This window comes from Fusarium oxysporum, chromosome V, assembly GCF_013085055.1.
Source record: "Fusarium oxysporum Fo47 chromosome V, complete sequence".
NCBI lineage: Eukaryota > Fungi > Ascomycota > Sordariomycetes > Hypocreales > Nectriaceae > Fusarium > Fusarium oxysporum.
In genome coordinates, this window is record NC_072844.1 from 1,988,074 (window position 1) to 3,029,888 (window position 1,041,815).

Consider the following 1,041,815-nt stretch of genomic DNA (forward strand, 5'->3'; position numbering starts at 1 on the left):
GTCAAGTCAAGTCAAGTCAAGTCAACGGTCGGTCCAGGTCCAGGTCCAGGTCCAGGTCCAGCTGAGTGAGCCACTGGGTTTTGCCCGATCTAGCAGGCCGTATAATCTTGACGACGAGGTATTTGCTTAGTTGCAGATCTTGGCAGTAGCGACGGTAGAGATTCGACTGATGCTCATCTCGATCTGGTACCTGCTAGCTACTCTCTACTGTATGTACTGTGCTTCAAAGCTTGCAGAGTCATGTCCCCAGTTGGTGGCTTTTCGCCGTTGTGACGGCTTCGGCCCAGACTCGGCCGTGTGTGTGTGCGTGCGTATGCATAACCGAACTCAACTCAACTGTTAGTCTTGAGGAAACGGGTTTCTGGGCTATCAAAAAGAAAAAAAAAGAAAAGAAAAGAAGAAGAAGAAGAAGAAGAAGAAGACAAGGTGACGTCGCCGCGTTGAATATCTCGGCAGTTGTGTTATTTGCTGCCAAATGTCCAATATTGTAGAGTCATCAAAGGGGGACTCTCCGTTAAACCAGGCCCATTCTCCGAAATGAAACAAAACAAATCGAAGTTCCCTTGTTTGTCTTATTCTCCTTTTTAGAATACTACATACACCAAATGCTAGATCAGAGACCCTTAATCCACCTCCATGCAACGTCAAAATGCAAGGGATCAAACCCTCACATCACATCACATCCAGCAGGCAACCAACTGACTAATAACCGATATCTGTCACCGAAAACGAAAACGCCCTTGATGTAAAACCACGAGGCCCTTTAGCTTGTCACATTCCTAAGTGGCTTAGCCAACTTTCTCGTCTTTGAACTCCTCCAACTCCTCGTCTAGGCGGGCGTATACTCTTCTCCCTTGCATATGTCTACTACTCGAAGCCCGTGATTCAACCCCTCGTGCTTACCATGCTAGTGACATGTCTGTACCGACTCCATACAGGATCCCATCCCAAGGACCCCCGGGTGAAGAATTTGCTTAGGCCGAGGGAGGCAGAGACAAAGACCGTGAACTAGACCCGGAGACCTCGAAAAGGACCCTTGCTCCCCTCCTCTCGGGTGGGAATTCCACGTGGCGGCGGCGGCCCTATTCCCGTCTCGCAACTTGGCTTTGTCTCTCTGGAATGTCGGCGGTTGAAGAGCGTCAAGTATGAGCCAAGAATGACGACGAAATAGGGTTGAAACGGTATCTTGTAGAGTTTGTTTTCATAGGTAGGTAGATAAATAAATAAATAACTCATCTCAACTCAACTCAATAGTGATCTAAAAAATACGCTCAGTTCTCCTTCCAAAGATGTCCTAGCATCTTAAACGTGGTGGTGGAGGTCTTTGAGTGTCTATCCGTGTCTCTTGTCCTTGTCTTGGGCCTTGGCCTCTTCCGTGGCGTCATGTCTGAGGCCTTCTATACCCGAATCACCAGAAGGTGTTATGTATAGTAGGTCTAGCTGAAGGTCAAATCAATCCATTCTATGTGCAGTACAGCACAGTAGGTAGGTACATTGCAGTCTAGAAAACTTGCTCAGTAAAGAGGCGTATGTATTACTGTAGGTCTCACGGCAATGCACAACACACATGGTTTGGCATGCCACCCGCCAGAGCCTCACAGAAGGACGATAATTTTTTAGACCAACTCCTAGATCCTCTATGGATAAGCCACATGGATACTTACATGATAGCCTCCGTACATGTAATGGCCATGTAACGCGACAGCAGAGAATCCGGCCAAGCACTTGCAGACACGCGGCACAGAGGGTGAGCCCTTTTATCTTGTTCTCGCCCGTGTCACCGTCACCATCACCGTGCCTGTCACAGCCATTGTGATACAGGAGAGTAAGGGAGAGTTTCTCATCCACATCTCACCTCCCTCCCTCCCTCTCTCTGCCACAGACTGTATGTTATATAATCCTTCCTGTGCTCCTGTCCTACAGTTCAACTCGCCATACAATAGGGGAGGACCAGGGAAGATCTTGGAAAGACGTGCAGATCGCGTGCTTGCAGCCATGTTTCTGATCAAGTATCACAAGAAACAGCGCATACGAGGCCTTGTGGAATCCTCTCTTGCATTGCACATCCGTCTGGTGGATTTGTTCGGGTTTGGGTGGTTCAGGCATCAAGACATATTTATGTATGTCTGGTCTGGGGATGACTTCGCAATCGCACGCAGACAGATCTTTTGATGTATTGTTGTACATGAAAATGTATCTGACATTACTGATACTGTGCTTGGGTTTGTCATGGCCCATACAAGTATCGGATGGAGAACCTAGCATGGGGAGTTAACATAATATCTATATCAGACGAATAACTAACACTTACACGTACATGACTGATGATCTCATAATGCTTTTATGATGGTAACTACCTTCTCGATACTTTCGTCTTATCTTGTCTTGTCTCGTCTTGTCTCGTCTATATTGTCTTGTACTCCGTAGCCTATCCAGAAACTCACATCCTCAACACCATCGCCAGCAACTCAGAAGCACATGTACATGCACGCACGTTCCCGTGTCCGATGAGTCCAAGCAAGCTACCCGTTCGTCAGATCTCCCGCTCGTGCCTTGATCAGCCTCCCCTCCCGTCCTCGTCTCCCATGTCCTACCCCCTATTGTCCTGTGTAACTCGGCCTGTCGAACCACTTGCTCACTAATGCCTCCAGTGCCCTGGCCCGCATTGCCTTGTTGGCTTCTGTTTTAAAAGTCACATCCCGTACAGATGAGCTGGCACCCGCTATTCCCGTCTCGTAGTCCTTACGGGGAATGGATGATCTCGAAAAGGGTAGAGGAACAGTTTGCTTCATACATTCGATCCAGCACATACTAACAAGCTGGGTTGTCTGTCTATCCGCCTGTCTGTTTGTTTGTTGTACCTGCAATGCGCCCACTTCTTCTAAACACTAAAGCAAGACACTGTAGATCTATGCAAGGCCGAGATATCATGATGTACTCCTAACCCACCAAGGCAAATGATCGTCCCTCATCTCCAGAAATGACTAATTAAGCTTCGCCAATCTTTCGATAGTCTCGATGCCCAAGTGGCAAATACTTCCGTCTCTGCATCCGCTGCTTCTATTGGGCTGCGTAAAATGATACTCAAGCTTACATTCACACTTGCAGACTGTCACAGGGATATGTGCACATTCGAGTTCGGCATAGTCACTTTGTGATTTCTCTTTTACCGCCCTTGACATCTCCTTTGCTGTAGACTCCCTGGCCTTGTTGGCGTTGCTTTCAGCGATAGGCCTAGACACATGTCCTTGGTACCTTCAATTTACTCCTCTTCATGCCAAGTAATCTTTCCGCTTGGATACATGCCGTAAAACCATTGTAGTTTTCCTCCCAGTATAACGAATCCCACCCCAAATAAAATTTCCTATCTCCTCCGTAGGAGCAAGGCCAACAAACACCTCCATTGCTGATGTTGCGATGATTGCTCTCCGCTGCCCTCCGTCCACCCCAGTAATTTCTCCACTATCGTGTGGCCCAAGAAATCTCTTTTGTCTAGAAAGTCAAACCTCTCTCCACCCATGAATTCAAAAGTTACACCATGGTAAACATGGTGTCCATAATTAGACAAACGCCTGTTATGCTGCGGGTCCCTGCTCAAAGCCCAAGGTATCCCAGTTATAAAAACGTATATACAGAGAACGACGCAAAGTCGCCGTTCTGTGGATCGGGTATTATTAAACGTGAAGATGTGTGCGTATGCGTGTATGTGTGAGGCGAGTGTGTATGTGTAGACATGCGGGTTGCGAGCTGGAGTTCAAGTCATTCATGGGACAACCGAGCACCTATCCACAATGCCTTCAAGTGCCCATGAGCACGTCGTAATATAGCCAAAGCCATCAAGCCAAGGGCCTCATTGTCGATGAGCCTCATCTTTAGGGCGAATCGACCTCGCCTCGAGTTGGCGTTTTCTTTCCAGTTTGGCGTAATGCAACCCGCAGGCGTTGCAGAGAGTCCGGGCTCCATCAGGTCCACGTCGCCATTCAGGGGTGTCGATTCGATTGCAACTGTGGCATCGTCCAGGAGGAGCAGCACGCTGTCCATCATCAGTTTAGTGTTTAAGAAATTAATCAGAGCCAGAAACTTACACCTCGACGCTTTTTAACTTCTGTGATACCATACGCTGGCTTCATTCCATCGCCGTACATGTTCACGTCGTGCTCTTCCTCGTAAGGTCCCTTCATCTTGGACCCTTCTCGGGCTCGTTCGTTCTGGATCGAAGTTTGCACCAAGTCACGCACTTGCTCCAGTGATCTCTTGACAAGTTCGATATTGCTGAGCATATCGCTAACTTCTCGTTCGGTAGGCAGTCGAGCTGGGATAGGATGAGCTCCGTGCTGTTCTTGAGCGATTCTGCTGTAAGCCTCGGCAAAGTTAAAAATCGTACGAGACGAGGTGCCAATCTGTCAAAAGTCAGCGTTTTATGTTCTTGGTGAAACATGCAACTCAGGTGACTTACTCGGCTCAATGAGTCTTGATAGTTCCAGCTTTCGTAGTGCCTGTCAACTGTAGCTTCGTATCTGGCTCGGGCATATTCAGGGTCGTCCACATGAGGAGGCGCTCTAGGATCGTAAGATCCGGGAATATGTGGTGGCATTCCGTGTCTGGGGGAAATGGGATACGCAGGCAGAGGCATTTGACCTGGAGGCAGCTGGCCAGGCTGGTATGCGACAGGAGCTGGAGGGGGCGGAGGGGGATGAGCGTATGCACCATTGAGTGGGTGGTGAGGTTCAGGAAGCTTCTGCTCGGGATGGTGGTGGTGGTGTGGAGGTAGATCAGCTTTGGCCGAAGGACTCTGGCGACGGTCAGAGACAGGAGGGAGCGATGGTCGGTTGCTGAAATGAGGACGAGGAGAGTCCGCAAACGCAGGTCCATCTTGCCGAGGAAAGGATGAGGTCGGGTGGAGAGGCTGAGGAGACGAGCGCTTCTCGGCCTCTGGGAACGATCGGGGAGCTGGTGCGAAGGGCGACGGCAAACTCGAACCTGACTGCAGACCCGGCGCATGTGCAACAGGATAAGGCCCAGGTTTAGTGCCCTGGATGACCTCCGAGATTGAGGGCAGCGACTGGCGATTTGAGGGCTCCTGATCGTCGGCTGCTTTTCGAGGTTCAGAGATCATGTTGGCAATACTGGCAGCACCAGAGCTGGGTTGTGAATAACTGGAGAAAGGCGGTTGAGGCTGAGGTTGGTAATGGGCGGCCGGTGTGATGAGGGTTGCCGTTGCCATGGCGGAAGGTTCTCGATACGACCTGCCCAACAAGATATCCCGCGAGTAGGAATGGTGATGGCGATGATCGGAGTATGGTTGATCGGGTTGAGGTGGGTGGTGTATTTGGTGTTCTGAATTGGTTGCAGAATGACGGCTGTAAAGACAAGAAATGTGTTAATATGGGAGGGGCAGACAGAAATATGAATACTTTCAAGTCGGGATTCAAACAGACCTTTGCCTGGCTCCAGAGTCAGCCGCTTCCATAGCGGATCTGGTAATTACTAACGATGATTTGGGACTGTTTTAAGGCCGTAGATGCATCTGACCTGGCTAGATCCGGCTGGGGGTGTATGTGATGGGTGAAGGAAAACAGCAGTACGAATAAACGGGGAGGGGGGTGGTAAAGAATGAGGTTCCAGTAGTAAAAGAACTGAAGAAGCCAGGAATGGGTCAACACGGGACCAGGGTGGGAGATGTGACAATGGACTCAGGTGAGGGTTGGCAATGGGGTGTCAAAACGGGGAGGGGCCGATGAGGCGAAATGAAAAGAGGCGAAGAGAGAAACAAATAGTAGGTACCAGGCTAGGCACAAGGGGGTGGGTAGATCTGGCGTGCGATGGACAAGCGACAAGGGCCCTCGTGGTGGCGCTGAGCGGGACAGTGGCAGGGGGGTTCCGCCATACATAGAGGTCCTGGTTCGGATTGGGTTTGTTCTGGCTGGCCGACAGGGGCTTGCTTAAGTTGGCTTGGGGTCGTTCAAAGGCTGGCAGGGGGAGCGCCAAATTCAGGATTCCTCAGAAGTGGGAACGAGCTTCATCTATTGACGATGATGCTGCTGATGATGATACTCCTCCTCCAAAGGACAGGGCGAGAATCCAGAGTAGCGCAAACTTAAGGAGGTCGATTGCCGCGAGACTGATCCAATGGCCGGGGTCTGGGAACGTAGCGCTTGGAATGAGGAGAGAGAGAATGGACGAGTGGAGCTAAGAAACCGCGCACTGGATTGCACCCGTTGACGGCGATGTCGAAGCTAGCAACTTGACTGCGGAAATGCTCAATCGATGAACTTTGTAGTAAATACTGGCTCGACACGACCTTGAAAAACGGCTGGTACGCGGCGTGAGATGGAGTCGAATTCGGGTATTAGTATGTGTCAAAATGGTTGATCAGATCCAGTACTGAAATTTGCGATTTGACCACAGTTGATGCAGATGCGGTAGCGTTCGTGGCTGTATATCTCAATGTTTTGTTGTTGTTTTTAGTCTTGATATTTCGAATTTGATGTTGGCCTCTTTTTTTCTTCCGTCTCCTCTGGGCTGACTACTCTGTCTCCTGTGCAAGCAACTAGACAGGGATTGGTTGACTCGCAAAAGAAGGTACAATAGTGTACACAGACACGGAGCCAGGCAGCGCTGAGCCACTAGAATGGCGGGCAAGGACAAATCCTGCTGCTGCGGACGGTGGTGTCTCTGCAGGCGCTTGAGTCAGCGCGGGGATATAGAAAAGCACAGTATAGTATAAACGATGTGGATAAGAGTTGAAAGTAGAGAGAAGGAGGATCGAAGATCGAGGGTTAGAAGAGAAGAGCCAGCAATCTATTTGTTGCTGCGGGAATGTGGAGGTGGGAAAAGGTTGGGAAAGAGGGAGGTGTTGAAACACAAAGGGCAAGAACGGAGGAGGAAAGAGAAAGGAAGGAAAGAAGACTGCGTGCGGGTAGTCTCGAGGGAACGCAAGGTATAGTTAGAAGGCCCCAAACCCAAGCAGCACAACCTCCTGGGAATCACCAACAGCGCACTACAAGGAGATCAGATGTGAGATCGGCGCCTCCATTGTCATCCATTTACCATCGAAAATCGGTGGCCTGGGAGAAGCAAGCAAGCATAACCTATACATGGGAGCCAGCGCACGCCTTGCCCGGGGGAGATACAGATCAATTCCGACATCGATGCATCCATAGTTCAAAGCACGCGCATATTGGGGAGCGCAACAACCATTTCTGCAACATCCAATATGTACAATACGTAGTGCACCAACCTCCAACCGGGGGAGCTTTCGAGTCTGTCAGTTTCCTCAGTGCATGGATCGACCGGTACAGTACCGGGGGCCTGCGGCGCGGTTATTTGTCAGAGATCCTTATCCAGATCACCCGATCAAATACGGCAATGCTCCTTACCGAATCAACGATGTCCTCTTTGCATATAACTATCGTTATGAGAAGCCACCTGGGTATATCGTACTAGAATTGTCAATGTTACCCCTGGAACCATGACCCGAGCAAGACATCGAGCGTCACAAACAAGTCGATCAGCAAGCGCGCCTCAGCAAGCGTTCATGCTGCGGCGTTGATTTGTGACGCCTGGGGGAAACGGTCGCGGGTAGAGATACCGCCCACGCGACAGGGATTTCAAGTTCGCTTCCACTGGCTAGGGGACACGATGGCATGACGGTTTACGATATGGTATGGGTGGGGAGAGGAGGGCGGTAGGGATCCGAAGAGAATCGATCATGGATGTGTGGGGCTTGGAAGAACAAACAAGGATCAGTGACCGATGAAGCAGACAAGGGCAAAGGTTGAGAAGGCCATGTTGCCCTAGGGCTGGCTTTGGTATCTCATCTATAGCAAGATCTCGGGGAACTTGCATCTCTTCACATGCCATGTTCGTCATCAGTATGCATCCTTTAGGATGCCGTAGTCACCAGCCATCACTGCGCCGCTGTCGCTGTCGCTGAGGCTTTAGAGCAAAAGGTGAGAGTCGAAGAAAAGACGAGACACTGGTGTACTCTTCATCATTGCCGTCGATTCAAACACTGACCCAGGCTTTGCACCAATGGCTGGGGCATGACGATAGCCTGGTGCAGTAGCGTCTAGGCTTTGGAGATCTCCAATCTCAAGTTCTGCAAAATGGTACGACTTCCGGGGGCCCTTGCTCCTGGGGTCAGCAGCGGTCTGGTTTTAGTAGTCCACAAACAACACAAGGAGACGCCCCCAAACCACACCACTCAAATGTGTGCTTATGATTTTTTATGAAGCTCCCACATGGGCACGAGCCATCTTTGTTCGGGTCTTTTTTCAGCGTCGTATCGCGATGAATAAAAAATGAGGGCAAAATCAGCGAGCGAGTCACTACTGGGAAATTATAACTCGGCACTGCTATTTCTCTGATAGAAAGAAAAATGAGCACATTGGAAGAAGATCCCTGGCTGGGAGGCCTTGTTAGAGTGGTTTGCAGTGAGTGTTATTGTTGAAACTTAGCATTCTCTCACTGAGCTGGAAACTTGTCTCCCATCGGCCCATCACATTTCGATTCAGCACAGGTCCCCTGCCAACTGTATTATACAGTTGCATTATCCCCCATCCCCTGCCACAATGCGCTAAGGGCGTGGGAACTAGGAGTGCAGCGCTAAATTGAGAGAAATAGGGGCAAAGAGCGAGAAACATTACATATGACGGCTCAGATGGAAGATGCGCGAGATTGACATACGGGAGGTAGAACGAGAAAACCCAAGGCTCAAGTGTCGATGTCGCTGAGGAACGACGGGCAAGCTGGGTGATATTGCAAACCGCATCGAGCGTCTAGGAACGATGGGATGAGCAACGATGGTTATGGTGATTTTGGCAACGAGGACATATTCAAAGCATTGATGCCAAGCCGCTTCATCAAGTCCCTAGAGCAATGACGAACTGGTGAATGTTGGACAATGGACGATGCGCGAGATGGGCCGCTTCCCATACTCAGATTGGGTGCCCCATTGTATGGGCGGCACCGCAGCCAGGTACGTCAGTGGGCAAGGACCAGGCCGTCAGCATCTTATGCCCACCTGGCTAAGGAGCAGGAGGTCTCATATGGAACCCGTCGAACTTACACGGAAGAAACTTTGTCGAGCTACCAGACTGCACTTGATCTGAGCCCAGCACGTGTACCTCGCAGGTAGTCCCTTGTGGGAGAAACCCAATCCGAACGGCCCCCACGGCTCCGCAAGGATGGTCCATCCGCCACCATGCGAAGTTGTCGACTGGGCGCCGCTCTGGCGGATACACATTACCCAGGTAGCACAGCAGAGATGGCCCGCGGACCTAATCTCTCAAGATCAGACACGCCCTCGATTAGTGCGCCGCCATGATGAACGTGTGGTGGGCATGTCGCCACTCCACTCTCCTGACAAGCCAAGATGAGATGAGATGAGATGAATACGTAGATGCCATGCTTGCGCTTCGTCAGTACTAACGTAGTGGAAGATGCTTCCATTAGGCCCTCCAATACGTATCGCCCAACGACAGTCCGTCATGTTTCAGCCGATTGTTAATTGCAGATGGCTTTTGGTCGATAAATTTGACGAGTATAGGATGTAACCCTCAGTAATGGCATGCCCTATGCATTTAAGTGCAGACCAATGCCAGACCGTGCCACGGCATATCAAGTCAAAGTAAGTCTATCGTGTAATACCAACTTCAGTTCTGTCCACTGCTGAAAGACCTGGTGATTGCATTCGTCGCCTTTCGAATAACAGGCACATGGCTTACTTGCCTCAGATCATGAAACTTCAGGTCAAGCAGAAGATCGCATCACTAGCCTGCCCCTCAAAACGAATGCTGTGGAAGACATAAGAGATACTAACGCTACACGGTATAAGTGTGTTGTGCATCACTGTACATCATATCGTCATATCCCGGTTGCCCGATCCATTCTCACCCCAGCATCATCCTGGTGGTTCATCGCGCATTCTCATGTAATCTCCGCCGACCCATTCTCACTGTCCTTCCAGAACAGCATACAAAATAGGAAAGGCGCGTGTACCCTTACTGTTCTGTGAAGCTTTGGTCTTCGACGCATGTCAAAGCTCGTTTTGATGCTTCATTTGCCTGGCGATGAGCCTCGTTTCTCTATCATCTTGGCTGTGACCCTCAGATGTGACCTTGCAATCACAAAGACCCTGACTGAATCATGATCTGCACGGGCTCGTGCCATTAATGTGGTAGAGGTGAGATCAATGTCGCATATCAAAAGAACCTAGAACAACATGGCACTGCCGCAGTTCTCCAGAAGCCTAGAAGGGATGCTTTAAGCACTGGCCTTTTCTTGACGTCGATGAATTGCTTAATCTCCTCCGCCAGGGTCCTGTTCCTTGGGGACACGCGAATTTACCTCCATGCACCTCTAGGATGGCAGATGATGCTCCCACGACATGGGTCTCCCTGCTAGTTACCACCATGGGTGGTGAACATCCTCCCTTGAGAGAGATATCATTCACGATGCTGTTTCCAATCGCTTGGGACTGCATCGGCTGTGCCGCTGAATAGTCAATTGCGTCTGTCTTGTCATGAGCTTAGCGAGCAGCAGACTGGGTCTTGTCTGGTTATTCGTCACTCTGCCATTTCTCCAAAGTGTGGAAAGTATCTTTTCACTGTCGACGAGTTTAAACATGTTCTTAGGAACATCCATGACCCCTAAGGCCTGGCCAAAAACCGCCGTGTCACGCGACCTAATTTGCGTATGTAAGAGTAGCATATATGTGTAGGCTCGTCATAGCCGATCTTGCCCAGGTATCGGGAATGCGGTGACTTTTGTAGGCTATCACATGCATGCAATTCCATTAAATGCTCCCCTTTTCATATATGGTGAAGTATCTCGAAGATTATAAGGATCCTCCTGCCTGGAACCTGACCTCAAGTACTTTGGCATTGAGTAGTTTTCGATACATCCAGCCGACATTCTGGTAAGCTGGCTCTCCGGATCTCATACTATTGTTAGCTACATATGATGGCGTTAGATATCTTGCAGCTCGCCTGTTAACTACTGCAGTGCTACGGCGTTACGTTGCTCAATGATGGGACTAGCACGACTCGGAGAATTCTGCCAATGCAGTACCAGTACATACATACTACGTACGTCCTGTGCTTGTGCCATCAGGAATCGCGTTTCTAGCCGAACTTGCTCAGGGATGCCTTATTGATGTTACTCACCGGAAAACTCTGCCATGTCAAGTACTACTGGCAGGCAATCGAATTCAATCAGTAAAGGGGACTATGCCTAGTACAGTGTGTATGTTCAACAGGTGAATGGAAATGGAATGTTTCTAGTCATTCTAGCCTTCCTTCCTCTCCACCACTGAGGGTGAAATCCAACGGTGTAGGCAGCTGAGGCGCCCAAATCGCAGGGCTGCTGGAAAGAAAGGCCTGCCGAAAACTGGAGCAGCCCACTTATTTACCGAACCGATGGAAGCCCCAATTGCTTCCATTCTTCGAACGGCAGTCAGCTCCTAATCTGTCCAATCTGGCCTAGCTTGATTGACCTTCAACATTAAATCGACCCACCAAGATCAAAAGAGCACGATGCAAGCCTCGAGATGCTGGGTTTCCTGCAGGATCACGAGTTTTCATCTTAAATCTCCTCCTTGCTTTTTCTTTTTTCCCGTACCCACCCTTAAATCCCGAAGCTTTCTCGAAATCATCTGGCGGCAAAGTCCATCATTGTTCCCAAGTCATACGTTTTCTTGCCATATTGCGATCCGATCCGGCCTGTTCCCCGGGTCATGATGTATTTTCTGCCAGTACTGTCTTCTATAGCCGCCAATGTGCAAGCATTTGCCTGTTCGTGGATCTATTCGATCGTCTAGGTACTGTATCTGTACCACCTGTCTTCCATGTTCAAAGGCCCTGGATACAGCGAATCGGATAGCAATTTGTCCATATGTTTGACAGTAGACAAGCATGGTGACTCCTTGGCGAACATCGGATCCGCATACTCGTTGTGTCTTGTATGCCAGCCGCACGGGTTCGATGGCTAATACGAGAATTACTCGGCTTGTTTATGATGTTGCACTTGTTCAAAACGGCCAATATCTTGCCCATCATCATCACAAGAACATTAATGTGCACATGGAGGTTCAGACACTTTCGATCTAGGGTGCCGCCCAGTGAGACGACGGGACTTGGGCTTGTGCTTCCGTCATGCTGTCCTCTCTGCTGTATGCAGAACTGTCATTAACGGTCGTCTCCCCTCCTCGACCCGTAGCCCAAGGGTTCCTATTTTCGTTGAAAGACTCAACCACTGTTCATTCGGCCCCGACATCTTGAGAGACACCTCAGACAGCCGAGCTTTCCCTTCATGTGATACTCGACCTTCCAATATGCACTTGACAGGCATTAGTATGCACAAACTGACTTTCACAGACTACCTCGGCATGAGGTACAGAGCAAATTCTTCAAGGCAAGAAACATTCAACGAATCGCTGGCCCCTACCTGCATGTCGAGTCAGGGGTGTCAGGTTCGGGAATAGCAGACATGAACTAGAATAGGGTGCTCAGGGTCATGCATGCATGCTTCGCCCGGCTGAGCAAAAAGAGAGGTGCCCGACTTGCCCGACTCCCACATTTTGCAATCGGCAAAAGCACAAATTCATTATCTTTTTTTTTTCTCTTGTTCCAGCAATGCGGATACCCTCGTCTGTTACGGATCATCGTGGGCTATATGTATCTCAAACCTATTTATATCGGGTAAAATATCGCGGGGAGATATCTCCGGCAAATTTATTCTTACCAGAAGACTTGCAATACCAGTATTGAACCGTCAAAACACACCAACCCAACGCAGTTACACCGCCCTCCTTCGGTTCGAGCTCGTGGCGTTAGGCCAGAAGAGAAAGTCCCAACGGCCGGGATCTAACGCTAGAGACAAATCGTCGATTCAAATGTGCCGAGATGGTCGATTCTAGGTGGTCAGCCAATGGCCAAGTAACCGTTAGTTGATTGTTACTGGCTAAAGGCATGCTAGGCCCGGCCTGCGTGAAGATGCTGTGCTGTGCTGAGCTGTGACTGTGACTGTGTGACGCAGGACGGTAGCCAATGTCGTCAGGGACTAGATCTCGAACATTGTGGCTATCCCCTGCGCTGAAGGGATATCTAATTCCTAGTAGGCCAAGCATTCATGTGGAAGCGATCATGAGATCCCCACGATGCGGCGTCGTGCACGGTTGGAGGTAGAGACCAATTCGAGCCACTGGCAGCCTGTCTTCGCCCACCATCAGCCTCAAATGCGTGTCTTTGAGTTGCAACTAAGCCTTCCTTGGACAAGCCACCACACGCTGGATATTGAGAATCGGATTGGGCTTTGTGGGCCGGCACAGCTAGATCTCACACCGTGGCAGGCTAGGGAGACTAGAAGCCTAGAACATCGTCTACTGCAGCGAAGGCTTGCGAGGTGGTCTGATGTCGATCGCTCTGTGGGACTACAGTACAGTAAGTATTTCGCGGTAGTCGACCAAGGCAAGCTTAATCCTTGAGCACTAATGTAGCCATCCAGCCTCCCCCGATAACGCCCACTGGCTCGCCGCCTGCACACGACCATGCAGTTGTACGAAACAGCCATTGTTATTGTTATTGCATCCATTGCATATGATAAAGAGGCAACAGGTGAGGTTCTTGAGGATGGGGGGTGCGCGGCTGATAAGGTTGAAATACATCAGCTTTGCTGTTACACAGCCAGCTCATCAGACACTTATGGATTCTTACATATTTGTGACCCCTGAGCAGTCACCAACTGACCTTGGGTTTCATTCCCTTCAAAGGTACAGTAACGACGAGAACAATCCTTTCAAGACTTGCATTGTACAGTAGGTTCATCCCCCCGGACAATAGTCCCGGTCGGCGGGAGTAGCGGGGGGCGTTTTATGTGATGCCATCTTGATTCACGCCTCCGGACGGTACGTAGGTAGGTACCATCTATCTACTGAACTAAGGATTGCGGGCGCGTTTCCGCACACTACACCAGATCAGATGCGCCCGTCTCAGCTCGGTCTACTAATATTAAATTGTCGATTTCTTGAGACGGACGGGACACACTGCAAGATCCAGGTACCTCGATCCGCTATACCCCGAGGTATCGTATCGGCCGATGCTATCCTGCATCCTGCATCCTGCATCCTTCAACCGTGACGTTGTATCAACCACCGCGGGCACTTTGTCCCGCAGCGCTGGCAACACCCAAAGAAAACGGAGTCGCCAGATCCAATGGTTTAACTGGAGTAGACTATGGCCCCCGGTAGTGAGTAAGTCTCCCACGATGTTGCATCGCTCACTGCCCGTTTCCTGTTCTCGTATCCAAGGTGCTGTACTGCACTGGAGAACAGCCCCCTTTGCCTTGTGAGGTCTCATCCTCGGGGTTTTTTTTGTTGCTTTCCGGGTGGTTTATCTGATGACTGGTAACCAATGACCTCCTTGCAGGTGGATCTGGAGTTTAACTGTGGCCGGGGGCCTCAGAAACGTGTTTGACTTGAAGCTAGCAGACTTACAAACTTACAAACAGGTAAAAGGTTGGTCCATCCAAAGGCTACCATTACTGAATGCGGATGGCCTCTCCACTGGGAACACACGTGGTAGACCGCAAATGCAGGGCGACGGGCGAACTGCCTCTCGAATCCCACCAACTGGCAACATTCCACCCGTGCAGGCGAAACGCTTGCACTATAGGAGAAGGCTTTATAATACGTACTTTAGTTATATACGAACTGGAGACAAGCGTTCTTTGATGATAACCGTCGCCGTGTCCGAGTGTGGGTCCGGGGCCGAATGAGACGGCTTGGAGATGTCAAGCTTGTTAACAATGCAAAAGTTCATGATCTCAGAAAGAACCTCGACTACTGGCACATGATATCACGCTCGAGAAGCAGATTGTGGAGAGATTATACTGCTCGAAGCTCGGGCAACTTGCCTTGTTGGCCGTAATAAGAATTCACACGCGTGATGGAGATGGTCCACATCCATAACATTTCTCTCCTTCCCTTGGGTTCCCTTGTCCTAGGAAATATAGATCTACGCATCGGCTCCTGGTATTGATGCAATCTCTGATTCACATCCGTTTGACAGGCATCTCTTCCAGGGCTAATCGTTGCTTTTCCCCCGAGCTTTTGAAGTTACCATAGGTCATAGATACGAGGCCAAGGAACCAAACTTTGTCGGCAGTTCGTCAAAGTTTATTATGAAATCTACCGTATGGGATCTGCAAAGTGTCGATTACCTAGAGAACTCTGAATACTATAGTATGCTGGTCTCGACCAAAAGACTTTGATTATAGGAATTTCAACTTGTTCATGTTTCGCATAACGATGCTACAATGAAGTCCACCTTGTGTCATTCTTAACAGCACAGGGTCTTGCTATTGGTAATTCTGTTTTGTTGGATCCTTCTAGCCTTCCCAGTCAGGCACCCCGTTGAACTTTACGGGAAAAACGGGGCAATCTCCCGCTGGGGCTTCCTTGTCCTTCACCGGGCAGTTAGTGTCATGCCAAATTATTGTGACAACCGGTTAACCTAACTTCAACTAACCAGACATTCCACCTTGGGAACCATGGCCGCGTTTTGTCAACTCCACGAGACAAGACCAACGCGCGCTGTTGTAACGATAATGGCCAGCGGCTGGCTCTTGATTGAACCTCCCCGCCTTCTCGTCCTCATCGATGACGATCCACTTGCCGAATCTCGTTTGAGAATCAGCTTTCAATATTCTTAGTCCCTACCTCCACGTGAGATAGTCAAAGGCAAACGCCTCTTTGACTGCATATCGTCATCAGCAGTGATATGAATACCTAGCCAGCCATATGATATGCACTCAATGTCATTTTGAACTAGAGCCATCTCGCTGCCACTGTTGAATTTTGAAGTTCAATCCGACTTCGGCTGGCCTCAAACCTGCGCCAGCCCAACCGTTGTTGATCAGCGCGAGCCATCGGAAGTGACAGAGTGGTTGCCGGCATGGATACCTAAAGTGTCACTTTGGTAAATCACCCCCGATGGGTCTCATGCAAGCGCCGCCGCTCTCTACAGACAGTACAGGAGCCTGAAAGTTTCAATCCCCGGCTTCCAGCCCTCCGCCAGGGCCCCCTGGCCATCAACTGGCCTCCTTTCGATCTTCGCAAATCGACTTTGTACATGGGTCCAGCGATGGTTCGCAAAAGTCGCTCTCCATGATCCCCTAAACTAACAAAACCGACAATGCAACGGCATCTTTTCCTAAAGGAACCTTATGCATTAAGGATTCATGCTGTTGAGCACACTCAGACACACGTCGACAATGAGCCCCCCCTTGCCTTCGCATTGGATGTCATGGTCGTTCTGACAGGTCTTAAGACTAGCCTAAACATGGGGGTGCTCTCGCGGCACAGATATCGTATAATATTCGCCGAGAGTTTAACCACAAACAGGTATTCTGAGGTACATCTCGCGCAGTCAACTTAACCCAAATGACCCCCGGACCAATGTGACGGGCGTTGGCAAGGTCTTATCCAGCCGTACATAATTAACGCAAAACAGATCTGATATGATCAGTGGTTGGTTAACGGCACATCCCTCCACTCAATATTCTCTGGCCAACCACGCCCGTCCCGACGTACCTAAGTGTGCGCTGCAGCTTCTCGATTCCAACGGTCTCGATGATGCACAGCACTCAAAAAAGCAACGAATAACGTTGATTGACAAGGCCAGCTCGTCGCCAGCCCCTTCTCGAGAGCCGATTTGTGGACATGCTTGTCATTTTCTTACAGTATTTCTTGAGATGCTGATAAGTGCAGCATCAGCAATGTGATATGGCGAGTCATTCGGCAGTATTTTCACATCGTGCATGATGCGTTGCAAACCCCAGACTCAATCTGAGATGCCGTGTCAAACTGAACTGGTAATCACACCCTCTTCTGAATAAGCGTTTTGACACAATCAAGCATGAGGCCTCCACTGTTCAATCGTATATTTGCTATGTAAAGCTTACTCTAATAAGATGCCAGGAAACAGTAGCCTCACATGCGACGCCTTGTCAACTGCCGACAACGAAACATGGTGCTATTCTCGAAACTAAGCATCTCGCAATGGCGACTACCGCGAAGACCTTTGCGACCCTTGTGCGGACTGACAATAATCGTTGATTGGGTGTTCAGCCCTCACGAGCAGAGCAAGATTTTGGGGGAGTAAGACCGTCCCCACGGCACATTCAGCCAACGCCAGCCGATCGGATCACGGTAGAATGACGTGGCCGTGCTTCCACAAAGAGGCCCCCAGATCGATTCCTGATTTCTGGGTCTACACCTTGAGTCCTTGGCCTCGAAACATTGCCGAGGCGCACACGGAGATGCAGATGGAGATATCCACCACAGTGCTGGTGACGGATTCCAATGCTACGCCAAGTCCTACTGTGTTTTGTGAGTTGACAGGGGTAGGGTGCGCCCGAAGCGATCGGTGAGGGTTTAGGAGTTGCCCGTGGCTTCTCCAAACGCCAGATTCCCGCTCGGTCAAGGTCGCTAGTTGGTCATCATATTGAGCAGTCAGATATCCTAAACGGATTTGTGAGCTGTTTGCCACTCGCGAGAGGGATTTGTGCATGTCACCACCATATTAGATACCACGATCATGAAGAAGGTACAATATATTTAGGCTGAAGACCAGCGGCGAAGCATCTGACACAACATATCGTGCAATCATTCCAAAAGGATGGATTCCCATTGAGCTCAGGAGAAACAAGGACAGGGGTCTATCGACCATCAACACCAGGACGGAATGGCGGGAACCCTGGGATCTGGCTTGCTGTGGGGCGGATTCGACAGTGCGATCGTCTGATCCCAGGGCGCCGTGCGCTAGTGAGATCCTGCCCGTCCCGGGAGCACACCACACCGCTTTCAGTGCTTCCATACACCCCTTTTTCGTGAGGGTAAAACCGATGGCCGCCAGTGGTGTTCCGAAGCCTACGGGCCACCAGCAGGCGAAGTCTACGACAACAGTGACACTTCCAGACTTGATTCATCAGCTCCATGAGTTCGATATATGCATAGCGGGTTAGGGACTGCGTCAGGGCTGCAGAGAGACACAAGAGACTTCTGAAAAATTTGAGATCCTGGGCCCACGCATGGATACGTCGATCGCAGAACTCCATTAGCTCAGCATGTCAAACATGCAGCAAGACCCTTGGAACCTACCAAGCTTCCTGTCCTGGTAAAAAGGGAACCAACGAAGACTACCGGCCGGTATACCATCACCCACCAGTTCTACAAGTCTGTGCCGTTTGCGCTTTACCGCCTGCGCACGACAAGCGCCGAGGGTTGTGATGTACTGAGGTCCTTGTGGTCTTATCAGAATTGGCAAGTTATTGGCTGCCATTACTCAATATCAACCTTAATGAATGCCAATGCAGTCTTGGCCAAAAGCAGTCAGACAAATCACCACTTTGACTACTGTTGACTTGACTGGCAGTTCTGGACCCTCCTTTATTCAAGTTATGAGCTAATAATGCTTGTGCAAGTGTACAGTATATTTGCACTATCATTAAAGGAAGGGTGCAAGTTGCGGACTTCAAGCCACACCACGCCCGGCAACGTTTTCACAATACGTATGTGTGGTGCTTTCTACTAACCTTGGCATTGAAGAGTGGCCTGATTTTGCAGAAAGCCACTATTGGGCACTTGCACGGACTGCCCAACTCATCCTAGCTCCGGACCGCTTTGACGGTTCGTCAGCCTCGTTGGATCGTAATCGCTCGTGACAAGGCTAGCGGTCAGAACGTTATTTGCATCCGTGTAGAAATTGGCCATGAGAAATAATCTACCAAGCAACTGCCGCGTTCCGGCCTTGGGCTTTGAGTTTTACGAGTCAACGGCGCTGGGAAGCAGCTTCTAACCGAGCTCTAAGCGTGCGCCACCAAAGATTCACGTTATGGAGAGTTTTACGGAGTCTTCTCATTGCTGGTTTTTGAATTATGGAGTATTGGCGTCAATGGCTTCGGGCAGTATTCCGCACCAGAACTCTCAACCTCTTGAACTGTTTATTATCTTGTCATTCCAAAGGAACGTTCTCGAGCTAATAAGGCATCATGTTTGCTGGAGCACCTAGTTGATAGCCGTACCATGGCACGAGAAATTTGGTTCTCTTCCCGCCGATCCGTCGTCTCAGCCTTGCCAACCCTGGCTAGAAGCCAGACTTGACTGATAACTTATTCTCAGCCGACTGAGGCTTGTTTGCTTCTTCTACGGACTCTCTCAAAGGAAACTTGGGACCAATCATATTAGCTGGGCTGGCGTGATCAATCATACGATATGCTGAAAAGCTTGTCCATCGGCTCTAGGAGACTTTTCTTCGGAGGAGTGATGAGATGCGATAAAATTGACCAGTCATCAAGCTGCGAATTACTAACAACCTCCAGTTTCGGATGATTGACGTTAATAAGTATAGATGCAAGCAATATGGATAAGGGAATACAATGCATACGACATGGCAAAGAGTAATTGATGGGGGGAGGGAACCGAATCAAGCCCTTTCCCCCCAGCTTTCTATCCAGAAAGTTCCTCACGCCGCAGACTTTGCCGGGGCTTTTGACTCCCAAGAATGCCATCGCATCTCGGCTCATCTAATCGCAATCGCATTGCATCGTATCGTTATCGTATCTCATCTCCCCAAATATCATGGCGGGGTGCCACCCTGGGAGCTGGTTGACACCCCACTAACTACCTAGGCACGCCCCTTGATTCTCCTTCCTTGACTCAACTTCAACATGTTGATTCACTTTGATGCTGGTCTTCCAAGGTCAAGGACAGACTAAGAAACATCATCGACGTGTCCATCAGTTCATGGAAGAAAACGTCTTTATTGAGAATATTCCCCCCAATTCTGGCACCAATCTGAAGTTGGGCTTGGGGCTATACTGTCACCATCATAATCACATCCATGAAGAATGGTGCCAAGTGACCCTGATCAAGCACACGTCTTGAATATACACAAGTCGTGCCAGTTCACGAGACAACACACTGGCCATCGTCATGAGTCAAGTTAAACATCAAAGTGAACGCCACGCATGATAGGCAGTTCCAGAAAACCCTTGGAGAAGAACACCAAGCAGTGATTTAGTTGAGCCAGAGGCGTCAGACAAATGGGAGAACTGCCGGCCTAGCGTGTCCTTGATTTTTGGTATCTTGTTTCCCATGATCGTGATCATGACCATGACAGAAGGAAGCTTTTGGCGAGAACATCACCACACCATACCATGACGAAACTTGCTCCCCGGCAGTCTCCATCACGGTTCATCCATGTCTTTGGGTTTATTTTCTAGCTGCGTTTCCGTCGGGTGATATCTGCATGCTCTAACGGCTGCCTTGCTTTTTCCACGTACGTTTCGTAGCCTAATCGTCCCACGAATGCCGCATTAGCGCGTGGAGTTGTATGTGGTGGCCGTCGATGTTTGCTTCTTCTTCATCTTCCTTTCCGTCCAGGGAGTCCCCTCTGGCATGCGGACATCCTTTCAAGGCAAATTTGCTTTTTGCGCATCCCTCTTCAGTTTACCATGACATGATTCTGGTAAACCGTCAAGGACAGACATTGCAATCTTCATCTTCGGCTCCGCACCCCGGAATTGTAACGGAGATCAAGGGCTGGGCCGTCCTTCGCGTTGACTACCGTGGAGCTCCTGGCGCAAGGTCAAAGAGTTGCAAAGCGGGCCCTTTGAAGGTCTGTTTGGTCTTGTATCGGACCACACATCCCAAGGGTCTGAGATCATGCACTTGCTAGACTCCAACTTAGTCATGTCGAGTGTTGAGTGTGGTCTATCACCTGTTGGTCTCTCGTGTGACATGAGTGGAAATGGAGTAACCGTCAAGGTAGGTAAACCCTTGTTAACATAGATGGCATTCTAGTCATGGTCATGCCGTAACTTGCACCTGAGGGTGTGAAACTGAAGTCTGCGTCTTGATCAACCGGGACAAGTTGCCATCGTGGCCAGAATGCCCGTTTTACTCAACTCGATCTCGGCCAGACGAGTTTCCGCGCGTTAGGGACAAGATATGGATACCCTTATGGAATTCATCTAGCAGACCCATGGGAATGGCAGGATGCTCTGTTGGGAACGACTTGCCCGAGACTATTGACGCTCTGGCTCGTGAACTGGCCATGGCGTTGATAAGATCAAGCCCCAGGACCCTAGATTTACTTCTCCTCGGGTAATTGCGTCGATCATTCTGGATGGGTGCTGTGGTTGGCTAGTTTCAACTCAATAGTGAGTTGACTCGCAATTACCTTGGGACCTTAGGTCACCTTGGTTAGTGCCTAAGACTCAGCTGAGACGCTAATTACTGTATCTCAGATCCCGCACGTACAGTATCCGCACGCATCAATCAACTGGCTCATCGGCAAGGGCTTTCTCTCCCTCACTCGCTCGCTCGCTCTCACCGCTGATGGCGCTGTCGAGAAACGGAGTCATTCACAGCGCTAGAAGGCCCCTAGATCAGCCAAGAAGAGATGATGTGGGAATTTCGAGACAGCGGCTCCGTGACCGATCCAGGGTCCTCTGATTCAAGACTCAGATCGAGCGAGGTCCTCTTTCTGGTATATCAATGGATATTGTCTGGCCCAGTGGGGTTGAAGCTGAGATCAGGGCGAACCCCAGCCGCTTCTCCGGAGCACAGCTATACTGAATCGGTGGTGGGTTTCCGAGCAGCGCATATGTGGGCAGCGCTATGGATGCGCGCAGCATACATCCATCGGTAGGCATCCACTGTCAATGCACAGAACTTTCAGGTCTAGGGAGTGAGTGAGAGTGAGTATCAGGGAGAGCGAGGGGGCTCCTGTCGTGGGCAGGGTGAGGCTTACGAGCCGCCAGATTGACCCTGCATGCAGCTACAAGCCATGACCGCCGTGTCTCTAACTTGGCACTTACTTGAGACAAAGCAATGCCGACTACTGCAGATGAGATTGAGCTTGAAAGTCTCCTGCCAGATTGGGATGTCATTTGGACTCTATACTCTTAACTGAGCTGACTGTCTAGGTAGCTAACGGAGTGCTAAGTTATTAGTACACAGATTGGCTCAGTTGAATGATGCTAGCTTCAACATTTTAAGATGCACGAACCATCTTCTCTCGGGAGCGTTGTGCTTTCGCTTCAGTAGTCATAACAATCTCCTTCATGTATGCCAACATCAGATCATATCATGAGCAGACTCGCTGGTTGCTTTTTGTCTTTGCCGCTTTGATCCAGTGTCATTTGGTCGTGCACGATGGCGATGTGGTTGGAAAACCTTGCTTGTTGTGCAAGATGGCGACGGTGACGGTCATGATAATGGGAATGTGACTCTTTCTCTTCTTGGCTATTCCTTGTTACCTGAGTGAGTAGACTTTGTTTTCTCGTCCCGCGCGGCATGTGAGATCTGGGTTCTTTGATGTGATACATGTTGTTTTTTGTTGGTTGGCAATCCCCATAATATGATATGACATAACAGAGTTGGCCGATGGTTGGTGGTTGGTTTAGAGAAAGCTTCTGGAGATTACATGCGTATGTGATAGATTGTTGTTTGTCTATGGGTCTGTTTGTCCTTGTGGTGCATTACGTGTGACCTTTTTGAGGCTCGGTTTCATCTTGAGGAGGTTGTCGCGGTGGTTGAGGACTGGTGTCTAGGGTAACCAGGAACTCTAAGTAAAACACGTCCATTCTTTACTATGTCAGACTTTCCGTCTTGTATCTCGCTGGTCTCACGTGGATTGATACAGGAGCTGGCTCTTTACTTGATAACACGTCAGTGCGGGATCTGGATGGATGCCGTTCCTGGCTAAAGCAACATAATCCAGTATTCCATTGTTCATGCATGAAGCCATAAGCAGATATGACAACTCGCAGGCACGATATAGTACCTGACTCCTATCGAAGCGTTCCAGAAGCACGCCAGCATACATAAAAATATGGTGAGGAGCAAGATCCAGCTGCTCGTTTAGGCATAGGGTAACTACCTAACTCGTGGACTGTTGAAGCTATACTCGACCGTCCATAAGTTTTGGGCAAACATGTTGTGGCGGCTAGCAAGTCATGGAAACTCTCAATAGGCTCATACATAGTTTGTTTTATGATGCAACAATTCAATGCATTAATTAATAGAATCAACATGTGGTACAAAAAGATAACATCTCGGGGCAGATAGAATGGGTGACCCGAGGAAGCAAGACTAGGTTTTATGAACTCCCAAAGTCTTCCAGAGTAAATTCTAAAGTGCAAACACTGAACGACGATAGGGCGAGTTGTAAAGCCACAAGATAATTATACGGCACGTCATTTGTCGTTGCATATATCGCAGTGTCATGGCAGCACGTAAAGTGGCTCCAAACTGGAGGGCAAGTGTCATAAAACATGACCTCCTCGAGGCTGAGGAACACAGGGTTTAAAGGTTGGAGTGCGAGTGAACGCAATTGGTATTAAAAAGCCAAGAATTTGCCGTACTGTAATAGACTGAGTAAGCTTGAGATGGTGTGACTGCGTTTCATGTATTGAAACAGCAAATGGTGACTGTACTCGAAACGGAACAAGTTATCAATATAGCAGTGAGAGAGAACACTCAAACGCCGCATGGCGGCCGAGTATTACCCTGAGTATCTGCACAAGTCACTGAATTATTCTGTCGTACCGGGAGAGGGAAATAGAAACTGATGCATCGAGCAGCGAAGGATTCATTGCTCGCGGTCCATTTCATTGATCATTCGTAGGTATCATTAACCTCCTCTCTTGTTCTTCCTTCCATTCCATTTCCTTTCATATTGTACAAGATAGAGAGAAGGCTTATTGCTGACGCTTCTCAACACCCTCACGACCAACGTTGCTCAGGTCCACCTCCTCGCCCTTGGTAGCGGGCTCACGGAGACCAGACTGAGCGGCAGAGTCGGTGCCAATGGGGCCCTCCTGCTTGCCAGCGCCGACGTTGACGGTGCGGGCATCAGCGGACTGCCAGTCGGAAGCCTTAGGGGGCTGATCGGGGAGAGGGAGGTTGGCCTGGGTCTCGGCGATCTTCTGGTCCTTGGATTGAGTCATTTTGATGGGGGGGTTTCTGAATGATTGTTAGCATTTATTCCTGATACAACTCGATATTTCGGATGACACTTTGACTTACTGGGTTGGTAGTTGTGGTTGTGATGATGTGATGTGATGTGATGTGATGTGATTTGGTTGAGAGTTGAGAGTTGTAGAGTTGGAGATGATGATGTTGAACTGACGAAGCTTCTCAGAGGTCCTTTAATACCTATTCATTCACCGAGAAAGCACATTCTCCATAATTACACTCTTTCCCTCCAAGCAAACGCAAACGCACGCACACGTACACGTACACGCACAAACAAACACAAACAATGAACTCATCGCGATGCCATTTGCAATTCTGACGTCAGTGGTTCACTGACGTCACAAAAACATCACCACGCAAAATGCTCCGGCCCTTTCTCCACATCAAAACATCATCTTTGACGTTACATGTTCCACGATGTTTCTGACAGATTCTGCATATCTCAGAGATATTACTCGACGACCCACGCAAAGTCAGATCGCGGATCGACCCCATTCAATATCCCGGCGAGGAGACTACAGGGATCACAACCAAGGCGATGCTGTCACTGCTGTCAGGTACCGAGTCAATACCTTGGTTAACCTGACTCGGGACCCAACGAGCACGCGACATATCAACCTTAAACCAAGGCACTCAGCCAGTCAATCGATGGATTCACCAAGCCAAGTATCTAAACCCGAACCAAAACCGAGGCTGGCACCCAAAACGCCCCCAGTGCAATGTCATTGATGCAGTGCAGTGATTGTAAAGCAAATATCAACATCCAACATCCAACATCCACCACCCATTGTGACGTTTCAAACCCCACTACCTCAGACACAATTATGAACAACTCATCCCTAACTCCTCCCTCCTTCAAGCTACTCGTCGATCCGTCTCTGCAGATGTGGGCTTCTCCCCTGCGTCTGGGTTGAGGTAATCTGCGTCTTCAGCAGCTTCGTATTCGCCAATCAAGTCTGCAACAACTTGGCGTGCCTCGTCAAACTCGTTGAGGTTCTCGGAGAACGGTGCTGTCTTCTTGTATCCTTCCATAAAGGCATTACGCTTACGCATGCCATCGTACTGCCTCAAAATTCTCTTGAAGAGCTGTAATTGTGTGAGCTACTGTGTTGAATGGAGTAAGTAAACAGGAGGTCTTGCATACCGTCGCAATACTTGTGTGGTTGGCGAGCATAAGACCGCTTACACGGTGGCTCATGGGGATGTATGGACTTCTCTTCGTCAGGGCAACTTGAATGCTTGCAGGTCCCCATGGAATGAACGTAGCCAGCCGTCGTTCTCGGATACGAAGCAGACTCTTGTGAACATCCGTCGGATCAACTTCACCCTGAATGACATTGAGAATGGAGATGTAGCAACTTTTCTTGCCGGGAACAGTAGACACCATGCGGTTCTTGGGCTGCAGTAGACGTCGCATCACATCCAACACTGTCGTTTTGCGAACTGTCTTGGCTTGCTCGACTTGGTCACCGGTGAATGGTGTGTAGGCAGTCATGAGGAAATGGCATCGAGGAGTTGGGATGAGGGAGGCTAGGATGCTGACAAGATCATTGTGCATGTAACCGGGGTATCGAAGTGTTGTTGTACTGGCAGACATGACAGTAGCAACCTGATAGTTGTCAGTGCCTTTGCTTCATTTAACACATCTCCTAACACTCGTGCTCTTGCTACGTGCATAGCAGGCAAGATTGAGGCGGCAGCACTCACCAGCTGGTTTGTTTGTTGAAAGGATGGCTCCTGAACATGCAACCTATCGGCAGCAATGTGTGATAAAGCACCATTATCCAAAACGACAACAGAGTCGGCATTTTGCGTCAATCTTCGCATAGATAGGATACTGTTATAAGGATGAACAACAACATCGCCAGCGTTCGTTGTGTCCGGGAAGACTGAGTACGTCTGGATGATCTTCTTGGGAAACCGATCGTTAAGCCTCTCGAGGAGGAATGAACCAAGACCTGATCCAGTACCGCCAGCAATTGAGTGCAACATCATGAAGCCCTGGGGTATGAAACGTCAGTAAGCAGGTTCCGGCCGGCCAAGGAAGACTCACCTCAAGAGAGTCACTGCCATCTGCCTCTCGATCAATCATCTCCATGATATCCTCGTACACTGCCTCACCACTCTGGTAACCATCACCCCAGTTGTTGGCGGCACCAACGCCGTCTTTGCCCACGTAAAAGTTCTCGGGGTTATAAATATTTCTGTAAGGTCCAGTCTGGATACCGTTGATGACCTGCAGAAGCTGCTTAGCACTCGGTCGCCTTGTTATTATGGTCAAAGACGCACCCTCGGTTCCAGATCAATCAGGATGGCTCGGGGAATGTATCTCGTATCGTCGCTCTGGTAGTAAAAGACATCTTTTCGGTCACCGCCTTCAGTCGCAAAGTCTTCTAGGTTTCCATCTTGGCTGATGCCGTGTTCCTGGCAGAGCTGTTGCCAAAACTGGCTTCCAACTGTGCACGAATAGAATCAGCAACGTTCGATATATCTGAATGCGCATGGCTGCAAGAGCAAGTCGGAAGACGGCGGCGTAGATGCGGGCATATCGAGGGAGCAGATAATGGTATGTAGATGGCGGGGGGAGATGGGTTATAACTAACTGCTGTTGCCGCACTGCCCGGCCTGGATCGTAATGATTTCCCTGAGAATTGGTATGTGAGTATCTGAATCAGGTCGTTATCGACCGGGAGTATTGAACTTACCTGGGCATATTGTTTAGAAGCTGAAAAGTTGTTGTTTTAGAGCCAAATCTTTTTTCTCTCCGGGCATCGTCTTGGGGAAACTGACGCGACGCGTGCCGCACTCGTACCTGCCCTGAGCTTCTCTCCCTCCAGGGCAGCTCCCCTACTCCCTCCCACCTGCTGATCCCCGCCCCCGCGTTTCACATGAGCCTTGAGGTCACTCACTTGGGCATTTACAATTTTGAGTCTCACTCATCAACATTGGGCTGAAAGGAAGAGTACCTTAGCTCAGCCTTACTCTTCAAGATTGCTGACCTAGTAGTGATTTATTTAGTACCTCTAAGGTGGATAGTTTATGTATGTCCCAGTTACTCTCCTCTTCGTATACTTTCTTCTTGTTCCATGTTTCAATTACAACTACAATATGACGACTAATAACTTCAAACATCCCATCACTATTGAAACATCAAACTTCTCCCAAGGCCCTCTCAGCATAACTTGTTAAAAGCAACTTTTGTATTCCATACACTGATCAAGTCAATCTTTGCCTGCTTGAGCATTCCCACGAAAATCACAAATGTGACTTTACCTGCAAAAAGAAAATATAAAACGTCGAATGCTTGACAACGCCCGCAATGCTGCTCCTTGCACCTTACCTTTCTATGTAAGCACCTAATGTCAGAGTGTGCTTCTATATACTATTCCCCAGTTCCCTCCACATTACTTCTTATTATGGACCTTGTTCTGCTCCAAAGCTTCTGCAAGCTCCTTAGCCATGTCCGCCGTCTTGACCTGAATCATCCAAGTCTCAAGTCCGTCACCCTTCTCGTTCGACGTGGTCATCTTGACGTACTTCTTGTCAGCCTTGTAAGACATGTCGGCGAGGACCGCTCGGTTCATAGCAATATGTCCACGGGGCTCTGCTCGCAGGAGAAGACGGACAACACTCGTCTCCTTGTGCTTTAGCAGTCGAAGAGCTCCTACACCCTGTACCGACCACGGACTCTGAGACTTGGGCTTCTTGTCATCCGACTTCTCGCTGGCCGGCACAAACTTCAACACCTTTGCCCGTACATCATGCATGATATCCTCGTCCTGCTCCAGATTCTCGGCCAAGTTGACCTGCTCGTGCTTCTCGCCTTCTTCATCGCCTCCGGCGGCTCCTTCGGCTTGGTTCGAGGGTTCCGGGGTCCCGCCAGCTGGTGTTGTGGCCAGGCTAGAGCCTCCCCCAAGACTGAACGGTGTGTCTACACCCGTCGCTTTAGTGGGGCGATTTTCCGATGTGGAAAAAGAGGAGACTTACTGGTCCCGGTGGTTGAACCACCAGCAGGCGGTTGAAGGTTGCCGTTCTGGTTGGATCCAAATGTTGGTGCCGAGTTTTGCGCTGGCGAGGCTCCTGTGAAGCTGAACCCTGGCGCTCCTGTAGATCCGGACGCCCCTCCAAAAGCAGGAGCATTGTTATTACTGCCTGCTCCAAAGGCTGGGGTCGATGTGGTATTGCTTGCACCTCCAAATTGGAACGGATTGGAACCTCCAGAAGGTGCGGTGGTGGCCCCAAAGCTGAACATGCCTCCAGGAGCTGATGATGGGGTAGAAGCTGTGTTACCTCCATCATTGCCTGAGGAGAACGGATTGTTGAACGATGAAGAAGCAGAGTTTCCTCCAAACTGGAAACCGAACGATCCTCCAGAGTTGGTTGAGTTTGCGCCAAAAGACGAGCCTGCATTGTTAGCAGCAGGGGTCGTTGAAGCACCGCCAAACAGAGGTGTAGAAGTGCCTGAGCCACCACCAAATGAGGGAGCAGCAGGAGCTGTAGAGGCGCCACCGAAGCTGAAGATGGGTGCGGCCGAAGCCCCAGTGCTTCCACCGTCGAATGCCTTCTTGGCCGGTGATGGTCCATCCTGCTTCATGGGACTACCATCAAGCGCGGCTGCACCAGACGACGTAGGCGACTGAGGTGCTCCAAAGAGGGGCTTGTTCGCACCGTTGATCTTATCAGCACCAGCGGAAGGCGCCCCGAAGCTGAAAATGGGAGCCGCAGCAGGCTTGTCTGCCGTAGGAGCAGCGTCAGTCTTGGGCGCCGTCGCATCGCCAGAGTTGGGGGCACCAAACAAAGGCTTGGCAGTTGACACCGCGGCATTGCCGAACAGGTTGGTGGCGGTGCTTGTAGGTTTTGCACCAAACAAAGACGTAGCAGTAGTAGACTCTGCACTGGGAGCACCAAAGAGTGAGGTCTTAGCGGCATCATTGGTAGCAGGTTTGGCGCCAAACAATGTAGATGACTGCATCGAGGGTCCGCTTGACTCTGCAGGCTTGCTTACGGCACCAAACAGATTGGTAGTGGGCGGGGGAGTGTTGGACTTGTCGTCAGACTTGGTTCCAAATAAGCTTGTAGCAGGCTTTGTAGGCTCTCCAGCCTTAGATGGTTCCGTAGCCGGCTTGGGCGCAAAGAGAGACCCAAAGTTTGCCGGAGCCGCTGAAGCCTTAGACTCGAACAGTGACTTCTTGGGGGCCTCATCGTTCTCTTTGTCGGATTCACCTCCCGTCTTGTCAGCCTGCTCCGAGACTGGTGTTGATTCTTTTTCCGTAGGCTTGTCCTGCTTGGCGGCACCGAATAGGTTAGAAGTGGGAGGCTTCGAGGCGAACAAAGAACTCGTCGGCGCCGAAGTGGCCTTTCCAAACAAAGAGGCAGCTTGGCTTGTGGATGCAGAGCCAGATGGCGCAAATTTGATAGGGGTGGTGCTGGGGTTCCAGGTCTGGTCGACAGGTTTCTCGGCTGCTGTCTCATCCTTCTCTCCGATACGCACCGGCTGTCCATCGTTATCCTTGGTAACTCGGTCAAACAAACTTCGGCCAGGGGTGCTCTCCCTAGTACCAGGTGCACTGGACCCAGCGGCGAGGCCACTGGTAGGGGCAGGCTTCTGTCCGAACAGACCGATGCCAGCCTGAGAAGCAGTGTCGGCGCCACTGGCTGCCGCACTTGGCTCGTCGCTGTTACCGGTTGCCTGGCTATCATCCTCAACATCTGAGTCGGCCTCACTCTCGGCATCAGCATCAACACCACTATTCTTGGCCGAGCTTGCATCAGAAAGGTAGCCAAAGATGTTTCCACCAGAAGAAGCGCCAGCAGCACTGCCGGGCTTAGGGTTCTGAAAGATGCTGCGAGCAAGCGAACTACCACCACCGTTGGGCTTGTTGAAAGCAAAGGGATTTGGCTTAGCAGCAGCCCCGTCATCAGCGGGTTTGGTAGAAGACTTGAAGGGAGAGGCGGCAGGAGCAGTCGACTTGTTGGCAATCTTCTCGAAGAGAGATTTGGCGGCAGAAGCAGTGCCCTTCTGCATCTTCGAGGGTTGGCTATCAGCCTCATCGCTGACGGAAGCCCTGCGTTTGTTCTTGCCCAAGGTAGAAGCTGGAGTAGGAACTGATGTAGGAGTTGGCGCTTCCTGCTCCTGGTCATCTTCTTCACGCTCAGGAGCACGTCGCTTGTTGTTGCTGGAAGAGCCGTTCACAGCAGCATCTTTAGTGATGTCATCATCCGCCTTACGCTTCTTGGTAGCAGTGGCCTTTGTAGGAGTTGGTTCGGCATTATCTTCCTCTGGCTCAGGGAGGCCATGCTCACGACGCCATCTCTTGAGCACATCCTGAGAAGGCTTAACATTCTGGAATTCGTACAGTCCGTAGCGCAACAGAATAATACTCCTGCTCTTTTCGAACTCCTTTGCGAAGTTGACGACGTTAAGCTTCCAATCCTTCTTGGAAAAAATTTCGTTGGCCGCATATTTGAGTCGTCGAAGATCGAGAATACAGAAAAACTGTCGTCGCTGCTCTTCGTCGAACTCGGGAGGACAGAGATGTGAGAGGAACTGGTCTGCGTAAATAGAACCCTTCGAGTTCCAGCTTTGAGGGATCTTCTTTGTAAGAACCTCGCCAGACAGTTCGGGATCGGGGTCCTCAATACGCATGTGGAACAACTCCTTGGATGTGGTCTTGGAAGCCATACCGCGGGGCGTAGCATGTGCAGTCGATTCTCGATAGACACGGCTCGGCTCGGGAGTAGCGCCGGGAGCAAACACCTTCTTCGGGGTGTTCTGAGGGATGCTCGGGGAGAAAGGAGTGATGGAGGGACTATCGGAGGTGGTAGAAGCCCTGAAGATATTACGGGATGTAGAAATGGTAGATCTGTTGAGGCTGCTGGAAGGCGTCTCATCGCGAGTCGTCAATAGCCTCCGTGATGGCGCACTCTGGGGGACGCCGAGACGGCTGCTCTTTAACGGCGTTGAGACGTAGGCGCGCCTCGCGAAAGGGAGAGCAGGACGCGGCCGAGGCGTGCTCTTGCCAGCCTCGGCGAGTTCGTTATCGCAGGGAATAGCAAAGGTGACCATCTTGCGCGATGGTTGACGAATGGGGTTGAAGGCGGAAAAAGCTTTGTATGATGAAGGTTGATGACAATGGAACCACGATCGGAGGCCAAGGCCAAAGGGTCGCGTTTTTTTTTTAACCCGAGAGCGTGCGTCGAGGTAGGTTGCGTGACCTGACCAGGTAGCAAAAGGAGAATAAAGAAAGGACAACGGGCAGAAATTGATGAGAAACAGTCAAGAAACAGCTAAAGAAGCTGTCTTTGACGAGAAGCGGTGCGGCGTGATGGATGGCAGCGCAGTCGCATTCAGTCCAGGGTCGCCCTGGGAAACCGTAACGAAAATATGGAAAGAGTTGTACGACGGGGGAGATGTTTTGGCCTGGGCGCCAGGTGCAGTTCAGTGCTTTTTGGCTGGGGGGCACTTGTGCTATGAGCGGGCGGCTGATGACCCTCTTTCACCCTCCACTCTTTCAAAAAGTAATTGTGGGCCTCCCGCTCAGGCTAAGCCAGGCCATAAGGTGACTCCATCATAAATTCTCAGGCACCAAAAACTGGTTGCGACGACATCTTACGAAGCCAAGGCACACTCTATCATGCAGGTCCCGTGACCGGCCTGCATCATGGATTTTCTTAAGGCACTGGCTGTTCAGCCCAATTCAGATTTAAGACGTGCCATATCTCTGATGCAAATCAGCCATTCAATCAGTGGACGGGATTGGATGACAATCTATGAGACTTGGCGTTGTCGCCGTATCAAGGGTCGTGGCAGAGCTGATTTCATAACTTGGCCAACTGAAAACATCCTCACACATACATCAATCAGGTTCATCTTTACCATTTAAGAATGTTATCACTTAGAAACGAAGCAAAGTCAATCTTTAGTTATCAAATCACCGAATCCCATTGTTGCATCCTGAGTTACCTAGTCCAAACTACCAAAAGAGCGTGTTCTTCTCTCACTAAACATGTTACGAGAAGGTTCGTAGATACCTGGCTATGGCCTTGTTCATGGCTACCCGGTTTGATATCGTTGCCGTCAATAAACGACAACGAAAGGTATGAAGACAGAAGAAATAATACAGAATTGAAAAGAGAGGAAGCAATATTGGCCGAAGCAAAAACAAATAAAGAATTAGATCCGTAACCCTCATTCCCATCCTAAGAAATCAAATTTACGCTTACTTGGTGGCAAGTTTCTTCTTTTGCTCCTCCAGATACTCCTCGTCGGAAGCATCCAGGATGTCGTATTCCTCATCTGTCATGAATCCATCTTCAGAATAGTCCCATTCGTCATCAATGGTTTCTGACTCTTTAGGCTCCTCAACGGTAGAGATAGGCTCAACAGCCTCGTGGATGCTAGCCACAGGTGACTCCTTCTCAAGCTTGGGGAAAATCATCTGACTCGAGGCTTGGCTATCATTCTCCTGCTTAGGCTCCTCAACAGCTGTGGGCTCCTGCTTCGCCTCCTGCTCGGACTCGGGCTCGGGCTTGGGCTCCTCCTTCACAATTCGGACATTGACATCACACCACAGTCTGTGACCAAATTTCTCTCCATCTGGAGTTGTAAGACGCCAGTAAGAGATGACCTTGCCAGGCCGAACGGGTGTTCGGAGTAGGACAGTAAAGGGAAATTCCTGACCAGGACCAAGAGGAGCATAGCACACGGTAGACTCTGAGGCAGACACAAGCTCGGAGATGCCGGCCGGGTGATTGGAGTCAACATGACCCATGTAATCGCCGCTCACAAATCTGACGGAGCAACCAGCGGGCCAGTTCTCCTTGCCATCGTTGCGGAGAGTCCATGTTTGTTCGAAAACATGGTTGGGGGGAAGGATAGTACCATCGGGGATGGTCTCGCGAACGAATACACCCTTGAATTCCGCCTTGGGGGTGGGGATGGCCTCGGGAGTAGTAGATTCCTTCTTAATTTCCTTCACCTCAGGCTCGGGGGTCTTGACGGAAATCTTGGCTGGAGCAGGCTCAGTTGGCTTGACATCAACGATAGTACGGACAGGGTTGATGGAATTGCTGGGAACCGTGGGTTCAGTCTCAGTAGACTTGGACGTGCTCTGGTGGTCACCCATTTCGGGCATATACTGGCCATCCTGGTTCTCGCCAGTTGTTGTAACACTGATATGGCGGACAGGAGTCTTGAACTGAATCAAGGGATGAGTCTTGTTGTGAGCGTTAATGGGGCTGGCCTCGCAGTTGGCACAAAAGTCCAAATCATTGCAGATAGCACATTTGTATCGGGTGCCACGGATGTAGTTGGGGTACGCCTGGCTTCCGGAGCAAAGAGGTCCGTCGCAGCAAATGCCAACATGGACGGCCGCTGGTGCACGAGCCCGGACATCAGTGAGTGGCTCATAGATAGGCGCAAATCGGTGGCCAGGGTGGATGATCTTCACAGACTTGATGCAAGTAGAACAGTAGTCCCAGTCAGGACAGTCGAGGCACTTGTGACGGATACCTGTGATGTACTTGTCGCAGCCATCGCAAATGGCGTGGTGCATATGGTTACGGCCTGGGCTCATCTTGGCTGCAACATGATGGGGCATTTTGGTTCCCTTGACAGCGGGGGCAAATCCGTGCTTGGGGTGATGGCCGTGCTTGTCCTTAGCGAAGCATGGTTGGCAGAGATCGAAGTCTTCGCAGACGGTGCAATGAAGAAACTCGGCCTCAGGGTGTTCTTGCACACAGCAGTTGCATGTCCGCATGATGCCGAGAGAGGCCCAAGGAGCAGCAAGGGGCTCGAAAATTGGCTTGGACAATTGAAATGTCTGAACTGGAGGTGGAATCTTAGGCTCGACCTTGGTCTCAATGATAGTCTCAACTTTGACCTCCGCCTTAGGCTTAGGGGCGATAGTCTCGGTGGTGCTCTGGACTAGTTGCCCATCAACAGTTGAGCGCTTGATCAACCAGTGATCTCGACCATGGCAGGTGATACCTTGATCGACACAAGACTGGCAAAGATCAAAGTCTCCGTCGTCACAGGTGGAACAGTGGTAGTGAACATCAGGAATATTGTTTTCGCAGCTGTTGCAACAGACTGCGAAGCCAGGACCAGCGTGAGTGAACATAGCAGGGCATTTGTTCAGTGATGGATCGGCAGTCTTGGGCAGAAAGAATGGGGACTGATGATGCTTGGTCACGGGGAGAGATTGGGGGGTCTGCTTTGGCACCGACTGTCGTTCCATAAGATTAGCAAGCCTGCTCTCAAAATCCAGACGAGCATCCCGACGTTCTCCAATGAGTCTCGCAGCATCACTGAGGAGAGCAGAGTTGTAAGTTCGCGATAGAGGGCTAATACGGACCGGAAGAGTCGTCTCGGGAGATGTGATGATTGATGCTGGGGTTGGTGCAGGAGCCTCAGCAGCGGGAGTGGGTGCAGGGCTTGGCTCTTCGGAGGTCTCGTGAGCTTCTTTGGGAGCCTCGTCCATGCTCATAGGAGAAGAACTGAATGCGGCGGTTTCAAGCTCATCTTCGACGGTGACAGGCTTAGGTACTGTAACCTTGGGCTGTTCTTTGATGGTGACACGAATCTTGAGCTTTGACTTTGCCTTGGCGGCGCGGTAGAGTTGCTTGTAGATGGGGATGTTTTCAGCCTCAAGAAGGACATATGACGCAGCAGAATCGGAGTATCGCTCAAAGGCGACTTGAGCATCTCCGGGAATGTGCAAGAATGTACGGATCTGATAGCGTGTTAGTTGTTGCTTAATCAATTATTGAACCGCCAACTTTGGTCTCCATGGTAAGATGGCGACGTAGGATGGCGAAAACTCTGGAACTACTCAACGCGAGAGCAGTATTTGTCAACATACATTAGATTCAAGAGTTCTTGGGACCATATCCCGAAGAGGCATCTTGGTGCGACGAGTGATGCCCTCGAACATCACCTTGACGGTGATGGCATGGTCCAGACCAGCGTTATGCGTGGTGGAAGCCATTTTTGCAATGTTTCCAGGAAGGCTGCTAAAAGAAAAGGATGTTAGGATCCCAGTTTATTCTCGTCGTACTCGATCCGCAAAGGACGAGGATGATGAAGAGAAAGGAAGAATGACGACTGCGGATGGTGGAGCCTTACATATGGTAGCCGGGGGCGGTGACGAGGATGTTAATGCTGTTATCGGTGGTCGAGATAAGCAATCGGCGGTGACAAGAGGGTCGTCACCCGTCGTGAAATCGGCAACAGGCGCTCTGAGAAATAAACTATGTTGGGCGATAATAGAGAGGGTCGCCTGATGATAGAAAGGCGCAAGTGTTTTAAAAGGAGGAGAAGAGGGTGAGATTGATGGAAGAAAAGAAGAGAAGAGGAGAGGATAAGGAAGAAGTAAGAAGAGAAGCTTCCACTGTACGCGGGTCCTGAGCTGCCTGTAGGTAGGTAAGGTGAGGTGCCTCGGATGCCTGCAGGGGGTGTGCTGCGAATTACTGATGCCCGGGATTTCAGGTAGACACTGACGGGAGGATACTTTTACCTTGGGAACTAACTCTGGCCGCAGACTCAGTGACACATAACCAAAGAAAGATACCTTGAGGCTACAATGTCATGCCATGGCAAGCCGCCATGGCCTTTGGTGAGTCCGAGGTAGCGTGGCTGTAGCGCCAGGCGAATAGCACCGCAGCTCGTAGCGATTGGAAACTGGAAAACTCCCTGCACCAGCTGACGGGGGATGATCCGGGCTGGGCTGGGCTGTCTTCGGTACTGAGGGGTCGGTCGATCGGGGTACTTTTTCGGTGTTAGTGCATGACTAGAAGGATGATGTGAGGCCGTCAGTGGACGGATGGCGATAGACGCAACCCTTGGGGCAAAAGGCAAAAGGCAAAAGGCAAAGATCCAATGCAGGCAATACTGATGATGACGAGGTCTCAGCCAGACCAGATAGAGATGGGTACCGTGAGTCGTGAGGATTGAAATGTACTGGTAGGACCAGCATGCATACACACAGTTTCTGGGCGAGCGTATCTTGTTCCAGTCATGGATGGATTACCGAATTTCGAGGAGAGTGATTCATTCACTGGGGCTCTGTTTCGTCTTTTGCTGTGTAACCACAACCACAAGCCCTGTCAGATATTGACACTGAGGTCAATTGGAAGGGATTCTATTCGAATAAGGCAGCTATCCGTCAACTTTTTCTTTTTTTCCATGTGTCCTGTGATCGATGGACAAGGGGTGGTTGGTGTTGATACTCGACTAATGTACATGGTGAGTATGTATGGGGAACCTTTCATGATAAACTCTATCATATAATAATATTTTTATCCAGAGGTTTATGTTACAGCAACAGTGGCTGCTCGGTTCATTCAATTCAACAGCCTCTCGAGATTTATTTGGCACTGGCCGTAGCCAACAGTACAGTATCTTCTCTTTTCCTCAGATAGAAGTCCTCGCCTTAGTACTCTATCGCGTCTAACACAAGGTACTAGGACTAGACACAGCAATCCCGTCCCCTTGGCTCTCTAAAACTCCCCCGGATTGAAAAGAGTGGAGAGCGGGGCCCTCTGTGGAGTGGCGTCTGCACTCTGAGAGAGGGGCCGGAGTCTGATACTTGATTCCTGATAGGGCAAATGCCTGAAGAGCCTCGTTGACGCCCTGCTCTAACCCCAGACGATATCTGTGGTCAGGTACCACATGACGGCAAACACCTCGACGCATACGCAATGCCGCTTTCACCTCACCGACGCCGCCGTGAACTGACTCTATTGGATGCTCGTAGGTCACGGACTCAGGGTCAAAGGTCACGATGGTCTCTGGGTCTTGAAGCTTGGGGTCCTGAAGAAAGCAAGCTCTCCACTTCCAAGCCAAGTCAACATGGCCGGGTAGCTGAAGTGATGTTTACTGTTTATTCCATGGCGGGCAGAAGTCGGAACTCTCTCGGCTTACCAATACCTGGTTTCAAAGTCCTCTTTTTTACAATATCAAGATGGAAAGGTCATACTAGAACCACAGACCTGGATCAGTTGAGAAACTGGAACACACTAGAACTCAAACGCAGCCATGAGGTGGCCAAACAAGCTTGTTGGTCAGCCTGGCTCGTTTGTCAGTCTCGGGGTCGAGCCTGTTCGACCAAAATGCAGCACCTCATTCGCCGTCTAGGCAGAGAGGGTGTTATCTGTCTCTATCAGGTCTCAGAGCTACGCGTGCTCATTGTCGCCTAGAGGTTGTCGCCTCCTCGAAAACCTTCAACCTCGACAGTTTACCTGAACTCAATCTTGTTGTTTGATACGGTTGTTCAGTGAAACACGACTATCGGAAAAAGTGTACCCTTCGATTCAAGGTGAAGAAATAACACGAGGGAGAGATCATCCGGGCCAGATACACTTGCACTTGATCCACTTACAAAGCGAGCTTGTACCTTGCCTAGGACTCTGCGCATCACAAGCTCTCGTCCCAGGCCGGGGCTAATGACATTCCCGACTCATACGGTACTTTGTGTCCCTTGATGATCAAACATCATCTGCATCTCAGTATCTGAGTTATGGCTTATCAAGATCAAGCTCACCTCCAGCCTCTGGATCGTGTAGCTCTCCAATTGACCAGTACAGGTCAACTCATCAACTATTTACGGCTCGGAGGCTCACAACAAACGTTTCACGGTATCACGCATATTCCGCCCTCTCTTCTTAGATTTCCTCTTCTCTCCCCCGCCTCTCCAAACCAAAATCGTCTTGCGTGGACCTCAGAGATCTGAGCTAAGGGAGAGCTCCATGCAGCTTACCCGGCTACGCGGTCAGTCCTTGGATGGGCTTGCACAGGTGTAATTGCATGAGTCGTTGAAGGCCGACTTGAGTATGGCTCCGAGGTACTGCATTGACAATGGCATCCACCTGTCAAGCTATCAGAATCGACAAAAGAAGCTACACTAGAATAGACTAGCTGGTATGCACGTATTGACAACTCGTGACTTCATTACCCCATCATCACATCCCCACATTCTTGTTTACTTCTTATTTCCACATCAACTCTTTGTTCCTCTACCATGGCATGATTTTAACTCGCTTTCGTCTACGAACCAATCTCAATGATGTTTATAAAAGCATGACATCTTCTGTCCAAGCCATTCAATTATGCCACAATTGGAGATATTAAGAGGTCATTGGAGCCTTGGCAGTTATCTGGATCCCAATTTGGTTGGCCTTGGTCTCCTTGGCTTTACATGTGCCCGTAAGGTGAACGTGGAGAAGCCCGGCTGGTTGGCCAATGCTTCGAGTCTTTACAACTGACATGACAGTACATATTCGTACAGCTCTCCGCTTAGTGAGGTGGAGAAGCACCTAATTCCCCTCCATAACATCCATGCGAGCCCCGTTGCATCAAGGTTTCGTCTGTTTGGCTGAGGTAATGAGCAGATTGGCATCTGCCCCGATATAGTAGCAGAGCACTATATTTCACCACCACCTATTATATACCTGTGAGGATAAAGTCGGTTGCCCCGTGGATAAACCATATAATTAATGGCGTAATTATTGAGAGTATGTATTGGCTACAGGAAAAAACAGAGTCTATTCTGCCCGGAGGAGATAGAAGCTAGTGTGTTATTTTTGCTGTATTGCTTTGATCTATCTGGCCAAGATGTTGATATGGTTTACTTCATTGAACTATTTTTCACCATAAGTAGATTGCATAGGGCACTTCTCGTGAGTTGATTCGATACATCTTCGATGTCACGATAGTTTTCCATTGCCAATCAACAATGTCATCAAGACCAACAGCAGACGGAATCAGGTATATAATATGCCATGGACACCAAACACCATTGCCATGAAAACACGAAACCATGCGTAACCGTCAAGCACAAAACATACAACTGTGGATGGGGAGAATAAATGAATTGCTAGGCAGAGAGGATAACCAGTAGCAATTCAGCCCCCCCGCCAAAACCTCCCGTCCAACTCTTGCTCATCCTCCTCCTTCCAATATCCTTGGCCAAGACAAACTCCATCTCCCAACAATAGAAAAAAACACCAATCAGGATACTCTTGCCCATTCAACTCCCATCTGTTGATCCATTCCAGGTAATGATGTCCAGTTCGTAGAGTTAAGATATATAGTAATGCACCCATCTTGTCCCCTCAACCGGAACCATTCAAACAAAATAAAGTCACGCTTCAAGGCATGAACTTAACCCCCAATGAATGACTTGACATCAAAGTTGTAATTTCTTCCCCCCCTCCATCCATCCTCCAACCATGCTCCTGGTTCTTGTGTTTGCCTCTGTAAGGCTTTTGTTGTAGAGTAGCAGATACTTTTGAGTTTTGGTAGGTATAAAGTCGTAATTGTAGCTATTAAATCGGATACGAGTAGAAAGCGTTTGGACAGGTGAAGAAAGGGTATCCGGGTACGCCCCAGTTCTACTGCGGATAGTAGACCATGCCGGATGTCTGTTGAGGATAATAGAAGCCGTCAGGGCTGGGTGTCACCATGCCACCCATACCCATGACACTGGGTTGGTAGCCTTGAGGCGCAGGGTAGCCAGAATAATTGGTAACCGGCGGCAGCTGTGACGCATCGAAGTAGTAAACCATCCCATTCGCTTCTTGAACCACCAGACTGGACCCTGGAGCAGGGGGTGGGCCGTTGTTAGACATCACAGGTTGCTCGGGCTGATTCTGAGGCGTGAAGCTACCAGGAGGACCTGGCTGGCTGGGCACAAATGCAGGTGCAGTACTGGACGGTCCCATATTGGGAGTGTTGTAGTTGGGCGGGTAATAGTATCCCTGCTGAGGCTGCGCTTGATATGGCTGCTGGTTGTAGTAAGGTTGCTGGCCATAAGTGTTTGGCTGGAAAGGAGCAGCATGAATGGCTCTCTCAGGAATCTGAGACAAAGGTGTACCAGTAGAATGCTGAGATGGATAAGACGGCTGGCGAGTATGTGATTCTTGAGACAGGCCATTAGCCATTTGAATAGGCACCTGTTGGTGGAAGGCCTGCTGGTAAGCCTGGGGACCTTGTGTTAAGGTAGGTGACTCGATATCAGCAACAGATATGTTCTTCTGTGGACGAGGCTGATGCATGGGCAGAGCCGAGGTGGGCCGGTTCTCCTGGAAGGCAGGCTTTTGAGGAAGGGGATATGTCTGAGGCGGAGGCAGATCGTTGATTGATGTCTCCAGTGCGTGAGGTCTCTCGACACCAAAGGGAGGATCGACTGGCCCATAAGCAGAAGCTGGAGCAGCCATTGGCGGAACCATTGTGTTCATTGGCATTTCCGGCCGAGGAGCAGGAGGTAGTCGAACAACCGGCCGGGTATTCTCAACAGGGATGGGGGGCCGTGAGATAACGGAGCCTGTAGGGGAAAACATGTAATCACGGTCCACGATGGAAGACCGCCTGCTCATGGCCACACTAGGAGAATACACGCTGCCATAATAACTGCCCCCAAAAACACTTGTTCGTCTCGAGAAGCCACCCATAGAACCAAAGCCAGAACGAGGTTTTCCTCGCATTCGCTGCTGGTTGGGCCGCATAGCCCGGGGGATGAAGATGAAAGATCTGTCAGCGGCAGGGTATATATATCGAGGAGGATTGTTGGGTAGCGAGATACGGACGGGTTTGTCCCGACGCAGAGGTGGCCGATGATCGGGGAGCTTGGTATACTGTTTCACGGCAAGACGTGGAATGACAACCGGTTCTTTCATGGACGGAAGGGACACCCGGACCTGTGCATTGCCGATATGCTTCTCAGTGGAAAGAGTCCGGTTGATTGGAGTCGGATTTGGATCACATGTCGGAATGAATCCATTTCCGTTGGCTGGGCCCTCCTGTTCCACCATGTGTCGAGGGCGTGCTGGAGGTGCGGGCTCTACGACGGCGTCGTGCATATCATGTGTCCATGGAGAGTTGGTCGTCGGGTCTACAGGCTGGTGCAATTGGCTATGCCTATTAGTATATGGAAGACGTAAGAAGGGGAGGGCATTATCATACTTGATGGGAGCAAAAGGTCCTCCAATACCACCACGGCCACCTCGACCTCGACCTCGTCCAAAAGGACGAAATCCATTTGCTGCGGGCCCAGCATGTCTGTGGTCATGCATGAAGAAGGCACCACGGTTGGGAACGAAAGCCGGGTCCTCATCTCTCTTGCGTTTGTAATCTTCGTGCTCTTGTCGACGTCTGTTTGCAGGAGCAGCAGGTGGCCTGGCGGATGCTGAGCTCACTACTATGGGGGCAGCAGGAGACTTGCTGGGTGACGGGGCAACGACCTCGTCAAAATGCATCTCCTGAACGGGGGGAGATTGGTCTGTAATGGACAAACCGTGCAGCATCACGTCCGTATCAGTAACAGGCTTGCCATTCTGGCCGGGGCCGGAACCGGACCCCGACTTATGGCTATGGCCGGCATGCTTGGCAGCGCCATTGACCTTCCTCCTCGCATTCGGGGACGTTGGCGAGGCCTCGTCAATGTTGCTGGTATCGCTATCATCTGCAGGATCATTGTCATCTGTCAGGGAGCCATCGGTGATGGAATCGTCATCGAGGTCGAGGGTCTCCGGGCCAGCCTCGTCTTCGCCCTCGTCCTCAACACGGCGACGTTGACCGATAAGCTTCCTACGTCGAGGAACAGCGGAAGCCATGATTGCGCAGCGGTGAAGGAGACGGAGGAGCCGACAGAGGGGGCTTCGGAGACTCGATGATATGGATGCGACGGGGTTCGCGGGTCATACGGCGACGGAGGCCGGAGAGGGAAGGCGATAGAATTGGTGGGATGACGAAACGATCGATGAGTGGTTGATACGCCGAGGGAAACCAGAACCGGCCGGCGGCGGAAGATGAAAATAAACCAGAAGCCAGATAATAGATGAAAATAAGTCGTAACGGACAAAAAAGTGCAACAAGCAAGCAGACGCTAGACGAAGGAACCGATCGAAAACGAGAGGGGGAGGTGACGAGAGATGGGAATCGTTGTCAGCTCTCAGCCGCGAATGGTTGCAGTTGTAGTAGTAAAAAAAACTGCAAGCACGGGCTACGTCGTGGATGGAGAGTGAGTTGAGTCGAGTCGAGTCGAGGCCAGACCAGACGGGACAGGGAACTTGAAGCCGGACGAGGAGGAAGAGGCGGCGTGCGGAGGATGTGGAGGTGGAGGAGGGAAAAAGAGGGAGAGGGAGAAAAGGGAAGGGAAGTGTAATGTAAATCTACAACAAGTAACCTAGAGGATGGCGGATGAATAACCTAGAGGTAGTTCGGTTGGTGGTGGTGATGACTTCTGTCCTGTCCCTGTAAGGTATGGATGAATGGTCTGGCTGGTCTGGGCTGGGCTGGGCTGTCCAGTCCAAGAGAAGATTTGCTAAGGCACTGTAAATCGGATCGCCAGAATCCATCCGCTGGGTCAGGTCCTGGTAGCATGGGTCTCCCCAGTCGCCGATTATGAGGTGCCGTGGAGGGAGCTATTGTTACTGAGCTGATGGGCTTTTCAAGAGCCGAAGTACCACACAGGCTACTCTGTGGTGTACGGTGACATGTCAGACCAGTGTCTTCCTCAGATACCCCACCAGCTAACTTTAGGGTAGGCCTCCACAGTATACAGCAAAAAAACCATTTGAGGTGAGAGCTTCCATTGAAGCGGTCTCCACTACTGCAAAATGTATGGGTCCTAACAACTATCGTCTATCCAACATGATCAGCTTGATTCAAATCACCACAGCACCAACATCAGGAACAGAGACATCTTACGAACAGCTTGAGATTCGATAGGACTTGGACCCACCGAGCCTACTTTCATTCCTATTCCTAAACTTCAACACATGTTACTGGGCAACACACCAAACTCACCACTTCACTCGTCCCGCTTTATCTGCAACTGGAGGCTCAACTCTACGCATTACGCGACTCACGACTCACGACACGACCATAACATTGGACGAACAACCATCACATGATGACAGTCTGTATTTGGTCTCTGCGTCGCCTTTAGGATGTCATATTTGCTCTAACTCTTTTGCGAATGTAAAATGCAGCTGCGGGCCACACTGCCTCAGGAGAAATCTCTCCCATTATTTTTGTGACTAGGTAGAGTAAGGTAAGGTGAGGTAGCCTGGTGTTGTTTGGTTGCCCCACGCCAACTCCCAAGATAAGGCGGTCCAGCTGCACAGTTGCCAGCCAAGCTTCTCATTCTCACATTCAAGACGTTGGACCAGACCAATCAGCATGATCTACCGTTGTCCGTTTCAATTGTTGTGCATATTCTGTACGAATCGGGCAGTTATGCAACAATTACAGACCCTGATTGATTATATGCCGAGATCGCAATATGGGTTATTAAAAACTCGTCATATGTCTCACTTCGAGCTTCAAGCTCACTATTGTATTCATTGCATTGTTCAACACTCATTGGGCGGTCCCTTGGTACAGGATATATGTAACACCAAGGTACATCATGGCGTTATCAAGCAATCAGCTAAAGGTTGAGCTTGTACATCTTTCGACTCAACTACCTTGAGTCTTGAAGTAAGGTCCTCAGACATGCAGAGAGTAGATCCTGCACATGTACAACATTTAGCATTTTTCGAATATGTTATTTGCAATACCTGGTGAAAATACCGAATCGGACAAGTGGTTGACTGTACATCTAAAACACGACAGCCTGTCTTAGTAGGTAAGTTTTTGGAAGAGTCTAGTGCTCCAGTTTCTTATACCAAGGTTCATTTTGGCCTTTGATACTTAGTTGTAACAAAGGAAAGAAAACCTACAAATCTACTGGAAACCTAAACGGTTTTCCCGAGTTATGTCATGTATGATGTCAAATACCTTTTCGAGACTGAAGAACTTGGTAGAAAATGTCGTAGTGAACAGCTCTTCACTATCATGCTGTGTGAGTCCGACGTAGAAAGTCTGAGAGAATCCAAATCGAAGAACAAGAGAGTGAAGAGTTGCCTCGAAGGGGACTAGAAGAACAAGAACAAGAACAGGAACAGGAACCAGAGTAGCCGGGAGATCAACGTGGGGATCATAGATCCAGGTATCAATTAACCATAACCCCTTGTTGTGTTTCACTAATATCCTGGTTGCACTAAGTACTCATCAAGAAAGTATTCTCACAAAGAATTAGGTAGCCACATGAAGTCACATAAAATAACTGAAATAGCAAGCCTTGCTAAAGAAAGTGTATTCTGTCATACTGGAAAGCAGAGAGGAGCAACCCAGACTAACACTAAAGCATATCTGTTTTGGCTACTCAAGAGAAACTTGAGAAGCAATTTTCAGATGCTACATAGAGAACGTGTCTGTACACACCACAGTGACAAGTCTCCCGTGAGCTGTACCATGGTCTCCCCGTTGAAGCGACAGTAGGAAAGACGCCTTGTTGATCTTGCAAGCTCCAGCGCAACGTTCGACGGGATATTAACATTTGATGGCGACTGAAGAGAGGTCTCGGCTAACCATGAGATGGCCAAGGCCAAGAGTTGAACTATGTAGGTGAGGTGAGGCGAGGTTGATACTTCTTGGTGTCGTGCATTGGTCTTCTCAGGGGACTTCGTACCTCACTGTGACCTCCAAGATAATGTAAACTCTGGAAGCACAGGGAAACTATATACCTCTAAAAGAGCGGAAATATTGTCCAAAGGAGGGAAAAAAAAAAAAAAAAAAAAGACAAAGACTCATACGTAGTTATTCATTACGGACGCTAGGATCATTTTTGCTAGACTCGGGCCGTTATTTGTGAAATATAGTAAAAAGGCTCGCAATTGAGCACACAAGCAATATAAATATATCATCGGCAAGAATGCCAATGTCTTCTTAGCAAGAAAACTTCGTGGCGATTGTGTATCATGTGTCAACACTGAGACTCACTCTTCTGTCTCTTATCTTCAACCACCGTGGGGTTATATTTGCTCTCGTTGGTAAGGTAGTCAGACAATGCAGGGAAGCTACCCTCATCCTACAGCCACACGGCAAAGAAGGAACGTGACCTGAATACAATCAGTTCTATCTCATTACACCTACCTTAGGTACTGATAGCCCAAGAATGTATACGAATATCCACCACATGAGGCATATATTACTTTTCAACCCACAAATCCCCCTCTGCAGTTCACCTCAGTCCAGTCCGGCCCAAACTAGGAAGCCAAGCAATGGAACCATCGTCAGAAACCCTGGCATCTAACTGTACCCCACGATTTCAACCATCCTCTTCAAGAACCAATCACGGCATAACGCCGACTGACGCCATCCCCCCTCTATCTTAGCCTCAATCCGGGGTGAAGGGAAGCTCTCCTTCTGTGATATTCTTTTTTAGGAGAGAAGTGCCGCAATCGCAATTGGGTCGCAATGGGAAACTCGCGCTTCTCATTCTCCCCACACAGACTGTGATGTAGTCCTTTTAGCTGTCTGAATCTGGCCTAAGCTGGTGGAAAACGGCGGTATAAGGTAAGGTAGTTAGGTTGCTTTGAGCTCCGTGGCCTCGGCCGTTTAAATTCACTATCAATGCTTCAGTGGGGAATGGATACCTAGGAAGGCGGGGGAACTTGCTCTGCTCTATCATGATATCGGGGTTTGAAGCTGATGAAATCACCTCCATAAAGGCTCGTTTCTAGTATTACATAATGTAGACTGATAAGTATAGATATACTATAGCTCCCGACTTATCTCGCAAGTTCATGAGACCAATTGATATCAGAAACTCGAAAAGATCCAACCTTATCATGAACAGCTTCCCCTCCTCACAACAACCCTGCGTTTATCTCCAGTGGATCCCGCTGCAACGTTGGTAGGAGTCAGAGGGGAGGCAAGAAAACTTAAGACGGCTATTCTGATGACAAAAAGATTCAGGTAAGTTTAGTATAACTTAGCATAGATCTAGGAGGCCTTAGATTAGGTATTTTTGACACCTTGGTTCATCGTCAGAGGTTTTCTTGCTTCTTCGAGGCAGGGAGTGACAGAGCCGAGTTCACAGCGGGGTTCCAGCCTGTGCTACCTTAGCCAAGCCCCAAGCGAAGGCGCCAAAAAGCTCCCTTGTCGAGTTGTCACTCATTGCCCAAAGCCCGTCTTGTCTCCAACAGCGGATCGTCTGCTCATGACCTAATTCTCTAAACCCCCCTCCACACTCACTCTCTCGCTCTCTCAACAATATCCATTCCTCTTGCGTCCAACTCCCTGTGCGCCGAATATCCTCAACTTTCATAGTCAGTCGATCTCTCCCGGAAACTGCCAGTTTTGGCCCTCGCCATTATCATCATGGCCAACCTCCCATCGCAACACCCCACCCTCTCTCTCCATCTCTCCGACGTCACCCTCACCCCGCTCATCACCTCGGCCTCGTCGCAATCACACCTCGAATCCCTCACAGCTCTCACCTCAAGCGCCCTCTCCTCCCAGACCGCCGCTCAGCGACTCGGTCTCGGTCGCCCCCAACGTCTCATGGTTGAGTACCCTGATCGTGGGCCTGTCGTAATACACTCATATCTTGATCCTCGCGACGCTGTCGATACAGCTACCAACAACGCTGCCGCGACCGCCTCTAGCCGCCCGGGTTCAGCGCCCGGGTCAAGTCACGGCCCCGACTCTAGAGCACCTCGGTCTGAACCTGCGCCGTCCCATGACGATCCACGATCCGAGGATGCGGCCCCGTTGCTCGTTGGTGTGGTCGTCGCAGGGTCCGCAGATGAAGCGAGAGAAGCCCGTCGCGCATCAACAAGGCTAGAGCGCGTGGGAAGAGAATTCCAAAGGGAGTGGGCTGCTGAGAGTAGTCAAGAGCGCGCAAACGACGAGGGGCCAGAGTGATCAGGCTGCAGAAACACCCACCAGCTGGGGTGCTTGTCGTTCACATGATATGACGAATTACATTTACGAAGCGATATAATGCGATGCGATGCGATGCGATGCGATACCACGAATCAAAGTGAGAGAACGATATAAAAGTGCTTAGCAATGATGGGATAAAAGTTTTGGCGTCTCGGATTGTCATCTTGTTCTCTGATGATGCGATCGAGTTTCGATGATATGTGTGATGAGACGGAGAAAAGTCATGAGAGTCTGGGTTTACGGAGAATGCATTCACACAAGAAAACCGTCTTCGAGGAAGATGGTATTTTGGGGGGGGGGGGGGGGGGGGGGGGGGCACACGCAATCGCATGATTTGACATTTGGGATCATGAGTTCAAGCCAGTAAAAGCTGCCTTGACTACATAGATGATAGAATCCCATGGCAGGCAGATACCACACAGCTTATCACAGCACGAAATGGCTCACTTAAGTCAAGTTCTTTGTTCTAAAAGATTCAGTTTCATCTTGTAGTACGTGTCTAAGTTGCTGTAAATCCACAAAACCTTGCTCCAAAGTCCATCGTCGTCACTTGCATAATCATTCTGTCCGGGCTGGTATCCTCCCGGTGTTTTTAGTCTTATCCTTCGTTTCTTTTTACTCGTTATTATCTTTGATCTAGATGATCTGCTGGAAAGCACGGTTGATGGGGGATCGGATGTTGGGGACGTCCTTCCAGAAGTCGATGGTGGCGACGGCGCGCTTGGCAATGCCCTCAGGGGTGAACTCGAACTTCTATAATAGGGGTTAGTCACATATTCTATCGTGTGTAAACAACCATCGATCAAACTTGCCTTGTAGACATCCTTGTAGGCGCCAGAAGCACCGAATCGGTTGATACCGAACTGCTCGTGAGTGTAACGCTCCCAGCCCATGGTGCTCATGACTTCAATGGACAGAGAAGGAATGCCGTCGGGAAGGACGGACAGGCGATACTCCTTGTCCTGGAGATCGAAAGCCTCGAAGCAGGGCATGGAGACGATACGGGCCTTGATGCCCTTGTTATCCTGGAGATACTTGGCAGCATCGACAGCAATGGAAACCTCGGAACCGGTGGCAACCAGGGTGATGTCGGCACCCTCGACTTCACGCAGGACATAACCACCCTTGGCGGCCTTCTCGATAGTAGAGCCCTCGAGTTGAGGAAGGTTCTGTCGAGACAGAGCAATGATGCTAGGGGAGTGCTTGGAGGTCAAGCAGACGTAGTAAGCACCGCTGGTCTCGTTACCGTCGGCAGGTCGCCAGACAAGACAGTTGGGGAGAGCGCGGAAGTGGGCAAGAGTCTCAATAGGCTGGTGAGTAGGACCATCCTCACCAAGACCAATAGAGTCGTGGGTGGCAACCCAGATGGTGCGAACGCGAGAGAGAGCAGACAGACGGACGGAACCGGCAGCGTATGAGACGAAGTTCAAGAAGGTACCGGAGTAGGGCAGGATGGTGCCGTACGCAGCGAGACCGTTGAGGATGGCACCCATGCCGTGCTCACGGACACCGTAGCGGACATATCGACCAGAGTAGTCACCGAGACCAGTGGACTTGGGCTGGAAGTCGACAGCCTCCTTCCATCGGGTCAGGTTAGAGCCAGTCAAATCGGCGGAACCACCGAAGAGCTCGGGAATGACGCTCTCGACCTTACTGAGGACGGTCTCGGAGAGCTTCCGCGAGGCAATGGCGGGGTCGGAGGGGGTGTAGACGGGGAGGCTCTTCTCCCAGCCCTCGGGAAGATCGCCAGACATGCGGCGGACGAGGTCGGCGTGCTCCTTGGGGTACTGCTCCTTGTACTTGGCAAAGAGCTGGTTCCACTCCTGCTCGCGAGCGGCACCCTCAGAAGATCGCTTGCCGTAGAAGTCATAGACTTCCTGGGGAACAGCGAAGCTCTCGTCGGGGTTGAAGCCCCACTTCTCCTTGAGCTGCTTGATATCGTCGGCCTTGAGGGGAGAGCCGTGGACACCGTGGGTGCCCTGGTTCTTGGAACCGAAACCAATGGTGGTTCGGAGCTGAATAAGGGTAGGCTTGTCAGTGACGGATTGAGCCTCCTTAATGGCAGCCTCGATGCCGGCAAGATCGTGGTCACCGTCGTCGACCTTGACGACGTGCCAGCCGTAGGCCTCGTATCGCTTAGGGACATCCTCAGTGAAAGCCACAGCAGTGTCACCGTCAATGGTGATCTTGTTGTCGTCCCAGATGGCAATGAGGTTGCCAAGCTGGAGGTGACCAGCCAGAGAGGAGGCCTCGCTGGAGACACCCTCCATCAAGCAGCCATCGCCGAGGAAAGTGTAAGTGTAGTTGTTGACAAGAGGAAAACCGTCCTTGTTGAAGACAGCTCCGGTATGAGCCTGGGCAATGGCCAGACCAACAGCGTTTGAGATACCCTGGCCGAGAGGGCCAGTGGTGACCTCAACACCGGGAGTGTCGTGAGCCTCGGGATGACCGGGAGTGCGGCTGTCGACGGACTGAGGAATGTGTGAGCAAGCAAGGGTTAGAGCCAGAGAGTGAGCTACATACTCGGAAAGCCTTCAGGTCATCGATGCTGAGATCGTAGCCGAAAAGGTGGAGGAGAGCATACTGAAGCATGCAGCCGTGTCCGTTGCTGAGGCGCAAAATAGTCAGTCATGGGAGCATTCGTAACGTGTAAATCAAGACAAAACTTACGAGAGGACGAAGCGGTCACGGTTTAACCAGTCGGGGTTCTTGGGGTTGAAGTTGAGGAACTTGTTGAACAGGACGTGGGCAACTGGGGCCATTCCCCTGTGACGACAATGTCAGTGTGTTGTTCTCATCGCTCAGCTCATCGAAGGGTGGTGAAACTCACATGGGAGCACCAGGGTGTCCAGAGTTGCTGTGAGCGGTCGCATCGGCCTGTTGACAGCTCGTTAGTACTCATGTTGTTCTGGAGGTTCATAGTGAGGGTATTGAGAGGCTGGCGGGCTCAATGGAACACAGCAAATACAAGTGCAACTGCCATGAGGCCAAGTAATAGAGTTCTCTGGAGAATATTGTCCTCATCACATTGTTGCGCGTCTCGTGTCTCATCTCTCATGGTAAAATGGCGGGGCAGCCGTGGCGGGGTAAAAGCCAATTCGGCTGCGCAGAGGTCAAGAGAAACGAGAGCAAAGTAAAGCAAAGTAAAAGGGAGGGGAGCTTACCGCAAGGACACGGATGGTGTTGATGGCCTTCTGATCAATCTCGCCGTAACCCATTTTGAATATGTATATGAGTATTTGGTTGTATGGAGGAGAAGGAAGGAAGAGGAAAGGAGGAAAAAAAGAAGAAGGAGAGGGTGAGGTAGAATGACGGAAAGATAAACGGAGCCAGCACCTTGCCTTGCCTTACCTTAGGTACCTTACCTCACGTCTGACGTCTACCTACGACGCTCTTCGCTCTACGCTACCTAGTACCTACCTTACCTTTACAGTGGAGGGTGGAGGGGTCGTGTCATGAATTGTTTAGTGGTCTCCATTTTTCTCTGCCAGCCTTGAGAAAATTCGACCGGGCGATATCCCGTGAAGGTGTTGCTATATGATACGAAATGAGGTATAGTACATAAGGTACCTAACTACTGATTGAGATCTCCTACGATATACGATGGTACCGATAGCATTGGATCTTAGAGTTCAAGGTATTCGGCTCTCTTGACGCTTTTCAACTCAACTGAGAAGAAAAGTGAGGCTGCTCATGGTGACTATAGTCTCCCTCACTCCCCTCATGATGGATGTCTAATACCCACCTTGGGCGGCCGAAGCTCTACCCAAGACGTCAAAAGTTTCATTGTCTGCTGCATGCCTTATGTACTGTACTTGGTTGAATCAGCCACCCCAAATAGGTAAGCCGCCATCTTCACCTTGAGAATCATGAACCAAACTCAGATTCAAGCTCACCAAATACAGAGCGTCCGCTCCCTCCGCTCCCTCCGCCGTCGCCGTCGAGACGAGGTCAGTGTGGCCGGCGACACGCCGAGTGGAGTCCCCGGTGGGGGACAGTTTTGGGCTGCAGGGGAGGATAAACCAGTGACGCCAGGGCGCCTAGGGTGCTCAGGGTGCCCCTCCCCGCTGTAACTGCAGCTTGCACCTCAACTTGATTGCTCTCTCGAGAACTGTTGACACGGGCTGAGGCTTGGCTTGATAATGAATACTAATGCAATTCAATTAGACTTAGTCACGGCTCTGATTTCCCTAAAGCCCATTCATAAGCACCAGATCTACTACGTGCTCAGGATAGACCCAATAATTTGGCTCCCAGCAGCTTCGTTGATCTTGGGAGGTCCTCACTTGTGGACCCTATTTCATCAGCATGAATCCCATGGCTTCCAATGGATGGATCTCCATAGTTAACAGCGGCACTTGTACTTTAAAGTGGCCATTGGAACAAATCCTGCTGTGACGTCGATTTGGCCACTTCGTCATTGCCAGAAAGATTCTTCTCAACCATACATTGTCGCTTTTGTTGGCGATTCTTGGCCATGATATCAAATTTTCATGTCAGCCACAGTGAGGTGGTTGCAAGTAAGGTCAGGTAAGGCAAGGTAATAAACACCAGATATTGGCGCCGCTTACTAGCCAAATGATTCCACGCCATGTATTTCCCTCAATCCAAAACTGCAATAGCTCCCGCGTTTCGTCTGAGTCTGATCAAATTAACCGGCCAGAATAGAAATAGGCAAAAAGTTGCCAGACGGACGGACAACCTAGAAACTCGAGAGACTCAATTGAATTGGTACGCCTAAAACACACCCCCACGAGGGGTTCTACTGTAGAGGGGCAACTCCGATCGCTCCCAGGTGTTGAGTCGTTTCGGATACCATGCCGTACGAGTTACTTTTTGTGTCTGCCTCTGCAACAGGTGCGCTTATTAATGAGAGGATCAAAGTCGGATCAAAAGTCATGATGTGCTTTATCCGCAAATGATTTGGTTGAGCGAGCTAACCTTAGTGACATATCCGACTTTGGGGGTAAATAAATGATGGGGAGCGATAGTCGGAGAGAAAACAACCAAGCTGTTCTCTCATCTTCCGAAAGGTGTGGTAGAGGTAGCACTTTTGAAACCAATGAGGAAAAGGACGAGCTATGTTGATGTTTATCAATGATGCCGTAACTGCTGATGAATGATATGATATTTCTATGTAAGAGCTCTAAAACTCTCCGTAGGCCCGGCCACCATGACCAACTTACTGCGATAAACAGAATGTGATATGATAATATTCACGAGATAGATTGCTAACATGACACTGCATTATTCAATCCCACCTACATCCAGCCGTTCCGTACCCCGAAGAACCGCCATACCCATCCATCCTCGTCGCGCAAGGGAAGAAATGGAAATCTACATAGTACCTTATGTACTACTAGTCACCTTAGGGCAGCCATGATTCCAAAGTGGGGGTTTTTCGATTTCATCGGTAAAATATGTCCGATCTTTTTTTCCCGATATAATCAATCCAACCACCAACCGACGATATCGACGATATTGGTATTACTCACCGAATCAATACAGCCAATGAGCTAGTACCAGATACAAGTGAAGAGAAATGGTCAAGAAAACGGGCCCCTCCAGAAAGGCTGCTCCTTCAAAGCAAAGTTCGAGTTCAAAGCAGAGCTCCAAGAAATCATCTGCCCCGCTAGAAACCTCTTCACCAGCTCTACAAAGCGAAGAGCAGCAGCAGCGTCTTCTCAATATCTTCTCGAGTGCTTTCAACAATGTTCTGACTTCAGATGATTTCTCAAGGTTGCTTCAGGAGATAAAGCAAGCTTTGTTTAATCGAGAATTTGCTGCCGCTTTCGGGAGAGAGGACTACCTCGAAGCCTATGCTGCTCGATGGAGCCCCACACGAGCATTATGCTATGCTGCCGTGTTTCTCAGTATCAAGAAGCACCTTGACGGGATTCTGATTGCTAAGGAAGAGACGAAGGATACCACAAATATCACCAAGGAGGGCTCAGTATCATATACAAAGATCGCCGGGTCAACCCAGGATGATGCAAATGACAAGCCTGAAGGGACTGAACTAGAAATCTTTCAGGATCTCAAACTTGACAGCACCTCTACTCGACGCAATGCCGCTCTTCGAATGTTGTCTGTAGGCGGCTGTGCAGCTGAGCACGTTGCCTTTGCCTCTTATCTCCAGACAACTGCTACAGATGGCCATCTAACTCTTATCGATTCGGGCCCATGGACAACGGTCATTTCTCTTCTTGAATCCAGCACCGTCAATCCTCCACCTATTTCAAAATATGCATCCACGGCACGCCAGGCAGCCAATCACCCACTGCTGGAAAATAATCAACTTTCACTGGACGTGGTGCAGCGAGATGTCCTGGATCTTGACACGGACTCTCTTTCAGCGCAATGTGCCAATGGCAGAGTACCCATCATCTTGACTCTTCTCTTCACACTCAATGAGCTGTACACAACAGCAGGTATCGGCAAGACGACGAAGTTTCTCAAGAATCTTGGGCAGGTCCTGGCATCTGATAGCTTGGTCCTCGTAGTGGACAGCCCGGGAAGCTACTCCGAGGCAGCTTTGGGTAAAGAGAAGAAGAGATATCCTATGCAATGGCTTCTCGACCACACACTCATAGAAACTGAAACGCCTGGATACTCCTGGGAAAAGCTACAGTCGGACGACTCCATCTGGTTTCGTCTACCAGAAGGCTTGTCTTATCCAATCCCGCTCGAGAATATGCGCTACCAGATGCACTTGTACCGCTTACAAAAGCCATGATTGAGAAACACCAGCTTGAGAATGATCGTGATATCTATGGTTTGCATTATTTATACCGTATTGTGTGGGGATAGATCGTTTATGCCGTTTCTTTGATGGCGGGATCTATCAAGCCCACACCATCTTCTTGAGTGAGTGTCCTAGCTGTTCTAACAGTCCTGTGTTCTTCTTGGCCTCCTCTAGAGAAATGATGGGGCCGGTCTCGATAAGCCTTTTCCTCTCTTCGCCCGGATGCTCCACCTGTCTCTCCAGCGCCAGTCGCTCAATGTCACCGCAAATGGTGGAAACCTGCTGAGTCTCTGTCTGCTTCGGACCATCATTGCCCACAACAGCGACAGAGGAATCCACATTTGTCGCCTTAAAGACGAGGCGGCGAACGCTCGGCGATGAAGAAGATGAGGACTTGCTGGTAAGCAAGTTGGCTAGGCTGGCGGGAATGCTGGCATCCTTTTGTTCGGTAGCATTCTCCTTACCTGTCATCTCGCCGCGACTTGAAAAGGTTCGCGTGTTGGTACGGCGAATGTCACTCTTGCCGGGGCTATATGTCACCACAAAGCCGGCATTTCTAATCTCGTCGATGTGAGAAAGGGAGATGGTGGAGGTGATATAAGTGCCGTACTTGATGCCTGTGATGCTATCGAGCTCGACACGCTCAAAGGAGGATACCTTGTCAGACTTCCAGTCAAAACGGCATGAATAGAGAGCTGCGTCTGTCAACAACAGAACAACCTCTTCGAGTGGCCAGGACTTGATAGCATCAGGTGTGGTAGGACTTAAGAGAACCCAGCCGCCGTGGAACTCTTCCTTCTCATCGGCTATAACTCGCTTCTGGCATAGTTCGACGGCTAGTTCTCTCATCTTGATGACGGATACCGCTGGATCCTTCGTCATCATGTCGCTCTCAAATTCTTCAAAGATTTTGGCTGTTACGTTGCCGAGGAGGAAATCAATGGCTGCTTGACTGAAGTAGTCGTTGACCATGCTGACTTGGTTAGCAAGAGGTTGAGCCTTCAGGAAGGGGGAATTGGAATACATACCCACTATAGTATCTAGCAAGACCGAGACCCAAATCGTTCAACGCACCACGATAATCTCTCTTCCGTGTTCTTGTGTAGTCGCCCTTCATCGCTGCTGTCGATGCGTACTGTTTCGACACAGCGTCGCCATTGTCCGCCCAGAGGGTGTTGAACCAAGCAGTCACTTGATCAGACTGGACACTCATGTCAAAGCCTTCCTCCTTAAGCTGAACTTCCAGCATATGCTTTGCAAATGAGCTCTGGCAGACGTTGGTTCGGTCAAGGCAGTCCATACAGTTGGTTCGGAAGACACCTTGCTGTCGAGCCAATTGCTTTCCGTCCTCTTGAATAGTGCTTCCAAAGCTCTCAATCTTGTCCCTCAACTGATCTAATAGCATGCTGACATTCTCAAATTTCATGCCTCTACAAGCAGCATGGAAATCAAACCATTCAAAAGGTATCTTTTGATCTTCGCTGGCATTCTTGTTGATTTCTTCTATGGCTGTCTCATATGCAGAGCCGATGATGGACTCGACCCCATGTTTTTCGACGAGATTGATTATCTGCAGTTGGCCATAGTTCCTGGAAAGACTTTCGAAATGACTGCGGCAGGCAGCTTGATTTGCCTCCTCAGAGTGTTGCCGAATAGGAGTAGGTTTGAAAGCATATGGCGACTGTGTGAAGAATAGGGGAATACTTCCCCTGACCTGCAGAAAGGAGTATGTCTTTGAAGAGGGGTCCCACGTTGGCGTGGAAAGAAGCTGTTCAGTTTCAACCATGTTCGCAACAAAACCATCCTGATCAATGCCACGACGCAGATACCGTAAGCCAGCTCGTTTTGTGGACCGGCGCGATATCACAGTGATTAGATACTTTCTCTCTGAAGACCGAAGGTCTATGGATGCCCTGGAACTCAGCACTGGAGGAGAGGCTGGCAGCTCTTTCGAAGATGAAAGATTAGAGAGTTCGACGGAATCTTTGCCCGTGTCATCGCTCTGGGGAGGCTGGCTATCGACGACGAAGGTCCTCTGTCCAACAAATCCTTGAATCAACGGCAATGCCAGAGAATCTTGCCCGCTTGATAGGAAAGGTTTCAGGAGATTGCGGTTCCAAAAGAAGACCTCGTCCGCCTGGCTGTGGAGAGGGCTCTCGCTGTTCGGGGGTATGGATCCGTCACCGAGAGAGCGAGTGAGGTCGACGTCGTAAGAGAAGTAGAAACTCCGCGATGAACCAAAGAGAACATGGGCGGTTCGCAAAAGTTTTGGCAATAACTCGGGCTCATTGGGCACGACCTTATCGAGCCCCTCTTGCGCATCCTCTGAGGATGTCTCAGTCGCAGGAGCATTATTTTCTGGAACGCTGGATGAATTGCTCAAGCCCATATTCCTCTTTTGATCTAGAGTCCAGCCACTTCGACTGAACCAACGTTGGGCAAACCGCCCGTAGCTGCCCCTCCTGCGAATGACATCTTCAGCGACGCGGCTTCTAGCCGACCCAGGTCTTGCATCGTCGTCCTCAACGACGGCGTCTTCCACTTCGTCTGACGTTCTTGAGGGCAGTTCAACATCTTCATCGCTACTATCACTCTCGTCCCCTGAGTCTTGTGCTTGGCGTGATAGGTGACCTGAGGTCCTCCGTATTGATTCTTCAGCGCTGGCCTTGGATGTGCATGGTGTAAGGGCGACTTCGGTAACGACATAGATGGGGTGGCCACAGATTTGTGCGACTTGTTGGCGCCGTGTGATGGTAACAAGATAATTTAACTTCGAGACTGCAATAATGCCTATAGTTGTCGCGTCCGTCAGTCTCGAGTCTTACATGTCATAAGCGCGGGGCCATCCAGTGTCATACCAATCACTCCAAAAGCTTCAAACGAAGAATCTGGCTTAGAATCGTCAGGGACATGTTCACGCGGAACATGAGAGATTGACGCGTCGCCATATTTGAGTCGAACTGGCTGAAAAGGTCGTTGGCCTTTGGAAGAGAGTGGCTGTATTATAAGCCCATCTATCGCTGCGCAGATGAGGAGCTTGCGAGCAATGGATGGCATTGTGCGGGGGGCACGTAGTTCTTATCGACGGCACTTGACAGGCATTCAAAGGTAAATACAGGGAAGCAAGATCAGAGATTGGCGATTCAGAAAGAATAAACAGAGACGAGACAAGTTACGAAGCAGCTGCAGGAGGAACTGGGGCAAGCTGCAGCTCACCCAAGAGACGGTAAGGATCGAATCGAGCGGCTATTACTACACTTGATATGACCGCATCAGTTCAGTCAATTTTTTGGGTGGTGGAGACGTCATAATCTGGCATTTCACTGCATCCGTTATAGCATAGCGCAGAATAACCGCCGACATCGCATTCGCATTTGGAAATTATTTCGATATATCCACTTTGGCTCGTTTTCGTATTGGGCTTTAGAGATGCTTTGGATATCTTTGATTTCGCCAAGATAGACAGTTGATGATATTACTATTATACCCAGGAGGACTCAATGTCATACACCAATTATTGCACCAGATAAGCCCGGAAAATAAAGAATTCGGAAACAAATCTGAGTAGCAACAAGCAGTCGTTCAAGGACTGTCTGTCCATAGACGAAAATGTTTTCCATCTTTTGCTTTCCTCCTCGTCGTGGGGTATCTTAGATAGCGAGGCGCTCAACCTTGTCGCGCATGGCTCGGATCTGGCCGGCGAGCTCGCTGGCGTCGTTGCTGGTGATGCTGGCGGCGATGACAGCACGGCTGACACCACAGGCACGGCCGAGGTGCATCTTGCTGCTAACGTAAACGTAGGGAACTATCAAGCACAAGTTAGCAATCAACCCAGACTGCATCAGAATTACCAATTGCGCTTACCGTTCTTGTCCTCGCAGAGAAGAGGAAGGTGGAGGAGAATGGCGAGGGGCTGAGTGTCAGCAGCGAGGATGACGAGCTCAGAGACACCACGGTTCAGGGTCTTGGTGGCTTCGTTAGCTCCCTTCTTCAGCTGGCGGGCATCTGTGAAGTACGTTAGCGAATTGGTCTGGATTGGGTCTTGTTGAAGATGACTTACGCTGAGAAGATTGAACGAGATCGAGAAGCTCCTGCTCAAGCTTCTGATCGGCAAGGGGCCAGGCTACCGACACATCAGCGAATGGTTACAGGAGAGCTGCGAGGGAATTGGTCATACCAGCACTCTCAGACATTGTGGAAGATTAGACCGAGGGTTTTGAGGAAAGTTTCTAACCGATGATAGTCAGTCGCTGGTCCTTGTTGGAATTTGAGGATAGTCGAGTCGCGCGTACAAGATGGTATGAGGTTCAGGGTTCCTTGCGTTGGCTCGCCCTGAGGACTGAAAAGTGAGGTTGGAGGAGGAACGTGGTTGGTGATATATCGACAAAGTCAAGAAGGAAGAAGAAAAAAAAAGAGAAGAAGCTGGACAATATGCGCCAAGGCGGCAGAAAAATTCACATGTGGCGCGCTGAGCCTTGTGTGGCTTGCTACTGCGAGGCTTTCCTGGTTCCACTTCTCGTTTCGAGCCCACCAGTCAGTGACCGGTCTGACTGGCCCATCTTTTATCCGAAACACCAGCCGCCCCGTAGTGCATTATGTAATGCTCCCCGTGCCTCTCCCTCCCAATAGAGTACAGCAAAACCTTGCCGCCAACCAGACGCCAACCTGGAATGAGACCTTAACAAGCACACCTTCACCTCGACATCTTCGTCTCAAACCCCAAGCAAACGGTTCCCGTTATCCAACGACTTCATCTCCCGACAGCTTAGCTCGTCTTCCGATTACTCGACACACCTTCTGACTCCTGAACACGATATTGTTCGATTGATACCAGTTTCATCCTCAGATAAACAACCGTCAAGATGGTTAGCGAACTTTGGTATGTGCTTGCGCGCCTCCTTGCCCCCATCATCATCAAGCTCCCTATGCATCACCGGAAGCTCCAGGCATCGCCTAACAACGCGAAAGGCCATCGGAATGGCCTCGCACTACATCCTTCTTGATGATTGAAGCTAACATGCGCGTCTCTGCAGCCCCGTTTACTCGGTTAGTCCTCCACGTCATCCATGCCGTCGACGTCACCTCGCGACACCCAAACCTCCATCGTGAGGCGGTCGACGATATCGACTTCATATCGAACTTCACATCGCTAACGATCATTTAGCCCTTCTTTGGTGCTATGGGCTGCACCTGCGCCATTGTCTTCACCTGCCTTGGCGCCTCGTACGGTACCGCCAAGTCGGGTGTCGGTATCGCTGCCATGGGTGTCCTCCGCCCCGACTTGATCGTCAAGAGTACGCGGCCCTTGGAATCCAATCCCCACGAACTGTGCGATGCTAACTTTCCCAGACATTGTTCCCGTCATTATGGCCGGTATCATTGGTATCTACGGCCTCGTCGTTTCTGTCCTTATCTCCGATGGCTTGAAGCAGGATCTTCCTCTGTTCACTAGTTTCATTCAATTCGGTGCTGGTCTCTCCGTCGGACTTGCTGGTCTCGCTGCAGGTTTCGCCATTGGTATTGTTGGTGATGCTGGTGTTCGAGGAACTGCCCAGCAGCCCCGTCTCTTCGTCGGCATGATTCTTATTCTCATTTTCGCTGAAGTCTTGGGTACGTCTTGGTTGCTTAATCTGACGTGGCCAATTGGCTAACATTGAACAGGTCTCTACGGTCTCATCGTTGCCCTCCTCATGAACTCCAAGGCCAATGTTGATGCTGTATGCTAAATCAACAACGGAACAGGAGCCCTTCCTTGATGACAGCCTGACAAGATCGAACTCAATCATAAGAGCTGCTCAGGGTATGGTCGACTGAATGGACACTAATAGCGCTTGCAACTTTCCTTGCTCCTTGTCCCGAACATGGACGGTGCAGTAGATGTTGCGAACGCTGGCGTTGGGTTGGCACGGTTTCATACCTGCCCCTTTTTCGCGCAATCATGGAATAATGGACTTGAGCTACTGTTTTTGTTTTCTATTATGGGAGGAGAGGGGCTGGGATGAAATAGGAGGATGGTTTCTGTAAAATACTCTCAACATGCGTGTTATTCTCTGGGTGGCTTCTCATCATAGACGGTGAAGGGAACTCGAGTATTAGTGTATGCTATTGCCAATTGTTCTTTTTTTGTACCGAAACTTAACGTATATGTCCCTTTTATACATCGTCAGGTCAATCGAAGTAGCTAGCTAGCATCTTACAATCACATACTTCGCCGATTATGACGGGCAATGTACAAGTACTGAGACAACTGGTACACGCCAAGTCGTTGCAAGTGCCCACGACGTCTGTTCCGAAGGTGTAATGCTCAATAAGGGTGTATCAATACAGCAGTTTATTATAGTATCCTCGCCTCATAACAAGTATGCAAATGCGAGCAAAAGATTACAAGATCTAGAAACCTCCCAAAGCAAGTCGACACCTTATAAAAACCAATAGAGGCTGATGTCTACAGCTTCCTTATATACCCCCTTCGTATTACGTCTCTTCATCTCTTCGTTTGTGGGTTTCCCTTTTTGTCTCCCAGACATGATACCGGTTTTTGTTTCCATGTACAGATTTCCACTGACCAAAACACCTATAGTGGCATCAAGAGCCACTGACTGAGAATAATAAATAGGCACTAAGTGTCCCTCGGGGGCGGAACGAGTCTGAGTTGCTCCCGATTGGCCTCGTCGACTCCTTAGATGACGTACTAAGAGACTATTAGTATCAGGGTTCAAGCAACGCTTTAGTGGAAACTTACAGGAATGAAGAGGTAAGGTACACGTCGCTCATACTCGAGCCAAGCGTCGCCGTACTTGCGACGGCAACGAGTGATATCTCGAGCAGCACGGTGAGCGATCATACCGCAGAAGAAGAGTGGATAGAACCAGGGGAAAGGGCTCTCGAAGCCTGTAATCAGACCCCAAGAAACAGCGAACCACACATCGGCAGTGTAGTGAATCTTGCGGGCAAGACCATACCAACCGTCAACCAGGATAGTTCCCTGAGGGGTAACAATAGTCTTGGGGTTGTGGATGGTCTGCCAGGGGACCTGAGGGAAGGTTTTGCGTAGGACCAACTTGCCCTTCTCCATAGCGCGGAAGCGATTCTTCTGGCTGTTGCAGCTATCCCAGACCCAGTACCAGAAGAGGTATCCAGCGAACATGGCGGCGAGAATGCCGCGGTTCCAGCGGTACACATCAGGGTGGTGGTTAGCTAGATAGATAGTGCAGTGGCAGTAAGAGAGAGGAACACCAGCGAGGTTCCAGAAGATGAGCATGAAACCCCACTTCTCATAGTACATATCCCAGGTGGTGATGATGAGCTCCTCTCCCTTGGCACAGGCATTGGCGTAGAGGAAGTGAGCCATGACGAGAAACCAAACCTCACCAGAGACGTAGCCGTACTGCTCATATTGACGAGTGGCGGCGCCAAGACTGAGGATGAGCAGGATGTACCAAGGCATGCGAACCTCGAAGAACATCTTGAAGTCGAGAATGCCAAACAAGCGGGGGTTCAACTCGGCGCCCATGAAAAAATCATAGATGGGATAGCCCGTCATACGGTGCTGCTTGCCACGCCAAAGAGCAGAGAAATAGGCCACAAAGCTGACAAGGAAGCCACTGAGGATAGCAACAGACAGAAGAGGACCGAACTCATCAATGGCAGTGTACAGAGGCCAGATACCAGAGAAATGCAGAAAGGCAAGGCAAGCAAGAGTGGTGTAAAGACTCCAGTAGGCGCTGCAGTAGTAGGGAAGCTGCTTGCCGCCCTCATGAGGAAGAGGCTTGCCATAGCCCCAGACACCGGGGAGGAGGCAGTAAAAGGCACCCTCAACAATGAGATAAGACCAGTACCAGGCCCAGACCTGGAGGCGGGGGAATGCACCAGTGTAGACCAGATTGACGAGGTGAGCGGCAAACTCACCCCAGGACTGACCCTCGGCACGGGAGGGAAACTTGCCATCGTAGTAAGTGGCGCCAATCCACATATACCACATGAGTATAGGGAAGAGTATCATCATGGCAGCGGTGCCCAAAGAACCACCAAACTCGAACTCTCCAGAGTAGTCAATCTTGGGATCCTGGCCAGGCCTCCAGCCATCAACCACATTGGGGTCTTGAGGCACGCCCTCGGTCTTCTCCATAACTGAATTGATTGGTGCAGCGCCAGAAACATCGTTGGATGTAGCATGACCGTTGGTGGCGTGTCCATTGGTGACATCACCGTTTGAATGGCCATTGGCATGGCCGTTGGTCTTGCCATTGGAGGCTCTGTTGACAGCTCCCATGTTGTCGGAATCTGTGTCCTCGTCGAGCTCTTCGGTGAACCTAGCGGTGCGTCGGCGAGTAGGTCGCGAGATAGCCTCAGCGGCAGAGTTTGACTCGGTTTCGACGTCTGAGAGAGGTTGGGAAGTCTGGCGGCGATTTGAACGTGAGCGACGAATAGGGGTCTCAACCATGCCCTCGAAGAGTTCCTTCTTCCTGGAGGCGCAAAGTTAGTACATGATGGAAAATTTGGGATTGAGGAATAGAGATGCAAACAAACCTGGGAGTTTGGCGTAGTGAATATCTTGAAGACATCTTGAAGGAAGGGCTCGGGAGAGCCTTTATATAATGGACAGTTGAACAGAGGCAGAACCAAGAAAGAGACTAAGAAGCTGGAGCCAAGTCCTGAGAGCCTGAACCGTCAATCAGGCTGTGATCACACAGACTGAAGACTGTGCTTTTTCCCACCCACAGTGCGCAAGACAACAGAAAGAAGCAATCAGACTGGACGCCTCAGATGCACTTTGAAAAGCCAGAGATGCAGCTATGGACAGCACGGTAAATCAAAGCAAACAAACCCAAATACAGGAACAGGGGGCGGTGACAGTGTCTTGGAGTGAAAAAGACTAGGGCATCAGATAAAAATGCCTAATTAGGTAGACAGTATCCGCTGTAGGTAGGTTGGGCGATGACACCGATATCCCGACAAGAAGGAAAAGAAAAGAGTCAAGTGAAGGATACCCAAAACAAACCAAACAATGGAGAAAGAGGGAAAAAGTTGGTGGAGGGGGGCGTGTTGCCAACAACACCCAAAAGTTGCAGTTTGCAGTTGCCGTCTGTCCCCCAAGTACAATTCTCGCGATGGGGAATCCGAATAAGAAAACGTGTTGTGCTATTGGCGCGCTGCAGTTGGCCGTTCGGAGTAATCTCCCTCAGGGGACCTAGCCAATCAGAGGACAGGTCTGACAGGCGATCCATGCGCCTGGAAATTGAGGTACTTGTTGTTCCGCAGAGTCTTCTGCAAAGCATCAGGTAACTCTGGCCCATCTGCCCCAGAAATCTCCAAAGGCCAATCATCAGCACCACGCTAATGCACGATTCGTATAGCGATTTGACAGGGATTAGCCTACTATTCTGCCGTCTGTCATGACCCCCAGATAATGCGTCAGTCTTCATCTTTGAGCCTCATCGCTCGCTTGGATCGCCCTAAACGTACTGATCCTCCTCTTGCACGCCGACAAGTGTGACAAGGGTATGCTATACGAATCGTGCATGAAGCTAAGCCCCGACTTTTATCAACGACAATCCATACCTACACCTTGAAACATCAACTTCCTCCACAAACTTGACTTACTTTTCAACTCGGCATCATGATAATGTCCGCTTCCCGGTCTCGACGGTGATCCATTGAGGGGTTCCTTCAACTTTTTGAACGGTTCTGTTTGTTCCGGAAGCTCAAGAGGGCTACATCGTAGGGTCTAAGCCATCTTCATCCTTGTCAACTGTTCCTGTGCCGTCAAATCTCGGCGTGATACTCTCATGATGTGGCTCTTTGTGGATGTCCTGATAGGCCTCTCTTCTCGTGTCAGCTCAATAACTTGGTCATTCGTTCTCCGAAATGCTCCTTGACGCTATATGTTTACCCGGACGGATGAGAATCCTTGATTTTGTTCTCCCACCTTAGACGAGACCTGCATCTATCCCGATGCAACTGGGTCCCTGAACCTGAGTCCAGCTCTCCCGAAGACAGAAGATCAGTGACAAAGTGTTTGGCACACTGTAAGAGTCTGAGATTGGCTCCATGTTGATGAGATGTGCTTTGATTCTTTCTCCTCAGTCTTGAACCCTGCCAACCCGGGCCTACCCTCAAGCCTGTCTTCGACCCAAGGGGAGGTCTTCGAGAGGTCACGCAGACATCGCAGAAGTACCTTTCCTTCGTTTCAAGTACTCGCCACTCTTCGTCCGACTGATGCCAAGATTGTCTTCATCTTCCTCTTTCTGTCCCGCCCGCTGGCTCTGACGGTACATTCGCCCGCCTCTTTTGCTCACACAAATCATCTTGTCGTCAGTCGTTCTATGCCCCTCCCAAGTATTCGTACATGGCTGTACTCTTGGGAGTCCAGCCAAGACTATCTGAAAGGGGTACACTGCCAGATATCTCTGTGACAGATGATCACTACAGCTAGTGAATTTTCATGTCAGTCTTCTTTTGATCTATACTGGCATTTTCTATCCTTCAATCCTGTTATATCTAGCAGTTACCACAAATGTAGTTTGTAGTTGAAGACGTACTTCACAGACTGCGTGCTCTCCTGCTCTCTTTTGGTTTCATGCGCTGTGCGATTTCCATTGCCCATCACTCCATTTGCCTTGACTCCACACTCCCCCTTCGTGGACATTGCATCTGTATTGCTGAATCATATGTTGGTGGAATTTCTCAAATGCTGCTCGGAACCCGTTTGTTTGCTGTGCTTATTTGAGTTGCGGGCGTTGCGACTTGGAAAAACTCTCATGGTTACTATGGTACAACTCACTACATCAGATGGACTAGGGCTTGCCAACCCAACCCCTTTTATATCATTTCCCACTTCTGGAGCCGATATTCCCTATCCCTAGATGTATTCGTGATGGATCAAGTCCGACCTGAACTTCCTCAATATTGCTTTCATCCATCATTACCCCATTCAGGTCAATTTCATGGTAGCTTTGATCTCTCAGATGGCAAGAAAGCTCACGCTTCAGGTCACTAGTCGTCTCCTCATTCTCCGTTACTCAAGCTTGCATGCGTCTTTGAGTGAGTTAAATGCGACATCCTATCGCACGGGGTTGTGAACCTACCAGGGCTTCTCATGTCAAGTCGCCACTTGGGGCTTTTGTTAGAATACAGAATCGAGTTGCGAACGTTCTGCCGATCACCCAAGTGACTAGAGTACCTCGGTAGCAATAGCAAGGTATCTCACGTCGTTGTGCCACAGTGAAATGGTGAATGGCAATGCTATCAGAACGCAACGCATGAGGAACAGAGTATTCAGCACACAAGACGCAAAGCTGCAGCATTTCTTTTGGCCTGAGATGTCCTTGTATAGAACGACACAATGCTCCTTCTACTACCCCAGCTTCTCGTAGACGCTGTGGTCCAGGGTGGCACGCTGCCAAAGAATTGTACTCTTAGCAACGGCACCAAGTGAGGAGTCTCCTCCAACGTTCAGTGTTGCGGACCATGGCAGCTTTTTGCTGCTCGTGTCTACAATAGACCATCCGAGGCATGCCCAGCTTGTGTAAATCAGAAAACAATGGTAAAATGCGTTTTCATAAGTGTCGCCAGTCGAAAACCAGCCGCTTAGGTGGCAAGAAACAACCGCCCTCCAGGGTATCTTCGATCATTACAAACTGTCACCTAAAGAAATCGTGTCGAAATAAAGGCAAAGCTCTTCGGAGACAGCCCACAAATCTCTCAACGGTAGTAGGTATAGTTAGGTGCGAACTGCAAGTTTTTCGAGATTCTGTGGAAACATCATTATATCGTTTAAGCTTAGTTGTTCAGTCGCTGACAAGTCCCGAATGTCAATCGATGTGGTGATACGACCCCCGAGCGCAGTGACGGTTTTAGGTGCAAGGATGAGTTGCATGTAGGGGAGGCAAGAAAACTTAGGACCTGGATCCTAAGTGATAAGGTAAACTTCTTAACAAAACTCCTAAGCTTATAGTAACTTACCTAAGCCTTTTCATCACTTAGGATCCGGATCCTGAGCTTTCTTGCTCCCAAGGGCATGCTCAAGCACAGCAGATGCAATTTCAACGTCACAGAATGCAACCTCCTCAATATCAAGTTTCCTATCCAACACCCGAGTATAGGGCAGCAGCTTTGGTACGTATAAGAAACACAACACGACTGTCAAGGATCACAAGCTGCAACATATACCGAAGTAACTGTTGATGGTGTTTATTAGGAGTATCTAGTAGGACCTTCCTCTTCCGTCCATGCCACAACTTTGGGGTATCATATTCTCGTCACTTCATGCTTATCACCCTACGCTGTTACCAATGTTGGAATTGCCGGTTTATTCGCGGCTCTCTGCCTCAGCCTGCTTCTGGAGATCGTGCTCAACACCACGCTGGCGGGTCTTGCCCTCAGCACGAAGCTCGTCGTAGTGAGCCTCCTGCTCCTTGTTGCCGGTGAGGTTGGAGACGGCGCCACCAAGAGTACCCTGGACACGCTCGCTGATGCCAGTGCCGAGATCACTGAGCTGACCCTTGGCCTCCTGGTTTCTACCCTCGAGATTCTGCTCGTGGCCAGCCTTCTTCAGGGACTATTAATCATATTAGCAAAGTAAGCGCGATTCGAGTTATTCATCTTACCTCGCTGCCGATGATTCCACCAACGGCCTCCTTAGCGGAGCCAGCAGTCTGGTTCCAAGAACCCTCAGTGCGGTTGGTGTCATCTTTGGCGGCGGCACCGGAGCCAGAGAGGGTGGCACCAGGGAGCTTGGCGGTAGCGTGGGACGCATCATGCTCGGCCTCGGCCTTCTGCTTCTTGAGGTCGCCAGCGGCCTGGTCGCTGGTGTTTCCAGTAAGACTACCAATAGCGCTCTGGACAGCACCGGAGGCGGAGTCGACGACGGACTTGAGAGTGGAAGGCTGGGGGGTATCAGACATGTTGGTGATTGATGGGTTTGGTGGGATTTGTGGTTTGTTTATGCTTGTGTAGGTTGGAGTTCTTGATAGTGTTTGGATTTCAAGGATGTTGATGAAGGAATTAAGTTGAGTCGAAGGGCGGGAGAGGAGAACACTTTATAGTAATTTGAAGGAAGTCCATCACGAAGGAAGATATCTCACCAAGGCAACTGCAGTGGCACAATGATGTCATTTCCGTTGTGGATTGCAGTGACGCGCCGCGCACAGGTATCTAGGCAGAGGTGGAAGGAGCTGTTAGCGGGCAGGAGCTTATGACGTCAACAAAGGAAGGCAGCAGGTACTCCCATAGGTAGATGTAATTCATCCACAAACGCCGGGAAGTCGCGATCCACGTTTCGGAGTGGTTGAGTAACGTAATAATATTTGATCAACCCCATCACTTGATGTCGGTTGTTTGTACAGGAGTGTCAAGATCGAGATTTGAAGCAATGGACATCTTACATGCCCTCCATCAGGAAGCAAGAAAACTTGAGACCTTGATTGACGATGCCAAAATAAACTCGTCAAATAGTCCTCTAAGTTTGAGATAGTTTATCTAAGTCTTTTTGTCATTTAGGATAAAGTTCCTAGGTAGGTAGTAAGTTTTCTTTCCTCCCTCAGCATGAACAAGCGCTGTTTTTAGCCACGCATGTGATAATCAACATTCAAGCAAGACTCATATAAACTGTCACTTATCAAACACTAAAATGGAACATTGCGTCAGATATGGTATCACTTTAGAAGATAAAACGTGGTCGGCATGCGCAATAATGAATGGTCATGTCTCATTCTGTGCGACTCTAGTCTTGATCTCAAACCAAACTCAACTCCGATTGTTTGTTTCATTTCCAACAGGCAAAGCACGTTCCCAGTGCTTGATGTGAATGAGAGGCGCCTGTTTATCGTCCTTTGATCCATCCCATGATTTGCAAGCCCCTTTGACCAATTGCTCCCTATTTTCGTCCTCAGAATGTAAAAGAAAGAGGTATCTCTGATATTACAGTATGCTATACAGACACAACTGAGCCTCGCTTCAGCCGGTCACCGTCATTAACGTCCTTGATTCATCCAGAGTAACTAAGGCTGAACACGAAACTCTAGATGAACGGATAATCATCATCATCACAGCTTGCTTAGTGCTGGCTCCACTGAATGGTGTTCAGGTCGATGCCCTCCTGGACGAGCTCCCACAGAGGGCTTAGCTCTCGGAGGAAAGTGACACGCTCCTGCACCGCCTTGAGGACATAGTCAATCTCCGCTTCAGTGGTAAAGCGGCCGATACCGAATCGGATACTGCTGTGAGCGCTCTCATCACTGTTGCCAAGCGCACGTAGAACGTAGCTAGGCTCCAGTGAGGCCGAGGTACAAGCACTGCCCGAAGACAGGGCAATATCCTTAAGAGCCATCAGGAGAGACTCTCCCTCGACATAAGCAAAGGAAACGTTGACGCAACCGGGGTAGAAGGAGTCGGCAGCGCCGTTCTGTGTCGTGTGCTCCATAGACAAAAGGCCGTTGAGCAGGCGATCTGAGAGATACTTAATGCGCTTGGTGTCGTACTATAAATAGGTCAGTATCTCATGTACGTAGACATGGACAAAACACAAGACTGAAAGACATTGTAGATCAGACAGAAGCTTCGATCAACACGGCCGGCCTTGTCACGGGCCATTCAGAAAGCCATGCATGTGTAGAGCAACTCATCATATGTACAGAGAGAGGTTTAAGAAAGTTATGAGTACTTACTGCCATCTCCTCCTTGGCAATGCGACAAGCCTCGCCAAAGCCGGCAACGAGGGAGGGAGCAAGAGTTCCACTTCGGAGACCTCGTTCCTGACCACCGCCGGTAATAAGAGGGTCCAGTCTGACCCTAGGTCGCCTTCGGACATAACAGGCACCAATACCCTTGGGACCATAAATTTTATGTGAAGAAATTGACATCAAGTCAATATTCATGGCGTTGACATCGAGGGGAATCTTGCCCACAGCTTGGGCAGCGTCAGTATGGAAGAAGATCTTCTTCGATCGGCACAGCTTGCCGATTTGCTCAATAGGCTGAATCACACCAATCTCGTTGTTGACAGTCATGATACTGACGAGGGCAGTCTCGGGTCGAATAGCGGCCTCCAGGTCCTCCATTCGGATGAGACCGTTGTTCTGAACAGGGAGATATGTGACCTCGAAGCCCTCATCCTGGAGATGGCGGCAGCTGTCGAGCACGCACTTGTGCTCAGTCTGTGTTGTGATGATGTGCTTCTTCTTACCAGATCGACCAAAGAAGCGAGCGACACCCTTGATACTCATGTTATTACTCTCAGTGGCACCGCTGGTGAAGATGATCTCCTTGGAGTCAGCACCAATAAGCTTGGCGACGTGCTCACGCGCATCTTCTACGGCCTTCTCACTCTCCCAGCCATAAGCATGTGTCCGCGAATGGGGGTTGCCGTAGACGCCAACATAGAATGGCATCATTGCATCGAGAACTCGAGGATCGACGGGTGTTGTGGCCTGCATGTCGAGGTAGATGGGACGCTGGCCCTCTTCCATAACTGCTGCTTGCTTCAGGACTTCTATTTGGGATAATTAGCCTCAATATAAAAAAAATCTCACTCACTAGGCAGAGCGGGACAAGATGCACTTACCAGCCATTGGGCTAACGCTAGCATTGGAGGGAGTATCAGGAGGAGGGATGTCAGCAAAGGCCTTCTTATCGAGCTTGATAGCCGTCTCAACCTGAGCATTGTCCCTCTTGGTCTCGGATACATATCCACGTTGTGATGTGCGCCTCGCCACGACAGCTGCACGAGCCATACCTCGCAGAGGAGCTACAGTGACGCGAAAGGCTGGGCTCAAGCCAACTCGGCCCGCCGAGCGCAGGGCGCATGAAGCGATATTGGAAGACATTATGAATTGAATGTCTGGCAGTTGCAAGGACGAAGAAACGTCAAGCTAAGCCAGTGGGAAGAAGAAGAGAAGATGTGAATTTTGGTGGAGGAGGCGTTGAGCTCCAGGTCCAAGATTTGTCATTAGCTTGTCGGCTCGGGGTCCTCGGTGATAAGCCTCCGGCAGATTCGGCACGGCCATTGGCTGAAAAAGCCGGGGAGCGGCAGAAGGTGCGCTCTTTAGGTCTTAGGTTACGGCGGAGGAGAAGCTGGAAGAGTCATTATTTCGTGGCGAGATGTTGTAACGAGGAGGCAATCGATGCGACGTTCTTTGCAGGGCCTTTCCAGGTGTTATCTGCTCTCTGTGCATCCCGTCCGCTGCAGGCTGCCAGTTCAGAGCCTCAACCTCAGGGACCCCAGTACACTCAGACCTTGTTCTTGGTGCGGTGCGGAGGGTTAGGTTCCTATTGCGGTGCAGGCGGAGTTTTCGTTGAACCTTCAATTCACCGAAACCGACAGGCACGGGCATACATATTATTCTCTGCATGCGCCTCTCCAGGCATTTCCCCATTCCCCAAGGTTGAACTACCTGCAGTACCTATGTAAAAGAAAGGGCTTATGGCTCGGGTCCCTGGAAGCTGTCAAGAGTGACGCAACGCCCATGACGCAGTGGACGCAGTGGCTATAGTCCCTAAGGTCACTCCTCTGAAATCCAAACCCTGAGTAAATGACTACTCCGGCCAACTCGGTATTTAAAAAAAGGTATATGGTTCAAGACAAAACCACGTTACCAGAACATTGAGCTCACGTCTAAATACTTTGATATACTCTGTACCTACCTATTTTCCCTGTCAGTCTGATACTTAATAGTCCCTGACTGCCATTGTCATCTCAGCTTCCCCCATGTGTCCCTATTATTTCTTCAACCTCCTGATAGCCACAGCATCGGAAACCGGCAGGCTTGGCAGCAAGGCAAAGGATGGGCTGGGCAGCAAAAAAGGTCCAGTGAGGGAACTTAAACCTGGGAGCTAAGCTAAAACACAGCCACACAAGTGGACGTCACCGTTCTACGACTCACTCAGTCATGTTCTGGGTTGTCCTGCCCTGTCATAATCGAGAGCTTCATAAGTTGCCTTCTCGTCTAACTTTGGCGGCCTCGCGATCTGAGGGTTTTCGCGATACTCACTCACTCTTCTTCCACCCACCACCGACTCTACTCCTGGCATCACTAGAATAATCTAACAGCTATCGCCGCGCTCTCGCCATGAGCTTCAAAGGCTTCCAGAAGAGCCTCACTCGGGTAAGCCGTGCCCCTCACTTGATGGTGCTTGGATTTCCAGCATGTCTCGCGCGCACAAAACGCCATTTGCGTGCGGCTAAAGAGTCGAGACACGCCATCATGACGAGACACACGATCTCAAGTACTAATATATCTTGCTCTTAGGCCCCGCAACAATTCAAGTCCAAATTCAACATCGGCGAGCATACCAAAGATGCTGTCTACATCGATGCCGAGCGTCGTTTCCAGGAACTCGAGACTGAGACCAAGAAGCTCCACGATGAGTCCAAAAAGTACTTCGAGTCCATCAATGGCATGCTCTCCCATCAGATCGAGTTCAGCAAGGCCATGACCGAAGTCTACAAGCCCATCTCGGGTCGCATGTCAGACCCAGACTCAATGAAGATAGAGGGTAACCCCGAAGGCATCCGTGCTTGCGAAGAATACGAGGCTGTAGTCAAGGACCTGCAAGAGACGTTGGCCCCGGAGTTAGAAATGATAGAATCTAGGATTATCCGTCCCGCTAACGAGTTGCTCGACGTCGTCAAGGTGATACGCAAGACCGCCCTCAAGCGTGAACACAAGAGACTCGACTACGACCGACACCGCACAACCCTCAAGAAGCTGCAGGACAAGAAAGAGCGCACTGCCAAGGATGAAAAGGCAATGTGGAAGGCCGAAGGAGACGTCGAGCAAGCCACCCAGGACTTCAACTACTTCAACGACCTCCTCAAGGACGAGCTACCCAAGCTGTTCCAGCTTGAGCGCGAATTCATCCAGCCCCTCTTCCAATCGTTCTACTACATGCAGCTCAACATCTTCTACACACTCCATGAGAAGATGCAAAATTGCGACATCGGTTATTTCGATCTCACGCTCGACATTGAGGATGCTTTCCATGAGAAGCGCGGCGACATTCAAGAACAGGCTGAAGCGCTGTCCATCTGTCGCTTCAAGACTACCGGTCGCCCGCGACCTGTGCGATACGGAGCCAAGCCTGCCCTCGAAGGCCCCAAGCAGCCCGCACTCCTTACACAGGGAGGCGAGGGTTCCAAACCGTCAAGCAGCACTGTGACGAGCCCCAAAATTGGTGGCTATCAACGCCCCGCCTCGACCGCCAACGAAGGTGCCGCTCCTCCGCCGTACACTCCTCCAACAGGCGCCAATGCAGGCCTAGCCGCCATCGCCGCTGGCAAGAAGAAGCCACCGCCCCCTAAGCCCAAGCCCAAGCCCATGCGCCTCACGGCCCCGGGAGTTGAGACTGTAACGGCTCTTTACGATTACGCTGCGCAAGCCGAGGGCGATCTAAGTTTCCGAGCTGGTGACGTTATCGAGATTGTCACAAGGACACAGAACGAGAACGAATGGTGGACTGGACGACTGCAAGGCAAGGAGGGACAGTTCCCAGGTGAGTGCTGTTGGTTGTCGAGATCTCATCAGGTACTAACAGAGAACAGGCAATTATGTCCAGCTCAACAGCTGAAGAGTGTGATCGTTGCATTGGTCACGAAGGTGATCTAATCCGTGATAAGACCTCCACTACTTCGATACCTGGACACGAAACGAAACAACTCATCAAAACTTGCTTACAATAGACACTCATAATTCAGAGGGCAGCTTCAGTCGAAGGTAGATATTGGGAAGGCCAAGGCGCATGGATGAAGCACAGGAGGCTGAGACGTGAAGATGAAACAACAGTCCGTGGTGTTAACTCGATGTCCTGGAAACGAAATGCAAGGACCCTTCGTTTCTGGAGATGCAAGGAGCCTCTGTGGCCAAGGAAGAAGATGGGGCATGTCTGGCGTTAATGGATAGGGCTTTTGCTGTCTGCAGAAGCAGATAATACAAAACTACTATATATTCAATCAATCCGTGCACGATAGCCTTGTAGCTTCTAGTTGTGAGCCACTGGAGAGTCGGGCTTGTACGGCTTGTATGAATTATAGGCATGTTAATGGCCTCTTTGGGCAAGCATTTAGCCATGTCAGACAACATGGTTTAATTGCTCTAAACTCGCGCAGTATACTCTAAACGTTATTAGTGAGGCATGGGTCTGCATGTTAGTTACTGCATACATGCCAGAGCCTGCTTTCATCAAAGCGTATCAGGTTTTGACGAGGTTGAATGAGGCTCAAAAATGGGGTTGGCCCCTCAGGGATCTCAACAGGGGGCATACACTATCAAAGCACATGAAAGATGTCGTGTAATTGGCCAATCCTGGAATATTGGCTGAATGGGCAATCGATACCATCAGCAGGTACCACAGCCTGATTTCACAGCTGAATACCAATCGCACCACAAACAGCTGCTTCAGGGTAAAATCAGGATATTCATGAGTGTTGTTGTTGAGCTGAGCTTGAAGCAAAGACTGCTCGGGACTGAAGTACATATTTACCTGTCTGGTTTGCCTCACGGAGTGGCAGGCTTGTAGAATATCGACTATGCTTCTTAGGGCTGAACCGCCGTACAACACCAGCAGAGCCTCTTCCTTCACTCCCTGGAACGAGTTACACCATGTTCATCGTTAGTACGACGATTAGTTCAACTGCGCCGCGAGACTAATTGCTTAGTACAACGATGGGTCAATTCAACCTGTTGTAGACTTGGCTCTTATACGTTATTGACGGACTCTGAAGACACATGCGTAACCTAGACTCTACACCATCTCGATATCCTCGTGACGTCGAGGACTTGCCTATCGAGGTCAAGCTTTGGTCACCTTGATCTAAATAGAAAAAAAAACAGTAACACTATTCTCGAAAAATGTAGCACGCGAGCTTAGACTCTTCTAAGCGATCGTCAGCTAAAAAGAGCCTCATTCTCTGCGAAACTTGCTCTTGACCCAAACACCAACCAACCACGAATTTCCAACTCGCTATGATTGCTCCTTTTCGACTAATCGAATTTGAGAACAAAGATATGGGGCGTCCACGAATTCGTTGGCATTCCTTGGAGCGGGGGTAGGCTCCTTGGACGCGATAAGGCTGTGAATCTGGACTCGGAACTCAAGGACTCTTGCGGCTCTGCTCCCCTCTTCTCGTCTCATGAGGGACTTTATAACGACCGGGGCGCTGTGAATAGCGTCGTATCTTGTATACAGCTCGGTGTATCTTCTCACTTGTGAACATGAACCCACGCCGCTCAACAGGATCTTGTCTCCTCGCTCTCTCCTCGCAGCATCGCCATGAGCATTCTCAAACTACCTGTCGAGATTGTTTCTCTTCTTGTTGAGTTACTCAACGTTGAAGATGTGTTCAACTTGGCTCTATCCTGCAAATCTTTGACCTACATTCTCTACGATAGACGAATGTGTCGTCTTGCACTCTTGGTTCGTCCCAGCCTCTTGTCTTAGTGAGATAGTCCCCGCTGACAACATCTCAGAAGGCACCGTATTCCGCAGAGGCTCAGGAGGCGCAGTCTACCAAGGACTTCCCAAGGTCATTCCGTAAGCTTGCTAAGCGGCGAATGGCTGTCCAGGCAGCGGAGCCATGGATGGTTGCTATAGTTGCCATGGCAGATCGTTTCATTTATACAAATGGACACTTGTGCTACACTGTTAATAGCAACCATCTCCGTGTCCTCAGCACACTCGACAAAAAGTCCACGTCTGAAAGGATAGTCGATGTTCCGCTGCTCCTCAAGCTCGCAGTAAGAGATTACGATCCTCGAAGACCGCATACATTTGAACCCCTTTACTACGCTGAGGGCGTCTTATCATGTCTTGCCACTCAAGTTCTCGAAGACTCCACCACGAGCAATTGGCTTGTCATCTTCGAGCTCAGAGAATCTCCCACATGGGTTGTCGTACAAAGGCCGTGTTCAAGACACCCGCTATTTGTACGCAATGACAAGAATTACCTGTTCTGGGGTTCAAAATCAAATGCCGGACTAGACGGTAGCTACAGATGGGGTATTCATTGCCTCAATCTCCAGACTCGCAAGTGGTCAGATCCACAGCTGATTCTATGGGACCTCGACGGGGAAAGTATAGGGTCTGACATCTGCTTTGAAATCATCGATGGTCAATTTTACTGTGTTTCGAACACGTTCAGAACAGAAGCCGATGATGGAATGCGCAACAACTTCTACCAAGTTGTGAGGTTCCCTGTGGACAACGCGGTCCATGACAAATGCGAGAAGCCTCCGATGCGTAACCTCTGGCGTCTCCATGACTTAGAGGGCGCAGTTGACGAGCGTTGGACTTCATTACAGCTCGCTAAAGACGAGAGAACAGGCAATCTCTTCATTGTCGAGACTCGAAAGGAGTGGTTCCCGGGAAATGCAGGCAGCCAGAGGACGTGCTACAAAAAGGAGCTTCACTTTCACAAACAAGAAGAAGCCCCTCAGCCAGAGCCTTCTCTGCCCACTCCGCCAGATTCGACCGTGGATAGCCTCGAAGACGATGAATGGAGTAGCGAGGATCATATTGAAGAACGATCGAATGAGACAATCCACATTGGTGACGGCCCATCTGATGCCAAAGCATACACCCTCCAAGAATGCTTTGTGCGTTCATACAACCCATCGTGTGATGCTTTCATCGACCTTGTTTCTGAGGCTTACAGCCCTGACTCGATGTTGCAGCTCAGAGTACAGCCCAAGAAACGAGAACCGTCAGTCAATATATGGCCACGAGACCAAGAAACATGCCACTACAATAGTGACTTGGCTCAGCTCCAAGGCGTTGTCAACCCCATCCAGCCTGTTCAAGGGATCGAATGGTCTATGGATGAGCGAATCTTGGTGTATTCACCAACTCATATGGCCTACGGACAATTGAGGCCCATCATCCTCATGTCGTTCGACCCAGAATATGTTCTTCAGCGCTTTCCGAATTATGCAACACAAACTCAAGGTGCAAATGGCCATCTCGGTGCCTCTGCCCGTTCGGAAACAAGTAGCGGACAGAAAGGCATACTATGGTCATCAAACCAGGATTTTGATGAGTCTGCCTCGCCAGAAAAGAATGATCCCAACGCATCTGCCAACTTTGTCAGATCACGCCCCTCGCTTTACCAGACGATGAGTATGGGAAACGGGAATGCACATGGTTTTGATCTCTCATACCCATGCCCTTGGCGATGAACTCGTGCGTGTGTGTGCGTGTGTGTGTGTGGAAGAGGCCTCGGTTCTATTGCGTGGCCTTGAGGCCTTCCATAGCCCTGTCAGGGATCGTCTTGGAGCAACACATTGCTACAAATATGAGAAAGTATAGTCAGTAATAATAGAACCTCACGGGATTATACAGGACGCCACAGTAATACAGTGAATTCTCGGCAAGGAAACAAGACGGTCCAAGATAATCATGTCATATGCAGGTGACCCGTTCATGAATGTATGTATGTAAACCTTGTGTACACTCAGGTTCATGAAGAGGCAGGTTCAGGCAGCGCAACCTCATACGCTGGGTCCAGGTATAATGACAGTTTGGGTGACACGACAACTCACTATAGACTCAAGATTGAAGTATGAATTCTTCAGGCAGTTTCATGCAACCCTTTCATAAGTCATTAGGAACATCAGAATGAAGAGCCTCAGCCTCTCGTCTGATGGTTCGCCTGAAGCTATTTCCCAGCTTTGACAAGGCGACTACATCCGTCAATGCCGCAAAGATAAATCCGATTCTGTCACTTGACATATGATTGTAAATTCCAATGTGATAGGTAGCTTAGTAGCCAGTAATTTCTACTAGAGCTTGACCAGTTGGGATCCTGGATCAACTCTAACCACACATCTTCCGCTTTCAACTCTGCGTATCGTAAAGATGAGGCAAGCAGAGTAAGGGAAATTGCAACACTATATGCCAGCCAAGTTGCCGCAGTGCATTCCTCGTTTGGTCTATGTTCACAACATGCGCAAACGTCGGGTTGGGGCGGTCGACCCAGCTGTCTTTCGGTTATGTTTATGGGAGCTGGCGAACACTCCGAGGGTCTGGGAAATGATATATCATATCATGTTTTATCGTCGTCTGGTATTAACAGGTACTCATTATGACTGCAACTTCGAGATTGAAGGTTGATAGTGTAATGCATGCTTCAAATATGTGTAGACACATCCCGTAGAGTCATAAGTGCAAGAATTTGAATGCGTGTTCACCCTCATACATCTTCTTTATACATGTTCACCCTCACCTGCTCTCCAGAGAAACCCCATGCAGTCTCTCTTCTGCGCTTCGACTGAGAACAAGACACGAAAACCCCTTCCTGAGACATCCAGAAGACACATCAAGATGCATGCCGATGCCCATATGACAAGAATGAAAAGACCAAACCAAAAAATCCGCCCATGGACGGCATCAACCGCATTTTGGACCCAGGTCCCGAGACGCCAGATCACAATTCGACATCCAGTAATAAAGATTAAGAAGTACATGAGCTCATGAGCGTATAGATCCTCGTCTAGAACGTTTTTTTTTTTTTTCGCAAAAAGTGACGGCAAAAAATAAATCAGGTCGTAGGCATAGACAACAAGTGTTGTCATCGATTACTTCTTTCGGCGACTGAACATCTTCGATAGACTACTGCTGCTCTCCTCCTTGGGAGGTGGAGGGGCCATCACAGGCTCTGGCGGAGGCTCTGAAGTTCGCAGAAATGCTGCCAAATCCGAGGTACGTGAAACGTTCGATACTGCATCTCGAGGCTCAAACTTCTTCATGGGAACACGACGTCCAGAGGAAGCTGACGAGGCAGGCTGTGAAGGGCGAGATGAGTTCTCACCAGTGGGCATCCCGTACTTGTCATATCCAGATGGGACGTTGACCTGGATGGGAATATAATTCCTGAAGCCAGCACGGCTACTAAGAGATCGAGTGTCGTTGCCTTGGGGGGACGCAGGTGCAGTGTTGGAGTGATTGCTCTCCTTGCGAGTGAATCTCCCGATCAGGCTCGGTGCGCTCGCTTTCTTCTTGGGTATCTTTTGTGAGATCGGTGTCGTGACAGGCTCCGGTGGAGGCTCATAGTTCATGAGAAACTCTGCCAAGCTCTCCTCCTTCTTAGCAGGAGGCTTGGGCGTTGCAAGCAAGACCTCGTCATCCTCGTCGTCGCTAAAGTCAATGGCGTAAGGGTCCTTGACACGTCGAGTCTTGCGTTTAGGCATCATATCATCTTCATCAAACATCTTACTCGTCGGAGCAGGCTGTCCTTTGTTCTTCAAAAGGGCCGTGTTGGAGTTGATAGATGAGTGAATCGAAGGCATTGATGACTCGGTGCCATGAGTCGAAGCCTGGCTGTATCGGATATCGGGAATGTTGGCGTCGACGGCCTTACCACCTGCTGGTTCTTCAGCACCGGCTGTGTCCCAAGGTGCGATATTGTGAGGAATACGGTTGCTATTTGCGCCTGGGGGTCCCTGTCGGATAAAGTCGATTAGATCCGAGCTGCCACTACGGGACTCGACCACAGCATCACGGGGCATATTTCGATTCCGATTGCTTGCCGATGAAACACGACGACTATCGAGGCTGGTCTTGCCGGGGGTATCTGGGCTGCTCACATTTCGAAGTTGCATAGGACGGCTGTCTCCTGCGGGACCAGTAGATTTGATAAATTCTGCAAAATCCGCAGTAGATTCGCTAGGAACCCGAGCGTCTCTTGGGGCAGCAGACATACGTGGTCTGTTCGGGTTTGGAGAGGGCAATGGCTTCATTCTATCGTCGCCAACCCGGTGATGGGGAGACGCCCTCTTCATGTCGGTTGCCGCAGAAGAAGACCTGGAACGGTTGTGAGCACGAGAATCATCATTCTTCATGGATCCCTTAAACACTGAATTGTCGAGTGACTGCTTGTGCTGTCGTCATCGTTAGGTCCGTTCTCCGTTCAGCAATGCATATTTTACTTACCTCCATGTTGCGCATATTCTCAGGCGTCAGCGTATATGTGATGGTTTGGTTGCTCTGGATCAGCTCTTCAAAGTTACGGGCCATGGCTGAACGGCTTCCATTGTCCTCGGAAGTTCGAACAGCCTTAAGTCGGCTTGTACCTGAGGAGGCTGATGAGCCTGAAGTGTGAGTAGGCCGAGGGGTATGCACGTTGCCTCCATCTTCGTCCGAGTCCCTTGTCCTTGATCGCTCTATGGATACCATGCCAATACTGTGAGTGGGAGAAGTAGGTACCTTGTCATTTCGTGCAGCATGTCGGTTTGAATAGCCCGAGGGCTTTCGTAGAACTTCGGCAGGCTTCTCAGGGGCGGTTTCAGAGGTGCTTGCAGGACGCGTGGATGCCACCTTGGTACTGGATGAAGATCGTTGAAGAACAGGTGAGTGGTGTGGGGATCCAACAATAGTTTGAGGTCGTTTCGCCTCGGTGGGAGAGGCAGCCTCCGGAACAGTTGGCGTGGAAGGCTGATAAGCAATATACTTGTGAGGTCTCTGCTCTCTGGTTCGATTTCGATCCATCTCCTCATCAGACTCAGAGATTGTTGCAGCACCTGGCATAGAACCTCGCATGGCATCGACTGGAGAGCGGCTTTTTGGACCTGGGCGAGTTGAGGTTGCAGGGGAGTTCTGAGCCTGCACATCAACTGCGCTGACACCATTGGAGAGACCACTGCTTGGAGGTATGGTCAGACTCGCCCGGCGGATACGGTCCGCAGCATCAGCTGAGGGTGAGCGCGACCCGCTGGGGCTCTTAGGACCAGCTACATCGATGATGCGCGCTGAGTGCACACTTGATGATCTCCTGAGTGGGAACGGACCACCGGTATCAGACAGGGCTGGCGAAGAGCTGCCAGCTACTGACACTCGGGCTGATGTCAGGATCTCTGCCTTCTCGTAAGTCGGATCCTCGTCTGCGATCTCCTGTCTTGACTGAATGCGGCTTGTTATAATCTTTGACAGCCGCTTGCTCTTGGGAGCCACTGGTTCCGGAACAAGCTCGTCTTTAGGCTTGCTTCCATCAATCTCCTTGACCTCCCTGGGTTCCTCGCTGCTGATTCGCTCGGTCTTGGCTTCTTCGACAGGCTCTTGTTCCTCCCCAACGACACTAGTCTCGACAGGTACAGCCTCCTTCTCCTTCGATCGCTTAGCAGCAGCACGATATGGTGATGCGCCGGGTGTTGGAAGCGAGTTTGAACGTTTGCGACCAGCGAAGTCGGGAGTGTTAGGTTGCGACAAGGTTGGCGTAGGAAGGCCCTGAATAATTCCCAGGGGCAGGATCAACAAACTCTTAGGTCGGCGCCCTCCAACTTCCTCCTCTGCCTCCAATTCCTCGTCTTCATCATCGCTATTGTAAGCCAGACCAGGGATCTCGATTTCATCCACATCATTACGTCCAATAGGAAGCGCAACTTGGGATGGATCAACAGCTTCAGCTTGTGTCTCCAATTCTGCATCACGGGTTGGGACCCGACTTAAAGCGGGTGAATCAGTGAACACACTGTCTTGTCTTAAATGGCCATTAGACGCCCTTGAAAAGGGGCGGCCATTTAGATCGATCACGGGTGACCGTATCCGCTTCTTCCAGCCCCTCCACAATCGCCCGAGTGTTCGGTCGAGAGCTACCCTCTCCATGTCTTGCTCTTCGACTACAATGCGGTCGGCGACATCGGCGGGGTTTCGGGTCCCTTCATTGATCTCCTTCTGGTATTTGGCCCGCAATCTGTGGTATGCGGCTTGTCCCGCGACAGTAAGGGTGAGCTCGCCCATATACTCCAGAACAGAGGTCAGGAAAATTGCAACAGCTGGTGAAATAACGTCGGAGACAGACTCGTTGGCGCCTAGCTCGAGATTCTCCTGTTCCATGTAGAGGTCCTCGTCTTCCTCCTCCATATCGCCCAGGGAAGAGTAGACCATACACCTAAGGCGGGTGCGCTTCCAAACCAATTCCAGGTCCCATTCACGCGCTTTGTCGCCAGTAGGCGGCACATAATCTTCCTCATCACCGTCGCCCAAGTATTCACGTAGCTCCTCATCGGCATTGTTGACGGCATCTTTCGCTAGCTTGGGTTTTAACACCTCCGAAACGGCAGGTCGTAAGTTGGCGAGAGTAGTAGCTTGGGATTTGGAGAGGAAGTTGAAAAGCAGCTGATCAAGAAAATTGTTGACAAGCTGTAGCGCTTCTCCCGAGACGAGCGCAGGGTCGCTGGCTGGCTCAATACCGTGCTGATCGTACCAGGTATCGGCGTGACTATCGTGGTCGTTTGTAACGATCTGAGAAGCGGCCGAGGCGGCGATGAAGGCCGCTGAGGGTGATACAGCGAGTGGCGGCGACATGAGGCTGTGGGCAATTGTTGAAGGTCGATCGCTGGAGATACTCTGTGTCCTAGATCTCACGTCGCGGGGAGAGATGATGCCGGAGGTAGGCCGTGACATGGCCAGGTCGCCATGTGAGGTCGCCATGGATGCGGTCTATATATATCGGGGGTAGACCGGCAAAGGTCTCCCAAACAATGCGTCGGGGACAGGGAAGTGGTCGCTGACCGGAAGTTTCGTTTGCCTTGTACGAGGCGAGCCGAAATAAACTCGGACAGGCACAGAATTAGGATTGTGGCCCCGGCTCTTGTTCTGTTCTGCCAACGTGCGAAATGTTGGGGGATGGGAGCGCAGTTCAAGGTGGCTGAACTGCAATGTGCTTGGTCGATGAGTGAACCTGATTTCTGTTAATTGACAGTCGCAATGGTATTGCAATCTGAAGCACGGAACTGGGCGGAAAGTAGGGACGGAGAGTTGCTTTTTGTGTAACACAAGTCGCAGGTTGTACAACGAGTCGGCCACTGGCGAGACAATAGCTGACGGACACGGGAGCGCCAGACGTCGCGAGCCGACCGATAGCAACAATTCAATTGCAGGTCGACAGCAGAAACCTTGACTGTGCTTTGGGAAATGAGGAATGGATGTAATAATAGACATACCTTGCAGTATAGCAAGAAGACCAGTAGCGATGGCAGGTGGGAGGATTATCGCAATGTCGCAAAAGCAAGCAATGTCAAAAAGTAGTCAACGAGTGACTGTCAAAAGTTTGAAAGACAAACAAAAGAGAGGTTGAAGTCAAGGTGAAAAAGAAAAGGTAGGTTGGAGGAACGAGGCGTGTCGATCAGGTCTCGGTCCTCCTCTCCTGTTTGCTCAGTTGATTTGATTTAAGTTGAGTTCAGGTCAGGCCAGGTCAAAGTCGCGGATTTGGCTGCTGCTAAGGGTCTCGTTCAGCCGGTGGATTGTAATCGAATGCAGCCCCTGGACCCAGAACAGGCAAGACTGAGGACGGACTGGAAGGCTTCTGTTCTGGCTCTGGCGTTAGATATTCGGTAAGGTGAGCCAGGTAGACCTTGTTCCGGGGACGAGACCCTGAGGTACAGGATCGACAATACAAGATAGCGCTATAGTGAAGGTACTTCTGGGACACTGTCTCTGCTGTCGCGGTGCTGCACGCTGTATCAGAGGTCGCAGCGCAGCGCAGCAACTGCCTACTGTAGTAATAGGATTTGCGACGAAGTCTCGAAAGGGTCTAGCCTCTCGGACAGGGATTGATGATGGTGAATGAATGTGGATATGGATGCCGATGGGATGTTTCCACAGAAGCGGCCGGGGTGGGCTGGGCCGGGATGGCAGCTGGAGGTTTGGCTGCTACTGGACAGTGAGTCTGGACGCAACTCCACTATATCCACCGTTCCTGGACAAGCGAACAAGGGCCCTGTCAGTATCGCAAGGGTTTGAGTCAGGGACTCTTTTTTTTCTGAGGGTCGACGGAGCTGGAGCGGAGTAGGGATTTGATTGGGATAGGGGTTGTGATGGTGTTCTTCAGGAGTTCGCTTGGTTCGCTATGTATCGTGTCGTGCATTGGATTAATTAACGTTGCGTGGAAGAATTAGTAGAAGTCGCCTAGAACACACTGTGCCACTGTGATTAGTTGATAGACGGATACGGATGGAATGAATGAATGTAGGGTATGGCCAACCTCTCACACCTACTCACACCACATAAAAATAAAGCTTGGATCTGTGGCTGTGGCCACAACCTCCTTTGATCATGATATCTTCAAGCCTAGTCAGGTTCATAGCTTCTCCGCGATATTCATTACTAGCATGCTAGCTTCTAAGCCTCCTCGTGGTTGCTCGGCAAGACCGTCTTTCTGCGGCTCCAGGGCTCCCCTTATCATGACTAGTATAGGCCATCGTCCATCGTGGAACAGTAGCTTGGATTTGTTATTGAGTTGGGCCAAATACACTTCCATGACAGAGATGCTAGTCGCTAGGTACTGTTGGTCCATATCTTGAATATGCAGTATCCCGCTTCGAAGAATGAGCGAACCGTGCGAGCGGGTGTAATATGAATCCGATGGTATTGATTCCTGTATGGGATCATCAGGCACTTCTCGTATCGCTGCTATTGGGCCTCTATGATATCCCAGGCTCTACTACAGTCTGTCCCCATTACAGCTACCGTCACAGCTACAGATAACCTTGCTTGCTTGCTTGCTTTTAACCGTTGAAACACATGGACGTCTTTATCGTCCCAGATTGCTTCTTTCGAGACTCCATTTCGCTGAGACGTGGATACATGTTACATCGGATCTGTTTCATATAACCATGCCATAAAACTCAGTCGTAATTGACTTGTTACATGTCATTTACCGAATAGAAACAACAATTTTTCATCCCATGCATACACGATCTCGCACGGACAGACTCAGCTTTTTGTCATTATCACCAACATTAGAGACAGAAAAGGAGACCATGAGTTATTAGACGAGCCAAGCCAGACCAAAGACAAGACAAGACCACTTAACCATCCCTGTCCAGACTAATAGCTATGGCGTGGGTGTGGCAGCCACCGCAAATCAAATGGTCGATGCTTTGGTCCGTGAACTGAGAAAGCTCCACAAGCCACGCGGGTCAATGGAATGCTGGCGCTGGCTCTTCTGTTCTACCTGGAATATCACAATGGATCATGAACGAACCAAACATGGGATACCTACTATCCAAGTCGCTCTCGCCTCAGGAGGCAACTTTCCTCCGAGGCGAGATAACGACATTCCCCATGATCCATTGCGCGAACCGGCTATCCGTACAATGATCAGCAGTCTATGCTCTCCACGTGCTTCGTAGCTGATCGACACTACTACTGTACGATCATGATGAGCCGCTACAGATTGTGACTCCTATTCTACTAAACAGGATATCCATATCCATCCGTCAATGATCCGAGAGTGATTCCAGTAAACCACCTGGACCACCCACCAGGTCCTCTCCTGACAATTAGTTATTCCCCTGGCCCGAATGAGCAATTGTGATAAACGTGGACGATGACCATGTTAGTGGCTATTATACACACAACCCAAGACTCAATTCTCAGGGCCAGCTTCTGTCCATCCACTCAGTTCAGCTCAGCTCAGCTCGACACCAACCCAGTAAGAATGCCCTCCTCAACGTGTGGCCGTGCGGGATGGCCCAGGAAATTATCCAAAGTCGCTACCCGTCGTGGTGTCGCTACACCCAGTACCACACTCGAACGGCAGCTTGCAGGTCTTACTGTAACCCGTCAACAACAGCAATAAATATGCTTAGAACGGTCAAGATCTCATTTCTGTAAAGTTTACCGGATAAGAGCTCACTCTCGCCTCAGAAATGGACGCTATCATAAAGTCAAAATAGGGCCCGAACCAACGGGACACGTCTCGAACCCCGGATCCATCAGGTCGGCTGGCACCTTTTGCCCCTCCAAAGGCTGACTAGCACTGAGACGAGACGCTGGTCAATCTGCGATCCTGCAGTACATACAATGGCTAATCTGCGTGACAGCGACAAAAAAAAAGGTCGGACATTTTCCTAGGTGCCGGGACTGGGCGGAGAAGAGGGCCGAACGTGGCTCCCGGTTCCACGGTAGAGGCTCAGTCAGGTTCAGGGTACGACAGAGACAACGAAAAAGGAGGATCGACACCAACATAGAAACCTAAACCTGGTGCTTGCAAATGTCTTAGACATTGTCCATCTCGAGACTTTGGTCCTAATATGTACTGTATGTTACGTGGTCTCGTCTCACCTTCTCACCACTTACAAGGCTCTGACGCCGCCCGCACCGGAACTCATTGTCTCTGCTTTGCAGCATGACTGGCTCGTGTCGTCACTCTCTGATCTGTCTCAGTGCGCTAAATTCATCCCCTGCAGCTTGTCAGCTCTAGTCGTCCAGCCACTTTTTGTATAAGGCAGGCTACGTTCTCAATTGGCGTGCTCTGGTTATTGCGTGCATAACGCAAGGTAGTCAACAAGCGGCGTATTGATGGTACCATCAAAATATAGATCCAATCTCAACAAGATAGGTAGTCTACGCGTTGCTGCAGAACGCCAGGTCCTCTGTACTCTGTTTGGCTGCTTGCTTGAGTGACAAGTACGTTTCACGCATCTCACTACACGCTGTTCAACTCAGTCGCTTTCTCGCAGCTCAACTTCAGTCAATGGGTTATGCAACGGAGGGCACAACAATTGCTCATCAATGCTCATCGTCTCTCCATTGTCACATATTCCTTTAGCATATTCTGTTTTAATATTAGCGATCTAATCCTGGGTCCTCTTATGACCCAACTCAGTCAGTACATACAGCCCGTGCTTCAGAAACAAAGCATAGACGAACACCTTGACATCACCATCTCCATGTTTGCTTGGTTTAAAAGACCAGGTGACTTTTCAGGCTCGGCCCGAAGTCTAGCCATCGTTTCCGGCGCTTCAGGTAATAGCCTACCCTCTCCTCGGGACATGTCCTTGCGTCGATGTTTGCTCAACCTTCAACTCTACCATTGGGTGCTAATTACAGAAACATGAGCCTGACGCCTCATGCGCGTTGCCTTGTGTTGGGAGCTGAGATAAGTATGATCTGCAATGAGGGCTGCGTCCTTTGAGTGGTGGTGTTAGGAAATGGTTATAAATAGACAATAACATGCTGGTCACAATCTTAGCAAGACCAGAGATCTAGCTGTGGCTCAATGATACATGGCACGTATTGCAGTGGAACGAGAGTCCCGACAACACGGTTTATATTTGTGCTCTGATTCTGCTTACTCGAGCTGAGCTAATGCCCAAAGTGAATAAGTCCGTCGCTTCTTCATAGCTGAAGAGTGAGGCTTTCTTCTGGGTACCACCAACACATGCTATCCCGTGATCTGTTCCTCAGAGGTATATGGTCGAGCCCAATGGTTATCGATTCGCATTCAGTCATGCAAGTGATCAATTTCCTTAGCATGAAACTGGCTGTTCTTGAATCGAGAGTTTGTCTGATCCACTGCAAGTCGGCGAAAGAGCTTAGTCAAGACAAGTCGCCTTTGCTCTCACTACTACAACAGCTGCTAGGATCACTTTGATACTTCAAGCGCCGAGGCCGATAGACTGGCCGCGGTATGGGTTGCGCCTTGGAGGCCCTCCAAGTGTTCCTGTCGTGTTTATTAGAGAGTGCGAGCACTGAAGGGGGTATCACAACTTTACCTTTAATATTTCCATACCTACATAAGCGACATACTTCCTTTTCTAAACTGACACCCTCGATGATGGTTTCGGGGCAGGTCGCCATCAGCTCGCCACGGATGCAGAGCTCGACGATTCGGCTGCTCAGTCGGCAGCACTCCTTGCACTGGACGTTCTCGCCTCGACACATAGCTATATGAATATTCAGTTTCGATCCGTCAGGGCATTGGGCTTTTGATGAGGAACATACTCACTGGGATAGCGTTGTGGTGGTGGTGATTAAGAGGTGGTAGAACAATTAGACGGCTATAATGATAGTCTTTGTAGTGAAGCAAGATGCGATCAACGCAAATATATAGGGATCGAAGAAGTGAATGTTCCTTCCAATAAATCCAGTGCACTGTATTAATGAATTCACCTGTCGAACAATCAGTGTTCGAGTACTGAACCGTAGTCTTGAGGCCTGCCCTTTGGAGAATGGTTAGAACTACTTGTTCACAAAAGCGAACAGCAGAACAACACGTCTAATACATTTTGATGGGAGCTTATTCTGTGCCTACGGATATTGTTCAGTGTTTCTATTTTCATACTGTTTCAGTATCTAGTGGCATTTGGTGGTCCCCGGAGTTCTTTGTTCAAAGTGAAGAGAAGGAAATGAAACCATGAACAACTATGGTTTCGTCCACCTCGATCACTAGTTACAGAAACAAAGAAGTCTTATGACATGAACCGCAATGTTTCTTCAAGGTATTCGGGGTTTGTCGTGTTTAGCTATCGCCGAGTTACTGTAGGGTCAGTTCGGGATAGAGACACCAGACAGATAATAGAAAGGTGACGAGACAATATCTGAGATCTATACATGACTCCGCTCAAGGATTTCCTATAGCTACTTGTTTAATTGCTCCGCCAGGCCCGGTGATTGTTCCTCGCCAATATCAATCTCGGCTTCACAACCCGTGCCGCTGAGTTTGCGAGACCGATTTGTATATCAACAAAATGAGAAGCTTGCGAAACATGACCGGCATCATTGAAACTCACTGAATTGCTTTATTCATTACCTACCATCGATGTCTCGGTTCTTTGTCAATTTATTGCTAGTTCTGCGTGAAAGAACTGGGCACACAGGCCAGCTCGGGTATCAAGGTGGCTGTGATATTCAGCTCCAATACGATATTCTTCAGCGGGCAGCTCTGGGATGGTTATGTCTGTGCTTAAAGGTGAAAATACATTCCTAGATGTTTCGTGGCGGCTGTAACATCCTGCCACTGGCAAAGGGTGTCGAGTTTGCTCTCGAGGCAACTCTTATTGTGCTTGTTGAAAAATGACTATCAAGCAAACAATAGGTTTATGGCCACAAGATCTCAACCATAGCAAGTTTTTCTTCTTCTTTAAAGTTGGAATCATTCTCTTACCATCACACAAATAAATTAACTCGTCAAGTCATTCCTTTCTCTAACAAACAATGTGGCCTCGCCCCTACACTATGCCGAGGGACTATCTGCTCCCTTTACTCTCAGTTTGTCTCTTTGTCATACAACTTGGTCTTTCTGTAAGCGACCTACCGTCTATTAAGCTCATGCAAGATATTGTATGTAGGCATGTCCATCGAATCGATAGCCCTGAGCTACTTCCAGAAGAGAAATGTCGGGATGAGCCGGTGCAGCAACGACTTAACTTCATCATGATGGGGATGCAAATATCCGCCACTATTTCGGGTATGTTTCCATCTCATCTCATACATGTACTTATTAGGATCGTGTGTAGGACTGACAAAACTGCAGCTACCTTAGTTGCGTTCCCCTTGGGTGTTCTCTCAGATCGAATCAGCCGACTTCCTGTACTAGGTGCAAGGATCCTCAGCATGATACTCTCACAATCATATGCCATGTTCGTACGCTGGAAATCAGACATGATTCCACTCGAGGCAATATGGTGTATCGGTGTCGCACTTCTCTTTGGTGGAGGTCGAAGCGTTGCTGAGGCCATGGTATTTGCTATCATTGTGGACACGGTACCCGAATCCAAGAGGCAAGCTTAAATTCCGAGGGCGAGATAAACTAATTGCTGACGAGGGTTGCTATATCATCATGGTTTCAGTGGGTTATGGCCTCTGGACTTGCTGCTCAGCTCGAAGGCCCTGTGCTATCAGTAGAGCTTGTTCAGTCATCGGTATGGATGCCACTATTCTTGTCCTTGGGCTTGGTACTCGGAGGCGGTATCACCCTAGTGAGCATTGGGCCGTATGACTATGGTCTGGAGTCGAACATGTTGAGCTTGGAGTCTCTCAAGAGAACATCCGTGATGGTCGCTTTCAAGTCGATGTTCTCTAGGCCTCTCCTCCGGCTTATCCCTGGTACTGTCATGACAATCCCACTAGCAACAGTGCAGACTGATATCGCCATTCGCCTAATGCCCATACAGTTCAGCGGGCCTCTCAACCGTTCTATACTTATTGTATCTTTGCCAAGCTTGGTCACACTTCTCACCCTATGCATACTGCTACCTGTCATCACATGTATCTGGAGCAAACTCACACGTTCGCCAACTCATCGCAGATGCTCAAATCTAGCTTGCGCGAGTTCGTTGCTATTCTTAGCTGGCTGCCTCTGCATGATGATGGTAACAAAGGAAGCCTTCATCGTTGCAGGCCTAGCCGTGTCGGCACTGGGCTCAGGTCTACCTACGCTATGCCGGTCCATGTTAGTTAGGATGACAGGGGATGAGAGAGCCGGGATGCTATTTGGGCTACTGGCGGTCTGTGAGATCCTAGGTCTTCTCGCTTGTGAGGCAAGCATGGGGGCGTTGTTTGGGGTTGGGCTGAAGACGTGGCTGGGGATGCCATTTTGTCTGGGGACAGCAGCTTCTCTTGTTATAAGTCTGACCACATGGCTAGTCCCCACGAAGTTATTGAACACTGGAGATGGCTGATCAGTTACTGTCTCATTAATTCCATGTTGACAGGCATATCTGGTCTGGAGCTAGCGACTACCGTATGGATAATTACCATAGTACAGTTACCCTGGAGCATCGCCATTACTAACAGATTCCAACATTATTAACGTTACACATAAATACACAGTAGCTTCTCCACGGCAGCCGCTTAAAAACTCTATACTCAAAGAGATCATTCTCAAATTGGCAGGTGAATTTGTCCACGTCGTGTATCTTATCATTACACGACGTTGGTGTAGCGATGTTTGCCTGTGACACTGTTCACAAACGACAATCAAAGATCGGCAGTTTTTATTATTTTTATTATTATTATTTTCTTTTTTTTTTTTAAATAGAAAAAGACAGTTCTGAAAGGTTCAGGGAGTCATAAGTGAGACAAATCCAGGTCTTAGTGTTATAACAATATAAGCGCCGGAATTGATCTTTGCCAGCATACCCTGATCTCACCATATGCAAGATGGACCAGTAAGAAGAGCTCGAATATCTGCAAGTCTCGGATTCTCACGCTTTTCTTTTGCCATGTCAAGGCCCATCAAGAGTTACATAGCGAAAAGTCAAAATTGATTGGGCTCGGCTTAGATCAAATGCCCCGTCAAAGAATCAGCAGATCAGAGGAAGACGAGACAAGGGAATGCAAGGGTATATGCAACAATACCCAATTATGTTATGTTATGTTATGCAACTCTGTCGTGTGTCAACCGTGGCAGATTTCGCCAAATACCATCCGACCTTGACTTGGCTCTGTTCAACCTCAATTACTCTGAGGCTCTCACTTCCGAGCTTCGAGAGTTGTGTATCTCGTAAAGAGACGAGGTATAAAAACGGTCATCACGCCATATCGCCGACTTGTCAGATAATAGCCTTATCTGTAACGACACCAAGTACGCTCAACTGAGCAATTTATAAAGACTCTTCTGTGCTCAGCCAGAGACTGGAAGCTACGCCAAGTACCAGAGATCTCTCTCTAAGAAACGACAGTGAGATGGCGGCCCTAAAAATCGATACAGAAGAAGCTCTTCGGCGTGTCATTCACACAACACCTATTATTGATCATCATGCCCACCCTCTTCTAAAGCTGAGTGCTATAAGAAAACATCCTCTCCTATGCATCGCTACCGAGGCCAATGGAGATGCCATTGAAGACTCAAAGACAAGTTTGGCACATCTTCGTGCTGTAAAGGTTCTTGCCAACCGCCTAGGCACCGACACAACTTGGGAAGCTGTTGAGGCCGCTGTCGCCAGAAAGCAGAAGGGAAACTATGATGAGTGGATAAAGACGTGCATGTCAGGCATCGAAAACATCTTGGTCGATGATCTTCTGGGCGATCCGGCTGATGTTGAGCCTTACCACACGCTCAATGCCTATACGAGAAGCCCCAACAAGCGCATCCTTCGAATCGAAGAGGTTGCAGCGAGCTGTATCGAAAAGGCCTGTGGTCAATTTTCACACCCTTCAGAGGCATTCTCAGGATCTGTCGAGAATTTCATGAACGCCATCTATGATGCTCTCGATGACCCGGAAATTGTCGGCTTCAAATCTGTTATCTGCTATCGAACAGGTCTCGTCGTCACTCAAGTCACCGACCTTGAGATTATCATGCAACAGTTCCAGCTCATTTTTGACACCCGGAAAGAAGACGGTGCTCAACCATTCGAGAGGCTTGATCATGAGCCACTCAACGATTACTTCCTGCACATCCTGGCGGGCTTGATCCAGAACGGCGAGGATGAGCACAAGAAACCTATCCAGTTCCACACTGGTCTTGGAGACAACGATATCACACTATCCAAGTCGTCACCCGCACATCTACAGGAGTTCATCAAAACATACCCAGATGTGCCAATCGTTCTCCTTCATGCCAGTTACCCTTTCACTCGTGAAATGGGATACTTGGCGAATGTTTACAGCAATGTCTACGCTGACATTGGCGAAGTATTCCCCTTCATCAGCCGCGAGGGACAAGAAGGTGTAGTCCGACAAATCTTAGAACTCTGTCCAGTATCAAAGATTCTCTGGAGCACCGACGGACATTACTTCCCGGAGACTTACATCATAGCCGTGGATCAGCTCCGGGAGGTGCTGCAGACGGTGCTAGCAGATTATGTCCACAAGGGAGATATGACCTGGACACAGGCAGCTCAGCTGGTTCAAGACATTCTCTTCAACAACGCCAACAAGCTATATGATCTGAAATTAGAATTCAAGCCATTGCCACCAGACTCGAGTCAAGGCTTTGAGTCTTCTGAGCAAACGTACGTTGCGACACTGGCCAGATTCCTTAAGAATAAGGAAGAACCGAGATTCTTGCGGGTGACTTGGACTGACTTCATCGCAATGTCTCGAGCGAGAGCAATTCCTATGCGCCGCGTCTGGTCCATGCTGCGAAACGGCGAAGACTTTACACTCGGCGTGACAAAGGCTGGTCTTGGAATCGACCAGAGAGATTCGCCAGTGCCGAGTATCACACCAACAGGAGAGTATAGATTGCATCCCGATCTGAGCAGCCTTCGTATTGGTCCTCGTAAGGGACATATAAGTGTCATGGGTGACTTCAAAGAAAAGGACGGTACACCCGCGCCTTTCTGTACACGTACCCTCCTAAAGAAGACACTCAAGCAGGCAGCCGAGCAGGGACTCGAGTTTACGCTCGGATTCGAGATCGAGCTTGTGCTTTTCCGCCGCGGTCACGAGAACAAGTTCGAACCACTTGATAGCGATGGACATATGTGGTCGGTCACTCGGGCTCTGGACCATGAAGCGGTGATTGAGGTTCTTGAAGATGCCGTTGAACAGCTCGATGCTGCTGGCGTGTATATTGAGTTGATGCACCCCGAAAGTGCCAATGGGCAGTACGAGTTTGTTCTGCCCAAGGCATCGGCGCTCGAGGCAGTTGACACTCTCCTCTACACCAGAGAAGTCATCAGCAGTTGCGCTACAGCAAAGGGATACCGCATGACGCTTCATCCTAAGCCATATGCCATGTCATGCGGAACAGCAGCGCATATGCACATGTCTATCTCATCACCTATCGGATCGGATAAGCAAGTTTACGAACCCTTCTACGCAGGCGTCCTGAAGCATCTCCGAGCCATTGCGGCCTTCACATACAGCAGCATGGTCAGTTATGAACGCGTTGTAGACGGCTGCTGGGCCGGCGGGACTTGGGTAACATGGGGTACCCAGAACCGTGAAGTGCCACTACGCAAGATCGAGGGTAGTCACTGGGAGATCAAGTGCATCGACGGACTTGCCAACCCCTACTTGTCGCTTGCGGCGATCCTATTAGCGGGGACAAAGGGCGTTGCTGACGAGGAAGAGCTGGTCTGGAAAGACTGCGCCAAGGACCCTGCAGTGCTGTCTTCGTTAGAGAGAGAAGAGCTCAACATGAGTGCAAGATTGCCTAGAAGCATTCAAGAGGCGCTTGCGGCGCTGGGTGAAGATGAAGAGCTGACTGAACTACTTGGTCCCGAAGTTGTTGAGAGATTCGTTGATATCAAGAAGGCCGAGACAGCTATTTTGGAGGAGATGGGGGTTGATGAGCGGAAACAGTGGGTTATGGAGCGATACTGAAGCTGACGATGACCTCGTTGACATTTGATGAGGAGATGGATATTAGCTAATAGACTGAAAATTTGACATCTTCAGCAAGGCTTTCTACATTAGTGAATTCATCTCCCCTGCCAGCTGAAACATTTGATGCCCAGTGTCATGATGGTGACTCCGCAACAATGGGGCACGAAGCTCTGGAAATGCTCTAACATGGACATGGCGTTCGTGAAACCCATGGTCCTGGGTACGGTACCAGGGATTATGCAGGGAGCACTTCTGATCAAACACCAACATTAGCAAATAGGCCAACTTTGTTGAAGATGAAACTAGGCTACGGCAGAGTGACAGTTGGCTTAGTGGCAGTGAGTGGTGGCTTATTTGAGGGGCTTCTCTGCTGGAATGAGGCGGTTGACATACTGTCTACGGCTCTGCGCGAAGCTAGCTGGCTGGCTGGTAGGTTATAACGTCGTTGCATTCCATTCCATTCCATCTGTTGATGATGGAATGGATGCACTTCAAGAGCAAAGAGCAGTCTTTAACAATTAAGATCCTTGTGCTTATCATGAGGATTTATCCACAGATTCTGGTGCTGGGTTTGACCTCTTATAGGTTATGCAAAAAGTCTGGACCCTATGGGCCGTATCATATCATTTTAAAGGTGCCTCTCAAAGTGGATCGTCCGTCCCAAGCAAAAGCTGCTGCCGATCCAGCCTCGAAACTCAGATCTAGGAATAAAGAAAGCTTGGCTGAGGTCCCCACTATTTCTCGTTTTTATCCGGGGTCTGCTCGCTTCTTATTCTGCTTCTTCCTGGGACGTGGAAATTAACGACGGAGCGGAGAGCCCATCAGAGGAGTAATGTCCGTGACCAACTTTTCTTCCTTTTTATCTATTTAATCTTGAGATGGGCCAATTCATGCTTCAAAAGTGAAATAGTTCCAAGGGACTGAGGCACTAAGACCAGCCTAGGAAAAGTGCCCTGACTAAAGACGAGCCTAACAACGCCGTCGGCTCCTCTTTGCGCTATTCGCAACAGTTCCAGGTACGTCGGTCGACTTCGCCATCCGTTGACATTTGCCACTGACAGTGAATTTGCCATGGAGATGAGTGGATCGGACGTTTCAAACAGAATCCACAGCAACATTCTTTGACGGAACATGCATGTTTCTAATAAGATCCAATGTTGACCGACCAATCTCGCCTACCGGTGGTATCACCATGTGGCATCCTCAAACCCTCTGTATGTACTTCATGTTTCTCCGTAAAATTGACTTTATGTAGACTCTACACTTGGGCTGGTCAAGCAAACCTTATTGATTAACGATAAATCCATTTCTCAGCTGGCCCTGTCAGCGGAAATCACCGTGTCGCGCGTCGCATCCAGCAAATTCCACCGGTTCGTTGGAGAATCATCCCGTCCAATGGTTCAATGTGCCATGTCCATGCATTTCATTGTTTTCCTTTAAAGGGCCTTCCTCGTTGTTGATCAATGTACGCGATCGGTCGGGTTGCGGACGATCACTTCCTTTAACTAACATGCCGATGTCCATCACCCGTAGCCGAACTCAATCTAGTTTGGAGTTTGTTTGCCAAAGTCCAATAAGCACTTATCGCCAAGGGGAATAATGCATGCGGAAGAGTTGTCGGTTGCCAATATTCCTGATGGCTGATGCTGGGTCTGCACCTAAGTAAAGAGAGAATATCGTCTGCTTTTGATGGATATACCAATCCTTGATATTGCATGATATGGATCCTGGAGATTAGTCTCTTTGTGGTTTAGGTTTCTGAGTGGCTTGACCACTAACATTAACAGACCAGCCAGCAATCCGCGAAACGGGCGAAGAGCTCGTAGCTTACTGTAGCTTACTGCTCTGTAGTCAACCTTTTCTATAGTGTCTTATTAAGGTAGGTGCCTAACTTCAGGTCCAACCGGAACATTCATAGCGCCAACCTCGACATGCGTGTCCCGCGTAACCCGCTCGGTCCAGTAACAACCCGTATTGTTGACTTGCTTGTCCATTCAGCTCCAGTTTCTTTCGAGCTCGAGGGCAATTCTGCATTCTTGAGTTTCCGATGTTGATTCACACCAAGGATTTGAACTTCATCCAACCAGTCCTCGAAGAATATTGCCTCAAAATTCAAGCCGTGGCAACGAATTCATGTACGTTCTTACAACAGCCGTTTATTGAGCCTCCCCCTCCACGCGTCGGCTCCTCCAAGGGCCAAGCTTTTACCACTGTGACAGTTCAGCCCACAGGATGGCCTAGTGGCCCAGACAGCTTAGTATCCACGCATGCCCCCAAGAGACTCCGCCGATCGCTACCATTTCCAACACCACTCTCCTCCCCAATCTCCATCCATAATCCATCTCCCCCAGCTCTTACATCCCCAGTCCTGGGTTGTCTTTGTGTATCCGCCAGCTGCAGCTGCGACTTCGCACGCACTCGCACGACTCACCCTCCTTTCAGTCTCAGCCAGCAAAAGATCGAGTACTCACCTAGTAAATAGAGCCGACGTTTGTAGGAGGACACTTCAACCTTATTCCAGACCTTGTCTTTTTGTCGAAACCGTTCCCAGTCCCCGGGAAGGCCGAGTCAGCACACCACAGTCTCACTACAGCTTTCGCCTCCCTTGGCCGTGTTTGTCGATCAACGATCCACAACCGCCAAGTCCCTCCACGACGCATCTCGAGTAATTCTAGGCGACGGCCATAGCGACCACCAGCGAAGACGGAGTACGATCTTGAACCTTGACGTCGAGCCGACTTTTCAAGATCAAGGCGCCGGGGGCGAGCCTCCTCAACTTCAACTGGCTCTAATTTCAATTCAGCTTTTCAGCACGACTTCCTTCGTCTGCGCCTTGCTCTGAACCCTCCCAACGCAACCGACGATGCCGCGTCGCCGCGCTCGACCCTCTAATTCTTTCTTCTAGCCTGCCTACCATGCGGATCGCCATTCGTGAGCAGCTTGCAGCCCTCGTTCTTCTTGCCGTTCTCGTCTCCCTCGCCATTGTCTCTATTCCAACATGGATCTATGTCAATCGCTTTGTAGTCGACATCGAGCGCGAGGGTCTGCAGCTCACGGCTTCCCTCAAGGCTTCCCGGATCTCTGCAGAGCTCGGCCTCATTGAGACCATTGCCATGACCATTTCTTCTCGAATCCTCGTTCAATCAGCATTCACAAATTTCTATAATACTGGTGACCGAAACTGGGAAGATGCCCGCGAAGATCTAGAGAGCGCACTTGCTGTCAGCACCAGTTCTGGTCTGTTGCAAGTAAGACTATATTCGAGGAATGAGACGGGTGCTTCTAATGGCGGTTTACTCAACGTGACCTCCCTTTCTGCACCAGAGATCATTCTGCCCTATGGCAGTTCAACTGGCTCCGAGATTCGACTCGGCGATACTGATGAGGGCTATCCACCGGCTCTCTTCCCTAATCTTACATATATCAATCTTGAGCGGCCAAGTTCTCAACGCAATAATACAACAGCTTTTGCAGCCGAGGCATTCCCAGATGTTAGGATTGCCCGCGATGGTGGCTTATTACTGGGGCCACTGGTTCTCAATGAGAGTGCTTCTCTCCTTTCCGTAACAATTCCTGTTCGGGACAACAACGATACCTTCATCCTTGGCTACATGACTGTGGTTACGCTTGCCGAGTCACTCACCGCGGTTCAGGAATCTCGTGAAGGATTGGGAAAGACGGGTACCGTCTTACTCATTGGCCCTACTGATCGGTCAAATCGTTTTAACAAAACTCAGCCCGCCAGCAATGCGACATATACTCCCAACCGTGATGAATTTGGTAATGTGATGGTCAAATTTGTCCTTCCTCCTAAGAATCCGGAAGGACAGAAGGATCGTCATGATGTTCATCAGTTTGTCAGCGAGACTGGTAACAGAGCATTTCCTGTCAAGTATTACCCAGCAGCGTTCGATTCGTTCACAAAACATTATAATACTGTCAATAACGCCAGCGCTCTCCTCAACACACACAACGAACAAGACGTCCGTGTCGCAGTTGGATTTGCTCGAACACAAACTCCCCTGGCAAACTGGACTGTCATCGTCGAGAAAGCCAGATCAGAAGCCTATAAGCCGATCAACACTTTGCGGAACATCCTGCTTGGAACCGTGTTCGGTACTGTCGGCTTGATAGCCTTGCTGGTCATTCCATGTGCTCACCTTAGTGTGTTGCCTATTCGAAAACTCAAAGCGGCCACAGAAAAGTCAGTCAATCCCCCAGGATACGAAGACTCATTCATCGATTCGGATTCCGAGTTCGGAGAGGAGATTCCCAGTTCTGGAGGGATATCACGACGATCGAGAAAACGAGGACCAATAGCGAAATTTATTCGAAAAATGCAGGGAAAGTCGAATGGGCCGAGTTCAAATCGAGATGTTGCTCGCCGAATGTTCAAAATCCCTGCAAAAGTCGATGACCGGAAGCACTTCGTTACGGATGAGCTGACTGAGCTGACGCGAACCTTCAACGATATGAGTGACGAATTAGTAAAACAATATCTTTCCCTTGAGGTCAAGGTGGCAGAGCGAACAAGGGAGCTGGAGGAGAGCAAGAAGGCAGCGGAGGCGGCTAACGAGAGCAAGACGCTTTTCATTGCCAACATTTCCCACGAACTGAAGACGCCCCTGAACGGCATTCTTGGCATGTGTGCCGTATGCATGGAAGAGAACGACATCGTTAGGATCAAGCAATCCTTGAAGACACTCTACAAGTCCGGCGACTTGCTACTTCATCTCTTGGAGGACTTGTTGAGTTTCTCCAAGAACCAGATTGGCCAGCAGCTCAACCTTGAACTGAGGGAATTCCGACTGGCCGATATCCGATCACAGATTTTGACCATTTTCGACAAGCAGGTTCGAGAAGGAAAAATCAATTTCTCGGTAGAGTTCATCAGCTCCGACAATATCGACATCAGCGCAAGTCCAGACAGAACGAATGGGGAGACAAGATTACCAGCACTTGGACCCTATGGAACTGGAAGATTAAAAGACATGTGTCTATGGGGCGATCAACACCGAATACTTCAGGTCATCATAAACTTGGTGAGCAACAGTTTGAAGTTCACGCCTCACAATGGCAGCGTCTCAGTCCGCATTAAGTGTCTTGGAGAAGCAGATGCCATCGCTGAGAATGAAAGCCGTACATCATCAATATCGAAGAACTCGCGGAACAACTCACGGACTGGGCGTCCTCGACAACGTGGAAGCGCCAGCTCAGCAAACTCGGGAGGCTCAGGAAACCGAAACTCGATCCCGAAGTTCAAGGGCACAGGAACTGCCCTGTCCATCAACCCCATGGACCCAAAAGCAACTCCTCATGTCCTGGTCCGGGAGCGATCCCCTACGCCTCCTCCACCAGGCGCCAAGTCGTATGTGTTCGAGTTTGAGGTTCAGGATACTGGCCCAGGCATACCTGAGCATATGCAGCAAAAGGTTTTTGAGCCTTTTGTCCAAGGAGATCTGGGTCTGAGCAAGAAATTTGGTGGCACTGGATTGGGATTGAGTATCTGTCACCAGCTAGCAGGCCTCATGGGTGGTTCTATCAGCCTGCGTAGCACTATGGGTGTCGGCACAACCTTCACTATGCAGATCCCACTAAAATACGTGAAGGACCGGTAAGTGTTCACCAGCGAAATTGCTACAAAGTTACTAATAGTTAGATCCAGAACTTCCAGCACTGCATCGAGCAGTGTGAAATCCCGCCCAGTGAGCGTAGATGCTAGCGACATAGAGCCACAGCGCGTTGCTCCTGGTACCCCGAAGCCTGCAGCTGAAACCAAGTCAGCCGGTGCCCTCAACCCACAACCTCGATTGGTCGGATTAAGTCAACCATACTTTGCTGCTGACCCTCCATCTATCAAGAGTGCAGAACAAAAGATGGCTGAAATTGATCGTGCCATTGCCAGTAAGGGTGGTCAAGGCAGGTTACGCGTTCTGGTTGCCGATGATAACTCAACCAACATCGAAGTTGTCAGCCGCATGCTGAAACTTGAGGATGTTTACGATGTGACTATTGCGAAGGACGGCCAAGAGGCCTACGATTTGGTGAAAGCAACAATGGAGAAGAACCAGGCATTTGATGTGATTTTCATGGACGTCCAAATGCCCAACCTTGATGGGCTGCAAAGTACTCGACTTATCCGTGAGATGGGCTACACATCCCCCATCGTTGCTTTGACAGCCTTTTCAGAAGAGAGTAATGTGAAAGAATGCATTGACTCGGGCATGGACGAGTTTCTCGCCAAACCTATCAGACGGCCGGCCCTTAAACAAGTGCTGAAGAAGTTTGCAACAATCCCAGAGGAGCCGGAAGACGAGAAGCGCTCGTCTTCGCTGAAACCGAAAGCTAGAACGAATGGTAATGTCATTCAGCCACATAAGGAGGGCGAGAACGGCGCACCACGAGAGAAGCATGGATGAGTGCTTTATCCCTGGTATGCTGTGCACCTACAGAAGCCACAGCTAGGAATACGAGCGAAGAGTGACTCGTCACGAAGACAGGCATATTTATACTAAATGGACAAAGATCCCTATACAACACCTCAACCGACATACATCTCTTACCTATTTGTTTCAAGTTGCAAAAGTCTAGCGGGAGGAATTGTCTTTTTCTGGAGTTTGAGCATTTTTCTTATCAAATTTTCAAGGGGGACGCGGATCAGGAAAAGAACCGCTCCAGTGTCTTTTGGCTTGTTCAGGTTATTTGTCACGCACGTTGACGAGCATCGCGACCTCTCTATACTCTATTTTGACCGCATTTCTCGCTTTTGCCATCACATACAGTTGATCGGCGCGCACGTATATAGGCGTACACGTTTTGACCTATTATAGTTATCAATTGCACATGTTTGCGGATACTGGAAGTGGAATACAAAGGTGGTCTCAGTTACAGCATCGCAAGAGGAGGCACACGAGGAGAAGAGAGGACAGAAGAGAGAAGAAAGAAGAGGCGTATATACATACTCATGTAATTATATATATACGCATAATACTGTGACGAAGGAAGAACAGAAACTTGTCACTTGACCCATTGCATGACTTCGTGCCTATGCTCGTTGTGACTTGTTGAAACCAGTAGAGGGTAGTGGTAAAATTGAGAAAACTACCTGATTGTTTTCTTCATTCGTGCCAGAGACCAATGTAGGTTGAGGCATGTTGATGCGGGACGAGGTATCCCGCAAGTCATTGAAAATATTAAATGATGTGAAGAATTAGTAAGGAACTTGAATGGAAAACAAGAGCGATCTTTTCACCCAAGAAGGCGCAGTGGCAGAGTGGTCTAATGCGATAGACTAGAAATCTATTCTCTTCGGAGGCGTCTGTTCGAATCAGGCCTGCGTCGGTATATTCTTTTTGGGTGTCAAACCTCGTTTAAGTATATCTCTTTTCTTCTTCTTCTTCTTCTTCTTCTTCTATACTTTTCTCTTGTCATTTTTAACCTCAACTCTTAAATATCTAGATTTGCCTTGCACTAGTTATATATCAAGGTAGGGTGAATATAGCAATACTTTGTTGAGTACAGTTTAGCTCGAGGTCGAATATGCATAAATCTTTGCCTGTAAAAATATCTATTCCATGGCTACTTAAGCTATACTTGGCCATCTCACTGATGACAGGGGCCTTTCACCCCGAAAGACTCCTAGCCAACGGGGTCCGAAAGCACCGCCCACTCCGTTGTAGTGCATACGCCACTGGAGGTGTGATTTGGGTACTTGTTAATCATGGACTCGCAGACGAAGAAACTTCAACTTCTGATAGGGATATAAAAATGAATAAAAGCCCATAGCTTAGGCCCTACCTGCTTTAAAGTCATCTAAAACTAGATTGCAGTGCCCTATAATAGTGAAGGTCTCGACATTTTCCTGCAACCTCTAGGATGTGATGGGAATTCGAAGGAGGCGGGCAACAAGGAGCTAGAGGTACGTACCTCTTCAACACACACACGTAAGGCTTCACGAGCCACAGCGCGACCGTTCCAACCATCCTATCCCCGTCAGCTTCATCCATAAGTCGCATCTTTCCCCCCTTCACATATCGACTCTCTTTATCGACAAAAATACCCTCACGTCGCGCAAGAGGAATTAGACCATTCACAAGTTCTGACGACGATACAATGGCCGACGAGCAGCCCCGTGGCATCGACCACACTGATTCCATCGATTCGAATGATGGCCCGAAGCAGCCGGACAAGAAGAAGAGCCGTCGCCCTGCGAGTGAGTGTGCCTCAAGGATGCGCGCGATGCGGGAGAGAATTCATATTAATTGATGCCTCGTAGATACTGCCTTTCGACAACAGCGTCTAAAGGCCTGGCAGTATGTTATAACTACCCTTATCCCATTTACTCAAATCGCCCCCTCGATACTGATACCATGCGACAGGCCCATCCTCACACCAAAGACTGTCCTGCCTCTGTTTTTCGCCATCGGCATTATATTCGCTCCCATCGGCGGTGCTCTTCTATACGCGAGCGCTCAGGTACAACACCCTTGATTCGTCACGTTAGACTATACCCGCCAAACCCAATTCTAATGCGCAAACCTAGGTCCAAGAAATCCGACTCGACTACACCGATTGTATTGAAAAAGCTCCCACCCTTGGCAAGGACGGCGGCGGCTTCAGGGGTATGCCAGGCAGCGCTGTCAGCACCGCATTCAAGAGTTCGAACACGTCAGTGAATGCACAGTGGGCCAAGGAGAGCAACGTCACCGTTAAGCTCGACAATGGTGTCAGCGTCTCGAACCCTCGATGCCATCTCAAGTTCACCATTCCAGAGGAGATGGGTCCGCCTGTTCTTTTCTACTACCACCTCACCAACTTCTACCAGAACCATCGCCGATATGTCCTCTCCTTCGATACCGACCAGCTCAAGGGCCACAAGCGATCTTACAGCGACATTCATAACTCGGACTGCACTCCTCTGTATGGTGAGGGTAACAAGCCTTACTATCCCTGCGGGCTGATCGCCAACTCCATGTTCAATGATACCTTCTCCAGCCCTGTGCTCTCGAACCCTCCCAAGGCCAGCAGCAATGATACGTGGGTGTACCATATGCAAAACAACACGGGGATCTCGTGGGACAGTGACAAAGATCTCTACGGCGAGACCCAGTACAACTACACTGACATCCTCCCCCCTCCCAACTGGCACGATCGCTACCCCAAGGGATACACTAAGGAGACGCCTCCTCCCAACCTCAAGGAATGGGAGGCTTTCCAGGTCTGGATGCGGACTGCTGGTCTTCCTACTTTCAGCAAACTGTACCAGCGCAACAACACTCAGGCTATGTGGTCTGGGACCTATGACCTGGTGATTGACTACCGTAAGTCATTGTTTCTTCATGTGGAGCAAGCATATCTAACCTCGATATAGGCTTCCCTACTCTTAAGTACAAGGGCACCAAGTCCGTCATCATTTCTACTCGAACCGTTGTTGGAGGACGCAATCCTTTCCTCGGCATTGCCTACGTTGTTGTCGGCGGTGTTTGTATTGTTCTCGGCACCGTGTTTACAGTTACTCATCTGATCCGCCCCAGGTTTGTCCCCGAGTCTGACAGTCGTTGACCTTATGCTAAATCCATGATAGAAAACTTGGAGATCACACTTATCTCTCGTGGAACAACGCCCCTGGTGCAAAGTCTGGTCCTAGCACTGCCGCCGCTTCGGGTCGCGAACTCCGTCCTGGCGAAGCTTAGACAGCTCGCGACGATTCGCGCGCTCTTCTCGCAGCTACTACAAGCCCATCTCCCGCGTCTTTCAGATCACCGCCCAGTGCATCAGGTGGTCTCCTGGCCCCTCCCTGGTGTGCACCGTCCTAAGTCGTGTACATCATCAAGGATATGAGTTAATCAGCACTCACAGGCTAGTAGATGTCGTTCTGAGAGAGTGCTTTTGATCATATTGGCTTTTTTGTTTATCACGTTTCTCCATCATACGTCTCGTTGTGTTTCTGTACGACTACTCATTTTTGCGGTCTCCGACTGTTGCTTTACTTCTGGTTTCGGGAGACTCATATCATCAAACATTGGTCTCTTGCACGTGTACTATGTCGGCCTCGTGTGCCCTTCACCCAGCAGGTACCTGTCCTTTTGAACAAGAAAATATAAGGAAAGGGGAAGGAGGAAGAGCAAGAATTGTGTTTGCTTCGTACTTATCTTTATATGGGTAGGGAGTTTGGGCGCGTTGCGACTCGGGAATAAGGATAGAATGAATTGAATTATCTATATACTCTTGAGTCCAATCACGATCTGACGTTTAGCAATAGATGCTATGCTGCCTCTAAGATGTGGGCTGTCACAGAACAACAATCGTATGGCGCGAAAAGTACAATCTAAAATTGCTCAAAATCATGAATTATCTTATTGTGACTGATACAACTGCCCTTGACCCATCCTGACCATATCGATATCGATATCGATGAGCGAAGGAACTATAAAAAATCCTCGCCACCAGACCAGCTATTTGAGATATGATGTTCTGCAGCCTACATGCCCCCTTGAAGGAACTCGAGGGCCTGCAGCTAAACGTAAAAACCAAGTAGGAAAATTGTATATTTTTAGTACAAATGGTGAAGCAACCAACCAGCGTCTCCTCATCCTAAGTTCACGCCGAAAAAAAGAAATATCATCTTCTCACCTGAAACCCAGTCATTATGTCACCGTTTAGCGCTTGCGTTTCTTCTTGCCGCCTCGGTCTTCTTCCTCCATGGCACTCTCGCGATCACGCTTCTTGGCCTTGCGCTCGAGCTCATCCCAATCCTCACCCTCTTCGTCACTGTCGAGCTCTGCATCTTCATCGTCGTCGCTTGCATTGCTGCCGAAATCGGATCCTTCGTCACTAGATTCAGACTCCTCATCGAATTCATCCTCATCCATCTCAAAGGCCGATTCTTGCTCAGACTCACCCTCGCCATCATCATCGTCAGAGTCAGCTTGCAGGAAAGACCAACCACCATCAGCAAAGAACTGGTGGGTGTCTGCAGTGACTGTCTTCATGATAGTTGGCCAGTTGAGGTTAAGAGGACCTTCTGTGTAGGCGATATCGGAGGAGTCGAGCCATTCCTTGACCTGATCGAGGAACTCGACGGGGATGGTGTTGACGTGGTAAGGGGGTCGTGTAAAATCCTTGAAGACAAAGACCATATCAAAGTTCTTCAGGCCGAACTGAACACGTTCCAGGTGGGCAATCTCAACTTCCTCAATGGTGATGACCATAAAAGGAGGCTCGACAACCTGAATGAGGCAGTCTGTGGTAGGTTGCACAAAGACATTGCTTCGGAATGGCACACCGTGGAAACCAAGGTCACGAACAGGCATGTCGACCTCGATGCCTTCGTTGCGACCAGCCTCAGCAATCTTCTGAGCAAAGCCTTGGAACAGTCGATCCAACTCGGCTCTGCGACGTCGTTCCTCTTGTTCTGCCTCGAACTCATCCTCGTCACCATAACGGTACTTTCGCTTGCGGTTACCCGTCTCATCGAACTGAATGTCTGTGGCTTCTCGGTAGAACTGAACATCCTTCGTCTTCTTCTTGTTGCCAACAATGATCGGGTCCTTGAGATGAATGTGAATGATAACAATCAACTCATGCTGACAAGGTTGGAAAAAAAGGTGCTTGACGTTGGAAAATAGTATATCTACTCGGTGTTGTGCGTTGAGGGGTGAGATATATCGAATACCGTTCTGGTGAATCTCGACCTTGCCTGGTACTCGCTTGCCTTCCATAGCTGGACGGATATAGACGTTGTCCAGCACAGCTGGTCGTCGGTCTGGATATTGGTTAGCATCGACTGATCCGAAACATGTTTAGCTTTGACTTACTCCTTATCTCGACGAGTTTGTCCTGCTCGACGACATCCTCCATGTCCTTCTTTTCCTGCTCCTTCTTAACCACATCGCGCTTCATGTTGGAGATCTGAGTCGCTATTTCATTGTATCTCTCACCATCAGACGATCGGAAGGTCAAACTTCGGACAAAGTGCGCCGATGCATCTTCGAAGGGCTGGTCATCCTTTCGGCCTACGCCCTGACCAGGGGAAAGAAAATTGATACGCAGGAATGCCCAATCACCCTCGTCGCTTTTACTCGCGTTCTTGATAGTGTTGATGTGGAAAGGAACAGGGCGGCCCATGATGGGCAAAACGACTGTGTTGTTCTTGATATCGACAACAACCTCGAGGTTCTTGATCTTGCTGGGAAACTGATTGTCTCTCTTGTAAGACTCGAAACGCTTGAACTTCTTGACCTCACCACCGTTCTGGCCACTCGTGGATTCTGAAAATCTGGCGAGACCCTCCCTTTGCTTCCTCGCTGCAAGTTCCTTCTGATGCTCCCGTCGCTTCTTCTCAAGGTCGTCGTTAGCGACTTGGGTTGTGCGTTCTGAGCGAAGTCTTGTGCTTGTGATGTTCTTGGTCGCAACGGCACCAACTCGCGAGTCCTTCTTCTCCTTCTTAGGGGCAGGCTCTGCTTCTTCATCATCCTTGAAGAAGAACGAGTTGGCATCGGCGCTTGTTGGGGCCTCAGCTGTGAACACCACGGGCTCTGCCGAAGTGACTCGAATGGTGTCGGTCAAGACGAGCGCATAGATCTTGCTGTTCTTATCCTGGGGGGACGGGTTCTCGATGTCTTGAAACCCGGTGTTGATGATAAGAGTCATGCCATCCTTCAGAACCCGCTGGTTCTTGGCGTTGAGAATCAAAGTAGGATCCTTGTTCTCTAATCCAATACCCCAACCAACGTTCTTTAGGAAATGCTTCTCCATATCTGGCTTCTTGCTCTTTATAATGCTGATGGCTCTGCCATAAACCTCCTTCGCTGTCATACCGTCACGAATCTCTTTGATGATAGTGTTGTGGATGAGAGTAAGAAGCTTATAGTTGCTCTCCTGAGACTTGTTGGGGTCGACGAGGTAAGTTCGCGCGATGGTAGAACAGTATGACTTATATCGAAGCCCCATGGCGGCAATGATGATATTCGCGTGAAGATTGTCGTCGTTGGGTTCACCGGCAAACCGAAGATCGTACTTGCCACCACTCTGGATCGAAGGTCCCAGAATCCAGTCCAGCTGAGCGGGATCGAGGTCCGAGGGAAGTTTGCCCTTGCTAGGCAACTCGACTGTCTTCCAGAATTGGTTGTCGTCGAGCTTCTTGTCAACCTTGTCGGCGAGTGCGGAGTGTTTGACTTTCTTTTCGGCATCGAGGATGTTGGACATTTCGTCGAGGAAGTAGGGGGTCATCAAGGCAACACAAGCCTTGGAGGCGGTTCGCATGGCTCGGAGTTCGCTCTCGTCCTTCACGGCAAAGGCGTAGGTAGAAAGGGCGGCGGAAATGTCGACCTGGGTCACATCCTTGCACTGATCGTTGAACAGCTTCTTCCACTCATCGACGAAGGGTCCTCGGGAGGTGTCTTTGGCAATGGTGCCGACCTTATTCTGAAACGCATTTGTTAGGACTGAATGACAATGAATTTTCAACCGACTTACTCCTGTCTCCTTAATCTTATCGGCAAGCTTAATGAAGAGCTTCTCGTTTTCGGCAGCATCCTTGCCTCGCACAAGGACTTCGATTGGGAATCGGCCCCCTTTCAGCTGTTCGAGATGCTTGGCTAGAATGGATTTAGTATGAGTCATTTTGCGCAGGCAGAAATGCGGTCGCACCTTTCTTCGCTGTTGTGAGAATGTACAACGTGTCCAGGGTGAACAACATAAGGGTCGTCGGAAACTCGTATCCAAGAAGCCAGAACTAAGATATTGTTAGTACATGCATCTCGCATTCGTTTCGAGTCGTCCTGGGATCGCATACGTGAATCGCATTGTTCTTGTGAAATTCGGGGATCTCTTCAACCTTGCCCATCATCACAATGAGGGACTGAGCGCCGTTGAACAGGCCATCCTTGGAGCGCAGGTCATTCTTCCAGGCAGTGACAAAGTGGGAGATGCGCTCCTGGAAGAGCTTGCTGTCAATCTTGATCTCGGCCATCGTTTCTGATGGAATCGCGATCGAGAGTGACGGGGGAAAGCTGAAGGAATATAGAGCTGATGACGGGAGGTTGCGACGACGCGAGAAAAAGTGAGGTCGCGTTAATGATCCAAGCTGGAGCTCCCTGTCACGTGATGTCCCGCAACGCGTTCCTTGGGTGACTGATGATCCAAATTATGGTGAACGAATACAGCCTGATGAATTAACCGTGGCAGGTCAGTACTCCAAGCCATTAACAGTCCAATTTTACTTCAGGTCTCTTCTCTCTTTTTTTTTTCTTGTTTGCAAGCTCTTATTACTTTGCTTCTTTTCGTATGTTAAAAGAGTGCAAGTTTCGAGAGATGAAAGACCGCCAAAACGCAGTTGAGTTGGTGGAGCAACCAAGTCCAGCAATATCTCGAGATGATGGTTCGTGAAGATGAACACAAACCCTCCCAAAGACGTGGGCATTTGTGGTTCACTTTCTTGTGCGAATTCAGAATGCGCCGCAGATGTGTAAGTTCATTGTAGTCTCAAACTTCAGCGCAACCATTGTCTCGTGACGCCTCTTCTCACCTGAGGTCACGTAGCCTCGTAGCCAGTAGTGGAGTAATGCCAATGCTTTTATTTACGACGGTAATAATCGAATACTATATTTGATCATGTTTATTGTATAATGTCTTTAATAACATGAGTGAAGAAGGTAAAGAGTATTCGAGAACAAGTATACAGCATACACAATTACTTTTTGTCCAACCATCAGCTCAGTTCATGCTCCGTATCAGGTCACTCTATATATTCATCAGCAATACACTAAGGTCCGAATACAGTGCTAGAATTCTAGAAATTCGATTCATGGTCTCGAACAATTCCGAGCTCAGTATCCGAGGCTTAGAGGAACCGCTTTTCTACCATGAATGCACCATGATTGAGACCGCGGAATGAATTACCTGAAATACCTACGACTTACACTCCAATCCTGATATCCAACCCGAAAAGAACTTGATTGTGGTACGGAAAACTTCTTTATATTCTTTCCGGTAGTTTTCAGACTTGCTGCTTTTCACACCTGCACAATCTAGAAACATCAAACGTCAAATGCCGGGATTAACCTCCGCCTGTCGGCGCCGGTTTTCGGGAAGTGGAGTCGGGAGTTGCGATTCAAACCCGACCCCGCGTATGCCCGGGTGAACATATAACCAAACGCGAATACCATACCTCTCACGTAACTTTTCTCACAACTTGTTTTCTCAACCTCATTTACTCTGTGACTTATAAGACACGCAGTTTCCCTCTGGTAACATTGTCTCTGAACACTCTCATATTCATATCGACTTACGCCATACTATCTGCCATCATGAGAGTTCCTTACGTATCCAACCCTCCTGAGACCAAGTCCGAGGAGCATGCCGCCATTGTAAAGCGCATAGAAGAGCGCCGCGCCCCTCGGCCTCTCCAATCTCTGGATTTAGCACTTCTTCACTCCCCTCACGTTGCTGATGGCTGGAACTCATTCCTCGGCGCTGTTCGTACCAAGACCTCTCTAAGCGACGACATTCGAGAGCTTGCAATTTCACGTATTGCTGTGTGCAACAAGGCCTGGTACGAATGGAAGCACCATGCGCCGCTAGCTGTCAAGGGTGGTGTGTCTGAGGCTGGACTTGAGGCTATCAAGGGGGAGGAACTTGGTGAGCGGCCTGCTGAGCTATCAGAGAAGCAATGGGCTGTGCTTCTGTACACGGATGAGATGACGAGGAACGTTCAAGTCAAGGATGAGACCTTTGATCGTCTGCGGGAGTATTTCAACGAACAAGAAATTGTGGAAATCACAGCCACGGTAAGACAGTCCCATGTCCCTCTGTAGTCATCAAACTTGTCCTGACACCAACAGGTTGCATGCTACAACTGTGTAAGCCGTTTCTTGGTGGCACTCGACGGTAAGCTCACGTTATAAATTCATTTCCGCTCTAACTAGAACTAACAATGCTACAGTCGGGGAGAGAAATGGTACCGGCCCCGAAGCCATCTCTGGTCATTGATAGACAGTTGTGTCCTGCCAATTTCCAGGAGTAGCAGCAAAATGAAAAGAAGAAACATGTCTTGATCATGAATAGTGACTCATAACCCAAAAACAAACAGAGTGGTAGAATAAGACAAAAACAACCGTCCTAAGGAAATACCACGACTTAAGGCCGCGGGAAAGGGGTATCATCCCATCTACAGAAGTGAAGTGAAACAAATGAACCAAACTCCTCATGAATAAAGCCCCCGAGGCCCCATCCTCGCCAAACCAACCCGTCGTTAATCGTTGCTCATTCAACCATGCCTCCTGTGGTCGTGGTGAGTGTCCGCTGTCATGCTGGACTATGCTGTTTTGTAAATATGTTGGCGGCCACCTGGCCGCACTGAGAACGCCGTGTAATGAGGATTGTGTAATGACCATGCTGTATCGTCGCACTTGACAACCTGTAAGAGTTATGCCGTCTCGCTGTAACCAGAAACCAAAACGAAAAGAAAACCATGAAGTCTAAGACCAAACCGATGCTTCAAGATCACGGCGACTTGGAATATGACCTTGACATTGCACGCTCAATTGAAGCGTGGCGCTGATGCATTTTAGGCGATGTTTGTAGTTCCTGGACAACTCCCGCCCAGCCCTTACGGCTAGGTTTTGGTATGGGCTCCGGGTGGTTAACGAGAGCCTGGGTGGTCAAACTGCGCAAGGGAGGACGGTTGATGATACCCTCCATTAAGCCTCTAGGAAGAGCAGGACGGGTTGGAGTTTTGAAAACCGGTGATTTTTCCAGATCCCTTGCCGCAGGTAGAGGCGGCGGAGGCGGCGGCGCAGAGGGTTTCTCATGAGTAGTGGTGCTTGTTTGTGATGCGACGACGCCCATATAAACGACAAGGAAGCGCATGCGTAGCATGTCGAGCCTACGAACCCGATCCTCTAACCTCGATCGCTTCGACGCCCACAACAGCCTGGCGGAAGTCTTTAGCTTGGTGGTGTCCTCCTCGATCACCACACCATTGATGTCCTCGCGCAAATCATCACCCGTCTTCTGGATCTCCCTTAGGAGCCGTGTCAAGCGGATCTTATCATCAAGGCGCTGCACCTTTGCGACGTCACGATCATAGCTCTCGTTCTCTTGGACGGAAAAGTCGGCAGTGTCAAGAAATGTTGCAATTTCGAGCGGCGCCGCTTGGTACGCGGCCGTGTAAGAGGAGATGATCTGGACGAGGACGATGAGGGACAGAATGACAGCGATCAGAATGAGGATGATAGTCCACTGGAGCAGATTGAACTCGGCCATGGTTGAGCAGAGCGTCTAGATGGCAAGTCGAGGCGGAGGGTGAAGCTATCGCGCATGGTCCTTGGGGAGTTGTGTGTTTGTGGGAGAGAAAAGGGAGAGAAGGGGAAGAGGCGCACACAATATGCAGGTGAAAGGCAAGGGACAGGAGCGATGACGACGGGAAGATCAAGCACAAGCGCAGCCAAATCCAACAACCCCAACAATCATGCCGTACAGTACTGTATCTTAACCTATCAAAGAGAACCTGCGCGTTTGTGTGCGCTCTAATTAACTAATAGAGGCACCTAGTTTCTAGGCTCATACACAAGCCGAGCTTCCATATTCGTGCTGGACCACTTGGTGCAGATGGCTGGGGATCGAGAAGAACCCCCCTGCAGGTGCATCTGCAACTAACGATAGTCCATAGAGACAGGGCAGGGTATTCAAGTCAGTCATCACATGGTCATGGCCAGTCCAGTGGGATGCGATGCGCGACTTGATGGCGTTGTAGTTGTCTGACTGATACTACTTTGCATGGCCCCTAAAAATGGGTAAGCGTGAGGTACCGTGATGATGATGTACGCGGAAGTGCCGGGCGGAAGAAACGGTCAAGACGGTATCTGGTGATGTTAACTGATGGTGGTTTACACAAAACGTACTCAATAACCATACGTAGCCATCACAACTTGTTAATGTCATAGTGTAAGAGGATGCACCACAAGCCTGCTCAAGATTGGCAGTATCCAAAAACTAATGCTGCGCTGCCGAACCGTCCAGCGGGTTTTCACATTGCATTGGCGGATGGATTGCATTCCGAGTGGGTTCATCTGCAGGTTGAGAATCACCATCGGTTGGATGTGACCAATTCTTGCAGGACACTATGCTAGGCTTATTTGAGTAGTGTCTCGGATCCTCAGAGCGCCCAAGTCCATAAAAGCATGGGTATTGAGGTCTGGAATTAGGGTTAGGAGAAGGGCAGTACCTTGGTGGATCAAGTCTAGGGCTTGAGGAGGAGAAAGAGAGCTGAAAGACATTAGTTTGTTGAGGTGAAAGTTATGAGAGTCATCTAGTATGTATTGAATCTTTGAGTAACTCCCCAGCGATTCAAAATCCATGGAGGGGTAAAGAGAAGTTGGCTGGGTTGACGTTGTTGTCATAAGTCGGAATAAACTTGATTCGTTACTGAAGGCTTTAGCCGCTGTCAGTTTGGCACCCAGTAAAAAGTTCGCGGGCCGTTGAAGGCGTGAGCGAAGTGGTGCCAATTATTCCTCTTCTCTCCTCTCCCTTGTCCCTTGGGCAAGGTTCTGACATTCCACTGACTTCATCGATGCCCTGTACCTGCGCCAGTCTTGCAGCTTATCAGAATCATCGGATCTTTCTCCACTGATATCGCCTGTTTCTGCATTCTCTATTACCATCCTCGTCCTCCTGCTCCCAAGAATCCTCAACAACATTAGGAACCTGCTCATGGCGACGACTACAGCGACGGTGACGGCTGACCCCGCGCCGCAAGCGCAGCAGTTTCCCCTCCCAAAGATCCTCGAATACCCCGCGTCGACCCCGCCAATCCTCATCACCCAAGGTGCCGAGGGTCGCCTCTACAAAACCACTTACCTATTACCCGATATTCCCTGCGCCCTCAAGTATCGCCCTCCTAAGCCCTGGCGTCACCCGATTCTTGATCAGCGGCTCACGAAACACCGGATCCTTTCAGAAGCTCGTATTCTTGCAAAGTGTCGCCGCGATGGGGTTCGTGTACCAGCTGTGTATGCTGTGGATGAATCTGCTGGGTGGTTGATGCTGGAATGGATATCTGGAGGCCCTGTTCGAAAGAGCATCAATGAGCGGCTCGGAAATAGAACTGAAGGCATAGAGAGCGATGCTGAGCTGAAGGACCTCATGCGAAGGATCGGTACTGCTATTGGCAACATGCACAAGGTCGGCATTGTCCATGGTGACTTGACCACAAGCAACATGATGTTGCAACCCCCAGCTAACCCCCAAGATGGTAATTCCTTACATGGAGAATTGGTTATTATCGATCTGGGTCTTGCGAGTGGAAGTATATCAGACGAAGACCGGGCAGTGGATCTCTACGTTCTGGAGAGAGCATTTGGTAGCACACATCCAAGAGCAGAGTGCCTCTTTCCAGAGGTGCTCGAAGCCTATGGCCAGACCTTCAAACAGGCCAAGATTGTTCTCAAGAAGCTAGAAGACGTGCGGATGAGAGGCCGCAAACGAAGCATGCTTGGGTAAACAAAAAGAAAAAACAGAAAAGCCGTCTTGCAGCCAATTTCCCTACCATAGTGTCTAAACTCCGTGTATCTGATGCTCGCTGTTTTGCAAAAAAAGAAAAAAAAAACAAATGGACAAATGATGCCACTACATTCCATCTTATGTGGCTTGGAGATCCAATATGCCAGAAACCCAATGGTTCATCATCTCTACCTTTTTCCCTTTCTTTGTCTTTCCTCTTTTTCCCGGCCGTCAGGGAATTGTCCAACTATGGTGTCACCAGCTCCGCTCCAGCAAAATATCCCTTGTTCTCTATGACGCCTCGATCCTGTACGAATGCCGTGTATCGCACTACCCATTCCGGGACAATCTCTCCTGTCAAACCCGCACCGCTGTTATCGGGATCGGCAAGGAGACCTGCGCCGTTCGGCCCGTGGCTAAGAAGTTCTCGAAGAGTGCCGTGAGGAAGAATATCGATACAGTCGTTGTGAACATGCAATTCCACGCCTTCTTCCTCGGCTAGCTTTTTCAGCGGAGGTGGAACATCGCAGCAGTTTCGCAGGTTGATCTGGTCGATGACGGGCCGGACACTCGCACGCTTAATGAAAGCGCCAAGTTTCTCGCTACCAAACTCGGCCACAGCAAGACGCTTCACGAGGCCTTGCTTGTGCAGGCCCTCGAACACCTTCCAAGTCGCAAGCTCCTCTTCAAGGTTCCCCTGTTGGGCATTGGTCTTGTCCGCCTCCCATTCGCAGTTTCCTTCGAACGAAATGCCAGGAAAAGATACAATCAGGAGGTCGATGGTCTGAATGCCGAGTTCTCTCCGGACCAAGTCCAGAGCCTCTTTGACATGTTGTTCCCGAGCAGCTACTGACATACCCGGGAGAACAAAAAACTTGACAGTGATCTCATACTGACTGGGTTCCTCTTGGAGGCCCGCGGCGTTCCAATTAATGCGAGGAACGTATAGCGTATCGCCTTCTTGTTCAGTCCAGAGGTCGACGGCTGTGTGCTTGCCTTTGGGCGTGTCGCCGTTCGTGAAGCCGTTCGTTTCTTGCGCATCGATCGCATAATCGCGCTGAGCTTCGGCGATGTTGTCACGCAGAGAATTGACGAGTTCGAGGTTGGATCTGCTGTTGCCGGGTTTACGGATAATGGAGGGGCCTGCCAACATGACATTGCTGTCGAGAGGGGTTTTGTAAGCATCCATTAAAACTGCAGAGAAGTCAGATAAATACATACGCAGTAGATAGAATAAGTCTCGTCATGATGAGATTATGTGAGATAATTGGAACACTAAAATACGAGAGAGATAATCCCAACAAACAAATGAGAAGAGAATGGTTCGAGGAGAGACTTTTAGTAGACAAGAGGGAAATTTTCGCCGTCGGGGTCTTCGAGGCGTAAACTCGGACACGCCAGTATTAAACCTGCAGACCAAAATAGTCTATTCCAAGGCGCGCCCACTGTTGAAATACGTGGGGTAAAGCAGATAGCTTAGTAATGTTTAATTATTCGAGGTCAAAGTTATTAATCACAGGCGAAGTTTGAGGTTTGTGTAATGATTCTACTGTATTTATGTTTGTCATGGCTCCAGATATCGAATCATGGGTAAGGTAGATCAGAAGTGAGTGGGAGGCTGGCTCTGAATGGCCATGGAAAAGGTTTGGGACCTGACATCAGTAGGAGCGCATAGTCGCGTGCTTGACAAGTGAGGCCAATTGATGACATAGTACTCATTACCATTTCTTTCACGTCAAGGTCGGAGATTCCTTTATCGTCTTCTGTGTACGTGGGGTTTAAGTATGTACCTACCTAGGTAGAGTATGTCGGCACTACCTACATGGCCTACTAGTCGCCGTTGAATGTGCAGAATCATGTAGTGGGTGCCAATCACAGTTATATAGACTGGTTCAATTACCTGGTAACTTCTTTATTAGAGACAGGATCATAGTATAACTTCAGAGAGAACAGGTAACTCGACTTAAGTTTAGCTTATCTGTGTTAACCTTAGATGGCTCCTGGCGCTCTCCTCCCGTCGGTATAGCAACTCAGTGTAGCCACTGAAGTGACCCACTGACTCCCTAGACTCCCAAGCCCAGTCAGCGCTGAGAGAGGGATCCAGACCTAGCACAGTAGGCGGATTGGCTGGAGCCTGGACCACTTCATCATTGGGCTTGCCGGCCTGAGCCAACTCGTCACCAACCCACCAAAATTGCTTCCGTGTCCACCTTGAAGCCAGAATTGCTTCCTCCGTCATCTTTCGAAACCTCTCCCTGCCTTTTATCTGCACGCCTCGAAGCAGGCTCGATAGACCATCATGGCCATTCAGTATGCTTCTCCGTGGCATACCAACTTTTTCCGTCTGCTGACCGAGAACTAACTACAGATATCTCATTCTCCTATCCCGTCAGGGCAAAGTGGTGTGTCTTGGTTCCTCACATGCGCAGCTTCAACAGCACTGACTAGTCATGACAGCGTCTTGCCAAATGGTTCACAACACTCTCCCCCAAGGATAAGGCCAAGATCGTCAAGGATGTATCTCAGCTTGTGCTCGCTCGAAGAACTCGCATGTGCAACTTTCTAGAATATAAGGGTCAGTTTCCTAACCCCTTTGTTTTGATGACCTTGAGCTAATCATCAACATAGATACAAAGATTGTCTATCGCCGATATGCATCGCTCTTCTTCATCGCCGGATGCTCCTCCGAAGATAACGAGCTGATCACCCTCGAAATTATCCACCGATATGTCGAACAGATGGACAAGTACTACGGCAACGTTTGCGAGCTCGACATCATCTTCTCTTTCACCAAGGCATACTATATCCTCGACGAAATCCTCCTCGCCGGCGAGCTGCAGGAAACGAGCAAAAAGAATGTTCTTCGCTGCATCGGCCAGCAGGACTCCCTTGAAGATATGGAGGTAAGTCATGACCAGCTTGATAAACTATGAAGTTTTGTGATAGCCCGGCAACCTACACCCACCCACCCACCAAATCGTCGCAAGACAGCTGACGCCAAGCCTCCAACAAGGTCGAGGACGAAGTTACAAAGATCATGTAAACCTCCTTGACGGCCTTTTAATTGCTATCCAACATGAATTCGACACCGCTCCCGAAGCGTCGGATTGAGGCGATCGATCAATACCTACCAAGAGATTTCATACGAGTTGCAGTATATTCACTGGCCGAGAATTAACTTTGGTTCAACAGGCCGACGAACAAGTATTGGTGTCGCTCAAGGAATCAGGAATTCTGTAATGGGAAAGTCTCAGGCGGCTGAGCATCTCTTCAATGGGAAGAGAGGACACACATGTTCACATCGTGGGAATAGGCGCAGATGGTGTTTTGGGAGTCTCCGACCGTGTTGGTCTTGTTTTGTAGATCTTTGACGGTGGAAAACCACCTTCTTTTATATCAAGAGATGAGGCCCGCGGGCGATGGTGTTGCGACAGCTACGACAGGCAGCGCAGAGAGATTGTCTCCATTCTTCGACCCGTTATCGGTCAAACGTCGACGCAACAGTGAAAGGAGAGCAAGCCTTGAACAACAGCAATGATCATCATCAGAGGCTGCATCCCACTGAAAATAGTCAGGCCTGGCATGTTGGGTCACCTCCTGTGTTTATCGAAGCCGAAATCAACCGCACTGCTCCGTCGCAACACCTCGGCCCGCAACTGGAATCAAGAGAAAACGATTGACCTCATATGCTTGTTTCTGTTTCTGTTTCTTGTTTCTCCAATTTCCAACTGACGTTAGATGGTGACTGAAGATGGATCTGGCCCATTCATCAGAGGGGATGGGCTATTTCATCCTAGCGGTCGACTGAAGCGCGTGGTTTCGGAGTTCAGCCCCATTCGCTATCATTGATCAATCGCGTGGGGTTGGCGTCAGAGCATTCCCCCTATTACGATACGCCAAACTTACGCATTCGGGTCTTCGAACAACAGATCGTAATTAAGGGCATGTGCGAAACGATTGGATTGTAAGTTGGCACTGAAGAATTGATCAAAATAGAGTCCCTGAGGTTTGTCTCATGAGAGCCAAAGGATGAAGCATGAGGTTTACAGGGGGTCTCTTGGCTCCCGTTGACATGGCTTAACTGGCAGTACCGAGAACTGGCGCGATCCCCGGAATTCTTCAACATTGGCCGGACCAGGGCCGGGACCGGTCTAAGCTCACGCCAGCTCAACTCAGCTCTCAGCAAAAGTGACTGATTTTGAGATCCCGTGGCTGGCTACAGCAAAAGATCACACCAGATTTGAGTGGGCTCAAACGTCTTTGTTTGACGAGAACGCAACGCAACACGCAAGTCAACGCTGCGCTGCACTACGCTACCTACGCAATGCAAGCGAGAGACAGAGTTACCGTTCATCCGCTGACCTCAGACAGCCCAACAGGCCATCCCCATTCTACTCCAACCATTCTATCCCGAAGCCGGCCAATTCCATTAACTCAAAGCCTATCCATATCCATCCATTCAATTGCGGCCCCTCAATCAGTCATCTTGTGTTTCCTTGGTCTCACAAACTAACCAGGTTCCTATCTGTTTGCTTATTGCTTATTCACATGTGTTAATCAACTCAAACTCAACCCTGTTACTTGCTTATCTCTATCCAACACTTCCCCCTTCCATCATCAATTGAATCGACCAGGTTCTCGGCAATCTCCTGTCCAATCTTGATCAGTGCCTATTATTATCTTCCGTCATCGCCAACCAATCTCTTTTTATCTCCGGTCTTTTAGATTCTCAGGGTCCTTGCCGGCTGCACTGTATCTCCCAACGTTACAGTAACGAATCTGCCGCCGATTACTCCGTCCAGGGCATTAAAAGTTACCACCGCGATTTAAGTTCCTGACCTCGCCCCTCCCGAACTGTACCTGCTCCTGACTCCGGCGATCTTTAATTCCCGACTTCCTTCCGCCCACTTTCAATCATCCTCACCCTCACACTGTTATCCCCCTCTTTCTCCTCAATTGTCAATACCCCGTATCGCAGCAATATCGATTGTCGCAACCGATTTCGACGTCGTATTTTATGACATCGGCCATCGTACGCTTACCGCCATCTTTCCCATATCGCGACAACTGTCACCATCCGACTCCGGCCCACCGCGACTCCACGCTGACGCAATCTGTTCCCTTGACTGCTCCCTCAATCAGTCAGTCGCATCACGCATTTACGGTCCAGCGCATCAACACCGCAACATTTCCACCGCAGAATCGACCCCAAACTGCTCCTCCACCTCCAAGATGAAGGTTAGCAACCTCAGGACCCCACGGAGGAGCCCCTCGTCCGACATATGCTAACGCGCACATCCAGTATCTACCCGTACAAGACTTCGAAGCGGTGACGAGCGCGCTGAACTTCAACACACCCGACTGCAGCGTGACCGGTGGATGCGATCTCTACACAACGAAATCAACAGGTTCCGACAAGAAGCTCTACAAAAACATCGACAACGATCTGAACTCACAACATGAAGCCCTTCTCAAGCTCGGCGCCAGCCTATCACCACCTGAGCGTGCTCACATGCTTGCTACATCACCGAGCATGCAGCTGTTTTCACACTCAAGTGCTTTCGGCCCCTTGTCCGAGCTCTCGAGTCGCAAGACATTTGCATACCTTATCGCGACGCTGAATGCGAGTCACCCACACTACGATTTCTCTCATGTCCTTCGACCCAACGACTTCAAACGCGAGCGAAACCTGCGTCGCGTCATGGTCAACCTCGATTCAATTCTCCAGAACGTAAGACCTAACTTTGAGCCTAAATCTCTCGGTTCCTCGCTAGGCAGTGAGACAAGCTCGATATGGGGGCCCCAATGCTGGTCACTGATCGACAAGGAGATGCACCTCAACGAGTGTACTATTTTCAGCTACAACCCCGAGAGCGACCCTTTTGAAGAAGACGAGAGTGCAATCTGGGCTTCACACTACTTCTTCTTCAACCGTACCTTGAAAAGAGTGGCATATCTCTACGTCCGCGTCGTGCCAGTTATCTCGTCTCATAGCCCAACTCTCCGACCCACAAATCTGGCCAGGAACCACAGCAACCAACGGGATCTCGAATCAGCTGGCGCGCAGAAACGCGCCAACTACTGGCTTGGTGATCAAGATGCTGAGTTAGTGCCATATAATGAGGACGACGAGGAGCTCAATGACGACGGTCTTTTCTGGAATCGCGGAGAGAACGGAGATCTCGTTGCCTATTCAGATGAAGACTTCGACGAGGATATCGAGGATATGGACATGCTCGATAGCAGTCCTGACAGGTCCATGAGCGATGATGTCGCGGGTCGCATGGAGATCTAGGGTCGATTTGATCCAAATCGTCATACCGGATCGGTTCTTCAAGAAACGGCCTCTTCGGTTCGAAACCGACCATCAGCCGCATTTCTCTGAATTCATTATTTGCTGCATTATTTCAACATTCAACACTATCCTAATCTCAACTAGGGTTGCTCGATACCAACAAATCGAGACGAACGAAGCTAAATAGCACACGACTTTTGCTTCGCTTTTTTGTATTTCACGGGCATTCTTGCGTCATGCTCTTTTCTTTCGACATGCCATTTGCTTAGTATGAAACTGTGAGGCCCGGTTAGGCTTCTGGTCGGTGAGAGCGGCTGGAATTCCGCGACATGAGGCGTTTTCGGGTTCTGCTTGTCAACCTGCTATTTCCTGGAGATGATTGCAGGTTTCTCTGTTCTAATTATTGGACCTTTTTTTTTTTTTTCTGTCTCCTTTCTTTTTCAAGCACTGTTATTCTATATCCTTTAACCTGGGTTTGGCTTTGGCTGCTTTTGATTGGATTACCGCCTGACATGGCTATGCCTGGATGTATGATGAGAAATCGTTGCTCGGTGTCGGTGTCGTCTCGTTTAGGAACGGCATGGGATGATAGTAGGCGCTGGCGGCATGGGAATTCGGGTGAGAGTAACGACCTGGTTTTACGGTGATGATGTACATGATGGGTTGGGGGATGCATGCCATGGGCTGGTCAGGCTGGTAATTGCTTTGACACGATACTGCGAATTCATGATTTCAAATTCCCAATGGCTTTACTCATCAGTCCTGGATAAGTACCTTACTTAAAAGTGATCATTGTTTCCTCGACCTTGAGTTTAATCGAGAGCAAGTCTATGCGTAAAAAGACACGTGTGTATCCGACAAGATGACGCAAATAGCTGTATACACCTAGGGTTCATTCGGTGCGCAAACACGGCCAAGCATTCAAATCTGGCTTGAACTATCTTTGACATGAGTTTATGGTTGAGCATGGTGCCAGGTGTGTCTTACGTATATGACAGCGATATTCAAATACATCCCGATTTCTGTATCAACCGCTGCCATGGAACTTTGAAATTATCCGGCTGTTCAAGCACTTGAGCATCCCACGAAGATGATCCATTGATAGTATGCCGTTTGACTTCTCGACGGCATATATTTGAGTCCGTCGTGGGTTCTTTGTTGATTTTGATTTTGGTGGCGAAGAGGTTCTGGTCGGTGACTGGATGTGGTATATGTATTATGTAGCTGTGTTACTTCCGGGGTTACCTCGAGGGTTCACAAAGTATAGTTACTATCTGGTGTGTATTTAGAGATAAGGTTCGGCCGAACGTGACAGCTGACTTCGGGAAAGGAACCCGTAGCCAGTCTATATAATCCGAAAGGCTTTTCCATCAGCATATGGCATCGTTAGAGTTAACGTGGATGAGCCATGTCTGATGCTTAGTCTACGGGTTCTCTCACAAAGGAAGTATGTCACTATATCCTTTCAATTGGTTCCACGCGACTTCGACACACAGACTGAGGGGTAAAGGGCTACCAGAGGTACTCGTGTGGCCTCAGTGGTGATGGTGACGAGGACACTTATCTGATATTACCCCCAACAAACCAAGTTAGCAGGTCTTGATGGAACAAGCCAATCTGAAAGAAAGTTGGGGGAGTCACAACACAGTCTTGGGTAGCACATGTGCTTGCTTCGGAGTCGGGTTGTCAATCCGAACCCCTCTTCTCTGCGAGGATGGGTTTCCTATAAGACCGGCTCAAGGAGGGAAGAGGAGAGGGCAAGAGTATAGCTTCTTAGGTATCGAATACGACGATGGCAAACTTTGATTGGCACGCTGAGAGAACTGATCTGTCGGATCTGGCTCTCCTGGATCGAGCCCCTGAGAGTGAGGGGATAGATCTCAAGGCAGTTCGTCTATATCGTCTTGATCGTACACGAAGCCAGATGGTCAAATATGGCCTCGACGCTGCCATCATCAGTGATCCCGTCAACATTCGTTATGTGACTGGTACTCGGAACATGCAAGTCTTCACAGCACGGAACCCTCCCACGCGGTATCTTCTCCTCACGGCAACTCGATCCATCATGTTTGAGTTTGCGGGCTGCCTTCACTTGGCTCAAGGCTACGAGACTGTCGATGAAGTCCGCACAGCAAAGTCTGTCACGTTTACGAGCAGCGGCCCCAAGATTCACGATAAGGAGAGGAAATGGGCACAAGAGATGGCTGATTTGGTTGAGAGTCTTATTGGAAAACGGAATGCGACACTTGGTCTGGAGCGTATGAATGCAAACGTTGCTATCACCCTCAAGGAACTCGGCCTCAACATTGTGGATGCTCAACAAGCCATAGAGATGGCAAGGACTATCAAATCGCCTGAGGAGGTCAAATGCATTGTCGCATCTCTTCGCGCAACAGAGGTCGCTGTGGGCAAACTCCGTGATGCAGTCTCACCAGGTCTTACGGAGAACCAACTCTGGTCAGTCATGCACAAATCTGTAATTGAGCAGAACGGAGACTATGTCGAGACTCGACTCCTCGGCGCTGGACCACGAACAAACCCTTGGTTCCAGGAGTCAGCAAGTTATGTCATCCAGAAGAACGACCTCGTGGCTTTAGACACAGACGTAGTCGGTTGCCATGGATACTACTCTGACTTCTCACGAACGTTTCACGCTGGCCCAGATCCTCCTACCGAGGAGCAAAAAGAGCTGTACAGGACTGCACTTGCACAGGTTAATCACAACATGAGCATCCTCAGGCCGGGCTTGACCTTTCGCGAGTATGCAGATCTCGCGTGGGATATTCCTGAGCAGTATTGGGCCAACCGGTATTTTGTCTCGGCCCATGGCTGTGGGCTTACGGGGGAGTATCCGTATTTATATCATCGAGGAGATTTCCCAGATGCTGGTTATGATGGTGCTATCGAGCCGGGTATGGTACTTTGCGTGGAGAGTTATATTGGCAAGGAGGGTGGTACACAGGGTGTCAAGCTGGAGCAACAAGTCCTAATCACCGAGACAGGGATTCAGGTTTTGTCAAAGTTCCCCTTTGAGGAGGCTATGCTGAAGTGACTGGGGCAAGTCAACTATTCTATACTATGTTATCTGATATTACTGTCTTGTCCAACAGTCCACTTGTCCTCTGGATATGAACCTGAATCAATCCATCGGTAACTAATAAGGCAAGCATTCGAGCTGAGAGCATTGCCCGCAAGATCGATCATAGAACTTCGCTCCTCTGTCATTAGCCGAAATGCCCATACTCTCCTTGGGGGTCGATGAAAGGTAACAGTTCTTGTAATATTGGGAAACGACCCAGCCAAATACCACACAGCTCTCATCCTCCAGACATGCTCGGGCACACATCTCGACGCTCCCCTGAAACATCGACATGGATCTGTAATTTGGGCCATTGCTGTTGAAATTTCCCTGAGTACCACCGCAGAGACTAGTAGTCTCTGTTGGAACGGCACAGGCCGGTTTGTATTCGCCCACATAGATGTCGTCGATAGCTACATAACGAGCGACAGCCTGGTTGTTAACTCTGATAAAGGCATAGAGGTGGTCGTCCATTGCTCCTTGGAAGATCGCAGTGCGTTGAACGTATTTGAAAGGGGCGCCTTTCGGAACAAAGACAGTCTCTTTGTGGACATGACCATATCTCTGAGTGGCGATGATGAAGGAAAAATCCCAATCTTGATCAGGGTCAGAGACAGGAGCATATGAGAACCAGACTTGGTACTTCTTTGTCGAGTCTAGGGATATGGGCCTCCACATATCAGATCCAAGGGTAGAGCCTGGTCCTGAGCTGACAAGTCTTATGTGATGTTAGCTGTGATGGAGTCTGGGAGAGCTGTTTGGTTTCGACTTACGCAAACTGTTCGCCACTGTGAGCACGCGGTACGTCCTGAGAGGTGCTACTCTTTTGTTGAAATGGTACAGCAATACCGGCGAACTGCCCCATATAGTCCCATCTGTTCTCGCCCGTATTGTCCCCCTCAAAGCTTGGGTCTTCGATAGAAGCTGAGACAACGGGGCATGATGCTGATGAGGTTGTTGAAGTCCATAGGCTCTCTGTTGTCGACGTGCTTTCGGATGACGATAAGGATGTAATCAGGGTTGTGGTGGCGTCAATGCTTGTGGGTGCTTCACTAGTCACAGTTGTGGCATCAATGGTTGTAGTAGGTCCGTTGGATGTGGTGATATCAGTAGTGGAAGTATCGGTTGATACCCTGCTGTCTCCTGAGCTGACTGTCCCGGTTGTTGCATATGATACGGTAGTGTCAGTCGATGTTCTAAGCTCGGTTGAAGTTGAGTGAGCAGAGGTAGCTGCATCGGCGATTGCAGTCGACTTGTTGGGTGTGGTGGGAATGATTGAAGTTGCTGTATCAGTAGTATCAATCGAAGCACTAATAACGCCTGAGTTAGAGGTGCTGGCGGAAGTCAAGCTGTTGCTTAGTTCCGATTTATCAGTAGAGATGGTGATAGTGGCCCTCGTGGTAGTCGAATCCTCGATTGTCGTTACATCAGCCAAGGTTGAACCAAAACTACTTGGCGAAGTCGAAGTCTCAGAATCGAACTCAGAATCAGAAATAGCTGTAGGGTCGACAGAGGCTGTATAGTCCGGAAAGCTTGCACTCAACGTTGTGGTTTGCGGCCAAGTTATAGTTGAAGAACCACCCAACGTTGTTGACCCCATATCGACAGCACCGGTAGAACTTGGGAGGTCTGTTGAATATGAAGCATCCAGACTCTCCGTGGTTTCAGTTTTAGAACCGATCACCCTTGAGGTATCTGAGATCAACGACAAAAGTGATGTATACTCAGGGTGGGGATGTGGTTTACATTTTCCAGCCTCAGCAACAAAGAAGCTCGATGCTGTTAATACAGCAGCAAGCACCTTTGAGGTCACCATATCCGCATCCGTCTTTAAAACGAGTAGGCATCTACTCTATTGTACATGATTTTGGTGGGCGAGTGTCCCTTTTTGTCCAACCAAAGTGGTTACCAAGAAATAACCATATCCAGAAGCGCAATTCTAGATGCGTTTAGAACAAAGGGGAACCAAATAAAACAAGCTACTAGATCCATCGGACTCCAACTTATTGATTTAACAAGGAATAATTACAATCAATAGGATATGGCTGTGACATAGCGTCAGGGGTACACAGATCTTGAAGTGGTGAAAAGGACTGATGCTAGGCCGTTTATGAACTTGAGGACAATTTCATTCTGTAGCGCCATTTCTTTGGCTTTATCAATAGTTTCGTGGTCCAGGCTCTACAGACTTTAACAGTCTGGGAACCACGTTCAAAAGGAACCGCAATTTTCCAAAGCTTTTATTGACGATAGCCATGCGCATACGTCTCCAAGCATTGGATAGAAACTGAAGATGCCATGAGTAAAGCGCCTAGAAGTATTCTCATATCAAAACGAAGGAGACGAAGAAGCGAGTCGTGATCGCTCTAGGAAAACTTGCTAGTGAACCAGAGGCAGTACTTCTTTACTAATTTTTTTTTTTTCCGTTATAGAAGAAAAACAAGAAGAAAAGGACAATCTGACTCAATAACTGGCTCGGATCTTTCAACAGTTCTTATTGTTAGTTCTCAATCAAGTGTCGCATCCTTGCCTTACTAAGGTAAGGTTCCTTGGAGAAGTAGAAGATGTACTTCTATAAGAACAAGACGGAATGTCGATGACGCAAGAAAAATCCATAGCAGGTATCAGTCGATCTCCCTCTATATATATTTGACCTACTAAAAACAAATGATGGCCATCTTATCTCAAGTTCCTAGAGATCAGAAGTCGTCAAGGCATCTAAATTTTCCCTTAACATAAGGGTATCTGTATACTTGAGGTGGGATAACCTATCATTTTAGTCACGAATATTCTTATGCTTATAGTAGTAAAGCAACCGTTTTGATATTATAGTTAATATGTCGTTTTCTTGCTAGGCCTAGAAAGACGTATTTCTTCTCAGAATCGATCAAAGGGTTCATGTCTTATCTCTTATCGCGATTCTTGACATGGGCAGATTGGCCAATCAAGTCACCCAGATTCCTCCCGTCGCGGGGCCTCGCCCAAGTCTCCCAAATTTTTTCCTGCCATCGATCGCTTTCGCTTCATCTTGACTCGTCTTCAGCTTCGACTTATCAAAGTCATCGCACACCACGACAATCGCACGCAACACCACGACTTTTATGTACCATTGCTTATCGCGGTAAAAAGCAGTGCAAATCAGCTCTGCTTCCGATAAAAGCTCCAGAGCATGGCCGTCCAGACATCGCCATCGCTCACTTCGACCTCACATACCTTGACTGCCGCGCCGCCCGCAATGGCTGCTCCCGATTCTCTCACAAATAGCCACGTCTTGGCCCTTTTAGAAAGCCTAGCCGACGGCAAGCGACACGCTTTTCTTCAACCCACAGCTTCCATCCCAACCGATTCTCTCAACCTCGTCAAGCACACTCTCGAAGGTTTTGCCTCACAAGTCGGGGATGAGCAGCAGGAGAGATTAAAGGAAAATCGCAAGCGCAAGAGAGGCGCTGCAAATAGTGAGGATGTCCTTAAAATGCGCAAGGTCTATATCGATGGGTTCGAGACCGGCCAGGTTTGGCAGCAGGCCAAGAGAATTATTGGCGGTGTCTTGAAATATTCAGAAGAGGCGCTGGCAGGGTTGGAGGAGCGCAAGGAGATTGCCGTCAATGGTGCTGATGCATCAGACTCCAAGACGCTCGAATTTGGAGAGGATGGCTTCGAAGTAGACTCCGAGGACGACGACGAGAGCGATCAGGATGGATCCGAAGACGAGGAGGAACAATTATCAGTGGGCGAAGCTCAAGAAGATGGCCAAGAGGACGACTGGGAAGATGACGAAGAGGAGATTGAAGAAGGCAGAGACGATTATCAGGAAGTTGGTGAGGAAGACGAGGGTGTGGATGGGCCGGTTGAAGAGTATGAGGAGGATCCCGACGGTCTCAACGATGGCTTCTTCTCACTCGACGATTTCAACAGACAAACACAATATTTCGAGGAGCAGGACGCAAAGGGAGATCCCTACACGGATCAAGCAAGCGACGATGAGGAGATCAACTGGGACGCGGATCCTCTGGCTCCTCCTACAACAGGTTCAAAGTCTAAGACGGCTGCTAAAGAGCCAGTCTCTGAAGATGAAGATGATGACGATGAGGAGGACGGCCCTACATTTGGCGACATGGCCCTCGATGCCCCAGAAGGCGACAGTGAGGATGAGGCCATGGATATGGATGAGCCTGTGGATGACGACAACGGTCTCAATGCCAACGATGTCTACTATAAGGACTTCTTTGCGCCTCCGCCTCGAAAGTCGAAGGGCGGTAAGCCCAAAAAGTCTGTCAAGTTCCAGCCCGAGCAGCCAAACGATGCCGACGTTGAGAGAGCCATGGCCGATGTTCGCAGAGATCTCTTTGACGACGAGTCAGAACAGGAAGACTCGGACGATGCTCTCTCCGATGTTTCTGCTGGAGATCCCAAGTCAAGACGCTCAGCTCACGAGCGGAGACAAGCCAAGCTTGCTGAAGAGATCCGCAAGCTTGAGGCTGCATCCGTTGCCAAGCGTGAGTGGACTCTCTCTGGTGAAGCTGCTGCAGTTGACCGCCCTGTAAACTCTTTACTGGAGCAGGATCTCGATTTCGAGCATGTTGGCAAGCCCGTGCCTGTCATCACTCCTGAGGTCAGTGAAAGCATTGAGGATCTCATCAAGCGTCGTATTCTCGCTCAAGAGTTCGACGAGGTTATTCGCCGACGTCCTGATACCGAGGGTGCAGCCGCAGGTACTCGTCGTGGTCTTGTCGAACTCGATGATACCAAGGCTACAAAGGGTCTGGCCGAGATCTACGAGGAAGAGCACGTCAAGAATACAAACCCAGACACTTATGTCAGCCAATCAGACGAGAAGCTTCAGCGCGAGGAGAAGGAAGTTGAGGCTATGTGGAAGGACGTCAGCGCTCGTCTGGACGCCCTCAGCTCATGGCACTACAAGCCCAAGCCCACAGCACCCTCACTATCCGTAGTCGCGGACGTTGCCACTGTCGCAATGGAGGATGCCCAGCCCACAACAGCCCAGGGCGTCACCGGCGAGAGCAGTCGCATGGCTCCTCAGGAAGTTTACAAGGCTGGAGCCACAGACAACGCAGCCAACGGCGAGGTCGTCACCAAGGCCGGTCTTCCTGTCGCCCGCCAGGAGATGTCCCGCGAGGACAAGGCCCGCCGGCGCCGTCGCGAGAAAGAGCGCGTTCGCAAGGCTGGAGGTGTCGACGGCGAGAAGGTTGTCAGCAAGAGAGCCAAGATGCAGCGCGACACCATCGCCGAGCTCAAGAAGGGAGGCGTCAAGGTCATCAACCGCAAGGGAGAAATCACCGACGTGGATGGCAAGAAGGCAAAGACTGCCAAGGTTGCTTCGAGCGGCAATTTCAAGTTGTAGTAGATGGTCAAGGGGCATTATTCCTTTTTGCAGTTTGGTTCGGGGTTTCAAAAGTAACGATGGGGTGTTTGCATGGCTTGCGAGCGATTCTTAATAAGAACGCATTATCATGTTTGTTGCATAGATTTCATATGTCCATACTGGATTCCTGTTTGAGTGACTTGGTTAATGCCTAAAAGATGAAGGTAGTGGTTCTCGTCTTCACTCATGAGTTATGCTCACACCTTTCCTGTTAAATCCGTACATTATGCCGAGAATCCCGCGTAATTAATCGTACATCAAAGAGCTGTAGTTTTGCATTTTGCCATATACTCAGAGTAACATTTGGCTGCTTCAAAATCCCATCCTTTTCGTTCCTTTCCTTCTGTCGCAATATGACAATGCCCTGAACTCCATCCTGTGTTATTTTTCCCGCTGAAACAATAGCCAACTAGTACCATTGACCTCGACCCTAAGCTTCCACCTTGGCCTTCTTGGTCTCGGTATCTTCAGCAGGGTCTTCTGCCTTTCGCTTGCCGTTAGTCTCCGCTTCAGGCACGCGTGCAGCTTCAGGTTCCTCGGCAGATTCGTCTTTGTTCTTCTTGCGGACAAGTCCACTAAGATCAGTTGCTGTCTTTTTAGCCTCATCAACACGGGCCTTGGTCTCGGCAGCAGACTCGCCAAGGGCAGCTCCAAGAATGCCACCGATGGGTCCAGCATCAGCACCCAGAATGTCCTTGGCGTCAATGGGGTCATTGCGCAGTTCGACGAGCTAGGCAGTCAGTAAACGAGATCAAAAACGTCCCAAAAGGACCAGGAGGCACAAAGACTCACTCGCTGCTCCATGTCCCCAATGACTTCCTTCATCTCCTGGATGGATTTGCGCGCTAGCTCGTTATCCTCGGGGGAGGCCATAGTGGCCAGCTCAACTTCCTTATTCTGAAGCTTGAGCTTTGAGCTCTTGATGGCGAGCTCCATTTCCTTGACGGCTTCATCTCGCAGACCTTGGTCCATCTCCTCTCGCTTGGAATTTGCGCCATCGTCACCGGCAGTTGTCACAGAAGCAAATTCCAGCGCCAGCGAAAGCTTGAAGTGGGCTTCAGCGATGATCTCCGACTCCTCAGGGTACAGCTCCAGCTTATATTTGAGCGAGGTTCTGCCGTCTTCAATGGCATTGGGGTATCTGTATGAATGTTGTGGTTAGGACAAAGCTGAAAAACCGTAGGGGCTTGCGCGTACCGTTCATTCTCGAGAGAAATCTCAGCGAGGGCATCGTGAGTGTCTGCAAGACGCTCCTTCACGTGCCGGACGGTAGGCGAATCGCCCTCTGCAGCCTCCTTGCCTTTGCCGCTGGTTTCGGATTCCTCCTGTTCGAGAAGCTCGAGTTTCTTCATGAAGCAGACTCGGGCAAGGTCGAGGATCTCAAAAGCAGTGGCCAGGTCATCATCTTCTTCCCCTTCTTCATCTTCGCCCTCGGCCTGGTACAAGTCAGTATCTGCTACTAAAATTATGGTTCAGGGAAGCTCCATACCTCTTCCTCGTCCGACTCATCAAAGTTCTCGTCACCAGTAAACTGGAACAGGGGCTTCTTATCTCCCTTCATGTCCTCGGTCTTCTTCTCTCCCTCTTTCTGCTCGGCAACAATCCCGACACCTTCTTGCGTCACCTTCTGTGCCTCAGTCTGCGCAGGCTTCTTGGGCTTGCTCTCTGCGCTCTTCTTCTTCTCGGAAGCAGCAGGACCTCCTAGGACATCACTCTTGCTTTGGCCAACTCTGAACAAGCTGCGACCATAGTGGAAAAGGATCTCGGCATTATCAGGTGACGTCTCGCCGTTGACTTCGGCTTGAAGAACACTGGCACGTGAGAAGACCTCGGCGGCCTCCTCGTAGTTCTTGTGGGCATACAGGGCAGATCCCTTTGCTGACAAGTCGGCAATGGTAACCTTCTTAGAGTTGGGATCTTGATCGTTCGCGATGAGGTAGTCGGTGTTGGGGGTGCCAACGCTGGGGGTGCCGATGAGGGGGGTGATGGTAGTGGACTCTGCTTGGTCGGCAGCTTTCTGGGCATCAGAGGGACCGAGAGTATCAACGGATGGGGTCGCAGTCTCTTCGGCTGACCTCTCCTCAGTCGGTTTCTCAGAGGAAACTTGGGGCTCTTCGATGGCCTTGGCCGTCTCGTCCACGACAGGCGCAGTCTGCTCTGTAGCTTCAGACATTGCGGATCAGGTCTGAATGCGTGTCAAATGAGAAGATAAAGTCAATTGGGTTAAGGAAAGAATAGCGAAGGCAACTTCGAAACTTGACAGATGGCTAATGAAATTTGTGGTTGTTGGGAGATGAAATGATTGAAAGTTGGTATCTCAGGTGGAGGTTTGCGACAGTCCAAAAAAGAGACGACCCAGCAACGGTAAAGGCGACCAGGTGATGGGCGCAATGGATTATGTGAAGGTATGACGCGCCATCGTGCTGAGGGTGGGTTTTGGCGCGTTTGATTGGCTGGCTATGGCGTTGGTGGGGGCCTGGGAAGCTTGGAGCTCCTGTTGTTATGAGCTGAGCTGAGCTGAGCTGAGCTCTATCGAAATTCCATCAACTGTTCTTAGTGAGAGATTATTAACGGATGGATAGGATACTCAATTCTATGCTCAAACATGAGTGACTGAAGGCCTATGCCCCATCATTTGTTCCTTTGGACTTTGGGGCTCAGACATACAAAGGCTAAGCCTTGGGAGAACTTCAAGCCTTCAGGCTATCACATGTTTGCCCTTCGCCTAGCATGAGTGCTCCTGTGATAGATCCTACCCTGCAGATAATCATATGAAATGCATTGACGTAGGTACTAGTTATATTCACGGACAATCGCTTGCTAATGTGACTATGCTAATGGACTGTGATGATGTATAGCCTGTGCGTTTTCTATGAAGTCGACTGAATGTTTACATATCTGGCGCTGTCTCTGATGGTGCTTTATGTGACATGGACGTTCAAATCATCAAAACACAAACCCAAAACCACATTGATGAGCTGTATGTATGGCGACCAGCAGTGCCCAAACCGGCAAGGGACTCCCCGAATTATCCGCTATAAGAATTTCTATGACATCCACGGGGCTATCAATAAAACATTCAGCCGCTGCGATGCAATCCATCCTTCCTGAATTTACGACCAGCATTTTGTTATAGCAGAACATCATTTCATGAGACTGGTCCTACCCATGTTATTTGGCTCAACAAATCCCCAAATAATTTACCCGTCTTACTCCGCCACTTTACAGTTGGTCAGCTCTGAGAACTCAACCCCGCGTAAAAACGAGAGTTCACTAATCGACCCAACTTGGCACGCGTTGCATCGTGGTATCGTGGCGCGAGCTGAACGCCAGGTCATGTGCTTTAGTCTCAGCCAGGGGGGTAACTATTGGCTCCAAGACAAGCCATGATCAGGCAACAACAGCCTCTGACGGAATTTCGTTAATTGATCGAAATAGCTGGGAACAAAGGAAGAAAATTGTCAAGAATGGAGGTAGCCAGGAGCCCGAGGTATATATTTGAGTGCTGCGGCAATTGCTCCTTGAAAAGAAGACCATTCAACTTATACCAGAGCCATATATCAATCGCAATTCAAAAAACAGTCACCCACAATGTGTGAAGAAAACCTCGTCCAGGTAGTATCGACGTGACCATACAACATGCCAAGCTAACCTCAATCAAGGAAGCACTCGGCCAAATTTGCTGGCTCGAGGTTCCAGTGCGTGATGTTCCTCGGGCCAAAGCCTTCTACATGGAACTCTTTGGCTGGGAGTTTGTACCAGAGCCTCAGAAGGCCGTCGGCGACTGCGTCAAGAGTATGCACTTCTTCAACAAGGGTAAGACCCTCCACGGGGCATTTCTGGAACATGACGAGGAATATCATGTCATCAACAACAATCCCGACAAACCAGGTGCTCTGCCCGTCCTGCCAACTCTATGCGTACTGGATTGCGAAGAGACCCTGGCCAAGGCAAATGCGATTGGTGGTAAGACTGCCGTGTAAGTGCGCCCGCTCCATCACGAGGTGGAAAGCTTGAAGCGAGTTGAGCATCCATATTAACCGTCGCCAAGTCCAAAGACGGCCATTGGAGGAGGGATGGGGTATTTTGCTCGGGTGATTGATACCGAAGGTAACATGATCGGTCTCTGGTCTCAGAAATGACAAGTGAGCGTGGGAAGATAAGGTTGACATTTGTCACTCAGTACCTACCTAGGTAGCTTATCTCAGCCAAGATATGATGCCATACTGCTCAAGCTGCTTCTGATAATGTATGTAATTCTCAAAATTTACCCCAAATCCATGATCGCGATTCAGAATATTATCCAAAATATCCGAACGGTGGAAAATATTAGAGAAAAACGTAAACTCGCCTGGCAAAACTTGTGCTGACCAACCCGCTGTTAGACAAAGCTTGACGCCAAGCAGAGCCAAGTCTTGTTTGTCACTGCTATATGAATTATTGGACGGAACCAACTGACATGAGCTCGCATGAGTCGTATCAGACGCCAATTAACAAGCTTGGTCGTGAAAAAATTGACATGCAGAGAACTGAAGAAGCGAGCTCTGGAGCCTGTGGTGATTCCTCGCCAAGATCTGTAGAATTTGGCCCTGTCTCATTCGTGGACTAACTGGCTCGAAAAGCCGTTTGTAAGGGACCATGCTTCAGCCTGGGCCGATTATATGGGGTTGGAGACGTCAGGAATTTGACGAAACACGACGGGGTAAGGATTTCACGTCAAGTAATGTATCTGTAACAGACGCGCCCCCGGAAACTTAGAGTTCCGATACTGAGATCGTTATAGCTGGAGAAGAAAGTCTTATGTATCAGAGTCTGAGTATCGAACCAATGTTTTGTCACAGAACAGCCGAGAAACATATACGATACGACGCTGAAATACCGTTCAACGGCATATCAAGATTGACTTTTTAAAGGCGACCTAGTGGCTGTTGGCGATATGTACTATAGACGGAAAACCGCTTCTGCGCATATCCGGCACATTGACCAGATTGGGAAGAATCCATCTACTTGGAGCATGTCCAAGCGACATTTGGGAAATACGACCGCAGAATGAACTACAGACAGCCAACTCCCGTGACGACGACGTAGTATTAAGTCCTGCGGAGATTGCTTATGAGAAGAATACGTAACTTCCTTCGAGCCTCTGTAACTTTTCCGTTCGTGTTCCGTCCCGTGAAGCTTTGCCGCGACTTAGACGAGAGACATGGGATCTCCACTGAACAAGATAGCCGTTACCCACTGAAGACTAACGCAGCGTAGCACCGGAGAGAACGGCGAGACGATATCCGTCCATCTGATGCATACTTGTCCAATGATTACCACCGAAACATATTCTGTAGCGAAACGAAGATCCCGTGCAGTAAGATAATATCACGCCAGTGTTAAGAAACAAAGTGGGCGGTGCTGGGATTGGATATTAGATTAATGCTCGTCCTGAGGCCATACATATGTAGCGACAATATGTAGGCATGGGCATAATTAGTCATAGGCCCCTGAGATAATAAACGTTGCGCCGAGTGCAACCTGTCCATTTGGCTTTGGTCGATGGATGGCATTATCATGCTGATGGTATCGCATGGGGCTTTGAAACATAGAACAAGAGCCAGGGCAAGGAGTGAAGTGCGAGCCATTCGAAACAAACGCGGACCGACACCTTAACCAGAGGAATATGCGGAGACTTGCCACATCTGATTGGAGGATAATTCTAGTCCAGAAAACTCCATCAATTAGAGGCTATGGAGAATTATAAGTCCAAAAGCTTCGACCTTTGGGGACAGGCCCCCACCCCCATTGAACTACATCTCTTTGTGGCGCTTTTTCTTATTCCTTTGAGGAATTTTGCTGTAACGTATCAAAGTATCGTCAGAAAAGACGAGATGCCGTTCATGGACCTGGAACCCCCAAATAATCCGTCCACTGCAAATGCATTTTCTCTCTCTAGTGTTGGTCCCCGTGGGCCAAGGGTCGGCCGCTAGTGAGGTCAGAATTCCATGGCATATCATGCTGCTATATTGCATGGCATCAGGAAGATTGCGAGTGACGATCTGGTAAGGGAAGAGTTTCTAGTTATGGTTTGATCGGGAAATAGATGTGTTGACCGAAACAGCTAATTACGTTGGGTCAACCCCAAAATCCAACCCCCACGACGGATATATTGGAACCATAGTTGATCATCCTGGCATTAGTTACGATGAGCATACGGATAATATCATAACATATAGCATTATTATGAGAAACAATCTCAGAGTGTCCTCTCCATACCATCCATCCATAGCGATATCGCAGATGACATGACTACCTGTAGTACCTACCCAATAGATAAGATATATGCATTATGCAGCCTCAGATAGACTTTCTACTCCATGTCCCAACACAACGGTTGACAAGCTCAAGACGGGCGTCTCCTCGGTCGCCTGGTGGTGGAAAATATCGCCTCGCCCACGCCGCTTGACTTGATTGTCTCCCTTCCACCAACGATAACGGTCTAATCCTGGTTCATAACCAGTCTTCGGCACAGACGCCTTTCTTCAGTATCCATTGCTCATCTCCATCCCGTCTTCTCTGTCTCCATCTTCCCAAGCCTCCTTCGCTTCGTCTCCAGTTCTCTGAAGGTATCCACTGAGGACAATCCACTGCCCTTGTCCGTCAGCTCCATCAGGTATCGTCAGGGATCCAATCCCGCCTATGTACGTCCCTTGTTTCGCTTCGACCATCTGAGTCGGCTCAAACACCATCCCATCGGTCAAATATTCATCGCTTGGCACTTGTTAGCGACTTTACATACATACTCTGGGTCTTGGCCTGGTCTTAGTCTTTGCATCACTTCCCTCATCAACCTCCATCCGTCCCATCATGCTATTACTGCCTTGCCTGCACTGTGCCTTATAGCCCCAGGACATATAATTCTTGCTCTGATTAGTCGCCTTCATTCATAGGTGAGCGAGTACCCCCCCAGAAAACTCAAAACAGTCCTACCATCCTTTCTACCTTCCTCCTTCTCTTCTCTCATCAAACCTCAAACTTTACCCCATACTCGGGAAATCATCCCCACAACAAAGGGTCCGCACTCACTTCTTTACCCTCTACAACTACCATTGTCGACCATCATAGAGATCCAACTTGTTGCGACTCAATTCTAATAATCCATATAGAATTTCCTGCTACTTTCTCTGAACAGACCTGGAATTGGAGCTACAACGGCAACTCAAAGCACGAACCGCCGCCATTCTACCATTTAATACCAAAATCCTCATCGCGACAACGTCGAACGTTGCGCCGTATACGAGAAACCCACCGAGAATCGATAACGAACTTGACCAAGTCCCGAAAATCAATCATCGAGCCTCCTATCAAGAGAAACATCTTCCAGCGCATTCAAGGCGCCTGCTTGGGACGGCAGTGCATTCAGTGTAGACAAGGACACTGCGAATAGCTTCAGCGCAAAGCTGTAATAACGACGGAGCTCGAGGTGGAACGTTTCTGCCGCACCGAAAAAAGATACCATACAAAATGGCTGCCGTTCAATCGATATTAGCGGAAACCCTTCCCGGACCGACGCCCTCAATTGCCTTGAATGGCGCCACCGAACCAACCACTATGCACATCGACCGGCCGAGTTCGAGTCCAGTAATGGTCAACGAGAGCACGTTCGGAAGCACACCAGCAAAGGGAGACTCTAGAATCGTCGTCATTGTGTATGGACCAGGCCAAGAACACATCGTCTCGGTCTTCGCAGAGGTGCTGGGTACGCCATGCAGAACACGGAATGGGTTCGAGGAGGTTTCGTCTGAGGATTCTGGTTTCGTTGTAGGAGTCGCAGCAAACGAAGCGAAAGGAGACGTTGCTGCGCGCAATCGTAATCTCGTTGTTGCAATAAATACTCACTGTGTGAATCTAGGGATGCCTCCCGACACCCAACTTTCCACCCATTGCGACTACGAATTCCTCTATACCGAATCCCCGTTCTTCCGTCGCGACCTGGCTAGATTTATCTCATTTACTTTGGGTCAGATCAACTACCACGAAGCTCTCATGGCAAAGCCAAGAACCTATTTCATCTCCACCACCTTCCCGGATGTCCACGCCGCTCTGCCTAATATCGATATCCTAACTGTTGGCGCTGATGCGGTTGAGATCAGAGTTGATTTACTTAGAGAACCCCTTGGCGATGGTAGCTATTCGGAAGTTCCCAGTCTCAGCTATGTTGGAGAACAGGTCATGCTCCTCCGCCAGCGGACAGAGCTTCCCATTATCTTCACGACACGGTGTGTAAGAGAGAATGGAAGGTTCCCCATGGACAAACCCGAACTGTACTACGAATACCTCTACCGCGCGATTCAATGGGGTGTAGAATACATCGACGTAGAACTTTGGCTTCCAGAAGAGATCCGCAAGAAGCTCCATGAGCAGCGGGGAAACTCGCGCATCATGTCGGCGTTCCACGACTTTTCAGGCAATTTCAGATGGCCGTCGGCGTATGCTCAAGAGGTATTCCAAAGATCTATACCCTACGCGGATATCATCAAAATGATTGCTATAATCAACGAACACAACGAGAACTTTGAGCTAGAGTATTTCCGTTCCAAGATGCGTGCCGAGTACCCCAATGCGCCACCATTCTCCGCCGTCAACATGGGCGAAGTCGGCCAGTTCTCAAGGACTCTGAACCCTGTCTTTACACCTATTACCCACCCACTTCTTCCTCTCATCGCTGCTCCCGGGCAATTGAGCGCTGCCGAGATCAATGCTGCTTTATCACTTCTGGGTCAGCTTCCAAGAAAGCGCATCTATGGCATCAACAGCTCGTCGTCTCGAAACGCCACGCCGCAGGCTCCCTTCTATGAAAAGTGTATAAACGAACTGGGTCTTCCGCATCAATTTGCAGTTGTGGAGAGACATCCAAACAACCCAAGGAGTTTAGAGACATGGTGCAATCAAAAACATTTCGGAGGCGCCTATCTCAACCCGGGTCTACCACATAATGCATTGACAAAGATTAGCCCATTCTTTGCTGGGTTGAACGGTGGCAATGGGCCAATCTTGACGGAGGCGGCTCGCGTTATTGGAGTTGTAGACACCATCGTGGTCCAGTCAGGTACCTCGTCCAGATCGTCGTCTCCGGGCTCAATGCCATCAAGTCCACGACAACGGCAGAGTGACTCGGTTGATCTCGGCAGTCAGTCTGGTCTAGGCTCGTCGACCTCCCTTGTATTCGACAATGCTGGATGGAAGGGTATTCTCAGCACGCTTACAAGAGACCTGGCGCCATCTGCGTACTTCGGCCGCTCGGCTGTTGTCATGGCATCTTCTTCAGATGATGCAGCTCCTGTCTTCTTTGCCATGAGAGCTCTCAAGATCTCCAAGATCTATACTGTTGGCTTCCGTACACCTAGCAATCTTGCTCGAAATGCGCCTCCCATCGAACCGTTTATCAGCCTCGAAAGTCTGCAACGTGCCCGCTCAGTAGAAGACGACAGTGCGCCTTTTGTCATCGTGTCAGCTCTTGGTTCGGAAAAGAGTCATTTGGTTGGTATGTTGTTACGAGCCTTTGGAGGAGTCGGACCCAAGGGAACAACCAACACGAAGAAGGTGTTTCTTGACCTGGCAGACGGAGCTGTCAGGAAGAGTTCTGACCCAGGGCTCATCGCTGAGAGGAACGGATTTGCTGCCTATGGAGCGGACGATGTCGCAGCATTTACAACGGTCGAAAGCCTGAGGTTACTCGTGGGACAAAATGTGCCCTATAGCTTCGTTAGACTGGCAAGCGGAAGTCATCGCTACGGCGTTTGAAAGGAGTGGCGCAAGATTTGCGAAAAAGATCACGTCAATCACCGACGACAGGCAGCCCGCCAGTTCGCCAGAAAGGAGAACAGTGACGATACCTGCTTGGCTCATCTGCTATCGGGGTCAATCGACTCTGGGGCATTGGCGACAGAATAGGATGGATGTCCGAAGCGCCCCAGGCTAGGCGCTTGAAGCCAAAAGATATCCACGAGGCTTCCGCTACAAAAGGCCAAGCCGGGTAACAAACAAGGAACTGTCCCCGTTATATGCGCGCCAAAGGTTCCTGACGCCAAGCGCCGACTGTCATCGAGACCGTCTGGGAACTCTCTTTTGACTGTCTGCCAGCGAAGAGAGTCTTGGCCACATTAGACTTATCGCGGTCTGGCTTCCGGTCATAGGGGTGTTCGAGATGAGCCGCTCTAGGCGGCTGTCGTGGGTGAGAGAAAGTCGCAGAGTTGCATCTTGGACGGATGCCGATCTGGTGTGCAGACGACCCCTGCTAAATACGTACAGGGGACCCTATAGAGTGGGCTCTTATTGCAACGGCGGCGGCGTGAACCGTCACCACCAATTCTAGGTCCGCCGACCTCCACAGATATGAGCGCGGAGGTTCAACTTTTTTCGTTATGAACCTTCCCGATCTGTTACATATTTTTTAACTATGGGCTATAACCATCTAAGTATAGACCTGCCCATGCAAGATTGACTACGATATGAGGATACAAGATGTATACGAGAACCAGTGGGTTGGAAATCACCTATATGTCAGTCAAATATTACATAGACGCTTCTGGCAAATATCACCGAAGCCCAAGATGATGACGAGATTTGAAAACACTTTGCTCCACTATTTGATGTTATTTTCTTTTTGTGTACTCATTCAAAGTTTTGGAAAGTCTGAGGATCCTCGTCACCCTGCTGACCATCTCCTTGGCAGGTTGTGACCATCTGAGAACGAGGCCATTATCTGGTTCGATTAAGACTCACTGATGTTTTGCATACGGACCACCATCGTTTCTCATAAACTTTTAGCTGCAAGACTTGTCCTGTAGCCCCGCAAGGTTTCCGGGAGCCCTTGCCAAATGCCTCATCTGTCATTTGCAGGCATCTGCCCAGGCTTCGAGTGAGACGGGTTTAGACGCTGTGTGAGATTCAGGGCGCTTGGTTGGGGTTGCTTTACCCTGGTCCATGTCGGTGGCTATTTGCCTCATTGCGAGTGTCGGTATCTGTATCTGTATCTGTATCTATACCAGAGGGTCCATAGAATTTTCTATGTTTGGTTCTATTCAAGATATTGGCGGTAAAGGCCCAGTTAAAGAGGGAGAGAGAGAGAAAGATCATGCTGTAGCCGAGTTTAGGATTGCCCATATGAGACAAGGCATGGTGAGATAAGAGGAGCCATCCTGGGCTCATTATATCGTCTCATACTCGAGATAAGGAGGAAGTTTCTTGATGAACTGAGTTCAGATAATACGCACATTTTATCCGGCAGTTCTATTCTGTATGAACCTTGGCTTGATTTTCCTTGATGAATGGAAACCAATACGTCACAAGTGTTAATACCGACCGGCAAGCGCATAATCTGTAGGACGTATATTGTTGGATGAACACCTGAACAAAACAAGTAAGAAGTCAAGAGCCGCCCTGTTGCGGGGAGACGGATCTTGTGTCCTTTGATGAACGATCTGGGACACGTATACATTAAATCGGAGAAGACTTTGGCATGATCCTTTCCTAAGGCAAGAAATAGGGGGCGTGAACAAAGGTGAAAGGGATGTTGTATGTACTGTGTGTATATCTATGCATACTGGAGACGAGACGAGATGAGATGAGATGAACGAAACAACACCATGTTGTTCTCCCTAAGGCCCAGTAAGTTCAGATGATGAGAGGACCTTTGCAGATGCCCTGACAAGGTAAAAACAAGTACGTAGCGTCACTTCACGCGTGGCCAGCACTGGTTTGTTTGCCACAGACAGCCTGACCCCTGGTTTGAGCCAAGCTGCAGCCATCTTTGAATATGGAAACATGCTAACGCTACAGTGAGAGGCATCTAGACTGCAAACCCACACACATGGGGCTTGCAGAGAGACAAACCCCGCCATGAGGCTCGCGACACGCCTCGGTAGCAAATCAAGATTGAAGTGTATCAGATTGAGTCTAGTTAGGCTTCGAGGCCCGTCTTCCCAGATGATCTGAACGGAAACCGGTGACTGGATTAACAATGTAAGTCATGATCACATCAAGGCCATTCCAGGGGCGGGTGGGGATGTGATAGAGATGATGCAGTGCATACAAGTATGTATGGAATGACAATCTCAAGCGCCCATGAATAAAATGCCTCTGATGAACATGGCCGTAGCTGCTGGTTCCCTGGCGAGCGATACGTTGGTATATTCCCTTTGCACCTTTATAAAAATCTGGCGACAAATCACCACGACCAAGGCTCAAGCCACTCAGAGCCAGCAACAAGTCCTAGAAATCTTGTGATAGTTAGTCTTCCACAACATGGAATTGATTGATTGATATACATACAAAATGGTTAGCTGATCTTAGCTCGAGTACTTAGTCGTGTATGGACATCATGTTAACGAGTGAGCGAGTATACCTCGAATGCTATGGTAGCAGACTCACTGATACGTGTGGAGGTCCGATGCCTGACGACGGCTGCCCGTATCGCCTATTCAACATGATACGCTATTCTCTGGAGTTCGAGTTGTAAGAACACAACGATTACAGTTCTAACCGCCATGCTCAATAATCCTGACAACGGCAGCTGAATTCTGAATCCAAGCGAACCGGAGAACCTCCACCTCTAGGTGGAGAATGAAACCACTGAGAGTTTGCATCCTATCTGTTTGTCCTGGACCTAGCTGTCATTGAGCGCGCGGAATTGGGCAAGAAGTGCAAGTGCTGATCATGAGCTAGAGCCTAAGAGCTGCAGTGTCGAGACAACTACTGAGCAGCTGAGAGCGCCCAAGTTGACTTCGCAGAATATAGGGTGAATATAAAATGCACTGATCAGTTGTACTCCACAACTATTCGCTGTATCCAAGCTCAATATTGTGACCCATCTCATGTTGCCGATAGCAGCGTAGTCTTGTGAGCCAAGATCTTGGACAGCTTTTGAATGAGTTGCCGCAACGCACATGTAGGTCCCAAGAACGATGTTGACTACAGACGTTTATTATTGACTGGAGATAATTTGGTGCCTTGTAACAGGTATGTGGATATGGATATAGCCTTTCGTGATATGCAAGTGCTCCTGGCTGTTCGGCGCTCTCTGCGTTGCCCACTCTCACCTCTATTCCGGCAGAAGACACTGCACTAGTGCAGAGTCCATAGTTGAGGATGTAGCTGTCCAGATACCCACAGGAGGGAGGTTCACCGAGTTTGGCAGAGTATATGTTTTCGTGTAAGGCCTAGCAGAAACCCAGCAATCCACCAAGAAGTGGTAAAGTTCACGTCATTTGTTTGTGAAAGTGAAGACGATGATTTCAAACAAGCCACATCCAAATACGGGACTGGTTTCATATTTAGGTGAGCCACTCAGGCTGGCTATTCGTATGCTAATTAGCTCAGCAAGGACAAGTTCGAAAGGCTTAGGACTTGGGAGTGTGAGAATGGTTCGATACTTAGCCAATCCACTCCGTATACCGGGTACGAATCGAGCACCTGGGGTAAAGTGGATGTACCCGGTAGAGACAGGAAAGGGCAGGGAGGACCGGCATTGATAGGCTTGCACACTGCCCTTCTAGAAAACCACCGTGCCAAGCTCTGGTCTGACAGCCGTGGAGACTTCGCAAGCCGGGAACCTGTTGGGTTTAGCCTATTTATCAAGCTTCAATGCGCTCGGCATTGACTATACCACACTTTCAAGCACTGGCCAGTCTTTAGTGTGAACATTGATGATTACCACTGCGTCACAATAGCAGAGTTCGAGAGGTTTGGACAGGGTGCCGAGGCGAGGTCTGGTGCGGCAGAGGCAAAGCCACCTAAACGTGGATTGACAAGGATACTGAGAAACCCATGCACAAACCCAGGGTTTCAAGCGGCCTCAAGGTCCGAATCGGGGGACAGAGCCGACGTACCATGAAAAGTGCGAAAAGCACGCACCACTCACCGATACTAGCCAGGCCTGTCAGGCTGCCAGGATGTTAGCCTCATGCCTATGGCCTATGAAGCGGAAAGAAGAGACCACAACTAAGAAGTAGGAGGCAAGATCTAGTCCTCCCCAATCTTTCAGCCCTGATCAACAAGACATGGAGAATGATGAAGCGCCAGTTCTTTATATAAGCCTTGTGGCTGCAGAAGATGCTGGTGTATCCCCCACATATGCAGGTCCGATGCGCCCATGTCTTGTTTGCTTTTTCGAAGATATAGTTGTGAGCTCCTATAACAGGGCCAGTACAGTATCGATCCTAAATTATGTGACTTAACTTAGTTGATAGTCAGCCCTGCTGATCAGTTTCAAGGGTGCTCCGAGAATGAGAGAAAAAACCGAAGAGTTCAGCTAGATCGAAATGCTAGGAGGGTGTTGCCGATAGCTCCTTGCGGCTCCGTTGAACCTGCTGCGTACCAGGGGACATCTCGGCCGGAGTGGAGTGTTGTTCGAGTGTTCACGTCATGTTGGGAGAATGAACATCCATCCTGTATAATCAGTGCCGTAGAGCCCCTGAGAGATAGGAATGATGACTGGGCGTTTATGGAAATGACCTTGATAAACAACAAGAGCAGCCGCTGGATCCCACCAACTTGGGTAGAGCGTGGCGCTTAGGAAGTCTTATTAATTCTTATTGCTCCCGCTAGTCTCTCGGCCGACTCTTGAAAGCCTAGATCATGCAGCTCCGAACTGTGGACACTAGTTCTTATGGATAACTTCCGCTTGGTAATAATAGGTCGAGTCAGGAGCAACTACAAGGGGGACGAAAGAACTTCTCCGGAGATATCCACACGTCCTGGCGTTGCTGTTGCTATGCGCCGTGGCCAGGGGAGGAAGGAAGATCATTTTGGAGATTCGAAATGGCCGTGTGAGGATACGATGTATGCCGCCTGTCACTGAGGTGAGAGAGGAGGCCCAGAAGATGAAATAAGTCTGGACTAAGAGTATCAAGGTAGCAACCCGTACGGGAACGACGCACTGCGACTTAGGAGAGCCCGATATTGATAAGAATACCCAGGCTCCAGGCACCTAGCCAGGATCCTGTCCCTAATCGATGGAACCAACCAACAGCCATCGGTTAGAAGTTGGGATGATACATAACTGGGATGTCAACGAGCGGTCTGTAAGTTCTTCGCGGAAACGATAGAGAAGCCTGATGCTAATCTCAGCTGTTTGATAGTTTTGGTCATGTTTTCTACCAAGTTAGAGAAGCGAGGCCAAATCCGGTGAACCTATTCTTGTCTGGGTTGTTTATGCGGAGCCTTCAGGCTTCAGTTGCGCCTTCGAAACACTGTATGCAGGTGCATGTATGCGATAAAACGTGACGCCATTGGATGGATGTCGTGCGATGGTTGCTCAGGACGTCGACCACGACAACAAAAGCTTCCATGTTTGTGACAGAAACTCCTAGATCCTCGCTCTAGAGTTTCAGGCTCACCAAAAAAGCACAAGCAGCTACTAACCTATCGCAACTGCCATGGTTGTCGTCCGTTCCATTCGGTCCCCGCCCGCCCCTAGTTTCCATTGTCAAGACAGGGTCCTTACAGCCCCAGTCAAGCCCCAAACAACGCTGTTCCCGCTATGCTTAAGCGAAGCGTCCGCTAATTCAGGCACCTTACGGGAGTCTCTAGGTAGTGCCTGATTTTACCTCCACTTCTGTTCATTCATCGCTGCCGCTGTCAGAGAAAGTCTGACAGACAGGAGCCATGTGTGACCGAAAGCACGCTGTGCAAATAGAAGGAAGCATGGACAGCGCCACCAAATGACAGGCAGGAGCCAAGAGCTTGGACCATCTTCACCTCTTTCTTGCTAGACAACTCACCAACCTAGCCCACATTAGAACACATCCGAAGCCTTCTGGATCCAACCCATATCGTATCGTAAGTCTCGCTTCTCGCCTTACTCGCCTCGTCTGAAAGGCTACTTTGAGCTCTAGGGCCAGATGCTGCGTGCACCTACACTTGACGGGCATCTGTGTACTTGCCCAGGTCCTGGACAGAATATAGACCCGTAGCTCTGGGTCGGTCCGGCATTGATAGACCTTGACCTCTGATCTTTGATCGTTGCCCCTGGTTAGCCTCAGCTTATCAATGAAGCCGACAAAAAGGAAGAAAACCCTGTCTTACCTCAAGAAGAACATCCCGGAGTGCCTTTGATTTAAATCAAGGATTTTACTGATGACTGTTAAGCCGGAGACTGGGACGTCCAAAGCTGCAGAACAGGAACTGTCAACTTGAAGCAGTTCCATATCGACTGGTACCTTGCTGCTCTGGCGGTTACAGAACCAAGTACATAGTCAAGCAAACCTTGGTATCGAAGGCTATCAGAAAGACGTTCATAATCGCTGTCGACCTGGTCCCTACCACTTTCGCTAACATGAGCCCGAGTTTCTGGTCATGGAACTTGGGACCCGCATAGCATGGCCTGGTGTCCCCTGGCATAAATGAAGACGTACGTACGTATTGTATGTACTAGTCTAGTCCTTGCAACAGATGTCTAATCTGGTGTGAGGAGGAATCCGCTTTTCAGGACCATTTAGTGGGAGCAAGGCCGAGAGGACCTTTAGGAACGAGACCGAGTACGCACCCTCGATCAAGACACAAAGCCGTGCCTGTCTAGCATCTAAAAACAACAAAAGCCGGAGGAAGTAGACAGGATCGACAGATGCCTCGGGTAATGCTACAGTACTTAGAAAAGACGAGCGGCATCAGGGCATGCTCTTCCCCGGTTTGGTCATTTGGGGGCCCATACGTTACCATCATTTGGGGGTTTAGCCTGTCGGTTGGGAACTTGGGGGTTACTCTACAGCACTCTCTTCTTCATAGTCGCCATCCCCTCTGTGCGCTCCAATAACACAGCTGGTCCAGACGCCAGCATGATGTGCCGTCTGCCTTAAAAGAGATTATGCTGGTATTGGCTGCTCTGCAAGTTCGTGGGAGCCATGCCTGTCAGGCTTGAGTCAGCATTCAGAAACAGCATCCACAAGGGGACTCAAATCTTGAGCTCCGTTTCCCCACCATGATCCATCCCAACATCGACACCACCATCTCATCATTCATGCCCGCACCCCGGTCCTGTCACTAGCCACCTCCACATTGGCAACAACCAGAATGAGACCGGCGACTGGGGTTCGGCCGGGTCAGTCGTACAATTCTGGGCCTCCGAAGTCATTCTACTACCGGTCCTGTCCCATCTTCTAGACGCCTCACCTTACTTACTTCTAGGCTCGATCTCCTCCTTCCAATTCCGTCCTTATTTCTGTTTATGTTACCCAGCCTCTTGGGAGCATATCAATCACCATCAAGCTGCACCATCATCATTATTGCCGTCGTTGTTGACCGTTTACCCATACTGTCAACCAATACGGTATAACGAGCCACACCTCCTAGAGAGTGCTTGGATCTGGTATCACTTGGAATGATCGACTTCTGATAGCTCATCAACGACACTCCAATCATTCTTTTCTTGTCTTTCCCGCATCATTGTCTCTCATTTACTCAGGTATAAGTTCTCTGAGACAATACCAACAAACCGAATCACGACCTCAACCACCAGCAGGTTTCACTCGTTACCACCGGCATAGTTATGACTACTTCCATATACGACGCCATGAACGTTCCTCACATACCCGGAGTCCACCCCGTGGCCATTCCCCGACCTCAAGTTGGCATTGAGCGCCTTCCAACTCGTCGCATGAGCAATGAGCCACGCGAATCAATGAACTGCAAGTCGTGCCGAAAGCGAAAGGTGAGACATTGCGATTTGTTTGCAAGAGCTATGATTCTTACTAGCATTACCCCAGATTAAATGCAACCGACTCCGACCTTCCTGCGAGGCTTGCCAGGTGTTCCAATGCCCTTGCATTTATGGTGAGTCGCCACTTCATCACACAATTTGTTTGTTGTCGTTTTGGATTTCTCAGCATCGCCGTGCCGGCCCCGACCCAGCAGCGCAGGCTAACTCAGCTGCAGACGCGGTCCCCAAAAAGCGTGGACCAAAGACAGACGTATTGGAAGCACTTTTGAAAAGAGTTGACGGGCTCGAGGCGAAGTTGAGAGAAAAGGGCGAAGACGATGTGTCGCTTGCAAGCTCAAATTTGCCAGGAGCTGGAAAGGGAGAAGCTTCTGAGAATGGTTCTCAAGTCACTGAAGTTGGCGAGTCGATAATCAAACGTGCCACAGTCGATGCGCGTGCATCTCCTGGCGATACGGCATCACTTTCTCCGCATACTCCAATAGCTCGGTTTGTGTTGTAGTCACTTTTCTACCCTGGCTTGATGACTGACTCGCTCTCTAGTGATCTGTCCCCCCCTCCAGCCCAAGCTGAGGTCTTGCTCGATACATATTTCGCCAGGTTTCATGGGAAACCATACTATATCGTCGATGAATCCTCTATTCGACAAAGACTTCAACTCAACCAGCTCCCTCGATTCCTCTCCTTTGCCATTTCAGCCGTAGCAGCGAGGTTTGTTCCCCCTCAATAGCACAGACCCCTATGCTGACCGTATTCAGACACACCACCGACCCTAGTGGGTATCAAGCGGCTGCCAACCTTAGTGAAGACCTTGCAGCACGGGCTAGACGAGAGATCAACACCGACGAGCCATCCATAGATGGATTGCAGGCGCTTCTGTTGTTGGTCAGTGCCTTCACTGCGACAGGAAAAGGAAAGAAGGCGTACATGCTTATGAGTAAGCAGTGACATTGCCCCAGATGCCAGCCAATAGTACTAACAAGACATAGCAAGTGCCACTGGTATGGCCATGGCGCTAGAGATACATAAGGAAACTGACGGGCAGGCTCGAATGACTCCAGTTGAACGCGAGATGCGACGCCGACTCTTTTGGACTTGTTACTTGCTTGACCGGTTTCAAGCAACCGGCTCGAAGCGACCCAGCCTAATTAGCGACAACACTATTATGCTGCGGCTTCCTTCTTGGTCGCCCAACTCATCCTCGCTACCCGTCGAAGGCGAGTTCTTTCAAACAGGCTCGAACCTCCAGTACTTCCAGGGCAGTGACAAGAAGCCCCAGGGAAGCATGGGCATGCTCATCGACATCACACGTGTTCTTGGAAACACAAATCGATATCTTGCCGCTGGTGGCGTCAAAGGCGACTCTCACTTTCCATGGCACACACTCTCCACAATATCCAAGATCCGTCAAGACCTAGATGTTTGGGCTTCTGGAACTGAAGACGTCTTTTCCAACCTTGGCACGCTTTTTGGACAGGCCGACTCGACTATCCTCCTGCTCAGCAAAGTTATCTACCACCTGATCCACTGTCTCATTTACCGACCGTTTCTCCCTATCGACCTTGCAGAACTTGCAGAGACAGGACAGCACCAATCCTGGCAGATTGAAGCCACTAACATGTGCTTCCTTCACGCCAACGCGATCATGGAGCTGATCCAACTTGGAAAGCAATCAGGAATTGTTGACTGGCCGGCATTTATTGGATATTGTGTCTGCACAGCAGGAACAGTTCACGTTCACGGAGCCCACTACAGTCAGCAAGGGAACCAAGGCGAGTTCAATGTCTTCAGCTCGGCAGCAGAGTTTCTGTCAAGAGAGATGCAGTTCCTGAGTGAGCTGCGGTATGCCTGGGCTACAATACAACACCAACGCGAGACACTTCAAGACATTAGCCACGCACATGGCGAGTTGGTGAAGGCTTTATCTCGCAGCTCAATGCGCTATACACCTGGGTTCCACAGCGAGGATTTCTTCGATCGGTATTCCAACATTGGAGGACCGGGTGGCCCGTCTTTCAGTTTCGATGCAGCCAATCTTCGCCTTGCAGATGTTGCAGTTGACATGGGTGCTGGACCAACAGCTGAGGACACCCTCCGAAACAACGATGGACTACAGCGACCGAGTCTCAAGCGCAAGAATACGGCTCCACCAGGACCTATCAACCGGAGACGACCTGACGTGAAGGTTATTTCGAGCCTCGCACCCTCTGCGTCGGGACTACCTACTCCAGGCACTGCTCGACGATCATTCTCGTATACGTCGGGAGGGATGCCGCATTCATCGCCTGGCCTCCTTGCAACACCAACCTCAATCCCGACCCATCACGAAAACCAGGAGATGTACACTATGCATGACCACATGGGTGGTGATGCATCCGCAAACAATGCTGCAGTCGCGGCGGCAGCGGCAGCAGGTTTCACCATGTCACCCACGTCGCATGCCGTTTCATCTCATAACATGCACCCAATGGGTGGCGCACCTTTCAGCCCACCTTACAGCTATGGCTCAGGGTCAAGCATTACAAATGCTGGACCAGGTATGATCAATGAAGCGAACGGAGGCTATGATGCTATGTTCGGAACAGTGCCCACCAACGCCTTTGGCAGCCCAGCGGCGTGGCACGGCGATGACAGCCATACCAAGATGCACCTCAATCAGATTCGACCGGCAGCGACGAGCCCTGGAGCGCGAAGCAACAATGGCAGTACTGGAACAGGCCCAGGAGAGGAGAAGGACCCATTCCTGGCTCTTCTTGAGCAACTGGCCGAGAATGAAAATCGATCGCAGAACGGGCATGGAGGCGATCTTGACTTTTTCCTCGGTAACTCAACCGTCAACCCTTGAGGGCGGCTGAGATAGGACAATATTTACTTTCTTTCTTGTATCTCTTCTTTTTGTTACGATTGTTACTATTCATGTACATAGATAGGAGGAATAAGTCGCTGGGCGATGCGCGACGGACGCATAGCTCAGGAAGCTCAACGCGGCAATCGGAATTGGACTTTTGGGCGCAATGGAAACTTGCAGCATTTACAGGCGAACGGGATGGTTGAGTCAATGGATGTTTCATGAGGGCGGGATCCTCGACAGACAACGAACTGGTACGAAATACTTGAAGAAAAGCATTAGCCATTGTATATTAGAATAGCTTGGAAACATTGAACACGAACAGAGCAAAATGAAATAAAATATTGTAAACTAGTGAATCTGGGGTCTATTAATTGTTGAGTGATTATTTCCACTACGAGTCAGTGCAAGCAGTGAACTAACAGTGTAACGAGTTAGAGGCTCGTGGTTGTCATTGAAGATTCGGTAGAATAAGCTGGCCCTGTAAACTCTAAGGAAACTTTTCAGGGTTGGGATTGGAGCGCATGGTTATTTCAGTGATCATCAGCCCAATTGCCATACCCGGTACGTACCTTGGTATGTGAGAAGGATGGAAGAAAGAACGAAAGAAAGACATGATAATGGTAACCTAGGTACCTACCTACCTTAAGGTGGTAGTGCTAGCATCTCGTGTGGTAGTAGAGATGGCTACGTACCTTAGATCGGGTTGCTCTGACAAGTGTGAACTCTGAAAGAAGCTTCCTTACTAGTGCCGACGGGCAAGATCTCTCTAACGGTGTTGCATTGCCAGGATCTGGGATCAACTGATTGACGTCCAATGGAAGTGGAGCTGGAACTTGAGACGATTGATTTCTAGGGAGCCTGGGACGTGTGAATGCTTCATGTGGCGGGTGGGATACGATTAAGCTTAGCGATTGGCTCGACCAACGGGCACCGGCCCGCAGAGCCACAAACCATGGGTTCGTCCCAAACGGGACCTGATAGCGAGATTAAGCAGGGGTCTAGCATGCAGGACAGTGCACTAAAGGTGTAGTCGGGTGCATAGCATAGCATAAGGTAGCGTCGGCCAACTAATCACACTATGCAAACTCCTTATGCACCACTAAATGCTGTACGGTGACAGACAGTTCGCATAATATCTATGGAGATTGCGGGATGTGCCGTCCCGGGAGAGAAATTTTCTTTTTAAATTTCTTGCTAGTGTGCAAAGCACTTGTTATAAGCGTAGGCCAAGCATAAAAGTATCATGACCACTCGTGAAACTCTCATGTTTGATCCCTCATGATAACTAACATACGCACGGTGGCGATCGTCACCAAAAGAAGTTGTAGCTCTGGCACTGGACTGTTTTACTAGCTCGAGTCACCGTTTCTCTATATGTACGGTTTCTCCCTACTGCAAAGACACTTTCTTGCCCAATGCTAAACTGTAAACAATGTTTGGAGCACTGTCAGTTGAACCTGTAACATGTAGAGTTTATACGTGTGCTTTCTATAAACAAACGCCTTGTCTGTCATGGCGTCATGAACTGACATACGTAAAACCTCTTGAAACATCCCCTAAAGTATCCAAAAATACTTCAAACTCTAAACAAACAGACACCACAACGTCAACCTCTGTCTTGATAATTCAACGCCTTCGCCTCACGCTTCACCGACACCCTCGTTCTCAGCTACAACAGCCCTTGCTGCTTCTTCATCTGGCTGCTCATCTCCCCGCTTATCGTCAGGTGCTTTCTTTCCTGTCAGAGCTTGAAACAAAACGACCACGACACCCAGCGTGGCCATGGCCTGCCAGACGCCTCTCGTAGCGCCAGCATAGCCTTCTATCGCAATGTTTTGCTCTACCGGACTCAAGTCACCGCCGTGCACCAACCCTGGCGTGTTAATCAAGCTAGACACCAGTCTCTGTCGAGCATGACTCAGATGCTCACCACCGTCCAGCTGGAGGAATCCTGACACAAGATTAACCCTCAGTAAGCGGTAGAAGATACCGCCGGCCACCGCAGTGCCGAAACTTGAACCCGAGCCTCGGAACGTACCCAGTAGACTGGTGGCGATGTATCGGGTATCATCATGGCTGAGGTGCAGAATATGCGCAAGGGTGTAGTTGACTCCTCCACCCGTCGCAAGGCCGTTGATCAGAACGACTACGACGAAGAGAGCAAGAGGAAGACTCGTGGTACTAATAAGTGATAGTACATAGGTGCTCACAGTGAAGATGGCAAGGGCTGAAATGGACGGGAGCCAAAAAGCACCGTCTCGGCGCACATGAAGCCAGCCGACGAGGATGCCACCCAGACCAAATCCTATGTTTGTAGGAATGAGGATGGAGCCTGCAGCTGCTGGAGAAGAGCCTCGAACTGCAAGCATGAATATAGGCGCGTAGAACAAAACGCTCCAACGGGCTATCATGAGACCTAGCTGTGCGAAACATGAGAATAAGATACCCCATGAAGAGAGAACCTTGACGGGTATGATGGGATCTGCTACCAGGTAGTTCTCAACTGCAAGGAAGAGCAGAAGGATGACGGGTGCGATACACAGGGGTATTGTTTGGATCTCATCGGCGATTGCGTAGAGAAACAGCACGATAGACATAGTCTTGAAGTGTGAGTTAGTCACGATTCTGTGTGAGAGAAGCATGCGAAGCTTACTAGAAGGCCAGCCCCAAGATAGTCGATTCGCGCGAGCTTCTGTCTAGTAGATGTCTTGGTATCATGTGCTTCTGCTGCAGCGGGTATACTGATAAATACTCCCAAACCTGTGGCGAAAGCGAAAGGGATTTGTCCCCAGAACAGTGGCCTCTATGGCTGGTTAGTCACTGCACCGAAAGTTCTCAGTCCAAATGAGTTCAACGTACCCATCCTACAACTGGCATCAGACCCCCGAATACGATAGCACCAAAGGAAACACCAGCAGTAAAGCCCGCGTTAATCAAGCCTAGCACAAGACCTCTCGACTTCTCGCTGGCTAACTCCAACCCAATAATAATGGCGAGTGACAAAACTCCAGCACCGCCTGTACCTGCAATGACCCGGCCAGTAACAAATGTACCAAACGAAGTCGAGACGGTACAGATCAGTCCACCAGTGGCTATGAGAACCGCAATGGGGAGAATAAGAGTCCTGGGTGGGAAGATGGTTGCCAGGCGCCCTGCTACAGGAGCGAGAGAAGACATGGGAATGAGGTAGGCACTGGTGAACCACATGGCAGATGAACCGTGGGAGCCAAGTTGAGATGCAATGGCGCCCTGAATCAGAGTCATACCAGACATATTACATGCTACAGATGAGTCAGTAAATCGTGAAACTTACAGTAGGAAAGTCGCAGATGATGAATAACCTCTTACCTGTTAAGAAGATGAGGAGCCACAAGCTCACTCCTATCGCAATTCCTCTCGCAAGTGGGATGTGGACTTTAGATTGAGTCTCAACATGACGAGAATTGCTATCCTTCTGCGTACTCAACCGTACTGCCGAGCTTGATCTCGAGCTTGAGCTTGACCCAGCAAGCAAGGGCGTCTCCTCTGAAGTGAAAGGCGTGTCGTCGCGAGGGTTAGAGGACGGACCCGGTGCGGCGCTGCCGGAGCCGGAAGTCTGCGCCGGAGAATGCATGACAATCGGGCTTAACGAGTGTGACAGGATCGCTAGAAAGTCAATACTATTACATGATCTAAGGATAACGAGGAGTGCGTTGTTGTCTGAATGGTTTGGGGGAATGACGTGTGTTACGCCATTGCTGTCGCCATGACCGGTGATGACGTTAGTGACGGGTTAGGTGATAACGCCGGGCGGGGATCGGAGACCGGAGATCTGGAGGTTCAACGCCGACAACGGATGCCGACTTGAATCGGAGGGGCATTTGGTTCCGGGGCCGGGAGGAAAGGCTACAGTCACATAGATTTAAGGAGGAAGAATTTGTGCAACGGCGTGATGAAGTCTGAATTTTTTGTAATATGACTTTGTTCGGAACACGCACTGGCAAGGAGCTTCGTACAGTATAGTTATCTTGGATGAGATGAGCTTTCCGAGGTGCATGTATGCTCAAAGTGAATAGTTTGGTTTCATGAAACAATTTAACTCCTTTCGCTTTCAAGTGATCTCCTCTAGCAACCCCCTTGAGTTCTGAACTGAAAAGGCACCAATGCTATGCATTTTTTCCAACTCCAGCTCATATTGAGATAAGCAGTTCAAAATACGGTGGAAAGACCCTGCGTCTGCATCGGTTACAGACCCTTTGTGCTACTGCAAGAATGGGGAGCTCAATTAACACGACAAAATGAGCAGAGATTTGACGTGGTAGCTAAGTTGGCCCAATGGCATAAATCGCTTGAATGGGAGCTCCTCAGTGGATAAGAATGTGATGATCTGGTGTCACTCACTAATAAGCACCGCCATTTTAAGGGAGCGCCAAAATGAGCTACACGAGGGACAGTCAAGACCAAAGACCAGTCGAGGCCATGCCATGCGGGCATTATCGGTTAGGCTCGTGATCAACGTGCGTCTTGGCTGCAGATGTTGATATTGGTTGAGTATTCTTGTTGCGGTGAGAAGCGGAATGATGGCTGAAAACTGAAAACCGAAATCTGAAATCTGAAATCTGAGAATCAGCTGAAGTGAAGTGACGGTCAATCAGTCTTGATGCACCCACAGACCGTTTGCCTAATGGCGATGGCGGGCCGACGATCAAGACTTGGTGAAAGCTTGTCGACTTGTCATGCTATGCCATCCTTGTCAAGAGACATGACGTAGGATCTTCAGCTTTGAATGAATGAGGATAAAACAAGAGAACCAGAGGAGCGACGGCACGACGGCGCGGGCGCAGCATGGAGTCTACTGTGTGAACAGACTGCTATCACTACCTACCTATTCACCACAGAGAAAATAAGCGTAAAGTGGCTTGAGAACTGGAGAGCAATGAGCAACCATTGCCAGTGGAGCGATGCTCAAAAGTCGGACAACAGCGGAGCCGCGGCAATCAATATGGGGAAATAAAGTAGGCACCGAGATTCTTTTCCAGCACTGATGGTGTTGTCATTCTAGCATTAGGAAACGGTCTTTTTGTGTATTGTATTGTGTCGTTTTGTGTTGTATTGCATAGAATCATCAGTCTTTGGATGCAGGCTCTTGAACTTGAGGGAAGTAAAGGCCCGACCGAAACAAAACTCATAATCAGAAACCATCCAATTGAGGATGAGAATCCATGCAACAGTCGCAAATAGCGGTTGTGTGGGAGTTCAGGAGAGGACGGGAAGGAGACTTGGAGTGTGATGATGATGACGATGACGATCCAATGGTGTATCAATTCCCCCAATGGAAACCACTACGTAGCGCAACTTATCGCTCAACCATTCATCACGCGCCAATGTCATCTTCCCCTCAATTCCGTGCGCGGCATTTTTTAGATCAAAAATCATTCGCCTAATCAAGCGACCGAACTGAAGGTAAAGACTAAAGTTGTCTTTAGCTTAGCTGAGCAGCCAAGATTCAACCAAGACCCTGCCGAGACAGAGAATTGGATCTGTTTTGAAGAGATTTTCTTGCATGATTTTTGTCTTATGCAGGTCTCGATGCAACGGACAACGGACCGCGCCAATAGCTACCTAATAATCAATGGCTAAAATAATAACAACCTTCTTTTACCCACCCCGGAAATCAATGGCATTGGGTCTGTTCAAGCTTAGACCAATAGACCAACAGAAAAGCCATCAACCCCAGAATTACCCAACGACTCGAGTCACCTGACAATCGAGTACCCGATTAGTCGGTAAATTATCCATTGACTCGTATGCAGTGCGACCTGAAGGGACTTGACTTTCATAACTCAGCCAATTGAGTTAAACTGCCGTCTCCCGACTCTCCAAGACCTCGTACTCATCCGATTTTAGAGTAGCCTGAACTCTACCAAACTCTTGTCCCCTCTAATACTCCAATCTTCACCGTTTGAATCGAACTGCCTCTATGGAATGCCGTTATAAAAGTATCCACATCGTTGGGGTGTCGACTCTTATTTAGCCTCATGATCCAGCGCTCCCAGCTCCACGGTCTCCCGACTGCCGGCGGGGCACCTCATGGATCCATTGGCTGGCTCACTCTCACCCACTCTTTGGTGGCTGAGATACCCGCTAAAGCCGCTAAAAAAAATCACCCCGGTTTTTTCTCTCCGGCGGGTTTTGGGGGGCTTGGACCTTGGACACAACCACTTTTGACGATTGACCAGAACCTGACCTGGCCTGGCTTTTCTTGCTTGTTCCTTCTACAATCAAGAACTAGGACAAGCATAAACTTGACAGGAAGGGAAGGGACACATATTTCTTTCCTTCTTCTCGGTTATTAGCAAAGTCTTCAACAGATTATCTTGTCTTTCCTTTTTTTGTCGCTTGTTCATCTCTTCCTAGGCATCTCATCATCCCCCCGGTAGGCACATCCCGACGGGAATACGCCGCCGCAGTACGCCGAAAACCAGACAATATCCGCCATCTGACAGCCCAGCACGGGCAGCCACGATCCCAAGGTTACGTTACCTGCCCTGGGCTTATTAGCCTTTGGTAGCCTCTACCCGCCAAAACTCGACTTCCAACCGACTCTTCTGCCGATCCAATTTCATCCTACTCTCCCAGTAATCTCCTGAATTCAACCCCGATATTCTAACGTCGAACCTTCAAAGACATGGCACGCTCATCAAGGTAGCAACGGCTCCAACTTGTCAAGCCAGCCTCGATCTCAGCTTCACACCCAATTTCACGAGTGACGAGTCCATGTCTCTTCCAATTCCGTCCTCGATATGTCCGACTCGGCCTCCACCGACGATGGAGGCATTCCCGATCGTGGGCCGGTCGTCTTCGCTGTTACAACGGCCACTCTCGTCCTCGCTACAGTCTTCGTCGCAGCACGAATGGTCTCACGGACCTTCATTGTTAGGAATGTCACTTGGGATGACCGCGTCATGATCCTCGCATGGCTCTTCGCCTTCTTCCTCTCCTTCACCATCTGTTTCGGCGTTCACAATGGCCTCGGACGACACGACGAAAACATCGACCCGAACCGCTTGCCTGCCCTTCGCCGTTGCGAATATGTCTTTTCCATCCTGTACAATCCCGCGTTGATGGCCACCAAAACCTCCGTACTCATATTCTACCTCCGTTTGGCCAAGCACACCCAAAGAGTCCTTCGATTTGCCTCTTGGTTGACACTTGCGGTCGTCAATATTGCTGGTGTTATTCTCACCTTCATGAATGTTTTCCAATGCCGTCCGACCCAAGCCGCCTGGGATGTTAACTATGACGAACGCGCGAAATGTATACCACTACTTACTGAGTTTATATGTTCTTCACCCGTCAACATCGTTACGGACCTGGCCATTCTCGCTCTACCTATACCTGTCCTCACCGGCATGCGCCTCCCTTCTCGCCAGAAAACAATTCTGGTCCTCACCTTTACCGTTGGAATATTCGTTACCGTTGTCGATGTGGTCAGAATTTACTACCTTCAGCAAGCCATTACAGCACCAACCAGTACAACTGCCGATCCCCAGTCTCGATTTGGTGGGCAGACCGACTTCGCCTGGAATGCTTCGCGTTCGCTTATGTGGAGTGCCGTTGAGGTTAACGTTGGTATGATGTGCGCCTGCGTCCCGACATTGAAGCCTCTGGTCCTCAAGCTGCTCCCCTCCATGCTCTACGACCCCAATGGAACCCGCGCCAGTACACCCAAGGGGCCCAACGATTCAGATACGCCGTCAACGGGTCATCGCGCCAGTATTCAGCAGCCCCCTCCTGTCGCGCAAACCGGCGCACAGCCTCTCAATGCTAATGCTCCCATGAGCGCGATGGAATTTTTGACGACACCTTTCGACGAACCAGGCTCAACTCGTCCTGCGCAACGTGGTTACCAGAGTAATGGGACCTTTCAAACATCAACAACCATGACGTCTTCAACCGGAACTGTCGAGGGTGTTTATTTTGGCTTCGTCAACATGACAAAACCTAAAAGTATGCTCAAATGCAACAAGAAGCAGTCATTCAAATACTGCACAATTGTGTCCATCTTGTTTCTTTTATGGGGAATATCATATGGTCTACTCAATACTTTGAACAACGTCATTGCGAAAGTCGACAATATGACCACAGCTGAAACACTTGGCATGACGTCTGTATACTTCGGAGGTGGTTACTTCTTTGGACCCCTGCTAGTGGGCGAATGGATTCTTCGGCGCGACGAACACAACCGATCGAAGCGACACAAGGCCAACGGCCACGACAGCGTTGGTGGCTTCAAAGTTACTTTTATCGTCGGGCTATGCTTTTATGGGATTGGAACTGTCATCTTCTGGCCCTCGGCTGTTACACAATCATACGCCGGATTCATGCTCAGCAACTTCGTTGTCGGGTTTGGTCTATCAATTCTAGAGGTTGGCGCAAATGCATTCTTGATACTTTGCGGCCCCCCCGAATACGGCGAGACTCGCGTGCTCATGGCGCAAGGTATCCAAGGCACTGGCAGTGTTCTTAGCGGCCTGCTGGCCCAGAAGGTCTTCTTCAAGGGCATTGTGGAGCAGAACAACGCGACCAGCATGACACTCATCAACGTGCAATGGACGTACCTAGGAATCACACTCCTGTGTGTTGCCCTCGGGCTCTTCTTCTACTACATGCCACTTCCCGAAGTGAGTGACCGTGAGCTTGAGCAATCTGCCAAGCATCTTCCGATGGATCCTCAGAAGAAAAGAGGCGGTCTACAACTTCGCACATGGAGTCTTATCCTCGCCGTTGTTGCTCAATACACTTACGTTGCTGCCCAGGAGTGTTTCAGCATCTACTTCCGCAGCCTCATGATATCCATACTCCCCAACACACCCAACACTGGCGAGCAAGCAACCGAAGGTGCAGGCGACATTCCCAACCCCGATAAACCACCTGGCATCACACTCTCAATACCCGATTATCTCCTCATCGCGCATACCGCCTTTGCCGTGTCCCGCTTCATGGCAGCTGGCCTTGCATATCTCTCCGTATATCGTTCCCGCTTCCCACGACCCCGTACCATCCTCACCGCCTGCATCGCTGGCTGTTTCGTCTTTGCCCTTCTTCCTGTGGTTGTCCGTCCACCCAACCCTAACCTTCTTGTTATACCCATCGTTCTCTTTTACTTCTTCGAGGGCCCTATATACCCTCTTATTTTTGCCATTGGTCTCCGTGGTCAAGGTCGACGCACCAAGCGTGCTGCCGCCTTTATCACTATGGGTAGTTCCGGCCCCGGGTTCTTCCCCTTTATCATGTATGGCATAATTAAGCACGGAGGCACCGTCAGAACGGCTTTCATCGTCGTCATTGTCCTCCAGGCTGTTTGCATGTCCTACTCGGTCTTTCTCCAATTTATTGGCGACGCCAAGCAACTCGTCGATCCTTGCCCTGCGGTGCGTGATGCCCTCAGACAGCCGGATGAAGAGATGCCGTCGCCTATGGAGACAGCGATTGCCGGGAGGGCGCGCCGACAAAGCACGATGAAGGAGAAATCTCAGGGGTTCTTGGATAAGGTGTCACATGGAACTAAAGTTATAAGTGCCAAGTTCCTCAGCACTCGGCGCCGGTCTTCACAACCCTCGATCCACCAATGCGAAGATAGTCGCGATAATGCGGCGTCATAATTAATGCTGATGCCTCTTTTTCACCCATCTTTATATATATTTTACGGCCGAATAGTTTCGGAACTCTTGGATTCATAAACAGCGAAAAAAGGGAGGCGTCGGGTTGGGTCAATGACGGATGAATTGTTTTTGGATGCTCTATACCCAATAGGTCCTTGTTCTGGATGGACATTGGTACATACTTTTTTATTAGTTATAGTTTCAAGGACGTGTATATGTGTATATATGTATCATATGTTTGATACGGTATGATAATCAATGCGTTACCAAAAGTTCAAGAGCCAAACCGTTTCAGAAATTTGATGCTGCTATCTGCTATCATTTTGAATTAATTGAGTTGCTTGTCAGCCTCAAGATCATTTTTCAATTCGTTTGATACCAGTTCAGATCTGGAATCATATGCAATAAAATTAACCATGAACTTTTTTCACCACCCAAATTGCTCCAGATGCAACTCAACACCAGCTCTGTTTTCCACGATACAGTCAGCAGCCGCGTCCTGAACGGCTGACATGAGTGTCCGGGGCCCGCAGCCCATCACCAGCACTCGTTTGTCGGATGGCAAATTCTCTATAAGTTCTTCCACAAGTGAAGCGACATCTGGCCTCCCAACGTGAAAGGCATCACCCATGGAAGCGTTTATCGCGGGTGAGAGAGCTTCGTTCTTCTCAATGTCAAGTGATAATCGGGCAGTATCGACGTGGGGAAGACCGTCCTTTTCTGGGTCGGGCTCGATGAAAGTGCTGCTTGAAGACGCGTGCGATCGTGAGGAAAGCTGTCTCCAGGGGACAATCTCGGTTTCTGAAGCTCGTGTTACATAGATCTTGGTCGAGACACGATGGTCTCGACGTAGGGTCTCGACATGGTCGGCGTACCAGGTGAAATATGCTACAAGATTGGTTAGTATCGTGACATCACGGCTTTTAACGTGGACTTACTTGGTTTCCTGATCATCCATACGAATTCGATGTCGACATCGGCATCTGTGTCCAGTCTTTTGAGCATATCTAGAGCCGCGCCAACCGTGAAGCTTGCACCGCTCCCCCCTGCTATAAGCATGACCTTGTCATACCCCTTGACATCAGGGTGATTACCGTAAGGACCCTCGACTGACCCTTTCAATGTGATTCCCGGGTACTCAAGGGCACACTTGTGCAAAGCCCGAGTGAATCCGTCATGGGCTACCACAACAAACTCGAGGGGATCAGTAGCAACCATGGTGAAAGGGTGGGTTTCAACGGTGCGTACCCCGGGGATCCAAAGGAAGCCATGTTTGCCAGATGAAGATCCATATGGTGCCTTGGCAAGTGTGACACGAGTACCACCATTAGGGAGCGGCGTGAGAGTGACGGTGTTATTAGCGCTGTTAACGATGATACGTGCGAGGCGGATGATTCGGTCGAGGACCCAAATTCCGGCTGAAGCAAAAATGACGCACAGAACCTTCTTGCTAGGCTCCGGCTGATGGAGACTGGTCAAGATGACAGCAAGGATCCAGAATACCACATGAAGGTAGTAAAATAGTTCGTACCACCACGTCCGGAGGACAGCACCGGCAAAGCCAAGGACTAAGAATGAGCCCATAGCGACCATGCCAAAGATTTCTTCTCTCGCAAGCAAACGTCGGAGAAAGTTTTGGGCACCGAAAACGGCAGCGTAACTGCAAGAGTGTACTATGGCGAAGATAAGAGTAGTGTAGCCGGTTATGCGATGGAGAATGTTGAGGCATTCATAAGAGGAGGCCATGAATATGACAATGGGAGTATTCTTGAGGGAGAGAAGGACGACGATGAGGAGATTTGCAATAGCCATCCTGTATATATTACGTTATTAGAAGTTTTGCTAAAAGATATGTTTGAAAACTAACCATCCGGTTCGAGAGGCCATGTTGGAAAGAAGCGGCATATTGTCGTTGTCCAGGTAAGTAAAAGTGACGACCGTGTTGATAACTAGGTATCCGAATATAGCAAGAGTATATCCTCCCGATGGTAACCTCGCGATATTTACAAGAGCACTCGCTCTCAGGCGCCTGTTATACAGTTAAACCAACATCCAGTTCCAGGTGAGGGCAGATCATTACCGGAAGATCGCTGTGGCGGTATTTGGTTTGCGCGAGGCACCTAGATCAACGCAAAGCCTTCTGAGAAGAATGGCTATACACATGGTGAAGTAGAAAGCAGTTATAGCTGTAGCAAAGAAAACCATGGCATTGTAGTTCAGTTGTTGACGCCGGGCAAGTTTGGCGGCAAAGGCCGGATCCGGATGTGTCGAACCGCCTGCCATTGTTAGATCGAAGTGCGGGTGAAGTTTGAGAGTCGAACTGGCAAAGAGTTTCAGATGTGAAGAAGAGGATGAGGAAGAGGAAGAGGAAGAGGTTGTGTTGACAGGAGAGAGGGGAGAGAAAGAAGTAGGCGTTGCCGTCGACTTGGTGACCCCGTACTAAGTAGGACAAGACACAATGATCGTGAAGAAGTCAGTCGGGGAGGGTATCAGTGTGTCAGAGGATCAATCTCCAAAGTCACACGGCAACGACTGGATGAGATGTGGCTAATGTTTGGTTGGGGACTCATGGCCGTTCCCTCCCTTTTATATCTTTTGTTGGCCGATATGATCCGAGGCTTTGATCTTACAACCTGACAGTTTCGCGTTCTATCGCAAGTACTTCGAATTATTCGCATAGGGGCTTTTGGTAATCGACATGCGGGATCCATCAGGACGTTCGAGACAGCTCCGGAGAGAATATAAGAGCAGCTCATTACATTGGCAGAGACACACCTATAGCTTTGACTTACTGACAGATAATTTACCGCCAACAGATATGCAGGTGCCAAATTCTAGGCAGAGTGTGACTGATGCCAGAAGTTGATCTGTGAGTGGTTGTGAGTCCAAAGATCGCGGGAACTGGCATGAATCATCATGAAGGATGCAGCTCGAAATCGGGTCAACACGCCTAACTAAAGGCACAACACATTTAATCTCTATGTGAATTTTGCGTATCGGTTTCAAAGCCACAACAATCTCTGTCCACCATCTAACGTCAAGGCACGTGTTCTTTGCTAACATGCAGATCTGCTTCGGCCATCTCTGGCGCTTCTTGAGGCTGAAACTGTGCTTCAACTTCTGCATGAGCATTTGCGTTGATCAAATATATATGGCTCAAGAGAGTATGGGTATAAAAAGAAAGCTTTTGTACAGTATCTCAGCCCCAAGTCGAGGCTGTGGGCTTCCTCACCACGAGTCTTCTGGATGTCTTTCAGGAGCAACAGTCAAATACAAAAACGCCCAGATGAAATGTGAAAACTTCACCGCAGACTATAGTTCATGAGAGAGGTAACCTTCATTAAACTTTATCCTCAGTTTGTGGCAACCTTTTCCACATGGCTTGGTCACTTCTAAATGCTTGACCCGTTGCAAACAATTAAAGGAGTCTGCAGTGATTATCAACCTTCCGTACATGAGTATACGCACACACAACCTGCATGTGTGTTGTATGACTTGAGGTGTTTTAGACTTGTTTATATCCTATTCTTTGTCATGATTCTGAGAATTCGTTTTATGTGGGGACGAAATAAGAGGAAACTTTCCAACTACTTCCTGAAGTTCGCAAGATGATATCGCAGGATAGAGGCAGCATCCTGTCCGAAGTTGCTCAAGAAGTGAAGTGAAAAGAAGCCTCAGACCGTGAAAAGCTGTCGCTGGAACCTCAAAAGGAGGCGTAAGCATCGGACGAAGCATCGAGCGGAGGGTCGTTTGGTGATGATATTATCAAGAAGAAGTGAAATATCTCTTGAGATGCGCCTCGAATCTTCTTGTTCCACTGGTTGAAACCTTTGCCTTGCATCTTGTTCGGTCGCTTTAATGACCAAGCAACACTTCAACAAGACATATACCTCGATCTCAAAGCAATTCCTGTGTATCGTCGGCTTCTACCCCAGATGCAACGGCATCGTGTGATACAAGCATGCTTTGTCAAGCTGACAGATATGTCGAATTTGTTAAACCTTGTCACACAACATTGGGCATGAAACCGAGATGCTTGATGTCGCTACATGAGGTTGCCAACAATGTCGAGGAGGCTCTTTGCAAAGTACTCGGCATTACGTATGGTGTAGATGGTTGCACACAGCTATGACAGGGCTTTCACCCCCTTTTACAAAGCGCCACCGTTTCACTCCTGCCAGAAGCCGCCGGACCTCCAAAATATATAAGTATTGCTTAGCACGATTGGCTGATTGTTGACCGTGCCCGCGGTTATGCTTGTAGTACCGCAGTCGCAGTTATGTCCCTGGGCAAGCATAAGGCGAGGAGCTATGAAGGCAATCAAATGCAAGGGGTCGTTTTCTCATACAAATTCTTCATTGTCACCTCGACATGAGCAACATGCGTCTAACCAGATGAAAAGACGGAAATCGATGATCGACTGTACACCTGGTCCGTTTCACCCGACCAGCGGTTGTTCTGAAACCGGCTGAACCTGCCGTGTGGAAGCTCGTGCTATAGTTTGCTAGTATGAGCAATCACAATGGCTAGACACCAGGGTTGCTCCTTGGTGATGAAGCGGGAACCCGCTCGGATGTGGCAACCATTGAAGTTCTGGGATCGGTCCGTTCATCCATGTCTTTGCTGGCGCGTGACGAAAGTGTGTAGGAAAACTTCTAAGCGATTGACATTTTCATACCTCCATTCGCGCAAATTACACTTCCTGTTGTCCACCCACTCTCTTCTGAACAGAGCATATCAATTGTACCGGCGATTTCGGTCGTAAACCCAGGTCTTCGATTACCCATGTTCTCACGTACCGTCCGATCAAAGCGTTCAGCATCAGTCCCAACCATAGCCAAAACCTCCGGTTCACCGTTATACTGCGCCAATGGGGCTGCGTCAACATAAGGCTGGTTTATGTTCCAGAAAGTCTGTCCAGCGGCTGCGTACATATCTCCCCAAGCAGGCCCGGGATTGACAGCATTGACTGTAGCACGAGTAGCCAGCTCACGACTCCAGGTCCGTGTCATTGCTTCCAAGGCCGCTTTACTCCCGGCGTAAACAGATTGGCCCTGATACCCGATAGACGAAGATACACTGGAAACATTGACAATGCGGCCCGCGCGGTTTGTGGGAAGATGCGGGGCGACAGCCTGGGTCAGGAGGAGAGGGGCCAAGACATTGACATTATAGACGCGGTGAAACTCGACTTCTTGAATTTTTCCATGTCTTTCATCATTCATATGCTGGTTAGACGAGACACCGGCATTGTTGATTAGTATATCAATTTGGAAGGGCTTGTGCGGGTTATATAAATCATGAAGGCGACGTGCAGCTTCAATGATTTTAGGAGAAGCTTCGGACGGCTTGCCCAAATCGGCCTGTACTGCAAGGCATTTAATGCTGTGCAGAGATGATAGCTCGCCGCAAAGATTTCTGGTTAGTTCTGTGGACGAGTTGGAGGTGTAAACAAGGAGAAGATTGCATCCTTTGGCAGCGAGTCTCGCAGCAACGGCTGCACCAATACCTTGACTGAGTCAGTGACGTTGTAAATTGGAAGTGGTTGATGATAGACCAACCTCGAGAGCCTCCTGTGACTATTCCAAGCTTTGAGTCATAGGGACGATGAGACCTGGGGGAAGCTGCTGTATTCGCCATGACGGATGAAAGGACGAGTAGGTTTTATATATCAATTGATCGAAGAACAGCTCGCTGAGGACGCAGTCAATGAGAGTTTACATAAACCAGTATGTGCTTTGATAAGAAATTAAATTCAAAAAGTAAATGATGCCCAAAATTTCGATTTATTATGGCGATGGATTTTGGAGGGTAGGTTGAGAACCCCACGAAGGTTCCTTTGAGTCTGCATCATGATGGTGGGGGCATGTGACGTAGACAACGTATCCCGCTAAACATAGAGGCAAGTGCGACACTATCTCATCATCAATCGATGCTACAAGAATGCATGGGAAAGCTCTTTCCATGAATACAAGACCAAGACCTATGTTGACTTATCACGGCCATAGCTTCAATCACACCTTCCATTTGGAAGCCAGTTCCCTTCACATTCGAAGATTCTAAAGAGTCGACAAGAGGAGTCTACCTAAGTATATGCGGGGACCTATGAGGGGTAACAGCTGAGGGGTGCTCCAGGTCCATATCATGAAGCTCCTCCACTACCTTACAGGATGCTGCTGATGGTGAACCTTATGAAATGGCCCTAGGGACTTCTTCCCACAATCCCCAAAGCAAGGGTCCTAGCCAATCAGAGACTCAATATCATGGAATCAACGGTCTCATTGATGGACAACTGAGAATGTCTCCATCAAGCCTTTCTTCTTTTATACAACTAACGGCTTTAGTCGTCAAATGCTCCTTCGACCGCTAGTCTGTTGTGCTCTCACTCGTCTTGTTTGGGTAACTCCGAATACTTCACGATGGAGACGGAACAGCGGTGATAACAAGGAATTGTCGTGTCACTGACCTCGGAATGTCCCAACTAGGGAGAACACCTTGGTATCGGAGGGCCGTGAGTCGCCGATGCTATTGATTGTTGATAAACAGAGGGTCTTCCAAGAGGGAAGGGTTCCGGGGCGCGGAACAAGGGGAGGGGATTTGGCCAGTAATTGCTATGCTTGGATCGTATAAAGGCTCATGTATTACAATCTTCACTCTCATGTCTTTTGAGACACAATCTCTCTTCTGTCTTCCCCCATCACTTTGTATACCTTATTTGTTGGAGAAGCAGTACTCAACATGTCTGATCTTAACCCCCTCAATGGAGGCAACTTCGTCCATGATAACAAACGCGTGGTCGATGGAGGCTCCATTCTGAAGCGTTTCTCTCTTCAGGGCAAGACTGCCATCATTACCGGTGCCGCCGCTGGTATCGGCCTTTCTATCGCCGAGGCTTACGCTGAAGTCGGTGCCAACATTGCAATCTGGTACCGTACCAGCAGCAAAGCTGAAGAGCGTGCTGAAGAAATCTCCAAGAAATACAACGTCTCAGGTAGAGCATTTGCAACTTTCCCCCCAAAAGTCTACTTTTTAACGAAACTTCTCCAGTCAAGGCCTATCAGGTTGATATGAGAGATGCCGAAGCTGTTGAGAAGGCTATCGACCAGTCAGTCAAGGACCTTAACGGTCGGTTGGATATCTTCGTGGCCAATGCCGGTATTCCTTGGACGAAAGGTCCCATGGTCGATGGCCCTCTTGATCACTACCGTGATGTTGTCCAGACCAACCTGGACGGCACTTATTACTGTGCCAAAGTTGCAGCTAAACACTGGCGTCGCCAGAAGGTCGAGGGGACTGATATTAACGGCCAACCTTTGACAAATTACACATCTGGTAGTTTCATTGCCACGGCGTCCATGAGTGGAAGCATCGTAAACACTCCCCAACTCCAGGCTGCTTATAATGCCGCCAAGGCTGGTGTCATTCACCTCATCAAGAGTCTGGCTGTTGAGTGGGCTCGATATGCTCGTGCCAACGCCATCTCTCCCGGTTATATCATTACTGAGATCTCCAACTTTGTGCCGCAAGAGACCAAAGACATTTGGAAAGACAAGATTCCTCTTGGGTATGATTTCTCTATCTGTATACAGTCGATTTGCTGACAAGTACATAGCCGTGAGGGCGAGCCTCATGAGCTCCAGGGTGCTTATCTGTTCCTAGCATCAGACGCTTCCACATACGCCACTGGTGCCAACTTTGTTATCGATGGGGGCTACAGTGCTCCATAGTTCTGATATTGGAGAAATAGGGACCTGTCATTTGCACATAAAGGACGACGAGTCACTCAGGCAGTATATGAATCTTAGCATAAACATTGTTATAGAAAAATAGACTATACTAAGTATAAGAGCCTATAGAGAATAAGAAGAATAGGTAAAAGAAGGGGGGGTATTGAAACACGTACGACAAGCCTAACCTTCTACCAATACACCATAGACGACTCTACCAACAAAATCACGATGTCCAAACTGAAAATGTCCTCATTCGATGTACTCGCCCGGCTCAAAGCCCTCGCCTCAGTTGTCCTTTCTCCATTTATGGGGAGATAAAGGAGAATGGACGCCTGTAAGACGTAACGCCTCTGCCTTCATGGCTGGGTCGTCCTTGATAGTCCCCTGAATTTTGGCGTATTAGCGCTTGTTCTTCCACCCAAATGGATCGAACGGAAGTCTCTTGATACCCAGACTATTCTGTTCCTCGTCGTACTTGGTCGCTTGAAGGATAGAATCTGCAATTTGCACAAGCTGCGCAAAAGAGTCGCTCTTCGGGAGCTTGTTAAGTTCACCGCGCCCATGTTTGACATATTTTACGCCTTCAATTAGGATACTCTCGTCTTTAGTCGTCAAGACTTTCCGCATACCGTGAAGAATGAGCATAGAGCCTTTGATTTGGCGATTGACCTCTGGATCCATCGTTTCGAAATACTCTTTGCACGACTTGACCCATTTGTCAGCGTCATTCAGGAGAATTCTTGCCAATGTATGATCGCCCTCCCGTAGAGCAAGTTGAAGATAGTTGCGAGTTCGGAAGAAGCAGACCAAGTTCAGATAGTTGATTCGGTCCACGAGGTTCGGTGCTTCTTCTTCATCGGTTCCTTTGTTCCCCTTCCGAACTGCATTGATTAGACTGTCAATCGTGATGTAGTTGGCTTTTCCTTGAACTCTTATGCTGTCATTGCTGGCCCGAAGTTCCTCTTTGAGGTTTTGTACTTGTAACTCCAATTCCTTGACCCGGTTTCTGCAAGCATCGTCCTGGGTGGCATGAGACTGTGCGGCTTTTACTGACCAGGGCTTCTTCTCGAGTTCCTTTATCTTGCTTGAAAGTTTTCTCGTTGTGTCTTGTTCACTGCATAATTGATCTAAGAAAGTATCCCTTTCTGATTCTGCTTCGGAGACCTTCTTCTCCAAGCTTTCCTTGGTTACAGGTGATAATGGTGAGCTCTGACTAGACTCTGAGGCTTCTCTGACGGAAGTTAACGGGGTCCTAGGTAGCTTTACGGTGGGTGGAGGCGGAATAGAATGTTTGTTGTATTGCATCGAGGAATCCTCAAGGTCCGCCTTTTCCTCTTCCGCCTTACTCCCTGCTGTCATGTCAGTATACAAAGCCAGTTGACGAACATCTTTTTTAGTTACCACAGGGTTCGTTTTGTATATCCGTCTTCTCTTTTTCCTTTTGTTGTAGCCTTTCTGTCTCCTCTTTGAGCCTGTGGACTTCCATCTCGAGCTTGCTGTTTTCAGTTTGCAGCTGCTGACAGCGAGACTCCTTTTCTTCACAATCTTTGATGGTTTGGCCTAGCTTCTCAGTTACATCGTGCTGCTGCGTGGCCATCTCGAGCTGCAGTCGATCCATGCTCTTGATGAACTCGTTAACATACTGGACAGAGACATCCTTCTTGTTCCTGCACCAGATTAAGAGAGCTGCATGGATCCCACTTTTGGAGATAAATTGGTGAGTCACCTCCTCTCTCAGTTCAGGAGTTACATTAACCCCTTGGTCCTCCAGGCCTTTGTTCTGCTTCTCGGCTTTCTCCATTGGAGGAGTTGTAGGTCGCAAGTGAAGGCCCAGTGGGTCGGGTTTACCTGCAAAAGGGTCAATTATTCTAGCATCATACGCCTGTTGCGCATCCTTGATCTCTTGGTTTGATACTGACATGTTCCGTGCGAACCGAAATTCACGATCCGGATCGCCTCTTTCGGGTTCATGGTGCTTGCTTCCCCACCAGTTGTGATCTTTTGTCTTTCGCTTATTTCTGTAATTGTTGTATGTTTCTATAGTCTCTCGAGCCACTTGAGTCCTGGTCGGTTTAGTTGACGTGGGGGAATCATCGAAGTAAGGCTCATTCTGGCTACGAGGAGATCCGGAGCTAGTGTCTTTGAGGGAGGGTTGTTGTTGGTGGTGATGAACCGTTTGTCCTGTTTCCTGGACCTCTTGTCCTGTCTCCGATTTTTTATCTTCCGTCATTTCGAATTTTGAACTCTGGTTCCAGAAGAAGTAAACAAGTGTTGTATGAGAAGGAGTCTTGGGTCGTGGCATGGGCAATTATCGAGGGTCTCAAAGGCTTTAATAATTCCTTGAAAATCAATAACGTCCGTGTAGCAACCCTGAAGATGAGCGTTCTCTTCGAACAAGGACTTAAAAGGATTGATTACAGGCAAGGCTGGTTAATTGTTGCATCACCCCCTTGAGAGCGTCTTCTTTTGGTGGGCACGTTCGCTTTTTAGGACACGGACAGACATCCTTACTGCAAAACAACCTCATAGAGAGTTGAATCTGGTGAACATTCAATGTTTAGTATCACGCTTGTTTCTATTCCATATCGCCCTCTCAGTAGGCTACAATTAACAAGTATCTTGTCTTCCCTAAGGTACGCTTCATCGATCATTGTACGTCTTGTGTACGTCCAAGTTCATCGACACCTTCTGTCTTAACCTAGTGACCTTTTTTAAAATATAGAATCTTCTGGACTCTAATCGCTCGTCCCCCAGACCCTTGACGTTGTGCCTCGGTGATGGTTGCACAAACCTAGGTACTCGAGTCGAGTCCTTTGTTCATCGCTTATTAGAGCTGCCAACACTCGAAATAAAGGACCACGGCAAAGTCGTGCCCAATGTTTCGGACTTGTTATGGATTGACCCAAAGATTTCGTTTTCAAAAATAGAACTTTCCGTCGGCAAGCCTCAATCATTTGTTGGGCAATATGTTGTTCAACCACATTCATAAATCTCTTTGTCAATTTCAACGAAGGTGTTGAGACCCATAAAATGTCGCAATGCTGCCTCAATGGCCATTTCTTCTTGTTAGACCCCAATGTTACAAGACTATTGAGGTATAGTAGTATAACTTGTACTATCAATACCAGACAATTTCTCTCAGAATGCGTTCCACGCTGGTGTCCTCGATACTATGTCTTCTGACCCTTCTCCGGTATAAACTCTGTCTTCCATATGCACCGAAAACTCAGTGGTCAACTTGATGCCTCTTTCATTCTCCAACATTGCGAATCCAGAGGCTGATTCAGCATCCGATGCCGTCTTATTCCCTTTTAGATCTCTTGGCTGCCCGTGGATTGAAACATGAGGGTTTGCAGCCATGTAATCTCTGTTCCAAGAATCATTCAGGGGTTCTTGGGCGCTGCTTCGAGATAACTTCCTCATGTTGTAATGATTATAGTAGTGGTTGTTGGTCCACTCGAAAAGGGGCTGGAAAGCAGGGAGACAGCCGCACCAAAGACCCGAGTTGATCTCTAGGGAGAAGAATGGTGCTAATCGAAGGCTGATGTAAGTTCTATAGTATATGTCAGTTGTTATTCTTAATACTCTGCAGTGGTTGACTAACATGTCCACATTCATGTTTGTTGTAAGCAGAAGAATGAGCCTGGTGATTGTCGAAACAACAGCAAACAGTCCAAGCAAAAGCATCAACGTCATCTTAATGACTTGAGCTCGTGTTTTGTTGGTTGACGCTGAAACCCATATACAGAGGCTGAGTATCACGACGTTAAGAATAGTTGAAATAATCGAGTGAGCCCATCTCATACGAGACAGGCTATATTTTGAGACGCACTGTCTGTCTGGCTTTGTGGCGTTGAATACATCTCTATCCAACTCAGTCTCCGAATGATGAATATGGGAGAGAAAGGAATCAACATACGATACCGGGCTACAGGACAAAAGGACGAATAAGAATGAAGCCACAGCAGTGATTATGGTTGCCACAAAAACTCCATATACGCACGTCATAAAAGATCCTGTTGACTCAGATCAGTAACAGGAACTTGGAAGTGGGTGGTTGTCTTACTGTCTCTGTTGATGCGAGGAAGACAAGCAAGGATTGATAGCCTGACAAATCCACCCGCCAAGATGAAAACTAACTTGTCGACAGGAGACAGCTGTAGCAATGAATAGTCAATGTCTGGAGTGTACTTGTAGGATTCCATGCTTGGGTACATACTGACAAAAATTGAAGCAACGTCTCCTTCGGCACATCCTGTATGTGATATCCAACACCCTTCGTCAAAAGGACGATTTCTATACAAGAAAAGGTCATGACAAGGCCCTAGTCATATGTGAGTCGACCCTGATTTCGATGGGATATTACAAGGAGTATTTACCCAAGCAAGAACAGCCAACAAATCATCCCATCCAAGATTCTTGACCATAATACCGCGAACATACAATCGCAAAATCATCAAGACATTAGTGATGACCATCAGGGCAACGTTGAGGTCGAAAACAGATTGGCCATTGCCGTGCCTCGGGTCAAACTCAGCCCTCTCCAGGACCACCATCCTACCCAATCGAGTCCGTCGCCGTCGTCGTGATGGTGATAGTAGTAGTGATGGATATAGCCCGTGTCTTCTCGTCGTCGTCGTATTCGGAAGGACGGCCTCTGCCGAGCTTGCGATTGATGATATCGGATATCCGTGCAAATGAGCAAGACATTGATGATTGATATGAAGAGTCACTCAGTTTCTGACATAGGTGCCTGAGCATTTGGAAGTGCAGTGTGGGTTGAAGAAGAGAGGAATCGTGGTCTACGGGGATAATCCCATTCTTTAGAGGGAGATGACGAGCCATGGCGTACGCTTCCAGACAGTTTTGGGCATTCTTGGGTATAGGGCAGAGGTCTATAAAGCCACATTGTCGTCCATCGAGAGCCAAAACGTTGGTGGGAGTCTCTCTTGGCCGGACCTGGCTAAGCGCCGTTGATCTTCTGTTCTTGATCATGAGACATATCGAACCAAACTCGTGGCCACGTTACACGAGGGCCCTCTTTCGGTAGGGTATGCTCAAAACTTGAATCGACAGGAATAGTGTTGGTATAGAGTTGACAGCTTATTTTGAGACCGTATGCCAGCCTTCATCAGACTCCTCATCTCGACTCCTAAAATACGGCAACACAGTTGAGAGTGGCCGGACCACTAGGAACCTGACTCTATAACGACCAAGGAGTATGAGAGACAAAACATGCGTCTTGAGACAATATACCAAATTCTTGGGATCTGTTTCCTCTTGTTTCTTCACTGCCTTTTGTCGGTAATGCGAAGCTGTTGGCAATCTCGCAATATTGACTCGGCTTTGGGCACGGCTATCAAATTTGCTTCAATCCAATAGATCGATTCTATTCACGAATTGATCAAACATATTTCCGATAGCGTCAAATCTGGTCGATCCGGTCGATGTTGTCTTGTCCTCCCGTTCCTGGCGAGGCGCTAAATCGGCACAAACATGCCTCTGTGCCTTGCATACTGTACATCGTGGGCCGTAACCCCTGCATTCCAGTCAACAATAACACGGGTTTTGACTTTGACAGCCATGCTATTCCGAACGATCTGCGCAGCCTCGAGATTAGAGTTGGTGGCAGTTCTCGTTGCATGCATGCATGTCGCAAGGACAACCAATATCAAGTTCTATGTACGTCGCCATCAGCGACCCTACTACGGAATGATACAAGGTTTCGTTGCAATCACCTTTTGCGCCCGCAATAACCCTTGGAACACGTTCACAAGCTTCCGTAGCTCATCAGGCATTACCTATGAGGAGTGTAGGCATTTGAAAGAGACTGTGGAAACACAACAAGGAAGTATTAACTTTAATGCAAAAGGATGATTGAATTTAGCCAGACAGGTTGTACATGAGCCTAGAGCTTGAGTTCCCTCAGTGAAAAATCACAATCTTACCCGAGTCCAGCGTAAACTGGCCCGTTCTCCCTGAGACTGGTCAGTTGTCAAAGTCGTGGCACCTTATCGCGCCATCGAATATCAGGGCACCTAGTAGTAATCTTCTTGGTGTTGCCTGGCACATGAATTCATCACTTGGTAAATTCAAATTAACCTAGATGCGACGCAGAGGCAGGTGCCTGAGTGGACGCATATATATATAATTCAAAACTGCCACCCATACCAGTGCCAATTGGAATCCAACATCTTGATAAAATCCACTGTCCTAAGCCTGAGAACCATAAATTCCAGCACCTTTGAGCACCCAACACAAAATATTCCACAGCCTGCCCAGCCCTATCATCGCGAGTAGATAGCCGTATCATATATCATATCACAGCGAGTAAGCCAGCCAGCAGCGCTCCCTGAAACCGCACCCAGCTCTCCAGTATAACAACAGGTAGTACTTTATGATTGTCATCGACTTCCCCGCCAACTTGGCTACCACAGCTCTCCATCGGGAACCATATCCTTTGGTGCATGACCCCTCTGTTCTGCCCTGCAACTATTTCGTGATGCACGCACAGCCGCCAGATTCAGCGGTGCAGGTGGCCCCTTGCGCGGGGCATTAGGGTCCCGAGGACTCGGGGGCCTTGGCACCGGCTTCGGATGCGCAGGCAGGCCCACGGATCCCTGTGGAAGCTCAGGTGGTCCAGCTGAGTTCCGGTGTTTTGGTGACGTCGGCGAGATCTGCTTGCGGATGTCGGGGTCATATAAATGGTGGACGGGATGACCACTAGGGGTGGGAGATTGTACAGGGGTCGGTCGACTTTGACGTTTGATCCCTCGAGGTGATGTAGGGGCCCAGGCATCAGCAAAGGCATTGCCTGGGTGGATGGCTGTCAAGAGGGCTGCGGCTAAGAAGGGGAGAAGTCCTCCGACAACCATGAAAGCAGCCTCGTTCTGGAAGACATCCCCCGAAACACCATCTGCAAACTCGACAAGCCGATAGAAGGAGTAGACAATCAAGAGAGCAGATGCCATCTCCATTGCTGAGTTTGGTGTTAGCCTAGGAGAGTCATTTCGCAGGACGTGGACGTACCTAGGAGGAATTTCTTAAATCGAGAAGAAGAGTAGACCTGTGAGTGCCGAGCGTCGAGGGTTCCTCGACGAGTGCTCAAGCTGAGGGTGAACCAGAAGTGTAGCCCAGTGCATGCTATCAATGACAACGCTTGAATGGCCAAGCCCGTAGCTGTGATCGCTGCTCCTTGTTTCCGCTGCTCAGGTCAGTACATGATAATGATTTGCTTCTACCGTTGAGATAACATACGGTGACTCCATTAGATTCATGTGCCGTAAAGACGACGCCGATAAGCTCGAATAACACAGTGACTGCAGCGAGTCCCCAAAAGACGAGGCCAGCTACGAGTGGCCTAAAAGGACAAAGCGGCTCTCCGTAGATGCCAAGGATGTGAGGAAGGATTATGAAGATGGCAACACTAATCAGCGATGGTCCCAAGACTGTTCCGAATAAAAAGAGGAAGAAATGGCCTTGACTATCTCGCTTCGAGTGAAGCAGAATACGGCCGACAAATCCTAGTACTTCGAGAAAAAGTCCGGTGGTGAGTGCGAGGGAGAAGAGGTAGGTCCTGGAGCGGATACCAAAGTAGATGGCGGCGAGAGCAAGGAGAGCAAAGACAACAAGCAACACAGCGTTGCCGCCTACACTCGGATTGTATGAGTAGAAGCCATCAGAGGCCGGACAGGTCGATCCACAATCGCCTGCCATCGTCGGGTGTCAACCAACAAAGGCTGGCAAATTATCATGACAGGCTGACAACCAAGTCAAAAGCAAAGGGGGACTCGGAGAATAAGACGGGATGGCTTGGCCCCCATACATATAGACAGACAGATCAGAACTCTGCCATCTGCCATCTGCCTGGTCTGGGCGGAGCCCTGCATGTGAGGCTCTGTACACATGGGGCGCTGCAGAGAGGGGATCACTGTTGGGAGGGCCATAATGCAGTGCAACAGTAAAGACAAGCTAGACAAGGTCTCAACGGGTGAGACGGGTATTCAGCCTTTACTAGACGGCACTTTGGGCGGTCCAATAGCGAACAAGAACAACTGCCATAAGGTCGAACCATAATTGATGTAAGAGCCAACACGACCAATCAAGTTTGGTCATGATCGACGTTCAGGAGCACAAAGTGACATGGTACCCAGTCCTTGCAAAGTGCCAGAGTGAAGAGGAAGGGCATGAAGCATCAAAGAGCATGTGGTTGTTGGGTGTTGGATCCTTGTAATCATAAGCCAGGATGACATCTGTAAAGTGGTTGACAAGGTTTGCGATGGGTTGACATGACTAGGACAACTGCACAGAAATGGCTATGCAACTCAAAACATGACATGGACAGAAAAGGTGTAACTTATCCGGAGCCTGACAGGGTTGTATTACCCAGGATCATAGCAATCTCTGCCTGCAAGAGACAATCTTCTTGTCGTTGCGCTGGCTGAGATTGGGGGGGGGGCCTAAGTGTGCCAATCACGAAGCGATAAAGGCGGGGAAACGGCGGCAGCCCGCACGGCACAGACGCAGCGGGCGAGCGGTACTAGGCCACGAAAGCGGCCAGGCTTTGTCGTGGTTGGTCGACGAGCGCGAAATGGGGCGTTGATGGTCTTGGGCGGCAAGCGGCCCGCATGGTGCCATTCCGCGAGCGCTTCTAACGCGAGTGGTGATCGGGAGTTACCATAAAGTCGCAAGCAACTCGACGTATGTGACTCGGAAGTGGAGGGGTCATGTCATGATCCAAAGCTTCGAGGTGCGGCAGAAGCGCGGAGTGGTTCCGGGACACATCATACAGGGTTCGTAAATTGGCATTGCGAAGCGCGGCGTGAGCAATGCCGATCCTGACACAAAAGGAAACCTCGTCGACCTCGGGAGAACTCGAACAACACCAAGTCGACAGAGGGACCCTGGATATGCAGTTGGTTCAAGATGCAGCACATCTCATGCCAAATTGTGGGCGTTGAAACACCTCGGCAGAGGGTCCGTGAGTGCTATGAGGTGTCGATCGCGGGCTTTCCTGCCCTGACAGACTCAATGCCGACAAAGGTATCGTGCCAATTGCGGTCTGTATCCACCTCCAAGTTGTTGATATGTGATGGATGTGTCAAAGAACTGTGTTGGTTGATGTCTTGTCGGACGTTATAGTGGAGATTGCGACAGGCTTCAAGGCTGGATCAAGCAGGTGACGCTCATGAAAAGTTGTCATCACCAACACTCTTCATGCGTCCTATGCATCTGCATTGCAAAGCACCTCGTGCTTGGACGTTCCCTTCTCTTCTCTTCTATCTGCCCTGCCCTGCCCTGCCCTGTCTGATACCAGCATTTCCGATCTCCAGGGAATTGATCTTCAAACCTTCTCCACCAAACATCTTATAACTCATCGCGGCACAGCGGAGATGTGACCGCGTGAAAAGCTTGGGTAGATGACTTGTACCCCTGTTTGAGGGACTTTTGGTAGATTGCCCTTGATGAATTGGGTTGAAGGGCCACAATCTCGAGTTGCCAGATCTGTACAGTAAAAAGCTTGTCGGAGACGCGGCGCTAAAACACCCGATCATGTAAGCCACATGCGGTACACATGATGCGCCACAGTCACCCCTCCTTCATGTCAGGTGCGGTGAGGCCTATCGCGGGGCTTGGCTCAGGCTGTGTAGCCTTGGTGACGTACATCCAACTAAGTTAACCCAAGTTTCCCGTGCAATCCGTCTAAGAGTCAATGAAAATCGATCAAGTTTCTTCCATGCAGAGAATGCAAGACTGACAGATCTTGGAGCTATTCGAGAGGATACGCCAAATTGTGAAACGCTCCTTCAAACGAAGAGTCTCTTGTTGAGATTTCTAGCTATATCACGCTCAACTCACTTCAGCTCACGACAAACATTATTGGACTGTTAGGTCCGAGCCAATCTCAGATCGAGCACTCACGTCACACAGGGGTTCTCTTATTCTTTCATTGTCAGTCTTTTCCTGACTCTCACCCATCATGTCTATTCGAATAGCGCTGGACAACCAGCCTGAGTTCTATACCAACCTCGACTTGGTACAAGGCCGAATCATCCTGGGTCTCAACCGCGCCGAGCAGATTGGAAGCATTGTTGTCAAGCTCGAGGGGGAATCGGGAACAGCTCTACAGGCTCCGAATGCCTTTGATCCACAGAACATGGCCAGGCTACAACCTAGCCCTCAACGGCCTCCTGGCAGCACCGCAGCTGAGAACCACAAAATCTTATACAAACTACAACAGGTTTTTCCAGATGACTACTATGCGAGCTCCTCTAACCCTTACGGTGCATACCCCCTGCAAGCAGGCGAGCACGAGTTTCCTTTCAAGTTCAAGCTTCCCATCAATAATGCATGCAGCGACCCAATGGCTATGTCGAAAATCGGCGGCATGGCTAACGCCGGTGGTTTTGGGGGTGGAGGAATGTTTGGTATTGGTGGTGTAAGGGTCATGGATGGTAGCAAGCAACTCTACCTTCGCCATGTCACCCGCACACTACCTCCATCATTAACAGGATATCCTATGGAGGCGGAAATTCGCTACTACATCAAGGTTACAATCCAGAGACCGGGATTGCTGAAAGAAAATTGGCGGTATCAGATCGGTCTGAAGTTCCTCCCTATTGAACCGCCCCGGCCGAAGCCGACAACCCAGGAGGCTTTTGCTCGTCGTCCCTTCACATTTCGGCCAATGACCCCCCAGCCAGAGAAGAAGCGGTCCTCTCTCTTCAACTTTGGAAGCGGCACAGATTCAAAATCGGCCTCTACACCAGAGCCATCTGCAGATATTGCCCCAGCTCCAGCTCCAGCAATTGAGATTTCAGCACGCCTTCCCCATCCAAGCGTCTTGACTTGTAACAAGCCTGTTCCACTACGGCTTATCGCCAAAAAGCTCAACAACAATCCAGAACAAGTCTATCTAGTATCGTTTCAGATGGAGCTTATTGGCCGTACTGATGTCCGCGCGCTCGAGCTCCAAAACCAGAAGATCAACCGATGGGTTGTCGTGTCAAACCCCAACATCAACATCCCGCTGACCACAGGGCCTGATGACGAAGTTGGGAAGGAGTTGGTGATTCCAGACCATGTATGGAGGAACTTGCCTCTTCCCAACACTGTGGCACCCTCATTCGTCACTTGTAATCTTTCTAGGAGGTACGAGCTCGAGTTGAAGCTTGGTCTAGCCTGGGGCAAGCCAAAGAAGGGCATCACCAACAAGAGCCCACCGGTCATCCTCCTACCGCTACATTTTGCGCAAGTCGAAGTTTATTCTGGTATCACACCGCCTCCTGAACTCGTTGAATCCGCAAGATCGACGCGGCCAGGACGTGCAACCTTCACGAATAACGTCCCGCCCCGTCTACCACCCAGACAAAACTCGGTTTCCTCAGCCCCAGTGTCAGCTCAACAGCAACGACCTTCTCAAACTCCCAACCAGGTCCCTCCCCAGCCAGCTCATGACCCCCTCTATCCACCACAACTAGCTCCGGGTCAAGAGGCACCTCCATATGACGATGCTCCGCCCAGCTATGACGAAGCCATCGCGGAGAACCTGGCTGGCCCCTTCGACGGCATGCAGGCCCGGCCAGCCTACAGCGGTGTCACGAACGAAAATGCGCCGAGCCAGTTACCTCCTGAGAAGAGTTGAAGTGATCCAAAGCATGACTTGTCTGGATAAATGCTTTAATGTGCTGATGATAACGATAATGCCGGGTGTGGAGGATTTTGATAGGACTGAGAAAAGGAGTGAGGGGTTCATTCAGATCCTGGCTCGATCATGGTGCCATTAATTCTTCACTTGGTTGGAATCACGATGGGTTGTTGAGTTCTCACTTCCATGTTACCTTACATGTGCTGTTTTAAGAGGAGTTATTGGTTAAGTACTGGCACATATACATCCCAGACCCAGGCTTGGATGTAACTCCAGTATCACCTTATTGTCATACATAGTTTGAGGTTGTCTTGGATCTAGAATCCCATTGTTAGTAATAGAGTCACAAATACCGAATACCTACCTACTTCAGAACAGTTCCAGCTCAGTTTACCAGACATTGACTTTGACTTTAAAGAAACAGTTGCAGCAAGAGAAGATCATTTCCACACACTTGCAGCGGGTTAAGCAGAGTCTTCATGAACTATCTGGATTTAAGAATAGTGTAGTCGCAGTTTTCGTTTGCCGTCAGACTGTCATTTCATCAAGCACTGAAGGCTCAAGTAAAAGAGGGAAGTCCCAAATATCTATCAACATGATGGAAAATAAAGGCAATACCTGAGCCCCAGAAATTCTATAAGCACTTATATTATGGAAGCTTTTTATAATATTGCAGAATAGTTACAGTTACATCTAAACTGTAAGCCAATAATCCCAAGATAAATAGTTACTCATTCTACATTTTTCTTAGACACGGAGCGCAAACGCAACTATTTTACCCCCAAAAAAAAAGAATATCACACGCATTCGCGCCGTGACGTCATTAGTTCGCGACAGTCGTTCTACTTGACTACTAGAACTCTACTTACACCAACACTTCTATCGCATTGCGCCCATGCGACTCAACAATCCATGAACAAATCGGCAATATGGCGCAATGCGCCTGCTTCACCCCTATCCCGGCAACTATATCGCGCGCAATGCCATCGAAGTTTCGCTTGCAGCACTTACCTCGGACGTGAACATGATCCGAGGATAAAGGCGTTGGGCAGGGAAATATCTGACGACTATGCGATAATAAGAGAAAAATACGGTGCCGCATCTGATCCCACTGTGTGAGGTTATCTTGCTAATACGTTTGGTGATAGAGACTCCAAAATACCCTATCGTCCTCGCCCACGGCCTCTTCGGCTTCGCTGAACTCCGTCTCTCTCCATACTTTCCAGCTGTCGAATACTGGCATGGCATTCGGGATGCCCTCACTGCACAAGGCGCCACCGTCTTGACGCCCACTGTGCCTCCATCATCCTCTATTGCCGATCGCGCTACTGCTCTCCGCTCCGCCCTTGAAGCCCTCGCTCCAATGCCCCAAGCCGTCACAATTGTCGCACACAGCATGGGTGGTCTTGATACTCGATACATGCTTTCACACCTCGCTCCGCTCCCAGTCCGCGTTGCGGCTGTGGTTACCGTTGCAACGCCGCACCGAGGAAGCGCATTTGCAGACTACCTCCTTGATGAAGAAGTCTCACCACTGCACCATTACTTGCCTCAACTTTATCAGACATTTGAAAAAGCTGGCCTCGGTACAGCAGCGTTCTCGCAGTTGACGAGACGCTACATGGCTGAAGAGTTCAATCCGAGCACGCCGGATCAACCAGACGTGCGGTACTTTTCGTACGGAGCGGCAGTGGAGCGGCCGGCGCTGCTGAGTCCATTTCGGCACCCGCACGCCGTCATGACACAGGCCGAGGGACCCAACGATGGACTTGTCAGTGTGGAGAGCAGCCACTGGGGCACATACAAAGGCACGCTCCTTGGAGTGAGCCACTTGGATCTGATAAACTGGTCCAATCGTGTTGGTTGGACAGTCCGGGAGTGGATGGGGATCAAGAGGAATTTCAATGCTATTGCATTCTATCTTGACATAGCAGATATGCTAGCCAAAGAGGGTTACTGATACAGTATCCTCTGGTCTGCATCATGGCATGTATGAGTATTCTACGACACGCATTCCTGAAATCTTAGAGATGGGATACACATGTAAAAGTAACTGTCATAATAGACATGAAATCAGTAGGCGCCTCTTCAGGTTAAGCGTTTCATGATGCTGGAGTTTGTTTCTGGAATGAGATTTCGAGTAGATGATTATTGTTGATTGCTTCAAACGAGTAGGTATCAGTAGCATTAGAAGATAGAATACAGCCACCTTGCCGCGAACACTCGACGAGAACCCGCCCTCCAGCACATTTGTCCCACGAGATCCGGTGGTATGTAGGTATGTACAAAAGATTTGCCAGTCAACTCTGCTATCCGTAAGAGATTTCGTTGGCAGTTGATAAGCGAGGAATTGGTGAGGGACGTAACCGGCAACAGTTGACTGGAATACGGGGTCACAGTCGGTCACCCGATGTGTCGCAGAAGGCACCTCGTCGTAACACCACATCTACCTGAGGCTCATAGTCCAAAGACGCTCATGACTATGCCTCAGGTTACGCTCCACTCTCCTTAACGTCGGCCTCATCCGTATCAAACGGCTTAGACGGTAGAGGCCTTGTTGGCCTTGCGAGCAATGGCCTTCCTGTAGAGGAAGAGGCTGAGAAGGCCAATGGCGACTATCCAGAAATTTAGCATAGTTACCAGACATCTTGGGTAAAAGACATGACATACCAACACCAACAATGCAAAAGACGACAATAACACCAGGCTCCTTGGCGGCCCAGTTTTGACGCTTGGCAAGCTGGTGGACGACCTCGTCGCGGGTCATGAGAGACTTGATGGCGGCCATTGTGTCTGGAGTGGAGAGATTGCTAAGGAAGACATGTTAGCAAACGAGTATTTTCTTGGCTCCGCGCCGCGATAAAGCGGCCATAGGCAGACAGCCCACGCTTCACAAATTCTCGTCCTTTTCCACTGAGCGACACTGTCGCACCAATTCAAATGGGTTATGGCGGCGATGTCGTTCAATTGAGCAGCATAGGAGCGAGTCCAGAGCGATTCATCCAGGAAATGTTCTGACGGAATTCTTGGCAAATGTCACTGAAGACGCTGACGCCGGCATTTGCGCTAGGATTGCGACGACGTGCATGACTCCAGAACTGAGTAGACGGCCATTACACAGGAATTGGCTTGACTATCGAGACGTACAATGGGCCCGGAGGCGGACGAGAAGAGCGAAAGAAGAGCAGCGTGACTGTGAGTAAGGAATTGACCTACCTTTGCGATCTTGGAGGGTGATGAAGAAGCAGCAAGTGAATCTGGTCGCGAAGGCGGGCTCTTCTGTGGTTTTGTTGATCAGCTATCTGACACCAAAAGTCACCCAAGAGCTGTGAAAAGTGGAGAAAACAGCGTCACGACCCGCGAGGAATCAGACTTTGTACCAAACGAGGGAAAGGATTCTGTACGTAAAATGGGTCCAGATCCCGGGCAACACCAGCTAAGAGAGGTCAAGGCGAGCGAGCAGGGTCTCTTTCAGTGGTTGCTTGGGTCCATAGCGTTAGTGGATACAAGCCCCAGGGGGGTGATCTCATCGTGGGAGAGCAGTGAGGTGTGGTGCGACTGAGGCCAGGCTTCGAGGAGGCACCAGGTGATGTCCATCAGGTACCTATCCTATCTCGAGACTCTGAGGCTTTTTGTGCATTGTACAATACTACCAAAGTCCAAGTACAAGATTTGATACAGGATTTGACGCCCCCCGAGTGCCCCGGATGAGGTGGATTTCCATGGAGGTGGTGATGATGATGCTCCAATCCAGAGACCAGGGGGAGTGAAAACCAGACCGGGGCTGGGTTACAAAGTGGGACTTACAAAGACGACAGGCTCTGTCTGCTAGGAACAAAACAAAAACAGAGCAATTGTCACTGACAAGGATGTAGATCGATTGGAATTTTGCTGATATGGGCGTGTCTGAGAGGCCGAAAGAAGGGAGTTTTTGAGGTGCGAAAAGGAGTATGTAGTTGTACCTAGGACGATGCTGGGGTGGACAAGAGAAGAGAGATGAAAGACGAGATATTCCAATCTGTCTTTGGGAAGCTTCGCTGATGGTGAGAAAAGATAGGTACACCCATGACGACGGGAGTGTAGGCAATGGCAAGGGCCAGGTAACGGAGCTGAAGTAGCAACTTCCCAACTTACAACGAGGGATATTCCAGGCAACACCTCTTTCTCTGTTACAGCTACGAAATTTAATTGACTGACTGTCATTCATAGCAATCAATAATCGCTCACTCAATTGACTTTTTATCTAAATCGACGCAACCCATACCTCATTCCGAGGTAGCTTCCATGTCACCAGATTACAAAGACCCGATGCTCATACCACTCAATGCTTGGTCAATTCCGCTCTCCACGAACGGGCCGCCTATACAGGGACGCTAGTCCCGGTGCAAGGTACGAGCGGAGATACACGATGAGTCTGTACTGCTCATCAACATTGCCGCGGGATAAAAAAAAAACTGCTGGAACACACCAAGAAAACAGCTCGCCTTGACCAATGCGCAACTCGGAACACGGCAACTGAAGAAACGGTGCGGTGAGATTGTCAATCGCCCATGTGGGGAGGTCGAGGCTCTATACCACTTGCGTCCATTCATTCATGGGTTCCACAGCCCACGAGGGAGGAAGCAAAAATGCCTGCAGCGAGCAAAGCTCGAGGTTTTGAATATGACAGTCTACACACGGTATAGTGCTGCTTTCCCACCAACAACTTGCGCGAATTTACTTCTCCAATATAGGGAGGCAATTGCCCATGGAAGGCTGTCAACTCCGTCCCGTCGGCTGCAACGGAATCGATTTAAACGGGTACCGCCTCCATCCATCACAGCAAGCCCATCTCTGGTAGGACGATGGGTATCATGCACGAGAGATTGCGCGAAGTCTCCGAAATGACGACAAATTCAGTATCCAGCCTCGTGCCGTTCCTGGACGGTTCTCGTAAAGGGTCGGTTTACCCTTCTGCATTGTTGTTTTTCTTATTTTCAGCCTCTGTTTAATTACATGAGTTATGGGAGATTATGCTTTGCCAACTTGATCAACATCTGTGTCTCGGCAGCTCTTGAGTGACCAATCAAACAAATGCGCAAAGCTTAGCGCAGGCTGTTGTCTTCATGATATTGCATGAGCCATCGCCAAGCTTCCAAATACATATTGCCTTTAGAATGTGCTTCAGGCCTGTTGCTTCTTGTGATCATACTCTGTTATCAGGCTCCGACGGATAGCGGCCTCGGGCACGCCGCCGCTCTACAAGGACTTCTCAGTCACTCTCATTTTCACCTTGTTACCTGGGCCTGCTAGGTTCCATCCGAAGGGGAGATCCTCCAAAAAACAACTCTCCACATCTTTTCCCCGAATCTCCACAATTACATGCGACACTGTGCAAGCTAAAAGCTTTGCTTGACCTGACATGCAAGGATCCAGCGACCGAGTCTGAAATCAAGCCTTATCGACCCAGTTTCAATGCCGGGAAGAAGCATGCATCCTTTGTTTCCGGCGCTATCCACGAACTTGCGACCGACTGTCATTCAACAACCAACGTACCGGAGAAGATCTTGAGATGAAAGAGGTTGTTAACACCAAGATTCACGATCAACATTTGTCGCCATCCACAAACAAAGTCTCATCCTGCTAACTTCTAACGACTCTGGATAACACAACATGGGTTTACTGCTGCATGGTATGGGTCTGCTAGCATCATGAGAGAGCGCTGGGCTGCCGGCTTGGCGTGGAAAGTGGAGAGTCGGCATCCCATGGCTGACCACTGAAAGCATACGGATTGGTGCCACTGCAAGCCTCGAAACTCTCTCGATGGACATCAGTTCGCTTTTCTATGTCCGATATGGTTTATTCACAGGCAGGATTGTGAGCTGGTACTCGTTGGATTCAGAAGTCAGAAGTCCAGGCCCGGAGTTCTCTCAATTGAAATCCCGGCTCGAAGTCCCGGAGACGAGGGATAAAACGGCTATGCCTGCAAGGTTTCGCGCCCTAGTTGCCGACTTGTGGCCGGGACACCTCGCTATCACCGGGAGTTCACCCCAGCGCGACAACCGCCTACATTAGTAGTGTGATGAGGTCATAGGCCATTAGTACGTAAACTTGAAGGAGAGCGCCTTTACGAAATATCATGCTTATCTACGGCTGTAAGTGAGAGCCTCTACACGGCAACAATTCGCCTGCCTGGCTCGAACTGAAAACCCTTACCAGCCTGGCGAGGTTTTGCTATTACCGTTATGTGAGTACAGCCGTGGCTGGGTAGGCAGACCTTTACGCCTCGAAACATACATAGTACATTGAGGCATCCCCAGCGGCCGGAGCCGAGCTTGGCCAACAGCCTGAGGAAATGGTACAAATATCACGGCAGGCCAAGATATCGAGTTTGGAGAAACACGGATGCGGTCACGGTGGTCCGGGGGCTTTTGTATCTGCTGGGGGTTCGGCATGCCTTCTAGCCTTCCATAAACGAGAATGTTACGAAATACCGACCCTGCGTACGACGCCAAGCTAGGAACGAATCCGCGGAAGTATGGGGTGCGTAATTAGTGGTATATCGTCACCAATGAACCCGACTATGGGACTTCGGCCAGGCAACATCGAATGGGTTAATAGCTTTATAGTGTCAGGCGCTGTCGAGGTCCGAATGTATCATTTTGGGGGCGGTCAGTGTTTCCACTGGATGATCGATACTTTCCTCTGGGGTTGACCAACATTGAGCACCGGAAATCCATGCGCATGTAGTTGTTCTCCGCCTAGGAAATCATGATAAACCTGTATATAAGTTGCCCTGAAGTTGCTCTGCTTGTTGTTTTCTGTGAGCGACTCCAGATGTATGATAGCCAATCTTGTCGATGATGAGACAAATGTTCACTCGCATGGCAGGGCTCGCTTTGACGCTATTTGTAGCCCAGGCGTATTGATTTTCTGATATGCTCAGCCTTTGGCAATAACTATCCTGAATACCTAGTGGTAAGTTCTTATGAAACTTTATTTTTCTGTCAGACACGGTAAGCAACACCTTTACTTTGCATACTACATTTTAAATCCCGATGCTGGTAATCAGCAACACGGTGTTGTGCGAGGTCGCCTATTGTTAAAGTGTTCCATCAACAGATCTCTGGCCTATCCATGCATGCATCACTCCTCGTCAGACTATTGGGTAACAACCAAGATTGGATAGTTGGGCTTGGGCCCAGATTGGCACTTAGTGGTCGTAGCTAGAGTTTCCTCAATTACTTCGTGAAGATTGTCTAATTCTTACTGGCGACGTGAGATAAGATATTGGTATAGGGTAGTCAGTGTATTATTCGGAGGACATATCGCTTCATTCTTATGGGTCCATCAACACTAATACAGGACTAACAGCTGACCACAATAGAACCTAGGAGATGTAACATCTTGATCACTTGGCCTTGTCCCACACGTGTCTGACACCCTTGATAAGAGCCATGAAAGGGGATACAGCGGATTCGGCGATGTTAGTCCTTTCATAAGAACACTCCTCACTGCGCCATTTTCCTTTGCTAGTTCTTTCGACCTTCTGTTTCAATAGTCCAGAATTATTTCTCACCTCGGGCGACTCGAATGCATCTTCTCAACTTAGATCGTCGTCATTGTTGATTGGGCCTTGCTCGCCAACCTTTCACTAATTGTCCTAACCATTCCATTTCTGTATGCGCCCAATACTACGCATAGGCCGAGACCTTGGGATATACAGCCAACCTATCTAGGTACCTAACACCTACCACCACCCTGGTCTATATAATCGCAAGTTCAAGATCGAATAGTGATAGTCGAGTGCCAAGTCAGCACCACCTAGAACCACGCGTATTGCCCATTTTAACGGTCGAACGCACGTGAGATGGCACCTTCGTGGGCAAATGATTTACGGCGTCTCAACCGCAACAACTTTACGACTCTACAGACAGCGCCATGGGCTGAAATATCGGGGTCACTGGGTGATCTTGGCACCTTGCTGCCTTTGATGATTGCCTTGGCAGCACAAGGATCCATCGATTTGGGAAGTACACTGGTGTTCACGGGCTTGTTCAATATCCTCACTGGCGTATTCTATGGTATTCCTTTACCTGTTCAGCCCATGAAGGTGAGTATCCGAGCAACACATTCGTGTCAAATTACAACAAGGCTTACCTCATGTGTTACTGTATAGGCTATTGCCTCAGCAGCCATCCAGAATGGCTCTCCTATGGGTGTCGTAACGGCTGCAGGCCAATGGGTTGGTGCTGCCGTACTCATCATGAGTGTTACAGGTCTCCTGAAGGGGGTTGTCCGTGTTGTACCACTCCCAGTAGTAAAGGGTATTCAGTTGGGAGCAGGCCTCTCGTTGATTCTCGGCGCCGGATCTTCTCTGCTTCAGCCTCTGCACTGGGGCCATCCAGCTCTTGATAACCGTGTGTGGGCTTTGATCGCTTTCCTCGTTCTAATCGGCACACAAAAGCTCTCCCGGTTCCCCTATGCTTTGCTCTTCTTTATATTAGCCCTTTTATTTGCCTTTATTCAGGTCGCTATTTCTCACGAAAGCCTCCCGTGGCTTTATGCTTGGCACCCTCGCTTTGTCATGCCGCACTGGGTCGGAAATGGTGATTCGCCTGCCCTGTGGATGGCCATCGGACAACTGCCTCTGACCACACTCAACTCTATCATCGCCGTCAGTGCACTGTCCCAGGATCTTCTACCCGAACTTCCCACTCCCTCGGTGACATCAATCGGAATCAGCGTTGCGCTGATGAACTTGAGCAGCACCTGGTTTGGAAGTATGCCTGTCTGCCATGGTGCCGGGGGATTGGCCGCCCAATATCGCTTCGGAGCTCGAAGTGGCTCCAGCATCGTCGTATTGGGAGCTTTCAAGCTAGTACTGGGGCTTATGTTTGGCGAAACTCTCGTAGATCTCTTGAAGCACTACCCCAAGAGTCTTCTTGGCATCATGGTGATAGCAGCTGGTCTCGAGCTCGCTAAGGTGGGCAACAGTCTCAACCAAGGAGCCACCGATTTATGGAACACGGCTGCAGGTCAGGGACTGCTTCGACAACGCGATCTTTCAGATGATGAACGTCTTGAGAGATGGACTGTCATGCTCATGACCACTGCTGGAATTCTCGCTTTCAGGAACGATGCTGTGGGGTTCTTTGCAGGCATGCTCTGCCATGGAGCGTATCGTCTTTCGGAACGATTGACAAAGCGATACTCTCACCGTACATTTTCAACTGAGCATGAGGCCCTGCTTCACTGAACTTTCGGCGCTTTCACTGTATGCTACGAAGACCCTATGAATACGCATTTCGCATGGCGTTTTGTTTCTTCTCGGACGATATGGGTATCAACTTTGGGTGGTCGTCTTTTCTTTTCTCGGTATGAGAACATCAAAGGATAGTCTGCATCGTAGAAACTATATGTTAGCATCCAATATCGAAAATGTCCTTAGAGTTTGTTATGTGGTGTTCGATTTGATGGGCGTATTTTGACCATAAATTGCTATAGCATTATTCATGTTAGTTGATGATAAGCCTTGCTCTGAATATTTTGTGAAAACGTGAGTCTCGATAGGCTTCTCAATATACTCGTCATGCATTGCACAGAGTGAAGGTAGAATATAACATGGCTACCTAGTTTCTGAATGTAACTCGCTGGGTTGTCATTTTTTAAATGTTAACAAGTACTCCCGAGTGAGGGGCCACGCTTAATCGTTCAATTGAATGGTTTTAAGGAACCCTATCTGATTCGGAATAGGAACTTCATTATGCTCATCGAAATGCTTATGTGCAGATAGCTTCATTTACACCCTGAGCAACAGGGTAGGCTGGCGCAGTAAGGGAAAACGCAAAAGATTGCACTACTGGTCCCCAACTAAATTGTCATATACAGAATGAGAGTCCCCAGAAATGTCAAGTCAGGACGGTACGATATAACATGCTAGAATTGATAAGTCTTCGAACATAATACAAGTCACTCAGAAGTGACAAAGTGGGGCTGGGTCTGAGTGACATTGAAGATTGGTTTTTTTTATGTTATTGAGGATTTGAGAAAATGAATAAGATCGGCTTTTGTTTACCTATGAAAGTTGAAGCATTGTTCCTAGAGATCTCTATTTTGGTTCCTGAACAATAAGGAATAAACCTACAACTCAGGTAGGTGGCTGACAGCGCGGGGAAAGAACTTGAGTACCACCATGTGTACCTTACTCAAGGGAAGATGCAGTAAGGTCTTTGCCTGAGGTAACACTTGCTTATCAGAGTCGTCTACCTTACAAAGGTGATTTATGTCTTCTCTACCTGCCTCTTGTTAAAACAATATCGAAACTGGTTCCTTCAATCTTCGCACAAGTAAATGCCTGGGAAAGTGCAACCCAACAAGGTCATATTCGTGATTGCGACTTCCTGATTACCCAAAGCGTACTAGCGGCGCAAAACATCGCGGTCAACCGCCAATCTAGCAAGTAAGAGGAGACTCGGGGTCCGTGAAGGAAGGAAGCCCCTCAGCTGACCTATCAAAACGTGCAGCCTAGCCCGCCCTGACCATCTCAGTTATCGCGGCTCAAAGGACCCAGAAAGCCTCGCCCGCTTGAACCTTTTATTTTCCCCGTCTCCAGCCAACGGCGATACCTTCTGGATTACACCCTGAGGTGAGGGCGAAGTGACGAAGGAGCTGGTCGCACGAGCAGCGATGACTTCGTCCATTGCTGGCCTGAATGGCCTGCAAAACAGCCTGGGTGCCGACAGAGATACCCAGGCTGTCGCATCCAGGACCGTGACAACGACATCAACAGAAACAGAAACAGAAACAAAAACACAAACACAAACACAAGCTGCGTCTTCACCAGCTGCGACGCCATCAAATGCGACTCCCACCCCATATGCGACAAAGATAAACGTGACTTCGCATTCACCGACGAGCAACGACGAAAACCGCGATTCAAAAGTTGCTGACCCGGCACCGGCCAAACCCCCAGTCCCAGCGCCTTCTGCTTCTGCTTCTGCTTCTGCTTCTGCCTCAATTCAAACTTCAAGCTCAAATTCAAACGGAAACTCTGCTGGGGTTTCCTCCTCTTCGACTATGGCCAAGACCGTCGACGCTTCAAAGTCAACTTCCACATCCACTCCCGCGCCTCCCTCGACTGCCATCGTACCAACTGCATCTGCTTCTCCTCCAACAGTCTCATTAAATCCTTCACCCGAAGAACCTTCGGCTGCTCTTGCACCAAAGGCCGCAACCCCTAACCAAGAATCAGCATCTTCTGCCCCAGCGAAAGTGTCGGACTCTCGACCTTCACCATCTACGCCGCCCTCGACTCACGGCGTCCCGAGCGCTCCTGCCATAGCCGCTAATGCTACCACATCAACATCACAGCAACAGCTGGAGATGCCATTGAATACCGCGGCCTCAGCTCATGTGAATGTTAAGTCTGGTGATCACACCATGCTTGACGCTTCTACCCCTCGCGATGCGGCTGCAACATTAAACGTTGATCAAGCTCAACAATCTACACCCTTGCAGCTACAGATGCAGGCCGACAATTTGGGAGAACAGTTTGCGCCGTCGACTCCTTATGCTGCAGCATCGATGCCCACCATCAACCAGCACGCTTACATGATGATGGCACTGGCTACAATGTCAGGGGCCGCGACAGCCATGTCACCACCTCCCACAGTCACACCAGCTCAGGTCACTTTGCCTAACCCGTTAGACGAGTCTTTCCAAGGCATCGCCCCGACAAACTCGACGCGCCAAACAGATTCCCACAAGGCTCTTGAATCCTTTGCACGTATTGAATTTGCCGACAGCGTGTTTCAGATGACCACCTATGCTGTCATAATTGGACGAGATCAGCGTGCGCTGGAGCAAGCACGCCGTGACGAAAGACGTGCCGAAGAGTATCGGCGACGTACTGAAGAGAACGTACACTTAGGTCTCCCGCCACCTTCCCCGATACACCCAGATCGAAGCAAGTTCAGCAAATCCTATGTCAGTGAAGAGGGAGGTATGCTGGGTCCCGAATCAGATACTGGGGAAAACCCCCGACCAACAAAAAGGCGTAAGACGAGTACACAGGGGTCATCACAGCACGACTTGGATGAAGCGGCAGCACAAGCTCAGGAAAACATGATTTCTAACCGACAATATGTTTCTCATACGCCTGGTGCTGCAGCAGTTGATTTGGGCTCTCTGCGTCCCTCGCCATACCATGTTCCGTTCATTGGTATTCACTCACCGGGTCCAAACATTGCTTCCAAGACGAAAGCAATTTCCCGGGAGCATTTGAAGATCGCATACAATCAAGACATGGGTGTCTTTGAAGCTATACCCCTTCATAAGAATGGGTTCTTCTGTGAGGATGTGCACTACAATCGCGAAAAGCTCGTCCTGCGATGCGGCGATCGATTGCAAATCAAAGACGTCGACTTCCGATTTCTCATCAATGGAGTTGAGAGGGGCCGAACGGGTGCCGAGGAGGATATCGAGGAAGAACCCGTCATGGCCCTCAAAAAGCGACACGCCCAAGGCGGAAAAGAGATGAGTTTCGATTTTGAGTCTGCACATGGTAACGGCGAAATTCAGGACACGAGCGATGAGTTGTCTGATGTGGCCAGCCCACCTGAGTCTCCTGACTTTGGTGACGGCGATGAAGATGAGGCTGAGGCAGAAGCAGAAGCTGAGGAGCCAGCAGCCATCCAAACAGTGGAGACAGTCCAAGAAAAGGAGGCCAAGGCTGAAGCTGATATGGAAGAGGAGGCAGATGGTGAAATGGATGCGGAAATGGACATGGACATGGACATGGATATGGACATGGATATCGATGACATGACAATTGCAGGAGCAGAATCCGGATTGAAGCATGAGGGCATGCTTGATCCCCATCAAGGACATTTGATGCCTCAGATACCCAAAAAGAGGGGGCCTGGCAGGCCACCCAAGAATGGCATTATGTCGAAACGAGAGCAGCGGCTGCTGAAGAAGCAACAGCAAGAGATGGCCAAGAAGACCTTGCCACAGGCGCCTCCAGTAGAGCCGCCAATCAAACGTAAGGTCGGACGGCCCCGAAAACATCCTTTGCCGGAAGGATCCTCGGAGAGACCAGAAAAACGCAAGTACAAACCTCGCAAGCCTCGGGAGGACGGTGCTGAAGGTTCAGATGCAGAGAGGCGAGCAAGAGAAAAGAAGGAGAAAAAAGCTCGACCAAAATCCCCTCCCTTGGAGCTCAAGATCGAGGACTACACCGAAGAACAGCTCCAAAAGCCGAACAAGAACTATGGTGTGCTTATCGACGAAACGCTTACCGCGGCTGGACCGGACGGCCTTACGCTCAAACAGATTTACAAGCGCATTTGTCAGAGATATCCCTGGTTCTACTTCCATACAGAAACGAAAGGCTGGGAAAGTAGTGTGCGTCATAATCTTATTGGAAATGAGGCTTTCAGAAAAGATGAGACTACGAACCTTTGGTCTCGTGTTCCAGGTGTTGAACTCGATGCTGGTAAGAAGAGAAAAGCCTCGTCACCAGATCGTGCAGCAACACACGCGTATGGTCAATATCCAGCTCCGTATGCCTATAATGCCCAGCATATGGCACCTGGAGCTCCTGGCTACCCCCCTGGCCAGGCACCTCCTGGTTATCATATGCCAACATATACGGCACAGCAAACACAGCCAGGGCGGCCAGCGCAGCCATATGGTGCGTCTGCATCACCACCAGCGCCTGGTCAACCAGCCCCAGTAGCGGTGGCATCACAACCGCCGGCGCCAGCACAGCTACCACCAGGTTACGGGCCTCCGCCAGCCCCTGCGCGCCCACAGCTTGGGGTGCCTCCGCAGGGTACTTACAGCTCTCCATACGCACCACGGCCACCCCCACCAGCAAACACACCGATCAAGAGCGAGGAAGGGCACGCCAATGCTACAGCTGCTGCTGCTGGCGCACCCCTTGCGCAGCAGCAGCAACAGCAGCACCATCCCCATCCCCCAGTGCCTCTGGCTGCAGCTGCGAAGACTGTGCCTGGAACTGGACCGCCACAGGCGCAACAACAGCCTGCCACTCCTGTGAACCGCACCCCATCGGTTTCAGCAGCGTCTCCCACGGCCCGCTATGCCATCGAGCCCAAGTTGCTCGCTGCAGTTGTCAAGCTGAAGAGCGGCCTGATTGAAAACCTTAAGAAGGCTCGTAACCCCAAGGCCGAAGGGATTGTCATGTCAGCACTCAACCGCTGCATCGGCCTTAAAAAAGAAGCGACCGAGAACGACAAAATGGAGACGATTTGCATGAAGGGCATCCGCCAGGTTGTTGATGCTTACATGAAATCAAAGAGTCCCACACCTGGGCCCGCGTCTTCTGGCTCCCCTTCTGCTGCCGAGACGCTGCCTTTCTTTGATGCCAAAGTTCTTGCGTCCATCAATGGCTTCAAGGATGTCTCAGTCAAAGCTCTCAACCCAAAGCTTGGCGAAGCCAAAGCGGAGGCTGTCACGTTGTCCGCTATTGACCGAGTACTAGGCATAGCAGACGCTAGCATTGTCCCACCACCTGGTGAGGGTGAGGCTGTTGGCAACTTCGAAGGGATCGAGCTGCACCTCATGAAATCCATTCGACAGCTTCTGACGGGTATGAACCAGAAGGTTTGAGATCGTGATTTGATGTTGTTGCTGTTACAGTCACTGAGCTGTCACCTCTGGATTGACCAGAGTCAAGTTCAAGGATACTGCGAGGGTTAGAAAGAGGTAGTGGAATACTAGAGTAGGGTACAATGCTTTTCATGGCGTTTGGATGGTCTAACGACGGATACGACCCAGGGGCGCTGGACTTGTTTTACCAAGGCTCAAACGTCCCAAACAAAGGACCCTGTATGCTTTCGGGCAATTTTTTCATGATAGGGTTACATGTCGAGCCAAGAAGCTTGATCCAAAAAGGTACATGGAGTTTCTTGTTGGGGCGATTGATGCCCCTTTCTTCTCTTGTCTCATATACCTCTAGAGCAAGCGATCGTCTTATCCAATTCGATATTTCATGAACTTTTCCCTGCATTCATTGCATTTGCGTGAGGCTATGTGAAGTTCAGAGCTTAACTGCCCGCCCCCCGAACTCAATCCGTATTCTGTGCTCAACAGAAAACTCCCCATCCAGTCCAGGTGGCTCTCGATTGCAATAGGTTTGTGTCACTCAAATGCCAAGATCTTCGTTCACATTACGACCACGAGAAAAACAAGATTTCAAGCCACTAGTACGTACCCCATTCAGAGGGACGCTCATTTTCTCCAGCTCAGCAAATCATCCTTAGGCTTCATGTTTGTAAAAATGCCAGTAACAAAAGCCGTCCTCATCATCATTGTCTCTTGTAACATGACATTCTTGTTCGTTCTTGTTCGCCAGTCGCGGCCCATGCATATCCACTACCAAAGGGATGAGCTGAGATTCTCCTCCACTTTCCATTGCATAGCATTCCATCCACGTCTGTTTGTTTCATCACCATATCTTATTGAGATTTCCATATTTCCCCTGCGCCCGAGGTATCAAGTAAAAATAAAAGGATTAGACTTCTATATGAGAAGGGGGTAGGAAAATGTGTAAGGGAAGTTTTGTTAGGGAAGGACCAGATACGCCTCACACCAATTAAAAAGAAATTTGTAAGTAATGCCGTGTGCGTGGCATTGATCAAGCTGTCTGTGGGATCTCTTTCTCTTTCTCGGACTCGAGGCTTGACTTGGCTTCTTCAGCCTTTTGGCCCGCGAGTTTGTCGACGCCAGAAACACCGCTGTCAGCTTCGTCGTATGAAATTCCCAGGCCGTTGGCTTCCTTTCGGGCCGAACCAGCGTCCTCTTCAGCCCCTTCGTCGAGGTTCATCAGAGCCGGTGGGCGATGACGCATCTGCTTGGCTTTAGAAAGAGAAATTGTCTTTTGTTGGTACGTCGTAGTGATGGGCTTCGTATCATCTCGATCAATTGTTGCCTTCATTAAGGCCGCCATCCATAGGCGACCTTGCTTTAGATTGGGAACAGCGAAGTAGTGAACGGTTGGCTTTGTGAAGTTCACAGCCCTGGACAGGCCAGCTCGGGGAGGAACCAGCTTGAAGATGAAGATAGAGTCATCCCCCTTCTCCAAGTTGTCATCGCCATTCTGGGATGCAGGCATTGACTGACCTCCAAGGCTTGTGATCGTAGCATGAAGACCTGTGAGTTTCTCATTGTCTGCTGGTAGAACTCGATGAAATGAGATATCGATGAGTCCCTTTTCTTGGTCGTCATCTTCTGAGTAATAATATGCCAGCCGTCGGCCCTTGAGAACAAAGAAACGAGGCTTCCAGGTTGTCATGAGGTTGGAACTCTTCTTCCTCATCCAACCACTATAATCGGCATCTTTGCTTGCTTCTTTTGGCGAGATTTTGAGCAGCCCGCGGGTGTAGGCGCTCGTTTCCTTCTTGCCCTTCTTACCAGCCTTCTTGTTGACCTGGGTTACGGGAGTATTGGGACTCTTGGCAGTGTCGGGAGATTCAAGATCGAAACTTGCTCCACCTGATGGAGTTGTCGAGCCGGTTCGCGCAGGTGAGTCGACCAAGAAATCTTTGTTCGATGAGTCCGTTGGAGTTGAAGCCTTCGATCGATCAAGGCTAAGGTTATCAGATATGGCCCGCATACCCTTTCCTCCAGCCAGGGCAATGGGTTTGTTGACCATTGATGACAGCCAGTCCGAGTTGAAACCTTGATGTCTCGATGAGATAGGTGAGGCGGTTGAGCGAGCGGAACTGACTGAAGTGTCCAGTTTGGTGACGGTGGGTGAAGGAACGTCGTTGGGTGGCGGCATATTCATCGTTGATTCCGAAGCGGCTGACGCAGTTCTCCTATGAGCGCCAGACTGAATACCGTAGTACTTCTGAGCTGCTGACGAGATACCCCCTTCCGCAATAGACCCCACGCTACCGAATCTTGACTGTCGTGCCATAGCTGTGGCACTTCTAACCCTTTGCTCTTCCGCATAGCTTGACTTTCTCGATTCAGCATTGCTGTCGCGCTTTCGCAATAAGTTTCTTTTCCTCCCATCCACCTCTGTTCCAGAGAAGTAACCCCGATCAGCATCGACAGTAGAATCCTGTGCTTCTGCTCCCGATGGGCTAAGTAAATCTTGAAGACCAGTTGAAGAAAGGGGCCGCTGGGGGGGTTGCGAATAAGCGTTGCCCAGGGTCCAGTTTCTGTCAAATGATGGCTGCTTTTTATGGGCGGTCTCGCTTCCGGGGAAAGTACCCGATGTCGCGATCCTAGGAACGGGAACGGCTGGGCTTGCCGCCGCAGGGCCAGCTTGGCGAAAATCAGTTGACGAAGAGTGTCGACGCGAATGGTTCAATTCCCTGATCGATGCCGCGGATGGCCGCTTGATATGACTAGCGCGGTTAGAGCTCTCTTGCGCATGAGATCCTCCAAATGTTGGAGATGCCTTTGGCGTATTCTGTGATAAGGAGAGTCGCCTCGTCTGAATAGAAGTGGGCCGATTGGTTAGGGTGTTTGCTCGGCTCCGAGATCTACGGCCTTCTTCTGAACCATCGTTTCCAAAGGTTTGCGTCGTACGTCGTGTCTCCAAACCTTGGTTACTCACTTCATCCTGAAGTGCCTTGATCTTGTGCCAAGTCTTGAGGCGCCGGCCGACAGACCCAAGATCGAACGCCTTGATGAACAGTGAGCTCTGATCCATACCGAGGATAACCTCGCCGGATATCTCCTGGTCTCTGAAGACCTCGCAATGGTGCTTTTCGACTCCCGACGTAAAAAGATATTCGGCAACATCATCGGGAGACCACGATTCGACTTCGTCTCGTGTATGAAAACCCTCCTCTTCTTCGTCAGTCTCTTCACCTTGGATGTACGATGCTCGTTGATCGGGATGGGTGCTGCTGTATTCGCTTCCAGAATCGTTCGCTATCGCTCGGAGTCCGCCGTTGCTCGCAGGTGATCGTAAATCGGTAATGTGCTCGTCAATAACAGTGAGCGTTTCATGCAAGACAGGGCTGTCCTGATTCTGAGTCGTTAGCTGGCTCAAGGCGGGCAACACAGGTGGCTCGCTTGGCACCAGTGTGGGTTCAGATTTGACGTTATTGAGAGGTAATGTCACAGGGTTCCTATTTTGTGGTTGTTGCAACTCGTTCTCTTCTTTGGTACCTGTATCAGCGCTCGAGTTCTGAGCCTGTTCTTGCTGAGCAGTCTGGGCCTTTGAAGCACTAAAAGTGCTCGTGGGAATATTTCTTGGGGCTGGCCTAGTGTAAACTGCCAAGTGTCAATCAATGTTCTCGCCGTGGGGTATAGAGCAACGTTTTAAGCACCAACCTTCAGGAAAGAGTCCATTGTTATTGTTTACCAGATGACGGCCGAGGAACCATCCATCACCAAACTCGTCGTCTCGTTCTATGAGTTCAACTCGGTCGCCCTTCGCAAGACTAAGTTCATCGGAGCTTCGAGCCTGGAAATCATCTGCAGGGTTGAGAAACGAAATCAGTATCAGAGGATACTATAGACAAAGAACTGGAAGCCAGAGGATAGACATACGTATCACAATCAAGGTGTCGCCAACTTCTGGCTTGGGCGACCCTTCATTGGGGCCTCGTGAGGCCATGATGTGATGAAGCGATGCGCTGGTGATGGTTGAGGCGATTGCGTTGATGTCGGACGTTTGAGGCCGTGCAGGGAGGAATGGAGTGGCAGTTTAAGGGCGGTTGGAAACTCTGCGGAACCTGACGGTGGCGCGGGACCGAGCCTGATAGTTACAGCGGGTAGCCAAGAAAGAGGCTTGTCTGTAGAGTGAGGGAAACAGAATGATATCTGACTTGTACGCCATCCACCGAACCAATACTCCGTCGCCGTATTGCCAGAGCTAGGTTCGGTCGGTTCAACTCTCCACAGCGAAAGAGCTGGAGATGATGCGTAAGTTGGGTATAATAGCTTGAGGAGACACCAAGCCCGCCCGTGGCTGAGGTGGTGCGCTATGATAGTGCGCTCGAGTGGTGCGCTAAGGTACGAATGCTTTGCTGGGGTGGAGCAGTTGTCGCGGTTGGGGAAGAAGTGTGAAGTGCGTGGTCCCTGGACAAGGCGAGATGCCTACCTTAGCGTGGAAGGCTGCGATTGGTGCGACCCAGCAAGGGTGAGGAGGCAAGAAAACCTAGGGCCTCTTTTCTAAGTGATGAAAAGACTTAGGCAAGTTTAGTATATCTTAGCAAGCCTCTAGACTAGTTTATTTTGACACCCCGATTCAAGGTCAGAAGTTTTCTTGCTCCCTGGGGGCCAGGCCACAGACATATGGCTTCGATAAAGGGCTGTAGGCTAGGTCACAGCACGCACGGCCGATCGTATCAAAAACGCCCGAAGACTCAAGGCTGTTTGTTGTTAAAACAGTCGATCAAGTAGGTGAGAAGATGCCGGTAACGGTTCGACAGAAGCAGAATGGGTGATGGGAAGAATTGACCTGCTAGTTGAGGTAGTAAACACTTTGTTCCACACAGTGCATCGACCCCTCCAGTCCAGTACAGTCCTGGGGTCTCCGGGATTGGATGATGCAGTCGACCCTTTGCAGATACTATTTTAGGATATTATGGATGCCAGCAAAGCGGGCTCGACATGAGCAGGAGCAGGTGTTGGTGTCTTGACTTCCTAGATTGCGTTATTGGCTTTGAGCAAGAGGTCTTTTCCCTGAGCAACGATCACCCGGTTTGACGGATAACCCAACTAGTAGGTGAGATAGATAAGATTATTGAAGAATGAAGTGGTTGTACATGGGTCGCGAATGCTGGCGATGCAGCAAGCCGGTGATAATGCATGGTCAGGGCCAGCTTTCGAGTGGGACAAGGCAAACAGATATGGCTGAATATTGAGCTGATTGCGTTGATTTGAGGTGTTGAGGCCCCGCGATGGTTCACCGGCAGTCACGGACACGGGCATTGCAGAATCACCAGACTTGAACAGACAGATGGAATGGGGTATGGGAGGAACTCGTTCTTACTGTTTCCATCTGTTGACAGTATATATGACCTTACTACTTACGTGTTGTGTCATAAGGTGCTCACTAGTGGCCCTAGATTCACGATGGAAATGATGAGGGCCATATGGCTCATAAGAAAAGTAAGGAATGCCATCGTGACTATTCGCACTCTGTAGTTATCGTGCAATCAAAAATCCTGGCGCAATAATGAACTGGCTGTTGTTTATTGGTATTTAAACCTACCTAAGCCCCATTGATACCCATGTCAAGCTGGATTATAACCATGGGTGAGACACCATTTGAGTATAAGCCAACGTTGGCATATACTTGCTATGACAACTTACAGGGTTGTTTGATTGATGTTGATATTCTATAATAGCATGATCACGGCTCTCCGGAATCGTGGTAGGGGCCTGCTTTTATATGAGCAGAAAATTCGTAAACAAACGGAAATTACAGTGTTCTTGAACTCATGGGACGTTGCTTATCAGCCTACATCCAGTTACTCACTATTCATATGAGGACATGAGGCAGGGCGCAGGTCGTGTAACGCATAATTCTTCAAACTAATATGGTTTGTGCACAATACGACTTTTGGCTGTTTGAAGCATAAGGCAACGTGAGTCGTCGTCTGGTGAGAATTGGATTTCCACACGGTGCGTGTATGAGCCAACGATTCGAGGCAAATAATTGACGGCGGATGTTTTGAGTACGATAACGGATAACTACCCTGCCTTATTAGTTCACCAGAGTTTAAATAAACGAGAACCCCAGTCAACGCCAACGCCATTGCCAACACCAAGATCACATCACATCACATTCTCCCCGCTCTCACACTTTTTTTTCTCAAACAAAAAAGAAGGGTCTATGGTTGCGCCTAATCACATAATAACCACCAAGCACTGTCTGAGCGAAAATAGCGGTAGCGTAATTCAAATTTGGTCTTTGAGAGGGGAAGCATCTCGATGAGAAAGAAAACATCCAAGGGTACAGACCTCGATAAAACATATATTTTTGAATAACAACGAGGAATATGGTTCATGCTGTGGCCTGAGACATTCAGGCGCAATTGTAAACACAAATAGAGACTTCCACCAAACATACCTATCAGCCATTTGAGAACTCGAACATCGGCTGACTGCAGCTACCTCGATACCTCACAACTGCAAGATGTCAACCTATGACTACCTAGGTATGGTGTATTTGTCGTACTTCGTTCTTTTCCCTCCATTTTCTTTGTTTGTTTATAGCTGAAGCGTTCCTTCGTTGGCGATACCCCAGGTACCTATCTTGGGTATCTTCCTTTGTTCGATCATCTTTCTGCCATGGAAGGCGCGGCTGCCTGCGCTTGCACCTTTCTCATTAGCAGCTTTTCGAGGTTGGGCCGTTGTTGGTGAGGATGCCCCAGGGTTTTTCCGCTTGCCTCCAACCAACAATATTCACACATCCCCCCATCCATCCATCCATCCATCTACCTACCTACGCAGCTACGCACACCCATCCCTCTGATAAGTCTGGTGCTCTTGATATCGGCCTTTCTTCGACCTCAAATTTCTTCCACTGCAGGCTGTGCTGTTGGGTTGATTTTGCTCGTCGAGCTGCGCTGACAACATCGCTGTTTGTCTTGTCTTGTCTTGACTTCACTCACCTCAACCACTTCGCTCTCGATGTTGATTCACGACCCTCGCTGCCTAAATCTTGCGAATTCACTTCGCTGAACCATGATTGACTTTGCGGCACTCTACTTCAAAAAGCGGCGACGTTGAAGCATGATTCTAAGTAGTGTTCCGGGCCCAGGTTTCGAAAGCAGCGACTCTAGATCGTGACCCAGATCTTCATACCAATAGACACCATACATCTGTGAAATGCCACATACCTCAAAGTCGAATCAGTCACGGGCTATCACTTCACCCGATGCTCAACAGATCGCTTCCTCCAACCAAACTGTCAATTTCCTCCTTGGTGGTCGCACTCGCTCATGGATGACAGGGGACCCATCGGCAACAACCAACCCTACTAGACTTGCTCCAGTAGCCTCCAGTAATTCCCGGAAACGGAACAAAAAGAGAAAGGTGTCTGACGCTGCTCCCCCAACCCAGAACGACAATGACATACATCGCGACAATAACCCGACCGAGCAATCATTTGAACAACGACCAAGTGCCGGAGAACCAGCAAGGTATATGATCTACCCCTAACTAAAGACCCCTTCCCATCCTCTCAGGCATGCTGTTTTGCCAAGCAACAGATCCTCGGCTGCGTCTCGTAGCCTTGCATCTCCTTCTAGGATTTGCAGTATCGCCACCAACGTTGACGTTGCTTACATTCACCAACATTTCTGACTCGGTTTGATAGAGCTTCGACCGTCCTACCCTCTCCGGCGCTGACCGACGCACCAAGCCCGAATGTCTCGAATCAAACCGACAGCACTAATCCCGATCCAAGCGCTCACGTAGGCAGCGCAGGGCCTGGGGGGCCAGTCTCTGATAGTAACATGAACCAAAGCGACTCGACACACGTCGCGACTAATACCAACTACCCAAGCTCTACAGCCGCCGTCTCCCTTCAGCCCAAGACTTCTATGCCACAGCAAAACTACGTCTCTCAAGCGACAATTCTACCTACGGCGACCGGTCCTACGTTGGCTAATCAAGCTCCTCAGGCAACAGCCTCGCCGCTTTCCCACATAGAAATACGCCCTCAAAATCTAGGAGCGCCACTAGAAGCGAACTCGAGGCAGCATATAAGACCACCCACTGCTATTGATCATCAAGCAAAGCGCCCTCGGGTCCAAGAAGCAACAAGTTCGGGAAATTCCAGAGACCGAAGTATCTGTCTAAAATGGTACAACTCGATCGAGCACCGCGTGGCGCAAGCTGTCCATGCCGGGCTCCTGAATGAAACAGTTGAAAAACCACGATATAGGATCTTGGCGGAAGCATGCCAGAACGAGGATTTCTTCTACATTGCTTTTCACCAGGCACTTTGTGCTTGGTCCTTAAACAGAGGGCCGATTCATGCGCTCTTCCTTGGATTAGTACAGCCAAACCTGCTGGATGCTGCCTTTGACGTAGCGCAAACCATTCTCAGGAAGAATGAACATATGTCCCATGCACATCTGCAATGGTTTGCCAACTTCCCCAGTACCATCGCCGAGTTCTCAAGGGTTTTCCCCAATACAGAAGCGGCTAGAGACATTTCTGCGTTTCTCATCCAGCTGGCAACAAACTGGCATACGCTCTCACAAAATGTTCAGGCACGAAGGTATCCTTTGCTCGCATCTGAGCTGATATTCATCCTACGCTGCCGAGCCAAAGGTCTACAGTCTATGCTGTTCACCATGAGCCGCAGAAGCCTTGGCGTAAATGACGGTCCTGTAGCAAGTGCGATGAACGTCATTTTTGATCAGGACAGGGAGGACGAAGCTGCATACGAGGCTCGCGGTGAGCCCCCTGAAACCCTCAAACGCGCCAGGGAGGCAATTGCGATGAAATATCGGGACCTTGTTATGTCGGCGGCGCAACGAGCAGCATCCAGTACGTTTCCCCAGAATTCGCTTTCTATTTTGACAAACTACTCACTCTTGCGGCCAAAAGATGCAGGCTCGAGTGCTCATATAGTTGCACAACGTGGACATCAATCGCTACCACCTACAACAACTAACCTATCTTATCCCGTGCATACCGCATCGGCTTCATCTCCTTCTCTCCCCTCGCATTACGATGCATTCGCTGTTAGGCCTTCAGTAGGCGACCCAAGGGTGGTAAGCCCGGGGTCTGTGAATAACCACTCGCCTTCGACAGGCAATAGTGTCAGCGGGATTCAGGGCCCGCGACGACCGAATCACCTTCACATCCAAATCGATACTGCAACATCGTCGCCTCATTTTGTCACTGCCTACCAGTCTCCCCAGTTATCACAGCATCCATTACCCAGGTCGTCAAGCGCTGGGTCGCTCCCCATACAACCAAACCGCGGATCTCCAGTTACGACTAACACTCCTGTAATTCCATCGAATGGCCCATCACGAACAGCTATTTTACCGCCAAATAATCCTCTATTACAACGACGAGCAGCCTCGTTTGCGCATCCATCCCAGACGCTTCCTAGCCCTTACGGGACATACACCGAAAACCAAGCACCGCACCACCAGCTGGCAGGAACGCCGCAAGTCTCGAGTCCAGTTTCACAGATAAACCCTCATCATCATGGCCAGCCTATGCAGTCCCCACAGTTTCAAACGGCATACAATCAGTTAAACCCGCCTCGTAGGGCATCTACGTCGCAGTATAATATGATGTCAGCCCCGTCAGCTCATGTTTATTCCGCTCAGCCGATTGGGCCACGAAATCCAGCATACCAAGTACCAGTTGCTAGCTATCCGTATTCACTGGCTGGGCCCGTTCAGCAAATACCGGAAGCCGACTATCCAGCTAGCCCGTATGGTTATGGCTCACTTCAAGTTGGTTTGCAGCATGTCGGTGTACGCAGTCCCAGGCGCGTTCCCTTGAATCCTGGCAAAATTCGACATTATCAGTTTGTCAGACAGCTAGTATACCAACCCCTAGCCCTTGAGCCTCAAAGGGGACTGCGGTCTCTGTCTTTCAACGTGACAAAAGATCAGATACAAAAGTTAGCAAAGAAAATCGAGGGGATTGGTGTTCCATTTTGCTACTATTCCGAGGGCTGTCGTCGTTACCGGCTGCGTATGATTGTGCAGCCTGAGACACAAGCTGAACCATCTGAGTCAGGTTGGGTGATGTCTGCAACATGCTGGCCTAGCCATATTTTTTTTGACCTGAATTCGAAGTCCCTTGAGCTGCGACGAAAACAACATTTTCATAAAGATCAACCGCTGGAGTTGACAGATTTCTTAGTTGAGGGCGAGAACAAGATGACCATCAGCTATCCTGTTGTTGAACAGAATTCCAAGCCGGGATATAAGCATTTCATGGCGATTGAGATAGTGGAGACAATGAGCCATGGGGCGATTACCGACCTTATACACTCACGACACCTCCCAGCAGAGGAAACGAGGTACAAGATAATATGTCGCTTACGTCCCTCGGATTCAGACGACATCATCGTCCAGGATGAGACTCTGCCAATCTCCTTGGCAGACCCTTTCAGTAAACAGAGGGTTGCGGTTCCAGTCAGGGGCAGTCAATGCAAGCACTTGGAATGTTTTGATTTAGAAACGTTTTTGGGGACCAGAAGCGGAAAAGAGCCACAAAAAGGAGGCGGCCCGCAGCAACAGGGGGAAGAACCTTCGTTGGTGGACAGATGGGGTTGTCCAATATGTGGACTCGATGCACGTCCTATCAGTCTCTTGGTGGATGATTATCTCGTGACAGTTAGGCGCTCGCTGATCAGCAATGGCGACACTCGGACAAGAAACATCAAAGTGGCTCCTGATGGTACGTGGTCTGCAGTATGGGAGCCGGAGGAGTCTGATGACGATTCACCGGCACCACAACCTAAAGGTTCGGTTAATGGGCATGCTAGTAGGCAACCAAGGCCACCCCCGACACCAGTCATCGACATATCGGATGATGAATAGAGTCTTGGGGGGGGGGGGGGGGGGGGGGGGGGGTTCTTGGTGGGAAAGGGGTGTTTTGGGATTTTCGTTTCCGTGCGTGGCGTTCTGGAAACGAGTGATATCAGCATCTTAGCAAGATTGCTTTTTGAAAATAGATACCTTTTTTTTTGGGTTGGGTTGGGTAGGGTCTGGCCGCAAAAATCCAGAGCTGGCTGGTTAAGGGAGGGCACTCATCGACAAAGACGAGAGGCGCGCTTATTGCTCATTATATATATATATATATATATATATATGTCCGTGTATTCAAGCGCTTCGTATATCGAGCATAAATTTCATTCGTCGCCATTCTTCCCTAACAGGAACGATGATATGTGACTTCGTGAAAATGGTTACCTCTACCTTTAACTACTTAGGTACCTAGGTCACCAACTGATAGCATATAAAGTATGAGTACTAAATCCCGCCGGAGCATTTTCGGGCTAATCTTTATCCCGGTTGCGCCACTGTTATGGTAGACGGCTTCTGTGAACAACGAGCGACGCTGACGTGAATCTTGGGATTATAAGTTTACCTGGAGCTACTCGAACTCAATTGCTATTCATTAATGTCACCATGGTCGGTAGAAATCCCAGTCCACCCCGCCGACAACGAGCATGCGCTCCTTGCGCAAGAGTCAGAGCAAAATGTCACTTCCGGGAAGGGAATCTGGAGAAGCATATTTGCGATAGGTACTATGTCTCTTAGTCCATCTATGATCCTGTAATAGTAACAGAGTAAGGTGTGAGACTATGAAGAAGGACTGTTTCCCACAGAATACTAGAAGTCTGAGAAGACCTCGCAGAATTAACCACGGTAACGGGTATGATGAATGCGAACTTATATGAAACGTAAAGCTGATTACCATGAACATTACAACTTCCGAAGAGCAAGAACAAGTCATTACTATGGGCACAAATAGTTCGCCAGAGTTTACTATTTTAAGTCATAGGAACCGGGCACAGCAGCCAGGCCGAGACAGCAATAACAACCAGAAAGAACTGGGATATGACAACTCTGCCAGGAATCCAACCCAGACAAACGCAAGTTCAGATAGGGGCACTTCACAGCCTCCATTTGGGCTATCATGGCCACAGGCAGCTCAAGTTCTTAGCCTCTTCCACGAAGGATTCGCCTCCCAATTCCCCTTCGTGGCAGTCGGGAGTCATCACACTGCAGAATCACTGCACAAAGACAGTCCATTTCTATTTCGTGCTATAATGATTGCCGCTGCACCATTATCTGAAGCTGGGGTGGCCAAGGCGAGACGCAACATACTCGCATATCTGAGCTTTAGGGTAATGGTCGAAGAAGACAAGACCTTGGACATACTACAGGGTGTACTGGTGATTATTGCTTGGTAGGTTCATACAATGGTGGTGGAATTCATGCTGATGATTCATAGGGCGCACAGGTGTCACATCGACAATAGTCAGGTCACCAATCTGGCGTATCTTGCTCTTGGCTATGCACATAACTTGGGTGTTACACAAGACATGTTGTCAGCTCAAACAACCAGCGCAGCAACATCTGACAAAGCACAAATGACAAATTTGTTGGCGGCAATACGAGCTCTTCTCGGACTTTATTGCGTTCTCTCAATGTGAGTCTATCAATAACCCTTGTTTCTTATCTAACAAAGTCTTCCAGTATGTCAACGAGACAATCACGTCGAAATCCTCTCGACGTACCCTACGTGGAGTCCTATCTCAAGATTGTCTCCCAAGCTCAAGCAACACCATCTGATCCTTCAATAGAGTATATCGTTCGGTTCGTTCAGATGGGTGAGAGACTTTCAAGAAGCTTTGGCGAGCCACATGAGCGTACGCTGTTAAGCCCATATGCTGTGCTTCTCGAAGGAACTGGAAGTCGTTTCCGCAATGACCTGAGTCGTCTAGCAGAGTCAGTCCCCAATGGCAATGTTGAAACATACAGCCAGACGTTTGAGCTCTACCGTTTGTATCTCTTAGTGCGTCTCTTTGAGCCAGCAATTATCGTGGCATGCCACCCTGATGAGGGTGTTCCTCAGTTCGTCTATCTTTTGACATGCTTACGCAACTGTCTTCAGGCACTGCAGTCTTTTTTCGACCTTCTTCTTGACTCGCCCGTTGGTCTGCTATTGCGTCGTTCAATACTTACCTACGACCAAATTCTCTATGTCATGTTACAAGCTGCAAAGCTACTTCTAGTTGAGATTCCTGACTGGGATACTCGGTCTGTTCGACAGACGCTGGATCTCACCAATGTACTAGATCAGATGGTATCACGTTATGAAGAAGCAGAACGATTGCGCAGGGCAGCGGTGGAACAATTCGTCTTTTCAGCACTCGAGGAAGAATCCACGAATGAGATGACTAGTACATCAAAACTGGTAAAGGAAATACGTTGGCTAAAATACTGGCTCGAGTCCAGATTTCAGGGGTCATCGGGAGAAGTTGAGGAAGATACATACCAGGGTGCATTGAAACCGTCCTGGTCTCTGGGACTCTTGGAAGAAATGCCATGGAAGATTGGAAACATCTGATTGAATTTTTCGCTGTAGTCACCGTTCTTTACCAAAAGCTAGGGTCTGAAGACGTGCATATGAACTCATTAATGCATGAACGAGGGGCGGTTGAAATGAATGTTCGCAATTGCAGGGTATCATAGTTAATCTCAGGAAAAATAAAATAAAGACACCACCATAACTCCTAGAAAATGCCAAAATCGTCGCCCATATCTTACAATCGTGACAAAATGTCCCGTAACACCACGACCCTATCACTCATCGTCATTAGAGAAAGAAATCTCAGATTTGTCAATATAATAGCCCTCGAGAGTATCTTCTCCAGAGATCTCGGACTGCTCATCACTTGACCATGCAAAGCTATCTCCTTCTTCGGACAGCTCAGATTCTTCGACATCATCATCAAAAAGCCCCTTGATGAGCAAGTCCCAACAATCAGGATCAGCCATGTCAAGGCCCTCAATTCTAACACGCCACTTATCCAGGATATTGCCCTCTTCATCATATGGCTCTCGTCTCATCCAGCCAGTCCATAGAGCAATGATCTTTGAGGCAGTCATAGCGTCGACCTGGAACCACTCCTTATGGCGAATGTTGCAAGCTGGGCATCCTTTTTCTCGCTTCCTTTGGTTCCAGAGCTGAGCATGTACAATCTTCTCGACCTTGACGTAGTGCTCGGCCGGAAACTCACCGAGCACTTTCGCCTCGTAGCTGCACTGGTATTTCCATTCTCGCATACGCTTGCTGACATCTTGAGCAAAGCCTATCTTGATATAGGGATGTGCGTCGTGGTAGCTCTCAGAATATGTATAGAGGTAGATGTTGCCTCCATTCTTTGTCTCCTTTTCCTGCAAGGAGCGAAGCAGAAGCTTCTTCATCGCTTTATTGGTCTCTAGGGCCGAGCGGGGACGGGAGAAGTCTTCGAACTCATGTGCGGCTTTGGGGCTTTTAGGGGAAGGTGATTTGGGTAGGAAGAGCTTTGGGGACGGTTTTGTTGGAGTGGAAGGGGGTGACTGAGATCTGCGGCGAGGAGTGGGAGTAGGTTTGAGAGTATTGCTCTTGAGTTGAACCTGTTGTTGCGATGACACAACAGGAGTGGTTGGTGATGCATTGTCTGTTTCTTTCTCGGATTTGAGAGTATCTTCCTTGTCTTCTTTTTTGATAAGCACAACTTCAAGGGGCTTAAGGACTTTCTCCCAGTCGGATAAACGAAGAGGACCATCTTTTCGATGGTAACGCCGACACATGATCAAGTCAGACACTTCTTGGAGTGCGGTCTGAGCAGCAGAAAAGGTTCCATGAATAATTGTTTTCTCCAAGAGACAAGTGATAAGGGCCGAATTGGCTTGACTGATGTCTTTCCGGCAACGAGCATTCTTCTTCGTAAAAGCATGGCATTTCTTCACGTCAGGATCGATGTCGAGTAGCTCACAGAGGGAGGCTGTAGTAGTTGGCCAAGCAATCTTGGAAGTGGTAGGGATCATATTGGACAAGTCCAGGAGTCGAGCTTCGTGTGAACTGGGATCGAGCTGTAAAAAGAAAAGGCTGGTGATGGTTTCTATGCCAACATGAGGCCTGCAGCGCAGGTAGGATTGACGATATATAACTTGGCGAGGATATCTCTAAGCGCCCTTTGGGGGCAGTGTCTGCGAGGAGGGCCTCCAAGGTTTCTACTACTGCACGATGTGTCTGCCTCACAGACCGTGGTCGTGAAAACAGGCCGGGGAGGACTTCAGCTGGGTGGAGTCTGAGTAGAAAGACGTTGGATGATATGATGTTCTTCGTGAGAAGAGTTATGATCTATTGTTTTCCTTTACATAGTTCTTTCCGCCTCTGACAGTCTGATTTACCACCTCACTTACGCACACTCGCTCAATAGCAACGATGTCATTCACTCATGGCAAGAGCATTACTGATATATTGACCTCTGTCTTGGCCCAAACCATTGCTGAAGCTTCGGCGGGCGGTTAATCCAAAGTCTGAGGGATAAAGAGTCAGCGAGTGTGCCATTCCAAGGTATGTTGGTAGATACTAGTTTATGCAGTTGGTTCTACATACCCTTGTCTCGAAACCTCTGCGCCCCCTGCGAGTCGTATCATCAAGGGTCACGAGGCATCCGAGGGCGCCTCGAGTCAAATTCAGTCCTAGCTCTCTCTCTAAAATTGGTGTTTCTCAAATGCGCAATACCATTTATGGGGCATTCTTCAGCGGTACTCAAGATCTCATACCATCACAGCCACGCGGACGGGCCGTTGCGAGTTGTGGGGATAGCTTCCCTAGTATGGCGACACTTCTGCAGAAGCGACCTGGATTGAATCATCAAACCTGTGGTTGGGTTGGAGGAAGTTGATATGGAAGTGAGTTGTAGATTCTCGGGTAGGAATCACGCTTCTCTAATTGAATCATAGCGATTCGAAGTTGTACTACCGAGATATTGGTAGGTGGGTAGGTAGGAGGTAGGAGGTAAGTTAAGACGTGATGAGCCAATCAACGAGACTACTAGGTACTCATATAACTGTAATCGGTCTAACAACACCCCGGTCCTGTCAACCAAGAATATATCTCACGATTGACTCTTAGAAGCACAAAGATAGATCATCAGTTGAATCGGTCGACGTACTTATAACTACCATTGAAATTGTATTAGCTGATACTCCCACAAGTTCACAATTTTGATTACAAACACTCTCGTCATGCCTTCGACCGAAAGTCAATCAGATGCCGCTCAGCGCATGTACACTGAACGAGCAACCAACTACGAGGATTCTTGGCATCCCGACTACAGCAAACGGTTCATGGAACTTGTTCCCATCAAATCCGGCGATCGCGTTCTCGACCTCGCCTGTGGAACTGGCCTGGAGGCTGTCATTGCAGCAAAGCACGTCGGCGATGAAGGGATTGTCATTGGTGTCGACATAACTGAAGCGATGCTCTCGGAAGCAAGCAAGAAACTGGATCACGACGAAACATTGTATCGTCGCATTAAACTTGTTCGACACAGTGTCACTGATTTGACCGGTTGTCCAAATGTAGACAGGGACAGCTTTGATCTCATTCTATGCTCAAATGCCTTTGTTCTGTTTGAGAATCCAGAGGAAGTTGTCGCCCATTGGCGGGGGTATCTCAAGCCAGGCGGCAGAGTTGCCATCGACATCACTCATGAGTATAATCTTCGCTCGGGCCTGCTATTAGAGAAAGTCGCTCGCCGATTGGGCATGCCATTCCCCTCCAACCGAAGCTGGATCAAGTCTAAAGAGTCTTTTAGTGAGATTTTGGAAAGTCGTGGTTTCGTGGTTGAAAAGGTTGAGGCTTTGGAAAAGATTGTTGGACTTGGCTCAACATATTTCGGTCTCGACAAGGCAGATGAGCAGTTTGACTACGTTGTCAATGGCCCTCTGACTGCCTCAATTGTAACGGAAGAATTGAGAGTCAAAGGAAGAGAATATTTCAAGGAAGAGTGGCACAATGCTGCAGTGGATGGCAAGGTTGAGGTATCTGATATTCTCTACGTCTATATCGCCAGGAAGATTTGATATACGAGTGTTCCTGAATATCTTTAAATCTATCTCACATTTTCGCCTTGACTTTCTGAGCCTTTGGTTCAACGGGCATCCTTGGATGATCACCAGCGAGCTTCAACCCAGTCACTCTCTCCAGCTCATCAACAGCCTCGAATGCTCGACCAAGGTTCACCTTGATTGTTTGCAGCCCTTGTCTGCGTGCTTCCTTCAAATTCTCCCCGATGTCATCGAGAAAAGTTACTTCCTCTGCCTTGATACCAACCTCCCAGCTCAAGCTTTTTCCCCGAGCTGAATGAGCATTGGCTTTCGCGAATTCGTTTACTCGGTCGAGAGCAAGCTTATACATGGCCGGATCTGGCTTTCGGATTCCAACATGGGCGGAAGAAATGAAGACATCAAATATCTGCCGCACAGGCTCGTCAAAGAAATGGTCAAGGTGGAGCTTATGGCCAGGCGGAAAGATGACGGTATTACTCAGAGCTGCGAGAATGAATCGCCCATCCTCCTTCAGCTTTTTCAATGCTGGGAACATCCATGGGTCGGGGTTGTTAGAAACCGTCATCATCTCGTTGAAAAGCCATTCTGCATCGACTGAAGGAACTGGAGGGGTTTCCTTTGGGAGACTGGGATTTTTGCTTTGCTCTCGCTTGTAGAAGGTCTCCCATCTAATGGGATCATGAAGGTCTTGACTGAAACCTCTGAAGAATTCTTCATTCATCTCGATTTCTCCTTTTTCCAATCGATGCCAGAAGCCATTGGGGGCAGTCCTGGATATTGAATAGTTGACCCACCCTGGAGGGATCCCCAGGCTTAACTCATAGTCGAGGATTGCTTGGAAAGGGGAAACGACCTGGAGGAGTCAGTAATTATGTATGCGGGATAGATGACTACATGTCTAGAGTCGAGAAGTCCAGAGGATTGAGAAGCAAAGTGCAATTGGCGGTAAACATCATGTCTTGAATCACTTACACAGACACCCCCTATATCGAACAACAGAACTTTGGGCTTAGACTCTGACATTATATCCGATTTGACAGATGGGAAGGGCTGGGCTTGTATAAATGTGACCCCAGAGTGAATATAAGAAACTGAAATATGTAAGAACTCAACCATCTAACTACTACTCGACATATTCTTGCGATCTTCTATCCCAATAAAGACTCCACCGAGGCTTGGGGTATCCGAGGAGCCTCGGCAGATCCCCCATCTAGGTTGGCGTCTGGGGGAAACAAGATAAGATAAGTATCTAGGCACGTGACTGATACTCTCGTCCCCAACCCAGGTCCAAACTGGAGCAAATGAAGCTAAGCGATTTCGGGCGATTAGGGCTATATGAAAATATCCCCCACCATCGAGAATTTACGGCTTATTCCTCTCTCAGCACCAACTTTCCAAACTTCAACACTCAAGTCGTCGTTGAGCAAATACCGTCAAGATGGTAAGTTAAGGCCTATCGCAAGGGAATATCTTCGCCGAAGAACTCCCTTGGTGTTTTTTTCTTTTTCTTTTACGGCAGAAATGCCAATTGCTCTGAAAGAGTCACCGCAAGTTGCTTCGGAAGGAGAAGAGCATCTGAAGCGCAAATTGCTGACTCGGGGATTTTGTGATAGGTTTTCCACAAGTTGGTGAAGAACAGCGCGTACTACAGGTGAGTTTACACTAGGTTTCTCTCCAACTAGAGAAATTGCTGACAATCTCGTAGCCGCTACCAGACCAAGTACAAGCGCCGCCAGCAGGGCAAGACCGATTACTACGCCCGAAAGCGCCTCATCACCCAGGCCAAGAACAAGTACAATGCTCCCAAGTACCGCCTGGTCGTCCGCTTCACCAACAAGGACATCATCTGCCAGATCGTGACCTCTGAGATCTCTGGCGACAAGGTCTTCGTCTCTGCCTACTCGCACGAGCTCAAGGCCTACGGTATCGAGCACGGTCTCACCAACTGGGCCGCCGCTTACGCTACCGGTCTCCTCATCGCCCGCCGTGCCCTCAAGAAGCTTGGCCTCGACGAGGACTTCACTGGTGTCGAGGAGGCTGACGGTGAGTTCAAGCTCACTGAGGCCGCCGAGACCGATGATGGCGAGCGCCGCCCCTTCAAGGTCTTCCTCGATGTTGGTCTGAAGCGAACCTCCACTGGTGCCCGTGTCTTCGGTGCCATGAAGGGCGCCTCTGACGGTGGTATCCTTGTCCCCCACTCCGAGAAGCGATTCCCCGGTTACGACATGGAGACCAAGGAGCTCGATGCTGACACCCTCCGAAACTACATCTTCGGCGGCCACGTCGCTGAGTACATGGAGACCCTCGCCGACGACGATGAGGAGCGATTCCGCAGTCAGTTCCAGAAGTACGTCGACGACGACGTCGAGGCTGAGGGTCTTGAGGACCTCTACACTGAGGCTCACGCCGCCATCCGTGAGGACCCCTTCAAGAAGGCCGAGAGCGATGCCCCCAAGAAGACCAAGGAGGAGTGGAAGGAGATCTCCAAGAAGTACAAGACCAAGAAGCTCACCAAGGAGGAGAAGGAGCAGCGCGTACAGGAGCGTATCCAGGAGCTTCTCCAGCAGGAGTAAAAAGTTGCTTTATCTCATCAGGTCATGGGCATTTGAGGATTGTTAACCTTGGCATTGGGTTTGGAGTTTCGAGGAAAGGAAAGGTCCGTAAACAGGATCACATGAATGAATTACCAAAAAGATACCTTCCAGCCAAATTCCATAGTTGTGGTGAACGGGCATCTCATTACTCCAACTGTTTAATGCTTGCCATGCGTAGTCCTTGTGCTTTATGTGTGCGCGTGTGTGCGAAAATCGAGAGGAACCCTTACCCTTGGCGGGCCTAGCGTGGCAGCTGCAGGATTAGTGTGAGTCTTATTTTCAGGGCTGAATCTTGGCCATGAACCTCAGCACTCCGATCCAGTTGAGAGGGCTCTTGTGGTTATACGACATGGTCAGCACTTGATATGACTGTCAGCAATTGGCGTTATTGCGTATCACTTGGTACCATTGACAGAATTGACAACCGAAGAAGATAATGGAACCCATCCGATTTCCGTATAATAATCTTGTGAAGTTCCGAAGTTAATGTCTAATAGAGTTGATACCGGTAAGCCGTTGGCAGTATTAGGTTCCTTCCGGATATCTCGGATTTCCTATATGTATAATATCGCACTTATTGAGGTATACGGAATTTGATTCTGAAGAAAACTAGACTGACTGACTGACTGCTCGATTGCTCGGAAAAGAGCCCAAATTCAGAGATGTCTGTTCGGAAATGGTCATGATGTGGTAAATACACTAGATCCGGCCATGCTGGCTGAGATTCAATAACAGCGGACTGAGCATTATTTCGAGAGTCATCTCCCCTCCTCGTGAATGGCAAATTTGGGGCCCGCCTTTCGCTCTCGGAGAAGGTCATGATTCCGCGGCCGAGAGCATCATTCAGTCTATTCCAGTCTGTGCGATTAGTGACGATTTTGGTCAATGTGGCGCGTGCTGAGTGTGTGAGAGGGGGTCGGACGTAACGTTATAGAAACTCCCGTCGCAGTTGGTGTCGGATCGGATGGACCCGGTGGGTTCCTCAACTGATGCAATCGAGGGAAATGAAGATCGGATATATCCTACGATGTCAACCCTGCTCTACAGCACAGCAAATGTCTGAAGACGACTGCTGCGTGTGAGGAAAAGGGAGACTGGCACACGATGTCTAAAGGGTTGAGTAAACACTTTCGGCACAGGCCAGGGCATAACTCGGCATCTCTGAATATAATTGCCTTCCCTTTTTTTTTTTTTTTTTTTTTTTGGGACTGATGCCTATTTCTTGACTCCCTTGAAAGATGTTGTGCGACCGAGAACTCTAATGACATCGTTTGCCAAGTAATGGGGGGCCCAGTACTGCAGGAGACTCGAATCTCAGGGCACAACCGACCTGACTAGGTACCTCCTAGGCAATGAAATATGACGCCGGATTTTCGGACTCTGGAACAAAGCTCATCATAACCAATTCTGGTAACGCCTGTTGCAGGAATTGAGTGGTTGTGAGAGAGGGGTGACGTCTTTTGTTTGCTCTTTTGCTCATGATGGGCTGAGCCGAAGGTTGCATGCAATGAACAAGGGTTTATCTTGACCTCGTGCAACGACTATCATGAATCAATCCAATCATTATTCCGCTGAGGATTTATACAGCAGTTGGACCAGAGTATAATACTCAACTTGCTCAGTTAGCTGGCAGGCTCAGAGCCCGCTTACACCCACATGGATCCCTACATCATTGAAATAACCGCGCTCTGCACTGACGTCCATTTTGATACTAAACTTCCGTGCCCGGGTTAGAGGGCCCCGATACAACCGGGGGTACGGTCGGCTCGGTACATGCGGGCGGGTAGGGGAATGAGAGGTAAGGTAAAGGTACATGTACCGATACAAACAAATTACCCTTACGATTGCTTCCTGGGCTGTTGAACTCAATGCCTCCTTTACCCGTTACAAGGCGTGGCGATGAGGCGATGTTCATCTCATTGTATCCCTGAGTGAGACTCGAGATTCAGCTCGAGACAGAGCGCGCTATTCAGCGTCACTTGTATCATAGGACCTCCATGTATTGTGGGCATTACAAATTTCGTCGGACCCTGAATTGCAAGTGACTTGGCTGTCATCCGTAGGCGAAGTAGTCTTGATCAGCAAACAGGGTTCGGGCTTTTGCCTCTTGGTCAGCAGCATAGTAATAAGACTAACTCAGATGAAATGTCTTTTGCCTCACCGACCGCCGCCGCCTTGTATTGTTTCAAACAACTTACCTACTAACCTACCTTATGCTATTGCACTGGGACTGTGCCTTATTTCAACTGCTCGTGACAAACCCCTACCCCGCTATTGGACTGGATGTTGTCATAATTCTCCCCCGACATTTCCACTTTGTATGGAGATACAACACAACACAACATATTCATCACTTGCTCCCATTTCTATCTCAATCTCCTCTTTCATCCTCCGTCGTCATTGCTCCAAATCCAGGTCGAGACCACCCTCGTGCATAGTCCAGACCAAGCCAACCTTAGCAGGTACCTCTCGGAAGCCCACATAAAGTACATGTACTTTGCGAACCGCTACCGGTACTCTACTGTATTTGACTACCATAGTCTAGCTCTTAACTATACCTCATTCAGCCCGTCTCCAGGATTCGCTAGCCATCCATACCTTACCTTTACTCCGGGCTAGAGCCATCGATGGCATCCATCCCAACACTACCACCTCACTAATCACTATCTCTCTGGTCGATTCTCTCCTCTTTCATTACTCATTACTCATTACTCATTCACCCTTCACCCGTCACCTCCTCCAGTTCGGCTTTTATAAACACTGTTAAAACTTGTATCAGTTCTCATCATCATTATCTCGTTCACATCTTCGACAGCCGTCTCGGCTCCCCTCCCACTATGGAGCAGGTTCATGGCGTTGATGTCAGCTGGATGACCCATGGTGCTTCGAAAGGCATGTTTCCCAGTCGCCACTCGCCCAAATTCCAAAACGCGCATCGCGTCTTTTGTTCTGGCGCTATAGACCAAGACCCAGAGCTAACATTGTAAACAGATAAAGCAGCCAGGAATTCACCGCCCACCAAAACTCCCTCAGCAGCTCTTCCAAGACAGATCCCTGGTGCAAACTCTAGACCGAAGTCGCCGGCTTCGGCTCCCACAGATAATGCCTCCGTAGACTCCAATATCTCGACCAATGGCCAGTCCACGACTCCAAATGGCTCCTCAGCTACAAAACGAATTTCGCGCTCCAATTCTATAGATAAACAGACACCTCCTGGCACATCGCCTCACCGTCGCAATTCATGGTTCTCCAATATCTCTGCCAAATTCTCTTCCTCTAATACACCGCCAGCCGGTCCTCCTTCGCCCGCTCCCATACCAGAATCGTCGCCCGCACCACCGTCAGACCCCGTCCCTCCCAAGTTGCCACATACGAAGAACGCCGTGCTACCCCATGCTGCGAAACCCGATGGCGATGGCCCTTATATACCAGCTCCGCCCAGGAGTGGACAGCCCGGATTCTTGGGCATGTTCCGGCGCCTGTCTTCTTCTAACAATGGGGCTCTTTCACAAAGCGGAAAACTTGGCCATGGTCTTGTCGACAGGGTGGTTCTGAATGTCGACCAAAGTCGAGAAAGATGTCCTATATCGGAGCTCTCTTGTGCCAAACTTAGAAGAGTCGCATTCTGTGTGGATGTTGAGATTGCGCCTCAGCCGAAATATGCTGATCATGATTCTTCATTACCTAAAACAACCGACAAGACTCAGAAAAAGAAGTTGACCGAGAAGGGTGAGGGGGAAGCCCTTAAGAACCCAAAGGCTGTGGAAGAGCAGAAGGAAACCAACGGAGAAGTCAAGGCTACAGGAGAAACATTGCCAAAGGAACCCGAGAAGGAAGGGACTGAAGCACCTCAACAAGTTAGGGAAGTGGCCAATGGCAGTCCAACTCCTGTGTCAGAGAAAAAGGAGGAAAACACCAAGAAGAAGGAAAAGAAGAAGAAGAGCGAGGAAGAGCGAAAGGCCAGAAAGGAGAAGAAGCGAAAACTGGCCGAAGCCAACGGATCCATTCCCATGGAAATTCATTATGACAGCAGTGATGACTCGGCCAAAACAAAAACGCCGCCCAATGGCCCCGAGACCAACAAGCCTCAGACGGCACCTACCACGAACCCTGTGCGAGTATACCGAAGATGCTGCCAGCTTCGCGAAACGCCAATTCTGAAAAAGATTACTGAGCAACTCACCGATGCGGCCAACTACAATGCCTCGACTGGCACGGTTAACAAACTTGATCTAACAGACTATTGGCTCCAATTACCGGATCTTATCACTCTCGGAGATTACCTTGCAATTGTCCCTGTGAGGGAAATACTTTTAGAAAACAGCGGGCTTGGCGACGAAGGTCTACGAGTTATCCTAGCCGGTCTGCTCGCAGCCAAGAGACCAGCTGTGAGGCGGCGGAAACCCAAGCATGACGATGAGGACCAAGGCGGCGTAGTAGAGCGACTTGTCGTGAAGAACAATAAGATAGGCCCTGATGGATGGAAGTATCTCTCGCTTTTCATATATTTATGCCGATCGCTTAAATTCCTCGACGTATCTTATATTCAATTCCCGCGCCAGCCTCAATCACAGCAAAACGGGTCACTTAACAATGGAGTTCATATACCTCGAAGTATCTCGAGCATCTTCTCCGCTGCTTTGGGAGAGCGACTAGGGGGATCGACGCTCGAATTAGTCAACATTGGCCAAACGGGTTTGACAATGGGGCAGCTTGGAACAATCGTCGACGGCCTAATTCAATGTGGCGTGAAACGACTCGGTTTGTCACACAACCAGATCGATGCAGAGGGCATGAAACATGTTGTCAAGTTCCTCACAGAGGGTCACTGCGAAGGTCTCGACTTGGGCGGCAATGATCTCAGCCAACACACTGAAGCCTTGGCAACAGCCATCGAAAATGATACGACGCTCTGGGGACTCGGCATGGCCGATTGTAACTTGACACCTTCGGCACTCTGCAAGATCTTGCCTGTGATGGTCAAGCTACCGAATTTGCGATTCTTTGATTTGTCCCAAAACCCAGCATTGTTCCAGTCAACCCCCAGCGCTGTTGGTCTGCTCAGGAGGTATGTACTTGATAACCCTCAGCTCGACTCAGGTATACTAACTGTACATAGATATCTTCCCAAGATGAAGGTGTTGAAACGTATGCATCTAGAAGATGCTGCGATGACGCCAGAACAAGCGATCGCAATAGTGGAAGTGCTCCCTGAGGTTAAAACGCTGGCGCATATCAATATCACCAACAACGCCGAGATTGTCAAGCTCGCTGATGCGAGCACAGAAGAAGCGCAAGAAGAAGCTTGCGCTCTTTACGCGTCTCTACTTGCCGCAGCTCGTGTGTCCAAGAGTCTCATTTGTGTGGATATCGAGGTCCCTAGTGAACATGCTGGAGAGATTGTCAAGGCTATGGCTAAGCAAGTTGTTGCCTACTGCCTTCGTAACATGGAACGACTTCCCGATACTGACGCAGGTGCGGTTTTGGCATCGACGCTTGCCGAGAACAACCTAGAGGCTGGCGAGAATAAGTTGCCACCTTATCCTGATGTTCTCGCGCATCTTGTTGGACACGACGTCCTAGACCAAGACGAAAGCGACGACGACAACGGTTCAGCGCCTGATGAGGACTATGTTATCGGAGGTACTGGTGTGGTCAAGGCGCTTGCTTGTTGCCTGAAGAATCGTGGCGATGAGTCACGGAGACAATCAGGCGAATTTATTCGTGAGATTGAGAACGGAGCATCAAGCCCTGCGGCGAACCTGTCCACAGGTGGAAAAGCCAAGGACATGTCAAAACACCTATTGATGGGTGCACGCAAGATCCGCCAACGTCTCCAGCCGGCGCTCATCAAAGCAAGGGCAAATCCTGATGATGATCACAACCTCCGCAGGCTAACCTTCCTCGATGACACTTTGCAAGGAATTATCAAACGTTTTGAGGACGAATACCCGGATACTCGCGAGGATCCTGCATTGCAAAAGCGCCCCCGTGCAGGTACGAAGGGCAGCGAAGAGTTGCCGACCACATTGCCGCTCGAGGATTCTGCGTTGGCTCTATCGGACAACGAGGACGAAGGCGAAATTACCGGAGGCAAGCCGCTGTCGAGGTCCAACTCTATGGCCAAGATATTGGTTGAGGAAGAAGGCCGAATCCTCCGTGCTGGTCATCGCTTTCGCGCTGGTCTCATTAAGGAGGAGCAGATTGACCTCCTCAGTACAATCGATGATATCGGATCGGATCCTAAACACGTCAGGATGCTTGTTGAACTGGCTGAGGATCTCGGTGGAGAAATCTGGGAATTAGTCAAGGAGAAGGGTCCTGTGAGGGCATTCAAGGAGGATCGAGATATTGCTTTCAAGTGCATGGAGGCGAGCGATCCAGAGCACTGGGCTCGATTCGCTGAGGCGCAGTACAAGTCTCGCGCGAACATTAGCATTCCATCAGCAGCGAAGCAGGGAGAGGCAGTCGACGAGAGCGCGGTTGCCGATTGAAGTAGTGGGCTGCAAGAAAGATACCGAGATGATGCCTGTATAAACCTCTGCTAGGAGAAGATCGATTCATGACGGGGTAACCATGGCCTGTGCATCATCACGAGTAAAGAGAAGGATGTGGATTGAAATGACATGTTATGCGCATAGAAGTCAGGGCGCTCGTGAACGACTGACTTTTCCTTTTCATTCTATTTTGCTTTGAGCGGGGAGTTATGAATAGGTTCTCTTTCAAGAGAGAAGTGGCTATACTATACTATCAATGCGCGAACGGGATCACAAATACGTGCATAGTCTTGGGAACTGGGTGAATAATACAGCGTCGCGAACTGAAGTCGATCTTTGTTAAGGGGCGTTGGAGAGTGTGATACTACTTCGTATTATATGTAATGAGGTTTCCATCGAGAATTACAAACCCTGGATTTGTTCTGGGGATCAATGTTTAACTTGATCCTCAGTGGATATTCACCATGTAACCTTGAGTAAGTACCTTAGATAGTGCATGATGTGCATCTCTATACCTATAGGCGATGCGGCGTGGCCGGGATGAGCACGGGGGTGAGGGAAGCAAGCCACATTTGTTGATCTTAGCTCTTCAATTAATCAATAAATTCTTTTGACGCCAGAGACGACGGGAAGAAAGGCAAGAAGTTCTAGTTCACCGGCTGTTTCGTTTTGGTCAAAACCGTGAGATTCGGTTGGTCCGCGACTTGGAGTCCTTAATTCGGCCTGCAACGTAAGCTATTCTGCTTTGGGGAACATGAAACGCGAACCATGCCTTATGGGGCAACAGGGGTAGGACAACCTCTTGCATCTCCAACGTCTCGAGCTTCAGCTTTCAATTAATATTGTACTCTTCTCAACTTCTGTGCGCGTTTCTTTCTTTTTAGTCGTTTCACCGCATGCGATTCGAGCCATTCTATTTGTACACAAGTCTCTCGAGTCCGCTTTTATTCCCGTCTTGAATGCACAGCCTCATGTCGAGGCTTCTTTCAGGGTCTTATCTGACAGGAGGGGGGGGGGGGAGGAATCATGATGATGATGCGCTCACTGATCAGGCCGTGATGATGCTAAATCCAGAAACTTCGCATTAGGTCTAGACTGCATTGAAGTCTAAATAATGCGGTTGAAGGAGCAGTTGTGCAGTCATCGCCTTCGTCATTGGGCTGTGAGATCTGCGTTTCGTCTGTCTTAATGCAGGAGTTATATGTGCAACATGGTTGCTGAGCTGGCAATGCGAGGACAACAAACCACAGATTCGATCGCTTCTTTGCTACCCAGACATAAAGAACTCTCAACCGTTCTCTCCTTGTTGCTATCATTATCGTTCGTCCGTGTTGAAGTAACGAAACGACCCAGCATATCAATGTGTGGGTTGATGCTCATTCCATTTTCCGGGCTCCTGACCGTGGCAATCATAGCTGATGTCGAAACAGAAGCACGACCCTCATCTGCGGGTTACCCGTTGGCATCAGGCTGGGTTGATTGGCTTCCACCCGTCCATCTAATTCATGCAAATGCTTGCAAGGCCCATGCTAGGGTCCCATGCGGGATCCTTGTACAGCCTAGGATCCCTCGACCACTTCTCTGGTTACGAGATCTTGAGCGTGTCTCTCGTCTCTTTTGGTCCAACGACTTCCTGGTCTTCTCTCCCCTCTTCTTTCTCTTCTATTCTACGGACCTTCTTTTCATTCGTTATGGTCTGTCGACTGTTGGTTATTCGTTCGTTTCTTACACTCATTTACCCTTCTGTTTAGTCTGTCGTTTCCTTGCTATATTTGCTATCCTTGAGGCGAGCTGCGCTCATCATCGTAGTCTTTCCACCCTTTTTGACCATACAGCATCATTTTCACCTCAGATGCCACCCAGTGATCAACGCACCTTCACACTTTGACTGTTGACCAACGAGTGTCGTACATGATCGATCTCCCTTGGCTTACATCTTCGAATCGACTTCGCCACATTGTGTGACAGCCTCTGAACAAATCAAACCTCAAACTCCGTCATCTCATAAACCAAATCACATATACGATGGAGGGGCCTCCTTCTACCCGGTCATTTAGACCATGGGTGTGGGAGAAGCCTGGCTCAGTCATGAACTTTGAAAACTTCGAAAGGTAACCAAACAACAGAAGTCATGTCTGACTACGGCATCCAACTAATCCGAGATAGTATCTCAGAAGAGCCTGGCTCCGCGACGACTACACGACCCCCGACTAGTCGGACTCGAGGCTTCACCACTTCCTCAGGGCGGCAGACCGTCAGATGGCCCTTTCACAGCTTCAGCAACTCACGATCTTCCATTCCCAATTACCCTCGCAGACCGTCCAACTCTCGGTCTATCCCGCACAGTTCGGGCTCTTTTCCTCGCCGTGCTGCCGGCAGCATAAGTCGTTCTGTCTCTAGCGTTCTTGGAAGCGACATCATCCCTGACTATGTAGTCAACTTCATGCGCGGCGAGACGCCGGAGACTCTCGCTCGAAGGCACCGCATTCCAGATAGTCCCGAGCCCGGACAGTTTCAACGCCCACAGGAATCTCAACTCGACTTTATTCATTCAGCTTCCAGTACACCCGACAACTCGAGGCCGGGTACTCCGAGGGCTGAACGGGAGAAGATGCTTGTGGAGGAACGACCGCAGCCTACCAGATCTCTTATGACAGGATGGAGAGCTGGTGTTGCAGCCAACATGTTCCTGACTTTCCTGATTCTTGTGGCTTCTGTGGCTTGTCTCGCCCTCGCCTCGGCCCAGGGACATATGTCAACATGGGAATCGTTGTTAATGGAGGGTAGTTCGACTACAGTTGAAGGTATTGCTAGAGGGATCTTGGCAGCCGTGAATGTGTTTGCCATCATTCTCATCGCTGGAGCCAACTACGTCGTTCAAATCCTCAACAGCCCGACTCGTGCTGAGGTAGACAACGCCCACTCAGCCTTTAAGTGGCTCGACATCGGTATCCCTTCTCTACGAAACATGTCACTCATCTCTTCGACCAGGGCAACGCTGTCAGGTATCATGATGACGTTTGCCCTCCTCTCCCAAGTAATGTATGCATCCCAGAATCTGACGACATGTATTGTCACTGACAAATTGAAGATATAATTCCATAATTATTACTACCGAACACGCCGAGAAATCTACATCATCGCTTAATGTTAACGGACCTCTTCTCGCCGCTATTACGCTAATCAATGTTGTTCTCATACTCACTTATGCCATCGCTGTCGCATTAGCACTCACCAGACAAGTATTCAGCCCACTCGTCACGCTTGGTGATGCTCTGAGCTCGTTCCTCGCCGATCCCGATGTCAGCACTGAGGATTCATGCCTCATCACCAAGGAAGAGATCAAGAAGGGATTATGGGGAGACCGAGAGGGCAAGTACTGGTATGCCAAGACAAGCCGCTGGTTTAATGTTCCCTCATTCAACCGATGGGCTATTTGGTTCATGACATGGATCATGCCTGTGGGGTTGGCAGCTGCGGCCCTGGCACTGGGGGCTGTGAAGGAACCCAAGGAGGCCTTCACTGGGTTTGGCAAGGCGGCAGTGGTATATGAGCTTCCCACGGGAACGTCAAGGTCTGGTCTGGCCGTTGTGGCTGCGTTGCCCCAGCTCCTTTTGGGTCTGCTGTACCTTTCCAGTAACGCGCTGCTCACCTTGCTCTACCTGTCTCACGAGCTCTCGCAGTTTACATCGGACCTGCTTCCTTTGCGCGTGTCTTCAGGACAGCCACTCGGTTCACAGACGACCTCACTATATCTCACCTTGCCTCGGCCCGTATCCTGGATACTCTTCTTTCTTGTTACCGCAATGGCTTTTCTCCTCAGTCAGGGCATTCTTCTCGTGTCTGTGGACGGCAGTAAGGGAACCACAACGGGAATTGGCTTCAGCCCCCTACCGCTACTTATCCTCCTCGCTCTACTTGTGCTACTCGGTCTCGGCATTGCTGGTCTAGCACTCCGGCAGGTGGATCCCCGTGGTTCCGTTGAAGGCGGAGAACCGGCCGGTAACCCACTTGCTTTAGTGGGTGGAACGTGTTCGGCGGTTCTGAGCGGACGATGTCACCGAGTACCGCGAGAGGGCGGCGTTGAAACACTCGAGGTTCGTTGGGGCGTGGTGCGAGAAGGTGTAGGGATGAACGCAGGACATGCGACCTTCTCTGGGAGACCAGTGGGGGACATCATGGTTGGTAGAGCTTACTCCTGAGGAGATGAATTTATACTAGCCGACTGGTTGTTTCGGGGAACACTTGCATTCTTTATAGCGGGTCTGATTATTCTTGGGATGCTGACGGTGTCCTGTGATAAGAGCGCGGTTCATAATGTAGGCACGGATGATATACCTGGCGTCTATTGGGAAAGGGTTTCATGTGAAAAGTTTGAATAGTTGAAGAGTCGAATTTCTGTGGGTAATTTTTGCGCAAGGCTGAGGTAAAACTGCTATGAAGTTGAATACACCAGTTCGACGTGCTCCCATGTGTATTATGGTATTTCAGCCAGTAGAAACGGTCGACTGGGGTGAGAATGAGAAGATAATGCCCAACAAAAGAGGTCAGGTCACACTTGTTGGTCCAGATATCTTATGTTATGAAACGAGTTGCTGGATATGAGTGGATAGAATCAGAGTTGGGACATATGATCGGCAACTAAGATAATCAAAAATGGGTCATGGGCTCACGGTCGAGGTCAAGAACGAACATGAGACGGATCACTCAGAAGAGTCAAAGTCAAAATGAGGAATAAACAAGGCGAATGGTGTCAGCAACAGATGATTCGGACCCTCCCCCACGTTATACACCTCTGTCAATAGTTGATGGTTGGGTTTTTAGAAACAAAGAATTATCGTAGTGACAAGACAAGGGGGGAATGAGTCAGCAAAGAAACAGATTCTTTAAATCCATCTTTCCCTGAATCTAGGTAGAAAGGAACCCCTTGTTCTCGACCTTGTTGGGTAAATGAAGTAGAAGGTCTAGAAGCTGACTTGGAAGACACAGACTTTGGTTGGTCAGACAGGGGTAATCTCTTTAAGCCACAAGTGGCCAACTAAAATTCAGCCCCATTCATCCCCAGAACCAAGCCAAGGTCATACGATTCACTGCCACATCAGCCCAAAAGTCGGGCGTTTCTGACAATTAGCGAGGTCATGATTGGTCGGTTGTCTCTTTCCCTTCCCGTTCGGGATCTCCTGCCTGCCCAGTCTTCGGTTCGGAAGCAGTTCACTGTTTACCTTGAGTGGCAGGTGCGGGTACTGCACTTTCCCTTTGGTTGATGAAGATGACCCCACAAGGATACAAGCGGAAGAGTTGGAGCATGGCAGGTAGGTCAGGTCCACTCCAGGTACCGACGTGTTGGCTTAAGGAAGGGGCACCTGGGCACCTCATTTGAGGCAACCTGCTAAGGTAAGTACTTAAGCACAAGGTCTGCACTTCTCAGTCTGTCGACCTGTTTTCTTTGACTCTGACTTTACACATAATTCGATATACATACTACCGTACTCATACAATATTCGTCCATATAACTCAACTCTCCTGGGCTTTCTCCTTACGAACAACTCTTCGACCTCGACTACTACTTACACTCTACGACCACAACCATTATCATAATTAGTCTTCGCTTTCAGCCTTAACACCCCAAACATGACTTACACAATGACCGCCCACCTCTGCAAGCAGATCTACGCTTCCTGGCGTCAGACTCGACAACCTTCTCCCGACCTGGCTCCCCCAACACAGACTCCTTCGTCTATGTTTGGTCGTCCCATCTCGCGATCCCCTTCACCCCCTGCTCAGCGATCAGAGCGACGCCCTTCGAACGCTTCAGACTCAGAATGGCACCCCAACAGTCGTCACTGAGGAAATACAAAGACTTGCCATTTTGCCTTATTTACCCATGACTTATGAGACGGGTCGAACTTTTGCATTCAGGACACGGACACAGCATCTGGCGCACATGACTTTGTTATACTGGACGTGATTTGAAGCCTTCGCTAAACTTCCTCTTCCACATTACGCCCAACCTTCAAGATTCTGGAAGATCCCAGCACCTCTTTTTTGACGCCTCCTGGTACGGAAAATCGAATCCTGCAAAAGTTTCATCAACAAATCTGCCAACAAACTCTCCCTCAGACGAGATGCATCAAAAACAGCCCAGATCTGTGGGGCCAGTATGACACCGTGGGACCACAAGGTGTCAATCACGAAATCTTGTGCCAGAGTTGCATAAGAGATGCACCCCACGTCCGCATGAGAAAACGCCAGAAACCGACATGCGAATCGTCATTTCTTCTGATGGAATACAAAACTCTAAGGCACGATGTAGACGTACAGACTGGACAGAGATCTTTCGGATAGAGGCTTTTCTTTTTTACACTTGTCCTTCAATTGTTCAGTGGTTGAAATCAGCAACCTCTTTTTCACACTACCTAGATACCCAAATGAATCTCTATATTCTGAACCGAATACCATTGCCTATCCCTCGATCTCGAATCTCTAGATTCCTTCGTTCGACCCCTGGCAACCCATGACTCGAAATCGATAACAGTGGCATGACCATCTGCCCACATTGAATACCCCCTGTAATCGGGGTGCGCCGCTGATCCCTTTTTGGCGGGGTGCTCAAAGGATTCGCTGTGGCTGGTAAACTCTATCCTTGAAAAGGTATTTCATCACGTGTCATCACGACATCAAGTTCAAGACTTGATCAAAATTATGTTCAGTATCAGCATAGAAACCATTGACCAAGTATTTGATTATCTAATTATCCTTGGGCAAAGCCAGGAGGACATCGCGCATAGCTATACCAGGCATAGATCCCCTACCCCAAGTTCATCTTTAGCCTTCCCCAGATTTTAGCCCGGCTGGTTCTCCAACTCCTTCAGCTGGAGCAAAAAGTGCTTTTCCTCGGATCGGATCGGCTTCTCCCACCGATCTCACGTACTTGGACCTGGTCTATTTCCGAACCGAGCTATTCAACTTTTAGATGTTGACCTGCCCTACTTCATCATGGGTCTATGAAAAGGATGACTGATGACTGACGTATGTAAGTCGGTCCTGTGTTAGGCCTCGATGTAACACCAAGCATTCTGCTGTATCGCTAAATAGTTAAGCATATATGCACTAATATAAACAGAAAAGTGTCTGTGCTAGTGTCCATTTGTATCCGCTTCGCTTTGCTTTTTCGTTTACGTCGTTTCGTTTCTCATGCATCAAGTTATATCCTATCCTGTTTCTCCTTGTCCAATGACCACGAACCGAACATGCGTTCCTTTGTCCTCATACAAATCCCTCGATAACCAGTTCAATGGCCATATCTACACGTCTCCGAAGGCTACCTATCCACCTTCTACATGCCCTGCTTAATGTTGAATATACCCCCCATCCTGTCCGTGTCCACCGGCGGCTCCTCCGCTTACATCGCTTCCGCGTGCTATGTCGACGTCTCTACATTGCCGACGCAGCCATTGTATCGATGGTGGGCTTGGATGTTAATCTTGATGGCTGCTCTTCCTCTCCACTACCATCTGGAGACTCCTGCAAGGCTACGTTGCCCTGGATTCGCCTCTTGGCAGCTCTCTTGTCCGCTTCCGTGATGTTCTCTGCCTTCTTTCGCATATCAGGAGTCCACTGTGGCTCACTAGGCGTGTGGCCAACAGACATGCCAACTCGGATCTGTACAGCGAATTAGTAGCTGTGCAACTCACCAATGTAACTTACTTACCAGAGTTTCAAGTGCATCCTTGCTATTATCGACAAGATCATCGTCAAACACCATTCGTCCAGGTTCAAAAAGCAGCAGGATCGTGCTGCCACCAAACTTGAAGTATCCAAGCTCTTCTGCTCGGTGGACTTTATCGCCCTCCTTGCGGGTAATGACAGTGCTGCCTACCATCATTGCACCAACGCAAATAACCATGACGCGTCCGTGGTGTTCACTGTCAATTGGCACGAGAACTCTCACGTTCTCTCCGTAAACGTCCAGAGCCGATCGAATAGCCATGGGGTTTACTGTGTAGTACTCGCCCTCGATTGTCTTGGGCTTGCCCATGACACCGTCAACAGGGATGTGGAAGCGATGGTAATCCTGAGGAGCCAGTCGGAAGATGCCTAGAGCTCCGCCCTCAAATCGGGACACATCCTCAGGGTATGCGTCGCCGAGAAGTCTCTTCATGTTAAACTCACGACCCTTGACCCAAATCTTAGTAGCGACTGTGATAGAGTTGAAGACGACGCTTCGACAATCGGCTGGTGAGACGATAATGTGAGGGTTGTCGGGCGCAGAGCAGGGTCGAGCGCCAGGCTTCAGGGCACGGTAGAAGAACTCATTGAAGTTGTTGAACTCATCCAACGGCAACAGAACTTCCGACATGTCGAGACCGTGGAAAGCAATGAACTTTTCAATTTCATCCTTAGATGCAGGATCGTCAAACTTCTTACCCTGCTTGATACTCAGATTTTTGAGTAGTTTTCGGACTGTAGCCTTGTTAGTAATGCTGGTTTTCCAGGCGAGCACTCTGCTTACTTCGTTTGTTCTCCATATCTCGAGATTTGAGTCCCTTGTACAGCAGACGAATACCGAGTCTTACATAGACACTCATCTTCTCCTCGTTGATCTGACCCGTGAGACGATCCTGCACAAGGATATTGGCCGAGTTGGCACCCAGCTTATAACCACCGTAAGAGATCTTGGTAATGACTTTCGAGTACCACTTGCGCTGCGCCTGGCTGGCTGTGACAAATCCACCCACTAGCACGCTGTTGACTTGCCTCCAGTCTTGGCTTGCGCATGTCGCAATATGGGTGATGATGTCAGCATCCTTGCGCTTGTTGAGTCGCGGCTGGTGACAGATAGGACATTCTCGGATCTCTACGACGTGCTCTTCAGAACGGTCGTCACTGCTGTCAGACTTGTCGAGGGGATCGCCCTCCTCATCTGCAGGTGTCTTCAAAGTGGGGACATTTGAGATGGGAGTCTGAGTTCCCGACGTCGAGTCGAGTTCTAGAACGCTGGGGGTCTCTGAGCCACCGTTGTTGTGTCCATGACCGGGCACGTGGAGGAGGTTCTTCATCTCGGGTACCAAAGCCTTTAGTTTATCTGCAGCAGTGCCTGAGGATCGTCTTCGTCCTTCCAGTTGGTCCTCTAGGCAAATGACGCACTCATCCATCGTAAGCTCCCAATTCTCGTCGTTATCAGCATCACGGTGGGGGAATCGCTTGAAAAAGCCGTCGATGGTATTCTCGGTAAGCGTAGAACCGAGAGACTCGAGCATAGTTGTGAGCTCGATTCTGCTGATGCGACCACTCTCATCGGCATCATATTGCCGAAGCATGGCTCGCCAGAACTGTTGCCGGAGGGCATCATATGGCATGTACTTCGCGCGGAGGTATAGAACAGGGTTGTGTTTCTTCTCCCACTTTTCGGTGTTCTTCATCTTCAGAGGAACGTTATACTCATAAAAGTCGGCATCTCCGCTGTCCTGGTTGGCCGAGTCAGGATCAGAACCAGTATTGGCGAGGACATCCGCCGGTGCCAGCTTGTTAGGATCGGGTGCTGAGGTGGGAGCAGGGGCGGGAGTCGCTGATGCCATGCTCGTGTTGGAAGCGTGCTTGCTCAGTGGAGGACGAATCATCTTGCTGATACTGGAGGAAGAGTTGGATCGTGACATGGCGAGCTTCTTGAATCGCGATCGCGAAGGAAGCGGCTCGGCCTGTGCAGGGGCTTGGAGATCATAGAGTCCGGTTTCGGGGTTTGCTTTGGGGGCTCTCTCGATCAATTGGTGGATTGGAAGATCGCACGAAGCAATGAAATCGTTGCCGGAGTATTTATCGTGGTCGATGACAGTAAAAGCGAAAGAGTATTGCTGCTCGTGACTTTGGATATGAAACAGCATCTTCTCATTATAAACAGGGTTGAGGTCATGACGAATGCGTCGAGTTCGGTATGTCTTCTTGCCGAGGGATGCCACGACGAAAGGGTCCATATCGAAGCTTGTGCGTGTAAGGTTGGATTCGGGAGGCAGGTCTGTGATCTTGATGACCTCAAGGTAGATGATTCCAACAACGTCAGAGCCACTGCTAGCAAAGGCATAAGGGTTGTTGCGTCTCCTCTTCTTCAGTCCTCGAATTCGAAGTCGGCGCTTGCGCTTGGTAGCATCTTGTTCACCTTCATCCTCATCACCCTCGTCGGAGTCGTCTTCGTCGAAATCGTCCTCGTCGTCGTCACTAGGACTATCCTGAGGGTTGGGGGCGGATTGGGAACCTGTGGGGGCCAGGTTCGGTGTCATCGAGGGTGTTACGTTTCGAGAGCCAGCGGGGGCGGTTCCTACAAGGGCTTGGAACTTTTCGAGGATTTGCTGTGGTGTCGCTGACGGGTTCGTCGAGTCGAAGAGGGAGAACTGTAACTGGACCTCACCAGAGACAACACTCGTCTTCTTGCCGGGACGCTTGCTCTTGAGACGATACCAGGTAGGTTCCTGTTCCACCTTGTCGTTGTTGAAGATCTCTTCGAGAGCGAGATCGAATTCGCCCATGTAATCTTTTCCGAATCGGTCCTTGTCCCAGCAGATGACATCCAGGACCAAGTTCTGGACAGATGTGAGGGGAATTTCCTCGGTGACGTTCCATTCGGGGTTGAGTGTCTTCGGGACATCGTTGGTTACGATTCGAGAGTCGCCGCTAGAAAGAACGAGGTACTGAAGATTAACTGTCAGCATTTGGTTGGGGATATGGTGTCAAGAGAGGGACTTACAGGATCGGATGTGCCGCTTCGATCCTTGGCTGCAAGGTCTTTTCCCTGGCAAGATGTTAGCAGAAGTCTGATGGAATGAATTTACACTCGGGTGTTCTCTCGCTGCATTGCTGCTGCGTCGAGTTGAGCGGGCAGAGAAGCGATGATGGCGGGAGAGACCTGCAGCCAGCCCGTATAAGAGGGCGTGGAGTACATAAGTACCAAGGGACAATCGATACATACCTTTATAATATAAACTCTAAGGGCCAGGCCATTTCCAGCGTCCCTCGAAGGGCTCGTGCTATCATTTTTCGAGCGCATGGGAGGACTGTTGCTGCGGTTGTTTTTGGTTCTTCCGTTGGTGTTGCTGACGGAGTGTATGGTTGTGGAGGAAGAAGAGGAGGATCGAGAGGTCGATTTGAGTCGTGTTGGGATGATGCGCACCATGACGAAGAAAGGGCCTTGGCTTGGCCGGACTGGGGCTCCAACAGCTGGAGCTCCCTGTCACACACAGCACTACAGTCTCAGAAGTTATGGAGGGTGATAGATCGATCGACAGCGGGGGGTGCTGGAGCTGTACAGCAGGTAAGCACCTGGGCTGGAAGGGTGTGGTGCGTCCAGGCGTCCAGGCGTCTCAGGCGCTCAGCTCAGGCGAATTTCCAGGCGATGACACCCACAAAGTGTCCTGCAATAGGTGTCCCAGGGGTGAGGGCCAAGGTTGATTCCGCTTGTAGCTTTGGGGGGTGCAGACCGTCGTGGGATTGGTGGGGATGCTTGGTAGGGCGGGGAACGAACAACCAAAAGTGACGTAGTGAAAATCAGGAACAGATTTGCCCTATTTCAACCTGTTGTCTTGAGTATCCCTCTCAAGTTAATCTGTTGATGTTGTAAGAATTTTGAGAGTGTTGTCGCCCGTTTCAGCTCGAAATGACTTTAGGGTTGGAGCTTATTATCGCCGTTTTATCGTTTAGGATATGTACGGTCTGCTCGCTTCCACAGATTCAGCTCAGCTCAGCTCAGCTCTCAAGTAGAAAATGGTTGGTAGCATGAATGAAACCCGTTCTCGACCCCTTTTTTTTAATGGTGTTATAAGTCGTCGTGTCGGCTCGTGGCTTAGATTGGCTGCTTCATTCGATATACGCCGTGACCATTCCCGCTGTATTTTTTTTTTTCCTTTCCTCTCCTTTCTTTTCTTTTCGCTCTACTGCTCTTCAATGATTGCTCAGCTCGTACTCCAGCTTCGTTCTCTGACGACTGCCCAGGCCAAGCCACGGCCAAGCCCCGGTATCAAGTGTCAGCGCCGTCTGAGCCGTGAATGTGGGACAAGGAACGCGAGAAGATCCGTCTGTGATCGGTCGGTGGAGTACTTTGATGAAAGTATATTGGTTGATGGTGGGAGAGACAGAAGTGAGTTTGTTGATGGTTGAGCGTAGAGGCACGTGAGGCAGAATATAAAGAGAAGTAACAAGGGGAGAAATGATTCAAATTAGATCCAGCTCGGTAATAAAAGAGACGAGACGAGACGAGACGAGAAGTTGAATTAAACAAGATGAGGTACGAGAACTCGGGAGGGATCTTGATACTAAATCAAGTATCATCCATGGAGAAAACAATTGGGCTTCCCCTGGTTGGCTTGTTTTTTTTTCTTCTTCTTCTAATCTCGTCTTGTGTCTCGCACAACAGGTAGAACTCAGGAGAAAGAAGAACGAGAAAAGAAACAAAACAGAAAAGGCCGAAAAGGGGAAATGACCCTTGTTTTAATGCTATACAGTCGAGAATAAGCTCACTCCTTGTGTTTATTCTGCTCAGGGCAGCTTTCCTTCACAATGTCTACCTACCTCCACTAGGACCTCCAAACATGTCAGGCCTGTGTGTCCCTTAGCCTCTAGACTCCAGATTCCAGGACTAGGCTACTAGAGCCATCCATGAATAGTGTTGGGGCGCCTTTTTTGCCGTGCCGATTCCGTGACTGGGGGACACGTATTCGACCATCTCTCGACCTAGTTGACTAAATGAATAAACCCGAATTTGATTGAGCTAATAAAAGGTACCTTGCCTTGAGCTGTCTCGTCTTGTGTTTTTGGCTGAAGCGAAACAGAAGAAAATGCCTCTCATTGTTGTTTTTAACCTGGCAGAAGGCTACTGTATCTTACTTTGCCTCATCCGCTATTGTTTAGCCTCTTTTCCAGAGCTTCGTAAGTACATACGAGAGAGTTCTACTGGTCAGGGTAGTCTACCTCGCCCCAAGGTTACATATGCCCTCGTGTTAAATTCCTTCCATGACATGCATCCAAATCCCCTCGACTCGGTTCCTTTCAGAATAGGCAACTCGGTCTCGACTCTTGGCTCCAGTATTAATGGTGCCGATTGTCCGTGAACCTGCCAGATCCGAGTGATCATGGCTTGGCCTTGATACACTATCATGAGAGGCTCCCGATGTTTGAATTGTCGATCAAGATTAATATGAGGTACTTTAACAACTCTGCCACCGACAAGAGGCATACAGTAGGTTCACAGCATAACTAAGTCTGGGCTCTGGCTTATTATGTATGTCGGAGGCTAAACCAACAACGGAACATCCACCAATTTATTTCCATCACCGCTCAGATACGGACAATTAATCTCTCTTGTTCCTCCGTCACCGCTTCTTTTCTTCTGTTGGTCGTATTCTATTTCTTTGCATGTGATCAAGACCATCAATCATGCGTAGTAATCAATCATACTTCCCTCTTGGCCTCTGCCCTAAGACCGAAATACCCTTCTCGATTTGGTCATATTCTTCGAGCTCTGTGAGATACATTATAATAAAGGCGTCCCTCTAAATGCCTGGTAGGCATGTATATCAATTTCCCAACCTAAGGTAACTTGAACCTCCAGTCAGCACTCAACATTCAATTCCTTTTAGCAATAAGTAGCACAAGTCATCCCGACGTCACTGGAATGGTTCAAGCCCGCACTCATTTAACAAACTCCAGACCCTTGTCTCTATTCTAATTGTCCCCCAGGGCTGAGATCCTGAGACAACGCCACAAGCCACCAAACCCCTCTCCTCATCCGCCCTCAGTTCAATGTCACGTCCAGCTCCCATCTTCCACTGCTAGGATCAGCTCTATCAAAATGCGTCGATATCTCTCATGACGTCGCGACTATTTTTCTGAAATGGTTCTAAGCCATTCCGTCTCCAGTTGGGTCAGCTGTGGTCTCCGAAGCTTCCGAACGCCTCAGTTGAAGCTCTCACTACCTGACGTTTCGCATTGGTATCTGCAAACTGGATCATGGTCTCAGTTGATCACCCTACTAAGACTAACTCAACACTTTCCCGCCATTCATATGTTACCTATGAGGTTGTGGACATGCATGTGAAAGGTTCAGCAGATAAAAGGCATCATTTCCTTCTGCAACGCTACGCTATGATCCCTTCAACCAAGGCATGTATCCTTCACTCCATGCCATCCAACGTGTGCCCCAAGTCCACATCTCTTTTGACCGCCCAACTCCTACCTATGCATTTCTCATATCACATCAATGCGGTCAACTCAATACAAATATATAAATAAGAGAAGGAACAAATAGGACAGGGTCCTTCATGAACGCCACTCTCAAACAGCTGGGCACGACCTCGCAGATGCCCCCCTTTCTAGTTGTTTTAAAACGTTCATGGCATCTGCAAAAAGAATGTTTCCTCCGCCCAGACAATCGTTTTCCAACGCCTCCTTCACAAGACTTACAACCTTTTGAGCCCCATTGCGGTGATTCTGAGCTTGCAACTCGGATGGCTCCAGATCCGCAACTGTCAATATCCACTGCTTTGCGGCTTTTGGCAAAATTTTGGTATTGTCCTTGTCCTGTTTATCCTCAATACCAAAGGCCCAACAGATCAACGAGCAAACGTAAACACCCCAGTAGTCCGAAATATCTGTCCAATGTATTGTTTGTTGCTGGTTGGATTTTCCTTCTCTGTCTTCTCCCTGATCGGATGAAGCTTTGAGGTTAAGGAAGATGTTCAAAGCACGGGCAGCAAAAACAGTGGCGATTGCAGCTGTGCTAGATTTACACCATTCGCCCAGTAATCTCTGGTGTTCCACAAACATATTAAAGTCCGTCACCTTCTTGTTGAAGACCCAGCTCTGCCCAGATACTGATAATAGGTAGTAAAGAGGTGTGTAGTGAAGAGCCAGGTAAGAACTAGCAACTGCCGAGTCAGGAAATGCTCTTAACATAAGCATTCTCTCCGACTCAAAGTTCAGTGCACCCTCCATCAGGCCAACGTGTGCTGAGTTCTGACGACGCGAAATGAATAATGAGCATGCTGCAAGCAAGATTGCCGCGTCGAAGGCAGGCAGAGATGCTACATCAGTGGCAGAGAGCATCCTCATGTTGATGCTTGAGATGGTTTTCGGGTCCTTTCTTGTCCGTAGTCTTGTCCATGTTTTAGGATCATGTGCTTCCCAGGATTTTGTTGTTGTTGCTGTAAGTGGAATAGGAAGAGTGTCTGGAGCAGTGTAGTCCAGGCCAATGGCGGAAACATACGGCCGTTGATGATACCGTGAACTGTGGACATCCAGGAGGAAGCAGGCAGCCAGCAGTCGTCGTTGAGTTTCTGCAGCAACCCAGATCTTCCAAGCCGACTGACCTCGGGGCGAAGAGCGAGAAGAAGATTCATGGTGATGATTAAAAACCTATCGGGAGTTGAGCCAGGTATTCGAGGGGGGTATGAGGTTGAAAAGAAAGACATGATGTTCAGAGGTTTTCCAATAGAAGAGAAAGATAAAGAATAGAAGAAGGAAAAAAAGAAGAAGAAGAATACGGAAGAAAGAAAGAAAGAAAGAAAGAAAGGAATAATCAAGAGAAATCACGCGGACTAACCCTGTGGTAAAGTGCAGTGAACCGAGCAGAGGGCTGATGTGAGTGTGGCTTTCTACCACGAAACCGAGCATAATACTCGCAAAGTGCAATAGTTTGCTGTACTGGCATTGACCACTTTTCAGCTTGTGTAAACTAAGTGTATCAGCACCGGTCGATTGTCGACTGCTCCTTTGGCGAGCTCCTGTTCTCTCAACTCACCACTTTTGACTTTTGCCAGGCGTGTGCATGAAGCTGAGCTCCCTTCATGCGGTCGTCTGCGTTAGGGATGTATTGTGTCGCCAGAGCAGCCATGGCGCATTGGAGGACCTGTACATGCTCTGTCTCCTCCTCGGGTACATCCTCATAAGTGTGCTTATGGATGATGGGGTTCTTGGGGTGGACATGCTCCCAATAGGTTTCTAAGTATGTCGGAATTGAGTCTCTCGTCGCTGCAGGGAGAGATAGGGGCATCAGATCAGGAGTACTCAATAAGCTGCCATCTGAAGGCCCAGAGCTACATGCCCCCAATCCGAAAGCTCCATCTGATGTTGGCAGCGAGGAGACAGCTAATAAAGTCTCAGATTGAGCGACAGCTAATGAAGGGGACATGCTACGAACTGCAGGAATAGGGATCTGATTGGTAGTGCTGAAAGAAGGGCCTTCGGAGTATCCAGGTAATGCAAGATCCATATCACCAAAGACAGACGGGTATGCTTGTGGTGGAGTATCGGTATATGAATACGAGCCAGGGTATGTGTTGCTGTCCAGACTGGCAGTGATGTCATTTGCAGTCGTTGGGTAAGCTGGAGTCGCGGTCATCCAAGACCCGTTCGTTGTTGGCACGGAGAATTGTGAGCGCCTTGTGTTATCTGGGGGAGTCGAGAATGTACTTGTAGGAGCTGATGAAGACATTGAGCTTTCAGGCCAGCCTAGATCCGGGGGTGCTTCCTCAGGGATGGATGATATTATGGACATGCCGGACATGTTTCTTGGTTCCGAATAGCTTGCTACAAAACTGTCGTTCGTTGGTAGTGTATGGAGCACATAGTTGTTTGGCCCGATGGGGTAGTTATCTGAGGAATTGTTCACGGTTGGCGGCGGATTGTAGGCCTGATGAGGAGCAGATGTCGATGCCACTGATGGCCATGAACCAGCCATATTCGAGCTGCTGTTTGCCGTTACTGCTCGAGGGTGTCTATAGACTTCAGGCATTTTGAGTCCTAGTTCTGGCGCAGAGTCTGCAGGGGGCAGGCTAGGTGTTTTCGGGCTACCTTGACGGCTATGTTTCGGGTCTCTAACATCTTGACCATCTTGCTCACTACTCTTGTTAGCCTCGAAGCCCTCCAGGTGTCACTATCCCAACGTACTGTCTTTGAACATGACGGTCGAGGAGGTCCTTGCGATGGAAAGTCTTATTACAGTTTTCGACCGGGCAGAATAAATCAGGAGCTGAGTGACTGAGCTGATGACGTCTGTATCCCATTGTTAGAAACACCTCTTAGCTTTGCGGAAGATCACAAACCTCAAGTGCTCTGCTCTAGAGAAGGTCTGGGAAAGTTAGATGTGAAGATCGTAGAGAGAGAAGAAATATACCTTGGGGCACTGGTTGCATGTGTGAACTGGAACACCTTTCTTGGCCTTGCTTATCTTTCTGGTTATAGGAGTCAACTTGACGTGTGCCTCTCCAGTGGCTGCTCCAGTGGTGAAGGGCCTCATGGGAGTGTGCGATGATGGGCCAGGCTGGTAGGAGAACTCGTTGGAGTCAACACTTGCGTTGCTACGGCGTCGGCTAGTCATGTTGATATTGGGCTTTGGTGATGATGTGTGATCATCGAGAGAAGATGTCATGGATGAAACAGGAATATCAGACCTGTTGTTATGGGAGGAAGAGGGTGGTGGATGTTTTAATGTAGTAGCATGGCTGTGGGTAGAGGGTGGCCTTGAAGTCAATCCGACGGAACGGGTTCCGGGACTTGAATCGACGTGTTCGTCGTCGGTATTCATGATATTCTTGAGGCTAGCCATGGCCCAGAGTTGATAACAGAAGCACAAATCAAAAGAGGCAGTGAGTCCGGAGAATTGTAGATGGACAAGCCAAACTTAGGAAGACACAGCCCCCAGGGAGGCGTATGAACAAGTCCCGGCAGATGGGACGTTTTAGGCTCATGTAAAGAAGGTGGGCGATGAGGGTATAGAACAGCAAGCGGGAGTAATAGTGGGGGAGTTGGTGTAGAATTCGAGCAAGATCACAGACGGGAAGAGGTACAGACGGCTAAGGCTGGCGAACAGAGCGAGCCCAGTGTTTAGCAGGGATGCGGATGTGAATATGGGGCTCAGTGCAAGTGAGATATTTACTCTTGGTACAAAGATAGGAACCAGGAGAGGCATTGCTGGGTTAGACCTGGGCAGGATTATTTGAGAGAGTGTTAGAACATGGATGCAAGGGGATGTCGATGTGATTGACCCAAGGTTGAAGACAACCCTGCGAGCTGAGTATGGGGCGCAGGACAGGGGAGTTGATGCATGGATTGAAACATGGATATGGACAAGATTAGATGCTTTGAAGGAGGTGAGGTGGAGGGGAAACAAGAGATGCACCTGATGCAAGACACTTGTCTGCCTCTTGATTACTGTACGTAGTGTTTAAAGCGTCCTCGACACCAAAAGGTTGCGACATGGGGAGTCCATCCCATTGTTTGGTTTGGTTTGTCCATGTGCCACCCTCTCACATCGACCCTTGTCGCATGCTTGCCGCTCCCTGTTCGTCGAGAATGCGACAAGTGGCGGGACGGGGCCGCAAGCGCCATCTAAGCCTTCAAGGAACGGTACCTGATCGAGCAACTAGCGCCCAGGTGTGGTACCGTATCAAAAAGACACTATTGACCCCCGACCGATCCGATGGCTTGCGGGTGGTAGCTCGCGCTTAGACGTAGTTGGCGCAGACCTATCCAATGCTTTTTGAAGAGAGACAGAATGGCGGCGATGATCAGTAAGAATGGTTGTATTGAGAAAAGGGAAAATGTTGCACATGAAGAAACCAAAAATATCAGCACGGAATAGCAGCACAGAGGCGTAGAAATTCGAACTGGTGCTAGGGGATGCTCGGGCACTAGGGTTAAATTTGATTTTGGAGCTCCAGTTTCACAGGAAGCTAAAGCAATGCATCTGCATGTATCTGGGCACTGAGACATCGTGGGCACGAGCGTGGGCGTGGTCGGGCGGGTATGGCGTCAAGGCGCCTGTTGGTGGCTGCTCTAGAAGCTAGAACCGATCATGGCTTGATGTCTCCAGAATGACAACAGACATGACATCGCGCATTTGAAATGGGTGTGGCTGTCTGACAAGTATCGACAACGATGCGTAGGAGAGAAAAAAAGATCCAATACAGAAGAGGCTGTGTCTAGAAAGGTTAAGTCGAGGAAAATGAACTGGGGAGAGAAGGAAAGGCGGCCGACAGGTAGGTACTATACTGTACCTTCCAGTAGCTCTTGCTTGCATCAGTAACGGGTACTGGCTTACCTAAGAGCTTGACCTACCGACTTGGTAAGCATCCATTCCCATTAGTCTGGTCCCGATATTGCCGATATATCAGCTATTGAGTTTATTGACACTGCCTTTAGATTGTGTTTTTTTAAAACTTTCTATGTAATTACTTCCATCACTTCGATTGTGAAGCAACTCGTCTTTGGGGAACCCTGGGTCCATCCAACCTTACAAGTGCTTATCCCAAGGGTTTACTGGTAATTAGCTCCCATGGCCCGACCAGCCTCAATAGGGCCCGCGCCGTTACAACACTGTCCAGTGTCCATTGTCCACATGGTTTAGGTAGGTATGTTAGGTTTGGTCTAAGCTTTTTAACCGAGTTCTCAATATCACCCACATTTAATCCGAATCGCATACTGATCTCAATACCGGTATCCCATTCTCATGACAGATGTATGTATTGAAACATTACTTGAAATGTTGGATCCTTTCCCCTGGTAGCGTCAATTCGAATCCCTGTCTGTTATACAAGGGTGACATTAGCCCAGCCTTGCTGGGCGCTAGGGTGGCCAAACAAAAGTCTAGGGCAGACACACCACAGCTCAGCCACTCGATGGCTGATTGGTCAATGTTTCATGATGACCTGAGGTGACCTATTTTTACATCCTTGGGCTGCGCCTGTTGGGTCCTGCACAGACAAAATCTGCTTGTTCAGTGTGATGCGCTAGCTCAAGCAGAAAGTTAGCAGCGTCATGATTATGCTTGTTGCGATCGACAAATTAATTAATCAGAGACAAGGCATTCTTTAATTTGCAGATCGACGAGTCAATTCCTGCAACGCCTTGCGGCTCATTGACCCATAAACTACCTATTGGCTTATTGAATATTAATCTTCTTCTGAGTCGGGAACAAACCGTTGTGCTCGTCCCGAGCAAAAGGATATGAAATACGGGGCCGGACCGTTCCACGTTCCACGCTGTTTCTCCCCGCCTTTTGGCTGGATATGGAAATAGGAAATAACAACGTCCACGAGACTACGCGGCACCAGCTGTCCAAGGGTTGTTCTTCTTTCCCAAATTAGATCATCACATATTGCTGTCTACCATATGTCATTCCGCACACTAAGCCTAGTATAAACGACCTTTTTCAGATTTTAAGGCCAAGACTCTGTGGGATTCGGCCCGCACGGAGAATATTCCTTAAAAGAAGTCCTCCACGGGACTCGTAGAGCTGTTTGTTGCAACCATAGATTCATATCTGGGTGGACAAGCGAAAAGCCCCCGGCGCTTGGATCCCGACTATTTTTGTATTTAGAGGCTCTTTTGGACCAATACATTGACAAGAAGAAGCGGCTTTTCCCAATGCAGATCTTGCACGAAATCTACCCTGTTTCTGTCGCCAAGGTCTCGCTAAGATGCTACATGAACTCATCCCGTCACTACATCGCAGACATGCCCATGTTGACAACTAGCTTTTCAGCACCGATGCATGTCTGGTCTGATTCGCATGTGCTCCTCTAGAAGTGGAAGCAGATCTACACATGGGGACACACCCCTTGACTTGGCACTTGTTGCCTGTCACTCACCACATGCCTCCAACTTTCTATACACCGCAACTTGAGTTTATGAACTAGTCGCCCATTTGAGTACTGGCCGAAATCTTCATGACCCTTGTGGGGGTCATCTCCATTCGGACGTTTATCCGGGCATCCTTGATCGTATCGTTTACCTATCGCAGCCTGGTACGAATCATTGACATTTAGGAGCTTGACATTTTCGACATCAACATTTGCAATCAGGTTTCTCCTGTACATGCTGAGGGACTGCTTTCTACATCGCATTGCAAGGCGTGGAGAGATTCCTGTTGCCTAATGTCGATCGTTTAGGTCGAGGCAGACTGATGCTGACTGTACGGTCGACAAATTCAACCAGATATCCCCTCAAACTCCAATTAACCACCATTGCCATGATAAAGTGGTCTCATCTGTTGGAACGTTACTTCTAATCATCCAGTGCTGTAGTAATCATCTGACTGAGCTCAATTGACAGTATAGCCGCCTAGGCGCCTAAGCGCAGGCGCCCCCAGATTGTGGTATTTGAGTGTCTGCGCCATCCGGAAAGCTGGATAACCTGAAGAGATTTGGCTCGGACTGATTTGCTCCGATATTTCAGCCTCACCGAGGGGGCCATGCACACTGGCTTGGTTAGCTGTACGACAATAGTTATCATGTCAGCAACGAGGGGCTCGAAATAAACTCCCGAACCAAAGGATTGTACCTGCAGAGACGCAGGCCGTAGCAAGGTGGTCCTAAGAATGAGAGAATGTCACAAAAAAGGAGAGTATCGGAACATTTGAACTGATCAATCATACTCCTCGGCTTACTTCGCCCAACTGTCGTACAATCCCGCAGCTACCTTAGACAAAAAGAATCCGCGTTCAACAGTGCGCCGAGGTTACATCGTAGTCGCGAAAACATTCGATACATAAAACAAGCCAGAACGCCTTGTATACCGGTCCTGTATTAAAGCGCACAGCCGAATACTGATTGGAATAATAATCCAAAGTCCATTGCGCAAACATCTGTTGTCCCTATCGTGGTGGCCCTGCCTCCTCTTCCTTCTGGACATTTTTAACCAATCTCCCACATTTGCAATCTGCATGACCATACAGCTCCATTTATAGCTTCGAAGGAGCGGCTGCAGCTGCAGCTGCGGTTGGAGTGATTGATGAGTCCTTTGGCGATTTGGCGTGTGTATCACTCTCTTCAGACTCATCGTCGCTGGGGGGTCGGCTGCTATCGGTAACATTTCCTCGGCTCTTGGTCATCTAGACGATTGTTAGCTCAAGGTGGAAACTGTGGTGCATGTCCACTACTCACCCATCCTCGGACACCACCAACAAGACCGAGAGCGTAGCCAGTGATGAACTCTTTGGGTGTACCAGAAGCGCCTGGCGAGCGTAGTGCCTCTGAGCTGCCTGCACTATTAAATCGGGCGGGGCTCTGAGGACGGCTAGTAGGCCAGAACTGCTTGAGCTCACGACCGAGTTCTTGACCAGTAGTGGTCCAGTTGTTTGTGATGTTTTCCCGCAGGTCCTGAACATGTCGCTTGAGATCCAGCTCGTTCTTCTTGAGCCAGCTCACATTGAGCTCCTGGCGGGAAGTACCGCGCTTGAATTGTCGGGCAATGTACTTCTCGTAGTCGCGAACGATTCTGCGAGCTGTTAGAATGTTGGAAAGCATGGGTGCTCGCTAGCATACCTTGTGATGAGACCAGTTGTGCTGACACCTTCTGTTCGCTGTGTGACAAGGAACTTGCCAGCAGCCTTGATGGGCTGGTAGATGTCGTCGCCCTCGTCCGCGCCGTAAGGAAGATCATCGTGAGCGACATAGTCGAGCTTGTTCTCGTCGAGAAATTCGGGGGTAACAATCCATGGGCAATCCTCGATTACCTCATCGACCCATTTGCAGTGGCGGAGAGTTTCGGCACGCTCAGCGGCAGACATCACAGTCAACCCTTTGCGCTTGTGTGTTTCGTGGTCGCCTGTGACTCCAACGACGAGTGTTGTGTCAGGGAAAGCCTTCTTGGCCTGCTCGAGTTGTCGCATGTGGCTAAAGAGTGGTCAGCAGACAGTTCAGTTTCAAGAAGTTGGTCCTTTGACTTACCCAAGATGGAAGAGATCAAACACACCATCAGCGTATACACGAACAGGTCGGCCAACAGGAGGTGGGTTGGTCTTGTAGCCACCGGCAGGATCTTGGAGCTTGCCAATGGGAGGAGGAGGCATGGCCTCAATTCTTCGCTGCTCTTCTTCGTCAAGCTCCCTCAGAGAAGGCTTACGACCCTTGCGACCGACTCGCTCAGCAATGTCGATGCTGGCTTCTGTCGTGTCGCTTGGCTCGCCAGGATCCAGGGCATGGTCAGCGGCTGTCTCGAGGACACGATCCGCGCTAGAGCGCTGTCTCTTAGGAATTGGGCCTCCAACAGCTGATCCTCGGCTGTGAAGTCGTCCCGACTCAGCGGCTGTTGTGTCTCCTTCCTCACCAGATGCATCACGAGAGGATGTCTGGATGCCATTATCACCAAGATCAGCGGCCGACTCCACGCGAAGGGAGTTTCTCTTGCGCTTCCCGCCCTGGGATGAACTTGATGGCGAAGACATGGCTGATAGATAAGACTGGCACTGACTTTGACTGTTGGGGGAAGATGACGTGGCTTCGGGGTCGGGTCGGGTTGTGGGAGAGGATGAGAGAGACCTTAGGAGTAGGGGCCTAGGTAAGTCTGGTCTTAATTATGTGCGTGCTGAGGAACGAGACGGGGTAGCAGTAGGTAGTTATTAACCTGGAGGAAAACGGTTACGGCTACCGAAGCAGTTCCACGTTGACGCGAAAAAAACCGGGTCTTGAATTGGGTCTGGACTTTCTCCAGAGCTGATTGGGTTTGGGGCGTAATATTCCCTGTAAAAATCTGGGGTTCTAAAACTTGGCTCGCCTTACAACAGCACTTTATATGCGAGACTCTGAGGATACCGTCATCGGAGGCGATATATGATGATTGATAAAGAGCAGAAACAAGAAACAAGGCATGATGCATTGATCAAGGTTGGGACAGAGTCAAAAGCTGATATCTACAGATAAGCCACTGCTTTCTTCCTTTCGAGTTCCCCTATAGCTCTCGATGGAACGGACGACATCGTCTAATTAAAAAAGTGGCCCGGCTTTCTCGTGTCAAAAAAAGGAGTGTAATCTCAAACACTTAATAGCGCAACTACCATAGCCATCACACCTTAGATGAGATAGGCAACTGCTCTCGTGACAATGCTTGTTCACTTGTAATTGCGCTCAACATGAATTTTGTGCATCTTAATAACTGTTTTTGAGCCGAATCGTCGCGTCAAATGTCAATTTCTCCAACACGATGTGGATTGTGGCGTCATTGCTGCCACCCCTTTAGCTGATCTACATGAAAAGGGGGAAGAAGCTGGTGGAAGAGAGCTTGAAGTGGTCACATGATGACGCACGTGAGTGTTCATCAATGTGATCAGATACTCATATATTCATTCACCCAAGGTTCCTCATGTTGCCCAAAGAATTTAACAAAGCTGAGCCAATGGCCCAAGTCAGTCAAGCTTCCTCGCAGACTACCTAAAGATTGCTCGTCGACTCAAGTAATCTTAAAAATGCAGCTTATGCTTATTGTTGTCAATGCAACATGCGTTTCAAAGAGTCCGCAGGAGGGGCATCTTCACAAATCTGGAATCATTCTATTCAAGCAAAAGCAAGGTCAATATTATCGGACAACCTGCTAGACCCACCGTGTAGCAATCCTCTCCATACAGGATAACCAGGTAAATACGCAGACCAAGAAGATGCGTTCGTTACTTGGGCCTGGTCATCGACCCCAAGACCCTGGAACCATCCAAGCCCAGGTGATCGTAGCTAGGAATAGAGTTTGGACAGTAGTCCGGATACTACCAGCACAATGAACCAGAGAAATATAGAATTGTTCGGGCCATCTACTGATTCATCCTGGCAATAATTGGTGCTTCTGGTGAGTTTCTTTGCCTCTTCAGGGCCTCTCAAACTCTGTGCGTTTCAAGCTGTAGCTCCCTGGATATAATTTCGATAGGCCCTTGCCTTTTTGGACCAAGAACCCCAAACCAAACAAGTTCCTTGTCTGATACTCAGCCTTCATTGGTGGTTAGCAAATACCCTAGTCATTAGCACCAAGGCATATCTTGACCTACCCCCAAGAACAAGAATCAATTTGGCCTTGCTACTTCTCATGACAATGGAAATCTTAAACAAATATTGACTATTTAACTTCTAGTCGTGAACACCACCGCAAAACTTCCCTTACCCGAGATCACTGGATACCGCTTCACCCTCCCTGTTTCGAATGAAACAATCTACACTTGGCTCTAATCTGGCTTCTATGGCTTTTCTATAATAGAACAGATGGCCTGCTTTCTTTGCTCTGTCTGTTTCAAATCAACCAGGATGTCAATCACAGCCGTCAAACTTGGAAAAGTCCGCCAATCCAACCAACTCGGCTATCAGACCCTTCGAATAAGCTTAGGCTAAGCCTTGACTGCAAATGGCGAGAAGTACCTATCCTGAATAAGCTTCCCCTTGTCAAGGTTTCAGTGACAAACTGGCAGCGGCTTGTCTGTCATTAGCTCCGTTCCCAGAATTGACTGGCCTGTGGCTGGAGGTCTGGGACGGTATCATTGCATGACAGAAATCCTTTATAAGGAGTCAGACCTGGACAAACAACATCTAGCCCAGCAGGATATTCTTTGCTACTTTCTTTCATCTTTGGCAGTCCTGGGCAGGCCCGCAAAACCACATTCTTTAATATTTTCCACTTTATTCTCGTTTAAGTGATCACTCGTTTAATCATTTCCAACATGCGAAAAGCTGCGCTTCTCACCATTGCCAACTTTGGCTCTGCCTTTGCCGCTCTACAGTTCTACAACCAGTGTGGTGGTGGTGCTTACACCGGAGACACCACATGTCCCTCCGGTTCCACATGCGTCGAAGCCACCAAGTGGTACAGCCAGTGTATTCCCGATGCCAAGGCTGGTCCCTCTCCTAAGGCTGCTGCTGTCGAGAAGTCTGATGTTGATCTTCCCAGCTTCGGGTTCCCCGAGTTCCCTGAAGCTCCTGGTAGCGGTAGCGGCAATCAAAACGGTGGTGAGAACGACGAGAATGCTTCTCTTACCCCTATTGTCTCAGCTCCAGCGGAGGAGGCTGACGAGTCGAGCAAGAAGCCTGTTGAGACTCCCATCGATGGCCCCGTAGCTAATCTAACTGAAGCTCCTGTCGCTACTCCTGATGCCGGCTCTGGATCTGGCTCAGGAGCTGGAGGTATCACACGAACTATCCCCGCATCCAGCGGTGCCAGTGCTGCTGCTACCGCCATCCCTGTTTCTGGTGAATTCGATGGCAAAATGACATACTATGATCGTTCCCGTGAGTTTGGTCTTCTCAGCTACGGCCCATCTCACTAACATCATCCAGCGGCCGTATGCCAGGATCAGGTGGAGACTGGCGAGGCTGATGCCATGTTCATTCTCGAGGATGGTGCTACTCTCCGCAATGTTATTATTGGGCCTGGCCAAGCCGAGGGCGTCCACTGTAAGGGAACCTGCACTCTTGAAAACGTCTGGTTTGAAGACGTTTGTGAAGATGCCATCACCCTAAAGCAAAAATCCGGCACCTCCACTATCCGTGGAGGAGGTGCTTTCCACGCCGCCGATAAGGTTGTTCAGTTTAACGGTCGTGGCACTGTCGAGATCTCCGACTTTTATGTTGAAGACTATGGCAAGCTTGTGCGATCTTGCGGTAACTGCAAGGATAATGGTGGTCCCCGGAATGTTGTTATTGACAACGTCGCTGCTGTCAACGGCGGTGTTCTCTGCGGTAGTAAGTCACACTGGAGACATCAGTCGAGCTTGTGACTAACAATTTCTTAGTCAATACTAATTATGGCGACACTTGCACCGTCTCCAACGCTTGCCAGGACTCAGGCAAGAACTGTGACCTTTTCGAGGGTAACTCTGACGGCAGTGAACCCTCTAAGCTATCTAGTGGCCCTGATGGCACTTCTTGCAGGGCTGATAACTTCTCCGAGACTTGCTAAATTAAGTTTTGAATATGGGAAGATCTCAACGGGACTTGATGGACATCAACCTTATGTTATTATATCACAGTAGATTCCTGTGAATCGAGTTTCCAGAGCCGATCAAGACACATGTCTTTGCCTAAAGCAAGTGGGATCCAGCAAAATCGTCGTTGAACCTAGACCAATTGCACTCACTGTGGGTTCATAACGATCGTAGTGTGTATTTTCTGCCTGTGAAGGCAATATTCAGTTCGAGACAACCAGATCAGCGCTGGCGGTCAACTCCAAGACATACCCGACTTGACGCGGGGTTGTTGTCACTGTAAGGAGACTGAAGTTTTCTACAGAGCTTTTTATCCTTGTTCTGGGGCCACACGGCACTCACATATTAGTCGTAACTGACTTATATTGTCTCAGAGTTCGCCCTTTTACATCAGTCACCTCGTAGACTGATGTGAGGGCATGAGTAGTAGCATTCACTACTTAGCCTAGTAACTAACCTCCTCGGGGCCATCTACTAATATCTAATATTTTCTGTCAGTGGCAGCAGCTGTCATGATGTTGGCTGCCTGGCGCCAACTTTTGATTTTAGGCAACTGTCTGTTTGTTTATTTATTTTTTTTGTTTACCCTTTCTATCTCTCCCATCTCTTTTTTTTCCCCTTCTTTTCCTTCTTCTTCCTTTTCTTCCTCGCTTCCTCATCTGACCGCCTCATCACCCCGAGCCTTGCGCCCGGAGGACTTCACCCCTCGGAAGCCCTTTTTGGGCCGCTATTAAGAGAACCTGGTGAGTAATCTACAGATTGACGTTGTTCCTCTCATCTTGCAGCTCTTTTGTCTGACTGAACAAACCTGAGTAGTCGCGGTGGACGAGAGATTCACAATGCTGAATGACTTCGTAAAGCAACACAGCACCCTAGGCGCGCCCATCACGCCTAGGGATGCCCTGTCACGATAATTAGTTTCTGGCGGGAAGGGGCATACGTTCGGGCACAACGTATGAGAGTTTCCTCGCCGTTCGTCGTGTTGCACCCTCCTTTTGGGGGGGCCCTCTTCGTGAGGGTCGACGTTCGGATTTTCTTTTTTTCATCACTGTGAACGGCTGTCACCAGCCTTTTATCCAGTGCGCACCCACGAAGTCTTTCGCATTCTCTCTCTTTATCATCGCTGGATACCCACCGCCTGAGGAGTCCCAGAAGGATCCGAGGTTCAAATCCGAGCCTGTTCAGCCAGTTAGCCTGGCATCAACGTCGACTACCGCAAATATTGCTTGAACTGCAGGCCGAAACAAACTGGCAGATGATGGTGCTCGCCAGGTATCCCAGGCCTCCGATAAGGTGAGTTTACCCTTCAGGGAGAAGCATTCTGTGGCCTTTTGTCTTGCCTATGTCGACAATTGTTGTCCAGGATACATAGTTGCTGAGGTTGACTTGAACCGTGTTGAAGCACTACTGTTGCAAGTTGCCACTCTTCGTACTTACTCACTCCAAAGCCAGGTTCAGACACATACTGGTATCAAGGATGGACTCTTCGAGACCCAGGATCGCGATTTCCCTCATATATTCTGCACAACAACCCAAGAAGAGTTAGAAATATCATCCGAATCGAAAGAGCAACAAGGATGTGGCTTTTTCGATTTTGTTGACGGACGAATCTTCTTCCTTTTTCTCAAATCAACCAGAGATGATGCGAGGTCTCTCCTGGAATCCTTCAGCATGGGCGTATTCTACATGTGGAAACGGCCAAAGGACTGAGCCTTGATGTAGGGCAGCCTTTTCTTAAACTGCAACTACCCACCGAAAGACTTCAACGACTTGACTGAGCTCCCATCTAGTCAGCCGACCTTGGACAATTTCATGAAGGATGTTAAGATCAAAGAAGCATAAGAGATAATTGGCCCTGTTGCGGAATTTGCTTTTCGAAGATTTGAACCATTGGCACACCTTCAAATCTGTCACCAACTTCAAAAGCCGCGAACAAGTCCCTTCTTGGCTTTAGAAGCGTCGACAGAAACAAATACAGTCGCGTATGGAGGATGTTGTTTCATTTGCTGCCAACCCTACCAATTCGGTTGGCAAAAGTTTCAAGCGCGAAACCATCGTCGTCAACTCTCGTTACAAAGTAAAAAGCCTGGCGTGTCTGGCCCGGTTAAGCCCAGAAGCTTAGCGACCAAAAAATCCAGGCCAATCTGAAGGATATCTTAGCCCTTAGCAACGGAAGTACGGTAAATTCGAGAATGCCAAGAGCCTCCTCGACGGTTACCACCAAGCCCTGGATTTTCAGTCTGATAGATCTGCGAGGTGCCATGCGGCAGTTAGGCCAGAGGTTCAGTTGTCCCTATGATGAGACTACGGGGTCAAGTGAGGAAGCAAAATTGCAGGGACTCAGATGAAGGTCAGTTATGATGCTTCCTTGAAATAATTCTGTCGCTAACATGTCTAGGACCATACTTGATATCAACGATCTAGAAATACCTTTGTGAAATCTCTAGGTCGCCTAACTGTGCGCCCAACATCGCCAACGCTGGTCAGGGTATCGCCAAGGTACTGGCAGATGCAAAAGTTCTTCCTTCACAGACCTTCGGTAAAGCCTCGACATTGACCAGGGTATAAGCCAACTTGCAAGGGCTTTAGACTGACACATTGTGCAACTATTCCTTCTAGCTTGTGAGCTTCACGCACACAATGATTTACCAGCACTTGTTTTCCATTTCGACCGCTTTGAGTGTGAGCAGGCTGTTAGACACATTCTCTATGACTCTTGTAAGCATGGCAGTTGGAAAGTACTAGTACGCGACTACAGCATCAAGCAAGGTGACGTCTGGTTGCATCCCAAGGACTTTTGGCTCACACTCAAGACCATTGTGGCCAGTCTTTAGAGGATCATCGGTGCAAAAGACGATCTCGACTTGGACAATCCCGAAGAAAAGGACAATGATGCCGATGTTCCAGAGGTATCTTCTGGCGGTATTGAGCACAGAAACCCATGGAAACACTCGAGAACATCGTCAAAATTGCAGTCAAGAGCAAGAGCAAAATCAAGGTCGCTGATAGTTGGGATGACGACAGCGAAGAGCCATCGGAGTCAGAGGGCCTCAGGTCATATACAGCTAACACACTTGAGGCTCAACAGTTGGGCTTGAACAAGAAGGATTGGTTGATACTGGTCTTGAAGGCATTCAAGCTATTGGAGGTGGAATTTGGGGCCAAGTTCTACGGGATTGGAGCGTCAACGGCACGTTCATTTTGATCCGATAATAGAAGCACGTTATTCACATGTGGCGTTCTATAAAGCACACATAGCCCACTGCAATGTAGCAATCCCAGTCATTCTATCGATACTTGTACCAGTACGAATCCAGTGAAAGTTGCTCAATTCCCTTTCGTCTCGGGACAGAGGCGAACATCTTTGCAAGACCTTCACCCTCGGTGTGAGTTATGGTTGACCGCCTAGACATGGCCTATGGAGTGGGCTCACCGATCCATGTATCAAGACTTTCCTAAGTAGTGTGGCCCTCTTGAGGCTCCTAGCCAATGCTTACCCCCCTCATGTTTCCTCGTGTTTTGACCCCCCTACAGTAAATTTTTATGACATGTAAGAATAATTGCTTTTTTTTCTTCTATGGCAAAAGCCACGATCCCTGCACTATCCAGAAGTTGAAATCTGGAATGACTCGTTTGAGACACAAAAACTCAGATGGTGCTGAGAAATGTGTCGATTCACTGAGTTCAACTGAGTCAACCTGTCATCCTTTTCCGCCTTGGCGGTGAATCTGCCCCTCCCCCTTTTTCCCCTCGCATTTTATATGTTCTAGAAACATGCACGGAATCACCGAAACAGAACGCCCTGACCTTCTAGAAGACTTTTCTTTTGGCGGGGGGTGTTCAACTAAACTACTAGACTTAACGTAGACCCTGGTACGTACCTGACATACCTTGCGTACAGAAACAGTGCCTCCCCCACGCATCTCTCGTGTGCAATCAGGGGCAGGCGATTTGTTTGTTGTATCGAGATGCTGCACGTAATGAATGGGATGCAGGAGAGGAACAAGGATTAAAGTACGAGGGCCTCAATGGCGTCATTGGTCTTCAAAGTCGCTCAACGCTTCTTGTTGAAGAGGAACATGTGTTGCACCCAGTAAAGATTAAGAACTTCATAATATTGTATAGATTTTGTATATAATTCAACTCCCTTTTGGGAGGCAATGCGTCTAAACATCCAGAAAAAAAAAAAAAAAACGATTGTGAGCATGCACGTGTTTTCCTCCTTTCCTTTTGATCCAATATGTACTACAGTATGCTCAACAACCGTGAGTGGTATCTCCTCCAAATCCCTCCATGTAAAACAAGGAAAATTGAGATCCATGATGTCCAAAAACAATAATAAAAAAAATCATTTGCCATATAAAACAGCCATGCAATGCAGATCTTGTAATGATCAAAAACACAAACGACAGGTAAGCCTCTCTATAAGCGGAAATCAACAAATGACCGGCCAAACCAATAAACATCCGTCGACGTATATACAACAGGATTTGTGTTCGAGATTGGGGTTTGCACCCCAAAGAAGTATTCTTTTGTTGTACACTGCTGGTGATACAGTGCACTGAAGCGAGTTGAGAGAGGGCGTTGGATAAGTTAGAACAGATCCAAAACACCTGTGATTGACATGGCGATGCACCCATGTTTCTTCTCAGTCGCCATCGAAAAGGCGCAATCCATGCACCTGGGGGGATAGTCGCTCTATCCGTCGAGCCCATTTCGTTTGACTGAGCGTCTAATAACTAACTGCCAAAACAATGGCACTCCTTCGTGGTCTCTTATGGCGCGTATGAATCAGTCCCCAAACGCCATGTCATGATGATTATAAATGATAATGAAAGTCATCAATATAGGTCTCCCAATCACGGCGGCAAATATCGTCGACTCTATCACTGCCCGTGTGATGAGTTCATCTGTAAATGATGGGGCATAGATCGTGGATGTCCTTGATCGCCCATCTGATGGGGCATCTGAGGCGGCGCGGCCATGGGAACAGGTCTTGGAGTATGGTAGCCAGGTGCGCTTGTGCCGCTCGAGAAGCTCGAGTTGGTCCTCGGATCGTAGCTGAAAAGATCTCTCTGTAGGCCTTCAAGGATGTGCATGTCAGTTCGAAGTGCACTCGTTGCCGTTGCCGACTGTCGCAAAAACTGGATCGTCTTGTGGAACAGTGTTCGGAGTAGTTCCTCATCTACATAGGTGTGAAGGATTGGGTCACGGAATGCAGCTGACAGAATCAACAGGTTGCCCCATTGCCTAGAGCGTGGTTAGTTTGAGGCGCATCAGTTGAAGATGAAAGACTTACGCGTGAGCTGTGCCGAAAACATTGGTGATGATCGGCCTCCTATCTCCCAGACCGTGGAAAGCACGGGTGCTTTCAATGAGCGCTTTGATACCCTTCTTAGCCAACTCAACGACTTGAGGATCGATATCGCCATGCGTTCTAGCCTTGGGATGAATAACAGGTGCTGTGATGTCCTGTCGAAATTCGGAGCTGACGCTGGGAAAGTTGGGGCTCGATGCATGATTCTTAATTGAGTGCGAGAACTGCAGAATCTGTCGGATGAATGGGCGATAAGTGATCACCTGAGCTCCCCAGTACTTTGCCCGCAGTCTTGCTGCCAGAATGTCATCTGCGGGGGGATCATCCTCTCTGAATGCAAAGCTAGGGGCAACCCAATGCATACCCGAAACAGCATCAGACACGACGCCGACATTGCGGAACTTGTCTTTGCCAGGTTTGGCCGGATCTTCAGGGGCGTAAAACATTCGGTGGATGCTGTTGAGGTGGGTACGCAAGTATAGCTGACCTGGGTAGCTGTCCAAGATGCGCTGGTTGAAACCTTCCAAGAGACTCATGTTAGGGTGTGGCATGTCATCTTCATATGAGAGCAGTCCTGATGGGGGAAGTTGCATCTCTGCAATGAGGTCACTCTCGAGCTGCAGACAAGTCCAGAACGTGAGAGCAAGTTGGTTATACTTGGTTTCCTGGATGAACTCGCTGTTGCGCTTGATTCGTCGCATTTTGTCCAAGCTCCTGCAATATTGTCAGCCACTCCTGATCTGTGTTCTAGTAATACTCACAACACTTACGGTCTCATGATGACTTGGAGCTTGTGGCTGGCCCTGTGGATGAAAGCAAAACTCTCCATTGGTCTGCCGAGCTGGCCATGATACAGCCCGGCAAAGATGTTAGCGTACACATTTTTCATATTGTTGTACGCGCCGGTGTGGTTGCCAAGGATATCCGTAGCATATGCAAAGTACTCCAGGCCAGGAATTACCTCATAGTTCTTCTTCAGACTGTAGCCAGAGCGGAAAGCACCTGTGCCATGGATAGAGGATCGACGACTATGAATGTTCCGGTCTTGCTCTTTAGGTGATGGCAAGCCTGATGAATGGGAATGAGATGAGTACCCTGGGGGGGAGCCTTGATTGGGCGATGGCGGAATGGCTCCATTGCGAAGGGCAGGGCTTCCATGGGGAAGAGGCTCTGTAGGATGGACGACATCCGGCACGTTATCGCGGTGGAGGCAAACTTTACCCAAAGCCAGAACCGTGAGAACTAGAGCGGTATGGATGGACCGATCTGGTCGACCGATACGTTGTGGCGCCGGGGTGGGTGGCTCGGAGCCATCTGGTCCTGGCGATCGTTTCCTCTTTGAGCCTGCAGCTTCTGGTGTCTGTGAGCCTCCTCCAACGGCGAAGGTGGGCTTCGATGTTTGTGGCTTTGCTGAACGTGGCTGTGATGCAGGAAGGTTATCCAGAAAGTGCCTAACCCAGTAGTCCAACAGCTTTGGTTGAATAATAGGGTGCATGTTGAGAATGTTTTCCTTAAAACTTTCCACGTACGCCCACACTTTCGGCTCAGAGAAATCAGGATTGCCATCAACCAAAACACCTCCCTTGTATTCCACTTGGTCCGGAGGGCTCAGTCCACCGAGCTGGCCCCAATCAGCCGCGGGCGAAGGAGATGCCATATCGGATGAATCGTCGGCCATATCCAAGTTGCCATGGTCGGTTGGTTCTCTAACATGTCGTGAAGGGTGGGAGTCTTCACCTCGACCATACACTATCAGAACGCCTCTGTTCTGTTCTTGGCTGATGGGATATTCGCTAATGTATCGAACCCCTTCGCGCTCAACGTGATGTTTTGTAAGCTCCCGAATAGAAGGCCATTCCAAGAGCAGACCTGCCAAAGTCGTATGATTGATGGGAATCGCGGGCTCGCCAGGGGGAACGGGTGGGCCTGGCTCTACCTCCATCTCGTCCTCGGCCATCATACGCAATGGCATAGGCTCTGAGGACGGGTGATCGCGATGGGCGTCATTATAGTACGGGTCCACAGAAGCGCCATTGGCAACGTAAGGCGATGCTGGCGCACGCTTGTACTCGTCCTCCACTGAAGATTCCGTCTTGAGAGTTGATGTCGCAATATGCTTGGGCAAGAGGGATTCCATCTTGATCAATCTCTGGTCAAATCGCCCCAGGTGTGTCATGATCGAGTTAAGCGACGTCTGAACAGAGCCGAGGCCCTCTAGAATGTCGGCTTGAGCTTTATCCGTCCTGTCAACAATTCTTAGTTTTTGCTACCAAGTCAACGTGAATCTCTCAAAACCTACGCCTTGGGCACCGGGTCACGGTATTTGCATTCCACGCCCTTTTCCTTGCAGGTTTTACATGGCTTCGTCTCGTCGCACTTAGCCTTCAGCTGCCGGCAGCTATCGCACGCCTATATCCAATTAGAACTTGCGCGCTTCCAAATCACAAAAGGCCCGTACCTGAGAAGCTCTCGTGTTCTTCTTCTTAGCTGGGACGGACGACGAATAAACACTATAGAATGGTTCGTGGGGGGTTGAAGGATAACCTCCATGTTGCTCGTAGGGCGTCTGATGGGGCACGGGAGTAGGCGGAGGGAAGCTGGGCGCACGGTAGCCACCCGGTGTCGGGGGCATAGAAGGCGCGCCTTCGTAATTCATGTGTCGCGGTGGGTTATCCGGGTATGCGCCAGGAGGCGGTGGTGGTGGCAGTGAGGTCGGCGGAAGATGTGGTGTTGACGACATCCCTTCGGGCGCATGGCCCGTCGAGTTGGGTCGGCGTTGATCCTCAGCTGGGTCCCGTTTTATGGGAGGATCTCTTGGACCGTAAGGCGGATATGGGTGATGCGCTGGATGCGCCGGCGACGGAGGTGGATGTGGGTGCTGCTGTGGTGGATGTTGATGCTGCTGTTGCTGTCGGTGGTAGTCTTGAACAGGAGGATAGGGCTCTGGTTCATGATGGCGACGATCGGTGTCGTGAAGCGGTTGCGCAGGCGCAGCGTGAGAAGGCGTCGGTGGAGCTGATGAATGCTCGATGGGTCGGGGAGGGTAATGTTGATACGGGCTCGGAGGAGGATGAGGAGGATGATGTAGAGCGCCGGGCGGAGGCGGAGGCGGAGGCGGTGGTGGAAGTTGATGAGCGTGAGGATGTGGTAGTGATACTCCTTGTTGAGGCGTGCCGACTGGCCACGAAGAGAGGCGTGGACGTTTACTATCTGGAGGTGCTGGATCCATGCTTGAGTACTATATATGTATGGTAGTACTTGCACACATAATCAGGAACAAGGCGAAGAGAAAAGCAGGGACCACGTAGAGGCGGTGGCCATGGATAGGTACAATACAATAGTAGAATGGTATAGGATAATGGCAGAAGCGAAACAAAAGACGGCCCGGGGAGTGAGGTGAAGCTTCCAGCTGCTTTGGAAGCTGGAGGGGCGGATGATAATTGGGCCCTTCAGCAATAGAGGTAGAGGTTGAGAGACCAGGACGGCATGGGGTGGGTGTGTCTGAAACGACTGGGTACAATTACATGTACGTGTACGAAGTACTGTACTGTATGTACCGTACCTAGAGGTGAAAAGTGAAGTTTGGAGAGAGGTAGTAGGTAGGCAGGTAGAGAAAGAGATGGGATGCCGAGTAGCCAGCCTGAGCCCCAGTGACGCGGTACGGTAGGATCAGCAGTTGGGCAGAGACGAGATGGAGATTCGACAAGTTCTCGCTCGGTACCTGGGAGATGGACAACGGTGGGGGGCACAGACACAACGGCGGTAGCGAAAGGACTTTCGAAGGATGGGATCGGATGGTTGGGATGGCGAAAAAAGGGACGCGCTCGAGACTGAGAGCTGGAGATTGAGGGAAGAAAGGCGCAAATTTGGCGAGCGAACGGATCGATTCTTGGGCAGGTATGATGTCGACTCCAAGTCGAGCGCAATTCTGGGACCGACAGCCTCAAACCTCAAGGCACAAAAGACGGTCTGCCGGGGGTGGGCGGGCCAGGTGCAGGCGGTTTTGGAGCCAATTGACGAACCGACCCTGCCGAGTTGACAGTCGGAGGAGGCTAAACAAGGCCAGGGGGTTAAGGAACCTTGATGCTTGGCTGTGACTGGGGGGGATGATGTCGGCGAAGACTCTTCTTTTTTCTTTGGCGGACCCCTGCTGCCCGTTTTTTTCCCACCCCTGCACCTAAAAGACGACCTAGAAAGCAGAGCAGATTTTCCAGCAAGATGGAAGTCACTGTACCAGTACCTGGAACCGCGAGTTTTGCGTTGCTGGGTGCTACAGAGAAAAGACTGACGTCGGTCGCTACCCGCTGGCTTGGTTCGGGCTTGGGGTTGGGTTGGTTTGGGTTGGTTTGGTTTGGTTTGGTTTCTTATGTTGTCCTGGCTGCTAGACAGGCCCTCTCTCCTCTGCTAAAAGGACCCTTTTTCTTTAGCTGAGCGAATATTGAAGTACGAGTCCGCCGGTTGGAGACTACCGCATATGGTCAACAAAGCGGGCGGAGGTGTTGCAGTCGCAAAATATGGATGATGTGAGAGCAGATCAAGCAGAAGCACGTAATGGCAAGAACAATAGTATGTGCCAGTAAAAGCAAAGAAGCGCGGTAGGCGAACAACTCAACACCGCAACTTTGCTGATACGGTACCCGCGTCGTACTGTAATGGATGCTCACGAGTAGCGGACAAAGTGAGAGGTAAAAAGAAATTCAGGACCTTAGGTAAGTATCTGGCCATGCGACGGACCGCCCAAAAGGTACAAGCTTCAGAAGGGAGATGATGGCTGGGTGGAGGTGAACGAGATTGTGGTGGTGCGCTTGAGTTGAGTTACAGTGGAGGCCTCGTGGCCGCGGCGTGGAGCCCAACACGTCTAGTAGCGCACGACGGATTTGCTCTACGCAGTGTCCACTAGCCTGATTCTCACAAAGAGATTTTTTTCTGAAACTACAGTGGATACTTTAGCTTGGGAAAATCATACAGCTGACTGTAGGCTCAAGAGGGCAAATCGTCTTGTACGTAACTCCAACTCGATTCAGTCGCAGTGACAGTGCACTCGACTCAAGATGCAACGACTCGCCAGCAATGCACAAAAGTGGCTGATGTTACAGTACTCTCAGTACGTCAGAGTTTGGGTTCAGAGTCCCATCCATTCCTGGTTGAATCTCGGTTACTAGAATTCCATTCTCGGTACTAGAGTTCAGTGAAACGCCGAGCGAGCATTAGACGGATAAAGTAAGCTCAAGGCACTACTGTTGGAGCTCTTGGTCATTCCCGACCAGGTGCAGATCATGGAGAAGAAGGTTTTGCCGGTCCTTGCCCACACATCACGGGCCGTTAGAAGAGGTGAAAGATAACGGAAATCTTGATACCCAACGCCAATGCTAACCAGCAATGCCCGGACATGCCGTGTAAGTAAGTAAAAGCGAGCATAAGTGATCGCATGATGGACTGTGGACGTATAGAGAATACTGTAAGGTACTTTGAGGGGTCAAAGTCCCTCAAGTACCTTACAGTACAGTACCACCAAGATCCTTGAAGATCTTTGAAATTTCCTCCGTACCTTACCTAGTCTATCCGTATTCTCGGTACATTCAAGCCCGACAAGTCTCAGATCTCTGTAGCTGTAAATAATTGCGCTCTGGTAAATTGCTTCAGTACCTACCTACTACCTTTAAGAGAGAGAATTCCCTCAATGCCCAAAGCTCGGAATTGCTGTATCAATGAAGCGAAGGAACATGTATGTACAGCACGGACAATGATCACCATGACGGGACCTATGCACAATCATTGATCGCAGCAGCGGCAGCGCAATGCAACGAAACTCACCAGCAGCCCAGCCCAGCGCAGTTCAGCCATTGAACAGTGATCCCCTGGCCCTCCATCTTCCCTGTAAGGTACGTACCTCCTGCGGAGCAGTTTCTCGGCCACGTGAAAGGTTGCAGGTGACTCCTGTAGCGGAAGCAAGTATCGATATGACGACTAAGGATTGGAGTTGCTTCTTCTTGTAAACATGCGGTAACTTCTCGTAGACGGACAGTTTCCGCCCCAAGTGAGGTCGGCAGGGTCAAGTCGCAAGCCAACCTTTGGTTATTAACAGGGTAATTATTTCCATCCATGAATATTACGTTGCTATTATCATCATCATTATCAACACAAAGTTGATGCAGTTATCCTCGTTTTAAGCAGAGGCCACTTCTTGTCCAATGCTTTCCCAGCCGCCTCTCACGTTAGCATCTTGTCCAAACCTGCCAGAAACGTCATTTCGTTCCTCTGTCGGACTTTATTGACAAACAAACCAGGTCATGAGGAACTATCGACTTAGCAATCAAATCACCTATCGTTCAGTCACCTGCCGGCAGGTTGCAACAAACAAGATCGTCGATTGTCATATATAAAAAAAATTTAAAAAAATAAATAAATAAATAAAAAAAAAAAAAAAAAGAATAATTGTGAGAGTTTCAGTATAAATTTGACTCCAGTCTCCTTTTGTAAACAAAAACCCGACGGGCGACTTATTAGTGAACGTGATTGATTAACAAGAAGCAAAAATGGACGGATCACTTCTGGGGTACAGAGTAGCCAATAATTACCGACTGCATCAACAGCCGCACGTTACAGCTTGTGCTAGTCGCTACCCATGGAAAGTCCTTGTCGATCATCTGTCTGTCACCAGTCTAGAATACAGAACACTGTACTTCGTACCAACTTAGCCTTCGGGTCCGAGCTGTTATAGGTGCTAGCAGACACACATCTGACTCGATAAAAGAAGAGTCATAATATCCAAGCGGACTGTCCAGTTGTGCAGGTCCTGTTTCTACGCAGTACTCTTCGTTTTAATATGACAGGGTTTCCTTATGGTCAGAAGCTCTATAAGTCGGAATTTCACTCCAGACGGTCGACCAACAGTCCATTCACGATGCTGCACGTTTTGAGTTCGTGCTTCAAAGGAACACTTGGGCCTTCACTGTCACGAGTTGTGTCATGATGACGATCTTCAGCAGGACGTTAAGCACTGCCATATGTTCAGACAACCCTGATGATCTCTCTCAAGTGCCGATAAGCAGAATCCTCAGTTGAAATAATGTAGTATAATGCGAATCTCCACAACGTGTCTCATATGACGCTGTATACTTGGCGAGATTTGATGGAACTCCGAAGGACAGACGCAGGCACGGCCCAGGCGCGACAATTTGGATTGACCAGGGTCTTTTATTCTACTTCTTCTACGACTCCTTCCAATATTGGACACGATTTATTAGATACAGACTCCGCTCAATACAGCCCGGGCCTTCCAGCGGTTCTTACATCTCTTAATGAGATTCGCTAACAGCTAACGTTCATTATTAAATTAGAATGCACCCAGGCGATGGCACTGGATACCTTAAGCGTCGATGAAATCAGACAGATGTGAAGCCACTCTAGTGACAATCCAGAAGCTCCTTCATTCATTTTGGGCCAAGCCCACGCTTTGACCTGTCTCGCAGCGAGCGAGCGTTAACCCGACCAAAATTTTCAATTACCGGTCTGCCACTTTATTCCAGTTCTTGCTTCGAAAGCCAAGCCGCGAATGGAAGTCGAAGCACAATCCTCAGCTTCTATGCTCTCGTGCTGACCGACAAAGTGAGATAATGACGGGCTTGGGAAGACCTAGGTCGCCGGCTAATGCGCAACTAACAAGATTGACGCTCCTCACCACGCATGAATACTTGGTCACGATGAAGCAACGGTCGTCACCGCTTCTTGTTCCCTTCACCTATGGATGGATACGGTGAATCTCTTCCTCGGCCAGTGGACCCATCTATCGTCACAGGTAGATTTATACACATGGAGCACGATGCACCTAAAATTGACTTTCTCCGTGGAATCATACATATACTTGACCATGCGTTATCTTACCCTAATGTTCTTTCAATCGTCCCCGAGTATTATGATTATGGTATTTATCCATGTGGTTGGAAAAGCAGGGACCCGGGGCATGTTCACATGGTTACTGTCACTTATTCAAGGACCATCCGTCCCCCTGGCCAGAGAAAAAGCTTCTGGAACATCGAATGGCCTTATCTCCCTCCACCAAGACCCCATCAGCAACTGGGGACGGATGCATATAGTTAACTAATGGACACTTCGCCCGTTGCCCGAGACTACTGGAAAGGGCAATTAGTCTGTCAGTAAGAGCAGTGTCCATAGTGTCCTGCATATGAGGTGCATGAGGCTACATCTATCGCTAAGTTTTTGGGTGTTTCTTTTGGGACATCCCTGACTGTACACGGGTTAATCAAGGAAGGATATTGTCGATGAACAGATATTACCGCCGACTCAAAGGCGCGCTGAATCTGACTCGCCGAACGATTCAAGACCGCTTGCTCCGTAATAGCCTCGACTTGGCTGTCAAATCGGCCGAGGGGATCGCATGTATGTACATCTGGAGAGAATCATCCCACAGCCAAGTATCTCTACCTGTACCTTGCATGGCACCGCACCTGGGATTGATCCCCCTGGATACAAAGCCCTTACTGTAACGTCGCCTGCTAGCATTCATGGTACTTTCGTCAGTGAGCCCGTCGGACACGGCTGGTTGTATCTGCGCTAGGTGGACATTCATGCCCAACATTTGCCTCTCGTCAAACAAGACACAAATTCGATATCGAGCCAGAAAAGACATACATGTCCAGGGAGCACTCCCGTCTCCATGCTTCCGAGTCCAATTGTGGCCAACATGGAGAAGGGTGTGTGCCCAGTTCGACTCGACGGAATAGTTTTCTTTAATGCCACTGTGCGTTACGATCCCTCTGTTGAAATGTCACACCGGCTTTTCTGCCTGCCTTCGGCATGTTATCCGCTTGGAATCGCCAGTTGGTCCAGCCCTGCTTCTCGAGTAAATTAATTTCATGTCCCGGCCAAACTATTGGTCTAAGGATTTATCTTCTTGACTGTGCTACTTTTGTAGCACGGATCTCAAGATCAATTGCTCAAAGCTCGGGCGACGTCAGAGGCGTGTCAATAATCAGAGTGATAGTCCACAGAGCAGCGAAATACCTAAACTACATGTCACAATTATTACTGGCTACCAAGGTTGCTGGCAATTTGCCATCAACCCAGTCGTTGGCGAGCTCAGGTGTCAAACCCTGGTTGAAAACGGTGGGAGACGACCTCTCTTCAGAGCTTTCCAGATCGCCGGGACGACGCTAATGGATTAATAACTCCCTTGGGGTTCGTCTGGGAACGTTGGCGTCGCTGAATGCGACGTCATGTGTATGCGAAGACAGTGAAGCGATGCAGGGGGGTTGCGCCAGACATGGGTAACCGCATGAGTGCGTTGCAGTGCCTACACTGCTGAGTAGACATGATTGTTAGTCAGTAGGTCTAAATCAGTGACGTCTCTACGGTAGGACACTCACTACTTTACTGTAAGGTTTGAGAGGCGGTGCGGTACGGTACCATTGACGAAAGTAGACGAAGACAAGCCACCACACACCGACAAACCACGACGGGCACCGACAACATGGAACTGGGTCAAGCTGACCTCTCAGAGCCGTCACCGACTCGGCAGCAACAGGGGGGAGTAAACGACTGGAAGAAAAAGCAAAAAAAAAAAAAAAAAAAAAAAAAAAAAAAAAAAAAAAACCACGGCAACGAGTCAGTCACGGCTCGTCGGCGTCCCCATGTGACCCGGAGGTCAGACACAATTCACAGCTTGAAAGGTTAAGAGGCTCGGAGCCGCCTGCGGGCCGGTGCGGACGCGGAATCGGCTTCTTCACTTTCCGTACGCTACCTAAGTACATAGTATGATCTTAGTGGACTGGCCATCTTCATTTGAAGGCATCGTAGATGCTCGCGGTGATGGAGCAGCGCTAGAACAAAATAAGTGCAAGATTGTGACCTCCAATCGCATTGGATCTAAAAGTATCCTCAAAGAGGGAAATCCTTCTTCTGACGAGCCACGCGCCACACTATTCGTATGCTTATTTAGCACTTCTCCTCTCACTCTCCCTTACGCCGGTTAGAATAAGCTAGCCGTTTCGTGAAGCTCATTCATTCATACAGCAGAGTAACATGCAGATACAGATGATCCTCCCACAACTTAATGACACCTCGCTTATTTCTATGTGTTATTCTTGGTTGCCCTGAAACCTTCTTGGAGCTTTCCTGCCCTTGCTTGAAACTCAGCAAAGCAGGGGGCGGCCAATTCTTGAATCGAATCGAGACCCATTCAAGCCGCTGGAGGCTGAGACATTGCAGGTGCCGTGTCCATGTCGTCGGTGACAGTAGAAGCCGTCGCTTCAGCATGTCATCGTCTTCCTTGCTCGGCCGCCAGGCCCAAGATGGCTCTACGCCGTGGTGGTATTCACCAGTGTTCACCACTCACCACTCACCACTCACCAGTTGTTCCTCTTGGCAGGGAAACAAACTTGAATCGTTATTGGGGGTAACATTGGGGGCTTGTTTACAATACGAGCTGTGTTCTTGATGCTGATGCCCCCATAGTTTTCAAATCAACGTTGTTACCCTACATTTCATAGCTACGACAAAGGGTTCGCAAACCCATACCTATTCCAGTGATAGTAGCTATTAGGCGCATTGCACCGTCTTTTCTTCGTTGTTCCAGAAGACTGACTATTTATGACCTGTCGACTCTGTTCAGCTACCCCGAATACAGTCCTGGTATTGACGCCTCCAGTTATCAGCCGGACATCAAGCCCGACTCCGCACAACCCAGTTCGTACATAGAATTGTTATCAACATTGCTCCAACTTCCGTGATTTGGCTCGTTTATACTATACAAGTTAAACGAAACAAACCTCTGGTGAGACGACAAACTTCCATTATGATCATCCATCAGATCCATCTGTTTGGGTATGGCAACAGCAATCCCAGTTCTTAAGTAGCATTGGTCATACCTAGCAATTCATTAACAGTCTACAAGAAATTGGTGCACCATACTACAAGCGCTGAAACATCAATGGCTGAAATACCCTTGCCTAGATCCCAATATCTGACCTGCGGAACGTGTTTACAAGTTCACTACCCTAAACAATATGCAGGATGGTCACCAATGACAAGCATATCATTTTAATCCTAGGGCTGAGTTGCTTCCTATACAATCCAATGATGTTTCCTTATCGTGTGACAACATGCAACCGGAGCTCCAAATCATGGTTGAGATGGAACTCATAATCCGAAAGCGTATCTCCTTGCTAGGGACTCTCACCTGGAATCTAGTATCAATACTTGGATAAGGACAAAACCATGTCTTAGAGTCAAATAAGACGAACCATGCCACTATAATAGACGGGTGCTATCAGTCCAGGTACCCGACGCCACGCTTACGGAAGGGGACTGATACTGGGACGCGGATCCTAATCGCCATCTGCACTCTGCACTCTGGCTATTCGATACTTCACATGCTCCACGATCAACCGGCAAGCATATGTATCATCATCCGCACCATGTTACTGCAAGTCACGAGAGACAATTTACACACCGATGCGGGGAAAGTATATTGTTGGCACCAGTCACAAAAGTTGCAGAGCGGGGGTTTGAAAATGCCGTGACGGCTTATTGATGTAGGAGTTCGAAGTACAGTACAGTATGTATCGAGTTGTTGTGATCAGCAACCACATGACCCTGAGATAATGCCCAACACGTGCAAAACTGATGCCAGTAGAGGCGCAATAGCGCGGGATGAGAGATTGATATCAGGCCACCTAAAAGGGTCCGAGCGGTGGACCAAGGTCAAGACCGTTTTATCAACCAAAACAAATCAACACACGGGGTTTGACGCTCGCAGCTGAATCCTGATGTCCCTACTTCATGAGCAGATTTCGCAACGATACGCTTCAGTGTGTGCCTCTCAGTGTGTGCCTCTCAGTGTGTTCGTGTTCAACAACGAGACAGTAAGATGAGATGCCATATCGGTCCACACAGACCACGCGACGACGTAGCCAGGCCAAGGTTGCAGGACCAGATTGATCGTATGCGACCTTGCTTCGGCCGCCTTTTGTTTCCTACCATTTAACTCGTCACAGCTATACGAAGTCCTGGCGATGATACCTGTACCACCCATTTCAGTGTCTGGAGCATGCTGAGCGAACAGCTACAGCAGTGTTCATGGTATGGCTTATACATACATGGTCAAGGATCTCGGGTGAGGTCGCGTGGCGCGCCAGCAGCCCACAACGCGGCTGTTTTCACCGTTTCTGGCTATGTCGCTGAACCTAGTGCCACGAACCGAGATTGAAGAGACCCTGATGATATGATAGCGATAGCACTCCTAGGCACTCTGTCGCAAGCCGTTCGTGTGATTCGAAACCATAGTGAAAGGGACGTTCTGCTGATGACCTCTAGATGATTGGTGTTTATCGTGTTGATGGGATGAGGCTTGCTAGCTGATACACGCAGTGCACGCACCAGTTCCAGTTCCAGTTCCAGAGTCCTTAGCATCCAATACACAAGGAAAGAAAAACTTTATGTCGATCATGAGCTGGAGGGGTTGGAAAGTATAATAACTCTTGAGGATCTTGGCCCAGAAGCTTTGCTGGGCGCACGAGCGCAAAATGAGCCGGTCTTTTGTTCACAACAATGTATATCATCATATCGAGATTAAGAAACATCATGGTCTCGCGAAACCTTTTCGGAGATAACCTAGGCAACTAGACTCGGCCTCGACAGCCCTATGATATCGCTACTTTGAGGTCAATGCTACATCATCATCGTCAAGCGTTGAAGTCGCCGACAAAAGGTCCGTGCTAGGCACTCTGAAAGCTGAGGCTTGCTTCGTTCCATGGACCGTTCTTGGCCGAGACGGAAGTAAATTGCCTCTTTTTGTTTCACGTTCAGGATCAAGATGACCTGTTTTTTTTTTTTTTTTTTTTTTTTTTGTCTTATGAGTTCAAGAGTTAATTTGACTGTGCTATGTACAACGACTGCGGCCGTTGAGCACAAGAACAACGTCACAAAGATGTCGTTGGCAGTCGGTCCTTTTGCTCCATCGATTTCAATTGGCGTTTGTGACCGGAGGTTAGGAAACCATCGGTGACGATGAACTGCTGGTACATGTGTCGAATTTCACGACAGGGGTACTTTGTTCAGTAGTGTGAACCGATCGACGATATGTCTTGATAAGATTGACCGACTTCCATTTTCTGAAACGGAATTTAGTTGTTGGGGGGGGCCAGTTCTGCCAGTGTGATGACTGCCAAGCTGTTCCACCGGGCTTTAGGCTGAACTGTAGGTCTGGGGATGAGCCGATGGATTCAGCATCTGGCAGATCTGGTATGAGAAAGGCAGCTTCATGAATAGGCAGCAGTTAAAAAAAACAGGAAGTTACAATCGCGTCACCCAAGAATCCGGTTCATCCCAGCAAGCCCAGTCAAGCTGGAACACGATTATGATTCGTGTATCTCGTAACTGACAGAGCTAGACTACCTTATTGTTACTGGGAAGCTCGAACCTGCAAGGCAAAGGTCGAAATACCGAATCTACTCCTGATATCTATTTCTCTTAGGGGTTTCGCACCTGTCCTGGTCTGGGTGGCATAGTTGCGTGACAGTTGTGATTAAAGATTCCTAATGTCACCCATGCGTCGTCTCGTACTTCAGGGCCATTTTGCCTCTTCGAACAAGGTCCCTTTGCACAAGTCGGTTCCTCGGCGCGAAGATGCGACTCGGCCGTATGATGATCCTGTTCGTGAATGCTCATCGCCTTCCCGATATGAGCTGTTGACGTTATCTTGTGTAACCAAACCAATGCTACCTGCCCATGCCGCCATAGTTACGCAGCTATAGGTAATAAGGGACGTTGATAGGCCAGCCACATGTTTCGTGTCTTTGGCTGACAATTGACGTGAGGTATATGTCAGCTGTTGGTATAAGCAAGTATGAATACGCTATGTTTATTCCACCACTGAGATTAAGTGATTGCAGAATGCACGACTTTCGATTCATGCGCCAGAGTTTTGGTATAATCCAAGCTTCAAGCTCAGACTTGTAAAGCCCATCCATATATGCCAGTTGTCTGGCGCAACAGGTGATACTATCTGAAAATGGGTTCCCTGGCGGGGTTTGACGTCCGGGCAAGCTCCTCCGTTGTGAGAGCTTGGACAGATATAGCATGTAAATGATGGTCCACGCCGCCCCCTCAAGCTGTATAGTCTTTCAATGCTGGAGAATTCCCCCGTGTCATTCAACGTCACTTTCGGTAATCTTTCTGCGCTTAGGACGTCCCCGCAAGGAGATGTCGTGATGCCCAACGAGCCGGGTCCCATCTTGGACTGGCTCGGATGCATTAACAGGACCGTCATCTGCACCCTCAGTGAAGACTAGGTCGCCTCGTCGACCAAGGACCTCCTTGCCAGCTTCCTCTAAGAGGATACCAAACGCCAAGAGAGCTGTCTCATCCATGCTCCGTTCAGTAATGTTTCGGCTCTCCAGAGGTTGGCGCTCGCGGTTTCTGACGCTGTAGAAAGCACTGGTGTAAGCGTGAATGGCTTTGAGGAGGTCACTGTCTGGCAGGACACTCTGCCCCCCACAGGGAAGATCATGTTCATGAGCGTAGTAGATATCGTGCTCCAAGTAACGCACGGGTGCATCTTTCCGCCTGAATAGAATTTCGTCAGGAGCTAAAGGGATATCCTTTGTGGAGTATCTGATTGCCTTTGGGTGACGAGGTGTATACTGTAACTCTTCCGGTTCCGTTGCGGGACCTTGGTCATGTGAGACTTTGCCTGGTTTATGTGAGCTTCAAATCGGACGATCAGAAGAGGGGAAAATACCTGCTACAGCATCATAGACAGTTGCATGTCTGCGTTTTGATCCCTTACTAGGATTCTGCTCGGTAGCCACAGGATCTCGGTTGGAGGAGACGTCACTTTGATACAAAGGTGCTATACGTGAATTGTTCTTTGAGATGTCCATGATGTGCAATGAAAAGCTAGGTTGGAGGTTGATGTTTGATCTGTTGCTCTCTACTGTTTCAGGGTGAAAAAAAAATCGCGATTCTCAGACACTCGAGATGTGGGCGCAGAAGCATTGTTTGTTGCGCAATGTTGAGGATGTTTGAGTGAGGCGAATTAGAAGATCAGAGTGGAATGGATAATGAGTCTGAAAGGCTAGGTAGGCAATTTGGTGCTTGTTGTCAATGTTAAGTTGAGGCTGATGAAGATGGAAAGTTTGGGTAGTCAATTGTGGGGTAGCTAGCTGTAGAGATAGGGTAGGTACCTACCTAGTGAGTGGTCCCTTAAAGTTCAACAAGCACGCCTTGCAGCTGACATCACCACCAGCTCCAGGCTGAAGCCACATTCCATAGGCTGCGAGATTGCGAGATTACTGCCGTTGTTCACTGCTTTGCATTGTTTTGGTTTATACTTCAACTTTAATATTGTCTTTAAATTGTCATCGTCCTGGCACAGATGAATGCAGTCCAACCTTCTCGCTCGTGAAACGGGCGATCTCCGCCATGAAGACTTTACTCGGTCCATCACTTCTGAACTCCTACGTTCTTTTGTGCCGGCTCCTCAGCACCGCTTCAATGGTGAGAGAACGGCCAAGCATGGCCCTACAGATGTAGGCGAGCGTGTGCACAGTATAAGAGCGCATGGCGCAGGCGTTAATACGCTCGCCCTTGAGAAGTTCGATGGACGTATCCTCCTCTCTGGGGGAGCAGAAGGAGGCATCAAGGTCTGGAATTTGGAAGACGCTGGAAACCCCAACAAGTTGCACACTTTTCGCCCCTTGAGCAGCATCGCCAGGTCTACGAGAGAAGAGTCTTCTCCCGGGCATAGTCACGGTGTCACTCATGTTGCCTTTTATCCTTTCGATCCGGATGCTTTTCTTTCAAGTTCTTACGACAAGAAGCTGAAGCTATGGGCGACTCAGCGTTGCACTCTATCGGCCACCTTCGACCTGAACGCAACTATTTACTCCCACTCCACCAGCCCTGTAGCAGATCATCTTATTGTGGCGTGTGCCACGCAGAACCCAGCAGTTCGGCTGGTAGATTTGAAATCAGGGTCCGCTGTACAAGCTCTTGTAGCACATGGCGGTCCTGTTTTGTCAACTGCATGGAGTCCGCGCCACGAGCATATTCTTGTCAGTGGCCACGCAGATGGGAAAGTCAGGATATGGGATATTCGTCGTTCTGGTGGTGTTGTGGCGCTGCTCGACCAGGAAGATTCACTGGGCATCGTTCACAAAATGAAGCATCTCAGTGCCGCAGGGATGGATTCCAGTCAGATCCCACACTTTCGTACCTCGGCACAGGCGCACGACGATGCAGTGAATGGCTTACAATGGACTGACGATGGACAATACATCATCTCAGCTGGTCTCGACCGTCGCATTCGTGTTTGGGACGCTGCCACGGGGGCCAATACTCTCGCCAGTTTTGGCTCTCTTATTCAGAACCAACACGCGAAGACAGCAAGTATTTTGGTTTCTCCGGCGCATCTCACAAGTGGTAATAATCTTCTCTTCTGGCCAAATGATCAGGAAATTCTTATCCTCGATCTTCATGATGGCCATATTGTGACACGGCTCCGGAGCCCTGGCGTAACGAACCCTATAGGGCCACGAGGGGGCGAGATGGGAAGAAACAGAATCACGAGTATAGTTTGGCGCGCATCAGGGGGGACGGGACGCCCAGTTGGTCCTATTATGGGCGGCAGCAACTCCGTTGGAGCCGTATATAGCTCCCACATGGATGGGCAAATTCGAGCTTGGGCACCCCAAATACCTGGGCCTGAGGATGTCGCCGAGGAAGAAGAGATGCATGAAGAGGAGGAGGCTAAACAGAAGAAGAGAAAGGCTGTCGACGATGCATATAGAAGTCTTATGGGCAAGAAGATCACCTTTACGTAGTGTAGTTATCATGTCCGAGCCTGGCCTGTATGTGTCAGTAAATTTGCAAGTGTTCATAAAATTGGATCAAAGACGTAGTCTAATATGTCGCAATGACGGTTCTGGAAGCCAGTGATTTACGCTGCAGAGCCAGTGATAAGGGCAGTCCCTAACGCCATCCATATGCCCTATTCGCTAAAGGAGCCCAGTATCCATCACAGCACAATAACAACCAGGCATATCCATCCGTCGGGGTATGAGGCTTCCCGCATCAGCTCCTCTAAGGGTGCATCAAATGGTACCCCAGCTCCGTGCATTACCACCTTCGCGAGAATAGGATCACGGCTGCTTGGGAACAGCCCTGGCAACATCTCTTTGAGAGCCTGGCCCAGGATTTTAGGTCGGCGGTCTGAACTTGTCGCTGGAACAAGAGATTGGATGACTTTGAAGGTGGCCTGCTCGGAAGACGCTGGTGACGACGAGTCCGAGGCGGTGGTAGGGATGTAGATGCGAATGGGAACATGTTTGAGTGCTGTTGGTGCGTTGAGCAGATGGCTATTGATACGGTTGAAGGATGCTTGGTCATTGTCTATGACAGCGTTCCAAAGCTGGGTGGTGTTGTCTTTTGACATTTTCATGATTTGGTTTGCATTGCCATTGCGGATGAAGTCAGCCTAAGCGAGTCAGCTCTGCGCTGTTGTAAGATAAGCAATTCCAGATCTCCGATGCGAATATACACACCGAGAACAGATATCTAGCTGCAGGCTCTCATGTAGCATATAACACTCACCTCTTTTACGCAGTTGAGAAAAGTATCCGCAATATCCCAACCTACTCCATCATTCACGGTCAACCTCCACGGCAGGCGGGGTTGATACAGGTCTACCAGCAATCCCACAGCCAGGTTCCTCAACTGTACATCTTCAAAGTGGAAGCTGGAGCAGGGCGAGTTGAAGAAAGTCGACAGTCTCGGGATGAGAAGAGCCAGGTAGCTGAAACGCGGAATACTAGTGATGAAAGGCGTAGTCGGTGAGGCGGGATGGGTTATGTGCAGCGGAATCCGGGCGTTCCATAAAGCTTGTGTGATGGAAGAGGACATTATGATGAGGGCATGGTGAGGAAAGTGAGATGTTGTGAGGCTCGGTGAAAGTGTCAGTTTGGTGAGTCAAATCATAATACCTGGCGAGTCTGCGATGTTCGGTGCCAATGTGTAGGGTAGGACTCGCTCATGTGATTATTAAGCTGGCGACTTACAATGATACCTTTCAGTCACGTTGAATTGTAAATAACCTACGAATAGGTGGAAAATTATGGCAAACGGTCAATGGCGACATCATTTTCAAATAGAAACGGCTTGCGAGTTCAGTAGTTTGTATAATCTCAAGTTTAAAGCTTTTGTGATTGTTCTAGCTAAAGCAATTTTGAGTGGCACAAGCAAGCATATGGCTGATGGTTAAATCGCGAATGGTTTCGTCGCCCAGGTTGAACAAAGTAAAACCTACTATGCAGTTTCGGTTCATGAGATATCCAGCTGTTCATTAAGATATGGGAGACAACAAGCGCAGCCCATGTATCCTCTTTCAGTGTCGCTTTATTACACAGGTTGGTTGTTAGCACCCTGATTCATTGTAGGTAGCAATGCCCAATCATGCTAGAAAATTACAAGCCTCATATCTGTCGTCACCTCGTCATGAACGACGAAGCATTCGAAACGTCGGAGTACAGAAAACAGGCTTATGGTTCTGTTCAAACAGCGTCACATCATATACAGCTTGTTCAGCTATGGTAAGTCAAAGCGCTACCGATCAGCAACAGACTTTTGATAGTTATGATCGTTTCGTCAGCCTAGAGGTTGCATGAGGTTAAAAAACGTCAAGGTTCTACTAAATTACCAAATTCTGGTTTATTCATGAGGTCGTCACGAAATAAGAGCCTTGGACGATGCAAGCGGCTCAAGGGTAGTCTTCTTGGCGTGATGCGTGGCACAATTGGCGGCATCTCGGCACCTGAAGCTATGATTTCTTCCAAGACTCAGAAGCTCAGTAATTGTCCAGTCGAAAAAAAAAAAAAAAGGCCTTGGCCTGCGACATCATTTTTGTTTCAGAACAGAGAAGGGGTCCTTGTCGGGCTGCGATACAAGGTGAGGACTGTCGAATGGCAGATGTTCACGCTCACCACACCTTAGCTGAAGCCTGGTCCGCATGACCTCATCTGGCAACTCGTTGTGCTGGTGACCTGTTATGAGCCACGGTAGACGTGTCAGAGAGCCTCAGGGCCAAGACAACGGTCTCAAACAGGCTTCATTGGATTTTTTTGTTGAGGGAGGGCGTCATCGTCATGTGGTAGAGAGACCCGTGAGTTGTATTGCTAGATAGTATCTAGATAAATAACGAGCCTCGTCCCAAGGCTGTTGCTTGTAAGGAGAAGACAGATAGAATATCAGAAACCTCAACTTCCATCAGAGGATTACAACCCTACTACATCAAACTTCTCCTGCAAAGTAGCCATGGCTCTCGATCGTATCGTCAGCTTGATTCTGCGTGCTGCAGAGCTGGTATTTGCAGCCATCGTTGCAGGCGTCAATGGCGAATACCTGCACAATGCCCGCGGCGCAAGCTCATGGCAGCTCGGCCGATTCATCTACACTGAAGTCGTTGCCGCGCTGGGAATACTGTTCTCTCTGCTGCTCCTCATTCCGTTCTCGAGCACTTTTGTTCACTGGCCTCTGGACATCTTCATGTCCATCAACTGGTGGATCGTCTTTGGTCTACTCGTCGATGTAAGTCACAGCCTTGTTTGACACTCTACTCTCGGTAGTTGTACATGCACTAACGGCGCTCAAAGCTCATTGGAAACTCTTGCGGCCGTGTATTTGACTGGGACAACGTGCATCCCGTTCACGGAGATCAGTGTGGGAAGACCAAGGCCGTGATCGCCTTTAGCTTCCTCTCGGCACTTCTCTGGCTTGTTTCGGCTCTCGTAGGCTTCTTCTGGGTGCGCCGACGCGAGCGTACCGTTGCCCGTGCTGAGGCGGCTCACCATAACCGCCGCCGGGGCCCCTGGTTCCGTAGCCGTGTCTAAGAGCAGATGCAGTCAGGCGTGAAGCACTCCAGCTCCGTCACTGGTTACTAGTGAGGGAGAGGAAGATCTCAGTTGGCGATTTGTTGGCCTTGGCGACATGATTGGATTGCGTGGAACATTCCGAAATGCCGTGTCGGGTGGGAACAAATACGTGAGATGGGTGGATGATTTCCTTGTTTTTCTTTTTTGTTGTCGTTTGAGTTGGAACTTGGCGTTGGACAAGGCAAAGCAAGCAACGTGAAGCTGAGCGGATCTGGATACCCTCTGATACGATTGACGGTCACAACAAGTCCTTACTGTGCTTACTCATTTACTGAAATTAATTAATGTGTACTTTGCTACTATTTTTGTCTCGCCTATCGATCAACGTGGGTACATTTAGTACTGTATGAGATTTGAAACTTGTAATAGTTGGATCCTCTTGATGTATTTCAACGTCATTTGTACGAATGCAAAGAATATTTCAAATATGAAACAATGGGGAACAGTGTCATGATCGGCAACTCAAAATGGACAATGGAATCTGATTTGAAGTCCCTGATGTCTGTTATCCATATTGTACACGCAGCACAGTATACAGCACCCATACCGTACAGTCCGTGAAATGTGTGAGATTTGGTCACAAGCCTCTTCTTACCCGTTTGGTCTTCCTCTGACCTGATTATCATGCAGGAGACGTGCCTAACCGCGTCAACTGTCCGTCTTGTTTCCATGATCATCGAGATCTACGACCAGAATAACCCCAGTCCCGTCCTCCGGTACGAGGTTGACTGCAAGCCTGAACACACTCCTATCGGAAAACTGGCGAACAGGAACAAAAGCCACCATGGCATGCATCCGCATAACAGAGCTTTCTTAGTCTGCGCGACTCAGGGCTGGATATTCCCGTCACTGTGGGACCTCGTGATCCTGGTCTTAGCCGTGTTACAGAGGTTCTAGAGCGGCCATGGCCAGGAGAGAGCTCTTGGCCCAGCGGATTCAAGGCCTGGAGAGGCACCAATGTTGTCATAAATCGATTTCTTTGTCTCGTTGGACCGGAAAAACGGCCTTTCTCTTGGCGTCATTTTGCTTGCCTTGGTGGCTAGTGGACCTGCTGCCAACTTTGAGCCTGTGAGCGCGGGGTAGCTTGGTTTGAGAGCTGGGGGTGGCCTGTCTGGACAAAAAGCATAGAGCTCGCTTCCACTGTGAACTGCACTAAGAATGTCGCAAGATCTCGCCGTTTTCTGTCACCTTCCGGGGTAGCTGACGCCACGCATCACAGCCATGATACACGCCACAGGCTCTAGCTTTGCATCATCTTTTTGTAGATCTCACTTTCAAGCCACGGAGCCTTTTCGTCATTCCCTTTCACATCCCGTCTCCTGCTCCACAGCATCAGCTTGGCGCATTGGAAGAGCAAGAAATCCGATGTTCGATGCTTGTTACGTTTGTTGATTTCTTCCTTTGGTGCTTCTGCCCTACGAGTCGTCAACGTCATATCTCGCGTGGCATGACGCTAGATTGTCCCTGCAACAAGCCTTCACCAATCGTCGCCAAGCTCAGGGCTAGACTTCTCCAAAGATCGGGGTAAATGCTATGACGCAAAGTGAGGTCGGTGGAGGGGTGAAGTGAGAGAGGAGAGAGGAGAGAGGCCGAGATCTGAGGATCGAAAGATTTTGGGCCTGCCAGGTTTGCTGAGGATGGCATCGAGATTGAGGCTCCCGGGATGACAATCTTCAACTATATAAGATCCACGATATCTCTCCTCGGAACTGACTTTCCTTCTCATCATCAAACAACAACAGCATTCAAAGATACCCAAAGCATCTTCACTTTAACTCAACTCCCACACACCGTCTTTAAGATACCCAAACACTTCAGAACAATAACTTAAAACTACATTCATCATGTCTGGTCTCATCAACAAGGTCAAGGACGCTATCCACTCCGACAAGGACAAGTCCCACGAGCAGCCTGAAGGCACGCATGGCGGACATTCGTCTCGTATTGCCAATGCCGCTGATCCTCGATATGATTCGGATAGAGACCATCGTGCGAACCCTGGCACCACAACCACTGGTGGCCTGGGATCTTCCACCCACAACACTGGCACAACTGGTGGCTTGACCGGAGGCTCTACCTACTCCGAGAACATGCCTGGTCACACTACTACCGGGCGCACGGAGAACCTGCCTGGCCATACCACTGCTGGCGGCCTTGGCTCTCATTCCTCCGGACTTCCTGAGGGAACCGCGGGGCCCCACGGAAGCCGCCTTGCCAATGCGGCAGACCCAAAGGTGGACAGTGATCTTGACGGTTCACGACGTGTTGGTGGCTCCAACACTTATGGACAGACTGCTACTGGAACTTCGGGTCTTTCAAGCCACGGTGCTGGTGCTCATGGTGGCATTGGAGGTACATCTGCTGGTTACAGCACTGGGCCTGGAAATACCGCTGGGCCCCATTCCAGTGATCTGGCCAACAAACTTGATCCAAAGGTGGATAGCGATCTTGACGGATCCCGACGACTCGGTGGCTCTAACACTCACGGCCACCAGGGCGGTCTCGGCGGCAGCACTGGCACTTATGGCCAGACTACTACTGGAACTTCAGGCCTCTCAAGCCACGGTGCCGGTGCTCACGGCCCCACTGGCACCCACACCTCCGGTTTGGGCGGAACTGGCTCCACCGGTACATACGGTTCTACCGGTGCCGGTACTGGACCTGGACCTGCTCCCAAAACCGCGGGACCCCATTCTAGCGACATGGCCAACAAATTGGACCCTCGTGTAGACAGTGATCTTGACGGTAGCAAAACAGTCGGTCAAGAAAAGACTTTCCAGTCGTAAGTCTACCTCCGACGATCTCGAAGATTGGACGTTTCTCATTATTGGCGTCCCGTTACAGAAACAGCAACTACGCTCAAAGGGACCCCACCGATGCTGCCCAGGTCCCTCCTTCTGTTTTACAGAAACACGTTCCTTCTGAGATCGCCCACGATGATCCTCACAGTGACCACAGTCGACGACACAGCAGCACTCACAAGGAGACTCACCGGGGTCTGTAAAGGGAAATTGAGGGCTTGATGATTTATGGATATGTAAACCAATATTTCTTTAGTTGAACGTTAATGGATTATTCTAAAAACATGATGTCTTTGATGTGATTACTTGCTCAACAGTTTTGTTACATCGATTGTTGGAGTAGACAAACAAATATGCCGATGAGTCAAAGGAGAGAAATGGGACTCACATCGATGGAAGGGGTTGCGTGGATTGAGCAACAATCGAGATGAAAATTAGCAGTTGAACCCCGAATGATCTTGAGTATCTCTTTGATACGTTTGAGACACCCAAGTACTGCAAGCTCAAACCAGTGGTCAGGATGTACCTGCTTGTGAATTCAAGGTGAATCATATATCGTGCGCCAAACAATTGAATGCTTGTGTGCAGGTGCGACATCATTTGAAGGCAAAAATTTGATACTTCGGGCATAATGAATGAGTTGCAATGAAGGGCATAGACTATAATATCCTGAGAACCACAGGGGTAGTGATAGTAGCTGTGTTTAGGACTAATAAGTGGACTTGCTTTTATATATTAAAAATTATTAAAACCATTTTTTATATATTTAATTTTAATATAATTTTTTAAATAATTTTATTATATATAAGATAGTAATTATCCCTAGTTTAAACCACTGCTTTTTCACTGATTTTACTAGATCTATTCTTATATGCAAGGTTAATTAGTTATATATTATACTATATATATTTAATTAATAGAGTTATAACTTTAGGTTAATTTAACTTTTACTAACTAACTTATATAAAAGTTAATCTAATTTCTTTAATTCTAACTTTAATAGAATTTCTAAACCCTGCCTTTATCTTATATTTATCTTAAAATACTATTTATAGACTTCCTTTACTTCTATATAAAAAGGAGGATATAAAGTACCTATTTGGCCTTAATAATTATATTTTTAAGCTACTTTTTATATTAGGCTAAGTTTAGGCTTATAAATATAATAAGAAAAGCTACCTTTTTTGCCTTAAAAGACTAGCCTTATTATAAGGCTTTTTTTAATTTCTTTAATTTAAATAGCTTTCTAATTAGCTAGGTTAAAGATATTATATTACCTAGGTAATCTGGATTTATATAACTAATTAAGCTAATTAGGCTATATTTAAAGATAGTTATTTTAACTAGGCTTAATTTACCCTTTAAAGAAAAGTTTATTTTAATAGCTTTAATTATTTTATATAATATATAATAATTATTATCCTTAGTTTACTTTAATATTAATTTAATTATATTAATAAGATTATAATTAATTATATAATAGCCCTAATTAAGCTATAAGCTATTATATATAATAGGTATTATATTAGTAATTATAATTAATATTAATAAGTATAATTAAAAAATATAAAAAGTTAATTTAAGGAATATACTTAAGAAGTATAATAAATAAGCTAGGTATAATATTATCTTAATTCTTTAAGTAAGATAAAGAAAAGGTAATTTAATTACTAAGAGCTAATATTAATACTATTTATTAAGGTAGTAATTATATTATTAAGGTAAATAAACCTTATATAATTTTAAATTCTATAATAATAGCCTACTATAAGGGTCTTACTATTTAAGCCTTTATAAAAAAGTTAAAAAGCTTAATAATAATAAGATAATTTAAGTTAGGTTTAATAATAATAAAAAGGGCATTTAACCTTATAAAAATAAGGAAAATATCTTCTTTATACTTATAAATTAAAGCTACTTATTTAATTAAATCTTAAGGTTTAAAGTAATAATTATATAATCTACTAAGACTTAATATTAAAGTTATTATATTTTTTAGTATTTTTTTTTCCTTATTATTAGCCTTATATAAGGCTATTAAGTTTTTTAACTTTTCTATAAAGGCTTAAATAATAAGATCCCTATAGCAGGCTATTATTATAAAATCTAAGATTATATAAGGTTTATCTACCTTAATAATATAATTATTACCTTAATTAGGCAGTATTAATACTAGCTCTTAGCAGTTAGGTTACCTTTTTTTCTTTATCCTACTTAAAGAATTACTCTTTAATTAACCTTTATAATATACTACGCCTAGTCTATTTATTATACTTCTACTTAAAGGTTAGTTAGATCTTAACTAAGTAAGTAATTAAGTATAAACTTATAAGTAAGTTTCCTAACCTGGCTTTTAACCCTTTTTACTAATAATATAATAACTATATATTTTTTTTAATATAATATATAATACCTTATATTATATTATATTAAAAATAAATATCTTATTTTATTATTTTACTTTAAGGTCTTTAGCTTTACTTTATATATTATTAAATTAATATTTTAACTTTTAAATCTTAAAATATTATTTATAAACTTTTTTTATTATTATATAAAAAGGAGGATATAAAGTATTTATTTAGCCTTAATAATTATATTCTTAAGTTATTTTTTATATTAGGCTAAGTTTAAGCTTATAAATATAATAAGGAAAGCTATTTTTTTTGCCTTAAAAGACTAGCCTTATTATAAGGCTTTTTTTAATTTTTCTTTTTAATTTAAATAACTCTTTAATTAGCTAGGTTAAAGATATTATATTACCTAGGTACCCCTATTTATATTACTAATATATTAATATTTAGCTAATCTATTAAGTCTATTATATATTATATCTTATAACCTATTTAACCCTCTTTATATTACTAATACTAATAATCTTTAACTTTAGGTAATTAAACTTATATAAAACTTAATATATTTTCTTCTTATAAAACCCTATAATTACCCCTCTTTTATTTATATACTTATCCTTATCCTTTATCTCCTCTATTAACTATCCGTAGATAGCAGACATCGCAGTATACCATCCCCCTCATCTTAGTTACACTCTCGTAGTCTAAGACCATAACTAGCCTAGTCTTTATTAAGGTTTAGTCTTCTCTAATACCTTCTTAGCCTGCTACTAAATAGCCTTAAGCTACTTATTATATAAGCCACCTAAGCAAAGGGCCTTAATAAATTCCCTTTCTTTTTAGCTTAAATTTACCTCTCTAAGTAACTTTCCTTCTAGCTTATAAAGTAGCTCTATCTTATAATTAAAAAAGCCTTTATTAATTAGTTAATAATAAGATTATAAAAATAAGAAAATCTTATAATTAAAGATTACTAATTTAATATAATTAATATTTTTTTTCTTAGTTTATTTTAATTTCTATTATTATATTATAAAGCTTATTATAATTATCCTTCTTCCTAGTTTAAATTACTACTTTTTCACTGATTTCACTTTATTTATTCTTATATATAAGGTTAATTAGTTACATGCCCTACTATGTGTATTTAATTAATAGAGGTTAATTTAACTTTTGCCAACTAACTTATATAAAAGTTAACCTAATTCCTTTATAGAACCCTGCCTTTACTTTGTATTTATCTTAGAACTCTATATATAGACTCCCCTTACTAATTCAGGAGCAGCTCCCCCTTAATAGTAATAACCCTTTCGGATATATTAAAGAGCCACTCTTTATATGTAACTAAGTTTAGACCTATAAAGGCAGTAAGGAAGGCTACCTAGTCTAACCGAAGGTAATAACCTTTCTTTAGGCCCCTTTCTAGGTCCTTAAGACCTAATAGCTTAGAATTAACCTAATTTAGATTAATTAAACTAATATAATGCCTCTAATTTATATAACTAATTAACCAGATTAGGCTATAATTAAAAATAGTTATCCTAATAAGGTTAAATCTATACCTTAATAAGAAGTTCTTCCTAATAGTAATTATTATTATATAAATCTCTTTAAGTTTTTTTTTATTAGCTATATCTAGGGCAGGCTTAATAGCTAAATTAAGGTTATAATTAGTTATATAATAGATATAATTATATAGCTATAGGCTATTTTATATAGGTATTAAGGCAATATAGCTATTATATTATTAGTAAGAATAATTAAAAGCCAGGTTAGGAAACTTACTTATAAGTTTATACTTAATTACTTACTTAATTAAGGTTTAACTAACCTTTAAGTAGAAATATAATAAATAGACTAGGTATAATATATTATAAAGATTAATTAAAGAGTAATTCTTTAGGTAAAATAAAAGAAAAAAGGTAACCTAATTACTAAGAGCTAGTATTAATACTGCCTAATTAAGGCAGTAATTATATTATTAAGATAAATAAACTATATATAATTTTAAATTCTATAATAATAGCTTATTATAGGGGTCTTATTATTTAAGCCTTTATAAAAAAGTTAAAAAACTTAATAGCCTTATATAAGGCTAATAATAAGGGAAAAAAATAATTATCTTTCTTAATAACTTATTTAATTTTATAAGTTATATTATAACCTTTTATTAGATAATACTTATAGGATTAAATGCCTATAAGCTTTTTTTAATAATAAGTATTATAATAATATAATTATAATATTATTAGTAATTATAATTAAAAGAAGGAAAGTTAAATTAAATTACTTATTATAAAAGTATAATAAATAATTTAAGTATAATATCTATAGAGGTTGGTAAAAAAAAGTAGCCTTTAAAGTAAGTTATAAGAAGAAGATTAAGGCTAACTAAATAGTAAATAAGGCTTTTTAGTTAGGTTATATATAACTAAGTTTAGGCTATAATTAAGATAGTTAATTAAAATAATATTAACTTAATAAAGCTTTACTTACTAAGAGGTAAAAAATATTTAAATTATATTAGATTTTAGAAATACTTAGATATAGCTTTTAAGACTAATTTATAAACTTAAAAAAAAAAAATATTACCTAAGTAATTTAAATTTATATAACTAATTAAGCTAATTAGATTATATTTAAAAATTATTTTAATGAAACTTAATTTACTTTTTAAAAAGAAGTTTATTTTAATAACTTTAGCTATTTATATAATATATAATAATTATTACCTTTAGCTTATTTTAATATTAATTTAATTATATTAATAAGATTATAATTAATTATATAATAGCCCTAATTAGGCTATAAGCTATTATATATAAGTATTATATTAATAATTATTCCCTATTTATATTAATAATATACTAATATTTAGCTAATTTATTAAATTTATTATATATTATATCTTATAACCTATTTAACCCTTTTTATATTACTAATACTAATATTATAACTTTAGGTTTTTAACTTTAAATAATTAAACTTATATAAACCTTAATATATTTTCTTCTTATAAAACCCTATAATTACCTTTTTTCTATTTTTATTAAGGTTTAATCTTCTCTAATACCTTTTTAGCCTACTATTAAATTGCCTTAAGCTACTTATTATATAAGTTATTATAAAAGGCCTTAATAAATTCCCTTTCTCTTTAGCTTAGGTTTACTTCTTTAAGTAACTTTATCTTATAATTAAAAAAGCCTTTATTAATTAGCTAATAATAAGGCTATAAAAATAAAAATATCTTATAATTAAAAATCACTAATTTAATATAATTAGTATTATTTTCTTTTTCTTAATTTATTTTAATTTTTATTATTATATTATAAAGCTTATTATAATTATCTTTCTTAATAGCTTATTTAATTTTATAGGTTATATTATAACCTTTTATTAAATAATACCTATTAGGATTAGGTACTTATAGGCTTCTTTTAAGTATTATAATAGTAAAGCTATAATACTATTAGTAGTTATAATTAAAAGTCAGATTAGATTACTTACTATAAAAGCATAATAAATAATTTAAGTATGCCTTTAAAGTAGGTTACAGGAAGAAGATTAGGGCTAGCTAAAAAGTAAGTAAGGCTTTTTAGCTAGGTTATATATAGCTAGGGTTAGGCTATAATTAAGGCAGCTAATTATAATAATATTAACTTAATAAAGCTTTACCTACTAAGAGGTAAGAAATATTTAAATTATATTAGACTTTAAAGATACTTAAATATAGCTTTTAAGGCTAACTTATAAACTTAAAAATATTAATAGTTATAATTAATATTAATAAATATAATTAAAAGAAAAAAAGAATAATTTAAGAAATATACTTTATAATAAATAGGCTAAGTATAATATTATCTTAGTCCTTTAGGTAAAATAAAGGAAAAAAAATAACTTAATTACTAAGAGTAAGCCTATAATTAGTATTAATATTATCTAATTAAGGCAGTAATTATATTATTAAGGCAGATAAACCTTATATAATTTTAAATTTTATAATAATAACTTATTATAAGGGTCTTATTATTTAAGCCTTTATAGAAAAATTAAAAAGCTTAATAGCCTTATACAAGGCTAATAATAAGGAAAAAAAAAAATAAAAAAAAAATAAAAATAAAATTTATTATTAAAATTATTATTAAAATTATTATTACCTTAGTTTAAATTATTACTTTAATTGCCCTTTACTTAAGGTGGCCCTTGGCAAGGTCCCTGAAGGATTACTAAAGACAAGGCGGCTATAGCCCCCCCGGTGGTAGTTATAAAACTCCCTCTATAAGGATCAGAGAAAACCGCCTCCTTGAGAAGAAATATCCCTAGTTAGGCACTGGCGACAGCTTCAAAATTAGACCAAAGAGGCATAAGAGGCATAAGAGGCACAAAAGGCCAAGTAAGAAGAGGCAAAAGGGGAGGACCTTCGGGCCAGGCTAGGCGGAGGCATTTGCCTTGCCTAGGATAACAGCAGTCAGCATCAGGGTCTTGTACTTTATAGCCATTAACAAGCGTTCAATTCTCAATGCTACCCGAAGTGATATTCCCATTTCAATGCCATTCCTGATTGAATTACCGTTCCTTTTTGATTCCCATTCCCGAAATGAGTGCTGTCCCCATAGAAGTTGCCCAAAACACCAAATAAAGGAAACCGATTTTGACCCATTTCCTCTCGACCGGAAGCATAATATCGCAAAGAAAAAAAAAAAAACAAATGAAAAGAAGAAGAAAAAAAAACCCGATCTCGAAAATCTCAAATACGGTCAGTTTCCCAGTAACGACCAACCAATAAACCCATTTCCCAGTCATGCCAAACCCGGCATTCGTCAGTATTGAAACTCCAGGTGAAGGGTACCGCAACTGATCAAGGATCGGCCATTTGCTGCGCGATCATCTCTCTATGTGCCATGATCTTCGCGATTGTGGCATCGTCGACGTCCCGAGTCAGCGTCGTCTGCATAAGGCCTTTGAGCGAATGTTCGCTGCTGAGTGGGAAGGCTGAGCCCTTTGCCTTGGCCTTAGCAAATTCGCGTAGCATATGACGACCCGTAGAGATAATAAGGTCGCGGTTAAAAGACTTCGTTGCGTTCCCCCAGTATAAATCGTATCTGAACTTGGCTTCAAATTCGGCTCGAACTATATCCCAGCCAGGCACAAATTTAACCTTATTAAAGGCACCGATTTTTCCTTTCGCACATTTCCAATTGAAACGCAGAGCAAGCCTCTTATCAACAGTAACAGTGTAGTATGCTGTTTGACCTTTCTTGCGAGCTTGCCTTTGTTCGGATAGCTCAGCGTCCTGTTGGCTGGCTCTTTTCTTGGCCATGTTACTCCTGAGGTAAATTAGATAAACAAGGTTCGACCAAGTGGCATACTACCAGACTTCATTAGGGGTGCTGAGGCGAGACTCACGTTCGCTGCACACGGGGCTGTTTCGGAGGCTTAGATGATGTCTTGACAGTGTCCAAGTCCTCGGTCCAGACGCCGGCTGGGGCTCCAATCCGTGTGATCGAGGGAGATCCAGGTTCCGCAGGGAAGTAGATGGGGTTCATATCCGAAGTATCCTAGTTTCGATATATTTCCTGCATCAAGTTCAACTTCATTTCAAGGGTGACTTGGGTTGCACCCGGATGAAACGCCACGAATAGTTGCGTGAGGGCTGCGTCTTCCAACGGCGTGATGGCTGGGTAGCCTGGGATACCGTCTTCAATAGCGTGGCGGTTGGGACGGAGTTGCGCATTCTGAAGTTCTTCGTTGTCACCCATATTGTCGAGAGACGAGCGCAAGCTGACGTTGATAGGATTATAGCAAAAGGAAAAGGGCGAAGAAATGTGAGAGATGGGAGTAGCAAATGTGATAAGTTGAAGGTGAGGGATTTGGGCACCTCGTGAGGGTGAAGGAAGTTGAAAGGTGGAAGAAATAGCGAGCTAGCGAAAATTGATGAGCACGCTGTGTAGGAAATATGAATTGTGTTCATTCCATTGTGCTCTCACCTTATGTACTCCAGCTGAATTTCTAACTCGGCTTTAATGGGTGACCCACTTCTCTGGTGCTCCGCTAGAAGGACACTATTAGAAACGAAAGATCAATAGGATCTTGGATACCATTGGAGTTCCATTGGGTCCCCACAGGATCTCCAATGGTTCAGCTCTCGACTAGGCATGGGATTGTTGTTAGGCTGGTTAACACGGAACGCACCCCACTTGGATTTGACCAGTAACAATAAGCAACTAACACAGTGACCGCAGCATAAGCTGTAGCTGAATAGCCATCACTGTATTGTATACAAACTGCTGTCAACGAAGGCCAGAGATGATATATCTGACTAAGTTGATAAGTCCATGAGGTTCATGTACATGACTTGAAAAGAATAGCAGTATCGAGTTCCTAGCGTTCCTTGCAAAGATTGAACAATACAGACCAAGATTGCTACCAAGAAAGGATCAACACCATCGACGATAAGCACCATGTTCGAGGTCAGCAGTAAGCTCAGTCGAGCGGCTGAGGCAACTCTCCCACTGCCAACATGAAGTTGGTTCCTGAGTACGTCATTGAGGGAGCTTGAGTGAGGGGGAAAACTGGCCCGACCATGGGCGCCGCATATTGATGTTTGAGTACCCGCTTGTTATCCTCCCATCGATACAATGGGACTCCCGAATTGAGGATGTATGGGCCATTTGTTGATTGAGTTTGGGGTGGCAATTTTTCAATGGGCAACTCGTTGCCTAGATGCTCATATTCGAGTAGAACTCGCGTGGCCACTGGGAGTGCAGATTGGTGAAGTAGGCAGGGAGGGTCATGGTCTCTGCACAGACGAGGAACACGCCTGAACTCGGCATCTGTTTCAGCCTTGCGAAAGCATTTGCTCCGGCCAATGTTGGTATTGTGGTGTTCAACGACTATGTGACGGGGGTTCGTACAGCGTCTCCAATCGCAAAGATGGGAGATCTCGCTATGGCCGGTCAACAGGTTTTGGAAATTGGCGGGAGAATGGTCGACAGACAACCAAAACTTCTTCCTGATAGCGTTGTTCGAAGCGTTCTTGAATCGTTGAAGAGTAATGTCTATCAATTGATACTGTGCCCAATGAAGCTTTTGGGATGTGAAACTGATGGCGATTTGTATAGCTTCAGTGAGATTCGCATTTGGAAAGGCCATAAAGACACCCGAGAAGCATGTGTCATCGCCCAGAGTGGCATTCAACCATGTATTCAACCGAGTTGAGCCGTAAGTATCAAGTTTCATCTGCACCTCTGCCCGAAGATGGATAATCCATTTGTAGAATTTGGGCTTGTCGCTTTCATAGAGATCCCTGAGAATGGTTGTGATGTGTGCTCTGTTGTTGTTACCGTCGAAACCAGGGGTCGCTTTCTTTGCCTCCTCAGCCCACTCAATCATATAAGGTTTCTCGAGTTCTTTGCGGACCAAAGCCTTGTGGGCATGACTGGCTTTGACAAGGGCAGTACCATACGTCAGAAAGTCCTCGTCAGAATCAATGTCGTTGAAACTGTTCGAGACGTCATTCTCGAACTTTTGGTTCGTAAAGGTTCCGGCTTTACGGCATCCTTTTGAGCGCGAGACCTCCAGACGAGAGGATGATGATGATGTTGCAGCTTGTGATCTTTTATCAGTTTTGCACTGGCGTGCGACTTGGCGGCGGCACTTTTCAGTGCCATCGGAGTCATCATCAAGGTCATCATCCTGGTCTGGCATGTAATCATCATCCACATCATCGTTGACAGTCCCCAGGACAGATGTTGAAGACATGGGAGTTTGCGGACTCTCAGTTTCTGAAAAGTCCAAGTATCGGGAAGCGTATTTACGATGAGGTCTGGCATATGGTCCCCTCCAGCCCTTTTGATATTTCTTGTGCTTCTTGCGCTGGAATTCAACGGAGAGTGTCTCATCGTCGGTATCTTCAGTCAACTTTCGTCTTGGGGGCATAGGAGTAACCATAGTCGCTGGCTGTTGGCTTGAAGATGCAGAGGAAATGGCTGGCGGGCCCATACTTGACTTGGAGAAGAAGTCCGTAATGGACTTGTTTCGGACACCGGATTGTGAAGCGCTAGCCTTGGTGTCCCTAGCAGAGCCTTGTGATGGTTTGAAATGGGATGGAAGTGGGGATTCGATGCTTGGGGCGAGGGGAAGATCGTCGTCATCTTCAACAAAGATTGGTGAGTCTGCAACTCGACTCATTTGATCGTTTGAAAGGGTTGGTGGGACTTTGGCGCTGACAGTTGAGTCTTTGGTGGGATCGTTGGCCTTGAATCTGGTTCCAGATTTATCTGTAAGGTCGATGACCATTTGTGTGTGGCTGTCACTATCTGCCTTTTCATTCTTGATACTGGCATAGTGGCTAAGTTCAATTGGGAGAGAACCACTAGGCTCGACCTTGACATGACTTGAGGGCTCTGCTTTGACGTTGCTGGCCGACAATGCATTATCCAGGAAGGTGGCAAGATTGGCGGCGAAGCCCTGCATCAATGCCTGGAACTCTGGGTTGTTTGCAACACCTTTAGAGATCTGAGAACTCTTCGAGGGTTCCATGATGCCCGACACTTTGCTTAAATTAGCAATACGCCAAATAGTGATATAATCAGCTCACTTACCAGCAGCCCTAACCTTGAAGCTTTGTGACAGCGTTCCGGGGTGGGAGGAAGAATGGATTGGTTGCGAGACAGAGGATGAAGAAGAAGAAGAGAAAAAAGGAGATAGTTGAACCCGAGGGGAGGATATCGTACCTCACTGGAAAATAGTCCGAGATCTACACAAGTGGAGGGAGGGAGGAACGAAGGAAGCCTTTGACAAATCAGTATGAGTCGTACTAACAACAGGGGAAGTTGCAACGATGAGACCTGGCAGAGCACTCGAACAGCAAGGAAGGAACATACAAAGATTCTCCTGAATCGAGAAGGAACAGCTTGTATTGTACGCGGGGCGACACTCATGAGGGAGACCGGTAAAGCAGGTAATAGTACCTAGGTAGGACAACTGGGATATCTTCTGAGGTATAATAATACCCGTACTTCGATGCCAGCACAAAGTACAGTCTGCCTTAAAGCACGTGGCCGAACAGATCACCAATCTGATCTATTCCGTTTACTTACTCAAGAGAAGACTCGAGAGTAAGTGGCCGTATTACCAAGTTATTCCTGGCTGGCTTAAACTGTTCATTAGATGTTCTGAAGTTGTCACTAGATTGGCACCGATCCATGATGAGGGAAGTCGTATCCGTAAAATCTTGGCAGTCGAGGAAGCAAGAACTGAAACAAGATGGACCATGAGCCGAAGAAGATCATAAAACCGTTAACAGAGAACTTGAGGATCGCGAATTGTGACGTAGCAGAACAAACTCAAAGAAACAAAATAAAAAACAGATATCCCATCCGAGATCCCACCAAAAAAATAGTGTTTGAAGATTAAGGAACAGTGGCCTAGCTTGACGTGAACTAGGTGCTATGGTAGGTACTCCCGGAACGTCACGTTACTCTGTGCTACGGCAACCGCGACTTGGGACGCGCCGCCCAAGGTACCTACGTACCTAAGCGGGGGAGGGGGTTACCTGTCTTGACTCTGGTTGATTGAGAAGGTTTAGTTAAGATAACAAGAGCGTTTTAGATGACTTTATATTATTAGACCTTGAAAATATTATCCCTTAGGTAGTCTGCGAGGCTTGATATCTGGCAGTTGATTAAAATCGTACCTGCCTCGAAAAGAGCTTGCAAGGTTGTTTTGGGATGTCACTGTCCTAGATCCCCCCACGCCGGCGTAGGTAATTTATGTAAGTTTTGTACCTAGTGAGAGACCATATGGCCATAAAACCTCACTTTGCAACCAATATCACAAGGGCCACACGTCCAGAGAGCTCATCAAGTTTTGTACAGGGTTCATTGATCTAGGCTAACTTCCCGATAGGGGATGAACATTTATAGATATCATCTTGTGGTATCACTCCCGTCTACATGACCTGTTGCACTCATTGACCCCTTCCCATCGCAGCCCTAAACGGAAGCTCAACTAGAATAGAACGGTACTGATTGACGCGCTCGGGACTACCACACACTTCCATTACCAAGCGCAAGACTATCAACCAGTCGCGAGACCTCTGTCAGTCGGGCAGCATCGGAACGCACAATGTCACAAGCAAGCACCAGTGTCTCCAGTTGGGGCTCTTCGTCGCGGTTCAGGAGACCAATGCGCTCAGTGCCCTCATGGACCCATCGCTTGATGATTCGGCGGCAACAGGACACAAGAAGATCTTTATTGTACTGTTTGATACGTTGACGCTCCCAAAAATCATATTGCCGGATAAGATCCTGACGGATGCTGACCTCAGTATTGCCAGGGTCCAGAGTCACGTACTGGTGGCTGACGCCTTGCTTGTTCGAGTCGGACCACGTCCACAGGACTGAACCGGTTTCGTAGTTGAGTGACAAACCAAGGGAGACCTTCTCGGCTTTTTTGCGCATATCGCCCACTCCAAGATCGCCGGATCGTTGCCTTGCGATCGAAGGAGGATGGTCCTGCTTGAGTGTACCCACCTCCAACTGAGTTTGTTTCCTCAGGCGGGTAGGAAGTTCCGGGTTGGCAGGGGGATCAAAGCGGGAGTTCCAATTGTCGAAAAGCGCGTTAAGGAAACCCTGCCAGTCACCCACAGTCAGCTGATAACGGGGCTCTGCTGTGTCTCGAAGTCGTTGAAAGACCAAGAAGAGCATGAGCTTCTCGTGGGATGTCAAGTGTGTGTGCCTTGTTGCATGTTGACCAGCAGGCCGATTGGGCAACACATGTACATCTCTCAAGACATAATCTTGAGTAACCTCTGGCTCGAAATACTCTGGGAGTTCATGACCACCATTGCCAGGAGGACCATTGCCAGGAGGACCATTGCGAGGAGGACCATTGCCAGGAGGGCCGCCGTTATCAGGAGGGCCATTACCAGGAGGACCATTGCGAGGAGGACCATTGCGAGGAGGACCATTGCCAGGAGGGCCGCCGTTGTCAGGAGGGCCATTACCAGGAGGACCATTGCGAGGAGGACCATTGCGAGGAGGACCATCACCAGGAGGGCCGCCGTTGTCAGGAGGGCCATTACCAGGAGGACCATTGCCAGGAGGGCCATTACCAGGAGGACCATTGCCAGGAGGACCATTGCCAGGAGGACCATTGCCAGGAGGGCCGCCGTTGTCAGGAGGGCCATTACCAGGAGGACCATTGCGAGGAGGACCATTGCGAGGAGGACCATCACCAGGAGGGCCGCCGTTGTCAGGAGGGCCATTACCAGGAGGACCATTGCGAGGAGGACCATCACCAGGAGGGCCGCCGTTGTCAGGAGGGCCATTACCAGGAGGACCATTGCGAGGAGGACCATTACCAGGAGGGCCGCCGTTGTCAGGAGGGCCATTGCGAGGAGGACCATTACCAGGAGGGCCGCCGTTGTCAGGAGGGCCATTACCAGGAGGACCATTGCCAGGAGGGCCATTACCAGGAGGACCATTGCGAGGAGGACCATTGCGAGGAGGACCATTGCCAGGAGGGCCGCCGTTGTCAGGAGGGCCATTACCAGGAGGACCATTGCGAGGAGGACCATTGCCAGGAGGGCCGCCGTTGTCAGGGGGGCCGCCGTTGTCAGGAGGGCCGCCGTTGTCAGGAGGGCCGCCGTTGTCAGGAGGGCCATTACCAGGAGGGCCGCCGTTGCCTAGAGCATTGAGACGAGCCGGTGAGGGATAGTCATAAAGACGTTGGTCATTGTAGCCACGGTACTGCTGGGGAGAGCGACTACGACGCTGCGCCCTGTGATAGTCTTGGGGGAGTCGTCCACGAGCATGGATGTCGTGCTGGCCCTGCCTATCATAGTAGTAACCCGGGTACTGGTTATGAGCATAGCGATCGACAGGATAAGGCTCGTTGTAGTAGCCACCAGGGTGCTGATTAGGAGGATAGCGATTAGGAGGATGCTGCTCGATATAGTATTGGCCATGGGCATAGTGATCGAGAGGATATGGCTCGTTGTAGTAGCCACCAGGGTGCTGATTAGGAGGATAGCGATTAGGAGGATGCTGCTCAATATAGTATTGGCCAGCAAGCTGTCGCTGAGGTAGAGGAGCGCGCTGTCTATAAGCTGCAGCATCCTAGGCTGCGTAAGCTTCATTTGCAGGGGGGGCTCCGTTTGGAGGAGGAGGAGGAGGGCCATTGTTCTCCATGTTAGGCGGCTGAGAACCACCGGAAGTTGAAAGAGATGAATCGTCGTCGCTACTGCTCGTGTCCGACTCAATGAACACAGGATTCGAGGCCGACATCGACTGAAGAACAAGTGCAAGGGGATTTGAAGAAGGAGCAGAACAGGTTGAAGGTCATGCCATGAATACCAGCCGGCGGGTGATAATACTGTGGAGAGGAGAGAACGTGGGAGAGAATGTAGGAGAGGATGTCGGAGAGGATGAGGTGGGAGAGGGTAAGGCCTTTTGCTCGGTGTTGGAAAGGTGAAGATGTGCGTTAAAGGATAAGTAAGGCCCAATTTTCACTTCCCACAAATCTTTTCTGCTTTCTATTGCCCTTCCTGCCGTCCTTGGGGGCAAGCTCCGTTTGGGCCAAGGGCTTTTACGTAGCAAGGCGTTGCTGGTAGTTCGCAAGTGCTGACAGCTGGCAACGCACAGTCGGTGACAGCTCTGTTGCAAGGGCCGCAGAAGCTCTTCGCGATATCGGAACACAGCGAAGTTGGGAAGAGTTTTTTGATGGCGACCAAGAGAAAAGTGATAGTGTGAAAGCCGTTGACTGCGCGTTGTCTGTGACTGTACTAGTGATATAGGGGATAAAGATTAGGAGTGCACACTTCGATGCCAGCACAAAGTGTGTTCCGCCGTCAGGCGCGTAGCCGAACAGATCACCAATCTGATCTATTCCGTTTACTTACTCAAGAGAAGACTCGAGAGTAAGTGGCCGTATTACCAAACAGGACAAGCCTGTTCGACTGGCTGTGTTCTTCCTCGTATATCTAGTCAGAGGTGTAGCGGTGCCTCAGCTGTGTGGGATATGATTTTCTTGAATCCAAGGCTTGACTCTGGTTATGATTATTACTGGTGCCAGGTTAGAATTTGTTCTTTTAGTCCGGCTTTTAGGCTTGCTATGCCGTGTCATCAAGTCGTTTACTCGCCAGCAGATTACTTACTCAGTATCTCATACTAGAGTAAGACACCAACATCTGAACGCCTATGAATGAGCGAATGTGAAGCAGACCTGGCGGAGCAGCTGTGATCTCATAACGGGAGGCTGCGGCCACCTCATGAGGCTCTTGGTGTGGGAAGGGTTGTGAAACTGAGTCTCGGAAAGTATAAAGTCATCTATCGATTTCTGTGAGAGGTTGAATGTGCAAGATAACCTTAGGTAGCGTGGGCCGTAGTAAAGTGGGTCGTCGCCGTTAGGCAGGGTAGTTCCATAGGAGTCCCATTGGATTACCAAAGGCTACCCAAGGGTTCTTGATGGTATCTCTCAAATTGCTTGCTAACGTTCGCACATCACTGTAAAGAGATAAAACACTACGTGGATAATTTGCATCACGGCACCGATAAGATATATAGGCGTGCGTATATATTAATTAGCATACCATCTGATCATCCGTAATCCCATATAAGCATCTGCCTTTTCACCATTTTTGTAAACTCATACATATCATGTCATTATATGCAACCCTCCTACCAGTTGCCCTCATCAGCACTACCATTACCACCGGCCTGATCCTGATCCTCACTCTCCACATCCTCCTTGACATCTTGACCCTTCTTGACCTTGCGAAGCCCTCGCATAGCATCGCGGAAGTGCTTGCGCATGGCATCCTTGTGCTTATCAGGCTTTGCAAAGGCCTCCTCACGATCAGCACTGTTCTTCTTGATCCGCTTGGAGCCAGAGAAGTCAACACGTGGAGGGTTCAGAACATCTCGCTGGATGCCATCGTCAGCAGTGACTGGTTCGGAAGCAGATGTCGAAATCTGGTCCTCCTCTGCGCGGGGGCAGTTGCGAGTCGCATGAGATGCTCCATCGCACCGAACACACTTAGGCTGAAATCTGCAGTCGGTGGCAAGGTGACCAGGCTGACAGCAGTTCTGGCACATCAGGTACCAGCGGCAGTGGTCCTTGAGATTAATGACTGCTTTGCGTTCCTCGAGGTAACCAACGAGGTGGTTCAGCGGCCAAGTGAGCGGGGTTTTCTTGCCAGGACCGATCATGATGGTACCAAGACGAGCACGAGACAGAGCGACTGCCATGCGGTGGGAATCAGCGATGAAACCCTTCTTGACAGTGCGTACCCAGTCGAGGATGATGATGTCCGCTTCGTGACTAGGTGAGTCGTCGATGGTTCGGACTTCGACCAGAGTCTTGGGGACTTCGGCTTCAGTCAACTCCAGCAGCAAGAGATCATACATTCGTCTCTGCGCTTTGTATGGAGTCAAGATGAGAACTGACGCGCGCCTGGAGAAGTCACGAGCGTCGACGATACCTGTAGCTCGATAGAGTTGGACAACGAGCTGCACCGCGAAGTTGGCGTTGGCGGGGTTCGAGAAACTGTTGCCGCTCTTGGTCTCTTCAGAATTGTCGGGTCGAATCAACAATGTCGTAGAGAGACAGTTCCAGCGCCTGAACTTCTCCTGCACCCAATCGTGGAACTTCCTGCTGGCTTCACAGTGTGTTCGGTGAACCACAGTCATGTTGTCACCATAGAACATGGTTTGAGCCCACGAGACGGCGTTGACGCGTGCGCGGTAGTTTCGGCGGAGGCGCGCTAGGATTCTACCGGCGTTTTCCATACGATGGAAAAGGCTGATCTGCCTCTGGTAGGAGAAGACAGCCTTGAAGTCACGCTGCCCTACAGTGAGTCCGATAGGCGGGAACTGCTGAGTATCGCCAATGTAGATAGAGAACGCAGCCGGCCATTGAGCCTGGAGGGCAAGCGATAGAGTCTCGGTCAGGCGAGCAGCTTCATCCACGACGATCAGCTGTGGGACGAATTCGGTATGCTGAGCAAACTCAACTAGAGCGACTGGAGTCCCAACGACAATGTCAAGTTGTGACACTGCATATGCCATCAGTGTGCGGAACTCAGCTTGATGCTTGGCGCGGTTCACGGCGAAAGCATCGGGGTCTTTCCTCTTCTCGTTCCAGGCTGCGATGACACCCGACCAACTTTGCTTGTCAGCTTGTGCAATGCCACGGGCAAGCTCAGAGAGAGATGCAAAGACACACACAGGGTGGCTGTCTTCAAATTGGCGAGATCTGAAGGCATTGAGATGGCGAGCCATTGCCATGTCGACATTGGAGGCGATAGAGTGACCCTGGGTCTGGATAAGAACAGGCTCCGCGTCGACTACCCGTTGGAGATTGCCAAACTCTCGTTTCCATGGCAGGATGCGGGCAACCACCTTGCCAGGGCAGGCCTGGGATGCTCGGCGAGCAGCATCGTCTACCAGCTTGTTCTGGCCTGCAGTCCAAGCAACCTTTGCAGTAGCCGGAGTGGACTCGTGATCAACAGAGTGACCAACCTTTGACTGGAACTTCGGTGCCTTCTGGTACTCATCAGGCGCCGGGTTGTCGTACTTCGTAATAGGAGCCACAGGTGGTTCATTTGCCGGATCATCAATTCCAGGAACGGCAAAGCCCTTATCGCCATGGACATGATGGAAAAGATCCAGAACTTGTTGAGCGACAGTAGATGTCTTGCCTATTTTCGCGTCGCTAGTGTCCCATGCAGACCCAGCGGGAGGTGCAGATTGGTCCCAAGCAGCGGGAGCGGGAGGTGCGGACTGGTCCCAAGCAGCGGGAGCGGGAGGTGCGGACTGGTCCCAAGCAGCGGGAGCGGGAGGTGCGGACTGGTCCCAAGCAGCGGGAGCGGGAGGTGCGGACTGGTCCCAAGCAGCGGGAGCGGGAGGTGCGGACTGGTCCCAAGCAGACTCGTTAGACTTGACAGCGGGCTCTGTAGCGGGCGGGATGCCATCTACAGGGGAAGCAGATACCAATGGAGCCAAGGACAATCCAGAGAAGTGGTTATAGGATGTACCATACAACTTTATGGCGTTGTCATTGTGGATCCAGATGGTGTGGTGGCCTGGCGATGCGAAGATGGGCATTGAGGTAGGCGGGTTCCCATCAATTATAACAGCAAGCTGGAGTGGGATGCGGCCTTGATGTTCGCTCCAGAGTTTGAGAACGCACGCAAGTCCATCAACCGACATGTTGGATGAGCCACTCTCCTGAGAAATTGCCATCATCCGGGCATAATCTGGGCTAGCGACAATAGACCGAAGGTCATCAATTGAGCTTGGTGTGGCGGCACCGTCTGGCATCTGGTGCCGCATGCTTTCGATTAGAGCATACAACCCACACTCGAGGTCACGGCCACTGATAGTCGGAAGGACGCGGTAGTCTGAGGGCATAGAGGTTCCATCACAAATCTCAAAAGGAGCGCCAGTTATGCGCTCCTCTTCAAGTTTCCCAGTATCAGTACTAACAGCCAGTTCAGAGACAGCCGAACAGAAGGAATCTTCTGAGCACGTATCGTCATCATCGACGCTCAACCCGTCAGAAGGCTCGGTCTTGACGTCGGCAGAGACAGTGGAGCCAGGCTTCTCAGAGGTGATGGACTCGGGCTTGTCAGAGGCGATAGACTCGGCTTTCTCAGAGACGACGGACTCAGGCTTGTCAGAGGCGATGGGCTCAGGTTTCTCAGAGACAGAGGGCTTAGGTTCATGCTCTCGGATCTCTCCAACACCGCCGGAAACGATGGCAGCGACGAGTTGCATGGCAGTGGTAGTCTTTCCTGAACCGGGACCACCAGTGACAAAGGCATAACCATGTGGAGTCTCCTTGAGGCTTTCTACTAGACGTTCGCATTCGCCCTCGAATTCTCCGTTGAGGTAGGCACGGGCGAGGCCAGGAAACCTGACGTGAAAGCTGAGCATAAGAGGCTCGGCATGGTGGAAATTGTGACTGTAGTTCCAGAAGCTACCGACAACAGTCCCAGTTACTGCTTTGGCGCGAGCATTGATCTCAGTTATGGTATTGCATTCTGTACGTGTTGTGGTATCATCAGGGCGGTGGTAGAGATTGACCTCAACGCCAGTATATCCTTCGATGGCAATAGTCGAAGGAATGTAGGACTTGGTCTCTTTGTTGTAATAGCCAGCGTTAAACAGACTATTTAGGAAAGTGTGGAATTTCCCAGACGGCCTCAACGTGCTCATTTGGAAATCCAAGTAAGGCTTCGAGAAACCTGGGGGCCAGTTGACTTGTCTACCAGTATGCAAATAGTAGAGAGCAAGGTTAGACTGTGTGCCGGGAGGGAGGGGCAAAGCAATTGCGGGAAACTCAGGTCCTCTATCCGAGCGAACCTCAGAGACGGCCATAGTGGCATTGTCACGAACCCAAGTGCTCAGGCGTTTGTACCATACGTGATCATCTTCTCCATCACGGCATCGGAGCTCTAAAGCCAGTGCCTCAGCAGTCGCTGCACGTTGAACAGAAGGAGGCTGATCTGGTAGGTCGGCAGCAGCTTTGGCAGATGGGCCTTTGAGGAGATGGTAGATAGGCTCAGCAGCTGTTTCAATGAATGCGTGCTGACATTTCTCTTCCAACGACTCTTGGAGATACTCAGCTTTTTCAGTATCATCTCGATCGAAAGCAGCTTGGATCTCTTGCTCAATTGACCTGCCTACATTGGTGAACTTTTGCTCGGCATATTGATAGCGGTTGGCTATATCGCGAGTGATTCGAGCAATCTGTTGAGGGGTCAGATCAGCTTTAGGTAACTGACGATCACGCCAGGAGATGTCCATAAAGAAGGTACAGCTTGAACCGACATCTGGAACACCTGAAGCGATCTCAGGATCCAGGTAATGGACAAGATAGTGACCTCTTAGAGTGCCATCTGCAGGTATGCCATAGACTTCGAGATCATCATCTTGTGGCTGCCATGCAGAGAACATATCTGGAATGATGACGGCTTGCAGGGGAGTGTTGAAAAGAGCGATTGCACGAGTATCTTGCATTTCCTGCTCTTCTGCTGCACTAGCAATCAATGCGACCGTGCGATGTTCGCCGCCGAAGAAGTAAGTAGCGCCGGGGGTGGCACGATCGGGTCTGCTTTCAGGGTCGAGCGCACCGATGTTTTTGTACGTCAGATCAGTGTAGTCGGAACGAACTTTGGTAAGGTACTCCGCGTACGGGTTTGCGAAGGCCTGAAGGTTTGCAAGGATGCCATGCCAATTATGGTGGGTGAAGGATTCTTCGGGAAGAAACCAGATCTCCAACGATGACGAGCTCTGTTCCTTGAGTGTTGCACGGACAGCGGTGGTAATTTGTTGCGTGGCAGTAGGATGCATCTTCTAGTTGCGATCAAACTCCGGGCTGTGGATAACAAATACCTGACTCCAGTCGAAGTCAACGCGAATGTGGCGAACCTCACGAGAGATATTGCCGATATACATCGCTGGCTTGGCAAGGTCAATATCTTGCAGGTTCTCGCCTAGCTCATCTGAGCCTTTGCCATAATGTCCAAGTCCGGATAAATCCATGCCTTCAAAAGCATGAAGGGTTGACAGAGCAAGGTAATCGTCGACGGAGACATCGTTGACGGATATTTTGTCGAGGATAGTGGCAAGTGGAATAATCAACTCAGAGAACTTGTCGAGAGATGAGCCGTTGCGAACAAGAAACTGAGTGTGCACCTGAGCTTGGCAGAACTGTCCAACTGAAATCTCAGAACGGACATGGAGACCAGGACATGGCCCAACGCCAAGACGAGCGACAGTGCCTCCATGAAAGCCTTTGTGGAGTTGACCATCGATACTCGACAGGTGATGGAAATGACCAGTGGTCTGACGCTTCATTGCGAAGGAAGGATTGGGGTCTTGCTTGGTGGGCATTGGCTGGCCAATATCCTTTCCAAGGAGAGCATTGCCAAGAGGCTGCTCGTCCGGGAGGGGATCACCAGAATCAGACATCGCGAAAGTGTAACGATGTGCTCGAGGATGAGTTGGAGTAGAGAGGGGTTTTGTATGCAGAATAACTGTAGAGTTGTGCGCGGGAAAGATTTGGAGTTCAGAGTGAAGCTGAAGATGTAAGTGGTGATGCGCGGGTGAAGAGAGAGAAGAAGAGATTGCGAGAGGAACGCGACGTAAAATACGCGTAGCTTAGGCAACAATAGATAAAAGTGGGGGGATAAACAACAGAGGTGAAGTAGAAGGAAATCGACAGAAAGATGTAGAATGTGAGAGGCTTCTTATGAACCGTGCACTGATATAGCGTAACGGTTGTTGACAGCCGTTGCCAGTTGCAAGGGGAAAAAGAAGAGAAAGTCTAAACACCGACCCTCAGAATGAGGGGCCCTGACCTAGCGAAGAGGAGAGGGGGTAACACGGCGAATAGTGAGGAAATTTTATCAAATGCTGCGCCTGAGCAAATGCCTCTTCCCGCCGGGAACGATTTACCGCGACAGGGCACTTCTAGGCGTAATAGGCGCGCCTAGAGTGCTGCGTTACTTTTCGAAGCCTCGTAATATTCTTGTGGTCTTTGGTCGAATCCAGTGGCTACGAGTGGCCAAACTTGGAGGGAGTGGTTGAACGCGAGGAGTGAAGGGGACGTTGGAAGCGATAGCGAACTACCAATCTACTCTCCAGATGGTGATGGTATTCGAGAGGAGTGATGTACTGAATAGGTAGTGAGAGGAGAAGAAGTTGTGCCAACGAGAAGATGCAAAGTTAAAATGGCAGAGATGAGGAGTTGAAAACAAGTAGTGAGGGTAAGAATGTTGAAGAGAAGTTGATGCGATTAAAGGGTACCGTGACTTAAGTAGGGCATCCACCTCACACATGAGCGGTTGTTTATTGTGTGGCACTGCTAGGCATTGTCTCCCGCCTTGAATTGAATTGGGGTGCAGGCGCCTATTGTCATGGCCCGGCGAGTTGGACTTGCCGCCAGGCCCATCCATTGGAGGTCCATTGGAGGTCCATTGGGGATCCCAAGGATTGTCACTGGAGTTCTTATTGTCAAAGTGAATGGTAGGTAGTTGAGAGTGGACCGCGATTGACAGGGAAGCTGACTAAGACCAAGGGAGTGGAAGGCGCTACCTTAGTACCCGTTGGCTCGAGCCGGGGGGCGGGGGGCAACTAAGCTTGCTTAGTTGGGTATAAAACCCTGAGATATGCATAAAAGGGTGAGACAGCCCTGCATAACCGACTATCCCTTATATTAGGTTTTTTATATCTAAATTTAAAGATCTAAAGATATTAATTAGTAAATATATTATATTTATTATTTACTTATTTAAAACTTAAAATACCTATTTAATAATATATAAAGCAAAGCCAAAGATCTTAAAGTAAGATAATAAAATATAATATTTATTTTTAATATAATATAATATAAGGCATTATATACTATGCCAAAAAACACAATAACCTTAATATTTAGTCTTAGCAGATTATATAACTGCTGCCTTAAACCTTAGGATCTAATTAAAGAGTTAATAATAAATTAGATTAGGTTATAATATAATATAATAAGAGAAATATAAGTTAAGGATAAATATAATTAAATAATACTTAGGATTATTTAATTATATTATATACTTATTTATAACTCTTAGAGTTATTTAAGCTATTATTTTTTTTATATTTATAACTTAAAAGTAATTACTATTATAATATTACTTAACCTTTAAGCTTTTATTAAGTAAAGGATTATTTTTATAATGTTAAGAAAGTATTTATTACTTATATTATAAAAAAGCTTAAAGTTATAAATATTTTTAATATTAAAGACTTTTTTAATTAATAAAAAAAATAATTAAAACTATTAATAAAACAAAAAGTTATTATAAATTTTATTATTTAAATATAAAAATTAAATTTACTTATTTTTAAATATAAAATTAAATAGAAATTCTTTAAAATATAAAAAAGAAGAGACTTTGTCGCTAAACCTTAGCTAGAGCGATGGGTAACTGCACAGCTAGTTGTGCGGATAGCACACTCGAGTGGAGGTGGAGCGTTGAACAACCATGGGCTTGTAGAATTGGTTCATGTTGGATAGCATACCTCAGGTGCTGGAATTGAAGATTTACCTGACGTAAGAATGACTTTACGCGTGGTCAACTAAAGTAGTTCGACAACAAAACCACAATTTGCGATATCCTTGAGGATCCAGTCCACCGGCGTGGCTTAGGTAACATCATGGCCTTCACTAAGTCCGCCAGTTACCATCCCACCAATTCGGCCACGGTCGTCAAAGATGCAGGACCCTGAGTCACCGTTTCGTGAGAAATGGTCTCGGCGACAATCAAATGTAAGTCTTTGACCAATAAGACACCACTCTTCAGACTCATACCAATAGCCATCAACCGGCTTACGGGTGATAGATTTGACTTCGTTGGCAAGACCAATACATAAGCCGGAAGTAGCTCCATATAATACAACAACGATTGCCGGTGCATCTAAACTTCCAGTCTCTTCTGTCGGCCTGAACATTTCTGTCTCCGGAATCGTCTGTCTGAGGAGAGATGCAGGTTCTCTGCCAGGATTGAGGGGTAACCAAGAGTGACAGTTGATTTTCTCTGCCATCGCTGCGCTGAACAATTTGTGAGTAAGATCATGAGTTGGGCCAACCCTCACTTGGTTTTGAAGGGCCGTGAGGCGCGTGCTGTGCTTGTTCTGATGGACTTGGATCAGTGCCCAATCACGGAGTCTGGGATTACCGGAATTTGCCTCACTACTGGCATGACTGGGAGAATACAAGAGATGCCCAATGATTCGCGTGGCGGGTTCAGACAGAGCCTCAAGGTGTCGCTCTACTTCTTTCCAACCAGGTAAACTAGATCTCAGAATGTGCTTTCGGCGCTGCTTTTCATTTAGACTCAACGTCAAGGAACTATCGGCCATTTCGACCAAATCGCCGACATTTTCAAGTTGGCCAGCAATGAGAGATTTTTGATATTCAAGAGCCCTGTCGCCGGGTCGAATAATGAGCTCAGACTGAGAGTTTCTGTCTCTGTCGTCAAATCTGTTCTCGGGCCCTAGCAGAGGCAAAACAACATGCCGACAGGTCAGAGCGAGCACATTATTCGTGTTTCTTTGACGCAAATACAAGCATTTGGTGCCGTTACAGTAGGGTGTAGTCGAGTTGGCAACCGAGACGCCCAGGAACTCGGACCAGAGAGCCCCAGCGTGAGAATACACGCGGAAAGGACCACTGGATAGCTTTGGAGAGTCGATAGGCGCCTGTTGTGGAATTGAATAGCTTCTTTGTACGTCAGATTCTTTTATCTCGACGTGCACATCGTGAATAGAGTGGCTTCGAAGAATCTTAAGGCATCTGCTGGCAATTGCGTAGCATGTGGCAAAGGATGTTGAATCTGGGCGGACAGATATAAAAAGCACAACGGGGCATTTCTTTGGCTCATCGGTTTCAGATCCGATCGATAGGATATCGATGGCAGACCAGTCGATACCTATGAGTGCTTCGATAATGCTGCGGCGTAAAGGCCCCGTTGAGTCATTCCAAAGGACGGCAATAGGATGTCTACCAACATTTCGTAGAACCTTTGCTGGAGCAAATTCCACCCCTTTAATATTCTTCCACTTGTCTGCGAAGTTTGTCCGTGCAACAAGCCGTGGTCTGCTTGGAAGCCCATAGTAATAATGGCTGATTTCGTCTGGCCCGGGGGCAATTGGAGTAGACATAGTGCTGGCACTGAGGACTGGGTCTGACAAACGATTTTGTTTGATGAAATACTGGTGAATTTCGTCTTCTGTTACTGGGAAACTGAAGCTTCTGGAATGTTGGGCTGCAACTTTGTGTGAAGTGTAAGGAGGATAGGGAAAGAGATGACGAAAGCCCGAGGAGCTTGTCTCTATAAATACTTGTGAGAACTAAAATCTTGCTCGGCTTTTGAGCACAAAAGCCTTGACGCTTACCAAAAGTATGTTGAGGAAGCCTATCCATATCTTGTATGATTGGGAACGTGATGACCAATGACTTGTATTCAGGTGAAATCTAGTATAACCTTGGCTTTGCAGACTTGTCAAGCTCTTGGGGTCAACAGGTAATGTATCGACCAGAATCTTCAAAAGGGTGTTGTGTGAGTTTCGTGGGATGTTTTGAGTTTGATGCATAATCCAGATCCTTTGAGATGTGACCGTCAGGGCCCGTCACTTTCCTATGCGCGTGCATGGCGACTTCTCCGTATCTCGGAATAGGAAGTTACAGGGAGGAATGACAGAATACAGTGAGAAGCTTCATTCAAAGGCAGAGAGAACGAACTCCGTTACCAGTGATAGACAAAAAAAATCTGGACACCGACCCTTGACAAAGGGACCCTTACCTCATAAAGAGGATAAGGGGGCAACACGGTGCACAGCGAGGAATCTCTCATGCATCACGCCTAGATGCATGCCTCTTCCCATTAGAAGCTAATTATCATGATAGGGCATCCCCAGGCATTTCAGGCGTGCCTGGGGTGCTGTGTTGCTTTGGAAGCTTTCTTGTATTCTTGTAAACCTAAGGCGGTAAAGGCTTTTGTCTATCTTGTGCCGTGATCCTGAACAATTGAGCAACGGCAGCGGGGCTGGGGAAGATGGAGTGGCGCCGACATTGCGAAAGGAGAAGGAGAAGAATGCTGCAGAGCAAAGCATGTCGAGCAGGTAAAAGACTGCGAGGAGGAGGGATCTGTAAGATGATATGAAGCCGAGAGTGAGGGGTGAGGTCACAGGAGCCTCAAGAGAAAGTGGGGCGCTGGTGAGATAGAAGGGCATGTATTCGTACATAAATGCAAAGTTATTTTGGTAAGGTATAGTACCTTAACGACCCGGAGGTACGTACCTAAGCTTCCTCAAATTGCCTGTTTAAGTACTTAGGTTCCTTAAGGTAGGTAGAACAGGGGCGGGGGAAACAATGTACCCAGGTACCTGCCTTGACGCGGAATGATGAGAAGCTTAGATAAGGTACGTACCTCCCATCTGGGTTGCTCCCTTGGGAACCTGTACCTTACCTAGTACTTCGAGCCGCCAGCGGCGTCCAATAATTACTTCCATTCCCGTCTTTAATAGCCCATCTCAACAGGCACCCACCGTGCATCAAGAGCCTCTTATTATGGCGGATAACAATTGAGAACAGCAGCTAACAATAACATTCCCGGCCTGGGGCATAAAACTATATCAGTAAATCAGTTGCTATACCAGGTCCTAGAGCAATTCGCTGCCCTGGGGAACCACTCCGGCAACCAAGACGAGGTATCTTGGTACCTGCCTTAAGTGATGGGAAGCTCAGGTACGTACCTACCCAGATGGGGGAGTTTTACAGTTGGAAATGGAATGTATCGCGCCCACTTAGCATGTATAGATATTTGTAGTGGTAAGGATTCGCAACATAGTAGCAAGTACTCCGTACATTTAGAAACACTTACTTTATCTTAAGACCCCCTGCAACAGATCGGGATATCTCGAAATATAAATAAGTGCAATAACCTCTCTTCAGCCTCTCTGGACATCAGTAGCACATGTAGTACATTTCCGACCCCTGAAACCTGTACAAGACAGCAACTTTATAAAACAGCCTTGTATACCTACATTATCTAGGTACCTACCCTGCCCCCGGAGTTGAAAAAACACCAGAATCGGCTTGGTGACACATCGGCAGATTTTGGTGTAAGCGATCCTAGCCTGCTTGCCTCCTCTGTACATGCTATAACTTTCTACTGGTTTAAACACCTGGCCACAGGGCCTGGGCATGACAGGCCGCTGACATTTTCTCGTCTCCACAGTTGCGCTGTGAGCAGCCCAGCTCTCTCTGGCTGGTCAGGCTAAGCTCCCTGCGGCACTTGGCCAATTTCGCGATGTAAGTCATTGCATACTGCACATGAGAGAGAATAAGTGTGATTTGCTTCTAGTTCTGGTGTTTGAACCGATCATATTAAAAATGCGGAACGTTTGTATGACAATGGAAATTACCATGTGCTTTGATTGGAATGAAGCCATCTCGAACATGAGTGTGGCTCAAGGCAGTGTCTCTTTGCTTCTGATTCTCGTGACCATGGCACCAACATATATGAAAGCATGGACTTGGGCTTGTACTTATGATTGATATATGAACAAGCGAACTTCGAGATGAAGATGTCGTTATCAATCGAGTAAGTGACTCTATGTGAGGTGTTGCGCTGTAAGTAGCCCAGCACTCTCAGACTGGTCAGATAAAACCAACTGCGCGATTTAGGTAGCTTGATAAGGTCAATCCAGCCGCCGCCTTAGATTGAAGAAAACGACGCTCTTGCAATCAAATCTAGAATGCTCGTTGTGGCTAATCTGCGCTTTGTACAATAGTAGGTTGACGACTGGCTCTATGATCATATGGAACATGAGTTCCTTTATAATCGTGTTCCATCTCAACTTCAGTGTTCTCTGTTAGCAGAACAGCAACGTTGAAAGGAAGAAAAACGTTGATCTCGAGAACTTTGTATTAGCTAGTATCATCACCGAAGTGGCTATCGGGTGCTGATTTGTCGTCAGAATCAAGTTCGCGACATTTGAGAGTGGAACTGAGTGGTAGAAGCTTAACTGTGTTATAGTCTTGAAGTGATGGGAGGGTACAAAATGATCAGATGCTGTGCAGATTAAGTATTAAGGTAAGAGGCTCGTTGGTGGTCTTCGTGGCAACATCGCCGATTCGATCGAGAATGTCGTCTATCGTGCCGTCGGAGGTTACATCTGGAATAGTATATAATTACCAGAGAACCCCTATTGAGGTACCTATGTAAGGAATAATATTATAAGCAAGGTATGCCTGTTCGGTACCAAATGGCCTGGTGATCAATTCAAGATATAGATGTGTTGCAGAAGTAGTGCTTAAACTGGTGTTGTAGTCGTGAAAGTTATGATCGAGGCAGATCGAAATTATCCCTAACAAGTTTCATCCCTAATCATCTATATCTGGGTTTCTCCAAGGGCGATAGCGGTTGATCCGAGGATATATAGCAACATCCCATCGGCGTCCTCATGACAGGCCAGTTGACCGCTTATTGTATAATCAGGATCACTGTGGCCGACTTTGGCATCCGGCAACTCGTTTAAGTAGCCCCTGACGACTCGGACGTAATACAGCTTTATGGCCAGTCCAGGTTCCGAGACAACAAGGCTAAATTCTATGATGATGAGCACAGAGAATGACACTGTTTCCTGGAGAGATGGATTCTTTATTCCTCGAGATGTATATGTCCAGGTCATGGAGCCTTCTCTCGCCGGGACAGCCGGACTGGTGAGCTCATGAACCAACCTCTACAAGGCCATATAGGGAAAAAGCTCCATAAGTCGAGGGAGTGAAAACCTGCATATGTGATGCCCTCATTTCCTTCCTGCGACCAAACGGTCTCTGCGGACCCGGGTGTGCTCAATTTGGTCATATATGTTGTCCAAATGCCATTTATTGCCATCGGCTAGGTTAATAGGATTATGAATAGTCTTGCTTTGCAAGTCTAGGTTGCTTTGATGGATTTCAGGAAGGATGAAGAAAGAAAGGATCTGACTTATTCCTAGCTGTTATAGTAAACTACTTGCGTTAAAAGTCTGCCCTTTTATTTTTCATAAAATGATATAACTTAATCTTCCTGGCTACGATGTTATCCATATACCTGGCCAGACTTATCCAAAAAAAAAAAAAAAAAAAAAAAAAAGTTGAAAAAAAAATTAAGATAATCTTAGTTGTTAAAGATGAAATTCTCTTGCCAGGAAGTATGAAAAAGCGTATCGTCGTCGTACTTGTCTCATATATGATGGCGGACTTGGGTGAAAATACATAATATGCCCACTGGACTATCTATATACCTCGTGCTGTACGGTTTGCCAATAAGTAGCTGGATCACGTATTCCGATACCATTGGGGCCCCGCATCCGTCCCTAACGATCTCATTCAAGCCGCTTCGCTCTTGGAGAGCGTTGTCCCCAAGCGCGATGCTACGGTTGGCGATCAAGGGAGAGCGCAGGATTGAGTCGGTGATTGTGAGATCGGCGCTACACCAGCCCCAGGTCCCACGATTTGGGTCGTGAAGGAAGGAAACGGGTGCCTTTCTTTTTGACACTGATGACACAATCGGGAGACGCTTCAACCAGTTTCGGGGGCTCTTATAACTCCTGACCCCGGAAGGCTTGTGAGTTGTAAGTCTTATATAATAACCTATAGTAAATCTTATCCTTAGATATAATATAAAAAATACTAAAAGAAAAAAGAAAACAGAACTATGTAATGTTTCTAATTCTACTAACTCTTGAAATGTTATTAAGGTAAAACTTATCATTATAGCACCATGGTTTCGGTCTGTGGCTACTTAAATGTCTCTAGGCATCCAAGGCATGGCGGTCAATGTTGGAGCTCGCCAGCCTTAATACCAGCGCGTAGCGGCGGGATTACCAACTCTTCAATTTAAACTCTAAGATATCAATATACTGCCATATATTCAGTCCAGCCAGACCGATAACGTTCAGAGGAGTTGTGTCCTCCGCGCTGACGAGTGAAAGAGCCGGCTGCACGGGGGAAAGGGTGTAAGAAGGCTGCGCCGTTGAAGTGGCATATATGTGCTTGTATTATTTAATCCTCCTAAAAGGGAAAATTTTACACATGTATCAGATATTTTGCCGCAAAGCCTTTAATATTCAGTTATATTATTAATTCGTTGAACTTTACTAACCTCCTTGTATTAAGAACCCTTCTCCTATTTCTTAATAAACCTCTTTATTCTACTATTCTAACTCTAGTAGCAGGCCCCAGCTAAATGATACAAGAATACCATGTAAATATTCATACCCAAAGGTTTACTTAAATACCTACAGCAATAATATGAACTGGTCCATTGCGGGCTACAAAGGCTAATAACACTGAGATTTGGCCTTCCATGACCAGTAGGAAAATCCCCCTGAACTGGTTAATCTTTGAGCTAACCTTGCAGATGAATTAAACCACTTTAAAAGAGCGGCCGTTGCCCCGTTTCTTGCTGATATGGTTAGTGTATGCCGTAAAGACCTGAACTTGTTGAGGTTTGTAGAAGGGACTGTAAGCCCAGTACCAAACCAAGGCCAAGATGCAGCTTGCTGAAGTACCTTACTGTTTGACTCGCTCCCTGTCATCCTCAAAGTCGTTTTCAACATATGCGTCCCGGATCTGAAGACGCGTATCCCGGAGAAGATCAGATTGAGGTAGATTAACCTTGGTTCCCTCTTTCTGTAGATCCCAAAGTAGTCGTGGCTGCTGAGAGTACCAATTAGGCTGCGTAACAACTTCAATAGCGGCATCATCCGGCCTGGGAGCTTGAGACTGGTTTCAGCACATCCAGAGACGGAAGACCACAGGGTCTAGTCAGTCTTACTCTGAACTGTGATGCACAAGGTCATGATACTTTCTGATTCCTCTTTGAAACGAAACGTCCTAGACAGTCTATGTGCCGCCATGCTTTTGTTCCTTGGAGATCTATCCAAATTCGAGACTTTCTTAGTTTCTTTCACCGGGAACTTTTTGGTAGTCTCATCTACGATTGTATGATCGAGAATTGATGATCTGTTGTACCGCTTCGTCGAGTTTCCGCGGGAGATGCTGGACTTTTCTGTGCCGTTGTATGCGAGGGAAAGGATCTTTCGGAGAGCATCGGCCTAAATATGTTCGTATGTGCCTGTGGCTAGGGAAGGTAAATGTTTTTGAGTATATTGAAGTGCCGACCATGGAGAACCCATCCGACAACAATATGACAGGAACGAAGGACTATCTGATGAGCATAAGAACCGTATGATGTCGAGAGGTACTGGCAGTTATGGGTAATAGCGATGGATCACTAGCGTTGTCTGGGTACACGTTAACATAATTGTCATTCAGTGGGATGTTATATGGGACAGCAAAAGACCACACTTCGATGCCAACACAAAAAATGCCTCGATAAAGTTCCGAGAACATTCAGCCTTGATGACCCGAAGATTCTTGCTTTGAATATCGAAAGTCGTGCTGCAATTTCCATTGCGGACGATTCTATTGATTCTTGTATCATCGAGATGTTTTAGGAACTGATCTAAAAGCATGGTTTGTATAATCGCTGTGAATGTTAGTTGACATACGAAGGACATGAGTAATTCTTTAACTTACGATAAATACCACAATTGGGCCGTGGTTTGCTTGTTTCCTCATGTGCAGCAATCTCCATTGAATGACGTTAGTAAAAACCAGCTCGGTGAGCTTAGATTCTCGTATGACTAATCGTGATCAAGGATTGGGGAATATGCGGGGGCGCGGGTATCATGTACAATCCGCGACCACTACTTGTCGTATACATGAACACACTGGCCTAAATGAGGGGGGTTGTGTGAAAGGACGGTTCCTCTGTTTGTGGTGAATGCAGCTGCGGGTTCGAGGAAAGTATTGGCATTGCCAGTGCCAGTGCCTTTAACTTACTACAAAATTACATGCCAGTGTCAAACCATCGACGATGGCTATTCTGCTTTGTTGAGGCTTTGAACGAGGAGTCAGGTCTCAATTTGATTGTATGGTGCGGCTAATGATAGAAGATCTAAAAATTTGGCCATGATGCGCGAGTGTAGTTAGAGTCAACAAGAGAGGCTTATAAGGACTGAGCCAATGTTAGCAGTGTCACGTCCGTTTCGTCATGGTCGTATTTACTCGTAAGGGCTTCTTCTTCCTTTATTGGAGCTTCGAGCAACTGAGGGCCAGGGGTCAAGCGATTTAACAATGACAGCCAAATAGTGGATGGCTGAGTACATGACTGGTCCCCTTCATCCTCGGCTGCGGTAGGCTAGGGAAGTGTTAGGTATGCCCTTTGTAGTACACAACCTTCCCAAAGGCTTCAGTGATACCACGAATGTGAGTGGTGAGGGCTTATATAAGAGGCAGTTATATTGTCAGGTGTCTCAGTGTCCCTTGTTGAATCCCTCGCGTAAGTCTTCATTGTGCTCTCTGCTTGCTCTACTTGGCGCGTGACCTGCTTGGTGTCGATGTTATCCCACTTCATGAGGCAGTAGGAGGCCCTATCCACGTATAACGGGTTGTCAAGGTCCACATGGGTTAACTCCTTGCACCTAGAGCATGACTGGCGGTACACTTCAGATTGTGCTATACAATTCAATGGCGTTTTCATTATCGATCCATATCTTATGACGGCTTGGGAATGGGAAGATGACTTGCAAGGCAGGTGAGTATCTAGCAATGGTAAAGAGAAAGAATGCGAAATACTTCGTGGGTGCGCACTGGTCAAAAGGCTCGTGGTAGCTAATGACAGTGATAAAAAAGAAGATCCGAATGTCGACCCTCATGAAGAGGGCCTCCCAAACGGAGAGGGGACACACCAACGGCGTGGAAACTCTCATACGTTGCGCCCGAACATATGCCTCTTTCCGTCAGAAATTGAGTGACAGGCTTTGACTGGTACTTGAGCCATGCGGGTTGTTTTGGTACACTCGGGAATTTATGGCGAGTTGTGCCAGGTGTGATAAAACGCATCTGCGCCTCAGCAGGAGAGCTAATCGATGATGCCGGTGTCGTGGCTGTAGCAGATCTGGTAATTCTATAGAATATATAACGCAAATGAATGTGAGACGCACGGTTTCGAGTGACAATGGAGGATGACTTTCGGTTAGAGGATAATGGGGCGAGGGGTGACCATGGAGAGCATCAGCGAACTCCAAATGTCATCCGAAGATTGAGCTTGTGACCGGAATCCGCACTGAAAAAGTCGGTAGAGGCATCCTTATTGCTTTTGTAGTTTAGTATGCCTATATCGCTTTAGATGAGAAGGCTTGACCTTTGTTGTGTTAAAGTGATGTTAACACTGCGGGGACTTTTTATAAATAAGGGCCTGCTTTCTTTGGTTATAAATAAAGCTAGGATAATAATCTAGGCCTTATGACCCTAGAATGTATTAAAGGTGGGATATAAAATGTTTTCAAGGCCAGGCTCTTTTTTAACTGCTTCCTGATGGATCGAAAGTTTGCGCGGTAAGGCGTGAGGACGGCGATGTCTGCCGGAGACAGCTTGAGTTTCTCCCGATTGTCCATGTGACCAGTCCAGACCGGTGCTCTCCATCCAGCTTCTTCTTGGTAAACTCGACCTCAATCTTGTTCAAGTCTCCCTGAAGGGCATGATAAGCGCCGCGCCAATTTTGGGGTTCCTTTGTACATGTTAGCTAATTTGTCTTGGTTGAAGACGTCACTCACGAGGATGCCTTTCGGTTCCAGTAGACACACGAATTTGACGGTCTCCTTGACGGGACTTGTGCCGATATTCTGGCCCGTGGTTGTCCGCGGCCGGCGGGCAACACTTGCAGCAGACATCGCGATGATCGAATCGAATGTACTGAAGTAGATATTTCCTTGCCAAACCACATCCAGGGAGACATCGTGGAGAAAGGAAGATCGGTATCTATCATTGAATGCCGAAGAAGGAACGGTGTGAGAGAAAAGGAAGACACACTATCAATAACTCTTTCGGTGAACTGTTGGCGGACGCGATGGGGACATATTCGTGCTTTCCCCATTGGAAGCGCCTCCGCATCTTCACCACGGGGCTTGATGGAAGGCGGCTTTGAGCACCTTCGGGGAAGGCATCGTCGGTGTTGCGGTTAGAAAGAACCAGGATTTGAAGTTTCTTGAGACAGGGGAGAACGGGGAAAAGATACGATGGGGCGATTCGTTGAGTCTCTTTGAGCTTAAATGAGATCCTTCTACGGCGCTTCCTGGGAGGACCTTTAAGATGTGGTCTATGACCTCGTCGGGGCAGTCGAGCAAGCTGACCAGCACTATCTTGTGTAGATGACCAGGCGATTGTGGGCGTGAAATGCGCGATTGTCGGAGTGATTAAGATGGAGAAGAAATGTCGTGCTGAGGAAGCGAATTGTTATTGACGGTGGCAGAAACATATCCCAGTACTGTCCAGGCATATCCTCAATAACAGGCGGCTCAGCCGTTCCGCGCGCCGCAAACTTGATAATGACGCATCGAGTTATCGCAATGGTGAAATCACAGTCATACCTCTCTATAAGCTTTGTCTCCTGAAAGATGTATATCCCTACTAGATGCTCCTTTATGTTTTCGATGGCAATACCTTTAGCTTGGAGGGCTTGGTTGCCGAAGAGCTCAGTCGAAATGATGGACTTATTAGTCCCCGAGTTTGCTTCGAACTTGACGCTCATATACGCCGGAGCCTTGGCCATTTGCTGTGGGGTTTCTGGAATGTCTGACCACGTTTTCACTTTGAACGGGTGATAGGGAGATTCTCGATGAAACACCGAACAGGCACGGATGAAAAGCCTTTAAGTTCGGGTGTCTATGAGCCTCCACGCGGCACACCAGAACGATTGGTGATGGGCCTCTTTGACGAGGAAGTTCTCCCTCTCATCACACAGTGCTCTGGACCCTAGACTCTAGTCTCGCGCCTATCGAATGAGTCGACATTGTCCCCTGTCTGCTCAGAAGCCTCTTCCTTGCGCGTTTCTTATCTAGGCCTTCTTCGTCGCATACAGATTCCTGGTTCAATTATTGGAAATCTTTGCTCTCAATAGAAATCTCAAACTCTTCACTGAGAGTATGCACCATTGCCCCAAGATGACTGATATGTAGAGTCAGGAGGTCCATGTCCTCGGGTCTGTATTCACCCTGCCGAATTACCCAGGTAGAGAAAGACACGGCGGGTTTGGGCGAAACACTGGCACTGTGACTCATCCAAGCATGAGATCTGAGGCTTAGTTTAGTATATGTAAAACTGATTGTTCCTCTGATTTCTGTCGAAGTGAATGCTGGAAGTTGCCTTCAAGTTGGTTTGCGTCGACAAGTCAAGAGTCGCATATCAGATGTCTTGATGGTCTGGAGGCATAATGGATAAGAGAGGAAGAAGGCGAAGGGAAGAGATAGATACTATGTTGCTTGCTCGCGACCTTCGGACTCGACCTTCAGGGGCAATTCAGTATGGTTGATTGCAGGTTTGTATCGAGTCTGCAGGTTATCAACAGGGAAGTTCCAGAGTTCTTCGCGAATACTTGATCGGGATAGTGGCTGTTTGGGATGTTGCTGATGAAGTGGTGGACGATGAGGATAGCGTTGGCGATATGGGCTCGAACCCTGCCAGACCACTTCTTATATTGCTCCCCGAAAAAGCCATATGAACTTGGAATGGGGTGATATTAACGGCGGCGGTTGAGTGGGTGTCTCCATCAGCAAATTTGAACAGACGGTTAGAGGCGTTAGTCATCCAATAGGGCAGGTATTCAGTATCTCTCTCAAGATCACGGAGGTGCTTCACAGAAGCCAACAGTCTGTTAATTAGGGCTTTCTTGAGCTCGTTGAGGTTGGAGTCCTGGCGTTGTGGGAGTTGAGGGGGGAGGATAAGATGGTTGTAAATGGTATTGTTAAGTGATAGGGTTTTTTTATTATTGCTCTTGCCTTTCTGAGGGGGATAGTAGGTGATTCAGATGGGTAAGTTTCCTAGATGCCTGAGGTCATTCAGTATCAATATAAGTTTTCTTGCAGTCTTGGTAGAGCTCAGTACGTGGCAGTCGATGTTATACTCGCTATGGGGGTTTTTCATTATCGCTCTTGCCCTTCTGAAGGGTGGTAGATGTCACTGGGGGATGCATTGCTGCTAGCACCTAAAGTGACATAACTTGCTTCTATTGATATAATAGGCGATTTAGGCAGGTAGGTTACCTACATGCCTAAATCAGTGTTGATATAAGTTGTCTTGTAGTTGTGGTAGAGTTCGGTATGTGGCAGTGGAGGTTATACTCGCGATTAGGTGACCGTCAGACAAACCGGGCAATTCTGCTTATCTGACTAGAGTCTTCCTCATATATCTGACATTGGGGTAAGATTTGTGTTATAGGTGTCTTGGGGAAGGGTGAGTAAATGTCTGTCATAGATGATGGCTGCCTAGTACCTAATGCACTGGTATTACCACTGAGAAAGGGCTTGAATTCTGATTTGCCGGTGGAGATGAGCCTTCAATATTTCGTGGTGAGACGTCGGACGTGGTGAGACGTCGGACGTGGTGAGACGTCGGACGTGGCGGGAGCTCGACGGTGATGTGGTACCGAGTCAATTCCTTCATAATGTAGCTAGGTCTGCACGGTACCAGCTCCAGATGCTATCATCCGGGTAGCGAGGGAATGAGAGACGAATGTCTTTGCTATTATTGTTAGCCATGGGGTCATAGCATGGCAGAGTTGGTGCTCGGCAAGCTTTACTGTGGCGTTGCTCCTCGTCTCCTTTATTTTCTTTCTGGCTGCAATTCGGCGCCGTTTTCGTCCTTGTTCTTGATGCATCACCTGAGGAAGAGGCACCATATTGGATATGCCGAGCTCTCGAAGCTTGTCCATTTTCTCCAGAAGGGCTCGGTTACCGAGCCCTTGTTCGGACTTGACTGCCTTTGCGGTAGTCATCGTGTCAGAATGAAGTCGCTTAGAGAAGGATAGGAGGTGCATCGCTTGATATGTCGATGTTGATTCGGATGAGGGAAAAGTATCGAGGATTAATACATAGACTGGGATCTGGTGAACTTTTGGGTCAAACGGATACTCCCGGCGCCGAGAGGGAGAGAACTGTCGGTATATAAGTAATTGTACTGCTCCTGCTTATATTACGCAGGAAAGCGAGTCTGTTGTAAATCGGAAAAGCCCACTCTCTTCCTATCGAGCTTTTCCAAGGCCATTATTAGTAATAGATAGGCATATTGTTCATAAGATTGTCGAGTTCGGCGATCATTTCTCCAATTAGCTGGGCGATAATAGCCTCTGTCATCTTAGTGTTTCTGGCGACTGCCAAAGCTCTCTTGTATCCTCCTTCTCAGTAGATGTCAATTGTCTATGCCTCCTAGTGCATATATGTTTAAAGGTGACGTCAGCTTAGTGCTCTGGTCACGGAAGAGCCAAGGTCTTGGAGCATCTGGGCCTCGTTGGCGTGGAAGTCGTTCGGGGCCCGGAGATTCTCCATCTCGTTCTTTTGTGCCGCGTTGCGTTTTCGAAGGCTGTTGAGTTTGGCGAACATTTCTGTAATTTGCTGGGCGATGCTGGCCTCTGCCATTTCGATATTTCTGGCGGCTGCCAAAGCTGACTTATATCATAAGTCTAGACTGAGGTTAGTACCTGATAAGAGTAGAAGTAGATGAAAAGTGAAGATAACTGACCAGCGGTTGCGATCAAGGCTCTTACGCATTTGTGAATGGAAAAGGTTGGAGAGAAAGCGAAGTTTAAGTATATTGGAGATGGATAAGGATACTCTGAAATGGGCTTGTCAGGTATTGCAGGCGATGTGACGGCATTATTGCGATACTGAATCACCAAGGCGATCAGTTGGAGTCGAAGCGTTCCGCACATGTTGAGCAAAGGTGCGACTGATTTGATAACAAAGCTGAGCGGTGGTTGCTTTGGCAATGAGAGTATAATCTCATCACTGAAGAAACTCTATCAGAGAAGTAATGCCAAAAATCAGATTATTTTCTTCATTTACCATCGACTGTCGCGTTCGGTCCATGGTAGGGAAGACCGAAACGGGATAAATGTATCTTTATTATAGCAGGGGTATAGTCAGCGATGTGGAACTATACTGAGATTTCATCGTTGGAAAACTTTGAGTGCCCCCTTCAAGTTGGCCACATCGCGAGTCAACTTCTCGCGTGATAAAGTTAAATGCAGTGTATAGAGTTCCTTCTCGGTAAAAGTTGAGGTATGGATTCTCAAATGTGTTGCGGGAGACTTCCAAATCTTATCAGCCTGAAGCACCAGTTCTGCATGAGGAAGCAATCCACCAAGCTTCGACATGTTTATCTCGGCTGAGCATGTCTTTGCCAGCGATGGCCTCGAAGTGCTTCGGGTTCATATGGAACATAACTTGATTGTGTAGAGAGGTGAGATGGCCAAAGGGAGTTGTGCTTGTTGAGCCTACTGTATATTTGCCAATATAAAATGCCTGGGTTCAGATAGCACGGTGTGACAGGCAGCGGCCGAGACCTTGCTACTGTTTGTCAGTCGACGACGGGAAACAAGCCATCCATGACCTGAACATCGTTGACGCGTTCTAGGTCATGGGCCTCCGATTGAGAGGGACGCGAGTCACTCACACGTCCTTGGTTCTTCCTTTGGCTTTCTTATCATCAGGTCGATGGAACTTGCGCGTCTCTCCCTAGTCGTAGAGTCTTTGCAAACTCCTCATTAATCTCGCGAATTCAAGTGATGAGCTTCAGATCTGTGTCATTATCAAAGAGATTCTCGCGACTGTACTGTCCATCAAGACCGCAGTTCTTGATAATTTGTATCTAAATCGTGTCTCTTTGGTTCGGTCCTTGAAGCGAGTCGTTTCGGAGAAGAGCATTCCTCCGTTTTCGGGGATTTGTTTGTTGTATCAGTTCCAGTTCCAGTTCCATCGGTGACTACACATGTTAGCTAGGCCTACGGAGTAGATAATGAAGGAGACCAAGTGAGACTTACTCCATGCTGTATCTGTAGTCCTTGGGTTGCTGTCGATCATTTAAGCTCTCAATCATATGGTCGAGCCTAAGATCGTAAAGACTGGTACTCGATGACGATATAAACTTCGAGGTTGAGCTGGTGGCAAAGAATGTAAAGAAAGGGGTAAAGGTATGGCGAGGCGAAACGGTCGAGTCTCTTGCAGCTTGAGCGCAAAACGTTCATGGCAAAGCACTTCCCGGAGAAGGGGGGGATAAAAAACGACCCCCAGATCGGTGTCACCAGCGAATTTTGGTGTAAGCCAAAACTGTCAAGGGTCGTGTTTCCACCCTCCCCCCGAGGGGTGGGGTAATGAGTGGATCGGTCAGCACGTACATAAATGCGGTGACAGCCAGAAAGTGGAGCACTAAGCCGATTTGTGTCTGAAAGAGGCAGAGAGGACAACACCACTGAACATGCCAGAAAATGCGCTAACAGGGACCGAGGTCGATACGGGGGCAGTGTTATCGATAACCAGCTCACAGACGCCTCTGATGAGGGAGTTCCTCGCAACCATATGAAGTACATCAAAGGCGAGGTGGTACAGGAGATACAGAGAATGGGGAAAGGTGAAGTAATGATTGAGTATCTCACAGCTCTTGCGAATGGCTTTCACATAAGGAGGAAGCCGGACAGTGAGGTTGGTTGGTGACCCCATTCGGGCAGTCAAGTACCTACTATGCTACTCTGGTATTTTGCATAAGTAGGGGCCAATTTCGTAAGCTTCAGTGGTCTGTGCGCTGTAACCTCATTGTGCAAGCCCCTATAAATTAGTAGACCTACAGCGCCTTTAGAGGTATCTTAACCTAATCCTTAATTTTAATAGCTTACAGAGGTTAGGCCGTAAAGTCTTTGCCTATGCTAAAATTAATGAAAGTGGGGTAATTTTTTTTTCCCTTACTATTAGCCTTATATAAGGCTATTAAGCTTTTTAACTTTTCTATAAAGGCTTAAATAATAAGGCCCTTATAGTAGGCTATTATTATAAAATTTAACCCTAGTTTAAACCACTGCTTTTTTACTAATTTTACTTTATTTATTCTTATATATAAGGTTAATTAGTTATATGCCCTATTATGTGTATTTAATTAATAGAGCTAGTTATAACTTTAGGTTAATTTAACTATTACTAACTAACTTATATAAAAATTAACCTAATTCCTTTATAAAACCCTGCCTTTACCTTGTATTTATCTTAGAATGCTATATATAAACTCCCTTAGCTTTACTCTTATAATCTTAGATTATAACCAGCCTGTTACTTCTATATAAGAGGGAGGATACAAAGTACCTATTTGGCCTTAATAATTACATTCTTAAGCTACTTTTTATACTAGGCTAAGTTTAAGCCTGTAAATATAATAAGGAAAGCTGCCTCTTTTACCTTAAGAGACTAGCCTTACTATAAGGCTTTTTTTAGCTTTTTTAATTTAAATAGCTCTTTAGCTAGCTAGGTTAGAGATATTATACTACCTAGGTAATTTAGATTTATATAACTAATTAAGCTAATTAGGCTATATTTAAAGATAGCTATCCTAACTAGGCTTAATCTGCCTCTTAAAGAAAAGTTTATCTTAATAGCTTTAGCTATCTTATATAATATATAATAATCTTTGCCCTTAGCTTACTTTAGCACTAATCTAATTATATTAATAAGATTATAATTAGTTATATAATAGCCCTAATTAGGCTATAGGCTATTATATATAGGTATTATATTAGTGGCTATAATTAATATTAGTAAGTATAACTAGAAGAGAGGAAGTTAGGTTAGGGAATATACTTAAAGTATAATAGATAAACTAGGTATAGTATTCCTTTAGGTAGGATAAAGGAAGAAGGTTAACTTAGCTGCTAAGAGTAGGCCTGCAGCTAGTATTAATACTACTTAGTTAAAGTAATAATTATGCTATTAAGGCAGATAAACCTTATCTAATTTTAAATTCTATAATAATAGTCTGCTATAGGGGTCTTACTATTTAAGCTTTTATAGAAAACTTAAAAAAGCTTAATAGCCTTATATAAGGCTAATAGCAAGGGAAAAAAAATTTTAAGGGTTATTATTAATTTAATAAAGACTTTATAGCCTAATCTTTATATATCTTAATTAATTAAAATATTAACTTATATATTAAGCCTTTTTAACTTATTATTTAAAAGTTAAAATACCTATTTAATAATATATAAAATAAAACTAAAAACCTTAAAATAAAATAATAAAATAATAAAATATAATATTTATTTTTAATATATTATATTATAAGGTATTATATATTATATTAAAAAACATAATAATCTTAATATTAAGTCTTAGTAGATTATATAACTACTTCCTTAAACCTTAAGATTTAACTAAATAAGTAGCCTTAATCTATAAGTATAAAAAAGAGTTAGCAGACCAAGGCTAGCTCAGCAGGTTAGTAATAAGTTAGATTAGGTTATAAAACAACACAGTGGGAGAAACACAAGTTAAGGATAAACACAGTTAAATAACACTTAGGAGTTATTTTTTATACATAAGCTTAAAGAGGGAGAGATAAAAAAAATACATAAGGTAGCTATCTTTGAATTAACAAGATTAAAAGGCATTAAGATAGTTAGCTATTATTATATTAATATTAGAGGCGATAGAGTGACCCTGGGTCTAAGTAATAACAGGTTCCGCGTTGGTTACGCGCTAAAGATTGCCAAACTCTCGTTTCCATGGCCATGGTTCTCCATGTTGGGCGGGTGGTTGACGGGCTGAAAATGGCCACTGGAGTCTGACAGTGATGTCAACTAGTGAGGATGCGAACTCGTTCTGGTGTTTGATACGGCTGGCGGCTAAAGTATTGGTGTCCCCTTGCGATATTGCCAGAGCCTGAGCTACGTGCGGTCATGTATAATTATACGGCTTGTTCGAGAACATTGACAAGCAGGACGAATAGTGTATGTACATATACAATATGCCCCGAAAGTTGCTAAAGTGAAGTCAGATGGAGGCGAAAGCCTTGGATTGCATACTAAGAATGCTTCCTCGTTGCGTACCTTTGTATTTATAGGGAAGTTTATTCCTGGTTATGACTCTGCCAATGACATTGCAAACTAATGCTTTTGATGGCCGTCGGGGTATAAGGACGAGATTATCTGTGTGAACACTGGTTAGAAACAAACAAAGCCCTGTTCCAGCGCTGGTGATATGAAGTAGCTTACGGCCTACGTTATCCAAAGGAGGGAGGAGTTTAGGCCAAGAAGTCAAACGGTTGGAGAAGTCTTATGAAGAGTTTAGGTGGAGAAGTCAGCATTTACAACAGGCTTATGAAGAGTTTAGAATGTGGTTGCATAAGGTGCCTAAACCATGTGTATTGGGGCGAAAGTGTTTGCTAAGATATTTATGAGTCCCAATAGAAGTGAAGCTAGCAAACACTGGCAAATAATATACCCAAATAAGCTTTGTGAGATACTGCTGTAGAGTGATATTGTAGGTCCTGTCATAATCCCCCTGAAAATCCACGGTGCTTTTCAGATGAGCAATAAAGTTAACAGCCGCCAACACTGACCTATTGTTATACCAACAGCCCTTAAAAACAATTCATACAATAAGTGAAAAGCAAAAGATGATGGGAGGTGAAAATTACAGACTTGACCTTGCCCTTCACCACCTTTTCCTCTTCGCAACTTCAACATCTGTGAGGTGCCAACGCCACTCACTTGTTGACATCGTTCGTCCCATACAATCTTCTTTGTTGCCGCCATGTCGGCACAAAGCTCTACCACTATCGCCAATATCATCGGCAGCGATGGTTCTCAGTAGCCTCTGGCTTGTCCTAAGGGCTTAGTGGCGGCCTGCCTTCTCCATCTCCACCAAAATATCCAGCATTTCCTTCCCCGGATTGACTACTGGCCAACGGCGCTTCAAGGCTGTGTTCTCGGGCTGCACTCGTGGATTTGAGGCGCTTTGTGTCTGCCGCCGGTATGTCTCGAACAAAAGCAAATCCGCATTCTTCCACTTGTGTCTAACATAAGCTACTAATCTAGGAATCTCTTCTCAGCCATGGACAACTACCCTCACTTGACGCTGGTAAAAGATGTGATGTTCACAGAGCTATTTCGGGCCTTCCATCCGGGTTCAACAAACGTCACCCTTGAGAGTGAAAAGGGATTTGCTGCGGGGGATTCTCCGAGATTAGGATCCCTCGAGCATGGACCGCATCTTCCGCCCTGCGAAGCCCTCATCTCCACAGCTCGAGGAGGTTGGAGCCAAAGCCGGATTTTGGAGCGAGGATTTGAAGCAATTCTCAAAGCCTCCGAAAGTATCCGAAAATAAAGGATCGTGAGTGTCCCCTTGGAGTTTAGCATTCTACCACTTGGTCGGACCTCAATATCTAACGCTCGGTAGAACATCCGAGGCCAAGGAGAAAAGAGCCAAAGTGATCGCCGAGGATGAATCAAAACGCGGCGAAGCTCGCAAGAAAGGAGAGCTTGCGTATCTCACTGTTACTGTTGTCAGGGAGTCCACTATACGCTTCCAATAGAAAGACGCAAAAGGGTCAATCAGGAGCATTAACAAGGTCAGATTAGAGCCTAGTTGGGACATAGACAGAGCCGAATTCGAAGCCAAACGGGCCTATGACAGTTACTAGGGCTACAAGATAAGACAATACAATCACCGACTGGTCGTCTACATAGGCCATCTCATACTCCAAGCATCCGCTCAGGCTAAGGCATCTGGCCTACCTCTTATATACAGTAGCGAGTTTAGTCTCCAAGGTCTCATATAGAAGCTATTAACTTGAGAGATAGACGAGGCCACGGCAGCAAAGATTCATCGCCATCAGAAGATGTTCGCTGAGAGAATGGGCATTTCAAGAGCTGGACAGTCGCAGCAAAAGTCCTTAGGCTTTTAAGACTGGGCAGGTGCTGGGTTTCAGGCGTCTGAGAAACATGAACATGGGTTGGCTGCTCCTGGGAAATTCACCCAGAGATGATGCTTGGGATGTTGCCCGATGTTGGAGCGTCTGTTACCTTCTTCCTGAACGCCGACTATCGCGAGTGTGTTCCTATAAAGGTTCCTCTTACGGCCAAGCAGATCACACGTATAAATCGTGATGTCGCCTTCGCTCTCCGCCATGGTAATCGAATGGCTTCTAATCGTCGCATCTCTATTGCGCAAGAGATTGAAGCAGAGCGCCAGCGGAAGCCCTCAGACCAAGACAAGATTGCCTCCCTCCAAGCACCCATCACTGAGAAGTGCGATCGTACGTTTGCCAAGCATGCCGCTGAGCCGGTGAACCACATCATCAATATTTCATCAACTGCTTCTGCTTCTGCTTCTGCTGCTGCTGAGTCTCCTGGCAAGCCCTTATATGTTCAACGAGCCGCCATTGCTAAGGCCGTTGTCCGTGAGCTTCGCCGTCGAGCCGATGAGGATGATCGTGACTTTGCCGAAACTACCGCGCACCTCCTGCCGAGAACTGGGACACTAATGACACCCCAGCCGCCCCGAAGCCTGAGGCCAAGGCCAACAAGTCTGCATGGGACCAGTCTGCACCTCCTGCCGAGACCTGGGATACCAATGACACGCAAATGGCTCAGAAGTCCACTGACGCTCAACAAGTTCTGGACCTTTTCGTTCATATCTATGGCATAAAGGACTTTACTATTGCTAGAATCGATAATCCAGCGAACAAGCCAGTCGCAGCCCCTATTACCAATTTTGATAGCCTGGTACCAAAGTTCCTGTCTAAGGTTGATCAGTCTGTTGACATTAAGTCTACTCCTGCTACTGTAAATGTAGCATAGAAGATGCTGCTCACTGAGCATCGTAGGCCTGCCCTGCAAATGCAGCTTTCGCAGCCCATGGCGCTGCAGCTCATGGACAGCCTGCTCCACCTCACCAACAGCTTGGTCAATAGAATTATGTCGAGGTGCGACCTCATAATCACTATCCTCCTTATCAGAGCCCTGGTCCTTACTATAACGAGCCGCATCCTCTTGACCACTATGCACATGGCTAGTACCCTGGTTACTACTATCTCGAGAAGCGCCGGCTCAACCTCTACTTATTCTCGTAGGTAACCTCCCGGAGATAATCCTAGGATGCAGCATCATAGTCGCTGTCCCTAGCAGTACCATGGCGGCTACTACGATAACCAACGTCCTTATAACTACCCTCCACCGCCTTGTCATAATGCTCTAGGCAATGGCGGTCCTGGCAATGGCGGCCCTGTCAATGGCGCTTATGATCTCCCAGAGTATCCCGAGCCAGAGCTTACTTAAGAGTAAGTTATGTTTTAAGAGATATACATACGGTGCCTAATCAGCCTGGTCACCTTGCCACCGACTGCAGATTTCAGCCTAAGTGTGTTCGGTGTAATAGAGCATCTCATGCGACTTGCAACTGCCCCTGCGCAGAGGAGGACCAGATACATCTGCTTCCGAACCAGTCACTGATGACGATGGCATCCAGCGAGATGTTCTGAACCCTCCACGTGTTGACTTCTCTGGCTCCAAGCGGGTCAAGCAGAACAGTGCCAGTCGTGAGGATGTTTTTGCGAAGCCTGACAAACACAAGAACGCCATGCGCAAGCACTTCTGCGATGCTATGTGAGGGCTTCGCGAGGTTAAGAAGGATCAAGATGTCAAAGAGGTTATTGAGAGTGATGATCAGGATCAGGCCGGCGATGATGGTAATGCTGATGAGGGCAACTGGTAGGGGGGCAGATGGTTGAATAGAATGGTACCTTAGAATATGGTGTACCCAATGTATTAAGAATGGAGATTATCCTAATTAAAACAAACTTCATCATAAGCTCTTCTAAACGCTATAAACTTATGGTGGTCTTAGGGTAGTCTTAGGTACCATTAGGATCACTTTAGGACAGTTTTATCATAAATCTTTTATCATGTTTTTACTCCACCCTGAACTGACGGGTTAGGCACTGCAGAAATGCGCAATGAGCCGCATCATCAACGACCTTGTTCTGGGCGGCAATCCAGGCAACTCTGGGCTTGTTGGAGCTCTGGTCAAATGAGTTACCAGCGGTATCCTTGGCAGATACAAAGCCTTCTGCTTTTTTGTACTCGCCAAGCTCGGGCTCTTCGTACTCTGTAAGGGGAGCAGGTGCTTCTTCATCCACATCAAGTGCTGGGACACTGACCATGCCTTGGATGTGAGTAAGGCTCTGCAGAACTTGCTGGGCCAAATCAAGTTCCGTAGAAGGTGAGGTTGCAGCGGCCAGCTTCACGCCAGAGTAGTGGTTGAAGTCAGTGCCGGACAACTCTACAGCGTTGTCGTTGTGGATCCAAATGGTGGTGCAATCATCGGTAGGAAAGATCACCTGCAATTGGTCTCCCTCGACGATGACATTCAGTCGGAGCACGATACCACGTTGGTCACCCCAAAGTTGGAGCACTGCAGCGATCTGGTCAGCTGTCAAGTTCGACTGGCCGATGTCAAAGAGTGGTGCCATTCTCTCAGTCATTTCTGGACCATTGAGAAGATCGCGTAGGTCGTCGATTGACGGTGCATGATCGGGCAACTGGTGGGACATGCTCTTGACGATGGCATACATTCCGCACTCAAGGTTGGCACCACTTGGAGTGGGCACGACTTCATATTGAGGGATCGCTGGGAGATTAGACTTGTCATCGGCAGAGCTTGCCAGTCATCAGTGGCAGGTGCTGATGGGCCCCAGTTACCATCAGCAGGAGCTTCAGAAGTTTCCCATTGCTCGGCATCAGGGTCAGAGATATCGATATTCTCAACAGTGCCAAAAAGGATGGCTTTGACAATATTGTGCACAGTGGTAGTCTTTCCGGAACCGAGACCGCCAGTGCAGAACGCATAGCCAGCAGGGACATCTTGAAGAGTTTCGACGAGACGTGCAACTTCACCATCGAATTCGCATTCCTTGTATGCACGGGCAAGGCCGAGGAAATTCTCGTGGAAGTTTACCTTGGCGGGCTCCTTCTGGAAGTTGTGGCTATAGTTCCAGAAAGGAGCTGCCAGAGTCAAGTTTCAGGACTCAGCGCGCGAGTTCATCAACGTGACGGTGTCGCATTCAATCATGACGGTTGATGCATCTGGCATAGTGTACATGTTGATTCCTACACCCGTGTAGTCTGGGATGGCTATACTCCCACGGACGTACTGCTTGAGCTGCTTGTCATAATAGCCAGTAATGAATAAGCGGTTTAGGAAGTTTCGCAGGCTTCCAACAGGGCGTACGGTGTACCGACCGGTCTTCAAGTCGACATGTGGCTTGACAAGACCCGGAGGCCAGTTCGTCTGCCGAGCGGTGGCCACATAGTATAAAGCTATGTTTGACTCGGTACCGGTGCTCAGGGCCCCTGTCTGTAGCGCCAACTGTCATCGTGGTCCTCGCATTCTTGGAGACCCAAGTTCTGATTCGGTTAAACCATATGGTCTTCCTCATCATCACGACGACGAAGCTCGCGAACACCAGCCTTGGCAGTAGCAGCTCGTTAAACAGAGGGTGGCTTGCCTGCAAACTCAGCAGAAGCGGCAGCAGCGGCAGCCGAGGGAGTTGCAGTGAGACGGTAGTTGGGTCGCGCAGCATGAGTGATGAATGAGCGGACGCATTGCTGATCGATAGATGCTTCGAGGTCGGCAACCCTGTCGTCGTCATCTTCTTTCTTGCGAGCGCCTTTGATCTCAATCTCAATTGAAGTGCGACGATTGGACGATGGTTCTCGTTACAATACTGTTAGCTCACCTTCGAGCTTCTCCATGCGACGGAATCGATCAGAGCAGCATGTTTTCCGCTGGTGATAACTTTTCGTATCATATGCTGTAGACAAATAGCCTGCTGGGGACTCCCGTCCCTGTCATCATCCGCATAGCATGGCATGCATTGCATACATGATCTGCTCTCGAAGGAATCAAACTCAAGTGGACAGAAATTGAGATCCGATATTGCAAGATGCTAAATCAGAATTCGGCGAGTCAGCTCGTATTTGGGGCGGTTTGCATGCGCAAAGATATTCTGAAGATTTCTGGAGAAGACAACATCAAAGTTACACTCTCTCCGCTTGAATTTATCCAGACACTGCTCCAAATCATATAGGATCTTTATGTCGTCCTCAAGATCCGTGGCAATAAGGAGGTTGAATGTTTTGTTTTGAGAGACCAGCCCACAAAGAAAAGAAGAGATATGAACAAGTGAGAAAATATTGGAGGCCAAAATGAAAAGAAGAAGGGGGGAAAGAAGCGGCTTTGTAAAGTCGCGGGAGGTATTTGCTTGCCAGTGATTGCCAGCTGGCGATTCACCCAAGTGCCACAGGCCGCAAGCACTGACAGGAATTAGACGGAAGGGGGCTAACCAAGAAACAAAAACATGGCAAACATGTTATTCGAACACTATCTTACCTGGGTTATCTACCTAGTTCCTAGGGAGAAAAGCACAGCCTGAGTGGATTGTATTGAAACATATCGGGAGCCAGTGACCTCAGGTTGGCGGGATAGGACACTTGAAAGACGGTCGGTCTCTTGAGGGATATCAGCTACATATGCCGGTGGCAAACAAATACTGTACTCAAAACACATGCAAGAAACTGAATGTGATCAAACTAAGTCAAATATCTAGGCGCGGTTTGCACCAGAGCGAATAAGTCGTATGGCGGGGATATAGCGATTCCGTGAATATCAGCCTCACACATCTAACATTCAATCCCTACGGCCGCTCTTCCAAGAGCAAGCCTAAGCCTCGTACTAAGTTCACATCCCAATACTCCCATTTTAATCCGCCGTAACGCCACGCGCAATGCAAACTGAGCCCAACAACCTCGGGATATAATATCGCACGCTTCGTGCCTGTCCATTAGAGGGTCCCGACCATTAGGCTCTCAAGCATACCCCCGGTTTGGCATGCTACTTGGGCTCTCTCCACCTCGACCCTAACTCGGCGGTGTAAAGTCCTGAAGCCCTCATGGAGCTCTGCTGAGCCACCCACGAACTCTGCGTAGAGCTCGAGAAGGTGAAGACCAACTTCCACGCAGACACTAACATATCGGGGGTCGCAGATGTGACTGCAAACCCATTTCAAGATGGGCTGGACTGTGTGCTCGTCTCGAGACTCCAAGGCATCCTGGAGAGCGCTGCGATGGCGGAGGGCCAGGAGTAGGGTAAGCACGTTGAGGGGGGAATGCTCAGGTGAGTCTTTGTCGAGGACCTGATCGAGTGCACGCGCATATCGAGCATGTCGTAGGTCGCTCTGCCACGGGCGCTCTTTTTTCTTGTATGTGCGAGACTCGTTTGCAATGACAACATCGGCCCCCTCGCCAACCATATCTAGCTTCTTTGCAGCAGTAACTCTCCTCTTCCGCTTCTTACGCTTGGCGTCATGGGCTTCAATGGTTCCAGCAACCAGAGCAGCCATTTCCTTCTCCCGTTCGGCTTCTCTGTTGGCCTCAGCTCCAGTGAGGCGGGTTCGCACACTAAGAACACCAGACTGCATACCAACTGCTAGATGTCGGTCGCTTGAATCGGCATCATCACTAGAAGGGATGACCTTGACAGACAGAACGGGAGATTGGTATTTGGTGCTTGAGACAACATTCCATCCAGTCGTTTCGAAGACTTTGACATGACCCTCGAGGCCACCACTAACAAGTCGTCGACCATTGGTCGCGAGGCTGAGAGAAGTGACTGTCTTCTGGTGGTTGGTGATCATATGCAGAGGGCGCGCGGCAACAAGGTCTAGAACGCTGATCGATTCACCCGCAGCTGCAAGAACTGCGGTTCCGGTGGGCATAGACAGCACGTCTTCAATAGGCGCGGCATGCTTGAAAGTCATGACCGCGCTGTTGCTTCCTGCCCTGGGGTCCCAAAGCTTGACGGTCGAGTCGTAGCTTCCAGAGACAATCATGTTGGACATAGTGCCAGGCATGAAGTTGGCGCATCGAACGTAGTCTGAGTGACCAACAAATGTAGTCGTCGGGTCGTTGCTTGGGAGATCCCAAAGTCGCACAGTTCTATCGTCGCTTGCGCTCAACAAGGTCGTCAGCTCAGTCGGTGAGAACTTGGTTGTCCAGACTGGCTGCTTATGCTGCGTCCATGTCTTGAGGATCGCCCTAGAATTGACATCGAAGACCTGAATCTTTCCCGTATCATCACCAGCCGCCAGTACCCTTCCATCTTTCCTGATCTCACCGCTACGTGCAACGTCGCCGAAGCGTGTAATAGTCTTTTGAAGCTTGCGCGTTCGATTCGAGTAGATCTGGATGCGTGTGCCTGTGGTGACTGCGAAAGAATCGTTATTGGCCGAGATGTGAACGACAGGATACGACGTTGGTGACGGAATCAGAAGCTGGTTCTTGAAGGTCTTCCAGTATCGTTGTTCCGCAGTGATTGGCGTAGGGCCCGAAGGCAGCTTAAGCTGTGGTAGAGGTCCCACCTGAGCAGCCATTGTCGAGTATCGCGATGACGGGCTTTCACAGTGGTGGTGTTTAGAATTGAACTGCCTTGAAAGTCGCCATGATTTTTTTTCAGAACCTGATAAGATAAAGAATTCTGATGGCTAAGGTAGGTAAGGACTTTTGGGGGAGCACTAACCCTTTTTAGGTTAATATCGTTTAGCATGAGCTCCACTGTAGACCTCCATACAATTCTCTTGCGATTGTCTCCTTGAAAAAAAAAAACCTGAGCACATCCAATGGAGATACGATGTCACCTAGGAGGTGACATAAGTAACTAAGGTATTATAGGTACCTTGGGTACTCTTAGGTATTTGTATGAAGCTTCTGCAAGAGATCCATCATTAGATCCTTTGTCATTTCACGTAGTCTAGTCCTTGTGCTTGGTGGCTGCGAGGATGACGTTTGGAATGAAACAAATCTAAATGGTACATATATATATATATATATGTATGAATTGGTTTCTAATTTTGAACAATTTTCTTGATATCAATGCATAAAACTCCAGCATTACCTTGCGCATCCTCCCAAGTGTTGCCTTATTCCAACGCCGAAATCATTACTACCGTGGATATAATATTATACATTCCCTCTAGGTCTCGTTACCTTCGTTGATTTAGTATCCTCCCCTGCGTCGGGACCTGCCTGTCCCAATATCAATTCGCTGCATCTCCTGCACTAATGCTAACTCCTGCCCTGTGCCGTTGGCACCGCTCATCATGGGCAGAGGAATCTTGGCTGGAATGGGAGGGCCACCATATGCACCCCGATTCTCGTCTTCAAAGTCCCATGTTCCTGCACGGGGTAGGCCGCGAAGCGAAGCATTTCCGTATGGAGCCCTCTCCTGGTAATTATCCTTAGAAATCGGAGCCAGTGGACTAGAGGCTGCTGGGGAGTTGCCAGCCGAAGTGCGGTTAGTGCGCTTCTGAAGACGGGTGCGACCGGCCTGTGGGGGTGTGCGTGGTTCATCGGAGAATGAATAAGATGGGTTGACGGCAGACATCGAATGACGCCCACTACGAGGTGGCCTTCGAGTGCTTGGGGGCATTGGTTGTGCCCCTGATAGCGGAGGGCGCGAGCGTGTTTCGCTGGGGGTAGACTCCGGTTGCTTCTTCTCCGGTTCAGGGGCCCATGTCTCCATAGGAAGATGGTCAGAAGGATCAATCTCCCGTCCGTCGTATGTGATGATTTTCTTTGGCTCCTCGTCCAAGAAATCCGGTGATGGGCTTGCTCCGTCTTTGGACGAAACAAGGCTGGGGTTCAATGCATCATACGAGTCTGGTCCGAAAGGGATATCCGACTTTCTCCTCTGATCTTCGAGCGGTGGCGCAGGACTGACCGATTTACGCTTGATCCTGTGCTGTGTGTTGGGGCTTGTGCGTGGGTCGGGCGATATGGCTCGAGGTTTTACAATTTGTTGCTCCGGCGGGTTGTAAGTGATAGCCCGCCGGTTGTAAGGCTGAACAGCATAAGCATGCTCGGGTGGCGGCTGGTTGTATTCTTGGAACGACTCGTTCCTAGGGCGTCCTCGAGGAGGCGTGTGCATGCTGGACATGCTCTGAGAATGCTGTCTTCGGTCATGCCGGCGGTCCTCATATATAAGATCCGTCAATTCCTGAGACTGGTTTGCATCCAAACCCGGTACGAGAGCTGCTGGGAGAGGCGGCGGCGCATAGTTGTGTGGGCTTTGCCTATGCGCGACAGTCATGTCAGTCGAGTGGCCTTGGTAATGACCTTGGCCACTCTGAGGATAATAAGAATTATCCCCGGTGTTTCTTGGATAGCCTCGACCATGAGATGGTGACACTGTCACCTGCCAGTCCTCAGGGTTGTGGTAATCTTGGGGGGCGTGCGATGGCGAGTAATCGTCCCGGAATGGGGCCGGAGCAGGAACGGGAGATCGCCGCAGGACGAGAGGTGCAGGGCTGGGGTTGTCATCGAAGCAAAGCTCATCAGAACGCTGGAACTGTAAGCCATTTTGGGCAAAGTTCTGACCAGGGGGGCCTGAGGCTTCAGGGACATCCTCAACTGTGGGCTGCATAGATCTGTAATGGGGATCATAACTAGCGTCATAAGAGCTATGTCTCGGTAAGCTATCATAGCTGTTTGTGTTTGGTGGGGTGGATTGATTGGCGGCAGGGGCTGAATCATACGCCCGAAATGCCGGGCGTCCAGGATAAGCCACCATTGACTGTCTCTGAGCTTCATGTCTCAAAACGTCATGTCTCATCTGTGGCATCTTGTTTGGTGACGTATCGAAGCTTCCTCTCGGCACAAGTTCCTGGCCTGTGCTGTTGTGTCTACTCCTGTGCGCGGGTGGTGGTGGAGGACGTTCATTTTCTACTGGCGAGTACTGCCTGGGATCGTCCAATAATGGCGGAGGCTGCTGATAGGGATCCTGTTGAGGAGAGTAATGGCCTCGAGGATCCATTTGATCTGGTTGAGGAGAGTATTGAACTCGAGGGTCCATCAGCTCTTGTTGTGGTGTGTATCTTGAACTATACTCCCGCTCATCGTACTGCTGGTGGGCTCCCTCATAAGGAACCATCGACCTCCGCGACTGGCGGGGTGCCTCACGATTTGGTGTTATATACTCCTGTGGGACAGGCCCATGTGGAGATGGGGGATATTGCTCCGTGTGACGGCGTGATGAGTGTGACGGCGGTGTGTTGTACTCGACAGCTTGCAAAGGGGACTGTGTTGGGACAAAGCTTCCTGAGTGCGAGGCTTGTTTGCCGTGAGTTCGCACAGGCGTGCGGTGATCCGGACCGGTAGGTGTTGCTGTAGGCGCCGCTAAGGGAGCTGGTTGGGGTGCTGCTGTTGGAGCTGGAACAGGGGCTGGAGGAGTCACAGCTGGAGCCTCGCCAGTAACAGGATCAGACGGCAAAGGACGTCTCTTAACGGGCGTTCTTTGTTTGACAGAACCCTGATCAGGTTCAGCGGGTGCAATTTGCTTTTGTTTCGGTGCGGGCTTGTCTGGCTTTGGTCGAGTATCGTAGAAAGTGATTTCAACTCGAATCTCTCCAGCATATTTGCCTTTGCAAGTTAATGTTTGCCAAAAGTCATTTTGGCCCCCCCCGGGCACAATGATTCCTCTGAGGTCTATCCAGGACTCTCCAATCAGGTCTGTCCGCTTATCGTCTGTGAAGATGGATAGCTTGAGTTGGTAGTAATCCGGACAGTCATGGACTGTGAAACGAAGTTCTTGATCCCTATTGCACCGATTAGTCTCAACTTGCCTTCGATAAGCTCCCCGTTTGCTGCTAGATCTTACCATTTTGGTGTTTGTCCACCTCTGACATCTGTCGTTGTCTTCCTGGCTTCCTTTCCTAATCTGGCTGCGCAGTAAGGGTCCTGCTTCCCGATCGTCTTGCGGTTCGGCAAGTTCTTGGCCCGATCGACGATAGCGACCAGGGTTCCAATCTCTGGGCCGTCCACCGCAATGTCGGCAAAGATGCCCGCAGTGTGCGCTGCGCTCATAAGATTCTTGACCTTGGCTGCCATTACAGCTATACGCACCAGCGCCCGAGTAAGAAAGCAGTGGGAGGGTTAAAGAATGAGGTGGTTGCTGAATCCAGGCCAGGTTTGTTTACATGAACATTCGCTGCTATTGACCAAAGATAGCTCGATTTGGGTAGCTCGAAAGTTGAGTTGGTATCAGGAACGACTAATGGACTAGCGCAAAGCAAAGGCGACGCCTGGTAGAGAAATCGAATCGAACAAAGATAATGGAGAGACCAGCAAATGAAGAGTTGAGAAGGCGAAGGGTAAGGTTTGAAACGGACCAGAAGGCGTTGACTGACAGTACCAGGCGAGGCTGGAAGGAATTCGAGTATGAGGTGGAATTAAACTTTTGAATAGTGAACTTTCCGCTCCGGAGTTTGGGTTGGGTATGAAATTAATCGAGTCAAGACTGGAAAACAAAACAGGCCGAGTAATGCAGCTAGAGTGATGACGGAATGATAGACAGAGAGCTGCTCGCGACTAGAAACCGCACCAAACCGAATTGCTCTTGAGAGTCTGAGCAATCCAGAATAGTGTAGAGGAGCTGTGAGGTTAGTAAACCCTTGTGGTTCAAGAGAGTGTGTGTGAGAGCAAGAGAAGGAAGAAGTCTTCTCTCTCTGTGACAAATGAACAGGAACGCGATGAAGCAGGATATCAAGACGTTGTATACGTCTGGCTTGCGTGTGGTTGGGGGCCGAAAGCGGTAGTCCAGTGGCGCTCTGTGGAACAATTCGAGTGGAGCCTCTGACGGGAGGCTGGGCTTGGGCTGGAAACGGGGAGGCTGGTGCAACTGCTGCAGGGGATGAATCTACTCCTAGAGCCGCTTATTCGCCAAACACCTCTGGGGGATTTACAGGGAATCTATGCCCAGATTAACAGGGGAGTTCTAAAGTTTTGGCGCGTCCAGGGGATTGGGTCCTTGGCAGTTGTTGATAGTGAGAATTGGATGGCGGATCGCAAGCAGAGACGGTGAGGTCGCGTCATGATAGGGCAGAGTCTACAGGTATCAATGCAAATGCAATGCGGTCCAAGTCGATGCCGATGTCGATGTCTCTTCCGACCTCCCGCTCCCATCCGATTCAGGGGATCATGGATCATTCAGGGACGGAATGACTGAGGTGAAGTGGCTCCCGCCCCTTCGACAATTCAGGAACAGGCACGAAGACGGGCAGACCCAAATGGTTTCAACTGAATACGTTACCTAGCTCGCCTCGTCCTAAGAGAGACCATTCGAGCTGAACTCATGATCCTCCAATGGCTGCACTGCCTTTTACTCATTCACCACACCACATTCGGGAATATGTACAAAATGGAAATGGTACGCGCGTGTTTGGCGAAGTCATGGTCACAGCCACACAGTTATTGCGTACATCCAATCCTCCAGATACATACTCCCTCGGACTCGCGATTGCCAAGCCGGAGGCTGACGTTGACGTTCCACTCGCTCGATTCATTCCATACTGTTACATAGTAACTTGGATTAACAGTGATGATGGATCTCCTGATATCCCTTGGTTAGTGCTCAGACCATGATCGGTACGGCCTTGGTTTTTTGGTTTTTCCTACCAAGTTCGGTTACCGTATCGATTTTGCAAATCGAGTAATCCCGCTCAAGCAAACAGGAACTAACCTCAGGACCTTATGAAAGCATGATCGTGCGCTCCAGAGGCCCATCTAGACTGCGGGCCCAAGGGCAAACCGCTGAGGCGCCCTTAAACCCAAAAGCAGAACCGGGATAATGGGCTGGACGTTGAAAGACCCCTGCTCCTCACGAGCATGTCACTCTTCATTAGTTGGCCCTTGATGTTGGAATAACCGTCCTCAACCTCTTCGAGTCCAATTGGAACAACGTCCCTGGCGAGATCGGCTCTACCGATTGACCCACTGACTTATGCCACTAGACTCTGCATCATCCTGTTCCTTGGCTGGCTGAATTTGCTAGAAACAACTTATTTCAGCCTTTCATCATCATGATACCGGATCGGGTTTGATGTCACAGAATGTTTGCGGCGTTAAAGGTACCCTGTTGCCATGGGAGACAACGACATAGTGTCACACCCCTCAACTGTCTCGAGTATGAATTCCTGAACTACTAAATCCATCACTCCAATTACGCCGACAGCAGTATGCCCATGTTTCACGCAAACGGCCTATCATACCGTAGCGCTCTAAGCCTTTGTGTTCCACCACTATCCTCATTTCTGATATAAGTGGGAAAGAAACAGAATTGAGACAACGACGGATGTGCAGTGTTGTTAGAGATAAGGTAATGACGGTTCAAACGCTACCTCTGCGGCCCAAATCAACACGAACTCAATTTCAAAAAGGGAGAAGGAGCGTCTACGAATATTCCGGGGAAGTTTGGCGTTGGTGGTTCTACCCTGTTGCTTTTGTATAATATCGCTACCAGTCACAGCTCTTGGCAAGGAGAGCTGCCAGTTGCTCGAGATGGGCCTTGTCAACCTCGTCGAAACCGTTCAGCTCAGCACAGTCGATGTCGATGATAGCCACCAGCTTCTTCGAACCGTCGTCCTGAGCAACCACAATAGGCACGACGATCTCGCTCTTGCTGTCTCCATCACAAGCAATATGTCCCGGAAACTCCTCCACGTCTCGGACTAGCTGTGTCTCTTGGGTCGCTGCTGCTGCTCCGCAAACGCCTTTACCGAACTTGATAGTCTGGCAGGCAACCTTTCCCTGGAAGGGGCCCAGAATGAGCTGCGGATCTTGAGATGATTTGTCAAGGACGTAAAAGCCTGTAGTTGAACATAACATGTCGTCGTTACTGCTTGTGTTCTGGGACTCGGGGTTTGTGACATACCAGCCCAGTTCACATCTTTGCTCGGTGATTCCAGAGATTTATATGCGTGCCACAATAGGGAAGCAGCATTTGAAAGGTTGCTGTTGAACTGTTAGCGATGGCCTGAACCAGCGAGCTGTTAATCTCCATACCAGACCTGTTACAAGAATGAGTTAGAAGGTAAGTCCAATAGTTCCGGCAACCGAGATTGTTTGACGAACCCAGTTACGCTGGTCAGTGATCAGGCCCTCGGCCTGCCAGAGCACTTGCTCATAAGCGTCCTCCTTTGTTATGCCGTCGGCAAAGTTTGATGCATCAGCGTGAACCTGCAAGAGCAAAGTCAGTTTATGATGGGTCCTTGCTTGAGTAAAAAAAACTTGGGTCTGAACAAACCATCTTGCCCGTTGGAATTTTCAAATAACTTCCTTCCCGCGGGATACTACGGATCAATACAGCTTTCGGAGATTCGATAGTATAGACGAATATGTTCTAGAAGAAATTTCGAAGTTGATAATCAGAAACTTGGTGGAGTTGACGGGACTTGATCACCAGGATGAATTTGATACTCCCCGCTAAAATTTGCGTGTCATTTTAGCGGCTTTGATGCCAGCAATTCAACCAACAAAATCACAGTTCGATAACAAGCCTCAAATGTCACCTATTGCCATGCTGATACGTTCTGTAGCTATATACTTAGATATAAATTTAATGGCTAAGACCCACGATGGGGTTATATGTCGTATCTGGAGCCGACCGCCAACTGAAAGACATCAAACAACCTCATCATGATGTTCCATTACATCTGGTTGGCGAAAATTAGGGCCTGACAGACCCAGTAGTCAGGTAATAAGAGGTTGGTTGAAGGGTGAAGCTGAAGTTGCAATAATTAGGCATTACGGTGGCTGGTTCAAACTCCCCGATAATCGATCCATTATCTTGTAGGCTCTAATGGCACTCTTCAGCTTTCCTAGGGCTGGACTCAAGCCATGCTTGCTAGGGAAATCGGATGATTTCTCTTATTCTGGGGAAAATTGCTACATTTTCAATACTGTGAGACTTCTTCTTCAGGGTAGTCCGGTTGTTGAGCCGGGGAAGATGACCCAAAAGCAAAGCCATTAGTGTAAAACGTGTAACGAAAAAGTTAAGAAAGCATATTGATAATTGCTTGTCGTGCGTTGAGATTTATGTTTCGTTGAGAATACATATTTAGGTTGTCTGTGAATTGAAATACACACAAGCTGCACTCATGGGACAAAGGGACACGATTATGAAGACAAACAAATAGGGGATAGCAGAGCGAAATGAAGTCGCTACAATACCATGACAAATTTACTAGGTATTCCCGACCTTAGGCTAGCCAATGACAAGCTGCAAGCGGATTGTCTTTCATGATGATGGTTCCTGAAAATCGATCGGACCTAAAAGGGAAGGAAAGCCAAATTCGCCGACGTCAACTAACAGCCTGGCCAATGACGCAGTGCATTTTGGAATTTCCGACTCTTGGCCGTCAGGGCCCATCCCCAACATAGACTTGTCTCAACCATAAACTCCTTGACCATGAGCTCTCGAGCAGCATGGCGACTCTGTGGGCGCAGTCAGAATACACGCCGTTGGCCACTCTTGGCGACCATCCCCTTTGCACAATCGCCAGCTGTGCTACGAATACCATCACGTCCCATCCACAATGACGGTCCAAAGAGCTTGAATCCACTGGTCAACCCCCCCGATGTCACGCGACCACCACCGCTGACGCTGCCTCGACGCCGAGACTTTGAATCGTCGATAAAATACTACTTCGAGCTAGGAAAGGGATACCTAAAATTCTACAAAGGGGGCATAAAAAACGTCTGGACGAGCCGACGTCTCCTTCGCGAGAAGCTTCAGCGAACTCCAGTCGATGACCGGCCCTCGATACTTAGACCTCACTACGTCCCAAAGACGTTTTCCAGAGCAGATTGGGTTCTTCTCTGGAGAGTACGGCATGATATGATCAGACTTCCCCTGTTCGGGCTTATGTTGATTGTCATTGGGGAATTCACTGTCCTGGTTGTTGCCTACGTCGACAGTGTAGTGCCGTACCCTTGCAGGATACCGACGCAGATCTTCACGGCGCTTGAAAAGGCTGAGCAACGTCGGAAGGCTGCTTTCGATGAGTTGGAAGCGAGACATCCTCATGGTGTCCTTAGCCCGCGCGTCACCCAGGCAGTCGCTCGGTCTCACGTCCTCAAGAGCTTGCATCTGAGCGGTGCAATCTGGGATCGCTTAGGCTTCCTACCACCAGGCATGTGGCAGGCCAAGGGACGATATCGTATGGCGTATCTGGAGGGTGATGACAGAAATATCGTTGAGGATGGTGGACCCATGGGACTGCACTACGAGGAACTTAGAATTGCATGCGCAGAACGAGGCATTGACACACTTGGGAAAAGCGAGACTGAGTTGAGGGGGTGGCTCGGCGACTGGCTGCGTTTGACAGCCTCTGACGATATCGACGAAAGGAGACGACGTATGGCAGTGTTGTTCCTGACCAGGTATGTGCATCGAGTATGCGTCCGTCTTTACTGAACACGACTAACACGGAACCAGACCCGAGAATTGGCCTCAGCATAGAGATTTTGGCGTGCCTGAATGGCAACTATAAGATGTAATGTAGCATATGAAGTTAGGAACAATACAGAAGACAAAAGTGAGCAGTCAATTGGTGTTCTCGCGTGTAAATATAAACCACTCAATCACAGACTTTTGAGTGACTTATCCCAGCTGTTTGGAACGACTTGGTTTAAAACCGCTGACAGTATCTTGGCTGGTGGGTAGCCAAGTCGACAATACGCCTATAGCATACAGGGAAAAGGACTATATAGATCTGTTGACATGGATCTCAAGTATCATTCTGAAAAGCATGTCATAATAAGCTGACCTTGGATTCCGTCCATGTCAGCTTCATAACCCACGCACGTATTTGAACCACAGATGGAGTCTAGGTTCCGAGATGATCGGTTGTAGTTAATAGATGACTTGGATGGAATTGGCAAAAAGCACGTGGTCACCTTCTGCCGATGACTGACTCGGCCATTGAGTGTTTGGGAGCTACCCCCGCGTGTAGTCTAAACCGATTGTGAAGCAGTTTGTGGGGGAGAAAACATGTGGATGATCTCATGGCAGATCCGCCGAGGTTCACATCACATGCAATATCACTTAACGTTGCAGCGCGCCCCCAGATTCTTTGGAACTTCAATCCATCCACGACTATCTGTCGCGTTTAAAAACCTCGGTCGACTCCCCCACGTTTTCCTCGCTTTCCTTCTTACCTGGCTACTATTTTTTCTTTCTTTTTCATACGGTAATCTCCTGTAAATCTATCCAAACCTTTATTCGCAGCCATGTCTCTCAAGAACGGTACGTCAGGACAAGCCACACCATCAAGATCAGCGTTCCGGGAACACAAGCTGCTCGTTCTTCCCCAGTTCCTCGCCTTGAAGACCATGGGAAACTGACTGCCAGCCACAGACAAGTTCCCCGCCTCAGCCGCCTTCGACGCCATCCAAGCGGCTATCAACGCCAGTGATGCCGATCGCAAGGATGCCATCAAGCAGGGCAACGGCGTCTACGCCTTCACCCTCAAGAACGCGAGCGGTGAAGAGGCCAGCTGGCATATCGACCTCAAGGAAACCGGCAAGGTCGGAACTGGCACCGGTGCAAAGCCTGATGGTACGTCGCGACTCTGACGCGCTCCGGCGCACTCGGAACATACATGACTGACGAAGATGCCTCCAGTCACACTCATCCTCTCCGAGGAGAACTTTGGCAAGCTCGTCGCTGGCAAGGCCAACGCCCAGCGTCTCTTCATGGGCGGCAAGCTCAAGATTAAGGGCAACGTTATGAAGGCGACCAAGCTTGACCCTGTGCTTAAGAAGGCTCAGGACAAGGCCAAGTTGTAGTTGAAGCGTGCTTTTCTGACGTCTGGATAGCATTTTTACTGCTTTTTGTATGATATCAACTTGCTTGTCACTAATCGCTCCGTACTGCCTGGATGCGAGTGTATAGAGGAGTATTTGCGTCAATGTCAATTTATCATTTTATACAGTGAGACAAGCCATATGTACTCAATTGTCTAGATGGCTCAGTGGTAAAGATCACTTTCTAAGTCCTTTACTCAACTAAACCGGCCGCTCTTTGAAGCTCACGCCGAGTCTGTTCGTGTACTTCACGAACAATCTCTCCTGTAGGCTGGACCTTATTGATTAGCCCAACACCAGTTCCCCTACTCATGTTAGTCTAAACACAATTTGCAAGGCACAGACTACTCACGCCCAAGTATTAACGAGGTAGCGAGCCTCCTCCTCTGAGTAATCCTCTTTGAGGCTCCGTTGACATTCTTCCAGACTTGCTCCCGCGAGGAACTTCTCATGGACAGGGCCAACAATGGCACGTCCGTCGTAGAGGGGCCCCCAAAGAGGACTGTTGACTATCCTGTCATTGAACGTGGACCTGAATCATGTAAATCATCGGCTCATTCTCTGGGGCAGAGCGTAACCTTACTTGAAAGTTGACACGCCACCATCAACAGCCTCAAGGACTTTCTTCTTTCGGATCTCAGGATAGTTTGATTCGGGCGCAACAGTGAACTGCAAATTAGCCTATCAGGAAAACACGAACCGATCCAGCTCTCACTTACTTTTGTTCCCATAACAACACCCTCGGCACCTATATATTATCAGTCTGTCTATGTAAACCATGGTTTCACTGATAGTACTCACCCAGAGCCAATGCTCCAGCAACACCTCGCCCATCAGCAATACCTCCTGCGGCCACGATGCTTATTGGTCGGTCAGGAAACTCTCTGTCCAGCATATCTCTAACTTCAGGCACCAAGCTCACAATGCCGGACCCTTGACGAAACTGGTGGCCTCCAGCATCTACACCCTGAGTCACGAGCACATCCGCACCGTCTTGGACTGCCTCTCGCGCTGCAGCAACATTACCAACCTGGACAAACACAACCGGAGGATAACCCAGAGCCTTGAGGCTAGGGATAATCTTGCTATGAGGCCTAAGGTCTCCATCTGGAGCAAACAACCATATTGCCGCAGGACGATACTTGACTATAAGTGGCAGAGCCGTCTCCTCAAAGTAGCTCAAGGAGCTATGACTTGTTATGAAGCTAGCTCCGACACGGAGTGGCCCATCAGAAGGCTGATCGGCTTCGAGAAGTTTCCGGGCTTCATCAAAGTGGCCAACAAGTCTATTGATGTGCTCCGAGTTTGGTTCAATGTAGGCCAACGAGGGGAGGAATCCTGTTGTTGAATGTCAGGCCAGCTTAGAATGGTATGAATCACATATGTTGGAGTGAGAATACCAAGGCCGCCAGCTTTTGTAACCTCAGCCGCCATGAGAGGCGTAGCAATGCCGAGCATGGGCGCATTGCTGATGAGGGGACTCTTCGCCCAAGGGAAACGGTTGAGAAGCTGTGAAGAGCTCATTTTGATAATCCGATATAGCGCTGTAAACTCGAGCTTGAAGAGATTCGATGACAATTGAGTTGTATGTACATGGAGCGGTCCAGCTGCAACTAATCCTTTGCAGAGAACCGAGACGTACCCGCAGCTGACGCTGATTTGTCATACGCCGGGAGTTGATACTGTTTGATCTCTCTGCCGCTACGTACATACATAGATAGACCCAGCTGAGATTTAATCATTTCTTATAAGTAATAATATGTTCCAATTTGTGAGTACGACCATCGCATGTATTACCGCCTTGGCCAAGTAGAGTTATTTAAAACCGCTCCACAACCTCAGGTGGTTTGTTGTTAAGAATCACATCAATCTCCTTCAAAATCTCTGGAGTCAACTTTTTGACAACAGCCACAGCTCTGACGTTCTCATACATCTGCTCAGGACTGCTAGCGCCCGTTATAGCAGAGCTAACATTCTTATTGCTGAGTACCCAGGCCAAGGCGAGCTGGCTCTGTTTGAAACCAAGTCTGTCCGCAATAGGCTTCAGTTGGTTGACCTGCTCAATAATAGCCGTCCAGGTATCTTTCCCTGTTTGCTTCCAGAAACCATTAACCCACTGGATCTCTTCGTTGGCGAAGCGAGAGTCACCAGGAATGCCGTCACTGTATTTTCCAGACAGGATGCCTTGGCGCATAGGTGAGAATACAGTCAGACCAAGGCCAACTTCACGATACAAGTGGGCATATTCCTGCTCGACCTTGACTCGATCCAGCATGTTATAAGCGGGTTGCTCCATAATTGGGCCTATCAGACCCAGTTTGTCTGCATATCGCCACGCCTGTGCGATCTCATCGGCATTCCACATCGAAGTTCCCCAGTAAAACGCCTGTCAGCTAAGTCAGTCCGTGTGATACAGCCATCACCGGTGAAATGGTCGGGTTTACCTTTCCTTGATCTATAATATGATTGAACGCACGAACGATCTCTTCCATGGGCGTTCGACGATCAGGCCTGTGCGCGTAAATGAGATCGACATACTCGAGATCCAACCGCTTGAGAGCACCGTTAATCCCCTCGACAATGTGCTTTCTTGAAAGTCCCTTGTTGTTGACGGGGTTGTCTCCGAACGCTCCTCCCCAGTAGAGCTATACGGAGTTTCTTAGTATCATTACCTGATCAAACATGCATCTATGGCACAAGTATGGTGGGTTACCTTGGTAGAGACTACTAGATCGTTTCGTTTCCAACCGAACTTCTTGATAGCCTCACCCATCACAATCTCGGATTCACCATTGGAGTATTCTTCGGCACAGTCGAAGAAGTTGACACCGCAGTCATAGGCGGCCTTCATGCATTCAAAGGTACGTTCTGTAGAACCAATCAGTCAATATCCCCTTGAGTTTGTCCCTTTGAATGCTGGCCTTTATCAATGTGGCCACCATATGTCAACCATCCTCCGAGAGAGATTGCAGATACCTGAAGACCTGAGCGGCCCAGGAAGCGGTACTCCATCTCGGGGATGTCTTCTGGCTTAGCCATTGCCGTGACTATGACTTGATGGTTGGGCTCTGGAGAGGGCTGATTGTGGTATATGGTGATAGTGCTGCAGTTGTCTGTGTCAGCGCAAGCTCATCTTGCGCCTTTGGCGGGATTTAGAGCTCTTTGTCATGTCATCAGTAATCAAGCTACAACCCTTTTAGGTAGACCGATACTGCCGACTGTCCTTCCTATTTCTGATAGCTGTCTCACGCGGGGTATCCTTTATTATGGGTTCTTCTTAATGATTGACTGATAACTCAATTTCATAGAGTCTGGGCCAATACCTCGAAGCATGTGACAACAAACAACACAGGCACAGCATTTCCTCAATAACTGAGACCACTGATGGATGATCTCATCCTTTTGACACTACATATATTAGCTCCTAATAACGTTAGACATCGCTGTTGACTCATGGCAATCAATCAGTACTCACTCCGGTTACCCTGTACTACTAAAATACCTCCAATGTTTATTGGTAGCCGAAAACTGACCCATTGGCTTGGGCATTGGCATAGAACGGAGTTTGTTGCATCCGAAATACGTGGTCTAGAACCTGATGCCAGACCAGATGTCATTACATGAAACCCAGCTCTTACACGACAAGTTAAGAGCTCCAACACTAAACTTCATGGATTGACTCGGCAATGCTACGAACCGAGTACAGTTGTATTACACCCATGGTCATGTTTTGATTCGATGGCAATGATCAATAAGACAAACAATACAGTTTATGGCGTACGAATGCCTCAAGCACACCTAAGTGGCCACGGAAACCATGTAAATATTTTGACTGGCAAGAATGAATGAATTTACCATGTTCGAGATTGTCATTGGCCGATCTTGAGCTGGAAGTACGAACGAGCGTGTACATCTAGCTTCTAATTGGACCAATCCGAATTTATACAGGTCTTGTGAGCGCTAGGTTGGCATTTCGGAGATTTCGCAGGGAAGAGGAAACCAAATCTCCGAGTGACGAGTGACACGCCTGTTTCTCGCAGAGAGAAGAAGATAATAATTAGATCGCTGGAAACAGGGAACATCACTTATGACGAGGTTCTGTAATTTCAAAATCCAGGTTCTGCATTCTGAGCGGAATGCCAACGCCATACTTAGGACCTAGGTTAGCATTCAAACTGTAGGTATGAGGTACTTAGAGACGTCGTGACACTGACCAGGCAACGGCTTCAAGAGGCGAACCCAGCTTCAACATGATGTGGTTTATATTGCGTTCCGCAAGCTGGCAAATGGGTCATGTTATGATGTAGCATGCCATCATTGCCCGGGTACATAGCAAGAGGATTTATCAGTTGAAATCATAAGTCAAGGCAACGAACAGGACATTGCCACTGCAGTTCCACGTAAAGCAGTTGTGACTAGAACATAATTCACTCGACTGAGCCGTCCAAGGGGCCGTTGAATGAGCTAGGTGTGGCGAAGATTTACGTGTGCAGCGATTGTGTGCTGGCAACTGTGGCGAGTATTGGCTCGCAAGGAACCTGCAATTACTGAAATCTTACGGATACAGCTGACAGACTACAACAGATCGATAGCGCAGCAAGGGACACACGACACAGGAGAAAAGGGAGGTGGATGTATGTTGAGATCCCAGTTGATGAGGACAGGCCGACAGGGCATAATAAGGGAAGAATTAGAGCCGCTTCTGGCGGGGACCCTTGGTCAAGATATCTCTCTTCTGGGCCAGTTGCTCTGTTGGGACTGGGGTAGCTTAGCAAGCTTGCAAACTTGCATTATGTATTTTGTGGTGACATATTGGATATTTAATCTCACGATTGAGACCTTGCTCGAGAATCACATGGTGGAACAGGGACACAAATGCCAAGAACACCAATTCTCTGCAGAACACCCCAAAAATACATTTTATACAGAGTATATTGCTTCGTATACGATAAATGAAGTGAGGCAAAAGAAGACTGGAAATAAGGATTGGAATTTGGACCGGATGAATGGGCAACGGAACTATTCCACCATGAGCCAAGTGCCATGGGTCAGTCCAGTGATAGACGGGCGCTAGCAACGTCTGAACTCTTGGTGTGGCTTGTTGCGTCCCGTCGTGGATGCATGCTTTTCTTCAAAATGTACACTAACAATACCCTTTGGCAGGGAGAACGGTCGAATGAATCGCTAGACTGGACTGTAATAGCAGGAGAGAAGAATCTCAAACGAACGAACAGTTCCGAAGCTTGAACCCTGATATCCACTAGGCACATAGTTGAGGATGTCGGATCTTGCGGTCAAGGGCATGAGTAGAAGCGCGGCATTTTGTTGATGCGATGCAACGAGGAGCCCTGCCTTGTGTTGTACATACACGAAATAGTGCCAAGCACACACGTAGAAGCACACGTACATACGGATACACAAGGATGCACAAGCTCCCCATGCACAGGTCGTCGATCTATTTGCTATCTGGCCATGCTCGAAATTGGACTTCGTCTATTGACCGGCTGCAGGGTCTTGAGTGACAATGGCCAGAAGCAGTTTCTCGCCGACAAGAACCTTGAATCTCAACATTCAAACCCATGTCGATAGAATCACAGACCAGATGATGGATAGCCAATGTTAAAGCAAGGTACCAGGCAGTACCTGACAAGAGGCTGGGAGATTGCCCTTGGGTCAAGGTAGAGTTTTGTACCCCGGCTCTGCCGTTGGGGCATCCCGAGTACTCCACTGTCTAGTGGGCAGCGCCGAGTCAAGTCCTTTCATTCATTCTTCTGAAAGAGCACAGACGGACGCCCGGAGCGGTAGGGAGTTGTACGGGCGAATGTCGTGATGAGATCACATCGCAAGGCTTTTGTTGTTGCCAGAGCGGACGGTGTAAATAATTCGGTGATCAATCCTCAAGACATCTCTATCAAGGCCTCATCGACGCATCTGCTTCTGAAGTGAAGACGCATGAGCTTGAACAACTACTCACCGATAACTTGACGTCGACGGCTGCGTGTCATTCGCATTGGCATTGCGCAGGTGATGTCTTCAAGGCGTCGCTGGCAATAAACTTTTCATGCCCATTGTCTCTTGACCCGCGACTCGAGGTAGGATTGGATGCGACTATCGTTGCTTTTTCGTGCTTGGGAGCGAAACAATACCATTGACTCAAGGGAAGGGAACTAGAGCTGCAAGAGAGACTCACGGGAAGGGTTGAGAGAGAATCTAAACTCAAGTTGATTTAGACACTCCTAAATCAAACCATGCACAGTGTTATTCGGTACCTACTGTTGAGGAGTTTGAGAATGATATTTTACTCCATGATCCATGAGTTTGTATGGGCTAGAGCCCAAAGGATGCTCACAGTGCTGAACCTTGAGCCTTAAACAACGGACACTCCTTACCTACTGAATCCGGCTGGTCTTGGTCTGGCCTAGACCCTCTGAAAGTCGGGGCTGGCAGCCAAATTGATTGTCGACTCCTGGTTGGCGTATGCTTTCAGGCCCCTTCGCTTGTTTCTGTAGCGCTTCCATGCCTGTGGCTGGGGGCCGGGGGTTCCCTAGCAGTGGAGTTGTCGCTGATTTCTTTGAGGTGAGGTGCCTGGGCTAGCCCGGCCTGGCGTTGGATTGTATGGCCTGGGCTTCTCGTTGGCTCAGGTCAGGTCAGGTCCGCGCTTGGGGCCCGGGGGCAGGTGCTTCTACTCTCTCCCCGTCCCCGTCCCATCTCTTGCTTCTCTTTCCCCTTTCCCAAACTTGATCTCCCCATCAACGTTACCGACGTCGCCTTCGATCTCTCTTGGGGCTTTCCCCTTCGACCGCCTTTCCTTTCGACTCGAATCGATCGCCTCTGAGCTGCCTGATTCTATTCTTTTTTGGCATCTCTTCTTTTAATTGAGGTGAGTCAATTTGATTTTGACTTCGATTTACTGGAGGTGGTCTGTTCAGCGTTGTTGTGGTCCCTCCGACAAAGAGGCAGCTCCCGAGCCGTGGATATCGGGTTGGTTCCAGCGTCTTGTTGTGTGCAGCACTTTGCCAATTCTTTCTGGCCAAACTGTTGCATTCGAACTCTTCAGCATACTTCAAGAGTATGCAACGCTTGATCGCTGTGTCGCCTCATTTATTATACATTGCGTCTAAAAGGATCTTCTCGGCATCGCCTTTAGGGGGTTCTACTGCGACTGGCGGCTGTGCCCTTGGACTGGAGGTGTCTATTTTACCGCGCCTCCAATCAACATCCCAGTACCGTGCCAACAGGACAGCCCAACTTGGTCAATCCATCGCCTCATCCTTCAGTCGTCCAACCACGAGCAGCGCCACAGCTTCCGTCTCTTTTCCTTCTTCATACACTCGCGTGCATGCTGCATCGCCATCATCAGTTTCATCAAAACTAACCGCTGCCTCGCGCACCTTCTTTGTAGGCATCGTTTTATTGCACCAGTTTCGACATTGAGCACGAGTTACGCCCTTATCCAAACGACCGATCCTCCTGCATCTGTTTCGATATATTGCACCGGTGGTCCTCTGACCGCCTTCGCCGCCTAAATGGCTTCGTCATCATCCAACGTGGTCGGTGTTCACTACCGAGTTGGCAAGAAGATTGGAGAGGGATCTTTTGGCGTTATTTTTGAAGGCACCAATTTACTCAACAATCAACAAGTCGCTATCAAGTTTGTTAGTACAACAATAGCCCGGCGTTTCTACGCTGCCATGGTGTTGGCTTTTCTGACATTGCATTAGGAACCTCGCAAGAGTGATGCTCCCCAACTGCGAGATGAGTACCGGACTTATAAGATCCTTGTGGGCTGCCGTGAGAAGACCCGTTTCCAAACAATACAGTTCGCATGTGCTAATACAGATTCAGCTGGTATTCCCAATGTTTACTACTTCGGCCAGGAGGGTCTCCACAACATTCTCGTGATCGACTTGCTCGGTCCTTCCCTTGAGGATCTTTTCGATCACTGTGGCCGAAGGTTCTCCATTAAGACGGTTGTTATGGTTGCCAAGCAAATGCTTTCGAGGGTTCAGACCATTCACGAGAAGAATCTCATTTACCGCGATATCAAACCCGACAACTTCCTCATTGGCCGCCCTGGCACCAAGGCTTCCAGCGTTATCCATGTGGTTGACTTCGGCATGGCCAAGCAGTACCGTGACCCGAAGACGAAGCAACATATCCCATACCGCGAGCGAAAGTCCCTTTCTGGAACTGCACGATACATGAGTATCAACACCCATCTGGGCCGTGAGCAGTCCCGCCGAGACGATCTCGAAGCTCTTGGTCATGTCTTCTTGTACTTTCTTCGAGGTGGTCTTCCTTGGCAGGGATTGAAGGCGGCCACCAACAAGCAGAAATATGAGAAGATTGGCGAGAAGAAGCAGACAACTGCTATCAAGGATCTCTGTGAGGGTTTCCCCGAGGAATTCTCCAAGTATTTGACGTATGTCCGAAATCTGGGCTTCGAGGATACCCCTGACTATGATTACCTTCGGGAGCTCTTCACACAGGCTCTCAAGAACACTGGCGAGGTTGAGGATGGCGAGTATGACTGGATGAAGATTTCTAAGGATTCGGGAAAGGGATGGGATTCGAAGAACCACAGCGGCGCGTACCTCCACAACCCCAACGTGCGGCCTGGCCCCTCTCAGATGGAGCTGCACAGCGGCCACCGTCCCGGGAATACCACCTCTCACCAACAAGCACAAAACCTTACTGTCGGCCGTTTAAACGCCGCGCAACCCCCTCCTCCGTCTCCGATCAAGCAGATGGGCAAGCAGAGAGATCGGCCAAGCGCCCCCGGCGCCTTGTCAGCGCAGAGGGGGAGCGGGGTTGGGGGTCTTCGGGACATGGCCACGCCCACTGGCTCGACCCAGGCTCAGTTCCAGAACAGTGCCCAGAACCTGCCTCAGCAGCCGAGGACGTCCCAACAAGGCCAGGCGACCCAGCCCGCCCAGGCTAGCGGTCAACAGGCCAATCCTCAGCCCAGTGGCTTCCAGAAGTTGATGAAGACCCTATGCTGTGGTTAAGCGTACTCTGGTATACAGCTAAGAATTTTCTTTGTTTCTTCATTGCTGCGGCGTTGTGCATCAGGATCTGTATTATGTCGACAGACTCCGGTTCAAGAGGGTTGCCCGATTTATTCAGAACCGGGTTGTGGTTGATGGTTGAAATGCCCAACTGAAGCTCAGTCCAGTTTATAGATGGATGAGGTGGTGGATGCCTAGGCACGGTAGAGCTTACCTCGACCGAGTTGGTTCGAGTCACAAACAGAGTCCAGGGCCTTTCGCCCATGCATCTTGGTTACCTTCAAAAGCGCACTGTTTTCGAACTCGAACCCATCATCTGGGCATTATAGAGCCCTTTGGCCGCCTACGAACCGTTCTTAGCAGTCGATATACTTGCATGACACCCTTTGAAGCGGAAGCAGATCTCGTTTGGGACTACGGCGGAGGGCACTCCTTTTTCTTGTCTGGCAAGCCATTACGAAATATACTAAAACCACGTTTAATCTTCAGCGCAGCGCAGCAAGGCGCAAGGAGGGTGCAGGGCAGCATTTTTGGGTTTGTTTGGGTTGTTTCTTCTCTTTTTTCTTATGACGCTGTCCATAATAACTTTGTGTAATCGCTCACGAGACGAAAGCTACCATCGGTGTGCCTGATGGCACCCAGTCTTGCCTGGTGTAGATGGAGAGATCAGTTAGCGTGGGGATGAGTTTGAAGTTTACAGGCTTGGTGATTTGTTGTGAAACGAAGATAGAGCACTATAGGGAGTTCTCGTTCTTTTGGCAATTTTATAATGGGAAAAGAAAAAGGCGTCGCCATCTTTATCAAAGTCCTCAGTTCCACCTTTTCGAGTATGCATTTAGGTACACGATATAATAAACATCATCATGTGCATGTAACATTACACGGCCATCGCCATTGCAAGATGACCTCCCCGCCGTAGCTTGAATGCCCAACGATCTCTTTTATCCTTTTCTGGTACGCAATCCATCAACACCCGACCCGATAAACGACATGTTGACTCTTCCTGGACTACTGAAGCCTAAGACTCAACTCGCAAACAAAAATTGATCGACCAATTACTCTAGGTGAGCTTCTGCTTAATGAAGAATGATCGAAGGTGGGAAAGCTGCCAGGTGCAGGTGATGCCAAGCACGATAAGCTGGATGATGATCCATCGAATGACACGGGCGTTTGTAGACTCGGATTGATCTCGGAACTCGGCCTCTCGCTCCTGTGCACACATTGTCAGTTTTCTGCTCTCATAAAAACATGTTTACGGTGGCACATACACGCTGGAATACTTGTTCTCTGCGGATATCAGCAAGACGAGCGTTGAGGTCCTTGACACGTGATGTGATATCCTGGATCTTTCCCTTATCGCTGCTCTCGATTTGGTTGGTCTCACCAATGACCAAGTCAAGAGTCAACTTGATGCCGCCATTTGGGTTCTTGGCGGAGAGCCACGAAGTGCGGCCAGAGCTGGACGAAGGGGTGAAGCAGATCTTGTGGTCGCCAGCATCGGCGGCGGAGAATGTAAAGCGGCCAGAAGCAGCGCCGCGCTGAGAAACGACACGATGATCGTTGTCGAATATTTCCTGTTAGCTATTATTAGGAAAAGTCCGAAAGACATTGCAATATGCTTGTGGACAGCTGTCCATGAAAAACATACGTCGACGTTGATGTAGATGCTGATACCGTCATGCTTTACCCAAGCTGATACTCGGTCATCCCACTCCTCAGCAGTGTAATGTCCAACGACAAGTGTATCCTTGGGCAACTCCTCGTAAAAGCATCTGGGGGTTGTGCCGTCGATGAAGAAATGCAGCGCATTCGCAGCGGCGCTGAGCGACAGGAGAGGAAGTAGGAATTTCATGATGGCGACTGCTACAGCACTGATGTCCTTGGCAAAATTGCACGGGTCGGTTTATTGTTAGGTACTTTAAGGAAAATGTCGGTGATTGGAACAAAAAAACAATGTGACGAAGTCCAATGCTTGAAGTTGTTGTAGCTGTTCCCCCCTTTGGCTCTGGCTTCGACGTTGGCGCCCGCGAAGCTGCCACGTTCAATGATCGGCTTTGGGCCAGGGGGTGATCTAGCACTGTCACGTGCAGATAACGCAACCTGTTCCAGATTCTGATCCTGGGCAGAGACGGCGCATCCTACTATGTAATCCTCAGCAGTTACTCCGTGCTCCGAATTAATTCGAGTCAACCCCAAATTTTTTGACGCGTCAACCAAACACCAGCGGTTCGATCTCAACGAAGAGCATCAATAAACGAAATACGGACTGATAAATTATTGTTAGAAGTGGACCACGTGCTTGAATTTGATGACCTTGGTGATGGAAGCTCGAATTTAACGGATTATTGGACCGGTTACACTTGTCCTTCTTTCTTTTCGACAATTTACCTCCACGACAAACTTCCACGATGACCTCTTCCGACGTTCGCGATGTGCTAAACCTGGGTGATGGCGTATCAGGTCTGAGGCCGAGCAAGAAGCAAAAGATTGCTGCACCAAGGCCAAACTTGAAGGGTTTGGCTCGTGAGGTACACAATCTTGGGGGCGACAACCCCATTGCTATTGTCCCTGAAGTTACACATTTCAAGAAGCGACGCTTTGCAAGTCGCAAACCTGCAGCGAGATGGGAGATGCGATCGTTCAAAAACTCGGCGCGTAGCGATTCAGATTTCACTTTGCGGCACTGGAGGAGGAAGGATGAGAAGCAAGATGGTAGCGACGTATCACCGGAACAGACGAGTCAAGGAGAACAGCCACAACTATCCAGAGATGGAACGGAGGATTCTGCGTTTGCAAAGTACAACGTGCAGGTTTCAGTCCCGCAGTATAGCGAAGGCCAGTACCAGCAGTCATTACAACACAATGACTGGACCAAGGAGGAAACGGATTACTTGCTCGAGTTGGCGCGCGACTTTGACCTTCGATGGCCTCTGATCTGGGACCGCTACGAATGGAATCCTCCCGCGACGAACGGAGAGGCTGATGCCGACGGTGATGAGAGTAAGGCCATCGTTCCAGCAACACGGCCACGTTCTCTGGAAGACCTCAAAGCAAGATACTACGAAGTCGCTTCCAAGATGATGGCAGCGCAAAAGCCTGTGCAGTACATGACGCAGCCTGAATTCTCTCTGCATGAACTCATGGCGCATTTCAATCCGCAGCAGGAGAAATTAAGAAAGGAGTTTGCGCTCAACGCCTTGACCCGGTCGCGCGAAGAAGCTCGTGAAGAGGAATCGCTATTGCTGGAGATTAAGCGTATTCTGGCACGTAGTGAGCGATTCAACGAAGAGCGTCGCGAGTTGTATAATCGCCTCGATTATCCTCGAGCGGACACTGACATCAATGCCTTCAAATCTTCTGCTGGCTTGCAGAACCTTCTTCAAAACCTAATGACCGCTGACAAGTCCAAGAAGCGCAAGTCGTTGATGCCTGGCGATGGTACCAGCCCTTCTGGCACCGCACCACCGCAAACAGCGGCTGCTGCATCTACCGCCGCTACCGCCGCCGCTGCGGCGCAAGAAGCTGGGAGACGGGAAAGCACAGCTGCGTCCACAGGGCCTCGTGATTCTACTGGACCTGCCGCTACACCAACAGCTTCGAACAACAAAAAGGGTCAGCCACAGCAACAACAGGAGCGCCGTAAGCTTTCGACACAGGAGGAGCTATTGTACGGTGTGACACATCATGATCGATTGGGCTCTGGGCCGACTTTCCGAACCGAGAGAATCAATAAGCTGTTCTCACACAAGTCTAATCAACAACAGAACCGCATCACAAATGTTCTCAACGAACTGGACGTGCCCAACAAACTTGCCATGCCCACCGCGGCTACGACACATCAGTACGAACAGCTCCTTGCGGCTGTCAATAGTCTGCTTGATGCCCGCAAGGTATCGGACAAGCTTGATGCCGAGATCAAGGTTGAACAGGCCAAAAAAGCAGAACGGGAAAAGGCTATGGCCCCCCCTGAATCTGACTCCACAGTCGAAAAGGACAAAGCAGACCAGGACACAGGGACCGGCAACAACTCAGAGGCAGGAGCTGCTACTGGAGCGACCACCGGGAAAGCAGATGGCGACGCCACATCTGCACCTGGAGATGCAAACAAGGATGCCTCAGAAATAGCAGCCCCTACTATTGAGGCCTCGGATGCCTCGAGCAAGGAAACAGGACTGCTCAATGAAATCGACAAGAACGGGCGTCCTGGTAGTAGCGGTGCTGCGCACAAGAGAAGTGCCAGCGTTCTGAGTAGTGTCAGCGACAAGAGCAATAAAAGACAGAAGAAGTAGGGCAATGTACATGTATCCTCGAAGTACCACGGTACATAGCTCTACGCGCCAGTGACTTGCTGCACGCGACCTGCTGCAGCTAACGTTCCTGCAGGAACACAGGCATCTTTGCACCGACCTGATGGCTAGATCTGCCAGGACCGGCAGTTGTTGGTTTGAGATATGTCATACCGTGGACAAGGGGTTCCGGCGAGACAGGGTTGCACCTAATTTTGGATGTGTACCTGAAAAGGGAGATATCTAGAGGCTAGGACGTCATACAAACCATCCCTTCAACATATCTTTGCTGTGGTGAAGCGCCGCCGGTGGAGCTAAGCTGTGTGACTGTTCAAGACATTGCATAACCCATAGTCCAGCGTGCATCTTTTGAGGAAGAACCTGGGGTGTGGGCATATGGGCGTCTCGACCACGTGGGGCAGGAATGATATTGCAACTACACATTGTGTTTGCAAATAAGTGCTCCTTCAAAGGACAGACTTGAAACGGCCAGGGATCCGCGCCATTAAAGCATACTGCGAGGGACACAATGGGCGCTAGGAAACATGATAAACAGTAGGAATGAGGTTGTGTTGAAAAACATGCAGCTCATCGGCGGCTACAGTGAGGCTGCATCCTAATTTAGCAACATGTTCCTATAATTATATCTCCAGCTCCCTGGAAAGCGACCCGTGTCCCTGGTAAAAGACGACCCCTAGAGCAGATACATGAACGACTAGGGCGTGTAGGCCATCCAATGCCTCGGGCCCGCATGACTTACATACAACTTGCTTGCTGTCGACCCTCGACTTGCCTAAACGGGCCCAGGAGCGCCAATCGAGTGGCTCAGATCGACTGAGATAGTGCTGCCGCTCTTCTGCAACCTGGTTCTTTGGCGCCGGAGACAAATAGATGATGATGATGGGGCGTGTCTCCTGAAAAGGAGAGTGTGCATGGCCTCTAGATCACAGGAACCTCGTTGAACAAAGGCCAGCGCTTGCGAAAGATGAAGTCATCTCGGGCGAGACGCCCAGTACTATTCTCGCATGCTGCATGTTGTGGTCGGCGTCTATGGTCCAAGAATAGACTCAACTCGTGGCATCCCAACATGCAGGTTTGATGATTCGCATCAAAATATCTGATCTAAGATTAGATTGACCCTTGCTAAGCGCCAAGATCTTGGTGATTCTGGAAAGCTGCGAGATAGGATGCGACGCAAGGCTGGCGCTTAGCTGGCGGCTAGCTGTGGACGTAAGAAGCATTATTGGATACTGAGCACGTGCAGTTAGCACAGAATCGTTGTCAATATATTTTTAGATGAAACAAGTGTTGTATAATTAGAAGTGCACTTGTCGGGATATATTAAATGGTTCAAGACTTGCTTCATGGTGTTGAGGCTCCTTGAGTGACGTCTTCAGCATCCATCTACGCAACACATGATTGGCTGCTGAAATATACGCCTGTTCCTCATGGTGCAACCTGTCCTGGAAGCAGGGTCTCCGATAAGTACGGAAGACCCAGGGAATTTGAACATATAGTTCAGAGGTATTATAGGGCTGATGTACGTGCCTCTACACTCATGATGGCGCTCATGCACGCCCACGTATCAAGTCGAGAAGAGACAAGAAGACAGAACAACATCAGCGTTAGTCCGAGGGTTTTCTTGGAGTGAGGGTGGCCTCGACATCTTACTGAGTGTTGTCTCCTTTCTCCATCCATGCCTTTCCAACAGGGATAAATCGATGCATTCGGATATGAGGCGAGAACAGTAGTGTGTGCTATTCAGTGCGCCATCGGCCAACATCATGCATCTCACTTCATATGCGCCACCGCGGCGTAATGCTATGAAGGACAACACAGAAGACAGTATTCGGTGCACGATAGTGGCATATTTCAAGATAAGGCATCATACGAAGGCCACATCCCATCCAACAATCCCATCGCTAACAAACCATTCAAGGCTATCCATAAACTAGGCAAAGCATTACATGAAGGGTTTGGCTTCGCCTTGTTGGCCTTCCGGGATCTCATAGTATGCCGTTGACTGTTTGCGGCTTGGCTCCAACGTGTACACTCAATCACGCCACGCTTGATCATGATAGTTACTTCAATTGCACATCTTCCGCGGACGCCGGCGGCACTTTCGAGGACGTTTGTGTCAAAAGAACAAAGCGCCTAAGCATAGAAAGGAGGGACATCTTGAAACCAATAGCCAGGGTCAGTTTTCCTAAAATTTGACCCGTAGCTCAGAAGTAATCTCTTACTTGGGCAGTGTTGATAGACTAGGATGCAACTCGGCAGTCGACTACACTTCGGCAGCCTTCAGAAGCACATTCGCAACGAGAACAGCCCCAGTGCTCGCTATATTCCGTGCTGATTACATAAATGAAGCGAACATGCCGTATAACATGCAATGATCGCCTACAATGCTATCTTTCCAGTCACAGGTTGAGTATATTACCCACAAGGGTAGTATTCGGACCCGCTGACGGAGTTATTTTTGCCATGCAATGCTCTTTGGCCTATCGTGCTGATCAATCACTGGACCTCCGCATGTCGAGATGCTATTTGACTGTTGCCGGCCTGCTCTGATCACGGATCAGATTGGATGAATTACCTCGAAACTGTTTCTCATCACGAGAGAAACTTCACGAAAATGTGACCTGGAGTGAACACCCTTGCTGATTGTCGGAGGTTTGCCAAAACCCCTTGTCAATGGGATGAAGTGAGTGGAATCCGCTGCCAGAATCAGCCCTCTGCTTCCCCGCGCTTTCATTCCGAAAGTTGCAGCACCGCTGTCGTGAGGTCGCAACCAACACGGCGGTGTGCCTACGAGAAGACAGAGTGCAGTAATATAGACCTGGCTATTACCTGCTTGGCCATGGGTTTGGAGATAGAGGCGCTAAAATCCCATTATTCCGTTCTTGGGGCATTAGCTATCTGCTGTGACAATTTTAGTCACGACGGGCCAACCCCTTGTCTTCAATAATGAGCCAATCACAGGTAGGAGCCGGCTTGTTTCCATCACAGTGAACAAGGAATAGCTGATAGCGTCCCTAGCCATTGGTGGCACAGGAGTCAAAACGCACAATAGGTGAGTTAGATACTGCAGCTAGACTGAGGCGTGGCAAGCACTGATTTAGATCTGGCCCCAAGCGAAATGTGATGCATGTAGCGAAAGGTCGGGCAGGGAGTGTCAAATACTTAGCTTTGTTGGTCAATGATGTTCTGTTGGCGGAGAGCAACAAAGACAAGAATAGGAACATCGGCAATCGATGAGCCAATCAAATTCTTTTAGTCTGGGGCGTTCTGCCGTTTACCATGACGTGAAATGTGACCAGGCATTCGAAGTCAACTAACGGCACGCAGGCATTGAAATGTGACAGAGTCCAGGGCCCATGCTGGCTCACCAGCTGAGACTGAGCATGTTTTCCAAGAATGGGCTGTTTTGAGGGATGCATGTCGGTAACCTTTTGCGCTTAATATATTTTTGGTGCTGCTTCAGTTGGGTCGGAATCAAGTTGCGTGGCCACTCATCGCTGACAAAATACGGGCGTACAATATCCAGCTGAGCAACTCTCTTAGATATTCAGGAAAGGCCCCAGTATCAAATAGGGTTATGAGTGTTGGATGAGGCCGCCGAACAAGGGTGACCTCCAACCTCCCCACACAAATGTATCAACTCTCGAAGTGATTTGAGCTAGACGCAGGACCAGCCTCAATTATGCCAGGAACGAGCTGGGATACGATACTGGCATATCCTATAACACATACGTACGTTCGAACTGTTATTGCGCGTCTCGGTAAATAGATTATAGCATATAGAAAACTGTCAGGCTCGCGCATGTCATTCCCAAGCATCAATCGGCTCACACGGGTTGAGGGTGTCCAAAGTCTGCCGGTGAATTGAAGACTGGGCCAAGTCCTGGCACAGCCGCGGACGGCAGCGATTGACCGCACGAGACAGGTCTTAGCGTGTTAGACGCGGCGTTAATGGTTCTGTCTCGCCTAAGGTGCCTGGACAGCCACATCCTTGCAAATGCCCTCATCTGGTTCCTGATAGAAGCTGCTGATTGGCTACTGGGGCGAGGAGGCGCAGAGTCCCGACACCACATCCGCCGACATGCGGTGGACGGTAGGATAAAGATTTGTGGTTGGCTCAGGAGACACAGTTCGCTTTTCGAAGCCGGTGTTGTTCAAAAGTCCAGTGATGTGTAAGGCCTCTCTGATCTCTCGTCAGGCGAACCTAGCAATAAGAGAGGACAAGCAAGCCCTTAATAGATTCAAGAGACTGGAAAGACGTGGTATAGCGACAACCTTGACTTTTACAGTTGCTGGATTGAAGCTGAGATTCAGTTGGAAGAGGAGTGGAGTAGCAGCCGGTGTGGTTGCCAGTGCCGCGGCAAGAGCGAGCGGGGCGCCGATATTCTCCACCCAACCGTACCGCAGGGAAGAGGCCCGTTAGGTCAGGTTTCCAGGGCTAACTTCAAGAGTACTAGCGGTGTTTCCCAGTTAGGTTGGCAGTTCGTCGTCGTTTTGAGATTGTACGAGAAAAGCAGGTGCCAGCTCCTACCACGTAGGAAATTTGTATGGAAGTTCGCAAAAGGTTAACTTACCTTCTGCTCTGTAGTTCAGCTTTAGCGAGAGCATAGTAGAATCAACTAAGGTAGAGAAATAAGATCACGCCAAGCTTGACTACGCGAAATCTCTTGCGATTATTCTTGAGTAAATATATAGTGAGAATACTTAGACTCATCTCCAGGCACAATATGCGTACTTTGGTAAGGCATCATATATGGCTTCGTCAGCAATTCTGCATCTTATGGCTGTGTTGCTGGAATGATATTGGCGATAGCATGGATCTCCCACCTCGAATAGGTGGCTCTGTTCTTGAATGCTTGACTTGTGGATGAAGAAGCTGGTCTATGTTTTCCCAGAAAAGTACTCGAAGGTATAGCACTCATATAGATATCTGATATAATAGAACTCGTCAAGAAAGCGAGATTACATCAGAAGAAAATCAATGATATGCGCGAAAGGACAGCTCCTGTGGGTACGAAGGATTTAGGAAGACAGTCAGCAGCTCTAGTTTGCTCGGCTAGGCTTGTTTGGAGAGTCGCGCGACTAGGTTGGCGTCAGTTACAGGATTACAGGAGTCCAACACGAAGTTTTATCTTGCTAGGCTTGCATCCCTATTTCTCTCTGGAGTTGATTTCTTTGGAGGTATACAAGGGTCGCCCATTGGATCCGGGAGTATTACCCCAAGGGCGATCCTGGTGCGGGTACTGTACACGCTTGGGGTCGTTGCCGCGTAGGAGGCATCTGACTGGACTGCTGTTACCGAGTCGTGCGTATCCTTTTGAGGTGAGGTGAGGTGAAGTGCTTCTGTCAAAGATCGGCCGGCAGCGGATGGCATTCCTTGTTTTGAACTCAAGGGCTAGGATTTGGCGGCGGCGCCGACAGTGTTATGGGTGGTGATGATGATAATGGAGCGGGAAGAAAAGCTTGTGAAAGGCACATCGCGAAGTGGAGTGTCATGCCAAGAGGCGTAGATTTAGGTGATTGATGTGCAGTGGCAGTGGATGGGTGCTCGCGGCACAGTCTTCTGAATATTATCATTGTCGCGCGTGAGATAGACGAGATGACTCAGACAATTGAAACGACCAACAACTAACTACCTCCCTAGGTAAGGTACTTACTAAATTACCTTATCCTAGAAGTAGATTCGGGGATAACTCTCAGAACGATTGATTCAAATTTCGAATGACATGTAATAGTCATCTTCCATTTGTGCCATGGGCCCTTGACTTTATCTCGTCTAATGCGCTTAAACAAATCGGCATTGTTCGTGTTTATGCTATCCTAGAGGTACGATATTGCGAAGTTCGCTTTTCAAAGCCGCCCAACCTGAAGAAAGACCGCGGCAGAGCAACGCGCGGTGCGGTCCTTGATCCGCACCCGAGGGTGTCTGGCTAAACACACACCGTACTAAGCGTAGAGGAGTCCGTTAGCGGCCCTTGTCACTTCTCGACTCTAGTCTCTGGGCGGTCGAGGGCGGCGCCGTCGTCACTCAGCCAGTCGCGCGGCCCATGGCGACAGTTGAAAAGCGCCCAGTGAAGTGTGAGCGCGCCAGAAGGTTCAATAATGCGAGAAAAGTGCAGTGCGAGAGTTGAGTTGATGAGAAGGAAATGAAAGGGCGGACGCTGAGGATGCTGAACGCTCTGCATACATGCAAGCGAAACGCCAACGTAAGCGATAATACCAGTTGCAATGAAAAATGAAACAGGAAGTGCAAATAGTTGATCGGAAAGCACGGTGGTATTTGAGGACGGAGAGATTCCGTACTCATGGCCTTACTACGTGTGTTGATTGATATGGATGGATGGACGGACAGACAGATAGAGTACGGGCCTGTCTCCTCCAGGGTTATGGCTGGAGATGGTTTTCCAACATTTGGATCCATCATAAAAAACTCCATCTAATTCTGGGTGAGGGAGGCATTAATTGATTTGCCAGGAGGATCGACCTCGACCGGGTAGTGACGTGATATGCCCGATCACAATTGGGGATAGCATTGCGTATCGGGCTGAATTCGAGGTTGAGAATGAGGTTGAGGTTGCTCAGACCCTTTGAGGCGAGCAGAGCCATCCCTCCGCGACAGGCCAGGGTACGCACTTTACCGTACTCTGCAGTTCCGGCGCAGGTACCTTTGGGGCTGTAGGTACTTGAGGGAGATCTCATTGACGAGGTACCCGATGCCGACCGCACCCAGTAGGCGAGTGACGCCGTACGAAGCGCCACGCCGCCGCGACCTCGGAGAAGTGCTCTTGGGGTTGGAAACTCGAGCACACAAAGAAGATATGGATGATTGGTGTTTTTAAAGAATGGCTTTGTTGGTAGATACGAGTTTTATGATGTTTTGGCTAGAAAGGAGAAGTGCTGGCTGTCTGCCTCTCAGTTGCGCCTTGACATGGATGCAAAAACATGTTCCAAACCCTACCATCCTCATCATACTGGAGATCATGTTAGCCGCATCGAAAGCAAACACGCACTGAAACCTGCTCCATCCACTCGTTCGCTAAAAGACTAGCCAAATGATGAGCGCGTGGATGAAGGATACTGCACATCACTGTAGTTTTTAGTTCAAGTGGCTGTTGGAATCTATCCTGCTATACGACCACCATCAAAGTCCATCAATCACCAGCAGCACGAGGCCACAAAGCACCAGCACCAAGCACCAACACTGAAAGGCTAACAATACATACACTACTACCAACCGCGCGCCCCGGCTACTGTAACTTAGCTTGCCCTCCCACGTCTCCTCCACTCTTCTTCGTGGGTCCATTTCCACGTCCAAGGGTCCCCCTGGCCCCCAGTCTCTTGATTCATCCACCCCCTAATTAGTGAAGGTGAGGTGTGAGGATTGGAGGTGTGAGATGTTGTGCTTTTTCTTCTTACAGCGAAAGTTCTGTTTCGAGTCTCAAACTCCACAAGGCTCTCCCAAGTTACCTCGCTGCACTTCAATTCACATAACCTCAATTCAACAGAGTTGACCTGCTATCCTCTTCTTTAGTGATGAATTGATCGAGGTGGCTAACACGAGATGAAACAAATTTGGGCTTCTAGTGTTACTCGAATCTAAATTGAATCTGTCTGTCTGATTGTCCCTTACTTGTCTGGCCATGCTCCCAAGACTGCCAGTCACCGTTTAATGTCCCTGTCATTGCCGCCGTCTCTCTTTAGCTTGACTTGACTTGACATGACTTCGACTTGAGCCTGGCTTCTATTCTAGCTTTCGTCTCCTCGTGTTGCTGGCTCCTCTAACTCTAGAGACCCTGCACTCTCCCTCTCTATCATATCCTACCCAGGTTCCCACACCCTCACTTCATCTTGGATCTCATTCTAGTCTCGATCCTTCTCTTCCTCTTCCTCTTCCTCTTCCCCCTTCATCGTTCAGTCTTTTTTGACTTCGACACTTCCCCTCCCCTCCACCTAATTCCAAGGACCCCCCTCCCTCCCTCCCTCCCTCCCTCTCTCTCCCGTCCCGCCAGCCCAGGCCTGACTGATCTGAGCTCCCCGCCACGAACACCCCCAGCCAGGTTTTTTTTTTTTCGCCGATTACAGACGCTCTTCAAGTGTTAATCGCGCGTCAAAAACCTACCGACGCCCCAAGCGCCGTGACTCTCGTCATTTCCAAACCTCAACCACCCGACCTTTCGCAACGGATACTCTTGGAGCAAGTACGCTTTCAACCTTATCTTTTATCTGCGAGCGCACATGTCGAAAAGGCTTTCAGGCCACTAACTCCGTTGATTCACGCTCGTTACCTTGGTTATAGCTGCCAAGTTCAATCTCGGTCTCAAGCCCAAATTAGAAAGAGAAATCAGTCTGGCTACTGTCTTCATCTCGCCTTCTCTCGACGACCACTGGATCAAATCACCTTACCCAAATTCGACTTCTTTAACTTCCAATCTCAGCGTCATTCAATCCCAATCACAAATTACTTTCCGCCACGTACGGCCTCAATTTTGGATCATAGAATTGTAACGGCAAGGACTGACTGTTGATCAATTTACTTGTTTTGGTGGATATTCGACTGAGCCCGTTCGTCTGAGCCTGCTGCTTTCTCCAAGGCCACCCAGTTTGCTTCAGCTGGCCCGATCTCAGCGACACCATCATCATTAATCAACAGGCACTTCAGTCAGTTATATATTGTTCAGCGAGTCCAGCCCCCAGCCTCGCGGCTTTCACGGCCACCTGCGGAACGTCCGGAGTGACTCCAATTGCGCCTCGTTTCCACGTTCTGGGGAAACTGCTCTGAGTTTGCAGGCTTCTAGGCTTGGCTGTGTGGCCTCTTGGCGTCCCTTACGACTCACTTGTTCCGTTGTGCTGTGCACCATCGGCGAGTCGGTCTATAATGTCAACTTTTACCGCCCTTAATGGGGGCTCACCCAGGACTACAGATCCGCCTACTGTGACGATAGAGAAGCCAGCCATGGATGAGCGCGCACTTAGCACATCGACATCTCAGCCTCCACCTACACCAGAAGTTTCATCAAATCAAATTCCCAGCCAAAGTTCGGATCGACCACCGTTCCAGTCACCCGGTTATCCTGATGTAGAAGGGTCTCACAAGCGAAAGCGGTCTGATTCTGTTGAACTTCGTCGTGAGCATGCTGTGCATGCTCACACACCGGAATCCGCTCACCCTCATCACGAATCGCGAGAGCCTTATGGAACCCCCTCAAGAGATTACCGTCCTTATGGCGACGAGCACCGAGACAAAGAGTCTTGGTATTCTCATCAGGCACGCGATGAGCGAAGTTACGACTCACAGCAAAATTCGGCTACCACTCCTCATGGCCAAACAGAGGAGCAGATTGGTGATGCGCTTCGCAGGGCCACCGGTCAGATGGACCATGGTGACTACTCAAATGCCAGCCCAGAAGGTGATGACCATTCCATGATATATGGTGGTCAATACGGATCCGAACAGAGGCGTGACGGGGTTTTGCAGCACGATCCAAAAAAGAGAAAGAGGAACTTCAGTAACAGAACCAAGACGGGTTGCCTGACCTGTCGGAAGCGCAAGAAGAAGTGCGATGAGCAGAAGCCCGAGTGTAAGTCATTTACATAAGTCATTTGATCCATAACTGACAGAAAGGTAGGTGGAAACTGCCTTCGCGGAAGTTTTGTATGTGCAGGTTATCCACCTCAACGCGGGCCAGGATGGCAGAAGCCGGACAACAAGGCTCCTGCAGTTCCCCTTGAATCTAAGGACCCAACGTACATCCCCCCGGGAGCTTATGGGATGCCACAGCAAAGCCCTTACGGTAATCAACCTGTGAAGCGCGAATCCCTGCCACCTTATCGTGGCCAGGCTCTTCGCATAGACCCCCCACAAGGCCGCCCTTTGGTGACCGACGACGACCGGCCAACAGCATCAACATTGCCCAGCGCGTCTGTGGCCAGTCCGGAAAACAAACTCTCTGCTCTTCCTTATACTCCTGCAAACGTTTTCCCAACTCCAGTCAGCGCAAATCCTCAACCACCGCCACCCTTCGGAGAAAGGATGGCAAAGGAATACCAGCGTGTGCCTCCGCTGCACGATCTCAGCAGGACGGAACCGGAGTCTGCCCATTTGGGGAACCAGCTTCCACAGATTAATATACTTCACCCAACGAGGACCAACAGTCCTGCTCCTCCCCCGCCGGCACCGACATCAAATGCCCAAGTCGCTGCTCAGCTGGCTTTATCGCACTCGCAGTTCCCCCAGAGACGAACTCAAAAAGAGGAGATGTTGTCTGGGCGACATTACTATCCTTTCGACAAGGAGCTTTGCTTGGAGCGTGAGCGTTGCTCTGCAGCTTGCTGGAGGTTCAACAATCTTACCACTCCCCCTACTAACGGTGTATCTCCCGAAGAGCGTGCTCGCCTATTCCTCGAAATTCTGCAGCCTCGTGATCCCGTTCGAGTTTCTCCCACAGAAGCTTCCCCAGTCACCAATGTTGGCCGCGTAGGCAGGCATGTTGCTGTTGAGACACCCTTCATTTGCGATTACGGTTACAACATCACGATTGGCCATCACGTTGTCATTGGACGCAACTGCACGATCAATGATGTATGCGAGGTCAAGATTGGCGACAACTGTGTTATTGGACCAAATGTCAGCATTTTCACGGCAGGGCTTCCCATTGACCCCAAGAAACGCCAGGGCGGTCAAGGACCTCAGATGGGCAAACCTATCACCATCGAGCAGGACTGCTGGATTGGCGGAGGTGCCATTATTCTTCCAGGGAGGACCATCGGCAAGGGCAGCACTGTTGGTGCCGGATCAATTGTCACCAAGGTAAGCTTACAAAGACAGGTCGATAAAAAAAAGCCGACAGCTAACTCATAGCAGGATGTTCCTCCTTTCACCATTGTAGCTGGAAACCCCGCGAGGGTCCTACGCGGCATCGCTTCTTAATGCTTATATTTGGCGTTGCCTGTTTTCTTTCTTTTTCACCTTGAGACACGATACCCAGTGTATTCGCATGTGTAAAGTTCGCACTGTTGATGGCTGTCCGGCCGTAAAGTTACAAAACGGTCAACCTTATACAAGTGGAGCGAAGCGTTTCAAAAGCCTCAGCATTGCATTTATGACCGATTTTTCTTTTATCTCTCTGTCTTTTTGACTATATTGGAAGGATTTGCTATTGGAGTGGGAGCCGAGTGCGACGGGAAAAGCAAATATTGAATGGGGGCGCCATAAGTTTTAATATGCGGAAATACGGGCCGCTATGGGGAGGTAGAAAACCTCATGTGACGAGACGGAGCGACGGACGTGTTGATGAATTGGGATGGTTGTGTTTGTTTTTTCTGTTTCCGGTTCGTGTTGCATGTGCTACGACTTATGAGAGATAAACAAGCCGGGTCGAGACCTGCAGGAAGATATCCATCCACGTTATTGAATGTAAGCATTTTACAATTTTAAATGCCTCTTGAGGTTTATTTGATGTACTTTATGATCCCAATCGGTGCACTAGCTAGCCAATGTGAGCTATCATGAGGTTGCAATGAATCCTTCTTTTAACAGTGGCCGCCAGATGCGACCTGTTCCTCGGCCATTCGCGATGACAACAATTTCGCATCCTGACCCAGCTCTTGTGCTTGGTTGGTTGCCATAGTAATTCATCGGTGTTTGTGTCTGTATGCGACCGTGTATGCAGCCTCAGGATTGACCGATGGAAAACTTGTTGTTTGTTAGTGAGCACTGGGAAGTCAAAGGGCGTAAGTTTGAACCAGAACTAACCCATTCGAAGCCATCGTTAGGGCCGAAGAAACTGTTCAATGGGAAGAATTCTTCACAGTTGCTGGGGTAATTAAAATCTGCCATCGTAAAGTCTTGGATATCACTGCTTGAAGTCGACTCGCTGTAGGAGTATGCTGTGTTCATCATACCCATAATCTTCGCTTCAGATGTTGTACTTGGTGTCGTGGTGCGGCTTAGAATCGCTCGGATGACCCTTGCGCCGTGTCGTGCGTCTTTGGAGTGACTCGCGCGAGTTTCCCATGTCTTGCAGGTGTTTTCTAGTATCTGCGTACGTTGTCTTCGGTTTTGTGGCCTACGCTTGAATTAGTCATGCTCAGAGATGGTAGGAGGAAGACATACGTTATGTCGGTTGACTCGTGAAGGTCCAGACATAAAATCATAGACGCGACAAGAAAATCATGCAGAGTCAGGCTCGACAGCAAGAAGCGGTCTTCGTACATGCGGCCTCCTTCTTGAACCTCATGCTCAAACTCGAGATGAATCTCGATTATCCGAAGAGCGGCAGTGCGACAGAGTTCACGAGATGCTTTGTACATTTCCTGGTTCTTCTCGGCAGCAAGGTAAGGCCGGTGGAGGACACAAATTGTCTTGAGATATGACACTTCTATGATTAATCTGTGCATGATGGTATAGGCCGGAATATCAAATGGAGTGGTGGCGATGGGGCGAACGCGCAAACATTCAGGGACACTGTTGTGAAATGCTTCCAACTCAGCTTGGAGAGCCATAGTTTCCTCGTAAGGCGGAGACTCGACTCGAAGAACATGCCGGAGGACACGGCGTAGTAAACGGCAGAGATGAGATTTTGTCTGCCATGCCAACATGGGAGTGGGATCTGTTGGGGGGCGAGACTCAGGTACTTCCGAATCCTCGTCAAAGTCATCGTCTGATAAATTTCGAGGATGCCCGGCGTCGCAGACTTCTTGATATACCATAGGAGGCATACCGAGCTGGAAGGAGAAAAGTAGATCTGAAGTCTGTACAGTGAACCACGTCCGCCTTCTCATCTCAGCCTCAAATGGTTTGATATTCGGGGACACTCTCGCCGCATCGAGGTGATAGCCTCTACGCTGAGCAAGCCGAACGGCGAGTGAATAGAGGGACCATATAGTAGCCTCTGAGTCCTTTCTCTTGGCGTTGACCGCATGAGCATACAGTGTGAGCGCCTCGACAGAATATGGTCTAGCTTTGAGATACTCCCCCGTAACCAGACATTGAGCAGAACGCTGTATGTAGAAACCTGGCCCTTGAAGCAGCGCGAAATGGGGTTGCCGAATTTTGCACACCATTGTACCGAGACTGAGAACAGAGAACATTATACTCAGCCATAAGAAGTTGGAATTGTGAGGGCAAGCCCAGAAAAGTTCATAACGCCGCCAAAAATGACGCTCGTGAATGAAGGGTACAGCTAGGAACTTGGCCTGGAAGTACGCTTTGATAAGAACATCGGCTTCTTGACGAGACGGGACGCTGTTGAGAATCTCGCTCATAGCGATTGGGGATATTCCTCCCATTGCAATGTCTGGCGCAGGAGATAGAGTCTCAGGCTCGCCGTGATGATCGGGCTCGTCTTGCGTACTGAGAACACTCTGAATATCATGAATACTCTTGAACACGGCCTCCCAAGATGTTTCCCCGTGGTATGCAGCATCGGACCCCTCTTCAACTACCTGCGGAGAGGGCAAGTTCGTATCCTCCGCCATTGCAATGCTGGGATGGACGCTTGAAGCTTCTGAAGCCTTGGCCAGACGCATCACGATTTCTTCAAGTTTAGCCATTTTGAGTTGCATCTCTTCCTTGTCTGCGAATACATTTGCATCTCCATATACACACGATCTTGGATCGCCACGCTTGTGGCAGGCACCGCAAGAGGGCTTTCCACGGTCACATTTCGACTTGCGTTTCTGACACGCCATACATGAGACAGGCTTTCGATTGCGCGTGACTTTATGGTTGTCTGTTGCTCGGAAAACTCCGGTGAGATGCTTCATGTTAGAGTCAGGCATATTTGAAGATATGTTCACCCAATAAGCTCTGATGTATCTTTCACCTAGATAGAATAGTTCCAACGGGGAGTTTAGCAAAGAGTCCAGATAGTGATGTGAAGGAGTTTGATTGACAAGTTGACATGGGCTGAGAGAAACAGTGCTTCTACAAAAACGTTTCAGATAAGGCTCTCCGAACGAAACTGTCTTGCGGTGGTTCTCGTCTTGTCGTAATAGAATGTAGGTTGACTCGAGATTAGATTGGGTGTGTTTGAATCGAGCGGGGATAGCCTCCACTACAACAATGATCTCAATCCGTTGCGCCACACGAAGCCTAGACCTAACCGTAGTGAGGGTTATGATAGGTACAGATGCTATATGAGACAAAAAAGAGTGAGTAACCCAAGAAAAGAAGACACCGAGTTGCGCTTGGTAAATAAATACTCGAGCTACCCGAACTCGAAGAGAGTAGAATGCGTAGCAAATGAGATCAGGTCGTAGCCTAACAAAGCATGATTCAAGTAGGTAGTATCTAAAAATCTCTGTCAAAACATATTGTACAGATACGATTTTCCTATTCCCAAAAATTCAACCGTAAATATGCGACTTCCAAGAACAAATGCCCATTCACCTTTAAACACAAAATCCTCCCTTGTTCAGTCGTACAATCAAAAGTCCCGAAATGAGATGTAAAGGTTACATAATATGCCAATAGTAATACATGTTGCAATCGTCAATCCGCACCACCTCAACTTCGCTATGCTATCATGTTATCAAATCATTGAGAGTGGTGTTGCTCCAGCCTCTTCTTGTTCTCGTCAATAATCTTTTCCATCGTTTCAAGTGCCCGGGTCTGATCCTTAAGTCTCGAAAATGCCTTGAAGGTATATGCGTCAGGCTTGTACCCAGCCGCCTCAAGGTCCTGTAGCGTGCCCACCGTCTGTGACAGATTCTGCATTGACGCATAGCCCTTCACGAGGGTATTCCAAGTCACGTCGTTGGGTTCCAGATTGTGCTCCCGCATGACCTGAAGCATTTGCTCCCCTAGCATTTTCTCTCTTCGCATCAAAAGACCATGCAAGAGGATAGTGAATGTGAAAAGGCTTGGCGCTGGGTGAGCCTGTATGCCATCAGTAGGCGACGTTGTTTCAATGCCCTCTTCCTTGGTCTTGGAAGTTAACGTGCCGCGAAGCATGTCACCGAAAACCTGTAATGCTGGGCGGAGTAGAGACTTTTGCCCGAGCATGACCTGGATCAATGTGTCATGGACCACGCTCCCTTGATCTTCCACAAGCTCTCGACCCCAATTCTTTTCAGTCCCATGCTCCTCTAGACGGGATTTGAAGAAGCTGTAAAACGACATTAAATCGTAAGGTCGGTAGAGGGTCTTGACGTATGCACGTAGCATGATAGCTAGAGTCTCCGCGTTGGGCTTCTGTCGGGGCGCCCTGCGCTCAAAGAACTCATTTACAACTGGAACAATGGTCGTCCTAAACCCCCACTCTCTTCTAGGGCCAGACCTGAATTTCTCAATACCGTCAACATCTTCCTGGCTGAGAATTAGGGGCAGAGTGTCGGGCAGCAGCCATTGCAGAGGCTCCAGGTCGAATTTCTTGGCATAGATGCGAAGCATGGTCCCAAAGATGGGAACGGTCCATGGCGATGGATACTGCCTCTCACGGCTCTCCATCTCTGCAAAGTAGAAGATAGAATGGAGTGTGTTGTTTAGCACATCAACGTATGGTACTTTAGCCGCTCGAGCGACGTCGAGTGCAAGCTGTACATTGGATGCTTTAAGGCTGGCCTTTGCGCCTCTGAAAACAGTGGTATAGCACCGTTTGTCCAGCTCAACGCCGTTCTCTGCGAGCAGCAGCGGAAGCCGAACTGCTTCTGCAATATCTCCCTGTAAACAGAGTGATTCAACCAGAGACGTGAAGTTGATCAAGTTAGGGGAGAAGCCGCGCTCAAGAAAATACTCAAGAGCCCGCTGAGGCGGAAAACTTTCGTCAGATGTGGACCATCCATTTTTCGCTTGCCTAGAAAGTAGCAAAGTCGTGACAACGCTCGCGAACCCAGCTGAGTTAAGATCGTGGCCTTTGTCTGCAATCTCGCGAAGAAGTTCAAATGCCTTGGATTTGTACGCACTGCTACTCGCAAGCTTCCTCGCGAAGTGCAAAAGTGTATTTCGATGTAACTTGATGCCCGACTTTTGTAAAATTTGGAGCATCTCAACCGCTTGCTCAAGGGGCAGATCCTTTCCGAGACGACCCAGGGTAGACTGACGGATTGGAACGTGGCCAGAGGGAAGATCCTCAACGAGCTTTGCAAAAAGCTCGAGTACCTCGTCAGCCTTCGTAACACGATCGCGCATAATCTTGACGTTGTTCAATCTGAGATTCGAGATGCAAAAATGGGCAACATCGAGAATTGCATAACCTTGAGGTAAGGGATCCAGCGTAGACTCGAGGACTTGGACGGCCTTTCCTGGACATGAATGCAGAGTCGATAGCATTGCAGTTGGCCATATTTTCTTCCGGTATTCAATGTCCAGTCCATGCCAGGCCTTTCTCATATCCGAAGTACTCTCCAGTTCGTACAAGAATTTCCCGTGGTCGAGCCATGGCCATGATCTGGGCTTTACAGGGGCCTCAAGCAGTTGAATTCTTCGCTTCCAGATGTTAAACTGCCGTCTTTCGGCAACCAACTCATCTCCAGAGTGCTGGTGACGCAAATAACCCCATTGGTTATATGTTTCTTGCCTACTCTTCTTCTTTCTCTCTATAGCCTTGCGTTGCTCTTCGGTAGCCTGTTGCGTAAATTCCGGGATTTTCCGATGCCTTTGTTGATGGGAGTTTTTGCTGCGCAGGCATCTCTTTCTTGATGCGAGTCTATGTATATGACTAGACGCCCTGGCCCTTTCCTGATTCTGCTTGCGATCTCGTAGTGAGGGGGGAGTGTATGTCTGCGTCTTGGGAGGGTTCGGGGTTGCATTACGAGGACGTAGTTGTGATAATATTTGAGAGCCAACTTCCGAGACGGATGGCTGTGTAGTATCGAGATGGTAGGAGCGAATCAATCTTGAGCGACTTCTCGTAGTGTTGTATCGTAATGCGAGAAAAACAGCTCTTCGAGTCCATGCTTGGGGCGTTATAGGAAGCTCAAGCCTTGTACAGGCGCGGAGTACAAGGGCCGTTGGCATATCCTCCGAATCGGCATCAACTTGAGGCCAATCGTCTGCATAGTGATCGCTAGACGAGTTGCGAATTCGCCGTAGTCGCTGGTAAGAGCTGAATGTCGAGGTCGCTAAATTGCTCTTAATTGCGAAATTTTTCAGATTAATGCCGAAGTCGCTCAAGGCGCCTCTATAATTTTAGCTCTCTTCTGCGCTTAAGGTAGGGATGTTTATTAGGGGCGTGTTCAGTGGCGACCCCTGCCGGACTCTTTCCAGTGAGTGGCCAGGGCGCTTGATTTGAGTCGCAGCGGCTCTGCGGGTGTAGAGTGATGGATGGACGCGCTTAAGAATGTCCATCTTGAATTCCCACCTATTTCGCACCCCGCCAACCTTGAATCTCCATAACATAAATATCATTTCAGGTTCACTCCGGTTTCACACTCTTTAAGCGCCCGTATACCGTTTCAAGACAACCTGACACCATGTCTTCATCACACGCCAGCCTCAGCGCTGCCTCAGACGACCGAAAAGCTAGGCTCGCGAAGCTCAAGAACCTCAAGCGCAAGCAACCTGGAGACGAAATTGTTGCACCAGAATCAGAAAGAGCCCAATCCCCTCCCGTAGAGCCAGATGTCTCACGACTCCATGTCTCTGGCCGCAACTATGACCCTGAAACCAGAGGCCCCAAGCTTGGCTTTGAGCAGGACCCAACCCTCAATCTTGACAAGCCAACGCTCGAAGAACAAGCTGCCGAAGTGGAAGCAGAGGTCAAGCAAAAGGCGGCAGAAGAAGCCCAAGACGATCAAGGTGTCGATTTATTCAAGCTACAGCCGAAGAAGCCGAACTGGGATTTGAAAAGGGAACTTGATAGGAAAATGGAGGTTCTCAACGTTCGAACCGACAACGCCATTGCGCGCTTAGTCCGTGATCGTATCACGGGTGCACAAAAGGCAGCGGCAAAGAGAGACGCGGTTGAGGACGCTCAAGGCACTGGAGAAGCAACTGGCATGGATGGTGTGGCATTGGTAGAAGGCTTGAGGGTCAGGGAAAAGGAGGAGGAGGAGGAGGAAGAGCGTCGCGAACGGGAAGAAGATGCTGCGCTAGGTGTATAAAAAAGCAACATCTAGCCTTTCGACGTAGAGGTTTTGCCTCGCCGTCCTGTTTATTACATCTTAGGGGTCTGGCGCATTGTGCGATGACGGTTACACTATATCTACATTTATACCCAACAATTCATTGTCTTCCACCCTTCATAGCTTGCGTCATAGCCAATCGTTGACTGAAAGGACTCAAGCTTCGTTCTCGTGCTTGATCCCCAGGACCCGGCCCTCCGTGTCCATGTCTTCTGTCATCAAACCTTCCACGAGGTGGCAGTCTCTCACGGTCATGTCTAGTACTGGATCGATCTGGCCTCTCATCACGTCTGCCTCTCGGTTGGGGCGACCTTGGGCTCCCAGAACGTTGACGACGAAGGCTATGTGGACTCCGAGACTTCGATGGGTATTCCCTAGGATGCGTCGCTGGCGCGCTCCCCTTGACAGAAGGTAAAGGGTCCCGGGACCTGTACTGGTCGCGACGGTCAAAATCTTCAGGAGAGGGGCTGCTACCAGAGTCGGAACGCCTGTGCCGAGCTTCCACACGAGGGCTTCGGCTACGATTCAGGCTAGGACTGCGGCTGCGACTGCGGCTGCGACTGCGGCTGTCATCTTGCCTGCCACGCTGTGAGTTGTCTAAATAGGGACTTCGACTTCGTGGCGACTGAGCAGGGGATCTGGCCCTGTCTTTACCAGGTGATGGTGATCGCGGAGCGGCAGTGGAGATGGTAGAAACGGAATGAGAAGACACTGATCTATGACGCTTTACGTTTGGCTCAATCAGCCCATCGTCTCTCTGTTCTCGCTTGCGCTCGCGGGCGCGTTCGGCTTCCAATTTAGCCAGCTCTTCATCCGCCACACCTTTCCTGTAGGGCTGTTAGTAAATAAACAGACCTTTGCTGCCTTTAACCAACTTTTTCTCAAGAGGGTTCAGTGTCTCATTTGTGAGCTTGGGCACCAGTTTGGGGTTTCGGAACTGCTGAGATCGCGATGGACGCGACACGTAGGGACGCTCTTGGGCAGTTGCTTTACACTCATATGAGTAGTGGCGTTCTGGGATGGTCAGTATGATTGCAGAATCACATCAACGTCAAAACATATCTCTCTTTAGGCATTTCTGGCACTGGACGCTAGACGGTGTCGACCGGGATGGGCCACCACGGCCTCTATAGGTGAACATATGGAAATCGAAATGGTCTCTGTGCAGTGAAGAACTTCTCAAACTATCGTGTACAAATGTGTAAAAAAGATGGCGCCTTCGTAGGTATTTGTTATATGAACGGCAAAAGAACTGATGCAATTATTGAGTCGCGATTGCTTGGATGACCTCCTGGTGATATCTTTGAGTCACGTGACACACATTCAGCTGAAGGCAGGTACTTCAATAGCACTTGCCTCGGACTACCCATGCTAGGGCAAGTCTAAAGGGGGGAATAAAAAATGACGCCTAGATAGGTGGATCGCCACTGAATTATGGTGTAGCTGGGGTCGTTTATTTTTTCTCCCCGAGACAAATATCTAAAGATTGTTAGTACTTGCTTAGTGCCTAAGTACCTATCTTAGGTAAGGTACCTTAGGTTGAGACACTGAGTTCAGGAAGCTGACGCACTACACCGCGCCATTGATATATGCAACGAGGTAGAAGAGCACATCCAAATCTAACTGCCCTTGCGATGACGCCAAAACGAGATTTGGGGCTGAATAGTGTATGCGTTCAAGCCAACTTGAGGTTGCAATTGGAATTACATATACTGACGACTTGTGCGATGCCCTCTTGTTTCACCTACTAATATTTACGGTTGATGGTAATAAAAACCGCACAAGATACTGGAGCGGTCGCGGGAAGTGGTTTGGATCATAATGCTGAATCAAGAAGTGTGAGTGTTATTAGTGTCAGTTGGCTTTCAGCTTCTTCATCGTGTCTATTAATATTATAGTGCGGTATTTCATATGAGACATTACCGGAGCTCCGTTGTTGATAACTTCTGAATACCGACCGATATGGCTGGACCTTTTTCTCTGTTGTGCCTTCTGGGCCACAGTAGCGTTCCACAATTTCAACCCTACAGCCGATGTAAAGCTCAGGTTTGAGCATACTAGGTATCAAGATCAGCCCAGATCGTCTTAAAAACTCTTCAGCTTTGATCCTGTTTATGAGGAAGGTCATTGACGACAACGGCACCCTCACGGGCACCCTGGTGTGATAAGGCACAGATTGTTCATGGGCTTCCTACCTAGAAACACCCTTGGCAACCAGTTTCATAACAATACTTTCCGTGCACATGAAAGGCAGTTGCTCCTGGACACGCGTGGCTATCACCTGAGGACAAATGACGATGCCCGTCAGTGACATTGTCCAGACTGTCGATGATAGCATCGGTGAGAATGAACGTCTCCGGCAAGTCAATTCGAATAGCACTGTCATCTAGTGAACCCTCCATCCACCGTGCTGCGAGTGTGCCTGCAGTGTTTCTTTTCTTAGACACAAACCCTTGGGCAAGGGTACCTAGAGGTTCTCTCTGAACTCATTGGATTCCTCTTGAACGCCATGGCATTTGATCCCACCTGCCCAACTTCAAGAGGCTTTTCCGCTTCCTGCCACAAGGCGACATGGCGGATATCTCCGGCTCTTTTGCGCTTTAGCACCAAGATCACAGATTGCGTTGGCGACAAGCAGGTCAACTTTGTGGATGTAGGTATGTTTGGGTCGACACCTCATAACATGCAGGAAAGTTGGTCTTCTTGCACAAGAGTGCGTTGAGCTAGTCACACTTAGAACCGCCGCCTCGAAGAACATCGCGGAACGAAGCTTGAGTTCCTATAGTTCCTTGTGCGCCTGATACATCTGCTCCAGTCTCTTGCAGCCTGACACACAATGCTTACAGTATAGTAGCAGCGCACTTCGAACTTGTTCAATACTCTCTAGGTCGAAACAAGATTTTCAGCCCATTGAGCTACCCGCTTGCCAACTAGACGCCCATTAGCACTGTCTCAAGAATGTGTACTAAGCCTGACATATAGCATTATGAGTACCCGGGTACCTGCTATCAATTGAGCTGGCAAGTGAAATCAGCGTGAGGTTCTATCGGTTCACATAGCCGTGAGAAATACCTGGCTGCAGATGCGTGTATGCAAGAGTGGTTGTTGCTTGCATAGATTTGAGATAACCTTGGCTAGGTAGTCCTGGAAGGAGAAGGTCCAGGGGCGTTACGCATAAGAATGAGTTTAGTATTATCAGTTACGAAGCAGCTTGTTGCCTGGTCTCACTCGTTAGTCCTTTCAACACGGCGTCTATTCACAAGATGAGGTACCTAATCAAGGTGACTGAGTATTGGATTATTTATCTTACCCCGTAATGCATAATACTAGCAGCAGCTGGTGCAACAGCTCCGAAGGCATGAACATGAGCCATGACGTCGTGACGGCGAATCAACTCCTCAGCTCTAGCAGTCTCGAAGTCTTGGTCTGTAACTTCGAGATGCTGCTTCATCTGCTCGAGGGCGTCCGTGGTGATAGCCAAGCTCTTTCTCAGACCGACGAGTAGCAACCAGAGCCTGCGCCATTGTAAGTGGCGAGAGCGTTGACTAAAGAGCTGTGCCATCTCTGGGTTGCAGTATTTCGCCGTCAAAGACGTCTGATATGTATTCGTACGGAGACTGCATTGCATTCGACTTATCAGTCACCATCCTTACCTCGTTTTGAGAAGTATTTGGTCAATTGATGGTTCCAGAGAAGCATGAGGACGAACTAATTCCAGCATAGTAGGTAGGTAGGCTGGCTACCCCTAGCTGGTAGAGCACCTGAGGCTTACCTACTGACTTCAAGGTTGCCCACTTGAAAGAAGAACAAGAGCCCCGGAATAACAATGTCCCGCGACAACAATACCTTTGCTTACCCACGTAATTCTGATGGTCTATCACATCCCGGTACAAAGGTAGTAGAGCAGCAGCAATCCTACCTTAGGTATTAGTATTGCATACCTACACTTTCCCTCTCAGCACACGAGTAATATTGCAGCAAAATCTTGAAACAAGTCTTTAATAACAACTCTGGCAATCAGGAAAAGGGCCAGTGCACTCAACAGGCGTGATCAAAGCTTGCGTAACAATAGCAGTGTTGACTTGGATACCACCTAGGCTTAGAGATAGGTCACCCATGGAAGCTTCGTAGTAGACTCCATTCCCAGGTACTACCAGGAAGATAAGGTAACCTTTTTGAATTCCTAGGCACTCTAAGGTAAATACCTTATGGATGTCCATCACGGGCTTCCTTGTCGCATTGAGTGCCGTCCACAGGTTCCCGCCCGGAATTTCTGCAACAACCTCCACTATAAAAAAGCGACACTTACCTGTGACTGGTCCGCCCCCTTTCATGTCAGGCGGGACGCATACGATTTTTAGTGATTCTTTCAGCGCCTCCCAGCGTTTCCTCTCACTGTGCCCTGCCGTGCCGCTCGCTCCACAGTGAAGTGGCAGCCCAGGGCAGGCGGCCAGACTGACAATGAGACCCCATCCTTGTGACAACCTCCTCCCACGGCTCCCCCTCCAAAACTTCAACTAACCAACTACATCCAATCCAGCATACCAGCATCACATCACATCGCATTGCTCGTTTTTGCTGCCTTGTGCGCCTTGGGCCGCCTTTCTCAAGAATTGGCTGTCGTCAATTTTTAGTCGTCTTTCACTTTTCCGCCCTTTCGCCTGGTTCGGGACCTGGGCGTTGTAAGGATATTGCTTAACTTTCCTCTTGACCTCCATCCCCCGATTTCTGGTCCTGTCTCATTGCAAAGAAGAGGCCGCATTGCAGTATCATAGGTTGGGCAGCCAAGAAGGCGTACGACAACCATCATCTCTTCCTCCGAACAGAATCAGTTGGGGAACAATGCATCTTACTTCACGACGATGAGCACCAAGACTCTGTTTTCTTTCTGCCGGTCCGCTTCCATTAAATTCGCTTCCTGATTTTCCTGATACTGTCCTTTCTGTTCCTGTCATCACCGCTGCAGTCTCAGCCGCAGCCTCATCTCGTACCTGGTCAACCATTGCTCCCAGTCTTCTGTCTCATATTCTTATCGACATTTCTACCGCCTGCACTACTGGATCGGCATTGTAGCCTTGACCACAGCCCGTCATGGCTACTACCCAAATGTCTCCTGATCTTCCCAAACCCTCGTTTGCCAAGGTAAATATCACACCGTGCTTGGCTCCTCTATAAGTGGTCCTTATCTGTCGAAGGAGCCATTCTTTTTCGTTACCCGGTACTAATTCATGCTGCTCGACAGGTCGCTGCCTCCGTCTCCAAGGACTCCACACCTCCAGCGATTCGACGGATAGCCACACCATCTAAAGAAGCAACCATGAGCTCGACGACGATACCATCCACATCTACCGCGCCGGTAATCGCAAACGGCCGATCTGGTAAGGCACCGGTCGCAAGGGTGCCCTCGCTGCAACGGGAATTAAATCTCAACCTGGCCGATCACGGAAGCGGTGAAGACAGCCTCGAGGGATCTTTAAAGGACTTGAGCCTAAGGGACAAAGCCCCTAACCTTGTCGTGAACGGTAGTGGACCTTTGGCTCCTGAGAGGCCTGCAGTCGTCGTTGGTAGAGACAGCGGATCCGACGATTCTCAACGAGCTGATTCGAGTTCCGAACTCGGCACTAAGCCTCCTAGTCTGGATGGAAAGAGTATCACTTCAGGCACAACATTTGCACTTGATGAGAAGGAATCGCTAAGACCTGATGATAGCGCCAGTGTCAAGGCCGCTGCAGAAGATGACGACGCTTTCTCTGTACGCGGTTCATTAGTTGCTGGATCTCGCATGGGCTCAGAGGTAGCCGCACGAGCTCGAATGATTCACCTTGGCGATATTCCGGAGCGAAGGCTACCACAACCAGTTCCAGGCACCGCGGCTCAAGGAGTCCTGACTCCCCAGAGCTCATCATCTGAACAACCCCCCGGTGCACCCATGGGTGCTCCTGGCTCCTCAGATGCCCTTGGTGTCATCTATCGGCAGGCGCCGGATGATAAACTTCTAGAAGCCATGGCATCGCCCAAGGACAGGCTCTTTCTATTGCGGTTGGAGAAACAGGTCATTGATTTTGTGCAGGATTCCAAGTACGTCTATGACCTCAAATTCCTTCATATTGTACTAATCGTCTTTTTTAGGGAACCCTACATGGACCTTCCACCGTCTAACTCGTTTTGTAGAATGTTAACACACAAGCTGGCGGATTACTACCATATGACACATTCATTTGAGCCTCACGTGGGGTCTGTACGAATATTCAGGACGCCGTTTTGTCGAGTTCCCACCTCGCTGGCACTCATCAACCCCAGTCCTAGTGTGCCAAACAGCAGCACTCCGCCTCCTGTTGTCCTGCCCAAGAAGATTATGCGACGCGGCCAAGATAGTGAAGGTGGCCCAAGTGCTAGCCCCTCTAAGCCAACTTCTGAGACCGGCAGTGATGCTAAAGATAAGCCCGCGGCGAACCAGAAGTACGTACAATTCCACGATATGTTAGCAATTACTCCAACTCACCAGCTTTAGACTCACCAGGGAAGAGCGAGAAGAGCTGTATAAATTAGCACGTGAGCGCATTTTTGGTAGCTCAGAAGACAGTGTCACGGGTAGGTAATGAAACAATCTCAGTCCGGAACACTTTTTGACAGGAATAATAGAAGAGGGCGACAACGGCGTTTCAAGAGCCAGTTCAGTGTCTGCTAAGGACAAGTCCAATGTCGGAAAACGAGGTAAAACTGGCAAACAACGACGTGATGATTCGGACAGCTTTGATTCACGACATCAGTACACGCCGTATTGGGGGCCTCAGCAACAGACTTGGATATCGCAACCGCAGTACATGCCGCCGCCCAATACTCAATACGGCGCTCAAGCACCACCAGGGCCAGCATACCCAAATCAAGTCGCCCCTGTCTATGCACATCAGGGTCCCGGATATCCTGCGATGCCAGCTATGCCACCAAACCAGCCATATCCCCAGTACTCAGTCCCGCCGGTAAGTTCCATATGAGAATAACATGAGCAGAATAGCGACTGATCTATTCCACTAGTATGCTCCTCAAGCTGCCCAACAGCGCTATCCTTCTGGCGGAAGCCCTATGACTAACTATGGTGCCCCTGTTCCTCCGGTTGGCCCGCAGCAACCTACGTGGCAACCGGGCCTTGCTCCTCCTACTCAATTCCAGGCGAGGGGAGGCACCCCAACCGGTCCTCAAGGGCACATGGGAATCCCTTATGCATATGGACAGCTCCCAGCAAATATCAACCCCCATGACCCTAAGAGCCAGCATCCAATTCCCGGTAGTTATAATCGCAACCACGCCTTCAACCCAAAGACACAATCGTTTGTGCCTGGTGGTGGTGGCATGGCCCCTGTCCAGCCTCCACAGCCGCCATTCACTGCTCCCGGATCGCATCATGGCAGTCCTCAAGTCGGATCACCTCATCTAGCCTATCCTGGCGGTTATCAACAGCCAATGTCTCAGCCTTATGGGGGCGGATATGGCATGGTAAGGCAGGGGTCTAGCAACTCGATGCCTGCGTATTCTTCTCCTCGCGTTGCTCATATCCAACACGCACCGCCACCGCCGCCTGTGATGCCGCAGAATCCCCCACACATGGCTCCCCAGCCTCTCCCCCCTCATTATAATATCCCCAATCGACCTAACATCCCACAAGGACCTAGCCAGCCCTTCTCGCATTTGCCAACATATGGCAACCCCGCCACTCTACCCCAGAAACCAGCTACTGGAATTTAAACATTGTCATTGTAAAAAAGGGGGGAGCATGACATGGTGTTCACAAATTGGGAGAACCACAAGGCGTACACGGTATATTCAGCATCTTGGCGTTATCGGTGGACAGGATGGACGACATGAATTTGTAGGCCAAGGGCCAATTTACTAGACGAGTTCAATACCACTTTGATATAATTCTTTTTTGGCGAGGGAGATCAAACCAGGACCTGGTGAGGAAGAAGATAGTTTTATATGACGATTGAATTCGATTCTATGGCCAGGAATGCCAGAATTTTCATGCCTACCACAACGCCATGATTTTATTGAAACAATTGACCCATGCTTCATCTCACATCCATGCATGCCAGGGGGAGATATCCTAGACTTTCCTTGTCTTCGGGACATCGCCTTGTTCTAACCTGGACTCCGATATCTAGTTCCCATTTCTTCTTTTCACGAAATCTCTTTACTCAGCAGGCTCACGAGGTTCCCTTGGCTCTCGGGGTTCACGCTGTTGGCCACCACCTCGACCGCCACCTCGGCCCCCTCGCTTGCCTCCCTGTCGGCCACCCTTCTCCTCCGATTTGCCCTCGCCCTCCTTCTCGTTGCTGGTCAGGTTGGCAACAGCCAACCGCTGGGACAGGTCGATCTGAGTGCGAATAGTGTTGGCCAGGTAGCTGACCATGAGAACGTCTTGAATGTGGTTGTTGAAATCATGCTCGATCTGCGAAGGATCAACCTTGGGGGCGAGAGACAGAGCGTTGAGAAGGTATTGGCCAACAGCGTTGTTGGGTTCCTCATCCTCATCCAGAACCCCGTTAATCCACTCACTCGCTCTATCGAGAAGGCTGATGGTCTGCTCAATTGATCGACCAAGACCCTCAATGTCAGAGACAAGGGGCGCTGTTCGGGACTCAGCGTCCTTTGCGCTGGCGATAGCCTCAAGAGCACTTCGGTCGGCATCGCCGTAGAGAATCTTGTGTGGGACCTGGATGAAAAGGCAACTGTCGGCAGCACGCTCAGCGTTCACAGCAACGGGGGCGCTGATATAGCATCGAGATTGTATGTCCTCGCCGGGCTCGGTAGAAATGGTCATGTGAATGGCGGGGTGGGGGAATGTGCCGGTGTCAGGGCTACCGAAGAAGTTCTGGATGAGGGCGCTGAAGCTGTTGAGCTCATGAGAGGTGGTATACCAGCCGAGGAGGGACTCGCCCCTGTTGGCCTTCAGAGTCAAGGCGAGCATGTTTTTCTGATACTCGACATCGACCTCGACCTGGTCCTCCTCCTCAGTATGGGGGATAGCGAAGCACGAGCGAACCTCGACTTCAGTGCCATCTTCAGATCGGGTACCGACGAGGGCGCCAATAACTCTGGTGGATTGCGTATCTCGGATGTCTCGTCGAACGGCGTGATCGAGGATAGAGAGGACGGCCTGTTGAGCAGAGAACAGATCATGTTAGCCAAGGTGTCTTTCCTTTGACGAATGTCCTAATCTCAGAATAGAACACGAATAGTCAAGCGGAGAGGGGTCATCGCAATCGTACCTGAGGCTGGATGTTGACAGTGAGCGGGGCAAGGTTAGTCTGGATGCCCACGGTATTGGGCGCCAGAGGCCTCGCCAGGTGAATGAAGCTCTCAGAAGCAGCAGCGGCCATAGTGGGCAACTTTGAAGCTGAAGCTATTGGGAGAGGAGTGTAGATGTCTGCGGAGAAATGGGTGAGCCGGGCCGGGTCGTCTTTGGTCACTCTCGCGAAGCTGTCCTATAACAAATTTCGCCGATTTTGAAGAATTGCAGGTTTGGCGGGACGCCGCTGGGGTTGTGCGCGCTAAGATATGAGAGATAAGACGGTTAGTGGCGTTTGCGCTGAAAACCCCACCAAGCTGTGGCTTGACAATGCAAGGCTGAAGGTAGCCTCATAACTTTTTTTACAATTTTTGTTTGATGTCGACAGGCTCTTCGAAGCAACTAAATCGAACTCTTCACATTTTATAACGTTCCACCAAATTAAAATCTGCTGGTAAACAGGATAATGCCGCCGCGCGGAAGAGGAGGAAACTTTAGAGGCCGTGGTGGTCGTGGCAGAGGAAGAGGTGGTCGAGGAGGTAAAGCGACAAGCCGATTTGGACCTAATCGAAGATTCGACGGAACTCGACTTGCAGACAATGATGAGTATGCTTCTAGATATGACCTATTACTGGGAAATTCACTGACATATGGTAGGTCCGAAAGCTCAGGGTCAGAGTCGGGATCTGCGCCTGAAGATACAGTCATGGAGGACATCGATTCAGAGGACGACGACGATGAACATACAACATCGTCAAAGCCATACATGGCCCTTCTTCAGAGTTTCAATAACGAAAGCAGTGCCCCAAATGCAAAACGACGAAAATTGGACCACAAAAAGTCCACTCAATCTCAAACTGAAGAAGACTCCTCCGGGGAAGAATCACACGCAGAAGACCAAGATGAAGACACCGAAAAAGATATCGACCGTTCTGAGGACGAGGCTGAAGAACAAGTCGAGGAGAAATTGGACGATGAAGATGATTCGGAAGACGAAGAAAACCCAACAGATCCTTTCGACGTACACTTTGCGCACCCCAATGACAATACTGTCTCACAAAGAGTCAAGTCCGTACAAAAGAACGATTGGGCAACGAAACGAGCATTACTACACAATATGAGAGCAACTATCTTGTACCCAGGGTCAGATACAGGGTCTGAAATGCCAAAACCTATTGCTGGCTTGGAAGGCCTACAACTCAAGCAGAAGCTTAGAGAGACTTCCTCTCGCAAGATTGGAGACTTCGATGCCCTTCAGCGCAACTTGGGCCCTTTGATCTTCAATTATAACGATGTACTGTTTTGTGATCGCACAGTACAGAACTCAGACTCATTGCGAGAGTTGGCATGTCTACATGCTCTCAACCATGTCTTCAAGTGAGTTGATCAATTCTACATTTCATAAAAGCCCTAGTCGCTAATGAAGGAAGAACTCGAGATCGTGTTATCAAGAATAACTACAAATTGGCCAAGGAGGGCCAAGATACCGACCTAGAATTACGAGATCAAGGCTTTACCCGTCCCAAAGTGCTCTTCCTCTTACCAACACGTAACTCAGCTCTTCGAATGGTGAACATGATCCGTGATATCTGTGAGCCAGATCAGCAAGAGAACCGCAAGCGATTTGACGATGGTTATGTCGACAAAGAGGCTAAGTTTGGCGCTGATAGACCGGCTGACTTCAAGGATCTTTTTGAGGGAAGTGATGATGACATGTTCCGTCTAGGCATGAAGTTCACTCGCAAGACAATCAAGTACTTTGCGCAATTCTACAACTCAGACATACTCTTCGCCAGTCCTCTTGGTCTTCGTATGGCTATTGGCTCTGAGGAAGATAAGAAGCTTGACTTTGACTTCCTGAGCTCTGTTGAGATGGTCATTGTTGATCAAGCGGATGCACTTCTCATGCAAAATTGGGAACACGTCGAATTCATCTTTGAACACATGAACCTCCAGCCTAAGGATGCACACGGTTGTGACTTTAGTCGTGTAAGAAGTTGGTATTTGGAAGACTGGGCAAAATATTTCAGACAGACTATCATCATGTCTGCCTTCAACACCCCCGAGCTGTCCGAGCTTCTCCGATTACACTGTCACAACTGGGCTGGAAAAGTCCGGCTACAGCCCGAGTATCCGGGCATGTTGTCGCAACTCGGTATCAAGGCGAAGCAAACCTTCTCAAGGTTCCAGTCTAGCTCGGTCGATAAGGATCCTGATGCGCGATTCGAGTATTTCACTTCTGCCATTGTCCCCTCACTTGCCAAGCGGGCAAAGGATGCTACTGGAACGCTCATTTTTATCCCCTCCTATCTGGACTTTGTCCGAGTGAGAAACTACTTTGCAACGTCAAGTGCGGTCGAAAATGTCACTTTTGGGGCCATCTCCGAATATGCAGACGTACCAGAAGCCTCGCGGGCGCGGTCACATTTCCTCAACGGCCGCCATCGCGTTCTGCTCTACACTGAGCGAGCACATCATTTCCGACGATATCAATTCCGTGGTGTGCAGCGAGTCATATTCTACGGATTACCTGACAACCCCATCTTCTATACTGAGATTGCGGGTGGATATCTTAGCAAGAGTGAGCAGGACCTCAGACTTGAACCTGGTCAGGGAACTGTCAAGGTTGTGTTTTCAAAGTACGATGTAATGAAGTTGGAACGGATCGTGGGTTCCAAGAGAGTTGGCAAGATGATTCAGGATCGCGGCGATACCTTTGAATTCATCTAAATGCAACTTGTATCAGGGAGCATGTTTGTATGTTTGAAAAGTTAGTAGAGCTAGGACAGCGTATTAAGTCCGCCTTTTCAAAAGCACCGTGGTTAAGCAAAACCATAATTGTGTCATGATATAATAATTTATACAGCTTTTGTACAGAGCTTCACCTCTTTCGTAATATGATATACATGTCGCTTCTATGGCGAGTTCTTCTGTTGCGCCGCCTTTCTCACCGACTCCGGTACGATGCCAGCGGCCATTTCCTTTGCCCGCTCGGCATTCTTGTCTGCCGCCTTCTCGGCCTCGACTTCAGCCAAACTACTCTCATCCCGTGAGGGTCCAGTCTTCTCACCGGTCTTCAAAATCATAAACCTCCGCACCATCTCCTCAAACGGCACCTCGCCGCGGAACTGTGTGACTTTCTTGATATTGGTTCTGGTGACAGGAGTATGCTCTTGCCCTAGCATTCGGTCGCGGGCAACTGTCTTGGCAGTCATCATGAAGCGTGAGTCCTTTGGGCCGTCGACGAATTCAAGTATGGCACTCTCGCCCTGATCATATGTGTTCTTGGACTCGGTGCGCACGACGCGAGTATAGCCTCCCTCTCGGGTCAAATATCGGGTTCGCAGCTCGCCTAGCAGTTTAGGTAGGGTTATGGTGGGTGTCTAGCGAAGAACCTTACTGTTAGCATGGCCTTTCTGAATAAACCTTCTTGCGGTATACATACATATAGGATACCCTGTGCTGATCTGCGAGCAGGCTCGTTGTCCCTCTTCGCCAGTGTGATGAGCTTCTCTGCCATGCGCTGAGCTTCCTTTGCCTTGGCGTAAGTTGTGTGGATATGTTCGAATTGGACGAGTTGAGTGACCAGACCGCGCAGCAAGGCCACACGGGCTGCTGAATTGCGACTCAGATGTCGGTACTTGACAGTACCACCAGCCATTGTGGCAGATGGTTATAGTGGCAACTGACTGGGGAGGGGTATCAACTCAATTGAAAAGCGGTACTCGTGTCATTAAAGGTGTTTTCGATAGTTCTTCGCTTTGCACGTGGGCAGCTCCAAATCCGTCCAAGATACGGTATCTTGGTGGTCAGTTTTGGTGGAGGGAAATTTTTGGCTGGGCCTTTTTCGGAGCCGGCTTGTCTTGTCCGCCGACAGAGCCTCTGCGCTACGTCAACCCACCACCAACAGAACCTCTTCAACAGCTCTCCAAAGGGAAAATCGCACGCGTCACGAGGGCAATTGGGCTCGCGCACGCTATGAAACGTTGTATCTAAGCTTCATTCGACCCTCACTCTCGGATTGGTCGTCTCTGATACATCAAGAACCCGGCAAATTACCGCATCTCGGTCAACCGGGCAAAGCTCTACATCATGGGCTTCACCACTGGTTTTGTATGCAACTCGATGAGCCAGGCTGAAATAATCTTGCAAAAGATCGTATGCTAACTTCGAATGTTAGACTGGCGGCGTCACTCTCACTCTCTCCCTCGCCTACCTCTCTGTGCTTGCTCACCAGCGCACCCGCGAGCAACAAGGCTCTGCCCTTCGCGCACAAGCTCTCGCTATCCAAGGGTTGATCGATCCTCTTCCACCACTACCTCCGCCCACAAGGTCTGAAGTCGCCGCTGCTCAGAGGGCTCGGACCGTTGAGATTGCCAAGGATCGATGGAACACCGAAGTTGAAAACGCCGTGCGATGGGTGCAGCACACTGACTGGGTTCAAGTGCGCGAAGGCCTCGAAGATACTGCATCACGGCTATGGGCCCGAGCCTTTGGCGCTAGACCCTCGGAAGCTGTTGGCGAGGCTGGGCGAAAGGTTACGGAGACTGAGCAACAGGCCAAGCCCATCATAAAACAGGGGGCTGCTAAGCTTGGTGATGCTAGTGGAAAGGTAGCGGCAGCGGCCAAAGGCGCTTTCCAGAAGGCCAAGGCTGAGAGCAAGGACTTCGCCAGTGTTGTTCTGGATCACAGCAAGGATAAGGAGAATGTCGATATCGCTCAAGAGGACGGTACTCTTTCAGCACTGACTCCCGTGGAGAGGGCGCTTCAGCAACGATTCAGCAAACCTGAGGACAAGGTGAACAAGACAGTGGAAGAGGCGCTGAATGACAGATACAAGCCCATGGACGCGAGAGATAACACCCAATTGAGAGGGGTCTAAAGGAAAGTCGTTGAACAAAAGGTGGGCTGGTTGACGATGAGTGGGTGAACGGTGTGAATATTTGTTGTACATTGCTATCTGTACCACCATTTCTTAGAGTCACCCGAATAGAAACCAAGCTTGGCAACGCTTGGTATGATAAACTGAGTTGCTGTACTAAATGAGTAATGTGATAAAAGCTACTGATCACCTCTCAATGCGAACTACCTATATACAGACCCCTTATTTGCAAGCAAGCAATCCCTTTCTCTATGCGGTTGACTGCGGCTTTCCCCTTACATATACCAGTAAGTCATATACCAACACTGGACTTATAAACGAAGGATCATGACTGGCGATGACTCCAGAGGAGGGGCAAGCAACTGCAAAAGCCATTACAGTGAGGGCCAGCATAGCAACAGTCATGCCAAGGGCCACCACAGCAAAAGTCATCATGATAAGAGCAGTAGGCCGGAGACAGGCACCAGGGCTACTGAGGACCTATACGGCATGGAGTCGGGGGCCAACAAAAAGAAGAAGCGCTGCCATCATCGTCCCAAGCCTAAGCCGAGACTCCCAACTGACTTCCTTGCCCTTCTGTGCTGGGATTCTTGGCTCCCGTGGCCGATTGATTCCAAGAAAACCCAGATCGACAAAGCATCGCGCAAGCACAAGAGGTCTAGGAAGAGAACATCTCACTCGGGCACCTCACATCGTGTGCAATATTGGGTTCGGGAGGTGTCTTCTCAAGTGGCACCCTCCGTTCCCACGATACCGCCAACTGTGGCATCTCTAGCACCATCAGCCCCCCCTTCACATTCAGTTTCGTCATCCTAGCCGAGGCTGCGGAGGCTGCTTCGAATAACGGTAAGAATATGGATAGAGGTGCACTCACATCATGCAATGCTAACTTTAGTGAAAAGGGCGGACCAAGAAACAACTCAGTGCTCACCGACATGGCAGGAGTTTTGGTGCGGCTTGAAGGATAACAGTTCACACAACTGATCAGTATATGTAGGAGGCTGATGGGACAGCAGCGGGACTTTTGGTCGACGAAGATCCGAGACAGAAGCACATGGTTTAGCGTTGGAGACAAAGACGAAAAGAACAGCAACGCCTGCACAGTGAAGAGCACCAGAGACTTACCTACCTTATGCAAACAAGAAAAAGAAATCGGTATGGACATTTGGCTTCGATAAGAATGCCGGCGGAGAGACGGCCACCTTCTCTGTATGAAACAGAAAGTGTGTATGCGCGGAGGACAACAAACTGTGCGTTTAACAGGTGACGGTCCTGAAAGTAGAGCACAACGGCCTGCAGGTCAAATGGTGGTGTCCAACTATGGGCCCAGTGCTTGATATCAAGAAATGGGACCTCGCAGTGTCTTCTGATGCCCAGCATGATAGGTGATGAACTTCCGAGAAACGACGTTGCCTATGACAGCTACAGCTGGTCCCTTTGATGATGGGAGATATTCCGTACTCTATATTTATCTGTTCAGATTCGCTTTTTGTTTTCCAGTGCTCCGATACGAAATAATCCATACATCAGCTTAACTTCTCATTTCAATTTCTGTTATTGCATTCCCGTTTCCATGGTTGAGTCAATCCACTGTGTCTTAAGAGCGTGGTCAGCAACTGACGAGAGCTAGCCAAAGAGGAATTAAGATGCTATCAAAACGATAAACCAAAACTCTGGAGGCTTATGGCATGCAACTCCCTATCTACCTACTCGAATCCCGGGCAATGTACCTATAGTAAGGTAATTGAACACTACCCACCTCAGTTTGGCGGGCTTCTTTTCACGCACCATTTGTATTCAGAGTTTTATATCACAAGCCTTAGACTTAATATGTATCTGAGTCGGCAACCTAAGTCAGAAAAGGTTCACAGAACTGGATAACGCCGGCCTGGGACAAAGGCTTCAGTTATGGCTCTGCCTGTTGATGCCTAAAGTTACATCGCTGCAATAAACCTAAAGGTAAGGTAGGTACCTTCTTATATAAGGTATGTACCATTATTCTCAGAAGCATTTTGTTTTCTGTGCTTCATCCATTACTCACCAACAGAATGCTTTTCGGCACACAGAAAACCGACCTCGACGTATTGTTGAATCGTCCACGTCCCACCAAATGGCAAGAATTCTGGTCTAACCCGTGCATATTTCTTGCGCATTTCTTATACACTCGTCGTCGCATTATCCACGAGCCTCCCGCAAATCCCATCTCTGCTGTGTGCATATCAGACACGCATAATTCTCAACCTCATCTACCCTTCGGAGATATACTCATTCACGCCGGAGATCTTACACAGTCAGGATCGTTAGGAGAGCTAAAGGCTACTATTGCTTGGCTCAACTCTCAACCACACACACACAAGGTTGTCGTGGCAGGAAACCACGACTTACTGCTCGATCAAGGCTGTGATCGTCGGGGGCAAGCAGCAGCTGAAGGAGAATGCCTAGACTGGGGAGACTGCATTTATCTTGAGAATGAGACCACAACCGTTACCTGCGACAGCGGACGAAGTTTGAAGATATATGGATGCCCTCTATCACCTCACCACGGAAACTGGTCGTTTCAATACCCGCGAAGCAAAGATGTTTGGTCAGGTACGGTTCCGAACGATATTGATGTTCTCGTCACTCACGGCCCTCCTTTTGCCCATCTCGATCTAAATCTCGGATGTTATTATCTTCTTCAAGCGCTTTGGCGCACCCGTCCTCTGCTGCATGTTTTCGGGCATGTACATGAAGGATATGGGCAGGAATCTGTGGTTTTTGATAGACTGCAGAAGACATATGAGAAGGCTTTATGTGATGGAAACTTATGGAGTTTAATGAAGCTATCCAAGGAGTTTTTGAGATCGCTACCAACGAGAAAGAAGCAGGTGACGACGACCTGTCAGCTTGTGAACCCAGCAATGGTTGGCGGACTAAGAGATAATGAGAAGAGACAACCAATCAAAGTTATTATTTAATTTTCTTGTCGAAGTGACTACAAGAGCACCTGAGTACCATGATTTTCGCCCTAAACAAAGGCCACATGTGGCTCAGTAACAATTATGTTCATAGCCAGAAACTCGGCGCTTCGGAACCTGTCCTCTGGCGTTTCACCAGAAGAGTTTGGGATGGTGATCGGCTCATCCAGACGACGCACAGCCTTGGCCCAGGATGGTTGAAGTTCAAGAACTACTTCACGGGCACGCAGTTCCGCCTCGGCTTCTGCACCAGCAATGATCGCAGGACATCCCCGTGGTAAGCCTCTTTCAATGAGTCGGTTGAAGACCTTTGCGAGGTAGTGGGTGAGAACAGCAAGGATCGCATAGCGGGCTGGGTCTGTATCTTCAGGATCCGGGATAGCCTTCACAGACCATGTAGATTGTTTGAAGAAGTACTCCATCTCAGAGCGAAGCCCGGCGGTATATCCAACGACGAGGTACTCGTACATTCGGTAGAGGGACGCGACAGGGTTCTTTCCCTTGGTAAGCGCTGGCTTTCCCTGGCGCTCATGTCGTTGAGCGAGCAACCAAGCAACTTCCGGAGCATCGTGCATTTGGCCAGAAGAAGAGAGACAGTTGAGGTTCTGGTAGACAGCACGGATTGCTGGAAGACAAGGCATGGTGGACGCTTCTATGAAACAGTTAGATTCTTTCTTGTCTGTGTTAAGTATTTCTTCGGAAGTTCCATTGATGTCCTTCACACATACCTTTTTGACCATACGTGAATTTCTAGAGTTGTTAGTTCTAAGTTTGAGAAAAGGTCGTTCTAATGCAAGAATGAAAGTAATATACCTAGAGCACGAATCAACACCTTTGACCGGCACTGGCTCACAGCTGCAATGCTCTGCCTAACATTTCCGCCTCTGAATTACCTAGCCTCCCATTCTAATATCTGCATCAACTTTGGTCATCACCCATAATCATTTAAACAGCTTGTATTTTGCACGACGACAGCACCATGGGACAGGCTGCGTCCAGGTGGGCGCAGAGAAGAGGTGCAGATACACTGCGCGAGCTAAAACCCCAGAAGACGCCTGGTCATGATGTTCCAGCTCCAAACTTTCGACGTGAAACTCTCCTTGCAGCTCTTTCAAACGTGGCGGCTGCGATCAACAAGAAACATGGAAACGTCACCATCATCGCTGTTGGCAGCGCAGTCAACACCATTTATCTGCAGTCTCGTGAGGCTACGCACGATGTCGACTTCTTCAACGACAATCTGACACCTGAAGACTTCGAGCACCTTGTGGCGGGCATCCGGTCTGCATCAAAGAAGGACAAGACATTGATTTCAGACTGGCTCAACAACCGCACTATATTCTTTATCCCAAAGGATAAACAACGAACGCTCTCGCAGCAAGCATATAATCAGCGGGAAGTCATTTTCGAGGAGCCTTGCTTAACTGTACTCGCTGCGCCTTGGGAATATGCATTCTGCTGTAAGATCGATCGCCTTTCTGGAGCCGGACTTCATACTCCTGAGTCATACGATGCGAGCGATGTTGTTGAATATTTGCACCGTTACTTGACCTAAGCTGAAGCTTGAAAATATTCCAAAATCAACCGTCCAGGCCTAGTATGCCCAGTTTTCGCTTGAATGGAATGCCAAGACAGACGAAGTTCTTCAGTCTAATAACGATTTATATGTAAAGCGCTTTGGGGTCAAGGCCCCCATCATCTAATGCTTTGCGCACTGCAAAACGCAGGTACAAAAGTCATGCCTATAGGCCATCAAGAAACATTGCTAAGTACGAGAAAGCAGACTCTCTGTGCTTCCACGATCCGAGGAAATGCCAAACATTGAATCACGCGATAAGGAGCTTGTTCGGTAATATGGCATGTCTTTGCGGTGGCATCTCCGGAGAACCCCCCCCACTTGTTCCGGCCTGCCGGCAGCGGCCGGAAAGAAGAGCGTCAAGGGCGGGGCGGGGCGCGGAATTAGAAAAGTCGGGGCCGTTATTGGCCTGCGGGGTTGGGGCTGGCAGTTTTCCACGGCTTCTTGAGATAAGGTAGTCAATGGATTGATCTAATGGATCTTTGGAAGACTTTAGACGCGTTCCGGGAGATTTGACATATAATTCGGAGTTCCGTCATACCTAAGACTAGAATCTGGTGACAATTGATCGAATTGTCTAATCCATCACAACGGTTCCTCCGAGTCAACCCTTGTAAGAAAATGTCCCCAAACAGAAGGATTCCGAGGTGCTTTTAAGGGTCTCTCTGCTGGTTCGATGACAGTGAAGCGAGGTCGGCAGTCGCCGGCGCAGCTCAGCTAAGACAGTTGAGGAAATTTTCCAGTGGCAATCGGTAGCGATTGGGCGATATTATGGAGTCGGGGTGGATTGATTCCTCTGATTGGGCAGAACAGACTTTCCGAACTTGACCGACCACGCCGCGTGCACATGCGCAAGAAGGAAATCGCTGACGGGCTCAGTTATACCAGCGCTCTCATTGGCAATTGCTGTTCTATCTCAGGTTCTAGTCCCCAACACCCGACCTTTATTATCTTTTCCCTCCCCAACTTCCATCTTGTCTTACTCTGCTCCTTCAGATCCTCTCGATACCCCTTGTCTTACTGTTCGTGATTTGCGTTGTTTCATCTTTCAATCGTCATCCTTCCGACCTGTCCCGCCATCACAAGGACCCCCAGTTGACCGTTGAATTTTTGGCCACCTTACGCCCGAGGCCCGCCATCTGTTTCGCCCTGAAACTTTCGCTCTTCATCCTTACAAAACCAACCATCTTCTGTCCAAACCACCATCAATCGTAATCGCCATCATGTCTTTCTCCAGCCTTGTTCAGGACTTGAGCCTTCGCGACTCCAATGGCGCTCGCCGCCCTCAGATCCCCGGCCCCCGCTCATCCGTCTCGACTCTCGATGACCGAGCTTCACACGTCTCGCGTGCTATGTCCTACACCAGCACTGCTGCCACCAGCGTTAGCATTTCCGGCGATATTTCAAGCCAGCTTCATGGTGGTTACTTCCACCCTCTGGCCCGGTCATGGCAGGCCGAGCGCCAACTCACAAAGGTATGTAGCGTAATTGAGCCCTTAGTCACTAAGACCGAGGTGTCTAACAGGATGTATATAGTCCATGCTCATCTACCCTCTCTTCGTCACCGACGGCGAAGGCGACATGATTCTCGTCCCTTCTCTACCCGGCCAGCACCAGCTCAGCTGTGACAAGCTGATTCCCTTCCTCGAGCCCCTCGTTCATAAGGGCCTCCGCTCTGTTATGCTCTTTGGTGTCCCCATGCAAACTGGTACAAAGGACGCTCTGGGTACCGCCGCTGACGACCCCGAAGGACCTGTCATCAAGGCCATTCAAATCATTCGCCGCCGTTTCCCTCAGCTCTTCATCTGCTGTGATGTCTGTCTTTGCGAGTACACTTCTCATGGCCACTGCGGTATTCTCCGTGATGATGGCAGTCTGAACAACCAGTTGTCTGTCGACCGTATCTCTGATGTCGCCATCGCTTATGCTAAGGCTGGTGCTCACTGCGTAGCTCCTTCAGACATGAACGACGGCCGCATTCGCGCCATCAAGCTTAAACTAATTGAGGAGGGAATTGCCCACAAGACCGTTCTTATGTCATACTCAGCCAAGTTCTCAGGCTGCTTGTATGGCCCCTTCCGAGATGCCGCCGGCTCAGCACCTTCATTTGGTGACCGCAAGTGCTACCAGCTTCCTCCCGGTGGTCGTGGCCTCGCACGACGTGCCATCGTGCGAGATATCAATGAGGGAGCCGATATTATTATGGTGAAGCCTGCTAGTCAGTATCTCGACATTATCAGTGATGCCAAGGATCTGGGTAAAGATCTTCCCGTGGCTGCATACCAGGTCAGTGGTGAGTATGCTATGATACATGCCGGAGCCAAGGCTGGAGTCTTCGATCTCAAGGCAATGGCTTTCGAGTCAACAGAAGGCATTCTTCGAGCTGGCGCTACTATTGTGGTCAGCTACTTCACCCCTGACTTCCTCGACTGGCTCGAAAACTAGGGATTGCAAATTCTACATGTGATACAATGAGATTTATCTTAGGGCGTTGGCAGGTGTTTTGGACGAAAATGTGGGCGTTTCATAAATCAAGGAAGGGAACAGGGGATTTGATTATATCACATCAAAAGGGACTATACGAATGGAATCAAGAAGCGCTCGCTAATGAAAGACAATATACATACGAACTTGGTGTTAAATCCAATTGACTTGATGTCACTGATGCTTGTTCATATATGACACCGATAAACTCAGCAACTTCAACAAATATAGCTAGGTAATGGGTTGACAGGACTGCAGGCTGAGTCGACGATCAAGTACAGATTGTATAGCGCGGTGGGCCATGAAAAGGAAATGTAGCGTATCTGTCAGGCTCTACTAATGCTGCTGGGGTTCGGTTTTGGATGAATGGCAAGCACAGATGACGTGTCGTCTGTTCAGCTCATCTGTCAAGATGAGGTCGGCGAGAAACTAGATGGCTGGCAGTGAAGCGTGATAGTGATAGTCGTGTAGATCACAGCACACTTTGAAACCATCGGCAGAAGCAGGTCCACAGGGCGATGTTTGCAATGTTAGTAGATGCGAGATAGGACCTGGCAAGCTTATATGTTTTACGGTACGAGGTAGTGAGGATTGGTACCTTGTGGTCAGTTAGCTACTTACGGTATTTGGCAGACTGAAGCAGATATAAAATCATCAATGCCGAGGTGTACAGTGCATAACACATCATGCATAGATTCAAAATACGGTATCAAGACGCAACATGAACACTGTCTATTCGCCAGCCCCTATCGTCTACGATGGAAATCTGGGTCCTCTTGTTTTTGTCGTCGTCAGCTGTGAGCTCATGAGGCGCCGTGTTGACGCGCTGGGAGCTCTCCCTTCCCTGAAGCAGAGCCCAGTTTTTCTCCACATGAGAGTCCAGTTGTCGTGTCAGAGAGAGCGAAGAGGAAAACAAGCTTTATTGGTTGTTTCATGTTGACGATTGAGATCGGCCGCAGAGAAGAGGATTTGAGATCGAAGTCAGGACGAACCAACAAACGAACCAACTAGTTTGCCAAGTGTTGATCGACTACGCACCAAGTTAGTATCCTCAATGATGTCTGGGTTCACATAGAGCTCGAATTAGCTGGCCGCATGAGTTATGCTAGAGGTTATGGCTCTTTTACAGTTTAGGATGGTGTCGTGTTTGAGTTACGCTTCACCGGGAATTTAGTCGAGCTGTAACGCCGGGAATACTACCTTGTGTGCTGCCGACCAGTCGTCTTAGATGGCAGCTTGAAGTGGCGCAGATGATAGATGATGATGGGCCGTGTGATCATCAGGGCGGATCTCTCATCTTGCGTAACTGAGGATGTGCTGTTCCTCAATGGCTCTGCCGTAAAGTCGAAGCCGCTTAGCCGAGCCAAACATTTATATGCAACCCTTGAAGCTCTGTATTGTTCAGATGAGACAATATCCGGTGCACCGGTGGAATGCCTGCATCACCAGTCTAGATATCCATAGCAGTTGAAAGGGTAGGGGAGGCTATAGTACCTTACGTACGCGCGTTTCCGAGGGAGCATCCCAGTATCTGGAACCCTACATGTTGGAAATAATTGGGTCTGGCGGGATCGTTTGGGCGTTATCATACTTGTGTGGTGGGTCCAAGTTAGAGCGGGTTCGACGTCAGGGCGAAATAATGCATATGAAGAAGAATAATAGAGTCGTCGATTTGAAAAATATCGGAGAGTCTATAATTACTGGAGTATGTGCAACAACAATCGAAATATTAAGAAGTCAAGAATAATCCTGCGAAAAAAGGTATGCAGTTAAAGTTATCCAATAGACGGAAATAAAGAAACGGGCAGATTTACAGGGGTAAAAACCTTGGCTTTTTCTTAACCAATGCTTATTACTTACCTGAATCGACACCCCAGTTTTAAAATAGATGTCTCACCATGGCGTGGAAAATAAAGGTATCATGGCATTGTCTTTGTAAGCGGCAGCCTCCAGAAACCTCTGTCGTCTTTGATACACATATGATGTTTTAGGTGCGTTTCTTTAAGCCGCATTATCCATCTGCCTACCTTATACAATGATAAAACGTTATGAAATTCTAGCATCATGACACTTTCTATTTCATGCTTAAACTGATATTTGAGGAAAATCGGTTATCGGCATCATATCAAGCACTTGTCATGCAATCATCAACCATCTTTTGCTATAAAAACTCCACAAAGATGCTGCAGATCTCCATTCTTTGCCCCTGGTCCTGACTAGTGTGCGGCTTGAACTGTCGAAGATCGGTAGAATGGTGGGCAATGTGGATATGCATTCATGGCATTTATAACCTGTATTATACTATTATGTATGCATATGAGGAAGCGAAGCAGGGCGTTTCAAGGCGAATCGAGATGTTGAAACACAGCGTGTCTCCAGTGATAGACGTTTGGTTCATGGGACGGTGCGAGTTGATAGGCCATCTCTGTCCGTTCGTGTGAACATCTGGAGCTGAAGCTGGAACGGGAACTGCAGGTGTCTGTCACTTGTATAGCAGTGACACTGTGAGATACTGTATAACCCTGACTCCCAATCCCAACACTATGTATACCATAAGGTAGTTTGCCTTTCCTTGTTTCCTTCTCTTTGTCGTCGTCGTCGTCGTCCTTTGTTCTCTACATCAACGGCCGTGTTTCTTCAGTACCTACAGAGACTACAAGAGATCCCCTGGTGGCCATCTCTTGGCATCTCTAGTCCTCACTCTCCTCCTCGTTTCCTCCTCCACAGCTGATCTCTCGGCAAACACTCGTCCAGATTTCCTCCAGTTTTTGTTTTACTTTGGTCAAAACTGTTCTATTTGTTTCCTGTACCGGTGATTGAAAGATTATCACACTCCTTCCATTTATGTCATTTTTTGTTCCACGCTTCCACTTGGTAACTCACGCCCTTTTTCCTTCCTACCTTGCGTCCTAGGCCACTTCCTTCCTCGTTTTCCATCTCTGCCATCTCAGGACCGTCCAAAAGATCTCTGAACTTTCAACTATGAGTCGTCATTCTCATTCGATACACTCACTATCTGACGAGGAGAAGATGGGGTTGCTCGACAACAGGTCTGTCTCCGACGTTGACAGTGACAGTGGTCGAGATGATCAAGACCACCATCGGCTTCACTTTGAGAAATGGGCCGGCCCCATTCTCGCTCCTGTGGACTACGTTCGTTCAACCCCCTGGAGAGTTTACCTAGTTCGCTTCGCCTGGTTCTTCGTTCCCAGTTATCTACAGGGACGACATGCTCGTGAACAGATTCGACCGACCAAGCTCGCTCCTACAGCCTACCTCGACGGTATGCGAGGTGTTGCCGCCCTTGTCGTCTTGTTCTGTCATTTCTTCTACCAGGCATTCGTCATCGCCAAAGGCTGGGGCTGTGACGATGCCCACTACAACGTCTTGAAGCTACCAATTATCCGATTGTGGTATCAGGGCCCTCCAGCCGTCTGTCTTTTCTTTGTCATCTCGGGATATGCCCTCTCCTATCGACCTCTCAAGCTCATCCGGGGTAGGAACACTCAGGACTTCTCGACTACCATGAGTTCTCTAGTGTTCCGACGAGGCATACGTCTATACCTTCCAACCGCCATCTCCACCCTAATGATCGTCTCCTTCATCCGCTTGGGTGTTTACGAATGGACGAGAGAGTTTGCCATGGACCGTACTTTCATGAGGAACGTCAGAGAACCTCATCCTTCGCGTCTCCCTACAAACTATGCTCAGTTCGCAGAATGGGCAAAGGATATGTTCGATTTTGTCCATGTCTTCGGCTGGAAGACCCACGGTGGAAGCACCAGTAAGTCAAATCATCCACTTAAACAAACCCTACTAACCATTCATCTAGACTATGACCAGCATCTGTGGACCATCCCTGTTGAGTTTCGTTGCTCGCTGTATCTCTTCCTCACCCTAATAGCCACTGCTCGACTTCGAAGTCAGTACCGATTCATCACAGTTGCCGGTATAATGCTCTTTACCTACCGAAATTCCCGTTGGGAATTTCTCATGTTCCTCTGCGGCATGGTCCTGGCTGAGATTGATCTTATCCGCGGCGCCCACGTCTCACCTCCTGCCCTCCCCATCGAGGAGAAGACCCAGTCTAATCACGGCCGTTGGTACCAGAGCGCTTTCTGGGCAATTTTCAGTGTCGCAAGCTTATATCTTATGAGCCAACCCGATGAGGGCGGTGATCGAACACCGGGCTGGATCTACCTTACGTCGCTGATTCCTAAGTGGTGGGCGGCCGAGAAGTACAGATACTGGCAATGTACGGGTGCTGTTATGTTTGTTCTCGCAGTGAGCCGCTCGTCTAACTGGCAGCGCGTATTCAACTCGGCCTTCGTGCAGTACTTGGGCAAGATCTCCTATGCCCTTTATCTTATGCATGGACCCGCCATCCATGCCGTTGGATATCATTTCGAAAAATGGTGCTATAGCGTGACGGGCACCGAGGGGCACCGCTTCACTGCTGGTTTTGTCCTGAGCTCGCTCTTTGTGATTCCAACTATCTTTTGGTGGGCTGATGTATTCTGGCGAGCGGTCGATATCCCAACGGTCAAATTTGCAAAATGGTGGGAAAACAAACTTACTGTTAAGTCGGACTAGAGTTCATGGCACCAGAAGAAAACTGATTCGTGATATTCGGCGTTGGAGGTTAGCGTCTTGCAAGTTTTTGGTTCTAAAGAGGCTGGTCTTCGTTCCGAAGACCTATTCCGCGGCGTTTGGGTGGTTGATTTCTATCACACAAGGGACAGAGGTGGGAGTCCGTTTCTTTCATCCCGGGAGAGGTCTATGAGATGTCGTGACTTGGTGGCATCCAGACGTTCCATTCGGTTGCTATAACAGTACCATATTAAAAGAACTGTTAGATCATTTTGTGTGCGAATATAGGTGCAGAGAGATCAACAAAATACAACTTTTATTTCTAGCTTTATCATGTGTACATCAGCTATGTCTAACTTGGCAATTATCCAAACTCTTGGGCCCTCTTCTTGATGGTTTTTTTCCTTATGGTAAATAGGGCCGGCTTTCTAGTCAGCGTTAGATCGTGCATACACCTGTTTGCCTGCCACCCATGTCTCCTTAACCTTTAGGGTGCGTAAATCATCTATATCATAAGACTCAATAGGGGTATCAAGGACCACCCAATCAGCTAAAGCACCCTCGCGGATGACACCAGCGCGACTATCAAGAAAGGCCCCATAAGCAGGAGCTCCCGTGAATCCCCACATCGCTTCATCTAAGCTCAATGCCTCTTCTGTGTGCCAGCCATCAGGGCTATCGTCTGTTCCACGACCCGTATGCGGGCTTCGACGGGTTACGGCGGCGTAGATGCCCTGGAATGGGTTGGGGGGCTCGACAGGAAAATCGCTACCCAGAATCGGATGGGCAGGAAGAACAGAACGCATCCGGTAGGCGGAGGACGAGAGACGGTCCTTACCGAGACGAGCAAGAGCATACTTCATGTCTGATGTTGCATGTGTGGGTTGGATTGAGGGAATGATGCCGAGTTCTAGAATCCGTCGCTGATCTGCTGGGTGAATTATTTGGGCGTGCTCAATGCGAAAGCGATGACGAGCTTGACAAGCAGCACGTGCTTCAATCTGGTCGTGAGACCCATTTACGGGCTGGTCCAGAGTCGAAGGATATGCACCCTGAGCAGTAGCCTCATGAAGACATTGCTGGACAAGAGCCGCCTCAAGAGCGTCAACAGCGTTACGATTGGCAAGATCACCGATAGCATGGATATTGACCTGGTATCCGTCGGCAGCCCAGCGCTTGGTCACATCAGTAAGAGCAGAGGCGTTGATAAGGAGCGAGCCTGATGTCCACGGGTGATCGGAGTATGGGTCGAGCATGGCGCTGCCCCAACTTCCGAGAGCGCCGTCTGTCCGAGGTTAACCACCACCTTAGATGATTTTGAAAGAGACACATACCCGCAAATAGTTTGACACTCTGAACTGCAAAGCGATCATCGTCTCGGGCGAACTTGACAGCTACCTCTGGGCAGTACGAGTTACGCTGAGGACATTCCAACATTGCATAGACACGAAGGGTCCAGTCGTCTCCCGAAGAGAGCTCGTTGTAGAGATTCAAAGTGCCTGGAGTTGCTCCAGCATCGTGCATGCCAACAAGACCAACCTCGTTAAGGCGCTTCATGGCAGTCTTGACTGCACGAGCCTTGAAGTCCCGGCCAGGTTGAGGCCAAATTGAGATGACCATGTCCATGGCATTATCGCAGAAGACACCGAGGCCAGGGTCGCGGATGATCTCACCTCCCGGGACAGCTTCAGGGAGGTCTGATGGAAGGAGATCGAGAACAGGCTGGGAAACCCAAGTGCAGTGAACATCAATGCGATCAAGCATGAGATAGATGCTGCTGAGCTCTGTATCCTGCGTGATATCTGCCTATGAAACTTCTTAGTGTATGGCGGGAAGCTAATAGATATGAGTATCTCACAGCTGTAGGCATACGCCCAAAAAAGGTCTGATCCCATCCAACTCCGCGAACCCAATTATCTTTCGATCCGGCTCCAGGGTTGGCAGAGATATAGTCTTTGATCCTCGTACGCACCTCCGCGAGAGATTGGGCACCGAATAAATCAACAGAGTGGAGGAACTCCCCGTACTGGAGCAAGTGACCATGTCCATCCCAGAGTCCTGGGATCACATAACCATCTATCATCGACTGATCAGCATCTCGTGGGCCAACAGCAGTAAAGACGCCATCCGCAACAGTGAAACATTGAGCTTCAGCGTGCTCAGGATCATGTGTCCGGATGGATTTATAACAATATGTTGCTGAATCTTCCTCGTCCGAAGCTGTGAGTGGCTGTTGAAGACGGTACGCAACTGCAAAAGCGACGACTATGAGGGGCAGTACGAGTCCCCATCTGACCAAAGAGCCTGTGACGGCCATCGTCGAACGCGTGACTTATAATTGAACTGCTAATCCTGATGTAAATAACAGAGCCCAGTTTTGTAAAGGCATCGGATCTTTTAGAGATAGCGATTGTTGGGATGATGTGGGAGCCATGATTTGATAGCTGCGTGTTATCGATAAAGATTTCATTGAATCTTTGTGGGGAAGTTGCATGATACGTGGAAAGAGGTTTGCGTCTCGAACTTTGATTTAGATACGCATCATGGAAAAGAAAATACCTAGTATTTCCTTATAAGATATATCCGCCTAGAATCATCGCATATAAGGTACCTTCCTACCATTAACTTATGAAAAAGATTTGTGTCAGCCAGGGATCCTTGCCCCGTTGTATCTTGATCGTGAGCTTACCCCGGAGTCCTAGCTCTCCACATTGATTCGTACCTTGATTGAATCACCACACCAGATTCTCTTAAGCTCTGGTTAATTTCACAACTGTGAACCCATGTGATATAATTTCAAGGATACATGAGTGCTGCGAATAGCAGCTCTATGGCTCGCTCTCAAACACCAAGCTCCACTGGTCTTCAAATGATGGGCGACAGAGACTTGGAGTCCGTATTTGTGATGACTTGCAATAATTACTGGCTGAATACCTTACGGCAGAAAAGATGCTGCCGGGGCTGATACACTGAGTAGGCAACCTATCTATATCTTTAGATGCCTCCCTAGAACTGCCTATATAACCGCATGGCACTGGCAGACTTGATCCGACAGTGTCAGCTTGACTTTTTTGGAAGCTTCCTATCCATCTCTATCACATCAGCAACAACAGTAACGATAACTGTCATCTTTACAATCTGGCCACCTATAAACAAGAAAAGAACAAACCTAAACATGGCTCTCTCGCGAGCTGAACTCGAGTCCATCGTGGCTGTTCACGTTCGAGAGCCCCTTCCAGCCGACACCCTCACGGCCGCTTTCAACTCCAAACCTTTCATCCCTACTGAATCGATCATCAACCTCCGCGATCTGGGTGCTGTTCCTGGCAGCGCCATACGTCCTGGGCATATCTTCCGTTCTGGTATGCTTGACGCCGCCGCCGCCGACCCAGAAGCTATGGCCTGGCTCACTGCCAATGTCAAAGCTGTTTTTGATCTTCGCAGCAAGGAAGAGCGAGCTACGTATCCCAGTCCAGAAATAACCGGTGTCAAGTTTGTCTTCTGCGAGCGTGTTGCTGAATACCCTCAGCCTAGTCCCGCCGACTTCGCTGTTGATGATGGCAGAACTGCTTGGAGGGAGCAGCTGATGGCTGTCATAGCGGCGTACAAACCCTCTATCCGAGCAGTCCTCGAACACGTGAGGGACAGACCGAACGAGCCCTTTCTCTTTCACTGCACTGGTAGGAAATCATGTTTCTGTTCAAAGGTGTGAAACTAATCGTAAAACTGAGCTATAGCTGGCCGTGACCGCACAGGCGTCATGGCAGGGCTCCTGCAGACCCTTGCCGGCACAAAGCAAGAAGACGTCATTTTCGATTACATGCTATCACGGATCGGAATCGAGCCAGCCCGCGAGCGTCTACTCGTGTTCATCTTGGCAAACATTGACGTGAGGGGCACTGAGGAGCCTGGCTTTTGGAACATGGTTAGCCTACGCCCGAGCTTTTGGAAGGCCTTTGGTCAAGGTGTTGAAGCCGAGTATGGAGGATGGGGTGGCTACGTGAAGGGCCTTGGGTTCTCAACCAAGGATCTGGAGACCATCAAGAAGAACTTGCGGGCTTAGCGATGCCATGGCCGATGCCACCTACTGAAGGCTGAGCAGAGTCGTATTGGAAATGGTTCAAGTTGGCTAAAATGAGGTGTTCCACCGTACAATGTTACGATCTCTATTGCGTCTGTGGTAGGATACGTTGAGTTGATCACATATATGGCTCGATACCGCGACCTAAGGGACCTAAGCAAGTTGGAAATATTGGGTATTCCCTTCTAGGTAATCCTGTCATAGTTGATCTTCCTGCCCATCTCGATCTTGCTCATCATCATCATCATCATTTCATCTCGAAATCTCACTTGAATGGACAAGAAATGATAGGTCCTATTAATAGACGTAACAATAACCAACTTTCACATACTCCTCCTCTCTCAACTTTGTTAAGCCAGTCATTTTCGACTGAGCACCTCATCCAGAATCTAATGCAACTCCCTAAAAATCATCTGCAGCCCTATGACATCACCTCCACCACCAGGACCCCCTGTCTGGGAACCCGTTGGACCCTGCATCTTGAGCAAGGGTCCGCTACCCGCCTACCAATTAAACTCCATTGCACCCCATCTAGTGACGCTTCAGTACATCTCTAAAACGTCAGTTCCGCCACTGTCCTGTAGACCAAGAGCCGATTCGTTCCCTACGTGTACTGTATTTCCAAGTTTTGCTCCTCATCAAGGGTTCTATGGCCATTCCCTCTTTCAGGGTCCAAGTTAGAACTGTAGCATACTAGTTAATAGTTGTATCAACTCTTTTGGATCTGCAGACAACGAGATCCGCTGACCAGGCTTCCCTACGTATTTCATCAATGATCGTAATAGGTGATGCAATAATTCTTGGCCAAGCATGGTTCCATGCTCAAGAACGTTATGTTGCGCAACCATTCAAATGTGTATATAATATCCTGTTACAGCCAGTCTCAATATCGGCATCAGAATCATCAATACAACAGGCCACAAAAGCACAAACACTAACACTAACACACACTATTGACTCTCCCTTCAATCCACGTTAAAACACTCATCTATACCCAATCTACCATACAATCTACCATTCAATATGCCTCTCACACGAACTCACCGTCACACCGCGCCCCGTCGCTCCATCTTTAGCACCCGTCGCCGTGCCCCGGCCCATTCTCACCGTCATACTACAACAACCACAACCACAACCACGAAGCCCCGTCGCCGCGGCATGTTTGGCGGCGGTGCTGGTCGACGAACTCATGCCACGACCACTGCACCTGTTCATCACCACCAGCGCCGACCTTCCATGAAGGACAAGGTCAGCGGTGCCCTCCTCAAGCTCAAGGGTAGTTTGACTCGCCGACCTGGCGTCAAGGTATGTTCGTTCTCACAGCTCTTGGGTTAATGGTATACTAACTTCATTAAAGGCTGCTGGCACTCGACGCATGCGTGGCACCGATGGTCGTGGTGCGCGCCACCACCGCTATTAAACATCCCAAGTAACTTGTCATGTTAAGTGGTCATCAAGTGATACGAGGATACAGGAAATCCTGGAAGTCAAACGGAGTATGGAATAACGGACAATGAACTTATACACGAACATGTATGATTATGATAGCGATGATACCCTCCACTGGGAGTTGAGAAGAATAGTATGATCTATTATACTGCTACAAACAAGCACAAATCCGCATTGCCGCCGCCGGTGACTTTATCTATCACAATCTCGCAGCTCGCCCTAACCACATAGCCTTTGGGCCTGCTTTTAATACATATAAGAATGGTTGCTGTTGTTTTGGCCCCTTCCTTGATTACAAATTGTGCCAGTATTCTCATGGGCTTCCATCACCTGCGATGATTTCAGACCACCGCAAAGGTTCACTGACTATGGCCGTGTGCCCCAAACTTGCTAATGTAACTCGTCCATATCAGAAGGGGAAACACCAGCTGGGCGATAAGGTGGCGCCAGCCAAATGTCCTTGTGCAACTTGACCGAATTTTGTAGCACGTAGGGGCTTCGTACCAATTGGAGCATTGATGTTGAGGAGCCTCGGCAGTGGTGAACATTCCCGCACACTGGATCAACCAGCTCATCAATATTGGTGACCGATAGACGAGTCAAGCTCAATCTCTTCCTTTCATATGCCTTCAGGGATGGGCTTGCGTCCATAGATTCCATTCCAAGCTCATTCATATCGTGCTTGACAGGTTCAGAGACACGAACATGAGTATACTGCTGGAGTTGGAGATCCAACTTTTCTAGAGCTTTTTTGCTGGGTGACGGATGTTTCTTCATCCTGTTAGAGATATGCAAGTTTCTATTCGCTTTCTCCGAAAGTCGTCGAGCTTGAGTGACCGAGTTAACCAATACATCGTCACCAGGATCCAAAAGCTTATGGCCCGAAAAGTGGTGTTGCCCGATTTCTTTTCGGCCAGACGTCGATAAAGATCCCAATTTCACATTGCAATGCTTTTCTGGTGTGTGCATATCGCTTACCGCGGAGCAGCAGCCACTGCTCGATGTTGATGGCCGCACGATTAGAATCCGAGGTGTTGAAGATCCGACTGGTGTACTGTTCAAGAACCTATCTTCAATGTTGTCGTCGAATCCCTTCTCGGATTCGAATGGATTGCACAGCGAAGGGGGAGGCGTCTTTTGACCATCGTTTGAACCTTGCTTCAGCCGGTTTTCGAAACATGTTAGAGCTCGCCTATCAGCTCGTTCAGAGAATGGATCCTCCACAAGTTTTCCATTTCTGAGGGACTTCCCATCGTCTGCTAATGGTTTTCTGTTAACGCGACCTCCAACGATTTGCTGGACTTTGCTTTTATTGAGGTTGCCCCCTTCATTCAAGCGGAGCTCAATGTTACTAATCGGAGATGCGTTCTCAGTTCGTGCATGTGAGCGAGGAGTAAGAACAATGCTCCCTCGAATCCACCTATCGCTTTGTTCATCGCCTGAGGGGGGGAAGGCCGGAGCTTGTGTTTCTTCGTGATTCATGACTTTTGGATGGAAGCGATCCCAAGCATTCGAGACTTTTGCACGTACTTTCGACGGTACCATACGCCCGAATCTTGAGGTCGAGCAGTTGGCCTGTTGTGGCGAAGGCTTAAGTGCATTGGTAGCGGCCAGCATAGCGGCCAGTTTTCCAGTAATTTCTTCAGCGGCACACCGGTTTTGGATGTGAGGAATCTGGCACCCTTCTGCAACACGGTTTCTCGCATTCTTGTCACAGGTATTGAACACCACAGATGTTGCCGCTGCGAAGTCTTTCGTAGGGTGAAACTTGAGGGGGTCATAAGACAGCGATCTCGTAGGCCCATGGCGGCGTTGTAAGCTTGTACTTGGTCGCTTTTGTGACGTATCCGTGTGTCTACCAGTCGTGGCAGCTCGTCTAGGAACTCTTCCCAGGGCTTTCGGTGGCGAGTGCTTGCCCATGCGGGAGGTCCGAGGGTGATTATCTAAAGCTCTGAGTGGTGTTTTGATAGGTGAAGGGAGGTCCAGCGGCGAGATAGCTTGACTGCTATCAATCGAAAGCGAGTTCCTCGGTGTAGTGGTCCGGCGCTTTTTTGGAGACAAGTTCTCTCCTCTACTGGAGAGGCGCTCTGGTGTGGAATCGTCTAGTAACCAGCTTGCCATTTCATCCGCAAACTGCGGATCAACCATTTCTCTCTTCCGGGATGCTTGCTTGGGGGGGTTGTTTATATGGAACTCTGCTTCTAAAACAGTTAGAAATTCACCAGGAAAGACATGTGGGATAACATACGCAACCGATCAGGTAGTAAAGGTTTTGGTATGGCTCTTTGGCGACGTGTTCCCAGCGTCCTCAGAATACCTCTGTTTCTCTTCTTGCCGTATGTGATGGTAGCTGGCATGGTTAGCATTTGATGTGATTAGAGTGTTACGAGTGAGATGAAGCTAATCAATGGCTCTGTCCAGCGGTGATGAGTGGGAAATTGGCTGTTATCAACTCAGCCCATCCGTTGAGTGTGAAGAGAAACCGGAGAATTCGCAAGGAGACAGTGATGGGCGAATGCGGCTAAAAGTTTGTCGAAATAGGGTCGGAATCCTCTATCTGTAGTATGTCACTCGAACACCTTCATTCTTCTGCCAAAATGGACTCGTCAAGTCCAAGTATAGAAACGTGATCGAGAAATGAGGTTGTAAGAGTTTGATTGTGAGAGCTGAAAAATGAGTGAGTGGACGAGCTGGCAAAGAATGAGAGAGGAAGGCTCACTTCATATGTACCATGCCTAAGTAGGTACCTTACGTACATATGCCGGCAAATAAAGTTGGAATTGCACGAAGGTACCTTGAGTCAAGAGGTATAGGAGCTGCTTGAAAAAGAGTCGGGGAAGAACGTCAAGTGAAGTGATACAATACCGATCGAGAGTCGATATCACTGCCAAGCAGTGCTCGCAACAGTTGGTTTCTTCGGGCAACTTCCTTGTATTGGACACTGAGCTGAACTGTACCTATGCAAGTTTCTTTGTATGTCTTAATGTGGAGATCACGATTCGAATAGGAACCCCCCTGATACCTCTGTGTGTAGTCGACGAGAGTAAAACCATGTTCCCTTCATATTTCTGAGCAGCCACTTGCAGCACCATCACACAATGGCCGTCATACGCCAAGATGCAGAGTACCATGACGCCTCTTCGCTCTTTCCCGAACAGAGTTAAATATGAAAACCACCATGCAATGTTGCACTGCAGATTATGTTCCAGATGCGATTTGACAACTAGTAGTAACTCAGAGCCATGCTACCCCTGACTTACATCAAGCGACTTGGAAGGCGAGAAATGTTTAATAACAACACGAGATCCTATCATGGAACCGAGAAGACGAGACCTTCAAGACACAAAGGGTTTACGGACTCAATTTTAGCTTGTGTTTAGAAGTGTTCAGTTGAACTGTAGTCGAAGTTATTTACTGAATTATTCTCAGTTGTAGGTTATATTCACCAACTGCTTTAGTATCTTACCGATGATACCCCAATATAGCTGCATACGCAAATACGGCAAAGGTAACAAGATATTCCATACAATCGTCAGCTTCAGAATTAGGCAATCATAGCTTGAGACAGTCCCCATCTTCTGCTCGTACAACTTGGTAACCTCATCCTGAAGACCTGGCCCGAGACTTGGGGGTTCAGACAATGCACTCGACGGAACTTCACAAAGTCGCTGAAGGATTTATTCACCCGAAAAACCGTTTCAAAATGAGTCACTTGCTTTGCAGAGTAAAGGATGGCTGTGATGAGAAGATCTCAGTTGCTCTCTACCTCCAAGGCTAAGGTACATTGGTGATGAGGAAACACGTGATGCCACAGCCACGAAAGCGACTTGTGGCTTAACCTGGACTTGATCGTGGCGCAATTTCGCATCATCGTCACCTCGCCGAACCTCCAGAAATTTCTCTCGAACGACGGGCTGCCTGCTACCAAACGAGTTCGGGAGAAAACGGCAAGATAACCTGATTACGGTTTGCAAATTCATTATCAAGAGTCACGATGTTCTGATTATGAATCTGGCTGGTTTCCCGCATCTTATAATTCCTTGAATCCAACACATTAAATCCGAAAGCTCCGACCAGTTACGATTAATTATCGCCTCTCATCCGTTTCGGCCGATCACGAAGTTTCTCAACCACGTTCTCTTCGACTGTAAACCCACGAGTCAGGAGGGCATTAGATTTTGTGACTAAAGAGACCTCATTTTACAATCATGTTAAGACAACCTGTTCGCGGCGTGCGTGCGCCTTTGCGGGCCTTCAGCCAACCAGCTCAACAGGCAGCCTGGAATGGCGCATGGAGAAGACTCTTTACATCACAGGCGCAAAACAAGACCGCGCGTCAGCTTTTGAGATGGAAGGCCATCCCTTGGGATAGTGTAATGGCCAGACTGAGGAGCGCTCGCTTCGGGATCGGTTCTACGACAACACCAGGCATGCTCCAAGGCGTATTAAGGCGTGGTTTTCGATTTACCACAAAGCGCAAGACAAACAAGAAGCCGACCGTTGGCCAAGCCGAGGAACCAAAGGGCCTCACCGCCAAACTCAAGAAGCTTACAAAGGAATACGGCTGGGTCACTGTTGGCGTTTACCTCGGGCTGACCGTTCTCGACTTCCCATTCTGCTTCCTGTTTGTTAGAATGGTTGGCGCTGATAAAATCGGTAAGATATTGCCGCGGCCTCACCCAGATCCGTCAACGAGGTCGTGCGGATCTTTTTTCTCAGTGGGTTGCTAACTGATGCCGCCGGCGCAATTAGGCGAGGTCGAACATCGTGTGATGTCGTCAATCAAGCAGATGATTCCCGATACTGTTCGGGAGGCCTGGCACACCTACTGGCAGTCGTTCAAGAAGGCTGAGGCGAGAGCACTTGGCGATGACGATATCAGTGACAAGATGGAGATGGCCACATGGGGTGTTGAGAAGGCTGAGGAACGCAATCGTACCGATGCTAGTGAGTACTATCATTAGATGCTTCCCATCACTCCTAACTGCTCGTGATGTGGGGAGTAGAGAACGCTTGCTCAGTTGGTGAGAAAGGCTAACGACTCAATCTGCGACAGGTTTAGCAACTCAGCTGGCGCTGGCGTACGCGATTCACAAGAGCTTCATCTTCATTCGAGTGCCGTTAACGGCCGCCTTAACACCCAAGGTCGTCAAGATCCTTCGATCATGGGGCTATAAGATCGGAAAGAAGAAGGCTTAGCTGGTCAAAGATGGCATCTAAACGGTTCGAGACTGGAAACTCACAAGCCTCCAAACACAGAAACGGTCCATTTCTGAAACGCTTGGCTTGGAGTGTAAGCCACTTACACGGTATTTGTATAATTAGTATAGTCCTTGGTGTTGGCTGGAATTATTGACGGATAGACTTGATTGTATAGTACAACTCCTTACTTCTGAAGCACACATCTGGGCATTTGTTTCCTGTGGCTGAATCACACGGGATGAAACATCCGGGCCTCAGACAGATCCAGCAAAATCGGCTGCACCGAGCCAGTGATCAGCCAACAGAATTACTGTAGTTGGAAGCGTATCCAGGAACTGGCTTCGGATGGCATAAGCCATTGAACTCTAACATGGAGGCGTCGAATAGGAGTGATCTGAATCGCACAATAGGAAACAGGCGTGAAGAAGCCCAGACTTTTAACAATGGTCGTAAGAAGCTTGGCGTGCCTTTCGTCCAGAGGAGGATAGTGCGCCGATAGATCTGCAACCGCAACGTTTTGAACAACGCCATGTGCTCCCACGGGGCTTTGTTTGAGATTCTCTCGAGATGGCGGCTAGAACTCCAGAATGGGCCTCGAAACGCCAAGAAATTCAACAAGCAGCGAGCGGGGCGTCAATTGTGGGCAACAGGAAGAGAAGAAGGCGGCTAGAAGTTCTGGAAGGGCCGTTGGTTGTGGATTTGGCAGCCTGTCTCAACCATGTTTGACCCACGGCGTACGATTCAGGCTCAAGAGTCAGTTTGCTAGCAGATTGACTTTGCCCTGGCCGATGTCATAGCAAAGACCGAGCGAGTTGCGAAAGGATCCTCATGATTTCGGGGATCTATAAAAGACTGGAAAGAAACCCGTTCGGAGGAAGTGGAGATCTTCGTTGGTGCGAAAGTAAAAAGATCCTATTGTCTCTGAACATCCAGAACTGGAGCTAGTCCCGGGCGCTCATGTTTCCATTAATCCATGCATGACAGGTCAAGAAAGTCAGGGTTCAAATTCAAGGTTCAGGTAACGTTGACCCCCCTGCAGTAATCAAAGAATTGGGGCGGGCTTTAGTGAACGGGAATAACGGCCAGTTAGGTTGGCGATTGTTTCGAGTGCCTGACTCTTAGCGGTGGGACTTACCAGGGTTGGCTTTGTTCCGCGGTTTTCGATAAGGTGGGCTTGATGATATGCATGGAGACTTGTGATTGAGCATTGTCCACCTTGGAGTTTGGAGAAAAACCTGCCTTTTACAGGCTCACTCCCTCGAATTCCTGAATTTCCCATACATCACCTTCCGTGATAGGCACTACATACACACACACACGGATGTAATGTGCATCACCTAATCGGCGCCAAACAGCGGCTCCGAGAAGCGGGCCTGATAGTGTGATCCGCTGTTGGCCTTGCAATGTTTAGACGCACGCGAGATGTCATTCACCGTTCTCGTTCTCGTGATTCAAACCTTGATTTGGGTTTTTGGTGTTTTCCCCCCTACTCATTTTCTTTTCTTTTTTTTTTTCTTTTTCTTAGCCCAAGCCCTGAAACCCGGGCCGTTGAGATGCACTGTTTGCTTATTGTGACGGCCCAGAACGGTAATCAATTCGCCATCAGCGAGATAAATAAACTGTCTACCGTAAGAGAAAAGCCAAAATAAAATAAAAATCGAGATGCCCAGGTACGGATAGATGGCAATCAACTATGCCTGCGATTGCCTGTGCAAGGGATCCCTGCAATGATCAACCCAACGGCTCAAACAAAACGTGGAGCATCCAGTTCACGTACTACGTAGTAAAGGCTTAGCAAGCAAACAGGGAGGCAAGCAATCCAACAAAGCAGGGAGAACAATTGGTGCTTGACAATAGAGTTTGGCGATGAAGCAGCGGTGGACACACCTAGTCCAGTAGTGCACGGTTCGTGGAAATTACATGACAGGGCGAGTGGAACTCAAGATAATGAATGGTTGTTTAAAACTGACAGTTTACAATCACAACGTCAGCAGAAACTGAGAAAAGCGTCTGGCTCAACCATCAGGCGGCGATTCGCCATGCCACGTAGGAAAAGGTGGCTCCTATTTAGCAAGGCCAAGGTACTAGTCGGCCACTGTGACATCGACGGTTGTGAAATGTGATGCGAAATCAAACTGAAGCTGGGGACGAGAGGCTAAAGTGTTCCATTAGCCTTTTGATTCGTGACTTTGCCGCTCCATGGACGGGAATCTTATGTAGTTGACCCGGCGCGTAGCTCGCCAATTCTCTTGTGCTTCACCATGCACCCAGGGCATGGCCTGGTCTGGCTCAGGTGGGTAGCCATAACTCCGGAGCGTCAGGGTTGGCATCGACAATCACATGGATCATGATCCCCCACATGTTTTTCGGGACAAAGAGATCTGGAGTTGGAACTGGAGCGGAACAGCCTGTGGACCACTGCGGAAGAGGGCCGGGCCAGCATCCATCTCAAGCAACAAGTGTGTTTGTGTACCAAATAGCGACTTGTGATGACGCCTTGGTGCTGTTGCATCGCCAATAGTTACCGGACCGGTGAGAACAAAAGGTCAATTCAACGCAAAGAGATAGCAAGTGTTGGTTGTTGTCTCAAAGGTCACAGGGCACACTTATGACGATGTTGAGTCAGGCTGCTGCAACGTCGGAGAGAAATGGAAATGAGACTGGGAATAATAGTGCCACTTAGTGGAGGTGTCACTGATCGCTACATTAGCTTGATGTCTTGGCGATGATCCGTATTAGGCGCCCTGCTGAGAGTATGTAACAACCACGCACACAGCCCTTCAACTTTGATATTCTATTCATGTGCCCAATAACCTTGAACACAGAGTATCTAGCGGCAGAACAATAGAATAGTGGCATTCAACAAAATTTTCTGGACACGAATAAACTTTGCTGTCCCCAAAAGCTGGAACGACTACACGAGATGTGTGTCCAGATGGAGTCATAAAGTCAAACTTTTGGATCCTCAAAATGTTACAGTTTGGTCGGAGCTTGGAGAGCAGAAGGTGAGTTTTGCTGTGGGACCTCAGGCCATTGATGATGTCTTTCATTCTTATTACTTCAAGACTGACAATTCATCGAAGCCAGCCGGCTAAGCGGAGCCAAATATTTTGAAGAAAAGTATAGTGGTATGGATCTCTTTTCTAGTCGACGCGGCTCGCTTTATTGCCTGCTAGACTGTATAGGGTGATAAGGAGATGAAGCACGGCTGACTCAATCATATGGCCGCCAAGACAGGAAAGTCGAATAACCAAATTACCACGACAAATATAGTTCGGATAGTACCAGACTAGATAAGCAAGCGCCCCCTTCGTCAGAGACAAGCGCGTGACAGATGTGCGAAGCAGTGCATACTCAAGAGAGTTAGCAACAGTCGGTGAGACATTTACATAAATCACTATATGCAACCTCGATGTGTTGTCAAGTACCAAAAAGGACAACACCATGAACAAACATGCTCTATGCCGAGGCTGGCGGAGTTCAGAGTTTTAGAGTTTTAGGCGAAGTTCTCAAAGTTCTAACCCTTGGATAAGGGAGTCTCCGAATCCTTGCCCGCGTTGAGTGGAGAAGGACGGAGGTTATGGGGCATGAAGAGCGGAGACTCGGCACAAGCAAATGGAAACCTCTATGTAAGTACGGAGCAAGGTACTCAAGTACCAAATTTGCATCTCGAATCTGCCTTGCACAAAGAGCTCTCTTCATCGTCAAAGTGTCTGTCAAAGACTGAGTAGGTGCAGATGACGAAGTGCAAAACTTTCTGGTGGGCTAGTGTGCTAGGAGCAGGCAACCTGCATGTTGCAGCCCAACCGCCGTTCAATCATTAGGTTAGCGGTTTGTTAAGTAAGACGCAGAAACCCTATTTAGAAAAAAGGAAAACCTCTTGAGAGATGAAAGGGCTGGCCGAATGACAGGGCCCGTTGCCTGCCGGGTTGCCTGCCTTCCTGCTGCCTGCATGCACATGCATGCAATTTTGTTCACGCTGTCTCAAGGAACAACAATGGCGTGGGGACTGCCTGCATTGCATTCCCGGCACATCACCGTCGAGCTGCCAAATGCTGTGTGGTAATTGGCACTGCACCAATCTGGATGGATGTCAACAGTGCGTCTACCGTAGGCCATCAATCAAAATTGACGTGATGTCATAACGCTGGGTATGCTACAATAAACCCTGAAAGTCCGATGATGACGCGACACCAAAAAGGACAACTAGAATCAATGGCGTATTTGATATTGGGAGGAAACTCTTTTCTTCTTGGAGCTGCCCACTTTCCATTGGTCCCGCAGAGGCTGAACTCTGGAAATTTGAGGAATGGAATCGACAGGGACGAAAGCCAAAGGAATGGACTATAGCTCAATCTGGGAGGAAAGGAGAAGCTTGGTGTTGGTACTAGAAAGAATCCAGAAGCATAGTGGGTATAAGGGTCGTCCTCAGTGACGCCAGGTGGATGGCGCCGTTGACCAAGCGCCAAGGGCTTGGAACAACTACTGTGCAGAACACGTAGGGCTGTTTTGAGTTGAGCTGAGTATCACAGGGAATTCTCTCCTAGGAGCGGTGCATACTCGTTCTACATACATAGTAGATATCTATGACCCCAAGACAAAAGAGGATCGATCAAGGTTATGGGCTGTACTGCTGGTACGATGTTCTCACGAGATCAGGCATTTTAGGTATTCACACGAGCTCGGGGAGAGCAATCCCGCCTCTGATCAATGTCTGAAACTTTACCATGGATCCGACTACCTTCACCGCATTTTTATACGGAATTGCATCCGTATTACCGCATATATCAGAAGGTTACGGAGCTCAGCCAACACAAATCATCAACATGGGAGTATGAGATCCAGGCCCCCATTCGAGATTCACAAGCTCCAACTCCACACGAGGTCCCTGTACCAAAGTCTATCAAGCCCAACAAGGCAACTACTGCTTCACTAGCGTGGCTTTTTCGGTCATGGGCAGGCGGGATGCGTGTACTTGATGTTTGCCGCGCTGCTGAGACCAAGAGACATGTACCTTCCTGATCCTTTATACCAATTGAGTAAGCGCTATTGAGCTCCGTATTGAGCACCCCACGGGGGCTTTTCTCTTTCAGGCATCCCCAAATCGGGAGACTGAACTAACATCATAGAGCCCTAGTAAAGGCACAGCAGAGCGAAAAAAAGAGAGAAAAGGTAAAAGAGAAAGATTCAAAACACGCAAAGAAACTTTTACGGATCGGGGAACCAGTCGGCACTACATCCATTTCTCGGCGAGACCTTATTACATAGGACTGACTAAGACGTCAGGGCCCACGGATCATGCTACAGAACATGGCCTCCACTGTGCCATCTCCATCATGGACAACCAGAATCAAAAGTTAACCGGCAAACCAGTACACAATTACTTCCAAACGTTAACGTTGAACACACATACAGGACAAGCACGACGGGTCATGACAATAGGTCAGACCAAACCCCACTCCGCCACAACTGACAACTGTCAGTCATGTCAATCTCAACGTCAACATCAGTCCCAGGCCAGGGCATGCTCTGAGCGCTACGCTGTTGATCCTCTGTCAGCCCTGTTTTGAATTGGCGTCTCATAGAAGACGACCTAGTGGTTGCATTATCGACATGATACAGAACGGGTCCAAGAGACAAAAGCCCGTTGTCTCGCGCCACTGCTGGAATATGTACCCAGATCTGAAGCAGATCTACATCGCGCGCTGCGAGTTGAGTTACTAATCAATTAATCGACCCAAAATTGACCAGGGTCAGGTTCCCGAGCCACGACTGCTACTCAGGTAGTCCGCAAATTCCTTGCAAGGCCGAGTCACGCCGGAGCTGGTCTCACGAGGGTCTGAAGCCTGAAGTTTGAAGTCTGGAGCCTGTTGATCTGTCTGACCCTCTCTCTGGTGCGATTAGACTTTGGGCCCGTCCACTGGTATACTTGCAGCCAGGTTCTTGTTACGGCGTAGTCTCCTTTTTGCCTTCGCTTTTGCTTTGTCTCCTATACTCTCCGTCCTTCCTTGGCTGGGTCAATTCCCATTCTGGACCCATGGTGTATCATGACACTCCCTTGTCTACACCCCAAGCCAAGGGAAGCAAACCTTAAACCAGAAAACCAAAATTGTCGACCATACACCCAATCCCCTTAGGCTAAGTAGTGAGTACGGCGTATACTTTGCTTTGGCGGCTTTTTGACTTTTTTTCTTTTCTTTTGCCCCCCCCCTCCCCCCTGCCTGATTTTGTGGTTGTCCCCTTTCTCGTCTATTTCCTCCTGCTAGTTATGTTGTTCTTTTCCCTGACAATTGTCATCCAGACTTGGGTCGTTCAGACACACACGCCCCTGTGCCCTGGGTCGATCACGGCAACAACTATGGCGTCGGCGTTCAAGGGGATAAGAAAAAGTGGAATACACACGAAAAAGGTAAACCTACGTAACGCGCGGTCAATGGCAAACGACAACAAGATATTATCGACACCTCAAGGGTGGCGGTTTGGCGAGCTTGTCGCTCATGAAGCCGAGGAGGGAAACCATAATCGTTCTTTCTTTCCAGTTAGCCATTGCGGTTGTGTGATCTGGATCTATAAGAGAAAGCCGTTTACTCCGGATTTCTGGGTTGGTTTGCTCGACCAACCTGTTTCAATATTCAACCACATTCACCATACGAAACACACCTTATCAACTTACTTTTTGTTGCTCAGCATTGATCGACGCTTGTAAGGTCGTATTATTATCTAGAATTCGGTTTTGCTATTGCCCATCCGTCTCAATTACCTTTCATCAACGAGCATCCATACACACATCAGCCACTCTTGCTACTCCTCGTCATCAGTCACACAGACAAGACGAGAAAGGAAAAAGACAAACCAGAACAGAGCAAGGACAGGGACATTTACCAGGATCAAAGTGACAAGGGCCTCAGCAACCCAAAGACCAAGACTAGGACCAGGACCGACCCTTTCCCTTCCCACGGCCGACATTACTCGGTCTCTGTTTGGATAGAGTGAAAGCAACTATCTGTGCCGGTGTAAGACATTCGCCAACTCAAAATCCCCGAGACAGACGGATCGAACCCGTGTCACGCCTACCACCTACAGGCGACAGCACCACTACCATCCTAGAAGAGGACATCCCGCGCATTATAGTTCTTTGGAGCGAACCTTCAGGACGACGTTGACCCCTGTCATAATTCGATCCACTTGAGACGTTGTTCCAGATCTGGGACAGGCATTAATCTCATCACTTTCAGCCTGTCAACCCACACGAGCCACTCGCCCCCCCTCCCTCCCCCATCACACTTCTCCACTTGTCTAAGTAACCTACTTTCCACAAGGGCAGCTCTATTTCCAGCTCCCTAGCCTGGAAGTCTCTCTTTGATACATGCACGACTCGCCTGCATCAACCCCATCCACTTCGCCTGCTTATATTAGACGTACAAGTGCTACCATGATGTCCGTCGCTTCCCATGATTCTCAGTTCCCGCCTTATTACTATATCCCCATCCGTCCTGTCTCTTCCCAAAGGCCACAGTCTCAGCAAGAAGTCCCATACTTACATTACCCCAATATCAATAACACATACGCCCTTGACTCTTTCAACGCCAACGACATGGCCGCCGCAGCTGCTAGTCACAGACGCTCCCAACAAGAAGATGCCAGTGTCGCGCAGGCTCTTGAGATTGCTAGGGAGAGCCCTGATGGCTCATCAGACCCTACTATTAGCAAGATACTCGAGGCTGCTCTAGACCGAATCTGGGGGAAGGTGAAAATGCATCCCGACTCATATATCATGACTCGAGATGAGTTCGCTGTCTTCAACTTCTTTCAGTACCGCTTCCTCGGCAACAAGATGGCAGTGAGCGCTCGAAAGCGATACTGGGACAACACCCATGCCTGATTGCCCACCCGGTCTCGTTACATAAGGCGGCTTTGTCTTCCGCACCCTTTGTTCTGCTCTTCTATATATGGAGGGTTTCTCTTGCGCATTGAGCGGCCTACTACAGCAACACGGCTAAACGATGACAAGAGACGATTTTTCTTTTCCCTTTCTTACCCAACGAAGCACGACACCGAACAGCCAGGGTTACGCCGATACCCTTGCCCATCGAAATATCCACAGAGACAACCAGGGTTGGCCCAAACCTGATTTACACATCCGAATTTCCGACTCACTGCCTGTTAATACCTACTGCTCAGCAAAGTCGGCATATTAACAAGAAGCGAGAGCTGAAACTTTGGGGCCCGTACCAAGGATACAAGTACACTGCAGAAGAGTGAGGCGCATGAGCTATGAGGGTAACGAGCAAGTAGCCTGTCCCTTCTTGGCCTGGAACAGGATTTCCCACGGTGTCTTTCAGCATGACTTGTTAACGCATTCAAACTCTGCAAGCCATGGACGCCATCAGCAATGTCAAGTCATGCCAACTTGAACAGAGAAAGATAATAGAAGGATAAAGCGAAGACCAGGCAAAGAGTCACCTAAACAAATTCGACTCCACTTGCTGGCAGCCCTGGATGATCCGCCACAACCCTCCAAAACCCGGTTCCTGAGCCCGTTAACTGAGTGGGTCTTGACCAGCATTGGATCCATTTCCCATCATTCGCATGGTGCCCCGCTATTCTGTTCCTTGTGGCTCCAATCTCCGACAACATTTCCAGTTTCTCTCTGTGATGAGCCAGGACTGGGCCGCGACATAGCTTCGATGGCTGGTGTTGTATTCTATGCAACCCAGTCATCCTGACATTTCTCGCAGGGCTGCAGAACCTCGTCGTGCAGTGGCGAGGAGTGGCGCGGCTTTCAACCTCGGGCTTGTGTTTGTTTCAAGCTTCTTTCAGCCAACTTGACTCGTGAAGGTCAAGCCCGCGTCGCATCGTCTCAAACCATGAAGGATACTGCGGACCTTTGGACAGCCAAGCAGTTTCTAGCATTCAAACTTTCGTCATTGCGAACTCTGTTCCTGACTCGCTGGCACTTCACATCCTTCACAACTGACACTTGTTCGATTCTTGATGCTCTGTTGTATATCTTGTTCGGTATCGCCCCTAGGTTCTCTGGCCTTTGCCGAACCCTTTCTTCTCTGGCTGCTGGCAGTCTCCCGTGTGTTCGAAGTCGCTGCACATACTTTTTCCCATACTTTTTTTTTTGTCGTGCCGTATGATTACCTTTTGGGTTAGCTCACCGCGGTGGTAGTCATTTTTTATCTACTTGTATTTTTTTTTTTTTTTTTTTGCTGCCATTTGTTACCTCGCAAAATTCTTTGTACTATAGATATACCACTAAGCGCATCTTAGCCATTCGTGTTTGGATTTAGTGCATATAGATCAATTCAGGAGATCGTGCTCTCTTCAAGGAGACCATGTCGTTAACTTTAATTTACCGAAGTTGAACTCGGACTGTCATGTTTGTGCATCTTATTCAGTATGACGAATAGTCAAATCCCTTTAAGTTTGGTTATCATGGTTGGAGGAATATGGAGGGTGTAATTTCAATAACAGCAAACTGGCTCGGACAGGGATATGATTGATAAGAGGGAAGAACATTACGCAGCATCAAACTCAAACAAAGGACCTTATGACAGCATAAACGTCAAGAAATAATCGTGTTGGGTGTTGTGTCTTTGAGTTTGCCCTTCCATCACTAATCCTCGATAGCTCGTCACTAGCACCCCAGTGCAGCACACAGCATACGTGTGTGGCCGGCAAGGAGTTTGGGATTACTAACTCGTCGGTGTGTAGACCAGTATGGACATGCCAGAATACATTATGCCAATCGGACATATCATTTCCTTTCAACGCCATTCAACGCTCGTGTGTAGATCTCTGAGATATCGTTAGAGAATAAGTCTCGTTTCATGCGTCCAGAGTACGGCCGAGTCTATGTATAACGGCGGGGACGGCGGCAGCGGGAGCAGAAGCCCCGCCGTTATATCGCTCGTGATCTCGGGCCTTGGCATTGATCATGCATCTCTGCCGCATTTTACGGTGTTGGGTTGAGCTGAGCTTGGCCAGAACGTCCCACAATCGTGGCCGTGATCAAACCTTGTGAATGTCGTGACCCACTGAGAAGTACTCGCGAGGCCACCTAACAGTGAGTTTCCTGATAAAGTACAGACCTCTGGAAGACTGTTGCAGGTGGTGACGTATCTTGGGCAAAGGTATGGTGAATCTTCTGATATCTCCCAGGCTACTCTAGGCAAACGTTTGCGATGCTTAGATGAATCCCATGGGAATGGATTCTTATGAGACGTTTTGCTTTAACAGTACCCAAACCCGCCGTGGCCATATTCGACGAATCCCCTCATGTGCTGCCTTGGGATACATGTTCTCATATGACGAGGCGTAGGCCGATTCTTATGACTCCAGCTCGGACATATTGTACGAAATCAGCATCAGAGGCTGTAGCGAGGCCTCAAACTCGGGTCCACAAGCGGAAACTGAGCGTTTGTGTACAACGCCGCTTCAATAACGTCGCGCCACAAGATTACCCTTTTCAGAACCCAAGCATCCAAAAACGGGCTGACGCTGTTGGAACAAGGTCTTGGTGATGTTACCGCCAGAGAACGGAGGCTGCACCAGGAGCTCCGGCAGTCTGTCGGGCTGAATAAGGAACAGACAGAGTTCACTTTTGAGCCACCGATGCTCCTCTTTGCACACTTTCATGGACATGATGAACAGCGGCCGCTTGGCTGATTGCTTCAAGATGTCGGAGAAAGGACGTTGCAGCGCTCGCGCCAGGAAAGTATATCTTCAGACTATTAGCAGGCCTGAGCCAAACAAACTTAATCCCAAGTCTTCACCATCGTGATGCCCGGAATTGCGGACTCGACCTCCGGGGACCAGTAGGCAAAAACATTCAGGTCGAGTTACGGCAGGCATTAGGTGATGCGCATCAAATACGTGGTTTTCCCAAACAATGTCAAGAAGCTAGTCCAGTGAGGAATTGAAGCCCCCATTCCGTATCCTATGAAGCGATCTACTTTGACATTCGGCACGTGGTTGAAGAAAATCAATAGCACAGCTGCCCCAGTGGTACCGTTGTGTTTGTTGTCCGTCGCTTCCGACACCAAAAGACAGGTATTCCCGGTTTGAGGCTTGGGAAAGGCACTTGGTTCGAACGTTGAGATCTCGAAATGTCACTACCGACGGTCTCGATTCCACTATTGTATTTCATCTGATGCTTGGGCGTGTAACGCCTGTTGAACCGTAGCGTAGAATCGCGGCTCAGAGGATGCCTAGATAGGGGTGTCTCAAAGCCAAGCCCTGTGCCAGTTTCGTTGGCGGTGAACCTTTGGAGAGTCCAGAAAGTCGGTAAGTTGATGTTTGGAAACTCTAATACTCGGGGAGGCCCGGGGGAGCATGAACGTGTCAAGCAGTTACGAAGGTGAAGATGGGGTTTCCAGAAGACTTCCGGAAGAGGCAATGCGTGCTGGTCCAAAAGGGAAAGTTGAAGTGTCCAACCTTGGGGTGAGGTAGTGCGAAAAGCATGACGGCGGGGGCAAGACCGAGCAATGGAATAACTTCGCGCCAAGCAAGTCTTACTTGCTTCACACCTCTCATCAAAGGGCGTTGCTAACCAGCGCCCATGTATCCAGTACATCGAGTCCAACGGAGCGCGCCAACAACCTACCTTAAGAGGCCTAGAGAAAGGGGTAATGTCGAATGTGGATAGTTCTTCTCCTGGACCGCGAGTTTAAGCCCGATGTGGCGGAGATGGGCATGAAATATCCCGAATCTGTGGAAGTAAGGACCCGAAAGGTTGGGCGAAGTTGCTATGCTGACAATGCGGGCGGCAGCTATTAGATTTCTGGTAAGGGCCCGGGGGACATCATCAACAAACTTTGTGGGAGAACCAGTGGCTCGGTACGTGGGAGCAACGCGTTTTAGTGAATCGAAGCGGTGAGTAGCGACATCGCCGCACTACTGAATCTACCAAGATGTGAGATTCCCGAGCTGTTTCCTTGATACCTATCCGACTGATGAAGTTGATGAGGCTCTTTTTGCTGTGAATCATGACAGCGGATCTACCCAGGTATCCTGGTCCTCACAAGGGGCTGACAGCTGCAGCAAGGGTGGCCTTGTCCAATAGCGAGCAGCGGTGGGTGTTGCGTTGGGGCTGCACGCTGTCAATGAGGGGAAGAATTACGAGGGATGGATGGTATGGCGTAAGTGATGTTGACCTGCTATCCTGCCAAGTTGATTTGGCGCTATGTATGCCACGGACCGCCCCTTTCCAATGAACGATGTCTTGCAGCTGACCGCCTACCTAGCTATGACATGCATCCTGGGCCTTCTTTTTCAGATTGCCGTGAATTATCGGGACTCGTGATCCACTGGATGGGTTCGTTCAGTCTTGCAGATCCATGGAACGCCATCCGGCCCATCTACGACACAGTGGGTAGCACGTCTTTTACATGTTGGGGCATGCATACCTTTCTGAATCAAGTGCAAGCCTAATAATTAACCCCAACGTCATGGGCAATCTACTGAGTTCACCGGAAGATATGTTGATGTTCCAATCAGCTGAGCAACAGCAAACCCCACCAGTCTCGAGCTGAGTGAAACAGTGACAGACACAATTAGGGCTAATATGCTAGACCCTGATTTCTGGAAATGGTTTAGGGGAGCAGCCAAGCCGCGAGGGCGGTGAAGGGTTCTTTGCGATGGATGCGCAGTAGCGAATTGCCTCGTTTTATGATGCCATGTTCATTCCATTGGTGTTTTCTCGAACCGGCTGGTTGGAAAGGTAAAGGCGCCACCGGGATTTGACAGCGAACGATGATCTTGATGGCGTAAAGATCGATGGGTCCCGAGAGGATGGATGAGCGTATGTCGGACGGCAGTTGGACAGAACAGGGAAGTGCCTCTTCCGTGAGGAGGGAAATTCAATTCAGTGGCCCAGCGTCATGGCCTTACGATGGCTAGCTGAAGGCGGAGGATGTCGAAAGCTTGCCTAAGCCATTTGGCTGGAGGCGAGACTTGGGAGGCACCTATCCGTAGACAGGTATGGATTACGAATGGGCGATGCTGGTAGTGGTTTTGAGAATGATCAAAGGTTTGAGTACCTACTATACCTTGGTAGGTATGCACATGCGCTCAGACACCGAGTATTTCGACCAATAAATAACGGAGGGGATTGGGATCACTGGGAGCGGGAGGGACGGAAATACCCTTGTTCTTGTTTGCACCATGTTCAAGAATGGAAGGACTGGGATGCAGACGCGTGCTGGTGATCTAGCAGATTGACTTCTTTAGAGCTCAGTTGTGGATTCCTTAGAACGGTAGGTAGTCGTCGCATCTAATGTCTGATTCTGTCTCAAGATCGCATCACTTCCGCTGACTAAGGTATAAGTGGTCCAGCTCTTGTTACGCACACCCGCCCGGTTCACCTGGCAACCGTAACCACCATGATTGGTGTCATGTAACTCTAGGGCACAGCATGGAGTTGTTGACTAGAGGATGGACTAACATGCAGCTTTGCTGTGAAGATGTATGAACGGTTCATGGCATGACTGCTTCAGAAGAATGCGGGAAACACATCCCCCAATCGATGATGATTTTTTCATTCAAAGTCGGACTACATACATGTCCTAATGCCAGCGGTTACGGAATGTCAACTCTCAGCTGAAGGGCATATGTAGGTTCTGATTGGTTCATGCCATATGGTTACCGCTGGTGATGATACAACAGAAACTTCGAATTGATCGAACCTTTGCAAACGAATTGTATTAGAATCATCTGAGAATCTGGTTTCATGTATTAGCGTATTCGTATCGGCAATCAATCGAGCGGTTAGAACAAAGTACATGTGTGAGAGGCTTAGATGAGCCCCATGTCCCCTCCAACAGTTACCCTTGCTGCGTTTATTCAGTGTCAACGGTTGCTTGGGCAATGCGCCAGCAACGATATAACCCACCACGACCCTATCACCAGACGTCTCGAGAAGCAACCCTACCAACACCGCATCAAATCGACTCAATTCAACTCCACATGTATCCTCCACCAAAAACCGCAGCCTTCTGAGGTAACTAGACATCTTCATCCCCGCATTGCTCCAGCTTTGCTGTCGATCAATCATAGGTCCGTCCATCTGCCGCTGCCAGACTGCCTTTGCAAATCACCACTTCGAACACTTGGATCAACTCCTTGCACAAGGTGCACAACCATAGTGCAGTCGCTTCGACATCTGGAATAGTGCCACGACTGCTGTGCTACTACTGTTCTACACCTCGTATCAACTCTATCAAGCACTGCTATCCAGCATCCGTTGCCCACCATGCGATACAACCTTATCCAGATGATCCTGCGCAGCGTCGCTCTGCTCATGACGCTCCTCCTAACGGCTCTCATCGGCAACGTCATGGCGTCAAATATTGACGCCGCAGGTTCTGCAACGGCTGCCGTCAACTTTATCATGTTTATCGCAGTTGTCTGCTGGGTCGTTTGCATCGTCGGCCTTCTCGCTTTCTTTGTCTCAGCTCTCGACAAACCACTTATGCAGCTACCGTTGGATGGCATAGCTGTTCTTTTCACGTTCATCGGTGCTATTGTTCTTGCAGCAAAGCTGCGTGTCGTCAACTGCGGAGATATTAACCCCAAAGCTCTGCCTGGAGACTGGATCGCCTGGGGCTCAGCGAGTGATGAGGGACGGTGCCGTCGACTACAAGCAAGCACTGTCTTCATATGGTTCCTGTTCGCCTGCGTGTCTGGAAGTCTCTTTTTGACCATCAGAACTGCACGCAATCAGTACGGCTCGCTTCGCAGTGCCGCTTCACGGCCATCAATGTCTCAGATTTCTTCAAGCGTCTGATGAGCCGTAAGCACATCAGAGAACCATAATATAACGGCTCAGCTGCGTACAAGGGTCCCGGTCATGATCACGTTGGCTGTTTGCTCTAGTACCATCAGCGCAAGCGTCATGACCACAAACTCTGTGGAACACTGTGTATGTGTTTCCTTTAGCCCCGTTACACCAGAACCGCCCGAGGGCATCACCAACTCTCGAGTACCGGTATCAAGTTGCATTAGGACATAGAGAGCGTTCAACATTAAGGATTATTATACCAGGATTGTTAGATGTATTTGTCTTTTGGAAGGGGAGTTGGGATGGGTAGTTCATTCAGAACAGGTGTTGGATGAAGGGTAATGATCATGCAGTGAATGAAACTTTAATATAAGGACGGTTTTGGTTTTCAAGATTTCACTGGATATCCGGTTGTTAGTACTAGAGTGTCTGTTGGTTGACAAGAGGAACAAAACAAGGGTATTTGGGATCATATATTATTAAAAGAAAGAAAACATATGCATATTTATACCCCAACACCGTATGAAAGCCATGCATATTACTCAGGTCGTCCATTCATATCGAGATCGGATCGTCCGGTTTGAAGTATGTCTATAACGTTGCCGCTGTTTCCACAACACCCGCCGCCTTGAAGGTCGCCTTATTTGTCAATCGAATGTCGACGTTATGCGCCCACTCCATGTATCGTGACCAACCTAGACAACGACTGGTTAGAGAACTCATCAATCTTGGAGAAATGGTGATATAAGTGAATGAATCAATTACTCACTCCAGTAGGCAAATTTGCGACCAAAGTATTTACCCATCCAGGGGACAATCATCATTGTCAGTATCAATTGTAGCTGCTCGAGGCTGCGCTCCCACTCCGCTTGAGCATCAGTGTCGGAGGTATCGGAGTAAATGTCATCGGTAGATATGGATGGGAGAGAGTCCAGATCGTCCTTGTCATCTGACATGGACGCATCATGGAGGTCAACAAGGGAGGAATCGGCGGCCATGTTGACAGTCGTGATGTGAGTGACCTGAGTACAGATTCGCTCAGCCAATGCAGTTCTGGATATGTCTGTAGGCCACAGGACGTTGAGTATGTCTTCGGAGGTCGTGAATGGTTGGTATTGGGTGTCAAGATCACAGCTTGCTTCCAGCGAGACAGTAGCAAGCAAGGTTGAGAGGTAGTTAGCTATGTTAAAGTAACTTCTATGCTAGAGACTGGTGAGTCCCAGGTGTTCCAAGTATAGAGGAATAAACGGAGGCCGTTGCCGTATCGTCAGATGTAATTGCGTTGCGACAATCAGCAATGGAAGATCGATCGAGGTGATTGATAGTTGTTACAGTTGTAAAGGCCGTAGTCGCATCGGGGCCCGGAGCTAGGCTCCGACAAGAAACTGGGGGAAGCTCTGACGAGCTTCCCCCTTGATTGGTGCGGACCACACTTTCTCAGCATCACGTGGATATTCCCGTGACTCTCTATCGTGAAGCTTGGGGGCCGCCTGCGCTTTGGTTTGGGCTCTGGTTGACTCAAGGTATCGCTCACCCGGCCCATGACGCTGGACTGATCTCCCTCTACATCCTAAACCCACAACTAAATCCATCAGAAGAAGCATACCAACAGCGCGCGCAGACTCTGCGATCCAAGAATACAAACGATATATCATTGCGCGAGAAGCCCCAAGCCAAAGATCTTCACAGTACCTTATACGAAGAAGCCGCCCATTTGCGACACCCACATCCAGCAAAAAACCCCAATAAACCAGCAACTGGCCATTAACAGCAAAATCAAGAAGCAGCCGCATAGCAATCATGGAGGGCGAGGTGAGTGACGAGCCTGCAACAAATTGCACATACATTTTCCTACCAACCCTTATTGAAAAGGCTGCTGGTACATGACACGAAAATACAACCTACCCACTACAATACAGGCCTGGCTTTGAGCTTCAAATGCTTGTGCCATGCTTTGATGGCATGTCTTGTACCCTCTGGACCACACAGGCCCAATCTTTTACCCCTCCAAAACCCTCGAGTGCCTCATCAACGAACCTATCAGGTTCCTCTTATCACTTTTTACCCCACTACCTTTTGTTGGTGCGAAAGTACCTCTGGTATTGTCGTACACCACTTTCTGGGGGGAAAGCAGGCGATTTGACATCGATTTATTTTACTGTTTGGGCCTTTGACTCACATTTTCCCAACCGCCACCTTCACATCATCATCTATCCTCTACAGCCACAAAACAACACCGCATCCCTCAATCGAATTCTTTACTAACCTCCTTATTCTTTTTACTTTATTTACAGGTTCCAACCGAACGCAAATCACGCAAATCCGTTGCCTTCACCGACGAACAAGTTGTTGTCGACGCTGACGGTTCAGTGACCATGGTCAACGCTACCGAAGAACCCAAGGATTCGGCTCAGTCCCATACGCCTCGTACGCCGCCGCTTTCTGCCGCCCTTGAGTCCTTTACTGATTCGCAAACGACAGCCGCTGAGGACCTCCCCCCAGCTGAGGATGGTGGTCTCGACCTTTCCCTGCTCAAGAAGAAGAAGAAGAAGTCAAAGAAGGTCGACGACGCCGATGCCGACGCCGATGCCGCCCCCGCTGACGATGCTGCACCCGCCGAGGATGGAGGCCTTGACCTGACTCTGAAGAAGAAGAAGAAGAAGAAGGCTCCCAAGGGCGATGATGATTTCACCAAGCAGCTCGAGAAACTTGAGCTCAAGGAGGGCGAGGAAGTCGAGGAGATTCCTCAGGAGCAGGAGGGTGATATGAACGAGGGAACCGGCATTTGGGCTCACGATGAGACTAAGACCATTGGCTACAGCATGCTTCTTTCTCGCTTCTTCCACCAACTCACCGAGAGAAACCCCGACCACACTTCCCCAGGAACCAAGAGCTACAAGATCCCCCCTCCCCAGTGCATGCGAGAAGGCAACCGAAAAACCGTCTTTGCCAACATCGCCGATATTTCTAAGCGTATGAAGAGAACCGAGGAGCATCTTACCGCCTATCTTTTTGCCGAGTTGGGTACCAGCGGTTCCGTTGACGGAAGCCGAAGGTTGGTCATCAAGGGTCGTTTCCAGCAGAAGCAGATCGAGAACGTTGTCCGAAAATACATCAGTAAGTTTTTGCAATTTTGCGACTGCGGGTTTCTGTTTGCTAATCATCCCCTCTTTCAGTCGAGTATGTTACCTGCAAGACCTGCAAATCCCCTGACACCGAACTCAACAAGGGTGAGAACCGCCTTTACTTCATCACCTGCAACAACTGCGGTTCCCGACGAAGTGTTACCGCTATCAAGACTGGTTTCTCCGCCCAGGTCGGCAAGCGAAGAAAGATGCAGGGCTAAGCAGCTCCGCGATCTTCTCTTCCTTTCGATGCCGCCCCGCCCACTGCCAACAAAGTTCTCGGTTTGTGGTATTGGGGAGGGCATGTATCGTGGCAGTGTTCCGTTCTAACTATGCAGTTGAGTCTATGCTGCAAATGAGCGGCTTCTTTTTCCAGCTGTGTAGTCTCTATGAAGGATGCATTTTTCGGATTTTGCTTTAGGCATTGCTAATGGCCGCCTACTCCGCAAATTATGGTCTTTAGGGTCAAAAGGAGTGATGCTGGACTCATACAACGGGTACCAGGGTGATGATGTGGCGTATGGATTATGTACATGATGCCGGAATGAATCAAGACTGCAGCCAAAACCACAAGTCGCTTGTGCATGAGTGACAGGAACGACGATGCGTATTTGAATATGTTGAGTGCCATGATTTTACATAGACGTGAGGAGGATGTGTACACAAAAAGTATGCAAATAAATTACATGCCGAAAGGTCTTTATTAACGCGAGAACAGCGTATTTCACACGCCTTGATGTGGTAATCCAACCACGAATCCACCCCTTACTCCTATCTCTGAAAGTTGAGAACTAGTATTCACACCACTAGGGTGTGAGAAACAGCTGGTACATAAAGTAGAAACTCTGTAGCAACAGATGATTTCCCCCAGACACAAAATAAGTACATAAAAACTATGCCCCGGTTGTTCTCCCAGGCCAAACCAATAAAATCCCCTTTTTTGCTGTGTATGTATGCGTGTTTGCGTTTTAATGTGTATAGAAGTCATCTGCGTCGATATATGCCGTAATCATAACACTGGCAGCCATTCATATCTCAATGCCTCTGGGGGCATATCTCGAATGAGCCTTGTACTGTACACGGGAGGAAAGAAATGAGAGAGTGACAAGTCGAGCATCAGCCGCCCCAGCAGCCGACCTAGAGCTGCCCATGAGAATTGGCGAGTTGCCTGCCATAATCAAATATTGAGCCACTCATTACAGCGTTGTTCTCAGTAACTTGGGGGGCAGCAGCATTCTTAGTGGCGTTATCCAGCGTGCTGTCCAACTCTGCTCGAGCGGCTTCGAAGGTAGTGCGGACCCATTCGCTGAGACGATTCTTCTCCACATGCTGATGGAGAATCTTATCCTCATGCTTCATGATGTCGATCAGCTTTGTCCTGAAAGATGCCTCAAAATCGCGGAACCGGCGGTCGAGGTTCTTGGTGAAAGCACCAAGGGCCTCGTTCGGAGATAGAGGTCGGAAAGGCTCATGTGGATCTTCTGTATTCAAGTCAGAATGTGTTCCCCAGAAGTTAGATAAACATTTCACTTACGGAAGCTGATGCAGTCGGTTAGCATTGAATAGAGCTCAGTCTCTGCCAATCTCTCAACCACCTCACGATCATCCTTGAGCTGTGTATCGTTGATCTTAGCCCAATCATCGCGTATAAATAGTCTCCTCCAAATCATCCGCTTAGCCTCTTTGACCTCATCACTGTGGCAGCTACTCTCGGCTACCAAAAGAGCTAGCCAGAATGGGTTGGGAATCTCGGCGCGGGACTCAGGCTTCAGGTAAATCAAGGTCAGGAGGTCAATGAGTGTCATTGCATCCAGAGCCTCGTGCTTTAAAAGCCGCCTCACGCCATCTTCGAATATCTGATGCTGAGCCTTCTGACGCCGGGGTATGTTCATGCTGTGAACCTCCATTGCGAAATTAAGCGCTGCTGCGTCATCCACAGCATCGTATGTGCTGGGGAGAACCTGGTTGTATAGTTGATCTTGGATCCTGATGGCAACTAACTCTTGGTCGACCTTCTTGAGTTTCTCCTCGGCACGTGCCTCGTCGGCGTTCACCTTAAGGCTACCCGAACCAGTGTTCTTCTCCTCGAGCTCAGCAAGAAGAGCAAGCTTTCCGAGACTTAACTCAATCTTCTTGTTCCATACTTGCTGTTCCTTGGTAAGTGCAAGGGTCACGAGAGTATCTGCGCTGTGACCGACGTCTTTCTCTTGCTGCACATCGTTGATCCACGATATTCGCGCCAGTTCAGGCTTGCTACGCAGAAACTGGGTCTTATAACCGAACTTGTCGAGATCGAATTCCAGGACAGCTTCAACTCCGTGTTTTTGGAGCAGGAACTCGTATGCTGGGAATGCAAACGCCTGGCCGTAGACGGAGAAGCTGTTCTCCAGCTTGGCCTTCTTGTTGTCCCTCAGTCGTTTGAAGTTTTGCGTTTCAACAAGTGACAGGTCTGGCTCAGCAAGGCGGTCTTCAAGCATTTGGATATGATCCAGCAAAATAATAGATAGAGCACGGAGGCATTCGTGTTTCTCAGCGATAGAGGCTCCCTCCTCCCACCTGCCTGATCGCGCTAGGGCAAGGGGCTTCTCAAATGAACTCGTCTTGTATGTCTTCGCAAAATCTTGCGACATGGTCTTCAGCTCAGGGTGCGTTGCTGACCAACGAGCATATTCCAAAACTGAAGTGAGCATTCCATCGACGAGTGTTGGCATTTCTTCGGAAATCTTGGACTTCATCTTATGGTCCTGCTGATTTGAAGCCCTAGCCGGTTCACCTACCTCGTGATCCTTAAGCAACCATTGATCTGCGAGGTCGACTAGACGTTTAATGTTGTTGGCAACGTAATGAGAGCCAGTCCATGGCTCGGGGAGGTCGTCGTATCCATCGCGAAGAATACCTAAGCGCAGTTCTTCAAAACCAAGACCGTAAGCGCTCAAGTTGTTCTTTCGGAAATCGAGGGCTGCGACATGCGTGCAAGTGTTGATTTGGATAGCTTCGTAGAGCATGGCAGTGAACTTGGCGTCATCAAGCAAATGCTCCTTGTAGAGCGTCTTGATGACTTGATACGCCCAAGCTACAAGTAACTCGAGACGGAAAACATCGCGAGTAAACCAGTACCGAACTCGATCAACCTCACCGATCTCAGCAACAGGGTTGTGTTTATCGTCTTGGTGAATGAACTCGACAATATAACCAATAAGGCTCTTCTTAGCATTCGCTGGTCGTGCTGCAGTGAAGGCTTCGTGTCGTTTCCAGAGCAATGTAGCCACATGCATCTTCTCGGCATTATATAGCAGACTCCAACGTGTCTTACGATCGAGGTCTGCCCCCATAATCTTAAGCTGAGCTACCAACCTCTCAAGTGCAGTCGACCGCGCTCGGAGATTGTCCTCTAGCGAAGCCGGGAGAGTGGAGATAAAAGGAGTGCTTGAGCTCAAGATCTCGTGGCTAACTTCAAGAGCGGCACGGGCAACTTCTTCGTTAGGAAATTTGATTTCTTGTCGTCCGTCGAAAACCAGAGGGTTGTCTTGTTTGACGCCGTAGAAAACAGCCTGTTCGATCTTGCTCTTCGCAGAAACCTTGGGAGGCTTGTCACTAGCAAACTTATCCACGTCAGTTGTCACGATTCGCACTACACCGGCACCTCGAACCATGAGAACCACGGCGGGATTCTTCGTCCTAGGTCGATGAAGTCGGTGCTCTTCATGGCCAGGAGCAGGCGAAACTTCCTCAAACCCTGAGCCAATGATTTCATGTACATCGTCTTCGCGGAAATCAACAACATCTTCGAAAGCGGCAGGCAAAATGTGACTGTCGGTTTGGAGCTGGGACTCGGGAGACTGTGGTGGTACAGCAATTGATGCGATGACAGTTGCGCGATCAAAGACGACGAAAGCAACCAGGGCAGGGCGGGGAAGATATAGACGTGGCCGCGTGGTATCGGAGGGTGAAGATGGTGCACTATATGAGGTTATGGGACGAATCATGCCTATTTGGCATTCTTGGGGCGTCAGGATAGCTTCAACCAAAGCGTAGCGAGCCGTGCTTCGCAAAGTCAGGCTGACGAGTATCAGAAGATGCTGTACCGAGGAATCGTCGGTGGCCATAGCCTCGCTGAGCCTACTCAACTCAAGGTACTTGGATTCCAAGCCCTTTGGCACGTAAGTGAAATCAACTGCCTCGAAAGAATCATGGGGGTATTCCTGAGATGCGGGATCGGTCTCCTGGAGCGCGGCGATGATATTTTCACGCACGTCTGCGTCGCCGATCACCTCGTTATGGCCTCCGCGGTGGACTCTCCAGGCATGCAGTCGGCCTTTGCTGGTGAGGGCCACGATGTTTCTCTCGCCTGTTCGTGAGGAACGGTCAGCACGGACAGCTGCAACATCTCCTTTGAGAGACAAGTGTTGAAAAGCATGTCGAATGCTGCCAAAGATTCCACCTGTAGGAGGCGACAGGCTGTTGCGGAGAAACTGTACAGAAATGGCAGGGCGGCCTTGGCCGTCACGCACATTCATGTAGGCAAGGCGACCAGAGTTGAAGGTGAGAATAAACCCGGCAGATTCGGCGTTCGTAATAGCCACAACTTTTTCCCCAGTCTGCATTCCCGATATAGTATACTCGACTCCAGTCCGGTCCTTCTTCATGAAGACAAATGTAGCCGCGCTCGCAATCGACTCCCAATAGACGACTTTTCCACTACCTCCCATGACCACAACCAGTCCAGGCTCTGCTGATGACGCGGACGGCGATACGAGGCATCCTACAGGAAGGGAATCATTGGGTTTGGACGTTGATGGGAGATTGAAGGAAAAGGTTTCGGGTGATTGCGATGTCGATGTGTAGGGCCAGACAAGGGCGTGTGTTTGGGTAAGAGAAAGAGCATAGCCTGTGGAGAAGATGTCGGCAGTTTGGTAGGCTATGATGATACGGGTGAGTAGGGTTTTGAAAACTAAAGTTGTGGTATCTAGACTTACCTGACCAATCTGTGCGAATTCTGTCAGGTAGAGCTGGAAGCTTACTGACGTTGTATGCGTTTGTGCTTGTCTGGACAATCTCACTATTAATATGCAGCACCATTGAAACAAGAAAACATCAATCCTTACCAAAACAAGACTTCCGTCGCCTTTATTAGCGGCGCGGTCGCCATGCTTTGCCTTCTTCGCGCGAACATTCAATTCCTTGCGCAGCACTGGGCTGGGGCTCTCGGGAGGCTCGATGTTCTTGTTTTTGTTTTTGTTTTTGGCGGGTAGAGTTGCGACCTTGCCATCGGTCTTTACCTCGATCATTTCCTGCTGGGCATCGGGGTTGACAAAAGTCTGCTCTGTCAAGGGAACTCTCTGTCTCTTGGCTTTTGGCTGCTGAGCGACATGTTCGGAGCTCAAAGGACGTTGGCGGCGGCGTGAACGAGTTGCCGTTGCAGGGCCACCTTGAGCGATAGATGGAGAAAACATTTTGGGTGGACAGGGAGAGGTCGATATCGATGGTTGTAACAAAGAAAGAGGTCGCGAAATAGGACGTGTCGTATTAAAATGGCGATGGAATCAGCCGCGTGGTCATAGAGGCATCTTGCGGCGTCAACGGGACGGGTGATCGTGATGGATCGTTGACGTGAACGGAAGAGTGTGAGCGGTGGACTTTGTGATGGATGGGATGGATGGAGAGAAAACTGGCGCGGCCTACCTTAGGTTGTGCTGGTGGAAGCCTGTAAAGAGCACCTCAGTGACGAAGCGTGTGTATCGGGAGCCAATTGAACAACAAAAAAGCTCGCTGGTTACCTAGCTACGGTGTCTGGCGCGTTGTGATTGGCTCAAAACTGGACGGTGCCTTTCTCGAGGTGTGCTAGAGCTGCTACTATGAGCTGGCATTGCCTTGAAACCCCTTGAAAGCTTCAGTTGGTCAGTCGCACAGCTACCAATCAGAACCTTCGTGTTCAGCCGCTAGTCTGATGTACCCCACTGGAGATCGCATGCAGAAGGTTTGTTGCAGAGCCTCTGTTTAAGGTACCTTTTGGCCTGTGGTACCTTACCTTAGTCAGAGTTGAGGTTGAGACAAAGCCTTGTGTCCAGGTATTTTTGGCCTCGCGATACATTCATTCTGTTGTACTCGAACTCGACCTCGTGGGTGCAAACAACCATCATCAATTGGTTCTTTCTGTTCGTGTCACAAAGGCATCTAATCATTTCACTGAAGGTTTCTGGTTGTCTCCTTTTTAGTGATGATTTCCTTGCGAATATCTTACCTTCTCACTACCCGCCTAGGAACCTCAATGCAATATGCTGGGGACATTGTTGCAAAAGCAGCCTCAGGGAGCAAGAAAACTTAAGACCTTGACAGGGAATGCCAAAATAGACTTACTAAAGAGTCTCCTAATTTTATGATACTTTAGCTGAGTCTTTCTGCCATTTAGGATCAATGCTCCCAGTTTTCTCGCATCCCCTAGGGCAGATACTTTGGGTGTCAGGCAGATCACTGATAATCTCATAGGGTTCGCAATTATTATATCTTTCATCAAGCTGAACTGTGATTCGAGCTGATTGTGATGGGATGCTTTGATGAAGATTGTAACATACAGTTGGGGTCTTATGTTATTGTGCATGTAATTGGAGATATACCGTCCTCCATAATGACTTACATAAGGTACCTAAATTTAAGTCGATGATGCACATGGCTTTTCCGATCTGATAACGGCCGAGTCAAATAGATGATCGTGAAATTCGCCAATCGCCACATCCCATAACGTCCAACGGTTTTATCTTTACTCCAACGTTCAGTTGCCAGATATAATCCCAAAGGTTATACCTCTACCGACGTCTGCATCAACCAGATTAAAGCTTTCATCTCCAGCGAAACCACGTGGCCGGCAAAGATCCTGTTAAATGCCTACTCTGTGCCGAACCCGCTAGATCCATCTGACTATTAGCTCATCGTTCAACGTTCAGGGCGACGGGCTGATAAAGACCTGAAAATGAGACGGTTTTCCACGGCGGTAGTTATAACTGATCCACTCGTCAAGTACCAGGCTCATGTTGCTGCTGGTCTTTACGCCCCTGACCCATCTCAGCATAGGCTTGCACGGCACTTACACAAGATATATAACCGAATCAAAGACTACTCCCCCCAGGCAGAGTATCGTCAGCGCCTGAGTCAAGTAGCCCGCCTTACAGAGGCAAAGCCCAAGGAAGAAGCAAAAGACGATAGTGACAATATCCTTGCATTACGGAATCACTCAATATGGCGGAACCCACTGTTCAGGCACCTCCTCTCAACACCCGAAGGAAAAGAGAGTCTCGCTTTGACACGGACACTCACAAACCATGAGTCTGCCATCGAGATAGACTCACCTCGGGGATTATTCTTATCAGGAGAAGTTGGTACTGGAAAGTCAATGCTCCTTGACTTACTCGCCGACGGCCTACCGACTGAGCGGAAGAGGAGGTGGCACTTCAATACATTTATGCTATACACTATTTCACAACTCGAGCAGCACCGAAAGTCAACTTTCAGAGCCGGGGAAGGCGAAACAGACTACTCTATCCTATGGATGGCAAAAAAGCTGGTCGACGAATCCCCAATCCTCTTTCTTGACGAATTTCAATTGCCTGATAAAGCAGCCAGCAAGATTCTTAGTCATCTCTTCATCTCGTTCTTTCAGCTTGGCGGTGTTCTTATCGCATCGTCTAATCGTATGCCGGAGGAGCTTCAAAATGCCATTGGAGTTGATTACACGCCTGCACCGACAAAGGGGCTGATTCGCAAGTTCTTTGGCAGTGCAGTTCGCGCTCGAGGAGAGCTATATGGACCTACCAGCGACTTCGCAAACTTCCTTGAAGTATTAAAGGCTAGATGCGACTTTTGGCAAATTGAAGGAGCTAGAGATTGGCGAAGAAAGGAGGAAACGATCAGTCCGCCAGCTGTGACTGGAGATGCTGCCGAAGATGAAGCCGATATGCAAGAGGTGCTTACTCAGGACAAGTCTGAGTCTGGAACCAAGAAGCCTGTCAACTATTATCTATCCAAAGATGAACAGGATCAATGGCGACAACGAGTCGAGACGGCTGTGGCGCGGACGGGGCCTCAACCATTGCCATGGGAGCCATCGACAATAGTGGTATATGGTCGACAGGTGCACACCCCTCGACATTATAACGGCTATGTATTATGGGACTTTGAAAGCCTTGTGGAAACATTCGGCCCAGCTGATTACATTACAATGGCCTCTACTTACCATACCTTCATCATTGATAATGTTCCCATTCTCACGCACGCAAAGAAGAATGAAGCTCGGCGTTTCATCACGCTCTTGGATGCCCTATACGAAGCTCGCTGCAAACTGATAATCCGAGCTGAAAACCCACCAGATACTCTCTTCTTCCCAAAGATGAAAAACCCCGCGATCGAGAAAACAAACAGCGCAAATGAGCCAGACAACCTCATATCAGAAACAATTGCCGAAGTCTATCAAGATCAGATGTCTCCATTCCGACCGAATGTTGCTTATTACGACACAAAGTCGAGCACCTCCTCATATGATCCCGACCAGGACTCTGATTTTGGATTACAAAAAAAGGCGGTTGATTTTGCAAACACCAGTGCTTTTACTGGAGAGGATGAGCGTTTCGCGTATAAGCGAGCAATCTCTCGTCTATGGGAACTGTGTAGTGCACAGTGGCATGCCAGGACAGGAGATTGGTGGCAACCGCTACCTATCGAGGCTCGGCACTGGGAGGGAGGTGAAGTCTCACAGCGCTTTGAACATAAGATCGGCGCTAAGCAACTGGGCAAGAATGAAGGCATGGGCCAAAGTTTGGAGGTTGATGAGATGGCTGGATTATCAAAATGGAGGGTCGAGGATCTCAGGAACTCCGACAGGAGAGCGTAGAGCAATCCCGCCCAGTTGAATATCAGAGGAGAAGCAAGCATATAGTGCATACAGTTACTTGAAAACAAACAGACATAGCTCATTTCGTGAAAAATCAGTTGCCCATACAAGAGCAATATCTAGGTAGTCTATGACCGGATATACCGTTATGCCAGACTCCAAAAACGCCATGCACCTGTATCTTGCTTGGTCTACTCATACACTACCCAATCCGAGCTCAGCTTAGAGGTTTGTCACGCCTGGGGTCCAGCCCTCTCCTATCCTCTTCATGTCATCAGCAAACTTGCGACTTGTGATCTTCTTGCCCCCTCTCCCGCCCAGGGGAGCATGCTCGTCCGGGTCATAAAATGGGTTCTGTAACAACTTGACATATGCATGCTGCATGGCGCGAAACACGGGCTTAAGCTCAGCGTCGCGTAGGCCTGCAGCAGCGCCCCGACTTGCAGCTACCGGGGCATTACCATCGACACGCCGACCGCGCATATCGACAAGACAGACCATGCGGACGCCTGTGTTGGTCTCGAAGCCGTAGGCGGCAAGGCGGTCATCGACAGCGTGGAGAAGCCCAAAGTCTCCCGAGAGGCCAACCCCTGAGACTGCGTTGGTCTTTGCGCGCAGATCAAAGACATCGATAGTAGAAGAGAGCAGGAGGGAGAACTGGAGAGGTGTGCGAATCGGAGCGAATGTGTTTGTTACTGGATCGAGCGAGGGGAAGATTGAGATATGGAGAGGGTTGTTCTGTGTGTAGCCATGGTGCGTCAGCGGATGTTCAGTGATAATTATGGCAATTTGGTGTTTTATACTAACATTTCGGCCGATAACGCCTAGACAGGCGATTGAAGGTATTGCGGTGGACATGGTTATTACAGCTTGTTGACGAAGATGAAGGTTGAAAGAGGAAGCTCGGCTTAGTGGGAGCCTCCATGCTCGCTTGGTGCCTGCGGGCAGCCTTAACTTGTAATCCCCACCAGTCTCTAAGGTCAACATAATGAATAGTCTGCAAGGGAAATGAACATTCAGATTGTAGTAAATATGAGATTCGTTTCTGATTAAAATACTGGAAATGTCTATTATAGTTATAGTCTCAAGCTGGAAGCATGATGAGGCGGCTGGAGGCTGGAATGTCTCTCTTTAGTTCGATTGTCTGAAACCGGCCATCAACTGAGAAGCCATGATCCGTACATGTCTATTATTCATGGTATAGGTAGTTAAGCTGAACAGAGCCTTCAAGTGCGTATATAGCACTGCTTGGTATCCATATGTTTATGCTGTCAAAACAATTCAATAATCGTGAAAATTCATAATCGCTTGCTTGATGCAGCATATCCCACCCTATTAACATACACTCCAGATTCATAGTCGGTAGTGAATAGTTCCCAATAAAGAACTATGTGACGACTCAACCAAGGCTTGTACAGCCGTCTCTTATATCCCTGGGACATCCGAGCTCGTGCTTTTACTCTGAATACTCATCATCTTCCATGAGATTCGCCGTATCTTCAAGCCCTCTCAGAACCTCCTCAACCTCAGATGGATCCGTAATAGCCCATACGCCCCCTCCCTTCACAAGGTCCTTGCCGCGCATGCCAACCTCTTTTCCGACAAGATTGCGGCCGACCTTTCCAGGTCCGACGCCCACCCATCGTCGTATGCGCGCCTCTTGATCTAGGTATTTGATGCTATCCCACCAACGAACTGTATCCAGACAGCCGCGGGCCAGCAAATCCTTGAGCTCCTTCTTACAGCAGACTGGCCGCGCAGACACGTTGCTCACGATGGGCAATTTGCCCGGGAATGTCACAACGTCCTCCTTTTCGCGACCCTCTACCCTGCTGGGTTCTTCTAGGAGCTGGCGCATTACGGTGACGGCTGGTTGCATGATGGGACTGTGAAAGGGACTGTCGGCTTTGAGACGGACGGCGCGCGGGTCGTAGCCAAGGAATTGACGGACGTGGGCGATAAGCGTCTTTATACGCTCGATATTTCCGCTCAGTACAATCTGATTCTTGCTGTTTATGTTGGCTATTAAAACTTGTTCAATCGGTGGCAGGTCGGCCTGGTCTTCAGCTGATATGCCGACAAACTCCCGAATGGCCTGAATCAGGCTGTCCATATGTTCCGGATGGGATATAACTGCCACCATGCCATACTCGCCACCATACTTTTCAATTGCATGTTTCGTGGCGTCCGACATTGCCTCTGCCCGTTTACGAACGAGGTGTAGACTGTCCTGGAAGGAGATATAGCCACCCGCGACGACAGCGGCAAACTCACCCAGTGAGTGCCCCAGTGTCACATCAAAGTGGTCGGTGACTCTGAAGTTGAATTCGCGTTCGAGGATACGCAGGATGAAGATGGACGTAGCCATGATGGCCGGTTGCGCATTGGGTGTCTCAGTAAGAAGCTTTGATGGCCCGTTCTGAATGATGTCGGAGAGCTTGTAACCCATGTATTCGTCGATCTCGTCTCGTAACTGCGATGCTGTCGAAGGGAAAGCCTCGAGCCATGGAGTCAGCATGCCAACCCGCTGAACGCCCTGGCCGGGGAAGAACAGGGCTGTTCTGGTGCCGCCGCGATGTGTAGAACGCCATCTTTGTTGTGACAGTTGATGCTTTGGTTGTTGTTGTTGTTGCTGCTGCAAAGCCTGCAATGACGGTCGACTTGAGCTTTGCGGAAAAACAGGAGAGCGAACGTGATTAGCTATTGTGTAAGTGCGACAGCACCGCATCGTGGACATCGCGAGCTTGTCCATTACCGTCTGAGCGGCGGGGCAGAAGATAGAGGTCAGGATGGACAAAGTGAAGACCTCATGCTGAGGTGATATGCGTAGGCAAGTGGGACACAAAAGGGTTACAGGAGGAGAAGTAGCATCCCTAATTGCAATCAACGAAATAAGAAATCAGTCCCAGGTCCCAGACCAAACCCATGAGACTGATCACCCTTTGGGGGCCCCAGGCCTTGGGCCCTCCTACTCGGTCTAGGTCTGGGGTTCGGGAGTTTGCGTGACGTCGGGGTAATGTTAGTGGGACAGGGTACGTACTGATTCCTCGGAATTGGGGGAGTCCTTGAATTGTCATGAAAATCATCGGGATGGGTTTCCCCTTCGTCCATCCAATCATATCGCGATCGCATTATCCGTTGCGTGATGCTTGGGGTTCCGGGACTGCCCCCACACTTAGAGCCGATGCCCCGACCTCATGCGGCTTCGGAGCTCCGTCGCTCCTTGGGAGGCGCTCCGAGGTGATACTTCCTAAATTTTCCTTCCACTCCCGCGGCAACGAGCCCGGTCATGTATGCGAATAAAAATTGCATTAATTACATTACAGAAGTACGCATGCTCACCCTTCTGCGACAGGTACGTTCTTTTTGCTTTTGTCATGACTTCTACCTCTTCTCCTATTGGCCCGCAAGCACGGCTAACAAGACACCTGGCTCAGCACAGCATCTTGAGTCTATGTTCGTGTTTGTGTTCCCAGCTGCTATTCCCCGTCTCGTCTCCTTAATTAACATCGTATCTCCACACCTCCCTTACTGATTGTCAAGTATTTGACACCCTTGTATGGCTTGACACTCTCTCCCAGGCCCTTACTCTTGCGTGTGTCGAGCTGAATACTCTCGACCTTCAGACCACTTGCCAACCATCCCTTGACCGAGAAGCTTACTGAGGCCGATGTTGGCATCAGGATTTTGTTCTGTGCGACCTTCTTGGCGTCCTTGTCGTCGCCTGTGCTCTCCGGGTTCTGCGCCGCCTTGGCAACAGGTACGCTCTGATATGGTCCGTCAAATGTGTAGTCGGTTCCAAATCCAAATCCGTTAGGATCGAATCCCCCATCACCCTCCTCTGTCAGCGGCCCCACCACAGTGCCTCTGAGTCCAAAGTAGCTTGTTCCGCCTGACAGTTCCTTTGCGGGAATGTACCATTCCAAGACCTTCTCTCCCGGATTAAAGCTGGCGTCGCCCTTGCTAGGCCGGATCTCAGATAGGTTCCTGACATCTGCTGGGAGTGGGATTGTCACAGTGAGGTCGTCCATCAAAGGTGCTCCTGGTGATCCAGGATGAGGTCCGCCTAATCGACCTCCACTGCCGCCTCTTCCCAATCCTGATGATGCTGGCGAAGGTGCTCCAAGAATCTTGTTGACCTGTAATCGGACTTCGAAATCAGACCCTGTTGCACCTAGTCCTGTTTTTACTTCCATATTAATCGGTAACTTGAGGTTGTTGGAGCTAAGACTTCCGCTCTTCCCGCTTGAAAAAGGCAGTAAATCAACTTCATATCCAGCCAGGATAAATCTTCCGTCAGGTGGAATGAAGCTGAGTTCGCCTGGTCTCTCTTTCCACCGGTTGAGCCGCACGCATGGGTGAAACACTGGTAGTTCCATGATGCCCCCGAGGTTGTGTTTTCCTGATGGGCTAGTGATATTAAGCGTAATATCAGGAACGCCTGATACCTTTGAGGTAAATGCGATCGTTCCATTGGCAAAGGCAGCGAGAGGTCTTCCTGATGGAGCAAGCGTAACCGACAAAGTTTCGACGATATCGGCGTACATCTCATTGGACGTATGCCGTACGTTGGCTCGTCTCCATGGTAAAGCGGTTGAGTTCGAGGGCAGGATGGATGGTGTGCTTGAATTCGAAAAATTGGCGCCCAGAGGTGCTTTTCTGGCCACAGGTTAGCTCAAATACCAATTTTCTAAAGAGCTCAACGGTTCACTAACCCTGGAAGATTGATGCTTCCCAGTAGTTTTCCAACCCAGCCTTCTTGCTCCACCACTTCACGTAGGGCGTTCGGTTCTGTTGTGCTTATCGTACCTGCATCACACATCTCTGTTAAGAGCTGTGCAACTATGTCGTAATTGTTCTCGATCTTGACGGCCAGAAGTGGCGCGCCAAGAAAATCCTCGAATGCATCTATTATACGGTGTAGAAACTCAAAGACTAGCAACGGTTCGATTTCGGTCGACGATGTAGCAAGAAATAAGAGGTTCGCGTGCGTCAGACTGAAGACGAGCGTCGGGGGGCTCGTATTGGGGAGGTAGATCAGGTTCGGTCGCGGTAGAGGATGTTCTAGGTAGAGGGGCAGGAGATGAGTTGCCGACAATGGCCGCCCTGCGTAGGTATGTGATAGAATGGGGTTTCTGCGGCAAAGCGTTAGATAAGTATCTTATCGTTCAAACGCTTCTACGAGACGTACCGGTTATCATCGTAAATGTGAAGTGCCTCAATAACTCCGTTCATGGTGATAACCTCCCTCGAAGTCAGTGCGTTAGGTAAGGTGAGTAGCTTCGCTTTGCGCCAACACGGGACAGCCCAAGCAATGACGAAACTGACACTAAAGCTCAAGACCCTAGACATGCATGACTCAGCAAACAGCAGTTTATCTGCCCAATCAAAGTTTGGTATCACGCGGCTTCAACCTTTGTAGTTGTGATTAATTCGAGCGTCAGTTTGTATTAGTCGTCCGAATTCCAAGTAGCAGAGCGAAAACACCCAAAATGTCTGACAAAATACCGACAATTCAGGCTCTTGAGAAGCCAGAGAAGCTTGAGAATATCCTGCGTCAGGACAGAGGAGATGATTGTTTGCCTTGCAAAGTCGTTGGTCAGTTTTTTGAATTTGGCGGTTGCGATTTCTTGCAACTCAGAATAAGCTAATATGACGATAGGAAGCGGCGCATTCTTTGGCCTTGGAGCTTACAGCTACTTTTCCGGAATGTCACAGCTTGATAAGCAAAAGGATTTGATCCTACGGAGCAAATCGCCATTCGGTATGAGAAGTCGCAAGTTTGGAATCACATCTATTTCGCTTGCTCTGGTGTGGATGGGGCTCTGGCGAGCTTTCAAGTAATCAAGGATATACATACGAATCATGCAGCGAACTCATCTCAATTCCAACACGTATCCCCTTGTATAATAGCTCCCGGTGCGGCTCCCTACAAGCCGGCTCTAGCTTTCCTACTATCTTCTATTTCAGAAAATCATGTGTTACTACTATATTATACAAGTGGTTGGGTGCTTATCTTGTCACTCAGCCTGCGATACTGAACGTGTACTATGCATATGCCCATCTTCGCACATCACTAATTAAAGCGTAGGGAGCAAGAAGGCGGGGGGGAATACATACAGGATGAATCAATAGTGTTTCACAAAGTACAGTATCTTACGGTACATACTGCGAAAGTCGTAGTTTTAGTCAATTAATGTTGAGTCACTAAGGCCCCAGAATTGGATTCGAAAATAAAAATCCCAAGTAACCGAACAGAACTCCAGTGTCAGTTTACCAAATTACAGTTGTGTTATTGATGGGTTGACGTTATGTCGCTGGAGCTCCGTATAAGCTGCTGCGCTGTGTCGTAAAACACTAAAATCTCAACATGAAAGCCCCACATCGAATCTTTAACCAAACTCACCCATCAACCTCCAAAAAGCGACGACAGAGACCGAGAGGCTCACCAACCAGATACTACAAAACATACCTTGTTGTATCCGAATATAACATATTGAAAGACTTCTCCAAAGCCCTTATACGGTCATCTGACCGCAACAGCTAGCTCATATCTTGCTTTGCCATCTCACGATCATCTCACCATGCCTATCACAATCCTCAGTCCTCAGCCTCCCACGCCTCGGAGGCCACAGGCTGTTGCGGCTACAAACTCCGACTCTGATTCCGACTCAGAAGGCGGTGCTGGTGTTGCGGCTGACGACATTCTCACTCCAGGCGCTGAGATAACTTCAAATGCCCAATGGATGCGGTAAGCTTTCAGCACGTCAAACCTCACAATTATTTATGTCGCTAACTTCTTCTCTAGTGGACATGGTACTTACGTGCCGTCTGGATCATCGTCTATCAAATCTTCTCTTGCTGGTACCCTCACAAAGACAAACAAGCTGCTCTCTGTGCGGCCTCTCCGAGCCCGTTACACTCCGGAGATTGGTGACTTAGTTGTTGGTCGGATCGTCGAAGTTCAGGCAAAGCGGTGGCGTGTCGATGTAGCCGCGTCTCAGCTTGCCATTCTCCAAATTTCAGCCATCAACTTACCCGGTGGTATTCTCCGCAAGCGTACCGAGACCGATGAGCTTCAAATCCGCAGTTTCTTCGCCGAAGGAGATCTTGTTGTCGCAGAAGTCCAGCAGCTGCACCAAGACGGCGCCGCGAGTCTCCACACCCGCAGTTTGAAGTATGGTAAGCTTCGCAACGGTGTCTTCGTCGCTGTCACTGGCACCGGTGGTGGGGGTGGTGTCGTTCGATCCAAGAGACAGGTCTGGACAATGGATGTGGCCAACGCCGGCGGCAAGGTCGATGTCCTTCTTGGTGTAAATGGATACATTTGGATCAGCAAGCACATAGAAAGCGACCCGGCCGCTGAGGCAGCGGGCATCAATCGTATGGAGGAGAATGTTAGCAGCAAGGTCTACTCGAGTCAGAATGATCCCATGGAAGTGTCGACCATGCGCGAGATTGCGCGAATCCGCAGCGTCATCCTGGCCCTTGTTGAGAACGGGCTCAAGGTGGATGAAGATACAGTGACCAGAGGATACAGTGAGGCAGTGGATATGGTCCGTGATTCCATTGATGACGACCTGTACCTGGGAGGCAAGAAGGGACAGCACCTAGCAGCCGTTTTGACTGGCCGTTAATGCTTGTATATTCAAAAATCTTCTGGCCTATTGGCAATCTAATACAAGATACCACAACCTCAAGTTTTACTAGACATGGAGTCATAGTGTCGCGCAATATCAAGTTTTTGTTATTTTGTTTGAATCATCAACACCTTGATCAGGTGCATTAGGATGTACTTCAGAGAGCATAGATGTCGCTATAATGCTTTACAGAAATTAAGGTAGAACTATTTGACCATTTTACATGTAACCGTACATACGAGGGGTATCCTCCAATTACCACCGTAACTGCTTTCCATTTCTCAGCAAATGGTGTTAGACCACCGAGTCTCGGGGAGCCCCCTTGTTTTAGCAAGGCCTTCTCATGATATATGACTGACTAATAAGAGGGAGGGATTAACTAGATGATTATCGTGTGAGCAATTGGCTCAGAACACCTTTCTTTGCTTCCAGTATGGCGGCTGCAACCACGAGGACGGCCCACCTGAGAAGAGCGCCCTTGGACTTCTTTGATCCGAGACCGAGGACCAGCGCAAGGAAGTATGTAATTCCCTTGGTTTTGTTACCGTTGCGATCAAAGTTAGGTTTTGAGTCGGCAACAGCCTTCATTCGATTCATAACGGGCCACTGGTATGGCATGTATCGCACGCGAAAGAGGAAGTCAGCCCAGTAAGGGACTTCGGCGATAGTACGCTGATGGCTAAAAGTTCTGATAGAGTAGATGCCATGATAGTTGCCCATTCCAGATTGGCCAACACCTCCCAAGGGAGACTGTGGAATCTGAGAGTGGAAGAAGGCATCGTTACATGTGGCGCCGCCAGAGGTAACATTATCCAGAACTGTGCTGCGTTAGGTATACTGTCAAAAGATTGGCGAGGTCAACGTACTCTTATTGTTCTCAGCCTTGCTTCCAAAGGCGCTAAGAGAGAGAGGCGTCGGGTCAACTGTATTAGCAATGTCGATGGCCTGGTCGAGGGAATCAACCGCCATCATTGCGAAAATGGGGCCAAACGCCTCTTGGGTCATCATACTGTCGTTGATATCGTCAACAAGCACCGCCGTTGGCTCCATGAACAGGGTAGATTCGTCCATGGAGCCGCCCAGGACAATCTTGCCGTTGGTGCCATCAAGCATCTTCTTGAGGCGGTTGAAGTGGCCAGCATTGACGATGCGGCAAAGATCAGGGCTGTTCTTGGCGCCTTTGGGGAAGAAGGTGCGCATCTGGTTGTTGAGCTCCCCCAAGAATTGAGAAAGAACACTTCGCTCGACGAGGATGTAGTTGTGAGACATGCAAACCTGGCCTGCATTGAGAGATTTCTGCCACAGAAGTCGTCTGGCGGCCAATTTGAGGTTGGCGTTCTTGGTGACAAAGGCTGGGTTCAAACCACCGAGCTCGAGAAGCACAGGAGTTAGGGTCTCGGCAGCCTTCTGGGCAATAATCTTGCCGACTGCCTTGCCGCCGGTGAAACAAATTTTGTCGAACTTCTGCTCGAGCAGAAGTTGAGTCTCGGGCAAAGCACCATTAACATATGTGAAACATTCGGGGTCCAGGGACTCGTCGAAGATCTTCTTGAGCACCATGGCACAGTTGGGAGATGATTCAGAGGCCTTGAGAACAACACAGTTACCACAAGCGATCGCGCCAATGACAACAGGGAGGTTGAGCTGAAAAGGGAAGTTGAAGGATCCAATGTTAAGGACAACCCCGAGTGGTTCGAAGCGAGTGCGGTGCTTCATGGCACGAAATTGCAAAGGAACATTGGGGACAGGCTCATCGCGTAGCCATTTTTCCATGTTATTGACCATGTCGATACATTCTTGCTTGCACCAATCAATCTCGGCCAGAACGGCCTCGTACTTGCACTTGCGAAGATCTTTGATAAGAGCATCTTGCATCAGTTCAGTGTTGTCGACGATGGCCCAGTACAGCTTGCGAATCTGAATCATGCGAAACTCTATGTCTTTGGTACGGCCTGATCTGAAGGTCTTCCTCATGAGATCGACCTTGGCGGCGATCTCATCGAGGGGCGTGTGCTCTAAAGGAGCAATGGTATAGGATGAATTGTTGTCAGCCATGTTGATGAGTGATGTTGAAATGTGGTTGGTTGGCAGGATAGATTAAGTGCTGACGCCACTGCCTGTGTTTGGTGTCGCGGGTTGGGGACGATGTATGATGCGTAAAAGAAAACTCCTTGTCTAAGAAAAGGATGGTGACGTTTTCAGTTGAAGAAGAGTTGAGAATTTTGGTGTTGGATTGAAGTGATGAGTTTGAGAATGCGTTGATCTCTTAGAGGCCTTCTCCTAATTAATCAGGCTACCTTGCCCAGAAGTCGAGATTGGGTGGATTCGTCAGCCCTGGGAGGAATATTTAACCAATATTTCTGCGCAGCCTCACAATATAACAGTCATAGACTTTAAGCAAGACCGAACCAGTTGCTGAAGCGTCAAAGACTAGGTAGATACGACCGCGAGATGTAATAAAGAAAATAAAGGAGCCAGGACAATCAATTTCAAGGGATGCAAATGAGGGGCTCGTTGTATCGAACCCCGGATCGCCTCCCTCGGCAGCCATCCACATCCACGTGCTGAATCATGCCGAGGCACAGTTTCGTCAGAGCTTGAAGTCTGTTTAGGTAGGTACATAGTATGGGTTGAACTGGTTCAATGGATGACAATGACGATCATTTGCAATACCGGTCGGTACCCGCGCGCATTTTGAGCCCTGCACGTTCAAGAGCCACCAGCCCTACCTCAGGTACGCCCGCCTGTTTAACTAGTACTAGCCCGAAGGCCGAATCTCTCATTAATTCAGTGGTTCTTTCAATGGCATCTTAGACCAGTCCTTTACTACTGACTTATAATCAAGACAATAGAGATTAATGTTATCATTGGACTTCATTATCTCTTCTATTACTAATTTTCCTCGATATGCACGGCTCGAATTAAGTTGGCACTTAACGTTATTGCTGTTGTGTTACTCCAAGTCCTGTGCTTACCACCTTTAGTGTAACGCAATGCCACCTATACGCACATCTCGCATGGTGGGTCTGAAACTGGCATAGGGTGCTTTTTGGGCTTTACCCATCTATTACACCAGCATTTTCCGAACTGGCATGATCTTCATGCTTTTGTTGCTCTGTTATCAGAAGCAGCCCGACCGGGCCCACCTTTTAAGGTGGTGATAACCTCACTTTGAGCTCCTCGTGACAACGGTGATAACTTCACTTATGATCCTGCTCCCATCAACATGTCTTTTCCGATTCCCTTCCTTTCCAAAACCCTCGCCGCCAGCTCCTCTACTACATCCTTGACCCCGTCTCCCCAAAGTGCCGACACAACCCCAAACTTAGCCCCTAACAACACCGACAGTTTCCTCCCCTCTACTAACCCCCGCTCCCATACGCTCCCCGCGGCCTCCGCGCCATCGGCCTTGCCAGCAACCACGGCCGTGGGTGGCGCCGCTTCTCCTAAGTGCGGAGCCAGCACTTGGAGCCGTATGCGCCGAAGCTCTTCCAGGCTCTCGATGGAGGAGCTGTCGTATAGAAGAATTAGAGCATCCGCTTCCGTTGCTATGCGGCGGGATTCGGGAGCAGATTGAATAAATGTTGATGGGATGCGCTCAAGGTTGATGATGGTCGGGATGCCAGAGACGTTTGCCAGACGCCGGTCCCCGGATGTTTCGGTAACGGGATCGTACAAGTCTGTGAAGACATCTTGACAATACTGGTATCTTGCTTAGCAAATGCTCTCCCTCATGAGAACGAACACCAACGCAGCAGTATCTATTCGTCTTTTTGCACCGAGTTAACTCACCCTCCGTATGAAGCTCTTCTTTCCAGAAGCCGGAGCTCCAAGAATAATAATGTTGACCAGGTGTTCCGTCTGCATCGTGTAGTAAGTCCCCCTTTATCCTGGATTGTTTTCTCGAGGAAAACGAGTGATGGACGACGCTTTTTTTTTTTTTTTTGATACGAAAAAAACGAGGTTATTTAGATGGGAGTCGATCATATGTTTCCTCATAATTGCTTGGCAGTCATGATGCTCTTAGTCAGCAGCTTCAACTTGCATGATGAAACGACATGAGCCTATTTCCCCAATAAGGTTGGCTGTACAGGCATTTTGATCATGAACGTCCTCCTAAACTGGGTGTTCATTCCACATTCGCTCCATGCGCACTCTGAGAAGCTGACTCAAAATCGCCTGAGACGGCTCAATATCCGTGTGCCTTTTGTTAATGTCCGCTTATATATACACCTGCAGTTGTACATGCTCCGCCTATTTCAGCGTACGTATAATACATATCATCCCCACGTTAAACATCTGAGGGGTTTGTCTATTTATTTCTTATCTCCTCGCACGGCTACCGCCAGCACTCTTACCGGGTGTTGCAGGCACAAGCTCCGCAATCTTAGCCTTCTTCTGGTCCTCGGCGGCCCTCTTGATCAGGTACTCGTCGATGGCCTGTGTTCCATCGATCAGCCGACCGCTCTCGGCGATTTTAGCATCCTCTATCGCTAAGCGTTGGCGGTGGGCATCAAGCTGTTCACGGCGCTCAGGAGACATGCGCCACTCCTTGGGGAATTGCGGCTTAGGCTGAATCTTATGATGTCGGGTATCAAGAGGGATATCCTCAAATGTGTCCTTGGGGTCTTTGGCCGCAGCAATGAGGTCGTCAACTAGATTGGAGAGGTAGCGCTTGTTCTGTGCTTGGTGCTCAAAGCTATCGCTGCTCATCTTGATGATTTCTGTCTCAGGGTTGTAGCGAGGGCCAGCAAGCTTTTTAAGCTTCTCGGTTTGAACTGGGGTGAGCTTCAGGTCATCGGGGGCGAACTGCACCACCACCTTTTTCTCCGCAGGGTGGAATTCGCCCATATAAGAAGTGTACCGCCATCGCAGAACCTGGTTGTCGCTAGGAGGGACGAAGGGCTTGGCATACTCTGCTATAGTATCAGTATAGACATGTTTTGTCAATTTCAGTTCCACTCACTTGACAGAAGAGGCAACTCCCATACTGCCAGTCGTGCGTACTGTCGCATATCTCGAATTTCGTCAAGCTTGCCATGAGCCATAGATGTTATGTCGTCCTCGTCGAATTCCTCAAGTTCTTCGGTATTGGTTTCGGGATCCTCCTCGTCGAACCAGAATGACTGTTTATTGGGCCTTTCACCCTTGTCATCTCTTGTGATATCTTCCAGCACTGACCTATCCTCCGACGCCCAGCCAGGGTGCCATTCCAGCTCATTTTGCAAGTAGTGGTCAATGGAATTATAACCATTCTCTTTGGCCAGCTGATCCAATTGTTTCAGCCCCTCCGGTGTGGAAGCCTCAGCTAACGCAGCCTCCAGCTTCTTCAGCTCTATAGGACCGAAATCATCCTCCTCAGCGTCGTCTTGGCGTTGATCCTCCTCGCGCGCCCATCGTATCGTTGAAGTGGTAAATGCCCGTTGAGCATGCGGTTTTGGGCGGATAAGCTGCTGAGGCCGGGGGATTTGTTGTATTCGAGGGGCCCGACGGCAGGCCATGGCGCATAGCCTTGCGGCTCTTGATACTGAAGCCATTGCAATTCGTCCAAGAGGGCAATGCCAGCGTCGAATTGTCGTCCGTCTCAAAAGGTGGGTTGGCGGGCTTTCAAAATTTTGGCTGCACCAAGCTTAACTGTAGTTGACCAGGTTCCGATAATTAACCGCCATAGCTTCCTCTTACACGAACCGGCCTACCTACCCTATTGCGGAAGAACGGTATAGTTTAAGACTTTGAATCAACAACTCATCTGACTTTGTTTCTCCTCTACTGATTTACTCGCGGGTATGGAGGGGCCTCATCTCGATCGCGTGTGCCTCGTCACGGTTGGTGCGACCACGGGTTTTGGAAAACTTGTTGAATCGGTACTTCAGCCAAGTTTCTGGCAATACATGAATTCACAGAGGTTCACCCAGCTGCGCGTGCAGTGCGGCCCTGACCTTGCCTGGGCGAGCAAACAACTTGCCGGTCGCAAAGTTAATATTCCATCGGGTCTACGTATCGACCTATTTGCCTCCAAAAAAAATCTCATGAAGGAGGAAATGTCTTTATGCAAGGACGCTGATGGCAAGAGACAACTTGGCCTTGTGATATCCCACGCTGGTAAGTCAAACAACGAATATCTCGTGACTTGAACTTACATATCCCAGGTACTGGAACAATTCTTGATGCCTGGAAGATGGGATTGCCTCTTATCGTGGTACCAAATATACAGCTTTTGAACGATCACCAGACTGAGATGGCCAAATATCTCTCCAAGGAGGGATATGCAATCATGAGCTCTGGAAGGTATGTAAACTTATACCTTCAACCGAGCCTCCTTCTCATATTGGACAGTGCCGAGGATCTTGAAGAAGCTATCCATAAGGTGGGACTTCTCTGGGAGGAGAACAAGACTCGTTGGCCTCCTCACATTATCCCCTCCCAACAGCCCAAGAGGCTTCGCTTGTGGGATCTCGCCCCCGAAGAGGTCGCCAAAGAACAGAACGCCACGATGGTGCATGATTAGGGCTTTGACATCGTCAAGCGCGCGGTGGGCCTCTGATCGGACAGTGGATCACTTGGGAGGAGATGTATTTACGTTACGATTTGGAAGGCATATGTTTGGTGTTTAGGCGTATCTATTCGCGCACAACTTGTCAAAAGGTGCATCTATCTAATGTATACTCTTTTTTCCGTGCCGCCCGGGTAGGAAAACACTCGCCAGGTACAGAATATATCTTGCTCAAGGCAAATTCTGAACCTTCCAGATCTTCACATTGGCATCCCCTCCAGCACTAGCAACTCTGCCACCTTCGACCCAGGCAACCCCGTTGACGCCGTCCTTGTGAGCGTTAGCAGCCTTGATTCGCTTACCCTGGTTCCTCTTTTCAAGACACCAGATAAAGACGTTGGTATCAAGGCTACCACTAGCAGCGTAGGCGCCCGTGTCGTCCCAGGCAATAGATGTTACTCGGGCAGTGTGAGCTGACCAGCGGTCTGCGACCAATTCCCAGCTACCAGCGCTGTAAACATAGATCTTCCCGACACTGTTTCCAGCGGCTAGATGCGTGCCATCCTTGGAAAAAGCAAGCGCAGAGATAGTGCCAGTTGGGTTACTCAGCGACTTGACTTCCTCGAGCTTACCATTAGAACTAGCGTTGTAAATGCGGACGGAATTTTCGTCGGCTCCGATGGCAACGAACGATCCGGATGCCGCAATAGCACCAGGGGTAAAGTCAAAAGACTGCTCGCTGACCAGCTTTTCGCCAGAGTACACGGAGACACCGGAATAAGTCGCGACATAGACAAGCCCGTTCGCCGCACTTACACCTTTAGGTTGTGCTTGTAGCTTGATGGAAGTGCCCAAGAAGGTCTTGGCCGACTCGTCAACAATTCTAAGAGTATCATCCCAACCAGCACTGAGTACCTTGCCATCGGCAGTGGCAAACTGAGAGACCTGGTTTGTATGTGCTTGGCCATCGACAACCGTAGCAATCCCTGAATTAACGTCCCAGTGACATACCCGGCCGTCAAAGCTGCCAGACCAGAGGTCAGCACCCTTACCGTCAGATCCAGTTGACAAAGCGGTTATGCTCTTTCCGTGACCATATACAACGCGGGCAGGTTCCGGCTTGCCCTCAGTCAAGTACGCAAGGTTGCCTGCAAGGCTGAGGCTAATGATGAGGCCGTCGCTGCGGCCAGGAACAAATACAACACCGACTTGCTGATCACCCACGCTGACATCCTCTCCAAACTTCCAGGTTTGGACGACGCTGCCCGCATCGACATCCCAAAGCTTTACAGTTTGATCAGCACTAGCGGTGACGAACTTCTTGCCATCTGGCGACCATGACACGGCAAAGATACTTCCCGAGTGCTCACCCTGCCCAATCTCTTTGGTGGGCTCACCCGTCTTCCCATCGTAGAGCTGTATCCTCTTGTCGGCACCAACTGTAACCAAAGAGCTTCCATCAGGACAATAAGCAGCGCCCAGGACAAAACCAGTATGTTGAGCGCTCTTGTTGTTGAACTTATATGGGGCTCCATGATAGAAGACCATGTTACCATCGTCGCCAACCGTAGCCGCACGGAAAGGGCGTTGAGGTTTCATTGCGACGGCATTGACGGACTTGGAGTGACCGATGATCTCACCAACCGAGTTCCCGCTATCAGCTGTAATGCAGCGACCGAATTGCTCGCGGCCATCGCCAACAGCAATAACACGTTGCGACTCGCCGTCCCAGGCAATATCGTTCAGACGACCAGAGATGATTCCGTACTCGCCCCTGGTGCTCTCGATAGACTCGGGCTCCCACACCTTCAGCATTCCGCTTGAGTCGCCACTGGCGACCTTGAAGCCATTAGGAGCAAATCGAGCAACGGTTGTAGGGGCGGTGTGGCCGGTGTATTCCTTTGCGTCCGAAGGGTTGTCGATGGAGCGAACAAATATGGATTTTCCGCACTACATGGGTCAGAGACATCATCTACAGACTGTAGTCTTCTGGCAGAGGGCAAATCATACAGGATAAGCTATCCGTTGACCCTTGGAGTCGGCCGAGATCTGAGTTGGCTGACCACGGTTTGTAACTGGGACTGCCGCAAGGATGCGGTCGAGAGTGATGGATGGAGACGCCATGACAGAGGCAGCGGCTGTTATGAGGTATAATTGTGCAGAAGATGTACCCGTATAAAGCCTTGAAAGTCAAAATACCGTCAGCTTCTGATGCGAAGTTCTTGTAAACGTGGGGGAAACGTTTCTTGTTTGGAGGGGCACTTCTACGTACGTCAACAAGCTGGTATGGGGCACCTTACCTGTTCAGGATGAATGGCCTAGTAGTGAATAGTACTAAAAAGTCGATTTTGTTATTGTGACATCAAACTTCAAATATCACATCTTGACGTATGGCCACTGCCTAAGCAGGCAATCCTTTTCATTGCCATGAACCTCCATGTCACTAGTATAGAATTCCCAATAAACCTCCTTCATGAAGGTTGTTAGCTCTCATCATACAGTGGATCCAAAAAAGTGAATATCTATCAAGCTGCTAACTATGGGTCCAGGCAATAATGAGAAGCCACACAAATATGACCATGATGACAGAAGCGGTCTCTCCTCTGCTCCAAACCTCGAGGCATCAAGTATCAATATCATGTCTGTTCAAATGACTTGGCTTTGCAGCAATACCCAATGGCTCGGACGCCAAATGGTGTAAAGAGCGCCGTCACCTCGCAATAGTGCAAACTATATGGAAGCTCAAGGTTGCATGACTCCAGTGCCCTAGCCAGAAAGAGCATGTACTTTATTTGGACACGATGCTGGCTGCTTTATGCTTGTGTGATTCATCACGTTTTTAATATGAGTGGCATGTCCCGGGCCCCCATCTTATCCCCAATATGATACTTGTGCAGGTTGTACTAAAGAAATACGAGGCGAGTGAGGCATTCATATGCAACGACACCTGGCATCGAAGGCTGCGTCTGCTCATCATGGCATCACCACTTAGTTCTAGTCTGCATTGCTCGATTTGAGTACTACTCTATGCCAAACAAATAGCCATCTAATACTTGAGGAATCTGAGCTGTAAGTCCACCGAGGTTGTTTGGTGGCGCGCCAAGATACACACGGTGGTGTCTGACTGGGCAACCGAACTCACAGCACGAGAAAAGGACATACGACGTTGCAGTTGTGCAGACAAAAATAACTAATCCATAGAGTCTAACCACTCATGAACTGCATAACACAGCATAACACCGCACAACATCGCACTGGTTCAGCCTCCTTGCCCCCCCAAAGCACGCTAGTCATCTCCCCATCTCCATGCAGGGACATCTCCCGGAGCAAAAGCTAGGGATAGCAGCAGCGTCAAAGTCTCCTGTTGGAGGAAAACACACCGAACGACACAGGCACAAGGGTAACATTATTCGATGGTCGGCACAATTGTGGCTAAATCTCCACTTCGACCAACAGTCAATGCAATGCACCGTCGTTACCCCCAGCCAACGCTGGTCAACAACCCTGCCGAAATCGTGGAAATCAATGGATTTGCACTGAATCGTGAATCCTGTTGACCGCCACGACTTCAAAGACATTTATCATGTGTTACTGAGCATCGGTCTGAATATGTCGGTGAAATGAGCTTCAGTAACAACAGATAAGTAGGCAAAAACAGAACATGTCCAAGCTTAAGCCACTAATAATACGAAAACCACCAAACGGCAACATGCATCCAGCCCTTTGTCTACCCCCCCTCAACACTCTATCTCCGGCCTACGTAGTAAGGACTTGAACAAAATCTGAGCAGCCCCTGTCAGCTAGCCCGTACCATGTACAGTTCATACTTGCTATGGGGCGCATTGGCCTCGCCTGGGGGTGGGACGGCAGAGCTTCCTTACCCATGCCCATACGGCAAACAAGACCCTGTTGCTAATATCCCCCGTACTCGCCTGTGTGATTAAAAACGCCTCGAACTCCTCAGTTTATATATCTGCTCTTGGTCTCCCTGTGCCAGGACCCGTCTTTTCTCCTTAACCTACTCTGGATTCTCCAATTCTTCCTACTCCATCCTCAAACGTCAACCTCACGTAACTGCCATCATGAAGTTCCTCTGGTCCCTCGCCCTCTTCGCTGCTGCGGCTTCTGCTCAGTCTTCCACTGACTCTGGCGCTGCTCCCTCTGCCTCTAGCGAGTGCGAGGCTGAGTACATAGTCAAGAGATGTCTCGAGACCGAGAACGCAAAGGTCCAGGACTGCAAGTCTAACGACTGGGACTGTCTCTGTGCTTCATATGAGGCTGTTGCTACGTAAGTGAAGCATGCCTGTACCTTGTGAACTGGACTTTTCATCTAACATCTACCTCCAGCTGCTTCAACAACTGCCCGGACGACCCTCGCGCCAGCTCCGCCCAGAGCCAGGTCCAGGTCAACTGCCAGCAGGCTTCTCTCTATGGCACTGCGACCAAGGCCACCAAGACCAGCTCTTCCACAGCGACAGCTGACGCATCCGATGCTACCGCCACTGGTTCCGGTGCTCCTGATGCAACCAGCTCTGCTACTGAGTCTGCCGCCAGCGCCGAGAACACCAACAATGCTGCCGACAAGGCACGCAACACTGCTGGTGTCCTTCTAGCCGTCGCCGGTGTAGTCGCTGCTATTCTGTAATTGCATATCGGAAATGGTTTATGAGTAACATGGAGTTAAATTTGGTCTGAGCTTACGGCCGAAAAGCGTGCCATCAATGAACTATCTAAGTAATAACCTAATTCATTAATATACACTCGGCTAGGTAAATAACCTCAGCCAGTTGATGATCTGAACTACATGTACGGATACTCCATGTGCTTTCCTGAAAATCATTCCAAGATCTGCACTACTGTAGTACGTTTCGCCTCTAACCCTAATTAGAGATAACATTGCTTAATCCGATTGGGTGGGCCATCAAGTATTCGCAGGGATGTACTCTAGTTTAGTAGCATGTCCAAACCTTATGTTAGCTGAGAAAAGCCATCAGGGGTAGAGACGACCATTTCTTGGCTGAACAACCAATTTGTGAGTCTTCGTAATCGTCAGGAAAGAATTGCTACGTCTGCTTTTGGTCTTATTCATCGTGCTTTTACACTGCCAGCTTGTTACCACGGAGAAATCATGATACAAACAGGCGGAACTGTTTGAAACTAAACTCTTGATATAACTATTCCGATCGTACAACATGTCCCTTCTTGTCTAGGGATAATCGCTCAACATACTAATAACGAAAACAAAACAGAGGTGCAACAACCAAACTGCATTCCAATAAGAAGTCCCGTTCCGTAGCGCCTCAGTGAATATACATAATTCTCTAATTCAAACAAGACCGCACGTTTCCCGTACTGTAATCTCACAAAGCGCCCCCAATAGCCCCAATTTTCGTTTGTGACAGACTGAAACCAAGCAGTTGTCGTTTCTCAATCGTGACCTGTTCCCAGTGGTTGTTCGTAACATATTGACTAAAAAAATATATGGTTGAAAATCGGTGGTTCAAGAAGAAAGGCGAATCCAATGGTTTGTGACTGTATAGCGTTGGCAATAATGGGTGGAAAGATCGGCACACAATGTGTAGATGCTATGTTCCAATAGTTCAGAGTTTACGCGACCTTCGTTCCCTGGCATTACTCTTGACCGGCGTCATCAGAGTGACATGCTTGGGGTCGTCCTTACGAAGCCTTACGGCGCCTGATGCGCCGCTGGATCCCCGACGCAGTGAGCGCGAATCCTGGTCGTCATCCAACGTGATCTCTTCTACGTCCGACACTGACTCGGTTTCGAGATGATCACTTGTGCCAGAAACAGAGGAGCCATCATCTGTATCATCGTACTCTCCATCATCACTAACAAGGGAAGGCGCATTGTTGCTGACCATGGTATTGGGGCTCATGTCAACATCTTCCATGTCCAAATCTTCGTCTGAAAGTACAGGATTCGCATTACGCGATCCGCAGTTTGCAGACGTCTTGAAAGCGATTGGAGGGGCACGACCTTTGCTACTGGCTGAATGGACTGATGCGGCCATGACAGTTGGAGAATGAGTAGCCTTTGCGGGCACGCGCATAACGACTGGTTTTCGCACAGCAGACGGGTCTCCTAGTTCCATCTCCTCAATTGATGTCTCAGCAGGCTCCGATTCTTCACCGGAAGTCATATCGTCCAATGCAATCTTTGTCTTTGCATCTGCAACCAGTTCACGTAAGTTGCCGTCGAACTTCCGACTTTGCAGTAGATGTGAGAGAAAGGGCACATCCGAAGCTCCTGCGACAGAGCCAGTCATTTGCACTTCACGCCCACGAGGTTCGCCATGAAGCGAAGGGATATGAGTGACGCCAGGCAGCTTGCCTTGATGATAAAGCCTAAGCGAATCGGCAATTCTTGATCTGAGAGCAATGTATGCCTGCTGTTCAGTCATATCAGGTTGGGCGAAAGGATGCACAGAAGTGGAAGTCAGAGTTGGCATGGTCGGTGTAGGCGCCTTTTCCTCTCCAACAACCCCCCCTTCTGTTACTTCAATTGGATGTCCGCTCTGAACGGCTGCTTCCTCGTGGCTCTTGAAGTCCCTCTTATGAGCAATGCGGCAGTGATTGATAAATCCCTGAGTACTTGAAAAGTTCTCCCGGTTGCAATCAAGACATACCAACTTTACCGTCTTCCCATCGGCGCGCTTCAAGATACATGGGCCAGCCTTGTCTTTTGGTTGAGGATAGCCACTTGACAAAGATTGTAACTTCTGACTCCCAGCTCCACGGCCTGAACGGGCCTTGAGCGAAGTTCCAGATTCGGTGAAGCTATTTCTTGTCGTCCGCCCTTCAGCAAACGAAGCTCTCGCGCGTGAGGCTTCTGGAGTAAAATGCCACTCGGGCTGTATGCCATCAAACGAAGGATCAGGAATAAGCCACTTGGCATAGTGTCTGGCATATGGGCCATCAACGACACCAAACGGGGGTGCCCACCTTGGTACAGCTTCCCCCGGACGTGACTGAATAGCTGGCCCCTTTCCGGCACTGACATTCAGCATCTGTTCAGGAGTTGGGCAATTCACAGGGTAAGGGATGAGATGACAACGTCGGAGCTGCTCCAGAGCAACCTGACATTTCGCGAGTTCCTGGTTAATGAGCCGAAGTTCATCATGCTTTAGCAAAATTTCAAGACCAAACTGATGGCGAATCTCATCCCGGGCATCGTCCAAACTAGAGGCCGTAGGACTTTCTTGTGGTTTTGGGCCGGATGCTGAGAAACTGTCGCCTATTATATCTAGGTCTATCTTGGCGCGCTTTATAGGCACGTTCATATCGGACGTTTCATCAGAGCCATATACGCTTGGCCGTCTCCGTTTAGGAGGCTGCGCCTCGGGCGACCCTGATACTTTCGTTTCTGGTAACAGGGGTGACTGAAATGGCTTCAGCAGGTCTGCGATTGGTGGTGTTGCCGGCAGCGTCTTGTCGCTTCCCCGTGATTCAGATGTCCAGAATCGAAACATGAGGATACCTCGACAAGAAGTCAAGGAGGAGACCAAAAAGTCACGACGGAAGGGCCGTAGCGAGCTTTTGTATCAATGCGACAGGCAGCAGCTGTGTGTGGGTTTGAAGACGGGTGAAAATTATGGGAGCGGGTGCCAAGTTTGCGAGAGATGTGGCGCAGGTGAGGCTGACGTAACTGGAAAGTAGGTTTGCGGATCGGACAATCGGAGTCGGGCGCAAAGGGGTTTGATGATGTGGCCCCTCAGAACAGGCCAGAACCAGAGAGGAGTTTGGGTCAACCAGCGACAGTAATGACAAGTACTCAGAGCGACAATGTGCCGGAAGAGAGAGAAGAAAGAAGTGATCGAGCGCTAGCGAAAGCCTCGACTTTGTGGCCTCTGAGAGACAGCAAACAAAGAAGTGTTTTCTTTGAGAGGGAGAGTGTGTTGTGAATGAAGAGGGAGGGAGACGAGACGAGACGGGAGAGCGTGTAAGAGGGAAGATTAGGTGGGTTGTGGTAGTGAAGCAGCAAAGAGAAAGGTGGGAAAATGGGGCTGCAGGCGCAAATGAAGGTGCGAAGAGGAAAATCGATAACACATGGGAGGGAAGGTGCGTCGAGGGGGAAGTGGAAGTACAGTGTAGGTGCAAGTGGAATTGATGCTGCTGTTGCGGGAGTCTGACACGACGTCGAGGGAAATGGGGATAAAGTCAAACTGGAAGAAGGAGAAAGTGGGTGGCACTTGCAGTGTGCGTGTGCGTGATGAGAGCACCTCAGAGTTCAGTCCTTCACAGTCAGTACCCGAGAGTGACGCTTGGGTCTCGGTCTCTTGTTTTGGTGCTGCTTGTGTACTGGGTTTCCTCCCTGATTGAATGAGCGATCGGCCAGAGACTTGATTTGATTGAACGGCCGATTGAGTGCCCACAAAAAGCAGACCTGAGGCGAAGCCGTCGAGCAGGCTAAAACAAGCCTAGAAGTCAAGGGAGTCAAGTGCTGGCAGGCTGTTGGTGGGTACGCAGGGGCGAAATTGGGGTTTTCTGGGTCCCTTTGGGGAGTGGACCATCAGCCAAGCATGGAAGGAGCCAGGGGATTGTGATTGCGGTACGACGACGGCCAGAAACTCAGAACCATCCACTAATAAATGCAAGCTGGATCACTTGGCCCTGACAGCATAATGGAAACATCGAATCTTGAACGCTGACTTATCTAGTACCTTGTGATCCCTACCAAGATTGGCAGATAGATTGTCATAAAGCAATTAAAGAAAAATGTGGTTTTGTGGCGGTCAAGTTGGTTGTTTGTTGCTTCAGATGAGTTTCGTCGTTTGTCTCCTGCTATGATCCCAGTCACTTCCCGGCTTGTTGGCAGTGATAACAAACGAGTGCCCAATTAACTCAGGACTGGACAGGAAGAGATCCGTCAGATCCAGTCGATGGCCTAGTCCGAGCTAGTGCAGACTGCTGCACATGTAGAGACAATGCTTCAACATATGCAGTTTCAAATACTTATGCGCTCCTCAAGTAGCAACTCCTAATCGTGATTCGACGAACAGCCCGGAAAGACCTGAAGAGCCTGGGACTGCCTGGGAATGCGCTTCAAGGCACCTGTTCAAGTACAAAACACTACCGTATATACTTCTACTCAGAGGATTTGGCTGCAATCCCAACAACTTGAAGTAAAGCATGTTCCAAACCTAAATCCATCTTATCTCGCGCTTGGCAGCTACACTAGCTACTAGGCAGGTTGCCTGAAAACTGCCTCGCTTGATGAGATCTGACAGGACTGTCTTGCTCATTAGTTCTCTTGGGGCCTTGGAATGTTTCTTCGCCTGTCTGTCTCACCCATCACATGCTACTGGTTTTGAATCTGGGCAATCAGTCCTACACTTGACTTCGGGACGAGTCTTGGACGTCTGACAATGCAACCATCAATGAGACACATTTGGTTAGAACGAAACAGGATGGTGTGTAGGTTGTGGGTCTATCTCTCTGTAAGTTGCTGCAGCCACTTCCAAGCAGCTCGCTTATTTTCCACTTGGCTTGGAAGCCAAGCTGTAATTGTTTAGACTGTGCTAGTGTCCTGTGTCTGTACCTTAACATGAGTGGCTTTCTCTTAGAAGCCTCACTCTGGTTGGTTATTGCGTCCAAATCTGGTGCAGGCTCCTGCATCTCTCACGTTAAAAGTATCAACAGAAACTGCAACATTCCAGTTACTATCATCCGGTGAGCGTTGCGGGAGAACTTCGTCCATGCTATGCAAGGCTGTAAATTGAAAGCTAGGTGATGGGGGATTTTGAAGCACGATGAGGTGATTCTTTTGGGTTCCTCAGGAGCTACCCTCAGCCCCACTAGGTGACTCTGGTCCAAATCGTCATCCATGACATCTTCAAATGGGAGTGCTGCTCGTAAAATGGTCACTCATCTGCTCATCTCTGCTAGAGGGTAATGGAGGAAATTCTGAGATGAATAAATTGGCGAAAGAGATTTAGTAAGTTTAACATTATCTCGCCTGAGCTGCCGAAGAGTCAGACTTAGATAAGCCGAGCTGTGCTTATGCGTTCAAGATCTCAACACGACTTTGGAGTTGTGGCGCAAGCCCTGCCAGCCACTTTTTACCATGTTCCAATCTCAAATCTTGCAATCATCCATAATGAGTTGCCTTAGTGAGCTGTCTCTCATTGCATACAGCCACGTGCTTCTGAGGTTTGGTCCCAAAGGGACAGCCTACTGAGTTGAGGAAATCATCTTACAAAAGAAATGTAGGGGGGGAAAAAAGGGAAGCTCATGGTGCCTTACCAATAACTGGAACTCTTTGAAGGTGCTTACGTAGACTACCTACCTACCTTAGGTAGTGCATTCTGGCAAACTGTCCTGTGAAAGATTCTTCGAATGTATTAGGTGTTAAGCAAGGTACAAAGTGCCAAGCATTTGATCCAATGAATAAACGCCTCTGTACTCCAAATCTACACCAAGTACGGACTTGCATGTGCCCCGCAAAGCTCAAGTCCCGGACTGCAACTTTTCTATCCGCTAGAGCCACCTCGTTTTTTTAACATTTTCACTCACAAAGATGCCCACTGCAACATCCAACCATGCCTCTGGCAAAAGGAAGCCAGATACGAATGTCTCCAAAGATGCCCATTTGCCGAAGCGACCCCGAAACAACGATCCTAAGACTCCAATACCAGCTCTGCTAGCTCCCCACGAAACCATCATCGCCGAGCTCAACTCCAAATATGACATCCTACCTGCTTCAGTTATCTCGTCGACGCAAATCAAGAAGCGCATCATGCAGGTCGCAAATCATATAATAACCCAAGGCGACCGCCCTCGAGTAGCACTGCTGTATGCGCGAACCGCCGATGTCTGCAAGCTCATCACAGTGGTGGAAAAATGCAAGCGGATTGTCATTGAGGAAGGGAGAGCATATTATCAGTACAACCAGCTATTTGACCAACCAGAAAAGTCTAAAAGCAAGGATATTGTTGAAGAGACAATCCTTGAAAAGAACATCCAAGAAGACAATGATTCCGACAACGACGATTTCGAGGTTATGCACAGCCGATTTGAAGGCGCAGTGTTACCTCACCCCTCTCCACGATCTGTGAAGTCAATGAGGATTTTCCTTTCGACTGTGCCCATACAGGAATTGAAAATAAAGAAGGGTGTTACGGTCCAGTCTGGTACAGCCAAGCAGGCTTGATACAATCCCCATAATTCTACTCTGTTCAGGCTGTTTTGTCTACCTTTATGTTTAAAAATACTTCAATGAACCACTCCAGGGATGGTTTATGGTTGAGCAAGTCATATAGCAAATCACAAGATACCCAGCGCAAGTAAATATAACATTCTGCTTTTATTTGTGCCGCTATAATCGTGCAATACTGTGTAAAGAAAATTTGTGATGTCCCGGCTCTAACGCCAATGGCCCAATACACCCTAAGACTCCATTCCCCGCAGAGCCATTCCCGCCTCTTCCATATCAGCGGCCATTATATTCCGTTAGTTGACTGCAACCGCTGTGGTGATGTCCAGTGAGTCTCTAGTTGTCATTGTTCTTGGACTTGTCGGTGATTCGGAGGACAAAGTTGACAATGACGGCCAGTAGAAGAATGATGGCCAGAACGGTGGGACCAAAACGGTCATCAAAGCCAGCCTGGCCCTTCATTCTTATAGACTTGGCTCGCCAATGGTACGTCACCAATGCGTATATCATGGTCAACATAGCGACGCCAGTGAAGAGGAATGCAGAGATGAAGGCGACTCTATCACCGAAGTTAAGCATACCGATGGCGAGGGCGCCGAGGATGACGGTGAAGTTGAGCCATGACAGGAAAGTTCGTTCGTTCGCGAAGAAGACCTTGGGTTCGACGCGGGTTGGCAAAGCAATGCGCTTACCTAGAAGACATGTTAGATAGAGCAAGATAACCAAATGTCAATTGCGAGATTCAATGGGTACTTGGGGCGGACGTACCGGGAGTGGTCTGAAGGAGAGGTTGGGAAGACATGTCGGAATTGCTCGAAATTGGCGAGGTTTTATTGTTGACAGCTCCAGTAGCGAGTGTTGTGAACCCGTTAGCGAAGGAAGGAGGAGGAGCGCTGCCAAGTAAAAGTAAAACTGGTCGTTCTTGAGAGGGGATGAGATGATGGTCAATCGGTAATCCTAGTGCGAGCGATTGGCGAATGACTTCACTTGACCAAAAAATGTTTGTGATAAAGAAAAGGCCCAAGTCGTCTGTTTATGTACGACATGGACTGGACTGCCGAAACGAGGACGAGACGCTCGCCCCACTTCTCGGTGTGTGTTCCTGTAAGTAGCAAGCTTGGATCCTGCTTCGAAGAGCACGTGGCTCATTGGTTGGACACAATAGCAGCACGCGACCGCCCTATCAACTGCAGAAAACTTAGCATTCAGAAGCAGGTACGGATACAGGTGCCGCCGGATCTCTCTTGAATTCCTTCCTGATTACATGGAATCACCAACCTGTACACCGATGATAGATCACATGTTCTTTACAGCTTTTCATAAATCTCTTAATCTCGTAGACCTCACTTGGAATGACGAGTCATTTCGAAGGCAACGGTAATTTTGTTATTCTTAGCAATGCTTACAGGTACCATTGAGACACACCGGATCAGTGCGCAACTTCATATCCAATAAGAAGAAACTGTTTCATGAAAGTTTATCATGAGCTCTCATGGCTTTGGCTTACCAAAAAAAAAATCAAGCATTGACGTTGCTAGAAACGAAGCGAAGACATGAGGTACTCATACACATGTAGACACAAAAGTGCGATACCTTAGTAATGAAGACCAAATTATATCGAATTTTAGAATAAGATCTTGCATTCTAGATCAACACCCTTATCTCAAACTATCTAGCTCTACAATACCGTAGGTAGCTATTGTTGCCAACGATCGATTGCACTCAATATTGATCACGTGCCTGACTGGCTCCCTTGTATGGGTGGTAGGTAGCCGCTATAGAAAGACAATCTGACACAGACTGAGTTAGAATCATCATGATAATAAAATGGTCCCAATTATGGATAGTAAATAACTAAATTTGGTTGTCTTGACCATGAGAATTGCTCACAAATGCTTCTCTCGAGCGCGAAGCATGATGAAAAAAAATTAAGGTTGTTGTTACTGAAGGTGCTAGCCATGGTTTGTGCATGAATACATAACCCGGTTCCTCTGATAACGAGGCTTGTTTTTGTTTACCGACCGTTTTCTACCTGTCCAATCCGATCTACGACGCCATCCATCATACATTAACTCAGCTCCAAACCATCCTCTCAACCCCAAAACGACACCAATCTCTACAATGGCCACTCCTGTATGTGCACAAACGCTGAAAGGATCCTCTATCCGTGCAAGAGTTAATCTTTATCCAGCCGATTCCCGCCAACCGCCTCAAGCAGATCGCTACTGATGTACGTCGCCCATTCATCTCTGCTTACCGCCAACCACAAGACGGCCGCTTCTTTCGACGCGTGTACTAATCACAACAATTACAGGCCTGCAACAGCGCGATTGGAAGCGCTGAATTCTACGATCATGCAAAGACCGAGCAATGGAACTCAACAATTATTGTAGGTTGAAGGCACAACTCTACACAGCGTTGTAGTCGAAATATTGACCATGAATGCAGAGCTCTGTTCTGAAAGCCGTCATCTCTGAGTCAACCCCCGAGGGCGCTTCTGCTCCCTCGTTCAAGTTCGCATGCAACAGCACCATCGTGCAGCACCTCGTACCTACGTCCGCCCTGAACAAGCCCCGTGGTGGCACCGAGATCAAGGCTGAAGAGCCTCACATTTCTACCAGCTCCGAAGCGACTGCCACTGACGGAAAGCCCCATGTCGGTCGACGAGGAATGCACAGTGCCACAGGCGCCTACTGGGATGAGAAGAAGGACGGCATGTGGACCTTCAAGTATGATGGCGGTGAGGGCAAGGGCCTCGACGTGGTCGTTATGCTCATCTGGGTCGCCATTTGAACTACCAGGCAGGCGACGAACGGTCAGGTGTTTTCGTCTTGTTCTGGCCCCAAGTCTGCTCTCTGCGGACGTGGATGGCACCCTAATTCAGCTATGGCGTTGAGGAACTTGGGAAGCGTGACATTAGGAATACGAAGGGTATGATGAGGCTTCCGGTCAAGCTATCCGCCGACGACTTTAGTATTCATGCAGACCTTGGATGTAAAAATACGCTGGAGTTGGTAATATTCTCCAATACCAGAGGACTGGGATCAGCCAAGTTTCTTCTTTTCATGGAACTGTATGCTTTGCCGACCTGAGGTTGGAAATATATAACTAAAAGACTGTGTTTTCACACACCTCTTGATGATCAATGGTCTTTTGTGCTTCGTTGTGTTTGCTCGTCAACATTTTTCTCAACAACCATCGCAGCAAATACTCCTGTTGTTCTCAAGAACGTAGCCAAGTTACAAAATTGAGCTCGACTATGGTTGTCACGGGCAGTACTCCCGAGGCAATTCATGGATGATTGGAGGTTTGCTGCTTGGTGTCGTAGCCTATCAAGCGATGCTTCCTCATCTCGTCTCGTTCACCAGGATTACGTTCCCAGGAAGCATGACGAGCCTCACAAGTCAAGGGGACTTTGTCATCTTGCAAACAGTTCGCTGTCGCCCCGTTCTCATTACGTTGCTTTATTCAGCACATTGTCTAGTGTATTCGAAGTCCTTCTGCGACCCTACCAGCGTACAGTTGGCAGACTTTTTGTCAATCATATATATGTATCGACCAAACGAGTATTAAGTCAGCACAAGCTACGACCAGAAACCTGGTATTATCTTAAGTCTGGTTTATTCTGGCTTTATACATCTTTCTTGGCAACTGTTCTCATTTGTCCAGAAGAGTGATCACAAGATCATAGACTAATTCTTCAGGGTCACCCGTATGACGAAAGTGTGTAGGCCATGAAGTTACAGTGAATTATATAGAGATGCTACACAGCTAATGTTTCATGGGATTTGGCAATTGCCTGAAACACAAAGAATACAAACAAGATGGTACGAACTGAAACCTGATGTAGGGGTTAATGAGCTTCCGAGTCTAATGCAATGCTCAGATCAAAGTATTCGGCTATGGATGGTATGGATGGTATTCATATTGAAGTGCCGCCAACACCGCCAATTCTTTCTACCTATCCAGGCACCACGTTGTGATGTCGATGTGGCTTGCAGTCCCGTCTCACAATGGGAGTAAACAGCCAGGGTTGGGCAAAGAATCCAAGCTTGTTCCAAATGTACCCTTCACTAGAGAACCTTGACTCGGGTTTAACACGACCGAGTCAACGAGCGACATTGGCCATTTCAACGATTCCCAACATAATAGCACCTTGCTTGCTGGTACTTGATCTTCTTGAAGGTAGTTCTTAAGCTTGAGCCTAATGACCTTCCTTTCAAGCAAGTATTAGGCGTCATATAAGGTAGTGTGTGATTCTATCCAGTTCCAAAAACTGTACGCCTACTATCGTCAAATACCCTGATTGGCACGAATCCGATTATTCAGAATCAGGAGATCTTACATGCTTGGTCCCCCTATCTGGTAGCATCAGATAATCTCACCACTGAGCAACACCATGATCCGTGTATGGAGACCTCAGATCATAGCATGCACCAATCGAGAACGGAAACAATGGCGGCTCTTGGGCGTGGTTCGTTCGCGCCACTCCGGTTAATACATGCATAAATGTAACCCAAGTTGGAGCACCAACGATCCATACCTGCATCTTTGGGGTACACAAGTAGCGGTGCTTGCTGTATAGTCACTACATAGTCGTGTGAGGAGGGAAGCTCCGATTTCGAACTCAGGGGGCTCATCATGTTGCAGGCTTGCTTGAGAGCAACCACAGACACGGTTTACTTCGTATGGCTTCATTGTGCACGGGGAAAAGCCGATATCATACGAATGTATAGTCAACTGGTATATGGAGGAGGTGGTGGTACACACCTACGAAGTGCATTGATGTCTGCAACTTCCTGTGCATGTCTTTGTGGGGGCCATGTGTGGTTTCTAACTGCAGTAAATACGAAAGACGGATGGATTTGAAAGAGCCGCAGCACATACGAAGAGGAGAGAAAACAGAGCCAGTGAAGAATGATGCACTAGGCGAAACGACTTGCAAGAGATTCTAAGGCAGCCAAAGAAATGTACATGCACCACCATGAATTCAGTACAGTTGGAAATCGGAGAGCCCGACTATCAAGATGATTACTCTAGTAGAAGTCTCCAAAATGGCCATGAAGCCTTAGTGAGTAGACAGCAGTTTCATCTTCGCCTGCCGACAGTGATATCGTACTTCCAAGAGTCAAATTTCCGCTTCTAGACTCCCATTTCAGCCCTCTGTGGCTGATTGATCTCTTCGCCAAAACCAATGACAGCATCGAGACTTTTGTCGAGACCTTGCACGACCCTGACTTAAGATCGGTCCTGGTCCGCTCCCAGCGGGGTTCTCCGGCCCCGTGCCTTTGAGTTGAGGGGACATGGCCGGGGTCAATCTCCATAATGACGTTGATACTGGGGTTATTAGCGCTCCCATAAACGCCATGGGTTTGATAAAGAGTGTGCTTGATGAACAAAAGGCAGACACTCAACAAAGAGTTGGATGAGTCGACGCCGCTTGTTGCTACCGCGTTGCACAGTTAAAGTTAGTTGCTGCAAGATTAGTTGTCACCCCTTCTGTCTGCATCATGTCCAAGGCTACCCCTCCAAGAGAAGACAGACTTCTCGTGTGTTCGCGAAGCTTGGAACATCTGGAAAGGGTGCCTGTCAGGCTCAATCTAGGCATGATTTGCCCCCCACATGACACACTGCACGACACGACATCACAATCGTCTGGGGAAGGGTTTTCGCTTCTTCCCGTCATACGATGATAGACTAAATACCACTGAGTATACCGGGCCGGTACGCTGCACAACTCTCGAGTTGTGTCTATGCAGTTGGAGTTGGTGTTGCGTTTGATGGACCATATGATCAGCAAAGAGGCCCCACGCCAATTCCTATCCATAAAACATGGATCCATGAAATGATTTTCGAGTTGCCACCATAACTTGAATCAGGGTCCCGGTATCGCGGCCACTGGCGGGTTTCGGCATCACCATGTCATATGGCCAGTAAGACAAGCTAAAAAGAGGCTGCGAGGCAGAAAAGAAAAAGTACAGAGCAAAGAAGCACACAAGCTTCGGCTGTGCCTCAGACAAACTAGCCAGACCAGAATTAGCTTATCATGGTTTTTTCCCGGAACTCTATGTCCCTAGAGTGCCAGTTAACCCCTGGACGGACAAGGACAGAACTCGAATTGGTTAATTCTGGTCCCGGGACCCATCACACCACCCCCCAAAACCAAGCAACGGCATCCACCGACCTTCGGACTCCGACCGGCTCTTGGAAGGCCTGCCCGGCCTTGTCGTCTATCCATCGTCAACGTTTTTATAACCGGTCTACGTCGCCACTCCTTTCACATTTGTCTTTGCCTGGCTCTTTAAATACAGAACTTCAACTTACGCACCCTTCAACTGCTCATGAACGTGTTAGTGAGGCTCTCACTTCACCGATATACATACAACCGACACCGGTACAACATCGTCAACGCAACATAGGAGACAACTTCCTGGAGTGGATCACTTCCCCTCCCAGTTCACCACGTCTCCTACGATATTACATCACAAACAATTGTGAATATCTTCAAAAAAAAAAAAGTACTGCCATCAGCAACGCCGCTCCTGGGTTTTGACCTCAGCCGCATTTAGCATTTACCCAACGGAAATATACAGCACCATTTTTGCCAACCAACCATGGTTCAATTATTGGCTGATCCCGCATTCTCGCCCGCTGGAACACCAACACACGAGGGCACTAATGGGCCTCTTATGAAGCGTCCTGGCCTTGGCAGGACTGACTCTTCAACGCCAATGACCAGGGAAGAACATGCCAAACGAATGCAGGAGCTCAACAAGAAGAGAGGATTGATGAGGGCACCCAGAAGAGGTTGGTCAATGACTGACTACCAAGGCGACCATGTTGCCGGGTCGCACTCAGGTGCTTCTCACATTGAGCGACAAGCACCCATTCCCGAAAATGAGTCGCCTCCTCCATCCACACCTTACCAGCACCCAACTCCCGAAGTACCATCCGAGGATAAAGCGGCCCAGCTTCCTCATCGGCCGAAGTTGCCTCCTCCTCGTCGCTCATACTCTGTAATGGATTATGAACCAGTTCCTCAGACACAACCACAGCCCCCCAAGGATCACACACTGCTAGATCTTCCTTCTGAGCTTCATTACACCATATTCGATCACCTTGATCCCATTGACAGCGTTTGCTTCGGCCTCACAAACTCCAACTTCTACGAAATTCACCGACGACTTCACGGCACAGTTCCTCTTTCCAGCCGCTACTCTGGACCAAACGACATGGAGTGGGCTTGGCGAGGAGCTGGCCCCCTTGTCCATCGACATGAGCGAAACCCTGAAAAGGAGGATCCTATGGGGCAGATGCGTGTCAAGGGCCAGGTGTACTGCAGAAAGTGTGGCATTTCGCGATGTGAGCTGCATCGTCACCTCAAAGACTGGATGGGTGACGGTTATGAGTACTGCTCCATCAAGGAGATTTTTGGCAAGCCCGCAGGAGAGGATGCAAAGCCATACTGCTACATGAAGTCGCCGAAAAACCCGCACCGATGTGGACGTCACGGAGGAAAGCAGGGTACATCGTAATGAACCTAGACGACAGCAAATTAAGATAAACGATATGATACAACAACTCACCCCCATGGGGGTATGACGACATGAAAGCAAAGACCAAGCAAGACAAAGACCTGGATCTGCTTAATTTTTTTTGGGACACCTATAGGAGCGTTACTGTTTAAAGAACTTTTGATTTCAGGGTTATTCTCTCTTGAGAAGTGGGCATTTTGGATAATGGATGCCGCGTTTTAGTCAGATCATGGACAGCAAACATCAGGAGGGGGTGCGCACCAAAAAGGAAAGTGCGGAAAAGAGCTTTCTCATATCATAACATGACGCAATGAAAACATTTCTGATATCATGAGCGTGTCTTATCGTTACTCCAAGGTCGATGAGACCGTGCTGCCTTATTTACGCAGATATCTGGAATTACTGTGGAGCAGGAACACTGCTAGATATCGATCTACGGTAATAATTACCCCTGTAGTTAACTTCAGACGTCATGGACCACTGTTCTCGACATACACACTTCATCATTGAACTACTGGAGCTTACATCTGATAATTCAATTAGTATGATGGAATAGATCGAGAACATCTAGGCGAAGGGAATGTCATTCAAGCTGTTACCAGTAATACTGCCTGTGGGCTTGCTATTGTCAGGATCAGGGCAAAAGGGAAAATAGACACCACGACACTCTGATTTATCAACTTTACAATGTCACAAGCAAGGTCATCTTTGTAATGCTTTTATTTTTATACACCTGTCAGCTTACTTCCAATAATTCTTTCAAAGTCGTTGTGTGCACAAGGAGCTATTGATATGAATCTGTGTCCGCCATATCTCTTTGTCTAACAGTTGTGAACCTGATGTTTGCTCCTCTGGCCTGCTCTACTCTAATCTGACAGATCATGCAACAATGCGCCGACCCAATACCCCAAAAAAAGAAAGAAAGAAAAAGAAGATGTTCATCTGTATCCAAGAAATATCCCTTTATCACGATGCAAATTACCCAATTCCTTAAACGCCGATCCCACGAAAGGGATTACAAAACACCACTCATGATCTTGTTCCACTCCGGTTGATAGTAGTGAGAAGTGCACGTCGAGTGCTATCGCTGCTTAATCCTTCCACTTTGGTGTACAGTCACCCTTGGCGTCGATCCAATCGTTGATGCCTTGCACAAACCAGCCACTTGTCCACTTCTCTTCGGGCTTTTGCTCTTTGCGAGGCTTGCCCCTCTTGAAACTCCTGGCGATACAGCACACGTTGTTGTGGTAACGCCATTGGAAACAGCGCCGGCCAGTGTGCCACTCCTTGTTGCCCTTCTTCTGACTGTAACGGGTCCTGATCATCTCGTTGCGTTCTTTGTCGTCCTTGAGATTGTAATAATCGTCTTCCGAAATATCGAGATTTTCAGCCTCGCAGACCATAGCACAGTGCTCCTTGGATCGGTGAGCGTGTTGCTCAATGGCATTCTTCTCGTTTTCCTTCCTTTGCCGGCCCTTCTGGTGATCAGTGGCCTTGCCCTGAGCTTCAGGACCGAATCCAATATAGCAGACGTCGTCGGACAAGTTATCCCAATCGTCGTGCTCCGCCTCCAGCTGAGGAGCCCAAAACTGGTGATACATTTCTCTGATTTGGATGAACCCCTAACGTTGATAATCAGCTTTATTCCCTGCAAACATCAACATATCTCTAGCAAACATACCTGTTTCTGTCGCGTCTTCTCGAAATGCCAGGCGTCGCTGACTTCCTCGGGATTCATATGATGCATGGTCAAGAGAGGCTCACACCAGTGATTGTTGCCAAATGGAAGGGTTACAGGCTTCTCGCCGTTGAACATCGGGTGTGCTTGTTTGACCTTCTTGCCGGTTTCCATAACAGCCAGGGACATGAGGTAATCACCACAGCATTCATGGGTAGCCATCATATCGTACTTGTGTGCCAAGTCAGGAATCTCAACCATCTTCCTCATAGTGTCTCCATGGATGACATAACCACTGCCGCCATGGGCGAATGGCTTTCCCTTGAGCATGGCAACACTGCCGACGTATGGTGTCTCTGTACCATTGACCCTGTTGCGAAGGTACCACACAAGATTCGACCAGAAGACGTAGGTGTCGGCTTCAGCAAACACGTACCACTCCTTATTGGGACGCATCTCCCAGGCTTTCTCTACCATGTGGAGGAACTTGTACTTATCAAGATTCCAGCCTTCCTTCATATTCTCGGTACAATACTGCTGAGCAATTGGGCACTCAGTTTGGGCTTTGTAGAGGTCAAATTCCTTGCGACCTTTTTTGACGTCATCCTTCACGTCCTTGAGGACGTCGTAGATTTGGTACTTGTCGATTTGTTGGTCCTGTCCAGATTAGTTAGCTGCAACCCTTTATGGAACGGTGGCTTGATATAATTTCATCGGTGGCGCCAAAAAAAAAAAAAAAAAAAGCTCCCCTTGCGCCCCCCCTTTGTGGGAAAAGAATGCTATGTTTACTCACCAGATCAGAAAAGAGAAGATAGTCGTCCAGACACTGCAGGCTCGTCAAGAGATGGGCCGGGAGCTTGGTAAATGCTTCGGTGGCACCGGTTTTCATGACAAGCATGATACCATCGGTGTTGGGAAATCCATCGCAAACTCCAGTCCAGTTTGATAAAGGACCCGAAGGAACATCCAAGTCTGCCGTTTGAGAAGGCATGAACTCACTCGCGATGCTGGTTGTCGCGCTATCTTGATAAACTTGGGCCTTGGTCGCGCTATCGCCGTCTTCGTTCTTGTGGTCATTGTTGTTTTGCGACTGATCAGAGAGCTTGATACCATCAGGCTGCTTGTCTCCATCGTCCTGGGCCTTGTTTTCACCCTGCTGATGCTTGTTCTCACTCTCTTGGGTCTTAGTCTCACTGTGTGGTTGTTTTTGCTCGTCGCCTGGGGCTGTCTCATCGGCCTGGAGTTTCTTTTCACCACTCTGAGGCTGCGTGTTGTCCTGTGGCCGGTGTTCCTTATCGGCCTCTTCGGGCTTGTTTCCATCCTCTTGCGGCTTGGGTTCACCACTTTGTACACCATGCGATTCGGTCTCGCTGCTCTCGGGCTTCGTGGTCTCCTTTGGCACCTCGCTGTGGATCTGGTCGGTGTTTTGAGGTGTATCGCTGTCGCCATGATCAATCTCAAGAACCGCTCCATCGTCCTCTGCATCATCCGGCTTCTTGTCGTCCTCTGGGTGTTGAGCTCCAGCAGGCTTCTCAGCGCTGTCAGAGGCTTCTTTGCCTTTCTCGCCGGTGTATTGTGGCGAATCCGTATCGTATGGAACCTTTTCGGCAGGCTCCTTATCGTTCAGTATTTGGTTGGTAGTCGTCTCGTTGAGGTTGGCGACGAAGCCTTCTTCGACATCGTATGCGGCACCTTCATGGCTGAGATAATTGGTCAAATGTCCATAAACGCCCGGTGAATCGTCGCTGAGCCGATGGAGGGGTACAACGAGCAGCAAGGTCAGGGCGACGAGTGTTACTGTAATCAGCCTCCAGCCCCTGGGGGTGCTCCAGGCAGAGCTTAAGTGAAGACCCATTTGGAAGGGGAGAAAACGGGTTATACAAAACAGGAACACATGCAAGAAAGGATACGAGTATGAAAATACACAAAAAAACACAAGGGAGAGTGGCGCCTAGAGGCTACAAGATGTAGGCTTTGAGAAAGAAAGAAGAAAGATGATAGATAGATGGAGGCTGAGGGCGGGACAGGGTAAAAGAAAGTGACGACAACCCAAGAAATCCGTCTACACACGGAACGGGAATCACGCTGTTTTGTGCAGCTAAGTTGGCATGGTTCTTTTCAAGAACCTCGCTCGTCTCGTCCGGCAACGTGTCGATAGATACGATCGTCTCCACATCAGCTTATCCTAACTCCTTGGCTTCCGCCGCATACTATACGTACGGAGTATCTGGTCTGCCCTACATATCTATCTTGCCCTTGGCTGCATGCGAATCGCAAGTTATTTCTCGAAGGAAACAAAACTCAGCCAGGGCCCCTCCCTAGTCCACTAGCTACTAATCGCTAGTCAGGCCCAGGCTTGATGAGGCGTCCCGTAGAAGCCGGATGGGATTCATGGGAGGACAAGACGCTAGACATGCCTCCACAGAATGAAGTGAAGGCACATGCTGACAGGAGTGGACAACTCGCGTGCATACTGTACGATTCAGGGGTGCTACATACCCTGCTGCCGTGACAGGTAAGGTAACAGTAGCCTTGGAATGGTCCATCTGGCGATCACCCTTTCAAGGACCAAGCGCCCGCATTCCAGACGGTTTGAGTTTAATAGAATACCGCAATCCATTGCCGATAAAGCTCCAAAGCTGCGTGCCTGGAACGTTGTGCTTGGAACGCAGCTACGCAAAAGCTTTCTGCAAGCAGCACAACGGCCCGGCTTGGAATTCAAACTCTGCTTCAACCACGCGGCCAAACGGCATTTTGCGCAGATTGCTCACAGCGCCAGGCGTCGCCCCAATGCCAATAGTCAAGGTTGTGGCTGAAAGTCATGGTTTTTACATGCCCCGGAACGGACAATTCGACATTGACAGTTATGACAAAGTTTGGCCCCCTTTTCCATGACATGCGGGTGGACATTTGATCTGAAAGCAGCCATTGAATAGAGATGGGGAAAATGAACCCTGGATCCAGACTTCGATAGTTTCTCATGAATATTGTTTCGTTTACACAGGTAGCCGCCGATAGTGCCACTATAGCGCCTCTCTGGTCAGCTTTAGAACGTGCCAAGCGCTGGCTAGGTGGGGTCCTTTGTCTTTATTTATTTATTTTAATTTTTTATTTTTTTTAACCTCCATCCTTTGCAGCTGTTATAATGTTTGGCAACAAAGTGCCACCAGGTTTTTCCGCCCCTGAGGCTTGCATTCAGACCCGTTGGGATCTTAGCCTGCAAGGCACATTAGTACGAGCAGCCGCTAAGCCAGGGCTGACAATGTAATTATTGTCAAACTTCCCCTCGCCTTTTCTTGCAAGAGGACGGTGGTCGTCATCAATCTTCTCATCAGCGGCTGCACAAGAACCCACGTTTCAGACGTGTCTGAAACTTGAGTCGACATCCATCTGAATCCGTCACGAACCCCAGTCGTGGCGATGATCATTTCGACTAATGCCGATCCGGCCATCAAGATCGGGTCTGGACAGCATATACTTCGTCCTAGAAACCTTGCTGTTCAATGGCCAGTCCAGAATTCAAGCATTTTGACATGTCTTTGGATGATCTTGAAGAAGCTACCGTGAACCTTAAATGTTCTGATTTCGGCAGATAGCTAAGGCTGCAGCTTTTTCGAGGATCCAGGCTCTCTGACTCACGTCAACTTGGCCCCGGGTACCATCGACGAGTTGATGAACACGGCAGTTAGTGCACTTACTTAACTTCAAACGCGCCTGTTATATGGCTTGACCAGGCGACAAGGGAACAGCAAACATCCTGTTGAATATGCTGTCAGTCCTTGCTATCAACGTTCTCACTTGACATTGATTAACAACATCAGTAAATCAATATCAGGTTCGTGTTATCCTAAGACAGTAGACATATACGATTGGTCATGCAGGCGGATGTTCGATGCAAGATGTTGCAACGGGATCTATGTCTTACAGAAAGGGCAGTGTCCGCAGGAGATAGCACTGCAGGAACATGGGCCCTCAACTGTCTGACACTCTGAGAGGCTTATTCGGTGCAGTTGTCTGCCAAGTTTGCAAGGGTCACTGTGAGAGGCTGTAAATGGTTGCGCAAAGCCTCAAAGGTATGGCGATTGCGTATCGCAGTTTTCACTCAGGCCAAACGATTACTTTGATTGATTCAGTAACTTGTGTATTTGTGCCTTACCTAAGGTACCTAGGTACCTAGGTACTTCTAGTGCCCAGAGGCAGGTAACCTGTAGCTCACGTTGGTCTACGAGGGCTACCTCAAGGCATTTCCGTTCATACCGAGTTGAGGTTGGATTGGAACCATGCCAATCAATATGAGCCGTAACTCTTATTCACGGACAACCTTGATTGATAAGATGATAAGTAACCGTCAACGATAAGGGAAAAGCAGCAACGATCGACCCCTGGGGGAAGCAGCGCTAAGGATCTCATCAACCACGTGCTGGTATAACTGATATGAGTACGGACAAGAACAACGGCAACGATGGCTTTACTGTGGGCTCTAAAGATTACAGTACGGATGTCATGTATCCCTCTCTTCTCCCTTTTCTTGCGAATAGCCCAAACTTGTCCCGCCTACTCGTCAATGCAGATGTCAGCGACGTTGCTGTTTCAGAACTTTTTGTTCAGGGACCTGTCATTATACTCGATCTGCGTGACTTGCCGATCGAGGCATCATATCCAGTGCGCGGAGAAGGCCAAGTAATTACGGTCAACCGCTTTACTCAGCACGGCATTGAATCGCACCGCTTGCGCCATTCACTTCAAGTGGTCCCGAGCCGAGCGCTGGTTCGCCCATCGCTCTGCTTCATGGAATCATAGACTTTGATTCCTCCCTAGACAGGGTCCCGATGCCCCGCCCCCCGCCGAGCAACAATCCGAACAAGAGAACCTGAACCGAGCGGCTATTGCGCCATCAATCGTCAATTCTATAACGAGGCTCAAGAATCGATGATGGAACGTTCATCAAAAACCAGGATTTTCTAACGTTGACGAACTCTAAACGTGACACTGCTGGTATTCTTGTACTTGCAGGACTTCTCGATCTGAAGCACCTATCTGAGGAAGTGCCATGAGAGGTTGATAGTTCGGTACTCCGGATAGAGCCGGGCTCCTATCGCATCCACTCAATCCAGGGACTATGTCTAGATCGGGATTCTTGAAGTCGCTCGCAATCGGGGATCACAACCAATTGGACAGACACAGGCTCGCATCCTCCCCAGATCTCGCTTTCAGAAACGTAAGCTTTATCCATGACTTTGGCTGGGGATCGAGCAAATTCATAAATATGCAGCCCACCGTTGTGGTTTCTTTTCTACAACATAATTTACCCATTTCTCTGTCGGACGTCGAGTGAATTTTGTTCTTCAAATAAATCTCTGAAGAAACACTCGACTAGTTTCGATTGGAGTTTGTGTATGAAAGACCTCTATCTACATGTGATAAGGCCTTTGTGGGTTTTCAAATCGCAACAAGAAAACTTGGAATAAGACCAGAAACCTTTCACTTGCGTTCACAAGGCCACCCGCAAACAGCCATCGTTACAATAACGAGGCGCTGTGCCTTGTGAAGGAAAAGTTGCTTACTTTCAGTTCTGAGCGACTTTCCGCACCCAACACTCTCAGCTCATGTTTAAGCTTTCAACCATCATCTCACATCAAGGGCCTTAGAGATATGGCAAGCCTGTCGCAACCTGGCCATGGGCCAGTTCAGACGAGTGCAGTCGTTGTGCTTGGTGCCTCTTCATGCCTTGCAATACCTCCTCCCTCTCCTCCTACACCATCCTCATCACCACCCGGGGACACCTTCTGTGAACCCATCGACCCACTGAGTTTAGAACGAGAAATAAGAGGAGACTCTCCAATCAAGGATCAGCGTCTGCGAGAAGGCATACATGTGCTCAATACAGAGGCATTGGCCTTGAGAAATCTTTCGCGGCTGTATGAGACAGATCCTGTAGCCCGCGATGGCTTCAACTTGTCGGTCCAGGCTATTACCAAGCAGCAACGGGCGAATGGCAAACTCGTTGTTATCGGCGTAGGCAAATCAGGACACATTGGACAGAAACTCGTGGCTACATTCAAAAGTCTCGCCATTCACGCCGTCTTTCTTCATCCAACTGAAGCCTTGCACGGTGACCTTGGTATCATAGGGCCTAGCGATACTCTGTTGTTTATCACGTATTCGGGCAAGACTCAGGAGCTGCTCATCATGCTACCTCACATCGATGAGTCACTCCCGACTATACTTCTCACATCGCACACTTCTCCGGAAACATGCGAGTTCATCAATCACCGGCCTAATACCATCCTGCTCCCGGCCCCGATTCCAGAACCTGAGAAGATCTCATTTGGCGTTTCTGCTCCCACCACATCGACGACAGTGGCGTTGGCTGTTGGTGATGCAATTGCGGTTACAGCAGCCAAGGAGATCAATGCCAGCATTGCGGCTGTCTTTGCAAAGAATCACCCTGGTGGTGCTATCGGTGCCGCAGCTCGACAACCTCGGACCATTAAAGATATAGCAGTCAGTTGGTACGATATACCGGTAGCACCAGAGTCAGAGGGGGGGAGCCTGGGGTTTGACCTGCTGCGTGCTGGCCTCGATTCGGTCACTGGTTGGGTCAGAGTGCAAGATCGAGTTGCCTCACCAGGTACAATACGAAAGATCAGCAGAGATGACCTGAACAAGAGTTTGGAAGAGCTTCCAGATGCCTTAATGTCCAAGGCTTTGATGCTTTCGCTATCCTCAGATACTACTATCCGTCAGGCACGGGATATCTTGAGGAACATGCAACTGTCACCGAATGACGAAAATCTGGCATGTAAGCGAGAATCTGCCATAGCAGTGATGGAAAAGGGAGAGATAGCGGGGGTTCTTGAAGTTGGTAGTCTCTTGGATTTTGAGGGATGATGCATCTAAGAACATGCATGGACGATATTTCTGGCCCCTTACAATCGGGGCTACACTTATGACTGGCAAGCTAGATACCGACGCATTATGGCAGCGCATTGGCGATTATGACTAGGAGTTATCATAGATGACTGAACAACGCATCTTATGGGGAAATTGGCGTTTTATAGACAAGTTTGCACATGCACACAAACAACGGGTTTACGAAATGCATATTCATGTTTTGCTATGAAACATTACACTGCTACTGCATATCACGTCTCTACTCTTCTGAGGAGTGTGAGTGTGACCGAATTTCGTAAAGCTTAAAAGTGTAATCAAAGTCCCGACGAGCGTTATAGAATCATGTTGGAGGGCCTCCAGGATCAGTACCAACACTTGTCACACTATCGCGAGAAAACATGTGGCCTTGACATGCCGCTTTCACCCGAGGCTTCTGGATATCTTTTGTCCATGTATCTTCAACTTGGTCTTGTGACGCTGGACAGTGAATAGTTAGGGATACAACACATCCAGGTGATGAAGGCTACCCTAGAGCCCATTGGCTGGTTTCGAATACACACGGCTTCGGTAATATCGTCAACTCAATCATGAGAACAGCCTCGATTGGCAAGATTGTGTTACTGAGAATGGTACTTAAATTGTCCAATAAGCTGTCGCAACAAACTCTGTACTGAAGATAAATATAAGAACCGGCAAGGTTGTCCTTTTCCAGTGGTAGAGCAGCACTTTGCAGATAAGAACCGAAGAGCCAAGATAACCAGCCACCTTCCACATTAGTCGTTCATGATAGTTCATAGCCCATGTAGATCACTCTGACTTGGTTCATTGATGACGATCCTGCCAAGTTGTCGTTATCGTATTGCCCTGAGCACAAAGCAGGAGCTCGATGGTGCAAAATTGGCCTCATATACTGAACCTCGGGGAGGCAAGAAAGCTTAGGTAGGACCTTAAGCCCAAGCGACGAAAATGGTTAGGTAATTTAGCCCAAGATTAGGGGACTCTTTACTGATTTTATTTTGGCATCCTCTCTTCTAAAGTCTCAAGTTTTCTTGCTCCCCGAGGTGAACTAATTCGGGAACAATTACGTCTTAGACGCCAAGACCAATATCAACTAGCATATCACAAGAAGGATCCAGGTTAACAGGTCACATGCTCAGCTATGGAAAGGTCCCCCCCCCCCCCCCCCTGGTCCTGCTTCAGACTACCCAGGATCTGAGCAAGAACCCCATGTCGATTGGCTTTAGATATATTTCTCCGGGGTCGTTATGCCGTTAGATAAGCTTGATATGTCCATTGACTCAGATATTTGACATCAAACGGGGCGTTCGTTTCACCCATGGGGCAAACAGTCACTGGACATGTTTCCCATTGTGGACAGCCGGGCAATAGTTTAGTAGTAACAAACTCATGCATGCAAAACCACGCTGCATCGTGGGCCTTCTATTTATTCACGTGCTTGTCTAGTCAATCCTGAACCCTGTAAGCTGTTACAAGCCAAAGGGTGCAGCAGAACTTTCTCATGTTTCTGGTGAATTAACAGGATACTTAACAAGGTATTTCAAGTCTGATTTGCGCAAAAATTAAACCAAAACTAACAAGCACAGGTACTTATCTAGTTCTGAGAAATAATGCCGGTAACGATTTTGGTTGATGAATTAGCAGAAAGGTGCCATAGTTGAGTTACAGGTAATTGTGACAGCAGGGCCTCTTGAGTCATATCAGAAGGGTAGCCATATGAAACATGAATCAAGTTGGCCTGGTGAGAAATCCAGCAAACTGCCTAGTACCCACCAAGTCGTGAAAAGTCTAGAACGTGACACTCACATGAAAACAACATTTAGCAACTGCGTTGTGAATACAAAACATAGTATAACGTGCCGTCCTATCCGGCCTCGAGGGGTATGAGAACTGATTTCGCGAGTGCGGGCGTGACCTATTACTGTTTTTGGACTGCGAATTGCATCTCGTAAACTCTGCGATGCGGTGCAATGCAACTCATGCGCACGGCCCATCGCTAGGGCGGCAGAACGGGTTGTGGATAGATACATGGGTGAATGTGGCCGCATACCCCTGGAGGCTCAATCCATCAGCGGGCAGGTAGGGACCTTTGTACAGACTACAGACTCTTCGTAAATCGACCACCGGGCTATCCCTTCACTCCTCACTTTCAAATCTGAACTGGGGCAGAGTCAGGGTCTGCGATGTAACGGGATCAAGTCTATCGCCAGTAAGGTAGGCTTGGAGACAGAAAGGGGCATGCAGCCCACAAAGCGAGATCCAACATATGCCCGCTTTCGATACCAAGAGCCCTTGGACGAAGTTGCAGCACTCGGACATATCAATGGGACTAGTGTAACAAAATGCATCTGGCCAGACCGAGATCCCAATTCGGCAGATGTGCACGAGATTTACGTAGAGGCTTCAACGACTGCATGCGACTCGACCAATAACATGTTGTAGATTTTTTTTGACAACATGACACCCTATGCAGGAGGCTCACTAGCCCATGGCACCTCTGATGCAGAACCGACGATTCGCGCCTTTTCTCCCTCTGGGTCGGGTTTGATGCTCTTTTTGGGGCCGATATCGCCCCATTATGCCGAAGCGATAGCAGTTCCTTGAGACGGATTTTTCAGCCGCCTGAAGCTAATTTGTCGCTGGTCCGAGAAAGCTGAGTCCTTGGGCTGAGGTGGAACGCCCAAGTGGATTCAAGGGTGTTTTAGCTTACAGTCTTTGAGCCTCAAGGAATAGGGCGAAAGACCAACATCTTCTGCCGTTCCAATTGAAGGCACTAGCTAGACATTCATGTACATCCAAACTGGATGCGACGCTGGGAGGATGATCTGGGAATTATTGTTGAACTAGCGACACTTGGGTATTTTGGGCGGATAAATTTGAAGGCGATCCGCATCGATCTCTGGAGGCAAGTGTCCTTGTCTGTATCATGAATTACAGGGCCGCAGTGTCATTCCCAGCTGCATGTCTGTTTGTAATTCTTCTTATCCAAAGTATTATATTCTTAATTTAGAAGAAGGCCTCGTTGTGCCCCCTGGCATGAAAAGAAATGCATTCTGACCACTAAGCACTCTACTTCTGTGCTAGCAACTGAATTTTGGTTGTTCCTGGTGAGTTGCTAATAGAATTGACTTTTAGGTTGTGTGGGCTTTTTTTTGGTCGTTTGTGGTGGAGAAGTTTTCTCAGTGGAACGGCGGCTTAAAAAGAGCCAGGCCTCTCCAAGTAGAAGCGTGAGGGGAATTCTGGTGTGATTATTTATTTACCCCAGCAGCCAAGGAAAAGTCGACAATCTGGGCAGGGATACTGTCATCCCCATGTCTCGTAGGCGTTCTACCATTCGGTGGGACCTGCCAAGCCTTATTGTCGACACGACAGAGCCAGTAGAGGCAGCACATGGTCCTTGCTCGTCTGGAGAATGGAGGAACTACCTTATTGCGCTAATGCTTTCTAAGCGAAGCACTATGACGGAACAAACTTCAACCCCAGGGCTGAAGAACAATGAAGAAGCTGTAGAGGTTCCGCATCAGTCAGACCGTTTTACTGTAAGCCAATGCACCCTGAAATAATGTTACATCCCATATGAAGTCATCCAAGCCCTAGACCTGCACGATGATGGTCAAGACTAAGTTCGACCGAGGGAATGACGAAGGCACGCCACTGTCCATGCGAAAAACGATCCATAATATGACAGACAAGGATGCGTATATCCGTAATGCAAGGGTTCTGTCTAGACTCCTTGTCTGGCGTCAACAGACAGGGAAAAGCTGGACCGAGCCAACTTTCCACGAGCCGCGGAAGCGAAGCGAAGCCAAGCTAACAAGTCGACAACGTACAAGAGAAGGCAGGACAGGCCAAGGTTCCATGAGGACGAACATACTATGGACATGGAACTGCATAGATGCTTTCCAACAACAAGCAATGGAATAAGCTTTCGAGTCGAGGCTAACTGCTGGCTGCTAGGTTAGTAAGCTGGGAGCTGGGTGTTTGAGCCTCGAAGGCACTTTATTCTTTTTTAAGTTCTCGCGTGACCAGTAACGATCACTTGGTTGGTACCGACGCTAAGGTACATTCCCGGAGGATCGGAAATGTCTTGCCTGCACTCTAACTCAATACCGCACCGGTGGTAGTGAAAGTAGCATCACTGAGAATCATTGACGAATATTACGGTCTCGGCTGTTCTGCACTGTGCTCGTCTTGATTACTGCAATCTGCTTGTCGTTATTCCACATGAAATCCTCGGCGCTGGCGACGTCTTGATGTAGAAGTCGGTAGGTAGGCACCCCAATGCAGTGTACCTTAGGTACTTTCTATCTCAGGTACCCGTCATTGCCTCTAGGTTCTGACTCGGTTGAGAAAAACAGGGTGGCTATGGCTGCGGCCGCGGCTAATACCCGTACGGCACAGTACAGACAGACAGTTGTTGTAGGCAACTCATTGATTCTGCACAAGAATATCATAACTAATTAATTATAAATGACTGGCCATCGGGCCTCGACTCATCCGAGTGGTTACACAACGTGCGGCGGCAACTTGACAAGTCGTGTTTGTCGACCAAGATATGTACGTCCGGATAATATGGATGAGAAAAGAAGGGCGTGAAGAGTTTCCCATCCAGGTAACTTAGCCATTGTTATGTTCCCACCGGTGCCCTGCCAACTTATAAGTTGCGGTACGTAATGGGAGGAACTGTACTCCGTATTCACTGAGTTGCTATAGCTCCTTACTTAGAGGAAAGCTTAAGGTAGGTCGGCATAGTAGAGGTAAGGTTGAGCGGTATCTAAGGTATGGATGTTTAATTCGAATCTCACTGGAAGGAACTGAACTTATCAAAAAGAAACTTAGCCGGATGCAGGCAATAACACCTGGCTAAGGTACAGTGAGATGATAAGGTGGCACAGCGTGCAAGAATACCGATACCGACACAGATAGGTAAGGTACCTACTTGCTACCTGAGGTGATTGTACAAGAACTCAAGAGATGCATAAGTTTGGGGATTTTGCACAGTGGTAGCCATGGCCTGATGCTTGATAGAATAAACAGAGGTACTTGCTGCAATTCATGGGTAAAGCAAGGGGAAGGATCATTATTTGTCTGTAGCCCAAAAGATGACCAGGTATATACACACTGTATGCCTGTATGCCGCGGCCACCACGTTTCCCAAGTTTCTTGCACCAAACTCAATTTCTGATATGCCGAAGCCCAAGAGCCGAGACTTCTGCACATCGCCCAACTTCTCAGTTTAACTTGGCCACTAGCAATGAAGAATAAAGTTCTCCTCGGTAACGACACTGTGCAGTATAGAATGCATCGTGATCTATACACGCGAGAATTGGACATTCTTTTGCTAATGTTCGTTATCGCACCTAACTGTTTGTTATCTTTACCCCTCAGCGTTTCTTCCAGTGTCCTTTGGCTTGCTAAGCCGAGGCATGATGAGTTTCCTGCAGATGATTATTGCCAAAAGGTCCAGATCATGGCAACGATATCTGCATTCCGTCCTATCAAGTATCCGGCTTCAATTGTTCCAACGTCTGGACGGGGACCCTTGATCCTTTTGGCCCCTCCCGAGTCCCTCCACTCCCCCCTCCTTCTCTCCAGCACCCGTGAACCCACCACCCCATCCGTCAGGTCAACAGGGGCGTTGTCGCTCTGGATCGCTGTAGCACGTAATGTAACCTGCTGCGGTGCCCACTATAGCACTGTTACGCTGCAGAGAGATGCAGATTGCTCTTCGTTGCGCTACTGGACGCTCCGCTATGCTCTGTACGATGGATGGATCATGCCAAGTCCAGGGATCTTGTCCGGGTGGGCGTTACCGATGCATGCGAAGCACGAGGTGAGTGGATGAGCTCGACAGGAGTGGTAAGAGGCGGTACAAGGGTGAAGAAAGAGCGAATGGCTGATTCAAAGATATAAACTTGCAACGTTTCCCACGCCTCGCCGTCAATTTTCTTCTAGCTTGTTCGCTCACTAGAACTTTCCAGATCGCTCACTTACTTGTCTGCTCTTTTCAACAAACGTCGGTTCATCGACTCAACGAATCTCACGAAAGAGGCAGTGGGTTTCCTCTGGCTGACATCAGGCTGCCTGGAATTGTGCTGTCTGATAAACCGAGATTTACCAAGAGACCGTGTCTATCACCGAGACGACACTACCTAGCCCAGAAACATTTCTGTTTTGGTTGTTGCGTTTGGCTTGCTTGTTGATTGTGGTGAATCTTGACATTTTTTTGTCTATCCAAACTGCTGAGACTCTTATCTCAATACGAGGGACTATCCTTGTCAGGATTGAGTTCGAGGCTACTGTCTGTCCATTCGTACACCATCTGCGCCAGCCACCAGTCAGAGACTTTGGTCAACAAGAGCATATGATAAGGAGCCCGGTAGAGCCCGACTTCTTTGTCTTCGCCCTTCCTTCGCGAGGCAATTGCAGCTACTTGCGAGGTTCTCTTCTGCGAAGTTCCTTTCGAGCAACCGTCGCAGCGCCAACGCCCGCAGAAACTGTCCCAGGTCAAGGACTAAAACAACCTGGCTCCCGCCTAGGTCACTGTCTAGGCCGGCCCCACCCAATTGCTTTTTGGGCGTTAAAGATCCATTGCCCGTCCTACCACGACAAGCTTTAATCTTTAAATTGGATCTCGAAGCGGGCTGTGTCTCGAGCCAAGCAGGGTGTGCTTCATACCTACTTAGTACCTTACCTACTACTCAGAGTGATATTTGGGTACGTCATTTCCTGCTTCCAATTGACATCTTCATTCCTCACATCCTCCCCTGTCTCCCACAGACAAATGAGCTACTCTGTTTCACTTGAGGACCAAATATCGTGATTGTCTTGGATTGCGCATTTGACTTACAACCCATTCTGCTCTGTAGGTATAAAGATATCAAGATCCACCTTCCTCAATTGAAGTTTTCAGTTCGGCGTTGAGCAGCATCTTCCGCTCGCTTCTCCCGCCAACTCAGCTCAATTCAGTTCGACTTGATTCGATTTGAACCTTCCTCTACGGCTCGCATCTGTACTCAAAGGCCTCACCCGCACATAAGGAAGGGACAGGTAGCAGGGCGAGCTTGAGAATAGGTGATATCAATCGTCCGCTCTTTTCTTCTTCTTCTTCTTCTTCTTCTTCTTCTCTCTCTGTCGTTTTAGTTGACGTCCGTTACCTTGATTGCCGAATTTTGTTATTATTGATCAGACATGAAGTTTGGCGACCACCTCGAAAGAGAGTCTGTTCCAGAATGGAGTCTTCGTAGGTTTTAATGCTCTCCGTCGAAACAATTCCGGTATACTGACCAATTACTTCTTGATTTAGATAACCTCGACTACAATTCCATTAAGCATGAGATCAAGATGCACACGACGCGCGACCAGGCCACGGCTATGGCCATTCCCGGACAAAAGGATGAGGCTCTTTCGCGATTCGAGGATGGCTTATACATGGAGCTTGATCGTCAGCATGAAAGACTGCAGTTATTTGTTTCAAGCAAAGCAGATGAGATTTCGCGCCGATTAGGTATGTCATGGACTTGTAGTTCTGCGCCACGTCTTGAGTGGCACGCGACCACATGCCAAATCTAACACCTCCATAGAATACCTCGCCAAGAATATCGATCGTTGGGCATCAAAGAACCAGGAACAGCTCGCCGGTGATTCTGCCATCAAGCACCACAGACGTTTCACCAAGTACGAGCGTGAATTGGTTCGTTGTGGTAGTGACATTCAATCCCTCGAGCGCTTCGTCAAGGCTCAGACTGTCGCCTTCCGCAAGATCACCAAAAAATACAAGGTACGTCATCATGACTGCTTCGTGTGAATTTGACATCTGGATGAACGTAGTGACTGATCACTCACTTACAGAAATGGACCGGTTCTACAACCCTCGGTATTCGTCTCTATGAGAACGTTCTCTCCGATCCGAAAAGTTTCACTCGCCGTGACTTTTCCTCCTTACAACAACGTTATGACGACATCACATGCACACTGAACGCTGCCGCTCCCGCATTGAGCGAACCTAGCTCACCAGAATCCCAAGCTCAGTCATACCGACGTCAATCTCTTTCAGGATCTCTCAACTCGACAAATCGTCACCCCACCAGCCGCGCTCAACCTACGTTCGATTTCTTGCCTCCACCGCAGATGGAAGAACCTGCCAAATACTGGAACGAATATGACGATGGAAGTGAATGTGCAGCTGATGATGATGGATATGCTATCTATATAAATCCAGATGAAAGCACTAGTTTTCCGGGATTCGGCTACCTGCAGAATATCTTCAAAGCACCCATGAAGAAGGCAAGGGGTTGGTTCAAGCGCAACAACACCCGGGAGCGCCAGTCTCTACTTGGTGCCAATCATTCACCTTACCAATACTCCAGCACGACCTTCAACAGCAGCGAGTCGGACGAGGAAGCAGGATATGCTAGTTCAGATGGCTTCCCCGCGACTGGATATGCCACACATTATGCCCTTCCCAGCCTAAATCAACAGCAAGCACATTTGTACCGTGAGAAGACCTTGTTTTGGGGTACGATTAGCTCCTTTGCCATGTCTTTCCTGCTCCTCCTCGTCGCCGGCACGCTTATTTCTACCGGTCGACACAGGCTCAGAGCTGAAGTTGACGCGGGCGTTACTGTTGGCGTTGTTGCGAGCTTGTTCACCGCCTGTAGTGCCCTCGGTATGACGCTATACCGGCACGACCGACTGTCATTTCCACATCTACTGGCGGTTTGGACTACGTTCGTCGCATCATGTATCCTTAATGGCATGCTGCTGATCTTGGTCGTGGGAAACTCCCCGTAATGCGTAAAGGACGAAAGGTTATCCTGAATCCATCGAACCTTCATGATCTCAAAAAAACTGAGCCACAATTGAGACGCTTAATGTTTGCATGTGAGCGATTATTTTGATGGATTGTGTTATTTGTTGAGCGTTTTCCAAGTTATAGGAGCGATGCTTGGGCATTTTGCTTTCCACGCCGACAGACTGAGAAGCCGGCCGTCTGGTTGGAGGTGGCGTGTACTATGATCGTGCATATGCTTTGGTATACGCATTTATCTTCGATTGTAAACGAATAGAAATAATTAAAACCTCGCGGTATGCCAAGCTAATGAAGCAATATCTCGTTTTATGGAGCTGTGGTGTAAGAGCTCAAAAAGCTGTCAATATTACCAAGGAGGTCTTGCAATTCGTCCTGGTTAATACCCAATATATCGTCGTTTCGGTTGGATGGCATGATGTGATGATAAGCATGGTGCGTTTAAATAGCTTTCGTCGTGGTTGTCTCATTCGTCCATGAAGCACCATTGTGTCTCGTCAGCGTCCGCTAGAAACAGTTCAACCTTGTTGACAAGTTGTCCTGTATAGAGTCAGATGCCTTTCCACTATGTCGTTTTCTGCTCTACGGCTCGATCCTAAACGGCGCGCTTTGCTAGTAGCCTAAGAACTTACCAGCGACTCCCCATCTCTTAGCAAAAAAGTGCAATGACGCAAATATGTTGTGAAATCTTGTGTCAGCTTCAGGGATTAGATGCTCGAGGTGGCTCAGGACCATGAGGCAGTGGTATGCCGAGTATGGCGTGACAGGTGAGCAGGGAGCGAGAAGGTGAGGGCGATGGGCGAGTTGATCGTTCAAGTCGGTTGTAGTGTCGGCAATGATACGAATTGTGAAATTAAGACCGGCGATGGCTTTAGGGGCGATGTCATCGGCGGTTGGAGAAAAGGGTCCTGCAGCGGATATGGTGTTGGCCGCGCGAAGCTGGCGACAGTAAAGGAACAGAAGGAGGCTAGGTCAATTGTCAGTTCGTTTCAAGAACTAGGAAAGAGACATTATTTGGCTGTGCTTCTTGTCCCAGGGTCCGTCTTACCATGTACAAGTGGCGAAACACTCGTAGAAATCTCCCCAACGAGAAGTCTGCATGATCATAGCCTCGACAAGAGCACGTGTTGCAATATCTAGCTCGACATACTCCTCTAACAAGGCATTGGGGTTCCCTTGGGGTTTCGGAGAATAGGCTCTTGTATAGAGCATTGCACATTGACAATTTCTTTGGAATGGCCCCAGAGGTACCGAAGGGGCCACGCTCGCAGGGTGTCGCTGAACAGAACGCGTGGGCGATTGATTCTGATTGTGCCAAATGAGATTGCTTGTTGGCAGTAGATCATCGGCGGCTGGGGACGGCACTTGAAGTGGCATATGGATGAGAGAACAATCGACATGAATGAGACGATCGAGAACGAAAAGACTCCAGTAGACACAGCGACGTTCTTCCTCCTCATAAGGAATATTGGCCTCTCGTTCAGCTTCGATATACTTTCCAGGGCCGATGCGCAGGACCATGGCCATGGTGTTTGCATCTCCAATACTCACATACGCACGCATTACATCACCGTGGCCAAACTCAAAGAGTGCCAGCAGGATGGAACATTGGACAAGTTCAATGCAAGGAGCAGAAAGACCACGTAAGACGCTCAGGGCTCGTTTGGCAGCCCTGTAAGCTGGCATCTCGATCATGTCCTTACCCTCATTAACGTTGGTGCTCGCGGCAGCAGCTTCATCATCGTACTGAGAGACGAGCTGCATGCAAACGATTAGGAGGGCAACAGCAGGGTCGCGGGGTCCTTGATCGGCATTGGAGCTGGCCCCGGACCCTAGGTTGTCCGTGCGGATGGCAAAGAGTTCCGGATGGATTACAGAGAACCAGGGATTCATAGTTTCAAAGTAGCGCTCGGTTGCCTCGCGCCAAGGAATGTTGCGTGATGACAACAACGCCATTACCATTGAGCTGGAAACATCAAAAGCAGGGTCAAATATACCCTGTCCATATGCTTCTTTGGGTGTAGATCCTGCAAGATATCCAGGTTCCACAACAGCGGTTGTTGGGGCCGTGTAGATAAAATCATAGGAGCACGTAGTTGCAAGTCTGGCGAGTTAGTCAAAGGAGATCGGAAAATCGAGTTGCAAGGGCAGTTACACACCTCGTACAGCGAGAACAAGCAGGCAATGCTTTATCACATTTCTTTTTGGTACGAGTACACTTTTCACAGGCTCTGTGTGCACGTTCAGGCTCCATTGGAGACTCAGAGCCCCGTGAAGATGACACGGAGCGAGACATAATGGTTCTTCTTCTGGGATCCGTGGTGGCTGATATGTAGCCCGTAAGATGGGCTTGTACTTTGAGGAGGAAGAGTGTGGTGGGTGTAAGTTAAAAAAGGACTTATGCTGACTACGCTTTTATTATGTCAGACAGCAAGGAGGTAATGGAAGAATTTGAGCTACCTAGACAGAGTGGTTTGATAGGCGTATACCGTGAGCAGGAGCAAGATATAGATATAAATGTGAGTGTATGTGTACGTGTTGTTGAGCTTGATGCAAGCTTGAGACTGTTGTATGATATTGATAATGAGACTGATGGTATGGAAAGAGAGGAGGAGAACCGAGACATTGAGGCCGGGAACGAGGGCTATTTGACGTCGAGTCTCAGTACGAAGAGAAAATGATGCCCCCCCGGGCCACAGACTTGATTAGATGTCGATGGGTCTCTTGATGCTTCCAGGCCTGGGGCCAGAATAGGCCGAGGGGTGGTTGCAGATACGCACTGCAGAGAGACCACAGCAAATACGCAGCACAGCGGGCGGTAGGTAACTGCACGCTGTACGCTATGCCGTGTTGTACATACGGCACTCTAGATGGCGAACCCGGTAGATGGGCGCCGGGTGCCAGGTGCAAGGTCAAGATTGACAGGGACCAAACCAAGGATGACGTCTAATCGGTTAGTCAGCCGCTGCAGGGGGCGATGGTGATGGAGCCCAAGGCTGTGAGAAGAAGGCTGAAGATGTTGATTTGAAAGGATAAGGTAAATATTGGAAATTGGACAAAAAGGTAATGGGGCCTAACTAAAGAAGAAAGCAGACAGCGGAAAGAGCGGGGGCACAAGGGCCTGCCAGCTCAGGGATGATTTGAAATAAGGTGTAATGTCGCAAGTAACCTGAAAGGGAAAGACACAGGAGCCAAAATCCACGAAGCAAGCAGAAACATGGACAGCACATGCCTGGTGGACGGAGAGTTTGAACTAGGTACCTACTAACTTCCCTTACTTACAGGATATCGATCATGGAATGATTCAACTACAGCCCTAACGACCTGGTATTAAACCCAGACGACGACTGCAGAGATGGCTTCCTCAAGAGGCATGATTAACCCTTGAAACCCACTAGTGGAGAGAGATACAGGGCCTAGATTGATTGACTACTCAATCAGTAAGTACATGTTGCGCTGCTTGAAGTCTGAGAGGAACTAGGTACCCATTTAAGATCGAATCCATCCATCAATCACATCTCATGTGTCCGAAATGCCGGGTCACGTTGCAAATCCCCCCTCCCGATTCCCCGGAGAGACCGTTACCTCTCAGCCCAGTGAGGCCATGGTCATGTCATGCCCATGGTGGATGCATCCCCCCATCTACAGCGATGTCATTTGCAGGTTAGCGCGCCCGGACATTACGTGCTACCTGAGCAGCCAAGCTTACCTTACGCTTAGAATTAGGTGTAGTAGTTTGAGGGGACGGACCCTCCGCTATGGGAGTTGGAGTTGCGGGTTGGTCTGAATTAATCATGCCCATCTAAGCAAGCTTGATGACACTGTTCAATGATTTTCTGAAGCAATCAGTCCCTCAGATCTCGATCATACGCGAATCGACTTTATATCAAATCACTTATAAAGCATCTTCAAACTGAACCTTTCAAGCTCATTCTAGCATCAGCTTCGATCGTTCGCGATAGGAACTCTAACGCTTATGACATCACCGCCTCGCTGGCTCCTTGGGTAGCATTCATAAAGATCAAATGCCACCATGCGACCTTTTTCTTTTTCGTACAGACAACACGAGAACCCATCATATTCTAATAAAAGAAACACTGGGCTCTGGTGAATTTTTGTTTACAAATCGCAAGCTAATACCTTTCCATTGAAAGATCAACTAATGCACCAACAATGACCTCTCTCAAAACCCTGGATGTTAACCCATCCCCACTTGACTGTTGCGATCCATATTCAAGACAGTGGAATTGACTTTGCTTTAACTACCTGAGACAGGAAAGAGACCTATCGAGATTGCGAATCGACTGACTCTGCCACGATGGATACGAGATGTCACTTCCAGCAGGGCTATGTGGACTAAGGTACCTACTTCCTTCGCGCTCTTGATGCTGGTATAGCCCTGTCTTATCTTTCCATGTTCAGCAAGTAGTTGCTAAATTAAGCTCACGAGGCTCTAGTGCATGTCTGCATAACTACTAAGGTAGCCGTTGGATATTTCCCGCAACACCAGGAGATAAAAAGAAAAAAAAAACCGCGAGATCAGTCAGATACCTGCCCATCAAACTGAATACAGAGCATGCCATATACACACCCTAATAGGCAGGTAAGCGAGAGGACCCCCTGCCCTGTCAGAGCAAAATCCGAGCGTTTTCGGAATTAACATGAACTACTGACTCACCCGGCGTAAATCCCGTCATGGCAGCTTGATCGACTTATCCCCGCCTTAGGTCTTGCCTAAATGGCTGCAAATGTTGATTGTTATTTACTTGATGTGCAAACTTTCAGTTTGATTGAAACCAAAGTCCATTGTATGGAGAATATTGTTTGCCAATCATTTGGTGACTAGGTCCATTGATCCCTCAAAAGCAAACCCCCTGCGTTAACTCAACACGTATATAACTACCGATACGCAGCTCCAGAAGTTGAATTTGTGCAGTTGATCTCTAAAACACTCCCCGAAGACGGATCTAAGACCTATTTTTATACCAGACTGACACTCAGATCTTATCGCTGGAGTCAATACTCACCTCCAACGGCCATCAAAGCCTATGACATCCACAGAGATGCTCCATCACATCCGCCCCGGCACCACTGCCGATCTCACTGTGGCTACAGATCTCTATATGCAAAGCTTCGACAAAGAAACTCTGCTCGACTTCATGTTCCCAACCCGTCACAGCGACTCAACTCCCTTTCGTGAGTGGGTTACTCGGCGCTTTCGTACACGCTACTGGACGCCCGGCTACGTTCTCACTATGCTGGATGATGCCAGAGGCAGGACTGTGGCATTTACTTGGTGGCATATACCGGACGATTCCTTATCTTTCCGTGAGCGATGGCTCTCATTTCGTAAGACTCTCCATTAAATCTCTGCCAACTATTGCATTATCCACTCAAACCCTGCGAAAACCAAAACCTGATCGAAGCACTAACTCGTCCAGACGCTTGGGTTGCCCCCATCATGTTGGCGGCGCTGAAACTACATTCCTACGTGTTTCCTCTTCGACACGTAGACTCTCATCGACTTGGTATTTACGACCGCGTTTTCAGTACCATTGAACCCGACATACTCAATTCTCCCCGGCGTCGTTCAGCTTGGTATTTGTCTAGCCTTGGGGTCTCTCCTCATGTCCAAGGTAGTGGTTATGGTTCCCTGCTCCTTCAGCATGGCTTGGAGGCGGCCGATCGTGCAGGAGTTCCCACTTGGCTGGTGGGATTGCGTGGGCTCGACAAATTCTACGAGCGTTTTGGCTACGTAGAAGTGGCCAGGGCCAATGTTGGGGAGTTGAAGGACTGGGACGGTGGCATCATCATGTTCAGGGGGGATTGATCATCAAGACTATACACCCATCGCTAGATCTTACAGCATTCACGAATATCTCTCAGCAGAGAAAAACGGATATCACATAGCGTCATCAACCAGAGTCTCATTACGATTCCTCATCGAAATATCGTTCAGATGGGTCATTCATCTATCATCTATCTGGCTACTTATGGCCGCTTCAGGCCAGCAAGGCTATGAACTTTATGTCATAAGCATCTCCATAATAGCAAATCCCATCCCAGACGATGGAGCAATCATAATAATCATGGCAGTAACAAGCAAATATCCGCCTTGTGCGAAGTCATGCCGAAACATGCCTTATTGTTGTGTCGTTGGGCTTCCTGAGGTGCTCCAGTGGGCGATATACCCAGACAACGGGCCGGAAATACCAAAAAAAAAGGGGGGAGGGGGGGCGGACGAATGTCAAGGGAACAACGTTTTTCAGTTCAGCAGTGATGAACAGCCCCAGGCGGGGAAGCAACGCAAATTAGATAAATTCATTATCGTCGTGCAGCTCGTGTCAAAAAGAAAAAGGAGGTAAAGCATGAAGCTACGCAAGTGGCACACAAGGCCAGGCCTCAAAAACCTCGCTCCCTACCATCATTCAGGAAATCTGTTCCTTGCTGGTGATTGCTGTCGGAAGCTCGATCATCATGGAAGTTCTCTTTATCGTCATTGGTTGAAAGATTGTGTTGATAGGCCTGGTAATTGCCTCGAGCGAGAGTGTCGTCGAACTCGGCGGTGGATGCGTAGCCGTGTTGGTATCTTGGACGGTAGGCCACTGCTGGCTGCGTGGTCGGAACACCTTCATCAGTAACCAGATCAGCAACGCCATACTCTGGAACTTCTTCTTTGGGGTACTGGCGCGAGGAACAGAGGCTAGCTTGGTCAACGGAAGCCAATGTGTGCTGCTGGTATTGGTTCATAGAGCGGCCGATCCTAGTGTTCGACCCAGTCTCGGCAGAAAACCAGTAGGGCTGGTGGATTTGTGAACGCGGAGCATCAGAGTACGGGCGCTCGTCTGCCATCGAATGATGTAGCGAGTTGCCTACTCCGCTCATTCTAAGATGAGAATGACGTTCTTCCGGGACTTGATACGAGTAAACCGCTCCTGGAGCCTGAATAGGAGGAGTCCCGGAAGAGGGATAATTGAGGGGCGCGGGCGTGAGTTGAGTATTGACTGTCGACGCAAGGAAGTGGTGGTTGTCTCGGCTGTGTTGGGCAGCATAGCCTGCGGTGCTATACATCTGATCCGCTCTGACCACCATTGGCATAGCAGCGGTATGGACCGAGAGGTTTCTATCAGTCAGTACGAATCCATTTGGGCCATAGTGGTGATCGCCGCTATAAGACTGTTGGTAATAAGGAGCGTTATCGCAGGAATCTCGGTGATCGGTCATCGGCGCCTGCATCTGACGATTAATACTGGAATAGGTCATTGAAGGTGCTGTTGGGTTCTGACTGTCATAGTACCCAAGACTGGGTTGTCGATCAGTGTCTGGCCCGATGCCAGAGTTCGCGAGAGGAGACCGAGAGCCGAATGAGTAGGGAGCAGTCCGGTTGGACATATCGTCGGTATACGATCTGGAGTGATGAACAGGTCGAGACCCGTTGAAAACAGCAGGAGGCGTGGGCGACGAAGATGATTGCTGGCTACTATGCTCACTCGTAGATCCCTCTTCTTGAACTGGTTCGAGGGGCGACGATTCCTTGACGAATGGGAGGGGGGATGGAACTGCCTCCCCAGCCATCAGCGAACGGCCGGATTGGCTGCTGGCCGATGTCTGATGGATCTGGACCTGAGCAGGCGGGTTTGCGAAAGCATCAACAACTTCTGGGAGGAACTCGACAGGAGGGACTTCCCTGAGACCCCCGTGATTGATCTCTTGGCAAAGACGTTCGACAACATCGAGGATCTCATCGTGCGTCTTGCCTTCGCCAAGGCTCTGCATGATCCAGTGAGGGATGGGATCCCGACTGTTCGTATCCGCCAGGCGCTTAACCTCACGTCTTCGAATCGAGAATGTCCAGGATCGGATGGTGATGCCCTCCTGATTAGTTCTGTTGACATTCTCCAAACCTCGGCTCCAGAAGATCATTCGGACGATCTGCTCGTACACCATTTCGATCTGAGTCGAGCTGAATCTAGCACCAGTTCGGTAGCGAATCCTCTGATAGTGCTTGCGACACATGCAAACCCAGACACGCTCCGGGATGCGACGAGTGCAGACCTTGTTGCGGCCAAAAAGATGAGAGATGACCTTGCGAGGAACCGAATCAGTGTCACAGTCGGAAACTGCCATGCAAATATCACCACCCTTGAGGGGAACGTTGATGGCTATATTTCCAAAGGTACGGCATGCTGCAATAACACGATCATTTGGGTTGGCATGGGACGCTGCCTGTCCAGTTGCACCTATATCGATTAGTTGACTTCAAAGGAGAATACTGAAAAAAGGAAAGATTACCTGGAAGAGTCCCGTCGGACTGCATCCTCACAGTCTCCTGGGGCTGAAAGGGCGATTTTGTTGATGTGCTACTAGGTGTAGGGGAGCTCTCTCCCGTATTGATCCAGGGATACTTCTCGATGCCAAGACGCTCGTGAGACGTGTTGATCTGTGGTGATAGTTGTGTTGGAGGATGAAGTTGCCGGGACGTAAATTGTGGCAGAGAAGTTGGTGCTTGAGGAAAAGAATGACTAGAGCCCTGGGCGGGGTTTGGTGCCGAGATGGTTCGCTTATGAACGCGATCTAACGAATTCAGAAACTGATCTTTTGGCTTCAAGTAGCTGAGCAAAAGGAACAGAGTCAGTATATTCCTGGTGGGAAATTTATAGGTTGAAAGTGACAATAGACAGCAAGGGGGATGCGCGAGGACACGAGGAGTGAAAGCTGGACGGAGGGGCTCAAAGAACGGAAGCGTTTTTCAGACTGCCTGAGAAGAGTTACAACACGCAGTGTGATTCACCGGCTCGAGGCCAAGTTGGTAATGGGACAATGCTGCTTTCGAGGGCCAAGTTGCTCCCGCTTAACGGACCTGCTTTTATGACTAAACATAATCCATCCGAGATGCGTTTGCAGCAGGCAATCGTTTTTCTCCTGGCAATAGGAACATTGTCTGTTATTCACGTACTGCCAAAGAGGCACCCCTGAGGCTTCCAGGTGATTCGACACTGCTTTTTCCCTTTTTCTTTTCGGGGGGAAGGGTGCAAGCAAACGATACCCATGCATGATTTGGACGATTGGCAAGGGGCAAACAGTGAACGAACCTCGATTCATGCTGACAGCCACCTTCTTCTGCATAGAAACAAAGAGACGTTGACTTACGTTTGATCTTCTGATAAGTGGTTATGCTTTCTTCTCATCATCCTCGCCTCTAGAATCGTGTCAGATGGGCTACCCGAGTACAACGACCTAGCACCATTGGTAGGCTGACGGGTGTGCGACTTCACAGACAAACCGACTGTTACTGGAGGGAGAGGCGCTGTGATCCTTGGAAGGCGCTCCAATTTTGCTTCCAGGTCAGCGATGCCAGAGCCTACCGTATTGCTCCCGTTGATGGTAGATACCGATGAGAATCTGGAATGGCCAGCAGAGAAGGTCGATGAGCAACAAGATGAGAAACTGCTGCGGCTGTCCGATATCTTATGGCTTCCTGAAGCTGGAGACGTATTGTATTCCGTCCAGAGACTTGATCTTGATTCGTTTTAGCATGTGTACTCTGCGATTGGCCGCCAGTGTGCAAAACATCATTCAGAACAGCAACACTAACATTTTGGCAGGACCGCAACTCACCTTCTCATGTGCTGAGAAGCACGGCGCTCGCTGTGGCTGCTAGTCTTGTTAGTCAAGCTATATCGTCGAATACCGGCCGGATTATACACCAGCGTGGAAGAAAAGAGGTACCTTTTCGGCGCCCAACCGTCTTGATGGACCTCTGGAGTGGAAGGCATTCTACTTGAAGCAATGTCAACCTCAAGCTTTTCATACCCGTACCGGGTTTTGGTTTCGAGTTTTCTTACCGGACTGGTAGCGCATATGATCCTGTGGAACCAGGAAGACTTATGCTGGCTGATGTATCCATTGATACTTGTCTGGAGTGGTAATTCGATGCATTCTGACGTCTTGCAGATTCCTGCTGCTCCTCCCAAGTCACCGGCGCGAAAGGGGGTCGTGAGGAGTTTTTGGGACCAATATCCCTTGGCAGAGAGTAGCCACCAGCATCCCAAGGCGTACGAGTTCGACTATCGGATCGCACACTGGATGTTCTGGACTGAGCGCAGTCGGGTGATGGAGTTGACAGTGAAAGTGATGGGCCTCTCTGTTCCTTCTGCTCGCTGAAAAGTTGTGGGCTTTCTCGACTATCTCTCGCTTTCGTGTCTAGTTCGCTGAACTGATTTAAAATTGACTCAATCTTCATGATTAAGGTCTGTGTAGAGACTTGTCCGAACAGAAGCCGTATTAGAATGATTCAAATGATTATGGAAGTGTCAGAATATGCAATTGGCGCCACTTGGTTCGTGAAAAGACTGATAATGGGCGTATGTATTTGATTACAGCATCGGGATCCGAAGTCGTCTTTCTGGTAATCGTAGAGGCTCAGGTGATCACAATCTCATGATAACTGCCGCAAGATACTAGAAACAGGATCAACCTCGTTCCGGAATAATTATCGATTATAATGCGAAGATACTCCACAGATAGGTGAAGGAACAGAGTAAAGAGGATGAAAACGAAGTGATTGGAGAGACAATTCGTTTAACTGTCAGGGGGACGGCTGTTTCTTGTACGTCTTCCAGAAGACTGGGGTCTAGGTTCGGTGCAGAATAACATGAAACTTGGCAGACGGATGCTATTTGTTTTTTTCACGCATAGCGAAGGGGTGAGAAGAGTGACAGGAGTGTCAGATAGATCGAGTCTGACCCGCTGAACCGAAGATTTCAGGTTGCCGATCTTGTCAAGGACCAGGATTAATTATTGTTCTATCGCTGTCAAAAAGGGTCCTCTCAGCTTCAGATCATCGGAGCCGCTTTGTTCAAAGGTCCAGGCTCCAATTAGTGACGGAGGAAGACAGGGAGGATACTCGAAAGCAGGAGATCTGATTCAGACCCAGTCGCTATGTCAGGGCTTGGTAACATGCGACAAAGTAGGGGAATGGGAAGAGATGAGACGAATCCACTACGACAGAAAAGTATGTAGGTCGCTAAAAGCTATGACTAGATGGATAACGCATGAAGCGTCCGGTAGGGTTCTGAAGACGGTAGTCGTTTGGGGTTGGGACTGGGGTCGGGGGGGTCAAGAACGGAGGGCTGAAGGGTGTGGATCAACGAGACGAGGATCAAGGATCAAGGACTCTTATGAGATGTCTGGAATTAGTAGGCTAAACTGGCCAGGATTGAAGTGCTGAGCAAAGCAGTCCATGATGGAAATTCTGGCAATGGAGATGCCCAGAAGAGAAACCAAAGCGTATACTTGCAGCGGGAACCAGCATCATCATTGTAATTATGCTAGGCTATGAGTGCGGCAGTCGGTCCTAGCCCGGTGGCACAGGCACGGTGCTGCATGCGTTAGGATAATGACTAAAGAGATGCGTCCTTCCACTATTTTCGAGCTGCTCCAAAGTCAACAACAAACATTCGGGTAGCCGTCAAGTCATAGGTCATGGTGCTAGGCTGCTGAGTCCCAGGCTTGTGAGACGAGGATGGGGACCATCCTAGCATTGTGGCGCCAAGGAAGCCTGCACTGAAGAATTCGAGAAGCAGACGAGCCAAGCCTGTCCATTGTTTTGCCGGCAGTTTCGAGCAACGGTCGCCCTTGCTGGTTAGCATGACGGGTTGGTGTAGATCATGGCGTTGAGAGCCCCGTCCGAACCATGATCTCCACAAGGGGATAAATTGTCCGTACCAGGGTCAAGGAATTCCAGTGCTGAGAGACACAAGCCAGCCAGGGTACTTCAGGATAGTCGGTCCAACCTCCAGACGAACATTGAAATCAGTATTTGGATGGACAATTCATCCCACAACAGTAGTCGTGCCCCTTTTTAAACCCTCCTTGCTCGGTGAGGGTCGCCGAGAGGCGCAGCGGCATGTTACCTGCAAGTTGACACATACTCCATTGCGGGAAAACTTCCTTCAGGGGTTTCGGCCGCCTAATAAGCTTCCTGAACATGGTTGTGTCACAAACCTAGACAGTCTGGGGGGTCACTCATGCTGGCAGAATGAAAATTGGCAGGTATGAGACCGTTGCGGCAGCATTGGAGTAGCTGAGCCTGGGACGCGCACAAGCATATGATAAATATGTCTCAAACCGGGAGATGCCGAGGCCAGGCACTGGGACAGGATGAGTGAGAAAGGATGTACTATTCAAGGTGGCCTCTTACAGCATGAAAGTTCATCTTGGTCAAGCAAGATAAGACGAAAAGAAGACAGGGACGCACTGGGTACTCCCCTCAGAGGCTATGCTACTCCGCATGGCCGCAGCCACAGGCACTCGGCCATGATGTTGACGTCGTCCCGTCGGCTGCCGTGCCCGCGTCCATTGATACTGACAAGTTCGTTCTTCAAAACAAGTTGTGGGCAATGCTCCGAGACTGTCCCGTCAAGAAGGCAGCGTCTCCGAGGATCTAGCTGGCAACTATTAATTGAGAGGTGACTTAAAGCAGCAGCGGTTTCTTCAGCAGAGGATGTTGAGGCGATCACTAAGGTAGTTGTTGTTTGGGCTTATGTGTTGATAGATGTTGCGCATAAGGCGGCTACGTCGAGCTGTGCCCAGATAAGGCGAACTGGATGATGCTGGCTAGTACCTAGTGACCCCGGATAGATCGCGTTACATTGGCCGATGCATTGTTAGTCGACGACCCAGTTGTTGTTGAAATTGGGGTGCGTTCCCGACATTTGTCTATTGGCTTGCCGTTGTTGAGAGGTAACTTGCTGGGCGGGTCAGGCACATATGTGTTGATTGGGCGCATGCAAGAAACACAAACGGCGTGGTGTTCTTCAATGTGGGCCCCAGATGGTGTTGAATAAGGCACCCAGAACCCTGAAGTTTTAGCCTCAATCTGGACTGACTGCCTGCATTGCCAGCGGAACGGAGAGAAACGAGAGTTAAGAATAGGTAGACCAAGGTAGCCAGGGGGTCGCAAGCTGTTCCAAGTCGGGATAGCATGCCCCACGCTATCTGCTCGCGACGTCGCAGCACGATAGAGATACAGGCGTAGGCCCAGATAATCGTGGATTGGAAGGGGGTTCTGTTCACGGAAGAGGCTCAATGGTCGAGCCACCAACCAAGAGCAAGGCTAAGCAGTTTCAGCTTTCAGCCGAGTCCGTGGGAAGCTATACCAAGAGGGAAACTGTATGCGCAGGCTTGAGCTGATTTAGCCGCTGTGATGGAAGACAGCCGGCAACCAGGGTAAATTGCTTGCAGGTGCTGTGTCGTCTCTTCGGTCCGGCTTCTATCTACCATTCTATTGTTAGATAGATTTTAGTGTGGTCAAGACTTGGCGTATTTGTAGGGGTGGATGAATGCAGCTAAAGATCTTTGGTTCCTGCAGCAGGACAACCTTGGATTCCGACGTGAAAGGAGAGGGAGAGCGCAATAATATCTTGACTCACTATCCGTAATGCCCATTCGATAGGCACATTACCTGTCAAGGTTGGTAATTAGCTGTTATGGTTACATTCAAATTAGACACGACGAGATGGCGAGGTTCCCATCAGCCAAAATCAAAGGGTCGTCCCACTTCAATCAAAAGCTTGTTCCAAGTGAAAACTCAGCCAGAACAACCAGCATCTACATGAAAAACTGGAAGCTGCATCATGAATCAGCAGCTGAGTCACTTGTTACTTAATCTGGTAAGGTTCTTGCTCGAGGAGCTTCTGCTAGGATCTAGTACATACAACTCATAGGGCAATTGTCAAGTTAAATTGGTTGATCTCCAGAATCTCCATCTCTGATGATTTCTCCCTCCACCTCCATCACACCACACACGACCAGTTCCCCAGATGTTTCCAGCTATTCCGTTCTTGAGATGGCGCAGCCGCGTCAATTTGCTAGCGTGTAGCCACACCGAGCGGGCTGCTAGCACGGACAGCTGCTGATACACGCTTCGACTCATTATAGATCCGCGCTGGTTCAGCTCGAGCCTTTCGTCTCATGTGTCAATTTGAATCTCGGTGGTTCTCAGCGTCAGGGGGGCTGGTTCATCTTCGAATAGACTATCCGTACACTGGCATTAGGCCACCAACTTCTCAAACACGGACACCCCCTTCTCCCGAGACCTGGGACATGTGCTGGTACATGTACCTACTCACTCACTGCATCGCGGAGGCACGGCTGTAAATAGACTAAACCGGGAGTTTGTTAGAGCCGGGACGAAGAGACGAAACGCCGCCAGAAGCGCGGTAGACTACGACTAGAATTCATGGCCGCGGCGCTGGTTTGACCCTCCAAATCCCCATCCAGCCCAAGTTCAATCCTTCGCGGGGCCCACCGCGGCTGCGCTGCCCGCAAAGCCCTGGCTGAAGTCATCTCCTCTCATCCAGTTTGGATGAGCTGCATTGACAGTAGCAGGTCCATCTTCGAAACGTCTCTGACACTTCTCGGAAAGTCGATCCGATGAGGAATCCTACATGCGAAGGAGACAGGGTTGATCAGCCAAGGTCAACATCCAGCCACTCAGCACCCCTGTTACGTTCCGCCCGCATATGGTTCAACGTCCCGGCCAAGCATATCATGACGCTGAACTTTGTTGGTTGCAGAATGGCCTACAGAGAAGCCATGCTCATCCTGGTTACCTGACTGTCCTGCTACTCTATCTTCTGTCATGGTAGGGGTTGTTTGACAGCTGACAATTTTTGTCTCTTCTCTTCTTTGTCTTCCTTTCCTTTTTTGCGCACCATTTGCAGATCCTCCAATGTCCCGCCCCCTCTGGGAAACAACTCAGGCCTCTGTTTTTAGAAGTACCCCAGCATATCCACTGGTCTGGTGCCGTACATTCACACACATCCAGTTTGAAATCCTTGAATCCTAGATTTCCCAACGTTTCTACATCGACGGACCGAAGTCTAAGTGGCGCGTTCTGTCTATAAATACAGTACCGAAAATGACTATGAACAGGGAATATACCTGACACCGTCCAATTGAGTTTCCGAGCAGTGAAAGCAACCAGGGTTTCGCTCTTTACGGTTTCGCCTGTGAGTGCCTTGATAGCAACAGATTTGTCTAAACGTCAAATTCTATTGCATATAACCCACAATACCTTGACCTAATATATTCTTTGTGAATGGTGACACGAGCTGGTGCCATTGGATTTGCAAACTTCTCGACAGGAAAATGGAACTCAAAGGCCAGGCTCTTTATGCCGCCCACTTATCAGTCTCCCCAAACCACGAAATGCCATTTGCCCATCGCGATATGACCTGACACTAATGCAGGTCCTTCCATCCACCGTCCTGGGCGTTGCCGGCTCCTTGCCCCGGGCTCGACTGCATCAAACAAAATGATCTCTAGCCCTCCAAAGCGATGTGGGCACGACGCTAACTAGGGGATCTGCAGGCAACTGAAGAGGATGTTTCAGGTTGGGCAGTGGAAGGCAAGAACACCGAAGCTTTCGAGGCACATGTCCTCCAAAATAGCATCCGTGCCGCTCTTAGACACGCGCGATGCAGCTTGAGACATAAACAAATACTAATAGTTGGGTGGATTTCATGTCCAAATCTGGCTGATCAAGAGGCATCACAGCAGCAAAGCAATGGCTTGAATATCAGGATATCCTGGCTTTTGGCCTTGGTAGCAAGAATCACCAAGAACCGAATTTCAGGAACTCTCTCCATTATTAGCCTTTCGTTGGCCTGTATCGCAAAGGTTTTCGCATCTTCATTGTACTTTAGGTTTAGTACGTCTACATGGTTTGCAGGAACCCTGGCCCTGGAAATGTGTTTCATGCCGGGGTTGCTGGCCTCTACGCACTATTAGACTATTTCAAGATCCGGGCGACCACGGAACAGTATCAAGCTCACGCCTCTAGATCGACAAGTATCCTCAAACGACATGCCATGGAAGAGAGTACAGTATGCAAATTTGCTACTTGCTACCTTGTCCCTTAGCCTCGATCCGTGGTCTTGCGCCTCACGGATTCATCAGAGGCCATAAAGGGGCGCGTATCATCTGCAACGTAGAACAACTCATTACCACAGACCGACGCCCAGCAATTGATAAACTGACGGGTTTTCAATGAACAATTAGTACAGAGAATCGAGGCCAGATGGTCCTTCACCCCACTGCATGCCACCTGATTCATGACATACATGTCAAGTCTCCAAGAAGTCATCAGAGGTCCAGAGTAAACTTCTCGGGGCTTCTGATGATCAGCCGTCCCATCAACTAAGCTTGTTTGACGTTAACTTCCAGGGATAAGGCTCGTTGAAAACCCACTTGCTAATTATCAAAACGAAGATCGGCACATGTGGAAACCCCCCAAGATCGATCATTTACAAACAGCCTCACACCTGGTCCATCACCTGCACCTGAACTTCGGTGTGCAGATTTGAGCAGGCAAGGCTTGTACGATAGTATAAACGCCGATATTCCAAATTGAAGCAGGAGGAGGGGGAGCTGAGGATCCAAGAAACAGCTCTGGCCCCTCGAGATGGGTGGTTGATCCAAGCTTCACACTTCGTGGGCTGCATATGTACGGCTCCAGCGGCTTCCTGTAGATAAATATTTCCATGAAAGCCCAGCTCATCCATTAGAAAGGGGCAAATGTGCTCGCTCTCGTTGGTTTCGATCGCATCTCTTAGTTTTCTGAACGATGAAGAGCTACCCCCTCCCCCTTTCCCTTCCCCCTTCAGACTCTTGGACAACATTGCAGTAGGGTTACTCTGCAGATATAGTGAGGCGGTTGCTACTTTCGAGGTCTTTGGGAGCGGAATGCCACAATGGCGATGGGTCTGTTGGCAAAGTTTGGGTCTCTCATCATTCACCACTTACGTCGTCAGCGTCCTGCGGCCAGTTTTTTGTCCGCCAAGCAATGTTAAACGGAAGCAACCTGCTTCTTCAGCTTTGCTAACTTTGCTAGCTTGGCAATAACGGGTGGCAAAAGTCTGGTCGTCCGTGTGCGTTTATTACGTGAAGTCAATTTTTCCCTGCCACATGCCCACTCGTGTCATCCGATCCAGCTTTTCCATGGCACGAAACTCCCCTTGAGGACACTGGGGACCATTTGTATAATGAGATGAGCCGAAGCAAGTGAGCCTTCATTCCTTTGACAAGTCTTAAACAGAAATGGAGGGTGATGGTCTGGACGACAAGAAGTTGAGTTCCAGAAAAGCGGGCGACTTTCATTGTGTTTCATCAGAGTATCAATTCGTCTTTTGTTTGTTTCAAGAGGGTCGGCACCGTAACCAGGCGGGAGGAAAGCCGTTCGCCTACAAGTCCCGGTCGTTAACGCATGACACATATATGCTTGATCGCTCGATATCGAGATTGAAACAATATACCTTGCGTATATCTACCTGATCTAAGGTAGTTATATGCGTATGCTTAAAATCAACTTGTGTCCGTGACAAAGCCGAACATGGCCCGCTCTCTGCACCAGAAATGCAATTATCGACAAGAAAGCGATGTGATATTTCGCACATCATATATGAGTAGTTTGAGCATTGTATTTTAGATTACTCAGGAGTTCGATATCAAGTTATGCAATTGAGTGGTGGAGCCAATAGAATGTCATGTATGATATATCCAAGGGGGAAGTCCAAAGCCGACATCTCTTATCTCGAAGACGAATTTTCCAGAAAATTATACATATGCCCCCAGAAGATTCTTTCAGGATGCTTTCAATGAACTCATAGTCCAATCAATGCAATAGTCGCTCCCTCACCGTGACTCTTGTCAAGAGAGGACAGATTCAATCTTGAAGTGGAAAGCCACGATAACAACCACTTGATGCATCACCATGTCGAAAATGACAACTTCATGGCCGCAAATAACAAAATAACAAGCAATAAAAAACATACAACAGCAGGTATTCGCTGGTCGTCACCGACCCAACTACTAATCCGCCCCTTGCAGGCTTGACTATGGGAGAGCGGACGGGATCCCGTATTCTACTGCAGGTATGGTCGTATGTGCTAAGAGTGCGTCCTGGGTAAGTTCATGAACGAAGAAGATTTATCTCTTTCGAGAGATTGACAATATATACACGTTGGGGTTACGAAAGAGCAGGTTGTATTGTAGCAGCTCGATTCTAAAGCGGCTGGTCGATCCTTGAGGTTGTTGTGTATAACTGCCCGCAATGGCAACAGGATACATTCTTGAAACCTAACCGCTTCTCAAACAACTGAGAGATGTTTCATTTTACCGTTGTTCCCGCTCTCAGATATACCCCAATCGCACGCAACTGTCCAAACCTGCCCATTCAACACAATATCCCATACAGGCTGTCCCACATCAACAACACTCCCAAGGATCACCGGCATCCTCTGGCCAAGGCCTGTTAACCTACCTTCGCCTGCAAGCAGGTATCTACTCTCTTCAGATGTACCGGTCCGCGCTTTGACTAGGTACATTCGCCGGCCTGGTCGAATTTCCTCGATAATCACTTTCTTGGTCAGAGTTGTCGCTGGTGCCGCACCTTCCCAGCCCTTGACTTCAGAGAGCCAGCCTTGTAGTTCAGCAGCTAACCCACCAGCTATGTATTTCTCTCCTCGACGTTGGGGGGAGAATGCTGCTGGGAGGCCATCTACTGCGGGATCGAGGTCAACAGGCTTGAAGCGCGGTGGCGCGTGAAAGGTTGGCTGCTGAAGCGGTTTTAACTCATTGTTGAGATTGATGGCATCCTGGATACTCTGTGTAGAGCCTTCTGATGGCGTACGTCCACTTTCGTAAACCTCTTCTGGGGATTCGTTGCCTGGGTTGCCTTGCTCTTTTGGTGTGCTAGATTCTCGCCAAGGTGAACTCGATACCCTTCGCCGTTTCGGTTCCCGCTCTTCCAATGAGGGAGAGTCGTATGGCGAAGGTATAGAGTTAAACATCTCAAGGTCCAGAGGGCCTTGAAGAACAGCGTCCGGTTCGTTATCTGAAATGGCTATGCTGCCACCTTGTGACGCAGTGGCATCGTCAGACTCGATTTCGATGGAGTCATGGATTGAGTCATGCTTTCTAAGCTGAATTTGATGTTCATCACTCCCCGGAAGGGTTTCTTGTGAATTATCTCCTACTTCTTCAACGTCTTCAATATCTATGCCGGTTCTTGCCTGTGTCGGCCTCGGAACAGAGGAGGCAAATCGAGGAGTTGACTGGAAACGCGGTAACGTCGCAGGAGTTTGCGATGACTGCGTGCCCCGTTTCGGCAGAAGAAACCTTTTGGGCATAGGTGTCTGATATTTATTAGATCAAAACGTAATCTTTGGATTGATGAAATCTTACACTTGGAGGGGGGCTCATGGTATAGGGTGAATGCGCATGACCGCCATACAACGCAACACACTTGCCATGGAGATATCACTTGTTTAGAATACTTTGTCGTCTTGGGTCAGTATGAGTCCTTGGCCACAGAACCAACAATTATTGCTACTGTGTCGATGGTGAAATCTTGTGAAATATCGCTGAGCGGATGAAGATGTGACGTTCACGACGAGAGAGGCAACGGTAAAAGCTCGGGCCAAGGCCTGCGCCATCAAACACTCTGATGAACGAACCCCAGCACTGAATACCCAAGAACACCATTCCTGGCTGGCTAGTTCTCGGTCCGTCTTGCTACTTGATTACCTCTACTGAAAGAACGCTTAATTCACGCGCTGGAGCTGATGTTCTTTGATATTTTGTCTGATATATGTGAAAATTAGGCACTCCAAACTCCTGACACCCAAATGCGCATCTCTCAAGCCCCCTATATCTAATACACGATGCAACAGGGTCCTTTATAAAAAATTCGCACACATATGGCACTAGCCACCATTAAAAGGACACGAAAGACCCAAGGACGAGAAGCAATGATATCCAGTCATATAGCATGTCTGATTAGCCTGCCTATGAAGCAAATCTTTGCTAAGGCGAAAGTAACAGCTTAACCGTAGGCTAACTCAAAGGTGGTTTCATGATTATCACTGGTTGGCTCCGTATTCTTGACTTGGTGAAGCATAATTGGGGGTAAGCATGGTCGTCCATGCTTCTCTTCCCACTGCGGGCCACCGATGCCTGTATCATGCCAGCCCATCCAATTGTTGTACAGTCGGTTGGGCGGTATCGCCCGGTAGTACCAAGTTGAACCAATGTATCTTCGCTCTCGTCCCCAGCCCATAGGGCTTCCGCGGCCGCCACATTCTCCATTCTCGCCAGGGTTGAACCACTTGTTGAGAAATTTGCCCTTCCAGTCACGGTCCATGAAAACCGGATGAGGAGCATAGACTGCCTTGAGGCCGTGTAGGAGAGCGACTGTTTGTGGTGTCATCTCGGAGGCGACATGGTTGCCACGAAGATTCTCAACGTGCATGATGTTCAGTAGCTTCTTCGACACTCGAGACTGAGTGACGATTGTGGTTCGCCTGGGAATATCTTGCGACTTGTGAGTTGAGTCATTGTAGCCCCAAACTTGATTAGCAATGACCCAGTTGCTGTTGATGGGGTTGAACATGGGAGAGACAGTGACAACATCGGCATCTTCACCAACCCCCCACTCGTAGTTGTCCTGACTGGGACTCGCAACGGGAGGCTTGGGCCCAATGGGGTTGATAAAAGGAAATTCAGGGGCGCCCCAAATAGTATTATCGCCGTACCGTTTCTCAATGTCCTGGCGAAACTCGTCGTCATAACCTCCGTGGAATGTCGGGATATACCATCGCTCGTTTCTCTCCCACATGCCTTTTCGAGGCTGCTTCTTGGCGAATTCTCCAAGCTTATCCAAGAGGTGGTAGTGATGACCAGTGAAACGGAAATCCATCTCCCAGTTCCAGACAAAATCAAACTGTGGGTAGTCTTGGCTAAATTTCTGAACAGAAAGCCACTGTGCAGTGTGGACGTTCTTCGATTCGGGATCTGTCAGTTTTGGATAAAGCTTCCAAACAATGTCATCGTTCCAGAGAATTGTCATACTGCGGAACTCAGGAGGAACGCTCTGCGAGAGGACAGTCTGGTAGACATCGTCGTCTTCAAAGATGCGGAGGTTTGTATCCTTGACTTGCACCAGCAGAAAGACCTCGTACTGACCGCCTGTCTTTAGAGACAGTTCGGATATTAGTGAACGAATATTTTGCTTGTCGTTTTCTGTATAATCCTTGCCAGTGTAAGATCGAAGAAGGATAGCAGTTCGAGGCTCTGAAACATAGCCGGTTGTTGGATTCCTGGGGCTTCTTGGATGTTTCTGTGGACTTGCGAACTGGCTGATAGCTTCAGGGTTGGTCAGGGCAGGCGCGATGCCTGGGTTCGTCGAGACAGGGGTACTCTTGGGCTCTGGCTCCAGGGGAGCATCTCGCTTTGCCATCTGTGCTGGAGCGGGCTCTTGGATTTGTTGAGGTTCCTCTGGTAATTGTGGGCCAATGACAGTTTCGGGATACATGTTGAGGTATTCGTTGACACGCTCTCGGTTCATATCAAACCGCTGGGCATTTCTATGGAGGCACATTCGTTGAAGGTCTCCCCAGTTGACGTTATCGAAGTTGAGTGGCTGCGGTTCGCCGCCAACCTTTTTGAACTGGCGATGCAGCCCATAGGGGCCAAGTCGAGTCTCACGCTCCCAGCAGAGGTTAGGATCCATATTCAAAGCATCGTAGCTACCAAATCGAGGTAGAGGCCATTCGCGAGGCCTACCTTTGAATACGAGCAGATCCTCGACGGGTTCCCCAGTTGCACCCTTGCATGGAAAATACTGGGCGTACCCAGCGTCTTTCCATGCGGCACTGTTGTACTTTGGGTAAGGGTCATAGCGAACTGGCTTTTCAGAGCTGTATTCCACGTCGGCATCTGGGTCAAACTTGAGATCAACGCTGAATTCTTCGGGCCGAGCCTCTTGGTTCTCCAAATTCGCCAAGGTCTTTCCATAGATGAGATTTGAATGGGGAAAGCTGGAAACATGTTAGTCCATGTATGGATTTTGGATGTCAGCAATACTCACTTAGAAGTAACAGAATAAGCGTGTCTCCATTCTTTTCTCATATCCTTCTCATGTTGGAGCTTGCCCAGATCTCCAAAACCTCTTTCCTTTCCATCAGTCTCAAATCCGGGCTCGATATCATTGGGGTCCTCGCCATCGGTGGGATCATGCCAGTCCTTGAGGTCCTCAGCCGTGAGTTCCCAGAGTTCTCGGTGGATGGCGCCGTATTGGTCTTCGGTATCAGGCTCTCCATTTCCAGTAACGGGTGGTGGTGGCGAAGCTGGGCCTTTTGAGTTGGAAGGGACCACCTGGATACTGGTGCTGGGCGCAAACAGGAGGTAGTAGGCAGCAAGCATAGCAAAGACAATTATTATCATAGATCTCGGCCGCAGCTTGGCGCCGAACAAGCGGCGGCTTTGCGGATGCCATTTCTTCATGATGGTGGTAGATCTTGAAGTTGGCTGGTCCAGGGAGCGACCAATTAGTTGTACTGCAGAAGAGAATCGAACTTGGTGTCGAAATCGAGGACGAAGTGGTCAGCAAGGTCGGACAAGATCAGAGGTGCATAGCTCGATAAGCTGAGGCGATGAGACGAGTGTATTCGGTCGGATCAATGCAAGGGATGCAATTCATTAGGAGGTACGTAGTGCCGTCTACTAGTCGTTTGAATATCTGATCGCTCGGTCGCAAAGAAGTCCCCTTGAGGCCGATTGAAGGAGTGACGCGGCTTCTTTCAAAGATAGCCAAGGAAATTGAAAAGTTGAGAAGTGCAAACACGTGTAAATAATGCACAAATAGAAAAGAAAGCCAGGCGCTGCGTTTAGGAGAATGTTGCGTATGATAGAACGGAGAAAGGGAGAAAAAGAAACCTAAGGGAGAGTTCATGGAATGGGTGTGGATGACGAGGCGTTGGATTGGATTGGGCTAACGATAGCCCGTGTACTGTAACTGGACTAAGGTTTCGATTTAGGGGTTGAGCGTAGCATGGAAGTGGCGTAACGACGGTGTACCTACGTACGCTAGCACATCCGTATAATATTGTCAACCATTATAAGTTATCAGATTGGCAATACTAGCAGATTAGAAGTGAATTCAAGACATTCAATATTTAAGGGAGCAAGAAGGTTTTATTTGGTATTTTTCATCAGTTTCTACAAGACTCATCCCCCTGATTGAAGTTCTTGAATCCCTGGCAGTCAATTTTCATTTACACGTGGCTTCGCCTATCATTGATTGTCCAACCCTTACAGCCTTGAGGTTCCTATCTTTGTGATAGTATGTCCATTGGAACTAAGTCGGATGTTCCTTAATGTGACTACAGAATTAAGATTCTGTCGACTTCAACAGCCTTTGACCTAAGGAATCTATTGGTCTGGACTTTTTTCAGTTTAGATACCCTCATGTTACCAACTCATTATGCAGATGTAGCAAACCTTGGCTCAACCATACGGTTACTAGAATGGCCATCCTGTTCCGCTTCAAATACCAGTCGCAAGAAATTGTTATATCAGGCACAGGAGTTGAGGCCCCTACATCCACTTTGCCTGATCCCCTCAGCTCATTTCTTGGATCCTCCCCAAGCGCCATGGGCTGCTCGTCCTTGCCCACCTATACCTCTTCCCCGTAGAAGCTCCGTCGAAAAGATTAAAAATAATAGGCCTGAACAACGCTCGGCTGGATCCAAACTCTCGGTTGCCCCTGAGTATGGCAGTATGGCCAACATTGTGACATGCTTTCGAACAGAACTTGTCTAAAGCTGTAGCAAGACGTCGAATACGTGATATCTTGCTTACCTTCCCCAGGTCACTAAGTCCGGGAATAAAAGTAGTACACATTGTGGTGGGTGCTGCCAATGATTCCTGGCTTGTTTTTGTGGCCTGGTGGGATAGTGTTTATAAACAGTTGCCACACAAGAGGACTTTGCCGATTCGACGTTGCTCGGGTATAAATCTTGTAATTTGAGCCTATGAAACACAAAAAGGCGCCTTCTGAGGACACAAATGGGATGTGGTGCCCCATCAATCACATCCATTTCAAGGGCCAAATGCCACCAGACTCTACTTCCGATATTCGCGGTAATGAGCTTTAAGACGTGTTTCAATTATGAGTGAGCTCCTATCGAGAATCACTATAATGCTATGATGCTGAAGCCTGTAATACTCCATCTCCAATACCCCATCCATACTCCAGACTTTTCCCTGAGTGGCACCAAGAACAGGAGACATAATCCCACCAATGCCGATGTCGTTGTTTTCAGGAAGAGGGCGGGGAAAGGCTATATGATGTTGTACAGAGTGCAGGGTGCTCTAAAACAAGGGGTATAATAACAACAAAAAAGCATGCTAGCCAACTCCCAGCATCTTAACAATCAAATCAGAGTATGTTGCGTCCTGTGCGCACAAGTGATATTACAAATAAAGTAATGGTCCATGTATCATCGCTTAGGGTCGGGTTTTAATCAGGTCGTTACATCATGCCAAGTCGCGTGTTGCGCTTGTTCATTCGTGGTCGAGGACCAGAAGGTCCAGGGAGACCGGGTGCAAGGCGGTTCCCGGGGGGCGGCATGCCATATGGAGGTCGTGGAAGTCCCATACCTGGCCCCATCCGCTGGGCTGGATGGCCCGGAAGACCCATCATGGGAGGTCGTGAGCCGGACGGTGATCGCCCCGGAGGCGCCTTCATAGGAGGATAAGGCTGTTGTACTCGGCGCCAGGCATCTCTTTCGCAGTATGATTTGCCGTCAACCTCAAAGTAACCATCAGAAAGAGATCGACCACAGTCGAGACACCGGAAACATCCGATATGATATTTAATGGAAAATTCATCTTCCAGGTATTGTCCTTCAATCCCCTTCTCACAGCTTCCACAGAGACTGCCATTGAGTTTGTGATAATGGTGCTCGCAATATGGCTTGTCGTTGAGAACATAGAACTCAGCTGATGTGAATGGCTCGGAGCATGTCGTGCAGACGAAGCAAGCCTTGTGGTACTTGCCAGTCAATCTTCCATCTGCAGATGAGATGCTTTTGCCTGTGATGGCAAGGCCGCAAGCTTTGCAGTTTCCTCGAGATCGCACGGGATCCTGGGATCCCTTTCGAACGGGAGGCGCAGTAGGTGGAGGAAGCGTATGTGCACGCATTAATTCTGGGGCCTTGTCGTAATGAATCTGGTCCTGAGGCGAAGTTGCGTAAAGCGGTCTCGGTTGTGAATCGCTTCGCTGAAGAGGAATCTCGATTCGACGTTCATCTTTAGTGGCAGAGCTGGGTCGTTCACCTCTCGGGGAGAGTTCGAGAGGCGATTCTGCAAGAGGCGACCTTGTACGTGAAGGGGCCCGCAAAGGGGTTCCAGCTCGAGGATCCTTGGTCCCCAACGCCTCCATTGAGCTCTCGAGGTCCTCCATCAGGCCGTCCATAGCAGAGAGATCGGACGGATCACGTCGGGGATGAGATTTTGACTGACTAGTTTGAGAACTACCATGGCTCTGGTGGCTGAAAGTGGAAAATCCAGAGGACGTCGAGTCTGACGGTGTGTGATAGGGGTTGTTCACACCGAATTCGGCAGCGAGATCGACGGACCCTGAATATTTGCTAGATTTTGACGGGTGCAGGAGACTCTTGCGCGGCGGCGGGGCTCGCGAAGTATCAGGTCCCATGGATGGTTTGGATGCATGGCCAGGGCCACCGGCTGCCTTGCGCTCAGGCTTGGTACCAGGTGCAGAAGGAGTTCGTAAGGGGGGTTCCGATCGAACACCCAGCTTGGGAAATGTGTCGGAGCGGTTCATCATTCCCAAGGGCTGAGGCTGAAGTCTCGCTTCAGCTGTCGAAGGACGACCAAAACCTTCGTAATCATCTCTTGTCGGTCTTTGAGGGGGGACGGATGGACTACTGTTGCTGTTATCTGTTGGGGATGCAGATCTGCGAGGATTAAAGTAATCCTTTGGTGATGCACTCAGGAAGTCATCTGACTTATCGCCGCCTTCCGTTATTTCTTTGGGAAAAGATGGTGACAGAGCCGAGGGACTGCGAATAGTATCAAATGGTCCCGGGGCGATTGTGTCCATTCTCTTGAACAAAGTCGTGTTAACTCCTCCGTTGGGGCTGATAGAACGAGGCTGGAAGTCCGGCCCATGCTTCTTCTCGCCAAAGCCTCCATAAGCCCCAGGACGATCGACTGGGCGCGGCGATGGTAGGATCAAATCATCCTCATGTGGTGTTGGGACGTCATCAAAGAAGCATTCCATTTCGTTAATTGGTGATGTGCTGCGCGGCTCACTATTTGGTGTCAATTGTCCCTGGCGCAGAAACGGATGGTCTACTGTGTTGTTAGCTGGGTTTATGCGTATTAAACAATTGCAACTTACTGGCTGCATTGACATCTAATGATGCAGGTATGCGCCCTGGTTTCTCAGGGGACGCTGGACTATATGGTGTATACGCCTCATATCGTTCTGGTGGAGGGGAAACTTTGGGACGATTAGTTCATTTCACTGGTTCAACGAAACACTCATGATATTTTCTTACGTTCGGGCGCTGGGGGTGCACAAACATGGTCCCCCATCATAGAGATTTCCACCTCCCGATTACATGACGAGCATTTGATAGTCGGGAGGAACATGGATTCTCGTGGGATCGCCATGATGGCGGTGTGAGCTGATGTGCTGCTTAGGGGGAACGGAGTCGAGTTTATTATGTGCCGCCTTTAAATGTAATTGAGTCGTCGCCGTGGTTTCTCTCCAAATGCCTGAAAGCGCCTTCGACAAAATGACGTATGAGAGATAATCGTATGCCTTGTCGCGGTGGTTTCACAGATGGTGCTTTATGTGAGACCTTTTACATTCGTACCCCAGGCCCGTTCTGCGACCGGTGTCCCTGGGGTTGGTGAAGTAGATTGAGGATGCCAAATGTCGGTGCGATTGCACTTGTTGATCGCATAAAGGCTGTCGTACTGTTCAAAGAGGGCTTTTCTTTCTTTCCTAGTGGCAAAATCGTGGAGAATGATAATCGCAATGTTTTATCTCGTCTGGCTGAGTTAAGTAGGAAGTAAATTGGCGTCGAAGTATTTGCTAGAGACGTGAGAGAAAGAGGATGAGCCACTTCTCGGTTGATCGTGTAATGAAAAGCTAAAGTCAAGAGTAGATTGAGATTCGATTGGAGTGGAAGGGAATCAGATTCAAGAGTCGAAACACGATACTAAAACACCTGTGACGTGAAAGGATAGAAAGAGGATCAGCTGTCGACTTTCAAGAAAGGGACGATGCATATGGTGTCTCGAATGTGGAGGGAGAGTGGGCGGGTTGATGCTAAAGGAGACCCTTGACCAAACTAAAGGCCTTTGAGATGCAGGCTTATCCTGGAGCCCGACCCTGGTTGGCGTTGGTGTTGGCGTTGGTGCTGGTGCCCTTGTTCATTAACAAGTTAATAAGTTGCGCTCGCCGAGAGGCCCTGTCTCCTGTCCTTTTAGCCCCCTGGTTGGCGAAGGACGATTCGCAAACTGACGGGTTTGCGGTGGGTGCGGTGTGGAATTTGCAACACGGGCACTACGGAGCTTTGTGTTTTGTGCTGAAGACAACAAGAGCGACGACATTTTTGACTTTATTCTTGAGAAGCGTTCACTTCTATAGGTTGCTTGTGGATTGTTGTCGAAGTGGCCCAGCCAGCCTTAGTACCCAGCGCTCTGGATGTTGACAAGTGGCTTAGTACCTACGGACGGATCCTCCGTTACTGCTTTAAACAAACTTTCTCTCGTATTGTCTTGGCTAGATCATTGGGACTCCATTGACTCCAGTAACACGGTAGACCACATTCCAGTAAGCTTTCCGGAACTAAATGCTTCCTTGGAGCTTCTGGACCCAAGACAGCGTCCACCCTACCCCCAAGAGGAGGCAAAAGGGCAATGAGACATGAATTACGAAGAATGAATTCAATTATCGATTTGGAGGGAGGGCAGAAAGTCTGGCAGGAACACCAATGAACTCCAAATTAATGGATCCCTCAAAAAGGTTTTGCTGTCTCGCTTGTTAATCAATCAATGTTGCATGTCTCTTTGTGAGGATGGGGAAACAAGGGCAACAAGTCTTTGTTCGGTTAGGATCATCCGCCGCTTGTCTGCATGCATGAGATGAGTCTGGAGGATGATAATCTAAAGCGGAAGAGTCCCTCTTGTAGATGTTAGCCCGCAATTGGCTCCTTAACATCAACAATGATTGCATCCATCTTATTCCTTCGGTTGCGTCCCGTCAGTCTCCTGCATGCGTCAAGCTCAGTGGCCAGAAGTCTGATGCCCTAATAAACTCATTAAAATGAACAACACAGCATTCGAAAGCGAAGAACCAAAGAAACGAGCCAGACTGAGCCCGGCCTCAGCCGAATCAGTCATGGGATGAACGCCACAGTATGTTCTCTGTAACCTGGTCATTGATGCCATATCCACTGTTGCTCATGGATAAGGTCAAGAAGATCCACTGAAAACCGTCGACAGCTCGGGTACCTTGCAGGCAGCTCTGTCCAATGAAGGGGCTTATCTAGCAAACTAGTCTCGTTTTAGACAGACGTCCACCGAAAGGGGATCTGCCTCATTTAATGTTTCTTTTATTACTCGCGGTGTGGTGTGAAAGCTCCGCCTGTCGCTATTGTGAATCCAACTCTGGTAATATGGCCACTGCTATGTAATTATCCGTCTCTGCAAATCAATGTGTTCTCTGACGGCATTGCTACTGCATGGCCACTCCTCGCCAAGTTTTCTATAAGACATGCTTCTACGGAGTAAACTTGGTTTAGTTATCGCATATAGTTCGTGTTTAACATGGCTAGATTATGGGTGCGACTTGCGAGTATATAATTGATACGGCCAGATGATAATTGCCTACTCCATTGGCTCGTCTAATGTGACTGGGGGGTTGACCTGAATAATTACCTGCACTCATTCGGTGGGTAAGCCGTGGATGAATCGTGGCTGATCTTCACACCATACGCCAAATACAGCAGGTTCTATCTCGTGGTTTAAATGTCACTGTTGATGCAGATGATGATTCAATGCAAGTGCACCCGTTTGCTTTGCAAGGTCTTGAGTACCTGCGTATTTCGGGCAGGATCTACTATAGAACTCTTCTTATGACTATTTGCAGAAGAGAAACTAGGCTACAAGCGATGATCCACTGTCTCAGGTCTCTGATCGGGAGATCAAGAACCTGCTACGACATTAATAGACCATGACCACGGACTGCAATCAATCCGACAGCCATGCATTGGCCTAATTTTCAATAGATCGATAGCTGAGGCGCCACAATTGGAAACTTTCAGTGTCGTTAGGCTAGAAGAATTGCAAAACTGCCGCCACGATCGTTGACGGATATTGGCCCTCGATTAACATGCTTGCGGACTAGAGCTGCCCCTGGTGATCAACCACGATGGAGGGGGGTTTGGCGATTTTCTAACACATCAAGACGCCTTGTTATGATGAATAGTTCCCTATCAACCTTATCAAAGGCGTGGGGATTACTCAGTAACACGAATGCCTCTCGGTCAATTGATTTCATCAACCAATATGGGCTTCGCAACTGATGACATTGTAAAAATTCCATTCAGTCTATAAGGGACCTTCAAATGTAACCCGCCATGTCGACACGAGCCTCTGAAGTCACCTTGCCAGTTCCTTATCAAACATTTAATGACTTCAAGTTCAGGATACTTTAGCTTGGACTAGCTAGTCATGAGCTTGAGAATTACCCCTGGCACGTCTGCCTATAAGGTTGACTTTGGCACGTCATTCAGGGCTCTCCAAGGGCAATCAGTTGGCATTATATGACATGGCTGAGACTGGAGTAGTCTCTGAGGCGTGATCGTCGATCGGCTATCGTGACCAGTCTCGGGCACATGGGTCTGTCAAGCAAAAATGCGTCAACAAGTCATCAACTATAGCAACGGCTTCTGGACCCTGGATTTGAATCAAGTCTGCAAATGTTGTGGCATAAGGCCAACACATAGACGAAGACTTTACCTGTATTATTTATTTCGAGGTCGCGGCTGAAACGTCAGCCTGGGGACGGAGAAAGCTATATTTTCCTTCGGGTTCCAGACATGGGAAGCCAGAATTAGGAATGTGCCATAGTCAGTGAGTATAAAGCTAGCTGCTATGGTCATGGGACCCGACGTTGAAGAGGTCTCGCTGTCTGTCCTCGAGGGTCAGTTCGAATGGCTGGAGTATCTGACTCCACTCTTTCACGTCTTCTCCTGATACTCCCTCAAGGCGATTTGTCCCGCATGTACCAGCTTCTCCCGCATTAGACGGTGAGGGACGACATTGTAGAGGCCAGGATTCTCTGACGATCTCAACACCATACAGAAGCCATGTGGGTATTCGGCTCGGCATCGCATCTTTCTGCTGCACTTCCTCGTTACATGTGAATGGAGCTACTTCCCAACCAGCCACCAATGTGAAGAACAGTTGCCTTGAGATCTACAATTTAAGAATAATGCGGCCCTCCTGCGAGAGCTATGTCACGATAACATCCGACGCATTCATTCCTCTAGTCGCTGAAGGCTCTGGGGCATCGTGGCGCTGGGCTAGCGTGGGTTGATCGAGGTTGATCAACGACAGGCACCGGCAGGAGATAACGAGTGACAGTATAGATGATCCTCGCCAGTTGGACAAGATTGTAAGCCAATTGTTTCAAAGACTCTGGATACCTACCTGGTCAATGCAAGTACACGTTGTGATAAGAATGCACGCAACATGCTACCAGCAATCGGGATCATCATCCAAAAGTCCTTCTGTCTCCTGATTATTTTTACCCTAGAGATGACATTTGGTTAATCAGAATCAATTTCGAACGCTACTTGCCAAACGGGTTTCGCTGTCCATGGAACAGACGTCAACAGTCTTGTGGGTTGAGGGTTCTGAAATATTTGTTGATTCCAGTAGTCTCTTGGAATGCTTATCGCGAACCCAAAGATACTCGTTCATAGTCATAACAACAAGTCATCGACGGCTAATAAAGCCTGTAATACACAAGACCTTTTACCCGTTCAAGCTTGACCCTGTGCTCTTGACTTGCTGCCGAATAACCCAACAACATTAGGACAGACCTGTATGATCACCGAAGGTCCCGGGTAGTGCCAATCAAGTTGGATGATGTCGACAGCATTGGATGAGACAATTTATTATGCTTAGAGACAGGCCCACTGCTTTTGTCCCGCACGGGCTAAGAAAGGTCAAGTCAAGTTGTCGAATGCTGAGAGAGATGCACAACGTCAGGGGCTCAAGCCAATGGTTCGGGAGAGGGAGGATTACAAGGCAGGGTTAAGCTGCACGAGCATGGGCGGTAGTTTACGAAAGTGCTTTCGCCAAATCAAACATATTCAACAAATATCAACAACTAGCACATGCCTACTCCGTACACTCATATTGATCAGAGGCAAAGGAAAGAAACCTCTTGATAAGTCGGGGTCAACCGTGCACTCATAAGGTCTTATTTGAAGCTGTCTCCGCCAACTGAACCCCAACTCCATGGATGAAAATCGTGGGAGAAATGTGGGAAAATCTGGAGGATGGAGACGCTATCCATACCTTTTTCTCGGTTCTAGGAATTCAATGGATGTGTGCTAGCATCAGGTGTCCACAGACATGCATGGAAAACATACAGTAGCTTACAGTAGCTCGATATCATCAATACACGCTGTTCCGAGCTCTCCGCGTCCCCAGCCGCTAGAATATCGCTACTCCACTATTGGCTCCTTGTAAACCTCACCGCCCGAACGTCCACGACAGCCAAGCGAGGGAAAAGTGGCAGTACAGCAAGGTACGTCTCCCAGAGTCTGCCATATTTGAACCTTCCCCATCCCCGAACAACACTCCGTTTCTCTCTCTTTTCCTTCACTAACAAACCTCGTCAACTTACAATCAGCCAAATAACATCCCCAAACTTTTCAAAACACTTGTTTCCCATCAAAATCTCCTTCTCTTGACATCTATCTACCCCGCTACCCCGCCATCAACAAACCCCCTCCAAATACTCTTATCATAAAGACCAAGGCCTTGACCCTTGGTCACTACAGTCGTCAAGACGTTTTCCAATCTCCTTAACTCGTAAGTCACCTAATGAAATCCCAAGAAAGACGATGTGAAGATGAATGGACAAATGCTAACCTCACAAAAGGACGCACCACCCGTTCGCAGGAGCCCGCTGCTCAGCCGATTCCGGAGGCTCAGCGGACTCGACCTTTGAACAGTAAAGGTCAAATTTCAAACAGAACCCGTCCAATCTTAATCAATTTGCAAATTTCCACGTAAAGCCACCTTTTTCATCATGGCTCCTCACGCGGAAGTCGGCACGGGCTCCTCGAACGGGGCGGTCTACAACGGCCGAGGTTCCTCAGCTACCCAGGACCTCTTCACCGTCAACTCCCCCAACGTCACCTACACTGATGCGGAAATTCGTTCCCGATACACCTACCGCACTACCAAGGTTGACGTTGATGCTAATGGCAAGTATGTCGCCACTCCAAATGAGACTCTCTATGACTTCAAGGTCGACCGTAAGATCCCCAAGGTCGGTATGATGTTGGTTGGCCTCGGAGGCAACAATGGCACTACCGTCACCGCTGGCATCCTCGCCAACCGCCGTCAGCTCGCCTGGGATACCAAGGAGGGTCCTCGCGAGTCCAACTACTACGGCTCTGTTGTTATGGGCTCTACCCTCAAGCTTGGCCATGATGCCAAGACCCATCAGGAGATCAACATTCCCTTCCATAACATCCTCCCCATGGTTCACCCTAACGACCTTGTCATTGGCGGCTGGGACATTAGCAAGATGAATCTGGCTCAGGCCATGGATCGCGCTCAGGTCCTCGAGCCTACCCTCAAGGCCCAGGTCAAGAAGGAGATGGCCGAGATGGTTCCCCTTCCCTCCATCTACTACCCAGACTTCATTGCCGCCAATCAGGAGGACCGTGCTGATAACGTTCTCGAGGGCTCCAAGGCTTGCTGGGCTCACGTTGAGAAGATCCGCCAGGACATCCGTGACTTTAAGGCCAAGAACGGCCTTGACAAGGTCATCATCATGTGGACTGCCAATACTGAGCGATATGCCGACCTGATTGAGGGCGTCAACGACACTGCTGACAACCTTCTCAAGGCCATTGAGCAGGGCCACGAGGAGGTCTCTCCCTCAACCGTCTTTGCCGTTGCCTGTATTCTTGAGAAAGCCCCTTTCATCAATGGCTCCCCACAGAACACTTTTGTCCCTGGCGCCATCGAGCTTGCTGAGAAGCACAATGCCTTCATTGGTGGTGATGACTTCAAGTCTGGCCAGACCAAGATGAAGTCTGCCCTGGTTGATTTCCTCATCAACGCTGGTATTAAATTGACATCCATTGCCAGCTACAACCATCTTGGCAACAACGATGGCAAGAACTTGAGCTCCCAGAAGCAGTTCCGCTCCAAGGAAATTTCGAAGTCCAACGTCGTTGATGACATGGTTGAGGCTAACCACGTTCTGTACAAGAAGGGCGAGCACCCTGACCACTGTGTTGTAATCAAGTATATGCCCGCTGTTGCCGACAACAAGCGCGCTCTTGACGAATACTATGCCGAGATTTTCATGGGCGGCCACCAGACCATTTCGTAAGTTGATGTCAAGGTTACGAAGACAATAGACTGCGACTGACCATTTTCAGGCTCTTCAACATCTGCGAGGACTCCCTTCTTGCCTCTCCTTTGATCATTGACTTGGTCATCATTGCCGAGATGATGTCTCGTATCCAGTGGAAGGCTGTATCCTCTGATGGTACTGCTACTACCGAATACAAGAGCTTCCACAGTGTCCTGAGCGTCCTTAGCTACATGCTGAAGGCTCCCCTCACCCCTCCTGGCACCCCCGTTGTCAATGCACTAGCCAAGCAGCGTGCTGCTCTGACTAACATTTTCCGTGCTTGCGTTGGCCTCGAGCCGGAATCTGACATGACTCTTGAGCACAAGCTCTTCTAGTCGTTACGCATATGTTTCATGTTCTTGACATTGATTGATTTAGAGGGGGGATATTTATAGGACAGTCTTTACCGGATGCTCACATTGGTATTTGAAAACTGAAAAATTTGTAAAACAGAGGAGAGATCAATTAGCCGCATAGCCAACCAAATTTAATTGTGCCATTCTCCTCATGATATACGAAAACACGATATATATGTGTCATTTGCAATATCGCCGCGCGACATATTGTATGCATGACTGGCCCTCGCCATGTATACAGACCTGAGGCATTTGGACGTCAAGGGTGTTAATTGAATTTTACTGTGGCTGGTAAACTTTACGCGTGATTGATGCGTATCAACGCGTCTCTCCACGCCAACGCATTTCCATGGCCCGCGCGTCGCGTTAAGCTCCCCACTACCACTTAGACCTGGGAGTTTCCATCATCCTCACAGATCAAACATCCACTCTTATGTCAAGAAAATTATTCACTCCCAAGGACTAGATGTTAATTTGCTTGTTGTTTCCGTCTTTTCGCTGACCACTTTCTATTTACATCATAACTACCATCGGTATCACAATGGCTACTCCCCCACGAGCTTCCTCCCGCTTCTCAAAGGGTGGAACTCCCGAACCACTTTCACCACAGTCCAGATTTAAAGCGCAACTTGCAGCTCTTGAGAGCAGTGACGACGAAACATTCTCTTCAAACCAATACACAGACAACAACTCAAAAAATCACCTCGACCTACCAACACAGACCATACCTGATCAAGAAACGTCCGATGAATCGGATAATGATATAATTAGGCCACGAGGCAAGCTGGCGGCTAGGATGCAAGGGACATGGCGACAAAAGGAGTCCGGGAATACGTCTTTGCAAAAAGAAACCACTGGGGACTGCATAGAGAAGATTTACGAGCCAGAGGAGAAGGCGACTGAAGAAGTGGAGAAGGCAGACAATGTTGACATGCCCGATGTTGAATCGCAAGAAGATGACGCTCCTGCTGCACGCCGAAGATTAGTTCGCAAGGCACCTTCGTCGCCAGCCTCAAAACGCACCCCTCGTGGTTCCAGCCCAACACTTTTCGTATCATCACCTCTTCGCCCTTCGCCAACCCGATCGATGCATAGTGGCTCTGATTCTGAGGGTGACATGCCTACCCTCAAATCCGATCGCTTTAAAGCGAAGCTGGAGCGCCGCAGACAAAAGAGGCGTGACGAAGACGCCGCTAAAGAAGAAAAAGAGGCCGAAAAACGTGCAAAACAACAGAAAGTCGCACAGGAGATGGAAAAGATGGTCTCGGATGGCGATAATTCCAGTATTACCGACGATGAAGGCGGCCGACGACTAACACAGGCCGAGCGACCCAGTGCTCGTAAAGCCAGCAAGAAGGCCATCGAGGAGATGAAGAGAGAAACTCAGAGAATGTCGAGAAATATGCAGTTGGTACATGAAGCCAAGACACGAAAGAAGATTACCAAGAACAGTTTATTTGAGCGTTTCAACTTTCGCCCAGCAGGTGAATCAGAACCAAAGGTTACCAGCTCGAGCAGGGTCCCAACACCACACAGCGATGTTGAGATGCAGGGTGTCGATACACCACCGAGTTCTCCGCCAGCTTCCAAAGAGACTGCCACTGCCGTTACAGGCCCAGAAACTGCTGCTGGTGACAATGAATTCGACTTGCCAACTATAGACAGTCTGGCTGAGACAACCAAGCTCAAGCCAGATAAAGGAAAGGGAAAGGCCGTGGAGACTCCAACCGAACAGGAACAGCCCGTTCAAAACCCGAGGCGCCAATTTCGAGTCAAGCTTCCACCTATGAGAGCCAACGTGACCATGGTGGATTCGGATGACGAGTTAGAGATCACAACCACCACCAAGGACAAGATTCGAGCTGTATTCGACATGGCGCCAACAAAGAAAGCACAAGAACCCAGTTCCGTTCAGGCGCTACGCGCCCTTGCCCAACTAAAATCTCCCGGCAAGGAGACAAGGCGAAAGAACGAAAACTACGGCATGACAGCAGGCGAACTCCAGGCCTATCTATACCAGAAGGCTCGGCAGCAAGCTAAGGTAGAGCGTGACCGCAGAGTTGATCTGCTAAAGGCTCAAGGTGTCGTTATTCAGACCGCAGAGGAGCGGGAACGTCAGATGCAAGACGCTGAGGACATTGTCGCTAGGGCAAGAGTGGAGGCACAGATGATTAGGCAAAAAGAGAAAGCAGCCGCCAAGAAGGAAGCGAAGGAGAATGGCGAAGTTGACCCCTTGGCCTGGGATGACAGCGAGGACGACGAGTATCAGGCATCTGGAAACGAAGCTGATGGAGAAGGATCAGTTGTTGAGTTGTCCGGATCTGAGGATGAAGAGGAAGTTAGTGACGAGGAGCAACCAGATGGCAATAACATGGTGGAAGTCGAGGCTCGAGATGGAGAGTCTGGGGCCTCCGCTGATGAGAATGATGAAACAACTCTTATCGCCAGTCAAGATGTTCAAGACGATATCGAAGAGTTCCCTGCTACGAGACATAGACGACTGCGAAAGCCTATTGTTCTTTCCGACGAGGAGGAGGACACAGTCGAAATGACACCCAGACCAAAAGCTACTGTCCAGATGTCACCAACAGTCCCAAACACCCAATCTCCAACTGCACCTAGATCAGTCCTCCGCTCAGCAAAGAAGAACTTTATCCCTGGTTTGCCGGTGCAGGGGCCGGCTGGTCTCGGCCTCACGCAGATATTCGCTGGTACCATGGACGACAGCCAAATGAATTCTGCCAACGGTCCAACCCAATCGTTGATGCCCGATTTTGATCATTTTCCCGACTCCAACTTCTCTGCGACCATGGACGAGCCCATGGAGGACATGATCATAGACAGTCAAAAGAATGACAGCCAAAAGAATACTCAAGACATCGCCCTCGACCTTTCTCAGTCTCAGATGCGCGGCCTGGACAGCTTGCTTCGGGAAGAGAGCACTCAAATTTCCGAAATGATTGATTTCACTCAGGATGGTGGGCTCCAAGACCAAACACCCTTAAAGAACAGATTCGTCGAGGCACCAGTTTCGACTACGGAGACTATGTTGGTCGATCACGACGACCCGACCCAAGCTTCACCACTCGTCCGACGTGGCCGCCTTCGTCGCAGAATAGAGACATCTCAACGCATTCAGGAAACACCAGAGCCGGCATCTGCAGAGAAGACTGATAATGTCTTTGAAGCGTTGAAGGAGGGTGCCAAGAACGAACATAAGAAACGCCTCCAAACCGAGTTTGACCACAAGAACAGCAAGGCAAAAGAGATGGTTCAGGAACAAGCTGAGGAATCCGAAGATGAATATGCTGGGCTGGGTGGTGCAGATGGCGAGGACAGTGACAATGAGTCTGCCGCTTCACTCAAAGACATCATAGACGACACTGCTGGTAACGATATTGACGGAGCCAAACTCGCTGCTTTATATGCGTAGGTACTACATCAGAATCATTTACAGCAAGACTGACATTCCATAGCGCTCGAGAACAGGCAGAAGATGAGAAGCAGGTCGAGAAGCTTTTCAAGGACATCACGACTGGCATGCTTCGCCGTAAACGAGGTGCAGGCTACGACCTTGACGATTCAGACGATGATGGCGAGGCTCGTCGTCGAATGAAGCGTCGACAGTTTGCTAAAATGCAGAAGGCTCTATTTTCCGACGAACGTGTCAAGAAGATAGCCGAGAACCCCGGTAATCAGGCCTTCTTACGAACGATCGAGGATCGTGGCAGTGATGATGAAATGGACTTTTTGGATGCACCGCAGGAGATTGTTGAGTCCTCACAGTCCCAGTCTCAGGACGAAAGCAGCGAGGCTCAGACTGTTCCTGACAGCCAACCTCAGAAGGTTCTCGGCCCTGCGGATAACAGGTTCCCTGGCTATCTGCGTAGGACCAAGGATGGCAAGAAGCCCTCTAACATTGGTGAAGTTCGCGAGACTTTGTCCGATCTGCTGGAAGAACCCCATGGTTCAGTTATCCCTGCAACTGAAGTCGGGTCAGACAGCGAAGGCGAAGAAAATACTACCACAGAAACTCGCAGCGATAAGGAGAATGATATTTCTAACCCCCGCCGTGGCCGTGTCGCTGTCGTTGATCGCATCAGTCTCAAACGCAGTGGTTCTTTGAACGTTAGCACTGGCCGCCTTGCCTTTGCAACAGCATCAAACTCCTCATTCAAAGTCCCCGCTCTGCTTCGCCGTGCCACTACAAATTCATTTGTATCTGGTACAGTCTCTACCACAAGCTCTGGTTCGCCAGCACCAGCGAGCGGATTTGGTGAGGAGGCCAAGATCAAGAAGGGAGCCACCAAGAAGAGCGGTGTACATGCTTTTGCTCGTGATAGCGAGAGACGAGCAAAGCTGGAGCAGAATGAGCGAAAGAGAGAAGAAAGAAAGATTAAAGGGGCAGAGAGGAGAGTCGGAGTCGTGGGTGGCTTATTGGGTAAGGGTTCATTTGAATAAGCTGGCGTAGAACGGAATTCGTTCTTTTATTCGGTTCATGTATGTTAGGGTTGAAACATTAACATGGGATGGCGCGGAGTTCGGATGGACAAGACATGATATCATAGCGACACTATACCTAAGGTGTTAAATATAGCAATTCACTTGTTAAGCCTGTGCATCGCTGGTCTAACATCCACATTTGGTTGTCTTATTCATGGTTATCTCAACAAAACATCGCCTCCGGAGGTAGTTTAGTGATTGTAATGTGGTCACATACTGACTCAAGCTTATGTATGACTATCAGGCTCCTGGGTCCCTGCTTCTACAGCGACCATTTTCTGCAAAGGGAGAAAGGAGACCACCATTATCTATGTCCATAACACAAGACACAAGCGACTGAAGCTGCCAAAATGGTGGTTCTGCCCAGGATCGAACCGGGGCCGTCTCGGTGAACGAGATGGCATAACTAACTCCCACGGAAGCGCCACCTCCACTACCCAATTATAGAGGAAGTCTTCGGTGTTTAGACATACCTAGTTCTGTTTGTCTGGATTAACAACTCACGTTTCACATAGTGATTACTGCAACTCTACCTCCTACTACTATCGTCGTCCCTGAACCATCTTCGAACTGGTGCAAATGAGCCGCCTATGCCTCGGTCTATTTGTAAGTTGATAGGTTCCGTGGTCTAGTTGGTTATGGCATCTCGTTAACACCGAGAAGGTCCCCGGTTCGATCCCGGGCGGAACCACCATTTTTGCAGCTTCAGTCGTCTGTTGTTCGTTGGAGTCACCCTAGCCCTCGTTGGGCCTCATTCAGTAGTTGATCTGGTAGAACCACCAAGTTTTATGACGCCTGTATTAGCCTTGACATTACGATTATAAATACCATCTCAGGCTAAGAATGGGACATGAAGTAAATGAGTCTTTTGAAGAAGATGCGTGCGGTTCTGTTTGTGAGTGTAGAATCGATGAAGAATCCAGCTTGTGCCTCAGTTCCACATCTATCATGAACTTGACGAATCAACAGGGGGAACAATACACAGCGTTTCTGCGTGTCATCGCATAGAGATTCGTACCTTCATGAGAAGGAAGTATAGGCATAGATCTCTTTGCTCATTGCCTTTCTTCTTAGACTCAATATGCACAGATATTAGATGTTCTGCAATGCAGAATTCCAACGTATTTGGAAGACAAAGAGGAAGCAACTGGCTATCAGCATAATTGTACAGTTGAAATGCAATTGTATTATTACTTGATATGAATGCATTGCATCATAAACCTTCTGTGACTGACTTCTATTTGCTCTGTGTGTCACGCCAGCAAGGTGTATATACTCTATATCGATACATCTTCTAATTCGTTGTCATCTTTCACTTTTGTAACGCCGCACCTGAAAACTCTAAGCTGCCTAGACCCAACATTCTCTTGGTAAATAGCCAAAGTTCAAAGGCCTCTAACTTGATCTCCACGCGCATGAAACCAACCCATGCAGCAAACACTCGCACAGCATTGAACGGCCAGAGGAATGATCCGTTTTGACCGATCTCTTCAAGCTTCTCGTGGAATACGGTCTTGGTGCAATATCGTGCGAGGATCATGAACGAACGGATGGGACCCTGCCGTGTCTGGAGGTTCTCGTCCAGGCTTCGGGTTAGATCATTTGTCTTGAGAATTAGAAGGATGATACGAGGCACGCGGCTGAGAAGCTGCACGAGGTCGACAATGAGACCCTCCTGCAGAGCCCCGCTCATTGTCTTTTGCTCATCCGCTGTCCGAGTCTCGAGGATAGATCCAGACTTGCTAACAATGCTGTAGTCTCGACCAGTAATTGCTGAAGCAAAGAGCGGGAAGTCCTTGTCCTCTATACCGGCAACCTCATGTGCATATTTCTTCATTCTATCCATATCGCCATCAATAACCGCAAGCCACATCTTGGCGTATGACCTTCGCAAAGGAAGCTCAATGTCGCGGTAGAGACCATGATCATATAAAATCACATCAAAGTTAGGACCTCGTCCAAGGCCCCGGCGGGCATTGTTCTTGCGGATTGCAATATTGCCACCGTGAGGATCACAGTGCAGGGGTGCACCATCACCAAAGATCATTTCGTTGAAGATACGCGCTAACGTGGCAGATACTTCATCTCGGTCAATACCGTTCTTATCCAAATAGTCCAGATCGTCGAGTCTACTTCCCGCTTCGCACGCCATAACAATGATTCGCTTCTTAGCCCAGATGACCTCGGGGATAATCAGGGGTAGCTGTGGAATCTTAGCGAAGTGCTCCTTCATACGTCGGGCATTGTTAGCCTCTTCTTGGAAGTCAAGTTCTTTAGGAAGAGAAACATCCATCTCAGAAGAGAGCCACTCAAGATCATATTCGGGGAAAAATCGTTTCAGAGTCGAAAACGTGTACCGGGTAAGCGCTAGATCCAGGGGTGCCCATGCTTCGAGCTCAGGATGTTGAACCTTGACCGCAACCTTCTGATTTGACCCCTTGATGGATGCCAGATGTACCTGAGCAAGAGAGGCAGCACCAATTGGTTCCGGGGCGAAATCGGAGAAATAGTCCCAAAGCTCTTCTCCTGTATCCTTGCGAAACATATCCTCGATCGACTCAAGTGAAGATACAGGGCACTTGTCCTGCAGGGGGATGAAAGTGTTTGTCCATTCGGATGGTAAAAGGTAATTCATGGCGCTCTGGCGGAGTAATTAGTCCGATCGCTCGAGCTCCGAAGTTGATGGAGTTCATACCAGATGCTGGCCGAGTTTGATAAAGATACCGCCATTCTTTTCCAACACAACGAGGGTCCGTTCGGCGCATCGTTTGTGACATGCCTTTAGCATGCTCTCCTGTTCATCATGGTCCGCTATCGTTTCTCTGGCGTTTAATGTTGTTCGGTAACTACTCAGCGTATTAGTTTCGTACCGCTTATCCCCAATGGTGAGTAACCACATACTCGTTGATACACACGGCGAGCGCAACCGCAACTCTGCCTGTACGTTCCGCCGCCTCATAACTACTCTTGATGTCGTCGGTGAATGCAAGCGCGGTCGCGCCTACAGTACCAACACCAGCCGAGGCATATAACAGCGGTCGTTTAGGGCCGGACTTGTGACCATTGCTTTTCCTCGAGCCTCTCCGCGATGCGAAACCTCTTGCGCTGAAATCTCGAAAGGGCTTACTTCGGACCAACTGACTTCTACAAGTCGAACAGGTCCATGATCGAGTGGCGATGCGATTCGCAAAGGCCGAAACAGATAAGGCGTTCATCTGACTGCCGATGGACTTTTAAGAAGGAAAAATAGTATGTAGTAAAATAGAATTGTTCATTCTTAAGGAAGAAAAGCTAGCAGGAAAGCAATAGAAACAGGTTGACACCACAGAGGCCAGGCTTAGGCTTAGATCATGTCGTCAACCAAAATCAAGTCGACAGTTTTTTTGCTTGGGTGTGCCGATTCCGACAAACCTCCGTCCATCGCTCGGCTTGAGCCGGGTGCGATCTTCGGGGGCGAAGGCGAATTACCTACTAGCCCGGCAGTATTTTCAAGAGGGGCACTACGTCATGTGACTGCGCGACCGCGACTGCAACGCGTTCAAGGTCACCTCTTTACACGACCACGCATCTCGAAAGTACAACACGAAACCGATGTAATTCTTAAGCTCCCTCCAACATTTACATCGTATGGGTCATTTACAATCTCATACATCATAATCACCACAACTGCACAGTCAGAAATATGATGTCTTTTTCTCCCGCACCCATTTTCTCCGGGTCTTGGGACCATCGCCCTGCTGTCTCATCGCCGCTCTCTTCTTCACCTGTGCGCGCTTCATCGCCACTCTCACCAATTGACAGAAACGTGTGTCCGCAGCGTCAAATTCAATCTTCTCCTATCAAGCCCCCAAAGTTCAAATTTGCTTCGCGTCCCACTCGGCCAAACCCAGTGAACAAGAAGCGGGATGAGCTACAAGAAGGAAGACGGAAGGTCTTCCTCCAGAATGTGCGACAGAGCCGTGAAGACAAGGCCTGGCAACGTAGAGATATAGAGGGACAGGTAAGGAGAGATCACTTGATGTATTATGAATGTTGCTAATGTAATCGCAGTTTCTGAAGACAAATTATCTTGCCGACCGAGGACAGCTGTCTCATGATGCTCCTGACACTACTGAGGCGGATATCGAGGACGCCATGACTTTCTACCAAGAGCAACCTCCGATTCCAGAACAAGACGAGGATGAAACGATGATGGATGAAGAAGAGCAGCTCGAAGCGATGCTTGCATCCTATGAGGAACAGCAGATGGCTTCTTCACAACGGCCACCCTCGCCTCCGCTATCAGACGAAGACTATGATGATGTCTTTGCCGAGCTCATAGCGCAAGAACAGTTCAAACAGAATAAACCGCCCCGACCCCAAGACCAGATGGATACTTCTGGAGACATTGAGATGCAATAATGTTCTTCCTTTGTTCTTTCCTTTTACTATTTCTTTTTTCCTATTCAGTACTTTACGCGTTTGCTCGCTTGGCGTTGGGGTTGATCGGATCACCCAGGAAGGGACACGGCGTTCAGGAAGTGCCAGTGGATATCGTCAGATGTGCACACCTATTATTTTGAGAAAGGGTATATAGATGGCTTGGGGGCAATACCCAAGTTCCTTATCTACTGAGGGTTGCAGGCTTCATCTCCTGGATTGAGGGCATCTTGTGCCGACTGCATGTCTCCAACTAGATCGGAAGGGGGTGATCCTGCTGCTTGCATCTAGACAACTTGTCAGTGATATAAATCTCACCAGTGAGAATAACAGGCAGATGAATCAAACCTTTTGCATCTTATCCACAATGAACTCACGGTCCGTCGCATTGGAATCCGAGTACGTCTTCTCTTCGAACTTGGCCACTATCTCTCGTACAATGGACTGTTGCTCCTCGTATCGCTTCAAGTCCTCCTTCGGTGTCGAGTCACGATTCTTGATAAGCCATTCAGGGAATTTCTCATCGAGTTCCTTCATGGGCTCATACAGAATTTCCTTGTTAGTGAGCTGCTCCATCATGCCCATAAGCATTTTGGAGAATTCTTCCTCACTGCCGTCGCCTCCCAGATTACCAAGGTCACCCGAAGACAACTGCTTGAGCATCTCAGACATGAAATCATCAGCGGATCCCGAGGCAGCAGCAGCGGTAGCTTGGTCTCCCGAAGCTTGCATGCGCTCCATAGTTCGCTTGATAGTATCTTGGAACGATGCATCCTCAGGTGGTGCTTGAGAAGAAGGCCCTTTGGAAGTGCTTGGAGGTGGCGCATCACCAGCACCTTCTGCCGCGGCGATGTGCTTGAAGATATCTTCAAACTGTGCTTGCATGTCAGGCTGTAGTTGTATCAGCAATCATATTTTCGTTGGTTTTTCTAGATGAAATAAAACTCACAGACTGTTCAAGTTCGCCTAGTAGATCGGCCATACCAGCCTGGAGCTGCTTAGCAAATTCATCTTCTGAGAACGCATCCTCCACTTCAGGTTGTTTGCCGGAAGCAGAGCCCTTGGGTGCTTCTGGTTTACTGGAGCCAGCAGCAGCTCCAGGAGGCTTGGTTTGATCTAGCTTGACGGTAGAGAACTCTTCCAGCATATCTAAGAACAGTCAGCTGGGTTTCCCTCACAGCTCTATGCCTTTTCACGGACCATCTAAATCATCCAAGTCGTCCTCGTCCGGGTCTGGAACCTCGTCCATTTCATCAACAGTTATTGCGGCATTTGGTACTGGGGTTGGTAAAGCGTCAGTCTTCTCTGCTACAGCTTCTGTCGTGGCGACTGCTTCTTGGGGGACGGGCTGTTGCGCGGCAGCTTTGGATGATGAGTCTTGAGGAACAGCATCATCAGGAGCAGCATCTCCGGCAGAAGCCTCGTGTGAGGCAGCATTTTGAGGCTTTGAATCTAGAGGAGGAGTCGCTAGGGAAAGACTAGAGGCCGGAGTATGAGCGGTTGGAGCATCAGGCATGAGAGTGTGAGATGAGGCAGCAGCATCAACCTCGGCCTCGGCCTTGAGGTCTGTGGTATCCTCAATATCATCCTTCTTGTCCTCTTTCACCTCATCTTTCACACCCTCTTTAACAGCCTCTTTGAGTCCCTCCGTGGCCTCCTCCTTCAAGGCGACTTCCGTGTCTTTGTCCACGCCCATGATGATATCTGCGTTGTCTTTCCCAGCACTCGAACGCCCCCACTTTTGCCAAAGGAAGCGGATGAAGTGAGATTGATGATGGAAGTCAGCCAAGTTCAGAAAATGCCTTATGAGAAAGGCCAACGATGGCGGAAGGTTAATAGAGTGAAGTTTTGTGTTGTAGGGACCAAGTCGTAAGTAATTTTATACCTTGGTACGTGGGCAATCTGGGGGATCGATGCCCGCCCGCTTCCAGCTTAACTAAATCACTGAGCCGAGGTGACCTATGATGCGGCGCTAGCAGGTTCGCACCTCAAGCGGGCTGCCTTCCATTTGATTAACAAGTGCCCCTCACTAAGGTACCTAGTGAGTAGGTACCTAAAGGATTCAGAAGGTCAACAAGCCGCAACAGCGCAATCAACCCCTGGACCTGAAGGCGTGAGGCCCTGGGCATTTAGGTGACCACCTAGCGGGGTTTGCCGGAAAGGCATCCATGCCCCGACTGGCGTCTTTTCGACCAAGGACAACAGGTTCTGGCCTGTGCATTGAATCATCAACAAGACGTCGTTTCGTGAATTGTACCTCGGGCACGGTCGCGCAAACAATAGGTCCCGGCTTCGAGCTGACTTTCGATTTGTTTCTTTTCGTTGTCAGATATTTCCCCTCTGAAGCGTTTTCCTCACCCAACAACGGAAAGCTTGGCCGTCAGAGCTGTGCAAGCTCCTATCCAGTGACTCTTTATCCTGCCGCAACTCGCGTCGCACCTCAGTTTTCCGATCTCTCACGCGATTCTCGACAAATATTTTCTTCTCATACTCTTCGCCTGCAAATCTTACCGCCCTCGTCCCACCTCTGATCGACATCGCTGAACGACGGAATCATGGCGCTTTGCCAGAACCGATTACAAGAGGAGAGGTGAGATTTGTACTGCATAGTCCCCGGACTTGACTGAAATCTCAATAGGAAGCAGTGGCGACGAGACCATCCTTTCGGGTTCTATGCCAAGCCACAGCGTACCAAAGAGGGTGTACTCGATGTCAAAAATTGGGAATGCGGAATCCCTGGCAAAGAGAACACAATTTGGTCTGGTGGACTCTTTAAGCTGACCATTGCTTTCCCTGATGGTAAGTGCCAACACCACACGATATTGATTGGACCGCGCTAATATTTGTTCAACACAGAGTACCCTACAAAGCCCCCCAAGTGTAAAGACCTTTCAACCACAATGTGTGAAGGCCGCCTTGCTAATTATAAACGTAGGCAAATTTGTTCCCCCGCTGTTCCACCCCAATGTGTACCCTTCAGGAACTGTCTGCCTGTCCATCCTCAACGAAGAGGAGGCCTGGAAGCCTGCGATCACCGTCAAACAAATCCTTCTTGGTATCCAGGACCTTCTCAACGATCCTAACCCCGAGTCACCTGCCCAAGCGGAGGCATACAACCTCTTCAAGAGAGATCGTGCCGAGTACGAGAAGCGAGTTCGCCGTACGGTTCGCGAGAACCCCACACCTTGATGAAACGTTCGGAGGCGTTGGGAGAGAAGAGACCTTTTAGACCAAAATTTTCTTTGTAAGGCACCTCAGGCTACGGCGTTTATAGGGAAATACCAAGGCGGAAAGTTACTCAGAGTCTATGAAGTGGACTCCACGCATTACGGAGGCATGCTATATATCACAGTATGACAAGAAGAGCTTGACAATACAGCAGGAGATAGGTGCTAGCGTAACGTCATCAGAATCCTTTTTATACCGGGGAATGAGCAGGCAGTTCACTGCGATAGTGCGCTTTTTTGAAATTCGTGAAAGCCTTCTTTTCGTAAAGAAACCATTTATCTCGGGACTGTCGAAGAGCCACTACCCTTATCGATTCGTATTTCCTGGGTCTTCATCGGCGAGTGAATCACTTGCGGCTGCGTTGTCGGGATATGCCCCACCCATTCGGTTACGTCGCAAACAAGAGCGGATGTCTTGCGTGTGAAACCTGTCGTGGGAAAGGTTTGACGGGGAGTCCTTTATATGTCCGTGTTGGAGAACAGTTTCTTTTATAGAGTATCTCATATGTTTTGATAAATATACGTTGATCTTCATTCTCGATGACATATTCATAGTTTTTATTAAATTCATCAGAGCTTGTCAACTCTGGTCTTGTGACATGACAATCAAGAACCGCATGTCCGCTGTATTCCCCTTATCAAGTCCGTAAGTCAAAGTTTATTCAGATTATGTAAACTGGGCCAGGAACGCACAAGCTCAAGGGCTGGACTACTTCCTGCTGCCAATTAAGTCTGCCGAATTACAAGCCGAAATCGGCCAGGAGATTTACTCACCTCAAAAATATTTTGGCTTGGCCTGACATGATTGCGCCGGAGAACGGCAAAGCCGTTATCTATCAGGGGACAGATTCTTCCGTCCACTTACAAGCGAGGAAGATGGAGACTCGATTTCAGTTGAAGTAAACGAGCCAAATTGTGTAGATCCTCACAGCACAAATGAACTGGCCCGGCATCTTCACTCATGCTGGCAGGCTGGTCACTATGGTAGTGGGGAGATGCTCATCCGCGTCCGCAGCGGAGTATTTGGTGGATAACCTTAACAAGTTAAAGACTTCCATATGATTGTATCGGCCACGGCCGTTAACCGCTAATAACCTTGCGGCTTTGAAGTACTGGTACTATCTATTCTTGTACCCATGGAGGGTAGGTATCTTAGTACTTGTCGCCTGTTCTGTGCCGGCGGAAGGAGTGTGGAGTTTGCTATGACTCCTCTTTTTTCTCTCGCCCGAACTACTGCTAAATATTAATCTTGCCTCGCCCTTTCTCTTCCTCTTACCATTCTTCTTCAAGCACTCCCCTTCGTGATACACACATAACGTGCGCATTTCCCAGCAACCGCTAACATGTGTGGCATCTTCGCCTGTCATCGGTACGCTCCCTCCCTTGCGAAAATGAACATGGATCTGTTTTGGTGGTTTGGAGGGGCATGAGGACCCCGCCATCAATTGGGATTGGAATTGAAATCACCCCGCGGTCGGAGGAGGAAACGAAGAATCATGGCATGACTAACATTTTGCGTCTCTGTAGTCATCCTGACGTGGAAAAATTCAAGCCCACGGCCCTGAAGCTCGCAAAGCAGTATGTATCACAATGGTCGACTAAGGCACAACCCTCCGAATTAACCTGAATTATGCAGAATCCGTCACCGTGGCCCCGACTGGAGTAAGTAAAAACAACACCAATGCTGCAGCCCTCACACGGTCGCAAGTACTAAAGTAGAATGTTCAGGTGGAAGCGTGATCGCCAACCATACTAGTAAGCCCAATTGACTATCAAAGCACAAAAGCTTTTGGTTCTGACTCTCTTGTTTAGTTCTCTGCCATGAGCGTCTCAGCATTGTCGGTGTTGGTAAGTCGAAAGTCTTGCGCCTAGATGCATCCTTTAGCTTACGATTATTCCTCCAGAGTCTGGAGCCCAGCCCCTGACCAACGCCGACGACAGCATCATCCTCGCTGTCAACGGTGAGATCTACAACCATCGTCACATTCGAAAGAACCTCAAGGAGCAATACCACTTCAAGACCACATCTGATTGCGAAGTTATCATTCCCCTGGTAAGAGGACTAATTGATGGATGGCTTAAGGAAGAATAGCAAGCTCACAACAGATTTCCTGCAGTACACCGAGTTTGATACCGATTGCCCCAACCACCTCGATGGCATGTTCTCTTTTGTCCTCTACGACAAGAAGCAAGATCGCACAATTGCGGCCCGCGACCCTATTGGTATCACCACCTTCTACCAAGGCTGGTCCTCCAAGGAACCCGGAACCGTTTACTTCGCCTCCGAGCTGAAGTGCTTGCATAGCGTTTGTGATAAGATAGTTGCTTTCCCCCCCGGTCACGTTTACGACTCCAAGACTGGCGAGACGACTCGCTACTTTAAGCCTTCTTGGTGGGACCCTAAGAAGGTTCCCAGCAACCCCGTTGATTACAAGGTTCTCCGACATGCTCTTGAGAAAGCTGTTCGAAAGCGACTCATGGCTGAAGTCCCCTTCGGAGTTCTCCTTTCTGGTGGCCTTGACTCGAGTCTGACAGCATCCATCGCTCAGCGTGAGGTGACCAGACTTCGAAAACAGGCTCTTGAGGCTAACGGCAACGTTCTCCCTGTTGAAAACCCTGACACTGGTGAGGGTCTCGTCGGCGTTGACGATGATGATCACCTCGATACTCTGACATACCTCCCTCAGCTCAACTCCTTCTCCATCGGACTGCCTGGTTCTCCGGACAACAAGGCCGCACTTGAGGTCGCCAAGTTCCTTGGTACCAAGCACCACGTCATGACCTTCACCATCGAGGATGGTCTCAACGCTCTTTCAGATGTTATCTTTCACCTTGAGACCTACGATGTCACTACTATCCGAGCCTCCACCCCCATGTATCTCTTGTCACGAAAGATCAAGGCTATGGGTATCAAGATGGTTCTGAGTGGAGAGGGAAGTGACGAGATCTTCGGTGGCTACCTGTATTTCCACGCTGCCCCTGATAAGGAGGCTTTCCACGAGGAGACAGTTCGCCGTGTCAAGAACCTGCACTTGGCTGATTGCCTGCGAGCTAACAAGTCCACCTCTGCTTGGGGCCTTGAAGCTCGTGTTCCCTTCCTCGATAAGGAGGTAAGTTCAGTTCTATTGCAGTAGTTGTTCCCCAGAAACTAAGAGTGATAACAGTTCCTTGAAACATCGATGAACATCGATCCTCAAGAGAAGATGATCACCAAGGACAGGCTTGAGAAGTACATCATTCGCAAGGCTTTCGACACCTCGGACGAGCCTGACGAACAGCCCTATCTCCCCGATAACATCCTCTGGCGACAGAAGGAACAGTTCTCCGATGGTGTCGGCTACGGTTGGATCGACGCACTCAAGGACAACGCCGAGAAGCAGGTGACAGACGAGATGATGAAGAACCCCAAGCCTGAGTGGGGTAACGATATTCCAGATACCAAGGAGGCGTACGTTGAGACCGGTTTTGTGCAGTTGAATAAGACTAACAATGAATAGTTACTGGTATCGATGCATGTTTGATGAGCACTTCCCCCCTCACTGCGCGTCGACCGTCATGCGCTGGACCCCCACTTGGTCCAAGCAGACTGACCCCAGTGGCCGGTACGTAATTTCTCTATCCCCAGAGCTGGATGGTCGGTGGTCCAAAAGGAAACACGCTTGCTAATGTCTTGTTGCAGAGCCATTTCCACTCACAACGCCAAATATGATAACGCGGCTTAATGATATAGCGAATCGAGCAAACATCAAGCACAGCAAGCTTACTTGCCTCATTGTAACTTACACTACCCTATCAGAGGTGTCTGGCCCAAACGAATATGAAGTGTATGTCTGGGTGTCGTTCTCCTGGAAGAAGAGAAAAGGCGTCTTGGATCTTGCTTACCAACTAACCGTGGAATGATGATGGGAAAAGGTACGGAAAGATAGGGACTTGGGAAAGAAAAATAAAGACAAAAGTTCTAGAAACAAAGGATCGCATCATTTGCGTAGTCGAAGCGTCGGTGAATGGTCGGTGAATGGTCGGTTTCACAGCAGTTTGAAATTGGCAGTAGGTGCAATGTGTCGTCCTGAGTTGTTTATGCATGAAGGGTCTTGACGTGAAATGCCCGGAAAGAGGGTGTGGCCGACGGACCAATAGACGAGAATGAAGCCGGACATGGACACGTCGACTTCGGCCTTCAATCTACGGCTTCTAGGAGAAGTGTTTATCAGAAAACTTCTTTGGTATAGGTAGTACTTCACCCTACTTGCCTACTTACCAAACTAATGGGTCTGAGGTGCTGTTTCAACTACTAGTAGTGGTCAGTCAGTGATGGAGTCACATGAGTTGTTAGTTGTTAGTCTCTGAGCTGTTCATGCGTTGACAACATGCAAACTGAATAAGGGATATGGAATGGACATGATGATGAAGGACTCGTTGGGCAGCGAGATGATTGCATGGACTTGATGCCCCAAAACCCTACAAGGCGGCACCTGTACGAAGCCTGAAGTCGAGAGGATCAAGCAATACCAACCTAGGGAATTTGAGGTTGCGATCATAGATGGTCTGTCTCCTCGGGAAATGGATGTGGCCTATCATCCAGTTGACTTCTTTCCCTCCTCTTTGACTAACGCTTCTCGTTGCCATCGTTCATTACCCCTCCACGTGGGCCCTGGCTCTGGGGGATACTGCTTAAATTAATTACATGATCTCCAGCTAAAAGTTGCCTTTTATCACCCGGCCAAGTGACAATGTGACACAGTCCCGACATCAGCCGACTTGGGCTACCCCTGTGCAAATTCCTTGCGAGGCGCCGCACAGGGCGTCTTCAGAGCCTAGCACACAAGAGCTTCCCTAGCTATGCACTGAGCCTGAGCTGGTTCCAGCGGGGTTCCCCAACAAGAAAACCCTGTGCAGGAGATCAGCCCTGTGTGAGTCTTCGATCCCAAGTGTTTTCTGCTAGGCTCCATCATCTCCCACTCTCCTACCCCGTTCGTTTCTCTCACATCTCTGTCGAATTTCCAACTTCATTTTCATCACAACCTTCCTTTGAGACTTATATCTTCCGATACCATCCACCGCAACTATGTCTGTCCCCGCCTTCTCCGACATTGCCAAGCCGGCCAACGATGTATGCTTCTATCTCCCCTCCGTCGTCTCGACACCTCTCATTTCTCTGTTTTGATTTCTTGGGTTGTGACAATACCGAGACTTGAGCAGTTCATTTCTCGCTCTTTCGGAACTTATACCATGGAGTGAATTGGAGCATCAGTCTCAAGATCCCCTATTGCATTGATGTGCTCCGCACAATCAATTGCTACTACAGATTCTTCATATCCACGAGCTCTGCTAACTCTTGCGCCGTTCATAGCTCCTCAACAAGGATTTCTACCATCTCTCTGCCACGACCTTCGAGTTCAAGGACACCGCCCCCAACGGTGTTGCTTTCAAGGTTACCGGCAAGTCGAGCCACGAGAAGGCTACCTCTGCTGCTGTAAGTATTCCCGTTTCCGCAAACTCAATGGCAGGCCGTTGTTCTTCGGGGGTTCGGAAGCTAGTGTTCGGTCAACCGCGGCTTTTGGTGCTGTTGACCAACTCGATTCACTACATCTTCATCACAAACGAGCTCTTATCGAAACTAGAAAACGGCCTTGCTTTTTGGGACGTTCTTTCTTCTGCCTTCAGGTTACTGACTTTAGTCTTAAGATTGAGGGAAAATATACCGACAAGCCTACCGGTACGACATCACCATCTTTTCCTTCAACACCTTCTTCGTTTTCACCATCTCCGTCTCCACCACCCATACCTAAACCCCACCGCAAACAGAATCTCCCCTCTCTCAGCGTCTCGCGAATCCTCGGGCCTAAATCAGGCTGGCCGGTCGGATTTGCGACGTTTCTTCAACCTGGCTATGCTCAGCTGCTAATGTTCTATTCCCGTACAGGCCTGACCCTTACCCAGACCTGGAACACCGCCAATGCTCTCGACACCAAGATCGAGGTCGCCGACTCCCTCGCCAAGGGCCTCAAGCTTGAGGGTCTCTTCAACTTCCTCCCTGCTACCGCCGCTAAGGGAGCCAAGTTCAACCTCCACTTTAAGCAACCCGGTTTCCACGGCCGTGCCTTCTTCGATCTCCTGAAGGGCCCTGTTGCCAATGTCGACGCCGTTGTCGGCCACGAGGGTTTCCTGGCTGGTGCCTCCGCTGGCTATGATGCTAACAAGGCTGCTCTGACCGCCTACAGCGCTGCTGTTGGCTACGCTGCTCCCCAGTACAGCGCTGCCATCACCGCCTCTGACAACCTCAGCGTCTTCGCTGCCTCTTACTACCACAAGGTCAACTCACAGGTCGAGGCTGGTGCCAAGGCTACCTGGAACTCTAAGACCGGCAACGCTGTCGGCCTTGAGGTTGCCAGCAAGTACCGCATCGACCCTGTCTCTTTCACCAAGGTTCGTACAATCAAATTCGGGATGCTGTGGAAATGCGTGACTGACTCGTGCTTCAAAATATAGGTCAAGATCAACGACCGTGGTATTGCTGCCCTTGCCTACAACGTCCTCCTCCGAGAGGGCGTCACCCTGGGTCTAGGTGGCTCCTTCGACACCCAGAAGCTCGACCAAGCTACCCACAAGCTCGGTGCTAGCTTCACCTTCGAGGGCTAAATTTCTCTCAGAAGTATTGAATCTCCCAATAGCAGAAAGCCCTCGTTAAAACATCCGCTTCAGAGCTGTTCTCCCCTCAGCAGCTCCTTGTACCTTTCAGGCTTGCATTGCGGTGGTCTCCGGGGATGTAGATTATGTCAAATAAAAAATCTCGAAGATGATATCATGGCAAGTTGTTTCTCGTACTGCCGAGGAATAGATCCCATCTATGAAATGTTTTGAAGTAATGGTACCGTTTAAAACCTAGGGATGACGAACGCAAAGCCTCATGATGACACTTATTCTCCGGGAGACACACCCGATCTTCCTGTCTGTAGCGTATGCCTGCTTAACTCTTGTTCTTTTTTCGCTGCCCAATGCTCATGAACTGAATATATACGAGAGGCGCCAATATCGCAGTGGCGAGAATGCCCGATATTATGATAAAATGGCCTGTGATGGTTGCCTGAGGCTCAAAGCCAATGCCATCATCACCCATCGCGCGCCTTTGCCTCCTATCTTTGCGCCGTTGGTCCTCTCTCCGATGTGTTCGCGTATGTCCCGCCTTGTCGAAGTGAGGAACATCATTCTGATGTCCAAAAGGGTCATCACCAGGTCCCATTCCTCCATGGGAAGACTCATGACTAAAAGGATCACCCCATGGGCTCTTCTGACGACTATGCGATCCGCCTTGTTCATGTGGTGATGTGCTTCCACCACCTGTACTCTCTTCATGGGCCTTGCGACGCTTATCTGCCTGCTCTCCCCAGCCTCCGCTGCGGTAAAAGCTAGGCGGCGGACCGCGAAAGGTGCCTCTCCTGCGACTTAAACCTGACGGTGCGCGACCGCCAGGCTGATGAGAGTGGTAAGAGCCGCGATGGGAGTGAGTTTGTGGTGGGTGGTGGTGCAAACGAAGGATATCGCGATCGTAGGCTGCTCGGCGAGTCTTGTCAGACAGAACAGTATATGATTCGGAAATCAGGGAGAACGTCGAAGATGCGGTTGGATCAGATGGATTTGCATCGGGATGGTGGGTTTTCGAAAGAGAATAGAAAGACCTGAACTGTTAGCTTTCCGCGCTCCGCAAGCATCGCAGGTAGGGGCAATACTTTTTTATTTCAGCGGGCGTTGCATCGTGCCTTATATTAAGCCTCTCATAGTGATTCTTATGTGCGACCTCATCATGCCGCCCCCTTCGCTGCTGAGCTCGCAGCCCAATTGCGGCGATGTTTGATGTCCGACACCGGAGCAGTTTATTGCTACATGTTGAAAGAATTGGCGCGGGGCGTAGGCTACAGAAGGAAGAGGGACGCAGCGGCATGCCGCATTACGGCCGAGGAAAGAGAATAACTAGGTAGAGAGGGTAGAGGAGAAATTAGAGAAGCTCCGTTAGAAATGTTGCAGAAGATTCGTGTAAGTGAGAGGGAGGCGTAGGTTCTTATTTTCGATGATGTAATCTCTGAAGGTAAATAGCATGCATCAGGCGGGGTGATGCGCGTAGCGGGATGATTGATAGCTACCCAAGGTACCTTAGGTGCTGTTGAATGTGTTCATGGTTCAATGACATCAATTTGCTGCAGGATAGAGTGTTTCTGAATCGTCATTGACTTTATATAGATCATTTCAGTAGCTCATATTCGACTTTGATCCGGTGGGAAACCCCCACGCACACTGTTCTCTCGATATCCTAAGGCAACTCGGTATAGACTTGACGTAGACTTGCTTGAGAAACGTAGGAAGTAATGTTGGAGGATGAAAAGGTCATTACTACAAGTATTTCGTATACCAAGAAAAACAAAACCATGCACTTGTTACACTAGCCCATTAAAACACCAATATCCCATAGCTGTACCGGGTGAAAGCCTGTAGATTAATGGCCAAATTTCCACCACGTTGTCTTTTTCTTGGGAGCCTCAACCTCCTCACCCTTGGGGCGCTTCAAGGGATGAGCCTCAGTGTTGAGCACCCACTCATCCAAGTTGATAACGTTGGGATCATCAAAGGTGAGATAGAAGTACTTGATTGTTTCTGACATCCAGAATGTCTAGCGAAAGTCAGTTTTTGTCAATGGTTTGAGAGCGAGCGCGACCTACCTCCATGTTATCACGCTTGTCGCTACCCTTCTTGTTAACGTCACTAATTGTAGCAAAAGCCTCTTGGGTCTCGGTCTGCTTGACGATGGCCTCCCACATACGCCAAGCGGCAGTACGCCAGACATCGTCGCCTGTGATGCGCCACATGTAAAACACACTCTCGATGGCCTCAGGGCGCAGGCGGTATTCTGAGTTTCGAACACGAATGAAACCCTCGGGGAGCTTATCCTTCTTCTCTACAGGCTTGTCACTCCAGCGGCACTTGCTGGTGATGGACTCGCAAGCTTCAAGCTGAGCGATTTCGGGCATGATATTGGTGGGGAAAGCATCGTATGCCCAGACACAGCCAGCGGTGAGACGAGAGCCGAGGTCAACGAAGTCGCTCCGGGAAAGGAGTTTACCAGCCAGAGCATATGTACCACCGACAAAGCATGTCAAATGCTGCATCTCAGCGGTTAGCTCAGGCTTGCTACCCTCTTCGCCTGCCAAAACATTGCCAGACATCAAGATATCCAGGTCCCCGGGGTTACGAGGCTTATATAGAATATGCTTGACAGCAGTATCGAGTGCCTTGGTGGTCATTTCAACGTATTCAGGATCCAGGCCACCCAACAAAGCATGCATCTTGGGCAAATATTCGTAAAGCGAATCTGCACCAGCGCCGAGGGTAAAGCGAGCTTCACCAACTTTCTCATCGCGGTAGTTCATAACATGGGGCCACAAGCCAGGAATTTTGGTCTTGTCCTGGTTGCGGTAGAAGAACTGCTTAATGCGCTCAGTAGCATCGTAGTACTTGGGGTTGCCAGTGATCTGGGACAGTCGGGTAAACTCAAGGCACATTGAGCCTCCCGCAGCGCCAGACATAGACTCGTCCGCCTGCTGGGAGCCACTCTTGGCAGCCTTGAAATAGAGCCAGTGGGATGGCAATCGATTGGGGGTATCGAACGCGGCGTACAGCATTTCGCCTAGCTCAATGGCCTTGCCGAGCAGAACAGCTTCGTCAGAAAGCTCGTAGGCGGAGAGGAGGCCACCGAGATGACGGATAGCCACCTCGAACAGATTGAGGTAGTCGTCGCCAGTCCGCGACCAATCGATCATGGCGACAACCTTGACGGCTTCCTTGAATTCATCCTTCATATCGAGAATCCACAAAGTGTCGAGGGCATCGACGATTTGGGCAGCCCAACCAGAAAATGTCGTCTTTCCACGGAGGGACACGGGCGCGAGCTCATCCCAGCCCCACGCATGCTTCTTGTAAGCTTCCCAGCTCTTGGTAAATGCTTGCTTGATGGCTGCTTTCCTAGCCGTGGTTTCGCTATCTTCTTTATAGTCTTCGGCGCGCTCTTTCTGAATTCGCGGCAGTAGTTTAAACGTGCCGTTCGGTGGGCTCTTGATATCCTCAACCGGGTGGAAGACCTGTTGCTTGCTCCAATCGTAGCTGCTCGGAAGATAGTCATATGTGCCAATTCTCACAGTACGATAGCGCTCGTAGGGGCGAAAGTTATGGATCAGGAACCATGTGATAGCGATGAAGAGAAAGAGGCTAATGTAGCGACGACCTGGTCGTCCTTGAAATGTGGCTAACATGGTTATGATATGTGCATTACGGGGTGAAACGGTTAGATGTCGAAATGATGTAGTTATCTCAACTGGTTAAAGGCAGGTAGATGAAGAATAATTGGATCAAAGGAGCGACGTGAAGGGCGATAATGGAAGCACCGCGTAGCGAACGTTAGGGAGGGAAAAGGGAAGAGTTAATTTGCATGAGAAATATGTTACCTATCTAAGTAGTAGTAATCAGGCACAGTACCGACCGACCTTAAGGTGCCTTAGGTAGGGAATGTCTTGTATCTCACTAAATAAATGTGCGGCGCAAGCGTGGAGGCTCAATAGAGAGACAAGAATAAGGGAGTGACATTGGTCCTGTTAGTGGAAGCCAGGTCCGCCAACTCCAAGGGAGGGTTGCATATGCGCCTATAAGGGGGGAGGCTTGCGTTAGTTGTTTATAGCTAATGAGCCATGTACATACAACAAATCCTGAACGATTCTCCATAGGCTTATCGTGTTCACAATTGCGACCGTAACGATTCTCAATTGAATACAAAGTCCATGGACGCCCGTCCGTGTCCGTTGACAACAATTTATGACAAAGCCAGCCTGTCCCGACTGGGGGTGGCAGGAGTGTGATCTCATATAAGTATATAAGTACCTTGTGCCCAGGTAGATATCGAGATTTGGTGTAATGGTCCAGGCCCCAATAGTTTGTCCCCCACCACAACCATTCACACTTAACAAAGTAGGTACTGCAGCCATTAAATCCCAAGCCGGCGAGCCCCTGACCCAATCTGCTTTCCCCTGTAAAGGGTACTAGGTATTGGATGGCTGAACGTCTCACACACCTGACTCTTCTATGGTTCTCCTCTGAGTAACAGAAATGGTCCAGATGAAGGCAATTTCGACGTCCACATATTATGCTGGCATACCTCAGGTATTTTGAGCACAGTAGGTATTCTGGTTAAAGACACAGTGGAGTGTCAACCTGGAATATGCCACCTTGTTTAGAAAGCCCATGGGATGCTTTTTTCACATTCCATGAACCACCCCTTGCCTCACAAGAACTCACCTGCATATGGAAGTCACTTGTTCCTGCATAGGATGTTGAAGGTCAAAAGAACGGCTCAAGTTTGTTATCTATCTGGTAAAGACTGACTAAGGCCAACTCGGAATTTCAACGTAGGGTGCCAAAACACCAAACAAGTGAGTGACCCACGAGTTCTTCGATGTAGAGTTTGCCAGTATTATATATATGGCGTTTCTTCCAACATCTCATCTCATATAACGATATCTGAAGGCAGTCTTTCGTTGCTAGCCACTTCTCAACAACTCTTCTAATCACCACGTCCCTTGACCCTTCCACTATTGCACTGCTTTCTCAAGATCAAGACAATCTGCACAGGCCGGGCCTACTACGACCCTGTAAAGGCCGCTGTAGGTTGAGCCTCTGGCAATGCAACTCCCATGTCTTTGCCCCTGGCCTATCCAGCCGGGCGTCACCCATGAAACGGACACGGCACGGTCTCCACAGAAATGGGTGGTCTTGGAGGTGTCAGCCTTGCTGGGAAGACTTCACAAGAAGACAACAAAGTGAACCTCCCTCCGCGCTCAATGATCCGGCGGTGCTGACAAGTCGTGCAGCAGAGCCCTCGGGATGCAAAATTGGAATCATCTACCCGTAGTGCTCATGTTGTCCTTCAGTCGTAGCCTCCTCCAATCTGACTATGGAATGCCGTGCTGACACTCTTCTCGTCATCATCAAAGCGTCGTCCATAACCATTTCCAGGAACCATGCGTCCACTGCTCTCAACATACTGTTTGAGCCGATCACTTTGGCTATAGGAGACAGGCCGCATGCCCGTGACAGCGTCGTGGAGCCCCGCTCCCAGACTAACACCGCCCTGACCGACCCCTTTACCTCCGATGACACTAGAAGATGCATCCGTATATTCGGAGTTGGCCACACTCTCACCTGCAATGCTTTCCGTAGCACGTCCACGGCTCTTCCCGCCTCGGCCTGGGGCAGTGACCCCAGGAAGTCCAGGCCATTGATCAGGAGTGAAGCTCGAGAACATGGGAGGGAAAGCGCTGCTAAGAGAGGCACCTCCAAATGCAGAGCCATGAACGGAAGACACATCATCGGGGATGTAGGAAACCATGGAGCCTGCATCAAAATCTCGACCAGATGGAGGGGGGTTGAAACGTCCTCCATTGGAATAGCTGCCGGCTCCGAACTGCGGTTGCTGATTCTTTTGACGATAGCTGACCTTGGGTCGGCTGAACTGGAGCAAGCATGCCTGCAGATTGGTCAACGGACCTTCGACAAAGCATTTACGATCCTTGAAGTGAACAAGAAGATTGTGCCAAAGCTCATGTTTGGACAAAACTTTGGGATTGCCCAGAATGACGAGGCCATACTTGGCTCGAGTCAAGGCCACATTCAAACGACGAGGGTCAGACAAAAACCCAATGCCCTGATTATCGTTGGATCGAACACAAGATAGAACAATAAAGTCCTTCTCACGGCCTTGAAATGCATCAACCGATGCGACCTCGACTTCCTTATAGTATTCCTTCTTGTAGGTTCCTGAATTCTGCATAGTAGTCACGATGTAGCTTCGCTGGCCTTCATATGGAGTAATAACACCAATGTCAGCGGGCTTAACGCCGGCCTTAAAGAATCGAGTGACCGCCTTCTCAACATTGGATGCTTCCGTGCGGTTGAGGTATGAAGTTCCAGAGGCAGAAATCTCCTCGTGGCCCAGGTTAGACCAGAACATCATGGGCATCTCTCCGACCGGCCAAGGGAAGTCGACGTCTTTTCGAAGGCGATTCTCATGAGTGACACCGTTCTGCAAACTACCATCGTAGAACATGTTGGAAGGGAACTCGGATAGACATGGGTGCATTCGGTATTGGATGTTGAGCCGGATAGGCGACAATTTCAGGTTGACCAAGCGCTCGAAAAGCGACTGGTTAAGGCCAGCCTTGGCCGCCTTCTTGTTCATAATAACAGGGCCAAGCTGCTTGTGATCACCAACAAGGACGACCTGCTTACATCCAAGAACAAGAGGGATCATGCACTCAGGCTCCGCCGACTGAGTCGATTCGTCAATCAGAACATTTCGGAACTTCATCTTCGAAAGACGAGGGTCGCCAGCTCCCACGCATGTGCAGCAGACGACGTCAGCGTTGTTGAGAATATCTCGTTCAGCGATCTTGGTAAGCTGTTTGTACTTCTTCTCATCCTGACTGGACAGCTCGCCAAGCTCGTTCTTCAGCTGGGAAAGTTTGACAAGCTCGCTGTTGTGCTCCGACATGCGCACCTGCTCATGAAGAGCTAAGAAGCTGACAGATGATTCGACATCCTCGCGAGATTTGGCTGTGAGACGAACAACCTTGAGTCCTGTACGGTGAACACGCTCGCAGAGTTGGTCGACGGCGACGTTGGAAGGTGCACATACGAGGACCTGGTTTCCGCTCATTTTGGCTAAGTGGTAAATGATGGTAGCCGATGTGACAGTTTTGCCAGTTCCAGGAGGACCTTGAATCAAGCTCAGGGGCTTCTGAAGAACTGCCTTGATGGCACCAACTTGACTTGGATTGAGATCAGGGAGACCAGGGGCAGACCACTTCTTAGGCAGGTTTGTCTTCATGACCTGTAGCTGGACCTCATGGCCAAGCAACGTGTGGAAAATGTAACCAGATACACTCATATCATCAACAGCAAATGTCTTCATAGCCAACTGCATGCGGTCGTAGGAAGTCGCTTTCCAAACGTAGTCTGCTGAAAAGTTGTGGGATAAGTCAGTGGGCACAAGCTTTTCGTTTCCAGTCTTGCGCAACTCCAGGGTGACCTCATCAGACTGGTTATTCGGGATCTTGATGACATAACCAACCCCTTCCCAAGGAGATCGCAGCTCGCCCTTGTAACGCAGGCGCATCTCATCACCAACAGCAAGCTTGACATCTCCGGATTCGATTTTGTGGAGGTTGAAGCTGACTAGATGCTTATTGTTCAAACCGTAGTCCCAGCGCACGAGGAGCCCATCTTCTGATTGCGCTTCCTTTAGTTTCTTGTCGTAGTCGGATTCCATTTTGACCAAAGGTCCAAAAATGTTTTGGTAGTGATAAGGATCGTCATAGTTTAGCAAGACAGGTTGAGGGTCGTCATCAATACTAGCTGCCTTCTCAAGGTCAACCACTGTCGCCTTAGGCTCGATCTTCCACATCTCCTCCAATTTGGCAATCATATTGGGCGTAAGGTGACGGGCTCGGAGCTGTTCGGAGTCGGATGGGGTCGCGACAAGCCAAGGCAGAAAGGCTCGTTCTTCGATGAGGGGTTGCCATCGTGATGTATCCCAGTTCATGTCCTTGTTAGAGGTATTGGCGGCGCAAGGCTGTCGACAGAGGAGAACAACAACAGTATCGGACTTTGCTGGAATAAAGCCTAGGAGGAAAGCATTTTTGGTTCCGCAGTTATAGCATTCGAGTACAGTGTCACCCAGCGTAGACTCAGGGTGGAGTTGAACCTCTTTATGGCGAGCTCGAACAAGATGATTCACGATGTGGGTCGAGGTGCCGTTGCCTCTCGCACTACAAAACCATTTGTTGCAGGTGAGACATTTGACAACACATCCGGGGGAGTGAATACCGCAATAACTAAAACCATGTCAGCCAGATTCAAATATCAAGGCCATAGATAAACCTACGCGCAGGCATGGGCTGGAAGTTCTTTCTCTTCATCCTGGCCTTTTAATTTGAGTCCCGTGAGTCCGTCAATAGGGACACTGTTAAGACTATCATTGTCGTCTTCTTCAAAAGCCTCGGTCTGGTTATCATCATCATCGGCTCGGCGGCGGCCATTACGATCTCCATATTTGCCATAGAGTAAGCTCTCGTCAGGGTCGATCGTGGAAAGGTCATCGGCTCCAGCTTTGATGGCAGCAGCGGAGTCGGATATCAAATGATTCCCAACATGGGTGAAGGCGCCCTCCATGTTGGTGTTCTGTTTAAGTTATTGGTGGCTCGTAGAGTTTTTCTGCACAAAGACTTATCAGCAGCTGAATGCCCCGCGTCAGGGCAAAGTAAGGGTGGCGGTGACGCAGTGGGCGATGGCGAGGTCCAATACGTTCCTCGACAGCCAAGATAGCGAGCGCGACTCACCTAGAGCTATTATTCTTTCGGTAAGTATCCGTATGGGAGGCCCAGGGGTGGCTCGGATCGGATAGTAAAAGAGTTTGGAAGTTGCAAGTCGCTGGTAAGGCTCACATCATCGCGGGAACGAATGCGCCGGTACAAAGAATGGCCAGGCGGCGAGGTATATACTCGGAGTCAGGCGGGTTTGGCGAGTAGTAAGGATTGTCACAGAACGCACGTCACAAAGTTTGGCGGCAAGAAATTATGGCTTCTGTTGAACAATTATATCCAGGTGAACAGCTGGACCCTCTTTGCTAAGTGCAGTTGGTGGGACATTTTGCGCCCACGTGATAGGCGGTTTTCGTTATCATGTCCGCCTCGATAAGGAACTTTTTCTTGCTGCTGACTTCTTGGGTGGTAGCGTACCTATCTAATCTAGAAATTTTATACATGTTGCAAAAGCTCAAGCATCACATTGTGAAAGCGGGCAGACGCCACAACAATGATTGTAAGTTCTAATAGGAGTTTCTATGTTCTTTCTATGAATATTAATTTTATTGGTATAGCGCAAACAAGCGCGCCAAAGGCGCGATTACCTCTATCGACGTGCTCTTCTTCTGAGGGACGCTGAGATCAGCGAGAAACGAGCCAAATTGAGATCTTCTTTGGCTTCTGGCAAGCCTCTGGATCCTTCAATTGCCAACGACAAGTCACTTCGCAAAGACTACCAGTATGACGAATCGCGACCTGATCTCACCACCAACGAGCAGCTCGACCTGGACGATGAGTATGCTCAGCTTTCAGGCATTGTCGATCCTCGCGTTCTTGTGACGACTTCACGAGATCCCTCGGCTAGGCTATCAGCCTTCGCCAAGGAGATCAGACTTCTTCTTCCCACTGCCGTGCGCCTCAATCGCGGAAACCTCATCCTGCCCGATCTAGTACGCTCCGCTCAGTCAGCTGGCCTCTCCGACGTCGTCCTTCTTCACGAACATCGAGGCACCCCAACTGCTTTGACACTGTCGCATTTTCCGCACGGTCCAACTGTCTCATTCTCTCTTCACAACGTCGTTTTACGCCACGATATTCCTGGAAGCGTACGAGGAACAGTGAGCGAGTCGTATCCTCACCTCATCTTCGATGGCTTTACAAGTCGCTTGGGTGAGCGTGTAGTGAAAGTATTGAAACATGTCTTTCCTCCCAGGGAAGCCATCACGAGCAAAAACAAGGTCGGCAACCGAGTCGTCACATTCAAGAACATCGAGGATAGCATTGAAGTCAGGCATCATGTTTTCGTGCGGACAGGATACGACAGCGTTGAGCTGGCTGAAGTCGGGCCACGGATGACAATGAGAGTATTCGAGATTCGAAGCGGCACCCTTGACAACAAGGATGGCGACGTCGAATGGCACCTCACGCAATACACACGAACCGCCAAGAAGAAGAACTATTTGTGAGAATATCACACATTTCCCATAAGCATCGATCCTCTTGGAGATGCCGTGCCATGGTCACCTCCTGCCCGATCGAAATGAAACCGCTTCGAATCGCATGGCTAGGCAGCCTCTGCATCACGGTTCATCATATGATCTGGGTAGCTTATTGAGTTGAAACATATCGTGAGCAGGGACGACACATGATCGCATAAAAACTGGAATAAGAAATTGGCGTTTCGGAGTTTTACGGTGCAAAATTATGAGGCGGTGGCCCTGAGAAGATGGCGACTATAGTGTTGGGAGAACTGACTTCGACTACCAACAGTGGAAGATGTTTATTGGTTTGTGGTGACCAGCATCAGCACTGAGGCGAGAAAGGTGACGAAAAAGACTCCAGGAAGATGCGAGTCTCAAGCTGAGTCCTGCGGAGGCGAAATCCCCTTGAAACGAACCAGTTCTGTTTATTGTACCGCAGCAGTTTCAATTGGAGTCATGTTGCTATCCATCATCGAAACTATCTAGAATCAAGCCAGTGCCTTGGCGCTGCCAATGGAACCTTCAACGGCTCAGCCACCATTTCTTGACCATGGGGGAAATGGGGAAAGATTCAGGACAGAACACTAATAATTTTCCATAACATTAATCTTCCGTTGTGAGTTGTAAAATGTATAAAATTGCTTGGTAATGCTTCATCAATGTGTTGTGTGGCCTGGTTCATTATAGTCCTGTCCACCGATTTTTAGGTCCGGCGGACATCAATGCTCAGCCTCAGTGGGCAGATGGGGGGATTCGCATTCGCAGTTTGTAGCCATAGCCTCAATGGCTGACGAGTAGTAATCGCTGGATGGCGGAGAGAGGATCACCGACAAGACGAGAGACCCTTGAGCTAGGTCTGTGTATTTCTGGAAACTTACCCATTGTTTCTTTTCCGTGTTTGGTTCGAATGAACACCCGCCACTTGCGTACGCAGGCATCTAACGATTCTAGGTAGATCCGATACTGCCGGGGTTCAGTTTTAGGACCTTCATACATAAGCTGAGTGAATTCCCTCTCGGTCAGCAATTGAAACCTGAACTTGAATGATTCATTCTGTCAGATATTAACGTCTAGTTGCCACATCAGCATTAACCAAGTTGGCGATCTCAATAAGCGAGGGTGTTTTTGTTTACTCATTTCTCTCGAACCTGTTCAACCAAAAAGATCAAGCTTTTTCAGACCCAAAACCTGCCGGGGCACCTACGTCACGTTCGTACCCGTTCACTGAAGGACCCGTGCTCAAAATCCACCAAAAACGCAAAAGTCCACAGGCGCCACGAAGTTCTGGCGCTCGGCCCCGGCCCATATTGTCCAATCCACGTTGATCTTAAAGCCAAGACAAACTAAAGCTCGGTCGGGTAGCTTCATCTCATCATTTCTCACCACCAGCACCAGCCTTTTATTAGTGCTTTTGCTCCTCTCATCATCACCATCCATCCCCCGCCATTGCTTCCTTGTTCGAGTATAATTGATCACCATGTCCTACGATCAGTACAATCAAAACCCTTACCAGCAGGGCTCAGCTCAGGATAACTCCTATGGCTATGGCCAGGTACGCGCAGTCTTGTTATCCCCTGTCCCTCGTGAACTGACCACAATCTTGCTGACCCGAATTCTTCGATTTGCAGGCCAATCCTTATGCGCAAGACGCGCCAGCCCATGGTAATGACCAATATGAAATGCAGGATTATTCGCAACAGGCTACAGCTACTAGCTCAAGTCTTTCTCAGCAAGAATTCCTGAATCGCGTGCAGAAACTCCGCGATGAGATCAAGGGTCTGACCAACGACGTCGACTACATCGGCCAGCTCCACCAACGCACCCTCAGCAGTACCGATGGGTCCGCCAACCATGACCTCGAGCAGTATGTTTCTCAGACCCAGATCCGAAACACCGCTATCAAGGACGGCATCAAGGGACTCGAGCGCGATCTTGCAAAGACCAATGACAGCTCCCGTACCACAAAGAACACCCAGCTGCAGTCCCTCAAGACCTTCTTTAAGTCAGAGCTCGACAAATACCAGAGCATCGAGCGGGATTACCAGCAGCGCTATCGCGATCAGATTGCCCGTCAGTACCGTATCGTCAACCCCGATGCTTCCGAGCAAGAGGTTCAAGAAGCCGCCAGCGCCGACTGGGGCAACGAGGGTGTGTTCCAGACTGCTGTAAGTAATCCCCCCAGCGGCAACCAGCTACCTTCTCGGGCAGCATGGCTAATGAGAAACCCAGTTACGAACAAATCGTACCGGCCACGCCAGCTCCGTACTCGGTAATGTTCGCGCCCGTCACAGTGAACTTCAGCGCATTGAGCAGACTCTTTCCGAGCTTGCCATCCTCTACCAGGAGCTCGCCACCATTGTCGAGCAGCAAGAGCCGGTTATCCAGGCCGCTGAAACCAATGCGATCAACACCGTCGATCACATGGAGAAGGGCAACGAGCAAGTCGAGGTGGCCAAGAAGCACGCCGCCAACCGCCGCAAGCTCAAGTGGTGGTGTGCCCTCGTCGTCCTGCTCATCGTCATCGCTATTGCTGTGGGCGTCGGTGTCGGTGTTTCTGTGGCCAACAACAACAAGTAGACGACTGGCTGATCATCTCAGACTCCGTTGCCGCTGTTATGATGTTGATGCTCTGCTTGTTTTTGTTCCTCGTTTTCCCTTCATAGATATCTCGACGACGCATTTAAGTTCCCATTCTTCCGTTTTTACCCGCAAGACCAGAGGATACGACACGTCTTTAATCCGTATACCGCCTCCCGTATTTAATCATTCTTCTTCCCTTTAGCGCTGAAGCGCTAGGGACCTTGTTGTTGGGGCCAGGGAGGAGAGGATGGAGCTCACCTCATAAACCTGACTATTATTAATGAGAAATCCGGATTCATGTGAGCTTTTATTCTCAGATGGTATTTTTGCTTTGTTTTTGTCTGCTGGCGTTTCATCCCTTTTGCTTCTCTTGTACGATTACTGGTCCGTCTCCAATTACGAGAGGAGAGGCAGACAGATGATGAGTATCGCCATTATTGTATGTATGTACGTTGGAACACAATCCAGAAAACGTCCTGGAGTGCCTGAGGCTATTGGAGTAGAGATTCCATGGTATTAATGTCATGCCTTCTTAGGCTTGTTCAATCATATCGGTCTACATAGTGATTTTGAGTACCAGGTTCACAAAGTAAGTCATCGGGCAGGGCTTGACGAAAGAAATACGACTCATTTTCTTCCTCCAATGCACCAACGATGTCCAAGCCTGCTGAGTACCTGCCCTGCGTCCATCCTCGAAAATTCCCGATATGCTTAAGAAAAACACAAGAGAAGCACTTATTATATACAGGTACAGTTGGGTTCAGTTGTGTGCATTATAGTTCCCAACTGCAGAGCATTGGACCTCACTTGCTGGTGAGGAAGCAGCTGGGTAAGCTCCCTCTGTGGACAGAGTGTGGTTATGTCCCGCATCCCATCCTAAATCAACGCCATCCTTTTTCTCGTCTGCTCCTAATTCGTACACTTTACACGCCTTGGCCAGTCATTGATTGGTGTTTATTTCTCGTACAACATTTATTGGGGACCCATACGAAGGCCACCGGGTCCAGCGCCACCTGCCAACTTGGCTGCCAACTTTGGGTACTTCTCTGTGACTTGAACTTGTGTTCTGGTTGCCTCAGCATATGACAAGGCGTTGACAATCTCACCCTCGGTTCGAGCGAGCTCGGCCGCGCGCTCGAAATACTTAAGTGCAGCAGGAACGTTGTTCTGTTGAAGGAGGAGCTGAGCCATGGTAGCGACGGCGATATCGCACTCCGGGTCGACTAGGTTATTGTTAGGATAATATTTGGCTGCATTGTGTAGGAGAATACTTACTAATAAGGGCCTTCTGGCAAAGAGCCTCGGCTTCCTTAAAGTCTTGCTTCCACTGGAACAGGGCCAGAGCTTTGTTAATCAAGGGCAGGACGTTCATTGACATGGGCTTGGTCTGCTTTTCCATCTCCATGGCTGTGTCGAACTTCTCGACAGCTTCAGAGAAGTTGCCCTGGTCGAGGAGCAATTCTCCATAGTAGTTGTAGACATCAGGTACCTTAGGGAAGTTCTTAATGCATCGTCGGAAAGTAGCCATGGACGAAGCGATTGAGCCCATCTTGTACTGGGTGACACCAAGTTGGATATGGGAGAAGATAAAGTCCTTGTCAAGGTCGATCGACTTCTGGTAATCCTTCTGGGCATCGGCGAGGTCTCCTTTAATGAAATGGGCCTGAGCGCGGTGGTAGTAGACATCAGGGTCGTTCTTATCCTGCTCGAGAGCCTTGGCAAACTCAGCCTCGGCCTTGTCAGGCTCACCCAGCTCCAGGCTGATGCTGGCACGCTTGATATAGCTCTGTGTCATAGAGGGGTCGAGCTCGATGCTCTTGTCGAAATCCTGTGTTGCTTCGGCATGATTGCCTAGCAAGGTCCGGAATGTTCCCCTCATGTTATAAGCAAGCGCTTCGTGCTCACCCAGATCGCCGAGCTCTAGAGCCTTCTCGAAAGCCTGGCGAGCCTCTTCATAGCCATCGCCAGTCTTCTTCTCTAAAGCTTGGAGCCCAATCTGCACTTGCCCCTTACCAGTATCAGGGTCCAATTCTTCCGAGTCCTCAAGGCCTTCGGGGCGAGGCTTAGGGCGGAAGCTTTGAAGGTAGTTGCCGACAAAGATGGGGCTGGGCAGCTTAGGTGGTCGGGAAGCCATCATCTCCTTAGCCTTTTGCTCAGCGAAAGTCTTGAGAAGTCTCTCGACAGCCTGGGCCGTAGACTCGCTCTTGAAGTTGTCAATGATACATGAGGCAGTGAAATCGAGGAGGGCCTCGGAGTACTTCTTCTGGTGCTCGTAGGCAGTAGCACGGCGGTTGATGGCCTTTACGTACTCAGGATCCATGTTGATAGCGGCAGTGGTGTCCTCGATAACCTGGTCCCATTCGCTCATAGCGCTGTGGCAGGCTGCCCGGTTGGAGTAGAAGACAGGGTCGGCCTTGCAGAGAATGGCTTTAGAGTAGAGGTCGATAGCCTTGTTGTATGACTTATCGCCGTAGGCCTTGTTACCAGCCTGTTTCAGCTTGGCGGCATACTCTTCACGCTGTTCTTGGGTGAGGCCAGAGACAGTTTCTTCATCGACCTCGGGCAGCTCGGGCTCGCTCTCGGCAGAAGCAGGCTTGGGTTGAGAGGGGCCACTTGAGGGCGCTTCTTTATCAGCTTTGCGGTCGGCTTCTTTTCGCTTTCTCCTCTCCTTCTTGCTCAACTTTGGTGTTGTGTCTTTGCCGCTCTGCAGTTTCGAATTGGAAGTTAGTCAAGGTTTGTTCATTATTAGTGCTGTGATATCCGATACAGAGCCGCAAGCTGCCCGCAAAAATATCCGACATCATCAAAATGGAGACGGTGGCAATGGCACATACGTTATCATTGAGGTAGTAAATAACACCGGCACCTGTCACAGCAATACCAACACCTGCAATGGTGTAGACGACAGTCTTGTTCTCAGAGGCCCAATGTGTTAACCGCTCCCAGAGGCCAGAGGAAGAGTCGACAGGTACGTAGGTTGGCTGGCCTGGAGCCATTGACGGAATTGGACCCGACATTGTGAAGTCTGTGGGTTATTGAAGGGGATCGGCGTAGCAGGGGGCGAGAATGGAAGTGAAGCCGTCGATGCGGGATTGAAGGGAGTCGGGAAGCCGATGATGTATGGGCGCAGACCGGAGCAGTATCACAGAACCAGATCACAGTTGGTAGCTTCGGCGGGCTGGGCACGCGCAGAAAAAGCTGACGGCTCTGTTTGAAATTTGGCGCGAACAGTGGAGGTTCGCGGGCCGGGTCCACTGAAAGTTTTTCCGATCAGCACCAACTTTAGTGAATTTGGATATGGATGCCCAGACCTGAGTGAGGTTTGACAGTGACGCTATGTGTTTGGTGACGTCCTTCTGGACTTATGCCTGAGGCACTCAGACGGCGGGCTGGTCTCAACAGACAAGTAGGTACTATAGCTATAGACTCAGCTGGGCACTTCTTAGCTTATCTTTCTTTGGCGTGAACTACAAACTACCTGAGTACTTAGGTAACTTGAGATTATGGTATAGAAGTCGGACGTGGTTTATAATCCCTGGCGGTCAACAGACTGACCCAATCGTTCTGTTCTCCCCACGATCCCTGTCCTGATTTTGATGGTTGGCGGTCTGCCGATTCCTCCGAATTATGAGGTGACATGTTGCGGGGATTCTTTCATGATTCGGCACTCTCCTACATGAGATCGATCTAGAAAGTCCTTTCACGATAGAAAATATGGAGGAGAAGTGTACACATGCATGCTTAGGCATGAATACATAATGCTTGGCTCTTGAATACAAGTCTTGTCAAAACAGTCCCTTGCCAAAATTTGGTATATGCAGCATCCATATCATGATTGGCTCTGGTACATTGACAAAGCCTTGTACCCAATTCCCCAGCTCAGAGAGCGGCTTCTGCATCTAAAGGCAATCATTTCGACATCTCATCCATGGAGATGGGAAGATGTTAATAGTCACCAGAAACCTCACTTGCTCTGGTGTGCTATTTTAGTTCAATACGAATTCCATATTACTAATTCTGCCCTACTTCTTCACCTCTAGGTTTAATGTTACAACTTCAGCCATGCAACTCAGGACAACTTCCTTTCAAAACTTGAGTGTCATATCCAACTAACTCCAAAACATGCACTGAGAAAAATGTCTGACGACTTCTCCATTTTCACCTCTATGAGGTACGACGCTAAACTTGCACAGCTAAAAAGTCGGGGATGTGGTGGTGAGGGCTGGAACTTTGAGAACAACTCTCCTCTGTACATGCTTGACTTTCACCGCGATCGGCTCTTCAAGGCAGCGACACATTGGGGGTGGCAGTCCGCAGCAGATCAACTATCCGGTGACGATGGACTGTCATATCTGGCTCAACTCATTGCAAACTGTGTAGGACCATCTCATCCAACACCTTTGAAACTTAGAATAGTCGTGTCTCGTCAAGGCGACATCAGAATCGAGCACTCCAGCACACCCGAGGTTCCCATACAGAACCTCTTACCAGCTCGGCTTCCAGACCCTTTTCGTCCTTCGCTGGAAAGCGAACCACAGAAGGGTTCTGCCTATACTGTTCTCTTGGATCAGGTTTCAACGACGAGGTCCGAGTATACTCATTTTAAAACTACAAAGAGGGCCATGTATGACGCAGCCCGACAGCGTGCTGGCATTAGTTATGCAGATCCCGTAGAGGTCTTGGTCGTAAACCAAGACGACGGTTCTGTGATGGAAGGGACATTTACTACGCCTTATTTCTGGAGGGCCGGCCATTGGGTTACACCACCCGTTGCAGCCCAGTTCAGCTGGGAGGAAGGGAATGGCGGCCAAGATGGAACCTCGAGACGTTGGGCATTAGAACGGTATGACTCCCTGTCAGTCAATGACCAATAAGGGTCTCAATGCTGATTTACGACCAGAGGACTCGCCTCTGAGCAAGTTATCGATTCCAAATCTTTGATCCACGGCGAAGAATGTTGGATTAGCAACGGTGTCAGAGGATTCATTCCGGCAACTATTCGGCTCCTTTGATTAGAGAGGGTCGGGTCAATATGACGGGATCCCCGTTGATAGCCACCATGGCAGCACGGCTTCGTATACGCTCATCCGGTGGCAAGTTGGGTATGGATACAGTTTTGACCGTTAGTTGTCAACATTGTGTTGCAATGCTGCTTAAGCCGCAGACAGTTGGGGCAAGCTATCATTGGTGTACCTTTGCATTTTATGCACTCCAGATATGTCTTGTTGATCTTCAAGATTTACAGCTCTTGGTGGTCAACTCTGAATGATAACTAAACCAAGCGTGTTGCATACTACGGAAGCATCAAGCATATACTCGACCTTTATTTCATCAATATTATCATCTTCTCTCACAAATGGGGCCACTATCATTTTTGTTTGACCTATCGGTGGCCTCGAGTTCTTCTATTTGCATGCACTGCTGGTGTAGATTATATGCCGTTTTCACCTGACTGGGGGAATTTATGGAGTGTGGAAGGATAACAGGACAACGCAGCTAGCTGTCGGCTCCTGAAACAGGCAAGAAATTCCGATTCTCCTGCGACCAATATTGACCATTGCACTTCATCTAGACTTGTTGTATTATTACCAACCGAGGGCTGGTTATGTCCCTAAGTTGTGGCACAAAAAGGTTGGGAAAACGGTACAGGTTGAGTGGCACCAAACACGAGTAAGGTTAACTACATTAGGTGGTAATGAGATTACTGCTATTCTTTCTTTCAATCAAGATGCTACTATTAAGTTATATTCGTCCGGTTTGGGGAAACCTGATTGCTTATTGTTCTATATAAGGTAGAGTAGTTTAGCTGTTGAACCTCTTAAAAAGCCAGACATAAAGTATAATTGTGGTATAGGGTAGCTCAAAGTTAAAGTGAAACTTGAGAAAAACACGTCGTGCAGGGAAAGCTTTAACAACCTATACATTCACCTACCCCTCCACGCAGCCAAGGGAAACGACGCCAGAGTAACGGATATAACTTATCTTCGACTGAGGTATCAATATAATCTGAAGTTACAGCAATAGAGACGTTTATGCTGAGCACGGTTGACCTTTGCTGCATCAGTTGTCGTTTTGGGATACACAAAGTGCAGGTCACTTGGCGATCCTGAATAACGGCACAGGTGAGACAACCTCAAAGCTTCCAATCGCGAAATCGCAGATAAAATGTCGAGGCGGTTATTTGGGGGGTCTTTCGACTCGATCTCGCCACTTGGGAAGCAATCGATTCTCATATAAATGTGTTGCCCAAGCTCTTGTTTCAACGCTAATAAGGGAACCAGGTCATACTATTACAGCTGAAACAAGGCAATCTGCTGTAACATCACGATCTATCAGCTACATATACCAGAACACTATTGAGCGCGACTAGCAATGGCCTCCGGAACTCAAGAGTCAGCTATTGCTGAAGGCCGCCAACTATACGGCGCCAAGCAATACAAACCCGCTCTCAAGCAATTCACCAAAGTACGAGGCCAATAGTGCACAGCCTGCCTGCCCAGTTACTGACTATTCACACCAAGGCAATGCAACTCTGCGTTTGTACTCGACAAGAGAAACGGCCACGATGTAGCTGCAAAAACTTCGAAAAGGTTGCTTCTGAGGGCGGTTCCATCTTCTACGAGGCCATGTATACCTGTGCCTGCACAGTGCGCAAGACATTTAGCAAATGCGATAATAAGCTACACGTACAAGCCCTTGACTATCGTGCCGCAACATTTGAAGAGATGAAGGAGCTTGAGAGAGCTCAAAAGGACGCCGAATGGATACTAGAACTTGCACCACGGCTTCCAGATGTTTGGACCTCCCCACCAAACACATTTCAGCAATATACTTACTTGTTCAGGGGTATTTACGACTAGGCAAAATATCGCGCCTCCAAAAGAAATATGAATTCGCGTGGAAAGTATACACTGCTGGCATCGAAGTGGGAAATAAACACCGCCTTGCTGAATTGCCCAAGTTTCAGGTACGGAGCTGTTTGTTTAATGCGACTGTGAATGAATTTATTTACTGACGTGATGGTAGAAACTCCGAGCCGCAAGACAACCATTGCATATACGATTCTATCGCCAAGACCCTTTGAGAAACCCGCAGGAGATTGTTCAGCGTATCTTCCACTACCTCGATTTCGGGTCTCTCGTCCGATGTACTGGTGTCTCCAAGGAATGGAGGCAGTACCTTACTAGCCATGGCAATGAACGACTGTGGCGTACCTTGTTCTTCAGAGAGAAACTTGCCCATGACCGGCCACCTGGCGTGAAGTCACTCAAAAAATTGATTTCCTTCTCCGGAAATGACGTCCGCCAGATCATCGTCGAGGACATATCTCGCTTCAGACTCACGCAGCACAAATTAGTTGCCCTATTACAAGGGTCAAAGAATCTTGAACATCTTGAATTGAGGGGTTCTACCGAAGAAGACCTAACGATACCGGAAGCAAAGGGTATACTTAAGAAGCTGAACCATATCATTCTGCAAGACATAATCATCATGAAGCCCCACATCATGGTATCACTCTTACAACATGCCCAAGAGAGCTTGCAAACTCTGCACATCGACGGCTTACCCCAAATTGACTCATCAAGCCAGGCCATCTTTCCACACTTACCCAACCTTCAGTACATGCGGCTTGAAGAGCCTCGACGGCCAAGTCTTTTCAGACTGCGTACAGTGAGTGATTCTATCCTCTGAAAAATTGAGCGCCTAACTGACTGAGTGTAGTGGCATCTGGCGTCAAAGACGCCACGCATGCAGCAACTATATCTGAAAGACGTTCAACTTTCTGGGGAACTTCCTGCAGATGCTAAACTAGATGAATTTTGGCCAGAACTCAAAGCAGTTACAGTACATGGACCCAACGATTCTGACCAGAACACTGCGCAAACAATCCAGCAACTAACTTCGCTACGTGGAGGCCGCACGCTGCAATACATTGATTTTGATTTTCGATGGAGACCTGATGATGACGGGCCCCTTGGCTTGATCATGTTGTCCGAGATACTGAATCGAGAGCCCGAGATGTTGGCCACCGATGGGTATGATAAGAAATGTCAGTATTCAGATCTCCGCTCATTACGTCTCCGGCGAGCAATGGTACCGCCATTAAAACTCCAAAAAGTGCTTCGTGATACCCTCACTTCGCATAAGCTCCACACTCTCGATCTTGCCTTTCCCCTCGATCCTCAAGGTGTTCTCGAAGGATCTGGCAGTACCAAACACATTCAAGATCATGCCTGGCTGCGCGGAGAGCCGGCTATCAGGTCTATCGGACTTTCAGAATTCAGATTCCGCTCATACCCCAAGACTATCGACGAGATGTATTTGCCGAGTTTTTTAGCCAGCTTCCCTAACCTTGAGATTCTTGAAATCAACTCGTCGCATTATGAGGCTCGCGAGTTGTGCATTATGATCGAAGCGATACTCAAGGTTACCCACATACAACGGATTTACCAGAGAACAATTCATGGGGAATGGGGAGACAAGCTTCGTAAAGTGACGGGTATGCACGGAGTAGAGCTTATTTGGGGTGACAGGCCAAGGGAATGGCCGCTGAAGATAGATGATTAGTCCCACTCGCCCCCATTAAGGCATTGTATTCAGAATATAACTTTGTCTTTGCCATATGAGATACACTCGCGGGTTTCAGGTGGAGGTGAATCACCTCGCATCGCAGGCTTGCGATTCATGGCTGTCGGCCCCTCAAGACCCCAGTATTGCACATAACATGAGACAAATTATGTGACATGATATCAATCAATTTCTCTTCCGAATGCGTTATATCGAGCATATCGTTTCCTCTTTCGATATCAGCCCAAGGATTTCTGTGCGGACGTTTCATACCCCGATCTAAGAACAACAATCCCAACGCCTGCCCTACAAATATGCATTCTGAAGACAACAATGATAGCTAGAATATCTCAACCAGCGATATTTGTAGTTCAAGCTCTGCCAACCTTGAATGACAAAACCTGCGTGTGCTCTGTTAGTATGAAGTTTGTAAAAATGGAGGATCATGGCATACATCATTCTTGCCCACAGCGACAAAATCGTCTTCAGATACTCGAATATTTCCAGCCCCCTCGACAAAGGCGATAGGTGCATCTCCCATCACTTTGCGCGCCACATCACCAACCGTGCTGCCTTTCTTGACAAGAACACAATCGCGGAAAACAAACTTGGAGTCTGATGCACCAGAACTGAAGGTGGAAGTATTCCGGACGGGGAAAACGGGCACGAGACCAAGGAGCTCAGCGGCCTTCGAAAGGACTTGAACGACACCGGTAGATCCAAAGCGGTAAAGTACCATGTCCTTGAGATTCTCGATTCGATTACGATTTTTCTCATCGAGATCTTTGAGGCCACCACCAGTCGGGTCGCCTTGCTCTATAAGATCCTCCTTGGTGTCAATAAATTCGCTGCCTTCGACATACTTGATGTAGCCCTGTTTAGCCATCTTTCGCAAGAAAATTTCTGAGATGGCTGAACATAACACGATGGTATTAGGGTCTTGCTGCTTGGCGATTTTGGAGATGTTTTTATCAGCGTCTGGGTGATCGATTTTGTTGAGTGCGATGACCGTAGGAAACTTCTCATCAATGAAGGCATTGACGACCAGCTCTACGGTCTCATTGGACCAATCCTCCAGGGGCTCCTTGATACCGCAGCGATCAAGAGCACGGTTCACAATAGTCGATGTTGCACCGTAACCGGAAAACTGTGCTTGCAGTGTTTCTGTAGCAGTTGCCTTAATAGCCTGGTGCCTTCGTCGAATAGATCCCCATCGTTGCATGAGATTGCCGAGAACCCAAGCAACGATTTCGCTTCGTAGCCAAGCAATGTCCACGGAAGGATCATACCCTCTTGTCTCCTTTCCTTCAGCATCGACAGTACCCGAAGCATCGACAACATGAATTAGAGCATCAGCATGTCGTAAGTCATCGAGAAACTTGTTCCCCAAGCCCCGGCCCTCGTGAGCACCGGGGACGAGACCAGCGACGTCAAGAAGCTCAATAGGTACAGAACGACGGCCCTCAACGCAAGCTCCATAATTGGGTTTGCATCTGTCTGATACGTTATACCGGGCACAAGCACACTCGATCTGAAGATAGCCGATTGCTCGCTGGGGATCAATTGTGGTGAACCTAGAGAGGTCAGCTCTCGCAACAACCACGAGCTTTCAGGGTCACAGGCTCCGAGATGCAGAGCAACAAAAACATGTAGTATGAGACAAGGGTGAAGCATACGGGAAATTGCCTATTTCATTTCCGATCAGCGCCAAGTTCCAAGAGCTTTGGCCAGGGTCTTTCTACCAACCAACTTTAGACGTAGCATCAGTCAAGCTGTTGAGCGTAGAGCTCTTACCAGCCGAGGGCTTTCCCACGAGGCCGATGAGGGGATCGCGAGGCATAACGAAGAAGCGTTTTGCTCAGTCCAAGGATTTGATAGAGGCTCGACTGAGGGCAAAGTCGCTAGATTCAGCCCTAATATACAAGACCAGGGTTTGCTTTCGTGGTCGGAGTCCAAGACAATATCTACAGATGTGGAACTTGTCTCTGACAAAATAATGGCAGAACACTGATGTACTGATTGATACTTATTTATGTTCTCAAAAGGGCGGAAAGACTCTACCGTCGATATGATACGAAGGAAATGAGCGTACGTGACTCCAGTTTCATCGTATGAAGGCTGCTCGGCGCAAAATTAGTTCTCGGCCAAAAGAGGCTGAAGTGGGTCAAGTTTCTGTGGTCGGTGGTAATAGCCCGGGTATGTCTGAACCTTTCCATTTGTCTAACGCTTGTGGCAAGCGTAGTAACCGACATTCTCTTGTTCAAACAGCCTTTTCCAACCTAAACTTATCCCGGGCTCACCTTTTCGGACCATGTCTTCAAAATCAACCTTATCAATCGACATTTTCCCCACCTGGGCACGCTTGAATGATGTGGAATTTACCAACGCCAAATTGCAAGAGACGAATGGAAAGGGAATTGGCTTAGTGGCCACCAACAACTTGACAGCAAGTGTAGAAGCACAGGGACTTGAAGGAGTGGAGGACAAACCAGAGAGAGAGGGCCAAGTTTGCAATTCAGATGGGGAAAAGGGCGAAAGAGCTAGGGTAGAGACTCATGGTCATGCCAACAACCACCTAAGAAAGATACTACAGGTTCCCCATGATTTGATCCTTTCAACCGCTTCCATCGAAGAGTATTCCAAGGTCGACCAAAACTTTCGTCAACTTCTGGACTCTGCAGGGCATCAGGTATGTCACTAGACTAGAAGAACATCTGTTCTCTGATACAACAATAGCCATAGGCCGTCTGGGAGCGTGCACTAACAACTGCTAACTGTTCCTCATCAAAGTCGACCCGAGCAGATATTATGATGTATCTCTTGGCACATCTAGTTCTCTCCAGCCGAGATACTTCAAGCCCGAGAGACCTTGCGCCAACACCATGGACAGAGTACCTGAAGTTTCTGCCTCGTGATATCCCGGTCCCAACAATGTGGTCGGAACTTGAGCGAGCTCTGCTCCAGGGCACTTCGCTAGAGGTAAGTGTTCCCACAAACACGCGAGCATAACCAGACCCGAGGGTTGCGGAGCCGCAGGCTCTTCGCTGGAAGAGATTTCCCCGCAACGAAACAAAGGGATTCTAACTGCACTGTAGGCTGCACTGGACGCTAAGCTATCAGCTCTGAATAAGGAGTTTGATGAACTCATCGAAAGATCGTCAGCTCTTCCGTTTTGGAACTCGTTCTTTTGGGAAAGAGAAGCGGTGACTATTGATGATTGGGTATTAGTTGACGCGTGGTACAGATCTCGGTGTCTGGAACTACCAAGATCTGGGCACGCCATGGTTCCTGTCCTTGACATGGCCAACCACTCGCACTCCCAAACCGCTTACTATGACGAAGACGATGAAGACAACGTTGTCTTACTTTCTCGGCCTGGTATGGAAATCTCCATTGGAGACGAAGTGACTATATCCTACGGAGAAAAGTCACCCGCAGAAATGATTTTCAGCTATGGGTTTATTGACCGCGAGTCTACTGTAGAGGGACTGACTCTACCTCTGGAGTCTTTGGCCGATGATCCATTAGGAAAAGCAAAACTCCACATTTTTCGAGGGTCACCAACTCTTAAGCTATCTCGATCAGACGGGGAAATAAGCTGGCAATGTCCTTTCGTCTACTTGATGTGTCTGAATGAGGAGGATGGTCTGGAGTTCAGGGTCCTTCAAGGAACAAATGGAGAGCGGGAGCTAAGGCTTTTCTGGCAGGAAGAAGATGCCACGGCTCGAGCGAATGATTTTGGAGATCTCATCAAGAACCACCCCCTCTGTCAAATCTTTAGGCTTCGAGCTGTTTCGGTCTTGCATGAAGTCGTAACCAACCATCTCATGCAGCTCTCTTCCGAGATTTCCCATGATGAACTTGAGCCATTGCGCCGGGCCGGACAGGTCAGAGATGGCCGCCTCCAACTGGCTCAAAAGCTTAGAGAAATAGAAGCCAGTGTGCTTGAGAGCGCTGCCATAGCTTTGGATGAACAGGTATGTACTACAATATTTCTTTTCATTTCAGCACATCCATTCATGACCGATGAAGTGGCAAAGTCGATAAGCCGAGTGGTTCAGGAGACTATGACTTGCCACAGCTTGCCATCTACGTAGTTATGTTATTTTTTCGAATTCCCATGTTTCATGCATGCGGTCCTGGCCAAGCAGCACTTGAACCAAACACTTCCCCAGATTCCCCGGAAACTCCCCTGGATCCTTGAATGTCCGGGAACGTTCTCCGCATTCTTGGCTTACTAGCCCATATGTCCCGAAAGCTAGCAGGAGGTGCTCGGTAACACACCGAGCTTCCTTTACACTTTTTCAATACATCTGCTTGTACGGTCCAAAATGAGTAAACGACTAACGAGGTGCGTCATCGGGACGGTATAGAGGACCCATCTTTTTGCGGACGACCACGTGGTAGCATATCTCGGATCGATGGAAGTTTCCCAAGACAGGCAAGCGTTTCAATCAACGACCAATGAAGAAGAGGATTTCAGTTGACCGAAGCACACCTTTTATGCTTGTCGGCTATTGTTGAGCATTGCCATCCTGGGATTGTGGGGTAGCCGGCAATTGCTTCACCTGCTTGTCACCACGTACATCCTTGCTTTTCTCTCTGTAGCATGAATGGGCACCCTGTGTGACGAAGCCATTGCGAAATCATCACATTAGCATTCGCGTCAGTTTAGAGAATCCTCAGCTTTCTGTTCACCTATCGTATTTCTCTATCTCTTACAAGAGTCATGTGGTAATTAGACCATGGGCAAGTCTCTGATAACCAGTATGTATGCACCTCCCGAAGTATTCTCATTCTGTGATGTAGAATGCGATGTAGCCTCTTTCAACTTTCGGACTAACTAAACCTCGAGATGGCATCAACTAAAATTCGGGCAAATTCCGTTACCAAAAGTCCATTGTGGGATGAATCAATTAGAGCAGTACTGAGAAGGGTATCCTCCTGCTACTTTCCTAGCCGATCATCTCTAGGATTCGAGAAAGCATCTGTAATATTTTTGTTCAAGGGAGCTGCCTTGCGTATTAGCAGAGAAATAGTTGTGCCATACTTTGAGAAGACAATAAACCCCTGAATAGCCAGTGAAGCCAGATAAATCAGAACCCTTTCTCATTGCTTTGCTTCGTAGAAGCAGAAGGGTCATAAACGTTCTGGGTACCTTAAGCAACATGAAAGCCGTTCAATTCATGCGCCGCCAAGATTGTCGAGGAAAAGTGCGTCACTCTGTTTTATTGTGCGGATCGAGAACAAGGTTCATCGAGATTGTCTATCCTAACAGAACATACATCCTTTCGGTTTCCCCAGATGTTCGCCAGGTTCAGATCCCGTTGAACATGATCTACCTCCCGGGCGGTTCTCGTGGAGAAACGTGGAGAAAATGATGCCACAACAGTCGTGTATTAATCACACGCCTCTATCTACGCTAACGACACGCCATGTCGCCGAAATTCTCGACAACATCATCGCATATGCACTATACTCCCTCGACAAGCTGCACAAATTACTACAGAATGCCCTTATTTTTCCACTGCATAGCGAATGCAAACGTGGGACTCGGGAATGTCCGTTTCAGCCCGTTAGCAAGCTGGCAGTGCCCCAGAGAGATGTGGGCTGAATCGAAGAGACTACAAAAACGGCGGGCTGAGGGGAATCATGGGCATAGACGCGTTGCGTCACGAATTTTTAGTTGAGTAGGTAGTTGAACTTTTTGTCTAGTTACGCAGTATGCTGTAAAAGATCACTGACCCTGGCGTAAAGAAACATCATCCATGTGACCAGTTGGGCTGGAGATAGAAGTGGTGATGGCAAGTTGTGAGCGACGTCTCAGTAGGTAAGAAATCTTTGAGTTTCTAGTCAGAAATTTTCCCCTAGCTTCTGAAAGATAATATATTTGTAGTGTGTCGAAGAGATGGTACGATTCATGATGCCTACAACTCAAGACACCATAGACAATACGGCTGGCGTCTATTCGTGCTTGGGTTTGGAGATTAATGGCATCGACCCCTATCGAGGATCACAAAGAAGAACTTTTCATTAGCTAGAAATCCCCGTCCGTAATTGTATTCAAGCATAGCTCGAGATAGTTAGGTGTTGTTGAGAAATGAAGCTTGTCTTCCAATAGGCTCGTCAGTCTCATAGCCCGAGTTCAAGACAGGTCCGTTTTGGCTAGGACTAGCACCAGGGTACGCTACAGTTAGCTGCGGATCAGTGATCTGCGACAACCTAAGTACCTAGTCAACGACTGCGGCTCCGAGGTGGGTCTTTTGCGGTTCCCCCAGGGCAGGAGGCTTGAAGCTAAGCTTGCTAGGGGAGCGATTTCAGGGCTGACAGTGTTTGACATGCAAATCAAAGACGTGGCCTGCTGATGGTTGTGCTTCGAGATCACCTGGAAGCTCGGGGCGCATGGCAATAGGGCGGGTTAGGGGTGGGCAAAGGCGTCCGCTAATGAGGTTCAACTCAGCTCGCGTGAGCGAACCCGCAAACCAGTCAATTATCTCCTCTTCACCTGCTTCCACCGCGGTGAGTGTACTGTATACCGCAATTTCTTGGTGTTAGTTGGTCCCAGCCTTGCGGAGCTTTCAATTTGTTAGCCTCCCTCCCTTGCCTGTGTTCTCTTACCTGTGCCGCAGTTGTACAGTTCTAATGTCTACAGTTACGGGTCAGAATAGCTGGATCTGCGTGTGCGTGTTTCTCAGTTGAGTCAGGAGCGTTATGAGAAAACGTGTGAGCTAAGGTGGCTTAATAGCCAGCCATTTCTCTCATCCGGTTCACATCAGTTACCCCAGAGTACCCGGGGAAATAAATGCTGGGATGCCCGGGCTTATAATGCTAGCACACACAGCATCATGACCAGTCCATCTCACGATCAAATCTGGGGTTATCGTGGATCTTGGATGAACTGAAGGGTCCAACCACGATCATGGTAAACAGATGGCCGTTGTGGCATCACCCTGTACACGATCTGTCTCGTGAGATGTCTGGAGACGGAGACGTGATAGGGGTGCATGGGGTGGTTAAGTGCCTGCTTACTAGTCGAAACGGGAGCCGCTCTGCTTCTGCGGCTCCGTATGCCAGCAGCCAGTTGGGCTTGGACGTATTTTCAAAGATTGTCAACTCAACCAAGCTAGTGGACGCAATGCGCCAGCAATAATATCAACCTCATGGCTCGGCGGCATCGCAAAGGAGAAGCATTGGCCTATGAGCCACGCGTATCATAGAACTACTACAGGCTTTGTTACCAACTACCCAGGCGTGCCTTAGCTACGATGGAAGTTGAACATCAAGCCTCATTGGAAGGAACAATGCGGTTCCTTACTCGAAGATGGCAGGAAATGAAACCGGAGGTTGCGAGGAGGTGAAGAAAACTCCATGATCTAAGGGGATGACAATACATCAGGAAGTGACTTAGGTAGTTGATCATGTTCCGTCGGAGCCACAGTCTGTAGGTCAAAGGCATCAGAAGAGATGAATAGAATGTATTTACTTAAATTTAAAATAAAGTGATGCCACAAAATGCTCTCCCCATTAATCTGGGGTAGAGGACCCAGACCATAACAACTACAACCAATTGGATAAGAAGCGGCCAGTGCCGGGTGGGTGTGATGCGATGGGCTGTTGTGAACATGTCGGAGTGTTCTAGAGTTTTGCGAGTGGTGCCATTTTCTAACCCCAAGTCAAGGGTCACCGTTGGTTGAGCGAAGATTACCTAGAGCTGAGAATGACCTACGTATCCAGTGCTCACTTTCGTATGTTCAGGTCTCATTTGGGTACTTCTCTTGGTAGAGCTTTATTTTTTACACTTTTTTTTTAATTTTTTATTTTTTTTTAAAAAAAAAATACTCACCTCGCAGTGCTGAGGAAGTCAGGGTCAAAGATTGTACATCCATTGGCAGCTGATAAAAGCTAGGGCCGATATGTTAATAGCCACTAAAGAGAGCATAGGTGAAAACTGGGATCATATATGAAGCCGAGACATAGCCAGAGGCATATGCCTTTATGAAAGAAGCTTTTTTCTTTTTAGCAAGATACTTGAAGCCCTGGCAGTTTCTGTGTTTGGGGAGCTCGCGTGAGAATGCATATGTCAGACTCAGATTACAGCCGACGCTTGCAGAACAAAACACATGCAACATATTGCAACTCAATATTGGATACTACACTGTGAATCGTAGTAAGTTTTAGTCTCGAAATTGAGAATCCTAGCATTAATCTGTCCGCCTTTCCGATTCTTCATATTTCCTCTGTTGCATGTCCTTGTGTCCTAACTTTTTATGGCCATTGACAACTCTAGCAAAGGCAAAGTCTCTTGATTTCTTAAGACTTTTGGCTCTCAAGTCTTCTGGTATGTAAGAAGGAGCAGGCTTGCTAATGAATCGAGCTGAGTCGAGTTGAGTTGTATCGATGTTTCTTCATTTGTAGTATCAATGCACAAGGCCCACGTTTTCTTATACACGCCCACACTAAAACGGATGTCCTCACGCACACCCCCAAGCACAGCATCTCACACACAAATGCTGCTAAATGGCCGCTGCGGCTGTATGTACTCCATGTACCTCTCAGCTTAACTCGTTAGCGCATAGCATATCTCGGTACCTCTCAATGTCGTTTTTGGAAGGGTGTGAACGAGCTTTGCCAGAGTGGTGAGGTGAGCGAGTCGAATCGAGTCAACATATTTTCCCCAGTGGGAGCCGCTCCTGCTCTCGCACTGTAACAGGTAGGGCTTCATTTGGATTTGCTGTGCAGAGAGCATCACATTACCATCTGATTCTCGGCATTTACACCTTTACAGTACGGCAGACTCGACGGCATCCATTCCCTCCCCGGCCATGTCCCTGAAAATTGAAATGGTATCATAAAGTCGTGCACTGTATCCATCGTCATGATCCACGCCTGCCCAGGCCCATGGACCGGGACTGGCATCGGCGTTGACATTGGGATCAAGGATGCCAAGAGCTCGCCCCCATCCCCAGATTTCTCATGGCACCCTCTCAAGTTCATTGCTGAAGACCAGGTTAATCAAGAACAAGCATGGCACTGGCCTATCCACTCGTCCCTGGGCCTCCCCCAGGATTTCCACTTCTTTCTCCACACCTCAAAGAGTCAACGACCGGGCCTAGGCGGGCCCCATTCCCATTTCCTCGTTTTCTACTAAATCTTGCTCTTTCCCACCCTGAAGAATCTGAATCCTCTCATCTTTCCCACCTTCACGTTTACATCTTTACCATTATTTCTCTTGTTATCCCTATTCTTGTCCCCTGGACTCGTATATATATTTATATATCAATCCTACCTCATCGTCCCTTTTAAGATACCCAATAGCAAAAGCCTACCTACTCGGCTACTTCACATTACCGCGTCTTTAAACCCCACCAACCAAATCACTAAATCACAATACGCCTGTACTCACTTAGTCCCGGTGCTAAAATCACTCGACAAGACCTCGGCTATCACCAGTCGACATTTCGGAATTTGACCGTTTCAAGGACACAAGACAATATTGTATATAAGGAACACTGCAATAAACGAGCAACCCTGGCACCCACATCACCGACCAGTCTCCTCACTTCGGCAATTTAGCCGCTTGTTCCACCCAGGTCCAGTCAACTCAACACGACTCAAACCCTTCACCTACACAGAACAACTGCCGCTAAGATGCCCGGAATTCTTCCCATGAAGGTGATCAAGGTGGGCACCAGCTCTCAGAGCCGGATTGCACAGGCTTGTGATCGTTGCAGGAGCAAAAAGATTCGGTGTGATGGAATAAGGCCAACATGTTCTCAATGTGCTAACGTCGGCTTTGAATGCCGGACAAGCGACAAGCTTAGCCGCCGCGCATTCCCTCGTGGCTACACCGAATCTTTGGAGGAGCGCGTGCGACAATTAGAAAGCGAAGTCCGAGAACTTAAGGACTTGTTAGATGAGAAGGACGAGAAGATAGATATGCTCTCAAAAATCCACGGCAACCGACCGAGTCCTTCAATGCCGGCGAGCAGCCCGGCTGCACCAGAGTCCCGAAATGAAGCCCTGGCCACAAAAGAAGATACTTTCCGCGTACAAGCTGCACCTCTATTACTTGGAGTCGAGAATTCTGATTCTTACTTTATGGGCGCGTCTAGCGGCAGAACATTTATTGGTACTTCTCTCCATCCTTTCCTATGAGTCAATGCAACTGACCCGCGACAGAGTCTTTCAAGCGCAAAATTCAAGAAACCGGCAAACCTAGCACCGACTTCAACCCAGAGGCTTTCTTACATATCCAAGGCTGCAAGCCCCTTGGTCCCAAATCACCTGAGCAATCTTTTAGGCTTCCTCCTCGTCTCTTCTCTGACCGCTGTGTCAACGTTTACTTCCAAGAGTGGGCGCCTCTGTTCCCCATCCTCCACAAGCCCACATTCCTCCATGTCTACGAGGAGTTCGTCGCCGATCCTGAGAAGATCAAAGGCAACCACAAGCTCGCACAGCTCTACCTCGTATTCAACATCGCGGGTCTGTCATCAGAGAACCCTGATCTTCCCCAGCTTGCTGCATGTGAGCAGCAATGGCAAACCTCTCTGGATGCTATTCTCATGGAGGATACCATGAACACCCTACAGTGCCTGTCTCTCGCTCTCCTGTACTGCACCATGCGTGCCGACTACAAGCGATTACAGCACTACAAGGGCATCGCTGTTGGCCTCTCTCATCGCCTAGGCCTGCACCAGAGTCAGAAGAGGTTCTCCTTCGGTGCACTCACAATTGAGACACGAAAGAAGGTCTTCTGGACCATTTACACTCTCGATTGCTTTTCTGCCGCTACTCTTGGCCTTCCCAAGCTCCTCAAAGAAGAGGATATCCAGACCGAGTATCCATGCGACACTGATGATGAGTATGTTACTGAAAAGGGCTTCCAACCTACACTTCCTGGTGAGTATACTCGCCTGTCGAGTGCACTAGCCTTGTTCCGTGCGACTCGTATCCTTGCCAAGGTGCTAGAGAAGAACTACCCCGCCTCAAGCTCCTACGAGATCTCGCTTCAACGGATGGCTGCTCTTGAGAGTGAGCTTGATGCTTGGTATGACCAGCTGCCTTCCCATCTGCGACTGAATTTCGTCCAAGATAAGCCGTCCACAGATGTGACTGGTAGCCGCTCACCATTGCTGGCACTGGCCTACTACTACATCCGAACACTTATCTATCGCCCGGCGGTAGGCTCCAGTTTGGGTGCTAAGGCAGCCTCGGCCCTGATGTCAATCGGAGCGTCGAGCAAGCACATCGTTCAAATTGTCCAGCTGCTTGAAGAACGCGGTATGACCTTCTCATTTTGTTTGAACAAGACGGATCTGCTGGTTGTTTGTGGCATGGCGCTGCTCTACCACTCGATTGATCTCAAGCAAGACAGCAAACTCATGCGCGATGACGAACGATTGGTAAATGCCGTGATTCATATCCTGAACAAGACTGAGAGCTCTGGCTCGCTGGACTTTAAGCGTGTGGCTAGCATGCTGGTCAAAGTCGACGAATCCGCTGTCTCGCCAATGCACACTTCACGTGAGGTGTCGATACCCCCCGCGCCCGTCTCCAACCGAGGGTCGCCACCAAGAGGCATGGTTACCAAGCCCAAGAAGAAGGGCAGCGCAGCCTACCCCCTCGGTCAGCTCCCAGCCGCTGCAGCCAGCGAGAGCAACTTGATCGATCACCAGGAGAGGATGCGTCGCATGACGATGCCCTGCGTTGCCGACCAGCGACCTGAATTTTACCGTGCTCGGGGTCGTCAATCCTCTGACAATCTTCAGGCCGAGGTTCCCGTGTTCCAGCGAGGACATCGCATGTCGATGTCTCCCAACCCAGATCGCAAGGCTTCCCCACTGTCCCGTAACCTCGACTTCATGCCCTTTGGCCACTCGTCACAGTCACCGCAACCAACTTCGCCACAACAGACCCGTGCACACTCTCATTCTGGCCCTACAAACCAGGCCCACCACATGATAGAGAGCTCTTCGGTGGCTGCCGCTAAGGTGAACGGGGTTTCGACGACTGAGTGGGAGACATTACTTGGATCATTGGATGGTGGAATGAACAACGTATACGATGCTATCTATGGTGGACAGGGACTTGTCAACGAGAGTGCAATTGCTGTTAGCAATTGTGGTGATTGGCCCCCGGACAATTGGGACCTCGGCGGTTTCAGCATCGCTGAGTTTGGAAACAACCCGCAGCCTCCCCAGAGCGTTCTCAGCATGAGTGACGAGAGCCTTAGCTCGGGTGAGGAGGTCGGCCCCTCAGAACTTGGGCTGAGCGTGGAGAGCGTTGACTATCGCAACCACATGGTGGCTCAACAGCACAGTCATGAAGGATACATGATGTCCGACCATATGGAGACGTTTCCTATCTTATAAGGGTGGTGGACAGAATGATACCACAGGAGAAAATCTCTGGATTCGACATGGGTCTGACAACGGGGTTAATACTGGGGACATGAATTCTAATGATATGATGAAATGGGAGCCGGGCTGGGAATTAACTGTCACCGAGTGTTTTTCTATTGAGCGATCTTTTTTTTTTATTGGCTAACTATTATACCTGGGAGGAGAAATCAACCAGACACTTGGAGGTATTTTGGAGTCTCTTGACCCTCTCCAGAGGAAATAGAGACGTGGAACAAGGATGATGGACAGTTCAAGGACTGGCCTCGCAATACGGCATGCTAGATCATCTAGTTGTTAGTTCGTATCTTGCAAATGAATGAAAGAAAGCAGACAAACAAGCCCAGCCGTCCAGCGGTTTTAGAAACGTGATGCGAGTAGTTGATTCGCACGGGGCCGGTGTGTTTGTTCGTTGGCTTTCAACGGCAAGGGAGCTTTTCTGGCAGCTGCCCATCGCACGTATCTGGCTTTACCGGCTGCCCGGCCTTGCAGAGAATGCAGTACGCAGGGATAAGAATCGACGCCTGCTCAAGGGAGGATTGGACCGGATCTGAAATGCGTTGCCGGTGTCGGAGAAGCCAAAGGACCGGGTCAGAGCCAAGAACATGGGTTCTGAGGAAAACCGCCCTCAGGGAGCAAGAAAACTTCTGACATTGAATTAGGGTGCCAAAATAAACTGGTCTAAAGTCCTAATAAGATATACTAAGTTTACCCAAGTCGTTTTATTACTTAGATAAGAGGTCCTAAGTTTTCTTGCCTCCCCTTGGCCGCATGAGTCTGAACCGGATGGGCACAAGATTGGCTGTAGCCGGTGTGCCTCGGGAACTGACCCGGGCGTACATCCTATACTGTCTTGCAGTTTCATCAAGCTCGTGCCAAACACTGTGACATAGCTCAGGTACTCAGACAGTTGGCCCTGCTCTCAGTCTTTGTCTTTTATCAGACTCAATCTCGACTCCCAGAACTACCTGAATCAGATCATATCAAGCAAGCTACGTTATCGGTCGATAGCTGAGGATGCAGAGAGGCTAGATCATCCACCAGTCACTCGAGCCAATTGAAGAAGAAAGGCACATAGGAATGCTGTTCAGGCCAGATTAACTGTTAGAGAGTCAAGGTGGAATCACATTGGAGTGAGGCTGGCGAAGCCAAGTGTGGCCGTGCACAATATGTGTCAAGGGGGCGGGGATGACGTCTCCAAGTGAATCAGCCCGTCACGACTCCCCAATTTGCTATCGTGTTTCTTTCCTAGCAGTGGATCTACCTAATGGAGAAAGCTCTATTGACCATGGCCAACGAAAGCGCATGAGCGCCCTGGTCTTAAGTTGTCTCGAGAATCCATGACCTTGAGTTTTTTAAACAAGAAAGCGTGTATCCGTCGATCTTTTTGGTCATTTCAGTCATTCCATTGCCAGGGACCCTATTGCGAGCGAGTCCCTTCTAAATCTTCATCAACTTGGCTTAATCGGTTTCCACAAACATCGACAATGGGGGCGGAGCGACAGTCTTCAATCAAGAATGACGCCCAACCAGGGCCTGTTCCTCAAGGTCAGACACGCCAACGAGAAGATAGGCCTTTGCAGCACCACTAAATTCGCTTCATAACAGCACCATGGGCCACCGCCAGACCGTCACCACGAGATCCTTCTCGGCGGCTCCCACAAGCAATTGCTCATCGCGGCGCAAAGCTTGATTGGCCCGAAAACACCATGGCCGCCTTCCGAGGTGCAGTCAAAGCTGGTGCTCATGCGATAGAAACCGATATTCATATCTCGGCCGATGGTGTTGCTGTGATATCACATGTAAGTCAGAGTACTAGGTTCGCTCTCCACCATGGCATGCTAATTACCTCCATCACGACTTGGCTTACTTGGCTTGGCTCGGCTCAGCTTACACTTGAGCAGGATGCATCCCTTAAACGCTGCTTTGGCATTGACGCTCGCATCGGAGAGTGCTCGTGGGAGTATCTCAGCACTTTACGCACAGTAGCCGAGCCTCATGAACCTATGCCGCGGCTCAAAGACTTTCTTCAATGGTTGGCTCAGCCGAAAATGCAAGACATTTGGGTGGTTTTAGATATCAAGGTCCGCTGCATCAGCTCAAGCATGTGCCATAAGACGGAAGCTAATGCGGACCTCCCAGCTAGATGATGACCCGGCAGAATTGATGGCTGCAATTGCGAGGGATCTAGACGGCGTCCAGGGACCTGTGCCATGGGATCAACGTATTATTTTGGGATGCTGGAATGTAAGCTGCATTGCCTAAGCTGACACCCTTAGCACAGTTTCTACACTTCCACATGGACGCTTTGATGATATTGCAGCTGACATGATTGAACAGGCATCATTCCTGCAGGCTGCGCGTAGTCGACTTCCAACTTATCCATTGGCCCATATCAGCACCTCCCTCTTATATTCGCACCACTTTCTGCGTGTACCTAACCTCGGCTTCAATCTCAACCACAAGACTCTCATCGGTCCATCAGGAAGACTCTTTTTACGCGAACTTCGACAGACTGACAAGCTTCTCATGACGTGGACAGTCAACGAACCTCGCCACATGGAATGGTGTATCCGTCAAAATCTGTGTCATCCACGGCGCCGCAATGGAAAGATCGAGGGGCCTGCCTTGATAGATGGTGTCATCACTGACAATCCTCGTTTGTACCTCGAGATGTGCGAAAAGTTTGAGAACGAGATGGATGGCAAGCTCACCAGACCAAAGCTAGCTCTGACTGAAAGGATAAGGAAGAAGGCAGAGATGGTAGCCGTCGTTATCCTGACGGAAACCTTGATGATGGCCTACCATGTTCTCAGAAGGATGCAGGGCAAGTTTGATTTTCTCCGAGACCGCCGGAGCTTGGATAAATAGTAGACGAAATATGATGAGTGATAGCAGAAAGGGATGCCACCAATGGCCTAGGTAACGGTTGACTTTGAATACAGCAACAAAACTTGGACAACTTACTGGCTTTGTGGGCTACGCCAGGCTTACATTTGGCCCAGATGCGCCCATCAACCTCGACAGCCTTGGGTGTTCATAATCAATATATGCGGTCATTCGTACCAGCACTGCCCTTGGAGGGCTAGCCATCACCATATGCTTACGTATTGACCACGACACAGGAACCGTTGGATCATCAGAATTATAGTGACTGTCTACCAAGGTCTACCTGGTCACAGATCCTTTTGGGCTCAAGTAGACTCTGTGTTGAGATATGTATGTAATCCGCCCTGCCCTGTCTCTTGATTCTAGCCGTAACGCACTGTGTAAAAGACCATAACAACCAAAACGCTGCTCATGATGCCCCGCCCCTGTCTTTGTGTTCCCCCTCAAATTTCAACGTCAATATCCAGGTCTAGCGACCCAATCACATCGTCATCCATCAGCGGCTTATGTATAGTAGGGATACCCTTCTCCTTGTGTTTCTCCTCCTGCAACTTTGCAAGATGAGGTAGTAGTTGGGATTTGGCGGCCGCCTTCGGTGTGCTAGTCCCAGGAGTGTTGGTTCCGCTGCCGTTGGCCGCTGGCTTTTGTTCCACTTTCTCGTTAGCGTCATAAACGAACTTGGCCTTGGTCCTAAGTCGTCTTGACATGTCACCTTGGTAGGTTTCACCACGTTTGAGGGCTGCCTCGATCTCCTTCGACTTCGCTTTCTCCTTCAACTGGGCCTTTCGTACAGCTTCCGCGTTCAAACGCCGGTTCTCTCGGTTACGCTCAGCCAGTCGATCTTGCTCAGTTTGGGCCTTGGGTACTTCGTTGTGCTTCGAGGAGCCCAGACTCGTCCTAAATGCTAAGCGCTGGGAACCAAGGTTGTCGAGCTCCTCCTGTAGCTCTTCGGCCTTATCGTGCTCGCCACGTTGTCTTGCTTCCTCAAGTAAGTGGGCTATGCGCTCTCGCTCGGAGGGGTCAAATCGCCTTTTCAGCTCTTTTATCCGTGCAAGTCGAGCCTTGATTTCCTCTGTGGTCCATGAATGATTAATCAAGCCGTTGATCTCATCAATTTTATCCATGAGGTAAGCCTTGCTTGGGAGTGTCACACCCTCATTATGGCATGTGACCTTGTACCGATTGAGCTCGTTCTGTGGCCCCAGTTCAGTATCAATCCAAGAAAGCAGTTTTACTTCAACATACCTCTGTGAACTTTCCGCTCGAGGCAGCGATGAAAGGAAACTCCTTGATTGCCTTACCGTGCGCCGCCTTGACATACTGATCTGTGACGAATGCACCGTTGGGCCCCTGAAGAGCATATGGGCGACTGGTCGTGAAGCCTGTGAAAAATGTCAGTCCTACTGCTGTACTGTGCTATTTGTTACAAACCTTTGATGGCTGCCATGCGATACTGCTCAATGCCACTTTCAGGATGCGGTCCAAGAGCAATACGTATATAACATCCAGTGATAGCCTGCTCGAATCCAGGAGTGAAACAGACCTGAGCGAACTCGTTTCGCCCCAATCGAACACGTTCATAATCGCGTAACTCAGCTGGCGGTTGATCGCGATTTTCGTCGGCATCGGGTGTTGGGGAGCGTCCGCGATTATAGTCATCGTCACTGTCCTCTGCCCCAGAGTTGCGTCTGCGTGGAGAGTAATTATCCTTTCGTCTCTCGAGATCCTCCCGTCGACGTGCTTTCTCTGCCTTGGCTTGGCGCAAAGAGTCCATCGCGGTCTCCCTCTTGCTCTCTGTGCGCGGCCGTGATGCTTTTCGATCGCCATCTTCCAGCTCCGCAGTTCCAGCACTGCGCTTCTTTTTGACCTGTTTGCGCTCCTCATTCTCCATATTGCTTACCATCTGACGGAGCAGCCGGTTCTGTCGCTGACGCTCTATGTCCGTCATACGCTCAGCAATAAGCTGTTCACGTTCAAGTTCTGGCAAGGCCATGATCTCTGCCTTTTCCTTCTGACTCTTGTATCGACCATCAATTGGGTAGGCTTCATCGTCGTCCTCTGCAGCCGCTGCTCGACCTCGCGATGGTTCGTCGTCGGAGTCAGATTCATCCATAGGAGCGGACTCAAGAGAGTTTGGCGTTCCTGGCGCAGACCTAAATCACAATGGGTCAGCATGCTGTAAGTGTATCGCAGTGATCTGGAGGAGCCGCAAACAGGAAGCGGATTAGGGGGCCAGGACAGTGTTCAAGCTCCAGATCATCATGCCGCCGATTTAAGAAACATCACTCACGCCTCGCCCTCCTCCTCAGAGTCATCGTTTCCTCGTCGCGACTTCTTTCCCGCCCCTTTCTTGGAACCACTTCTTTTCGCTGGAGGCGGCGATGGCGATCCGCCCCTGCTCTCGTTGCCAGAAGCTTCATCATCGGAATCCCCACCTGCGAGAGCGAGAAGCTCGTCGTCAACGTCAGACATGGCGACCTTGTGGTGAGCCAGTAACGACACAGAACGCAATGGCTTTAAAAGACAACAGTCGTATGCCCAGGCGCAACCGCGTTCTACGCGTATTAGGTGAACCCGGTGAGAATTTGGTGATAAGAAAGGGTCGAGGGAAATGCGTAATCGTGCGCGCGGGAGGGTTGAGCGATGAAAGAGGCGAAAGTGGATGGAAGAGAAGAGGATTGTGCGTAAAGCAGAAGTGCACAATCGCTTCTCCTTCAAGACTTGTTCTGAATTCGTGGTTTCCACCCAACACCTCATTGGCCAAGGTTATGTCATGCTGCTGCACGTGTGTGGCTGGTGCGACTGCCGGGGAAGCTTTAGTCCGCCCTCGGTGAGCGGACTGCTCACCGAGAATGTCCACGCCCATCATGCTCAACGTTCGATTTCGGGCCCGCCAACAATTGATGATTGACAAGTAGGCCAGGCTTTGTGTAACAATTATGTCTTTATCCAGAACTCTTGCCAGGCCTCTGCGCTCTCTTTTAGTGCGATCAACACCAAGTCTTTACAAGCCATGTGTTCGCACCATCGCCACGGCTCAAGCCTCAGTCTCAACGTCTGGGTCTCCCAAGAAACTCAAAGCACTCACCCAGGAGCAACGTGATTTTCTCGACTCAGCTGTAGGACTTCCGAGACGAATTCATTTTATTGGTGACTGATATTCTGGTAGCTTCGTGTCAATCAAGCTGGTGAACTCGCTGCAGTCCTCATTTATGCTGCCCAGTCACCCATCCTTCTCCGATCAAAGCCTCATCTCCGCAAGCTGATGACGCATATGTATGATCAAGAAGACGGTCACTTTAAGACCTTTAATGGCCTCATTCACAAGCATCGCATTCGCCCTACTGCCCTGTACCCTTTGTGGTCCGTCATGGCTACTGGCCTAGGTTGGTCTACTGCTATGCTCGGTTACGAAGCTGCTATGGCTTGTACCGAGGCTGTCGAGACAGAGATTGGTGGCCACTACAACGAACAAATTCGGACATTGTTGGAAATGATTACGCAGTGGGAAGCCGAGGGTTACGAAGTCGGCGAGGAGTTATCAGATCTTGTCAAGACCCTCAGAGTGATACGAGACGAAGAACTGGAGCATCTCGATCATGCTGTAGAGCATGATGCACAAAAGGCAGAACCTCACTGGCTTCTCACTGGCGTCATCCGCGCAGGCTGCCGAGGTGCTATCTGGGTAAGCGAAAAAGTTTGAAGCCTCAAATCAGATGTATTATAATTGTAATATAGGCCTACGCGAGGCTCCTTGGACAAACATGTATGAATAAGAACTAGGAGATAGAAAGAAACATGCGCGTGTGAGAGAGGATGAACGCGCTTGTCGAATGCTTCCCATGAATAAAGTGCAAAACTACGTGATCAAAACTCCTTGCCATGCCTTGTGCACGGTTAGAGTCAGAATACACCATCTCGAGGAGAGCAGGATCAAGGGCACGTTTAGTTACTTCATTTCGTTAGTATTCTGCCGTCCATTCGAAGAGCTGGACTTACTAAATTGCCAAGGGGGCGACGCCATCGACTTGGTAACCCCAGTTCCCGTTCTGCTCTTCTGTAAGGAGCCAATCATAAGGGAACTGCACGATATTGCCCTGGACCATATTTAAAAGCTCTTCAGCCTGCCCCCGTGATGGCATGTCATCGATACTAAAGCCGCGTCGGCTATTCTTAGTGGTTGCACGGCGTCTGCGCTTCACTGAGCCAAACTGCCCCGGTGGAGGGGCATTGGTATCTCTTGAGGATGGTTTCTCGAGCGTCGAAAAAGTAGTGCGCCTCTCTCTATCCTTGGTACCTGTCTGTGGGTCAAGGTATCTTCCACTGCTGCCTCCATCGAAGGCAGGGAATGGGGTATCTCCGGGCGAGTAGACTGGAGATGGTGCCTCTATGTGTTGATGTGCATCAGAACCATTCTCATTCTCCAGCCCAGTGGTAGGTCGTGATGATATAGCCTCACCATCTTTCATTGCTTGTTTTTCATCAGCATCGCGTTGGCTTTCGTCAGGAATGACGATTTTGATTCTATCCTCCTCATGGTGGCCAAGAGGGAGCTTCTCGGTCATTCTTCCGATTGCCTTCTCCGCTTCAGTTTCAATGGCCTTAGCCATCACCTCTGGTCCTGGTGCACTAACACCAGCACCACCCGCAGTGGATCCACGATGTCTCGAGGATGGAGGAAACTCCGAGTCTTCACCTCTGGATCGGCCACCTTCCATGCTTGCCCGGAACCTCTCGCCGTAGGTCGTGTACTCTCGATACTCTGCCCAAGTGCTCACTTCGGAATCCGGCATGCAGCGGAACACTCGGCGATAGAGCTTCGTGTTGTTTTGAGCAGCCCGGTTCCAAATTTCGTCAATAAAGTTGGGGTTGACTGGATCTACCATACAGTCTTTGTCAATGTGTGCTAAATGAATATCTGCGGCCATCGGATGGAAAACACCATTAACCGGTTTTCCCGTTTCAGGATCGATATGTAGTGGAGGGCCGCCAATGTCAGTATCGTCGCTTATCGGCAAAGACGGTAGCTGTGCGGGACGGGGCAGACCAAGTTGATCTGTAGTGCGACGGTTTAGAGCTGGCACAGGGGGGAGGCCGTCGTTGTGGTTTCCTGGGTCCAGATATCGATTATCGGGCTGAGGACTGTGTGGCTGTGTTTCCTTGGGTGATTGCAGTGTCCCCTTGCCTTCATTGCTTATATTGCTAACAAGGACTTCGCGACCATTGATGATAACAGAATCGCGGCCAGCATCAAGGCCAGATTTCTCGGCAGACTTCCAACGGTCAGGCCCATAACCGGTCACGTCCAGCTCATGCTTTACCTTATCCTCTGCTTGATTGATGACAGTACTATCCACTTCTGCGTTACTGTCGCTGCTGCTGCTGCTGCTGTCGTCTTCAACCTCAACAGCAGCATCTAGGTCATGGTTAATACTTGGAATACGTAGGTGATCGGGGCGTTTCGGTGAAAGCTTTGAGGAATCGGCAGGACCACCATTCTCTTCATTATATATATCCTCCATCTCCTTCTCGAAATCTTGACGGTCAAGCTCTGCCTGGCGCTCTTGCTCAAGTATTTCGTCAACGTCGAGGCCGAGATGTTCTCGCATCAGTCGGAGTCGGAGTGTGTGAGCAAAACGGCCAACCTGGTACGGTCTTCCAGCCATTGTCGAGTTGATCATGTCAGTATCTCGAACGATTGCAGCACACTCCGAGTCACGACTACCAAGCATTGATCGCTCATTAATGTTGGCGGAGCCGATAAGAGCCACGCGGTCATCAACGATAATTGTCTTGGCATGGATGTAGAGTTGCTCGGTGACAAGGACATCGTTACTCATGATTCCCCACTGACGAAGCGAGTAGAAGGCGATGTAGTCTTCCGGCTCAATGCCAGCGGCTCGAAGCCTGCCAAAGATGGACTGTTCACCTCTACAAATACTAGCGTACTGACACATCAAGATCAGGCGAACACTTGTACCCTCCTGTTCATCGACTGTATTTTGAAATCCAGGCATGAGGGGAATAACAATAACGCAACGCCAGTCTTCATCATTCTCGTGAGCCCGTATGATTCGTTCAACGAGAGCGTCGCCGATACGGTTCACGATTCTGGTGTTATATGCCTCAGTACTGGTAATGAAAAACTGGTTTTCCATATAGACAAAATGATCTGACTCCTCGATCATTTTGATGTATGCATTCTGAATACTGTGCTCAGTCTGCTCGATACCCAAAGACCAAGTGGTGGCAGATCGAAGAATTTGGACTTCGCAAGTGCCAGTTAAACCCAGCTCCTTCAACTCATCTACGTTAGCATCCGGCGGGGGGAGCAGGAAGGGCAATGGGCGTGTAGGCTTCCGTCCTCGGCGAAGGTAATTCCAACGCTGGACGAAGTGGCGCGTCAAGTCTCTTGCAGGCTGGCCCACAACTTGCATGGCAACATCATGCCAAGGCATGCGAGGTACTTTGCTTCGGTCGTACATTTCCTCATACGGCTCGTTGAGCCTGAAAAAGTCCTGCACTCGAGGATTTGAATAGTCCTTTCCAGGGAATAACTGGCAATGCTCTGCATCCTTAGGTGTCTCAGACATCTCAAATCCAGTTGGTTTGTCGTCGACGATAGGATGCTGAGGACTATCCCATCGTCCAAAGCACAAATCAATTCCTCCAACAAAGGCTACATCGTGATCCACGATGCAGATCTTCTCGTGGTGAGCGAAGAAGAACTGGTTCTTCTTGAATTGGTTGGGGGATCGTTGTACGAAGATGTTAGGGTGGAGGTTCAACAATGAAAACTTGGTATACTCGGAATCTATCGGAATGGCGGCTTCGACGTTTCGGTACACTATGACAAAGACTTTAACACCTTCTCTAGCTTTCTTCTGTAGCAGTCTATCCAGTCGCCATTTCTGGCTGATAGCCGCTGGTCTGCGCATGTACAGCTCGGGGCTCAGCCACCAATCGTGGATGTAAATGACATCGCGGGCCATATTGATAGCTCGAGAAACGTTCCACATATAGTCGCGGCCGTCGACGAGCCATTGGGCAAATACATGGTTTCGTACTGGAGAGAAACTGTCAAATCGTTTGTTCTGATACCAGGGAGTTTGCTTGAGCATCTGGTTGATGGAATCCTCAAACTGCTTCATCACGGATTGGTTGCGGGAGAAGAGGCGGACCTTGCGTTCAGATGAACGAAGGGTCATAGTATGATGTTTGTCAGGGGGTGCCTCCACAGTCAAATCGATCTCAGCCTTCTTCTCAGCGGAGCCAATCGCCTTGACCTTACTTCGCTTCGAGGAAATACTGAATTTCGAATCGACTAGGTACACATCAAAAATGTTCATGTTTTCGGGGGACTCTACGCAGACGATATAGCTCTGTCGTACGAGGAACCATTTCCGACTGTGTCGAGAGATGACCTTCGCTGGTGTCAAAGCACGGCGAAAGTCTAAACCCTTCGAAGGTTGGATATGAAGGTAACACTCCTTTCCATGGTAACTACCCTCGGCGGCGAGGCGAACGCCAAGGGCCGAGAGTTCGAGAAAGCGGCAGAGCCGGTTGCTGTCAGCTCTGAACATGAGCCATCTGATCATCTCAGACAGGTACTTTTCAAGAATACGCCGTTGCTTCTCAACATAACGTTGTCTCCGCGTTGCCATGTCCATAGCAGGCATTCCTGGACCCTCTGGGTTGGACATATCCCCAGGATCGGTAATGCCTGTGGATCTGCGCCTTGGGCCCATCCCCAGGAAATTGCGAGACTTCCTTCGTGGGAGGCCACCGGGATTTTCGGGGTCACTGAGAATGCCGTCTCCTGCTGCTTCAGTTGCTGTACCTTCGCCAGCTGTCTCTTCTTCTCCGCGAATACTGGCTTGATCTTCTTCATCGCTTTCTTCTCCCTTCTTGCGAGCACCGCGAAGATAAGGGAAGGCCGAGTATGGAAATTTGGGTTGCTTCGGCCGGCCACCCAAGTCCATGCGCCCGGGCATGTACTTTTCGTTGTTGATAGCAAACTTGTAACGCAAATGTAGATTGTAGATATCTCTAAGCGTTCGAGTTACAGTCCAACTCATTCTGCTCGGTCCACTTCCGTATTCCAGTTCTATAGTGAATAGCCAGTGTCGATCCTTGTCGTCATCCTCCATGGGGGAGCTATCGGTAATGCGAAGCTTGAGCTGCTCAAGAAGAACCGGGATTCTCTTATTCCCGTGTTCATCTCTTTGTATCATGCTAGCAAGCATAAGAACGGCGGGAGCACCAGCCCTTAGTTCGGCCATCAGCTCAGCCGATTTAAAATAGTCAAAACGATCTTCTTTCTTCTGTCGAAGGAGTTTTAGTGTGTTCTTGACTTGCTTCCACTTCTGAGCACCAAAAGTGGACGCACGTTCAGAAGTGAAGAAGGGGCGTCGAGGTGTCATAGCATCACCATCCGAAACCCCTCCACCACCAAAAACGGTGATTCGGCGGACATGACCTGTTCGTCGTCCAACCGCTCCAGGGCTTTCGACTTCATCAGTTTCCTCGCCATGGTGTCGCACAGCGGAAGTCATCCAAGAGTTTCCTCTACGGAAAGCCATGCCCAAGCGGTCTCTACCTTCGCCTTCAGAGACACCATAATCAGGGACAGTTGCATCGGGCATACTTGCACGGCGCTTGACCAACTGGTCGAAGCTATCCAACACATCGATGTCGCTCACAAAGCGGCGAGGCGTTCCAGGTGTAGAAGTGTTTGCCTTCTTTGTGCGGCGCATCCTTCTCTTCTGTTTCTTTTTCTTCGATTTGTCATCTCCGGGGCTGCCCTCATCGGCTGTTTCCTCGGCGTCAGCATCGGCGTCAGTGTCCTCCTCTGTCAAAGTGCCAGGGACTCCACGGCTCGGTCGCGTCGGAGAGTTGATGTTCGATTGAATGCCTTGACTCGAAGGTCCAGCCACAGTAGATGACTTTGGTGTCGACACGCCACCGTTGTTGGTGAGAGCCTTGAGTTTGGACATCAAGGAGGCACCACGAGATTTGCCCGGGGTTTCTGGCTCTTCCCATGAAGAGCCTCGCATGAATGTTGGAGGCGTATCAACGCCATCTGGGCGGGTGAACTGTATGCTCGGTCTCGAAGGCGCCTGACTATTGTCTTGTCCGTCACCGTCAACAACCAGGCCAAAGTCTCGGTCGCTAATGCCATGGTCCTTGAGCGACTTGGTTGAAGCTGGGGTGGATCTTGGTATAGCCGATGAAGGTGCCTTGCCCTGGCCCAAAGCCAATTCGTTTGAAGCTGGCTTCGTTTCTTTGGTCGAACCTGGAGGGTCTGACAAGGCTGTAATCTTGAGACCGACAGGAGGTAGGAGAGTATCGGAGGTTGATTTGGAAACAGGGGGGGCAGCAGGTTGGAGATTCGGGTTCTCTGGGGAAACTGAACGAGGACTGACGTCCATGGGCGAGACATCCCCGTCTGGTCGATGTTGCGTCATGACGAGTTGTCGCTCTTGATTCGAAGGTCTGGTGGCAGTCCTATCCTATACTACCTAATTGGCAAGGACAACTGGCAAGCTGGAAAAGGGTATTATGTGTTCAACTGTTGCAGCCACGTAAAACATGCTGAAAGGAACAGAAAATAATCAAACTTGGAAATGGCGATCTATATGCGGTCGTTCTTGTCACAAGCAAGCACAAAGTGTGTGGTTCGTAAAGGGGGGCCTTCAAGCGTCGCACGCACGTATGTTGGTCGCGCGGCGAAGGGTGGTGACGAACTAAACAAGCGGTCGATGAAGATGGATGAATGACGGAACAGCGGAGATGATTTTAGTACTGTAGTCGAGAAAAGGGTTTGCTGTACAGCGTTATCGTCGCCGTCACGAGACTTGTGTCGGACAATAAATATCGGGGTTCAAAGGGAGTTTGACATCCTTTAATCACGGTCCACGTACCAAATTTTTGGGAGACGACCAACCTAACCCTTGTCAAGTCAGTCGTGGATGGACGATCTGTCCAGGTTCCTCTCTGCGCATTCGAGATGGACAAGAATCGAGCTCCACTGAATTTCGAGTCTGCCCGGTTCAGCTTTAAACTAGAAACGGCATAGGCTCTAATTAGAGCATCCTTATTTGCACCTGCTGTGCGGAAAGGGCGACGGAACCCACCTGGATAATCCCCTAAGTTACTCAGGTACCTTAGTCCTAAGTTGCTAAGGTAGATGAGCGGTCATGGGTGGAAGCTACCTGCCAGACTAAGGTCCTGAAACCAACCCGTCCAAACGCCCGCAGCGCCTCCTACCCATCTCGACAAGATCCTCAAATAATGGGTGGGTTTCAGGGTGAAATGGCGATCAACATTGGATTGGTATACATAACTTTTCTGTAGCTGTGACTTCAACAGGATTTGTCATTATCTTATGGCCTCAGTGTAAATCATTTAACGATGTCTTGATCATGATAGTTCCAACGGCTTGTTCGGGCCTCTGGATACCCCATACTGGACCTAGGTCAGAGGAAATTAAGGTTGAAATTAATCGAATTACCTCTAAAAGTTGACTTAACCTTTTGACCCAAATACCTACATATACTATACTACCTTATGTATATGTATAGAAGGGAGTTATGTTCTTCTTGCCTCCGTCGCTCTACAAAGATGCGCGTAGAAGCAGACCAAGGTATTGACAGTACTACTCGTAAAATACTAAGCATACTTGATTGTCCTGGTGCTTCTACATGAATTACATCCATATTCTCATATCTCATCCTCTTTAACCAGGTTCATGTCCCACAGTTATGATTATCTCTTATTGCACAACCAAATCACCGTTATAACAACAGTTACCCTGGCACTGTTACCCGTTGTGATCAATTCCATCTCAAGTTCTCTGTTGGACCTATGATTTGGCCAATGGCAAGCTCAGTTTAATCTTACTATCTCCCAGCCACATAGTACAAGTTGACATAGATAATGTCCTCTGTCTTTGCCTACCTGAAGAATGAGCAACCGGAGTTGGCGAAGAATAAATCGCACTTGTTTCAACTGATGTAGGCCTACGGATGACGTTACGATCCTCGTTTCAGATGTCAGGCCGTTCATAAGTCGAAGTGACCAGCGCCTCAACCAACGCATAGGAGGAACAAAAGTAAAACATATGGCTTATTTCACCAAATTCAAAAGACGATCATTTCGGGTTCTCTTATTTTCTGCCTTCCACCCTCAATAATAGTATTGCTGACATTTCATCAGGCCTGAACTGCAAGCATTTCAACTCAACAGAGTTCTGTCAATACTATGAAGGTCACCCTATACAGTACGCTATGCTCCACTTGACAATCAACCAAATGTCTAGGCATTTATATTGCTAATTTAGATAACTGTTCTGTATCTTATATACACATTTACAAGTAACCTACGACAAACCACTGTGCTCTCAAAAGAAAGTGGCGTGTCTTATACTATTGCTCGTACGTTCTATTTTGTCTCACCTTAGTACGTTCCATAGCTTATACAAGTTCCGCAGCTTGCTCACTACTTTTCTTGCTCTGGCTGTTAAAACATAAAAGTCTGGATTCCAATTATCAAAATATTTCCTGAAGCTTAGTGGGAGGCTTGGCTCGAGTAAGCAGATGATGCCGTGGGGACTGGTGGGAATGATAGCGGTACCATCACTACACTCAATCAGAATATAATGAGGCCGACACCGAACTTTATCGCCTGTCCCGGGTTTGGCCTCTACTGAATATGGCCTGGGGAGTCATTGCCCTCAAAAGCTGACCCAAGGATGACCAAGTATGGATCTCCTAAGCCCATTGCTGACCATGAATTGAGTGTTGCTACGGCCATTGCAACCGCTTCGGAGAATATTCTTATGCTTCCCCCCTACCACGCTGGCTTCTCTGTAAGTATAGCACGAAGCTATGGTAAATCATCAATGCTAACCAACAACAGTGCTGATGCCGTTTAAGAGGACTCAAATTGCGGCAAAATCTTCCGAATAGTTTGGCGAGTATATGCAGGAGCTGATGGACGAAAACATTATTGAAGCCCGCAGGGGTGAGCGTATAGATGGTATGGACCTCATGGGCTGACTGGAAAGATCCAGCTATAGGACTGATGTCGGTCCTCGCCCGCAAGGTAAAGAGCTGAACAAGGGGGCACTATCACAGGATGACATCCGTGGAAACACCTTCATCATGCTAGCTGCCGGACAGGAGACTTCGGCAGGTGTGCTTCAGTTTATCTTGTTGGAACTGGCAAACAACCCAGTATCGCAAAGAAGTCTTCACGGTGCCATTGACGAGACATGTGGTGATGGTGATCCATCATTGTGGGACTATGAAAACCTGATCAATCCCAAGATGGTCAGCATGTTGGGCGCTTGTATTGACCAGACTCTGAGAATGACGCCTGCGGTTGTCGAAATTCCTGAAGCAGTGCCTTCGAAATAGGGTCAGATCATCACTATCGGCGGTAAGAGTCATTTGCCCCAAGCAAAACATTCATATCGTCAGGTGCCGTATCAGCGCACCGTAATCCACGGTGTTGGCCGGGACGACCAAGCCTGACTAACGACGGCAAGGATGATATTAATGACTGGGTCCCAGAGCGGTGGTATCGAAATAGCCAGGAATAAACAGCAAGATGAACAGAGTCAGGGTGCCAGCCCCGGGATGAGGAATTTGGGAGTGCTGCTACAAGCACACTGCTCTTTCGACTGGAGGGAGACTCGTTCATTCCTTTTAGCGATGGGCCAAGATCATGCCTCGGCCGACGGATTTCTCAGGGAGAAATCATTGCTACGCTTGCGGTCTTGTTCAAGGACCACAGCCTGGAGTTGGCTGTAGATGATTGGGCGAGTGATGAGCAAATGAATCGAGAGGCACGGCGCAAAGTCTACGCCAAAGCTCAATCGAGCTGCAGAAAGAAGATACGGGGTGCAACTTCAGTGCTAACACTCAAAATCAGAGATGGACATGTGCTGGTCAGGCTGGTTAAGAGAGGACGTGAAAAGTTTGTGAGCTGGATTTAGAATAACGATGACCAATGGAAGTGTTCCTACGGTGTTTGCATAATACATGCTAAACTCATGATTGGAGCTGTGGTGCCAAGTCGTGTTGATTGGACTACACCACTTCGTTCAAGGTACAGTCCTGGCATCGGTATTTATTAGCCAAGCTCTTGGTAAGGGTCGCGAAGGGATTTATATACTACTAACTACGTATTTGGATCCATGCATCTGTGTGTTTTTGTGTTTCATCTCTTGACTGTCAGTAGTCGACTGCTATGTTTAATGACTGCATGACTACGTAGTTCATAATGGCATCTGCCAAAATACCAAATTTGGTATCGTCAATAAGGTCGATTGCGGCAGATATTGTCATCGGATTGGATTGAATGGAAAGCTCCCCACTAGAAGCTCCTTCAAAATCCGTGGCTGGCTGAAGAAGAATGAGGTCATATTTGGCGCGAGAGAGCCCCAGCCTGGGGTACACTTCAGTTATTAGGTAAGTACTAGTGAATCAGTCAGTGGCACCCATATTTCCTAGCTGGAAGTCCCTAGGAGCTCCAAATTCCCGCCCTTTTATTGGGCGCTTCTGTCACAACATAACCATCCACACCTTTCACTAAAGGGATCTGCGGGGCCTGACCATCAGATCGAAGGAGAAGACACGGGAGAAAAAAAAAACATAAACAAGGGACCGGACCCGCCGCTCATTGTTGACACGGGCCCTTCCGTTCTTCACCAGCCATCAGCCATCCCCCATCCAACGTGGACCCCCCCAAACAACACATGCGAGCTCGTACCTCTGTTCTTCATCACCATCACCAGCTTCATTTGCTCCCTTCTGGCCGTGGCTCAGTGTCCCATTGCGTATACATATTATACCTCCACTTACAACGCCTTGTCAACTGTTGAAATTCGCTTTATGCGCATTCGCTTTCAACCTACCTACCAACATGTCCAACCATAGATACAACTCGTGGCTGAAGACCAAGAAGAAGGGCGAACTCGAGAATCTTGCTGAGTCTGTTGGTCTGTCAGAGTATGTTCATTTCACACCCGATCTACTGATATACGTGCCATTTACGCGCGCACCACCCGTTCTCCAATATTGCCCGCATCGCCTTGCTTTGTTCTTATTTTGCGCCCAAGCATGTCCAAGCGCCTTCGCGACGCGCCCACTCTACCATCATGACCCCTCTATGCGATCAAGGAAACACTCTTGCGCTGACACGAATATGCAGTATCGACGGTTACAAGAAAGACGACCTTGGTGTGGCTCTTGATAACTACCTTACTGAGAACTCAACGCGCTTTCTCGCCAACCCTGAGCTCGCTGGCTACTTCAACAGTCGCTCTAAGGCCCAAGGGTCTCCAATCAAGAGAGAAGTGAACCGTGAAGATGCCCTGAAGGTAGTCCGAAGACGACCCTCCAAGGCCGTGGAAGAAGTAACCCCCGAGTGAGTGACCTCCAATCATCCAAGAGTCCCTGGCGCGTTTTGGGCTTCTTCTGAATTGGGCGCGCGCGACGATACAAATAATGCATCGCGCGTCGCGATTGGAATAACTAAGCTAACAGCCTGTTTTCTAAACCATAGAAGCGACGATGCCTCTTCTCCCCAAGCTACATCGACAGCACTCGTCGAGACTCCTGGTCGCGCTCTGTCCGAGGTCGCATCGCGCATTGCGCTTCCCGCCACGCCCGCTGATGTTGCTCTCGCTGTTGATCGCTCCACTAGCATTGTGCGCCAGCGCGTCTCGTCACTTTACGAGGAGAGTGGAATCACCGAGGTCAGTCATGCGACTCGCGACACTCTCAGTACCGTCACCAGCATCCTATTCTGTGTCGCGGGTTGGGAGCTATGGAACGTTCGGCGCGAAATTCTAAGCAATGTTTACGCGTTTACAATTCCCGCTATCAGCACACTCGGCACATCGGACTACCCTGTCTATGTTCCTGATATGTTCCTTCTTTTAACGTCTAGCTTCTGGTCTCCCGCCTTGACTTGGATACTGACCAGCGTCATCATCCCCTCTTTTGCTGGTTACTTCTTCAACCTGAGCGCGACAAGCCCCCCACCTTCGCGCGGACGCCCTCGCCCAAGCCATGCGGACTATGTCGTCGATCCCTTGACTTTTAGCATCGTCAAAGCCTTGGTTTCATTCGTTGTTTACGGCCAAGGCGTTAATTTTGGCGGTCTTTTGAACGATCTGTCTATAATGCGCCTCGAGAACGCCATATATGGCGGCTATAAGGGTATCCTGACTGGCACTGCTGTCACTGCCGTGGTCAGCATTTACGACGCCGTTCTGAGGAAGTAAGATGTTTCGAGGTGAGCCCAGTGCTGTACAGGGTTATTGATTCTCAACAACCTATTATACGATTTGGGAGACAGCAGCAGAGATGACGAGCAACCCATATCGCTCATATACTCAGCGACACTCGCTTGAGTTACTCAGTCTTGCCGTAACTCGGAAACTTGCATTTGGGCGTCATGGCGTTGGAGGGTTTTTCAGTGTTGAAGGCGTCAGGGGATTTTGATACCTCAGGGATAATTGTGTTCTCTTGGCTTTGCCTCTTAAAGGTGGTACTTTTTGCGAGCTCTTTTGGGTTCAGCAAGCCGTTGTGATGCGCCCTTTGCCTGCGGTCTGAAGCGTTCATCAGCCCTTCGTCGTTGAACGAAGTCGAATGTGACGGGGCAAGGAATTCCCCGAAAACGCACGAAATGGCGAGCGCATATTGCTCCATACTAAGTTGACGGCCAGCCTGGAGCCGGCATTTAGTTCCTTTATATTGATGTTTTGGTGTCATTCTGAGTTGGGACATGGAGACTGGTTAGTTGGAAGAAGGCGCCTTCAATTGAATGGATGATGGCTTAGCTTATAGTAGGGACTTTTGAATTATGAACAGATAATATGCCCTGAATGACTCTTCTTTTCCAGCCCCTGCACTCCAAGAGAACACTGTTCCTCGAGACGAATCTATGTATTCGAATGATTCGCGCACACAACATCCCATCACCAATTCTTGAATAGCAAGATCTTGACGACGAATGAACTAGGACAAGAGAGGCCTCCCTTTCGCTACGAATACTTACTAGGCAAGTATAGCTTTATTAGTGGCATGATGATTCATAAACTCACCTGGCTGAATACTTACTATAGCCCACCCACTCGGAAGAAAGATATACTACTAATATTGTTCTGTCGAAAACAACCGGACTACGGAGAAACGGATCGATGATTGTTGCTTACCCCTACTAACAAAGCTATCCTAAGAATCCAATGGATAGTGTGGGTTGCCACACATCAGTCTTCCCTGTGGTATCAAAACAGTTCATGTGTAAAGTTTGGCCCCTGATCTCGAACCTTTTCCCTGCATTTGTAGCGAGTTTATTCATCTTACATTAGCCCGAAGCTGACTTGAGGCACCCGCCAATGAGGTACCAAAGTTCGTTTCCAAAAGCCTTTAACCATGGGGAAGACCTGTGGCTCTATCGCTGAACTGACTGCCAGCCAAACTGGACCAAGTTTACTTCGGATGTTGCCTGTTGAGCAGCGTTTGGCCTATATTACGAGTATCAACAATCAAACCAAAAGGTTGGTTTCAAACCCAGTTAGAATTTCACACCAAACTGCCACCTCTAATACTAGATCGAATCTATACAAGTCGCACCATGTTCACATTTGTCTTCCCAAAATTCCCCGGTCCAGAACGCCCCGTAGCATGCGCGGAGAACCCTTCCGCGTTTGGTCCTGGATGCCTCGTACCCAGAAACGACATGCCACACTGATTGAGTGACAAAAGTAAAATAAATAAAAGAACAGAGAATTAACAGACAAGTTGAAAACAGTGAATTTTGGGTTTGAAATATGCAGACAACCTCGAATGATTCCCAGCCGAGACGAGAGGGGACGAATTAGGACGACGTTCTGGAAACCCTTGGCCGAGAGAATACCCAAACCTTGGAAGTGAAGAAATAAGTAAGGTATGATAAGGTTCAAATAATAAAGTGTCTAGGTAATTCTAGGACAAGTACGCTGGGTCCGTAAACGGAATGCAAGCCGGACGAAGGAAGGAACTGGATAAAATGGATGCATAGAAATCGCGTCATCTCCCTCATCGTCATGGTGGTACTAGGAATCGGATGTCTTGCCATTCAGTAGTCGTGGGTATATTTGTACAGATGCTCCTGCAAATGCATATGTGCGTGGTGATGTCTGTCGTGTGCGCTGGTAGAGGGAGGACATGTAGCGTCGCCTTGCTCATGACGGCGACAAGGTTGAAGAGGGACTTGGTTTCGTGTCCTAGGCTCAAGGTTTCTCTGAAGGATGCTCAAACTTGATGGGATGCACCAGCATACCACGCAGACATAACCGGCCGCTGCTGTTCTCGTTCATCTCTTCTGTCTTGCCACCTCGCTCCCGTCCCTCATTGGCACGACCTCCATGCTTGCCACGGCCATCTAGCTGGGCATAGCCCAACCATCGGCGCCACATCAGACCAGCGAACTCGCTGTTAAAGTACCAACTGGTGCCCTTGTGATTATGCTCGTTGAGTTGGTCAAAAGGACTGCCAGGACCAGATGTCGAATGATCACGACCAGCGTTGAAGGCTGCATCAATTTCACTGAAAGGGTACCAGGCTCGGTCAAGGAAGATTGGGTGTGGGGCGTACACTCCCTTCATACCATGATGCAGCGCAACGGTTGGAGGGAACATCTCGGAGAACATGGTGTGGTGGTATCGCCAAACCTCTTCATGCATGGACATCAGCAGACGGCGGCTGAGACGTGACGCAGTAATGATGGCGCATCGTCGCGGAGGAGGAGCCTTGTAACCTGTAGCATCATCCGAGAAGACCCAGCCAGATTGTTCGGTATCGAACAGTGGATTGAGAGTGATAATATCAGCCTCTTCACCAACACCACACTTGGATCGATCGGGAGCATCAGAGCTGCATGAAGGGGGCATCATCGATTGACCCCACTCATCGTGTCGTAGCTGTTCCTTACCCTCGAACGATAGCGGGCCGAAGATGGGAGCGCGACCTGAGGCCAGAGTGTCATGCTGCACAGTTTGAGAAAAGTTCTCCCAAGTGCCATGGTAGGGAGGAATGTAGTAGCGAGCGCTGCGTTCCCAGAGAAGAGTTCGAGGTTGCTCCTTGGCCCACTTGCCTAGGCGGTCAAAGAATTCGTAGTAGCTGCCCAGGTATCGCATATCCATCTCCCAGTTCCAGTAGTGTTCATACTCGGGGTGTTGCATAGCGAAAACTTGGAGAGGGAAGTGGGCGCTACGGTAGATGCCGTGAATATCGGCACCACTAGGGTTCTCGATCGTCTCGCCAAATCGTCCGGGGTACATGAGTCTCATTTGAGGCTCACTCCAGAGCGATACTAGGCCTCGGAACTCAGCAGGGACGTTGTCATTGATGATGCGCTGTACAGTCCACTTATCAGACCAGATGGGCTCATCAATGTTTCGCACCTGCATCAGGAAGTGAACCTGGTATTCACCACCGGATCGCAGGGAAAGCTCACTGATAAGCGCCCGGAAGTTCAGTACAGCTAGTTCAGTCCACTTGAAGCCGGTGTATGTTCGAACGACGACAGCAATGCGTCCCTTCTTGTCGCTTGTCTCCGAGAGTTCTTGAGTGTCAGGGTTGACCTGCTTGAATCGATGCTTATTGGCTTTGTAGCAGTCTTCCTGTGCATCTGCCCAGTTGACATCGATGTAGTTGATTTTCCCAGTCTCTGCCCAAACATGCTCGTTACCAGAAGCCTCAGTGTCCAAGCCAGTATCTAGACCGCCCTGGGCTCTGCTATAACCCAGGCCGTAAGGTCCATACCGACTGAAACGATCGAAACAGATATCGTCTCTGAGTCCGAGGAGCTTGTACGAACCGATAGCAGGATCCGGCATGTGCTGAGGAACGCCATTGTAAGCATACAGATCAGGAGCAGGTACCGACTTCTTGGAATCGAGATAGCAGGTCTTGACATCACTGCCATGGTCATAAGGAATGTACTTCTGAGGCTTAGGCACATGGTCGCTCATAGTGGGAGAGGGCATCGGAGCCTTATCAGTGATATTGGGATATTCGGGGACAAGGTTGGCTTTGCTGACAATAGTACGAAGACCGTGGAAGTACCCGTCGAGGCTGAATAGATAATTAGTAAAAGCAAGAAGTTAAAATGTTCAACGTACTGAGGAAATCTCAACCAAGGCATCTTCTCAAGTTGCGCAGCAACTTCTTTCTTTTCATCAGCAGTAACATATTCGCCTTCAGGAACGGTTTCGAGCTTTCCATCACCATCCATATCACCGGTGAGCATTACAACAGTTTCGCCGTGTGTGTTCAAGACGGTAGCGGTCGCAATGGGTTGCTGAGTCTTGGTGCCGCTCATCTTTCCAACACTGTAGCCAGAACTTCGGGATTTTACAAAAATCAGGGTGATGAGCACAGCCACGCCAAAAAGCCAGGTCAACACCCTTCGGGCATGGCAGGGGCCCAGAAGTGACCGCATACGAAGTCTGGGTTTCTTCGTTTTTTCTGAAATGATGGAATAGGGGAGAAGAGGATCGATCTTCCTGCCCGATGGGCCTCGCGAATTATTGTTGTTGCGGGCGGCCATGGTGACTGAATGGCGCCGCTGCATACTAGGCTTAAGAGTCTGGCACGCTTAGGCCGAGGGGTTGTCGGTTCGCTAGAGTTTGTACGGCGGGTGCGTGTGATGGTAGGATTTACTGGTTGAGGCAGGTGATGACGAAAATTAACTTGTATGCGGAGCGAAAGTCGTAGTGGAGCCGGCCGACATCGAAGGGTTTATTTCAACAGGTTGCAGGTGAAAGTAACGACTGGCAGTCGTCGAGATATCCTGGAAGGTAAGTCGACGAAAGATGTTATCCGATAAAGGGTGGAGGATGAGCAGACGAAAAGGCTACCTCGTCATGAGACGACGGCAGTGAGATCAAAGGAGGTGAGGCTGAACAGCACAATCGCACGACGCGACGCAAACGTTTGAAGCAACACGGGATCGGTGCTCGTCGAATTTGCGATTAGAAGAAGAGGGCGTCGAGGAGAGTGACGAACAGGCCGAGCGATGAGCGAAGGCGTTGACGAGGGGGAAAAGAAAGGAGGGGGGAATAAGAGAAAAGAAGTTGACCAAGAAGAGATAGGAGGGAGAAAAAAAAAAGCGAAGCCAGGCCAGGAGAGGAGAGGCGAGAGCAGGGGATTATGGACACGGGACAAGGGGTTGCTGTCCAGGACCTTGTAAAGGGCGATAGGGGGACGAGGGAGGAAAGCACTCAGGGCAGGTCTCTACCTAGGTAGGCACTGCACAGTACAGCTCGGATGTACCTACGGATGGGGCCCGCTAGGTACGGGGCTCCGCTAAAGGGACCGGGAAGGATGGACAGTGGATGGGGCATGGCTACCTATGGAACCTCATTTAGGGAGCAGGGACAGTCTTCTGTAGGTGACATTCACTTTCTATCTCTTACATACTGTAGATATATTTTGTACTGTGTTATTTGCACCCATCTTGACTGAAGGCCTCTCTAACTTAGACCTGCATCTGGTGGTGGCTGTCGCCTAGGCACTCAAGAACTTCACCTATGTCCCGGGGAGCCCGGGACGCACGACTGCACACAGGATGCTTATAGCTGATGTAAAGAGTGCCCATCCAAAGCAGCGCTCGACGGATCACAAATAGATGTTTCTCAGTGGCTGTGTTGAGCTAAGGAGGCCATTGGCAGAGACTCGGGGCTCAAAAGAAAGAGGAAGGAAATAACCCACTGATATCAGAGACCCTAGGAATTTTCGGGATGTGCAAACGGTACGCTGCACAGTGAATGGCGGACAGTACATGTAAGGTGTCTTCATCTTCAGTTTCGGGACCAAGCCTGCAGGGAAGCTTGTACTTCCAAAAAAGCCAAGTCTCGCTACTGACAAGGGGCCCAGGGAACTTGGGCCAACGTCAGGCATTTGGAGAACATCGAAGAATTTGGACTGGAACAGGGCACCATTCAAGCTTTAGAGACTGGATACCAAAAGCTCCAGAAACGGCAATAAGTGGTTCACAGGCACCTTCTTCAGCTCGCTTTCAGCACCGAAAGGTAGATTTTGCCAAATCAACACCTTGACAGGGCCTTTTCCCTTGACGCTCTATCAGACGGTGTTGCCGGGGGTGGAGACAGATATCCAATGAGAAACACTATATCCTTCAAATATCCAACCAACGATCGAAATCAAACGCCTTTGGGGCATATCTGAGACTCAATTGGCTGAGCAATTTGGATTTTGGCAAGTCTCCGCTGATCTGACATACAGTACTATCGATGGCTTTGGGAATCAATCGCTCAATCAATCCGTTGCAGCTCCACCTTGTAAACAATCAACAGGGCCGTTACTGTTGTGGACATGACGATGTCATCGCCGGTTCTACTACCGCTGTCCTGGAGACGGAATTCTGAAGCCTCAGTAGCCGTTCCGTATTCTCTACAGGACGAGGTTTGTCAAGGACAATCAATGGCAATCGCTTCCAGCTAAGCCTTGAGTCCTTGACCCAAGCCTTGCATCCCCTGTCATTGCGCCATATCCCAGCAACGTTCTGTCGCTTCCATCCCAATCAGAAAGATTAGAACGCGCACCGGGCGCCTCATGGAACATGGACCCGTGGGTCTCCGAGCGAGGGCCAGTCCGCCCCTATTGTTAGAGAAGGGAGAGGCTCTCGTGGCTGATTATGGCGCACTTTGTCAATCATGAACCTTCTGAGCTCAAACACTGCCATGCTTGCCTCTGGCGGTGGTTGCGCGTCCTGCAACTCCTGATCGGCGTCTGATTCGAGACCATGGACTCAGCCGCCTGTCAATCACGACAAACCCATCGCCAGTGCGGCTCTTTCTTTGTATGGTGGAAGAGGCATCAAGCATGGAACTCGGAACTGTCCCTATCGCGTCGCGATGTTAGCAGTGTGTATGCTGAGATCTCCAGCTAGCGACCAGCCTGGAAGTCAATGGGCTCAAGGCATGTCTCACTGGCAAATGAGTGCCGATAGCGACCCTCCTCTTTTATGCTTGTTGGCATCTCATTTCGATCCTTTCCGAGAAGTCGTCACTCCAATTCTACGGTAGTAAATTAACTCTGAATCGACAACAAGCCGTTGAAACAATCCCTTTCTTGCGATATAAATCGATGTCGGGTTAGAATCTTTTACTGAACAATCAGACTCAAGACATGAGTCGGTGAATCTTAGCTACGCAAACCCCGATTCTCTCTCCCAGCCACGCCCCCTTCCGTCCAGTCGAAGGACAGGCACACACGGTGGGCGAGGGTCCTCCCGCCACGCGTCCTTGGGGTCTACTCCAATTATTTCTTTTCCACGGATGTCAAATGGTTTATGACTGTGGGCATTCATAACGGAGAATTGTATCAAGTAGAACTGTTGGAGATTGATGCACACTGCTTTTCTGTAACGTTGGTTGCGAAGCCTTGTATGCCGATCCGATCTAAGACAATGTTAACGTCAACAACAATCTGAGAATAGCAACCTGGCCCCCACTATCGGTCTTTTTTAGGGTCAGCCAGCGTACCGATTTGATTTTACAGAATCTCACGATTAGCCATTCAGTCTGTCGCAGTCTAATAAACCGCATATCTAGTTGATCCTACCTAAAGTAGAGCAACGGCGAGTTCACTCATTCTCAACTAATCTGCGCTGCGATTCAGCAGAGGCGAGGATCCATGACCGTTGAAGTTTGAACTGTTTTCCTGGCCAAGCTTTTAGCCATGGTTGCATCGCGAGAAGTCGCCAACGCCACAGGTGGCACCTCTAAATGAAGTTAAGCGACAGGGGGCTGGCGAGGAAAGTTGACAATAATAAACCGCACATGTTATCTCAGATGGACCAAGGTTGGCAGCAGGAGATTGCCAAGGGCTGCTCACTTGCTGACACGAAGTCACAAACTGGGCGTTTTAGTGCGTGCAAGGGGCGAGCGAACCAGTTCTGCAGATGCATGCATCGCCTTGCCTAGTCAGGTTCTTTCTGCTTACAAGACGTTGCAAATCGCTGACTTGTTAATTAGCTCATCGTTCACTGCGATGTATTCTTTTGTCTGTCATCATTGTGTGTACAGCATACTGTGGATATGAACAGAACCATTGGAAACACCCGTGACTCAGCATGTTCTATTGTTGGAGATGCACTACGCTACGTGGTATATGCTCCACGAGGGAGACCCTTCACATAATATCCCCGTTCTCGTGTTTCGTCCGTGTAACGTCTTGCTGGCGATTATGCTGCCACAGGGCTTGCTGACTGGGGATTGTACCACTGGCCATGGTGTGGGGGTTTCCCGAGTCTACTTGAGGGTTTGCCGATGTCGTTGCAAAAGTATAACGCATTATCGTATCCACTGTGTTTCTCTATTAGTGTGTAGAGTTGAATATGCTTGATATTTGAGATCCGATGCCTTCGTATTCTTAAGCGAGTGTTTGACTTGCCTCAAAAGAGGATCCGCCATTTTCTGATCAACATATTCCTTGGCAGTTAGCAAGTTTATCGTTACCTGGTCATTTCCTAAAGTCCCCAATCCCAATTGATACTAGAGGCAGTCGTTGCAGAGAATCCAATCTCCAAAGCTGCGCAAGGTCATTTCAAATGGGGCGGGTCTCGCGGTAAGGCCAGGTTGGAAAGGCTGGTGTTGACCAGTCACCACGCGGCAATTGACCAGCCCTGCATCGCTATCATCTTATTTTGGCGTCTTGAGCTAGGAATTTCTCATCTCAACCACTTAACTTAACTGGGGTTGAGATTGACTTGCGGGCCGGAATCCCTCAAAATCTCACCCAACAGAGACCAATACTAGTGTAGCTCATCATCCTGCGTTGCGTTGCACGCAGGAACTCGACATGAACAGAGAAGGGATTCTTGCATTTTGCAAGGTGTTCATGTATCGTCCCCCCGACCCTATTGTATCATATCGTATCGCACAGGCTAACAGGCCAAGACGTTGAGGCCAAGGTAGTACCTGTGTAACCTTGAATTCAAAGAAAACAACAAGCACATAAGCCTATGTAAGTAAGCCTAACACTAGGCCTAATGTTAAAGTTGCGTTATCTTTCTGCTACACTCCGTATGTACATTTCCATTCACTGCACCCTTCCCAATTTGAGGATGCCACAAAACAAACATGGCTTGCGTTGATACAGTTATCGGTTGGTTACATCTGTCAGCAAATGGGTAATAGTTAGTAGTAAGGCCTTGTAGTGTAACAGTGGCAACGGGGAAAATATTGTAAGGCTGGCTGGCTTATTATTAGCTCCCAGGTTCTTCGGTTCCCATCTGACCAAGGCTGGGGTGAACGACAATCTTTGGCATTTCTCCCATGATATATCACATCATAATATATTGTATCTATGACATGGAATTGATGATTGGTGAGTGCAACGTATTTATCATCTTTTATTTTCTACTAGTCCCTCTGAAGTGACAGCACTAGTTTGTAGGAAAATAAGGGCTCGCGGGAATGCCAAATAACCTCACCACTTCACTTCTATGCCCTTATTAGATTCTCAGTTCTGTTCCAAATGTTGGCGGATCAGTCTCGTTGTCCTCGGTACAGCTTGCGCCTATTTCTGACTAATGATGTCTCCGCAAGTTGTCCCTATCTCGTCCCATTCCTTTGCAAGAATCAGGTCTCACGGCCTATGCTTTGGCTCTGCTGTTCTGGACCACTCCTGTCAAACGCAAAGCTTGGTCTCAATATTTGAGCGCTTTTGTATCGATCTGTATTCATATCATGATCGGCTTTGGCCTCGTTCTCATCTTCCTTAGGACCCTCTAGCCTTGCTTGAGTTCTCTCTCGCCAGCCCTTCCCCCATCGAATTGCAGCCATGGTCGCCAGAGCTGAGCCTATCAAGTACGCTGCTGAGATGGTCGAAAACCATCCGATGCCGACTGCTTCGACTGCTGGCAGAACCACAGCTGAAGCGATGCATCCAACCAGATATCTTGCGAAAAAGTTGGTTGCAGCCACCTCTGCCCCATGACCAGGCATGACATCGAGACAATAAGTGTTGTACGAGGGAAAGCAAAACAGTTGCGCCACGCCCTGTACGAACATGGCAATAACAGGCACCGGAATACCTCCAACCTCCCTGTCGACAGTCCAGCCATATACCAGCATGCTTCCCGGCATAATTGCGCCCATGAAAGGCAGGGTGGATCGAAGTCGATCTTCCGGTATACGGACACCTCCACGCTTCTTAATCCATCGCTTGGCCATCATGTCCGCCCAGTGCCCCCCTCCGAAAGTCCCTACCAGGTAACCGAAGCCGGGTGCCAGGTAAAACAGACCCGACAGCAACGGCGAGTCGAGCTTGAAGCGGGGATTCAAAACATAACGGACCGGTGTTAGGAGGCTGTACATGTTCCATGTTAAGGATGCACTACCACAAGCCACCAGTGCAATATTGAAGAATCGAAATAGTCGCAAGACTCGCATCGGACTGATCATGCCGAGAACCTTCAGTGTCCTTTTCTTGCCCGAGAGGCTTTTCAGATCGTTGATCTTGAGGTGATGGGCTGTTTCGCATACAACAAAGTACACGCCGAGTACCCCGGTAGCAGCCAGTCCTGTCTGAAGCCAAAAGATACTCCTCCAGGACGAATATGTTACAATAATACCACCCAAAAATGGTCCAAATGCAGGACCAACAAGTGTGCCGGTCAGAAACCATCCCATTGCTGCACCGCGCTCTATTGGACGGTAGATGTCACTATTTCTTATCAGTATCAATGATTCTCAGAGCACTCGCTGCTACTGAAGCTCCGTGAAGATCGAGCTGGCCGTTTGAGTAAATAGCCAGACTCCAAAAGTTGATTGCTCAGAGTATGAATACTGAGCAAGTCTAGGTTAACGTTCCGGTCACCAATAAGATGGTTCACTGTCTTACCTTTGGCCTGGGGTCCTTTCAAGGACATGAGACAGTTTATAAGTAGAAGAATGGAAAACCTGGCAACTTACCCAATGCATGCTGGGCCGATGAGAATGAAAGCTGTTCCCCCAAACGCTGAAGCCGCCCGAAAGACAATAAACGAGGTGAGGTCAGGGGCCAATGCAGTGGCTAGGCTGAGTAAGAAGAAAATAGTTGAAGAGGACAAGGCTGCCTATGGGGATGTCAGTGTTTCTTCCTGCTGTTATGGGCACAGCGTCAAAACTTGGGGAACGAATTGACCTCCTGGTTCCAACCAGAGCACCGACTGAAGCACACCACAAGCACTTACACTCCGCCTTCCATAAACCTGGCTCATGGGTCCCCAGAATAAAGGTGATAACGCCATAACAATCATATACGCTGCATTACTCAGGTTTATAATGCTTCCCGTGCTGCTGAAAGTCTTTGCAACCTCTGGTGTCGCTGCTAACACTGAAGTGCTCGATATTGGTGATAGGAACGCCCCAAACGACAGGACGGCCACGATAGCAACTTTGCGTCTTGAGGAAACTTTGTCAAAGATCTCATCACCTGCCTCCCGGTAAGGCACATTGCCATCTGACGCAGTGATAGTGGCAGCCGGTTCGAAAGCATCGTGGCCGGATATGTGTGATGTTGTGCGGTTGATAACCTCTTGTTTTGGGACTCGGACTGCAATCTGTGGACAAGATTCTTCCTCGCTCATGGCAGATGATGATATTTCATCCTGTGAATCATCTAATGTCTTCGGCATGGTAATCGGTGGGCTCTAAATGTTGATTTGGGTTTCCGGAAAGAATGTGGATTTACATTCCCGCTTCAACCAAAAATGATATAACAACTAAATATTTCCTAGAAGTATAGGAATTCAGAGTAATAAAGCAAACGGGACGAAAAGATCAGCAGCTACAAGGCATATTGGCACATGGGAGCTCCACACAAGGAACATGCAGACTTCATCCCTAAGAGCCCTCGATTATCACATCCTAGCAAAAGCAGTACCAGACATGGGATCATCCCCTCTCCACTTCTTCATCACAACCGAACCTCAAGTGATCAATCATCATCGATGCATACATAGTCCCTGGTGTGTCTGTAATATCCACATCGCATCTATTCCCGATCAGCTCCATTACCGGTAAACGACATCCATGACCAAGCGGACAAAACGCGTCCCTTCAAGTCCCCAGGACTGGAGACATTTGTGAGTGACTCTTTAAGAATTCGGAGTGCATTCCGGCGCAATTTCTTACGCTGAATTTTGGGTTGTTTTGGGAGCAACCCGGACATCGGCGCTTGTCTTCGGGTGCGGTCTGCCGGGTCGGAATGGTGCTTCCGACACGGTCATTGTGAATCCACTTTTTGTTCGGAGGTACCGTTCAGGCATTCCGGTATGACAAGATTGCCTAAACAAATCAAACACAGGTAGATACAAAAATCTGGTCAATGAGATTTAGTGGGTTAAATCTCTGTTTAATCTTGTTTCCTATTACAGCACCTACAAGCAAACACCAAGTTGTAATACAAGTTCTGTCATAGAATCAGATGCTAGAACGCCAACTCCTCCCAATGCTTGTGTATATGCTTGTCCAGTAGTCTCAACGAAAAGCCATGCCTCCCCAGGGTATTCTCATATCTAAACATGCGTCCCATAGTTCCTCCGCCATTCTTCCTAGGCCAACAACTTCTGTACACGATTCTGTAGTACTCTGTCGACGGGTTGGCTGCTACGCTGCACAACCACGTTTTCTCTGCCTCCGATTGTAACGACTCGAAGCCACTCCGGGGCAACCTCGCTGGCAATCAAACGTACGCAAGCTGCGCCCTCCTCCTTGGATACCGGAACCCGGAGAGAGTCTTTGAGCTTCTCGAGTATAACTGCCATCGTAAAAGCCTGTCGTGGTAGGGACATTGGGTTGGATAGGCTCAGCATTGAAATGGTTGCTGCAACATCGCCCACGCGGTTAAGAGCCGCACGTCGCTGAAGCTCGGGCCCGGAAGGGGGAAGTGGCTCGTTGGCTTTAGCTAATTGTTTTAATCGTAACCGATCAAGAAGGCTCATCTTTGTGCCATCTGGGTTGAGGAGGGGGCTGTTGGATGCCGCGTTTTGTTTTGCTGCCTTCTCGTGCTGCTTCGTCACAATGCCACTCTTAAGCTCTGACAGCGCACGCTGTCCTTTGTTCAGAATTGGATTCGCTGTTGTTCTGTTGTCCATGTTCTTTATATCCACTTGGGGAAGCTCGTTCAGTGAGAGGTTATCCAACGGAAGGTCAATGTCCATTTCATCGGCGGAGCGTTCGGTGCCTAATGCTCTCAAATTGATCTCAAATTGCTTCAGCAAACGCTCTTCATGGATTGGTGCCATGTCGATAGAAGAGCGCTCAACACAAATCTTTCCCCGGCCATAATCGGCAATCATGAATGGTGAATGAGTGTTGGTTTTTGTTGAAGTTTGTATAGCGATGCATCGTCGGATATCCTCGATGGTGACCTGGCGTTTACCCCACGACTGAGAAATGTGTGGCGCAAGTGTGCGTATGTCGATAGGTGAATTGTTGCCGTTATGAGCAAACTGGATCATAATTGTCTTGACAAACGACCGGTGTATGTCAACGAGCTCAGCAAGATGGAGAGGAAGTGCATCCTTGTCGACCGTGTGTTTGCGCAGCGTTTTGAATACATTGTCGAGTTTGGTTTGCACTGTCTTTCCTTGCCTCTTGCTCTCAGAAAGAGGCGTGGTCCCTATAGGCTTGTGGGCAGTTCTTGCCCTTGAAGGGGTTGTCTTTGCAGTTCGTTTGCCTTTTGCAAATGGTATATTCTTCTCAACCAGGTTTGCAACCAGTTCCTGGTTTCTTGATCCGGGCTTTATGGGTGTGGTAAGTTCATCGTCACTACTGGGTGCGAACGAGGTAGTCCGAGCCTTGGTTCTCGGATGGACATCTTCTCCGTCTGTGGCCGCTTTTCGTTTCCTAGTGGTTACCGAAGATGAAGTTTGGCCGACGATTTTCTTGGCATTATCGTTTGGGGTACAAGTTTTCGAGACACGGGTAAAGTTGGTGATGGAATGACTAGCAGAAGGTGCAGCTTGGCTGCGCCTGGCCGGTCGAGGCATCCTCAAGTTTCTGTGAGAGTTGAAACACGTGAGGAAGCGATTTTAAGTGAAGGAGCAGATGAGAAAATCGAAATATCAAGAACGATCTTTGCAAGAAAGGATGTCGTGGTCATTAAGTAAGAAGACCCAATCACGGAAGTTGCAGTGAAGAAAATTGCGAGGATTGGGAAAGTAAAGGTGATGTCTTGGAAAGTGGAAGTCATATCCACAAAAAGATGGAATGTGCTCCGTCGTCAAGGGGAACGTGAAGACCTAGACGCGTTCTGGCGTGCTCATCGCGTCTCACACGCGTAAAGCTGTCCCACAAACTCGCGAATAAAGTTAAGTGGTGCACGGACCTTTCTAAATCCTCGTGAGCAGCCAGGCCATAAAGACAGATGCCTACTAGTAGAGGTCCAGTATGTAATATTGACCTACTAAGTGTACTAACCTAAGGTAGGCAGGTACTAGGCTGGTACTGTTGTATGCAGGTTCGCATCTCGGCTCCCGTTCCTAAACTTGGTCAAATTCTGCCCTGCTCCCGAGGTGTGGATACGAATCAGCAGGCACAACTGATCTGTACTTCTACGGCCGTGTTGTCATTTCTATAGGCTCTAGGTAGGTACGGTAGGTAAGGAAGGTACCTACCGACTTATAGTACTAGGTAAGTTAGGCATTGTCGTAGGCACTACCTAAGCTTCCGAATGAGATGTTCCCCTAAAGCTTCCTCCGTATGTCTCTATGGCTCGAAAGTCGGTATAAGTGTTAAAGTCTGCCTGTACTCCTAATACAAGGGCAAACTGATCGTCTTTGTAACCCTAGCCGTGCTCCCCCGACACTGGCTCGGGTATTACCAATAAAACTGTTGCTTTACAAGACTAGGTCAAGTACATTTTGATGTAGTGGCCTGATGGACAAGCACACGTACCTATATTTCTAGAGTATTTGGGGTACTCCGGAGGGCAGCTCAACCTTATTTGTAAAATATGGTGGTCCAGCAGGTCAATCAGGGTTATTTGTTTCTCAGCACGCCAGTATTGGATATCATGATATCGCTTGGGTACACATGATTGCATTTCTATCTCGCGAAACATTGTGTTTATATAGTACAAGAGCAGCAGTAATCGTTAGTTCTCCAACCTCATTAACAATATCTCTCAGAAGAACCAAGTGAGAGCTATACATGATTGACCGTCTAAAAGAGACATGAAGAACGGCACCTAGCTATAAAGCTTTTTGCTTGCTCCTTGGATCAAATCAATGCGCCGTTATCCGAAATCCACAGCCTTCATGATGGTTTGCATAAGAAACAACACTTCGTACTCCAATCATTCGATTTGCACCAAGACTCCGGAGCGCACTAATATGATATCGCGATAACGCCGGCAGAACAAATAGCAAGCAATAAAACATTCTCCGAGGGCCAAAAAATTGGTCTCCTGACCCATTTCTATGTACGGGGTACATGGGTAGCGAGGCTTCGCCAGAGCCATTTAAGTTCCCCAGCTAGAAGACTTGCAGCTCAGCGGCGGCCAGACGTGGTCCAATGTTCGGGCCTAAAGCTAACAGGACTGGGTGGGGGAGGAGCAGGTACGGTATAGTCATCCTCTTGGATATGATGGACTGGAGTTGAGGGGCGGTTCGTTTTGGTGGAAAGAGTAGCAGTGATACTGGTGTAGAGGAGGTCTTGCGAAGTGACGACTCTCATGTTGCGAGGCGCAGCCTGGATTGAAGAGGAGCGTTGACCAGGCATCTTTCTTTTTCGCTTCAGAAGACAAGAAACAGAGCCGGGTTTCTGGGTGAATGCGCTGTTAGGAGAATATCCATTGACGTGGGTGAAGCTGACTTATAAGTCAAGAGATGCAGTACACACCAGAATAGAAACAAAGCAGCTTGCGTAAACTGTGGATATGTGATGGAGCTAGCCCCAGTGTGACTTTGTGATACACGTTAGGTCCGAATATCGTATCCTTAGGCTCGAGCGTACACTGATAGCAAGGTTTCTTCTTCCTTTTTCAAGTTTTCTGCGCCGACCTGAGGTTTTGAGGTCGCCACGGAAGGGGTATCCCAGCAGCCGGGATATCGGGCAATGGTTGCTGTTGTTATGTGAGGCCAGGGCTTTCAAGGTCCAAGTGAAAATAACTGAAAGATCTTGCGCGTATACAAAGCGGCCACGGTCAAAGACGAAGCAATGAAAGATCAGTATAAGCTTTTTCAGATAGGTAGGTAAGGTTAAGGTAGGGAAGATATAGGAAAAGAACAATCCGGGGAAGAGGGTGGACGACCAGTTTATAAAGGGGAGGGTTATTGCTAGGGAAGGAGAAAAACGATAGGGATGGGATGAGATAAGTGAGGTACCGTATTATCGACGCAGCCCAGGTACCTCATCTCACAACCCAACCTGAGCCTGATTTGAATGAATACCAACCCAGGTCCCAACCAAAGCCGGGGCAGACAAGGGCGCCACTGTCATTGCACGATACCGACGCCGTCAATACATTACCAGCGAACGGCATTGACAGGGCGAGCCGGCCTGTGAGACGACGACATAACAAGCCAACAACCTAACAAGGGCAAAAGCGACAAAACCTGGGGAACAGCCAACAGGACGGGTGCCATGTCTTGGCTTTGGTGCTAAGGAAGCAGGTACATGTTTCTACCTGACCAGGTATCCATGCACGGCAACACGGAGAAGAGGACACACACCATGTATAACATCCCTGACCTGGATACCCCCAGAAACTCCCGTGGCCCTTTTCGATGAAGTCTTGCATTGTTTTGGCGTTTGCTGATGACGGACAAAGTTACTATGCACCTATCTATATATGTTCGTAGGGAGGAGACCACTTCCGCCCATCAGAAATCTTGGTGTGTATCGTTGAAACCGTCTTGATATAACAAGCACCACGGCGAGATTATGCAAAACATGCACGGTCTCTCTCCTTCCTCAAGAGCCACATTATCGAAGGGGGAAGGTATAGATACAAACACTGACTAGCAACCCATTTGAGTCCACTTAAAAGAAAGAAAGAAAGAAAGAAAGAAAGGCATTGGAGATGTGACTCTGATTTTGCTGGTTTACAGCCAATAACTGCCCGCCCGTGACTGCCCTACATCATGCCGATATCATTGGAAGGACTTCAACCACTGAACAAGTGTGTTGTTACCAGGATCGCCCCGAACAAAGGTATCCCAGTTCTGTGATGCTGCCGCCTAGCACGGAAAGAAAACATCAAACACGCCTAAAAGGGGAACGACAAGACGGAAGGCCAACGTGCAAAGAACATCAAAGGCCGTCATCATCAGCTGATGAACGAGGCCTCGGTCTGTATCTCAGAACCTGCACAGAAGGAGAAGACAAGTATCAGATACGTTCATGATCCTACGACTAATTACGAACCAGCCATCGCCAGCACCAGCTTTCTGGACCACAGACAGCGAAACGTCAGTGAGGGAGATGCATGCCGAGCAATTTTCTTTCTGGTGCAATTCTGAATCGATTGTGGGGGCCATAGGCCTGCTCCCGAACAGACAGGGCAGCCCCGGCTTCTTAGGCAATTCGATATCTTCTAGAAGGCCAGCCACTCGCCCAAAGCAAAGGGGTAAGCGAGAATTTATTGCTAGCACCGTGCGGTTTTGTCCCTGGCAGTTATTTGGGATCCTTAGTATCCAGCATTGACAGCAAATCAATCTTGGTCTCCGTGCCATGGATGGACCACAATCAAAATGACACTTTTTGAAATGATGCCTTGAAGGGCAATCGGTAAGCGCAAACTGGTGGATATTCAAGTCAATGGTCCGGAATATGCCCAGTCAAGCCGCGTTGATAAGAACTCAACACTGATCCATTTAATCATATCCCTGGCGGTGTATCGAGACACACCCGGCCACGTCGAATATGCTCAATGGACTGGTGTTGCCTAGGCGTAACGATACGTGCCACAACCTGAGTAGCCTGCAATCACAGCACTTGAGTGTCTCTGGCATAGCAATGGATGTCTCATTACATAACGGGCACTGAGGAATGTCTATGCAACAAACAACGCGGTAATTAACCTGCCAAACCAGGGAGATAACCACACTTTGAGTCAAAAGGGGTCAGTGGAATCACGACTGTTTTGATTAATCAGCCAACTGGAAGTTATTTACCGAATCCAGTGTAAGTAGATGGCTGAAAGCCGCATACATATGCATATGCGCTGAACACAAACGTCAGGCAGCTTATCCGTGGGAGAATCTGTTGAGGGATACGAGGCGATATGAGGTGTCTGTTGCTCCGGCCTATCATTCCGAAAAGCTGGTCTAGCTTAGGAAAGCTATAGACTTACCCGAGATAACCATGTAGGGCTCAGCGGATCACCAAACATACCATAATACCTCAAGAGCAAGAGGTTCAAGGCCCTGGGTAATGGACATAGTCGTCCCCTATGTGTATTGAACCATACCTAGGCTCCAGACGAGTGAAAGTCCGTTTTGTGTGTATAAGCGACTGGAGAGAAACATATGTATGACGATACTTCCAACTTATTGGTACATTATTCTACCCGCATCACTTGCTTTCAGCTTTTATTTCATGTATATCTGATTTCCCCACTGCTACTGAGTGAGGTAGGGTCGACTCCTTTATGGCCATATGTCAGCGCCAAAGGGACGCGACATAGCATGGCCCCAGCAGGGAACCATTAGCGCTCCGGCGCCCCCGAGAACTGGCCTCGCTGTGAGAATTAGTGAATTGTAATACTTACCTTACCTATAACTCACCCCATGCCTATCCTGTCGTGTCTTTTCTGAGCAGGTAGCAGTTATGTTTACTGACTCCTGTACTTGGCAGAGACTGGGCTGCAAAGGTTGGTGGGGCACCGGAAGATATGTCCGTGGTGGGGGGCTGGGATTAGGGGGAGTAAGTTAGAAGCGGTAGTACACCACTGCACTGTAACCGGGATCTTACGAGATTTCCTAGATGTGATGGTTGACGCCGTGTCCATGTACCTGGGTTTCCGGCTGATGTCTACTTACCTTCTGATCAGGGCGAGATCAACCAGGGGAGGGAAACATAGATATCGATACGTCAAGACGGTGGTTCGTACTAGGTATGATGAATGAAATTTATGGTGAGGAGGACCCATGAGCTTGTTCCTCTAACGTGACTTGCAAGGAACTGACGCCTTGCTATTAGGTAGCCGTTGAAGTTATGGTATACGATGAGACGAACGATAAAGATGTGCGGACTTCAACTTGAGCACAAGGAATGAGAGCATGCTCGTTACTCATTAACCAACGCTCCCAAATCGTGATAGATCCTGGACTCATAAGGGTGAAGCGTTCTGGTCACCCATCAAAGGTCTTTCATCTGGCATTCTGCTGTCTCATGGGACCAGTAACCCTGAGGGCTCTGCCGATGTTGTTAAGACCTTTTTTCCTTCGAATTGTTGTATGCAATATCCTATCATATTTGCTAGGTCTGCTTATGGTTATGTGCTTACAAGCCATGTCTAGAACAGCTTTAGATAAAAGGTAGGTAGCTAAGTAAGGTCTGCTTACGATTCAGTAACTGTAAGACAGGACAAGCATCCGACTAGCTTATGAAATGATTGAGATGGTCTGAAACAGACAAGCAGTATAGTGCTGTAATGGGAATGGGGGGTTGTATATCAATATGTAGTTGTTGATAGCAGATTTGGCAAAGCGATATCACGGATTCACTACCATTTAGTGGTCCCACACAAGACAATCCATGCTTCATCAGTTCAGCAGTGATGAGGTACAGGGCCCAGAATCTTTTCCAATCACACTTGACAGAAATGGACAGGTAAAGTCTAGCTCAATATCGATTATATTGATTTGGGCTTTGCGTCCTTTCTCTAAGTAACAAGGTAGAGGAAGACATGATGGACCACGTAAGGAGCAGTAATGGCAGTGTCATCACGGCCGGATCATGTTTCACAGGAGAAGTAAGAACATGGGAACAAGAGTCGTCCCACAGGTGCATGAAAGAACCATGGGCTTTTGAACTTTTTTCCTACCTACAAATATAATTCTTTCCATATCAGCATGCATGGCAACTATTGCAACTTCCATGATCCATGCCCAGACGAAAAGGGCCCCCTTCACTTCTCGCCTCTGTTTGTAGAAGCACTTCGCGCCGTCGTCGCAGTTCCAGGAGCTGCCTTAGTCTTCCGTCGTGTCGGCTGATAAACGTCGTTGAAGTTCATGGCAACACCAAGGAATCGCATATCCACATCTGGTTGATATGCAAGATCACCAAGGAGGATCTGCACACGAGTTCGGAACGATGCACCCAAGTGTCGAAGACGCTCTTGTAGAACGGGGAACTCGGAGGCCACGCCACCAGAACCTGTCATCGGCGTGTCACGGCCATCGTGATCATCGTTGTGTCGTGTAGTACTTCTTACATCGGCCTCCTGACGTTGCGTAAAGTCTGACACGCTCCAGCTGTAAAGTCCGTCAACAGAGTCTCTGTAGCTGAGCATGAACCGCAAGATTTCACCGAGCTGCATCATATATGTCGTACGGTCATCTTCATCAGAGCTGTGCGTACGTCGTTTTGCCCCGAGAAGACCTTTGTGAGTGATGTCGTTGAGGTACCGTGTATGCGCCTTGATCAGGTCGTCCAACGTGCAGTCCTCCTTCTGGATCCGTTTTTGAAGTTCGCCCCACGAGGATTCGATGACCTCAAATAAGATGTAGTATTGGAGCTGGCCCACAAAGTGAATCATCTCGGCCAGAACGCCGCGTGTTGACTTCCACGTTTGAGAGACGGCAGGGTCGGAGTTCTGAAGAACTCCACGAGCACCTGTCATGCACTTCCGCCAGGTTGACAGTACTGCAAATTCTACTCGCTTGATACGCCAGAGAAAATTGAAGACTTTCAGGTATTGTCTATTCCCCCACTCTGTCACGACAACATCGACAGGTGCATCGATCTTATATTCAAGGGTAAAGCAATCCCATCCGATATCACCATGAGATAGTTGCAGCATGCGGGCATCCAGGCGCCGTAGAACCTCGGGAGAGTCATACTGGGCATTTGATCCTCGGATAGCGTGTTCCAATTGCGCCGTTAAAGTATGTCTGTACTGTGCCCCAGCTGGACGGTCAAGGTTGGCAGCCAGAGATTCCATCAGGAGTGCAATAAAATCTCCCTGCCCTAGGAGGATGTAGTTCTTGAGCGCCTGGAGATGTTTAAATAAGTGAAACTTATTGGCCATCAAGTCGATAAGACGCTTCATGGTGGTCTTGTAAGCTTCATCGATCCAAGCTTCCAAGGTAGCTGTGTCGCCATACCTTAACTCTTTGGAAGCAGCTTTAGAGTAATCCTCAACCCACATGGCATCACCGCAGCTATGTCGGATGAAGTTTAGTGACTTCCCGATTAGAAAGACCTTCTGGGCAAAGTCCTGAGTAATGATGCTGGGGATCATGTCTGCAGCGATCTCGAACTTGTCCTCCCAGACATTGCCTGCGCCCTTTGCCTTCGCTTGGTCTTTGTCAGGAGCCTGCTCTCTAACGAAAAATTCCTGGAAAGGATCGGACAGTTCACCGTCATAAATCCAGTGCCGTAAAATGTCGTAAAATGGCCGTGTGAAACTTCTTAATAGTCTCTCTGCGAATGCGGCCACCACAGGATCTCCATGGGAAGAAGAGAAACTATGAATCAGGGAGACAAGCTGGCCCCCTCTGTTCTTCTCAGATTCCTCAGCAATGAGGCTCATTAACCTGAGGCCCATCGTTGCTTCGCGTGTCCATACTACACATCTTTTGAGTGTGACACCTGTTCTCCCAATACCTTCTCTTGGAGCCTCCTCGTCAAGAGATGCAAGTGCTCTTCGAATCTGAGTCTCAAGAGTTGCTATCAAACTCAAATATGACTTAAGCTCACCGTGGATAGCAGCTCTGAGGCTTTGACCTAGAAGCCCTTTTGCAGGAGTCTTGCAAAATCCGTCGAGGCCGCGATAAAGCAGCGAGGGCTCAGCCAGAGTATGAAGTAGGGAAATGATTGGTAAAGGAAGTGTCGCCGGTAATTTGATAAGATCTGATTTTGTGAAAGGTAGATTGGTTGATGATAGTCCCTGGAGAGTAAAGGGAAGATCTCTAAGGATAACCGACTCCGGAGGCTCTATTTCCGAATAATTATTTGCCAGCAAGGTTGATTTCAGTGAAACATCTCTTTTTGCTGGCTCAAGACGTGGATCCCCCTCTTTGCTGGATTGCTTGCTCTCTTTTTGTGGAACTTTCTTGAGTCCCTCTGATTGAAACGCCTCCTTGAATTGCTCCTCTTCAAATCGAGAGGCCCTACTGGTACGTTCCCGACCTTGCCGTTTGATAGCATCGCGACTGATGGCGTCTCGGTAGTTGGGCGCCGAAGGCTTCACCGGGCTCAGTGGGAGCGGTTCGCTAGGGTCTGGGGAATCAGCGAGCTGATAAAGTAGGTAGAGTATTGCCCATTTGTGTTCTAGAACAGGAAGTGAAAGCAATCGGGTATATAAATTCGAGAAGCGCAGAGCTTGGGTGGGATTGCTCTGAATGAGCTTTCGTTTTATAAGGTCGGAGGCGTGGTTGACATCAGAAGAAATGGCGGGGGAAACTGGGCTAGACCGTGAATGGTGAGTTTTGGCATATTGCTCGGATACATTTTAGAAAATGTACATACCTGTCTATTATAGATTTGACAATTTCGAAGCAAGTATCGTGACGTTCTTGCGCAACATCTTCAGGATCATTGGGATCACTGGGTACGATGTGGGTTATCAGGCTGTCAATAGCGTTGGTGATGCGATCGGGAGCCATGACGGCATCGTCGCGGGCCACTCAAGTGTAGGTATAGGGCTGGTGATCAATATAATTGCAGAGAATCTTTGTTCAGGAGGTAATTCAATCAAGAAGTTTATGCGCAGGCGAAAGTTCTGGGTAACTTGTCCAATATCAACGTGATTGGGATCATGAAGCTCAGACGCGACAGGCGCGACAGACAAAGTTGGTAGTGATGCAGGGCGAGTTGCTTAGTGCCTTTTAGAGGTTGAATGTAGCGGGGACCTGGTCTCCCTCGACTATTAGGCGACGATTCAAGTACAAAAAACCTTAGCAATGCACTGATATATCCCTGGCTGGGTGTGCTCGCGGCAAAAAACCAACTACACTCGAAACCATCCATTCACCTTTAACCTCACGTCAACAGCAGAACGAGTCGCCCATCAACTTACACGACGCAACATGCCTTTTTCATCAGCTTAATGTCACCATAGTGATCGCATCAAAGCACCCGTTCGTTTCGTCCAACTCATGTGTCTTTTTATCGCGCCGCGCCGCGCTATTTTGTCGCACGCGACGCTGTCGCTTATTCAACTCCTATCAAGATGCCAGACATCGACCCCGCGGCTTTGAGCCGTCCATCTGTCAGCCTCTCGACGCCTATTTTATCCAACAAGACACTTGCTGGGACTATCTCTGGTGCGCCAAAGATAGCAAAGTCTAGTCAGATCATTCCCGCCCGAATTGATCTCGAACCGCTGTATACTGCGCTCAAGGCTGCCATTGGCAACGAGAAATGGGCAATATATAAAGAATCAACGACCGAGTTCCTGATAGGTAGATGCTACGACATCTATCAAATACACATGCGCGATTGCTCACATATCTTTAGGACGCTTAAATCAGACCGAATATTCTGAACGAATAGACCCTATCCTCGCAGGCCCAGGGGACAAGGAACACCTACACAATAATCTCATTGCTGCCATATACGGAAATGTTACTCGGGAGATGCCCGATCAAGGGCTGGCACCCTGGGTCAGCGCCAACGATAAGCCTGCGGCGACGACAGGGACCAAGCCAGTATCCGGGGATGCTACGGAGCGGAGGTTGAAGGGAGATGTAATGCAATTGCCAACCCGAGACCGCAGGCGCATCAAAGATTTGGTCCAGAACGATGTCAGTGTCTCCATGCCGCCTCGTATCCAACTGCTGACCAGTAACAAGTGGGATCCTCATGAGAGCATATCCAACATCTTTGCAGACACACGTCGCAAACTTTCTACAGTAACAGATGCCACCCCGACAGTAGGAGGCATAAACAACATGAGTATGTATTCTATCGAAACCCTTTTACTTTGGCAAAGCTCTAACAAAGTGCAAGATTTCGACTTAGAAATTCGAAAACGTTATGCTCAACCTTTGGCGGTCGAATCTGGCGAATTCCCTGATATCAATATGATCTCCGGCCGAATGCTACCCTCTTGCTACGAGGCAGGACTGGTCAATGGGCACACAGTGGATGCTCCCCAGTTTCTGTCGGTGGCTGTGGAAACTTTTATCAAGGAGGTCCTTACGCAGGTCTTCAGCCGCACGAGGAGTAATGGGCCTGGCGAATCAGGTAGTGCTGGGTTTGGCGTCGGGACGACATGGATTCAAACGCAGAAGTACAAGCGACAGCTGGAATACGAAGAAGAAGCAGCGATACGAGGCGAAATCTCCAGAGACAAGAGCGGGCTTTTGCCGATTGAATCCAGGGCTGCGAGCGAAAGAGGCCCTTTGGGGATGTCCGATCTTCGTCTGTCCTTAGAGATGGCGGACACAGGCATGGCACAGTTCCCTGTGTTGATGACACAGGTTATATACGGATACCGGGAAGGGGAGCTGGAGAATTGGGATGACTATACCTGGGTGTGTGATCAACCACCTGAAGCCTATACAGACGAGAAACATGATTCAGAGGCAAACGGAGGACATGTTTTTGAGCTTGCGAATGGTTACCCTGATGCCATGGATATAGACACGGAAGCATGGTGGGAAGGTGCGGAAAGTCAGGATGCCGATATGCTGGATGGCATATTGGACTCGTGCCTTGCGGCAGGGTCTTGAGACGTGTCCGACGAAGCTGAAAATCTCGACTTGACTAACGTGGAGGTGGAAGGTGGACAATGCCAGACGTTACATCCATGCTGAGTCCAGCTCATCTGCATGCAACAGGGTGGACAGCGTCGATACCAGAAGCAAAAGGACCCAACTCATCGAGCCGATTTCGCATATATATATATATATATATATAAGCGAAGCGTCATCGTTTGGCTGCGAGAAGCGCAGACTGGCGTTACAACCAAGGGGGAAAGGAATATGCTAATAAGAAAGTACGGGTAAGGCAAACGAGGCGTGCAAGGAGCCGGCGTTTGACGAAGAGAGTCGTGATTCAGTACAACAGCTCGGAATCAAGGTTCAGACGAATGCATATAATCGGACGGCTTTATCTTTGGCGCAGGGGGTTTTGGCTGATCTCATTTTTGCTTCTTCATTTGGGTTGCGGTCGTGGAAGACTCGTTTTCATGGTGTTCATATTGTATGTATTTCTATCGCTCTGTAGGGTTGAAAGTCACCCCTATACAGCATACTATCAAGAGGCAACGAAAGCTTGCCGCGGACTGGAGTAATGGGGACGTAGGGGAGGCGGTGGGATTTTTGTACTTTTATCATTACAGGAACGATACCCGAGTAGCTCGATGAGAGTAAAGAAGAAACCACTAAGTACCTATCAATGATGGCTTGAGGGCCACTCGTTTTGTCGTGTTAGGTTAGCAGCTGGAGGCCTTATAGTTGGCCCAAAAGGGGTTGAAATCGAATGAAGTCATTGAATGCCCTTTAAATGAGAGTTCAGAGATTGTTGTCAGTTGGTCTATGAAGAAGTCATTACCTTATTAATCTAAGCGAATAGAACCTTGCTGGGAATGAACAATAGTGATAAAAAAGGTAAGTGTCGTAGCATGTTAGTTGGAATCCTTGCTACTGAGTTCATCGGAATGAGAGAACTTTGTCGGGAAATGCACCTTAACGAACTGCCAGAGCCAAATTGACGCTTTAATCAATATATTGGCCTTGAATGATGTTTGCATAGGACCAAGCAAAGAACGGTAGCGTTCAAACCTAACGAAACTTCTTAGCATGCATCCCTGCCATGCAATTCTCTATTGCCCACCGTGGGTGGGAACAAGAAACGTCGGGATTGTTAGGTGGCTAAGTACTAGCGAAGAACCAGCATCTTCATTGCATGCCAGAGTCGCCCGTAGATGGAAAGAGATGAACGTGGCGGGGCTCCGAGTTCCTAAGCCCCTGTGTTGTTTTGGGTGATTCTGCTTTCGGGAAATAAAGGCGTCAGCTCAGAAGCCTTGCTAACTAACACCAAGCCAGGAAACCAGCTTCTGAGCTTGTGAAGAAAGAAAGAGAAAAAAGCAGATACAACCTGGTGCAGCCATCGACTCTTAAAACCCATCATAAGTGACGAGCACTGACAAAAGCTAACACAAATCATCAGTTTCTATTAGTATTGGAGAGAGCTATTCTGGATTTGTGGCTATGTGCTTCGTCTCTTGGGTTGGTACCTACCTACCTTAGGCAGGCAGCCTTTGTAGGTCATTAAGCTGTCGAGAGGAGGGAAAGCATGATGGATGGATGCAATCAATCACCTCCAGATCCACTCCAAGAAGAGGTTTCTCGGCGATGTCATGATAGACCATAAAGAATCGGCACGCACAGTAGGACAAAATCTACACAGTCCATCCAATCCTTTCATTGAAAGAGGAAGCTTGGATTCTTCCCAGTTCGGGAGCTGCACCGAAGAGCAGCAGAAGTGTCTGTAGAACAAGCGCCTGAGAAGCTCGAGCCCTTAACAGGTCCGTGCACATCTTTCTAGAAAGCTTCCCTGACGGCAACCATCTCCCAGCTCCCAATCATCCCCACTTCTCCCCATTCCGTTGGTCAGGTCTTTGGGTTTGACCAGAGAAGCTCCTTCTCTCTCTGCGCTGGGATCTATCTGCTCTACCTTACCGGCCTAGCTACCTAGCTACCTTACTTTACATGCCCGCGCTACGACGGGAGACAATAACTCATCTGTTGTCTTTCCTTGTCCACCTGACTTTATCCATCTTTTCCTGAATTCGCTCATCCTGCCTCGCGTTGCCGTTCCTTTCGTAGCTCGTTTTCTCAACACCCGCATCTGCTAAGCTCTTCATCCTTTGTATCTTCAACTTCCTCCATCGCCATCAGTCTCTTTGACGACGAGGCGGGGATTGGAGCAACAGAACCCCACTCGCCCTGCTCATCACCTCTTCCCGACCCCTTCATCATCCCTCTCAACATTACGACATCGTGAATCTCCAAAGCTGCTCGACATCCACCTTGATTCGCGAGATTCCTGTCGCCTTTTGATTTTCTCTGGTCTCTTATTATATCAAGAATTGGGCCCTTGTACCGCGCCTGGTCCCCTGATCTATAGAGCCCTACAGGATATCGTCATCCTGCTTGATCATATCTCAGGTTGAAGGGTCTAGTTACCAGGATTCAACGTGAGTGATAAGCCTGTTTCTTCCTGTCCTACCCTTTCCCACCTGCAATGGAAATTTGGTCACAAGAGCTGTGCGCTTAGAGCTGTCTGGGCACTCCATTCAACGAGAAATCGTTGAGGTTGCCCGGCTCTGCACGTATTAATTGATACCCAAGCTCTGCCGTTGCACCCATCCCCCCAATTCGAGTTCCTTTCAACGTTTCACCATCCCCTTCACCTTGTCCTCCGTAGCTTCATTTCTTTGATCTGTGCATGGGCTATGCACCAGGGTCTTGATCTTAGGCCCCGCCACAACACGTCACTTTACAAGCGTGGATTGCAGCCCACGTCCAGCTTCACCTCTAGCGCATGCCCCCCGGGACTTTTCCTGTACGCAACATCCCTTGTCGTCCAGATGCCATTGATGTTCGTTCCTAGCTTCAGCTGCAGCTCTCTCTGACACTCCTACAAGCTTGTCTACCTGTTGATTTAGCCATAAGAGCGCCTCAGTAGCTGTAAGTCAAGACATCATTCCTGTGAAGCACCACGTTGCCACTTACTATTATCTCTTCATTTCCTACGCACATCCCTTGTTCGCTTTTGGTTCCAATCATTGACCTTTGACGACCTTAGCCCATTACTCGATGTATTTTCTATGGTAAACATTTTCAAAACTGGGAAGCTAACGAAACCCGAAAATAGATAATTGACGACGAGTAACCTCTCATTCGCCCCGCGATACCCCTCACCTGCGTCGACCTTCGATACTCGGCAGGGATCGATTCTCTGGCTATTTGTCGATAGCTTCAGAACACATCTGAAGAAAACAAACTTTGTTTCAACTCTAAATCATGTCTGGGCCCTTTTCCAGCCCCTTTGGGGAGAACAGCAACCCTTTTGGAACGGACAGGGGAAAGAGGACGAACACTGCAATCCATGCTGTTGCCGAAGAAGAGGAGAACGATACCATCACATCTCCTACAAACCCTCGATTTGGGTCTTCGCCAAACTCCGCCTCCATGTTCTCTGGCCCTTTCGGTGGTGGTTTTGGAGGAGACTCTTCAGCTGAGGCACCTCCTCCATCGCGTAACCTCCCAAACCCCGATAGCTACCCTGCTCAGTACAATTTTGGTCGCCGAACATCAGTTTCTGCCGAATCTCTGAAGCCAAGTGCTGATTCATATGACAATTGGTCACCGCCTTTTCACGAGAAGTCTGCGGACCAGCTTGAGCGTCTTAAACGTGCTATTGAAGGAAACTTCCTTTTCAGCCACCTCGAGGATGAACAGAGCGCTCAGATTCTGGGTGCTCTTGTTGAAAAGCCGATACCAGCTAAAGGTATCAAGGTGAGTAGTGCATACACGACGTTGAATCGGAATGCTGACAAGATGCTGTAGGTTATTAGCCAGGGCGATGCGGGGGATTATTTTTATGTCGTCGAGAAGGGATCTTTCGACGTATATGTCAATCCTACTGGCTCGCTTCAACCCGGTCCGGATGGCATGGGTAACCAAGTCGGCAACATTCAGGCTGGTGGTTCGTTCGGAGAACTGGCACTGATGTACAATGCACCTCGAGCTGCGACTGTTGTCTCAGCTGAGTCCGGTTGCACTGTATGGGCACTCGATCGTGTTACCTTCCGCCGTATTCTTATGGAGTCGACCTTCGCTCGGAGACGCATGTATGAGAGCTTCCTTGAGGAAGTTCCACTTCTTGCAAGTTTGAACCCATACGAGCGCTCCAAAATTGCCGATGCCCTTGAAACGAAGAAATTTGCAGCAGGCGAGGTCATCATCAACGAAGGAGACCCCGGCCATGCATTCTACCTTCTGGAGAGTGGTGAAGCAGATGCCTACATCGGACAGCCTGACAACAAGGTTCGCCATTACAAGAAGGGTGATTACTTCGGCGAGCTTGCCCTGCTTAATGACGCCCCGCGAGCAGCTAGTATCGTTGCCACGTCTCCAGTCAAGGTTGGTAGCCTGGGTAAGAACGCTTTCCAGCGACTTCTGGGCCCTGTAGAGGGCATCTTACGAAGGACCAAGTATCAGGGTGTTGCAACCGGTGTCGAAGAGATGGATCCTCTCCACACCGGCTAAGTCAATAGGGAGGATATATGAAAGCATGAAACTGAGGTTGTTGGACACGCCGGGAATCCCTATCACTGGCCTCAGTAGTGCTGTTGGGTTTGCCTCGTGCTGGTCGGGTGTAAATGTTGATGGCGATGCGCCTAGGGTTGGATTGAGAAATGAACGACGGAGGAATTAACTTTGACATGGCGTTTTGTGAGATTTTCTACCACCTTCGCTTCCCTGAGACAAGTATTGCTAGTGATCAGAGACCTTGGTTGACATCAATATCATTATGCTATATCTCTGCACACCATGAGCAGTAAAAGGCAACAAGATTGAGATTAGAAGTAACCATTGACGACCAATCTGTTAAATTAGAGGAAATCCGTTAGACTTTAGTCTGCGTGGCTTCCTTTAAAGATTCTAAACCGAAGCTTGAAAAGACAATTTTGGTATCAAAACGCCTGAGTTAATGAGGAATATCCTACAAACCGATCGGACTGCCTCTACATGTTCCATGTTAAGCGTACTAGTTACTGCCCCTGATCGTCTGTGGCCCTCCGCGTGAGCTCCTCCCGAGCCTTCCTCCGAAGTTCTTCAACCGCAACCTCAGTCTCTAGCACCCGGCCGACGCCAGTGCGCCAAGTATCATCCAGTGTCTTGATCTCAGCCCCTACAGCGTTCTGCCTCTTCTGCCTCTCTAGGTTCACGATGTCGATTTCACGCTTAACGGCTACAAGCTCACGCTCCAGTACCTGGAGCTCTGCCTCGAGTCCATGGTTCCCTAAGAGCCAAGCGTTCTTTCCCCACTTCTCCAGAAGCTCGAGGTTTGTGAGGCGTGAGGAGAGGTAGCTATGTGCGATAGCGGCAGCAGGCAGGGCGGTCGCTGGAGGGGCGCTAGGAGAAGGAGCCTCGTAGCGGCTTAAATCGAGCGGTGCAAGTGGCGTGGATTTGGAGACGCGCTCAAGCTCGGCTATCATGGCGGGCGTGAAGGAGGGTTCTGGATTGGAAGTCGGCAGGGGAGGTTGAGAAGATGCTTCGGCAGCGATAAGGTCACGGGCTGCGGCCAGAGCTTCCAGGTTCGGTTCCTGGTCAACATCTAGAGGCCATTTAGCAAAAGAATGAGTAAGGGAGACTTGGAGAGCATGACACTTACAAGGAAGGGATTCGTGGTACGCTGGAGGAATGGGCATCTTGAGTTGTGTGTCGCGGTGCGCCTCGTCAACTCAGGCTGACTGAAAGTGGTGAATCACTTGAGAAGAGGACACCAGTTTGTATATATGATTTGTTCTCCAGCTCTTTCCGACTCAGGAACAGTATCTAGCTTTGAGCGGAAATGGTAATTTTGAACAGGCAGATATCTGAGATACAATTGCGATCATAGCCTTGCAGCCACAAACTTGCACAAATTATGAGTAAGCACGGACCACGAAGTAGCCTTATCCGGTCTGTTCGATCAGCCTTGGTGGCTGAGCTTAGCAGTGCAGCATGCGGGGATAGCTTCCCCCATGTAAGTTTGTTTACTGGCTTAATCATGCTGAATCGGGATGGTAATGGAGTCGCACTCCACCGATGAACGGCAAGTAAAGTGCAGCGGAGATAGGAACAACGACGTCAACGCCACCAAGCCGAACTTATGTTACAAATATATGCATGATAGAAAACCCGGTCATTCCTATGCTCGAGGCTTTCTTGAGGTCTACAGCCATAACGCAGGAGGATATTATAAAAGCACATGTCTATCAACTGCTTTTTGTCGTATTCCTTGGCTCCTTAGTACTCTCACCAACCAGTATCTCGTCCTAATAATTACCGAAGCGAGTGAGTTGTACCAGAATTTGACCCTGCGTAAAACTCAGCACGCTCGAGCACAAAAAGGCTGCTCCCAGTGCTAGATATGTTGTAAGCGGCACTGGGTGTTTTCCTTTCATGGCATTACTACAAACCTGATAATCGATGAACAAAGTGGTGACCGACACTGCACAATCAAGTTGAGAATTTATGTGCTCGTTAATCGAATAAGAGCTTGGTAATTTAATATTCTTTTATGTAGGAGTTGAACGCGTGGTAAGACTCCTTCCCGTCACTTAAGGTGTTCAAATTGAAAAGGCATCTGGTAATATTAACTGTGCCTAATTTCGGCCACAAGCAGCCTTGTTGTTCGCTTCGGTGCGAAAGGTAGGATAGTTATACAGTAATACATCGTTCCGCTGGAAAAGACTACTTTCGCAGGCGGTCATCAAGCCATGCATGATCCACGTAGAGATCTGAGTAAGTCACGAGGGTTTCAACAATTCCGCCGATATCCCTTTCCATATTCCCCAAGACATTTCATCCGGTGACCCCACCACAAGGCAGTTTGGTTTCTGTTATTTCATTCGTTTAGTCTCGTGTCGTTTCGTAGTTGTAAAGCAAAGATCAAGCTCGCGTCGCAATTCCAATACATGTGAACCCTCAAAGATGCCCCTGCCATCGTATATATGACAGCAAGCAGTGACTACCAATCTCTTGGTAAGGACTTGATAATCTGATTAGGATGAGGACCGACCGCTCTCGGAAGAGTCGGTCTTCGAGAGATCCTCCTGGTCTTCTTCCTCAGGGCCATGAAGTGACTCCTCGAAGACCGGCTCGGGCTCATTGACCTCAAACTTGGTCTTGAGGTCGCTCACGTGGTGAGAGAAGCTGCTGCTGTTGGAGCGGCGTCTGGTGTTTGTGAAGGTGAATTGTTCGTCAGCGATGTCGTCGTTGACGGTTCCCCTGCAGGTCGTGTAAGTGAAATGTGGAGACGGCGACATGGGGGTGCATTGGGCTAACATACCAGTTGCCTCGACCAGAGCCGTCTTTCTTCACCTTCTTTGGGTCGACATCGGCAAAACCGTTCTTACCAAAGAAACGAGGGACAGTTTCCGTGGGGAGTGCGGTTCCCTCGGCAATACCCTTGTGGTCACGGTCGTTGGCCTTGTGAGATCGGGTCACTGTGAGCAGTACCTGTTAGTACCATGGCAAGACAAGGAAGTGGTCATAGGCTGACTTTTGGATTTTATGTGAAGGCGATATGAAGAAGAGGTGAAATTGTGATGGTATGGCGAGATGAAAGATGTAAAATGATGATCGGGATGATGAATGATGGAAGGAGGGGTTGAGGTACGCGAGCATTGGAAGGGGAGCTCATCTGCTTTTAAACGGATTGGACGGGCCAAACGTCACCAACGGCACTCGCCAGTGAACATGAGCATGCCTCTGGAGTCTACCTAAGCTACGCCAGGTGCGGGGTGCCCAAGTACTCCGTGTATATACGTCGCTATACGGAGAAAGGGGGAAGCAGGTAGAGTAGGCGAGAAACGAGAAGACTGCGAAGGATTTGAGAAACTCACTTGTGAACAATGGAGATATTTCAGAACTGGCTCCAGGCGATTCGATAACACGCGGTCGAGTTAGGATGCGTGAGCTGGCGTGGAATTGAAAGAGGTGGTGTCGAGTCTCCGAGTAGGTAGGTTGTCAAGGACTCAGAGGGTTGGGACTCAGATGAGTTGAGATGAGGGGATGGTTGTGTATGAGTGAAATATTGCGTAAGAGAAAAGGGGATTGTGATAGCAGGATTTTTAGTGTGTAGAACTGTTGATTCAAGACGAAGCAAGAGAATTTATCTGTGATCTAGGAACCTGCTTGTTTGGAAGGTGGTCTTGCCTTTATATCCCGAGAGTCACGCGAGGGACGATGTGTGATGGCATCACCTTGTATCCAATCAGCTCATTGCAGTCCGATGCTCCTTCCCGCCTACCCAGCATCATTTTACACGAGGGGAAGCTACGGCAGCTCCCCAAAGGACGACAGGCTCTCAATTGGACAATTGCGACTTACGGAGAACAAAGACGAGAGGCGGAGGGGGTCAGCTCATGAACGGACTTGATTGACCTTGCCTCATCATGGTCCATCATGGAAAGGCCAGGCCTGCAGATTCACCCAGTGCAAGGACCCACCTCTCTACCTCCGCTGTACTGATGGATACCAATAAGTGGGCCTCGCATGTCCCACCCCGACCGCCTATCGCGTGACCATGCGCAAGCAGCCGCTGGCCGAACTCTGCCCGTGGTCCAACAACACCTACCAAGCTACAGTTTAACGTACTATGTAGCTACAGCTTAAAGCACGTTACAACCTACTGCGGGGGACAGCTTCCAGCATTCCATTTGCGAAGGAACCTAGTGGACTGGCAGAGAAACTATCTGATCTCAAGTGAGACTCCAACTGAACGTAACAGACATGAAAAGTACCTATTCAATTCCATCATGATGTTGCTCTCTGTGCCATCTCTCCCGATCAATGCGTGGAATTGAATTCGGCCCCTGGCCTCCTCTAACCTCTCAAAGCGAAGAGGGGTTATGCTATGTGCTCCAGTGCTTCTGAGTCTTTTCTGGGAACACCATTAGGTTTCCGCAAACACTAATAGAATTGAAACCTACTGATGCTGAAATGCAAGGTCCCTAAATTCGTGAACCTCGATTCTCGATGGTCTGAATTGGATTATCACCGTCCTTGAGGTATAACAACTTCTTGGCATGTGACTGACCTCACGGTCCAGTGTCAATGCAATTGATATCGGCATCCATGTTTCTACAATCAGTACAGGTCTTATTAGTCTTTGACTCTTTCTTGGCTTTTTGGCTGGCCCCAGAGGTTGACGGCTTGACCCACAAAGTCATAAGTGACAATCCCGCTTATAATTATGGGACCAGATCTGGGGTAAGCCGGTAAGACACGCAGGTACCGGCGGCTTGTCTTCCGCTGAAAGTGATATTATACCATCCATAGTAGATGGTAATGGCTTGTGGCGATGGGCAAGAAAAGCTTATTGGACAGTGGGAATGGCACACGGAATCTTTCTACTGAAAGATATGCGCTGCGATACCCCGCCTTTAGATAACCATTGTTCACATACAATCATACAATAGGGAGCCATGACACCTTACGTTGGACTCAGCCCCACCATATACGGCTGAAAGATTATACGTTCATCCCTAGAGGAAATCATGAGTCTCAAAAAATCAGGCTTAGGGGAAATGGTATTCCAGGTTTGATTATACCGTCTCCGATACCGCCCCGACCTCGTGTCTGCTCGACTCAGCCACCAGCGATCAATGGATCTTACAAGGACTGACTTAGTGCCAACACGAAGCTGAAGAGCACATGACCCCTTCTCATCGGCCCATTCTATATACCACCGAAACCCGCCAATCGCAGGCGCCAATCGAATTCAGAGCTCTTTTCAACGCTTATCGGTGACTTTAATCCGTTTTCAGCATACTTGAGAGGGTTTCGATATCCAGATCGCTACTCCTGTCCCGAACGGAAACCCTGAGCAGGATCCTCTTGATTCTAGAAACGCCGCCAAAGACTCAGGTTTGAGGTCTTGTGACCTTCCCCACTGCTCCATTTTATTGTCGTAATGCCAAACAAGGCCAACTTCTTCACAGGCCATCAAGAATCACTAAGGGGGACGAAGGCGCCATAACCAGCTCTGTGTACCTAGCATATGATGAAGGTTATGACAATGTAAATTAGATAACAAAGACCCAATGAATATTTTGTTACGTATCTTAGTATTGCCTAGACTTGGTCATGCACCCATCATAAGAAGAGATCTTTTTCGGCGTTTTACTCTGACATTTAGCATAGGACTGGTCGAGTTCGAAAGAAGTCTACAAAATTACAAGGGCGGGAGTCTTGAATAACTCGCTTCTCCACCATGAATAGACCGGAGGAGGTGTCCTTAAACCGCTGGGATCAATACTATACATAGTATTATCTCATTTTTGGCGTGACCGAGCAAGATCCTCCTATCAGGTAGCTTGTCCGGGAACTTCCCCAATGGATTTTTTACTCGCGGCAACGGGGTTATCATGGATGCCTAGACTAGATCATTCGCTATCAACACAGATCAGTTAACATTGAAGCCCGGGTTGTCTCATATGGCTGGGTTGCTTATACATTGAGACTCATCAAGTACACGTCAAATTGGCTTCTCTTAATTGCTGGTTTTTTCCCCCTCCCTCGCCGTATCGAGACGACGTCTAATGCAACCCCTTTGCTTATTTAATAAAGAAATATCGTCGACTTGCGCCTCAATGATACAATTGTAGCGTCATCCTCGTCCCAGAAAATGCCCATTCTGCGTAATCAAACAAATAAATTTCTCCCTCCCCCTCTCAGCATATCACCAGTGCATATTACAAGAATAGGCCCCCATTTCCTACCGGTGACCCATCTTGGAGAACTCATTCTGATAACGCAGCTTAAATCCGTTGCATAGCGCTCGCATATCAGGATATTGATACCCCTTGAGCTCAAAGCCCTGTGGAATCGCGCGCACTGGCAATGCAATCACCCTGGCCGACCTACTGGCCTTGAAGCACAACCAAAAGTATCCAGGATGCTTCGTGTCGATGCAGAACGCGTAAGCCGATCGGTTGGGATTGGCGTCGATGTACGTCGTAAGCCATTTTTCTACATCTATCGTTAGCATCATATCTTGTCTGTGAGCATCAGGGTGTGTGGAAACTTACCCGTCTCTCCCCGGGATCGGTTCTGATACTTATCGTGTCGCATCAGTTCCTCCACTTTCCGCGCCATGGCCTTGACGTGCTCCACGATCAGTTCGTCCAGGTCAGTGTACGTATATTTGCCGCCCACGCGCAGCAGCTTGCCGACCGAGAATTCTGTTTCTTTCTGCATCTCCAGGACGTCAATGTGTTGGTAAACACCGTCCGCGACCTTCCAGGTCACTGCCAGATGATCGTTACCCTTGGATGAGGGTCGAATGATAACCTCCCCGTTGGGCTGCGATCCCAGATATTCTTCTGCTTGCAGGCCATTGAATGGTTTGAAATTGGGGTGCTTGACAACACGCTGGGTTCGTCCGGTGGTCTTGTCCTTTTCTCGCAGCTCCTCTTTATCTGCTGCTTCAAGGGCGTAGTCCCACCCATCTCGACCGAGGTTGATCGGGCGCTTGTACGGAATACGTAGGGTTTCATCCCGCATTGATAGCTTGGCCATAAAGTCTTTATAATTGATGTCCAAAATCTTTGCCTGCGTCGTTTGTCCAGAGGTCAGGGCATCCTTGATGGACGAACGATGGCTGACTTCATGACCCTCAATACGACCTTCGATACCACAGTCGAGCTTAACAATGGCGAAGTCATCCTTCACAACCCGAACATTGATGGGTACAATCATGCCTTCGCATAAAGTCTGCTTGGTCTCACCAGTGAACATGGTGAAGATCTCGGATGCTGACAGGAGGGCAAAATTCCGTCGAAGTTCTTCGTAGGGCGCCTGGAGTTCGGCACGAATTGTCTCCAACGTAGCTCGCTTGCGCTGGCTGTAGTTTCTCTCCAATTGCTCTGCATACTCTTCCAGGACTAGCTCGTTGACCTTGTCTTGTTCATCCTGCTTGAACAGCTTGCGGACGATCGCTCCGGGTCCATTCTCGTCAGTTTCGGCTTTGACATCCTCTTCATCAAGCTCAAGAGCATCGGCAGCCATTTTACGTCCGAGCTCATAATCTTCAGGATGAACTCGTGTGTTGTCTAGGGGGTCCGAAGCAGGATTTGTGGCCTCGTATTCGATAAACAGAAAGCTTGCGCAGTTGTTCCAAACCCTGGGGCCAACAACGGGAAGCTTGCCGCTATCTGGATCACCCACGAGTTCATCCCTTGTGCCTACAGCACCGCCATTGGCGTTGATGGCCTTGATGACGCTTGTTGCCTTGCGGGGACCCAATCCAGACACGTAAGGAAGAAGGTTGGCGGTATAGGAATCGTTCATGGCCTCGTTGATATCAACACCGCAGAGGTTGACCATGTCAACCATGGCGGAGTCGAGGTATTTGGCCAGTTTGTCAGGTGGAAGAAGGTTTTGGCAAGGGTGGTAAGAAATGGAGGCAACGTCTTTGCCGAGAGCAGCATATTCCTTCATAGGGTTCTGCATATATCGCGCCAGAGCAACACAGTACCTCGTCACAGGATTCAGACTTGGGTGCTCAGCAAGTGCACGAGGGCTATCCTTGTACAAACGAGCGACCTCATCATTGACCACCACAACCTCCAGTGGCTCTGTTCGATAGTCATTGGTGTCTGGGTCCTCAAACTCAGGGCCCATGAGGCCCTTCTCGTTGACAAGGCTCTCCAAGTCACGTACCAGCTTAGTCGTCTCAGCAGACCAACCGCTAACACCAATCACATCGGGTCGACGACGCTTGACCAGCTCCTCGAACTCTTCTCGTTGGCGCTCATCTCTGGCAAGGTTCCCAAGCTTTCCTTGCTCAATCACACGGCCATCTTCCTCAACCCATGCCCAGCAGATAGGATCGCGGGCAGGATCGGCCATGCCATTGGAGAGAACTAGGACACGAGGCGTAGTGCCCAGTATCATGCCCTTGGGCTTGTAGGGTGCCTGATCGAGCCGTTTTGCATATTCTTCTCGACACATCTTGAGTACCTCATCTTGGCAGAAAGTTCGAATGACTTCTTTGACATTCTTTGCAATAATCCTTTCGAGTTTGGGGTATGCAAGATCAAGTACTTTCTTGCGCTCCTCTCGCCACTGTTCGGCCCGGTCACTGAAGTTCTCAGACTCGAACTCCTGATAAAGTTGTCTCCGGAAGTCATATCGGGCTGGCATATCAAGCTTGATAGTGACAAGGCCTTCCTCCTCGGCCTTCATCATCTTGAGGAAAAGCTCTGGTTGGTGGACTAGATCAGCAATGGCTTGGTTTTGCAAATACTTGATCTCATAGTATGGGTGAGAATCATCGATTCTACGTAGGCCCTTCTCAGTTCGTCGACAGCTGATCTCAGCAGCTTGGTAGTACGAATTTCGAAAATGTTTGCGCATCCTTGGGCTTGCAAACAATTCTTCCGAGTACATCTGTCGAGCTGCGTTGATAACTTGGTCGCCTGTGTCGAAGTTGTCGTCAACCAAACTGTCAGCCAGGTCCATGGGATATTGAGCGTCATCATCAGGAGTGATCTTCTTTCCATGTCGCAGGGCGTTCTTGGCAAGCTGATCCGCTGAGATTCCATAAGCACGGACGAAGCTATAGGCCTTGCCTTGGCGGACTCGTTCAAGCAAGTTCGATTTTGAGCCCGGCCGTTTTGTTAATGAGAGGTTTCCAGCCATGGCAGCAAGGTCCTTGAGCTGTGGACCGTACTGGAACTGCAAATAGTCTTGCAAATCTTGAAGTTCTTCCATGGTGGTCGCCTCTGGAATCATCTCCTCCACAATCGTGTCGTGAATTGCCAATCCTTTGAGGTTTTCAAAAGTCTTCTCGAGAGCATTTCTCTTGTCCACAAAAGAACGAAACTTGATGTCCAATTCCAAAATCTTCCAAAGGTCGTCTTGATTCAAGAGCTTGTCTGCACTGATGACGTATTCTGGCGCATCAGGGTCATCACGATTCGGGTTCCGCGTCTTTCTGGTGTGAAGCAGGTAGTCTTTGCGGTGCTGGAACACATAAGGCACCTCAACTTCGTCAACAATGAAGAATTCGAGGACCTTGCCAACAGCTTTGCCGAATGGGATCTGGAGGTCGGCCGCCAAACCTTTCTTTGGCCACAACTGGTTTGTGATCCACCTTGCCTCCTCCCTAAACTGCTCTGCAGTAAGCTGAAGGGTCTTGAAGCTCTTCCGGTCGAGTTGAAATCGCTCGGGCTCGTCGGTGAAACGAATCTCGTTATCTTCGTCGGTCAAGAGCTTCTCTTTAAGTTGCGACGGCTCGAACACGTCCTTCAGCTCAATGGCCTGTTCCTCTCTTTCACGATCTTCCTCCTCCTCTTCCATTTGCAGCGCCCAATCGTAGTCTTCGCCATTACCGAAGATGGCCTCCATATCGTCTAAGGCATCCTTATCGAGATTACCAGTATCGGTGATATTTCCAATAACGCGATCTCTGGGGCGAGCAACCTCCGCATCTTCTCGTTGTTGTTCTAATTCCTCGGGGTCTTCGGGGAAATCCTCTTCGATGAAATCGTCGAACTCGTCGGCTTGGCGGTATGATCTGCCGTACGGTCGCTGCTCGCCTGCGTCTTCATCCTCGTCCGAGAAGATATCGTCCAGGCCACGGCGTTGGTTTCCCCGTTCTTCGTCGCGGTAACCACGCTTGAGGCGCTTGAACTTGGACTAAATACGAAGTTAGGGGTGCTACTAGGTCATGGTAGTTTAAGTAGCGTCAGGGGAAACTCACCTGTGTTTGGGGCTTGGGACGCTCGCCGAATTGCTCGCCGATGAGATCCAAATCTTCTTCATCAAGCTGCTCCTCCTCTTCACGGTCGCGATGTTTTCGCTTTCGTTTGTGAACGGGGCGCACATCGCCATCTGACTCGCCGCCTTCCTCCTCGTCCTCATCCTCATCAACAATAAAGCCTTCTCGGACCTGAAAGTAAGGAGTTAGGGAGCGTGTCTTTGCGCATAGTTTATGACGATACCAACCTTGCGAGCCTCTTCCTCATCGTCGTCATCTTCCTCCTCCTCACTAGAGTCTTCCACGGCAGCCTTTCGTCTGCGCTCCTCACCACCCTCATCAAAAGACTCATCCTCTTCCTCGTCATCAAGTTCGGCCTCGCCGGAAATCAAGTCGCGCATACTGTTGCTCATCTTGGCGGCTTGCGATGCTGCCAAGCAGGCAACAAAGCTTTCTTTGTCTGCTGTAGTTGTCGGTGATTCGAGTTCGAGAAAATTTCGAAAGAGCGAGTATTTGGAATCTCGAGGCTTTTCGTTATAGATAAAAGGACGACAAGAAAAGGGAATTATGATTTGTGCTTTTGTTGGAAAGCTTTAGGTATTTAGGATTTTTTGGCGATGCGCTGCAGAGCTACACGTGCAGCCTTGTCGCGACTGGCAAGGATGCGAGAGCGGTGGCATGATAATCCGCTTCCGACAAGCGGGTGATTGAACAGGAACCGCCAACTCCACTCCTACCTACCTCAGGTAAGGAACTCGGATACAGCTCGACTGATCGCAGACTTTTTGGCCATTAACAGCATTATCATTTTTTTTATTTTTTTTTTATTTTGGCATACTTTGACCACCCACTAGGCATGCAGGTATGTTCGTATGTTTGCCGTTCGAACTTCACCCCTACCTCGTACTGTGCTGGCTAGTGGTCCAAATGTTGTTTAAACATGTTTGAATCGCCCGGTGTCTGATCCATCTTCTGTTCTCATGCTTCGTTTACTTTTGTATCCCATACCATGAGACCCCTATTTTAATCACCCTTTTATTCTTCTCTAAATGTCGCCATAAATATCCTGCGGGGTTGGGGATTTTTCCTTTCTTAAGATCAGACCATTGCAAATTCTTGTGAGGTATTGAATGGTTCGCCTATAATCGGGGTTGGATATATGCTGCCTTCAGACTACAATGTCAGAGCTTTGTGCACTTCTATAGTATCCAGGGCGAGCGATATTGTGACTGATCTAAAATATTCAAGAGATGCTTTATAGGTTCAGAACACCTGAGCCGAGTATGGAATTGTGTCGTATTAGTCTGGACTAATGATTTATCACAAACAACCGACGACCACTATCTTATCACGATTATGAATCGATAACTGTACGGAGCTCGAGGCGTGAAGTGTCTCAAGTTCCGAGAATTTGGCCAGTGGCCATCCTAGCCTAGCCTAGGTTCCTACATAAGGTACCCAGACAGACAGGGCATCGCGCCTCCTGGACGTTGAACTCAGGCTCAGGCCTCGCCTCGTAGGGAGATGTACCATAATTACTCCGTATTAATGGATAATGGATGCTGGCCTCCGTGTCTGTACTCCATGGTGTCCCCTTATGGCGAATGAATGGCCCACTAGATTTCAGGTACATAATTTCAAATCCGACACGCAGTTGCTGTAACTCCTTACACTCTTCATGGTTTTAAAAAGTCGTGATCACATCTCCTCGCCAAATTCTCCCGTTCCCCCCTTTCCCCCATCTCGTTTTACCGCCCAGCTCTGTCTTCCTTTTGTGGTTTGTTGCGCCTCCAACTCCCTCAGAGCGCAACTCCAGCCACTCCCGTCACGTTGTCGCTGGCTAGACCCCGCCCTCCACTGTCCGCGCCTAACCAGCCAGAAGCTGTGAAAGAGACTGGGACAAACCCCCCATTCGCAATCTTCAGCGACGCTTTGCATAGACGCCCCTGATAAACCACGATCAACTCTGGTCGAAAGGTTTCTCTGTGTTTTTTTGTATCACCGCCATCAACGACCTTGATTCTTAGCGATAGAATCTGGACCTCTCGCTACGGCCCGAAATTAACGTCTGCCAGCGCTCGCATCATCTCGGCGGTAGGCAAGGACAAGACGCTTCACCTGAACTGCGTCCATTCAAGCTTGGATACCACGAGCAACTCTTACGACTGCTCGGCCGGATCGATATTCTTTGCGGCCTGGTGCGGTGACTCCTCTGTTCTAAGCATCGGAAGCCGTCCACCCGTTGTCAGTCACTACACGATAAGACCAGCCCGATTAAATCTTCGGCTTTTGCAGCACTCAGCTTGCCTTCAGTTTTTCGAGCCTCTTTCATCAACCGAGCTGAATTTCGCGCTCTACTCTCCAGAATGGCCGACCCATTTGCTCCACGCTCTATGAAGCGCAAGAACGTCAAAGGACTTGCACTTAAAGCGGCTGCCCCTCGACCCCCACCAACCGCCGAAACCAACCATCATGAGTACAGCGGAAGCCAAGATGCAGGTAAGGATGAACAGTTGGAGATCGGTATCGAATACAAGTTGGACCTAAGACCCGAGGATCTCGAAATTCTTAAGGAGTTGGGATCTGGTAACGGTGGTACGGTCAGCAAAGTGAAGCACCTAACAACGGGAACTGTCATGGCTCGCAAGGTCTGTATTTTGTGTCACTGAATTAAGGAGTTTTGTGTTAACCTACCTGGCAGGTTATTCATGTGGAGGCCAAGCGAGAAATACGGAAGCGAATTGTTCGAGAACTCCAGATTATGCACGGCTGCCACTCTGACTACATCGTGACATTCTACGGTGCTTTCTTAACCCCAAATAACGATGTTATAATGTGTATGGAATACATGGATGTGGGGTTAGTTTGATATGGGTACATCCATGGCGATATGATAGCTGACACTAGACCAGTTCTCTTGATCGAGTCTCGAGAGTTTTTGGCCCCGTTCGAGTCGATGTTCTGGGTAAAATTGCAGAAGCGACTCTTGGTGGTCTGACATACCTTTACACAAAGCACCACATCATGCATCGTGATATTAAGCCATCCAATATTCTCGTTAACTCGAGGGGTTCGATCAAGCTTTGCGATTTTGGTGTTTCTGGCGAGCTTGTCAATTCTATCGCTGACACCTTTGTCGGAACTTCCACTTACATGGCACCCGAAAGAATTCAGGGTGAGAAGTACACGGTCAAGTCAGATGTCTGGAGTTTTGGTCTGAGCATCATGGAACTTGCTATTGGCAAATTTCCTTTTGCTGCCAGTGAGCAACTCTCAGATGGCGATTGCGCTCCCGCGGGTATTCTGGATTTGCTTCAACAGATTGTTCACGAACCGGCTCCCAAGCTTCCAAAGAGTGATGCTTTCCCTAGCATTCTGGACGATATGATTCAGAAGTGTCTTTACAAGGAACCTGAACGCCGACCAACCCCCCAGGAGCTATTCGTAAGAAAGATTTCCAATCTTGTTTGTTTTGACATGTGCTAATGTTGTCAGGACCGTGACCACTTCGTACAAGCCGCCAAGCGTACTCCAGTTGATCTTAGAGAGTGGGCTGTCGGTATGATGGAGCGTGATAATAGAAAATCCCACCTGGCGCCTCAGCTCTCTCCTGCAACCCAGGATCTTCTGCGCTCAAGTGACTCACCCACCCAGTCCCAGCAGGCACAGGCATCGGCCCAACCCGAAGAACGCTCTCACACTCCCACTTCTGGTGAGATCCCAATCGGCGGCGCTGGTATTATTTCCCCTCGTGATCAGTATGGCTCTGGCCAGAGCCGATCACCGCCTCGCAACGGATACCCTTCTTCACGCACGCCAGCTTCGGCGCACCCCGGACTTGGACCCAGGGTTGTCACCACGAATTCTATTCCCAAGGTTTCAGGCTATCCTGACAGTGCTGGTCCTGTGAGCGCGAACGCTGCTACCTTCAGCTTACCTGTTCGACCAGCACCCCCAGGCGGACCTCTCCCCCCTCCGCCACCTCGAAAAGAGACTCCTGATGAGCTACGAAGGGAGAACCGGAGACAGGCAACGTTTGGGTTGCCACCTAACCCTGGATATAACATATCTTAAGGCTACGTTTTTCGAATTGTTCCCTGAAGCTTCATCTCCCGGGATAACCTTGCCGAAAATATTGGGACAGCGGCCTAACCCTGAAGATCATTTAGCATACCTCGGCGCACTGTTTTGAAACCTGCAGTGGTCTCTGGCTAGATCACTACACTTAAATCACTTCATTATACCGTCTTCAAAACCCAAGGACCTGGTTTAGATTTGAGGAGGCGAAGATCTGTTGATCTCGATTCCCGAGAGTCTATCTGCTGTGTCTAGTGTGGAGGAGAGTCATGTACAGAAACCGGGCCCATGTAGGAAACCTAAATTAAATCAATTCGCGGTTGAGTTGGCACCGTGAGATCAAACACCGGCGAAAAGAGGTGTGACAAGTTGTGATTGACATTTGTGAGCTGACAAGGGTTCGCGTCGACTTCTTGCTATTCTGGGCCGGCGTCTCTTCCCACGAAGCCTTGTTCAAGGATATCAACGAGCTCATCCAGCGTAGTAATGACCAGATCAGTATGGGCATGTTCAGCCAATGCTCGATTTACGTCATTCACGAGCAATACAGTAGCCGCGCCAGCCTTTCTGCCTGCGGTCATGTCGTCGATAGAGTCGCCCACCATGATAAGACCACTGGCGTCACCCTCGCCAGATTCGTCGTGTAAGCCCCAGTTCTTGGCGATGTGCAGGATACCGGCAGGATCAGGTTTGGGGGGGCGGAAGTCTCGCGTCACGATGGGATGAAAGCGAGAGCCTTCGAGAAACTTCTCCATAAGATTCTGAACAGGGACATCAAAGTTGCGTGTGCATATCGCCTTGGGGATGGCATTGGCGTCGAGGTACGCCATGAGGGTCATCAGACCTGGTTGAGGAGTCTGGGTCTTCATGGCTTCGCGCTCAATATTGCGGATAGACTCAAGGGCAGTCCCTTGTTCGGATTTCGGGAGAGTATCAATGTGCTCGAGTATGTCTGTTGTTTTTGTAATTCCTAAAACATCTCTCATTTCCTTGAACATGTATGTTTGAGGCTCGCTATATACTGGGTTAGCGATGCGTTCGTTGTGCCAACTTCTCTTAATATGTTGAGAATAGTATGTATGCTAAGATGAACCATCTTCTATGTGTTTCAACCACATCGGATAGCGGAACAAAGAATATCGTCAAGTATTCGTTTGTAGGAGATATGTGAGTCAAGGTTATGTGCGGGAAATTTCCGAGCCACAAAATAAGAGTAGAGTGAGTGCAGATCTTACCAAAGGGTGCCATCCATGTCGAAGACCACTCCTCGAAGACTGGGGGTGTCGGCAGGAAAGCTATGCTTGCCCTTCTTCAGTGGTATGAATCGCTTCGGATGTGATGAATTCATGATCGAGACTAAACGGCGTAGCATAGAACTGAGCCTGAGGCGCCTTAAAGGACAGTAGAGGAAGGTTGATTTCAAGGTCGAGAGTTCTCGGGAAAACTATATGCAATTATGGAGTCAATGGAGTATCCCTCCTTGCTTCTTCCTCTCATCGATGATAAAAATGAGACCAGTTGGCAATGGTAATGAGTGCTTTAACTCAGAGATGACGCTCTTATTGGGGTGGAGACAGAGAGAATTCGGGGCTAAGAGTTCTTACCTTCCCTTAGGTTACCTACCTGTTCCAGGGACTACACCTACCTGAGGTATCGAATACATGTACCTATAGTTTGTTGGCCACGGTATATTGCGGCACAATTGAACAATCATATCTAACAAATGCTTTATTAGCATCAGATACCACTGCACCATTTGGACAACAAACCGCTTAACAACACTAACTTAGGTACTGAGGCAGGACTGATTAACGAAGCCACTGTACTTCTTCATATCGAGATATGGATATTTCCAATTCATCGATACAGTATACTAAAAGGTCTCTAGAGTTTATTATAACGCCTCTTCCACTCTCTTCCATTCGTCTATGTTGACGAATACCAGCTATCAGTTCAACTTTTGCCGAAAAACTCTGCTAGCTAAGGAACCTCATCAAACGGCTTTATAAGCGTCTTTCATTAGAACTGCAGTCTGTTCTCCTCGCCACTGCCATCGATTCATACTCATCAAGTCCAACTTCGCGACCATGTTTCGTCCCAACAACCACAAATTGACAGCTTTCATGTCCAGTGTTGAAACAAGGCTCAAATACCTCCCAGTCGACCATAGGCCCCAGCCACACAATGGCTTCGACTTTTAGACCCTGCTCAGCAATGACTTTCATATATCGCGAGATTAAAGCAGGTTGGCGTGGATAGACGAACATCAGAGCTGTCACATCTGAATCCTGCAGCCTCGAAGTGACATCCCAACTACCACGAACAGTGTGTATGGCTTGTTCTGGAAGATAGCTGTTGACATGGTCTCTCATACCAAATTGCTGAACTTCAACTCCTTCAATGTTAACCATAGCATGATCAGAGCTACTGCGTTGGCGTTGCGAGTTTATATAAGCAAGGAAAAGAGCTTCCAGTAGCCCGGATCCGCTTCCGATCGAAAGCACAGTTGGCGTTTCTCCTGGAAGCTGTTAGTCAGTCATATACCAAGAACAGCTTGCCTTAGGGAAGGGGTTCCCAGACTTTCGGCATGGTCTAACAGAGGCGCGGTGTTGGGGATTGCGTTGATTAGGTTCCGGAATAATTTGTACGAAAGGCTTAGACAACAATCCGGAGTGCGGATAGGTGCTCCTTGCAAGTCGAGCTCAGGAAGGTCCATGTTTTTTATGGTGGGCTTCGAATGAATGAATCAAATACAATAATATTAATAGTAAAGTCTGCTCAAATGCACGTTGGAAACCCGACCCTCAATTTTAGAGACGAGTGAAGTCTGCTCATAACACTAGATTTGTTCTGTGGGTTTGTCGAAGTGGCGTCCGGCCGTTGGATGGTGGGTGTAACACCAGAGTCAATAATTCACCTCGCAAGTGAACCTATTTTCATTCGAAATAATTTCCTTCACTGCAGGATCACTTTCTTTGTGATCAATCGACTATGGATGGAAATGCAACGAAAAACATGCATCTCACACAAACCAACTACGAAGAGGTCGAATCAGACTGTCAGAATGTATCGCCTACCAAGTTCAACACCTGCTTTCATACCGTCGAAGAAATTCCAGCACATGAGAGCACGAATCATCTTTCACGTCCGTCAGAAGCACCTTACTCCTTCGAGCGACGGCTACCCCTGGTTCTAAAAACACGAAACCTCGATGCAAAAGTTGCACAAATTGTCAAACTCACACGAGCAGAGGCCAAGCTCGTCGTAGCAGCTTCGGGCACCTCGATCATCACTGGTGAACACAACCGAGCATATCAAGAAGACATCCAGGAAGAAATCATCCCGCATCTATCGTCTCTCGACTTCCCCGCCGAAGGTCTCTTTATGCGTTTGGATCGTTGCTCACCTAAAGATGGTCGTCAAGCCGTACCGGGTAGGCTGTCTCTTCACTCCACAACGGATATAATTATTGGCTTGATCACATCACAGCGAGCACGTAATGGAATATTAAAGAGTCTTGAAGGGGGGAGTCCGACTGTCGACTTGACTTTTCTACCATTCAATAAACGTATGGGGAGCGAAAGGGAATACCGAGTCTACTGTGTACCAGAGACGGGAGCCGTCTCCGCAGTAAGTCAATACTGCTGGCACAAGCAATGGCACTTTGATTGTGAAGAGCACGAAAATCAGACAAGAGCAGTGGATCAAATCTGGGAGGGAATCCAAACGATTCACAAATCAATCCTACATGATCTGGATCCGGATGACCGGCTGGATCAGCTGCTTTTAAAGCAAGGGCTGTCGTTCGATGTGTTTTACGACGAGACAGACGAGACATTGCAACTAGTCGAGTTGAACGTTTTCGGTGCGAGGAGCGGATGCGGATCGTGCTTGTTCCATTGGATCAATGATTGGGACCAACTCTATGGCCATTGCGAAAGGGTCGAGTTTCGAGTCGCACGAGGGAACAAAAAACACACAAGCGTCAGTGGCGTTACAGGTTTGTCTGCTTAGTTTCTGCCACAGTCATAGGCGTGCTAGGCCTCTGACACTATTTTCCCGTTCCTGATGATCTTGTGACTAGCCACGAGCTTGGATGGCTGGATGGAATTGCTTGGCCCTTGTTACCCTCGAGATCTCATGCTTGTCCTGCCAGCCCGCATTTAAGCAACGGGCGCAGCCGGCAAGTGTGCATATAGCCCCACTAGGTATTAGGCTAAGAGATCTCTTCAAGAGTGTTTCCCTGGTTTAGGAATCCACGGAAAAATCTAGACTATTCCTTTGAATGATAAAACAGACAATCTTCGCACATTATTGTTCATGGGAAAACTTAGCATGGGAGGGAAAGTACGAGATGCTTACCTCTAAATTATCCTAAATTGTTGCCATATACAACTATGAAAACAACTTTTGTTCGTCGGTCGTTGAAGAAAGAGCTTGGAACAGATACCATCCATTTCTCTTTTGCAAATCAAGCTGTAATTAAACTACTCCCGTCTTTTTGTAGGTAGCTTGAGGTACAGCCAATACGAGGCCGTCTCGATAGCTGATCGAAGCCCCACACTAGCTGCCCGGGGTGCATGCATGCTCAGCGTCATCCTTATTTTCAAGACTATAATACTCGGTAAGCTGCATTGCTTTCCATATATTCGATTTTACACCTACAATACCTGTCCCTGGGCTTTCTACTTTATACACCCAGGAGGGAAAAAATAACAATCACGACCGTGACACCCTATTCCTCTCAAAAGGCTGACTTTTGCAGATCAGGCTGCCGATACTGCCACGATTGCCACTGTTCTTATGGAGCTCTAAGATCTAGGAGAATGAAGCGTGCCTCACAATCGTCTCACCACTCCAGACACGAGTACCATCAAAACAACCAGCCATGAGCTCCGCCACAGGTTCCTCCAACCTGGCATGGCCGCCTAAACAGCGACCTTCCCAGCGAACGGTACGAAATCACTCGCTCTATAATTTCCTGCATGCATGACAGCGAGAATGGGTAGATATCTGATGCATCAGGCAGAAATTGAAGAACGGAACCTTTATCATTCCCAGGACTGGCGAACGATCGAGGTCAGAATTCTCGTTAAGCACATCTACCAACGCAGTAGTTGCAGACGATATCAACAAGAAACCGAAATACCAATCCTTCGAGGCCGCTGAATCCTTTGGTGACCGTATCCACATTATCGCACATAACGTCAAAACTGCATTCATCTTGACATGGCTGTGGCTACATACTGAAGAAGGCCATGGAGTTCTCAAGTGTACACTTGCCTACGTACTTGGTAGTATGGGTACTTTTTTCCCACCCTTGACAGCCTTTCTTGGCAACAGAGATGGAAAGCATGTCTCTGCTACCATTACCGTTTACTTTCACCCAGCACGGACTGTTGGCTCTATGCTTGAGGCAACTGTTATAGCAGTCGTTGCTGTATTTTACGCGGAAGTCATATCGATGCTGTCGATGGGAATTGCAATTGCCATGAGATCCCAACTTGGCTTGACTGCCGCTGCTCACGTGCTGATCCTCATTATCTGCATCGGAGGAGGACTGGGCTTTGTGGGTTGGGTAAAGCAAAGACTCAACAGCCCCCTCGTTAACGTCGGCTCAACCTTGGCATCGATCGCAATCATCTCCGTAATCACCAAAGAGGAGGGCGTACAAGGAGGCTACTTTGACGACGACAAGATCGTCCAGGTCTTGAAATTGCTTCTTGTTGGCATCACTTGCACTCTAACAGTTAATGTGCTAGTCTGGAGAATCTCGGCGAGGCGTGTGCTTCGTAGGTCTATCATGACCGCCACCAGCTCTCTAGGCGACAAATTATCGTCCATTACAAAAGGATTTCTCAGTGGAACGGAAGATGAATTCTGGACAAGTGAGTATGGCCGAGTCTCTGCCCGGTACAACAGCGCATATACAACGATGAACTCAACACTCCGAGAAGCCAAATTTGAGTACTTCTTCCTGGGCCGAGAAACCTTTTATCCGCTTGATAAACGTCTGTCAAGATCGGTTGAGGCACTCTCCCAAGCCATAGGAGGACTGCGAAGTGCGCTCGAAAACCAATTCACTCTACTCAGAGAGGTTCCCAACCTGGAAGATACCTTCCCTTCACCGAAGCCCACAGGGATGACATCCACCTTGAATCGAGCCATTTCTGCATATATTGATGGTGGAGGTCAAACATTGTCTGACATTGATGAATCTGGAGAGAGTGAGGAAGAACGGCTGGCGGCGAGAAACAAATCGGATACCGCTCTAGACGTAGCCCCCGCTTTCCAAGAGCCTTCTGACATCTTTGCCCTCTTCATCAACATGCTCGGCCCGTCAATCAAGTCGCTAGCTCATACACTATCAGAAATCCTGCGTGAGCCTGCATTTGGACAGGACCCGAACAAAGACATCGCGGTAAACGAACAGTTGAGGGAGAGCCTTCGCGATGCTCTGAATCTTTACAATAATGCAAGATCAGAGTCGTTACAGGAGCTTTACCGTACCATTCAGATCGGACGTGCTAGATCTGAGAAGATTCAAGCGGACATCGAAGAAGTTGCTGCAGCCTGTGGGCATTTCTCCTTCAGTTTACAGGCTGTAGCTGAAGAGACTGATGCATATTTGGATGTACTAGAGGACATCAAGTACACGACTGAGACAGCGCCGCGTTCATGGAGTTGGCTCAAATTCTGGAGGTACTTCGGCCGGACTGAACCTTCAGACAAAGACAGGATTGAAGATCCGGAACGCGAGAGCTTGATACAGAAACCACCTGTGCCGAGACTGCGGAAATCTCAAATGCCCAAAGGTATTCCAGATACAATGGTCGCACGGCGAGATACCTTCAACTGGGACGCTGCCCCACAGTCTAGCAGAGTCAAAAGAAGAGTCGCTCAGAAAATGCTCAAGATTTCCCGATTCATCGTACGGGAGGACATACTTTTTGGTATCAAAGTTGGCATTGGTGCTCTTCTCTGGGCCATGCTTGCTTTCATACCAAGCACAAGACCTATTTATCAGACATGGAGAGGTGAATGGGGTCTCCTTTCCTTCATGATCGTGGCGGCTATGACAACTGGCTCAGCGAATACTACTGGAACTGCCAGATTCAAAGGTACCCTGATTGGCGCAGCCTTTGCCGTGGTGTGCTGGACTGTCAGCCAAGGTAATGGCATTGCACTGGTGTTTCTGGGTGGCCTTGTAGCTTTGTTCAACTTCTACGTGATTTTGGTCATCAAGAAGGCTCCACTGGGTAGAATTGCTTTGTTAGCATACAACGTGAGCACCCTTTATGCCTACAGCATCTCGCAAGATGTCGACGATGACGACGATGACGAGGGAGGATCCAACCCCCTGATTTTGGACATTGCCTGGCATCGAGTTGTTGCGGTCACTCTAGGCATCGTATGGGGTATTGTCGTTTGCCGAGTCCTCTGGCCGATTTCTGGTCGAAAGAAGTTCCGTGAAGGACTTTCTGTCCTGTACCTCCAGATGGGTCTCATATGGAAGCGTGGCCCTCTTACTGTGTCGCTTAATAAGGATAGCACACATAATAACACGCTTGACTACATGCGCGAGGGCGAACAGGCGGCTCTTCAACGATATGGTAGGCACTCACTGCCACATCTTTCTTAATCGCGCTAACTCTGTGACAGCCTTCAAACTTGCAAGCCTGCGAACGGCTGCGAAGTCCGAATTTGAGCTTCGCGGTCCATTCCCAGACGCAGCTTATGGGCGCATTATGCGCTCCACCAAAAACATGCTTAATGGTTTCTATGCTATGCGTCTCATCACATCGAAACGAAATCAATTAACAGAAGGCGAGCGGGCATTGTTAGAGTACACAAGCACTGAGAGAGCTCTCCTTTGCCAGCGCATATGTCACGTCTTTCAAGTTATCGCTTCGTGCCTTATGCTAGAATACCCCTTGACCGATGCCATCCCTACGGTTGAGAACAACAAGGACCGACTCTTAGGGAAAATCTACCAATTCCGCAAGGAGCACATGAATACGGATCTTTCGGGCGACGAGTCCCCTCTGGTTGTTCAAGAGAGTGATTATGCTTTGCTGTACGCATACACACTCGTTACGCTACAAGTGGCAGCTGAATTAAACAAGGTGAGGGCCGAGATCGAAGCCCTGTATGGAGTCTTACACGAGGAAGCTCTGCTGCTGCAATAGAGGAGGAAGGCTTGTCAAACAGGAGGTACATGGTCTTTTGCATACTTAGCCATTCATGATACCAGACTTCCATGTTCAACGCGTGGTGAGTTGGCGCGTTTTCTGTGTCCTGTGTATTCTTTCTCGTGCGTAGGTAAATAAAAGCCAGCATTTTATGATATGAGGTTTAGATATTACTGTTCTTCGTGATGATCGAAAGCTACCTGTGTTCGTATGGGTTGTCCATCATACCTATCATTACCTTGTATGCCCCTTAATCCTCTGACGCCATGAGCCATCGATAGCAGCAACTAAATAATATGTAGATTTGGGCGTCCATTCTAAACTGTACATTCCCTTAACCTGCCCAAGCGACCAACATCATACTCTACCCATCGAGCGATTCCCTTGCGTCCTGGTACGAGCACACTGCCTGGGTTCATTACATGACACCCCTCGTATGTGACGCAAAACGGTGGGGCTGTTGTGTCGAGCAAAACCATGGCTGTGGGAAGTGGGTATAAATGCAATGCTGAGGAGTAGTCCCAGTGAACGGGGCGAATAGCCTGGCGGAATGGTGCGAGGTAGCCTTGATCAAGAATAGTCTTGACAAGTTTCTGGGCGGCATGAACGTCGTGAGGAATGAGAGGTGTGACGGGCGAGCCGGTAGCGGTAGCGGTAGGATCATCATGATGAGCAGCATCGATATCCATCGGCTGAACATCTTCGGGAGGGGCAGCACTTGAACCTGGTGCCTGTTCTCCACTGGCATCCTTGGCCTTCGGTTTTAAACGGACAGAGGCTCGACGCAAACGAGCAGATACATCATCTCTAAAGACGACAAGTTCGTGGTTGGGGCCGAATAAACTGATTCGGCTTGGGTTCGAGGTCCATACAGCAGTACCATTTGACTTCCCTCCCACTTCCGCATTGGCTGTCGCAAAGGCTCGACGTATTCTCGACGTGAACATGTCTGGTACTTGCTTTCGAGGCAAAGGAACAGAGGCGCCAGCTGTAAAGGACGAGACCCATCCGTCATTGTCTCCGGGAACAAAGACGAAGGTAGACGACTGGAGCAGGGTTGGAAAGTCTCCCAGGGTTGAAGCCAGGGCATCAAAGTATTCCTTATATTCGATACTTCCGCCACTGCCTCCTCGTGCCAAAACAGCGTACTGAGTGAAGTTGCCCATCAGCACGAATGTTAGAGGCGTTGAACCCTCAGGCTCTGAGGCATATCCTGATAGGATCTTGCGTAATGCTTGGAGAGTTCGTGGTTGATCGAGGTTCAGCTCGCCAATAATAACAACGCGCCCACGCGATGGTGCAGTATCCTCCTCTGCTCTGCTGCGTAGAAGGCGCCTTTCGAGCCTGCGCATCTTGGTACCCACGGCACGCTCGCTGCCTACACCCAGGAAATCGATCCAGCCAAAGCCCCCTCCTATGGTCTGCTCCTGGCCACCATCGGGTCCGCTAATGCCCAGAGTCGCTTGACGACGTTCACATGGGGGCTGGCCTACAAAGAAGCCTTGGAAGCGGCCACCTAGTGTACCTCCAACGCCGCTGCTGCCGCTTAGACCCTTGCCCACAGATTCGTCTTCTTCTTCATAGACACCGTCAACCAGCACGATCATCCCAGGACAAAACCATGCTGAATCATCCGGGATAGCTACCGCCTGGGATAAGTCCAAGGCAATAGTACCAGTCAGGTCGCTGATGGCAAGATCGCCGGTAGGAAGGACAACCAGGAGCCCTAGTAACATATGGCTGCTGCCATGACGACCAAGGAGGTTCGCGATTGGCGTGAGTTTAAGTGAATGCTGGTTGGAAAGGGAACGGCTCAGGCTTTGTTTTCGAGAGGAGGAGACTGCTGAGGACTGGAAGGTTTCGTTACGGAGAAGACGCTGATGGATTACATTGTAGCGATTGCGGAAAACCGTCGTTTTGTGTGAGGCCGGTGGTAGTAATGAAGGCGTTGAGGTATCCCTAGGAAATGTTAGTCGCAAATTCAGTTGAACCACCGAATAGACTATACTGACTTTTCAAAGTGCTTTTTGCCAACATTGTATATGAATCTGGGTTGGTCATATGCGTCTATGATCTTAAGCCATGCTCGAGGATCGCTCGTCTCGCTTTCTTCTTGCTCCTCATCCACACCAAGTCCCGACATGCCGAAGCTTGTGTTGCTATCCTCCCTCCTGATTTCTGCCGGCCGTAGTCCCAACCGTGTGTTCAAGGTCTCGTTATCTTTGAGATCAAGCATACTATCCCCACGCGGTAGTCCTCTTGTTGGGCCAGTGATTCTGCCGCCGCTCATGTTACCCTCAAGGGTCTTGAGAATTTCCTGGAGCTCTTTACTCGAGCCCTCGACAATGACACCTCCATTGCGGTTTTTCCAGCTTCGTGCAACCTCTTCAAGAACCCGCTCGGCCAAACCTTCTTCACGCCATCCTGAACCACAATGCCTTCCAATGAAGGAAGCTAGTTCTTGAAGGGCAGAGGATGTCAGTGTTAAAGAATGTTTTTTCGTGAATGTACGGAAAGCGAGCGGTCGAAGTGTCGGAGGAGGGAGTATGATCGGTAATATTGCAGCCTTGGGAGCATTGACGGCAAATGGCTTCAGTGGATGGATGGGGGTACCGAAGGCGGGAGATGAAGATGGTATCGCAGAAGACGGAGGGACCGCCCCTCGTTGTTTTCGGAATATAGGAGCTGGTGTTTTATCCATGATCTGGACCACTAGCTTGGCATGGCAGAGAAAGAAAGGAAAAAAAAAACAAAAAAAAACCAACTTTTTGTATATGAAATCAACGTGGTTTGCTAATTGAATTTCGTACACGGTGCTCTGGTTGATTTGCCTACCTACTTTGTACCTCGTTGCGTAGGTCGTCTTGAAGAGTTCGCGCCGACCGCGTAGACGCGTTTAATTGATTCGTTTGATACATATACTCTCCATAGGCATATATCGCGTTGTACTAGGGTCCTACGAATGACCTCATTCATGATCAAGGTCGAGTCAACACAATGATAGCTTCATTTAGCCCGTTGCATTGGATTGCGGACACAGTAGTAAAATCGATTTGAATTCCGAACAGCAGCAAAATGATAGGGTCAACATTTCGAAATGTTGCTCGCCAGAGGGCTGTACCTTTCAGAGCCATATCCAGTCTTTCTAGCAACCCTAAAATTGTTTGTATTCAACACCCAAGCCAGCACCACTTCATAAACACGCTGACCATGTTGTAGAAAGTTGTGAAGAATCCCAAATCTCCTTTTACAAACTACTTAAGCTACCTCGAGAAAGAACCGCCTGACGAGCGCCTAGCGATTGGGACTACTAGCGAGCTCCCTCCCACCCCTCAGTCCTTCACTGAGAACAAGAACTTCGTCAAGATTCTCAACGAGGTGATAACCGAGTACGGTCACGAAGATGAGGATCTTGTCAACCAAGCCCGCGCATTTGCCAGTCCGGGAGGCTTCAATCTCGGCTCAGGCGGAGCCTTTTTCTCACAAAAACGACCTAATAGAGGTGGATCTCGCAAGCAGGGAGCTGGAGGGGGAGCTGGAGGTGACGGTGCAGGAGGCGCCAGCGCTCAAGGAGGAGCCGGTGGTGGTGGAAGAGGAGGATATGTGCACCTCAGTGACCGAAGGAATCCCCCCGACTTTGGACGCATTGCATGGCCTGAGGATATCTTGGGAAGTGTTGAGGTGGACGGTGCCGGTACCATCATCGGCAAAGTACAGCCAAGTGGAACGTACCGTATTCTGACGAACGAGGGAATGTAAGTCTAGAGAACATGAACACAGTCACGTCAAGTCGCTAACAATTTGTCAAGCCTGGGACTCAGCCCATTCTTACAAACAAAGTTGGTGGAGAGGCTGAAGCAAGAAGAAGCCAAACAAAACCCAACAAGTTAGTGGAAAGGAGAATATTCATAGCCTTGTCGAACAAAGAAATATCGATTGAGGGAGCCAATTATGCTCAAAAGCTCTGAAAACTGGAAGAAAACGACTTATGTATCATGACTGTAGGTAGAGATGAGTGTAACAATACTGTATGGCATTTGGGTATAGCTATTCTGAGACCAGAACCATGCTTGCATATGCAGACATGGGCCAACGCATGTCAAGTTTTCATGGATGACTGTTGGCTGGTAACTAGAAAGGGTCAATAGATAAGCATGATATTGTGGTTTAATACCAGATCTTTTTGGTTATAGAAACAGATTCCGATCTGACTACTCGTGAGCCTGTGTCGACAGAGTTTTGAGAATTGATTTGTTGGGAATTCAATGCCATCAGCATATGAAGTGCCGGCTGGTATAGGTACAGGTTGGCGGGGTTAGAAATGTGCAAAACTGGGCTTTTACCTACCTCTATTTACTACTTTATGTTTCTTATTTTGATTTATATATATTAAATAAAAACTAAAAATACTATTAAAAATAGTAATATAGGCAGAGATTTAAGATTATTATAATAAGATTGTCTGAAATAAGTAAGAAGGAATAATTATGATATAAGTATTAATATAAATACTCCAGGGCTTTTACTAGTACTAACATTTCCAACCCCGGCAACCTGTAGGACAGTGAAGACTACTTAGCTAACGTGGCTATGGGCTGATTGACACGACTACCAACAAGACACCAAAATGGTTTTATTAATTGTTCTCCGGGTGACAGGTCAGACAACAGGAATGGATGTAACAAATGAGGAGAAAGATAAGTTCTCTGATATAACATACAGCGAAAAGCCGACAGGAATATATAATAAATTTCAAATGAGATAATTAAGATCTATTGTGCTATAAATTCCTACGCCAACTATCAACATCCATATCCAACGTGCAAAATACTGGCTGGTACCAAACCACCATTACCTTATATTATAAAGTGATGATAAGAGAGTCATTAGCCCATGTCTGGTTCCACTGAGTTGACCCCTCCACGACAGTGACGACTACCTTAAGGTAATCTACCCGAGGCCAGTCGAGCTCTGCATCTTCGACACCACTAACGAATACACAACATTATGATACGCTATTAGAATAACCGGTCACCTACCTCTTCCATTTCGCCGCTTCATTTCCACCCACTCTTCTCTTTTACATCAAACCACCCCGCGCTCGCTTCGTCAAACTTCGTCAATACCACTATCCCTGTAACTCCTGTACGACTGTCGCACCCCGTTCCTGACAACCGAACCAAAAGCTCTGCAGCTCCGAAAACCCCGCCGACCGATCACTTTTCGACCTGACCCGCCTTGACCTTGGGTCAAGGCATCACATCGCCATGGCTCCCCGAGGCTTCGAGGACGAGGAGCTTACCATTTCCCTATCCTCCTCCCACATTCGTCGCCCTCAACAGCAGCAACAACAACAGTCACAGCAGCAGCAGCAGCACGCTTCTAGTGATGCTCCTACACCCGGTTCCCGCCCCGCCGATGCGCCGCTCAAGGAAAGAATCAAGACGGAACAGCGCATCGGCGCCTACAAGGTCCTTCGAACTTTAGGCGAGGGCTCTTTTGGCAAGGTTAAGCTTGCTATTCACAATGGAACCGGCCAGCAAGTTGCCCTCAAAATTATCGCCAGAAAGAAGCTTATCAGCCGCGATATGGCTGGGCGTGTTGAGCGTGAGATTGAATACTTACAGCTCTTACGCCATCCTCATATCATCAAACTGTACGTTGCGCGCCCAACCTTGGCTAAATACATTGGTGTCGTTATGACTGACACCGATCTTCTAGATTCACCGTTATCAAGACACCCAATGAAATCATCATGGTCCTCGAATATGCTGGCGGCGAGCTCTTCGACTACATTGTTCAACATGGCCGGATGAAGGAACCTGAAGCTCGCCGCTTCTTTCAGCAGATGCTTTGTGCCGTCGAATATTGCCATCGACACAAGATTGTTCACCGTGACTTAAAGCCCGAGAACTTGCTACTCGACGAAAATCTCAACGTCAAAATCGCCGATTTCGGCCTAAGCAATATTATGACCGACGGTAACTTTCTCAAGACAAGCTGTGGCAGTCCCAACTATGCTGCTCCTGAAGTCATTGGTGGCAAGTTATATGCTGGTCCCGAAGTCGATGTGTGGAGCTGCGGTGTTATTCTCTATGTTCTTTTGGTTGGTCGACTTCCCTTCGACGATGAACACATTCCCAGTTTGTTTGCCAAGATTGCAAAGGGCACATACAGCATACCGCAATGGATGCCTGCCGGCGCCGCAAACCTCATCAAGAAGATGCTGGTGGTGAACCCTGTGCATCGTGCTACAATTGAGGATATCCGAGCCGATCCCTGGTTCACCACCGATCTGCCTGCTTATCTTCAACTTCCCGTTGAAGAATTCTTCAACACTGGTGTTGATCCAAACAAAGCCATTAAGAAGAACGACATCGCACCGAATGCTTCAGAAAAGGTTCAAGAGAGATTGCACAATGAGGTTACTGAAAAGATTAGTAAGACTATGGGTTATGGCAAGAGTGATGTAGAGGAGGCCCTGCAGGCTGCCGAGCCGTCGGCAATCAAGGACGCCTACATGATTGTAAGGGAAAACAAGATGATGCAAGTGAATCGTGAGTTCCTCTCTCTTTTTATTACTAATTTCTCGACGTATTGAAACTGATTTAGATAATCCTGAAGCCCTCCTAGCAGAGCCCGAGGGATCGAGCCCCATGCTAAGCATGTCTTCTGCCCGCTCAACGACTTCTCAAGCTACCACCACCCCTCGCCCGTACGTGAGCAAGGTCGGTATCTTGCCTTCAAGTTTACCAGCTTACCACAAGGACTATATGGAGCGGGAGAAGGCCGGTAGCGTCGAAAACTCACCACCCAAAGTACTTATCAACGACGAACCTCCCAGCAACAGAACAGATGCGGAAAAGGAAGAAACAGCGCGCCGTTTACGGCCCCACTCGAGAAGTCAATTGCGTATGGACGAAGCCAACACAAGGCCCCAAGGGATGACTCCTATCAACCCCCCTAAAAAGAATAAGCCAGTTCGTTGGCAGTTCGGCATCCGATCACGTAACTCGCCATGGGAAGCCCTCCTGTGCATCCACAAGGCACTTCATAAATTGGGCGCGACATACATCCCCGATGAAGACTACGAGTCAAGAACTGCAGAGGAGCGAGCTGAAGCTTCAGGTGAAGGTAGCTTTGCGGATTCTCACGATAATAACCGGGGCTCAAGTTCGAGCATCGATCCTAAGAAACGTTACAATCTTCCCGCAGATCCTTGGCATATCAATGTGCGCTGGGATACTTCTGGTTGGTTCTCAAATCGGTTGTACTTGAATGATCAAAACTGACATCTTCCCAGCCATCAAGAAGAAGGCGGCCAGCGTTCCTGGCACTCCCAGTTCGCCGAGCACGCCAGAGGGACAACATCACCCCAAGGAGCCTTTCGTTGCGCTACATATGGACATACAAATTTACGAAATGGAACATGGCGTGTACTTGGTCGACTTCAAGTGCTCTGGATACGAGACAGCCCATGGCCGACTGCTCGAGGAAAAAGACGTCACCAGCCCCTTTCCCTTCCTGGACATGGCCGCCAAGTTGATTATGCAACTTGCCGAGGCTGATTGAGAAACGTCGTTTTGAAAGGGGCACCGATATTCCAAACTTACACCAATGGACTCGATATGTTTGGCTGCGAGCATACTAGCTCTGCTTCTTAACCTGCCAGACGGTTCTAAGAATATACACATTCAAATTGGTTCGTGAAATAGCAAGTGATCTACTGCTTGGGTTCCAGCGGATTTGCAGTCATTACTGTACCAAACGAAACGAATCTAATGGAAATGTTGGTGATGTAACACTATGGACATTAGACTACAACCAAGGGGATCTGTCTCATTGCTCGGTTTCCAATTTCCCATTTCATTTTGATAACGGGCGTCTTACTGTTTAGCCTTGACGCTTGGGCTATATAGACACATTATGCTGCTACGATTTTGGACCAACCAGTCCCCCCTCCCTCTTTCAATGTTTTTTCTTCTTTTTCATAGTTACGACTGGGTGGTTGGTCAGGCGCAGGATGTCTATGCTCCACAGAAGGGTATATTGAAGATGAGTCAAACACAAGCAAACATATGTAATGATGTGCACATAGTTGCTTATAAGGCAATGTGTAGAGTATGATCACTGTTTCAAGTTCTTTTCATGATGTTTTCTTGCTTCATGCACTAGTAGTATATATCAAGGCAAATGCTTGCCGTATGCAAAGTAATATGGCAATTAAAAATCGGAAACCAGTAGTGTGATATCAAAATGCCCCAAAGACAAAGAACTTGCCGCTGTTTTTTTGCGCTCCCACAACAACCTCCAGTCATTCTTCAGCCCATGTTGATCTTTATTCATTTATGTGCTCCGTTGTTGTCCACCTCTCCCTCACCAGCAGTGATTTATTTGAACTGGTCCTCGGTCACACCGGCGCCCATGGCAGCTGTGGAGCTGATGCCACCTGTAACCATCTTTTGCAACTCATCAACGTAGGTTGCGCCACTCCACTTCTGGTGCTTAACAACATCGACTTTCTGCTCCATTTCAGGCTCTTGAACGAGCTCGCCGTAAGCGCGCATACCGACGGTGCTGTATGCCTTGGCAAACTGGTCGCTGATAAGGGCTGTTGTGTGCAGGCCTGCAAGCGTGATGAACTGCCAGCAGTAGCCAAGCTTGGCCAGGCGGCGGATGTAGGTCTCCTGCTCGTCACGAGGCATGGCAGTTTTCCAGTTGAATGATGGAGAGAGGTTATAGGCGAGCCTAGTCATGCCAATGTCAATGCGAAATTCTGGAGCTTGGTAGGTTGGTAGAGACTTACTTCTTCTCGGGCCAGACGGCGTGGACACCTTCGGCAAACTCCTTAGCCTGAGCATAGTCGGGCAGCTTAGACTCCATCCAAATGGCATCGCAATAAGGAGCATATGCAATGGCTCGATTCACAGCGCAGTCGCAACCACCCTTGAGACGGAAGTAACCCTCGCGTGTACGGGGGGCGTCCCAGTCGAAAAAGATATCATGGCCAAGTACCTGGCGAGCGATGGCCCTCGCCTCAAGGTTACTCTTGCCTTTCGCTTTGGTAAGATAGTCTCGCCTGAGACCAGCCTTGTCAGAGGAAGAGCCTGCATCAATGGCAGCGGTCACAGCGTCGTCGAAGCGGCTCAGGTTGGCCTTGGCGAGCCACTCATCTTCAATGCGCTGCAGCTCAACGCCACTCTTGCCAGCACCCTCAGCGGCGATCATGAGATCGTTGAGGGGCTTAAGAGTAGGGTTTGTAGAGCCGAGGATGAAAGCATGGTCGCGGGGGTCGATGTTGGTGGAGAGTAGAGTTGCGGCCTCGGCGTCGGTGCGTGCAATGGCGAGGAGATCGGAGCCTTTCACATGTCAGTTGTGTTCTTGGAGTTTTGGTCCCACCACCAACATGTGATGATTGGGGAAGTCTGGGGAAGTCAAAACTTACCCATAATGTCAGCCTGCGCACGAATAGCAACAAGGCGGTTTATGTGTTCCTGAATAGGGACAAGAACCTTGCCTGCCATGTGGCCACACTTCTTTGTGCCGGGGGCTTGATCCTCAATGTGAATTCCAGCTGCACCCTTCTCAATAAAGAGCTTGGTGAGCTTCATGACGGCGGTGAGGCCACCATGACCAGTATCAGCGTCAGCAACAATGGGACGAAGATAGTCAATGTTCAAAAGGTTGGCGCGTTGCGCCTTAGGGACGCTGAGACGCTCTTGGCGCTGCTTGCGGTCATGGAAGAGTTGGGCCATGAAGAGATGGCCGACCTTGTTGGGAACAGTGGTCTAAGTCTGTGTTAGACAATGCTTGTATAGACATGCATGATGTCCTCCAAACTCACGTAGGGGTAGTCGGCCAGATCGGGACCAGGTTCATCAGAAGCAGACGCTGTCGATGACGATTGCCAGCCAGAAACATAGACGGTGTCGAGGTACTTGGCCATCTGGGTGACCATTGTAGGTTCTAAGCAGCCGTAGGTGTAGCTGGCATCTCGGGTCTGCGAGGAAACACGTCAGTTTTTCGCTTTATGATATAGCAGGATGCCTTCATCATGGGAGAGACTCACCTCGAAACGGTGCTCAAGAATCTTCCACAACTTCTTCGCCTGGGCATTACTAGCATAATCGACAGGGAGGTATCCGCGTTTGGAGACGATCTGCTCAGCAGTAAAAGGGCGCTTCGTGTGTCGCCATCTTGAGTCGGACCACCAAGCCTTGACAGCCTCAACCTCCTTCTGGAAGAGCTCGTCTTCGATATCAGGGTTGACAGAAGGGTTTGCCATATTTTGTGACGCCATTGTGACCGATGTGTGAGAGGTATGAGACCTTTTGGGGGAGAGTGCTAAACAATGTAAGTGCGTATAAGAGGGCCTCAAGATGTAACTAGATGGCACAACACTAAGGAAAGTGAAGTTCGAAAGACGAGAACAATGATGGATAATTTGAGGAATTTGGAAGAAGTGGGAGGAGAAGGGCAGACCATATAATAAGTATCGTTTCGCCCGGGAATTATAGATACTCTTGAGTCACTCTTGGTCTCCCGTCCCCCGATATTCCAAAGGCCCGTTCCCCATGGATGGATGGGATATGCCCCATTGTCTCGCTGTCTCTCCGCACCCGGCGCAAGCGTTTCTGGACTTTTTGGTGGAGATGGCTCTGCACACCGGTGTTAATCTAGCAATTTGGAGTCAAATCTTTGATGCAGTTGGTAGCCGATGATGAGTGATGAACGAAGCTAGGGGAGTGAGAGTTCCTCGTTAACTAACTAGTGAAGGGGACCCAGAACTTGGCGGACCCGCTGTTGATGAGGCGTTGGAGAGAAAGAACTGCGCTTCGGTCTTCCATTTTTTGAGTCACGAGGGTTATTCTACTTAGGTATCTTTCTATCAAGCAAAGGCTTCTTGTTGCTTAATGGGGTTTTCAGGATTATAGAGAAACACTGCATCAGTTCCAATTGACCACGTCAATCATACCGTCATTACTTGAGAAACTCTCTCTCTCTCTCAATAATCAGGCTGGGCTCTGAAATCGAGACCAAATTGAACGTCTGCAATTGCATTTCTACTCTAGCTCGGCTTTCCACCGAGCACAAGCCAGGCACGTTTTCACCTCGGCCATGGTCTAATCATGGATGCTTGTGTCAGATCAGCCTCTCCTATCTGCCGTCACGAGCCGCAATCGAGCCCAGTAGAGGCGAGAGTGCCGGTAGGTCAGAGAGTACGTACCTCCGGACAGTCACCGAGCGCCTCAAAAGGTGACCTACAATAGCCAAAGGAAGCATCAATTTTGGAGGCGCGTTTTGTTCTGTAAATGGAAATTGAAGCCCGCCAAATCAAGACTTGCAGCGTGATCGTGATGGGTAACTGGTCATGCATGAGAGTGCATGCGGCCCTGCAGAAGCCAGGACAGTTCTGTACCTGGTCTTGTTATCATGACGTCTTTGCTATTTTTCCGTATCCTTAAATTTGCGTATCTGTTCGGCTCAAAGGCTCGATGTTCAACATCCGGGATCCCTCACCCAGGGAGGCCGAAAGCCGAAAGCTGTACGGCCTACCTGTTGTCTCTTTTGCAAGCATGCGGTTTATAACTTTAATTAGAAAACATAGCTTGTACGTGTCGTCGCCAACAATGCTGATCTGGCGCCTAGTTCTTTACACAGCGCAACAACTCGCGGCATATGGATGGGCCCCAAATTTAAGACGCGGGACTTGACCTGTAGCCCCATCCTTGCAAAAGCATCACTCCCAGTAAAATCTGGGGAAGTTATTCCTCACCTTGGCTCACCTGGGATTCTGCTCATTATCCCGCTAAACCTTAATCGCCAAGTTTCAAAGGACCGTATTTTGCGGCATCACCACAATCAAGCCCTCCCTCTGTTAGCCCATCCTGATTTATATTCTGCAAGATAACTACAGGAAGTAATATGCCTTCAGCACAGAAAAATACAACAGAAAGGGAAAGAAAAGAAGAAGAAAAAAGCCAATAGGAGCTACACTCTGAAACAAGTAACCTGGTATACTCTTCTATATCAATCAGTTTCTGACTGTAATTTCTCGGCCTTCCTCCGTCAGCGGATACCCGCCTGGCCCCGGAATGACGGAACTTGGCCGAATCTTAGGTCCGTCTCCAGCTCCGGAGCAGCGGAGGTTTCTGGCATGTGAAGCCGTGCCCCTCCTACGTTGAAAATCGATCACTGAGCTCGGCAATCAATGTCCTCACGACGGCCCCCTCAAATTCATATCGATGGATTTCAATATCCACTGCCACTCTAGTCTTTCTCATTGCCGCCTCTATAGCTTAGAATAATCGCCTTACCTCGGTCATTTTCTTGCCGAGACTCGTCATGGAAAACATCACCACTGACACCTCACATGCCCCATCAACCGCTTCGGCAACTACCCGAGGTCAACGGCTTTATCCTTTTTCCGACCTCGTCAGTTCTCTATTGCCATATTTTTGTGTCAGGCCATCAGCAGTTATTTATTATGTTCCAGATTATTCATCCATTCCATCATAAAGTCAAAGGATACGAAACAGGATCCAGGCTTTCTCGTCATTCTTGTCATGTTTCGGTGCCCAATATGGATTGCTCTCTCATCAACAATTTTCAAGGACTCCACGAACCAGCATAGCAGACAGGCACTGTAACATTCTTCAGGTATCCTATGGATATCGATAGCTACACCGTTTTCCTTTTGCCACGAGCTTCCTAGTCTACAAAAGCATTACCCTATGGAGCAAGCAGACCAGCCAGCGTCTTCTCTTCATTCTTCTCAATCGCCCTGATCAATGTCTGATACGGTGTCAGTGCTCCAAGTGCCCTGCGCATGTGCGCGTTGATGATTTGAAGCCCGTAAATGTAACTGGCGTTAACCCATGCGAATCTAAACCAACGTCAGTGAACCGTGTCTGAGATTAGTAAGTGGATGTTCAACGTACCCTTCCTTGTTGACGCCTCGGAAGCCAAGACCCTGATTGCCGTATTCCGCATCAACTCGGTGAGGATCGACCGGCCGGGTGACATCGTACTTCTCGACCACTACACCGTGGAAATCGACAAAGGCCTTAGTGACCATGAAGAGCCACTTGTAGGCAATTCGCTCTGCTTCCTCTGTGAAGCTATAACGAATCAGACCCGTCCAGGCCAGCATTTGCTGTGGAGGCCAGCCGTAGGGATAGTCCCATTGTCTGTTAGGCCGTTCGAGACCGACCGCTCCACGCGATTCCTCCGTTCCTGATACTAGGCCGCCGTACGCCTCGAACTTGGGGAGAGCTTTGCGAACCATCTCAGCCGCTTGCTTGGGAGTGGCAATGCCTGCCCACAGAGCCCAGAGAGTTGTGCAGGACTCATACGTGCAGCGTTCACGCTTCGCGGTGTCATAGTCAAAGAACATGCCCTCCTTCTCATCCCACATCAGCTTGTCCACTGTGAGCTTGCGTCGCTTGGCTCGTCGATCCCAAGCAGCTGACGACAGAACCTCACCAGGCTGGTAGGGTGTACCAGCGCAAAACTCCTCAGGCATCGTAAGCCTGTCATTGAAAACGCTGCGAATAGTTCGTGCAATGTCAGTCTCATACTTGAACAGGAGAGAGTTGAGATCAATGGTCGCCAGGTTTGCGCAAACACCCTCAAGGCGGTAGGATGTGTCATGACCCGACTCTCTCACGGCACGGTCGTGCATGAAGTATTCATCGAGCTCAGGCTCCTCAACTTCGCCATGGTTGTATGCTCGAACGAATTGTTCGAATGTCATTTTGTGCTTCTTGATATAAGGGTCAAGAATATGCACAAAATGAGTGGCCTCCGTCTCAGGAGGCACTCCACGACCTTCGGGTCGGTATCTCGAGAGACCTGTGCTGGGGTCTAGTCGAGGCTCTGACATCCATACACTATGATACTCCTTGATGGCGGCTAGAATAGATCGTCGGAGGAATTCCTTGGCATCTGGCTCGTGCTTGATCTTTTCATAAACACGAAGGGCCATGTCAGTCAAGAAAGGAGGCTGTGATCGACAAAGGTAGTAGGATCGAGTAGCGTTCAGTATCTTGCCGTAGTGCTCAATGCAAAAGCAAAAATTGATGACCATCGACTTGGCCAGGTCGACTCGATCGTTGATGAGAAGACCTAGAGATGCCATATAACTGTCCCAGCCATAAAGCTCGTTGAAACGGCCACCTGGAACAACGAAAGGCATGCCCTTGAGAGTCCATCCTGAAGGGTGTTCTGGTTCTGGAACTTCTTGAACATCCACAGCCAGAAGACCAGGTGCATCATTCATGTCGCGAACCAGATCAGGGGTAATCTTCTCGGGTAGCATCTGAACATCCAGACGCATTTCTGGTCTCTCTTCAGCAACTCTCTTGTAGAATTCGTATTGTCTGGGGCATCGATACGGGATATAAATGCGAGGGCGAGGGTCGGCTGTCCAATCCTTGGGGTCTCGAGCGGCGATATCCACGGTCGATGCATCAATGCGTCGTGTCAAGTTCTCCCAGAAATGATCACGAATCATACGGGACAAACGATCGACGGGATTCTCGTTGAGACGAGCTTCATCCAGAACAATCTGTTTCCGCCCATACTCTTTTGCCAAGGTCAACTCCTGCAGGAGGTTACTTAACATATAAGTCCCTCGGACGTCGAAGCGATTATGGCCAGCCGAAGCGGCGGTACGCAGAGAAATAACTTTGGGACCATTATCTTCGATCGTAATTTGCATGTCTCCATCAGTGTCCTCTTGCAATGAAAGACTTTCCAATGTTGAATCGACTTGAATCAGGAAGCGGCGGTTCTGTTGTGAATTCTCATCTATTGAACAAAGAGTTAGTAGAAATACTCGGCTACGCGGAATTGATGTTTCTGACCATGGCTGCCACGTCGAAAAGGCTCTCGGAGATTGACTCTTTCAAAACGGTGCATCAAACTGTTCTAGTTGCCGAAAGTCAGTCTACGTCATAATACGAGAGTGGGCAGATACTCACCTGAGAGTAGGTGCGAGTTCGGGGTCCCGCGCGGTTCATATGTCGTTCCTCAGTATAGTAGCTTTTGGCATCGTCGAAGACGCCCAAGTCATCAGAACCGCGAGGTTGGTGACCGGAGGGCGCGGCCATGGTGGTTGAGTTACCAACTTATTGTCAGGAGACAAAGCGGGGTTGTGATGATAGAGCTAAAGTTAGACTGAGTGAGTACTTAGATGAGCTGGTAAAGTTGTGACTATGTCCAATTGCGTCGACTGTGATAGTGGGATAGAAGGAGGAGGAGTGAGATGAACCAGGGACGTAATGTAGGACAGGCCACGAAGAGGTATAAGAACAATGGAAGGTAAGGTTGTAAAGGATTTGTAGAGATGAGAACGAGTATGACGGCAGAATATGGGGGCCGTTATAAGAGAGAGGAGACGAGAACAAGGTAGAAGTGGAGAGGAGCGAGGAAGAAAAGTGGCGGAGACAGAGAGAGCTTGGGTGGAGGAATGGAGCCTGTAGTCCTGGGGTGACGACAGTGACAACTAACGAAGTGGTTCTCTTAGCTTCCCACTCTGTTTTGGCGGGCGAGAAATGGGAGACAGTGGAGATGAACATGAACGACAAAACAGCAACTATGATCAAAGGTGTGCGCCGATCTCGGTCACCGAGCCTCTCTGACCTTGCCGTGGGAGAGAAGAAAAGTTCAATAAGGAATAATAGAGCGGTGAGAAGGAGCGTGGGGGTAGCACACCTCAAGCAATTGAATGCGAGATCTATGCAGAATTACTCGGTACTCGGTGAGAGATGGATGCAAATAATTATGGCTGTACCTGAAGTGAGGTGCCTGAAGGTGCAGCGGCAGAGCGGTCCCTTGGTTTGCGGCTCGTCTCAGTTTAGAAATTCCTGCCCCTCACCCCCCTCCATTGGATGCTGTTTTTATCGTGTGGTTGTCCACTGTGATGATATTGCACAACAGGGGTGCTCCACCCGGAGGGACAAGCCCCACGCGTTGCCGTTGACTTACACCAGCAGTGACGGGGGCTAGGGGCTCTCTGCAACAACACCACATAGTAGTACCTTAGTTAACTGTTCGATTAACGTCCCTTGGGCACCCTTCACCCTTCTTCCTAATATGCTTTAACGCCTCCATAACACCAAACCCTTGGTCGCACGATTGCCGCTATGCTGGAAGCCTTTCCCTCTATTGTGTGGGGCCGTGTATGTCAATCAATTATGGGACATGGGCGAGATGATGCTGGAGTTGAGGTCAAGCTGGACTCGATATAGATCTTGCTATCAACTACCTTACCGGTGAAGGTAGGGAGCCCAGTGGGCCGGATTTATATGACTTTCTCTTGTGCTCTGCTTGCCTTAAATCTCATATACTCCCCAAATTGTCCACATGACTATGTTGATACATATACCTAACTATGCCATGATCGCCTACCAATCCACAGCATCCATCAGCTGGTCGCCTTTAAAAACACGCTGCACGGTATTATGCCAAAGCCCCTCGTTGTGATCTTTCAAGTATAAACACTTGAACGAAATTGGAGACAATATTTGGCGTTTGACGATGAGGCATGTCAGTTGCCTAGCATCATCATAACAAATCTCAGTCACACAGCGGTCCAGACGCCAGGTCTAGAAAAGCCTTATACGCCACCATGACAGTCATTTCTTTTTATCAAGTGAAACACAGACTCGATTTGAAACAATCTCTAAAATATGGGGAGAAGTCAAAGCCGCTTCGTGAGTTGGCGCTCCTTTGTTTCTGTCCGTCCATCTCTTCAGGGTATTTATCCTATCCCGTTATCGCAACCCAATATCCATCCCTTGACGCCTATCCAATGCATAACTCAAGCCCAGTTCATGATCTCAAGGCAATACCGCAGCAACGATGACTACTCGTCGCTCTCGGCTTGGCTTCGACGTGACACGATTCTCCTTCGCCTCTCTTCTACGACCTCAGGGTCCCAAGTCCCTGCAAATATATCTTCGCATTCATCATCATCATCAGAATCAAATTCAATATCCTCTTCCTCGCCATCCTTGCCTGGCGTGGCAGTCTCTGCAACATCCTCATCAATTGCATCCTCCCAACTCCGGTACGTAACCACTCGTTCCATCTCGAGGATGAATTTTCCAACTTTGTACTTCTGGCCTTGTTCTTTAGCGTCCACATACTTCCAGCCAAGTTTTGTCGAGCATGACCCGCAGTTGATGTCTGCAACGACATGCCATCCTGTCACAAGCTGGCGATTCTCACTCTTACCAACTCGGATGTTGCTCAATGTCTGGGCCGCAGGAGGCGCAGGCGGGGCCACAAGAAACGCACGACCGTACCGGCCGGTGAAGCCTTTAGATATGACCTGAGAAGCAAAAGCAACATCGACAGAGCATGTTGAACAACGAAGCGTATTCGGAGATGTACGGGACAATCGACCTCTAGGCGCTTTTGCAAGAATTCCTTCGTTCGGGGGCGAGCTCGCTGGTGTTGTCACCGCTGAAGATGCGGCAGATTCTGCTGAACTCGAGGAGACCGAGTGGCGTCGGGAGAAGGGAAGCTTTATGCTGGGCAGTAAGAAAGTAGGAAAGACTGGCTTGGTAGCCGAGATGCCACTCTCGCGAACCATCTCGGCAATGGTCAAGTTGACGCCTCCTTTGGAGTTGCTGAGTTTAACGTCCTAGAAGAGATGGAAATGCCCTCTCGACTTTTTGGAACTTTCTATCGAAGGCTAGGGGACCGATAAGGTGTGGAGAGCTGTTCCACTTAAGGCGCCAAGAGCTCCACAAGTGGCGTAAAGTCCTTCCAGATGTGACCTGGGAAGTTTTGGCTCTGTCGAAGATGGCATTCGAGACAAAACGTTGGAGAGACGATGGCGAACGGCGCTACGGTGTCGTGGCTGAGTTTACAAACGGCGGGTTTTCCAGATGGGAGTTTCAAAGATAGTCCAGGAAGGAGAGAGGTTTAATATTAAGGCGTAGGTAGTCATTTATTTGGTCACTCTCTCCGACTCAGCCGGGCAGCGATCACCAGACTCACAACCAGTGATGAAAGAGGGGCTGAGGGGCAAAAACAAGTCTCCGTGGGCGGCGGTTGCGGCGGGCGGGACAATGCAAGACCAAAAAGAGGGGCCCTCCAACCAGACCTGGGAGCTTCCATACCAAACAAGCGACCTCCCTTCCTACCTAACTACGGTACGTATCTTATTGTTCACTGGCCTCACGGGTCAGTTTGGTTATTACGAGATCAAGGTGCAAATGATGACAGCTATACGCAGGTTATCGGTTCTACGATGCGCGGACAGTCGTTGGAACAGATTGGCTCACAAAAGACTGCAGTGCAATATTTGGTGTCACTGTCAATAGTATACCTCGTAAGGGAATCCATAGTTTCGATTCTCATATGATGGTACGTTAGATATCTTACATTAGTATGGAGAAGTTAAGACTGAGGCTCCTCAGCAACATAGTGTAGATAAGCGCCAAGCAGCTTAATACCCTCAATGTAGTTGCGCTTGTCGAGCTTCTCGTTGATAGAGTGAGCGCCGTCTGTCGAGCTACCCATGGGAAGCAAAAGAACATTCTTGCCTGTGGCCTCCTCAAATGTCAGGGTAACAGGGATGCTGATCACTATGTTAGCGGCGAAATACCACACGTTTGGGTCAGAGTAACTTACCTTCCACCTTCGCGAGTATAATCGGGCTCGACACCCCACACACGTTCGACAGCTTTGGCTGCAGCCGAGAAGTTCCAGTGTTTTGGTGATGCAACCCACCACTTACCAGTATGCTGAGCATACACCTTGAGGGTGTTCTTGCTGCCAAGCTTGGCAAACTGCTCCTCAACATATTTGTACACAGCCTCGTTGGTCTTGTCAATGTCCATGTCGGGAACAGTTCGGATAGAGAACTTTCCAATAACCTTGGCAGGAATAACAGTCTTAGCTCCAGGAGCAGAGAAAGCACCCTCAACACCATGAATAGACAGGGATGGGTATCTCCAGCGACCCATCAGAGTACGCTTCTTATCATCGAAGATGGTGGTCTTGCTACCCAGGGACTCATGAATATTGTCCATAGTGAATGAAATTCCATCATAGAGACCCTCCTCATCCGCCGTGACAGGTGCAACCTGCTCTTTAATACCGGGAATCTGGATCTCGCCGCCAGTGTTGACCAGAGATCCCAGGACTCTAACGAGGTCAGTCATGGGCTCCTGGGCGGTACCGCCAAAGACACCACTGTGAAGATCGGCGCCAGGGCCGGAGATCTCAACTGAGTAGTAGTTGCAACCACGAAGACCGTAAGTTAAGCATGGCTTCTCGGTACCGAGCCAGTAGTTATCAGATATGCAGACAGCCTCGGCATCAGCAAAGTACTTCTTAGCCTCTTCCTTGATGAGGTCATCGAGGCCTTCAGAACCGTATTCCTCCATACCCTCGAAGCACATCAGCAGGTTGACAGGGAATTCAACGCCAGCCTTTTGGTGAGCCTCGATAGCATTTAACCAGCCTAGAACAGGACCCTTGTCATCTGTAGCTCCACGGCCAAACATACGACCCTTTTCGTCGACAGTAAGGTCAAATGGCTCAGTAGCCCACCCGTCGCTCTTTTCCGCAGGCTGGACGTCGTAATGTCCATAGACGAGGATAGTACGCTTGTTCTTGTCGCTTCCGTATCGTGCAAGGACAACGGGAGGCAAGTCGAGATACTCCTTATGAGGCTGCTTCCCAAGGGGCCGAAGCTCTACAGAGGCTCCAAGAGCTTTCAACTCCTCGCCGAGCCACTCTCCCATACGAACGACATCAGGGCGACGGGCATCCTCAGCTGAGATAGACGGAATGGCGACAGCCTTGCGCAGGCGCTCGATGAAGTGGTCAGCCGAGCTATCGACTTGCTTGAAGAAACCGTCGAGCTGGGGGGCCATCTTCTTTGCTTGGTGTGTACGAATAGAGTCTGTAAGATAGGTACGAGAAGAAAGGCAGAGTTTCTGAGGAAAAGTTTGCAGGACGGGTACTTGTAATGAGATAAAGCGCCTTTTGGGTGGTGCTGTTACCACTTGAGTAAAGCAAACAGCTGCCCTATCGAGGCGTACGGTGCGGGGCATTACACGGGCAGACTTGCCAGGACCTGCTCGATCGAGCGGGCAATGATGGCGGGGCACTTTTGACAGGCACTCCAGTGCAATTGGAATCTCCAACACAGTGGAGGGAACGGCTAGTTACGGCAACCAATGGTAAAACAGGTGCGAGATGATTAGTCAGTTAGAACAGAGAGAATTTGGTTCGAAGTTGTTGGGCGAACTTGTACTTGGTACACTATAGTGGAGTTCATCGGATTAACCTAAATGCGCTCAACATAACAGCTCCGTGTCATGATTAGTCAGGTGGAAGGGGGTAGGTTGCCGCTTACCATTCTCTTGACCTGTTGCCGAAGAGTCTTCCTCTCCCCACTCTCTCTGTCACTCATCCATCAATCGTCGACGTTCTTCCTCGCCATCGGTATAGCGACATACGACATCAAACGTAGCCTCTCGATTGCGCTCTATCGTCTTTCTTATATTTCGGTGGTTTCACAGTTGGCTTTTTTTTTTTGTCTTCGCGCAACCTACGGTACACAACCCATCGGCACGATCCTGCTTGTTCTCACGCGACCGCCGACTATCCCCCCTTTCGCTTAAGATCCTCGCGTATAACGTATTACTGGTCTGCTCTTCAAGGGCGTGATCTTGGGACGCCTGGCTAACATTAAGGTCGCTGGTTCATTGGTTTTGACAAACGTGGTGACTGGAAAGTGAGGTGGAGTTTCAGGGTTGTCTCTCTTCTGGCTTGTTTTGGCCAGCTGTACTCCTTATTCATTGCACCCATTTCTTTTTTTTTTTGACCCTATTGCCACTATTGTTCCCTCAAAGTACAATCAAAATTGATTATTTCCATTCACCTTGAGTTGAAAGAGCACGGCAGTGCGAGAAAGAAAACCAACAGAGAAGAAAACAAAGACTTTCATTGTTTGCAAACGCAAGAACAATCAAACAATCAAACAATCAATACTTACATAGTGCTTTGTGCGACCGACCCCGACCTGACTTTGGGATTCTTTTTCGACTTGCGATATTTGAATCTCAACAAACTTTTTGTTATCACTTGTACTGTGCTTCATCTGTTCCTGTAGGAAACACCCAGCACGTATCAGCCAAAATGACGTCCTCCGTCTTTTTCAAATTCAAATCTCAAAAGGAACCTACTCGAGTCGAGTTTGATGGCACCGGTATCTCAGTATTTGAGCTGAAGCGTGAGATTATCACAAAGAGTGGCCTAGGAGATGGTACCGATTTTGACCTGCATATTTATACCGATGATAACAGCGAAGGTGAGTTAATTCAATCGACAGTAGGCAATAACATTGCTAACGACTTACTAGAATACGACGATGATACGACTATTATTCCAAGGTCAACGACAGTCATTGCCCGACGCCAACCTGCTCTCAAGCCAGGTGCAGGGCGCGCAGCTCGTTATGTGTCTGGAAAGATGCCTGTGACAGCCAAGAACGCTGGTCGCAAGGAGCAAGCGGCGAAGGCCTCCTCATCCAAACCCAGCTCTGATGCCATCAGCCAGATGAACAATGCTATGACTGAAGAGGAGAAGATGGCTGCCATGTTTGCAGCACAAACCGAACAGTGGTCTGCTCAACAAGAGGAAATGTCACAGTAAGTTTCAGAAGTCCATACAATGTTACACGGAAACTAATAGTTCGCCAGCCAAACACCCGTGTTCAAAGCTGGTGCGAAGAGACCAGCAAACGTCCCCGACCATGACCCCCCGAACGGGTACATCTGCTACCGATGCGGTAACAAGGGTCATTGGATTCAACTGTGCCCTACTAATGACGACCCTGAATTTGACAACCGCCCGCGTGTCAAACGAACCACAGGTATCCCACGTTCATTCCTGCAAAAGGTAGACAAGTCTGTTGTCCTTGCGCAAACTGAGGGTGATGAATCCAAGCGTCCGTCAGGTATCATGGTCAATGCCGAGGGGGATTTTGTTATTGCTGAGCCCGATAAGGCTTCGTGGGAGCAGTTCCAGGCCAAGGCCAAGTCTTCATCTACGGCTAACGCACCGCTTGCTGAGAACAAGGAGATTCAGGAACAGGGCTTGGAGTGTTCGATTGACAAGAAGATGTTCATAGAGCCAATGAAGACTCCATGCTGTCAGAAGACCTTTTGTAATGATTGCATAACTAATGCTCTCATCGAAAGCGACTTCGTCTGCCCTGCGTGCCAGTCAGAAGGCGTATTGATTGATGACCTTCAGCCAGATGAAGAATCTTCTAAGAAGATTCAAGAGTATTTGAAGGACAAGGAAACGGCCAAGACCCCCCCTCCCCCGTCGCCCAAGACTTTGGCAGATGCCAAGTCAGATGGCGAGAAGCAGGAGAAGTCAACAGAAGAGACTATCGACAATATGGAGCAAAAGCCTGAGAATGAATCAAGTGACAAGACTAAGGACTCGCCCGACAATGAAAAGTCAAAGTCGCCGGTGTCTCAAACTGCAACTGTCAACTCACCTCCCGCGGGTCCTAAGAACCTTGTATCCGCGTCTCAAGATACGAACAAACAACTAGATAATCTCAAACCGGCAGATACCAGCTCCAAGAAACGGCCCGCAGATGATATTCTTGACAACCCAAGGATTCCCAAGGGTCCTAAGGCCATGCAGAACCTGCAGAACCAACAGAATATGGTGAACGGCATGGGCATGAATGGGATGGGCATGAACATGGGCATGAATAATATGATGTTCAACGGAATGCCCATGATGCCCAACATGATGGGCATGCCAAACATGGGTAATATGAATATGGGCATGCCAAATATGAATATGATGGGAATGCCTAACATGATGGGAATGCCCGGGTTCCCTGGCATGAATGGCGGATTCGGTGGCATGCCTGGTTGGGACATGGGCATGAATGGCATGAATGGCATGAACGGCATGGGTAACATGAATGGAGGAATGAACGGCTTTCAGAACGGCAACTTTGGACAGGGTGCTGGCGCGGACGAAGACGCCTACTTTCGTAAGCCAGTTAACCCTCATCGACACCAGAACAAACAGCGAAGAGTGCGACCAAGCGACTACCGAGAGCTCTGAACATCGATTCGACTATCATTCCTTCTTCTAGCGATTGCTTCTCCTTTGTTTGTCTCATTTATCACAATACTGTTCGCCACTAAAGCTACATCGTATAAGTGTGGCCACATACTTTTTCAGGCTGTCGCATTTTGGATTGGGACTCTAGGCTCATCATGATTTGCTTGATTTTTCAGCATACTTACCGTCAGGCTGAACTGACCGGCGTTGGGGTATGGCCTCCGGGGATTCTTTATGACAGGTTTTCATGTCTACGTAGGTACGGCCAAGGGTTGGGGAAACGGTGCATTACTTAACAAGACCTTGAATCAAGTCGAGGTCAAACAATGAATAAACAAACAAATGAACGATAACTCAGAATCGTTGGGTACTTCTTTTTTGTGATTGAATGTGTTTGCATCTCAATTCTAGCGTGTATTATCGTAAGCCATCAATCAATTATTTCACAACTCCGCGCCACCGGTGCTCTTTTATATGTGACACTATCTAATATCCGTTCTCTCGTATTCCATATCACGGTCTATGTCTCGCTCTTAATACCAGCCTTACTCAGGAGGAACATAGGGCGTAACAAGCATTTCGCTAAACTTCTCAAGCTTCTCCTTTCCTCGTACCTCCTCAACAAGGAGAGGCATCTTGACGACATTGAAGTCCTCAGCATATAGTTCTTCATACTGGTCAAGATACTTGCGCTGCATCTTGCGACGGGCGTTGCACTGATCGCAATCGCTAGCCTTCTTGGGGAAGAGCAGCTGGTTGACAACGATGGAGTGGGTATCGATACCATAACCAGCAAGCTCCTGAATCATACGCTCCGTCTCGTAGAGACTCAGAAACTCTGCAATGCACACACAAACAAATGTGGTGAGTTCGGCGTCCTGGAACTGAGTGTTGACCTCGCCGATGGTCTCTCGCAAGGATTCAAGTTTCTGAATCATGTCATTGAGGTTCTGTCCGTTGGGTAGCTGGCCTCCAGAGCCAAGGAATCCGTTGAGGAGAGGACCATACTGTGACGACAGCTGAGAAACCTTTGCGAGAGCCTTCTCGAGAACGGTGGGAAACTGAAGGAAGCGCAGGGTGTGGCCTGTCGGGGCTGTGTCGAAGACGATGGTCTCGTATGAGAGGGACTTGACTTGTTTGAGGACTTCGGCAAAGGACATAGCCTCGTCGATACCAGGGATCTAAGAATGTCAGCTCGACAACGGGACAAGCATTCCGCTTCAACCTACTGCGAATGCCAGATCCTGCATCATGCCTCCCAGAGGGCCACCAGCCGCAGCGTTGACATCATCGGCCTCGCCCTGGCCTGCTAACATATCCTGAATGCTACCATTCGGGTCGATCTCCATCGCACTCAGGTTTTCAAACCCATTGACAAGGCGGGCCTCTTTGCCAAACTTCTGAGAAAAAGCATCTGAAAGGTTGTGGGCGGGATCGGTCGAGATGAGAAGAACAGAGCGTCGGACCTTGGCAAGCTGAATCGCGAGGGAGCAGGAAGTCGTGGTCTTGCCGACACCACCCTTGCCACCGACAAAGATCCAACGAAGGCTTCGCTGGTCCAGGAGAGACTGCAGAGAGGGCTCAAGGGCATCCTCGGCGGAGATGACTGCGGTGGACATTTTGGGCGAACTATGCGATGAGGCTGCAGAGTACAATTTTTAAGTTGGAGTTAAGGAAACAAGCGATAAGGGACCGTTTACCTACCTTACCTGCTGGCGGTAGGCTAGAGTAGAGAGATAAATTGTCCAGGGCAGAATCAGGATTTGCGTCCTGTATGTTCTAGAAGGTCTTGGATGGCGGAGTTGGCAATGGTTGTGATTGACCATCGACTTGGAGGGGTAGTAGCAGACATAATCACGAGTCAGTGATCTCGTTTCAGCCAGTTAGTCATGACTCCTTTATTCTGTCAGCATGCGCCACATGACTCCCCAAACTCGCCACAGCGTGTGCAGGGTAGGCAAGGGCAAGGTGGCAACTGTACGGCCTGAAGAAAGTTGACTTGAATGAGCCGTCAGGATATGATACTATATTTGTCGTATAGCACCTGACTGGGACTATGTTGCTGCTAACAAGAGCTGAAGCTCTATTACACGCGACTTGACTAATTGCACAATGTTGTTCCCTCCCAGGGGCCGGCTCCGTCCATGCGATAGGACTTCAAGTACCGGCGAACGGCGTAAAGCGTGCGGAGCCACGCGCAGGGGCTCGTTCCTGAGTTGAATCCTTTTGTAATTCACAATAATATCATTGCTATCAGTTATATAGCTCCTATGAATTGCTTATCTGCAGAACCATGGCTCAAACTTTATAACTGGGTCTTGATTACATACTTAGGTACCTTAGGTAGATAAGGTAGGTAGGTACTCAAGCACCAGCGGCAGTAATCAGGTAGTCCTTCAGCTGAAGTCGCTGATTCTCTGCAGCAAGTACTTTAGGCTGCGCAGCCGCAAACAACTCTCACTGCCTCACTCACGTCACCTTTTTACTTCGATTCCCCTCCCTTTCCTTCACAATTCTGGCCTTGGCCTCTCTTACTTTATAAACACGCAACCCAATAAGTTCCAGAGGTGTCGACAGAATTCCGATATTCTCATCCTGCCTAACTGAGCTGCTGTCAGCTTGCACCTACCCCACCTTGACGCCAACCTCATCGAATATCTGATCATATAACCTACACCACGGTCAATCACTTTGCACACCAAATTCAACCATCACGATGGCTTCTCCCACCAAAGACCCTATTACGTGTCACGTTCTTGATACGCAGGCTGGTCGCCCTGCTCGTGGCATCCGTGTCCGTCTCGAAGGCCCCATCCCGCCATCGACCAACCCTCACTCTGCTGCCCAACCTCGACCCAACACCTTCGAATCCATGACCGACGACGATGGCCGCGTTACGGCCTGGTTACCATATCTTTCTGAGGATGTTGCTGGAGAGCCTCCTCTTCAGACTCTCGTTGAGGTGCTTGAGGATCGCAAGGGACAGGGTTCGTCGCGATGGACGCTTCGCTTTGATACGGGAGCTTACTTTGGCGAAGAAAATACCTTCTTCCCTGAAGTGACGGTAACATTTCGTGTCGAAGAGGGACAGACGTATCATGTTCCCCTGCTGTTGAGTCCCTATAGTTATACTTCCTACCGTGGAAGCTAAATGGGTGGTAGCAGTCTCCGTATTACACGGAGCGAAATGACCAGAATCAGGGGCTGAATCTCATGAGGAACAATGGATGCCAAAGCGATTTTTAGAATCCTATTCATAAAACATCACTTGCGTAATACGACGAGAGCACAGACGACGACAATGTTACGATCATAGCGATAAAGCTACTTATTAATTCTTAAAAGAGTGTCCGTGTCGGCTACTTCCTTCCAAGCCAAGCCAAATGGCTATATGATTGACATTGCTGTCTCTGCCCTACCAGAGGGACTTTAATATCCAAGTATTTGCCCTGTTTGCCAGGCGATACTTTTCCTTGCCGATCAAGAAACCGTGATCCAGGTAAACGCCACGCTGTCCACAAAAGAAAAGAAAAGAAAGTGATTTTTCGGAAGAAAAGCATCTCGGTGATGCGGTCGTCACAGGTCATCAGGTTCGGCCGTATACGTCGTTGTAGAAATCATGATTGTTCCGATCTGAGCGAGGTGTTGTACCGTTTGTTCGGAGGATTCTAGACAGAACACCTCTAGCTCCTCCGAAACTTGCTCATAAATCCTTTCTTAGAGCGATGGGTTGGTACGTCGGGCGAAGTCGGTGGTGTGTCCTCTTCGTCTCTCCTCGTGGTCCTAGACGCGAGACTATCGGTCTCGTCCTTGGAGAGTCGGATGCTTGATGTAGATGGGCGGAAGCTGTTCATAGATGGATTGCCGGCTCTGATACTCTCGTTATCTCCAACATCAGATTGAACCAGGGAGAATACACTGTAGAGAGCTTCCGAAGTGGGGGTAATGCGCCCATGGTTGAGAGTGCGTCGTTTCTTCCTTAGGAAAGATCGCCGAGTTCGCATAAGTGCCCGGTCAGGATCGATATCTTCTTGAGTGAGACAAGCGTTGGGTGAAAGATCCGCATCTGGATGTGGGAGTGTGGTGTTTCGGACTATAAAATGGTTAGAAACAGATGTTCCCTTGCAGTAGTTAGGTACCGACTAAATACTCACCATTGTTAAAGGGCTCCGGGAATCCTGTGTCTCTTGGTTCTCTCGATTCCCTTCGAGGCTTGGCGGTACTCGTAGTAGTGATAGTGTCCGCCATTGTTTCGGTAGATTTGGAGTGTGTAGAATGAGAGGTCACTTGATGGTCGGCCGAGAGTTGAGTGTGTGTTTATGATAAGAAGAATTAAAAGGAAAGAAAAAAAAAAATAGCGATTTTGCTCAGTCCCTAACTACATCGACTCTTGACTGTGGCTGTATTACCACATGGGGCAAGTTCAGATGGACGTGAGAGAGAGCGTGGGTGTAAGCGGGCGCGATACCGGTTTTGTCTCCCGCCAGAGCAAAGCCTCAGCGGTTGCACGTAACCTTGAGCTTTTCAGACAAAAAGCACTGAGGAGAAGAGTGCAAAGAAGGAGAATGAGACAGTTATGTTGGTCTGTCACTGAAGAAAAAGGAGATTTCACTTTCGCTTCAGTGAAGAGAAGGCCGGAAGATTTTTGGTCAAATTAAACCAGCGGCAGGGGACGAATTTGGAGTAGTGCAGACAGCGCTGTAAGTCTGTAAGAGCTGGGCTGAAGTTGCTGGGGTAGGAGATTTGGGTAAGGGAGCGATAGTGATAGTGAGCGGCGGGCGATGGGCGATGGGGGATCAGACAGGGTTATATTCCGCCCACAGAATGATGAGCTACATGGAGCGATTACGATTAGCTTCTTCGTCTTGGTCACTGCTTGGCCTACAGCCTCCTCAAGCGCTGAGTTTGATCGGATCTTCGGCGCGTCCAATGTCGAGCTTAATCGTGAGGCTTGGCTCTCGCTATTCGGCACCTCAGCCAAGAGAGACTGTGAACAACCAAGCCCAGCCAAGAAAGCAGCAGTGGTAAAGTGGCCCTTTGCCTGCGCCCCCAGAGAGAGCAAGTCCCAAAAGACAGAAAGGACAGGGGTGCGAAGAAGGGCAGAGTGCGTAATTGACAAGGGGTGGAGTGGTTCCAGAGGCAGGTAAAACTCCGACAGACAGACAAGTTCTGTGAACAAAGAAAGGCAAAACGTGAATGAATATTACTCACCTTGACTTGTCTTACAACGTCTTGTGTCTCTGATCACTACCAAAGACGGATTTGATGAGCACCGCCTAAGGAAGCACGAAGGCTAGGCAAACAATGAAACTCGATGGAGCTGAGGATCTGCACAATGGGAATTTGCTAGTCGAACCGTCTCTGTTGTATCGCAATTTACGCCCGACAACATAAAAGCCGGAGACGCTTTCAGTGGTCCTAGTGACCTGGGGTACAGGCAAGTTTGTATGCGTCAAGTGGCGTTGCTTCTGCTTGAGGCTCGGCCCAGGCGCCTTCGTTAGCGGGGCTTTGTATCCGTAAGTGGTGGGTCGTCGTTCGTCAGCCGAGAATTGGCTGTTCTCGCTTGGCGAGAATGATTTGTTGGGCAAAAAGGGCGACGTGACAGTAAGAAACCACCAACGGGCGACAACGACGAAGACTTTGGTACTTGGTAGACGCTGGCCAGCGGGCAGATGTCTATTATTGGGCCAAGTTCTGCTTATCCTGCGCCTCTAGAGACAAGACACAACGGTCAGATTCTAAAGGAATCGAGTGAGAAACGATGGATAGTGGAGGGATGAGCAACTCAAAGTTCAATTGCCGCCCCGTACCCGGCTGGGTTATTCTGTTTTATTTATAAGCTATCAATTGCCAGTTGCGCTGCTCCTTGTCAGCGTCACAAGATAGTCTGGTTTGCCCACCTATGTGCCCAACTGTCTCTGATACTGTATCGTTATTCATCAGTTCACTCACTGCTCTGTGCCGACCAAGCGGTTTTCCCTTTTCCCCCCTCTCTGTTCTTCCCCCAACAGCCTAGGATATGCCCAGTAGTATCATGAACAGGACCCCAGTCCAGTACACATGACGACAAAACGGACCGTGCAGCTGGACTTCAGCCGGTGTCTCGCAGGCCATAGTGTTAGTGGCTCGCCAAGCAGTTCTGCTGTAGGCCAAGGCTCAAAGGGGCCCGCTCCTCGTCGAGCGTCAAAAGAGTACGGGTTTCCCAATTGTTCAGGTCTTGGATTGGTAGAATCGTAAGAGACGGCAAGACGGCATTCGATTTCGATGGCGGGGTCACCCATAGTCCGCTCACTGACAACGATATGTCTCTTCTTGGCGCAGCACTCACGTGAAGTCTTGGCCAGTCTACCGAAGTCTTGTTGCAATGCATCAACAACAACACTGACTACTCCGTACTATATCTGTTGTCGCTATTCCCGGCGCTGGGCTCTGTAATTTTAACATCTAACCCCTCGGCCCCTGATCAATTAGGTCCAGCTCCTAGTACCCCGTTCATTCCCGCTAATATGGATGGATGTACATCATATCAAATAATAAACACCTTACAGGACGGGAATGGAGAATTGGCTCCCTCCCAATTTCATCCCAGTCCTTTTCATCCCGGCCCCTGATTTAGGTCTTGGGGACACTTACAGCAAAAGATCTACTAACAACACTCTTGATCGTGTTGGGAGGGGCAAAGATTGGAGCCATGACTACTAACATTATACCGCCAATTCCTGTAACTTCAATGCACGCCGCACATGTACATGTACTGGGGGTTGCTTGGCTGCGAAGGAGGGTGGCTACCAGTTATCCAATGACAAGAAATCCGCTAACCATCGAATCGGCGTGCCTATTCCAGAAGGTCAAGCGAATACGTACCGCAAGTCCTGAAGTACACTCCGGTTGGCTTTGCAATCTTTGATCCTGAGTGAAGCATGATTTGCTAGACAATCTACCAACGCAACGCCTTGACGAATAGTATGGTTTCAACATTCGAACTCTCCCGTCCGGCACAGCCCTTTATCGAGGAAATCGAGGCTCTGCGTGGGTAAAGGACGCCACACCAGAGCTGCATTTTGATAGGTCAGCCCGTATCCTTGGCATGACAGACTTCCAACTATCGAGTTGCGTTGCACCTCGTAAACGGAATACGAAACTGCCCAGCCCGTTGACACTTGCTTACAAGTTACAAGCGCTTAAGCGGCACGTTTCGTTCCGATCTACAGAGTACCTCGAGACCTTTCAGCACCTGCGGTTGCAACATATATATGCCGAGTAGCCCTGAGTGTATGCGATCACCCAGTTTTGTTTATGTACCGAAAACCCTTAGACTTTAAGTTTGCGGTCGTCGGCAATTCCGCGTCTAGTCGATCTTGTGTGGAGAAATTGCTCCAGCGACTATGACGATACTGCTTGGTCTCCTGCGCTGATCACGCCCTATCAGCTCTCAAACTAGCCATGCCGAGTTTCATGTTGCGAATGAAGTTTTGATCGGCATTGGGTGCAGACATTAGACTGGCAAGACTGGCAGATGAGCAGAGGAGCAGATGAGGCAGATGAGTGAGTTGGTCGGCAAATCATGAGATGATCCCCAAATTGTCCCACATCTGTTATGAATACAACTCACGTACGTGTTGGTTGATGGTTGTTTTGCCAAGCTTTTGATGGAAGCATCATAACATGTTGGGAAAATCTATTTGGTATCGATACCTAACTTCTTCTCTTACTTCCCTAGAATGATAAAAGACAAATCCATTATGCTACGCCATAAGAACCCATTGACCTCAGACAAGTTCAGATTGAAAGCAAGAACAATGATCCTAGTTACCTCTCCGGCCACCAGTGCTCATGAGTGTGATTTTCTGTTTCTTCTTCTTCTTACCCCCAGCACTACTACTGATTCCTCCTACTCCAGCAGCAGTATTTGAACTAACACTACTCTCCGCGGCTTCAATAGCCTGTATCTGCATTGCTAGATCGGTCGTATCAAACAGATCCTCATCTCTGAGCCACCCGTCATTGGCGTTCAAGGGCTGTGCAGATGTTATCTCGGGCGATCCATTAATTGCTCTTGTGCCCCAAACTGTCCTTTGTGTTGAGGGGCTGGTCGACATTTCAGCTAATGTCTCGAATCCTGGTCGGGGATCCGGGGGCGTGGTGCCTGAGTGCCCGCTCAATGGTTGGAAATCCTCCATGTCCATTCGAGGCGCCATATCCTCCTCTAACGGCTCAGGAAGCCTCTGATATCCAGTAGTCTTACGCAGATTCGCGGCTTCAAGCCGCTCTGCTTGCAGACGCTCCCGTTCTTCCTGTGTCTCTTTGTCACGGTTACGTCTCCGTCTCCGCTCAATGTCGCCTGCGAACGATTCCAGTGTCTCTTCTGGTACGATGTCGGTCCAATCACACTCCAGAAAATTCACAACACATCCACGGGGAAGATGGCCAAGATATTTTGCTCTTCGCCGCATTGTGTCATCAACCACATGGCCAGTGGAGATATGCTCGACGCGGGGGAGTAGCGTGGAAGGAAACGAGGAAAAAGAGCCATACTTGGTCTTCAGGATGCGGATATCCAATGGTGAGAGATATAGGTGAGGTGGGGAGCTGTAAAAATAGAAGTCGGCATCCGAAGAGGGTTGAGCCGACGTGGCTGGGCTTGCAGCAACCTGAAGATCAGCCAGTTTCTCTTTCGCGACTGTGATAGCCCGAATCGCCTTCTGGGACCATTCATCAGTCTGTCCGAAAAGGGTCTCGTCCTCCTTAGCTTGTTGACCCAGCGAAGCAATCTCCTCGTCAAACTGGGCTGTCATATAATCAGCTGTACCTTTCATCATGCGAGCGTAGTCTAAAACATTGGCTGCAAAGTGCCAAGGAATGTCATCCTGTGCGTACAGCGCCTCGGCACCACTCTCTCGTGGAAGGGCCATCGTCGAATTTGCATTCCGTGCCATTAACCGCAGTACGACGTCGTCACCAATCCGGGGAAAAGGACTTTCTTGTCCAGCATAAAATCTTACAGGCCGAACATCTTGCATATAGATAGAATCTTCGCAAATGGGACATTTTTTCCACCTGGGTCCGCGACCCTTCGTTTCATCTTCACTCGAAATTGAGTTCATAAACCGAATGAGGCAGGGTAGACAAAAGATGTGACCGCATTTTGCCATGCGAGGCGCCACAGGCTCTGAAAGACAGATGGGGCATGATGAACCCTGCGACTCGCTTGAAGCAATGATTTGCATGACAAGAGACCAATCAAGGTGTGTGTCGGCATCTGTGGCTTGCTTGTTGTATGTGCCTTCTGGTGAGAGGATGAATCGGTAGTTGGCATGAACGTATCGAGCCTTGTCGCTTGCATGATAACCGGAGCCTGGTCCCCATGTTGGAGTTCTGCGATAAGATCTCGAATGTGCATGATGATCCTGTACCGGGCGTGGCATTGAGTAGTTGAGTAGATGGGTAATTGAAGTTTGGCCCCGCCTGCTGTTGGGATTTCTGAAGGCCCTTAGTTCGGCCATGGCATCTTCGTCATCTGGGCCAGTATTTGACCTGTCACCGAGTCCAGGTCGCCGCTGACTCCGGTGTTGTTTACGGGCGCCCTGTGACTTGCGAGGCATCGATTGCGGGTTCGAGGAGCCGGCCTGTGATGGGCGACGAGACGATTCGAAGCTCGAGGATGCCGGGGCTGCTTGAATGGCTGTGGAACTAGACGGTGCAGGGGCAGTTTTTCCCACGTTCGAGCTAGAGGAGCTCATTTTCGTAACGAAGGTTTCTGGGCGACTCTAACCGTCGTCGGCGAGACAAAGGATTGGTCAATCGTGCGATGGATTGCGCTCTGTCCCCAATGGTTGGGATGACATACAAGTTGGACAAGGGTACCGTCAACGGGTTGTGATTCCGAGAAATGAGTGTTGTTGGAGAGATATAGGATAAACCCAAGGTGGTGTTATGAAGGTAATTGAGATGGAAAGAGTCAAATGAGGTTCACGAAGGGGTCCAGCTGGGACGGACCCCGTTGATGGATGGAGGATCGAGGTGGATCGAGCGAGTCACTGGCGGGGCAAATCGTGACGGAGTTGACGGCTAGGCGGCGCAGGGGAATGGCGTTACCGGCTTCTGTTGGAAGCTGACATAACGAGCAAAGTTAGTCATCCAATGGGCGAATGGATATCACATGACCTTCAGTGACAATGGCATGAGATAACGTGATTTTGAGATGACTGCGAATGACTTTAGATTACAAGAGCTTCACATAGATTTATCCAAAAACGATATCCTTCTTTTGACCTATCAGAAGCTATCATACATGAAGCCCGGTATCAATCAAAAGCATGCACATAAAACTGACTATGAATTAGGTATATGACAGAGATCCACGCCTCCAGCGATCTCGACCACTCTCCTCTTACTCATGGATCCAGGGGAATCATTGATAAACGAAGACACCAACCGCAAGAAAACAAAAATCCATGAGACGTGTCTGACCCCACAACGTTGCGACATTAGCTAAGTTGCCTCATTCTCTCATTCTCTCATCTATTTGTCGGAAAGCTTATGCTTGATCTTGCTGAAGATTGAGCTGAGTCGGTTGTGCTTCTTCTTCTTTTCACCATTGGCTGTCGAGCTGCTCCCGTTGGCTGGTGTGGTAGCCTTGGTCTCTGTAGCCTTGGCGCCATTTCCAGTTGCTGTAGTGCCGTTACCGGTTGCTGAGCTGCCGTTACCAACGGCCGGGGTTTCTGTCTTAGCCTCGGCCTTGGGCTTAGTCACAGGCTCAGCATCAGGCTTGGCTTCCACAGCCTTTGTCTCAAGAGGAGCAGCAACAGGGGCAGCAACAGCGGGAACAGCAGACTCAGTCTCCTGAGGCTTGACCTCGTCAACAGCAGGAACAGGCTCGGCCTCTTTGAGAAGCTGAGCTTCGACCTCCTTTTTGTTCTCAACAGCTTCTGCGCTAGCAGCAGCCTCAGGGCGCTCGCCAGCCTCCACGATGGACTCCTTGACTTCGGTGGGGACTTCAGGAGCAACCTTGGCGGTCTCATCGATGGTCGCAGCAGGCTTAACCTCCTTGAGAAGTTCAGCTTCAACGAGCTTCTTTTCCTCGACAGCCTCAGTGTTGGCAGCAGCTTCGGGACTCTTGCCAGCCTCCGCAATGGAGTCCTTCACCTCGACAGGAACCTCAGGGGAGACCTGCTTTGGTTCCTCTTTGGGTTGCTCAACAACAGAATCATAAATGCCAGTTACAGGCTTGACCTCCTTGAGAAGCTCATTCTCTACCTCCTTCTTATCCTCAACAGCGGCAGTATTAGCAGCTGCTTCAGGTGACTTGCCGGCCTCGACAAGGGATTCCTTGACCTCGGCGGGGACCTCAGGGGAGACTTCCTGTCGAATCTGCTCCTCGTTCTTGGCGGCCAGGGTCTCTTGGGCTGCAACAGGAAGCTGCTCTTTGACGGAATCGGGTAAGTTTTTGTTGGCAGTATCGGTAATGGCGTCAGCAGCGCTGTTAAGCGCAGGGCTGGCCTTCTCCTCCACTGTCTCCTTGGCAGCCAGACCAGCAGCAATCACAGCACCACCGGCAGTAGCAGCCAGAGCGGCGAGGCTAGTGTCCGGCGTGTTCTCAGACTTCTCGGTACCAACACCAGCGGTTCCTACTGAGGTAGCGGGTGCCTCGGGCACAGTTCCCTTGAGCTCTTCCTCAACCATGGTCTTTTCCTTGACTTCCGTAGGGTCGGTGCTGGCCTCAGTAACAGCGCCAGCCTTCTCCTGGCTCTCTCTTACAACCTCGGGGACGAAAGCACCGTTGGATTCGAGGGGAACCTCGGCGGCAAGGCCGGCAGTAGTAGCTGTGGGAGCAGCGGAGTTAATGACAACATCCTGTGCGCCGATAATGGGCAGACTGGATTCGGGAATAGTATTGGAAGATACGGGGGGGAGCTCGGTCTCAATGCCAGGGAGAGCGTCGCTCTTCTCGTATGATTCCTTGTCGAGCTTGACGTATTTGTCGGTGCTTTGAGCGGTGATGGATTCGGGGATCTTCTCGCCAGGCTCTAGCTTAATAGGGTTTCCGGCGCCCTCAGAAGCGGGCAGAGGGTTGATGCCAATGGTCGTGTCGAGCTCGTTGGCAGGTGTAGCGGGAAAGCCACCAGGAATGTCAGAAGGGGTCTCGAGGGGCAGTTTCTCGTCTTGGGTAGGCTTCTCGGAAGTCAGTATATTGCCATCAGTAGCAGCATTGTCGCTAGTTACCTTATCACCCAGCGTCTTCTCCTCTGTGGGTTTGTTCTCAATAGGTTGTTCGGCAGCCATCGCAGCGGTTGTAGACGAAGGAGTTACAGTGTTGAGAATAGCGGCGCCAGGGGTTTCGGTGTTCAGTTGATCGGGAGTGATGAAGTTGTTGACGTTACCCTCGAGATCAGGCTCGTTGGGAGCTGATTGATTGATGATCCAGTTACCGTCGACGATGAACTAGATAGAATGCTGGTGAGCGACGGACTTTACAGTGTTTGCGACAAATGTGTAGGAGTGTAGGAACAGCAATTGGGTTCAAAAGAGGGGATAAAGTGAGTTTAATGAGCTGGTGCGATGACGAAGGGGAGGAGGGAGCTGAGAGCAAGAGCGGGTCGGCAACGCAGGCACACTAGCGCGCAAGCAAATCAAGCGCTGACTTGAAGACGCCTTGGCAGTACGAGGAAACTTTGTCCCTGCGCGACGCAACATCGTCGCCTGACGCCACATAATTCTACTGGTATGACCAGGCAGAGACTTGACATGGGCTGTGTGTAGCGGACTTTCCACCGCTCTCCGCTCACTAACTCCATTCCAGAACTGTCGCGATCGTGGTCGCCTTGCGTCATACTAAACGGCGGGGGTTTTGGTTGGGGACTGGTGCGAGATGCTAATGGGCCGCAGAGAACCCATGACATGACAGGCAGGGAAATGAACCAGGGGTTCAGACCCCGATCCTGGCAGCGAAGCAAACTTGCAAGAAAAAAAACCATGGGCAGGGGGCTGGGATTACGGCAGCCACCGCTCTTGCGCCTCCAAGCTCTTTAGGCTTAAAAAGCCCTGCAGATTGCGATAGCGATGGGCGCAAAAGCACGGGTTCCTGGGCGGCACGGCCATGACAGCTATTCGTCCATCTTGTTCGAGCAATACGGAGAAGCAAACGCGCAGGATAGGCTGTTGATGCCAATGGTTCTCCCCGCCATCTGTATATGACTCAAGAACTGCGAATGTTTCTCTTCAATGCTGGCGAAGAGGGCAGAATTTGTGTTGTACCAAACCAGTGCCAAATGCAAATTGAATGTCGAAAAGGAGAGATGCTGTTGGGATTGCGGGTCGAGGCTCGCTGACGCTGACGCACCTTGTAGTAAATCTTGCCCTCGGGCTCCTTCAGGTCGACTGTCTTGGAGAAAACATTGCCCTCCTTCTCGAGCTGAACGCTCTTGGTCCAGTTGTCGAATGTACCCGTCACGTAGACCTCGTCGGCGGGATGCTCCCTATAGAAAATTTGGGGTCAGTGTCGGGTGTCTCAGACATGGATAAAGCTGTCGCGGTCTGCAGCAGCTTGTCTGCAATATGAAGCCGTCTCAAGAGGCGCATGCATGGGACAAGGTGAACTCTTGAGACAGAGCTCAATTGACTTGTCTCGTGCTGAGCCAGGCAAAGTGCGACTCGGAACACTGTCGAAGCTATCGCGACGAATTCGTCGGGCAGCGCAGCGCAACGCAACATAGCACAGCAACGTATCAAATTGCAACTTACCACTTGAAAGTGAAGCTGCCCATGACTGGAATCTGGGTTATAATCGGTGGTGGAATCTGCGCAAGGGGATCGAGAGAATGTAGCAGTGAGTTAATAACTTTAATGCGTATAGAAGTAAAGTGAGATTTTGTTTTGTTTGTGGGAGAGATGTTGGGTTGGGAAAAGAGCCAGGTCCAAGTCGTTGATGGGACGGGCAGAGACCAGGACAAGTCCGGTTTGGCGTTGGTCGAGGCTGGGGGGGACTGGAGCGAAATTAAAGATTGTTGGCGGCTACGGGGGAGTACCAGCGACACGAGAAAAAGGTACAGACGGTACAAATCGAGAGCGCTGAGACCGCTTCGACCGGACCGATCGATGCAGGGATTGGTTATAAGCGGTTTGAGAGGATGGCTTCGCCGGATGCAGAACAAGGCAAATATTGCGATGATACGCAGACTAGATACGGTGAGAAGGTTGGTTTTATGGTGAGGAAGATAAGAGAAGCTCATAGAAGGAGTCTGCGAAAGCGGGAAAGATAGGTAATGAGGATGAGGATGAGGATGAGGACGAGGACGAGGACGAGGATTGATGAAAGAAGCAAAAGACGAGCACGTGGGGGTTTGATTTGGTTTTTGTCCAGCAAAATCGATGGTGATGCGCAACAAGAGGAGGAGGAGTTGCAACAGAGTCAGTAGTAGAACAGAGGCAGCGGCAAGAAGAGATGAGTCGCAGCCCGAGTAGGAAAAGTTAAGATAATTGAGGCTGTTATCAGGTATCAAAAAAAGCTTGTGATTCCCTGGGCATGAGCGCGTCTCGATGGATCAGCCAAGCTCAGTACCTAGGTACGGATACTGCTCCTGTATGTATGTACAACGCATATGGATCTGATGTGACAAACGGTAAGGCTGTTCTCGTCACCCAGCCTCCAGTTTTGGTGTAGCTGACGAGGAAATACCTTTGTCACTGGCATTTCGTGTCGTTGTTGACAGTATCATCTCACGTTTTCCATTTCAACTGAATATGTTTTCGATCTTGACTCTGATGCTGATTTTCAAGATAGTCCAATGCGCAGTGTTCAGGTAGTCTAAGTACCCATTCGGAATGATCCATGACAAGTACTCAACCTGCAGTCTTGCATCTGCAGAGTGGGCATGTAGCTGCAGTTCGAGAGCTGTGGGGGCTTCTCTGACGACATGTAAACTGTGTCATGGCGTTTGTTGGCGGTCGGGTTGGCTAGTGGGTTTCTTCACTTCTGCAACGAACCGCATCCGGGACATCAAGCAGCACGCTGCACATCAACACGGTGATAGTGGCTGACGACGGTTGAATATTCTCTGATCACCATACATCGCATGCTCTTCAAAACCGTGAAACTGCCCTCTCAGATATAGCGCAATTTTGAAAAGTTGCACGTACTGTACGCTCCGTTGTCACCGGAAGCTATTGGATGCAATGCTGGGGTAGCTTAGCAAGGTCGCATTGCCACGAGTGCCTGGCCTAGACCTCGTCATGAACAACGATGGGGCTTTCCAACGTTAGGCTGGATGCGAATTCCTCGTGAAGAGGTTGGTGAAGAAATCGCATTGATACATGTCGCAAAGCCTCATTCGAGTTCAATGGCTCGCCGCTGTGATAAACCTCAAGCATGATGTGTCTTTCTTGTTCGTCTGGAAGAATTTTCCTTTGCATGGCCTCTCATACGATGGCCACCGCAACCTCCTGCATTAGTTGAATGACTCTTCATGACAAACAGACCCATATCATGACAACTCAATCCTGCATCGTGAAGCTGGTGTCGATCCGATCAAACACACAACACCAAAGGCGGTGTGCGCGGAAGGAATAGTCGGTGCCCAGCGCACCAAACCAGGATCATTCGTCCCTGCATAGGTACATATGAGTCGTAGATCAGAACAGCGGTCAATGGAGAGATCCCACTGGGTTTTTTCTTCGAAGGATACCTGAGGATAGGTATATGATGACAGGTGAATATCGTGCTCTCTCAGCATGATACCTTATCTATGGCATCTACCTCCAAGACCAGGCAGGAACAGACAAACCTTGACGCCTACCCGATAGTTAGGCTGGTATTGGCTTTTTATGTTTATTTTTGGAGATGAATACCCCTCTGCCCCTCCCACATGCACAAGGCCAAATGCAAATGGGTGTTCATCAAGTACAGGCACAAGACCCTTTATGCAGTTATCCCTCTATTTACTAATATTATTTGGCTACAGAAGAAGATCACAAAAGCGTCCACATCAAGTGAGTGGGCACTGAGAGTTTGCAGTCAAGTCATTTCAACATTGAGCATGGAAAGATATTCAGCCACGTCTACCCTACAGCTCCTCTCTTGATGCAGACTTTGCCTGGCCTTGTTCTTGACCACTCCTGGCTTCCTTCGTCTTCAGTGCCTGGACTTTGATGTCGAGTTTCGTCTTATAGTTCTGGGGTTCAGTATGCATAACCCAACCAACAACCCCGCCATCTGAAGGCCTGGGCTTATACTTGCTCAGGTCGACAAATTGATCTGTTATTTCAGTGTAAGCAACTGTTTCAATCGATTGGCTGAATCTGGTGGCATACCCTCGCATTTACTTGCCCCTGCCGTCCACAGAGGAAGGATCCCATACAAGGCGCCAGGTGCGAATATGGCAACCTTGTCCTTGTCATTGTCGCGATCGATCTTGTCAGCTTCAGGGAACTGAACAACTTTCTCGATCTCATCCTCATCGTTCTTTGGCTTCTCAAGAACGGCAAAGAGGGCCTTCCCCTTCCCATCAGTCCGTTCCTGTTGTTCAATCCACCTGCGAACCAGGAGAGGCATTTGATCGTAGTTCATCAGCAGCAGACTTCGGCCATTAAGGTGAGGATCGAGACCCAGCCACCCTCCAGGGTATTCTTTATCAGCGAAGACCGCCTTCAGGCCCTTCGACCATGGCTTCAACCCCTAACAAAAAAAAAAAAAGAAAAAATCAAAAAAAAAAAAAAAACAAAAAAAAAAAAATAAAGCAAAAAAATAAAAAAAAAAAAGATAAAAAAATCAATCAAATCAAAAAAAAAAAAAAAAAATCAAAAAACCCCTTGGGAGGAGGTTCCATCAAGTCTTTGAGGGTGTACTCGAGAGCTTCAAACTGAGCCTTGGCCTCGCAGGTAGGTCGGAATGAGGCCATGGCATCGAGAGCAAAGGGGTCCTTCCAGTCGAAGCCCTGCACAAGCTCAACAGGCGGCGGCGGTGCCATACCGATTGCATGAGCGAGTCCAGCCAGCACAGCCGACGTGAACACGAATCCAGCGGAAGTGGTCTTCATGATGGCAATGTGATACGTGATTGACGGCAACTATTCAACGTAATTCGGAACCACCATAGGCAGAATTATGAAACTGGACTTGAATATCGAGAACCTGTCTTCTTCCATGATATTTATGCTCAGGATCACCTTATGTTGGTTTCTAATGTTTTGTTGTCCTTTTCGGAGTCTTGGTCGCCGAGTTTCCTTTTCAGGTTTATATCTCGGCCGATGTCAACGGGGAATAGTGAGTATTGTGTATCTGGACGAGCTACCTTAGGCTAAAGTATCCATGGCTGCAGGCTAAGAATGAGTTAAAATTGCTTACTTCAGAGTCCAGCGTTCTGTAACAAGAAAGCCATCATGGTTTCTGATGGTGCTTTGGTAGTTTGGCGCAAAACATCAGCCGAATAGCTAGGCTTCACAACCTATCAAGACTAGCTTACGGAGTACCTTTATTACGTATTCGTCCATTTCAGGGGAACATGTGAGTCCTGATATAATTAGTGTAGTCCCTTAAATGCGATTGTCGCCATCGTGAGTCCGTTGTACCATGTTGTTAGTTTGCAAGCGCATCAACAGGAGCTCAAGGTGGGATATTCTTTAAAGAGAGGTGGCTATAAAATGAGAAAGACGTCGACTGATATCGATGTTGACACCAAACGAGTCACTGGCATGGCTATGCTTTGTCTAAGTGATACAAGGAAGGAAATGTAGAGCTGTTAGACCACAACTGCATTACGCAATTTACGGGGCTGAATCAGAGTTAATAACTGGGTACTCAACTATACGATCCAGGCTGAGCCATATGGAGACTGATCTCATTGTCCTTTTAAGCGGCCTCTTTAATTATGTGGCATAAGCCTCTACCCTGTAATGCCGTGCTAGCCGGGATTACCAATTAGACGAAACATTCGTGCCGTAAAGTGTGCTCATGGAAGAGCTGAAGGATCATGTTCCATGAGATGTTGAAAATGGCAGAAGGTGAATTGTGTGTTACACCGAGCTCTAGGCCCTGATGATGGGTTCTCAAGTCCAGAAAAGAAGAGACGGGATGGAATGAATGTTTCAAATGCGGTGATCTGGGTTATATGAACAGCAGGAAACAGATGTGGTTCGCCAACCTAACTCAAATTCTGTCTCGTTCGGGTGCTCCCGAAGCCCTGTAAATAGCAACGGCATGGAATGCACCTTGCACTGGGTCCTCAGCTAGTTCTAGACCGTAAGCTAATGGCTTGGTGCTGACAGCAGATCGTCTTATCCATGCAATATTTCTGCTCCGCCCTGACTCTTGAAACCCTCTTGGACTGCTCATGGACCGGATGAGGCTTAGAGCTCAGGTGCCTGGCATGTAAAATTGAATGTTTGCTTATTTCCCCCTACCTTAAAACCTCGCTGGAGCCAAGCGTCGCCAGCTGATAGAACAAGTCTATCGTGCACTCACATTGCAATCACAGTTATGGCGACAAATGCAGCAGCAGAGGCTGCGACCTCAGAGAAGCCGCATGTGGCAAAAGCAAAGCGATCCTGGCCACTGTGGAAGAAGCTCACTGCCTTTGGCGTGACACTTTCAGTCATCATCGCTCTGGCTGTTGGACTTGGTGTTGGCCTCACTCGAGGAAAGGGAGGAAACAACAGCGACGATACTGCTAACTCAGAGGCCGACGATTCAACAGAACCCTATCTCAAAGCCCGCAGCAGTCTTTGGCAACCCAAAGTTGGCGCACAATGGCAGATTGTTCTCCTCAAGCCTATAAAGCTCAACAAGGACGGCTCCGCCAAGGATCTCAAGCCCAACGTTGGCATTTACGACCTGGATCTCTATGATAACGACGCTGAGACCTTTGCAGCCCTACACAAGGCTGGCAAGAAGGTCATCTGCTACTTCAGCGCCGGATCATGGGAGGATTGGCGTGATGACAAGAACCAGTTCAAGAAGGCCGATCTTGGCAAGACTCTCGACGGCTGGCCTGATGAGAAATGGCTCAACCTGAGAAGCACCAATGTTCGCAACATCATGAAGAAGCGCATCAAGCTTGCTGCTCAGAAGGGATGCGACGCTATTGATCCCGACAACGTCGACGGTTATGTAAGTAGTATCACTTATTCTTAAAGTACGTATAAGAACTAACACGAGCCGTAGCAAAATGACAATGGCCTCAAGCTGACCAAGAAAGACTCTATCGACTATATCAAGTTCCTCGCTGCAGAGGCTGCAAAGTACAATATGTCCACTGGTCTCAAGAACGCCGGCGACATCATCTCCTCTGTTCTCTCCTACGTCCAGTTCTCAGTCAATGAGCAATGCGTCGAGTACTCTGAATGTGAGACATTTGCGAAGTTCATCAAGGCCAAGAAGCCTGTTTTCAATATTGAATATCCCAAGGGTGCGCCCAAGGTCAAGGAGTCCGATCGCAAAGCCATTTGCTCGAAGAAGGGCAAGGCAAAGGGTACAGAAGGTTTCAGCACTGTTATCAAGAAGATGAATCTTGATGGTTGGGTCATGTACTGCACCGGGAATACCTATCAGACTGCAGTCGAGAACTGATACACCCGGGGAAGTCCACAGAGGTTACATCTCATCATAAATATCATGATATCACAATTTAGGTTTGCGATATATTTCAAATCCTTGATATGAAATGATAAAGGTCCTATCAATTGTCGGTCGTTCTTTATTGTCATAACCCGTGAGTCGTAATCCTAAGCACTTGTCGTGTAGACGTTATTAGCTCCAACCTTTATCCACCATATTTTCACTTCCAAATTTATGTACAAGTTTCCAACGGTATAGCCATAGAGCATCTTGTCGCGCTAGCAACTTGAAGTCCGCTAATATCCTAAATAAGGGGTATCCTGATAATTAAAATCCGCCCAGAACTCAAAATGATTTTCAACACCGGTGAACAACAAGAAGCTTATGCTGAATCGGCGCTTTATGTAGCTGCCATATACTTGGGCCCTCCCTCTTGTTTGAACAGCCAGTCACTGTTGGCGTCGACCATGAAGTTAGTTATATTAAACTCGTTTGACGCCCCCAAGCCCGTTCCGTTCTCGTTGGACGCGCCCATCTCGGCTCCTGGCGGAGCCGGTGTTCCGTTGGTGCCAGAAATATGTTCACCCCCAAAAGGGAGTCGAGGCACGTTGAAAAAGTCGAACACGTCAAGATACTCAAGCTCGTTGGGAGCGGGTGTCCTCGCGGGTGTGACGCTGGGTAACCTACTCAGAGCACTAGGCTGTCTGGGCTGCCGCGAGATGAGGAAATCCAAGTCAAATGCTGTGCGTCGCATATCAGAAAGAATTTTGACCGAACTGGGCGTAATCCCGTCACCTTGTCGCTCGCTATCGTGATGCTCATCCAAGACTCTTTGCAGCAACTGGGAATAACGTGCTGCAACAGGCCAGTAACGACCCATTTCACGCAGACTATCGACGAAGAACGGAAGCTGCGGTGAAAGTTTATGTTCAACTGTTGAGCCATGAACAAGGAGCAGACGAGCCGAAACCCAGAGAGTAAAAGCAAATGGTGGACCCAGCTTTGCTAGCATCCCATTGTTCACAACAAATTCTCCGAGGGCAGCCACATTTTCAACTGCACCATGACATCGTTGCGACGCGCTATATGATGGAGTGAATATGGGTGACCTCGTTGTAGGATAGGCAGCTGACGAGTGGAGGCGAATAACGGCCGTATGGTAGGTGGCATGAAGCATAACCCAAGCGCAGTTGATGCTTTTACTTCCTGGATGGAACAGTTTTGCCATATTTCCAAACTCACCAGGAAGACTGAACTTCCAGGATGTCAGCATGTTGTCCAGTTCCTTGTACCGCATCTGCCATTGTTCCACATCGCTCAAGGCACTAATATCGACTGGCTGTTTAAGAAATTTGTGTATCTTGGATAGAATACCGAGAATTTCGATGTAGTAGGCAAATGCACCCAGGTTCTCTGGCTGATCAATATCATGACCGGGTGAACCAGAGTGTAGGTCAGTGCTGAACCATCGGGTATCGACCTTTTGGTTCTTGATCCACAAGTCGTCGCGGCACGGTAATGTCCTGTCAATCTCCTTGTCGTCCAGAGCAAATTCAAAAGCAGTTGCAAGAGTCGCATATCTGTCCAGAAGATATATCATCCAAAATAGACGCCGTCTCGCCTCTTCCTCGATAAAATCCTTGGGTTCCGAGAGTGTCATGGCTCGAAGTGTATATATTGAAAGGTAATGAGGCGACACAGTCGAGGAGGTGATTTCAACAGCGAGACCAAGCTGTACTACAGAACGAGTGATCAAAGCCATGATATTCCACCCTGGTGGACCGTTACTGCTCCCACAAAGATCAAGCGCCAGGATAACGAGAGCTTGCAACGCCTTGACCGAGGAATTTTCCATGCCATAAAGGAGAACGCGTTCTTTGGAAACTCGGTGATAGTGCTCTCGCCGCTCCTCTGTTAGCCTAGCATCCGTCGAGTAGCGCATTGTGGTTGCAACTATGGCGTGGAGTAGAACTCGATCTGTTTCATCAAGGGCAGACGGTCCAAAAAGGCTATCTAGAGTTGTTTTTCGGTGTAGAATGGGGCACCAAGTATTGATATGCTTGAAGTAGAGATCAACAAGTGCATAGAGAAGGTCGTAAGGCGGCATGTCTCGATCTGGGGTCGATGTGCCTGGAGCCGATGATAGTTGGGCCGTGGGTGAATGAATGTTGGGTTGCACAGACGTGTAATAGTCTTGAGTGACAGCGGCATGTTGCATGGGTGATAACTGGGAGGATGCTGCCACACCTGACATCGACGCCTGGTTCTGACTCTGGTAACCATCGTTCATTCTAGGTGTATGAGCAACGTTGAAATCGAGACTCTGTGTGCTCGGGGCAAAGTTGGAGCTGGGTGCCTTCTGACCAAACATAACAGGATCGGTTTGGGGTGTTCGAACTGGTTCTGAAGGTCGGAAGAGGTTTGGGTGAGTATCTCGTGGAGTTCCTTGGTCGCTCGGAAGACTTGGGTTACTATGCCGAATACTGGCAGCTAAGACAGGATTTGTGTTTGATGCCAAGTTGCCGTGGAGAATCTCAGCATGGGAGCGCAATATCTCCTCAAGCTTGTCGAGGCGCTGCTCAAGCTCGCGACCATAGCCTGCTCTTAAACCAGGCTTCTTGCGTTCTTTGTATTCGCATATAGCGCCATTGCGGCTACACCAGCCGCACGATGGTTGTCCACGATCACACTTAACCTGGCAGGTGAGAAGGATCAGTATTGATTGACATAAGGAAAACACCATGAGACAAGATCGTGTCACGGAGGGCATACCTTTCTTTGCTTACATAGCTCACATCTGGGTACAATACTGTTAGTCTCAGTGTCGGCGACAACCTGTATATTTGAGGACAAGGTGGATTGTATTTGTAATGTGGTATAGTAGTTGAGATTTTGTGAGGGCGGGGAGCATGAAGCATGAGGCGATGAAGTGGCCTCAGATGGCGGCATGGTGTTGATAAGAGAGTACAAGAAATGTAGATAAGACTCCAACATGATTATCAAATCATGGACTTATCAAGAGGACAAAAGGAAACCTTATCAATACATGGACTCAACGAGAGTGCAAGGTAAGGTACGATTCACAAAGTATGTAGAGGAAGCGAACGGAGACGAGTAGAAAGCTGCACTTACGAAACCGAGACAGGACGCTTTCTCTTCCCATTACGACAGAGTGTTTCGTGGTCGCCGTGGTCCTCATCCTCGCTAGGGAATTGGTTGGCTTCATCACTGTCTGCTTCTGTAGAGGGCGGGCGATTTCCAACCGAGCCCTCGCCCGACATTTTGCTGGCCCCGTTCTGCATGGCTGAGAGTAAGATGTTGGGCTTTGGGTTCCCTTTTCCCCAGAGCCCTTGCCGCTGGACGTGTGTCGGTACGATGCAAGAACGAGCTCACCAGCGGTCGTGTGAGAGTCGATGATAGTGAGGCCGAATAACAGGGGTTAGCTCAGGCAAAGCAAGCATGCCACGAGATGATGGATAGCAGGTATGCGCGCGAACGATGAGTCCGCGTTCGTTGCAAAGGAGACCTCGCGATCCGGGATAATGGCCAGCGGGATCAGGAGAATGATCGCCCGAGGATAAATAGGCCTGTCCCGTACTAAGTACTAAGAGAATGGGTGTAGGACCTGCGCTGCAGTTGGGGAGTGGCCTACTATTGTCGGGGTAATGCAAAAGATTTTGACCAATACCGCGAATTACCGAAAAGCACGAATGCTTGCTGTTAATGTTATTTATGAGCAGCCCTGTTCCCCTTTGCCTATCACCTGTTTTTCTCGCTTTTCTCCTCGCTTTCTGCTGGCTTTGTGCCTCGGACGGATGGGAAGGTGGCGCCGTGATGACCGGACCAATTTGAGGTGGGCCGAGGTGGACTCGGGGCTAAACAAACTGCCAGAACTCGGTTTCGTCGGTGTACTTCCGTTGGCCGGAGCCGCAGAATAAATTATCAAGAGTCGCAACACAGCTATGAGAGACTCTTTAGGATATTGATTTGTTTTGATAATGAACCGGGGATCAAAGGTGGTGAGGAAAAGGAGAGACACAGCTTGCTTGCACATGCAACCGGATATCCAACTAAGGCAAGGTAGGATGGGCATAAAACTTTCAAGTAATGCGGAGAGAAGGAGCTGATCTCGCGCCGCACGCGTACCTTCCCAAACCTTCTTGCCTCGACTTCGCCCTCACAAGCTCTTTCCTCAAGGGGTTGAGGCGGGGAAATGAAAGAAGCGGTATAATCTGATTTGTGGAATGAGATATACAAGTGGATCAGTTGCCGAATTCATTGCCCCAGACCGGATGTAGCACATGCTTCACCCATGTCAGTGCAGCATTGTTCTGTTCAGCCTCAGAAGCGGTCACTGTTTTTGAGCACGTCAACTTATATCAGACTCAATGACCTTGATAGAGCTAACATCCATCAGAGTACGGGTGGCAGGGGATATCTTATGCTGTGAGACGGAAGTGTCTATATCTCCGTCCATAGGTATAATTTTATAAATATGATGTTGATCGCTTTCGAGCCACGACTGGTTTTTCTTTTTACCCTACCTAAGCTGCTAACGTAATTATATGCTCTCCACAGTTGCCGACTTCTTATGCCTTTCCTCCCCTGTCACCCCGCAAAGACTGGGCTCGGCTTTCAAGAGCCTCCACTGGGTGCGAGATTAGGTCTACCAACAGCTGACATAGACTTCAGTATGACTGCAGGTAGTAATGGGGATCAACAACAAGAGCTCAAAGGCAAAACCCCCCCTCCCCCCCAAAATGCTCGTAACTTCCAACTGCCCCAGAAAAACAACCTAAGGGAAAAGCTGGGAACCTATGAGCCGCCTCTAAGCTACGTGATCATAGCCTAAGGTTCCCTCAACTCTTGTGGAACCCCGACGAGGACCGAGAAAATATGGAGATGACCCTGTAATTGGGGAAGGTTCCATCATCAACACCAACTTCGGTGCATCTTAACCCGATATCTGCTTTGCCCAGAGGGGATTCCGGCGCACGTTTTGCCGGCTTCTGCCCTCGGAATGCTATCACAAGACTTACTGGCCAGTCAATCATGAGCTTCGCGACTAAAGCCATTGGCTCCTGTGTTCCATGATCCGCGATCGGTTACAATTGTGTTTTCAAGCCCACCTTGTAGTGCCACAAGTGCATCCTTTGTAAATAAGCCCATCCCCAGCTCGTAGCCATCTTGTTTTCTTCTTCATTCAACGCCTTCGTCAGAATCTCCTGCACATCTTCTGAGTAGTCACTCTAAGCATCTCACAATTCATCTCATTCTCTTGGCTTCTCTTACATTATTCACAATGACGTCTGTTAAGGACTTCCCCAAGATCAAGGCTGTAAGGTCATTCATTATCGGTGGCGTTGGCTCAGGTATGCCGTCTCGCTTTCTGCGCAGTGAAGAAGAACTTGGGGGGGGGGGGGGGGGAGTATTTGAGCAATGTTAACGAATTGCGAAACAGGTGGTGATTATCACAATGTCAAGGGTGGTCACTGGTACGCTCGCTCACCCTGTCTCTGTAAAACTGGCCTCGATCGCATTACTCACATTCTATTTGTAGGCTCATCGACAGCGATATCTCAACACCAGCTTCAAAATGGGAGAAGTACAAGAAGTCGCGTACTAGCTGGGGCATCAACGTTCTGGGGTCATTTCTTGTCGAGATTGAAGCTACAGACGGCACAGTTGGTTTCGCAACTGGTTTTGGAGGTGAGTTTGAACCCCTGTGTCAAGCCAATGACACAATTACTCGAGACCCTTTAGAGTGCCTAACATTTGTCAATAGGCCCTCCCGCGTGCTGGCTCGTTCACGAGCACTTCGAGCGTTTCCTCATCGGTGCCGACCCCCGCAACACCAACCTTCTTTTCGAGCAGATGTACCGAGCCTCCATGTTCTATGGTCGCAAGGGTCTCCCTATTGCCATCATCTCAGTTATCGATCTCGCCCTGTGGGATTTGATCGGAAAGGTTCGCAATGAGCCCGTGTATCGTCTCATTGGTGGTGCTACCAAGGAGCGCCTCGACTTCTACTGCACTGGCCCTGAGCCTACCGCTGCCAAGTCGATGGGTTTCTGGGGAGCAAAGGTTCCTCTGCCTTTCTGCCCCGACGATGGCCATGAGGGTCTGCGAAAGAACGTCGAGTTCTTGCGAAAGCACCGTGAAGCTGTTGGCCCCGATTTCCCCATCATGGTCGACTGCTACATGAGCCTTAACGTCACGTACACAATCGAACTTGTCAAGGCTTGTCTCGATCTCAACATCAACTGGTGGGAGGAATGCTTGTCCCCCGATGACACCGATGGCTTTGCACTCATCAAGCGGGCCCATCCTACTGTCAAGTTCACAACTGGTGAGCACGAGTACTCACGATATGGTTTCCGCAAACTCGTTGAGGGCCGCAATCTCGATATTATCCAGCCTGATGTTATGTGGCTTGGTGGTCTAACTGAGCTTCTGAAGGTCGCTGCTTTGGCTGCCGCCTACGATATTCCGGTTGTTCCTCACGCGAGTGGACCTTATAGCTACCACTTCCAGATCTCTCAGCCCAACACCCCCTTCCAGGAGTATTTGGCCAACTCTCCCGACGGCCGCAGCGTGTTGCCTGTGTTTGGAGACCTCTTTACCGACGAGCCCATTCCTACCAAGGGCTTCCTTACCACCGCTGACCTGGACAAGCCCGGTTTCGGCTTAACCATCAACCCAGCTGCTAGAGCCAAGCTCATCCCCAGTGATTATCTGTTCAAGGTTCCTCAAGTATCATCTCTGGCGCCTTCTGAGGAAAATGAGAGCAAGTCAAGCGAGGAATCCGACAAGCCCAACGGAACGATTGACGCTCTCGCTGCCAAGGTGGAGACCCTCGCAACATCAACAACTTCTTAAAAGCGATTGTCATGCTATCATATCTCAGTCCTGGATTTGTGGTTGTGTTTATGTTTTGCGGCCGCCTGAGTAGGTCTGGTGAAAGGAAGGAAATTGTACATCGCTATGGTGTTGTTGTTATTTGGATATAGATGACGTTTGGCAATTTGCATGGTTCTCCATTGCGTTTTTAGACGTTTCAAATAAAGTAGATTGAAAACAATTCGAGTCTTTACTTAATATGGATTTGATAACGGGCTTTGCATGCTTCTGTGATCATTTTGGATGTAGTAAATCATTGCGAGGAAACGACAGCTTCTTGTCATGCGGAGGCCAGCCATCCATACAACTTCATCAAAGTCACGTCGATGTCAATGATCGACCAAAATGAAACTTCAATAATTATGAGTCGCATAAGATGACCCAGAGGAGCATACAAGATCTTGATAAACGTGGCACACTCCACTTGAGAGGTGTGTACACGCCCCACGACAACAGGATAGACGCGACGTTGAGGTGGCCGACACTGCATCGTGAGATCCTTTTTTGGGGGTCAAACGGTGACCGTTAGGCTTTCAACGCCACCTCGAGACGGTGGCCGTTCTGAAAACCCACATCGTGGCAATGGAACCCTCACGATACTGAACGGCCAGTACCCCAGGTCCCAGTAAAGAGCCGTTGGCTTGAGCTTTCGGGGATATGTGGGCACTGGTACCACAGAGGGAATCACATACAGTAGATGCCATTATATGTATCGGTTTCACGATACCAGTTTTGTTTTCAGTTGGTGTTTTGGTTCTGTCTCATGGCATCCACTAAAATGAGATTCTACTGTTGAAAATGGCCCAGAACCCCCCATCTCAATTCTTGGCTAAGAAGATTTCAGAAAGCATTTCTCCCACTTTAGTTGGGTTTCCCCACCGGCATCTCGCGTTAAAGCATACCGAGATGGCAACAAGATCCATCATGTCGAAGAAATCTGGTTCACTAATTGACCCCTCGCTGGCCAGTCTACCGAGGCTTTCTCTCGCAAAGTTCTAGATCTAGCAATGTGGACTCGGGCTCGGTGCGAAGGCTCACCCGGAAGTAAAGAAGCCTAGGTATTTCTTTCGACACTTGTCCCACCATTTGCGCGGGTCTTGATTGCTAACCACCAAAGGAAGAGGGTCGCAGGAAAAGGTGGGAGAGTTCGGTACTATTAAGAGCCGTTTCCCGTAAATGAGGGGAAGAAAGCTATCGTAATCATCGGTTTAGAAATCTTCAACCCTTCGCCGTTCAAACAAACCCCTTTACAGAGTTATCATTCTCATAAAATAGAGTCCATCATAGGTCTCATCATAGCTTCACTATTCGCCTTCAACGCCCCTAACGTTCACATATCGGTCCCTCATCCTCGGTATTCCTTCGACCGAACGACGCGAGGTAGCAGACAGAGGACAAGACAAAAAATTGCAATCCAGATTGAATATTTCCGTTCTCGTGACAACAATTACAACAAATACTCACAGCTTATTGCCCACTCAGATAAGCAGTCATGTTGATGCCAGCGGGTCTTCTCGCCAACAAGAGTGCCATCATCACAGGCGGCACAACTGGCATTGGCCGTGCTATCTGTCTCGAATTCCTGCGACAAGGGGCGAATGTTGTAGTCAATCATCTAGGCCTCGAGAAGGATAAACCTCATCTCGACTCTCTCATCGCTGAGGCCGACGCTATCCGCAAAGCATCATCCACAGCTGGTCTTCTTGATCATCAACCAGGCGATGTTCGCGATCCGGCGACGGCAACAGAACTGGTCAAGAAGGCCGTCGAGCACTCTCCCAAGAAGCGACTTGACGTGTGTGTGTCAAACGCTGGTATTTGCACATTTGCCGATTTCCTGACGCTCGAGCCGGACCTGCTGTATTCAACAGTGAGAACAAACTTGGATGGTGCCTTTTACATTACCCAAGCCGCCGCCAGGCAGATGGCCCTCAACCAGGAACCTAAGGGAGGGAGTATCATAGGCGTTTCGTCTATCTCGGCTCTTGTCGGAGGTGGCCAGCAGACACATTACACTCCTACCAAAGCAGGAGTTCTGAGCTTGATGCAGAGCACAGCATGCGCATTGGGAGAACATAACATCCGGTGTAATGCTCTTCTCCCTGGGACCATCCGCACGCAGTTGAACGATGCCGACCTGGCTGATGATGCGAAGAGAACCTACATGGAAGGTCGTATCCCTCTGGGAAGGACAGGCTCACCCTCTGACATGGCTGGTCCGGCTGTCTTCCTGGCTTGTCCAGAGCTGAGCGGATACGTGACGGGCGCACAGCTTCTCGTTGACGGTGGACTCTTCGTCAACCTTCAGTGAAGGAGAGAAGATTAAGCTCGTGGAGAGAAATGGGGATATGGAGAAGTGGAGACGCGGAGGCGAAGCGCTACATCGAGACGAGATCGAAACCTGGAGATATTATTAACAGAACGAGCGTTTGCCGTGGAGACGAGTCAATGTTGGTCTTGTGGGGAAATTCCTTCTTGAGTCGTGGAGTATGTAGATGTTTTGTCACAAAAGTATTGGATATCAGAACTGTGTTCATCTGTGCGACTGGATACCCGGAGCCCCGGGGCGGCGCTATTGAACACGGGGTCGCGGGGTCGGGCTTGAACGGCGCCGGCCGGCGGCTTCAGTTTTCGTTCCATTGAGAAGGACATATATGAAGGATCGATCCATGCCTGATGTGGAAATGCTTGGGTACTTTGGCATGTTTGACGGAAAGAAACGCAAGTAGCAGGAGACACGTTTATTAGACTGGAAGTAGATCAAAGCCAATCCGCATAGCGCGGCTTTTTCTTGCCAGGCATATGAAAGGATATTACTGTTGATCTCCTGCACCGTGTCCGTTCCGTCACACATAAATACTCAAGATTATCGTTGTTCTCACCCTCCATCACAAACCAAGGAAACGTGAGATATATTCCGTCAGATTCAGAACGGGCTGAACGGTAGGCGGGAGGTTTCACCGTAACGAGGAAGTGATAAGCAGGAGGTTACTTACTAGGATCTTAGGACGGGAGTCGACCGAACCTGTATGTATACTGTACTTTGGCCAAGGCTAAACTTGATACATCCCTGTCAGTAACCAGTACATACCAGTCCCTTGGGTTTCTAGACGACGACCAAATTAATTGCCGCTATTTTCTGCAAAATTTGAACTCTGTTTTGACAGTTGTTTCTAGAACTTCTGCAGAGAATACAGTGACACCAGGGACAGCTTTCAAGGGAGGAAAAATCCAACCACCAGAAAAACATCGATTCCGATTACATTGTGGCTCCCTCATGGCACCGTCAAAGTGCACCGTAATGTAATACTCAACTCACAATCAACACAACACTGTACTGATCTCCACAGTGTTTCCCCCTCATTGTTAATTTTCGTCCAACGTTGTGCTCCGTTAATTAACCACAAGGATGATGCAAGGAAGAGTTGTATTAATCGCGCGCATGCCCCGCGTCGGCGCGGACGTTTGATCGAGACATCCTGACATTTGGAGGAGACGGACGCCAAGCACTATGATCCATGATCCCAGCAATAGAGTTTCCTGACGGTGGTTTAGGAGGCCGCCAAGGGATATATGATGGCCCAACGAGGTGCTATTCTTTCACAGCGTGAATGGAAGGGCAAGCAGATAACAAGGCCGACAGATGCATGCTTGAGTTTGATGACATGAGAGTACATTGTATGACAGAAGAGCGGTAGAGCACAATCCAGTGACGACGATGACTACCGTATCAAAGATGACAGTAAAGGCTGAGCTGAGCCGAGCCAAGACCAGCCAAGCCAAGCTCGGTTGGACTGATGTGGCAGACCGGTGCAGTGACTTGCAGCCAACAACAAACCATTCAAAGCCCATGGACGAACCGAACCCTTCAGCGCAGAAGGACCCTGTAGACTTGTGCTCCCTATGCAGATCTGATCCCGATAGGGGTGATAAGGGCTATCTAGGGGACCGCGTTTCACATGCTTTCAGGGACAGATCTTGTATTGGATGGTATGTGTTGCAGATAGATGCGATGCTGTGCAACCATGATCTCTCCTGTTTCGATATGAGCATGTCACTCGTTGCAATTGTGTTATTTCATGTCTCTTGTTTATTGTCAAGATCGCAACATAATTGTCGATTGCTGGACAAGGTAACACTTGTGAGACGGGTTTTGGCATGAATAATCATTTGGTGATAGCGCCCAGCCGAAGGTGGCCGTCTAGGCCATGGGGTGGATAACGGTGTCCCTTAGTGGGGCCGGACGGCATGGCTGATAGGGCTGCGGACCGGACTGGCGGGGCATGAGCGGACCCTGAGCGGAGCTGGCTTGACGTCACATAAAACAACGGACCGAAACTGTGCGCGCAAAAAGAACGAAACACCTACCAAATTTGCAAAGTATCGACGTAGCGACTCTTGATTCCGCGGTCTTGGTCGGGATGCAGTGGAGGTATAGAGCAGCTTGCGTGCATTTCTACCGTCGCCAATGCCTCTTCCTCCTGACGGTGACCGTATTGGCGTCATGGATGAGCTGCTTGACGGTGGATACTATCACCATTCAATCCGGTTTCTCTGGCGGAACTGGCGCTTGATGTCGTCGACCTTGCATTAATTCTCACGCCGAGAAATGAGCCCTAGAGGTTTGAGTTCGCGCCCGAGCCCTTGAAAAAGAATAGCCCCTGAAGAGAGACAGAGAGAGAGAAAAGCCACTGCGCTGTGAAGCCATCTGCAAGCCTCCCTGCAATATGAGACGTTCCCTGGCATGTTTGTCTGACTGGCTGAAAATGGCCGACACTGAGACCCTGATTGGAGCTACGAACCGCAACAGGGAGCCTCAGGGTCCACACCAGAGAAAGAAATCTTTTCTGCAGCACATCTTTGCCGTTATCAGACGGTACGGTGGTACACCGTTTTATGCGGTGAGCTTTTGTTATCTGTCGCGATTCAGGGCAGCCAGATTAGAAAACTAGAATCAATTGGCGATCCCAAGCTGCGTCCTACGTCTGACAGGATTGATCATTGTTTTTAGAACATCGGTGGCACCGTGTTACTGTAAACAGTCAGATATCATGAGTGCTTATGCCATGTACCACGGATTGGTCCATGATCATGTATGTTGCTTCAAGAGAATGAGCTGCATTTGCGTTATTTACAACCTGTTGGTTGACAAGTGGGAACGAGGCATGTCTCGTATCTCAAGGACCTACGTATACTGTACTTGTTTCCGTGCCCGTGCCCGTGCCCGTGCCTGGCTTGTCATGACGTTCAAAGGATGCGAACTGAAGTTGAGAATGGGGTTGGTTTAGTGCGGCGACGGCGTCTAAGAAATGGAACCCAGGCACGGATGCAGACAGCAAAAACATCCATGACAGCCCGCCCCAGCCGCGAGTAGAGACAGCAGGTTATCAGAAGCTAGCGTAGCCAATACCATGTGTCCCCGTACATGGCAGCAGGGACAATGGGTACCAAGTACCCACCTGTCTCGCTCTGGCAAGTACCTTTGTCGCTCAGACTTGAAAGCAACACCGTCATCGCCCTCCGCATCCCATCCCTTACCTCATACTGTATCTTAAAGTTTTTCTGCTGTAACCAAAACAATGCCTCACAAGAAATACGGTGGAACCGTTATTGTGGGTAAGGGGGAATCATCCATGGCTTGCCACGGTTTCGATTGACAGTGACTGACTCGGTTATTGGACCCCGAGCTACGTATCGACGGGCGTCTACCGAGATGCCATGGATATTGATTTCGATTCGATATCGATCAGAGCCACGGCCAAGATGACGCCTTGTTTGGACATTGTATCCTCAGGAATCTGACGTACTTGCCAGTTGCTCTCCGCTTGACATCTAAATCTATAAAGCCCCAGATTTCTCCCACCGTTCTTGACGGTAGAACTCATCAGTCTCCATCATTCCCCAGATTCCATATCCACTATCATCAACAATTACCAAACACACAAATAGCTTGACACTCCCCGAGTCATTTCTCAATAACCTCTGTTTGATTATCATTACTGGAAGCACCTACCGATACCTCAACTTCACGCGTCTCGATTGTTACGCGTGCGCCTGAACAGGACCATATCCATTCCTAGCAACACCATCATCATGTCTTCACAACAGACCGAGTTCTTCAAGGACAACCTCCCCACCCAGCGTGAGGTCACCACCCCCGACTCTGTCCCCAGCTCTCCTGAGCTCGGAAGCTCTAGCTCAAGTGACAGTATCGCCAGTCTCGGGTCTCCCGCCTCTCCCATCTCCCCTCCCATCTCGCAGCCTGTCGCCGACTCGTTCGTTTTCGCTTTCGACATCGATGGTGTCTTGGTCCGTGGTGGACGAGCCATTCCTGAGGCCATCCAGGCCATGAAGGTTCTCAATGGCGAGAATGAGTATGGCATTCAAGTGTAAGTCGATTCATCCACAATATGCAGTCATGATCCACCAACCCCGGATTTATTCTGGGGAGGTCCACTTAATAAACGGCATCGTGACTTTTACCCTGGTTGAACCGTGCAATGCTGACACCCCTCTTAGGCCTCACATCTTTCTCACCAATGGTGGTGGTAAGACTGAAGAGGAACGATGCGGTGACCTTTCAGGTCAGCTCAAGTGCGACATCAAGCCTGGCCAGTTCATCTGCGGCCACACTCCCATGAGGGAGATGGCTGAGAAGTACGGCACCGTCCTTGTCGTCGGTGGTGAGGGCGAGAAGTGCCGACATGTTGCTGAGGGCTATGGCTTCAAGGATGTTGTCACACCTGGTGATATCATCAAGCACAACGCCGCTACTACTCCCTTCCGCAAGCTTACCGCTGAGGAGCATGCCAACTCCCGTGAGCGAGACTTCTCGGACGTTGTCATCGACGCTGTCTTTGTCTTCGCCGACTCTCGCGATTGGGCTGGAGACATTCAGATCATGCTCGACGTTGCTATGTCCAAGGGCGGCCGTTTGGGTACCCGCAGTGAGACCAACGACGAAGGCCCCCCCTTCTACTTCTCTCATAACGATGTTGTCTGGTCTGCTGCACACGAGCATGTCCGTCTAGGTATGGGTGCCCTTCGCCGCATGTTCGAAGTTACCTTCAAGGATCTCACTGGCGGTAACGGCGTTCTACACACCCACGCCTTTGGAAAGCCTCAGGTTTCCACCTTCGAGTTTGCCTCTCGTCTGATGGGCCAGTGGCGTCAGACTGAGCATGGTCTTGTCGCTCCTCCTGAGACTGTCTACTTTGTCGGTGACACTCCTGAGAGTGATATCCGAGGCACCAACGCCGTGAACAAGGTTGCCGACAATGATTGGTACAGCATTCTCGTCAAGACTGGTGTCTACCAGGAGGGCACTGAACCCGCCTATAAGCCTCGAGTCACTGTTGAGAATGTTCTCGATGCTGTTAACCACGGCATCAAGCGTGAGATGGACAAGAAGGCTGCAAAGGGCCAGATCTCCAAGTCTGCCCTTATCCCCGAGTCTGGCATCACAGAGATTGCTGTCGACATGGATGGTATTACCATCTAATCCAACTCGCACTCTTCACTTCAACATTACATTTTGGGTTACCGTTTTTTTCCCCTTTGGATTTCTGACGGAGTTTCGGGTATCTTTCCTTTGTTACATACAGCCATGCATTACGAACAGTCCTTTACACAAGCATCTGCATAACGGCTTTTTGCAGGTGTCATGAGCACAATATACAAACAAGTCTTGAAGACCGGATAGAACAGGAAACATCTGAATAGACGGATGGGTTCTAGATTCGAGGCTTTTCATCTTATCTAGCTAGATTCTTACCTTCTTTGATGCAGCACCCTACTATACCCTGATGAGCATCACATCAAATCCCATAGAACAGCAAAAAGATAGAAAAAATCAAGGCTCTTATAATATCTTCAGGCAGCACTTTACGAAGTGATTAATTTCATAAACCACAGAAAAAAACATCTTGAATTCACTTAGACTATTGAATTACCATCGTAGTAGGTGGAACAAATCAGTGGAACAAATCACATCACAATCATTCAGAAGAAAGTTTGGGTCCATAATCCAGTGGTGCATTTAGCGATGGAACATGGTGCAACTCCCGATCCCCTCGATCTTAACAAACACTGAGACCTTGTTCGACACATCATTGGTCCACTCCACTGGCTTGATCAGCAACTCGTCTTCGGCAGGTAGTCCACTTATATCCATATTCACGACCGAAGCTCGCCTTGATCCCAAGGCCTGATGAAGTGCCTTTGTTGGCGTCACAATGAGGTCTGATCTTCACGATGTCACTGACCCATTGTTCCTTGACAGTGTCTTATCGAAAGCTTTGCCTCCCCCTGGATCTACATCAAGTACTGGATATGAGAATGAGCCTCACGATGATGATTACGACGACGCCCACTAGACGGACTTGTGACAAAAGCCGCATGATACAGTCCGCAACTGTGTTCTCCAGTCAATCTCCACGCCGATGACTCGCCTGCAACCTCGTATCCGGTTTCCTTGATGGCTTTGGGCTGCACTATTCGATATCAACGCGAATATGAGTCTGAAGCAGCTAATTCTTCGGTAACCCGAACCTTTATTGATTTAGTCTCGGGCGCTCTCGTCTCGCTCATCAGTATCCAAGGGTTGCCCTGGGTCCGCATCCTCTTCCAACGCTTTCTCATCAGCCTCCCTGAAGACGAAACCTCCCCACTGCGATGTAGCAGCCCAGCCAGCTGCATCGACAATATCTTGTCTCTGCCTCTTCTGGTCCAAAGCTTCCTCTGCACTGATACCCGGTGCAAAGCCACGGACGTTCTCGCGATCAACACGTAGCCATCCCTTCCAGCCTGTTGTAATATCACCAGCTCCAACGCCACCCACAACGATAGTCCCCCACCATTCGCGACCGGCACTCGCCTTTGCGGCACTTCCATAGAGAAGAATGCCCTCTGCCTCGGCTACAAGAGCACGAGTATTGTCTGGGTCACTTCGTGCTGGGCGGTGGACGTAGACGTGTTGCAAATGAGATGGCGAACAAGTCAGGCGCGTGGTATCAAAACGACCTTCAATATCGATGACCAGAATGGCGTAGAGGTGCGGAGGGGTGATGAGGTTTGATATGAGCCTGTATAGTAGTGGCAGATGACGGCCAGATATGCCAAGACCAGCAGATTTTGTGGCATGGAAGTGAGCTGCTGTGATCTCATCAAGTTCTGATATATGTGTAAGTTTGGTTGGCAGGATTTGAGGTTGATGCTGGACCTGATCCCGACTGCTCAAGCGATTGGGATCTGGAGGGAGTGAAGAGCGTAAGTTTCGAAGGACCTGTATTTATATGTTAGTAAGTCTCTGAATTCAATAAGTAGCAGTCTGAGTGTCGCTCGAAAATGTAAGCCCTTATAGTTGGCCTGGATCAAAAGTGATGTTGACTTCACTCTTTCGGTGGCTCGAGGGTAAGCCACACCAGTTCGTAAGGTCTTTGATACGTGATATGTAAAGGTATTTCGACGGTTTCGCCGTGATTAAACGAAAGCGAAACAAAGTCAAAAGAAGCCATAGCAGTGTGATGGACTTCTCGCGACGATATCACAACATATCTAATCTTGGTGTGCTGAATGCTTGTGTCCAATAGGCAAAAAGCTTAGGCCCAAAATCTCGAGTTCAACTTACGTCTTCAAGGCTCATCTCAACAACCTCACCTAATATCCGACTCCCCGTTGCTGTCTCCATTCTGAGACCCCGAAAGATAGTAACTTGCCAGGGGCCTTTTATTTGGATGCTGATCGTTCAGTACGATCTTCGCTGTTCTTGACAATGGGCTATCCGTGCCAAGTCTTCCACGCTTCAGAGCTTCCCGAGCGAGCGCAGACTAATCTAAGCGGCCGAAAGCGCAAATTGGATAAAGGGGTCAATAATGTCGAGCTCTCTGGATGCGAACTTCTCGAGATGCTGCAGTACAAGTGCGAAATCAAAGAGCCCGTCAAGCCGGACAGTCCTGTACAATGCTTTGCGATTGAGCGATTGTTCCGGAAGTAAGTTCTCCCCCACCTGATCCTATAATGGCGCCCCAGACATAGGTATAATGTGTCACAAATGATCTGACGTGGGCTGTCTGCTCGTACAGATGTAAAGATAAAAAGGGCTCTTTTATGGTCGAGACGACGGCTTGGGAGGGCAAAGAGTATCCTCCGGTGGGACAGAAAAGTGATGATGGAAAACACAGCAAAGACAGGACGCCTCCTCAGCACTATCACTGGTCATCAAGTTGGCACGCGCCCGACGCAGCACGATAAACCATCGATTTTAGATCAACCCAGGGCAACTTGCTATTGTCTCTGAATATCACATATAGCATGCTTACTTCTCAACGGAGACTTTGACTCTCTTGTGAAACTCAACTGTCATTGCTAGCCCCAACAGTCTTCGGTCAAGCTGGGCATGCATCCCGTCGTGCGTACGACCAACCCAGGTAAAGAATAGGAAAAAATGCAGCTTCAAATAATGCTTGGTTCTGTGATAGTTGACGTGAGGTTGAACATTAGAGCGCTGAGTCACCTGCAGGGCTGCAAGAAGTTGATGACGGCATTGCCGGAATGGGCCGAGGTGCTCAGCAAGCAACATCTTTATCGAACCATTAGTTTACACAATCAGTACAAACTGGTACTACTTGCTAGATTCCAGACTGAGATCTGGAACAAAATTGCTCCTATCGACCAACAGTTGATGAATGCATATCTAGTTATAATTCGATCACACAGGACTGCCCTGTCGATCCCAGATATACTATCAGCCTCACGAATTGCACTTCAATAGCTCATTGCCAGCATTCCAAACATATTGAAACTCGGTTGCCCTTGCCCATGAATATAGAATGCACGAAGACCGTTTCAAATGAAGCGTTGGTGGTATTCTCTTCTCTACCCAGCTACACGACAAACGAAACATCGGCTAGCCGCCTAAACGTATCTATGTGCACTCCCATCTCTCATTGCCCTTGCTTAAATGACCAAGTATCGTTTCGGTCCGTTGATTTTTTTACTCGTTCTTCTGAGCAGCTCGCTCCTCTTCGAGCTTGATGTAGTAGTTGTCGCGGGCGTTGGTTCGGGGCATGTGGAAGCCGTACCTGAATCGGAATGGTGAGCATATACTCCCAGCCTCGTGTCGTGTCATCGGTGATATTGCTTACCAGAAGAAGTTGGCCATGACGAAGCCGGAGCCTGCGAGGTTGCTAGTCAGCTAGGTGCACTCCAACCAACCACATCATTCGAATTGTCAGCCCCTCGAAGAATGCTCCTCTTGAAATATGTAATTGCCAATTCATGCAATCCGATTCAATCCGTGAGAGAAATCGACGTACCGAGGGCGATGCTGAGGTCCAGGACGAGGTTTCGTCGGAGCATCTAGCGCAGTTGTCAGTCCACGAAAAGCTCTGGTACCGGGAGGCTCAGGCTCCTCTGGCCCGGTCGAGTGCGAAAAGCGAGCCATTGAGTCGAAGGAAACATACACCGGTGATGGGTCGGACGGCCATTGTGACTAGTTTACTTTTGCGAAGCTGTTCGGGCGAAGGAGCGAGGCTTTCGAGAGAGTATAGAGGTGCTGGGGAGTTTCGATGTGGTCAAGCAGGTCCAAGTTGATTCCGAAGATGGGCTGATGTTAATCGCGCTAGCACCCGAGTCACGTGTACGCTTATCGTTCGGCGTTCCGGTTGAACAACGGCGAATTATGCGGAAAAGAATCTCGCCCATTGAAACGACCTTCAGTTGGAAGATACATAGAGAGTGGTCGGTTTGCAGAGCCCGACAATATCTGCAACCATGAGTCTCCGATTTGCCGCGCGGCGGCTGGCAGTATCAGGTACGGCAACGCTCAGTCCGCCTTCTTTGCAACTCAATTGGCCCAGAAGCTACAGGGACTAATCAAGAGCTTTTCTCTATAGCAAGGACCGCACACCCTGTATCTAGTACACCAGCTCCTGTTTTCTCTGCTACTGTCGGACCCTCAGTACAACGACGGCATAAATGGGCTTCCAATCTCTTCAAAGGATGGGGCAAACCCCGGAATAAAGACGCTGGAGCTTCACCCGCACAGGACCCTACATCTCTGCTCGATGACCCCAAGAGCCGTGAAGAATATCTACAGAAGAGCATGTACAGCGGTGTGGAGGACAACATTTTCCAGGACGAGATCGAAAAAGTCAGTACCGACACCACCCCGGGTGCCCCCGAGATCGAGCAAAAGACGAAAGAGAACATGGCCATGGTTGTGGACCCCGATCCTCGAAGTCGAGTGCGTTGGCAGCGCAAGAAGGTTATTCAGATGGTTCGCCGCAACGGCCGTCTGACAAGAGACGAGCGCATTCAGATGTCAGAGCGCCAACTTCTGCACAAGAGCGAGTTCATGCCCACAAGTGTCAAGAAACTCGTAATGCTGGCCCGTCAGATCGCAGGAAAGAGCGTCGACGACGCCATTGTGCAGATGAAGTGGTCCAAGAAGAAGATGGCAGCCGAAATCGGATATTACCTTGAGGAGGCTCGAGATTTGGCTATTGCACAGCGTGGTATGGGACTCGGAAAAGTCAACAATGAGATTTTGAAAACTCCCAAGAAGATCCAAACAGTCGATGGTAAATGGATTGAGATTGAGGACCCTACGCGAATGTATATCGCTCAATCGTGGGTTGGGAGGGGTCCCTGGCGTGGGAAGAGAATCGACTACAAGGGTCGTGGACGCATGGGCATCATCAGACATCCCAGCACAAGTATGCCCGCATTGGTCACATATCTGGTTTTGAAATTACTAACTCATCTCTAGGTCTAACGGTATTACTCAAGGAAGAGAAGACAAGAATACGAGAGTACGAGGAGCGTGTGGAAAAGAAGAATAAGAAGGGACCCTGGGTGCATCTCCCCAACCGACCAGTATATGGACAGAGGCCATATTACTCGTGGTAAAACCACGACTGCCATCCGAAAATGGAGTTAAAAAGAAGAGACGGAGTCTTCAAGCGTCACCAGAGGCCACCATGTAATTTCTCATAGAAACTTGTAAGATATGTACAGTGAATGGGATGTACACTTGACTGAGATTGACGTTTACACTCCAGTGCTAACTCGATTTACTTTGTTGTGATATATTGGCTCTGACCTTATGTTCATAAAATAATCGTCCGACGTCGAGTTGGTTCAAATCTTGTTGCCACTCATGATTAACAAATCCATCAACGTCCGCCCTTCGCGGGTAAAACCATACTGTTTCATAAAGCGGTATGTGCTGGTGCCTTGCCGAGTGGCTAATGTTGCACTACAATTAGACATGTGCTATGCAGTGATTAATAGAGTGCGTATGCGATTGTCATCTGCCATATATTGATTCTGCTTAACCCCGTTTTAAACGCCGATATCTCCCACAAGCTAGCTTTGCTCAAACCATGTGTCGCGGTTCCTCGCGAGGAAGCATATCCTCATATCGATGGGACATTAGCTCAAGGTCATATCCATTCTTCTCGCCAATCGATCCCTGGTCGGGCAAGGGATAACTGCGGTCCCTGGTAGCCATAGGCGGTGACATGCTTGCCATGTTTCCACGAGGGAGATCGTGCTGGTTTTGACGCTTCTTCCAGAAGAAGAAACCTGCGATGCCGAGAAGTGCGAGGATACCAATAGTAACTCCAATACCAACACCGGCCTTCGCAGCACCAGACATGCCGCTGGAAGATTCTTCCTTCTTGTCTGAGTCGTCATCTGAAGAGTCAGAGGTAGTGGCAGCACCAGCCGCCTCGGAAGCTGTTGATGAGCTGTCGGCATCGGTGGAGGAAGCAGAGGCCTCAGATCCAGTGGCCTGTCAATGTTTAGTATTCAGCTTCCTTCAACGCTTAATGTAACAGCCTTCTTACAGTAGGTTCGGCGGCACCGGCAGTTTCAGCCGTGGAACTCGCATCGACAACATCAGTCGAAGTAACTTCAGGCGCCTCTGAAGTTACTGGGGGCGCAGCAGAGCTTGATGCAGCATCAGAGGTATCAGCCGCGGCAGGGGTTTCCGATGTTGCTGCTGCTACTTCGGACGAAGTTGCTACAGCTGCTGCAGATGTTGTCACTGCGCCTGAAGCCGACGTTGCGGCAGCTTCTGGAAGGGCAGGGAGTTGCTGACCTAAGTCATGTCAGTCTTCACTATTTTGTGTAAGATACTATTGAATTCTGGCAACATACCCACACAAAACCCGTTGCTCAAAAAGCTGGTAATATCGGCGTCTGCAGCATTGCATGACGGCGCTCTCGCACACTCAGCCACACCCTTGATAAAGCTGGGGCTGACACAAATACAACCGGCCTGGGTGACATCTGCGCAGCCCACAGTTGGCTTTACTGATTCAACACATGCGTTCTGGAGGCCATCAGCACCTGTTTCGAGTGAATGCATAGTGATTAAGCGCTAGTCACTTACGACGCAGTCCTGAGCATAGACACCGAGAGTCTGTAAGGCGCCCAGCGCCACGAGAGTTGAAAGAGAGAAGCGCATGTCGGAGGAAGTATGCAGTGAGATAAAACCTCGCTACTTTGATAGATCGTTAGTAACCCGAGGTGAACCAAGTTCGAAGTTCACGACAGGCCGGATAAAGAGCTGAGTGTGAGAAGTGGTGGCAGGTGCGGTCACAGGGATGGATCGTGACAATGGTGGCTCCAAATTTGCGATAAGAACGATAAAATGCCGCAGGTAGACCCAGGCACAATCCCTCAGGAGAATCGGAAAAGAAATCTTCAAATAGAAATGAGAGACGAGTCGGACAATGTCGTGTAATGTAACAGAAGTGGCTTGGTCCAATGTGGCACTCGATGCAGCGGATGGAGGGTCCCTGGGAAGAATACGAGTGAATGAAGGTTGCGAATTTGTTGTTGTCGGTTTAGCCCAGAGTGAGCAATTCGAAAGGAAGGTGGAAAAGAACAATAAAGTAACGTAAGGAAAGAAGAATACGAAGAATTGACCACAAGGAATGACTGGATGGTGAGATGACGAGGGACACTTGAGAGAGTGAAAGAGCCCAGCGCGGAAAGGTGGTCGTGAGAAGTCGAGTCGAGTCGAGGACAGGACAGGACAGGACGAAAGCAGAATAGAAACGAAGCCGTTTGAGAACGGAAGAAAGAAAGGTGGGTTCAGGTGACGACAACAGCCAAAGGGAGAGAAAGTAAGAAAGTAAAGCGATCAATTGAAATGAGATGAGATGAGACGAAGTAAGGAATGAAGTGGACGGGGACCTGGGAAAAGAACGGGGGACCTGGTAAGATTGCACTGAGGTCAGAAAGAATGCAATGCAATGCAAACCCTCGCTCTTTCGTGGGAGGGAGCAACAAGCTGAAGAAGCAGAATAGGGTAATAATAATAATAATGCTTCAAGCACAAGCAAGCTTGGTCCAGTGCTGTTACAGACAAGGGCGACCCAGCTCGATGGGTATCAGATCCTTGCAGGGGATGATCTAGCTTTACATAGACACGGGGGAGCCCTAGAAATAGAATAGATGGAAGCTTTCTGCCGGTCTAGGTACAGTACCTTACCTTCATCTGGGCTGCCAATTGGATGCGTGTTGGTTGTTTCTTTGTACACAAAACGCCTTGTGCATGCATTTGTGTGCCCCTGGCGGCTTGGTCTCCTGCAACACCAGGGACCGGATCCAACATCACAAAACTGACAAGCACCGCCATCAACGTCAGTTCCCTCTCTTTTCCCAAAAGGGGGCCAATCATTCCCCAAGGGCACAAGCAAGCATAGCAAGATTGCCATTCAGGGCTGCGAGAGCGTTGCTAGCGGCGGGGGGTTACTTGATATTCCCCTGGCGCCAGGTACTAGCGCCAACTATCCCAGATTCCTTAGCTCACTTGGCCTGTTTACCGCCCAATAGCCATCTCCCGAGATGGTCTCGCTTGTTTCATCTGACTACCTTACTTAGGTATTTTCTGTATGTATTGATGTGCACCTGCGGGGACTGAGAGAAAATCACACATCCTAGATGTTCTTCTCTGACTCGTCTTGTTAAGTTTCCATTACTTCGTTATGTGTGACTCTGTGAGATAAGGTATGTACCGATGGCGCGCGCGAGATTTCGGCTTCTTGCTCTCTTCTTTGTCCCTTCTCCCCTCCTTTACGTTACAGTCTTCTAGCGTCTTGGTCCTTTCGGGGCTGGTGCATCTATCTCAAACCTTATGCGGTTTGATACACGGTGACTACCAATGTTAGATTTTCTCTGACAGATACGAGACCGACACATTGGCGGAGCACAACAGATAATACGCAGACACAAATTACGCCCAGTGCAGTGCGCTTCACGAGGAGAGCCCACTTGCATTAACCAGAGGAAGCTGAGCTGCAGAAAGGAAACAACTCATCAAAGAGCGCCATTTATGCAACCCACTTCAGAACTCGTGACTTTTATTGGGATGTGCAAGCTGCATCCCAGCAAGCCCCAGAACAATGCGAGCACAACCAACCAGGACCCAATACCCAAATCCATGCTAGAATACGGAAATGCTTCTTTGATAACGCGTCTTGCACGGGATGACCGCCGTAGTGCACCCGGGCTATTGTGGACTGATTACGGACGGAGAGAGGCAGCAACTTGACCCCCATAGTTAACATCGAGCCTGAAGCAAATTCTTGACGACAGCCGTAGTGGAGAGTCATCTTAGTCAGAGTCCTTCATAGCTTCTGATGGATGTGGTCATCAACTAATGCCATGTATATTATGGCGGTCAAAAAAGCTAACTGCGAATCAAAGACAGTGATTCAATATGGCGAAGCTGATGCATCACACGTCTTGCCTTTGCGTCACAGAGACGGTAGGGACTGGTGCTTCTCTGTCAGATTCTTTGTACAGCCGCACATGGCGAAACAACCGCGGCACATCCGCCTGTCACTTGTGCGACAATAAGCTGGAGGCGGATGGCCCCAGATCGGCCTCAGGGATTCACCCACGTAGCTTCTGACAATGGTACAAAGGGATCAAAATTGTGCTTCTAGCTCCCTGAACAAGGTCGGCTCAACCTTGATGACATCAGGAAAGAAGAGTTTCATGCTTAGACAAACTCCTGAGCCATTTAATTCTGTAGATTTCCTGGACTTTGGATTCAGAGGTTGCCTTTATCTTTGTTTCATCCACAGACTTGTGTGTTTGTGTATGTGTGTGTGTGTGTGTGTGCAAATAGGTACTTCAAGTCCAGACCACGAGCTGAACTGTTCTTTTTAGCGTGAAACATTAGCCTCAAGATCTATCAATTCAAGGGAAAGAAACACAAGCAAATTCGAGAGCACACCTCACAAGAATGCTTTAGGCATATTTAAGTGAGGTATGCAGCCTTGAGATCCCATTGTTAGACTTTCCATACTGTGTCTCCTTGATCCAAAGCGCCTAAGCTGTCATTGAGCGCATATTCGTCTTGATCAAACAACTGACATAAGAAAATGTGCTCTTTATCCAATGGCATAATGTTCAGCCTTAACCACACTGCTAGACGTCCTGCAGTCGGCTCACTTGATGGTGAGGGAGCCTTCGTAAGTTGCACTGAAATAATTACCTCTAACGGCGCTTTGAGGTTTCCTATGCACCGGGATTTTACTGTAGTTAATGTGACTCCTGGAGCAATATCGCTGTCCATCTGGAATTACTTATTGGCCACTTAAATATATCGTGATTTCAACGACAGGTTTATGATGTTAGGCAGTACTCAGATATGGAAGTCTTGAAGGTACCGCCTACAGTAAACCACCTTTCGACGAGGTACTTTGTACAAGTGAAAAATCCGTCTTATCTAACACATACACGATATTCTTGATCAGTGGAGCACAATGACGATGCAATAATCGTCTTCGTCTTCGTTAACATAGGTAGGTTTGATATTAGGCAGATCGTCATCCACGTTTCACACAAGAGATAATTGTCAGTTTTGTCATACAACGTTGCGTGCTTGAGAATTTTATGAAGAAGAAGTGCTACAAAGGCGAGGTATTGGTAAACATAGTCAACCACACGAGCTGATCCGCACATTGTCATGTCAGTGGCCGGGTACGTTAATGTGTCAAGAGAATCGGGATCATGCATCCGAGCCATTGGATCCATACTTTATCTAGTAGCTTAGGTACCCATAGCTTGGAAGCTGAATTACCGTTCTAGCGACAAGAAAACATGAGACCTAGATCCTAGTGACGACAGAAATAATTGGGTAAGCTTTGTCAAACCTTGGAGGGCCTTCAGGTTTGTTAATTTTGGTCTGGTCAAAGGTTAGAGGCTTTTTGCTACGTGACGGCTATTTTGGCATATTTTGGAAAAGGCTGGAAAGTCCGCATACCTCGAGGCATTGAAAACAGCTAGAGTCTGGTCTACAACCCAACTGAATCTTACGGACTGCCTAAACCATTAATTGGTGTATTCTTGATGATGTAATGCCCTCAACTGGCAGCTGAATGTCCAACACTGGGATGGATTCTGTAATAAAGCACATACCTACCTAGTCTGGCAGGAATGCGAATGTCTAGAATAAACGTTGAAGTTCCATCAGATGGGATTACAAGACACCGCGTCGAGCAAAACATTAGAAGCTTAATTGGGAAACGAAATTCGTGACACCATATTATAAGGCAGACCGCGATAGCAAGTGTGCAGCCTACAGCCTACAAAATTGAGACATGAAGCTTAGATGATTCTCGTCACCTTGATTACCAGTATTCTCTCAATTTTATTAACGCCAACTTTTCTTCTGGGTCTTTACTGAAAGTGAAGATGATCACTTGCCAATTCCTGCACATCATGTCGTGGTTGATTGACTCGGGGATTTTTGTAGGCCGGGAGCCCGATGGTGACCGTGCGCCGGGAATAACAGCTCGGGGTCTAAATTTGATGAGCCGATGAAAAGAGCTGGTCAATTGGAGCAAGCTGTGCAAGCCAGCAAGGCGCCTCGTTGCACGCTCGCCTGGAAGGACCGGGTCGAATTGAGGTCTAGACTCTCTGTTAGCTTGTGCATTTTGGGAAATGGATCGACCAAGAGACAACGGGTCCAGTGCAAATGTATCCAGTACTGAGGCTTCAAGGACCCAGGAGCCAGGATTGTTTAGAATGCTTTGAAAACAATGACACTTTGACTGTAGGAAAGAAGAATGAAATGTTGTTCTTCAATGCTAGAGGTCTCATATAAACTATAGAGAGGTATCAGGGGTACTTGTAGGCCTCAAAAATGAACAAGGCCACGCCAATGTGCTGCTGGCTTTGAATTCAAGATCATCTACTCTACTACACGAGCAGCAAAGAAGGGTTGCGCTGCATGTACCCTGAACTTTAGTGGAGTTCCAGGCATTACATCATTTTAACGACTTTCGCTTCCCGTTCTTCTGGGAAAATGCATCCCTGTGCTTAACTTAGTCTCCAGCCCAGCCCAGCCCAGCCCAGCCCAGTCTAGTCCACTGGAAGCTGTCGAATTATTGGCAGCAGCTTTTTTTCCCACTCCACGCGTGCAGTCTTGCAGACTCATACAAGGCAACCGCTGATCAACCTCAGGCTGCCTTTGGTCTGCGCCCTCTAAATCCAGGCCTCCATTATTTCCTTTCCTACTGACTCAGCGGAGCTGAATAGGTACTGCCAGACGGCAGACACCATTATCCCAATCTTTCAGTCTCTCCTTTACCAGATCCCAAACTTTCTCATCGCATCCAGCCCTTCATTCCCACGAACCCGAGAGGTTCCGCGACAGCGTCGACACGTACACGTTCCTCGACTACCTGTTTCCAACAATTTCTGGTCTTTCGACTGCCCCCCCGGTTTCACCTTCAAACATCCTATGCGCCGCTATTGAGGTTGTATCGATAATACCAAGAGCATACTGTGATGCGCCTCCACCAAAACGTGCACACGCGACAAACATGGTCAACCCAGTAGGCGAAGAGAACTGGCTTGCCTATCTCGAAGAGATCGTCCGCAACGCCTCCGACCTCGAGCAGCGAGTCAATGCTGTCGAACATTACAAGCTGGCTGTTGGCTCTGAGCCTGGTAGCTTGCGCATCTGGCTTGCCTACTGCAACTACTTCTGGTCCTTGTGGGAAGCTACTCAGACCCCTACAGGCCATGGCTGGTCTGATGAAGAGCGCATGCTCGGCCGAGAGCTCTTTTCCTTCGGCGGCGCTCTCGACTTGTGGCAGCAAGGCTACGAGGCTATTCGCTACCGCCTAGGGGATAGTCATCTGCTCTGGGATCGCTGGATCTCACTGGAGATGGAATTGCTGGCTAAGACGAGAACCCCCGAAGGCATAAAGCGCATCACGCATCTTTACCGTGACCGCCTGCTTACTCCCCATCTTACCTGGGACGAAACATCCCAGAACTTCTCTACTTTCCTATCAGAGTATAACCGCACTGCATGGGAGGAATCCATGAAGGATGTTACCACCAATGCCCAGGAGACGAAACGACTGATCGCCGCTCGAGACCCCTACGAATCTGCTCTGAAGAAAGCGGTGGACGCAGGCGATGTCGAAGCCCAGAAAACGGCCTTCACTACGTATCTCGAGTGGGAGATGCTTCAGAGTAAGCGCAGCAACGACAATCCCGAAATTGGAATTGATCTATGCCGCGGCCTCTACGCACGTGCTCTCACCGGTGCTCTTGCTACAGACCAAAATACCTGGTACGAGTACATCGTTTTTCTATCCTCATCCAACACCGATCTCCAAGCGCCGAGCAGTCTACTGGACGTACTCCGTAGAGCTGTTCAGCACTGCCCCTGGTCCGGCCTTCTCTGGAATAGATACATTATGTGCGCCGAAGAGGCTAAGCGTCCATTCGCTGAGGTTGAGTCCATCAAACATTCTGCAACTAGTGAGGATCAATTACTCAAAGATGGCATGGAGGGAATGATCGAAATGTATGTGGCTTGGTGTGGGTTCCTGAAACGCAATGCTATGGATGCTAGTGCCTCCGACGAGGCTGTTGATGTTGCCGATGTCGGTCTTATTGCAGCTCTGGAGGACGTTTCAGTTGTTGGAAAGCGACTCTACGACAAGGACTTCCAGGGTGACCCCAAATTTCGACTTGAGCGCATCTACATTCAGTATCTCACAGAAAAGAAGGGTGCCGTGGACGAAGCTAGAGCTCAGTGGAACAAACTGGCAGCCCTACAAATCCATGCAGATAACCACGACTTTTGGTTCAGGTATTATATGTGGGAGATGCTCATCTTCTCATCAGCCGGTGCCCAAGACAACAGAAGCCCTACGCCTTCGTCTGGCGGTGGCACTTATCGAATACCAACTCTAGCTACTGCTGTTCTTACCCGTGCTGTTGCTCGCAGAACTATTGACTGGCCAGAGAAAGTTCTGGAGGTGTATATGCAGCATTGCAACGACTACGAAATGCCGCTGCCGTTGCGAAAGGCAGCGGACCGGGTTCACAAGACCGGGAAAGAAGTAAAAAAGCGCAGGGAACGGGAGGAACAAGAGAAGGCTGCGGCCTATGCCGCGTACTACACTGCCCCTGAAACCCTAGAGAAGGGCCAGGGGGTTACATCACCGGGTGGTTCTAAGAGGAAAAGGGATTTGGAAGTTGACCCCACAGATGGACCTGAAAACAACAGCAAGCGACAAAGGAATGAGCCCAACGGGGTGGTGTCTGAACAAGCTCTGGCAACTCAACACGGCCAGCCCCTAAAGAGAGACAGGGAGAATTCGACCATCCTCGTCTCCAATCTTCCGGCCGATGTTGATAAAACCAAGCTTCGACAATATTTCAAAGAGTACGGCCACATCAACAACATAACGGCTCTGGTCCGCGAGGAGAAGACCGATTCCTCGACAGCACTCATCGAATTCAAGTCCCCTGAAGAAGCTCAATCCGCCTTGTTGAGAGACGGCAAATACTTCGGTCAGTCACAACTTACCGTAAAGCTAGGGAACGATTTGACCGTTTACGTTGCAAATTATCCTCCTGCTGCTGATCAAAAGTACATTCGCGACCTTTTCAAACATTGCGGCGAGATCTTGAGCATCAGATTGCCCAGCCTCAAGGTCGATGCCCGACGCCGGTTTTGCTATGTCTCGTTCCGAGATCAGGAGGCATCAGCGAAAGCTGTGAAAAAAGATGGCACGGTTCTCGAAGGAGGCTTGAAATTACTCGCCAAATATTCTGACCCCAGTCACAAGAAGGCTCGTGAAGGTGCCCTTGCAGAAGGCAGAGAGATACATATCAGCAATTTGGATCGAACGGCAACCGAGGCGGATCTGAAAGAAGTCTTTTCCAAGTATGGCAATGTCACGCGAGTCAATCTCCCCCGCAACCTGGTGGGTAAGACTAAAGGATTTGCTTTCATTGATTTTGCGACCAAAGAGGAGGCCGAGAAGGCCGTGGCAGAAATGAACAATACCAAGTTCAAGAGCCAGATCCTAGAAGTTGCTCTTTCCAAAGAGTCAAAAGTTAAACGTGCTGCAACAACCGTTGTTGCGGATACCGCCAGAAGCTCGCCTGCGCCTTCACCGCACGATGCTGAGGGTGACGAAGCAATGGAAGACGCACCCGATGAAGCTCAGTCTAAACCCACCGCAGCAGACATCTCAGCAAAGACGATCGCTCTTATGGGCCTACCTGATACTGTGAACGATGCACGAATCCGAGCACTCGTCGAGCCTTTGGGTGCTATTGTGAAGCTAACTGTGCTCCCTGGCAATGGTGGCGCTAAAATCGAGTTTGTCGATGCAGCCACTGCGGGAAAGGCGAGTTTGCAGCTCAATAGTATGGACTTTGAGGGTCATAAGCTTCGAACTGGCACAATGGATGAACTTCGGCAAGCCAAGGCAGAACGTACCCAGGACCGTATTGTCTACGGGAAAAGGGACAGGGACAGGATCAAGGGTCAAGAACAGAAAACCAAGGCTGCAGGTAGCTCGTCAACCACTCTCATGCCACCGCCAACTACAATCCGGCGACCAGTGCTTGGGAAACCTGGCCCTCGCCGTGGTCTTGGCTTCAAGCCCAGCGCGCCCAAGCCAGCTCAGAATGGCGATTCTGATACCTCGTCAAAGAAGAACAACGCCGACTTCAAGGCGATGTTTCTCGCCAGTGGTCAAGATAACAAGAAAGGAGACGAAGGAGAAAAGTCTGGGTCTGAATCATAAGTGCAGGGTCAGTCGCTGGCTTTGAGTGGTATACTGATGTAGCATAATGTAATTCATTAAACTTCAATGATATCCAGGGGACTAGGGAAGGGAAGGGCATGTTTATTAGATGGAACTGTACGAATAAATGCAGTTGTCGAATGCGAACCAATCAAATCAAACCTGAGCTATCATGCGGTCTTATTCTTTCATTTGCGTATTGCTCAGATGGCTTTCCACTGATCTTCGAGGCCAGGTCAGCTATACGCCAATCACTCCCCAAGAAACTCTGGCAAGATAAACAATAAGCACCTTCCTCCCAGCATGTGCAACTTGTCTCCCGTTCTGGTTTCTGGCATCCTACGATGACCTTGATATTCAGTTTACCGCTAGTCAAACAAGACACCCATATAATACGTATTCTCACCCTTTGCTCATTATGCCCGCGGTAGATCTATCCTGAAAATCTTGTGTGAAGATCCTCTGCCAAACATCAAGCCACTTTTCTTGCTGAGCAGTAGGAAGCTTGCCTGGCTGCTTGAAAGATCTCGTTAAGAGCTCTCGTAAACGTGTCCGGAGGACCTTCATGACTAGCATCGTTTTCCAGTCTGGCACAGCAAAGCGACCGCGGTTCCCATCAAGAACGATGACTCCGGAGTACATCTGGCGTAATCTTATCAGTAATACAGCTGTAGAAAAGATTTGGTGTTCTTACATCACATCGTACATCGCCACAAAGAAGTGCAATGGCGAATGCTTCCACGGCAGTAGCCTCGTGGGCGTGGTAAACCCTTTTTTGAATATTAGCTAGCTCACCTCCCTTGTGTTCGGCTATACTTACGCTCTGGACTGCATAATATGATAATAGGAAAGCCATCGAAGGTCGTGGCGTCCCCGATTGACAGACGATGGATGGAGACTGATGGACTGATTTGTGCCGATGTTTCTTAAACCCTTGGATCCGGGTACGTCTCTCACAAGAATCTTGGGGTAAAAGCTCCAGGCGATAACTGATGCCGAGACAACATCGTTGTCGCTGTTGAGGTTGACTCTTCGAGGAATATCATAAAATTGCTGCTGCCTTCGTCCCCTGCCTCCGGAAAACCGAGCTCGGGAAAGGGCTCTTCTTTCGTCTTCAGTAAGAGAAAGAAAGCCAGAGTCGGCGAGAGAGGTAAGGAGTTGCCCTTTGAGGTCTTCGATGTTTGCAAGAGTTTGCTGACTCAAAAAGTTCTTGCGGCAGAACTGGAACTCCTTTCCGCCGCCGCCGCCAGCAGACTGGCATACTCGCTTCCAAGCCAGGTATGCGTTGTAAATAGTGAGAAGATCGGAATCTCCCCGACGGAAAGCCATGCGAGCATTATCTGCCTGAGTGCGCTGTCCAAACGGCGCCGAGAACGGTGATTTGGAAGATAGGATAGCAGCAGAAGTGATAGCCATGTCCAAACATTTGAAGATGACTCCATACAGAATGAGTTTGCCCAAGAATACATCTAAAGGCAACCTGGCTAACTGGTGTCCAAGTGGTGTGAGTTCTTCAGCCTGAGTAAGGGCGCGAACGTCTACAAGAGCATCAACCGCCCGACGGATGTTTTTGGCCGAGGGGGGGTCAAGAGCATCGCCCAGTGTTTCCTCGATCCCTCCGATCTTACAGATCTTGACTCGGATCGCCAAGTCTTGCAAAGAAAGTCGAAGCATCTCAGGCGTCTGCTGGTCGCTCATTAACTGATCATGGCGGAATTTGGTGAACATATGAAAGCATAACCCTTCTTGTACACGCCCTGCTCGACCACGCCTTTGCTTTGCGTTGGCACGGGAAATGAAGGTATCAATCAGGCGTGAGAGTTGGCGTCGCTCATCGAAGCGCATCTCACGATGCTTGCCAGTGTCAATGACACAAGTGACGTCGGGAATGGTGATTCCCGTTTCGGCGATGTTGGTGGCAAGAACGATTTTACGAATTCCAGATGGCGGGACAAGGAATGCCGACTCTTGGTCCTCCGTAGCGATGGTTGAATGGAGAGGATAAACAAGCCAGTCTTTGGCAAACCTGGGATCTCCTAGCAGCATGTCGTTCAGTGTGCGAATCTCAGCAATACCTGGCAAAAACACCAGAATAGCCTTGCTAAAATTCTGCAGATGTTCGTCAACCGCAATTTGAGCTATCAACTGCAGAATAAGATCGAACTCGATACGGTACTCATCAATTTGAGCCAGTGTCGACCGTGTTCTTGCAGTGTATCCTGATAGACTCTTGGAAATATCACTCTTGGTGTTTTCTCCTTCACTCTCTGCAGGATCATCATCCAAGTCAACCATTTTGTCAGGCTCAGAATCCGCAGGCGTGTATCCAGTAAGTTCAACAGCATCCTCAAGGTATCTAACCTGCACTGGGAACGTTCTTCCAGGGACATTGAGAACTGGTGCTCCGCCAAGGTAAGCGGAGAAACGATCCGCGTCAACTGTAGCAGACATCAGAACAACCTTCAAGTCCTTGCGTCTTATGAGGAGCTTCTTCAGGACGATCAGAAGAAAGTCGCTGTCAATAGACCGCTCGTGAACTTCATCAAGCACTAGGTGCGTCACTTCCTGCAGATCATTGGAGCCCTCAAGCATTCGCATTACAATACCAGTGGTTGCATACACCAGCCTTGTTTCCCTCGAGGTATTAGCCTCGAGTCGAATAGAATATCCGACTAGGGATCTATTGGTTCCAAGGTCATTTCTGTTTTCTCCAAGCTCTTCACTGACACGACGAGCGAGAGAGATCGCAGAGATCCTTCTTGGCTCTGTGCAGTACACCTTGCAGGGCTTCCCCTGAGAAAGCTGGTGCTCTAGCAAGAAAGACGGAACTTGAGTACTCTTTCCGCTATTGTCCAGTTAGCAAGCCCTCAAGAACGACGTGCTCAAAGATCATACCATCCAGTCTCACCACAAACAATTATCACTTGATTCTCATCGACAGCAGTCAAGACTTGCTCTCGGAAGTTCCACATGGGGAGTTGCATTCGGGATTGCTAAGTTTCGTTAGCGTCATGGCAACCTAGTAACGCAGTTTGTTGCTTACCAGCATCATCTGAAACTTGCGCGTGCTCGACTTCTCCGCCCAAATCTTCTGATAGTACTCCCCATTTGCAGCGTTCTGCCTTGATCGATCTTGACCACCATCGTCGCCAGAGTCGTGAGTATGCTTGGCGCCCCGTCCCCGAAACGCACCTTGAATGATAACACCATCTTCAAGCTCCTGGTCATGTCTTTGACGCACTAGAGCTCTCAAGTCCCTCACCACATCTCTGTCTTGCTCGTCAATTTGAGCTTTTCGTGCTTCAGCAAGTTCCGCCCAAACGTCTTTCCAGACATGGGGAAGTCTGATTACCACTTTTTCGTCCTTGGCGTTGCCGCTGAAGGCATAAAACAAGGCCACTGTGGAAATATAAGATTCGGACTGCTTAGCATCTGGTGTTGCAATACCGATCATCGTGAAAGTGAATCTATATGGGTCCGCTACAAATTGTACGTCAGATGAGGCCGCCAGTGGTGGCACTTCTTGAGGTTTGGTCCAGGTAATATCCAAGGAATGACGATTTGCGAAGGAAGCATCTGATACAAAAGAGTATGAAATTCTCGCCGATGAGTCCCTAAGATTCGCGATCAGCACGTTTTATGCAATTTGTGGCGACATCAAGTGGGCTTACCTCGAACGGCATGCTTCCTCGAGTGCCCTTCGAGGACTAATGCCCGTCCACTTCCCAAAATCGCGAATTGTAATTCGATTTCCATCGGCTGAGTTCACAATTGTGCGGCTTTCGCCTGTGCTTGCGTCAACCTCATTTTGTGGCAGAGATGCAAATAATCCGCCGATATCATCTTCATCCTCATCATGCCCCTCGGCCAGGACTTCGGCGGCAATACGCTCAGCTTCATCGTTAATGTCATCATTTTCCACCTGCTCATGAGGAGTTTCATCCGCCCTGGCTGGTATCACCTCGGATTGAGCTTGGTATTCTTGCTTCTCGGCAGCCAGTCGCCTTTCAAGATCGATTCTTTGGGCTTTCCACCGTTGCTCGGCTTCATACTTATCGAAAAGAACATCATTTTCGATCTTCCTAATCTTAGCTTTGAGCTTGGCAACAGCAAGTTCTTCGTCCGATTCCGATGTCTTTGAGCTATCTGGTCGGCCCTTTCCGCGCTCGTGTTCTAGCAATTTGGCTTTAGTCTCCAGGTATTTTGGAACAAGCTCATCAGCTTCTATGTCACTATCACAAGCTACCACCAGTTTTTTGCTAGGTGAAGAACCCTTGACTGATCGAGCGTTGCTCCCAGGTGGCTTGTTTCTACGGCCGTTCCGAGTATCAGTTTGTCGAGGAGTACTAGAGCGGCTCGGTATCGGACTGTCCTGGGGAGTATCTATTATACATAATTAGTCGGAGAGGGGCCCAAGACGTCGGGAGACGAACCAGTGGTGCTTTTCGGGATCGGCTTCGATCTAGGTTCGTAACTCGGCAGTTCTCCAATCTTGCATTCTCTGGCTAGCCAGTCGAGGGCCTCTTCAAGCCCCCAGATAGAATCTCGATTTGTCGATGCGACATTAGGTGCTATATCGAGGATATATCTTATCGCAGCCGCCACTCGGTCTTTGGGGAATTCTGCTGCGATCAGGGTCTGTTGTAATGTCCAGAGGCGGATGACCATGTCTTCTTCAGGAGGCACCTTCCCAGCGCCAGCATTTTCTGAGGAGGACAGGCTAGAAGCTGCAAATCGATTTTCTGCTTGCACGAGGTCGAGTATGTGATCCATCAAATCTGGCGGTAGCCATTTAAAACTATTGATAGAATCGGCCTGGCCACGAAGGAGTCGACGGTCAGTATCGAGACGGTTCCGTTGCCGTTGAGCATCTTTCTTTGTTTTGGCTGCATGTTTCTCCACGAGCAATTGTAGCTCAGATTCCTCCAACTGCTTCTCGAACTCTTCGGGGCTGAGGGCCGTCTCCTGGGTTGCAGAATTGGTAGTTGCATCGCCAGTGGTTGCGGACGAGGATGGAGGGGCATCCTTCTGGGTCGATGGAGGGGCAGATTGGCCTTTGATAGTCACAGGCTTCGATTCAGACTCGGCAACCTCAGGTCTGGGCTTGGAAGCAACCGATGTAGTTGCGAACCCTCGAGCTGGGTTAGCGGCGGGCTTCTTTTTCTTTTTCGCACCCGCCATTATCGTCAACGGAGGGCCAGCAGGCGGTAAAGACAGAGAAAGGGTTGAAGAAAGAATGAGCACTCTCTAGTTTGGAGGTAACATGGCCGAGGGAGAAATCTGCTAGTGAAACTGAGGATTGGGTCACCCCTGCAATATGGAGGGCTACAAAATTCGATTGCAGGTCATTGAAAGTGCCGATCTACAGACGAAGGGTACAGGAGTGAAGTGATTTGAAGGTGGAGGTTGTGACGCAAGGGCTTTGATCTCCAGTTCTGTGGACCGTGCCTGAATGAGGATGAGTTAGAGGGGAGGGATAGGACCACAACAATGAAGTATTGATCACCTAGAAGAAGGGTCTTGGGGACAGATTCATGGTCAAGCAGATATACTACCAGTGCAACGGAATTGCAATCTACCGACTTCCCTTAGGCAGTGACAAGATTGTCCTTGGATCGATACTCAGGTAGATCTGCAAGGTACAGGTGCATTGTTGAACGGCTTCTGTGCTAATACTGAAGGCTTAGTCATGGCGGCTAGTGATGTATCAGGACTGGTCAACCTACGATGCGTCATACCGTGCCACGATAATTTCAGTGGGCTAGAGACTTTCAGGGCTCCTAACCCCACCTAAATGGCCTGTCGAGCTTTCGACTAGCTGCCTACCTACCTATCCTGTCTGGATGTCTTAGGTAAGGTGACTTCTGTTGATTCAGCGTGGGGTCAAGGTCCATAGGTCGAGATATTTGCGTTCTCTTGACGGATTTGGTGCCCAAAAATTCTAAAACACCAACTACGAGCCTACCACCAAACCTTCTTGACATTACCTACGTCCCACCACCTCGACTGAGGATCTACGCCTCGGAATTGGCGTTCACGAGCTCTGGTAGCCCCAGATGAGTTCACCAACCCGAACATACACCTCCATTTCCGAACTCCAGAATGTCTAAGGGCGACTCATCCGATTCTGGCGCTCCGGCCCCTCTTGACATGGCCGCCGTTAAACAGGCTCTGTCCTCATCCTCGACCGCTGTTCGAATCACTCAGTTGCGCACAATCGAAGACAAATTGGCCCAGAAATGTGCGCAAGCCCTCGTCCTCTTCCAAGGTTCTATCAACCAGCTGACCATAGTTTCGAAGCCCTTGACAGCGCCTCAATTACACGTCTCCTCCAACTCCTTTTCGGAACATATGCCTTTTACGCAGATAGGCAGTCCCGGTTGTCTGTGCAGAAGTGCCTGATTGCGCTCATTTCCTCTGGTGCCGACTCCAAGACAATCGCCCCGCTCATTGCTGCCTTGCGCAAGGAAAGCCAGAAACCTGGCATTGCTCCTACCAATGCATTCGTTCTCGTCGAATGGTGCAGTTTGTTTATGCAGCATCTCGATGCCTCGCAGTGGGACCAGTTTGCTACCGATATTATCCTAGCAGACGCGGATGCTTTGGAAAAGTGCCACCAACCCGTTTCCAGGAAGTCAGTCACTCACTCAGCCATCATTGTTACAAGGAGGGGTTTGCGGAAACTCTTCTCTTCGAATGAACTGAGTAAAAAACGGCTTTCTGCTTCTGTTGATGTCCTGACTGCGAAGGGGGCTCAGTCGACCTCTAGGAATGCTGTCTTGCTTGGTGTCATCGCTGGCGTATCCGCTAGGAAGGATCACTTGCGACCTATTCTCGATTCTCTCAAATTCAAATATTACGATTTCTTTGCGAGAGAGATCATTGGCTCTCGTACCAGTGTTCCAGAGCATCTAGTGCTTGGACTCGGTGACTTCTTCACTTCGTTCGCCACACTTGAAGAAATATCTAAAGAGCTGATCCCTGCTCTCGAGAAGGGTCTTCTGCGTGCCCCTGAGGTTATTCTTGGTGGAGTTATCACGCCTCTTGTTCGTTGTCTCCCTGACAACTTTGATCTTTCCAAGATCCTTGAGCAGAATCTGCTCAAGCCCCTTTTGTCAAATGCAAAATCTACCAATGCAGCTATTCGTGCTGGCTCTTTAGATGCGTTCAGCGCCCTGGTCAACAAGTCTGGCGACACTGCGTCTTTGGAAAAAGTCATCAACGAGGTTGCGACACCCCTAAAATCCGGCAAACTTGCATCTCCTGACCACCGTGTACTGCATGCGCAAATGCTTCAGACTGCACCTCTTTCAAAAGCAAGTGCCGAGCAAGTCGCAAACGCAGTTGCAGTCATCGCTGCCAAAGAGGGGAATGAGAGTGCTTTAGCTGCGGAGACTTCAGCCTTAGCAAAAGCGGTTTCTTTCTTATTGACCAACGATGCTGAGGTCTCCAAAAGTGTGCTGGAATCCGTTACTAAGGGCCTTACTGAAAAGAAAATTCCTTCTCGGAAGTACTGGTTGCTCCGTGTCGGCGGTATCTTGCAATCCATCAATGAAGCGCAATCAGTGTCTTCAGCAATGGCTGCTTTTGTGGACGCAGTGATACCAAAAGTCATTACCACTTTCACAGAGGTGACATCCAATGCAGCTAGTGCTGCTCAGAACGGCCTTATTGTTGGTGCCTACATTCTGACGGCTGTAAGCACACATATTCAGCGTTTGCTTCCTGGTTCTGCAGCCGATTTAAGCATGGCAAAAGCATCGGTTACCAAGCAATCGTTATCCTTGGATCCCAAGTCATCCTTCCTCCTCAGTCCTCGAATCTACTCTAAGGTCACAGCCGATGAGGATCTTAAGTGGTTTTCACGTGCTTTGAACTCTATCTTTCAAGGTCTTGACAAGGGGGCTGATAATCAGGTTGCCCTCGCTTGGTCTGAAGCAATTATTCACCTAGTTACCGCTCAGAGCGTACCGGCAACTGTTCAGCAGGAGACCTCCAAGACCCTTTCCAATCTGTACGTTCGTAGTCCAAAACTGGTATCAAGTTTCATTATTGCCGGCCTTTGGGATTATTTGAAGCACTCTGGATCTCCTGATAAGGAACCATCATCAGGTGCTCACAACCTGATCCAGGTTGTGAAGGCTATCTGTTTGACCCCTAGTGACATCGAAAAGTCCGGGGAAACCATCAACACGGAGGATCTCGAGACACAGGCAAACAATCTCCTTGTTCTGGCGCGCCCAGAGCTGATCCCTAGGGCAAACTGGATCGATTTGTGCCTCAGAATGGAACTGGACCCTGGCAATCTGGTCAAGAAGTACCAAGATGAGCTTGTGACAGAAATAGAGAATCAAACATCGTTCTCCCAGAAGGTTTGTATGACGTTCCTGGGGTAAAAGAATCTTGCTAAACAATACCGACAGGTTGACGCCATCAAGAAAGCTGCGTACAACGCAGCTGCTGACTTAGCTTTTGTTGCTCCCGAAACCATTATTCCACGCCTGCTGGAGACCCTCAGCCGCGATCTCAACGCCGAGCAACTCCACGATATTGGTCCTGTCGAAGCGGCCATCTTTAGAACGCCTGAGGGTACTGTGTTCGTTGATGTGCTTGCAAAGAAGTCTCAGCAAGTTTTGGACAAAAATAAAAAGGACTATGACATTCTCAAATGGGAGGAAGAACTTAGGAGTCAGCTTGAAAAAAAGAAGGGCCAACAGAAGAAGCTAACCCCAGAGGAGAACGCAAAAGTCAATGCTCAACTCAAGAAAGAGAGCCTAATCAGGCAATCTATAACTGAGATCGAGGCAAGGCTTTTGCGGGGCATTGGCATTATCCGAAGCCTTGCCACTGGTCCACCAACAGATGCTGCCCAATGGCTCGGTACTGCAGTTTCACTCTTGATCGGCATTATGGACGCCGGTGCTACTATGATCACTGGTGATGCAGCACCATTGGCTTACATAACTTGCGCAGAGAAGGTTACAGAGCGCCTGGGCTCGATGAGGCCTTTCGTCGGCGTCGCGGCCCTCAGGCTGCGCGGCGTGTCGCTGGCAGAGAACTATCAAGAGGAAGCTGTTGAAGACTTGGTAACAAGAGTTTTGTACCGTTTACGGTTTGCTGGCGAGCAGCGACCTTTCGACTCTGTATCACTCATTTACGCGTTGCCCCTCGTGCTGGAGCTTCTCCGTAAAGGTGGAGTTGGTGATTCGCCCGATGATGCAGATGCTCAGCTAGTATTGGCCATCGAGTTCCTCTCATACCATACAGATGTCTGTAGTGATGAGGCTGTTCCTCGTGCCGAGCTTCTTTCAGTTCTTATCACTTCTATGCAGACATATGCTCAACATTACAAGCTCCTCAGGGACTGTTTTGCTGATATGTGCCGCTGCATCGCACCAAACATGGACCGTGAGGAGATGGTTATTCTTGCAAAGGGTGCGCTGGTGCCTGAAACTCGAGTCAGATCAACTGTGCTGCAATCTATCAGCGCTGAAGTTGACATGAGCGAGCTTGGCTACTCCGATGAAATCTGGATCGCTGCTCATGACGATGAGGAAGAAAACCAAGATCTCGGTCGCGAGATATGGGAGGAGAGTGGCTTCGAAGTGACGCCGGAGGTACCACTTAAAATGTTACCTTTCCTCGAGAGCAAAGATGGGCAGTTGCGCCGTGCCGCTGCTCGCTCCCTGGCTGAAGCAGCTAGCTTACATAATGAGTCTTTGGATGCGGTGCTTGACCAGCTCAAAACCACTTATGTCGAGCTTGCCAAGCCCCGGGTTCAGCAGCTCGATGAGTTCGGCATGCCCAAAAAGATGGATCTGTCCGATCCTTGGGAAGGAAGGCAAGGTATCGCTACAGCTTTCAAAGAGATTGCTCCAGTTTTCAAGGTTGATCAGCTGGATCCTTTCTTTGACTTCCTTATCGATGCCGGTCCTCTCGGAGATAAAAACGATGCAGTGAGAGGTGAGATGCTGGATGCTTCGATCACGGCCATCGAAATTCACGGCAAGGGCATCCTTGATGACCTGATGTCAAAATTCGAACAGACCTTGGAACAACCAGACAAGAACAGCGATGCTGCTGACCGCGTCAACGAGGCAGTGATCATTATGTACGGTGCCTTGGCTCGCCATTTGAGCCCTGGTGATCCCAAGATACCTATCGTTATCGACCGTCTCGTGGCAACTCTAAGTACGCCCTCGGAGACGGTACAATATGCCATTGCTGAATGTCTGCCTCCCCTGATTCGAGCCTGCCCTGACCAGTCTTCCAAGTACTTTGGTCAAATCATGGAGCAGCTTCTCACTTCTAAAAAGTATGCTGTTCAGCGAGGTTCGGCTTATGGTCTGGCTGGCCTTGTAATGGGCAGGGGTATTGCGGCACTAAGAGAGTACCGAGTTCTCTCAACTCTCACTGACGCAATGGAAAACAAAAAGGAGGCAAATCAGCGTGAGGCCGCTTTGCTAGCATACGAACTTCTCTCAACTATGCTTGGACGCGTCTTTGAACCTTACGTGATCCAGATTGTGCCCCAGCTGCTGACGGGCTTCGGTGATGCTAACGCGAACGTTCGTGAGGCTTGTCTGGCAGCGGCTAAGTCGTGCTTTGCGAAGCTAAGCTCTTACGGTGTGAAGAGAATCATGCCAACTCTGCTTGATGGTCTTGAAGAGCAACAGTGGAGGAGCAAAAAGGGTGCTTGTGACCTTCTTGGTGCAATGGCATATCTCGATCCACAGCAGCTCGCCAACAGTCTGCCAGACATCATCCCCCCTCTGACGGGTGTGTTAAACGACAGCCACAAGGAAGTAAGAGCTGCCGCAAACCGAAGCTTGAAGAGGTTTGGCGAAGTCATCAACAATCCAGAAATTAAATCGTTGGTCGACATTATTCTGAAGGCTCTGAGTGACCCTACAAAGTATACAGATGAAGCTCTGGACTCGCTCATCAAGGTCCAGTTTGTTCATTACCTTGATGCTCCATCTTTGGCATTGGTCACTCGCATTCTGCAGCGTGGTTTGGGCGATCGTTCCAATACCAAGCGCAAGGCAGCTCAGGTAATCGGTAGCTTGGCTCATCTGACCGAAAAGAAGGACGTGGTCATGCATTTGCCGGTACTTGTGGCTGGTCTGAAGATTGCCATTGTCGACCCTGTGCCTACCACTCGAGCGACGGCTTCCAGAGCGTTGGGTTCTTTGGTCGAGAAGCTTGGGGAAGACACACTTCCCGATCTTATTCCTGGTCTGATGCAGACTCTCAAATCAGATACTGGTGCTGGCGATCGATTGGGATCTGCTCAGGCTCTTAGCGAGGTGCTCGCTGGATTGGGAACGACAAGGCTGGAGGAGACTCTTCCCACCATTCTTCAAAATGTCGAATCCTCAAAGCCCGCCGTTCGCGAAGGCTTTATGTCACTTTTTATTTTCCTTCCTGTCTGTTTTGGCAACAGCTTCTCCAATTACTTGGGTCGCATTGTACCACCTATTCTGGCCGGTCTTGCCGACGATGTCGAGTCGATTCGTGAAACCGCACTGCGTGCAGGTCGTCTGCTGGTCAAAAATTTCGCTGCTCGTGCTGTCGATCTCCTCCTTCCAGAACTTGAACGCGGCCTTGCGGACGACAGCTACAGAATCCGACTTAGCTCTGTCGAACTTGTAGGGGACCTTCTCTTCAACCTTACAGGTATCAAGGCTGGAACCGAGGCTGAGGACATTGAGGAGGACGAGAACATCAAAGAAGCAGGCGCTTCTTTGAAGGAAACACTCGGAGAGGAGAAGCGGAATAAGATACTTTCTGCACTCTACGTGTGCCGCTGCGATACAGCTGGGGCCGTTCGCTCAGCCGCTATTGCTGTCTGGAAGGTTCTTGTTCACAGCCCCAGAACTCTGAAGGAGCTTGTGCCAACCCTCACACAACTTCTTATCCGTCGCTTGGGAAGTTCCAATATGGAACACAAGGTCATTGCCAGCAATGCCCTGGGAGAACTTATTCGAAAGGCTGGAGACAGTGTTCTCTCCAGTCTTCTTCCCACTTTGGAAGAAGGCCTTCAGACATCTACAGATGTTGACGCTAAGCAGGGTATTTGCTTTGCTCTGAGGGAGCTTATCTCATCTGCTTCACCAGAGGCTCTTGAGGATCACGAAAAGACCCTGATTTCCGTTGTTCGTACCGCACTGACGGATTCTGATGAGAATGTCCGAGAAGCCGCTGCTGAAGCATTTGATTCGCTTCAACAAATCTTTGGCAAGCGAGCAGTTGATCAAGTTCTTCCTTTCCTTCTCAACCTATTGCGTTCCGAGGGTGAAGCAGACAATGCTCTGCAGGCACTCCTCACCCTGCTTACTGAGACGACTCGCTCGAATATTATCCTGCCAAACCTCATCCCAACCCTCACGACACCACCCATATCAGCCTTCGATGCCAAGGCTCTTGCCTCTCTGTCCAAGGTTGCTGGGCCTGCGATGAACCGTCGCCTCCCCAACATTATCAATTCGCTCATGGATAACGAGATAAATTGTGACGATGATGGCCTTCGTGAAGAGCTGGCGACATCCTTCGACACCGTCGTTCAGTCGATCGACGAATACGATGGTCTGAATACAGTCATGAACGTTCTCCTGCAGCTTCTCAAACACGAGGATCACCGACGCCGAGCGGCTACTGCTCGCCACTTGGGCAACTTTTTTGCCGCTGCCAGCGTGGATTATTCCAGATATAACCAGGATATCATTCGTTCATTGCTTAACTCCTTTGACGACAGGGATGCCGATGTCGTCAAGGCCGCGTGGATGGCTCTCAGCGCATTCACAAAGAAGCTGCGAAAGGAGGAGATGGAGTCGCTCGTCATTTCCACTCGACAAACTCTTCAGCGTATCGGTGTTGCAGGAGCAAACCTGCGTGGCTTCGAGCTACCGAAGGGTATCAATGCCATTCTACCAATCTTCCTGCAAGGTTTGATGAATGGTACTGCAGACCAAAGAGTTCAAGCTGCTCTGGGTATTTCAGACATCGTTGACAGAACAAGCGAGGCCTCTCTGAAGCCATTTGTTACCCAGATTACTGGTCCCCTGATCCGTGTCGTTTCAGAGCGCGCCACTGAAGTCAAGTCGGCGATCCTTCTGACACTCAATAATCTCCTGGATAAGATGCCTGCGGCACTGAAGCCTTTTCTTCCACAGCTGCAACGTACATTTGCCAAGTCTCTTGCGGACCCATCCAGTGAGACTTTGAGAACACGGGCTGCCAAGGCACTTGGTACTTTGATCAAGTATACGCCCCGTATCGATCCGTTGATTGCTGAGCTAGTCACTGGGTCGAAGACAGCCGATCCTGGTGTCAAGACGGCCATGCTCAAGGCCTTGTATGAAGTTATCAGTAAGGCAGGTGCGAATATGGGTGAGGCGTCACGAGCTTCTGTCTTGTCACTTATCGACATGGATACGGACGAGAGAGATGAGACCATGACCATCACTAATGCCAAGCTGCTGGGGGCTCTCATCAAAAATGTTCCTGAGGAAGCCGCTCATGGTTTATTGAAGAACCGCGTGGCGACCTCGCATTTCACTCATTCATCTGTCCTTGCCCTGAACTCAGTCCTCGTGGAGTCACCAGACGCGCTGCTTCAAAGCCCCTTGGCTGATGACTTGCCCGATTTGCTTTGCCAGGGCGTCACCAACAAGAATGTAAGCCACAGCTGTGTTCCCAGACCGAATGTGATTCGTAAACTGACAACCATCTAGGTATTTGTTGCAGACAATTGCATTCTGGCAACTGGTAAGTACCTGCTATCAGATTCTCCCAAGACATTTGAGACTACAAAGGGAATTTTTGAAGCTCTTGCCTCTGTGATCCAACCTGGCAATGCAACCGACTCACGCAGACTTGCACTGGTTGTCGTTCGTACTGTCAGTCGCAATGATATGGAAATGGTCCGACCTCATATCGCTCTGTTAGCACAACCCATATTTGCCAGTGTTCGCGACCCCGTTATTCCCGTCAAGCTCGCCGCTGAGGCGGCATTTGTGGAGCTTTTCAATGTGGCTGATGAAGAGAGCCGCATTTTCGATAAATTCATGGCTGGTCCAGGAGCAGATCTGCCAGCCAACACCAAGAGGAGCATGGGAGACTATTTTAAACGTGTTGCCATGAGGCTAGGCTCTCAAGCCCGCGAGAGGCGCGAGGCTGAGGGTGGACAGGGGGGACTGGGACTGTCTAATGATGAAGCTGAGGATGAGAAGGAGATTTGGAGTGTGGGAAAAGTTGATGTGGGCAGCGAAGCCTTCTCATAATCTGTAAAAGAGCATATCGCAAATAAAATCTTAGGCTGTCTGGGCATGTGTCCAGAAGGAACGCCGTTGAATATACCGTTCCACTCGATGAACAGCAGGTAAATTCACCACAAATCATATCTGCTTGTTACCTTGATAACGAAGATTCGATCATGCATGCAAAAGTAGTAGAGGTAACCAACATGATCTCAGGGGCTACAACTACAATTCTAAACTTGGTATAACTGTTTTAACACACTCCTACTGTCCACAACTGTGTAAAGCTGTGTAAAGCATGCGAATCATATATAATCTTCTCGTCCTTCTCAATTGAAATGTCTAACCCGCTCAATTGAATCAAAATTACCAATGATTATCTTGATAATGAATATTCATCCAATATTCACTTCACAGTGATCACACGAAATATGGTGTTGTTGAGACCCCCGTAATCAATTGTCAGAATCATGATTCATTGATAATTTATCCTTTAAATGCATATAATTTGATACGCTCTCACATTTTCTTGCTCCTGCCATTTTCGACCCTGAGGGTCACGTGCAGCCCTCGCTTGACGTGCTGGGATTAGCGTGAACCCACAGAAGGAGGTGCAAGCAGAGAAATTCTGGCCTCGCAACCCCTCTCACCAGTCTTCATCATCCAACATCCATCGAGGACCGGCCATCACCACCCAACGACAATCAAGATGTAAGTCCATCGAAACGATCAGTACAAGCGAGGAGGTGATGCAGGAGGAGCTTTGGAAACAGTATATGAACTGGTTGCAATGCTTTTTGATGGTGTCGCCACGGATCCGGTGGATTGGAAAATCTGGGACATGACAACATTATCAGAGGGTACTGGTGGCTAACTGATGATTTCTTCCTCAACTACAGGGTCAATCTGCGAACTCAGAAGCGCCTGGCCTCAGCGGTCATCGGCTGTGGCAAGCGCAAGATCTGGCTCGACCCCAACGAGCAGAGCGAGATCTCCAACGCCAACTCTCGCCAGACCATCCGAAAGCTCATCTCCGATGGCCTCATCATCCGAAAGCCCGTCACCCAGCACTCACGATCGCGCGCTCGCGAGCTGAACCTCGCCCGACGAGAGGGCCGACACCGTGGCTATGGTAAGCGTAAGGGTACCGCCGATGCCCGTATGCCTAGCCAGGTCCTCTGGATGCGCCGCCTCCGAGTCCTCCGCCGTCTCTTGGTCAAGTACCGTGCCAGCGGCAAGATCGATAAGCACCTCTACCACGAGCTGTACCACAGCAGCAAGGGTAACGCTTTCAAGCACAAGCGTGCCCTCGTCGAGCACGTACGTTTTATCAATGATGCCCTTCCTCGGGGTCCACGCTCGGGACATTCGCTGACATGGAGTTTTTAATATAGATTCACCGTGCTAAGGCTGAGAAGGCCCGTGAGACTGCCCTTCAGGAGGAGATGGATGCCAAGCGTGCGAAGAACAAGGCTGCCCGCGAGCGCAAGCAGGAGCGCGCGGCGGCGAAGCGAAATGCTCTCCTTGCCGAGGAGTAAGATTAAACCTAGTGGACAATGACAACATTTCGGTCTTGAGAGGAGGCTGCATTCGGAGTCTACGGGTTGGGTCTCTTTTTATGCCCTTCTGGTTTCTACACTTGTACCGGCGGGGGTTCAGGCATGTAGCATTGAAAAAAATGGAATCGATGATGCTCGGATGCTTGGATGTTTCACCATTTACGACCTTCTCGTGAGCACTTGTTCCGCTCATCACGACTTAAGTACCACCAGCGTTTTAAAAATAATGTGCGCGGTCTGGCTTATCACGAGAGCATTGTTCGTGACGTCTCATCTGTGTCATTGACTCGATTAGTGAGTGTGAATTACTGTGGTCGAAAACTGAGCCACAATTAAAAGTCCCGACTTCTGCATGACGCTGGGACATTCCACTGCACAAACTGAGAATATGTGACAATCCGAGAATAACACCTGCCCCTGCACTATCTGAACAATCAGGAATTCGACCAGACCTGAGGCAGCGCTTCCGCTTGGCTGGACAGGGATAGGCAAAGCCCAGGCATGTCACCTACCTAAAGGTGCCAACTACCTGACGATAGCAAAGGCAGCCAGATGATATCGTGGAAATAAACGGATCAAGCAAAGGCTTAGTGAGGTCGATTCTCTTCAAAAAAAAAAAAAAAAAAAAAAAAAGTACCCCCATGGCAGTGGGTGGTGAGGTTGCGCCAGCTCCAGACGGACCTATTTGCTGTCTAAGCGGTCCCATCACACCCAACTTTACCTTGGTTGATGTGAGGGTGAAGGAGGAAAACCAAGCAAACAGCTATATGGTTGAGTCGTTTTATACTTTGACTGTAGCCACAAGTCAGTCATGTGGCTGCAGTATGTAAAGCCAGAAATACATGTCAGTGAGTGTGTTCAATGTACCTGGTCAGAGGGTATTCACATTCAGCATGAGTTTTTAACCCACTGAAGCTACCAACAGATATCCTATTCGCTCTGGAAGACGAGCGCTAAATCAAAGAGTTACAGGGATCTTGGCTGGGCATTCTAGCCGGTACCTTGTGTGAGAGTATTGCATTTCGAGCACCATGGTGTGCGTCTTGAGTCTTGCTGCTGTTAAATGGATCCATGAGGCAGTCGCTTATCGTTCGAGTCTCGGCCCTGTCCGAACTTCCTCCACCTCCACCCTCCACCTCCGCCTACGTCGTCGGCACTAATTAAGTCCCATCATATCAGTCAATGACGTCCTGAGCGAGCGCGCCGCTGGACTACAACAAGCACCTCGTGAAGCTCTTTTGCTTTGCCACGAATAGAACCCTCAATTTGTCTCTCCCATAAGCGCTCGCATCATTCAATCCCGGTGTCTTGCCATCGACTGCCAAGCACGCTATGTCTCTCGCCGGCGTGAGAGGCACCTCGCGTGTCCTGCGTAACATCGCAAGGCCAGCTGCTGTATCCGTGACATGTACTCGTGCCGCATCTTCCATAGCTCTGGAGGACCAGCAGCAGGTGTGTCTTCTTCAATTGGGTTGATTCAACAAGTTTAGCATCTAATGTCCCCGTCCCTCATCCTAGGCCCTCTCAGCCCATCTGAGCAAAGCTGACCCCGCTGTCTTCGACATCATTGAGAAGGTTGGTCGCATTGGTGCTACAAATTCTATCTGCTACCCCTGTACTGACGGCTTGGATAGGAGAAAGACCGCCAGAAGCATTTCATCAATCTGATTCCCTCCGAAAACTTTACGTCGCAGGCTGTACTCGATGCTCTTGGTAGCGTGATGCAGAGTGAGCTTTAGTAGCAAAGGATCGAACGACGACAGACCTTGAGGCTAACGTATGCTGTAGATAAATACTCGGAAGGATACCCAGGGGCCCGCTACTACGGCGGGAATGAATTCATCGACCAGGCCGAAAGGCTTTGTCAACAGCGCGCCCTTGAATCGTTCGGCCTCGACCCAAAGTTATGGGGTGTCAATGTTCAAGGTTGGTTGCTAGGAACTTCCTCTCAAGTGACTTACTTGATTGCATATGATACTGACTATGACCTCTCAGCTCTCTCTGGCGCTCCAGCGAACCTCTATGTCTACTCTGCCTTGCTCAACACCCATGATCGGTTAATGGGTCTAGACCTACCACATGGCGGCCATCTATCTCATGGTTACCAAACGCCCACAAAGAAGATTTCAGCGATATCAAAGTACTTCGAAACTCTACCGTACCGACTGGACGAGACTACAGGATACATCGACTACGACAAGTTGGAGGAGATGGCAAGCATATATAGGCCAAAGATTATTGTCGCCGGTGCGAGTGCTTATAGTCGACTAATCGACTATCAGCGCATGCGGGAGATCTGCGACAAGATCAACGCCTACCTACTGGCCGACATCGCCCATATTTCTGGCCTTGTTGCAGCAAAGGTCATTCCTGGTCCCTTCGCCTACGCCGATATCGTAACCACAACGAGCCACAAGAGCCTAAGAGGTCCCCGAGGTGCTCTGATCTTTTATAGGAAAGGCGTGCGGAGACAAAATCCCAAGACGAAGGAAGATATTCTTTATGATCTCGAAGGTCCTATCAACAGCTCTGTGTTTCCCGGTCACCAAGGCGGTCCGCATAACCACACCATCACCGCTCTTGCTGTAGCTCTCAAGCAAGCCCAAACTCCAGAGTTCCAAGCATATCAGTCCCAGGTTCTGAAAAACGCCAAAGCTTTCGCAAAGCGGCTGAGCGAGCCCAAGGGCAAAGGCGGCTTGGGATACAAGCTTGTCAGCGGAGGTACAGACAACCACTTGGTCCTGGCTGATCTCAAACCCCAGGGCATTGATGGTGGTCGAGTTGAGCGTGTCTTGGAGTTGGTAGGTGTGGCGGCCAACAAAAACACAGTCCCGGGGGATCGTTCTGCTTTGGTTCCTGGTGGCCTTCGCATGGGTACTCCTGCCATGACTACCCGTGGCTTTAACGAGGATGATTTTGTTCGTGTTGCTGACGTTGTGGATCGTGCCGTCACCATTACTTCTCGTATCGACAAAGCTGCTAGAAAAGCAGCAGAGGAGAAAGGTGAGAAGAGCCCTGGCAAGATAAAGGTTTTCCTAGACCACCTCGGTGATGGTGAGACGGAATCCGAAATTGTCCAACTACGAAGTGAGGTTGAGGATTGGGTTGGCACATATCCTCTTCCATGGAGCACCTCAGAATAATCTCCTGCGGATGCTTAAAGTAACAATCGATGGATCGGTTCGTCGAGTATATTATCTTCCTCACGGTTTTGGAACAATAGATACCAAGCATTGTATAATTCTCTCCCTCTCTCTCTCTCTCTTTTCGCGACACCTGAAAATCTCCCACAACTCCTCTACATCTTCTATTGTCATGGTAAAGGTACTGTCCTTAATTTTTAACGCGCTCATTAGTCACCACTGTTGTGCTACGCTACACTGATCATTTACACAAGAAACTCTTGTTACTGCAACGAATAATACATATACACGTGTGATTTCATGCAGATTTGCATCAACAATCCCTTGGTCATTCGCAAAGGACGAGATATTACTCAGGCACTGCCTAATTACTAGGATCACTAGTTTACTACTTGTCTAAAATACAATCATCGAGCAGGGGTGATCTCCTATGACTGCTGCTGCGGCTGCTTGCCAAGCACCTTCTTGAAACTGGACCTCTCGCCAATCTTCTCATAGTATTCGCGGAGCCTTTTCTGATCCCGGAGAGTCTCTGCTCCTGTTTCTTCCACCACGTTGTGCAAAATTGGCCACAAGGCGAAGTCGGGCAGAGCCAGTTCCATACCAGCGATGTAAGGCCCATTATCCTCAGCGAGGAACCCGTCCCAAACTTCAAGCTCTTGTTTAAGCGACTTCAGGTCTCGTTTGCCGCTCTTGGCTTCCTTCGGAAGGTTTTTCCAAATATCCAAAAGAGCCATGGCACGCTGGAAACGAGTGAGCCGAATGGCCAACTCCTTCGGTGCTTGTGGGGTGCTGCCAGGTCTTCCAAGCCCATAGCGGGCATCAATGTACGACATGACAGCCAGATCGCCTTGAGCAGTGGATTTGTCCTTGTCCACGAATTTGACTGACAGATTCTCAGAGTTTGTTGCTACAGATCCGGCCGTAATGCTTCCCTTTGCGTAGTTCACGCCAAACTCCGCCAACATGAGAGCAATGCGCATATTGATAGTTGGGTCACTGCAGGTAAAGAGGCGAGGTGCGTTGCTCATATGCAGCACATCGAACCCTTTTCCATAATTTGCGTCCCAATCGAATTCGCTTGAGTGGTTCTCTGTCCCAAAAGCCTTCAGCAGCTCAATTGCCTCGGTAGACTGCCCGTTAATGACGGTGTGAGCATCCTCGGGAGTCTTGGCCTTAGCACCTTGGCCCCATATAAGAGTCTCTTCGCGATTCAGGAACGTCCCTATCTGTCTGAAAGTCAGAGAGATTCGCCCTCCTTCGTATGCAAGTTCGGCTGTGGATTTTTCCTTCTTCGAACGCTTGTCCTGACGGATGGCATGTAGCCACTTCATGTTACTTTTCAAGCCTAGTCGGCATAGAGAATTGTGTGGGAGTCTGGCACGCTGTATCACTCTTTTCGAGGTTGTTGGAGAGGTGATATCCTCTTGTGAAGGGTCCTTATCCCTTCTCTTTGTTCTGAAAGTCATAGTTCGTTCAGCGCCGAGGCTCACGTTGGCGATATAAGATCCTTTGACGATATCCAGGGTCTTGTCACTGTGTTCGGAGATGTAGTCATTTCCATCTCGGTAGTACTGGATCAGCACATGGTTCAGAGAATGACCCAACCGTTTCTCGGTCTCGTTTTTTATAGCCAGTACCGTAGGAGAAAATGACAGCAGTGGAGGAGATTCGTCAGATGGATGACGGTAGACTGGGATGCTCCCATCTGGTCCAATCTCACCCTGAACTGCAACAAGTCGTGGAACTTGCCCACCCTGGTGAGACATACGCTGCCACTGAACCTCCCCGCGTAACTTATCGAAAATGCCCTCAAGCAACAGCTCAGGAAGAACATTCTCAATGATGTCGGTGTCTCCTTCGCACAGGCCTTCCTGTTGAAGGTTGGCATCATGTATAGCCGCTGGGTTGTTCATCTCGGGTATTTCCTGTGTCTTGTCTGGTTGTGCTTTCATTGTTTGTGCTTCGTGCTTGCTGGTCGCTTGGGCCGGAGGTGATGCAGTGGTTTGTTCTTCTTTCTGGCTTGCCTCGGCTGGAGACGATGGTTCTATGACTTGGTCTGGTTTTTGCGTGGTATTATGCTGGGAATCTGTATTGATGCTTTCTTCTTTGCCTTTAGAAGTATGATCCAATAATGCTGAATCTGGTTCGGCTTTGATAGCATCTGCGACAACGGCTTTAATAGGGGAATCCTTAGCCGTGTTCGGCTCATGTATGCCATCCGGTGCCTCAGTAGATTTGATCTGATTAACACCATTTGATTCTGTAGCCTTCGGTTCTGGGCTGACCTCTGAGTCATGGTGTTCAGCTGCACTTGTCGACAACGCCTTTGGCTGGGGCTGAGTCGATGTTGATGCGGGGCTTGGGGGATTTGAAGCCAGTCGAAGACTTGTCATGTCATTAACAAAATCCGGGGTAGTGCTCTTCTCGCGACCTTCATTTTTTGAATGATCTGACTTTGCAGTCTGTGGTTGTTCCTGGTCCTTCGACGAAGATGGAGGCTTTCTTGACTTGGGGGGCTTGGACTTGGGTTGTATCACCTCCATGACCTCGTCATACGAAGCAATTTCGCATCCAGTTAGTTCTATTAGAGAGGCTATTGCTGAAGTCTTTCTCGACTCTGATCGGTAACCACAACAGTCGTCGACGATGGTGATTGCCATTCCATGGCCTGCGGCATCAAGAGCTGTGGCATATACACCAACGTTGGTGAGTGATCCACAAATGAAGAGTTCCATGACCATCTTAGCACGCAGTATGCGCAGCAGGTGGGTTGACTGGAAGGCTGAATAGTGAGATTTGGTCAACCTTGTGTCTGTTTTAGGCAATGAGTCTTCTATGGCTGAAGCTATCCGGCAGCCAGGCGTGTCCGCCTTGACACATGTAGCATCCTCATGGCTCAGGAATGCCTCCTCATCTGGCGGGCCATCGGCGTCGATTGGTTGAACCGGGATGTTTGGTCGACCTCTCTTAGAAGCTCGTGATGTTTTGGGCGCACTGTCGTTTACAAGGATTTGTTCTTCAAGCACAGGTCGGGTCTCACTAAATTGCGACTGAACCCACACAACGTCACCGACTCCTCGGAATGCCTGGGCCAGCTTGATAGTCTGGTCCACAAAGTCCTCCGGCTCGTGGACGGGTAAAGCACCATCCTTGGATATGAAGTCATGCTGAAAGTCCACGCCAATAAGGGCTTTGCGGGTTGTTATTTGGGGCAGGGAAGCTTGGTCGAAAGGAAACATGTTGAAGGTAGTAGCCATACAAAAAGGAACTGACTGTATCGCTGGCGAAACGAGTTAATACGTTGGTCAATGATACCCCCCGAAAGTCCAGCCTTCGGTATTTAAGCAAGATATGTCCATAGACAGGCAAGGGTAGGATTGATGGCTTTGGTACTGCGGGCTTTAGGGCAGGGAATAGATGATCAGGGTCCTTGTGATGCTTCAAGGGAATTGAATAATGGTGCAGGGTAAGGGGCGTCCGAGTACCTTTCAGGATTCGTGTGTTCTTGCGTTACGTGGTGATTATAAGGTAGATATATCTAGAAGAGAGTCGGCAACTCGGTCTGGACTTGTATCGTTTCTGACTCGTACATTTGTTTCAGGTGTCATCTGTTTTTCAAGGTATGTGTTGGAAAGAGGTGGTAAGGATAAAAGATCGAAGGGCCTCGAACCGACTAAAGAAGTGCCGTATAAGCTTATTATTTCTTTGCCGTAAGGGTTCCCAGTGTATGCCGTAGTTGGGTATCTGTGGAAATGACGAAAATTAGGATTGTCGTGATACGCTTTGACGTTGAAGCGTAGCTGTACAATAGAGTGCGAACCTGTGACCAACACTGGCGTCCTACCTGTCTGTGGGTGATTGATTTATCGATCTGCCTGTCACTTTGACAGACCCCTGTAATCTGGGTCAACAAGAGCATCAAACCTCAAAATGCAGGGCTCAGTTCTTTTCTGAAGGCTTGTTTCAAAGTGTCGGTCAAAGTCGTTAGCAGTCCACTGCCCAGCTTTCAGTTGGTTAGCCGATTGACATGTATACATTCCTAGCGACTTGCATGTGAGAAGCTGTGAGACAGCATGGCAAAGCATGGCTAGCATGGGTCACAATGCGTTGGGTTGTATTTGCGAGTTTCGGAATCACAGCGACACTTCGACGTCGATCTTGTGGTCTAGAACCTTATTAATACCGCCATTAATTTCACACACACACACACACACGGCACAAAAAACACTGCTTTCCTGGGTTCTCCACGACAATGGACATATCCTTCCACCATCCGCGAGATTGCCATTCCTAGTTTATTGAGAATTCAGGATATTCATTCATGACGTACTTGTCTTCACTAAACATCCTATCGACAATGGGTGTTAACAACTCGAAGTGCATAAATTATTAGTGTGTACTCGCTGGAACATCCATAAAGGTTGGGCTATCACGATGCACAATAATTTGAATAATGCCGCATGGCATGTCCCAAGTGCTAGAGTTCCATAAGTCAGTGGGTTGTCAAATGCCATGCATGATAATAACGGCACACCTGAACAATGGTGAGAGAGCTCGCCATCCTTTGTCGTAGGTGGTGGCTCCCATGAAGACCTGGAGAAGCGTGCATACGAGCCGAAGCTTCTCCGGGCGCGCTACTGAGGAAAGCTTCCGACCTCCAACTGCTCCAGCTCCAGCAATATCACAAACGTGCATTCAGCCTCATTACTCACGACTCAAGCGATCTCTGCCTAGCCTCCCATTACCTACACCTCGAGAAGATCTCAACATAACACGGTGTCACCATATATAGCCTTTCGATGGGAAATTAACAAGGCTTTTTTCACTCTTGCGCCAACACGCGTCGCGATCTCGTATTTGACAACCTCGTCGCAATGACACCCAAACGAAGTCTATCGCCTGCCGATGAGCAACAGCCTAACCCGAAACGCCCTCGCTTCGAAGACTTGGAAAGCGTCACGATGCAGATCGAGGATGAAGAGTCTCGCTCGATTGAATCCTCGGTACCGAATCCGCATTATCAAGCTAGAACGGGACTTCAGCGTTCGATCGCAATGGTTCTCAACCACGATGGGTTTCAGGGAGCAAGCCCCGAGGCAATGGAGAGCTTCACAGGGATGGTAGAGACGTGTGAGTTGTTGGCTGCAGCTCCCTGATGGGCGTTCTATAACTAATACACTCCAGATCTGGAGGGCATGATTGAAGCTGCCAAAACCCTCGCACTGGCTGCTCGTCGCGAGCATCCTATCCCGACCGACTTTGAGCATGCGCTACGACGGCACAATGTTAGCGTCTCCTCGCTGAAACCGCACCTGAAGCCTCCTGTCTCAAAGACGCAACTGTTTCCTGGCTATGTTGATGTACTACCCGAGGACCTCGATGCATACACGACGCTACCACTTCTGGGTGAAGAGCTCAGTGGACAACCAGACAAAGACGAGAAAGAATATGTTCCTTCTTCTTTCCCCAACTTTCCCAGCAAACACACGTACAAGTTCACTCCTCAGGAGGATACTAGCATTCGTGACTCGAAGAAAATACGAGAGGAAGCCGCAAGGACGGCCCAGCAGGGCGAGGATGCTCTTAGACGACTAGTCCGTGCATCCAAAATGCGTAAGCAGAAGGAGGTCAAGAATTTAGTGGAGCGTGATGCACATGGCAAAGAACGATTTCGTCTATGGGAATCCACGATGAAGAGGTTTATGGCAACTGAGGGTAGAGGGGAGAATACCGATCAAATGGAGATCGCCGACCACAGCATGATCGTCAATGGCGAGGCGTTGTTCTCGCGTAAGGAGGTTCCCAAGGCTGGTAAACGAACAGCTGCCTTGGCCAAAAAGGCGGTATGAACACCAAAAGAAGTCCAGACAAGATGGCTTGCATGATACCCCGTATATAATACTCTGGCTGGGAGGCGTAAGGTGTTACTGGGCTTACTGCATTATTTTAGGTTAGAAAGGCAATGGAGCGAATGCTGATATAGAACAACACCCGACAAGAACGAATCGAGGTCAACACTGCGCTGCGAGCTTTTATCTCAGCCTTCCTGTGCATATTCTAAACATGTTTAGAGTGATAGCAACAACGTGATAGTGTTTGAAGCCACATAGTTACTGTGTCGTTTGCGTATGTTGGTCCTCAAACTCTCTGGCTTGAACTCCCGACTAATTCGAGTCACAACAGATGAACTGAGAGGGGGCGTTTTGGCCAGATGGCACCTTGAAGGCTGTATTACCTTCGGTTGCCTCGTCGACAACCACATCGTCAAGTACCGCTAGAAATGCTTCTCCTCATAGGTACTAACTCATCTCTCATGGCGGTGAATTGCACGAATGGAGAACAACCGCATGCCATGTATAGGGCAGCCACACCTACGCCACGTCTGGCTTGGATAACGCCACACTGCTCAGAAAATTCAGAAACCTGACCAAGTTGGTACGTACCTCGTGTGCCTCTCGCACCCCGCTAATGTCGAAGCGGAGCTCAAGGCCCTAACTTTCTCTAATTTTTAACCCACACAAAAAAAAGGGCAGGTACGATTCGCAACCGCCTTCCCTTCCGACTCGGCCTAGGTTTTGCAGAGCAGCCTTTGATTTCTCTTTCTTCCTCAAGCACCTTGATCCTCTGCATCGCCTCGTCACCGCAAACATGGCCGAACAATTGATCCTGAAGGGCACTCTCGAGGGCCACGTACGTCGATCCCCATGAAACCTTGCTTCTGTCGCTGCCGGCTGCTGCGTCGCGACTGTCGCTGGTTACGACCCGCTACAAATCAAGATGTCTGCAGTTGGCATCGTGGAATGAGATAACCTAAGAGGAAGAAGGACTGAAGGCTGACTATTTGCAGAATGGCTGGGTCACCAGTCTGGCTACCTCCATGGAGAAGTACGTCGAGAACAAACTTGGTCACGCTTTTGCTTCGAGGCCACTCAACTAACATTTCTCCAGCCCCAACATGCTCCTGTCTGCCTCCCGAGACAAGACCCTGATCATCTGGAACCTCACTCGCGATGAGACCCAGTACGGCTACCCCAAGCGATCCCTCCACGGCCACTCTCACATCGTCTCCGACTGTGTACGTTCGCCCAGTGCCCCGCCGCACACGATAGCATTTTGGCGGGCAGATGTAATTTAGGACTCGGCTGATTGTTGGAACTAGGTTATCTCCTCTGACGGTGCCTACGCTCTGTCTGCCTCTTGGGACAAGACTCTGCGTCTCTGGGAGCTCGCCAGCGGTACTACCACTCGACGATTCGTCGGCCACACCAACGACGTCCTTTCCGTCAGCTTCTCTGCCGACAACCGCCAGATCGTCTCCGGTTCTCGCGACCGAACCATCAAGCTCTGGAACACTCTCGGTGACTGCAAGTACACCATCACCGAGAAGGGCCACACCGAGTGGGCTTCTTGCGTCCGTTTCAGCCCCAACCCCCAGAACCCTGTCATTGTCTCCGCCGGCTGGGACAAGCTCGTCAAGGTCAGTAAAGAAGACAGATTCTGTGATTTCGCTTTCTACATGATGTTTGCAACCCAAGTATTTGCTACTTCAGAGCCTGTTCACGCAGGCCATGAGACCACTATTCACCATTGCCCTGATCCCAGCTTTTGCATAGCCCTCTTCACATCTGCTCATGTGCATTGATTTGATTAATTCTGACAATATGTCCAGGTTTGGGAGCTCTCCACCTGCAAGCTCCAGACTGACCACATCGGTCACACCGGCTACATCAACACTGTCACCATCTCCCCCGACGGTTCTCTGTGCGCCTCTGGTGGCAAGGACGGTACCACCATGCTCTGGGATCTTAACGAGTCCAAGCACCTTTACTCTCTCAACGCCAACGACGAGATCCACGCCCTTGTCTTCTCCCCCAACAGATACTGGCTGTGCGCTGCCACCGCCAGCAGCATCATCATCTTCGACCTCGAGAAGAAGAGCAAGGTTGATGAGCTCAAGCCTGAGTTCCCCGCTGTCGGCAAGAAGAGCCGAGAGCCTGAGTGTGTCAGCTTGGCTTGGTCTGCTGATGGCCAGACTCTGTTCGCTGGCTACACTGACAACATCATCCGTGCCTGGGGTGTCATGTCGAGGGCATAAATTGCTCTACCCTAAAAAAGAGGCGTGGTGACGAAGGCGAGCGGAAGAAGGTAGATCATTGGTAGGGCGTCAAATGGTTGGCTTCCTCGTTTGGTCTTTATTGATGCAAAGGAAGGGGGGCGACTACAAATCTGACGAGGGCATAACGCATTTGATGGTTATAGGCAGCCCCTGAAATTACCGGGATTCATCCTTTTGTTCTCCAATAAAGAACTCGAGTTTTCAAAATATTTCATTGTTTAAGTGATCTTTCGTCTGTTTTTGGCATGAGATGTGACGTTGTGACTGTGAGACTGACCTTCGTTATTCCAACCAAGAGGCGACATTGGCCAGAAGGTGTCCATGCATTCACATCAGAGCCGCAATTAGGAGCGCCATTGATCAGAAGGATCCTGATGTCTGATCCGTCATTTCTAAGCAAAGGTCTATTTGGGAAGTATCATACAACATGCTTTTGTCTCTACTCGCCACAAGATAAGTTGTCTCACTAAAACGATGATGTTCCTGACCCTGAGTGACTGCTGGTCCACAGCGTCTTCTTCTCTCGAAACATTTAGCGACTGTTTTCGTTCCATCCTGCCTCATCATTTTACATGAATGGCGGCAGAGAGAATGGATAGCCAGGGTTCTTGATACGGAAGACGCTCAGTAGAAAGCTGTTGACAAGGAACAGGGCGCCGCCGAACGCAATGACTGCGACTTGTTGAGACTTGGCCTCAGCAATTCGTGGGACCTTGATAGCGAGAGAGATCGCGCAAAACGACAATACACCATCTAGAAAAAGCAGTTAGAAGGAGGAATAGAGTCAAGAGGGAGTGGACGAGACATACAGATTGCTGCCACCACTTGTGTTTCCAAGCCGAGTTGGTTCTGGAAACCGCTCGCGATGTAGTTGACCCCACCACGTCCGTCACCAGTAACGTAGGGAACTTTGCGGATGTGGTTGAACATGTGTCCGCTGATGAACAAGAGAATGGTCATCAAGGACAAGGCTGCCCAGAGGTTGCGGCTCTGCAGAATGTGAGACACATACGGCCAAGCCACGACACCTGCAGTAATAACTCCGAGCACGATGGTTATGGTGATCGCCCATCCCGCATAGTTGAAAGGTCGCTTGACAGCAGGATGAGGTCGGTCGGGCAGCTGACGAGCGAGCCAAGAGTGAACTTTTTCGGCAGTGGGGGGTCTGAATATTGTTTGTTAGTCAATCGTCTAGAAAGGCTGCGGACAAAACTACTTACCCGGCACTGAAGTCGTATCGCAGTGGCTCTGGCTTTTGAGCAGCATGGGGACCGACAGTGGGCTGGAATAAGAGGAGGACAGGGGCAGTTTGAAGGCCAAGCTTCATTCATAGCGTCAGCAACCAAAGTAATACTAATGCTTTCGATCTTGCATAGCACATACCGACATGAAGATCTCTCTGCCATCAACAAAATCCAGTGTACCAAAAATCAGTCGCGAGTTGCCGGCCTTGTCACCCTTGGCCCAGCTCTTGCCCAACAGGTCCCATTCAGGTTGGAACTCGCGGCAGAGCTGGCAAGAAAATCGTGCATCGGCTGCGGTGAGGAGCACAGCAACGCTATAGTCTCTTGGCGCAGAGGTCAGAGTTTTATACGTCGATTCTTTCAGCTTGAGCGGTGTCGAGCTTTGTTTGGCATGGAATTCATCGAACCGCTCCGCGGAGGACTTTTTGGCGGCTGCCACGCCCATCGCAAGCACGGCGAAAGAGAGAAGTGAGCGTAGGAAACGCATGTTGACAAGAATAAAAAGATGGGGTTCGTTCCAAGGAGAAAAAAAAGGGGGCCAATTGGCCCGTAAGTAAAGAAGTAGGAGACTGTTGAAGCTGTATCTACCACCTTGCTTGTGGAAGCTGTAGCTATAATAGACGTGAAGCTGAGGTGGCCTCTCAATCGAGCAAAGCGCCTTACCTAAGCTCCCGCCTCGAGCTGGCGAGGACCACCGCGGCGCCATTGGATGAGTGAGCGAGTGCTTATCACGTGAAAGCTTATCGATAGCATGGGCGCTAATCTTGATGCAGCAACATGTTTACGCTTATACCGAGTCGCCAAAACATAGGTAGGTTGGTTTCGGCTGTCTTCCATAACGATTCATCCCACCTCGACTTGGTTTGCCTTGCATGTCATTTTCTCGTTAGACTCTGCATCTGCCAGGGCTTCAGTATACTCAACTGTCAAAAGTTGTATCGATTTCTCTTTACTGCATTGAACCTGTCTCGTCAGCACCATCACATTGGCAAACATGAAAAGGACCAAGTCCACAGAGGTAGATACACGCGTGAAATGGCTACTTCAACTGCAGAACTGACTATAGACCACAGCGTGCGGCTCGTATCAGTGACCTTGAGTTGAGACACCAAGACAATGTCCATCAGATTGACCTCACAGGCCGTGATGAGGAAGCTCGTCTCCTAAAGCTGCGACTCTTGACGCTTCGCGATGAAAATTCGTCCCTGAAGGATCGGCTGGTCCAACGAGATGCCCTCGTGAAGCAGATCACGAAAAAGGGAAAAGATGCGCATGCCGAGCTTGCCGAGGCGAAGGAGAAGCTGAAAGCCCAAGAAATGCAGCTCAGAAAACAAGGCAACGAGCTGGAAGGCCTCAAGGTAGGGTATAATCTACAGTCACCAGAAAGTCCGCCTGACACAAAGCCAGACCGAAATCAATACTTTGAATGACTTCAGACAAGACTCAAACAAGGTCTTGCAGGAGAAACTCGCCCTCAGCCATAAGCTTGACCAGATCCAGCCTGAGCTTGAACATCTCAAGACGCAACTCGAAAACCATCGCGCCGTCGTCGCCCAGAAGCAGGATCTCGAGCGTCAGCTTAGTTCGATCGAGGTTGAACTCGAAAATGAGAAGAGATCAAAAAAACGCATGCAATCCAAGAATCATGACAATGATCAAGTGAAGGAACAATTGGATGAAGCGAAGAGAGAATTGGAGAAGCTTAAGAAAGAACACACCAGAGAGCTACGGGAAGTTCGCGGTGAATGTGACATGCTCGAAGGCCGCGTGGAGGATACAAGGAGCAAACTGAAGAAGACACAGGGAGACCTCAAGGACACACGAGCCGAGCTCGCGTCTTGTCGCGCTGAACTGGAGGAAGCTCGTAAGGCTCTGGCGACTAACAAGTCAAGCAAGAAAAGTGTCACTATGAAGGAACATCCCATTGGAAAGAAGAGAGCCCAGGACCTGAGCATGGAAGACATCAGCATCGGAACCCCGGGCCCAGATGAGGCAACCTTGAGACGGCCTTCCAAGAAACGAGGTGCTGAGCGCGCCTTGGTAGGAGAGAAGTCGACGTTCTCCATCACGCCCTTTTTGAACCGTACCAAGAATCTCTCGGATAACATGTCAGATGAGCTAAGCGAACTTCACTCACCTACTGGAAAGTCTACAGGCGCCTCAGAACCTGTTGTCTTTGAAGATGTTGCACCAGAAGCTGGTGATTCTATGTCTATGGAACCCGTAGAGGAAGCTGCAGAGCCAGATCATCAAGCTGAGGATGATGCTGTCGCCGAGGAAGAGGAGCAGCCAAAGGCACAGAAGGCCCGAGGCAGACCAAGGAAAGCCCTGGACGATGCACCAACAACGAAGAAGAACATGCCTGTCCAGGCAAAGAGAAAGGCCAAGGCAGCCAAGGCTTCTAGTAGAGTCGAGATGATAGCCGAAGTTGACGAGGCTGACGAACCGGAAACTGAACCTATCGAGAAGCCCAAGAAGGTGCCGGGACTGCTGAAGTCTAACCCTGCTACGGCGTCGTTGAGAATTGGAAATGATGATGCAGATACACGCAAGAAGAAGCGAAAAATGCTTGGTGGTGGCAACAAGACTCTGTTCGACGATGAGGAGGCGGAACCAGCTCCCAGACCAGCAAAGATTCAGATGGGGGCTGGACGTAGGCTCAAGGCACCACTGGGAAATGTTCGTGGTGCATTCGGTGGAGCAACATTCTCGCCGTTGAAGAAGGACAGGCGAGGAGTGGGAGCCAGTTTCTTGCATTAAGGACAGTGTATGATTATTTTATTGAACAGGGGGCAGGTGTGGAAATCGCATGGCATGGCGTTTGCATTTGTATTGTTTGTTATCTGAAATAGCGGCGGTATTGGGTTAAGGATTGCTCGGTAGGCGCAAAGGTGTTGAATTGGGACAATGATTATTCTTTCTCTACATTAATGCCTCGTGTTCACTCATGCTCAGTATTGACGTGCCCTCTAGTTCCTTGAAAAGTTGGAAAGGGTCGAATTTAAAAGGTATCTTAGGTAGGCAATGTAAGGTATAGGTTAGCCGAGTTTCTCACACCTTAGTAGGTATCAAGGGATCTTGCTGATTGAAACCTTTATTTACTCTCGACAACCAGTAATAATAGTACTGTAAATAGGATTGTTCACACCAACCTTCTCATGCTCAGATATTGGTATTACAACTAAGGTGCCTGTCAATGTTGCTCCGATTCTAGTTGGAACCTGCCTCCCTGACCATTGGGTTTGACAGATAGCCACGAAGAGTTTTATCACCAAGAACGTTTACTTCAACTCGTCAAATTTGATGAACATCCGACTGCCTTCGACGTTCCCAAGCCTGGGCTGGAAGCTCAGCCCATGCTTGCTTCATTCACGACCAGTAGCTGAATCGATCCGATGGTCCTCATCGGGGTCTCGTTGGAAACAACGACAAGGCCGTGACGCATATGCACGAGGTGCGAAGGTTCAAGGGCTCAAAAGCCGAGCAGCTTTCAAGCTCCTAGAAGTGCGGGCTACTCCATTAATCGAATTGCATTGGTACAAGCTAATATACTGGCTAGATGGATTCTAAGTACAAGCTGTTTAAAGGCAATGGGCAGACAGTGGTTGACCTGGTAAGTCCACTACTCCTCTCATTCTGCTGGCAACATGTGGATCGTTGAGCTCACTCCCGCAAGGGATATGCACCAGGCAGTTGGTCACAGGTAAGTCTTCAGTGCCATCGCAGTTAACAGCCTTGTTGATAAATCAAGGTTGCCGTGGAAAGGACGAGGCCGAATGGCCGGGTCATCGGTATCGACCTCATCCCAGCCCAACCGCCTCGTGGTGTAGCTACCTTTCAGGGCGATTTTCTCTCACCAGTTGTCCAGGAGATGGTCAAAAATTTCATTCTTGAAAGTCACCAGAACCCACCTGTTGGTCAGGAAATTGAGAAAACCGGCTCTGGCACGAAAGAAGGCATCACGGTCGACCGGCCTAGCTATCTCGACATGGAACGACACACGGGGCAAAACGAGCCACCAGCATCTGGTCCAGAAGGATCAAGCAAGCGCATCGTCGATGTTTGTCGATTCCCTCCTTCTAGAAAACCTTTCAAGATACTGATGCCCTAGCAGGTTGTTTTGAGTGACATGTCAGCACCCTGGGAGCAAACCACCGGCTTTAGCGTGAAGACATTGAGTAATCCCTATCATAGGTTGATGAACACGAGCGGAAACGGCTTCCGTGACCATGTGGGCAGTATGGTAGGGGCTCTTGAATCATATCACAGGTGATATGTACTAACACTTCAACGTAGGACCTTTGCGCTGCTGCTCTCCAATTTGCTAGCGACACTCTTCGATCTGGGGGACATTTCGTCTGCAAATTCTACCAGGGACCTGAGGATAAGGAGTTCGAGAAAAAGTTGAAAACTCTTTTCACGAAAGTTTTCAGAGAGAAGCCTGATTCTTCAAGAAAGGTACTTCCCGAAGTCAAATCGTGATGCTCCATGCGTCAATACAACTTACTGATTCCTTGCGTAGGAGAGCCGGGAAGCATACTTTATTGGCCTACGGAGAAAACCTGGTATTACGATAGAACCCACAGACATACACGAATAGGCCTCGGTGGATGTGTACAACAGGTGTATCTATAAGAATCATACGGCATTGGATTTGCTATGATATAATCCTTTGAGATAAATGGTGCCAGGGGCATGCCGTCTGCAATCACATAGAAGCGAACGATATCATGACGGCAGCAATGCGCGAGAATTTCATTGTAGAATTTTGTGATACCTAGGCACGCCAATTCCATGCAAGACCCATTTGCCAGTCGAATTTTGGCATCATTTGCCGCATAACCTGGCCCAAACTCCACCCAAGGCCAATATTTTTCACCAACCAGCCGCTTAGACCTTGAAACCGCGCGAACGTCTTCGGCCACGAGCACGCTCGAACTTGCGGCCCTTGGACTCGACATAAGGCTTCTGCAGTGGGTGTTAGAGGTTGATACCAAAATGCTATGAGTGGATGATATTACCTTGTGGCTGTGGGGACCGAAGCCGAAGTGCTTGACAGCCTCACGGGCGTTCTTGGGGCCACGGAGGATCAGGGTGTTGCTTCCGGTGGGAGCACGGAGAGCAAGCTGGTCCAGGGTGATGGCCTCACCACCAGCGGCGACAATACGGGCGCGGGCAGTGGCGGTGAATCGCAGAGCAGCGACAGTCACCTTGGGGAACTCGAGCAGGCGGTTGTCATCGGTGATGGTACCGACAACGACGACGGTTCGCTTCTCACCCTCCTTGTTGATGTTGGCGACAATTCGGGACAGGGAGACGGGAGGGCGGTTGATCTTGGACGTAAACAGACGTCGGAGAACGACCTTGTTGAAGGAAGAGTCGGTTCGGCCTGCACAATGTGGGGAGATGGTTAATTGAGAGTTCTCGATCGAATTTGTGCACTTTCAGGTGGGGGATTGGACATACGGGCCAGGAAGCGGTAGAGCTTCACCAAGAGCTTGAGGTAGACATTGTCGCTCTTGGGGGCAGTGCGGTGAGTGCCCTTGACGTGGTGGCGGTCGAGATCGATACCTGTGAGGTGAAGCCATCGTCAGCCATTTGGTTCAAGCATGCTCAAGAATGGGCAACTCTGTCTTGCGCTTTCGCGAACAAGATGGTGCCTTGGTCGCAGAGAAAGAGGCACGATAGCGCACTCCTTCTCTACTCGCATACAGAGGCTGAACTTCAATATCTTCACGTACCCATGGCGGCGGTTGTCGCTGTGAAATTTGGCGATGTTGGGTATAGAGGCGGATGCGTAGAACAACACTTTCTTTCGAAAAATTCAGGCCTTTGGGATGGTGGGTCGGTGCACACAACTCGCTCCTGCCGATTAAGGGCGGTCATTGACGGCAGTTAGGGTTTAGTGCTTTCACCGTAACTGACAACCGAAAAAGGAACTAACCACTCTAGGTCACCTTAGTCAGGCTGCCACCGAACTCACCTCGGTCTGGGGCTATCTATCTATCACTTCGTCAACCTATCTAGGGCCATGGACCACCCCTCGCCCATGGCTTCATTTCAGGTTAGAATCATTTATAAATTTTCTAAATATGCCGTCATTGTACGATGTGAACAGCGCCGTGATGGTGAGATATGTCAGGTAATGATGTAAACATACCTCTAACATCACGAAGGGAAGACATGAAAGTCTTACTTGTAGCCAATCAAGTGATCCATTGTAGGACTACGATGGTATTTGTCTATCAATTCAAGTGTCCCTGCCCCGTATCCGCCGCCAGATCTTTCTTAACCTCTATGCATCATCCAGTAATGTATGACAGGCCTCGCACCAAAACTTGCTTGCCATTTGCTCCAACTGCTTCATGATTGTACAAATCTACGTTCCTGACGTCTCCCATGACTGCGCCGGTCCGTTTCCTTTTTTGTTCTTTCCCCCAATGCCAAAAGCCATGCCTGAGAATAAAACCCCTTCTGTAGTACAAACTATCTTCACATATCTATATAAAATCACAAGGAGCGTGGCTCAGATTCGGGTCTGAGATCGACGAGAAAATCACGGGTCATCTCAAAGCTCAGCCAGCTCGATGCCATACTGGGGGCAACCTTGAGCAAGTTAGGCACTATGCCTTTGTAAAGTCCCTTGATTCCCTCTTGCGTCACAATGACCCGGATTGCATCTGTTATACCCTTGTACTGGTAGCCCATGCCTGACATGGTGTTGATCTGGAATCGGCGCCGTAGAACGTCGCTATGTGTTCTGTAAGCAGGGCGATCACATAATTGCTATAGCAGAGTTACTTACAAGGGATATGTGCAAGTTTGTGCAACAGCTCCAGATATGGCACCGGCCAGCAACTTACGGGTTGCGTTGGGGTTCTGCTCTCCTTCTGGCGTCAAGTACTTTCGGACTGATTCGTAGACCATGAAATTAAGACCGACCTGGAAGAATCAATCAGTTCTTGAAACTTGTATGTTAATGCAGGTGGGAGATTCGGGGCTTACGTATGGTGCTACTCCGGCAACTGTAGGAATAATGCCTCGATATAGAGCAGACATGCCACCCTCGGTCTTGTACATTTGCACCAAAGTAGTCCACATACCAGGCAATTTGTCTGGCCTATTTCCTAGCTCGGCAAAACTTGCAGATTGGATGGATAGCCGCGTGCGAACAATGTCGAGAGGGTAGGTAAGGAAGACAGACGTTATACCAGCGATGCCACCACAGATAAGGCGAGTAATCGGTGCCAAGTCAGCACCCGGGTAGCTTTCAAAGATGTTCTGCGTATGTGTTAGCTTGGTGGGTATAAGCTTGAGCCTCGCCTGAGGCATTACATACCCGCTTATAAAAGTTATAACTGCTGAATTGCACAGCAGAGTATGGGACGATGCGGATACAGTTCGTGCCGTTGCCTCGCATAAATCCCCTCCAGCCTTCTTCCCTCCACATCTTACTCAGGGCTTTCCCAACTGACAGCTTGTACGCATCTCGCCCGACGCTTTGGATCTGCATGAGAATCTTGAGCCGCTCAAGGGGGGATACGACGGTTCGAGAGACAGCGCCAGCAACACCTCCTGCGCAGAATGCGGCGATCACTGGCTGAGAGATGGTCTCCCGGAACTGTATGGAGCGACTAGGGGCCGCAGCCTCGGTCGAATTGACCATGTCTGGTTGTGACTATAATACCTGATTAGCAAATCTTGCATGAGAAAAATGACTTTGCACCAAGACTGCATCCAAGTCAACAATCAGCACATGCTTGACGTACGGTGGAGGTGGACATGGCGACGGGCGACGGGCGACGGGCGAACGTATTGCGTCGTATGTGAGACAATGGCAATTGGTCCCAAGACAAGGCTTCGTCTTTGTTGAAAGCGCCAGGTTTAAAGTTGTTGCTAGATCTAAACCTCGGTTGCGACAGTGGCGGGTGGCCTCAAGACTTGAATATTGTCTCCGGTGTTAGGTATTCCCTGTCAAACGATTGTGTCTCCAATTGTTACTGTGGTTGAAAGAATAGTGATGGCATGCTGGAAGGTCGAGGTGAGGATAGAGTGAAAGCAACCATTTGGGGAGAAGTTTTCGAGTCTGCGCCAGAACCGACACACGACAAGGCGTGCGGGCGGATTATCGGCGATTAGGTTCGTCAACGGTTGGGCAGGTATCGTCTTTATACGAACAGTCTTGATCGATGATGGGAAGAGGATGTTGACGGACGGGAGACGGGATCGGTGCCGTCAAGGAGCGGATGGGGGCGCGTGAGCCGGCGTTGCGGATGACTTCGGGGCGCGCGCGTGGTCCCCCGGTTTCCGCTCGGGAGAAGTAGAAGCAGGACCTGGAACGCTTTATTGTGGGGGAGAAAGGTCTCGCAGCCGGATCAGTGGCTTTCTGCGCTACAGGGTAAGCCGAGAGCATATGACAACGAGCAGATGCGTCCATGTGATCATATAAACGATACAGGTTAGTAGCATTGGTAAAAACTGGTGCTTTGTGCGAATCAAGACTGTTTGTGTTTTGTTCGCATTTGGCCCAGTGTGATGTCCCTGTATCCTGTGCCCATTCCACATGCCAGAGTCGTCTCTGATGGATCTTATTTGAAGGTGGAATCTGAGAGGCGCCGACTCAAGAATGGCTAGCTAGACACTAAAGTCAGCCATTGATCAGACTCTTTTCAGCTAGGCACAGGGGCAAGGGGCTGGGGAAGAGACAAGTTTCATGGTGACTGGCCACGATGAGTCCCTGCTATCTGTAGCGCGACCGCATGAACGGAACCAGTCACAGCCTTGAGATGCACAACGTCATCGTCATCTGGTGCATATCCCCAAGTATCACTGCGAAAGAGGCTCGAGAATTGTGCGATACAGACAGATCGTTGACCCGTTACGCCGAATCGTGTTACAAAACAGTCTACAGATAAACTACCTACGAAATGAAAACTTCCAAAGGAAACGCGCCGTGGCAAAAGCCTTCAGTCTTGGAAAAAACAATGCACCCATATCCGACCCAACATGGCATCCGTAGACTCTTATACGTTCCATGCCGTATTGGTTGGGCCTTTCAAACAATATTACACAGTGGACCTATCAAATAATAGGGAGCGATGCCGACCCTAAGCAGGTCGCAGAAACTTTTACTTGAGAAGCCTGGTCAGAAACGACAAGGAATCTCTTGCTGTCAGAGAGTCGTCTACTCGGCAACGTCAAGATCGTCGTGAGCAGGAGGAGGGCTGTCGAGAGCTGTACCCGGAGTGAGCTAAAGTCAACTGGTCCAAGAGTTGGAAAACATACCCTTACGCTCGTCACCATTCGTACCGTTCTCCCGTCGGTCACGATCATCACGGTCATCCTTGGAGTCACGCTCACGGTCCCTGCCGTCTGGTTAGCATGTGCATCATTGGGGCATCAAATTGAAAATATACCGATGATCAGGGCTGCGAGAGCGATCCCTGTCACGTCGGCTCTCGCGGTCATAGTCTCGGTCACGGTCCCTACGGTCGTCCTTGCGAGGAGAATAATCGCGTGTACTGCGGCGGGGAGAAGGAGAGCGTCCACGTCGAGGAGAGCGAGCGCCACCACGTCGGTCACGGTCGCGTCCAGATTCAAAGCGCCATGAGGCAGAAGGAGGAGTACGAGCCCACTGAAGCTAAATTAGTGATTGCGCTTGAAATGTCTTGTTTGGGCTGCATACCTCAATCTTCAAAATGTCATCGCGGCCGATGCGCTTGTTGTGCATCTCATGGTAGGCATCATCAGCATCGCGACGGTCCTCGTACTCAACAAAAGCGAAGCTACTGCCATGTCAGCTCAACTGCACGCCAATTGAGAGTAGAGCATACTTACAGCCGAGAAGATGTAGACCTGGGTGCGGGAATATCGCAGCGAACCAGTCGGCCGTAGCTATCAGATTCAAGGTCAGTATACTACAGAACATATTGTAACGCAGCTAAACGCCGGCAGATGCCCCCTTTTTGAAATGAACGCTATGCGCATTCGCACGTCGGATCTCGAAAGACTCCGCGCCAACTCAATCGAAATGTGACTGCACAATGGACAAGCAGTCCCATCGACTAACGTGGGAAGACAGGGAAGGAGAGAGTGCTGGGGACGTGGGCGCGGACGGAACGAGAGGACGATGGCGCGAGGACGACGATAGACGGCGAGGCGTCAGGGCCAGGCTGAAGACCATTAAAAAGTCTCCAGCTCATGGCATAGATATGGACGAAGGCGCGCGCGAGAACGATAGGACGCGGACGTGGGCGAGGGCGTGGGCGTGGGCGTGGACGAGGTTGACATACCGTTCGAACTCGTAGGCGAGGTCGCGAGCGCGGGTGCCGTGGCTAAAGCCGGTCACGTAGAGAGTGGTGCCGCCGCGAGACATTGTTGTCTAGTCAAACTAGAGATGCTGGGTGATAAGAACGAATATGAAACTGATGCAGCAGTCCCGAAAAGTGCTGGGGAAGGAGAAGATTGATGGAAACGCGTTGATGATGGTGTAATCTTAAACAGTGTCGAAGTTGTACGATGCGGTCACGAGTGTTGGTACGGAAAATTTGGCGGCTAAAAGCTGACATAATGCAGCTACCCTACCTACTCTGCAGCCAATGAAACAAGTCTAGCCAACTTGGAAGAAGTTCAGCGAAATGGGCAGGACCCGCTCTCAGCCTTGCTTTGAAGCATCATGAATCGTGATGCAGAGAATTCGGGTCTTGCATAGTTTCCGTGAGTGATGCTGAGGGATCTGATCTACCTATGCCGTTGTCCCCTCCGGTAGTTATTCAGAAGCTTCATTCGTGGTTGGTTTTCAGATCGGCATACGGAGTTCAACAGGACGGCGCGCGCGCTCTATACAAGCCCGGAATCCGACACATGGATGGCTCGTATAAATTTGTGGAGGCAATTCACATTCATACTGGCACCATTGGATCATCTACCTGTCGGTGCTCCGTGAGCGCCTACTCAGAGGCCATGATGTCATATCTTAATAAGTCCTTAGATTTACTGAGCTTTCAATTACTATGGTATGTAGCCCTTTTATCGTCATGTCATGTCACATGCCTCCCTGGATCCTAGGGTCTAGAAGATAGTGAAATAGAGATGGCATATGCAATTGATGCCCAAGCCCCATTAGCGTTAATCCTTGTCATGATATTTCAAAGCTTGCGACGATGATTCGAATGTCTCAATGATATATACGGATAACTAGATAACAAATTGCTAGCTCTAGCTTGGTTCACTACATGCCTTATATACAGGAGCAGGAACAAGATCAAAGTGCGACCTCTTGACTTAACTGATCATCCAAGGGCATAGAGGCACACGTTGCCGAGAAACCATACTAGGGATCTCTGTTGTGTTATCTATCCACGAGGTACTTCGCAGTCGTAGTCTCTTTGTTACCGAGCATCCCGACAGTGTGTGTAAGCCTCATCCACGTCTGCTGGCCAATGCATGCCTGGATCCATGCCGTGGAAAAGTAGTGGAGGGCCCAGTGGCCGAGGCTCTTTACACAATGACGTTTTGCTACTACTTTACACCATGAGTCAGTCTCACAAGCCTTATCCACAAAGCAAGATAATAAGCATGATTGTGTTCCAGCTTTACCCATCAACGGCAACTTCGGACTCATCAGCAAATAGTGAACGGTCGGCATCCGCGCGTTGTCAAATGCCGGCTGCGTCTTTTGATCTTCAGCCCGTGGCATCCGACCATATTCATGCACGAACTCATTTGATAGTTATCTTAAAAGGCCGCAGTTACTTCTCTTTGATAGCTCTCCCATAATTCCATGTATTGATTTGTATCCCTGAGAACATTGGATATTCAATTGATTTATTAGAGCTTTCACACCCTTCCCTAGGCCGACATAGGAGGACATTATCAGGACTGCAATTACTTAACCAGCCTATCCATTTCGACAATAACTCGAATAATCCATCTAAATTATTCTCAGCCTACCTTACTTATCGTCAACCCGATGGTATCCTCAACTGCCCCTGGAAGGTCCCCGCTTTCCGGCCGGAGTACCGGGCAGCCGGCCCCGGAACTCCAACGACCAGCACCGAGATCACTCGGGGAAGCTCTGCGAGCCGCTGGTATGACAATTGACGGGCCCAGCCCCGGACTTGGCTCTGAAACCCCGAGTGAAGAGGATTACGATGAGAATGTTCGACCGACCCTGACAGAGCCATCAGCTGTCCGGCATCGTTATGCCCATCATGTCCAGCCTCGACCAGAAACCATATCCCTGTCTGGCACTGATTTTGAGAAACTGCAACAGGAGCCCGGGTTGCGCTTCAAGCGTCGTGACTCAGGTATCCATCTTGTTCTCGACGAGGATAATAGCCTGCAACGACTACTTAAAACCAGCTCAGAGTGGTCACAAGAATCGACCGGTCCAAAGCAGAGACGTCGAAAGTTCGCCGATCTTGTCTTCACTAGCCAATTCTCAGCTTTTGACCGTCATAGCCCATCAGCGTCGAACAGTCCATTTCATGGGTTTTATACATTATTTTGGCTCGCCGTTACTCTTTTCGTCTTCAAGATCTCGGCCCAGAACTGGCAAGTCTACGGAAACCCCCTGGGAACGAACGAAATCGTGCAGACTATGTTCCATCGAGATGGTATGATATGGCCTTAACACTTTCTGGGTTCGTGAGACTGACTGTATCAAAGTTGTCGTCCTTCTTCTCTCAGATGGCATCATGTGTGCCCTCACAGCAGTGACTTGGATGATTCAACGGCTTGTATCTGCCAACTACCTTAACTGGGATGGTGCTGGATGGGTTATACAGAATGTAAGTTACAATTGTCATGCAAGAGTCATGGACTAAGCTTATGCATGCTCTCAGATGTGGCAAACGGCCTTTCTGGCTGGCGTTGTTGGCCTGACTCTCTGGCGTGACTGGCCATGGACTCATACTGTGTTTTTTGTACTTCATGGCATCGTCATGCTGATGAAGCAACACTCTTACGCCTTCTACAACGGTCACTTATCGACAGTCTATAAACAACGTGCCAAGATAATGAAGAAGCTTAGGCAACTAGACCTAGTTGATCCAGCCATGACCCCATCGCAGACTGAACCCCCGGCGTCAGCCATCTCAACACAACATCTTAGTGTTACCCCTTCTGCCGAAGAGCGCCGAAAGTCCATCTCAGCGCATCCCGGCCAGGAAGAAAGTGATATAGATAAGATTTCACGAGCCATTGCTTCTCATCAGCCTTTGGACGACGAGCAAGTTGCTCTCTTTGAACGCATCATGAAGTGGGAGGTGGATGCAATGACCGACGAACTCAAGGGAACAGCAGCCACCATAGGCAAAGCTTACCCCAACAATCTGTCTTTCATCGATCACTACAAATGGATCCCTCTGCCAACTCTTGTTTATGAGATAGAATACCCACGATCCGATTCTATCGACTGGTCGTACGTATTGGAGAAGTTTACCGCAATGTTTGGTGTGCTATTTGTGATGGTTCAGGTCTCGCAGCACTCTATTTGTCGGTTACGTTCTTCTAGAAATTGCCATTTGTCATGCTAACGGAAACTCATAGATCCTGTCGTCATGAAGACGATCGAGATGAAGGAGAATGGCGTACCACTGGCTGGGAGATTTCAGGAGTTTCCAGGGTTCCTTCTCGATCTTATCTTCCCTTTCATGATGGAGTACCTGGTGAGCAGACAGAAATCCTCGCTATCTGCACTTGGTTCTAACACACCATAGCTTGTCTGGTATCTCATATGGGAAACTATCCTAAATATCCTGGCCGAGTTGACATATTTTGCCGATCGAAACTTTTATGATGCGTGGTGGAACAGCGGTAAGTCATTCGATATTTGTTCTCGGTAATGTCGGTATAGAACTGATATCTGCTCACTAGTCTCGTGGGATCAGTTCGCCCGGGACTGGAATCGACCTGTTCACGTCTTTCTTCTCCGCCACGTTTATCATAGTTCTATATCATCTCTGAAGGTCAACAAGCACACAGCCACACTGATTACATTCTTTCTTTCAGCCTGTGTCCACGAGCTGGTCATGTGGTGTCTATTTAAGAAGCTGAGAGGCTATCTCCTGTTCCTCCAGATGTGCCAACTACCAGTGAGTTTTGGTGACCCGAACCTTGAATTAACTACTTACTGGTTCACAGTTAGTAAGGCTGAGCCGCACCAAGTGGTTGCGTGGGCGCAAGACACTAGGTAACTTGATCTTTTGGTTGGGTATTTTTACAGGACCAAGTCTGTTATGTAGCTTGTATTTGATCCTCTGAGCGTACTTCAACCGACGATAATTAGAAATGTCACATTGATCTCTATTCGCGAAGAAAATCCTCACCACCTAGACTGGCAATAATACAGAGGATGATCACATCGATCGAGATGACGAATGGCACTGTGTTGGCAATATGATGGTCGTTGGAACCAAAGCTTTTATAAATATCGAATATTCCTGCATGCGAATAACCACGTCCCCAACCGCGCCATCGCCAAACAAGTCCCAAACTAGATCTACATTCTTTCGTGGGTAGCCATAAGAGAACCTAGCAGTCACATTAGCATATTGTACTTGAGAGCTCTTTTACAGTAGAACCTACCAATGAAGGTGGTGATGAGGCGGCTGCGGACTTGGCAGATATCTTCGGGAACCAGCCAAATGGTCGCGCCGAGCTTTCGAGCAATGCTGATACTCAACTTGGCGTTCAAGTAAGCATCCTCGTCAGTCTGTCCAGATGTAACAAGATCGTAATCGACATAGCTGCTCTTCATTCCATTCAGAACATCCAGAAGGAAGATGCCAGATCCGATTGAAGGATCCTTGAAAGAGCGGATGGAAGAGTTCCTGCCGCCCTTTCGTGACATATCGTTTGCCCATCGCACCATCTCAGAGTCGGTGATTTCTCGCTTGCCCAGCTTCTGAGCTAGTGAAGATAGAGTAACAGTGATGTCCTTGCGCATGAGTTGCCACACGAGACCAAGAGTCAAGGTCCTTTGTCCATCAGTAATGTCAGCGCCTTGGATGCCAACTAGCGAGAACCCATTTTGCTTTCCAAGCTCAATCGCGTAATTGGTGTTCTCGACGGCCTTGAATCTCGACATCTCACCTCCATGCGCTGGTCTCTTGTTGACGTGACGGGGGTTGACAGAGCCCGGGATGACCTTCTCGTAAGCCTGGAGGAGGATACTGCCGTCCCTAAGATCATCAAAGAACGAGACAACTGCAGGTTGAACGTCCAGACTGTTCAGCCACAGTGTAAAGACTCGAGCCTCGCGTTCTCCCTCCGCATCGAAGTCTTCAACCTCGAGTTTCTCTTCCTCAGTGATGGGGTCAAGGGCGGGGTGATTGTTGAATAGATTGGCGACGAACGCTAGGTTAAGCTTGGGGTTACCAGCGACGAGTGACTTTGGTGTCAAGAATTTGCGGCATCCAAGCTTGTCTGCTTCTTGTAGAACTGCCTCAGCTCGCTCATGTAGATCTTGCTTCTGTAAAGGCGCACGGGTAACGCCATACTCGGGACCAATTTGCGCCAGCAGAACCGAATAATTTTCACCATCCTTAACATCAGAGGAGAAGTTCTTGACGCTAAGACTGGTTAATTTCACAAAAGACAAACCATGTCAGACAACTTACGTGCGGGGCCAGTTAGCAGCTTTCAGATGGTAGTTGAACCATCGAAGGAGAATTTGCTCGGGAGGCAAGCGGAGAAACTGCTCAAGTGTCTCGTCCTCATCAAGCAGTCTATACAGCTCAGGATGGAGCTTGATATCGATCTTTCCAAGCAATCCTCGTCGAATGATCTGCCAGATGAGACCCAAAATAAGATGTTCTCGAACCTCAATGATATCACCAGCACCGATGTTAACAACAGAACAGCCGATACCTTTGGCAGACTCGATAACAATGTTGTTGTTCTCACTCATGTGGAAAGCATTGAGGTTCTTGATCTTCCTGCCGGGTATGTTAAGGACACGCTCATCAATGGTATCGGGAACGCTGTCGTTGATGAGCTTGGCTAGAACCAAGCCATCCTTGCACTCGTCGAACATTTCGAAAGTGTCGGTGGGGAAGGGGAGACGACTATCAATATCAGCATCGCCAGCCAGCACGGCATTGATGTGACGGGTAAATTCGGTGCGTTCATCCTCGTTAATGGTGTGAGTGATGTTGGCATTAGAGCCCTGGACCTGAATCTTTCCGCTCACGCTACCCTTGGAAGCATGGCCTCCAGTACGTTGCGCGACAACACCACCACCTGCAGAGGGAGGAGTTGGTCCCGTGGACATGCGCTTCTGAGCGGGCGATGAATCGCGAAGCTTGGCAACGAGCTGGCGCGGTATGGGTTAGTACGTGTAGAAGGGCAAATTCGAGCATTCGGAACGTACGCTAACATAATCCTCGAGCTCAACGCGTCGCGAAGAGTCAAGTTCGACTTCCTTTAACGCCTGGCGCACAACATCGTAGGGCTGGTTTTCGCTCTGCTGGGTTGCCTTGATAGCGGTAGCTTCGTCAAGGTATCCCCTATCGTCGACATCAAGCCGCTGAAAGGCATCGGACAAGCTGAATATTTCGTTCTGTTGAAATTGAGGAAACTTCCTATTATAACATAGTCAGCCTCGCGATGAAGCCCGCGAGTTCCGGTGCGACCGACCTCTGAAGTTTCAAAACGTTCATGGCGGGGGAGGGCGGGGTGCTCCAGGAGGGCACCTATGCAGTTGGACAGGGCCGAGCAGGCGAAGGTATGGTATTCTATTGAGAATCCGAAACCACCAGAGAGATAAGGCAGTTCTCGAGCGCAGGAAGGTATTCGTGGGCTGTCTTATGGGTTGAGGAAGAAGATGATGCGAGAATTGGGCGACTGAAAGGAGAGTGACTGTCTTCAGGCGGCGTAGGTTGAGTGAGTGGGGGAGATCCCAGTCTAAATGAAGGAGGTACCTGGAAGATGATGTCGATCAAGTACCGCCAGACGGCGATTCATGTACTTACCGGGAGGACATCGGCAATAATTGTACTTATGACCATAACTGAAGTACTTTTATGCCACGTCACTGCGGGGAGCTTCCCTGCCAAGAGTCTCCCATAGTGGCCTGCTAAGCAGTGATGTAATATCCGCCATTCGAGATGGCAGTGCAGCGCTCCAATTTCCTATTATTTCAGCTTAGTTCACTATCATTTAGAGGTATTTAGTAAGGCCTTGTGTTGGTATTCGCAATCACTTACGACACCAGGCCTAAGCACACAACACATGGAATGGAGATTTAGTTGTTGCCTGCTGGCCCAGGTATTCTACCATGCTATATCTCCCGTGCGTACGGTAAGGTAGCTGTTGATTCGCTGCCTGACGAAAACGGTTGTTTTATGAAGCCTACTAATAGTGATAATGCTTGTTATAGGTAGATCAGTTCATCTAGTCGTACCTGACAGCCGTGTTCAACCTATGTGTTAACAGCCCGAGCCTACGAATATTTGGTCAGGGGGCTGTCACTGTTGCAGGTCAAAGGCTCCAAGTTCCAACCACAAGTTGGGCGTTTTCGTCTCAGCAAAGCCCCACTTCGTTGCGTCAGGCCGATGAAATGCCCACAATCTTCGCCAAGCAAGGACACGCCAAACGGTGGAGATAAACTGAAAAAAAAGTAGTACAGTAAAAAGCCATCGCCTTGAGACTTATAGAAATTCTCATTCACACCTTACTGTGTCTGTCCCTGCCAGTTTACAGCCAGTCGCTCTTTTTCGGTATAGAAATGGCTCTCTGCAAAGTTTGTGAAGAGACCTTGGTGCTGCGTCTTGATCCTGAGGAGGATGTAGATGACGAAGCTGGCGCTGCAGGCCCCAGCACTTCAGATTCATCAGTGCCCGATGATCTTGAGCTCCCCTGTGGTTGTCACTTTCATTGGTAAGTCTTCCTTGAGAACCCCGTTTGCTTTATACCTTTCACCCGAGTATAGTAGCTCAACTAATCGTCAATAGGCAATGCTTGCTTGACCAGTCTTCAGATGTAGCCCTGTCCCTCAAGTGTCCCAGCTGCACCGCATACCTTCCTGTCAATGAAGGGGGCCCTTCGGTGACAAACACTTTCCTCTCGACACCCCCGGGTACCGCCATACTCACAAGATATACGAATGAGGGCGGCATCCAGGAAAACCTAGATATTCTTCCATCCATCACCGAGGAAGCATATCTTGAGAGTAACCCCAAGGCGCGCCCAGCTCGCGCGCTCCTTGTCATGTGCGCGGAGGGTGATGTTGGCGGCGTTGTTGAACTTCTCCGAGACGCCAGTGACAGTGTTGAAGATCTCACAGCCTTTGTAACCTACCAGGACCCTCTGGGAGACATGAAGAACGGGTTGCACCTTGCGATAGAAAACTCACAAGAGGAATCGCTTTGGCTTTTGCTTTGGCTTTGTTCCACGATCCCGGAATCTGCCTTTCCAGAGTATGCTCGCTCTGTGGCTGAGGCGACAGGTGTTGGCCGCTTGTCGGTGAACAGAGAAAGGGATATTCGTGGGTTGCGAGACAACCAAGGTAGGACAGCTGCAGACCTTGCCCAGCAGCGACAGGGACAATGGGGGCATATTCTTCAGACAGGTTTATTATCGCCGTAGAGTCGGCAGGCAGGTTCTGTTAATGGCGTTCAAAAGCGATTGCATGACCAATGCTACAACTAGACAATATGGTTTATGAAGGTTAAAAATATATACGGCTGCATCCCCAATTCTGTGCTTCATCTTCAACAAGCTTTTTGGCATGAAAGCCGGGACTGTAGTGGAGTCGTGTGAGTAGTGGTTTGTGGAAGCTCCTCTCACCTCAGTATTCGTTTGCCGACGAGTTCCAGAGAGTTCGGTTGAGAAGGAAGACTTGAGGTAACAGAATCCTTGCACAAACAGGTTTGGATCTTTGAGTGTATAGTCTCTATGGGCTTCAAAGAATATGGTATTGAGTTAGATATTAAGGCCATTCTAAAGCTGTGTTTGGTTATATTAAAGGCTTTGGAAAGTACATATGGAGTACATATGCTTAAAATGACGGTTTATGTAGATACCCAAATCAGTTAGTTCAACGTAGGAGCCTGCACTAGTGTCCGCAGCTGGAACGTCATCTGGCTTTCACATGGAACATACCTAATATCTAACCTACCTACCTATCTACTAAGCTTTGGGGGTTACTGTGACACTTCCTATCAAATTCACCGAGAAGTCAGATTTATATCTACGTATCTTGCAATCTGGAATTATTTGTTTCAGTTCACGTCGTTCTGAAAGCTAGAACATCAGTTACGAGATATTTTGGTCCTGTCGCATATCGGTGAGCCACTTGTCGCACTGGCTCCATCACTCGTCTCAACCCACAAGCTTCCCAGATCCTTAATATCACAACGGCTTGCAACGTCAACATTTGGATGGTGTGTATGGTCACGATCATTCAGTGTGAATATGGCACCAGGGACAGCCGAGAAGAAGATCGAGAGGTCATATCTGAGCTCCGCTGTTGATTCTTTTAATCCTTGGGCTGCTAGTCGCAGCACAACTCCAACTCAAAAAACAAAGCCTGAGGAGGAAACGTCGACGGTTCCAACCTCGGCGAACCCTGATGATCACACCACAACCCACCTCTACGGGCAAAGCCTTCGAACATATCCCTCAGGATGCCCTCCTCTAAAGGTTCAGTGGTTCCATGCCGTAGATGTTCCCAAGCGGAAACCTCGCCTCAGCAAATCCACACAGCCCGAAAAGCCTTCGACACTACCAAAGAAGTACAACCCGTTTTCTTCTTCAGACTCAAAGGCTTTAGAAGCCGAGTATCAGAAGCTGCTCGAAGAACTAGAGGAGGCCAGGACTCGAGCACCTGGAGATGTGCAGATGGCCCCGAGAAAGCGCAAAGCAGATGTCGCAGATGACACCACAGACGGACTGACAAACCGGAAGCGCGGGCTGTCTGATCCGCAGTCAGCTGGAGTTCGTGTTCCTGTGAATGAGGACTTCTTATTCGACGTTGACATTGAATGCCGGGAATTGGCTCCTGTATATTGGCTTGGCCCGGTTTATGATGGTATGCAGCTGTAAAGTTCTTAGTCTGAATATTCGCTAATCGATGATAGTACGCAGAGGGACATGGTTTTACCATGAAGGCTCTAACTTGCGCCCTTGCGAAGAGAATCTAGCCGCTCAGCTGGAGGAGGTATACTCAATATTGAATGCCACAATTGTCGTGCTCGATCTAACTACGTATACAGGGCTACCTCAAAATGAAGCCATGGCTATATCCCAGTAAGACAAAATTAGCTACCATTTGCACCTTTTGACTAAAACACTGTACAGCAAGAGACCGTAGTCCATCAGGAGCTAAAAGGAACCTCACACCGAAAGCGTCGCATGAGAACTTACGTTCGACAGCTAAGAGTGGAGGTGAGCAAGCCGGCCAGACGCCAGTTGCTGATGGTTCTGCAACTGAACCATCTTCTCGTGGTCAACCCCAGCCCCAATCATACCGATTATTTGGAACATACATGAACAGTCTGGCCACATACCACGATGCAAGCACTGCCTATCTAAATACGGATGGTATGCTTTCTTGGGTGACTTCTTCTATGTACCAAAGGTTCGCTGGTGGGAGTTATATGAGCGGAGTAAGACTGGTACGCGGCTATTCGGAACCTAGCAAGAGTAAAGAAAAAGACACCGACAAGGACAAGAGGGAAGAGAAACAACCCAACGCAGCCGATTCGGGTATTCCGCTGGACGAAAAACAACAAAAGAGTCTGAAGCGAAGATCAGCTCCACCCACTACCCGTGCTTCACATGAAGACCTTGCTCAGAATGGCAACGACATTACTCCGACCCAAGACCCTCGACGCGCAACACTTCAACGCCAGCTTTCTTCCCTCCTTGAGGGTGAAGGAAAGACAAAGGCCGAAAAGGAAGAAGACATACGGCGACGTGAAGAGCAAGAGATACAAGACGATTACAATGCACAGGCAGGCGAAACCCAAGGACGTGAAATCGAGCATCTGGTGCTTGTCACACATGGTATAGGTCAGCTCCTTAGTTTACGGTATGTCCTATATAAAACACCTTGTGATTATCCTCAACTGACCAATATTATTAGAATGGAGAGTGTCAATTTTGTTCACGATGTCAACGTCCTCCGCAAGACAATCAAGTCAGTGTATGCCAACTCAGCAGATCTGAAAGCATTGAACTCAGAACTTGGGGCTGGACCCGGTAACTGCAGGGTACAGGTGCTTCCCGTGTGCTGGAGACATCTGCTGGACTTTCCCAAGAAGCGTGAGAAGAAGGGAGAGCGTGACCTGGGAGATGTAGACGACGATGAGGATGAGTGTGAGTATACACACATCATCCCCTTGCTAGTCGCCATGTTGCTGACTTGACCGATGTTGTAGATCCATCCTTGGACGACATTACTATCGAAGGGGTGGCATTCGCACGCTCCCTGATCTCGGACCTTGCCTTAGATGTTTTGCTATATCAAAGCTCGTATAGGGCTCAAATCTCGAGGATCGTGCTAAATGAGTGTAACAGAATCCTCAAACTATTCAAAGAAAGAAATCCTGACTTCAGAGGAAAGATTCACTTGATGGGTCACTCTCTGGGTTCCGCGATTCTCTTTGATCTGCTTTGCCAGCAAAAACGGGATCAGTCCGCTGAGCCGAAGTCTGTTCTACGGTTGTGGCCAGCTCAGGATATTTCAGAAACACCCAACAAGGACCCTGAGCTCAACCTTGAGTTCAAAGTTGAGGATTTCTTTTGCCTGGGCTCTCCAATCGGTCTCTTTCAGATGCTCAAGGGACAGTGCGTCTCAGTATACCCTAGAGAAACGTCCAACACTGACATGATTTCAGAACAATAGCGGCCAGACATCGCAACGCATCATCCGACATCAAAGATATCCATGGGGGAAGTACAGAAGGGGGATGTTTTCGAACCGCACCGCTTGCTTCAGGAGTAGAGCAAATATCCTCCTTGACTGGTCTTCCTATGTCTGTCTCATCACCGAAGGTTCAGCAGCTCTTTAACATCTTCCATCCATCTGATCCAATTAGTTACCGCCTAGAGCCGCTGATATCTCCGACCATGTCTACACTCAAGCCCCAACTGTTACCATACACGAAAAGAGGAATATTCGGCAATGTTGCCCCACAGGGATTGACGGGAATCGGAGCAAAAGTCGGACAGAGCGTTAGCGGACTGTGGTCAAGCCTGAGTGCTGGCATCGCAAGTAACCTGCTCAATCGATCTCTTGGTTTGAGTAACGAAGAGGTTGCACGGATTACCGCCAGCGCCGAAGGCGCAGGCCCTGAAACAGGAACCAAGACAGCAAACCGAGACGTGCCAAACGCTGCAGAGAAACGGGAAGCCACAGATGCACGTATGAAGAAGCTCGCGGACTCTGCGTCTGTGCCCGACTCCGGAGCCGGTGACCATAACCCGACACTGATCGACGAAGAAATTGAAACCTTGTATTCCAATTTCCAAAAGAGTCGTGTAGGGCCAAATAAGGACCAGGAAACGACAGGAACAGCAACAGCAACAGCGGACGACGATAAGAAGGCGCGCAAGATGCGCAAGGAGGAAGCCAAAGTTCGAGCACTCAACCGTAACGGCCGAGTTGACTATAGCATTCAAGAGTAAGTACTTTGCTTGACATAGTAATGCGAAAAGCAAACAAAGGCTAACGTTGAACACAGGAGCGTCCTGGATTTCAATCCCATCAATACCATTGCATCTCACATGGCATACTGGGCTGATGAGGACGTAAACCATTTCGTACTCTCGCAGCTGCTATCGAACAGGTCGAGTGCGAAGAGGAATGAGACCGAGCCTCCATCGAAGAACGAGTGAACTAGAGGATGGGAAGGACGATACAATTTGGAGATTTGGCAGTAGACATCTCAGAGTCGTATAATGCAGAATGTCGCTCGTCAACCTCGAGAGCCAATTCCTCGAGGCATTTGGCGAGTTGGGCTTGATAGGGTTCTATAGATTCATGTAATTAACTTGGCCATCTAAGATAGGTCGTGCGCTAAAGCTTGGAAAAATGTAGAACCATAACTAAAAGAGACTGAGCTATTGATACTCACCCTCTCCGCTCAAAAATGGTGAAGTTTTTGACTGGGCGATAGATACTCGCGCCTATTCATGTTATCCAATATATACCAAGTATCCTTCGCCGAATGATTCATCTTAGTGCCTTTATGACTCTTAGCTCTAACAGGCCCTTCAAACCTGAGGTAGATGCTTGGGTGGCTGGCACCCCGCGTGTCGACAGTATGGTGGGGCACGACACTAAGAATGGGACCCTCTTCGCAGACGATGTAAATTTTGCGACGAAACCCACGCCTTCCGACTTTGGACATTGTGTTCTGCGCTGCAACCTCCAACCTGTCTGGTCATGTACATCGAACTCGAACACGCAACACTGCAAGAAGCTTTTAGCCCAAGCTTGTCGTGATCTAAACCCACGATCACTGCGTATTGCGTATCCTCAGACCTGCGATCGGCACCCCATACCTGCCGACGCTTCCAGCGCCCGAGCTCGCAGCTTTTCGCAACGATCCAACCTTTAACCCCACGACGACCAAGAATAAACACTGCTGCTACCAACAATGGCGATCGCTGCATCCGTTGATAGTCCCGTCAAGCAGCAGCTTGTGGATAAGCTGCCAAAGCGGTTCAAGGGCATCAAGTTTGGTATCCAGTGAGTTTGACTTCGTGTGGTGGCATGGTCACCACTCTTACCTTGGACCTCCAAGCTGACTTTGCAACCTTCTTTAGATCCAATCAAGATATCGCCAACCAAGCTGTTCTTGAAGTTTCCGACCGTTTGCTCTATGATATTGAGAATAACCGCGCTCCATATCGCCACGGCCCTCTAGACTCTCGACTGGTATGTGATGCTCTTAACGACTTGGCAATAGTCCAGTTCAAAACTCATTCTGTTTTAGGGCACATCGAGTAAACAAGGAAGATGTTCGACTTGTCAAGAATCTCTTAAGGATTGCAATGGACACTTTGGTCATGTCCGTCTTCCTTTACCCGCCTTCCATGTGGGTTATCTTCGCTTTATTATGTCAATTCTCCAGGAGATTTGCAAGGTAAGCTAACCGTTCTTGTATGAATGACTTCTTTATAGAGAGCTAATGGTTTCCTAGGACTGCGGCCGAGTTTTGCTCGAAGAACCCGAACGACAACAGTTTCTCAAGGAACTGAGACGACCGTTTTTGGACAACTTGCGACGGACCCAGATATGCAAAAAGATTAATGAACAGTGCCGGAAGATTAAGACATGCCCTTACTGTGGCTCCTTGAATGGCCAAATTCGGAAGATCGGTGTTCTCAAGCTTGCTCACGACAAGTTCGTTGCTTACAATAAATCAACTGCTGCGAAGAAAGTCCCGCCTGAGAGCAAGATCAAATTTGACAACTCCTTCAACGAGGCAAAACGCGAGAACCCAGAGCTGGACAAGCACCTTAGGAAGGCTATGGAAGACCTCAACCCCCTCAGAGTTCTCAATCTCTTTAAGATGATCAGTCCTACCGACTGCGAGCTTCTAGGTCTGGATCCTGCAGAGGGACGACCAGAGATGTTTATCTGGCAATTCCTACCCGCCCCTCCTGTCTGTATCAGACCATCCGTCGCTCAAGACAATGCGAGCAATGAGGACGACATCACCACCAAACTAGCTGATATCGTGTGGGTTAGTGGTATGATTCGGTCTGCTCTGCAGAAAGGCTCTCCAGTCCAAACCATCATGGAACAGTGGGAGTATCTACAGACTCAGATCGCCATGTACGTCAATAGCGACGTTCCTGGCCTTCAACAGCCCGGGTTTGGTAAAGCCACGAGAGGTTTCTGCCAGCGTCTGAAAGGCAAACAGGGTCGCTTCCGTGGCAACCTTTCCGGAAAGCGTGTTGACTTTTCAGGAAGAACCGTCATCTCCCCCGACCCTAACCTTGGTATTGACCAAGTTGCTGTGCCACAACTAGTTGCGAAGAACCTGACTTACCCAGAAAGAGTTCAGCGACACAACCTCGAGAAGCTTCGCCAATGTGTCAAAAATGGACCAGACATTTGGCCAGGAGCTCAGCGGGTCATCAAGTCAGATGAAGGTGGCTACCTACAATCTCTTAAATTCGGCAATAGAGAGTACATAGCTCGAGACCTCAAGTTTGGTGACATCGTTGAGCGGCACCTTGAGGATAACGACATTGTTCTCTTTAATCGTCAGCCTTCTCTGCACAAGCTAAGTATCATGAGCCATCTCGCCAAAGTTCGCCCCTGGAGAACCTTTAGATTGAACGAATGTGTTTGTGGACCTTATAATGCCGACTTCGACGGCGATGAAATGAACCTTCATGTGCCACAGACGGAGGAGGCTCGTGCTGAGGCCATCAATCTGATGGGCATCAAGCACAACCTAGCCACACCAAAGAATGGCGAACCTGTCATCGCTGCTACGCAGGATTTTATCACAGCAGCTTTCCTGCTGAGCAGCAAAGACCGGTTTTTTGACCGCAAGACCTTTACCTATCTCTGCATGCACATGATGGATGGGAAGACACACCTGGACATGCCACCTCCAGCCATTATTGCACCTCAATCGCTCTGGACAGGCAAACAACTCTTTAGTATGCTCATGCGACCTAACAAGGACTCGCCTGTCAAGGTCAATCTTGACGCAAAATGCAGAGCTTACAAAGCGCGACCTGGCCAATGCCCCGATATGGACCCCAACGACGGCTGGCTTGTTGTCCGCAACTCGGAAGTAATGTGTGGCCGCATGGACAAGTCTACTGTCGGAACAGGCAAGAAAGATTCAATTTTTTATGTGATTCTCCGTGATTTTGGACCAGACGAAGCTGTCATCGCCATGAACAGGCTGGCTAAACTATGTGCGCGGCAACTCACAAATCGAGGATTCTCGATTGGTGTGGGAGATGTTTTCCCGACAGAATCACTAAATAAAGAGAAGGAGAAACTTGTTGCTGTCGCCTACAAGCAGTGTGATGACCTGATTGAAACATTCAAGGCAGGAAAGCTTGAGAAAGCTGCTGGCTGTAACCAGGAGCAGACGCTCGAAAACTCCATGTCCGGTATTCTCAGCAAAGTTCGACAGCAGGCAGGTTCATATTGTGTCGACACATTGAGCCGTAATAACGCCCCCCTTATCATGGCCAAATCCGGATCGAAGGGTTCAGATATCAACGTGGCGCAGATGGTTGCTCTTGTTGGGCAGCAGATTATCGGTGGTTCACGTGTTGCAGACGGGTTCCAGGATCGAACGCTTCCACATTTCCATAAGAACGCTCGACAGCCCCCATCGAAAGGATTCGTCAAGAACAGTTTCTACACTGGCCTATTCCCCACCGAATTCATCTTCCACGCCATGTCAGGCCGTGAGGGTTTAGTCGATACAGCCGTCAAGACCGCCGAGACTGGTTATATGTCTCGACGACTAATGAAGTCGCTCGAAGATTTGTCTACTCAATATGACGATACTGTCCGGACGTCCGGAGGCGGGATTGTTCAGTTTCAGTTTGGTGCAGACAAGCTCGATCCTGTGGATATGGAGGGCTCGGCAGAGCCAGTTCATTTCCAACGGACATGGACTCATGCCGAGAGTTTGACAGTGGACAACAGCGAGACCTCTATGACACCAGAGGAGATTCGATCCTTTTGCGATAAAGTGCTGGAAACTGAACGACGGCGTTACGTCAGGCGCGGGTTACTGCATAATGAGATTTTGGATTACGGGGATACGAGTGATTATGGTATCGATGAGCACGAGGGTGCTCGAGGATTCCTCAAAGCGATTGAACGACATGTCGAAGGGCTGGCGTCAAAACTGGAGACCGTACGAAAGTTGGCTGGATTCAAAGGTGGTGACATGGTAAGGTCGACTGCTCAAGACCACGCGGATCGAACTGCCAAGGTGACGCTGTCAACTCTTCGACTCTTCATCAAGATGTGCCTGGAGAAGTACAAGAAGGCGCATGTTGAACCCGGACACGCTGTTGGAGCTGTCGGAGCCCATTCAATTGGTGAGCCAGGGACCCAAATGACACTCAAAACATTCCATTTTGCCGGTGTCGCAGGTATGAGTATCACGCAAGGTGTTCCCCGAATCAAGGAAATCATCAACGCGTCAAAGGCCATTAGCACACCTGTCATCACATGCCCTCTCGAGAACAACGAGCAAATCGAAGCAGCTCGGGTTGTGAAGGGACGAATTGAGAAAACCTATATCTCGGATGTCCTGCGGTTCGTTGAAGATGAATGGCGCACGACAGAAGGCAACGTTGTTCTACAGATTGACTCCGCCGCTCTTTCAGATATGCACCTTGGCATTGGCCCTTACGATATTGCTGAGGCTATTTGTAAGCAGCGCAAACTCAAGGTGCAAAGAGATGATCTATCAATCGATGGAGAGCGCATCATCGTTCGCGTACGGGACGTTACCGATCCGGCGACAAAGAGGACTACGGCTCGCAGCAAAGCCGCTGCCGCTGAGACTGGAGACATGCTGTTAAGGGCCAACTTCTTGCGCCGCTCACTCCCCAATGTCCCCATCTCGGGTTATCCTGAAGCCACGCGAGCGATCATTCAAACATCGGAAAAGAGCACTCATACTGTGCTTGTTGAAGGCTATGGTCTCCGGGAATGTATGACTACAGAGGGTGTTATTGGCACAAAAGCCCGTACCAACAATGTCATGGAGTGCCGGGATGTACTTGGTATTGAAGCAGCCAGAACCACCATTGCTGACGAGATTGGTGAGGTGATGGGCGATATGGGCATCGATCCGCGACACATGCAACTTCTTGCCGACGTTATGACCTACAAAGGTGAAGTGCTCGGCATTACTCGTTTCGGGCTGTCCAAGATGCGCGATAGCGTTCTACAATTGGCTTCGTTCGAGAAGACCCCGGATCATCTCTTCGAAGCTGCAGCTGGCATGAAGACCGATCAAATTGAGGGTGTCAGTGAGTGTATCATCATGGGACAAACAATGTCGGTCGGCACTGGTGCATTCCAAGTTGTTCGTCGCTTGGGTATCAGGGAGGGAGATATCAAGCAGAAACCGACGCTGTTCGAGGATGCGTGGACGGAGGAGACGGCACTTAAGCGCAAGGCTCGCCGAAAGGTCTGAGAACAAGACTATATCTACTGTACTGGATTACAATGCGTGGCGTGATGGATGCATGCCGACATAGCGATACCATAAGAATTTGTTGTTTTAGTACTGGGGCGAAAAGGTATAATATTACGAACTTCATTTATGAGATGGGAGAAAATTCGTAAATCAGTGGTAAAATCTTCCTAGTTTTTTTTTAGGTCACATATTTCTCCTGGCCCCAAGTCTGAGACAAACAACATATCGTCATACTTTGACCCACGTGATCTCACTAATACATGGCACCGTGAATGCCACATGAGAGGGTGGGATATCTAAACAACATCACCACTCTAAAAAGACGTACATCATGTGCGGAAGATATGCATTGGCCCTGGTGAGTATGCAGTGAAATGTAGATTGCTGGTGATTTTGCTAAATACGACTTGCAGCGGCCGTCCCAGATCCGTCAGATGCTCGAGGAAGATGGACTGGAGATTGATGATGCACCAGAAGATGTCGGGGATGGTGCCCCTCGAAGCAGCTATAACTTTGCCCCAGGGTATCACGGCGTCGTTTACCGCGCTAGCACATCAGACCAAAATACTACACGAGAAGATGAACCACGTGAGAAGCAGAACGACGCCACTCAGGATCCCAAGTACCCAAAGGACTATATCAAGTACAAGCTACAGTCAATGAAATGGGGCCTTGTCCCTTCGTGGACAAGAAGGAACCCAGATTATGGTTCCATGTTGAAGACCATCAACTGCCGTGACGACTCACTCAGCTCACCTGGAGGAATGTGGGCCAGCATGAAGACTCGCAAAAGATGCATCGTGATTGCTCAAGGATTTTATGAGTGGCTCAAAAACGGAAAGGAGAGGTTGCCTTACTACGTGACACGAAAGGACGCACATTTGATGTGCTTTGCCGGCCTTTGGGACCGCGTACAGTTTGAAGGTAATGAATACCTTACGAGGCGTCACTAAAGCAGGACTGACATCCGACAGGGTCGGGAGAAACATTATACTCGTACACAATCATCACCACAAGCACCAACTCAGAACTCAAGTTTCTTCATGATCGTATGCCTGTGATCTTTGATCCTAACTCATCGAGTATTGCGACATGGCTTGACCCATCCCGAAAACAATGGTCCGATGAGCTGCAAGGACTTCTGAAGCCGTTCGAAGGAGATCTGGATGTTTATCGAGTTTCTCAAGATGTCGGCAAAGTCGGCAACAACTCACCCACCTTTATCGTCCCATTAGACAGCAAGGCGAACAAGTCAAACATAATGAACTTCTTCAACAATGACCACCAAGGGAATCAGAAGTCATTGCAGCCAGTGATAGATAAAGGAGCTCAAGTTTTAAAAGGGGAAAATGAGAAACAAAGCGGGACTGTTCGAAAGGATACGCGATTGGTTGCTGAAGGATCGAAAGCCGTAAAACGCAAGGCCAATGAGAGTCTTGATCCCTATGATGCTTTAGAGGGTAATCCAAAGCGGCAACATAGAGGTCATGTCAGCGCGTTGAAAAACAAAAGGCAAGATAAAGAGAAGTATAAGGAGGAAGGTTTAAGAAAAATAACAAGGTTTTTTAATAGTAAAGAATAATATATACTAATATTTCTTTTCCTTATTATTATTCTTATATAAGGCTATTAAGCTTTTAATTTTTTTTATAAAGCTTAAATAATAAAAGCTTTATAAAAAGTTATTTATTATAAGTATTAACTTAAGTATTATTTAATTATATTAATCCTTAATTTATATTTTTCTTATTATATTATCTTATAATTTAGTTTTATTTATTATTAACTTTATAAGTTAGCCTTAGTTAATTAATATTTATAATTTTTCCTTAAATATTAAAACCTTTTTTGTTTTTAAATTTATTTCTGTATTTTTCTTTTATTTTTTTTTTAATTTTTTTTATAAAGGCTTAAATAAAAAGACCCTTATAATAGGCTATTATTATAAAATTTAAAATTAAATAAGGTTTATCTGCCTAAATAGTATAATTATTATCTTAACTAAGTAATATTAATATTAATTACTTCTTAGTAGTTAAGTTAACCTTTTTCTTTTATTTTACCTAAAGGAATATTATACTTAGTTTATTTATTATACTTTAAGTATATTCCTTAAACTTTTAACTATACTTATTAATATTAATTATAACTACTAATATAATACCTATATATAATAGCCTATAGCCTAATTAAGGCTATTATATAACTAGTTATAATTTTATTAATATAATTAAACTAATATTAAAATAAGCTAAGGGTAAAAAGTATTATATATTAGATAAAATAGCTAAAGCTATTAAGATAAACTTCTTTTTAAAAGGTAGATTATACTTAGTTAAATTAATTATTTTAAATATAGCCTAATTAACTTAATTAATTATATAAATCTAAATTACCTAGGTAATATAATACTTTGAACTTAGTTAATTAAAGAGTTATTTAAAATTAAAAAAGCTAGAAAAAGCCTTATAATAAGGCTAGTCTCTTAAGGTAAAAAAGCATAACTTTTCTTATTATATTTATAAGCCTAAACTTAACTTAATATAAAAAGTAGCTTAAAAATATAATTATTAAGGTTAAATAAATACTTAATATTTTCCCTTTTATATAGAAGTAATAGGCTAGTTATAGTCTAAGACTATAAGAGTAAAGAGATAAGAAGTTTATATATAATATTCTAAGATGAATATAAGATAAAGACAAAGTTTAAAAATTCTATTAAAGTTAAAATATATTAAAGGAATTAAGTTAATTTTTATTTAAGTTAGTTAATAAAAGTTATATTAACCTCTATTAATTAAATATATATAATATAATATATAACTAATTAATTTTCTTTTTTTTCTTATTATTAGCCTTATATAAGGCTATTAAGCTTTTTTAACTTTTTTATAAAGGCTTAAATAATAAGACCCTTATAATAGGCTATTATTATAGAATTTAAAATTAAATAAGGTTTATCTGCCTTAATGGTATAATTACTACTTTAACTAAGTAGTATTAATACTAGCTCTTAGCAGTTAGGTTAACCTTCTTCCTTTATCCTACCTAAAGGACTGGTCTTTAAATGACCTTTAAAACCGCGCCTGGTCTATCTATTATACTTCCTAAGTACGTTCCCCGAACTGACTTCTGGTTACACTTGCTGACATCAATTATAGCCACTGACATGATGCCTATATGCAACTAATTAACCATATATATAAGAATAAATCTAGTAAAATTAGTAAAAAAGCAGTAGTTTAAACTAGGGATAATATTTATATTTTCTTATTTATATTAATAATATATTATAAATACTATTAATATAAGCTATATAAATCCCTTATTTATTAATAGTATATTAATATTTAACTAATTTATTAAATCTATTATATATTATATCTTATAATATATTTAACCCTCTTTATACTACTAATACTAACATTATAGCTTTAGGTTTTTAACTTTAGGTAATTAAAGTTATATAAAACTTAATATCCCTAGTTTAAACTACTGCTTTTTTACTAATTTTACTTTATTTATTCTTATATATAAGGTTAATTAATTATATGCCTTATTATATATATTTAATTAATAAAGTTATAACTTTAGGTTAATTTAACTTTTATTAACTAACTTATATAAAAGTTAACCTAATTCCTTTATAGAACCCTGCCTTTACCTTATATTTATCTTAGAACTCTATATATAAACTCCCTATCCTTATACTCTTATAGTTTAAGACTATAATTAGGCTATTACTAATTTAGGAGTAGCTCCCTGTTAATAATAATAACCCTTTTAGATATATTAAAGAGCTACTTATTATATATAACTAAGTTACCTATAAAGGCAGTAAGAAAGGCTACCTAATCTAACTAAAGGTAATAACCTTCCCTTAGGCCCCTTTTTAGGTCTTTAAAACCTAATAGCTTAGAATTAACCTAGTTTAAATTAATTAAACTAATATAATACCTCTAATTTATATAACTAATTAACTAAATTAGGCTATAATTAAAGATAGCTATCTTAATAAGGTTAGATTTATACCTTAATAAGAAGTTCTTCCTAATAGTAGTTATTATTATATAAATTTCTTTAAGTTCTTTTTTATTAGTTATATTTAAGATAGGCCTAATAGCTAGATTAAGGTTATAATTAATTATATAGTAGGTATAATTATATAATTATAGGCTATTTTATATAATAGGCATTAAGGTAATATAGCTATTATATTATTAGTAAAAAGGGTTAAAAGCCAGGTTAAGAAACTTACTTATAAGTTTATACTTAATTACTTACTTAGTTAGGGTCTAATTAACCTTTAAGTAGAAGTATAATAAATAAATTAGGCATAGTATATTATAAAGGTTAACTAAAGAGTAGTCCTTTAGGTAGGATAAAGGAAGAAGGGTAACCTAACTGCTAAGAGCTAGTATTAATACTGCCTAGTTAAGGCAGTAATTATGCTATTAAGGCAGATAAACCTTATTTAATTTTAAATTCTATAATAATAGCCTATTATAAGGGTCTTATTATTTAAGCCTTTATAAAAAAGTTAAAAAAGCTTAATAGCCTTATATAAGGCTAATAATAAGGAAAAGGAAAAAAAAAAAAAAAAAGAAAACTTAATATATTTCTTCTTAAACCTTATAATTACCCCTTTTCTATTTATTATCTAATATATTATCCCCCTTATCTTAGTTATACTCTTATAGTTTAAGATTATAATTAGCTTATTATTAAAATTTAGTCTTTTCTAATACCTTCTTAGCCTATTACTAAATAGCCTTAAGCTACTTATTATATAAGCTATTATTAAAGGCCTTAATAAATTCCCTTTCTTTTTAGCTTAGATTTACCTCTTTAAGTAACTTTCCTTTTAGCTTATAAAGTAATTATATTTTATAATTAAAAAAGCCTTTATTAATTAGCTAATAATAAGGCTATAAATTTAAAAAGACTTTAATATAAAAGATTATTAATTTAATATAATTAATATTATTTTCTTTTTTTTTAATTTCTATTAATATATTATAAAGCTTATTATAATTACTTTTCTTAATAACTTACTTAATTTTATAGATTATATTATAACGTTTTATTAGATAATACTAATTAGGATAAAGTGCTTATAGGCTTATCCTAATAGGTATTATAATAATAAAGCTATAACACCATTAGTGGTTATAATTAGAAGGAGAAGTTAAATTAGATTAATTATTATAAAAGCATAGTAAATAATTTAAGTATATTATAAGGGTTGGCTAAAGAGCCTTGAAGTAGGTTATAAGAAGGAAATTAGGGCTAGGTAAAGGGCAAGGCTCTCTAGCTAGGTTATATATAGCTAGCTTTAGGCTATAATTAAGGTAACTAACTATAATAATATTAACTAAATAAAGCTTTACCTACTAATAGATAAGAAATATTTAAATTATATTAAATTTGAAAAATACTTAAATATAGCTTTTAAGGCTAACTTATAAACTTAAAAAAATAAAGAATTATATAAATAAAGTAAGAAAAAGAATAATTATTTCCTAATTATAACCCCTATTATATTTATTAATAACTCCTACTTTAAAGGAAAAATAAAAAAGTATTTAGCCTATTTATAATATACTTACCTTAAAGTAATAAAGTTATAATTTAATATATTATATTATTATTAAACTTATAATATAAAATTTTATAAAAAAGTCTAATAATTTAAGAAGATAATTAAAGAAATAAAAAAAAGAATATAAATAAATAATTCCTAGTTTAAATTACTACTTTTTTACTAATTTTACTATTTAATTTAAAAGTTAAAATACCTATTAAGTAATATATAAAGTAAAGCTAAAGATATTAAAGTAAAATAATAAAATAAGGTATTTATTTTTAATATAATATAATATAAGGTAATATATATTATATTAAAAAATATAATAACTTTAATATTAGGTCTTAGCAGGTTATATAATTACTGCCTTAAACCTTAAGATCTAATTAAATAAGTAGCCTTAATCTATAAATATAAAAAAGATATTTCCCTTATCCTTAGTAGGCTAAATACCTTTTTTATTATTATCTTCTTAAGGTAATTACTATTAAGACTTTAATCCTAAGAGGCTATATTAAAATAAGGTAAAAACCCTTACTTTTATTATAAAATATATTACTATATAATTATTATTAATAATAATTAATAAGGCTATAATTATTTAATTATAATAATTAGTTACTATATAATTAGCCTATTAATATAAATTAATAATATTAATATTAAAGAGATCCTAAGTTTATATTTCTTTTTTTATTATTATAAAATTATAAGTAAAGACTTATTATATATTAATAAATTATAATTAATATAATAACTTAATCTTATAACTTTTAATTACTAAGTATAGCTTTATAATATTATATAAAATATATTTATTATTAAATATATTATAGGCTAAATAGAGATATTAATAGACCTAGCTAATTACTTAGAATAAGGTTAATATATTTTTGTTTTTTAAGTTTATAAATTAGCCTTAAAAGCTATATCTAAGTATCTCTAAAGTCTAATATAATTTAAATATTTCTTACCTATTAGTAGGTAAAGCTTTATTAAGTTAATATTATTATAGTTAGCTGCCTTAATTGCAGCCCAAACCTAGCTGCATATAACCCAGCTAGAGAGCCTTACTTGCTCTTCAGCTGGCCCTAATCTTCTTCCTGTAACCCACTTCAAAGGCCACTCTTTCGCCGACCCCTGCAGATACCACGCTTAAATCATCCACCGCGAAGGTTAAGGTATATTAAGGTAATAATAGGCCTTTATTAATAATATTATATCAGTTAATAGTAATAATTTCTGCTCCGTATAATATATAAAGTTAAAATATATAATTAAGTTAATTAAATTAATAATATAAATATTTTATTATACGAATTAAGGGCTATTATAAGGTAAAAGAGGGGAAATAAGAGGGAAAAAAAGAGGAAAAAGGTAAATTAAGAAAAAAAGGTTTTAGTATTTAAGGAAAAACTATAAATATTAGTGAATTAAGGCTAGCTTAATAACTTAGTAATAAATTAAATTAGGTTATAAGATAATATAATAAAAGAAATATAAGTTAAGGATAAATATAATTATATAATACTTAGGCTAACTCTATTATATTTATTCTTATATATTATAGTAATTAATTATATATTATATTATATTTATGTAATTAATAATACTAGTTATAACTTTAGGTTAATTTAATTTTTATTAAGTAATAAATATAAAAGTTAACCTAATTCCTTTAAACCCTACTTTTATCTTATACTTTTACTTTTATATTAGAAGGAGCATATAAAATACCTTTTTAGCCTTAGTAATTATATTCTTAAGTTACTTTTTATATTAGGCTAAGTTTAGGCCTATGAATATAATAAGGAAAGTTACTTTTCTGCCTTAAGAGATTAATCTTATTATAAGGCTTAATTCTAGCTTTTTTAATTTTAATAGCTTTCTAGCTAGATAGATTAAAGATATTATATTACCTAGGTAATTTAAATTAATATAACTAATTAAATTAATTAGGCTATATCTAAAGATAATTATCTTAGCTAGGCTTAATTTACTATTTAAAAAGATCTTTATTTTAATAACTTTATTTATTTTATATAATATATAAAAATTTTTATTTTTAACTTGATTTATTATTAAAACTAATTATATTAATAAAATTATAATTAATTATATATTAGTCCTAATTAGGCTATAAACCTTTATATATAAGTATTATATTAATAATTATAATTAATATTAATAAGTAATTTATTTTTTTATTTTTATTTCCCTTACTATTAGCCTTATATAAGTCTATTAAGCTTTTTTACTTTTCTATAAAGGCTTAAATAATAAGACCCTTATAGTAGGCTATTATTATAGAATCTAAAATTATATAAGGTTTATCTGCCTTGATAGTATAATTACTGCCTTAACTAGGCAGTATTAATACTAGCTCTTAGCAGTTAGGTTACCCTTCTTCCTTTATTTTACCTAAAGGACTAAGATAATACCGCGCCTAATCTATCTATTATACTTTTACTTAAAAGTCAGTTAGACCCTAACTAAGTAAGTTATTAAGTATAAACTTATAAGTAAGTTTCTTAACCTAGATTCTAACCTTTCTTACTAATAATATAATAATTATTCTGCCTTAATACCTATTATATAAAATAGCCTATAGCTATATAATTATATTTATTATATAACTAGTTATAACCTTAATTTAGCTACTAGGCTTGCCTTAAATATAATTAATTAAAAAAAAACTTAAAAAGATTTATATAATAATAACTACTATTAGGAAGAACTTTTAGTTAAAATATAAATTTAACCTTATTAAGATAATTATCTTTAATTATAGCCTAATCTAGTTAATTAATTATATAAATTAAAAGTATTATATTCATTTAATTAATTTAAATTAGGTTAATTTTAAGCTATTAGGTCTTAAAGACCTAAAAAGAGGCCTAAAAAAAAGGTTATTACCTTTAGTTAAATTAAATAGTTTTTCTTATTACCTTTATAGGTCTAAACTTAGTTATATATAAAAAATAGGTCTTTAATATATCTAAAAGGGTTATTATTATTAAGGGGAAGCTGCTCCTAAATTAGTAATATATAAATTAGCCTAATCATAGTCTTAAACTATAAGAGTATAAGAATATAAAATCTATATATAAAGTTCTAATATAAATATAAGATAAAGACAGGGTTTTATAAAGGAATTAGATTAACTTTTATATAAGTTAGTTAGTAAAAATTAAATTAACCTTTATTAATTAAATATATATAGTAGGGCATATAACTAATTAACCTTATATATAAGAAGAGATAAAGTGAAATTAGTGAAAAAGTAGTAGTTAAAACTAGGGATTGATAAATATAATTAAAAGTTAGTTTAAAGAATATACTTAAGAAGTATAATAAATAGATTAGGCATAGTATTTCTTTAAGTAGGTAAAAGGAAGAAGGTTAACCTAGCTACTAAGAGGTAATTAATATTAATACTACTTAGTTAAGGTAGTGATTATATTATTAAGGTAAATAAACCATATTTAATTCTAATTCTATAATAATAGCCCACTATAAGGGTTCTATTATTTTAGCCTTTATCGAAAAGTTAAAAAATCTTAATAGCCTTATATAAGCCTAATAATATAATATGAAAAAGAAATACTTACTTATATATCTTATTTACTTTAGCCTTTTAATTTATATATTTTATAATACTAAAAAAGGCTTATAATTAAGAAATAAAATCTTTAATTAGATATTTAATAACTAATATTTTTAAAATGAAATTCTTCTTAGCCTTTTATATTACTTTTTAATAATACTGCCTAGTTAAGGCAGTAAATTTACTATTAAGGCAGATAAATCTTATATAATTTTAGATTCTATAATAATAGCCTGCTATAGGGGTCTTACTGTTTAAGCCTTTAGAAAAAAGTTCAAAAGCTTAATAACCTTATATAAGGCTAATAATAAGAGAAAAGAAACTTTACTTTTTAAGTTTATAAAAAATAATATTTAAAGATATTTTATAAAAATTAGATTTACTTTATTTAACCTAGAAATTATAATCCTAAAGTTAAATTTATAATTATAAACTTTATTACCTCCTAAGGAGGCTTTTTAATCATTAATATTATAGGCTTTAAAGACCTTAAAAATACTTATTAGTACTTAATGCTAATTCAAATATCTTAGTAACTAAATTAAATAGTATTATAATAACTCCCTAGAGTTAATACTAAGAGCCTAAAAGTCAATTATAAAAGATTTAATAGCTATAATATGTAAGCATATACTATTAAGAGCTTAGAATTAAAATCTTAAAGATATAATTAAGATATTAAGATAATATTAAAAGGTAAAAAGAATTAAACTTTAAAAAGGTTAGAAAAACTAAGTTACTTATTTATCTAGGGTACTTACTTATTAACTCTATTATAAGAAATATATTTATAATTTTAAGAAAAAGAAAATCTTTTTTCTTCCCTTATTATTAGCCTTATATAAGGCTATTAAGCTTTTTAACCTTTTTATAAAGGCTTAGATAATAAGACCCTTAAGGATAGCAAGCTATTATTACAGAATTTAAAATCAGATAAGGTTTATCTACCTTAATAGCATAATTCCTGCTTTAACTAAGCAGTATTAATACCAGTTACCTCTTAGCAGCTAGGTTGACCTTCTTCCTTTATCCTACCTAAAGGACTGTTCTTTAAATGACCTTTAAAACATACCGCGCCTAGTCCATCTATCACAAAGTACGTTCCCCGAACTGACTTCTGGTCACACTTGCTAACATCAATCATAGCCACTAACACAATGCCTATACGTAACAGCCTGCATCCCGATCAGGGCTATTGCACATTAAGGCTAGCTTAATAGGTTAGTAATAAATTAAATTAGGTTATAAGATAATAAAATCAGAGAAATATAAGTTAAGGATAAATATAGTAAAGATTAATATTATTATTTTATATTAAAGGGCTAGTTATATAGTAATTAATTACTACAATTAGATAATTATAACCTAATTAATTATTATTAATAATAATTACATAATAATATAATTTTTTATAAAAATAAGGGTTTTTAGCTTATTTTAATATATCCTTTTATAATTAAAGCCTTAATAGTAATTACCTTAAAAGGATAGTACTAAAGAAGGTATTTAGCCTATTAAAGACAAGAGAAATATTTTTTTTATACTTATAGATTAAGGCTATTTATTTAATTAAATCTTAAGGTTTAAGGTAATAACTATAGAAATTACTAAGGCTTAATATTAAGATTATTATATTTTTTAATATAATATATAATGCCTTATATTATATTGTATTAAGAATAAATATTTTATTTTATTATCTTACTTTAATACCTTTGGTATTACTTTATATATTTTAACTTTTATATAAAAGTATATACCCTATTTTAAGTAATTAGCTAGGTCTTTTAATACCTCTATCTGGCCTATAATATATTAAATAAGAGGTATATCCTCTGTACTACTAAGAAGCTATATATAATAAGTAAGAATTATAGAATTAACTTATTATATATTTTCTTCTTCTAATTATTAGCCTTATATAAGGCTATTAAACTTCTTAACTCTTTTTTAAGGGCTCAAATAGTAAGACCCCTATAGCAGGCTATTATTATAGAATTTAAAATTAATAAGATATTTTAGTAATTCTTATATATTTTTATTTTCTAGGTAATCTTTTTATTTTATTAATTACTCTTTCTGGCTATTAATTTTATAGGTATTTCTAGTAGTTTCTACTTTATAGACTTTAGGTCCTAATATTTCTTAGCATTTATTATTTATTTTAACTTATATTATATTTACTGCTAGTTTAAGTAATAAAATATAAAAGATTAAATAGAGCTTAACCTTTAGTAATAGGTCTAGTTTATAATTATTTTCTAAGATTTTCTATAATACCTTATAAGATCTAATAAATTTATAATTTAATTTATAAGTTAATTAGTCTATTTTAATATTTTTTATAGCTAGATAGATTATATCTTCCTTTAAAAAGGTTAATTCTTTTAATTATTTTAGGTTATAATAATTTTTTATATATTTTCTAATAAATTTAAGTTTTATTTTTATTTCTTTATATATATTCTTAAGGTTATTACTTTTAAATATAATAGCTAGGTTAATTAATTTTTCTTATTATATATTATACTATATATTTAATATAAATCTAAAGTTAATATAAGCTAATATACGCTTTATATTTTTATTATATATAATATTATAAGTAAGTTAGGCTATTAGTAGTTTCTTAACCTAATTATTGTATTTATAATTAATACTATATCTTAGATATTATTCAAGTACTTAGTTTATTTATTTTATTTATTTATAAACTTATAATTAAAATATAATTATAAGGTAATAGTTTAACCTAAGTTATATCATACGAGATTACTAAAGTATTACTATAGGTATAAGTCCTTTATTTAAAAGGATTTCTATAGGTAACTTATATATATTAATAATATATTAATAAAAATATAAGAAACTTCTTTTATGTTTATTGCTTCTCTATAGGGTAAGTAATAGGAAAATATTATAAGTTAATTTATAATAATTATAATATTATTATAAAAGATTTCAATTAAGGGTTTTTCTAATAATAATAACTTAGTTATAATATCTATTATAATTAAATCCTAAGGTTATTATATTATTAGTAATAATTATAATTATCTATAAGGTTTATATCTCTAAGCTTTTATTCTTAGGTATAAGTTATATTATTTAATAATATCTTTTATATTTTTTCTTTGAAACTTATACTTTTTATTTTAAAGTTATTTTATTATTTTTATAATTCCTTAGTATTTATTTAGGGGATATAAATAAAATTTATAAAGAAAGTTATAATCTTATTTTAATAGAGGATTTTATTACTTAATTATTCTTATTATTATTTTAATAAGTTAAGTAAATTAATACTTCTCTTTTTAGTTAAATTCTAAGAGTTACTTTTTAATTTTAATTATTCTTATATTATAATTAGGTCTTTAAATAATAGTATTTATATATTTATTATTAGTATTTTTATAATATATTATAATATAATTAAATTTATATAGGTATTTAATATAATATAATTATTATTAGTTTAATTTTTATATTTTTATAAAGTAAGTTATATTCTTATAATTTATAAATACTTTTATTATTTATTTATTTCTCCTAAGGTAATACCTAAATTCCTTAAAGTAATTAATAATAGCTAGGAATTCTTTATTATAAATAAGACAATTACATTCTACTTTATATATCTTATAAGAATAAAAAGTAATAAGATATAATACATTATTATTATCTTATTATCTTATTTATCCTCTTAAGGTAAAGTTAAAAGTATTAATTTTAAGTTTAACTTAGTAAGCTAGTTATGGTTAAATATAATTAAAATAAGTTTACTTATAATAGCTAATTTAAGCTATTTAAAAGCTTATTATATTTAATTATTTTACTAGGATTATTTAATCTTCTTAGTAATTTTAATAAGTAAGATAATAATTTTATTAAAATCTTTAATAAATTATTAATAGTAATTAGTAAATCCTAGGAAGAATTAGGTTTTTTTTAATAATATAAGTAGTTTTTATTTAATAATTATTATAATTTTATATTTATTTATCTTAATTTTATTATATAAGATTTTATATCCTAAGTAGGTTACTTAAAACTAATAGAAATAGCATTTAGTAGAATTAATAAGTATATTAATATCTTATAATACTTTTAAAACCTTATAAATATATTCTATATATTTCTTTTTTATATTAAAAAAGATAATAATATTATCTAGGTAGTAAATTATAAGGATATTAAGGTACTCTTAAAGTATATTTATAATTATATATTAAAATACTATAGGTATATTAATTAATCTAAAAGGCATAATTAAATATTTAAATAATTTATATTTTATTTAAATAGCTATTTTCTATTTATTACCTCCTTTAATTTAAATAAGATTATAGGCAGATTTAAGATTAATAGCTATAAATTATTCCTTTCTCAATAGGTAATCCTTAAGTTTAATAATAAGTAATAATACTATTTTATCTTTTTTTATATTTTTATTAAGTTATTAATAATCTATTATAAGTCTTAGCTTATTTAAATTAGGTTTTAATATAAATATAACTAGGAATCCTACTAAGGATCTTAATAATCTAATATATCCCTTTTATAATATATTATTTATTTATTTTCTAAGTATTCCTAGTTTATTTTAAGATAAATTATAAAAAAAAAAGAATTTTTTATTATTTTTTATTTTTTAATATAATTTTAATATTATACTTTATATACTAAGGTAACTTTATATTTAATTCTTTTTAAAATAGTTTCTTATAAATATAATACTCCTATAGTATATTTTTAAGTTATATATTAAATTCCTTTATAATAATCTATTTTATCTGTTTAATATCTTAGTTTAATTATTTAAATTATCTTTTAAGAATTATTAATACTTATTTAATACATTTAATTTTACCTTTATAGTATTTATAATATATTTATTTTAAAATAAGTATTATCTTATTATTTTTATTTTTATTACTCTCTTTAATTAAAGTTTAAGATCTTATATTATAACCTAATTTATTTTTATTATATAAAAGGTAATCTTTATAGTTTACTTAATTAGTTCTCTAATTAAGTTATAGCTTATAATATAATAACTATAGGTATTTAAGTATTAAATTATATCTTTATATTAAGATAATATTAAAGTTAATTCCTTAGTTTCTTTTATTAATAAAAACCTTAAGGTAATTAATCTTTTTAATAATATTTCTATTTTTATAGAAATAAGTCTCTTCTTATTTATTATATATTATATATAATTTATTCTTATCTATTTATAATAGCCTTTATTTATTAACTACTATAAGGGAAATAAACTTTATATTAGCTTTAATATCTATAAGTATATTTAATTACTTACTTTTAATTTTAACTTTTAGTTCTAGGTAGGTTTATTAGGTTCTTTTTATTATTATTCTTAGAGTTTTTTTTAAGTGATTTTATCTTTAATCTGTTACTAATTTATTACTATATTATAGATAACATATATCTTTTCCTTATAGGTAACTTACATTATATTTACTTTTAGTATAATTAATATTATTAGGATATTTATTTTAAGTAATTAGTTTTTATTAATAAGTAGCTTTTATCTTTTTTACCTTATAATCTAGGATAATATTTACTTTTTCTTTCTTAGTAAGAAGTCGTTTTATTTCTTTCTTTCTTTATATTAATTATTATTATAATTATTATTTATTTAGATATTAAAAGATATCTTACCTATCTTAGGATAATTCTTCTTCCTATTAAGTAATATCCTTATTAATTTAATTAAGTTTTTCATTAAATAATTTATTTTTTATTATTTTACTTTCTTAGTATATATTTTATTTCTATTAAGTAATAAATTAAGAGTTTTAAATATAAGCTAAAGCTTATATTCTTATTTTTATATAAGCTTTTAGTTTTATTACGTAAGATCCTTTATGTTTCTTTATAACTTAATATCTAATTATATTAATAATTAAGTAAGGTTTTTATTCTTAATACTTTTAGACTTATATTAGAGACTAATTATTTACTATCTTATCTTACTAATATATATATAATAATATCATATATATAATATATATAATATATACTTATAGTTTAAATAATTAGGGTATCTCCTTAGGTCCCTTTTAGCCTAAATATATTCTTTAGGGATAATAAGATCTTCTAATACTTTTTATATATAAACTTAGATATAAATATTATTATCTTATTTTATAAGTACTTATTTTCTAGTAAGTTTTATATACTTCTAATATTTACGAATCTAAATATAGCTATTAAACTTATTATATTATGATATAATAAGGATATTTTAGATTATTTTTTTATTCTTATTCTTAAGTTTCTTAGTATTAAATTCTCTTTAGATTTTATGTAATTCTAAATAACTAGGATTATTAATATATTAGTTAAATTATTACAAGGTAATCTTAATAGGAATACTATTAATTTCCTAGTTAGCTTTTTTAATATTAGGCTTAGTATCTATATTAGGGGTAATTTTTATTTCTTTTTTAACTATAAAAATAGATTTTCTTTTATTAAATAGTTAATTATATTTCACTATTAATACTTATTCTAATTTAATTATTTTATCTTTATTAGCTTATTCGTAGTATTCCCTTTAGTAGTTATTTCTCTTTTCTCTTTTTTCTTCCTTACTATATATATAAGCAGTTTTAGGAATTAGTCAGACTATAGTCAAATCATACCTTAACTAATTAGTTACAGTAACTAATCAGTTATTAGTTATTTTAAAAGTAACTATAATCAGATTACTTAACTAGTTAGTTATAACTAATTAGTTATTAGTTACTTAAAAAAGTAACTATAGTTAAATTAGTAATTTAACTATAATTATATTAGTTAATTAGCCTAAAAATACTTAAAATAGCTATATAAAGTCTTATTTTACCTAAATAAGATGTTAAGTACTATATGTAGATTAGGTTTAAAAAGTATTATATAGAAATATTTTTCCTTTTATTTTAAGTCTTATATAGCTTTTAATATAAAATAAAGTAAATTTAAAGAATTTAAAAAGCTCTAATTAAAGCTTTTAAGTAACTTTATTTTTAAAATACCTATAAAAGTTTTATTTAAATAGCTAAACTTAGAAGAGAAGTAATATACTATTTAATATAAGATATATTATATAATGAATGCTATAGTGCTTAATACTTTATCTTAATAGGCTAAATAATCTACTTTTAGTATCCTTTTATATATTATATATAAATAGAATTATTAAAAAAGTAATATTTTTAAGCTATTTAATACTATTAGTAAGTAAAAAAGTTATTATAATATAGTAAAATATAGACTTTATAGTCTATATATTCTCTATATACTTTTAACTATATAGCTTGATTTAATATAGGCATTTTAGAAATAAAGCTACTTAACAGTTTTACTTAAATCTTTTTAATTCTTAAGATTTATTTTATTTTATTTTAAAAGCTATATAAGACTTAAAAATAGAAAGAAAACTACTTTTATATAGTATCTTTTTTATATAACTTATATATAATATTTAACATCCTACTTAGGTAATATAGGCCTTTATATAGCTATTTTAAGTGTTTTTAGGCAATTTAACTAATATAACTATAGTTAAATTAAATAAATAATTAGTTATGACTAATTAGTAATTCGACTACTTAGTTAAGTTAAAATGACTAATTAGTTAGTGACTAATTCCTAACACTGAGTAATATATATAGTAAGGTTATTAGGTTTATTAGCTAGATATAATTTATCCTTAATATCTTTTTTTAAGCTTTAATAATAGATTTCTATAAGAGACTTATTATCCTATTAGGCTTTAATAGTAAATTATTAAAACTTAGTAAAATATATAATATATAACTTATACTATTTTAATATAAGTAGTTCTATAGCAGCTTATTATTTTTTATCAATTACTCCGAAGTGATCCTTGAGTACTTATTTAAAATTTTCTTAGTCTCTAAAAATATTTTAAGTATCTTAATTTTAGAGATTTTCTTTATTCTCTAGGTAATCTCTTATAATAAGTTTAAACTAATCCTTAATATCTCCCTAGATTAGAGATATAATAAATAGTACTTTCTTTATAATAATATCTAGCTTATTTAGGAATAGGTAAAAATATCCCTTTATTTAGATAAAGAATAAAATTATATTAGCTACTTATCTTTTAAAGGGTTCTAGTTTAAGTAGTTTAAATACTTCTCTAAGGTTATATCCTTAAAGTTTACTTATATTATTATTAGTAGGTATAATATTTTATTATTTACTAACTTATATCTACAGATTATAAATAATATTATATAGCTACTAGATTTTAGCTATAAGTTTAGCTATACTAAGTAGAGCCCTAATATAAGGATATACTAATTTAATATTAGTATTATTAAATATCTTAATAGTATATTATTATTTAGTTATTAATATAATATTTTTTTTTCCCCTTATTATTAGCCTTATATAAGGCTATTAAGCTTTTTAACTTTTCTATAAAGGCTTAAATAGTAAGACCCCTATAGCAGGCTATTATTATAAAATCTAAAATTATATAAGGTTTATCTGCCTTAATAGTATAATTACTGCCTTAATTAGGCAGTATTAATACTAGCTCTTAGTAATTAAGCTACCCTTCTTTTTTTATCTTACCTAAAGGACTAAGATAATACTATACCTAGTCTATTTATTATAAAGTAAGTTTCCTAACCTAGCTTCTAACCCTTCTTACTAATAGCATAATAGCTATACTACCTTAATACCTATTATATAAAATAGCCTATAGCTATATAATTATACCTATTATATAACTAATTATAACCTTAATCTAGCTATTAGGCCTGCCTTAAATATAGCTAGTAAAAAAGAACTTAAAGAGATTTATATAATAGTAGCTACTATTAGGAAGAACTTCTTATTAAGGTATAAATCTAACCTTATTAGAATAGCTATCTTTAATTATAGCCTAATTTAGTTAATTAATTATATAGATTAGAGGTATTATATTAGTTTAATTAATTTAAACTAGGTTAATTCTAAGCTATTAGGTCTTAAGGACCTAGAAAGAGGCCTAAGGGAAGGTATTACCTTTGGTTAGATTAGGCAGCCTTTCTTACTGCCTTTATAGGTCTAAACTTAGTTATATATAAAAAGTGGCTCTTTAATATATCTAAAAGGGTTATTATTATTAAGGGGGAGCTGCTCCTGAATTAGTAAAGACCAGCCTGATAATAGTCTTAAACCATGAGAGCGTAGTGAGTTCTGAGATAAACGCAGGGAAAAGGCGGGGTTTAGAAATTCTATTAAAGTCAGAATTAAAGGAATTAGGTTAACTTTTATATAAGTTTGTTAGCAAAAGTCAAATTAACCTCTATTAATTAAATACACGTGGTGGGGCACGTGACTAATTAACCTTGCATATGAGAACAGATAAAGCGAGATCAGTGAAAAAGCAGTGGTTTAAACTAGGTTTAATATAATATAATCTAAATAAGAGCTATTAATATATAATAGTTAGTTTTTAACTATAAGTAAACTAAGTTATACTAGGTTTATTATTAGTAGATTATATAAGGTATAGAATTAAGCTTATTAAAGTATTATATCTCTTAATAATAGACTTAATATATATTAGGCTTAATTAATATAAAGAAGTTTTATTAATAGCTAGTAAGTTAGAGTTTATAAAAGTATAAATAAATATATTTTATATACTTAAGGTAATTATAGTTAATTAGTAAGGTTATTAAGTAATTAATAGTAATTTAGGTAAATTAATTAATAATTATAATAAATTAGCTTTAATTATAAATTCTTAATGCTAATTATTCCTAGTAGGAAGTATAATAATTAGTAGAAAATATAAGATATAAATACTAAATTATTAGGATTATAATATTTTAATTTTATAAATTATTCCTAATATAATATTATTAATAAAGGCTTATTACTACCTTTATATACCTTAACCTTACTCTAAGTAATTAACTAGGTCTTTTAATACCTCTATCTAGCTAATAATATATTTAATAATAAGTATATTTTATATAATATTATAAAGCTATACTTAGCAATTAAAGATTATAAGATTAATTTATTATCTTAATTATAATTTATTAATATATAATAGGTCTTTACTTATAATTTTATAATAATAAAAAAAGAAATATAAACTTAAGATTTTTTTAATATTAATATTATTAATTAAAATTAAAAGGCTACTTATATAATAATTAAGTACTATAATTAGATAATTATAGCATAATTAATAATTATTAATAATAATTATATAATAATATATTATATAATAAAACTAAGAATTCTTAGCGTATTTTAATATAGCCTTTTAGGGTTAAAGCTTAAATAGTAATTACCTTAAGAGGGTAATAATAAAAGAAATATTTAGCCTCTTATGGATAATAGAAATATCTTTCTTATACTTATAAATTAAGGCTATTTATTTAATTAAATCTTAGGGTTTAAGGTAATAATTATATAATCTGCTAAGACTTAATATTAAGGTTATTATATTTTTTAATATAATATATAATATCTTATAGTATATTATATTAAAAATATATATACTATTTTATTATTTCATTTTAATACTTTTGGTTTTACTTTAAGTATTATTTAATAGGTATTTTAACTTTTAAATAAATCTTTTTAATTTATTATATAAGATTTATATATTATAAACCTTATTATACTTATAATTATATATATTAGGTTAAGAGTATAAGTTTAATTCCTTATTAGCTTATAAGACCTTTATTATAACTCTTGCCTTACTTGGCTTAGGGTGCTTATAATTATACCTTATAGCTATATTAAGTCTTAAGGGTTTATATGCCTATATTATTACCTAATTATACCTATAAAAAGATAAAGGCACCCTAAAATATAATAATATAATTAGTTAAAGGCTAATCAGTATAATTAGCTTAGCTATAAGTATAATATAAGTATTATAACCCGAAGTATTTATTATATATATCTTATATTTTCTACTAATTAACTCACTTTCTATTAAAAATAATTAGCACTAAAAGTATATAATAAGAGCTAATTTATTATAATTAAAAACCTATTAGTATATATAAATAGATCTTATTTAAATGATATTATATAATATTATATAATATAAATATAATATTTATCCTAGTTTAAACCACTGCTTTTTTACTAATTTTATTGAAGTTATTCTTATATATAAGGTTAGTTAGTTATATATTATATTATATATATTTAATTAATAAAGTTATAACTTTTAGTTAATTTAACTTTTACTTACTAACTTATATAAAAGTTAACCTAATTCCTTTAAACCTTGCCTTTACCTCGTATTTATCTTAAAATATTACATATAAACTCCTTTTACTTCTATATAAGAGGGAGGATATAAAGTATCTATTTAGCCTTAGTAATTATATTCTTAAGCCACTTTTTATACTAGGCTAAGCCTATAAATATAATAAGAAAAGCTACTTTTTTTTATCTTAAGAGATAAGCCGTACTATAAGGCTTCTTTTAGCTTCTTTAATCTAAATAGCTTTCTAGCTAGCTAGGTTAGAGATATTATATTACCTTAGTAATCTAGATCTATATAACTAATTAAGCTAATTAGGCTATATTTAAAGATAATTATCTTAATTAAGCTTAATTTACCTCTTAAAGAGAAGTTTATTTTAATAGCTTTAGCTATTTTATATAATATATAATACTTTTTACGCTTAGCTTATTTTAATATTAGTTTAATTATATTAATAAAACTATAACTAGTTATGTAATAGCCTTAATTAGGCTATAGGCTATTAAATATAGGTATTATATTAGTAGCTATAATTAATATTAATAAGTATAACTAAGAGAGGAAGTTAACATTAGGAATATAGCTATAAGTTCAACTTAATCTCTTACTTAGTTAAGGTCTAATTAAACTTTAAGAGGAAGTATAATAAATAGACTAGGCGCTGTTTTAAAGGTTATTTAAAGACTAGTCCTTTAGGTAGAATAAAGAAAGAAGGTTAACCTAGCTGCTAAGAGCTACTATTAATATTACTTCATTAAAGTAGTAATTATGCTATTAAGGCAGATAACCTTATTTAATTTTAGATTCTATGGTAATAGTTTATTATAAGGGTCTTATTATTTAAGTCTTTATAGAAAGGTTAAAAAAGCTTAATACCCTTATATAAGGCTAATAATAAGAAAAAGAAATAATATTTATAAATATTAATCCTAGTAAGTAGTAAAATATATTTAGCTAATAAGTTATACCGACTTACTTAGTAGTACTTATTTAATAAGCCTAAGTTATATTTATAAACCTATTTAGACTTATAGCCTAGTTAATAATTAAATTAATTAACTAGCCCCTTATAAACTAGGTTATAATAAATATGAATAATATATCCTAAGACTTTAATAACTCAAAGGTTAAGTAACTTTATAAAAAACTTAAAAATATTATTAATAAAATAAATAAAATATTTAAAAGTTAAAATATAAATCTAATAATATATAAAATAAAGCTAAAGGCCTTAAAGTAAAATAATAAAATAAGATATTTAGTTTTAATATAATATAATATAAGGTATTATATATTATATTAATAAATATAATAACCTTAATATTAAATCTTAGCAGATTATATAGCTATTACCTTAAACCTTAAGATTTAATTAAATAAGTAGCCTTAATCTATAAATATAAAAAAGATATTTCCCTATTCTTAGAAGGCTAAATACCCTCTTTATTATTACCTACTTAAGGTAATTATTATTAAGCCTTTAACCCTAAAGATTATATTTAAATAAGCTAAGAACCCTAACTTTTATTATAAGATAAGCTATTATATAAATAGTATTAATAATAATTAAATATAATTATAATTATCTAATCTTAGTAATTAATAATTATATAATAGATCTTTTAATAGATATTAATAGGCTTTAATTTAAATATATTCTTATTTTATATTTTTTCTTATAATATTATATAATTATAATAAAATACTTATTATATATTAATAAATTATAATTAATATAATAAGTTAATTTTATAATTTTTAGTTATTATATATAGCCTTTTAGTATTAAGGAAAATATATCTCTTATTAAATACATAATAGGCTAAATAAAGATATTAAAAGACCTAATTAATTACTTAGAATAAAGTTAAGATATATTAAAATACTAATAGGCCTTTATTAATAGTATTATATTAAGTAATACTAATAATTTATATTAGGTATAATTTATAAAGTTAAAATATATAATTAAGTTACTTAACCCCAGTTTAAACTACTACCTTTTTACTAATTTCACTTTATCTATTCTTATATATAAAGTTAATTAATCACATACCCTACCACATATATTTAATTAATAGAGGTTAATTTAACTTTTGCTAACTAACTTATATAAAAGTTAACCTAATTCCTTTATAGAACCCTGCCTTTACCCTGCATTTATCTTAGAACTCTATATATAAACTCCCTATCTATAAGCCCTTACTAATTCAGGAGCAGCTCTCCCTTAATAATAATAATTTTCAGATATATTAAAGAGCTACTCTTTATATATAATTAAGTTACCTATAAAGGCAATAAGAAAGGCTACCTAATTTAACTAAAGATAATAACCTTCCCTTAGGCCCCTTTCTAGGTCTTTAAGACCTAATAGCTTAGAATTAACTTAATTTAAATTAATTAAATTAATATAATACCTCTAATCTATATAACTAATTAACTAGATTAGGCTATAATTAAAGATAGCTATTCTAATAAGGTTAGATTTATATTTTAATAAGAAGTTCTTCTTAATAGTAGCTACTATTATATAAATCTCTTTAAGTTCTTTTTTACTAGCTATATCTAGGGCAGGCCTAATAGCTAGATTAAGGTTATAATTAGTTATATAATAGGTATAATTATATAGCTATAGGCTATTTTATATAGATATTAAGGCAGTATAGCTATTATATTATTAGTAAAAAGGGTTAGAAGCTAGGTTAAGAAACTTACTTTAGAAGTATAATAAATAGACTAGGTATAGTATTATCTTAGTCTTTTAGGTAGGATAAAGAAAGAAGTATAACCTAACTGCTAAGAGCCAGTATTAATACTGCCTAGTTAAGGTAGTAATTATGCTATTAAGGCAAATAAACCTTATATAATTTTAGATTCTATAATAATAACCTGCTATAAGGGTCTTACTATTTAAGCCTTTATAGAAAAGTTAAAAAGCTTAATAGCCTTATATAGGGCTAATAGTAAGGAAAAAAGAAAAATAATTTAATATTTAAGTTTTAATTTATATAACTTATATTAGTAAAATATAATAAAATATAACTTATCTTAAGTATTATATTAACCTATTTATCCTTTTAATATATAGTTTAATCAGTTAGTTTTTAGGTTTATTTTCTTCTTATAGTTAGATATAACTAGTATTAATTTACTAAGCCCTTATTTATTTTAATAGTATATTAATACTTAGCTAATCTATTTAGTCTATTATATATTATATATTATAACCTATTTAACACTCTTTATATTACTAATACTAATAATCTTTAACTTAAGGAAATTAAAGTTATATATATCTTAATATATTTTCTTCCTATAGAATGCTATAATTACCCTTCGTTTATTTATATTAAAAAATAATATACCCTTATCCTGGTTATACTCTTATAGTCTAAGACTATACCTATCCTAGTTTATATATTACCAAGGCTTATTCTTCTTTACTACCCTCTTAGCCTGCCTTTAGATAGCCTTAAGCTACCTATTATATAAGCTACCTAGATAAAGGGCCTTAATAAATTTTCTTTCCTTATAGCTTAACTTTATCTCTTTAATTAGCTTCCCTTTTAGCCTATTAAGTTTCTTTATCTTAGAATTAAGAAAGGCTTTTTTAATAAAACGGTAAGGGTTATAAAGAGAATATATAAATAAGAGGATTTTATAAGTAAAGGCTATTAGCCTAATATAGCTAATATTATTATTATATAATTAGGCCTTTTTAAGTCTAATTATTATATTATAAAGCTTTTTATAATTATATTTCTTAATAGCTTAATTAATTCTATTACTTATATTATAGCTTTTTATTAAATAAGGCATATTAGAATTAGGTATTTATAAGCTTCTTTTAATAATAGGTATTATTATAATATAAATATAATATTATTAATAATTATAAATTAAAAGAGGAGAAGTTAAATTAAAGTACTTATTATAAAAGTATAATATATAATTTAAATATAGTATTTATAGAGGCTAGTAAAAGAGTGGCCTTTAAAGTAGGTTATAAAAAGAAGATTAAGGCTGGCTAAAAAGGAAATAAGGCTTTATAGTTAGGTTATATATGGCTAGGGTTAGGCTATAATTAAGGTAGCTAATTATAGTAAGATTAACTTAATAAAGCTTTATTTATTAAGAGGTAATAAATACTTAAATTATATTAAACTTTAGAGATACTTAGATATACTTGTTAAGGCTAACTTATAAGCTTAAAAAAAGTATAGCCTTTTTTTTTTATATTTATATTATTATTTAATAATTTAAATTACTATAATAATATATAAAATTATACTATTAGGTCTATCAGCTAGGTATAATTTATTTTTAACTTCTTTTTTTAAACTTTAATAATAAATTTCTATAAGAGATTTATTATCTTATTAAGCTTTCGTAATAAGTTATTAGACTTTAATAAAATATATTATATAAAATTTATATTACTTAAATATTAATACTTTTTTAAAAGCTTTATACTCTTAATTATTAATAGATAGACTAGGCGCGGTATTATCTTAGTCCTTTAGGTAGGATAAAGGAGGAAGGTTAACCTAGCTGCTAAGAGCTGGTATTAATACTGCTTAGTTAAAGCAGTAATTACGCTATTAAGGCAGATAAACCTTATCTGATTTTGAATTCTATAATAATAGCCTGCTATAAGGGTCTTACTATTTAAGCCTTTATAGAAAAATTAAAAGCCTTAATAGCCTTATATAAGGTTAATAATAAGGAGAAAAAAAAGAAAGAAAATACTTTTAATTAATTACCTTAAAGTTATTTTAAAGTATTTAATTAAAGTTATTTTAGTTTTTAAAAATATTTAAAGTATTTTAGTCTTAAAGGTTTATTTTATTTTTTAAGTAATCCCTTATAATAGGCTTAAATTAATCCTTAATATCTTCTTAAATTAGAGGTATAATATATAATAATCTCTTTATAATAGTATTTAACTTATTTAGAATTATATAAAAGTATTCTTTTATTTATATAAGAGATAAGATTATATTAATTACTTATTTCTTAAAGGGTTTTAACTTAAGTAGCTTAAGTACCTCCTTAAGATTTTATTCTTATAGCTTACTAGTATTAATACTAATTATTATAATATTTTATTACTTATTAATTTATATTTATAAATTATAAATAGTATTTATAACTATTAGATTTTAGCTATAAGTTTAACTATATTATATAATATTTTAATATATAAAGGTATTAACCCTAGTATAAATTACTAGCGTTTTATTAATTTTACTTTATTTATTCTTATATATAAAGTTTATTAATTATATATAATAATATATATATTATAGTAATAAAGCTAGTTAATTTTCCCCCCCCCTTATTATTTGCCTTATACAAGGCCATTACGCTTTTTAACTTTTCTATAAAGGCTTAAATAGTAAGACCCCCATAGCAGGCTATTATTATAAAATTCAAAATTATATAAGGTTTATCTGCCTTAATAATATAATTACTACCTTAACCAGGCAATATTAATACCAGCTGCAGGCCTCTCAGCAGTTAGGTCACCCTTCTCCCTTCATACCACCCAAAGAACTAGTCTTTACTAAAGGCATTAATTTAACTTTTATGCAAGTTAGTTAGCAAAAGTCAAATTAACTTCTATTTATTAAATGCATGTGGCATGGCATGTAACTAATTAACCTTATGTATAAAAACAGATCTAATAAAATTAGTAAATAAGCAGTAGTTTAAACTAGGGACATAAAGCTAGTTATAACCTTTAGTTAATTTAACTTTTATTAACTAACTTATAGAAAAATTAACCCAATTCCTTTAAATTTCTAAACCCTATATTTACCTTATATTTATCTTAAAGCTTTATAAATAAGCTCCTCCTATTAATTTAAAAGTAGCTTCCTCTTAATAATAATAACCTTTTTAAATACTTTAAAAAGCTACTTTTTATATATAATTAAACCTAAAAAGATAATAAGAAAGACCACCTAGTCTAATTAAAGATAATACCCTTTTCTTAGGCCTCTTTTTAGGTTTTAAGATTTAATAACTTAGAAGTAATTTAAATTAAATTAATTATGTTAATAGTTTTTTTTTTTTTCCTTGCCGTCAGCCTTATACGAGGCCATCGAGCTTTTTAACTTTTCTACAAAGGCTTAAACAGTGAGACCCCTATAGCAGGCCATCATCGCAGAATCCAAAATCATATAAGGTTTATCTGCCTTAATGGCGCAATTGCTGCCTTAACCAGGCAGTATTAATGCCAGTTACCTCTCAGCAGTTAGGTCACACTTCTTCCTTCATCCCACCCAAAGGACTGCTCTTCGATTATGTTAATATAGTATTTTTAATTTATATAATTAATTAATTAAATTATTATCTAATTAAACATACTTATTTTAATAAGGTTAAATTTATATTTTAATAAGAGGTTTTTCTTAATAATAGTTATTATTATATAAATCTCTTTAAGTATTTTTTTATTAATTATATATAAGATAGGCCTAATAGCTAAAGTAAGATAATAATTAGATAAATAATAAGTATAATTATATAATTATAAGCTATTTTATATAGGTATTAAAGTGATATAATTATTATATTACTAATAAGAAGGATTTAAAAAGAAAGCTAGGTTAAGAAACTTCTTTTATAATAAATAAATTAAGTACATAATAATATAAATATTATTTAAAAAATAGTTTTTAAAGTAAGATAAAAGAAGAAACATAATTTAAGTACTAGAAAGTAATTAATACTAATACTACTTAATTAAGGTAGTATTTTTATTATTAAGGAAGATAAACTTTATATAATTTTAAATTTTATAATTATAGCCTGTTATAAGGGTGTTACTATTTAAGCCTTTATAAAAAGGTTAAAAAGCATAATAGTTTTATATAAGGCTAATAATAAAAAAAGAAAAAATATTTATTATTAATTAAGTTTTTATCTTATAATAAAACTAAAAATATTTTAATAATTTATATATAATATACTTATATTTAATGTTCACTTTTTATAATATAATATTCTAACTTCTTCAAGTAATTACTAATTATTAAGGGTTTTTTTAATATAAATTAAATAATTTAAGTTTATTTTATTTAACTTATATAAATATAATATAATAACCTAGTTTAAACTAATACTTTTTTATTAATTCTATTAATCTATTTTTATAAATAATTAATTAGTTATATATTATATTATATATATTTAATTGATAGAGGTTACTTTAACTTTCATTAACTAACTTATATAAAAGTTAACCTAATTTCTTTAAATCTAACTTTAATAGAATCTCTATAGAACCCTGCCTTTACCTTGTATTTATTTATATTAGAATACTTTATATAAACTCTCTTTACTTCTATATAAAAGAGAAGATATAAAGTACCTACTTGGTCTTAATAATTAAGTTCTTAAGCCACTCTTTATACCAGGCTAAGCCTATAAATATAATAAGGAAAGCTACCTCTTTTATATTAAGAGACTAGCCTTACTATAAGGCTTCTTCTAGCTTTTTTAATCCAAATAGCTTTTAAACTAGTTAAATTAGAGATATTATATTACCTTAGTAATTTATATTTATATAATTAATAAAACTAATTAGGCTATATTTTAAAATAATTATCTTTATTAGTTTTAATTTATTTCTTAAATAAAAATAATATTTTAATAGTTCTAGATATTATATATAAATATAAAATACTCTTTATCTTTAGCGTATTTTAGTATTCATTTTATTATATTAATAAGACTATAATATATTATATAATAGCCCTTATTTATATTAATAATATATTAATATTTAACTAATGTATTAAATCTATTATATATTATATCTTATAACCTATTTAATCCTCTTTATACTGCTAATGCCGATAGTCTTTAACTTTAGGTAACTAAACTTATATAAAACTTAATATATTTTTTTCTTATTTCTCTACACCCTATAATTGCCCCTCTTCTATCCTTATAGGGGCTTAGGTTTCTCTAGTACCCTCTTGGCCTGCCCTTAGATAGCCTTAAGCTACTTATTATATAAGCTACTTATTATATAAGCTACTTATTATATAAGCTACTATAAAGGGCTTTAATAAATTCCCTTTCCCTCTGGCTTAGATTTATTCCTTTAAGTAATTTTCCTTCTAGCTTAGAAAGCAGCTCTATCTTATAATTAAGAAAGCCTTTATTAATTAGCTAATAATAAGGCTATATAAGTAAAAGGATCTTATAACTAAAGAATACTAATTTAATATAATTAGTATTATCTTCTCTTTCTTAGTTTATTTTAATTTTTATTATTATATTTAAAGCTTATTATAATTATTTTTCTTAATAGCTTAATTAATTATATTAATTATATTATAGCCTTTTATTAAATAAGGCTTATTAAGATTAGGTATTTATAGGCTTCTTCTAATAGGTAGTTTTATATTATAGCTATAATACTATTAGTAGTTATAATTAGAATATATAAGAAGTCAGATTAGACTACTTACTAAAGCGCAGTGGATGTTTTAAGCGTGGTGTCTGTAGGGGTTAGTAATAAAGTAAGCTTTAAAGTAGGTTATAGGAAGAAGATTAGGGTCAGCTAAAAAGTAAGTCTCTCTAGCTAGGTCATATATAGCTAGGTTTAGGCTATAATTAAGGCAGCTAATTATAGTAATGTTAACTTAATAAAGCTTTACCTATTAAGAGGTAATAAATATTTAAATTATATTAGCTATTAAAGATCCTTAGATATATCTTTTAAGGCTAACTTATAAATTTAAAAAAAAAAAAGAAATATTATATAATAGCTCTAACTAGGCTATAGGTTATTATAAATAGGTATTATATTAATAGTTATAATTAAAATTTATAAGTATAATTAAAAGAAAGGTAATTAGTTTAAGAAATATACTTAAAGTATAATAAATAAACTAGGTATATTATATTTTTAAATTTATTTAAAGATTAGTCTTTTAGGTAGATTATATATAGCTAAGGTTAGTCTGTAACTAAGGTAATTAATTATAGTATTATTAAGTTAATAAAGCTTTAAGAGAATAAATTAATATATAATATAAAGTAATAAAGTTATATCTTATTATATTTTACTTATATAAAATATATAAAATATAATTACCTTTATCTATATTAATAATATATTATTATTTAATTAATTTATTTAATATATTATATATTATATTTTATAACTTATTTTACCTTTTTTATATTATTTATATACTTAATTTTAACTTTAGCTAACTAAACTTATATAAAATATAATATATATTATTTTTAAAAAACATTAAAAGTACCTCTTTTATTTATACCTTAGATATTATAAATAGTATACCCTTATCTTAACTAAGATATAATCTTCTTTAATACCCTTTTAACCTACCTATAGATATCCTTAAGCTACTTATTATATATACCACCTAGGTAAAGGGCCTTAATGAATTTCCTCTACTTTTAACTTAGACTTATCTTTTTAATTAACTTCTCTTTTAGCCTATTAAGTTTCTTTATCTTAAGACTTAAAGAGCTATTATTAATTAAGTTATAATAAGTCTATAAAGGTAAGAGGATTTTATACTTAGAAACTAATACCTTAATATAATTAATATTATCCTTATAATTTTAGGTATTTTTAATTTCTATAGCCTATATATATTAACTTAATTTTTAAATAAGTAAATTAACTTATATTAGGTTTATATTTATAAGATATATAAGGTATAATACTAAGTAATAGAATATAATTATTAGTATAAAGATATTCTATTAATAATTATAAAGATAAACTTTATAAAATTAGTAATATATATACTTTTATATACTAAAGGTAGTTATAAAAAAGTAAGATAATATATAATTATAACTAATTCTAAAATAATATAATCTTAAAATATAATTATTTTTAAACTTATTAATCTTTTCCTAGTTAATTAATAAGGCAAGGCTCTTATAAGATATATATAATATAACTACTAGGATTATAATACTTTATATTTTCTTTTTTAAGTTTATAAGTTAGCCTTAAAAGATATATTTAAATATCTCTAAAGTCTAATATAATTTAAATATTTATTACCCCTTAGTAAGTAAAGCTTTATTAAGTTAATATTATTATAATTAGCTGCCTTAATTATAGCCTAAACCTAGCTGTATATAACCTAGCTAAAAAGCCTTGCTTTTTAGCTAGCCCTAATCTTCTTCTTATAACCGACTTTAAAGGCTACTCTTTTACTAACCCCTATAATATACTTAAATTATTTACTATATAGTAAGTAATTTAATTTAACTTCCCCTCTTCTAATTATAACTACTAATATATATATAGCTATATTATACTAATACTTAGAGAAAGCATATAAATACCCAATCCTACTAAGCCTTATCTAATAAAAGGCTATAATATAATTAATATAATTAATTAAGCTATTAAGAAAAATAATTATAATAAGCTTTATAATATAATAATAGAAATTAAAAAGGCCTAATTATATAAGGATAATACTAATTATATTAGGCTAATAGCCTTTAATTATAAAATCCATTTATTTATTTATCCTTTTTATAACCTTTACCTTCTTATTAAAGAAGCCTTCCTTAATTCTAAGATAAAGAAACTTCATAAGCTAAAAGGGAAGCTAATTAGAGAGGTAAATCTAAGCTAGAAAGAGAGGAAATATATTAAGGCCCTTTATAGTAGCTTATATAATAAGTAGCTTAAGGCTATCTAACGGCAGGCTAAGAGGGTACTAAAGAAGATTAAACCCTGGTAAGAGTGAGATAGTATGCTATAAATTCTAGGATAAAAGAGGGGTAATTATAGGGTTTTATAAGAAGAAAATATATTAAGTTTTATATAAATCTAGTTACCTAAAGTTAAAGATTATTAGTATTAGTAGTATAGGTTATAAAATATAGTACATAATAAACTTAATAAATTAGCTAAATATTAATATACTATTAATATAAATAGCAGAACTTATATTTATATTTATTTTTAAATTTAATACATTTTATTAATATTATTAATTCCTTAGGCTCTTAGGTTATTTTTACTTTTATTTTTATAATAGGTATTTAATTTTCTTTTATATAATATTTTAATTTATATATTATTTATTTTAACTTTTAATCCTTATTCGTATTTTATTATTTTTAGTTTTAATTCTTAATTTTGTTTTTTTCATTTATTCTTTTTAATAATATTTAAACTTAATTCTCCCTAGTTTAAATTCCTGCCTTTTTACTAATTTTAGTTTATTTATTTTTATATATAAGGTTAGTAAGTTATATACCTTATTATATATATTTAATTAATAAGGAATTTACTTAATTCCTTTAACTTTCTAAACCCTAAATATGTCTTATATTTAGCTTAGAACTTTATATATAAACTCCTTTATTTATAAGCCCTAGCTATACTCTTATAGTTTAAAACTATAATTAGGCTAGTTTGTATATTATTAATTTAAAAGTAGCTCCCCTTTAATAATAATAACCTTTTTAAACATATTACAATGCTACTTTTTATATATAATTAAACCTATAAAGGTAATAAGAAAGACTACCTAATTTAACTAAAGGTAATAACCTTCTCTTAGGCCTCTTTTTAAGTCTTTAAGAGCTAAAAACTTAGAATTAACTTAATTTAAGTTAATAAAACTAATATAATATTACTAATTTATATAACTAATTAATTAAATTAAGATATAATTAAAAATAGCTATTTTAAAAAGATTAGATTTATATTTAAATGAGAAGTTCTTTTTGATAGTAATTATTATATTATATAAACCTCTTTAAGTTCTTTTTTATTAATTATATTTAAGGTAAGCCTAATTACTAAATTAAGGTTATAGCTAGTTATATATTAGATATAATTATATAGTTATAGGCTATTTTATATAGGTATTAAGGTAATATAGCTATTATACTATTAGTAAGAAGGGTTAAAAGCTTAGTTAAGAAACTTACTTAAGTATAATAAGTAAATTAGGTATAGTTTTCCTTTAGGTAGGATAAAGAAAAAAGGCTAACCTAACTACTAAGAGCTAGAATTAATACTACTTAGTTAAGGTAGTAATTATATTATTAAGGCAAATAAACCTTATTTAATTTTAAATTTAATAACAATAGCCTGTTATAAAGGTCTTACTATTAAGCCTTTATAAAAAGGTTAAAAAGCTTAATAGCCTATTATAAAGCCAGTATTAGGAATTAGTTACTGACTAATTAATCACTTTGATTTAACTAACTAGTTAAATCACTAATTAGTTATAACTAATTAGTTATTTAATTTAATTATAGTTACTTTTAAAATAACTAATAACTAGTTAGTTATAACTAATTAGTTAATTAATTTAACTATAATCACTTTTATAATAACTAATAACTAAACAATTAAATTACTAATTTAACTATAATTACATTAGTTAATTAGCCTAAAAACACTTAAAAAAGCTATATAAAGTCCTATATTATATAAATAAGAAATTATATATTATATATAGATTATATATAAAAAGTATTATATAAAAGTAGTTTTCTTTCTATTTTAAGTCTTATATAGCTTTTAGAATAAAATAAAATAAATATTAAGAATTAAAAAGCTTTAAGTAAAACTCTTAAGTAGCTTTATTTCTAAAATGCCTATATTAAATTAAGCTATATAGTTAAAAGTATATAAAAAAAATATATACTATAAAGTCTATATTTTATGATAAGTAAAAGGATACTAGAAGTAGATTATTTAGCCTATTAAGATAGATTACTAAGTATTATAGCCTTTATTATATAATATATCTTATACTAAATAGTATATTACTTCTCCTTTAAGTTTAGCTATTTAAATTACACTTTTATAGGCATTTTACAAATAAAGTTACTTAAAAGCTTTAATTAATGCTTCTTAAATTCTTTAAATTTACTTTATTTTATATTAAAAGCTATATAAGACTTAAAATAGAAAAGAATATATTTTTATGTAATACCTTTTAAACCTAATCTATATATATTACTTAAGTTCCTATTTAGGTAATATAGGACTGTATATAGCTATTTTAAGTATTTTTAGGCTAATTAACTAGTATAACTATAGTTAAATTACTAATTTAATTACAGTTACTTTTTTTAAGTAACTAATAACTAATTAGTTATAACTAACTAATTAAGTAATTTAACTATAGTTACTTTTAAAATAACTAATAACTAATTAGTTACTATAATTAATTAGTTAAGTTATAATTTAACTATAATCGAACTAATTCCTAACACTATATAAAGCTAATAATAAGAAGAAAAAAAAAGAAAAAAAAGAAACTTAATTTTCTTATTCTCTTTATATATTTATAGCCTGAAAAGCCTAAGCTTATTATTTTTTTATATTACCTAGGTTTAATAGTTTTTACTTTTCTTATATATTATATTTAAAAGTTAAAATACTAATTTAATAATATATAAAGTAAAGCTAAAAGGCCTTTAAATAAAATAATAAAATAAGGTATTTATTTTTAATATAATATAATATAAGATATTATATATATATATTAAAAAATATAATAACCTTAATATTAAGTCTTCGTAAATTATATAGCTATTACCTTAAATATTAAGATCTAACTAAATAAGTAGCCTTAATTTATAAGTATAAAGAAAATATTTTTCTTATCCTTAGAAGGCTATATATTTTCTTTATTATTACCTAGTTAAGGCTTTAATCCTAAAAGATTATATTAAAATAAACTCAAAATCTTAATTTTTATTATAAAATAAGCTATTATATAATTATTATTAATAATAATTAAACTAGGTTTAAGTATTTAATTTTAATTTTCTCTTTTTATAATATTATGAAATTATAAGAAAATACCTAATATATATTAATAAATTATAATTAGTATAATAAGTTCCTTTAAGTGGAAGTGTAATAGATAGACTAGGCGTGGCATTCCTTTAGGTAGGATAAAGGAAGAAGGGTAACCTAACTGGTAAGAGTAGGCCTGCAGCTAGTATTAATACTGCCTAGTTAAGGCAGTAAATATACTATTAAGGTAATTAAACCTTATATAATACCTAATAACTCCTAAAGAATTTTTACTAAAAGTAAAAAAATTAAAGAAGGTATTAAGACCTAAAGAATCCTATTTTAATTATTTAGTAGTAATAAACTAATCCTAGAAGGAATTATTAATTATAATACCCTTAAGAATAACTTACTTACTTTATTCTGCTTTCTTAAGCTTATCTATAGAGTTAAAACCATATTAAATTATATTTAAACCCTTTATCTTAACCTAATAATATTAATACTATAAATAAGTAATCTTAGTAAACTAAGTATTTATTTTCTTTTAAATTTCTTTTCCTTATTATAAGCCTTATATAAGGCTATTAAGCTTTTTAACTTTTCTATAAAGGCTTAAATAGTAAGACCCCTATAGCAGGCTATTATCACAGAATCCAAAATCATATAAGGTTTATCTGCGCAATTGCTGCCTTCACCAGGCAGTATTAATGCCAGCTGCAGGCCTCTAAGCAGTTAGGTCACCCTTCTAAGTATTTATTATATTATAAATATAAGTAGACTTTACTTAAAGATTAATTAGTTCCTCCTTAGTAGCCTCCTCCTCTTATTATAGATAATACTTCGTATTAATAATCTTCTTAGCTAATATTATATTAGCAGAATCTATAAAAAAATAATTTATAAATAAAAATATACCTACTATTATAGAAAGACTATAACTATTATAGGATATTCTAAATTTAATATAAGGATTATATTAGTTTAACTTTATAAGATTCAGAATATAGGAATTTTTTATTTTCTAATAAATATACTTAAAATAAGGCATAATAGGATTCCTAAATACTATAATAAGAATATAAAGAGAATTATAGTTTTTAGTAAAAGTCTTTGTAGCCTTAGATATATAATTAAATATCTTAAGGGGATTATAAGATTAAGATTAAATTTACTAGGATTAACTAATAGAAAATATATTAGCTAGGCCTTAAGGATAAGGCCTAAGGGAGGGGAGAGATTACATTATAACCCTAATAATTTATTATATATACCTTATATTTTTTACTAATTATTATACTTCCTACTAAGGATAATTAGCACTAAGAATTTATAATTAGAGCTAATTTATTATAATTATTAACTAATCTATTTAGATTACTATTAATTACTTAATAACCTTACTAATTAACTATAATTACCTTAAGTATATAAAATATAAAATATTTACATTTTTATAGACTTTAGCTTATTAGCTATTAATAAAACTTCTTTATATTAATTAAGCCTAATATATATTAAGTTTATTATTAAGAGATATAATACTTTAATAAGCTTACTTATATACCTTATATAATCTACTAATAATAAACCTAGTATAGCTTAGTTTATTTATAATTAAAAACTAATTATTATATAAAATATATAATTAAGTTAATTAAATTAATAATATAAATATTTTATTATAAGAATTAAGGGCTATTATAAGGTAAAGAAAGGGAAGTAAGAGGGAAAAGAAAAAAAAAGGTAAATTAAGAAAAAAAGGTTTTAATATTTAGGGAAAAACTATAAATATTAGCAGACTAAGGCTAGCTTAGTAGGTTAATAATAAATTAAATTAGGTTATAAGATAATATAATAAGAGGAATATAAGTTAAGGATAAATATAATTAGATAATACTTAGGATATTATATTATATTAAAAATCTGCTGAGACTTAACATTAAGGTTATTGTGTTTTTTGGCGTAGTATATGACGCCTTATATTGTGTTGTGTTAAAAACAAACACCTTATTTTGTTATCTTGCTTTAAGGCCTTTGGCTTCACTTTACGCGTTGCTAGACTGGCATTTTGACTTTTAAATTATATTAAAAATAAATACCTTATTTTATTATCTTACTTTAAGGCCTTTAGCTTTATTTTATATATTATTAAATTAGTATTTTAACTTTTAAATAATAATAGCCTATTATTAAGGTCTTATTATTTAAGCCTTTATAAAAATGTTAAAAAGCTTAATAGCCTTATATAATATTAATAAAAAAATACTTTAATTATAAATAAACTAAGTTATATTAGTTTATTATTAATAGATTATATAAGGTATAATATTAAGAATTATTAAAATCCTAACTATTATACTACCCCGTATATTAAACATAAGTCTGCGCCTTAAGGCTTTTAAATACACTCCCTACATCGCTGTATTGGCAAGCCTGTATTTGCTTGGGTTATAAGAGCGAATAACGCTTATTCAATACCCTTGGATAACGTTGACTGCGTTACCATTAATCCCACCTAGGAAGTAGCTCCGGGGTGCCCCAGAGCCTCCATTCCCGGGCCCCCATATTGCATGAGCCTCGTCATAATGAGCTACACCTCTCCCTGAGTCATGAAACCTGGATCCTCGACGTTATACGAGTAGTTCCAGGTTTTCTTTGGCATCCAGCGGGAGATTGAGACAACCAGCCTTCGAACATGTATCCGCTAAGCCTGGATATAAGGCCGTGATCTGAGTCATATGAGGTGACTTAAGGAGCGGAAACTCGGCCTTGAAAAAAGTCCTCGACTTCTGTTTGCGAGGATGCAGCTGGTGCAAATGCTCGACCCTCGTTGGTTGTGGCACCGATGATAGAAGGGACCTTGACGAACTTTCCTTGGACGAACGAGTTCCTTAGGGCATCTTGTACGAAGTCTCCATCGATAACAGGACCCCACATGCAGATTGGGAGCCGTGTGCCTCCAGGATATTGGCGGCTATGATTTCGGCGATAGTCTTGGTTCGCATGCTACTAGATGAAAAGCCACGCTCGCACCCCCAAAGGAGCTACCCCCGAGGACGACATGTTTTGGGTTGCCTCCAGACCTTGAGGTGTACTTCTGCACCCACTCAAGGGCCTTGAATGTAGACGAAGACGGGAAGTTTGGCGTGCCTGGAAGCGTTTGACGGCGCAACCACATTGAGGAACAGGCAATCTTCAGACTGTGAGTTTCCAATGAATCGAGTTTTTGCGCTCTGGGAAACATATTTGAGCCTAAACTGAAGATGGCTCAGTATCCAGTAGGTGCAAACTTCATCGAAATGGAATTACTCCCTTTATTTGCGTTCTTTGTCTGACGACTCCTGACTGGGTCTTAGGGAGGCATGAATTTGAGATCACCCAAAGGAGGTGCAGCGTAACGCATTCCGAGCCAGTGAGTAACACCGTGTCCAAGGCCTTTGCTCCTGTATTTGCTGTATGATACATCGACTACGGGTGCCATGGCATTGACAAGAGTAAAGAACAGCACTATTGCTATCAGTGACACACAAGTAGGACGAAGGCGCATATTGGGCGAGGTATGAAATCACTGCCATCATTATAGGGAGCCGCCTTGTCAGGCCCCAGGCATCTCATTCATACATCAACATAGTGCACCTTTCTTTTGGATTTCGGATGCTGGTCAAGCTGTCAGTCTTGTAGGAGAAGGCCCAGAACCACTGCCAAGAGTCGGAACGTGCTGTTGGTTCACTGAACCACCAACTGGCGTTGGTGGTTATAACCGAAATATTGGGGCAAGCCTTTTGTACATCATCGATAGAGGCCTAAACCACATTGTAGACATTTCTTGTCATGGGCAGATATGAGAGCCACGATCAGGCTTGTCTGGCATTTGATAGGCGATAGACCAACAGCCACGAGTGTGGTCTATAACGGTTTCTATTGTGAAGTATCAATACAGGAACCAAACCATATTCGTATGCTTGTAGATCGGGGTCCAAGCCTTGGGAACATATTATTCAATATGGACGAAACGCTCCGGTTCCGCAACTGGAATAAGAGTGGGAAAGCTCAGCTGGTTCTTGTAAGCCACAAGATGAAATTGACAGACTGATTCTTCTGTGCTTGGTAAGATTCCAGAAGCTCGGGTCATTGATATGTGGCTAATTTCAGATAGCAGGGCATATCGAACTTGAATTCTCATAAATGCTAGTGGTATGACCATGAACAGTGAAGAGCTTGTCCTTATCATCTTTGCTTTTCAACCTGCTTCTCTAAATACAACCCTGAGACAACCCTTGAACCTTTGGAGAGCATTGCTAGATAATCGATGGCCTCCGAAATTTGTTGTTCCGTGCTAGTGTCTCGTTGTTCCCGTTGTTGGTTTTACCAAACTCAGTCTAACTTCATATTATTCCCAACTTGGCTAATAGGTTCAGCCACCAACAAACAGTATAGGACAGAGAAGGAGTCGGAGAATGGTTGTCGGAATAGTCTAGCCTCCACTGTATGTAAACCGGATCATGAAAGAGATTTACAACCTTGGCTGATATATTCACCGTTGGTCGTGTGGTTCGGAATGCCCGACGCCTTTTTCCATGCAACTTCAATGGGCAAAGCATGGAGGAAATGCATATGAAAGAGACGATATGCCAATATCATTTGTTTAGAGGTAAGAATATGGCTTATTTCAAGACATAACCTCGTCTTGCATAAGTACTGTCAGAGGAGGAAAGGATTGTTTATGCATCATGTTGCCCTTCCGATATAGGGCAAGTTATCAGCCTTCAGACCAGATTCAGGCATCTCGGCACTTTAATGAAAAAGAGTTAGCATCGGAGGAAAGTAATTACTACGTAGTACATATCCATTCATCGGGATTGTTAGCCCTGAAAGCCACTGAACGTTGGTGGAATCAATATTTATCAAGCGAGGCATGCAAGGGTCTGAATCGAGTCCATTGTGGCGTCAGACAAGCTGTTGTTCCTGGCAGCTGGATCAAGACACCAAGCCTTGATGCTATAGTCGAGATGGCACTTCTGCAATCAACAAGATTAATATTATCTCGCTCGGCCTTGAATTCTAGGAGGCGAAGATTTAATCGTTCTCCTATCTGTGTTCCAATTATTCTAGTCGGCCAATTTCAAACTGTCATGAGCTTCTCTAGCTTCCAACTAATCGCAGCGGCACGAGAACGACCACGCTGAGGACGAGCTTCTCCAATCTTCCAGGGGTGACACTCAAACTATTGAAGTTCATGTACACACTTTTCTATGCAGAAGCCTAAAGTTTTCTTCATCTTCAATACAAGGGCCGACTTGAATGAAGTAGTTTCTAGTGCTCTCATCCAGCGTCAAGAAGCAACTTGGGAGTATTGAACAGTGATTCATCAATCACATATGAGTCTTTTATATAACGTCTAATATATCAGTATATACAGCCTAAGGCTAAGAAGGGCAGGATGATTATCATTATCATTAACATGAAGTCCAAGGTTGTTCTTGGTAAAGTCATAGAGTGAGTACCTACCCTGATGATCTCCACTTTTCCATCGTTGGCTCCACCTTTCCCCAGCCAGCTTAGCTTATTCTCCTTCTAGTCTTATCTTATCTGTCGCAAAAAAAAAAAAATAATCGCTTTGGCTTCCCTACCATTCAACCCGCTAATCTTCTGCAAAATTCCTCTTGATCAACTGGATAGATCCAATGGCACCAACATTGGCATCACGCAAGCGAAAGGTTCTCGCGGAACCTGCTCCCGTTGATGACGAGCTCGCCGGCGTGGAATTGGACGGAGTTTTGTCACAGAGCGAAGATGGATCTGACTTTGAGGAAAGCGATCTTGAGGATGGACTCGACGGCCAGGACACGAATGAGCACGACGAAGATGATGATGACGAGGACGATGATGCGTACAGCGAAGACGCCTCCTCCGACGTAGACGACAGCTTCACGGCTCCTCCCCCACTCGACATTGATAATTCGGAACCAAACTATCGCGTCGTCAAGGATGCCAACGGCGGGGAGCGCTACGAGTACGCTGAGGTTGATCCTGTCTATGACAGCGACGATTCAGATGCCCAAGGCCCAACCAACACAATTGGCAACATTCCCCTCTCTTTCTACGACTCCTATCCTCACATCGGATACGATATCAATGGCAAGAAGATTATGCGCCCAGCCACTGGGGAGGCTCTGGATGCTCTCCTCGACAGTATTGAGATTCCCAAGGGTTGGACTGGCTTGACAGATCCTGAAACTGGAAAACCTTTGGATTTGACTCAGGACCAGCTTGAACTTCTTAAACGACTACAAATGAACGAGGTTCCCAACGAGGATTACGATCCTTACCCTGTATGTCCTTCACTTCAATTCCATTGCTCGACACCGCTAACTATCGCAGGATATGGTACCATACTTCACAAGTATTGAGGAAAAGATGCCTCTGAGCGCTGCGCCAGAACCGAAGCGGCGATTTGTTCCCTCAAAGCATGAAGCCAAGCGTGTTGCCAAGCTTGTCCGAGCCATCAAGGAGGGACGCATCCTACCATACAAGCCTCCCGAGGAGCGACAACGAGAAGAGGAAGAGAAGGAAGAGTCTTACTACGATGTATGGGCAAATGAAGAGCCTCAAGACCCCCATGTTATGAACATCCCAGCTCCCAAGCTCGCTCCTCCTGGATACGACCTTAGCTACAACCCACCACCCGAGTACTTGCCGACCGAGGAGGAAAAGGAAGCCTGGAAGAACCAAGATCCCGAGGAGAGAGAAAAGGAGTACTTGCCTGCCAAATTCGACTCGCTGCGCAAGGTTCCTGGTTATGGCGAGTTCGTCAAGGAACGCTTCGATCGCTGTCTGGATCTTTACCTCGCGCCACGAATCAGGAAGAACAGGCTCAACATCGACCCCAATTCTCTTCTGCCCAAGCTTCCTCGACCAGAAGACCTCAAGCCTTTCCCCACCCTCAACCAGACCATCTTCCGTGGCCACGATGGTCGAGTCCGTTCTGTATCGTTCAGTCCAGATGGTGAGTTCGTGGCTTCAGGTGGCGATGACGGCACAGTCCGTGTTTGGGCTCTCAACGGTCACCAAGAATGGATGGCAAAGCTTAGCAGCGAGGAGCCAGTCAACATTGTGCGATGGCGGCCCAATAAGGAGACCTTTATTCTGGCTGCTGCCGCTGGAGAGGATCTTTTTTTTATGATTCCCTCGGTAGCCAGTGACGCTGTTGAGAAGGCCAGTCGCGATGTTCTCGACGCTGGCTTCGGCTACGCTACTAATGGCGCACAGCCCAGTGCAGTTAATGGTGTGAAGAAAGAACCTCCTGCCAAGTGGTCACGACCTGGAGGCAAGCTGGAAGCTGCTGGTGTACTCCTCATGGCTACTGTCAGGTCAACAATCAAGGTCATCAGCTGGCATAGGCGAGGTGAGTTCATCTCCACTGTCTCACCAACCGGACAAAGGAGCTCAGTTGCCATCCATACGCTCTCCAAGCATCTCAGTCAAATCCCTTTCCGAAAGCTGCCTGGTCTTGCCCAGACGGCTCAGTTCCATCCTTCAAGGCCACTGTTCTTTGTTGCTACTCAGCGCATGATCAGGTGCTACGATCTCCAGCGCCAGGAACTCGTCAAGGTTGTTCAACCTGGTGCCCGATGGATCTCTTCATTTGATATTCACCCTGGTGGAGATAACCTTATTGTTGGCTCATACGACAGGAGACTGCTGTGGCATGATCTTGATCTGTCGTCTCGCCCTTACAAGACGATGCGATTCCACCCCGAAGCAATCCGGGCTGTCAAATTCCACCGCAGCCTGCCTCTCTTCGCTGATGCCAGTGATGACGGAACATTACAGATCTTCCACGGCAAGGTTGTGAGCGATCTTATGGAGAACGCGACTATTGTACCTGTCAAGATGCTCAAGGGCCATAAAGTAATCAACAAGCTGGGTGTCCTTGACGTGGACTGGCACCCTAAGCACCCATGGTGTCTCAGTGCTGGTGCAGATGGAACCTGCAGGCTCTGGGCATGATGATGGTGTGGTGAATGGTTCTACCCGTACCATAAGGGGGGACGAGAACTTAATTTTGGTCGCCGTGGATTTTCTTCCAGCGATGGCGTTAGGAAACAGAAAACAGAATTACATCATATTTTTATTCATACTTTTGCGTCAATATATTCTGCTTTGTGATCTTGTTTCTAGATCCCGTCAAGGACTTAAAAAATATTCCAATCTACTTCACACTGCATATTTGACGTGCATTGTTGATAAGGGCAGCAAAGCGTCAGCTACAGGTGGCCACGCAATTTCGACGCACCCTCGTAGCCAGCATCATATATTTTACTGGACGCGTTGCATTCAAGACTCAATTATCGACATTCACACTAATTGACAATCATTCTCATGTGATTAACAAAATAGGATTCGTAAAACATAACTAGCTGCTAAAGCAAACGACCTAAAGTACCATAGTCTGCATCCTCGTTATGGCTAAAATATAGCCAGCTTTGACCTTGTCTTCTCGCCTTTTCATCAATGGCAACCTGCCGCACTGATATCGCATGTTCCAAGACCACAAGGATCTTCAACCATCTGAGCACTGAACTCAAATGTTTCGGGTGTCTTCAGCGCATTACAGCTCCTCACGGATCTTTGCCTTAGCATCAGCCTCGGCCTCCGCAGCCTTCTGCTTCGCAGCCTGGCCACCAAGCTGAAGCTGGTTGGCAACCCAGTTGTAGGTATCGCGGGCAGTTTCTCCGAGCTTAGCGAAGAAAGTTCCAGTCGGGGAGCTGGTGCCGTACCTAAAGTACGTGGATTGCTTTCGTGCTTCAGCCTTCAGATCCTCGAGCTTAGATCCTTGTGGCACTGGCACACCATAGCTATCGAGGTAGGCCTTGAGATCAGTCTCGGTCCACTCATCGAAGGCAGACTGCTTGGCAGAGTTAGTGGCCGAAGTAAGGTAGCTAGTGGCTGAAGCCCAGGTAGATCCTCCGGCCGAAGAAGCGGAAGAGTAGGCGGACTGAGCAGCATCATAGAGCTCATCGCGAGTGGCATCCTTCTTCTCGGCTACCTGCTTGGCAGCAGCATCTCCGTTGCGCTGAAGGTACTTCTTCAAGTTGTCGTAGCTGAAGTCATCAAAGGTCCAGGCGTTTCCACCGTGGTAGGCAACGTGGGCGTTCTTGCGGACGAGAGCCTCGAGCTCATTCTTCTTGGAGCCCTGGGGAACAGGGACGCCACGAGCGTCGAGATAAGACTTGAGACGGCTATCGGACCAGGTTCCAACAGCCTGGTTGAAAGCATCCTGAGCAGCCAAAGAAGCGCTGTCGGTGGCTTTGGCGTACTGGTTCTGGGCATTAGAGGTGGCAGCACCGTAAGCGGATGCAGCGCTGGCAGAAATGTTATCACCGAGGATATCGGCTCGATGCTTGCGGACGAGGGCGCGGAGTTCGTTGGCCTTGGTGCCCTGAGGAACAGCAATACCGTTCTTGTCGCAGAACTCCTTGAGCTGGGACTCGCTCCAGGCATCAATGATCATGTCAGTGAGAGTGGCGTATGCGCCCTGAGCGCTGGCGGTGGCACTAGCGGCCTGATCCTGAGCCTTGAGGTAGGCAAGACGAGAGTTGCGTCGAACGGAGGCAATGAGCTTATCGCGTGTCATGGGCTGAGGGGCGGGGAATCCATGGGTGTCAAGCCATTCCTTGAGATCAGACTCGGACCATGTTTCGTAGAGCCAGTTACCGGGGTACGATGAAGCCTGGTTGGCCTTCTTGGCAACGGTCTCGTAGCTAGAGCGAGCCTTCTGGAGAAGCGTATCACGGTGGCGGGGTTGGGGGACTGTGATGAGTAATTAGTTCTCTAGCAAATCAAAACCATCATGGCCAGAACAGCAAATGGACTTACCAGGAATTCCATGTTTGTCGGCAAATGCCTTCAACTGGCTCTCAGTCCAAGTGTCGAGAATCCAATCCTTGACGTTGAGCCAGGCAGATTGGGCGTTGCCCTCAGTCTCATACCAGTTGGCCTTTACCTGGGACAAAAGGCTATCCTTTGAGGCAGCGGCCTCGTTCTTGGCCTCCTTACCCTTTGATTGCAAGTAAGAACTGAGTTGGTTGGTGTCCCAGCTGTTGTAAGGAGTAACAACGTGATTCTCCCAGTTCTTCTCAATCAAGGACTCGAGATCCTTGCGGTCGGCAGGTGTTGGGTAGGGGACATCGTGATCTGAGAGCCAGCGCTCCAGCTCGGTCTCGTGCCACTTGTTGTAAACTGACTTTTGTTAGACCACGCGGCGGACCAGGAGGAAGGGCGGTGGTAAGCTTACCAGGCTTTGAGCCAGGGAACCATGTGCTGGCGGTGACACCGCTGATGGCTACCGTGGCCAAGACGGCGTTCAAAAATCTCATTTTGGCTGCTGCTTCTGCTTCAGAGAGATGGAAATGTTGGTACGAATCTTGTTCCTTGTGTAGACAATGCCAAGTCGCGAAGAAATGACAGGAGTTAGGTCGCAGAAGAGTGTGATGATAGGAATCACCTCGGGGGAATTAGAAGGTAAAGAATTGGAAGAGGAATGAGAATGGAAGAGTTACGCAACTGAAGCGAGATGAGGGTGTGAAAAGAAAAGACACATTGCAGGTAGGAGAGCAAGCCACGGGAAGGGAAATCTATCACGTCACTGTGCCGTTGTCATGGGTGGCTGGAATTTGGCAGTTTACACTGAGTAACAGAGAGGTACAGAATACTTACGCAACAGCTAACCAAAGCCTGAATTGTGAGAGGCAGTTGCACCAAAACAGTTCCACAAGAGTCTGTATCACAATACTTCATCACTCGTCAACAAAGGGGCAGCAGCGTCACCATCAGCATCATCATTGCCTATCGTTCATCATCGCGATGTGATTTTGCACAAACAAGCCTTGGATGAGTGCCCTCCCCAGGCGCCACCATGACGTACTTTGCATGACCCGCCCCGCACAAGCTCCAGGCTCGAACAGGTAAGACGCCAGATGACTAAGTCCAGCCGGTGCATATCGGTACATTCCGCTGCCAGAAACTGCCCTAGCTGGGCTGAAAATGTCCTTTCTGTGAAGCACATGCTTGTTTCTCATCCATGTTTAATCGAACCGCACTCCTAGAGGTCGATCTCGATTCTCGAATGGAACAAATGCTCCGGTGGGGTTACCTTCCGGCCAGATCCATTCATATCAAATACTGCTAGTCTAGGTCACACAGATCAATAAATAGATGCCTGAGAAGGGCATATTTGTTTCCAGCTGCATCAGCAGGTCTTCAGGTAATTGTCAAATTGTTGCTGACATAATGATCTTTGCCTGGAGACTACGACTTGGCTGGGTGTTATAGAAATGACTACCTTGGAATCGTTGAATGACTGGGTCTGGAGTCTTGAAACCCTGTCCCTTACTGTTGATCTCATATAATTATAATTCTAGGTATATCAACATAAAACAACCTGCTCAAATAGTACCTAAAACTCCATAGGTAGTAAAGGCATCTACATTAAAGACGTTGACATCTACGATTCCAAGGCGTCAATGCCGACTTTTAGACTCCCGAGTCGAGTCAATTCACCATTCAAAAGTCAAGGCCCCATGAGAGACGGCGGTATGTCGAGATAGTGTTACATTGATCTATGTTCGCCTTTGCCGCGTCTAATCCCCAATGCCCCGGCTCGTTTGACCAGTAACCCAGTCCGCAATATCTAACATCATCACAATTAAGCGTAGAAGTTGACAGTCTGTTCAGTTTAGTTAGCAAGCAAATTGCATGGCACGACTCCAAGTTTTCATCACTTACATCCTTCTTCTTGGCCTGCACCTCAGCAATGGCATCAACATAATGCTCGTGGCCAATCTTGTTCTTGCCTGATCGCAAAGCAATCATACCAGCCTCCACACAAACAGCCTTCAACATAGCACCTCCAAACTCATCCGTGCTTCGGGCCAACTCACCCCAATTGACACCGGGGTCAACCTTCATCTTGCGGGAATGAATCTTCAAGATCTGAGCGCGGGCCTCCTCATTTGGCAGGGGGAATTCAATCTTGCGATCGAGTCGGCCAGATCGGAGAAGCGCAGGATCAAGAACATCGACTCGGTTTGTTGCAGCCAACACCTTGATTCGGTCATCAGAGGCGAAACCGTCAAGCTGGTTCAGTAGCTCCAACATGGTTCGCTGAACTTCACGGTCGCCACTCTTCTCGCTGTCGAAGCGCTTGGTACCAACCGCATCCAATTCGTCGATGAAAATAATCGCAGGAGCCTTTTCTTTAGCCAGCGCAAAGCAGTCCCGTACGAGCTTGGCGCCATCACCAATGAACATCTGAACCAGTTGAGGACCTGCCAGCTTCAAGAACGTAGCGTCCGTCTGTGCTGCGCAGGCTCGTGCTAGTAAAGTCTTGCCTGTACCTGGGGGGCCGTACATCAGTGCACCTAAGCAGAGTTAGTATATACGATTGGCTTTCACGACTTCTCCTCCAATGTTACCTTTTGGGGCCTTGATGCCAATCTTCTTGAAACGCTCAGCCTCCTTCATGGGCCATACGATTGCTTCCACCAACTCTTCAATCTGCTTATCCAGTCCACCAACATCAGTGTACTGTTCTGTGGGCTTCTCATCCACCTCCATAGCCTTGACACGGCTGTCGTACTCGGCCGGGAGCGTATCGAGAATAAGATACGAATCCTTGTTGACACCAATAAGGTCGCCAGGCTTTAAGTTATCGGCGTCAACCAGGCCAATCAAAGGGAGGAAGATTGTTTGTCGCGTAGACGTCTTGATAACGGCTGATTTTCCAACTCGAGTGGCATCCAGGTCAATGTTGGCACCCTCTTCTGATGATTCGGCCGTAGGGTCCAGGTCAAGCAGCTCAACGACGTTGCCGACCAGGTAAGGGAGTTGTCTATAAACCAAGTTAGCGATGACATCCACATTTCCATGGCTCACCGGAAACAAACCTGTTGTTGGCAATCTTGTCCTGGTTCTCCTTGATCTTCTCACCCATGGCAGCCTTCTCGTGTGATAACCGCGAGAACTCACTCTTCATGATGCGAGAATCATTCTCTAGCAATCGTTTGCGGGTTTGAATGTCTTGTGTGCTCAGCCCCAGGATCTCTTCGTCAAGGATGTCGTCCTCCTCTTCCTCTGCATCTTGCATGTCGGCGTCGCCATCAGTAGGCTTCTTCTCTTTCTTGTCGTCACCATCTCTCTTCTTCTCCTCCTTGTCTCGGCGGTCGAGATCATCGAGCTCCTCGAGAGTCGACATGGTGGGAAATGACGTGGATTGAATCTGATCTGAATGCGTTGATATAGCTACAAGCTCGTATTAGGGGTGATGGAGGTAAACGCAAGGTCGTTGTGGGTGGCGGGCAGCTGTGAATTGAATGCAAAAGTCAAAAGCTATGGATGCTCCAACGACAGACACCAAAGATCAAGCTGTCAGGTAGGCAGTCAGGTCGCGCGTAATCAGCCTGGCCTGCCAGCAACAGCCCGGCATTGGCTCCAGTGGCCTTGCAGTGCCGGGGATCGGCGGTGGGTTGATCCGGTGCACGGGCCAAGCACGGATCGAAACTCTCTTGCAATTGGCATGTAGCGGCTGTGAGTGTTTGTGGAATTTTTGATCTGGCTACGGAGCCAGGAAGACAATTTCATGTATGTACAGCATTAACTCTTGAATGGTTGATACTCTGTTCTGACATGCCCCATAGCTAGAAAGTATGGCTTCACGAATATCACGGGCTGCGTCGCCCTGTCTGCGTCAATTGCGCAGAGAATCACACCTCTCACACGGGCCATGGACAACGACTCTTCGCAGTATTTCGACGTCGCCAAACTATTCGGCTGCGGTTACCGAGGTTCGAAAGCCAATCGACCACGCTCCCATTTCCAAACCTCCCAGCGCCCGACCTGTTGAGACGAGAAAGAGCCAGTTGATCCGGACCTACACATCACTCCTCCGAACGACTCCCTTGATCTTATTCTTTCAACATAGCAATTTGACGGCCGTAGAGTGGGCTGCAGTGCGGCGAGAGCTGAAGAAGGCTCTTTCCACAGTTCCCAAGCCCAATGCGATTCCTGGTGCTGAACCTGTCGATATCACCCCATTAGTCCAATTACAGGTGGTGCGAACCAACATGCTGCGCGTGGCACTCAAGCTTGTTGAGTTCTACGACCCTGAAGCTGCTGCTGCGTCGGAGAAGACAACGAGGACGGTGCGGGGCCCTGTTGTGCATGATCTTTCCGAAGCTGCCTATGAAACCATCAGGAATGCCGAAGTACCCGAGGACTCCAGCTACGCCCAGATCGAGCCAGTAATGGTTGGCCCTTTGGCTGCATTGGTTCTCCCTGCCGTCTCTCCGGCCCATCTCGCTGCAGCATTGAGTGTTCTGGCACCTGTTCCGGGTAAATTCCCGGCTCCTTCGAGGAAGAAGAACCCTGGTTTTCACGATCCCATCTGCCAAAGTGGTCTTGCCAAGTTACTACTTGTCGGTGGCCGCGTTGAAGGCAAGATCTTTGATCAATCTGGTATCAACTGGGTTGGCGGTATTGAGGGCGGCCTGGAAGGCTTGAGAGGCCAGTTGGTGGCCATGCTCCAAGGCGTCGGATTGGGCATCACCAGTACCCTGGAGGGCGGAAGCCGAAGCTTGTGGTTGGCTCTGGAGGGCAGAAAGGGCCAGCTAGAAGACGAGACCAAGGGCGACAAAAAGGATAGCGAATGAACATAGAGCTCGGGAGGTTTTGAGATACGATGTACAAATGAGACGCCTTATAAAGGCCATGTATGTGTAGATGTACGAACAGCATATTGGATCGTTGCAATGTCAAAGCTGGCTAGATCGAGAGTTCTTCCGGCAAAACCATATTCTATGGCACGTTGTCCATTGGTTACAGAAGCAAACGTTGGTAAATACTCTGCTGCTTTGGACAAAAGGCAGAATCGTTCCAGCTGATACTCTACCCTTGTCGGGGCCTTGTTAACAATAACTGTGGCTTTATCCGTAATGTGTGGCTGAAAGCTACTATTATTATATGCAGGTACTCTAGGTATGCGAGAGCTAACTCCAACCTTACCAAGAACAACCTTGACCTACTATCACCGCCCCGCCTCTCGATCAACTCAAAAGTCGCAAACCACTTTACAACAACACGTCAAGATCACCACTTTCCTCTAAGGTATCATAAAGCTGTGAAATAAAGGGAAAACAAGGCGACGGGTAGTTACTGGAGCTCGATTGCGACCTGTTTACTGTTCTATCGTCATTCAATTCACCTACCGAACCGTCTACATCGAATCAGCAACATAATTCAACACACACAATATGGACTTCGCTCCTTATCAATCATCTCCCCCGGAGCACTCACGTGTGACCTCTCCCGACTATGCCTCGCCTCGACCATCATACGATGCCAGACGATCGTTTTCACCCGTCGCCTCTCCTCCACCGCTTCAGCACCCACAGCCACAAAGAGGATGGAGCGGTTTTGATGGCCAGTCAGCTGGCTGGGCGGCCATTAGTCCTGATAACCGCGCTTTCGGTGGACCAAGCACAATGCCTGGTACCTATCCTGCTGCCGAAGTCAGCGAGTTCGACACAAGCTTAGGAATGCGCCTGGATTACGAAGCCTGTCTAGCATATGTCGCATTTCCACCACTGGGTGCGATTATACTGCTGATCTTGGAGCGGAATAGTGACTATGTGAGGTACGATTGCATCTTTATGGCCGTTTTCGAAACTTTCACCAATGTATGTTCGTTTTCTGACACTCGTATTAGGTTTCATGCTTGGCAATCTGCATTGCTATTCACAGCCATTATGGTCTTCCATCTTATATTTTCATGGTCAACGTTCCTGAGCTGGCTTTTTTTCCTTTGTGATATTGCCTTAATCGCTGTTCTCACTCTACGAGCTTACAAAGATGCAGAGATACTCGACAGGTACGCGGAACCCCCCAGTCCATCCCGATCTCGTTATTAATAGACTTCTTAGATTCGAGGTGCCATTCTTCGGTGCCCTCGCTAGTCGATTCCTTGATGATGAGTAACGCATAATTGAGTTGCACGCGCTGCTTGTATTGTATTGTTTTTTTGAGTTTTGTCCATTTAGTCGTATTCACAATACCCCTTCGCAGCTCAGGACTGGCAATCGAATTACCTACCTCATGCTAGAAGCCAACCCTCTGTCGTATCACGTTAATAGATATGCTCACGCCCCTTCTGGCAGACTTGAATTGTTCTAGAAAACCAAGTGCCTTCAGCCTCGGCTCTTCCGTCTTGAAATTCAGCTGATTCATCCAGTTCTTGAAGACCGTCTTTCCAACACTTCAAAGTCGCTTAACGTATTTGAGCTTACTTTCAGTCATGGGGAGACAAAAATGAAGTATCTTATTTAGGTCTCTCAAAATATATTTTGAACCCGTGAGGATGGACTCCGTGGAGTCCATATTCTCAAATCATGCTAGTGCTCCTTGAAAATCTATCACTGCATACTCAACCCTTGCATCTCACTCCTCTAAAACTTGCTAAGTACAGGTGCCACCGTACCCTTGAGCGTAGGCCTCTCCTCGAATACAACCTCTCCAATCTTGGTTTCTAAGGAACTACCCACTTCCAGCCACCTTCCCAGTAGGTCATTGCTTTCTTTAGGCTTTACAGAATCATCTCGAGTTCCGACCGTTATGTGAGCAACGCGGTTTACACACTGCCATTGGTCATTTTGGTCTGCTAAGCGAACCACGATAGCCATGATCCTGTCATCAAACACAGCCTATTTACGGTCAGTTACTGTAGAGCTCATGGGTTTTGGGCCAGCTTACTCGTTCGAGCATGACATCGCATTCGCCAACTTTCCCTTCAGGGTCGCCAGCAGCCTCTGCTTCTTTCTGCAGCGCAGCGTATCTCTGCCAGAGCTCAGGGTGCTCCTTACTGCCGGCCTTGTGCAGCAAAGTGACATGGAATTTTGGCTGTATGCGTCGTGTTTGTTTGAGTTGTGTATAAAGCCGCGAAGTTGTAGGTGGGGTGGCTTTGAAAGCTTGCTCAAGAGCATTGTTGACCTCCTGGGTCGAAATGCCCACAGCCATGTATTCCATCTTTCTTGGCTTCTGAACTTTAGGTTTTTGCTGCTGCGGGTAACTTTTTTTGCCCCTGTCAGGTATATCGTGCCTGAAATCTGGTTTGTAGCCGAGGGCGTAATCCATCGCAGCGTCAAATGCTGCAGCAGAGGGAATCTCTTTGACAAGATTTGGAAACAACTTGTGGAGTTGTGTAACAAGAGTTTCGAGATTCTGTCGGCTGCTAGCTGTAGGATCAAGGTCGATCACAGCATCGAACCCATCGTCGGGTCGAGAGTGCGGATTGCAAGCTTCATATCGGTTGATAAAGCCCTCCATTACACCAATGAACTTCTCTTTATCGCTTGCTGCATGGATAGTCTGGTGGTTATCACCCCTGGCAATAATTCTTTCCTGGGTAATTCGCCGAATCTCATCGATTGACTCTTCATCATGCTTGAAGTTCATGCAGACAAGCTTGGCAGAAGAATGCTGAAGCTTCACATCCGTAATGATCTGCTTCCGTTCGTGTCTCTGTGCGTTGTTTCGGTCTGCAATCACGGCAGGATGGTCTTTGAGTTCGTCCAACACCATCTTTGTGAAGCGTGGAGGCCGGCCCTTGCCAGAGATATTGTCGTTTTGAACATGACCCCAACCGAAAAGGTGCGAGAGTCCCATAGCGAGGGTTGTCTTGCCACAGCCAATGGTGGCAATAGGGCACAGAATAACATCACGAGTGACCTCTGTCATTACAAGAGGATCCAGCTCTCCCATATTAGCTGCATCTGCACCGTTAATGTTCTTGAATTTCAAGAAGTCATCGCGGAGAGCGATGATCCCGTGGTTATTGTTGTACTCCTTTCCCAGCTTTGGGTCTGCGGCAAGTCGTCTTCGGGCGTAAAGCAGATACTCCTCGGTGATTTTGGTGTGTTTCTTGAACTTTGGCTGTTTTCCAGCAATCAAGGCCTTAGTACACTCTCTCCACTGGCGGTACATCAGGTATGGCTCCTCAAACTTGTACTTGAAAAACCAGTCGCGATATGGATGTGTAGAAGGGTCGTGGGACATCTTGCAACGTATAACAAAACCCTCGACATCGCGACCATCGTGTGCTCCAGTTTCAGCTACTTCTTCGAGGAAAGCCTTGACTTGGTGGATGTCGTCCATTGTGATAAGACCCGTTTTACGAAACGCCCACTCATCGGCAAACTCTTGAACGAAACGGCTGGGGTAGGTAGCGAACTCGGGTAGGTTGAGGTTAATACCATGGAGATATAGCCCAGCCTTATCTGGACCGTATGCTAAGATGTGCTCCTCGAATTGGTCATCACAAAGCTCCGCTACGGCAGTCACGTTCCTCTTGCGGAGCTCTCGTGCAAGATCTGCTTTCGTCTTGCCAACGGCAGCCAGTTGTTGTTCTAGGCGCTTCTCTCCGGCGCTAGCATGGCTGACTTGGATGTCATCTCGGTCACCAGTCGAGTGCTTGCTGCACACAATCAATGTGTCGTCTTCCAATCCGGCAATGAAAATGATGCAGCCGTTCTCCTTGAGTGTCAGCTCGTAGGGGCCTTGGGTCCGTGTGAAGATGTTCTCCCACTTGGTCTCATGAACCTCGTTAACATTGAAGAACTTGTCGTAGCCTCTCACGGCGATTTCTGGCTCGTTTCGTCGTGTCCTGGTAGTGAAGAGGCCGCGCGCATATGTGGGCAAATCACGTCGCTTGTAATCCCAGTCCTGCAAGCGCCAGGAGTCGACTTGGATGCCATCCGCTGATCCTTTAACATCGAACGTTGTCTTTTTGATTGCGAATCCGCCGCGTTTCTTGTCCTTTCGGGCACTGTCCAAAGCACGCACCACGTTCGCTACGGCTTGAACGTCCTGGGGAGCATAAGGGGCAGACATTCTGTCGAGAGCCGTTGAAGAAGCTCGAATATTCTGGTGATTCGTGGTGACTCTGCTGAGGGGTGTGAGAAGAGAACGCAGAGAACGACGGTAAGCAAGCATGAGGTTGATGGCGATGGTTCTCAGGCAAGATGAGACGCTTTCCTCACTCGAGGGGCAGGCAATCTTCTGTCAAGTGATCTGAGCCAGCTTATTCCAGCAAACCCAAAGGATTGTTTTCCGGAATCCTGAGCATCTGAGATCTGGAGGAACTCACTTTTTTAAAAATCCGAGTCAAGGAAAGAGTCGCGGGCGTGATGATGCTGCAGTTGCTTACAGTGCCCTGTCAAGTGAACTGAACTGGACAACAGTGTGCGTATTATTGTGCACAAAGGGTATCTGTAAATGTGTATAAACTGAAACCAGATAAAGTATTGCCACTGGCTGGGCCTTTATATGTAGACCGGGTCCGCGATGTTATTTCTGTAGACGCAGCTCAAATGAGGTTGTGGCGGTTGTGCTAAGGTTGATGCGGGCCAGGAATAAGTCGAAAACTGCCTTACGGCACCGCCTCAATAAAGAACGAACTTAGACTCTCTTAGTGAGTCAGGCCGCTATTGGGAGCAAGGGCCACACGGAAGAGAAATTAATGTTCAATCAAAGTCCCAGACTTTTGTGTTCAAGTTCGGAAACTGGTAGACCTTTTACTGAGTCATCCCATGGATCCTTTCACTATCAGGTCAGGCAAGCACTTTGGATGTAGAGGGGCAAAGTACTAACTCTGGATGGGTCTTACCCTGGAATGATGGCCTTGCTGTGTCTGATGCGTCACGCCGGCAATAATCGAGCACCAGGTGTAGGAAAAGGGTTAAAGATGACTTATAAGGGATAGATTAGTTGATAGAGCTTGCCTTCTGCCTAATAGAAGACCATGTATTGATCTGGGTAGGCACCCAATTGAGGAAATCCTAATATTTGGTCAGTCGTCATGATGGGTTGTGGGGTTCCACATGCAAGCTACCCCGCCAAAAATCTTCTACATGCAAAGTTTCAAAGGTTTCGACACTGACGACGCGACAAGCTAGAAACCTATCTTAACTTTGTACATAGAAGGAACTATTCCGACCTCATTCTTCGTCACAAAACAGCACCGAATAGAAATTTACAATCATGGCTACCCCAAACCCATTCCTTCTTGCAGCCGATAACAACCCCACGTTGCTGCCCCTCCTCCGAGAGAACCCAGCACTCGCATCATCGCAAGATGAGCATGGTTATTCACTCGTCCACGCCGCTGCCAGCTACAATCATCTCGACCTCCTGCGAGCGCTAGTCCGCGAGTTCAATGTCGACGTCGACCTGAAAGATGAGGACAACGAGACTGCCTTGTTTGTTGTCGAAACCCAAGATGCGGCGCAGGTCCTCGTCGAAGAGCTCGGAGCAAACATCAACCACCGGGGATCAGAAGGGTTAACAGCTAGAGAAAAGATTGAAGCGGAAGCTGAATTTCCTGCTGTTGCGGAATACCTAGCCATGATCGAAGCCAAGAAGGCCGATGATCCTGCCTCGACCGCAGCGGCTGTCATGCCTGAAGTTATCCCCCACCCTCCAGAGGGAATGAAGGTTACTGTTGGCACGATGGACGAGACCACAGACATTCCCGAGGAAATCGACCCAGAGTTCCGAAGAAGAATCGAGGAACTGGCTCAACGCGACGATTTCAATACCCCTCAAGGTCAAGCCGAGCTGCGGAAGTTGGTTGAGGATGCTGTTCTGGGTGAGGGTGGTGTCGGGGATGAACGAAACGTGCGATCAAAGCAAGATTAGGAGTTCAATCCGACGATTTTGTCTCCCACATGAGATACCTCCCGGCCGCGCTGGGTGGTCTCAGGATAGTGAGGTCATCACTGTTGCCAGATACACTTCTCGAGAAGCTCGTAGCACTAAGGGAAACCCATGCCCTCGAAGGACAAGCAACTAGCACATCCATGAGCAAGCCACGAAGCCACTGTGCTGACATGAAACCCTCCCAACTCAACTTGCAGACCTTGGATTCCTTGGGATCGTCGCCTGGCACAGAATACCTTGAAAGATAGGGGTCGATGCTGTCACGAGGCTCCACACGCGAGCTACCAAGGCGAATGAGTGAGAGCCACTCGTAAACTTCTGTGGCAAAGTATTCCAGAGACTCGCGATCATTTTCAGAGAGAACCTCTGGGTCGACATCGAGACTTGGTTGAAGAACAGCGATATCCTGCGATATGTTGGATGTTGATGTACAAGCTGTGGGAGAGAACTTTTGCAGGGGATCAGGATTCGGGGCTTGGAAAGCATTAGTATGAGATCTACATACGGGTTTAGAGAGCCTGATTGTGCTTACTTTGGGTTGTGCTATTGCAGAAGAGCCATGTCATGGGTTGAGTGAAGACAGACTTGCAGGCATAGATCAGCCTGTCATAGCCTTTGTGTCCTCGAAGCATGGATGGATCTCTAAGGTTGTATGTTACCACTTCACGAGAGTTAGCTGTTGTTCCTGGCACTTGTTATCTGGCCACTCACCCCAACGTGGTTTTGACCCTCTCCCACCCTTTGCACCATATGGTTTACCAACAAGTCCTGCACGTTCATACGTCTCCTTGTCCACGAACATGGTTAATATACCTGCTAAGCGTTAGTATATAATCTCTAAGGATTTGATCCAGCTGTATACCTTCGCGCAAGGTAAATAGTGTGCTAACCGCTGTCTGTCCCTCCGAGAGCATCATGATATCACCTGGAAACAGGGTCAACGTCAGAAACACTTAACCACAGAGCGAACTGCTTGCCCTTTTTGATGTACTCAGTAAAAAAGTCGCCTTGGAGAATATCTCCAAGCGACATTACTACCTTTGAGTAGCGAGGGGCATTTTGAGCGTTGCTCAGCTGCTGACAAGCAGCATCGTAGGCCTCTGAAGGTAGAATTAGATCAACCTAACCTCAGTTCAGTATTTAATTCATTCTGAGCGTCCATGCTTGTTCAAACCTTATGAATGAAATCCAACGACATAACTGCGGTCCAAGGCTTGCCCTTGCGAGGAGCTTGCTTGGTATCAAGGTAACCCATAGTGCCGTATGAAACAAAACATTTTGGCGATTGATAAATCGACGGCGCAGCAGCTGGAAACATGGTTGAAGGTCAGGAAAAGTATGATATTATACCGTGTGTGATGCCGAATGCTGTTTCTGCGCGTGTGTAAGTCGCAAACGCGAGGTGCTGGGTAACACAAATGGAACGTTTTGGTTAGCCGGGTTTTTCTCGGCGAATTTTTCTCACCAGATCAGAATCTAAAGAGGATCTCTTGGTCGAGCTGCATCCTCAACTCTGCAAATCACTGAATTTTCCAGATATTTTGTACTGTGAAGCACTGAACGCTCTTAAGGTTCATATCTGGCCGTGGAATAACCGCAGTAAAGCAATTTCCTGATCAATGAAGTCAGGCATTTGGTGTGACTTCCCCCACCACTTCAAGTCACAAATCCTAGGGTAAACTGAACTTCCTCTTACACAACAAGATTCACCAGAAACTGAAAATTGAGATGGATTTTCTCATCAAATTTGCTCAGGCGCATGAGACCTTTCGGGTCCCTGAGATCGAGGCTTTGGCCTTGGTTGAAGGCCTGGATATGAAAATAGTCGACTATAGCCAAGACGTCTGTTCTCCCATGAATAATATTGGTTAAACCCAGAAACTTACTGTGAATAGTCCCCATTTTGTATCGTGCACCTTGATTCGGTTGAATCGGCTAAGCGTCTGGCCAAGAGATCAATTCTCATTCAATCTATCCATGAGCTCTGGGGCAAAGGAAGCACACTGGATGTACTTCATGAATCAGTCAAGACAAACACATCTCATGTCTGGGATAGTTATCTTGGAAAATCATTCAAGTTCGATGTTGACCCATACCAAGGAACTCGTTCAGCCAAAAAGAGGATCGAACTTATCAACTCTTTCCGATTTCTGGGCTGGACTGGGCCTGTGAAAATGACCAACCCTGACAACTTGTTCACCATCTTCGAGATGTGGCCTTATAACAGCGTCCCCTTGAATATTCCGGACCCCACAATGATGTATCTCGCACGACATGTAGGGAACTCATCGCGAGAACTTTTGGTCAAGTTCGACCTCAAGAAGCGAGGATATATCTCAACGACGAGTATGGACTCTGAGCTCGCTCTCGTCACTGCCAACCTTGCACTCGCCGCCCCTGGCAAGCTATTCTATGATCCGTTCGTTGGAACTGGTTCCTTTCCCATCGCCTGTGCCCATTTCGGTGCCCTTGCATTCGGAAGCGATATCGATGGTCGAAGCATCCGCGGCGAGGGTGGCAACAAGAGTTTGAAAGGCAACTTTGACCAGTATGGCATTGGGTCTTGCTTAGGAGACGTATTCTCAGCCGACTTGACCAACACACCAATTAGGAGGCATCTTCGTACATGGGATGGAATTGTTTGTGATCCTCCATATGGCGTGAGAGAAGGGCTGAGGGTTCTTGGACTCCGTGACCCTGAGAAGACCCCCTGGTTGATAGAGCAGGGGAAGCAACATGGAATGCACGTAATGTCCTAGCCGTTCGATTTGCGCATTCGCTGACTATCGCAGGAAGCCAACTTATGTGCCACCTAAGAAGCCTTATAGCTTTCTGGTGATGCTCGATGATATCTTGACTTTTGCAGCTGAGACTCTGGTGGATGAAGGGCGACTGTCATTCTGGATGCCAACAGCTAACGACGAAGACCAAGAGATTCCCGTACCTAGCCATCCTTACATGGGAGTTGTGTCTGTCTGTACCCAGCCGTTCAACAAGTGTGAGTTGCCGCTGAAGCCTTGTTGCTAATCCTGCACCTGCTGACATTTCGCAGGGTCAAGGAGACTCATCACCTACCGTCGGCTCCCCGACTCACAGGTCTCGCAAGAGGCCCTCGAGGCTTACACAAATCGACAGAAGCTCACATTGAACGGAACATCGGCAGACGAACTCAACCCGTTTCGACGTGGATATTTCAAAAAGTTCGAGGCCGAAGAATAAAACCTCGCTTACAGGAAAGACTTCGCTTTGCTCCCATCAAAGACTTCCTATGCTCCGCATTCATGTGATAAACTGCCCATAAAACCCAAATCCTGATTACCCACAAAAGCAACATACGTAGGCACGTCAAGATGTCATGATAGCGGGCCCTAACCCTTCCCGTATTCCCATCTATATGTTGTTATAACAGTGCTGGATATCCCAAACCGGTCCTGCAACAAAACCAAGGCGATGACTGGCGATGTGCTTGTAGCGGCGCCGCGCTCCAAGCTTGTAGTATGCTTTGTACTGAGGTAGCCGTAAGTTTAACGAAATTCGGTAGCGGCAAAGCATCCCTGGTCGGGGACATGCTTCAGCTCCAATTGCTGGAACCTGTTACCGATTAGTATGCAGGAATTGACGCGTGATTGATATTGGTATGGGGAACAAACTTTTCGCTTTTAGAGTGGAAGTAAATACCGCTTACTTCACCCTTGACCTGGTTGAAGCAAATGTAGTAGAACCCCTCGAAGCTGGCACCCGTTATCGTGCGAACTCGATGGTCTGGAACTAAAAAGTGCTCTTTCCAGCGCATAAAGATGGTTTCTCGTTGGGCAGCATCTCGGATAGTGACAGGCCCCTTGCGAGCTTGTTTTTGGAAAGGACGGAAAGCTGTGAACTTGGCCCAATGACTCAAGTCAACCTTGCTATTTGCGCCCCAGTTCTCGTGTTGTGTGTAGAAACTGTACTTGGAACCAATGATTTCGCCCTCAAAATATGTTGTGAGGGTGGGATGGTCCTCAGTTAGACCTTGAAAGTAGAGTCAGTGTCATTGTCGATCTTGGTTGCACTCTGACCACCAACCTTGGATACGCAGATAGCCACAGAGAAAAGACTCTCGCATGTCAACATGCTTAATTTCGACCTGCACATCGTAGACCTGCCTCTCTGACTGTTGCGTGCCATGGAATTTGCTGCCCGGACGTAGGTAAGATGAAGGAGCCGAAGGGATAGTCTTTCGATTATCAGATCATTGCGTATACAGTGCGATCGACGTGTTAACTCACCCTCATACATGAAAAGTCAGAGCCCATGGATGGAGACCAAAGCTCATCCTCTTGCGCATCGATATCAACCCAATCCGACTCTCCGTTCGGCGACCCTCTCCGCCTGGATGATTCTCGAGGGATTGATTCGGTTTCAGATGCTCGTTGCGTGCTATTTGAAGGCTCTCGACTCAACTGACTGCCGATCTCGGCCTCTCTTCCCTTTATTTCAGACCCTGGGCCGCTAGGCATTGGAGTCGTGGCAGCCGTAGTAGCGGTTTGAGGACGAGGAGACATGGTGGAAGATCTTGAGGACGGTTCATCAGATGGACGTCCATCGTACATGGTGGCATCGTCGCTTGGGCCTTCGGGCGCAGCCGGCGCGTCGACGGCAAGGGGCGAGCCGACATCGACAGAAAGATTGGAGTCGGGTAGATCAGCATCGTGGACTTGATCATCGTCGCGTGACTGCCGGTTAGGACGTGGCTGATGTTGAACATCGTCAGGACATGTCGAGAAACTGTAAGACCGAGGCGAAGCGGCTTCGACCGGCGGATTTGATGATGGTGTTGGCATTGTTGTGACGTGTGATGGGAGATGATGCAATTAAACAGCGAAAATGTTGACGCGTGATAGACAGAAGTTCATAAAGAGGACAAGAAGAGTCGTGGGTATCAAATCGACCAGTAGATCATGTATGTATGTTGCGAGGATTTGACTGACGTCGAGCGCTGTTGGAGGCCAGAGGGGAGAACAAGCAAGTTAGTGCTAATCACCAAAACGGGTGGCGATCTCGGGGACTAGCGACTTTGGTAGGGTTGAACAGGGCGCCTGAAAGCCCTTTAGAAAGCAAACAACGTGCCCATCACAAAGGTTGAGGGAGAGAGTGGTGTAATAATACAGGTGAGGTGCAAGCAGGTTAAAGCATGCCAGATCGCATATGGATATGGGTCGATGTGATGGATGGCAAGAAAAGGGTCAAAGTCGGTCGGTGATGATGCTGGGTTGTCTTCCATTTTCATATCGACGGACGAGGGGCTTGATTTGCTGCCATCCGGGGTTTCTGTACCTAGCGGATTTGTAGGTGGGTACCTCGACCTCCATCCACTCCACTCGGCAAGACGGGGAGTTTTCCAAGTCTCCCTAGCTCATGATTTTACAGTACTGTACATGATGAGGTGTCTTGGGTTGCAGGCAGATGCCGTGTAACTTGGGGTATGCAACTCCTTAAACAACATGACGGCCTCATTAGATTGGAACAATGAAGAGAAGAATCTCTGTGGAAAGATCCGACAAACAGGCCTTACCGACTCCTATACCTATAAACTTTACTCAGGTACCAAAACAGCCCTCTTCCCTACAGAAAGACAGATAAGCGTGCGAACGGCGAAAAAGCTTGAGAAGATCAAGTAAGTTAATTATCTGTATTTCCATTGTCACTCGACTTTGCCCGAAACTCTCCATTTGAAGTCTTTGTGGAAAGCTTTGCCTACTTCCCCCGGGTGACATGTAACTTGAGAAGATGCAGATCAAGGTGTCCTCTCCACTATGATTCCTTTTCATCTTCGGCTGAGATGCTGAGGCTTGACCAGGGTCTGGGTCTAGGTCCAGTCCCAGTTCCGTCTTAGCGGGCCATTATGAACCTTAACAAGACCTTTCATCCACTGTTACAACAAAGGAAATCTCACAATTGAGTTTTTAGAAGTGGCGATGAGGATTCTAACATTAATCACTTCCCAGCGGTGCCCTCCCCCAAAACTCGAGTTGACGCCTCTCTCAGATTTGGAATCAGATGCTTCCTCATGCAAATGGAAAAGAATTGGGCTGCTTCCGTGCCGTGCCTCCAGAAGCGCCCAGGCGCCATCGGGCAGCCCCAGCGCCCCCCACCACGTTGCCGCTTGCATTTCGTATGGGGTGATGGGCCTTTAAGGAGACATGATGCACACGCCAACACCGAGACCGTTTTGTTTTGCTGGCATGATCTGAAATCATCATACAACGTTGGTAATTTCCACCTCAATCTCGCATTATCGTTTCCTTCACGGGTCTACCCGTCGCCTATTCATTAGCTTTTACAGTATTGGAGCCTCCGCCACCTGCATCATGTCTTCTGAATCACTTCTGTTTGCTGTTTTCTGGAAATGGTAATTTCTTCTGGAAGTGGTATCTTACTATTGATTGCTCTGCAAGTGCAGAGAGCTTTTCCAGACCGCTCACTCAACCTCGCATGTGAGCCTGCCCAGGGAGTCTGGTCCAAGCGTGTGTTACTCAGGTCTTGTTTAGGATTGCATATTGCAGGCTGAAATATAGAGCATATAGCATGATCCGACTCGTGTTATCAGGGACGATTGGTAATTAACAAATAACTCCATTCCCCGTCGTACCACATCCCCCAGGGCATTATCCCAAGATTTCCCGCATCTGTGACTCCCAAGGTTTCCCTAGCTCTCTGATCGAAAGGTTCGATGAGTATCTAGTGATATTCCACCTACCCGACAACAGTGCTCAAAATGCTTTTCTATGAGATCGCTTCTTTGGTGATATTGTTCTTTCATTCGTGATAAATAAACATGGCTTGTTTCTGGTAGTCTTTCGCGCCTTTCTTTCACAGTACGGGTATCGTTCTTAGCTACAGCCGAATCATCACCTCTATCATCGAGATTTGCATCCTCGACTTTTCGATCCCATAACACCGTATCCCATTAGTTTTAGTCGGGCCCGTCCTTTAAATTGGCTTGATCTTGAAGTGCAGAGCGATCAAGCTGAAAACTAGAGCCTTGAGATCCTGAACAAGGTAGTAGAACACTCGCAGACCTTCTGGGTCAGCAGACTCTGTGACATCCACCAGGGAACCAATCTTGGCGGTCTACTGTGCTGTTAGTAGTGTTCCGAAATACGGTGTCTCAATGACCGACCTCGAACGCGATATGATCATTACCAATCCGAATCTCCAATTCCTGGCGTCCATCTTTATTCTTCTGAGGCCATTTCGAATCATCTTCTCTACATTGGGTTAGCGATGCTCAGGCAAGGCCACTGAATATTCGGTTCGTCGTACTTGGTGATCTCGCTCGTCTTGATGATGCGCTTGATTTCGTCGACAACTACTGAGCTGACACACACTATGACTCATCAGAGATGCTGATTCCGCGGGGTTAATCGCATTCCTTACTCTCTTTTCGGATCAAACTATCGTTTCGGTAGTTGGAGTTGTTGGCATATCGGGCAACCGCGCTGCGACCATCGCCGACGACTCGAAAATCGAATTCTGAGCGCGCGACACGTTAGAATAACTTAGAACAGTATACAGACACCGCACAAGTATTATTACCAAGGAATTCGTGACCGAAACGACCCATATGGCCAGAGCTGTTTGGAGGAACGTCATTAGCATCGTTTCGCGACCATCAATTAGACGGGGAAGCTAGAAGACGCCGTGATGATAGACTGACTAGTATCGCAAGTAGAATGGTTCGTTTGAGGACGTCATTTTTGCTGCTGTGGGAAGGCGGCAAGACTGGCTGGTGGTATTATTCAAGTCAAGATTTATCAACTATCACACCTGAGATCGCAAGGCTGAGAAAGAATCGCGGGACCTGGTGGTCGAAGATGGGTGCACGGACCATATTCGGCGGGGCAGAACAGCTTTACGACAGGTGTAAGACCTTCACCGTCGGTAGCCAACTACGCGGCTTTGGAAGTACATCAGCTGTCAACCCAAAGCTTAGCTATCAACAAGGCAAGGCAACTACACCAGATATAAGAGCGGTCTACTTATGTTGAATTGAGTCATTAATCATCGTTGAAAATCACCTGACGGATTCTTTTTTTAGAACTACACCTCTCAATGTTCTGTTAAGGATATAGAAATCAGCATTGAATGGTAGCCTCAAAGTACCAAACTACCCCTTGTTAAATCACGTGATACCGTCCCTCACGTCAAGTCGCTTAGTGCCACCTGTTCGACATCGCTGGCAGGACAGATCTTCTTGAAGTTGATGCCGTCCAGAGCTGGTCTAAATTACCATAGGGGATTCTGGTAAAAGCTGTTAGCGATTGCGCGCCAGATACGATTCAACGAATGGCCAAGGCGGATTCTGCTACTCATCCCGACAATTAAAGCTCCAAAGCAGCTCGAACCCCTGAGCTGAGCCTCCCCACCGCCGAAGTCCATACCACCTATACCTCCAATCCACCTCCAAACGTCCCCCTAAGAGCCACGTCCCATCTACAACAAACACTCCCACCAACTTTCTCGGCCAGCAACTGGCGACACTCTTCAAGATGTCTGGCTTTCTTGAGAATGCGTACAGTCTCGTTCACCAGGACAATGCGGCCGACGTCCCCACCGTTTCCGATCTGCGCATGCAGCTGGAGAAGGGTACCGATGAGACCAAGGTCGAGACTATGAAGCGCATCTTGACCATCATGCTCAATGGCGATCCTATGCCCAGTCTTCTAATGCACATTATCCGTTTCGTCATGCCTTCAAAGTATAAGCCTCTCAAGAAGCTTCTTTACTTCTACTACGAAATCTGCCCCAAGCTTGACAGCAGCGGCAAGCTCAAGCAGGAGATGATTCTGGTTTGGTACGGCTACGCCCTTACTGTTACTACTTATACACCAAGACATTTGATCGCTGCGATGGTTTTTTGCTAACAATACTCTCGTAGTAACGGTATCCGAAACGATCTTCAACATCCCAACGAATACATTCGAGGAAACACCCTGCGCTTCCTTTGCAAGTTGAGGGAAGCTGAGCTCATTGAACCTCTCCTCTCTTCAGCACGATCCTGTCTCGAACACCGACATGCCTACGTCCGAAAAAACGCCGTTTTTGCCATCGCCTCCATTTTCTTGCACTCGCCTTCCCTGATTCCAGATGCCTCCGAACTCATTTCGACTTTCCTCGAGGGAGAGAGTGACGGTGTTTGCCGAAGGAATGGTTTTGCCGCTCTTGTTAGCATTGACCACGATGCTGCCCTCGTTTACCTCAGTTCCGTTTTTGAAGGCATTCCCAATGCAGAGGAGCTTCTTCAGCTTGTCGAACTCGAGTTCATTCGCAAGGATGCGGTTCAGAACTCCCAGAACAAGGTTTGTCTGATAGTCACTCACGGAGGGGCTGAATAGCCACTGACTATATGATAGGCACGATATCTGCGATTGATCTTCGACCTGCTAGAAGCTGGCGCTTCAACTGTCGTATACGAAGCTGCCTCATCTCTTACTGCTTTGACCAATAACCCTGTTGCGGTCAAGGCCGCCGCCGCCAAGTTCATTGAGCTGAGCATCAAGGAGGCAGATAACAATGTCAAGCTGATCGTGCTTGATCGAGTTGATCAATTGCGCAAGAAGAACGAGGGTGTCCTTGATGACCTGACCATGGAGATTCTCCGAGTTCTGTCCAGTACCGATATCGACGTCCGACGAAAGGCTCTTGGTCTTGCCCTTGAGATGGTATCCAGCAAGAATGTTGAAGAGGTTGTCCTCTTGCTCAAGAAGGAACTCTCCAAGACAGTCGACCAAGAATACGAGAAGAACACCGAGTACCGATCTCTCCTTATCCACTCTATTCACCAATGCGCTATCAAGTTTTCCGAGGTCGCAGCGAGCGTCGTGGAGCTGCTTATGGATTTTATTGCCGACTTCAACAACGCTTCCGCTGTCGATGTTATCAACTTTGTCAAGGAAGTTGTCGAAAAGTTCCCCAATCTGCGTACCACCATCATTGAGCGGCTTGTCTCCACCCTGGGTGAGGTCCGAGCTGGCAAGGTGTACCGTGGCATCATGTGGATCATTGGTGAGTACTCTCTTGAAGAGAAGGACATTCGAGAGGCTTGGAAGAGGATACGTGCTAGTCTTGGCGAGATGCCCATTCTCGCATCGGAGCAACGGCTACTGGATTCTCATGACACCGAGGAGCAGACCGACGATCACATCAACGGAGCATCGAAGCCGGCCGCGCCATCTGGTTCACGCAAGGTCCTGGCAGATGGCACATATGCTACCGAGACTGCTCTTACCAGCCAGTCTTCAGCAGCTGCTAAGTTAGAGGCCGTCAAGACTGCTCAGAAGCCTCCTCTGCGCCAACTCATTCTTGACGGAGACTACTATCTGGCCACTGTTCTGTCATCTACTCTCGTCAAGCTTGTGATGCGACATCATGAGATTTCCTCGGATAAGGCTCGAACTAACGCCCTCCGGGCTGAGGCCATGCTGATTATGATTTCTATCATCCGAGTTGGACAATCTCAATTTGTCAAGGCTCCCATCGATGAGGACTCTGTGGACCGAATCATGTCATGTGTACGCTCATTGGCTGAGTTTGAGCAGAAGAAGGAGCTTGAGACCGTTTGGTTGGATGATACCCGCAAGGCCTTCCGAGCCATGGTCCAGGTGGAGGAGAAGAAGCGGGCCGCCAAGGAAGCTTTCGAGAAGGCCAAGACTGCTGTGCAGGTTGACGATGTTGTCCAAATTCGACAACTAGCCAAGAAGAACACCACCGAAGGCCTCGATGAGATCGAGGTGGATCTGGAGAGGGCGACTGGTGGAGAGGGCACCGCCGAAGACCTGTCTTCCAAGCTGAGCCGTGTGGTTCAGTTGACCGGATTCTCGGACCCCGTGTATGCTGAAGCATATGTCAAGGTTCATCAGTTCGATATCGTTCTCGATGTTCTTCTTGTCAACCAGACAACAGAGACTCTTCAAAACCTCTCAGTCGAGTTCGCCACGCTTGGTGACCTGAAGGTCGTTGAGCGACCTACTACACAGAACCTGGGTCCTCATGACTTCCACAACGTGCAATGCACAATCAAGGTCTCGTCAACAGACACTGGTGTCATCTTTGGCAACGTCGTATATGATGGTGCTCACTCTACTGATACCAATGTCGTTATTCTTAACGACCTACACGTCGATATCATGGATTACATTCAGCCCGCCACTTGCACCGAGACCCAATTCCGCACTATGTGGACTGAATTCGAGTGGGAGAACAAGGTCAACATCAACTCCAAGGCCAAGTCGCTACGTGACTTCCTCGACCAGCTTATGGCCTGCACAAATATGAACTGCCTGACACCAGAGGCCAGTCTCAAGGGTGACTGTCAATTCTTGAGTGCCAACCTTTACGCTAGGAGTGTGTTTGGTAAGTTATTCTAGTCTATGGCAATAATAGGATCGTGCTAACCATGAACTTAGGTGAGGATGCTCTTGCTAATCTGAGCATTGAGAAGGAGGGCGAAGATGGACCAATCACTGGTTTCGTCAGAATAAGAAGTCGATCACAAGGCTTGGCACTGAGCTTGGGCTCTTTGAAGGGACTTAACAAGATCGGGTCCACGGCTTAGGTCAGCTGATATACGTACAAACACCTGGATCTAATTACATGAGAAGGGTTGTCTCAGCATTGCAAGATTCATGACGATGGTTGGAGCGGAGTCAGGGTCGGAGCATGTTAATGGGTGTTTTCCCACCAAAAGGCTGTGCGATGGGTCCCTGGTAGAGTTCATTGTAAGCAGGTTTAGGTAGACGTTGATTACAAAGGCACATGGTTTCACATAGGGTCACAGTCAGAGCCAGTGGCTATCACGAAGTATAGTTGAATAGCTCGGCTTTCTCGTTCAGAACAGGGAAAAGTGATATTAGCGAGGGCCTTGCCAAACTTTCGTTGGATGCCTTGTTGGGCTCATATACATATGTATTGTAAGAGCAACGGCTGGTTAATAGTATCCAAAATCAATCTCGACACAAGGGGATATGCGAGGAATATAAGTGATGGGGAAATAATCGCTAGACCAGCATCCACCAACTCCAAAAGACACAGACAGATGTGGTAAAAGCAGGATAAACGATATAGGGTATTGTCCAAAAGTGGCCGACCGTAGCGGATCAATAAAAGGCAAAGCTGCCATTGGGATAAGTTGATGATGAGGGTGAAGTGTTTGGCTGAGACAAATGTTCAGGGACCAGGTTGCTTCATGTCTGACGCTGGGAGGATAGCGGTAGGGCACAATCAAATGTCAAAGACAAGAGCATTGACGACATGACCAGTCTGCCAGTTTTGTGCCGTGAGAGATAGATTGTCCTTAAGAATCTTACCCATGTATGCTATCCTGATCTTCTTGGTCGACGCAAGCTGGGTGTTGTTAGCATTCTGTTTGCTCGCCAGAGAATAAGCAAGGTACTCACGCCAGCCTCGAGAGCAATCTTTTTGGCTACACTACGAACAGTATCCGACTCATATATGGCGACGTTGATATCTTGGCCGTTCTCACTGAGCCTGGCTCGTAGTTTGACTGTCTCTTGGGCATCGTCCACCTCTTTACCCTTTTCTTGTTTCTTGCCCTCCATCTCTTCGTCGCTCAGTTCTTCATCTGCTGCTGTGTCGTCGCCAGCATTTGAGAGATTACTCTTTGCGCCCTCTTCTCGATCCTCCTGCACATTGAGCGGATCGCAAACAACCCATTCCGGCATTTGATAGTAGTTTCCTAGAGAGTCGTACACGCCATTGGAGAGGTTGCCAGTCGGGAGAGAGATCTCAGCAGCGGATAGAATCATCTGAGCCGTCGCAAGGCCATTGGATCCGTCATCTTGCGCATCCTGGCCCGCTGGATCCCACAAGACAGCCAGGGCCGCATGAATTGTCTGCCATATCTCAGGTCTGCCGGTGACTCTTGTATCAAAGAAGGCAACTCGTTCCTTTGCCAATTCGCTCTTAGTCCATGTGCGATCGCGTGAAGTCCACTCGTGTCGTCGCAAAGGCTTATCGATATGCTGATCCAGAGGACGATTACTGCGACGGTGCTGGCGACGTCTTTCGGCGGGAATTTGCGGTTGAGCGGCTTCTGGGAGTGCCAGCGGGGGAGGATTGATAGCGCGCGACGAAGCGTTGGGTGCGCCACCTGGGTAGGGAGAGTTGGGACCCGAAGAACGAGAGAGGCAGCAGCCCTAGAAGTGTAATGTTAGAGGTAATGACATGTTTATGTTGCAAGCAGAGAAGAGCCGGACCATGTTTGCTGCAAGGGGCGGCGACGATCGCCGTTGACCTGTGGATTGAAGGTCTTGTTAAGGAATGAGGATCCCAACTTTAGTGACTAGCCATAGCTGGCCAAAGTAAGGTCGCAGATCTACCAGATCAGATCAGATCAGATGGGATAGCAGTGTAGTGTAGTATAGCGTGGTGTATTTGGCGGGTGTAGAAGATGTCGCAGTTGAATGATTGACTGACTGACTGACTGACTGACTGAACGAAAGAGGAGAAGGAGAAAGAAGCTGGGGAGATGGACGCACGAAGGAGGCGCAGAGAGAAGACGAAGGATGTACTAAGTATTATGTATGGAAGTATGTGTATGTGTATGCGAATGGTTATAGACGGGAGCCGAGTTTGTTGGCTGGGCTTGCTTCTGGAGTCGCCGAACCTATCGACTCTTCCTTTTGGGGGCGTTCCCACCAAAAGTCACGGCCTGGACAGACCCGACCAGGCTAGAGCAGACCAGGGGGAGGCGTAGAAGCGGGACAAACTTAAAGCCTAAAAAAAGGAACAAGACCAAGAAGAATAAGAAAGGGTCCTTGTCTTGTTCGTTAATCTTTATTTGGTTCAGGTGATCAAGTTAAATCTTAGCTGAGTAAAAGAGGAGAGACGTGAAATGTGAATTGACACGAGTAGCAATTCCAAGATCCAACTCAATTGCTTGTTCTGATCCAGTCAATGAATTGCTGATCATTGCATGGCCAGACAGAGATCAATTCATAGATGTTGGTGAATGTGACGAAAGATTAAGCTCAAGTCACCAGTCATATAACGGGGGAGACGCGGCCTTTTATGCAGTATGATGCACACGATGTGATGGAGAGCTTGGTGCATGCCTCCATGGCTTCAGCCAAGAAACTCGAGGTACTCGTAATGACAGGACAATTCATCGATGGCTCAGTCTACCGCTGTAGGTCTCTGTAGGTATCACCAAGTTGAGTCTCGTCAGTGGGGTTTTGTATGAACAGACCAGGGGTTCCCAGAGGGGAACCTTGCCTTTCACTCACTCTACACGGTGAAAGCAGTCACTGATTGATTATACTAACGACTATATTATAGATCTCGTGCTTCTCAGATGTAACACCATCGCCATGTCCAGGAATGCCCTTGTTTACTGTGAAACACCGCCATCTACCTAATCTTGACTGCTTGTCAATTCACAGATCAAGAGAATCTCTATCAACTCCTAGATAAGACCATTCAGCGTCCAAGACAGTATTTTTGCAGGAGGAATCCTCAGCAAGTTTTCTATACTCAAGTCCAGTTGCAAAACATCCATGGTGCTCACCTTGACATTCACCGATGTAGGGGCCAATCAGCATGTGGCTTGTACTTGACAGGCACCCACCAACTCAGTTTCAGTGCTTCACCGTGGGCTCTAACTCTTCAAGCTCGAGATCTTTGCCTTACACCATACATGAATAATCTGTGTCTTTTTTACTATTCTCAAACAACGATCATTAATTTCATTCAATAATACATGTTTCCACCTTCATTTTCTTTGCCTCACTTTCTCACCATCAACGCAGCATTACACCGTCTCTGAGCCAAAACAAACAACCCATCCTCTTTAATAACACAGCACAATCAACATGGCTACGATGCTAAAGGCCACAGAACGCCATTTCTACTTCCACGGTAAAGAGGTACGTACTCGCCCAATCTCATATCAGCTATGGCTATGACTAATCCAACTTGCAGGGCTATGAAGTAGAGCGCAATAATTGTCACTGGTGTCAGATTCGCGCTTTTCCGACTCATTCAACACTCCCAGTGACAGTTGTTAACGAAGAAGACAATGAGGTACTTCCTGATGACTTTAGATTCATAAACAACGTCGTCCTTGGTAAAGGAGTTGAGCAAGCTGGTAATAGCTTCCGCAGCGGCTGCTCCTGCGCCAAGGACTCAGAGTGCCAATACACGAGTTGTCACTGTCTCGCCGATTTAGAAGACGACGATTCCAGCGATGAAGAGGGATTCGATGCCTTTGGGGACAAGATAGAGAGAGCCACACCAAAACCTCGGAGAATAGCATATGCATACCACTCCCACGGCGCAAAGGCCGGTCTTTTACGGTCCAAGTTCCATAACTCAAAGATGCCTATCTACGAGTGTCACCAAAGCTGCTCCTGTAGTATAGACTGCCCAAACCGCGTCGTCGAGCGTGGCAGAACGATTCCTTTGGAGATATTCCGCACACCAGACCGCGGATGGGGTGAGTGTCATTCTCATCTCGACTAACAAACAATTCACTGACTAAAAAAAAGGAGTTAGATCTCCCGTGTCAATTAAGAAAGGCCAGTTCGTCGACCGATATCTCGGTGAGATCATCACATCTAATGAAGCAGATCGACGGCGCTCACAGTCTGCTATCTCTCAACGCAAGGATGTTTACCTATTTGCTCTCGACAAATTCACAGACTCCGAGTCGTTTGACCATCGGTTAAAAGGCCCATCCCTTGAAGTAGACGGTGAATTCATGTCTGGCCCGACGCGATTCGTCAATCATTCATGCGACCCCAACATGCGAATCTTTGCGCGCGTGGGTGATCATGCTGACAAGCATATTCACGATCTTGCCTTGTTCGCAATCAAGGACATACCTGAGGGTGAGGAGCTTACTTTTGACTATGTTGACGGGGTTTCACACGAGGGGGAGGAAACGGGTGGCGACATCGATCATATGACTCGTTGTCTATGCGGAAGCAAGAAGTGCAGGAAGTTCTTGTGGTGATCATTTTGAACAGCCAAGTGAACTTCGTTGCAAGGGAGGTATCTGGATGCAAGTTGGACGTTGAGCTCATCACTTTTACTCCAATCTGCTCCTGGCAGTGACTCGCCTCCCCTTAAGCTTACTTAAACATGAAAATAAATCATGTCACATTTTACGTCAGTTTCTATATCTGGCTGTCTCCTTGTTCTTTGACACACAGGAGTGACCCGGGGGCTGACCAGGCTCAGGTTCTTTGTGAGCATATCGGCGTTCTTTGTCCACCATTGTTCTTTGAGAAGAGCTCGGAACAATGCTTTACAGACTTTCGTTTCGCATTGGGTGTTAAACGAACGGTCACAAGTAACTCGAAATGAACTTTGAGCAATGGCGGTTATATAAGTTTTTCCTCCATTCCTGGGAGTTCGAGACTCTGTCGCTTACTTTTCCCCTGCTATTAATATTGCCAAATTCATTTCTGTATTCAACTATGAAGCACTCAAGTAATTTATCATGTCCTGTCTCTACTATCCCTTCATCTCCATCGTTTACTCATGTTAACTTAGAACCCGACTCGTCGGATGCCTCAGATGGCCACCACGATGGGTCTCAACAACCGGAGAATGACTGTAACATCAACGAACCTCCAGCCGACTCTCAGGGGTCGCCTCCATCGCCTCCTGACTGTAAATCAGGCGTCCTGGATGGCCTCAGAGACAGAGTTGAACCCGTTAGAGAGAAGAAAGCCACCCAAGGCCGGTTTGGCGCAGAAGTATGCATGAAGTATCTACTCCGTGTGTGCGAAAACACTCCCTATAACGGCTCGGGTGGTCTTCACACTAGGCAGATCTCTCGCTCTCTCCGCCGCTCACGACTCATGCGTCGAGGCTTGATTCATCGTCAATTTGACAGAGGGAGAGGAAATCCATCCGTCAGCTGGTGCAACAAAGAGCAGTGCGACTACGAATTCGTTATCTTCACAAACCCCGTTCTCTACCTTGGGAACCGCCCGAAAAGCTCTCAGGGATTGCATGCCGATGTATACTTTCACGACTTTGCTAATGCCATGGTCACGAAGCTCTTTGCCCCTGAGGACAGCAAGGCCAAGAAGCGTAAGGCCCTAGAGATATTGTCTTTCGTGGATTCTCCCCCTGTCCGAGTTGCATTCTCGCATTTCATGGAATGGTATAACCTGCTGGGCTTCAAGCTCTCTGATCGCCAATTCAGTCGAGCTCTGGTTGCAGTTCAGCCAGTGTTCCAGGGCCTCATGTTTGGGGTCAAGACGGCAGCGAGGATTGAGGCTATCCACGAATACATCGTCCCTGAAACCGAAGACATGAAGCAATGGACTCCTAGCCAGCTCATCCTACGCTTTCTCGTCTGGTGCGAAATATGGCGACAGCAAAAGACATCTCGCTCAGAATCTTGGAGGCTCGGTTCCAGTAGAACAGCGACCGAGTTTCTTACTGCCGTGCTTCTCAACTACAAGATGATGTGGCGAGAAGGTTGTTTGCACACAAGTACAACCGAAACGAACCTAGTTTGGGATCGAGTTTGGGACGATTGGTTACGCAAATACTCTCTACAGGAAATCGACGATGTTGTCAATGGCGAGTTCTTCTATCCTCGAGATCAGCTAGACATGTCGGAGGAAGAGGTCTATAAAGAGGTGGGATATCTTGGAGGTATTGGTCAGTGCGATGATGTTTATAGGCCTGTCAAGTGTTTTCTAGGATATGCAGAGGATAGACTGATGCATTTATGAGATGGTTGGGTTTTAGAGGAGACCATTTAATAGGCACAAAAGATAGATGAGTTTAGGTATCTTGTCCTTTCTTTAGCAATGGTATTATTTGATACTTGCAAGTCTCGACATATAGGTTCAGGGTAACAGTCAACCATTGACTGAGGTTCAGTTCACCAGACTGGCTGCACTGCCTATGCCCTGCCACTTCCTTTCTCTCCTCTGTCTCAACGTCTTCGCAGCCTTCACTCTGGGCTGTTTCTTTCTACCTCCATACGTGCCGCGATCGCAACCTAAAATCTGGCTGGCCGACATGGCATCTCGTAAGTCTCGGATCCAGAGAACTTCAGCAAGCCCCTAGAAACAAACAACGAAAGTTTGCACTAGAAGACCAAGGTACTCTAGAAAGGGTCCTGAACTGAAAGTCTAAGTGGGTTCGCTGCCGGTTGCCCTGACTCAAAGTCAGATCTGACACTGTTAGTTTTGCTGAGATGTACTAACTTGTCATTCAAAGGACATAGCTAGACCTCTGTTCAAGGTCCGACCATGCTGTTCGCGCATTCCAAGCTACAAGATGGCCGGAGCAACTTACAGGGTGCTGGAAAGGTGTACCCTATGAGTCGGATGGTCAAGTCGAGGAATTCATTTGCTTTCAGCTATTGGAAGGCCTAGTTTATCCCTCTGGCTAAGAAGCCATGCCTCAGCCGCTGCTTCGTCTGCCTCCTCATGATCAAGTTGCCATTCAAGCAGGACTTCAATCGCCCTGGCAGGGAATTTTCCTCCTTGCTTGACCCCGAGAGCCTTTTTTATGGCGTTTCCATCCAAGATTGGCCTTATTGACGAAACCGAATTCAGCCTCTGTTTCTGGGCAAATGAGAGCAGGGCTTCATGTCTCTGTAAAACTTAATCGATTTCCCCCTGACCCGGGTCTGGAGATTCCGGCTGTGGTTTCAAGTAAACTATCTCCCCAAGAGCTGAGAAAAGAACCTGCAGGCCCCAGAAGACTCCCCATTTTCGGATCATCATCCCAATCGTGCCGCGGGATGGAGTAGAGCCGATAACCAGTTCCATGGTGGATCGAATAGATTCCAAGTTCCCTAGCGACGATTCTATTAGCTTGTAAAGCTGCCTGGTGCCCTTTAGGGCATTGATAGCTTCGTCAACGGCAAGCTTATGGTCATTGGTGTCTAGCCCTGCTAACGGAGCATAGACGACCATCGCCCAAAGCATGTCTTTCTGTTTCTCAGATTCCATCAAAGCTCAAAGATCCCTTGCTGGATCCTGCGCTAAAGGTCGTAATAGTGTTAATTGTCCGAGACCAAGTGGCGGGCCATGGCTTTTCAGGTTCTTGGGGAAGGAGACGACGGAGGTGCTCATGTAGAGGAGAGCGCAACGACAGGAAGACAGTTCCATAAAGATTGGCCTCGTGGATTAAGGAAAAAGATAGCTCAGGGTTCCGGTTCTTCATCATTTTAAAGACCTCAATCCCAACTCTCTCCCGGCTGACCTTCTCGTCTAGAGCAACGTGAATTTCGTGCTCTTTGATGCAGCTCAGAGCCTCGGGATCAAGAGTGAAACCGAGTTTACTTCCTATGCGGATGAGACGCAGCACACGCAAGGGATCGTCGAGAAAGGTCTGCCTCGGCTCTAGTGGTGTCCGTATTATGCCAGCCTCCAAATCGTCCAGGCCTCTGCGAGTAAAGTCGGCAACCTTTCGGTTTTGCAGGTCAAAGAACAGGGCATTGGCAGTTGCGTCACGTCTGAATGCATCTTCCTTGATGGTGCCAAACTCCGTTTCTGGAGTACGACAATCGTCGTCGTATGCCTCCTTGCGCACCTCAGGTTGACAAGATCCAGATCCAAGCCGAAGATTCTTCCAACAGCAGTCTCTAGCTTTTTCGACTTGTCGAGATTCTTCTTGGTTGAATGAAAGCCATTGAACTTTTTGAACTCAATCCCCAAGTCTAAGGCTCGCTGCTGGTAGGAGGCCTCATTCTATTCGAGGAACTCTGTCAGAAGACTGCCGAATTGCACACCAGTCATGGTACTTAGAGCGATATCCAAGTCAGAACAGGGGATGCCCATAAGTCGATCTCTCACCCAGCCACCAGTTATCCATACTTCCAATTCTGGTGTCGCCAACTGCTGTCGGCACTCAAGCAGAAGATCGCGGAGCAATTCTTCAGCTGGTAACAAATCTATCGTTGTTGCTTGGCTGGGAGACCGTTTCGACGAAGACATTGCAAAGAGTCAACAAACCGGTCAAGATTTGTGTTTGTAAATACGTGCCTAGTACCTAGACCGTCTTACCTTGTTCCATCTTTAACTTTTTACCTGGAGGTTCCATACAAGCTGTTTAGTGGCGATGACATGGAGTTGGGTAGATGAGTCAGAGTCACAAGGGCCATCTTTCGTAGCCTAGCCAGTTGTCAAGCAAGTGTTACAAAAACAAAAAAACTCCTTACTTTCTACGATTTATCTGACAGTTCGAAAGCAAAGTGTAGAATTAGTATATGTAGATAGCAAAAAACATACAACAGCGGGGATTCGCTGGTCGTCACCGACCCAACTACTAATCCGCCGGTTAGTGGCTTGACTATGGGAGAGCGGACGGGATCCCGTATTTTCCACTACCTTTGGTCGTATGTACTGGTTACACTAACAAACTGGCTTATAAACGCGGGGTTACAACATGGATAAGACAGGATCACTATGGACTACATACCCGTTCTCATCCACTCGATGGTCGTATACCTGGCCAGTGTCTCCTTGAGCTTCGCTCTTGTTAGCCAAGCCCTCGTTCAGCTTGATACCTAATATGTGTCTTTATGCTGCAACCCACACTGCTACGACCTCAATGCGTTGGTATTGAAGCGAAGAGTGAAGCCCATTGAAACTCAAAGCCCGCTCGCCTCGACATGCAAGGGCCGTTTGCTCAGTTTCTGCATAGTAACCGGGCCGTCTTGATCTCAATCATGCCGGGAAGAGGCATGTAACTACCGGTCCGGATTATGGAGACAGACACTCGGTTGCAGAACCTCCGTTTCAGAGAGGAAAAGAGAATACGCCTGCTGAGTTCTCCTCGTAAATGACATTTCACACAAACTGAGACCAGTCTTGAATCGATGAAATGATGGCGTGCGTCCGTGAGTGCACAGATCGTGGGGGGATAGTCAGTATATCAGCCAATAATAAAGGCTGAAAGATAGCAACCTAGCGGAGGATGTTGATCTTTAACGCGGGGTTACACAGTATGTGCTTGCCAGATTATCACAAGAGAGTCAGAAAGAGTCGATGTCCTGATATCCCGAGGCTTCACGATGTGATTGTGGAATGGAAATACCACACCTGAAAGATGAAGCTGTTGCCGAGAAGAACTGGGTCATGACCTTGCGTGGAGCCGGTAATTGTCTGGGCTGTGGAGCCTGGACCCTTGAATTCTCCATAACGGGTGCAGAGCCGAATGAGGCTGAAAGTGTTGCAAGAGACATGCAAATGAATGAATGCGGATACGGCGCAAAAGAGGAGCATTTGGTCTGTTACATTTTGTTGCAAGGAGCTTTTGTTACCTCATTCTCTGCTGTAGCGGGCTGAGCAGTCAGTTGTGAATGCCAGAGCAGCAAGACGAAGATCTTGAGAGAGGTCTGATTCGTATGATTGGCGGATTATAGTATTATTTATATCCAAGGAAGGAAATTAGCCAAGTGCTGTATCGCGTGAAATGGAGGACGCGGGGAAACGCTACTTTACTCAAAAGGGTTGTATGCGCAGGCGCCATGTTTTAACGTTGGACAGCTTCTGCAGCAGTCCAAGAGACGCGTCTTCAGCTACGTGTTCCTGTATTCGTAACACGAGACACAATCTGATGCCAAGGTAAACAAGAAATGCCGTGCAGAGAGGAAATGCGGGGAAAGCGGAAAGTGACCGAAAGGGTGCAACACAGAAACGCATATTGAAAAAAGAAAATAGAAGAAACGCATGCCTCGCGGTGTCTGGTGGTGTGAGAATGAAGCATTAGAGACGGGGCGAGGTTCATCAAGTTTGAGATGTGCAACAGATGCAGATGCAGATGCACGAGACGTTGAAGGTGGTGCCACTAAAATCGGGGAGAGGGTCAACTGCAACTCAGCAATAGGTCCAGCCAAAGAAGAAAACAGGAGATTTCATATAAGAGCCGGCATTATAATTTGGGGACAATGGATCTCAGTATTGGAAGAATGACCAGGCCACTCGACCCCCAAAGAAAGGCCATGGTGAGGTCATGGTGGTGAGACTTGAGGGTATGCCCCCACTGTTGGCCGTGGATAGGTGCCGTTGTTTGGTGGGAGCTTTACCTTGGTCGAATGTTTTTCAGCGGAATAAAAAGATTGGATCTGGGGCAGACGCCAGAAAGTGAGAGTGACGACGAAAATGTGAGACCCGACTCCAGCCGAGAATGGCTTCATTGTGAAGTTATCGTGAATATTCCAACAATTCCATGCGTTTGCCTGCTTATGCTCAGTAGGCCTCAATCTTGTCGGTCAAAGAATCAACAACACATCAATTCTCTTTACAGTATAATCGACTCTGGAACTGCATGAGGCACAAGCCAGTGAAGGAGAACAAGACCAAAAAACTCCAACCAATACAATCCTTCCCGACCCCGCCATAATTCAAGCTCATCCCGCATCGTGCCACACGCTAACACTAAACGCCCCACTCACTTCCCTCCCGCTCCTTCCACAGCTTTCCCCACTTCACCACCCAGAGCGTGTACCTTTACGCTTCTAGGGGATGATCTCCCTGTAGAGCAGTGGAGGATGCCCAAGGTCCCCTTCTGTAGAGGCAAGTTTAGTCGGGCTCCAGGCACCTGATCGCTGATCGGCTTCTGTGCCGCTTCTCTCTCTGGGGGGCGCACTCACACCCCCGCCCCACAGCCTGTGTCTGAACTTCAAGGCTCGAGTCTCTAGGTACCTTAGGTATCGCCCATCGCCGCCATCCCCAGGGCGTCTTGTCGTTCGATCATGACCCCAGTTCGTTAAGGTATTGTCCAAGTCCGGGGTTCTAGCCGGAGATGCACTCGACGTAGCAACACATAGACTAAGGCAGCTGGCACATTTCTCACTTGAAACAATTGTCAGGAGTGACAACTTATAATAACTCTCCTCCGCTCTGTTCTTCCCCCAACGGTTTTCCCGTTTCCTCCTCCCATCAATAGACTAGTTCAAGTACGGATTACTATTACCGAGTTACATCTAACTTGCCTCACCTGCCACCCTTGCCGAGTCCTAAACAGACACAAACCTTCGTACAACCTTCTCCTCTTCCTCCTTCACAATGATGCGTGTTCCTCGACAATCCTTTTCCACTGCCGCCCGTACCCATCCCAACATTGTTCCCCACCTTCGTCCCCAGAAGAGAATGTCCTTTGGAAAGCTGTAAGTGTCATATACTCAGTGTCACACGACACCACACGCTGACCATCAATTACAGGGTCAAGCCCGTCGCGGCTGTTGTGGCTATTGGTTACGGAGCAAAGCTATCACTCGAAATGGCCCAAAGACGACGTATCGCTCAGATGGAAGCCATGGAGCGCGAGAATGCCGCATACCGGGAGCGAAATGAGGCTCTCATGAATATGTACGGTGATCGATCAAGTCTCGACGAACTCGAAAAGGCCGTTCAATATTACGAGAAACGATAAATGAATCCATCCAAGGACGAAACAAAGAAAATCAGAAAAAAACAAAACACCAAAGTCGGGCTTTACAACACCCTTCTCTCATTTTATTTGCTTGAAGCGACGGCGATACCTCCCCCGGAGATGTGTCGGAGTTTACTGGTATGGCTTTCACGACCACCTAAAGCCTTGAAATACTGCATTGGAACGGCGTTTAAAGGAATACCATCTTGCTTGGGATTATTGTTTGAAAGGACAATTAACCTGGTTGGCTTTCAGGGTCCAACATTTATCTCATCAACACTAGACTGTTCGTCTACAGGTTTATCTCACACGACCTAGGGACAGATTTGCTGCATGAAAGATTACACTACACTGCAATACACTACTTGGGTATAGGAATATCCCATTTTACAGGTCACAATCATTCTCTCATTTACGCACCATGTCTTGTTCTCGTTCTTCCTCGATTACCTGCTTTGTGTGTCGTCGCCCAGTCCCACATGCTCACGCCTTGAATTTTCACATTCAACTCAACCCAAAACGTCATGAGCCTCGCTGGATCACAGGCCGAGGTTTCCCGGCGGCTAATGAGCCCCGACCGATCCCTCAACCATCAGCACCCCCGAAGGCCCCACTCCCGACGACTTAGCCGGTCCCTGGCCCGAAGAACCCCTATCAGCTCAGAGGAACACTTCCGAGGACATTGTCTCTGACGTTGCCCATGTGCGGTGATTGATGTCCATTACGTCCTCGTTTATCCCGGTGGTAATCTTCCGCGATTTCATGCGACGATGATACGAGAAGACTTTTTCGTCTGGGCAAGGTTGTTGAGTTTTGAGCCGAGAAATACCTCAGTTCAATGAGTAAGAGAATTGATTTGTTGCCGCGGAGGTGGTTGGATAAATCTGATAAGAGAGAGTGTCGGAGCTGGGCCTGAATATCTAGGAAATGAACAAATAATAGCCAAGCAATAAACTACATGTCAACTGAAAATCAACCAGATAGCAAACTAGTTAAATGTGAAGTTTCAGTTTCAAAATAAGGCACGCCAATCATATCCCTTATCGGCTCGCCAATCTATTTATGCGAGGTCCCGATGTTGTTCAATCATGAGATATATATCTCGACCAACTATCAATACCCCGAACCACTGAACATGAAGCTCTGCAGAGGCAACTACGGCAACGCCAATTGAATTCTTTTACGGTATATGTCATTATGACATGTTCTTGAAAAGTCTCATTTCACTTGCTTGCTAGCGACTGGTAACGCTGCATCTCCATGCATCCTTCGCAATGGTTCCAAATATCATTCCCCTTAGCATCATCATCATATCAACATTTGGGTATTCTTCGTCACCAGAACCTTTCTCGAATGACCATACCTTTCCTCCCGAAGCAGCTCATCGTCTTCTTCTCCCACCGCGAAAGTTGTCATCCTAGGCAACGCCAGGTCCAGCCCACTCCTTGCGTTTGAGTTTGCGGCCGACCTGAAGCTCCTGAAGCTTGGTCGCAAAGCCGCGAGAAACATGGCCAATGAACTTGGGACGATCGCGAAGCTCCTCCATGGTCTCAATCCAAGCTTTGTAGCTGACCCCCTCGCAGAAGTAGGTGATCATCCGGTCGCCAAGCTCAGCCTGGGAACTGTGCTGCATGTTAAGCGCCTCGTAGCCGTCGGCAAAGTCGCGCATGAGTAGTTTCTGCGTTCCTTGGTCGGCCTCGGTACGGTAGAGGGCGCGGTGCCCATTGCCGATGGCGACGTCGATGCAGCGGGCAATGAATTCACCCATGCTGGGGCTGATGAAGCGGTCGCAAAGCTTGTAGACTTCGACATAGTCTCGCATAGGAGTCTTGATAGGTGCTGCCTCGGGACTCTGGGCAGGACGGGGATGCGCATGTGGGACAATAGAGGAGTGACTGTAGGCGACCCCAATGTAGAGAGCGAGGTATCGCGGTTCGATGTCCTCGTCATTAAATTCAACGCCTCCCTTTTTGGCCTCGGCAAAGCGACCGTTGAGACAGCTTTCGAAGTACTCCGAGTTCTTGGTTAGGACGTTCTTGGCGACTTGAAAGATTTCGCCTTTCACCTTGAGCTCGACTAGCTGCTCATCATTCCTGTGCATGCATATAGGTCAGTGACTCTTATTCCCCAGCGCAAGGTTGGAATGGCCTCTGAGCTTGAGGTGAAAGAGATGCGCATACTTAAGAAGCCAGGAGGTGCGAAAGTCCGCGAGGATGCCAGCAGACTGCTCATCGGCAGGGTCGTCCTTAGGACCAGCACGAGTACGGGGTTTCTTTCGCGGAGGTGCCATGGCGATGTCGGAAGGAGTTGATTTGCTTAAGTGGGGTGCGTGAGGATCAAAAGGGAATTCTGTCGAGTGCGCCTTCACTTTGCAAGTGATGCAGAGAAGGTGAAGAGAGCAGAATCTTGTTGTGAAGCAAGCTGTGGTTTGATGTTGCTATCCATCGCTCGCAGCGATGTTCAAGTTGACTACAGTCGAAATAATATTAGTATTCATTTAAAGTGTCTGCATTTCCAAAATACCTTGGTCGCCAAGTGAGTTCGCGATGTTGAGTTGTGGTTGCTGGGGTCAGGTTGGTGGAAGGAAACAAACACAACCTACGGGCCCGAGGTCGGTACTGCTTATTTAGTAGTAGGTAAGGAGGCATGGTCTATGCAACTTGCCAATTCTCAGTCCAACAGGGTCTCCGTCGGGTCACCTTTATCAGAATTTGCCTTACTGGAGAGCAGAGAATAATAGGGCCCTGCCAGATCTTCGCTAGAGGTGTATAGGAGGCCATAGTAATAATCTGCTGGTTGAGATCCATCATTCAGTCAGGTAAGGTATTCAAGGAACGACAGTAGAGGCCGAAGCGTCAATAGAAGAGTGAGATGGCGACAAGAAACGCTGTACATTAGAATTGAAGCAACGGAAAGAGTTATAAGTGAGTTCCTCAAACCAGACACTGCTCGCCCCTGCCATCAGCTGCTGAGGAAAGTGCCAACCCTGGGATAAGACTTTCACTTCGCTCTTACTTTCCGAATGGTGACCTTTTCTTCATCGCCAAGTTCCCATCCGACCTTGTCCTTCTCTTTCAGTTCATCCCACTTGCGACCAGTAGCAAACTCCAAGAATGGCAAATCCACGTTGAAGTACGACCTTGAAAAGCATTTCAGGGTGTGAAGTCTCAAATCGTCGTCGGCCCACTCCATCAACTTCAAGCAGTGTCGACTAACTTGTTTCTTCGAGAACTGCCATGAGACATAGTCGTCGTGCGCCAGCGCTTTGAGTATCCGGTCCAGTTTCTTGTTCCTGATATTGAAGTCTTGTCTGATGAAATATGCCTCGGTCAGGTCCCTACGCCGACATGCGGCATCCAGCATGAAGTAACCGGCAATCTCCTCGATCTCACTATTAACCATGGGTGTCCATACAGCCATGTATCGGAGAAGGTGTAGAATTGCCGGATGATATGATTCAGGATGCTTAGCAAGAATGGACAGGCGGATGGAGAAGATGTATGCTTGGATTGAGAAGAGATCAGCTCGTTTTGTAGCCACCAAGCCTTCTCGAAGCTTTCTCAATGCCATCAGGACATCCTGCAGAGATTTAGTATTGTCAGGGTCCTCAATAGCTGCCAACATCGAGGTTGATGGTCCACTAGATGGTATGATAGAACGGAGGGCTTTCAATGTGCCACTCAGGGCAGAGGACGCTGGCGATGTGGCAGCATTGGCAGAATCTGAGCCAGGAGTTTGAGAAGAACCACTAGCATTTGTAGCTGGAGTTTCCGAGGCTGGCGTTGAAGATGACGCTGCTGCAGAAGTTGCTGTGGAAGGCGGTCTGTATCCAGGTGGAGGTCTGGTATATGGTGTTGCAGGAGTTGGATCAACTGCTCTTATATCTAGAGCGTCAAAACTCCTTATAATTGAGTCCTTGTCACCGGCTTCCGTGCAGAAAGCAAGGAAACGTGAAATTATCTGATTATAATACCACTCCTGGGTCTTGGGGTTGAGTAAGCTGTCTCTGGTCAGCCCGTCTCTCTTGTCTTGTCGAAAGTGATCAATCTCTCGTGTCTATATATAACATTGACCGTCTAATACACACCTGTCATCACCCTTAGAAGGAAGACCAATACTTTGTAGCGGGTCCTGCTCGACAGGTTTCAATCTCCCCCAGGGGCCTGATGGCATCCTGTTACCTCGACCTCGACGAGCCATATCATGCACAAAGGAGCTGCTCTCGGTGCCGGAAAAGAACTTTGATTAGAAATGCAATGCCTTGAGCCTCGAGTGCACAGAATTGAGAGCCTTGTTGCGCTGCACGGGGCACAGAGTCTTGTTGAATATAATAGAGGTTGAATGAAGTCAGTTGCTATGAAGACTTGAGGTTGACAGTGGGGTAGCTTTCAAGGACCCCGCGATCCACTGTTGGTTCCTGCGTCCATCTCAGCTTATCATAATGATGAGGGTGGAAAGCTAAAGGACTTGATTGTGCCTTGAATAATTTAGGACTGTGATTCTATCAAGTGAATAGGGACGAGGCTATCTAGAAAGACCAATGTATTTTCTCTCCTCAATCGTCACATCGAAAAGCCAATTGCTGCATGCTGCAGTACCAAACTTATACCGAAAAGGAGAATAGCTACTACAGATCGGTGGTTCAAAAGAAATCCTGAATCAAAACCAAATCACTGAATTAAAATTGCTACTTCTAGAAGCCTTGCTATGTGCACATCCTTTTACGTGGGTATCATTATGGCCAAGAAGCCTTTCTTTCCATCTGCTTCCCTAACAACCACCATTTCAACACATCGTACATCCGATTTCATGTCCTCTTTTCATCCATGAATGCGGTCTGCTAGTGTCACCTTGTCCCAATTCTTGGGTCCCGCAGCCTCATACTTGCCAGACTTGGAGATGACTCGCCCAAGGCCCTGGTGGATCTCGGCCTGGAAAGGTCCAAATGGGCACTTCTCACCATCGATGCTGATATAGCCATCCTCTTGATCGCGAGGAATGATGCGGTAAGCTGAGATCTTCTTGTAGGTGACATGAGGGTTGTCAAACAGTTTCTCGGCTTCAACATCGAGAAGGACCTTAATGGCTGTGAAGAAAGGCAGGTCACCATCGATAGTGACGAGGTCCATCAAACCATCTGAGATGAGTGAGGCAGCGAAAAACGGAGCATCGGGTGACATATAAGCCATCTGTGACAGTCAGTATTATTCCAAATGCAAGGGCTAGTTTGATTACTCACGTTACCGGCGTAGAATGTGCCAACCTTGTCATAGGGAATCAACTCCCATCCTTCAGGGAGATCATCCTGGATCGTGCCATACTTCAACGGCGGCAAACCTGCATCTTCAGCTACGGGGTCTGCATCAAGCTTCTTAGCTAGATGGTTCAGGCTCGTGGAGCTCGCGTGATGCTTGTAATGAGCCTTGACATCGCCTTTGTCTTCGATCTCCACCTTGACAGCCAGGTCAAAGGGATAACACTTCTTCTTAAACATGCGCTGAACGACACCGACTTCGAAACGCGCACTACCCATCCATCGCATATGCTCTGTGCCGAGATCGCATTCGGCAATGAGGCCGAGCGTCTGGGACAGGAACGAAATGATGCGGTTGTGGCCACTAGTGACTGACACCAAATCCATCGGGGTCACGACACCCTTGATGATGGCAAGGGCAGCGAAAGAAGGTCGATGAGATCCGTACAAGTTGCAAGAGAATGCGTTTCCTGAGCCACAAGGGATATGGCTGACGGGCATCGTAGAAAGCGCTCTCGCAGCATCGGGTCGCTTAGCAAGGCCGTTGAAAATCTCGTGTGGCGTTCCATCACCGGAACATGCCATGATGGTATCGTATCTGGACAAGTCGGCGTTTTGCGCCAGTTCAACGGCTTCTCCACCGTGCTTCAATATCACGGGGTCAATCTGCATCTTTGCAGCCTGGAAGAGCGGCTTCACCTCAGTCTCCCACTGCTTGATAGCACCGCCAGGACCAGAGTTCGGGTTGATCAGCACGTAGGCGCGTTTCTGAGACTGCGCATTACCGTAGGCGCGTGTCATGAGGGTCTTGACGAAGATCTCGGCTGGTGTACCGCTGGTCGACTCGTCGTCCTTCGCAAGCGTGAAAATCCATTTCTTAGGTTTGATCAATGTCTTCGAAGCGTGATGGGCGTAGTCGATTGTGATCTGGTCGTTGGAGAGCTCGGCCCAGAGGACGTTGTAGAAGGGTATTCTATTCTTGGGAGCGGGTTCTGTAGAGAAGCATGATCAGTAAGTGTTTCCATATTGTGTCGTATCACAGTTCTGAGTTCTTACTGCCAGAGAAAGGAGCACAGGAGGAGCGAGTTGACTTGTTTGCAGCAGGGTCTGTTAATGATCAGTCGAGGACTTGGCGTCACGTCTTCTCCAAAAGATCCGCACCGTTGAGCTCCAGTTCTTCGATTCCAATGGTCAACTTCTTCTTATCCTCCAAGAGGAGCAACATTCCAATGCCTTCGTCCATTTTTCGATCAATCTCCGTGTTCATTGAAGCTGATGTCAGTCAGCGAGCTTATCGATTGTGTTTTATACCGAACACCTTAAAGCGCTAAGGGGTACAGGGGTTAGTTCGATCGTCGCGGTTATGATTGATCGCGTACAGAAACAATAGATTCGATAAAGAAAGTCGAGAAAATGAAGGACTGGGGCAGCTCGCTCTGGCGACATAAAAAGGAAAGACAACAATCCAAAGCCTCTGACAACGAGGGTATGTTTTGGAATGTTTCCGCAAGGAGTTGCTTCTTAGGATCAATCGGATTACGCGGATGCCCGTTGAACCTAGGCTGTTGATCTGTGGGGGGTCGCATCCGAGATTACAGACCTAAAGCCCCTGTAAATGCCTGCATTCGTGACTGGCCAGGTCCCTATAGAAGTCAATTGCGCACACCTGCTGGCAGCTGATAGTTAGAACCAGTAGTGCCAACAGTGCCTGACGTGGTGGAGTGTAAGACTGGGGCTATCGTAGCTGCCAGACGGTGCCGCGGTAAGACAACCAGAAATAGTCACCAACTCCACACTAGCTGTAGTGTTCGGTGGCCGCGGAGCCACGAGATATCACGAAGACGTCGATTTGACTTCGACACAAGGAATTATTGCCCTTTACGGGCTTACCTCAGATTTGTCATCACGTCCGACGTAACTAAGATCTCAGTTCCCCGGATGCATCCGATGAGATTAACGGCTTCTTCTTGTTTAGCCAATGTACTCGACCAATGAGGCTGATAGCGGCATGCTTGTTCTACACGATGGATGGATGCTTTAACTTTTCCCCATGTTCCCAAAACTCCATTTCCCCGCCATCTTCGGAGTGATTCCTTGCGCCAAACTGTCCTTCCTTCTCCTTCCTTCTCCTTTTTCTAACCTGAACTGGAACACCTCGGAATCGCAGCCTCGGTTGCATGCATCTATCTATATGGCCAATGTCATTCAGCATCATCATGTCATGTGCTGAACCCCCCACAAACTTTTTGAGTATCAGCAAGTAAGAAAGTAAGCAACGCCCCCTTATGCGAGTCTCGTCACATCGGGGAACTTCTCCTGGGCCGCCTTCTTGTATGCTTCCACCTGAGAACTCCTCCAGCCCTTAAGCACCTGAAGCCCCTCGACGGCATCCTCATAGGTCACATCAGGGATATCCAAGATGCCAGAAACGTCCTCCTCACTCTTAGCCTTATCCTGGCCCAACAGTCTCTGTGCCTTGATGGCGGAAAGAACGTGTCTAGGGCTACCCTTGTTGGCAGCAAGGAACTCGTTGTTGAACTTGACGAGATCCGTGGAAGGATCGACTGCTTTGAACTCAGCCTTCAGCACCTCCAGAACCTTAGGCTCAATGTCTGTCGCAGTCTTCAATAGTTGAGTGAACGCTACAGTATGCTCGTGCACCCTGGGTGACTTGGGGTCAAGTGCTAGGGCAGCTGTGAGACAGCGTAGGGCAAGAACGTACTTCTCTGTAAGAAGAACGGGTCAGTAAATAAATAAGAACTTGGTTATCCATGGTATTCAACTTACTGCGACGCATGTAGACCTCGAAGCCAGCGAACTGGGCGTTGATGTTCTTGGGGCTGAATTGTAGTAAGGGGTTAACGAACTTCATGGCATCGCCGAGAGGGTCGGTGGTTTCGGCGAGTTTCAGTCCGAAAGGATCGTCGTCCTGCTTCTTGACTTCTCCATCCTTATCCTTGCCCTTGTTAGGGTCTTGCTTAGCTTGTAACTCGGCAGCCTCTTTTTCGAGACGTTGCTGCTCCTTTCTAGCCTTTTTGGCGGCCTTCTTCTTGGCCAGGGCATCCTCAGCGTCCTCTCCATCGGCGCCATTGATACCATTTGCGGAAGGCTTATCGGCCAACTTGAGGTAAACTTCAATCGCATCCAGAGCGGCCCTTGAGAAGAAGGGATGATCACGGACATGGTCTTCCCATCGCATCATATCGATGTAGGCGCGGATCTGGCCCTTGCGCAGAGAGAAGCTGTGAAAATCGAACTGGTCCTCCTGCCACACCTCAAAGATGTTGAAGATTTGCTGGAATCGCTTTAGAGCAAGGGCAACATTGCCTTGGCGAGCATATGCCTCGCCGTCTTCTGTCAAGAACCAGACACTCTGCATATCCAAAAGATCCGCCAAGGGACCGCCAACAGTTTCTGCGCGAGTGAAAAGCCCAACTGTCTTGAGAGCCTTATCGTTTTCGTTGTTGCGAAGCTGGTACTTGGCTGCTTTTGTGTTAATGTATCTATCCTTAAGATCAAGCTTCCTGGCTCGATCCATTGCCTTGGAGGCTTCTTGTATGTTTCCGCCATGCTTAATGATTCGTGCCTTGGTCATGGCAAAATCAACGCTCTTGGGGTCCTTCTCAATTGCCTTCTCGACGTACTCCATGGCTTTTGTCAAGTCGCGGCTGAGATGGTAGTTGTAGTGCTGTGCAAGGTAGTACAGTGCTGCCGCTTCTCCTTTATCCTTGCTCTCCGAATCAGCACCCTGCGAGTTCAAATAGTTCTTGGCCAGTTCACGGAGGGTGTCCTTCTTGAATGAGTCGGAGTAAAGATGCTTAAGATTAGCGAAGGTCGATGGCACTCCCTTGTTAAGCATCAACGTCAAATAGGCCTCAGCAGCCTGCTTGAAGTCATCGCCTATTAACGAGTTAGTACTGGTGGCTGGCTAGTGTCTCGGTAGGATTTACCTGACAAAAAGTCCAGCGGCAACCGGCGCGCGGCATCGCAACGAGGGGACTTCTCCGCATATTCATCATAGATAGCCTTACGAGCCTTCGAGTCGTCTTCCGATACCTCTAGGACCTCCAAGAGCTTCTCGTAGTATGCGGGGTGCTCCGAGTTGCGGTCAAGGAGAGCCCGGTAGGCCTTGGCAGCTTCCTCCTTCTTGTCCAACTTGTGAAGATACTCGGCGCGAGCCTCCATGACAGCCAATCGATCAAGATTTTGCTTAGCAGCCGTGTTTAGATGCTCAAGTGCCCGTTCATAGTCTCCTTGCTCCGCAATTAGAGAGTTCTTGTACATAATTGCTTCTGAGTGCTCATTGTCGAATTTCGAGGGCTTTGTTTTCAAGGTTTCCTCATACGTATTCATGACCTTCTCAGCTTCAGCGGGGTTTCCGGAAAGGTGGTGAGCAATGGCGAGCGCAGTCCAGCTTTGGCGCATCTGAGGTCGGGCCTGGAGCATAGCGGTTCGACTTTGGATGTATCCTTGATAGTCACGGCATTGAATTTGCAGAATAGCCAGATCGCGCTGAATTTGTGCTGACTCAGGCTCTAGTCGCAGAGCAAACTTGTACGCCTTGATAGCCTCCTCGAAATTCTTGTTTGCCCGGTGCAGCAGACCATACACGTGCCAGCAGATGTGCGACTTCATATCCATGGTCAAGGCTTCCTTTCCCAATGCAAAAGCTTCTTCTGTCTTGCCCTGAGAGTTCAGAATCAAGGCCTTCATCGCAGTGGTGTCTCCATGTTTCGGATGCTTCTTGAGAATAAGCTCAGCGGACTTGAGACCACGCTTGTATTGCTTGTCCTCATAGTATCGAATAACGGAGCGGAAGAGCGAGGCCTCCTTAGAGGCAAGAGGTTGCGGCATCGTGATTATGGGACACAGCTCTAGTCTTCGGACCGTAAAGAAGTCGTGAGCTAGTTAATTGCGACCGGCGTCCGTTGTCGGCGAGGATTAAAAGCTCCCAGCAGGATCGAATGAGGGATGTGTGGGCGAGAGAGAGGAAAAGGTACAGAGAAGCTTTGACGAGACAAAAACCTCGCCAGGAGATGATGAGAGGAGGATAATGAAGGGTAAAGAGGCGGCTTCCCTGACCGGCGATTGTGGAGAGATGTCGTGTAAAGCTGAAGGTGCTGTACCATACAACTTAGGTACGAAATGATGTGGACAGGAATTGCTACGGTAGACCGGCAATTTCTCGGAGGCTGCCTGCGGTGGGTTGCTGAGTTATGCGGAGTTGGTGGTTTTGGCGGGGCAGTTTAGGACCCATGACAGCATGGAAGCCTCATGAGAGTTGGCAAAGAATCTGGTATTGAATGAATCAATCCATAATTTCATGGGAATACTTCAAGATACCATACGGAGTGTATATTATCAACGAGTAAATATGAATAAACACGAAATGACTGATCGATTTTAGCATCTGGTTAATCTGTTTGGCACACGGGGCATGCTACGAGAGACACCAAAGCTTTAGACGTCTATACTAAGTGATGAAGAGGTTTAGGTAAGATCAGAGGGGCTCTTTGAAGATTGTATGTTACTGTTATACAAGAGGCGTCAATATCGTACAGCAAGTCCCTATCCTACAGTCCTTCTCTTGTAAATTTCGAACTCCAATGGTCTTTGGAGGATCTGAGTGGTCGTTTCGTGATATCATAAATTATACATTCGTTTTCAAGTTTTGGGCCTTCCTCCATTTGATGATTGTGTCCTCCCAGCTTTCAAAAGGGTCGCCTCCGCATCGTTGCTGTACGACCTCCCACGTTCTATGTCGTACGATACCCTCTACGCCCCTCTCTTGTCTTACAAGCGAAGCTAGGCGCTCGGTACGTGCTTCACGTGGGAAGAATCTACCTGAATACGGATCTAATCGTTCATCGACTGTTCTATCGCGGTCTTGTTCTTTCTCTAGTTCCCTGATGGTTCGGTCCGGGTCATCAGGGTCCGGGCTTGCCGCTACAAGAGCGCAGTAATTTAATACTTCAGTCCGGGTCTCCCATGAAGGAAATAGCACTCTCTCCTTGAAATCTAAGCATGACTGAGGGTCAATCTGTTTTGAAGTTGGCCTTGGTACGCGTTGCGAGGTGGACGAGGGGTCAAATCCGGATCGAGACGGCGTCACAAGCGCATTCAGATTCTGTGTGATTGAATCATCGATGGAAGATCTTGAAAGTCGAAGAAAGTCTGAAAAGAAAAGAGAGAGTAAAACAGTCAGTCGGGTATTCGAACAGCCGATACTTCTGACTCGAACATACCTCGCAAAGTGCCATACGAGAAACAGAACTGTGGAGTAAGCTGAGGTTGTGTAGATGGTTGAGTCATGGTATTCTTCGGCCGCGAGGAGCTCTGTTTCTGAGCGTCCGGCGAACCCTTCCAGAGTATCCCAGCCAGAATGGGCGGATGTTTAAGTTCAGCTGATTAGAAATTCGAAATAGTTGCTAGCGTATTAAGTCAAGAACGTGGCTCGTAACGGATCTGAAACAGGGTCGAGTCGAGTCGAGTCGCGTTAGTCGTTAGAAAAATATCGTGAGTGATGGTTGGTTCTATCTCGACTTCAGTGACGCAACTAAAGAGTTAGCCGGAGCTAAGGTCCGGCTGCTTGTATCCGGAAAGTCCGGATAAACTCTGACTCCGCTGACCACTTGATCCTTGCAGAGATCCCCCAGCTTGATCCTGGTAGTCTCGATCCATCACTGCACGACAGAAGCCCCCAGGCAATGACGATATCAAGAGAGAGTTTACGAGGGGATTAGACTTTGAATGCGAGACATTCTAATTCAAGTTAGTTTCAATTATGGTTGCTCGTAGTCTCGAGAAGTACCTGAAGCTCTTCCTTCGAATCCGCAACTCTTGCACTTATCTTTCACTTGTTGTGTGGGTTTTGTTGGAAACGAGCTGACTGGCTTTTGCTCCATCTCATGGGGCTGAAACAAGCTGAGTGAGGGCAATCTATTACTGAACTCTTGATGCATGTCCCGGGTCAAGGCGAGAAGCCAGGAACCCGTGTGACGCCAAGGGGGCATTTTCAGGGCGAGGCACAGAATTTCACTCTTCAAATCCAGGGTCTGCATCTTCTGAATCAGCCTACGACGAACTAATCGGCATTGCTTTTTCGCCGGCTGAAGCAAGTAGCCACCGCCGAATGGAGCCGCGCTACGCTTGAAAATGGATGGACAGTTATCGCATATCGCACTGGGCAGACGGGTTTCCGGAGATCCAATGTTGGCGATGGATTGCGGGCAGCCTCTCGCCTTACTGGATACTGGGCCGCCACGAGGCGCCATTTAAGCATTGACATACTAATACCATCGACGCCTCACCGTTTGGGCGTTGCGTACAATCCTCCGATGGGGCATTCCCTGAGCAGGGCTGATTGAGCATGATAATCAAGACTGCACTGGATCTCAGGTCCTCAACAGACTCGGTCACATTTCTTCAGTCAGGGATCTGTCTAGCGGCTTTACTTCCCCATAAGGCTAAAAAGGCTTCGAGACTCCGTAACTGCCAGATTGGATAAAAGACGCAAAGAGAGCGACTCACGAACCTGCAGATGCAGACGCCACCGTTGAGACCCATCTGCCGGCTCAAGCACCAACGCACCCTATTTGTCGCCGTTCTGGGTATTGATCAACTAATTCCCACGCAGTTGGGTGCTTGTCCCCTTATCCATGACTGAGCGGTTGCGCTAGATCCAACGCCCAGGACAGGACAGGACCAACTGCCACGCACCTAACGCTAGGAATCACCATCCATGGATGGATGTTGGCTTACAGGCTACAGCAGCGCACGGCTTGCTTACGGGCTAGAAGCCGACTCGCTCTGTTTCTCGGAACCTCTTTAGCCTCTTGTGACTTTGCTTTGTGGATTGCCTGGTCTCAATATGTGACGACGGTGTGCAGCAAATAGAGCCCGGGCCGTCGTCACTCTCTTGCGTTGAATCGATTTGAGTTGAGGCTTCTACCCTTCCTTTTGCTTTGCTTTGCTGCGCACGAATTTCAGCACGGCCAAGGCGAAAGCACGGGCTTGATCCGTTCTCTGCAGGAACCGCAAGCTTACGGAAGTATTTGCAGCTGTCAAATCGTACATTACCCCCCAAGTTTCCTGCTCGAGTCTGATCTCGTTTGGTGGCTTGTACTACTTTGGCATTTCTGAGTCGACCAACTTCCACCAAATTTTGTTCTTCTCCAAGGATGGATCAACTTCAGAGTCGGGTCGAGAAAGCAGACCTGCAGGATTTGATTGATATATGCGAGCAACTTTCTGAGGAATGTAGGGGTATCTCTAATTGTCTCAATACCAGCCCAGTTACTTTGGCTTCGCTCGCCAAGGAGTGTCGCGCGATCACAAATGCGCTTGACAGGTTACACGAACTCAGCCGGTCGATTGAAGGTGGCACAGAAAATGTTCGGGCATCAAACAACGAATTCGTCTATTCCGTTTCGAAGGATGTGCATGAGCTGAGGGCAGCATTGAAACGCATAAAGGGTCCAGATAGGGACAGCGGCATTCACCTCAGCGAACCACAGCTTATCATCGTCTGGAACGAAGCAGCATTGAAAGAGTACCTTGCGCGGCTGCGCACTCACCAAGCGTCTCTCCATACTCTCCTTAATGCTGCGACGCGGCAAGTAACCTTCTTTTCTAAGTGCGCTGGTTCAAGGCTAACTCTTAGTAGTGCCGGTTATAACTTTGGGGAAAATGACAACAGGAGGCGCGTGATTGAGCCAGATATTGGAGTAGATGAGGCACTACGGAGCCTTGCTCGAAAGTTCACAGCGCCAAACCAACAATCTGTCGTGTTACCTAGAGTCAGTGACTCTGCCGAGATTCAGATCCTACTTGATACACTTGTACCACCACCAGGAGTCAATTACGTGCGAACCAAAGATGCCGCAAATGAGCTGCACAACGCCATTGAACGGAGCGATGAGACAGCTGTCTTTCATATCCTTCTCGAACGCGCAGACCCCAACATAATGTTGGCTGGTTCAATGCTCTCCCCACTGCATCGCGCTTTCGACAAAGGCCATATGCTGATCGCTGCTTTTCTCATCGTCGCTGGTGCAGATGTTGACGAGCCAACTACTGATGGTCATACAGCATTGATGAGGGGGATCAGATGCGGGTTTTCGGAACAATTTGCGACTCTTGTGATTCACATGAAAGCCCGCGTCAATGCGATCGATAACGATGGGTGCTCGGCTCTACACCTCTCGGCCGCTTCAGATGTCATCGACGATGAAACGCTCCCAGTTCTCATCGATGCAGGCGCCGATATCAACCTGGTCGATTATAATGGCCAGACACCACTTCTCGTGGCGATTCAGCATAGCCGCTGGTCTGCGGCGACAAAGCTCGTACAAGCTGGTGCAGATCTAGAGGTGCGATTACCAGATGGAAAGACAGCCCTCCACATGGCTGTCGCAATGCGCAACCAAGAGTTCTCCCAAGTGTTGATATCTCGAGGAGCAAACGTTGATCGCGTACTCCGCGAGCATACTCCCCTCACAATGGCCATCAACTCTCGCTGCACAGCTATCACTGCTGTTCTTCTAGATAGCGGTGCAGACCCTAATCTGCCCAGCCGCAACGGAAACACACCTTTACTGGCAGCAGCATCCACAGGACATGACGAAACCGTGCGATATCTCATCGCCCATGGAGCCGATCCAGCAGCCACTCAAGGACACTCTGGATACTCAGCGATGCATATGGCGGCCCACAAGGACAAACCTCACATTCTGCAGCTGTTGTCTGATGCAGGCGCACCTGTTGATATCTTGGATAAGACAGGCGAAACTCCTCTCCTCGTGGCAGCCAAGCTTGGCAATGCGCAAAGCATCTTTCGCTTGATCAGACTCGGTGCTGATGTCGAGCGAGTAGGACCGGACGGGATGAGCATTCTTTCTCACGCAGTCAAGATGGGCGATGTTGACCTTGTCACGGCACTCCTAGAGCTGGGGGCGGGTATGCAGGTGTCATCCATGTTCCCTTCGAAGGGCAGTAAGGAATATCTGGTACCTGAGCCACAGACAACACCGATTCACGTTGCCGCTCAGCACGCACGAGACGAGATCTTACTGCGGCTTGTATCCTATGGTGCCTCTCTCGAGAGCACCATCTTCCCTGGTCGGACACCTCTCTCCGTTGCTGCATCTCATGGGCACATCTCGACAGTCCGGTTACTTCTTCGACTCGGTGCAAATACGCACGCTCTAACAACACATGGTGATACAATTCTTTTCCAGGCATCGGCAAACCAAGCAACACTCAAGCTCTTGCTACAGCAGGGAATTGACGTGAATCATCAGAACGATCGGGGCGCTACAGCCCTTCACTACGCGGCTCTTCGCGGGCACATCGGGGGTGTGAGGATGTTGCTTGAGAAGGGTGCTCGACAGTACCACGCAAACGCGGTGTGGGATGCCTGGGAGGACAGAGACGGAACTGGAGGTTATCGACAGGGCACACCAGCTGGCATGGCTATGCAAAGAGGTCTGGATAAGGTCGCGGAGTTAATCGAGGGATGGAAGTATAACTGACTTTGGTGTAATACTTGGCGATAAGGTTATGATTTAATGGATGGAGTAATGGCTGGACGGCGGAACTGTATATCCTCTGTATGTAATATGGGTTCGGGTTTGGGCTTGATGAGATACCACAAAAGAATTGTTATAATTTGGCGAGATATTATTCATGTTTGGTGTTTGCTCGTATCATGCATTATAACTGCTTGCATGAACAGTGAATTAAAGTCATGGACGGAGTGCAAGTTATGTATCGCTGAATGCTATGTGCACGTTGGTATAAATCCATGCATATTCCTCTATATCCGGATCCACGTGCTGTGCAATAGCTAAGCTTTTCAGCCCTAGCAATGTCCCATGTCCAATACCAAAAGCGAGAGGCAGCCGAGTCACAGTTACGGATACGAAAAGCCATGAAATGCGAAATTACTTACTGATTAAGCGGCACGGGAGGAATAACGGCCGCGGCGTTGGAACAAGATTCGAGAAGTGACGTGATGGTAAGATTAATTAATGTATCGCCATTAGCAGTGAGGAGGACCTCCCAGCCTAACCACTAACAACCATACATACGAATACGGGACGTCATGACGGCGTTCAAGTGTTGACGTAATAGGCTCGAGTGATGATGGGCGAGGCAGTGCTCAACGAAAGAGTCCATGATGGGCGCGTCTCAATTCTACTACTGGCAAGGTTTTGATGAATTGTGATGTCTCTAGGTCTCGTGATCTGTAGCCAAGAAAGCAATACAAGCTCAACATTTGGCTAAAATAAACTCTCCTTCATCATATTCTTGACTCTTCTCAACGCTTCTCTTCTATCTGATCTGCCCATTACCCCTTTCGGCTTTGAAACCAAGTCCCACTTCTACAAGACGGGTAAATTAGATTCACCATTTCAAGATCTCGCCAAGCTTGGAGCCCTTATTTATATCGAATACTTAACTTTTGTCGCCTCCGTCATCGATAAATAAATAGTAAACCCCAATCGAACCGTCAATCTGCAGTGTATCACACAGTCCAGGCCGGCCCCGCGTGCTCCATCTGGCTCGTCCTGAACTTTTAGCTGTCCTCCCCCTGCTTCTACAACCCCGCAATCCGCAATCGGCCCCTCGTCAACTGCTACGCTACTGCTACTGTACACGAGACCGCCTTCGAAATCTCCTGTCCCGTCGCAAACCCTCCCTTTTCACTCCCCGACTTTTCTATACACGGCGCAAATATACAATCATGTCCTCTTCTACAGCCCCAGCCGCGCAGGCCAACAGCAGCAGCTGGACCGCCTTCCTCAAGGTAGATATAGATATCTAACTCCATGCTTTTGCATGCTTGGAGCGATTCGTATATGGGTGATGGCAGTAGCTGACCTCGTCTTTGCGACGTGCTCTAATAGTCCATCGCATCCTTCAATGGCGATCTATCTTCTCTCACCGCGCCTCCCTTCATCCTGTCCTCTCAGTCCCTCACCGAATTCTCTGCGTACTGGGCCACGCACCCTCCCGTCCTGACCGCCCCAGCTGCCGAGTCTGATCCCGCCAAGCGTACTATGCTCGTCCTCAAGTGGTTCCTCTCGACTCTGAAGCACCAGTACGCCAGCCGAAGTGAGCAGTTTGGAAACGAAAAGAAGCCTCTGAACCCTTTCTTGGGTGAGCTTTTCCTCGGTACCTGGTCCGACGAAGCTGGCGAGACCACCCTTGTCTCGGAGCAGGTCAGCCACCATCCTCCTGCTACCGCCTATTGCATTCGCAACGACAAGACTGGTATCGAGCTTGAGGGTTACAATGCTCAGAAGGCCACTTTCAAGAGCACCATCATTGTCAAGCAGATCGGCCACGCTGTCCTACGAGTTCCTCTTCCATCTGGAGAGATCGAATCCTACCTCATTACCCTCCCTGGTCTTCATATCGAGGGTCTGATTTTTGGTGCTCCTTTTGTCGAGCTTGATGGCTCAAGTCACATCACTAGTTCCAGTGGCTTCACTGCCAAGATTGACTATAGCGGCAAGGGATGGCTCTCAGGAAAGAAGAACACCATCGTCGCCAGCGTTTATCCTACGGGCAAGGAGAAGGATGTTCTTTACAATGTCACTGGCCAGTGGAACAAGGCCCTCGAGATCTACTCGGGACCTGCCAAGTCTAACTCCAAGTCTACTCTTGTGAGCACCTACGACGCCGTCAACACCGCTCAAACTGAGCTCAAAGTTGCCCCCATCGATCAACAGCACCCTCTCGAATCCCGACGCGCCTGGTCTCGCGTTGCTGATGCCATCCAGAAGGGTGACATGGACACCACAGGTGCTGAAAAGGGCAAAATTGAGAATGCCCAGCGCAACATGCGCACCAAGGAGAAGTCAGAGGGCCGAACCTGGGATCGCCAGTACTTCACAGCTGTTGAGGGTCAAGACTCTGTCCTCGAACAGCTCGGCAAGGTCGTTGGTGTACCTACTGATGGAGAGGCTGACAAGACTGGTGGTCTCTGGCGATTCGACAAGACCAAGGCCGATGCTCGCGCTGCTCAGCAGCTCTCAGAGGACGCTGTAGCCCAGATGGAGAAGGAGCTTCTCGGTCGATAGGCACGCCAAACAGGATATGAAAACAATAGGAGAAATAGGAACAGGAAATGGTGATTGTGAGCTGCATAATACACAATCACCGAGATCATGCAGATAAAGGTGCAAAGTTAAACCAAAAGAGGCGGGCATGGACATGGGTTAGAATACACAGCGCTCGGCAAATGTTCTCTGATACAAGAGGCATTCCGCGACGAACCACCGGAAATTCAAACGGTTGGTTTGTATAATAATTAACAGGCTATATATGTTCTACGACTAATGACATGATTTTCATGTTTTCTAAATTCGCATCCATCCACCTCCAGAAGGTTCCATTGATGCAAGGTCCGATATCAGTTTAGCGAGCTAAGGTGGTTTTTAGTTTAAAATCACATATACACATTGCAGTAGAGGACACTCAGGCTGTTTGTGCGTCATCAATTTTTTTTCCTCATTAATTTTACTACTTTCATCACCTCGTAACGCCCCTGCAACTAAACACTGCTATGTTGTGTCGGAACCAAGGTGAGGGTATTTTCTAGATCCCTCTTTTTCTTTTCCAAACGATACTCATGAATTGTGTCGCAGTTGGGATATCATTAGAACCAGTTATTGTCTTTTATCGACATTTATAGCTGGTTGGCAGTGTTGAAGTCCTGGAGAGCCTCGGCAACACGCTTGGACATGGTCTTCTCACCCTCACGGACCCAGACACGGGGCTAGACATAACGTTAGTACATTGTAATACATATACAGTAATGGAATGAGAACTTACGTCGAAGTACTTCTTGTTGGGCTTGTCCTCGCCATCGGGGTTGCCGACGGTGGTGTTGACGTACTCGCGCTTGTTGATCATGTAGTCTCGGATACCGGAGCAGTAAGCGAACTGCATGTCAGTGTCGACGTTAACCTTGACAACACCGAAGCCAATGGCGTCGAGGTACTCCTTCTTGGAGGAGCCGGAGCCACCGTGGAAGACGAAGAAGACGGGCTTGTCGTTGTCGGACTTGAGGGCCTCCTTGACGTGAGCCTGGTGCTTGCCGAGAAGCTCGGGGTGGAGCTTGACGTTGCCGGGCTTGTAAACACCGTGGACGTTACCGAAGCCAGCGGCGATAGAGAAGTAGGGGGAGATGGGGGAGAGAGTGTTGTAGATGTTGAGGATATCCTCAGGCTGGGTGTAGAGAGAGTTGTTGTCAACATCCTCGTTGTTGACACCATCCTCCTCACCACCGGTGATACCAATCTCCATCTCGAGCCACTGCTTCATGGGGGCAGCGCGCTTGAGGTACTTGGCGGTGGTCTCAATGTTCCACTCGACAGGCTCCTCAGAGAGATCGATCATGTGAGAGGAGAAGAGGGGCTCGCCCTTCTCCTTGAAGTAAGCCTCGTCGGCATCGAGCATGCCATCGAGCCAAGGGAGGAGCTTCTTGGCGCAGTGGTCGGTGTGAAGGACGACGGGGATGCCGTAGGTGGGAGCGAGCGAGCGGACGTAGTGGGCAGCGGCGATGGAGCCAGCAATGGAAGCGGCCTGGTCGGTGTTGCTCACGCCCTAAAGAGTGCGTCAGTGGGTTGAAGTGATTGAGAAATTTGTTGAGGAACATACCTTGCCAGCGAAGTAGGCGGCACCACCCTGAGAGAACTGGAGGATGACAGGAGCCTTGTTGTCGCGGGCGGCCTCGAGGGCAGCAACGACGGTGGAGGAAGAGGTGACGTTCTGTGATATTTGTGTTAGTTGCGACGATTTGCGTTGTTTTTGAATGGTTGAGACATACAATGGCGGGAATGGCGAACTTGTGCTCGCGAGCGTACTCGAAGAGACGGAGGACATCGTCACCGACGATGACACCAGTCTTGCGGCTAAGGACTTCTTGGACACCCATTGTTGCTGTTTGTGAAGCTTAGGTTGGATAGAAAATGTAGGTTGAGATGAAAGATGTAGAAGGAAAAAGTCTATTGAGCAAGAAAGATTGTCAGTTATGAATGAAGAGGAGCAGAGCAATGACGAAGGAGGGGGGTATAGCGGGGTTTTCAATCCAACTCTGTTTGGTCCTTATCGATAAATATAGCAAAACAGAGCTGCGTAATTAGAGAACACGGCAAGGGGTAGAGTGGCAGTTACGGCGTTTTGGAGGGGCAGGAGGGGCAATTCTGACGCTCTTGCCGAGAGCTGCTCTGTGCGGGCCAGAATGAGTTCATCAGATTGAGGCCATGAGCTGTTTACAACATCCAACAGCTGTGTCGGTGAGGCATAAAGAGAGGCCATGATAAGACCGCGAATCTTTTTCTCATCTCGCCAGGAACACTCGCCTAATGCATCTTGCAGCATGCTGCTCCTCGATTGGCGAGAATGAAGATACGTCGCGAATCGTCTGATACTCACGGGCCGTAAATTGAGTTCCGTGAGGCTTCAGAGCTGTTGAGTGGGCTGAGACTGTTGAACGATTCACCGCGCCATCCAGTGAGACGATTGAGATAGTCGCCTCATCCGGAAACGCTCAATCTTGTTCACCGCACACCTCAACCCATTTCAGGCTCTCGAGTCTCAGGGCCTTACGGCTGCTCCGATGCCCGGTGGCTCTCCGGTGGCTCCGCGGCCGATATGTCTTCTCTGGCCTTCTCTCGGCCTCTGCGCTACTGTCTCTTCCTCTCACGACTCTTGACTCTATCATGTTGCCCACCTCGTCTCCGCTATAGGACAGCCCGGTTCACACATCCTCGTCAGACCAAGACTTTGTCCAGAAAATCGCTCCCCCAGCAAGCTCACTCGAGGTAGCTAGCGGGAGCTCTCTGACGTTGTTGAGCGTCTGCTCGGTGGTAAAGTGGGGGCGCCGACACAGCGGCGCCGTTGAAGAGCAAATACAGTGGATGGGATTGGGCTCGGTAGGTGACAGTGGAGAGTGATGCGACTTACACACTTTTGGCAGTTAAACAGGCGACCCAGCGATGATGTCGGTATTGACGATAGTGGGAAGAATTGTCAGGATTCAAAAATGAAAAACACCAACATGGGGGGAGGGGCAGCCGACTTATATGATGCCGTCCCTCCTAAGCCTCCTCTCCTCTGTGCCGAGAGCTATTCCTACCACAGCCGATGCTTCGGGGCGCTCGACGGGAACATGCGGGACGGCCTGGCCCTTGGAGACCATTGATCGGGCTCATCACTCTGACTTCTTAGCAAATACACTGACTCTGATTCTCGTGTGACCCCATCTTCCCCGCATACTTGAATATCGTGAGCATCACGGTTGGCTGGAAGGCCGCCATAGCCCATGGCTGTGGATATTCCGGGTTGACTTCCCCTGATGCTCTTGGACAAAATCTCCAAAGCCACGAAGCTGAGGCCAATCATATGAACCAATGCGCCGCCGCAGTTGCATTGCCGACGGCAACCATTTCTCGATCATTCTCGTACAATGCAAGGCTTGCGTAGTGTTGAAACGTGCTCCCCAGCAATATCATTCATATCACACTCAATTTGAGTAATCTGAAGTTGGAAATCATGATCGCAGTTGAATTGGTGGAGCTTCGACATCATCTTGTGGGTGGGGTGCTCAACCAAACATGATCTCGGTGATCTAATACCGAACCGCAGTTCCATATTCATCATGACAATGACGAGGCAAACTCGGATCAGCAATTCGAATCGATGTTTCTCATGTCCAATTTCGACACTCCTTCCCGGCTGAAACCGAATATCCAATCCAGAAATGGCGAATGCAGATTTTGCAAATTCTGCTCGATCGACAGGACAATGCATGCCATGCCAGTTGGACATGGTCATAAACTTGTCGAATATTTACGTCACGCAGATTGCGTTTGAAGGAAGCTAGAAAGCCTGGCTACTCAATTACAACCCTGAGTAGTCTAATCCCTCGGCGGATCTGGTCAAGATCCCATCCACCCGAAGATACATTACATCGAGGCATTGGTTCATACAAAGAGAAGCTGTGGTTTCGAGGTCTTACCCCCACCAGTCCCTCCATCCGTCCTTCAACCCCGGCTAGGCTACGAGGTTCCAGAACTCCATGAAGCTCACCCCAATCTCCTGCTCCCCCACTTACAAGTGCTGGATTAGCTAACGAGTTGCTGTTTGTCGTCAGTCGGTCCAGCAAAATCGGTCTTGAACTTGCAGAAGCACGGAGTCCTTCAACAACAGCTGATTGGCTTCCGTAGCTCAGTTGGTTAGAGCGTCGTACTAATACTTCATACCGAGTAATTGGTAATGCGAAGGTCTCAGGTTCAAGCCCTGGCGGGAGCATTGTCTTCCAATGCCTATCAGCTGTTCTTTTTGGGGGATTTTTACTAATTCTTTTTAGAGTTGTGATTTTTGTTCTGGTGGTGGATGTCACATTCATGTACCTCAGTAGTAGATAGCCCTTGGTACATAGCGATATGAGCAAATGGGTAGCTATAAGTCAGAGACTCTTAGTCTTGATTGTCTAAAAGCAGAAGGTCTTGGTCCTTAGCAAGTCTAAGTTTTGAGCAAACTCAGCAGTTTAGATATCTTAATAATCTCTGCATAAATGGGAGTAAGTTAAGCTAACTACCCTGGAGCAAGATTGCCAACATTACTCTTAAATATATATAGTAATGAATTTCTTTATACAAGCCTCCAAAGTTGGTCTACACTATGTTGTCGCTTTCTACACCTATGTGATCTAGAGACGCATACTGGTGGCTATGTTAAACCGCAGTCTTGTAGAATACTCTTTAGACACTGTAATACAAGTCTTTTGGTGGCAGAGACCAGGTGGGGAGCTACTTATCTATGAATTATCGATTAATCACAACTAGATCATAGAATACATATCACGAGACTTAGTATCGACCCCGATACTTTAACCTAATTATCTTTTCATACTTGATATGTAATATTATTTCATAGCCGGGCGATATGAAGATTGGATCTCGTTCACGTGCAACGATGTAGAAAAAAAGAGGGTCGCCGAGAAAGCTCATCATCGTCTTGAGCATCATCATAACGTTGTCAACTAATCGTACCAATGCCCTCTCGCGGGCTCTGCCGACCAGAACCAATGTGAAAAGCTCGGCGTCGTCTTTTAAACTATTCACAAAGCCACTTCTTCGCCGAAAATGGACGAGGAAACCCTCAAGGAAGCTCTCAAAAGCTTCCCGAACGCCGAAAAAACGGCACCACCCGCAGCAGCAACTTCAGGGCTCAACATCAACGCCCTGTTCGAGAATCCGCTCTTCGCTGGTGGAATCGGTCTTGCATCATTGGGAGCAGTCGCTGCCTTTGCACGAAAAGGCGCAATCTCTGCACTCGGAGCAGCTCGTCGTCGCTTGCTCGTCAATGTCGAGATCAGCAAGCAAGATCCCGCATACCCATGGATCTTAGCATGGTTGTCACAACCCCGTGAACACCCGGGCTTCATTGCTTCTCGCCTCACCCGAATACATAATCTCTCTGTTACGACGACGACTGCATCTCGAACGGCTGGAGTTAGTGGACCCCAGAATGCGCACTTCTTCCTACAACCGGGTTTCGGACGACATATCGTCAAGTTCGGCAATGCGTACATTGCTGTGAACAGAGAAAAGCATAATACGGCGAATATGAATACTGGCGAACCACACGAGATCGTTCAATTGACTACATTATGGGCGCATCGACATGTTTTCGAGGCAGTTTTCAGCGAGGCGCATCAGTTGGCAGCCAAGGCGAATGAGGGAAAGACTATTGTATACTCGGCTCGAGGAATGGACTGGGTGCCACTGGGTGATCCAAGAAAGAAGCGACCATTGGGCTCCGTCATCCTGGATGACGGCGTCAAAGAGAGTATCGTAGGTGACGTAAAAGACTTCTTGAACCGGCAACAGTGGTATGTGGATCGGGGTATTCCCTACCGAAGAGGCTATCTGCTGTATGGTCCTCCAGGCAGTGGAAAGACGTCCTTTATTCAGGCCCTTGCAGGAGAGCTGGACTTTAGCGTGGCCATGATCAACCTCAGCGAGATGGGCATGACGGATGACAAGCTAGCCTATCTCCTTACAAAACTTCCCAAGAGGAGCTTGCTTCTGCTAGAAGACGCAGATGCAGCATTCGTGAACCGGCGCCAGCGAGACTCTGATGGCTATAATGGTGCTACTGTTACCTTCTCCGGTCTCCTAAACGCTCTCGATGGTGTTGCTGCTGGCGAGGAGCGCATTGCGTTCCTGACAACCAACCACGTTGACCGCCTCGATGCCGCGCTCATCCGACCTGGTCGTGTAGATTTGATGCTTCGCATCGGTGAGGCCACACACTACCAGGCTGCTCAGATGTGGGATCGATTCTACGGTGACGTTGATAAGGATCATTCCGGCCGAGAACGATTCCTCAGCAGGCTCCAAGAGCTGGGTCTATTCGGCGTTGGACCTGATGGCAAACCATCGAATCGTCACACAAGCACAGCAGCGATTCAGGGGCTGTTCCTGTTCCATAAGGACAATATGGAAGGAGCTATTAATGACGCTGATGGTCTCATCCCCCGAAAGTTTGAGGCTTCGGATGAGGTCCCAGAGGGAGCAATCAAGACACCTGCGTGATCGCATGTGCACTTGAAATTTGTATGGATATGTAACATATGACTGGCTGTTTTGATACCCTGGATGGAGCTCAGACGAAAACTTGTGTAAAGATATGTGTATGTGTAGTGAATACGAGGCTTAGGAAATGAGTTCACTGCTGAATGGATGACAAGATAATTTATTTGTAAAACCTAATGACTCCTGGAAAGATGTGTCGACCAATTACAGAACAATTTCAATTTCCCTTGTGTTTATGTCCAGCTCGTGACTCTATCGTCGTTTGGAGTTTTTTTGGTAAATAAGTGTTGGGGCCACTGTTGCCTAGTATTTTATCTGAGCTCACCCACGGATATAGATAGACTCAGTCATCGTCTTCAACCTCACAAGCTACAAGAGAAAATTCCGACCAGCCATTTTAACGCACGTCTTAAATTATCCCGAAACAACATTCCAGAAAAGCTCTCATCCAATGTCGTCCAACAGAGGTCAGCGAACGCTTGATTCGTGGATAAAATCCAGACCATCAAGACCAGTTGCTTCAACATCTCAAGCATCTTCATCAAGAGGGGCTTCATCAAACCAGCACCCATATCCACCCAGAAGTAGACGCGACGATCCATACAGACGCGGCGTTGCGCTCGCAGCTATAGCAAAGGAAACGCTGACAGTCCTCCCTGGTATCCTTTCTCAGTTGCCAAATCTCGACGCCAACAGATCAGAGAAGCTTGAGATCCACCAACTACCTCCGCTTACAGCTGCCGAATGTCCCAGACGGACACCATCAGGGAAAGCATCTATTAGGATTTCCAACGATGACAGTTTCAACGCGGCTATACACCTTGCGGACCTCAAAGGACCCGCATCAGGTCGCGTTGCGGTGCTGAATATGGCAAGCCATGTCAGCCCTGGTGGAGGATGGTTGAAAGGAGCGCGTGCTCAAGAGGAAGCGTTATGCTATCGAAGCTCGCTGTCTCTTTCGCTACATCGAAGATATTACCCATGGAGGCAACGCATGGGTATCTACACCCCTGATGTTGTCATTATCCGCTCCGATCAGGAAACTGGACACCAGCTTCTCATGCCTACTATCCAAGCCCGGAATTTGCCCGTCGTCAGCGTTCTCAGCATTGCAGCCCTACGCACACCACCCGTCAGGAAAATTATGTTAAACACACCCAAAGGCCCTGTGGCCAGTGAAACATATGCAAACTCTGCTGATCGCGACCTCACCAAGCTCAAGATGAGATTATGCCTTCGAATGGCAGCACGACGAAACCACGGCTTGCTTGTGCTTGGTGCCTTAGGATGCGGCGCGTTTAGGAACCCGCCGAAGGAGGTCGCTCGTTGTTGGCTAGAGGTGCTTAAGGAGCCCGAATTTCAAGGCGGCTGGTGGGAAGAGGTTTGGTTTGCTGTGTATGATCGGAGAGGTGAGGGTAATTTGGAGATTTTCGAGGAGATACTTGGTGGTGTTGAGGTCTGAGATGAGGATATAGACAAGATCTGAGAAGCATGAGCATGTTTGCAGAAGCACTGAGCATCAGTTTAGGCGTAAGCCAAATGTACTCGTTTTTTTCTTTTCTTCTCATCTGATGTTATTTTATGCACACCAAGTGAATTCCTTTTTCATCCCCAGCCCCCAAGGAAAGCAATCGTCAAAAGGGTCTGGCTGTAATCGCAAGACAAGCTTATATTGACAAGAACAGAATCGTACCTCCTCCAATCTCCCAATCTCAGAGTCTCAAATATAACCAAACCACTATTTCTAATGTTCTATGTTTGTTGATCTTCGTTGTTTTCCAGTAACTACGGAATCGGCCCGCCATTTAGATCCGGCGATGTGGAGCCAACGGCGCCGATGGCCCGGACAATCGGCGGTACTGTCGCGTCTGCGTGAAATAGTGTCTTGGAAAAGCTTGACATTTTAATTAGACAAGCTGGAACAGAAAGAGAATTTGATTGGTTGTTGAAGGTCAACCAAATGAAAATCCCACGTTGGCGTTGTCTTTGGCTGAGAATCGTCATAACGGGTAATATTGCACAATTGATCAGGGTTGCTTTAGCTGAAGCATAAACAAACAGGATTTTGACTAGCGAATAACCTACAGCCTCTGTCTTATAAGTTAGGTAATTCTACACGGCTGAGATCTAAACTCCTGCTACTGTTCCCTCTCATTCTCGGGTTCACTCAAGGATGCTTCAATACTTCACGCTAGCAATCTCTAAATCTCCACTGATGTACCACTTTTATGGTTTGCAAACTCTTCCTGCGGGATATTTTGATGTCGTGATCAGCGGTGGTTATTGCGTTTCAGAGAACCCCAGGTTTGCAACGCCACAAATGCATTCGAGAACGATAGATCCGAAAGCAATGAAGCCACATACAGACTCGAGTGGGGGTCTTTACAAGGGACCAGAGAGCAGCAGATCCTCAACATTGAAAAGAGACATATGAGAATTACAGAACAAGATGCATAACTATGCAGTCACACGTCTCTATCTTGTGAGACTAGGGTTCTTTGAGTCCTAGGTCCAGAATATACCCATCCTTTCAGGGCACCACAGGCTTCTTACTCGCTGTCATCCCAACCTCCATGACCAGCAGATAAGACCCAACGAGGATAGCTTCTCGAGAACCCATGAAGAGCGGGTCGATCCCTACTCCTGGATGCAGAACCCTACGCTCGCCTGCGTTAGACCGGCGGGCCCTTCGATGATGGCATAATCGCCATCCTGTCGCCTCTTAAACTAGCGTCTACTCTATCTCGACTTTTCTTGCAAGCCTTTTACAGAAGTTTTATATACATCTCCGTGGGCCCGAGACACTTTTCCTCTTCCCTTTCCAGCGGCTGTGTCTATATTTCAACAGCTTATCTTTCTTGGCGATCACCTCTGATTCGCACCCCTCTTTGTCTGCAGAGGTTGTCATTGCCAGTATGGCGTTCAACCACAATAAGGATGAAGATGTCGTCGCTGGCGATGGTCCGTCTGAGCATAACTATGACTCTGGACGCTTGAATGATACAGAAGAGGCCGAGTCTATAGACCCGGATTCTGGTGTTAAGCGTGGTCTGAAGAATAGACATTTGTCTATGATGGCTTTGGCTGGTATTATCGGACCTGGACTTCTTGTTGGTGCAGGTGGTGCATTGAATGTCGGAGGACCAGCTGCATTGCTCATTGGATTTGGTGTTGTTGGTATGATGTTCATTGTTTTGAGATCTTTGAAGAGCATATGGGACCAGGAGGTTCTATTCAGTCTTCAGATCCTTACAAAATTCAATGCTAACTCTTGGCAGGTATCATCGCCTTCTGTATTATGCAGTCCCTTGGCGAGGTGACAACACTATACCCTGGCGGAGGCTCTTTCATCTCTCTAGCCGAGCGCATGGTAGACAAGTCTTTTTCCGTTGCTGTAGGCTGGAATTACTTTGTTATCTGGGCCGCTGTCCTCGCCAACGAGTATAATGTCATCTGCAGTATTCTCACATATTGGGGACCAGTCGTTCCCCTATGGGGTTACTTCCTCATCTTCTGGACAGTCTTCATGGGATTCCAACTTCTTGGTGTTGAAGCTTTTGGCGAAGCCGAGTTCTGGCTTGCGCTTATGAAACTCCTCGGATTAACAGCGTACTTCATCTTCGCCATCATCTACGCCGCTGGTGGTTTGGTCGGTCAGGATGGATCTGTTGGCTTCAAATACTGGAGTGACCCGGGAGCTTTCAACGGAAATGGCTTCCGTGGTGTTGCTTCTGTCTTTGTGTTTTGCTCGACATTCTACTCTGGTGTTGAGTCTATCGCTGTGGCTGCTACTGAAACGAGAAATCCTGGTGTTGCGGTTCCTCAGGCTATTCGACAAGTCTTCTGGCGTATCATCTTCGTCTACATGGGATCAGCTTTCTTCTTTGGAATCACCTGCCCTGCTAATGCGGAGGGACTGGTGAACGGAGGTTCCAAGGCCCTGCAGAGTCCCATGACTATTGCGATTCAGAATGCTGGCTGGCAAGGAGGTATGTGCTTGAACTTCTCTCCCCTGCAAGATACTAACAAAGTTTCAGGCGTCCACCTTATCAACGCCTTCATTCTCCTAACTTGCTTGTCCGCTATCAACTCATCCATATACTTTGGCTCTCGAACTGTTTTCTATATGGCGCAGTCTGGCAAGGCTCCTAAGATATTCGGCTGGACCAACAGCCGAGGTGTTCCAGTCTGGGCAATTTTCATCACCAATGCTGTCGGTTCCATTTCCATGATGAATGTCTCTACCGGTGCATCCAAGGCTTATAGCTATATCGTCAACCTGTCCGGTGTCAGTGCTTTCCTTGTCTGGGGCAGCATCTGCTTTATCCATATCCGCTTCCGTCGAGCTTGGGTTACTCAGGGTCGCAGTCTCGATGAGCTTCCGTACAAGGCACTCGGCTTCCCATATCTCGCCTGGTTTGGTCTTGGGGCTTGTATTTTCTTGGCTCTGGTTCAAGGGTGGACGACGTTGTCGCCATTCAATGCTGGAAATTTTGTGGATGCTTACATCCTGGTGCCACTGTTTGGTATCATCTATGTATTCTGCAAGCTGTTATGGCGCGGAAAGGATCCTCTCAAGCGTAGTTGGAGCATCGATCTCGACAGTGGCAGAAGAAAGGATCTGGATTACAAGAGTGGCCCAACAGAAAGGGATGTCCCTGGCCAAACACCTTGGTGGAAGAAGGTGTGGGCTTGGTTCTGATTTTGAATCAGTAAAATTATGGAACTTTCGGGTTACGATGTTGGGCTTTTCATGATACCTATTTAGCTTACGATTGCAAACAAATACAACTAATTTCTTTGCCTCCATCTGTTTTTCATTTACATAGGTTTACGAAATTACACTTGCAGACTGAGAAAACGAGGCATCGTTGCGAAAATATAGTAAGCACATAGTATCATTCATCATCAAGTAACAATGCAAAGTCTTAGAGAGGGAAAGCTGTATATATATATGTATTGAATCTCTATTACTCCATTTTATGTCTAGCCTTTGCCGCATTGAATACGGTCAGAAACGATATCTCTGGCCCGGTTTAAGTAGTTCCCTCATTCTTATGTGTACGATCGTTTAGGGGAACAATAGAGACATGCTCTCTAGGCTCCAGACTAAAGCCTACAGCCATCTCCTTCCAGCCCGCCATTGCGAGCGCAACGAGCTCACCACCAGGGTGCTCTGGGGTTCGCCGGAACCTTGCCTTAGCAATAGCAGCAGTATAAGGATGTCTTCCCGTGCGATCAAGGGGCATTACCTTGACCATGTTTTGCGGACAGAAGCTGAGTGGAACTTTGGCCATGACCATCTCGACACGGTATTCGGGATCAATAGGCCATGTAATATTCCTGTCGGCGATGACGTTCATCACAGACCTGACAAGATCATGAGTGATGTAGACGGGGTGCGAGTCTGGGAGATCAGGACCAAAGGCCACAGGCTTGTCTCCGAATAGTGAGCGGAACTTTTGGCAGAGAGAAACCTTGAGCATGTTGGATTTTGGGCTCGAAAGCTTGTAACTGCAAGACATTATAATCATCTGTGAGTCGATGATTAACAGAATTTGGTATATAATGGAGTCGTGGTCCGTTATATAGACAGGCAGATAATATAAGAAACATTTCGTTCAACTGTTCAGATGGACACTTCTTTCACCAGTGGCTCATATGAATAGAAATACTGAACATTCAAGCATCTTCTTTGTATCAATAAATCCACCAGGCTCAAATGAGCAATTCTCTTTGTTCTCATCAAGATACTTGTTCAGTAAGATATACTCAGTCAGAGACCGGAAGTTGTTCAGAGACAAAGATGAGCATTTCATAAACTTGCAAGGGCAAGAATTCAGCTAATCTGTCGTTCTTCTAACGTAAGCCAAGACGGCGTGCTCTATTTATCGACTACAATCCACCACATGGAGAATCTCAAAATTGGCATTGTCCATGGTGAGTAAGTAGTTCTATACCGCATTGTATGCTGCTTAGTGGTGAAAAAAAAGATCGGGGCAATTTCAATACGATATTCTGAGACATATACAGTACTTTTTCTAACAATATCAATGTGGTACAACAATCTCTTTATCAATCAATGATGTTATTCACAGTCACATGTGATGTCTCATTCCTGATCGGACTTATTGATTCCCCGGTTTGAGTTCAGGGGCACTGCAGGGGTCCGTGCGGAGAGCTCGGGAGCGGGCTGGCGGGCGACCACAGGGTTGGGTTCCTGTACATATCTTTCCTGTATTCTGCACCAGTATATCACCAGAATGGTTCGTATCTCGAGTACCTATACATCTAGGCCTCTGTCGATCTCATTGAAGTGATCGCAACGTGCCCTGTTGCGCTCCCTCTTGAAGCTCCCAACAGACATCGACAATCTTGACTAGGGATCTTACATCACGATCGACGATTTACATATTAGCCAAGCCTTTCGCTCGCTACAGCTTCTCTAGCGATTACCGACTCGTACAGGACAAAGACACATCTCCTCTTCAACCTCACTCACGTCATACGCATCATCCAGATAGCTCCTTTCCACCAATAAGTGGGCTATCACTATCGTTATCGCCGTCGAATGCCTCATCGCCGTATCATGAAATTTAGCCCGGGTGCTACTGCGACTTAATTATATTCACCGATAATCTCTCACGATCGAACAGCATTCGTTCTGCATGTGTCACCATCCCGCTCGATCCGTCCACGATCTATATAACCGGCACCCAAACTCGATCCAGATACCATCTTCAACGTTGCGACCTAGGGAGGTCGAGTGAGCTTCGAGACGGCCGGTCACAAGTCGAATGAATGCAACCTCTAAACCCCTTCCTGGCCGCCTTCTTTAAGAGCTCCCTCCCCAGCCAGTGCACCCCGGTACATCACCACATCCTACTGGTTCCGTCAACGGATGTGCTTCTCACATTCCGCGAGACCGAGAGCGGGAGTGCCCCTGCTGAGGTCATCGCATCGGAGGACTTCCTCGCCAGTCACGTTCTCCGTGTGCCATCTCCAAATGGCGTCGCAGGAGGCAAAGACGGTGCCCAGAACTTGAGGGAAGTGAGAGGAAAGGCAAAGCAGTTTACAACGCTTAACGGCAAAAGTGTGGTCATCAAGGACGCTTTCATATACAGTAACAAAGGTGCGAAGCCAAGAACTGGCGAAAGGCAATATTACTAACCGAGGATAGGCTTCAAAACACTCGCCCAGGCCCAGCTTCTGAACGACATCGTCTTCTACCCCGACGTCTTCGAACCACGGCAATGGCTTCTCTACTATATATCGAGACCCCTTGTGGGCGTCTGGGAGGAGAACAAGATTACACCAGCCATCTTGGTCCCCGGTGTACGAAAGCGCAGGATTCCCGATCAGAAACAGACACCAAACTCCGAGTCGACCGAAAACACTGCTCCTCGAAAGAAAGACATCAAGAGCTTTCACGACCTCCTGAACAATTTCCCGATGATTGCGCGCCAGATGCAACCCGGCCTTGAGAAGTTATTCGTCGAGTTCAGCAACGTCTTCCGAAGTCCACTACCTCCTCCCCCGTCAGCCGAGCACATTCCAGATCCCCCACCGAATGGGTCTATCAGCAATACTGCAAGGCGAGCGCGCTCTAATAGCGCATTGGCAAGCACGGGCGACGAGGGCAGATTACCAGTGACAGAGAACTTCTATGCTGAGGACGATGAAGATATCATGAGGGCGTCTCTTGAAACCGCAGTCACAACTGCGATCGACCTCTTCCAAGGGGTCGACAAACAACAACTTTCTCTTCTCGGCGCGACGACTGATCTGACTGGTCCTCTTGTGGAGAAACTGATCGAGCGTTATGTCACAGAAAATGTTCACAATCAACTTTGGCCGAGACTCAATGCACTGAAGAGACCTTACGATCTCGAACTGGAAGCAAAAATCAGAAAGATGCAGTTTATCGATATTTCACAACTAGGCATTGCCATTGATGGCGGTTCGAAGGCGAAGCATGACCTAATCATTCAACTAGGACCGGCTGTTGAGGAATTCAAGAAGATATCTGCGGCCACTTGCCCTCAAGTCATGCTGGATCTTTTATTATCAACAATCAAGATTGTGTCTCGCTTGACGGATTCATCGAAATCTCAGGCAGCGTCATCTGATGCATCCTCGGAGAAGCCCATCATGACTATCAACGCGGATACCTTGGTCTCATTCTTGCTCTATGTGGTCATCCGATCACAAGTCAAGCAGTTACAGGCACGCTTGATTTACGTCAGGAATTTCATCTTCATAGACGACGTAGACAGCGGCGAGTTGGGCTATGCGCTGAGTACATTCGAGGCAGTGCTGGCTTATCTTGTTCTTGACTCGGCCGGCTTGAGGCGAGCCAGCAGAAGAAACAAAGCCTTATGGGACGCGGCGAAGACAGGAACTCTGGACGACCTTAAAAAGATAATGGAACCTGGCTCGGGGCCTGCTGATGATGACGAGCTGTCAGAATCACCTACCTCCAGCCGTCGAGCATCTACAGTGTTGAATCTCCAAAATGACACAAGATCGACAGGCCCTTCAAGATCTAGAAGATCGTCACTGCGTCTCTCTTTTAACGATCCGTCACCATATGAACACTATTCTCATGGTTCGGGACTGAGCCACGTATTCCCCTTCCAAGCAGAGGGTGAGAACGAAACACACGCACACGACTTTTCTATACCAATACGACGGGTGAAGAAGGTGGCGATGGACACCCGAAGCATATCAGGCGATTCCGAGGTTTCATTCCACTCTCGCACGGGGAGCGTTGGGACCATCGGCAGTGCTCTGGAAGGGGATATCTCAGTGAACCGATTGTCACAGACAAACAATTCCTTTGGAGAATCAGTTCTGATGATGGCCATCCAAGCTGAACGTGCTGAGACGCTCAAGTACTTGCTCTCCTTGGCCGATTATTTCTCTCCTTCTTTTGTTCTAGATGACATGAACAACGAAGATACCACCTTACTGAGTGCTGCCATACAATTAGGCAATGCTCAAATTATAGATTTGACGCTGGGGTTTATCATCACCTCGACAACTCCTGAGCAATTAGTTTCATATCTAGCGCAGCAAGACATCTGGGGACGTAGCTGTGCTCATTACCTCTTCAATGCACCGGCTTTGATCACTCGAATCGGGCACCTAATACCTTGGCGACAAAGAGACAAGAACGGGCAAACTCCGCTCTTCGCTCTTTGTCGCTCTTACGATCATAAGAACTATCTGGAAATGGTGGAAGCTGGGCTCAATGCTGCAGCTGCAGCGCAACATGATGGACTGCCACTCCATATTGACGAACATGTCGACAACAAGGGCAACACACTGCTTCACATTGTCAGCAATGCGAGTCTTGCCATGAACATACTGCAATTTTGCGATGTTGACGTCAATGCGACGAATGATAAGAGGTTCACAGCGTTGATGGTAGCCAGCAAGTATGGCAGATACGACATGGTCCGTACTCTGTTCGCCGATCCAAGAGTGGATGTAGGGGCAAAGGAGATCAGAGGCCTCACAGCAGTTGAACTGGCGAAGGACGACGATGTGCGGAACAAGATCGATGATCTTGCCTTGTTCAGCATGCCCCCTGGGCCAGATGCACGTATCACTGGTGTGGTCAGGGCATTCTTCGTGGAAGATGCGACGGTGAGATTGGTGTTGAAGTCAGCGGCCCCAACGGATCATGATAGTTATACGGTGACAACGAGTCGTCGCTCGCTCTCTGATTTTGAACATCTCCCTACCCTCCTGGCGCTTGAAAATCCAGCTTCGTGGATACCCTCACTCGCCGATGTTCGCTCTCCGTTCCAAATACCGTCGAAGCCATCACGAGCCATTCTGCGAGACATGCAAGCTCGCGCAGACTGGTTCTTGAAGATCATGCTAATGCACCCAACTTTTGCCACACACGAGATGCTATGGGAGTTTTTCCTGGTACCAGAGTTACAATTGGATATGATGGAGCAACGGACGCTCCTCAAAACAGAAGCGAGAGCAGAGAAGGTGCGAGATGAATATGAACCCGTGGAGGACGTGAGGGAGGTGGAACAGTTTGTCAATCATGCGCGAGAAATGATCCGGAGCGTGAACTACTCGACTAAGAGTGCGACCAGACGCGCCAACAATCTTGGACTCGTCGCAGCAGGTACGTACAGTAGACGAACATCGTGATCCAATGAATTTATGTGAACTAACCGGTGGCCAGACATGTACGATTCTTCGGTGTTGCTTCATCGAGCTGTTTCAACACTGCAATTCCTCCCACCGAGATACATAGATGCGTTTGAGACGTATGTACGATCCATCGTCCCCACCCAGTCAAACGCGCAGGCAAACCTTCACTCGTCATTCCTGGCTCTGCAATCTACGGTTCAGGCACTGCTGGCGTCCTTGTCTCGGCCACCCTCCATCATTTCCCAGATGAGAGCGGCCAAGCGTGAGGCCGACAGAAACTTTAATTCTCTTAACAAGTCGAGGTGGCCACTTGGTCTTCTGGATGATACCAGACAGCGACTCTATGATGAAAAGGAGGAGAGGGCACGGAAGTCGAGGGAAGAGGCCGCAAATCTTGCGAGGGAACTTAGATACACACAACAGACGGTGGCTGGAGAACTAGCAGGGTGGCAAGAACTACACGAGAAGATGGGCCGCCACGCCATCCGAGAATTCGTTCGGGGGATGGTAGTGCAGGAGAGGATGAAGTTGGATGGTATGCTGAGAGCACTACGAAAAGTAAGGTTGCCTGATACGATTGTGGTGGGTAACGGGACTAGAACACCAGCCCCATCACAAGTGAGGGAGCCTGAAGAAGTCGAGATGGATGAGAGCGAGGATAATAGCGAGGCTTGATGGGGAGGGTAGTGTTGAGTGTGGATACCGGGGAACTCCAATCCATGAGATGAATATCAAGCAAACATACAACACCATAAAGACGCGTGATATGGCGATGGGAGATAGAAGAGACGCGTCGAGTGGCGGTGGAGCACATGTCCTCGATGCCAAGCTGAAGCTGGTCTGCATGGGTTGCACGAAGCGAGGAGGGGGCTGGTAAGGCAGAGTGTGGACTGACAAGAACAGACAGACAGACAGACAGACAGATGAGATGGATGGATGGACGAATACCCCTAGCTGGTGAAAGGGGTATAGAGAAGTTTATTGTGTCACTTGTATTAAGTGTATCTCTTACACCAACGAGCCATTCTTTTGGATCTGTTCTATACAGTTGGCTATTTGGACGGAGTTTGGGCATAGACGTCTATAGATACAACACCATTACAACGAGATGGCAGATATTGTTCATTGAAATAAAAGCAGAGAAGATGTCTAAGAAAATACAGAGGCTCTAGGGTATTGAGTATAAGTTGAGTGGTGGCACGATGATGAGGCAGTGTGTACCTGGCATCATGAGGTCCACCACGGGAAGCAAAGTACACTACGGAGAGGCACAAGAGACATTGTCGCACTGAACACAGGGGCTTGCGAAGGGGTAGGGGTTACAGAAGAGGCAAGTGGAGCGGGATACAAGCGTGGACGTGGTCGCGTTGATCAAAGAAGGCGTTTTAGCCGTCAAAGCTTGGCGAGAGACTAGGACCAGGATAGAGAATGAAAGGCCAAAAGTTGAGTGAAACATGAAACAAGAAACGGCAAGACACGCGGGAAAATGCAGCACGTCCACGATAGTCTGTCTGCAGCAGATACAACCTACGTACGCAGTAGCCTCTCCATGTTCTAGAGCCACTCATTTCTTCCCCAGGTCAAAGAACTCCGCGATTGTTAGTGGACGCGGTGTCTATTGGTTGACGGCGCGTGGGATCCTGGCGCGTCGATAACAGCGAATGAGAGACAAGAGCTAGGTCGCGACATTCAAGCTCGACTCTCCAAGAGAACAGGTTGAGGCTGTGTAAGTCGAGATGGGGAAGAGAGATGAAGAATCTGGTGGACCGAGAGCAAATTTCCGTAGCCGCGGAGAATGGTGCGACGATGGGCTTTTTAATATTAACAAAGTCAGACACTCACTCACTCAATTTGGCCGTGGGTATATTAAGCGCCCGTTAGGTAGGTAGAGACAGTAATAAATTAAACGCCCGGCGGTTAACGGCAGCGGACAAGGCAAGGGCCAAGGCCACTGAAACCACGTAGGAGGATCTGCTTCTATTCTGAGACTTGAAAGATTGAGGCTCATACTCATACGTATACATACTCTTCTAAACGCCATGTATGAGCCGAGCTGGGCTGTTTTCATGACGCTACTCTACGGGAATGTTTTAGATTTGGACTCCGGGGGGCATAGCGATGACCCTGAAAATGGGACGAACGGTTGTCCCTCGCAACGAGAAATCTGGTGTAAAACGCGGTAGTAAATAGAAGTAGGTATAAAACACGCTCTGGAGAAGAATATCGCGACTTATTGAGAGTCGCGTTCTGGTGTTGAACCACGAGGAGAGGGAGCTAGATATGCCGAGTCAAGGATCTAAAAATGAGTCACAAGCGCTGGGCCATTCAGCGGTCGGGCTCGTGCATTGACAGACCCAAGCCGAGAACCATGATCCTTGGCGATGATCATGACGCCTGGGGTAGTATTACACAGTGTCTCGCGGCTCTCGCACTTACATCCTCTCCTCTCAACAGGAAGCGCTTACAGTGCCAATACGCATCCGCCAATCATGGCCTCTACAACTTACACCTTGAGATCGAAGCGCGTCCGCGATAATTCTCTGCAGAGAGAGAGAGAGAGAGAGAGAGAGACGACGGGACGTGTTTCAGATTCTTCTCTTTCTCGTGTTCCCAATGAGACGCACAAGTGAAAAGAAAAAAATGTTTCTTGTTTCGTGGAGAGTCAAGGGGATCGGATGGGTCCTATGCCGGAGCCCACAGCCGTCAGCCGCCCATCGCCAACCATTGCCCTCCTCTGCTTCATCGACAGCATAAGAAGACGGCCTCGCCCTGGGTCTCTGGTCCTCTTTCTTCTATTTCTATCCAGCATCATTCATCGTCGGCCTGTCTTTTACCAATCATCTCTAATCATACTCACTCTCCTCTTTCCACCCGTTTACACCTCTATCTATTGCATTCCGGTATCACTACCACCATCATCAGATCAAAAAGCTTCACAGCAAACTTGCAAGTCTCGCTGGTTCTGAGACTACCTTCTAACGAACTCCCAAAACTTCCGGTTTCATCTTGACCTTTTTCACGGAGCTGGTCTCCTGATCCTTGTTCATACACTTATAGACTCTCACTAATACTTCCGACATCATGTCCACGTAAGATATTCTCGCCAACCACCAAAGACCATCCACCATACATAATGCTAACACAGTCTCAAGAAGTCTGGCTGTCGATATGCCCTTCGACTTCAGCTTCCCCTCAGCCTCCATTGAGCGCACAAGTCCTCCTCCCATGTCAACTCTGCCCTTTGACCAAGCTTTTCTCGACATGGCCTATGCTTCAGCTTCAGCTACTGCTGCTGGTCATATCTCTGGCCACTCTCGCTCATCATCAAAGGCTTCAGTCTACTCTACCATCTCAGCCGAGTCAGACCATGAATCTCTCTGCTCTCGTCTCACAACGCCTCCTCGTGCTTCACCAGCTGTTCGTCAGCATGGCCCTCTTCTCCTGCCAAAGATTCGCTCTCAAGACCAAGATATTGATGCCACTCCTTGTCATTATCGCATGACTACTCCTCCTGCTCCTAACCCTTCTCGTCACTCACGGAGCTACACCAACCCTGAGTCTCTTGCCATCACCTTTGACACCCCTGGCTCAGTCAACACAAGCTTCTCTAGCCAGCCTGACGACACTCTGTCTGCATCACTTCTTACTTCTCCGGCCAACTTTGCCACTCACATCTCTGCCTCTCACTCACGCCGTGCTTCCAGCCTCGATGCCACCACAATCGATCGTTATGGCTATCCTACCTATCGTCAGATGCCCTCGTTCGTTCCCGTCCCTCAGCAACAATCTGACTATGGCTTCTACGACTACAGCCCTCGTGCTCAGTCCCCTCTGAGCCTCACTGCCACTCCGGACCCTACTCCCAATACCAACCTTCTGAGCTTCCTCACCTCTTCCAACCCAGCTGCTTCTCTGGTCCGCCACATCTCGTTCCCGGTGCGAGATGCTGCCACTAAGCACTTTTGGTGGGATGTTCGCAACATTCGCTCTTGGTCCTCTTTCAACGCATCTGCCATTCTTTCTCTCCCCGGTGCCTCTCTTCTTCTCACCAACCCTGTTCCCGCTCCTCTGCTCCCTCAGCCTACTTTCGCATCTCGTCACCCCGAGACTGAGACTCAGCTTCACTCCATCTACGCTTCGTACTATCTCCCCAAGCTGAACTCAGCTTTGGCCATGTCGTCAACTCGCCCTCTTCACCTCTCAGTGCCTCCCAAGACTGCTGGCATGAACGATCTCCTCTTCGTCGCCAACGCTGCCGGGGAGTCTGCTACTGCTGCTGCCATGTTTGGTGGCAAGCCCACTGCCCGAGTTGTTGGTATTGTCCGCAGCTTCGACCGCTTCAACACTGGCATGCGAGTTGAGGGTAACATCAAGCGTGTTGAGTATCTCCGTGGCCTCTCAGCTATCCACCACGCCATGCGCGAGCACGGGTGCCGCTATGGTTTCATCCTCACCGAGATTGAGCTCGTCCTCGTCCGCAACGGCACTGCCAACACTCCCTTCTTTGGCGATCTTGAGGTCACATCAGTCCAGCTCGCTGCCTCTGCCCCTGAAGGTGATGCCTCAACCCTCCCCCACGAGACTCCCCTCACTGCATGCCTCGCCCTCTGGGGTCTCTGCCAACTCGCTGCCGACGACACACCCACCGGCCATTCCCACTGGCGTGCTGAGATCGGTGCACCCGCTGAGGGAACTCGTCGCAAGGCCCAACCCCGTGACTCTTGGATTCCGCAACCTCAGCTGGCTGAGAAGCGTGAGGCCAAGCGAAGTCGTGGATGGGTTTGGCCAGAGGATGCCATTGGCCGCAAGGAGCTTGGAAAGCGAGGTGTTCGATATGGAGTAGTCTAAGGGCCTGGTGCATTTAGCAGGATGATGATGAGATGATAGATGATTGGAAAGAAAAGACATGATAATGAATGAACATGCGAATTTTGTAATCAATTTAGTATTTAATTAAAACACTTGAAAATCATATTGACTGCATCATGGTGACATCAGCTACTGAATGAGTTCGAGCCAAAACGTCCAGCGTCTTTATAAGAACAAGCAAGCAACTTGGACAAGGGTTTGAAGAGAGGCCTTATTCCATTTACTTAAAAGCCTGTCCATTTAAGCGTGTTTGTGCAACGGCCGTATCACCACCATACCACCTCGACATTCCACAGTGCCCAGCAATACACTTCAAAATAAACACCATGTGTATCTCTTATGCAACTGAAATGAAAAGGACACGTCTTGGCTTAGCCACATTTGACATTCGGGGGCATGGTTGCCCAAAAGAAGGCGTGATACTTTTGTCTCCACGCCCGACCCATGTACATAAATCGAATTACAAGTCCAGCTTTCACAAAAAAGCCGTCATCGTATAGGGGTCAGTACATCAGTTTGTGGCTCATTCGAAGCACTGAAAACGCAAGTTCGAGTCTTGCTGACGGCAAAAAAATTATCTTTTGTCTTTTTTGGTGAATCATTCTTCTTTTTGGTCTAGATCTGCTGCCTTGTTATTTGTGCAAGGTTTTCTGCCCCTCTTAACCCCACTATCGTGGAAGATGAGAGAATCGATGATCAAGGTGGAGAAGAATGAGGCATTCCGTACTGAAGTGCAGAGAAGTTGGCAATATAATGCAGTTTGCTTGCTGTGTTACATCGCTGGATCTTATACTCTAGATAGTCTGACTACTCTACTGTAACAGATCATGTCCAACTTGGTTAATTGTCTACTGAATGGTCTCAAGAATATCCCTATACAAGGCAATTAGCGATGTTGTATGAAGTTCAACAAAACCAAGTTGTTGGCACTGATACTGCAAATGTCTCATCAAATCCCAGTTTAACTCCAAAACGTACAGCCATTATAAGAATATGTCACAACAGCACGACAAGAAGCTGCACATACAAGATCATAGCAGGAGGGATATCATAATCTGAAAATCATCCTCAGCGTCTGGGAACAGTCATCGCTCATATAAATTCATGGGACACAAAGTTCATCTTCATCACATCGTTGCATTTAACTTTTTTCTATGGACTTAAATACGCCTGGTGATATCCAGAGCTTAGCTCTTGGCGGCACCAGCCTTGATGTGCAGGATATCGCCGTCCTCGACGACGTATTCCTTACCCTTGGTCATGATCTTGCCCTTAGCCTTGACCTCGGACTCGTCACCGAGCTCCTTTAGGGTGTTGTAGTTGAAGACGAGAGCCTGGATGAAGGTCTTCTCGAAATCGGTGTGGATGACACCGGCGGCCTGAGGCGCCTTGGTGCCAGTTCGGATGGTCCACTGTCGAACCTCATCAGGCCCGACAGTGAAGAAGCTGCCAAGCTGAAGGGTCTTGCGCATCTGAAGAATGACCTTGGGCAGAACAGAGTCGGCACCAACGTTCTTCTGCTCCTCCTTGGCCTCAGCCTCGGTCTCGAACTGAGTAAGACGAGACTCGTAAGAGACGGAGACGGGGATAAGAGGGTCGCCCTTGGCGTTCTCGTTGATCCACTCCACAATCTTGGGAAGATGCTTGTTCTTCTTGCGGATGAAGTCCTTCTCGGACAAGTTGACGAGGTAGACAACGGGCTTGGCAGTCAGGAGGAAGAGAGGGTTGATGACCTCGATCTGAATGAGAATGTCAGTGAGGGTTCTCATACGTTTCTTCGACATAAACAAGTGGAAAAGATTTGCTATCAGAGTAAAGTTTATCTCACAATGCCTCTAAGCGTTAATAGGTGAGGCATTCGACGAGCTGGGTTATAGATCAGGCCTTATGGCCTTTTGTCATCAGGAAAGCAGAATGTGTAGAGCAGAAGAAATAAAGAAAAAGTCTTACCTCCTTGGGGCCCCAGGTACCCTTCCGGACATCCTTGCCCTGGTTAAGCCAGTCCAAGATCTTCTCAATGGTTTCCTGTTCTTGCTTGGCCTTCTTCTGCTCCAGAGACTGGCCACCCATACGGGTCTTCTTCTTCTGGTTCTCGAGGGCTTTCTCAACGAACTCAATATCCTTGAGTCGCAGCTCCTCGCTGATGATGTCAAGATCACGGGTGGGGTTCACGTCACCCTCAATGTGGATAATCTCGGCATCATCGAAGCAACGAACAACCTGGAAGATGGCATCGACGGCGCGGATGTGCGACAAGAAAGCGTTTCCAAGACCAGCACCGGTTGATGAGCCGCGGGTCAGACCGGCGATATCGTAAACGGTCAAGTTGGCGGGAACAACGGACTTGGGCTTGTACTTCTCGACGAGCCAGTCGAACCGGTCATCGGGAACGACGACGCGGGCTTCCTCAGGGTCGATGGTGGCATAGGGGAAGTTCTTGATGCTGTCAGCACCCCGATACTAAAGACGGCGGATGGCGAGGGGGCTTCATACAGCTGGGTTACCGAGGTTAGACTTGGTAATGGCCTGGAAGAGAGTAGATTTGCCGACGTTGGCCAAACCGACCTGGAATATGGTTAGCACGTGGCATACATCATCGATAGAATATTGTCACGCACAATACCACTCTTCAAGTTGTTTCCAGGCCTGCCCAGAGGGATCTTCTCCTCAACGACTTGCTTCTTAGGAGGCATCTTGCGTGACTTGGCGTAGTTACGACGTTGAACGAAGAAAGCTAGGCCGAAGTGTGTGGATGGAACGTGTCCAAGAGCTGCAGAGCTTGCTGCGCGGGGTGCAAGAGGAGGAAAAGAAGCGAAGAAGATGGAAGATTTGATGGACTTCGTGGTGAAGTATTCAGGTTGGCTAGTGCCAACCTCGGACGGCTTCGAGAGCGAGAGCGACGACGAAGAAAAGAGAAGAAAGGGAAGTTGAATAGAGAGAAAAAAGATTTCTCTTTTTATTTTGCGCGAGCCGAGCTTGGGGAGATGAGATGAGAATTTGTTCGTGACCCCACCTTGCTGGGGTTTAGAGAGGTTGGGCTGTGCCAAGACCTTCGGATAACGGGAAAAGGTAGTTCCGGCTGGATACTGAAGACGACGTCATTGGCTGACGAAAGCAGCTTGGCATAAAGGTACCAAGCCGTGCGCAGAAGGACCCTGGATCCAGGATCCGGTGAACAGGCACAGTATGTCACAGAGCTTAGGCCCTGTGGTTTTAGGTGTCCGTCTTTGGAAATGCCTGACCTGAGTTACCTGAGGTTACCTAAAGTTAGTAGAGAGTAATACAGAGGCAGAGAGACCTAGGTTTTGGATTTCGCCGGGCTTGATCTGACAGGAACGACGGGAGCTCAGCCGGGCCGGCCTGTCCGATTCCTTCAGTTATTTCCTCTCCTTCACTTCTATTCATCAACCTTTCAAGCTAGAATATTCATCTTCTCTTTGTGCCCTGGGATTCTTTGTCTTGTCAACACGCCTACGGACGCCAACCTACAGCGATATAAGCCTTATTAGCCTACCATTTCCCCAGCTCAGCCCCGCTCACCCGTCAGCTGCAAACCCCAAAGCTTCAAGCCACTTGACGTCGCAATAGTTGCAGTGTCCGTATCAGCTTTTGCATGATGCCGCGTCCTAAGAAGAGCTCTTCGGTGAGCAGATCTCACCGCTCAACATTATCTTTGTCCAAAACTGAGATCACTATACATGTCTATGATCTACTGCCGGTAAGTGAAGTCGCTCATACTCATCTCATAGCTTTCATGAGCATGACGCTGATACGCGCGGCATGACAGCCCGGCCGATTATCGTCGGTATTATGGACAGTAGGCGCCTCACTACTTCACTCAGGTGTCGTGATCAACGGGAGGGAATACGCCTATGGCGGACATGATAAAAGAGGCCTTACAGGTGTATACTGGACAAAGCCCCGGACCGAACCGCCCGGAGGCACATTTCGATGCGAGATCCTGCACGGATTCACTCTTGCGACAGAAGACGAGATTAATGCGACTCTGCAATCTGCCTCTGAAGAGTTTCTGGGCACTTCATACAATCTTCTCACCAAGAACTGCAATCATTTCACCTCTTATCTTTGCAAGAGGCTTACAGGACAGTCGGGTCCAGCATGGTTGAATCGTGCCGCCAGTATTGGAGTTGCGCTCCCTTGTGTCGTCCCTCGAGATTGGATTGAACCACCCGAATATGACACCAGCGAAGGTGCCCTGTTGGACGATTACGACAATTCGAACGAGAATTCTCATATGTTGAAAGCGACGCATCCCCATCTGCTAATGGAAAGCAACGATAGCAACGAGGATGACGAGTGGGATAGCGCAGAAGAAAGACGACAAGGCGGTAGCGGGAAAGGCAAGCAAGCCCTCCGCGATTCCGCCGGGCGCCGTTTACCACCAGCTGAAAGGGCCATCCGATGATAGAGTATAAATGAGGCTTCGGTGTTGAGTGGAGTTTTGGCGTTTCGAGGTACCGTTTCCATGGATTAGCACGATACCAATGACTTTACAGTCCAGGAACAGATCATTCGTTTGGGAACTTGCAAGCAAAGCAAGCTGTGTCTTGTTCATTTGTATAGTACAGGTCGTACAGAGTATAGTACATTCACTTTCTCAACCTCCGCGGCGAAGTGATATTCTCATGTGAACATATTCCCAAAAATGTGCCCAAATTCCAATCCTAATCTAAAATTCCAGACTTTTATAGACGTCTAGGCTTCTCACTCCTGGTACCACCAAACTTGATTCTAGTCGAGTCGGCCACACGGACAATCTTGTCTCGTAAGACCTTACCCTCGGGGCTCATCAGAACCTTCAGAGCAGCCTCTCGTCCCTGACCGAAACCTCGTAGCACAACCTCTAGGCGGTTCATCTTCATGGGCCAGCCGTTGTGGATTAATCGCTCCAGGACATACTTGGTGAGAGAGTAGGCGGAATCGAATAGACCACGGCGAGACTTGCGAAAACCAATGTTGCCGGCTGACAGAGAGATAATTGGTTCTCGGTTGGGCTTGGTGCAAGTAATGTGGGTGTTGTGCTTGTGAGAGTAGATGTGGAAGTGGTATGGCTCGAGATCGTCCTCCTTTGCCTCGACCTGTCGACGGGTATCTCTGGATAGTGTGCTCGTATCGATGTTGGAAGACTTGTCAAGTGTCTGGAAGACAAGGCTTTGGGAGAGGTTGGCCATGGCATTGTTGGGGGAGGGTTTCGTCTTGGACGTGTCTGAGGGGCCGTAGATGTTCTCTAACAGCGAGGCCGTGCTGGGTCGGCTGGGTGCCCTTCTGGGTTTATCATCGCGGTTGGACTTTGTCTGGGAGATGGAGCGAGCGATTTGAAATGACGACTTTGGGACGGTGGCTCGGGAGGTTAGAAAGAACGATTGCGCCGCGAGGCGACTTGTCAATGAGCGACTCATTTTGTTCGCATTTGCCTGGTCCTGTCGTCAATTGGTGATCTGCCTCTGGCAATTTTTACTCGCAGCTGTAAACTTCCCCCACGGGCCGGGGCTGGACGGGGAACAATTCTACCGAGGCTTTGCCGTCTCGGTGTTTGTCTTCCTTGACTTTCCGCCCCCGGACCGAGATCGCAAACCAAAATTTCGTCCGGGAATTCCACCACCTTCCACCGTCCATCTCGGCATCTCTCCAAACCCACGCCCTGTCTTTTTTTCTGGAGGGATTTGTCTCCTTGTGTTGTCGCAATAATGAACTCCCTCGCAAGAAAGACGGCCTCCTCGGAGCTCGCCTTTTCGCGGGCTTCTGCTCATGTCTCATCCGCTGGCAGATCTCCCGCCTACCGAAGATTAGCATCCCAGCTCTCTCAGAATGCCTCTAACAACGGTGCGAGACAACAAAGCTCAATGCTTTCCGGCTCAGTTCGATCGCCATTGAGGTCTTCCTTTGTCCCTGCCGAGCTTCGTTGCTCCCCCACTTATACCGCTCAATCTCGTCTCTTCCACCTTTCCAGCCGCTTACACCAAGAGAAGCCTCAAACTGAACAAAAACCCTCAACTGCTGCACCTACCGACGCAAAAGAGAAGAAGCCTGCTGAAGCTGACGCCGAATCTGAGGCCAAGCCTGAGGAGGAGCAATCCAAGAAGACCGAGGATGGCGAGAGTGCTGGAAAGGAAGGAAAAGAAGAGGGCGAGGGCAAGGATAAAGAGAAGAAAAAGGAGGATGCCCCTCCCCCTCCTCCTCATGGCGACAAGACCCCCTGGCAGGTTTTCATGGAGACCATGAACACTGAGTTCCAGAAGTCGCAAGAATGGAACGAGTCGACCAAGCAGATCGCTGCGTCTGCTAATCAATTCGCCGAGAGTGAGGGTGTGCGACGTGCTCGTGAGGCATACGAGAAGTCCACTGGCGCTGTTTCCTCGACCCTTGGAAAGGGTGCCAAGGTTACTGCTGGTGCCATTGGCAAGGGTGCTTCTTGGACTTGGGATACCTCAGTCGTCAAGGGTGTTCGTAAGGCCGCTAATGTCACGGGAGATGCCGTGGACAAGGCTACCCAGCCTATCCGAAACACAGAGGCTTACAAGAATGTCAAGAATGTCATTGACGATGGCAGCTCTTCACGATACGGTGGCTGGGTTGAGAAGGAGGAGCGCAGGAAACGCCGAGAGGCACTCGACAAGCAGCGGGGTTACAAGGCGGCTGCACCTATGGAAGAGGACATTAAGTGAGTATCCTTACAATCTTTCTCATTTGGATCTGGTCTAACAAGAGATAGCGCTGGTACCAGTGTTACCGTTCACAAGGACGCTGCTTGGAAGGAGGCTTGGAGAGATTTCCGCGACCAGAACAAGTATGTGCAAGGACTTTTCAGCTTGAGGGGCAAGTATGAGGAGTCTGAGAACCCTCTTGTATCGACCGCTCGAAGTATCACCGACCGCATTGGAGGCTTCTTCGCCGAGAACGAGACTGCCATGGTGATCAAGAAGTTCAGATCCATGGACCCCAATTTTCAGACAGAGCCTTTCCTCCAGGAGCTTCGAGAGTACATTCTTCCCGAGGTGTTGGACGCTTATGTCAAGGGTGATGCCGAGACACTGAAGCTCTGGCTTTCTGCCGCTCAGTACTCTGTGTACGAGGCCCTCACCAAGCAATACCTACAGGCTGGTATGAAATCGGACGGAAAGATCCTGGATATCCGAAATGTCGACATTCTACGAGCCCGCATGCTCGACCCTGGTGAGGTTCCTGTCTTCATCATCACGTGTCGCACACAGGAGGTTCACGTCTACCGCAATGCCAAGACGAACGAGCTCGCTGCCGGTATGGAGGACAAGGTCCAGCTGGTCACATACGCCATTGGTATCACACGGGTACCAGAAGATGTCAACAACCCTGAGACAAGGGGCTGGCGTCTCATCGAGATGCAGAAGAGTGGACGAGACTGGTACTAAAAGAAACAGTCATTTTAACGCGGCGTCAAGGGGTTGGGGATCTGCCTTTGTTGGATACCTACAAGATGAGAAGGAATCGAAGGCGAACACGGGAGCATCGCCTAATGTGTGTTAATTACTGTAAAATATGTGCTATCATGTGAAAATATCTGGGCAGGCTCTCGACACGAAAAAACAACACCAATACCACCACACCCACCACGACACAACACAACGTACAACTACCAAACAAAACAAGCATTTTCTGGAGAATGGGTTTGGGGCTGCTAAACAGCAAAAAATGACTACTACCACGCCGCTCTGCTTGCCTCGGGATGAGGCTCTTTTTATGTATGATTATGGAGGGGAATAGGGGCATTGGGCCGGGCATCATTGGTGGGAGGAAGATGGACTTATAGACATGTTCAAAAGTTGCCTTGGTTTTCAAGGTCGGTGCAATCTATCTAGGCGTATAGCCGAAACAGTTCAAACAACCATCATTTTGCCCCTCGACAAAGTGATACCCGCTTGCGCGGCTCAAACTTGTAGAGCAGTTCAGTCGTTCATACATCACCCAACTCATGCTTCGTGACCGCCTCGTCTCTCTTTCAAGATCCTTCTGACCTCCATCAGCTCCTTACCAAGCAAATTCTCACCCCATAAATCTCTCGCAGCATCTGCATCCGCAGCTTTAAACCCAACCCCCCAAACCCGATCGAATGGACTGGCCTCGACAAGTTCTCTGTCACCCGTGCTGATCAACATATCTGCTAGAGAACCTTCGATGGGCCGGTGTAATGAATTTACTTGATTTGCGCCAGGCGTGCCTCTCTTGAAACCCTCCTCTGTGATAGCACGTGTGAACTTGAGGATGTTGCCCTTTCGAACTACGTCACGTCGATGCTTGAGCCATACTGTTTCGTCAAAGTTCTCCACCTGGCGGCCGAGAGACTTGACTTTCCGTGGATGGCCTGTCTTGAGGATCTCAAGAGCGGTGGCTTCGTCGTTGAATAGGATAGCTTTTTGATACATCATATAACTTGAAAGATGTCAACATCGACCTTGAATAGTGTACCAGTAGAAGTAACAGGACTTACTGCTCTGCTGTTTTATATGTCTTCTTCTCATCCTGGTCATCCTTGAAAGGACAATAATACCATTGTGAAAGGTATCCTGTTGCTGGGTCTGTTTCTCGCCAGAAATACACTGGACCGGGATTTGATGTTGTAGCCATTTTTACTGAGTAGCGGTCAATAAAGATACGAGAGTTGGAAAGAATAGTTGACGGGATTCGGTGCATATTTATTGTTCGTTTGGGTTGAAAGTGCATGCTGTGACCGTGAATGAGGCTGTGGCTGAGTTTGGCAGTTGAGTCAGACGGGGAAGCCAAGGTTGGCTTTCTTGCTGTGGCTTTTTCAAGGTCGACTCATACAAAAGTCATGCAATACCTACATAGGTATAGAGAGTTGAGAAACCTAAGTTGTTGTTCTCTTTGAGGCTGAAGTGCCACAGCAGTAACAGATGGGTAAGCTGCCTTGCACGGGAGCACGTATCAAAGATGTGCACCACTCTCGTGCCCTCCATGTGATATCGGCAACAATAGAATTGAGCCAGCTTAAGCAAACAACTGCTTGATAGACCACTTACTTTAGAGGCGTTTTGCTATGTGATTCGATATGGCTTTCGGTGTGAGTCATGCATGACTGGATGTAGATGGGGTTTAAGATTCATGGCAGAGAATGGCCAAGAGCGTGAATGGTCAGATATACAGCCTACGATTTGTTTGAGTATACAAATGCATAAATCACAAGAAGATATACATTAGACATAGACCTACAATCACTGATTACAACACACTCTATAGCATGTATATCTCTTATGGGCTCCACATGACCAAGTCCGTTAACACATGAGCCATTGTGATGACCACTTGAGTTGGGTGGCCCAGAAGCCCACGTTATTCATGCAACTCAACACGAGCATAAAGCTCAGTAATATCCAAGAGGCATTTGCCAAGATTCGCATAATTCAAAGCCACTCGTGATTAACAAACTGGCTGACATCGCAGAAAGATGGTATAGTGTCAACTAAGACTGGCACTAACATCCAACATCGGGGGCTTGGTGTAGGGGTATCACGTTCGCTTTGCATTGTTTCGAATGCTTGCGAAAGGCCGGGGGTTCAAATCCCTCAGCCTCCATTTTTGTCTTGAGCATGTTGATAATTCTTCCCGAAAACTTCTTTTTTTTCTTGATATTATACCATCGGATAAAGGAGATTATAAAGGAAACCATTGTTTATGTTAATGTAGCTATGTTCCAAGCTCTGAAGCTCACTTATGTTATTATGAGCGATGTCTACAGTGGCGAAATCACCTGCTCTGGTATCAATGATAGTTACCAAAAGCTTTGGATGAAAAGGAAATAGAGACTTCTAGCTACAATGAGGCTTCAATGCTCAGGTCTCTTGCCCTAGGAGCTTCAATCAATGCCGTTGACTTCTGAGCTTCATCCTCTGTACCACGTAGTTGCCCCTCATGTCAGCATCTCGACTGTATGGAGCTCTGACTAAGTGCTCTTTGAATCATGGCAACGCAGTGTCATGAGATAGATAACCCTTGGCATTAAATCGTGGCCAGCTTCATGTTTGAGCAATATCAAGGACATAGGCCAGTTGCCGGAAATATTACCGGAGGCTCCGAAGCGAACTTCCGTCCAAAACGCCGCGCCGGAGCATAAAGTGGGGGAGAACCCCAAGGAACCACCGGGAGCTACCGGGGGGGGGGGGGGGGGGGGGGTGGCCGTCACCTTCTTACCTTTGTTCTCCAACATCTAACAAACACCTTCAATCAACATCTCGACTCAACTCGATAATCCAGACACATCACAATAATCAGAGACATCGCAGAGATGGAGCACGTCGAGCAACACATGGCTCAACAAGCCAGCCAAGAAACGTATGCCATCCCCTCTCTACTCTCTGATCTCCATCACTAACTCTTCCCAGCGCTTCCCTCTTCACGCCCCTCAACCTCATCCTCCTCAGCGCCGTCCTATACACAACCTACTCCATGCTCCGCTCCTCGCCACCTCCATCTCTCCCCCGCGATGCGCCCTCAACAGTCTTCAAAACATACACTCCCCATACTCTTCTCCCCTTCAACGGCGAGGAGGATCGACCTGTCTTTCTCGCTGTGCGCGGTCGCGTTTTTGACGTCTCGCCTGGTCGTAACTTCTACGGCCCTGGTGGTCCTTATAGCAACTTTGCCGGTCGGGATGCGAGTCGAGGTCTTGCGTGTGGAAGCTTTGATGAAGACATGTTGACTAAGGACCTGGATGGTCCGCTTGATAAGCTGGAGGGACTCGATGCGGAGCAGATGGAGGCGCTCCAGGGCTGGGAGGAGAGATTCTTGGAGAAGTACAACGTTGTTGGAAAGCTGGTTTCTGTGCAGGACTACGAGGCCCAGAAGGCTTAAGAGGTCAACCACCAGAAATTATTGAGCGATACGATCACGAAGCATATCTTGGAGCAAAAGTAACATGATGGAACATATCAGGGTACATGAGCGACTCGCATTCCTTCATTACTGTAACTATAACAAAGAAAAAACATCCCATCTACCCAGTCAGGGCGATCAGACACATACCATCACTCTATCCCGACGCGTTGCCTCAACAAGTCCTACCCTACCCAAGAAAAAAAAAAAGCGTAGAAAAGCAGGTTTCCACGTAAACCAAACTCCGTGCAATGCCTCCTGTACATTTTTGCGTGAAAGCTACGCAGTGTGTCCTGGATCAGAAACCAAAAACACTATGTATATCCTGTAAAAGAAATAACAACAATGGCGAGCTTGCCTAGACTGAGATCGATATAGAAAAGGGAAACAAAGAGAGGGCTTTTTTGGCTGCTCAAATCATACACGTGCTTTATTGCATCTCTAAGATTGTTGCTGCTTTGCGAAGAAGCGCTGCCGTCTTGGCAACGATGGGTTTGGCGGCTTTCCAGTCTCCCTCCTCGATGCTGTCGCGAATAGCGGGGAAGATGGCTCCGTCGTTGGACCAAGCCTCTGGTCCGAAGACAACGTTCTTGAACTGTGTTCGGTTGGGAATCTAGAGATAGGGTCAGCTTAAGTCTTTCAGTCAGTCTCAAAAGGGGGTCGTACACCACCACCGATTTCAATGTCCAGTAACGCCGTCTCAAAGTATGCCATCTTGTTGTTGTATGCAAGTCGAGAGGCACCAATATCGTTGGCCTCCCAGCCTCCATTGCCCAAGACCTCGCGGTCCCATTCCATTTCCCACTTCTCGAATGTGGCGACGTTGTGTTGAACAAGTGTTGCAGCGTCCTTGAGCTCCTTGAATGCGTCTTTCTCGCCCTTGGGCTGGCCGTCCATTTGCTTGAGTGCCCACTTCTCGAGATCTTTGACCCATTGACCTAGTCTCTGTGCATACCAGCCCATATCAAACGGCATGATGGGTCGATCGGCCATGTCGAGAATGAGAAGAGCTATCACCTGTCCCATTGCCCCGTGATACTCGAAGTCAGGATCGATGAAGTTGTCCACCAATCCAATCTTGTCGTAGCTCGAGTGGTGAGGGACTTGAGTACCCCTGAAGGCCAGATCGAGTGAACTTGTTCCTGCGATATCCTGGAATGGAATGTGGTCGCCACGTCCCTCTGGCTGCTTCAGCTCGGCATGGCTCTGATCCCAAAGGTCCTTCAATGTACTATTAGTAGAGGGATCGATAACTCGGCCCAGGGCATGAAGAAGAGACTTTCGGAACACCGGCGATCCTGAAGCATGCAGGTCTTTTCCGACAACTGCCGCCCCAAGATTGAGGTAAGCAAAGGCATTATCACGCAGGGCCTCTGAGTTATGCTCGACATACTCAGTTGAGCCAATCAGGTTGTACGCAGAAGCATCCCAAGACATGAATTCGATGGTCCTCAACGGCCTCCAGCCTCGCTGTACAAGATCTCCGAAGATTCGAGCCATCTCAATCATGACAGCTGTGCCTGAGTGGGGGTCCGTTGCGCCGAAAGCCCAAGAATCTCGCTGATTACCGATGATGATAGACTTAGACGTCTGCTCCATGCCATTAATTCGACCATAGACATTCCAGATAGTGTGCAGTGAATCCTCGTCTTGCTCGTTCTTCAAGCGCACAATTGGGGACTTCTCACTGCCGGTCCACCACTCGACGTCTGGGACACCGCCTTCCCACTTGTTAGGCACCTTTTCGCCGTAACCCTTGAGATGCTGTAGTAGGACCTTGGCATCTCTCCAAGCGAGAGGGAGACTGGGGATACCGACAAGTCCATTGGCCTTGTCGAGTGTGATTCGCTGATCGCCCTTGCTACCATAACCAGGCGACAAGGGGTCACCAATTCCCCAGTTCGTGAGACCTACAGAGCCTCTTTGAACACCATCTGAGGGCATATACACTCCTTCGGGAGCCACAACACCTTTCTTGAAGCCGTCGTCTGCAGGGTCGGAGTAAATGAGACAGCCAGCAAAGCCTGCCAGCTCGGCTGCCTTGACCTTGAGAGCTTGATTCTCCAGAGGACCACCGTTTTTCACCAACGCAATAGCTCCCGTGGCATTAACACCTTTGCTTGCAAGATGCTTGAAGTCGTCTCTTGTACCATAGTTGGCGTAGATTAGGGGTCCCTTGACGTCTCCCGACTTTGAGTATCCGTGAAAGGCGTACGTTTGTCGACCTGCCGTCTCGCCTCCGACTTCCTCTTCTTCTAGCTTAGCCGTCCATTTGGCCTTCTTGAGATCCTTATCGTCCATGATCTGCACCACACGACCGTCCTTGCGGGGATAGTTGAGATAAACCTGATACTCATCCATCATAACTTCGTCCAGTAGTGCCCTGCTGAACATGGCCTGAACATCCAACGCGGTCGCATAATCACCCTCGGTACCGGCAATATGGGCGTAATTCGAAAAGTGCTGCACTGATGCGCGCATTCTCATGGGATCAACGGTCCGCAACAGATGGGCTCTAAGGTCCTCGGGATTGAAACGGAAGCCACCTCCTAATCTATCTGACAAACCACCAAACATATCGCTGGCGAAGAGCAGATAGAAAAATCCCAGTATAATTGTGAGCGCCAAAATGCGCACACAAAATAAGATGACGGTTGTTTTGTCCACCTTCGGAATGTTCCACCTCCTCGTTGTCTGGCTTGGCGTCTCCTCATTCTCACCCGTGGCATTCTCGGCGTTGTCGGCAGCTGGCGCATCAGCTCGTTGAGGTAATTGTATGCGTAATCGTGGTAATCTCGGCCTCCAGGACCATTTCCACCGCGGTAGAGTTAGATATGACCCTATTCGCTTCCCCCACTGAGAGCCTCGGGATCGGTCGGGTTCTTCGATCTCCATCTCCTGCATCTCACGTCGTACCTGCGCGGCTTCATCCTCACTCTCGCTATCGCTGGCCCATAAACTGTCCTCATCGTCGGTCTCTACTGTTGGTGGTCGATAACCGTCGGGTCTGCGGGAGGAACTGGCGCCACTCGAATGTTGTAGGAGACCCTGTGATTCCGCCTCTGTTGCATTACGCTCGTTTGTTGGAGACCTCGGAGCAGGAGCCCAGTCATCTGGATCGTAATGGCTACCACTGGCCACGGCCTGATCGTAAGTGGGCGGTATAGGATCATAAAAAGGAGTCTTTTCGGAAGGCATCTTGATGGTGATTGAGCGCTAACCGCGCCCTCGGTTGTCGTATATTCAATCCGATAAGAAGCTCGTTCAGGCGTGTCACAAAGCAGTTGAGATAAACAGTGCCATTCGCTGAAGGGGATCGGATAAAAAGGAGCGGGCGAATCGCGGTTTCGATCGATCGATACGAAGCAATTAAGTTAAGATGAGCGAGGTGCAAGCACGAAAGGAGCGTCAAGAAAGAGAGACAAGAGACAGACGCCAGAAGCGCATCGCCAAACTAACAAGTCCAGGCTTAAGCTCTGACTCGAGATGTTGTTGACTGGGTAAAGAAAAGGAAGGGGAGAAGAAGCTGAGATGATTAAAGTCAAAGTAATGTACCGAGTTACGTTGTTGGCTGCAGGCAGGTACAGTAAGTACAGTACAAATCCAATGCGCTGCGACGGGGGGGATGATGGCGAACCTAATGGAGTGTCCACGTAAGGTAGGGGACCGGAGTCCACTATAACTATAAGCCGCCGGTTAGTACGGAGTAAGAAGACAGACAGCAGAAGACACACAGACAAAGGTGGTCGAGGTCTCAAGTGGCTGAGTTGACCCGGGAGACTTGGCAAGCCTTGGCCTTTGGAAACTTTGACAAAATACCAGTAAGAATACTTTCGCAGACACTGTACTATACTATAATTCACTCCTCTTCTTTTTACCAGATTACACGTGAAATGTCATTCATACTAACACTATCTATCTATCTCAGAGGCATCCAAGGAGCTTACCAGGCCAGGCCAGGCCTTGTCTTGTCTCGGCTCTCACAATCACTCTCACTCTCCTGAATCCGCCCATGCACGCCACCAGGATTACCCCACAAAAGCTGGGATAGGGAGACAGCCTAACTTGGACAGGGAGGTGATGTGCGTATCATCGCTTTGCTTCTGGACTCGACGTAAAGTTAGGGACGTGTCAGCTAATTTGTTCAACCGTAATTCGAGATTAAGCAGGCTATGTAACCCTCAGACAGGATTGCGTGGGTAAGGCTTCAGTTATTTTTGGGCTTACTATCCGTATATATGCATTCTTTGTTATATATCTCTCAATCAGGGGTTGGTGACAGCGACTCTCCAAAACTCTCACTGTCGCAGGAGACTCAGCTTGGCTTCACCGCGCATATCATCAATTTTTGGGCAAAGTTTACATATATACAAGTAGTGGAACTGCGACCTCCTCGATTCATGCCTGCGGGCTAAACATTATCTATCGCTATGCCGCTCAATCACCTTCTCTTTCCTTCAATCACTAGTGAATTAGACCTCAGTTCGGTGTCAAAACGACTCCCTCATATTGTCGACTTCGGATGTTCTCCAATGTCTGATGGAAGTGCCGGCGGCTGTTCTCAACTGAAGCAGAATCTTGTTGGTTGCCGGCCAGATTGGAGTGGATGAGTTCAATGAGACCATTGAGATACTTGGTTGTGACCTGCTCGAGTTAGCAATTGCTTCGACAGTTCCAGGATCGAGACTCACTGATTCGTTTTGTTGGTCAAAGTAATACACATAGCGGTCCAGAATCTCAACAAAGAGCTCAATCGATGTGGCTGTCTCCATACAGGAATCGGCAACACGAAGGGCACGCTGAAGACATTCAAGTACTCGCTTACCATCACGGTAAAGCTATGCAAGTTAGCTGAGGTCCTTCACACATGGATTGATACATACCTCTGTTTCTTCTGACTCGCCATTGGACACCATGGGAGTCGCCCACCACAAGTGACTCGCCAGATACACAGCGCGACATTGATCGGGCTTGCGTAGCAGCTTGCTACCGTGCTGTGCGCACTTGGTGATGAGAGTGTCGTAATTCTCCTTTCCAAAGTTGCGTGTCTGGTGAAGAGCAGTAGCAATCACACAGACAGCCTGGAACTGAGCCTTCGAATCCGACACAGCCTCCTCATACACTGTGAAGGCTTGTGCAAAGAATTCATATGCAACCTCTTCAAACCCGGTCAGATCGGCTGTTTGGCCAGCAGAGGCAAAGAGACGCAGTGCTATCTCTGCAGCCCCAGAGCCATTAACACGGGTGTACAACGTGCTGAGCGCTGAGTGCATAAACTTGAACAGAGCATTACTCTGTGTCTCCCAGTTGTCGTCAAAGTGCTCACGCTGCTTGAACTTTCGCGCCAACTTCATGCATGCTGTAATAAGAGGTGGCGTCGTCGTGCGGATACGCTCGTTTCCTTCCGAGTACGCCTTTCTTGTCATTTGAAGCAGCTTGAACTGAGTATCGTTGTCCTCGGTCTGCAGCAAGTGCACGATCCTGGCGAGCCATCCCTGCTCCTCCATTGTCTCGTCTGTCTCCACAGGACGTCGTTGGGCAGCACCTGGGTATCCTTGAGGCGCCTGGGAACCCTCCTTGATGAGAACCTTCAGTACCTCCAACACGTTCTCGAGCTGTTCCGTAGTCGAGATCTTGGTCTGGTTTTTGAGCAAAGTGCGAGCGACGCCACCAGCAACGGCACGGCGGGTAGGGTATGATTGCGACTGGAAGAGAGGAACGTAGGTAGGAAGAGACAAAGCAGTAAAAGTGGAAACATATCGGTTAAGGGGTGCTTGAAGAAGAGCAAGCAAGCTCTGCTGAGCAGGAGGCGAGTGAAGGTCAGCATTGTTAATGTTCTCCCGAACTTTGGTAGTTGCGTAAGCCAGAATCTGGTCAACGTAGTCCAGTCTGTCGGGATAAATGTTAAGCGCAAGGTTGCAAAGTGACACCAGGAGAGCAATAATGTCTTGCACAGGAAGATGCTGAGCCTCCACCAGGTTCTTGACCTGGGCGAAGAAAACCTCGTAAAGCTGTACGGTGTCTGTAATTGACCCTTGACCGTTCACAGCAGTGGTTTCTGTATCCGCAACTGAAGGTGTAGACTCGGCGAGTGTGCTTGAGTCATCGTTGCTGCTCTCACCAGCAGTTTCCTCTGAAGTCTCATCGGTGGCCTTGGCTGTAGACTCCTCGCCCTCGGGTGTCTTGTCGGCATCTTCGGATTCGGTATCTTCAGTAGACTCGCCCGCTTTGCCATCAGGTTCGGATTGCTTAGACTCTGAAGGTGTGGCTGCCGATGCTTCTTTTTGAAGGTTTACCTTCTCCAACAGTTTTGCCAGCGCATCCGCCTCAATTTGAGCTCTATCGTCCGACTTGTCCTCCGGTCCATCGCGTTCAGCATATTCGGACAATCGATCCATCAGACCAATTACAATGGCCTTGACGTTAACATGGGGGTTGAGGCGTGAAACGGCACCAAGGAATTGGTCCAAGGTGTGCAGGTGGAATTCGTCCGGGAAAACTTGCGTAATCACCTCAAGGAGATACTCTTGGGCGAGAACGTCCCGGCATTGAACCACCTGCTCTAGCAGCGGTGCTAGAATACTAGACTTATACGTTTCAAGATCAACAAGCTGGCTTAGGCGTACGATATTGCTGCCGACCAATAGCTGCAGTTCCTTTCGCTCTCGAATTCGCTGCTCGCGCTCTCTCGAGTGGCCTTGGTGTTGTAGACGAACCCATAGTTTGTTCATCTCGACGAAATTTGTAAGAACGAAGTTGATGGAGTCGCTAATGTTGCCTTCAGGACCGTCGCTCTCAGTAGTTGGCAGGTAGTCCCTCGCTTGACCAGACAGGTAATATCGGAGGAAGAGTCCACGAATAGGATGCTGAACACCTCGGCTCATGTCCATCATGTCCTTCATGAGCTCCTTAACGGGCGCATCTTCAATGGCCATGTAGGCGGTTCCCACTGTAATCATAAGATACAATCGTGGGACGATGTTGCCTGCATACTGGACGAGCTCGTAAAGGTCGGCCAGGTGGTTGACAGGGTGGTTTTCGCGAAGATGAACAGACAAGTATCGCAGGGCGTCGAACACCGACATGTACAGCTCGTAGTATTGCTTGGGTCCAAGACTGCTTGTGCGAAGCTCAGAAACCAGAGTCGAGCTACCAGAGTCAGCGATGCCATTCAGGGGACCGAGCTATCTATCGCGGCAATCATATACATACCAGCATTTGAGCGCATCCATTAGCTTTCCAGGAGTGTCGAGACATTTGCGCATAAGGGACGTCTGCTGTCGCACGGCAACGAGAGCATCTTCAAGCAGACGAGCCTGGTCCTCGGGGGGAGCTGGCGTGGCCATATTGTCGGACTATGACGGCGGGGTAGCTCGGAGCAGGTCAAGACAAGCCAAACTCCTAGCAAATTCACTAGAATGCGACTGTGATAGACGCAACGGTGAAGGAGATGACAGCGGGAGTCGGAGGTTGCGCGGAGCTGTCGGGTTGTCGTCGATAGGTTGCGCCGCATACAAGGCGCAGAACGAACGGGAGCGATGACGATACGGGGGAGGCTGAGATAATGGATTGGATGGGTTGAGGTGGGCCTAAGCTCCGCTGGAAGACAGCGGATAATGGCGCTGTGCCAGTTTATCTTTAGGCGGCAGGGGCTCTAGATGCGTCCCAGCCACCGGAACGGACTCAATTCTGGAAAAAGGAAGATACACGGCGCAGGGACTCATCACGTGGTGTCAGGGAGTCAGTCGTTCCTGCGTCTAATAAGGTGGATGAGATGACTGAAGATGTTATGTCAACTTTATCAATTCACTGATTATAATCGAATTGCTTCATCTTACTGTCGTTCAATCTTCCTCATATTCAATTATGTTTCATCAACGAAATGTACAAAGTAACCAATGCCAATCATGCTTAGTTATGGTTAAATAAACTTCAATAACTCCTTGCAGTGCAACATGGATGTCAACTGTGCCAGCTCCTCAACGCCTTACTTCAGATCCTTCAATGCATCTTTCAGTTTTCCAAATTCGTTAGGCATCCATTTCTCTCACATCTCCTGGACCGGCCGAATACTCCAACGCCACAATACTGGGGTTGTCCAACTCGCGCAGGAATCCCCAGATCATCGCGAAGAAAGTCCACCAACGACGTATCAATCGAGGATGAAAATGCGGCAAGGACAAGCATCATATTCGACTCGGGATGAGGCAGGTTGTGAATATCAGCAACAATGACGACCTCCTTGATCGTTTCTATCGACGCCAGTTCCCGCGCCCATTCCAAGCTTTCATGACGAGTTGTATATAATAGCCGAAAGTCAGAAACCGTCAAGCTCTGCGGGCCGTCCCATGGCCCTCGTGGCCGAGCGCCTTCAATGACAAGTGTCAACTTATCCAAGCTTTGCAAACTTCGCAGCGAACGACACACAGAAGACCAGTCATATGAATCTGGTTCCATGACATTTGTTGGACTGCGCTTGTAGAGGCTGATCTCCCGGACTAAGTCTCTAGTGCGTGGCGTCTTATCAGTGAGGAAGGGCACCAAGGCTTCGAGGTCTTCTCCAAAGTGGAAAGCATGCTTTGTGTACAGGTAATGAGAGGCTTCCTCTCGGATTTTCCTGTTGATATGCATAACTGCAGTGTGCATCGATCGGCGCGGATGAGGGTCGGCGCAATATGTCGTTTCGTAAGACTTCTTTGCGATAGTTCGCTCCATTATATGATATGCTGAACGTTGGGTCTTTGAACGGCGCGCCTCATATTCATATTTAGACTGATTTCGAATTGAGATATCTTTGGTCCCGCCGTTGTCGAGAAGATAGTCGTATATCAGCATGCGAATCTCTGGAGGGATGCGCAAGAGCATAGATTCTTCGGCCATGATGTTTGAGTTGCGTAGCAATGCCTGAAAGAAGGAGGGAGGTGTCGAAGTGATTTTACAACGCCTTTCAACTGAGGAATTCGTTTGGACGCCGATGACTTGGTAATGTCAGTCTTGGTGATTGTACTAGTCGATGGTGTCGACGAGTCACTAACACGGTGACGGACAATGACGGATAACGCGAGGGATCTCACGTCAGAAGCCGCTTCTTGCAATGCCGACAAAGATAACAAAGACAATGCGAGGCTATCGTCCAGCGGCAGTGCGACAGCTGCCTTATTTATGTCTACAAACTGATCAGCAATTCGAAGGGGTCCGTCCATCAAGGTGCCCACTCCCCGGACCTTGACGACCCAACCCCAAGGTCGGCTTTGTCAAACCAATAAGTACAAATTCAAGCCATTGAGCCAAATCTCAACACAGATTTGAAGCGACTAAAGTCCGGTCACTTTGCCATCGGTGTGGCAGCCTTCCCCGTCCTTGCTCTCCGGCCACCTTGTTTTCGTGGGATAGTTCTTGATAAGGCAACCCACTGTGTTGGACAAGGTGCCCCCCAACTATACTCATTGGTCCAACCGCTAGCTGAAGGTCAACTCCTTCAGCTTCTTGTAGTGGATGCTGCCAAAGTTTAAGCTGTTGGCGATTCTTGCATAAAATTACAGAGATTCAGCCATCCACTAATATAGAGAGTGGAGTGCAAGACTCTTCAAACAAGAGAACGGTCCGTTGTCTTGCGGACTGTGACCCTAGAGATGGCATCAAGACCCCCACCACTAACCCGCATCGCAGACCCAGAACTGCGAATGACGAGATTGAACTAAAGAAGCACTTTTCCCAACTTTTTACAAGCTGAATCGCGTACAAATAAAAGTCCAACAAAGGGACAGGTTCCAAGAAATATCAATGCCTTTACCGCCTTGTTGACGCACGCGTTCCAACGCTGTACCTGAGAGACGTTTCTTTGTCTTTGAGTTCAGCTAGTCACAAGGTTGTCCATAAAGAACGGCAATGATCTCATAGTCACTGGACTATCAACCTCTGCGATCGTGGACTCTTCAATAAGCACGGCGATGTCATAGTTTGTGAACATAATTCGCTCGAGAATCTCGTCCGGGGGAGCTACTTCACCGAGCTAGACGTGCTTGTGCAGTCCACAATTCTCCGGAATACGTGGTTCGAAACATAGAATCATGCACTGGGCTACAAGCCTCTCATGCCGTTCTCTAGAGGCAATTACCATAGACCGTCTTCCTTCGATGTTGCGACGCGAAACGATAACTTATCATGGAGCAAATACCGAGTCATACAAGTTGAGCTAAGGATGCCGGCAAATGTGCTTCTTGTTGAGATAACGGGCTATGGACTTAGCGATGTCGAAGACGGAAAATCCAACCTTCCAATCACTTGTTTTCCCTATGATTTTAAAACAAATTTGGATACAATGGCCGCAGGCATATAAGAGAGGCAGGCTTTTGACCACCAGCGATGGCGATGAGGCACCAATAATGATCCATGTTTCTGGTGTCAAAGTACCACGCCCAGCACGGCTCTCACAAACCGAAAAAGTCCGCGATAGTCGGGATGGCCACTCTTGTTGGGGTGGACCATCCCATGCGACTATTATAGCGCCATCTACCTCGAAGGTGATGATGAGGGTGCACAACCCGTCAACACCTTCAGAGAACCTTGGAGGTTGATCCGACCGACTTATCGGACCTTGGGGTCCCCGGATTATCTCAGGGCTCATTATCAATTAGAGTTTAAAGTGATACGATGCTTGCGGGTTCCTGGGGTGCTTCTTCAGAATCTCAGTCGATATAATGAAGATGTCAAGGTATAAATCGTCTTTTCTTCTAGAAGCTCACATAGAAGTTTCAGGGATTGCGATCCTTGCTAGCGTTACATATCTTACGTCTTGTGGTCCACTGAAACACCACATATGCAATGCTGGCATCTGAATAAGCAAACTTGTTGTTTTACACACGACCTTTCTCTTGAAGCCATACAGTGCCCTTCTCCTAGGCCTCATCTGAGCTTTCCGTATTCCAGGGGTTAATCATCTTAAATATGGTGAATCAGTTCTCTTTCCACGACGCTTCTACATCATTTAATGATGCTCAGTTCATGGCTGATGCAATGGACTCGACTATACCCCACCTTGTTGCGGCGGGAAACGCTGGTCAATGGGGAACTGAGCCCCTTTCTAGAAAGGAGTCGTTCATGCAGAAGATGCATGATGCTGTCTCCAAGTCGGAGCAGTTCTGTGAAACGGGGGCTGGTGATCGAGAGAGAATATTTATCGCCGAGGTTGAAGACGATCAGACCAGCTCAGGATCCACTGCAAACGGAAACCTCTCCCGCCGCGTGGACGAGAATGGAAAATCCTTTGTGTCTGTTGGTTTCGTCAAAATTGTCGAAGAACAATTCGTGAGCTATTTGAAAGAGACAGAGAGTTTGAAAGCCCAGATCGAACCTGCGTTGAAAAAGGGCAAGTTTGTCTTCCTCCAATACCTCGTCACTGATCACCGAGTTGGTGATAGACGTCGTGGGGCTGGGGCTGCTCTCCTTCAGAAAGTCAAGGATTATACTCTTGAGCGTGGTTGGAAGACGATCTGGCTTGATTGCTGGGATGGAGGTAATGGGCAGTTGGTGCAGTATGTTCCCAGAAGGACACCCTCGACTCGGTTCATTTTTAATGGTTACAGATACTACGTTGATCAAGGATTTCATATTATGGGGAGCTTTGGGAATGATCATGATGATGGGTCTTCATGGAACGGTAAACTTTTCCGTATGGACATGGCCTAGAAACTGCTACCGAAGCAAGCATCATACAGCCAACACTGCTATCTCTGTGGGCATTCACTTCTCCAGAGGAGCTGTATCAACAAAGCAGCCAAAGAAGGGATCCCGTCCTCCTACAACTCCAGCCTCAACTGCCAATTTCCTCAACTCTTGATTCTCCTCCTTACTCAGCGTCACCTTTGCTGCTCCCACGTTCTCTTCGAGATACTTGATGTTCTTCGTGCCAGGAATGACAAACATTTTGGGGCTCTGCTCCAAGATCCAGGCCAGGACGAGCTGTGAGGATGTAAATCCCTTGTTCTTGGCCAACTCATTGAACTGGTCCACAATCTTCAAGTTCTTCTTGAAGTTGTCACCCTGGAACCGCGTCAAGTTTCTTCGGGTATCTGTCTCTTCGAAATCATCGACAGAGCGAAAACGACCGGTCAAGATACCACGACCAAGGGGTGAGTAGGCAAACACCGCCACGTCTAGCTCTTCGCAAGCTTTGAGAAGGTTTGTTCCTGAAGGACCTTCGATGTCGAGTGTCCAGGGGTTGTACTCGACTTGTACTGCTGAGATGGTATGGATGGCGTGGGCTCGGCGGAGAGTGGTAGACGAGATCTCTGAGAGGCCCAAGTACTTGACCTTTCCCTCACTATGTGGGCGTGAGTCCTGCTTAACTTATTTCATGGTGGAATGACTTACTCAACCAATTGCTTCATGGCTTCCACAGTTTTCTCAATAGGCACATCCTCGTTTGCACGATGCATGTAATACAGATCAATGTGCTCAACACCAAGCCTCTTCAAGCTGCTCTCAATACTCTTCCTCACATGCTCAGGCGATGAATCAGTAACTATCCCTTTCTCACCTACCCTCAGCCCAAACTTGGTCGCAAGGAAGATATCCTGACGACGTTCGGGGTGAAGCTTGAACCATTTGCCTACGACATCTTCACTATCGCCGTAGACATCAGCTGTGTCCCAATTGGTACAGCCAAGTTCCCATGCACGGTCGAGGAGTTTGAGACGTTCTTCGTCAGATCTGGGTATATTAGTGAGGTTCAGGATTTGGAGATGTGATTCATACGTGGCTGCTCCGTATCCGACGCTGATTCCCATAAGACCAAGACCAACGGATGGGATCTTGGGGCCATTCTTGGTGAGCTGTCGAAAAGGGAGTTGAGCTGGAGGAGCCATGATGTAGTTCTCAGAAATGGAGTTTGGGCAGTTGGAGGAAATATTGGTTGGATGCAAGTGCCTTGGCTTTTACGAAGAACATGTTCTCAAACACAGAGAAACTCTCTTCCTTTTATACATGTCCAACGCCTCCTCATCATTATATTAACCGCCCTATCCCAGTCCAGGTTACGACATTATTTCATGTGTCCTTCTTGATATTCGTTACATCAGTGTATGAAACGGGGTTAGCTTTGCGCGGACATATCCAGGCAGCTTCTCATCCCCACACTTGCGGCCGAAAGACTGCTTGTCTCCGAAACTTTAAAGGATCTTGCATGAATGACTAAGACAGCCTCGGTCACGGGCAATATCTTATTCACCGTGAGGTTCGTATCAGTGTAGGCCAATCGATAGAAACCAGGTCAAAGAGAACAAAGAATCTTGAATTCAGATCAAGGTATCAAAAACCACAAAAACGCTGTATTACACTAGTCCCTCTATTTTGTCTTGCGCCTCGCCTTGAATGTCTTGAGCGGATCTCGCTTCCTTGAGCCAACCTTAAATCCGCGACCCTTCTTACCCTTATGGCCCTTGCGGTCTTTCCTGAGTGCCACAAAGCCAATGTCGTTTGTCAAGGCTTGTTTGCCATCTTTGGGTAGGAGATACTCTGGGATATGCTTCAGGTGAGCTTGTTGTCTAGCAGTTCGAAGTTCACCGTCGTGGCGAAGATGGGTGAGTTCCGTAGGGTTCTCCTCGAAATATCTGAACGATTGTTAGTACAGCCTGAATATGATGCGTTATTGTGTATATGCTTACCGCTTCAGTTTCTCACTCTTCAACAGCTCCTGTCGCAACTCTCTTGTTCGGGCCTCTCGGATAGAAACCTTGGTAACCGCACGTAGAGCATCGTTCATTCGGTACCGGAAAGGATCCACTTGCTTCATGTTGAAGTTGTAAGGCTTCACCTCTTTTCCTCGCTTGGCTTGCTGCCTGATGATCTTGGCCATCACCTTCTCGTCATTCTCTGATGCTGGTGTGGACGTAGGCATGTGCTTTCGGTATAGATCTTTAGGGACGACGAATGACAGAGCCATGCCAGTCTGTCCAGCTCGCGCTGTACGTCCTATTCTATGTGTGTAGGCTGATGCTGTTGTGGGGAGATCGAAGTTGATGACTGCGGAAACCTTCTTGAAATCGACACCTATAAGTGTTGTTAGTGCAAATCCTGTGCTTGGGTAACTTTCTGCCATACAAATGACAGCGCCGGGCAAACATACCTCTTGATACACCATACTCTTTATCACCGCCCTTGGACTTCTTGGCCTTCTTCTTCGGTCGCTTTGCTTCCGTCTCCGCATCATCTCCGTCGCCCTGCTTTTCGGCATCCTCAGTCTCGCCTTCAACAGGTTCCTCATCATCTCCCATCATCTCATTCTTCTCATCGGCGGCAATGATGATATCGTAAACATGTTTGTTGAACTCCTCAACGACATGAACTCGCGAGTTCAAGGGAAGTTCAGAGTTCAGAATACAACTTCGAATGCCGAACTGCTCAAAGAAGAGCTTGAGACGGTAGCATCGGTCAATGTCGCTCACAAAGATGATGCACTTGCCCTTGATCAATTTGAGCTTGAAGATCACATAGGCAAGAAGGAACTTCTCGTCTTCACCACACCTAGTAATATGTCAGCAACTGGTCGCTTGTATCTGAATATCAGGAGAACGTACTTGGCCACAAATTGGGTGATACCCTCGCCTTCAGCCTCCTTCTCCTTGAGATCCAACAACGTCGGGTCACGTCGGAAAATCCCCTTGAGTGCGTCGACCTCATCTGTAAGAGTAGCGCTCATCATCATGACCTGAGTACCCTTGGGGACCGATCGTGACAAGTTCTCCAGATCCTCACTGTAACCGTAGGAAAGAACAAGATCGGCTTCGTCCAGGATAAGATGTGTGAGTTTGTCGATTGAGAGTGCTGAAGAGTTGGCATTGTGCCAGGCAGTCGCAGGGGTCGAGATAACAATGTCGGGCGAGTTTGAGAGAAGGGCGCGCTGCACGGCATTGGAAACCTTGTCGGTCAACTTGACTGTGCTGATATCCTTTGCGCAGAAGGAAGCAAATTGTTCGATGGCCTTGAAGACCTGGTCGGCAAGCTCGCGGGTCGGGACGAGGATGAGGGCGGTTGTGAAAGCAGTAGAGTCGGTCTAAACACATGGCTATTAGCAAAGTCTTCAAGAATAGGATATCTCGAGAATCGGGTGGCATACAGCTTTGCGCTTCAGAATGCTAGATAGCAACGGCAGAACATAAGCTGCCGTCTTTCCAGAGCCACAGTCGGCCTTGGCCAAAACATCTTGTCCATTGAGAGCCAAAGGAATCGCCTTCCTCTGTACTAGCGTCGGCTTTGCAAACTTCTGCTGAGCGATAGCTTGTAGCAGTCTAGGATCAAGACCGAGATCGACGAAGGAAGTCTCATCCTCTTGTTTTTGCGCAGGCTTCGTAGGCTTTTCAACTTCGGTAGTAGCAGGCTTTTCGTCAGCGACGACCTCTTCTGTTTGATCGCGCTTTCGTTTCGATAAGGACCCCATTGTGTAAGTTGGTTGTTGTGTGGTGTTGGTGTTGGTGTGTGTCGAAGAAAGATGGTGATTTCTCAACTGCCCAGAGATAATCTTTCGCTGCTGGGTAACTTTTCCTCCAAATTTCCAGCAGGCTGAGGGGCAGCTACCCGGCGGATGATTACTTGATTGGCTGATTGACTATCGAGCTAGCACCTTTGGGCTTAGCCTGGGAAATTGAAGAAAATCGTTCAGAGTTCGAACTTTTTTTTCTTCTTATCGTGCTTATCAATACATGCACCTCCAAACTTTGTCTAACCTTGTTTGGCTGGGAATAGCTTCACGTTGTTGTTCCTTTCATACACAGTGTAGGCGTATGCCTCTATTTCCAATCACCTGTATCCAACTGCTTCCTGGTTCTATCTTGAAGTACTTGCATAGGAAATATTGAAGCAGACAGAGACAAGTGTCAATACAAGCCAACTTTATTACATGTCGAAGTCGACTTCACTTCAATCACTTAACGGAGAGAGACAAGAGACAGGTTTGATCATCAACAACAAGTATATTTATCATTCGCTCAGTTCATTATATCCCATGTCCCAAAATTCCAGGCTAACAGATTCCCAAAGAAAACATCATCTATATCCCAATTCTATCGGTTCTTTTTTTGCTTTTGCTTTCATTCCCTTTTTACCACTTGATGACAGGGTTGGGGAAGTACTCGCTGATGAGCTCCATGTAGTAAGGCTTGAGCTTCTCAGCATCGGGCACACCGTCGCTCTTGGAATACAAGTCATAGGGGTTGAAGGCGTTGACAGCCTTGAGCATCTCATGGTCCTTGTCGCACATGAGGTGGCGGTAAGCTCCCTCGCGGTGCCAGGGGTAGAAGGAGTGGTAGCGGATCATGGCGAGAGCCTCGTCAGGGAGAGTGGACTGGTCCTTGACGACATGGTAGAGGTACTCGTCGTGACCCCATGAGAGCATGACGTTGTCGAGACCACAGTTGGGAGAGTAGATACCGTACTTGGTGTTGAAGTCGGGGTTGATAGCATCGGGGTTACCCTCAGCGAAGGTCTCGGGGTAGATGATCTTGTCGGAGAAAGCACAGCCAACAGGGAATGTGTCACCGACAACGTCCCACTGACCCTGAGTCTCGAGCTCGGGGAAGAAGAGCATAAGCTTTCCAAGGTCGTGGATAAGACCAGTCAACTGCATCCATCGAGGCTTGCCATCACGACGAATAGCCTCAGCAGACTGAAGAAGATGCTGGATCTGAGAGAGGGAAGTATCAGGGTCAGACTCATCAACAAGAGTGTTGAGTTTCTCCATGGCCTCCCAGATGGTCATCTCGGCACGAGGACGAGAGGCGTTGTAGAAGCGGTTGCGGGCAGCGAGGTTGTAGGCGACTGTCTGCTTGTGGTGCTGCTCGCGGTAGAAGTTCTTGACGCGGTCGGTGGCGTCGGCGTATTGGCGGAAGGTGTTCTTGTCCTTCTCCTTGTCGAACTTGGAAGTCTCGTCGTACTTGATCACGTTGACATCGTCGATCTTGTCAGAGAGAACCTCGAGGGCTTGGCCATCGTGGCTGGAGAAATCGTCAACGACAGCGCCGGGAGCCATTGTGAATGTGATGTGTGTAAGTGAAGTGATGGAGGTAGTATAAGGTAAGTTGAGAGAAGAGGCTGGTATTGTTCTTGAAGATTCAGTTGTAGTTGAGAGTGTGAGAATGATGATGAGCTTGGAGAATTGAATCTCAAAGACGTGAGAAGGATGGTCTTATGTAGTAGTTGATGTCAAAACTGTCCTTCCTTACAAGTCAACCTCATATCGAGAAGTTTTTGCTTTGCCCGTCCGCGCACACCATCAATGGATCCTTTCCCCTTCTTTTTCCCCGCATAATCAAACTCGAAGTCGGGTACATGACCAATCTGCGTCATCTGAGTGGGTGTTTTTACTCTACAATTCTCGTCAAGTTTTCGAGACTTGGTCGAGATCTGGAGAATGGTGGAACTCTGCGGGCAGAGTTTCTAAGTCGAGAGAGACATATCGAGCTAGATCCGCCGGAGAGACGCCGCTGTGAACCCTGACTTCTCAGATTCTCGACCATTTACAGTTAGATCCGCCGGCTGTAGCTGTTTACGGCTGTCGAAGAGACACCAAGGATAGCATCAGTGCGGAGGCAGTGGAGATATTGTCGACTTTTACCTCAAAATGCCACGTTAATTCACCTTGCTAATTTCTTTCTACGTCACGCGGGGGATTAACCGGGAAGATTGCCGGATCTCAAGACCCTTCGCAAACTCGGAGATTCTTGTTCAAAATGTTCTAGACGCAGCTATCGCTTAGATCTCTGGGGCCTCATCTTGCGTGGTAACATGGGGATTATTGTTGGACCCTGAATTAGACAAATACGGCAAGACAGCCTCATGTGATCAATATCAGCAGATCTAGAAGTAGAGGTAGAGCAAGACAGGGCCACAGTCTAGAAGTTTGTCTCTGACAATAGAAGCTTTGAAGGCTGCTTCAATATCAACTCTTAACATGTGGAATGCATCCACTGTCCAACACCTATTAGCATTATAATAGGATTATAGCTGATGGTGCTTCTCCCACAAACTTCCCCATACGTGCGTCTTGATCTAGATTCATCTTCAAGAGAGGGCAAGCTGAGCCGGTCCGGGGTTGACGAGTTGTTTCCAATATGGTCCATATTTAGATGTTCCCAAAATCGCTAAATTTCCCCGCGGCTCAACTCTTATTGTTCCAGGCACGGAAGTCTTGGTCGTGGGAAATCAACTCAAAATCGGAGTCTGGCTACTGGTTCCTCGCCATCGTGGTAATTTTGTCCGAGTGGGCTAAGAATTTAAGCGTCATACAGCGCATACGAGATCTTGGATTCCGCGCTAACATTACTGGTCCCTGAGTTCATTTAGTTAGTTCCGGAGAGCTCGATTTCGAGGGATTGCCTTTTTAAGTAAGACTCCCCGATCATTGGGTCATTGTGCAGCTGCTACGAAACGTTGATTATCAGCCATATTCTTCTCTCTTGTCAGCTGATTCAAATATTGAATGTCAGGCATCTTGATGAAATTCTGATTGATATCAGATCATTTCGCAGAAATAATCCGAATAATTTATCCTCTTATTCACCTGCTCTGAGACTCTGACGTGGGTGAAATACTTGAGCGTCGGTTTCATGCTAGAACAAGAGAAGTATCTTGACAATTAAACCTCTTTAATCATCAAACCGATCACTTATATCTTGTGCACCTCACGCTTTCAATGCCAACCTTTGATGATCAAACACCTCTTTTTCGACGTTGACTTCTGGTTGTCTATTGTGTCGTTCTAGCAAATGCTCACGCTATCTGGCATCTGCAGTGGCTTAACCTACACCATTCTGTTTGAGTCTCAATATTGTATTGTCAGCAATGCCTACTGTATTTTCTACTGGTTCACCATAAGGACCCTACTCTGCATGAAGTTGAGGAATAATAAGTATCTTGTGGTATACGTCGTGTGTATTATAAATATATAGGGAAATATAGTGTGTCCAAATGGATTTACGCCGGCTCAATTTAGCGGTAATTGTCAAAAGTGTAATGATTGCTCGACATATATGGGAAATTTTGTCGACGATGTGAAGTAATATGCTCGATATGTATTCCTACTAAAGAAAGAAATAAAATTATTGATATCGTGAATGCCTCTGACGACATCCAATGACCTGTATCCACAGAATTCGCAGACAATATCTAAGCCGGTCGTGGAGAACGGCATTGGGAGGCCTGCTCAAGATCCATAGGAATAACGCTCACACCTACCATTGCTTGACATAGAGGCCAGAGTATTTATGTGAGGTACCTGAGTCATGTCTGATTTCGTATAATGACAAGGCTAATGAATAGAGCTCCCATATATATGTGAGGGAATACATTGTCTATCCACAAGGCATGAACATATACGTTCTTGTGCCCTGGGCCTACCAGTGTACAACTACGGATAACGAGACTATTGTAGTTACCCTGTAGATAAACTTGGTACAACGGGTGCATCGTCATCACGCGAGACTAAACTTGAATCTTAACCTTTGCAATCTAAATCTCCGATGAGACCGAGCATTTTAATAAACAGTGCAGTCCTTATAGGAAGAAAGAATAAAGAACACTCAAGATAAAAGTCAAAACGCAGACTGGGTAGGCTGTTGGAAGCTGTGCTGTACTCGTATATGAGCAAGGCTTGAAAGTGAAGCTGAGGAGACTTGATAAGGTTTGAAAAGAAACAACACCCAGCAAATATTCAAATAAAACTATACATATGACAAATTTTCAAATAATAAGTAGCAAAGCCTGAATAGAAGTGTTAGACATCAAGTCCTTTTTGAATAATGAGTTAATGGCCTCATAGGTTGAGGCGCCTGCTCAGCCCAACCTTCCCAGATCATCATGTCCTTAAACAAAGCCAAAGCCCAATAAGATCCAGGGTGTTTGGAATCAGTCACAGTAAAACAGTCACAGGAAAGCGGTGGCTGCGTCATCATCCCATGAAATTGGTCTGATAACTAGATAATATCAATGAGTGACTCTGGAGTGACTGTCGAGAACTTCAACTTTCAAGAATGTGGGCCTGCCTCGACTCCCCAACTATTCAAGGAGAATTTTTGAGCCCCCAGTACCCGAAAGCGAATTAAAACGGGGGTTTAACACTGTCTGATACGCTCCTCGGCATCTTACCACGTTTTGTCCCTTGTAAGAAACCACAGACGTTGGTGCTGCCCATCACGCCCTTCTGCATATGACTCAGAAATTGGCTCGCCCCGAGCCAGTCATGCAAGAAACGATCAAAATGTTTGATGTGCAGCATGGATCAAGTCTATCACTATCATAGGTCATGTCTTCCAACAGGGAAGCAAGATGATGGCTACAAATATCCTTGTCTACAACATAAGCGTCATTGGCAGGATGTCAAAGCGGAACATAACCCACAACGCATGAAACATGGGCTGTCTTCACCAAAGCCTCGTTTTGATGCAAGACCCCGAAATCGGCTATCGTCAACCGAGCTCGACAGGCCGGGATCCCGGCCGACATCTCGAGTCGCTCCAGGCATCGGGGACGTCCGGGCCTCGGGAGCCACCATATCCACCGCGGCAATTACGACTACAGGTTAAACTCTCAAGGTGACATCCAGGGCTCTTCATGTTCCGTGAAACTTTGATCGTTGTTAGAGTCGCAAGCAAGGGCTCGCTCGATCGATGAAACTTGGGATGTTCAAGGAATCAACTGCCAGTTGTGAGTCAAGGGAGGGGGGATTCGACTAACGAGATAGTGCCATCTCAGATCGATTTGAGCCAAAGCAACTAATGCATACTTTCGAGGTGACAAGTTTGATACCAGGGGTTTTCAGAGCCCGAAACTCCAATCACCAACTCTAAAATACCTTGAATCCCTACCAAGACCTAGGTATCCCTGCAAGTTTGGTCATTGCTTCTCCGGCAGCACAGACGTCAGCTGGGGCTGGTGCAAAGACACGAGAAATTATCAAAATTTAAGACTCGAGGGTAAGGCTGCACTTGAAACAGCAAGAGGTGTCCAAGCGTACAGAGTACATTGAAGCAGGCAAGCATCCGTGCATGTAGATCATCAAGGTTAAGCTCCCTGTCGAGATCCTTGAGCCTCTGATCAAGAGCCCGAGAGTATGTACCCTTGACTTCCTTGATATCTGGGTTTCAACCGGGTACTGAGCCCGTTGAGGTTATGATTCGTCGGTCCAGGATAAATCATGTTGGTGGAACACATCCGTGACCGTCAAGGCGCTTCATTCCGAATGTTTTGATCCTATGTTCAGGAGATGGGGCCTCTCCCTCTCCCAACAGGTCCTAGAATTCACTCAACTGCTAAGCGACAATCGTCAGTGGACAGCCTGGTTTATCTCTTTTTGAATGTTTGCATATTCAGCCGTGGATCCGATATGTCACCCTGTCTGATGCATTGCACCAACCAGAGACTTGACTGGTGACACAAGCCGCGGCGACTCACTACGGCTAGATTCAAGGAAGACTGGCTTGGCGACCAAGATATAACTCATCGCGAAGAACTCCCTTTTCCATAAAACTGGTGTGGAGAGGACTTTGCGCTTTGACAATCGAGGCCCACTTGTCGCCATGTCGTTGAGTTATATCCGTGTTTGTTTCACCCATGAGATGGGAATAAGCTGTTCATTAGCGTAACTGCCGAATAAAACGGCCGTTACTAAATGTGAAAGTCAGGCCATGTGCTGTACCCTGGATCGTGGATGCACTGAGGTGCTTAGACGTGATCCAAAATAACGCCTCAAGGAAAACTACATCCGACAAAACTATGAGTGCCTGGCCTGGCCTGGCCTGGGTCATCTGCTATCAAGGGCATTAAGCCTGATGCCGCCTGGCTACTTTTGGCTTGGCCATCTTCACTAATCGGACTATCTGAGAATGGCCCAGATCTGGATCTCGCCAGTTAATTGGACTCTTCAAATTGCCTAATAGAGACAGATCTGCTAAGGAGATCGTGAACAAAAATAACCACTGGGATGAATGTGATTGACGGTGACATTTGCTACGAATAGCGAGATACAAGATACCGGTTAACGTGCTGGAGTTTGCATGCTGTCTAGCAACGGGGAAAACTGTTTCTTGGTGTGTGATTGCGTCAAGAAGACACTTTCGATACGTAAATATGTAGTAGTCTGCAGCGACTAAGAATCACATGCGAAAGTCGCAGCCACTTGCTATCGTATCTCTGTGATTAAGTACCGTACCCAAAGAGTCTCTGGGGTGGATTTCACGTAACGGTTTGTTGACAAGGGCTAGCCAGGTAGCGCAGATCAGTAGGTTTAACCATCTTTGGAGGGCAATCGGTGTTGCTATGTTGGAGTACTTTTGGCTAGAGTCAGAGCATTCCACCGTGCAAGCAACTTCCTTGCAAAACTGCCTTGGATTATCCATATTCGTAAAGAGTCGACGAGGATACTGCTTTGTTTATCCATTAGCCTGCGTGCGTAGTGTTGCCTGAGGATGGCTGAACCCGTCCCCAAAACAGCGTCCAGGCCAAGAAGATGGTTGGTGATCAGATCAAGCCTCTCATCGTCCTGTGGCGCGAGCTGCATGTGCATCTAACAGTGCAGCCTCTAGCCTCTCGCCAATAATCGATTTCCTGAGGGTGTGATGTCAAAGACATCGAGTCCACGCAAGAGATGACAGGTGCCATTTTACTACCAGGGCACGGTGGTTAGCACAACACTCACCAGTCCATCAAAACCTTGTCGAGGAGGGGTTGTCGTTGCGCCAATCCCCTGTCCGTAGAGACAGCCAGGAACCACCCTCTTCAGGAACGTCTCGAACTGTGGATGGCACAATGGGAGAGAATTTCGAGGTTCACACCCTGTCTGTCCTCAAGCACGAGATCCGTGCGCACATCCAGAAGTGCAAGTCTTGTTGTCTCTCTCCACACTCTCGGGAATATCCCTCTGAGATAGCTCAACGCTCCTTAATAAACTAGGGTCTTGATCAATCCACAAAGCTTAGCTAGAAATTCATGGAAAGAGAGGACACGTTTCTCTAGCAGATGCAAGCTGACTGGACACAGCTGTGGAGATGCAATGGTCGGAACCCTTGGGATGGCAGCATGGTAAGAAATCGCTTATGTCTGCAGAAGAGGCTACGAAGAAAAGCCCCCTCACCTGAAGAATTCGTCACAATATTATCCTTATGATGAACGGCTTACGGGCTCCTTACCTTGAGGAGTTCTCCCGGCCGGGAAACTCGGACCCACCAGGTAATCCATACCAGCCCTACGGAGAATAACCGTGCGGTGGGATGTTGCAATAACGATACGAATGATCTTGGCTTTGAACCAGTTCCAGTCCGGTCCCCTGGAACTATTGCTAGGTGCAATCCAGGGTCGGTTTCATGTCCAGAACAGCCACATAGCGTGGATGCCACGGGGTGTTGTTGTGCACAGGCAGATGGGCTTGCGAACTTTGTCTTCTCCAAGAGTTGCAGACTACTACTGTAGGTTTAACTAAACCGTTGTCGATTGCCTCTCCGATGCATTGCGGATCATTTCCCCGTCAACTCAGCCTGGCTTGACGTTGCATCCTGGAGCGGGGTTGGGGAGCAGGAGCTTATGCCCGACAGTGGCAGAGCCAATATCTGTAGCGCAGTATTCGTAGCTGATGGAGGGATCGCTGAAGCGGCATCACATAGCCGTATTCTCCAGTGTACAGTTCGCTCGATGGTGGTTGCTGGCCAAGCTAAGGAAATTGATGCTCTTGGCTTAGTTTCCCATGATTAGCTGAGACTAAAGTGTAATTAGCGGCTCTTCAACCTTGGGTTGCCAGTCAACTCTCTCCGTCGGCGCCCTCCGATCACAGTTTGTGATGTTCTGAAGAAAGATTTCTCTCCACTTGCGGAGCAAAACAACATCCATCCTAGGATGGAAATCTTTGCGGGCGCCTGTTGATTCGGGAATACGAAGTGGGCTTTGAGCCAGGAGCCCGGTTAGCCTATTATGAATGCTTCATCTCAGTGTAAAGTACTTACCGCGAAGGTCTGGTATTGCATACACAGTATCGAACAATAGCGCAGGAAACAGAGACTGCAGAGCTGTGCCTTAGCAAACCAAGGCAAAAGCAGACCAATTTCCGAGGAGAACTTCGTTCATTCAATGGGAAAAGCTTGATGATGTTGCACTCGCTTACTTCGTAAAATATGGGTGTGGTCAGCCCATCTTAACTTGTGGCTACCTGAAATGCAAGAGCCACCAGAAAACGAATGAGTTGCCTCTTGATCGCATTCACTCGTTTCTTCTCGAGACCTGGCATCTTTCTCTTGACTGTTCCATTCCTGTATGTAAAGTCCTGCCCAGTGTCCGAGCTTCAAAGGCTCATAAGGCGTGCGTGCGTTGTTGTCTGCCAGGAATCTGTTGGCCAAATGGAGAGAGACATGCAAGGCTTTGTCGACAAAGTGAAACGGGGGTCGAGGAGCTGTAGCAGAGGTTCAACGGTCACACGGTTTCCAGGAACTCGGCAAACCTTGAATACTGTGGCTCACTGAGGACACAAGGTCTCGACTCAAGAGCGCCAAAAGCGCCAAAAGCGCCACCAACGATCAACCTTGATCCTCGTTATGCATGCACCTTGCTGCTAGGCGGACGGTGGCGCCAGTACCGTAATGAACTGCCCAAACACATTCATGATCAATTGGGAAGCGAGCTTATCGAAATTCAGGATCACTAGCCACCCATGAAATCTGGCATCGAGGCTCCAATGCACGAAGCAGTCAGTTATCAGGATCGGCAGTACTGAGTACAGCCCTTGCAGATATGCCCAACCAACGTCAGTTGCATCAGGGACCAAATTGTGCTGTCGACTGGTATCTAATCGTTTATACACCCGCACCTGGTGGACATTCAGCTGTAATGCTATCTTCGACCCCATCAGCTTGACGATACCAACCCCGCAGATGCTTCATCAAGTCTCACATCAATCGTTGCGCGTAACTGAGCCACAGGCTTATTTTGCGCCATGCCGAACATGTCTTAACTTACCTTCAATCTGATGCTTTAGTTCATCGCTGCCGTCGGAAAGCTTGTTGATCATCTCACCCACTGGTTCGTTGCTCAGGATGAGCTAAGAAGATCTGTTCATATCCTGCTAGTATTGAAGTTCCTGATCAGTTTGGCCTAAGCTTAGTCCCTTGTCTAGCCCCAGAGTTCGCCCATCTCGGATGCAGGAAGACATGGGCCGGGCCTGGGGTCCATGTAGCTTGCCAAGGATCAAGCTTTCTTTCCGATGTAGTGTTGCTTTCGTTCGTGAGTCTTCGGCCGAGTTGTTGTGACCTAACATCCAGGCCGCTTGGGCTCGGCCGCTGTCGGCTTGCTATGCAATGCTAACATCCTTCGACTATCGCCATGAAAGTATAGCATAAGCAGCGATCGTCTTTTAGGCTTGCTGGCGTGAATGAGTCTAGATCAATCATACTCGGCAATTGGCTTACGACGCTGGGCCAGCCGCTTCTTTAAACAGATGTTAGAACAACCCTCGGAATTCACCGTTTCCTCTCAGTTTGATAAGTGCCACACCAGCTGGAGAATAGGTATTGCCACATCAAGACTTGAACCTTCGATGTTTTCCCTTTCAATTTGAAATGGGTTTACCAGGTCCAGAATATGCAGATAATGTGGCTTCTGATGGTGGCCGAAACTATTGAGACCTGGGCAAGTGTCGTCTGAAGGAAATACTAGCATCTCTTCCAGGAGTATGGGAATTTAAACGCCACCGTGCCTGCTTCCAGGTACAACGGTTTGCAGACTTCCGTACTTAGTTCGAAGCCCATTCAATTCCGGACGAAATGCGACGGATGACAGAGTCTTAGGCACATCACAACATGTGTCCCCCGTTAGCCATGAGACTTGATTGATGTGTTATTACGCGAGGGCGTCCAAGTCAATGCACATTCTCCAGACCTGTAGGAAGCTGTTGCAGACTCGGCATCTCTGAGGAGACATGGACTAAGAGTACCATCCGAGAGGAGTCCGGACCAATAAGATGGAAGGTATCTGAGGGCTTGAGGGGCTTGTTGTTGGCCCTAGCATGCCGCAGCAGCAATGGAAGGCGTTGTCTAAAGCTCTTCCACTTTGATCGAAAGTCTATTTTCCCCTCACGGCCTTGCCTGGATTATGCCGTCCTCTGCTTGAGCACTAATCAGGCGTGCTGGTATAATGTGGCTGCACTGGGGTGAGAGCTGCCGTGCATATTTGATGGACCTGGTTCCCTGGAGGAGTGTTGAGTACAACGTACTGTTTCGTAAGACCTAGAGTAAAGACGTTCGGATTATACCTATCATATATTGAGTGAACACCCCCCCGTCCTTCAGTCGCCATCCCCTTATTCCCCTCCTCTTTGATCTCTTTATGTCAATTCGGAAAACAAAGTATTGTTCTTTGCCTTGCTGTATCAGCAGCTAAATCCAATTGACCAAAGACTGACCAACCATTCAACTCTTATTTCGACCTTTGACGTTTCCGTCTCAACTCTGCCGAGCAGCCCGATATAAGAATCAACTGCAATCTGTTCGACCGGACAGAGTACAAGACTCCAATGGCTGCCTTTGTACACTCTTATCCTCACCATATGGAACCTCCATTTGGAAATCCCATGAACATTATGACCGCAACCCCATCACCAGGATATATCATGACCCCTTCTCCATATTATACTAGAACACCATCGCCCACATGTCGAGGAAACATGGGATACCAGCCTGTCCCTGCACAAGTTCAAGACCCTTCCTTCTTTGAAGAGGCCATAGGTGGTTCTCCTCGCCCACAAGAACTGGCACTTGGCTTTATGCAAGCACCATTCCAGTATAACCCGGCATCCAATGCACCCAATGCACCCAATGACCCTTTTCCTTCTTTGGCTACATTGCCAAGTAGCGAGATCGAGCAAAAGCCTACCCGTCGGGCTCGAAATCGAAAACCGTCCCAGTTAAGCATCATCACCCCCAAAGAAGATAGTGGCCCCAGAGCTGTGCCCAGTTCCCCAAAGCAGAAGAAGCGCGGCCGCAAGCCCAAAGGAGGAGCCAAGGAGTCGGGGAAGTTTCATCAGGAGATTGAGCTTGATGAGGACGACCTTCCTAAGGACCCTCGACGTCGACGTATTCTTGAACGCAACAGGATAGCCGCGACCAAGTGTCGTCTTCGAAAACGAGACGAAGCATCTGCCCTTGCTTCCCAGGAACAAGCCATGGAAGACCAGAACCGATATCTTTCCTCATGCTTTGACTCATTGACAGCTGAGATATATCACCTGAAAACGCAATTGCTGCAACACACAGACTGCAACTGTGTACTGATTCAGAAATATATCGCCAATGAAGCCAAGAAGACAGTTGATGGCCTGCTTTCTTGTTCATCGGCCTTCCAGCCCGACAATGACCCCATGAGCCCATATCGTCGAGGTTCATGCCATAGCGGCACCAGCCCCACTGAATCCCTGGGTGTGCCTACTCCTGAGTTTGAAGGAGTCTCGCCAGCCTGGTCACAGCCTTTCCAAACAGGTCATGCCTCATCATCAGAGGTTGGAGAGGAAATCTTCGAGATGCCAATGAACCCTTACAACAAAGGGTCAATCCAGCTGCATAGTCAACCGCTCACCAGCATGACACCACTTCATCATCCCGAATCCGAGGTATATGTCGGTATGGGACCTCCACCCCAGCATGTGGATGTTATCAGTTGGAATCCTTCATGGGGATTTTAGTAACGAGGCTATGATCCTGTACCGCCGCTTTGGGCATTACGATCTTGTAGCTTGATTGAGATTTTCGAAAGCGGACTGAGGCAAAAGCTATTTTGTATATACGAGCATGGGTGAAGGCGTTTTTGGCTTGAGAGTGACATGTGAGCGTTCTGTATCAAGGGAGGTTAGCCAATATGTTTTTATATTATCCAGCAATCCAGAAGTTAAGATCAACTGGTTTCTCATTGAAATGCAAAGAGGGGTGAGCTCTTACTTAACAGCCGAACCAGCTGGCCGTGATCTGCTTGTCGTGCTTATCCTCTTATGTTTTCGAAGCTCAATGGCCCGAGGCACTCATCCTCCTTCAGTGTACATCGTCGTAGTATATTCATTGCTTGCTGAACTCATGGTAAATGAGGCAATGGCTATTAGGTGATGCAGACGTGTCCCACTAAGTTCCGAGCTTCATTGGAGTTTTCACAGATTAGAGCGTTGTGAGCGTGTCAAATGCCTAAATACGAGGTGGATCGCTGTTGTTCCAGATCGAAGAGTGTGGGGTGATCCCAGATCTCATGTTTCCCCTGCAGCTAATCGAACGTCTGCATTAGAGCATGCCGAATGTGGTGATGGCATCGGAGTGACCCACTAGGTTGATGGGCCAAAAATTCTCAATCGCCACCTTGAACCTGCACGTCATTGTATTGAATGAGGAGATTCATGTCAATATCGTTGGAGAGCAGGGTTGAGGATAATGGGCTGATGGAAAATGCTCAACGCCAAGCTTAACTAAGTCGGATGAATACAAAATGAATTCCATGTCCATCCAATTTCTACCACTGGGGTGCCTGAAATGACGAACAGACTTTTAGTGATCAGTGTTGTCTGCATGTATTCGCAGAACAGATGGTGCAGTGTTGTGAATTCAGATCCATCTGTTTTGATTTGGTCCGGCTCGACACAGACAAAGCATGGTTCGATACTTGAGGTCTCGCAGTGCAATCGCATAGCTCCGGAGAACGCTAAGATGTTGCGGCAGTGATACGGCTAGACAAGAAAGTGCGCAACGCTCTGAGCCCGGGTCCGGCGGTATGAATTGGCAGGAGGTTATAGAGAAATCCGCAGACACATGACCAAGTTGTTGTAGTGCATCTTGAGCCTGGGTTGAGCCTCAGCTGGGACTGGGGCTGGGGCTGGAGCAGGGGGGCAATGCGGGTTGTTGGAGATCTCCCCAGCGGTCGGTAATTCAGCGGTGACAGCATCACGTTCCCTTGTAACATCGCTGCTGACCGTAAACCAGGGGTTCCATTCCGCGAGGCGATCCCAAGTCGTTGAAGACTGGCTACACACCAATCAGCCTTTGCAAGGCGCATGAGCCGGTGAAGATGGCCAGACTGGAGTGGGTATGGCCCATAAGGATAGCTTCGTAACGACTAATGTACCCTTGTCGCAAGTTAAGGAAGTATGCCCCTTTGAGAAGTTGAGCCACATCGAATCTTGCCCTGAATATATTTCAAGCTGGACGATTCTGCAAACGCTAGGATTCCTTCTTTCAAACCCTTTACTTGCAAGTCGGCATTCGAAAAGCTTCTCAGTTCCGCGAGAAATCGAATTGGAGTTGCCCTCGACTTCCCAAATTTAGCAGACACTCTGACAGGCATCATCATACAAGGTATTCATTACCTCACGGCGTGGAAATTCCTCGACGCCTCAGCAATAAACATCCGCTGGGCCTCTTCAACAAATATCGAGACATCAGTGCTGTTAGATGCCGCTCTGAAGTTTCTCTTGAGGCCGGGCTTCAATAACAAGCGCATTAGTCGGGGGAGGTTTTAGGCGAAGTAAAAATCGTCAAGCTCGTCAGAGCAAAGCGCCTATCATCCACATCCCCTTGTCGAAAGCAGACATCACCATTGTGTCTTCGTGACTCAATTGGTTGCAAGGAAAGCATTGGAAATACATGTTTCATCGTACGTTGTCACCGAAAGAATTGGACGGATTTCGCTTCAGATTTACCGACGATTGAATGAGCGCGTGAGGAAGAAGACTTTTTCACCGCTGGCGACTACCTCACCTCACCTGAGGTTAAAGTGTCTTGTACTACCCGAGCCACAGACGGGACGGAACAGGCCAACCTGGAATATCCGACCGCGCATCGCACCTTCCCGCATACCAGACAGACCAAGACATTTTGGTAATCGCAAGCAGCTGACTTGCCTGATTGATTGGACCTTGTTCAGGTAACTCGAGGAAGGAAAGAAGCAGCCCAGTGCGAACGCAAACGCGCAGGAGAGATCCCGTTTGTTACGTCCCACCGCATTTTGTGATACTCAACTCTTGGCCTTAAACTGAACTTCTTCATCCTCAAATTCTCCTTCAACGCCGGTTCCCGCTATCAGTATTACATCCCGGTTACGACCGGTGAGTGCAATCTTTGCTACGGCGGATCGAGAGGTTACGCTTTTCCCCATTTCTTGTCATTCGCTTTCCCCCCAAGGGTACTTCATACACTCTTTCTTGGCCGCTTCCTGCATACCTTATCTTGCTCTCAAGTTGCCAGCTTCGCCACTTAATTGGAATCCCGCTCATTGTTTCAGTCGACTTTGTCTGGAATCTTCAGAGCTTCATCTTCCTGATCGATGCAGATGCTCGATCCAAACTTAGCCACTATGGCGGCCAACTCACCCGCGGAAACCGCCTTGGTGATCCTGTACTACTTGTACCCAGCTCTCGTTTTCATCTACTTTTTCTTCGCCTCACTCGTTTCGGCCTGTACAGTACACTCTCCTGACAAAGATGAGCGAAAGAAGAAATGTCCCAACCGACGGCTGACACTCGTCTTCTACCTCCTGTGCATCCTGACATACACTACCCAGTTGTTGCTGCTTGGGGCTCGGGCGGTCCTCTCACAGAACTGGCCAGCAGAAGATCACATCATCATTGGACATCTGGCTTGCATTCTGGCGTTCGGGATCCAACTCAGTCGCTGCCTCGACACTGAAGAGGGCCCCTTCTATCCTTTCATCGGGTCTTGGTTGCTTGGCCTGTCTTTTGATATTGCAATCACTGTACTGTCTGCTATTTCGGGATTGTTCTCCCCATTCGATATCTTCAGCATCCTTGCAAGCGTTAGCATCAGCATTCGTTGCCTGTCTTTCATATCACTCGCTAGTTTGTTCGCTGCTGGCTTTTCTGTAAAATTGAAATCCGATGAAGAGCAGGAACCATTGTTACCCAAAGTTACAACTACATCACCTGACAGTCCGACCAGTCGGGAATCTGGATATGGATCGACCCTCCAGGCCGAGGAAGAAGAAGAAGAAGAAGAAGAGGCCCCGGAGTATAGTTGGGAACGCCGAGAGAGAGAGGCCAAAGAGGCTATGAAGAAGAGGCTCGAGGAAGGTGGGAACTGGTTTGAGTACGCCAAAGGCTTCAAGGTAAGTGAAGAATACTTGCACATATTCACCAATTGAGCCCCCAACTAATACCACTGCTTGTAACTGTGTAAGGGTCATTGCGCTGACTCATAACAAGATTCTTTTTCCATACGTCTGGCCTGTCGGTAATGTTGGCCTGCAACTTCGTGCTGCGGCCGTGTGCCTATGCCTGTTCGCATCCAATGCTCTTCACCTACTCATCCCTCGCCAGACAGGCATTATCATGGACAGCCTGAATGGTTTCGGTAACAGCAATCCGTGGATTTCGGTTCTTGTATTTGCTGCCCTCCGCTTAGCTGCTTCTGAGTCGGGTATCGAGCTTGTGCGTCAATGGCTCTGGGTTCCTGTTAAGTACTATTCCCACGACGCATTGACACGAGCAGCCTACTCGCACATGATGCATCTTTCAGCAGATTTCCACGACTCAAAAAGCTCATCAGATATGATGATGGCGATCTATGGGGGCAGTGCGGTTTCCAATGTTATTGAGAATGTCTTGCTCTATGCTGTGCCCATGCTCATTGATATGGGGGTGGCTATTGTCTACCTTTCTATCACCTTTGGCCCCTACGAAGGACTTATTACCGTGGCTACCGGTGTCTTCTTCCTTCTTATTGCCAGCAAACTTGTTGCTAACTCCAAAACTGCAAGCCGCAATCGTGTCAATGCACTATATGAAGAACACTATGTGCGCCAGTCTGGCTTCCTTGGGTGGCAGACAGTTAGCGCATTCAATCAGATCGGTTACGAAGACAATCGACACGCCAATGCAGTCACAAATCGTTGGCTTAGAGAGCAGCAATATGTGCTTGGGTGGTATATCTCAATCGGATTTCAAACCCTGGTCCTGACATCTGGTCTTCTCGCGAGCGCATTTCTGGCAGTATACCGTATCAGAGCAGGTCACGCAACATCTGGACAATTTGCAATGCTTTTGATGTATTGGGCGCAATTGACATCACCGCTTCAGTTCTTTGCGAAGTTGGGAAAGAACGTCAGCGATGATTTCATCGATGCCGAGCGCCTGCTGGACATCATGAGAACTCAGCCATCAGTTGAAAATCAGAAGGGAGCTAGACCGTTGAAGTTCGTAGCTGGGGAGGTCGATTTTGAACGAGTTTCTTTCAGTTATGACAAGAAGAAGGGCATCATCAAGAATGTCAGCTTCCATGTTCCTGCTGGCCAGACAGTCGCTTTCGTAGGCGCCACAGGAGCAGGAAAATCTACACTCATCAAACTCCTTGATCGATTTTACGATGTGGGCGATGGCCGTATTTGCATCGATGGTCAAGACATACGAGATGTTGATCTGTTCAGGTAAGACCTTATCCTAACTAATGGTCACTTGACACTTAGCACTAACACAACTAACTAGTCTTCGCGATCGAATTGGAGTCGTTCCTCAGAATCCAATTCTGTTTGACGACACGATTATGAACAATGTACGATATGGAAGGATAACCGCGACCGATGAGGAAGTGTTTGAAGCATGTCAAGCCGCTTGCATTCATGATAAGATCAAAGGCTTCACCCATGGTATGGGAACAGCTCTGAGTTACCTATCAAACAATTGCTAACTTTAACAGGATACAAGACACGGGTTGGAGAGCGCGGCGTGTAAGCGAACCTTGGATATCACTATAGAATTCTACGCTGACTTATGTAGGAAACTGTCTGGCGGTGAGCTTCAGCGAATTGCAATTGCTCGAGCAATGTTGAAGAAGCCGGACATTGTTCTGCTCGATGAAGCCACCAGTGCGGTTGACACGGATACAGAACAACAGATTCAGATATCTTTCAAGAGGCTGTGCCAGGGCCGAACCACGTTCATCGTCGCGTAAGTTTATCGCATGTCAGTGTCTTTCAGATTATGCTAATTCACAAAGCCACCGTCTTTCAACGATTATGAACGCAGACCGGATTATTGTAGTTGAAAATGGCGAGATACTTGAGCAAGGGAACCATGACGAATTAATCGTGGCTGGTGGGAGATACGCCGATCTTTGGTCAAAGCAGGTCTTTGTGCGAACCAAGGAGGAAGACGCTGATGTCTCGGCTGGCCAAGCAGGATTTGTTAACGACCTATCCTCAGAGCAGACCAGAACCGAACTATCAAAAGTCAACAAGCCGACAACAGCAACCAATGAACAACCGAAGTCATCTGAAGCCAGAGCCAGCGCAGAGGATGATACCGTTACCCAAGGTCGCAAGCAAGAGGTAGTTTCAGCCGAAGATAAATAGTCTTTGGTGATTCTAACCTTTACTTGCAGGGAACCCGGTTGAATCCAGTTGCCGCTACATTTACTCCTCGCAGGTTGGCCAAGATCAGGAAATCCATGGAGACTAGGACTTCTGAGGCATCGACCAGCTCTGCCGCTCAAGACGGACTGATAAATGTAAGCTCACAAACGAGCCGACAGTGGTCTGACGAGGTTGCCGAACAAGATGAGAAGACTTTGAAGACGATAGCCGTGACTGGCCGGCCATAGGAGGGTCGAACCATTACGAGTAGCGGCGACACTACAACGCCAGCTACGGACTCCAGCGAGAAAAGGAGAGCATTTATTGCAGCCGTTGGCCGTGCTCTGAAAAAAAAACAAGCGAAACAATTTGACGAAGCAAAAGCCTTGGAGCGTAAGCACAATGCACCAAGTTCCTGTACTCTACTGACTCTTCTAGCTTTGGTCAAAGGTGGAGATGAAGCTGAAGGGGAGACGAAGAAACGAGACGTGGCAGAGAGTCAGATTTTTGAATATAAGCTGCCGTACTATTCTCGTCGTGCCCAGTCGAAGAGCGAACCATCTCAAGCATCTCAGGGCTCCGATGGAGCCGACGTGGACAATGAGCTCCTCCTGTCGTCGACAGGGAAGCAGATGTCTCCAGTAAGTGACAAGAAAATATGTTATGGTCATTGTATCTGATATAAGAAGCATCGTCGAGTTACACTGCCTCCTATGAAGACGAGTACAGGATCCCAAATTCCTGTTGCCACCGAGCACAACCAAGCGCTTTCTTCAGCTTCCCGGGCGGTGAAGGTTCAGGATAGCACCATCGATCGATGCTCCGACAAACAAAGCGCTGAACAAAAAGCGCAACCTACCATGCCAGGTAGAAGCGCGACATGCTTATCATCAAATTATAAAGATCCACAAGGCGAAGATGGTGTGACTGCGGGAACAAACACCACTGACGGTGTCAAGCACGGCAGCAATGAAATCTCGGAACCCAGAGAGAACCCCATCAGTTCCACCCCACGTCGTCGTGGTCGCGGTGGTCGACGAGGACGACCCCCTTGGTACCGTGGCCGACGTGGCAGAGGAAGCTATCGAGGAAGCCCACAGGGCAGACAAGCAGCATGAAGCGTGCTGCCACATTTATAATGTCGCGTTATAGAAATAATCATGACATGATAAATCCATGACAGAGGTACAAAGGAGAACAATGAGCCAGAAGAGGAGGTTCATGTCCTAGCATTACGAGTCCATGACTACCCACGAAGTAACAGCAATGCTTTGAGAGAGTGGTATTTAGTTAGTTAAGTGTTGCCTCAAGATAGACATAGATAAGGCGTTTATGCCATCAACTACATATCTCAGACTTACTCTCCGTTAGCCAAATAAAGTGACGAGGAGGGGTTCAATGACTGGCATGAGAATATATAAAGCACCTAGAGAATGGTTAAGATCCTGCAAAATCGCAAGTCCACCAGCGTTCGAGGTTCTTGATTATCAATATATCCATACGACTACCTAGGTGAAGTTAAAGTGATAAATCGGGCACATATATGGAGGCACGAACACGACTCTGGCGTTCCGAAGGTATCAAAACGTCTAACTTTATTTTCTCATTAGAAACCTATTTTGAGCCCTTTCTATGTATATATGCATAGGTGTATATGGATCAATGGAGTTCTCATTTCTCGGGCTCAAGCCATAGTTCCATTGGTAGGTGACCGAGAAATCGTATTAACTCAGCTACCACATTTTCAACTCTCCCAAATATATACCTGGCGTCACCCCGCAAACTCACGCCTTCGCATATCTTTTGAACTACATGATGAAATCAGTACGATCATCTTGAATCAATACTACTACTCACAAGATTCCAGATCCTCGGCCAGGTGCCCAAGCTGTGACAGAATTGTCGATCTAGTATAATCCTGGCTACGAAGCTTGTAGTCCAAAGATATCGTAGATGTTGGATGGCGATTCGCTCCGTTACTTATACCCCATCTATAAAAGTCTTGGCGGGCTTTGAGACATCTTCTCGCGAAGGCAAGGACTGTTTGACTGTAGCGGGCTGATGTCTTATCCCACTTTCAACTGCATCGAAATGGGCGATACATTCGGAGAAGAGATTATAGATATAGGGGGTATTCGTGTCCAAGGCCATTGTCATGGTAATTTATAATGTGCTGTGAAATTGGTCAAGTCGTGCAAAAGAAGGAGAGTATACTTTACCCCTGAGATTTGGCCCGTTTTAAAGGCACAGAATGAAAGTAAAGCGGCATTGCTGCTGGTGATGTTGTTGTTGGTCACTGTCGAGTACAGTAGGGCGAGAAAAGCTTTGTCATGGTGTTACCATTTGTGTGACCCCGTCACTGAGGTTTGTGGTGATTATGGAGACTCGGTATAAGTTAATGGCCTACGATCGTTGCTCTCATTAAAGCGAGGGGGCCTAAGAGGGAGCAGAGGAAGAGGCACGACAGCAATCCAATGAATTAGATACAACTATTTGGGACCGAATACAGTTGGCCTGGCTGAGTGGTTCTTCACTCCTACTCTCATCTTAGGATAAGGCATTGTCACGGAGGTGATAAAGAAGAGCAACCTCAGTTGAAGAGGGGTGAAGTTTGGGCAGGACTGTTTCTAGTATTGACTGGTACTCGGTATCATGAGAAGTTCGAGGCTCTTGTAAGAACACATCGGTGTCTTGATTAAGCTGCTGTGCCAATGATGGTGCGTATCACAAACTCACCTCGTAATCACTGATAGCTTACCGAGGGGAAGCAAGACAAGGGAACCCTTCTCCAAGAGGTTCAACTGGCTATGAGTCACCTCTGAGCAGCTTATATATAGATGAAACATTTAATGATACGATGATGAGACTTGGCATGGGTTTAAGCTTATTACACTCATCATGGAAACGTCCTCCACCACCTGAGAACTAGAAGAGTAACTCACACCGAAGCCGCAACACAATGAATGACCCTATCAGCAGTCTTAGCAACGCAACCTCATGCAAAAGTTGCCATATCCTTTCCCCCAGAAGACTCGGCGACTCCACAAGTTCCGGTCCCGCAACGCCACTGACCATGTTCTCACCGACAATGAGAGCATCTTTCGCTTAAGCCATAAATCGCATGTAATATGAGATCTTATCAAGTGCCCCTCCATCGGTACCCAGTTCCGATCCGGTCGAGGAGGTCCGTAGGGCGTGGTTTCGACGCTAGAAACTGCCATGAGCGGAGTCTAGATGCAGTCTATTTTCCTAATTCGTCGCTAGTTTAGTCTTGTTTGTTTTGTGTAAGTGACTGGCAAAAGAGAAAAGATTTAACGTGGCGGGACCACTTCCGTATAATTCTTATATGCATGGCTACATCTGACACTCTTCACTTTTTGATAAGGCAAAGGAAATTGAATTCTATTCAAGATGAAAGTCATGGTTGATTCAACACGACAGGAGCAAAATGTTCAACGGAGTAGTTTTCAGGAGAATACCAACTGGGCGGCATTCGGTCTTGATCCCATCACAGCTACAGTGTCGAACATCAACCCAGACGCCGAAGCACAACCTGACGTAGACTCGAGACAAGATGTCGAAAAGACAGTCAGTGCATGGATCTGCGTCCTTGGATCTTTTCTAACTTTGATACCTACATTCGGTAAGTCGGCCACTCCAACAGTAGAACAATGACTGACTTAAGAAAAGGCTTCATGAACTCGTTGGGTACAGTCCAAACATATCTAAGCATGAACCAACTGCACGACTACAGCGAAGGCGAAGTTGGATGGATCAGCGGCCTGTTTCTCTTCCTCTCGCTCATTCTCAACGTCCAAGTCGGTCCGATGGTCGATGTCCATGGGCCCAATGTCATCGGTCCTGTTGGGGCAGTTCTTTATGTGGCCATGTTTCTCCTCATGGCCGAATGTCGCAACTACTGGCACTTCATGCTCTGCCTGGGAGTATTCGGGAGTATCGGCGCTGCTATGACAATGGTTGTAGCCATCGCCATCGTGGGAAAGCTGTTTGTCCGCAAGCGAGGTCTCGCCATGGGTATTACACTTGCAGGATCGTCTATCGGCGCTGTCATATTCCCTATCATTCTACGGTCAACGTATCCCAATCTCGGCTGGCAATGGTCAATGCGAATTATGGCGTTTATATCAGCAGGTCTTCTCCTCCCTGCCATTCTCTGCTTCACCGCCTTCAACAAGATCTACAAATCATCAACAAATGGCCAACCCGCCCCCAAGAGCTCAACACTCAACTTCACTGCCTTTCAATCACCCGCATTCTGTTTTGTTACAGCCGGTATCTTCATGTTTGAGTTTGTCATCTTCAGTATCTCGGGTCTTCTACCGTCCATTTCTACTCGGGTCGGCTTCACTGCCGAGAATGGATATACTCTTCTTTCTATTGTTGGGGCGGCGAGCACATTCGGCCGAATCATTCCCGGAGTCATTGGCGACAAGTATGGGCACTTCAATGTTCTACTTGCTACTTTGGTGTTTACTGTCGTCTTTATGGGGGCTCTGCTTGTTCCGTTTGGTACCAGGTCAGCTACTGCTCTGTACGCCTGGTCTGCTATCTGGGGATTTGGGTCTGGGTCTTTTCTCTCCATTACTCCAGGTAAGTACCTTAAGCATCATTGATATAAGAACAGGCTGATAAATAAAAGTCTGTATGGGCAAAACATGTGAAGCCAAGGACTATGGTCGATATTATGGCGAGTCTACCCTCTTATAGTCAACTTCGACTGTAGCTAACCACTGCTCCAGGCATGATGAACTTTGTCACCGCCTTCGCACTGCTCATCGCTCTCCCTACAAGTGGTGCCATGCTCGAGAACATGGGCCCTCAAGCTCTGGCTGGTCTCTTCACTGGCATGACTGCTGTTGGAGGAGCTTGCTACTTTGCAGCCCGAGCTCTTCTCATTGGGAGGTGGCTGTCTCCCAAGACTATCATTTAATTTCAAAGAGTACCTGAATACGTCTCATTATTTGCAAATCTGAATTTGACTAAATTGGGTGTGGTTGGTCAATTTCATGGGAGTTTGGGTTATGACATATGGAGACTGGAAAATATACCTAATCCGGCGCTGGATGAAATAAAGGAAAATGGGTATTAAGGAGTTTCAAGATTGTACTGAGTTATTACTTTACTCTAATAATAATATGATCCCATAATCACCGAACAAAGCAAGAGCCTTTCGGCATATAAAGAGGAGTAACGTATCACATCATCACCGCCCCTTGTTGTCTCTTCTCATGGCAAACCCTTTCTCAATCAACCTCACCATCAATCCATTCGTCAGTGGGATCTCCCTCTCCCCCATCTTCTGCCCCTTAGCCTCGTCCTCCGTCGCCCAAACATAATCCTGATGCTCCTTCGGATCCAGCTTGACCTCAGCTGTATCCTCAACATCAACCTCAAAGCTAAACTTGCAAAAGAACCTCTTCCCCGTTCTATTCGTAAAAACAGCTCCAGGTTTTCCATTTGGCCCATCAGGAATAACACGTCGAATGTGTCGCAGTCTCAGACCTGCCTCCTCCCAAAGCTCACGCGCACAACCGTACAGAACAGTTTCGTCTTCGTCGTCACAAGCACCGCCTGGAATCTCCCATTTGTTAGGCATACTATCGTCTGGTGCTCTTTGGAGAAGGAGAATGCGGTTGGAGGTGTCGAAGACGAGGGCGCCTGTTGCGAGCGAGTCCCATGTTTTGTCGTGAGTTTTCAGCCACTCGCGGTGATTGACGTTCCATTCTGCGACAGACTCGTCGAAAGTGAAGTTTAACTCTGGGGGGGAGAGGTTCGTTTCTTGTTTGTCCGTCATTTTGTGTTGCTGTGTGTGAAGATGAAGTTGAAGTTGAAGAGATGAGAATAAGATGATGCTGCGACTGAGAAATGCCCCGGTATTAGACCTGCTTGTTGACGCTAATGCCTCACCTCACTCACTCACTCATAAACAAGCTATCGCCATAATTTTCATGTCTGCCTAATATCCATACCTAGGCAACAATAAAAGTCAAGCGGCTCATTTCAATTTTCCAGTTCGCAAGACAATCTCTTACACGAGTGTTTATATGATAATTTGTTTTAAAAGGCCAGGCTAGCCTCTCATCTCATATCACTTACTTACTCGCTCACTCAAACCAAGACCCAGACAATCCAATCATACACACTTCTTATTTTACTCTAACATCTCGAGGCTACGGAGCCAACTGGGTAAGGTACATGAGAGGCAGCCGTCCGTAGGTACATGTACGAATCCTGCGATCAAACCCGTCAAGACATCCACTTTTCCCAGCATGTACTTCTTATCGCTATTGCCTCCCTCCCCAGAGCTTCCAGCACATTCCGCGAACCTCGCCCTCGGGTGACATTCTCCTTGTTGAAGTTTGAATGGTGTTATGACGCGTGTGTGTGAGCCGACAACGATCGCTGCGTGTCCTTTCAACCACCAGTCCTTCCAGCGACTTCATATCCATGTGCGACCACGGCACTACCATGCGCAATTCGTGCCAATCCCTACCAATCCTTCACGATAAAGCAAGCAAAGCTTATAATACGCAAGCTTCCAATGCCAATTGTGGCGATATCGGAGCTGCTGACAAGACAGCCACCAAACGCCCCTGACGCTAAACTGACAGATCATACGAATAACAAAGCCCAGAAACAAATTTTTGCAAGTAGAAACAAAGCATAGACTTTTGTGTACGATGCTCACATGAAAGATCTCATGGTGCGTAAAGCCGTTGCTCGAGTTTGCTGTAAATCATAAACAAATATCGCTTCATGTCCTTCCATGCATCTCAACGTGATTCGTGAGTGCTGATACTCGGTTTGAAGGAAACAAAACTATAAAGATGCTCTTTTCCTACATCTGGTCTTAAACGTGTGCGTTTTGCTGGGGCATGATGGACCTCTCAGCCCGTGTTCGCATGAAGTTTGCATGAGATTCCAGGCATCGAGCTTTGAGTCGTGTCACTGGCCACACTGCAGCCTTATCAAGCATCAATGCAGTGATTCGGAGTAGCTTGGCAGCGTAGCCGTTGTGCCCACCCATGTCCAGGTTGGCTTCCTGGCCGTTCATGCCATTGACAAGCTCCATGTTCATCTTCATCTCTGCTGACGATAGCACTTCTTGGACTTTGCCCAGCAGCTTTACATCTTCTTCCTCCAGAAGCATGATGGCAGGAACCTCAGAGAGATTGACTTGATCCTGACCAAGGATTCCCAAGTAGCAGCCAACGCGATCCTGCAACGTCGCAATCCACTCTGCAAGAACCTGGGCGCAGTCGAATGCACACATGGCAGACTGAAGAGGAAGTTCCCTACTTGTGAAGTCGGCAAAGGTCACACCGAGCTTATCCGACATGGCGAGGGAGTCGGCGGCATAGAAAGCTGCCTTCCGAAGATGCTTTTCCCTGCGAGATGTAGTGTGACTCGACATACTAGAGGATGCTGGCCGTAGAGGAAGCTTAGTATTGGAGAAATCCATCGATGACGTCTGTGTCGCAGGCGTTTCCACGAATCCTGAGCCATTGATTGAGTTATCCGAAGGTTCGGCACTGCCAGACTCAGAATTCGAGATCGGTGATTGCTCAGCATGCTGAACGATCTCATTTCCCCGAGAAAGCTCCTCAGCCATCCCGTCCCAATCCCTTTGCCAAAACCTCTCTTTTGAGCGTGAAAGGTTGACGAAAAGCCGAATATACGCCAAATCGAGCAGAGGGATCGCGTCAGCTGACAGAGGGCCTTGACCAAAAGGGTTGGGACGTTCTACACTGTGGTGAGGGTTGCTTGCCCAGGCCGCCTGCCACGCCTTCAGGGCAGGCTCGATGTGCCGATGCATCTTCTCTGTCTCTTCATTTGTCCAGATTTTGTTGTGATGTCTTTGTCGTGTTTCCCAGATATAGTTGTGCAGTGCGTTGATAAGTATCAGAGATCCGAATGTGCTGGGTCGAAGAGGTGCACTCATCGGGTCGCTTCCATCGGTGTCAAACTGTCCACCAAAAGAGAATTGATGCTGTTTCTCATTGACATGAAGGAGGTCACCCAATGCATCGTGAAATGTCATCCGGTTGTGGTTTGCAGCCTCGGCTCCACCGCGTGAGTGGAAGACTGCGCTCGTCTCAGCTGAGAAGAACTCTTCATCGCAAGGGAGGTCCAGGTAAATTTCTGAATTTGTCAACGCAGGTGTGTGGTTGTAGGCGGAAACCAAGAGGCTGGAAAGTATAAACACGGCGTATAAAGTTCGCTTCCGCTCTTCTCCAGACTTCCACCGCAGCCACTCTGCTTGATCGGGCTCCAGATTCGTGTTCCAGTTTCGGTCATCACTCATCTGAACATCCTGACCGTCAGAGGCGTTGGGGCGATTGGGTCGCAAGAGGTCAGCTGCTTGTGCGAGGCTGACCAAGGCGGCGCAATGCGTCGAAGCGATGTCACTGGCAGTCTTGTCGCCACAGTTATGGCCATATACAACATTTAGAAGCATGGCTTGCACAAGCCACACGGGAGTGTGAGCGCCGCCGTCATTGTTATGGTCAGTTGGGGTACTTCGGCGAATGTCTGCTTTTCGGACATCGGCTTTTCGACGTTCCTCAAGGTAAAAAAATATCATTTTCTTGGCCATTTCAAACAGCTCTCGGGATTGGACAGTGTCCATCTCGTAGAGCGCGCCAATAGCGGCCATGGACAATATCAGACAACCACTACCACCTACACCTGGACGACTATTGGCAGAGATGGGCATATCGAAGGACAAAGTAGGAAGATGAAGAAAAGGCAAGTGGGGGTGGAAGTATGCTAGATAGGCACCGACATATCGCTGAAGGTCCTGAGTACTGGGCAGATTAGCTGCTTGGGACGAGACGGCATTGCCGGCAGACTGGGAAAGTGGCGACTGAGGTGATCCTTGAGAAGTAAAAGAATGTTTACGACCCCCAAAGGGTAGGCACTGGGACAGGATGTTCACGATGGCATGCCGGGTAGCATCTGTAATGGTGGTCACTGGCGAAGCGCCGTGGTTGCCCCCATTTAGAGAAGATGGCGTCTCCGGGCCGGCGTTGAAGCCAAGGGTCTGGTTAATGTTTTGGGTGCCGAGTCCCGTCACAACAGAGGGACTCAATGAGCTCAGCGAGGGTGGAGGCGTAGAGAAGTAAGGGTCATTCATCTTTTGAGTAGCTGGCTGAGGTGATAACGGTGCTCCGCTAAGGAGATCCGGAAAGACTGTGCCATTCATTTCCATCGCAAAAGGGTTCGTGGGCATCTGTGGAGGAGCCATCACAGATGTCGGCCACATGGTACTGGTCCCAGCCGGCGCGGGATGATTCGACCCATCCAACATAACATCGCTAATCCCACTCTGACTCGTCGTGCTGATTGCGGACGGACTCGATCCATCATCAATCACATTTTCGTTCGCAAATGACATCTGTTGCTCAAAACCAGTCAACCAGTCAACGGGGTCGTCGAACTGGGGGTTCGTAGACATGTCGTTCATCGAGTGCCCAAAGGGCGAGTTTTCCATATTCATCACCTGCGGTGAGTCGCTGTAATGGAGATTGTTTGGGTTTACTGTCGTGGCTGTCCCAAAGAGCATGGTGTCGAAATCGAACTCGTTGAAGGACATCGGGGCCGTCCTGAGAGGGTTAACATAGTCGAGGTTACTAAAGGCTCCTGTTTCCAGCTTAGGGATGCCAGGATGCATAGCTCGTTGACCCATAGCAGCGGACATGCCACCATAGAGAGGATCCATGGTGTGGACTGGAAAGCCAGCGAGGCTGGGGTGTCTACTATGACCATGAACAGGCCCACGAGCCACGGAGGCATTGGCAGAGGCAGTGGCCATACTGAGAGCCATTGTGTCGATATGGCCAAGGGTGTTGGCTCGGGGCCGCATGGTGTTTGAGGCATTTGAAGCCGGAGCGGCAGTGGCAACTGCGTTGGCTCCAGCGACGCTGTTCTTTCGGGCACGACTCTGACCAGGAGCGACACCGGTTGTGGACTCACGACGATTACGAGGACGGGAGGACGGGGTCGAAGTCTGGTGCAGCTTTTGCTGGTGACGCAGCAGAAGGTCACGGCGGGCAAAGCATCTTGAGCACTCGGGACACTCAAAGGGTTTCTCCTTGGTGTGGGAGCGTTCGTGTCGCTTGAGATGTTCCAATCGGGCGAACGAACGCTGGCAAGTGCCGCAGACGTGAGGACGTGGCTTGTCCGTCTTTGCGGGAGGGAAATTATTAGCAGGCGCTTTTGTGTTGACTGTGATAGTAGATGCTACGAGTGTTAGCATGTATAAATCGAAGTTTTGTATCCAAGGTCTTGTTGCGGCAACGGTGCGGGTCGAGTCGAGCTCAGAAACACGAGGGGCAATGCCGGCGAAGGCGGGATAGCTCACCAGTATCGTCAGTGGTGGAGGGCGCGGCGGTGCCAGCGGCGGCGGTGGTTGTCGGTGCGGGAGCGGTCATGGCGAGATTGGGGCGCGAGACTCTAATGCCAGAGTCGTTTATCACCATGGCAGGTCGGATCGTTCAGATTCGCATTCGCGAGGGTCGAAAGATGAAGATTTTGGACCTGTCGTGCTCGCAGAAGCAGAGAGTGTTTCGTCGCGGGGCACAAGGTTGGGCGAGAGTTGAGTGCGATAGGATGGATGGCGGGGAGGTTTCGGTGGGCGGCGGGCGCGGTTCGTCACTCTTTGGTGGGGGGAGGGGAGATAAGTAAGGTAGATAAATCTAGAGAGAGAGGGAGAGATGTTTAGATTGAATGAAATGAGCGTTCTATAAACGATGAGGGCATATTCTTCTGTTTGTATAGAGAGAAGAAAAAATGAAGCAATTCAGATCGTCGTTCAGAACATACAGGCGAAGCAGCAACCGCTTGAGGAAAGTGAAAGAGAAAGAGAGTTGGAGGCACTGGCGGCAAGTGCAGTGGAAGAAGGAAGGTTGGCGCCGAAAAAGGGCCCAGGCAAGGATACCTGAACCTGACGACGGATGGGCGACGCAGGACGCAGGAGCAGCCCAGAGCAGGAGCACGGTGTGCGTGATACTGTGCACGCTCTTGTTGAATCAGAATTGGCAAGGGACCTTGGACCTTTGGACCTTCCCTGTTCTTTGCTCCTGGGGGTGTGGCTCCAGTTGCGTTTGCGTTGCCGTTATGGAGCGCTAAGGTAGGCTAGACTAGGTTCCCTGGGGCGCATCAAGTTCCCGTAGTTCGCTCGGAGCAAAGAAGAGAGACGAGACAGCCAGATTTGCAGACTGAATCGAGAGTGAGAGAGATTTCGAGCAGTATAGATAGCAACAGCAAATGGTATGGTGATCACGGAAAGTTGGCTCTAAATAAAGAGCTACTCCTACCAGCTCCTTCTTAATGTGAAATTCGGTTTTCATGACACGTCCACTTAACGCATCTCGGCTGAGGCTGTAAAGAAGCTCTTCTATCCACCTCATCATCCTCCTTTCAACTCAACCAATTGCTCAAATATTATTAAAACTCGGATTCGACGCCCGAAAGGCTGTCACCACTCGCCTCAACTGCGTCATCCTAGGACCTAGGTTCAAGCTGTACCGACCATCATCCAATGTGTTTCCTTGGGCCAGTTGAGGCTCATAGATGCTCCAATCGTGGATGGGTGGATACCTACGTGTACGACGTTAGTCGTCCTTCTTTTTACCCTTCGTGCGTCTGTCTCGTGATGGTGGGATGCTTTGATTTCACACCTTATACACCGTAGGCCTTGTTCAATAGGAAGCTTCCTCATTGACTTCATGACCGCCTTCTCAGACTCTATGCTTAAGACTCTGGTGACGAAAGGCACAGCAGCAACTCTATTCAGTGTAGATTTGTTACATCACGCGGCAAATGTGCTGTGAGTATGTACTTCCCGAGGCACGGCTAGATATGGATGACTGGGCAAGCCAGTCAATTGACTGACTGGTCTGGCTTACAAGGGGTACCAGATATTCCAGGAGCTTTGTAGAGTTTACCACCTTCAAGTTTTACTTTTCAACTACTTTGCTGTCAAGAACTTTCTATCTAGAAGTTACAGCTCCTTCTGATGCAGAGCTCAGAAACTCTCAGATTGCAAAGCATGGATACCCGAATTGCGCTGCCCAGCGCCTTGCAACGGCATTTGGCGCTCTGCGCCAGTATCTACGTCTGCAAACTACAGTACAGTACAACGAGGTAGGTGATGGCTGCGCCAGGGCTGAAAGTTCAACTGACCGAGTATGCACTGTGCATCTCCGGGCTGTAGGAACTCCATACGCATATTGGAGTTTGGAATCGGGTGTACTCGAAATAGCTACTGGGGTGTGATGAATGACGATTGTATTGCAGCATCCCGAATGCAGAACAACCAGCGCCTGCATGTAACGTTCGAATTAAATTCATGCGCTGAATTGAAAGGGACTTGGAGGGAGAAGAAGTACCCTTGAACGTTCTCCCGGGCTGTTTTTGAGGTCTAAGATACGAGTGGCCACGGCTTTTTAGATCCATCGGTAGCTCGCTTTGACACTGGAGCCGTCTCTGCTAGCGTCATTGGCACGGCCTAACTTTGGTTCGAAACCTCCAAAAGATAATTAATATTTATCAAGGACCGTTTCCGGTCGATGCTTGCTTGTTTGCCTGTTTGTTATCTCTACCAACCTCGCTCTCTCCATAACTGTTGTTCGTATCCTGGCGCTTAATCTTGCTGGAACATGACGATGAGCCAGGTCTAGAAACACCAGCGTAGGATTGGTCCAGCAGCTTCCTAGTCGCTCTCTGTTCTGCAGAGCTCCCAATTGGGGAATCCCATTGTATCTACAAGCCACGCCCAGAGGCAACAACATGATTCAGATATGGAGCTTCTGCTGGTGTTATTATTATTATTCATTTCCCCTGATATGATGGCGAGATAAATGACGTTCAACTAATCGCCTGTTCCACTTCTATGATGTTAAGCGCCCGTTGTGTTGTTGAGATTCTGACTGATTATCTCTTGGTCTGCGGCTTTTATTAACCCGAATCTCCAGTCGAGCAACTCACGTCTAGGGATGATGGCATGGCGTCTTTGAGAGGATGCCTTCCGCGACGCTTGTCAGAGATAGTCTGCTCTTACACACGATGGAATGATCTCTCAGAGGCTGGCTCTGCTTATTCGACTCTTGGCTGCTTGGAGCCATAACGTGTTGGTTCACGTCGGCAATAAGTCCGGAAGTGAATCACAACCTCCGCTAGGTTGATACGTTAGCAAGCATGAGCATCAAATTGGAAGTTATTCGGTTGTAATCAGTCGATCAATTGCCTCTATTTTCAAGCTCCCAGCTGATTGATTGCCCAAAGTCGTCGTACCGGGCGGGTCCACCCCAATCAAATCGCCTGTAGCTTTTAGCGTCGATAGGGTCCTGGGTCTCTCTTCACTGTAGGGTCTGGGTATCTGCTACTGTGCGAAGGAGAATATCGCTCACGACTGGGCCAACGAGGGTGACTGTGAGTGAGACTGTTCTGTTGGCTTGACTTGACTTGAGATGATGCGTTCTCAGAACGAATTGAACAGCACAGTAAAGTATCCGCATCTCGAGGTCATGTGTTCTGCCACAACAAAATGTGCCGTTGCCAGAGCCAATTGTAAGCCCAACGTGCGTTTCACGTACGTAGCTCGAGGTGTGTCTGCGGCCAAGCCCTAGACTCTCTCTGCCTATCAGACAACAACAGCAAGACCCTCAATGATGATTGTCGCTTCTACGGAACTTTCTTTTTTTCCTCTGGTGGAAACCAAGCGCCATTTTGCATTTGACTGATCGGCCTGTTCAGCCTCATCAGTGTTCTTCATTCCATCCAGAACATTTGCCACTCTGGCCCTAGAACTTCTAGAGAATTGCCTTGTCTTGTCGTGCTGTACGACTGGTGGTTTGGTCGTACAGAGGAGCAATTACCACCGAGAAGACATTGTCGTGATCCACGAGCCCACTGTCTAGTCTGTTTCAAAAAGACCATGACCGCAATGCAATTCTCCCATCACAGCAGATCGCCCTTACATTGGACAATCCAAGTATTAGTAATACCTCGAGTTGTTCGAGACCTGGTAAAGGCAGTCAGAGTCAGAATCAATCATCAAAAGGGCCGTGCGCGGACCCTCGACCCTTACTGCCTCTGGTAGATACCTCGTTAGGGCATGGGGCCGCACGTAGTTGTGTCACACATGCAGTTCAAGGTCCAAGGTCTAAGGTCCGTGGATAAGGTATCTTTTCTCAGTGTTGGATATTATCAGCAAATCATCGAAAGGGATGCCACACTCAACGGTTGACCTGCCTGGCCCTGAGCGAGTTCAGTTGTTCTCTCCCACAAACTGCCGGGGATGGTCTCATCCGATGAGACGTCAAGAAAATGGGCCAGACCAGACCAGAACGAGATGCCTCGATGCTTGCTACGCCCCGATCCACCTGCACGCAAGCCAAAGGGACCAGGTCTTGGCTCTACATCAGACAAGCTCCAGCGAATCCAATCACTGCGTTTGTCCAGGGGTTTTGCTGTACTGTAGCTAGGGTCACAGCCAACCTTACACCCAGCGCAGCTTGCAAGATCCATCCTATCCTGGGGGTGATGAGGCTACCTTACCAGACTCGACTGTAGGTACCGTATCTGTGCTACGTACTGCCTGTTCTAGTGCTGAAGCGAGTAGCGGATACAGTGATAGATAGACTGGCGCTGCCGTCGACGGACCCAAGAGCGGTGCCAGGCTATCCGAATCTTGTCTCGCAGCCCGAAACGGCGAATAATTCTCGCTCACCGCCAGATAGGATTGACAGCTTGAGTTCGGTGAAATGATGAGCGTCCCATCCATCAAACGCCCGCCGCGGCAGAGAGACAAGCCATGCCCTGAGACGGGCTGCTAGCATCCATCGCTAGACGGGCTCTGGGTCTTTTCTGGCGCAGAGCACGAATGGGGTTTCAATTGCAGAGCGCCCTTGATCCCTGTCCAACACACCACGAGCCATGTCGCTACTGCAGTCACAGGACCATCTTGCCACGCCGAACACAAGGAATGTGTGGCCTCCCATGCTCAACGGTATCGTTACCACACGGCTCTCAAGTCGCGCCAGATTCGAATTCTTCACTCCAATTGATCAGCTAGTTCACCGAGGATCCAGGAACACGACCATTTTGGACGCCTGCGAGTTTCTCTGCATTAGCCACGGACGTCGGGCACATGTATGTCCGCGGTGATCTTCTAGATAAGCACCAACATCGCTGACCAGACACCTTCTCTACTTGTGTACAGTATGTGAGCACAGTAGCAAAAGGGAACGGTAAATCATGCAGTTCATAAATTCTCAGCCTCTTAATTCAACCAACTCTTGGTGGGTATGTTCATAATACAAGCATATCTCTAAAACATCCAATTTCTTCTCTTCACATGCCAGTTTGGATTAGCACTTCGCAATCACGAGGTTATCAGCTTGGCGGCTTGCGCCATAAGCACTTGAGGTGTCAACGGTTAGCGGTTAGGTTGACTCTGAGGCTCTTCACATTGAGTGAGATGAGATTCTCAGATGAAACGTCATGTCATCCACGCACTCCCAGAGCTTCTCCAACTCGCTATCTCTAGCCTGGTCTGCTTTGACTTGGTCTTTGCTCTGAGCACAGGCTCCCAGAGTGATCCTTGCCCCTGACCCAAGTCTACCCGCTGCACAGCCCCCCGAGATGTGCCAAGCATCACGGTGGGACTTTAGTGATCCTAAATCCCCAAGCTGCACGAATGCAGAATGCAGAATCCAGCATCAGATATGTGGTGCTGGTGCCTTGGACTCGAATCCACTGCTGAGTCTCCGTCCAAGGTCCCACATCTGCTGCTACAGAGCTTTTATTGACGATGCCACTGCTCTTCTTTAATGTCTCGAGAGTTTCTTGCCGTCGACGCGGCGTACTAGCATCTTGAAGTGGAATCGGGCTAATCGGAAGAAATGTCAATGCATTACAGATGCAGATATGGTCCACTATCGAGCCAAGAACGTACAGTACTTGGCAAATGAGGGCTGGCTGCTGCAAATTGTAACCCTCTGTAGCATGGGAACCAACACGTTAAGAGCTATCGAGGATCTAGTATCAGCAACGCAGCATTGAACCAGTGAGGAATGATACCCCATTGCTGGACTTGGAGTATTTGGTCCCTACAGTTCACTCTCCCCAAAGGGTCTCTAATCCATGATGGTCGGGGACTTGTTCTTAATTGAAACAGGATTTAGAATCTGAATCAGCCCTAACGATTTGGAGAAGGGACTGGGCATGCTATGGTTCCCTTTCTCTTGTCGTCACCATACAGCATAAACGAGCCAGACACAGACAGACAAGGCCACACTGGACAGGCCTTGATCGAGGAATCCTACAACCCCAGAATCCTAACTCCAGAAAGAGGCATATCTCCATTCGATCCAAGGGTTAGGGAGGTCAGGTGCAGCCATGGCCCACAGCTAGAGGCTCCTGCAACCCATTCGGGATTGGGATTGGGTACTTGTCATTTCGAGGTCTCGAGTCCAAATGAGCGATGTCGGTCGTTTAAGGTACAAGACTGTACCAAATTGAATCACCATGACGCTACTTCAGAGTGCAAAATAGCCAAGAAATGCCGCTCTAGTGACGACTGAGCCGTGTTCTGACGCTTTGTGTCGGAATTGATATCATGTCTCTTAGAGACAAGAGACACTTTCATCATCTTGCTTCAGAGATCGAATCGAAAATTTGACAACGAAAAAGGTCTGCCACACCACGCGCTTATGCGTGTGAGACCAGCTTCTGGGATTGACCAACGAAGCCGCGGGCTACCCAATATTAGGCACGTTGACCAATTCTTCCACGTTTTTAACCCCCCTTCAACGCCCTGAGTCTTCGTCTAACTCAACCCCTGCACGCCACTTTGTTCAACTTTTTCCATACTCGCCAGTCGGACAATTGAGCCATTAGAACCAAGACATCGCCTATTGGGCCAAGTCATCTGAAATTTCAGCTCTGCAATTTCGCACAGTACTCGTTGGTGGTCTCTTCCCCCAGTCACCGTGCTCTCTAGTTACCCCAAATTCTGTTTAGCGGAGCCAAGCCCGGATCCCCCCAGGCTCTCTCCGTTGAAGGGTTGGACAGATGGATCATGGAGAAGGAGAAGAATCTGGGGCCGGCCCCCGGACGTTGCGTTAGCTGGCAGGGTCCCTTGTAGTTGACGGTGCACACACCATCTTCCAGCATCCTATCCCTGACTTCCCCAGATTTTACTGTTTGCGGCGGCGTCAGGCATGACAAGAGCTGGAAATGAAATGAAATGAGATGAAGAATCCGAGATCAAATGGCTGATCTTGCAAGAAAGTGAAGCTAACAAGCAGCACCTCCCTCAGCGCTCGCCAACGCCCGCCTTGACGCGTCCTCGGATGCTGCGGTTCTCTCGAGGCTGTCATGTCCATTGCCTGTCCCTGGAACAACGACTAAGATTCGAGGCCACGAACCATAAGCTCTAGAGGTTACGCATGCAACCTCTTCATTGGCGACTAGACCTGAAGTCTCGGTGCTGCGAGGGTCCCGGTCGGATCACCAACTAATTGGAGTGCGTGCTACCTTGGCTCTCGTGCAAGTTAGCAGCCATTAATCAGAGCTGACGGATAATCCCATTTGCTTGTTATTGCCGTAATTGAGGCTCAGGAGGGTCCCGGAGCCACACAGAGCTAGCCTCGTAGCTAATCGAAAAGCAGAACAACTTGCGTTGTAAGAAGGCGCCTCGTTGGCGATCTGAGGATACTGGTGGATACCGATAGCCCCGTACTTGTCCGAAGAAAATAGGCGAAGCTTTGATGTTAGGATTCTGGAGATCCAGAAGCTGACTTGATTCTTCCTTGTGGCGAGGAATACTTCGAACTGGTTTAGAGAAGTTTACAGGCAGTGTCTACGCTAAACACTCAGACTAACGAGTGCCATGGGGTCGGTAAGCTAATAACATTTCAATGGTAATAGTGCCTGTTGAAGAGCAGAGCCAACAAGTCGCAAAGATTGTCGGATTGGATGGAGCGAGGCATAGTCTGATTCAGTTTAGCTGCATCATGGGAGTGCTCCCAAGTCATGGAATCGAAGCACCATTCAAGAATTTGTTTGGTACTGTACATCCGTCCGTACAAGAACCTCGGGAAGACGCAGGGGCTGGCACACACATGAGATATTTTGAGTTTGCCCACGAACGGCGGGCCTGTGGCGTTTTCCTGACCAGGAAGTTGAATGGTGATCCAATTCAAGTCCCTGTGAGTTATTTTTACAGGCTTGATGGCCCTGTAATTCAAGGGGTATCTTGCCTTGCGCCACGACGAATATCTATCTGTGAGAGAAGTCAAGACCACTTTTGGATCTATCACGAATAGTTTAACCATAGTACGGCTCGTTTGTTAGCTCAGCACAGACAAATCAGCCAAGTCTGGGGTTAGGCCCGCCAGCGGAAAGGTTCCGTAGTGGTTAGAATCGGTGGTTGGAGGGTATCGTGGCCGGAGACCACCTCAACCATGTGGCCAGAGATGCAATCCAATGATACCTCAGCATCTGGAATTGCATGGTTAATCTTCGGCCCGGAAGACAATCATGCAGCGAGAATCTTATCACATTCGACAATGCAACATAATGTTATGTTTCATCTGCCTACGTAATGTTACAGCCAGCAAGCAGTCAACTTGGCTTGCGCACTGGTATATCCCAGGAGCCGCTATGCATTCCTCTCTCGTTGAACTGGTCCCACTACTCGTTCTGCAGGTCATCATCACATCAACTGATTGTTGGCTGTTTGTCCAGTTCAGTGGCGATAGTGGCGCTCACGAAGTTGACTAAAAGAACAAGAAAATCAGTAAAAAACTTGGTTTCAAGCGTGCGAATGCCCAAACTCGGACAAAGTCCTTTGGCTCCAAGAGATCTACGGCCTACGTCGAGATGATCAGCAGGGTCCTAAACAACTCTGAGCGAATCATGTCTTGTTAATAACTTTTTTTCTACTGTTTCCTTTGGGGGTGGACATCGCTATGTCTTTTTGGGTGGTATAGTGGCATGACAGTTGAACAAACAATTACATTAGCGGGTTAGGAGAAACATCTCACAATTGCCGCAGCATCGGTCGGAGCTTTTTCGCTTTTTTGCCTTTTTTGCTAGTTTCTTGTTTTGGTTGCTTAATAATTTCTATTAACGATGATCTGTGATGCGACTTGACGTACAAGATGATGTTGGGGGTTGCAATGGGTTGTCTACGCACGGGAAGAAGACCGGCACTTGTGTTTGTTTGCCTCTGAGAAGGCGTTTATGCTTAGACTGGAGCTCATGTTTCAATGAACTATTCTCAGCCATTCATGAACTCGTTGGTTGTTACACAGAGACTCGTTGTAGAATTAATCGCTCAATCATGACCGGTCATCGGCCATACACGTTTGAGAGCCGGACTCTATTCTTGCTACCGTTTCGATAGCCCACTTTCACGGTGGGATCTAGAACTCGGCTGTGATGAGAAGGGACCACTAGAATCCGCACGAGTGCGTTATTAGTCGACGAGTACGCGCAGGAGTGGGACTGGACAAGACAGACAAGGCAACAGAATTAGAATGTGTACTCGGTATGGTAAGGTATAATGCGCATGCGATACGATACGATACGATACTGTACCAGTACAGTACGGTACGGTAGATTCAGCCGAATCTCTCTCGGACTAATCATCCGGTGAGTCACACTCTATTGCCTATGCCTATTATCGGATGGGAACCTTTCATGCCTTGGATCGGTTGCTGTGATACTGTTAACCTCCATGGAATCGGCTATGCATGTCAACGACCGCGGATTTTGAGTAGTAATAGCGTGGGGGTTAAGCAAGCACTGTGATCAATTGACAAGAGGTAAACATGACAGCAAATGTTGAGATGAACAGATCAGTCGATAATTGTTTGATTAAGCGCCAATTGCCGTCCTTCTCAAGCTATATCCAGTAGTGTACGCTGACGGTGGGGGGTCGAGAAACGGACACCCCTCCAGTTCGACACCGTCTCAAGTCAATCGAGTCTTGCATAACCTATGGCTGTTAAAGACTGACGGTTAAACCTCCACTAAAAGTTTCACATCGTTTACATCTCTAATACAGCTACTGAATAGCTTCAGTGTATATCTCACTTATGGCCAGCAATTGCCCAGCCTTGTCCCTCGTCATCAATCAAGGTTAGGGTTGGCTGAGCCATGTGCTGTACAGCTATTGGCGGTAAAAGGCATACGTCATAGGCCTGTTCCAAGGCCAAGATGATGGTAAATCAGGCTGAGAGGACAAAGAATAGAGTTAAATTTTCAATCATCCTTTTGTTTCTTTGTGATTAGACTTTTGGAACAACTCTTGTGATTCGTATCATTTGGCTTTTTGCCTCGTGTCTAAATAGCTTCAAGAAGGTGGGCTACTTGTTCTTGTGGCACCACTTACACGACCCATACCGTACCACCAATTCACATCTCACAACCATGAAGAACCTCTTATTTCCTCTTACTGCCCTCCTCATCGGCTCAAGTCTCGCTGCAGATGTCACAATCACAGCTCCGGTATCCATCCCCTCCAATGAGCCTGAATACAAAGAAGGCAAATCCTTCACATCAGCCGTCCTCAACAGCACCAACTTCTATCGGGAGGAACACAACGCAACAGCACTAAAATGGAACAAAACACTCGAGGAGTTCGCAACAGACTACCTCGATGACAATGGTGACTGCGACTTTGAGCACTCTGGTGGACCCTATGGTGAGAACCTGGCTATAGGTTATCCCAACGTTACTGCGAGCGTCGAAGCTTGGGGTGATGAGCGAGAGGAGTACAATTTCGACAAGGCCAAGTTTAGTAAGAAGACGGGGCACTTCACGCAGCTTGTATGGAAGGATACTACGAATGTTGGATGCGGAAGAAAGCTTTGCGGTGAACGAGGCTGGTTTCTCGTTTGTGAGTACTGGCCCAGGGGTAATGTCGAGGGCCAGTTCAAGGAAGAGGTTTCAAAAGAGGAGGGCGGTGCATTCAGTACAAGACCTGGTCTTGGGCTCGCTCTGGCTTTATTTATTGGGTACATGCTTGTTGTCGTATAGGCATGCCATGTTGAATTTCCAGCGTTGGATAGGCGTACGAGATATCTGATGGATGACGGGACTCATGCTGGGCATGAGCTATATTGACTACTCTACTACAATTCTCATGTATCTCATTATAGAATGACATAGTTTCTGATTTCATATATACTAGCTCGTTCTATACACTTTTGGCTGACTAGTAGTGTCTTGTTCTATTCATAATGTTCTTTCCGTCATCAGTCCACAATGAAAATGTAACTTGATGGTGTACCAGAATCTATTAAGATGCTTTGTTTCTCTCCAAGAGATATATTTTTGCTTGATATCGTGCTTACAGGTTCGAGGACCTGTTGTCATTCCCTGAAAGAAGCCCTACGACACGACCACATTGCCTCGAGCAGGCGGCTCGTTTACCACGGGTGGAAAATGGAGAGTCATACTGGGTTATTTCATTACTGACTTGCTTTTCTGCGGATTACATTTGTTGATACTACTTTCTTACTGCTCCTTATAGTTACCAAGATGATTTGTGAAACAAGGTGATACTCGCGTTATCGAACGGCGATGGGCAGATCGTTGTAGGTAAGGGTATCACAGCATTCTCGCCCTAGAGGTTTTCGACTCCTGGCGATCTGCCTCGTCGGTTCTGGTAACCATCGTATCTGGTGGGAAGAGTCTCAACTTCAACTTTGATGATAATCACATTCTCACAGAGCCTGACTTTTCTGCTCCACCTGTTGCTGAAAACTTCGGATTCGGATTCATTAAATGTGTAGATCGCAGAGCTTTACTAACACCACCGCTTTTGTAACTACACGCTGTCATGCCCAGTTATGTCCCCTCTCTCCCGTTCGTCTTGCCCTCGGAATCTCCTTTTTCTAGGTATAAAGGGTGATCAACTGTGTAGATGGTTTTCTAGAAATTGGAGGTTCAATATGACTGGCTGAACTTTTACCCGGCAATCCTTTCTGAAGACATTGTTTCGTACATGACCAAAGGCTAGAACCTCCCATGGCCATACAGGGTTTATGTATGGAGCCATGTGATATGCTCCATGACAGGAGATAGATGGAGGTATAGGGGCGGCCCACGCAAGCTATGCTTGGGTCGAGATATCGTACGGTGCCCTTGCTAACATTGACTGACAAGTGCTGAACAAGACTGGCAGGCACCGTTCGGCTTTGATGAGTCGCAAAGGTTTTTGATCTTCGTCTTGGTGGTACTTGTTGAATCTTTGCCAAGATGTTGGGACACAGATGGTGATGATAGCAGCGTGTATTTCGCGTGGGAGTCGAAAGAAGAGAGATTGCTTCTGTTCATCTCTGGGGTTTGCAAAGTGGAAGTTCATGACTGGCTATTTGATACCAGATACCTAGTGAGTGGCGAAAACAATACAGGGGATTTGAAAGAATGACAGAGATGGTGAAGAGACTTTTGGTATCGAATGTGTTGTTGTTGGTTTGTAGGTTGAGATGGGGCCAGCAGAGACCGGGATACTTACTCGTCGACACTATCGCTCTTTCTCCCCTCCTGCTCAAATTGCATGCATTGCAATTTTCAAGAGGCGCAAGATGGACACCGTATATTTTGGCAGGTATTATAGACCAAAACAGTCCGTCATTGCCTAACCTAAGTTACCGAGTTCTTACTGTAACGGGCTTGCTTCTCCTGCTCCATCCATGGATGGAAGGTATTTATATCAAGGGTTAAATGAGCAGCTGGCAACCGTTTCGTCTTTCCAATGGTCATGAAAAAGATAAGAAGATTATTTCGGTTGTTCCTTGGGAAATAAATACTTGAATGGCTTGTCCTTTACTTAAGATATAACTCTCTGCGTACGTTGGGATCTAATTTGAGTTTTTTTACCTGGCAATCATGTTCATCACATGCAGAACCGGATGTGCTAATATTTAAGAGCAACATCAGTTAATTAAATACCCAGTATCCTCTTACAGTCTTTCCCTACTCCTTAGGTCATCGTGAAAGTGTTTGTGATTTCACTCAGAGGCAGTACAAAGGGAGCTCGAATAGGGAAACAAATACAATTTTGGCCAACAAAACACAAACTAGAAAATTTGAGAAAATTTGGTTTTAATACTTTTCAACACATACAGGAAAATAGTGATCTGCAGAGAATAAACGATCCTATTACACCCTGTAGACTTGTGGCATGGTCAGTAGGTAGTTACTCTCATATTCAGGCTGTGAATCTCCCAGTATTTTGACCTACCCGGGAGTATTGGTATCCCGGATAAACATTGCCCCACCTCCGCCGAGATTTTGGGTTGGTGTTTAGAGCTTCCACTTCGATCTTGCGACAGCAGAATCGCGGTGATCAAACAATCGAACCTTTCTACCTCCCATTCCAACCTCGATCCTAGACGCAAGAGCACCCTGAATCAGTTTCTCGATACTTTGCGCTCCTCCTCACAAAATGACTGGTCGTGGTGGTGGCGGTGGTCGCCGTCTTATGCTGCCTCCCATGTAAGCCTCGAGCTCCCCTCTGCTACGCGATCGCATGGTTTCTGGATTTTTGGAGCATTGTGCTAATCGTTATATAGCAAGTATATCTTCGAGCTTCTTCGAGAAGTAAGTCTTGTCTCTACGTGCGCTACCGATCGCTTTTACGCTTGACCGCTGGGTGGACCTCGAAAACACAAATTGCACCGATTCTGCGCCCAACGATGTCGAGATTACAAAAGCCGAACACCTGAATGTTTCTCACGTGGTGGCTGTTGCTTTATTGTTTCTTGGGACTGCTGTGGCTGAATCGGGTTGGCTGTCGGGCGCGACAGTCTCGAACCCTCGTGATCAGACTGGAGACAACAATAGCACCCCATTTCCCCACCAGGATCCGAGGATCGGGATAATTTTGTGTTTCGAGGTCCGCGACGGCGGGCTGAAAGAACTCGGAAAGATCTTTGGACTTTGCTAACAATCGCAGCACGCCACAGTCAGCATCTGGCTGTACGAACAGCTCTCCATCCGTATTGAGGGCAAGATCAGAGTCAGTACATGTGGAATCGTGCTGAAGAATGACTACTGACTATTGATAGGGATTCGACGAGTTCATGAACCTAGTCATCGATGAAGCTGTGGAGGTCAAGCAGGTCACTAAGACTAACGAGAAGGAGACCAGGAGACCTCTTGGCACGTCCCTTAAATCTGCCAATTTTGAAGCCAACTAATACCTCCCAGGTCAAATTATGTTGAAGGGAGACAACGTCTCATTAATCCAAAACGTCTCGAAATGAACAACCTTGTAGCGGAACCTGGACTTGGAGTCGGTGGAAACAAGAGCGAATACCCAAACCTGCCTGGCCCAATTGATGGCCAACGAGGCACTTTCTAGTCATGGCACTCAGTATCTCATGAGTATGTCGCTGCAAATGGGTTGAATGGCGCGGAGAAAGAAGACTTGGCCTGACCATAGAATTGCGTGTCTTGCAAAAAAGACACTTGTGGACCAATAAACATTGTACGCGTTTCATCTTTTTGTCGTGATAAACCTGGTGTCTTGTAAGGTACTCTGACCTCTTGAATGATGCCAAGGATATGCAGGATTCTTATGGATATCATCTGGTGAACGATGCTAACTGCGCACAAGTTGACTCCCCCTTATTAACAGCACTTCTTATTTCTCTTCGATATGGAAGCCTGGCCGACTTGGTCATGATACAGCATCGACATGTCTACATTCAAAAGGATCCAACAGGGCTCCAACTTGGATCTATGCGACCTGATGAGACCGCATGTTCTGACAAAACTATGCTGCTTCGAGGGATTGTTGATTGAGATTGTTCATTGGAGCCTGACGAATTCCTCGCAGTTTCATCACTCAGCCATAACAAGAGCTCTTAACTCATATGTGTGTCGATTATTCCCATGACCCGACAACTGCGAATGGTAGCTGCTTATCCATCGCAACACTTCATAGATCATGTATACCTACATCACCAGCCCTGTCACATTACGATCCCCCACTGACAATTTCTAAACTCGTCCTTCCCTTGCCCCCCACGGTACGAAGAAGGTGTTGGTTGTGGCCTCTCCTCTTTGACACTCTCACCTCATGCATACATGGGCTAGTTATCACACTGTTGGTTCCAAATGAAGATGATGGTGTTAGAGAGTCATGCAACAGTCCTACGGTATCAGCCGTCATCCTTGTTTGGGGAGGGGTAATCTGCGCAGCTTCAGCTTCCCCGCCATTGTCGCATGATGCGAAACCAATAGGATATCGACTCTGGTGTAAGTGTCAGTTGCGGCTGCATAACAGTTTCGTAAAGTGTGACCAACAGCAAAGAGCGAGGCTTAGGAGCTGGCACACTACATGTCAAAGGTTGTGGCCTTGGACCCCAGTGGAAGGATTCTGGGCGTTTTCAGTTGATGGATGTTCAATCGTAATCTGCCTGACCTGGGCCGCCTTTGTTTCATTAAATTATACCTAGAAGAACAAGTCCACCAGATTCATGCAGTTAATTGTGGTCTTTGCTTGCTATCAAGACCTACTACACAGCAATGTACCTTTCAAGCCAGCCCAGTACAGCGTCTCACTAATTAATGTCATCAAAGCTACACTGGTGAGGTTATGACTCGGTGCAAAACACACCGCACACCGATCAAGAAGGATGGTACCGCTGTTTATTGGACCAGCCATTCAGTTGCATTGACCTCAAACTATGGCAGAGGATGGTAGTCTAGAAGAAGCCGAAGCTCCTCTTCATGATCAGATGAGGCTTGTCTAGACCATGTTCTATGCCTCAGTAAGCGCCCTTCCCCTCATATCGACTACCAGATCTTGGCCAGGGGAGTCTGGACCCTGGATATTGGGTTTATGTGAAACGGTCTCTCGGACATCTTCGCGGGGTCCGCGACAAGCGATCTTTATTACCGTGTGATGCCATGTTCATGTGAGATTAAATTACTTCTCATAAATCAAGAGAAATCTCATTGAGCCCATTTGATTAGGGTATTTTTAGAGCCATAGAAGAGCTTATTGAAGATGATTGACGTCTGTGGAATTCCTTAACAATATGCACCCCGGATTTTCTTCCCCGCATCTACAGTGGGGAGTGGAGCCCAACTTGGGAAGCCTCACTCTGAAAGCAATATTGCATAGATATTGGGCACATTGCTATTCATGACTTATTCTAGGACTAAAGCAAGCGTCATCATATAGTCTTTGTATCGTGTTGAAATGTGCGGCTGTTGCCGTGAGTCAGCCTAACACCCGTAACTCAGCACGGTTGGGGTATAAGATCGAGTTAAGATAATGAAGGCGCGGTGAACTTGGAAACCGACTACTTGGAAAGGACAACGTCTTGGAGGCTAATGTTCGATCTCTGCGTGGACTAGCTAATGTAGTCGCCTCGATTAAGTGTATGCTAGTCTCATGATCGTCTGAACTTGGCTTGAGTTGGGCTGACCCTAGGCTTGCAATCGTGCAAACATTTACGCAAGCATCTAACTTGGCATTTCTCGATCAAGCTTGCCACAAACTGTGGGTGGATATCACCAGTCTTATGCATGCATAGGTCTGCGAAGGGCATGCTGAATGGCTGATAGTGCTCTCTGCTCGTGGCTCACATGGATGAAAGTGAAGCTGACTTGCCATACCTCTTGTACATGAGGTACATGAGGCATAGAAAAGCCCGAGGCCCTATCCTTCGCCTGATATACTACAGTAGGAAGTGTTGAGTTAGTGTCATATATTTCACTCCTTGTGTCGATAGTTTTCAAGACCTCTGGCATTGAAGTTGAAGTTGGTGAGGCTCTACAGGCCCATCCGTAACAGTGGATCGCCGCACTAACTTAACCACCAAAGCGGAAATTCGCGGCTGAAGCACCACAACTTGAACAAAGTCCAGCACTGTCGTCTACGATCTGTAATAACCTAGAGCCTGGGCTACACGATAGGCGAGCGGGCGTGGAGACTCTGGCAACCTTGAAAGAGGAGTCGGGGAACCGGTGTGTGGAGCGTAGCACTCTGGACTTTTTGTTTGGGAGCTTAGGGGGTTTATGGATGCACAATGTTGCAAAGAAGTGTTTTAGTGTTGGAAAGCAAGGAGGAGAGTTCCATTTTTCGCTGGGATCGAAAAAAAGTTGATCCCTGTTTGGTTGGGGCTTATCGAATGTTTAGGTCATACCAGGGGTTGCTAAGAGACTTGAGCGATTGGCTGTTGAGACGCACGCGACATGCAACGCGAATCCCCTTGCGGATGGTTATGGACAGGGAATCTAGAGGTTGGGTGTTGCTTTTTGTAGTTTTGCTTTTTCTCTGTGACAACCTGGTAAAATATCTTTAACTCTGTCGTTGGTCCGGGGTAGAGAACAAAGGATCCTGATGGACAATTCACCGAATTGACGATATTGGCATGGGTTTCAAGATGGTCAACTCCCAAGCTTCCCCTATCCCGATCGATCTTGAGCTAAAACTTCCTTCGCCATTTGCCATCGTAAAGCTCAAGCAAATTCTCGGCTCCCACCCCTTTCTCGTTAGCTGAATCCTGTGGGCCCAGATGGACTTGGCTACTGGGACAAAGAGCAGCAACTAGATCCCAAAGAGGAATAAATCAGCTTCATGGGTTGGAAGATCCCCCAAGGCGGAGTTATCCTTCCAGCCGTTTCTGGTTGTGTTCGAGCGTTGAGCACTCAAGATTGAGGACGGATCCTATTCCGAAGGTCCCGGGAGGTAGGTACAGTATTTCACTGAGCTTTTGGTTGGTTAGGGCTACCACTCGGCGCCGAGGTGAGTGATGAGTCCCAGAAAACGGGAATAATTGCAGGTCGAGACAGGGTTTATTACTCTCGAGTCAAAGGTTACGAGTCAGCGAAAACAGATATGTACCCACGAAATATTCTGATATATCCTTGGCGTGTTGGAATGATTTTCCCCAGGAAGCCTTGGCTCTAGAAGACTTCCTTGAAGAAATGAGCGACTGCTGCTTGCTGCAGGTGCCGTGTCATTTTCGCATCCGAGGGTGATCCTAGGTTGAATGGCCGTTCTCAACGATCTAGAGCTTGAATGGCTTAGTCTGGTGCGGGGAGAGTGAAACCTCGTTCGGAAAAGCGGAGCCCGTCCACTGAAGTTTGGATCCTGTCCTTAACACTTCAGGGCCTGTCCAGGGACAAGATGTGCTACTGGGTCAGCACTCTAGTGGCTCCAGAGGTGTTGACGGCCCGCTGTGAAGCACATTCCACTGAAGTGAACTGGTAATGTACATTCCTCTTGGATTGGTCCTGTCGGGTTCCGTTCTACTGCCCGGCCTGACCTTGGCCCCGATGGCTGGGCTGGATTTCAATGCTAAGCAGCCCCATCCCAGCCCAGTCCAGCACGCCCCAAGCATCAGCACAAGCATCAGCATCAGCGCGGGGCTTCGCGGCAAATCTCATTCATCAGGGCAGGTCCATTTTTGGGCCCATTCCCCAAGCTTCTTTCCACCTCAGTCTCGTCTCAATCTCATAAACTCCCACTAACATTCATCTTGCAGCAAACATTCTTCATTTTGGCTTAATCTTTTACTACATCTATTTAGTTATTCGCCTATTTCACGATATACTCGTCGCTATACCTTCGTCGCGACTTGACTGTGTACCTCCAATCCTTCGGACCCGGGCCCCCGCGGCCACTCATCGCATTTTAACTCGCCTTCACTCACAATGAGACGCCAGAACCGTTCGTGCGACCAGTGTCGCAAAGCCAAGCGGGCATGCGATGCGCCTTCACTATGGGATATTCAAAGAAACTCAGAGAGGCTTCGAAACGGTGGTGACAGCACCAGCGGTACGTCTCTTGCTGAGGAGCATATTGGTGAGTTGGTTTGCTCTCCTCAATCCTCCTCCCCCTCCCGCGCCTTTTTCCCGACTTCGACGACGCTAACCGAGGGACCAATAAAACCACAGATGAGATTGATTCTAGAGCTCTACGATGTTCATACTGCCTTCGTACTCGCAAACAATGCACATTTCACTGGGTTCGCGCTCAACTACAGACTGGCCCTGCTGCCACAAGCTCAAATATCAACAACGAAGTACCTGCTCAGAATGGCGCACCTCGCCGCGTCCCCGATCAATCACGCACAAAGGCCAAGCGTCAACGTCCGCGTCCTCAGCAGCAGCAACCAGGACCTTCGCCGACTCAAGCCCCTCTACCAACGAACCAAACGCTTGATGTTAATGCAACTGCCTTGCTAGATATGTTGCAGGCACCTCCGACGGCACACGACTTGTCATGTTGGGGGCCAATGGATACAACTGGGTTTGCCAACTTCTCTGCTTTTCCTCACACAACTTTCGATACTATGCCTGTGAACGGCGTCTTCGATCCGACTGCTTTCGATGCTGGCCTCCATAACAGTGTCCTGCAGAGTCTCGAACCTCATTCGACGCCAGCACACCCACACCCCATGGATCTCACACCTTCCACAGACCTTTCCGGTCAAGGATTGCATTCACGACATCAAACTGCGGAGGAGGAAAATGGAGACAATGGATGGCCTCTCTTCCAAACTCATTCGGTTGGCAGCGATGTTCCGTTTCAACCTTCACCTTCTGGTTCCAACTCATACGAAAGCGATATCTCTTCTCGGTCTCTCAGTGTGCGGCACTACCCAGAAAGTATAGCAAGAAGCTACAGCACCTCCATTTCGCCATTTTCAGTGACACACAATATGATGACCAAGACGAACAACAACCTGATCTCGGACAACTTAATGAGGATATACCATGATGTTTTGGAGCACGCCCTGTCTTGCTGGCTGTCAGAGGAGACATGTCCTTATAAGCCCAATACCATCACTCGGCCATCCAACAACGGTGTGAGTTGGCTGGCATCTCATTTTGAGGGTCTCAGCGTCGGTCAGCCAAAACAGCAAGACAATAGAATTTATCGACGTGTTATTCAGCTCGACAAGCAAGCACAAAATACGAAACTGATCCGACTCAGTAAATCGGAGGACAGAGCTGCTTCGAAGGCTCTACATTTGGCTATCATGGCATTTGCTACCCAATGGGCGCAAGGTAGTCAACGCGAACGAGACAGGTTCCCGCAGAACTTGACGCAAATGGACAGCATGAGATCGGAGTTTGACGATATTAACGAGGACTTCGACCGCACACTTCAGAGGACTTTTTGGGCCCAGGCCAAGCGGGCCTTACAGGACTGCTCAGATATGGAATGTTTCCGTGTGGTTTGTGCTGACTTGATCATGGGACTAGCACAGAAACCGAGAGATGAGGAGGATAACAACAACAACGATATGCCGTTTGGTATGGGCAGCTTTAGCGATAGTCCCATCGCTTCGGGTGAGGGATCAATTGCATCTCAGCTCAGCGAAATTATTGCCGCAGAAGGACCGCCAGTATTTATGGAGCGAGCTGCAAGAAAGATGCATGCTCTCAAGTTTCAGTACGAAGCTCGCGAGACAGGCGTGTTGGATGCTTCTGGAAGTTCTCTGGGCTTGGAGAAGGCTACATCTGCGGAGTCTCTAAGTGAGGAGGACAAGGGTACTATTGGTCTTGTCTACTGGATGACAGTCATGTTCGACACTGTATCTTCGTCCATGAACGGCCGACCTGTGGTTGTTTCAGATGAGGAGTGCCACCATGACCCGACTTATCCAGACCATCCAGAACACGAATCCTACAATATTGAGTATCGACCGCAGGACGCCAGATGGTGGGCAGAATTGTTTGTCCGCGAAAACAAAGAGGGTGTTCTTCGTTGGCCCTGTTCGTACGATGCTGCATCCAAGGGTGTCGTCACTGCAGCTCCTATCAAGGTCATCCTCTTCCGACATGTCTCGTACCTCCAGAACACGGTCAGAAGTCGATACCGAGGCGAACCTGTGGAGAAGGTCATTTCGAATGCCATGGCTGTGTACAAGCACTGGAACGTGAGCTACGGCGCCTTCTTTAGGGATCTGGTCGAGCAATACGACAGTGTTCCGACACTCATTCAGAGCTGGTTTGTGTGTGTGGTGGCTCATTTCCATTGTGCTGCTCTCCTACTCGCGGATCTGATTGAGCTTGTGGATGAAAATAAGTTGGGTCTGGATTACTCGACTCAAGTGCGACAGGCTGCCAACGTAGTTGTTTCACTACGAAGAGACAGTGCAGCTATTTTGTCGGACCTTGCACGAGTTTCGACACGCCCTCGAGCCGGTGATGTTCCTGGCACGGGTATCTCGGACCTGCACTTTGCAGTTGTCGAGGGCTCTATCCTGACAGAGCCTTGGACCATGATTCTCATTAGGGCATTCACCAAGGCGGCCATTCTCCTTCTCACTGAAGTCGAGGAGAATGTGCGACATGAACACGCACCACTCGAGACCCCTGGCGTCATGAACCTGGTCCGCCGATGCGAGGACTGCACCAAAGCGCTTTGGTGCCTGGGCAAGAAGTCGGATATGGCTCGCAATATTGCTAGCATCTTGTCTTCGGCACTGGGGCCTTACATGATCCCAACGACTATCTCACATATGCCCATTTCATCTGTCGAACCGGTTATGGTGTAAAGTCTGGCAAACATGTCTTTTTGTGTACTAATTTGACGAGCTTTTAATGGATCTGAATATTGGGGCGAGAATCAGTATAATCAGCGAAACGAACGAACGAAGTCCATACTGTATATGTATTTATGGGAACACATAGGAGCGAAACAGTCATTATCGTTGATGAGGCGTTTATGTGGGGAGGTTCAGTATAGTCTGTGCCTGTATGTCATCAATGTCAAATTGTTTGAAGCATTACACACTGTGGTACTGTGATTCTATTTAAATCCTGCGAACGAAATTGTCTATTCGTGGTCACCATCCTTTGGGAGCTCCAAAGAGTAGATACAACTGGTCACGTTGTTCTCGTTAATATGAACCAATATGTGTGTGCTGTACCAAGGTCCGACCTCGATGGAAGATCCTTTTCTTTTACACCGGCACTAAAATGATGGAAACATGAGGTTGTAATAAGCTCAGACATCTTACAGGCCTTTCAGTCTTGCCTTAATTAACGTCACCTGAGGCCCAAGATGCAATGTAACAACGTTTGTGGGGCCCAGTAACGCAGTATGTTTCCCGATATGGAATATCGTCAGACGAGTTAATCTTCCTATTGGCTGAGCTGGCTCGCCTTGCCTGACCACACATCTCAAATTTGGAGTGACACGACAGCTTCGAGAGCTCTATGTGCCCTTGTTGATCAAGAAACAAGATTAGAACTCATACAAGTTACTTTGGACAACGGACTCCCTTTTCTAATATTGCTGAGGCATGTGACTCGATGAGGAGTGACATGTTCTGTTTAGGAATGGTGTATACACTCTCATTATTACCTATAGATCAGCCAATACCTCAAGTATAGTGACTCCAATACTTGACTAAACTAAGACCCAAAGTGCATTAACACTGTTTTTTTTTTAATTTGAGATCGCTGAGATGTCTCTATGTGCTTGTGCTCTCAAAGTACTAGAGCCAATTCATGTACTTACTGGACTTCCAGCCGGCCCTAACCTCTCTAATCGCCTCAATGTCGAGAAGAAGTGGGACAGCCTCTGAGCCTGGTCAGTTTATTTTTTGGATATATGCAGACGCATCTATCAATATCGGTTGGCCTGCTCATATCTACTCCAGCGTTGCAGGCAGTCGTGGGCTGACAGATTACATATCGCTATGACGGCGACAAGATAGACACCAACCTTGTAGTGGGATGCCGAACGATTTGAGGCTTGGATGATAAGTTGGAGTACTTCATTAATCAGTGCGCTAACTTTACCACGAAGATTTCAGACGGAATGGCATACGTGAACATAACTCAAAATCCACCCGAGGAAATTTCCGATGTGTGGCATGTTATGCTGTTGTCGAAGGCTTTGGATAGATGGGATCTGACGAGGAGACTCAAAACGCCCCAAGAACCGAAATTATTACACACGAGTAGCCGTTGTTTCTCCAAAGAGATAGAAAGTTTATACTATATCACTTACGAATGTGTCGTTTTTTTTCGCTTAAAGCGGACACTCATGGTCCTGCTGCTAAAAGAGCGATATTATCTCTTAATATTTCAGTAGTGTTTTATAAGGGTATCATCTTCACTAATAAGGGACTTGTTCCTATGTTATGATGAGACTGTATAGGTTAGTTGGTGTAATGGACACCACTGACTGTTAGATATGTCTTCTTGGGGTCCAGGTTCGTTCCAACGTAGTGAAGATTGATGGTCGCCAGTCATGTGATGTAAGACTATATTAATCACGGAGAAGATTGTTCATCGCTAGCTCAAGGGAAATTCCCATCCAGAGACACTCCTTAGCACTGGTTGCGTGACTGCAATGGCAGTGGTTTGGTGTTTTATCTCTCAACTTGTCGTATATGTTAGCGTATAGTTTCTTCCATATTCGTGTAGCCTTTGCCAAGGACTAAGATTGAATCATCGTCATTCAAGTTCGAGGCTGTGATTAAAGCAAAGCACTGTTTGGATATGGAAACAAGACTTCAAGCTAACAAACTGCTTGAGGGCCGACTCACTAATGTTTTTTCGTTGCCCAAGTTCATATCGTACGACCTCCATAAAACCATCTTGTTCTTAGAAAGTACGGCTAAGCTTAATCACGCTTCTTTTCCAAATGGAGGATTGCCTGTCACTTGCTCTTCGGCCCACTCGTGTCATGAAGGTCGGAGTGACACTCGAGCATTTGCCAAAACCGGCAGCCGTGTAACGAAAGCAATCAACAATATTAATGAATGACTTACCCCGTTTCATATCATTCATGAATCAGATGTGCTTTTCTGAGTATATAAAGAGCTCCGCAGTCACGCTTTCTTTTCCCCCAACTACACATTACTGTCCAAATCTCAGCCTATTTAACAAAATACTCATCAAAAACACTACAAAATTTATATTAATCTAGAAATGGCTCAATAAAACTTCTCCCGGTAAATGAGTAACGTCTCGTCAAGCTTCGTCGGTCTCATGTACGAAGCCAACAAGCGCGGCAACCTCCAAACTGCAGTCCTTTGGTCAAGACTTCAACTCTTGGGTCCAAAATCACGGCATGAGACTGGACTCGGGGATTTCAAGTTCTGCCCCGAACTATCCTAACGAAGATGCCGTCAAACGATCTGCAATCAAGCTAACACTTTCCACCCTGAACTCCCAAATCCAGCTACGTAAGTATCTGACTCCAGGCTAGAAATGAGCGGTACTGACATTATCTGATAGTTATGCAGGACTATCGTGATGGCCCTAACGTACGCACAGCACCTGGAGCGCAGAGTGATGCGAGCAGTGTTGAGAGGAGCTTGACCAGTCTTTCGAGGTGGACGTCTTGAGAAGATAATTGGTAGGACCGAGGTCTTTTTCTGGACTTGACATCAATTTTCATATCTAACGTAAAGAAATAATATTAGGAAAGCTTATCTGACAATGTTTCATTCTTGAACGGCTTGCCGCCGTTTTCCAACAATCGATATCACTTGGTGAGATTGCGAGTCTGCCATATTTATCAACTCATGAGTGACACGATATGCAAGGCGCTGAACTACCGTCAAGCTAACTGTTGATTATCGCTTTAGTACCTTCTCTGCTCTATGCTGTATTGTCAATTGAGTTATCACACTTTCAGACAATACGGACAGTGGCCGCCAATACGTATATAAAGTGATAGCAGTGGGCAATGAGGCGGTGTTGTAGATGCCCAGGCAGGAGTCGGAATAGCCACTTGGCGAACTTTTGTGTGTTTTTAGCAGTTTTCATATCAACCCTGTTGTTGCAGCACCCCAATACTTTAGAATGAATGCTACAGACACTCTAACCCTTACCTTGCCATGTGATTACTACGCATAAAATTACCATAAGCCTCTCCTCAAGACAAAAATGGAATTCACAACGACTGAGTATGAGAATTGGCTATTTAAAAGACTGAACTCTGAAAAAGTTGGATGCGCTTGTTGAAAATCCCAAAGAACGCAGATAAGCACCAAAAGGATGACCTAAAGACTTATAATAAACCCATGAAGCTTGGTAGAATACTTCCGTTGCGCCAATTAAACCATTTAAACCTTTCTCTCTGAGTTATTGGGACTTGACAGGTGAGTGGCCTCTTTTGGCTTTCAATTTTCTATCCCTAATCAGCACCCCTAACATATATGTTAGCCAGGCGATTACCCAATGTAGGGCGAGGATTCCTTGCCGCAGTGGTACATCTCCTCAATCATTTCAATGGCTATGTGCAAGTAGTGAAAGTAATTCCCAGTCTTGTGTAGTAGCGCCTGGTAGACTGGGCGTTGAGTGTTAGCCCTACCCAAACTTCCATGACTGATCATTACATACGGTCCTCAACGGCACGACGTACAGACTCTAAGCATACTGGACGGTCTCTTGCTGCAACCGATTCCCTCAATAGCGCCGCGTGTCGATAACGGGTAGAGTAAGCCCTGGGAATGCGGCGTGGTATCTGTGTTGGCGGAAACGGCTCGCCTTCAGGGATGGTCCTATAGCTTTTGACCCAGTTCATGAAGATCACCTCCATTTTCTCGATAGTTTCCCAGTCCGGGTAATACGCATCTCCGTTTCTTGAGATCGAATTTACTTCAGGGAGGTCCATGATTTTTTTAAGACAGAGGCGAACGGATAACGCAATAGATGATACGCGAAGAAAATCGCTGTGTCGTACAGTACGGAAGTGTCGACCAGACATATCGATGATGGATAGCTTTTCTTGGTAGTAATTTGATTGATAAGTAGGACGAAACGAATCGATACAGATTCTTGTTCTTGATGCACCTGTTGCTGATAATGTAAAGTGCAGATATGTTGTGAGTTAAGGTTGGCTTGGCATTCAGTTATATTTTGAGAGGAAGGTAAACACTGAACTCCATTTGGTCCTGCCTCGAAGTGACCATGACCTCAGAACTGGAAGTTTGAGAAGTCTTAGGTATGGATCATAGTTTGTTGCTTCCTTTTTTGACAGTGTGTATGGGTCGATGTCAGTCGCGACTCCTATTACTAGGTAATGGAGAATGGCCAAGATCCAACCATCCTTGAGCATCATCTCTAACGAACGGCATACGACCAGCATCACCGATATAGAACAGTTCTAAGTACAGAGAGAGATCAATCTTCAAAGCTAGATCGTTTTCTCGAAACTTGATTCTTCATTCCATCATTTCAGCCATCAACTTGACCATCATGGGTCACCTCTCACAAATCGAAGCCGTCATGGAAGCCTACGACGACATCCTCTACCACTATCCAGATGACGGCGAAGATCCTTTGAACATGCCCAAGAAAGAAGTTATTGTAAAACAAAAGGCGGATTTCAACTACTGGGCAATACATTCGGGCGTGTGCATGCCAGAAATTGACCTTGAACACGAGTTCGAACGGGAAGCGATAAAAGGACTTGACGACTTCATCGAGACTGCACATAAACGTGAGTTACACCAAATTTATGGTTAATTTTTATGATTCGCTCACATTTTCAGTCGAGAGACTATACCAAGAAGATCCAAGTCCTAATGTCATATGGCTGGCTGACGATTACGTGGCCTCGCTGTCACAAAGGCTGAGCCAACTGGCTCATACATTCGGCGTACTTGTACCTTCATTGCAGGACACAGGGACGGCTTCTGGGCAGTGAATTGGAACTTGATGATGTTTTGGAAAGTTGGTTGTCGCATAAGTACACCTCATACTAAATAGACGCTTTGCAGCAAGTCATTAACACGAGATATCCTAAACTATGATAAGGAATAGAGTAGAGAAGTAAATTTTATACTAAGTTGATCATAAGAGATCTTAAATTAATACAATATTGTTATATATTTACTTACCCGAAATCTTAGTCAAGGTGCTCAGCGCCAGGGAGAGCCCTCCTAGCAGCCAGTCAACTTGAGTATAGTACCTTATATTAGTATCCCCTTCTAGCGAGTATATATATATTCTCAGCGTTCACTTTATCATGACTCACAAGTACATAGATATTGATGAATCTTTTTGTTATCTTGTTGACTTGAGTGCATCTCTGGTGTACGTGGCTAAGAGAGGGCATAAGGGTAGATGCTATTTAAGGATTGTAGCTTAGATAGCCACTACGGCACTTCAGATACATCAACCACAACGTCGAATATAGCCTCAAAACAATCAAAGTACTAATCACATGTGATATGGAGACTACTCGGCATCTTTTAGCGTTGGCGTATTGGTTTTTAACACGCTGCTAAGCGCTCAATCAGTGACAAAGATGAGCCATTTACCTAAAGATACAACGCTGTAGCGTTTCCTAAGCTTTACGCCCTGATCGTTTACAGAGTTCTCACGAGACATGTTCATATTGGCATTTCCGAGGGAAATGGGATGCATCCTCTTGTCTGTAGTGTCACCCTAAACTGTTACTGTGCATAGTAGACTGCCAGTCGGATGCTGACCGCACTTAACGCCGGCTCAACTGAATATCCCCCGCGAAACGCGGGGAGGTCATACGCAATGGTCATGTCAATGCAGACTGAATCATGTAGAGTCGCATAGCGCATAAGCATGTCACCTTTTGTTTTATCTTCCCTTCTGAAAATTTGAAATCATGCGATCGATTTGGAGAAACCAGTAGAAGACCTAGTGATCGACTCCGGTCGGGCGAATCGTCAGGGTCTTGATCAGCATGATTTCATGAGGTTTGAGAAACCATTCGAACCAATCGTGGTGGGTGACGATGAGCACATCGTCACCTCGGAGGATTGTCATGCAGGATAAGCACTTGAAGATTGGTGTAGTCACTGGGAAATTACACGGGTAGAGAAAAGTGTTCGGCTGCTCGGTTCATTAGCTGCTCGTTCTACTGCCCGTCTTTTTTGGTGAGACAAATTCCTCGATTTGACGTCGCCAAGACGGCATTCTACGATTTGAGATCTGCCCATCAAGTAACTATTTTTGGAAGGCAATTTTTACAGGCCTTGATCGGCCGCCGTTCGCTTAAATTTTCGGTCCTTAAGTGATAGACATCAGATATCTTCAACGCGTTATCACCGTGGATCTGAAAACCAAGACTTTGGATCTTGATGAAGATCAATGCCGTCTTGGATCTCAGGATCTACCTCTTTTGGGCATGATCTCGCAGTCTCGAGTCAGGACAAAAGATTGTCGTTTGCATGACATCTATAGATCTTTGTGAGTGTATGCTAGATTGTAGAGAGCTGGTTTCACAAAATAGTTCCCGCAAGATACATGGAGAATCTTCAACAGCGATGATCCTGGAACCTCACCGTTGAGAAAGTCACCCGGCCACAGAATTATAATGCAATGAGTCGTAACAAAAGCCATACAGAGATTCTCCCCAGTTCGATATCGATGCAGATCTTGAGTAATTGTGATAACGTTATCCACAAAACCACAATAAAATACCTGGAGTTGAAACTTTAAAGTTTGAAATCCCACAACGTTCAAAATCCATAAAAAAGAGAGGGATGACCTCATAAGCTGTTGATCCTGGGTCCCCTGCCCAAGGACCGGGCACCCCGGTCTTGAGAATCGAGGCTGGATGGCCCAAGCTCTATTCACGGCCTTGCCCGAGATTGGAACGACTGAGGAAACAAGACTAGAAGGCTGATAGAAGCCTTCTGCTAAACACTCATGAAGCATGGACGCACACAATCAAGGCCCTTTCAATAAAGTGGCAATTGGTTACAGGGGAGATGCTTCCAGCTGAAAGGTGACAACTCATCGCTGTCAGAATGACGCGTGTTGAATGTTTACGAAAAAGAAAGCCTAGATGAGGCTTGTAGAGCGTTACATCCAAGGAATCTTTTAGAGTTGGCGATCAGCGCTGAGTTGGCAAGCCTGGGCTCTCTGTGGACCGTTACAACTCCCGAGCGCAAATTCACGGTTCACCGTTTAAGTTACTGAATCGCAAGAGCTTCTGTTTCTAGGCCATGCTTAAATTAATCTAAGCGTTAATGGCCTGGTCGTCAAACTGGAACCAATGCCTCACCATTGAATGCACGAGCCTCATGAGCAAGGGTCTTTAATGACCAAGAAATTTGACATGAAACTAGGCTCTTCAAGGCGGCGCTGAAACAAGGGCCGTTCATTGATGAGAAAACCGTTCGCTTTGGATAGAAATAGAACTATAATTCCATGTCGTGTGATTTGTCTAAGAATGAAGTTCATTGGATATATATCAGATAACCGGAAATGAAACGGCTACAGGTGAGTCTTATTCTACGGAGTTACCTCCGACGGTATTCCCAAGATGCACTGGAATCATATCATATGCACATGTAAGCTAGAAATAGGGCGAGATATCAAGCCTCATTCAGCTGTGCATAAAACTCGCAAATATCGCTTCGGCAAATTCAAGCCGGGCAAGATAGTCGTCGGCATCATGGATCAAGTTCGGCATCTCGTGTAACCGAAAAAGAAAAAGAAGAAGAAAAGAAGAGAGTCCTTGCTATGAATGACGGATGATTTGTGCATCTACCACCACTCCACATAGCCCATGTTTCTGTCCACTCGATGCCTTTGCAAAGTGCCTTACCAGACCCATTGATCAACTGGCTTTGAGAAGAAAGGTGCATGATCCTGGTGAGTACCCTGGAAACTTTGAGGTTTTTTTCTTTGATGAGAGAAAATTCTCGATCGGGTTGAGCCTCTTTGCCATACTGTTAGCATCATGAGTCTGTTCCTCGGAATGAGACCTTGGTATTGGAATGAGCTAAAGTGAAGCCCGAATCCACAGATTACGACTCTGATGTCAAGGTGAAAAGTACAGCACTTCATCTGCAATATGTAATATGTAATATGCAACATGCTGACCCTTTGTTATGTCATCTCTCCCCAGACGGATGGACCCTAAGATCTTGTGATTTTTTAGTGGAGTCGTTCTTTGGTTTCGGGACCGGAACGGCCACCAATCTACACTCTCTGTCGATGTTGGTCAATCATCGAATATTCCTCTCTTGTCTAGTTCTCTAAGTTTCTCGGATCTCTTCTCAGTGACTCTGACAAAGCGGAGGCTGTCACAGTCAGACTAGGATATGGTGATGGCATGAGTTTATACATTCGGCACATGCCATGTCACGACCGCAGCAGACATTACGTAGTCCGTTTTCGGGGCTTAAACAGAGACCCTTACTCAATCTGCATCTCTAAAGAGTAAAGCCTTTGAATCTAAAGACAGGGTTTCGCCTGGTGCCGCGTCACCGAGAGTAGCGAACCCCATTCAAATCGTACGGGGTTTGGGCTCCGCAGCCTCCGGAGCTCCCTCGTTAAGTTATTCTCTCAGCGATAGCAAGAGGCATTGATGAAGCTTTTTTTTTTTTTTTTTTACTGCTCCTCGGATAGCACGGGGAGTCTGTCTGAATGTTTGCCTCGGAAGGGTGGCTTAGATTCCATGGTATGACCTCAATTTGACGGGAATATAATTACCCCAAGGTCAGACTCACTCAGACATGGCATGTAGATAACGCCTCTCTCTCTCTCTCTCTCTTGCTCTCTTCCATGTTCTTCTCACATATTCTTGCCGCCCCCATCTGTGCTCCTCTGTCTCGGTCTACTATGACTGCATCATCATCATCACCACCACCAAGATCTTTTTAGTGCAGTGTCTTCAACCCTGTCTGGGACAGCTGTCGCCCTTTTGGGTCACCTCAGTTCCTGTTTCTTGTCAGACCATAAGTTGATTTGCTCGTTACCTTAGTTGTTCCTGTTACATACCCCGACTCGTACGTATTAACTTAATTTACTTCTTGGGTTCCTGCTTTTTGTCCGACGACCAACTTTCCCATACCTCTCCTCTCATTTCCTGTTCAACCAGCCCAGATCTGGCCAGGTTCTCGCTTGTCTATTTCGCTGTGGCCGGTCTCAAACTTCAGCCCAACAGCCTCAAGTGAACCGTGCTTCTCATCCGTTTGGCATTGGTGTTGGTGCCTGACGATTTCTTTCTTATTCCTAATTTGTTTTATTAAGGATCCTATTGTTCGTGTCCCCGCTGTGTCATTGTTCTCCTTTGCCTCAGCCGCCTTGACCGCACTTGTTAACTCACCATCGTCAGGCCGAGCTTGAATTGAGTTGAGCTGAGCTGAGCTGAGCTGAGAGTCTCTAGAATCTCAGGCGACACAGAAACAGAAACGGAGAAGCGAGAGACCAGACCAGGGTTGCCGGGGCCTCAAAATTCTCATTACCGCTGGTGTCTTCGCGTCAGAGGCTACAGGCGCACTAGCCACAAGCGAATCCCTTGAATCTGATGTTTCGGATTTCCATGTTTTAGCACAATTGCAAAAGGTACGTATTTTTATGTTTCTCGCCTGAATATTCGTATCCAATGCAATCAGTGTTTTTTTTTTCTCATCCTTTTCCTTGATCTTCAGTCACACGCCCTGTTTTTGTCTTTTACTTGATTCATCAATAGTCTTGACATTGAATCATGTACTCAGTCCCAAGTGGGATGAAAGCGGATAGTATAAATCTCAGACAATCTTGCATCGACACTGCACCTGCAACAATGTCGATCACCTGTTAGAAAAGCAGGATATTGTGTGTTAAGTGTTTCCTTCATCGTCTCTTTGCTGCAAATCGCCCTCTGCCATCGCTGCTAGTTCTTCTGCCTGTTGGTATGGTGCATTCCTCACAACCATTCATAAGATGTTCTGCTCTGCACAACACAACGCCAACAATACAAACCAACCCATGCTTTTGAGTCCCCATCCCCAGTCCCGTAATACTCTGCCCTGTTTCTCCACCCTCTTCCTGTTCCTTGTCCATATCCTTGCGCATCAGCATCATCCCCACTGCCTGCAGCCAACCGCCCGGCAGAACAAGGCGTGACCCTTCCTAATCCTGGTCCCTTGACGCCTCTAGGCGCAGAGTCTAGTGCCCAAATCTGGGCGGGATGCCAGCCTAGGGACATCGACAACTTCAGGATCCAATGCCAGCGCATGAATTTATTTACTTGGGGAATTGATGAGCACTGCCGTTTTACTGTCCTGTGCTTTTCTTTCTTTTTTTTGATGCCGGGCCAGACCAGACCCATCTCATCACCGCTGCAACACTGCAACACACCGTCTCGTTTTTATTTACTCGTGCTCATCTTTAGTTGGCCCCTCCCTTGTCTTTCATTCTAATCCATCACCCTCGTCTCCAATATAACGCCCTGGATCTATTAGACCTGGGTATGGTCCCGCTCACATGTTCACATTCACATTCGAGCTATTCTTGTTCTTGGATTATAACCAGCCTTACCCTCCCTCACGCGCGTGCTGGACTCACAATTTGCTATTCTGCGTGTGTCTACGTCTTACACTGCTCTTTGTTTTGAAAGCATCTGAGCACATACCTCCACTTCCTGCGCCTGCGCTTGCCTACATCATCCTTTTACACCCACTACTTTTTTTGCGTTGCATTCTTAATTCTCGCTCCTTGGCTGGCACCACCCGCATTTTCTCTTGGCTTTATTGGCCTCGTCATCGTTTAGACACAAAATCACTTCAGTGTAGTACAGTAGAGTACAGTTGTTAACCGCCATGACAACAACAGCTTCAGTCCCTGAATCACCACAGCGTAGATCTGCTTGGGTTCCTTCTCACGAAAACATCTACTATCGACCTCGTCTCAACAAGAAGAAGTCCGTTTCAGCTGGTCGATTTCCTGCGCCGTTAATCGGTCCTCGAAGATCTCGCCCCCAAGCCATTCACATCGTTAGCTATCCCTCGGGATACGTTCCACGAGAACTACGAGCAGAGAGCAGACCTCAAACACCTGAACTGCTTGTCGAGCCTCGACGCGCACCTTCGTTGCAACCGACTGCTACTAACACGTCCAACGCGAGTAACAGCACCAGCGATTACTCCAGCACCGGTGTAAGCAGTAGCCGGAGAAAGAAAAGCTTCAAACCTCGTGCCGCCGTACGCCGCAGAGATAAGCTCCTGAGCTCATTTACCTTTACGAACCCTGACTCTGGCTCTGAACCTTCATCAGCATCAAACTCAGTATCTGCAGGCATTGATACTTCGGGTCTCGCAGCAGCCGAAGCGCTATCGACAAGTACAGGTATTGACCGCTCAACTCGGCAAAGTGTGAGCGCTATTTCAAGTACAGCAAGTCCAAGTACAAGGACCTCGAATACAGGCCACTCGATTGGCCAGTCTTGTCAATTGGACCTGGACCTTCCCGACGAGTCTGCGATTGGGTCGAGATTTACTAGGGCAGGTGCATCCCCACCAGCATATGACGACATAAGCTCACGCCCCGGTTCCGCGGCACCTGTTGGTATTGACTTAGCCTCTGCATCCACTGTAACGCCTGTTACCAATAACTCCGATTCTGCCAATTGCAACATCAACACAAGCAGCAATAACCAGACACAATCAGCCGCGGCCGCAACAATGGCGACTGCACGATCTTCGCATCCGTCGTTGGCGTTGACCAACCCCAATCGCAACAGTTTCATGTCGGCTCGTTCATCAAAATCTGCCGTCACTTCAGTCTCTGAGTTGCCGAAACCCGTCGCTTCCGGCAGTGGCGTGTCATGCTCAATTCTCCTCGCTGAGCCAAACATTTTTCTCTCAGGTTTTGATCATGATGGTCATGGTCACCGCGAAGGCCAGAGCGGTACCGCTTTGTTAAGAGGCAAACTTCAATTGCGAGTCACAAAAAACGTCAAGATCAAAGCCGTTCAACTCAAACTTCTTGGCCGTGCTCGCACTGAGTGGCCCGAAGGCATCCCTCCCCTCAAGCAAGATGTATTCGAGGAGGAGAGCCTTCGCACCCAAGTACTTACATTTTTCAATGCCATGAATGACGGCTGGGAGTCCGACTATGGCAACCAATGCACTTATCGCCTCAAGAGCAGTTCTCCAAATGGCAGCTCTACGAACCTCGTCCGCCCTAACCCATCATCATCTCTGACCCCGCATCAAAATAACCTTTCTGCCAAAGAAATCAAGCGCTTATCTTTGCAAAGCGTCCAGTCGCGAAGTTTCCAAAAGGGCGACAGTCCTATTGCCACTCCTACACAAGCCAAGGGATACAAGGTCTTCTACCCTGGTACTTATGACTATACTTTTGAACTACCCATCGACCACCACCAGCTAGAAACAACCAAGCTGCAGTACGGATCCGTTAAGTGGGAATTGCATGCTACTGTTGATCGAGCTGGAGCCTTCAAGCCTAACCTTCACGGCACCAAGGAAGTGTCTATTGTTCGCGTGCCTGATCAACTCTCCCTTGAGATGACAGAACCAATTTCTATTAGTCGCCAGTGGGAAGATCAGTTGCACTATGACATTGTTATCTCGGGCAAGAGCTTCCCCATTGGTAGCAAAATCCCCATTGCCTTTAAGCTTACACCGCTTGCCAAGGTTCAAGTGCATAAGCTCAAGGTTTATGTAACGGAATCGATTGAGTACTGGACCAACGATAAGCGTGTAACACGTAAAGATCCAGGCCGCAAGATCTTGCTACTCGAAAAGTCTGCCGGAAAGCCTCTCGATTCGTCCTACGCCTCATCTGAAATCCGAACGCTTCGCGGCGGCGAACTAGACCCTGAGCAGCGACGAGAGGCTCGTGAAGCAGCTGCTCGAAGACGCGCACAAGATGCTGCCCGAAGACAGACCACGGCCGAGCCCCTTCCTGAGCCTTCGGCTAACCTCCTGGGCGACCTGGATCTGGGACTCGAGACCATCTGGGGTTCAACAGAAATCGAAGCCAATGTGCAGATTCCTACATGTGAGATGATGGCCAAGAACAAGGAGCTACGACTCAACCCTGACTGCAGCTGGAAGAATGTCAATGTCTTCCATTGGATCAAGGTATGTTATTTAATGATGAGTTTTGGGCCAGCAACTAACCGTTTCAAAGGTTGTTATGCGAATCAGCCGTATTGATCCTGAGGATCCTAGTGGTACAAAACGCCGACACTTCGAGATCAGCATTGATTCGCCATTCACTGTTCTCAACTGCCGTGCCACTCACGCCAACACTAATCTTCCTGCTTATTCAGGCGCCAACTGCAACGGCACCACTTATCAGTCTACTTGTGGATGCCCTGATGCCTTCACCGTTCCCACCGATGCTTCACCTAGTTCTTCGGAAGGTTCACTACCCGGTGTTAACCCTAACGCTGAGAACCTTCCGGCGCCACCACAGGCTGCCCATTTGGCCGACGGTGTTAGTGGACAACAAGAACCACGCCCGATCCATCTGCTCAGAGTTCCAAGCTTCAACCCTCCCGCCTTCGAAGACGATATTGCGCCACCTGCTGCCGAGCTTGTCACAGATGTGCCTGAGCCTGTGATGACTCCTCCACCACAGTACGATGTTGTGGTCGGAACTCCCAGTGTCGACGGTTTGGCGGATTACTTTGCACGATTGGCCGATGCAGGCTATGAGGGACATGAGGATTCAGAGTCGGATCCTGATGATTCCCCACCCAGAATCCTGGACCGAACTGGGCGTGTCAATGTCGCCAATCCTCGAACTCCTGGAGGTCGAAGGATGCCCAGTCGAAGTCTAGAGATTTCCCGACCCACCATCCAACTTGATATGAATGCTCTCCGCGCCCGAGCTGGACGGGCAGTGTGAAGAGCACTGGCCGTCCATGTTTGGATATGATAGGAGAGAAATACTCTACAAAGACATACTCAGCTTGAGCGTGTCAACAGTACATATTGGCGTCTACGCCATTTACGATATTTACGTTTTTTTCTTTGCTGTATTTTGTCTAAAGGTTGTAACAATCAAGCATATGGGTTGCATTTGGCATGGCTGGAATGGATAAGGTCTCGATGGCGTTACATCTTGCTACACGTTTTCCAACAAGGGCCAGGCGTTTATAAAGAGGAAAAGGATGTCATGCAAGTCAGCTACTCAGGATTCATTTAAGCGAAGGAAGGGAGGATATACCTTGAATTTTGGGGTAGGACACATGCGCTGGATGAACGCATACCCACGTATCGATACCACATCGTTTCCTTGACACTATCAATATATTTAGCCCGATACGGGTTTTTGTGTTACCATTTGGTCCGTTCCACGTTAGATAAGCGAGTTGAGCATGCACCTTGTTTGGATATAAATAGACAGTTATTAAAGGACGTTATGAATATCGTTTAAGGGTCCAGCCGTGATGTTCAGGGTCCATTCCGCTTATTGGTTATTTCACGGAAACCCCGGTTCGTAAGCGCTAAATCGAGACACGCCGCCCAAGCGGTAAGACGTCTCATCGTCAACTAACATCTCTTGGCTATCAACCTGATGAGTACTTGCTCATCAACAACTTCTTAAGAACAAGTCTCCGGTATTGTCGCCCTGTCTCAAGTAAGCGATGCCCTTTCCGGTAACTCCGGCGAGATGCGCCTTGACTAATCAGTTCACTCTCATGGAACAGGACACAATGGCTGTAAGAGGTGAAGACAAGACTGGTAAAGAGACGCCAGTGAGACAGCGGAAGGCTCACAAGAAGTCTCGTCTCGGATGTAAGAACTGCAAACTGAGGAGTGTCAAGGTGAGCTGATCGCTGTAACTCTTATCCACCAACCCCATATCTCAGTCATACGCTTCACTTCACCTCAGCACTAACATCTTTTCAGTGCGATGAATCAAAACCATCGTGTAAACGTTGTACCTCATCAGGCTTCGTCTGCTCATTCACTCAGATATCTCCCTCATCCTTCCAACTCGCCCACCAGAGCGCAGGGCCAGTCTTCTCAGTCGTCGATAAGTCTCTCAGTCCTATCAACCCTGGTTTCAGAGTCCCCGTCATCCAGCCTGTAAAGGGTGGTGTCGGTGAGATTATACTAGACGATGCTGCCCTGGCGGCCATTGAGAGGTTTCGACTAAGGACGGTGTTTTCTGTTGGTACACAGAAGACGAGAAGTGTTTACAGCGAGGGCGCGTTTCTACTAGGATTGAAGGTGAGTACTCACAAATCTCTTTATAGTATTTGACGCTGAAATTTATAGCATCCTTTTCTCATGCATGTCTTTATTGCTCTGGCCCTTCTTCATGATCAGCATCTAAACCCCTGCCAAACATCTTCTCACCGCACAGCCCTCGCTTTCCACTGGTATCAAGCGACAGCCCTTTTCCACCGCCGTCTCATGGCAGCAGGATCAGTCCCCGATGTGTCGAAACTCTCTGGCTCCGAACGCGATTCCCTCTGGGCTTCAGGAGCACTCCTCGGCGCAGCTTCGATGGCTCTTTTAGACGCTGAAGACGTGTATGGAGTGTGGCCCCTCAAGAAATCTGATTCCTTGGATCTTGACTGGCTAAGAATGAGCGATGGGAAGAAGGTTGTATGGAATATCGCTGATCCAACGAGAAAGGATAGTATTTTCCATCAGTTGCTCAGAGAGTGGGACGACATTCCTGATGGTTCTAAGCCCATTCCGCCCGATGCCCTTCCGACTATGTTCTACGATGCCTTTGACATTGGGCCGTCTTCTACAGCTCAGAACAACCCATATCATGTCGCTGCGTCGTTACTCGCACAGTTGCTTCCCCGAAAGATCGACGATAATACAGTGATCCAGTTTCTCACTTTCTTAACGCAACTGGACCCGCGGTATAGGAAGCTACTGGAGGAGAAAGACCCCAAGGCTATGGTATTGCTAGCATGGTGGTATACCAAAGCAGCGGCACACAGCTCATGGTGGATGCAGAGGAGATCAGTGGTAGAGGGGCTGGCCGTCTGTATCTACCTGGACAGGAATTGTGGGCCTGAAGCAGTTATTCAGGAGCTGGTGAAGTTTCCAAGGCGTGTATTTGATGCCTGTCGTGGTAATGGAGGATCAATGCCTGCGCAGAACAGACAGCCTTTAATAGCGGGCGTTCAGGTCTACTAGTAATCATAGGATAATATTATATATTTGAACAAAAGCTGCAGTAATGAGAGACAGACCTAAAGCATATCGAGACCAGCTAGACTACTCAATAATCCTGAAAACCAACAAAACGCCATATCCTTATCCTTACATGGTATCGTGACAGCCGTAGGCATCTAGCCTTATGGCGAGTTCCCACAAGCGCGTCAAGCACCCACTTTAACCTCGGAGTTAACGGACTGCTTCTCCTTCTCCCCATCCTTGTTAGGCATCAATGGATGATTTGGGTCGTATCCAACGGACTTCACAATACCAAGACCCTTTGTGCGACCTTCGCGGAACAGGAGCCTGTCGCCTGGAGCAAGATACTCGGGGCGTTGAACGAAGCGGAAGGCGACAGTTGCGCGGTCTCCTGTGCGAATGAGCGCTCGGTCAATGTCGATGATGGCACACGTTTGGGAGACAGGGCCAACGTGAAGCATGGCCTGGTACTTGGTCTTAATAGTAGTGGCGTGTGAGAGAATAAGAACTGGCAATGTCAGTGTGGCTCATTGTGGCATTGACCTAAATGCTTACCCTCTGCAACAAACTCACGGTGCACCTTTGGCATCACCTGGCCTTCGATCCGGGGTAGAAGTACCATACCCTTGCGCACGTCTTTGCGCTTGACCTTCTTCAAGGCGAAAGAAGCAGACTGTCCAGCCGATGCGGCGGGAACTCGTATCCTCTTGCGTTCAATTGACTTGACAGAGGTTGGTGTGAATTGGCCCAGAGAATCAGGCCCGATGAGAACGTTGTCGCCCTCATGAATGACACCAGACTTGATGATGCCAGACACGACGGTACCTGTGAAAGGTACTGAGAAAGTGTCATTGACGTGGAACTCGAATGGGGCATCCGAGTTGTAGCGCCCGTGATGGGGAAGGATGTTCAAGAACGTCCTGACCAGATCAAGATTCTCCCCTGTAACGTTGGAGACGAGGAAGACAGGGCATATCCGTTGACTGACAAACTGAGTCGCTGTATTTATGCATTCCTCACGAGTCTTTATGAAAGTCGGTATCTTTCGAGCCCCAGGGCTCTTCATGATCTTGGTGATCTGCGTCAATGTCTGCTCCAGAATGTTGGGAGGGCAGATATCAATCTTGGTGACAACAACCATGACGGGAACGTTTAGAGCCAGAGCAATACCTAGATGCTCTTTGCTCATACCAATAAGGCCATTGTTCGCCGCCACCATAAGAAGACAATAGTTTGGACTGCTTGAGAGCAATCCGAATACTGTCGTTCGAAGATACTTCTCGTGACCGGCCAAGTCAGTGAAGGTGATGACCTTTGCACTCCTCTTGCCAATTTCTTCCCAAGACAACTTGCCTGCAGAATGTCAGTATGGTCATCCGTATTAGTTAACGACCACGAAGACATACGCCCAGGAGTGTCAGAGGTGACGACCTTGCCCATGGTGTCAAAGCCCATGATCTCCATACCAACCGAACTGGTTCGCCCAGACTCAATTTCGTGCTTGTGCCGAAAGAGATTGACGCGAGCTTTACCTCGTCCATCATCAAGGTCTCCCTTTACGAGCACGCCCAGCATGGAACTCTTGCCTGCGTCGACTGCAACGTGTAAATAGTGGTACTAACCAGGTGGAGCTTGGAATAACTCACCATTCCCTACTACTGCTATCCGGGTTTCAATGACATCCTCTATTGTTGCGGGATTCTGGCGGATCAGAACCTTGCCGCTGCAGCTTTTATCCTTGGTAGGCTTGTCGGTAGTGCTCGCGGCCTCGAGCTCGCCACCGACATTCTTGGTTAATAACAGATCGCAGTCGGCGCGCACCCCCTTTGCTGCTTCCTGAAGTGTTTTGAACGCCTGGTTCCATTGATCGAGAGTTAGGTTCATCGATTCGCCATGGTTCTCATATCCAATCTCGAAAACGCATTCGCCGAAACCTTCCTCTAATCTGTCAGAGACAATTTCCTCCAATTGCTTCAATGTGTCTTCAGCTTCAGTCGATCCAAGCAGAAGGTCCTTGAGAGGCACTCGCGGTGCTGATTCCGCAAGGTCGAGGTTATCGAATAGCTCATCGAGTTCTTCGTGATGTTCGGTATTTGAGTCTGTGGTCTCGGCTGCGTCCGTCGTCGTTCGCGCGGTCGGATACCGCAAGTTCTGCTGTTGCTCTACATAATCCGCAAAATCGCTGAGCGCCTATATCAAGCATGAGTGAGCATATGCACATTGTGCATCCCAAAGGTACACGAACCGATTCGCCCTTGCGCTTCTCGTGCGCTAATGGCTTCGTCGACATTATGACAAGACTTAGAGGATGCCAAAATAAACCCAGTAAAGACTTCCATAAGCTGAGGCTAAATTAACTAAGTATTTGAGGTTCTTCAGAGGTACTCGTGGCGCTGATTCCGCAAAATCGAGGTTGTCGAATAGCTCATCGAGCTCTTTCGTGGTGTTCGGTATTTAGGCTTCTTGACTCCGCCGTGTAATCATTGACTTGCAAGCAAGTGTTGGACTGAAGGCCAGAGAAGTATTTAAATAATTGGAGGAATGGCTCTCAAAAAGGCTGCGCCACTTCTCGCCGTCTGACTGGGCTGTTTTGAAGTTTTGAATTCAGAAGAGTCATAGACAAACAAAGTTATAAGTTTAGAGGTAGCACCTGATGCGCGGGGGGTTACTCACAACGCCGACAGGCACCCTACGCCACGCCTGCCTACCTATCGATAAGAGCTCAAGCTGTGTGCACGGACCTCTTGTGGCCAAATTGGTTGGATGGCGTCTCAAGCCGCATTCATCTATCGGGGTTATAAAATGCCATGAGAACCAAACTCTCATCAATGGACAACCTGTAGTGGCCAATAAATTGTGATTAGCCGGTATCGGAAGGCTGTATTGAATGCGAACTAGAGGTGGTTTTTTGCATCAATGTTCTTTTGTGCTATCAATGCTCTTTCTATCTAAACCTCGAGCTAAATCTGTCAAGGTGGGCTTTCCAGCAATAGGAGCCACTTGTTCAACTTCGACTTGGCTTTGGCTGGAACAGAATGTGGCTCAAGGGTTGTAATGCTGTAAGATATTGAACCCTGAATACTGGTATCAACACAGTCTCGGGCTGCTTTCGGGGCGCTTTGAGCAGCTTCGTGCCTCAGGCTGTCGTATGACGCAACGGGCATAGTTGCTGCTGAGACAGTGTTTGCACATTTGAGTGTGTGCAGGGGCGTAATGATTCTTTGTATCCCTTCTAGAACGGAACCCCAGGTGAGATAAGGACAACACTATCGCCTGACTTGACGTTAATATGTAGAAACGACTGGACCTCAGATTGATTCACCTCTCACAAACAACATCTCAGATTTCCGGCTGATGGTCTAAATTTCAGTTAGAATCGACTCAGATCAGTCTCAGAACCCCGCATACCTTGAGTTCCTCATCGTCATCGTCCTCATCCACAGTGTAGATGGTCTCCTCGACTTCTCCCAACACCAGATTGCAGTGACTGTCGTAAGCCTGTCTATGATCAGTATCTCCTTGATCAAAGTAGTCACAGGCCTAACTGACGTGTAGCTTTCCCTTGAGCTCACGGTCTCCTCGAAGCTTGACAAAGACAACCTCGTTGAGAAGGAGTCGAACAAGGTCGAGAGGCTCCGAAACGTGATGAGGCTCTTCGCCTGCGTCAGCCATGGTTATTTGGAATAGTTGTTGACTGTGTTAGGTTCGTCTCGGTGAGTGTGGTGGTGAGCTGGGCAGGGCTGAGCTGGATATGTACCAAGGTTCAGTGGGAAAACGCGAATTGGCACGGTTGGGAAATCCTCGGAGAAATTGCTATGTTATGCAGTAAACCACGACGGCAGCGAATGCACCTATACCATACATTACCCCATGTTTTGATGCACTTAAGCAGTGCGGCTCAGGCCTGGTCCTTCCCGATTTGGGTTACACGGCAGCCAAACGCCCCTCGTGTTGAAAGAGGAGGTGTTCAGTTACATCCGAGGCCTTCCACCTTCATCGTCTTGTCCTTTTATTTCTCTCATGTTTTTGTGTTTTCTGTTTTTCGCGACAACTTCAGTGCCATGCTTTGGCGACAATCCCTCCTAAGAGGGACCCGTCTCGATCATCCATCGACATCTCCACTCGCTTTCGCGCTACGGATCTATGGTTCCTCGCTAATACACCAACGACCCGCTGAGGTGGGTCGAAGACGATGGTTGGCATCAATATCTCCCCCGGTTTCAACTTCGACTTCGACTTTTGCGCAACAGCGAGGTAATTCACTACCAGACGAAAGCTCTACCTACCGTCCCACGCCTTTAGATGTACTGCTCAAAGTTATACGATGTCAAGAGACTGGTCGTGTCCTCCCAGCGTTCCAAACCTGGGTCCAATCGTTGGTCAACGATGATACTGAGGTCGCCAACGCAGCTCTTCAAGAGCTAGCTGGGCTTCCTGTTGCAACATTCTCTGAGATTCTTCGAGCACTTGACCCCGTTGCAAACAAACATCTCGATGTTGCACACGATATCGCCATTTCTCCTGGTGAAATGCAGTTCACAAACGCACACCACCTTGTAGACGAATTCGGCGTGCGGTATCAGCATCGCTTTGTTCTCAACGCCTTGAAGATCATCACTAAAGCCCGTCGTGATGCTGGTCGCAGCCTTGTCCTGTCTGACTACGAAATCCTCATCCGTTGTGCGGGCGCCGCTGGAGACTTGGCAGATGTTATCTTCTTTTTCAGTGCAATTACACGCCATGGCTTGGGACCAAAACGCAGCACGAGAACTTGGAACGAGTTCTTCAAGGCTCGCTTCATGACCGACCCCGTATACTACCAATATCACCGACAGAGAGTCCTTTATAAGCCTCGTGAGGGGTACAAAATATTTTTCAGGACGCCTCTCAACAATGTTTGGCGACTGGAAAGTCTCCGACACAGCCGGAATGCCCTTCGCGCGACCCCCTTTAATCGTCAACGACATCGCTTATGGGCAGACAACATGCTATGGAAACGTAAAAAGACAGGTTTTCAAAGTTACTTCGCACATTGGCGCCGCAGCAAGGATACTGGTGTTCTACTCAATGAGGAACTACTTTGTACCACTCTGATTGCATTCGCTCGCAGTGGCTCGTTCCAACATATACGAGGCATTGTCCTCAAACGAGGATTCGGCATCGGACTGGTAGAAGACAGAAAGACCGGCACCTTCACCGTCGATGGTTTTAAGACGTTTCGTCCGGGCAATCCACGAGCTCCCACTGAGCGTCTGCTGAATGCTATTGTCGAAGCATTTGGGTCTATGATGCGCATTCGGCTGGCATACCAGCTCCTCACCCATGTCTCAATCACCTTCCAAATACCTATTCCACGCGAAACATGGTGTAATCTTCTCAACTGGGCCTATGTTTGCGGAGTTAAATCGAATCAGCGTCAGCGTCGGTTCATGGATTTCTTTCCTCCCTCCTCAAAGGTTACTCCGTCAATGGTTACCGAGATTTGGGACACAATGACTTCAGAACCTTACAATGTCGAGCCTTCGTTCGAAAATTACATCGTTTACATCAATTCGCTTATATTTAAGCATAGGTTCAGTGCGGCATTGGACATGATACGCGATCATGCAGTTCCTCATTACCGTCAGCTTGAGAAACAGCACCTACAGAGCGTGGTTGACGACGTTCTTCAGGAAGTATCAGAGCCCAGCCATAGCCGTCGAACAATCGAAACACAAAAGGAGCACACCTGGTACCAGATCGCAAAATGCCTGGAAAATCTCCTCAGTGCCGCTTCCAAGGACAGTCGCCGGCGGAAGGGCAACTTTGCAACTACTGCAATACCACATATCGTCACAGAATTCAGCGAATTTCTACACGACCAGATACGCTATCGCACCTCCCAAGGCTATGTATGCCTGGAACGCTCAGTAGAGCTGCCACGCTTCAAATGGGCTACAAAGTTACGAACGACACTGCCTCAGTTAAAGGGTGGTGTAGAAACGCAGATGATGGTGGGCAGGGGCGTGATTGAAGAGGCAGAAACCTACGAAGAGCGCAAAGAGAACTGGCCCAGAGACTTTGAGATGAAGATCCTTGAATGGAGGCGGAAACCGCTGCCCAGACCCCGTGCGATGGGGGCTGCGCCCGAGAGGACAGCCGTGGATGCGAGGGAGTGGTGGAAGACTTTAGAAGATGAATTAATGGTGTAGATATAAGGTACCGGTGATAGATCTAGACTATCTAGATGCCATGTATCATAGACTTAGCGTAGCGAGTCAAGAATCGTTTTTCTTCGCTTACTAGGTGGTTCATTCGTCAATCGTAATAGTCAACTTGAAATAAAACAAGAATGGCAAATGATAACAAAATCTGATTCATAACTGTTATATTCTGGTGTCGTCTTATCGTGGGTATCTAATCCTGCCAAAGTCTTCTGATAATCTCTGTCGGAGACATCCGTGTCATCCGTGGTATAACTACATACATAAGTCCCAACAAGGTATACAAAAATGACAAACTCTTTTCCTTTGTTTTCTCTGTTCCCATCTTGTTCTGTGGTCCAGTCCATCTTACAGTTGGCTTTGTTACATATCCAAAAACGCAGTACAGAACCAAAGTCATAATAAGGAAATGACAAAGGGAAGTGATAGGTAATTTGATACGGAACCAGCCCGTTGAAATCAAGATGCTGCTTCAGCGAGGACGCTCAAAAGGCTCACTGCTGCACCGCCAATGCCAACAGCGCCAAGAGCTTCACCCCATTTCTTTCTTCCTTGAGGGCGATCTTCCCTCCTGGTACTTCTCCTATCGCGATCTCTGTCACGATCCCGCTCACGGTCTCGGTCACGATCACGATCTCTCTCGCGATGGTACCGCTTTCCGCTGTCGTAGTAATAGTCGCCATGTCTATCGCTTCGTGAGTGGCGATCTGCACTATCAGAGTATCTTCGCGAACGTCGCGATGATCTGGTAGGGCTCTGTCGCCGGCGCTCACGATGATGATCATGGTCACGCTCACGATGGCGATCGTCCCTGTATGATCGGGGACTTCGGGCATCAACCTCGTACGGCTCCGGGTCGAAGCGCACGTGGTTTTCATTTTTGTTCTTGAGAATTGGCTTCGGCATTGTGGTGCTCGAAGGAGATGTCGGGTTCTTTGTGGGAGGATTGACGATATACGGATAGCTCTTGGTTCCTTTCTCAGACGACTTATCTTCTTCATCGTCTGAGATATCGGTTTCGTCAAAAACTCCGCTATCATCATCATCTTCTTCCCGGCTGCTCTTCGAATCTCGCCGCTCAGAGTGGTGGTCGTGCTTACGAGGCGGAGGACCACGTCGTGAACGAGCAGCTCGACAGGCAGCACTCTCACGGGCGAACTCGGACACTTGTTCTCGGGTCAGACGGCCCAAAATTGCAACGTAGTCTGGGCGAGCCTCATAGCGCACACCAGCTCGTTCAAGAACCTCGGGGCTAACTAGCTCCCGTCTAATTCTGGTCCACTGGGCATCAGGAGGAATCTCATTACCCCATCGATCAGGAGCAAGTCGAGGAGCGCTGCTCCGTGGACTGCTACCGTAAGATGGGGGCCCGCTATTGATATAATGAGGCATAGGGGGCATGGAGCGTGGAGATGACTCAATGTGGCGTGTAATTGGGGAACTTGACAACTCTGGGACATCTGGCAAACTGTTTGGTAGCATCTGTCTATGTCCGGGAGACAAACTGTACTGGTCGTTGCCCTGGACGTTCAGATTTGCCATTCGCGTGTTGAGGTTATCCATGGCGAGGAGATCCTGGGTCGACACCATTGCCATGGAGTAGTCAGATTCATTGTCGGCATCTCTTGGGGACGACGAAATAGGCTCTCTCGCGGTGTCGCTGTTTGACCTTCCTCGCCCACCAGTGATAATAACGGGTGGATATTTTCTGTACGGACTGCTGTCAAGCTCTTGGGGTGAGGTGGGCTGTGATCTCGCTTCATGCTCCAAGAGACCCCTCACGGTGGGATAGTTACCGCCATACTGGTTCTGAACGGACTCGAGCTCACGAACGTATGCTCGTAGAACATCCTGACGCTGTGTTAGTCGTAACGATCTACAAGGGAGATTTGATCAACACGTACTTTGTGTTTGCGTAGCACTTGGGGGGAAAACCCTTGATCTTCGAGCTCGATCTTGAATTCGCGCCAGAGACCATCCTCGTCTTCAGTAAAACTGCCCTCGTTGCGGTTTCGAAATAGCTTAGTGGCGATTTCGTCAACCACATCCTTGATTCTCTCAAGTCCCTCTTGGCCTTCGACAACCCTGGTGGGTCTGTTCTCGGCATGCAGCTGAACGGCGTCAAGAAACATCTCGACACTGGTCTTGTCCCCAACCAGTTTATGCTTGATGACCGAGAGTTCTTGATTGCGCTGGCGCTCATCTTCTGGCATGACAGCGCGGCCGTCCCCATACTTATCTAGATGACGCTCAAGTTGGCCGAGGGTGAATTCACAGTCATCGACGAGAGGCTCGAGCTGGCGACCATAGACGGACGAGGACGAGGCTTGGACATTGCTGAGAACTGAATCTTGGTCGGCTGCTTCGATGCGCAGATGTCGTAGGGCTATATGTAGATTTCGAACTGCAGTCGCGACGTCGGTAAATGGAAGACCTGATTGTTTGGCGCGAAGGTAGAGGGTTCGAGCGAATGCATCGAGAGCATCGATGCGTTGGACGGTTGAGCCGCCGCTCATGGCTTGTTGTTTGAGCTCAGACGAGCTTTGATAGTGTTGTTAAGCTAAATGTGTAGTATAGTATAGTATAGTATAGTATAATTTTAAGTCGGCGTTGCAGAGGTTAGAAGAGTGGGCGCTCCCGAGTAGTTGTTAGTACCTAGTAAGGAGCAGGTAATCGTATCGTAGAGAGAGCTGTGTTGTTAAAGTGCAAGAGTTGGGTGGATGCCAAGTAAATAAAGGCAGGTAAATATTTTTCAAGGATAAATAAGAAGAGAGCGGCAAGGAAAGTAGAAGGGTTGGGACGGGAAGAAAGGGAAGACTGGATGCTACAGTAGAAGATGGAGGGGATAGTTTATCAGGTTATGGATCCATGAAATGGAAGCCCAGTTCAGATGAAGGTTGGGGAGAGAGGTACAAAGACGTAGTATCCTTTTGGCTGGGGCAGGCACGCGGAAGAGGCGTAGGAGCAGAGAGAGGAACAACCATCACTTGATGGAAGGGTAGGGAATGTGTGTGGGTGTGTAAAATTCGGGCTTAGACAACCGTAATTGTACAGTGACTGTACAAGTAAGTGGTGATGTTGATGGTGGGTGACCAGGCTAAGAGGTACTATCGGTAGCGAACCGTCCTCGTGGTTATACGCTCCAAGTTTTTGGTGGATGATTGTATGTTTCTCAGTGTCGCTCAGCATGGTTACTCGTGTGATAATGATCTGACTGGCTCATCCTCGTGCTTTCAACCCATTTCATCTCGTCTCGTTGTTGTCTCCCAGGCAGAGAAACTCCTCAATAATGGAACATCTCATCGTAAGGCCCTGTAACAGCACTACTTCCGGGGAGCAGTGGGGAAATGCCCGCCCGTCTTTGTCCTGGGTCTAGTGACGTAGGTAGCCGCTGTCTACGCTAACAGCCTTACATCATCGCTTGTGCATTTGCAAGGCTGGTCTCTGGAGATCTCTGTCGCTACAGGGTTCGCGACTGGAATTAGATGCTGGAATTAGATCGCCAGCTGTATCTATGGCCACCCTCTCGAGTGTACCTTCGTTTCAGTTTGATTTCTGACACTCAAGTAATTGGCTCCGTCTTTTTTTACGAGAGAAAACCGTTTACCGGCGTATTTTGCCTCTTGGATCTTGTACTGCGCCACCCGCTCGGCAACAGGGCGCAACGTGGGGCATTCTCGTAGACCTAATTTAGCGGCATCAAGAAACTCTCCAGGACGAAATGACGAACTGCTCATCCAGGGACGAACACAAACGGTCGCAGGGTCCCTTGACTTTACCCGGAGAGGGACATGCCACTACCTCATGTACAAGAGGTGATCAAGTGTTTCAGCTTGCTCGACTCCTGTCTATCATTCCATCACCAATTTCCTTAATTAAACATGTACCTCCGGTCTCAAGGATCATGGCTTGCTTTTCTCACCCAGTCCCTTGCTGTTGGGAATAATGGATACATCATCGGTAAAGGCCGACATCATCATCAGTCACGTCTTCGTACTCGGCCTCGGCCTCTTGGCTTATTACTACGTTGTAGCTGTTTGGAGTCTCTAGTCCCTCGGCTTTCTCCATTTGTCATCCGTTTTCCTTCTAGAACATGACTAAGTTTCGCAATGCGCTCCTCATTCGCCTCTAGTTTATATCCTCGTGAGAACGTCGCTTTTTGCTGCAATTCCCCACTATCAATGGATTCTCACATATCATCTCCACCAACCGAATGAACCGAAATCGATCTACAATGCAGGGCTTTCATGCTGTTTAAAAAATCTTTTTTTTCCTTACCTCTTTTCTCTAATGCATAAATGTTTGCATGATTTGATTCATGTACCCCACTCCTATTGAACATGTCCTCGGCTACCCGCAGCCTTTCTTTCAAGCCGTGCAAGCCTCTATCTATCATCTGGTAGTTCGGCTCCATGCATTAGCTACACAACCCTTACATGTCGGCAGTGCTTCCGCGATGAGCTTTGGCCCATTTCCAGGCTGTGCTCGTAAAGTCAAGACCAACACTGGTAGACTGGTACTGTGCTTGGGTAAAAAAACAGGCAACCATTTGAGAGAGTCTCTGACGCTGATCAATAGGTAGTCATACTTCCGAGGCTTTGATATCCGAATGTACTGTACTTTCGGGTCTCCATGATACGCGGTGACTCACTCCCGTAAGAGATCAGCACGTCGTGTCCCAAAGAGCCAATGGATGATGAACCACCACGCTGGCTGCACGCAACCGCAGCGCAGGGCTTAACGAAAGGCCGATTCCCTCTAAATCCATACTTGCTCAGTCCTTACACTACATGTTCAGGTTCCACAACAGTTCATAGGTACTCTGTGGTTCGTCGCAATATCCCGACGTCTCTGAAACATTCGCGACTAGCAACAGAATTATGCGGTTGCCTTTTCTCAAGCGAGTAGTTATTGCATTGCATGTCACGCAGTAAGCAAGTTCCGTCGAGCTTGGTTGCACGTTTCTGTCCGTGACGCCGAGATTAAACCATCCATTCTTTTGATATGCCTGTCTCTATCTCTCTGCAACTGCATCGGTAGATGAGATGCCATATGCAGCCACCGAACCCTGCTATGTTGACCTCACAATATCGCTGCAAACAAACATCTTTGTCTGATAACCCAAAATCTCATCAACATGTGATCCTAATTAACCCATCAACACCCCCCTCATGGCTCCAACGTGCGCCGCGGGTAGCCGATCTCCTTAGCTTTAAGCTCTGCCCCGCGTCTCTTTATGCTTCACCACGGTTCCTGGGCGTAGGCTCGCCTATGTTCCTCCAATAGACTCTTCGAACCTGGAACCCCTCCGCCATAAGCCAAGCCCTAGGACTAGCTCCTTTGGTGTCAGAATGAACACTGCGACTTTCAGCCGCATACCATGTGGTGTCGCAGACCGGGAACGTGCTTCCAGGTGAGAGCCTCCGTAGCGCATTCTTCTGGTTGCCTTCTTCGAAAACCTTCTTTTCTCCATGGCTTTAGATTGCTAGCTTCTCAAGTGAGTATGCCTCCACCTTGCGGCTGATCAGCTGCCCTGTCTCTCGGGTGCTTCGCTGCACCACTTCGCCGCCCGACACAACCTTGCTCTTGGTTGGCAGTTGCTTCGTCTTGAGGCCTAACGGGAGCATTCGAGATTCCTGGCCCTCCAACTTCATGGGGACCGGGTTGTTTGTGTTCCACGGTTGTCGGCCGGCGCCGCTCTTCTGAGATGCAAGGCCGAATCGGACTGCCTCGCCAACGATGCCATTGAGGTACACAGCCTCCTCCAGACCTTCGAGAGCCGCAGTCACCTCAAGCTTGAGGGCTGTCAACAGATCGCCTGTCTCAGACTTATCGCTTGAGATGGCATCGTTCAACAACCATCCTCCAGCGCCGACGGCATCAATACACCGACCGAGAAGGTCCGAGATCAAAGTGATCACACCGTCCGGGGGCGGGTCGTTACCCTCGGAGTCAAAGCTGGTTGGGTCGATGTACAGCGATGTCCACGCACCTCGGACAAGTTCCACTCGTAGGGTGTAGATTAGCGACAAGATCTCATCCGTTTTGAGCGTAGCTCGGATGGCCTTGACCGTGGTAATAGCTGGGAGCCGCCATAGCTTAGCGAAAGCTAAGGTGAGTCCCCGCGAACGGCTGCTGCTATCATCTCCAAGGTAGTACTCCGTGATCGCAATGTCTCGCTCAAGATCGTCAAGGTCCATCTCGTAGTTTTCAGCCCCGTCATGTGCCTCGTCTTTTAAAAGCTTGTTGTTAGCTGGCTTCTTGGGATCAGGAATGAGGTCAAGATTGAGCATCAAAGCTCGGATAGCCAGAAGTAACTCTAGTTCGCCAAGTTGAGTCGCTTGAAGGTAATTCAGCACCAACGTCATGGATGGGTCGGCATCGGTCAAGCTTGTCAGAAGGTCCTCAACAATGGTTTTGCTGTCGAGAGCTTCCACATCCAATTCTTCTCTGAATGCAGCCTTCAAGTTTGAGAGAGTCAGGTGCCCAGCAACAACCAGGTAGGATGTGACGTTCGTGTCGGGCAGAATGAGCTGCAGCTTAGGTCGTGATTCCGGTGCCTCGCTTGTAGAGATGGAAAATGCTCGTCCAATCGCGTAGAGTACCCAGCGTCGATCCACAACAGCGTATGAGTTGCCTCCTGTGTGCCACTCCCATTCAGGGAGTTCCTGGGCTTCCTTCTCCTTCGCATCAGTGCTCTCGCTCGTTGACCGAAGGCCCACGCGAAATCGCTTCCGTAGGAGACCTTCCCACTCACCAAGGTCACCCTTTGTAAGATGCCCATCTGCAACTTCAAGCTCGTTGCGAAGCTTATTCATATACTGCTCGGTCATCGAACCAGGGACATATTTAGAGAAGTCTGCCGATAGCTTGTCTGTCTTGGCCTTCTTCGCTGGGATTTCAGTGGCAGTTCCACGACCAATAGAGTCAATCAGAAGACCCTGTTTCCGTCGCTTGCCGTGGCTCTTTGGGGGCTCAATCTGGATTGAGACCAGGACGTTGTCAACCAGGGCGACAGCCAGCTCCTGACTTCGCAGGTAGCTAATCAACTGGCACGACTGGGGCATCTCATCCTCCTCAAGTACCTCGGAGAGATCGAGGGGTGCATTTGCATGTATGGATCTATACTGGTGGTTGTAGAGACTGATTGACTCGAGTGAGCATGACAGAACAAATGGTCGAGACAAACGAGAGAAAGAAACTGCGTTCTCCATATGCACCACAGACTTTAGCTTCGGGACAGGAGTGGTAAGGTCGTAGATATTGAGAGCGCCTTGTTGTAGCTGCATGAGCAGAGCTGCCTGCACATCAATTTGGTAGGTAGATTTATCAGTGCCACGAGGTGAAGGAGTACCGATAGGAGCGATCTCGAGAGGTGACAGCTTCTGAATATCAGAGGTTGTTGAAGTGCCTGCGGCGACAGCGAGAACAACCAAGTGACGGCTCTCCTGGCTCTGGCTCAAAGTCTTGGATACGAACGCAACCAGCTCTGGCTCAGAAGCAGGTGTTTTAGGGAGCGCACTGAAAATCTCAGGCTTATCCTTAAAGATCCCTTCGCTGAACTCGGCGAGCGTGCCCGACGTAACGTAGTCCACCTCGAAACTTTCGATCTGGGTAGCGATAGCATCCTGCAATGCGGACTTCGAGGGCGAGGTCCACTGGATCGCAAGGGTTTCGGAGGAAAGTGAAATGAATTCTCCGTTCTCGCAGACTGCAATCACATCGCCAGTACTAGAGGTCTCCGACACACTGGAAGAGCATGTCAAGTATCGAACAGCTGAAGTCTTGAGGACGGGGGAGGCGGTCGTTGTGGAGGTAGTCTTCCCATCCTGGTGGACAACATCCCTAAACAAAGTGATCTTTTGGCCTCTAGAATCGCGAGTAGATATATATGTGTATCGAGAAACGTCGTTGGATCCAGCTCGTCGAATTCTGACGGAGTAAGGAGCGCAGGTAAAAGATTCTTGAGGAGGGATAGGATAAGAAGTGATCAATCTCGAAGCCGGAATCTATGTTAAGTCAGCAACAGCCTACCCAAAGTCTGGTGATAAAACATACGTCGTAGATGCTAATAGTTTCTCCATCTACACCAACGACCAGTTCTGTCCTCTTTCTCTTCTTCTGACCATCGCGCAAACCATAGACCTCCCGCGCAACGATGCGGCCTTCAGTATGATCCAAGGGTCGGGGGAGGGTCGCCAGCACAAATGGCTTGTGTATTCTATACTCAGAAGCCATGGCGACTACGGCACTGCAATGGTGAGTTATACCGTGGGCTGAAAGAGATACAATTCGTTGTATCTAGACTTTCGACCTGCACTTTTTTCTTTGGCGATCGACAGGTGAAGCTTCACAAAAAAAAAAGTTGGAGCGGGCCGAAACAAATTCCGTTGGTGGGGCGGGATCAGTGGGTCTCAAACGCCTGCCACTAAAAATAATTCCTGACGTAGAAGCGAAGGTACGTATCTAGCGCGAATCGACGCGTTCAGTGGTTTCTACCATTTCCATTAACGCGTACCCTGGCCAAGCTCTTTATTCAACTATATCCACGGGCAACGCTTTCAGTTCATTCGCATCAAGCCAAAGGCACGCCTCGCATTGGAATCTTTTCTCTATCACTATAAGACTCCACTAAATCTTTTTTCCTTCTCTCATCCTAAGAATCCATATTGCGGTGTTACATTCGTGAAATGGTGGTTTAACGGCAAGCTTAAAGGTGCTTAGGACATCGAATTCGCCAGCTCCTTGCACGCTGACACCGAAACTCTCGCAGCCTTTGACGCATCAATGGGATCGGTCTTGGTCGAAAGGATGGCCCAGGAAGGCATGAGGGAACCTGAGGTGAAGAAAGTCCATCCTTTCTTTACTAAAGGTCCTGCTGCCGACGTTGCCAACCCCCCGAACAGCGCAGAACCATCGCCTAAATTTTTGAGCAGCGAAACTCCTCACGAAGACGCTGAGCCCGTGCCAGAAGCTCAAAACGGTAGAAGACGTCGAAAGGCCGACACGACCCTCCCACATGATGCGCCTGGGCCGAAGAGACCACGACGAAAGCGCCAGGGTGATGCAGCTCCAAGCAACTCGAACGCGACTATTGAGCAGAGTCTTGGAATCAAGCTTACGGAGCCCGTCTCTGCCAAACCGGAACCCGAACCGACGAATATCGCACCTATAAAACCCATCGAGACCACTTCGCAATCCAATACTTCCAGCAATACGGATCCCAACGTCAAGGGCAAAGTACTGAAATGGAACCCGAAGACAGGGACATTGGGATCGCCCCCAAAGCTCAAATCGAAGAGCCCTCCGTCTCGCATGGTGTGCGTGAAATATGGACGTGACGATGCCAACCGAAAGGATATGGGGGATAAGATAACCCAGATCCTGGAAGGCAAGATATTGTTCCCACCAACACCACCAAAGAGACGAGGAAGGAAGGCGAAAGAGGACTGTATAACCAAAATTGAGGATATCTCGAGGACTACACACCCATTTTTTACTGGGAAGGCAAAGCAAAACACGAAAACGGAAAGCCAATCTGCTTCCAAAGGGCACTCAGCTTCGGCACGACAGACCGTATTCATGTCCACGCCAATGTCTCCTAAAAAGCCTCGCAATCCATTTATCGTGAACAAGCAACCCCCACGGTTTGGCGTCAAGACTGGCGTTACTAAGGTGCCCGGGGCTATGCAGCCTCTGTGGCCAGCGAAGGGAATGGCTCATGTTCGTGGTTTTGACCTCGAACTTGATTCTACATTATTATCATCCGAGGAGCATATGGATAAAAAGTCCAAAGGTTCTACTGTCACAATCACCCCCGACGAGTCAGTGCTGGACAGGTTCTGTGCCAATATGGATATTGCTGCTATCCGAGAATCACTGCCTAGGAATCACGATAGTTTTGAACCCGCGCCTAAGGAACTACGAACCCCTAACCGGCACTTTGAAAGTGGACGAAAACTTCAAAAACGTGTCCGGTCAGAACTCAGAACCCTACGGCTGGCGAGCACCGCTGATAATGATGATGTGATGATGGGTGACACATCCGAGGTCTCTGCAAGAAGAACACACCCCGCAGTCAACCGGTTATACGAAATGCTTGAGACTAGCCTTTCTGCATATGATAGATCAACGTGTGAGTCACTGGCCTGGACGCAGAAGTACGCTCCAACTGCAGCATCAGAGATCCTCCAGGCTGGAAAAGAGGCCCTCCTACTGAGGGACTGGTTACAAACACTGAAAGTTCAGTCTGTAACTACAACAACCGATTATGCAGCAACCAAAGGAAAGCCGAAAACAAAAGCAGCACCGAAAAAGAAGAGAAAGAAGGATGAGCTGGATGATTTTATTGTCAATAGCGAAGAGGAAGCAAACGAGATGGATGAGATCTCTGAAAACGAGCACGATTGGGCACCTGCCGGCTCAGGATTGCTGAAGACAGTCGTTCGAAATGGCGACTCCGCAAAGGAGCAGGGAAGATTGACGAATGCCGTGGTTATCAGTGGTCCTCATGGGAGTGGCAAGTCGGCGACGATTTACGCAATAGCCAAAGAATTGGGATTCGAAATTTTCGAAATCAACTCTGCAAGTAGACGAAATGGCAAGGATATCTTGGAGAAGGTTGGCGACATGACACGAAATCACCTTGTTCAGCAACACCGCGCAGATCCCGGTTCTGGAACCACGGAGGAAGATGAGATTTCTCGGGATTTGAAGTCAGGGAAGCAAGGCATGATGACTGCTTTTTTCCAAAAGTCAAGAGTCTCCAAACCACCAGCCAAGAAACCCGCCGAGGAGAAGTTGCCCGAAACAACAAAAGCCAGCTCGGCTAAGAGCCAGAAGCAGTCATTAATTCTGCTGGAAGAAGTTGACGTCTTATACGAGGAAGACAAGCAATTTTGGGCAACACTGATGGGAATGATGGCACAATCGAAACGACCATTCATCATGACCTGTAACGACGAAAGCCTGGTGCCTCTCCAGAGCCTTAACCTCCATGGCATTTTCCGATTCGCACCTCCACCTATGGATCTTGCTGTCGACCTCTGTCTTCTCGCCGCAGCTAACGAAGGGCACATTCTACGACGCACAGCTGTTGAGGCCTTGTACAAGTCTAGAAATAACGACCTCAGGTCCTCGCTAACAGAACTCAACTACTGGTGCCAGATCGGGGTCGGGGATCGCAAGGGAGGATTCGATTGGTTCTGCCTGCGATGGCCCAAAGGGACCGACCTAGACGAAAACGGCGATGTAGTACGAGTGCTGAGTGAGGACACTTATTGCAAGGGCATGGGCTGGATTGGTCGTGACCTGATCGCTACCTGCCCTGATCCATTGGAGTCAGAAGAGGAGGCAATGAAACAGGCGTGGGACTCCTGGGCATTAGACATGGGCGAGTGGGACACTACACTGGATTTGCCATCATGGGCCGATGGTGTCTCTCAACATATATCGCAACCAAGCCAGAGGCTCGAGGCACTTGCGGCCTTTGATGAGTTCTGCACCTCAATGAGCGACGCAGATCTCTTGACAAGCGGCACTTTGGGGATCAGATTTCAGGAGATGATCGATCCGGAACTGCCTGAAATACCAATCAAGATGCGAGACGATTTCATCATCGGAAGTCGTCTTCTTGAGGCAGACCCCAAGGTGATGCCGTCCTCACCCAGTGTCAACCTCTCCTTATCTCTCAGGTCCCTAGCAAGGCAAAGCCTTATGCATGCTTCACCCACACTCAATACTCCCAAGACTCTCCTCGAACCACTCACAGAGAAGCGAGTGGTTGAGTCCCTTGACCACTCATTTGAGCCTCAAACCGCGCCGCTGAGCCGCATGGACCTTGCGTATGCATTCGATCCTATTGCCATAAATGAGAAGATATCAGCGGCCAGTTATCTTGACCCATCAGTGTTTGACAGGACCACAAAACTCATCGTCCTAGACGTGGCGCCATGGGTACGCGGGATCGTGGAGTTTGACAACACGCTGATGCAAGAGCGGCTTAAGTTGAGTAACCTCCTAAGCGAGGGGGGCAAGCGGAAGAGGATGCGCACGACACGCAGTGCATATTCAGCTATGGAAGGGGGCGAGAGGAGGAATACACGTCGTGAGAGGTACTTTGGAGACACCCTCAACACGGTCTTTGTGAGACGTACCGCCGGCAAGGGCTGGCAGGATGCTGTGGAGAGAACAGCGCCAAGGGAGACAACATGGAGTCTACCCAACAGTTCACCGCCGTCCTCGCCAGCATCAAGCATTTAACGAGGGCAGAACTCTGAGTGGGTTATGCCGTATATTCTAAACGTGAATTGACTTGGAAGGATCATGATACATACGCATATAGGTCGGCAAGCTTGGTTTTTGGGGAGTCTCCTATGCGGGATTGCATAGCACAGTCTCAGAATTACGCATATTATAGAACATATTTTGAAAATATATATTTATAAACCAGTCCCATGTGTATCTGAACGCCGTATCATTGTCTCATGTGGCATATAAGTCGTAAGAATTGTCAAATAAACACTCAACCAACTCCGTTGCAGTACAATGCAATTCCACCCAAACCACCCAATAGACATAAATGACAGCAGAATAAATAAATATATGAAAGCTCATTCCATTGTCAGGCTATGTCACCACTCGGGGTGCATAGGAGCAGGCTGAACGACGGTCCTCCTCCGCTCAGCATAGACTGGCTGGGCCTGAACATAGTGATCATCAGCAGGATATGGCAATCGCTCAGCAGGCTGCCTCAGCCTCTCATACTCAGGCCGTGGCATACGCTCAAAGTTCTGAGGTCGCCTGCGATCAACTTCTTCGTAGTAGACAGCATCGCCACGACGTCGAGTTGTTCGCTCGACCACACGCTCGCCATTTTCAAGTGAGCGCCGACGACGGTGATGAGTGCGGTCTGAGCGGTGATGCTTGGAAGAATGCTCCCAGTCTTCATGATCACCGTACAGAACACCCTTGGGCCAGACCTTATGGGCTACAACAGCAGCGACACCAATACCAGCTAGAAGGCCAGCCGTAGTCTTGAAGAGCCCATGGTGATGATGGTTGTCGCTGCGCTTGGAGCGACGGGATGGTGAGCGTGAGCTTGATCGAGACGAGAGTCTTCCTCGTGATTTAGAGCGCGATACCATGCGAGATGAAGGTCTCCCACGAGGCGCTTGTGATCGACCACGAGAGGGTGAAGGGGTACGGCTCCTGGACAATGGCGATCGGATGGGAGATGGGCTTGGCATTCTATCATGGACAGAACTGCGACGTTCAAAGGATCCAGAGCGAGGAGAGTTCTGCATGATGGGCCAAGACTCGCTAGTGCTAGTGTCGGTAGTGATCTGTATCTGTATGTATCCGTATGCGTATGTATGTACGTCTCACTTGGTTGAAGTTTCAAGTGTTATATAAGTCTCGGTAAGGGCACAACTCCAACGGTAGATTTGTGCCCGATTGGGTTTTATTTGTTGTTACTTGGTGATCTGAAGCAAATTTTCTGTTGGACAAGGACCAGCGTTCTAACGTTAGAGAGTCAGAGTCAGCCCTCAGTCGCGCCAGATGGGGTTTCTGTAAGGATAGTACCTGAAGCAGGACCCACGACTCAACAAGAAACTAACTGAAATTTGTCTTCTAAGCACTTGGAAGACTCTGGTATTTTTTACTGTGCTTCTGGTGCTTATAAAGACCTAACAGGGATGTCCTTGTTGAAGAGGACTAGGTAGGTTATGACGTACAAGAAGGCGGAAACACGATGGGGCTATCACGATGGGGGAATTGACAATTGCTCTTGGGGGGATGGAGATCATCCGAGGGAGACACTGTCGATTTAAGAGTGAAATACCCCAGACCGATAAGTTACAGGTCAGTGGCTTAGACGATAATGTCGATCTCTTGAGGGATAAACATGCGGGGAGATATTGATGAATGAATAAATGAATTGATACGAGAGAATCAATCAGGTCCAGACCAAGAGTATAAGCCTCTTGAGCAATATAACACGCATGTAGCTTTTCCATCTGCCGTCTCTCAACGAGGCGAAGCAGGATTTGAGGATTTGATCCTACTAGTCCCCCCAAATACGATATAGTCTTCTTCACTGCATCTGCATCGTAAACACCCCCTGTTTATGCACACGACGTCACACTACAAGGGGTCCCCCAATGCCGCGGATCCCGACCACTCACCCACGCCTCTGTGACATTCATCCAGTCTTGTCATTTGCTGGCTGATAATTAACTGGGCGATATTTTATTCGTGAGACTGAGACCGAGCGGTAAAGTGCAGATTTTTGATGAGTTGGCAATATCTCTCTCGTCTTACTCAAGCATATTCATGTCTTATCAATTTGCACTTTGGGTGAGATGTCTTTGTGAGGCTGCACCTGCAGGGCTAACATAAAACATTAACACGGGTTCCTACATAAGGCGTTCGAATGTGCAAGTGTCGCCCGGTTGCTTTGTCTCTCATATGTTGTTAGAGATAGAGCGTGCTCTTAACTGTGTTCAATGTGCGGATTGCCCTGCAATATCATGGCCAACTCTCACCTGAGACGAGTCGAAGAAGTGAAGCATTTAATGCATTGCCCGGTATCAGCATCGAGATTGTTATTGGAGTCGGGCAAAAGCTTCCTGGTGTGTTTCGAATATCGATATGGCCCACGTTAAGGACTTTGATTGTATCAGCATCCGCCTTATGGGCTTATAGGGCGTCTTCATATTGAATCTTTGACAGACACATCCTTGTCACCTTACGAGAATCTCCTCATTCGAGAACATAGACGTTTTGACTGCCTAAACATACACGTGGTGACTTCATTGGCAGATTTGAGGCGAAGCTCCTGTGCATATTGGCCTTCAGCGAAGCAGCGATATGGATGAGCACCACATCAACGGGCATGATAAAGATATTCTTTATGAGCTTAATACTCATATTCTCACTATAACGGGCCGACTTCATTCCTCGATGTTTTTACATGAGGTCGTTCAAATGCACCTTAAGCCTTTGCAAGCTCCACACATGTACTTGAAGGGTATAACTCGTTGTGTTTAAACTTGACCATTCAGATGTCTAGCCAGTAAAGTTATAAACAGTCTCTAGTACCACAAGATTTATCAATTCAAGATACCCTCCATATACTATGGCTAAAATCAGGTCTTGCGGTTCGATAAAGTCTATATTCACCATACCTTTCATCAACGTGAGGATAAGGACTCATGAAACACCTTATCGAACCGGATGAAAAGAATCGAAATGACGATTATATCTTCCCAAACGCATAAGAAACAGTGGGTCAGTACCGAATTACTCTCCTTCCAGGTTGTCGATATGAAAAGTTCCATCCAGACCTCATACAAATCGTACATCGACGATGAGACAATGAACAATAGCATCACTTCTTGCGGACAAACTAGAGAACATGTATATGATGACCTATTCTGAGATTATCTCTATTCCACAAATTGTCATTATCTGGTATAGGTTTGTGCTGTAATGCCCACTGGGAGTGTGGGCATAAAGTTGTAACCACCACGAATGTTGTGGCAGTCCGTCCACAACCCATCCATCTCATCAATCTTTTACTTTATCCTTGTAAGTATGCGGCCATTAAATGCTTCTTACGAGCCATGAATGGGCTCAGCAGATGAGCAGTCCCGAGCCTTGGTGTTAACTCAGAGAAAACGTCCTTAATAAAGGTTTAACATGGCGGTTGACTTTAAGTTTCTGTTGTCACGACAGGATTTTCCTTCGCATATACTCAAGTAGACTGGATTTATTCTTGTTTTCTTTTCATTGTGTTGACTCATTCACTGTCATCATCAAGTTTCGTTGACGGGTAGGTCAGTCCACAACATTACGTATCCCACTTCACCATCGGTCTATGCCAGATGATCTTGGATTCCAGCATACCTCTCTTTCCATGTCCTTCTCTTGTATTAATCCAGCTCGGTTTCACACTGCTGTTAGCAACACAGGTTCAGCCTAGGAGGTTGGCGAGAGAATGGTCTTACCACCAACGCTAGTTACTCGTCAACACCACGCATGATATCAACGGAAACCATTCTGTTGAAGGTTATGTCATTCTCAGACTCTCATGGTACGCAATCCAGCATAGTACATACATACACAAAACCAATTACCGCCATTTCAATACAATATTGTTCCAGTTTGAGTTACTCTGATCGCTGTCAGAAGTCTAAAGGTATCAGTTGGCTTGAGTGGTATTGAAGCCAGAGTGGATGGTCTTGCACCATCAGGTTTGATGATGTAACTTCATGTAGACATCGCCTACGGCCTGAACATCATTCAGTCATGAGCCATTCAGGTTGTAAATATGCTTATGTCTCAAATGTTCTCACATACATAAGAGTATCCTAAAGTCTAACGGCGCCACTCATTGCAGCATCGGTCAAAAGCAACGAGCCCTGAAATCCCAGCGATGCACGATTCGCCGGATGACCTCTAAGGGTTTCTTTCTTGATGAAAGCTCATGACCCAAGTCGTGATATCCTGGCAATTCACAGATCCACACAGATTTCGTGGATGGATCGTTCTCAGTCTTTTTTTATCTGGAGTATATAACCGGCGGGTATAAGATGGCTCTTATCGAGGTTTCGAGCTTTCCAGGCCTCAACACAGCCATCATCAACCTTCGTACGCCACTTGGCTTACTCTAGGACAATATGCGCACAGAAGTGTCAATTCGAAGCCGGAGAGAGCTTTGAGACGAATGGAGAAGGCAAGCAGACAACGAAACGCTATAGCATCAGTTGCAGGGTCTGTGAGAGCATGGGTTCATGAAGTGGTAGCGCTGGCTACGGAAGTTCCAGTCTTGAATATGCAGTTTGCGGGAACAAGCCCAATGAAACGAGCGGCAGTTTGCCCAATCAGTAAGCCTAAAGGTGGGAGGCCTTGAAATGGACACATGCCAATACTGCGAGTCGTGTACTGCATACACCTCTTGCTCTTGAAACTGACACACGAGACAACAAAGGGAAAATCCGCATCCGCCGCAGCCCTGACCACGGCCGCAGCCACGGCTGAGCCCTGTCCAGTACGGTTCGGCTCAACTCAGCTCAGCTCAGCTCAGCCAGTCTCCGACTCCGCTCAAGAATTGACTACACGAGGCTCAAGCGAATATGAGCCCCGCAAACAAAGCGAAGCAAATGCTGACGCCGCCACAGAACACTGTGGACAAGGGGGCGTGATTTTCAGCGAAAGATCAGATCAGATCAGATGACTCCTACGAACCAAAACAGAACAGAAACATACTTGAGTAGAATACGGACAGAGCAAGGCAAAAGCAAGACAAGCCAATGCGAGGGAGGGGAAAGAATTGGCTCGGGTCATGGCGTCAGTCTCCCCGTCTCGACTAACGCCGGTCGAACGCGCCGCGCGTAAAGTGCTTGCATGGACCGATTGGAGGCCAATGGCTGCTACTGATAGGCCTCTTGTTCCCTCTCCCTCTTGTGGTTTTAGATCCTGGACCCCCTACTCGAACCAGGACCCCTCGGATCTTGTCTTTTCCACTCTTCTATTCCCCTTGGTCGGTTTCTCTCCTCTCTTTTGGAGGAAACAAATAACCAGCCAAGATGTTGACTGAAGTTGCCTTTGGACGCTCCTCCTCACATTAGTTGACCATGTTAGTGCGTCTAATTTGGTGCACGGTGCTTCGGCTATAGGTGAACAAAATATACAACTACCCTCCACATTTTGTTCAACTGTCCCTTCCGCCTTAAACAGAACGTGAATGTGAAACTCACCTGCGAAATCCAGGATTGAGGGGCGTCATGACGACCAAAGTTCGGTTTAGCAGTTGGCCCGTCCGGATGGGTCAGAAACCCAGATATACAGGGATGTCCTATCATCGTCGCCTACCCTGTGGTTTTAACAGGCGTGCCAACGACAGTCTTTCATCATGACCATTCGAACTGAGACCACCGTATATTTTTAAGCCGTACAACCATTGTAACTCGTCAGTTTTCTTGCCTTACGAATTCTACAGACACTGTTGTGAGGCACCCAGCGGTGAAGAAAGTCCTGGAAAGTCGAGTCTCTTAACCAAAGTTTCAGGTCAGCCTGGATCATGCTAGGGATACCAACCAAGATAATAGAGATGAACACCACCATGCCCCCTTCTGCGATGATGATGCCACCATCTGGCTAGGTGGTACCGAAACTCAACGTCGACACAGAGGGTATCAGCTATACATACTATGTATAGGTGCCCAATTGTTGAAAGGCGCGCAACAACTCCTACGAAACGGTCGCTGGTGCCATCGACGATTGAGGCTGAGCTCTCGCCCAAACTATGATATGTCGTGGCATGGCCTGGACTGCTCCGAAAGTCCAATGATGAGCAACTTGGAGTAAAGATCACCGTCGGGCTTCACCTTACGCCACGGCCAAAGTGATGTTGCCGGCTTACCCTTTGTTGCAGAGATACCAAATTGATCATCGCCCGAGGGCTGAGAGGAACAGCGCCAAGATGGTGAGGAGAAAGTATGTGTCCCAGCCGAACAAGAGTCATGTTGAACCAACAAGAGGTCAAAGTTAATCAATAGCGAAGCAGGGGATGGCAGACCCCTGACAACCTCATCTCTACAAAAGCCCTCGTCGAAGTTGTACGTAGACTGTAGGTCGTACATACAGTAGGGACAGTAATTAGTGATGGGGGATGTAAGCGTGGGATTTCAAACGGGTCTGGGCATCCCTGCATCATAAATTCCTCACACTGGAACCAAATAATTAGAACCGTACATGTTGAGGGGCGTGGAGTGATAAGGAGAACGTCGGAACAACAGGCTTTGAGGAACCAAGTGAGTGGCTTGCTAATGAAGGCAAATCTGTAATAAGTTAGTGGATACGATTTGTCTCTCCACGCCGAACGCAAAAGTTGCACTGCGGAGCATGATGCTGGAGTGGCCTTTGCTCATGGCGAACCAGGGCCAACTGAGACCTTGTTATTGTGGATTGTGAGCCACCTGATTCATGGATAGAGCTGCAGAGCATCATCTTTCGTCAGGATGTTGACTTTATAGCTCCATGTAGGGGAGGTGTCGGAAACCTTCAGTGCCGCCTTGTCTGTTAATTCAAGGCAAGTACTCTATATCTGGACCAGTATTTGCCGAGCCGACCTCAAGGTTGCGCTGTAAGATGTGCTCTTGCACATAATGCTGTTGCAATTTTCCTCAAGTGGCTTCGATCTGCTAACCGTCTCATTATCATCATCTATCAATGTAATGGATCATCGCCGATGTGGTAGGTTGTGATAAAGATGGCGGGACCAGACCAGCCAGACTCCCAGGCCACAAGCGTCTAGCTGATGATTCTCATTTGAGGCCCGGTGGTTGGTTGTGGTGGTAGGCGAGAATTAAGCACATATCACCAAGCCTACGGTACGCATGAAGCTGTATTCGTGAGGTTAGAGAGACACCGAGCCAATAAGAGCCCAGCGTGAGACTGACACTACCAACCAGGCACGATGAAACGACCTGTCTTTACGTGATCTCGAAAAAATTGATGATAAGGCACTGGCGAGGTGCGATGCTGGGGTACATCAATATTGCGTATTCAATCTCGGCCTCGTTTGCATTTACGGATCACCGACCGCTACGTGTGTGACCTGCGGGTGTTATCAATTGTCGGGGGCCGACAAGTTGGAATGCCGTATTCGCGGCCATGGTGTGATTCAATGCTGTAGACGTGTGGACGCATGTCCGGGGCGAATTCGGTAGCCGTAGTCGGACGGATTCATATGCCTAAACAAGTGCTGCGGTTTGAGGCATCTTGTCTCTGAAAATCCTTGGGTTAGGGGTGTCACACAGCGTTGCCATTCATTTCGAATTCGCAGGGATAGGCAGGCTTTTCAATAATGGAAGTGCCAAGATAGCGCCTGGGCCGGCGCTGTCGAGCTAGGAATTCGTAGTTTCAAAGACGTCTCTCACAAAAAGAAAGGCAGTCTTGGATGGCGCTGAACTATGAATATCGACAAACAAGACGGCGCCCCAATCTGATGCTTGACGGTGAGTAGGCGGCCGTGCGGGAATAGGCTGATCGAGTTCAGAAGCTAAAAAGGCGCGGAGGCTGTTGGAGACTCTCAGAGTCAGCCAACAGTGAAGTTCGACCATGATTGGGCGGCAGATGTGTCAGTGTGATTATTTGGCACAGCCCTTTGTCTTTTGTCTCGGAGCATGATCCTTTGTGTTGGTTAGATCACCTTGTGCAGCTCAGCAGATGGCAAGCCTTGAATGTACATATCGGTTGCCTCGTCAAGTGCATTGTCAATGATGGCGGAGCACATGAGTCTTTGGCGTATATCAAAATGTGCCTGTCTCCGAAAGATGCTGGGCTCATCAACTCAAGTTTGGTTACAGTTGGGTAAAGGACCATGCACTCTTCAACCCCACCCCTCCAATACCAGGAGCAAGACTGGAACCGAACATATGTCATCAGGGCCTCTGGTCAACAATGCAGTGTTGAGGGCGGGTGCAGCGGAGGATGGAGCAGCGGAGGATGGAGCAGCGGCTCAGCCAAAAGTGGCATAATGTCGACACCCGGGAGCGAGAGCCGCAGTTGTGTTTTCAGTCAAGCTTCATGGCGAAGCAGAGTCAAGTAATATCACAATGCAGAGTAACAAAGCAAAATGGACCAAGCCCAAGCCAGTTCATGACTCCACTGTATCTGCGATTGTTGGTTGGCAATGCGTCTGCGTTTTGTGTGTTTGCCACAGACGCTGCAAGCTTTCCAAAGGTCGACATGGTCAAAGCGTCTGATTGGTTTCTATGTTCAAAATCAATTCGAGCCTGAAAGTATTTATTGTGGCTCAGTGATATATCAAGATGAGCGGGATGTATGCGTGTACGGATGAAGATTGAATGGGTTATTCGCATCGTGGCTGCTGATGCAAGTACTCACATCACAGGGAGGTATCTACTGTACTGCACAGTAGTACCTTGGGCTGAGAAATGACGAGACGGGAACTGGGTATCGTCTCCAACGCCGTTTGTAATGCCTCCAGTACAGACCATGGTGGGCATGAGATGGTCATGGTGGGCCGTTTTTGATAGTGTTGAGGGGATGAGAATGGCGGCTGACTGGTGCACAAGTGACAAGCGACAGGGCTTCTCAGTCAAGAAACAGCTGCTGCTGCTAGGGATCCAATGGTGGTGAGGTTAGACGGAAGCCAATGACACAAGTGGGAAAGCGCCGGTGTCTTGGTTTTTGATGCCTCCTTCCCTGCCAAGGGGTGCGTTGATCAGAAGAGTTGAGGTACAGTATAATGGTGGATTTACGACTGATGATCTGGGCAAACTCCGAGAGTTTTTTCTTCTTCTTTTTTTTCTTAACAAATTAGAAAGGCATCGGCCAGAGTAATATCATTGTTAGCTTCTTTCCAATATATAATAGTAAATATTTGTTGATGACTGCCAGACAATAATGCAATGCAAATGGTGCCGGTTTATTCGTGAATCCCGAGGGCCGTCAGGTATTACAATTGTAGATGCTCTAGCCAATCATAGCACTGTCAGGTTGAAAGAAGTACCGTTCCTCCCACTTTCCATTTTCAGGGAAGGTAGTAATAAAGTCTGCTTTCCTTCCTCATCCATCGGTCTTCCATGAAGTCAATGCCGATCCTTAGGTACCTTACCTTACTTAGTAGTGTTGACGCATGCTGAAAAGTCCAATATCAATACGAGAGACACGTCGCAGGCGTCGTTCCTTCTTACACCGATTGCTAAAAATGTTGATGCTGCCTCACATTCTTGGGTGCATTGTGTATCAAATTCTGTTACAACCTCCAGAAGTGATCGACCAAAATTTTCTCTATCGATATCCATCCTAACTCCCTTCTCTGGTGGTTGCTTGGCTTGGCGGTCTCGTGTCTTCTTTCCCCCTAGGAAGTTTAAAGACAATGGGGCAACTGCTACTGCACACGAGTACCTTACCTACCATCTAGGCCCTAGGTAGGTATGTACCTGCCTGCCTCCTGCCGACAGAAGATGGGACAAACTTGGTAATGTGATCCATGGAACGGGCTTGTTCCATGCTTGAATTCATCGTCCTCCAACTAAATGATCTTACATTTTGAAAATCTGACATACATCCGCTTGGTTGTCTGCCTGTCTCTGTCTCATGATATATGTATCCATTACATGGATTGATTCACTCCTTCAAACATCCAACCAATCATCCCTGCGCCGAAGTCCCTGCTGCTACTGTGCGCCAAAGTGAGAAAATTGGAAAGCAAGGGTAATCTCCAAGGTTAGTCTCCCTGTCATAAGTGACTCACTGTGGTTGGCTGGCTTCTGTACCGTACTGATTCGTTCATTTTCTAGATTGATTATCCGCATGTACTCAAGTGGTCATCACAGCACCCACTTCACCATCCTCTTCGCGAGCTTCGCGCCCACGTACATACGAGAAAAGTAGGCTGCGGCGGCATGGTTTTGCTCTTCATACGAGGCGACCGCAGGCACGCGTCGGGATACAACCAACTTTTTGTACCAAGCCCACATGCGTACGTACTCGATTTCGCCAGCTATCGCTGATCAGGTAAGCCGGTCTCGCTACAAATGATTTATGCGTCACAGGTTTGTATGCACTGCACATCTTGTCCGAGCTGTCGGAGATAGCATCTTGAGCTTTCGGCTACTAAGAAAAAAGTAAAGAGAGACGAGACATGTCACTCATTCCCTTGCCACTGGGGCTCTCATTGGCATTGTGTGTATGGGAACTTCCTCTACTGCGAGTAAGTGGCCTGGACTTGCATATATTCACAATTGGGAAGGGCCCGTACCTAGGGTCGAGAATACGATGGTGAACGCCATCATAGTGTTGACGAATGACCTGCATGATGATCCATTGCCAGCCTGGCCGATGTCATATCAAAAGATTCCTCTGAAAACATCAATCGATTTTGCATTCTTTTGGCTGGCAAGATTATAAGACAACATCGCAAGAGTCTTGGCCACAACACAAGCAGAAAAATCCTCGGCTCCATCACGAATTACACAACAAGGCTACTTACGTCTATATGCATGTACCCGGTACGCAGCAATCAATCAAGCTACTGAACCGTCTTCTTACATACCTCCTTGTACGAAATTAGACACGCCAATTTTGATTCTCGCAACCCGCTACCAAGGTTTGTCCATGTCTCTTTGGCGCCTGTTGGGCACGCCAGTTGTTTTTGGCCAAGCAAGGTTGCAGCCAACGGAATGCAGTGACAGGCTTGTGCACAATTGACTTACTTCCTAACGGCAATAAGCCTCTTGCACCACAGGGCCTGGACGACGACTTTTTCTGTCATCTCTGTACATACTGCATTTAGGTCTCGGCAGAATCAGGCGCCCTTCAATGGAAAGGACGATCTGAGAACAGACAGACATGCTTGCAACAAGTTGAAAGGCTTTGTCAGAGAGCATCCAAACCGACACCGGACCATGTGTCGATTATTAGTGCTACAAGTTAACTCAACTACTTGGCGCGCGGACGTGCCGGTATTGTCTTGGGCTGGCTGACACAGCTCGAGGTTTGCGAGATGCAGATTCGGTGCCGTCAACAATTAACTGGTCACTTCTGGGTTGCCCCGGTTGAGTTTTTGGATCATCGTCCCTAGTCTCTTTGTTGGAAGTGTGATGACGGGCTGGGCTCCGTTCATGGCGCTGTCCAGCACCTCAAGGCGAGGGTGAAATGCCCGCAACGGCAGGGATTCCCACCGTTCAATGCCAGGTTATCGGATGGGGCCAGACGGTGGCTTCTAACTATGTGCTACTACGTATTTCATTCAATGGTCGATAAGACGGATTCAATATCCTTGTTCCACTTGGAAAGAATTTCAGTCCAGCACTGTAGAAAACGACTCGGCGCCATACCAAGGATCCGGGAGAGCTAATATGCCTGCCGAAGGGACGCTGGCTCAGCAGGCCCACCAACTGCGTCCGTATACAATACAGAGTATTACGAACGCTACACCACCAAAGAACAAGTGCACCCGTAATCCCAATATGCTCATTGCAGTGTCTCGGAAAGTCATGAGGACTCAGGGATGAAGCAAAAAGCTCATATCTAAAGTACGGTGCTCGCGCTCGCATGCTGAGTGACAAAGATGCAGAAAATTACTTTAGCCGTTAATAGTTCGACGAGCGGCACAGATTTGCGGCGCCTCTCAACGAATGGGTGTTGATCCCATTTGGAAGGGAATGGCCTTGTCCCTTGTTGTGGGGGTACATGACAGCTTTGTTTGATTCATTGCTATTGCTCTTGCCCTCGGGCTTAAAAGCTGGGACCATTTTCGTTCCTTTCTCAGCCATGCCGTGCCGGAAGTTCTGGTGCGTTTCTTCTCCTGCACCATGACTGAACTTGTCTAGCAATCTAACGATGGTTGCCGCCTCAATATATTAAAAACACGGCTAGCTGACCCCAAACCAACCAAAGCCAAAGGTGATCACTGCACGAGCTGCACAGCATAACACAACATAGCAGTGAATGAGAACAGAGCGGTATCATCAATGAATGGGGCAGGGAACCTGGTGATTATTTACACGCGGCCTACACTCACGCATTCACGTTCCTGAAAAGGTCAAGCAGGGAATAGCAGTGGAGTAAGCGCCGTGGCATGGCTCATGGCTCCTCATGGGTTCAAGCTCATGATTGACGGACAACTCATGAGGCAAGCAGCATTTCAAAGATGGAGTTGCACCACTGTTGCGGGTTGGGTAAGTAAAAATAAGTGAAGGTTGCGACACACCATCTGTTTGGATGGCTCAGGACTTGTCGGACAAGCGAGCATGCAACACAATGAATAAGAGGGAAATGCTGAGTTGAACTCAGGTCGATATGACTGTCCACCACACAAATTATTACAGTACATAGAACAACAGCACTGTAACTTACTGTATCCGTACAGGGCCGATGGATGAGAAGCTTTGTACCAGTCCTAAACCGATGTGTGCCCAATGAACTTTCATTGATGATTCGGAAGACACTCCACTATGGTTGTGTTTGTCGAAACCTCCATCTTTTCATATCAAGGATCTCGCATACGGATACAAGCCCCAGGCTTCATGGGATGGGTTGGAAGGAATCCAACATGTGCATAAAGGTGTGTAGGTCAATCTCACAAGGCTTTCAGGAACGACGCACTCATCAGCCGCCTTTGTTGATGTCCCTCCTGGCTGAGCAGGTTTCGCTACAAGTCTCATTCTCATCATTTCCATTTCCATTCAATCCCCATCTCAATATCAAAACCAATACCGCAAGTATCCCTTGAGCAAGGTCCCGCCGCCGCTTACAAGGCCCCCGTCAGGCCCGCCCACAGCGTCGAGCACGGCACCGACCGGGCGACCCCTAGGGCGTTCCAGGGGCGACTTTGAACGAATTTGATGCTCCATTAACAATTGAGCTGGGGGCTTAGAATGCAGTTGATGAATGGTAGGTTCCAGCACCCAGGACTCCGCTATCTAGCGGACTTGGGTCCAATAGAGCTTGAAGAGGAGTGGAGGAAACTTGAGAGTTTTAGCGGCGAGTGAGGGGCGTGTGGCTTTTGGGCCATGGGGGCGTGTGATAGCCGTAATAATAGCAGCTAACACAAGGCAAAGCACCTCACCTCACCTCACGGATACCGGGGTTGTCGCTGGGTGCGGTGTCAGCTGGAGAGCGCCACGATGGCCCTGGTCTAGTCCGTAGCAGCAGGTCTCGCAGAGGCTCGCGACATGGCCGACACAGGATTGTCATGTCGGTGGTACCGGGCTTTGTATGGGTTTGTCTGAGAACCAACAAGTATAGCCATACATGCCCGGCTAGTACCACAGGACACGGAGCGCAACCTGGCCTAGGGACGGCCGGGCGGGTGTGCGTGTGCAATGTCTTGTCTGAGTCTGAAGTCTGAGAATATGAATGAGTGAGTGAGTTAGTGAGTGAGTGAGTGAGAGTGAATGACCGAAAGAGTACATACAAATGTACTTACTCTCGGCCAACGGAACGGCAGCCCATGACCCCATTGAGTCTGAGTCTGATCCAGGGCATCACCTCCAAGGATGGTACTTCTAAACCTTAGTCGGTCCAGTGGTGAGATCAAGTACTTTAATGGGGCTATCAGTGGGAGAGCAGGGGCTCCACCTTACTGGGACTGCCCTGGGCTGGCTGGGTCTGGGTTTGAACTGGGGACGGACACCCCTACTTTCTACTCCCTACGCTAGGTACAGTAGGTACTCTACGCTAAGTGCGCTATACTATACTGGGCTGCGTCTAGGAGAGAGAACCACACTTGCTTGACGAACGACGAGACTACCAAGTCTAATCCAAGTGAATGGAAGTCAACTACCTTACAGGACTGTCTGTACATACACGCACACAACCACCAGCCATGGACTGACTGAGCCCATTCCGTTGTTGCTTCTTTTTCTTCTTTCCTTTTCCTGTTCCTGTTCCTATTTCCTCTCTCTTCTTTTCCTTCCTAGCTACCTACCTATCCAAACTTCCCAACCTGGGAGTCCTCCTCCAAGACCATACTCAACCTCAACATCCATCTTCAAAGCGAATACAACTACTCTCCAGCCGCAGCAAGCTTATACTAGCTATCTTCCTAGTAGCTTTGTCCTCGCCGTCCGATCTCATAAACGAACAATCACTCTGCCATCCAGGAAACGAACGATCTCCGCCGAATTTCTTCGCTTTGAGCCGGTCTACTGCGAGTACACTGCCAGTCTGTGCCAGTCGAACATGGCACTGGCCCTCCTAGAGTATCTATAGACCACATTATTCTCGACACACTCATTCACCGATTTTATCTCCGGGCTCTCAATATAAAACGAATGAAAGCTTCGGCGGGGCAAAGTCAATTGTTCTTTTGCCGGCACAATAGGTCAACACGCAGTGACGCAGTGGGGCTTGCTTTGGGAGAGTGAAGCTTTCACAACATACCCAACCCCGGGTCAACCTCGAATTTGGCGATTGCGCCTATTGCCTCGCCCAACAGCAAGCAGGCGAAACGCATAGGTCTCCATGTCGGCTGGTACATTGCTTGGGACCTTGAACTTTCCTCCTTCACCTCCCCACGGCTCAGGCAGCCGGGAACCTAGGTTTCCTTCAAGTATACAACTGCCAAAGCTGCACTCTCGATTCGATAACACTCCGTCATCGCGAAACGGGCTTAGGACTCCCCCGACTGACGAAATGAGTACTGTCTTTCAGCCCCAGCTGGCTTCATGGGAGAATCACGCTATTCACAACTATCCTGCTGCAGCGCCTCAAACTGCCCGACCTGCAGCTCCTGTAACCGATGCGAGAGCATCTCAATACTACAGATATCCCACACAGCAACAAGACCAGCAGCAGCAGCAGCAACAACCGCAACCACAAACCACATATAACCATTACTACCAACATGAGCAATCGACACAACCTACACAACCTCAGCTTGATTTACATCCCACTTCCCAAGTCTCTCAACAACGAAATGGATCAATCTCAGCAGAGTCGCAGGCCGTGGGGCAGACCGTCAGGCCTTCAACGCCTGCATCGACTGCGTCAGGCAGCAAGGACGAGTCCGAGTCGCTTGTTTATCATAGCCTGCAAATCCCCAAGTGCATCAGTCCTTCAGGTGGAAACCTCGCCGATTTCGCTGCTCAGGTATGCGATCTCAAACACATGTCGTGAAATTCTCAAATTTGCTAACAGGAATAGATGACTTGCTTGTTCTGGTTCGAATCTATTGAGGAACTCAAGCAGGCCGAGTCGATCCGTGTTAGAGGCCCCAATGCCCTCATCCCTCGGTTACCGTCTCTCGCCAAACCCTACGACCAATTTCGGAAGTGGGTGTACAGCGTTTTGTCGACGACACAGGTGACCCAAAATGTCATCCTATTGGCATTGTTATTCATCTACCGATTGAAGATGTCAACTCCTCAAATCAAGGGTCGTGCCGGCAGTGAATATCGATTGTTGACTGTGGCCCTCATGCTCGGGAACAAATGTAAGTGAAGAGTTAACATGGGTGTCAGACATCAACTGACCTTGTCACAGTCTTGGATGATAACACCTACACGAACAAGACCTGGGCCGAAGTGTCATGCTTCAATGTGCAGGAGATCCATGTCATGGAGGTGGAGTTCCTGAGCAACATGCGATACAATTTGGTTGCTACAAAGGAACAATGGGAGGGCTGGTTGGACAAGCTTTCCTGCTTCCACGAGTACTACGAGCGAGCTGTGCGATTACCAGCATCCCCGATTCATATTCCTTCACCAACAAACAAGTCTCTTCACTCACCTGTCGCTTCACCGACGGGTATGATGCAGCCCACCGCCAATCTCCCTACTCCGGCTGTTACAACGACCAACTACTCACCTACCTCGAGTCACTCCCAGAACTGGTCTGCATACCACTCGAACACCGTCTCTCCATTGGCTACCAAGCCCAACCTGCAGTTCCCTGTCTCACGGAAGCGAAGTCCCGAGGAAGAGATTATGGAACACCCCGCGAAGCGACTTGTTCCTCCTGGACGAGCTCCAGTTGCCGCTATGGTCCAAGCTGTCAACCCACGGTCCAATGGAATCATTGAGCCGGCGAGGCTGCCTGTTCCTCATCTTACTGTCATGACCGGACAACCCCAGATGCAGCCTCAAACCCAGCCTACATTGACACCCTTCAACAACGGCAATGTCAATATCAACGGGTATCCTCAGCCTACACAGCAGGTTGCCCAGCCTGTTCACGTCTCACTTCCTCCATTGCAGACCGGTATGCGAGCCATGTCAACAGTCTACCCATCAGGCCCCGCGGCTATGGTACAGAAGCAATCGCTTCCCGCAACAACGGGTGTCACCATGGCGCAAGCTGGCTTTCCTACTCAGGCACCTGTTAACTTCGGTACACCAAACAAGCAGCACAGTCCTGGACGTCTGGGTCCCTTCAACTCATCGCCTCTAGCTGAGGCATACGGTCCAGCATCGGCTGTTCACACTCCTATGGTGCACACTCCCATTTCTAACTCGCCGAGTGTCTTCCTGCAACAGCGACCTAGCCCGTACAAACCTGTGCGCCATGTTAATACGCTTTTGTGTCCCCCACCTTCGGCCTCACTTGAGCAATATCACCTCGCCGTGCCTGTTCCCCCGACACAGATGCACTATCAGCCACTGGGACGACGAAACGACCTGCGAACTGGCATTGTCCCAGAATTTATGGTCTATAACCGCAGTCACCCGCAGAACCTCCCCCCTCACGGACTCGCTCAAGGACACTACCCGTCTTAGGGATGGCAGGGTTACCCTGCGATCGTTCATGAATCTCACCACACCACACGGCGTAAGCCTCAGCTCTGAGGCCATTTCAACTCGGCATCTGAAGTATAATTCGCATTTTTGTTCACGGATCATTGCATCCTTGTTTTTATGAAGTTAGATTTTTGGGGTCGGATTTGCATCACAGCATCGCATGGCATAGGCGTTTGGGAGGAAAGAAATAGGCCAGGGTTCAACAGTCTCCCGGATAGGACTACATAAGGAAATGGATCAGGACATCAGGGCTTTCGGTCGCATTTGGCTTGGAGTTTGGCTTGTTTTTTTTTTTTAAAGCGATGAATGCTGCGAGGCCATATAGGTTGGCAATGAAGCATGTTTCACGATGTATCGGGCTTCTTAACGGAAAGCTCATCATATCGCAGCGTTCATCCAGCATCGGATTTCTCTGCATGACGTCGGCGTCAACATCGCCTGTATATAAACGGACGCGCAGGACGTCAGTTATGACTCTTAGAATAGATCACAATCAACAGAGGGTTCTGCCAAAAGTGCCAACCCCGTGCTCATACACCACAGTTTGCAATACACCATGAGCACTTTACTCAGGATCATGTTTCTGATGTCGTGGATGTGCCTGGAACCTACATGTTCATCGGTGGCATTATGATGAGACAACATGTGCGCTTATAAGTTCTATGTGACTCGACGGTGTGGGACTATGGTGTGCCCGAGTGTGGTTTTACTCGCTGGCACTTATGCGATTGTTAGGTGCTCCTGTCATGACATACAATTTACACTTTGGCTTTTCTGAAGTGGTTTTGAAAACATGTCATTGGATCAAGCGATAGCCAGCCACTTAACTGCAGCAACATAAACTCTCCGACGATTGAGTCTCGTCTTTTTAAATCTGACTACACTGTATAACCAAACTATGCCGCCGCAGACTTGTTAGGGGCTAGAATATGATTCAATATATAGGTTTTGCTCTAGGGTAAGCACCAAACAGAAGTGGTGATATCTCGGGAAACCCAGCTTCGGCAGAAGTACATGGAAAACTTTCCAGGAAGCAGTATTGCTGAAACCTTGTCAATTAGAAGGGTTTAATTTGATAATGTAGCCAAGGTCATGTACCTTTGCTGCCTCTGCCTCTGCCTCTGAAATTATAGGTCTTGACCATGGTTCTGTTACATATTTCCAGGGGGTATATCACTGGCACGATGCGCTCCCTACAGCAACGCCAAGAAACGGACCAATCATATAACACATCAGCCACTTTTTAAACGCCTTACTTCCCCACCTCTGCCACTTTCCCACAACAACGGCACAGCAACGAGATCCTCCGCTCGCTCCACTTTGTCTCTGCTGACCTTCACTCATCTCTCTCGCCTGAGCCTAAAGCGCAGCAGAGGCATGCAACACATTCGCTTCGATACCCCGAATTAAACCATCGCAGTCGTCGCGTCGCATCGCATCTGTTTCGTTCTTGGTGTTTTCGATCCGACCGGTTTTCTTGTCTCTTCTCTCGTTTTCAAGTTTGGTTCTTTAGCCGCTAGGTCGAAGAAAGGGGGCGCCGACGAGCCAACGGTCAAGGACGAGACATTTGCTACCCGACCAAGCGAAACACTCCCCCTTTTACGCAGTAAAGGGTTGTGATTGCATTCCGATCGAAGTTTGAGCCCCTTGTAGTTGGGGATATCTCCTAATATTCGCCCTCGAACCCCGACGACGATTGAAAGGTTGGGTCAGCGACTAATTATCGCGCCGAGGGGTTTGGACGACTCGACGACATCGATACGACGACATAAACGATCTTCTCGACGACAATCGCTCTGCCACTCGTTATCGCAATATTCGATTCACCGTTCCCCGCACTCTCACTCACTTTTGGATCTACGTAATTCCTGCAACAACAACCGTGCAGTGATCTCTACTCGCCCATCATGTCTGGCTTCGGCGACTTCACCTCGATCTGTGAGACGGCACCTCTGCCACTATGCGCTTCCGTTGGACCTACACTCCAAGCCACCGGCCGTACCGGTATTGAGCCAGAATGCTATGCACGCAATATCGAACTTGCCAACACCATCATTTTCGAAGGCGCTGCGTCGGTGATGCACATTGTTGCGCTCATTATGACCGTCATCATGATTCTCCACGTCCGTAGCAAGTTCACCGCTGTTGGTCGCAAAGAGATTCTCAGCTTCTTCTACCTCTATATGCTTCTCACTGCTATGTCTCTCATTATCGACGCTGGTGTTGCTCCTCCGGGAAGCGACCCGTATCCGTACTTTGTCAGTGTGCAGAATGGACTTAGCAGTGCAGTTATCACATGTCTTTTGATCAATGGCTTTGTTGGATTCCAATTGTATGAAGATGGAACACCTCTGTCAGTATGGATGATGCGCATCAGTTCTCTGGCTGCTTTCGCCATCAGCTTCCTCGTTTCTCTCGCAACTTTCAAGAGCTGGGCTGGACTTGGACCTACCAACACCGTTGGACTGTTCGTTGTTCTCTATCTCTTGAATGCCGTCCAGCTTTTCGTGTACGTGGCCATGCAAATTCTGCTTGTGACTAGGACACTGCAGGACCGATGGCCTCTCGGCGATATTGCGTTTGGTATCTTCTTTTTTGTGGCTGGCCAGGTCCTTCTCTACGCTTTCAGCTCGAAGATTTGTATCGCTATCAGCCATTATCTTGACGGCCTGTTCCTCGCGACAGTTTGCAATTTGCTGGGCGTTATGATGGTTTACAAGGTATGTCAAATATGATTCGGAACCTCTGCAGTTAGTTATTAATATTTTAACAGTACTGGGATTCGATCACCAAGGAAGATCTTGAGTTTTCAGTTGGCACAAGGATGAACAACTGGGAGGTCAAGGAGCTGCTGCCAGAGGAAGACCGAAGGGCGACTGTCTTTTCGGAGGATCCCTATGCTCAATCCAGCTCCTATGATCTGCCTTACTCGCCAGGCGTGGCACGATACTCGGCCAAGTACTAAACGCTCTGACCACCAGAACAACTTTGACGCCATTAACGAGACTTCATTTTCTTCTGTTTTGATTCAGCGCGTGGCGCGCAGTTCATGGCGCTCTTGTAAAGCGACACGAAACATTGGGCTGTTTTGCTTTTAGAATCTTTACATTGCGCGGCGTTTTTAATGGACTGTATAGGAGTGACCAGCCTGGATGGCCACAACTGGGGATAACGAAACCCGACGGGCAAATGGAACGCCTAGGGGAAGCAAGAGACGCTTGTTAATAGGGGGAACCTTGATGGCCAGGATGGACAACGACATGTAGTTGTTGCGAGTTTTGCATATAATCATATAGGTAGTTTATATATTATTGAAGCTATACTTGCAACGTTTTCCATTGATTGAGTTTCGTTTGTATCATGGTGCTTGGACTACAAGATTGCTGGCATGGTCTGATCTGATAGTTGGCCAGATAGGCCTATGATACATAGGCTGAAGCTGAGCGATCCGTGGTATTATACCGAGTTGGGATTGGTGAGAATGAAGTCTCGTGTCGGTAAGAAACTTTCGGATTGATATTCGTAGTAGCTTGGCAGAGCATGTTAGTGGAGAGGTCATGTCACTGGACGAATGGATATCTAATTCCCCACCTCCCATCTCGGCCGTCTCCGAAGCCTATCGGCGATGATAATCAAAACCAGGTTATATCCAGGGACTAACTAAGAGTAATATGTACATAATCAATACTGTGAAGGATGAGATCACAACCAACTAAAGAACATGTGCCGCACACGGGACAGGCAACAATATGTATATGCGATATCGACAAGGAAGTACAACGTAGTGTGCATGAATACACAAGAACATTTAGCTTAGTTGATACTCCCGTCTAGATAGGTATTTCTTAAGAAACACTATCGTGTCAGCATGGGACGCGGCGCCACAGGATCAAGGGGGCGTGGAGACGATATACTACAGTGCCAAATTCATTGGACGGTGTCAGCTGGCGTTGCTGGCTTTTATCTTGTCGCGACAAAGTATTGTGCTGCGAGAACTCTCGATGGATCGAGTGAGGGTGAAGGGTGGCGGGATGGAATTGGAGGGAGCCAAATCGCACGTAATGTAGCCAACCAACCACGACAATTGAGCTCAGGAAACACGACCAGGGCAGCTGCTCGTATATTTGTTATAGAGCTACGGAGTATACTAATGTACGTACTACGCTGGGCTACCGCTACCAAGTTGGCCGCAGGAGAATAAGGAAGCGCACAGCCGAACATTATTACCGTCCCCATATATCCGTTTCGGGCTCGAGACTATGTGTAATTTGGTGCAATGGTATGGACTTAAGATAACTGATTAGTACCAAGGTATAACCTGCGGGTAAATAACAACGACAGGGTCGCGTATGCGTGTTGCTTAGAACGGAGTCTTGCTGAGCTCATCAATCTCGGATCTTCTCAGGGGGAACCACAAAAAAAAAAAACTCTTCGATAAATGCTTTGAACGTTAATGATGAGGCTGACTTGTGATTTCGACTTTCTCTCCTTCCTCGTTCGCTTTAATGCTGGAGTCACCGCGTATAGTTTCCTCGCACGTGATAAGGCACTAGAGCGAAAAAGGCACCGGAAGCAGGGGGTGGCCTGTCGAGTTTTACGTTTTACTCGCTTCGTGCATGGTTCGGTACCGGACGCTGGGTACCTTTTTATAATGGAGAAGTGAAAGCAGAACCAACAAGTGGAGATTGAATGAAAATGTCTAGGACTTATGTAGCAGTGTAATGTAATTGATCAGGCGATGTATGTAGGTCTGTATGTAGCATATGACAGACACGTGCTTGATTGGACATGGGAATTTCCTCGATACCTGCCCAGGTTGGCAAGAAAACGAGAGATCTATGGTCACGTAGTTACTATCACACTTGGTTTCTCAAGTGATGAGGTAGCTTCAATTGCTGTCGAAACTCAATTCTTATTCCTTAGCCTCTAGGTACTTTCTCGGGACAAGCTACGACTAGATACCTGTCCAGCCTCTGTGAGTGGTCGATCGGTGCAAGGGTCCACGAGGATCTAGCGGAAACAAAGCGCGCGAAAGCAGCTGAGACGGGAAATAAGTTAGCAAAGAGGAAAGAAAAGGATTGTACCAACCGACCTAGGGAGAAGAAAAGATACTTCTAGTACCTTTCCTCATAGTTTGGTGCACGTACCTGGCTGCACAACTACCTGATGTGATGTGAGGTTTGATTTGACACACATGTGCTTTTACGTTTAGTACGGATCCATATACCTCCCAACCTCACGTTGGCAGGTACCTACTACTAACTTGGCCTACTACTACCGGTAGAGCTAATAGCTTTCTGTAATCTGCGTTCACACCTTATTCGTCCTCTCTTCTCATTCGCCCCATTACGGTAGTTTCGGTTGGTTGTTTGCTAGTACATCCATCCCTCCTAGGTGCCAGCCAGCCCAGGCCAAGTAGGTGAGGTGAGATAGCTCATAGGTACTGTAGCACTTCCCTTTCCAGTCAGTCACTCAGTCACTCACTGGGCTCTGTCGAGCAAAATAATAATATTAAACTTACCTAACCTTACCTTGACCTAAACTCTCTTTCCTTTCCCTCCTCTTCTGCCTATTACTATTCCCATTTCATTTTCCTCCTACAGTCTGCCTTTCCCTTTATCACTGTACCGTCCTCCACTCCTCCCATTCACTACCTTAACTTGACTGGATTGTCGACTATCTATCTACCCTCCTTCCCACGTCACTGACACTGACACTGACACTTACCCGACTTTACTTTACAGTACTTTTCCGCTTGGTGATCGTCTGAGCTTACTTTTATTCGCGAATACTCTTTTTATACTTAATCTATCCGACGCCTTCCTTGTCCACAAGCAATCTTGTCCTTCCTTGTCCTTGCGCACATTATTCTCGCCCCCAATCCCCCAATCGTGGCCTATCTCCCAGAGAAAAACTTTATCATTCATATCACGCCCGTTCCCAGGCACATCGCGTACCACAAACCGTGCAACACAGCTGCACCTCCCCTTTACCCCCAAGAATATCCTAAAACCATTCGATCGCGTCCTTCTATCATCCCCCATTACGTCCTTCTCAGTGAGGTTGTACCTTTCTGCAGGGGATAGTGGCCTGCGCTGCGAAACCGTGGGCTCATTTGCGCGACACCGATCTAATTCCGATTGCAGTTCCGACTGAGCTGGGGCGCTGAATGGCATTTGAGAGGAAGCCAGCTTCTGTAACCAAAGCCCGCTTCTTTTTCGACAGGCCCATGCCCATTGACAGCGGCCGCGAGAAAAAAGAAAGCAATTCGGCCACTAACGAGCTTTGGGTGACCAGGGGATTTGTCACTTTTATGCTTCATCATTCATGCTAGGCCAGCTCCCTCCCTATTGAACCCACCACTATCATCTTTCCTTAGACCTAAACACGCTGGTCGCAACACGCCTCGCTCCATCAGAGTTTCGAGATTTAAATGTAATTTTTTTTAATCTCACGCGCTTTCCGCCAACTCATTTCCTTTTTTCAGCCTATTACCTCAGCTCGACTTTGGGGTGATTTAGTCCGATTGCAACCCGCTTTCAGCACGCGCCCCACGACTCTATTTCGGCCTTTGGGCAATCGGATCAGAGCCACTGATTTACAAATTCCTGCGACCATCTGCACAACACCTAGGTAGTGAAACGCGCTCGCCCGTCTGCGGCTTGCTCCTTTCCTTAAGCCAGACGCCGTCACGTGTAACACAGTAGCGAGTTCATGCATCCAATCATCAAAGCTTCTACTGCTCATACTTCATCTCGACTGATATTGGTCCTACCTTGAAGTCTTCTTGTTATTGCAGATCCGTGACAAGCAGTCGCTTGAACCATTGGGCCCACGATGGCCACAGGGGAAGATGTCTGGGACTCTCTCCCAGAGGGGGAGCAAAAGTCTGTCTGGGATGAGACAGAGCGCAATTTCTGGGTTAATCTTCGCAGCAAGAAGGATGCCGAAAACAAAAAGATTGAGAAGGATTTCCAGCTCTCGATTAACGAAGTCAGGTTGAAACTCAGTGACCTTACAGGACAGCGAAGCCAACTGAAAGAATCTCAATCTCGACTAGCCAGGGAACTCGCCAAAGTCGAGGCTGAACTGGCACGCACCACGGATGAGTGTGAGGAGAAGGCCACCCGACTTGAGCGCATTGAGCAGGACTACCGCACGTCACGTCAGAAGAGAACAGAAACGCTCCATGATATTTGGTTCAAGATGCGTCGATTCTTTAGACAAAAGAGAGGAGAGGATCCTGATGCCCCAGACCATCTCGGACCCGAATCAGAAGGCATTGTTCTACCTGAAATGTTGCCAGAGCTATCCTCAGGCTTTAATGGACCGACCCCACGAGTAGAGCCTACTAATGGCACTGCAGTGGTAGCGGACAGACCTGAAGAAGAAGAAGAAGAAGAAGAAGAAGAAGAAGACGAGGATCGTATGGAAGGCGTTGAGCACCACGATAACAGGGGAGCCTCGAGCCTCGTTGATATTGTTGATGCTGATGGCAATGTGATTGGACCCGTGGAACAAATAGAGCCTTGGAACCAATGGGTTGAGGGTATCCAAGAACTGGAGATACGAAGACCCGTCAAGATCCGCCGAGGACGACGGTTCAACACTACACATCTTGCAGGCATTTACGAGCGAACTGAGGCGAAGGGGGTCAAATGGCTCTCTTGTATGATTCAAGCGACGGGGGCGATACAGGCCAAGAGATGCCTGTCTTGCGATAAGAACCAAGGCGCCTTCGACGACTGCATCATTGTCGGCGGGGATCTCTTTCAGAAATGTGGCAACTGTGAATGGAATCGCCAGGGATGCCATGGTTCCTCAGGGGACACAATTGACATACTGGCCTCGAGGGAGAGGGCACAACGGAAGAAGCAGCTGGAGGATGGAGCCCAAGAGACTTCTGCAAACCCTTCCTCAGAAACAGTACATCAGACAGTTGAAGTTCAGCCGAGGTCTGAGCAAACAACTCAATCACAACCTCAGCGAGTCGATGAACAGATTTCTGTGCCCTATCGGCCACCTTCACCAAAGCCCGCTCTACAATTCCCTGAGCTACAGCCTGAGAGACAACCGGATAGACAAATTGAAAGACAGCCCGAGCGGCAATACGAACAGCAACCCGAGCAACGGCCTGAACGACCAGTTGAGCCTCAACCTGCGCCACAGACTGAGCGACAAGCAGGATGGACTACTGCACGACAGCCAGAACGGAGCCCTGAACACCAACCCGAGAAAGTTCCAGATCGACCTAATGAACGGTTCCATGATGTGATAGCTGCGAAGGCCCCAGAACGGACTGTCGAGGTAGCACCAATCCAAATCGCTGAACGCCCTCGTGAAATGTCCCACAGACAAGCCTATGGATCCCCCCATGGTCCTCCAAGCCGGCCGACAACGGCTTCTAGGTCAGATTATGCTCCGGAACGAATGATTGACCCTGTGGACTCGCCCTTACCGACACCAATATATCCTCAACCCAGGCCCCTGGAGACACCACGTTCTGTGCTTCCCTCAGGTGTTCTGCGCCGCAGTCCTCATGAAATCCTCCATCCATCAACAGAGCTCGATGGCCTTGCCAGAGACTATCGCGGTTCTGATCCAGCTCACACATCACGAGAGCCTGAGCAAATACACACTCCACAGGAGTATCGCATAGCTGCTGGTTTTACGCCGGCTAATGTGAGAAGTCGACCTCCATCCAGCGAGCGAGGAAGACCAACTCCACCATCTCTGTCCCTGGACCCTTCATCGCAGCCACCTGAATCCCCTCCTGCCCAACCACTGGAAGAGATTACCCGAGAGAACATGGTCCTCAAGAACGACGGAAATGTTTACACCTATCCTGAATGCGTCGCCGGGGTGCCATTGGTCAAGATTAACGAGGAACACCCCTATTGGGAGGCCAACTGGCCTAACGTCAAGACACTCATTGAGCCACAGCTTGCTCGATGGCGTGAGAAGCACCAGGCTGCCATTGAAGCAGGTCCCAAGCAGGATAAGGGTGGTTCTTCAAAGTATCAAATTGGCAGACAGGTCAACCGCGGTATCAAAATTCTCGAATTCCACGAGAAGGGCCCAATCAGTCCCTATCAGTTATTGGGTAAAAGATACATCCAGGCCGGTAAAGGCGGCATAACGTCATACGACACGCTATTTCGCCTTTCAGAGACAATATCGGAGCTCGAGAAGTTCAATCTTGACATATCGCCGGTTGACTGGATGCGACAGCGACTTCACGAACTAATTCAAACGCAGGGTCACAACTTCAATCTGCCACGAACGATTCACGATTTCTATCATGACTCCAAGCTCACCAGTCTTCGTTATAAACATGGATTCAAGAACATAGGACGTCCTTCGGGAGCCATGAAGGCGCGCTTGAGTCACGGCAGCCCTAGCAATACACCCAAACCTCTCCAAAAGCGGAAGTCTATGCACTCTGTTCCTACTACGCCCCGGGAGGATTCATTCATCAACCACTCTCCTCTTCCTAACCAGGTACCACCAAGCTATCCAGCACCAGCACCAGCACCAGCACCAGCGCCAGCGCCGGTCCCCGCCCCTGGGCCCCAGCCAGCATTCAGCACCCACCTCAACAAGAAGCCGAAATACATGCCGCCTACACATGGAAGCCCCGTACATGACGAATTTCACTTCGAGGCCTGGTCCGACACAGATTCATGCAGCGGAGGCAGCATCACGAAGTACGATTGGCGGCTTGCTGTAGTCAAGACTCGGTTGTATACCAGTCATATCAATGTCACACAGTATTGGACCTGGGTTGGTCAGATACAATGTTTCCAACACCAAGTACTCAAGGATGTGAAACCTGCGAAATGGGGCTTATTTAGGGACGAGATCGATTTCCATGTCAACCTCGCAGAGATTGAGGAGATGGAGTGGAGTATCGAAGCACTTCGTGTTCACATCATTATGAAAAAGGATGCCGGAGAGCTTGCTGCGGATGGCAAGCCTCGAGGCGATGTTATGGCAGCTTTTCCACGAGCCCGTACAATGCGTCGCTTCCTGTTCTTCTGTAGAGAGAGGGGTATGAAAATGGCCAAGAGGGAGCCGTAAGTGTAACCCCTGAGAACAATTGTGACAAAGTTGGGAACTGACCTGGATAATAGTGAGCAACTCAACAATCTGTGGGATTCCATGGTTTCTGAACAATTGCCCGGTCGAGGCGATTCTAATCAACAGTTGGTGGAATAAATTTTGTTGACCGCAAGCGACCGTCTTTGAGGGACAAAGATGGCCCTATTTATTCTACATGTCTCCCTTTTAATCACGATCTGACTTGTTTCAATTTCCTATTGTTTCTAGCATTTTTCTTCACTCATAGAGGATATCACTTCGCACCAAGCCAACACTGGATTTTGTGTGCTCACGGGAGGATTGTTTTTCTTGGCTCGGGGTTAAAAGGATGGAAAAGAGAACTTGATGGGTGGAAAGGAAAAGCCGTTTAGAGAGGAGTTCTCTCATATTACATAGTATACCTTGAGTCGATTAGATTGAACAAATGGTCTCAATTTCCTTTCAATTCTTTCATAGCCACTAGACTAAGTCTCTCGAAGCAAAAGTCTAGACAGGACTGATGTGGTCTTGATACAGGGCTCATCTCCAAGAGAGATCGTATTACTTGTGGCAAATACCATATTCTTCCTGAATCAGACAGACCATACATACTAACTCGGAACAGATTATGACGCATACACATCCTTTTCTACATATTCATCCCTATCGTTTTCTCAATGTTCGCGTTGGTCCTGGTACTATATTTTGTGTCGCTGTAGACGCTGCTGCCTTCACCTCGACACCACCACTGCCCATCATGCGACTCATCAGAGCAGCTCGACACTCCTTCGCCTTATCGTCACGATATTCCAACTGCGTTGCTGGGGGCTCGGATTCTTGGTTTTCTGGATCTTTGTCCTCTTCGCCAAATACGTCGTGGAACTCAGCCGCCGAGCGTGAGGCAGCACTGCTGGCATTGGAGGCATTGCTGATGGCACGGCCGAATAGCTGACGCTTGCGAGGTCTTGGGGCTGGTTGTTCGGTTTCATCGGAGGCGAAGGAGGGGAGATTTGGTGTTGTGGTCTCAATGAGTGAGGTAAGTTTTGAGGAGAGGGCCTGGCGCTCTGCGGCTTTAGCGCGAAGACGAGCTTGCTCTGCATTTTCCTGTTGTTTCGCTTGCTGTATATTTTCTTGTGGAGTTGGAGGATTGTCTGTGGTTTCCTCAGTGCGAGAAGTTGTAGTGTTAACTTTGCTTGTGGAATCGGAGCGAGAGCGAGGCAATGTGGTATGTTTGGTGGGTGATGGAGATCTGTTTAGACGTGCTTGAGGAACCTCAGCAAGAGGTGAGTCAAAGTCTTTGTCCTTAGGTAGACTATTCGTTGTTGTTTGGTGAGTGCGTGCTGTGACAAAGTCTGGTGAGATGACCGAGACAGGTTTCGCAGTCATTTTTCGAGAGACCTTCTCAGGCGAATCATGATCAAAGGCCGAGGTATCGACGCCAGCGCCGTGTGGAGGTTTCGTGATATGACTCTTCGTTGACTTGGACACCGGTTCTGAATGAGTGCGCTGCATGGGCTTTTGATGCAATCGTGCTTCAGGGGCGGTTCTAGAGGTTGGTTTAGGTTCAGGCTGAGAGGTTTCTGAGTATCTTTCTTTAATCTCAGGGAATATATAATCGTCGAGAGGGACCTTGAAGCCCGTACGGATACACTCCCAGAACCAATCTGCTGAAACAACAGGAATGCCCCATTTCAGAGCCACGCGCAACTTCTCCTTGCGCATAGAAGTGATGTCCTTGCAAATTAGCACGCTTGTAGTTTTACGAAACTCTCCATCAAACTTGGCTCCTAACTGAACAGTGGCTCTGGCAACTTGATTGAGCTCGATACCAGTAAAAGCAGCACTGCATATGATAAGATCCGAAAACGCCGGTATGGGGAAGAAGGTGAATGGTCGACCGAGAACGTGTTCCCCAGGGTCAAAGTATTGCTTGTTGTGAAGGCACTTTTCGATATAGTATTCTGTCACAACATGGAGGTTATCGTAGGTTTCCTGAGGGTGAGTGTTAGGCTGAGATGTCTGAGGAACAATCAGAAACCGGCTGCGAGGTGGCTTTGGAGTTCTTCCCAGAGCGGCCTCATTTAATGATGAGCAAAGAGTGGCCCCGAGGGTGACGAGTGTTTGCTCGAGGACGGAAGTTCTTTGTGCGTTGAATCCATGTATGTAAAAGTAACAGCTCCCAAAAATGCCCTGGTCTTCTTCTGGGACTATAGGAGCTGGTGGCTCAGGCTGAGCTTCTGCACGCTGTCGCTGTTGGACCTGAGCTTGGTTTCCGTCTTCCTTATTTTCCTGAGCGAAGGAATAATCTCTTGATGTTGACCGACCGAGGATATCGCCCCAGATGTTATTACGCTGTGAACTGAGCTTCATGCTGGCAGTCTTCCTGAGCTTCCTAGGGCCCTCCTCAGCGCCACCTGCAATGACAGACTTTGATCGCTTGCTCATTGTACGTTTCAGTTCTCTTGTAACCCATGCGCCCTTCCCTTGCTCCTCGTGAGGTAATGTCGGGTCGAATTTGGCTTCTTCCAAGATCATCCCTCGAGAGATAGATTGTTCAAGCCAGGCGAGGGTGACTGGGTGAATGCCCCATGCTCTGGCTGCAGTATATTTCTTGCCTTCTGGTTTGTTGACGATTAGGTGTGTGCACCGTCTCGTCAAGTCGCCCGTATATAAGCCTCCATTCGATGTGATTTTATTTGCGATTTCGTCCCTCTGGTCGCCAAAGCCAGTCAAACAAATCAGCAGCGAATCTCTTGCTGGCTCTCCTTTTTGTGGCTGGAGTGTAGGATCGATGCCTCGCCTCTCTAGGGGCTTCAGTTGGTGCTTATTCTCGAGCTGTCGATAATCAATCTCTTCGTCGTTCTTCCATATCTCGCTAAGTTCTTCGATCCAGGCGGCATCCATGGCCTTGATATCGGGGCGTTCACGAGCGACATGGCGATATTTGGGTGTGTCGTAGTCACCAACAATAAGATGGGTTACGTCGGGTGTGAGATCGTATTTATGAATACCACCAAGCTCGGCAACTTTGGAAGCGATGCTGGTCTAGGCATTATGGGTCAGTAAACAGGACTCATGATGACTGACGAGTTTGAACGGTACTTACACGATGCTCAGCAGGAATACTTGTACAGCAGACGACGATGCCCTTGAGAGGTTCTGCTGAATCAATTTGTATATCTTCCTCTTCATTCGCGCGAGGTGAGGCCATCTTCAGTCCCTTTTGTCTGGCGGTTGCTGTGGTGTTGCAACTTGGACATCGGAGCTTGTGATTTTAATTGATATCAATCTTTTTGGGAACGCGACGTGAACTAAAACCGCGTCCAGTGCTTAGACTGGGCCTAGACGTCATGACACAGACGGGGGCTCTCGCTACCTTGAGATTTGCACTGTAGATATCCACTGCAAGCCGCTGAAACCGGAGCTGAAGGGTATAGAATACAGTGCGGGAACAGCACCACATATCATAGATGGATGACAACTCCATCTCCGCGAGGTACTTAAAGGGCAGAATCATCTGAGTTTAACACAAGGATTCACTGTTGATCAGAAAACTCCAACTCAAGTGCTATGCATAGTTCGTAGACTCACGTGCAGAATAACCGTTTCCAGCACTCAAGGACCTTGACTCCATAACTCTACTACTGGCCCAGAGCCGATAATCGAATTTTAGGCTTCTTATGCTCATCATTCACGAAATTCTATAAAGAAAATTAAATAGAGAATTTAAAATATATTAATAAAGAATCTTATTCACGTTAAGAATTCTTTTATCATAAGTGTGATCAGTCAAGGGACCTAAGACATCTCATATCAGATATAAGTGAATTACGGATACCCCCGTAAGGCATCTACAGTCAAGCCCCGCTCATCACCTAAACTTCAACCCCACCATCAGCTAAGATCGCAGCCTTGTCGCGAAGTGAAAGCTCAACCCCTCCATCTACACTTCTTCTTCGTCTCCAACAACAACTTTCCGCCTTCCCTCTCGAACATAACTCAATCGCAGCGGCGCAACCTCCACATGGGGAACTCCTTCCGATAAACACTTCCTCACCCTCCGACCCTCACTCTGCGCCATCTTACCACGACCGAACCAAGCACCTTCACCGTTCGATCACCACTAGGAGCCTAACCCCGAGCATCCTCCGTGGAACATTTAGATCGTATCGGCCGACGCTCGCCAACAACCCGCTTGACGACTCGATTTCGATACCCTTGCAGAGCCTTGCCAACTAGCGACAATTCCGACGCCGTCAAGATGCCTCCACCATCTGCTGCCCAGCAGAAGGTTCTCATCGCCCAGTTCGTAGCTCTTACTGGTCAATCAGAGCGACAGGCTACCCGTGTACGTATTTTCCGTGTTCACCTTCCTTATGTCGATCATCGCGAACCAAGCTGGTCCCTGACACGGGTAAACCTCATGACATCCTACTGCTCTACACGGCATGGCTTGGGCTATGGATGCATCGGCCTCCGTTTCAGCGGCGCCTATTTAGCCAGGAGTTGTATCATCATGATTGTATGGTATGGCGTTGCTAACATCCACTTTAATAGTACCTCAAGAATGCCGGTTTCAAGCTCAACGAAGCTGTCGATACGTAAGTTACTGCCGTCTTTTCTATTCTTTATGCTTGTCATGATACACGTCGCCTATGTCTACTGGCACAATGCTCCCTGCTACATCCGGATACGGATATGTCTATATTGAGCAGCTTCCGGCTATTGTTTGCCCATTGTATCCTGTCACTGTCGCCTGGCCCACTATTGCCCGTCTCATTTGCAAAGTATGACCGACAAAGACGCCGATAGTCTTAGACAAGGTTACTTGTAGATCTGGTGCTATTGAGGGGTCTTGAATACGTTACCTCGAGGATATGCGTTGCTTATGCTTCTATCAAATTCCCAGATGAGAACCATGGGGATCTTGAAGTAGTTGGCACCCATGACCGGGCTTGTACAGACGCCTCCTACGTTGTTACAAAACTTTCAACCCCTCCTATCCTTCAGAGCCCTTGACCATTCGGCGCTTTGTGACCTATTGTAGTCACCCAAGCACAGTCCGGCCAGCTAAGAAGATGGGATGGAAAAGTTTCAAGAAGCGCATCACGACCGGGGTTCCTATCTTGTCCTCTACCAAGGAGGCCGGCAAAGATACCCCTGGATCGTCTCATCAGACGGAATCTGAACAAACACCAAAGTATTCAAAATCTCGGTATATCACCTTGGTGTTCAATAGTTGTGTTATGTGTTGGCTGAGATGGCCACAGCAGCACGCATAGTTATTGTTGGCCATTACACTGGCCCTTTGCTCGGAGCCCTTCGCTATTTCAACATTACCTTGTGGCATTGACTGACATATATCGAATAGGTTCTTTTCATCCAATGGAGACAATAAGGGCCCGTCGCCTCTAGAGACATCGCTAGACAAGCTATTCTCTCAACTGCAGGGTGTGTATGGTCCTCTTAATTCGTCAGGCTCTTTAGCTTACATCTTCAACTAGACTCTAGCGATGAAAAAGACAAACTCGAGCTCGACTCCACAATGTCATACCTCACTGAGAAGCTACAAGTCAACATCGAAAATGCCGAGCTACTTGTCGCGCTTGAACTTCTCCAGGCTCCCTCTGTGGGCGTCATTACCAGAAAAGGTTACGTTGATGGCTGGAAAGTGACTGGGTAAGAGAGCACCCAAGCCTGCTATTGACACCAAATGCAATACATGGCCAGACTCCTTTGTAGGATGTATTGCTGATTTGATACAGAGCTGGAACGACACATCAAGAGCATGCCGCCCATCTCCGAAAACTGACCAAATCCCTCTCTTCTGACCCGACGCTATTCAAGAAGGTTTATAGGCATACCTTTGTTGCTGGTCGAGACGGCGACCAGAAAGCACTGAACCTTGAGACTGCGCTCGTTTACTGGGACATCCTGTTTGCCCCTCCGGGAATGGAGTGGAAGACACCAAACCGCAATTGGTTGGAACTGTGGAAGTCCTTCCTCAATGCCAAATGGACTCGTTCGGTCAACAAGGACATGTGGAACATGACACTCGAGTTCGCTCTCAAGTCTTTATCTGACGAGTCGCTATCATTTTGGAACGAGGATGGCGCGTGGCCAAGTGTGATTGACGACTTTGTGGATTGGTGTCGTGAGCAGGGCATTGGTAAGACCGATGGCATGGACGTTGACAACTAGGGAAGCGGCACACTCATTGGCTCACAACACGAAACGGAGCCCATAGAAGACATGGACTCCTGCGACTTCGGTTCCGATATCCACATACCACTGTATACAGGCAGGGCACGTCGTTCAGGCGCCAACCGGACACACGGGAAGCGGGTTGCGTTTCTAGAAGGACGGCGTTAACCAAGAGCACCCGGACCATCGGTGTGGTTGTAATTGATGACTTATGATAGACATGCAGTAACAGAATAGAACACATTCATGTTACCAGTCTTTCTGTGTGATTTGTGTCTTGAACCCTTGGTGAGATTCGTCCATGTATTAGGTCCTTGAAAACGTGACAAGTACATTATGAAGCGAATGATAGTTTGGAGCTCTACAATATTTCATACAACCATGGCTGCTGTCTTTAGACGCAGCGTCGTTTTTGTACACGGCATCGTGTGATGCCTAAGCATAGGGCCAAGCCTTTTCTCGGACTCTGACGCCCACACTCTCATTCGAGGATCGTTCATGTATCCTACATGATGATTTCCTGCTTCTTCGTTCTCGCTATTAAAGCCGTTTGCCATCCATTTATATCTTTAAGTCTTTCCCTCTCCCCTTATGCCTCACTACCAGTCGTCTTCCACTTGGGCGGTCCAAATCTAGCCAATGACTCAAGCTTTCCGTCTCCGAGCTTGACATGGGCGGCGCGAATCATACGGGGCTCGAGGCGCAATGTATTTCGTACGTCTTGGTGAACCTTTGAGGCGGCATCGTATCGCATGACAAAGTAATGGCCGTGTGTGTGCTTCATCTGATGCACTGAGATAGGCTTCGGTAGGGAGAAGACACCCCAGTTGGCGAGACCGCGGACGACACCGCCATTCTTGAGGACGAGGGAACCGACGGTTTGGGCGATTCTGCGTTGGTTAGCTAAGATCGGTTAATGATTCGATGCGAGGAACGCACTCCTTCACCTCGGAGAGGCTGCCCGGTCGGACCTGACTTCGGTTAGCTCAAATGCATCCACAGAGAGGAAGGAACTCGTACAATTGCAATTAATTCGTAGAGCATCTTGGTGATGACATCTACAGTAAGAATGATATTGTCGCGGAACAATTTGATGTCGCCCAAGCTGGATGAATTTCTGGCGGATCTCGAATTTTGGGCTCCGAGGATTAGCCACTTCAATGGCGGGAGCTCATGACAAGTGGGGCATCTATCTATTCACAACACAATGCACTGCTGGATTATAGTCGATTTCATCGTCATTCATGATAATCTAAACACGATGCCTTCTATGTTACATGCTTTTTGATAAAGTACAGTCGAGACATATCTCGAGATTGGTGGTTTTACATATTAGATTCGCTCCTTAGACAAGGCCTGCCAGATACTCCATGGCAGTTTCCAGCCAGCTGTCTTGACAGCGAATGGGTTGAAATCTGCTTGCTCTAGACGTTGCAAGTACTGTGCCGAAGGGATAGCTTCAAGAAGCACTCCAAATCCCTGACGGATCTCTCTCAATGTGTCGCTTCCCTCGGTATACAAATGCTCAGCTTCTCCTTGATGCTCAAACTCATGACCTGGATCCTCTCCTGCCTTGAGCCGCTTGAGCATCTCTCGGGCCGTGATGAGGTGGTCATTGGCTCGTGTCGCGACCTGGAATACAGCATCTTGAAGTCCGGGAGCATTGGGTCCCTGCCTGAAGACCTCCTCCTCCTTAACTCCTGCTTCAGCCATAGCATCCAATGGCAGAAGAAGCGCAGGCTCTCGCACTGCTGGAACCTGACCAGAAGGTGTATTTACTGGAGGAGGAGGAGCCGCCAGAACAGGGATGCCACGTAGGACCGCAGCGATACCACAAGCCTTTCCGATATGACTTGCGAGATGATCGACATGCATTGATCTCAGCGGAAGTGATGCTAATGTCGCGTACATGAGAGTCGAATATGTATTCTCAGCATACTCCTCCAAGCTCGCCAAATTCGCAAAGGGCCTGTTTGTCATATGCTTTTCTCTCGTTTTTATTAATCTCGAGATCCAAAATTTTATAGATTTCTTGGTAGAATTGCCATCACGGGCCTCCAGATCTTGTAGACCCTTGTGAAGGAGGATGCAAATGGGTTCGCGAGGGGGACGACCCGCGAAAGTGTTGTCAATGGATTCTTGCCAGAATTTCATTCGAAAGGATCCAATCGTAGGGTTAGAGACGAGCTCAGGGAGACGAACAAGCTCAAGGTTGAGGGTACGGAGAGCAGCGTAGGTGTCTTGTACTGGAGAGGGGACGAAGCGGCGAATGAGATGAGCATCATAGTCGCTGTTTCTAAGAAATGTCAGATTAGATTGTTTCAGAATATAGTTCATCTTACTGTAACTGTGTCAAGCAGTATCTTCTTGCAGATTCAACATCAGCATCTGTGATATATGTTCGGCGACATGTTCGGGCGTGGGTGAAGCCCCGAAGGCTCTGGCCCAATAGTCTTGGGCGATACATTGTAAAATGATGAGTCCTCAACGATTATTGAATTACAATTGTCTTTCGAAAACCGTTATCATCTCAATAACAATGCAATTGATCGTGATAAAATGGACATGACGGTCCTGCGACTTAGACACGGCCACCCATAGACGTCGGATTTCCAATCGCTTTTAGTGAATTTTTCATGACGTCGAGCTCTGCCGCGCCACAGCATCAGCCACACCAATTAACACGAAATGACGAGATGGAAGGAACCACTTAAACACGGGATCAGGTGACACTGCCACGCACAGTCGCGCCTGCAAGGGTTTGTCGCGTCTCCCAGCTCCGACCTCAAAGAGCTCTTTTGGGGGGCTTCAACATTTTTGGCCAAACGCTCTATGAGAAAAGGTCTTTAGTCATGACACTTTCTTACCAAGAAAATCACCCAGATGATCATATAGATCCAGAACCTCCCACGAAAAGAAGAAGGTTTTTTGCAGACCCAGACGAACTTTCTTCAGACCCTGTCTCTCATGACCAGTCCCCACTACCGCAGCCGAAACGGTTCTTTAAAGATGAAGGCGATATCGAGGAAGAAGATGAATACAAAGATAATTTAGACGAAATACACGACGATGATCTCCCTGTAACATCTCCGTCACGGCCACCGGCGCTCCAACAGGAGTCGTCTGTCTCCTTTGATCAAGAGGCATTCGAAGCTTTCGTCGGGGACAAGGTCTCTATTGACGTTCTCTCGGCCATAAGAGACCACTGCGGAAACGATCTCGAACGAGCGATTAATATATACTTTGATGGAACATACAAGAAATTTGTTAAGAAGCCATCATGGAAAGCACCCTTAAGGCCTGCCTCTACCGCCAGCTCCAGTCGGTCGCCCAGCGTCCCCAACGAACGCAAGCCAAATATCAAGACAAGCCAAAGAATGCCAAAACAACGATATATAGGAGCGTTTGGTGTTGAAGGATGGGCTACACGAAGCGGAGTTAACGTGTTGAAGCACGGCGACATCGTGAAAATCGAGCGACAAAAATTACAGCCACCCCAATCTGTCAGAGGGAAGGGAAAGGCCGGACCAGTTACACCTTCGCGAGGATTTGCCGCCGCGGCCGCGAGGCGAGTCGATGTTATCGTGCGCTTCACCACTCAAAATGGATCAGAAGTTGGACGGCTAGCGAAGGAGACAGCAAATTGGGTTTCAGCTCTGATCGACGAAAAGGTGTGCAAATTCGAAGGAACTGTGGTCTACGCCCCTGAGAGACTCCGAACGAACGACACGGTTTTCTTACAATTGCGATGCTCACTACTCGACTCTGCCTTCTTCAGCCGCTCATTCAAACTTGCTGACGACCGATCGGCTGCTTTCTTCGAACAAAACGAGACGAACGATGAGAAAACACTTCGACTACGACAAGTCGCACTGGTCAAATTATTTCAAGAGATCAATTTACAGCCCACTATGTCGAATTCTGCTGCCACAGATGGCCGTAAGGGGCTACTCCGAGCTGCTGAGCAGGACGAACAGAAGCAAAAGGAGGCTAAGAAGTCAAATGGGAATACAAATGGAAACGGTAAGGAAGCCGGCTCATCCCAGGCGTCCGAGACCGAGGAAGGAGAAGAGCTGGAACAGGATCAGCTTGATGCGCTGTACAAGAAGGCACAGTCCTTCGATTTTAGCACTCCTGAAGCGGAGCCAGCAGATACCTTTGCTATGACACTGCGATCATATCAGAAACAAGCGCTACACTGGATGATGGCAAAAGAGAAGGACGAGAAAAGCAACCGGGAGCCATCCATGCACCCTCTTTGGGAGGAGTACGATTGGCCATTGAAAGATGTCGATGATAAAAACGTACCTCAGGTTGAGGGACAGCCGAAGTTCTACGTCAATCCGTATTCTGGCGACTTGTCCCTTGACTTCCCAGTTCAAGAACAACATTGTCTGGGTGGTATTCTTGCCGATGAAATGGGTCTCGGCAAGACTATCCAAATGCTAAGCTTGGTGCACACGCACAGATCCGAGATCGCGCTTCAAGCTCGCCGAGCAGCTGTTGAGCTCTCGAGCGTGAATCAGCTTACCAGACTGGGCAAGAACTCAGAATCGGTGCTTGATGCGCCATGCACAACGTTGGTGGTTGCACCCATGTCGCTACTGTCGCAATGGCAAAGTGAAGCGGTGAAGGCTTCCAAGGATGGAACAATGAAGATTGAGTTATACTACGGCAACGAGAAGTCAAGCAATCTGCAGGCACTCTGCTGTGCTTCCAACGCGTCCAACGCTCCAGGCCTGGTGATTACCAGTTACGGAGTTGTTCTATCCGAATTCAGTAGCATAGCTGCCAGAAACGGAGACAAGAGCTTTCACAACGGCCTCTTCTCCCTAAAGTTCTTCCGCATTATTATCGACGAGGCACACCATATCAAGAACAGGTCATCCAAGACTGCAAAGGCTTGCTACGAAATATCAGCCTACCATAGATGGGCTCTGACGGGAACTCCCATCGTCAACAAATTAGAAGATTTGTTTAGTCTTGTCAGATTCCTAGGCGTGGAACCTTGGAACAACTTTTCGTTCTGGCGAACATTTATTACTGTGCCTTTCGAATCAGGCGACTTTATGCGGGCCTTGGATGTTGTACAAACAGTCCTAGAACCTCTCGTCCTACGACGTACAAAGGACATGAAAACACCCGACGGCAAACCGCTTGTGCTCCTACCACCTAAGCAAGTCGAAATTGTTGATGTGGAGCTATCGGAAACGGAACGAGATGTGTATAGTTACATTTTCAACAAAGCGAAACGAACGTTTTCGCAGAACGTTGAAGCGGGTACTGTCATGAAAGCCTTTACCACCATCTTTGCACAGATCCTGCGTCTTCGCCAATCTTGCTGTCATCCCATCCTCGTCCGCAATCGTGATATTGTGGCAGATGAAGAAGAAGCTGGAGCTGCTGCTGATGCCGCTGCTGGACTGGCAGATGATATGGACCTTGAGTCGCTTATCGCTTCTTTCACGGCAGAGACAGATGAGGCTTCGAAGGAGACTAACCAGACCTTCGGTGCTCATGCCTTGGAACAGATACGTGATGAGGCTGAGAATGAATGCCCTCTATGTTTTGAAGAGCCGATGAATGATCAGACCGTGACTGGGTGTTGGCACTCTGCGTGTAAAAAGTGCTTGCTTGATTATATCAAGCATCAGACTGGCAAGGGCGAAGTGCCTCGGTGTTTCAGTTGTCGTGAGCCGATCAACAAACGTGACCTGTTTGAGGTCGTTCGACACGACGATGACCCTGATATGATGATGTCGAAGAATCCTAAGATCAGCCTGCAACGAGTTGGTGTTAATGCTTCTTCAGCAAAGGTGGTTGCACTGATGTCTGAATTGCGGAGTCTGAGACGAGAACATCCCAAGATGAAGTCTGTGGTGTTCTCCCAGTTCACGTCTTTTCTTAGCCTTATCGAGCCTGCTCTCACTCGTGCGAACATCAAGTTCCTGCGACTTGACGGGTCTATGGCCCAGAAAGCTCGAGCGGCTGTACTTAACGAGTTCACCGAGAGAAAAGGGTTCACGATCCTATTGCTGAGTTTGCGTGCTGGAGGTGTCGGGTTAAATCTGACGAGCGCTGGCCGAGTATTCATGATGGATCCCTGGTGGAGTTTTGCAGTCGAGGCTCAGGCCATCGATCGAGTACACAGAATGGGACAAGAGTCGGAAGTACAAGTCAAGAGATTTGTGGTCAAGGAAAGTGTGGAAGAGCGGATGCTGAAGGTCCAGGAGCGGAAGAAGTTCATGTGAGTTTTACTGATGGTGAGAGTATCAGAGCGCAGCTAACCTTTGAAACAGAGCATCCTCTTTGGGCATGATGAGTGATGAAGAGAAAAAGCTCCAACGTATCGAAGATATCAAGGAGCTATTGAGCTAGCAGCTGCGCATATATCTGCTGCATGCATTGCTTGGTTTATTTCTGCATATTTCTCATTGCTAGACATGATGGCTGTGGCATGAATGCATTCGCAAGGCGTCTAGGACATAAATGGGATACGAACAATAGTATAGAGGGCATTAAAATAGCAGGCAGCCTGTTTGACAAGATAGTCTAGGTCATGGCAAGGCCTCAAGGAGTCTGGTTGGCTGGGTTCGAAGTTGGGATCAGAAAACACCAGCATCTGACGAACAAGTCTGACATGAAGTCAATCACGATAGTTTAGGCATTTAAAAAATACATGAAACTTAATCATATCTTCTAGTCATGTCTTTATATTTTGAGGAACAAGACGATCATTTGGTACTGACTTTTGGTCATGGTGATGTCTCAGCGCGGTCATGTTCCTGCATTGCCGCAATGGGCGCGTGACCAAAGGCCCTATGAATGTATCATCCTCAGTCTCAACCATCACGAACCTGACGCGACTCACCTGACTTGGAACCTCATGGGTACAAAATCACCGTAATATTCAACTTTGACATATTTAAATACTCCAGAGTCAGCCGGGTGGCTGCTGTCACTGTGGGAGTGTTGTGTCACAGAGTATACATATATAGGCGACTGCATATCCGCTACACAAGCCGTTCGCCTGTTTAACCTGCACTTTCTCTCTATTCTTCACTCTCTTTGTTAGCGTTCTTTGAGCATATTTACAACCTGGATAACCCTTCGTTAAGGTCTGGAGAAGTAGTCGAGGGACAAAGCAACGGCGTTGCTGCAGCTCACGACTCGATCTCTCAAAAGGACCCAGAGATCAAGCAAGAGTTTGAGGACGAGCTAGAAGAGACACAAGTTGGTGAGATTGAAACCGATACAAAGTCTGTACCCAAGGACAACCTTAAAGACCCAGACGACGATTACGACAGCGACGACGAGCATCATCTTTGCTCCATACTTCTCTACTTTATATCAAAGACTCTTCTGAACCATCTCAGAGACGAACCTGAAGACATACCAATGGACCGCTTTGCCGAACAGTTCTTTGGTCGTCAGGACCAGTCTTCACGCTCTCGACCTCCTGAGGATCCCAGCTTCATGGAAACATTCGCAAAGAATTTGGCCAAATCCGCTGCTAAATCTGCCGCCAGAAAAGCCATGGGTCAATCATCTTCTGAGAAACGAACTCGCGATGGCACACGAAGCGGAAACCAGATCAACCCTGAAGACTTCCGTGGTGTAGCTGAGTTCGTTCTTGGTATGCTTGGCGGCAAGAATGAACAGCCCCGAAGAGACGACGATCGCAAGAAGGATAAGAAGAGGAAGAGAGATAAAGATAAGGAGAGGAGCAGAGAAGCACCGAGGAGTAGGGATGTTGAAGATGGCGGTGATAAATACGGATCTGATAAAGAACGTCGAAAGAGACGTCGTCACCGCGTAACCTTTGCAGAACCATACTACGAGTCTCCTCGTCCAGAAGGGACTTACTACGCCCAGCCCTACGAGCCTCGTCGCGACGATGACAAAGAAGAGCGCCGCCGTCGTCGTCGTCAACGTCGATACAAGCGCGACCTAGATCTCAAGACCCTTAAGACAGAGTTGGAAGCCATGTCGAGCACTATAATCTCTTTGAACGCAAGAGGCGCCAAACATCGGGACTGTGAGTTTTATGATCGCTTTGTGAGAAAGGGCGGAAGGTTGCAGGATGTCATCGGGAGTACGTTGGGACAGATCAGGGGGGTTATGGAGGGTGAAGTTGAGGCGGAGGAGAGAAGACGACGGAGGGATCGTAGGAGGGAGATGCGATGATATCCATTGGTACAAGGTTGAGGGGTTGTTATTTTATTGCGTCTTTGCAAACGTGTTAGGCAATCTTCTAGAATTTATATGTGTTACAACAAAGAATGTTCTCAAGTTTGATGGACTGCATAAGGAATCGGTGCTTTGCAGATGTTTGATGGGGTGCTTGTTTGCATGTACATATAGACGAGGGAGCCAGCTGGCGTTTGTAGGGAATGAAAGAAATAAACCAGTCATTGATTGTCAGTTTCAACTGGCGAGGTACGATGATGGACACGATATGTCGCTGCAATTGAGGAAGCAGGTTATTCCCTGGGTATATAGATATGCAGTCGCTTTCTTTCGTTCTGTCAATAATGCGTTATCCGTGTCATCCCCATAGACATTTTCTCATTCGCGATGCCTTCCATCAGTCTCACTCACAATTCAACAATCCTCAATCACCTTGCACCGTATATCACGACAGAAACACACACTACAAAGCCAACAACTCAAAGTTACGATCACGCTCACGACTTCAAACCTCTCCCATCAAGAGCCCTTCACAAGCTTCATCGTCGAGACACAGCTCCGGAAATCATAGGGATAGTCGTCGGTTTAACTCTCCTTGCCGCTATCATCGGAGTCGGCTTATTTGTATGGAACTGGAACATCTTCAGGCAGCTCAAGGCGAGCAGGAGTCAGAGACACAACCGTCGTCGTCACTCACACCGTCGACGTCATATCATAGGACATTTCAACGCAAGTGTCGAAGATGACCCTGAATATGTCGAGCTTGAGTCTCGTGAACTTCATCACCGCCATGGAGTCCGTCACCACCCTAACTGCCGACATCACAGGCTTCACCACGGACATCGACATCATCGTTCAGGCCCTCGAAGACCGGAGCCGATATTTCAGATGCCCAATCCCTGTCATCTACATCCACTTCACCCACCGAATGAGATGGATGCACCTCAGATACATGATGGACTGAACAATCCTTTCATGTTTGGACATCGCTGGCATAGGCGGGATAGGGATGTTGTTTCTGTTTGTTAGACCACTGCGCATGAATAGCAATAGACTGTATGATATACTGGGAAGAGACAATAAATAAGCTTATGAATATCTAGAAGACGGGCTAATAGAATACAAATGATACGATACATGAATCCAACTACACAAACATGATGCCCTGGGGCTCTACTTTCCGAAGTCAAAGAACGAAGCACTAATACATTCAAAGGATACACAAGAAATAGAGAATTCTAAACATAAGTTAGCCTCATTCTCATGTATGTGAAAGTATGAGGACAGTATTCACTTACCAAAAGGCAGGGCTTCTCCCCCTACTACCCATCTGCCGGCTTATCAGGTGGAGGCGGAGGTGCATCATCCGCAGGAGCAGCACTCCTATCGGAATGTCTCGAGCCTCCACTACTCATCGATTTATGCCTCCTATGATGATGGTGGTGGTGATGATGATGCCGGCGATGTTTCTTCTTCCTAAAAGTAAACCGTGCAGATCTGTAGTAGAAGTACAAAAAGGTGATGACAATGGCCAGGAATGCAGCAAGGGTAAAGCCCACAATGAGTCCAATCTTGATGTTGTTATTCGTAGTTGGGTTATCAGAGAATTGTCTCCTTATAAGAGTGGGATATGGGCTAATATGACTGAAGGGCTTCGTGAGTGGATGAAGAACGGCTGGGGATCCATGGCGTCGGGCAGCCTGCAGGTGAGGCGAGGATGTAGGGATATACATTAAATCTCACAGATCTCAAGCAGAATAGAGTCAAAACATTGATATAAAAGTGCAAAAGGGGGCGTCTAACGACACCAAAATCAGCAAAACATGATGCAGGACAATATTCTTATCTCTTGGGATGAGGCCTGAAGAGATGGATATTTAAGTTTACGTCTACGATAACAGGATCAGGCAGAAATATGGCAATTGAACATGGTGTGAGAGAGATGTTTCTTGAGGAACGACATGAAGGAGGGATGCATGCATATAGGCGCTGCAGCCCGACGAGTGTAGTGAGAGTAAGACGTGCATTCATGTCCCAATCAACGGGTTCCGAGGCGAGGTTTGTGCGGCGATGGTTACTGTTACGGTTGACTTGCGGGGGGTGAGAATGCTGTGCGATGTGAGTTGTTAGTTATGGATAAAAGGAGGTAGATGTGCGTGGTGAGAACAGAGAGTTGTATGACATGATATGAGGCTATGAAGATGTTACTTGTTGTGATATTAGACAGATTGTGCTTGATCTAGCAGCAGAAAGGCTGAAACATATACATGACTATACAAAGTTGAATAGTAAATGAATAAAAAGAAGAACAAGAACCAAAAGTTATCTGCCGTGGCTTCAATGCCAACGCATCAATCGACCATTTGAGGCATTCGATCAACGTCTCGTTACCAATCGTACGACACCATTCAACGATGCATGCACGTTGTATCACTAAAGAATACATGATTGGATATGTCAGAATGTAACATGATATCAATCAAGTACCAAGAACCTGGAGAAGTACACATTGATCGTGTTGACATCACGTCACTCTACCCATGAAAAGCCATAGTCTAGAGCTGAAGCCATAGCCAAAGAAGGGTCATGGCGCATGATGATCGTATTTGCTTTTTCCTGAGGCTCAACTAACGCCAGCATAACCTCCAATATCATTCTGCATTAATTCATTATTTCTTTCTTCTCTGTGATCCAAAGGTTGAGCGTTTTTCTACTTACCCCTGTCAACCCCCCATGACAATGTTCAGGGGATGGAAACCGCCTCACTTACACGACAGACAAGGCCATGACTCGGCTGAGCGGATCATCATGAGCACTTGACAAAGAGTTTACCATACTATCAGATCGCTTATTATTAGCTACAGCAGTAGACACTATCCTATCGGCACTGATCCGTGTATTCCGGGCATAGTCTCCGCTATATTCGTTAGTTGATCGACGGAGGGGAAATGACCCAAGTTGGCTCTGAGAGGGCTGAGTCTTAGAAGGCTGAGGATGTATTGACCACCTGTTCGTTGGCAGACATGATGCAACGGATAGATACATGCATTTACGATGCTCTACAGTATCCAGTGCTGATCAACACGACCAGAATCAACGGCTCATCAGCTCTAGAATCATAAGACACGTTTAAACTGAACCCCCCGCTTAATTATTGACCGTACAGGTAGTATTGGGGCACTATATACGAGTCAAAGCGCAGTTCCCACCTCTGCTCTCCTCACTTTCAGTCCAGGTCCAGATTGCCGAGAAGCAGCACGCACGCATTGCATTACCTGACCTGTAAAAGTTAAGCCCCTCCATAGACTATTCAATCATAAAAAGACTCGTTCTTCCTCTCAGCTCAGCTCACTCTCTCTATAAATCATCAATCTTCAACATATCAGCTCCACACGTGGTTCTGTGGCTTGCTATAACCCCCACGTGTCATCACCAACCTCTTGTATCGCGTGTTGATCACTACGATATACATATACATACAGTATAACCATAACCATAAGGGTATTCACCTTTATGGTTACTCATCGATCACTTTATCATGAAACATAACAACAACGTCAGACTTCTCGCTGTTCTCGCAGACCCAGAATCAGACGAGAAGAGCGAGTATCGCTTCCTCGTCGACGGCGCTCACGTAAGATACGTCACACTAGACGGGGGTCTCATAGACCCTGAACATCGCACATACGAGCCAAAACTCCTCCCTCAACTCCCTGTATTTCCCCCCGGGGACTGGAACGAGGGCCGTGTCGGAAAGGACGGGCATACAGGGAAGCCTTTCTTCTGCGAGACGAGAAGAAGCAGTCTGCCTGGAATTGGAAATGTCTGGCATGATGTTATGGTAGATCATCTTGAGCTCCGCCAAATCGAGCGTGTGCGCCAAACACTCTATCGTGTATCGCATCCTTCCTCTAAGACACCGGTACTGGCAAAGTTTGCGCAGTTTCCATGGGAGATTCCTTACTTCGCTGCTGAGACGACTTCGTACGAATGGATTCACGGTCAAGGCATCGGTCCTGAGTTTCTCGGTCATATTCACGAGAACGGGCGAGTCATTGGTTTCCTCCTCGAAGAGATTCACAATGCTCGGACTGCAGAACCTGAAGATCTCGCCGCATGCCAGCGAAGTCTGCAAAAACTGCATGATCTGGGTATTGTACATGGCGATATCAACAAGCACAACTTCCTCATCAGACAAGACGGCGATGCTGTCCTCATCGACTTCGAGACAGCCTACAAGTGCACAGATCCAGATATACTAGATGAAGAGTATCGACATGTCAAAGAGAGTCTGGAAGATACATCAGGGCGTGGAGGAGCAGGTATGGCGAGCGATTCAAGTTCAGATTAAATGGGTTATGAGTATACGGATCACGGTACAACATAGTACCACATGTGCAACAGGTTTTCATCACGAATAACAGGCGTTATGTTTTTCTGATACCAGGGTATACAACAAATGTCAATTTATCTTATTGACTAATAAACAAGAATTCTTTTTGCAAAAAAAAAAAAAGTGCCCGATTTCCAAGGGTCTATCAAGCCCGAGAAACACCAAAAGCGCCATCAAGAAGAAGAAATAGTACAGTGAACATCGCCGAGCTTAGTTCAGGAGGATCTGCTGCACATACTGGGGTCCGAACAAAGGCTCGCCGAACGCAGAGCCAGGAAGAGTAGCGACAGGCTTCTCAGCAAGCTTGCCATCAGCACCTCGCTGAAGAGCAACGAGACCGCTGGTACCGTTCTGGTTACCAACAAAGACGTGCTTAGCAGTTCGGCTAAAGCTCATCATACGGGGAAGGAGGCCACCAGATGAGACGGTATCGGCATAAGTGAGAGTTCCGCACTCAGCGATGGTAAAGCGAGCGATAGAATCGGTCTCGTTTCCGGACAGACGGTTGGAGATGTAAACGTCCTTGTTGTTAGGAGCGAGAAGGATCTCACCAACAGCAGCGGTCTTGGGGTCCTTAGCAGGAGCGTCCTTGCCGTAGGTAGAAATAGACTGGTGGTGCTTGAAGGCAAGGGTGTTCTCCTCGTAGGAGACAGAGTAGACGAGGGCCTGGTTGCTCAGCTCACAAGCAACGATGTAGTGAGTAGCCTTCTTTCCACCACGAGGGTAGAAGACACCATGTCGAGGACCGCAGCCAGGCTCAACAGGAATGTTCTTTGCGATCTTGTAAGCATCATCCTTGGAGTCGATGATGACAACAGAGTCAGTGCCGAGATCGTTGACGGCAAAGTAGCGACCAGAAGGGTCAAGGTTAGCCTGATGAGGGTGAGAAGCAGCCTGGCGCTCCTTATCAGGGCCAAGCTTTCCAGGAGACTTGAGAGTCTTGACGAACTCCAGGCCACCCTTCTGAGTGTTCCAAACATCAATGGTACCATTTCCATAAGCAGCACCAACGAGACGTGTCTTATCCGAGTTGAACTCAAGATGAACAACGCCGACACTTCCGGCCTTCTTGGTCTTGAGGGTAAGCTTATTAGCCTCGAGATCAAGATTGAAGAGTCTCAGCTCATCAGAGTTCTCGTCAACGGCGTAGAGCAAGTTGGGGTCATAGTAGGCCATCCATGAGTTACCGCCCTCGATCTCCTGGTTCAGAGTGAGCTCGAACTTGCCCGTCTTGGGGCTGAAGTCGGCGACGTAGATGTGGCCAGAGTTTCCGAGAAGGATGCGCGCAGCAGCGGATGAAGATGCTGAGGCAGTGGGGTATGAGCTGCGTGCAATGTTAGGAAGCGCAGAGGCAGATGTGGCGAGAGTGGCCAAGAGGCCAGCGATAGTGTACTTCATATTGTTGTGTGAAGCGTGTTTTGTTTTGTGTTGTTTTGTTTCGTTTCGTTTCAAAGTCGTAGTAGTAGTAGTATACTGCAATAGCGATCGACAATCAATATCGAATGGGGTATCAAAAGCTGAAAAAGCCAGAAAGTCTATAAAAGAAACAGGAACCAGTCCAATCTTTTTAAGAATTGAAAAAAAATAAAAAAATAAAAATAAAAATAAAAATAAAAAGTATAAACGTAATCGTGTGTAATTTTAATGAAGGGAGGCTGATGTTAGCAAAAAGGATTGCGGCTGTGAGAAATAGAGTGACCAAGGATCAATGGCTGGGGGTTGAGCATATATAGCTACAGATGTAAGCCTCAGCCTCAAAAGACCCAGACCAGGTAGTGAACCATTCTCACAAAGGACTGCGATCCATGCAGATGCACAGTCACTGGAACAAGAGAAATCCCCTCAAAAGAGCAACCTTGTCAAGCCTTGTTCACTGGCGAAAAGGCGAACATCCCATTCCATTCAGTGGAGGCGCAGCGTCAGTGATTGGAAGAACAGCGATCAACCGCTGATCAGGGGTAATGAGAAGAAGAAAAAAGGTAATGTAGGGGCTGTGCTACAGTGGCTGTAGGGCTGTTAGCCAGTGAATGTTCACGGCAACATGAAACGAAACGGATACCACAGTCAGCAAACACACCGGTCGAGTTTCACCACTGATCCTCCCCCCATAACAATTGGCTCAGAACATAGCAACTCCAGCGCTTCGAGCTGAGATGCAGGGGGTTCGCGTTTATAGGAGACCGCCAAGATGAGAAGGGATTGGATCAGCGGTAAAAAGCAAACGCTCAGCCCTTGCGGCCTTTTTTTCTCCGACCCGATAGCTTGAGGTCAAATGATGCCATGCTCAGAGTAGGGCTGAATTGGTTGGCCATTCTCTGAGGCCATGGTTTGTCTCGATCCTCAACGCTTTGACTAATGGTTATGCTTATTCTCTTTGCTTTTACTGGCAGGTCGAGTTGTCATTACTTTCACTAACTAATCCTTCGCTTGCACGTGAGATTTTAGTACCTGTCATCTTAACACGGATGTCCTCATCATGCCATCAAATCCGAAGGAGTCTGTCTGACCCAGTCTCTCTACTCAATCCCAAACATACATCTTCTCCATAACCAGGCGCATAGACCAGATGATCACATATTTAAATAACCAACCCGCCCAGTATTCTTCACATGCCATCACATGCACAGCAAGCAAAATACCTCATTTAAAGAAGCCCATGCAAAACCATTTACCATTATTGTCCCTCTACTAACAGAATATGGACACATGAAAGAGAAGAAATTACATACAAAATCTCAATGCCCACCGTCATGAAATGCTAAACAGGAAACGTGCGGTGAGATGCTATATAAGAGCGGTAAGAAAAAAGAGAGGTTAATGGGGGGAGTCGCAGGACGGACATCAAACGCCATCATCATTGACTACAGCCAGAACAGAGCACCACCGGCGATGATAATGGCCAGAGCACTTGCGCCGTTCCGTGTGCCAGCGTTGGAACCCTTTCCATCATCTGAGCTGCTGCTGCTGCTGCTCGAGCTAGAGCTCGAGCTGGCGCAGTCTTGGTTGAAGCTGTTGGTCTCACAGTTGGTGGTGTCAGCGGGCTCAGTATCATCTGTGCTGCCGTCAGGGTTGCCCTTGGGGGTACTGCCAGAACCGGAACCAGAGCTGCTGTCATCGCTGCTATCGTCTCCGTGGTCGTTGGAAGGCGCGCCGCTGCTGCCGCCAGGAATAGTGGCAGGCTCATCGTCGTCGTCGTTGTCCTTATCCTTGTCCTTGCTATCTTTGCTGTCCTTATCGTCCTTGTCATCGTCCTTGCTATCCTTCTTCTTGTCCTCCTTCTTTCCCTTGTCCATGTCCTCACCAGTGGCCATCAGAGAAGCAATGGTGTGTCTCTTGTCACCGTCGACAATGGTGTCGTTGGTGCCAGCAGCATCCTTGTACCAGTAGCTAGTACCCGAGTTGGAGCCAGGACCAGACTTGGCATTGAAACATTGGATCTCAACATCGGAGAAGGTAGCAAAGTAGTAACCACTCTTCTGGATATCGGGAGCATCCCAGTCGATAGGACCTCCAGCCCATGCTACAGTACCTTCGGCATTACCCTCCTTACCACCAGGCCACAGAGAAAGCTGCACGCGAGAGGGTGTCTGAGGGAAGTCAAAGTTCTTAGAGGTGGCATTCCAGGTATCACTCTTCTGGAGAGTTCGGCCGAGCTTGCCATCAACCCACCACTCAATCTTGTCGGGGGTCCATCGGATTTCGTAATCGTGAAAGTTGGCAAAGGTATCAGACAGCGTAATGTTTTCGGAATTCTCGTCTATCAAAGTGTCAGCCGTGTCAGGTACAACACACCATCACGTGAGGATTCATGGCTGTGTCACGAACAAGGGGCTACCTTGTTGTGTGACACTGGGACGACTTACAGTTGGTGATGCCCTGGAAGTAATAATTGGTCTGAGCATCGCCGAGCTCTGTACCAACAAACTCATAATCGATCTCATCCTTGACGTCAGAGAAGAGAATGAAAGCAGTAATGACACCAGCACCACGGCTGGTCTTGAAGCGAGCCTTGACGTTACCATACCACATGTAGACAGTAGAAGACAGCAGAGTGCCAACACTGTCCTTGGGCATGGTAAGAAGAACGTTGTTCTGGAAAACAACAGGCTCACCCTGTGCAACCCAGTCGGCCTTTGAAGAATCACCAAGATACTTGCCGATATCGACAATTGAATCAAGGGAGTTCATCTTCATCTTGCGGTCCTCGCAAACAGGAGCGGGGACACAAGAGTCGAGGGAGAAGGACATTGTAGGATCGCAACCACCCAGGCAGTACGCACCAACA

The 1,041,815-nt window shown here is 48.0% G+C and overlaps 297 protein-coding genes and 5 non-coding genes across 302 annotated transcripts in view; 152 read left to right on the top strand and 150 right to left on the bottom strand.

Annotated features, from left to right (window-relative positions):
* Nucleotides 1–3,781: 3,781 nt before the first annotated feature.
* FOBCDRAFT_35308 (uncharacterized protein) lies at nucleotides 3,782–5,579 on the bottom strand. The gene is made up of 4 exons (XM_031184037.3): nucleotides 5,439–5,579; nucleotides 4,457–5,360; nucleotides 4,086–4,400; nucleotides 3,782–4,033 (listed from the first exon to the last, which is right to left on the bottom strand). The coding sequence occupies exons 1-4, from the start codon at nucleotides 5,468–5,470 to the stop codon at nucleotides 3,851–3,853; spliced, it is 1,434 nt and encodes a 477-aa protein (XP_031039679.3). The 5' UTR covers nucleotides 5,471–5,579; the 3' UTR covers nucleotides 3,782–3,850.
* An 11,691-nt stretch (nucleotides 5,580–17,270) lies between these two features.
* Nucleotides 17,271–18,380, bottom strand: FOBCDRAFT_260838 (uncharacterized protein; the record flags this gene model as incomplete). Its single annotated transcript, XM_059611268.1, has 3 exons — nucleotides 18,161–18,380; nucleotides 17,591–17,929; nucleotides 17,271–17,521 (listed from the first exon to the last, which is right to left on the bottom strand). Exons 1-3 carry the CDS (start codon nucleotides 18,339–18,341, stop codon nucleotides 17,271–17,273), a joined length of 771 nt encoding a protein of 256 aa, XP_059467210.1. The 5' UTR covers nucleotides 18,342–18,380.
* Nucleotides 18,381–23,564: 5,184 nt separating this feature from the next.
* Nucleotides 23,565–24,054, bottom strand: FOBCDRAFT_35318 (uncharacterized protein). The gene has a single exon (XM_054704613.2). The coding sequence runs from the start codon at nucleotides 24,013–24,015 to the stop codon at nucleotides 23,767–23,769; it is 249 nt and encodes an 82-aa protein (XP_054560588.1). The 5' UTR covers nucleotides 24,016–24,054; the 3' UTR covers nucleotides 23,565–23,766.
* Nucleotides 24,055–24,694: 640 nt separating this feature from the next.
* On the bottom strand, nucleotides 24,695–26,801 carry FOBCDRAFT_35321 (Tubulin/FtsZ, GTPase domain-containing protein). The gene is made up of 7 exons (XM_031184049.3): nucleotides 26,749–26,801; nucleotides 26,647–26,687; nucleotides 26,333–26,499; nucleotides 26,097–26,279; nucleotides 25,751–26,044; nucleotides 25,188–25,652; nucleotides 24,695–25,129 (listed from the first exon to the last, which is right to left on the bottom strand). Exons 1-7 carry the CDS (start codon nucleotides 26,754–26,756, stop codon nucleotides 24,899–24,901), a joined length of 1,389 nt encoding a protein of 462 aa, XP_031039691.2. The 5' UTR covers nucleotides 26,757–26,801; the 3' UTR covers nucleotides 24,695–24,898.
* Nucleotides 26,802–31,949: 5,148 nt separating this feature from the next.
* FOBCDRAFT_35335 (uncharacterized protein) lies at nucleotides 31,950–35,403 on the bottom strand. The gene is made up of 2 exons (XM_031184054.3): nucleotides 34,906–35,403; nucleotides 31,950–34,776 (listed from the first exon to the last, which is right to left on the bottom strand). The coding sequence occupies exons 1-2, from the start codon at nucleotides 35,029–35,031 to the stop codon at nucleotides 32,263–32,265; spliced, it is 2,640 nt and encodes an 879-aa protein (XP_031039696.2). The 5' UTR covers nucleotides 35,032–35,403; the 3' UTR covers nucleotides 31,950–32,262.
* Nucleotides 35,404–39,147: 3,744 nt separating this feature from the next.
* Nucleotides 39,148–41,765, bottom strand: FOBCDRAFT_35344 (CASC3/Barentsz eIF4AIII binding-domain-containing protein). Its single transcript, XM_059612154.1, has 2 exons — nucleotides 41,004–41,765; nucleotides 39,148–40,952 (listed from the first exon to the last, which is right to left on the bottom strand). The coding sequence occupies exons 1-2, from the start codon at nucleotides 41,651–41,653 to the stop codon at nucleotides 39,434–39,436; spliced, it is 2,169 nt and encodes a 722-aa protein (XP_059464909.1). The 5' UTR covers nucleotides 41,654–41,765; the 3' UTR covers nucleotides 39,148–39,433.
* A 4,100-nt stretch (nucleotides 41,766–45,865) lies between these two features.
* On the top strand, nucleotides 45,866–46,816 carry FOBCDRAFT_35348 (uncharacterized protein). Its single transcript, XM_054704615.2, has one exon. It carries the CDS (start codon nucleotides 46,251–46,253, stop codon nucleotides 46,794–46,796), a length of 546 nt encoding a protein of 181 aa, XP_054560590.1. The 5' UTR covers nucleotides 45,866–46,250; the 3' UTR covers nucleotides 46,797–46,816.
* A 353-nt stretch (nucleotides 46,817–47,169) lies between these two features.
* FOBCDRAFT_223400 (Transketolase, thiamine diphosphate binding domain-containing protein) lies at nucleotides 47,170–50,283 on the bottom strand. Its single transcript, XM_059609631.1, has 6 exons — nucleotides 49,982–50,283; nucleotides 49,648–49,694; nucleotides 49,488–49,583; nucleotides 49,341–49,425; nucleotides 47,630–49,288; nucleotides 47,170–47,570 (listed from the first exon to the last, which is right to left on the bottom strand). The coding sequence occupies exons 1-6, from the start codon at nucleotides 50,033–50,035 to the stop codon at nucleotides 47,454–47,456; spliced, it is 2,058 nt and encodes a 685-aa protein (XP_059464910.1). The 5' UTR covers nucleotides 50,036–50,283; the 3' UTR covers nucleotides 47,170–47,453.
* A 2,076-nt stretch (nucleotides 50,284–52,359) lies between these two features.
* On the top strand, nucleotides 52,360–53,410 carry FOBCDRAFT_239980 (uncharacterized protein; the record flags this gene model as incomplete). Its single annotated transcript, XM_059610280.1, has 2 exons — nucleotides 52,360–53,289; nucleotides 53,321–53,410. 2 exons carry the CDS (start codon nucleotides 52,360–52,362, stop codon nucleotides 53,408–53,410), a joined length of 1,020 nt encoding a protein of 339 aa, XP_059464911.1.
* Nucleotides 53,411–53,661: 251 nt separating this feature from the next.
* On the bottom strand, nucleotides 53,662–56,619 carry FOBCDRAFT_239981 (SacI homology domain-containing protein; the record flags this gene model as incomplete). The annotated part of the gene is made up of 3 exons (XM_059610281.1): nucleotides 53,662–54,535; nucleotides 54,591–56,352; nucleotides 56,388–56,619. 3 exons carry the CDS (start codon nucleotides 56,617–56,619, stop codon nucleotides 53,662–53,664), a joined length of 2,868 nt encoding a protein of 955 aa, XP_059464912.1.
* Nucleotides 56,620–57,118: 499 nt separating this feature from the next.
* On the bottom strand, nucleotides 57,119–57,977 carry FOBCDRAFT_35367 (50S ribosomal protein L30e-like protein). The gene is made up of 4 exons (XM_031184068.3): nucleotides 57,740–57,977; nucleotides 57,623–57,685; nucleotides 57,427–57,567; nucleotides 57,119–57,367 (listed from the first exon to the last, which is right to left on the bottom strand). The coding sequence occupies exons 1-4, from the start codon at nucleotides 57,753–57,755 to the stop codon at nucleotides 57,213–57,215; spliced, it is 375 nt and encodes a 124-aa protein (XP_031039710.1). The 5' UTR covers nucleotides 57,756–57,977; the 3' UTR covers nucleotides 57,119–57,212.
* Nucleotides 57,978–58,741: 764 nt separating this feature from the next.
* On the top strand, nucleotides 58,742–59,288 carry FOBCDRAFT_134474 (V-ATPase proteolipid subunit C-like domain-containing protein; the record flags this gene model as incomplete). Its single annotated transcript, XM_054704617.2, has 3 exons — nucleotides 58,742–58,856; nucleotides 58,912–59,172; nucleotides 59,224–59,288. 3 exons carry the CDS (start codon nucleotides 58,742–58,744, stop codon nucleotides 59,286–59,288), a joined length of 441 nt encoding a protein of 146 aa, XP_054560592.2.
* A 571-nt stretch (nucleotides 59,289–59,859) lies between these two features.
* FOBCDRAFT_35393 (ergosterol biosynthesis ERG4/ERG24 family-domain-containing protein) lies at nucleotides 59,860–62,581 on the bottom strand. The gene is made up of 3 exons (XM_031184070.3): nucleotides 62,092–62,581; nucleotides 60,305–62,027; nucleotides 59,860–60,253 (listed from the first exon to the last, which is right to left on the bottom strand). The coding sequence occupies exons 1-3, from the start codon at nucleotides 62,124–62,126 to the stop codon at nucleotides 60,242–60,244; spliced, it is 1,770 nt and encodes a 589-aa protein (XP_031039712.2). The 5' UTR covers nucleotides 62,127–62,581; the 3' UTR covers nucleotides 59,860–60,241.
* Nucleotides 62,582–65,738: 3,157 nt separating this feature from the next.
* On the bottom strand, nucleotides 65,739–66,679 carry FOBCDRAFT_223415 (uncharacterized protein). Its single transcript, XM_031184073.3, has 2 exons — nucleotides 66,171–66,679; nucleotides 65,739–66,121 (listed from the first exon to the last, which is right to left on the bottom strand). The coding sequence occupies exons 1-2, from the start codon at nucleotides 66,465–66,467 to the stop codon at nucleotides 65,873–65,875; spliced, it is 546 nt and encodes a 181-aa protein (XP_031039715.2). The 5' UTR covers nucleotides 66,468–66,679; the 3' UTR covers nucleotides 65,739–65,872.
* A 569-nt stretch (nucleotides 66,680–67,248) lies between these two features.
* Nucleotides 67,249–69,508, bottom strand: FOBCDRAFT_223416 (pyridoxal phosphate-dependent transferase). Its single transcript, XM_031184074.3, has 3 exons — nucleotides 69,125–69,508; nucleotides 68,229–69,052; nucleotides 67,249–68,041 (listed from the first exon to the last, which is right to left on the bottom strand). Exons 1-3 carry the CDS (start codon nucleotides 69,384–69,386, stop codon nucleotides 67,619–67,621), a joined length of 1,509 nt encoding a protein of 502 aa, XP_031039716.1. The 5' UTR covers nucleotides 69,387–69,508; the 3' UTR covers nucleotides 67,249–67,618.
* A 960-nt stretch (nucleotides 69,509–70,468) lies between these two features.
* FOBCDRAFT_35412 (amphiphysin) lies at nucleotides 70,469–72,238 on the top strand. The gene is made up of 3 exons (XM_031184077.3): nucleotides 70,469–70,664; nucleotides 70,809–72,051; nucleotides 72,101–72,238. Exons 1-3 carry the CDS (start codon nucleotides 70,629–70,631, stop codon nucleotides 72,124–72,126), a joined length of 1,305 nt encoding a protein of 434 aa, XP_031039719.1. The 5' UTR covers nucleotides 70,469–70,628; the 3' UTR covers nucleotides 72,127–72,238.
* A 1,582-nt stretch (nucleotides 72,239–73,820) lies between these two features.
* Nucleotides 73,821–75,778, top strand: FOBCDRAFT_293200 (uncharacterized protein). The gene is made up of 2 exons (XM_059611822.1): nucleotides 73,821–73,971; nucleotides 74,028–75,778. The coding sequence occupies exons 1-2, from the start codon at nucleotides 73,828–73,830 to the stop codon at nucleotides 75,726–75,728; spliced, it is 1,845 nt and encodes a 614-aa protein (XP_059464913.1). The 5' UTR covers nucleotides 73,821–73,827; the 3' UTR covers nucleotides 75,729–75,778.
* A 1,348-nt stretch (nucleotides 75,779–77,126) lies between these two features.
* FOBCDRAFT_134199 (uncharacterized protein) lies at nucleotides 77,127–80,949 on the bottom strand (the record flags this gene model as incomplete). The annotated part of the gene is made up of 2 exons (XM_054704618.2): nucleotides 77,127–78,428; nucleotides 78,481–80,949. The coding sequence occupies 2 exons, from the start codon at nucleotides 80,947–80,949 to the stop codon at nucleotides 77,127–77,129; spliced, it is 3,771 nt and encodes a 1,256-aa protein (XP_054560593.2).
* A 6,558-nt stretch (nucleotides 80,950–87,507) lies between these two features.
* FOBCDRAFT_201662 (putative MFS transporter) lies at nucleotides 87,508–88,952 on the top strand (the record flags this gene model as incomplete). Its single annotated transcript, XM_059609009.1, has 3 exons — nucleotides 87,508–87,739; nucleotides 87,806–88,011; nucleotides 88,122–88,952. The coding sequence occupies 3 exons, from the start codon at nucleotides 87,508–87,510 to the stop codon at nucleotides 88,950–88,952; spliced, it is 1,269 nt and encodes a 422-aa protein (XP_059464914.1).
* A 966-nt stretch (nucleotides 88,953–89,918) lies between these two features.
* On the top strand, nucleotides 89,919–92,809 carry FOBCDRAFT_293204 (uncharacterized protein). The gene has a single exon (XM_031184086.3). It carries the CDS (start codon nucleotides 89,959–89,961, stop codon nucleotides 92,545–92,547), a length of 2,589 nt encoding a protein of 862 aa, XP_031039728.2. The 5' UTR covers nucleotides 89,919–89,958; the 3' UTR covers nucleotides 92,548–92,809.
* Nucleotides 92,810–95,465: 2,656 nt separating this feature from the next.
* FOBCDRAFT_274132 (uncharacterized protein) lies at nucleotides 95,466–98,969 on the top strand (the record flags this gene model as incomplete). The annotated part of the gene is made up of 2 exons (XM_031184087.2): nucleotides 95,466–98,164; nucleotides 98,216–98,969. 2 exons carry the CDS (start codon nucleotides 95,466–95,468, stop codon nucleotides 98,967–98,969), a joined length of 3,453 nt encoding a protein of 1,150 aa, XP_031039729.2.
* An 840-nt stretch (nucleotides 98,970–99,809) lies between these two features.
* FOBCDRAFT_t119 lies at nucleotides 99,810–99,891 on the top strand. The gene has a single exon. It is a non-coding gene; the product is annotated as a tRNA-Ser (tRNA).
* A 771-nt stretch (nucleotides 99,892–100,662) lies between these two features.
* On the top strand, nucleotides 100,663–102,242 carry FOBCDRAFT_274133 (ligand-effect modulator 3 family; the record flags this gene model as incomplete). Its single annotated transcript, XM_031184089.2, has 6 exons — nucleotides 100,663–100,762; nucleotides 100,826–100,862; nucleotides 100,929–101,025; nucleotides 101,093–101,870; nucleotides 101,921–102,083; nucleotides 102,134–102,242. 6 exons carry the CDS (start codon nucleotides 100,663–100,665, stop codon nucleotides 102,240–102,242), a joined length of 1,284 nt encoding a protein of 427 aa, XP_031039731.1.
* Nucleotides 102,243–102,883: 641 nt separating this feature from the next.
* FOBCDRAFT_35463 (FACT complex subunit-domain-containing protein) lies at nucleotides 102,884–106,595 on the bottom strand. The gene is made up of 5 exons (XM_031184091.3): nucleotides 106,346–106,595; nucleotides 106,201–106,285; nucleotides 106,027–106,148; nucleotides 104,367–105,975; nucleotides 102,884–104,314 (listed from the first exon to the last, which is right to left on the bottom strand). Exons 1-5 carry the CDS (start codon nucleotides 106,520–106,522, stop codon nucleotides 103,209–103,211), a joined length of 3,099 nt encoding a protein of 1,032 aa, XP_031039733.1. The 5' UTR covers nucleotides 106,523–106,595; the 3' UTR covers nucleotides 102,884–103,208.
* Nucleotides 106,596–107,494: 899 nt separating this feature from the next.
* On the top strand, nucleotides 107,495–108,648 carry FOBCDRAFT_35465 (AhpD-like protein). Its single transcript, XM_031184092.3, has 4 exons — nucleotides 107,495–107,512; nucleotides 107,789–108,338; nucleotides 108,393–108,438; nucleotides 108,494–108,648. Exons 2-4 carry the CDS (start codon nucleotides 107,859–107,861, stop codon nucleotides 108,538–108,540), a joined length of 573 nt encoding a protein of 190 aa, XP_031039734.2. The 5' UTR covers nucleotides 107,495–107,512; nucleotides 107,789–107,858; the 3' UTR covers nucleotides 108,541–108,648.
* A 360-nt stretch (nucleotides 108,649–109,008) lies between these two features.
* Nucleotides 109,009–110,029, bottom strand: FOBCDRAFT_35467 (uncharacterized protein). Its single transcript, XM_054704620.2, has one exon. The coding sequence runs from the start codon at nucleotides 109,813–109,815 to the stop codon at nucleotides 109,054–109,056; it is 762 nt and encodes a 253-aa protein (XP_054560595.1). The 5' UTR covers nucleotides 109,816–110,029; the 3' UTR covers nucleotides 109,009–109,053.
* Nucleotides 110,030–111,103: 1,074 nt separating this feature from the next.
* On the top strand, nucleotides 111,104–112,057 carry FOBCDRAFT_223430 (kinase-like domain-containing protein). Its single transcript, XM_054704621.2, has one exon. It carries the CDS (start codon nucleotides 111,262–111,264, stop codon nucleotides 112,048–112,050), a length of 789 nt encoding a protein of 262 aa, XP_054560596.1. The 5' UTR covers nucleotides 111,104–111,261; the 3' UTR covers nucleotides 112,051–112,057.
* FOBCDRAFT_223432 (uncharacterized protein) lies at nucleotides 112,058–113,560 on the bottom strand. Its single transcript, XM_031184097.3, has 2 exons — nucleotides 113,272–113,560; nucleotides 112,058–113,210 (listed from the first exon to the last, which is right to left on the bottom strand). Exons 1-2 carry the CDS (start codon nucleotides 113,295–113,297, stop codon nucleotides 112,298–112,300), a joined length of 939 nt encoding a protein of 312 aa, XP_031039739.2. The 5' UTR covers nucleotides 113,298–113,560; the 3' UTR covers nucleotides 112,058–112,297.
* A 789-nt stretch (nucleotides 113,561–114,349) lies between these two features.
* Nucleotides 114,350–115,161, top strand: FOBCDRAFT_201671 (clathrin adaptor complex small chain-domain-containing protein; the record flags this gene model as incomplete). The annotated part of the gene is made up of 5 exons (XM_054704622.1): nucleotides 114,350–114,360; nucleotides 114,419–114,452; nucleotides 114,508–114,625; nucleotides 114,679–114,953; nucleotides 114,997–115,161. The coding sequence occupies 5 exons, from the start codon at nucleotides 114,350–114,352 to the stop codon at nucleotides 115,159–115,161; spliced, it is 603 nt and encodes a 200-aa protein (XP_054560597.1).
* A 1,701-nt stretch (nucleotides 115,162–116,862) lies between these two features.
* FOBCDRAFT_35502 (RNA polymerase III-inhibiting protein MAF1) lies at nucleotides 116,863–118,510 on the top strand. The gene is made up of 2 exons (XM_031184099.3): nucleotides 116,863–117,288; nucleotides 117,353–118,510. The coding sequence occupies exons 1-2, from the start codon at nucleotides 117,283–117,285 to the stop codon at nucleotides 118,343–118,345; spliced, it is 999 nt and encodes a 332-aa protein (XP_031039741.1). The 5' UTR covers nucleotides 116,863–117,282; the 3' UTR covers nucleotides 118,346–118,510.
* FOBCDRAFT_35503 (uncharacterized protein) lies at nucleotides 118,511–119,110 on the top strand. The gene has a single exon (XM_059612155.1). It carries the CDS (start codon nucleotides 118,675–118,677, stop codon nucleotides 118,990–118,992), a length of 318 nt encoding a protein of 105 aa, XP_059467211.1. The 5' UTR covers nucleotides 118,511–118,674; the 3' UTR covers nucleotides 118,993–119,110.
* Nucleotides 119,111–120,137: 1,027 nt separating this feature from the next.
* Nucleotides 120,138–121,397, top strand: FOBCDRAFT_319518 (peptidase M24, structural domain-containing protein; the record flags this gene model as incomplete). The annotated part of the gene is made up of 1 exon (XM_031184100.2): nucleotides 120,138–121,397. The coding sequence occupies one exon, from the start codon at nucleotides 120,138–120,140 to the stop codon at nucleotides 121,395–121,397; it is 1,260 nt and encodes a 419-aa protein (XP_031039742.2).
* Nucleotides 121,398–121,662: 265 nt separating this feature from the next.
* Nucleotides 121,663–123,240, bottom strand: FOBCDRAFT_201674 (uncharacterized protein; the record flags this gene model as incomplete). Its single annotated transcript, XM_059609010.1, has 4 exons — nucleotides 121,663–121,740; nucleotides 121,821–122,142; nucleotides 122,198–123,119; nucleotides 123,171–123,240. 4 exons carry the CDS (start codon nucleotides 123,238–123,240, stop codon nucleotides 121,663–121,665), a joined length of 1,392 nt encoding a protein of 463 aa, XP_059464915.1.
* A 1,419-nt stretch (nucleotides 123,241–124,659) lies between these two features.
* FOBCDRAFT_201675 (rRNA-processing protein MPP10) lies at nucleotides 124,660–126,786 on the top strand (the record flags this gene model as incomplete). Its single annotated transcript, XM_031184102.2, has 1 exon — nucleotides 124,660–126,786. One exon carries the CDS (start codon nucleotides 124,660–124,662, stop codon nucleotides 126,784–126,786), a length of 2,127 nt encoding a protein of 708 aa, XP_031039744.2.
* A 217-nt stretch (nucleotides 126,787–127,003) lies between these two features.
* Nucleotides 127,004–129,143, bottom strand: FOBCDRAFT_35509 (uncharacterized protein). Its single transcript, XM_031184103.3, has 4 exons — nucleotides 128,297–129,143; nucleotides 128,005–128,243; nucleotides 127,600–127,948; nucleotides 127,004–127,537 (listed from the first exon to the last, which is right to left on the bottom strand). The coding sequence occupies exons 1-4, from the start codon at nucleotides 128,978–128,980 to the stop codon at nucleotides 127,238–127,240; spliced, it is 1,572 nt and encodes a 523-aa protein (XP_031039745.2). The 5' UTR covers nucleotides 128,981–129,143; the 3' UTR covers nucleotides 127,004–127,237.
* Nucleotides 129,144–130,315: 1,172 nt separating this feature from the next.
* FOBCDRAFT_223445 (Glyoxalase/Bleomycin resistance protein/Dihydroxybiphenyl dioxygenase) lies at nucleotides 130,316–131,303 on the top strand. Its single transcript, XM_031184108.3, has 4 exons — nucleotides 130,316–130,422; nucleotides 130,470–130,786; nucleotides 130,859–131,056; nucleotides 131,193–131,303. Exons 1-3 carry the CDS (start codon nucleotides 130,399–130,401, stop codon nucleotides 130,947–130,949), a joined length of 432 nt encoding a protein of 143 aa, XP_031039750.3. The 5' UTR covers nucleotides 130,316–130,398; the 3' UTR covers nucleotides 130,950–131,056; nucleotides 131,193–131,303.
* A 3,013-nt stretch (nucleotides 131,304–134,316) lies between these two features.
* On the top strand, nucleotides 134,317–136,596 carry FOBCDRAFT_136289 (type I 3-dehydroquinase-domain-containing protein; the record flags this gene model as incomplete). The annotated part of the gene is made up of 2 exons (XM_059607950.1): nucleotides 134,317–134,662; nucleotides 134,705–136,596. The coding sequence occupies 2 exons, from the start codon at nucleotides 134,317–134,319 to the stop codon at nucleotides 136,594–136,596; spliced, it is 2,238 nt and encodes a 745-aa protein (XP_059464916.1).
* A 7,273-nt stretch (nucleotides 136,597–143,869) lies between these two features.
* On the top strand, nucleotides 143,870–147,708 carry FOBCDRAFT_319522 (fungal-specific transcription factor domain-containing protein). The gene is made up of 6 exons (XM_031184114.3): nucleotides 143,870–144,499; nucleotides 144,555–144,621; nucleotides 144,724–144,994; nucleotides 145,049–145,216; nucleotides 145,264–145,442; nucleotides 145,495–147,708. Exons 1-6 carry the CDS (start codon nucleotides 144,338–144,340, stop codon nucleotides 147,348–147,350), a joined length of 2,703 nt encoding a protein of 900 aa, XP_031039756.3. The 5' UTR covers nucleotides 143,870–144,337; the 3' UTR covers nucleotides 147,351–147,708.
* A 1,076-nt stretch (nucleotides 147,709–148,784) lies between these two features.
* Nucleotides 148,785–151,125, bottom strand: FOBCDRAFT_223456 (major facilitator superfamily domain-containing protein). Its single transcript, XM_031184117.3, has 4 exons — nucleotides 150,705–151,125; nucleotides 150,216–150,637; nucleotides 150,010–150,159; nucleotides 148,785–149,956 (listed from the first exon to the last, which is right to left on the bottom strand). The coding sequence occupies exons 1-4, from the start codon at nucleotides 150,967–150,969 to the stop codon at nucleotides 148,997–148,999; spliced, it is 1,797 nt and encodes a 598-aa protein (XP_031039759.2). The 5' UTR covers nucleotides 150,970–151,125; the 3' UTR covers nucleotides 148,785–148,996.
* A 2,815-nt stretch (nucleotides 151,126–153,940) lies between these two features.
* FOBCDRAFT_293242 (major facilitator superfamily domain-containing protein) lies at nucleotides 153,941–157,220 on the top strand. The gene has a single exon (XM_031184118.3). It carries the CDS (start codon nucleotides 154,139–154,141, stop codon nucleotides 156,998–157,000), a length of 2,862 nt encoding a protein of 953 aa, XP_031039760.1. The 5' UTR covers nucleotides 153,941–154,138; the 3' UTR covers nucleotides 157,001–157,220.
* Nucleotides 157,221–157,411: 191 nt separating this feature from the next.
* On the bottom strand, nucleotides 157,412–159,283 carry FOBCDRAFT_161343 (ferric reductase NAD binding domain-containing protein; the record flags this gene model as incomplete). The annotated part of the gene is made up of 4 exons (XM_031184119.3): nucleotides 157,412–157,888; nucleotides 157,939–158,813; nucleotides 158,868–159,029; nucleotides 159,081–159,283. The coding sequence occupies 4 exons, from the start codon at nucleotides 159,281–159,283 to the stop codon at nucleotides 157,428–157,430; spliced, it is 1,701 nt and encodes a 566-aa protein (XP_031039761.2). The 3' UTR covers nucleotides 157,412–157,427.
* Nucleotides 159,284–160,985: 1,702 nt separating this feature from the next.
* Nucleotides 160,986–162,808, bottom strand: FOBCDRAFT_182962 (uncharacterized protein). Its single transcript, XM_031184120.3, has 3 exons — nucleotides 162,562–162,808; nucleotides 161,800–162,509; nucleotides 160,986–161,494 (listed from the first exon to the last, which is right to left on the bottom strand). Exons 1-3 carry the CDS (start codon nucleotides 162,638–162,640, stop codon nucleotides 161,387–161,389), a joined length of 897 nt encoding a protein of 298 aa, XP_031039762.2. The 5' UTR covers nucleotides 162,641–162,808; the 3' UTR covers nucleotides 160,986–161,386.
* Nucleotides 162,809–163,738: 930 nt separating this feature from the next.
* On the top strand, nucleotides 163,739–164,805 carry FOBCDRAFT_319527 (uncharacterized protein; the record flags this gene model as incomplete). Its single annotated transcript, XM_031184121.3, has 3 exons — nucleotides 163,739–163,991; nucleotides 164,048–164,564; nucleotides 164,613–164,805. 3 exons carry the CDS (start codon nucleotides 163,739–163,741, stop codon nucleotides 164,725–164,727), a joined length of 885 nt encoding a protein of 294 aa, XP_031039763.1. The 3' UTR covers nucleotides 164,728–164,805.
* A 1,318-nt stretch (nucleotides 164,806–166,123) lies between these two features.
* FOBCDRAFT_240008 (uncharacterized protein) lies at nucleotides 166,124–166,960 on the bottom strand (the record flags this gene model as incomplete). The annotated part of the gene is made up of 3 exons (XM_059610282.1): nucleotides 166,124–166,333; nucleotides 166,374–166,397; nucleotides 166,481–166,960. The coding sequence occupies 3 exons, from the start codon at nucleotides 166,958–166,960 to the stop codon at nucleotides 166,124–166,126; spliced, it is 714 nt and encodes a 237-aa protein (XP_059464917.1).
* A 410-nt stretch (nucleotides 166,961–167,370) lies between these two features.
* Nucleotides 167,371–172,446, bottom strand: FOBCDRAFT_240009 (RTA1 like protein-domain-containing protein; the record flags this gene model as incomplete). The annotated part of the gene is made up of 13 exons (XM_031184144.3): nucleotides 167,371–167,428; nucleotides 167,522–167,541; nucleotides 167,572–167,659; nucleotides 167,915–168,283; nucleotides 168,335–168,461; nucleotides 168,797–169,026; nucleotides 169,292–169,711; nucleotides 170,248–170,408; nucleotides 170,469–170,531; nucleotides 170,940–171,014; nucleotides 171,243–171,709; nucleotides 171,760–171,934; nucleotides 171,988–172,446. 13 exons carry the CDS (start codon nucleotides 172,444–172,446, stop codon nucleotides 167,371–167,373), a joined length of 2,712 nt encoding a protein of 903 aa, XP_031039786.3.
* Nucleotides 172,447–174,399: 1,953 nt separating this feature from the next.
* Nucleotides 174,400–176,752, top strand: FOBCDRAFT_223470 (uncharacterized protein). Its single transcript, XM_031184145.3, has one exon. It carries the CDS (start codon nucleotides 174,710–174,712, stop codon nucleotides 176,372–176,374), a length of 1,665 nt encoding a protein of 554 aa, XP_031039787.2. The 5' UTR covers nucleotides 174,400–174,709; the 3' UTR covers nucleotides 176,375–176,752.
* A 523-nt stretch (nucleotides 176,753–177,275) lies between these two features.
* On the top strand, nucleotides 177,276–178,337 carry FOBCDRAFT_293252 (Alpha/Beta hydrolase protein; the record flags this gene model as incomplete). Its single annotated transcript, XM_059611823.1, has 2 exons — nucleotides 177,276–177,490; nucleotides 177,528–178,337. The coding sequence occupies exons 1-2, from the start codon at nucleotides 177,290–177,292 to the stop codon at nucleotides 178,335–178,337; spliced, it is 1,011 nt and encodes a 336-aa protein (XP_059464918.1). The 5' UTR covers nucleotides 177,276–177,289.
* Nucleotides 178,338–178,915: 578 nt separating this feature from the next.
* Nucleotides 178,916–179,165, bottom strand: FOBCDRAFT_274156 (uncharacterized protein; the record flags this gene model as incomplete). Its single annotated transcript, XM_031184148.2, has 2 exons — nucleotides 178,916–178,992; nucleotides 179,048–179,165. The coding sequence occupies 2 exons, from the start codon at nucleotides 179,163–179,165 to the stop codon at nucleotides 178,916–178,918; spliced, it is 195 nt and encodes a 64-aa protein (XP_031039790.1).
* A 4,616-nt stretch (nucleotides 179,166–183,781) lies between these two features.
* Nucleotides 183,782–185,915, top strand: FOBCDRAFT_223477 (uncharacterized protein). Its single transcript, XM_031184149.3, has 2 exons — nucleotides 183,782–184,469; nucleotides 184,536–185,915. Exons 1-2 carry the CDS (start codon nucleotides 184,227–184,229, stop codon nucleotides 185,613–185,615), a joined length of 1,323 nt encoding a protein of 440 aa, XP_031039791.2. The 5' UTR covers nucleotides 183,782–184,226; the 3' UTR covers nucleotides 185,616–185,915.
* Nucleotides 185,916–186,969: 1,054 nt separating this feature from the next.
* Nucleotides 186,970–191,322, top strand: FOBCDRAFT_35607 (uncharacterized protein). Its single transcript, XM_031184158.3, has one exon. It carries the CDS (start codon nucleotides 187,046–187,048, stop codon nucleotides 190,991–190,993), a length of 3,948 nt encoding a protein of 1,315 aa, XP_031039800.2. The 5' UTR covers nucleotides 186,970–187,045; the 3' UTR covers nucleotides 190,994–191,322.
* A 698-nt stretch (nucleotides 191,323–192,020) lies between these two features.
* Nucleotides 192,021–194,963, bottom strand: FOBCDRAFT_134127 (uncharacterized protein; the record flags this gene model as incomplete). The annotated part of the gene is made up of 3 exons (XM_031184154.2): nucleotides 192,021–194,617; nucleotides 194,678–194,821; nucleotides 194,897–194,963. The coding sequence occupies 3 exons, from the start codon at nucleotides 194,961–194,963 to the stop codon at nucleotides 192,021–192,023; spliced, it is 2,808 nt and encodes a 935-aa protein (XP_031039796.1).
* A 2,841-nt stretch (nucleotides 194,964–197,804) lies between these two features.
* On the top strand, nucleotides 197,805–201,889 carry FOBCDRAFT_35623 (uncharacterized protein). The gene is made up of 3 exons (XM_059612156.1): nucleotides 197,805–198,501; nucleotides 198,678–199,858; nucleotides 199,919–201,889. The coding sequence occupies exons 1-3, from the start codon at nucleotides 198,188–198,190 to the stop codon at nucleotides 201,880–201,882; spliced, it is 3,459 nt and encodes a 1,152-aa protein (XP_059464919.1). The 5' UTR covers nucleotides 197,805–198,187; the 3' UTR covers nucleotides 201,883–201,889.
* A 334-nt stretch (nucleotides 201,890–202,223) lies between these two features.
* On the top strand, nucleotides 202,224–204,575 carry FOBCDRAFT_223487 (uncharacterized protein). Its single transcript, XM_031184161.3, has 5 exons — nucleotides 202,224–202,589; nucleotides 202,640–202,720; nucleotides 202,772–203,257; nucleotides 203,303–203,500; nucleotides 203,548–204,575. The coding sequence occupies exons 1-5, from the start codon at nucleotides 202,474–202,476 to the stop codon at nucleotides 204,419–204,421; spliced, it is 1,755 nt and encodes a 584-aa protein (XP_031039803.3). The 5' UTR covers nucleotides 202,224–202,473; the 3' UTR covers nucleotides 204,422–204,575.
* Nucleotides 204,576–205,958, bottom strand: FOBCDRAFT_182985 (meiotically up-regulated gene 113-domain-containing protein). Its single transcript, XM_031184162.3, has one exon. The coding sequence runs from the start codon at nucleotides 205,885–205,887 to the stop codon at nucleotides 204,658–204,660; it is 1,230 nt and encodes a 409-aa protein (XP_031039804.2). The 5' UTR covers nucleotides 205,888–205,958; the 3' UTR covers nucleotides 204,576–204,657.
* Nucleotides 205,959–207,096: 1,138 nt separating this feature from the next.
* Nucleotides 207,097–207,936, top strand: FOBCDRAFT_201696 (S-adenosyl-L-methionine-dependent methyltransferase; the record flags this gene model as incomplete). The annotated part of the gene is made up of 1 exon (XM_054704628.1): nucleotides 207,097–207,936. One exon carries the CDS (start codon nucleotides 207,097–207,099, stop codon nucleotides 207,934–207,936), a length of 840 nt encoding a protein of 279 aa, XP_054560603.1.
* Nucleotides 207,901–209,164, bottom strand: FOBCDRAFT_223491 (HAD-like domain-containing protein). The gene is made up of 2 exons (XM_031184163.3): nucleotides 208,894–209,164; nucleotides 207,901–208,774 (listed from the first exon to the last, which is right to left on the bottom strand). Exons 1-2 carry the CDS (start codon nucleotides 209,035–209,037, stop codon nucleotides 207,971–207,973), a joined length of 948 nt encoding a protein of 315 aa, XP_031039805.2. The 5' UTR covers nucleotides 209,038–209,164; the 3' UTR covers nucleotides 207,901–207,970.
* Nucleotides 209,165–209,276: 112 nt separating this feature from the next.
* On the top strand, nucleotides 209,277–210,669 carry FOBCDRAFT_223494 (uncharacterized protein). Its single transcript, XM_031184167.3, has 3 exons — nucleotides 209,277–209,362; nucleotides 209,535–209,572; nucleotides 209,627–210,669. The coding sequence occupies exons 1-3, from the start codon at nucleotides 209,360–209,362 to the stop codon at nucleotides 210,492–210,494; spliced, it is 909 nt and encodes a 302-aa protein (XP_031039809.1). The 5' UTR covers nucleotides 209,277–209,359; the 3' UTR covers nucleotides 210,495–210,669.
* A 2,391-nt stretch (nucleotides 210,670–213,060) lies between these two features.
* Nucleotides 213,061–217,357, top strand: FOBCDRAFT_35657 (uncharacterized protein). The gene is made up of 3 exons (XM_059612157.1): nucleotides 213,061–213,407; nucleotides 213,507–215,583; nucleotides 215,635–217,357. The coding sequence occupies exons 1-3, from the start codon at nucleotides 213,353–213,355 to the stop codon at nucleotides 217,007–217,009; spliced, it is 3,507 nt and encodes a 1,168-aa protein (XP_059464920.1). The 5' UTR covers nucleotides 213,061–213,352; the 3' UTR covers nucleotides 217,010–217,357.
* Nucleotides 217,358–218,537: 1,180 nt separating this feature from the next.
* Nucleotides 218,538–221,568, top strand: FOBCDRAFT_319542 (uncharacterized protein). The gene is made up of 3 exons (XM_031184169.3): nucleotides 218,538–219,123; nucleotides 219,179–220,054; nucleotides 220,104–221,568. Exons 1-3 carry the CDS (start codon nucleotides 219,038–219,040, stop codon nucleotides 221,212–221,214), a joined length of 2,073 nt encoding a protein of 690 aa, XP_031039811.2. The 5' UTR covers nucleotides 218,538–219,037; the 3' UTR covers nucleotides 221,215–221,568.
* A 2,837-nt stretch (nucleotides 221,569–224,405) lies between these two features.
* FOBCDRAFT_35682 (phosphatidylserine decarboxylase-domain-containing protein) lies at nucleotides 224,406–228,455 on the bottom strand. The gene is made up of 5 exons (XM_031184171.3): nucleotides 227,973–228,455; nucleotides 227,751–227,795; nucleotides 225,525–227,694; nucleotides 224,724–225,475; nucleotides 224,406–224,674 (listed from the first exon to the last, which is right to left on the bottom strand). The coding sequence occupies exons 1-5, from the start codon at nucleotides 228,174–228,176 to the stop codon at nucleotides 224,447–224,449; spliced, it is 3,399 nt and encodes a 1,132-aa protein (XP_031039813.2). The 5' UTR covers nucleotides 228,177–228,455; the 3' UTR covers nucleotides 224,406–224,446.
* Nucleotides 228,456–231,328: 2,873 nt separating this feature from the next.
* FOBCDRAFT_133901 (uncharacterized protein) lies at nucleotides 231,329–234,371 on the bottom strand (the record flags this gene model as incomplete). The annotated part of the gene is made up of 7 exons (XM_059607915.1): nucleotides 231,329–232,197; nucleotides 232,260–232,408; nucleotides 232,596–232,717; nucleotides 232,794–233,769; nucleotides 233,942–234,046; nucleotides 234,097–234,122; nucleotides 234,168–234,371. 7 exons carry the CDS (start codon nucleotides 234,369–234,371, stop codon nucleotides 231,329–231,331), a joined length of 2,451 nt encoding a protein of 816 aa, XP_059464921.1.
* Nucleotides 234,372–238,390: 4,019 nt separating this feature from the next.
* Nucleotides 238,391–240,453, bottom strand: FOBCDRAFT_183004 (uncharacterized protein). The gene is made up of 4 exons (XM_031184178.3): nucleotides 239,722–240,453; nucleotides 239,317–239,667; nucleotides 238,936–239,269; nucleotides 238,391–238,883 (listed from the first exon to the last, which is right to left on the bottom strand). Exons 1-4 carry the CDS (start codon nucleotides 240,216–240,218, stop codon nucleotides 238,734–238,736), a joined length of 1,332 nt encoding a protein of 443 aa, XP_031039820.1. The 5' UTR covers nucleotides 240,219–240,453; the 3' UTR covers nucleotides 238,391–238,733.
* Nucleotides 240,454–242,465: 2,012 nt separating this feature from the next.
* FOBCDRAFT_250511 (pectate lyase-domain-containing protein) lies at nucleotides 242,466–243,518 on the top strand (the record flags this gene model as incomplete). Its single annotated transcript, XM_054704631.2, has 2 exons — nucleotides 242,466–243,030; nucleotides 243,079–243,518. 2 exons carry the CDS (start codon nucleotides 242,466–242,468, stop codon nucleotides 243,516–243,518), a joined length of 1,005 nt encoding a protein of 334 aa, XP_054560606.2.
* Nucleotides 243,519–244,324: 806 nt separating this feature from the next.
* Nucleotides 244,325–247,522, top strand: FOBCDRAFT_223513 (uncharacterized protein). The gene is made up of 4 exons (XM_059609632.1): nucleotides 244,325–244,468; nucleotides 244,542–245,018; nucleotides 245,174–246,075; nucleotides 246,124–247,522. The coding sequence occupies exons 2-3, from the start codon at nucleotides 244,981–244,983 to the stop codon at nucleotides 245,433–245,435; spliced, it is 300 nt and encodes a 99-aa protein (XP_059467212.1). The 5' UTR covers nucleotides 244,325–244,468; nucleotides 244,542–244,980; the 3' UTR covers nucleotides 245,436–246,075; nucleotides 246,124–247,522.
* Nucleotides 247,523–247,825: 303 nt separating this feature from the next.
* On the bottom strand, nucleotides 247,826–248,535 carry FOBCDRAFT_35724 (uncharacterized protein). The gene has a single exon (XM_059612159.1). It carries the CDS (start codon nucleotides 248,438–248,440, stop codon nucleotides 247,982–247,984), a length of 459 nt encoding a protein of 152 aa, XP_059467213.1. The 5' UTR covers nucleotides 248,441–248,535; the 3' UTR covers nucleotides 247,826–247,981.
* On the bottom strand, nucleotides 248,526–252,381 carry FOBCDRAFT_35715 (uncharacterized protein). The gene is made up of 5 exons (XM_031184183.3): nucleotides 251,501–252,381; nucleotides 251,342–251,451; nucleotides 249,813–251,285; nucleotides 249,025–249,756; nucleotides 248,526–248,975 (listed from the first exon to the last, which is right to left on the bottom strand). Exons 1-5 carry the CDS (start codon nucleotides 252,269–252,271, stop codon nucleotides 248,612–248,614), a joined length of 3,450 nt encoding a protein of 1,149 aa, XP_031039825.2. The 5' UTR covers nucleotides 252,272–252,381; the 3' UTR covers nucleotides 248,526–248,611.
* A 10,512-nt stretch (nucleotides 252,382–262,893) lies between these two features.
* On the bottom strand, nucleotides 262,894–264,207 carry FOBCDRAFT_319549 (uncharacterized protein). The gene is made up of 2 exons (XM_031184188.3): nucleotides 263,801–264,207; nucleotides 262,894–263,752 (listed from the first exon to the last, which is right to left on the bottom strand). The coding sequence occupies exons 1-2, from the start codon at nucleotides 263,940–263,942 to the stop codon at nucleotides 263,208–263,210; spliced, it is 687 nt and encodes a 228-aa protein (XP_031039830.2). The 5' UTR covers nucleotides 263,943–264,207; the 3' UTR covers nucleotides 262,894–263,207.
* Nucleotides 264,208–264,440: 233 nt separating this feature from the next.
* FOBCDRAFT_293273 (WD40-repeat-containing domain protein) lies at nucleotides 264,441–265,883 on the top strand (the record flags this gene model as incomplete). The annotated part of the gene is made up of 1 exon (XM_031184189.2): nucleotides 264,441–265,883. One exon carries the CDS (start codon nucleotides 264,441–264,443, stop codon nucleotides 265,881–265,883), a length of 1,443 nt encoding a protein of 480 aa, XP_031039831.2.
* A 65-nt stretch (nucleotides 265,884–265,948) lies between these two features.
* FOBCDRAFT_293274 (autophagy protein Apg5-domain-containing protein) lies at nucleotides 265,949–266,961 on the bottom strand (the record flags this gene model as incomplete). The annotated part of the gene is made up of 2 exons (XM_031184190.3): nucleotides 265,949–266,536; nucleotides 266,653–266,961. The coding sequence occupies 2 exons, from the start codon at nucleotides 266,959–266,961 to the stop codon at nucleotides 266,078–266,080; spliced, it is 768 nt and encodes a 255-aa protein (XP_031039832.2). The 3' UTR covers nucleotides 265,949–266,077.
* Nucleotides 266,962–268,186: 1,225 nt separating this feature from the next.
* On the top strand, nucleotides 268,187–269,336 carry FOBCDRAFT_223532 (uncharacterized protein). The gene is made up of 2 exons (XM_031184191.3): nucleotides 268,187–268,641; nucleotides 268,707–269,336. The coding sequence occupies exons 1-2, from the start codon at nucleotides 268,369–268,371 to the stop codon at nucleotides 268,941–268,943; spliced, it is 510 nt and encodes a 169-aa protein (XP_031039833.1). The 5' UTR covers nucleotides 268,187–268,368; the 3' UTR covers nucleotides 268,944–269,336.
* Nucleotides 269,337–270,729: 1,393 nt separating this feature from the next.
* FOBCDRAFT_35758 (uncharacterized protein) lies at nucleotides 270,730–272,071 on the top strand. Its single transcript, XM_054704633.2, has 2 exons — nucleotides 270,730–271,767; nucleotides 271,830–272,071. The coding sequence occupies exons 1-2, from the start codon at nucleotides 270,830–270,832 to the stop codon at nucleotides 271,987–271,989; spliced, it is 1,098 nt and encodes a 365-aa protein (XP_054560608.1). The 5' UTR covers nucleotides 270,730–270,829; the 3' UTR covers nucleotides 271,990–272,071.
* Nucleotides 272,072–278,998: 6,927 nt separating this feature from the next.
* FOBCDRAFT_201712 (uncharacterized protein) lies at nucleotides 278,999–279,899 on the bottom strand (the record flags this gene model as incomplete). Its single annotated transcript, XM_054704634.1, has 3 exons — nucleotides 278,999–279,467; nucleotides 279,547–279,698; nucleotides 279,750–279,899. 3 exons carry the CDS (start codon nucleotides 279,897–279,899, stop codon nucleotides 278,999–279,001), a joined length of 771 nt encoding a protein of 256 aa, XP_054560609.1.
* Nucleotides 279,900–280,623: 724 nt separating this feature from the next.
* Nucleotides 280,624–283,389, bottom strand: FOBCDRAFT_293280 (uncharacterized protein; the record flags this gene model as incomplete). Its single annotated transcript, XM_054704635.2, has 4 exons — nucleotides 283,242–283,389; nucleotides 282,876–282,933; nucleotides 282,744–282,756; nucleotides 280,624–282,692 (listed from the first exon to the last, which is right to left on the bottom strand). Exons 1-4 carry the CDS (start codon nucleotides 283,346–283,348, stop codon nucleotides 280,624–280,626), a joined length of 2,247 nt encoding a protein of 748 aa, XP_054560610.2. The 5' UTR covers nucleotides 283,349–283,389.
* A 600-nt stretch (nucleotides 283,390–283,989) lies between these two features.
* On the bottom strand, nucleotides 283,990–285,124 carry FOBCDRAFT_223540 (uncharacterized protein). The gene has a single exon (XM_059609633.1). The coding sequence runs from the start codon at nucleotides 284,847–284,849 to the stop codon at nucleotides 284,187–284,189; it is 663 nt and encodes a 220-aa protein (XP_059464922.1). The 5' UTR covers nucleotides 284,850–285,124; the 3' UTR covers nucleotides 283,990–284,186.
* Nucleotides 285,125–290,015: 4,891 nt separating this feature from the next.
* FOBCDRAFT_118018 (uncharacterized protein) lies at nucleotides 290,016–291,569 on the bottom strand (the record flags this gene model as incomplete). The annotated part of the gene is made up of 3 exons (XM_059607735.1): nucleotides 290,016–290,072; nucleotides 290,853–291,411; nucleotides 291,487–291,569. Coding segments are annotated over 3 exons (699 nt in total), but the record flags the coding sequence as incomplete, so codon positions are not given.
* A 3,630-nt stretch (nucleotides 291,570–295,199) lies between these two features.
* On the bottom strand, nucleotides 295,200–297,129 carry FOBCDRAFT_260900 (uncharacterized protein). The gene is made up of 2 exons (XM_054704638.2): nucleotides 297,090–297,129; nucleotides 295,200–297,025 (listed from the first exon to the last, which is right to left on the bottom strand). The coding sequence occupies exons 1-2, from the start codon at nucleotides 297,115–297,117 to the stop codon at nucleotides 295,338–295,340; spliced, it is 1,716 nt and encodes a 571-aa protein (XP_054560613.2). The 5' UTR covers nucleotides 297,118–297,129; the 3' UTR covers nucleotides 295,200–295,337.
* Nucleotides 297,130–302,977: 5,848 nt separating this feature from the next.
* Nucleotides 302,978–303,333, bottom strand: FOBCDRAFT_35799 (uncharacterized protein). The gene is made up of 2 exons (XM_059612160.1): nucleotides 303,286–303,333; nucleotides 302,978–303,235 (listed from the first exon to the last, which is right to left on the bottom strand). The coding sequence occupies exon 2, from the start codon at nucleotides 303,219–303,221 to the stop codon at nucleotides 303,018–303,020; it is 204 nt and encodes a 67-aa protein (XP_059467214.1). The 5' UTR covers nucleotides 303,222–303,235; nucleotides 303,286–303,333; the 3' UTR covers nucleotides 302,978–303,017.
* Nucleotides 303,334–305,113: 1,780 nt separating this feature from the next.
* Nucleotides 305,114–305,483, bottom strand: FOBCDRAFT_274184 (uncharacterized protein; the record flags this gene model as incomplete). The annotated part of the gene is made up of 2 exons (XM_054704639.1): nucleotides 305,114–305,320; nucleotides 305,367–305,483. 2 exons carry the CDS (start codon nucleotides 305,481–305,483, stop codon nucleotides 305,114–305,116), a joined length of 324 nt encoding a protein of 107 aa, XP_054560614.1.
* Nucleotides 305,484–308,257: 2,774 nt separating this feature from the next.
* FOBCDRAFT_260903 (uncharacterized protein) lies at nucleotides 308,258–308,581 on the bottom strand (the record flags this gene model as incomplete). Its single annotated transcript, XM_059611269.1, has 1 exon — nucleotides 308,258–308,581. One exon carries the CDS (start codon nucleotides 308,579–308,581, stop codon nucleotides 308,258–308,260), a length of 324 nt encoding a protein of 107 aa, XP_059467215.1.
* Nucleotides 308,582–314,337: 5,756 nt separating this feature from the next.
* FOBCDRAFT_260904 (uncharacterized protein) lies at nucleotides 314,338–315,264 on the top strand (the record flags this gene model as incomplete). Its single annotated transcript, XM_031184200.3, has 4 exons — nucleotides 314,338–314,594; nucleotides 314,660–314,954; nucleotides 315,021–315,126; nucleotides 315,157–315,264. The coding sequence occupies exons 2-4, from the start codon at nucleotides 314,824–314,826 to the stop codon at nucleotides 315,262–315,264; spliced, it is 345 nt and encodes a 114-aa protein (XP_031039842.3). The 5' UTR covers nucleotides 314,338–314,594; nucleotides 314,660–314,823.
* A 341-nt stretch (nucleotides 315,265–315,605) lies between these two features.
* On the top strand, nucleotides 315,606–316,423 carry FOBCDRAFT_201721 (uncharacterized protein; the record flags this gene model as incomplete). The annotated part of the gene is made up of 2 exons (XM_059609011.1): nucleotides 315,606–316,023; nucleotides 316,119–316,423. 2 exons carry the CDS (start codon nucleotides 315,606–315,608, stop codon nucleotides 316,421–316,423), a joined length of 723 nt encoding a protein of 240 aa, XP_059464924.1.
* Nucleotides 316,424–317,428: 1,005 nt separating this feature from the next.
* Nucleotides 317,429–319,219, bottom strand: FOBCDRAFT_260905 (uncharacterized protein). The gene is made up of 3 exons (XM_059611270.1): nucleotides 318,852–319,219; nucleotides 318,323–318,625; nucleotides 317,429–318,251 (listed from the first exon to the last, which is right to left on the bottom strand). The coding sequence occupies exons 1-3, from the start codon at nucleotides 319,201–319,203 to the stop codon at nucleotides 317,533–317,535; spliced, it is 1,374 nt and encodes a 457-aa protein (XP_059467216.1). The 5' UTR covers nucleotides 319,204–319,219; the 3' UTR covers nucleotides 317,429–317,532.
* Nucleotides 319,220–320,188: 969 nt separating this feature from the next.
* FOBCDRAFT_35811 (WD40-repeat-containing domain protein) lies at nucleotides 320,189–322,128 on the bottom strand. Its single transcript, XM_059612161.1, has one exon. The coding sequence runs from the start codon at nucleotides 322,048–322,050 to the stop codon at nucleotides 320,464–320,466; it is 1,587 nt and encodes a 528-aa protein (XP_059467217.1). The 5' UTR covers nucleotides 322,051–322,128; the 3' UTR covers nucleotides 320,189–320,463.
* Nucleotides 322,129–322,507: 379 nt separating this feature from the next.
* On the bottom strand, nucleotides 322,508–325,731 carry FOBCDRAFT_35819 (uncharacterized protein). Its single transcript, XM_031184204.3, has 2 exons — nucleotides 325,332–325,731; nucleotides 322,508–325,269 (listed from the first exon to the last, which is right to left on the bottom strand). Exons 1-2 carry the CDS (start codon nucleotides 325,559–325,561, stop codon nucleotides 322,674–322,676), a joined length of 2,826 nt encoding a protein of 941 aa, XP_031039846.2. The 5' UTR covers nucleotides 325,562–325,731; the 3' UTR covers nucleotides 322,508–322,673.
* A 1,802-nt stretch (nucleotides 325,732–327,533) lies between these two features.
* FOBCDRAFT_35820 (GAF domain-like protein) lies at nucleotides 327,534–328,892 on the bottom strand. Its single transcript, XM_059612162.1, has 5 exons — nucleotides 328,755–328,892; nucleotides 328,583–328,687; nucleotides 328,514–328,518; nucleotides 328,383–328,462; nucleotides 327,534–328,317 (listed from the first exon to the last, which is right to left on the bottom strand). Exons 1-5 carry the CDS (start codon nucleotides 328,755–328,757, stop codon nucleotides 327,965–327,967), a joined length of 546 nt encoding a protein of 181 aa, XP_059464925.1. The 5' UTR covers nucleotides 328,758–328,892; the 3' UTR covers nucleotides 327,534–327,964.
* Nucleotides 328,893–329,785: 893 nt separating this feature from the next.
* FOBCDRAFT_223571 (uncharacterized protein) lies at nucleotides 329,786–331,103 on the top strand. The gene is made up of 2 exons (XM_031184206.3): nucleotides 329,786–330,892; nucleotides 330,948–331,103. The coding sequence occupies exons 1-2, from the start codon at nucleotides 329,919–329,921 to the stop codon at nucleotides 331,000–331,002; spliced, it is 1,029 nt and encodes a 342-aa protein (XP_031039848.2). The 5' UTR covers nucleotides 329,786–329,918; the 3' UTR covers nucleotides 331,003–331,103.
* A 452-nt stretch (nucleotides 331,104–331,555) lies between these two features.
* FOBCDRAFT_183029 (SCP2 sterol-binding domain-containing protein) lies at nucleotides 331,556–332,449 on the top strand. Its single transcript, XM_031184207.3, has 3 exons — nucleotides 331,556–331,757; nucleotides 331,869–332,069; nucleotides 332,136–332,449. Exons 1-3 carry the CDS (start codon nucleotides 331,742–331,744, stop codon nucleotides 332,297–332,299), a joined length of 381 nt encoding a protein of 126 aa, XP_031039849.1. The 5' UTR covers nucleotides 331,556–331,741; the 3' UTR covers nucleotides 332,300–332,449.
* Nucleotides 332,450–332,510: 61 nt separating this feature from the next.
* FOBCDRAFT_135925 (2-nitropropane dioxygenase) lies at nucleotides 332,511–333,841 on the bottom strand (the record flags this gene model as incomplete). Its single annotated transcript, XM_059607945.1, has 6 exons — nucleotides 332,511–332,622; nucleotides 332,670–332,849; nucleotides 332,901–332,998; nucleotides 333,037–333,065; nucleotides 333,119–333,655; nucleotides 333,718–333,841. The coding sequence occupies 6 exons, from the start codon at nucleotides 333,839–333,841 to the stop codon at nucleotides 332,511–332,513; spliced, it is 1,080 nt and encodes a 359-aa protein (XP_059467218.1).
* A 139-nt stretch (nucleotides 333,842–333,980) lies between these two features.
* FOBCDRAFT_223577 (NADP-dependent oxidoreductase domain-containing protein) lies at nucleotides 333,981–335,532 on the bottom strand. Its single transcript, XM_059609634.1, has 4 exons — nucleotides 335,239–335,532; nucleotides 335,031–335,185; nucleotides 334,762–334,962; nucleotides 333,981–334,703 (listed from the first exon to the last, which is right to left on the bottom strand). Exons 1-4 carry the CDS (start codon nucleotides 335,354–335,356, stop codon nucleotides 334,137–334,139), a joined length of 1,041 nt encoding a protein of 346 aa, XP_059467219.1. The 5' UTR covers nucleotides 335,357–335,532; the 3' UTR covers nucleotides 333,981–334,136.
* Nucleotides 335,533–339,843: 4,311 nt separating this feature from the next.
* On the top strand, nucleotides 339,844–341,325 carry FOBCDRAFT_134090 (kinase-like domain-containing protein; the record flags this gene model as incomplete). The annotated part of the gene is made up of 2 exons (XM_059607919.1): nucleotides 339,844–339,972; nucleotides 340,039–341,325. The coding sequence occupies 2 exons, from the start codon at nucleotides 339,844–339,846 to the stop codon at nucleotides 341,323–341,325; spliced, it is 1,416 nt and encodes a 471-aa protein (XP_059464926.1).
* An 806-nt stretch (nucleotides 341,326–342,131) lies between these two features.
* Nucleotides 342,132–343,405, bottom strand: FOBCDRAFT_183038 (emp24/gp25L/p24 family/GOLD-domain-containing protein). The gene is made up of 3 exons (XM_054704645.2): nucleotides 342,974–343,405; nucleotides 342,594–342,899; nucleotides 342,132–342,535 (listed from the first exon to the last, which is right to left on the bottom strand). Exons 1-3 carry the CDS (start codon nucleotides 343,175–343,177, stop codon nucleotides 342,386–342,388), a joined length of 660 nt encoding a protein of 219 aa, XP_054560620.1. The 5' UTR covers nucleotides 343,178–343,405; the 3' UTR covers nucleotides 342,132–342,385.
* A 328-nt stretch (nucleotides 343,406–343,733) lies between these two features.
* Nucleotides 343,734–345,614, top strand: FOBCDRAFT_274197 (uncharacterized protein; the record flags this gene model as incomplete). Its single annotated transcript, XM_054704646.1, has 1 exon — nucleotides 343,734–345,614. One exon carries the CDS (start codon nucleotides 343,734–343,736, stop codon nucleotides 345,612–345,614), a length of 1,881 nt encoding a protein of 626 aa, XP_054560621.1.
* Nucleotides 345,615–357,135: 11,521 nt separating this feature from the next.
* Nucleotides 357,136–359,620, bottom strand: FOBCDRAFT_183045 (uncharacterized protein; the record flags this gene model as incomplete). Its single annotated transcript, XM_059608584.1, has 3 exons — nucleotides 357,745–359,620; nucleotides 357,385–357,697; nucleotides 357,136–357,279 (listed from the first exon to the last, which is right to left on the bottom strand). Exons 1-3 carry the CDS (start codon nucleotides 359,409–359,411, stop codon nucleotides 357,136–357,138), a joined length of 2,124 nt encoding a protein of 707 aa, XP_059464927.1. The 5' UTR covers nucleotides 359,412–359,620.
* Nucleotides 359,621–360,168: 548 nt separating this feature from the next.
* Nucleotides 360,169–362,589, bottom strand: FOBCDRAFT_201735 (uncharacterized protein; the record flags this gene model as incomplete). Its single annotated transcript, XM_031184220.3, has 1 exon — nucleotides 360,169–362,589. One exon carries the CDS (start codon nucleotides 362,587–362,589, stop codon nucleotides 360,169–360,171), a length of 2,421 nt encoding a protein of 806 aa, XP_031039862.3.
* Nucleotides 362,590–362,940: 351 nt separating this feature from the next.
* FOBCDRAFT_35897 (cwf18 pre-mRNA splicing factor-domain-containing protein) lies at nucleotides 362,941–363,787 on the top strand. The gene has a single exon (XM_031184221.3). The coding sequence runs from the start codon at nucleotides 363,045–363,047 to the stop codon at nucleotides 363,672–363,674; it is 630 nt and encodes a 209-aa protein (XP_031039863.2). The 5' UTR covers nucleotides 362,941–363,044; the 3' UTR covers nucleotides 363,675–363,787.
* On the bottom strand, nucleotides 363,735–364,938 carry FOBCDRAFT_35902 (zinc knuckle-domain-containing protein). The gene is made up of 3 exons (XM_059612163.1): nucleotides 364,758–364,938; nucleotides 364,571–364,706; nucleotides 363,735–364,522 (listed from the first exon to the last, which is right to left on the bottom strand). The coding sequence occupies exons 1-3, from the start codon at nucleotides 364,834–364,836 to the stop codon at nucleotides 363,796–363,798; spliced, it is 942 nt and encodes a 313-aa protein (XP_059467220.1). The 5' UTR covers nucleotides 364,837–364,938; the 3' UTR covers nucleotides 363,735–363,795.
* Nucleotides 364,939–368,786: 3,848 nt separating this feature from the next.
* On the top strand, nucleotides 368,787–371,438 carry FOBCDRAFT_274203 (uncharacterized protein; the record flags this gene model as incomplete). The annotated part of the gene is made up of 6 exons (XM_031184226.2): nucleotides 368,787–368,837; nucleotides 368,938–369,773; nucleotides 369,825–370,154; nucleotides 370,207–370,286; nucleotides 370,338–370,675; nucleotides 370,731–371,438. 6 exons carry the CDS (start codon nucleotides 368,787–368,789, stop codon nucleotides 371,436–371,438), a joined length of 2,343 nt encoding a protein of 780 aa, XP_031039868.2.
* Nucleotides 371,439–371,653: 215 nt separating this feature from the next.
* On the bottom strand, nucleotides 371,654–373,322 carry FOBCDRAFT_183057 (JAB1/Mov34/MPN/PAD-1 ubiquitin protease-domain-containing protein). Its single transcript, XM_031184228.3, has 2 exons — nucleotides 372,962–373,322; nucleotides 371,654–372,849 (listed from the first exon to the last, which is right to left on the bottom strand). The coding sequence occupies exons 1-2, from the start codon at nucleotides 373,070–373,072 to the stop codon at nucleotides 371,884–371,886; spliced, it is 1,077 nt and encodes a 358-aa protein (XP_031039870.1). The 5' UTR covers nucleotides 373,073–373,322; the 3' UTR covers nucleotides 371,654–371,883.
* FOBCDRAFT_223603 (rRNA-binding ribosome biosynthesis protein UTP25) lies at nucleotides 373,314–375,855 on the top strand. The gene is made up of 3 exons (XM_031184229.3): nucleotides 373,314–373,587; nucleotides 373,639–374,358; nucleotides 374,412–375,855. Exons 1-3 carry the CDS (start codon nucleotides 373,448–373,450, stop codon nucleotides 375,709–375,711), a joined length of 2,160 nt encoding a protein of 719 aa, XP_031039871.2. The 5' UTR covers nucleotides 373,314–373,447; the 3' UTR covers nucleotides 375,712–375,855.
* On the bottom strand, nucleotides 375,820–376,872 carry FOBCDRAFT_223604 (ribosomal protein L17). Its single transcript, XM_031184230.3, has 2 exons — nucleotides 376,427–376,872; nucleotides 375,820–376,364 (listed from the first exon to the last, which is right to left on the bottom strand). Exons 1-2 carry the CDS (start codon nucleotides 376,640–376,642, stop codon nucleotides 375,897–375,899), a joined length of 684 nt encoding a protein of 227 aa, XP_031039872.1. The 5' UTR covers nucleotides 376,643–376,872; the 3' UTR covers nucleotides 375,820–375,896.
* Nucleotides 376,858–378,010, top strand: FOBCDRAFT_223606 (uncharacterized protein). Its single transcript, XM_059609635.1, has 2 exons — nucleotides 376,858–377,094; nucleotides 377,162–378,010. The coding sequence occupies exons 1-2, from the start codon at nucleotides 377,074–377,076 to the stop codon at nucleotides 377,861–377,863; spliced, it is 723 nt and encodes a 240-aa protein (XP_059467221.1). The 5' UTR covers nucleotides 376,858–377,073; the 3' UTR covers nucleotides 377,864–378,010.
* A 38-nt stretch (nucleotides 378,011–378,048) lies between these two features.
* Nucleotides 378,049–379,083, top strand: FOBCDRAFT_223608 (uncharacterized protein). The gene is made up of 2 exons (XM_059609636.1): nucleotides 378,049–378,653; nucleotides 378,738–379,083. Exons 1-2 carry the CDS (start codon nucleotides 378,191–378,193, stop codon nucleotides 378,845–378,847), a joined length of 573 nt encoding a protein of 190 aa, XP_059467222.1. The 5' UTR covers nucleotides 378,049–378,190; the 3' UTR covers nucleotides 378,848–379,083.
* Nucleotides 379,084–379,901: 818 nt separating this feature from the next.
* FOBCDRAFT_293295 (Metallo-dependent phosphatase-like protein) lies at nucleotides 379,902–380,820 on the top strand (the record flags this gene model as incomplete). The annotated part of the gene is made up of 1 exon (XM_031184232.3): nucleotides 379,902–380,820. The coding sequence occupies exon 1, from the start codon at nucleotides 379,912–379,914 to the stop codon at nucleotides 380,818–380,820; it is 909 nt and encodes a 302-aa protein (XP_031039874.2). The 5' UTR covers nucleotides 379,902–379,911.
* A 50-nt stretch (nucleotides 380,821–380,870) lies between these two features.
* Nucleotides 380,871–381,461, bottom strand: FOBCDRAFT_293297 (uncharacterized protein; the record flags this gene model as incomplete). Its single annotated transcript, XM_054704649.1, has 1 exon — nucleotides 380,871–381,461. One exon carries the CDS (start codon nucleotides 381,459–381,461, stop codon nucleotides 380,871–380,873), a length of 591 nt encoding a protein of 196 aa, XP_054560624.1.
* A 338-nt stretch (nucleotides 381,462–381,799) lies between these two features.
* Nucleotides 381,800–382,426, top strand: FOBCDRAFT_293299 (uncharacterized protein; the record flags this gene model as incomplete). The annotated part of the gene is made up of 1 exon (XM_031184235.3): nucleotides 381,800–382,426. The coding sequence occupies one exon, from the start codon at nucleotides 381,800–381,802 to the stop codon at nucleotides 382,373–382,375; it is 576 nt and encodes a 191-aa protein (XP_031039877.2). The 3' UTR covers nucleotides 382,376–382,426.
* Nucleotides 382,427–383,321: 895 nt separating this feature from the next.
* FOBCDRAFT_35956 (uncharacterized protein) lies at nucleotides 383,322–385,060 on the top strand. Its single transcript, XM_031184236.3, has 2 exons — nucleotides 383,322–383,871; nucleotides 383,933–385,060. Exons 1-2 carry the CDS (start codon nucleotides 383,620–383,622, stop codon nucleotides 384,839–384,841), a joined length of 1,161 nt encoding a protein of 386 aa, XP_031039878.1. The 5' UTR covers nucleotides 383,322–383,619; the 3' UTR covers nucleotides 384,842–385,060.
* Nucleotides 385,061–387,737: 2,677 nt separating this feature from the next.
* FOBCDRAFT_35962 (acyltransferase family-domain-containing protein) lies at nucleotides 387,738–389,621 on the top strand. Its single transcript, XM_031184237.3, has 2 exons — nucleotides 387,738–388,664; nucleotides 388,713–389,621. The coding sequence occupies exons 1-2, from the start codon at nucleotides 387,863–387,865 to the stop codon at nucleotides 389,471–389,473; spliced, it is 1,563 nt and encodes a 520-aa protein (XP_031039879.2). The 5' UTR covers nucleotides 387,738–387,862; the 3' UTR covers nucleotides 389,474–389,621.
* A 148-nt stretch (nucleotides 389,622–389,769) lies between these two features.
* Nucleotides 389,770–391,898, bottom strand: FOBCDRAFT_260929 (amidohydrolase 3). The gene is made up of 3 exons (XM_031184238.3): nucleotides 391,329–391,898; nucleotides 390,805–391,276; nucleotides 389,770–390,755 (listed from the first exon to the last, which is right to left on the bottom strand). Exons 1-3 carry the CDS (start codon nucleotides 391,785–391,787, stop codon nucleotides 389,899–389,901), a joined length of 1,788 nt encoding a protein of 595 aa, XP_031039880.2. The 5' UTR covers nucleotides 391,788–391,898; the 3' UTR covers nucleotides 389,770–389,898.
* Nucleotides 391,899–392,645: 747 nt separating this feature from the next.
* FOBCDRAFT_135344 (protein-tyrosine phosphatase-like protein) lies at nucleotides 392,646–393,533 on the top strand (the record flags this gene model as incomplete). The annotated part of the gene is made up of 2 exons (XM_031184240.2): nucleotides 392,646–393,150; nucleotides 393,208–393,533. The coding sequence occupies 2 exons, from the start codon at nucleotides 392,646–392,648 to the stop codon at nucleotides 393,531–393,533; spliced, it is 831 nt and encodes a 276-aa protein (XP_031039882.2).
* A 924-nt stretch (nucleotides 393,534–394,457) lies between these two features.
* FOBCDRAFT_293302 (uncharacterized protein) lies at nucleotides 394,458–394,971 on the top strand (the record flags this gene model as incomplete). Its single annotated transcript, XM_031184241.3, has 2 exons — nucleotides 394,458–394,856; nucleotides 394,909–394,971. Exons 1-2 carry the CDS (start codon nucleotides 394,575–394,577, stop codon nucleotides 394,969–394,971), a joined length of 345 nt encoding a protein of 114 aa, XP_031039883.1. The 5' UTR covers nucleotides 394,458–394,574.
* Nucleotides 394,972–395,390: 419 nt separating this feature from the next.
* Nucleotides 395,391–397,453, bottom strand: FOBCDRAFT_319585 (uncharacterized protein; the record flags this gene model as incomplete). The annotated part of the gene is made up of 2 exons (XM_031184242.3): nucleotides 397,249–397,453; nucleotides 395,391–397,201 (listed from the first exon to the last, which is right to left on the bottom strand). The coding sequence occupies exons 1-2, from the start codon at nucleotides 397,364–397,366 to the stop codon at nucleotides 395,391–395,393; spliced, it is 1,929 nt and encodes a 642-aa protein (XP_031039884.3). The 5' UTR covers nucleotides 397,367–397,453.
* A 278-nt stretch (nucleotides 397,454–397,731) lies between these two features.
* Nucleotides 397,732–400,199, top strand: FOBCDRAFT_240056 (uncharacterized protein; the record flags this gene model as incomplete). Its single annotated transcript, XM_031184243.3, has 4 exons — nucleotides 397,732–397,739; nucleotides 399,217–399,656; nucleotides 399,753–399,947; nucleotides 400,057–400,199. 4 exons carry the CDS (start codon nucleotides 397,732–397,734, stop codon nucleotides 400,197–400,199), a joined length of 786 nt encoding a protein of 261 aa, XP_031039885.3.
* A 7,438-nt stretch (nucleotides 400,200–407,637) lies between these two features.
* Nucleotides 407,638–408,341, top strand: FOBCDRAFT_293304 (uncharacterized protein; the record flags this gene model as incomplete). The annotated part of the gene is made up of 1 exon (XM_054704650.2): nucleotides 407,638–408,341. The coding sequence occupies one exon, from the start codon at nucleotides 407,638–407,640 to the stop codon at nucleotides 408,082–408,084; it is 447 nt and encodes a 148-aa protein (XP_054560625.2). The 3' UTR covers nucleotides 408,085–408,341.
* Nucleotides 408,342–414,065: 5,724 nt separating this feature from the next.
* On the top strand, nucleotides 414,066–415,385 carry FOBCDRAFT_35995 (marvel domain-containing protein). Its single transcript, XM_054704651.2, has 2 exons — nucleotides 414,066–414,207; nucleotides 414,264–415,385. The coding sequence occupies exon 2, from the start codon at nucleotides 414,460–414,462 to the stop codon at nucleotides 414,991–414,993; it is 534 nt and encodes a 177-aa protein (XP_054560626.1). The 5' UTR covers nucleotides 414,066–414,207; nucleotides 414,264–414,459; the 3' UTR covers nucleotides 414,994–415,385.
* A 61-nt stretch (nucleotides 415,386–415,446) lies between these two features.
* Nucleotides 415,447–416,084, bottom strand: FOBCDRAFT_35998 (uncharacterized protein). Its single transcript, XM_031184250.3, has 2 exons — nucleotides 415,757–416,084; nucleotides 415,447–415,682 (listed from the first exon to the last, which is right to left on the bottom strand). The coding sequence occupies exons 1-2, from the start codon at nucleotides 415,983–415,985 to the stop codon at nucleotides 415,579–415,581; spliced, it is 333 nt and encodes a 110-aa protein (XP_031039892.1). The 5' UTR covers nucleotides 415,986–416,084; the 3' UTR covers nucleotides 415,447–415,578.
* A 1,278-nt stretch (nucleotides 416,085–417,362) lies between these two features.
* On the top strand, nucleotides 417,363–418,333 carry FOBCDRAFT_135749 (domain found in IF2B/IF5-domain-containing protein; the record flags this gene model as incomplete). The annotated part of the gene is made up of 2 exons (XM_031184251.3): nucleotides 417,363–418,104; nucleotides 418,164–418,333. The coding sequence occupies 2 exons, from the start codon at nucleotides 417,363–417,365 to the stop codon at nucleotides 418,331–418,333; spliced, it is 912 nt and encodes a 303-aa protein (XP_031039893.3).
* Nucleotides 418,334–418,996: 663 nt separating this feature from the next.
* On the bottom strand, nucleotides 418,997–423,754 carry FOBCDRAFT_293310 (Nup133 N terminal like-domain-containing protein). The gene is made up of 4 exons (XM_031184257.3): nucleotides 423,218–423,754; nucleotides 423,089–423,158; nucleotides 419,647–423,030; nucleotides 418,997–419,593 (listed from the first exon to the last, which is right to left on the bottom strand). The coding sequence occupies exons 1-4, from the start codon at nucleotides 423,563–423,565 to the stop codon at nucleotides 419,250–419,252; spliced, it is 4,146 nt and encodes a 1,381-aa protein (XP_031039899.2). The 5' UTR covers nucleotides 423,566–423,754; the 3' UTR covers nucleotides 418,997–419,249.
* A 1,325-nt stretch (nucleotides 423,755–425,079) lies between these two features.
* Nucleotides 425,080–427,051, top strand: FOBCDRAFT_293319 (AFG1-like ATPase-domain-containing protein; the record flags this gene model as incomplete). Its single annotated transcript, XM_031184258.3, has 1 exon — nucleotides 425,080–427,051. The coding sequence occupies one exon, from the start codon at nucleotides 425,080–425,082 to the stop codon at nucleotides 426,991–426,993; it is 1,914 nt and encodes a 637-aa protein (XP_031039900.2). The 3' UTR covers nucleotides 426,994–427,051.
* Nucleotides 427,052–427,851, bottom strand: FOBCDRAFT_293321 (uncharacterized protein; the record flags this gene model as incomplete). Its single annotated transcript, XM_054704652.2, has 1 exon — nucleotides 427,052–427,851. The coding sequence occupies one exon, from the start codon at nucleotides 427,849–427,851 to the stop codon at nucleotides 427,216–427,218; it is 636 nt and encodes a 211-aa protein (XP_054560627.1). The 3' UTR covers nucleotides 427,052–427,215.
* A 230-nt stretch (nucleotides 427,852–428,081) lies between these two features.
* FOBCDRAFT_161478 (Adaptor complexes medium subunit family-domain-containing protein) lies at nucleotides 428,082–432,294 on the bottom strand. The gene is made up of 4 exons (XM_031184261.3): nucleotides 432,185–432,294; nucleotides 431,709–432,128; nucleotides 430,517–431,652; nucleotides 428,082–429,693 (listed from the first exon to the last, which is right to left on the bottom strand). The coding sequence occupies exons 1-4, from the start codon at nucleotides 432,226–432,228 to the stop codon at nucleotides 428,450–428,452; spliced, it is 2,844 nt and encodes a 947-aa protein (XP_031039903.3). The 5' UTR covers nucleotides 432,229–432,294; the 3' UTR covers nucleotides 428,082–428,449.
* A 125-nt stretch (nucleotides 432,295–432,419) lies between these two features.
* On the top strand, nucleotides 432,420–432,947 carry FOBCDRAFT_36039 (uncharacterized protein). The gene is made up of 2 exons (XM_031184262.3): nucleotides 432,420–432,591; nucleotides 432,656–432,947. Exons 1-2 carry the CDS (start codon nucleotides 432,486–432,488, stop codon nucleotides 432,835–432,837), a joined length of 288 nt encoding a protein of 95 aa, XP_031039904.1. The 5' UTR covers nucleotides 432,420–432,485; the 3' UTR covers nucleotides 432,838–432,947.
* Nucleotides 432,948–433,389: 442 nt separating this feature from the next.
* Nucleotides 433,390–434,734, top strand: FOBCDRAFT_223645 (uncharacterized protein). Its single transcript, XM_031184263.3, has 2 exons — nucleotides 433,390–433,744; nucleotides 433,802–434,734. The coding sequence occupies exons 1-2, from the start codon at nucleotides 433,578–433,580 to the stop codon at nucleotides 434,628–434,630; spliced, it is 996 nt and encodes a 331-aa protein (XP_031039905.2). The 5' UTR covers nucleotides 433,390–433,577; the 3' UTR covers nucleotides 434,631–434,734.
* On the bottom strand, nucleotides 434,722–437,150 carry FOBCDRAFT_183101 (Aldehyde/histidinol dehydrogenase). The gene is made up of 2 exons (XM_031184264.3): nucleotides 435,500–437,150; nucleotides 434,722–435,451 (listed from the first exon to the last, which is right to left on the bottom strand). The coding sequence occupies exons 1-2, from the start codon at nucleotides 436,686–436,688 to the stop codon at nucleotides 435,021–435,023; spliced, it is 1,620 nt and encodes a 539-aa protein (XP_031039906.2). The 5' UTR covers nucleotides 436,689–437,150; the 3' UTR covers nucleotides 434,722–435,020.
* Nucleotides 437,151–437,574: 424 nt separating this feature from the next.
* On the bottom strand, nucleotides 437,575–438,579 carry FOBCDRAFT_36051 (P-loop containing nucleoside triphosphate hydrolase protein). The gene is made up of 2 exons (XM_031184266.3): nucleotides 438,426–438,579; nucleotides 437,575–438,335 (listed from the first exon to the last, which is right to left on the bottom strand). Exons 1-2 carry the CDS (start codon nucleotides 438,498–438,500, stop codon nucleotides 437,838–437,840), a joined length of 573 nt encoding a protein of 190 aa, XP_031039908.2. The 5' UTR covers nucleotides 438,501–438,579; the 3' UTR covers nucleotides 437,575–437,837.
* A 377-nt stretch (nucleotides 438,580–438,956) lies between these two features.
* Nucleotides 438,957–440,170, bottom strand: FOBCDRAFT_240065 (mitochondrial ribosomal subunit protein-domain-containing protein; the record flags this gene model as incomplete). Its single annotated transcript, XM_054704653.2, has 2 exons — nucleotides 438,957–439,552; nucleotides 439,600–440,170. The coding sequence occupies 2 exons, from the start codon at nucleotides 440,168–440,170 to the stop codon at nucleotides 438,957–438,959; spliced, it is 1,167 nt and encodes a 388-aa protein (XP_054560628.2).
* Nucleotides 440,171–440,419: 249 nt separating this feature from the next.
* FOBCDRAFT_135540 (glycosyltransferase family 28 C-terminal domain-containing protein) lies at nucleotides 440,420–441,141 on the top strand (the record flags this gene model as incomplete). Its single annotated transcript, XM_059607939.1, has 2 exons — nucleotides 440,420–440,735; nucleotides 440,783–441,141. The coding sequence occupies 2 exons, from the start codon at nucleotides 440,420–440,422 to the stop codon at nucleotides 441,139–441,141; spliced, it is 675 nt and encodes a 224-aa protein (XP_059464928.1).
* A 216-nt stretch (nucleotides 441,142–441,357) lies between these two features.
* Nucleotides 441,358–443,707, bottom strand: FOBCDRAFT_134704 (WD40-repeat-containing domain protein; the record flags this gene model as incomplete). The annotated part of the gene is made up of 5 exons (XM_031184270.3): nucleotides 441,358–443,076; nucleotides 443,137–443,264; nucleotides 443,326–443,390; nucleotides 443,427–443,460; nucleotides 443,665–443,707. The coding sequence occupies 5 exons, from the start codon at nucleotides 443,705–443,707 to the stop codon at nucleotides 441,358–441,360; spliced, it is 1,989 nt and encodes a 662-aa protein (XP_031039912.3).
* A 1,344-nt stretch (nucleotides 443,708–445,051) lies between these two features.
* On the top strand, nucleotides 445,052–445,926 carry FOBCDRAFT_223655 (uncharacterized protein). Its single transcript, XM_031184273.3, has 2 exons — nucleotides 445,052–445,414; nucleotides 445,474–445,926. The coding sequence occupies exons 1-2, from the start codon at nucleotides 445,209–445,211 to the stop codon at nucleotides 445,769–445,771; spliced, it is 504 nt and encodes a 167-aa protein (XP_031039915.1). The 5' UTR covers nucleotides 445,052–445,208; the 3' UTR covers nucleotides 445,772–445,926.
* Nucleotides 445,927–446,267: 341 nt separating this feature from the next.
* FOBCDRAFT_36074 (uncharacterized protein) lies at nucleotides 446,268–448,767 on the bottom strand. The gene has a single exon (XM_031184274.3). The coding sequence runs from the start codon at nucleotides 448,614–448,616 to the stop codon at nucleotides 446,727–446,729; it is 1,890 nt and encodes a 629-aa protein (XP_031039916.2). The 5' UTR covers nucleotides 448,617–448,767; the 3' UTR covers nucleotides 446,268–446,726.
* A 2,651-nt stretch (nucleotides 448,768–451,418) lies between these two features.
* On the top strand, nucleotides 451,419–452,452 carry FOBCDRAFT_223657 (uncharacterized protein). Its single transcript, XM_031184275.3, has one exon. It carries the CDS (start codon nucleotides 451,664–451,666, stop codon nucleotides 452,294–452,296), a length of 633 nt encoding a protein of 210 aa, XP_031039917.2. The 5' UTR covers nucleotides 451,419–451,663; the 3' UTR covers nucleotides 452,297–452,452.
* Nucleotides 452,431–453,404, bottom strand: FOBCDRAFT_161499 (uncharacterized protein). Its single transcript, XM_031184276.3, has 2 exons — nucleotides 453,068–453,404; nucleotides 452,431–452,991 (listed from the first exon to the last, which is right to left on the bottom strand). Exons 1-2 carry the CDS (start codon nucleotides 453,099–453,101, stop codon nucleotides 452,636–452,638), a joined length of 390 nt encoding a protein of 129 aa, XP_031039918.2. The 5' UTR covers nucleotides 453,102–453,404; the 3' UTR covers nucleotides 452,431–452,635.
* Nucleotides 453,405–454,279: 875 nt separating this feature from the next.
* FOBCDRAFT_223659 (Tctex-1) lies at nucleotides 454,280–455,430 on the top strand. Its single transcript, XM_031184277.3, has 4 exons — nucleotides 454,280–454,432; nucleotides 454,491–454,529; nucleotides 454,614–454,688; nucleotides 454,748–455,430. The coding sequence occupies exons 1-4, from the start codon at nucleotides 454,421–454,423 to the stop codon at nucleotides 455,090–455,092; spliced, it is 471 nt and encodes a 156-aa protein (XP_031039919.1). The 5' UTR covers nucleotides 454,280–454,420; the 3' UTR covers nucleotides 455,093–455,430.
* Nucleotides 455,431–458,498: 3,068 nt separating this feature from the next.
* FOBCDRAFT_250552 (uncharacterized protein) lies at nucleotides 458,499–459,863 on the top strand (the record flags this gene model as incomplete). Its single annotated transcript, XM_059610918.1, has 2 exons — nucleotides 458,499–459,776; nucleotides 459,815–459,863. The coding sequence occupies exons 1-2, from the start codon at nucleotides 458,914–458,916 to the stop codon at nucleotides 459,861–459,863; spliced, it is 912 nt and encodes a 303-aa protein (XP_059464929.1). The 5' UTR covers nucleotides 458,499–458,913.
* Nucleotides 459,864–460,544: 681 nt separating this feature from the next.
* On the bottom strand, nucleotides 460,545–463,575 carry FOBCDRAFT_36090 (uncharacterized protein). Its single transcript, XM_031184278.3, has 3 exons — nucleotides 462,306–463,575; nucleotides 461,516–462,169; nucleotides 460,545–461,456 (listed from the first exon to the last, which is right to left on the bottom strand). The coding sequence occupies exons 1-3, from the start codon at nucleotides 463,365–463,367 to the stop codon at nucleotides 460,926–460,928; spliced, it is 2,247 nt and encodes a 748-aa protein (XP_031039920.2). The 5' UTR covers nucleotides 463,368–463,575; the 3' UTR covers nucleotides 460,545–460,925.
* A 3,257-nt stretch (nucleotides 463,576–466,832) lies between these two features.
* FOBCDRAFT_223666 (uncharacterized protein) lies at nucleotides 466,833–468,637 on the top strand. The gene has a single exon (XM_031184280.3). The coding sequence runs from the start codon at nucleotides 467,165–467,167 to the stop codon at nucleotides 468,401–468,403; it is 1,239 nt and encodes a 412-aa protein (XP_031039922.2). The 5' UTR covers nucleotides 466,833–467,164; the 3' UTR covers nucleotides 468,404–468,637.
* A 6,692-nt stretch (nucleotides 468,638–475,329) lies between these two features.
* Nucleotides 475,330–477,371, top strand: FOBCDRAFT_36105 (uncharacterized protein). The gene is made up of 4 exons (XM_031184281.3): nucleotides 475,330–475,667; nucleotides 475,731–475,931; nucleotides 476,008–476,204; nucleotides 476,276–477,371. The coding sequence occupies exons 1-4, from the start codon at nucleotides 475,616–475,618 to the stop codon at nucleotides 477,215–477,217; spliced, it is 1,392 nt and encodes a 463-aa protein (XP_031039923.2). The 5' UTR covers nucleotides 475,330–475,615; the 3' UTR covers nucleotides 477,218–477,371.
* On the bottom strand, nucleotides 477,372–479,529 carry FOBCDRAFT_293327 (uncharacterized protein; the record flags this gene model as incomplete). The annotated part of the gene is made up of 4 exons (XM_031184286.3): nucleotides 477,372–477,773; nucleotides 477,866–478,200; nucleotides 478,282–479,337; nucleotides 479,393–479,529. The coding sequence occupies 4 exons, from the start codon at nucleotides 479,527–479,529 to the stop codon at nucleotides 477,700–477,702; spliced, it is 1,602 nt and encodes a 533-aa protein (XP_031039928.2). The 3' UTR covers nucleotides 477,372–477,699.
* Nucleotides 479,530–482,296: 2,767 nt separating this feature from the next.
* On the top strand, nucleotides 482,297–483,063 carry FOBCDRAFT_240075 (acyl-CoA N-acyltransferase; the record flags this gene model as incomplete). The annotated part of the gene is made up of 2 exons (XM_031184294.2): nucleotides 482,297–482,582; nucleotides 482,675–483,063. The coding sequence occupies 2 exons, from the start codon at nucleotides 482,297–482,299 to the stop codon at nucleotides 483,061–483,063; spliced, it is 675 nt and encodes a 224-aa protein (XP_031039936.2).
* A 527-nt stretch (nucleotides 483,064–483,590) lies between these two features.
* FOBCDRAFT_293337 (uncharacterized protein) lies at nucleotides 483,591–487,476 on the bottom strand (the record flags this gene model as incomplete). The annotated part of the gene is made up of 5 exons (XM_059611824.1): nucleotides 483,591–485,473; nucleotides 485,526–485,875; nucleotides 486,384–486,635; nucleotides 486,852–486,887; nucleotides 487,079–487,476. The coding sequence occupies 5 exons, from the start codon at nucleotides 487,474–487,476 to the stop codon at nucleotides 483,636–483,638; spliced, it is 2,874 nt and encodes a 957-aa protein (XP_059464930.1). The 3' UTR covers nucleotides 483,591–483,635.
* Nucleotides 487,477–495,188: 7,712 nt separating this feature from the next.
* On the bottom strand, nucleotides 495,189–496,666 carry FOBCDRAFT_260958 (uncharacterized protein). Its single transcript, XM_031184304.3, has 2 exons — nucleotides 496,482–496,666; nucleotides 495,189–496,432 (listed from the first exon to the last, which is right to left on the bottom strand). Exons 1-2 carry the CDS (start codon nucleotides 496,497–496,499, stop codon nucleotides 495,386–495,388), a joined length of 1,065 nt encoding a protein of 354 aa, XP_031039946.2. The 5' UTR covers nucleotides 496,500–496,666; the 3' UTR covers nucleotides 495,189–495,385.
* Nucleotides 496,667–496,852: 186 nt separating this feature from the next.
* Nucleotides 496,853–499,982, bottom strand: FOBCDRAFT_36125 (uncharacterized protein). The gene is made up of 2 exons (XM_031184305.3): nucleotides 499,165–499,982; nucleotides 496,853–499,114 (listed from the first exon to the last, which is right to left on the bottom strand). Exons 1-2 carry the CDS (start codon nucleotides 499,578–499,580, stop codon nucleotides 497,122–497,124), a joined length of 2,409 nt encoding a protein of 802 aa, XP_031039947.2. The 5' UTR covers nucleotides 499,581–499,982; the 3' UTR covers nucleotides 496,853–497,121.
* A 1,627-nt stretch (nucleotides 499,983–501,609) lies between these two features.
* On the bottom strand, nucleotides 501,610–503,777 carry FOBCDRAFT_293348 (uncharacterized protein; the record flags this gene model as incomplete). The annotated part of the gene is made up of 3 exons (XM_031184306.2): nucleotides 501,610–503,453; nucleotides 503,503–503,604; nucleotides 503,663–503,777. 3 exons carry the CDS (start codon nucleotides 503,775–503,777, stop codon nucleotides 501,610–501,612), a joined length of 2,061 nt encoding a protein of 686 aa, XP_031039948.2.
* Nucleotides 503,778–509,310: 5,533 nt separating this feature from the next.
* Nucleotides 509,311–511,305, top strand: FOBCDRAFT_36131 (uncharacterized protein). Its single transcript, XM_031184307.3, has 2 exons — nucleotides 509,311–510,761; nucleotides 510,815–511,305. Exons 1-2 carry the CDS (start codon nucleotides 509,446–509,448, stop codon nucleotides 511,122–511,124), a joined length of 1,626 nt encoding a protein of 541 aa, XP_031039949.1. The 5' UTR covers nucleotides 509,311–509,445; the 3' UTR covers nucleotides 511,125–511,305.
* Nucleotides 511,306–511,563: 258 nt separating this feature from the next.
* On the top strand, nucleotides 511,564–515,759 carry FOBCDRAFT_319618 (MRC1-like domain-containing protein). The gene is made up of 2 exons (XM_031184310.3): nucleotides 511,564–514,574; nucleotides 514,622–515,759. The coding sequence occupies exons 1-2, from the start codon at nucleotides 511,687–511,689 to the stop codon at nucleotides 515,604–515,606; spliced, it is 3,873 nt and encodes a 1,290-aa protein (XP_031039952.2). The 5' UTR covers nucleotides 511,564–511,686; the 3' UTR covers nucleotides 515,607–515,759.
* Nucleotides 515,760–516,265: 506 nt separating this feature from the next.
* Nucleotides 516,266–516,339, top strand: FOBCDRAFT_t120. The gene has a single exon. It is a non-coding gene; the product is annotated as a tRNA-Val (tRNA).
* Nucleotides 516,340–516,814: 475 nt separating this feature from the next.
* On the bottom strand, nucleotides 516,815–519,077 carry FOBCDRAFT_223692 (ABC1 family-domain-containing protein). The gene is made up of 3 exons (XM_031184311.3): nucleotides 518,550–519,077; nucleotides 518,344–518,494; nucleotides 516,815–518,289 (listed from the first exon to the last, which is right to left on the bottom strand). The coding sequence occupies exons 1-3, from the start codon at nucleotides 518,861–518,863 to the stop codon at nucleotides 516,961–516,963; spliced, it is 1,794 nt and encodes a 597-aa protein (XP_031039953.2). The 5' UTR covers nucleotides 518,864–519,077; the 3' UTR covers nucleotides 516,815–516,960.
* A 141-nt stretch (nucleotides 519,078–519,218) lies between these two features.
* FOBCDRAFT_36150 (uncharacterized protein) lies at nucleotides 519,219–520,229 on the top strand. Its single transcript, XM_031184314.3, has 2 exons — nucleotides 519,219–519,648; nucleotides 519,699–520,229. The coding sequence occupies exons 1-2, from the start codon at nucleotides 519,331–519,333 to the stop codon at nucleotides 520,047–520,049; spliced, it is 669 nt and encodes a 222-aa protein (XP_031039956.2). The 5' UTR covers nucleotides 519,219–519,330; the 3' UTR covers nucleotides 520,050–520,229.
* A 3-nt stretch (nucleotides 520,230–520,232) lies between these two features.
* FOBCDRAFT_36146 (Pex19 protein family-domain-containing protein) lies at nucleotides 520,233–522,004 on the bottom strand. The gene is made up of 4 exons (XM_031184315.3): nucleotides 521,268–522,004; nucleotides 521,017–521,216; nucleotides 520,416–520,958; nucleotides 520,233–520,354 (listed from the first exon to the last, which is right to left on the bottom strand). Exons 1-4 carry the CDS (start codon nucleotides 521,761–521,763, stop codon nucleotides 520,256–520,258), a joined length of 1,338 nt encoding a protein of 445 aa, XP_031039957.2. The 5' UTR covers nucleotides 521,764–522,004; the 3' UTR covers nucleotides 520,233–520,255.
* A 265-nt stretch (nucleotides 522,005–522,269) lies between these two features.
* Nucleotides 522,270–523,542, top strand: FOBCDRAFT_223701 (ubiquitin-conjugating enzyme/RWD-like protein). Its single transcript, XM_031184317.3, has 4 exons — nucleotides 522,270–522,657; nucleotides 522,706–522,866; nucleotides 522,924–522,947; nucleotides 523,003–523,542. Exons 1-4 carry the CDS (start codon nucleotides 522,623–522,625, stop codon nucleotides 523,254–523,256), a joined length of 474 nt encoding a protein of 157 aa, XP_031039959.1. The 5' UTR covers nucleotides 522,270–522,622; the 3' UTR covers nucleotides 523,257–523,542.
* Nucleotides 523,543–524,534: 992 nt separating this feature from the next.
* On the top strand, nucleotides 524,535–527,346 carry FOBCDRAFT_223707 (uncharacterized protein). Its single transcript, XM_059609637.1, has 10 exons — nucleotides 524,535–524,663; nucleotides 524,822–524,872; nucleotides 524,931–524,956; nucleotides 525,023–525,049; nucleotides 525,107–525,142; nucleotides 525,199–525,347; nucleotides 525,412–526,404; nucleotides 526,459–526,742; nucleotides 526,792–526,896; nucleotides 526,974–527,346. The coding sequence occupies exons 1-10, from the start codon at nucleotides 524,638–524,640 to the stop codon at nucleotides 527,014–527,016; spliced, it is 1,740 nt and encodes a 579-aa protein (XP_059464931.1). The 5' UTR covers nucleotides 524,535–524,637; the 3' UTR covers nucleotides 527,017–527,346.
* A 1,013-nt stretch (nucleotides 527,347–528,359) lies between these two features.
* FOBCDRAFT_134497 (eukaryotic porin/Tom40) lies at nucleotides 528,360–529,933 on the top strand (the record flags this gene model as incomplete). Its single annotated transcript, XM_054704658.1, has 4 exons — nucleotides 528,360–528,404; nucleotides 528,645–528,767; nucleotides 528,980–529,720; nucleotides 529,784–529,933. The coding sequence occupies 4 exons, from the start codon at nucleotides 528,360–528,362 to the stop codon at nucleotides 529,931–529,933; spliced, it is 1,059 nt and encodes a 352-aa protein (XP_054560633.1).
* An 89-nt stretch (nucleotides 529,934–530,022) lies between these two features.
* Nucleotides 530,023–531,330, bottom strand: FOBCDRAFT_36211 (uncharacterized protein). The gene is made up of 2 exons (XM_059612164.1): nucleotides 531,022–531,330; nucleotides 530,023–530,970 (listed from the first exon to the last, which is right to left on the bottom strand). Exons 1-2 carry the CDS (start codon nucleotides 531,231–531,233, stop codon nucleotides 530,262–530,264), a joined length of 921 nt encoding a protein of 306 aa, XP_059467223.1. The 5' UTR covers nucleotides 531,234–531,330; the 3' UTR covers nucleotides 530,023–530,261.
* A 121-nt stretch (nucleotides 531,331–531,451) lies between these two features.
* Nucleotides 531,452–533,907, bottom strand: FOBCDRAFT_161546 (glycoside hydrolase). Its single transcript, XM_031184330.3, has 2 exons — nucleotides 532,006–533,907; nucleotides 531,452–531,956 (listed from the first exon to the last, which is right to left on the bottom strand). Exons 1-2 carry the CDS (start codon nucleotides 533,590–533,592, stop codon nucleotides 531,783–531,785), a joined length of 1,761 nt encoding a protein of 586 aa, XP_031039972.3. The 5' UTR covers nucleotides 533,593–533,907; the 3' UTR covers nucleotides 531,452–531,782.
* A 5,206-nt stretch (nucleotides 533,908–539,113) lies between these two features.
* FOBCDRAFT_36241 (snoRNA-binding rRNA-processing protein IMP4) lies at nucleotides 539,114–540,448 on the top strand. The gene is made up of 2 exons (XM_031184333.3): nucleotides 539,114–539,206; nucleotides 539,265–540,448. The coding sequence occupies exons 1-2, from the start codon at nucleotides 539,201–539,203 to the stop codon at nucleotides 540,153–540,155; spliced, it is 897 nt and encodes a 298-aa protein (XP_031039975.1). The 5' UTR covers nucleotides 539,114–539,200; the 3' UTR covers nucleotides 540,156–540,448.
* A 993-nt stretch (nucleotides 540,449–541,441) lies between these two features.
* FOBCDRAFT_36256 (t-SNARE) lies at nucleotides 541,442–543,029 on the top strand. The gene is made up of 3 exons (XM_031184334.3): nucleotides 541,442–541,722; nucleotides 541,799–542,335; nucleotides 542,400–543,029. Exons 1-3 carry the CDS (start codon nucleotides 541,648–541,650, stop codon nucleotides 542,745–542,747), a joined length of 960 nt encoding a protein of 319 aa, XP_031039976.2. The 5' UTR covers nucleotides 541,442–541,647; the 3' UTR covers nucleotides 542,748–543,029.
* Nucleotides 543,030–543,499: 470 nt separating this feature from the next.
* Nucleotides 543,500–545,948, bottom strand: FOBCDRAFT_36249 (uncharacterized protein). The gene is made up of 3 exons (XM_031184335.3): nucleotides 545,585–545,948; nucleotides 544,026–545,454; nucleotides 543,500–543,973 (listed from the first exon to the last, which is right to left on the bottom strand). Exons 1-3 carry the CDS (start codon nucleotides 545,765–545,767, stop codon nucleotides 543,723–543,725), a joined length of 1,863 nt encoding a protein of 620 aa, XP_031039977.1. The 5' UTR covers nucleotides 545,768–545,948; the 3' UTR covers nucleotides 543,500–543,722.
* Nucleotides 545,949–546,804: 856 nt separating this feature from the next.
* FOBCDRAFT_293355 (aminotransferase class IV-domain-containing protein) lies at nucleotides 546,805–547,624 on the top strand (the record flags this gene model as incomplete). Its single annotated transcript, XM_031184337.3, has 1 exon — nucleotides 546,805–547,624. Exon 1 carries the CDS (start codon nucleotides 546,887–546,889, stop codon nucleotides 547,622–547,624), a length of 738 nt encoding a protein of 245 aa, XP_031039979.3. The 5' UTR covers nucleotides 546,805–546,886.
* Nucleotides 547,625–548,885: 1,261 nt separating this feature from the next.
* FOBCDRAFT_293359 (uncharacterized protein) lies at nucleotides 548,886–551,318 on the top strand (the record flags this gene model as incomplete). Its single annotated transcript, XM_059611825.1, has 5 exons — nucleotides 548,886–549,215; nucleotides 549,272–549,544; nucleotides 549,595–549,717; nucleotides 549,777–550,421; nucleotides 550,473–551,318. The coding sequence occupies exons 1-5, from the start codon at nucleotides 549,123–549,125 to the stop codon at nucleotides 551,316–551,318; spliced, it is 1,980 nt and encodes a 659-aa protein (XP_059464932.1). The 5' UTR covers nucleotides 548,886–549,122.
* A 371-nt stretch (nucleotides 551,319–551,689) lies between these two features.
* Nucleotides 551,690–553,158, bottom strand: FOBCDRAFT_135234 (P-loop containing nucleoside triphosphate hydrolase protein; the record flags this gene model as incomplete). The annotated part of the gene is made up of 4 exons (XM_059607935.1): nucleotides 551,690–551,719; nucleotides 551,773–552,892; nucleotides 552,995–553,056; nucleotides 553,132–553,158. The coding sequence occupies 4 exons, from the start codon at nucleotides 553,156–553,158 to the stop codon at nucleotides 551,690–551,692; spliced, it is 1,239 nt and encodes a 412-aa protein (XP_059464933.1).
* A 395-nt stretch (nucleotides 553,159–553,553) lies between these two features.
* On the top strand, nucleotides 553,554–556,041 carry FOBCDRAFT_223728 (uncharacterized protein). Its single transcript, XM_059609638.1, has 4 exons — nucleotides 553,554–554,007; nucleotides 554,109–554,297; nucleotides 554,414–555,295; nucleotides 555,692–556,041. Exons 1-4 carry the CDS (start codon nucleotides 553,630–553,632, stop codon nucleotides 555,803–555,805), a joined length of 1,563 nt encoding a protein of 520 aa, XP_059464934.1. The 5' UTR covers nucleotides 553,554–553,629; the 3' UTR covers nucleotides 555,806–556,041.
* A 4,836-nt stretch (nucleotides 556,042–560,877) lies between these two features.
* FOBCDRAFT_36292 (fungal-specific transcription factor domain-containing protein) lies at nucleotides 560,878–563,846 on the top strand. Its single transcript, XM_031184349.3, has 2 exons — nucleotides 560,878–561,447; nucleotides 561,498–563,846. The coding sequence occupies exons 1-2, from the start codon at nucleotides 560,967–560,969 to the stop codon at nucleotides 563,687–563,689; spliced, it is 2,673 nt and encodes an 890-aa protein (XP_031039991.2). The 5' UTR covers nucleotides 560,878–560,966; the 3' UTR covers nucleotides 563,690–563,846.
* A 1,579-nt stretch (nucleotides 563,847–565,425) lies between these two features.
* FOBCDRAFT_240096 (PLC-like phosphodiesterase) lies at nucleotides 565,426–566,587 on the top strand (the record flags this gene model as incomplete). The annotated part of the gene is made up of 4 exons (XM_054704661.2): nucleotides 565,426–565,518; nucleotides 565,606–565,800; nucleotides 565,859–565,963; nucleotides 566,057–566,587. 4 exons carry the CDS (start codon nucleotides 565,426–565,428, stop codon nucleotides 566,585–566,587), a joined length of 924 nt encoding a protein of 307 aa, XP_054560636.2.
* A 461-nt stretch (nucleotides 566,588–567,048) lies between these two features.
* On the bottom strand, nucleotides 567,049–569,077 carry FOBCDRAFT_136157 (uncharacterized protein; the record flags this gene model as incomplete). The annotated part of the gene is made up of 4 exons (XM_031184371.2): nucleotides 567,049–567,798; nucleotides 567,851–567,987; nucleotides 568,037–568,758; nucleotides 568,896–569,077. 4 exons carry the CDS (start codon nucleotides 569,075–569,077, stop codon nucleotides 567,049–567,051), a joined length of 1,791 nt encoding a protein of 596 aa, XP_031040013.1.
* A 320-nt stretch (nucleotides 569,078–569,397) lies between these two features.
* Nucleotides 569,398–570,388, top strand: FOBCDRAFT_319637 (ubiquinone biosynthesis protein COQ7-domain-containing protein; the record flags this gene model as incomplete). The annotated part of the gene is made up of 3 exons (XM_054704662.2): nucleotides 569,398–569,724; nucleotides 569,775–570,290; nucleotides 570,344–570,388. Exons 1-3 carry the CDS (start codon nucleotides 569,545–569,547, stop codon nucleotides 570,386–570,388), a joined length of 741 nt encoding a protein of 246 aa, XP_054560637.1. The 5' UTR covers nucleotides 569,398–569,544.
* Nucleotides 570,389–570,603: 215 nt separating this feature from the next.
* On the bottom strand, nucleotides 570,604–576,076 carry FOBCDRAFT_293369 (uncharacterized protein; the record flags this gene model as incomplete). The annotated part of the gene is made up of 1 exon (XM_031184374.3): nucleotides 570,604–576,076. The coding sequence occupies exon 1, from the start codon at nucleotides 576,070–576,072 to the stop codon at nucleotides 570,604–570,606; it is 5,469 nt and encodes a 1,822-aa protein (XP_031040016.2). The 5' UTR covers nucleotides 576,073–576,076.
* Nucleotides 576,077–578,104: 2,028 nt separating this feature from the next.
* On the top strand, nucleotides 578,105–579,024 carry FOBCDRAFT_319639 (cytochrome P450; the record flags this gene model as incomplete). The annotated part of the gene is made up of 3 exons (XM_059612032.1): nucleotides 578,105–578,478; nucleotides 578,525–578,573; nucleotides 578,679–579,024. The coding sequence occupies exons 1-3, from the start codon at nucleotides 578,358–578,360 to the stop codon at nucleotides 579,022–579,024; spliced, it is 516 nt and encodes a 171-aa protein (XP_059464935.1). The 5' UTR covers nucleotides 578,105–578,357.
* A 1,296-nt stretch (nucleotides 579,025–580,320) lies between these two features.
* FOBCDRAFT_36343 (uncharacterized protein) lies at nucleotides 580,321–581,965 on the top strand. The gene is made up of 3 exons (XM_031184378.3): nucleotides 580,321–580,620; nucleotides 580,823–581,038; nucleotides 581,177–581,965. Exons 1-3 carry the CDS (start codon nucleotides 580,535–580,537, stop codon nucleotides 581,898–581,900), a joined length of 1,026 nt encoding a protein of 341 aa, XP_031040020.2. The 5' UTR covers nucleotides 580,321–580,534; the 3' UTR covers nucleotides 581,901–581,965.
* A 1,671-nt stretch (nucleotides 581,966–583,636) lies between these two features.
* FOBCDRAFT_36352 (uncharacterized protein) lies at nucleotides 583,637–586,382 on the bottom strand. Its single transcript, XM_031184380.3, has 2 exons — nucleotides 585,786–586,382; nucleotides 583,637–585,738 (listed from the first exon to the last, which is right to left on the bottom strand). Exons 1-2 carry the CDS (start codon nucleotides 586,235–586,237, stop codon nucleotides 583,893–583,895), a joined length of 2,298 nt encoding a protein of 765 aa, XP_031040022.3. The 5' UTR covers nucleotides 586,238–586,382; the 3' UTR covers nucleotides 583,637–583,892.
* A 4,633-nt stretch (nucleotides 586,383–591,015) lies between these two features.
* On the bottom strand, nucleotides 591,016–593,444 carry FOBCDRAFT_223768 (major facilitator superfamily domain-containing protein). The gene is made up of 3 exons (XM_031184381.3): nucleotides 592,868–593,444; nucleotides 592,608–592,750; nucleotides 591,016–592,359 (listed from the first exon to the last, which is right to left on the bottom strand). Exons 1-3 carry the CDS (start codon nucleotides 593,309–593,311, stop codon nucleotides 591,273–591,275), a joined length of 1,674 nt encoding a protein of 557 aa, XP_031040023.2. The 5' UTR covers nucleotides 593,312–593,444; the 3' UTR covers nucleotides 591,016–591,272.
* Nucleotides 593,445–594,008: 564 nt separating this feature from the next.
* Nucleotides 594,009–595,902, bottom strand: FOBCDRAFT_223774 (uncharacterized protein). The gene has a single exon (XM_031184382.3). The coding sequence runs from the start codon at nucleotides 595,667–595,669 to the stop codon at nucleotides 594,230–594,232; it is 1,440 nt and encodes a 479-aa protein (XP_031040024.2). The 5' UTR covers nucleotides 595,670–595,902; the 3' UTR covers nucleotides 594,009–594,229.
* Nucleotides 595,903–600,599: 4,697 nt separating this feature from the next.
* On the top strand, nucleotides 600,600–601,551 carry FOBCDRAFT_223783 (uncharacterized protein). The gene is made up of 2 exons (XM_059609639.1): nucleotides 600,600–600,759; nucleotides 600,825–601,551. Exon 2 carries the CDS (start codon nucleotides 600,897–600,899, stop codon nucleotides 601,164–601,166), a length of 270 nt encoding a protein of 89 aa, XP_059467224.1. The 5' UTR covers nucleotides 600,600–600,759; nucleotides 600,825–600,896; the 3' UTR covers nucleotides 601,167–601,551.
* Nucleotides 601,552–601,607: 56 nt separating this feature from the next.
* Nucleotides 601,608–604,648, bottom strand: FOBCDRAFT_250586 (Spc98 family-domain-containing protein). Its single transcript, XM_031184385.3, has 2 exons — nucleotides 604,320–604,648; nucleotides 601,608–604,258 (listed from the first exon to the last, which is right to left on the bottom strand). The coding sequence occupies exons 1-2, from the start codon at nucleotides 604,454–604,456 to the stop codon at nucleotides 601,756–601,758; spliced, it is 2,640 nt and encodes an 879-aa protein (XP_031040027.1). The 5' UTR covers nucleotides 604,457–604,648; the 3' UTR covers nucleotides 601,608–601,755.
* A 374-nt stretch (nucleotides 604,649–605,022) lies between these two features.
* Nucleotides 605,023–606,526, top strand: FOBCDRAFT_135970 (transcriptional regulator of RNA polII, SAGA, subunit-domain-containing protein; the record flags this gene model as incomplete). Its single annotated transcript, XM_031184386.2, has 3 exons — nucleotides 605,023–605,254; nucleotides 605,310–605,747; nucleotides 605,802–606,526. The coding sequence occupies 3 exons, from the start codon at nucleotides 605,023–605,025 to the stop codon at nucleotides 606,524–606,526; spliced, it is 1,395 nt and encodes a 464-aa protein (XP_031040028.2).
* A 3,300-nt stretch (nucleotides 606,527–609,826) lies between these two features.
* On the top strand, nucleotides 609,827–611,074 carry FOBCDRAFT_134468 (cyclic nucleotide-binding-like protein; the record flags this gene model as incomplete). The annotated part of the gene is made up of 2 exons (XM_031184389.2): nucleotides 609,827–610,321; nucleotides 610,373–611,074. The coding sequence occupies 2 exons, from the start codon at nucleotides 609,827–609,829 to the stop codon at nucleotides 611,072–611,074; spliced, it is 1,197 nt and encodes a 398-aa protein (XP_031040031.2).
* Nucleotides 611,075–611,580: 506 nt separating this feature from the next.
* FOBCDRAFT_319647 (Pre-mRNA-splicing factor SPF27) lies at nucleotides 611,581–612,449 on the bottom strand (the record flags this gene model as incomplete). Its single annotated transcript, XM_031184400.3, has 2 exons — nucleotides 612,204–612,449; nucleotides 611,581–612,146 (listed from the first exon to the last, which is right to left on the bottom strand). The coding sequence occupies exons 1-2, from the start codon at nucleotides 612,238–612,240 to the stop codon at nucleotides 611,581–611,583; spliced, it is 603 nt and encodes a 200-aa protein (XP_031040042.2). The 5' UTR covers nucleotides 612,241–612,449.
* A 699-nt stretch (nucleotides 612,450–613,148) lies between these two features.
* FOBCDRAFT_223795 (uncharacterized protein) lies at nucleotides 613,149–614,886 on the bottom strand. Its single transcript, XM_059609640.1, has 3 exons — nucleotides 614,422–614,886; nucleotides 613,866–614,022; nucleotides 613,149–613,804 (listed from the first exon to the last, which is right to left on the bottom strand). Coding segments are annotated over exons 1-3 (384 nt in total). The 5' UTR covers nucleotides 614,423–614,886; the 3' UTR covers nucleotides 613,149–613,578.
* Nucleotides 614,887–617,042: 2,156 nt separating this feature from the next.
* Nucleotides 617,043–621,897, bottom strand: FOBCDRAFT_36411 (SH2 domain-containing protein). The gene is made up of 4 exons (XM_031184407.3): nucleotides 621,533–621,897; nucleotides 621,288–621,476; nucleotides 617,611–621,223; nucleotides 617,043–617,551 (listed from the first exon to the last, which is right to left on the bottom strand). The coding sequence occupies exons 1-4, from the start codon at nucleotides 621,695–621,697 to the stop codon at nucleotides 617,298–617,300; spliced, it is 4,221 nt and encodes a 1,406-aa protein (XP_031040049.1). The 5' UTR covers nucleotides 621,698–621,897; the 3' UTR covers nucleotides 617,043–617,297.
* A 1,539-nt stretch (nucleotides 621,898–623,436) lies between these two features.
* FOBCDRAFT_36422 (kinase-like domain-containing protein) lies at nucleotides 623,437–625,709 on the top strand. Its single transcript, XM_031184408.3, has 4 exons — nucleotides 623,437–623,932; nucleotides 623,986–624,143; nucleotides 624,197–624,728; nucleotides 624,780–625,709. The coding sequence occupies exons 1-4, from the start codon at nucleotides 623,651–623,653 to the stop codon at nucleotides 625,356–625,358; spliced, it is 1,551 nt and encodes a 516-aa protein (XP_031040050.1). The 5' UTR covers nucleotides 623,437–623,650; the 3' UTR covers nucleotides 625,359–625,709.
* Nucleotides 625,710–625,739: 30 nt separating this feature from the next.
* Nucleotides 625,740–626,709, bottom strand: FOBCDRAFT_293378 (HAD-like domain-containing protein; the record flags this gene model as incomplete). Its single annotated transcript, XM_031184410.3, has 2 exons — nucleotides 625,740–626,375; nucleotides 626,597–626,709. 2 exons carry the CDS (start codon nucleotides 626,707–626,709, stop codon nucleotides 625,778–625,780), a joined length of 711 nt encoding a protein of 236 aa, XP_031040052.3. The 3' UTR covers nucleotides 625,740–625,777.
* A 301-nt stretch (nucleotides 626,710–627,010) lies between these two features.
* Nucleotides 627,011–628,208, bottom strand: FOBCDRAFT_223807 (uncharacterized protein). The gene is made up of 2 exons (XM_054704666.2): nucleotides 627,942–628,208; nucleotides 627,011–627,879 (listed from the first exon to the last, which is right to left on the bottom strand). The coding sequence occupies exons 1-2, from the start codon at nucleotides 628,075–628,077 to the stop codon at nucleotides 627,365–627,367; spliced, it is 651 nt and encodes a 216-aa protein (XP_054560641.1). The 5' UTR covers nucleotides 628,078–628,208; the 3' UTR covers nucleotides 627,011–627,364.
* Nucleotides 628,209–628,376: 168 nt separating this feature from the next.
* FOBCDRAFT_240110 (Fusaric acid resistance protein-like-domain-containing protein) lies at nucleotides 628,377–633,550 on the top strand (the record flags this gene model as incomplete). Its single annotated transcript, XM_031184412.3, has 5 exons — nucleotides 628,377–629,361; nucleotides 629,869–629,985; nucleotides 630,248–630,315; nucleotides 630,391–632,974; nucleotides 633,024–633,550. The coding sequence occupies 5 exons, from the start codon at nucleotides 628,377–628,379 to the stop codon at nucleotides 633,548–633,550; spliced, it is 4,281 nt and encodes a 1,426-aa protein (XP_031040054.3).
* Nucleotides 633,551–633,753: 203 nt separating this feature from the next.
* FOBCDRAFT_293403 (DNA polymerase alpha/epsilon subunit B-domain-containing protein) lies at nucleotides 633,754–636,280 on the bottom strand. Its single transcript, XM_031184415.3, has 2 exons — nucleotides 635,566–636,280; nucleotides 633,754–635,512 (listed from the first exon to the last, which is right to left on the bottom strand). Exons 1-2 carry the CDS (start codon nucleotides 636,252–636,254, stop codon nucleotides 633,871–633,873), a joined length of 2,331 nt encoding a protein of 776 aa, XP_031040057.2. The 5' UTR covers nucleotides 636,255–636,280; the 3' UTR covers nucleotides 633,754–633,870.
* Nucleotides 636,281–636,509: 229 nt separating this feature from the next.
* Nucleotides 636,510–637,797, top strand: FOBCDRAFT_223812 (uncharacterized protein). Its single transcript, XM_031184416.3, has 3 exons — nucleotides 636,510–636,715; nucleotides 636,773–637,308; nucleotides 637,363–637,797. The coding sequence occupies exons 1-3, from the start codon at nucleotides 636,629–636,631 to the stop codon at nucleotides 637,442–637,444; spliced, it is 705 nt and encodes a 234-aa protein (XP_031040058.1). The 5' UTR covers nucleotides 636,510–636,628; the 3' UTR covers nucleotides 637,445–637,797.
* Nucleotides 637,798–638,545: 748 nt separating this feature from the next.
* FOBCDRAFT_36460 (kinase-like domain-containing protein) lies at nucleotides 638,546–641,302 on the top strand. The gene is made up of 4 exons (XM_031184418.3): nucleotides 638,546–639,209; nucleotides 639,275–640,110; nucleotides 640,166–640,804; nucleotides 640,857–641,302. Exons 1-4 carry the CDS (start codon nucleotides 638,821–638,823, stop codon nucleotides 641,123–641,125), a joined length of 2,133 nt encoding a protein of 710 aa, XP_031040060.2. The 5' UTR covers nucleotides 638,546–638,820; the 3' UTR covers nucleotides 641,126–641,302.
* A 378-nt stretch (nucleotides 641,303–641,680) lies between these two features.
* On the bottom strand, nucleotides 641,681–644,112 carry FOBCDRAFT_36464 (isocitrate lyase). The gene is made up of 5 exons (XM_031184420.3): nucleotides 643,623–644,112; nucleotides 643,398–643,553; nucleotides 642,999–643,341; nucleotides 642,360–642,912; nucleotides 641,681–642,301 (listed from the first exon to the last, which is right to left on the bottom strand). The coding sequence occupies exons 1-5, from the start codon at nucleotides 643,851–643,853 to the stop codon at nucleotides 641,944–641,946; spliced, it is 1,641 nt and encodes a 546-aa protein (XP_031040062.2). The 5' UTR covers nucleotides 643,854–644,112; the 3' UTR covers nucleotides 641,681–641,943.
* Nucleotides 644,113–646,071: 1,959 nt separating this feature from the next.
* FOBCDRAFT_36469 (trehalase-domain-containing protein) lies at nucleotides 646,072–649,110 on the bottom strand. The gene is made up of 4 exons (XM_031184421.3): nucleotides 648,538–649,110; nucleotides 648,421–648,484; nucleotides 646,495–648,364; nucleotides 646,072–646,439 (listed from the first exon to the last, which is right to left on the bottom strand). The coding sequence occupies exons 1-4, from the start codon at nucleotides 648,664–648,666 to the stop codon at nucleotides 646,286–646,288; spliced, it is 2,217 nt and encodes a 738-aa protein (XP_031040063.2). The 5' UTR covers nucleotides 648,667–649,110; the 3' UTR covers nucleotides 646,072–646,285.
* A 1,086-nt stretch (nucleotides 649,111–650,196) lies between these two features.
* On the bottom strand, nucleotides 650,197–651,654 carry FOBCDRAFT_223819 (yippee zinc-binding/DNA-binding /Mis18, centromere assembly-domain-containing protein). Its single transcript, XM_031184424.3, has one exon. It carries the CDS (start codon nucleotides 651,153–651,155, stop codon nucleotides 650,424–650,426), a length of 732 nt encoding a protein of 243 aa, XP_031040066.1. The 5' UTR covers nucleotides 651,156–651,654; the 3' UTR covers nucleotides 650,197–650,423.
* Nucleotides 651,655–651,967: 313 nt separating this feature from the next.
* Nucleotides 651,968–653,451, bottom strand: FOBCDRAFT_274290 (uncharacterized protein; the record flags this gene model as incomplete). Its single annotated transcript, XM_031184425.3, has 2 exons — nucleotides 651,968–652,148; nucleotides 652,202–653,451. 2 exons carry the CDS (start codon nucleotides 653,449–653,451, stop codon nucleotides 651,968–651,970), a joined length of 1,431 nt encoding a protein of 476 aa, XP_031040067.3.
* Nucleotides 653,452–654,721: 1,270 nt separating this feature from the next.
* On the top strand, nucleotides 654,722–656,763 carry FOBCDRAFT_135597 (DWNN domain-containing protein; the record flags this gene model as incomplete). The annotated part of the gene is made up of 4 exons (XM_059607941.1): nucleotides 654,722–654,893; nucleotides 654,945–655,233; nucleotides 655,285–656,606; nucleotides 656,636–656,763. The coding sequence occupies 4 exons, from the start codon at nucleotides 654,722–654,724 to the stop codon at nucleotides 656,761–656,763; spliced, it is 1,911 nt and encodes a 636-aa protein (XP_059464937.1).
* Nucleotides 656,764–657,040: 277 nt separating this feature from the next.
* Nucleotides 657,041–658,532, bottom strand: FOBCDRAFT_261004 (anion-transporting ATPase-like domain-containing protein). Its single transcript, XM_031184427.3, has 2 exons — nucleotides 657,910–658,532; nucleotides 657,041–657,861 (listed from the first exon to the last, which is right to left on the bottom strand). The coding sequence occupies exons 1-2, from the start codon at nucleotides 658,297–658,299 to the stop codon at nucleotides 657,226–657,228; spliced, it is 1,026 nt and encodes a 341-aa protein (XP_031040069.1). The 5' UTR covers nucleotides 658,300–658,532; the 3' UTR covers nucleotides 657,041–657,225.
* Nucleotides 658,533–658,936: 404 nt separating this feature from the next.
* Nucleotides 658,937–659,975, top strand: FOBCDRAFT_223826 (uncharacterized protein). Its single transcript, XM_054704668.2, has one exon. It carries the CDS (start codon nucleotides 659,397–659,399, stop codon nucleotides 659,829–659,831), a length of 435 nt encoding a protein of 144 aa, XP_054560643.1. The 5' UTR covers nucleotides 658,937–659,396; the 3' UTR covers nucleotides 659,832–659,975.
* Nucleotides 659,976–660,097: 122 nt separating this feature from the next.
* On the bottom strand, nucleotides 660,098–661,198 carry FOBCDRAFT_36514 (uncharacterized protein). The gene is made up of 2 exons (XM_031184429.3): nucleotides 660,835–661,198; nucleotides 660,098–660,773 (listed from the first exon to the last, which is right to left on the bottom strand). Exons 1-2 carry the CDS (start codon nucleotides 660,926–660,928, stop codon nucleotides 660,364–660,366), a joined length of 504 nt encoding a protein of 167 aa, XP_031040071.2. The 5' UTR covers nucleotides 660,929–661,198; the 3' UTR covers nucleotides 660,098–660,363.
* Nucleotides 661,199–662,580: 1,382 nt separating this feature from the next.
* On the bottom strand, nucleotides 662,581–663,602 carry FOBCDRAFT_201832 (uncharacterized protein; the record flags this gene model as incomplete). Its single annotated transcript, XM_059609012.1, has 4 exons — nucleotides 662,581–662,604; nucleotides 662,758–663,075; nucleotides 663,314–663,399; nucleotides 663,545–663,602. The coding sequence occupies 4 exons, from the start codon at nucleotides 663,600–663,602 to the stop codon at nucleotides 662,581–662,583; spliced, it is 486 nt and encodes a 161-aa protein (XP_059467225.1).
* A 493-nt stretch (nucleotides 663,603–664,095) lies between these two features.
* On the bottom strand, nucleotides 664,096–666,715 carry FOBCDRAFT_36533 (uncharacterized protein). Its single transcript, XM_031184434.3, has one exon. The coding sequence runs from the start codon at nucleotides 666,418–666,420 to the stop codon at nucleotides 664,486–664,488; it is 1,935 nt and encodes a 644-aa protein (XP_031040076.1). The 5' UTR covers nucleotides 666,421–666,715; the 3' UTR covers nucleotides 664,096–664,485.
* A 154-nt stretch (nucleotides 666,716–666,869) lies between these two features.
* Nucleotides 666,870–670,940, bottom strand: FOBCDRAFT_223833 (uncharacterized protein). Its single transcript, XM_059609641.1, has 4 exons — nucleotides 670,421–670,940; nucleotides 670,020–670,155; nucleotides 668,903–669,121; nucleotides 666,870–668,851 (listed from the first exon to the last, which is right to left on the bottom strand). Exons 1-4 carry the CDS (start codon nucleotides 670,906–670,908, stop codon nucleotides 667,202–667,204), a joined length of 2,493 nt encoding a protein of 830 aa, XP_059467226.1. The 5' UTR covers nucleotides 670,909–670,940; the 3' UTR covers nucleotides 666,870–667,201.
* A 1,798-nt stretch (nucleotides 670,941–672,738) lies between these two features.
* On the bottom strand, nucleotides 672,739–673,710 carry FOBCDRAFT_240122 (uncharacterized protein; the record flags this gene model as incomplete). The annotated part of the gene is made up of 4 exons (XM_059610283.1): nucleotides 672,739–672,929; nucleotides 672,986–673,349; nucleotides 673,481–673,505; nucleotides 673,535–673,710. 4 exons carry the CDS (start codon nucleotides 673,708–673,710, stop codon nucleotides 672,739–672,741), a joined length of 756 nt encoding a protein of 251 aa, XP_059464938.1.
* Nucleotides 673,711–674,911: 1,201 nt separating this feature from the next.
* FOBCDRAFT_261011 (glycoside hydrolase superfamily) lies at nucleotides 674,912–676,350 on the top strand. The gene is made up of 2 exons (XM_031184443.3): nucleotides 674,912–675,778; nucleotides 675,833–676,350. Exons 1-2 carry the CDS (start codon nucleotides 675,149–675,151, stop codon nucleotides 676,235–676,237), a joined length of 1,035 nt encoding a protein of 344 aa, XP_031040085.2. The 5' UTR covers nucleotides 674,912–675,148; the 3' UTR covers nucleotides 676,238–676,350.
* Nucleotides 676,351–676,563: 213 nt separating this feature from the next.
* Nucleotides 676,564–679,614, bottom strand: FOBCDRAFT_293424 (fungal-specific transcription factor domain-containing protein). Its single transcript, XM_031184445.3, has 3 exons — nucleotides 679,358–679,614; nucleotides 678,998–679,022; nucleotides 676,564–678,920 (listed from the first exon to the last, which is right to left on the bottom strand). Exons 1-3 carry the CDS (start codon nucleotides 679,525–679,527, stop codon nucleotides 676,626–676,628), a joined length of 2,490 nt encoding a protein of 829 aa, XP_031040087.3. The 5' UTR covers nucleotides 679,528–679,614; the 3' UTR covers nucleotides 676,564–676,625.
* A 1,692-nt stretch (nucleotides 679,615–681,306) lies between these two features.
* On the top strand, nucleotides 681,307–683,386 carry FOBCDRAFT_250605 (enolase C-terminal domain-like protein). The gene is made up of 4 exons (XM_031184448.3): nucleotides 681,307–681,597; nucleotides 681,687–681,720; nucleotides 681,786–681,934; nucleotides 682,011–683,386. Exons 1-4 carry the CDS (start codon nucleotides 681,528–681,530, stop codon nucleotides 683,102–683,104), a joined length of 1,347 nt encoding a protein of 448 aa, XP_031040090.2. The 5' UTR covers nucleotides 681,307–681,527; the 3' UTR covers nucleotides 683,105–683,386.
* Nucleotides 683,387–684,581: 1,195 nt separating this feature from the next.
* On the top strand, nucleotides 684,582–685,436 carry FOBCDRAFT_293434 (uncharacterized protein; the record flags this gene model as incomplete). Its single annotated transcript, XM_031184449.3, has 1 exon — nucleotides 684,582–685,436. The coding sequence occupies exon 1, from the start codon at nucleotides 684,618–684,620 to the stop codon at nucleotides 685,434–685,436; it is 819 nt and encodes a 272-aa protein (XP_031040091.1). The 5' UTR covers nucleotides 684,582–684,617.
* Nucleotides 685,437–686,257: 821 nt separating this feature from the next.
* FOBCDRAFT_223846 (uncharacterized protein) lies at nucleotides 686,258–687,038 on the bottom strand. Its single transcript, XM_059609642.1, has one exon. The coding sequence runs from the start codon at nucleotides 686,975–686,977 to the stop codon at nucleotides 686,726–686,728; it is 252 nt and encodes an 83-aa protein (XP_059467227.1). The 5' UTR covers nucleotides 686,978–687,038; the 3' UTR covers nucleotides 686,258–686,725.
* Nucleotides 687,039–688,881: 1,843 nt separating this feature from the next.
* On the top strand, nucleotides 688,882–690,999 carry FOBCDRAFT_183276 (HAD-like domain-containing protein). The gene is made up of 2 exons (XM_031184451.3): nucleotides 688,882–689,514; nucleotides 689,645–690,999. Exons 1-2 carry the CDS (start codon nucleotides 689,219–689,221, stop codon nucleotides 690,624–690,626), a joined length of 1,278 nt encoding a protein of 425 aa, XP_031040093.2. The 5' UTR covers nucleotides 688,882–689,218; the 3' UTR covers nucleotides 690,627–690,999.
* A 686-nt stretch (nucleotides 691,000–691,685) lies between these two features.
* On the bottom strand, nucleotides 691,686–693,096 carry FOBCDRAFT_293437 (uncharacterized protein; the record flags this gene model as incomplete). The annotated part of the gene is made up of 2 exons (XM_059611826.1): nucleotides 692,754–693,096; nucleotides 691,686–692,408 (listed from the first exon to the last, which is right to left on the bottom strand). The coding sequence occupies exons 1-2, from the start codon at nucleotides 692,811–692,813 to the stop codon at nucleotides 691,686–691,688; spliced, it is 783 nt and encodes a 260-aa protein (XP_059464939.1). The 5' UTR covers nucleotides 692,814–693,096.
* FOBCDRAFT_293441 (uncharacterized protein) lies at nucleotides 692,759–693,420 on the top strand. Its single transcript, XM_031184452.3, has 2 exons — nucleotides 692,759–693,115; nucleotides 693,208–693,420. The coding sequence occupies exons 1-2, from the start codon at nucleotides 692,898–692,900 to the stop codon at nucleotides 693,374–693,376; spliced, it is 387 nt and encodes a 128-aa protein (XP_031040094.2). The 5' UTR covers nucleotides 692,759–692,897; the 3' UTR covers nucleotides 693,377–693,420.
* Nucleotides 693,421–693,752: 332 nt separating this feature from the next.
* FOBCDRAFT_36606 (uncharacterized protein) lies at nucleotides 693,753–694,704 on the bottom strand. Its single transcript, XM_031184454.3, has 4 exons — nucleotides 694,588–694,704; nucleotides 694,441–694,483; nucleotides 694,270–694,300; nucleotides 693,753–694,206 (listed from the first exon to the last, which is right to left on the bottom strand). Exons 1-4 carry the CDS (start codon nucleotides 694,609–694,611, stop codon nucleotides 694,119–694,121), a joined length of 186 nt encoding a protein of 61 aa, XP_031040096.1. The 5' UTR covers nucleotides 694,612–694,704; the 3' UTR covers nucleotides 693,753–694,118.
* Nucleotides 694,705–694,801: 97 nt separating this feature from the next.
* FOBCDRAFT_223856 (ribosomal protein L22/L17) lies at nucleotides 694,802–696,168 on the top strand. Its single transcript, XM_031184455.3, has 3 exons — nucleotides 694,802–694,937; nucleotides 695,020–695,841; nucleotides 695,895–696,168. Exons 1-3 carry the CDS (start codon nucleotides 694,898–694,900, stop codon nucleotides 696,032–696,034), a joined length of 1,002 nt encoding a protein of 333 aa, XP_031040097.1. The 5' UTR covers nucleotides 694,802–694,897; the 3' UTR covers nucleotides 696,035–696,168.
* A 253-nt stretch (nucleotides 696,169–696,421) lies between these two features.
* On the bottom strand, nucleotides 696,422–697,789 carry FOBCDRAFT_36620 (uncharacterized protein). The gene is made up of 4 exons (XM_031184457.3): nucleotides 697,524–697,789; nucleotides 697,289–697,463; nucleotides 696,976–697,229; nucleotides 696,422–696,920 (listed from the first exon to the last, which is right to left on the bottom strand). The coding sequence occupies exons 1-4, from the start codon at nucleotides 697,596–697,598 to the stop codon at nucleotides 696,504–696,506; spliced, it is 921 nt and encodes a 306-aa protein (XP_031040099.2). The 5' UTR covers nucleotides 697,599–697,789; the 3' UTR covers nucleotides 696,422–696,503.
* Nucleotides 697,790–702,559: 4,770 nt separating this feature from the next.
* FOBCDRAFT_223862 (U6 snRNP complex subunit PRP24) lies at nucleotides 702,560–706,298 on the top strand. The gene has a single exon (XM_031184459.3). The coding sequence runs from the start codon at nucleotides 702,979–702,981 to the stop codon at nucleotides 706,216–706,218; it is 3,240 nt and encodes a 1,079-aa protein (XP_031040101.2). The 5' UTR covers nucleotides 702,560–702,978; the 3' UTR covers nucleotides 706,219–706,298.
* On the bottom strand, nucleotides 706,299–711,861 carry FOBCDRAFT_223863 (P-loop containing nucleoside triphosphate hydrolase protein). Its single transcript, XM_031184460.3, has 7 exons — nucleotides 710,652–711,861; nucleotides 709,890–710,601; nucleotides 709,262–709,832; nucleotides 709,114–709,211; nucleotides 707,039–709,063; nucleotides 706,913–706,988; nucleotides 706,299–706,860 (listed from the first exon to the last, which is right to left on the bottom strand). Exons 1-7 carry the CDS (start codon nucleotides 711,397–711,399, stop codon nucleotides 706,621–706,623), a joined length of 4,470 nt encoding a protein of 1,489 aa, XP_031040102.2. The 5' UTR covers nucleotides 711,400–711,861; the 3' UTR covers nucleotides 706,299–706,620.
* A 306-nt stretch (nucleotides 711,862–712,167) lies between these two features.
* FOBCDRAFT_223866 (armadillo-type protein) lies at nucleotides 712,168–720,989 on the top strand. The gene is made up of 4 exons (XM_031184461.3): nucleotides 712,168–712,459; nucleotides 712,519–714,590; nucleotides 714,642–719,897; nucleotides 719,955–720,989. Exons 1-4 carry the CDS (start codon nucleotides 712,321–712,323, stop codon nucleotides 720,501–720,503), a joined length of 8,016 nt encoding a protein of 2,671 aa, XP_031040103.2. The 5' UTR covers nucleotides 712,168–712,320; the 3' UTR covers nucleotides 720,504–720,989.
* Nucleotides 720,990–721,279: 290 nt separating this feature from the next.
* On the top strand, nucleotides 721,280–722,017 carry FOBCDRAFT_274311 (ribosomal protein L19/L19e domain-containing protein; the record flags this gene model as incomplete). Its single annotated transcript, XM_054704672.1, has 3 exons — nucleotides 721,280–721,284; nucleotides 721,337–721,799; nucleotides 721,874–722,017. The coding sequence occupies 3 exons, from the start codon at nucleotides 721,280–721,282 to the stop codon at nucleotides 722,015–722,017; spliced, it is 612 nt and encodes a 203-aa protein (XP_054560647.1).
* A 1,160-nt stretch (nucleotides 722,018–723,177) lies between these two features.
* FOBCDRAFT_36656 (serine hydroxymethyltransferase-domain-containing protein) lies at nucleotides 723,178–725,288 on the top strand. Its single transcript, XM_031184465.3, has 5 exons — nucleotides 723,178–723,490; nucleotides 723,557–723,613; nucleotides 723,673–723,766; nucleotides 723,827–723,964; nucleotides 724,034–725,288. Exons 1-5 carry the CDS (start codon nucleotides 723,371–723,373, stop codon nucleotides 725,179–725,181), a joined length of 1,557 nt encoding a protein of 518 aa, XP_031040107.2. The 5' UTR covers nucleotides 723,178–723,370; the 3' UTR covers nucleotides 725,182–725,288.
* A 212-nt stretch (nucleotides 725,289–725,500) lies between these two features.
* Nucleotides 725,501–728,439, bottom strand: FOBCDRAFT_293454 (uncharacterized protein). Its single transcript, XM_054704673.2, has one exon. It carries the CDS (start codon nucleotides 728,421–728,423, stop codon nucleotides 725,610–725,612), a length of 2,814 nt encoding a protein of 937 aa, XP_054560648.1. The 5' UTR covers nucleotides 728,424–728,439; the 3' UTR covers nucleotides 725,501–725,609.
* A 1,376-nt stretch (nucleotides 728,440–729,815) lies between these two features.
* FOBCDRAFT_161679 (WD40-repeat-containing domain protein) lies at nucleotides 729,816–733,505 on the top strand. The gene is made up of 9 exons (XM_059608399.1): nucleotides 729,816–730,314; nucleotides 730,369–731,027; nucleotides 731,278–731,310; nucleotides 731,545–731,619; nucleotides 731,713–731,874; nucleotides 732,032–732,069; nucleotides 732,133–732,259; nucleotides 732,344–732,661; nucleotides 732,854–733,505. The coding sequence occupies exons 1-9, from the start codon at nucleotides 730,059–730,061 to the stop codon at nucleotides 733,277–733,279; spliced, it is 2,094 nt and encodes a 697-aa protein (XP_059467228.1). The 5' UTR covers nucleotides 729,816–730,058; the 3' UTR covers nucleotides 733,280–733,505.
* FOBCDRAFT_223876 (uncharacterized protein) lies at nucleotides 733,460–735,182 on the bottom strand. The gene is made up of 4 exons (XM_031184486.3): nucleotides 734,684–735,182; nucleotides 734,521–734,621; nucleotides 734,110–734,465; nucleotides 733,460–734,053 (listed from the first exon to the last, which is right to left on the bottom strand). The coding sequence occupies exons 1-4, from the start codon at nucleotides 735,029–735,031 to the stop codon at nucleotides 733,869–733,871; spliced, it is 990 nt and encodes a 329-aa protein (XP_031040128.2). The 5' UTR covers nucleotides 735,032–735,182; the 3' UTR covers nucleotides 733,460–733,868.
* A 356-nt stretch (nucleotides 735,183–735,538) lies between these two features.
* On the top strand, nucleotides 735,539–739,026 carry FOBCDRAFT_133777 (FtsJ-like methyltransferase-domain-containing protein; the record flags this gene model as incomplete). The annotated part of the gene is made up of 10 exons (XM_059607911.1): nucleotides 735,539–735,562; nucleotides 735,618–735,907; nucleotides 735,981–737,280; nucleotides 737,582–737,605; nucleotides 737,794–738,048; nucleotides 738,104–738,157; nucleotides 738,221–738,247; nucleotides 738,296–738,604; nucleotides 738,659–738,787; nucleotides 738,841–739,026. The coding sequence occupies 10 exons, from the start codon at nucleotides 735,539–735,541 to the stop codon at nucleotides 739,024–739,026; spliced, it is 2,598 nt and encodes an 865-aa protein (XP_059467229.1).
* Nucleotides 739,027–739,434: 408 nt separating this feature from the next.
* FOBCDRAFT_134922 (solute carrier family 25 member 42) lies at nucleotides 739,435–742,210 on the bottom strand (the record flags this gene model as incomplete). The annotated part of the gene is made up of 8 exons (XM_031184499.3): nucleotides 739,435–739,512; nucleotides 739,566–739,933; nucleotides 740,011–740,115; nucleotides 740,282–740,303; nucleotides 741,094–741,295; nucleotides 741,350–741,486; nucleotides 741,550–741,825; nucleotides 741,884–742,210. 8 exons carry the CDS (start codon nucleotides 742,208–742,210, stop codon nucleotides 739,435–739,437), a joined length of 1,515 nt encoding a protein of 504 aa, XP_031040141.3.
* Nucleotides 742,211–743,680: 1,470 nt separating this feature from the next.
* Nucleotides 743,681–745,065, bottom strand: FOBCDRAFT_36717 (uncharacterized protein). The gene is made up of 6 exons (XM_059612166.1): nucleotides 744,837–745,065; nucleotides 744,382–744,438; nucleotides 744,230–744,329; nucleotides 743,961–744,178; nucleotides 743,830–743,909; nucleotides 743,681–743,778 (listed from the first exon to the last, which is right to left on the bottom strand). The coding sequence occupies exons 1-6, from the start codon at nucleotides 744,917–744,919 to the stop codon at nucleotides 743,729–743,731; spliced, it is 588 nt and encodes a 195-aa protein (XP_059464940.1). The 5' UTR covers nucleotides 744,920–745,065; the 3' UTR covers nucleotides 743,681–743,728.
* Nucleotides 745,066–746,019: 954 nt separating this feature from the next.
* On the top strand, nucleotides 746,020–748,883 carry FOBCDRAFT_223885 (MBOAT, membrane-bound O-acyltransferase family-domain-containing protein). The gene is made up of 7 exons (XM_059609643.1): nucleotides 746,020–747,161; nucleotides 747,214–747,335; nucleotides 747,390–748,041; nucleotides 748,096–748,214; nucleotides 748,266–748,362; nucleotides 748,423–748,640; nucleotides 748,690–748,883. The coding sequence occupies exons 1-7, from the start codon at nucleotides 746,516–746,518 to the stop codon at nucleotides 748,807–748,809; spliced, it is 1,974 nt and encodes a 657-aa protein (XP_059464941.1). The 5' UTR covers nucleotides 746,020–746,515; the 3' UTR covers nucleotides 748,810–748,883.
* A 44-nt stretch (nucleotides 748,884–748,927) lies between these two features.
* Nucleotides 748,928–751,377, bottom strand: FOBCDRAFT_36749 (calponin homology domain-containing protein). Its single transcript, XM_031184510.3, has 5 exons — nucleotides 751,186–751,377; nucleotides 750,920–751,130; nucleotides 750,168–750,862; nucleotides 749,134–750,119; nucleotides 748,928–749,079 (listed from the first exon to the last, which is right to left on the bottom strand). The coding sequence occupies exons 1-5, from the start codon at nucleotides 751,206–751,208 to the stop codon at nucleotides 749,048–749,050; spliced, it is 1,947 nt and encodes a 648-aa protein (XP_031040152.2). The 5' UTR covers nucleotides 751,209–751,377; the 3' UTR covers nucleotides 748,928–749,047.
* A 779-nt stretch (nucleotides 751,378–752,156) lies between these two features.
* On the top strand, nucleotides 752,157–753,302 carry FOBCDRAFT_223890 (uncharacterized protein). The gene is made up of 2 exons (XM_031184511.3): nucleotides 752,157–752,427; nucleotides 752,502–753,302. The coding sequence occupies exons 1-2, from the start codon at nucleotides 752,276–752,278 to the stop codon at nucleotides 753,133–753,135; spliced, it is 786 nt and encodes a 261-aa protein (XP_031040153.2). The 5' UTR covers nucleotides 752,157–752,275; the 3' UTR covers nucleotides 753,136–753,302.
* Nucleotides 753,303–753,963: 661 nt separating this feature from the next.
* On the top strand, nucleotides 753,964–762,698 carry FOBCDRAFT_135893 (uncharacterized protein; the record flags this gene model as incomplete). The annotated part of the gene is made up of 11 exons (XM_059607944.1): nucleotides 753,964–754,579; nucleotides 754,629–754,708; nucleotides 754,764–754,797; nucleotides 754,849–755,581; nucleotides 755,636–755,868; nucleotides 755,931–756,339; nucleotides 756,390–757,175; nucleotides 757,736–757,941; nucleotides 758,334–758,434; nucleotides 758,493–758,642; nucleotides 758,700–762,698. The coding sequence occupies 11 exons, from the start codon at nucleotides 753,964–753,966 to the stop codon at nucleotides 762,696–762,698; spliced, it is 7,347 nt and encodes a 2,448-aa protein (XP_059467230.1).
* A 319-nt stretch (nucleotides 762,699–763,017) lies between these two features.
* On the top strand, nucleotides 763,018–764,283 carry FOBCDRAFT_293499 (uncharacterized protein; the record flags this gene model as incomplete). The annotated part of the gene is made up of 3 exons (XM_031184519.3): nucleotides 763,018–763,059; nucleotides 763,115–763,625; nucleotides 763,676–764,283. The coding sequence occupies exons 1-3, from the start codon at nucleotides 763,033–763,035 to the stop codon at nucleotides 764,281–764,283; spliced, it is 1,146 nt and encodes a 381-aa protein (XP_031040161.3). The 5' UTR covers nucleotides 763,018–763,032.
* Nucleotides 764,284–799,456: 35,173 nt separating this feature from the next.
* On the bottom strand, nucleotides 799,457–800,206 carry FOBCDRAFT_319694 (uncharacterized protein; the record flags this gene model as incomplete). The annotated part of the gene is made up of 2 exons (XM_059612033.1): nucleotides 799,457–799,955; nucleotides 800,011–800,206. 2 exons carry the CDS (start codon nucleotides 800,204–800,206, stop codon nucleotides 799,711–799,713), a joined length of 441 nt encoding a protein of 146 aa, XP_059464942.1. The 3' UTR covers nucleotides 799,457–799,710.
* Nucleotides 800,207–802,593: 2,387 nt separating this feature from the next.
* FOBCDRAFT_183327 (NUC169 domain-containing protein) lies at nucleotides 802,594–805,188 on the top strand. The gene is made up of 2 exons (XM_031184521.3): nucleotides 802,594–803,294; nucleotides 803,344–805,188. Exons 1-2 carry the CDS (start codon nucleotides 802,647–802,649, stop codon nucleotides 804,970–804,972), a joined length of 2,277 nt encoding a protein of 758 aa, XP_031040163.2. The 5' UTR covers nucleotides 802,594–802,646; the 3' UTR covers nucleotides 804,973–805,188.
* A 157-nt stretch (nucleotides 805,189–805,345) lies between these two features.
* FOBCDRAFT_250628 (uncharacterized protein) lies at nucleotides 805,346–810,469 on the bottom strand. The gene is made up of 8 exons (XM_031184522.3): nucleotides 809,910–810,469; nucleotides 809,439–809,854; nucleotides 808,750–809,384; nucleotides 808,252–808,352; nucleotides 807,890–808,017; nucleotides 807,260–807,388; nucleotides 806,842–807,204; nucleotides 805,346–806,775 (listed from the first exon to the last, which is right to left on the bottom strand). Exons 1-8 carry the CDS (start codon nucleotides 810,215–810,217, stop codon nucleotides 805,574–805,576), a joined length of 3,282 nt encoding a protein of 1,093 aa, XP_031040164.3. The 5' UTR covers nucleotides 810,218–810,469; the 3' UTR covers nucleotides 805,346–805,573.
* On the top strand, nucleotides 810,467–811,965 carry FOBCDRAFT_223908 (uncharacterized protein). The gene is made up of 2 exons (XM_031184524.3): nucleotides 810,467–810,603; nucleotides 810,660–811,965. The coding sequence occupies exon 2, from the start codon at nucleotides 810,669–810,671 to the stop codon at nucleotides 811,668–811,670; it is 1,002 nt and encodes a 333-aa protein (XP_031040166.2). The 5' UTR covers nucleotides 810,467–810,603; nucleotides 810,660–810,668; the 3' UTR covers nucleotides 811,671–811,965.
* A 58-nt stretch (nucleotides 811,966–812,023) lies between these two features.
* FOBCDRAFT_36782 (uncharacterized protein) lies at nucleotides 812,024–813,180 on the top strand. The gene is made up of 3 exons (XM_031184525.3): nucleotides 812,024–812,653; nucleotides 812,726–812,887; nucleotides 812,940–813,180. The coding sequence occupies exons 1-3, from the start codon at nucleotides 812,271–812,273 to the stop codon at nucleotides 812,992–812,994; spliced, it is 600 nt and encodes a 199-aa protein (XP_031040167.1). The 5' UTR covers nucleotides 812,024–812,270; the 3' UTR covers nucleotides 812,995–813,180.
* A 172-nt stretch (nucleotides 813,181–813,352) lies between these two features.
* Nucleotides 813,353–815,914, bottom strand: FOBCDRAFT_293503 (tRNA ligase). The gene is made up of 2 exons (XM_031184526.3): nucleotides 813,766–815,914; nucleotides 813,353–813,716 (listed from the first exon to the last, which is right to left on the bottom strand). Exons 1-2 carry the CDS (start codon nucleotides 815,899–815,901, stop codon nucleotides 813,462–813,464), a joined length of 2,391 nt encoding a protein of 796 aa, XP_031040168.3. The 5' UTR covers nucleotides 815,902–815,914; the 3' UTR covers nucleotides 813,353–813,461.
* A 948-nt stretch (nucleotides 815,915–816,862) lies between these two features.
* On the top strand, nucleotides 816,863–817,811 carry FOBCDRAFT_36793 (uncharacterized protein). Its single transcript, XM_054704679.2, has one exon. It carries the CDS (start codon nucleotides 817,051–817,053, stop codon nucleotides 817,705–817,707), a length of 657 nt encoding a protein of 218 aa, XP_054560654.1. The 5' UTR covers nucleotides 816,863–817,050; the 3' UTR covers nucleotides 817,708–817,811.
* FOBCDRAFT_36789 (ribonuclease P 40kDa subunit) lies at nucleotides 817,625–819,117 on the bottom strand. The gene is made up of 6 exons (XM_059612167.1): nucleotides 818,903–819,117; nucleotides 818,706–818,850; nucleotides 818,591–818,653; nucleotides 818,440–818,541; nucleotides 818,261–818,389; nucleotides 817,625–818,202 (listed from the first exon to the last, which is right to left on the bottom strand). Exons 1-6 carry the CDS (start codon nucleotides 819,044–819,046, stop codon nucleotides 817,712–817,714), a joined length of 1,074 nt encoding a protein of 357 aa, XP_059464943.1. The 5' UTR covers nucleotides 819,047–819,117; the 3' UTR covers nucleotides 817,625–817,711.
* A 339-nt stretch (nucleotides 819,118–819,456) lies between these two features.
* On the top strand, nucleotides 819,457–820,947 carry FOBCDRAFT_135876 (S-adenosyl-L-methionine-dependent methyltransferase; the record flags this gene model as incomplete). Its single annotated transcript, XM_059607943.1, has 4 exons — nucleotides 819,457–819,570; nucleotides 819,624–820,475; nucleotides 820,525–820,726; nucleotides 820,781–820,947. 4 exons carry the CDS (start codon nucleotides 819,457–819,459, stop codon nucleotides 820,945–820,947), a joined length of 1,335 nt encoding a protein of 444 aa, XP_059464944.1.
* On the bottom strand, nucleotides 820,870–822,681 carry FOBCDRAFT_36799 (vacuolar import and degradation protein-domain-containing protein). The gene is made up of 4 exons (XM_031184534.3): nucleotides 821,994–822,681; nucleotides 821,791–821,941; nucleotides 821,379–821,736; nucleotides 820,870–821,319 (listed from the first exon to the last, which is right to left on the bottom strand). The coding sequence occupies exons 1-4, from the start codon at nucleotides 822,546–822,548 to the stop codon at nucleotides 821,253–821,255; spliced, it is 1,131 nt and encodes a 376-aa protein (XP_031040176.2). The 5' UTR covers nucleotides 822,549–822,681; the 3' UTR covers nucleotides 820,870–821,252.
* A 1,649-nt stretch (nucleotides 822,682–824,330) lies between these two features.
* On the bottom strand, nucleotides 824,331–825,565 carry FOBCDRAFT_223933 (Mago nashi protein). Its single transcript, XM_031184535.3, has 6 exons — nucleotides 825,425–825,565; nucleotides 825,304–825,341; nucleotides 825,145–825,240; nucleotides 825,031–825,094; nucleotides 824,888–824,975; nucleotides 824,331–824,838 (listed from the first exon to the last, which is right to left on the bottom strand). Exons 1-6 carry the CDS (start codon nucleotides 825,460–825,462, stop codon nucleotides 824,698–824,700), a joined length of 465 nt encoding a protein of 154 aa, XP_031040177.1. The 5' UTR covers nucleotides 825,463–825,565; the 3' UTR covers nucleotides 824,331–824,697.
* A 392-nt stretch (nucleotides 825,566–825,957) lies between these two features.
* On the top strand, nucleotides 825,958–829,507 carry FOBCDRAFT_36825 (coatomer subunit beta). Its single transcript, XM_031184538.3, has 4 exons — nucleotides 825,958–826,561; nucleotides 826,646–827,066; nucleotides 827,121–829,119; nucleotides 829,173–829,507. Exons 1-4 carry the CDS (start codon nucleotides 826,257–826,259, stop codon nucleotides 829,319–829,321), a joined length of 2,874 nt encoding a protein of 957 aa, XP_031040180.1. The 5' UTR covers nucleotides 825,958–826,256; the 3' UTR covers nucleotides 829,322–829,507.
* Nucleotides 829,508–829,898: 391 nt separating this feature from the next.
* On the bottom strand, nucleotides 829,899–831,118 carry FOBCDRAFT_36829 (uncharacterized protein). Its single transcript, XM_031184539.3, has 3 exons — nucleotides 830,982–831,118; nucleotides 830,163–830,921; nucleotides 829,899–830,109 (listed from the first exon to the last, which is right to left on the bottom strand). Exons 1-3 carry the CDS (start codon nucleotides 830,982–830,984, stop codon nucleotides 829,987–829,989), a joined length of 885 nt encoding a protein of 294 aa, XP_031040181.2. The 5' UTR covers nucleotides 830,985–831,118; the 3' UTR covers nucleotides 829,899–829,986.
* A 1,275-nt stretch (nucleotides 831,119–832,393) lies between these two features.
* On the top strand, nucleotides 832,394–834,216 carry FOBCDRAFT_250632 (uncharacterized protein). The gene is made up of 3 exons (XM_031184540.3): nucleotides 832,394–832,649; nucleotides 832,705–833,218; nucleotides 833,271–834,216. Exons 1-3 carry the CDS (start codon nucleotides 832,596–832,598, stop codon nucleotides 833,735–833,737), a joined length of 1,035 nt encoding a protein of 344 aa, XP_031040182.2. The 5' UTR covers nucleotides 832,394–832,595; the 3' UTR covers nucleotides 833,738–834,216.
* Nucleotides 834,204–835,478, top strand: FOBCDRAFT_240154 (uncharacterized protein; the record flags this gene model as incomplete). Its single annotated transcript, XM_059610284.1, has 2 exons — nucleotides 834,204–834,216; nucleotides 834,280–835,478. The coding sequence occupies 2 exons, from the start codon at nucleotides 834,204–834,206 to the stop codon at nucleotides 835,476–835,478; spliced, it is 1,212 nt and encodes a 403-aa protein (XP_059464945.1).
* A 392-nt stretch (nucleotides 835,479–835,870) lies between these two features.
* FOBCDRAFT_261044 (uncharacterized protein) lies at nucleotides 835,871–836,693 on the bottom strand. Its single transcript, XM_059611271.1, has 2 exons — nucleotides 835,959–836,693; nucleotides 835,871–835,908 (listed from the first exon to the last, which is right to left on the bottom strand). Exon 1 carries the CDS (start codon nucleotides 836,685–836,687, stop codon nucleotides 836,361–836,363), a length of 327 nt encoding a protein of 108 aa, XP_059467231.1. The 5' UTR covers nucleotides 836,688–836,693; the 3' UTR covers nucleotides 835,871–835,908; nucleotides 835,959–836,360.
* Nucleotides 836,694–836,700: 7 nt separating this feature from the next.
* Nucleotides 836,701–837,777, bottom strand: FOBCDRAFT_274343 (uncharacterized protein; the record flags this gene model as incomplete). The annotated part of the gene is made up of 2 exons (XM_059611487.1): nucleotides 836,701–837,398; nucleotides 837,768–837,777. The coding sequence occupies 2 exons, from the start codon at nucleotides 837,775–837,777 to the stop codon at nucleotides 836,701–836,703; spliced, it is 708 nt and encodes a 235-aa protein (XP_059464946.1).
* A 2,996-nt stretch (nucleotides 837,778–840,773) lies between these two features.
* Nucleotides 840,774–841,140, top strand: FOBCDRAFT_274344 (uncharacterized protein; the record flags this gene model as incomplete). The annotated part of the gene is made up of 2 exons (XM_031184544.2): nucleotides 840,774–840,874; nucleotides 840,930–841,140. The coding sequence occupies 2 exons, from the start codon at nucleotides 840,774–840,776 to the stop codon at nucleotides 841,138–841,140; spliced, it is 312 nt and encodes a 103-aa protein (XP_031040186.2).
* Nucleotides 841,141–842,264: 1,124 nt separating this feature from the next.
* FOBCDRAFT_223944 (uncharacterized protein) lies at nucleotides 842,265–843,687 on the bottom strand. The gene has a single exon (XM_059609645.1). It carries the CDS (start codon nucleotides 843,239–843,241, stop codon nucleotides 842,558–842,560), a length of 684 nt encoding a protein of 227 aa, XP_059464947.1. The 5' UTR covers nucleotides 843,242–843,687; the 3' UTR covers nucleotides 842,265–842,557.
* A 388-nt stretch (nucleotides 843,688–844,075) lies between these two features.
* On the bottom strand, nucleotides 844,076–845,340 carry FOBCDRAFT_293505 (uncharacterized protein; the record flags this gene model as incomplete). Its single annotated transcript, XM_031184547.3, has 2 exons — nucleotides 844,076–845,140; nucleotides 845,228–845,340. 2 exons carry the CDS (start codon nucleotides 845,338–845,340, stop codon nucleotides 844,141–844,143), a joined length of 1,113 nt encoding a protein of 370 aa, XP_031040189.1. The 3' UTR covers nucleotides 844,076–844,140.
* A 459-nt stretch (nucleotides 845,341–845,799) lies between these two features.
* Nucleotides 845,800–848,113, bottom strand: FOBCDRAFT_223947 (ATP-NAD kinase-like domain-containing protein). The gene is made up of 4 exons (XM_031184548.3): nucleotides 847,556–848,113; nucleotides 847,451–847,501; nucleotides 846,380–847,386; nucleotides 845,800–846,329 (listed from the first exon to the last, which is right to left on the bottom strand). Exons 1-4 carry the CDS (start codon nucleotides 847,659–847,661, stop codon nucleotides 845,961–845,963), a joined length of 1,533 nt encoding a protein of 510 aa, XP_031040190.3. The 5' UTR covers nucleotides 847,662–848,113; the 3' UTR covers nucleotides 845,800–845,960.
* Nucleotides 848,114–848,328: 215 nt separating this feature from the next.
* Nucleotides 848,329–851,544, bottom strand: FOBCDRAFT_36870 (NMDA receptor-regulated protein 1-domain-containing protein). Its single transcript, XM_031184552.3, has 3 exons — nucleotides 850,345–851,544; nucleotides 849,182–850,294; nucleotides 848,329–849,120 (listed from the first exon to the last, which is right to left on the bottom strand). The coding sequence occupies exons 1-3, from the start codon at nucleotides 851,246–851,248 to the stop codon at nucleotides 848,678–848,680; spliced, it is 2,460 nt and encodes an 819-aa protein (XP_031040194.2). The 5' UTR covers nucleotides 851,249–851,544; the 3' UTR covers nucleotides 848,329–848,677.
* Nucleotides 851,545–851,904: 360 nt separating this feature from the next.
* FOBCDRAFT_36879 (caffeine-induced death protein 2) lies at nucleotides 851,905–852,931 on the bottom strand. The gene is made up of 2 exons (XM_031184553.3): nucleotides 852,640–852,931; nucleotides 851,905–852,568 (listed from the first exon to the last, which is right to left on the bottom strand). The coding sequence occupies exons 1-2, from the start codon at nucleotides 852,704–852,706 to the stop codon at nucleotides 852,045–852,047; spliced, it is 591 nt and encodes a 196-aa protein (XP_031040195.2). The 5' UTR covers nucleotides 852,707–852,931; the 3' UTR covers nucleotides 851,905–852,044.
* Nucleotides 852,932–854,371: 1,440 nt separating this feature from the next.
* On the top strand, nucleotides 854,372–857,139 carry FOBCDRAFT_293509 (ankyrin repeat-containing domain protein). The gene has a single exon (XM_031184554.3). The coding sequence runs from the start codon at nucleotides 854,575–854,577 to the stop codon at nucleotides 856,924–856,926; it is 2,352 nt and encodes a 783-aa protein (XP_031040196.2). The 5' UTR covers nucleotides 854,372–854,574; the 3' UTR covers nucleotides 856,927–857,139.
* Nucleotides 857,140–857,707: 568 nt separating this feature from the next.
* FOBCDRAFT_36888 (uncharacterized protein) lies at nucleotides 857,708–859,741 on the top strand. The gene is made up of 2 exons (XM_031184557.3): nucleotides 857,708–858,203; nucleotides 858,304–859,741. Exons 1-2 carry the CDS (start codon nucleotides 858,141–858,143, stop codon nucleotides 859,480–859,482), a joined length of 1,242 nt encoding a protein of 413 aa, XP_031040199.1. The 5' UTR covers nucleotides 857,708–858,140; the 3' UTR covers nucleotides 859,483–859,741.
* A 299-nt stretch (nucleotides 859,742–860,040) lies between these two features.
* FOBCDRAFT_36895 (uncharacterized protein) lies at nucleotides 860,041–861,426 on the bottom strand. The gene is made up of 4 exons (XM_031184560.3): nucleotides 861,234–861,426; nucleotides 861,065–861,175; nucleotides 860,237–861,010; nucleotides 860,041–860,180 (listed from the first exon to the last, which is right to left on the bottom strand). The coding sequence occupies exons 1-4, from the start codon at nucleotides 861,339–861,341 to the stop codon at nucleotides 860,091–860,093; spliced, it is 1,083 nt and encodes a 360-aa protein (XP_031040202.1). The 5' UTR covers nucleotides 861,342–861,426; the 3' UTR covers nucleotides 860,041–860,090.
* Nucleotides 861,427–862,060: 634 nt separating this feature from the next.
* On the top strand, nucleotides 862,061–862,610 carry FOBCDRAFT_201885 (uncharacterized protein; the record flags this gene model as incomplete). The annotated part of the gene is made up of 3 exons (XM_059609013.1): nucleotides 862,061–862,230; nucleotides 862,263–862,341; nucleotides 862,386–862,610. 3 exons carry the CDS (start codon nucleotides 862,061–862,063, stop codon nucleotides 862,608–862,610), a joined length of 474 nt encoding a protein of 157 aa, XP_059467232.1.
* Nucleotides 862,611–863,624: 1,014 nt separating this feature from the next.
* On the top strand, nucleotides 863,625–863,719 carry FOBCDRAFT_t121. Its single transcript has one exon. It is a non-coding gene; the product is annotated as a tRNA-Ile (tRNA).
* A 723-nt stretch (nucleotides 863,720–864,442) lies between these two features.
* FOBCDRAFT_223958 (BCS1 N terminal-domain-containing protein) lies at nucleotides 864,443–866,162 on the top strand. Its single transcript, XM_031184562.3, has one exon. It carries the CDS (start codon nucleotides 864,556–864,558, stop codon nucleotides 866,008–866,010), a length of 1,455 nt encoding a protein of 484 aa, XP_031040204.2. The 5' UTR covers nucleotides 864,443–864,555; the 3' UTR covers nucleotides 866,011–866,162.
* Nucleotides 866,163–866,302: 140 nt separating this feature from the next.
* FOBCDRAFT_223959 (uncharacterized protein) lies at nucleotides 866,303–867,855 on the top strand. The gene has a single exon (XM_031184563.3). The coding sequence runs from the start codon at nucleotides 866,462–866,464 to the stop codon at nucleotides 867,470–867,472; it is 1,011 nt and encodes a 336-aa protein (XP_031040205.2). The 5' UTR covers nucleotides 866,303–866,461; the 3' UTR covers nucleotides 867,473–867,855.
* A 1,070-nt stretch (nucleotides 867,856–868,925) lies between these two features.
* On the top strand, nucleotides 868,926–870,712 carry FOBCDRAFT_293517 (amino acid permease/ SLC12A domain-containing protein; the record flags this gene model as incomplete). The annotated part of the gene is made up of 3 exons (XM_031184564.2): nucleotides 868,926–869,187; nucleotides 869,289–869,999; nucleotides 870,048–870,712. The coding sequence occupies 3 exons, from the start codon at nucleotides 868,926–868,928 to the stop codon at nucleotides 870,710–870,712; spliced, it is 1,638 nt and encodes a 545-aa protein (XP_031040206.1).
* Nucleotides 870,713–871,046: 334 nt separating this feature from the next.
* Nucleotides 871,047–871,496, bottom strand: FOBCDRAFT_274355 (uncharacterized protein; the record flags this gene model as incomplete). Its single annotated transcript, XM_031184567.2, has 1 exon — nucleotides 871,047–871,496. The coding sequence occupies one exon, from the start codon at nucleotides 871,494–871,496 to the stop codon at nucleotides 871,047–871,049; it is 450 nt and encodes a 149-aa protein (XP_031040209.2).
* A 1,039-nt stretch (nucleotides 871,497–872,535) lies between these two features.
* On the top strand, nucleotides 872,536–876,988 carry FOBCDRAFT_293520 (uncharacterized protein). Its single transcript, XM_031184568.3, has 3 exons — nucleotides 872,536–873,142; nucleotides 873,191–876,160; nucleotides 876,221–876,988. Exons 1-3 carry the CDS (start codon nucleotides 872,812–872,814, stop codon nucleotides 876,862–876,864), a joined length of 3,945 nt encoding a protein of 1,314 aa, XP_031040210.2. The 5' UTR covers nucleotides 872,536–872,811; the 3' UTR covers nucleotides 876,865–876,988.
* A 1,957-nt stretch (nucleotides 876,989–878,945) lies between these two features.
* FOBCDRAFT_223968 (uncharacterized protein) lies at nucleotides 878,946–881,161 on the top strand. Its single transcript, XM_031184570.3, has 2 exons — nucleotides 878,946–879,278; nucleotides 879,342–881,161. Exons 1-2 carry the CDS (start codon nucleotides 879,271–879,273, stop codon nucleotides 881,035–881,037), a joined length of 1,704 nt encoding a protein of 567 aa, XP_031040212.2. The 5' UTR covers nucleotides 878,946–879,270; the 3' UTR covers nucleotides 881,038–881,161.
* Nucleotides 881,162–881,543: 382 nt separating this feature from the next.
* FOBCDRAFT_t122 lies at nucleotides 881,544–881,626 on the top strand. The gene has a single exon. It is a non-coding gene; the product is annotated as a tRNA-His (tRNA).
* Nucleotides 881,627–882,175: 549 nt separating this feature from the next.
* FOBCDRAFT_223974 (P-loop containing nucleoside triphosphate hydrolase protein) lies at nucleotides 882,176–884,045 on the bottom strand. The gene is made up of 4 exons (XM_031184571.3): nucleotides 883,677–884,045; nucleotides 883,552–883,623; nucleotides 883,009–883,494; nucleotides 882,176–882,797 (listed from the first exon to the last, which is right to left on the bottom strand). Exons 1-4 carry the CDS (start codon nucleotides 883,749–883,751, stop codon nucleotides 882,246–882,248), a joined length of 1,185 nt encoding a protein of 394 aa, XP_031040213.2. The 5' UTR covers nucleotides 883,752–884,045; the 3' UTR covers nucleotides 882,176–882,245.
* Nucleotides 884,046–884,246: 201 nt separating this feature from the next.
* On the top strand, nucleotides 884,247–885,609 carry FOBCDRAFT_223977 (PPPDE putative peptidase domain-containing protein). The gene is made up of 2 exons (XM_031184572.3): nucleotides 884,247–884,776; nucleotides 884,846–885,609. The coding sequence occupies exons 1-2, from the start codon at nucleotides 884,672–884,674 to the stop codon at nucleotides 885,482–885,484; spliced, it is 744 nt and encodes a 247-aa protein (XP_031040214.3). The 5' UTR covers nucleotides 884,247–884,671; the 3' UTR covers nucleotides 885,485–885,609.
* On the bottom strand, nucleotides 885,610–886,556 carry FOBCDRAFT_223978 (mitochondrial 37S ribosomal protein YmS18). Its single transcript, XM_031184573.3, has one exon. It carries the CDS (start codon nucleotides 886,476–886,478, stop codon nucleotides 885,765–885,767), a length of 714 nt encoding a protein of 237 aa, XP_031040215.1. The 5' UTR covers nucleotides 886,479–886,556; the 3' UTR covers nucleotides 885,610–885,764.
* Nucleotides 886,557–886,922: 366 nt separating this feature from the next.
* On the top strand, nucleotides 886,923–888,467 carry FOBCDRAFT_136311 (protein translocase subunit TIM44; the record flags this gene model as incomplete). The annotated part of the gene is made up of 2 exons (XM_031184574.3): nucleotides 886,923–887,740; nucleotides 887,792–888,467. 2 exons carry the CDS (start codon nucleotides 886,923–886,925, stop codon nucleotides 888,465–888,467), a joined length of 1,494 nt encoding a protein of 497 aa, XP_031040216.2.
* A 558-nt stretch (nucleotides 888,468–889,025) lies between these two features.
* On the bottom strand, nucleotides 889,026–889,680 carry FOBCDRAFT_274362 (uncharacterized protein; the record flags this gene model as incomplete). The annotated part of the gene is made up of 2 exons (XM_031184575.3): nucleotides 889,026–889,485; nucleotides 889,544–889,680. 2 exons carry the CDS (start codon nucleotides 889,678–889,680, stop codon nucleotides 889,026–889,028), a joined length of 597 nt encoding a protein of 198 aa, XP_031040217.3.
* An 880-nt stretch (nucleotides 889,681–890,560) lies between these two features.
* On the top strand, nucleotides 890,561–890,646 carry FOBCDRAFT_t123. Its single transcript has one exon. It is a non-coding gene; the product is annotated as a tRNA-Ala (tRNA).
* Nucleotides 890,647–891,355: 709 nt separating this feature from the next.
* On the top strand, nucleotides 891,356–891,921 carry FOBCDRAFT_274363 (cytochrome b5-like heme/steroid binding domain-containing protein; the record flags this gene model as incomplete). Its single annotated transcript, XM_031184578.2, has 2 exons — nucleotides 891,356–891,402; nucleotides 891,453–891,921. 2 exons carry the CDS (start codon nucleotides 891,356–891,358, stop codon nucleotides 891,919–891,921), a joined length of 516 nt encoding a protein of 171 aa, XP_031040220.1.
* A 225-nt stretch (nucleotides 891,922–892,146) lies between these two features.
* On the bottom strand, nucleotides 892,147–895,505 carry FOBCDRAFT_36994 (uncharacterized protein). Its single transcript, XM_031184579.3, has 2 exons — nucleotides 892,609–895,505; nucleotides 892,147–892,555 (listed from the first exon to the last, which is right to left on the bottom strand). The coding sequence occupies exons 1-2, from the start codon at nucleotides 895,138–895,140 to the stop codon at nucleotides 892,373–892,375; spliced, it is 2,715 nt and encodes a 904-aa protein (XP_031040221.2). The 5' UTR covers nucleotides 895,141–895,505; the 3' UTR covers nucleotides 892,147–892,372.
* Nucleotides 895,506–896,250: 745 nt separating this feature from the next.
* On the bottom strand, nucleotides 896,251–899,503 carry FOBCDRAFT_36997 (retromer subunit VPS35). Its single transcript, XM_031184581.3, has 4 exons — nucleotides 899,155–899,503; nucleotides 896,826–899,091; nucleotides 896,634–896,780; nucleotides 896,251–896,586 (listed from the first exon to the last, which is right to left on the bottom strand). Exons 1-4 carry the CDS (start codon nucleotides 899,286–899,288, stop codon nucleotides 896,422–896,424), a joined length of 2,712 nt encoding a protein of 903 aa, XP_031040223.2. The 5' UTR covers nucleotides 899,289–899,503; the 3' UTR covers nucleotides 896,251–896,421.
* Nucleotides 899,504–899,721: 218 nt separating this feature from the next.
* On the bottom strand, nucleotides 899,722–900,739 carry FOBCDRAFT_223984 (uncharacterized protein). Its single transcript, XM_031184583.3, has one exon. It carries the CDS (start codon nucleotides 900,655–900,657, stop codon nucleotides 899,956–899,958), a length of 702 nt encoding a protein of 233 aa, XP_031040225.3. The 5' UTR covers nucleotides 900,658–900,739; the 3' UTR covers nucleotides 899,722–899,955.
* A 2,071-nt stretch (nucleotides 900,740–902,810) lies between these two features.
* On the top strand, nucleotides 902,811–903,575 carry FOBCDRAFT_293529 (uncharacterized protein; the record flags this gene model as incomplete). The annotated part of the gene is made up of 2 exons (XM_059611827.1): nucleotides 902,811–903,476; nucleotides 903,545–903,575. Exons 1-2 carry the CDS (start codon nucleotides 902,890–902,892, stop codon nucleotides 903,573–903,575), a joined length of 618 nt encoding a protein of 205 aa, XP_059464948.1. The 5' UTR covers nucleotides 902,811–902,889.
* A 6-nt stretch (nucleotides 903,576–903,581) lies between these two features.
* FOBCDRAFT_293531 (NADP-dependent oxidoreductase domain-containing protein) lies at nucleotides 903,582–904,808 on the bottom strand (the record flags this gene model as incomplete). Its single annotated transcript, XM_059611828.1, has 2 exons — nucleotides 903,582–904,264; nucleotides 904,315–904,808. The coding sequence occupies 2 exons, from the start codon at nucleotides 904,806–904,808 to the stop codon at nucleotides 903,685–903,687; spliced, it is 1,074 nt and encodes a 357-aa protein (XP_059464949.1). The 3' UTR covers nucleotides 903,582–903,684.
* A 404-nt stretch (nucleotides 904,809–905,212) lies between these two features.
* On the bottom strand, nucleotides 905,213–907,510 carry FOBCDRAFT_223990 (P-loop containing nucleoside triphosphate hydrolase protein). Its single transcript, XM_031184587.3, has 5 exons — nucleotides 907,058–907,510; nucleotides 906,519–906,994; nucleotides 906,068–906,465; nucleotides 905,607–905,991; nucleotides 905,213–905,552 (listed from the first exon to the last, which is right to left on the bottom strand). Exons 1-5 carry the CDS (start codon nucleotides 907,376–907,378, stop codon nucleotides 905,288–905,290), a joined length of 1,845 nt encoding a protein of 614 aa, XP_031040229.2. The 5' UTR covers nucleotides 907,379–907,510; the 3' UTR covers nucleotides 905,213–905,287.
* A 129-nt stretch (nucleotides 907,511–907,639) lies between these two features.
* FOBCDRAFT_223992 (inositol oxygenase) lies at nucleotides 907,640–909,363 on the bottom strand. Its single transcript, XM_031184588.3, has one exon. The coding sequence runs from the start codon at nucleotides 908,963–908,965 to the stop codon at nucleotides 908,039–908,041; it is 927 nt and encodes a 308-aa protein (XP_031040230.1). The 5' UTR covers nucleotides 908,966–909,363; the 3' UTR covers nucleotides 907,640–908,038.
* A 9,118-nt stretch (nucleotides 909,364–918,481) lies between these two features.
* FOBCDRAFT_293536 (uncharacterized protein) lies at nucleotides 918,482–919,853 on the top strand (the record flags this gene model as incomplete). Its single annotated transcript, XM_031184593.3, has 1 exon — nucleotides 918,482–919,853. The coding sequence occupies one exon, from the start codon at nucleotides 918,482–918,484 to the stop codon at nucleotides 919,643–919,645; it is 1,164 nt and encodes a 387-aa protein (XP_031040235.2). The 3' UTR covers nucleotides 919,646–919,853.
* Nucleotides 919,854–922,290: 2,437 nt separating this feature from the next.
* On the top strand, nucleotides 922,291–926,420 carry FOBCDRAFT_293545 (uncharacterized protein; the record flags this gene model as incomplete). Its single annotated transcript, XM_054704684.2, has 10 exons — nucleotides 922,291–923,058; nucleotides 923,156–924,375; nucleotides 924,434–924,594; nucleotides 924,645–924,675; nucleotides 924,725–924,895; nucleotides 924,945–925,275; nucleotides 925,329–925,454; nucleotides 925,548–925,692; nucleotides 925,738–925,940; nucleotides 925,989–926,420. 10 exons carry the CDS (start codon nucleotides 922,291–922,293, stop codon nucleotides 926,415–926,417), a joined length of 3,585 nt encoding a protein of 1,194 aa, XP_054560659.1.
* A 2,201-nt stretch (nucleotides 926,421–928,621) lies between these two features.
* Nucleotides 928,622–930,433, top strand: FOBCDRAFT_224001 (major facilitator superfamily domain-containing protein). Its single transcript, XM_059609646.1, has 4 exons — nucleotides 928,622–928,942; nucleotides 928,990–929,910; nucleotides 929,960–930,007; nucleotides 930,060–930,433. Exons 1-4 carry the CDS (start codon nucleotides 928,711–928,713, stop codon nucleotides 930,248–930,250), a joined length of 1,392 nt encoding a protein of 463 aa, XP_059464950.1. The 5' UTR covers nucleotides 928,622–928,710; the 3' UTR covers nucleotides 930,251–930,433.
* Nucleotides 930,434–931,497, bottom strand: FOBCDRAFT_224004 (NUDIX hydrolase domain-like protein). Its single transcript, XM_031184605.3, has one exon. It carries the CDS (start codon nucleotides 931,112–931,114, stop codon nucleotides 930,524–930,526), a length of 591 nt encoding a protein of 196 aa, XP_031040247.2. The 5' UTR covers nucleotides 931,115–931,497; the 3' UTR covers nucleotides 930,434–930,523.
* A 673-nt stretch (nucleotides 931,498–932,170) lies between these two features.
* Nucleotides 932,171–935,753, bottom strand: FOBCDRAFT_135163 (uncharacterized protein; the record flags this gene model as incomplete). The annotated part of the gene is made up of 3 exons (XM_059607933.1): nucleotides 932,171–933,883; nucleotides 934,007–935,562; nucleotides 935,684–935,753. The coding sequence occupies 3 exons, from the start codon at nucleotides 935,751–935,753 to the stop codon at nucleotides 932,171–932,173; spliced, it is 3,339 nt and encodes a 1,112-aa protein (XP_059464951.1).
* A 9,850-nt stretch (nucleotides 935,754–945,603) lies between these two features.
* On the top strand, nucleotides 945,604–946,555 carry FOBCDRAFT_224015 (CAP domain-containing protein). Its single transcript, XM_054704690.2, has one exon. The coding sequence runs from the start codon at nucleotides 945,766–945,768 to the stop codon at nucleotides 946,372–946,374; it is 609 nt and encodes a 202-aa protein (XP_054560665.1). The 5' UTR covers nucleotides 945,604–945,765; the 3' UTR covers nucleotides 946,375–946,555.
* Nucleotides 946,556–948,615: 2,060 nt separating this feature from the next.
* Nucleotides 948,616–949,846, top strand: FOBCDRAFT_224020 (uncharacterized protein). The gene is made up of 5 exons (XM_031184610.3): nucleotides 948,616–948,840; nucleotides 948,918–948,945; nucleotides 949,301–949,363; nucleotides 949,413–949,506; nucleotides 949,555–949,846. The coding sequence occupies exons 1-5, from the start codon at nucleotides 948,791–948,793 to the stop codon at nucleotides 949,608–949,610; spliced, it is 291 nt and encodes a 96-aa protein (XP_031040252.3). The 5' UTR covers nucleotides 948,616–948,790; the 3' UTR covers nucleotides 949,611–949,846.
* A 3,960-nt stretch (nucleotides 949,847–953,806) lies between these two features.
* Nucleotides 953,807–957,102, top strand: FOBCDRAFT_37062 (uncharacterized protein). Its single transcript, XM_031184611.3, has 2 exons — nucleotides 953,807–954,169; nucleotides 954,262–957,102. The coding sequence occupies exons 1-2, from the start codon at nucleotides 954,019–954,021 to the stop codon at nucleotides 956,871–956,873; spliced, it is 2,763 nt and encodes a 920-aa protein (XP_031040253.2). The 5' UTR covers nucleotides 953,807–954,018; the 3' UTR covers nucleotides 956,874–957,102.
* A 3,373-nt stretch (nucleotides 957,103–960,475) lies between these two features.
* On the bottom strand, nucleotides 960,476–960,955 carry FOBCDRAFT_274379 (uncharacterized protein; the record flags this gene model as incomplete). Its single annotated transcript, XM_054704691.1, has 3 exons — nucleotides 960,476–960,488; nucleotides 960,517–960,628; nucleotides 960,682–960,955. 3 exons carry the CDS (start codon nucleotides 960,953–960,955, stop codon nucleotides 960,476–960,478), a joined length of 399 nt encoding a protein of 132 aa, XP_054560666.1.
* Nucleotides 960,956–961,539: 584 nt separating this feature from the next.
* Nucleotides 961,540–961,990, top strand: FOBCDRAFT_319740 (uncharacterized protein; the record flags this gene model as incomplete). The annotated part of the gene is made up of 2 exons (XM_031184615.2): nucleotides 961,540–961,783; nucleotides 961,836–961,990. The coding sequence occupies 2 exons, from the start codon at nucleotides 961,540–961,542 to the stop codon at nucleotides 961,988–961,990; spliced, it is 399 nt and encodes a 132-aa protein (XP_031040257.2).
* Nucleotides 961,991–967,843: 5,853 nt separating this feature from the next.
* On the top strand, nucleotides 967,844–971,066 carry FOBCDRAFT_37068 (or S-antigen, C-terminal domain-containing protein). The gene is made up of 2 exons (XM_031184616.3): nucleotides 967,844–970,148; nucleotides 970,198–971,066. Exons 1-2 carry the CDS (start codon nucleotides 967,863–967,865, stop codon nucleotides 970,918–970,920), a joined length of 3,009 nt encoding a protein of 1,002 aa, XP_031040258.2. The 5' UTR covers nucleotides 967,844–967,862; the 3' UTR covers nucleotides 970,921–971,066.
* Nucleotides 971,067–971,456: 390 nt separating this feature from the next.
* Nucleotides 971,457–973,183, top strand: FOBCDRAFT_224029 (uncharacterized protein; the record flags this gene model as incomplete). The annotated part of the gene is made up of 4 exons (XM_031184623.3): nucleotides 971,457–971,655; nucleotides 971,726–971,842; nucleotides 971,928–972,251; nucleotides 972,300–973,183. The coding sequence occupies exons 2-4, from the start codon at nucleotides 971,732–971,734 to the stop codon at nucleotides 973,179–973,181; spliced, it is 1,317 nt and encodes a 438-aa protein (XP_031040265.3). The 5' UTR covers nucleotides 971,457–971,655; nucleotides 971,726–971,731.
* Nucleotides 973,184–975,823, bottom strand: FOBCDRAFT_224033 (P-loop containing nucleoside triphosphate hydrolase protein). Its single transcript, XM_031184625.3, has 5 exons — nucleotides 975,427–975,823; nucleotides 974,828–975,371; nucleotides 974,588–974,776; nucleotides 973,737–974,534; nucleotides 973,184–973,689 (listed from the first exon to the last, which is right to left on the bottom strand). The coding sequence occupies exons 1-5, from the start codon at nucleotides 975,469–975,471 to the stop codon at nucleotides 973,367–973,369; spliced, it is 1,899 nt and encodes a 632-aa protein (XP_031040267.2). The 5' UTR covers nucleotides 975,472–975,823; the 3' UTR covers nucleotides 973,184–973,366.
* Nucleotides 975,824–976,150: 327 nt separating this feature from the next.
* On the bottom strand, nucleotides 976,151–976,959 carry FOBCDRAFT_261083 (uncharacterized protein; the record flags this gene model as incomplete). Its single annotated transcript, XM_059611272.1, has 3 exons — nucleotides 976,731–976,959; nucleotides 976,590–976,679; nucleotides 976,151–976,447 (listed from the first exon to the last, which is right to left on the bottom strand). Exons 1-3 carry the CDS (start codon nucleotides 976,851–976,853, stop codon nucleotides 976,151–976,153), a joined length of 510 nt encoding a protein of 169 aa, XP_059464952.1. The 5' UTR covers nucleotides 976,854–976,959.
* Nucleotides 976,960–977,138: 179 nt separating this feature from the next.
* FOBCDRAFT_224037 (uncharacterized protein) lies at nucleotides 977,139–979,543 on the top strand. The gene has a single exon (XM_054704692.2). The coding sequence runs from the start codon at nucleotides 977,243–977,245 to the stop codon at nucleotides 979,370–979,372; it is 2,130 nt and encodes a 709-aa protein (XP_054560667.1). The 5' UTR covers nucleotides 977,139–977,242; the 3' UTR covers nucleotides 979,373–979,543.
* FOBCDRAFT_37128 (uncharacterized protein) lies at nucleotides 979,521–982,277 on the bottom strand. Its single transcript, XM_031184630.3, has 2 exons — nucleotides 981,289–982,277; nucleotides 979,521–981,235 (listed from the first exon to the last, which is right to left on the bottom strand). The coding sequence occupies exons 1-2, from the start codon at nucleotides 981,898–981,900 to the stop codon at nucleotides 979,844–979,846; spliced, it is 2,004 nt and encodes a 667-aa protein (XP_031040272.2). The 5' UTR covers nucleotides 981,901–982,277; the 3' UTR covers nucleotides 979,521–979,843.
* Nucleotides 982,278–984,765: 2,488 nt separating this feature from the next.
* FOBCDRAFT_37135 (uncharacterized protein) lies at nucleotides 984,766–987,716 on the bottom strand. The gene is made up of 2 exons (XM_031184632.3): nucleotides 987,443–987,716; nucleotides 984,766–987,393 (listed from the first exon to the last, which is right to left on the bottom strand). The coding sequence occupies exons 1-2, from the start codon at nucleotides 987,620–987,622 to the stop codon at nucleotides 984,862–984,864; spliced, it is 2,712 nt and encodes a 903-aa protein (XP_031040274.2). The 5' UTR covers nucleotides 987,623–987,716; the 3' UTR covers nucleotides 984,766–984,861.
* A 190-nt stretch (nucleotides 987,717–987,906) lies between these two features.
* On the top strand, nucleotides 987,907–991,805 carry FOBCDRAFT_224041 (uncharacterized protein). The gene has a single exon (XM_031184636.3). It carries the CDS (start codon nucleotides 988,172–988,174, stop codon nucleotides 991,643–991,645), a length of 3,474 nt encoding a protein of 1,157 aa, XP_031040278.2. The 5' UTR covers nucleotides 987,907–988,171; the 3' UTR covers nucleotides 991,646–991,805.
* Nucleotides 991,806–991,822: 17 nt separating this feature from the next.
* On the bottom strand, nucleotides 991,823–992,919 carry FOBCDRAFT_37153 (uncharacterized protein). Its single transcript, XM_031184634.3, has one exon. The coding sequence runs from the start codon at nucleotides 992,686–992,688 to the stop codon at nucleotides 992,017–992,019; it is 672 nt and encodes a 223-aa protein (XP_031040276.2). The 5' UTR covers nucleotides 992,689–992,919; the 3' UTR covers nucleotides 991,823–992,016.
* Nucleotides 992,920–1,000,814: 7,895 nt separating this feature from the next.
* Nucleotides 1,000,815–1,001,431, bottom strand: FOBCDRAFT_261089 (uncharacterized protein; the record flags this gene model as incomplete). Its single annotated transcript, XM_059611273.1, has 2 exons — nucleotides 1,000,815–1,001,279; nucleotides 1,001,362–1,001,431. 2 exons carry the CDS (start codon nucleotides 1,001,429–1,001,431, stop codon nucleotides 1,001,035–1,001,037), a joined length of 315 nt encoding a protein of 104 aa, XP_059467233.1. The 3' UTR covers nucleotides 1,000,815–1,001,034.
* A 4,647-nt stretch (nucleotides 1,001,432–1,006,078) lies between these two features.
* On the top strand, nucleotides 1,006,079–1,008,804 carry FOBCDRAFT_37195 (uncharacterized protein). The gene is made up of 3 exons (XM_059612168.1): nucleotides 1,006,079–1,007,017; nucleotides 1,007,072–1,007,358; nucleotides 1,007,409–1,008,804. The coding sequence occupies exons 1-3, from the start codon at nucleotides 1,006,391–1,006,393 to the stop codon at nucleotides 1,008,640–1,008,642; spliced, it is 2,148 nt and encodes a 715-aa protein (XP_059464953.1). The 5' UTR covers nucleotides 1,006,079–1,006,390; the 3' UTR covers nucleotides 1,008,643–1,008,804.
* Nucleotides 1,008,805–1,010,377: 1,573 nt separating this feature from the next.
* FOBCDRAFT_37207 (chitin synthase chaperone-like protein Chs7) lies at nucleotides 1,010,378–1,011,706 on the top strand. The gene is made up of 2 exons (XM_031184640.3): nucleotides 1,010,378–1,011,383; nucleotides 1,011,437–1,011,706. The coding sequence occupies exons 1-2, from the start codon at nucleotides 1,010,571–1,010,573 to the stop codon at nucleotides 1,011,626–1,011,628; spliced, it is 1,005 nt and encodes a 334-aa protein (XP_031040282.2). The 5' UTR covers nucleotides 1,010,378–1,010,570; the 3' UTR covers nucleotides 1,011,629–1,011,706.
* Nucleotides 1,011,707–1,015,170: 3,464 nt separating this feature from the next.
* Nucleotides 1,015,171–1,019,215, top strand: FOBCDRAFT_37216 (uncharacterized protein). The gene is made up of 2 exons (XM_031184642.3): nucleotides 1,015,171–1,018,739; nucleotides 1,018,797–1,019,215. The coding sequence occupies exons 1-2, from the start codon at nucleotides 1,015,501–1,015,503 to the stop codon at nucleotides 1,018,879–1,018,881; spliced, it is 3,324 nt and encodes a 1,107-aa protein (XP_031040284.2). The 5' UTR covers nucleotides 1,015,171–1,015,500; the 3' UTR covers nucleotides 1,018,882–1,019,215.
* A 191-nt stretch (nucleotides 1,019,216–1,019,406) lies between these two features.
* On the bottom strand, nucleotides 1,019,407–1,021,954 carry FOBCDRAFT_293570 (BRCT domain-containing protein; the record flags this gene model as incomplete). Its single annotated transcript, XM_031184643.2, has 2 exons — nucleotides 1,019,407–1,021,788; nucleotides 1,021,850–1,021,954. 2 exons carry the CDS (start codon nucleotides 1,021,952–1,021,954, stop codon nucleotides 1,019,407–1,019,409), a joined length of 2,487 nt encoding a protein of 828 aa, XP_031040285.2.
* A 640-nt stretch (nucleotides 1,021,955–1,022,594) lies between these two features.
* On the top strand, nucleotides 1,022,595–1,025,222 carry FOBCDRAFT_224061 (Cullin binding-domain-containing protein). Its single transcript, XM_059609647.1, has 5 exons — nucleotides 1,022,595–1,023,091; nucleotides 1,023,301–1,023,344; nucleotides 1,024,115–1,024,194; nucleotides 1,024,248–1,024,422; nucleotides 1,024,509–1,025,222. Exons 1-5 carry the CDS (start codon nucleotides 1,023,005–1,023,007, stop codon nucleotides 1,024,942–1,024,944), a joined length of 822 nt encoding a protein of 273 aa, XP_059464954.1. The 5' UTR covers nucleotides 1,022,595–1,023,004; the 3' UTR covers nucleotides 1,024,945–1,025,222.
* FOBCDRAFT_183447 (Squalene/phytoene synthase-domain-containing protein) lies at nucleotides 1,025,223–1,027,578 on the bottom strand. Its single transcript, XM_059608585.1, has 5 exons — nucleotides 1,027,290–1,027,578; nucleotides 1,026,315–1,027,243; nucleotides 1,025,968–1,026,140; nucleotides 1,025,887–1,025,918; nucleotides 1,025,223–1,025,837 (listed from the first exon to the last, which is right to left on the bottom strand). Exons 1-5 carry the CDS (start codon nucleotides 1,027,412–1,027,414, stop codon nucleotides 1,025,537–1,025,539), a joined length of 1,560 nt encoding a protein of 519 aa, XP_059464955.1. The 5' UTR covers nucleotides 1,027,415–1,027,578; the 3' UTR covers nucleotides 1,025,223–1,025,536.
* Nucleotides 1,027,579–1,027,728: 150 nt separating this feature from the next.
* On the top strand, nucleotides 1,027,729–1,034,213 carry FOBCDRAFT_250665 (SNF2 family N-terminal domain-containing protein). The gene is made up of 5 exons (XM_054704694.2): nucleotides 1,027,729–1,031,194; nucleotides 1,031,247–1,031,293; nucleotides 1,032,023–1,032,985; nucleotides 1,033,508–1,033,794; nucleotides 1,033,856–1,034,213. The coding sequence occupies exons 1-5, from the start codon at nucleotides 1,027,800–1,027,802 to the stop codon at nucleotides 1,034,099–1,034,101; spliced, it is 4,938 nt and encodes a 1,645-aa protein (XP_054560669.2). The 5' UTR covers nucleotides 1,027,729–1,027,799; the 3' UTR covers nucleotides 1,034,102–1,034,213.
* A 2,243-nt stretch (nucleotides 1,034,214–1,036,456) lies between these two features.
* FOBCDRAFT_37266 (uncharacterized protein) lies at nucleotides 1,036,457–1,037,614 on the top strand. Its single transcript, XM_054704697.2, has one exon. It carries the CDS (start codon nucleotides 1,036,676–1,036,678, stop codon nucleotides 1,037,486–1,037,488), a length of 813 nt encoding a protein of 270 aa, XP_054560672.1. The 5' UTR covers nucleotides 1,036,457–1,036,675; the 3' UTR covers nucleotides 1,037,489–1,037,614.
* Nucleotides 1,037,615–1,039,012, bottom strand: FOBCDRAFT_37265 (Lactonase, 7-bladed beta-propeller-domain-containing protein). Its single transcript, XM_031184655.3, has one exon. It carries the CDS (start codon nucleotides 1,038,926–1,038,928, stop codon nucleotides 1,037,741–1,037,743), a length of 1,188 nt encoding a protein of 395 aa, XP_031040297.2. The 5' UTR covers nucleotides 1,038,929–1,039,012; the 3' UTR covers nucleotides 1,037,615–1,037,740.
* Nucleotides 1,039,013–1,040,235: 1,223 nt separating this feature from the next.
* FOBCDRAFT_37278 (concanavalin A-like lectin/glucanase domain-containing protein) overlaps nucleotides 1,040,236–1,041,815 on the bottom strand; it is a 1,957-nt gene continuing 377 nt past the window's right edge. The window contains exons 2-3 of the mRNA XM_031184656.3: nucleotides 1,041,394–1,041,815; nucleotides 1,040,236–1,041,287 (exon numbers count right to left, since the gene is read on the bottom strand). The exon at nucleotides 1,041,394–1,041,815 is cut by the window's right edge and continues 16 nt beyond it. Of these exons, the coding sequence (XP_031040298.1) occupies nucleotides 1,040,392–1,041,287; nucleotides 1,041,394–1,041,815 (1,318 nt within the window). The 3' untranslated portion in view covers nucleotides 1,040,236–1,040,391. The remainder of the gene's footprint in view (nucleotides 1,041,288–1,041,393) is intronic.

Coding starts and splice junctions, on each gene's coding strand:
- FOBCDRAFT_223645 (XM_031184263.3), top strand. CDS start 433,578: ATGCCTATCACAATCCTCAGTCCTCAGCCTCCCACGCCTCGGAGGCCA. Junction 433,745..433,801: donor TCAAATGCCCAATGGATGCG/GTAAGCTTTCAG, acceptor CTTCTTCTCTAG/TGGACATGGTACTTACGTGC.
- FOBCDRAFT_223604 (XM_031184230.3), bottom strand. CDS start 376,642: ATGGCTGGTGGTACTGTCAAGTACCGACATCTGAGTCGCAATTCAGCA. Junction 376,365..376,426: donor CAGCACAGGGTATCCTATAT/GTATGTATACCG, acceptor GTTCTTCGCTAG/ACACCCACCATAACCCTACC.
- FOBCDRAFT_161546 (XM_031184330.3), bottom strand. CDS start 533,592: ATGTTAGCCACATTTCAAGGACGACCAGGTCGTCGCTACATTAGCCTC. Junction 531,957..532,005: donor ACAAGCGTGATAACATGGAG/GTAGGTCGCGCT, acceptor GACTTTCGCTAG/ACATTCTGGATGTCAGAAAC.
- FOBCDRAFT_293509 (XM_031184554.3), top strand. CDS start 854,575: ATGGATCAACTTCAGAGTCGGGTCGAGAAAGCAGACCTGCAGGATTTG.
- FOBCDRAFT_35467 (XM_054704620.2), bottom strand. CDS start 109,815: ATGGCCGAGTTCAATCTGCTCCAGTGGACTATCATCCTCATTCTGATC.
- FOBCDRAFT_293403 (XM_031184415.3), bottom strand. CDS start 636,254: ATGGATAAAACACCAGCTCCTATATTCCGAAAACAACGAGGGGCGGTC. Junction 635,513..635,565: donor GGCAAAAAGCACTTTGAAAA/GTCAGTATAGTC, acceptor AACATTTCCTAG/GGATACCTCAACGCCTTCAT.
- FOBCDRAFT_35897 (XM_031184221.3), top strand. CDS start 363,045: ATGTCTTCATCACACGCCAGCCTCAGCGCTGCCTCAGACGACCGAAAA.
- FOBCDRAFT_224061 (XM_059609647.1), top strand. CDS start 1,023,005: ATGCCTCCACCATCTGCTGCCCAGCAGAAGGTTCTCATCGCCCAGTTC. Junction 1,023,345..1,024,114: donor CTCAACGAAGCTGTCGATAC/GTAAGTTACTGC, acceptor TATATCGAATAG/GTTCTTTTCATCCAATGGAG. Junction 1,024,195..1,024,247: donor GCTATTCTCTCAACTGCAGG/GTGTGTATGGTC, acceptor ATCTTCAACTAG/ACTCTAGCGATGAAAAAGAC.
- FOBCDRAFT_35348 (XM_054704615.2), top strand. CDS start 46,251: ATGGCCAACCTCCCATCGCAACACCCCACCCTCTCTCTCCATCTCTCC.
- FOBCDRAFT_36343 (XM_031184378.3), top strand. CDS start 580,535: ATGTCCAACCATAGATACAACTCGTGGCTGAAGACCAAGAAGAAGGGC. Junction 580,621..580,822: donor GAGTCTGTTGGTCTGTCAGA/GTATGTTCATTT, acceptor ACGAATATGCAG/TATCGACGGTTACAAGAAAG. Junction 581,039..581,176: donor GTGGAAGAAGTAACCCCCGA/GTGAGTGACCTC, acceptor TCTAAACCATAG/AAGCGACGATGCCTCTTCTC.
- FOBCDRAFT_223707 (XM_059609637.1), top strand. CDS start 524,638: ATGTGTGGCATCTTCGCCTGTCATCG. Junction 524,664..524,821: donor GGCATCTTCGCCTGTCATCG/GTACGCTCCCTC, acceptor GCGTCTCTGTAG/TCATCCTGACGTGGAAAAAT. Junction 526,405..526,458: donor TTCCCTTCCTCGATAAGGAG/GTAAGTTCAGTT, acceptor GAGTGATAACAG/TTCCTTGAAACATCGATGAA.
- FOBCDRAFT_37207 (XM_031184640.3), top strand. CDS start 1,010,571: ATGTCTGGCTTCGGCGACTTCACCTCGATCTGTGAGACGGCACCTCTG. Junction 1,011,384..1,011,436: donor GCGTTATGATGGTTTACAAG/GTATGTCAAATA, acceptor ATATTTTAACAG/TACTGGGATTCGATCACCAA.
- FOBCDRAFT_250586 (XM_031184385.3), bottom strand. CDS start 604,456: ATGGCTCCCGATCGCATCACCAACGCTATTGACAGCCTGATAACCCAC. Junction 604,259..604,319: donor GTCAAATCTATAATAGACAG/GTATGTACATTT, acceptor TTCACGGTCTAG/CCCAGTTTCCCCCGCCATTT.
- FOBCDRAFT_223876 (XM_031184486.3), bottom strand. CDS start 735,031: ATGCGTTTCCTACGCTCACTTCTCTCTTTCGCCGTGCTTGCGATGGGC. Junction 734,466..734,520: donor CGATACGACTTCAGTGCCGG/GTAAGTAGTTTT, acceptor AACAATATTCAG/ACCCCCCACTGCCGAAAAAG. Junction 734,054..734,109: donor ACAAGTGGTGGCAGCAATCT/GTATGTCTCGTC, acceptor TGCTTTTTCTAG/ATGGTGTATTGTCGTTTTGC.
- FOBCDRAFT_223783 (XM_059609639.1), top strand. CDS start 600,897: ATGAGAGCATGCTCGTTACTCATTAACCAACGCTCCCAAATCGTGATA.
- FOBCDRAFT_260905 (XM_059611270.1), bottom strand. CDS start 319,203: ATGCTGCGCGACCCAACTACCGTCTCACTGCAACTCCCTCGGCTGCCG. Junction 318,626..318,851: donor TGAAGACCGGTCGGTACACC/GTACGCCCTGTT, acceptor TGACTCTGGCAG/CTCCTTTCTGGAACTATAGC. Junction 318,252..318,322: donor TTCTGAAGCTCCTGCTGATG/GTAACTGGGGCC, acceptor CTAATCTCCCAG/CGATCCCTCAATATGAAGTC.
- FOBCDRAFT_37062 (XM_031184611.3), top strand. CDS start 954,019: ATGAGACGCCAGAACCGTTCGTGCGACCAGTGTCGCAAAGCCAAGCGG. Junction 954,170..954,261: donor TCTTGCTGAGGAGCATATTG/GTGAGTTGGTTT, acceptor ATAAAACCACAG/ATGAGATTGATTCTAGAGCT.
- FOBCDRAFT_293200 (XM_059611822.1), top strand. CDS start 73,828: ATGAGCATTCTCAAACTACCTGTCGAGATTGTTTCTCTTCTTGTTGAG. Junction 73,972..74,027: donor TGTGTCGTCTTGCACTCTTG/GTTCGTCCCAGC, acceptor ACATCTCAGAAG/GCACCGTATTCCGCAGAGGC.
- FOBCDRAFT_35995 (XM_054704651.2), top strand. CDS start 414,460: ATGCGATACAACCTTATCCAGATGATCCTGCGCAGCGTCGCTCTGCTC.
- FOBCDRAFT_224015 (XM_054704690.2), top strand. CDS start 945,766: ATGAAGAACCTCTTATTTCCTCTTACTGCCCTCCTCATCGGCTCAAGT.
- FOBCDRAFT_223692 (XM_031184311.3), bottom strand. CDS start 518,863: ATGAACGCCTTATCTGTTTCGGCCTTTGCGAATCGCATCGCCACTCGA. Junction 518,495..518,549: donor CTCGCCGTGTGTATCAACGA/GTATGTGGTTAC, acceptor TACGCTGAGTAG/TTACCGAACAACATTAAACG. Junction 518,290..518,343: donor TCAAACTCGGCCAGCATCTG/GTATGAACTCCA, acceptor TTACTCCGCCAG/AGCGCCATGAATTACCTTTT.
- FOBCDRAFT_223984 (XM_031184583.3), bottom strand. CDS start 900,657: ATGGAGCGAACTATCGCAAAGAAGTCTTACGAAACGACATATTGCGCC.
- FOBCDRAFT_36422 (XM_031184408.3), top strand. CDS start 623,651: ATGGCCGACCCATTTGCTCCACGCTCTATGAAGCGCAAGAACGTCAAA. Junction 623,933..623,985: donor GAACTGTCATGGCTCGCAAG/GTCTGTATTTTG, acceptor CCTACCTGGCAG/GTTATTCATGTGGAGGCCAA. Junction 624,144..624,196: donor ATGGAATACATGGATGTGGG/GTTAGTTTGATA, acceptor ACACTAGACCAG/TTCTCTTGATCGAGTCTCGA.
- FOBCDRAFT_223532 (XM_031184191.3), top strand. CDS start 268,369: ATGGCTCTCGATCGTATCGTCAGCTTGATTCTGCGTGCTGCAGAGCTG. Junction 268,642..268,706: donor TCTTTGGTCTACTCGTCGAT/GTAAGTCACAGC, acceptor CGGCGCTCAAAG/CTCATTGGAAACTCTTGCGG.
- FOBCDRAFT_35321 (XM_031184049.3), bottom strand. Junction 26,280..26,332: donor TGATTGATCTGGAACCGAGG/GTGCGTCTTTGA, acceptor CAGCTTCTGCAG/GTCATCAACGGTATCCAGAC. Junction 25,130..25,187: donor ACCACACAAGTATTGCGACG/GTATGCAAGACC, acceptor ACACAATTACAG/CTCTTCAAGAGAATTTTGAG.
- FOBCDRAFT_223795 (XM_059609640.1), bottom strand. Junction 613,805..613,865: donor GGCTCTGGTCGAGGCAACTG/GTATGTTAGCCC, acceptor CACGACCTGCAG/GGGAACCGTCAACGACGACA.
- FOBCDRAFT_35758 (XM_054704633.2), top strand. CDS start 270,830: ATGTCTGGTCTCATCAACAAGGTCAAGGACGCTATCCACTCCGACAAG. Junction 271,768..271,829: donor CAAGAAAAGACTTTCCAGTC/GTAAGTCTACCT, acceptor GTCCCGTTACAG/AAACAGCAACTACGCTCAAA.
- FOBCDRAFT_223866 (XM_031184461.3), top strand. CDS start 712,321: ATGTCTAAGGGCGACTCATCCGATTCTGGCGCTCCGGCCCCTCTTGAC. Junction 712,460..712,518: donor AGACAAATTGGCCCAGAAAT/GTGCGCAAGCCC, acceptor ATAGTTTCGAAG/CCCTTGACAGCGCCTCAATT. Junction 719,898..719,954: donor AGGGCGTCACCAACAAGAAT/GTAAGCCACAGC, acceptor ACAACCATCTAG/GTATTTGTTGCAGACAATTG.
- FOBCDRAFT_223491 (XM_031184163.3), bottom strand. CDS start 209,037: ATGGTTGAGTTCTTACATATTTCAGTTTCTTATATTCACTCTGGGGTC. Junction 208,775..208,893: donor TCGATATAGGGGGTGTCTGT/GTAAGTGATTCA, acceptor TGACTCCTCCAG/GTCGTTTCCCCTTTCCAAGC.
- FOBCDRAFT_223445 (XM_031184108.3), top strand. CDS start 130,399: ATGTGTGAAGAAAACCTCGTCCAG. Junction 130,423..130,469: donor GTGAAGAAAACCTCGTCCAG/GTAGTATCGACG, acceptor ACCTCAATCAAG/GAAGCACTCGGCCAAATTTG. Junction 130,787..130,858: donor ATTGGTGGTAAGACTGCCGT/GTAAGTGCGCCC, acceptor ACCGTCGCCAAG/TCCAAAGACGGCCATTGGAG.
- FOBCDRAFT_293520 (XM_031184568.3), top strand. CDS start 872,812: ATGCAACCTCTAAACCCCTTCCTGGCCGCCTTCTTTAAGAGCTCCCTC. Junction 873,143..873,190: donor TTTCATATACAGTAACAAAG/GTGCGAAGCCAA, acceptor AACCGAGGATAG/GCTTCAAAACACTCGCCCAG. Junction 876,161..876,220: donor TCTTGGACTCGTCGCAGCAG/GTACGTACAGTA, acceptor ACCGGTGGCCAG/ACATGTACGATTCTTCGGTG.
- FOBCDRAFT_223701 (XM_031184317.3), top strand. CDS start 522,623: ATGGCGCTTTGCCAGAACCGATTACAAGAGGAGAG. Junction 522,658..522,705: donor AACCGATTACAAGAGGAGAG/GTGAGATTTGTA, acceptor AAATCTCAATAG/GAAGCAGTGGCGACGAGACC. Junction 522,948..523,002: donor CCCTACAAAGCCCCCCAAGT/GTAAAGACCTTT, acceptor TTATAAACGTAG/GCAAATTTGTTCCCCCGCTG.
- FOBCDRAFT_36249 (XM_031184335.3), bottom strand. CDS start 545,767: ATGTCGGGTCCAATTCCGTCAATGGCTCCAGGCCAGCCAACCTACGTA. Junction 545,455..545,584: donor TTTACTACCTCAATGATAAC/GTATGTGCCATT, acceptor TCGAAACTGCAG/AGCGGCAAAGACACAACACC. Junction 543,974..544,025: donor TTGCCAGAAGGCCCTTATTA/GTAAGTATTCTC, acceptor ACAATAACCTAG/TCGACCCGGAGTGCGATATC.
- FOBCDRAFT_35509 (XM_031184103.3), bottom strand. CDS start 128,980: ATGTCTGAAGCTACAGAGCAGACTGCGCCTGTCGTGGACGAGACGGCC. Junction 127,949..128,004: donor ATTTCTCTCGAGAATGAACG/GTACGCGCAAGC, acceptor ACATTCATACAG/ATACCCCAATGCCATTGAAG. Junction 127,538..127,599: donor TTGGGGACATGGAGCAGCGA/GTGAGTCTTTGT, acceptor CTGACTGCCTAG/CTCGTCGAACTGCGCAATGA.
- FOBCDRAFT_223470 (XM_031184145.3), top strand. CDS start 174,710: ATGTCTATTCGAATAGCGCTGGACAACCAGCCTGAGTTCTATACCAAC.
- FOBCDRAFT_183101 (XM_031184264.3), bottom strand. CDS start 436,688: ATGGCTGACAACAATTCATCCTATACCATTGCTCCTTTAGAGCACACG. Junction 435,452..435,499: donor CAAGGCTGAGAACAATAAGA/GTACGTTGACCT, acceptor AACGCAGCACAG/TTCTGGATAATGTTACCTCT.
- FOBCDRAFT_37266 (XM_054704697.2), top strand. CDS start 1,036,676: ATGAAACATAACAACAACGTCAGACTTCTCGCTGTTCTCGCAGACCCA.
- FOBCDRAFT_223603 (XM_031184229.3), top strand. CDS start 373,448: ATGCCGCCGCGCGGAAGAGGAGGAAACTTTAGAGGCCGTGGTGGTCGT. Junction 373,588..373,638: donor CGACTTGCAGACAATGATGA/GTATGCTTCTAG, acceptor GACATATGGTAG/GTCCGAAAGCTCAGGGTCAG. Junction 374,359..374,411: donor GCTCTCAACCATGTCTTCAA/GTGAGTTGATCA, acceptor TAATGAAGGAAG/AACTCGAGATCGTGTTATCA.
- FOBCDRAFT_223977 (XM_031184572.3), top strand. CDS start 884,672: ATGATGCCGCGTCCTAAGAAGAGCTCTTCGGTGAGCAGATCTCACCGC. Junction 884,777..884,845: donor ATGTCTATGATCTACTGCCG/GTAAGTGAAGTC, acceptor GCGGCATGACAG/CCCGGCCGATTATCGTCGGT.
- FOBCDRAFT_223768 (XM_031184381.3), bottom strand. CDS start 593,311: ATGCCGAAGACATTAGATGATTCACAGGATGAAATATCATCATCTGCC. Junction 592,751..592,867: donor AGGTTTATGGAAGGCGGAGT/GTAAGTGCTTGT, acceptor ACATCCCCATAG/GCAGCCTTGTCCTCTTCAAC. Junction 592,360..592,607: donor ATCGGCCCAGCATGCATTGG/GTAAGTTGCCAG, acceptor GATAAGAAATAG/TGACATCTACCGTCCAATAG.
- FOBCDRAFT_161679 (XM_059608399.1), top strand. CDS start 730,059: ATGACACCCAAACGAAGTCTATCGCCTGCCGATGAGCAACAGCCTAAC. Junction 730,315..730,368: donor CACAGGGATGGTAGAGACGT/GTGAGTTGTTGG, acceptor AATACACTCCAG/ATCTGGAGGGCATGATTGAA. Junction 731,311..731,544: donor ATAGTTACTGTGTCGTTTGC/GTATGTTGGTCC, acceptor TGCCATGTATAG/GGCAGCCACACCTACGCCAC.
- FOBCDRAFT_223659 (XM_031184277.3), top strand. Junction 454,530..454,613: donor TCAAGCAGATCGCTACTGAT/GTACGTCGCCCA, acceptor CAACAATTACAG/GCCTGCAACAGCGCGATTGG. Junction 454,689..454,747: donor AATGGAACTCAACAATTATT/GTAGGTTGAAGG, acceptor CCATGAATGCAG/AGCTCTGTTCTGAAAGCCGT.
- FOBCDRAFT_223908 (XM_031184524.3), top strand. CDS start 810,669: ATGGCTTCACGAATATCACGGGCTGCGTCGCCCTGTCTGCGTCAATTG.
- FOBCDRAFT_223944 (XM_059609645.1), bottom strand. CDS start 843,241: ATGCACAGGAATGATGAGCAGCTAGTCGAGCTCAAGGTGAAAGGCGAA.
- FOBCDRAFT_183038 (XM_054704645.2), bottom strand. CDS start 343,177: ATGAAATTCCTACTTCCTCTCCTGTCGCTCAGCGCCGCTGCGAATGCG. Junction 342,900..342,973: donor GCATCTACATCAACGTCGAC/GTATGTTTTTCA, acceptor AATAGCTAACAG/GAAATATTCGACAACGATCA. Junction 342,536..342,593: donor GAGAACAAGTATTCCAGCGT/GTATGTGCCACC, acceptor ATGTGTGCACAG/GAGCGAGAGGCCGAGTTCCG.
- FOBCDRAFT_35367 (XM_031184068.3), bottom strand. Junction 57,568..57,622: donor TCTCGTTCAATCTTCTCAGC/GTAAGTCATCTT, acceptor CGTACTTCACAG/ATGCCCGCCAGCTGAAGAAG. Junction 57,368..57,426: donor TCTCTGCGAGGACAAGAACG/GTAAGCGCAATT, acceptor TGTGCTTGATAG/TTCCCTACGTTTACGTTAGC.
- FOBCDRAFT_182962 (XM_031184120.3), bottom strand. CDS start 162,640: ATGGCGAATACAGCAGCTTCCCCCAGGTCTCATCGTCCCTATGACTCA. Junction 162,510..162,561: donor AGTCACAGGAGGCTCTCGAG/GTTGGTCTATCA, acceptor GACTCAGTCAAG/GTATTGGTGCAGCCGTTGCT. Junction 161,495..161,799: donor CTGAACGCTTTGATCGGACG/GTACGTGAGAAC, acceptor AGCAAACTATAG/CACGAGCTTCCACACGGCAG.
- FOBCDRAFT_36620 (XM_031184457.3), bottom strand. CDS start 697,598: ATGCGCTTCTCTCTTTCAACTCTCGTGGCGCTGGGCGCCTTACAGACT. Junction 697,230..697,288: donor GAGCAACGGGTTTTGTGTGG/GTATGTTGCCAG, acceptor GACATGACTTAG/GTCAGCAACTCCCTGCCCTT. Junction 696,921..696,975: donor CCGGTGCCGCCGAACCTACT/GTAAGAAGGCTG, acceptor AAACATTGACAG/GCCACTGGATCTGAGGCCTC.
- FOBCDRAFT_223807 (XM_054704666.2), bottom strand. CDS start 628,077: ATGGACCTTCCTGAGCTCGACTTGCAAGGAGCACCTATCCGCACTCCG. Junction 627,880..627,941: donor TCTGTTAGACCATGCCGAAA/GTCTGGGAACCC, acceptor AACAGCTTCCAG/GAGAAACGCCAACTGTGCTT.
- FOBCDRAFT_35465 (XM_031184092.3), top strand. CDS start 107,859: ATGAGAGTTCCTTACGTATCCAACCCTCCTGAGACCAAGTCCGAGGAG. Junction 108,339..108,392: donor TTGTGGAAATCACAGCCACG/GTAAGACAGTCC, acceptor TGACACCAACAG/GTTGCATGCTACAACTGTGT. Junction 108,439..108,493: donor TTTCTTGGTGGCACTCGACG/GTAAGCTCACGT, acceptor ACAATGCTACAG/TCGGGGAGAGAAATGGTACC.
- FOBCDRAFT_223959 (XM_031184563.3), top strand. CDS start 866,462: ATGTCGTCCAACAGAGGTCAGCGAACGCTTGATTCGTGGATAAAATCC.
- FOBCDRAFT_293204 (XM_031184086.3), top strand. CDS start 89,959: ATGGCGGCCCTAAAAATCGATACAGAAGAAGCTCTTCGGCGTGTCATT.
- FOBCDRAFT_35393 (XM_031184070.3), bottom strand. CDS start 62,126: ATGTCTTCAAGATATTCACTACGCCAAACTCCCAG. Junction 62,028..62,091: donor TCACTACGCCAAACTCCCAG/GTTTGTTTGCAT, acceptor TTGCGCCTCCAG/GAAGAAGGAACTCTTCGAGG.
- FOBCDRAFT_37135 (XM_031184632.3), bottom strand. CDS start 987,622: ATGGCTTCTGAGTATAGAATACACAAGCCATTTGTGCTGGCGACCCTC. Junction 987,394..987,442: donor AAACTATTAGCATCTACGAC/GTATGTTTTATC, acceptor GACTTAACATAG/ATTCCGGCTTCGAGATTGAT.
- FOBCDRAFT_319549 (XM_031184188.3), bottom strand. CDS start 263,942: ATGGACATCTCAAAGAACAATTCACGTATAGCACCTTTGTATCAAAGT. Junction 263,753..263,800: donor TGTCTATGATGCTGTAGCAG/GTATTTTCCCCT, acceptor CACATAAACCAG/GCAAAGTCTCACATGACCAA.
- FOBCDRAFT_223890 (XM_031184511.3), top strand. CDS start 752,276: ATGGCTCTCTGCAAAGTTTGTGAAGAGACCTTGGTGCTGCGTCTTGAT. Junction 752,428..752,501: donor TGTGGTTGTCACTTTCATTG/GTAAGTCTTCCT, acceptor AATCGTCAATAG/GCAATGCTTGCTTGACCAGT.
- FOBCDRAFT_36469 (XM_031184421.3), bottom strand. CDS start 648,666: ATGGCCGCGCCCTCCGGTCACCAACCTCGCGGTTCTGATGACTTGGGC. Junction 648,365..648,420: donor TTTTCGACGTGGCAGCCATG/GTCAGAAACATC, acceptor TTTGTTCAATAG/ATGAGAATTCACAACAGAAC. Junction 646,440..646,494: donor CGAGGCGTCAACAAGGAAGG/GTACGTTGAACA, acceptor ACGTTGGTTTAG/ATTCGCATGGGTTAACGCCA.
- FOBCDRAFT_35962 (XM_031184237.3), top strand. CDS start 387,863: ATGAGTCGTCATTCTCATTCGATACACTCACTATCTGACGAGGAGAAG. Junction 388,665..388,712: donor GACCCACGGTGGAAGCACCA/GTAAGTCAAATC, acceptor CCATTCATCTAG/ACTATGACCAGCATCTGTGG.
- FOBCDRAFT_36460 (XM_031184418.3), top strand. CDS start 638,821: ATGGCTCCCCGAGGCTTCGAGGACGAGGAGCTTACCATTTCCCTATCC. Junction 639,210..639,274: donor CATCCTCATATCATCAAACT/GTACGTTGCGCG, acceptor CCGATCTTCTAG/ATTCACCGTTATCAAGACAC. Junction 640,111..640,165: donor CAAGATGATGCAAGTGAATC/GTGAGTTCCTCT, acceptor AAACTGATTTAG/ATAATCCTGAAGCCCTCCTA.
- FOBCDRAFT_223577 (XM_059609634.1), bottom strand. CDS start 335,356: ATGGCTAAGCCAGAAGACATCCCCGAGATGGAGTACCGCTTCCTGGGC. Junction 335,186..335,238: donor TGGTGGCCACATTGATAAAG/GCCAGCATTCAA, acceptor TTGGTTCTACAG/AACGTACCTTTGAATGCATG. Junction 334,704..334,761: donor ATATTATAGATCAAGGAAAG/GTAAACCCGACC, acceptor CTTAGCTGACAG/GCGTTTTACTGGGGAACTTC.
- FOBCDRAFT_161478 (XM_031184261.3), bottom strand. CDS start 432,228: ATGAACGGAGTTATTGAGGCACTTCACATTTACGATGATAACCG. Junction 431,653..431,708: donor GGAAGCATCAATCTTCCAGG/GTTAGTGAACCG, acceptor ACCTGTGGCCAG/AAAAGCACCTCTGGGCGCCA. Junction 429,694..430,516: donor CTTGACAATCAGTAAGGGAG/GTGTGGAGATAC, acceptor CTTACACAATAG/CTAATCACGTTCGCTCTCCT.
- FOBCDRAFT_36879 (XM_031184553.3), bottom strand. CDS start 852,706: ATGACTCAACCATCTACACAACCTCAGCTTACTCCACAGTTCTGTTTC. Junction 852,569..852,639: donor CTCGTATGGCACTTTGCGAG/GTATGTTCGAGT, acceptor TTTTCTTTTCAG/ACTTTCTTCGACTTTCAAGA.
- FOBCDRAFT_223933 (XM_031184535.3), bottom strand. CDS start 825,462: ATGACGTCCTCAAACGAACCATTCTACTTGCGATACTA. Junction 825,095..825,144: donor TAGTTTGATCCGAAAAGAGA/GTAAGGAATGCG, acceptor GATGAGTCATAG/TGTGTGTCAGCTCAGTAGTT. Junction 824,839..824,887: donor ATGATCATATCGCGTTCGAG/GTCGGTCATTGA, acceptor ACAGCACAGTAG/ACCGCCAAGATTGGTTCCCT.
- FOBCDRAFT_35799 (XM_059612160.1), bottom strand. CDS start 303,221: ATGCTTTTAGATCAGTTCCTAAAACATCTCGATGATACAAGAATCAAT.
- FOBCDRAFT_260900 (XM_054704638.2), bottom strand. CDS start 297,117: ATGGATAGGCTTCCTCAACATACTTTTG. Junction 297,026..297,089: donor GCTTCCTCAACATACTTTTG/GTAAGCGTCAAG, acceptor AAGTATTTATAG/AGACAAGCTCCTCGGGCTTT.
- FOBCDRAFT_223863 (XM_031184460.3), bottom strand. CDS start 711,399: ATGGCGGGTGCGAAAAAGAAAAAGAAGCCCGCCGCTAACCCAGCTCGA. Junction 709,833..709,889: donor GAGGAAGCATGCCGTTCGAG/GTAAGCCCACTT, acceptor CGCGAATCTTAG/GGACTCATCGGCGAGAATTT. Junction 709,212..709,261: donor GCAAGTTTCAGATGATGCTG/GTAAGCAACAAA, acceptor AACGAAACTTAG/CAATCCCGAATGCAACTCCC.
- FOBCDRAFT_36789 (XM_059612167.1), bottom strand. CDS start 819,046: ATGTTTCCAGCTGCTGCGCCGTCGATTTATCAATCGCCAAAATGTTTT. Junction 818,851..818,902: donor CGTTGGATTTCATTCATAAG/GTTTGAACAAGC, acceptor AACTGAGGTTAG/GTTGATCTAATTCTACCTTC. Junction 818,542..818,590: donor ACTATTTACCTTGCGCGAAG/GTATACAGCTGG, acceptor AACGCTTAGCAG/GTATATTAACCATGTTCGTG.
- FOBCDRAFT_35657 (XM_059612157.1), top strand. CDS start 213,353: ATGGAGCAGGTTCATGGCGTTGATGTCAGCTGGATGACCCATGGTGCT. Junction 213,408..213,506: donor GACCCATGGTGCTTCGAAAG/GCATGTTTCCCA, acceptor CATTGTAAACAG/ATAAAGCAGCCAGGAATTCA. Junction 215,584..215,634: donor GCTGTTGGTCTGCTCAGGAG/GTATGTACTTGA, acceptor AACTGTACATAG/ATATCTTCCCAAGATGAAGG.
- FOBCDRAFT_261011 (XM_031184443.3), top strand. CDS start 675,149: ATGGCGACAAATGCAGCAGCAGAGGCTGCGACCTCAGAGAAGCCGCAT. Junction 675,779..675,832: donor CCGACAACGTCGACGGTTAT/GTAAGTAGTATC, acceptor CACGAGCCGTAG/CAAAATGACAATGGCCTCAA.
- FOBCDRAFT_37153 (XM_031184634.3), bottom strand. CDS start 992,688: ATGCAGAACTCTCCTCGCTCTGGATCCTTTGAACGTCGCAGTTCTGTC.
- FOBCDRAFT_223846 (XM_059609642.1), bottom strand. CDS start 686,977: ATGGGCTTTGAATGGTTTGTTGTTGGCTGCAAGTCACTGCACCGGTCT.
- FOBCDRAFT_35412 (XM_031184077.3), top strand. CDS start 70,629: ATGAGCTTCAAAGGCTTCCAGAAGAGCCTCACTCGG. Junction 70,665..70,808: donor TCCAGAAGAGCCTCACTCGG/GTAAGCCGTGCC, acceptor TCTTGCTCTTAG/GCCCCGCAACAATTCAAGTC. Junction 72,052..72,100: donor CAAGGAGGGACAGTTCCCAG/GTGAGTGCTGTT, acceptor AACAGAGAACAG/GCAATTATGTCCAGCTCAAC.
- FOBCDRAFT_223657 (XM_031184275.3), top strand. CDS start 451,664: ATGCCCACTGCAACATCCAACCATGCCTCTGGCAAAAGGAAGCCAGAT.
- FOBCDRAFT_36994 (XM_031184579.3), bottom strand. CDS start 895,140: ATGCCTTCCGAAAAGACTCCTTTTTATGATCCTATACCGCCCACTTAC. Junction 892,556..892,608: donor ACATTGAAATCGGTGGTGGT/GTACGACCCCCT, acceptor CCCTATCTCTAG/ATTCCCAACCGAACACAGTT.
- FOBCDRAFT_36105 (XM_031184281.3), top strand. CDS start 475,616: ATGAAGTTTGGCGACCACCTCGAAAGAGAGTCTGTTCCAGAATGGAGT. Junction 475,668..475,730: donor TGTTCCAGAATGGAGTCTTC/GTAGGTTTTAAT, acceptor TTCTTGATTTAG/ATAACCTCGACTACAATTCC. Junction 476,205..476,275: donor AGATCACCAAAAAATACAAG/GTACGTCATCAT, acceptor ACTCACTTACAG/AAATGGACCGGTTCTACAAC.
- FOBCDRAFT_36514 (XM_031184429.3), bottom strand. CDS start 660,928: ATGGCGGACACTATCACTACTACGAGTACCGCCAAGCCTCGAAGGGAA. Junction 660,774..660,834: donor CCCGGAGCCCTTTAACAATG/GTGAGTATTTAG, acceptor ACCATTTTATAG/TCCGAAACACCACACTCCCA.
- FOBCDRAFT_250665 (XM_054704694.2), top strand. CDS start 1,027,800: ATGACACTTTCTTACCAAGAAAATCACCCAGATGATCATATAGATCCA. Junction 1,032,986..1,033,507: donor AGGCGCCAAACATCGGGACT/GTGAGTTTTATG, acceptor TCATCCCCATAG/ACATTTTCTCATTCGCGATG. Junction 1,033,795..1,033,855: donor ACATCTTCAGGCAGCTCAAG/GCGAGCAGGAGT, acceptor GTCATATCATAG/GACATTTCAACGCAAGTGTC.
- FOBCDRAFT_319542 (XM_031184169.3), top strand. CDS start 219,038: ATGGAGGGGCCTCCTTCTACCCGGTCATTTAGACCATGGGTGTGGGAG. Junction 219,124..219,178: donor AACTTTGAAAACTTCGAAAG/GTAACCAAACAA, acceptor AATCCGAGATAG/TATCTCAGAAGAGCCTGGCT. Junction 220,055..220,103: donor GCCCTCCTCTCCCAAGTAAT/GTATGCATCCCA, acceptor GACAAATTGAAG/ATATAATTCCATAATTATTA.
- FOBCDRAFT_36533 (XM_031184434.3), bottom strand. CDS start 666,420: ATGAGCTCCTCTAGCTCGAACGTGGGAAAAACTGCCCCTGCACCGTCT.
- FOBCDRAFT_293441 (XM_031184452.3), top strand. CDS start 692,898: ATGGGCTATCCGTGCCAAGTCTTCCACGCTTCAGAGCTTCCCGAGCGA. Junction 693,116..693,207: donor ATTGAGCGATTGTTCCGGAA/GTAAGTTCTCCC, acceptor CTGCTCGTACAG/ATGTAAAGATAAAAAGGGCT.
- FOBCDRAFT_36717 (XM_059612166.1), bottom strand. CDS start 744,919: ATGTCTCGCGGCGGCACCACTCTCTACGTGACCGGCTTTAGCCACGGC. Junction 744,179..744,229: donor ATGACATTTTGAAGATTGAG/GTATGCAGCCCA, acceptor ATTTAGCTTCAG/TGGGCTCGTACTCCTCCTTC. Junction 743,779..743,829: donor GAATGGTGACGAGCGTAAGG/GTATGTTTTCCA, acceptor CTCCGGGTACAG/CTCTCGACAGCCCTCCTCCT.
- FOBCDRAFT_36090 (XM_031184278.3), bottom strand. CDS start 463,367: ATGGGTCTTCACTTAAGCTCTGCCTGGAGCACCCCCAGGGGCTGGAGG. Junction 462,170..462,305: donor ATCTTCTCTTTTCTGATCTG/GTGAGTAAACAT, acceptor TAATCTGGACAG/GACCAACAAATCGACAAGTA. Junction 461,457..461,515: donor AGAAGACGCGACAGAAACAG/GTATGTTTGCTA, acceptor TATCAACGTTAG/GGGTTCATCCAAATCAGAGA.
- FOBCDRAFT_224033 (XM_031184625.3), bottom strand. CDS start 975,471: ATGTCGACGAAGCCATTAGCGCACGAGAAGCGCAAGGGCGAATCG. Junction 974,777..974,827: donor GATAGCAGTAGTAGGGAATG/GTGAGTTATTCC, acceptor TACACGTTGCAG/TCGACGCAGGCAAGAGTTCC. Junction 974,535..974,587: donor CACCTCTGACACTCCTGGGC/GTATGTCTTCGT, acceptor GACATTCTGCAG/GCAAGTTGTCTTGGGAAGAA.
- FOBCDRAFT_36131 (XM_031184307.3), top strand. CDS start 509,446: ATGGCTCCTCACGCGGAAGTCGGCACGGGCTCCTCGAACGGGGCGGTC. Junction 510,762..510,814: donor GGCGGCCACCAGACCATTTC/GTAAGTTGATGT, acceptor GACCATTTTCAG/GCTCTTCAACATCTGCGAGG.
- FOBCDRAFT_37068 (XM_031184616.3), top strand. CDS start 967,863: ATGACAACAACAGCTTCAGTCCCTGAATCACCACAGCGTAGATCTGCT. Junction 970,149..970,197: donor ATGTCTTCCATTGGATCAAG/GTATGTTATTTA, acceptor ACCGTTTCAAAG/GTTGTTATGCGAATCAGCCG.
- FOBCDRAFT_224037 (XM_054704692.2), top strand. CDS start 977,243: ATGCTTTGGCGACAATCCCTCCTAAGAGGGACCCGTCTCGATCATCCA.
- FOBCDRAFT_182985 (XM_031184162.3), bottom strand. CDS start 205,887: ATGATCCCTACCACTTCCAAGATTGCTTGGCCAACTACTACAGCCTCC.
- FOBCDRAFT_223992 (XM_031184588.3), bottom strand. CDS start 908,965: ATGGCTCCCGGCGCTGTCGTTGACGATTTCTCCAGCCACGATGGCCAA.
- FOBCDRAFT_293424 (XM_031184445.3), bottom strand. CDS start 679,527: ATGCAGAACGGGGCCAGCAAAATGTCGGGCGAGGGCTCGGTTGGAAAT. Junction 679,023..679,357: donor AAGCGTCCTGTCTCGGTTTC/GTAAGTGCAGCT, acceptor TATTGTACCCAG/ATGTGAGCTATGTAAGCAAA. Junction 678,921..678,997: donor AGCTATGTAAGCAAAGAAAG/GTATGCCCTCCG, acceptor CTCACCTGCCAG/GTTAAGTGTGATCGTGGACA.
- FOBCDRAFT_223728 (XM_059609638.1), top strand. CDS start 553,630: ATGTCTTCAAAATCAACCTTATCAATCGACATTTTCCCCACCTGGGCA. Junction 554,008..554,108: donor TGGACTCTGCAGGGCATCAG/GTATGTCACTAG, acceptor TCCTCATCAAAG/TCGACCCGAGCAGATATTAT. Junction 554,298..554,413: donor TCCAGGGCACTTCGCTAGAG/GTAAGTGTTCCC, acceptor ACTGCACTGTAG/GCTGCACTGGACGCTAAGCT.
- FOBCDRAFT_36793 (XM_054704679.2), top strand. CDS start 817,051: ATGGCTACCCCAAACCCATTCCTTCTTGCAGCCGATAACAACCCCACG.
- FOBCDRAFT_223655 (XM_031184273.3), top strand. CDS start 445,209: ATGAAGTTCCTCTGGTCCCTCGCCCTCTTCGCTGCTGCGGCTTCTGCT. Junction 445,415..445,473: donor TCATATGAGGCTGTTGCTAC/GTAAGTGAAGCA, acceptor ATCTACCTCCAG/CTGCTTCAACAACTGCCCGG.
- FOBCDRAFT_35724 (XM_059612159.1), bottom strand. CDS start 248,440: ATGGGCTCGACGGATAGAGCGACTATCCCCCCAGGTGCATGGATTGCG.
- FOBCDRAFT_183029 (XM_031184207.3), top strand. Junction 332,070..332,135: donor CACCGGTGCAAAGCCTGATG/GTACGTCGCGAC, acceptor AGATGCCTCCAG/TCACACTCATCCTCTCCGAG.
- FOBCDRAFT_223494 (XM_031184167.3), top strand. Junction 209,573..209,626: donor AAGAACAGCGCGTACTACAG/GTGAGTTTACAC, acceptor ACAATCTCGTAG/CCGCTACCAGACCAAGTACA.
- FOBCDRAFT_37216 (XM_031184642.3), top strand. CDS start 1,015,501: ATGGCCACAGGGGAAGATGTCTGGGACTCTCTCCCAGAGGGGGAGCAA. Junction 1,018,740..1,018,796: donor AAAATGGCCAAGAGGGAGCC/GTAAGTGTAACC, acceptor CCTGGATAATAG/TGAGCAACTCAACAATCTGT.
- FOBCDRAFT_250632 (XM_031184540.3), top strand. CDS start 832,596: ATGGCTACGATGCTAAAGGCCACAGAACGCCATTTCTACTTCCACGGT. Junction 832,650..832,704: donor TCTACTTCCACGGTAAAGAG/GTACGTACTCGC, acceptor TCCAACTTGCAG/GGCTATGAAGTAGAGCGCAA. Junction 833,219..833,270: donor CACACCAGACCGCGGATGGG/GTGAGTGTCATT, acceptor ACTAAAAAAAAG/GAGTTAGATCTCCCGTGTCA.
- FOBCDRAFT_36870 (XM_031184552.3), bottom strand. CDS start 851,248: ATGCCGCAACCTCTTGCCTCTAAGGAGGCCTCGCTCTTCCGCTCCGTT. Junction 850,295..850,344: donor GCCGCTGGACTTTTTGTCAG/GTAAATCCTACC, acceptor ACTCGTTAATAG/GCGATGACTTCAAGCAGGCT. Junction 849,121..849,181: donor CGAGGTCTACATGCGTCGCA/GTAAGTTGAATA, acceptor TTCTTCTTACAG/AGAAGTACGTTCTTGCCCTA.
- FOBCDRAFT_319618 (XM_031184310.3), top strand. CDS start 511,687: ATGGCTACTCCCCCACGAGCTTCCTCCCGCTTCTCAAAGGGTGGAACT. Junction 514,575..514,621: donor AAACTCGCTGCTTTATATGC/GTAGGTACTACA, acceptor GACATTCCATAG/CGCTCGAGAACAGGCAGAAG.
- FOBCDRAFT_223947 (XM_031184548.3), bottom strand. CDS start 847,661: ATGAACACGGAGATTGATCGAAAAATGGACGAAGGCATTGGAATGTTG. Junction 847,387..847,450: donor CTGTGCTCCTTTCTCTGGCA/GTAAGAACTCAG, acceptor GCTTCTCTACAG/AACCCGCTCCCAAGAATAGA. Junction 846,330..846,379: donor GCACATTCTACGCCGGTAAC/GTGAGTAATCAA, acceptor TGACTGTCACAG/ATGGCTTATATGTCACCCGA.
- FOBCDRAFT_293503 (XM_031184526.3), bottom strand. CDS start 815,901: ATGTCTGCCCCTTATGCTCCCCAGGACGTTCAAGCCGTAGCGAACGTG. Junction 813,717..813,765: donor GCGATGTCATGCTCGAACGA/GTAAGCTGGCCC, acceptor GACCGTAAATAG/GCTGTGTTTGATGACAGGAT.
- FOBCDRAFT_223885 (XM_059609643.1), top strand. CDS start 746,516: ATGGTATCCTCAACTGCCCCTGGAAGGTCCCCGCTTTCCGGCCGGAGT. Junction 748,042..748,095: donor GGTCTCGCAGCACTCTATTT/GTCGGTTACGTT, acceptor GGAAACTCATAG/ATCCTGTCGTCATGAAGACG. Junction 748,363..748,422: donor TGATGCGTGGTGGAACAGCG/GTAAGTCATTCG, acceptor TCTGCTCACTAG/TCTCGTGGGATCAGTTCGCC.
- FOBCDRAFT_223608 (XM_059609636.1), top strand. CDS start 378,191: ATGACTGGCGATGACTCCAGAGGAGGGGCAAGCAACTGCAAAAGCCAT. Junction 378,654..378,737: donor TCTAGCACCATCAGCCCCCC/CTTCACATTCAG, acceptor AGGTGCACTCAC/ATCATGCAATGCTAACTTTA.
- FOBCDRAFT_224020 (XM_031184610.3), top strand. CDS start 948,791: ATGACTGGTCGTGGTGGTGGCGGTGGTCGCCGTCTTATGCTGCCTCCC. Junction 948,946..949,300: donor TCTTCGAGCTTCTTCGAGAA/GTAAGTCTTGTC, acceptor TAACAATCGCAG/CACGCCACAGTCAGCATCTG. Junction 949,507..949,554: donor GGAGACCAGGAGACCTCTTG/GCACGTCCCTTA, acceptor AATACCTCCCAG/GTCAAATTATGTTGAAGGGA.
- FOBCDRAFT_37128 (XM_031184630.3), bottom strand. CDS start 981,900: ATGAGCGGCGGCTCAACCGTCCAACGCATCGATGCTCTCGATGCATTC. Junction 981,236..981,288: donor AAGTGCTACGCAAACACAAA/GTACGTGTTGAT, acceptor ACACAGCGTCAG/GATGTTCTACGAGCATACGT.
- FOBCDRAFT_36656 (XM_031184465.3), top strand. CDS start 723,371: ATGTCTCTCGCCGGCGTGAGAGGCACCTCGCGTGTCCTGCGTAACATC. Junction 723,614..723,672: donor TCTTCGACATCATTGAGAAG/GTTGGTCGCATT, acceptor CGGCTTGGATAG/GAGAAAGACCGCCAGAAGCA. Junction 723,965..724,033: donor ATGGGGTGTCAATGTTCAAG/GTTGGTTGCTAG, acceptor ATGACCTCTCAG/CTCTCTCTGGCGCTCCAGCG.
- FOBCDRAFT_35623 (XM_059612156.1), top strand. CDS start 198,188: ATGCCACATACCTCAAAGTCGAATCAGTCACGGGCTATCACTTCACCC. Junction 198,502..198,677: donor AGTGCCGGAGAACCAGCAAG/GTATATGATCTA, acceptor TCGGTTTGATAG/AGCTTCGACCGTCCTACCCT. Junction 199,859..199,918: donor GGCGCAACGAGCAGCATCCA/GTACGTTTCCCC, acceptor TGCGGCCAAAAG/ATGCAGGCTCGAGTGCTCAT.
- FOBCDRAFT_223487 (XM_031184161.3), top strand. CDS start 202,474: ATGGTCGGTAGAAATCCCAGTCCACCCCGCCGACAACGAGCATGCGCT. Junction 202,590..202,639: donor GAGAAGCATATTTGCGATAG/GTACTATGTCTC, acceptor TAACAGAGTAAG/GTGTGAGACTATGAAGAAGG. Junction 202,721..202,771: donor AGAATTAACCACGGTAACGG/GTATGATGAATG, acceptor TACCATGAACAT/TACAACTTCCGAAGAGCAAG.
- FOBCDRAFT_36051 (XM_031184266.3), bottom strand. CDS start 438,500: ATGCAGACGGAACACCTGGTCAACATTATTATTCTTGGAGCTCCGGCT. Junction 438,336..438,425: donor AGAAGAGCTTCATACGGAGG/GTGAGTTAACTC, acceptor GCAAGATACCAG/TATTGTCAAGATGTCTTCAC.
- FOBCDRAFT_36256 (XM_031184334.3), top strand. CDS start 541,648: ATGTCCTACGATCAGTACAATCAAAACCCTTACCAGCAGGGCTCAGCT. Junction 541,723..541,798: donor ACTCCTATGGCTATGGCCAG/GTACGCGCAGTC, acceptor TTCGATTTGCAG/GCCAATCCTTATGCGCAAGA. Junction 542,336..542,399: donor AGGGTGTGTTCCAGACTGCT/GTAAGTAATCCC, acceptor TGAGAAACCCAG/TTACGAACAAATCGTACCGG.
- FOBCDRAFT_35819 (XM_031184204.3), bottom strand. CDS start 325,561: ATGGCAGCCAAGGTCAAGAATCTTATGAGCGCAGCGCACACTGCGGGC. Junction 325,270..325,331: donor GGTGGACAAACACCAAAATG/GTAAGATCTAGC, acceptor TCGGTGCAATAG/GGATCAAGAACTTCGTTTCA.
- FOBCDRAFT_35463 (XM_031184091.3), bottom strand. CDS start 106,522: ATGGCCGAGATCAAGATTGACAGCAAGCTCTTCCAGGAGCGCATCTCC. Junction 106,286..106,345: donor ACAAGAACAATGCGATTCAC/GTATGCGATCCC, acceptor ACAATATCTTAG/TTCTGGCTTCTTGGATACGA. Junction 106,149..106,200: donor TCTCACAACAGCGAAGAAAG/GTGCGACCGCAT, acceptor AATCCATTCTAG/CCAAGCATCTCGAACAGCTG.
- FOBCDRAFT_223974 (XM_031184571.3), bottom strand. CDS start 883,751: ATGCCTCCTAAGAAGCAAGTCGTTGAGGAGAAGATCCCTCTGGGCAGG. Junction 883,624..883,676: donor ACAACTTGAAGAGTGGTATT/GTGCGTGACAAT, acceptor ACCATATTCCAG/GTCGGTTTGGCCAACGTCGG. Junction 882,798..883,008: donor GTACCTGGGGCCCCAAGGAG/GTAAGACTTTTT, acceptor ATTCTCATTCAG/ATCGAGGTCATCAACCCTCT.
- FOBCDRAFT_36211 (XM_059612164.1), bottom strand. CDS start 531,233: ATGCCGCTGCGTCCCTCTTCCTTCTGTAGCCTACGCCCCGCGCCAATT. Junction 530,971..531,021: donor ACGCCCGCTGAAATAAAAAA/GTATTGCCCCTA, acceptor CTAACAGTTCAG/GTCTTTCTATTCTCTTTCGA.
- FOBCDRAFT_250605 (XM_031184448.3), top strand. CDS start 681,528: ATGACGTCTGTTAAGGACTTCCCCAAGATCAAGGCTGTAAGGTCATTC. Junction 681,598..681,686: donor TATCGGTGGCGTTGGCTCAG/GTATGCCGTCTC, acceptor ATTGCGAAACAG/GTGGTGATTATCACAATGTC. Junction 681,721..681,785: donor AATGTCAAGGGTGGTCACTG/GTACGCTCGCTC, acceptor TTCTATTTGTAG/GCTCATCGACAGCGATATCT.
- FOBCDRAFT_223513 (XM_059609632.1), top strand. CDS start 244,981: ATGATGGTGCTCGCCAGGTATCCCAGGCCTCCGATAAG. Junction 245,019..245,173: donor TATCCCAGGCCTCCGATAAG/GTGAGTTTACCC, acceptor CTCACTCCAAAG/CCAGGTTCAGACACATACTG.
- FOBCDRAFT_293242 (XM_031184118.3), top strand. CDS start 154,139: ATGTCCGACTCGGCCTCCACCGACGATGGAGGCATTCCCGATCGTGGG.
- FOBCDRAFT_183004 (XM_031184178.3), bottom strand. CDS start 240,218: ATGTCTTCGCCATCAAGTTCATCCCAGGGCGGGAAGCGCAAGAGAAAC. Junction 239,270..239,316: donor ACAACTGGTCTCATCACAAG/GTATGCTAGCGA, acceptor AACAGCTCGCAG/AATCGTTCGCGACTACGAGA. Junction 238,884..238,935: donor TTGGTGGTGTCCGAGGATGG/GTGAGTAGTGGA, acceptor ACAATCGTCTAG/ATGACCAAGAGCCGAGGAAA.
- FOBCDRAFT_223416 (XM_031184074.3), bottom strand. CDS start 69,386: ATGTCTTCCAATATCGCTTCATGCGCCCTGCGCTCGGCGGGCCGAGTT. Junction 69,053..69,124: donor TAGCGTTAGCCCAATGGCTG/GTAAGTGCATCT, acceptor TATCCCAAATAG/AAGTCCTGAAGCAAGCAGCA. Junction 68,042..68,228: donor TTGCCAAGGAGGAGATGGCA/GTAAGTACTCAT, acceptor ACCTATTTATAG/TACGACACCAAGCGCATTAA.
- FOBCDRAFT_36146 (XM_031184315.3), bottom strand. CDS start 521,763: ATGGGCGTGGACAAAGACACGGAAGTCGCCTTGAAGGAGGAGGCCACG. Junction 521,217..521,267: donor CGACTTGGATGATTTAGATG/GTCCGTGAAAAG, acceptor GACTGTTCTTAG/ATATGCTGGAAGAGTTCTCT. Junction 520,959..521,016: donor TAGGCGAACTTGAACAGTCT/GTGAGTTTTATT, acceptor ATACAACTACAG/CCTGACATGCAAGCACAGTT.
- FOBCDRAFT_223606 (XM_059609635.1), top strand. CDS start 377,074: ATGGGCTTCACCACTGGTTTT. Junction 377,095..377,161: donor TGGGCTTCACCACTGGTTTT/GTATGCAACTCG, acceptor TTCGAATGTTAG/ACTGGCGGCGTCACTCTCAC.
- FOBCDRAFT_35715 (XM_031184183.3), bottom strand. CDS start 252,271: ATGGATCCAGCACCTCCAGATAGTAAACGTCCACGCCTCTCTTCGTGG. Junction 251,452..251,500: donor AGAACACGAGAGCTTCTCAG/GTACGGGCCTTT, acceptor AATTGGATATAG/GCGTGCGATAGCTGCCGGCA. Junction 249,757..249,812: donor CTCCAAGTCATCATGAGACC/GTAAGTGTTGTG, acceptor ACAATATTGCAG/GAGCTTGGACAAAATGCGAC.
- FOBCDRAFT_261004 (XM_031184427.3), bottom strand. CDS start 658,299: ATGTCCACCGCAGTCATCTCCGCCGAGGATGCCCTTGAGCCCTCTCTG. Junction 657,862..657,909: donor TGCAGGATCTGGCATTCGCA/GTAGGTTGAAGC, acceptor TGACATTCTTAG/ATCCCTGGTATCGACGAGGC.
- FOBCDRAFT_35998 (XM_031184250.3), bottom strand. CDS start 415,985: ATGGCCGCCGATTCCTCCCTTGTTGACCTCCATGATGCGTCCATGTCA. Junction 415,683..415,756: donor TCGCAAATTTGCCTACTGGA/GTGAGTAATTGA, acceptor GTCGTTGTCTAG/GTTGGTCACGATACATGGAG.
- FOBCDRAFT_223990 (XM_031184587.3), bottom strand. CDS start 907,378: ATGGGGTCCTTATCGAAACGAAAGCGCGATCAAACAGAAGAGGTCGTC. Junction 906,466..906,518: donor ATCACCCAATTTGTGGCCAA/GTACGTTCTCCT, acceptor ACATATTACTAG/GTGTGGTGAAGACGAGAAGT. Junction 905,553..905,606: donor AAGAGTGAGAAACTGAAGCG/GTAAGCATATAC, acceptor ACAATCGTTCAG/ATATTTCGAGGAGAACCCTA.
- FOBCDRAFT_223400 (XM_059609631.1), bottom strand. CDS start 50,035: ATGGGTTACGGCGAGATTGATCAGAAGGCCATCAACACCATCCGTGTC. Junction 49,695..49,981: donor ACACCATCCGTGTCCTTGCG/GTAAGCTCCCCT, acceptor AGCTGTCAACAG/GCCGATGCGACCGCTCACAG. Junction 49,426..49,487: donor CGTGACCGCTTCGTCCTCTC/GTAAGTTTTGTC, acceptor TTTGCGCCTCAG/CAACGGACACGGCTGCATGC.
- FOBCDRAFT_223958 (XM_031184562.3), top strand. CDS start 864,556: ATGGACGAGGAAACCCTCAAGGAAGCTCTCAAAAGCTTCCCGAACGCC.
- FOBCDRAFT_35335 (XM_031184054.3), bottom strand. CDS start 35,031: ATGGCTTCCACCACGCATAACGCTGGTCTGGACCATGCCATCACCGTC. Junction 34,777..34,905: donor CAAGAACTCTTGAATCTAAT/GTATGTTGACAA, acceptor ACACGCTATCAG/ATCCGTACATTCTTGCACAT.
- FOBCDRAFT_183057 (XM_031184228.3), bottom strand. CDS start 373,072: ATGGCCGCTGCTGCTTCTGAGAGCTTCATTCACCTGGCGAGGCCTCTG. Junction 372,850..372,961: donor CTGTCAACATCCAGCCTCAG/GTACGATTGCGA, acceptor TCTGCTCAACAG/GCCGTCCTCTCTATCCTCGA.
- FOBCDRAFT_223477 (XM_031184149.3), top strand. CDS start 184,227: ATGGCACCTTCGTGGGCAAATGATTTACGGCGTCTCAACCGCAACAAC. Junction 184,470..184,535: donor TACCTGTTCAGCCCATGAAG/GTGAGTATCCGA, acceptor GTTACTGTATAG/GCTATTGCCTCAGCAGCCAT.
- FOBCDRAFT_293310 (XM_031184257.3), bottom strand. CDS start 423,565: ATGTTTTCTCCATCTATCGCTCAAGGTGGCCCTGCAACGGCAACTCGT. Junction 423,159..423,217: donor GCGACGGAAGTCTTGTTTTG/GTAAGGATTGAT, acceptor GAGATTGTCCAG/ACAAGCACAAACGCATACAA. Junction 423,031..423,088: donor AATTCGCACAGATTGGTCAG/GTAAGTCTAGAT, acceptor GTATCATCATAG/CCTACCAAACTGCCGACATC.
- FOBCDRAFT_223415 (XM_031184073.3), bottom strand. CDS start 66,467: ATGTCTGATACCCCCCAGCCTTCCACTCTCAAGTCCGTCGTCGACTCC. Junction 66,122..66,170: donor GTGGAATCATCGGCAGCGAG/GTAAGATGAATA, acceptor TATGATTAATAG/TCCCTGAAGAAGGCTGGCCA.
- FOBCDRAFT_36352 (XM_031184380.3), bottom strand. CDS start 586,237: ATGCAGCGGCGCCATTCAGTCACCATGGCCGCCCGCAACAACAATAAT. Junction 585,739..585,785: donor CCTTGGTTGAGATTTCCTCA/GTACGTTGAACA, acceptor TTATCTATTCAG/CCTCGACGGGTACTTCCACG.
- FOBCDRAFT_183447 (XM_059608585.1), bottom strand. CDS start 1,027,414: ATGTATCGCCCAAGACTATTGGGCCAGAGCCTTCGGGGCTTCACCCAC. Junction 1,025,919..1,025,967: donor TCTACGAATTAATTGCAATT/GTACGAGTTCCT, acceptor AACCGAAGTCAG/GTCCGACCGGGCAGCCTCTC. Junction 1,025,838..1,025,886: donor AGCCTCTCCGAGGTGAAGGA/GTGCGTTCCTCG, acceptor TAACCAACGCAG/AATCGCCCAAACCGTCGGTT.
- FOBCDRAFT_36039 (XM_031184262.3), top strand. CDS start 432,486: ATGTCTGACAAAATACCGACAATTCAGGCTCTTGAGAAGCCAGAGAAG. Junction 432,592..432,655: donor TTTGCCTTGCAAAGTCGTTG/GTCAGTTTTTTG, acceptor ATATGACGATAG/GAAGCGGCGCATTCTTTGGC.
- FOBCDRAFT_36825 (XM_031184538.3), top strand. CDS start 826,257: ATGTCTGGCTTTCTTGAGAATGCGTACAGTCTCGTTCACCAGGACAAT. Junction 827,067..827,120: donor TTCAGAACTCCCAGAACAAG/GTTTGTCTGATA, acceptor ACTATATGATAG/GCACGATATCTGCGATTGAT. Junction 829,120..829,172: donor TTACGCTAGGAGTGTGTTTG/GTAAGTTATTCT, acceptor CCATGAACTTAG/GTGAGGATGCTCTTGCTAAT.
- FOBCDRAFT_35344 (XM_059612154.1), bottom strand. CDS start 41,653: ATGGCTTCCGCTGTTCCTCGACGTAGGAAGCTTATCGGTCAACGTCGC. Junction 40,953..41,003: donor GGACCTTTTGCTCCCATCAA/GTATGATAATGC, acceptor TAATAGGCATAG/CCAATTGCACCAGCCTGTAG.
- FOBCDRAFT_223833 (XM_059609641.1), bottom strand. CDS start 670,908: ATGAGCTTCTCTTATCTTCCTCACCATAAAACCAACCTTCTCACCGTA. Junction 669,122..670,019: donor AGGGCAAGATTTACTACAAG/GTGCGTCAGCGT, acceptor CATTCTATCTAG/TTCATCGTCGACGGTAACTG. Junction 668,852..668,902: donor AGAAGACGCTGGGTGATAAG/GTAACTAGCGAC, acceptor ACTTCCGAGAAG/CCTACCCAAGACGAGAAACT.
- FOBCDRAFT_37195 (XM_059612168.1), top strand. CDS start 1,006,391: ATGTCGGCTGGTACATTGCTTGGGACCTTGAACTTTCCTCCTTCACCT. Junction 1,007,018..1,007,071: donor TCGCCGATTTCGCTGCTCAG/GTATGCGATCTC, acceptor TAACAGGAATAG/ATGACTTGCTTGTTCTGGTT. Junction 1,007,359..1,007,408: donor GCCCTCATGCTCGGGAACAA/ATGTAAGTGAAG, acceptor TGACCTTGTCAC/AGTCTTGGATGATAACACCT.
- FOBCDRAFT_223819 (XM_031184424.3), bottom strand. CDS start 651,155: ATGGTTCGCGAGAGTGGCATCTCGGCTACCAAGCCAGTCTTTCCTACT.
- FOBCDRAFT_293454 (XM_054704673.2), bottom strand. CDS start 728,423: ATGTTTCCTTTCGACCAAGCTTCCCTGCCCCAAATAACAACCCGCAAA.
- FOBCDRAFT_35318 (XM_054704613.2), bottom strand. CDS start 24,015: ATGACTCAATCCAAGGACCAGAAGATCGCCGAGACCCAGGCCAACCTC.
- FOBCDRAFT_35956 (XM_031184236.3), top strand. CDS start 383,620: ATGTCTTTCTCCAGCCTTGTTCAGGACTTGAGCCTTCGCGACTCCAAT. Junction 383,872..383,932: donor CCGAGCGCCAACTCACAAAG/GTATGTAGCGTA, acceptor GGATGTATATAG/TCCATGCTCATCTACCCTCT.
- FOBCDRAFT_223774 (XM_031184382.3), bottom strand. CDS start 595,669: ATGCCTCGACCGGCCAGGCGCAGCCAAGCTGCACCTTCTGCTAGTCAT.
- FOBCDRAFT_36799 (XM_031184534.3), bottom strand. CDS start 822,548: ATGCCAACACCATCATCAAATCCGCCGGTCGAAGCCGCTTCGCCTCGG. Junction 821,942..821,993: donor CTGACTTTTCATGTATGAGG/GTGAGTTAACAC, acceptor GATAATCGAAAG/ACTATCCCTTCGGCTCCTTC. Junction 821,737..821,790: donor TGGCTATCTGCGTATCCAAG/GTTGGTGGTCAG, acceptor TCTACTTTCAAG/GTCTAACTGAGGACCATCCC.
- FOBCDRAFT_223978 (XM_031184573.3), bottom strand. CDS start 886,478: ATGAGTCGCTCATTGACAAGTCGCCTCGCGGCGCAATCGTTCTTTCTA.
- FOBCDRAFT_36292 (XM_031184349.3), top strand. CDS start 560,967: ATGCCCGGAATTCTTCCCATGAAGGTGATCAAGGTGGGCACCAGCTCT. Junction 561,448..561,497: donor TAGCGGCAGAACATTTATTG/GTACTTCTCTCC, acceptor GACCCGCGACAG/AGTCTTTCAAGCGCAAAATT.
- FOBCDRAFT_224004 (XM_031184605.3), bottom strand. CDS start 931,114: ATGACGGACAAACAAGAAACGAACCTCTCCCCCCCAGAGTTAAACTTC.
- FOBCDRAFT_36074 (XM_031184274.3), bottom strand. CDS start 448,616: ATGTTTCGATTCTGGACATCTGAATCACGGGGAAGCGACAAGACGCTG.
- FOBCDRAFT_35902 (XM_059612163.1), bottom strand. CDS start 364,836: ATGTTCACCTATAGAGGCCGTGGTGGCCCATCCCGGTCGACACCGTCT. Junction 364,707..364,757: donor CCAGAAATGCCTAAAGAGAG/ATATGTTTTGAC, acceptor CCATCCCAGAAC/GCCACTACTCATATGAGTGT. Junction 364,523..364,570: donor CTGAACCCTCTTGAGAAAAA/GTTGGTTAAAGG, acceptor ACAGCCCTACAG/GAAAGGTGTGGCGGATGAAG.
- FOBCDRAFT_35607 (XM_031184158.3), top strand. CDS start 187,046: ATGACTTCGTCCATTGCTGGCCTGAATGGCCTGCAAAACAGCCTGGGT.
- FOBCDRAFT_183327 (XM_031184521.3), top strand. CDS start 802,647: ATGGCACCAACATTGGCATCACGCAAGCGAAAGGTTCTCGCGGAACCT. Junction 803,295..803,343: donor AGGATTACGATCCTTACCCT/GTATGTCCTTCA, acceptor TAACTATCGCAG/GATATGGTACCATACTTCAC.
- FOBCDRAFT_224001 (XM_059609646.1), top strand. CDS start 928,711: ATGAAAGTCATGGTTGATTCAACACGACAGGAGCAAAATGTTCAACGG. Junction 929,911..929,959: donor TTTTCTCTCCATTACTCCAG/GTAAGTACCTTA, acceptor GATAAATAAAAG/TCTGTATGGGCAAAACATGT. Junction 930,008..930,059: donor GGACTATGGTCGATATTATG/GCGAGTCTACCC, acceptor CCACTGCTCCAG/GCATGATGAACTTTGTCACC.
- FOBCDRAFT_319522 (XM_031184114.3), top strand. CDS start 144,338: ATGACTACTTCCATATACGACGCCATGAACGTTCCTCACATACCCGGA. Junction 144,500..144,554: donor AGTCGTGCCGAAAGCGAAAG/GTGAGACATTGC, acceptor GCATTACCCCAG/ATTAAATGCAACCGACTCCG. Junction 144,622..144,723: donor CCAATGCCCTTGCATTTATG/GTGAGTCGCCAC, acceptor ACTCAGCTGCAG/ACGCGGTCCCCAAAAAGCGT.
- FOBCDRAFT_223812 (XM_031184416.3), top strand. CDS start 636,629: ATGATAGGGTCAACATTTCGAAATGTTGCTCGCCAGAGGGCTGTACCT. Junction 636,716..636,772: donor TTTCTAGCAACCCTAAAATT/GTTTGTATTCAA, acceptor ACCATGTTGTAG/AAAGTTGTGAAGAATCCCAA. Junction 637,309..637,362: donor ATTCTGACGAACGAGGGAAT/GTAAGTCTAGAG, acceptor CAATTTGTCAAG/CCTGGGACTCAGCCCATTCT.
- FOBCDRAFT_36606 (XM_031184454.3), bottom strand. CDS start 694,611: ATGGCCGTCCGACCCATCACCGGT. Junction 694,484..694,587: donor CCGTCCGACCCATCACCGGT/GTATGTTTCCTT, acceptor CAACTGCGCTAG/ATGCTCCGACGAAACCTCGT. Junction 694,301..694,440: donor GGACCTCAGCATCGCCCTCG/GTACGTCGATTT, acceptor GCAACCTCGCAG/GCTCCGGCTTCGTCATGGCC.
- FOBCDRAFT_223540 (XM_059609633.1), bottom strand. CDS start 284,849: ATGCTCTTCTTGGTCTTTCAACGACTTCGAGACACAGCAGAGCCCCGT.
- FOBCDRAFT_183276 (XM_031184451.3), top strand. CDS start 689,219: ATGTCTTCACAACAGACCGAGTTCTTCAAGGACAACCTCCCCACCCAG. Junction 689,515..689,644: donor AATGAGTATGGCATTCAAGT/GTAAGTCGATTC, acceptor CACCCCTCTTAG/GCCTCACATCTTTCTCACCA.
- FOBCDRAFT_36411 (XM_031184407.3), bottom strand. CDS start 621,697: ATGAGCAACAGTATGCGCGACTTGATTTCCGGCGAGGCCGAACTTGAT. Junction 621,477..621,532: donor ATGAGGAAGAGGCTCGCAAG/GTTGGTATCGTC, acceptor CCTTACTTTCAG/GTCCGAGAAGGCTTTATTGT. Junction 617,552..617,610: donor CCGATCCCGGGGAGAGACGG/GTAAGTTTCCAC, acceptor CGATAGATGTAG/AAAAATGGCTTACGACGTAC.
- FOBCDRAFT_261044 (XM_059611271.1), bottom strand. CDS start 836,687: ATGCTTTGGGCGATGGTCGTCTATGCTCCGTTAGCAGGGCTAGACACC.
- FOBCDRAFT_36749 (XM_031184510.3), bottom strand. CDS start 751,208: ATGAACGTTTTGAAACTTCAGAG. Junction 751,131..751,185: donor AACGTTTTGAAACTTCAGAG/GTCGGTCGCACC, acceptor ATGTTATAATAG/GAAGTTTCCTCAATTTCAAC. Junction 749,080..749,133: donor CCTCATCACCACCTTCATTG/GTAGGTTCTACT, acceptor TGTGACTGCTAG/GTTCTCTTATGGCTACCCAC.
- FOBCDRAFT_36895 (XM_031184560.3), bottom strand. CDS start 861,341: ATGGGTGTCCAAGAAGTCCTTAGCCGCAAGACTGGTGTCATCGTCGGT. Junction 861,176..861,233: donor AGTTCGCCATTCCCGCCATT/GTATGTCTCAAC, acceptor CAAATATCACAG/AACGTCACCTCTTCCTCCAC. Junction 860,181..860,236: donor CCAACAAGAAGTACTTCGAC/GTAAGTTCTCAT, acceptor CGTTATGTCTAG/CCCCGTGTCTGGGTCCGTGA.
- FOBCDRAFT_35811 (XM_059612161.1), bottom strand. CDS start 322,050: ATGGCTGCTCAGGTGGGACCTCTACCACAGCTTAAGCTGCCTTCGGGC.
- FOBCDRAFT_35308 (XM_031184037.3), bottom strand. CDS start 5,470: ATGGAAGCGGCTGACTCTGGAGCCAGGCAAAG. Junction 5,361..5,438: donor GACTCTGGAGCCAGGCAAAG/GTCTGTTTGAAT, acceptor TTGTCTTTACAG/CCGTCATTCTGCAACCAATT. Junction 4,034..4,085: donor AAGTTAAAAAGCGTCGAGGT/GTAAGTTTCTGG, acceptor GATGATGGACAG/CGTGCTGCTCCTCCTGGACG.
- FOBCDRAFT_223432 (XM_031184097.3), bottom strand. CDS start 113,297: ATGACGAGACTTATTCTATCTACTGC. Junction 113,211..113,271: donor AGACTTATTCTATCTACTGC/GTATGTATTTAT, acceptor CCCTCTCGACAG/CAATGTCATGTTGGCAGGCC.
- FOBCDRAFT_223456 (XM_031184117.3), bottom strand. CDS start 150,969: ATGCATTCTCCGGCGCAGACTTCCGGCTCCGGCAGCGCCGCACCGGGT. Junction 150,638..150,704: donor GCTCCTCATCTTCTTAACAG/GTAAGAGGTTAT, acceptor ACTCATCTGTAG/CATGTAATATGTCTGGTATG. Junction 149,957..150,009: donor ATCTTGGGGCTGGCCTTCTA/GTAAGCTTCGCA, acceptor TCACACTTCAAG/ACTATGTCTATCGTGCTGTT.
- FOBCDRAFT_36829 (XM_031184539.3), bottom strand. Junction 830,110..830,162: donor AGATTGCTCTCGAGGCTGGC/GTGAGTACCTTG, acceptor AACAACACCCAG/CTTGCGTCGACCAAGAAGAT.
- FOBCDRAFT_161499 (XM_031184276.3), bottom strand. CDS start 453,101: ATGTCTTCCCAACCTCTCCTTCAGACCACTCCCG. Junction 452,992..453,067: donor TCTCCTTCAGACCACTCCCG/GTACGTCCGCCC, acceptor CATGTCTTCTAG/GTAAGCGCATTGCTTTGCCA.
- FOBCDRAFT_223571 (XM_031184206.3), top strand. CDS start 329,919: ATGAGCTCTCGAGCAGCATGGCGACTCTGTGGGCGCAGTCAGAATACA. Junction 330,893..330,947: donor GCAGTGTTGTTCCTGACCAG/GTATGTGCATCG, acceptor ACACGGAACCAG/ACCCGAGAATTGGCCTCAGC.
- FOBCDRAFT_35503 (XM_059612155.1), top strand. CDS start 118,675: ATGAGGCGTTTTCGGGTTCTGCTTGTCAACCTGCTATTTCCTGGAGAT.
- FOBCDRAFT_223430 (XM_054704621.2), top strand. CDS start 111,262: ATGGCGACGACTACAGCGACGGTGACGGCTGACCCCGCGCCGCAAGCG.
- FOBCDRAFT_223826 (XM_054704668.2), top strand. CDS start 659,397: ATGGCTTCTCCCACCAAAGACCCTATTACGTGTCACGTTCTTGATACG.
- FOBCDRAFT_260929 (XM_031184238.3), bottom strand. CDS start 391,787: ATGGCCGTCACAGGCTCTTTGGTCAGATGGGGACTCGTACTGCCCCTC. Junction 391,277..391,328: donor TTGGGCGTATGCCTACAGCT/GTGAGATACTCA, acceptor GAAGTTTCATAG/GCAGATATCACGCAGGATAC. Junction 390,756..390,804: donor GAGTGTCAAACTATTTGCGG/GTATGTGTCTCT, acceptor AACCTCGGACAG/ACGGCGCTCTCGGAAGTTGG.
- FOBCDRAFT_223856 (XM_031184455.3), top strand. CDS start 694,898: ATGAGTCTCCGATTTGCCGCGCGGCGGCTGGCAGTATCAG. Junction 694,938..695,019: donor GCGGCGGCTGGCAGTATCAG/GTACGGCAACGC, acceptor TTTTCTCTATAG/CAAGGACCGCACACCCTGTA. Junction 695,842..695,894: donor CATCAGACATCCCAGCACAA/GTATGCCCGCAT, acceptor ACTCATCTCTAG/GTCTAACGGTATTACTCAAG.
- FOBCDRAFT_224041 (XM_031184636.3), top strand. CDS start 988,172: ATGGGATCGGTCTTGGTCGAAAGGATGGCCCAGGAAGGCATGAGGGAA.
- FOBCDRAFT_36888 (XM_031184557.3), top strand. CDS start 858,141: ATGTCCTCTTCTACAGCCCCAGCCGCGCAGGCCAACAGCAGCAGCTGG. Junction 858,204..858,303: donor GCTGGACCGCCTTCCTCAAG/GTAGATATAGAT, acceptor GTGCTCTAATAG/TCCATCGCATCCTTCAATGG.
- FOBCDRAFT_37265 (XM_031184655.3), bottom strand. CDS start 1,038,928: ATGAAGTACACTATCGCTGGCCTCTTGGCCACTCTCGCCACATCTGCC.
- FOBCDRAFT_36782 (XM_031184525.3), top strand. CDS start 812,271: ATGGACTTCGCTCCTTATCAATCATCTCCCCCGGAGCACTCACGTGTG. Junction 812,654..812,725: donor CGGAATAGTGACTATGTGAG/GTACGATTGCAT, acceptor CACTCGTATTAG/GTTTCATGCTTGGCAATCTG. Junction 812,888..812,939: donor GATGCAGAGATACTCGACAG/GTACGCGGAACC, acceptor TAGACTTCTTAG/ATTCGAGGTGCCATTCTTCG.
- FOBCDRAFT_36125 (XM_031184305.3), bottom strand. CDS start 499,580: ATGAAGAAATGGCATCCGCAAAGCCGCCGCTTGTTCGGCGCCAAGCTG. Junction 499,115..499,164: donor GCTTATTCTGTTACTTCTAA/GTGAGTATTGCT, acceptor ACATGTTTCCAG/CTTTCCCCATTCAAATCTCA.
- FOBCDRAFT_250628 (XM_031184522.3), bottom strand. CDS start 810,217: ATGTCGACTCTCGAGGAGCTCGATGATCTCGACCGCCGAGACAAGGAG. Junction 809,385..809,438: donor TGGCATCAAGGCCCCAAAAG/GTAACATTGGAG, acceptor AACTCTGCTTAG/GTGCACTGATGTACGGCCCC. Junction 806,776..806,841: donor CGACAAACATGGAATTCCTG/GTAAGTCCATTT, acceptor TACTCATCACAG/TCCCCCAACCCCGCCACCGT.
- FOBCDRAFT_36997 (XM_031184581.3), bottom strand. CDS start 899,288: ATGGCCACGCCAGCTCCCCCCGAGGACCAGGCTCGTCTGCTTGAAGAT. Junction 899,092..899,154: donor ATGGATGCGCTCAAATGCTG/GTATGTATATGA, acceptor TGACTCTGGTAG/CTCGACTCTGGTTTCTGAGC. Junction 896,587..896,633: donor TTGACCAACAAAACGAATCA/GTGAGTCTCGAT, acceptor TAACTCGAGCAG/GTCACAACCAAGTATCTCAA.
- FOBCDRAFT_35820 (XM_059612162.1), bottom strand. Junction 328,318..328,382: donor CAAAGATGTGAACTGGGCTG/GTATGTCACAAA, acceptor GTTCAACTACAG/GCTTTTACGTCCTTGACAAA.
- FOBCDRAFT_223666 (XM_031184280.3), top strand. CDS start 467,165: ATGGCAAGCCTGTCGCAACCTGGCCATGGGCCAGTTCAGACGAGTGCA.
- FOBCDRAFT_36464 (XM_031184420.3), bottom strand. CDS start 643,853: ATGGCGTCACAAAATATGGCAAACCCTTCTGTCAACCCTGATATCGAA. Junction 643,342..643,397: donor ATCTGGCCGACTACCCCTAC/GTGAGTTTGGAG, acceptor ACACAGACTTAG/ACCACTGTTCCCAACAAGGT. Junction 642,302..642,359: donor GCCGTCTGGCCCGAGAAGAA/GTAAGTCTCTAC, acceptor TGGCATGACTAG/GCTCGCCTATAACCTCTCTC.
- FOBCDRAFT_223862 (XM_031184459.3), top strand. CDS start 702,979: ATGGTCAACCCAGTAGGCGAAGAGAACTGGCTTGCCTATCTCGAAGAG.
- FOBCDRAFT_36150 (XM_031184314.3), top strand. CDS start 519,331: ATGATGTCTTTTTCTCCCGCACCCATTTTCTCCGGGTCTTGGGACCAT. Junction 519,649..519,698: donor GTAGAGATATAGAGGGACAG/GTAAGGAGAGAT, acceptor ATGTAATCGCAG/TTTCTGAAGACAAATTATCT.
- FOBCDRAFT_35682 (XM_031184171.3), bottom strand. CDS start 228,176: ATGGTGCGCATCATCCCAACACGACTCAAATCGACCTCTCGATCCTCC. Junction 227,796..227,972: donor TTAGAGTTTATATTATAAAG/GTATGTATCGAT, acceptor ACATCTTGCCAG/GGAAAAGACCTTGCAGCCAA. Junction 227,695..227,750: donor GAAGCGGCACATCCGATCCT/GTAAGTCCCTCT, acceptor GTTAATCTTCAG/TACCTCGTTCTTTCTAGCGG.